The sequence below is a fragment of the Spodoptera frugiperda genome, chromosome 2, assembly GCF_023101765.2.
Source record: "Spodoptera frugiperda isolate SF20-4 chromosome 2, AGI-APGP_CSIRO_Sfru_2.0, whole genome shotgun sequence".
Lineage (NCBI taxonomy): Eukaryota > Metazoa > Arthropoda > Insecta > Lepidoptera > Noctuidae > Spodoptera > Spodoptera frugiperda.
Genome location: NC_064213.1, coordinates 7,298,310 through 8,451,742, shown reverse-complemented (window position 1 = coordinate 8,451,742; position 1,153,433 = coordinate 7,298,310). Strand labels below are relative to the sequence as shown.

Here is a 1,153,433-nt window from a genome sequence, read left to right as displayed (position 1 = left end):
GAAATTATCAAAGTTCATACAAAAAATGTGTTGATTTTAAATACCCTTCCGTTTTCCAACAGTTAAAAAAATGGACCAGAATGATGTTTACATTCCTGTTATGGCAATCTCTTTATAATATTACAAACAACAATTTCTATGATTATGAATCACACCACAACATTACCTTACCTACATTGTGTAAATGTAACTGTGAGTTAAGAACTTTAGTGTTAGTACTATTAATACATATGTTTTATATTCAAGTGACACTTTATGCAAAAGAAATATCCTTGACTTGTTGAATTAAATTCTAATTTAATTCATTCTGAACTGGTTGTGTAAGTCCAATTACAATTACTATGAAATAGTAGTGAGTAGGTATCATTTATTTGTTTTTCATTTTGTTAACAAAACTGAATGTTTATTGTAGTTTAAGGTACTTTACTTTTTAATGAAATATTTATCTTTTTTTTAAATAGTTTCATGATGACAAGACTGGGCACTATGTATGCAACTCTAAGAAGAATAGACTGGACCTCTGCAGAAAATTATATTTGTAAATATTGTACTTCTTAAATTCATGATCTATTCAAATTTAATGAAACAGGATCTTTATAATGTATCAAGATATGTATTGAAATTTAATTTATTCCTCTAATGTTAAGTTTTATTGGTAAGTATGTAATGTTTCATGTGCATTTATCCTGATTTTGAGGTGTCTTGTTGTATATTTTTGTGTTTGGTTTATCAAGAAACAAAGAAAAAACATTTTTTCTTTGGCCACCTGCCATTATTTTTCAGACATCATTGATATTTTACATTAAGAATCATCATAGTAGTTATGTCATTTAAAAATGCTGTGTTTCCTAATTATTCAATTCAATAATTTCAAATTGAGCTTAATAGGTATGAAGTATTTAATTACAGAAGTTAGTTATTAAATGTTGAAAATTAATGCTTGAAATAATTTTGTTAGCAAATAAAACTAAAAACTGTTTATCAGGTATAAAGCATCCTGAAACACAGCAGATACACACTGTTTCAGTTTTAGAGACAGACAAAACAACTTAGCTAGAATCAATCAAAAATGACTTGAACATTGTTCATCCATTTACAAAGTATGTAAAGATAATAATGTTTACAATTTTTATAGGTTACATATTATCAGCTGATTATTTTCGTGAAGATACTATAGACAAAATAAATAATTTCTTATCATTTTCAATTAATACTGACAAAGCACTATAAAAACAAAAATAATAATAATCATATGTGAGAGTGACGAAATGTATGTCTATTATTTCCAAAACGTAAATACGACAATGCCACCACCCACGGCTAAAATAGATCAATAATGTTACGTCGAACAAGCAAAACGTTTTTAGACAGTAGAGCGTCAAACATTAGAGATCAGATCAAAATAATAATGATACGAAGGCGAGTTAGAACAAAAGCGCGTCATGGCTTGGTACTTGAAATCGTTCATACCTTTCTCTTCCTTCCTTTGTACACCATAGCAAAGGCTCCATGTCCAATAATATCTTGCTTGGTGAATTCATAGTCACCCACTTGGACAACTTCCATTTTAACAAGCTTCCCTTTTACCACTGACATGTTTCTTAGAGTTTATATTTATTTACAGTCTCATACAATAAAAGATCAATAATTTATTTACGGATAATGGATTTCGGAACTTGACTTAGTGCTACATTATGATTAAAGCTAGCTACTAATCACTTCCAGGTTTCCATAAAAGTAATAATTTCACTTTATATTACACTAACATATTATTATCGTTTTTGTTAAACCAAAACACAACACACAACGAATGCAAAATGAGTAAAGTGATTTTATTTTGTATTGTTTTGCGAAGTAGCAGACGATGTTGCCTACTACATAAATAAAAACCTACCATAGCTTGTTCCACGAAATGATTTACATTTTTTTATAAAGATCGTATCGTAAGTAAAATTTAAAATAAAAGCATTTATATATTTTTTTAAGAATTTAATAAAGCTGTAAAATGTTGACTTTCATCGTTATTTATTATAAAAAGTTATCATTTTAAAAAACAAAATTTTCTCACTCATTCATTACAGGTGTGGTGTATATAGTTACAAATACAAAATATGTTTAAAATATAAAGCACCTCAGTACTTTAGTATTTATTGAAAATTCTTGTTGATATCAATTTAGAATAACACACATGCTCAAAAGTTAGCCAGTTTTCCGAAAATCGTCAAGCAAAATGTCAATCGTCGGGCAAGCTTTCAAATACTCAGTATTTATCAGTATGTACTCCTGTATTTGCCCAAAAAGGTGGATAAACATTAAATGGTATTTATTTAAATCATTTTAGTATACATATCTGTGACTAAACCTATAAATAAATAAAGATAGAAAGAGTATATCTGTGAGTAATGATGGACACTTTTTATACTACTGGGTATTTATCGACTTTTTTGGATAGACATTCGAACAAAAACGAGCATAACCGAAATATAATGATATTTCTCTGAAAAATCGTCTATCTGTGACATATCTGAATCTATCATCTTTGGTTAATAATGTTACTACGTAATAAATCTATATTTTATGGTAGTTCTCAATATTTCAATAACTACCATAACATGAATTTATAATATTTATTTTCTAAAACTATTTATAGATTTATAATCACTGCTTATCAATTTGTGTTACTGTTTAAAGTACAGCTGACTTAGAATGCAAATAATAAAAAACAAATTAAGTAATACAAATACCATCTGTCCACATCTTTATTCAAATTATGAAGGTCATAAAATAAATAAGAAAAAAAGTGATAATGTTCCAATTAATAAATATTAGGATCATTTGAGTGGTCTTCTCTTCCTTTTACAAGTTATTTACTGTTCCAATGGATTGCTTAGATGTTCACATTGTAAATGCAGGATAGGAACCAAGCCTGCATTACTTTGACCATTATTAATTAAAGCATTATCAAATAATTTTAATTTGTTAAAGTTGTGACTATCTTTTTTGATCTCCCAAGTCTTCAATACTATCTTCATCAATCTGAAAAAGAAAGTGTGAATAATTAAATAATTTTAAGAGTATGCTAGATTTATACTATGAAGAAATTGTTAGTCTATAATAATTATGAGCATTACCTCAGGCCATTTCTCAGGAATTATATCAAAAAGATCATCTTTCACATCTCCCTGAATTACAATCTCATCATCGCCAGTAACCGAAGAGCCACAGGCAAACTTTGTGCCAAAGAATTTTGCTGCTACTTTTAAGTCAATATCTGAAAAAGAAAAGGTTGTTACTTATTTAACTTTATCATAGTGTGAAAGACTTTAATTTCATTAAGTATAAAATTCAAAAAAATAGTTGAAAAATTGTATTGTATGCACATGGACAATACCAAATTTAGCCCATAGTGTCTGCCAGCAGTGGCACATAAGACTGTATGTTTGCTAAGGTCAAACACAGTCTTATGCATGCCTAATATATTTTTAAAGTATGATATTAGGTGATCTTTAGTTGTTGAATAATTTTTGTCAGGCAATGTAATTGTAACAATTGTTATTAAAACAACAAACAATTTCATAAATATAGACTTTAACATTATGCTAAGACATACCGAACGTGCTCAGTCCAGATACTACAGTAACAGATTTCTTCTTGCCACGAGGAGCTCTAGACACCTGCACTAGCTTGGGAACATCTTCCTTTTTCTTTGATTTCAGCATGCCTTTACCGCCCCTCTTCTGACGCTTCTTTTCTTCTTCCCCACCAGCATTCTCTTCTTCATCTGAAAAAGTTATGTAGGTGGCATTAGCTTCATTTAGCTACAACTTTGCCTGTTGACTTGGTTACATCTGATTGGGAATCATACAAAATATATTCGCAAAATAGCAATTTATTAAGCTTCACGATCTATCCATAACCTAGCGTAAGAAGATTGACAGACTTACCGATTTTTACTTTTTCAAATTCTGTGGGCAGGTTTTTTTCTAACCACTGCTTGCATTTATCGTATTCAGGATAATATTCACAGTATTCTATCGGCATAGAACAATTCCCACAGTACTGAACCTTTATGGGATAGGTTACACCTTCTCGAGGACCCATAGAAAGGTCTCTGTCACCCATTTTGAAATATTATTCGCTTATTAGAAAATATTTTAGCATACTCTATTCTAATGGACTCAACTTTAATCTTATGAAAATAATTAAGTAAATTCTTAACGTTGAAAATTCCAGTGATGAATTGAATCGCTTCTATAATTTGACAATTTCTTTCATGAATTTTGACAACTTGGTAAAATATGACAGATAAAATAAGACAATAGACAAGGACAAAACCATAGACATACACAAAATAATTATTAAAATTAAATATTGTGAATCGCACCTTTTATTCCCCGAAACAATATTTATATTTCCACCCTGATTACTAGAGAGCCATATAAGGATAATAGGGCTACTCAAATATTGATTATAAGGTAAGAGACTGCTCGTCTGACCAATTTGGCATCAACGCCGGAGCCCTCAGGGGTCAGTACTTTCAGCAACGCTCTTTTTGCTGCACATCAACGACCTGCTTAAGCCCGGTATCTTTGGGTATGCAGATGACAGCACAGTTGTTGAAAGGTATGTGTCCGATGCGCGGACTAGCGGAACACAGATCCGATCTCTAAGAGAATCAATGGTCGAACGGTTGAACTCGTCCTTGAAGGCGGTCTCCGATTGGGGTGACGCCAACTTGGTCAAGTTCAACGCTACCAAAACCCAGGCGTGTCTATTCTCTGCCAAACGGAGTCAATTTCCGCTGGCTCCGACTTTCCGAAATGTGTCCGTTCCAGTAGCGGATCATCTTGAGCTTCTGGGCGTAACTCTATCGCCAACGCTTAACTTCGGCTCTTATATAGAGTCGAAGGCGCATCTGGCTGGTAGGAAGTTGGGTATCCTCTCGTAGGTGAGACGGTACTTCACACCGAAACAACTGCTGAGCCTGTACCAAGCGCAGGTTCGGTCATGTATGGAGTACTGTTCTCACCTTTGGGACGGCTCGGCCAAATACCAGCTGGATGCGCTCGAACACATTGAAAGGCGTGCCAAGAAGCTCATCAATGATGATGCGCTTGTGGAGGCCCGGCTTCAAAGTCGGATACATTTCGGAGAGTGTGCGGGAGAATTGCACAACTTGATTCCCCTAGTCCTTTTCATCATCGAACCACAAGACAATCTGCGAGGCGTCACCGCTTCATGGTAGATATCCCAACCACTCGCACGAAGCGCTTCGCTTCAAGCTTCCTTGTGCGAACTGCTAGGGAGTGGAACTCCTTGCCGGAGTCTTTGTTTCCTGATGGGTATAACCTGATGGGTGTCTTCTAGGCCCGAGTGAATAGGTTGCTTATGGGCAGACGTACTCCACCGTAGGCCGCATCATCACTTACCATCAGGTGAGATAGCGGCCAAACGTCGACCCATTAAAATGTAAAAAAAAGACACACTTGTATGTCGTGTCATGTGGGTTACCCAATAATCAGGCTTGCAGAGGTGCAGCCCTTAGGTTGCCATGCGACGCCACGACATTTATCCTCGACACGGTATTATCTTACACCTAACTCACTTTTAGCCAGTTGACGAACGCCCTAGCAATTTTCACCATAATGTAAAGCAGGCTTCTTTTCTTCATAACTTACTGAGAGTAGGTAAAGGGTACGATTTAGTTGAACTAAGTTTCCCGTAGATCTTTTTTACAATCCTAACTTCTTCGAGTAGGTAAATCTATTGCTACAAGATCATTATCCTGAATATAATTTTAGGTCTTAGTCTTCGTATGGGTAGGTCCTAATCCTAACCATTGGTACATTGTGTAGTCTCGATCAATTTTTTTTATTCATGAACAGATAAATAATAAAGGTTTGCTTTTTAAAGTTACGCTGTCACGAAGTACCTAGGGTAAAGGGTAGGTACAGCAGGCGAGCGGCCTAGGTTTAGTACTACTAATATAGGTGTAATATAATGTAGGTACTTATTGGTAAATAAAAGTCATGTTATTTTGGTAAAGTATCAATTTACTCGTTTTATTTCAATAATTAAATATAATGAACAAAATTAAATAAATGCTTTGGTATGCCTAGAAGTGATTGTGTTATTAAAATTATTTGAAGTACCCGAGGCACAAACTATACCTAATTGCCTTGTAAATAAAGTATCGTGAATTTATTTTGGATGCAGATGTTTGTTGCTTTGGTTAACCCACTAACCTTGTGTAGGGTAAAGCTATCCGTGAATGGCAGACTATCTACGTCTTAAACAAACAAGAGTTAAAGTGTAGGTATTTTCAGCAAAAATAGTAAATTGTTTTTATGAAAACTATCTCTTTTCAAAACGAGCTTCTTCGAAATATTTTGTGTAGACAATAAAATACTTAGGTCACAATTTATATAGCATACAAATAATGTAAACGGTAGGTATAACAAGTTCATAGAAAACATAAAAAGGTGTTAATTACGAGATAGTTATGAGATAGGTAGGTACAATTACTTAGTCTATCTTTAATATTATTGCAAAGATGAAATATACCTAACTAACAAACTAACTACTTTGACGAAAGGATACATGAGAAGTTATAATTTTGTCTAAATTATACCTAATTATTAACAAATTGATAGATAGGTGGTTTGTTCGATCGATCGTGTGGAAAAAGGTAGAATTTATGGCACGGAAAATAGCTCCATCGTTTGCGGAAGTTGCGTTGTGTCGTCGTTGTTGTCGCGTTTGTCGCGCGTTCCAATTTAGTGCACATCAATATTAGACATGGCGCGGCACATCCAATTATACTGTTGCCCCACGACGCGTACCCGACTTGCATCACTTTTGGATTGAGGAACTCCATAAAAGATTATCTTTGCATAAATTATGTTTTTATACTGCAGACGAAATTGGTAGTCATAACCGAGCCATACATTCCTTGTGGACTATTTCTACGAAGACTGTATTCTTCTGTTACTATTTAAATTACCGGTTGTTATATGATTTCAGTAACATACCTATTTACCTGGTACCTATTATAAAAAATCTAAATTCATTTGAATTTTCTAAAGAGGTTTTCATAATTTATTACATCTATGTGAGTAGTTAGTTTTAATGCTACTCTAAATATATTGCAGTCTATTTTCTATACATCTATAATACTGTCGTGTTTTTTATCGGAAGCTTTGAGTTTTTCTTGCATCTGCGTTAACATATCTTGCATACGTCGGATCTGAAAAAGGAATCCAAAATTAGTACCAACTCAATTAAGTCTGATAGATTAGGTACTCTAGTGTAACTAACTAATTAACTCATTGATTTTGCTGATTTCTGATTGATTAATTTGGTACTTAACGCTACAGTACCTACTTAACTAAAAAGCTAATTGTTAGTTATCTGGATTGTAGTAACTAAATACAAAGGTGATTTACAACTTACATCGAGAAAAGAATAAATAACTAAATATTACCTCTTCGTCCTTCTGCAGCAATAAACGGTCCGTATCTGTGATTACTACTTCGTTGTTGTTTCCCATCGAATCTCTCTTCAGCTTTCTGAAAGACATATAGGTTAATCACATTACAATAAATAGGAAAGTAAAATAAAGTATCTAACATATATTATATAACAATAATAAGTAGGTTCCTTAGCCCATGCTGTTAACTAACGAAAATTATGTCCAATGAATAAGCAAGACTAAAATAAATGTTCTAAAATTTTGGTCACATTGTTGCTGAGATAAAAATAGAAAAGCGTAATAGCACGTAGTGGCTAACCTAGTGTCGTAAGTATAACCTATATATTATACTAGCAAACCCGGCGAACTCTGTTTCGCCACCAATGATTTTCCCTGTTTTCCTGAATTTTCTTTGCTATAAACCTCACGGAGCCCGAGACCTTTCCAACAAATGCAAAACCGTGGAAATCGGTTCGTGCGTTCTGGAGTTATAGCGTCAGGAAGGAAAACCCGACTTTTTTATATTATAGACTAGCAAACTCGGCGAACTCCGTTTCGCTACCAATGATTTTCCCTGTTTTCCTGCTTTTCTCTTGAATTTTTCCAATTTTTTTTTTGCTACAAACCTCACGGAGCCGGATACCTTTCCAACGAATTCAAAACCGTGGAAATCGGTTTGTGCGTTCTCGAGTTATAGCGTCAGGAAGGAAAACCCGACTTATTTTTATATAATAGATATAGTTTTGTAAATAAATTAGGCTATTCTCTAACTCTAGTAGATTAATAGGATCTTTAGTTCAAAAGGCGACTCATGGTCTATTGAGGTGAACCCTCCTTTATTTAGTACGGGCAATTTAGCCTAGTTAGTGAGGTCATCGTGACTAGTAATGTACATATTGTAGGCGATTATAATACCGTAGGCGGTTGGTTGGATACTCTTTCCTATATGATGTAATAAGTCGAGACCCATTAAACCCACGGTTTAATAAGAAGAAATGGAAAACCGGTGCTTTAAGACAGTTCCGGTTTTTTTCCATTCGAATACTAAAGTATAGGCACGTAATCATTAATTTCAATTTCTTAAAATTTTGAAAGTTTTCACATATGTATCTCTGGGAAGACACATAACATAATAGTGACTGTGTTCTACATAATAAAACGTGTAGAATATTATATACCACGCACCCTCTTTCCCGCATAGCATGTTGCGATATCTGCGAGATACATTGCGCTCGGAAGTTCTCGTAGTGCACATCCTGCGTCACATCTTTTAGGTCTTGCATATGTGTTGAGATCAGCATCGTCCGTAGCTTCGTGAAGTCAGAGTGCCGTGGGTTCTCCACTGTTGGTACAACCATGTATTATTAATATGTATATTTATTATTTTGTAGTCCAATATGATCTATTTGGTTAGAGGGTAAGTGCTTAGGTACTCAAGTACTCGTAGGATGGAAGCTGTAACTGGTAACAAATAAGTCAGAGTCACTATTGCTGAAACCAACAACATCCAAAATTCATTATAACCACCTATTAATATTACTGTATTCTGTATTCTATTGTAGATCTTGGCTTACAGGAGTTTCAGCGGTAGGTATAGGACGTTGTAGCGGGCTTATATGATAACAAAATCTACCTAAACGGGAGGAAATCGTAGCCTCTAGCGGGAGTAAGTCGAAACTCCCACTCTACTTCACAATAAACTTACCGCTTAGACTAATAAAGTTAACAGTAGTTATTCATAAGGTAGGTAACCCTGTGAGTACTCTGAGACCACACTATAATAAGAGTTTTGAAGGCAGCCTCAAAAGTTCCAGACTGGTCGTAAACTACAGCCACTAATAAAACTTACCGTCTACGATTCCCCATGGGTATTGTCGTCCGCGTACTCGTTTGCCTCCCACTTCTAGTACAACGTCTGAAGCTACCACAGCGAATGGAGCTGCTGCCTTCAACTCTCGGTCTTGTTGCTTAAACTCTTCATCTTCGTCACTGTCGCATTCAGGAAATTGATAAACCTGCCAAAAAAGGAATTATTATGTAGCTGTTCTAATAAAAAAAAAGTAATTTAAAAAACTAAAAAACCCGACTGCGTTTCTTTACAATATTAAAATGAAAAAACCCTAAAACAAGAAAGTCTTTGTTAAATTTAAGCAGTCGGGACCCATTTTAAATATAAAGACTTAGTGAGGGCACATCATCATCATCATCATCATCAGCCGAGAGACGTCCACTGCTGAACAAAGGCCTCCCCTTGGTCCTCCACGTAGAACGACAAGCCGCCAGTGGATGCAGGAGGGCACATACGGCTGGCTTTCTAGAATGGGTCCCGACTGCTTAAATTTAACGATGACTTTCTTGTTTTAGGGTTTTTTCATTTTAATATTATAAAGAAACGCAGTCGGGTTTTTTAGTTTTTTAAATTACTTTTTTTTATTTTTTTTTTTTTTTAGTTTTATTATTTTTTTTTTATTTTGATATATCTAGTGTCACTCTCACAGTAAATACGAATCAAACGACCCCTATCAAGCTGAAATCCATCGAGTCGTTCAGGCTAGAGAGTGAACAATATTCGAATTTGGCGCCAAAAACCGCCATTTTGTTTTTTATTATTTTGATATATCCAGTGTCACTCTCACAGTAAATACGAATCCAACGACACCCCTCAAGCCAAAATCCATCAAGCCGTTTAGGCTAGAGAGTGAGAAATATTCGAATTTGGCGCCTAAAATCCGCCATTTTGTTTTTTTAATATTTTGATATATCCAGTGTCACTCTCACAGTAAATACGAATCTAACGACACCTCTCAAGTCAAAATCCATCAAGCCGTTTAGGCTGCAGAGCGTGCCAAACAATTATACATACATACATACATACATACATACATATATACATACATACATACACTCGAAAAACATAACCCTCCTTCTGGCGCAGTCGGGTAAAAAGTAAAGAAATTCATGAATTTCTTTAAGAAACCAGAAATGAGTTAGTTCGTGATTACTTGTATTTGATGTTCTTCCAAATCGTTAAGTATTCGCGTCTTCAGCCGTTTTACTTCGGCTGCAGTTAGGGAGTCTGCTTTCGCTATCACCACTACAATATTCACTTTGCGGTGAAGTCGTCTCATCATTTCCAAATCCACATGACGTAAGCTGAAAGATAATATTGAGTCAATATCGGTAGCTACGTGTTTATATTGAAATATGAACCTTAACTACAGGCAGTACTGCTAAATGTTGAATGTTCTATAAACATTGTCCACCGTAGTATGAAATATTAAGTAGGTAATTTAGAAACAATAAATTTTGTTAAAGCAATAAAGTAGAAGAAATGCTTTACTATTGCGTTTCTTCAGAAGTATGTGTGATTTGAGTTTGCGAGGAATGACGCGTGAGAACACGTTGCGATATAAAATATTGTTCACTGAATGAGCAACACATGTCATGCTAAGTTTTCACAGGTAAAAGATATTTAAATACTTTAATTAAGTATTATTGATATTAACGTAAAAAATATTTTTCACTCATATTTATTAACAAGGTGAAGTTTCGCATGGGCATACTCAGAATGCTCGTCATAAGGATTTTAATAGCCGTGCTTCATCGAGTTGTTATTGATCTGTTTATTGCTAACTATCAAACAAAGCGATGTTAGTGCCTTTTATGATGTGTTAAATAAATCAAACCATTGATTGGTAGACAATTGGCATTTATAAATGTTTAGGTGCCTATATTTAAACAGATTTTATGATGTGTTGACAATTGGAACAAGACTTATTGTCTGAAGCAAGTTTGAAATGTAATGTTGCTTCAGTAATGGCACGTGTGCTCCCGCATCGGCTCTCCTATCACTTTGGCCCTGACCATAATTGACCTAATAAAATAATACACTCCTCCGGACACGTACGGTCGTGCACTATTATGAGAGATAGTTCTATTTATGATGTCGGCTCTATTTAAGAGCTAACTAGGTCGATGGTCGATGTGTTTCCTACATGACAGAAAGACAAGGGTTATATTAAAAGACGCATAGTATAGTCAACAGCTCAATTTTAAATGTTCTGCCTCATTAAACCTGATGTTCCTCCTCTATTATTTTCTACGTACCTATCACTCGTTTACACAGCACTTGTTTGACAACACAATGGCTTGTAAAACGAAAGCTCAAAAGAACAAAAGAGAAAGTTACTTAAGAGCGGAATAAGATAGTCGGCATGCTCGTGAGTAGGTACCAAATGTTACCTATGGGCCCAGGGCGGAACGAAGTAGAGACAGCAATGCACTCTATTATCTTGCATGTGACGTCGATTTAATCCACTTTCATCAGTGAAGTACTGTCTAAACTGTTCGTCGATGTATGCAGAACAAACCCTCCAAGAGTCTTCGCAGTTAATAGCATCTCCAAACCCGGGTGTGTCCACTATTGTCAACCTCAATTTTACACCTCGTTCTTCGATTTCCATTGTTTTCTTTTCCACCGATGTTGTTTTTTCTATTCTATCTGCAATGGACAAATAATAATGGTATAAGGGATTCGTTTCTTTATAATAAAGCATTCTGATTTGTGAGAATTACTTTTCCCAAAGTTCTTACCCTGTGCATCCGGAATCTTTCTATTTTTGTAAAGGTCTCCTAAAAATAAGCTATTGATAAGAGTTGATTTGCCCAAGCCTGACTCCCCCACAACCATTAGTGTGAAATCGAACCCGCGTTTAACTGATTTTCGGTGCACTTGCTCGGGCAGGGTCGCGAATCCGATGTAGTCGCGCTCACCGCGATCACGTTCTGTCAACAAAATAACTCAAATGTTTATCATATAGGTACGCCTTTGTAAACAGCAACTCAATTGTATTAATACAAAATATAGCAATATACTCGTGACATACTGTAGAGTATAGATGGTACAAGAGTTTAGAGTATTTTATAACATACTCTAAACTCTACCACGTTAAGGTATTGATGGCTTCGCATTTTTATTGCTCAATGTCACTAACAATCATTTCTAAAAATCTAAACAAGAGTCAGGTACTATTTATAATATTTTAATAGGTATTCGCGGATACTACTTATATTATATCCATTACACAGGTAGTGTTTATTTATCTGCATCGCAAAGGGTTACCATTGTTTAACATTCATCGATTAGTTATGCAGTAATTGATCCGATACCGACGATTACGAAATTTCGTTAAAAGTAAACAATGTTTGGTGCATACAAGTAGGTGCAATCGGATTAAATAAATCAGCTTGACCATTATTTATCATTCAATTGCAGTGTGTTGTAGGGTTATAGTGATTGTATAGTTTATTGTGTAAGGCCTGCACGGAAGGCCAATCTTCAAATGCAATTTTGAATAATAATACAACGTCCCGTCTTTTAACTCTTCAATGAACGCGGTAGATAGCGCCGAATATGCATAATAATAGAGTAGGTACAAGATATACTGTTTACTACTTTATTAGTCCTAGGTAGGGAATGTATAGAGAAATTAATTTATTGCCAAAGATCGTTGGATATGCTTAAAGGCTCTTGATGCCAAATTTAAAATGGCCAACATGGCCTTAATATTTTAACCCGACATTGACAAGGATCCTGGCACAGGATTCACAGCATTGCAACAGAATTAGTTGTGAATCCATGATTAATTACGAGGAGTAAAATTGATATCAAACGCAGTCATAGTTTATCCAAAATTAGAATCAATGATGACAAGCTTGTCGAAGGCACTGTTACGGAGGATTACAATTAACATTAATTAGTTTTAAACATTAAGCCGTTTAATATTCTCCTTGTGTGCCTGACGATTAAGCTAAGCCTGTAAAGCTAATAGGAAGGAGGGCATTGCAAGTAGTTACAACGGACGGCAGCGGAGTGGAACATGACTGGTTCCCTTAGAGGTTTGGTGCGGCTCGTGCCGTCCAGGGACAATGCGCGTGCGCACCTGATATTGAAGACAATTGAGGACGACTAGCGGAAGCGACAAACGTGCCACTTTGCTACTACGCTCACAGAAATTCATGTTCTTATCTACAGAGACCACGGCACCGCATAATATAATAATAAGCAATTGCAACGAGGGATACAATAAAAACATTTGACATGTCTTGCGATCTAGATTCCTCCCACAATCGCGCAGTAAAATATGTAGGTACCTAGATAATACGTCGACTTCTCACTGTGATTAGATTTCTTGCTTACATGTTTAATTGTGCTGTGGGAACATAAAAATCAATACAGTCATTGTAGTTAATTTTACTGGTGGGTAAAAGAATGGTGAGTAGTCGCTTACAGTATTTATTTCGAGAGGTTCCAAGGCACAAAAATATTTCCTAGCAACACTTTTTTAAGCTAATTTTTATTTATTTTTGTAACACTTCCGGAGTTTTTAACAAATAATTTGGGAGATTATTTATGCAATCATTATTATTTTACTTTTACTAAATGTTATTTGCATACTTATTTATCTCCCTTTATTTAAAATTGACTGATTAATAACAATGAATAACTGTTACACTTACGAATTTTAATAACTGTTGTGAAGGGCAAATTTTTCTTAGGATCATCGTGATTATTTCCTATTCCTGTTTCTGCATTTTCATTATCCTTATCTCCAATGTTGATATCCAAGATAGCGAATGAGTCAGTTTTTTCCATAGTTTTAACAGATATAAATTGATTGTTCAGTAACTTTCAAAGGTATAGTGAACTGGGAGAAAAACGCGGGAATTTTCGACATGCACGATGGCGTTCGTATAAAGTTACGCTTGTGGTGTCAATCGGTTCACGGCGTAAAGCGAGGTTACGAGGTATTCGAGAGCTACACTGGACGTTAGCGGGCGCAAGAAGGCGCAGCGCGCGACTCTCGCGCACTATGCCGCCAACCGCGGGGCGCACGTTCACACTGCGCGCGCCGCTTAACAAACTGACTTCACTCAGATTCAGTTAAACAGGTTAGATGTAACGTAGTTGCGTCACTCATTAACAAACAAAATTAACATAGTAAATTGGTCGACCTATTAAAATTAGTTAAAGTTTAATCTCTCTTTATTTTAACTCGTTCAATTTTACCTACGAAATTAAAAATTAAGCTCTAGAACAGCAAAAATAAATAAAAATAAAAGTAGGTTTGTTAAGTTATTGAAACAAGCAGTCAGTTACTAGGCTTACCTATTTGTTATTATCAAAGGTGCATAATGAAACATCCACTTCTTATGTACTCGGTTAATTAATTAACTGCAATTAGTTACACAATCTCATTAAAGTAAATATTATTTATTTTATTTTCAGGAAATCATTTTATAGTGCTTTCCTTTCCACACACATAAGTGTTCATGGTCACTATTTGTTCATTCACCTATTTGTCATCTAAATTGTAGAGTAGTCAAAAACCACCCTTCCTAATTTTTTCATATCTGTCAAATCTGTAAGTTGTTTAAATAACCTTAATATTATTTGGATAATGTTGACAACATCTACACAATGTAAGACATAGTAATTCGTCTGAATTGTAGATTTGTTAGACGTAGCGATTCAGCCTCTACGTTACTCTCGCCTGGTGACGCAACAACGCATCTTGTATTGTTTTGTGCACTTGCATAGCATAGCTTAAGTACATACCTATATACAGAAGGTTCTAGCATCTAGGGTATTTAGTCAATGTGTCTACATATACTAAATTACCCACCATGATGTCACTGAACAACTAAGCACCGACAGATAGCCGAAAGATTTGTAGATTGTAACACAAACAAACATTACAATTATCTACCTGTCGGATTAATAAAATTATGTATTAGTAAAGTACGTTAAAATTTATCATAAAGCAATTACGTTTAATTATACCCATGTTTAAATAAATACGTACATACTACAAAATACTTCAAAATGCTTATCAAAAATGACATTTTATTTGGTTCTACCTAGATTAAATTGGCACAAAGGCCAAATAAAAACGATAAATATTTAGCAAGCAACTATCTAGGTACGTAAACTAGATATACAAAATTGTAGGACTTAGTTTCATTAGTATGAGTACACAGTATACAACCAAAAAATATTTATAAAAATATATAATCAAAAACTCACCCATCGTCATCTTGTAAAAATATCACTCAGCACGACATACGACTATTGATTAAGATCTTCTTATTCTCAATGAAATGAATTACCGAGTATTGTCACATTTAGTACAATACTATTCATTTGTTTTGATTTCGTATCCCTATTAATAACAAAGACCTATGACTAATAATTTACGATTAACTATAACTAAAACGATCGATCGAATTTTTGTTTTAAATTTTTATCACTCCGGAGCAATCGCCACCACAATGCTATCAACAATATTCACTTCTTCCGCTTCTTGAACTTCTTCTTCCTTATTATTATTATTTTCTTCTTTTTGTTTAATTTTGTAAAGATGGTAATACGATTCTATTTGTTCAATCAATCCCAAAATAACGAAACATAAAACCAACTGAATTATATCCCCGACAGTTAACATAATATCACTATACTTATGCCTAAAAATTGTATAAGTAATCAAAAACCGTAGAAAAATGTAAGATAAAATAAAATCACATAGTTTGTGCGCCGTCCTGTGCGTTTAGTGTTACGTAATGTGAGGGTCCCGGGCCGAGCTCGCGCCCTCGGAGGACGCCCCTCTCTTCGCCCCTTTGTTTTGACCTGCGCGGAACTATGCGCAGTATCAATGCGCGGGAAAACGTAAAACCCTTGTTTGCTGGTCACAGTGATCTCTGTATCCGTGTATTGCGCGCGCATTGGCGGTAACTTGTAGGACCCGATCAATATTCCGCCAACACCACCGCGCTTGCGTTGCTACCCCTCACCCACAATGCTATCTGTATCTATCTAAGCTCTTTACTAACCCGAATGCATAAGTATTAGCAGTGTATGTACCTATTGTGTTCCTCTATTCATATTCAAGGTCAATGTTTTGAGAACTTAGCTAGATAATACCTTTTTGCAAGATCAAATTAAGATAAAGATTTCACTTAAATAAATAAACGAAAGGAAAGTTGTAATTATTTAGATGGCAATGCATTCGCCACAGTTAAAGCTAAAAATATTTTTTTTTAATAGTTTTCTTTAAAGAGAGAGCAAACTAATATTTTTTCCTGTAAGAACCTCCTTTAGAACCTCTTTCACTTATTTATTGTGAAACCGCATTCCGAGACCAACGATGAAGAGAGATTGGGTGTAATACAACGGCATATGTGCTCATAGAACGTATCAATGAAAACTTTTCAGACACAGGGTGGGCTTACCTACTATAGGTGATATAAAGCTATTTTATGTACTTAGAATTGAATATAAACTTCTTGCCCTATGTGGAGATCGAGCCCATGGAAGGTACTGCCATCTAAGCATGCATCATTTTCCGTTAGTTGAACGGTCACAAGATGATTTTAATTCTAGAAATAGAAGGAAGCTAAGGAGGAATGTTTGAGTCTGGAGTCAGGCGTAGTTGGTATACTGATGTGCAATATGTGTTTTATTATTTACTAGTTTTTGTCCGCGACTTCGTCCGCGTGGAATAATGATTTCTGGCAGAATTTGGGTTTTTGAATTAGTCTTTTCCAAGTTATAAAATTCTACGGCCTTGTAAACGTTATCAGAATCGATTCGGTATCTAAGTTATGTTTATTGTTAATTTAATTTATTTCTATGGTTTAGTTACGTGAGCATAAACAATAAACAATTCCACAGGGGTTATACGCGTAGTAGTCGTAGTACTGTGCCCGTTCCCATTAGATAAAAACTATGTCATTTCTTGGGTCTCAATCATCGTTGAACCGCTTTTCAATCTAATAAGTACAGTCGTTTAGAATATAGAGAGCCGAGGTTTTAACGCATAGTTTCCATTCCCGTAAGAGTAATGTCATTTCCCAGATCTCAAACTATCGATGTAACTTGTACCGAATTTCACTAAAATAGATTCAGTGATTTAAAAGATAGTGGGTCCCGGAATTTCATCGCTTAGTTTCCGTTTTCGGGTGATTTTCGGGTGAAAATTATTATATCTTTTTATAGTCTTTCCGGTCAAAAGAAGGTTAAGCCACATTTTTTTGCGATTTGGAGTCATATCCATTTCCGGTATCATCAAATTTTTCTCCATCGAATGATGTGTGTATAACTCAATATCGCTTACTCTCTTTGACCGGATGGCATCGATATCTATACCGAATTTCAACTAAACCGGTTCAGGGGTTTAATAAAAAGAGGTTTAGTAAAAAAATCGGTTTACTCCCTCAGGGGTGGTTCTCCCCTTAGGGATGGAATATCTGGGCTCGCTGTCATTGCAGCGGTAAGTCCCCTCTTTGAGGAGTGGCTAGAGAGGCGCCACGGCGTCCTCACCTACCGCCTGACGCAGGTGCTTACCGGACATGGGAGTTTCGGTAGGTTCCTGTTCCTTATTGGGCGGGAGGAAACGCCCGGGTGTCATCACTGTGAGGACCGCCCGGAGGACACGGTAGAACATACGGTGGCGGTGTGCCCTGCGTGGGCTGAGCACCGCCAAGTCCTCAGGGATGTGGTCGGCGACGGCGACCTCTCGCGCCCGGCACTGGTTCAGGCCATGGTGCGGAGCGAGAGGGACTGGGATGCCGTCTCCTCCTTCTGCGAAGCAGTCATGCTAGCTAAGGAGGAGGCGGGGCGCGTGAGAGAACAAACCTCCTCACGCCCCAGCCGTCGCGAGGGACAGTCCGGGCGTCGGGGATCGCGAGACGATCTCCGGCCACCGTAAGTGCGGGCCTGCGGACGGCGAGCAAGGGTAGCTCACCGCCCGAACAGAACCAGACCCGTGCGTGCGGCGCGTCGCGTTCCGCGCGCGCCTCAAAGAGCCATCAGACCACCACAGATGGGGCCCAGCAGGGCTGATGCCTGATCCGGAGCTGCGGACTACCTAGCGGGTTTACCGGGGCTCCGGCTCGAAAAGCAGGAGAAGGAACGGGGTGGTTTTTAGTCAGTAAGAGTCTGACACTCCCTCTCGCCTCGCCCAAGGCGAGAAAAGTCATTGGATGATTTTCCCCCTCAAAAAAAAAAAAAAAAAAAAAAAGGGGTGGAATTTATCAAAATCCTTAGGGCATGCTTACGTCATAAAAGCTTTACGCATGCAACAGTCAACAAAGTCTCAGCCTGATCAATCGGTCTAATATTGGCAAGGTTTCATACAAACTTTTACCCCTTGGAGTAGAATTAATGAATACTCTTTCGTAGCGGATGCCTACGTCACGACATCTGCCTGCATGCCAAATTTCAGCCGGCATCGTCTAGTGGTTTGGGCTGTGCGTTGATAGATCACTATGTCAGTCAGTCAGTCAGTCTTTGAGTTATATTATATAATGAACGCGTCTAGACAACATGCTGCTCTTGGCGACACCTGAGCACTGGTCAAACTCCTAAACAGAGTCGAGTTTTGAAATTGTGGGATACAACAAGGCCATTTAAGTTCGAAAAGCACTTTTTGAACTCGGTATTCGAACGCGTGCCGATAAGTGAGATGTTAACGTATTGTGCTGATTGTGAATTACAAACAGTCAAAATTACAGTATTATTATAATGTAAATCATGCCAAGAATACATTTTCCCTGTGTGAATCACGACTTTATTTACCGTGTAGGTATGCTTATTTAATTTACGTAATATTAATTTCTTCGTTATGGGTCCCGTGTAATAAGAAGTAAGATCATAATAATTCATACACCTGGCACAATTCCAGAAACGTCAGTATGTGTTTTTATTGAAGAAAATCTAATTTTCTTTCTCTTCTTTAGGGTCGTTCATATCGAGAGATAGAAAGTTCACCCATGCAGCATCTGTGATCGCAAATCATTCAATATCAATGGAAATTAGGTCAACTAGAGACTAAGGCTACAAACATGAAGGAATCCAGGCCAGGGTTCCGCACCTATTCAATTAGATACAAAAGCGAGTCTTCTATGCATTCAGTAGGCTTTACGTCGTTGGGAACTTAAAAGAATAATCTAAAGTTGGGTAAAAAGTAAACAGTGGTCAGAAAAGATAGGACAAAGCTAAATCGAGTGTTGTCCATGCCCAGATGTCATAAATCTGCAATGAGTTTATTCGACGAGTATACGAGGTGTACCTATTAGTAGATAGATATATAATTATGTACTGTGGCAGATACCCCATGTAAGTACTCACCTGGCATTTGACCGGTGTGCACTGTTGCCAACAGTGTGTGGTTAAACGCAGTGTCGTCATGTTAAAGATAACGTTGTGTGGCTTTAAAAGCGTAAACACGGATTCTCGCCTTTTCCTATAGGTATTGTTTACGCACAAATTCGGAGTTAACAAAAGGGATTCTCAAGTGCGGGGATTTCAAGTTCAACCTGTGATACGTTGTGCAGCAGCAGGTTGCTCATGCAGCCACTGCATTGGTCCAACTCACCTGACAGATGAACACACAAAAATAAAACACTTTTTCTGTCTGTACGTCCAATACTGAACAGGGGCCTCTCTTGTAAGGAATTTGCCATGTTCCACGCTTGGCAGGCCGTTTGGAGGTTGCAGTTAAACCAATGAGAATTTAGTCTGGCGATTTAGTCTGAGGTATAGGTAATATGTAAAACCCTAGCGCTACGCTTGATGACATACTATAAAACAAGTGTTTATTAATTACTCTTTATCAATCAATCTATACAAAAACTGCATTAAAAAAATTCATGTTGTCAAACAGTCATCAGATCTCACGTAGGCTCAACTCTGTAATCCCATATAGCCCTATTTCTCAAAGCCCAAAATTTTATAGTTAAGTTACGGTGAAATACTGTACGTCATAGCGTATTTTGTAGCAGCATAATCCAGTATTAAATCTCGTAGAAATGCAAACCTTGGCTTTAACTGGCGTGTGGCCGTATTGAAACAGTTTATGATGTGTACACACGCTTAGCCAAAATACATAGCAACTATGCGCAACTAAAAACTTCCGTACGAAATATATACGAGCTACGATCCTGGGGCGCTACGGCTACGCGCTACGAGCTACGCACTACGAGCTGTTTACTACGAGGTACGCATTGAAACTACGCGCTACGAGCTACGCACTACAGGCTACGCATCGCAATCTTCGCGCTACGACCTGCTTACTACAAGCTACGTATTGCAAACTATGCACTACGAGCTACGCGCTACGAGCTACGCATCACAAAATATGCGCTACGAGCTACGCACTACGAGCTACGCATTGCAAACTACGAGCTACGCATTGCAAACTACGCGCTACGAGCTGTTTACTACGAGCTACGCATTGCAAACTATGCGCTACGAGCTACGCACTACGAGCTGTTTACTACGAGCTACGCATTGCAAACTACGCGCTACGAGCTACGCACTACGAGCTACGCATTGCAAACTATGCGCTACGAGCTACGCGCTACGAGCTACGCACTACGAGCTATTTACTACGAGCTACGCATTGCAAACTATGCGCTACGACCTGCTTACTACAAGCTACGTATTGCAAATTACGCGCTACGAGCTACGCATTGCAAACTTCACGCTACGACCTGCTTACTACAAGCTACGTATTGCAAATTACGCGCTACGAGCTACGCATTGCGAACTTCGCGCTACGACCTGCTTATTACGAGCTACGCATTGCAAACTATGCGCTACGAGCTACGCGCTACGAGCTACGCATTGCAAACTATGCGCTACGAGCTACGCACTACGAGCTGTTTACTACGAGCTACGCATTGCAAACTACGCGCTACGAGCTACGCACTACGAGCTATTTACTACGAGCTACGCATTGCAAACTACGCGCTACGAGCTGTTTACTACGAGCTACGCATTGCAAACTATGCGCTACGAGCTACGCATTGCAAACTATGCGCTACGACCTGCTTACTTAGAGCTATGCGTTACAAATTACACTCTTTGAGCTACGCGCTACGAGTTATAAATTATTACAAGCTTGGAAATAGACAGTACAATACAGGAACTACGCGGTACGAACTAGGTAGGACTTGTGTTGTGTTTTACCACCTGCCAACAGCTGGGTGCTACGAACAAAGCATCGTTTGTTAACTATGGGCTACGGACTGAGCACTACTTATTACACTGAAGCTGCTAGAAACTGGGGTTTGCATTCGACAGTTCAAATAAGGTCTCGCCATTTTATGTATAATATGTTTTTTATGTATCATCATTATTGAAATGTTATTATTTGAAACGCATCACTAAATGTGTACTTTTCAAATATTCATAGCAATTATTTACAAGGTAGCAACTGAAGTTGTTTAAAACTATTTAAACATTTCACTTAACAATACAACTTCATTACCAATTAAGGAGGCCACAACATAAATTTATCACGGGCCTTCCTTAAAAATAGTGGTCATAAGTGAAGATGCTTTAACTACACAAAGCAAAATTACACATGTTCCGTTCCGCCTAAAAATCTCAATCTTTGTGAAAAATCCTGGAAAATATCTATAGCATGCAAATAATGCGAAAATATATCTATCTGATCCAACAACCCTGTATCAACTTACCAACATTAAAAATGAAAAACATCATTTGAAATGGGAATCAATTTATCAACCGAAAGGTCAGAGCCGTGAGATTGGATCTCGAGTAACCCGTATAATTTCCCATAAGGGTGATATTTGAGAAAAATCTTATATGTAGCTTCGTGATGACGTCAAGCCTAAGCTATTCTCGTTGGAGCTATTAATAGCTCTCCCGGTGGCCAAACTTAGAACTAATGAAGAACTAGATCAACTATGTATATTGTATAATGCACTTTTTTTATTTGACCATCTGGGGTTATTTGAAATCTTGTGACTAGAATTTTCGTTATCAACAACATAAAATCACAATTTTACCACATGACTGATGGGATAGGCACACATACCCGCTTTTCGTCAGTTACACCCAACTTTGCTTACCTTTTAACCGACTTAATAAAGGAGGACCTCCCTACTTTATTACAAAGAAAAAAATAAACAAGTGGAGGCAACGAAGTTTAATTAGGTACTTCTAATAAGTAATTCCTTAAGTCTAATTTAATATGATCTTCTTGGTTATTAACCTCACCGTTGTATGCATTCATGCAGTCATTAATTACCTCAGAATGTTATGCCTTATTGAGTTACATTTTCATTTTCCCTAAGTATTTATTCGCTAACTAATTGGTAAGGCATATTAGATATCGTTATATCGGGTAGTCTTAAGTAGTATAGAAATTCAATCCACGGGAAAAGTGCCAGTTGAGACGAGAGATGGGAATACTTAGACTACGTCACGGAGAGACCAAAGCAACTTTTATAAAACTCGCTTCTATACTGTGACCACTAGAGTGGAAAGTACAACTTCTACTCATGTTGAACACAACGGTGGCTGCTATGAACATGAATTAGACCTTATTGCGGGGAATTAAAAGCAGTTTTACAAATATTGTTTTGAGAGAAAGCACTTTCCGGTTGTGTGCCGTGTTGGATGACGCAGATGACGGCGTGACATAGCGAACCCACCAACGGCTGGCAGTACTTGCCAGTCGAGCGGAGTCCGCTCGCCTGCTAGCACTGGAACGTGACTTCTCTCAATAACTTACTTTCAGTTTTCCGCGAGTACATATTAAGTTTCGTTTACTTATTTATTCTAAACAAAATAAATGATAGCCAGATAGTTTACTCAGTGGATAACAAAGTGTGATATAAGGTAAGTGTTCTAAATTGTTGCTTTTTTTATAGGATACCTAATTTGTGTCAATAGTGTTGATAAAGTTATTGAAATATTTTAACTTTGATTTTCGTACATAACTATAAAAAATATATATTGGTATTTATTACTTATAAAACTTAAATCACAATTACTGTTACAAATAAACTTTTGTGTGACACTAATATGCGAAAGTTAAAGTTAAAACTTTGATGTTATTATTAAGAAGACCATCATAACGAATCTCTGACTACAAATAAGTAAGTAGTCAGTACCTATTTTTTAATACTAGTAGGTATGTTTATTTATAAAATGAGTTAAGTATATTATATATCATGTGTGTTACACTTTATTATATTTGAAGCAATTAATATGTATTAATGCAGTGTTCAAATTGTTTACTAACAAATTCTGAGCAAATATTTGTGCTCAATTAGTTAGATTGATAAGCATTTACTTAAAACATTGATGTAAAGGATTATCAAAAGCTATAAAGGCGTTATAAATTGATAGTAAAAAGTTTAGTAAGATAACAAAGAGGAGAGATGTTCTAGATGTTAATGGAAGATAAGCTTTTTTAATAACTTTTTTCTAAGAAAAGTAATAATTTTGTAGCTATAATGTTATTGGAATTTTACAGTATTATTATTCTTGCCAAGATGTCTCATATGGCATGCCGATTCAAACGAACTAGATTCAAACTTTCACATACTTAACAAAAAAGTGTGCTGCATTGTTTGTTGATTAACAATGCAAGGTGCATTTATAAGTAAGTGGTTTCACAAACTGTTGCATTGATAAGAATTAAGTTTCTAATTAATAGTTAACTTACTAGTTTAATGAGATATTTTTATCCAAAAAGATCAATCCGGTTGTAAAGTAGCACGAAGTACCGTATTGCTAAAGAATTTAAGCTAAATTCAGAATTAATTCTGAAGTCTAAACTGTGTGAAGGTTATTTGAGGAATCTTGTAAAATTTACTATTCTCATACCTAGACGTAATTACCCTTGCGTTCAGTTACGGTCTTTTGAAAACGAAAGTTTTTCTTTTCAATTAGCGGGACCATGATAACAGGTTTGATGTGCCTTTGCGAATAGCGGAAAGAAAGCAGACAAGGCATTTGATATGACTTGACCAAATATTGATAGAGGAAAATCAAAATAAATGATTACGAAAACTCGACCTTTACACTTATATTTCTTGTGGTATATATTTTATCTTTAACAGGCTCGATAATCCATATTATTTTTGTACATAAATTTAATGGAAATAATTACTTTTATTGGACAATATTACTACATCACAGTGCAAGATATTCATAAGAATATAATACGGAACAAATAAGCAGGATTTAAAAATAAATTTAAGTTAAATCTTATTTTAAAACAAGTTATAATACAGTTAAGCACATGATCATGCAAACTAAACGTGTATTACATTTCAGCTAGACCTGCTTTAACTGCAAACTAGTGGTACCTAGGGTAGCTCTTATGAATTATGAGAATGTTTGTAACAACCACATATTTCTAGACTAAATATAATTGATATTATTCAATCCTACTATCTTACCGGACTCCTCGGTTACCTCTAATGTAACGTAACGAGACACATTCTAAAGTGTTTTAATTTTTTGCTAGTGTGATACTAGCAACAAATTAAAATCATAAACGTTATATACTAGACCTTTTGTTGATACGACTCTACATCTAAGATTTAATTCACGGCTCAGACTAGTTTCAATGAGAAACCTAATATGTTAACAAGATTAGGTCTTTGATGCTTTAAATCTATCAAAAATACATACGTAGATTAGGAACAGGCTATCAAGTAAATAGAAGATACCCAATGTCAAGTAAAACCAGTCTTCAAATGATATTCAATACCTAGCGTTTATTTAATAGACATTATTGAGACCATCTATATAAAAAAGGTGACAAAGTCACATTGTAATAAACGTTTTACGTAACCGTTATTAAGTAAAAAAAATTGTTTTCTTGTAATTTAACAAGATTTTCAACCGTAGCTTCATTGACAGTTTTTTAGTTCTCAAATTATCACGAATTCCACAAGATCATGCTACGTCTTGTCATCATGTCAGTGTCTGCTAGTAAAAACCTTATTAAGTTTGTAAGTTGGCCGCGAAAAAATAGAGAGACAGACACGGTGCATTCGAATGATATACTTACATTTGTTAAAAACCAACAAGATCATAGAAATTATGCTCCTGATTTTACCTGATAAATAACAAGGGTTTAGGAAGAAATGGTACCTACTAGGTACCTAATAATATGTTTCTGTTAGTATAACTGACACATTTCCTATGACAACAGAAACTTAATCGGATACGTACAATGTAACAAACCCTATAGGAAGGTAGTTATTATTTAGCTAGTCACAGAAGTCTCTCAATCCATGTCTACTCTAATAGCTCGTTCTTTGATCTTGATTTTGGACTGACCTAATTATTAAGAAACTAGCGGCCGGCCAGCACTGCGCCCGGACCCTGCACAACTGCTATTCTCCCACTTTCCAGATTAATTTCCATTTTATATTCTGTCATAATACTTTGAATATCCTTTTTATTTGTATAGTTCTTTACCTGATAACGCATAGCCTGATTACCTTGTTTGTTATATGGTCGCAAATGCCCATGCCAAGGGGTGCGATCCCCAGATCGGGCAAAGCATTGTGTAGTTTAGTTCCTATGTATGCCACAGTCCACATACCAAAACATATGATTCACATTGAACATCAAAGCTCCTGCGAAAAAAATAGAATCAGTTCCTATCTCGTACGTGATGTTATTGCGATATGAATGTTAACCTATACTGCACGACAAGAACAATGCTTCGGACATGACAGGACCGTGGCATCGGCGGCAACACAGAACACTCAGTAATCACACAAGTCACGCCTCAAGAAAATAAATAAAAGAAAGTTTTCAAACACGCTGATGTTTACTAGCGTTTACTTAGTACACGTACACGTTTGTAACCTCGTTGCAAATGATGATGAAGAGAATAACATTTGCCAGGAGAACGTAATCTCAATTATGCTACATCATCCATTTTGTATGTAAGTAGCTAAGTAGGGTAGGCTCGAACTATACATCTGTTACGGATACATCATCTAATTAATCACTAGCTAAAAGGTGCATAGGTTTCACTGATATATCACAGACTGTGAACAACCACCCATGAATACCAGGTATCTATGAATAGAACTTTGCATAATAAATGCAATGAAATTAGAATTAGTTTAGTTATATTATGTCGCAAAAAAGACAGACAAAGAAATGGTGTGTAAGGTAATACCAAGCTACCACAGCGGCCTGCTGGTTATGAGGTCGGGCCACTAACCCAGTGACCTTGAACCAGCGACCGGTTACGCCGCATAAAACTGGTGCGCTGGCCCAAACATTATACATACTATAACATTCAAAAGAAAGCCCCAGGAATGGTGTCCGTAGCATGAACACGGACTGTGTGAACGATGGTACTACACTGGGCACACATATGAAACCTGTAGGTGCTATAGATGATAGACTTCTAGACTAGACAAGATGTGATTTAGTACTAATATTCTATTAAATATCAAAATATTATGAAGTAACTTCAAGTTTCATAAGTTGTTTAATTAATTATGTCACGATAATAGAGCCATCACCCACATCATTTTCTAGCCTGTAGTCACTCATGTAGAAAAAGTGAACGAATATTAATTTCTAAATAACGCAGAGGGGTACGGCACAATTAGAAAGATCTAAAGGCATACGAACACAGTTTTGTGTAGCTTTATATTGAAATACTTCAAGTATAATCTCATACTACTTACAGACGTCTTACAAATTAACTTAATCTTGATGTAGGTTATACTCAGATGTAGGTTATTCTGATAAGCGGGATCGCGAGAGGATCGATCCTGCTCGTAGAAAGCGTCGAAGAGACTACCACCGGCGGCGCAACTGCAGGCGGACCTTCGGGGCCGCGGAGGCATAGAGTGGAGACTCTAGGTAGCCATCTAGCGGCCTCAGGAAAGACGGTAGCAGAGTAGTCACGTTCTGCCGTGTGACTTGCACAGCGAGGCATATGGGAGACACACGTTTATTTAGAGATGTGCCATAACAGGTGTTGCGCCATAGAAGCTCCGGAGAAGTTCTAATTAGAGGACTCGGTGGCCCTTATCGGTGCTGAAGGTGGCCACCGGTCTTTCTCCCCAAAAAGTTAGACGCCTTATCAAGGTTTCCCTCGTTATAAAAAAAGTGATACTCAGACGTTTTATCTTGTTGTTTTACAGATGGTTGGCGGTACGAAAGCGAGTATAGCTCGCATTTGCCTTTTGCTGACTTTTCTGGGAACTGGACGTTCGCAGTCTATCTCCGACCCTACTTATAATCCAGGTACGATGCAAATTAATCTGTATCTATTAACTTTTTCTCGATCTTCGAAGTAAATCCCGTGAGTGAAGCAACTGCGAAAATTATAACCATTAATTATGTTATGTAAAAATTTGGTACCCTTAGCTCAAAGTGAGAAACTGGATCTGACTTTTATATTTGTCGAGTGGAATGGTACTATGGCAAAAACTATCACAGTTATTAGTTGAGTTTGTTACATCAATCATTCTCACTTTATCAAAAATTATACATACTATAGTAGCTATAACAAAATTTAATAAAGACTTGAATAAGTTTTGATAAATTGTAGATGTGCGTAATAAGCATATGTGTATAAACAACAACAAACAAAAGCCAGGTAAAAGAGAATAAGAATTGCAAAAACTGGTCTTGGATATTTCTTGAAGATGTTTTGACAATATATGTTGGGATTTTCCCACTTAGTCACAACGAATCTTTTTCCTTTTCGTTACGTAGTCGACTACTACATCATCTTATTTCTGAGAATGTATTGAATGTTTCTTTAACAGATGAAGTGTCAACGAATTTGGGTGAAGTCGAGTCCAGGGAGAATGGCCCAGATCTGGAATTCCGGTACCACGACCATGATCAAATGACCAGATACTTGCGATCCGTGTCTGCGAGATACCCGGCCCTGACAGCGCTTTATTCCATTGGGAAATCCGTACAAGGTTGGTACTAGCGTCATCGACTAGCCGGTAAATTGTTAAAATAGTTACAGTAGGTACCTATCTGTTACTAATACATACAATAGGTATTAGGTATATCACATACATTCCATCTGAAGTCGACGTAAGACTGATAAAAGGGGTCTCTGATGTCTCTCATTTTTGATGATCCGAACCTTGTAGCTATATTGTTTCTAATAAAGTTTATTTTACTTTAGGCCGAGATCTATGGGTGATGGTGGTGTCCGCGTCTCCATACGAGCACATGATTGGAAAACCTGATGTTAAGTACGTCGGCAACATTCACGGAAACGAAGCCGTCGGTCGCGAGCTACTACTACATCTTATTCAAGTAAGTTGCTGTAACCAATACTTACAGCTGACCACTTCTTTATCTTAATCAGCATTCAGTATCGGATCAAATACGGAGCAACTAAAGTTATATTTATAACAAATAGCTAGCTAGTAAATATGTAGAGTCCTTACCTAGAAAGTCTTAAAAGAACAAGTAATAATCTAGCTTACCTAAGTATATCTACCTGGATTATAAGCTAGACTTAGCATGTCTTGGATAGTTTACTAGATATTCTAGTCTTTGACTGCGAGCAATTACGAAAGACTTGATTTAATCGCTTGCATATTTTAAACGTTGATGTTTCAAGTTGTACGAATCGGCGATTTCGAAATATTGTTAGAGCCGAGAGTTATTATCTTCATTCTTAGGTACTAAGTAGATATTTAGGCCTTCACGGTAAAACATTATACATATTTAAGGGGACCACGTGGTACCTAAGGATATTAAGTAACAGCATGTTTCGTCACTTCCTACAAAGTACCTAAGCGGATATTTAGATTCAAGGTGTATTTGAACAATTAAGTGGTTTTCATATAATAAAGGGGCGAGTATATTTTTACCTCCAAGGCGTAATTTAAGCCTTCGAGTTAATACAGAGAATTGAAGTTAGGCTTACCCCTTTTGAACGGCCGTCTATGATGCAGATCAGTAAATTAATATAGAAGAAGCATTTTAAATACATACTTAACATACTACCATATTATTTTTTTAGTACCTCGTGACATCTTATGACACCGACCCGTACATAAAATGGTTGCTGGACAATACTAGAATCCATTTGATGCCGTCCATGAACCCAGACGGTTTCGCTATTTCGAAAGAAGGACAATGTGATAACACCTATGGAAGGTAATTTTAATACATCATTGCTGAACTATAATACTTTATACTACATAATACAAATGTACATAACCTATAGGAAATAGTGCCAACTAAATAGCATTGCATTGTGTGCGATTAACCTACATATTCGTTGGTATGAAACTTCATTGAATCTCCGCTTTAAACGATTTAACTAAACTAGCTTTAATGTCACTATGAAATTTTCACGTTATGTAATTTTGTTACAAAGTTGATGATTGTGAAATTAACTATCAATTGTATTAATTTCAGGCATAACGCTCGTCGCTATGACTTGAACAGAAACTTCCCAGACTTCTTCAAGGCTAACACTAAGCAGCCTCAGCCGGAGACTGAAGCCATCAAGGAGTGGATTAGCAAGATCCAGTTTGTGCTCTCCGGGTCACTGCACGGTGGCGCTCTCGTCGCATCATATCCCTTCGACAACACGCCCAGTGCCAGTAACTGTCAACTCCATTTTTATTATTGTTTCCCATCGCGTTCTATAATCGACAGCGTCGCGTGTTTCCGGTCATATCATTACAAGCAATAGGTATAAAACTGCCCTAATGGGATTATTACCTCTCAACTCTTTTTCTCGTAAACCACTCGTAATTTAGTGCGTTAATGCTGTTAACTAGGTACTGAACTAGAGTTTTCCTGTTGTCATCTCTAAATTACCTACTAGTACCTGGGAGAAAGTCCCAATTCGTTAAGAGAGTGGAGCGGAGGTTGCAATATGACGTACGAAGTACAATACTTACCTACTTACAATTTAAAACTAATAGGCGTTTATTAAAATCAAACAAGTAGCTTTACGTACAATATTCATCACAAATAAGGAACTTTCCTAAATATACATTTTTAATTTTCACGCATATCAGGAATTTGCAGATCATCAGTTCTATGTTCGGGTGACGTATTCAACTGTAGAAATATTTTCCTATTTATTTTCCATCAGAATGAATGTCATTAATAATATTTGTTTTTTCTTTCAACATGTGGCTTGAATGCAGTTTTCCAAAGTTATGCGCACACGCCTTCGATCGCTCCGGACGACGATGTGTTCCGTCACCTGTCGCTAGTGTACTCCAACAACCACGCCAAGATGTCCCGCGGAGTATCTTGCAAACAAGGCTCGCCAAAGTTCGACAAAGGCATCACTAACGGAGCGGCTTGGTACCCTCTTACAGGTATGGCCATAATTTTGAGGAAACCCGGTTGGTTACCTAAATATCTAGTAACAGAACCTCTGCTACGTTAACTACAATGTTTATGTCATATTTTAATACCTACTTTGTTTCCTAGCCTGTGGTATTGTATTGATTATTATTTTAGTATTATTTTCTATACCCATAATAAGTAGGTGATGATAAAAATAAAAAGTACCTATTGTTTTGGTTCCAGGCGGCATGCAGGACTACAACTACTTGTGGCATGGATGTATGGAGATTACGTTAGAAATCTCGTGCTGCAAATATCCCCCGGCACACGAGCTACCCAAGTACTGGCAAGACAACAAACAGGTAACATAGCCTTCATTAAATAATTAAGTATGTAATGTATGCAGGTAATGGGTAACTGTGTCTGTAGTACATACTTATATGTACTTATTTGTCTTTATTTCGGATTGTCACATTTGGCTCGACTATCATATCAGCAGCTAATACGTATTACGTCGATTAAAATGTGCTAATCAGTGATAACTACAGCTACTCAACATTCCCAAAATAATTTCATTATCTAGACTACCATTTTGTGGTATTAAAAATGTACCTTTTCTAAAAACAATATTCTTCTTGTGCCATTTCTTTTATACTAGATATTGTACTTTGGTAATACATACATAGGTAGTATTAGGTCTTAGGTAGGTAGTTAGGTGTTTGATGAATGTTTTGTATTGAATAAATTATTACAGTTACTTTACAATACCATTTTATTAAAATATAAAAACTAAAGTATGTTTACAGATTACAGTCTATTAAAATTAAATACTTATTACAACAATTTCCATTTTAAAGTAAATAAAGTTAAAGATGTGATAAATAGTAGCATCGACGGAGACATAGAGCTAGCAGCATTCCAAGGGTCATAAGGTGATTTGATTCCAATAGCACCACATGCTATCCGTGGCCCCGAGTTACCTGTAGTCAAAGACGTCGCGTTTCCTCCCAAACCTAGGTCATCCGTTTGTTCATGCAAGACCAAAGAGCGCCCCAATATACTATTACGTCCTTGAAGTGCCAATAGACTATCTACAAAGTCTACTGTAGCATAAGCGGCTCGCTCGCTAACGAACACTACATTTCCGAGGTCACCGACATGGCGTACGGTGGAGTTCCTGCCACCGTGGTTGGATCCCTCAGGGTTGAAGTGCCGGCCCGCCTGGTCGCAACCAGGTGCAACATCTCCTAATTCGTGAACGTGAAACCCGTAGGCACCGGGTGGTAAACCAAATATAACTCCTTCGACATGAAGCCCTTTTGCCGTCTCCGTAAATTGAATTTGACCAGTCACTGACTTTAGCGATTGTAAATGCGCTATTGCAACCCTTCCTTCTCCATTTGCGTAGGGTATGACACAAATTATTGCGATGATATTTAGCCAAAGGACCAACATTGTGCACACAAAACTGTCTATTCGCGTATGTGGAAGGGTGATGTGTGTTTGACTTCGAACAGAAGATGAACTTAAAAGTGTGCACTTATCTGTCTAAAATACCGATAAAGATAAGATAGTTTAACACTTAATGTCTTAGCCTGTTATCTACATATAAAATGTTTTCTTTACAATTTGTTATTATTTTTAATAAGCGTCATATCCATGGTCATGTCATGGTCAGGATAGCTTCATCAATAATTTTTAAACGACGAAAGTGATCTAATTTATTTAAATCAGCTACCAGCTCGCCGATAAATCTGATTTTAAATTTAAAAAACAACAAAATCTTAAATATTATTTTAATCCTTAAACAAAACATACCACCCCCGTCAGATAAGATAATAAACAAAATATTTAATTGATTTGTTTTGTAGCTATTCTTATCTCCAAAAAATTGATACTTATTTAGTACTTACATACATTGAGTATACAATAGCGAATATAAGTACGAGTATATAAATATAACGTGTAGATGCAATACTGTCACTTAGGTATATAATATTATGTATTACTAAGTCAGGACAACAGGTCAAATGTATAGCATCGAAATTTTATAAGTAACAAGCAAACCCGGCGAACGTCGTTTCGCCACCAATGATTTTCCCTGTTTTCCTGCTTTTCTCTTGAATTTTTCCTGAATTTTGCTAGAAACCTCACGGTGCCCGAGACCTTTCCAACGAATGCAAACTCGTGGAAATCGGTTCGTGCGTTCTGGAGTTATAGCGTCAGGAAGGAAAACCCGACTTATTTTTATATATATAATAGACTATTTACTAAACACTTTGTCGGTTATTTACTTGCAGTCCCTGATAAAGTACTTGGCCGAAGCGCATCGTGGAGCGCACGGTTTCGTGATGGACGAGAATGGCAACCCTGTAGAACGCGCCGCCATCAAAGTGAAAGGTCGTGACGTCACGTACCACACCACCAAGTATGGAGAGTTCTGGCGTATACTTCTGCCCGGAACCTACAGGATTGATGTAAGATAAAACTTAGTTTATTAATATCCACCTATCATAAATAACTAGACATACCTATATATGTAACTCTGTATTCAGTTCTAAACACTAGAGTGGGTACTTAGGTACTTAGCAGACGATTAGAAACCAACTGAGATATTATTGAATTGTGCAATCTGTCACGTAACTCTTCAAACTCTAAGGGTCATTTACAATTGCAAATTGTCACACGCCCTTAGCATTTTTAGAAGATATTATATACTAATTACTACTCAATTTGCTTCACTTATCGCCTAATAAAACTTATAACTACATTTTAGCTTATGATATAATAAAAATCGAGATAGGTAGGATAAATCATATTTTTGCGCTTACAGGTTTCTGGCGAAGGATATCTTCCACAAGAAGTAGAGTTCATCGTCATAGACAGCCACCCCACTTTATTGAATATCACTCTACATTCAGCTAAGGTATGTAGGCACATAATAAGTATATGCACGTATGTAAATACATTGTAAATATCCTGTACATACATAATTAGGTACATAAAACAATCGTAAGTCAACAACCTCTCAACCAAATCGATCAGAATCGATCCTAAAAAGAACCTATAAAAAAAATGAGTAAGTATATAATGAACGGCTAGGAATTTCAGAATTCAGTATGCCTGCTGTACCTCGGTATATATTGTAAATATTATATATCTGTTATATAGTTGCATTAATGGTGGCGTGATAACAATTACTTAGTTTTTCTAACTCCTTAGGGTTACATATCGAAGGCGGTAGGCGTTCCATCAGGTACGTCAGTGAAGACTACATCCCTACCTACCGCAACTACCTCTCCTGTCCAAGATGGTGCTATTGTTTTCCCTGAAGACTGATTTTGAATGACTCTTTACTATGTACAATCAACGATGCAACCACGCATCTTCTCGTAGGTTCTCTAGTACCTAGAACATTATCTATATGGATTGATTCGAGTAGTCGGACTAGAATTATTCTAATGGCATGAGAATTGCCTATTGCATTTAATCAATAGACGGCGATCGCAGTAAGTGCTTGTTTTGTGTAATCGCTGTACAAGAGTTTATGAATTGTAACGTCGAAGTACCTGTAATCAAACATCACCCTAATTTTTAGAGTGAAGTGTTATATTTATGTATAATATGTACCATAGACTTGCTTGCTTAGTAGTGATACATATGTCAATAGGGTAGTTGACTCACATAAGTTATATGTTCAGGTATCTGTTCAAATAGTTATTTTTAGTTTAGTTTATAGATACAATATGGTACTAGTACAAGAGACGTATATTAGATAAAATACAGCGGTAGAAATTGTTAAAAAATATATTTTTATGTTGTTAGAGATAACTTTATTTAAAGTTGTGGTTAATGTTTACAATGGTTAGAACAACCCAGGAATCGGAATAAATTCAGAAAATTGTCAACTAACCTATTACTAGAGTACAAACGCAAAATGTAATTTTGTGAGTCATATAAGTAGAAAATAGACCAATAAAGAAAAAACATAATATATTGTTAATTTTTTTATAATAAGTTTACCTTACCCCTAAATTCGGTACCTACTGTTCTATTAGGGTATCCAATATTTATGTGCTAACAATTGGGACAGTTTTTTATTATAAGGTGGGTACTTCTTAAATGGTTATGGTAGTTTATGAACGTGTAATAGCACAGAATAAATAGTAATAGTACGAAAGCGCTCCTTAATGTTTGGATACATAGCATGGGACAAAGGAGTAAGTTTATGCATTATGTAATTTACGGGTTTTGGTGGTATAAAACCAAATGCATGTTTGTTGGTTTGGTCAGACTGCAGTGTGGTGTGACTGTAAATATATTTTAATAAATTGTAAATACACATAACTGGGTAAGTACTTTTTACGGCGTACATATTACTTATATTTTTAACCTTTTGAACGCCAATGGCATGTATAGATGTCATGCGCAAGCGTGCCCTGTGCGCCACCGACATCTATAGATGCCAAGAAACAGATCACAGAGAAAAACAAAATAAACACATTAAATCATTACTTTCACGTGTTTTATTGATGTATCTTAAGAACTGAATACCCAGTTATTACATAATTGTACACAGTGAACAAAATTGCAATATAGTTATTCTAATATTTGATTGATAAAAACAACTTAAATATCGGCTAAAAAAGCATGTTCTCTCGCGCCAATGGCATGTATACATGCCTACTAGTGATGTAGTGTAATTCAAGTAATATTAAAACTTCAGCTAAATGACTCGCTTATTTTTTGTAATAACTATTAAAAAGTATATATATAACCTTAGTCTCTGAGAAAAAAGGTAAACTCGTGACGTCGTAAGCGCGTGCCGTGTTTTTAAATGCGGGGAAGTTGCAAAAAATATTTTATCTAGTACCTACATTATAATTGCAAAAATGGCGAGTGAAGAGGTTTATAGTACAGAAGAACTATTGCGCATTCTAGATAATTATAAAATATTTTTGTAGGTTACTATCAACATCAGAAATTTTTGTTATTGATAATAATTATAGATAATATACAATTTAGTTTTAAATTTTACAATTCCAAGACTGTTAGTGAGCATAATGTTTTATAGGTACAATTGTTGATTTTTATATATTTTTAAGTTTCACGTAACCTTTTTCAATTACAAGGCTGTTAATGAGCATAATAAATAAATACGATTGTTGATTTTTTATATTTTTAAGTTTCATGTGACATTTTACAAATACAAGGCAACTATTTTAAGAATATGAAAGTGTATAAATAATATCACTAAAATCTACAGATTTTTTATATACCTATATAGATATTATAGATACCTATTTAGCAGTTTTCAAATTTGATTACCTAATACATAAATGAACTCGATAAGTTACATTATTCAGCTAACTACATCCCTAATCATAAACGAGAGATTAAAAAAAATGGATAGTTGCCCGCGCCATTGGCATGTATACATGCCAATGGCGCGTAACTGATAGATAATAGTGCTGTAACTTGCTGCAATTTTATATGTATTTTTGTGTCTCAAAAGGTTGATATTTCATTGACAGTTGCTATTAATGTGGTCTTAAGTTTATTACAGTGGGAGATTAGGTTAAATAAATATTCTTTTTATGTTATAAGCAGTTTATTCAAAAAAATTCAGACGAAAATTATTACTCACTTTGGTTTATCGATAACATTTTGGAATCCCTAATATTTTCAAGGTTATTTCGTTGAATTTGTGTCTCGGCGTGGAGGGCACGGCAAAGCGTTTATGCTCTGGCGGTCAAAAGGTTAATAAAAAGGTATATTAGTTGTGTTAATTGATTTGAAAATGTTATACATACATATCTAATAAGAATTTATTTTTCGCTTATAATGATTTAATGGCACAGTTATGTAAATTAACAATTAACATAATGATAGAAAAAATAATTAACTTTATGGTATTACAGCGCATAGATGGCGGGCCTTACTACCGGCCGGTGGCGCTTCCTCCGCGTGTTCCCGTGGCGCCCCCTGCTTCGCCCGGCATCTTCGCATCCCTCAGCAACTCTTTTAACAGCATAGTTTCTAATATATTCGGATAAACACTAAGTTATACACCTAATACTGGCGTATAAGTTAAATCGCGTTTATTTATTTCAAATGTTAGTATTGTTCAACTTCAAGCAACTGATTTACATGGAGTAGAGTAGAAATTGTTTGTACGGCCAAGATGGCGAACTGAATAAATTAATTAACACAAAATGTCTAATGTCTAAAGTATAGATATATAAAGTATAGTAGTAAGAAATATCAGGTATCCTGATTGTCAACACGTCAACATTAGACAAACAAATATTTGTAGTTATAGATCAGAATAAGAACATGATGAATTCGTGAACGAAAGTTTACACGTTTAGGTATTTCTACAGAGGTAGTGCATTTAATAGGTACTTATTTAACATAGTTTAGGAATTCGAAAATTCGTTCCGTAAGACTTATTATTATTGCATATAACTAGATCCAATTGGATTAAATAGAATTTGAAATTTCGTTCCATAAAACTTATTGTTTTTGGATATAACTAGATCCGATTGGATTATAAATAATTTGAATATTCGTTCCATAAGACTTATTGTTATCAAGTATAACTAAATGCAATTGGATTAAAAACTGTTTAAGACAGTGTAGCTGTGTGCTGTGTAGCTGTTGAAGTAACTTTATTAGGTTCCCTTCTTATTTACGTAATTATTTATTATTATGCTAAGTGATTGAGCAAAATAGATGAAAGTACGATCATAATTTCGCATTTAAGTATCTAACTACTTATTTGTAACAAAATCTCAGAAATATTAGTATTATTAATAAGGAAACTGTAAATACAAAATAGTAGATAAGATTATAAAATAAAAAACTATAAATTTAAAAGCTTCTTGTTTTATTATCTATTCCCATAATGTCTCTATTACCTAAGATAGATAGTAAAACATGACTTTAACAATAGGAGTATCATTAAATAACAATAATATGATGACATGATTTTGAGTTTAATTATGATGTTTCGGTATCGCCAATTTGTACTTGATCTCTAGCGATTTGGAAAGCCGCAATGAGTGCAGCGAGCTCGATTCGTTCGCTACAACCTGAGGCAAGCCGCGCCTCTGCATCCGACATCTTGATAAGCAGAGACACCAACACTTCAGCTGGTAATTTCACTGTAAAATAATATTAGGTAACTTAACTTAGAGGTGAAATGTAAAGAACACATTCTTTACGCAGGCGCAAGTTCGTAAACGGCCGGTATGGAATTAATGAAACAAAGTGCAATAACACTACATATAATTGGTTGTTTCTTACTATTTAGCAACTGCATATTAATTTATATTACTCACCTCTTTGGATAATCGTGTGTACTTCAGTCAAAATATCGCCGAGAGCCAATCCCTTTGCTAGTTTGAGATCTTGAATATCTGCATAAATTCATTCAGGAAATTACTTTTTATTCCTTTAAGTATGATACATACTTTGAACGTGGTTGTACGAAGGTATCATAGCACCACTGCATAACATAGAAGCACTGTTAATACAATGTGATAGGGTTGGGACTTCTAACCCGTTAAAGCTGAGTACTACATCTAATTTTATCGCCAAAAATTATATGGGGGTTGAACCCCTAATTGAAAATATTGAAAAATAGTGATTTTTTCGGTAAAAATAATTCACAAATGATTTTTTTCTCATCAAAACATTATCAAACATATAAAAAAAGTAATGAAATAGTTAGCCAAGGTTATTAGCTACCGTTTGTCGTTCAGCCGTTTAGAACTCAGCCTTAACGGGTTAGAAGTCTCACCCCGTATCACATTGTATAAATTCCTAATCCAAATCGTGAGTGTATTAACATTCACACATTAGCTATCTAAGCCCCTGGGAAGTTTTGTAGCAGAGTTGGTCAGCTCCAGGGTTTTAATATAATAATGCCTTATAATTATTGATTATACTTCGGTCGTTTATTTTACTCTATACATTTAGACGCTTTTCTTAAAAGTTAAAAAGGATACTTTGGAAGCAAACTGCGAAATCATTTTCAGTGAGCAGCCAGTTGAATATTTTTGTAATGTCAGAGCGGAGCGGGTGTCCCACGCAAGTATAGACGTTGTCCTCAGTGACGTCACGGTAAGCGAGCCACGTACTCTGCAAGGTGTTCAGGACTTTCCTCATGTCTCCACCCGAGAGAGCCAGCAAAGCTTTTACACCGTCTTCAGATAACTTCACACTGAAAAATAATATTACAGTTTGATTTAATATGGTCGTTAGGCACAACTATGACTGTTAAGCAAGAATTTTTTTTTTCAAATTGAGAAAAACAGTCTTAAATGTTTTAGTATTTTAGTAGAAAATCAAAATATAAAAATAAATAAAGTTTGAATGTAGACACCTACTTTTCAGCTGCAGCAACTTCTTTCAATCGTGGTACAATCTGACTCTGCTGTAATGGCGCGAAGCGGAACCGAGTACATCTCGATTGCAGCGCTGGTATTATTTTGCCCAAATAATTGCAGATTATGCAGAAACGCACGTTCTCTGTGTACTTCTCGATAACTGAAACAGTTTGAATGCATCAAATATATTGTAGATTTAGAAACAACACAATATAGGTGTAATAACATGATTTACCAGTTAGGCAAAATTATGAACATCATAACATAGGTAAACACAAAACAAATATGAAATGAAAAGCCATATAAGTATTAAATAAATAGTTTTATTGTATGCTGCATATTGTCGACGATGCTTTCCGTTGCATTCTTCTCAAAGCTTTCCTGTTCATTATAAGTGGTTGCATGGGGTCTGAGTAAGCTGAGGACGCGGGTCCATTTGCAATAGGTTCCTTCGGTAGTGCTGACCTGCCCTCAACAATGACTGGCGGTAAACGATGTACCTTCACACCCATTACGCGAGCAACGAGCGTAGTGAACGTGTTATTAACCTAAAATGCAATAGAAAATAAAATTAATTTATAAGTCACCTAAAGTTATGTATAATAGATAGCTACTTCCATGCGGTTTCACCCGCTCTACTCGGTTCCTATTAATCGTAGCGTGATGTTTTATAGCCTATAACCTTCCTCGATAAATCCGCTATCCAAAACAAAAAGAATTATTAAAATCGGACCAGTAGTTCCTGAGATTAGCGCGTTCAAACAAACAAACAAACAAACAATCAAACAAACAAACTCTTCAGCTTTATAATATTAGTGTAGATGATCTAGTACATACCATGAAATATTGGTTTAGGTATAGTACTTTACGGTGGAGAGACATCCAGTAAACATTATATTTAAGTTAAACAAACAATCTGTATGGCTATAACCATAAACCATCTCTCACACTGTAATTATTGAAATGGTTCTTACCATCTCCCCAGTTCTTGCAGATCCTTTGAATGTCTCCAACAAATGTTCGGATGCAAATTTTTGTACACAAGATAGTCTCACAGCCCTCTGGTGTTCTAAATCAGACTTATTGCCAAACAGAGCCATCAGTGGCTTAGTCGTTTCAATTTCAAATATCTCCTTCACTCTCTGAATCCATATGGCTAACTTATCGAAACTTTCAAGGTTTGTAAGATCGTAAACAAATAAAATAATCTGTAACAAAAAAATATTGGTCAAATTTGATATCTAACTTCTGCGCAATTAAGTCCATTCAATTGTTTTAAGATCAATTCACAACATTTGAAGTTTTCTACTCTGTTATGTAGTTCTAGAAAATATAGGTGTTATACTGTCCGTCTATCGATTATGTATATCAAGTATATGTATTTTGACAAGGTCTTACATCAGAATCGTACAGGTAGTTGGCCAGCATGTTCGTCTGGAGTGCGTTGCCAGCGACGTCACACAGTTGTAGGGGCACCGGGGGGCGCAGTCCTATGCACTGGCCTGCCATCACCTCAGCACCCTGCGTGCCTCCCACTGGAGCGATGCTATTGCCGCCCAAGTAACGATGGCACAGGCAACTCTACAAAACCAGTAGATTTCTATCATAACTAGAACATCATTCATCACATGAAAAATATTTCCTCTCTTAGACTCTGAATTGAAAAGTAACTGAGTAAGCGTATTTCTAAGTGGCCTAATGTAATGTTAAACGGAATATAGTTAAAGCGCACCGCATATTTGCAAATTATATCCGGCGAACCTCGATTTTTAAAGATTAGTAAGAGGAAGCGCAGGATGCATTGGCATTGGTAGACAATTTATACAACAACACGTTTTAACTCAATCTACTACGTGAACCATTGGAAAAGTTTATATTCAAGTACGGACTTACCTTTCCAGTTTTAGGTTCGCCGAGAACAGCAATCTGGATTGTTTTAGAGTCAGCCACATCCTCTTCATTATAATGCATTGTAACCGACTCATTAGACAACACACTGTTTTAAATCAAAACTCATCACAAACATTCTTACATCGTAAAATACAACAAACTCTTCGAAAGTAAGTTCAACGTTGTGTAGATATGTAGGTATGTAGGTATCTATGGCACACTTTAGTTACTTTGTTTTCATTAAAATTACCATGGCAACCTTTTACTTGTAGCTTGATATAGGAGAGTGTATTACCGCATTATAAGCAATCACATTAAGGCAAGAGTGCTAATGAAACGAATGTTTCTCACGCACGACGTAAGATTGCTGGATTACGGTAGCAACTTTTGTATAGCTTTATATTTTAATTTAATTACATAGGTGTTATGTATAAAATCAACAAGTAGTAAATTAAATGGATTATTATGACAATTATACATGTAAGGTTCAATTTACACTGTAATCACATTAGATGATATGAAAGTGTACTAAATTAAACTTTATTTTGTATCAATTTAAAAACTGTCGTCAAAATTGAACCAAAAAAGAGGTGGATCTATCAGACACTCTACATACGCCAATGTATCTCACAAATTCCTTAATATGCTCATCTTAGTATACTGGTGTTACATAATGTGATGTTTTCATACTACTCTCAATTCATAGTAAATATTCGCTTCTACCTATTCAAATTCAATGATCGAAAGAGTGGCGTGGAGTGGTCCAGTTGTGCAATTTAATTAGAGCCCCTCAGTAACTAATGATTCAAAATACTTTTCTCCTCGTTTTCATGAAGAATAGCCTGCTTTCCTGGCTGGCCACAGTACAGGTCTACCTCTTCCAAACTACTTATTAGGATAATAAGTGTCTAGTAACTATCTAACACTACTGAAGAGTACTCGGCGACCCACCTTGTAGAAACCTCATTTGTGATATATTGTCGAGCAAATCATACAGTTGATCATTTGTTTAAGCGTCTTTATTTTTAAGTTTATATCTGAGAATCCCGTCGCCGATAGCTAGAGTGGTCTATCGCTAGGAGCTATTGCTCTGCGAATAATGCTTCAATGGTAAAAGAATAATAGTTCATGTCCTTTCTAAATCTATTTTATCATACATTTGCAAAAAATTGTCACAAATTTTTTCAAAATATCTTACTTAATAATCCTTTGTCTACCATGACTCTGTTAGCCAGTAGTCTGCGGATGTAGTGCTTAAAATTATAAAGCAACTAGTCCGCCTAGATTTTTGTGTTTGGGATCCCTAGTCAAATTGGTCAAAAAAGATGGAAACTATAATTTCTTTAAGGATTTAGGTCGACTTAACATGTAACCCAGTATACGTGTGAAAAATAAATATTCACAAGACAACAGGTGTTTATTCAGCCTCAATTAAACCTTTTAATAATAGGCTGACTACCACGATCAGGGACATTGTAATGAATAATTAACCTAATCCTCAGTAACAATTTTGTATCAAAAACAATTGCTAAGGATTGGGTTAATTAACCATTAAATGACTCTGAGTATGTTGGTTAACAACAAAGGTATACAAATACCCATTAGAGTGAGACTGGCCTAACCACCGCATGATTGGCCGTCTGAAAAACGACTATTTTATTCACCAACATCAGAGCATAAGACACTTGATGGGTTAAAAACAGGATCAACACAACTTACTTCTTCTGAGAGCATTTTGTGCATCGTTAGTCATGGCATCTGCTTCATCCAATATTATCAGTTTCGGTCCTGCTTTGAATATTGTTCTCGTTGATGCAAAGCTTAGAATTTGTCCCCTCACTATGCCTATACCACGATCATCTGATGCATTTAATTCTAAAACCTATGGATTTAAAGCAAAACATTAGTAAAAGAAGTACGTAAAGAAATATTTCGTTTAAAGAACTTAAATCTATGAAATTCCTTACCATTGAGTTGAATTGTTGTGGTGTGTACATTTGTCTGGCACAAGCTAATATTGTCGATGTTTTTCCTGTTCCAGGAGGGCCATAAAATAATAGATGAGGTAGTTGGTTCTCCTTCATAAACTGGTTTACTGTAAAACAAGTCAATTATAACGAAATGTAATTACATGCTTGCTACAGTTATATTTGTGTCATTAATCAAACTTACTTGTTTTTATAATATCGTCGTGAGATATCAATTCTTCTAGTTTTGAAGGACGATATTTTTCGACCCTGAAACATGATATCAATTAGGTACTTAGGCTGAAATAAAACTGATTTGTAGCTACAACCGGTATAGCACCATGTTTTGCTATGTATATTATTGTATTACGAACACTGGACTAATACTGACCATGGTAAGTTCTTGCTTACTTCTCCTACAGTCATATTTTCAACAATGTATGTTATCCTAAACTTTAAAAACCTTCAATAAAGATTAAAGAAGTTAAACCCTTAAAAAATCATCAACACCAACAAAACGTTATGTCAAATGTCAAAATTGTCAAACCACCCGCCAAATTTCGTATATTTAATCATAGACAAAGCAGAGAATCCTGTCTACGTTTTTAACTGTCAAACTTAGTCTTAAAATCTAGTATTTTTAGTATTGACTAGTTGTCGCCCGCGACTTACGGCGCATTCAATAAACTACGGATCGTTACCACATTTTGTATGGAGCTTATGTCAAAATTCTACGGCTCGTAAGCAAATTTAACGATCCGTAATTGGAATGCGCCGTTATCCAGAATAATGACTACTGATCGTATTTGAGTTTTTATTTCAATCAGATGTGTACTCCATGTTAATGAGGTGTATGTATCGTATGTATATTCGTGTGCATGAAGTAAAAAGCGGTTATTTCAATATTACAAACAGACACTCCTTTTACTTATTATTTTAGATTAGATAGATTTGAATAAAACAAACAAATCTTAACCTTTCCCAACCCAGGAATTGAACCATAGGTCCTTTATAGAAGCATGTCTCGTTTTCACTTGATCGGTTTTGTTACTTGAAAAAAAAAAGATTTATAGAAATAATTTTGGTAGAATTATCGGTAATTCTGTTTTTGACACTCATTATATAAATAATATTGCATGAAACTCATTTTATAATGGGAAAACAAAATAAAAAAGGGTTAAATTTAAATAACCAACTTTAATCATACTCATAAGTACATAATAAGTATATAGGCAGGTTTAGCATTTGATTTGTCATATTTAGACAAAAAATAGAAATAAAAGGCCAAAAATTTATTTAAAACATTTCATTTCAAAACAAGTCCCAAAAATATTTTAGATTCTTACTATTTTATTTGTTTTATGTATTCTTTCTTACTAATAATCAAATTGAATTGAATGGACAAAAACCGTCAGTTACATATCTATAAGGTTCGCTTATGTAAGTACGAAGTAACTTTTGAAATAGGTACTATTACTTTTTTGTGTTCTTAGAAAAGTTTTTTACTGATAAGAGAAAAGAATGACTTGATAAGGAAAATATAAAGTAGAAGATTTAGTGACTAAACGAAGGGTAAAAAAATAGGATTACAAAACCTCTATAGGCAAGTAGCACACCACACTGGATCACATAAATTGACCTCATCAATGAAGTTCTCATATAAGGTAAGACAGAATAGTATAAACCAGCGAGTATTTATGGCTAAATACAAATATGTGATGGTATCTCAAGAATAATACAAGAAATAGTTTTATAGTTTTTGCCAATGCCTATGAAGGAAAGGTGTGCCTGGATATTATTACATCTTCGATAAACAAATTACTTAAACATTAAAATCATTTAATACAACAGAAATTTACAAAGATTATTTTATTCCGAATCATAAAAGTAAAGTATCACTAAGTGTGGGAGAGCCATGCTTCGGCATGAATGGACCGGTTCGACCGGAGTGATACCACGACCTCACATCCGACGTGAAACAACGCTTGCGTTGTGTGAGTGAGGATGGCCCATTACCCCCTCCCCAATTCCCCATTTACCCTTAAATTCCTAACCACCAAAAGGTCGACAATGCACTTATAACGCCTCTGGTGTTTCGGGTGTCCATGGGCGGCGGCGATTGCTTACCATCAAGTGATCAGTCTGCTCGTTTACCGACTTATAAAAAAGAAAAGTATCACTGAATCACTGTTTTTAACTTGATTAGAGACCAATGTCTGCGTGTGAAAAACGGGAATCGTTAATATTATTACCGTTATTTTAAAATAATTGATAAAGAATTCATGTTCATTTAAAGCTTAATAATTAAATAACAAAGTATTCCGATACCCTATATTAACACCTTTCTGCACTGTGAATCGGGCTTCAAAGTTGTGTTATTTATAATTTATTTATTCAACACACTTGCAATATATTCCTCCATGTCCGCTCGTGTGACACTGTCTTTAGTTTGGCTATCAAATATAGCACTGGCTGATGGCTCCCAAGGCCACATAACACGTCGTGTGTGCGCACTCAACATATCCATCTTGGCGCCTGGTGGTATTTCGTACTCACTATTTCGCTTACCATCCCTACCCATGCTGAAATAGTATTTACGACCACTGCTCTTCGATATCACCGCAATCCAAGGTTCTGCAATAAAACAAACGTGTAAGTTACTTCTGAAGTACCTATTATATTCGTTGTTGTAGCTATTATTTTTGAACATCAATGCCTCAGTCGAGAAATCGCTAATAAAGGTCACAAGGGGGTTTGAGGTTTGATGCCCCATGACCGGCAAAGTATTATTGTATATTTTCAAAAATTCCTAGTAGGAGCATGGAGTTACGTATTGTGTTCGGAATGTGGCAAGAGATAACACAAATCACATGAAAAAAAAATGTCGTAGGGATGTGTGATGGTATGCTGTTATGTAACCATAATATCCAGAGTAAATAAATTTATATTACCTTTTACTTCTTTTAGGAATAAAACAGATCCGACTACATAAAACATTTCATTCCTGTTTATTCTATCAGGCGTGTTTATAGTTATTGCTCTTTTCACTCGTTTCATTGCGCGATACTCCAAATTATTAACGGCTGTTTCAAATTGATCCATACTGTATAGCCTCTTTGTTCTTATTTGAAGAGCTTGAGTATCAAATGGTTTATTTAAAGCTGAACAAAATAGGTTACATTGATTTATCCTGAAAATAAAAACAGTCATTTTGAATAATTTAATTTAAACCAAAAGGTGATATTTTTATTGAGGTATAGGAAAAGCCGTTGAATGTATAGTAAAAGTTTACCAACCTTTCAGTTAAAGAGTCTCCTGAAATATCAATTCCACCTAACATTAAAGCATCAATAATGTGCAAGGACTTGCTATAAATTTGATTGTTTCCCTGTCCCCGATATTCTTTAACAACCTAAAGAAAAAAACATAAGTTATTAATCAACACTGTAAAAAGAATACGGGAACTTCATACAAATATGTGAAATGAATGAACTTACTTCACCATATATGAGTGTTTTGGCCGGTAACGTCAAATGTAAATCTACGACTGTCCTCCACGAATTTGATTCCAATTGAAAAACTTGTTTACCGCCGCATCCTACAATTTACATAAATATAAAACCGTGTTAATAAGGAAAGGAACCATAGTATACGTAATTATAACAAATACTAGCTTCTGTCAGCGGCTTCGCCCGCGTTCCCGTGGGATAAAAGTAGCCTATAATATGTTATTCCAGACCATAATCTACCCCTGTTCCAAATTTCATCTCGATCCCTTCAGCCGTTTTGACGTAATTGAGTAACAAACAAACACACAGTATATTACGAACTAATAAAGTTAAATAAATAAAGCAAATTCTTACCTATAAATATTCTTAAATCAGGACTATTTTTCCCGCTGCTCAAAAATACAAAATGCCAGTCTAATACATTTTTAAAATACGTCTTTAGTTCCGATGGTTTCTCTAAATAGCTGGGCGCTTTGTTTAATATGTTTGCTTTAAAAAAGTACAAGCTTTCGGAATCAGATCCTGGTCTTTTTATCATAGATCTGATAGCTGTTAATGTGTCGTCATGTCCTCTACGTTCTGGCTGCATTCTTACTGCATCCGGCAACTGAAATTAAGACAAATATTGTTATTCGTATTCCTGGTCGACCAAGGTCGTCGTTACGACGAGTAGGCCACCCTGAAGCGGTGGTGGTCAGTAGCCACTGGAGCAATACCACAACAAAGTGCAGTGCATCATCGACCAATATTTCTGGTCTATCCTCAGAGGAACAACAAGTATTACAATGTTTGTAATCAATGATGAATACAGTACTTACTTTCCACAACGCCAAACACTGCTCTTTCATTTCGGCTTGAGTGGTTTCTTTTAAATTTTTATCTTTACTATACTTAGCTATCTTAAGTAAATTTTGAATTTGTCTTTCACCAAGTCTGAAATCAATATTACAAATAAACAAATGTACATAGTATATTATATAAACAATATTAGAATGAGAAGCTATGAATGAATTTAATGAAAATTATTTTGTATACTTACAGGCAATTGCTTTTATAAATGTATTCAAAGAAGTTTTTATCTTCTTCTAGTACACTTAAAGGTACAAGTTGCGTGACGTCGCCGCCCCTTTCGACGTCGCTCCATAATATTGAGTTAACAGACGCAAGGTGCTGTTCTGCTGGTTCTGTGCCCAACCTCTTCCACAAACATACAAGGTACCGCTCGGAATTAGCAGGTCTTGACGTCACAGGCTTGTGAATGCAAACTGCAAACCCACAAATAGAAGTATTAAACAGAAGTTTCTAGATAGATTTCAGCATTTTAATATAGCATTCTCATTTAATTCATTAAGTTACCTTTATCAAAGCATCTGTACAATATATAAATCAAGCCAACGCTAAACAGTGTGAACACATCAAAGAGTTTCACCACAAAATGGCCACCAGTCCTCACAAGCATCAATGCTGCTAGACACTGGCATAGGTAGAGCTGCTTTGACAATATTTCTTGTATATTTTCTTGGCCTTGCACTGAAAAGCCCTGAAATTTAAATGGACAAACTTAAATAGTAGTACTGGGAGGATATTATTTAATACAGAAGATAATTCAGTTTCTTACACCATCAGCCATAAGAAAATGTACTCCTTTGTCATCAGTTTGCTTTAATACATGCTCCTTCAATGATATTAAATTTGCGGGATCAAATATATTGCCATCATTTTTTACCCCATAATAAGGGTTGAAGGTTTCAGGTGATCCAGCATAAAAATCTGATAACTTAAAGTCATTTGGCCCTTTTAATGTGAAACCAAAACCTGCAACAAATAGGCAAAGAATATTGTAATAAAAATTATAAAAGTCATACATAAATAAACTATGTAGGTAGGTAGATACAACAGAGCTTAGTCTTCTTATCTTTCTTTAGCTTAGGTTATATTAAATGGATCTGATAGCAACTGTTGACGTTATTAATCATTTATTGTTGCAGTGCAGTATATGTATAACGATAATGCGTCATCACTCGACTCAATCACTGAGTAGTGCAGTACTTAGTACCTACTTTTAAGATAGGAATAATATATTACGTATTTGTAATGTAAAATGAACTATACTTTAAGGAAATAACAATGATTTTTGCTTGTTTCTATTTGCCGTAGTACAATTAATAACATCGTATTTTTTTCCATTGTTGGTATGAAACATAGCATCCGCAAATGCTTTATCATATTCAGAAACGCAATAAACCCCGGACGGAAGATGAATGATGTAGTCAAACATAACATAGTACAAAATAACCACTAATTCAAATCTTCTAATCTATACTATGCGCGAAACTCAGAAACCACTGGTTTGATTTATAAATTATTTTTGTGTTGGATATCTATTAAGATGGATGCCCTAGACAGACATACATATGTATATAATCACTAGATTAGCGAAATATTTAAGAAGGGCCAAAATTAAAAGTACAGTACAAAGAAACAGATGTGAGGTTAAATATATATGTAGTTGTAGTCTTATCGAGGAAGACTATAGGCAAATAATCAATAGGAGCCAAGTATCGGGTGACATGGCATGGGTATAGTCAGTTCGTAAGTCTTCGTCTTACTGACTGAAGTTACACATTCTATAACAAATTGAAAAAGACAAAAAAAGTATAAGTACCTTTTGCTCTCCAACCTTTCCGGTACAAGACATATTCTGAGAATCCTCCTGGACCAGCACATACATCAGCAAAATATAGGATTTCTTTGTTATCAACAGCGTCTTCTCCATTTTGTTTTTTAGGGTTAGTGAAATTAAAATCAAATACAGCATCAATGTTGGCCATCTTCACTGCAGCTCTGTTCAAAAAGATTACAGAGCCAATGGTCTCATATGGGTTACTTCGATACCTTGCATGACGTAAATCTTCATCATCTAAACTGTCAAAAATGGACTGTAACATAATAAATTATTTATAATTTTATGTGTAATCTGTAGTCATTTATCATCCACAAATCAGAGAATGGAGAAGAGATGAACTATACCTTAGAATCCAATACACCTTTTAAAATAGCTGGGTCAACAAAATGTGTTTCATCATCAATAGTAGTCTTTTTGGTACCTCTTCGTAACCATTGTTCCAACAGATCACCAGATAATGGTTCGTCTGGGGCTGGATCAAGCCATAACTGAAAATCAAATCCAACATCTTTAAAATACTATTTATGCATACAAAATTATCGCATAAAATCATTTTTGTAAGACTTACCACTTGTTCCCTTGCTTCTGGCTTGGAGTCCTCTGTTACTACTTTGATATCTTCCGGTAAAGCTCCTACAGCTGATGGTTTAGCTCCCAAACCTCTACGACCTTTTTGAGCAGATGCCTCTACAGGTTGTGTTCTACCATGTTCAAATTTACCTAAACCTTTTCCTGGTTTAAAACCCATATTCATCATCATTCGTTTGGATTTTTCTGAATACTTTACACTGTATGCGTCCTCAAAATTTTTGTTAGGTTCATTATTTTTATTGTAGAAAGCATCTCCAGAATCCATGAAGCTAGGACGCCCAGATTCTTCGCCCCCTTCTGCTTCATCAAATACTGGCCGATAGTCATCATATTGATTATCATTTGGTGATGAACAATTTTCACTTAAACTACTTCTGCTTAACCTTATATTCTCTTCAGGACTTTGATCACCATAACTTTGCCTTGTTTTCCCTGGTTGTTGAAAATCACCTCCATAACTGTCAAAAACTGGTGTGTCTGGACTATCCTTGTCTGATTCTTGAAGAGCTAAAAACAATGTAATATTATTTATATAGTTAGAATATTTTTTAAGAAAAAACTATACAATATAATTTAATACAGATTCAAGACAAACAATGGTACTCTTGTTGAAATAAAATAATTGTTCTTCTATCAGCGTATTGATAATATTGTTATTTATAAGTGCCTTGATTTACTTGTTTCTTATATAATGAATAAACTTTATGGAAGGAAAACTGCTTCAAAATCCATTGGTTTTATTTCCTATGGTTACTCACCAGAGCCATGGGATGTGGTAGATGATGCTCCATATGTGTCAGCTCGAGATCGCTTCGCTGGTATTTTGGTGCTCTCATCACTGCTGCTGTCTTCATCAGAAGGGTCTGAAGAAATTTAAAAAGAAATTTAATATGAATAAATCTTTATAGACTGAAAGATAATTTTAAATATTGGATCAGTATAAACATACAATACAGTAAATACAATGAAAATGAAAGATTTAACAATAATAATGACGTTATTTTGTTTTGAGGTTAAACGCCGACAATAACAAAAACATTTTATAATCAGAAACATTTTGTAACAAAACTTACCTGAAAGATTCATCGTACGGCCTTGAATTACACTAAATCTGTATGCAATGCACTAAAATAATACGTCGAATGGTATTTATAAACCGTCACTGTGCCACAACAAGAGTGATCAAATGTTTGTAACAATGAACTGATGGAACACTAATGATCTATATCAACTTTAAAAATTATCTACTCCTTGATGTTTCACTTCAAAAGGATATTCAGGAAAGACCCAGGTATAAACTAAAACCATTTATTTTATTTTCTCATATTTACGTAGCTCTGGGTATATATGACCACAGAGCATTTAATAACAATGACTTATGACAGAAGAGACTACATTAATGTTGCCTGCATTAAAATAATGTATCAAAAACGTCAGTGCAATAAATAACGGAATACAGGTGACCACGGATACAGAAGTTTTTTTTATTCCGTGCAAGTGACTATGAATTCGATTCGACGTATTCCCCTCGGGAGGTGATAATACAAGTAATTTCCTACAAAATTAGCATGAGGTCCCTTCATAGACTATACAATATATACTGAGATAGATGCGCATCTCTGCTCGCAGTATAATTTACGACTAAAACGTCCTGAAGATGGCGCTGTTCACAAATGTTTAGTACCCCCTGTATGCACTAGATGGCGTACCCTGTAGTACCGTTTTCATACTTAATTATTAATCATTTTCATTAAAAACAAAACAAATTGACCTTGCTCAAAATTTGTTTGCATTAGGAGCACAGTTAGATCAATTTGTTTTGTTTACTATTGTTATAGGGTTACTACTTCAAAATAAAACAACTTATATTAAATATCATTTTTTATTCTTTTTATGTTTTTCAAAATAATTGAAAGCTTTTAATTTTATATGGTCATCTTTATCAAAATTTGTAATTTTACCATTTAAAATTCTATTTACATTAGTGCACCAACTATGGATAATTAATTTAATCGAAAGATCATTAATGAACTCAATCAACTGCGATTTGTGTAAATCACAAGTAATCATATTATAGTCACGTGCACAATTTAACAAGAATTTCATTTTGTCTTTTAAACGAAGTGATTCGGGTGATATACGTAAGCATGCAACGATCAAATAATATATTTCATTCATTAGTTCATTGAATTTTTTATTCGGATAAAATAAAGATTTCTTTGTATAATCAATTTCATAATTAAATGATTGTTTATTAATCGTAGAGCTACAAAAATCACGCATGCATATTTCACAATTTCTAAAAACTTTGATTTTACATTTTTTTATGATATATCCAGTTACATATTTTTTTGATTCATCATGCACTACATTGTTAACATTACTTTTTATGTTACCCATCACCGTTATCAAAGAATCAACTTCACATGCAAAATCATCATTCGAGGAAGTACATGCAGGTGTATTTATTAAATGATTTAGTGATTGAAATAAATAATTATTATCTTTTTCACAATTAGCATTAAGAGAATGTGGTGAATTAAAATTGTTAATAATCAACGTCTTATAGGCATTTATGAATTGATTACATGATGGATTGGTATTTCTAATTCCATTACTTCTAATACTACTGAAAAAATTTTCTAATGGATCCTGATTAAAATTTCTTGTTAATAAACTATTTACATTGTGATTAGTATTCAAATCAACCCACATTTCTTTAAAAGTTTTAATATTATTAATCCAATTCTTGATTGAGGGAATCGATTCAAATTTAACTACATTACCTTGATTATTATGAGTAATTGATTGAAATTTGATTGATTCTAATACAGGCAGTAAATTATTCCATAGTTGGATGTGCGGTGAATTAGTTTTAAAACACGATTTATATTTTTTTGTCGAAATTTGATAAGAATGACCATTAAATGAATCAAATAATTGATCAAAAATCAATAAAAAATCAGCTGTTTGTTGGCATTCCGAAGGAAGTATCTCATGTTCTGAAACAAAAGAATTTACAATGAATAAATTGCACAATTGGCAATCCAGCAACAGCTGAATTAATTGTTATAATTGAGGAACTAGTTGATGTTTACTTACTAGCTAAAAATCGGAGTGCTGCAGACACTCTCTGGCTAAAAACTTGTGCAGCATGTTTTACTTTCATCTTCGGAATTTTACTTTCAATTACATGGCTTTCTGTAATTTTGTTTACCAATCTTATCTCATCATCCCCTGTATCTACATTTAAAAGCATACGCAAATGTTCCCATTTTGCCCACTTGACCTCACCATTTTGTAAGAATTTGGCATCTTTTTTTAATAAATTATTCCTTATGCCTTTTAATAGGTGAGGCGTGTCAAATAAAGGATAAACCTTTATGTTCTCTACTTCAAAAGCGCCAGAATTGTACTCCTCCCCGGCTCTTAAATATTTTTCGCGGGTCTCTGCTTGCAGCATCTTTATAACTCTTGTGTTGGTAGTAGCTTGGTCACATATTGTTGCTACTACCGTTAAGCCAATTTCTGTGAGCTGCAATATACATTGTTTTATTAATTTTTTTAAGTCTGGCGCTTTTGTTGAGCCTGTACAAAATGTGTAGCAAATGGGTTGTTTGTATTTGCTTTTTATGCTTTTAATCATGAGTACAAGGGCATGGTCAGCCAGAGATTGCCTGCATGTGGGCCCCAGGTCTTCGAAACCAATAATTTTACCTAATTTAATGTTGTATTCCAGACCTGGAGCCAAAGAAACCTCATCAAAGAGCAAATTAACTAATTTGCTCTCATTATTTAAATTTTTGACAGCATTTTTTAAATTAGAAATTATAATATTATTTATGCCTGGCACAATTGTCACTGCACTAAGCATTTTTTGTATTGCTCTTTTTGAGGGCAAAACAAACATGTTTTGTAAAAGCCTATAAGCTTTTGGGCTTTGCTTGTATATAGTTAAGCCCATTATTTTTCTTTTTCAGAGAATCTTCTGCCTTTTGGTTTTTTTAAACCTTTTATTTGCAGCAATGTAAATAAACGCGAGGTTTCAGGCAACTTTTCAGCAAATTTCAAAAACGACTCCTTCATTGCGATTTGTTTTGCACATTGCATAAGTGTTTTTTGATGTTTATATTTTTTTCTCAGTTTTTCAATACCATTTTTAAGTCGTATTATTGTCCTTTTTGTTGTTATGTCCATTATTTTATTTTTGGTATCTGAAAATAAAAAATATGTATAATAAATAACAGTAATAAAAAAAACACAAACATAATTGTTAGTAAGGATTGGGGAGCTATAAATTGTAAGTATCCGACAAAATCTCCAAAAAGACATAACACAGACATAAAAGTTAAGTTAATAAGAATAAATAACTACCTAATATATATGTGTAATTTAAACTTATTTATACATTTATAGGAAGGATTTGTGGTTTATATAAATTACAAGTTTTGTAGTTAAACTGGATGAAAATGAGTAACTTAAAAATATAATTAAGGTAATTTAGTATAAAAAGAACTTAGAGTTTGTTTATACATAGAATGCCTCGTTGGTCGAGTGGTCGAAAGTGGGACTGCCGGACAAAGGGTCTCGGGTACGAATCTGGGGTCGGACAAAGTATTACTGGGTTTTAGTCGGTTTTTCGAAAATTTCTTAGTAATAGCACGATGTCTGGAATTGTGCCTAGTATATAGCAATAGGTTCACCCCCTATTACATGGGACTTATAACAAAAATGGTGAAAAGTGGGTGAACAATGGCATTACATGCCATAATGTGCACTTCTGCCTAACCCTTCGAGGATAAAAGGCGTGACGTTATAAAAAAAGATTATTTATCATATCTTAATGCTTATGATGCATGTAACTCTACGATTTTCTCGCACTACACTTGAATTTATGTGTATTTATTTACAAATACAAGTATTAAGGAGGATGCCAGAGCTTCTTTGATATCTGGTCCCACTTCCAATAGCTATGTGTGTTATATCATTGGATAGGTAATTTTGAGCTGAATAAAAGTTCAGAGTTATTCTTTATTAAACATTGTAATTTTATCAGTAGCCAAGTAATGCTATTTTTGCGTCATAATTGCATTTGTTATTTATACTATTTATACACGTACTGTCTCTGAAAGGACTAAGATTTGGAACTTGGTGCCATAGTAACTTTTATTCAGCTTAAAATTACCTATCCAATGATGTAACACACATTAGAAGGTGGGACTAGGATTTGCATCTTCCTTTACAACATACAAACTCAGGTACACACCATCACAGAGATCAAGAACAATAATTTTGGGATCACACAAAGAGTTGTTCAGAGCGGGAATTGAACCCACGAAACAATACTCAGCAATCGGTTGTTCAACAACTGCGTCAACTGTTAAGTCAATTTTAACGAACTCATAACTAAAAAAGCTTTAGTACTTACTCATATATGACATTGATCTCCTTTTTTCTGGTGTACAGTAGATTGGTGCTGGTTCTGCAATGAATAAAACAAAATATTAAATCAACGTAAAAAATATACAAAGGACTACCACACACTCAGCTATCTTTTGTTAATTTAATGACACACTATACAATGTGAATAGTAGTTTTGTCGCATTTTGATTTTGAGAGACAGTGTCACAAATGCTGTAATCTATTTTACGCTCTTTTTTTTTCAAGAAAATATAAATTTAATTTCTCGTAATGTAAAAAAAATATAAAGAATATTTCAATTAAAATTTCAAAATATAAGTTCGCGCTACATTTTACCGTACAAAGAACTATCATTAAAATTGTAAAATATTGACAGAGGTTGATGCATAATTTGGAGTTGAACCTTGATTAGAGGCTGACATAAAAAAATCATAAAAATGGGTTTATAATTGACGACATATTTTCAATCAGTCGCAAAATTTTAGATATATTAAACTACGACTTTATAGGTAAATATATTAGACATTCATTGTTAAAATAAAAAAATAAAAAAAATAAAGCAATTATGTTTAAACATGTTTTATTTTATTTTAATTATAATGTATATAATAGAATATCAATGTATGTATATAATAGAATATCTATACTAATTTACTTCTTGTATGTAGATTTTATCGGTTACATAATTCAAACGATATTTTTGCACGATTGAAATCATCACTATATCTCTAGTGAAACTACAATTCAAACGCCAAACGTCTTCACGACGCACCGAAACGACTATAGTAATAAAACAAATATAATAAACACTAATTTAATAATACTTACCAACATAATCAGATACAACATCTGTCAAATTCGATGGGCCAGGTGTGGGGTCCGAATATATGTCAACTTCTGCGTTCATGGAATGGCCTGAAATTAGAAAAAAATATCCTGAAACCTTATGACTATTATTGACATATGAGAATGACTGATGCGACATGAGCTCAAGTATCAATTATGTTTAAACATGTTTTATTTTATTTTAATTATAATGTATATAATAGAATATCTATGTATGTATATAATAGAATATCTATGTATGTATATAATAGAATATCTATACTAATTTACTTCTTGTATGTAGATTTTATCGGTTACATAATTCAAACGATATTTTTGCACGATTGAAATCATCACTATATCTCTAGTGAAACTACAATTCAAACGCCAGACGTCTTCACGACGCACCGAAACGACTATAGTAATAAAACAAATATAATAAACACTAATTTAATAATACTTACCAACATAATCAGATACAACATCTGTCAAATTCGATGGGCCAGGTGTGGGGTCCGAATATATGTCAACTTCTGCGTTCATGGAATGGCCTGAAATTAGAAAAAAAATATCCTGAAATCTTATGACTATTATTGACATATGAGAATGACTGATGCGACATGAGCTCAAGTATCAAAACGAGCAATGTATAATTAGGTATTTTGATTTTTTAAATTCTCAATAGTAGCATGGGATGTGCTGACGAGATGAAAGTCACAGCAAAGTAGGCGAAAGCTGCTTGTTCAAAGATAGGTTACGTGTGCATCACAGTATGACGAATAGAAACTTAAAAAGCGAGAAGCAGAGTTTTAAATGTTTAGAAATTAAAACGTTTTACCATTACCTAAAAATAATGTTGGCACTGCATTTTGAGTCAAATAATGAGAAGGCAATCGGTAGCTTTTGTTAAAATGTCTACCACAAATTCTGAATTTTTTACAAATGTAATCATCCCCTTTTTCTTGATCAGCTGGTTTAAGCACCGATTTCCATTGTTTGAATCGATCAATCTGTTCCAATTTCAATGAATTTGGATTTGGGAATTTGTGTAAAGGATCTGAAATATAATAACATTAAAAATTATCAAATGTGGTTATCACTCAAAAAAAGTGTAAATTTTCCTTAATTTTACATTGCATATCAATAGGTACATTGCAAAAGAGTTTCGTAAGGTATTAATAATGTTATAATAAAATTAAATAATCATAACTGTATATATGTGTATTTTAGTATCATTGTAAATTAGTTTTTAAATGTGTAGATATAATAAATAATATAGCTTTCATATCGAGACCAATCAAAACTTTCATATCAAATTATTAAGGAAATACAAGTATAGCCTACATAGTCTGAGTCCTACAATCTACAGATATATACTCATGTTAACAAAATGAAATAAAGTTATGTAAACAAATATAAAATTTGGAATCGGAAAACATGTCTTACCGTTATCATTACAGGAACAACCAAAATAGCACTTGTTAAAAGTTTTTTGCGACATTTTGTTTTGAAACCCAAATCGAGAAAGAAAAATCAGAAGTCCGTTGTCGTAGCCAGGTCAAACGTAAATGCAGCAAACAAAGTCCAAATACACAGAATCAAGTCACAAAATTATTACGGATCTCAGAAAGTCCAGATTTACAAAGCCAAGACGTAGAAAATTAATACGGGAACACGGTAGTAACAGGAACTCAAACAGCGCAAAACAATAATGGCGGCAGAAACTCAGAAAAGTTTCAAAAGGTAATTCCTAGTATTGCCATGTAAATCGAGTAAGGTTTTTATATTTCAAGTTTATAAATATGATTATTTACATTTACATAAAATACTTATATTTTTTGTTTCAATTAAATATTTTAAAACCCGTAAAAAAATAATATTTTTCTGATTTAATACATAGACATAAATTTACACTGCCATCTTGTGACATCTTAACATAACTTGCCTAAAAGTTTTTCATTGCCGTCCAGAAGATGGCGCAGCTTTCTTCGTAATTTTTTGAAATGATTTTTGTAGGGGAGATGCATGGCCCTGGGTCCCTTGTCCGAAAGTGGCAAGTTTCTGAGATATTCAACATAACTTATTGGTTTTGGTCAAAAAATCCCGAATTGATTAAAAATTAAAAATCAATAAATAAAAAAAAAACTTGTTTGAGTTGTTTTAGTTTTCATCTGTTGCCAATAAACATTTATTAATACTAACTAGCTTTTGCCCGCGACTTCGTTCGCGTGGAATAGTGACTTCCGGCAAATTTTCGTTTTAACCACAGAGTTCCCGATGTCGGGGGATCTCTTCAAAAATGAGATGTGGAAGATATTCTAGGGAACTCCTCAAAAATCAACATAATGAGCTCTGCGTTTGAATTTAATAGATGTATACTCACTTAGGGCATTGAAAAAATAGTTTAAAAACAAATTAATAACTTGACGATAATTAGAGTGTAATGAAAAAAGGGCACTTTCAAAGGGCGTGAGGTTAGTTTACGCGCCCACCTCCTCCCTAGCTAGCATGACTGTTTCGCAGGAGGAGACGGCATCCCAGTCCCCCTCGCCGCGCACCATGGCTTGAACTAATGCCGGACGCGAGAGCTTCCCATCGCCGACCACATCTCTGAGAACACGGCGATGCTCAGCCCATGCAGGGTACACAGGGTCCTCCGGACGGTTCTCGTAGTGACGACAGCTGGTCGTTCCTTCCTGCCCTATCAGAAATAGTTATCTCCCGAAACTTCTATGTCCAGTAAGCACTTGTGTCGGGCCGTAGGTAAGGACGCCGTAGTCTCTCAAGCCGCTCCTAAATACGGGGAATTAGATACGCTGCAAGTTATGGCACCAGACTCTGTGTGATCCACAAATTGTTGTTTCGGGTCTGGGTGTCATATATTATGTATCATATGTGAACTTGTATGTTTGTGAACGCACCCACCACACAGGAGAAAATCCTAATGTGGGGCAACGTTTTTTTAAAAACAAACAAAAACACATTTTTTTTTCAACCCATTATTGAACGAGAACCAATGATTGAAAACATTGGATAATACCTACCAATAGTCGCAGAGCCTAGTCCGATATGGTACTTACTATCCTAAACCTCGGCATTCACCTGCATTATCAGCCACCGCCACACGTGCATTTTTCATGCTGTTCTCGCGTGCGAATTCCGAAAAACGCGCGTAAAATCAAAGAAGTAATGTGTGCGTTACGCTGTGGAGTTAAGGTTGAATTTGTTATGTTCTTGGTAAGACGCTTCGACTCTGCGCTAGTATAAATCTACCCTTATTTACAGCACTGAATTTTTTCAAAGAATATTATTTTCCTACTCAGAGTTCGAAACACTACGTCTTGCGTGCTTATAATAATTATGTTCGTACAAGTCCCCCCCCCCCCCCGTGTGCAGTTAGCAAGTTGTGCAATCGTCAGATGTTGCTGCTTCGTTATAATTTGGTAAAACTGAATATTTTTAGTGTTGCTCCATTGCAGCAAGCATGTGAACAGCTAGGCTAAGCTGAACGTGAGCTTATGCTTGCCATCTCAACATAGGTTTAAGTCTTCAAACAAGCATTCTTTTCTTATTAATATTCTCATTGAATTTTAAAATATTATTGCAGTAGTTTTAAGTTTTATTTATATACATGGACATAGATGTGTGACAAAGATAAAAGAATTACACCTGTTGCTGGCGTGAAGATACCCAATAATACTTTAACTTCTGCTTGGTATACATTTAATTTTAGTACTACTTGAACAGCTTTCATACTTTTTTTTTTGTGTAAATGCTAAATTCGTATAGCTGTTACCATTACAATACAACGAAATAGTCACCAATTTAATTTAGCCTATAGGAATAACATTAATCAAAGACTTATCATACGACACAAAAAAATGACAAGGAGATAGCAACTTCCTAGAGATAGTGACTAAGAAATATGTAATTACATTCAACAAAGGTGGACTTAATTAACAATGTATTTATATGTACCAAATTCTTATGTTTATTCAATCATTTAACATTGAGTCAAAACACAATTTCAATTTAATTGTTATCAATTTGTTGATATTTTTCATTAACCATTAACTACGGTTAAATCTGGTGTCAATACTTGAAGTTCTTCATGTTTATTCTAAACTTATAAACTTACAAAATAGTCTTTTACACTACACAAACTTATCATTCACTTAATTTCTTTGACATAAGCATCAAGTTCAGCATCTAACTGTTCTGCTGTGGGTATGGGACGTTTCCCACGGCCTGCTCCAGCACCTCCACGGCCAGGACGGCGAGCATTACCACGGGATCCACCTCCACCTTGATTTCGGTTTGGTCCACCTGCTCAAAGAAATAATATTGTTATAGTCAATTTAAAAGCTCCACAAGAGAACCTTAATATTAGTGATATCATTAGTGGTATTATAAGTACCTCTATTCATATTTCTCCTGACTGGTCCATTGCCGCCAGCGTTGCCACCGCCACCGCCAATTCGATTTCTTTCTTCATTTCTAAAGTTGCTTATCTCAGAAGTAGCTAATTGAATATTCATTGCTCTTCCATCTAATGGTACTCCATTGTATTGCTTCATAGCCTTTAATGCATCAGCTTTCCTCTCGAACACCACATCAGCAGTACCTTTAAACAATAGATACATTACTTATTAATCTCTCCTAAAATTATAATAGTAGGCAAGGTAAATGCACAAATAACATGGTTGAACTTACCTAAAGATCTTCCAGATCTATCATAATGTACAGCTGCACTTTTCAGAATTCCAAATTCTGAGAACAGCTCTTGTATGTCAGAATCGGAGACTCCAAAGTCTAAGTTGGATACTAATAACTTTGTGGGGCCAGTTGTGATAGATGGCATGGTGTTTCTTTGAATCTTCCGTTCACCAAAGTCATTGAACATGTCATGTTTCCATGCGCTGTTAACATCGCCCTGAAATAGTTGGTCCTTCAGAGCTAGCCGATTGGCAGCTCAATGCCTCATTGAACATGATTACACCGAGTGTAAAATTGTGGCATACACATTAGTACATACTCTGCTACATTTGTGTAACAATATACAAAATTACAATGTTATTACAAAACAATTACAATTATATTGATCTAGAAAGGAATTTCGTTTTTAACTTGCATTACATAATTGGATTTATTCGTCCCACAATATTAATGCAGTCCTTATTTTTCACACTGGATGGCACACACTCGCGTTGATTTTTGAACTGCATCTTGCAAATCAGGAATAACACCACAGCACTGTTCTTTGTAGACCCCTACCCGCAGCTCGGAGCCTTACAAGGCCCCATGTTGCAGGCAATGCAAGAGACACGATCCCACAAACTTTATCTAGCACTTCCACTACATCAGCGACAAGGTCGAATCGCAGATCCCGGAAAGTTGACATCTGTAGTGTTGTTAGCAGTGTTTGTTGCATTTTGATAGCCTTTGATGCCAAACTGCCGCGGACAGTATTTCAGTCGGAAACATTTCAGTATAATTTGTCACAAAAAATGACACGCGTTTACATTGGAGTGCTCTCTCGAAGCCAAATTTAGATCTTATGATCCAAGTCAGCAAGAGCAAAATTACATAAAGCAGTGAAGAACTGCCGCTACATATATGATGGCCAAATAGATAACTCGAGTCGTCATTGCAACTATCGTCCTTAGATTTGAGGGGGATTTTACAAGATGCGTCATTTCACCACGTTTGTCCGCCATTTGCAATTTGAGTTACCGTTTAAGTAATTATTTACCCTTGAGTAATTTGTTGATTTAGATATACCGCCACGGTTTCTACCGCGCAAAACGCCCCCCGTGCGGCCATTTCTAAATCCACCACCAGCTGCTCCACCACGGCCGCCACCAGGTTTTCTTGCTGTATTGAATTTACGTCCAGCGCCGCCGCCCCTGCTTGGTGCTTTTTTATTAGCTTTTATGATGTCATCTAAAGCCATTTCAATTTGATCAACCATTTTGATAGTTGTAGATAGATATTTTCTATTTAATTACAATTATTTTCACAAACGCGCGTCAACTGCTTCGCGAAATCGAAGACAAAGAGAGAGAAAAATAATTGCACACACAGTACACAGCTACTACGCAATAAAAAGTAATATGATGAACGATTGATCGAAGAAGTTTGAATGAAAAGAATTACAGATAAAACAGAGAGCATAGACTCGTTGATGTTATAGACACATTATCGTGACATGGCGTGTCGTAGCACACCAGATTTATGCGATATTATCGACCGATAATAACGCAACTGTGTGTGGGAGCCTTTACATAAGTTTTTGTGTAAATGTTGCTTATTCAATCAAGTATTTTCGAATATTGACCACGGCACTACGACACACCTTGCTACGATAATATATTTCTGCCTTTATAGTAAAAGTTTATGGTGGCTAGCAGGTGGTTAATAATCTTTTTTTATTCTATGCATTCATCTGTCAAAGCCGTCAATGTCACTTCACTCATTTTAGCTTGTGTGCTGTGTTTATAGTTTTTGCTATTGCCGAATCCTTCTCTTTCTATGCTATTATAGCAGATTTATTTTAGGTTATAATCTTATTGGGTATTTTATGATATGCATAGATCGAAATAATTTTATAAACAAATAAAAATACGTTAAATCTGTGGAAACAAATCATAAAATGGCATTGAATAAGTATATGCACCCTCGTAACATTTACAAAACTCCTCCTGATTTTGGGAAGTTATCAATACTTTACCCAGAATTTGCAGCTATATCAAAATCGGTAAGTTTTACAAAAAAATATATATATACATAATAAATAAGATCTAAAGGTATAGGTTACATTTAAATTTATCACCTGTATAGTTTGTTGTATCCTTTACCATTTGACTCTGATGTAAACAATGGTTTGCCTACCAATTTTACCAGAATTACCAACTAATTTAAGAGAAGTAGCTAACATTGTTGTGATTTAATATTGTTAAATTTTATACCTATACTTATAATAATATAATAATCTCTCTCTCTGAGTATTTCATAGGTTTTTCCAAATGATTTTTTCAGACATTATAAAATTGATATTCCATTCTGTTCATTCTGTTTCAGGATGTAACTGGTAAAATAGGAATAGACTTCAAAGATCCACATGCATTGAGAGTCCTTACTAAATGCCTTCTCAAATCAGATTTTAATCTTGAAGTGGATATTCCTGCTGACAGATTAGTTCCAACATTACCTTTAAGACTAAATTATATTTTATGGATTGAAGATTTAATGGAAGCTATACAAAGAAAGGAGAATATCAGAGGGTTGGATATTGGTAAGTATGGTTATCTCAGTTTGGCTGTCAACACTTACTTCTGAATATATCATCATCAAATGGTTTTATACATGAGATATTTTCAATTAAATGTAATTATTGTTTATATTTATTTAAAATTCTCTACATTTACATTTTTAAATACTATACATACAAAATAAATAAAATAATATTTAAAAATATAAAAATAGGAGCCAACCAGTAGCGGAAGCGTGGTCCAAGCCACCGGTGGTTAAGGCTCCAAGGTGGTTAGGTTAATTATTGTTATTATTACAGGAACTGGAGCATGTGCCATTTACCCTCTGTTAGCTGCTGTCAAAAATAAATGGAACTTTGTTGGAACGGAAAGTGACACAGAAAGTTTTACCAAAGCTGAAGAAAATGTTCAAAAAAATAGTTTACAAGAATTTATAAAATGTGTGTATTGTCTTAATTTATAAATTATGCTTTGCTCTATAATATTTGAGACAGTTATCTACTGCTGATGTAAGAAAGAGGAGAGAAAGACCAAATGAAGCTTTATATAGTGATAATATTTAAAAGGCAAAAAAGTGTATTTTAACCATGTCTGATTAGAAAGAATGGAAGACAAATGCTATACTTAGTTCATTATAAGTTTATAGCCCTTGCAAATATATAATTATAATATAATTTATAACACAAAATGTTTTCTTTTTTTACAGTAACAAAAAACTCTACTAAATCTATTATTTCTCATCTATTTACAAATGATGATAAGGAACAGTTTGATTTCTGCATGTGCAATCCACCATTCTACAGTAATTTGCAAGAATTGTGTGAATCACGAAGCCCAGCAAGGTAAAAAAACTTATAATTTTAAATTTCTGCTTGATAAAGTTAATAAAAACTGTTTTTTTTTTCTTAAATATACTACTGCATTTTATTTTCCTGCAATACAGATACAGACATATCAACATGTAAAAAAATATTGCTGATTATTACAGACTGCCTCCAAAGAACGGGTTTACAGGATCTCCCCAAGAGTTAATCACAGAAGGAGGAGAGCTAGAATTTTGTAGACAGATCATTAGAGAGAGTAAACAATACAGGGATAAAATACTGTGAGTTTTTAGTGCTTTTTCTTTATATACTACTAATATGTTGTTTTTACAGTTTTTCATTATTAATTTACATTTCAGAATATTTACTACAATGGTGGGTCACAAATACAATTTAAGTGTATTATTAGAAGACTTAAAGTCTGAAGGAATTACACATACTCATACTGAGTTCTGTCAAGGTCGGGTGACTAGATGGGGACTAGCTTGGACATATCAACAGTATGATTTATATGAATTAGGTATGATAAATAATTTACACTCATATAGACTTGTCTATCAGAAAATGCTGTATTAACCGTTATTTTGATTTGTTTCAGTACCTCCAAGAGGAAAAGCAAGGAAGAAACATAAACCAACAATTTTCTTATTGCCTGAATTAACCAGTTGTGAAGGTAGTGTTGAAACAGCCCTAAATAAAATGAAAGGGATGCTTGACATTTTATGTATTCAACATAAAATACTTGATAAGAGAGGAAGCAATATCACATTAGATATTGTAGCCAAAAGTAACACTTGGTCCAACCAAAGACGAAAAAGAAGACTCCAAAATAGAACGGAAAGTGATGCTAAAGTGCCTAAATTACATACACAGCAAGATATGGTGTTACCAAATCCAATTAACAATCAAATAGATGGTGAATCAGAACTTGAAGCTTCAGACACATCATTCAATATTGATGATAATATCACCAATCAAAGTGAAATAAATGAAAGCAAACAAGATACAAGTTCAGTCAATTCCACAAATAAAGATGAGCCCCTAGTACATGCCTTTTTAAAATTAGTGAAGAAAGACAATATCCTCCTGGAGTTAGAGTTTCTTGATGGCTGTGCTGGAAAGGAAGGCTTACATCAAATAGCACAATATATTAAAAACAATTGGAAATAAAATGTGTTTTATTTCATAATATATTCCTCCTAGTTTCCTACTAGAAAATAGTTGGCGCAGCGCAAATATAGACAGTGTACATCATCTTACTACACTATTTATAAAAAATAAATAAATGTGTTGTTAAGTTTCTAAATCTCGAGAACAGCTGAACTTATCTTTGTTGGATTTGTTATTGTTAGGAGAAGAATATTTGGACATTATAGAAAAAAAATTTACAAATATTCGTAATTTTTCCCCAAGATGAAACAAAGTTTGCGGGGTCCACTAGTATTAGAAATAGCGTAGCGGCTGGGCACCTTATGGGCTTTTTTTAATGGGCGATACCTTATGGGCCGCCTTTATACTGTAACTTGTCTTGAGATACCGATCCCAATGCAAATATTTTTAAATAAATCGTCTATTCAAAATATTTTCAGTCTGTAATTTATTTGGTGTTTTTATGACATTTTATAAATAAGGTGCATAATCCCTCATAATCATAGCGCACGGTGTATAGAGAGTCGCCCGAGGTCCTCGGAGGACTGTCTACCCGAGGGCCGTGGAGTCGATGATATCGTCGAGAGCGGCGTTGGTGGCGATGCCATGGACCGTGGTTTGTCTAACAATAATCATTCTATTTATTATTTTTAAACACAAAGCTCATAAGTTTATTTTTTTATGACTAGTATAGAACTTTCCATAGACTACAAAAAAGATTAATGTCAATGTCATCAAACTTGACGTGTTTAGTTAGTTGTCAAAAATTGTTAGAGTCAAAAGCAGAAAAGCTTGCTTGAGTTATAGTTTTATTTATACTTAATGAAAACAGTACAACTATATAATATTAAACAAGACGGATTTTAAAATCTATGTGTAAACCTTTTGTGGTTTAATTGAGGAAAAGCGATAATTGTGTATTTTGGCATAAAACATGGAATCTGAGCCACCACCGACTGAAACTCCCGCAGAATCATCTTCTGTACAAAATGATGATGAACCAAACAAGGATTCAAATACGAATGCTATCAATACTGCAGCGTCATCAGGTCCGGCTGTTGCAAATACTGGAGATGTAGTGGCTACCTCTATGCCACCGTCAGCAAAGGAAACTCCGAAAAACAATTCAAAAAAACCTAAAAAACGAAAACCCAAAGCTCCTCGCGATGTTACAGCGCCTCGGCAACCGCTAACTGGTACATAATTTGACTTGAGTGAAAGGCAGTTCCACAGTGATTATTAGATTAATATAATGATCTTGAATTTATTTTGGTTTGCAGGATATGTCAGATACTTGAATGAACGAAGAGATCAATTACGAGCTGAACAGCCAGATCTAGGGTTTGCGGAGTTAACTCGCCAGTTAGCTAGTGAATGGAGCAAATTACCAGCTGAAGAAAAAAAACAATATTTGGATGCTGCAGACCAAGACAAAGAAAGGTATGTAGGGGCAACTACCCAATTGCTAGCACTGCACCAAATTATCAGCACTCTGAATAAATCGACCAATTCTAAGGTTTTCACTTACTAATTTGGGTTTCCACACTTATAAATAAATAAATGTATGTTTTTGGAATCCTGCTATTGGGAAAATCATACTTTGAGACCTCAAATTGATGGAAATTATGTAAACAAACATTTGTGTCTTGCAGTTTCTTCTGTTTTTGCCAGTTTCTTGTGATCGCCGTTAAGGTCACGTGTTTACATTTTATGATATATCGTATCTTTTACAAATTTAATATTGAAACTAATGATTTCTCTGATATTTGAGATAATTTTTGATGATAATCTGAAGAGTAGAATTTGAGGTTTTGGTGATTAATTGGTAAAATACGTAGTGCTGATAAATGGATCGAATATTTTGTAAATTCTAAATTATCAGCACTGGTGATGATAAATGGAAAAAAGTACATAAATACTAATTTCATATTTTTTAATGTAAATTATGTTTATTTTATGCAAAGAATTGATTTTGCTTTGTAAAACTAGTTTATACCATCAAAATCCAAATGTTAGCATGGTGCTGATAATTGGATCAGAAGCATGCTGATAAATTGGTTTCCCTAGAATATCATCATCTCTTCTTATTTCTTTCTATTTATTTTTTCTCTTCTTATTTTTTGTTTTATTACCAGTATTATTAGCAGAGATTTTGTAGATGGTATGCAAGCTACGACAACTTTAGAGATTATTTTAGTAGTGCGCAATTGGTATGTCTTAATAGTCAACAATATTTACTAACACCAGTCAGATTACAGGACATTTTGATTACTGAAAAACCATCTGAACGGAAAGGTGTTAAAAAAAGAGATTTACTTGGCCATCGTACGTAGGTAATCGTGCAATAGACCATCGTAATTCGTTGCCATGAAATACACTAAACAATTTAATACGAGAAATGTCAACAAAAGTAGGTATATTTAGGTAGTATTGTGTATTTTATTTAAAACGTAAAATTAATGTAATATTGATATGATAACAATTTACATTATAACTTTAGACAGAAGGTCTCTTAAGTAGGGACTAAATAAAATAACCGACTTGGTATTACTTACATGGATCTCACATTTTTTTACGGTACATAATAAACTGATGAGGTGCGCGACTTGGATTTTTTTACAGAATGTTTTTGATGGTATCTCACTTCTTTTTGAAGATTCAATTATTTCATTAAACAATAAAATGTAACTGCATCAATAACTTTGTAATCTCATACATTTATATGGGTTAACAAAGTTATTGGTGTGATGAAATTGTAACTGTATCAATAACTTTGTAACCCCATACATTTTTATAGGATTACAAAGTTATTGATGCAGTTGATGTATCTAAAAAACTGGACTGAATTTACAAAATATTTGATTTTTCCCCTGATTTAGGTACTAAATACTAATTTTATGCAAAAATTTTAAGCTTCTATGTCTGTTAAAAGTGCTTTATACTTTTGATGATCTATCAGTCAGTGACAAAATTACGAAACTTTTACTTGATATAATTCTTAAACTAATGGAATGGTCCACATTTAATGAAAATTGAAATATACCATATTTGTACAATGCCTGCTTAGTATCTGAAAATTCAGGCTTCTTGTTTTATCCACAATGAAGTTATAGGCGGTCGAAATTGGCCTGAATGGCTTCGAGAAAAGGATGGTACGGCCGAGACGCTTTTTTTTTGCTCGACTTATACAGATAAAAGTATTATTAGTTTATAAGTAATTATTTTGTTACCTACTTACTAACTATGTAAAAAATAAATTAAAACAGGTTTTAATAATGTAACTAATTTTTTTTAATGCAATTCCTAACAGTGATAGTGAGGTGCTGATAATTGGGTTGCTCTATGCTAGTAATTGGTGGAGATGGTGCCAGTAAATGGTGACAGACCCATTTTTTATTCTTACTTGTCTAAATAATCTTGGATAGAGGTCAATCATGTTTTTCTTTTATTATTGTCTTCCTTATTAAATATTATAACTATAAAATTTACCTTAACGGGTTAAAGCCTTTTTTTCACAATAATAAATTGACTTAAATTAGGACTAACTCTTAAAGTGCTGATAATTGGGTAGTTTACCCTATATGATGTTTTGTGTTCATGTGCTATTTTCATACTCTTTTTTATTTACCTAGGTAGCTCAATAATACTCTGGGGAGTATCAGAGAGAGAGAGAGAGAGAGCATATATCTAGTTATATGATGAGCATTGTGTATAATTAAGGTTTACAAAACACATAATATTATTATAACAGCACTTTTGCCATAGTACAGAGGAAACTAAATAAAACCCATTTTATAAGATCTATTTACAATACAATATTTAAAGTGTTAACTTTTTCAATAGATACCTCAGGGAATGGGCTGAATATAAAAAGACAGATGCATATAAAGAGTTCAGGAGGCAGCAGCTGGAACAAAAGGATCCCAACTTCTCAAAAAAAGTAAAACATAATCCACCAGATATAGCTGTTCCTGCAGGTATTATGTCATTTAATTGTATTATATATTTCTAGATTTCATTTTCTATGTGAATTATAATAAATTAAATTGAAATGTGCAGTATTTTATGAAAAGTTTATTTTGTAGCAGGAATTACACCAGCTCCCGCAGATCAAAATGCCACAGCTAATACAAACAGTGGTACTGCTCCAGCAGCTATAAATGTGCCTCGGCAGCCAACACCACCTCGTCCCAGACCTTGTATTACACCAGCTTCGGTGAGTACATTCAGTCATGATTTTGTGTTTAATTCTTCAATAGTAAAAGATTAACCCATTGTGTGCTGGAATGCAGAACCACACAAGACACAATGTATTTTCTATTATTGTCTTATATATGAAAGGCTAAGCTATATTACTTTTATAGGCTTTTAAAAATAAGGTGACTAATGATATTTTTTTCCTTACAGGGTGAAGAATTAACTGCTGGAGATACAGATATACCAATATTTACAGATCAATTTCTCCAACATAATAAGCTAAGGGAATCTGAATTGAGGCAGTTGAGAAAAGCTAATTCAGATTATGAGCAACAGGTAAATGACTATTTATTTGCACATCCTTCATTCTTTCCCATTTTGTTCTTATACCAGTAAAATAAAGAAATAAAGAAATACATAATATAAATAAAACATGTTTCAAATTGAACATTTCAGAATGCAATTTTACAAAGACATGCTGAAGAGGTTAGTGGAGCTACTGCTAAACTTCGAGTTGAAACTGCAGCTGCTGCAGAGCGTACAGCTGCTCTGTTAGCGCATCGTCGCACACTCGTTGCTGCACTAGTCCAAGCTTTGCAACTGGTGGCAATACCAGGAGGACCAACAGGCGCAACAGAACAAAACATCGAGGAATATTTGGAGAAATTGCAAAGTCTAGCAACTGAAGGCAAAAATAGTGCTGTAGTGAAACAAGTTCGTGATATTCTCAATAATATAGAATTACCTATCAATTAATAACATTGTACACTACTCTCTTGTGAGAGGTGTTTGTGAAATAAGGTAAAATAAAAATAAACAAAGTGTGGAGTCATATTAATGTTTTTTATTTAATCAAATTATAGTTTTTATCATTATTAATAATATAAACTTCTTAGTATGAATATTGAACATCACTCCAACTGCTCATGTGGACGTGTATGTGCAAGAATATAAGTAATTAACTCATAGTAAGCTGGAGTGCAAATCGGCGCGAGACAATTGTTTTCTATCGTGTCTCTTACACTCGCAGACTAGAGGTAAAAAGTGCTTTACTACTACATATTATTGTCTATTATTTTTGGTAATCTATTTAGTGTAAAGACCTATCATACTTCAAAGTAAAGATAGAAAGACAGTTTTCAGGATAGGATATACAAAATGTTAAACTATAATATTGGTGTGTAAATCTCTTACTAATTGAACAATGTCACATATAATATAAACAATCATATTAATCATTTAAAAAAAGTATAAATGTAGTTATACCAATTTAAAGTTGTTGTATTATGTCAAAACTTATGCATTACTATACACTTACATAAAAACACTGAGATGACAAGCTCATACAGAGCTTGTCATCTCATTGTTATATTCATCCATGATAATAACCATAAATTATGCAAACACAACCAGAAAACATCCGATCTCGGAAGTAATGTGTATTAACAAAACACACTTGCCTACATTTTGTAAAAGTTACCAAAATTAATCACTTTTATGTATAAAAAATGTTTGTATGTGTATACTTACTAAATAATTGCACTAAATAGGATAATAACTTTAGTTATGTTCATAAATATCTGCATTAGACTTGCATAAATATAGACGAATTTACAAGGCTATCTATACCAATGTAAGCAGGCACCCATGCAAAACCAGAGTGAGTTACTAATACTCAATATCCTACAATTACATATTAACAAAGTCATTAAGACTTATATTGTTACAGTTACTACACCACTAATGTGTAGGTTCAACTCCCTTAACTTAATAAGAGTCAATAAATTTTAGTATGGAATTTGAATACATTGAAGCAATAATTTGAAATGTTACATACAAATTCACCTAATATAAATTGACCCTTGCATTAATTGGTAATTATTACTTAAAATTAAACAGTCTATCAATCTTGTTTGTCACTATCATCTTCATTGTCCAAACAATCATCTTCTCCATCAACATCATATTCATGTAATTTTTTCCTCCATAACCTGATAAGAGTATCCCAAGATCTTCTGCTGTATTTGGCAAATTTGTCAGGTGTCTTCGGATGGTCTTTTGTTCTTTCTTCACTGTAAATTAATTAAGAATGGTTAAAGATAAACATAAAACTTTGAAATTTATGACAAGAATGTCAAATGAAACTTACTATTTAACATGGGTAGTATAGTTGTAATAGCCAACTGTATTTTTCCCATAATCTATTTGTTTTTGTCGTCTTCGTAATACTAGAGGGTCCGTTTCCAATTCCAAAGGTTTTCTTGGTGTACTGTAAAAGTAAAACTGAGTGTTAAATAAAAGATACCTTATACAAGTATAAATATTTGTTATATATTTTCTAAGAGACTATACACAAGCTGAACGATATTAAGAGATTATCTTATGTTCTGTTTATTGCAATAAGAACTTATTGCTTAAAATTAAATTAACTATGAAAATTAGGAAATTAACCTTTCTTTTTTTTCACTTTCACTCTTGCTATTTGGTCTTGCCTTTTTTCTGCTGTTTGAATTTTCTCTACTTCCACCTGATTTATCCCTACTGGATTTAGAATCTGAAATTAAAAGCCAACATAGTACTTAATACATGAGTTTGATTTCTGAGTAAAATGCTTAAAAGTCTAATGGGTATTAGTAGTTATGTTATCACATATTACCTATGGATATAACTAATTATACCCATACTTGAATAGAAATATAAACAATGTGTGCTTACTCTCTTTTGTTTCCTCCATTTGCACTTCCGCCGCCCAACTTCTTTTAGAGGTTACTGAATTCATATTATGAAGGACTCTGAAATACAAAAGAATAATGTACCTACTGATGAAGACATCCTTCAATACCTAGGCATTCACATTGAAAAACAATTAAACCGAGATCTCTGAAGATAATAATACAATAAACATGCGACAATGAAATGCAAGAATATTTTTTTTATAAGTACAATGCTAGGCTAACGTTAGCAAGCACTGCAATTGACACTCAGTGGGTGCTAAAGTATTTAAATAGTTACTTACAATTTCGTACTTCAAATAAAACAAAAAGAAATTGAAAATTGATGCACACACATAATAAAAACAACACTATACCATCGAATATTTTATTTTAAACGATACAGAAAACTAACAAAATGTATCAAAACGAAGCCGCGTGATTGACATTTATTATCAAAAACGCGCGAAAACATAAATACTAATAGTGATGTACCAACGCGGTGGCAACGGTTGGTGCAGTAGCAGTCGAGTTTTTTTGACACCAATTAATTTTATAAATAGCGATTGTACCTGAGGCATACACATTGTTATTCTATCGTTCTTTAATCGTTAATCTCATTAAATAGGGCCATTTTATTTGTTGTACGGATCCGATGTGTGACAGGATCACAACACATGTTGGAGATCCTAGAGGAATATCGTTTTACACAGTGGAATGCTGCTTGGAATTAGATGGACCTCGAATCCATCTGTAATTGAATTTATCTACCTCGGAGACCCCACTGAATCACGGCGTTCTACTAAAATTCACGTCTCGGATAAATGAAAAAGTTATAAAAATGTCAATGAAGAAATGAATGAATGATGGAATTGTTGGTTGACATTGACATATCATAGATAGTAAAAGTCAATGCTGGTTGACATATTGGTTACCGATAAATGTCAAAATGTCATATGTATAATATTTTATGTCCTAGATTACTCTTGGATTATGATAAATTGTTATAAATTTTTAACATTGATATATATTAAATAGTTATTAGCAGTTTTTAAGCGATAATGAAGTATACTTTTGTTGTTTAACAAGTATATTTTTAATATATTATGTAAAATATAAACAGTGTGATGGTGAGTGCATGAAGTAGGAATAAATAATCTAGCTTAAAACTTACTGGTTTACTTATTATGTTTGTAAAATTATTTACAGGCTGGTAACGAGATAGACGAGGCTTTAGCCTCGCTAGAAATACTTATGTCTGAGTTCTTTGCACCAGCCACAAGTAATTTCAGGAAGAGGGAGATTGAGAGCATGCTTGAAAACTTTTCTAACCGAAGTGACTCCTGGAAACACTGCTTGATGTTCCTACAAAAATCACATAACCATTATGTTTTGATGTTCACTTTGACTACTTTAGAGGTAAAGCAAGTTAATAATCTAAAATTTATTAAAACTGTTCATTTGCTTAGTACTATCTTCATGAATTATTATTAATAGTGCTATTTGGATATGTCAATTTGCATTTGATAGATTAGTTACAAAGGTTATAATCTAAATTCAAACACTACCACACAGTATTACAACACTTAGATTTATAAATAATGTGGCTACTGTAATAGCCTCTAGCTGGTTTGTGTGCTTAAAACCTATCTATAGTTAGAATTGTTAATGGATGATTAATGTTATTTTATTTTATTTTATTTTATTGGGACAAAAAACAGTTACATGTCAAGCTTAACTAAGATTCTTAAATTAGCACACACAAAACATTTATGCATAACTAATTCTATGTTTATGTTACTACACATGTAACCCACACCATTGCCCACGAATACACAAAAAAAAGTTAAAAGAAAACAGACATAGAGAGTGCATCTTAGAAAACTATTACAAAAAAAAAAAAATTATATTCTTAAGAATTTAGTAATTCAATTACTCTTGCCCTGAAACGATTTTTAGAATGGGTAAATATGTCAAGCTCCATAAAGTGGGAGTTATACGCTTCAACTAGGCGACGGAGAGGCACGCGCACTCCAGCGTTACTCTTGCATGAATTTGCGTGGAATAGTCGAGGTACACGCACCCCACGATGCATGACAGATCTAGGCACTATATAATGTAGACTATTTGATAAAGGAATACAGTCAAATCTATTATTACAAATACCATGCAGCATCATCACACCCAGAAGTAATCGTCTAGATTCCAAACTAAGAACATGATATCGTTTCAGTAAATGTTCATAGGAGACTTTAGGACGATAACATTTATAATTCACAGTTCGTAAATACTTCTTCTGCACAATTTCTAACCTATCTTTGTACTTATCATATAGAGGATCCCAAATTTGGACGGCGTATTCTAATTGCGATCGAATAAGTGTTTTATATAATATTAAGAATGTAGAGGGTCGCACAAAGCTACTTGAAAATCTCATCACGAGTCCATACATCTGGAAGGCCTTTTTTACTATATTGTCAATATGAATATCAAAATGTAGACGAGAGTTATGCATTTCACAATATGTATATAAGTTATGAAATAAATGTTTATGTTGGCCATAATAATTATGTAAAACTATTATCCTGTAGAATATCATCAACCGGCAGTGGATCCGTCTATCAGACAATGAGAAAACAGAGATTCGTCTGACTCTATGGAATGAATTGTTGGCTAAACATGAAGTAATGATATATTTCATTAGAAACAAAGTAGCTGCACTGATGGTAGCTATAGCCCGCTATGACTGGCCACATTTATATGATGATTTCTTCAGTAATATTGTTGAGGTAATAAATAACTGGTAAACAATTTCATTATTGTATTGTTAATATATTTTAACCTCTTGTCTGTTGCATTCTATCTAGCATAGAACTGTGTTCCAACATATAACATGTGGCTCTGACTATTGGCTGTATAAGAATAAGTAACAATGTTTATCTGATTTAACAGTTAATCAGGAGTGATGGCTCTCGTTGCCTTTTGGGACTGGTCTTGGCCCAAGCAGCAAGTGAGGAACTTGGTGCAGCCCGTGACACAGGAGTCTTACTGCCTTCAGAACGTAGAAATCAACTTGAGCGCCTTATGCTTAAAGGGATGCCACAATTATTAAATGCTCTCAGTGGTAAGTTACTTACAGCATCATAACTTATAAGGCTTATTAAGAAACTAAAACAAGTGAGTCATGTTCATACATTTTTCTTTTTAGATATCTTAGAACGGAATGCCCAGAAGGAAGGGCAGTCTAACCCTCCACCATCACCAACAAGTGGTGTTCCACAAACATCCACACTGCCAGATCTATTGACAAATACACATGATGTTACTGCCAATGATAAGTAAGTCTTTAATATTGTATATGTAATGTGTAAAATGTATCCAGCTACAATATAAATAATAGTGTGTATGACCCACTCTATGATGAACCATTGAAAATAAAATTTGCACAGATCTTACTAAATATTCACTGTCACTTGTTCCAGGGTGCTCAATATGGAAATAGTGGTGAAGTGTCTCACTACTCTCCAACATTTGTTCTCATGGTTACCATTGTCCTCACATGTGCCACCATCACTGGTGACCACTGTGTTCTACTGGGGCAGTATAGCAACACAATCACAGGTAACTTGTGTGGACTGTTTTATTGGGACATTTTATTAATTAACTTGGTTATTACTTAGATAGGGAATAAAAAATTGAGTATTGTTGGGTAAAAGTAGGAACTGGATAATTAATGAATTGATATCATATAGCAGTACGAGAAATATGTTCTACAAAGAAGTTTATACAACAGATAGATACATAGATATTGTGTGCGTAGAGCGTGGAGGCGGCGCTGTGCGGGCTGGGCGGGGTGTGCGAGCTGCTGTACCGGCGGTACGCGCCGCCGTCGTCGGCCGCCACGGCGCTGCGCCTGCAGCACTGCGCGCTGCGACTGCTGCGGCATCTCACGCACACGCAGAACGCCATCATGCATGCGCATCACGAGTTAGTATCCTACATCAACTCAAATTGTTCCAATTCAACCAAATACACACACATTTTAATGTTTGCCAGTCCCTTATAAAATTGCTTTGTAATAGTTTGTATATTAATGCAGGTACTAAGTATTGTCTGCTTGCCTGTATGTATTGCCAATGAATCCAATACATTGCTACCTTTGTTACTTATCAGAAATGAATAAGACATTTTAATGAATATATTCATTGACAAGACATGGTGAAATACTTTTGTTGTATGTGAAAGATGACCTTGTTGTGTTAATATTGAAGTACCCATTTTACTGTTGTTGTATTGTAAATAACGATTGATGATCATTGTACATTGTATCCATTTCAGTTACCTTAACAAGTTAGCAGAATTCCTTAAACTGTTTGTATCATTGCATTTCAAGAGATTGGAGGCTGAACCAGAGTTTGATGCTATTGAATTTTTGTCATATCTATTCCAATACACATTCCAGGTATGTTTTAATTCTTCTAACATTATCTTAAATAAAGTACAAGTAAATCTAACACAGAAATTATTTCCAGGTGCCAACATGTGCTATATTTATAAACTGTTTAGATATATGGATACAATTCATCGATATTCTGAAGCCAGAAGATACGCCAAAGTATGTATTAGTCTATCTTACTACTGTATATTGTGTATTTGAACGCAAATAAATCAACATTTTATTATTTCAGGTACTGGGAAGCTTTGCAAGCGCTTGTCAATGGAGTGCTGAACAAAATACAATTCCAACATAACAAGGCGCAGTTACAACACTTAGATAACGATGTTCGAGACGATGATGTAAATGCTGGTTCTACTTCACCTTCTGTCTACCTTACTAAATGTTTACAAATGGATTTTAACTTTATGTTATGTTACAGGGTCACACTGAGTGGCACACATTCCTGAAGCATTGCATAGAGTGCATAGCGCGAGTCGCTGAACTCGCACCACTTAACGTTTTCACCATTGTGGTAAGTTAACATTTTCTATTTTCGCCTCTCGAATTATTTTAAGCTCGTTTGTCGTTCGTCGAAACGACGTTTAAATGCACTTGTGATACGACGTCGTGTACATGGACTATCAAAGTGAACTTGATTAAAATTAAACGAATTGCTTTGACATTCAAAAGTGCCTTCCTGGTCTAATTGAAATAAATAATTTTGACTTTGACTTTGAAAAACTGTATAGATAAAAGTCATTGGGAAAAATTTAGTCTAGTTATGACAAGAAAGACCAATGACAAGTTATTAATTCTTGTTTATTATAGTTGGAGCGTTGGCAGTGCTTGGCGGGCGTACACGCTCGCGCGGCCTCCCGCGGCGGCGAGGGCGAGCGACTACTGGCCGCCTTGTTAGACCTCGCCACCCTCACTCGTGTACTCGGGCGTCTCGCACCTTCACTGCTTGCAGGTACGTGAATATTATCTGACGGCATGACGGCACGACTGTTCAAGTGTTCATTTATGTCAAAAATGAGTGATGAATGAGTGAGTGATGAGTAGTGTAGTCCCGGTAAGGCTCGAAATAAGTCGAGCATCCTCCAACAGTTTAAATAAGTAAATGTGACGAAGGCTTTTTTAGGCATTAGTGGCAGAAGCCAAAACATTTGGACTTATATAATTTTGACTTTGTTCATGTGCAAGCGTCTTAATTAACGCTCAAACTTTACGTGCACACTGCTGGGTAAATGCTTTTACCCAGCAGTGGGCAGTATGATATATGAGTATAGAATAGAATAGAATAGAATGATGTTTATTTCCCTAGTTCATATGTTACATATATGTCCACAGGCCCGTGGTGTGTTCGGCCTGTGGGTGTGTCAGCTACTTACAGTCTATGTTTGTCTCTTGAGAGATCTGTATAAGTGTCGTGTAGTGTGTGCTGTGTGCTTGTTAGTGTGTACAGTTATAAATTTATAATTATAATGTTTTTCTATATTGCCCTATCCTACTTATAGCTAATTACAATGTATGGGGACGTGGAGCGGTTGTTCGCTTGCTGAGCAGCCGACTCCTGCCTTTCCTGATGTATGAGGAAGTAATGTTTATCCCCCCAGAATCAGAGAGCAGCCGTCGGTCTGCGGGCTGGGCGCTGGGCGCGGGGCTGGTGGAGCGCGCGGCGGCGGCGCTGGCGGGCGCCGCGCTCACCCGCCCGCACCGCGCCGCGCCCGCGCCGCATCTGGCGCACGCGCACGTGCAGGTGTACGTACACGCCCATCATTCTAAACATTCTTTTTTCTACCTGGATTTTTCAGCCTCATGATAGACGCTAGTAGTCATGAACGCCGTAACTGAAGCATTATTATTAATATTAATTATTGATTTAGCATACCGCAACCCTAGATGAAGACTCCGGTAATTCAAAAAGTGCCGGTTTTGAGTTAATGGCCTTTAAAAATCCTCGTATCGAGTACCTACACGGACATATAATTCACGTAATAATATCGTCCACCATTTTGAAAAAAATATAGCGCTTAATAGTTAGATTTTTGATAACTTTTCTTAATGTAGAAATATCAGTTTTTCTTTATTTCTGAAAACAAAAACTGTTTCTTTCAGTTACCGGAATCTTCATCTGGAGGTGCGACAATAAATAAATTATTAAATGTATTTGTACATTCCCAGGCACGCAGAAATGTTCGCTTGTATGGGCGCGTGGTGTTGCTACGCGAACGAGTGCGGTGTACCGGTGCAGACCATGGAGAGTTTGTTCTCGTCCGCCGTACCCTTCGTACTGCCACATGAAATACCGGTCAGTTCAACAATTTTTTTTGGAATACAATACAAATAAATAAGGATTAGATCTCTGTCTAGTAAATATAATCTAACCACCATTATCGTTCTATAATTATTCATCCGAACACTTATATTGACTATTGCCAAATAAGAGTAAGCTCTGTATTGGTTTTGACTATAGTATTTTTGTGTAGGAACCTCCACTTCTAACTCACGCTGCGGCACATTTACTACTGAGCCTGGCGAAAAACGTGAAGTTTAACTCGGACCCAATAGCTCTCTCAGGTGACTTGTACGAAAATGCTCAACGCTCTCTACAATACTTGGATACTAAGGTAAGGTTTATTTCAACTTTAATCGCTATTTATAATAAACTCAAGACTTGGCAAGAGCTGATAGACCATGAAACTTATATAGGATACTCCATTTGTTTCATGCTACACTGGGGGTCATAATCGTAATCATGATCTGTGTGCTTGGCAAAATGGTTCCCATAATAGTTATTATGCAAAAAGAAATTTAGTTTTATAGCCTGAACCTGCACGGTCTTGAATTAAATATCACCTCATTTAATATTGATACTTGGATGTTATGGTGTTGACAGACAGCGGTAGTGGTACGTGAAGCCCTAGTGTCGTTGTCCCTGCGTGGAGGCGGGGCCGCAGGGGGCGTGGCCGGGGGCGCGGCTCGAGCGCTGATTGGTGCGTGGGGCGCAGCGCTGACCACACAGGGCCCGGCGCAAGCCCTGCCCCCTCTCACAGCATTACTCCATGCGTTCTCTGATGCGCCTACACAAGCTAAGAAGGTACTTATTATGACCTGTGATTGCCTGTTGGTGTCGAGACCTACTACTCTGATTTTATTGGCCTTATCGTTTAAATATTCATTCACATACCTTTTCGGAGTTACCCGACGACTTTCAAGGCATACCGGGGCTCATAATTACAATCGACGTGCTCGACGAAGGACATTGGACAGGCAATTCTGGCTATGTACGTGATAAATTATTATAGTATTATACAAAGATGTCTTAATTGACTAACAGATGATAGCGGAAGGCATCCAGAGCTCGGCGGAGACGGCGCTGCGCATGCTGTGCGAGCCGACGTTCGCGGCGGCGGAGGCGGAGATCACGGACTTCTTCCTCGCGCTGTTCACTGCACTACTGCCGCAGCTCGGCAACTTCGCGTACACTGCCATCGACGTGTTCCTCGAGGTCGCTCAGAGGTACGTGCTCATTCAATATAAGATATGAAATGTCCTTTGAGAAGAGATCATCTTTTACTAAAATCATTTTAGACAAAATGTTTATCATACTAAAGGCCTATTATGTATCTGTAACGCCTCAGGTTAGCGCGCCGATTATTTAACATCAAGTTCATGAGCTCTTGTTCCTGATATCATCATCATCAGCCGAGAGACGTTCACTGCTGAACAAAGGCCTCCCCCTTAGTCCTCCACGTAGAACGACAAGCCGCCACCTGCATCCACTGGCTCCCCTGGATCCTGATATAGTAGTTTAGGGAACAGAGATTAAAGTTCCCTAAGAAAAGGAGGATCCTCCGACCAGGCGAGGTGATCAGCCTGGCGTGTGCTTACTGCCCAACTGTTGTTCGTTGGGATTTTCTATCCGTCTTACATTACTGCATGTAAACTTCATATGTGCGATGCAGGATATTTGTCGACGTCATCCGTTGATTTGCTCGCGCTGCCTACCGACTGCTGGCTAGGTAAACTATGCTCTAATGTTATTGAGATAAGGGTTATAATTCTGTAAACTTATAAAATAATCCAGTAAATATTGATGACTTAGATCAGTGGCTCTATCGCCCGAACACTCAAACGCTACTCAATTTTAAGTTGTACTTAAATATCGTGCTAATTCTGTCATTTTATAAAGAATTGATAGTGACAGTACAACATTTGAGAGCGTCTTAAAATTGAGTAGCGTTTGAGTATTCGGGCATATGAGAGGCACTTCATAAACAGCTCGTGACAAGTCTATCAGATCACTATGGGTGTCTTTTACTTAAGAGGGGTTTGTCATTATCTGACGCCAGGCTTATTGCAGATCACAGCTTAAAAGATTTATCAGAGACTGCCTTCGCCACACAGACGATAGTCTATCTTATCTATGTAAAAAAAATATGATTGTATAGAAAAATTGTTTACCAAATAATGTTGTATGTTTTATTGTCCTCTAGGTTATTTTCTTTTTCTGTCGCTTGGACTGTATATTAATTTTACATTGTTCTTACATAGTTGAAGTAATCGAAACAATGTAACCAAGAATTGTATTGTAAATCTGATTGAAAAAGAGTAACCTATGGAGTTTCTTGCTCGTTCTTTTCCATAGGAATCTACACTTTGGAACGAGCAAATAGCTTCACTAGAGGACTGACCGACAGACAGACGTTATTAATATTATTATATTTGCTTTGACATTCAAAAGTGCCTTCCTGGTCTATTTGCAATAAATGATTTTGACTTTGACTTTATTCCCCCAGCGTCCTGATCCACCGCTGGCGCTACTTCTTCCCGGCGAAGTGCACGGAGGCGGAGAGCGCGGCGCGGACGGACGAGCTGCGCGCCGCGCTGGCCGCGCTGGGCCGCGCGCTGCTGCAGCCCGACATCGAGCTGCTCAGGCTCAACATCGACACGCTCGACGCGCTCAACTCCAAGTGCAAGCTCTACCATAAGGTGCTGCTCACTACTCACTACTTCAGGGAGAAGTGCACATTACGGCACGTAATGCCGCTATACAATGTACACTCACTTTTCACCATTTGTGTTATAAGTCCCACGTAATAGGGGGTGAGCCTATTACCATATCCTGGAGACAATTCCAGACTCCGTGCTACTACCGAGATTTTTTTCGAAATTACGAAAAAAGCCCAGACATAAGGTGCTGCTCTTCCTTAATTATTTGTTAACAGCTTACTCACCTAACTGTTTCATGAGAAACTCGACTAGTAGTTACTCATATTCATGAGGAATATCGCGCGACTTTACTTTTATTTACATAATTATTTACCTTTGAGAATGTATTTGACGGTTTCTCGACTTGTTCTTAAATAAATTCGAGCACCTAAGTGAAGTTATCTATCAGTAGATCCAGTAATTATTATAGGATCAGTAGATCGATAACTTTATTAGGACGGTTCAACTTTAATTAGTATAAATGACACTATAAAATAATATTACCTAACTATCTAGTTCATTACCAGGTCTTAGATGAAGCAGAGATTACTGAAAGAAAGCTAATTTACTTTTAAGGACTGTTCCATTAATACTTAATCCTTTATGGATGATTTCGGTGACCTAGAAGTAATGACCGACTGCACGGTTAGTGCGGTGGCTGGGCAACTGGCTGCCGCGCAACGGGTAGCGGGTTCGATTCCCGCACGGAGCAACTCTTTGTGTGATCCATAAATTGTTGTTTCGGGTCTGGGCGTGATGTGTATGTGAACTTGTATGTTTGTAAACGCACCCACGATACAGGAGAAAATCCTAAGGTGGAGCAACGTTTTAAAAAAAAAAAAAAAAATTGTGTGCAGGTGATGTTCCGCACGGAGTTCCTGGGCGAGTTCCTGTCGGTGCTGCTGCTGGGGCTGGCGGAGGGCGGGTGGCGCGCGCTGGCGCGGGACGAGGTCACGGCCGCGCTGCACAGCATGGCGCTCGTCGACTTCCCCGCCTTCCGCGCCGCCTTCCTGCCGCACTTCCTCGCCTCGCTGCCCGGCCTCGCGCCCGACCACCAGCGGCATCTCGCGCACTTCCCGCCCGACACGGTACACGATCTTATACTTCATCATCAATTAATCGTCTTTGGCTAAGTTTCTCCTGTAGTACGCTACTAAAATGGTATGTACAAATATTTAACAGTCTATTATTTTCGTTACAGGACTTGCCAACGTTCACGCAAAACATCCAGCGTCTGATGAACGACGTGAACTGTTACCGCGCGTACAGTTCGCTCGCGCCGACCAGTATGTCTTCCTAGCATTGCCTGTTATTTCACGCCTCCCTGTGATATAGGTGTTAGGACCACTTGTGATAACTTCTGTACTTCCACATACGTAAACGAAGAATGTTTAGTATGTTTGTGCCGTAAATTGTGTTTATAAAGGATTTTAATGAGAAAACTAAAATAAGACATTACAATATTTGAGTGATTACAACGCCTTTGGAACTTATACGCGGTAGTGAATCGACATATTGTGAAAACTATTTTACGTTTTTGTGAATTTAACACGGAAAAGAATATAAAAAGTTAGTTTAGATTACGAAAATATAAAATTTACAATTACATTGTATGTTTAATGTTTATGAAACATAAGGTTACTTAAAATATTTTAAGAGGGAATTATGATCTTGTGAAACGTAATTTTACGTGATGTCTGGTAATTTTAGAACAGGATTTTCATTCTTAGAAGGTCAATCAGGTCCTTTTCATATGCTCAAGTGAATGCATTAATCACAAACTGATAGTGTAGAGATCTTAGTACTTTTACTTACTTTTCATAAAATCCATATGTAAGAATGGGCTTATGAGAAGGATCGCTTTATTATTATAATAATAACAAATTTTGTACTGATGATAATACCTAGGTAGTTATATTTGTAATCCATTTATCCAGTGTAGACAATTGTGTTAGTTCATAAATAGTAATTCGGGAAAAATGCTTGTATGATGTTTACAGTAATTTTTTCTAACCAAAGTGTCGGTTACATTTCCCTTCGTAAAAATAGAGGAAGCTGGAACTTTTGCATGAAATATCCAAGGCTCCTTCATCCATATGTTGCTAAAAAGTAAGTTAGGGTACGACCTTAGACCCCGACTAGCTTTTTGGCAGCAGTTTGCTTCCATTTCTTCAGTACATACATAGAAGATAAGGGTAGTAAAATTATTGGAGACAATGGACCATTGGTGACAATGGTTATATTGGACTGATTTAACTGGTTTACGAATCAGGAATTAGTCAATCAAATTATTACGTACTCTCAGAATTATACATTGTATTTCAGAATTATAGACATACCTATGTATACGTAATATAAATGTATAATTCTGAAATACAATGGCATTTTATTGGATCATTCATACTGTCTTTGATATAATAGTCGAAAAGAGTATATTGAGTAATTACGTTCGACTAATAATTGCGCTCCTAGTGACTTCAAACTCTATTCTAGTGTAGATATTTTTTGTTATCAATAGCACATCTTACCACATACAGTTATTGCCGTACTTTATAACTTCATCTTCTTCTAACGTAAAACTCATGATAACAAGATACAGAAACTATAGAACTAACACTTATATTTTTGTCTTACAGAAACCTAATTTTATTTTCGAATTGGCCATACATTTCGGCGAGAACTGTATGTTATAGAAGATGACTTATCCTTATATTACCTATAGTTTCTATTCTATATTCCGTTCTTATCACTAGCTGTAGTTTATTATTTAAATTAACTAAGACAAAACCAAGTTCTTAACTGAATTTGTCATAGAAGACTGTACATTATTCATTCGAGTTTAATTCTATGTGAATGTCATCATTTTATAATCCCTCGCAAAAATAGAAGGGTGTTATAAGTTTTATTTGAATCGTAATGATCCAGTTAACTTGGGGGAACCATTATTGTAAATTGGTTCTAGACAAATCATTTATATGCATTTATAAAATTAGTTAAGATTTCAGCACAATTATAGGAGTAGTGTTTACTAGTCATTGATAATTATGTTAAACCGGCGTTTGTGTTTCTAATTGGACAACATACAAAGTGTATTTTATCTTAAACTAGTATTGTCTCACTGTTATGTTGCAATTCATGGCTGGGTAAGGTGATCAATGCTTCTTTCTATGCAGTATAGAATTACTGTTGTAAATAAATTAGTTCTATTTTATTTAAAAGTGAATGCTGAACTTTTACGCATATTTATGACATGCATTTAAGTTGCTTAAGGGTGCAATAGTTCATGTTACTATGTTCACAAAATGTTGTGACGGACAAGTAAAGGTCGGACCCCACCAAAGAGGTGAGAAGTTCGAATAATTAATAGAACTCTGATATTTATACATTTCGTCTTTAACTTTAGCGAATCGCGTAATTAAAAAACCTGCTGGTATTTCTTTTTATAACACAGCTAAAATCCTTTTTTGATCTTCATCACCCCTTGGTGGAGTCCAGGCCTAACACAGAACATTTTTTATGTATGCTTTTTAAAAGAGAAATAAAGAAAATCTAGTTGTTTCAATAAATTGTGGTATTATTTCTCACCTGTTAAATTACACAAACCTAAAATTATATTCATACCCTTCATCAATAGTCTGCAATAGATACTCTACTGCTGGACTATTGGGTTCCCTGGGCACTACTCTACTCTCTACATAAAATAGGGTACAGTATATAAGGTTCATATATCATTTATTCATTTGCTTTAAGTTCATGTTTAAGTGTTTTTTATGAGCAATTTTAAGATTCAGTTGATATTTCTTAGATTTTGAATTAGGGCTACAACCTTTCTTAAGTAAAAATAACTGACATTAATAAAGTAGGGTTGGGCAGTGTTGTAGTTTTTTTTCCAAAATCTTTGTAATAGCGCGTAGCCTGGTGTGTAGCAATTATTTTATGAATTTAATAATTCATAAATAACTGGCACATGGCAAGTGAGTGTTACATAGAAAGGCGCATCACCCCATCAACTATTAATGAAACCACACAAGTTGTAATGTAAAAAATAATTTATTGTATGAATTAAGATCTTACATAATAAAAAACAAATTAATTCTCTCCCTGAGAAAAGTTTGCCAAGCATTTTTGATAGACTAGCATTACTACATCTTTGTGACTTGCATATAACTTCATGTCAGGGGTAATATCTACCCACTGCACCCCTACAGCATCATCGCCTGCATGTAGCTTTAGTGCACCAACTGTAGATCCAGTATTGTCGTGGAAATTGTAAGCTATACTTTCCATCCAGGCATTGTCAGTATTCCGATGGTCATCAATATATCCCTGATATATTTCATCACCTTCACTGAAGAATTTTTTAAACTTTTCCATCAAAGGCAATTTTTGTTCTGAAATATTTATGTAACAGTTATATAAATTTAGAATTCAAGACAGTTTTTTTAACCTACAAAAGCTGTTAGGTGTTGAATTTATTCTACAAATAAAACATTATCAATTTGTTAATTTCGTAGGAAATTAGTTGTATTATCACCTCCCCAGAAGAATACATCTAGTTGTGAGTCATCCTGTATACTGACTTACCATCACTCATCACTAAAGAGTTCATAGCTTCTTCCTGGAACTCTCTTGCAGCGGTAGCACTCAGTTTCTCACCAGGGTCTACCATACCACCTGGAAGAGCCCACTCTCCAGTGTCACGTCTTTTTATCACAACACATTGTAGAATGGGTCTGAAATAAAAAAAAAATGCATTTTACAATCTAAAAACCATATTAAAACCAATTTAAATATAGATTGATTTTACTTGTTATTTAGTTTATCTTTTTCAATTTCGCCATTTTCAAGTCTCTTCCATCGGGTGACAACAGGATCAGCTGCATGATTGGGGCCCCATCTTCCAAGAACTCCTCGGCCCGTAATGCCTGTCCTTCCAATAGGATTCAGAGGGTATCCATCCTTTATACTGTATTGTCCCATATAGCTGGCTCTATTCACTTTACCGTCCATTGCGTTCCATTGTGGATTAAAACCGGGTTCTCCTATAAATCCAGAGTTGAAAATGTAAAAGTTGTGTTTTAATCACAGTATAGAATTATGGATCATTATGTGCTATATTACCAATATTTGGATCTGCCCATGGCTTTCCACGTATAGAAGATGAAGTGTGATTATTTGGTAGATATCCCTTGTATTCTGAAGACCAGCTGACCTTATCATCAGGAACAGGAAACCTTTCAACATTAGAGCGGGGATAAAGGCCTCCACGACATTTAAAATGAACGGTAATCATTGTAACGCTAGAACGAATCATTAAAACACATATAGTTGTAATAATAAATGTCCTTATCTGAATGCCGGTTAAAGCTACTTTCATAATTTCATTCATACAATTTCACAACAAATCACTATCTTTTCTTGAAAGTTGTACGAGTGACACTTGGGATTGTTCATTGTTGACACTCATACTGTCAGAACGACAGTTTGCAGTTGACAGTACATTTCTTAGTTCAATAACGCGAAAATTCTGTTTTTTTTTCTAGGTAAGAACCAATAAAATATACCATTTCACATAGTATCCACAATCCTTCACAATAGATCCTGCATAGATAAAGTAAAAAAAATACGAGTACATAATATATAGGTCTATAGTCCACGGTTTGACAGCTCTGTTATTATTCTGTTTTGTTTACAAAACATTTTTCAGCCGTGATTGACAAAGTTTTAACAACTCAGCAATGTATTGCAACTGGCGAATCGCCGAACTAAAGGATGAACTAAAAAAACGGGGTGCTTCTTTTATTGGGAAAAAAGATGAACTCATTGAAGGTAAATTAATTTTCGTTAGAAATTCAGTCATATTATAATAACATGTACTTGTTTGTCTCAACAATGTAATGGGGGTGAACCTATTGCTATATATCGGGCCTATTTCCAGACAACGTTTTCGAAAAACCCGCCATAACATTGCTGACGCGGGAATCAAACTCGAGACTCCTTGCCCGGCAGTCGCACTTGCGACGACTCGGCCAACGAGGCAATCATAGCCAAAGATAAAAAACTAATGTAATTACAGTATGCTGAAATCATCAATAGCCCAAATTGGAGCAACAACACTAAAATTACTTACAGTATAGTAATTATTGGTCTTGTTAAACAATAATTTGATTTTAATAATGGCATGTGAAGTAATGTATTGCAACTTACAATGAAATGTAACATTATTACAGGTTGGAGCTAAATGACCAAAATAATATTTATGTTAGTCCTGAATGCCGTACTGATGAAGACCCAAAGATGAAATTACCAAAAACCTATCAGGCTTTAAACAGCGATACAATTTTGCCTCCATTGGACAAAACAATGATAAGGCATTATTTAGGCTAGTGAGACTTCTCGACAGTGAGACTTATGGCTATAACTTAATAGTAATCAATTTCACACAAGCAAAGTTCAGCTTCCAGTGAGTGACTGACTGACAGACAACATACAGCTAAAACTGCTGGACCTAGGAAGCTGAAACTTAGCATGTATGTTCCTTAGGAAGCATAGGTGAGCACTAATTGCAGTTTTTTTTTCTAGATTCACCTACTTGCACATACAAAGCCACTGGCACTAGCAGACACTAGTTGGTTGTATGATAGATATTACATAGTTTACTTTTTTTTATAGCCTTTTTATTCGGACATAACATAATTTATATTAAGCATCATTGCAATCTTCCTACACTTCCTACACACTTCATTGTACATAACTTTAAATACTTTTTTTATTCCAGCACAGAGAAAAAGATGAATAATATCATGCAGTTATATGAAAGTCGAATTTTACTGACAGTGAAATCATCTATTGTTTGTGATAATACATACATTAAAGGGACCATGAAAACATTACCAAATGAAGTTGATGTAGTTTTAAATAAAAGTGGAAATCCAGAAGCATCACATTGTAAATGTCCTGCTGGGAGTGGAACGAATGCCCTATGTAAACATGTTGCTGTCCTTTTATTTGGAGTAGAGAACATGGTGCGTGATAAATTTATTCTTCTCCATGAAGATTGTACACAAAACCTGCCAAAGATTAATTTATCAAATAAAAGTGTCAAACCAAAGAAACCAATTTAATTTTTGAACCATATCCACTCAAAAATATGAACAAAGAAGATTACAACACCAGGTTCCGAAACTTGATCCTTGGTTTTCCAAACTCTAATATGCTTCTGAAGCAACTCTATGAAGCGGCAAGTCCTGATGATACAGTCTGGAATGATCACCAATATTGCAGTGAAACTCCTACATAAAAGTTTTTAGAAGATTAAAACCTTAAATGAAGTGCCAATAATAATTATATTCAAATACATGATCGATTCTAAAGATGTTCTTTTAATTATTTCTTCACTACTACAACTACCCTTAAATTCATAACCCCTGGTGGGGTAGTCCTCTTTAAAGCCGGCAACGCACTTGTAATGCCTCTGGTGTTTCAAGTGTCCATGGACTCTCGCGCCCCCACGATCCGCGATTGCTTACCATCATGTTAGGTTTGGGTTTGACGTGATATTATCACACAAGGAAACTGCGGAGCGGGAAAGAAGATCTCGACTCCCTGCCCCGCCCAAAACTAGGCGCACCGGGCGCAGGAAGAAGGACTAGGGGGTGTGGGTCTATAGTCGATCAGTTGATATACTTTTCCCTGAGTCAATTTCTAATCGCTATATATCAGGCGTTATTCCAAATCTCCCTTACTGAGTAGTTGCGTCTCTACTATTATTGCAACTAATCGCACATCGATACTATACTATCAATACATTATTCAGGATTAAATTAAAATGATACAACTTATTTACGTTAGTTAAACTACATAATATATTAAGAAAAATTACAAATAAAAATGAACATTATAATCTTCTTCGTCGTGTTGTTTTCTTGACGGTTGGTTTTTTGAACACTTCCTCGTCGGTTTTCTTCTGGAAGTCTTCATCTGAAAAAGTGCAACATTTATTAAATTAATAGGCTTCTATATCTGATTGAACTGTTAGGAATTACGAACTGTTGAACTATTTGATATTTGTAAACGTATAATAAAATCTTACCAGAATCATCGGAATCATTTGCGACTGCTTTATTCGTTCTTGTCGCCGCTTTTCTGCTGGACTTTCTTACACTTTGCGGTGTCTTTTCGTTACTTGGAGGTTCGTTCTGGAACAACGATTTGTAAACATGATTTATTATTATACTACAATTCATGATTACTATTATCAATATCTTCTATTAATACAGAATAGTGCCATTGCCATAGATATTCTATTGTATAAAAACTACACTTGAAAGCAAAGAAACTGAGTCACAAGCCACTTTTTTGTCATATATGCTCTGTGTGTTTTTGTATTCTGTCTAGCCCTCCAATTGCCTACACGCAATAAAGATCATTTTACCTCATCTGGGCTAGAAGACGATTTACGTCGGTTTCTCCTGGCTGCGGGCTTACGGCGCGGCGTGGCTTTCACTGGCTCGGTCTTCCGAGTCGGCGGCGATCCACTGTTAGCACCTCCTTCACTATTTTCTTCCGTGTTACCGTTCTCTTCACCGCGGACGGCAAAGCATTCTTCTATCTTTTCTCCTAATTCCGTGACAAGAGCCTGTGTAAAATATTTGACAATGAGTGAACAAATATGTGGCAGTCATATTTCATTGTAAGGTTAAGTTAATATCGTGTATGCTGTCTTGTTTCCAAAGTTAATTTGGGACTAACGATATTTAAACGATGTGTTGAACTTACCTTAATTTCGTTGCGCGCCATTTTCGACGTGTTATTCATCAAAGTATTAAAGGAGTCCATAACTCCGGCACAATGCAGTTTATCTTTATAACAATCGAGGTTTTCAATGAGTTTGCGCAGAGATCTTTCGTTGTACGTGAACAGGGAGAGACAGTACGCCAAATCGCGCCACTGTCGCTCTTCAGTTGAAAGTTTGAATCTTTGGCATAGTTTTTCGATTAGGGCTTCCATTTGGCGGTCTTTTTGTATAAGAGATGTGATATATCTATGGAAGAAAAAAACCGTTATCTTTAGGGTAACAAGGGTAACTTTTTTCAGACAAAACCTTAATTTAACTCATAGACACGTAGAACGAAGTTTGCTGGTGAGGTTACTTACTTCATAATAGATCGGTAATGGTCCTCAGGTACGTTCAGTTCAGGGTCACTAAGCCTCGATATGATATCTGGCATGACGTTGTACAAGGCGTTGCCTTTTTGTGACAATTGTTTGAAGAATATTTTTGTCATGGAAGCAACTCGCGGGTCCTTGTCCGCACAGCAAAGCGCCATGTCTGCAATCTGTCCCTTTACTCGCACCATTTCATGTAGAACCAAGAAGGAGAGCATTTTGACTGCACATTGACGCACTTCCAACTCTTCATCACTCAAGCTAAAATACAATAATAGTATTAAGAAACAGTTTAACACATTAAACGAGAACTTTATTTGTTTTACTTTGTACTTACATATGATAAATATGATGTGTCCAAGGTTGAGTGAGATTGGGGAACCGCAACGTAAGATCAGCGAAAGCTATAGTTAGATTGGTTCTCATAGACACATTCTTTGACTTCTTCAATACCGTCATCATCAGCTGCAGACCATCGTCACATACCGCGCTCGATACCAACATGAACCTGCAAATTTTGATTATATAATAAAAAGCGAAAGCATTCTGTAAACATTTTTTTAAATGACGATAAGCTTCTCTCTATGCAGTTTGCAGAAAAAGTAGGTGGTCTTTATGTGTCTTCAAAATTAATATCATAATGGGGTAGGGCTATGCTCAGTAGTGAACGTCTTGTGTCCGATATGAAGATCAATGAGCAATGAAATAAAAAGCAGTACCTGGTGTACGCGAGCGCGGCGGCGGCCTGCAGTGACGGCGCGGCGGGCGCGGTGAGCAGCGCGCGCAGTAGCGGCACGTACCGCGCCAGCGCCGCGGCCGGGCCCACGATGTCGCGCTCGCACACGCCGCGCACGTACTCCGCGTCCGCGTCGTCCGCAACGGCGCCCTCTAGCCCCTCCTCCTCCGTCATTGTCGTGTTTACCTACACCGACAAATTACACAATGATCCACGGAAGCCGTTTGTTTGATCGTGAGGACACGAGTTTCACCAGTAGCTAGCTAGAGAAATTCTTTCAATAACTTATAAAGGAAGTGACCGTCGAACTAATATGTAGGCCAAAAAGCTACGAGTATTACAAAATTATCTACGAATTCTATTTCATTCAGCAATAGTTACCGATGGTCCTTTGGTGGAGGTGACGCTGGCAGATCGCTGTTGTCTGGACGACGCGCTTGCATTGCTGACATTCATGAGAGTTTGGCGACGTAAATCATCTACACGGCCACGTCTCCCCGGCGTTGCAAATGCGCCGGCTTTCTTTTTACGTTTCTCTTCAGCCTTTCTTTCTTCACGAACCTGATAATCAAAAAGGAAATTAGTTAGAAACAATTATTATAAAAAGCTAAAATCTAGTTTATATGGATAAGTAATTACCTGGTTCCTTCTCCTGAGTTCACTATACACATTTATATCAAGGTATATGAGTTGCTGTAACGCCACTTGTCCCAGCAGAAACACAAAGCGAGTCAGCAGTTCCACAGGCACGGTAATTTCTTCCTCATTCTCACCATCTCTCACTATCGTGTCCTCAATTCTCTTGTACATCTCCGCCAGAATTTTCGCGCTCAATATCTCCGGAGTGTCACAGATAGCGTATATTAGGTCGATGGAGTTGGCTGCAAATGCTGTAAATCTATCAAACTTCGAGAATACTTCCATTAAACTATCGTAGATTGACGTGAACAGCGCGTGGTCTTCAGGATATCTTTGGTTCTTCTTCGCCAAAGATAACAACAGCTGTACACTTAAGTTCCTCGAATTGTAATCAGATGTTAGTCCGTGTGTTTGTATAACGTCAAGATTAGCGACTGCAACAGAAGGTTTCGCCTTCGCGACCATCACAAGTAAGGTGAGTGCCGCGTAACTATCCATGTCCGTAGTGCCGTCAATTTTCTTTAGGAACATTTCCCAGAACACCTGTATAACAAAGATAAAACAATTATAAGAGATTTTCAAAGAGAGATTTGAATGGTAGGTATGATTGCTGTGAATGTACCAGACAGGAAGGCTGGGAGAGGAAGATAACTTAAATTATCGCGCTAAAATTCATGATAGCGGATTTTTTCAATATATTTTGTGGCTATACCTGTATGATACCAGGACTGATGTCTCCTTTCTCGACCCACTTGGCGACGAGATGTTCCAGCGCCAGTGCACTGCCGCGGTCGATGTGAGACATGAGCGAGACAAGTTTCTTGGCGATGGCGAAGCACCGCGCGCGCTCCGCCTTGTTGTCGCACTCCAAGTACATGTCGCGGTACGCACGCTCTACTGCTTCACGTTTATCCTAGGATTATAAAGAACAAATTTATTAAAAATAATGTCTAAAAACAATTTTAGGTTATATTATTAGTTCTATCTATGTTTTGGGGTGACAAAAAGTACAAAGTATTTAAGCTGAAAAATTTTACATATCATTGATTTCACAAAATAAAGGCATTTGCCACGTCTGTCTGTTCGTGACAATATTGAAACCTGAAAAACTACTTGCTCAGTAGTTTGTGGATTTTACCAGTAGGTTCTTGATTGGATTATGAACTTCGCATTTGCGAGTAGTCATAGAAATTCAATGCATTATATTTTATCAACACTAATAATGTGATTTGCTTACCTGATCAGGAGACCAAACAAGTAGCAACATGTTGGCGACACCCATCTTCGCAGACTCGATATTGAAATGGTGTGCAGTCGTGAAGAAGTCTATCGCCTCACTGACATCACCAGCTTGCTTGGACATCAGCAAGGAGTTTATAACAGGCACTGCTTCAGACACCATTCGACTAAAATGTACTGACTCTTGGAGAAAGGCAACTATGCTCTCTTTTTCCTCTAGTTTTTTATAAAGCGCCAGTTCTTGCTCGCATTGCTGTGTCAGAGATGTCGTCCTATCCGGTATTATGAATATGTTTCGGAGTAACGCTACGAAATACGCAATCTGCAACAGAAATTGCATCAAATGTATTTATTTGTATGTATTTTTTATGAAGTCCAATTTCTAAGAAGTTCGAGACATTGGGTCAAGAAACCGAATTGACCATAAAAATTTTTTTTTGTTTTATAAATAAAATACCGCTGTTACCTGATCACTCTTCTCCATATCGCATCTCATTAACTTAGCATCAGGATACTGTCTCTCAGTGTGTTTAACAATAAGATACGCCTTGTAATAGTTCTTGTCATGAAGATGTTTGCGGATAGCTTCGTACAAATTGTCCAGTGAAGCCTGGGATAGTTCTGGTTCATCTTGTGTAAGGATCTCCATTCCTTTCTTAATAGCACTTACAACTTCTCGTTCTAAACCCTCCCATTGTTTAACTAACTCCGGATCAGGTCCGTTATTCAACTTCTTTTGTAAATCATCCAATATATCCTGCTCAGTTTTTAATTGTTCCTCAAGTATTTCCAATTTCAATTGTGCTGAGAATGGATTGCATTCTAAGAATATCTGCAAAGAATAGACGGATTGTTTAAGTCAGTTGATGCCCAAATATGTATATTGGATTTAATTTCCAATGAGGAGATTATGTAAGTCAACCAAGGCTCGAACTCGAGACGTCGATACCTCGTTCTGTTAATGAAAGTGGGAGTTAATTACTAATTTCGTTTATCTAATTATAGGTGCATATATACATACTAAGTTACAAATTATAGGTGCTCCTGGCCGAATAGCCAACAACCCAAAATGTGGTAGGTGACTTTAATAATAAATCAACCAACTTAATTAACTAAAAATCGCGGTTTACTCATGTAAATTGATAGAGATAAGCTCTACTAGTTTCGAGTCACAGAGGGACTCTTCATCATGAGCAGCGTGCGCAGACGCGGCGACGTCGCGCAGCATACTACATTAGGCGTAGGTAGTAAACCGCGATTTTTTGTTAATTAAGTATGTCTCCCGATAGTTATTATAAAAATAAATCAATCAAAAAGTAGATACCTTGAGTAACTGTACAGCAGCTTTCCTGACGAGTGCTGCCTTGTCCTTCAGTCGCCCGATGCAGCGTTCAAGCACAGTTTTTTGGCGACTTACTGGTACACAGTTCTCTCTTTGCAGACGACACCAGAATTGCAGCACCTGTGCAAAGCATACGACATAAAGTTAACATAGAATTACGGCTACAAATCCCGTACTTTAGAAGTGGGATTAAGGTAAACTGTAGTTTGTTATTGAAAAGAACATTCCACAACAAATCAAGAGATTTTCATTGTTTAAAGATCTCTGTGCCATGGATGTTCACCATGATTACAACAAATTTTTATTTTTAGTCTCATATGTAAAGCTGCCGTATGGCTATGTTAAAACTAAAACATACCAAAATCCAGCATAAAACTAAACTAGAAGTACTAGGAGATACATTAATCAGTTGTAATTGTAAAGTAATCCTTAAAACTTAAGCAATAAAGTTCATTTTGGAATATCAAAGAATTTATAAACAAGAAGTGTACCTTATGCCGCACGTATGCGGAGAGGTCGTGCATATGTTCGTAGAGGTCGTCGAGGAAGTCGTCCCTCTGCGCGCGCATGTCGTCTGGAAGCCCTTCTCCACGGAGCTCCGAACTTAGAGCCTCGCACATCATACCCAGCACGCTGATACGGAGCGTGTATGACTGGACATAAGCAAAAACGTTAGCAAAAAGGAAATAAGTCTACATAAGTACATACTTATACATATAAATTGTCAAATTTACCCATAGGAAGAAATTGTACAGTACCTAGATTGTACTACATACTAGATTCTGTCATTTGCTTTGGCTTTCACAACATTCAAACTGCTTATCATTCAAACGAGAAAATTTAATATTTTCCTTTAAAAAAAAATATTTTACCAGTATCATACCATAATCCTAAGGACCATATAGTCCTGTTCAAGATGGTTGCATGGTCAAGAATAGGACCATCAGATAAATTAACAAAAAATACTATTTATATTGATCTAGCAATTTAAGCAAATAGTACTCTAATGGATTACCTCATCACTCTCCAAGTAAGGTTGTATGGTGGCGATGGCAGTGGTCATCTCTTTAGGCATTTCCTTAGTCAGCTCCAATAGGAAGGCGCCACAGTTCCTGGCAGCACTCTGCTCTGTACCAGCTCCCACATTCTCATCTTCTGTAGATGCTAGTGCCTCTGCTATTTCTCTCACCTGTATAATGAGAATATCATCCTTAATACATATAACTAAGGTTCTTTTTCAAAAGGTTTTTACTGCTCAGATTGTTGAATAAGTAAAAAAAATAGTTATAAATTTAAAATAAATTGCCATACCATTTGGGGCCCAAAAGTTCCAAGGCCAAATTCTTTTGTTAGTTGCACTACTCCTGCACAAATTGGTGATACAGCATGTTCTACCATTTGAAGTACCTAAAAAGAGAAAGCAGTATTAGTTGGTCTGCACTTTTTACCATTATTTACTCTTCAATTTGTCTAAAAAAATAAGAAAACAATGTATATTGTGAATACCTGCACCAATTTGATGAGGCAGGATGTGCCATGATTGAACTTCTTGATGAGCACCCCAAGCACTTGAAACACAGTTTCTCTGACAGATTTATTTTTAATTATCTGTTCCTCCAATGCTTTGTAGCAAGGATCTGCCACCATTCTGTAAATAAAAATAAAAGTTAGTTTTAAACTTTCTTATTTCTATGTAATATAATACCAGCTAGTTCAATGGTCTTGCAAGATTCTTATTAGGATTTAATACTGGATCAAGACTATCAATAGGCCTTTCCATAGATATACTCTATGTGAAAAACACAGGTTTATTATCCTGTAGTACCTTATTTTAACATATATGTATTTGAATGTTTACTTACGAGACAAAGTTGTCTTCAGCTAAGGGTGGGTCCCACAGCCTAAACAAGGGTTGCTGCAGAACTAGATTGAGTGTAACCAGGGCTGCCAGCTTGTCAGACTCCGTCCAGCCACAGAACTCATCTTCATCTGTTGTTACCTTCTTACCTTTTTTGCCCAGTGTCAGTTTGGTAGAATTCTGTGTTTGGTAAGTAAAAGAAAGCTTAATGTGTGGTGGTTAAGTTTCAAATTTCTTTGATATTGTCAATAATTTCTGTACTTATAACTTAAACATTATATTAGAATACTCACATCAGTAGCAAGTTTAGTGTCTTTAGTCTTCATAATCTGTGTGTACAAATACATTATCATTTTCAAAATATTCAAGTTTTTAACTCTGACGTCCGAATCAATTTCTTTCTCTTGCAATATGAGCTCTAAGTGGTTACAGAGGCTTTTACTTGCGCGTACGATGTGTTCAAAACCTGAAAAGGATTGCAAATACTTATTACTTTTGTTCACAAGAGTTTCTGTAAATATGATTTTAATGTTAAAAGTAGGTGTTATATTCAAATATGCAGCAGTTAATTTTATTTTAGTGAGGACATAAGTTACCTTTATTTATAACATTCCATTCTAGTTTGTTGCCGTGAACTATGATGGAGAAATACGTATCAAAGTGTTCCAATATGTATTCCACCCCTTCTGCATTAAAAGCTCTCGCAGCATCTAAAAATGTCATATAATTAATTGATTGTAAAACGCATTCATTGTATTCTTTATCAAATTATAGATAAACACTGATTACCTTGTAGTTTTGATAAAAGTACGCGCGGTTGCACGATATCCTCGACATGGTACTGTCCTGCGTGAGATTCAAGTAATTCATCCTTCTGAAGCGGTATAGCGAATTCAAAATTACTCATTTTCAGTAGGTTCAAAAGATTCTATCCATTCAAATAACTAGTTCGCTAAAATAACAATCCCGTTCACACAAACAACATCAACAAACGATGGCGGCATCAAACGTTTATTTTTGAAATTTGAAATTGACAGCGGCTGTCAAACTTAGTCGCTATTCTGCAATAATTTGACGAGTTTAGGTAGAGTCGATCGATTCGATTGTGATTGCATCAAGTTAGCCCAACACTAATTGTTTTCTTAGACCATAATTTTTATTAGATTACATTACTAATGAAATAAATAATAAAAGTATTTTTCCTTTAATCGTTGTTATTTTTAGTTGATATGATTTATTTATGATGATTTATTTAATAATTAGTATAGTTTGTGGTATCAATAAACTTGTGATTTTTTGGTACACCTAAAATGACATCACATTGTAATTTTTAATGATAGCAATATTTTTGACACGTTGCTTACATGTCATTTGACGTTTGACTTTCGCTCGCCAGCGCACCAGCCAGCTGAAGTGAAGGTGGCAAATAGCGCTATCATTTTGTAATTTTACTACACGTAGTGTACGTTAAGTGTTAGTGAATTTAAGTTCAATATTAAATAAACAATCATGTCGGGTAAGGCTAACAAGGCTTTCACAAAAGAGGAAGAATTGCTGCTTCAAGATTTCAGCCGGAATGTATCCACGAAATCTTCTGCCCTCTTTTACGGAAACGCTTTCATCGTATCAGCTATTCCGATATGTAAGTATTGTCTTAATGCTGTGTTGAAACTATTCATTAGTTAAAAGATATAGTTTCATACATAAAATCAGGTCAATCGAGTATAATCATGAGGTCTAGTGAAAGTATGTGTAACATTCGTGTATCACTGTTACAGGGTTGTTCTGGAGGGTGCATGCCCTGGAAGTGAGCTCGTCCCTGGCGTGGTTCGCGATGGTGACGACGGCGAGCACCTGGCTGCTGGCCCTGGCGTACAGGAACACCAAGTTCCAGCTGAAGCACCGCGTAGCAGTGCGCAGAGAAGACGCCGTAGCGCGCGAGATGGCCCGCAAGCTGGCTGACGACAAGAAGATGAGCAGGAAGGAGAAGGATGAAAGGTACTGTCAATAACATCAGATTTTGTATCAGAAATTCTATGTTGTTCAGTCAAAAGTAACAACTGGTGGTCTATTTATTTGTACTGTAAATAGTCAAATCGTGAACTTTCTAAACATTCATTACTATTTTCAAATTGGAATCACATTAATATTACCAGACACATTTATACTATCAATCATACTTTTATTAGACATTCTGGTAGACTTTCATTTATATATTTATTCAACCCCATTTACCATAGCTCTGGTAGAGGTATTATAATAATAAGAATGAGCAATAAGCGGTATCCAGCTGTTAGCTAAAGACAGTCCTTGACTCATTTTTGTTGGTCAACAGCTGTTGGTAGCAAATTCCTATAGGAATATTTAATATTATGTTAACACTATAATTATGTTGCTTAAAGACAATACACTACTTGAGTATAACAATTGTTTGTTCATATTTTCAGGATCCTGTGGAAGAAGAATGAGGTGGCTGATTACGAGGCTACCACCTACTCCATCTTCTACAACAATGCTCTGTTCCTGACCATTGTCATCCTCAGCAGCTTCTACATCCTGCGCTCATTCACACCCACTGTGTATCCTTTTACAAACTACTTAGTAACACAAACTTGATCATACAATAATACCAATCATATTGGAGTCCAATAAGAAAGGTGAAAGTGACTTCACCTTACTGATTGGAAATAAAGTCCATAGTTGATGGGATGTATGATAAAAATCTGTCAGTAGACTCACTATTGGAGTTAGAATTTTGATAAATTTATGTACTGATAGGCTATTTGGGTTCACTCTGAGAAGTTTTAGAGTTATAACCCATTGTATGTGGGAATGCAGATATCGACACGTCCTAAGTATAAGGTTAAATTTTACAGGAGAGCGAATTTAAGATTGCAAAAATTATAAATTGTCATATCTTTGTCATTTTAAGGATTTATGGTTTGAAATTTGGTAACTGAGTTTAAAATTAAGTACAGTTTATGTTTACAAGGAAATAAAGGTTTATGGTTTTGTTTTATAACACATAGATAATTTTACTCCGGTCTTAGAATGTATCAAAATACTCTAACTGCCACATCCACACTTTTTCAATTTTTATCGAATATTTATCGAATATTTTACGCGATATCCATGGAATAAGTAGTTAAGTGCCTATTTTTACAATTAAAATTGCATGTAATAAATTTTGCACACAATAAAACAACTATTTTTATTGGTTGTGTGTTTTAACATTTTGCTTTAACGATACTAAGAATTTATAGCGTTCACTATATTAATAAAATATAACGCACCGCTCGCGCGTGCCGCTCGCTGTTACCGCGAAGAACTAAGCGAGCGGCAGATGCCCGCACCCCGCGTCTCGATCCCCCCGCGTACTACTATTTAACTGGAACTTACATATTTGTACGTTGTATTTATTTCCTAGCTAATTCAGTAAATACTTATGCGTTTGTTCTATTGTGTCTCATATACTGACAGACAATTTTGAAATATAATGATTTTTCTCAGTAAACAAAAAAGCTAATATAAATCCTTAACTCTTAGCTAACAGTAACTACATTGTGTCCCTGACGGCTGCCTCAGGACTGCTGGCCCTGCTCTCGACCGGAACCAAGTAAAGAACGCGTGTGTAGTGCCAACAGAACAAGATGAACACCTACTTTTGTCTATAGTACTGAAAGTGGCAACAATGTGAGTGAGTGAGATTGTTACAAGAGTTCAGAAGAAATCCCTCTATTTTGATGAGGCATGTGTACTAAACTTTGCAGTTATTTATGTGTTAACATTGAATAAATATAGAGTAATTTTATAATTTAATTATAATAAAAAAATTTAAAACAGTCTTTAGTTTTATTTACAATTTTCATAAGAGAAACTTACAATTATATGGTTTTCTCTACACTTAGTAGTATATATCTAATTTTATTCTAACAGCTGTTCTTCATATTGTTCAGGGTGGGTAATAGAGTTTAAAATCACAAACAGCTTTTGTTTCACACAATCCTTAAATGTCACATTTAAACAGTATGTGGTTACTACTGCTGCATGAAATATTTACATTTTTATTTCATAGCTCATTACAAATGTACTTCCGATTGACTAGAAAATAATTCCTTCTCATAGATTTGAATCTAGTTTTTTATGTACTGATGGTGTTAGTATGACTTTTGAGTATTTTAATTGCTTATTTATTATATAATAACATAATTTTGTCAAGCTAATAGAAATGCCTGTAGAAATACTTAATGCAACAGCAGCAACAATCTTCACACAAATCGTGTCACAGATTGCCGGGTGGCAAGTGACAATGGCGTCGCGCTGCAAATCCCAGTGTTCGCTTCGGAACTTGTGGTTTGTCAGTGGCTCAGTACATCATGCCGACGTGCAACGGCTCCGTGCGCTGGAAGTACACGTTGGGGTTGCTGCTGAAGGTGGGCTCCACGCTCGTGTACACGTTGCCCTCCTCCGGACGCACCATCACGCCTGCACACAACATCACACTGTCAGTATACCCGGCTTACCTGCTGATACTGTGCCATACTGGAGTTGCACTAAAACCGCATATTCATATACCAATTTGATATCCATAATCATTATTTATTCGTTTTTAATTGAGATAGAAAACGTGAAGTGAGAGTGCATTCGAATTCCAAGCGAGTGTCGTAAGAATAGTTACCTGGCGGCAGCAAGTAAGGATAGGGCGGGTAATTGTAGTGATAGTTTAGCATTAGAGGGTGCATGGTGTAGTGCGGCGGAGAGTACAGGACGCGTGAGTGCGGGTGCGACGAGTTCGCGAACAGGCCTCCGTACGGATCTGCGAAAAGAACGTCGCGATCTGCGGTCAATCTGTGTGCGTGGAAGCGCTAGTCCTTACTAGTAGCGCACTTTAGATACTTAACTAACCGGCTGGCTGAGCGGGCGGCTCTTTACGGTCCAACACAGGGGGCGGCCCGGGCGCCGGCGCCGCCGCCGACACCATGCCGTACTTCACCGGCTTGAAGTGGAAGAAGGAGGGTGAGTAGCCAGAACCACCAGCTCCCAGGGAGCTGAGGCCCTCGTCGCGGTCTGCGTCCCATCTGCCTTCGCGGCCCAACGCTGCTAAACGCCGACCTTTCGGCGCAAACATAAGGGCAAACACAACTGCACATGTCGCCAGCAGTCCTGCAGCCACGCAAGCGTCGCGGTGTCGCTCGGGTGCTCCCAGTGCCGCTGCCACCCAGCACACCCAGACTGCAGCGGTGGCACCCCCCGCACCCGCGATGTGCGTCGCCTCCCGGTAATTATCGCGAATACCGCGCGAGCGCAGCGCCACCCCACACACTACTGCGATCAAGAACGCCGCGTAACACAGCGAGAGCAGCATGTCTGACATGTGCACGTCACATCGGCCGCCACCACTTATCACTCGCGGAGGAGAGCCACCGAGCCACTGGGCTCCGATGGCTACTTGGATCATTACAGCGAAAAATAATAGAAGTCCTTGATACGCCGCTGGTAAATACACTCCACCGTTCAAACTAAGCAAAAACACACATTTTACTAACAGTGAAGCGAATACTATTACATAGGCTACACCTGTTCCAAATCGAACAGCACCGCACGTGAACGCAGTCGGCGTAGTTGCAAAGAGTGCCGCCGTAGCAGCGCACGAGAACAGCCCGAACAGCAAAGTCTGTCCTAGTAACAGGTGGCGATGGCTTGGCGCCTTGCGACTCGCTCCCCATATCACAAAGGCCTCAAACCCGCCGAGAGTCACCATGCTGACGCAGGCGAGGGCTAATATTGGCACAGCCCAAGACTCTGGTCTAAGAGCACTTAAGATATGAGGCGTCGGCGACAGTACGACGGACACGTTCGGCTGTGGTTCAGGAGCAGAAGTTGTTGATGTTGAAGGTGGCGTTGGCGATGAAAGACGTTCTGGTATAACAAAGTACTCAGTGCTCATTTCCAGGCGGTGAGCTTCAGTACGCGCGGGGCGGCGCAGCGGAGTATCCGATTCCGGCTCCGGCGGCTCCTCTTCCTCGACGGAAAGGTTCTGTTCCTCGTAGTCTTGCTCGTAGACATCGTCGTATTCATTCTCGACATAGTGTTGTGCGGAGGGCGCGTTGCGCGGTGAGTACGCAGCAGGCACGCGCGGCGCGAGACGGTCTCCGAAGCGCGCGGCGTGCGCTCCCGCGAGCGCCGCCAGCGCCGCGGTGACAAGCAGCGTGCGCAGCGCTCTTCTCGCCATCAGGCCGCCCAGGCCCTCAGCTGCCCGAGTCTCGCTGCAGACTCATCCGCGGTTGTCCTCTTTCCTCTGAAACAGACAAAAGGGGAGTCAGTCAAGCACCCATATATCCGTCTCGACCCAAGTCGCGACGTTTCGACTCTGCGATAACCAAACAAAGAATCTCCCGGCCAAACCGGTTCGACAGTCGCCTTGCACCTCCTAGGAGCCCTAACTTAACCGATTTGGTATTCTTTGTCGTTTTATTTTAGGTCGTTAAGATTGAAAAGGCTGAGGTAACGCTTACATTCTGAATGCATACAGGGAACGTGATCACGAATGTCTAAAGCCTTATTATGATATTGTTCTGTTTAGTTGAAAGACATCTTTAAGTGCGATTTTATTATTTTTCAAAAGAAATTTTGCTATTGTTGTAGTATGGTTTAACAATTTAATCTATAGATTTTTTTATTACACTAGTATTTTATAGGTATCTATTGTAGTAGGTAGGTACCTTCTGATTTTGATAGTCTAATCAGTTTAGTGTTGTAAGTAAGCACAAAGCACAAAATTCAAGCCCTGGTGATGTAAACTCTGGGCGGGAGAAAGGAGATCCGGGTATGTTAATTTTGTAAAATGGACTTGTAAAGTCTGAAAGATTAGATTAGACATTAAAAATTCTCACAAAAAGTGGGCAAATGCTATGGTATTAACTTTAATTGCTAACTGAATGAACCGCGAGGAAAATAAATTGATGTGGTTTGCAACGTCACGCCTTTTATCCCCGAAAGGGTAGGCAGAGGTGCAAATTACCGCAGGTAATGCCACTGTACAATGTACGCTAACTTATCACCATTTGTGTTATAAGTCCCACGTAATTGGGGGTGAGCCTATTACCATATACTGGGCACAATTCCAGACTCCGTGCTACTACTGAGAAATTTTCGAAAAGCGAAAAAAGCCTAGTAATTATTTGCCCGAACCGGGATTCGAACCCGAGACCCCTTTTCCGGCAGTGGCACTTGCGACCACTCGACCTACGAGGCAGATTGATGTGCTAATGCTAATATCCAGACAATCGCCTCTTTTATACGATAGATAAGACTTCATTATAGCTTGTACAACGATTTTTATCTTAGGCATAAGTTCAAATGCTAAAGTTACGTATGAATTAAAGACTAACAGCAAAGTAAACAATAGCTCTATGATCCGGAACCACAATAACAGTATTATCTCCTAACGCGCCCTTAGAGAATAAATGTACGGTGACCGCAATTCGTCTCAGCGATAGCTTCAATATAAAATATGCATCTCTCCTTACAAGGAAGCCTCTAATTCAGCCGAGAGATTACGTAGACAGCTTCACGGACCGGATCGTGACTTTAAACTTATTATCCGAATCAAAGTACACTGAGCAACGTATTGTAGGCAGATTTGGTGCGAAAGTAACGGTGTGTGGACTCGCCTCGGAGTCTCGGCCCATCCGACAATCGTAGGAGCAAACGATCTCTGCAGCCGGCAACGGGACTCGGTAGTGTTATCTTAAATCACCTCCAAATCTCCGCACAAACCGTATCCAATGATTGCTTCATACTTTGTTTTATTCAGCCAGTGTGAACGAGCCGCGAGCGCTTTCGTAATCGATCTATCTCTTCTATAAATATAGATAGTTATCTTAATGGGCGGGTATTAGCGCATTAAACAAAATAATAATGCAATATACACTTGCTGCATTATTTGAAATAAGGTTGGAGGTGCTTATTTAGCTAAAGCCCTTTTAGTTAGATTAGTATTTTCAGCTTAATAAAATCATCTGTTTTATTTCATGTCATTAAAGACAGTTCCATTTGCTACTTTAACTATTTACGTTCGCCTGTGGCTAAGCATGTAAATTGTCTCAAATATATCACCAGCGTCGACGGTGACACAGTGGAAAGTCAAAGTTTTCCTCTGACAGTGCGATTGAGCATAGTAGAAACAATGAGACTTAGGGAAACAGAGCGTTGTTCGTGTGCGGCAGCGCGTTGTAAAAGTAACAGCACGAATACTCGGAGTGAAACTCGGCTGAACTGATTGTGTGGAGACACCAACACGTCCAACACTGCTGAGCGTGCGGAGCTACCGAGCCGCGCGCCGCCTTACCTCCACGTCACATTCCTCCGTTACAGACAATTATTTAACTGATATTTCACTTGCATCGCTCATTCATTGTGATGATACAACGCATATTAGCTTAACGCCTACTTGAGATGTTAACTTGTTGAAAGAGGTAATTAGTAATTAGGCATTATGATTTTTTGTACCAAATTACTTACGGAAGAACCAGTGAGTGTCTGTTTTTATTATGAAGTAAGAGAAGTGTCTGTTTTGTAATGATACTTAGGTACGAGTACTTAGTATTTCAAGTCAGTTTAGAGCTTAGACTAAACCTCACTGTTCACTAGAGGTCAAACTACCTGCAAAGGGCAACGCTTATCTGTAGCTCCAATTTAGAGCTGCATGCCCTACATGGCTGTCCGATAATAGTATTTTCAGTTAATCTTCGATGTAAAAGAACATTTTGGCTTAAAAACATTTGAAAAACTTTCAATTTATCGCAATTTCATCACCATCCCTCTCTCCTGCGTATTTAAATTAGAAGCCTCTTTTAGCAGTTATGATAACAAATGAAGCTTTAACACGAATAAGCAAATACTTAATCACAAAACGCGTCTACCTAACAATTTAAAATGACGCTAATTTAATACACGAACATCGCGATCATTCGATAAGTCATTGAAACTTATTATGTTCGTAAATTACAAGAAACCGATACGAAATTACAAGCGTGATTAAAGCACTTTGTGTAATTAAAAAACACATTTCTGCACACATACGACGTATTTCTATCTAATTGATTGAGTACACTTTATTGTAGTTTTTATGAATCCTAAGCCACGTATGACAATTAACTTTTTTTTTCGTGTCGTACCTTCTCGTGACGATCTACTTTCAGTCGACCATTATCCATAATCCCTCAATTACATTCGAATTGTACCTACTTAGTAATTTCATAGTTTAATGTTGACTTCTAATTATAGGAATATAGTTGTGCATCATTTATGAGCTGTGTGCATCAGATGTGGGTGCGTTGTATTGTGCAGGCCTCTGTTATGGGTGAAATTGTAGTTAAGAAACCGTTGCAGTTGCAGTGCGTGCGTACGATTATTGAATACTTACCTGCCTAGCGCAGTATACAGCTAAGAAGGTAGGTATTGTGGTTAAGTTACCGTACATACCTTATATAAAGGTAAATTTTACTAACATAAAAATTAAGCAATACGTCTGCATCATAAGATAAAGGCCTGGGTTCATAGGTGCTCTTTTCTATTGAATGTCTCTCAAATCTAGTAGAGCCGAGTTGGCCAGGACGACTGCCGAGTGCTTAGTCTTAGGTTCCCCTTAGGTGCTTCATTAAAACATGTAGATATGTGAAGTAAGAATGTTTAGTACAGTTTGCGGTAGGGTCTTACTGACACTCAGAGACATTTAATGATTACTTAAACTATTCCTTATTAACGATTTTGTATCGAAAACAATAGCTAAGCACTGGGTTAAGTAACCATTAAATGACTCTGAGTATGGCCATTACTCTTACTAAACTTTAAAACATGCTATTTAGGTAAGTATTATATTAGATATCTGGCATTGACCATGTCCCTGCTATGCAGATTTTAAATCGTGTTCTTGAACTGCTATTCGATTTATCTCTTGTGCAAATTGCTTTTGAGTTCAAAATTCGTTGTTACATTTAATTGGTCAATCTGAAACGAGGTTTAGCATAAATAACCTTGTTCGACATTACCTGTCTGGGGCTGGCGATCAAGGTGAACCAGGGCATCACGTTTTTGTGTTTTAGTATTTATTTATCAAGAAGGTTGAGAAAAATTAACTTGATACTTGAAACTCGTTCTTCCCCATAAGAATTTATGTGATGGGACGAGCAACTAGCTTCATTATAGGACCTGACTGAACAGCGATTATATTTATGGCGCATGGGTAAACCATCGTATACCTATACATAGTATTTTTAATGTTTATGAATTATGAAAAAAAGTACCAGGAAATGACAAAAACTCTCAATGGACCTGTCATAGTTTAAAAAATGTTCTTTGACTAGGATTAGCCATTACCTATGAGTGAATTTTTAGAACTGCCATTACCATATTATCACCAGTAGTTTCGTTCATGTACCATCAAAATCTTTTCACGTCACTGCTTCCTTTACACACACTAGTAAATATGGTTTTCACTTTAAAAAGTATCGTGACACATAGCTATTACCTAAACCAGTGCATGCGCACCGAATTACATACTGACACCATAAATATTATTTGCGGATAAATGTACGAAGCTAACACATACTCGTACGTTCGCGTTTGCCTCAGAGCTTGTACAGACTGACTGAGCTCACATATCAATTTAATGTCTGCCACGGCAATAAAAAATAAATGAAAGTGCGACTTTAGAACCTTTTCTCTGAATTCCATGTACATTGTTCTGGATTCCTTACTGCCATGGTGTATAAGATCTATGACGATTCATTTAAAATTTAAATAAAATTAAACATTACTAGCGGCCACCATGAAAACGCTTACGCTTACGCTAATGATAAGTACTTATAATATCATATCAAATACCTATGGTAAGCTCAGACACACATTTCAGATTGGTAGTTACGAGTGGTATCTATCTATATCCCAATCCCCAAACAACTTAGCTCTATGTAAGTAGAGGTAGTTTGTTGAAGATTTCAAGATGTCTCTACTTCTTTAAAATTTTGCTTGGTTTTGAAATTGCAATTAATTCATATTCAAAATTCTCTTTCCTCATCTACGTTTCCAGAAACTTGAAGAACCGAATTCGAAAAGAAATAAATCGATAAATAATTATAGGGCACACTGAACCGCCTAATAGGTACTTCGATACTAATTTCTGGATTTCCCATAATTCAGGAGAGGCTGAATGTCTTAAAAATGATCGCACGGACTGCATAATGACTAGTTCAATAGTAATTGTCTGTCTGTCTTTTGTTTGAGTTATGGGTAATGTAAGTATGTTCTAAATTACAATGATTTATTGCTGCATGAGGGCATTATTTTTCCTATTATGCAGAGAGCACATTTCGCGTGTCTCGGTGCAGGCCCATCGGCCATCCCGCAGGATTATAAGGCTAAGTGTCGCGTCGTCGTAAACACTTTGATTTATGGTCGCCGAGCTGTTTTGTGGCCGGACATTTATTTTGATTTTCATTGCCCAGAGCCTTTGCGAGCGCTATTACGAGATCGTTTTGCGGACAAGGAAGTCTCGGAAGATATGCTTTTGTAGCTCTGAGGTTATGACCCTGCAATATATAATTTCTTACGTAATTTATGTAACTACCTCATGAAGATAATTTCCATGCTGTCGTAGGGCTTTACTATTGAGTTGCGAATAAGAATTAATGAGCACTTTAAGTCACTTCGCTGCGATGGGTTTAACAACCATCGAGATTAATGCTTTGCGTTCGAATGGCTAGCAATATATCTGGTTTTTATATCGTTTTGATTTCCTCTCTGTGGGTACGTAAATAAAAAGAGCGTGACGAGGAATAATTACATGGACGTTAAGCAGTGACATGGACCGTAGGTATCGGATGTTAACGTGACGTCGTCGCCGTCGCCACTCAGGAGATTCCCCCGATAACAAAATGATGATGTAGCTCTAATGAAAAGCATTCAACCGATATGAAAATTCTAAGTTGGATTTTTTACTCACTTGGCAGAAGATGGTCTACCTAGATATTGTGGGAAAAATTAAATAGAGCATCTAGGTAAGTATCTATGACATAAGATATGATGTGAAGACCTAGGTATATTGTGAGTTTGTGACATAAGCCAACAGATAATAGAAACTAAAAAAATCTCGTGTAAATGTGTCTACGTGCAAGATTGCTGTAACTAGTTAGTTGTACTACTATAAAAGAAACGAAATATACATAATTATGTACTTATCTAAGTTTTAAGAGATTGCAGCAAGCAGATAAAATGTTTTGCAATTTGTGTATGATCTAGTTATTCGTGTTACCTACATTATGAAATTAACAAATACTTATCTCATTATGGTTTATGTAAAGTTATCTAAGTGAGCTATAAGTGCGGATCCAGGGCTCAGCAAAAATTCTTCTCTTTTACAGTTCTAATTTCAGAATAAAAGTGATCAGAAAATAAGAGAGCAGCTTCAGAATTCATTTTTGAAACGATTTATTACCAATGTGATGGCTATTTTATTGTTTAATTTAAATCGAAACTTATAACTTGTTTTTTACTTTAAACGAAAAAAAAAACTCTATAGCCGAAGATTTACTGTGTAGGAGTTCATTGACAATTTTTGCACGCGCCATAAAAGACAGCTCTCTGCCAGATAACATAATACACTTAATCTTTCGTATTATGTAAATGAAAGTAAAGTTGTTCAGCTAGCTTGATGCGTTTATGGACAACGGATGCTCCACCAGTCGAGCCGGGATTCTGTCGATTGCATACATAATGTAAAAATATGTAATGATCCTTCTTTCCACGCTGAGTTTTTATACAAGTTTTGCCTTGAATCAATTGGCGACGTTTAATTCAGGCCGTAATTGTGGCTATAAAGCATAATGATGAGCTTGTTCAGACGAAAGCATTCTCGTAATTGTCTATCAAAATAGTAAAGTACGACACGAAAATAGTCTCTTGCATGTTAACGATAAATTACATCCAGTGAAACTCGTTTTGATCAGTACCTATTAAATATTTTATGGACAGTCTGGATACTTATTTAATTCACTGTTTGTTTATTATTAAGTTGTCGTTTGACTAGTTTAATTTTTGAGTGAAAGAAGCATAATGTATTTGCATAAAAGCTTGCCTTTTATTTTATGTACCTACCTAAATTTCAATATATTTTATTGATTAAATATTTAATTAGAATTAATAATAATTTACATAGCTGACAAATGTATGACATATTTTTTAAAGTATGGTAATTTTATATGGTGGGATAGGATAATAATTGCAGACTGACGAACCGATCGTTAGTTATTAGTTATTAAAATAAAATATGTGCTTATCCAAGTCTCTGCAAAATTGTAGAATAGCACGACAAAAATATATAAAGTCAAAAGTAAGCACTGTTAACGGGCAAAAATTTAAAGTGCACATCATGCCAGCAAGAGAAGTTCGTCGATCCTTAACAAGGTGAACAACAGGTTCAGTATAGATCGACTGAACTCTTTTAGCCCGGACGAGGAGCCGATACGCCGACGACACGGTCAAAGCCCTAACCGGCACTTAAAGAAGATACTCACGAAAATATTTCTTCAGTGTTGCTATTTCTCAGTCGATCTGCTACCAAGAACACAACGGCCAGGCCCACGTCATAAATATCAGGTTGCTTTTTCATAGTCACTTGCGCGGGAAAAGCATCGGACCTCCATGCGTGCGAGTGGCATGGAGTCTCAGGACAAACTAAGCGAATTTCTGGGTGTCCGTGATGCGTGACGGGTGCACGTGCTCGATGCGCAGACGCATCTTTACTGGAGGCTATACACTGTCTTTCTACCGAAGACGCGCGGAGCAACGGACGGCTTGTATTGCATACTGTTGTTTTCATATAAAAATAAGTAATTGACAAATAAAAACGAACATGTATTTACTGAATTAGTTCGAAAAAAGTTTTCTACTACCGTAAAACATGGCAACTTTACCATATTTTGGAACAAAAATCGAAATATATTTTTAACCATAAGATGCATAGAAACCAAAACTATATATTTCGAATTGTAGTCTATCTGGCTCACTTTACTGTAATCGTCATTATATACAAACGCTTACTTTAGCCGTAGTAAAGAAAAAACAACATGGGTATTTTAAAAGATTTATTTATAGTTTCGACTAAAGTGTCTCGCTAGCATGCGCACGAGACGGTCGTGCGTGCGTTTTCCGCTACGTGCGGGTTGTGTTTTTTTATGACATGTATATTTAAAAAAAAAATTATAAACCTTAAACCTAAAGTAAAAAAAAGCATAAATATCTGACAAAAATATTGTTCCCTTTAAAACTAAATTAAGTTCTAAAATTTTAAGTATTTATGTTTAAAATTGTAAAAAAAGGCTACAAAATAATGTTTAATCTTTTGACTTTTTAATTTTTTGACTTCTATGTCCATAGCTAATTTTAACATTACTTTCGTATACTTTTTATATTGTCTAGCTCCGAGTTTTCTGCGGTTTTGTTTCATGTGAGCCATTTTGGCTCTAAAACAAAAGGTATTATTAAATGATTATAATTTATCATCCAGGATATTCACTATTATGCTGGGAAATTTAGGTATTCGAAAATGGTTACATACACACAAACAAGAAAAAAACATTTATTGCCAACCCTAACTGTAGGTAAAGTTGCCACAAAGCAGGCCGTGGCAACTTTACTAACCTGTGTCAACATTACCGAAGCGATTATTTATCAATAAATTAAAGAAAAAGCAATTGCTGACATTACAACAGTAATCGTATATTATACATACAAGGTCAAAATTTCACTCACCTGTGACAAATAATTTAGGCAGTACAATTTAGGAACTACTAACTTTTAGCACATTTTCACGCACTACACTGTAACGGCCATTACTGGCATAATAGCAGTCTTACATCTACGCAAAATATAGTAAATATTTCCTTTTAAAGTCTAAAAAATTACTATTACAAAACAGAATTCTAGTGGGTTTAAATATTCCGAGTTTCGCTCAGTATTTTCCGGATGAGAAACTCTTGTAATATTTTTTAATTATACGCTGTGTATGTATGAGAATGATTTAACAAAGTACTAGAGATTCATTCACTTGGACCGACCATTACAATGGAAATTGTAATGTGTCATAGTGGCGTACTGTGACTTCTGATAGCGTAGCAGAGTAGAACATAGTGCACCATAACGCCAACGAACAGCAGGCTATGTTTTATTCATGGCAACTGTACACTGATTTCGCTGATGTGACTTTCTTTAGCATGTTATAAAGATCTTTTAAAAAGTAATTATACTTAATACTATTTAATATTTATTTCTTAAAATTTACTCACTGCCAGACGTTCACTCGGCATTGCTTCAAATCTTAAAGGTAGTTGAACATTCAACAAGAATTCTCCGAATGCTTAAAACATATTTAAGAGCTTGGGCATTCATTTGTTAAGTTAATGAGACTCATGAATACAATAATGTTACTTTAACAACGGTAAGTAACTTGAAATCATTGTGCTTAGTTCTTTGTCACCATTTTGTAAGTAGGTACCTAAGTTCCTTGTGAAAATATATTCGAATCTACTAATATAAGTCAAAATATTTGTTTATTTCGCTTTCATGCTTAAACTGCTAAACTGATTTTGATACATCTCCATCTATCTCCAGAGATATGTTCTGGAAAAGGTTATTTTATTTGTTAGTAAAAACAGGATTATCTTTATATATATAATTCTTCTGTAAGTGTGTATGTCACTGAACTTCTCTTAAACGACTGGACCTATTTTGATGATTTTTTTTGTGTGTGTTCAAGGGGATCTGAGAATGGTTTAGATTCACAATTTTGTCCGCTGGACAACGTTTTTTTAATTAATTTTTAATTTATTAGTAGTTGTTGATTTTGGAATGTTTGACATTGGATCCGACAAATTTTCAAATTAAAGACGTGTAGACAGGACAACGTCTGTCGGGTCCGCTAGTATCTATAGATTATTCGCTGCCTTATTCTATTTCTGTGAGCACCAAAGCCAAGCTTTGAATGAGTTACAATAAAATTATAACCATGGCATTCTAGAATTACCCGAAAGGTGCGGATTATCTAGCGGGTTTACCTGGGTTCCAGCTCGAAGAACAGGAGTAGTAACGGGGTGTTTTTTAGTCACTAAGAGTTTGACACTCCCTCTTGCCCCACCCAAGATGAGAGAAGTAATTGGATGATTTCACCTGTTAAAAAAAGCATACCAGAATCAGACCTGTGGATCACTTCGCCTTCAGGAAATTAAAGGCATGATGTTATGTTAGGTAAGCAAAACTTATCTTTATATACTTACAGTTTAGTATCGATGAAGGAAGCAATAATTTGTCTTTAATACAATAAAGTGCTAAGTGAAATTTAATATTAAGTAGTTATTAGTCGTTTATTGGACGTTTCTGTCCGGCGTCGCATGCACGTCGTTCAATCGTCTCAATGCTTACGACTTTCCCGTTCTGCTTCGTCGAGCTATATGATGATATGTCTTTTGATATGCGTAGATCAATCGTGTGTAAACTTAGCTATGCCTCCTTTACTCTAATGCCATGGTCGCATAGAAATTGTGAGCTAATAATGCGCTTAGTTAGCATACGTGCAACACTGTAACCTGATTTCCTATGAAAGGAGCGGTGGAATTATTTGCTTCATGTAGCCGATGTAAAAGGCAATTATTACTTGATATGGATCGGCTTACGCTGGTAGCATATTCGAGTTACGTAATAGGTTAAAATAAATAAATGAATAGATACAGCATGGATAGCTGCAGTTACCTACATGAAGACTATTAGAGTTATCTACTAAAGTATGCTAATAACATTAGGTAGGTGGTGTTGGAGTTGGGTGACCATGGGCGGCGCTGATCGCTTACCATCAGGTGACTCGTCTGCTCGTTTGCCACCTATTCCATAAAAAAGGTACTAGGTACTGCCTCAGAACTTAGATGGACAAGGGATTATTGCTCTGTTACTTGAAAATTAAAAAACAGTAAAGAAATCAGCAATAGTTTTATAAATAATATCTTTTATTTCAGTAGTTAGCATAAGAAATTAATTTACAGCGTTCACGTCAGAAGAGTACTTAGGTATAAAGCATTGTATGGGTAAACGGGCAACACTTTCCCAGCTCTTGTTAGTACAAGAAACTAAAGTTGTACATAGGTAATGTAGAGTTATTTAGTACTCTACACAAAGTGCATTTTGTAGTTTGTATTTATTACAATGTCCGTCGCAATTTCTCCGAACAGAGCTGGTATTCAGACAATTCATACATACCTATATAGGTAAAAAACACATACAAAAAATACCTAGGTTCAGAAAACATTAGACCATTTTACAAAGCTTAATTAACATAAAAATGTGCATTAAACGAAAATAAAAATACTTTTCAGACCGGTTTTTCAGTAGGCACGTAATTATTTTAACTGCAGTTCTTTTTAGACGCCTAGGTAGCCTGTAGCGCATTATTGCATGAATTCTTTTTAAATGAGGTTCGTACATAATAAGTAAGTTAATTACTAACGAAATACATACAACAATTTCTTTCTTTTCTTAAAAATATTAGACAGAATTACTTTATTTTGTGAAGATATTTAGTCCAGTCATTTGGTAGTTTTACCTGGAAAGTATTCCGGGAGTTTTGAAAATTGATGAATTTATAGATTTGGGTATGCTCTTTTCGAATTTCAACTTTGCCACCTCGTACAACCGCCGCTCGCGCCGCCATATTGAAAAAATGGCGCCTAAAAACGGTTTTTTACAAAACTTACGTAACTTACGTACAAACAATGTTTAAACTTACGTACAAACAATGTTTGTACAACACACATTGTTTGTAAACGGTTTTTTATTAATATCTCCGTTCCGACGCATTTGACGAAAAAATATTTATCTACAAAATTAAACTAGAAAAAATTTCCTACAATTTATGTATTGATAACTTTTTCATAAAATCAATAGTTTTTGGCGTACGAGCGCCGCAAAGTATTATTCATCTGCACCACCACGTGTACAAACAATGTGTGTAGGTTCGGTAGGTTCCTGTTTCTGATGTTATATGTGTTATGTTATATGTTCCACCGTGTCCTCCGGGCGATCTTCGCAGTGATGACACCCGGGCGTTTCCTCCCGCCCAATCAAAAACAGGAACCTACCGAAACTCCCGTGTCCGGTGAGCACCTGCGTCAGGCGGTAGGTAAGGACGCCATGGCGCCTCTCTCTCTAACCACTCCTCAAAGAGGGGACTTACCTCTGCAATGACAGCGAGCCCAGCCCTCGGTTGCGACAGTCGTTGCTGCACAACACATATTGTTTGTACACGTAGTGATGCAGATGAATAATACTTTGCGGCCCTCGTACGCCAAAAACTATTGATTTTATGAAAAAGTTATTAATACATAAATTGTAGGAAATTATTTTTAGTTTAATTTTGTAAATAAATATTTTTTCGTAAAATGCGTCGGAACGGAGATATTAATAAAAAACCGTTTTTATGCGCCATTTTTTCAATATGGCGGCGCGAGCGGCGGGTGTACGAGGTGGCAAAGTTGAAATTCGAAAAGAGCATACCCAAATCTATAGTTCACCAATTTTCAAAACTCCCGGAAAACCTTCCAGGTTTTCCGGAAACCCTTTTTATCTACCAAATGACTGGACTAATTAACTACTTTTAATTTAGCTGTGAAGAATATAATTTAACAGATTATAAAATGAAGTGATTCATACAAGAAAATCAGTACATAACACGACGACAAACGCCATAGAACAAACTTAATTTAATATTGCTTTATTCGATTCCATATTCCACATGATACGTTAAACCCGAGTAATGCAAAGCTCGCTTCGACGGAATAAATGGCGGTATTTATTATATTTAAGGCTTCAGTAAAGCCCCATTGTCATGGTCAATCGTGCAGACAAAAGTACAGCGAGTGCATTATCTAACTACCCATCATCTCACAGATTTCGATCAACGACGATGACTTCAACAAAATTAGTATCTAACTCTAACGGCACTAAAATTCGTATCGAACAAAGCAGACTATTTATCTATTAGAACAGTTATTTACATTACCTAGCTATGAAGTGGTTACTTTATATTTACTTAAACATTTGTTTCTTTTATCAGCCTTTCTTTGCAAACGTATCCATGTCCAGTATAAAATATCAAGTCCTTCCATTCGCACTGATGTGACAGTTTGTGCATAATTAAGTTATCGAAGAGTCGACCACTCGATTACCATTTCTATGTAAATTGACTGCAGTTTTCTAGGTGTGACTACGTGTATATGAAGGCCATGTCTATATCATCAACCATTCATACTGCCTTTTATGAAACCATGGAAGATGCACGTGAAAATATTTTACTTACTTCTTAGAATAGGAGAAATGCCAGAATACAATTTCTATAAACCTGTCAGACAAAGGCCAGGGCCGTCTTTAACCTATAGCCGAGTACGGAATTTCGTGTCTCATGCCCATACGGGCGCCCTCCGTGCATTCTGCTATAGAATACCTACTTACTTTATATAATTTATCTAACAAAAGCTACATCTGAGGAAATGGAATCTAAAGTCCTCAACTATTTAGCATACGAACATACGATAGTGAGACGGCCCTTCTTCCTAAGCGAACCCCACGTGCCTATTTACAAGTATGATGGATGCGAGCAAGCCTTGAACTACTTATTTAAACATTTTTACAGTTATTGCAATTTAACAACATCATCTTACTTTACACGACATTCACCATAAGTGTACAACATAGATACAGGCCGGACTCTTCAAAAAGCGACATTTCTTTCTGTCACTCAAAGATGCTTACAGGTAAATCAGGATATTAATGGTTAGCCAAAAGACCTTTAACAAGTGCCGGCTTTTCGTTTAGCTCTTATACATAAAAATATCAATCGTATTCCTTTCTTATGCTACACAAAACAGACCCAGTCTTATCCGTAACCTTGTAACTTCCTATAAGGCTCTCTCTTCGTTTAAACCTGTACGTGCAGAGTATACCATTATATTTTGACGTGGTGTTGTGGGCGATCGTCATCGTCACTGTGTTCCTCTTGGAGCAGCAGACTGTCTGGCGGGCCGCGAGGTGGCGCTCGAGCACTGCCCGACCGCCGTGACCCGCCTCGACTGAACATCTTCGAGAGCTGGGCGAACTTCTTGCGGGATGCTGCGAAGAAAAATATAGAACAATAATATTTCACACTATTGGAACGATTTTTATACGAGTAGTTGTAGTGTTTGATATTAAATAATGGGTCAAAATATTGCTCTCTTAACCCCTTTTAACGTTTAACTTACTCTTTTAACCCCTTTACTATTTATAATAAACGTTTTAGGCGCACGGTTTGTTTAAAATGGAGTCACTCAGTATAGCAAAGAAGGTACCTACAGCACTAACCATAGTACGAGCAGGTACTGATTCAAGATGACTCACTCTGAGAATATCTCTACCACTTTATCAAGGAGACAGAAAACTCATAAGATATTCTGCACCTAATACAATTTTCCACAGGTAGGTACTCACATTTGCCCATGTTCTTTAGCCTCTCCTTAAACGCAGCCTCATCGTCATGACACTTCGTTTTCTGTCCCTGTTCACTGTCTAACGCAGCCATGAACTCCTGGTTCCATCGCAGTTCCGCCATGAACTCCTCATTCTGCAGGAAGGTAGCGATTCTGTCATCATCCATCTCTAAACTCAGGTCTATTCTCGCGTCTGTGCCAGGTGGTATTCGCAGAAACATGGGAGGTAGAGGGCCCAGCATTCTAGGCACCCATTTTCTTCTTACAGCTAAGGGTATTGAATCGTCATCAACGTCCCTGTAATTTAAAGTACTTAATTAATTACGTAGTTTTATAATGAAGTGATGTATCTACAAAAAACCTAAACCTTGCGTCTATAACGAAGAACCCACTTATGAAACATGTATTGTTTTAAAATAAAAAGGTTACCTTTGGAAAATTCATAAGTGATGAGTTAGAATTACAGCGGCGCGTGACACAAATATAAGTAGAAAAATATTGTTCCTTGTTCATGTTAGAATTAAAACGTGCCAGGGAAGAAATAATTAAATAATACCTATAACTTATTTTACACTAACACTTCTTCACTAACGTTTACTAGGAAAGTTCTCGTGAATTTTCTGACGATATCAATTCGATTTATCCATTCTTATTTTCGGTCAAGTTAACTTAATGTGATACTCATTACCTATTAACCGTTTCCGTGCGGATGATGCCGCACAGGCACCATGTAAATCTAATGCGTATGGCGTATGGTGCCCGAGAGGATACAAAACTAAATCATACAAAACTCGGCTTAAACGACATTCGTCAAAAGAGCCCCCTAAATAAAAGTGTCTTTATTTGTCACCCTTATCATGCCCACAGTGTTCGTTTTAAGTAATTTCGCAAATTAGCTGACATCAGGGGTTGTAAACCAAGTTGCCGACACATTTTATTATTGATTATAATTCTAACAGCCCACTTTCTGGAATGTTTCTCAAAAATCAAATGCTTTTGTCATAAGGTTCATTGTTGCCTAAAAACGTACAAAGAGTGCGCTGTTCGCCGGCCCTTCGCCTACGAAGTACCGTATTTCCTTGAGTATACGGTTGATTATTGTTTAAAACTACGCCGTTCATAATTGTTTGCGCCGGCGCACAGTATAATATTTTGATAAACTAGACGGACAAAAGTCAATTTAGGACATGTCTTAAATGATCCTTCTAACGCCAAAGAATCAAGACAAGCTGCTTTGCTCTGGTATTGGTACAAAATAAATTTGTCCCGCTAGTTTTTCATACTAACTGTGCTTTTTTACTGTGCTGTGTTTTTCATACTCAAGTGGTACGTGTATAAATTCTTTACAACACTTGAATAAATAAATCCATGAAATAATGCAAAAAGGTTTACGACCCCTAATATAAATTAGTCACTTACCTTCCATTTCCATAAAAACACACAGATCGTCACTTTTAAACGCACTGAACGAATTTACTGACTGCCTACGTTAGATACACAATGTCAAATGATTATTTTAGCAATTAGAAACACGAAAACAAGCTAAAAGTGACAATTCATGGCGGATGATTCCCCAGGGGAATCATCAAACTTTCTGGCGCTTGGTGCCTCAGAGGCATCACAGAATTTTTGTTTGACGCCAGGCACTAAAGATTGCTAAAAAGACTTCCGCACGGAATCGGTTAACAGAAAATTGATCCGTCTATTCTGTAAATAAACTCGCTGCCAGAATATTTCTGCTAGTCATGCTAACCTGTTGCGAAGTGTGGATGACAATATGACTACGAACGGAAGACGTAATCGTTTCGACCGACACAATAACCTGAAGCCATTGACGCGGTTTGTTTATATCTCAGCCGTCGCCAGAACTATTGTTCGCGACGCTGTTAGCTCATGTCTCAAAAAATATTTAAGTTAACATTTAGACAAAGTAATAAGTTTATACTTACACGAGGGCTGTGGTATCGTTATCCTCGCCATTGTCAGTAGCTCTGCAGCCCGAGCGACGGTCTTTACGACGTGACGGCGTGCTGCTCTCCACTCGTTCCATTTCGAGCCGCAAACGTTCGTTTTGGTTATCCGTACTCATAGCTAGAAGTTGGTCAATAGTCGCATCCACAGCGCCTTGGTTAGCGCGTAGTACGGCTTCAATAACATCGTCGTCCATATCTGGGAACATCGTTTTGAAATCGGTCATCGCCTGCGTGAACTCTAGCTGCATGGTGGACGCCATCGTGCCGGCGGCCTGCGGCACGCGACACACTAGAAACGTCACAAGTGCGAGCCCCTCGCCGGCGAAACAGCTGATATGTGACGCAGAAGTGCCGCAGTGCTGATGAGGTCTGTGGCCGTGCGCCTCACGGCCATCCTCGTGGCGCACTGCACGCCGGCCCGCTCCGTGTCCTCAACGCGCTAATTAGCGGTGTGTTTGCTGCAATAGTCCTGTATTAGCGGTGCGGTGCACCGATCATGATGTGCAATTTTCACTTTCGTCGTTTTCAGATGTTTTGCGCAGGCGCGAAGAGAGGCGGGGGACCGTCGATATAAATAGAGAATGCAGGCGACGGCGCGCGTCCCGACGGCCGGCGTCGTCCGAGCGCGACCCTCTCTATCACTGAACCTGCCGCCGTATGGCGCGTCGCTGAGCTGCGCGCGCAGATGCAGCCCATTGTTTGTAAATCATGTTTGTCCCTAAACATGACCTTTAAAGCTGCCGAAGAAGTTTAGGGATCTATGCCTGTTCTTACGTAACTTGTTGTATAACACTAGGCACACTCAGCTCATCAATAGAGAGGGAGTTCATAGTGCGGAGTAAATATTCTTGTAGAATTTTCTTTTATAGAAAAATCTTTAAAGGATTTTCTTTAATATTATTGTAGGATTTTCTTATATAGAAAAATACATTGCATTTTAAACTTCTTAATACCGGTGTATCGAGATCTTGTTTGGCAGATGAATATAATTTAGATTTTTTCTCTCTTCTTTATTTAACATCTCTTTATATTTTTTATTCAGACTTTACATTTTCAGTAGGATTATCCAGTATTTGGGCTTCAAGACCAATTAATAATATGTTTTATATTTTTGTAGGATCCAATTTGGGTAGTTTGGTATTTGAAATGTAAGTATTTAAAAATGAATTAATGATGAAAAAGTCATTTGAATTTAGACAGTACTGCGAGGAAGCAGGAATTTTGCCCGGCATTGGACAATTGGCTTCTTTTTACTGTATGTAAAAAGACAAACGGCTTGCATCATACTTGGTTAAAAATTGATGATAACGAACATTCTGCCAGTTTTTGCGTCGGGGAATAAAAGTCTGATGTTATGTCACTGACATCTAATTAAAGAATTTAAAATAGTTTTTATTTATGATTTATTTCAAGAATATTTTACATTAAGTATAATTTAATAAGTAATTAGTTATACACGTCAATTTATCATTAGTGCATTTACAATGTAGGTACTAAAATAGACGAAATAACTAAGAATTTCATAAACAACATAAGATAGTGTTAGTTGTTAAAACTGAGCAAATAATTTCGATCAATGAGATAATCTAATGTCCGCCCAATTCCCACTAACCACTAATACACATGAAATTGGAAATGACACGAATCTGACAACTAACATTAACGAGATTTGGCTTTTAACGTTATTAGTAAACTATTATGATTGGGCGAGGCCTATCATTACAATTAGGTACATACATAAAAGCGTAGTAGAAGTGAACGCTGACGCATTTCCATACTTTAGGCCAATACGAAACTACTTACGGTGTCTTACCAAATTACCACATAAAGCGTTGAGAACAGCAAGGTCTACGTCACACCCTATCTAAGGTAAGGTACTACAGTTACATATAATTACACAGTACGTACCTATGTTTAGAATGATGTTTCACAAGATTAGGTACTACAAATAATCGTTAGCGATATGATAAGGCACCTATGAGTGGCACGCGTCTCTGCCCAAGTTCCATGGTAGCACAAACAAATCCGGTCAGTGTCGGTGAAACAAACGTGAATAACTATTACATATGAATGTACTTTCCTATTATATTTATAAGATATAATTATAGATCTCACGAGGAACGCTACTGCAAGCTCAGATTACTATCAACCCTGAGTAGTCATACACCATGTAATCAAATAATTCTCAAGTTTATATTACACAGATTTATTCAAATCATTATTTCAAACAGCTATGATAATTTTAAGAGTGTAAACTCATAAGCCCATCGAAATAATCACGTTAATAAAACTGTATTAAAAGAGTGAGTTTATATTCATAGAGACTTGATTTTATTTTTCTACCTACAAATACAAATGAGTTTTAACTGTGACATTACATCAAGTGGTTAACTACAGTTCAATACAACAGCTATACTGATGCACACTACTGCAACGTCAGGACTCGAGGCCACTACCAGTCAAATAATAATGGACGGCGTAATGTCACAAATTGACGCCACACTAAGTTTGACAATGCAAAATTCAGGAATGTATAAATCAATTTATATTTGTATACATTTCAAACAAAATACTGTCGAAGACATCTTTATAACAAAATTATCATAAAATATATCCAACATAGTAAATTAAACTAAGTACAGAAATTCTAACGAACGAGATACCTTGTCGAGTGCCTCGGGTGTACTTAACGGTGTATCCAATGATTCGGAAGGAATATAATCCTAATGATTTCATGAAGTACAAAAATAAAATTTATTACAATCAACGCAATGGCACAATACTCCTGGTATGACAAAACGAGATATTTTACCTGTGGCCCTATCCCACAGAGTCAAGCACAAGAATTACAACAGTATTAATATTACAAAATAAAAATAAATAATACGAAAACGATCTCAGTGACTTCTCTAAAAATAAATATACAACTAGATGAAAGTGAAAGACAAAGATTTTAAAAAATAACTTTAGATATTAAGTTTTTTAAATGAAAGCAACGAGGATTATAACCAAAATTTATTAATAATAACAATCATAAGGGCCTGGCTTGTAAATATCAACAGATCTTTAGATGATTCTACTTGCTGTGCAGTAATTTTAGTGCAAATCGTGCAGTTGCAAGATTTGAGCGCTACTGTAGAGCACCAAATAATTACTATGTCAGATATCGGTATAATAGAATTGGATTCTTTTCCAGTATAAGTAGACATCGCTTTTTTGTGGAATAAGCCGGTAAACGGGCAGACGGTTCACCTGATTGTCAGCATCACCGCCCATGGACACCCGAAACACCAAAGGTGTTGGCGGCCTTTTGGGGGTTAGGAATTACAGTTGTTGGAGGAATCGGGGATTGGGAAGATTGAGAAGGGGGATAATTGGGTCTCCGGTTATCTCACTCACACAACGCAAGCGTTATTTCACGTCGTTTTCTATGATGCCGTGATATCGCTTTACAAAATAATTCCATACATCCAGCTTGTATTGGGAAAGATTTGAACATAGCATTTATATAGCAGTAGCGCTACGAAGAAGTTTATGTCGTCATTAAATAGCCCTTATGTGTGAGAATCCTCGGTGCTGTCAGATATAGAATGAGATTCAGACGCGCGCCTGCGTGCCGTTCTGTGGCAGCACCACCATGGTGTGAGTCGCCTGCGGCACTGCTTGCTCACTCTGTGCCCTCTCCTGCTGGGGGAAGGAAAGGAAATGTTATTCTATAAAATACTTTGTGAAGTTTGTAGAAATATTTGTTTTATATGGGATAAAGCGGCAAAAAAGCAGACGAATCACCCGATTGCAAGTAATCGGCGTTGTTTATTGACATGGAGGATTGGGCCTTTTGGGTTTATCGTATTTCGAAACTTTCAAATCAAAATGATTATAATTTGCTAGTGTGGTTAATTTCTTTTAGACCATATAACATGTTACATACACATGTGACTTAATATCAGTGAGTACTTACAACGGTTGTAAGCGAGGGGTCAGCGGCGGCCATGAGCGTGGCGGCGCGGTACGAGGGCGGCGGAGTCTGTTTGACGGCCTCCTCGTAGTCCGGCAGCAGGCTGGAGTAGTCGGGCACGGGCGCGGCCGCGTACGCCGGCATCTGGCCCGTGCTCACTACGTCATCGCTCGAGATCACGAACGGAGTCTGTAGTGCGTGCGCGCGCATCGTCAGGTACTTGTAGCAGCGCCATACTACGCTGATACAGTAGCCCTGTGGAAACAGATGAAGATACATTAGTATTATTCGAAATTGGATTCAAAATACTGGCCAGTTAGGCTGAATTACAATAAGAAAATTGACAAGAGGTTACATTTGATTCTTAATTCAAGACATCCATAGAACTAAATATACGTAAAAAGGTAGATTACCTTGAGCAGCACGGCAAGTAGGAATGCAGAGAGTACGACGAGTGCGAGACAGGGCGCCGGCAGCTGCAGCAACTGAGCACGCCAAGGCACGCGCCGGGTCTCTGCCACCAGTCGGTGGATGGAGCGCAAGTAGCATAGGTAGCCCGTAGCGGTCAGGCTGCAGGACAAAAAATAATAATATTTATTATTCAGATATACAAATGAGAATAAATACAAAATAAGTAAACAGTATATCTGACATAGTTTAGTGCCTGTACCAGGAACTCCTAACACATTAGTATCAATCCAGTGGTTCCCAAAGTAGTGTAGACGACCTCAGGAAAATTTTACCGTAACCAATATAAAAAAGATACGGTACGGTCGATTGGTGCGTAGTTCTACTGATAAGGTCTAGTTAAATTCGCTCACAAGTAAGTTGTGCTCACCATCAACTAAAAAGTAGGTACCTAAATACCTAGCCTTTTCTAGTTTTTATTTTTAACTGAATATAATACGCATCTGGGGGCACGGCAGTGCCCCCGCCAAGTCGAGCAAAAAAAATGCGGCACGGCCGTACCATCCTTTTCCGAAGTGGGGCCTTTTTCGACCCCCTATAATTCGGTTGTGGATAAAGCAAGAAACCTGAATCTTCAGAACTAATCCGGCATTGTATAAACACGGAATATTTAAAATTTCAGTCAATTTGAACCAGTAGTTTAAGAATGACAACTTGTTAAACTTTCTAAATTTTGTCACTCACTGATCACCGATCAAAAAGTCCAAGGCACTTCTAGCAGACTTAGAAGCTTCATATTTGGAATACATATAGAGTTTAGTGTCTTAATCATGGGAAAACTTAAATATTTTGTAATTTCGGTCCAGTTTTCCAAATACACCAACTGCATCAATAACTTTGTAATCCCATATAAATATATGGGATTACAAAGTTATTTATGCAGTTGGTGGTTGGTGGTGGTTATAAATTTAATAGGTGTAGATAGGTACCTACCATATGAGGCAAGGGAGGGGGTATAGGGTGGGTAAGGGTGTGTTTAGCCCATGAAACTGAACAACATTATTACTTGTAAAATGGTCGACGTAATGAAAAACACATGATTGGACATGTCTTGAAGTACGAATATCTAATAAAACAATATATTATAATTTAAATCTGTTATTCGTTAGAAGTAGATGGTATCAAAAAGAAAGGCTCTACAAAAAGAAGTGAGATCCCATCAAAAACATCCTGTAAAAAACCCAAGTCTCGCAGCTCAGTCTTTCTACCGTCAAAAGTTGTGAGATCCATGTAATACCAAGTCGGTTAATCTATTTAGTGTCTACTTGAAGGACCTTCTGTCTTAAGTTATTACATAAGTTATTATCATGCCAATATTAAAAATATTTAACGTTTTAAACAAATAGATCGACTTGGACATCGCATGAAAACAAAATGAATATTACAATATTATATTAGATTCTTTAGTCTCTCGCGCCTCACGCGATTGAAACTCTCGTTCCTGTTGGTCGCTGGCCCGTCGTGCTGTGTAGTGTGATACATACTAATAATCAAATCAAGCGATGTCCAAGTCGATCTATTTGTTTAAAACGTTAAATATTTTTAATATTGGCATGATAATAACTTATGTAATAACTTAAGACAGAAGGTCCTTCAAGTAGACACTAAATAGATTAACCGACTTGGTATTACATGGATCTCACAACTTTTGACGGTAGAAAGACTGAGCTGCGAGACTTGGGTTTTTTACAGGATGTTTTTGATGGGATTTGAATTTACGTCACAACAGCTGGCTCTAAGACTTTGAAAGAGTATCAAGTTTGGATTGACGTAATACAACTATTATTAGTATGAAATTATTAGATATTCTATACAGATTTTAAAGTTTATATATAAGTATCTATGAGAGGTTGGACAAAACTTGATTAATAATTATGGTTGTGACTCATAATGTATTTTCAATGCATTTATTTTATCAGTGGCCTTGCTTTTTAATCTGGTTTCAACAGATCTATCATCTATCACATTACGCTACGCTGGAATAAACTCAGTAAATGAACTAATACTTCTGACTAGTATCACACTAGTATCATTATTCACCAGTTATGGTTATTAATCCTATGCTATATGGGGCGATTCTTATGCCGTTTATAACGCCAATAATCTTCAGGCTTGGCAGGCGGGTTGCATATAAAATAAATATCATGGTAAAATAACTTACACAGTGATAGCAAAGTCGAAGATCTGAAGACAGAAGAAAGGAAGTAGATGGGCCGGCTTGCCGAGCGCGGCTCCGTAGATCAGCATGAATGTGATGGCCAGGGTACACACTGTAACCAGTGCACCCACATCCACATCATCTAGTACACACAGAGTTACCAAATATTAGATTATTTTATTACAATGACACCAATAGTTACGGATAATACAGAAATAATCGTGAAATGCATACATTTTCCCTAGATGTGTGATGATGAAGCTAGTTAAACAGAAATTGGACTAAATATGTTGTTTTATCTAATTTATGTTGCCAATGCAATTATGTGGCATTTTTCATGTGGATTTTTTTTTATTTTGCTTTAACTAAATAACTATATGATTCCCTGTCCAAATAAATTAAGTACCTCGCTTCTAAGAATACTTCAATTCGTGTGTAATCTATTTATCGAATTATTAAGATCAATGCATTCAAAATATTACCACGATTTTTAACTATGACAACAAACAAAAAAATACCATGCGCCGCGCTCGTCGGCTGGCTGTGACCGACCCGAGCAAGAATAGTCGGTATAATGATTATTAATGATAAATTATGCAAATCAGTAAATCCCGAAGTCTAAGATAACATTTTTTAAGAATTATCAAACAATAAAGAAAGAAAACTAGAATTTATTTGTGTGTCACAAGTTTCAGAATCACACAGCCAGATAAAAGATTCATAATATTTACATATACATTACCAGTTAATGCTGTCAATAATGCAGCCAACATAGATGCAAATGCCTTGGTCATTATTATCTAAGTCTAATCACTGAAGGAAAATTTAATTGCGAAAATTCACTGTTTTTAACTTTCAACAAACACAAATTGTCAACACAATCGAACAACAATAAAAAAATAAACAAACTCTAAAGATAAAAAATACACCACTGGATACTTTTACTCAAATATTTACGCAACTTTATGTTTAAAACTTATTCCTAACAATTTAAAAAGGAACGTAAATAAACTGCACTGGCGATCACGTGATAAAAACAATGTGGCTGAAAATACCACCGCGAGCTGTGATTGGTCACAACAAACAAGTAGACAGAGAAACGATGTAGTAGTAGATGTAGTAGTGAAGTGAGAGAAGTGTCCAAAAGTGACTCCTTTCCGCTCGTTAGTAAATAGTAGTAATCGCTAGGGTCGCGTAACTTAGACCGATGTACACGTAGGGTTGCCAACATTATTTTTTTGTCCAATATAGCTTTTTTTTTATAAATGTGATCTATTAAAATATATAAACGCTTCAAAAAAGTATAGTATTTTAGTAGGGAAGAATAAAAATAGTTTTGCATTTTTTAATGCTTTTTTTATACGAGTTATACCTATTTTTGAAACTAGTAGTAGTCTGATTTGTATTGTAGTTTTATCAGTTACATTAATCTTCAAAATATTTTGATGAAGCTAAGCTAATATTTCTTTAAAAGTATATGTATAGTGTAGAGCCCCGAAATATAGTAGAATACAATACTACATAATAAAGTACCTACGGTTGGCAACCCTATGTACACCCGGAGCTGCGGACTATTTAGCGGGTTTACCGGGGCTCCGGCTCGAAAAGCAGGAGGAGGAACGGAGTTGGTTTTAGTTAGTAAAAGTCTGACACTCTCTCTCGCCTCGTCCAAGATGGGAGAAGCCATTGGATGATTTTCCCCCCTAAAAAAAAACACAATATGCAGGCGCGCGGTCTGTCTATATGTGGATGTAAACTATTTAATTTGGCATTTTTTTTAAACTTTTTTTGTATTATTATCATAATAGTTATGTACATTTTATGTATATGTTATTCACGATATTTGTAAGGTAGGCAAAGTCTCATTGCCTATAAGGTCTGCACGTCCCTGATTTAGACTCGTGCAGCTTTGTGTTTAAGGTCACAGCTGTTGCCTAACGAGTCCCGAGTCCGAGCGATTATTCATAAATACATGAAATGTCAAATCTTAGCAAAATTTAAATCCTATCCATAATCCATCCATGTCCAAGTTCTGATGCTTACATCAGAACTTGGACATGGATGTAGGATTTGAGATATAGGACAATGAAAGAAAGTCGTTGGCAAACACGCCAAATCAATACTTCAACGAGATAACCAAAAATAGGAAATGGCCTTATTGCAAAACTGCAAATGCCTTTCCAGCCAGTTAGGTACAAATTCATCGATTTTATGACCAGCTATGGGACAATATCATATCTAAATATAACAAAACTTATACTGTCAATAGCATTGTTGATGAGTACATGATCATAGATAAAGTCTGTAAATTACTCATAGTATTAAAAAAATAAAACAAAATCAAAATAATAATGTGATATGAGAAAAAAATTATGACAGACCGATGGCGCAGTGACTGGGCTACAGGGTGCTGCGTAAAGTGTCGCGGGTTCGATTCTGGCACAGAACAATTCTGCGTGATGCAGGAATTATAGTTCTGGGTCTAGATGTGGTCTGCGTGCAAAGTCTTATTTTCATGCAACTTTAACGTGACTTCAAGATAGGCAAGCTACTTCACCTTTTAAGGCCTTTCTAACACTTTTTAGCGGCTTTTAAGTCGACACTTACGATATATAAGGCTGTGATCTCTGGGTGGTTCAACATGTTGCGGGAACGAGCTTGGTGGAGGCTCCACGTTGGAAAGAGGCGTGGGAATGGCTTCATTGCCTCGCGCTACATCGCTCCAGTTCGGGACAGGTGCAGAGTCTCGCTCCAGTTCGTCAAGCAGTCGGGGATCGCGTACTATAGCAGCTAGGACTCCTAACGCTATGAGGTGCAGCATCTACAAAGAAATTATTTATATAAATGCTTCAGAGTTACAGTCTTTCTCCAGCCACATTTCCAGATTAGGTGCTTTTGCTGATATTGATTTTGACAGATCTCAAATAATACTTTGACAGAACAAGGAATCTAAACAAACTTAGTATATTTCATGTTAAAAACTCTGTAATAAAAGACTATTAATATTGTTTTAAACTTACGAGGTGCCATGTCCCCAAGAGAATGGTGCCTGTGCGCACATGTAGACAGAAGCAACAGCGCCATTCGCTGTTACGCTCACTCCCTAATTTGGGACGAAATCTTAACATTTTGACCTGTGAAAAAATATAACAGTAAATATAATTACTGATTGAAACCAGAGGTGTGAAGTGCTTAAAATATGCCTTAGACTGTGACAATGGTTTATAATTAATGTTGTTTGTAATAATGCAATCACAACTGGTTTGAGTCATCCAAATGTTGAATTCATTGCAAGTAATTAAAATCATTTTTTAATGTCTTTTAAACAGTTCCACTGTCTTCTCTGCTAATATTGCCATTATTTTAATGTATTTTAAATAACTATTTAATTATTACACCAGTTTGCAAATGAAGTTATTTTAAAATTACTTTGTAAAGTATCTACTTGAGTGGTAGAAATGGGGTCTACAGTTGTGTACATATTTGTATTATTCAACACATTTTAATTTTTACAGTATTGTTTTTCTTTATAATGAGATATGAAATGATAAGTAAGTAGGTATTATGTAAAGTAATAAAAATGATAATGTGATAACATTACTCATTCCTACTTCTGTTTATGTTTCAGTTTAAAAGTATTTTCCTTTTTCAATAGGTACATTAATGTTATTAAAATGCTACATAACGTTAATGTTTTTTTTTATTGCTATTTTTAGTCATTGTTTGACCTTGGAATGAGTTATGATTTAAACAAGTTACATGTATTTTTTACAATATTATGAAAATACATAGATACAACAAAATGTATTAAAACTAATTTGATATAAATTGATACACATATTCACAACACTAATTCTCTTTCAAATGGACCATACAAACAAGACTAAATCTGGTACAAACAATAAATTAAGAATGAACGTTTTTATTACTTCATTTTTGTAATATTTACTGTGCCACCAAATAGATTTCACACAATAACATTATGACATGAGCTGACTTGACTTGTTTCTATGTACATTTCTGGGGTTATTTTATCACATTCTGGAAATAACAATTTCTTTTTCTTCATTGTAGTGTGATGTGACAAAACATTGTGCACCCCAAGGTGCTTCAATAGAGTGGAGTTAAAGTTATTGTCGCAACAAAATGAATAAATCGTGCCTGAACAACAACACTGAAGTGTTGATAAGGTTCTTTCAAACATCGACATTGTATTAATGAAAAACACTGTGTTGTTATCGAGGCAGTCGGGGCTACGAAATATCGTGGCAATGAAATAAATTCATACTTCCAAATATTATTTTGCAGCGCATATGTTTATGTACGTAACAAATCAGTATATGCTAATTAGATTATCCAATAACAAATCTATGTCTTTAATAACTAGTCTACTTGCCTGTTTTTATTGTGATTCTATAATTTCGTAAAATTTACCACAAATACTTGAATAAAATTGCTTACACAAAATTATTAAAGGTATTTTCTCTTCTCTTTCCAACTGTAGTCAATTCTTATTCATTCATTTTTACATCAATAGTTCAATTCAATAGACAATCTATGAACGACATTCAAAGATGTGAATGAAATTGTTCAAACCACATGTTTTGTTTTTTAAATGAAATTAATTATTTTATTGTAGAAATGACAAATACTACATTTTATTAATTAAAAATTATCAAATTATTACAAAACAGTACTTAATTATTTATTATCACTTGTTTTACGTTTAGCGCCTCTTGGTGTCTCTTTTGTCTTTGGCTAAATTATAAAATAATAGCAACTCCACACAAAATGTCTGATTGAATGTCAATGTCAATAACAAAATGACAGCCAAAACGGTAGTCTGTCATCGAGACATATGAGGTAAATTCAGAAATAAAACATTTTCAAGTCATCTTTTGTTATATTTTGTTGTGTTATAAAATTGTATTGATATTGCAGTTATAATGGAAAAGATTCCTGATCAGATTGGTTACTTGGTTTTAACAGAGGACGGGGCTGTCCTTGAATCTGGCGGTGAATTGGAAAACGACGAACGCGTTGCTACAATTATTACTGATCTCATTTCCTTATCGAATAAGTAAGTAAATTTTTAAACACGTACGTGCGATTAAACCATAATGAATCAGCATCAACATGTTGTCATGATTACGTGTTTTAATTGTCTACTGCTTTAAATAAATTTACTTGTAAATGTTTTAGGGTCGATCCAGTAGCATTTGGACCAAATGAGCAGTTTAAGAAGATATCTATAACTTATGATGACCATTGGTTTGTGATTTGTTTGTCGAATAAGAAGATTTACGTTGTGAAACGCAGTATACAACCAAGTTTAAGTGAAGGAAATGCAATTAATGTCTGAGAAGAACAAATAAATCACCATGGGACGAAACTTGTTAATGAGTAGCCTTGAGAATGCATCATTTAATATTATATTTCAAATTCTATTTAGATGTGTAACATTTGTGATAAATGCATGGGTCATTAGGAATGTTGGACATGAAGTTCTTGGTATTATGAATGTAAGGCTACTGCTCTTGGAGAGTACTATACTATTTCTCAGTCGGGAACCATTCAATAGAGCATGCCTTGGACAAAAAGACGAGTTTAGCTGGAGGCAACTTATTAATCAGATTTGGCTTTCTGTACCTGTAAGTTGTGTTCTGTCCATTGTCTTTGTATATATTTGGCTGAACTGGTTACCACTGGGCCACCCTGAACATGCCTTCCAATATACATTTGGTTGTTGGAGTGTGGCCTTATCATGTGTGTTAGAGTTGTGTTCTGCTAATGTTGCCTTAGTGGCACAACTTTTCTGTTTCATCAAATTAAAAGTTGCTCTTGATACTTTGCATATCTTTGTAAGAACCTTATTATTCTTGTCCATTGTTATATATGACAGGTCCCTTGCTCTCATTGCATTTTCTGTGGCACAAGTAGGCAGCATTGGAGCTATAGTAGTTAGTTACTACATATTCTTCTATTGGTACATCAAAAATAAACCACTGTATGGAAAAGGAGCTTTAAAAAGTAAATTAGTACCTGAAGCAGTTTTGCACAGGCTCTATGATAATATGGACGATTTTCAATTTACATCAATCTTAGACTTCTTACCAAAATACAGTGGATCAGTAAATGCAATGTTTAGTAAGAAGTTAAGTACACTGACACTTAGTTTTGCTAAGCAGGGTGTTGTTAAACAACTGTTAACAGAAGGAGAGAAATATGTGATGTCAGTGAGTCCTGTGATGACCTTCAGTGAGCAGGCCACTTATGATGTAGTTAACAACTTGGGCAGTCTGGCAGCAAGGTTTGTTTTCAGACCTATTGAAGACAGCAGCTACTTCTATTTCACCCAAATGGTGAGCAGAGAGTTGCCTCTTCAAAAGCAAGATCAAAATAAAATTCAAGAATCATGCACAGTATTGTCACAAGTATGTAAAACTGTCAGTTCTATTGGTTTAATTGTCTTAGTATTTGGACAAAGTTATGCTAGAACACTACTGTTGTTGTACGGAGGAGAGTCATTTGTTGCAAGTGGCTTGCCAGTTCAGTTACTTAGAAGCCATTGTTTGGCTATAGTTTTGTTAGCAATAAATGGAGTTACTGAATGTTACGCATTTGCTACAATGACAAGCACACAGTTAAACAGCTATAATTATTTGATGGTACTATTTTCGATAAGTTTTCTTTTATTGTCATATGTTTTAACTTATGTCTTCGGACCAGTAGGTTTTATTATATCAAATTGTATTAATATGTTTGCTAGGATAGTTCATAGTATTCATTTTATCAGTAACAAATACAAAGGTACAGATTATAAGCCATTAGAAGGTCTCTATGTTGGTAAATTCTTTTTGTTGACTTTATTCATAGCAGGATGTGTTTGTAAATTGTCAGAAAATAAAATATCTCGCGATTCTATAATACTCCATATATCTATTGGAGCTGTATCATTACTTTTTGTTCTGCTAGCTTGGGCATATGAAAATAGAGACCTTATTATTAGAGTGTACAAGAAGTTTTGGAAAAAAGAAGACAAAGTTTCTCTTGATTAGCATTCAATTACTGTTAAGTTATAATAATGAGTATTCATTACCAAGTGTTAAATGTAACATAAATAATATTTACGAAATAATTATAGACATGTTATAATAACACCATGTTTGTTTTATTTTAACAGTACAACAATAAATGATATAATGAAATATTAATTTGAACTCTATTGATTTACAAATTAAAATAGGAAATTTTATCATCATGGAATATTATCCATTTGTTTTATATAAACTCATGTCCTGTGCTGTTGCCAGACAATACAGATAAGGAATGATTCATTCAGTATTGGTTTACAATTATGATATTTACATTGGATAAAAAAATATGCCTTTCATTTGGGTTTCACATATCCGCCTTACTTCATCTGTGAACAAAAATATAACTGGTTAAACAATGCAATTTGGGAAAAGACAGCCTATGTGTTGATATAATATAAACATTCCTTGATGATTTATGAAATTTTCAATTAATTAGGACAAGACGTTAATTGGAAAACACTTATTTTAACCCTATTTTAGTATTATTTTAGCCAGAATAAGTAATTATCCTGGTAATTCAGTAAGAATTTACTTTACACTTAATTCGTTTTCAAAGCAATCATATTGTTAGATTATAATATTAAACGACATACCTGCTATTTCTTTGAGATTAGCATTTTTTTCTTGGATAATTACATAAAATTCTCTGTCATTAGAAGACTTTCCTGTAATCCAATATTCATCTGGGGTTTTGATGATAATTTCTCCATAGTTTCCAAGGCTAACAGATAAAGAAAAATATGAATTAAGCATTAATTAAAAAAGCTTTCGATTGGCGATAGTGATGTACTAAGTCCTATATATTTGTGTTAATTCACACACAAATGCAACTTTGTAGAAAAAAACCTCATTGAAAAATAAACATACTGTACATACCTTTTCTTATCAGTGTGTATATCTGCTATAATACTTAGGACTTCAGGCTTTACAGCAGTAGAAGGGTGCAGTTTGGTCACAGACGGCTGTAAAAGAAATAATGTTTATTGCTATTTACTTGTACAAAATCACAAGGATTTTGTGATTATAATCAATAATAAAATTACTTAATTCAATAAGGTGACATTACTTACGGAAGTTTTAAATGCGAGATTCAGCCTATTGAAGTACACAAACTTGTGTTCTGATAAAAGCTGTGCTGTTTGGAGTGCATGTATTGTGCACTGTTCACCAATAGTCGAGGCTATCGTTGACAACTGGGGTCCAATAAATGCGTCTAACGATCTCAACATCTCTGGCTGTACTTCCACATTTACTGTAAACAAGAAAGAGGGCCTCAATTTGTGGAGTTTTCAATGTCATATCTACATTTTGAATAATTTAATAAGATTTTGTATCACAGAAATTGTTATTTTATAAAATACCAACCATCAACAGTCAAACAGATAGTGGCGCTCATAGTTCTGTAAACAACTAAATAATACTGCTTTGCCTCCGAATCCTCTTCTCGCTTCAAATAAACTTTCATTAGTTTCTCTTCCTGGTTCCCTTCAGGAGGATAGATGAATCGACCATGTCTCTGGGCAGCAGCCACAGCACCTCCATGGATTTCCTTTTCCACTTCTTTTGGTAGTAATGACTGTACCAAATATTGGTATAAGGTTAACATGTCATCTGTATCTAACCCGTTCCTGCAAATAAATGGAGAATAATATTTAAGCTGACCTTATACAATTAAGTTGGTTGATATAAAATGCATATTTGGAACTTACCAAATAAGTTGTTCATTGTAGATAAATGAAATACATTTGAATTGTGGATAATTGAGTTCTAATAAGTCAATGAAGCATAAAACTTTGAAGAATGAGTTCTTGTCCAGAGGCAGATAGTTGATGCCCTGGATGACGTCTGCCACATCATTGGATATATTTCTAGATAATATATACTGGAAAAGACATCATTTTGATATAAATACCTATAAATAAACATGTAATAATATCATAAATTCAATTATTATAACAAATAGGTAAATTACCGGTGTAAAGAACTGGTCACAAACTGAATATATTTCTTCTATAGAAAAGTTTTTGAACAATCCTCTGAACATTCTGAACATTTTATATGATGACTTTAGTAGATCAAACATCACAGATGGGATTACCTGTAACATGTAAGAGAATACATCAATACTAGTTATTTACAGTTTTATATTAGGAGAGGTGATTCTAGACTTTAGACTACTACTACGGGGTCTTTACCCAGACTGAGGATCAAATCTAAAATCAAATGTTTGTTAGGCACAATGAACAAACAAATTCAATGTACAAACAAGACAATATAAGGTTTATTGGTGAACAGTGGGAGTGGGGAATAGGTGTACTATCTTGGTATGTTACTTACAAAGTCAGTTCCCTTACTCTCTCCAATAGCTGACATCGCTTTTGTTGTGTATGGAATTCTGACAACCTGAAAATGGACATTAATTATTGTATAACATCATTACATTCTTTACAAAGTAAAAAGAGGGGTTTGTTTTATAAAAATAAGGTTGTTTATGTTATTTGTAAATAAATCTAATTTATATGATTACCAGAACCATCCAATATCCTTTTTCTGGTTGATAGAAAATGTATTTTTTTGTCTGTGTCCGTAAAGCTTCACATGGCTTCTGTGAGAATGTCCTGCAAAATGAATTTTGCTTGATTAGAAGATTACATTGTAAGAATACTGTACAGGCTTTCATTTACTTCGGGAGGTGGTCACCTTATTTTATCTTGAGGATGGTACAATTAAGGTGATGGAACCGAAGACTGAAAATAGTGGACTGACACAAGGTGTATATTGTTTGTTATCTGCTGTATTATATACCCATACTTTACAAATTGAGTTCCTTATAATTTTAATCCAATTATTTAGGAAGTTATCAAAGAAAGTAGTACTTACGACATGAATTTAATAACCGCTTCACATAATCCGACTTGCATTTTCTGTGAATCAGCACTGGTCTGACTAGGGTAAAAGTATAATATCCTTTGTAGCTCCTGGAAATGAAATTAAACCCATAAATGTTTTATTTTTTAAATATCTATCTATTGAGTCATTTGGTAAGGTTGATGTGATCATATGCATTTCGGGTGGATAAAAACCACCCAAAATTTATTTTGAACAAATAGTAAGCTACATAATAAATGCAAAATAAAAGAAACAGTTTCTTTAAAATTTAATACATACTTCGCCTTCCCGTGGTCCAAAACTGGAGTTAAAAATAAAAAACGAACTAATTTTAGCTTTAACATCAATCATTGTGACGAGTTTGTAATTTCTTTATTAAATAAAAAGCAAATTGTATTTTTAATCCAAAATAAATATTGACTTGGTTAACAGAAATGACAATCTTCTTTCAGTCATTATTTTTGACATTTCATTGACTGTCAAGTGTACAGATAATAATTTTTCACGTTTTATTTATCCGTTTGCAAAGATTTGGTACCATTTACCAAGTTTTATTAAATATTTTAATTATGCATAAATAATTATAATAACCCAGCACTGAATATTGTGGTTAATTTAATAAGAACATGTCATAAACAGGATAGTGTTGGTGTACTCGTGGGTGTTTTGGGTACATTTCTACATGAACACACACTCACCAGTACATCAGGCGTTGCTATAGTATCGTTACTTGTTTAATGATTTGAAAAATATTTTGATTTTGAAGCATATGTACCTAGTTTTTGTAAATACGTTAAAATCATTTTCAATTAAGCTTTGAGATCTACTTTAAACTAGAATCATGTCGATTCGTAATCCAAGGTTACCGCTTTTGCCGGGTTATGGCACAAATCCTATGGTAAGTGAATTATACTTTTCTTATTATACCATTACATTACAAGGAATAATGATAATTCTTCACATAAATGTCTATAATTTTCTGTTACAGATAGGGAAAAAGAGTTTCGGGGTTCGTCCAATTTTTACAACTATCGGTAATGTGAACATGTTGATTGATAAACAAGAAGGGGTGAACAGGGTTCCATCATTATACTGCCGGAAACAAGCTCCAGACCTTCCAACATGGATCATGTATGATAAGCATGTAAGTCTTGATACTAAATGTTGTAGTTACAATGAAGTCCGCAAATAAATAAATTAGTTAGGTATCGAATAATTTGCCTTTTTACTTAGATCCTGCGATTCCAAGCTTTCTTCCAACAAACATTGCAAGAATACCGTACAGGCTCTAATATACTTCGGAAGGTGGTCATCTTATTTTATCTTGAGGATGGTACGATTAAGGTGATGGAGCCGAAGACTGAAAATAGTGGACTGACACAAGGTGGGAATTTGAGTCCTTCACAAATTCATAAATAAAATTCTTGAATTTGCAAATTGATAAATAGTCTTACCCTTTACTTTCCTAGTCTTCTACCTACCTTGCCGCTAATGAACATCGTGCCCTCTAGCACTATACTATAGCTACCTCTGTTCATTGAATAAAGGTCACACTCCTTTTACGTTAAAATGAATAAATCTCTTAATAGAGATAAAGCATATTTTTTTATTTACTAGTACCTAGGTACAGTTCAGTCAGATTCAAGCTGTTAGACATTAAGTTAATTTTGTCAAGCCGGGAATTGAACCCGAGACACTTCATTCGACACTTGCATTTTCGAAATAATTAAGTTGATTTAAAACAATTTGATCCAACTGCCAATTTGTCTGTATAGGAACAATGATTAGTCGCCAAAGAATACGTCTTCCGTTCAGTTACGATTTATATTACGACGTATTGGATCTGAACATCGGATTGGAAGTTACATTCTTTGGAAAAGTGTTTAAGGTATGTACTACCTTTATCTTGTGGAACTTTGTGTGTTTCAACCATCTTGTACCTATTAATCAACAATGAATTCTCCCGTAGATCGTAAACTGTGACAACTTTACGCGGGTGTTCTTGAATCGCCTTGGCATCAACGTACCAGATCCTATACCGTATCCGGATGCTGTAGAAGTAAGTATATAGTATGTATAGAAGTAATATGTATGTAATATGTTCGGTTATAAATTAAATTAATGTTTTAGAGAACGGTTGACAACAGGAAGCCTGCAAAACACTGGCCATTCAAACAGTTTCTTGATTTTGATCGACAAGTTTTGAGGTAAAGTATTTTATGTCCAAATGTCTAAGTTTCTTTAAAGTTTAGAAGAATGTAGGCTTGTTATAGTTAAAAAATAGTAGTGCTATTGATGAAATGTTTGTTCGTCCGTAATGTGTTGCCTTGCTTTGCCTTGTTACCTTAACTTCATAGTATTATTTTTCAGATTCTACGGTTACTGGGATGACCGTGATTCCGAATTCGGAACATTGCACCATTTGGAGATACATTATTTTCTAGCCGACGATACCATTGAGATCAAAGAAACAGTAGCACCAAATTCCGGCACGGAGCCCGGTCCCATGTTTTTGAAAAGAATGCGTTTGCCTCGCGTAAGTTAAATGTTATCTTCGTTATTTATTCAGTTTATATAAGTTTTACTTACTATTTGTTGTAATTACCTAGATATACTTACTAAGAAATTTTGTAGTGGTTGGTGAATACATAGGCAAACTATGTATGCTTTTATTATATTCTAGAAAATACCGTCTAAAATAGAAATGACGGGCGGTCCCCTAGTAGCATCGTATTCTCCAGCCGATTTGAGTATTGGTGCTGTTCTGAATGTCTTTGGTCGCAAAGTTGTGCTTACTGACTGTGATCCATATACGAAGGAATATTATCGCGTCACATATGGATTCGGTAAGTTAATATGAACATAATGTTTTTTGATCTCATATAAAAATGTTGTTTAACTTTGAAACAAATAAATAATTCAGTGGTAAAAGAGTAAGGCAATAAACTATAATCCCTACACTAAAACTTATTTTCAGATACATTCACCAAACTACCAATTCCTAAAGACGATAGTAAGGAATGTATCAGTTCCAATATGGCGGATCGTCAACTACCTCCTTGGAATGGCTACGGCAGCTACGATGATTCCGCAGAAAACTGTCGCACTGTGGAACCTAAAGCGATACATAGGGACTTTATAAAATTTCTTAATAAAGATAGGTAATATACTGTTTAAAAATACATCTATATAATTATGTACGTACCTTCTAATCGTAATTAATAACGCTGATTATTTTTTGCTACTGCAGAGCTGGTTTCGATTCGCACACCCTACGTTTCTCTGCTCGTCTGATTACTGACAACCCTGACGATACTCGACGCTATTTCATCGTTACATATTTTCTCTGTGATGATACTATTGGCGTTTTTGAATTAGGCGAGCGCAATTCAGGTTTCTTGGTAAGATAAGATTTTGTTATTATAATCAATATTTTTAGCGTAAATAGATACTGGACAGTGTCTAGAAATCTAGAGAAAAATAATGAGACTCATATTATTACGATTGTAACGTCAGCAAAGGATCTACGCCACTGCTACGAGAGTTCTACGCCACTGCTATCCGAGTTCTACGCCACAGCTACGCGTGTTCTACGTCACGGTTACGCGCTAATTCTAAATTTGCTACGCGAGTTTTATGGCAGGACTAATTGATTGCTAACATTTTTTCGACAGGGTGGTAAATTTTTCCGGCGCAACAAAATGTATCTGCCAGACGTGAATTTCTTTGTGCCTAAAGAGCCCCCAGCGTACACGGATAAAGACATGTGGGTTGGCAACGAGTTGGTTGTCAACAAGCACCGATTCCGACTCATTGCTGCTGATGAATATGCTCTGCGATATATGGAGTTGAATGCTGAACAGGTGAGACGAAGAAGTTTGGTTCTTATTTCGGACTTTTTGTCTTTGCACAGTTTTTTATAGGCATCCTGAATATGTGTTAGATTCGACTTTAGACTCTATCTTTTTTTAAATATCTATAAGTATCAATTTGTTCGTATTGAACAACTTTATTAATTTATAATGTGGTTTATAGTACCCGATGGCAAATATAGCGCTGATAATGGACAAAATCCGCCGCACGCTGGCTTCTCAAGAAAATGGATACAAGAACTTTGTAGCAAAATATATGGAAGCTGTAGAACCGGATAAAAAGGATCTCATGTCTGTTAGATGTTTCAAGTAAGTCGATCCAAATGACAAATGGTTGTTAAGATAAAATGTAAATTGTTCGGCCTGTATTTTAATAAAAAATGCCTGTGTTTTGTAGACAAGCATTGAAAGAAATAATGTGCGAGAAGATGACAGAGCATGAGTTTTTGACTCTGATTAGATTCTTCCGCGGAGATCCCGGCAAGGACAAACTTCCTCGTAGAGAAATGGTCAGGTATGTTGCTGATTAGTATTAGCCGCGTGCGTAACAAATAAATTTTAATAACTTTAAAGGAGAACTTGATATTGGGGACTGGATTGTGGTTTTGATGTTTTATGTATCCAATGCCAATACCTATAGATACCTATCCTTGTTTGATTCATGATTGCAATTGCCAAGTCTTTGTTTTAGTTTGAACTCCCGTTTTGGGTTATTATTCAGTTACATGTGATCAGTTACACAAGATCTTTGTTCTTTACTTCTTCGGGGAATTGTAAAGCGTTGTTGATATCCAGGTCACTAGTTTTCTCGGACCTGACACGCGGCTTATGGGATGACCGGGATCGTCTCCGTGAAGGTCTGATGCACGCTGACGAGACTGGTTCTGGTGTTCTATCCCAAGATCGCTTGCGACAACTTCTACGTGCTCACCGACTACCAATGAGTAACGATCTCATGGAATGTATGTTGTCAGTGTAAGTAAAAATATTATAAATGTATGTATTACCTATATTATCATCATCATCAGCCTGTTCTCATCCACTGCCTATATGACAAAGTAGACATTACTTGTATGTCTGGAGTTTATTCTGGTGTTTTCTTTTCCATGTAATATATAGTAAGGTCAATGTCAAAGTCAAAGCTTAAGTTAAAATGACGGTTAAAGATACGGTAGTGAATTTGTATGGCACATTAATTTTGTTTGAAACTTGATAACTTTAATAGAACAATGCTTTACAGTTTGTTAAAAGATGAGAAGTGCAATATCCATTACGAAGACATGATGGACTTCCTGGACTTCAAGACTCGGCCAGTGTTCAATCTCACGGAAGCCGATTACGAGAAGGTTGTACGTCATGCTCCACCCGTGAAGGACACTGAGGTAACGGGAAACTTTACTTTTGTATCTATATCAAAGTTTAACAATTTGTATGAACGTGGTAATCTTTAGAATTACCTACAATATATATAAAAACAGAGCAGATATTGCTGAAGATAAAATTGACATATATTCAGTGGTGAAGAAAATTTTAATAAATTGTATGTAAAAATAGAACTACAAATATGTCGTGTTAGGTGCGTCATATTTTCTTCACATAATTACCGTAATAATATTATGTTTTAATTTTTCAGTGTAAACTGTGGGGTGAATCGGAGATGGAGATTAAAAGCGGTTATGTCAACTGGAGTGCCTTCCTTTGTCAGTTGAACCTCGAGCATCTCGTCAAAGAACAATCTTAGAAAAGAAAACATAGTACGAAAAGTAAATAAAATTAAAAGTAACCACAAATTAAAATTATTAAGGTAAGCGTCCATAGGCCCGCATCGTACGCATTCCGTAAGACATCATCGGTATTCGGTACGCATTAGGCTTTGCCGACGAGCGGTCCTTACGATTTGGATCAGTGGACGCAGTTGCATGAGTTTCTATACAAGATAAACTAAAATACGTTAGACAATAAACTAAAATACGTGAGTTTCTATACAAGATAAACTAAAATACGTTGCGTGGGATGAGTTCGATGCGGGCCTGTGGACGCTCACCTTTACCTACCATATACTCTCTTATTCTTTCTCTTAGAACTACTAGAAAAAAAGTTCCACAATCTCTAAAATCATCGTCCACAGGATAAATCAAAAATACCGAATCAATTATGGTTATCTTTCGGTTATATTTATCAGGAGTTAACACACAAGATTTGTGGAATTGTATTTATTTAATTGATAGTAATTTTTTGCTTTGAATACATCTATTTAAGGTTTTAAGACTCGAATATTAGTTTATTAATTGTATTTTTAATGTAATCAATATTTGTTGTTTATCAATTTTGTAATGTGTCTGATGTGATTATGGTATTATTTTAGAGTGATTAAATTTGTCTTTTATTAGTTATACTTTGTCGATTTATTTTTCAACAGTTCCGTTAGTTGGTATGAAAAAGCATCATAAGGGGGCTTTTCCACCACGTTGCTGTGGATGCGTTTGACTTCCACCAATCTTATTAATTGGTACACATAGCATAGCACTAGTGGAAACTAACGGCTGCCCTATTATTTATCGATAAGTGGAAACGGTCACATAGTTTCACAGCTTAGCTATAACTTCTTTGTAGCAAACCTACATAGCGCATCTTTGGTGGAATAGCACCCTAACTGGGAAAAAGTGGGTGCCACTGGGTGATGGGTGGGTAATATTTTTAATAAACATAACACAGGTAAAGTTTCGAATTCGTTTATTTTTTCGATCACAATAAATATTATTTAAATCATTCATTCTATTCTCACTATAGTTACAATTAAAATACGAAGGTACAATACACATTCACTGTTGCAAACATATCTTCACAACATTGAAAATGATCCGTGATGTAAGTAGTTAGGACTAATGTGACGTAGACAGTTATAATTGTGATTGTTACTCCCAATGGCTACTCACAACATTCACACAACAACCACAACTGGAAATAAGAAATAAATAACTTACAATTACACGTATAACTAAATGACTTCGGTCTAGTTATAGATTATCGAATTATCTTCTATCGATTCGATGTCATTTTAATTTTATTGATATGTCGTTAACATCAACATTCACACTTTTGTCAGATTAAAAAAAAACAATGTCAAATGCTATCTACGTTGTTCCAATACTTTTTAATACATTTAATTTTCGCCCTTATTAAAATTTACTTATTTAATACTTCTTGTCTCTTGTTTTATTACATGGCACAAAGCATTTACTTGTGTCGATGCAGTCATAATATTTTATTCATATCTTACAAGAGGTACAGCATTATTTCCTAGGCATTTCATTTATGACACTGGACGGATTTAATACATAATTTAGACCTAACTATAATTTACATATTTACAATTTTCTTTTAACATCAGTATTGTCATCTTAGGAAATTTTTGATAAGGTGAAAACACTTGAATATTTTCACATAAGCGGCCATCTTAATATATGGTACTTAAATTATTTGATTTTATTTGTGTAGTTTCTACGGATTCTTATATCTACATCACTATATGTTTTAACTCGTGGGCTTGTCTATTCACCATGTATGAAGGTCCTCAGAGATCAGTAACTTTAGATGACGTACCGCCAACACCTATTATTATTTGAGTGTAATTAAATTATGCTATTATTACACTAATCACCACATGTCCTTCACTCGCTCTGCCGCTGGTATTTGAGGTCGGTACCTGGAAAACAACAAATATTATTTAATTTGCTGTACAATCACTATGTCTATTATTTACAGACGTGATCAATCAATCAATATTTTCCAATCTGTCGAATTTCAACTTTATTATAAAACAGTAATGTTGATATCCATTCATCATCATCATCATATCAGTCACTAGACGTCCACTGCTGAACATAGGCCCCCAATAAGAATCCATTTAAAACAGCGAATAGATTCGCTATAAAGTTTTATAAGCTACTATTGAATCAACAAGCGTAACTCCGTTTCAAGGATGTCAATAATTATTAGGTTAAAACTAGTTATGATTGTCGTCATCATAATATTGACTTCCAATCGATTTCAACCTCAGCGGCCGTATAACTACCTAGAATATTTCACTACGCAGAAGCATAAGTGTGTGCAAACACGGATTCACTTTCTATCCTCTCACTCATCATCGTCATAACATAATACTCACTTCACAGTATTCAGGCAAGCAGCGTTTATTTAACATAGCGACAAGACTGAGAAGTACTCGTTATGTACCTATGCGGAGGGATCGACGGTGGCGCCACGGGTGCTCCCGTGGCCAGTGGCGACATCTTTATACCGGAACTGTTACCGTTTATGCTTGACCCCAGACTCGACGCGGAGTCCGCTCTGAAACGTTTACATAAAACCATTCATTAAAGGACCATTTTGCCATATTCATTATAATTGTTGTTTATAATAATGAATTAGCAACTGCTTCGTCCGGAAAGGGGTCTTGGGTTCCATTCTCGGGTCAGGCAAAGCATTACTGGGCTTTTTTCGGTTTTTCGAAAATTTCTGAGTCTGGAATTGTGGCCAGTTTATGGCAATAGGCTCACCCCGTATTACATGGGACTTATAACACAAATGGTAAAAAGTGGGTGTACATTCTATAGCGGCAATGTGCACTTCTGCCTTCGGGGATAAAAGGCGTGACGTTGCATATATATAATGAATTAGTGTACCTGTCTATCTGTCTCCTGAAGAGCGGGTACCTCCACGGTGAGTTTGGTTTCCTGTGATGTTCATGTTGGTAGGCGGGGTTGTCCCGACCTCTTTCGTTTTCACTAACTACTGACATTGAGACCTGCCCTTCGGTGTCACGAGTCTTTGATGACAGTCTTCTGCAATTTTAGAGAAATTAAGATGTTTAAAGGTGGTGTGGTGGTTAAGAGTTAATATGACGTGTACGTAGAAACAGTTGTGGGTGTCATAAGATTAGCAAAAGATTACCCTTATGTGCTCGTACATGCTCGTGCGCAACTCGTAACGCGGCCGGCGCGGGCGGGGTCACGTTATTTAATAACACATTTTTTTCTTTATTATTTTAAGGGGTTTTTGTCCAAATGGATACGTCAACCCCATCGTACCTTATTATCTAATTTACACTCAGCTATGAAACACATAAGAGTGGTACAATTTGGGATCGAGTTGTGGATTGTCACAGGCTCTTGATGTAATATTATGGTTTATAAATAAAGTCTTATTACGTCAAAATTACGTGCAAGTAACCAACCTAAGTATCCTAGTAGGTAACGAGGCTTGTGTCTGCGGCCTGGCTCGCTGTCGACTGTCGACAATCAGCACGTGTCTGTCGTACGGCGTGTCGTAGTCCACCTCCAGCACCGTCGAGAACCGATGCGGCCAGATCAGGTCCAGGATCGCGATTATTAAACCCACAGCCACACAGATACAGCCTGGAATAAAAAATCATTTATTTAAGAAAGGATAGAAGTTAGGTAACACGTTTAACGCCTTGGTGTAAGACTTATGGGCCACGCTGACTACCTAGAGGGTTTACCAGGGCTCCGGTTACAATGATAGGCAGTAGTAGGAACGAGCATGGTTTTTAATCAGTAAGGTAAGACATTGGATGATTTTCCTCCCTCAAAAAAAAGGTACAGCGACATAGGATTTATCATTGATAGTTACTTCATTTAAAGGCATTTGCCCTGTACAATAATGAATGCAATACACACGATCAATTTCAATTTTATACTGGGGTAAACTATTGTTTATTACGGATAATTTTAACTCACCTGCTATTAACACAAGCCAAAAGCACCATCCCAGTGAGAAGAACAGCATGGCTCCGTCGAGGCGTACGACTAGCGGTGCATGTGGCAGCGAGGCCCAGTAGCCGCCGGCCGCGGCACATAGCGTCACGCCAAGCGTGGCCATTGCATACGCGCCGTATCGAGGCACAACTACCAGGAGCAGGTTCATCAGTAGCCACAGAGCTATCGCCGTCCTGGAATATTATGAATAAGGATTTTTTAGAACTTTTGAAAAAATGTTTAGACTTTCATCAGTTAGTCTGCTAGCACCACATCTCTGAGCTGCGGACTACCTAGCGGGTTTACCGGGGCTCCGGCTCGAAAAGCTAGGAGAAGAAACGGGGTGGTTTTTAGTCAGTAAGAGTCTGACACTCCCTCTCGCCAGAAGTCATTGAATGATTTATCACTTTATTTAAAAAGCACCACATCTCTCGCAATAGAACTAGGAATGAGGCTCATGATAGTCTATTCGGAATCCCAAAACAATAAATAAAATAAGGCAATATTTCGCTTCTGTTTCTAATAATAAATATCAGTTTCCTATTCACTTACCATAACAACGTAGATGTGGTGTACCCTGCAGCACGGTACTTGGCTCCCCAATCGAAGCCCTCATGCTGTACTGCGAAGTGTTCTGCTACTGACAACAGTGGGAACGGCAGGCCCCGCGCCAGGCCATCCCGGTAGAACTCCTGGATGGCTCCGGCCTCCTCCCAGCGGAACTGCTCGTTGTAGTCCACACCTGGATCCCCCACACTCGTGTTTCCCCAGGACAGGGCTGGAATAATTATTGACCAGTATCAGTACGTAAGTAAGGTAAAGACATACCTAATCCTAAACCTCAAGTAATCTGAGTGTGAAATACCCACCCACGATACCCAGAACTCCTTAACAGAAAAAAATTATAACAGAACGTTATAAAGCTGCACATGTGATCTTCTTGATGTTCAAAGTAAGTAACTTTTCGAGAATTTCGTCGTAGAAACCCATATGATATTGTTAGAGCGTACCCAGAGGGATTTCTAAGTCGTTAAAAATACCTTGTTGACGAATCTCACCGGTAAGCGTAACGTTGACATGTCCCAGCCCCACATGCACGGCGAGCCAGCAGTCCAGCCGCTCGGCGGAGAACGCGCGGTACGCCGCACGAGCCACGCGGGCGCCGGCCACGTGCCACGACGACCCGTGCTTACATACTGCAACCAACGTAACCAAAACAATGGCGTACATTTTCATACATATCTGAAATTACTGCTGAAGAATAACAAAGTTGAATAACATCTTTGTTTCAGATGTTTTAGAAGGTGTCGATTCCTTATTGAATTCTGGTCGTCGCCAGAATGATCTCTGTTAAGTAATAAAAACAGTGTATTATGTTATCTGTCGCGTCACTGATTGTCAAGTCCATTGTTATGTAATATAAACAATTCCATATTGGAGGTCTATACTGTAAAATTTTTGATAAACCAATTTAATGTTCTGTTCTGTTTTGTTTGTGAATAGAGCCCCGAGGCAGTAAAGTTGCTTGCAATTTCTAACGACTCTTATCGTATGTATCTCACATCTATCGTCCTACGCGCCACAGTTACACTGTTATTACAATGGTATCCTAGACAGCAGAAGTAGTTAAGATTGCTATCAATTCACTACATTTACTGATAGCCTTTCCCGGCTGAGATTATTTGGACCAATTCAGTTCGAATAATGCCATTTGTAAGCTCAGCACACAACACTGTTTTGCCTTGTACCGTTATTAAAATTATCGCAACCGGAATATCTCAGTACTTGTATTGAATTTATAATGAATCAATGCCAGCATGAGCTTGATTCAGAACAGTGGAACTGACATTTCACGAGTTTGTTTGATGTCATCGGTGTTTAACATACATTTCTTTCTTGTAGACGAAGGAGAGGATGGATGACTGATAAGCACTGTATACATATATGACCCAGTTAGAAAATCATCCTTTCATAAAATTATTCAACTGATGATGTGTAATGATTGTTATATAAATGCAAATAGAACAAAAACAAATATGTATATTGCCTACGTTATTAGATAGAATTGACTCACGGATACGAGCTTTTATATCTTACATCACATGGTAGATAGAGATGAACTATAGCCACGAAGTGCGGAACCAAATCAGCATTTGACACACGAAAATCGCGGTCAATGGCAGAAGGCAAGTTTCACCACTCGCCCGACCACCCGCAAAACAATGGCGTATTCGTTACGAAAAAAATTACAAAATCTTTTACTAATCAGACACATCTCTATAGTTTTAATTTGGTTATGGTACTAAAGCTCTGTAATAACACGTTCCTTCTAAGTTATTAATAACTAACTAGTTATTGGGGTAAAATATTTTTCGTTTTTAAACTATTTTCTGCCTAAAGGTCATCTCCTTTCCTGAGGAATCACGTCATTCAATCTCGTCCTTATGATAATAAGTTAAAAGTTGATTAGAGGTATTTACTTCAAAGGAGTAGTAGTCCATATTAATATGCATCTCCAATTAACCACTAATTGACGAATAAATTATATTATCGATTCAATAATAAGTATTTTACATTTATGTTAATTTCTAAGTAAACTTGAAGCTGCTGGTAGTAATAATCTAAATTAAAGTTTAAAGGGGTCCGTGGAATAATTTTGAAATTTAAATTTAGATACGTGCAGTATCTCTTCTTCTAGAAGCGTCCTCAAATAACTTTACCTTGGTATTTTTTTTCCTCATCATCATTCATTTAACCTTTTCCTAAACAGAGTCGGTATTGTCGGATTCCATTCTATATACTTGATTTTCCTCTTTAAGTACTGCCTTTGCTTCTAGTAAGTAGTGTTTGTAAGGTTTTCGCGTTGTTCCGTTAGTTAATATACTAAAGAAACGTATTATCTAGTGGTATGCTTAAATTTACATTTAGTGTTTGTTTCATGTCAATCGGTTCATAAATAAAAAAGTTATGTCAAATTAAAGAATCACGTCGAACACTATTCTATGCTTATACCATTAATCTCCGCAACTATTTGACGGATTTGGTTGAAATTTGGTACAGATATAGTTTAGAACCTTAGAAAGGACAAATGCCTGAACGGAGTATAAATAAATAATCCAAGTTGTCTTTATCCTCGATAGATGGCGTTGGGATCGAAATAGATCGCGCTATGGTTTCGTTACATTCATTTGGTTGGGTATCGGCCGAGCGCTTCGGTACTATCGTAGTAGAAGTGTATTATTATCAGTCGTATGATTGTCTGTAGTGGTCCTGCTGTTTCGTATATTCTAAATAAATTGGTTTCGTTGTATTTGTCAATTAATAAGTTTATTTGTTGGGTTTTCCTGGTTTTCTGGTTAAATTATTTAACGTAGGTTTAGTTTGATTGATATCGATTATTAGTAGTTACTGTAGTTAGTTTTTTTAATAAAATTGTAAGTCTAATTTATTAATTAATTAGATTAGATAGATTAGATTTAAGTCGTTTCTTTTAAATTATTTAGTTTAAGCTTGGTTATTATAGCATAGAGGATAGGTTGTAATATAATTTCTTTTTTAATTGTTATAAATTCGTAATTCGTAGCTTTCTTTAGTTTTAAGTTAGTTTTCATCTTAAGTTCGGAAAGATTATAATATTTCTTTAGTTTAAGAGTATACATCTATTAAATTCAAACGCAGAGCTCATTATGTTGATTTTTGAAGAGTTCCCTGGAATATCTTCTACATCTCATTTTTGAAGAGATTCCGCGAGATCGGGAACTATGTGGTTAAAACCAAAAATTTGCCGGAAGTCACTATTCCACGCGAACGAAGTCGCGGGCAAAAGCTAGTTGTAGAATAATTATGTAAGTGCCAAGGATCTTCGATCATCAATAGCAGACCATAATATGCTGAATTGCATAGAACATACCTGACACAAAACTTGATTTAGAAATATACCTAATCATCCCAATCATCTTGTCAATTATAGTCGAGTATCTGTCAACAATTATTTTCGTCATCTATAGAACCCAAGTCTCCATAGATCGCACAGATAATTTATATTTCCCCACCATTTCGTAGACATTTACGAAACATTAGCTTTATCTTAATACCTATAAAACTCAATACCAAATTCAATGAATAATCTCGTTTCTTGTTTATTTTAAGCAATGTACTTGCATTTTAATTAAATGTCCATTAGAATTTTCATGGCAAATGAGTGTAATTAAGTCGTTAAAATCGTTGCCAAGGCTGTTACGTCTGCTGCAATGATTTACGCTTTTAAAGTGGTGTTAAAATTGTAGAGTTATTCTGCAAAAAATCCAAACGGTTACGTCTCACTAATTATGAACAAAGAAAGTGGAAAGTTGGATATTCCATAATGCTTACCTAGAATGACGGTGCCGACGAAAAGGCTGAGTGTGACTATCGTGAACGTTGAGAATCTCTGTAACAAACAATGGATAGGTCTTAATGTAGCTGTTATGAGTTATACCTAGTCATTATCGTGATCCCAGCAGACGTTTCGTAAATAATGCACTGTGTACTACAATCAGCTGGAGATAATACTGCGTTACGAGTAATTTCAAACAAAACAATGGCCATTACATTGTCTACAAATGTTTATAGATATAGTCAAATAATAATTTTACCTTATTTACAACTTGTGTGCTTGGTAGCTGACAACACAAGATGCTGTTAATATGTTTAAGTTACGATGCATCTTTTCAATAGCTTTTCAAAACTTAAATTAAAATGTCATACCTATTATACTTTCTGATACTCAATTTTATTATACTTCGTTTTTTACCTTGTTGTGTTTATACTATATTTATAGTGTATATTTAATAATTTGTGACAATGAAAAATAGAATAAATAATTTGATCGGAACAGGAAGTAAAAGTAGTAGTCTATTATAATAGAAATATAGATTAGCTGATGCAGGTATTCATTAGAAACCAATTGTCGTCAATGTCAGAGATCAGGAAAGAGATAGCCTGGCATTTCTGTTGTTGATTCAATATCGTTTAGTCATAAGTTTGGAGTGCAATATGCAACCTTGTAGGACAACACTTAGTCACCTTTTACTGGGAGGCAGAACGTGTTTAAGTGGGAAGCCGCTTAGTCAGCGTAAGGAAGGTTTTCAAACTGAAACCTTACTAACTGACTAACATCAAGTTAAGCTATCTTAAACTGTGAGGGTGATCATTGAATTTTAAACTTTATTCCAAAAGTATAAAGTTGATAATTACATACAGAAGTAATTTAAAGTGCTGGCGAACGACAAGCTATTTAAAAAAAAAAGTATTTATGACATATTAAGAGTACAACCTCTTTCCTGATGCCGGGGAAGACAGCGAGGAAGGCGATGTAGAGTGTGAGCGCGGCGATGAGCAGCGCAAGCGCAGGCACATCAGCCGCGACGGCCGTGCGGTTGTGGTACGCATACAGGGTCGGCCCGCCTTCCTCGCGGAACGCGTCGAACCACCCCTTCATCGCTCACCCAGCCTGGAACAAGGGAACATGGAACACTTTAGTACTGTGGCTTTATATGAGGAATGTGGTAATGGTATTTCTGTTGTAGTCTGAACGATTTGTGGGTGGAATGCGACTACCGAAGTCGTCGAGCTTTTCAGTTTGCATCTATTTCGGTACTGTGTCATGTATAAGTAAGTATTAGGATAACGTTAATGTTAAGTTTATTTTTATGTTCATACAGATATTTAGTTTTGGTTTATTTTATTTTTTTTATAAGTACTGCATTTATTGTATTAGGTGTGCCTGTAAAGATACAGTCACAATCTACATTATGGGGATGATCATCAGTATCTTAATAATTTAAATAATTTTATAAACAGATTGTTGAGCAATAAAAACTTAATTTTAATTAGGTCCCCTAAATTAATAAATTGTCTTCATTATAATGTAAGAGAGTGAGTTGAAGCAATTAATTATACAAGTATGAGCACACAGAGTTGTGCTAACATATTACCTGGTTAAAATGCGTTAAATGAGAAGGAAGGCAATTAGCTTTACTTAAATTGCACACATCATTTTTTATGATCCTTGATTTCATAAATCGTTTGCAAAAATTTGTAACTATGTTACAAGTACACGTCGTAAATATTAAAGTTACTAAAATTGTTCCGGCTGAGTATTTTTATTAACTAGGTAATTTGATGAAATCTCACGTAGAGTTTCAGAAATTCAGCTGTTTCACTCGAAATTAGTTCAAAGTCGAATTTGCAATGAGAGATGCCCTCTCAATTTCAATGTGAAACGTTAGTAATTATTGCAGTAAGTTAATTTTTAGAATAAAGAGTATTTTTTTTTTAATATCCAAACTGGCATTTAAATGTGAAATAAATGTACAAATATTGCAATTGTGTGTATTTTATTCTTATGAATATTCAAACAGAAGGGTTTAGAATCCTAAATTATTTAAACTAAACAAAATATAAATTATAATTAAATTGGACACGCAATAAATAATCTCAGACTATCCTAAAATAAGTCCATTTGACTGTGCAAATTAACATAATTAATTATAACCAACCATTATTTACAAAGCGGTTAATCGAATACCACTATGAAGAGACGATTCGTACGCATTAGTATTCTATTAAATGGACACTACATACCTATGTTAATGTGAATTTATGCTAGTATTAAATATTTGTAAGGAAGAATGTGTGTGTGTTACTCCATTACTCTAAAATAGTCGAATGCATTATGAAAAATAGTACAAAGATAGTAGATTATGCCTTGGTATACCATGAAAATAAAGTACTAGCTAGCATTTTTTTTTACTGCAAAAACTCTTAGGTATCATTGGGCATTTTAATGTCTGTTGTCTTGCATTTCATGATACCTGCGATTTTTTTCTACACGTATCATTTGACTATTAGCAGTAGCAATTGGCGTTCCATTGTATCTTCTTTCCCTCATGGGAGACATGCATGAGGTTATGTCTGGTATAATTTGAGTAATACATAATTTCCATTATATTAAATGCAGACAAAGACATAGGCACAGCTAGTTATACTATGTAAATGACGAGAACAGCAGACTGTGCGACGAGTAAGGGTAGGTGTAAATTACGCGTCGGTGCTAGAAGCCACGAGCTACTGTTCTAAAATGTTAATGAGACAAGTTTCGTACTTGACACGAATATTCTGCTAGTAGACCTATGTGATGCTATTTGGATAATGTTAAAGTCTTAGGTGTATAGTACGGTACACTTGAATGCACAAACTCTCCCGAATAATTGGAGCTGTATTGCTGGTAAAAATGTCAGATAGTACGCGCTAATATGCGGCCAAATAACATCTTATTACTATTTAACTTTGATTTTCGGATTGGAAAGAGTGATGGGTTCTTTAATTTGGAATTTATGTATAATAACACAAAGTACTTGTCATAGGCATTATAATCCACCTAATTGGTGAAAAGGGGCTTTAAAATGTACTTTTTCTATTGAATTTTGACGTTTATTTAACCGGCTTCCTCTCCTCGTAAGCATAACCTGGGGCAAGGTTTTAAATAATATATTTTATGCACAAACCTGTTTTGTCGAATAGGTCGGTAATAAAATTATCGCTGGCCGTAGACACACCGTTGCGTGTTACGTTAAATTGGGTAGACCACAAACACCACTTCCCATTTTAGTTACGAAGGAGATTTGCGAAATGTTGGCTTCCATTTATGTAGACTAGGTACTGTGGCTAACTTGTTTTTAGGTTTACTGTCTAGGATGGTACTGACGGATGATGAGCACATTTATTAGGTGCGAGGCAAATACAATTGGGATTTTGAAGCCAAACCATTACTATGGTAAAAATTGGTTTATCTGGATAATTTATATAATTTTATTTAGGCATAACTTTAACTAACTGAAATTGTATACTTGTGGATTGTATATCAAGATGCAAGCTACAAAAAACCTTTTTGTAATTCAGACAAGGTGCTAGTGTCGCAAAGAGTGTGTATCGTATCTCGTCGCCGCCGTGTCGCGGCCGGAATGCGCGGGCGCCGCCGCAGGGCGTTGCGAAACGCCTCCGCGATCCGCGACTCTTCGCCTTCGGAAAACGGATGTAGTTGCGGCTTCATGTGGCTTATGGTGCATTCAGTTCAGTCGCTAATTAAATAATAAATGCTCGTGATACCAGAGATTGTAAGCTTTGCGTAACAAAACCCACTGAGTGTGAAATACGGAGCAAATGCGCGTTTAGTAAAAGCTGCAAGGACTACGATTGTGTGATTCGTATGCAGATAACCATTGCAGCAATGTATCTGCATTTTGTTAAGTAGTTGCATCAATAGTTTGTATTTTTCCCTCTCATATAAACTTGCCTAAATTGTGTAACGACAAATATCCAGCATTGTGCCCACTCCCACTTGGCTCCGGTTGGAAATTCCAAGCAAGCTGGGTTGAATGACATCTAGATAATGTCATGTCCTACCCAACCTAAAGAAGACGACATGGTGAAACAAGTCCATATTCATTAATTATTTACGAAACGAGTAACTCTGTAAGCATACGCGTATATATGTATGTATGTGTGTATAAACAATATACAACTTATTAATCAGCCAGACGCCAGTCATTGTGCCACAAAGGTCTTCGGGACCTTGAACTTAACGTAGTTGTTGGAAAATTCTCGAAAAAATAATTGGCGTTTGATGAAAATTGAATACAATCGTTGTAAAGATCAATAACAAAGTGTTGACCTTTAACGAGATAAAGTTCTTGACATAAATTAAGGTGGGGTGGTGGAACTCGGAAGTGAGCTGAAGATAACAGCTGCTATAGTAACCGGTAGCGAGTGGGTGAACTACCGGAAGAAATGTCCGAAGTATTCCAATGAGGTTGGTACACTTTTTATAGATAGAGAACTAATTTAACCTTCGTGGAGGAGAACTGGTTACGACTGAGGTTCTATGTGCCAGCCTCTTTGTCGCATGTTTGTTTAGGTACGGTACCGAAATGGTGAACACGTGAAATTATTTGATTTTGTAAAATTATGTTATAAACTAAACAATATTCTTTTAAGTCGTAGAAATCAAATACTAGATCTAAAACACGCAGTATTCTACAAAATATATAACTTGTATTAGTTTTGTTTAGAAACTAATTTCTGTTGATCCACTTTTGAACTACCAAAATAGGGATCATTCAATATTTACTCTGACCTACAGCGAGTGCATCTATTATAATCTTCGTGTACAACCTGTACTATTACTTGCATGTCTTGGAATTAAATATAGTGTCATAAAGACAGACTCAAGTAGTCCTACCATAATTGTTTTAGATTTCACTATTTTATTGAATTAATTTACTATCATGACCTCACAAGCGATAGTGCTTCCAGATTTATTAGGGATAACATCTACTTAGGCTATCCTAGTAGTTAGGAACCTTTCGTCCAAATCAAGTCGATTTCCATAAAAACTTAAATAAAATGCCCGTCTGTTTCTCTTTAAAAATATTCCTAAATTTTCTTTGCTATAAACCTCACGGAGCCCGAGACCTTTCCAACGAATAAAAAACCGTGGAAATCGGTTCGTGCGTTCCGGAGTTATACCGTCAGGAAGGAAAATCCTTATTGTTATATTACTAAACATTAAAAAATAAAATTATGTCGATGGCCAGTCGGAAGCCGAACTTCTTTATGAACTAATAATGCACGGTTAGCGGAACCATATTATTCCACTGTATTACTTATCTGTGGCACTTTGTTTCACTAAACGAGGACGAATGTTAATAATCTGTAATTTAGCACAAGTCTACTACATTTTTATGTTAATCATATCGTTGAAGCGTGGCTTGTCATTTGAAAATCTAAATTATTGTTGTTATGTTATTTCGTTTAACTGTGAATTACTTTTTATGTTTATATTAATTTGGATCTGTTCCCTTAATTAACATTCCTCTTTTTTAAATGTCGTGGGTTGTCCGTACTTCTCATGTATAAGGGCACGGGTACGAAACCTACCAACGGTAATGTGATTAATGTGACTTTTTCAGAGTTAAATGTACTTTCTAAGATTATTTTGTCACCACCGACAGATGGTGAAGGAAAACATCTCTTTGGTCAGCTGTGGTTACTTATAGGCTGTTGATATGACGTTTTCAGAAAACCACTGTTAATGTGATACCGTTTTCATCTACCAGAAAGCTCACTTAAAAACGTATCACATAGTTAATAAACAACCACTTTTTAATTTTAACTGGCAACAAAAAAATCATTGACACAAAAACAAAAGACGAATGCATAAGAAGACCTTGCCATATAAAAACAATATCCGTCAGGTATTGTCACATAAAATCCCATTACTTACACATGCACGGTTTAAAACCAAATCGTTTGGTTTTTCCAAGCTGCTTACGGATCGCAAAAATGCGAAGACCGAACAATAATATATTGCGAATATCTGTCTGTACAGGTACTGGCGCTATTATAATGAAGTGGTTCCCAAAGTTCAAGGGTGAACACCTGAACACTAAATTACCCGCATTACTTAGCTTCATACATTTAATGCTAATTGTCTTCTTAAGTCTCCTTAATAAATGGATGGCCTATAACGTGGAAGTTAATGTTGTTGTATTGTAGATGAAACAAGCTTTGCCGACTCAGTTTCTTTGTACGTACGAGTATTTCAATGCTTGTGGTGTGTTTCAAGTTTTTTAAAGAGGTAAAGATCTGCAATGCTCTCGTAGTACCGGTATTGTAGGTGTACTTAAGCTACGTTGAACTTTGAAGAGTAACCATCAGGTAGCCTGTAAGCTTTCTTGAGGCATAAAAATGAAGAAAAACACTACATAGTATAAAACAAAGTCGCTCTCTCTGTTCCTATGTCCCTTTGTATGATAATCTTTAAAACTACGCAACGGATTTTGATGCGTTTTTTTTAAAATAGATAGAGTGATTCAAGAGGATGGTTTATATGTATAAAACATACAAAATAAATTCCAGTAGTTGTGTGATACTTATATATATATTTTTTTTTTTCCGAATCTGAAATTTTCCCTAGGTGTAACGTGCTCTCTGACAATATGATTGTATGTATTGTATGGTTACAGTTATTATGTAATATAGTTTTCTATTCCAAGACACTAATGACATGATTGGGCGGTTGAGTGTAAAGTGGCCAGTGGGTGCGATATTGGCTTTGTTCCCTGGGGGAATAAAACTAGTAATCTTACTATTATGTAAGTGGTAGGTAGTTTCTATTAAATGTAGTACTCGTTCGTTTATGAGGATTCATGGATATTGGCGCTATGTTGGTAACTGTTGCGTATATCGTTGCTTTCTCTTTGTATTACTGAGTGACTGAGTGATGTACGATTTCTAGTAGAAGCCTCTTCAGCCTTGTGTATATTTCAGTGTTGTGTTTATAGATTTCACAATAATATTATTTAGACTGTTTCGAAATTTTCTATGTTATAGTGTTTGGAGTTGAAGCGTTTGGCATGCGTAGCGTAGCATGTAAGTAGTATGTTAGTAGTAAAATACATTTGTACCTTTCGCGGGTGTTGTGAGAGCTGATTAAGATATTTTTTTTTAGCAAAAACCCGTATTGTATATACATGTATTGAAACCTATTTATAGAAATTGAACAACAATGTAGAGTTCAATTTCAGGGTCAAGCTTAAAATGAAAGCTATTTTTGTACTGCCTTGATCAAATATTATGTAGAATACAAGATTATAAAGACATTGTTATTGACAATGAATACTATCGCCATCGACAGGGAATTCACGCAGTAGTCAGTACAGTTCGATTCCAGGTATTTCCCCCTCCTTGCCGTGGGTTTTCCTAGGAGGCTACAATAATATGGGCTTCGTCAAGAAGGAAGTAAATAGGATTTTTAAGGGTCGGCAAAGCCTCGGTAACCCCTTACTATCGGTGCCGTGCTTTTCTGTGCTTTTTTGCTACCGTCGAGGTTTAAAAAAATCTTAATGGAAAATACTTTGTATCACCCCTTTACTCTCCGAAGGGGTGAGTAATCACGAAGTAATAAAGTACGTGTTAGGTATCACAGGTTCAGATTTAGTTATTTAATTTAAATTATTTTGGAGGTATTTTAACTCAAGTCCCTGAGATGCAGGATCCTACCTTGGGGACTAATGACAAAACTAATGTAATAATTTACTTCAAACAATTGGTGATCTAGCAAAAGCACGATTGTTTATGAAGTTAGCAACAAATATTATTATTCTATTATTGTCTAATTAAGAAACCTTGCCCTGTGACTCCAGGAAGTAGTGCGTGGGTCATTGTGCTCCGAGGAAGGTCGGTGTATTGACCTTGTTTGTCCATCGGTGATAGCAAGGGCGATCACAACCGCCAGGTTACATGAAGGTAGATATTATATCAAATTAGTTGCTGTAGCATAATGCATTAATAATGCTAACATTATTATATGTATTGTACTAGGTAGGTAGGTACTGACTGTTTGATATAATTCAAATGCTTGTGGAACCTAAGTCTAGTAAGAGCATTTTGATTTCAAAACATAAATTAAATACGTATTTTACGATTTTTATAATTGAATAACTAAGTTGTTGCAATTTTTTTATGGAATAAATGGCAAACAAGCCTACGAGTCACCTGATGGTAAGTAATCAGAGCCGCTCATGGACACCCGCAACACCAGAGGAGTCACAGGTGTGTTGCCTGTATTAAAAAGGAGTATGCTCTTTTCTTGAAGGTTTGAAGGTCGTATTGGTTCGGAAATACCACCGACGACAGCTCATTCCACAGTTTTGCTGTGCGAGATAGAAAGTTTCGCGAGAAGCGCTCAAGCGCAATAACAAACAAACAATGTTTTCTTGCACACATATATTACTAGGTACGGAACCACGCAATAATTAATCCGTTTGTTGGATTTTATAATTAATGGATATGATTGCGGAGTTCGCAACCACAGAAATGATTAATGTTGCAACGTTAACTACTGTAATACTACATCGTTTGTACTATAATATACATTATGCACCGAAGGCTTAATCAATCTTAAAGTAGCTAAACATTAGGTTGTGGAATCCATATACATATTAGAAAAAGTCTACCTTATTGTGTTTTTCTAAGTATTAAATCAAGTCTACTTTTTAGAAGAATAAAAATGGTTAAAGTATTTTATACTTTGTCTTATATATAGACTGTTATTTATTACACACTACAAACTCGTAAATTTGAAGTAGGTACCTAATTTAAATAAAATTTTCATTTTCCTTACTGACTATAGTTCCACGAACAAATCACATCAAGGAACGTGTACATAGTAAAGTCTCAGAGCATCCGAGTGATCAGGAAAATTCTTCCTCGACCATATCAGATGAGCTCCAAGTGTGGTCATGGACCTGTCACGGCCGTTCGAAGTCGAGGGCACAGGGTACGATGGAGCACCTTACCTCAATCAGTGACTCAGCCTTGTTCCTTACCGAGTTTATGATCCATAGCACATGCGTGTCACGTATACATATTATATTATAACAAAAGGTAGGTATGTGCGCAGTTTTTATACAAGCTAGTTCCAGGGCATCGCCTTTAAGTACTTTTTGTTCCTCTGCTGTCGTTGACCCTCGTCATTACTGTGTTTGAGCCTTAATGTTACACATTAAACATTTTAATGTGTTCTGTCATACAATTTGTGCATGTTTACGAAATGTACGATCTCTGTTATTATTGTAGCAATAAAGGGCGGACGTATCTTTCGACATGTAATCTGCGATTTTGACATTTACGCATTAAAGAATGCGTTCACGCCTTGCAGTGATTTACATATGTATATGTATACATAATCGACTGGTTTTTAAAGTTCATTACTGATATGTTCTTAGTTTTATGTTTAAGCTTTTAAGAAACCGTCAACGACCCTTGAAACTTCGATTCGTTAATTGATTTCGTACAAACACCTCTCAATACATAGTACAACGTGCACGTAAAGTTGTTGAATATCTAAGTATCAAATAGACATTACGAGTGTAGTTGAGACAACCTTGCAATGACACTTGATAACTTGATTGCACTGTGCTAATTGTTCTTTACAAATATTCTTTGTAAAAGTATAATGGTTAGACAAACAGCTAATACAAGAAACCTGCTACACAGAAATGTCTTTACACCATTTATTTCAAATAATTTAAAGTTATTTTGTTAAGTCCTTAACTTAATGGCCGTAGGGCGTAAAATGGAAACACAATGGAAAGTTTTCTATTTAATCTACGATTAAGATCGTACAAGCAATGCAATTAAAGCATTACTTGTTTGCTTGGTTAAGCAACCATTAATGTCTGCTTGTTGAATGTATTTATTTCCTTCGTTCTGCTTCTAATTAGTTTCAATTCAACTTAGCATAACAACATATTTGTTCGTAGAGAACATGCGATCGCCTCCTTGTAGCGTCTAAATGGGCATTGTTTGAAAGGTCGCTGATCATTATCAGTAGCCAGTTAACATTTCCTATTAGGCAAAAGAAGCTGTGCTTATAGTGCATGTAGAACAAAGGTATACTAAGGTAGGACTGCTATTTTATGTGTATTTTTAGTTCACTTGTAAAATAGTTGTGGTTAAAAATACCCAGACAGTTAAAAATAGTTTAAGGTAGATATTAGTGAAAAAGAAAATGCAAAATGGAAATAGACATTGGTATAAATTAAAATCTAATGTATAGATAAAAGCAGGATCACATATTAATAGGTAAATTAGACAAGAAGTTCGAAAAAAAAAACAATATAACAGGAAAAAATAAATACAAGTCGTGGTAACTTTACTATGGTAACTATCCTAGTGCACGATTATTTGAAAGAGATTCAACAAGTTACTGGAATCTTAAAGATGATCGTATCTGCAGTGAAGTGGGCGGCCTTATGCATGCTTGTAGCCGTAGGTAATAACTAAGTACAATAATTTGCACTTGCATCGTAATTATAGTGTTATCGCCGTGTTCTCGGCGACTATAAAGACTACAATGTGCCTATAATGTCGGACGTTCGTCCTTGAGAGTAAAATATGATACCGGTAGAATGAACTGCAGTTTATTATACTGCTCACCTCTGATCTCCCGTTTGAAAGGCATAAACGTTTTATTATAGAGTTGATATTTAATGGATAAGGTACGCTTTATTGATTTTCTGATTTCCGTTTAATGATTGAATGCTTTTATTATGTGTATTCTTCGCTAGTTTTGTTGTGGCAAGTACCTACGACTACTATTTACTACACTAACTATTTATAGATTTGTTCTAAAGAACTTTGAGTATTTTTGGGATTCCTAATTATCAGCAAATACCAAATTTTTATAATAACTATCGCAGACGCGGCGACGTCGTGCAGCCAAGAAGTCGGTGCGTTTGCGCATGCTGCTCATGATGAAGAGTCCCTCTGAGACTCGAAACTAGTAGAGCTTTTCTCCATTAATAATACGTGTCTGAACCCTGATTCTTAGTTAACATACCTAATTGGCAATTTTAATTTCGTGGAAACATGGATAAACTATGTTTGTGAATTAATTATACAATGTGATAGGGGTGAGACTTCTAACCCGTTAAGACTGAGTACTACAACTAATTTTATCGACAAAAAAAATAATATGGGGTGTTTAACCCTAATTGAAAATATTGAAAAATTGTGATTTTTTCGGTAAAAATAATTCACAAATGATGTTTTTTCTCACCAAAACATTATCAAACATATGAAAAAAGTAATGAATTAGTTAGCCAAGGTTATTAGCTACCGTTTGTTGTTTTTTTTTGTTTCTACGACGCATACAACCTTTGATATCAAAAAAAGTAAAAAAATATTAAAATAGCCATAATTTTTAGGGGGAGGGAATTCGACCCCTTCGACCCCCGACTTTTGTCGATAAAATTAGATGTAGTACTCAGCCTTAACGGATTAGAAGTGTCACCCCTATCACATTGTATAGAAAATAACCAGATCATTATTAATTTTGGACAAATATTGTACAAATGTGGCGAAACATATTATAATGGCGATCCTTATAATAATCTATTCATGGCTTAATGCCAAATTGCCGTAGGTGTTCTATGTACGTGAATTAGTCTGTCAGCGTACGTGACCGCAGGGCCAGCACGCATGCGTGACTTCTAGCACGGTCGGAACATCGGCGCACACGCATCACACTCTTAGATCGCTACACTATGACGGCACATCCTCAAAAGTTTCGTAATGCACAGGAATTAATATTGTGCCATTCAATAACTTAGTCATAGATGAGTAAGTAAAAGAAATATTGCTTAAAGTGGCGTAAAATTTTCTAAAGTTAAGACGATACTTTTACTTTACTTTATCTCAATTTACCAAGAAGATTTATTTAGTCAGTAAATGGCCATGACTCATGACAATGAAACACATTCTTTATTATTATTACTAAACGGTTTTATTTAGCTTGCCTCGTTTGTTTGTTTGGGTCAAAATTAGTAATTGGACTTTTACCCCCTTTCTGATGACAGATTGATCTGATATTTGGTAGGTACACACTCTTATTTTTGATGACCATACACATTAAAAACGTGTAAACATAAAAAATATGTTTAATGTATTACTTGTTAATGGTATTTTTGACTTTCGAAAATGTCCTCCACTGGTCTAATTTAATAAAAATAAACGCTTTGACTTTGACCGTGCCAACACTAAACTGTTTTTAATTCGAGCTAATTTGTATCAGTTTTAATTGTTAATATAATCTATGTATCTGAAATAAATTCGTAGCCTTTAAATTGTATTTAATTGACGTTTCAAGTGTGATCATTTATAATGCTTAAAAGTCAAAGTCAAGTGTTCTTACTATATTTGTTTCATGTATCTTTTTTAAGTATCTATTCTGAACAAGTATTACGCTTATTTTTGCAGAATTGCCCACTTGTTGTGTATAATTGCGTTCCTACATAAAGTTCATGTACGAATACATAATGTGAGTCAATATTTTTTGAACTTCAATTAATAATTCGGACATTGATGGTCATATCCGTATCTTGAAGAGCATCTCAAGCTCGGTCGGATGAATGGCAATCATTATAGCTGAGTGTTATTAAACTATAATAAGCACAGGAAATTAGTATGAATAAAAAAAAATACGTATATCATCGTGTAATTAGATATTTGCGACTAGTACAGATGATCATAGTCATGTGTTAAACCTAGTCTGTTTTCGCAATGTTCACTTTTCGTATAACAGAAGTAAAATGGTACTAAAAGTGACAGTCAAAGTCCACCGACAGTTAAATCGACCAGAACACCTATAATGTTCCTATACAAAACAAATCCACACAACAACAATCAATCGCCAGTATATCTAGACCTTTCCCAAGGGCATTAATTACGAACATTGTCGTAAAGCATTGAAAAAATCGGTTCACAAAACGAGTTCTTCATTTCACTGCCTTTCAACTTATATTGGACACGTTCGGTGGAAGTTTTTATACTTATTGTCGGTTTAAAGTAGATCAATCAACGGTTGTTCTGACTTGTTCTTGTTACAACGTGGGCACGGTCAGTCGCCGTTACATAACCCGACGTGTGCTCGACCAGAGCCAAGTGCTCCAAACTTGACCTTGACTTGTTCACAAAGAGTTTGGTGCCCATCGCCAGTACACATAAGTAAGGTATCGTAGTTTTTACATAACGATGTATTTCAAGGTTTAGAGATGTTCCTCTTTGTTGGTTTTGTACAGGTAAAGGTTTCGATGTTCTAGTTAAAAATATTGCTCAAAGTAGACCCACATAGTGTCTTATAGATTTGGCTTAACGACACGAAGCTGGCCGATAACATCAGTTTTTAACGACAATTCTATTTTTAAACAAGAAGTAGGTACGGAATATTAGTGATCTAATTTGTTTAAAAATTATGGCTCAGTGAATTGGAATTTAAAAACTAAATAACCTATTAGCTCTGTGGATTGCACAATCGATCGGCAAACACGCAAAATCATCGTGTCGTGTCGTATGTCGTGATGTTTTGTAGTTACTTAGACCCACTAATGTGTAAAAGCTGTTAATTTGAATATCAAATAAGTGTAAGAGGTTAAACTCTATAGTTTTTCGGAGGTAAGTAAGTTAAGGCCTCATTCTCTTGGAGTGCTGGCCTATGATTGACAACCTTGACGACGCGATGCTGTTTATAGTGGCGGAATGTGTTTCGTATTCGTTTGCCAATAGTCCACATTCAAAATGTAGCAGAGTAAGCGAGTTATGCTCGCGGTAACACTAGTTACTTCTCAAATAGTTTGTTTTGTTCTTTAGCAAATATAGTAAACGTGACGTACTTACGACTTAATAGTTGACTGCGATGTCTGGCGACCTCCACATACTCCACAATCTGAAGCTATGCATTATATTTCGCACTTAAAAATAAATGCAAGAACCATTTATTTAAGAGCCGAAATATAATTCGTTACCTTTTGTTGGCATCTAGATCGAAGATAATGTGCAACATTATAAATTATCAGCTAATTGTGAGTGCGATCAAATAATAAATTCAAGGTGCTTGGGCGTTTAAATCCTGGTGATAAATTATCTGGCCAAGTATCTGAATAACTGAATTAATTATTAAATTTGATTTATTAAGTGCATAGACATAAATAGTTCATCTACTGGCCGAGAGTAATTTTTCAAGTGACGGGTGTGAGCATGAGCCGCGTGCATCGAACAACACTGGCAACATGTTTGCATTGAGTGCTGCTCCGGTACAACCTTCTCAAATGACAGCGGAGCCGGTGTATAAAAACAACGGACAGTTGGTATTCGAGCCAAGGTCCTGTAATGAGATATGTTCGTAGATAGCTGCCGTAAGAGAATTAAGACAATTCCTCCGGCGACCAGATAAACCTATGGAAGGTTTAATTAATACTGTGCTGCGCGGGGTGTGATTAGCGCGGTGCGTGAGCGCACACGCCGCGTGAACAGCATTGTGCCCGTTGTGAAGGAACTTCAGATACTCATTACAATGAATGGCTAAGGCCGCAGACTAATGACGGGATTAATATCAGTATTTTATTATTGCTTTTAGGTACCTGCTCACGTCTTTTGTTTTTGTTTCATAATAGTATAAGAGAATTAATGTTTAATTAACATTTGGTAGTTAGCTATCCGAATGATTGATATCGCTATGAATTCAATATTAATACAGTAATGTGAATTCGTTGGATAATTCGAGGTTAATGTGAGTCGTAGACACGTTTGCCGGGTCTTGCTTGTTGATCCGTAACAATAAACGTGATTGCGACACGTAGGCGGCCGCGGTGCACTCAATTAACGTGGGAATTTATCAGGTTTATCTCATCCGTACATCGGAGGCAAGGAGGCAGCGTGTCCAATGAAATTAAGAAACAATGTAAAGTGACTAATTCCTTTGTTGTTATTTAATTTTATGGAGGAATTGTACACTTGTTTTACAACTGTGGTCAAATTGTGTTACTGTGTCATTTGTGGAGATTAAACAACAAATAAAAAAGACAGTTTTTCATTCACAAGTAGAAGGTTGGATTTCGGGCAAACGTGAAACAAAAACAGATCAAGAAGCGACATTTTACTACAGTCTGTATAAATAATAGTTCTACATGAACTATGCATTTCCTGGTAGCATAGTAGAAACTAGAAAGTAACGTATGAAGAATGTATGATATGTAGGTACGCTAGATAATTTTCCTCTTCCTACTTGATCTATGAAGCTGCGTCATGACCGCCGAGGCCGCGTTGAGGTCGTCCGCTGTTTTACTAAACTACAAAGATTTGCATACAGCCCATTTAACTGACCATTGTGTTGAACGCTTCAAAAAAGGAGTTTATCGTGTATTTCTTTATGACATAACACTCCATTCCATAACTATTATTTCATATTCATACAACAACAGCATAACGAATGTTTTTCATATTTCGAACAAAGTATTTTTTTTAATGCATCCGTTTGTAATGAAGGTTGGTTCTGGTTTGGTTTTAATATTTTGTTCTGGCAACACACGGGATGTCCCGTCGTTAAATTAATACGCTCATGCAATGTTTTGCACGTTCTAGTTAGTTGTTCTACATCTGTTGTAGATATTATGGTGAATTTTGGGTTGTGAAGATATTATAGTATTGTATTTATTTAATGGAAAATTACTGCAACATCGTAAACATGTAACATTTAAATACACAAAATAATGACCTGATACACGGGACGATAATGGCGTACATAACATTGGCAATTCATCGGCTTAAGAAAAACTATTCAAGTTGTGGAAAAAGAAAAATGCTATTATTAAAAACGTTTTAACGATGGCTCGTTGGAAACCTTATACATATGTACCATGTGTTTGATTTTGTACCAGAGTTAACCTAATACTTGATAGTTGCAGTTCAAATACTCGTAAACAAAGTAATAAACTTTTATATTTTCGTTGTTATTTATGTATGGTTCTGTATTCCATTTCGTGGTTATATTGGTAAAGTCAAAGTATAAATCATATCTAGTCATAGTCATATCTATATTCGCTGCACTCCTATAGTAACATACTACACATATTCAGACGCCTACATAATGAATGAATATAATTTTCTTAAACGACGTGCCACATAATTAACTGACCCATCCATCACACTGATAATTGAATACAGAATTATAATATGGAGCTCTCAAAACGTCTTCTAATTAAACATAATAAATAAGGCCGGGTTCAACGCATCTAACGACCAATTACAGCCATTAAGTTCATTTTGCGTTGATTTAGCAATTAATAAAGTTTTTTGGTCGTGAGCTGATGGATTACGTCAGTTCGCCATAGTAATTACTATTGCAAGGGCAAAAAATGTACCTAGCCGTGTCTTCTTCGAAATTATTTGGAGTGAGCTAATTGCGGTTTCGTTTCTTATGAAAATTCACAAAAAATCTCTGTTGCTGAGAGAAGAAAATGATGATTCATTGTGCAAATATTTTAGGATATGTATTTGTATCGGGAAGTTAGTCATCTTGTAGTTTTGTGGTTTTTTACGGAAATGTGTCTGAGTGTGAATTGAATTCGATTTTCCATAAGTTTTTGTTGGTAATACTTAACAAGTCAAGTGATCAGACGTTAGTAGCGATCATTATGACGTACATACCTACCTAGATCGTTAAGTTCCGGGATCCTTGTATTTTTTGCTTTACATCGATCGATGAGCTCCAATAAATATTAATAATAGTAAGACCAGATAGTCCAAACTTTTTTGTGCATCGAGAGCAATCGTGATACCTAGTGATCATTGGTAATTTTCTATTCGATTCAACAGTTTTTGTAAATTGACTGTGCAGTCGAAATTAATTAATAAAAAATACACGGAAAAAATCAAATATCGTGTTTCTATTCTCATATTTTTATTTAATGTTTCATCTTGTGAATATTCATGATTAACTCTTATTTAAATATTAGTTTGTTATATCAAGTAGAATGAATTTTCTGTGATTTAATTTGCTGCAGCTACTGTTTCGAAGTTTGCTTATTTAACCAATCAACAGTTTCACAAAACGTTAGTTTTGTAGTGTCGAAATTCTTAAAAAGGGAAGTCGATTTCATAACGAATCAGTCTTAAAGTATATTTACATAAACGGTAATGTGAGAAAAGTAGCATTAATTGAGTTTTGATCACACGAAAACTCCTTGGAATTACCATAAAATTTTGAAGTATGTATGAAGGCGAGTAATTACATTTTACACAATCGTAGAGTACTTGTTAATAGTTGTGTGAATTAGTTATTAGTGCAATCCAAGGGACTCTCGAATTAGTAGGAAGAGTTGACGCAACAATAACAATGGTTGGGAATGGGCGGGCGAGAACCATGAAGATTGCTTTTAGTTACTTACTGATAATAAAAATAATATAATCATCGATCTTAATTGTGAATACACAGCAATTATTCATCATTTTTAAAGAAACTACTTTAATACAAAACTTAGCAGCACGTTTTTTAATCACTGTAAAAGTCCATTTCTTGAAACTCATATTTTCTAATAAGCCACTCAAATATGTGTAGGTATTTTTATTAATATAATACAATATGCTTTAATTTAATTCAAAGAAGATGAGCTTATTAATTTTATAGCATATTATATCAGAAAGGTATCATGGTATATGGATTATGTAAAGATTAAGTCTTTATAGCATTCACGTAAAGTTGATATTACCAACTTGTGTAATACTTATTGAAATATCAATTTGTTTGCGTCCGTTCAAGTTAATCATTATGTCTTACAAGACATGTTTAAATCTTATCGAATACTTTTAATATTCGTTTGGATAAATAAAGACGGAAGTGGAAGTGTGTATTTCTCTGTACAATACCGGAACTCATGTTGCCAAATAATAATTATTATTTATCTTATCATTTGTAGTTTATGTTGCATAAAAAGAGATCGTAGAAAAAGTTTTACTGTAAAACAAATGACATTAATTTTATGCAAAAAGAAAAGAATTGACGTTGTATTCTAAAAAAGTGATCCCACAAAAACATTTCATGTTAAATGTTGCCAAGACGAGACCATATAGCTCGCACTGTCAAAAAGTAATCAGATCCCGTGTAGAGCCAAGTTTATAACCCTATACTTTTGAACTGGCGAGTCGGCCGCACGGACTTTTTGCTATTCGTCATATGGGCTTGAGCTTAAAAATCTATTCAATCTTCTAAACTCTTTCCGTGCGGCCAACTCGCCAGTTCAAAAGTATAGGGTTAGAAACTTGGCTCTACACGGGATCTGATTACTTTTTGACAGTGCGAGCTATATGGTCTCGTCTTGGCAACATTTAACATGAAATGTTTTTGTGGGATCTCATTTCTTTTTGTAGGTTGCTTATGATAGAACGATAAAATAAGCGACAAATTCACCTACTAAACTACTAAATTTATAAGAAAATTGGAAACGTAATCCTAATACTTTTTATCAATGAAAATTAAAACACTAGTATCTAAACCTTTACCTACTAAACTACTAACAATTAAATATTAGGCAAATGGTTTTTTTCTCCGCGATAGCAAACTTTTAAATCACCGAAATATTCCGAAAACTTTTCATTCAACGAGACAACCGTCAACGACGTCTGCCCTCGCGCGTCTGCCCGCGTTCGGGTGCCGCGCTCGCTGACGGGCCGATTATTTTTAGCTACTGCGCGGGGACGAGGGGGCAGGCGGCGGGCGTTGGCGCATACTATACTTACGATGCTTATGTTCAAAAGTATAGGTTGATTAATAAACACTTACCGAAGTTTAGTGTAGTAATATTATTCATATCTAAGTACTTATGGGTAGGATAATGTTTTGATTTGATGAAAAGTTTGTGTTCTATGTACTTGTGTATGATTTTCAGATTCAAGCAGGAAATAGGGAATTAAGTTTCCCTATTTCAGATTTTTACCCTCCGCGGCCGCATTCAGACCTCTAGCGTCAAAAGTTGCGGAAGTCTCGAACAAACTTTCACCCCCTAGTTTAAGGGGTTGGGGGTAAAAGTTCCAAGTTTTAGGATTTTTTTGTTGTTTGGGTACTAATACTAGCTTACATACCAAATTTCAGTTTTCTAGGACTTCAGGAAGTACCTTAAGAATTTTGTTGATCATCAGTGAGTGAGTGAGTGACGAAATCGGGGTATTTTAGATATCAATAAAATCTAAAGTATAAGAGCTATGCAATTGAAACTTTAGAGGTTTATTAAGTCTACCACTGACATTATATCCTGAAAATTTTGTTTATCTGGTATAACCCAAACTCAAGTTATGAAGGTTCAAAAATACGACGAAGCGCTTCGAGAAAAGGTAGGTAGTGCCCTTGCGCTTCGCTTGGCTCGTCTTGGCGGGGCACTACCGTGCCCCCAGATTTTAAATTGTTTTAATTTGCTTTCTCTGAATTAAGAGCCAAAATGCTTGGATGATGTCACTATTGTGTGGGTTGTCATAAATTGTTGGTTCTATGGATTGCGATATTTAGATAATTGTTCAGACTGGTAATTTGAGCAAATCGCTGATCAGTGGGAGCGGTCAAAATGCCTACCCAGTCTAACTCCAGTGCCTAGCAAGCTTGTAATAATAGATCGATTTGGAAACAATCCGGAATTACGGAGCACTTTCATGTTTTACCAACAGACCAGTTTTATTACAGCGGTAAATTGTGCAGACCATGCAACTAACGCTTTTCATACTATCGATTATTATGGATATAAAGCAGAAATTAACTGATATAGCTCGAGAACTTTACAGGCATTAAGAAGAAGTTAACAATCCTGACGCAATGCTATGGTATGTATAGCAACCCATAAGGCAGACTTACACAGTTTTAAACGTTAGAATACGTATTATACAGCATAGATAGAAACAATCCGGCTATTCGTTCGAACAATGTGAATCACAAGCGAATTAGGAAGTGTTTTTTTGGAAGCGAGCAGTGCAATCAAGGGTAATTAAAACTGTAGAATGCAGAAGATACAGAAAAAATTATAATCGTTTAGCTAATCTCACTTCATTATGCCAACTTAATTGTTAACCTTAATACTGGCACGTTGCGGAATGAATGCCTACTTCATATCATTTTGTAAACTACATTTTGAATGGACGTTTGAATTCTAAGATACACACACAAGGCTCAACAATTAAGACTATTAAGAGTTGACTAATCATTTTGAAATAAAGTCGTTTAAAAAGAAAAGAGCTTAATACGTCACTGGTACACAGACTATAATTACATGCGTGTTACCTCATGGGACATGAACATGATAAATCACACGTAGAAATAGTCTTAAGGTTCTTTACGAAATTCAAATACTTGATTAGAAAATTACGTAATTTTACGAGTATGAAAATATATAAACTGTGATTGATTGTCATGTGTGACTATAGAATTCTGAGTGGGTTGTGAAAACTATGTGTTATTGTAATCAATATTGTCATCTCATCAGCCGGTTTTGAAAGAGACAATAGTTGACAAGTAGCAAGCCTTTAGTCTTTTCTTCCGGCAGATTCCCAGGTTAGATAAAAGTGGAACATTGTCTTCAGATTCTGTGTCATTGACCTGGAACAGTGCCACATGGGGCCATTATTCCACCTTCTGTCATATGAACATATATAACGTGTCGCTGTAACTGCCAAATTATGGGCGTGAGATATTTTGATTTACAATCACATGTTATGTCATTTTTTCGGTGAACAAAATACATTTTCATTGAAGTTTAATACATAGTATGATTCTCTTGTATTTTTTTGTGAAACAAATTGTATTTGTTGCATTGAAAGATAAAATAATAACTTGTAGGATAGATGTTTGCTAACTTTCTCAACAGAAAATGTATGCATGTGTATATTTTATTCTCTTTATACTAAAGAAATGTGATGCGTTCTGTGTTGCAAATGTGCGGGTTGTTGAATGATTCAACGAGCTTTGTTTGCCCTACGATATATCAACTATAAACTATGTGATACTACTTAATACAATGTGCTCGATTATACTACTGTATACTATATACGTACTTATCTCATTGTTGATACTAAGGAATCATGTTGATATATAGAAATAAGCATAGTTACCTACTTATACTAAAACTTATTAATTAATGTAGTTTTGTTGTGTAGGTAAACACTGTTCTTCTTTCAAACCAACTGAAATTTACCTGTTTTGGTAACTTTATGTTTTAACTTAAATACTACGTAACACATTACTGTCTCAAATATTGTCACTTAAACTTAACATGAGATCATAGCAAATAGTCACAGGTTATCAATTAAAATGACAGCGCATCTTGATTTATAGTGACAGATACCCACTCACCTATTCCAACTGCACTTGCGAACACAATAAACACCTCCTAATATGGCACAAGCAGCATTGGCACAAAACATCACAATATACACTATTCGTATACTAGTTGTGTCACTGTAGCACAGGGGATGTAAACTTATGTCACTAGGGGGCGGTGAGATCGCGTGTTTGAAGTCGTGTGAGTTGTCACAAATATCGGTCGTATGGTGTAGTATCGTTAAAGGCTCGGGCCGGACTGAGCACTTTATTATTATATCGCGGCAAGGAGCGCTGTATTCAAGGTTCCGGCCGCGGCCGGCGCACGCGCACGCAGCACGTAGCGACTTATCTGCCGTCGCCTTTGTCGCTCACGACTCGCGCTCGTTCGCCTCGTCTCGTTACGTTCACGTATCGCGAGGAAATCTTGGAAATTATTTCGTGACAGTTGATCCTGTCTTTGATCCTTTCCCTTACCTACGAAATAAAGAGGATAATTTAATAAATTCCATAAAGTTAAACAGAAAGAAACAAATATGAATGAAATCACATAAAATACTTATAAATAATGTAAATACGCTTTTAATCTGTCCAGATCCACTTACATACATAAAATCGTAAGTGATTTCGTACCTACCGGGAATTCCCAGAATCATTTTGGAAATATCTTTCTCAATGCGGCCCTCTCTTGTTATGTAAGAAAACTTTTGCATGTTACTTTGGCGAAATCAAGGGCGTGACCCATGCTGTGTGTTTTGTTGCATGAATGTATGAGAGAATTTTCATATGAATTTGATTATTGCATGCATGACAGATTCATTGAATAAAATAAATAGTACGTAACTAATAATTGTGTGATGAACTTTTTCTAAGAACCAGTTGTTACAGAAAAAGAAATATTTCAAACCAGTTCTTTCCATTAACATTTAAAAATTATGCAATACACACTGATTCGATTTAGTTCTTTTTTTAATTTTATGAATTATAAACCATAAATAATAATGTTACATCATATTAGAAAACAAAAAAAAAAATCCTTTTCGTAGCACGCCGTAGCCCGTAGCGACTCGGGAACATGTGCTACGAAAACACGAGGGTTGCTACGCGGAAATAATGCTACGTTTGCAAAATTCCATAACATCGTAAATATTGACATTTACTCGTATTAATGCTATTTCCTCATGTTCTTAGTATTCTGACCAAATACGTAGGTTATTATTAGATGGATACACAAACGTACATACCAATAATATGTATATGTACATAGTTTTAAATAGGAAAATGTTTGCTGCTCACCAATAATTTATTAAGTGTAATCAAATATGATAATATCATTATTGATTTTGATGCAGAGATAATAAGCAGGTAGTAATAATAAAGCGAGTATCGGAAATATATTATAACTGGCCAGTTGACCTTTCTATTTGGCATATTCAATAGCAACTTGTATACGTAGAAGTAAATAGGAATCAGAAATCACTTCCTACTTGCACAAGGTTACTGGGTATATTTCCTCTATGTATTAGTTCGTATTTATTAATAGACGAACAAAATATGTTTATGGTTTTTCTGATAATGATTGAAGCCATTAGTTTATATTATAAGAATAATTTTATGATTCCATCAGTCATTGGTCTGAAAGATATTGCATATAAGTTATTTGCTACAATGAATCAAAAATATTTTTGAAATGAGTATTCGATGATTTGTTCTTTAGAATCGTTAGACCGTTAAAGCCATCCTGCCTCTTATTTTAAGCAATTGCTAACAAAATTGTTTGTGTTTCACATTTAATTTACAAATTAATTTCAACATCCTTTTCATGTTAATGATTCAATCATTAATGTGTATCATAATGAAGAAATAGTGTTAGTGCACCTCTTTTCCTTAAAAAATATTTAATGTTCCATTTAAGAAAACAATATTGAATGGCAAGGTCTCAAAATAGTACATTGTCTTACCAAATATTGTGTTACTCCCGGCACAATGAAGGATAAGTGAGTGTTTTGTAACACTGATACTCATACATGTGTCATTTACTGACTTGTAATGAAATTAGACGCGGCATTGTGATGGTAACTCGAGAGTTATTCTTTTGAAATTTATATTAACAAACATGAATCGCGACGTCCTTTGTTAGTCTCTTTGCATAATACACTACGGAGTACAGTAGACAAAATTAATCCGTATACCTGTACAGGCTAATGCATAAATTCTCTATTGTCGGATAAAAGACATTTAAAAGTCATATAACCAGTTTTTGTTTAATTATTCAAATTATTGTTGTTAATGAGAAGAATTTATTAATAGTACTTCTGTGTCTTGGAGACGTGTTGACTCGTTTTAATTAAGTGTTATAAAACTTTAAAAAACCCCCGATGTGGATTGTCGCGTTTGGGGACGCAAAAAGTTTTAAACACATGCTTGGCAGCGGTGTGCAGTCCGTATTCATGCGGTCCCCCAACGCGACGTATTTTTTTGAATTATTAGAATTCTTAGGTAAAGATTAGGTTTCTTTATTATTTTTTACTTTTTAAAGGGAAATTTTGTTTTTGTGTCGGGGGTTTTTTAATATAGTTAATTTAATTTTTTATTTCATACTTTTTATAGGTAGGTTAGGTTAAGTTAGGCCTAGTATATTACATAATATACTTACTATAATTCTCACATTTTGCTAAGGTACAGTTACATTCAAGGTTAAGTTGTTCGCTTTGATTTTTCATTTTACTTATCTTTACTTATTAATTACCGTACTAGTTTTTGTTTCTATAAGTAGGCTTACATGGTGCAGGTTTTATATTTTTGTATTTTATGCACCATATTTACATTAGTTTTAATGTTTTAATTTTTTTTACACCATGTCTTTTTAATTTTTAATTTAATGTTTTGGTTTCGGTGTACGAAAACATGATATTTTCACTTTCAGTGCGGTTTCATTTGAACCCCATCCCAGTGATATTATACAGTTATCTCCCGCTTACGTTACACCGCCCATATTTAAAACGGCTCAACCGATTTATAAACATGTCTAAGAACACTCGCACATAAATCCCCTTTAATGTAAATAGAAATCACTGCATCCGTTCGGGAGTTATGATGCCACAGACAGACAGACAGACAGACAGACAGACAGACACGTCAAACTTATAACACCCCTGGCGTCGGGGGTTAAAAACTGATGTGGATTGGCCGCAATAAGTTTTAAACAGAGAGGAGTGGAAGGAAGGTAGGGAGGCCGTTGCCCTGCACTAGGACGATCATGGCTGAAATCTAAATCTAAAACTGATGTTAGGTAAAGAATGTTTCTCTATAAAATTACTTTAGATTTGAAATACTGTTGTAACAATATAGCCAGTTAAAATTATATGTCACACTCATCCGGACCGAAGAAAACATATGAAAATTTTAATTCCTTACATTTTTACAGTACAGTTGGTACACCAGATTAAGTTGCGCACCATACCTTCATATGTACCCACTGTACCCACTATTTATATAATGCACTATACTGACAGTAGTATGTGACATACACCATGTCTAATTTAATTTAGTGTCCTGGTTTCGGTGTGAATAGTTTCACTAGCCTACTTGAACTCAGCTAATGATGTTATGTTATTATTACATTATATTCTTCACGGTATAGTAACAGTGAATAATGACAAGCACAGTGGTGTAATGTTTACAAATTGTTTGTAGTCGGTACCGCCCGGCACATGTGACACTATTTTGAACAGCTGACTGATAAAACAAATGAATGGCAACTAGTACTTATTAAATTGTGAGTAAAATTCCTCGCCATCCTCCCCATTACTTCGTCTTGGAAGCCTATTTTTCTACTCAGCACTCCGTGTGCTTTAGCATGATTTGTTTCCTAATAGTACATGAACAGGTGTAAAAATATTTAGTTATTTTAAATTACATTTCTAATTTCTTCCATATACCTACCTATTTTAACTCCTATCAAGAATATGAGATAACAATTCCTGCGTAGGAGTTGAAATTAACCTTCGCAAGTTTAAAAAGATTACAATCAACGGCTAGACAAGGCTGTCTTTTCGGATATAAATCAAAACATCAACGCTTGACATACGGAAATTCAGTTGTATATATTTAAATTATAACGTAATATAATAAATCATTGCTACCGCATATTCTAGACTGATCGTTGTGTATATTTTAATCAAAAGTTTAATGATTACGAAAGTTATCGCAGCCGTGATACCGTTAGATGTTGCATTTTATGTGGTTTTTGGATCCAGTCTGCTTGGAGCCGGTTTATACTCACGTATGTCACTGCACCGCTTCAACGAACTATGAGGAATGTCAAAGTGTTGAAAATGCTGTTTGGGTTTTATTAAGTAAAACAGTGTTAGTTTAGCTAGTTACTTACTAATTATCTTAATAGTTTGTTTAATGATCTTAGTATACAGACTTGTGACGTTTCAAAAGTACCTACCTAAGTATATAGTTTAATTGGAATAAATTATTTGACTTTGACAGATGAAAGATTTTCATAATCATTGATTTGTTGAATTTCTTTCACACGTGAACAGCAGAATAACTGTTACTTAACTGTTATTTTTGAGGCGCTTCTATTCTTAGTAGAATACGACGACTAAGGTGACTTAAAATTGAATGAAATAAATAATAGAATGAAAATAGTTTCACATTATCGACTTTATTGTCCACCGTATAATGTTCCTATTCAGATGTAGATGTTAGAAGGTCCGAAATAAAAAGCAAAGCCTATGGCCCTCACATCTATTAAAAACCGTGACATTGTGGAAGGTCAGTTTCATTTTTTAACCACCACAATATAGTATATATCCATAACTATCTAGAAAAAAAAAAACAAAAAGTTGTTGATTATTCGCTTTTTGTACCGTCTCACGATATTCTCGACATAATGTGCCTATTCAAATGTGATTGATTCGATGTTACGTGTCAGTGCACAGTGGGCTTTAGTCATAAACGTCTCATCATCAGGTACATAAAAACATGGAGGCCAACAATAACATTAGGGAGATTCAATGATATTCATCATTCAATGCTCTCCGGCTCAATAATGGCCTTACAGTCGCTTTGAACAAATTGCATTACAATTTACAATTACTGAATTCGTATTTATATAATCTAGCTTTTGCCCGCGACTTCGTTTATATTTTTTTCAGTTGCCGTAACTCAGGTATAATGGAAAATCTTGATTTCTTAAAGTAATTTTAGCTTTCTTTGACATGTTTTAGTTTGTATTTTCTTTTGATTGGGCGATGTCTCAGTTGGTTCGTCAGTCAGCGAACTTTCTTTCTCTTTGTCTATAACCTGGTAATCAAAGTCTTTAACAAATTGATTGATCCGTTTTACGTCAGTATTTTATATGGAACTACTGCCACCTTTCCTATATCCTATATACCCCTCCACACACCACTGTGGGCGCTACTATATCCTTGGCTGAACCATTCAGTTTCACCAGAATTAAAAAGATAATTTTAGAAATAATTTCTGAAATGTTTTGCGTGATATGCAGTCGTCTGTACTCAGTCCATCATTTGAGTATTCAGTCACTTCGTTTTAGTTGTTTCGTGTCGCATAAGTACTTGCAAGTAATAGACCAATTATGTTGAAGGATTTCTCAGTACTTTACGCGAGTGACTACATTGAGTGTTATTATTATGCACTTATACATAAATCGTTACATGCATACCTGTAACTGGAATTGAATAAGAATAAATAATAGCTTAGAAATATGTTTATGAATTATCATAGACTTCAAATATCGAATTTTATACCTGGATCGGCAGGTTTCGGAATTAGTGGGCTTACCTATACTAAAAAATTGAAAATAAAAAATTGAAAAAAGAAGCCTTAAAGGCTTCTTTTTGAATGCAACAACGCATGTAATTTAAAATTTAAACATGCTATCTGTAATAAATCTGTAAATTTAATAACACACTCAATGAGATTGAGCGACAATTACAGAGCTCAACCAAAACGTATTATACAAAACGAAATGAATTTCCAACTTTTGTCCATTAATCTCATTCGATTGCCCTTAACACGAAAACCTTAATGATAACTGGTACAATGTTCCCGCATAATCGGAAGGTGTTAAACAACTGAGTGTCAAAAGTGCATGTCGTTGTGTTGACTCACGTAGTCGTTGCATCGAGGTTGCTCTTGTGAAATATCCTCGCACAAACTCAACCTCCGGCTAAAAATAAAGAAATGTAAGTAATGTAATTCAATTATATCGAGAACTAAATAAGTGGGTTAGTTGTGACTGTGACTCGTTTTATTTTGAGTTCAATTCTATATCCGAATTACTTTTTATCGATTTTTTATTTATCTTGAAATTCTTACACGTCGCATTTTTTATTCCCACCGCGGGGTAGAGAGTGGTATTGTAAACTGTCAACAAAGCCATGAAATCTAGAATTGGATGTGGTAGTTATTTCAAAGTAATCTCAAATACTATTTCAAAGAATTAAGAACATAGGTGTAGAGTGTAGACTGCTCACTTTCTGGAAGAATGAAGACGATTGCATACAATTCCAGACTTTATTCCAATATCTTAGAGTCTAAGATATCGGAATTAATTATATATAAAATCTAAGATTTGGACACTCAATAATGGATAATCGAGATTCTTTGTCAGATCATGCATAAGTAAATATCCATGTTAAATAAACCTCTAGACGACAAGATTGATAGATTAAACAATTAATTTTAATTTTTTACAACGTTAATGACATTTATCATTTAAATAGGTATTTCATTAGTTAGAATATAGTACAATCGATGTAGCACACTGTATGTTAATGATGTTTCGCAACTATATTTTCAATAGGTACAAGATTGTGATTAAATACATAACATTTATTATATTAATGAGGCTTAATGAGGATATTGGAGTCGTGTGGATATAACATGATTATTTTTTAGATGCCGTTTGTTGTATGGAGACGGCGGAATAATATACATTTGTAAGTAACTACATATAAGTACTGTTTACGCGGGTGTCCTTTGAGTCAGGACAAACGGGGAATTTTACAGGCAGCACTGGGCTGCAGTGTTCTCTGATAAATTTGATCATTTTAAACTGCGATTTTCAACCCGCTTGCTAGGCATGCAGATTATAGAAAACTCACTTATTCAGAAGTGACCCGTAGTTCAGCAGAATTGTTATTGGTGTTACAACACAAATTTTGAAGCCTTTTAAACTGCACAAATCAATCATATTGTTATTCAATCGGTCAATCATACCCAATTGTGCAGTAAATAGAAGAAGTAATTGCAGTAATAATAAGTTTATTACAACGATATCGTCACATTTCAGTACAATAGATGAATTATCAGTGTAATAGCCTCCGTCAATGATCCAAGACAGATTGCCAATTTTTGACAACTTACTGTATAGACACCAGTAGGTAAATCTGCTCCACACAGTCAACTTTTTCATTAGACTTTCAACTTTACATCAAAATGATAAAGATTAAAATTGAATAAAGGAATTTAACAGTAAGGAGTAGGTTACCCTGCTATCTATAGTCTGTATATTCTTGGTTGGTATTTCTCAATATCCATCATCATAATGATGACAAGTCTTTGCATTTAATAAATTTCGTAAGTCGTGCGAAATTCTTTATGTATTCATAGTAAATGCTAAGCCTATTACAGGCTATCAGTTGGTATTTACTGTGTTAAATGTTAATTTTTATCAAAGACTGATCAGTGCTTTGTATAAATTCTTGTTATAATATTGCTGTATGAGAAATAAAGTACTGTTATAGTTGTATAGATTGACTGACCGCCAGTTTAATTATTTTGTCTTCGAATTTTAATTGGAATAAGACTTGTTTATTTTTTATTTATTTTTAGACCTACAATAAGGTTTGTAGGTTAAGGTTAGATCACAATACATATGTACAATGTACGTACTTGTTGTCACCCTTGATTGTCAGCCATAAAAACTGTAATTAATTAATTCTTTGTCACAATTGCAAACAAAGCATATAAGTATCGCTATTTGCCATAGTTAGTTACACACATCGATGCATAATTCAACACAATAAAAAAAACACAGGACGTAATAATATCAATCGCATATAATAAGCTTAGTTAAGATTTTTCTATAATTGTAACACTCTGTAGTTAATTGCTTGTGGCAAGTTGTAATGCCGTGTCCGGCTGACATTTACAGTTTATGCATAAACATAAACATGTTATAGAAAACATAAAGGCCAGTATTGACACATGTCCTGAGTTGGCATTCTTGTAAGAAGCAACTTAGTTACAGTTGCATAGAACTGACGTAATACAACACTAAATTGTAATGGTCATATGCCATAAATGGAAGTGACATTTGTCTTTGTCAAAGTGTAACATATTGGACATTGTCAGCGGGTAATGACATCCTAGATCGTTTGCCTTGAGTGCGCCGGCGCAGGGCGGCGAGGCCTCCGCGCGACCGCCGTGACCTTACACACCATAATGTACAGGAAAATGTCTGCTTCCGTACAACTGAAATATTTTGTGTAACCACCGACACTAATGTGTTTAGTCATTAACTGATATTGTGTGATGAGAATCTGATGTTTTGCTTGGCACACCTGCTGTGGTTCAAATCAACAAACAATCCACTCTTCTTGTGACATTATAATAAGTATAACCAAACCAGAAATAAATTAGTCTTAGCGGTGACTAGTCTAAGTTAACTAAAACTGACCCTAAGCTATAAGAAAATTAAATAACAAAACTATTTTTTAAACCAATGAGGTAAGTATCTATCTATAGCTTACAGAAATAAAAAAAGTGGAAGATTTTCCTCTAATAAAACTTTTACTAACTATAAAAAAAATTAAATAATATTTGGTGCGATATAACACCTGTGTCGGATCTTTTTATCTTTATATATCTATCTAAGATACAACATAAAATATGGACTCACCAAGAGGTCTATTAATTAAAATAAATTTATGCCAATTTTGTTGTTCTACAACGTTAAAAATATATAAATAGCTGTAAAAGTTCCGTTTATTTCCGTTCATTAAGGATAAAATAATAAGCAGAAGTTTTTTATTGATTACATGTAATAAAATGAGGATGTAATATACTGGTTATTAATAAACTTAAAAAATAAAACGATGAAGTATGGTTGTGTGGGCTTTAATTAAAATTTTTGCTATTTATTTCCAAAGACGATTAATAGGTAGATGTATATTATGTACAATTATATACCTATTTTATTAATATACGGTAAATTGATGTTGTAAAACCATCACTCCTGATGATGGTCGACCTCTCTTCCAAGAGATTCTTTTACGTCGAAGAAGAAGTACCAAATTATTTAGTAGCTAACGACTAATGTATTGAACTATGTATTATGTTTTGGTCACACTACGCTAGCATTTTAGTCGAGTAGCGAGGATTTAGTAGCTCTCTCTCGCTTCGATTTTGGGAGAAAAGTGAAAGAGAGCTACTATGTCGTAGTACAAACAAGGTATTACAGCTCATCATTAGTTTTTAGGCGAACTACTTGAATATATAAGAGAGAACATCAAAAACAATTATATTGATAATCAATACTTATTGGACAAGGACGTAATACCTACAATACCAGCTGTCCAGTACCTAATTATAGATTCCATGCAATGATATTGTCGCACTTCCATCACTGTCCAGTCACGCGCGATGACATCAGATGGGCCCTAGCAGTACATCTGACACTCAACCGTTCATATCTTCAGTCATATTTTCTGATTTAAATGCCGTGCGTGACCACAATCACGATAAATTGTATATTAGAAGATACCATTGACATACAAGGTAAGTTTTACATCACCGGTGTAACCTGATCTCTAGTGATTTAAGTTTTCTGCACAGTGGGAGATCAAGTTATGCTGGGTGTGCGATATGATTGATTCTTAGCGAACGTGCGCCAGAGTTCGCGATGTCGCTGATATCTCGGGGAAAATGCTAAAGGGCAAGTGATGAATAAAAGTTATGTTACTCGAAGTTTCCCTAGAGAAGATGCGATTTGCTCTCCCAACTGAATGGAACTCATAGCCTTGGAGCAAAGACATCGGTCATGTGGTGGACCCGTGTTACATAAATTTACTATGTGCATTTACGTCTCTAGTCTACGTCATAGTTTGAAGGATCAAGAGCGTGTCGTAGTACACTTTATATCCTTATCGTAACCATATGATTTACTTTCTGTGGATTAGAAGAATAATCTCGAATAATCCGTCTCTTAGTGTCAATACAATTTCGTTGATTCAAAATTCTTATAAATATTAAAATGAACGTAAAATTATGTAATTTATACCAATTTATCACCAAATTCTGATGTCTTGCTGTTAAAGGGCGCGTTGGGAAATAATATTTACATACATAGGTACATACATACATACAATGTGACTCGTAGGATGGTCACCCAGGCTTTTGTTTACGAAACTTTCATGTTGCAACACTGTCACAAGATGGTATTGTTGCGAAGTTTTAAATATTGTATTTTATTGTTCTATCGCCCAATCAATCAATTAGGTTTACCGTATAAATTGTGTTGGAATATGTTTAGCATAATATCAGTGTATTACCACGCCCATATTGTTGGGAAGGAACACGTAGAGGTTATAGTTTTCTTCTTGTCACAGATGAGCTTTTAAAACATTAATCAGTTTTTATCAAATTTTTAGAAATAAATGGTCCAATGATTCGCATCTTGAGCGATTAATTTTCAGATTCCATAATACAACAATGAAGAGAGCAAATTGCATTTTAAATATGACGCATATTTAAATTGATTTAAACAAATTCATCAAATCACTCGTACACAGTGATCATTAATAGTATTTTCCCGCCTGGAAAACTTACCCCTGATTTACCTTTGGAACTGCCTAGTTCTTCGAAGAATAAGGCTTAATGTTACATCATAAGGTACTCATATATTATATTAAGACAATACATAAACATGACCATATTTTAAGCACTGCGTGAGACAGAGGCACTCGTCTTAGAAGACGGTTTACATAGATATGCAAAACTTTTGATCTTTAACCCAACCTTCTAACTAACCTAACTTCGTGAACTTTCCTATATTTATGGTCATAATGACTTCACTATTACGTAAAGAAAGTCACCTTAATGTAACTGAAACCTTTTACAAGTAGTATGATTCAGATTTATTTAAACTGCGTTTTATATAATTCAGACTTTAAAGGCATTTAAAAACCGAAATCTGTTCTCATTTTTACTTTCTTAATGACAAAGAAATTATGTCATTAATTTCGTTTCAACTGGGGCTGACTACTGTCAAACATCAGATTTCTTACAAAAACGAGATTTTTTTACTGTACTATTGATAAGAAGTTTGAAAAATACTACAAACGTATTTACACGTACCTACATATATTATTCTTTACTCCAACAAAAGTCAAGCTGTAAGCGTTCAATACGCACAATGCTGTGCTGAATACTGACTTTTGTGCTCGTTTAATTTTCCTTTGGAAAGTGATGTACTCGAAGGTAATCTTTGACCTGTGTGACCTACGGTAGGAATGACTTTAGGTTTAATAGACGTGGCCTTTTATTTAATTCCCAGTGCCTGCATAAAGAAAGTGCATAACATAATCAAATGAGGCAGCGCTTGCGCAAGAACGCGAGTTTCTCCAACCAGATCACAGACTACCAACTAACAACGGGGTTATACTTGCAAATTACTGTTTGTTCACCAAATTACTGTATTCTGATCATTTTCTTTTTTGTACGACAAACATTTTTCTAAGATAAACGAATGTTGTTTTTATTGCTAGGAGAAGAAGGTGCATTTTACTTAACATGTAATGTTACTGTTTGAATAACATTGAAAGAGGTCTTAAAGAGCGATATAGTTATGTCATATCGTTTATGTTAAAAAATATCAGTTTCAGATAGATCATTTCCCGGATCAAGAAAAGTATTATATAATGCCGTTTGTGTGGAATAATAAGACTTCTCTCACTGCAGATGTTAATAGTCGTAATGATGTTATGGTAGCAATGAATAGCTATGTATTCAGGTTTGTAAATACACATAATAATTTCCAAACAAAACTAACACAATATTTGACCGATTTCAAAGTAATTGCGACCATTGCTGAGTCATAGTGTAAATAGAAAAACTTGACGGAAAGTTCTTACAGTCGACTGTGCTTGTGCAACCCGACGTTAATTCGTGTTCATTCATGTTACAATATCAACACGAAATATCGGAAATTCATATAAAAATCCTTGACTTTTAATATAAATTATGAACAAAGTTTTCTTATACACGCAAAGGTATTCAATAAATTAATTCTCGGAATTTCGTCCTTATGCAAAGGAGTTTTAAATCGACACATGGAAATGATGTTTCCTTATAGTTCTTATAAATGGATTTACCGATCTGAGTTTCAAGTAGATTTAAAAGGAAAATTTTAAAGTGTTATCTTTTTTAGTCACTATACTACACGAAACTCGTGACTTTGTAGTCTCATACATTTTAATGAAAAAGTGAATCACCCAGGAAAAGGTCTTGTCTGCAATCTGTTTAGTTTATCCTGTAGGAGAAGAGAAAAATCATATTTTACCATCAGGTGATCCTTTCTCATTTACCAGCTTATTCCATAAAAAAATTATGTATATTTACCATCAGGTGATCCTTTCTCATTTACCAGCTTATTCCATAAAAAATATTGTATACATAACATAACATTCAATCATTTAGTAAATAGAATAAAACTTTGCCTTCGTATGACCAACGAGTCAATCACACATTCATAAATTCAAACATGAGGCATCAATTTATACACAGTAAAATAAAATATTAAATAACCAAATGTTTTAGTTAACGTAAAAAAATATATCATGTGACATAATTAATATCACATGATACCTGCTTCAGCCGTCACATTAGTCATGCATATCGCTACGGTAGTTGGTACTCCAGCTGACCTTTGACAAACAGGTCTCTATATTAACTGATTGTGCCGTATATATTTACAATCATATATTTAATAAATATATTAGTAAATGTTCAGCGTGGGTGTAGCTTTGTGTTGAAGCTATGCAGTCTGCAACGGTGGATCGACCGCATTGCTGAGGGATTTTAGTTACGGATCTAAAGGTTTAATGCTAGGAAAGTTAGGCTTTTTTGAGGGTGAAAATCAACCAATGATTTCTCTCGCCTTAGTCGAGGCGAGAAGGAGTGTCAGACTTTTACTGACTAAAAACCATCCCGTTCCTACTCCTGCTTTTCGAGCCGGAGTCCCGGTGACCCGCTGGGCTAGCAGAGGGTAAAAGTGTGAGCAAGCAAATCAAGGTTTTTACTAAGTCAATATAAGAATAATAAGTTTTTGATAGTTAGATAGTATGTTTATAATATTAAGCATGCAAATAATAAAAATGTTTTAAAAATCTTCCATTCGAATTTTGCAACGATTTGTAATTACAACGCTGTTCACTGCACATCAAATAATGTAAGTTTCAATGAATTACCACAGTTACGGTTTTAACAAGAAATAATGTTCAGACCATATCTCCGCTGCCTTTATCTTGATCTACTTTTAAAAGTCAATCGGAGGAAATGCATAACTTAAGTGATCGACGGCATTGAGCAAGTTGTCTGTAGTCTGTCATTACTGTCTATTGCAAAAAAATAACCTGAATTCAACGCAGAATCGAGAATGCATGCGAATAGTTTTACGTTACTTTGTACGGCAAATATGTACATGTTTGTGTCGTTATTTTATAAACTGTAACACTCGCCGCTAGCTATGAATAATGCTCATGACAAAAGTTAATCTACATTTGGTACATTATTAAAAAAATATTGCTATTTGTTGTGATGAATGTCATCAGGCGGAGTCGATCAATGGGCTTGGAGACATGTCTCCGACCCCGGGATAGTATTGGGAGATTAAGGGTGTATTGTATCCAAAGATTGAATCAGCTTCAACTTAAAAGCAAATGTCCACATCATGTATTAAGTTCCAGAATACGCTAAGCGATAAGTGTGCCTATCTTCTGCACGTAATCGTATCTTGCATCGTTTATAGTTTTGCTTTCATACAAATCCTTCGTTATTATATTGCACATTCTAAAATGTAGTCACGACACCGACGTTTCAAAATTTTCAGATTATCTGTAATACTACGTGGGTGAACAACTCGTTAGTGATATTTGTAACGTTAAATGTTTTGTGAAAAGATTAAAATATTGTATATGTTTTTTTTTTTTAATCTTTATTAAATACATAAGTTGGAGGGTTTAATCACACAATGATTATGTCACCCTCATAGGAACTTTAACAAAATATATAACTTAATTTCTATTAATCAAAATATTTTTAACTAGTAAATATACTTTTTTAGCTATGTCTGATAAAGGTACAGACAAAACACTATTAAATTTGCCAACATTATAATTTAATTTAGGAAAAATTTGCTTTCTTTCGACTTCGCCCCGAACACATTCCGACAGAATATGGTGCACATCTTCAACTATATTACACACTGCACAGTCAGGCGACTCGACTTTGCCCATTAGATATGCAAAACCATTGGTCGGAATATGTCCTGAGCGAAGCCTTAAAGCTGTGACTATTTCATATCTGCTCATATTGGCTTGATCTATCCACGGAAAGCGGTGGATGTTTGGTTGGATCGTTTTGTACCAGATCCCTTTACTTAACGATCTTTGGTCGAAGTATTCGGTCCACAATTTTACACACTGGTTTTTAATAATATATAACAGATCGGAGAAATATGGTAAACAATCCACATCAATACCATCTGCTATAGCTTCCTTCGCTAACTGGTCAACTCTCTCATTTTCAATCAAGCCAATATGAGCTGGTATCCACTGGAGAACAATATTTTTATTCCTATCCACAAGTTCACACAAAGATTGAAGAATCGTGTAGGCTATCGGTGCACCTCGAAAGTTCGAGGTACATCGAGCTAGATGTTGGAGTGCGCTCTTCGAATCCGTGAACACGACGTAATTACCGCTTTCAAGGGAGTTAATATATGACAAAGCTTCTGCTATTGCAATAAGTTCAGCGTACATAATATTAATGTTACATTTTATTTTTAACTTAATGTGGGTATTCGAATGCGGATCAAAGAACGCTGCTCCTACTCCACTTCCATCTTTTGAACCATCAGTAAAGATCATACCATAATTAATATAATTTTGATTAATATACTGCGTACACATTCGATGAAGATTATAGGAATTATAACATCTTTTTGATTTGTCTACAGATTCAATCTTTAGTCTAATAATATTAGATAAATCCACATTGCTCTATAGTATATGTTGATGAGATATGGTTGGTCTATAGATAATAGTTTCAGACAGGGTACTTTTTCTCGAGAAGCTCATAATAATATGTTTTCGTGGTATCTCGTGTGATTCCATACGGAGCTGTTCATATCAAATATCGGGTTTATAATATGACTTTATGAGGTCATCCTCACAAAGTCATAATTGCCACATGGTAAAATTAAAGGTTGTTTATGCATACTTTTCTCAACCTGATCATTGAATCAAATCAATAGAATTGACCTCTACAATAATGAGCCGATCATTAAAGGAGTGCCATAGAATAAGGGAGAATCGTGACCATCACACACAAGAACTGACGTATTTCTAAAGAAAACGTTCGTTTATCTCGGACTGTATACATAAGGTAAATCAATTACGAAGATATCGGAACCAATCGGTATTGAAACACGATATCGATTGCTCACGCGCAGGAATGTGCGTTTTTGATTATATGCGCTCTTCGCAGGTTAATCGATGTTTCAACTTGAACATTACCGCTGGTGTCATGGGTTATATAAGTGTGCTTTATACTTTCTATACAGCCTGTAGTTTTTTGTTCAACCTGTACGTGTATCTACTTGTATTTTGTTTTAAGTCCTAGAAACTTTAGGATTAACTGGTTAAGGGTTCTGGAGTAAAATAGAGTTTTCCGAATATTCATATCGTAGAATCGACATACGATAGGCTAAAATTTATATTAATTTTATCATACTAAGAGCTCCTAGATAGAAATTGATAATTTTTGCTGTTTATGGGAATCAAACTGTAGACCAACGGACAAAAAAGTACATCCCATTTACACAGACATAGTAAATATATTATAAAATAGAAATAGAATAGCTTGTCAGTATGGATCATTAATTCATATAGACCAGTCAACTTGGCAGTCACATTGCAAACATTTCTCAGATAATAAAGCCGTCACGATGTATCGAGTTGGTATGCCATCGGCGGGCCGTACAAGGCGCAGTTGACAACGCTTTCTTCATAAATACCTCGTTACTCGTTACATAAAGGTGAGGATGCCACATTCTCACTTGCACGTATGGCCAATACTGAGTGGGCGTCGCGTACAGTCATTGTATTTTACCAAATTGGCTAGATTTGCATGTAATTTGTACGGAGAAAAAGGATGTAGGAAACGAAGGAAGAATATTCAAACTACATTTCTGGCTTTTTCCCAACTGAGTTCGAGTTGGTTGAGTCTTTAACCAGATTAGATTAGACTGAATATCAGTTTTATATGAAGCGATTGTCAATTACATTCCCAGCCGTTTTTGCACTGATCCGGAGCTGCGGACTACCTAGCGAGTTTACCGAGGCTCCGGCTCGAAAAGCAGGAGTAGGAACGGGGTGGTTTTTAGTCAGTAAGAGTCTGACACTCCCTCTCGCCTCGTCCAAAGCGGGAGAAGGCATTGGATGGTTTCCCCCCCTTAAAAAAAATATAGCAAAAAATGCCATTGTCACTGGTGAGCTATTGATGCGGTTAACCTCCGTTACGGGAAAACCAGGCGTGTTATTTGACAAATCATTTTAACAAAGACAAAGACTTGAATGACTAATTATTTTTTTTTGTCAACCGAACAAAACACTAATTCACTCCCTTAAATAACAAACAAAAACATGTTTTGCGGATGTCTCCTCTACCTGTTCATCAAACGTTGGATGACATTTTGTTGTTTGACATTTAAACACGAAAGGTCACCTGGACCTTTGTTTAGAGGCCGAGGGGAACACCTTATGTGAGTGGGTTCAAGTGACAAAAACTTTAGTCCATTAACTAATGAGTCCATTCAATGTATGAAAACATTTATGTAATGACATCAATCTCTTGTGGCATCACAGTCAGAGGGATTTCCGTTGGCAATGTAGTACATACAAGTTTAAACATATAATAAAAAGTCGACATTCAATTCATTCTTCGGCAGGCAAGTAGGTAACCTACAATTGAAATGATACATCAACATTGAGATAAAGATGCAACCTCTAGACATAATAGGTGTGAGTGATTATAGAGTGGACGCAGGATGTTCAATTGTTTAGCTCGTACGTTCGTGCTCGTTGATGAATGTTAATGTCAGTAAGCAGCTCGATGATTATCTGTGATTGTTTCCTGCGCGGGCGCGGGCGAGGCGAGGCGCGGCGTGCGCGGCGTGGCGGCTCACTGCGCATCGAGGCGAACCTCCCAGGAGGCCGGCGCACACGCAGCGCCCACGGCCGCATCGCTGCGTGTGAAGCACGCCTAATGATAATGACCATTCTTCCGGATCCGGCAGGTAAAGCCCCAGTAATATCAATAATGAGACTCATTTTGACTTAAGATGTATCAAAGTAAGTACTCGTATAATTGTTCCGTGTTTTTCTGCATGTTTTGTGCTGTGTTCCGTGAATTCAGCGGCGACTAGGATATAAAAGTAATTGAGGTAATGGGGGTTCTTGTACGGAGTTAAGGTGTCACATACATACATAACCTCACGCCTGTCTCCCTTGGGGGTAGGCAGAGACAGTGGAATGCCTATAGCTATGAATCTTATATACCTTTTTTGCTTCATCTACAGTCATCAGTCTTTTCATGCATGCTCGTCAGTTAAGGGTATTTTTAATTTGGCCCTTCTTTAAGGCGTAAATATAATTATTTTCCTATAGATTGAAACGAATGACATTGGACAGGGTACAGTGCGTTCCGTTCAGTGATTAAAACGGTCACGACTGATGCGGGTCCGGTGCAAATCACTGCCAAAGTTCACTTTCGAATAATTATATTTCTATCTACTTTCAGAATTCAGTTTGATATTATATAATAGTCGTTTGCTAAAACGGTATGCAAATTGATATACCTAGTAACATTAAACAGCAGCATCTTCAATTTGCTTCGTAGTAAATAAACTATTCGTGTTTATAAATTCATAGTTGAGGCTGAAGTATAATTTAGTTATGGTCATGACCACTGGGGCTGCGGCTGCGCGCAATTCATGGCAAAAATAAAACAAAGGTGCGTCAACAATGACGACCTTGTCGCGCTCGCAGCCGCGCGCGCACCACCGCCGTCGTCGTGACGTTGTGCAACACTGCTTCACTAGAAAGCACACTTTCTTCCATGTACATAGTGAGAAGGACTTGTGTTGGCGTGTCAAAATTGCCATTTGTATTTTCGACGTTGCCTCAAAAGGTCAAGACTGAGTCACTTTATAATTCCGTGGCATTAAACTTCCGCGTCAATTTGGCAAATGCTCGTAGAACTCTCGCGAACTCTGCCACAGTTGATCGCATGCTGACCGTGTCGGGTGCAGCGCATGTGCAACGTGCAGGGCGCAGCTATACGTATAGGAGTTGAGATGTCGGCGTTCGGTGTCAGGGTTCCGAGGTGGCGGTCCGCGGCTATTTACACTTTCACCTCACTCCGGGCTTTACCAGAATTTACGTCATCGCTGCGCCGGCGCAATTATATCATCACGAAATCAGCTGCTGAATAAGTGGCACAGTGGCACACTGGGCTTTGAACAAAGTCTCACTTTTTGTTTAGTTATTGTATTTTGGAGAGTTGCGATGTTCGTTATCGGTCATTAGGTTTCATAATGAATAGGAAAGCGATTTACATTTTCCATTACAGTCATCATTCTCACGTACGTATGCAATGTTTTCGAGGTGTTTGCTTAGTAATGGAGTAAGGTTTGAAGTCACATTAGTAGATACGTAATTATGTCTTGGTCATTTTATTGGTCAACATAATTGTCGTATTGGTCATTTCTGCATGTATGTTGTTTGTAGCTATGACTTTATACTCAGTATATATATGTAGATATTGCTATGACAGCTGACATGGGGTAATAGTTTATGTAGATAGCTAATTGATTTATGCCTACGTACGAGATCCAGCAGTAATGTCGTTTCTTCAATTCAATAAAAGAAACATCCACTTTTTTCTATTCATAATATTAATATGGTCAGTAACTACAAAAAGCCACTTAAACAAATAGTTTTTTTCTTGAATGAAAACTTGTTTAAATCCAGAATTGTTATGCAAGTTACTTTATTTGTCTACATTCATGAATGTGACTCATTAGGTTTTTGCCGTATATTTTCATTGAGTTTACTTCATTGATGAAATAGTAAGACAACAGTCAAGATATAATTGAAGAAAGTATAAATAATATTGTCTGCATTTTAACACCAATTTGTCTGGTGACATTCACGCCAACGTGCGCACTTCGATAACCTTACTATTTGCGCTTGCTAACTATTTGCAGGTCAACTTCAGTAATTATAGAATCCCCTAATGAGTGTTTAAACTAAAAATATGAGCGAGTATAATAATTATCAATATTTTATCGTAAATGAATGTTAAATATCCTATTCTTGTGACGACCATGAGCATGTGAGCTGTTCTGGTCACGGTCAGACTAAAGGGCTTTTAGCGTTTGAAAATATTTAGACAATATGAACAGAACAATAGTAAAGTTTGCTGAACATATTTCAATACCGTAATGTTGATTACACACACAGAGGTCTGTGTTGCATGCCGCCATTGTTTTTTCGCGGTTTCTCTTTACCTAGTCGTGCGTTACTTGTCGTGGACCATATTGTGAGGTTAGTCTTAGTTTACTAGTTACGTCACAAATCCATTACGCTATAGGTTTGTAAACAATGTAGTTTTGCAATAATTACGCCTCAAACGTGTAACATAATAAATTTTGATTCACTGAACATTACACGCATTAAATAATACTGCTGCTGGATTTTCTTTATTGTCTGCGGCGTGACCCAGAATATGACAATTAAATGTAACGTCGACGTAAGTTGTATGAATTCCTTGTAACTGAGAGAAGTTTAGGTGTCTGTCGTAACTTTGTTTAATAGTTTTTAGTGTGAACTTACCCGTGTTCCGGAATGATGTTCTTGTACTTTTCTCTTTTCATTTCCACGTGTTTGTTGCGAGTAGTGGGCACGTTTCACTGTTCATGTCACAACACTGTCACGGCACACACTGTACAGTTCATTACATAAACACTGCTTGTTATCACCTAGTTAGATTCACTATGTCTCCCAGTCCCATGACGACACCACCCTGTAACAAATTTTATGGCTATTAGTATTTTTGTAAGAATGTTTCGGCTCATCATCGTCATTGCAGTCTCTCTAACAAGTTTGGGGACTGAAATTCTACCATCGCTTGATTGGTTCACTATTATGTACAGTGAAACTCGTGATTCACTAAATAAGGAGTGGGTTTATCAACTCTAGATTTTGTCTACAGATATTATGGAGGAGTAACAATGTCGTTTATGTTGTGTAATATTCTACATCATATTTTACAGAGTATTGTTCTAACACACAAAATGATTTAATAAACTGCTCTATTCTTCCTATATCTATTCCTGTATATAAAGTATTGTGTCATGTATTTATGTTTCCGTGTTCGGTGCATACTTGTCATCGATAAGATGTGTGTTTGTTTGGTTGTGCAGACTGTATGAGTATGGTAATATTGTGGTCAGCAATGATAGCATTTATTTGAAGTAAGCTGTATTGGAAATGAAAACTGCATGGTATCATAAATGATTTCCTCGTTAAAGTTAGTAGAGGTAATTATACTATTGAAGAATGAAGAATAATGGTGCAATTTTAAATTTTTGAGGACCCACAATGTAATGGAAATATAGACAGAGTGTTAAAACGAAAGGCATTTTAAAATCGAAGTTCCTTAAAATCTTGGCGTTGAACTTTCATCGAGAACTCCCGTCGTCGTTGTTATTTGTGCTACTCGTACCATTATCCTGTCAAGAAGGCATCATATATCTATAATTGTGCTTAGAAGCAAACACTAACCTAGACTGTAACATGCCTACTAATAGTTACATTGTGACTTAATTTTGACATTTTAGCAATCTAATTTAGAAATGATATGCTTATTCTGCCAAGAACTATTATTATGTCTGATGACATATCTCAAATCTGCTTCTAACTATCTCAACGATTGATCGATTGCACTCGGATAGCAAATTAATCGATTATCTTATTATTATATTGTATTTTGTATTACATTTAGGAATTCGAGAGGTCGTTAACGTGGAACATTGTCGTGAATTTTGCAATGTCTTAGTTTTTCGCAACCGCTGGTACTATTTTGAAGGATTTCAGATTTAAGATTGCTCCGTGTATTTGACTTGGCGTTGTTAAGTAAACATCATTATTGCTATTCATTAAATTTAATTAGTTTAGCTCTTCAGTCTAGTTTTATTAGTAAGGTAATTAATCTAAATCTAATGCGATAGATGGCGCGACTGCCTTGATTGCGTGACTTTTATACTTCGAAAATGAATGAAAGTTTTACAATATTTTAGCACTTTGATGCCATTTGGTAAGGCGAGATAAATGAGGTAAACGTCGAATTTCCAACCCGTCTGCCGAGTTTGGAGGTTGTTTGAGGAGGTAACCCTCTTATATAAAATAGAGGACGAATAGTTCAGTAGTAGACTGTTACGGGTTGTTGATTAATTTTGCTATAAGTTTATTGTGTAGTTGTAGTTTCATGCGTCAATGTATATATTGGCGTATGAAATAACTAGATACTTCCGCGCGGTTTTACCCGCTCTTATTGGTCAAAGCGTGATGTTTTATAGCCTATAGTCTTTCTTAATACAGCACTATGCAACACAAAAATAATTATTCAAATCAGACCACTAGTTCAGGAGATTAGCGTGTTCAAACAAACAAACTCTTGAGCTTAATATATTAGTTTAGATTTCCGTATCCTTAGTACATTGTATTGCTGGTTACATTGTAAGTAAGTATTGGAAGTTTTTGTCGAATATTCTAGATCATGACGAGCAAAACATGTTATTGTTGACGCTCGAGACTAGATCGTGAGAAATGTGAGCATGTCACACTGTTACACACACATTCTTTGTATCTACGGTGAACGAATATCTCCTATCTAACATTTAATGCGAAAATGAACTTTGTATTGCATACACATAAAATTGGGTTTTGCATGTGCAATATACCACAATTTAATATGAAAATAGATTTACCTATTTATAGTCAAAGTTTATTGTTTTCAAATAATCCACCAACAGATATTTTTGTGGCTTCAAAATATCCTTCAATCCTGTATGACAGGCAAGCTTACTATCTGGATAGAATGATCAAGCCTAGAAGTTATATATTTAGCTTACAGTTCTGAATTACTCTTATTCCTTAACTGCAATATTTTTTTTTGTTTAAATTAAGCTTGAGTGGACGTGAATTTCTTATATGTCTAAGGACCTAGAAAACGTAGGTACATAAGTTAAATACTAAATACTGACCCCAAACCTGAATACCTATTAGGAATGAGGTCCAGAGATGAATCACCATAATATAAACAAAGTCCCAATAGCAAAGCAATAATCCACGTGTCCAATAAATTAAACATAAATTACTCCTTAAATGAAGTCTTCGTATAAATGTTTGTGGCACATCTATTAATTAAATAATAAACCGAGCGGACGGTCACACCGTCACCATGTACTTTACGTTCTAATCCTTGACGCGCACCTAGATATATCCTTTATCCTAATTGCTATTATTTATAGCTCAAATGTTATCTGTGGTGTTGTAAGCCGGCCTTCGGATCGGGTCTTGTTGTGGACAATCACTCGAGGTCTGTAATTACTCATTACGCTAATGGATCTTCGATCGACGTATTATATGCCTTGTCACGACTCGATCACACGAGTCATCACCGTTGTTTCTACGTGTGATTTACTGAACGAACCTACGCACCACGGGATCTTGATTCATGACTGCGCAATGTGGCACGAATTGATCGTGATTGGTCTTTGCTTCTGAAACAGTACCATTTAAAACTGAATAGGTCTATGTTTTTGCTTAAATGATTTTGAAACTTAAGACTCTTGCTCAAGACTCAATTTTAAAAAAAGTTTCCAAGTAAGAAAAGCGTTTATATTATAATTGCTTCCTTGAAATAGGTTTCATTACAGACATAACATGCTAGTCTAGGAACTGACTATTTAAACGATGTAATTTCTAAAACTCTTAGCGCCGGACTAATGTGGCTTGGTAAATGACATTTCTAAATTATGTTAAGAGAGAATGTAATTGCTGTAATAACTTCAGAATAAATTACAACCGACCGCTTGTGTGATTTAATATTGCTTTACAAATGGAAAACGTGTAATGTACAGCTTTGTAAAATTGTAAAAACTGATACTAAATTGATGGGATTAATGATCAAAAGAACAGGTATTTTGAACACGTATGAAAAGGACTTAATGATAAATCAATGATTTCCTAACAAAAAATCCGGATCCTCGAAAGCCTTGAGCCACAGTTCGTAATCAAATTCTAAGCTTTACTTGAGATAAACATTTATGGAGCTGACGACTTCAGAATAAATTACAAATCTTTCGAAACAGAACAACTACGGTGCATACATACAATTTTAATGTAGGATTACTTGCTTTAAACACGCTTTGTGAAGAAGGACGTTGAGATTAACATGTATTTAATGTAAATACGAGGAAAACGAAAATGCGAACATGGTGACAGTGACACTTGTGCTGCGTCTGCGCGTGGTGCGCGAGATATTTGCGCAAGACAGGTCGCAAACATCCATTACGTGACCTTGCCCGAAATTCTTCTTTGATCATTGGTGTCACCCTTTCCATTAGGCAGTGTAGGCTCTATTGAAGTAAAACCACATTCCTTACTATATGAGTTTGACAGTGACGTCGTTTGGGGCTTTACATAACATTAAGTGACGCAGCCCAGCCCTATGATAAATAGTTATAAGGTTGGGCTAATACGTAAAGTATTAACCACTGTTTATTAGTTTTGTCATGTGCTAGGTAACTTTTTAATAATTTGGCTTTGTGCTATTATTTTTTAAAAACCACTGTAGGTCTTTTTCTTCATCAGCAAGATAAAAAAAAGAACGATGATTAAGAAAAATTACCCAACATTTTCTTTATTGAGGAAGGCAGCGTAGTGAATTTGGAAATTTCGATGACGTCAGGCGTCCTGACGTAGCACTGCCTGACGTAGACAGACGTTGAATAGTAAAATACGAATTCATCTGAATACACCTAGTGACTGCAAAAAGTCGACCTCGACCGACGACATTGTCGGTTGCATCCTACAGTGATTTGTTGTTACAATGCAATATCGTGATAAAGAATATTTGACTTTGTGGTTTAGCTTATAAAGTCCTAATCAATTATTTCCAGGATACTGAGTTAAGAATTACAGCAATGTGCAATGCGGCTAGAAATAGATACACAAAAAGTTTTTACCTACAAGTATCTACCAACGTTTTTTAAAGGGGGGAAAATCATAGTTTTTTTTTTTTTTTTTTTTGAGGGGGGAAAATCATCCAATGACTTCTCCCGCCTTGGGCGAGGCTAAAAACCACCCCGTTCCTTCTCCTGCTTTGAGCCGGAGCCCCGGTAACCTTTTACGATGTCCGCAGCTCCGGATCAGGCATCAGCCCTACTGGGCCCCATCTGTGGTGGTCTGGCTCTTTGAGGCGCGCGCGGAACGCGACGCGCCGTACGCACGGGTCTGGTTCTGGTCGGGCGGCGAGCTACCCTTGCTCGCCGTCCGCAGACCCGCACTTACGGTGGCCGGAGATCGTCACGCGATCCCCGACGCCCGGAGTGTCTTCTGCGGCGGCTGGGGCGTGAGGAGGATCGTTCCCTCACGCGCTCCGCCTCCTCCTTAGCTAGCATGACTGCTTCGCAGAAGGAGGAGACGGCGGCGTCCCATTCCCTCTGGCTCCGCATCATGGCCTGAACCAAAGCCGGACGCGAGAGGTCACCGTCGCCGATCACATCCCTAAGGACACGGCGGTGCTCAGCCCATGCAGGGCACACCGCTACTGTATGCTCCACCGTGTCCTCCGGGTGATCCACGCAATGCCGACACCCGGGCGTTTCCTCCCGCCGAATCCGAAACAGGAACCTACCGAAACTTCCGTGTCCGGTAAGCACCTGCGTCAGGCGGTAGGTGAGGACGCCGTGACGCCTCTCTAGCCACTCCTCAAAGAGGGGACTTACCGCTGCTATAACAGCGAGCCCAAGAAAATCATAGTTAAATTATCAAATAGTTTCTCTCGCCTTGGATGAGGGTGTCAGACTCTAACTAATTAAAAACCACCCCACTCCTCCTCTTTCGTTATTCGCATCTCCAGTTCTTACTTAAAAACCTCGGCACCTATTTAAAAACATAATCAGTTCGAAGGACAGAGGGATTTTATTGACAAGGTCTAAAGACACATTACCGCTGTTTTTGTACGAAACCCTAAAAATAAGAATCTCTTTGTATGTTACATTGACGAAATCTCAGATTGCGTGTGTGTCAAGTTACCATAGACGAATATTTTGCCAAACCGTGGAACTGTGAATTGCTTTGGCACACAATCTTTTATTTCAACCGTTGCCGTTGTGACAAAGCCGACGTAATATTGCAAAGGGCTAATGCAAGAGTTAATAAAGATACGATGGACTGACGATTATGGTAATGAAGACCGGAGGATGTATAAGATTAATGAATTTACTTAAGACAACGAAAAATAGCGGCTTATTTGCTACGCCATAAGGTTGATTTTTGCATGTTTTTTGGCGTGTGAATGATTAAGCTCGGCGTCAGATAGATTGGTTGCTAGCTTAGCTCGTACTTACGTGTGAAACTGTACCACATTGTGTTATAGAAGTAAGGGTGTCTATGTGAGTGTCTATGTGTGTGTACGCGGAGGTTCTGTGTGAACAGTCAGTCTGCGCATGTGCACAATAGCTAGTTCGAGTCACGCGCTGCTCTCCACACTATTGTTAAGGAGATTTGATCATAAAAACAATTTACAATCAGCTGTCGAGGACGTCTAAGTATGAAGTGACTGTAAACGCGACTGTGTTTGTTTTAATAAAACACATATTTTTGTGATAAAATATATTTTTATTCACTGTAATACGTCACGGCGGCGTACGGCTGGTCATGAACAGAGAGTGAGCCGTTTGTTTCAAACTCCATACAATTCATTGAGAACGTAACAAATGTAAGAATTTCCTCCAGCACCTGTTAGTCAGCAGTCGCTAATGATGACCAAAAGATCGGGTTGACGAAGTTCACAGTCAATTGACCTGCCATATGCCCTCCACGCCCACAACGTTATCAACACAATTTCACAACATATAAAAATCACATCAATTTGTTTTAACTATGAAACATCTTTAAGATACAAGAGACTAACAAAAAGCGTCCATAGGCTGGTTTCTTAATGGACTCAATTATTAAAACAAAAAGACATTTTAAACGGTTTTAAAAGATTCGGGCTGTGGGCGGACAACTAGTCATTACGAGGTTTTAAAATGCTTATCTATTAACTAGCTTCCGCCCGCGGCTTCGCCCGCGTGAAATTAGTTTTTGTCAATCCTGGTCCTTTATGTCTAAGAGACTCTTACAGGGGCCAGCCTCACGTTGTGTACAAAAATATTTTTAAATGACCTAATTTAAAACATTTTTGTACACAACGTTTGCTGTTTTGTTATCATTTGTTAAAATGTGGAGATTGTTTGGACTCGACACTCGCGAGCAGGCCACGTACAGTTGGCCATGCGAAAAACAGTTTTTCTCTAAATGGACACCTGCTACTTTAAGTGTTTGCCCTTGCGCTTTGTTAATGGTCATTGCGAAGGCTGATTTGAGACAACATCGCCTTGCACATGTGATCATTGGTCGGTGCTAATATTGCCCTTTCACACAGCCATTCTCTATTCCTCATGTTATATTCTAAACCGGGATAGACATTGTTTTTAAGATCTTCCAAGTTTTGGACAGCATTACAAAATTCTTGATTTAATGTAATCATGCCGTTAGCGTCCGTAGTCATTCGACCTTCACCGATTTTCAATAGAGCAGCTGCATATTGCCCCGATTGCGTATCATTATGTAGTTGTACTCGCATGTTTTTAGTGAGACAAAATTTTTTTACATGCACCCATAATGTAGACGCTTTCAAACATGCATTTATCTCATCTGCTGGAGTGCCTCTAGTAATGACAGGTAGTGTCTGTCGAAAATCACCAGCAAGCAGCACTACCATCCCACCCATTAAACTCGGGTTACTTCTGATATCTTTCAGAGTCCGATTGAGCGCCTCGATCGCTTTTTTATGCGACATTGTGCACTCATCCCACACCAACAGCTTGCATTGCTGTAGCATTCGGCCACGATCGCTGTTTTTTGTGATGTTACACACTGGAATTTCCTCATGGTGTAAATTTAATGGGAGTTTAAGTACTGAATGTGCCGTGCGGCCACCATCGAGCAGCGTCGCTGCAATTCCAGAGGAAGCTACAGCAACAGCTATTCCTTTGTCTTTGCGAATTTGGGCAAAAGTAAATTTAATAAAAAAGTTTTTCCAGTGCCTCCTGGCGCATCTAAGAAAAACAATCCACCCTCACCATTATAGATTCTTTGCACAACAATATCAAAGACTAATTTTTGTTCCGTGTTTAATCGAGGAACTGACTCTGATATTTGTTGCTGTAAAGAAGAGACATTGTAGTCCAGTTCTCTTATTAAATCACCACTGACTTCTCCGATTCTTTGTGGCCGGTTCATTCCAAAATCTGATAATGTCTTCCCAGATATAGCCATCACTTGGTCTTCAATCTTAGTTAGCGCCTCGTTATATACTAAATCATTATATGTGATATTGGGATTATTTTGTTGTAGTCTGTGCAATATATCGTCAGACATATCATTTTGGTACTTTTCCCATAATATCTGAGGATTTGAAAGACCACACGTCGCTATGAGAATGGCAAAAAGATCTCTCACTTTAGCTGCTGATCTACATTGTGCAGCCTCTTCTAATGTCGAGTCCCAATGATTGTCATTCTCTAACAATCCTCTAGTTTCACAGGCTTCTCGGAAGGTAACAAACGTTTGACCGTTGTAGTTCTTGAGATCATTGAACGAAGTTGGCCCACGCACGTGGTGTAGCAGTAGTCTCAAACAAAAGCATTCAATGTTGCTAACGTGGACAGTATAGACCCGTCCTAATGCATCCCCAGATTTAACGCCAGGCCAATCCAGAACAGCAGATCCTTGAATTCGGCGTTTCCAACATTTTCTACCTGCATCCCACGTGTAATACCGAGGTACTTGAACGTACAAAAGTGTTTTTGCAAAAAAATCTGCACATCCTTTGAGACCTACGTACCAAGATTCATGGTCTTATCTTCAATTCAACCCCTATTTCACCCCCAAACTGGTAAAAATTTCAAAATGCTAGAACAAACGATTTTTTGTTTCTTATGACGTGATATTTGACGAACTTGCATACTAACTTTCAACCCTTATTTCACCCCTTAGTTGGTGGAAATTTCAAAAATGCTAGAACAAATGTTTAATGATTTCTTATCAAGTGCTTAAATATAAAGTTTTATGGTTTTATCTTTTAAAATTAAGAAATCCCATACAAACTTTCAACCTCTATTTCAACCCCTTCATCCCTTTTTTTCGAAATAAAAAGTAGCCTATGTTCTGTCTCAGGGTCTAAAGATTGTTTGTACCAAATTTCATCAAAATCGGTTGCGAGGTTTAAGCGGGAAAGCGTAACAGACAGACAGACAGACAGAGTTACTTTCGCATTTATAATATTAGTTGGGAAGTTGGGATTAGGTGTTGGCGTTTTATTGTTGGTCTTTAGGTGGTGCATTATGAAATATTTAATGGAGTTATTTGTTGCATTGCTGATAATATCTATTTAGATCCAGTCTATCAAAGTGGTCAGTTTCGGCTAGACTATCCAATTGTATGAATACATTATAATGCACAAGCATCTCTAGACGCTCTCTGTTTTTTTCACACTCATGATTGAATGGGAAGGTAATTTCATCTCTTTGGTGATTATTTTAATACGTGATATTTTAGCAATAGGGTGTGTAATACCATTGATTGATATTCTAGACTTTTAATCTCCGGGGCTCCGGCTTGAAAAGCAGGAGTCTGACACTCCCTCTCGCCTCGCCTAAGGCGAGAGAAGTCATTGGATGATTTTCCCCTAAAAAAAAGACTTTCGATCTACAAATACTAGATTTGACAGAAAATTTTCTTCATTTTATTATTGTTTGACTTATAAGTACGATTCACAGTAATATAAGTGTGCATACCATTAGACGAATCAGCTGTTGAAGTTACAAAGTCAAGATCATATTAAGGTCAGACTATATTCCAAATAATGAAAGGATTTTGCCTTAGCGAAAGTGTAAAGGTGAATAGTTTTATTGCCAAGGCTGCTTGTCGTATGACAAGTTATGTGTATAACTACTTATTGTTATGGTTATATGCCTTATATGACTGTGGAATACTAAATAGTGTCTATACGGAAATGTCGACCGAAATATGTTAAACGAATGTAGGACTAGGTACGTAATTATATTAGGTTCCAACCAGTTATACGGTATGTCCTGTCCATTAAATAAATGCCGTTTATTTTGTATAATGTTTATGCATATGTGCAATGCATCTTAAGGTTGTCAAAGTAAATGATATAACGTCTAGTGGAGCAAACGATATTGACTGAATTCAATGTTTATTTTATGTAATATAATCAACTGCTTAAGGATGATGTTGTGTCATTATCACGAAAAGAAAACGATTAAAATTAAAAAACTAAAATAGTGCGTTTTCGGGAACGTTCCGTTTACACCTTCTATATAAATACAGTGTTTATCAAGCCCGAAGGCACCTTAGGCAACTATCCCACCAATACATCAATACTTGTTACAGACCATTATAATATGAATCTTCCCATGTCAACTCCATCCATCCATGATTGATTTATAGAAAGTCATCAAGCTACTAATAGTCTCGTTGATTTTCAATTTACTTGTCTAGAAAGGTAGACATAGTTAATGATAGTTATGACTGGATTATGATTGACTTTCACACATGAAATTACTCATGCGAATATGTTTATGTACGTCATGATACAGATGACTGATAATCATAGTGTACACAGTGATTTATGTGTGACCGAAGTTATAAGAAAGAACGGTTTTGACAAGGTTTGTAATTGTGACGTCGATATGTTTTAAAATTCGTCATCATTTCCTACTCTACTGAGGGTTTTTTTTAAGAGGACAATCATCCAATGACTTCTCCTGTTTTGTGCGAGGTGAGAAGGAGTTTCAGACTTTTACTGCATAAAAATCAATCCGTTCCTACTCTTGGTTTTCGAGCCGGAGCCCCAGTAACAGCCCCGCTAGACAGTCCGCAGCACTCCAACTTAGTACGAGTTTGTTTAACGTTTAAAGAGATCGAAACGAACCTGGGTTCGGCCGGTCAGATCAATGAATCATCCTATCAAAGCACCGAACGCGGTCTCGTTTCGATCTTATTCAACGTAAAATTAATTCGTAGTAAGCCCTCTGATATTAGTATGGTACAAATTTCCGCAAAGTGTCATCTGATTCTATTCCGTGTATTTTTACGAGGTTATTATCAATATAATGTTTATCATTTAGATAATTTATGCGTCATATGATTTAAGTTAGTTGCCAAGTCTTAATTCGGAAGGTTACGAAAGTTAGATAGCTCAAACATTATGAGAGAACTTTGTATCACACGATTGAATATTTCTTTTGTATACCTAAATCCAAGTATCCCACGCTACTTGCATGTCTAAAAGGTGTTACAATTTAGTAAACAGTGCATCGTTAGTTGTCTGTTTACGTTTGAGCTCCATGGTATAATCCGTCTCAAGTATCAGTTGCGTGAGGAAACGGCACGTAAACGGCTTACTTGCTTCAATAACGGCTTTTTGTGTGATTACTGTTACGTGTTCTTATATAATTTTAATATAAATATCATGTTTGAACACGCCATGTGAGAGTTGTACCTACATAATTATCTGTAATTATGATTAACTAGATTTTGAAATGAGACCGTTTGTTACTTGATGTCTTTTTCCCAGTCAACACATGTCATGTTTAATAGATTTTAACTGACCTTAACAGAATAAAGCTGGAAGTTTAGTTGTTTAAATACTAATATCTAGTTTTTAAATATTACTAGAAAAAAGACACGTATTGTTTTTCGCCTTTGGTATATTTGCTAATTAGTCGAAGTCAGCCGTTTAACATGTACTTAGTAAACACCCGCATGTCGCTACGAACAAATATTATGTTCAACATACCAAAACTTACCTATATTTTTCATGGATAAACACAGTTTAAGCTAAGTTGTATAGTTTTAGTTTGACTAGTCAGAAGTGTACAACAGTCGTATTTAGTTTTTATTTTATGGCATTAGCCGGTAAATGAGCAGATGGATCACCTGATGGTAAGCAATCGCCACCACCCATGGACATCCGAAATACCAGAGAGGTTACCAGTGTGTTGCCAGCGTTTTGGGTGTTAGGAATTTAACGGTTGTTAGGGAATTGGGGATTGGAAAGATTGAGGAATTGGGCCTCCGGTAACTTCATTCACACAACGAAACACAGTTTAAGTGTTATTCGGTTTTCGCATTCGTGCCCAAGCATAGCTGTCTAACATTTAAAAACAATGTATAATTTAGTTTAAAACAATTTACAAATACACATACTATGACTTCGATCCCACGTACGTCCATCTAAGTTAAGTTTTTTCAACTCGTGTCTTCCGAAATACGTTTTTACGACAGGTGAAATAAACATTACAAACCTCATTAGTATTTCTAGGAATATTAAAACATAGTACAAATATGTGCGTATAACATTTCGCCATTATATTATAATAGCTGGCGCATTACACGTGTTACCTGTGGTAATAGTGATCAGTGCTGAATATCTTCAAGAGCACTGATGACAGGCTTTATGGTAACGATTGTCGAAGCTCGTGATTGTGTGTTTTCGTAATCATTCAGTTTCGTAAAGGACTTAATGATGGCCATTACTTATGATAGGCAGATGTTTTTTAATAAATTATATTTTTGTCCTTTCTATTTCTTGATGTTGGTTGAGGTTGATCGCAAGTGCGACCGTCGAGTAAGGAGACTTAGATTCCATTACCCAGTAATGAAAAAAAAACGTTTTTTAGATTTTCGAAAAATGTCCCAGTAATAGCAAGGTTTCATTCTAAATCTAATAAAATGACTGGTTTAAAGTGGGTGTAACATTGATGATGTTTTGATTTCTGTATTTCATTTTATTACCCAGGGTATTTCATATTTCCTTTTGTTTTCTATCATATTGTCACGCGATCTAATTTTATATAATGTAAAGACATACATAAACGAAAACACGGATTATGTAGAAGAATGACGCTTCTTTTTTTCAAATGGCAATGAACTGTAGTTGTTGTGGGTTATGGGTATAAAGGTACATAAGTATCACGTACCTTTGTACCTTTAAATCCATGACTGACATTCGTTACGAGTGTAATTTGTGTGGTGCATTCAATTAGTTGATCCAAGGTGCGTTGGGCAATCTAATGGGGGTTATGAACTTTGGTTCATTCAAACATTCCTTATCTTTTATCATTACATCAACACGCACATCCATCACAACTGTTTTGTTTACGAATGTAAAGATTTAATCGTAACTTTTTTATGAGATTTGTTGAATACTTTACTTTACTAAAGATGGTATTTTAAATAATGTTTTGTTGGTTATACCTATTGTAGGTTATAGTTATGTATACTATGTATAACAATTTGTAGCTATAGTTATTGTGACTGTTGTAGTTTAATCTTAGGGTAAGGTATAATTATTATTTCTCTAAAGAACGGGTTTTGTTTCGAGTGTTCTTCTGACGGTCTTTACATACATTATGAAGTGTGAAATTTTTTTTAGGAAATACTATTTTAAATATATATGAACCTCGTTCAATAAAATACTTTGTATTATAATTTAGTGAATTAGGTAAGTGTCATTAAGAGTGAACAGTAGCTTGCGGTAGGTATGAATTCTGACTTTCAATACATAAGGTGGTATTTAAAGTGGATAGTCAACTTGTGTATAAATATTGTAGACATGTCTAAATACCGGTATACCGGTTGTCCTTCCTCGCTGTTTCTGGCCAAAATATAAAGTAATATTATTATGTGTATGAATTTTCCGTATTTTGTTTTCCTCATACTTGTATTAAATAACATAAAAACTAGAATAGAATAAAATAATGTAACATCATGTTTCATATTTAAATAGTAAGGACATGAAGGTCGAAGCAATAAAGTTTTATCATCTAATCTGTAGTCCAGTGGTTGAAACCACTACTACGAAGGAAGTCCTGAGAAAAGCTGTGCCAGGTTTATAAAATAATGTTGTTCAATTTTTAATAATCTCAGTCAGAATTTTGTGTTGCGTTACTGGGATTTTATCAGTTTTACGAAAATTTCTCAGTAGCTGCACGGAGTCTGGAATTGTGCCCAGTATATGGCAATTGTCGCCTTCTATTACATTGTACACAAATGGTGAAATGTGAGTGTACATTGTACAGTGTCATTATGTGCCGTAATGTGCACCTCTGCCTACTCCTTCGGGGATAAAAAGGCATTATATATAATTTTATGTCTGAAACTGTACGAGGTATTTCATGAAAGGATCATGCTCCATACAAGGAATCATCGTAACTGGCGAAAAAGTGATTATACAATTTATTAAGGCGGTGTGAAATACGTGATGTTATGTACATACGTAGGCATGTATGTATAGGTGTTGTGATAACTAAATATTGCAGCAGCTTGCAAAATGCACAGCGCTGTCAGACACTACCGGTGTTAGCTGTGAGTTAGTTAGTTTGTCTGTACATTACTCCTTAACAAAAATGGTTGCGTACTAGCCCCGTAGGCCCAGTTACGACAGTGTCGAACTGATAGCATTCTTACAAAACAAACCACTGAGTAGATCTAATCTTGAGACCGTCGCATAAGTTACAACATTAGGTACACTTCGATTAAATCATATTAGTTTCGGTTGTGGTCACTACACTACAACCTGCCACGGTACTGATGCGAACTTAATTGAATGTCATTCTGTTTTGCATGTTTGTCAACACCGTACTGTGCAACAAGTATCGGAAGTTTCTAATCTCCAGTAGTAAGGTAATTTGATCACATGTTTACAAATCTATCAAGTATCTACGTACCTAAGTAAAATATTCCACGACTGTCAGAATGGCTTTCGAAAAAACCGCTCCACAACCCTAGCCGTATATAAATATATCCAAGAAGCACTTAACATAATAAACAATAAAAAATACGCAGTAGGCTTGCTGCTAGACATGACCAAAGCGTACGACAAAGTACAATTTGGAACATTGTTAAACAAACTATACGGAATAGGCATACGCGGAAAGGCTTATGATTGGTTAAAATCTTATCTAAAGAATAGGGAACAATTAGTAGAAATTGAATATTTTAATTATAAAAATAACGAAATAGAAAAGATCCGATCACATAGTAAAATAATCAACGCCTCAATTCCTCAAGGAAGCGTCATAGGTTGTCTCTTGTTTCTGATTTACATCAACGACTTACCCAAAATCATAGAAGGTCCATGTGTCTTATTCGCGGATGATATTTCAATATTAGCTTCTTGCCAAAAAAATGAAAATATAGAAGAAACCCTTAAATCAGTGCTAACTAAAACTAAAAATTGGATGAACGACCATAACCTCGAAATAAACTATACCAAAACAAAATTAATGACGTTCCATCCTTATCAAAGGTCATCATTAAACTTAGATTTTGAATTTGAAGGTTCAACGCTAGAAACTGTCAGTGAATTCACCTTACTCGGATTAGTTATAGACACGCATTTAAACTGGAAAGCACACATACAGAAAACTCACTCAAAGATTGCAAAATTCTCTTACGCGCTCCGTGAGATAAAAAAGACCACAAACCTACAAACAGCTCTCACCACCTACTATGCTTATGCCTACGCGTGGCTTAGCTATGGGGTTACCCTTTGGGGATACAGTACGGATGCACAAAGTCTCTTCATACAACAAAAGAAATTAATTAGAATCTTAGGAAACATTGAACAAACAGACAGTTGCAAACCATTCTTCAAAAAACAAAATATTCTGACACTTCCCAGTATATACATATTAGAAACATGCAAATTTGTACGGAAACATCAGGAATTTTACACAAAACGCGAAGATATCCAAACCCGCTTTCAACTTAGACACCGTTCCAGGCTAAACTTACCGAATTCACGTTTAAAAATGCACTCTACAGGTCCCTACGTAATGTCCATTAAATTGTACAATAAACTACCCACAGTCATTAAAAGTGAAGAGAAATTTAGTATATTTATGGGAAAGTTAAAGAAATTCTTGATTGACAAAATATACTACTCGGTGGACGAATACCTTGATGATAAATTCATAGGCCAATAGTTTTAGTAGAAACTATCGGTGGGTAATTTGTTATTTTAATTATAATATCCTAGTCGGTTTAATTTGGACTTTAGTGTAAGTTTTGTGCTTACATTTGTTTTTATAATTTGACTGTTCTTTGTATTTATTTTGACTGATTCTAATTTTATTCTAATTTTATTTTTGTTTACGATTATAATTTATGTTGACTGTTATTAAGATTGTGACCTTGTATTTAATTTTAATTTTGATTATTTTTAATTTCAACAATGATTATAACACCTAATTACTTTGATTAATTTGATAATTTGATTAATTTAATAACTGTAATTATTCATTTGATGTACTTAATTTTTTAGTGTCATATAAAAGTGTGTTCCTCCTAAACTTGTATTGTTGTGCCCGACAGGGTCCACATTGTGTCATAGTTAAGTTTACCACCTAAGTCTTACATGTGGAAAGCAATAAAGTATTGAGTTTGAGTTTGAGTTAAGATGCCAGCACACTAACTTCTATAGTACTAGGTGAAGTAAGTATTCTTAAATATTATATTTTAATATCTAAACATTCTGTAATAATCAACAGAAGAAATAAAAATCTTTTTCCTTTTAAACAATTGCTTTAATCCAAATCGCTTCGTAGATGGTAACAAACAATTATTTCAACTATGTGGGAGCCATACAGTCACCACAATTATCTCCTTTTATAGATTTTAGCGGAGTGCAATGAAACAGAAATATGTTTAAACAGCTTCAAGTACAAGTAATCGTAAATTACGTGCTTATTGCCACAATAATATGAATCGGGACAACAATTGTAAAATTCAAACAAGAACTGCCGTAAATTGTTTTAATTGAGGACAAGGATGTCGAGCTGGGGCCGTGGCGTGCGACTGCGGTCGCAGGCTCTATCCAGTTTTAATTGATCGTATTCACCTGTTGAGATCGGCGAACCGATGCCCTTGCGGAGTCTCCCGATGACGTCACTGCGGCACACGATATGTGGACTTCCGACCGGATAAGTTTAGCACATCACTAGCACTAGGAAATGTGTCGAGTTGCGAAACTTCGGAGGTCGCCGGCAGAGAGCGCCGTCGCCGCGCGATCACTGAAAACTAAACCCGCGCACACTATCGCGCACCATGCCGCGCCGCGTCGCCGTCGCCGGCGCAGCGACGAAAGCGCGTTAGAAAGGGACGAATAGTCATTTCTTTCGTTTTGGCCGGGCATCGATAAGTAAATAGCAGCTTTCATATTGATGTGATAGCCAATGAGCCTTTTTTTTTTTTTTTTTTTTTGAGGGGGGAAAATCATCCAATGACTTTTCTCGCCTTGGGCGAGGCGAGAGGGAGTGTCAGACTCTTACTGACTAAAAACCACCCCGTTCCTTCTCCTGCTTTTCGAGCCGGAGCCCCGGTAAACCCGCTAGGTAGTCCGCAGCTCCGGATCAGGCATCAGCCCTGCTGGGCCCCATCTGTGGTGGTCTGATGGCTCTTTGAGGCGCGCGCGGAACGCGACGCGCCGCACGCACGGGTCTGGTTCTGTTCGGGCGGTGAGCTACCCTTGCTCGCCGTCCGCAGGCCCGCACTTACGGTGGCCGGAGATCGTCTCGCGATCCCCGACGCCCGGACTGTCCCTCGCGACGGCTGGGGCGTGAGGAGGTTTGTTCTCTCACGCGCCCCGCCTCCTCCTTAGCTAGCATGACTGCTTCGCAGAAGGAGGAGACGGCATCCCAGTCCCTCTCGCTCCGCACCATGGCCTGAACCAGTGCCGGGCGCGAGAGGTCGCCGTCGCCGACCACATCCCTGAGGACTTGGCGGTGCTCAGCCCACGCAGGGCACACCGCCACCGTATGTTCTACCGTGTCCTCCGGGCGGTCCTCACAGTGATGACACCCGGGCGTTTCCTCCCGCCCAATAAGGAACAGGAACCTACCGAAACTAGCCAATGAGCCTTGCCGGTAAATTCAAGCTGGTTTTACATGTTTTTTAAAACTAACTCTTTTGTATGTAAAATGTCTTGATTAGAAGCATCTCTGTGATTTACAATTAGAAAGGCATCAGATATCCAAAGTATTTTGAAAACGTTGCGCATAACGACTGCATAACATAATTATTCGTTGGAAATGTAATTAAACCTGAAGTGATCTGTGATCGCTAATTTTTAAATAACTTCCTTGCGAGGAGTGTATAATCAGGAAATATAGGCGAGGTTTATCAGTTTGCGTACGCGCACCCGTGCGGAACGCGCCGTTGATTTTCCGCCAACTTTTCACCACACGTAACGGGTCGCGGATGTCAGACTTGGATGCAGGCTGCCAGCAGCGTGCCGGTTATGTAAATAAACGATTAAATATAGATTACGTCATTTTAATGCGTTTGTTTGACTTTTTTGATGTCATTTTAATAAAACAATATATTATGGTTTTTTAATGAACATGGGTTGCATTCAGAGAGGCATAATAAAATAAAAAAATCCAATATAAAATCTAAGCCATATCTTAAGTAAAATTGTATACATTTTGCAAAGCTATTTTTTATAATTCGTTAGTACAAAAACAAAAATCTGTCTTCAATATATGAATCGATTAACAACACCGAGTTCCGATATCCTAACCTAAATCGTACAAAGGTCACCATGGGAAACACTAATGAACTGACCTGCATTAATGATAAATTTACATGATTTTAATACAAATCAGGCTAAATTATATAAGTGTCAGTGAAGTAAACAGACCGTGCAGCTTATGAGAAGACACGGGCCGTTGACTCTGTTTGAACATTCCATTATCAGAATAAATTGTACCTCTAGAGTGATTCCGAGGATAAAAGTGAAGCGATTAAACGATGAATTTATTACTTTTGTTCTGAGTATTGTGCAATTATGGTAAATAGTGGTTTTTGTTCATTCTTTTACTCGTAACAATTAATGTAAGTATCTTTTTTTTCGAAATATACATATAATGAAATTCGTAAAAATAGAAGAATAATAATTATTATTGCAAAGATTTTTGTAATAATGCCTACTATTGCGGAAAGAACATATACTCATCTTCTTTTGCATACTATCCCGCTTGTATTTTAAAGGAGATGGCATCTTACTTTACGTCGAGCACCCTTCTTTTCTTTTATTTCCAGATATTTTCCAGTACATCCAACAAAATACATGCCATTTTTGCTTTTCTTGGAATTGATTTCGAACGTTTTAAATAGATGTTCATCTACAGACTATGTTTTCTAAAGACTCCAATGTAAACAGTCCTTTAGGATGTTAATATCTCTCTTCTGCCGGCAAAGAGATAAAACGTTAATTAAATATATTATCGTTGGACTGATCGTATCGACAGATTAATGTGTTCCAATCAATTTAATGTACTGCAATATAAATTATCCAACGTAAGTACTCGATATAAGCATACAAAGGAAGTCGTGAAAGGAATTGAATTTTGTTTTTGGGAACTAAAGTACAGCTATTACACTGTATCTTTTGTTTGTTTAGTCTTGTGCATTCATTGTGCAATCCCCACATTTACGTGTTCGCTATACTTATTATCATGATTGATGTGAAACTAGCTTACTCAAACTAAATAATAGTGAGTATGTTAGGAAACTCATACTTTGGCATTGATATATTAAACTCGAACGTCAGTCTCGGTCTTTTGTTGTAAATACAAGAATACACTGCATTTACTGTATTCTTGACAGTATTTATTTGCAAATGTTGCCGTGTGCGACATTGATTTATCTTCATTCTGTGTTATTTATTAAATATTAATAAAAAAATGTTAATTCTTTTTATAGATTTAATGAAGAATATTGTTGATGTGATTTAATGACAATTTCGTTAATAAATTGCTTGTTTATTTTTAATAATCTCTCGATCTATTCCCAGCTTGGGTCAGGGTTTCGTGTTTCAGAATACTTAGCAATAATGATAGGTGTATGAAATAACTATACTTGATCCTTCGGAGAAGGTTAGGCGCGATGTTCTATTAATTTAATAACATGAAGCTTCGTAGATGTAACTGTCTCAGCTGCCCGTTACATCTGGATGTTCGTGTCGATACTGACTGACAGATCCAATTATTCGCAACATGTTCTGTTTCTATACAAAACGAGAGCTTTAATAGGTTAGGGGTCAAGCTGTTTATTGTTAAGATCAAAAACCTTGTGTTTGATTAGTTTTATTACAACCTTTTGTGCCAGAAGCCCGCAGGCTGTGAAAGTAAGCTAATTCAGGCAACGATCATAATTGCACTTTTGATACATTAAGTTAGTGAACCCCTCCAGGTGTATTGTCAGTTTTATGGCACGCTGTGTCAGCGAGGGGTTAGGTAACTGTTGGAGCACTCTACGTGACTCTGCCCGTAATTATCAACAATTATGTAGATATCGTCTGCATAACGCACCGCTGACAACCTCCATACCATAAATAATGAAGCAACAAGAATGTAGTTGTGCATGTCACGTTAATTTACAAAGTTATTATTCTGTGTTGGTACCTACTTGAGAATTTGCGAAGAGAAATCTCGGAGACCGAAGACCTTTGCGCGTTGAACTCTAATGTACGGAAGTAGTGACGCTAAGAGACGTACGACAAATGAAGTTAATATTTTACTTATTTTCTTTTATGTTTTAACCCAGTTTTGGATCGTTTATCATTTCAAAAGAGACGTTACATACTTTGTCTTTTGTAGCGGTTAATGATAAATAGAAAAAAATGAATATATCTTCGTTTTTTATTCATCGCGACGTTGGCAAATTTGTATACTCCTTTCTACTTACTAGTCAGGAGTGAATTGAAATCGATATTATTTTTCCTGGTCATAATTAGAGAAAATGGTAAATTCTTTCTTTAACAATCGTCCATGCACATAGCCTTATCTTTGTATGACTTATATTTATTTAGTAATACACTTAAACAAAGCCAATAGATTAATTTGCTAACAAAATAACTCCACAAACTGTAAAACCGCAACAAAATAAATGCAGCAAAACTATAACTTACTAATAGAACCTGCAATTGAGATCCACAATAGAAACATTATAAATTATAGTTCAAATAGGTGATGATGATTGCCACTTTATTCTGAAGGTAGCAATTTACGTTTAGAACTTTATTGCATCTACATAGATCTCATTTCAAAAACTACTTTATTTTGCTTTTAAGTGAAGGAAGGATTGAAGGCTATACGTTTGTACCTATAGTGGTTAAGCAACATCGCGGACTGTACTGTACAATGCGCGTCAAAAAATAGTGCACTATTTAAACGGCTCTTTTTTTCATTGGAGGTTGAATATGAAATAGATTTTTGATGTTGGTTGTACGGAGTTTCTGTGAAAAATTAAAATCGATACAAATTGATTTTGGATTAAGATCGGTCATTAATTTCGGCCATTCGGACGGCCGAAATTTCAGTTTCACTCTCTGGAGTAATAGTGTCAAAAGTGTGGGAGAGCCTTGCACGAATGGGCTGGCTCGACCAGAGAGATTGATTGATCGATCCGTTTGCTGGTTTACTGAATTATACCATAAAAAATGGATTAATGAAAGAGCTATATTGTTAAATTTGTAATGTAAATGTCCTGGGTTGTAGATAAGGCACTTAGAGTCTGACATTTCCTCTAACCTCATCTAGAGTATCAAGAGTCATTAGATGATATTTCCCTCCCTCAAAACAAAAGATTGACAGAGTATTTTGACACGCACTGTACTATATAGCGAGCGCTTACTTTGGGTGCAGTATGATGTGGTACTGATTGTTGTGGCCTTAATTGATGGACTTTAGTTATTTGTTCGCACGCGCCGTGCTGTGATGATATACTTACACACATATGTAGATACAACATACAGAAATGTTTATTGACCAACTCTATGTAAATATGACACTAGTCATAAAATAAAATATTGGTGTACGTCATGTAATTTAGGTAACAGAGACCCTTTTTTTTGAGGGGGGGGGGGGAGAATCATCCACTGGCTTCCCCGCCTTAGGCGAGACGAGAGGGAGTGTCAGCTCTTACTGACTAAAAACCATCCCATTCCTACTCCTGCTTTTCGAGCTGGAGCTTCGAGAAACTCGCTAGGTAGTCCACAGCTCCTGATATAGAGACCCTAGACGATATTGTAGATTTGTCTATAAATACGACCATCTTTTTATTTATTTAATTTTAATAAACACGGTTATAAATAAATGGCGATATTAATAATATTTTTTCAATTTTTGACGTCAATAAATAAAAATATTAAAACTACAAACAATGGGATTGGTACTCCAATGCATGCCTACAACTATACATTTAGCTGTTTCAATTAAGTAGGTACTTCCTGTATGTAGTCACGAACCTCGAAAAACAATCAGAAACACATAAAACGGTAATAAAAGATGTCAGTGTAAATTTGAGACCGTGTTTCGGTTGAATCAAAACTAGTGCACGATCAATGTTCGGTGCGATCGTGTGTCACGAGCCTGCAAGGCTATTGTTGCACCTTTTACTTTGAATTAAGAGCGAGGAGCCTCGAATTACAATCCATAAATAATCCAAGAACGAATTTAAGGTCTGGGAGTAATCATACACTTCATATAATGCTACCGTTATTAAATACAACGTACTGCACTACCATTCAATCAAGATTTTGTAGTTCTATGTGATTTTAGAGCACTTTGGTTAGATTTAATTTTACGTTTGTTACAAACTGTGTAATTGATTGCGGTCTTTGAGTAAGTTTCGTGTTATTGAGTAGAAGTGTTTTTAACTAAGTAATTGAATGGCGTGAAATGTTTCAATGATTTGTGTCGTGATCAAAACTAAGTTACTGAAATAAGTTGCTTGTTTTTCAAATTTGTTATTGTTCTTTAAACTTGGATTTACGTATAAATAAAAGCATTTGATTGTTAAATACAATTGACTTCTTATTCAGTAAAAACTGAAATAAATATTTTAATAATTGCATTGCATACAAGTTCATGAACGAGTTACATAACAATATGTGATTTGAGTACGTTAATATAATATGTTTTATAGATGATATTTTCAGAAAAAAATGCACAACAAATCTGTATATAAATATTTATTTACAATAAATTCAACATAAGAATACAATTACACTAAAGCCAATACAATTTATACATTATTTACAATACAGCTCTTTAGAGCACCGTTGTATAAATAACACAATTTAGATCGCAATGAGTATTATATTTACTACCTTTATAACTATTTAATGATTTTTTGTACATTGAAATGCGCGATTGATGTTTTTTGTACTACATCATTGTTCTGATTCACAAAAGCATAAAATACTAAAAAATAAATAAATTAGATTTAATCTACGTTTTACAGGAATGTCTACATAATCCGTCTTTAGCATTTTTGTTTGTCAACAAATATCGACCGATGTGATATTTGAATGACACAAAAATGTTTTACGAAAACGGATTAAAATTTCAAAAGCAATTTTGTATTTAAGTAACACAATGTAGGACGAAACAGCGAATCAAAAGATTAAATAACTTCTCACTCAAAAACATTAAAAAATTGTTACATAAATGAGGTGCTTTCTATTTCTAACATTTGCGGTTTTTAAAACTGCTGAGGCTGTGATTATGATTACCTATATTTCAAAATGTATTCGTATAATTGGTAACTGAGAGGTAACTGAGGCTTGTGTATCACCAATTTAACATTCAGAATAAATAATGTTTATTTACAATTGTTATCGATACATTAGTGTGTTTCGCCCTACATATTATCATTAGCCGAGACGGCAACGCTTTATTAAATATATCTACATAATAGAAGTGTGTGTATACTATGTTATCCGAAGTTCTCGAAGTGATGTATGAAGTAAGGCAGGCGCCGCGTCCTGTTCACTTGCTCGCACGCAGACATCACAGACTTGGTGAGAGGACGGGGACCGCACGAGAACACACCGATTTTTGATACCTGATAGAAACATTTTATTATTACTCACATTTTTTACATACATAAGTTATTACTTTTTTAAATAAGTTGATTATTAAAGACGTCTTTAATCACCAACTTAGTAGAAGACTTAAGTCAGAAGAATTAATTCATCACTAGCGTAACTCTAAGTAGTCAAAGACGTACAGAACCAGTCCTTTTTTGCATGCTATAGAAATATTAGCTAAACATCCTGCATTGTAAAACCTAATTAATACTATGTTAAGGCAAATAAATATTACTATGTTAAGGCAAATAAATATATTATTATTAATTATATGATACATTTCATAATGAGGGTCGAAAAGTAGTTTTCTTTTTCATAGAGCAGTGTTTAAGCTGTCATAAATACTCACATAACTATGTTTCTTCTGAACAAACTTGAGGAAGGAGGACATGTCCGGCCTTCCGAAGTGGTTCACCGCCTTCAATCCGGTGAACATTGACGTCCTTGACAGTCGCTGGAAGTGGTTCTCGCAAATGTACTGTGTGATAAAAAAAATCGAGTTAAAGAACATTTTTGTGTATTTTTCGTGGGACGGTTGTTTAGATAATTGAGAGCATCGCTGCATCGGTAGTGTACTTTCAGATAATTGACGCTGACGTTTAAAATTGCTTCAGATATTTGCAAAGTTTTGAAGGTTGCGCTGGATCTGTCGACCGCAACGTGCAATATTGCAAAAGGACAATGAAAAGGAGAGTGAGAATGTAATAAAAAAAAGAAACTATTTTACTGTCTAATGTAGTCAACCGTTTCCTTGGTGTAGTGAAGTGGTAATCTAGACTTAATTCAGTTTAAATAAGAGTGGTTTTTGTTAAATTGAAGTGACTCACCAGCATAGTAGTTCTGAGATCGAACTTGTGGAAGAACTGTGTGATGAAGATGTGTATCTCCAGTACATTGGTGACGTCCTTGCGCTCCACGTCGCGTAGTACGTCGATGAACCACTCGAAGTGTTTGTGTGAGGGACATATCCATAAGAAGTATACCTGTGTATAAATAATTAGAAATTACAAACTCCTGTATAACGTACTGACAACGTTTCTACGAAATAGTTTAAAAGGTGTTGAAAATCTTAATGTTTTTACTTTTCTTACTACAGACATTAGCACAAAAAACGGATATGTCTCACTTAACAATGTAACACGAAAATGCACTTTTAAATGCAATCGACAAATGGCTTTTATTATTGAGGTTATTGTACTGTGTTTAGATTTGCAAACGTAAACGTAAAAAGTTCGTATTGTTCAAGATAAGCATGACTGTTCCAAACTTTTGTAAGGTTGTTCTTTATTTAAATAATCAAAAGGTTTAATAGTGACTGAATAGTAGCTAGATGAATTTAATTTACATTTCAATGATTGATTAATTTCACTTGCGTTTCTATGATGTATTGCCCCATTTTAATTAATTCACTGAATTTAGAACATTTATTTAAATAAAAAACTTAAGTTCTGCCAGTAGTATTGAGCAACATTTATTTATCTTGACCTAAGTGCTAGGCAGATGTTTCGTCACCGTGTAACAAGTATTACACAAAAGGCTTAAATCCCTAGTTAGAGTCTATGTCATCACTTTGCATAAGGACTGAACAAAACATTGTAGGTCTGTAGGTCAATGTTGTAAACGGTAAGCCACGGTAAGTCGTGAGCAAATATAAATAAATAACTTCCAAATTCCATTGAATAATTACGTAATCTCGAATTTGTTATTAACTAAATTCATGCCTACAGACAGCTGTGAATAGACTTATTTCACGGTTTTATTTGCAAGAAATGAAACAAAAGGTTTCGATTGTGTTGAAATTAGGAAGTACCTTCAAAATCACGGAGAAACTTTGTTTTTTATTTTGCAACTATTCATTTAAGATAACAAACACACTAAACTAAACTAAACACTGAAAACACTGATTGATTGCAAACTTTAACGTATAGAAAATATACAAAGTATCTAAATAAGGATTTGGGACTATAATTTGAATACTCATTTCACCTTCATATTACGTATGTACGTAAATTTTTGTTTTATTAGCGTAAGCGTTTAATATATTTTATGCATAAACCTTACCTTTTTACAGGCGACCCCTGAGTATCGGTTGGTGGAGGTTCCAAAGACGAGGTCGTTAAGTATCGAGGCGTAGGGCGTGACTCCGATACCGCCGCCCACCATCACTGCCACCTCGAACTTGTACCAGTCTTGGTTGCCACCACCGAATGGACCTTGGATCCTAAGGAAAATGGTGATTATGAGTTTTCTTTTATGAAAAATAAGTATCGAAATTAATTTGGAAATCTAATAGCGATTTTAAATTATGTTGTAAGAAAATATACTTTACTCGCACTCAGAGACATTTAATGCTACTTAATCTAGCTAGTCTCTACGCTAGTGATTACCAATTGCTTTCAGAACAAAATGGTAACTAAGGAATAGTTTAAGTAATCATTAAATGACTCTAAAGTACGACTGTAACTTATTTAGTGGACAAGAATTAAATCTGGAATATGTTGCTCATATACCGGTTGGTAGCTTATGACAGACGCGTGTGAAAATAATAATTTCCTTTTAAATCATACCTGATTTTAGGATGATCTTCAGTATTAAAGTTGCAGGGATCGAAGTAATTCCTGAGTTTCCACGTCCAGGGACCTTGTGCTTTGATGTGACACGACAAGAAGTTCTCGTGTGGAGCTGAGGTTAATGTGAACGAGTGGAACTCTTCCTTCTTGAACGCCGTACAAGATAACCGCACCCATTGACCTGGTAGAAGAGAAGAAAGTTTAGTAAAGACCTATTAGGATTTTTGATAAAGGATATAATAGATTTAGCCAATTAATAGTGGTTTACCTGATAAATATTTTAGATTTGGTGGTCTGTAGAACTTTATTTTGATCACATCTGATGGTAACATTTCTGTTTCCAATACATCCAGTGCTAGATACTTAGTTCGTAGGGAAACCACCTGAAAAGAAATTCATATTAAAATCACCTTCATTGTTGAAGAAGAATATCTATATATATAAAACTCTTCCGTTACTGAGTGACTGACTGACAGACAACGCACAGTCGAAACTACTGGTCGTAGACAGCTGAAATTTGGAATGTAGGTTCCTTGGGATATGTAGGGGAGCACTAAGAAAGGATTTTTGGAAATTCAACCCCCAAGGGGGGAAAAGGGGTAAAAACGTTTCTATGAAAAATCTTATTCCTTGGGTTTATAAACTTGAAACTTGGCATGAACACGTACATAGGCAAGTAAATATGTTTGACATTATAAGTTTTTTCAAACTACCCTCCAATCGTGATTTAGGGGGTGCGATTGGGTGACTGATTTATTAACGCACAGCCGAAACCGCTCGGTATAGGAGTCTGAGATTTTGAACAGAGGTTCCTTTAGTAACATAAGTGAGCACTAAGAAGGGATTTTTGAAATGTCAACCCCCAAGGGGGGGAAACGGGATAAACTGAGCCGGGGCTGCGGGAAAGTTCTAACGAGATACCGTGGCCCCGGAACGCAAAGGGCAACTGAAGGAACGAGGTGGGTTTTAGTCAGTAAAAGTCTGACACTCCCTTCCGTTCCACCCAGAGCGGGAGAGGTCATTTGATGATTTCGCATCCTTAAAAAAAAAGACTTTGTATGACAACTTTCAGTCGTCTCTTTAACATACATAGTAACATACATAATTATGTACATACATGCATAACATTAATAACATCACAAATCCCTATTTTGTGTTAACACTACCCATACAAACAGCTAAAAGGAAACAAGTGAAGAGACGAAATTTGTCCGCATCCATTTTCACCTAAATTCTTAACGTTAATGAGATTTACTTTTTATTATCAGGTCAACCTAATAGCCTCACATGTACGTATAACTTCGTAAGAATTTTCTTTCAACTCCTAACCGTTGAGGAGTTGTACCTTCCATCATCAGCTCATTCACATGGGATGATGACTATCAGACGCAAATACTTAAACAGATCTATGAAATTGTCAAAAACGTAATTGCCTGTAAATTTGAGGTTTGCCCTTGATTTCCCTGGAATACCATCATCAGATCCTGACTAGGTAACAACGGGACCAACTTGAAAGTATACTCTACCGAACAAAAAAAGAATCACGTAAATCGGTCCATAAATCTCGACGTAATCGGTATGCATAAATAAAACACCCGAATTTTATTTTCTATTAACTATCACGAGAGCAAAAATCGAGCATTTTGTTGTCACATAACCGAATTACACGTGGGCGAAGCCGCGGGTGGAAAGCTAGTAGATAATAAAGTACTGAAAAATAGACACTGTGTCCTTTGTAAAAGATTTTCTTTGCAATGTAATCTTTTAAAAATCTTACCTTATCAAGTGTATAAATAATAGCAGGTCCCAAGAAGAATATCCAGAACCGAGGTGCTCCAGTGAGCCTGGCGAGGCCGTGTACGAGACAGAGCGCATAAAGTAGCACGTGTAGGGAGTGCGCGCGCCAGAACCATGGATATGCGCGCTTGCGGATCACCGGGTGCGCAAATACGAAGATGATGCACATTATCACGAATAACAGTACTCCACTCACACCTAAGAACAGAAGATAAATTTTGAGATTTCGAGCAGTTTTCAATAAAAAAGTTCTTAAAGATCCTCATCGTTTAAATATATTCAGTTAGTGTATATAAAACTGTTGTGTTATGTTGAAAAAGTGACTAGTAATGACAGTTTACTGTTCTTAATTCTAGATTTTATTGAAGAAGGTAATAAAATTCTACGAATTTCTTCGAAAATCAATATTTTAACAATGATTCTTACCAGTAACAGTTTGGAATACCCAGTACGTAATGCCAGGTCTGAAATCAGACGTGAAGTGTACTTCTTTGGTGAGACATCGTAAGTTCTCTACGGGCTGCGTTGATACGTGGTAGAAGTTCACCATATGGCCCGCCGTGTGTAGTAGAGAGAAGAATAGAGCAGTACACGCCACTATTTTGTGGAACTGTATGCTTGAGTCTAGTGGAATATATTGTTGTATGCTGAATTCCTGTAAAATTTTATGTATTGTCAAAGTTGTGCTTGTATATTTGTAGACTGCTAAGGCCTTATTTTCCTTCTTAGCTGAGAAAGTGTCTTCAAAATATTATGAAGAGTTGGTATAGTAGTAATCCCAAGGTAGAACTCACCTTTAATTTGGTCAACAGATTCCTCGACATGGTCAGTAGTAGCAGACTGTAGCAGAAAGATAAAGAGGCAGCAGAGCCTCTAGTGATGGCGATACCAACGCCCATGATATGTCTCAAGTCCAGATGTTCCGACATGAACGAATAATGTGCAAATCTTTCCACAAACAGTCCGATAGTTACCACGTAGAAGACGAATAGGTAGAAAATGTTTTGTCTGTTCTCTTCTAGGAATGTTGTTAGGTAGTCCCATTTTAGGAGAAGACAATGCCTGCAAAGAATATTAGCTGTAATGGCAATGGCGATCAAAAGAACTTATGAACGCCACCTATTAAAACGGGTTTTCTTATTATTATTACAATAGAGAAGTTCATGGGTAAGTTAAAATTAAGAAGATAAAGATGGTCCCATGTCTGGAATGCTTCATAGTTTGCTAATGCCATGGTTTTTAGAAAGTAAAAACTAAAGTTTTTGTAAAGTCCTTTCATACGGTACCTGGACTGTTCCATAGGTGGTTCGATATGGAAGCTGGTCATCCTCGCGACATTCGTGGATGTATCGAGGAAGTTTTGCTTGGCTCCCTTGCAGTCCAAGCCGATGGCGACAAACTCTCCCTTGTATTCTTTCATCATTACCTTGAAGTCTGAGTACGTTAGATGATCTTTGTGTTGGAGACCGGCATCCTGGAAAGTGACGTAGAATATGAAATTGTGTCTGTATCTTAAATTGACATAAATAAGATCCTAATAGTATATAAAGATAGCCCAAAAATTGCGTCAAATTAATGATTACTGCCGTACTTAGAGACATTTATTGTTTACTTAGAAGTATTCCGTAGTAACTATTTTGTTCCCAAAACAATTGCTAAGAACTGGGTTAAGAAACCATTGCATGACTATGAGTACGGCAGATAGAGATTCATACTCGTAGAATAATTTTCAAAAAAGTAGAAGTTCTTTTTGAAGGTCAGTTGTTAAATGTGGCAATAATTAAATGTAGCTTGTAGCTAGTGTTACACCAATAAGAAGAATTTTGTGACCTTGCAGTAACCATTAAAAATATCCATTTTAAAAAGATACGTTTTAGTAAATTATCCTAGAAACTAGTACTTACAGAAAACATGCCATCAATAAGTTCAGTAACGTGTTCGTCTCTCAGGGACGTGGTCCGGGCGATCTCAACGAGAGAGCGTAACATCTCACTGAGCTCTCCCTTGTCGATCACACCGTTACGATCATCGTCACACATGTCGAAGATAATGCGAAGTTTGTCTTCTGTTGCTCCTCGAGAAAATAGAACTACCGTGTCCAGAAATTCCTGTAAGTAAAGAATCAAAAAATATTATCACAAGATTTACTTGAAATGTGGATATTTATATTTAAATTATAATATTTAAGTTCTGAATGCAGGTTGCTTCCAACCAGGCTATCTGAAAGTTGTTGGGAGAGGCCTATATTCAGTGGTGGACGTTTTGTGGCTAAGGTGATGATGATTAACTAAGTATTTACCTGGAAAGAGATCCTGCCATCTCCGTCTTTGTCGACAATGTTGAACATTTTCTTCACGAACACAGCATCTGCTTTCATTCCAAGTGCACTTGCAAATTCACTCTTTGATAGTGATGTCCTCATTACAATAGACTGAAACAATAATTTAGGTTCATGTTATATTTCATTTTTTCTAAACAATTTAATGGTGTCATTTTTCGACCTTTGTGTTGTATTAATTCCAATTGTTAGTGTCGTGGGACGTATGAGTCCCGATGTGACTTGAAAGTAATAGAGCTTTTTTCTATAAGTTTATGTAAGGATACACCATCTATGTTTTAATTAGCACAATTTTTATGTATGCATTCGTGAACCTGCTTAGTATAAAGTATGTCATTACTCACTTCAGGATCAGCCTCTTCATTCCTACGATGCCTCTTCTCACCGGGAGCCAAGCCAAATGTAATGGCGTAAGCTTCTCTAAAGAAATGTTCCAGCTTACGTTGCCTCCGTTCTCTTGTTTCAGCTGTTGCTAGAATTTGTTCACGGTGACCCTGGAATATTCATTTACCATTATTAAAAGATTATTGTTAAAGAAAATGTACTGTAACTGTCAAAAGTCAATGTAATTTAAAATTCTTATGTAGGTGATATTCTTAACTTTATGAAAGTCTAATGTTTCTTAAAGAGTATATTATTTCCCTTACCTGGGTCAAGTTAAGTGCCTTCTTATGGTTTGCTAAAAATGTGTCCAGTTTGACTAGAAACTTGCGCCGTGAGGCTGCCGAGTCCATTTCTAACACGAGATCATGTTCCCGTGGTGCACGGATCAAGACTAGAGGACGCTTGTTGGTTCTGCTTTCCTGAAAAAGATATTGACGGAACATTAAATAATGAATAGTTCTTTTTAAAAAAGATACTTCAAATTAACTGCCCCTTACATAATACACTGCTGGACCATAGGCCTCCTTTACACAAGAAATATTCTAATCACCATGCTTTGACAAGCGAATCGTAAATAATAGTTTAAAAGGTTCAGATTATCAGAAAATGGTGCTGGTCTGTCTCTCTAAAGTATTATATGCTTATGTAATCGCCTTTTATGACACTTTCGAGAAAAGTGATATAGTAGTCAGGATGTATTATATTTTGCCGTCATCCCACGACAAACAGAGTTTCAAATTTAAACACTCGTGCATTAGATAATATTTACCTGACTTTCAAGAACTGTGAGTTGATCAGTATGATCCAGTGGTAAGGTTCGTAGTTTGTCTCCTTTACGGTCAGTGACGTGTAGTGCGGGTTCTGGTCCCAAACGCAACTTCACCAGCCTTTTGTGTGACGCATGCACCCATTCACGACACACCATTTTGTCCACTGAACCTGGAAAGCACCAAAATTATGATGAAACCTGGTTTATGTAAGGGTAACGCCTAATCATTTGACAATAGCAACTGGCAATAAGTAGGCTTATTAAAAACCTTTGTCAGTTGCCAAACAAATCGATAGCTATTGTACTAACCTTTGTACTGTGCATTTTTCAAATGCTCTTGTTGGATTTTGAGTTTTCTTCTGCGACTGTTTTGTAGTTTGACCACTCCGTATCCTGCGCCAGCACAGAGTATGGGGACGAAAGCGAGTATCAGGCAGGTGTAGATGTAGGCAAACTCGTTGCCCTGGAACAAATCACAAGTGGTGGTTTATCTTCTAGTTCAAGGTCAAAAGATTTAAGACGTTATTGATGATAGCATAACTGTTTAAAAACGTAATTCAATCAGTTTTAAGCCGCGCTCATAATCATGACCGGTTTGAAACTAGTCAAGTTACTTCAAACTCTCAACTTACTTCAAAGTAATCATAACCCCTAAGGTACTTGCAGGGTGGCAATTTAGAGGCATTGAGCTGGTACGGTTGAGGGCACGGGTCTCCAGCGCGCCAGTGGAACACATCGCGTTGTAAGTCACGCGGACCAAGAGACGTACTGTTCACTATTATATCCCACATTGTGATCTGACGCAGTTCCTCAATCTCTTCTTTAGTGAAGATACTGAAAATGTAAAAGAATAATTAGAATGCTTGTTTTATAACATTCTTGTATTTTTTTGAACTTGAGGAATGATTTAGACTTACCCATTCTGTTCGTTTTCAAACCAAAATCTGTCAGCGTCTCTGATCCTGGTAAACTGGTCTATTATGATGGCTCTGAACAGTTCGCCAGGATGCCCAGTAGATTCCAACATACCGCCTGGAAAGCCAAACAATGAATAATTAAATCAGTGTTGTCAATTTGTATCTAAGTAAATATTTTTGGATTAATTTCAACTTACCAATATAAACATCAATGTTATCAAGTCTCCCGTTGTAAGCTTGAATTAGTTTTTGCAATAGATCCGGGTTGTTCTCAAAAAGTTGAGGGTTGATCTCGTTAAAAGTTTTTATCTTCTTCAATCCAAAATATTCTCTGAAATAATTAGTACACGGTTAGTTAATATATATTCTATATCACTTGCAGATTTCACATTTTGTGTGTTTGGTTGATATTTGTATCTTACCTTGCAGTATTATAGTCTGGGAGTCCGTTATCTCGTCCACGCATAATGTTAAGAGCTCCGAGGTCTCTTCTAGAAAATTCCATCGGTCCGAACAGATTGTCACGAACATCGGAACAGAGTAGTGCGTCCTCTCTTTCTGATACTTGAGACGCCATTCCTAAGAGTACTTCTTCAATTGGCACTTGTGACATTACATCCTGAAAAAGACATGTTTATATTTTAATAGTGGGAATCGTTAAAATCTGCTTATGACAGAAATAATAATATGGATGATATTATTTTTTATTTTGTTGTATTCTTCATTGCTATCTTTTTAGAGGAAAGTATTAAAAAACCATTTTTGGGTGCTATTTAACTTCACTTAAGGATTGATTTACTGACATTTTTATTCCAAAATTGGACATTCTTGTCCAGTTTATTGTTAACTTTGATTGCGATTGCGACTAATGCAAATGGCATTATAATATCAACATCTTACTAACATTTCCATCCCACCAAGTCTGGCACAGTCTAATGGCGTCGTGTCCACCGGGAGCTCGTCCATATTTACAGTTTCTGTCCCTCAGTAGTATGGCGGGTGGTACCAGAGTATGGCCGAAGCGGAAGGCGGCCACTGCGAACGAGTGTGTCACTCCTGGCGCCACGTCCGCGCGGTAACCTTTGTAAGGCGGTAGAGGGACACCCAAAAATGCTGGCACGTATTCGTTCAGGATTATGTTCTAGAAAAATTAAATAGATTATCATGTTTAAGAGTTATTATTAACATAGTGCTGTTAGGGATCCCGCTATTCCCAAGGTCAATCAGACTATAGTCGATCTTACAGTCATTAAAACTGTTCAGTCATAACTTCAAGGCTAGAATCATGCCGGGAAATAGCAATAGGCTTGTCCCTGTAGCACTATAACACATCTGGCGAAAAGTGGACGTCACGTCCAACACTTGGTGCTACTACTATTTTGGAGAATATTACAACTACAAATCATACCTGTAAACTGGCAATAACAATTCTTCTTGCACGCTGGAACAGTTGTTCGTCACTCCACTCAGGATGCTGTCGGTGTACACGGGCTGCCACTACGTTGTGCCAGCGAAGCAGTAAGATACCAAACGTCACCATCGCTGGGTTCTGATTGGTACGTGGATCGCCCAATACTGGAGGAAAAAGAGTTATTAGAGTAGTAGAAGTAAGAATGCATGACCAAGCCTATAGTTACGACATCGCGGCTCTGGGGTATACTTACGAAATAGTCTTTCAGGGCTGAGCATCCTCATATAATGCGGTACGGGATTGTTGAACAGAGGCACTCGCTTCGTGTTGCGTAGGGGCATCCCTCCTTCACTCGCAAGGCTCCCGTTCTGTACATACAACGAAAATACGTTACTTCTTGCAGTTCTCTAGAAATAATATAGAGTTTGATCCTAAGTTTTTAGAAGGCTTTTTACTGCATCAGCACTTTTTCACTGCTGTGTTTTTATTAGCTTTATCATATTCTAATAAATTGTACATATACATTCTGTTACTGTATATAATATATTTAAGTGAACAAGAATTGTTCCGTATTTACAAGAAAGTTTATGGTTAGAGAAAATTGAGACTATCCATTCGTTTCAATTTTTTTTCTATTTTAACCTATTTCTCACACTTTCAATCGAGGTTTAAAATGAATAAACTATGAACGTCAATTAATCAATGAAGCTTGTAATATGTTCAATGTATGTACGTATGAGTTACATGACCTTTGGCACATAGACCTGCTCCGTGGCCCGTCGTCTGGTGAATGAAGAAACATGACTGATCGCGTACAAATACTTGTTTCAATTACATTTCACAATAAGATAAATTATTCAACGTTTAATGTTAATAGAAGGTACATTGCATTTAAATTATACACATATTCCAAATGGCATCTAAACGTATAACTTAGATCACATTAAAATTACTAAACTGAGAAAAGAAGTCAAAATTTTAGATGTATGATTTATTTTTAACAGAAATTATTCCAACACCTCGATTAAAAACCTTTACGTTTATGACCGTGATTAATACACAAGTTAATTTGGTTTTGTAATGTTAAAATTAGCTTCAAGACCGTTTACAATTACAATTTAATTTCGATCAATGAGAAGTTTCATGTACGCAGAAAGTACGGGCTGACATGTGAAAGTTAGAAAGGTTGTTTAGATGATATGAGGGTATGTAGTATAGGTATGTAGTTATAGGAAAGTACGTAAAGAGGCAGGCGTGGCTGCTGGGTGGCACCTGAAATGACCTCATTGCATTCACCCACGCCTCACTCGTACTGTACACGAAGCTGCCGTCGATCCACGAAGTCATTTGGTTTATCTGCAACAACATAAAATGTCATACATACGCCATATTCAGGGTCGAACACAACATGTTCGCATTTTTCGAAGTGTTTTGAGTCGTGTCTTTACTACTAATGCGTATCTGTATCATGTAATCAGGTCAAATATTTGTACTTTGTTAAAGAAACTCGGCTCAGTGCGACACAGATTAGTCGAAGCTATTTAAATTGATTGTTTTGGAGATGTATATTGACGTGCCCATAGAGTTAGGCATTCCTTGGTGCACTAAATACTTTGATGGCTTACACTTAAAATTCTTGAGCTGCATTCATTTAAAGTGTAGTGTAGAGAATTGACAGCTGAATAATGCAACAGGTATGGGGTTACTGCTAATTTATTCATCGGTGTGTTCTATGGTCGTACTTAAATAGCTCACGATTCGGAACAGGCTTACTTTGTAAGTAAATACCTATATCCTTATTGTGCAATTTCTACCGAATTAGATGTTTGCGATTACTTGTGCATGGCTGATCAAAGTAACTGCAATTAAATGCCAATTAACATTCCTATTGCGGCTTGTAGTTTTAAGGTAAGGTTCGCTCGTAGGGACATATTTGTAGGCTGGCACTGCATTCGTATGATGGGTGTATCTGGGTTATACTACCATTAAGTTTTATTGCCTGGAATTCGGCCTTCGATGAGCACGGTCCGGCGGAGGTTAGGCAGCGTTTACATTACACTTAAAAATGTGTGTTTTCGTAATTAGAACTGTGGTATGAAATTGCTTGAATAAAATGTTTGATTAAAATAAATGACGAGCATTCTGCTTTAGAGGCAAATAAATCAAATGGTGTTTTATAAACAATTTATCTATTAGACTTAGTTCACTTGTAATACTTGCAAACATTAATTAAGTGCACACTCGCCATTTATTTAAAGTCATATCTTTTAAATATATGTTACATGATTTCTACAGAGATTAATGCTTTCAGTCACTAATATTTTAATGTGCAACACCTTTAGGTTCTGGCAAATAAAACTAGTGAAGTGTAGGTGGACGTACTATAACGTAACGATGATGTAGTGATGAATAGCTACCGATTATCGCTACTGAATACTAATGGCATAACTGAACATACTGACGTCACCATTTCGGTACACCTTAGACGGGTTTTATGTGGCCATCGATACAGTATACTACTGTGTTACACTTAGTTCAAATTTCAATGAAATAGTGTGACCTCAGTGTTTAATGTATTTTATTTGTTAAATATAGGATCTTTATTAGTTTAGGTATTTTGTTCTTGATAGTAGAATTAATTCAAGTCATGATTAGGTTGGTTTTTTTTAACTTCAAGTTTTGGACTACAGGTAAAGGAAACACACTGTTACCTTAAGGAAAAGTATTCAAGATAATAAGTAAGTAAAGAATTTACTCATAATATTTGCTTACATACACCACCTGTAAGTAGTTACAACTGTTGACGTTTAAGCTTTGCCTAAAAAAAATGATCAAGCTATCTTCGTAAACACATTCATTAAATGCTGTCATGACACAAATTACTTAATCAGAGAATCCTAAAAAGGAAGATACCGTACCTCATTAACTTTAAATTTTATATTTTAAAATGCATGGATAAGCTTATATGGGAGGTAGGCTGGAACTATGGAATGCCATTAATTTTTTTGGCTTCAATACAAGTACTATACAAATTCAACGGTAGACAGTACTCTTTACAAGAAATTCTTATCTTATGTCGCTTGATAAAAGTTGGTTACCTGTTCTCTAGGACTGTTAGGACTCTGCCCCGTGTTCCGATCATATGCTGCTCTAAGAAACGGCATGTACTTGGCTCCATTACATTCTGGGTCATACATGTGGTCACATTTGTCCACCGGTATGCGATGGTGCTCGATAGGACAGCCCGACTCGGATGCCATTACAATCTCGCCGGTTACGACCTGGCCTGCAAAAAATCAATCAGATAAAGAAACGTCGATATATGCATTGGTTTTTTTGCTTTAAGTATTTGAATTCCTTTAGTCTAGAATTGGCATTAATGGTTTTGAAACAGTCTTTAAGATAGTCCTAGACACCTAGCGATATGCAAGGGTTGCACAATGGGGAATACCGAATTTAGTCTATTAATAAGAGCCGATGCCCCCCGCCCCTTCTACTAGTACGTACTGATGGTAACCATCGAGATTTGACCATCATACCATTTAGAGATTTTTTTGTATCAATAAAATAGGATGGTCTTACCAAAGAACGCCAATAATGCTGTCCTGTTGGCTAATGAAGGCAATCCATCTTGCCCTCTCATGAAGAGCTTGGATAATGTTCTGGCGCCGGGTCTATCGACGCCTGCCATCATGTAGACCCCATCAGCGTATGATGCTGGAGTCTTACGTGTGAGACGACTGCCTATGAACAAAGGGATGTGTTATTATTGCTGTAAAGGCACATCTACGTGGAACGACGACGACGACATCATCATCAACTCATCTATTTGTCTGCCTACCAATAAAATCATTACCTTGTCATTGAAAGGAATGAATTGATGTATGTATATTTTAAATCATTGTGCATTGAAGTAGTGAAGTAATTAAATTGATTTGATTTTATTCGTATAAAAAGGAGTAAATAACAATGGCATTGCACGCTATTTAATTTTATGAAGATCATCAAACAAGTAGGAAATTATATCGGCATATGAATAAAAGTAATAAATATTCTAATGCAATACTGGGTCATAAATTTAGTTTTTACTACCGTAGTTACTCTTAATAACGACGATTAACAATATTTTTAATGTGAGTAATAAAATAATAACTATTAACGTAGATTAATGCTATCAAAGTTGCTCTTTAAAATAGTTCTACATTGATTGTTGTATTTATTATCGCTGGTGTATTATGATTTTTGCTGTGACGCCGTTTGTAACGTTTTGTTTTAATAGAGAATCTCTAGATGTAATTCATAATTTTATTTAAATGATAAATGATATTTATTATTGCAAATAGGTTACAATGTAACTCTTTTACACGTCAAATTTCATTTGTGAATAATGAATAATATCCCATATTTACATTGTGCTATGTCAAATTTATCAAAATGAAAGTTGTTTACTGTAATTATCATAATTTAAACACTAAAGAGACATTAATGAATTTAAGACCTTTGATATAGAAGAAACGTAAGTGCATGTTTTTGACGAAAAAGGTACTATCGTTGAAGTTTGCGCCAGTTCGAGTTGTCTTTGAGTTATTTATTGCTTGTTTCATTGTAACTGTTTTATATAAATATGGAGCTACATAGCATACATACGTATTTGACACCAAGCCTTATTAATAATTGATACATATCCATTTGAAGCTCAGTGTTACCTACAGAGAAGAGCGTGATTAGTCGATATTTTACGACATAGTAATTTAATTCAGTACCTATTTATATAGTTGCGTACCTACATGAAATCCTGTATCCTACACGTGTACATAGAGTGGGTATATGGTAGTCTAGTCTCTAGTTGCACGTTAATTACTACATGAATTATTATTATAAACACGTAGTAGGGTAACAACAACTGTTATTGTTAACGGGTAAGTAAATTATTATACATTTTACAGAAAAAAATGACAACTATTAAGAATTTCAAGCAACAAGAGGCGTTTGGTATTATATCAATACTTAAATTTAATCTTAATCTTCTTTTCAGCACAATCATAGAATAGAAACAGCAAATACCTATTTAAAGAGTCTCCATCGTCGTTGTTCATACCAAAAAAATAATATAAAACCAAATTAAAGTCCAATAATACTTTAAAAGGTTAATTACCATAATATTTACAACAATAACAATAATGCTTACGTTAAATAACCAGTGATTACTTGGAAAGTAATACCGATTCAGTTTCAGACAATCGTGCATATTGGACCGAGTCATATCTATCAGAAGTGAATGTTCCGCTCACTCTCGTAAAATTGAAGCTCTCGGAGACTGTTCTGTGTTGGGTAATATCCTTTCTGTTATTCCTGAGTACAATCACTGGTGTTATATATGTTACTGTTTGACTACAATAGCTGGTTAATACAAACACATTTACCAGTTATTAACGTATAACAAATGAATTAACCAGTTCTAATAACAAGCTGTTACGAAAATATCATTTACTAGTTGTCGGTAATATTAGGTCCCATATAACATTGGCCGTACCCATTACTACAAATTTTATAGAATTACATATTTGAAAATCAGAACAAATTATTATTTTATTATTCTGTAGTTATGTTTTGACTCAAGCTTGCATTACAAATGACTGAATTTTTTTTGGGGATTTTTAAATGAAAAATAATTTTGTACATAAGGAAGACTAGAATTTTCCTCTACTACTTTGTTTTTGTCACCCTTCTGGTCTAACAAGGTCAAGTAAACTTGTTCCTTGTAATTGGATCACACAATGAAAAGTACCGAGAGATAATCTACCCATAGCTACAAATATGGTGATAATATGTTACACATGGTTACTTCAAATTTCCATACATGTTTATAAATGCGTTTACCATAATTGCTTAAAGACAAATTGTGTATTGTAAAAAAACAAAAGGTATTGATTTCTGGTTGATTGCGTTCAGAATAGTCAAAGATTCTACATGACACATTATTCTTTCATAACATAAATATTTGTGAAATTTACAGATAAATACATTTATTTAATGTTTATATTCATTTAAAAATATTGCACTTTTCATAGAATTTTACTTATACCAATATAATCCTCTAAAACCAAACATACATACAAAATTAGGATTGCGTCGGATATCTTACTCAGCTCAATATTTTACTTCGTTTTCGAATCATTTAGTCGTTGCATTAATCATTCTTAATTCAATATTTATTGGCTTTCCATAGTGGTTTTTACGTATTAAGGTTGAGTTCATACTTTATTTTTCCAAATATGGAAAAACGGCAAAACATTTACGAGAATGTCAATCTCGAATATGTTTTAAAAAGTAAGTCTTAAAATAAGAAAGAAAATCCTGTTTATGGGTACATCAACAGTATAAAAAGTATGGTCTTTCTGCATTTAATTATGCCTATTAAACATTTGCCTTTATTCAGTCGCGTGATTTTTAAACGAATGTAATTTTCCAAGAAATATGACTCAAATTCAAGCATGTCTTGTTTGACAGGTCATTGAAAACGACGATTTAATTTTTGCTCCAATTTATCGAAGCCTGTTTTATTTTGATTTACGATAAACACTCCGTTCTGTAGGTAGTAATTAATATTGTAGTTTTAAAACATTATATTTTTTATGATTTACGATTCCTATTGTCACGATCTGTACCATAATTATGAAGTCTGGCATAGTTTTTGTTTAGTTAAATATTTAAATAAAAACCATTGAATGAAGGGCGATGATCCCAATAATATTTTTAGTTCGATGTCTTGAAACAGACTTAAATAGACAGCATTTTCGAAAGCGTTGAATTTTACAAAAATACCAATATTTTATATGCAACAAAATTTGATTTTATTGATTGCTAAATGATTATGATTATGTCGAAAATATTAATTGGTATCAGTCTGATTGACGAACGAGTCATTAATAAATAAACAAACGTTTCTAACTTTCACATTACATTGAAGACAAAGCTAGTTGTTGTACATCGATAGAAATTTATAACATGTCAAAGCTACATTAGATATTAGCGACCATGACAGGACTAACGATGAAATGAGGCGTAAAATTAATTAGATTAAATTATTATGCGCATGTTAATCTTAATTAATTAAATTTATATTAGCTAGCTATAAGATTATTTACGTAGAAGTTAGACGGGTATGTAATTTGATTGATTGGGACAACTCTATTATATCTGGTTTTATATTACTTGCGTGTGTGTATAATAAGAGTTATTTGTCATACGTATGATGTAGAAGAGAAATTATAACTTGCTCTAATAAATAAAGTTAATGCATATCATAATACATTACCAATTAAATATTTATTCTTAGTTTCTATATATTTGTGATTAATTGTAATCGATTAAAAGTAGGTACCTATTACAAGGTTTTGGTAATGCATAATTGTACTTTTTTTAAACAGTTTTTTTCATATTCTCTGGTGTTTTTATGTTTGCCCATGTTCCACACAAAAGAAAAGAGAGTTTAATTAAAAATACTTTTTAAATATTTATTGGCATTTATTCCTTTAACTGTACATTAATCTTAAGTGCATTTATCGGTTGCAAAGATTTCTTTTCTTCTCATTTAATAGCCAAAGTATCAAAAAGCCTGAGGTTTGATTGTAGCATAAAATATAATCGTAAAATTAAAATCGCGTAAAGTTTATGTCATGATTGAAATTAATTTATGTAAACTTGCACATACTTTGTAATCGAAAGCATTTTAACTTGTTTTATATGGCGTCCATCGCCATTAATTTTATATGATTTGAATAGTAATGTGAGCCATTAAAACTTTCAACTTTGTCATAATATAGTTACCGAAGTGAAAAATATTATATGTAGTTGCGAATTGAATTATGGACTAGCAGTAACTCTTTGACTAACAGATTGACTAACATTTAATATTGATTAATAACACAAAATATACCTAGTACCCATACAATATTTTATACAACGATTGAGTTTTTATTTTATTTGAGACTTTAGTCTTTATAAGATAGATAAATAAAGGGGACTATTATAATACACTAGTTTGTCAATACGTCGAGTCACACTCACAAAAGGGATTTAAATACGCGCGTGACGCTAGATGGCGCAACTTTGTGACTACGAGTATTTGCATGAACCACGAATTAGGGACGAGAAGATTTTAACTCGTACTCAAATTACACACCAAGCCTTCATAAACTTTACTCATCATAGTCATTATCGATCGATTATTATATATCGATAGTCGATAATACAAATTGCTCACGATAAGATAATAACGTGGCTCGAGAGCGTTATTTGATTATGACTTTAAAAATCCTATAATCATCTTCGTGAATCATTTTCTTCATTTCTTTAACTTTTAATTTGAAATGTAAGTATTGGTATTTGTGTAATTTCTTTCGTACCTGCCCCTATAATTACTTGAAATAATGGTTCTTTACATTTGTGTGTCTTACGTAACAAATTACATACCGATATATGTTGCGATTACAAAAGAAAGCGTGAGAATTTCCTTTAAAAATGCAGTTTTGGAAGTTCTCAGATTCAGATTATTATAAAACAAGAATACTTCCAGGAAGCTTGTGTTTAAAACTTTAAAGTATCTGTGGTAGTATTAACAATTCAACTGAGAGAAAGTTATTCATACACTAGATATGTATCACTGTATGTATTACACAGGTATATAGACAGTGTAATATTCAAATTAATGAATAGATATACCTGTGGGGTCTAATAAAATAATAGCTTTTTTGAACAGGTCTAGCTTGTACGTAACATATACCTAAAACATTGATAGATTAACGATCTAATTTGATGTATTATCTTGCAATAGATAATTAATTTTAATTGAGAATGAAAGGCTATGTCTGGCTATCAATCTAAGATGTAGATTATGAGTACCTATGTTTCAGTGTGTCCTGTCGATAAACATCAGAGTTGTGAAATTTCGAATGATATATCAATTGAAATGTAACTATATCACATGAGGTGCGTTGCAGAGGGTCAAATAAGCGACAGATTAAAAATTAGATAGGTTTCAAACTTTCAATACACCGTTTCTTGGCTCTGCACTTACAGAGTTCAAATACCACATCATATAATTTAATAAATGGTAAGTTGTAGGAAGGAAAGTATAGTAGGAAACAATTTTCAGCGTCAATAAAAAAGATAAAATCAAGGCCTGATAATCGGAATACTTTTTATTTAAACTGAATTGAAATGGCTTCTAGGTTCATGTATGAAAATTGAAGTGTATCATTAAGTATATACTGTAAAATTACTATGATTTATTTACGTGTTAAAGTACAAGCCGCCAGTCTTAATAAATATTTTCCCTAATATATATACAGCGGTGTGTCCTGTCGTTATGCATTAGTTTCGCAAGATTGGATGACAAATTAATAATCTAAGGCCTCTACTGGGCCGTGATGTCTGTGTGTTAGTAGATTCACGAGTTGACCGCGTTACGCAAGAGGTCACAGCTATAGCTACTGAGTATCGTGACTATGCGGCCTCTTTTACAGTTTCAGTAGGTCAACCACAAATTCAAAATGTATTTGAAAGTTTGTAATTTTACTTTTAAACTACACTATCATGTTGGGCGATTAGCAGTAGAGCACCTTAGTTTAATTTGCAATTGTAGGTAAGTCTTGATTCTAATCCTTAGATCGGTCAGAATATTTAATAAGTTTCGATCAATCAAGAGTACGAAATAGTCCACAGAGATATATTTACCTATCTAGTCATGTATATAGGTATTCGTATCATAGATTATTACTTATAGATATTTATACATAGCCATGATATCTCTACACACGGATTTATTTTGGATACGAAGTACGAGTATTTGATTAATTCATCATCATTGAAATAATTGAAATCTTTAGACGGGTTGGTATTATTACAGCGTCAATAGTAGCGCTCATGGCACAAGTCACGACTTTAAGATGAGTCGATTAAATAGATCAATAAATATCGAGCTTGATGAGGTAATCTCACGTCTCCCTTCAGAGCAAGGTAGGTTAACATACCTAGAAGCCATAGTTATGTATAATGTAAGTCAGACTTATATTGATTTAGTTCAAAGATTGAACATTATTTCTTACAGCAATTAGATAAATGTCAATTTTAGTTATCTATATAATTAAACTTCATGCTTCATAGCCTACCAAAATAAAAAGCGTTAGCCTAAAAATCTGTCAATATTAGTAGGTAGATGTGTAGATAAATATACAAAATCATCTTTAAAACAAAAGTTATATTAAAAACAAATACCCATGACTCTTAACTTTAATACTACGCGCGTTGATATCTTTTGTTAGCGAGCTTTCAATACTACGCTCATTGTAAAAACATTACAATTTGTAATTCAAACGTTTTCATCATTTGTATTGAATTTAGAGGCAATTGTTATATTGAATGTAGGTAATGTATTAATACAATTCCAAACCGTATAATCAATAAATCCGTAGCAATAATAAATCTTACAAAATCCCCATTCAATGCTAAGTAAATTGAAAAGATAAAATCGCTGAGTTCAGAGTATTGATTCTTTACGTTGAATTGATTATGTATGGACGTGAATATGAAACAGTGGCTGGTAATTATAATTATACGTTAGACTGGCTATTTGATGGATGACTATAATCAAATTCAGTGGGCCACTGAGTTACTTATAAAGAAGAACAGATAATACCTATAAATCATTATTATTATATTTTTCTGAGCTAATTAAAGCGCAAATTGTGAGTCAATTTAAAGCTTACATTACAATATATTATAAAATCGATTTACATTTAAAAACCACACAAATACTGTTTTAATGTTTCATTTACAATTATGGTAATATTTCTTTTTGTGATTAATTAAGATGGTATTCGCTGCGCGTTTTCTTAGGAGTCATGTCTGCCTCTATATGGGAACTTTAATGAATCGAAATGTACCTCAGAAATTCGAATATTACAATATTTACTTATCTTTGGCATAAACATCCTTTTAATGGTATTTATTGCTTCCAAGACTTGTCATAACTTAATCTATAGCGCAACGGTCAATGTTATTCACCTGAGTGACTTTTAACTAATTTATCATCAACAGAATTTAGATACTACTTATAAAATATCTAAATAGTTTAGCTATAAATAATGTGTTTTGAAATTAATAACTGTAGATTATTTAATATCCGTTAAGTATAAGTTATTAATAATTCAATTCGCATTGGAAATATTATACCGTTATAGGATAGATTTGCCAAAATATAATTCTTGCCATATGCAGCTTGTTTCAAAAGGCAGTTGATAAATATTGAAGTCATACGCAAGAATAATGGCGCTCACCATTTACGTAATTCTGCTCCATTATTGACACACAAAAAATATAAAGTAGTTCCCACTCACATTGAAGTCAAGTTTCCATAAATTGTTTTATAAATATGATCATATCGAAAGTGGCTCAGGGACCACGAAACTGCTTCTGTCATCTGATAAACTGACATCCATGTTGGATAACAACAACGTGAAAAAAATTCAAACAAAACAATTTATCAAGAACTAGCTACTTCCGCGCGGTTTCACCCGCTCTGCTTGGCTCCTATTGGTCATAGCGTGATGTTTTATAGCCTATAGCCTTCTTCGATAAATGCACTATTCAATACTAAATGAATTATTCAATTCAGACCAGTATTTCTGGAGATTAGCGTACAAATAAACAAACTCTTCAGCTTTATAATATTAGTATAGATTTAAATGCTTTTAAATAAAGTAAAAATTAAAAAGTTTACGTTACGGTTTGGTTAGACTGGTAGGAAAGATTTCAGGCGTTTGTTTCTCTAGTTGCGTGTTCAATGTCCGTGTAATTGATAAATCATTTCAATGTTGTTCATAACGTTGCGTTTGTAATTGACATCGACCACAGAGGTTTGTTTAACATTTCGATTTATAAACTACTTACAATGCACGTACAAACATATGAGTCTACCTGAATACATGTCTAATGTATGTGTTCTGCCAAACTAACTTGACATATGTGAGTAGTTACATATGCAAATTTTAAATTGTTTGTCGATTGATTTGATTCGTATCAAAGCTATTGAGTGTTGAAATATAAATTGCGCGTTTAAAAAAGTATACTACTCAAAGGCTTATGATTACTCAGGACTTGGAAAAGATAAAAGCCTTATTTACTTGTAATAAACCAAGAACGTGCAACGACATCATAATATGCAATAACAACTATATTTATGGATGTTAATGTGTATAATGGACATAAATTGAGACATATACAGATATCTGTATTACTTAAATATTGGGTTAAAGGTTTAAACGTGGACTTATAAAAATGTTGAATGGAATACCGAGACAGAAGCGTATTGATTCATTAGCGGTTATTAAGAAAAGAAATACAGATGCGACAATACAAAACGGGTCGAGAAAGAGAGAATTATGGTGATTAATTCCAGTTATCAAGTTCCTTCATTTTTGTACACTGATTCATAAAATATTTCACACCATTAAAGACTTATAAATCGATTTTTGATTGATCTGAAAACATGACTAATTTACAAAAATACCCATAAGTGTATGCTAATGCAAATAATCGAATACAAATAAGAATTCAGAACACTAAAAGGAATTAAAGGTTGGCCCTACTTAATTATGACGGCAAATTAGCTATGTGGCTGAGAATTGAGATTAGAGCAAGGTTAATCCGATAAATCAAATATTAGCTATTTGATTTATCAAATCGAACTTGATTAACGTCAGTTCAAACAATGACAGCTGACAAAGAGGTTGAATATGACCGTGTGGATTACTTGATAGCGTGTTACGAAACCATTCGAGTTTCTTAAACGTTTTGATAAATAATGGTTTTGTATTACTCTTATGGGTAACAGTAGTTCGATCGTTTTACCTAAATTGTTGTAAGAGTTTTTTAAACACGTAAACCTGTACGGTGGAAATATGATCCAATGATTTCTCCCGATCTGGGTGAGCCGTGAGAGAGTATCAGACTCATACTGACTACAAACCACTCCAGTCCTACACCTGCTTAGAGCCGGAGCCCACTAACCCTTTTGGTTGTCCACAGTATCGGAACATACAACATCTAACATTTAGTTCTACGAAAGCGTAGGTTAAGGAAGAATAGTACTCCAGTCTCTTTGCTCTGACATAAAAGTTAAAAATAGTATACATTAATAATGAACAGCAGGACACTGGTGAATTAGTGACTGACATTTATCGATAAAAACGTTTACATTCGCAAAACTCTTAATTGGCTATAAACAAGATGCAAGAAAACGCAACAAAAAAACTGTGCCGTCTATCAACACTTCAAACGGATGATGTATATATTAGTCATGGTCTGATAATTTGATGCTTAGGGATATTCAACGTTCTTAGAATTATGTGGAATGAATGCTTCCTAACAATCCTTTTTCATATAATAAACGGACCATTTTAATTTCCTAGGTTAATAAAAAAACGTGCAACTTTTAGTTATGTTCCAACCTCTATGTTAGTCATCTGGAATATCATAAATAAAAGGTATTTTTTTACTACTTAAATAAGTATAATATTTTAAATAAGTATATATATTTCATAATTAGTATAAAATACTCACCAACGGATCCCCAGTCTGGGTAAGCTCTGTTGTTGAACCAGCCATCATACCGCTGCTTCTCGTAGTACACTTCTGGAAATGAAACAGAAATTAAGTTGCTGGTGATATTTTTGATGACACTAGTTACATATCGGTATAGAAAATTGTATTCAAAAGAATGGCTATCTAAAGTGTATTTCCAATTACGTATAAGTAACGAAGTAATGAAAATAAAACTTGATATACGTATATCAGTGCTATATAAAGGCCGTCTGTGTGAAACATGTGCTCGAGTAATTTCTTAATTAATTATAATCTGCCAAACATCGATGTAGGTGCTCACCAAACTCGTGCAATGAATAGAAGGAATTTTTATTAGTGGGCATAGTTAATTAACGCGTTAAGGCAGGTTCTAGTGCAGGTGACGGCAAATTATATTACTTTTCCATTATAAATTGACCTCTCATTGTACGAAAGGTTTATATAAAGCAAGGTTAACGTGTGCTGGGAAATTATGGGCTGTTTTGCGGTTGTGTGTAGGTATAGAGTTTTTGTAGATTTGTATGAGCGTGCCAGTTGCGTGCTCGAGCGTTCCTATCGAGGCCTTGCTCTGTCCGCTGTAACCGAGATGCATCGCAATGAGCTCCTCGTTACGCATTTATTAAGTTCAAAAGTTCTTAAGTACACTTTAATTTATGTACTGGCAGAACACTATTTAATTTAAATAGTTTGGAGCGCCCTACGTTAAACAGTGTCTCGTAGCTGTCATCATGATAATAGTAATAAAGATTTTGGTTGGAGTTACTTAATTTTTAATCACTGAATTTTAAGTTTGTTGCAAACTAATGAAGATATCAAATGAAATATTAAGTTTATTTTTATCACTTGTTTCTATCAATTAATATTTTATAAACATGTATAACAGTGAGTGAGGCAACTCCTGGACCATGTACTTAGAAAATATTTTAACAAGAATGATAGAATCATCTAATAAATTAGCTAATAGACTTGATTGCTGGCAATTTAGTAATTAACAATGTAATTGCCCTTATTTACGATCAATATATCACTATTTAAGAGATGTGGCCCTTGAAGTTATATATAAATCGTGCTAATAACTCTTTGATGTTTCAATGTACCTTCCATTACCAGCTGGCTTATAAATTACCTATTTGAAGCTGTTGATTGCTAAAGATCTGATATAATTTGGTTTGAAATACAATTCAGTATGCTGCTTCTAACTTTGTCTATTTAAAACTAAAATATCTACCTATTTATTTTTACATTGCTTTGTAGTAGCTGTTAAGATTCATTTTAACTTAAAATTAAAAAGTGAGTTGTTGATGTTTTGTTAAGGTTAGGACTCTGAATTAAATCAGCCTAATATTAATTTAATTTAAAGTCAATAGTACTTTTATATATTCATAAACTGTTCAATAATATTGAAAGGCTTTTATAAATGATTGCAAGTAGGCACAATAAATTACTGCAAGTTGTCACATGGGGACACATTATCGCATTAAATCTAGAGCTTGGCCGCGAGGACATGCCAACATCACACCTACGAGACATTTGGAAAATTTATGGGTAATCCGCTCACATGACGCAACCAGCTATTGAATAGGACTAAGTATTTATATCTTGCAAGATCCGTTATGGCAGTTTGAATGAGGAAGGCAAAATTTGTTTATAGTAATATTCTAGAATTTGCAAAAATTGAGTGATTTTGTAAGAATTATGCAAAAAAAATGTTTTGCTGTTGATAAGGGTTTGAAACTCTAATTAGTAGGTACTTATATACAATTATACACATATGCAATTATGCAATACACATTAACTTGTAAATAGGTATCAGTTATTCTATGGGTATCATCGTATCATGTACCTCATAGGGAGTGAGCCTATTAACTAGCATTTAATGCCTTCATGTCTTTAAACACTCAGATATTATTACAGATAACTATTTATTTCTCATTTATCCGCCAGATAAATCCAACTTAAAGTTAAATTAAACTGATAAAGTTGTCAAAGTAACGATCGAGATTGTTTACGATACAAGTCTGAAGTAAATCAAGGCTTTTAACAATAGTTACCTTAACATAAAATATTAATCATACAACAGTGTATGTATTTAATAATTGCATTTAGAAACGGATATAGGTACACAACGCTTGTTGCTGGGACACCTGTGCGTACGCATTTTTTACTACATGCATGTTTCATGAGTAATTATGGTCGCAATAATCGATTGAAAAATTGCTATAAAATGTCAAGTGAATAACTATGATATTACATTAGTATTACGACATGACATAGTTTACTATGTGCTAATAATTCATCTTAGTTTGTATTATATGATATAGTGATTATAGAGTTGGGGCCACATTAGAAAAAATAATAATATGTCTGCCTCTATCACTATGCCACCTGCGGTGTATGTTTCTATGTTGCAAGCTATACATTAGACTTAGCCTGATATATTAGGCCTCTCATTATCATAATTTGTACTAGTATTAACACAAATTGGAAATCTTTGGCGCTGACATTTGTATTAATGACTCGAGTACAATTTGAGTCAGTTGTTAGATTATACGGTTACTCACTATATGTCGTAATAAAAGAAACAAGTTGGTTCAAATTGGGTTTGTCAAGTGACTTTAAAGTTTTACCTTGTGTGTGTAATGTAAATAAATAAATGGACGCTGACGAAACTGACGATCTATGACAAAGAAACATCAATATTTGAACACAGCAGTAGACATACATACTCGAGTCACCCAATAATCACAAACTTTGAACCCAGCCGAGTGTCAAGTAGCCATATTTACGAATGGAGAACAGAAACACGAGGTTTTGAGTATCCTGGGTTGGGCATAGTGTTATGTTATCGATTTCTAAATTCTGCGGTATGACTGTCACGGAATGTACATAAAATTAGGCTCCATTTAAGAATGAGATTGTAAACTATATCGTACCGAGGCTATGTAACAGTTTTAGTTGAGAACTCAACTTTTGAGACGAAACCTTAGGTTTTCTTCTCGTCCGGATATCGATACATCTCGGAACTCTTGCCCAATAATTGTGGTTGCGGTTAAAATCACTAGACCAATGAGGCCGTATACTTTGTGGTTTAGAGCCGGCTTAGTTAATGCACGCATAAATAATTAATGAAGTGTATCAAGTCTCAATAAACAGTTAATAAACTACTTTAATACAGGTGTGTGACTTGTTTCAAGCCACTAGAGGCTCATATTCATGAGGAGCTAGGAGAAACTCGAGTCGTCAGTAGCATCGTGACAATCGCCGCGTCGTGTGTCGCGAAATGCTCCTCATGAATATGAGCCTCTAGCATGGCTTGAAACTAGTCTTTTCAAAACAGCACGTATTTATTTTTTATGATATCGAATGCAGTGCTTATTAGTTTACACATTGTAACATACGTTATTTGTATTGAGCAATAATCAGAACAGCTATCTTTTAAAAAGAAAAGATTTAAGAAGTATGATAGATTTATTCAGGAACAGACTTGCTACACCAGTTTTACTTTACACACTTCATTTTTACTTGTGTGGTCTACAATAAAATTAGCATTACATTATTTGACTTTCGACTATAATAGAAGCAAGTCTGTCAGCACAATAATTAGATAGGCAGTGGGCGTGACACGAGAGAGATCTCTATTTGTACTCGCAGTTGTTCTAGTTTCGTAATATGTATCGGGAATGCGGCGTCACAATCACATACAACATGTCGTCAATGTCATGTTGAAAGATTGGGAGAGAGTACAAGTGCGGACAGGGGCTGGTAAGTACGTAGTTTGTTTTAAACCGGTTATGTACACACGGCTTTAAATTCGGTTACACAAATCCAATTTGTCTTGGTCTCGCTTTGTATGGTCTTTCCGCACATTTCACGGTCAGTTTATACTAGTTTTGTATAGCTTGATCTGTAGCCGTATGTGCTATTGATCAGATCAAATATCGAGTGACGGTATTACCTTTATTGGCATCGTCAAACAAAATTGATTTTATCGCGGTTTGACGTTTTTGATGTGATTGATTACCTGTTGACGGATTTAGATTGTTCTAGTTTTATGAATGGCTTTTGTTATGCAAGAATTTTTATTCAGTCTTTTAAGCAGCTGATAAAGTATTTTTTTGTGTCACCAGAACTTGCTAAACTTAATCTTAATTGTCATTAATGTAGGAATCTAACAAGAACACGAACTTTTGATTTTAAAGTCGTGGTTGTTTTATCAGTTACCAAAATATTTATGTATTTATAGCAAATCCCATGTGTGTCTCAATAAATATGTTGTTCTTAAACGAAACACATGAAATAAGGTCTCTATTTTATTTACATAATGTTAGATATATTTGAAGTTAATATTCGTAGCTACCAACTAGTCTAGTTAGTCTTGACTGTCAGAGATAAGTGGGTTAGTTAGAGTATATGCATATAAACATTTATATTTATTAGTTCAAATTGCATAAACGAGGCAATTACAAATTGTACTAATTGGATAAAATTAATTTAGTGTTCTGATTTAGTATTTTAAGTGTATCATTTTAAATTTACTGCTTTGTTTGTTTGTAGTAGCACGATTATAGAATTGAAATACACAGGAGTCTTATGAAAGAAGAGCAACTAAATTTGATACTCTTTGAGGAAAAAGGTTTAAAATGTTATTTGTAGGATGGTGTAAATTTTGCACTAATATTAAGTCTTTTTGCAAAGGAACTCTTTCTAATTTTTAGAAGAATGAAATATATGCTATGTATGTATATACTCTGAGCTTAGTTTAAACATCAGTTTTATTACAATACTGTCCGTGATGTATTTAGTCTCGTGTTAAGATAATCGTGTACAAAAAACCGTGACTGAATTGTCTTCAAGAATCTTATTTGGATATATGCACGAGAGAATGTGCTCACACAGAATAGATACTTTGATTCGGTATGTAACCATTATTTTTTCTTTATTCGAGGAGTGGTAGACCCATGAAACAAAACGGTTAATCTTATTATGTGAACATATTATTATATGTATATTACAATACTATATTATAATTGTATCTACTTTGAATACAGAGACGGTCTGATGATGACGATGATGATAGCTTTCAACTTTCGCTTTCTCAAGTAAAATTCTGTATTGTTTCGGTACAGTTTGCTCACGATCTAAGTAAATATTTATTGAAATAAATAATCTGAGGTGTTATTTAATGTCATTTTGAAGTACAAAAGCAAACAATCAAAGATACAACATTTACGACACAGCTCAATACATTTTCAAACAAAACACAGTAAGCGGTGTTTGTTTGTACTGTCCGTAGCGTATAATCGGTAATTAGCATAATTATAATTTAATTACCCGATGTACACAGCTTTTTTGTACCAAGTAATATACCCGCTTATATACTTGTATCAGGCCATTAACGCTTAATGGTTCTGCTAAGTGATATTGGGATAAAAACGAACAATTTGCAATTCGTGATGACCGTAGACACAGGTTCCGCTTGTACATAAAAAGTAAATCCGGTACCTGACTACATTATTAATGTAATGGTTACATATATGCCCTGTTTTTGCATTAATAAAACTTTTTACAATAAAATGAGATCATAGAACATCTGATCATCACAATAAGCTTTTTGCAACAGACTGTAGATAATTGGTATAACACGTTAACAGCTTTGTTTGATAAATCTGTAATTGTGTCGGTACCTATAGTAAAGTTTGGTACAAAAAAATATACTGAAGTGTTACTATGTAAAAGATTGTAATAACGATATAGGTACCTCTTATTTTAAGAAGGTGAGCAGAGTTAGTTGCTTCTGTTTAAAAGAGTAACGAATAGGGTTTCTTGCTCGTTCTTCTCCATTCGAAATTACATTTTGGAACGAGCACCTAGCTTCACTGGCAGACAAACAAACTTTAATTAAAATAACTGATTTTGACTTTGACTGTCAAAATATACAATTTAATTCTAAAAAGACAACGTAAAATAATTCTTAATAATCTACGATAAGAGAATTTTAAGCTTAAGATGTTAAAGCTCAATGTTAAACAGCGATTATGTTTTTGTTTACATACCGGTCAAGTGATGCGCGCAATGCTTATAACTATTAACACTACTGTAACCAGGAAGTAAGTAATCCATCTATTAAATAATATTATAATCAGCAGCAAGTATGAGCAAATACTGAATAATGGCACTAATAACTTGTACAATTAACATTTCATATATTTATTGACATTTACGACGGAATGCTGGTTTACTGTGCTCATTACAAGCATGTGATGAGTCCATTTACATAGTCCCGCAACCATTCCGCAATTATACAGAGTCATTATGTTTTATGTCACTTGTTACAAAACAAGTGCTGTTTATTTATTGTTTATTTATTACATATTATGCTCTTCAACGATGTTCCGCCTATACAAGAACAAGAACACGCCTACATTATATCATTGTATCTATTTTTGCACATATTGTAAATTTGACAAGACAGAATAATTTATCTAGATTTGCTTCGAACCTAATGAACTGATCTTTTTTCCTCATACCGTAATAGGAATTCTAAGCTTCTTGTTACAAGTTTTGAATAGAAAAATATGCATAAAAACAAACGTGTTAATACCTAATGAACATAATGATATTCGTCGAAGTCAAATGATTTAAGGTAGTTGAGTTTGTCGTAATGTAATGTGGCTACAGACGGATGATCACAGATTGCATTCAACTTCTTGCGTACATAAGTATGGAAAATACACGTCGATTGTGTATGTGCGTGGTTTCCATGGTCAAATACATGATTAACGCCATGGCCATAAATCAAAAAAGGATACACAGTATTACGACGGCTGTTGTTTTCGCTCAGAAGAGACAGATGTGTTGTATTCCTACTTATCTTGTTATTATTGCAAGTAATTGGTAAATCCGTACTGAATTCATAGAAGTTCAGACTTTTTGCTCCTATAGAGGATTACGGAATCGAAAAAACCAATGATAGAAATTGAATTAATTCAGTAGAATTTAATTGATGACATATACAATTCCTTACTAGGAATTCAACTTATCGTACTTGTCATCACTTGAAAAACAAATAGAATAGTCGAGGAAAAGGATTGGGTTATCACGAGTTTGAATTTGGCTCAGCCGCTGAGCGTGAAATCCATATTGAGTCTACAATACAAATGTTAAGTTTTTGTCGGGAAATCCTCACACTCAATACTCAAGTACCTATTGTACATAGAAAATTGGTGAATGAGTTGGATTCATTCATGACTATTTGGATGGTACAGTCATAGGCTTTTTTATGCCTCAAAATCATGGTTAAACCCTTTACGTGATTTACTTGCGTGGAAATCATCTTCATTAGTGAATAATGAGTTAATAGTAAACGGGAAACTGTTGGAGCGTGCTTTGTAGTGATTATCTGAATAGCGGTTGTTGACGGAGGAGTTACGTTAGTAAGTGGCCTTCAGCTTTCACTATCGCGACATGTAGACGACGAAGCGACGCGCGCTGCATTCGCACGGCCCGCCATGTGTGCACGCCCGGCACGGTTTACGTGATCTTGCTTTAATTTATACTGCTTCATCTTCCACTGATATACATCGTTATTCTATGAGAATTACGTCTAAGTACATATAACGGAGACGGATAATTTTTGAATCTTTAATCAAAAATGAAATGGGCGAAGAAATAATGATTTTATACCAACACATTTATCTAAAGCTCGTAGAAATCAATACGTTTGCCCTCCACAACTTAAATCATTTGTCACAATCAATCGCGATCAACATTGACAATTAATAAAAAAGTAGTCCAATAAATAAACAAGTAAATATAAATCCTTTGTGTAGGAAGTTAGTAATTAATTATTATTACTTGTAACACTAGTGTGTGCAATGACATTTAAATGTCAAAAATTGTCCCGGAATTAAACTGTGATGTCTGCATTAGTAATTGAGTCCGGTATGATTTATCGTTTACTGATATCCATGTTGTAAAGTTGTAATGTAAATGTTTTATGTCCTTTCTCTTTTAAGTATAATCCATTTTGTTATAATGCTTTTGTTTAACGTTATTAAGACAAATAAAATATTACCTAATTATCAATATTATAATTATGAAAAGGTGTAATAAGAAATTATTCCTGTTAAGTCCAGCTTATTTATATTAAAGTTCAAGCATCAAATATTGTTTGATGGAGCATTAGATTTTTATTTTAATATTTATGGCGTAGGATTAATGTCTGTCCTTCTAATGTGACCATATCAATTATACGCATACATACATGTAAATCAGTATGTTTAAAATCGTATTATTTATTACACAACAATTTGTAACTTTAAGTCCAAACTCGAAGAGAATTATGAAGTTAACAATTTCCTTGCAATAAACTACTATAGGTATTTATGTATGTACTAACATATATTTAAGAGTAATTTCATTCTTTAATATTACCGGATACATACTCGCAATGTTGAAGGAAGCCGTAATACACTTAAAACATTATATTATCTATTTTATAGCAAATTACTTGAAATTATTAGACTTTAGTTTTTGTTTTATGTTTCTAACATTTCAGATTCGTGAGCATAATTCAAAATATTTGATATTTAAAAGGAAGGATGAGTTTTTTTCGTGTTAAAATTAAAAGCATTAGTGTTAAGATTATAATAGTATGTGTGTGGAGTTTTTTACGCAAGTTCAGTGTGAGTCAAGGGCCGTAGCTGCAATTATCAAATTATATCTTACGTCACACCGCTAGCCTTAACCTTACCACGTGAAGGATTCGAAAGCGTTTTTTAATTGTTTTCATAATAATATTTTTGATTAAATACTGTTATTTAGGAAATATATTTTTATGTTGTTTTTTGTTAATGATTGAACTATTTCTTTTAGCTATAGATAACTGAAAGGGATGTCTTCAGTTTTAGTTCCTTTTTAAAAATTGCCGAACGAATTTATATGAATTACATTTTAAATAAACGTATTGTAACTCAAAATAATGTATGTTTATTTGTTATATAACGTTTATAACTTAGACGAGTCAGTCGAACTTTCACGTTTTAATTTACCTGATTTCCAAAATTCTAAAGTATCTAACATTAACATGTCGATATTTTCAAGTATTACAACTTTACGATTCTCAATTTCGATACTCTGACTCATTCGGCGAAAGTAAAATGAAATAATTTGAAACTTTGTTACGTTATGATGACAATTCATATATTCTGACGACAATTTGAAATTATTTGATATTTTTGTTATGTTATATTATCGAAAGCAATCTTCTGTATGTATTAAACCAAGTTGGGTAGTTTAATAAAGAATATTTAATGGAAGTTGAGTTCTTAGTTTCAAGCCAGAAACATCTTCAAAGACAATTCAATTTTCCACATTAGACCGAAACAGGTTTGATAATTGATAATTCTATTTAACCTTGACCCATAGGAAGCGGAAGTGCAGTCAAGGTCACGGGGAAATGTTTGGCGGGTATCGTGACTTAGCGGCGCACGCGTCGAAAATGTCAAGATCTCAACGTCACTACAATCAGTTCAAGCTCTAATGATCGTGATATGATACGCTTTAAGCTTTTAAGGAAGGTATTGTGTAGGTGGCGCAGGTTGTACGATATACATCCGTGTGAATGACTGGCTCGTTGATCTAAGAGTTGTAAAGACGACTGCGGATTTCAAAGTCTCGGAGGTGGTTTTAAGAAAAGAGTTATTTGTGTAATTTTGTAAAAATGTACTTTTAGAAGACTGAAGTTGAAATTCAGAGCTGTTTGTAAAATGTAGGTGCAGTATTAAATTAAAGTAGTCTTCAATTGTATTAGTAATTTTAAATTATAAATTTAAGATGTCATCATCACAAACACCAAAGACAAACTATTTTTTATTGTGACTAAAAACCAAAATTTGACAGACAAATAAAGGAATTTACTAACAAGTGAGCATGTCAAATCTTTCTATTGTCAACCAATTGACGTTACTTGAAGCCTTTTCCAAGAACATCGTTTGCATTTCCTGTTTTGGTTAGAGAATACAATACAATCAGGAAACTGACCAAATAAGACATGCTTGCTATAGGTATGCGAAATGCAAATAAATATCTTAAATGACACTTTTTTCTTTGTCTGATTTCCTTCAATTTGATTGATGATGATTTGTCAATTACACCTAATGTTGTCAAGTAACTTCATACAAGTTTATTATTTGGTTTGCACGAAGCTTACTAAATATAAGTTTTTAAACTGACATGGTAACTAATAATCATTAGAACTGAGAAACTCATAGACATAAAAAACATGGTAAATATCCCGTCTCAAGTTCTAATAATAGCTTACTAAATAGTCGTACTCTTCTAAATAAAGAAGATTTCATATTTCTCGCTTCACTAAATGGAACCCTTTGACCTCAAGTTCAGCAGTCGTGATTTCGACCGCTATTCCAATGAGGTAGTTGATTGTTTATTGTATCTAAGCAGCATAAGTCATAATCCGTGATTCATAAGTACGCCACAGGGCATCGCGCACGATTGTTGTGAAATGCATTTCAAGGATATTTTACTAAGAGATCATTGCATCGGCTTATCGATCGTTTTCCTTGATCAATAGGATGTAATTTATACTATGGTTATGAGTAGAAAGGGAGTTAATGTATCATGCGTTGTATATAAGTAATGGAATAACAGGTATAGGTACTATTGCTGAGTTTTGTATTATATTTTATAGAGAAAAAATTGTAAATTCTAGGAAACCATTTAACATAAATCACTCTTCTATTTTTATAAACATACTGAATGTCTTTTCGCAAACGAAAAATATTATTTGTTATTTATTGTATTTTTCCCAATCATTGCTTCGTTCAGTCACAACGTGAACAGTTCTATGTAAATCCTGCCCACATAATCTGAACGTTCTCAATAAAGTACACCAGCTCGTAATCACAATTCGTGACCGACTCACACGCGGGATGTACTTGGTGACAATAAACACATAGTAACCAGTACACATCCTTGTTGTAAAGATAACCTGAGTAATATACCACCGGATTTAAAAGTGTATAGCAATATATATCCTGGGTATTTACCTGAAGGACTAAAATACTTTGTTCATGCATAAATCAAGTTGCCAAGTCCGTGTATGCTGGCGTATTTTACACATCCGCCTGTTGTGTCGTTTTGCAATAATATTATCATTTACTTTGCGAACTGGAATCAATTAATGTTTACGTAAATCTACGTAATCAGATTACGGAACTAATAAAGTTATTAGATTATGTAGATATGGAGATAATGCAAAACTATAAATAGTCTATTTAAGTGTTTTTGAGGTTGATAAAATGCTGTGTGATACTGATAGTTTAAGGTATGTGACGTGTATAACTTATACATATTATGTATATTCGTAGTGCAAATTAGACGTAGCTCGATCGGCTGCCAATTTTCTAAGCGCTTAGAATATTGTAATAGGCACAACGTAAATGCCATAGAAATTTAAAATATGTTTGCCATCATTGAACTAAAACCATAGGACAAATGGAAAATATATTATTGCACATACTTAAGATATTAAGAAGGCCGAAATATGATAAACACAGCCATAAATTAGCATACGTGTGATATACATAATAAAATAAATTCCAATTATTTTTCAAGGTTCTAAACCAAATACTAGAATTGCATTGAATACATTAATTTGATGCTATTTGTGTACTGCTTAGAATGCATTATTTGCTTGAGGTGTTAAGTAGTTAGTACAAAATTACTTGCAAATAAAATGTACTTGTAAGTTGCATTAAAATAACAAATAGTGACATTGAAGATATACTTACTGGTTAAAATAAGTTAAAAGTTTTAACATTTTAATTGCCTCCTTGCTAAAATGGTCAAAGAAAAATTGCTGAATTGGATTATTATAATCACCGTAATAGCAAATAGTACTTTACTAAGTACAATTAATAGATGCAGTTTTTTATTCAAACATGGAAAAATTCTTAACGAGTTCCTAAGCCCGGAAAAAACTAAGGCAAATCATCCGAGTCTTACTGACTAAAAGCAATTATGGAGTCCTATATCCCATGTGTTCACGACGCTACGGTTAGCAGAATATTGATTTATCCTAATTAGATACACATATTATGTTTTTTGGCAGAGATAACTACCAAGACGTTTTACTGCCAATTTGAGACAATAAGACTAATTTGACGAATATATGATTGCAATAGTAATCATCTAAATACTTTACAATCATAAGAAACACGTCATAGAGAGAAAACGCCTACACAAGACTCATTATATTATTAAAACTAAATACTTGTTTAACTTTGGACTTTTAACTTGGCAATAGAAATATTTTACATGCGAATTTCGTTAACTATCGACCATTATTATTATGTATATGGTAATTAATTCTTAGAAATAAAATTTTAAGATGACAACATAATTAATTGTGGTAGGTAGACAACGGTATGTAGGTACATAATATAATTATTATAACTATTGATGTTTGTTATTTTTTTATGGAATAAGCCGTCAAACGAGATCACGGATCATCTGATGGTAAGTAATCACCGCCGCCCATAGACACTTGAAACACCAGAGGCGTTATAAATGCGTTGCCGGCCTTTTGGGGGATAGTACAATTACTATGTAAGTTATATACATGTCTAATGGATCATATTTTCGGCTCTCTGGTTTACAAAACATGTGCACGTATGTCCTTAACTGAACTAATAACTTAGTATCTGCCAAGTATAAAGGTAAAGAAGATGTTTATTATGTTGTTTATGAATCAATAAAATTATTCGGATTTCAATATTTCCATATATTAAGGCCTGTTTATAAAATACGACTGTGGATATATCGGGTTACGATTTGTTGGAGCGGAATAAAATATTTATTTCTTATTCAAAATTAACTGATTTGACATTTATTTATTATTCAAAATTAATGTCTTGAATGCGCTCGGCCGAATGTCATTATTTTATTTGTATAATACATGTATTACCTACTTTAACTGCCGAATGTCATTCTTATATTTGTATAAGTACTACATGTATTACTATAATATATAATAAAGATCAGTAAACTCACCTGGATCACAGAACACCGGTATCACAACTTGTAACGTTGAGACCAACATTACCAGGAGCCATATTCGACTCCCTACCGTGTCCGGCGCCGCCATTTTATTTGTTTAGAACCTGAAAAAAAAACAACATCCATTTATAAATAAAAGATACTGAACAAAATAAATTCTTATTAATACGGCCAACCTTCAGGAATGAAATGGCACCATAAGAAGAAGAAGAACAAAATAAATCACGGTTTAATGAAAACCATTAATTGCAATGGTGCTTATGATGTACTTTTACAAAGGACTTATTCAATGGCTAAGCGGTAACTACGCGATGTCTACGAGATGTCTACGCTGCAATTAACTAGAAAGTACGCAATGGTTAATGGTTATACATATAGTGGGTAGACGATAACTGTTTAGTAAATAATATGTTGCGGCTATATTCTCATAATTTCATAACCATGCTCTCTGATACTGTCCAACAGTAAAATTGTATAAAGATGACATAAATCTACACAACACGTACTTTTAAGTAAATATGTGGGTGGTACCTTCGTAACAGGATATGTATCATGCTGAGTATCTAGGATCTCTTTGTACTTCTCCGACAAATCTTTGTCCTCAGAGAAACTTTCTGTCTTTCTTCAAACATTCTTGTAATTGATTGACTTCTGCCAGCGGGTTCACTGGCGTTTCCGAAGGATAAAAGTAGCAAACGCTAGGATTAACACATGGGTGTAAACAAACTACCCTTACCATATATACAAACCTTTTTGACGTGATTGAGTAACAAGCCCACACAAAAACGCAAACTTTAGAATTCATTTTATTATAATATTAGTAAAATTTTCTATTTTAGCAGTTATGAGTATAAATAATCAAAGTACGCGGTCTAGTGTGTCTTAGTGTGTAACTTAATAAGAGAGTCATGAATACTTTATTGGATATCACAAAATAACTAATAATTAAATTAAATGAGTACAAAATTATGATGAACAATTTTCTTAAATGACATACCTATTTCACTTCCTCCTCAAACATGTCAAATTTCAATTTTATTGTTTAACTTTTGATAATAACTTTTCACATAAATATTTATTTGCAAATAAAATAAAAATCTTGTAAAATAAGTTTAATCGATGACGACTAAAAAAGCGGGAACGTTGTGTTCTAATTTTAAATTAATATTTTGTACATTTTTTTTTATTATGTGCATTAATGCTGTAGTAAAAAATAAATATTATAATCAGCCAGTGCTATAATTTTTTAATCTTGAAAAAGTTTCGTATCAAATAAAATGTTGTGTTCCTAATAGTGAAAAAGGAGCTTTAACAATATAAATATAACCTTCACCCCGAACCCATTTTGAGCCGAAAGGTCGATGAACTTTAACTTCTTGAAGTGTTTTACGCGGAAGTTTACATACAAGGCGAGGTGGTGTCAACTATAATTTCTGACTTAATCTTTAAACTGACATTTCACATACTTATCAACAATTTCAAAAATGATTAATACCCTTAAAGGTGCGGGCAGATGCATTATTGTAAAGTTATGAGGCTTAACACTTTAATTAAGAACGAATTTACATTGTTTCGTAGAAGATATGTAAATTGATTTACTCTTTGTTCATTTTGTGAAGTCATTTTGTAAGCTTTTATAACAGGATCACTATATTGTTATATTGTTTTCTATATAATACAAAACTAAATCGCAGTAAATGGTGATCTTTAAAATGTAAATATATAAATTGATTACTGAGTAATCTCATTAAACTGCCTATATTTAAAACAAAATCACCATCTTAAACACATACGCAATGACTTCTCAGTGTAGGTTTAGACATAAAATATCCTTTTTAAGGTTGTAACTAGAGCAAATCGTGTAGTTTACATACATGACATAAACCTTGTATCAAAGATGAAGTTCGAAGGTACAAACAAATGCAATTCAAACTATTGACAACCAGTATAAACTGACCGTCGAATGTGGAGGAAGATCCTGCAAAGCAAGATTATGATGAACTGGTTTTGTATAGTCCAATGTGTAGCCAGTACAGACGTTGTGATATTAGCAATAAACAGTTAACCTAATTACATTACACGATGTTATATCCCATAAAATGTGGCCTCCATACAAAATTAAATTAATATAATATCAACTGACTGTTTTGAATAGTGCAGGGATACGATGTTTGCAAATTGTTATTTGCAGTTGAAATTTTTGATTCTTGGAAGCCTCAATAGAGTAGATGACATTTTTATTTTAATGTCCGTTTTGAAGATTGTTTTAAAATCTTAGACACGTATTCTTATATTTTCATGCCACTTTATCATCCCTATTAATTATTAGAGCTTTCGATTAATGGAATGATTCTCTATTCACCGAAATATTTAATTAATTAATATATATACCTATTATTAGAAATTATGATTATTATATTTTTGTATCAGTGACGTACTTCATTGTTATTCCTAATTTAAAAGTTGTTTGGAGAATAGCGCCAAAATTATTAACATTCTAATTTTAAATAATTAAGATGTTCATGTTACCAACCAGTATTTTTTTTATTTTTACATTTCAAATGAGTTCGTATATTTAAATATTCTATTTAGAGGTTCATTTGTTTAAAATATTTCTTTGTATAGTAATAAATAAATAAGTAATGTGCACATGTATAAAACTATGTTCTTATTATTAGATAGTTTTGATAACCTTATCGCCGCGGTTACTGTGGGTTTTGATAAGTATCTAAGCCTACATAACCGCAACTTAAGTGCTAAACTGAAGGATATTTCTCAGAAAAGGTACGGCAAGTGGATATCTCACGTCTATATTTGTATCTGAGTCAAGTCGGAAATGTTTTCTGGTATTGTGGAACATAAATAGTTTATTACAAATCAACATTTATTGAAAACTGTTAAACCATTTTACGTATAGTAAGTAAACAAATAAATACTGTGAGGACAGAAGTCTGAACGTTTAATATTTTTAATACCCTTTAGAGTCTATCCTGTGAACGTTACCTATTTTGTTTTTAATATATATTTAACATATCATGAGTAATATTTCTAACCTTTCATCCTTGATAAAAAACATATTGTTTAAAATATATACAGATACAAAATGCTAATTGCCGTTATTTTTAAAACATACCTACACAACGAAAGTTACACGACACCTGTCAAACGTGATTTCGCTTACAATTAATACTAAAACTTATTATTATTGTAGTCTTAAAACAATCTAGTCACGTAACATTAATCATTTGAATATACATTGCTTGTTTTCTATAAACAAACAATGAATTTGATGACAGTCAACGCGCAATGTATAAAGTGCAACGTGCAAATCTCGTTGAGACTATGTTTACAGATATAGGTGAGGTTGTAACTAAGCAGGGACGTTCACTTGCCCGAGACATGAATATTAATAAAACTTGAAGCTGATTCACACTTCGCAAACATTACAATAATGTTAAAATCGTAAAGCAACATTAACTATATTGGATTTTAGAGACATAAAACATAATTTATTTAACATACAATTCTCTGAGTTTGTTTCGGCATTTCTTTTCAGAGTAGTCCGTTATTAAATGCCGACCTCATCTACATTCATTTTTTATATAATATTTTTTGTCGTATAAATGTGCTCTTTTGTAGCCTTTGTACAAAAATAAATTCATTTCATTTCAATCACGTTTTTGTTCCTTGAAAGGATAGGTAAAAAAGAGAAAATCATATCATATAAAAATTGAACCATCATCTACTCTTCATTAGTTACATGAATTGCAATAGTTGAACAAAGTTCTATGATAAGTAGAAAACTAAAATATAAAAGCTCTATAATACTTTGCCTGACCTAGGAATGAAACCCATAAGAGGGTAGGCTTCTTACTCGGCAGTAGTTCTTGTTACTAGTTACTCAACCAACCAAGCAACAGGATGGACGATTAAAATAAGGTTTATAATCACAAAGCAACAAACGGTAATGTGTTTTTACACAATAAAATGACGATAAGGTAAAGAAGCAATCGTCATAATGCGTACGGAATACTAACAATGCATGGGGTGAAATCGTCGGTTAAACAGAAATAATGACATTCTGACGTGATATAGACATATTCACAAGTAATGTTCTGCCATATGTAAATCGACCTATATGTTGTGTATCTTACTCATATTATAAATGTGAAAATTTGTATATTTGTTGGTTTGTGTGTTACTCCTTCACGTCAAAACGGCTGAAGGGATCGAGATGAAATAGTAGATTATGGTCTGGAATAACACGTAGGCCACTTTTTATCCCACGGGTACGCGGGCGAAACCGCTGGCAGAAACTTGTAGTTCATAAATAAAGCTACTATTACGTGGTAAGTATATAGAGTTAGGTAAAAATAAACTAAATGGTTACCAGAGCATAATTCGAAATAATATAAAAATTATTACTTCTCATCTTCGCTTTAAAGAATGAGGAAAATGTCAAATCTCTTTGTTCGGAAATGCCAAGTGAAGAATAAATTGTACCTAAATACGATTATTTTTAAGAATTTTCCTGTATTATTGCTTCGCATAGTTCTCTTAATCATAAGTTAAAACATCACGTAGGTCAAGTGGTTGCAAGTGCGACGGTCTCGGCTTCGATTCCCGGTTCGGCAAAGTATTACAGGGAATTTTAATTTTTTTGAAAATTTCTTAGTCTGAAATTGTGCTCAGGATATAGCAATAGGCTTAACCCTTATTACATGGGACAAATGGTGAAAAGTGGATGTACATTGTGTAACGGCATTGCGTGCCGTAATATGCACCTCAGCCTATACCTACGGGGATAAAAGGTACGACTTTATTTTTGCTGTATTTCTGAGTATTAGAACATCCTTACTTATCATGTATTCATGTATTCTTCTGTACCAGATCATTGTCTTTGAAACTTAAAATTCAATTTCTTACCACACTGGTCAATTTAAAAGTATTCCAGAAAATCTGTCATAATAAATTACATTATCCTTGAATTATACGTTAAATACAGGTGCTTGTTGTTGTTAATAAGTCTCATTTATCAAAATGGCTGACATGTAAAAAGTGACAGTTATTATTTGTCATCCAAATTTGACCTTTATGCCAATCGCCATTGGTTTCGGATAATACTTTCTTTGCTACAGTTTATATTACTACGTTCACTGTTTGACCTTATGACCGTAAGGCAGTTGTCCCACCGGCAACGATGAACGAGTAACGAGTAGAGCTAGAACTAGAAACGAGTTAAGCGAGACGTGGCGAGCGAGTGTGTAGTTCTGATATTTGTGTAGCTCGGCTATAAGCGAGTGTGCGAGTGAGGCGGGCGATTACTCGCACTACGATACGCACTGTAGAGAAATGACCACTGGTTGCTCGCTCGGCGTTTGTTTTAATCGCTTGGCGAGTGTCGCCGAGCGAGTGTTATCTTTCATAGCTCTTGTCAACTTGACAAACTAGTGAAGCGAGCACTCGCCGGCAGTGTGAACAGTCAGCGATCAACTATTTGTATATGCATCTCTTTTGTTTACACGGAAAGTATATCTATTGTACGTTTCTTGAGCGAGAAAATAGCCGATAGTTAGTCGTTCACTCGCCGTTGGTGGGACAACTGCCTAAAGTAACTGTGTACTGTACCATTAGTATGAGTTTGCTTTACGTTTTAAATCATCGAAACGAGAGCGCGTTCGGCGCTCCAATTGGTTGGTTAAATCTAGTCGGCCAATCAGAACATCGAACGCAATCTCGTTTCGAATACTTCAGAAGTAAATCAAAACTCATACTAAGGGCACTGTTTGTACCTGTTTCAATACAGGTACTTAAATATAAAGTCTCGGGTTGGATTCGAACAAAAAGTGCAGACTTGTATGGTAAGATCTAGTTGGAAGGTTTTATTTTAGTCTCTGGTTTTTTGGTGTCTGATTATAAGTTACTGGGTTATTAGAATTTATTGGAAACCTGTATTCAAACTTTAAATAAGTTAAACTTTTATTTTGTTTTATTTAAGTAATTAATAATTTTAACCTTCATTGATTGAAGGCTTTAACCGATATTTTTCCCTGATCTTTTTACGTGATTATTTCATCGAAATTTCTGTCGCGTTTTGGATTTTGCCATCGCGAATTGAGCCGGTTAGCTTTACCGTTTATTAGAGCAAAGCTAAGCCACTAAGCTTAATCTCCCTACATGGTATGAGAAAATGTCAAGGATCAAATACAAGGAACCATTTGCATTCGGACTGGTTTCACATTATATTACAAATGGAATCTTTTGAATTTTCCGCATATAAATATATAAATACTATGAATAAATACTATGAACAAATATTTTTTGTCATATCATCTGCAACTTGAGCATGAAATTTGATAACAATAGATAGATGAACACTTAATTTATGGTAATTAAATAAATGTCTAAGAATTTATATTCTCAATATGGTTTTTATACCGAATATTTATTTCCTTCACAATGAATAATAGAAACTCCTCTATACTCTATACATATAAGCCAAGTTAAGTCGTAAAGTTAAAATCAAGTCAGTATATCAAGCTCACGTTGAGCGTGTGGCCATATACTTGTTTTAGAAGGGATCAAATGCCTACAGCTGCCAAGTGTTCGATTGAGCCAAAAGGCTTTATGGGTTGACAGCCATGTACCGGGCTCATTAGGTTTTATAATGACAACATATCACAAGGACGTCGCCTCACTCGGAAAGATGTACGCCGAGATGTCTGGCCTACATTATTATAGTGTTGTGCAATACCAGATTCACTCGCATAGTCACCCAGTAACGTAGGCACACGAACGTATTACGTGAAACTTACATTGTTCCAAGATAAAACACGTCGCGAATATGAAATCGTGAGTGATGATATTTAAGACTATTACAGAAAAGGTCGGGTTGTGAGAGAATACTAAGTGGAAGGGACAACTACTTTACATTCTGAACAAATAATAGACGTGGATATTCCCCAACTTGAAGTTCAAGTACTGGCTATTGAGTATTGAATTAAGTTCCAAGCCAACAATGGTGTGCCTATATTAAAACATTACTGAGGTCGGACGAAACAATAACATTCTTCAAATACCACGTTTTAAATTAAGTGTTTTGGGCAAGTACAAGTAATTACAACAATAAAACCCATTACATATGGACGTTAATTTTTTCTCATGATGATCCGATAAGTATTTGAATTATTAAATAAAATAATGGTTGGTCATGTATAATTGCGCTTGGGCAAGCGGCGCGTGAATTTGACCCATTTGCCGACAAGGCCGACTTGCCAAACCACCAGTAAGCATAGTGCTTATAGTGCAACAATATCTTCTGCCGCATCAGATACGTACTTATTACTAAGAATAGTTTTGTTATGAGTTTTGTTCAGAATTCCCTAATGTGACATTTTTACGTTCGATCTAGAATATTATGTATATGGTAATAAAACTTTATACATATAAAAATACACAGGACATAATCTAAAAATATTAGGCAACGAGTAAAACCAGTCTGAAAAGAATCAACATATTGGATAAATAAGAATGAATAATTGTGGGCATCATCACACACGTGTGATAGTGTAACCATAACACCGTAATTTAGTTAATAGGCAACATTTCTCCTACATCTTGCAGTTCTACACAATACTGACAAATAATAATTTAAGATCAATGGTCAATTTCAAGTTCATGAATTTCTTAGAATGTGTGCTTAGTAGGTCAGAAGGCGTAATATAATGTCACCTTCGTCTCTTCGATCCTCCGCCATAATTCACATGTGTCACTTATCACACAACAAATACGTGATATTTACCTCAAGGGGCCTTTGATATTAGAATCTTTATTTATAAACTCGTCAAAGTAATTAAAAAGTTGTCCAACAGTTTTATAATCTCACTAAGAATTCGAAAGAGATTAATTATGGGTGAGACGATAGTAACTTTGCTGATTTTATGCAAATACGAATTTAATTGTGACATAAAATGAAAATTCCTAATTTTGTATCTAACAAAGTCGTTAATTTAGATAAGATTGACAATCGTAACGGTTATGGATACATTTTATTACAAAATCACATAGGTATTGGTTCGAAAATATATTTCGTTTAGCTGTACCACTAAAGAAATATGTATTGCAATAAAAAAATAATCAAGGAGTACCAATAGCAAACCTTAAAGTTAAGTACCTCAACACATCATCAATCCAAAACTAAATAAAACAACGAGTCGGAAATAACTTCAGAATAACAATAAAAACAAAATACAACCGCATAAAACAACCGTTTCATGATTAATAAGTGCATCAAAGTGACATAATAAGTAACTGTCGAGGTGTTGCATTTATTGCTTATGCACGTTACTCCGACGACCTCCGGCACATGCCGCCATCGCATTGTAATAGGTCATTGGCAGGATGTCAAAGAGGATGTCAGTACTCCTCAGTGGTGAATCACCCGGAGTTGGATTCGGTGAACCTCGAAGGTTCCTCAATCAACTCATGCAACACACGGATGCTATGGAGTCGGTGGTAATCTAACGTAACAATAATTAGCTGTGATTAATAGTTCCGTCTGCCGTACGTTAGTAGGTCCATTCTTTGTTAATCACTTTATCATGATGAGGTTTGTCTTTAAGTCATTAAAGCTTCAGTTAAAGGTATTCATAATTTAAATACTTCAGTAAACCACAATTCTACAAAATTCAAAGTGAAATAATTTTATCCTTATCTTTACCTCACTTCAAGTAAACATCGGAATGCCCAAGAAAATGTTTGAGGAAAAGGACCTTCCATTCATTTCGCACGAAGAGTCAAGTAAAGTTGCCCAACTGTCACCTTGTGAATCACTTACTCGCGGTTGGTCACGTACCTTGGTTACAACTCGTCTGACTGCGGAAATACTTTTGGATAATCCGAAATAGAACATACCACCCACACAAACTTCACAATTGAAATAATTACTCATCAGTTCTAAACACAAAGCAGTTCTAAACATCAAATCCTTGAGCATTAAATGCCGTTAAATATAAGTTTCAATGCAGTGTGCGGTTTGGTCGGCCTTTACACATTTTGCGGGATACCTTGAATCGATTATCAGCTTTATCTCGCTTTGTCAGCCCAGCTGATCTCAAAATGCCGGTCATACTCAGACCGGTCGTGCTTAACTGTTCATCTAATGTAACTGTTCAGACAAATACTGTAGGTGTGCGGTAGGTTAACTTAAAGAGGACAGCATGGTATTGTTACAAACTTTTCAATTAATATGTTAATTGTACCTACAGTTTCTTTCTCTTGTTATGAAAAACGCAGGTATGTTTCTAATTCTAGTAGAATTAGGACATTAGCCGGTAGACAGGGAGGCTGACGTCCAGTCAGTCTGGTCGCGTCCTTGCGTTCACTACTAACGTTTGCGCCCACTTCTTATCATCTAATGTCATCGTCTAATGTAGAATGGACCATGACTAGTAGAAAGGTAGCAGACTCACCTCTTAATTCCACAAAAGCATCACTTTGGTGTACAAACTAAATGGATTGTTTCAGTCACGACACCCCATGCACTGTCTCCGGTCGGATGTTATCGATGTAGTAACACAAATAGTTCACACGAAAACTGTTTACGGAGCGAAAGCGGTTAATGTTTGTACGCGGAAGTGTGGGTAGTGGTCGATGTTGTCGCGCCAGCGTCGAAGGCGGTCGACTCGCGCGCGGCTGCGTGTGCGACTCGCGGCGACGCTCGTTTCACCGGCAGAGGTGTCGCGAGGAGAAAGTCTCGGCCGTGGTGCGCCCGCGTCGGTTGGCCGACAGCGCCGCGACGTGGTGGGGCCGTGACGTCGCTCGCTAAACCAACAGCCACCTGAGCATCACCAGCGATTGCTTCACCACTCCACGCAAGTCATTGTTGCATGCACTGAGATGAACAGCTAATGACTTGTATGATATCTGTTATGTGTGTATTAGGAAACCGACAGTTTGAAATATTTTGGCAACATAAATAATATTATCAGCAAATCAATCAAATCAGTATTGACTAAACGGCTGTCTGTTTTTAGTAAATGTAAAATGTTGAAACACTTGTTACATACATCAAATCATTTTTAATAAATATTTAAATGCATGCAGCAACCGCATGGACTCGTAGCCACAACGTAAGCTCGCGAATACATACAGTCTTCATAAAATGAATTTGTAGTCTTTGGTGTCGTCTATTGTTTTTTCATGTGAACTCTGTAACTGTTGTAAATGAATACGAATGAACGCAGCGGTCGACATATCGTATAATTTAACCAATTAGCCGATGTTCCCACGGAACTCCTCGCATCCCCTCGAGACGTGAACATACGCGAAACATGTTGAATGAATTGAACGTATACGAGTGTACCAATGGAAGAAACGTGTCTCAACACTCAATTAGTTATAGGGAAACATTAGTAGTTAATCATGATTTATTTATTATGATACTGTTGAAAAGGAATTAGGGCGTAGTTCCTTCGGCAAGGTAATCTAATCATTAATACGAATCATGAGTGATTACTAACCCGAGGCAGCGAGATAACTTCATAGCGGTCAGGTCATAACTAGACCAGTCAGATGACGAAATCAAAAGCATGTGGTTACCACAAACAAAAGGAACTTGTCTAACATATCAAGTAACAAATTAAAGGGGAGATTTAGTTTGAGGAATCATCGGCGTCATTAAAAATATTTATTGCGGTAGTTTGCTTAAAGCAACAGACAAAGCTCGGGGAGACGCGTTTTACATTCTTGATGACAAGTTACCCATTCGCCAGAGCAGGGGCGGATTTAAAGTTTAAACAAATAAATCAATTTCGATTATGGAAGCTGTTTTCGTATAATTCACAGCTATGTACTTAATTTTGCATCATTTTCACAATGACAATGTAACTTTCATTACGAGTAATAGTAAATTCACTCATCATGTTTTTTTTTTATTTTGTTGTGTTTGTGCGGTGGTAAATAAATTAATATTCTTCTTCTTCTTCTTCTTCTTCACTTACATTTATTTAGAACAATATGTCACATTAGAAGTAAAACTTAGTATTTCGTTACTGAAACTGACTACCTAGGTAAAGAAATGTATTTTAAATAATTTCTATTCCTTAATAAGTTCTATAAGAAAATATATTTTACAAAGCAAATCAAAATAAAAACAGCAACTTTCTCAAGTCCCGAGTGCGTGCCTGTGACATCGGCAGCCATCTGTTTATACAATTATCGGTTAAGAGCGAGTCAGTGGCGCGCGCTGTTCTTCCTAAATGACTCCTTCATGAGCGATATCCATCGGGATACTTATTAGTGGGCCCACATACGTCCCCCGATTAGTACGCATCCTGCATCCGAACTGTAACAACTTTCATAAGAACTCGCAAATTAACTTATTACAAATCGTAAAGTAAATTTTGTATGAAATAGTTTTAGTCTATATAGTTTTTTCACAATGCAGAATTTCCTAAATTATCAGTGTACGGAAGAAACATGGGAACAGCGCATGTTCTCCGTGAGTTCGTACCAACATGCGGATTCTCAGCCAGCCGCGAAGCAAAGGTGTCAGGCAAATGCGCGCGAGAGGGACCGGACGCAGAAGTTAGTATTGATACTTATTATTCATTTATATGTATAGTTAATTTATATATTTCTTTCCGATATTATTAATTTGTTATGCATGTATTACTAAAACTTTCTATAGTTACCAACTTACTTTTAAATGTAAATCCGCCCTTAAGATGACCCACTGACCGAATTTTTATTCGAATAATTCCCGTAGATACGGTTATACAAGTTATATAGAGTGAATTTTTACATAATGTTAAGCGACCATGTGTGATTGATTAGATATTTTTAAATCTAATTTATTTATTTATGTCCTACGATCTATTAGTATGTAGTTGATGATATTTTGTGTTTATTAGAATAATTGATTTAAATAATTGTACTAACACAAACTTTAGATATCCCACGATTCCTTAAGGACGATTACTTTCAAATGTAGAAATATAAAATAATTGATGTAATTTAATTGACAAGGCTATAATGATTACTTAAGTAAGATATCGTTTGTTGAGATAAGATCGGGAGCCTCACATTTGGCGGCGACTGGCTACTGTATTTTAAAGTTTCAAACAGACAAGTATCAGATTGCAAATGGCATTTAGTAATATGATTTGCCAGCGTTTTTTGTGCCTATTATTTTTATATTAGTTTCACGTTTCAGGTTACTATCCTACTAGTATATCTTCCGCTTCTTAAATATTTACGATTTTGTACGTGACTGATTTTCTTCAATTTATACGTGTATTAGATATTGGTATAATGTGACAATGTTTTTTGTCTTTATACATTAGGTACAATTATGAGTTGATAGTATATTTTGAAAACCAAATTATTACATTAATACTACTACTAAATTTGTGTATGCAACGGGTTGTTTGTTCCATGTAGTGAAATTGTTGAACCTGCAAAACACAGACGTAAATTGATTTTGATTAAGCACAGTCATTGTCCTAATTATCATGAAATTCCTAATTGTTATAGAATTGTTATCAAAAGATTTGTATTTCTAAGCAGCGTCAACATAGCATTCAACACACTGCGGCTGCTCATCCCTACGGAACCACCGGATAGGAAGCTCAGCAAAATCGAGATCCTTCGCCTCGCTGGCAGCTACATCACACACCTCGACAATCAACTCTATACCGGTAACATTAACGTTCATTATCTCCTAATTACTATTAGATCCGGCTTTTAAACTATATTTTTAAGTAGATAAGCAATAGGTGGGCCGAGGCTAATTGTAATCTGATGCAATCAGAGCGGTTTTAGTTTTGTGGTCTTTGAATTGATGTGGCCTTTGTTAGGCTGTTGGTGTAATGTATGTTGAGTACACTCCATTATTTGTACTCTATATTTGTAGATTTCCTGATGTCCGAATTGATATGGATCATGTTTGCTCTTAACACTCATTATCTAATTTAGTCCAATATAAGGTTGGTGTGTTTTAAGGTGATTTTCACATGTGAACGCTTTTAAATTTTAACTGATTATTTCATAGATATGTCTACTTGACTCATTGAGCTGATTGTTTACTTTCTCTTGATTGTAAGTCAGAACCGAAGATTCGATGCTTCGAACGAAATATGATAGGGGTTTAATATTTCTAAACTCTTGGTAGCAAGAAACTGTTTGAATTATTAGTTAAGAGATACATTGGACGAGCCGTACTCACCGTTCCTGTACCTTACTAAAATTCTAAGCCTAATCTGAAAGCACGTAAATAAATATACTAAAAATTAATTCTGTTTTCCAGGAGACTTGGAGCAGCCCTGTTTACAGAAGAATGACGTAAGCGAGCAAGATAAATCACTGTGCACTTTTTGTTGGTCGGCCGTTAAAAAAGACGTAAGTGTTAAAACAGATTTCGAATAAAAAACTTCATTACTTTTTATATCTGACTTTAAATAATTAACGTAAAAAGTCTGATCGTAATATTATATGGCTTGTAATAAATAACTAAATCACGATTTTCCGACGTAATTATTAACTCGACATAGGCATTAAATGTGGAATGTAATCATGTGATTATATAAGGAATAACCTCATTTTGTGCGGGTTAATTGTCGTGTTTAACGCTTAAGCACAGAAAAGGCAAAAACAAAGTTTAGATTTATTCATATAAAACCGCAAAATATCCTGCCAGTACCAGAACGCAAAGTTGCATTAATATCATCAACATTTTAGGTAGTAATAAAGTCCGGACCAACGGACTGCCTAGCGGGTTACCGGGGCTCGAAAAGTAGGAACAGGATGGTTTTTAGGGTTCCAGAGCCATGGCAAAAAACGGAACCCTTATAGATTCGTCATGTTTGTCTGTCTGTCCATAATTTTGCTCATACCTACTCACCTATTTCTTTCTCCTTTGTTTCAGAAGTCACCGCAGCCAGCTTCACATATGAATTACTATAAGTCTCCACGTTAAAGTCCTGCATTCGAGTCACATCCTAGTCCAATATCTACTCATAAGTTTCATATAAATTGCATTTATAACTTATTTTGTACTTATTTACAAGCGACTATAAGCTAACATAATTTAGGTATATTTTTATAAGGTATTAAAATATAATTGTAAATAATATTATGTACGAATGGCAATATTGATGTTTCATTAGTCTTTTACTTCTTTTTTTTTTTGTTTTATCATACATATGAACTATGTATTTATATGTTTTGTCTAATAGTGCAATCAATAAAGTCCTACTAATTCAGTATTACTTGACTTGTCAGACGCCTTGTTTCTTAGTAGTCATTTTTTAATACGTTGGGATTTTCTCCTGTATCGTGGATGTGTTTACAAACATACAAGTTGCACATGCATGACACCCAGACCCAAAACAAAAATTTTGGGAATCGAACGAGCTACGTTGCACCGGCAGCCAGTTAACCAGCCACCGTGCCTACCGTGTAGTCTCGAAGTATTCAATTACTTTTAAATAGTTAAAGAGTATAATATAATTATAATGTATTAAATGAAACAAAATATCAAAATGGCACAATTTTATTCAATCTAAAATGTACTATTAAGTAGGTATGTAGTTCATAACAGAAATAATCACAACCAGTGTTATTTAGGTAGACAAAATTTATTAAAAAGTAGGTTCGTAAAGTACTAGGTGATGGGATAATTGGCAGTGTTACTGGGCGATTTTATAAGAAGAATGTGTAAAATATATGCCTCTACTTGCAATAGAAAATTTTGTAAAAAATCTAGTGACATGGAAACAATAATATTTACAATATAATACTTACAATTATACCTAGTTGATATAACAAATTCATTTTAGCACTTCATTCAATAATTCATGCTCGATAAAATTATGAAATGTGAACTTTCTATTAAAATATAAATTGTAAAAGTCATTAAATATTTAAGTACCTGTCAGGACTTTTTAAAAGCTCTTTTGAACATTATTCATTAGTTTTAGTGTCCAAAATCAATTGTGACCGATTTGACTTAAGTATATTAAGGACAATACACCACTATACCCTACACGTAAACTATAACATTATTACATTTTGTGACTAGTGAAAAATCTAGTCAAATTAAGTAGACATTTAAACTATTCATAAATAATAAAGGCAAGTACGTATTTACAGAAAAAATATAAAGGTAAATAATACATAATTAATCCATCAGAATATATAAACAAACAATCTGAAACATGTTCACGTTACGCTACAGAAATGCAATTAAAAATAAAACAATAGAGCTATAGCATCGTGCATCAACATCAACAAAACAGAACATAACTTCATCACATACACACAAATTCCTCTAAGAAGACATCACAGTCAGAGATATTACATACTAAATACTTGTGCACAATAGTCGTTTGTATTTACACTTGGACAGCGTTGTCGCTGGGTAGCGTTCTGTGTATCACGTGGAACATCGAAGGCTATCGAACACTGTTCCTATCACGGCCGATGAAGGGACTGGCCTCGTGGTTGTTCTTCTCCAAGTTCCCGGATAACGTCGGGTCCGGCCGACTGCGCTTGAAGAAGCCCAGCTTCCACAACGCAATGATGAGCAACACCAACACTATTAGTCCCACTATAACTGATATTATGATCACCCACAGCGGGACCTCCGTTGGTTCGCTTATCTTCAAGTCTGGATATGCGACTGTCTCCACCTGAATCAAGAGTTTTGTTGATCATAAATATAGAAAAAATAATAATAAGTGTCGTCTTTTACAGATAAAATTAATCTTGCATATAATTTAATGGTTACACTGCTAATTTGAGGAGAAAGAAGACCAAATGCAACCATAAAAAATATTGCTATAGAACATTTTGTATTTTTTTAGTAACTTGGCAAGATTGAAATAATTAGTGTTGCAGAGTTCTACATGGCTATTATTGCTTACCGTTGTCCTATCATCACTCTGCTTATTTTGGTGTATATTGAAATGAGCAGGAATGCTGATGTACGCGGTGGAGGCGATGTTCACTCTCGCTGCCCTCGCGAACTCCTCCACCAGAGTGACGTTCCACAGTCTCGCGCGCACACTGATCGTACTCGTCTTCATACGACCCAGCTTGTAGATCACGCATTGGAACTGAATGCATTTTGCTGTTTTTTGTTGGCAGTTCTGAAATAAAGAAAAAGTTAAACATAAATGGTAATAATAATCCGCGAAAGCTGTTTTCTTTTTAATTTTGTACTGTTGATGTGTCAAACTGCCTCTTTAATTGATTCCTAAGCTGTCAGGTTTTCCTTAGTTTAAAGCTAGCCTCTAGTGAATCTACATACCTAATATGTATACAGTAGCAATTGATTTGCACCACTACTAAAAGTGTACTGAACAACAAAACCGTAACTCAACGAAAGTGGTATTTTGTCACTTACCAAATTAATTACATGTTTCCTATCCGTATAGGCCTCAGCCTTAACAGCATCTTCATCTCGTTTCCGTCGTACTTTATTACTGCTAGTATAAGAACTAGAACTGGAATACTCCACGTATTTTCTTCTAGTTTCGTTGTGAGTCTTCTCGTTTGAACTGACGCTCAGCTTGCCAGTCGTTAGGAATGGATTGATTTCTAAGTTCTCCAGAGGCTCTGGGGCTCCCGGTCGAGTGGTCAGGTTTAGAGGATTGATTTCTCGGGCGAAACATTCTCCGTTTTGGTCTGAAATTGATTTATCCGTCAGTTTAAATTGATTGAACCAATAAACATGCATTGTGTTTTACCATGTAAGTGAGGTTACCGGAGACCCAATTTTCCCATCTATCCCTAATCTCCAAATTGCCAATTTTTATTATACGGTAGAATATTTTAGAAACTATTTCTTAGCTAGTCCCATATGCATTGTTATAAAATAATCGTACTAACCGGCTTCTCCATCAACAGTAGGCACATCTTCAGGGTACAGCAGCCACTTTCCTTGCGCCGTGTCAGACGCAAGCTGGTGAGGCCACTGTATCACCACCTGCACTGACGATACGTGCCATGGACCTTCGTTGAACACCTGGATAAAGATTTTTGACAATTAGACGTTAGTCTTTAAGATAATGTTCCAAGACAAGTTTCACCAGGAGTAGGTACTAAGTTATATAAGTCTAAGTTATTAATTAATTAATACTTGGGATTACGTTTAACAAACATGAATAAAAATAATGAAGTATGAAAATGAAGTGAAATGAAGTAGTTAGGTTGCTAGCAGTAATGATGTCCCTTTAGTTTGTAAAAAAAATCTGAAGCAAAATAAAAAGAATTCTGTACCTGATAAGTATGGACGACCCTGGTTCCTATGTCATCAAAGTACGTCATAGCAGACTCTCCCTTTATTCCACCGCCATAGAACACTTGTTCGGGACGCGCCACACTGGAAACATGATAAAAAGCAATTAGAAAGGTGAAATTAGACAGATCTTTTTACCCAATTTTGATTCAGATCAACTTGACATCAAACATCAAAGATCTATTCAAAAAGCTCTTACCCCTTAATTAGCAACTCAGCATTCTTAATGACCAGAGCTTCGACTTCCACAGGCCTCTTCCCAGGATGCAGTTCCTTAGACGTGGAGTTAGCCCACACGGTGAATATCACTGATTGGTCATTATCTTCCAGCGCCCGCGCATCGAAACGCATCGTGATTGGAGGAGAACCATCTGCTTGCTTTTTGAAAGGATTTTCCAACATACACGTTACAGTCGTCTTGTTAAAACTTGTGCAGATAACGTGTTTGTCCTGAAAAATGGAAAAACCAATTATAAAGTATAATTCTCAATTTCGTTATTCTAGTTTATACAATGTGAAACATGAAACAGCTGTTCGTAGTACAGCAGCTAAAGAGTTAGCGTCTATTCCGATAGATGGCGGTAGCTGCACCAAAGCATTGATGTACGTAATACTTTTCCAAACATTGGTGCAGCCTTTTGTTTATTTTTATTTATGACAAACAAGCGGTCTGCCTCAATCAGATTTTTTTTTAACATACTTTTTAATTAATGTAAACTCACACTTATATTGACTGCGATATAATGTAGACTGGGAGGGTGGGTGACAAACAGCTGTGTCTCGTAAGCAGACTCTCCGTAGTTGTCCACCGAAATCGAAAGTTTGATCTCTTCCTCTTGGCCCAACGTTAGAGCGTAACTCTTGTTGTCTTTAGCTGTAAAAACAAATAATAAAAATGAGCAACTATGTATATAGAAATACAAAGTCAACAATATTCATGAATTACCTAGAGCAAAAATATTTGACAACCAGTATCACGTTTGAATAGTTATTAATATTTTATTTATTTATTTACACTTCTGTATATTATAAACGATGGCAGACTTAGTGCCGGGTGGCAATTTTCTGAATGAATTACTGTTTAATGCTCTTCAATAATTCTAAAACCTAAGCTAATATCAAAACAAAAATCTTACTCAATGGCAATAACAGTTTAGGGTCCACAACGAGGTCACTGATGCAGATGGCGTCCGTTCCGCAGTCGTTGAGGAAGTTGGCAGTGAACATGGAACTGGCGGTGGCATTCAATACTGGGTACTGGTCCACGTCGGGTAAGGTGCCAGAAGGAGAGTACCGTGGCTCAGCATGCACTAGCATGTAGGTCAATTGGAACTGTAAACAGAAATAACGTTTATTAGATGATTTACGAGCAAGAACTGAAAAAATATGGTCGAAATTCATATGACATGAAGACAAAGTTAAGCCCCATCGTTGCAGTCTATTCAAAATAAGGCCTTTTTTTGAGTGGGGAAAACCATCCAGCTTCTCCCGCCTTAGGTGAGGCCATCTAAAAAACCGACCCGTTCCTTCTTCTGTTTTAAGCCGGAGCCACGGTAACCTTTTACGCTGTCCGCCGCTCCGGATAAAATAGGCCTTAGTCAAATAGTGCACAATAGAAAATTACCTTAATCGGAGTCTGAATATCACGAGTATTATTCTTCAAATACACGATATGTTCTCTACAGTCTTCAACATCTCTCCCAAGCATAATAGTTCTGTTAACAATATTACTCTTATCAGAATCAAAGAAGACTCTGGAGTATTTCCTTCCACCAGGGAAGGTTTCGGCTTCAATGACGTAGTTGAGACGGTGGGTAGTAGATTGTGAGCTTTTGACTAGGGACTCGATGATGCAGCAGGCTTGGAAGTGGAAGCAAGTGTAGTTGGAACTGGGGTCACGGTCGCAGCCGTGGATCGTGGGGTCGATGTTGATGATAGTGTTCGATGGTCGGATCGAAGTCTTGATGTCGATGATCGGTCGTGTTCTGATTAAGGCTACGCTGCTCTGTAAACGAAAGAAATATTGGTTAGACCAAAACGACCGAATTTGAGATCAATGCTGTCTTTTTTAAATCAATCAATAAAAATTCACTTACATTTTCATAAGCGCCAACTAACAAATCAGGGTATCCATTAGCATCTAAATCAACTCCCCCGGACAATGCATATCCAAAGGTTCTCATAAGAACTGGTAAAGATTCTGCAGCAATTACTTGATCAGGTTTAGTATTCAATCCTTTTTCTCTATCTCCCATATAAATGTATACAACACCGTTGCCTTCGTAGGGACTGCCTATGGCAATGTCCTGACATCCATCTTTGTTCAAGTCTCCAGCATTTGCGATGGCTATACCGAATTGGGATTCCTGTTTGCCAGTTAATTTAACGTTGTATTCCTGGTGAAGACTTGAGTTCACGTTCAGGTATAAGTAGACAGCTCCGCCCACATCTCGAGAGAAGTAGAATGGTGCTCCGACTAGTAAGTCAGGCAATCTGAAATCAATGAACATGATTATTTAAAAAGACATGCAATTTTTACCTTTATTTTAACAAAAAATCTAGAAAACTGTAAGAGACAAATACTTTTTTAAATTACTCGTTTAAATCTAATAAAACCTTTGATAACAACATTAAGAAAAGCATAAACATACCCATCTCCATTAACATCAGCACTAGCCACTTCATAACCGAAGTTAGACCCGAACTGTTCTCCTTTCAGCAGCAGAGTTAAGTTCAGAATATTAAGGTCAGTTCTGCCCCAGTCCTCTGTAGCCAGCTTACTGAAGATCACCACTTGACCAGTACCATGCGCTCGAGGTGCCCCTGCCACGTAGGAGGCTTTGTCACCTCCGAAGAAATTACCACTGGATACTGACATGCCTGGAATTCAGTACATTATTTGTTTTAACATTCAATTAATTACGTTAGAACCTGTCGGTTTTCTACTGTATAAAGTTTTGCAAAGTTTTGTATATTTGTAACATTATGAGTCAATATAACTTAATGCAAAATAATATCTAAGCGTTCCAGACAATGTAGAGAATATTGTCTGAAACAAAACCTGTCCTTTTTAGCTACATCTACATAGTATTAAGTTACTTACCCAAATAGCTGTACTTCTCAACAGGACTGGCACCATCCTGAACAGGTGCCATGTAGACCACATTATCTCTTTCCAGTACATCATCTCTGGTATCCTGGGCGAAGATAGTTCCTCTCCAGGTATAGGGCCCTGGACTACCCATGAGTAAAGTGTCGTCATCCAATAGAGAGCTGCTGGTTCCAACCTGACAGAAACCGTATTCCTCGTGTTCTCTGGAAAATTGCATTTTTGACATTTAATTAATAATTTTATTTTACGATATTTTATAGCACATCCACTTTCTCTAAATCTTATCGGGGCTCGAGTCTTATATTGTACAAACCCGTTCGTATTTTATGTGACTTGGAAATCGCAACTAACATTTCCTGTTTGACAGTAAATCATGTTTACTTCCCATTAATTTGATGTGGAAAATGAGAAGACATTAAAAAAATCTGTCAGATTTCTTGAAACGACTGAAATTTAGCAACGACAATTTGAAGACAAATTACTGGCTGTCTAAAAAAGATGAAGAGCACAGTAATTAATAACTGTTCTAATTAATTTTGCACAAAAATAAAAATTATAGTGTATTCGATGACTGGTGTCATCAACTATTTTGTAGATTCTTCCCTATGAGATGTAAAACTCAAGTAGTTAAGCTAAATAAATTTACCTGACAACGGATCGTCCTCTACAAGGTTCCATGACATCCACCAGTTCCAATTCATTGCTCAGAGTATAACACAGACCTTGGCCGAATTGCAGTTCTCCCTGTTTACGAATATATCTGAAATTATATGAACATTTTATTAAAAAAATATTGCGAACTGACTAAACATCTAGATCAATAAGTCACACGAAAATCTGGAATCTAGGTCACTAGATGTATTTTAAACAGCACTCTCGTGTTTATTACTTCTTCACTATTTAAAAGTCTGACATACTTTTATTGATGTAGTCAGTCACGTAGCAATCTCTATTTGATTATGTTTGATCGCTATCTTTCCAGCATGGTAATATTATGCTTCTATTCAGCTCGTCAGATATTGAAAACTTTTTATAATGAGTTAACCAAAGAGATGGATTCACAATTTGCATCTGTATAGAACGAGTGATAAAATCTCAATCAAAATACTAGCATGCAGTTGAAGCTCAGTACCGACTACAACCTAGATGTAAAGATCTATATCAGTGAGAAAGAAGAAAAAAGAAAAGATTTCACTTAGTACAACAATTTTCTTCGATACAAACCTGTGAGCGCACACGGCGGCCTTTTTCCCAGGACCCTGACTCCTCACAGACACTCCCAGCCATTGTCCTTCCTTGATCTCATCCGAGTAAGGAGCAGTCAGGTGATCAGAATCCAAATCTATAGATTAACAAACTATCAGTACGTGCAACTCTACACAATGCAATCATCTGTTAAAAAGCGCCGGGTTTAAAATCATAGCAAAAATAAATTAATCTCATAAATAAATGTTTAAGAACAAAATTAATCACATATGTTATTTCATATGGATTATGTTTTACTAAGGTGTTTAGCACAATCTTTTATTTAAAAGCTCAATTAGACACAAAACAAAATTATTTAATGTTCTTAGTTTTAACGCAATTCTAGAACACCATGTTATATAAACTCAACCCAAAAGTAAATCAAAACTGCAAAAGAGTATATTAATTAGATATGCGTTAAACAAAGGCAACTGGTTGGAAAGGTATGGCGGGCTGCCTCTGCCTATGCTTTCAGAAGTTTCAAACTCAATCCCAATAAGAAATTGAATCAGTGATATATTTCGGCAAATGCAAAGCATTGCAACCAGGCGTGTGTAATGCAAGAACAGGGATCTCAAATACTAACAGCAAAGAATCTTGCAAATGCATCAGAAAGTGATACTCTCTGTATCACATTGCACAAACATCGTGCATTTTATAGAACATAGCATTTTGTAAACATGCATCCCCTACTTCATAACAAAACCTCATTTGTAATTTTAACAAACTAAAGTGACAATACTTTTTGTTTTGATACTTTTTATATCGGTACAAACATAACCACTTTAAACCGTGCTTTAATTAGAGCGATAATGGTAGGACATCCATTACGGTCCTGTAGACAGGCAGTGACTTATTGTGTAATTAACCAAATTGGTATTACTTATACATTGTTTAGTGGTTTTAAAATGTTCTATCGATATTAAAAGTGTCGGTTTAAGTGATCAGGGTGTTTGCTAAGGTGACGATATACTCCTGCAACCTGTAATGAATCAATGTGATAAAAACGTGAAGATACGGCTCAAACTTGTGGTCTCGGGTTAATGGACGTTATCGAAGACTACGTATGTTAATTAATTAATTAATATGTAAGTTATTTGGCCCAGCGTTACTTTGTAGTCTCTTGTTAAACTTATTACTCAAAACCAGACATAGATTGGTCTTGACCATATTAGAATAAGAATTTTGTAAGTGCTATTTTCCGCACATTTATACCGAATGTGTTTCGTTAATAACTAATGTTTAGATATTATAGCCAGTCACCTTTAGTTTTATGTTACGAGTTAAGACGTAAATTTTTCACCTGTGAATTAGAATGTTCGTGATTAACCGGTTGATTAAAATTGAAGGCCTACCATATTACGAAGCTGTAACTTCTAACAAGCTCTAAGCCTAAGTTGGTCGTAATCAGCGGAGTCTACACTAAATACGTTTTCGTTCGAGTTTCTTCATAGTTCAGTGCTGAACAGAATATACTCTAGATAACGATCGGTACTTGATATATTGTATGAGTAAATATATAGGTTGCTACTATCTAAAGTGCTGTGTAGCTCAAGCATTGTGACTTTGGTGCTATTGCAAGCAGTTAGTGCTTTATATTATCGTACGAAGGATACATTTTCTGTTGATGGAAACGTTATTATTTTAAGAACTGTAGAGTTATTAAATTTTCATGTTTCGTTAATTTAACACAAGTATATTTTTAACTATTCCATCACAGAAGATGCATCCTCTATAATAAGAACGTGAATTTGATGTTGCAAAATAAAAATCAAACCACTAAGTTAGTGATGTCATGCGTTGCAGTATCATAATGACGGTCCAGCTGGAACTTGAGCAGACAAGAGTTGACGATTAGTAAATCAAAAAAAGTACATTACAGCGATTAGTCGATTAGTCGAAGAGCAAAATGATTAAGAATAAAAGGAGGTTGAGACCACAGCTCACTTACTCGTGTCTATCTTGCCGTACTTCGCTGTTTGGGGCACCACCGACAAAAGACAACATTTTAGTTAAAACTTATATCGATATTTTAGTCGATTACATTGTTGAGAATCGATCGGGTTCCAGCGTTTCCTTCGTATTTGTGAGAACACGCTAGGTACTACTCAGCATGTGTGTTGCGAGCCCTAGATACTAAATTCATGTGTAGATAATTGTCAAGTTTCTAAAGTGATTAACAACAAAACACAGTGTATCTAACGCTATTGTTTTTACTACGTTTAATGTGTGAGTAAACCTTTTTCCTATGAACGTAGTATTTACAGCATTTCTTTTTTAATTTCTGGAAAAAAGGACATAGAATGAACGAGAACAGATGCAAGATATGCAATGAATCAGTGTCCAATAGTTTTGAAGGTTGACAAAAGTCAATGCATGGAATCCATGTTCTAATTCTGTGTGCACTGTCCTTACAAACACTGGTGTCTCAGTAGTGCACTGTCTACTCACTCCTTTTGCCATCAGTGATGATCTGTATGCAGTCAGTCGGGGTTGAAGATACGCTGCATTTCCACAGCGCTCCTGACCTGGTGGTGTTCGGTTGTAGATTTTGACCCAGAGGAGCTCCGACCAGCAACCTGTGAAAAACAGAAAAGAAATATGAATATCAAATAATCTTCATCTTGTCACATTGTCAATCATTATGGAACAGTTAGGTAATTACCTGACTTCTAAAGTTAGGTTAAAAGTTATGTAGTTACGTAACTTTTTGCAATATTGTATTAAAACATATAACCTATTTAATTAGGTGATTATAAACTTACAAAGTCTAGTTTATAGCTGTTTTAATAATATCTCCTAATTACACACATTATCGTAAATAAACCGCTGACTTCTAGAGCGCTTGTAAATTAGATTACTATCACTATTATATTTTAATTGATGTTGTTGTAAACGTAAAAGGAAACGGACGACTCCATCATAACCTTTAATCCACAAATGAGATAACACGTTCAACAACATTGCGTTTTATTCATAAATTCTACAACTTGCAGTTGAATCTAGATAATGGCCACAAACATGTAATTAGGACTAATAAAGAGGTCATTAGTGATAATACAACTGTTGCCTTTTGCCTTCATTATTTATTTCCCGATTGGGGCGTAAAAAGACCGATAAAATAAAACGAGAAACCGATTAAGTGCAGCCTTGGTTACATCTCTATTCGGGAGGACGTAATAAAAACGATAACTCCGATGGAGGATGAACACTGTCATTAAATTATCCTTCCATTCACGTATCTAAAGAAATGAAGTTGAATAAACCGTCACTGTCCATTGAGTTATAACGAGATATGATTGCGGTGCGTTAGTGAGCTTTCATTACATCATTACGCCGATAATGATGGCGGGGGTCGGCGGGACGTGAACAAACGGTGTTCCTACGTAATTATGCGGAGATCAAAGATTACCATGTTTACAAGATCTTCAGAGATAAGGGAGTCACGGGCTACCTCACTGTGACGTTCGTAATATCTAACGGCTTTTTGATTGATGTAGTGGCATTACATTGTGTTTCATACACCTCAGAGGGATAAAAAGAGGTAGGTACTTAAAGTTTTCCAAATATGCCAAAACTATCGCGAAATCTAACTAAACTTAATTTAATTCAAGGATGACTCCTTCGTGCTTAGCATTTGCAGTTTTGCATATAAAATTCAGAGTCAAAGTTCTTTATTGCTGCATCTGCATCGTGTATACAAAAGGTCTTATCAATATTTAAATAGAGGTACATAGTCTTTCTTAAGGCACAGCAAAACAGACTATTATTCCCAAACTTCCACCTAGCACTCCACATCGAGCTGAGACGAGACGAGATTAATTGAGCGTGAACACTCACATAGTCACATACCATATTCGGCGGCAAAACAATCGGGTTTAGAATACAAATCAATATTTATCGTACTAATGAACGCACTCAAGTATTTACTAGAAACCCAAGTAAGTGCCTACTATTTACTACGAATACGAAATATCACGTGGAACTCGTATTATCCTAATGAATATCAAAGAAGTTCTTAGAGATGGTCGACTAATTTGAATACTTAAAAGCCTATTACGTCTTAACAACAATATGCATAGTAATTAATATAAAATTAAAATGCATACAACCAGCAACCGGCTTCACGTCGCATAAAATAAAGCTGTAAATAAAGATGAGATGCGCGAGACCAAATTAGCGTAAATAATTACAGGTTCGATCGTTCCCTTCTGAGCCAGTCATGGCTTAATTAGAGCCGGTGTATTTGCATCGTAATGCTTGTGGAACACTCATTGTTTTCCCGATAAGGCTGGTTAACATTGCAACGGATCCTATACACTAATGCATCTAGTCACGCGTACATTTTCGATTTCATCACACTAAACCAACCATAAATTTAGTCGTAGCATTGCTATTCAAATTAATATGTTTCTTGTGTATTTCTGTACAATTCATCTTCAGATGTCAACGAGTTGTTAACACGAATAATTACGAAATTATAAATAAATAATGCAAGTTTAAAGGCAGCCGATCCATCGATCATCTATCATCGAATCGATTCGAGCGCGCGCCGTGCTCGATCACTCGATAGCAAATAACCGATTCGTATTCAATTTAACATTGGTCACGGGCAGCGGCCTCTGTGATTATACATACGTAGCTTCGTCTACCACATGCCCATATGCATTTAAATGAACATAAATCATTACTAACCCCGTCGCGTGTCGTCTCTTACTTGACCGTATTAACAAACCACTTTCGTGCCTATTATGGGAATGTAACTTTAATGACTGATTTGATTCATCAAAAAACGATAACTTTTAATTTATTATCCACCCATTTTAGTTTCATTTAGGTTTTAAGCTGCTTTGTGCAACGGTATCAAAATCGTAAGTCTAAGGTTTCTAAACAGCACAACAGTGACTGCATTACTCCACCCACACGGTGTAAGGGTCGACGTACTCAAAGTTAGGAATAAGGAAAGCTTTTACAATTAACAGCTCATTGTTTTGCCTGATGTTGCGACATTCCCTTATCTAAATATTTCGTTAGGAGCGAGAAAGCCCCGTGTTCTAAATTTGAGTTGAACAAATAACGCAGTGTAACGTCCCGTGCGACCGGAGCGCGGCGCGTTGATACCAAAGCTCTGTCTGTAGTACTGAATACTTCCGCGTGGGTATCGTATCGAAGATGATTAGTTTTTGTTATTGCAAAAGGCGATCGGTCAGACCCTCATGATCAATTTACAGCACAAAGGGATCATTTATGGTGAAACGGTGCTCTGCGCCCACATCGTGGCGATCGATCGTGCCCTCATTGGGGTTACCCGCAGAGTGCGCCTACGCCGCGTGTTTATTACACCGTACCTACAATAGATAAATTAAATAAATTGTAAGACAATATGTTTGCGAACTTAACCCGTGGCTTCCATTAACCGGTAAAATGCTAACAAAGTCAACGTCTGTCGAAGACCGCTCCTAGTTCGAGTCTCGTGTTTCGTATCCTTGGGCCGCGCCCAGCACTGTGAAGGGCGATAAATACCCATCAACAGTCAGCCTATCTATCCTTGACATCGGCCGATAGTGCCACCATATTGCACAACCATTTAGATAGCCATTACAATAAGAATGCATTCCGTGGGTGGCCATCAATCTTTCTTTGAGAGCTTTACGGTTTCTTGACATGTAAAGAATGTTTAAATGTCAAGTTGATGATATTTGGGGGACCAGATACTAAAATTAACGTCGACGACGTATTTGTAGGTGCGACCGCATCACAAAACTGTTGATTTACGAGTGCAATGCGGTATTTAAGGAAATAAAAAACACGCTATTACTATTGTTGGCTGGAAGATGAACAATCAAAATTAGATTGATATACAAACAAACTACTCGTTTATAAATTAAATTATCGGTGACATTGGTCAATTGACCACTTGTCAAATTTTAATATAGGCAACAACTTAATGTTGAGCTCGATAAAACTATTTGATCTATTGTGGGTAATATTCGATTAAGTCAATTGTGGAGATCAAAGAGCGGCGGCCGGGAATCAGATAAATGATAATGTGATAGTGGCGTAGCGTTGAATGGAATGCCTACACGCACACTACGTGCCTATGCGGCCCTACGTGAGCACACGTTGACAGAAAGTATGCACTTTGTGATCTCAATAGATTTCGGTTAACAAAAGTAACATTAACTTATTAAAATATAAGTTCCTTTGTAACAAATCATTCAGTATTGAAAAATACACATGAATAACTTACAACTAGATTATTTAAAACCGTAGCGGTGGATTGTCAAGTTACATAATAACATAAACAAAAATGTATTATTTATTTTTAAATTTTTTGTTTTGTTTTACCATCAATGCGAACAATATAAAATTTTCCTTAAATAATGCTTTTAAAGGTCCAATTTACTACCCTATTATTATCATAAAAATAGATATTGTCGCGGTTTAAACGAATCATTATAAGTGTCTTCGTTATGTGGTTTATGCGGTATGAAACAGGATATATCTTAACATTAAAATATGAGGCTTAACCAGACCAACAAGAACGTACAAAAAATAATATGGAACCAGAATAAATTGTCTTTTTTTATTCCAGCTACCTACTGAACAAGTATTATCTTTTCAATGAATGACAAAAATTCAGATTGTTTATTTAAAATCGTTAAGGCATTCTTTCTCCTTTCAAGTTTAAATCAACATAGCTCAGTAATGGCTCTGAGATGCTGATGAATTATATGAAAAATGTTAACATTGTTAAATTTAAATACGAAGCTACGAGTAAAAACGATGGAAGAAATACCAAAATGTAGATTGCTTTAAAGCTACTTTTTATGCAGAATTATTTGTAAATCCAGTTTTTCGAACTGCATTTCTCGCATGTAAATTCCTGAATGTTTTTCGTTTTGTATTTTTTAAAGAGGTTCGTGGTGATAGTTTGGCGAGGCAAGGTACAGGAGCAGATCAACCTAAAAGAATCTGTCAAATTTCTTCAACAGACTTTCAACTTTACCTTCTTGTGTTAAAGTCGAAAATCTAGTGTAAGAGTTTGACAGTTTCGAATATGTTGATGTGCGTTTGTACACTCGCCGGCCGTCGCCGGTGGTCCACCGCAAACAGTGCCCGCGTCCATTGTCCAAACTTTATTGTCATAAGTGTCTACATGAGGTCGCTGCTCCATCTCCTTGTAACATCGACCCTTCACGACAAACGGTTATTTAATGGCTACTAATAGCTTAGAAAAAAAAGAAAAGTGCAATTTTTTCTTTACTATATTTTTTATTTTATTTAGATAGGTTTATTTATCTTTATCATCTAACCGAAATGTATAAGTAGCTTAAAAAAGTAGCTCGAAACGTTTTAAATGTTTTCTAAACCTTTTTGCTCTTAACCGCTGCACAGTTCAAGAAAACATTGGTCCGGAATCATTCGCAAAAGGAACGCGCACGCGCCTCATCGTGTGTGGCGCAAATTGTATGGAAATAAGCGGACAAGTGCAATGAGATTTGTTCAATGACCAGTAGACTAGCAAATTGCTACAAAGCTATTATCATCCTTTGTGTTTACTTTGAAGTTGGACTGTCACTCCCTAGGGCATCCACAAATAAGTATTCCACTAACAATTAGTTGAAAGACTGAAGGGATCTCTTGGTGATCATTAAAATTCTTTATAAATAAACAAAAGAACAACGATTTTGTTGCCATTGACCGTGACTGACGCAAAGGGTCAAGAGCCAGTCAATATACAATTTAGTTGACACTTCATCATAACATTTTTATTCCTTTAACAGCCAGTGACAACAGGACAAAGAAATCTCATAATATGAATTTATAAACAATTGTTTTTATTGTCGACTTTCTCGATTGTTCAGTTACGATGTAGTGGGAAACCTCTTAATTAAGTGCAGAAGTAATTACTTGACTATGTAAGAGCTTTTGCTAGATGTTTATGGGCCATGAATGGAGATGCTAAGTTTATGGTGGCTTCTTGCACTTGGTATAAAAGTTGCCATCAATTTATTTGAAAGTCATGCTCAGTGAAGATGGCTTTAGTTTTTGTTCTTATCTTGACAAGAAGTTTAATTGTAATTATGTCAAAAATAATTGACTAAATTGTTCTCTTCAAAGACTGACTGGAAATTTGTAGGTTTACAATAAGCCAAAGTCATTCAACTGAATTTAGTAACTAAACAAAAGTCAACCTTTTAGATTAATCTTTAAGGGCTGAAATTGTTTGATCGTGCTGCAAGTGACACCTCGAGGCACTGAGTCCATTATGCATCATCTTCGGTGACATTTAGAATTTATTACCGCTGTCGGCGTGGGGCGAGCGACTGACGAAACACAAGAAAGTATGAAAGTGCTTAGATTGCAATGTCACGACACCGCCGTAACTTACTGTACGGTACCTACGCAAGTACGCACTGTGCTTACTTGTTTGCCTTTGTAACTAATTTTGTTCCTTCTTGTAACTTTAAGTAGTTAAGTTTGTGTCTTTCACACGGTCTTTTTTAATTAAGTGCTTACTTAGCCTTGTTTCATAGTCTTCTACATGTTTTAACAGTACTTACCTTTACATACAAAAAGTAAAACTTCTACTTAGGTACAAAAGAATGTTAATGCAAAAAACAAGCTCCATTTTCGTCTTAAACGAACCGAAAGCTTTGAGACTTGCCTGAAATCGTCCTAAAATATTTCAAGCTAAAGCAAAAACTGATCTATTGAATAAAGTCAATTAAACAGAGGATGTGAGAAGATATAAAAATAACATATTAGTTGCGAAGAAGTCGAGCTGTCGCCTGTCGCTATCGGGTGGCGAGATCGCTCATTAGCGCTGTTCCACGATACCAGCGGTTCGTGACTGAGCCATGTTCTTCGTTACTGGCTTAGAGTCTGTCCACATCTCCACGTCACGACGTCAACGTGGAACGGTACGGCAACGTGCAACATTGACATGATGTGACAATCTACGTTGACTTCACGTTAGAATGCACGTTATGACGTAGAAACGTTGCATATCACAGTGCTTTGTATAATTTTGATTCTTCTTGAGTAACCTACGTCAGGAATTCATTAATTGAATTAATAGAGGGTGAAAATACTGCAATGAAATATATGTACATGATAAACGATAGTATTCTTGCTATTTGCGACGTGGATTTTACCTCAACGTGAATTTATGCTACCAAACGTGCACGTCACGTCAACGTAACGTAACCGCATCGTTCCACGTTGACGATGTTACGACCTGAAGACATGGACAGGCCCTTACTGGCCGCTCCAAGTGTCACAGCAATGTTTTATAATCATCCATATATCATGCACGCCTCAATAGTACACCTCTGACACGCTTTCTCGTGCCAACTGCGATGACAAGTTATTAATTTTCTAAACAAAGTACCTTGAGTACCTACTTTGGAGGCTGTTTTTGTTTATGAACTTGTAACTTTCTTCGATGATTATATTATTTTCTTCTTAAACTTTTAATGGTTATGTCGTCTCTTCATAATTAGGTAATAAATAAATTAACACGTTATTAATGAAGACGTCAAAAGCAAGCTCACGTTTTTAAGTATGTCAGCGTATCTGAGCATCTATGTATGTATACTAGCTGATGTTTACCACTACTAAAGAATATCTAAGTATACATTTAATATTATAATGATGGCGCAGTGTCCCTCCGGCTACTGCACAGCCTACAGGATTGATTCCCATACGGAATAAATATTAATGGCCCACAGAACCACAGGTAGCTTTTCCGGTGGGTGTGATGTGTTTCCGAAATTTATATTTAAAGATATTACCATCGTAGGTGAGTCCTTTAAACAGGGTAATCTTAATCCTGGTTTTTTTATAGAAGAAATCTACGTGTGGATTAAACTTTTTTAACACATCTTGTAGCAATAGTGTCAACTAACGATTTATTTTCCCATCTCTACAATTTTACTCCAAACTTGTGTGTTCCCAGCGGGTTTATTATTTCCTTGTTCTTTTGTTTTTCTCAGTGTCTTGTAACTCCGCCCTTTATGTTTATTGATTCTTGTTTTCAGGAAATAGAATGAAACATATTCTATCCCAGTAATGTGATGTAAACATTTCGCAATGAGGAATAGTTAGATGTCTAAAAATCATCTAATATTACCAGTTTAACAGACGTTTTATAAGAGCTAGTTCATAACTTTACCTTACATCAAAAAAATAACAAAGCAGTCAAAATATTTGTAAACAAATCTCAAAGATAGAAAATCCTCATTTCATGTCAAGAACGAATAAAAATAATTACAAGAAAACACAACAAACTACATCTTTGTAACTTATTCAGACGTTTAACATAACACACAGCACTTAATGTTCCTTACTAATGGTGAACATAACCATTTGCCTTTCACTAAGCACAGATAAATAATAACAAAGTTGTTTCAAAGGGAATTGAATCAGTTCCCAGTATTCAATGGAGAAACAAAACTAAATAAACTTTACTTAGGGCGGGAACACACGACGACGTAGGTAAGCGCAGTTTGCAAAGTTTGTGGAAGTTGTAAAATATTTTCATTTTATTTTTACTTCTGAAAATCAGTAGCATGTGGTTACTTTGACACTAATTAGCTTTGTTAGCTTACAGCTTCTGGCAACTCATTGTTTCTCAATTTGCAAAGCTATACAAGTCCTCTAAAAATCTGCATAAATCTATTGTTTTCATCTTAATCCTGATTTTTGAACAACTGGGATCTAATCCTGTTTAAATTCCGTCTTGGATAATTAGTACCATTTTTTCCCTAACTAATCAATTCTGGAATGTAATATAATTAACTTAAAGGTGCAAGAAACGCACCCTCCTGCAGACAAAATCTGTCAGGAACGCAAATTACTTTCTGTGTTCTAATTTTAAAACTCATCAACTTTTAGTGAAGAGAATATGTTCTATATTCTCCTCATTTTTATTTAAAGTTGCATTTGGAAAAACTATTTACGTGTATAAAGTAACAAATACACTCTTTTCATAGTAAATTGTTGTAATGCTTAGAGTTAGCGAATAATTTCTAACTTGTTTTAAACTAAAGTTTAGAAAATAAACTTAAGTGAAATTACAACCATGTCGTGACGTTATACATATTATTGTTTCCGACAGTTATATTTAACTATTAATTTTCTAAGTCATTCTACACTACTTTGCTACTAAACCAACTGTATCAAATGATTATAATGTCGTTTGTGCAGGCCACCGTCTACCGTCCACTGTCCAGTTGCTAACCGTCTCTTCTACACATATTTGTTTGAACATTCACACGCAACCGTTCGCTATTTATTTACTCGTTTTGTTGTTTATATAACGTTTACCATTCATAAATTTATGTTTAAACTTAAAGTAAATGAACTTCTGGGGTATTTTAACTAATAATAAACGAATTTTTTTAAAGTTACATAAGATTGATAGATTCATAAAAAGATCTAAAATGTAGGCTAAAGTTCAGTTTTATTGTCTCTAATTCTTCAATTACAAAAAGAAATGAGCATTTATATAATAAAATGGGTTTTAATAAAAAATCTTCAAACAAATTTCACGGAGTATGATAATAAAATACACAAGAGTGCGCACTCTATAAACAGCGGTACTTCACGAGGTGGCTGCTACATTAATATTCAGCTCCTTTGACACCTAGGCCTGGTCGTTCTAGCGAACAAACAATACTGGATTATCCACAGAACTGCTTCGCGACAGAATTATGTAAAACTATAAATCATGATAGAGTACAACTACACGCAGAGGCAGCATCGCGCTGATTATCGCGAACCTGTTTACCATGGAGTAAATATTAAATGAAGTACTTATTTTCAAACTTGAAGTAAATCAGATTGCTTATGATAAACTAAGGAAAGTTGGGGTTGATCCGGAGCTGCGGACTACCTAGCGGGTTTATCGGGGTTCCGGTTCGAAAAGCAGGAGTAGGAACTGGGTGGTTTTTAGTCAGTAAGAGTCTGACACTTTCGCCTCGCCCAAGGCGAGAGAAGTCATTGCATGATTTCCTCCTCAAAAAAAAAGGAAAGTTGGGGTGTATAATAATTCGACATAAAATTGTAAAGCCTTCATATCTCTCATGCCATGTGATTACTCAAAATTGATCATCTGCATATTTAGAAGATAATCAAACCCTTTTAATTACAAACTTTTTCGTAAAGACCAAAAAAAATCACTTAAGTCACACATAACACTCCATTCACTACATACTCCGTGTATGTACAGACAGAGGGTAAATAATGGTGGATGGTGTGCATTCGTTGCAGCCTGCAGGAGTGTGGGCGGGCAGCGTTCTAGCGCAGTAAATATGCTGGACCGCTGCACTAATCGAGCTGGAATTACGGGGCTTTGTATGTTTAGGTGACTACTTGCTTATTTTGAGACGACATAGTAATAGCGTGTTTATTGAGTAACTTAAATATGTATAACAATGTGTGTGTATATTTCGTTATAACATCGCCTTGGAATATTCTGTTATGATGTTGTAATTGTGTTTTAATAAATAAATAAATAATATAATATAATATTTTAAGTCTCTCATATTATTTAAAAGTAGATTATAAGATGTTTGCCTACTTCTCAATTATTCCATTCATCAGTGTCATTGTGATTATTATGTAACTAAACAAACAAATAAATATAAATAATCATATACAATCGGATTAAGATTATTAGAAAATCACTACTAAATAGATGCGAGAAGAGAGTTGTACATAAAACAGGTCACCATTGTACCTAACTACACCTACACATAAATAAAAAGAACAGAAGACCCGGAACACACAAACACATACACACTAATTCAATCCTACTAACACTGGCCATTATATTTGTTTCAAAGTAAGAACATTAAAACAAATTAATGTGCAGTAAAATAACATTAAGAAAACTTAGTGGGTAGAAACTCGGTGTACAACTGTGTGGGATACTTGACAATCGTTATATAGACCAACCGTTCATATTAAACGGCATGTTAAACTGTTAGGAGCTATTTAATATCAACGCCGCACTCGTATTTGTTGTTAACGCGGCAATTTCTCTTTATGATTCGAAATTATTGTGCGTTATGGAAATGTGGGGACTGGCGGTCTATTTATTTTCTAAGTTACGAGTGTGTTGTTTATTAAACGGTCTACTTTAACAAACGAGGAAGGTTTAGTGACCTTGTGGTACTTAAAGTTTAGAAAAAAGTTCAGATTTGGGATAGCTGTGCAAAGTTTCGGTCAATAGGTTTTCTTTATTTTTTGCTTAAATAGGCACGAAACAATGATAGTAGATCTTTCTATCCAGGCTTTCCTTAGCCTCACGTCGGTCTCATTCTTGACTGATAAATTAATATATCGAAAAGTGCAGATACAGCCTAAGGAATTGTTTCACAATGTCTGGATAGCCGCTATGTATCAGACAATTTTCAAATTAAGAACATAATTTGTATGCATTATCTGTCACATAGTTTTTCGAGCACATATATGAAGATGATTTAAATGCAGAGCTATTTAACAGAAAATTTTTAATCACATAACATTACTACACTAAATACTAACACCATAAACGTTCTAAGATTTACAACGGAACAACAGTGATAGAGTTCATTTACGTACACCGTTTGTAACATAAAGCAGGTCTAAACATAGAAATAGCCGTTTACCACAATAGATGCAATCAGAGCTACTTACGCGTTGTTCTCCACAAAACGGTTCGGACGCGAGCATTGACCAGATCTTAAAGTTTGCTAAACGCTATCGATTAGCACTAAGTCCACTAACACAAGCTACGTAATGTACCGGTGAATGTCTGTGGGAGTTGGCCGGTATGGCCGGGACAATATTTACCCAGGCCGAAGCTTTCTCACGCAGCGGTGCGCGGCGCGGGACACTACGATCAGTAAAAGTCAATAGTCGAAAATATTGTTTATGTAACAATTTCGAGCTAGTGATAATGAGTAGTGGACGTCATATATCAGTAACTTGACTTCACTTTATTTACTTTTCGAAATGCAGACCAAAAAGTAATTCTCACAAGTTACAATTGCGTGACGTAAGAATGCGGTTGCTATATTTAATATCGTCGTCATACCAATTAATTAAAATGCCTATCTCATATGCAGTAACAATAAAACAAATTACTTGTCTCTCACTACATGCGTTTCGCAACACAACTAATTTTACTGCGAGTACAACTCGAAGTGCAGTGACAGAAATACCTCCCTGTTCTAACGTCATCCCTCACGGAGTATTTATAGAGCAGAGTGCGAGACCACTCGCGATTTAGGCCGACGACGCAAACGCATACGACTTGCACACACGTGCAACATGCAAGAAACCAAACAAACCATCTGCTTACTTAACAGATTTATATTTATGTTTATTTATAGTGGTGGTAGTAAAACATCATAATTTTGGGCAATGTTTTGATCTACATATTTCAATCAAAGAATTTACTTTCCAAATGAAGATAAAATCGTGTCTGTACCAGCTGTGGTAACCATTAAAATGCAATCGCAGAAATTGTGGAATATTTAGCTACCTCCACCATCATTAAAACAAATTCACGCCCTTCAAGATTCAAAAGAAGATCCGGAATAGTATTTCTATCTTCAATTCCAAAACCTCAGTATAAATCGGTCAAGTGCACAGGCCAGTCTAGTCGGCTAGTGATATAAAAAGCATAGGAATAGTTGGCCTTGTGCTGGCAACATTGTCACAAACAGGAAGAGGCAATTGAGCGAATGAGTCGGCGAGCGCGATTCTGAAACGTTGAATGGCCTGATCACGTGTGAACTAGGCCAGTGGGTAAGTCAATGACCTCACTAGATCACGAAGAATGTCATAAGGATATCGATTGTGATCATGGTATTGTGCGCCGCTAAACCATTGTAGAAATTGAAGTCAGAATTCTGGGAACCACCAACCATTCTTTCATTGTCATTTACATGATCTAATATTGTTCTAATGCAAATTATAATTTTACCAATGTTTCAATTTGCTCTTATTCTTCAAATTTAAGGAAAAGAACAATTGGTAAAGACCATAGATATCATTGCACTTAAGTCAGGAACATTAGACCACCTACCGATTACTCTTAAAGAAGCTACCGTTACAACGTAGCAAATTCCATTAATCATTTTACATATTCATCACAAAACCATTTTCGTATAACATATCAGTTCATAAAATCATCGAGGAACATTCATCATCTCCAATATGATGACATTTCAGCCAATTAGCGGATGTTTTGTGCGCGGTATCGAGATAATACACGAAGGTCCCATATACGGCGCATCCTTATTGGGTGAAATTTAAACTGATTGGTGGACAACGTGACTGGACAATACACTAAGCACTACAGAACATAAGTAAGGACTAAAGGCAGAATTAACCCTTATGCGTTAGTCACTAATTGGGCCCTAACTTGGATATCTCTTAGGCATTTCGATGAAAGTTCTTAATTAAATTCTGTTCGACTGTTTTGCCTAGTGTAGTGTGTATGGGAGATGTTCCTTTAAATAAATTTTGCATATAAAGTATTTACATTTAATTAAGTATGTACAAGAAGCACTGCGCTTTTCCTCATAAACTTGTGAAAAGTGCGATTTCTAGAATCTCCAATCAGGTATCATGTTGCGTGGATCATACAGATATATCTACATACTAACGTATGTTTAGTGCAGTATCTTTAACTTTTTATTTCTATTAATAATTTTATGAAATAAACAAAAATATTCGACAAATAACGTAAAGAATCCCATCCATCATCCCGCTGTATGAAAACGCAGCGGACGTCAGTTACCAAATCTCAGCCAGGGCTTGTTTGTCACGACGCCGCTTACCATAACAATAGCAGGTACATTTTACAAGAAGGCAACATCGCCGACCCTCCTCTTTAATTTATGGGAATGACCGCAAACAAAAACACGCGACAAAGGTGTCTACTCAAAATTAAATAGATGGGTTGTGTATCGTGTTCTTCATTGTTTATCCATTGTTCCCTCGCTACATTATCGTAAATATCATCCCTTGACCCTCTGTTGTTGAACCGATACGTTTTACGGCTAAAGCTATTAAAAGTTACGACGTCAAATTGTGACCGGATTACATACATAGCGTGTTGGATTTTGTATTACATAGCGTTCCAAATATGGTAAAAATTAAATAAGAAAGTGATTATCGCGTGTATCGTAAAATTTATAATTTTACGGTGAAAGTGTTGAATAATCGGAAAATTAATAATGATCATATGGATGTATTTTTATCATGATGGTTTTGCTTTGGCGAGGTATGTGTGGAGTGGCGCGCGCTAAGTGCCTGGCTTCGCTTTGTCGCGATAACGCGGCGCGGCCCGCTAATTGGACACGATTTATTAGCTTGCGCGTACGCCACAACTAAATCGGAACTCACCTTTAATTTTAATCGGGTAACAACTTTGCTAACTAAACACAGAATTCTGTTAATTAACTAGGTATTGTTAGACTTTTGATCTGAACAATGCTTTCAATGTTCTGTTCAAGATCGTTCCCTATTTCCCAACCAGATGTCTTTATCTGCCGTCCCGCCATTGGTTACGAAACATGTTCGCCCACGTCCGAATTTCGAATCGACTTCGCTATCGAAAAATAGAAAGTCATAAATTACCGAAGGGCCGCTTTCCCACTTATATCTGGGTTAATGCTGTAAGGGCACTACGGAACTGAACCTTACTGGAAGGAACTACTGATGACTTGATAGGTACTATTTTCGTTTTCGCCCACAGAAACATAAAACTTCAGTTCCGGTTAGAGTTCAGAGGAAATATTTTAGTAAAGGAATTTATGCTTTCGGAAGTGCATAAATTCCTTTATCCATTTCAAAAATATAAATAACCAACCTATATCTTTAATATCAGTCAGTAATAGCCCGCATACTTTTACAGCTATTTCAATAGATCCCCTTCAAAGAGTTTATATAAGCTTGATGCGTAAACCTTTACCTTTACATTTGCGCAATTCCAACCATGAACGCTACTACGTTTGAATCTTGGCTATGGCACAATCGTTTCCAGTGTATCAAACGCAGATAGTATCAAATAAATATCGGATAGATTGAGTGGCCGTTGAGCATGTAAACAAAGCAGATGTGGCGTGACCTACATGGGCACACGATCATCTTCCCTGACGTAACCACGTAACGCCATGTTGCAATGCCAGCCCGGTCAGTTTGCTTGATTACTTAGGTACCTATAATCTTACTAAACATGTGATACTTCGCAATCAACGGAAAATTAGAAGAGGAATTTATTTACATCACATACGATTAAGTATCATGTTCCTACATAGCTTTGGACATCAGACACTAAGTCTGATTCGTAATGTAATGGTTATTTTTTTTTCTTTTCTTGATGGCAACTGAGTCTCTAATAGGTACAAAATTGCTAACTATTCTGCCAGTGTCGAGTGTAATAGTTGTTAAATAAGCTGCTAAATTAATTAACAAAATGTCAGTGTGTGACACAAGTCATGTAATACATATTTTAAATTCACAATACACTATCGATCTACCAAGTGTCACATGTTGTGTAATTTCCCATCAGATTTAGCATATCCCGGGGAATTTCTTACAAAATCCATGTCACCTATCAAAGCAAACGATGTTTATAATAAATAATAAACTATCGCTGTACCTAAGAAAGTACATGATCCAATTTTCCGGATCTTCCGTTCTAGATACTGATACATCATACAGGTTTTACAGGCTCGGGCAAGTTGACAAGTTATCGGACACCAAAGAACATGTCGCAACAGAATACATAAAATGGGAGTAAGATTTCTTATACGAACATTCCTACATCTTGTTATATCCCTGTCTTAATTAATAACAATTAAATCCGACATAATGGTTACTAATGAACCCTGAGCTGGGTCGATTTCTTAATTATCAACCTTAAGTCGTATATTTTAGCTACCGATTACTGTTTAGACTTAATGATACTGGGTTCATAAGTATTAATGTCTGGGAAAACTTCGGTGTAAATCAAGCCCCTATTTATTACTGTACCCGTTTACCTAGAATAACTCATTAAGAAGATTTTAGGTATTTGTGTTGAACTAGAGACTAAAGTTCCTTTAAAATCAATTTAACACCAAAAACTATATGACTCATTCAACATTAGGCCTTCCAGTTTCCACTTTAGTATGTACAATGGTCACTTATACAGGAAAGTAACGCTTCCGCTAATTGTTTTAGTGTTCAAAATTCAATATTCAAATGAGATGACAAAATAATACTGAGCGTTTAATAGATGAGACCATTTATTAAAACATATCAATGATATATATGAAGGAGGATTTGCATACAATCGCGACACTAAAGAAGTTGTGATCGGAATTAAACATGGTTTGCAGATAATAGCGTCTATCGAAATTATTCAGACAATTATCATAAATTGGTGTGGCAAAGTTCAATTTATTCATATTAAAGGACTGCATATGTACATTCTATCAGTTCGATAAAATATCATAATAATTTAATCATGTAGTGACACTTTAATTTCATTCTTCGAATGTTACTATGAAACAGTAAATATTCCAGGAAGATCTGCAGTTAACATAAGTAATTTTCTTTTAATAAAACAGAATCATCACGCCTTATATCCCCGAAGAGGTAGGAAGAGGTGCACATTACGGCACGTAACGCCACTGTACAATGTACACCCACTTTTCACAATTTGTGTTATAAGTCACATGTAATAGGGGATTCTATTATTATATACTGGTCACATTTCCAGACTCCGTGCTACTGCTGAGAAATTTTCGAAAAGCCGAAAAATGCCCAGGAATTGAACCCAAACTCCTTGCACTTGCGACCACTCGACCCAAAGGCAAGCAACCTTAAAACCTTACGTAGCTTACGTATATAAGTTAAATATGTAGATAACTACATACATACAACAAATACCCATACCTAATCAATATCATCATTGCATAACGGAATCAATTAATATCCATTAACACCCAGCTCATAGCTCTAATGTCAATAAGTCCAAAATTCGTGGAACCTTGTAAACAATGTCTGTGGAGTTCAACTCCACTAAAGTACTTCTTTTGATGCCGACCTTTTGATACAAATGCCACACTGCTATTTGGGGGACGCACAACGCATATAGAATGCCACCTTTGTAGGAAAAACTATTATAATGTTACTCCTGTACACAAATAAGGAAATTTATTTATTTATTTAGCTCTTCATGTTGGACATATTCCCGTTTCTAAACCATTTCCAAAAACAAAACTAATTAATTTCAAAATGTCTGTATTGGGTAACAATAACAACCGGGGTTATTTGTTTGTGGTTAAAATTGTACTAAAATAGAATCGATACCTAATGTTCGAATTTACTGAAAATCCAAAACATGTTAGAGTTCATGATTCATTTATTCCAAGTTTATGAGATGTTTACGAATGTTGTAAAAACTAGAGAATGATTCAGAATGACGCATTCTTTAACATAAATCATTACTGATTCTGGGTAATGTATCTGCTATCTGGTTATTCACTAACTAAATAATAAATACCTAATAATATCTCAAATATAGATTGCACTATCGGTTTAAATAAATAAGACATTCCCGCTATCACTATGTAAAGCAAAGTATTCAATTTGCTACATGCGGATAATGTCATATGCACTTTTCATATTTCTATAAATTTTGCCTACATGCAACTATACCTGCTCAGATTTTATCTCCAGATTCAACATAACCCGCCATTTCCATTTGCAATGCAATCTCAATTATCACGCCGAGAGCTTCCTCCATAGAGCAATGATCTCATACAGATTAAGTGGCAATTCGGCTTCTTATTGTAACGGAACTAAATTAACCATATACCGTCAAAGAATTTATAAGTGGTTGAGTGTATCAGCACTCAAAAGAGTAATAAATAAAAACTACGACAGCTTAAATAATAAAACTATTATTCACCACAAAAAATAAAATAAATGATAAAGAAAAACAAATCTTATCCTCTTATCCAAATTATAAAAGCAAACGACATAATCACATCGACACATCGGACCGGGCCCCCAATGAAATGGATTCGACATTTGAATTGTAAAACTGTTAGATTGTCGGTAGTAGGACGTGGCGACCTCCGACCTGCGCCCGCGTTGCCCAGCGCCAACCATTCCGGATTACGATGTACATGCATCTGTTCTACAGATGTTAATCGCGGCCTGCTACTCTTTATGGTCGTATTAATACTACCGCCAGTTACTCTTTGTTTTGATGTCATACAAATAGCTTATTATGGCTACCATTAGCCCCAGTCATAACACACGTTGTGAGGAAAAACCGTGTCAGTTCCGTATTAAACTTTACTCGACCGTTCATCGTTGTCCGTTCCAATTTCCCGGACGCACTGTGTACATAATGTTGTAAGTTTTTACGCCTTATTTAGGTCGGAATCTGAATGTATATTGAGGTCGGGATGTTTAAAAAATCTTTCAATTGTAGGGCAATTAATCAGTTATGCAGCGGGTGTTGAGGATCTGTTGACTCACAGTTAAATTAAAAGGAGCATAACAAATAAAGTTAAGTGCTGTCGGGTCTCGTTTCTTCAATAATGAATCACGATGTGAGAAAAGAGGCAATTACTCTCATTATTGCCGCACATGAGTCACGGCTGGGGGAAGCTGTATATCACACGAGCCGCCGAGGGTGGCGCATGCGCATGGCGACCGCTACCAGGGCCATACTTTATGACTGGGAATTTCAGAGAAGTCAAACACACCGCGATATAACGCACAAATGTCTTCTAATTATAACTGTACTTAGAAAGCACAAACTTTAGATATTTTGGTCCGTAGCCTCGTAGTTCGTAGCATTACTAAAAGCCTCTTAAAGTGATTGATCGGTGTGCACTTGTTAGATAAAAATCCAGATGAATATTAGTAGCAGATAGGCATCGTATTACCGAACGAATACTTGTTTACCAATTTATCTGATGACCAAATAAGCGTACACCCGCACTATGAGATTGATTACTAATTAATTACGCAACAAACGTTGCTTATCTTCATTAACTATGGCTTAATAAGCAACGAAGCGTTACATCTTTGTAATTATAATTTGTTTTATTATTGTTTATTACATTGACGAACCAAACGGTTTGTTACTTTGTATTAATAAAGTTTATTTGACTTTGTTTGTTAAACAACGCAGCAGCTTTAAGCACTGGATATTGTAATGTTGAAAATAAACTGTACAAAAACCAGTGTTCGCACATGTAATCAATGGTTTGTATTTACACTTTCTCTGCGGATTAAGTTATGATACTATTATAATTTTCGTGAGACATACTAAATTAATTATTACTACTAGCAGTACTTTCGTTCGTATGTCGCAGTATGCAGCATGAATTAGCGCTATTACTTAAACTAGTAGTTCCTCGTCAAGCATTTCGTAAGTGTCGTGCATAATCGTGCTTTAAAAAACTAAACCTTACAAACCAGTAATTTAATTACACATACATACCCCTAAAAGAAAACCTTTCCACTTATTCTAAAGCAAAGATGGACACATAATTACCATAGAAAATATTCATTCAACCCAATCCAGATTAGAGAGTTGGAATCCACATACGCGAGGAGCGGATATGAATAACATACGACGGACAAACAGACGGTACTAATCACAACAGTACACAATGCCATTGTTTATTTCATTCAGAGAGCATGGAAACTGTATCTCGATACCCAAGTGGGTGGTCGATTACTGGCGTGATAGAATGCATGGCTCCAGCTTTAAATATGTCAATGGACACCTATACGGTAATGCGTTATTATTGTAACAAGTTTTTTAAAGTGTGACTATGAGAGAAAAATGTAAAGATCCTTTAACAGTTGCTTGCCGATGCCGACTGTTGCTTTCTTAATGTGTTCAGATGACTGTCAAACAGTCTTATTAGGTACGTCTCTACAATTTCCTTTGGCTATGTAAAACATCTCGAAATCTTTAACTTAACAATCGCATTATCGTAATTGCAGTAATTGGAGAGCATTTTTCAACCTTAAATTTTACTTAAAAGCTACTACGTACAATAGTACCGTATATTGAGAAAAATATTTAAAGTTGTACAATACACGTAACATAGAACAAGTAATACCACAGTTAGCCGGAAGCACTTGAGGTCTGGTAGGCCACTACTTGAGATTACTCCGACACCTCAAATAGATTCCATCAGACCAAGTTATTTGATCTCACCACTTGAAACGAATAAAGGATCTTAAGATGTCTGACGAACCAAGGATGCAGGATGGCCAGATGACCCTCTTACAACGCTTATCTCTTAAATATTTATAATTATAGAACTATTATGTGTCTTGTTACTTGATTTATGTGTAGATAATATTAGGTAATTAATTGATAATATTGGAGATTTGAACATTTCATTCATATTACTTATACATTGCACATGCATATGTAGTTTTTTTTAAGTTCATAAGAAATAATTTGATTTGTGATTCCGCACGGATGATCTAGCAGTTTACCGCGGCTGCAATTAAAAGCAGGAGTAGGATTGGAGTGGTTTTTAGTCCGAAAGAGACTGACATTCTCTCTCGCTCACTCTTGAAAAAATTATCCAATGACTCCATTGGCTAATTTCCCCCTCAAAAAAAAAGTCCCTGTAATTTCGTCCGAGAGAAATCTGCTAAAGGATCAACGAAAGGTAAGGAGCTAGAGCCCTTACATACAAGGGCCTGAAAGTAAATAATGATAAAATTGAAAACACTAGACCATAAAATCCCTTGTCTGACTTAAAGATTCTGTCGTCCAATCCCAAGGCAATGTATGACGCGTATAGAAACATGTACACAGCATGTTCCCTGCACTCGGTGGCGGTTACTCGTGTAAAATAACAAGAAGTCGTAAACTGAGCCGACGTTTATAGTCCTGTTCTCACAGTGATCCGATATCGAGACAGTTTTGCACAGAATTTCAATAAGAAACCAAACTATATGCACAAATTCGATTTTAAATGATGGTGACCTCTGAATATGAGGTCACCATGCAGTCTGGGGTGCATTTATTGCCATAACTTTTGAATGTTATTTGAATTTCTTAAAGTTTAAGTAGTATGTATTATCTTTTCTTCATTTTGTATTAAAAATAATCTGATTTTTCACGGGGTGTAACCCCTCTCTCGTCTCTAGTCTCTACAAAAGATTCTCTTATGCTTACAACATTTTAACATTCAAAATTTTCTCCAAAATCATCTTGAAGATGTTAAAACAACAAACCAACTCAAGTGCAATAAATAAATTAAAAATACAAGTCAAGGCATTAAAATTCTTGACTAAATATAGCTGATATATGAAGCATACAAGCTCGTTCTAAAAATAACTGGATTTCATACCGGTCCTAGGTAACATAAATATGTAGAGTATCTAGTCAGCAGAGCTAATAGCAGATAGCAATAACATGATTCAAGGTTCCACGGACATCTACATACATAAATTATGTTATGCATGTATCTAATATCTCATTACAAAGCGATAGACTCCTTAGAAATGTGGCGCCAACTAATGATGCACGGAGTGGATGCTCGCTTCACATTACCGCAGCCAGTGACGAATCGAGAATGCAATTTGAAATGAAACGCGGATGTAAGGCTTCTAAATATGCGGCAAATTGCATTCGAAATAGCGGTTAATCAAATATTCTTATAATGGATCGTATCTCATTTGCAATGGTGAGTTATGTACAGAGAGAGACTTACAAATCAATGATTAATTATTCTGACAGCTTCACCATTTCAATTACCGAAGTAAATGCTGCATTACAATTTGATTGGAGATGACCGCTCCATCGCCTCGACGTCGGAACTATTTTCGTCAATTTACTATTTTGGGTACGCCTTCACAATCGCCGGTTCCCAACAATAAGTTATTGTGTGCGTTCCGGAGAATGAATTAAGTCTTGCATGACTCGAGGTTTTATAAAATGATGAAGATTGCTTTCAAATTCTTTGATTCACAATGTTTGTGTTGCGTTGCTCTTGATCTTGATTCGATGCTTGAGTTGTGCAAGATCTCCGTACGCAACTGTGTTCAGTGTGCGCCTACGCACATTCTCGAGATCGAACGCTAGAATTTATTTACCTTTGACACTTTACACCTTTGATGATTGATTCTGCCGATTGTGACTTCGTACTTACCTGGAAAAAATAAAACAAAACATTAATATTACGAGTATAAAACTTCCTAGTTAACCTAGATCCTTTCTAAAAACCTCCCAAATTACAAGTTGCGATCTATCTAATGAGCAGTTACGTAGTACTAATTAATTCGACCTTACGAAGCAAGTACTGCCAATATAGTTAACACAATTGTAGAAATTCTTCGATAAATGTATAATAGGTTCGCGCTAATTAGTAACTAGAGTACTTAAAGTCGCCGTGTACTCTACAACAATGCTATTGACCTCTTTGCAATTAGGTTTACTGCTGTTTAATGAAATGTCCTCTCTCGCAATTGTGTCAGAAGGGCTTAGGTTATCGAGATAGTTTGCTATCACTCCAACGTTACTGTGTACCTACAGCAACTATTGTCTGACTCACTGTATTTGTCTTGCCTGATATACTGTCGCAGACTTCTACGAAAGTTTCACGAGTGAATTAAAGGGAATTGGATTTCATATCTACGTTTTATCGTGCTAGACTGAAATAAGTAAAGAGAATTCTTTCTACAAAATTGCTTTGTTTACCTCGAGTAGAAACTTTTCGTTATGCTGTAGTAGATATGATTGAATTTATTACCACATACTCTCCTCTAAATGACACAATATAATGAAAACAAACAACAAAAAAATCTATTTCATGTTTGCGTAGGAGAAGAAAAATGTTTCATGTCGTAAGTAAAGCGTTTGATTGACTAAAACTACGAAGAGTAATATCTGTACGTATAATAAGCCCTTCTATTTTAATCTAAAGTGTTTTACCGCTTATCATAGACCCATTAATTACGGCTGAATGGAGTCGGACGCCCACTATACTTACATACTTGCACCAACACAAATATAATCATAGTAATTGATTTAAATATCATAATAGTAGGGTTGTCACAAGATCCAATCTACAGATTTCGATAGTGTGTAAACAGCGTAATTGAAGAGCTTTCTACAAAAGTGTGTTATAAGCCTTTTTGTCCAATCTTCAAGCCGCGCCGACCATGGATGATAGGCGGCGTGAGGCCGATCCTATCCTGCTTATTATTTTTTCCGTTACTTGTAAACAATGGTTAATATTGAATCGATAAAGAACACATGCTTGGCATGGAGGTGATAATTTATAAAGATAAGTACATCATCAAATAGATAACAATATCTACGAGTACATATTATTATTTATTTTTTAAAGTTATAAAGTAAAGTATTATTATAGCACGTAACTAGAATTTAATCTATCGTTATGGCAGGTTTTTATCTACGATATAAACTATATTAAACTTGGGATCGATAAATAATAGCTTACTGATTTTAGAGTCGTAACAGTTTCTGGGTTTTATGTGTTTTATATCCCAACGTGGAAGCTCCCGCGTTCGATATACAAATACCGAAGAACCACGGCATTGTCCTGGCCATAAATACATTAATTTATGGAACATAAAAACCTTCCATGTTTAGGGGGGATGAACAAAGTATCATGTTACGGTAGCTCCACGTTATTATCTCGTCCTTCAATACGGAGGTTGATGCATGCATCCGTTTCGATCCTTTTTTCTTGAACCACCCATCACATCAGTAAAAGAAAGACTACATTCAGGATTACCCGGTGTAGTGTTACGAGAATCACTGATAGAAATGAGAGGTAACAAGAAGCTGTTTATAGGGAAGTTAATTTAAATATTTACACGTTCGTTTTCGAGTAAATAGCAAATGCTTTAGATGAATCTCGCGTGGGAACGGTTTGTTCAAATATGTGAAGTGGGAATTAGCTTGGACAGTCGTTATTAGACACACGAGATGTTGGTTCAGCTTACATATGCAACGGTCGCGATAAATGAACGGAAAGAGAACAAAGAGACTTTATTCTGCAGCTCTATAGCTAGAAATATAGAATGTTTTAGTCTAGTGGACACAGATATTACTGAATTCAAGGTTCAGACTGAATTATTTCAGCGTTTATGTTTTGCTTCATAAGTCTGCTACTAAAAATCTAGACTCTAGACTAATAAATAAAATTGAAGTGTCTGTTTGTAAATATAGGTATGAACATGCACAAAAATATCATATTTTTATAATTTTTGTCTGTCTGTCTGTTTGATCCAGTTAATCGCTGAAATAGCTGGACAGACTTTGATGGGACTTCTGTATGTAAGGAGTATCTTAGGCTACCGTACTTTTCTTATAGAAAAATGTTTTAGTTTAGAAGAAAATAAATTACCCAAATTCTGTCAAAAGTCATTATTCCACGCGGACGATGTCGCGGACAACAGCTAGTTGTAAATGTAAATAAAACTAAGTATACTAATAAAACTTCCATATTGCTTTAACAACTTGTATACAAAGAGGTTTACTACAAAGATTTAGTGTTATTTGAACAAAATACAAACGTAGTACGGTTTTCATAAATATATCGCGCTAGTTTCTTCAGCTTCACCTGAAATCAAATGGAGCTGAGTAAGAAGATGACGTCATCGGACATCGACCTCCCCGCCTGTAAAACTTCAGTAAAATTCGCAGTCAAAACAAATCTTCGACTGCGTAAAAGGGACTATGTAAAATGAACCCCATTCCTTTGTATTAGAGTTCCATTTCGAATCGAATTCCAGACATTATTATTTAGTGTAGTTTCGATTCGAATGCAAACACCCGTTTTCCTGTTAGAACAAACTTCGGACCCGCTTTAGGATATTTATTATACATTGTTTAGCCAAAATTATGAATATTTTCTTCATTTTATTATCGCTTTGTATACGAATGGCCTACTTGTCTGCTGTTTAGTTTACATCACTGTTTTGTATATAAAATGTCATCTTGTCGTCAAAATTAAACTGACTACAAAAGTAAAATATGAACTATCTTAAAGGTCTCTCTCTCTTTCCCTCTTTGGAAAAAATACACGTGATGTTATACAACGTCAGTTTGTAAACACAAACATCAATCTCTGAAGTAATATCTCATATCGCCCACTCTCTTGTTTAGTTGTCCCTCATTTAGCAACTGTCAAAGTTTCGAGTGACTGAGTACACCTCTGTCGTGCCCACATGCAGTAGGAATTAAGTCCACCAAACATATTATATCCATTTACTTAGTAATCCGTTTTAATGTCTGACAATTTATTCCAATTAATTAATTCAACGAATGTTTTTCCTTCCATTTATTAAGTCACGATTTCATTAGAACTAAAATGAGTCATGGAGGATAATTTTCTTTTGCAACGTGAAACGATTAAATTACGGAGATACGCCATTTTAATTTCGAATCCCCGGACAATACTGAGTATGAGCTTTGTCGCAAGTTAATGATTCGTTGTGATTCGCAGAAAGGCCAAGCCTAGTCTGGGGTTTTAATTACTACGCCTTTCAACATATCTGCGTGTAATGTATGTACTAAACATATGACATTGTGTGATGCATAACATAGTAAAGAGCGATTCTCAGTAATATTGTAGAATATCTTATCGCTGTCGTAAAATAGTGGAAGGTCGGTCGATGATTAAATTGATCCTTGGTTTATGCATAGAAGCCACTGATTAAAGTTTTAGGGAAAAATAAAACTATTTCTAGGTTATCCTAGACAAAAGACTATAATGTGGTCTATATTGGTCTTATGTCAAGCAAAAGGAAATTCTCTAACTCTAAGCAATCTTCTCTGTACTCAATACCATTTTACGAGGATCCTGCGATAAACAACGAAATAGTTTTACAACCAAAACCCACGTTCGGTAGACGTTAAAGGGTCAATATGATGAAACTGTTTGCAGTTTAAGACAGAGAGTGTTCATAAATCCAAGGTACAGCTATAGATATTAGATTTACGTAGGTTGTAAACAGGCTGCGTCCATTCATTGGTGTCTGTCCGTCTGACTTCGCACTAATCTGATTACATACACCCAGACAGAATGCTCAAACACATCTATTGTTATTCTACGATGATCGTAAGATACGTGAGATCAATATCTTACTTTATAGCCGTCATATTGTGACGTTTAAGCTTTATGCGTCTATCATCCTTTGAATTCATGCATAAACTAACTAATCCGTCTGGAAAGGGTGATTTCTTCTTTTGTTTCGTAAGCTTTGAACAATTAATTTCTTTCCATCGTAAGTATTGTGTAATTGCTCCAAGTCCACATGTCCATATAGTTTTCACGTATGTGAAATATGAGTACCTCAGCCTCGAGCCCTAATTAACGTCAAAATCTTATCCGAATAAATAACACAGAGCGGGCAAGTTAATTCCATAACAATTATCACTATCGCAGTACAATAAAACGTTTAGTGGAAGAGAAATTATTGAAATCAAATTACAGGGTACAGCCACGTAGGTACTTATTATTAAAAGGCACTTGTACGGATGTACGTTTACTCTGGTAATTGCAATTGGCCACACAGGTAGATGTAATTTCTTTGGGCGTGCTTGCCGCCTCGAGGTCTCTTACTAGCCGCGCCCATTCGAAATATATGCTTATATTTATTAATAATATAATAATAAAAGGGCCCCGTTGATTTATTTAAAACTCCGTAATAAATATGTCAGCAACTTAACGTTGATATGCATGTGACCAAACCACTTGTGGAGTCAATAAATCTTTAATCGAACAGTCTTAATTTACTCAAGTATAAGACCTCAAGTATTAATGTTGACATTTCATATTCAAGTAAACTAAATTGCAGTGTAATTTCATTCGAGCTCGTTGCTTGTGATTATTTATTTGTTTATTGAGATGTGAATTCTTTAATTCACATCTGTGTTACCAATATATCATTGTTCAAAGGAACATTCTTCGTTTAAAGATACGACGCCTAGCTATTGAGCTAGAAAATCATTTTTCTTTGGCCGAAAAAACTACAATTCACCGCAGACGACCACCGAACTAACGAAACTTCTGAATGAGACTCAAAAAGGTTGTGTTATATTCCACATATTTTTCATATGTATTTCAAACAAAACCCGTATCCGACCATGCATGTCGACCATTTAAATAGTGTTGACGGGTGCGCGTGCCTACTAGTGCAGTGTAGCGCACGAACCATTTCGCGGCTCGCTGCCCCCCATAATTACAGAATTATGGACTTCACAGTTTCATACACCTATTGAGGCTTAGCTCCATTCATATAAATAACCTGTTGATTGTATCGATACAATTTGGGCACCGATGATTTATATTTTAATCGATGCTATTGAACCTTTTAACCTTGAAAGCATAAATTGATGGCGCGCGGCCAACCGGTACTGATGTGGCCGACTGCTGGGCTTTGGAAATCAATTTGTTATACATGACTGTGTATAATGTAGACTGGTCTATTACCGAATAAATTCCAATAAAGTGATGTTAATATAATATTCATTGGAAATCGGAGAACTTTGATAGAATTCAAATGTCGGAGTGTTGAAAAATGTAATTAAGCCTATCTGTAAACAGAATCTGTTGTACCCAATGCGTTATTTACATTTTGTGATGTTTATTGAATTACTTATTGTGTTGTAATTGATGAGCTGTTTGGTCTAGAGGCCATAGGCGTGACTGTTGAGCACGAGGTCTTGAACTCCATGAATCGAGCGATTTATTTCAAAATTCTGGAATGTTTTAACTATTTGGTGAAAATGGGTATATCTTAGGCAATTCCTTTGTATCTTTATATACTTTCATGGTAACTTCTACATACCCCTATGTTATTTATTAATGACTAAGATTACAGTGTTCCGTTTTATCTAAGGGAGTTAATGACGCGTCATTGTTCGTGTAACAATGGTGTGTAAAGTAAAATAAATGTCTCCACGCATACGTGTCCTCGCACCTGTTGTTTGATTACCAGTGCCTAGCACAAAACTATGGAAAACATACTAAAGTCATAGAAGCTAAAGTTGCTCGATAATATTCTTAGCACAAGAACTCCAGTCATGACAAAAGTGCAAAGATTTTAATTTATGCTAGAATAAAAACTAAGCAGTACCTCCACCCATGTTTATTTTTTCTTTTGTGGGAAGGAAGGAACTATGATCCAGAAGTTTTTGTCAGAAAGCCAACCCCTACTTCATTACCATAATCCAAAGTCATTCCTTTCAATTTGAAAAGTTTGGTCGTAACCAAATCATAACTCGGAGCGTGAAATCCTGGCAACAACATGCATCTCATTTAAACCAATGCACATTATACAGATGTTAACAAACTCGTTTGTGTATAATATCATCACTAATACCTACTATTAAACAGGAGGTCAATGCCCCCTTCATCCGACACAGATGCCGCGTGACGTTATAATCTGTCCTTTTATTTGTCATATCTGTTACACAACACATACACACAAATATAGCAATAAATTATATCGAATACAAAATTCATGAAGGAAACACAATTCATTCATAATCTCGATCCATTCTTCAGTTTAATGCGATACACGGGCGCGTATCAAGATTTCTTACAAAGCAGTGCGATTTAAAAGTTTAATGTCGGTATCTGGTCGGTGTAGCCACAAAGTATTGTGATGTTTATTTATTACTTACAAACAATCCTTCTGAGACAGTTGTTGACGAGCACATCCTGCCCACTGTCACATCGTTTAAATAATATCAGAAGCTCCCACAAGATATATCTCATATTAACATCTTCAAGTTATTAAGTTTGTTTGCTTTGATAATAAAAACTGAAGCAAACATCCTGTGAGCGAACTCACCGATCAAATGTGAGACGTATAAACTCGTAATCTTAATACTATACAGTTTTAACGATCCGTATGAGAAGATAAAAAGACTAAAAGGGTTTTTAGACTCTAAACCTTTTAGCAAAAAGTTATGGTTACAACATTGCAGTGAAGTGGCTACAATCTAGTACAAGCGTCAGTATTAAAGGTTTATCACACAGCTAACTTAAACTAACTGTACCCGGTTTGTAAAACATAAGTAAATCTAATTTTCAATTTAATTTTACATACAAAATACACAAATCTAAGCAACAAGACAAGATGAATTGATATAAATACCACCCGGAGCCAGACCGCCATAACTTGCGGTTAAAAGTGCACGCAGTTACGCAAATTATACACATTACTGGATATTTATAAAACCGATAGGCTAGCTAGCAACTATGACATGAAACACGGAACGTTATTAGTAATTTCATAAAATTTACTTACAGCCAAGAAGGTAAATTGACATTAAATTCACATATTCTAATGTATATTTTCTTGTACGACTACTCAAATGCGTTTAACAACCACTTCTTATGTTACATTGCACATAGAAGCATTAAAATACAACATAGAAAGACAATAAACGAATCAAACATGTCAAGTTTATTTTTAATTGGAATTGAAATATCTAGTATCCCATAAAACGTTCCCTTGAGACTGTAAATAATTTACAAAAGCAGATAGTATAATATGGGTATAAAATTGAATCCTTTCCGCCGTATAAAACAAAAACTCGACTGGGTTTAGTGACACAGTGGGTTGTTAATTTGGACTATAAATCAAAAGCACCATTATGGTCGTAGTAAAACGTCGCGTGAGCCAAGCCTCGGTGAGACGCGCCCTGCTGCAGCTTACAGAGACAATGTTATACAAGCCAGACAAAGGGTGTGCGAAACAGCCACTGGTCCTTGAAACACGCGATATAATTTGCTGAGTAAAAATAGTAATTACTAACACGATGTGGTAACAAAGAATTTTAAAGAGAAACGCACGTGGTAGCGGTGGCATTGGTGGCTTTCATTGCGTCTTTCATTTCGTGTTTCAGTATTGTTGTGGAGCTGAAAAAAACTTCGTCTTATCGTATCGATACGCCTTTTATCTCCGAAAGGGTAGACAGGGATGCACATTACGGCACGTAATGCTACTGTATAATGTACACCTAATTTTCACAGTTCAAGTTATAAGTCACTTGTTAGAAGTGAGCTTATTGCTACCAGACCGCTTGCCCGACTGTCGCACTTGCAACTACTCGACCAACAAGGCAGTCTATCGATTGACAACTTTATACAAACATACCTTTTATAGATATGTAAAGCTAACCAATATTTTTGGTTATAATAAGCAAAAAGTCACGTAGCGTAAAATATCTGACTAGTTAAAGTATAATTTTGATGTAGATTTTTTACTGCCGACCCTAACTTTATAGGGAAAAGTCTAGGACGAGCAAACTTTAATACTATCTTATACCCCATAAACATATAGAACGTGACAACTTCCCGCAGATTTTATTGATAATTTAACTACTATACATTCCATTAAGAATCCGCTAAGCATACGCAGTAACACATCAGATTCTGTGTACATTGAATATTAACTAGAGAAAACGCATTACCTGTCCCCATTTTTACAGCTTCGCGTAATTAGAAAAGCATTTACATTGCCGATACATAAGTTTGATAGCGGTAAAATCACTATAAATAAAACATTAGGTATGTATACTTGTCTTATTAAACTAATTCAGTTTGATAGCCACTTGTAAAGGTCGTAAAATTTGTTAAAATGTAATAATGTCTACATAGATAAGTGATACTTAGGTTGCTACTTTAAGAACATGGACTTAACTTGTAAGCTGATCTTAGTTTAGTTCATTTTATATTAGTCGCATTAAACTGAACTCATAAATGTACAATCTAAGTATTAGATGTCCCGGAGCTGCGGACTACCCCGGAGCTGCGGACTACCTAGCGGGTTTACCGGGGCTCCGGTTCGAAAAGCAGGAGTAGGAACGGGGTGGTTTTTAGTCAGTAAGAGTCTGACTCCCTCTCGCCTCGCCCAAGGCGAGAAAAGTAATTGGATGATTTTCCCCCCTCAAAAAAAAAAAGTATTAGATGTTGAGATTAAGTGACCAATCTATGTACTTATTAGGTAGACGTGACCACAACGAAGGTTCATGTATAAACAGTAAAACTGTAATATTCTTCCGATTTTTCATTGAAGTAAAACAAGAATATTTTAAATAGTTAAGTAATTTGTAAAAACTAAGACAATAAATTCGATTGTAATAAAATTACGGTATGATAGGTACCAATCTGAATTATATATTCTAAAGATACAGTGATTAAATTGATTTGATTGAATTGAGGTTAGTAAAACTAACGTTTTAATTGAAAAGTAGTGTTTCGAGTTTCGAGTAATCTGTCATAACTCTTTCATTTGTTCGACGGTTAACCAGACACTGTTTCCATGGTAATAATTAAATGAACTATCAATTACAACAGGCTGGCCAGTTACTACATAAAATATCTGCCCACAAAACCGTTGTGCGTCATCAAATTTTAGCTAATAAAGTGTACACTATGACACTCGATACCTATTACGCACTTAATAGATTCAATGTCACAAACACTTTAGCTATCATTAACGCACCATATTGCGGTACACAGCTATATCCGTTGGTACCTACCTATTGTTGGCGCCTATTATCATAACTATTTACATTGCCCCCAAAAAACAATATACGATCATCATTCCAAATTTGAATTGGAGCCCGTGGCTTCGATAAATAATATTCCAGTCAGTATTTTTGTTGACCAAGGAGGTTGAATCAACTGTTTAAAGATATTGCAACTCAATCTAAAAAAAAAATTTTTGTATTTATGGTAGGTATAAATAATCTATGAGCAATAATTTCTTTGTCACAATAATTTCCTCATACGTTTATACATATAAATAAAACAGGATAATAAGAGCATAGTTGAAAATATAAAGTCCTACAACAGAAAACCAAACCCTGTTACGAACTGGTTACACAGATCAATATGCTAAACGTGGGATGTTTTACACCAATTCACAGTCCGAGAACTATGCATAGGTTACCTCATGAACCTGTTGACTGGCAGCTTAAATTAGCCGGGTGTTAGCCAGTGACATTAGCACCGGCCGTAATTACCGGCCGACCTACATAGGGCTTAGTTTAATTAATAATTGCAGTTACAACTGGCGCTGACAACCATGCCCTCCTTATATGGTAGGACCAACGCATATCTATTGGTTCAGGTTGATACTAAGTTTGTGAGATATTTCAAGCGAGCTTGGAAAATGTACCTCATTCCGTTAATCTAAGGTTGGTTTTTGAAAATACATATCTGACTGGTAAGTAAGGTAAGTCTATTTCTCACCATACTTTCAATTATTTCTTTGGCCTTGACAATCAAATGAATTTATCAAACACTAAAAATACTGCAATCTGGCGCTTGTAAGCAGTATCATGGTAGCTCCTGATAAGATTTTTATAAACTCTGTGATAGTATGAATCTTATCACATTATCTTTAAGCTGTAAAAACTATACTAGGTACTTTTCATAAAACTCGGTACAAGGTTACACAAAAACTAGGCAATTACTTAGTTTGTAAAGATTTTTTGCGATATCATTTTTTTGGCTCTATATCAGTCAAAAGGCTGAAAGCGCAACTAACTTGCATAGAAGGACAGATTTTCGGATGTCTAACAAATATGGATCAAAGTAGATGTTTACTTAATTCTATTATGGAACGTTTAACCTTTGCCTACCCTATAACTTCCAACGTCACTTTAGTCTCCTAGAAAGCGACCATAAGTTGGCCAGACATAGACCTCAATTAAACATAGTAAACACAATCATCTATTAAATTCTTTTCCAATCGATAAGGATCGTGACTCCCATTCATAATGCGAAAAGAGTTTCTGTCTACTAATCCTTGCTGATATTATAAATTACCTATCGTTTCTTAGGCGATTTTTACTTTCTATGTGACTTAATTATAGTAAAATCTAAGATTGTAGTAGTGAAGAGGTCAGCCCGGGTCCAGCTATATAAATTATTCAGAAACAATTGCCAAGCAACATTTTAATGCCACGATTGTGGCATGAAACATTTGATGACACGCGAGATTAGCATCACACAAAGTTTGACCATCACTTACTATTCCTTAGTAACGATTTTGTATCGATGATTTTCCATACAAAATCGTTTCTAAAGAATAGTTTAAGTAAGCATTAAATGACTCTGAGTGTGGCAGTAACTTAGTGAACAAATAAATAAAATAAAAACCTATACAGAAATCTAATAAAATCCTAGTCCTATTTTAGCATAGCCTTCTAGTGTTTCATTCAAAAGATTAGCCCGCACGCGCTATCCGGTCACGTTCCTAAAAAATACTGGCCACATAACCCGCGAATGACAATCAGACGCCGTCGTACCACGAGCATGCAAATCGAACTACACAAAAAAGTTTGGATAGGACCAACTTTAAGGTTGGATTATCCGAAAATAGTTTCCCATTGTTTCCAATTCGGTTTATCGTTAAAATATTTTGTCGTACAAACGATTACAAGCTATTATTCTCGAAGATGTTACTAGGTTTTTAGAAAATAAGCATATTAAAATTCCTATCAGTGTTCTGCAATTTTATTGTTCTGTCTTTTTCTATCAGTAGACGACTAAAAAAAGAGAACTTGGTTAATCTTGTTTGCGCCAATTGTATGTTTTTTTTGTGAGAAAAAGACATTGTTTAGTAAAATTATGGTGTTTTGGATTGGCAACTTGCAGCGTATCTGTAACATTACCTCAAAGAAGGTGAAACTGTATAATACGTGCCATAAAGTGTGATATACGACCAGCATTAAGCAATAAACCCATGAAAGCGGTGTAACAGTAGGCGTCAAGTGCTACGATGCATTGTTGGCCGTTTACTGCCGCTCCTAAATATCGACCGGGAAGTAGCTGAGTGGTCTACTTGATGGAACTACTCGACGCTCGTAAACTTGCAATTTCCGTAATATAATCCCTAAATGTATTGCTAAATTGTTTCCCTAAGAAGTGACCGTTAAATAAATATTCCTATTCATTTTTCCACTTTAACTGCAACTGTTAGGTACATAAACTCGGATGAATTGCATTGTTTATATTTCCATTCATACAGATTTTCCTCGTTCATAATTCAAAAGTTCCACTTCTGATGCAAACAATCGTTTGATATTTATGTATTCATTGAAATGGTCGAGTCAAAGCAATCATAGTCCAATGTTGTGCTCCATAGACAAAAGCGTGTAAAACAATAAAGGAACACGCAATCAAAATTCAAAATTGAGGCGCGCACAATTAGAGTGCATTCACGCCCCAACGCTTGTATTCAAATTTCGAACATTATGATGAGTGTTGTTTTTTTTTCTTTTCGGCCTTTTGTTTCCATGATTTTATTTTGTCGTCACCCTACTCCGGAAACTATGGTTTCATAGAGCATGTCATAATTATTTTACAACCCCCACTTAATTGCGAGCACTAAAACCAATCTATTACATGGCAAGAACCGATTTCAAAACAAGACACAAAATTAATAAAAACGCCAAGAAATAAATTAATAAAAACGTTTCTTCTTTACAATAAATAAATCAATCCTTTGACAGTGATCAGAAATTAAATACACCATACCCAAAACACAAAACCAGTTAAGGAAATACCATAAATAAAAAAAAGAAACTCGGTGGTAGGTCCAATAAACAAATGAATAAATAAATCCAGCTTATGAATGACTGAATGACACATAATTTATTTTCTGCGCAGGAACGCTTGTCAATCGGCGCACGCGGCGAGGTGAGGCTATGTCATGTTCAAATACATCGCACATGTCACCGATAGCCCGGTACGGCGGGACATCTGCTTTTACTGACTCATAACTACATTGAATCTCTTGGATTAACACGTGGAACTGCCAGTTGACAAGTTAAACAAGCATTCAGTATGCGAGGAGAAATCTTCGAGTACATACAAGTGTAGTCTCTACCGACAATGTGTGTTTGACTATCATTTAATTACCATTATTTTATACTTAATCATGGTGAATCACATAACAAGGTATTTTCCTCTTGTAAATTATTTATTCGCGTATTATGAATATCTAATAATCAGATGACTACTGTAGCTACTAATCTTACTACTTTCACGCTAGAAATAGAAGCTGTTAAATCAACATTTGGAAAACTCCGAAAATACTTTGTCCAATAATGTATGTGTTACCAGTATAAAAGCAAGAATTCGCTACCGCTATAGTATTGGCAATTACACAGTTCAGTCCACAATAAAATTATTTGATACAAAAACATGTAACAAAGATAAAACTTAGTATTTCCCAAAGAAAATCTCTAATGTATGTTAACAGAACTTTTCCCAGTTCCTCGTTAATATAAAGTCGAGTAGTACCTCGCCTTAACTAATGACAAATTGCTGCAATTAGGAACATACGAGTTGATGCATTACCATCAACTTTCAATTACCTACTATGCCGTAATTGAATTGGCTTTTTACCTGAATTAACCTGAAAAATGAACGTGTCATATGCACATAATTAATTTTGTTTACATTTAGAAATTAATTAGATGTTACAATGTAGTGAATTAAATAGTGTGTTTTGACATAATTTCTTGTATGTATCAGTACATATACGTCTAAATTCTCAGACTAAGCAACGTGTTTTATGAATTTCCATTTACAGAGAGCTGTAAAAGTAAATCACTGTTTCAATTTAATTGAAACTACAAGAAACTCTCTCTCTATTTCTGCGTTTAAGCTCTATAAAATCATGAGTAACAGATATACAAGAAACACTTGATTAGGAAAATATTAAAGGTCCATAATTTATTTCAACTAAAACCTAAACGGTTGTTAACAAATGCGACAACAAAGCAGACAATATTACTGGTACACGAGCTTCAAGAATCGTGCTGCTCATTTTCAGGATGTTAAGCGAGACGGACAAGAAAATTATGAATGGGCACCGCGTCGGAACAGATTGAAAATACAAGTTTGTCGTGTTAGGGAGCCGTACATAATGGGCAGGGCCCGCTTTCCTCGACATCTAGGCCACGATAACAAGAGAACCGATCACTAAGTGAAATTAAACACGGCTTCGACGAACGTCGCGGAAATGCACGCACATCGGTAACTTGATATGACATCGCACGTTTTATTCTGTGTACATTAATTAAATGTTACCCCATTTTAGACAATTTCTATATTATGTTATAAATCTCATGAAATGAGTCATACACCGATCATCAACTGGAGCAAAGTCTTCTGAAAAAGTTGTGCGAGGAGTCTGAATCTTCTGAGTTCTTTATTAAGGTCGTGTTTCAAAAAGTCAAAATGTATTATCTGATAACTTAAGGTCTTACATACTTTTCCAAACCGGGAAATGAATTAGACACCCCTTACTCAAATATCGTGCATTCATTCCTCTACCAAAAAGGCAGTTCATTGGTAACGTGATGCGATAAAACGATGGTGCCGCCCCCATCATTGTTTGGTTACGTTTGTAAGTCATTCGTGTTAACGTGACTTCGGTGTTCTTCGGCCTACTTCGATACACTTCGGCTCCACTCATCTCGTGTTTTACATTTCTTAACCTAACGGCAAAACTTTTGTTTTGCTTTCTTTATAAGTTGTAGTTAAGTGCGTTACTTTAACGCATTCACACGTGATTTTAAGTAGACTTGGAAGTTTCATTTGTACTATTTTATAGAGGTTGTTGAACTTCTCATACTAAAGCTACCAATATTGAGGAGATCAGTTACAATTTCCCTGGAATCCGTTATAATTTCCTGTTCAACTGTCGCGTAAACGACCACTAAGCCGAAGTAAGTACTCGCTACATAATGTTCCCACAAATAAGTCTAACTTATAACAGTAACTTGTTAGTAAATTAGAAGTAAGTATGTGCAGTCACGTTTCTCAGCGAGTGGGCTCAGTAGAGATCGCGAAATATATCGATACCGCTACACCAATAACTTTTACTCTTAAAAGTTCTATTCATTGCAAACTATAAACATTTACAGACCTGTAACTTACTAATAAATGGTCCTGTTATTCTATTACTTGTATTTAAATTCAGGAACGCTAACGTAGATAAACTAATTGGGATTTAAAATGTCCAATTTTACTGCTATGCGTAAAAACAACAGCTACCTTACGCAGTATAGTAAACATTTGTTAAATCCATATTTGTTTACAGTGTTCGCAACGCGTAAAATTGTTTAAAACAATTTAGGTACACATCGATACTCGTTCAAAAACAGCGGTCAACGGCCATTGCTAAATTAAACAGAGTGTTTCAATGTGAAAATGATCATACACAATTTAGAATCGCAAAAACGTAAACATAGTACATCGTACTACCTGAAAGATTCTGAATAATGTTTACAATCCGCCAACATCCCACGTAGCATGTAGCGACTCCATTCATTCTTGTTTTTAAATGAAGAAACAGTGAAGTGTCGACAAGTGAATTAACTACAAACTATAGAGTGGGTTAAGAAATCTATTGAGTGGCTCATGGCTTGTGAAATGTTCTATACATAAAATATGAATTATGACTTCAAGTACACGCGGCTATTACTCTATGAATAGTGTGCTACAAATATCAGACATACGTGGTATGTCGCGAGTTTGAACATCGCCGTGAGTGAATGTGCTCTTCACACGCATCTGATGTTATGGGCATTACGCCGAAACTTCAAACGATGATGGTTACCTCACATTATAACTTTAACCTGGTTTCATAACAATGATTTTGTGTCCTGCTCAATTTTGATTCACTTATCATCATTCAATCCCATATTAATGTTAAAATGATTCAAGGACAATACATGCTACTTAAAAACTCTGCCCCATAGATACATCCTGCATTAAGAAGACTATTTACTATTCAATCACAAATCAAATCTATGCAATAATACATTAATTCGATTGCTACAGTTCCCACATCTAATCCCCTAACACGGTCACGCCTAGTATCTACACAGAATTCCAATTAATACTAACAAATGTCCTGTGAAACTTTAGCCGTGAAATAACCATTCGGTGATAGCCAATCAAAGAGACATATTAATATATCTCTCAAGCACCATTAGACACGCGTCCCTTCTCGAGTATGGCACGTGGTCTCACAGATGTAGTGATGTGGAAAGTAGGACGGATCACGAATGGGTCCTTTCGACTCCAGTCAAGTCAAGAGTTACATGGGACTGCACTGATGCGGAACGATCTTCACACCTACATTATATTATGCTTGACGAAGTAATGCCTCTTCTTTTCAACGCCAGTAGGGCCGGAGAAAGTTTCAAATTGTACGAAAGTTTTGATGGCTGTTTTGTTTTTTTAGTTTTTGCATCAAGTGATGTTATTTTATTTTTATGTGATGTGATTTGAGATCGTAAGTGAGAAGCTGAGTTTTAATGTTAAGTACCTATATAGGTATTTTGTGTATTGAAAGTGTGAAAGGAATTGGAAATTCAAAGGTGAATTAGGTACTATTTTGTTAGTAGCTACTGTTGTACCGCGCTCATTCAGTACCAGGCTTAATGTCTATTCAAAATTTAAGTCTTTTGAGACCCCTCTAAACTAAGCATTCTATTAAACCTAATTCAGAATTGCATGCAGTTAAATTCTATTGGCTATTAGCCGTATTATTATTTCTATTCCGGCCATTTGAAGCATCTTTTCGGACAACAGCGCATTGTATCCGGACTATTGAAATCACAATGGTCCAAATGACAATATTGAAGGACTTCTATAGAACTGAACTTATTCAGAGATGTTCGCACAGCCTTTTGTGTTAACCCCCGCACTTCGGATCGAACAGCTAAAACGTATAATCCAGTACAATAAGTAAGTAACTTGATATTCCAACTTCAATACGATATTTTCACACTTAAAGATAAACTTTAGTTCACTTTTATTTTGAACTTTCTCATATGTTAACGTGAACTTATCATCAACATAAATAAGCTGAACAGATAAAGTCTGTCGACGTGTTTACTCAACTAATTCGTCTTCCTCTTGACGCAATATATGGCTCCTATTTATACATTTTAATATAACGAGCGTTTCCCCTAGCTTTGACTGCATTATCGGAAATCAAATATAGGTAACCAGACCATAATGTATCTGTTAGTGTAATAACTAACTGCCGCACTCGGAGACATTTAATGATTACTTAAACTATTCCTTAGTAACGATTTTTTTCCGAAAACAATTGCTAAGGAGGACTGGATTAAGTAACTATTATATGACTCATGGTGATCAATCAATAAAAAAAATTTGGTTGAAAATCAAATATTTCCTATCCAGTCATAAAACTCAATGGTTTAACCATTGTAACAAGAACAACGAAGTTTTATTGAGACATCTTTAATTTTTAACTTTCTTTCCAAGTAAATACCATAAGTACGAATTCGTGCCAAATGAACGGTATAGATTGCCTATTATTTAAATCCAATAATATCTACGACTGGTGAAAACTAAGTGCATTATAAACGTCAACATACACATACATCGAACAAACAGGGACGTGACGTTATATTTAACTTTAACATAAATTTTACAGCTATACTCCGAAACCGGGTTAATTGTTCACGTTTAAGAACAACTAGCTTAACTTTAGTTTCTCTTCATAAGTTCTTCATTGTTTGAAGGGAAATGGGTTTGGTGTTATCGTTATGGTCGTGCCCTTTTCATTTGTAAGATTGTTTTATCAACATTACTAACTATAAGTTGCTTTAATCAAAATTAGTTTAATGCGTTTAAGTGAAAGATAAGGCTTTTTCTATTTTGATCACAATTAATTATGAACTTTAAATACTGTTATTTTAAGTAACTATCTATACAAATTTTGAAGCATATTTGGAAGTCTATACAATGGTCAGAATTCGTTAAAGAATTACGTGTACGTGTCGTGAACATAAGTCTCAAATAACATCAGTAAAGTGACCCCCAAACGGCCAGGTGGCAGGCTAAATTTCTCACAAATAGGAACAAAGCACGCTGTGTTCCGTCGTCTAAACAAAACAGTACAACACTGGACTTGTTCCAGCCTTAGTACCGCGGCCTACGGGATAAACATACGTACCTCAGACATTATCTTGATCAGACGTATAAATTATAACCATGAATATTAATCCCGGCCACGTGGGTTGCCAACTCAAGGATGAATAACTGTTGCAGACAACTTACCTAAAACAAAGGAAATGGATTTAAAATAACAATAAACCTTATTTTATATACAAAACGTGGTTTCAACATAAACAGAAAGGTTAAATTGTTTCCGTGATCGAATATAGTATGAGGGTAAAATGTAGTTAAATACTCTTTCGTTTTCTGTCATTGTGACGTTAATTTATTTGATGTGACCACCCCGAAGAGCTATTGTGTTGCTCTTCACGCCAGTCACTTGGACGTGACTGGGGGAATCCAATCCGGGATACATTGTCCGTGCTGATTTAATGGAGCTTTTGTTATTTATATGCGAGTCAATATCAATAGCGAGATGCGATGACGTCGTAATTCGGAAATGTGGAAAATTCTGACCATAAACGAAATTGATCGAATAAAATACAACTAGGGCATCTTAATTCTCTACTTCTCTCTACGCTGAGCCATTCAAAAGAAAGCAACATCACTTAACCACTCGAGAAACAATCTAAAGTTATCCAATAAACATTCATATGCTACTCGAAACTTGAATTAAGTACCGCACCATCAATAAATCTTCTTATCTAAATGAAACTCATAAAGGGCTGCCGTTTCATAGCTTTTAAATCGCTTTATTAGGAAGCTTTTACACTAATTAATGATCAGGCGCCGGTATATCTCTCTCTTGTCGGATCATTGTGAGACGGGGAATAAGTTGGTCCTTGCTCGTGGCTGTAGTAAATTACTGACGCATTCTTAAATGAACGAACAATGACTTCGTGGTTAAAAACATATCCAAATACGTTTGGACACACAAAAACAATCACCTTCTTTGTAAAGGGAATGTAATTCCGTTTAACTGGACTCTGGACATTCTTTGGAATAAACATTTTCTTGTTGTAGTCAGAAATAGTTTCGTTACTTTTTACGACAGACGTGCTGCAAGTTATCCGGTCTTAATCCCGGTATACTTGAGACTAGAATGACTGTTTTTAGCATTCTTAGAATAGGAACGTTATATCAAAATGTATATTAGAATGTAGAAGTAGAATTAAAAGAACTTCAAGACAGACGTATTGTTATATCAGATTAGAAAGAGTCGTAAAGCTGACAATAAAATTCTGATGAATCGCACACACGCTAGCGTCTTGCGACATCAAAGTAGTTATAAAAATTACGTATAACAAAAACTATCATAAATTACAATTCTGCAATAAAAATGCTGTAAAATTGTATTAATAACGATGGCTAGCGCAATTATATCGACCAAAGATCGTGAGGAAACATCAGGAATAAAGATCTCGCTATATAATTTAGTTTTGAATGCCGAAGGGATTAAAAATGTCGGGGATAATAAGCTAGCATTAAAGTCGTGTAAACAATCCGGTCCACAGAAACCAAATTAACAAATAATGACGTGATTACATTGGTCGATAACAAATACGGAGAATAAACATAAGTAAATGTGGCTGCTATTTTAGTACACGTTCAATTATTTCCAGAGGATAAATTGTGGCGGGGCGCACATTAACTTAGTTAATTTACTTTTATATTTAACTCGCCGCCACGGTGTCTTGAATTACTACCGACTTGTTTGTAATGGAAAAACAATAACTATTAAACTGTACCCACTGGTCTGTTGTTTTAGCCGTAAATTGCTTTTGTGTATACCACAGGTAGTGGTATTTAACATAAACTATATATTTTGGAAAAAGTAAAGCATGAGCATTCAGTTTAATCATCGTGTCTGAAGCACATAAAACCAAAACCTATTTTTTTTAAGATAAGAATAAAACAAAATTGCGAATTCGAAAAAAGGAAATTCATTAAAGCCTTCATTAATAAAGGAGTTATTCTTTCAACAATGGATAATTAAAAAAAAACAATATCGCTCAAAATATTGAATAATACTCGTAACCCAACACAACCTATATCATTTTTCAATCCGACACATTGCGTTAATCATTAAAGAAATCGGAATTGCGATTACGTTTACTTGAACACTGACATGTAAGACATAAAAGAAGATGTTCAATTATAAATGCGATTCAGCCGTGAATATTAAACAACGCGAATGCGATTTTTACGGCTTTTGATTATACAGCCGAAAGCACGGAAAGCTATCCCAATCTCGTCAAAATCTTTCATCAATTTTCAACTTTATACTTTTGTCTTAGAGTACAAAATCCAATAAAGATATTTTCCAACATTGGCTACTTTAAAATGCTGTTGTCCACATAAATGTTTTTGGTGTACAAAGAAGTGATATTTCACATGTTCTTTTCAGTAATAAATCGCTGTCCACAGCTTATTACGGATGGTAATTTTGTACTGAAAGCCTTATAAGTGCGTGATTAATTATCCGATATGGTTGTGTGTGCGTTCGGCAATCGATTATTACACTGCACTCCAGGGTGGAGGTACGAAGGTACCGTCTTAATGTGGATTCCGAAGGTCTCGTTGTCACTTTTTGCGGCGAACTTAATCATTAAGTCCGTAATGTAATGTTGGAGATAACACTTTTGGCGTGGCCATGCATTAAGGTAGTTACAGTGTTTTGTGTTTCATGTTTTCGTTCGTTTATTACAGCCTTAATTCTTTCTCTTGTGAAATCAATGAACGTCTGCTGCTGTTGTTGTTACTTATTAATCTGTCTTGTAAGGCTGTTGTAAAATTTTAACTTTCGTTTCATCTTCTTGTTCTGTTTTGTACCCTTAGAACGAGTTTGTTTTATGTTGAACGAAAACGAAGAGAGAGATCTTTCGGCGCTCTGATTGGCAGGCGCGAATGAACCAACCAATCAGAGCGCCGAACGCGCTTTCGTTTCGATCTCATTATAGGTAAAACCAACCCGTACTAAGCCCTCTGAGCAGACTTATCATAACTCATAAACTATATAAACTGCTACCATAGATAGCTAGTACTGTTGGCTAAATACATACTCTGTAATACATATATTTGATAACACCTATGTACCAAATAAACATCGCCATATTCGACCTTTATTTTCCCTATAAATATCGACACCTCATAATTTATTGGAACAACTTCGATAATAAAATGAAAATTAAATAGAAATCGGTATTGGAAGAGATATGTAGCTTACGTGGGAGGTGGTAAGGCGTGTAATAATCAGAAATGTATTGATAGTGATTCCCGCAATCGTTGATATAGCCGATTTACAACACGTAATTACTTGCAAACGGTCAAATCAGAGCCAACTGTCTGTTACTCACTCTGTAGGCAGACATTACTGCACCTAATAACGCGTGGGATTAATACCACTCATTTCGTACCTTGTTCTATTTGAACTTTACTTAAGGTACGGTAATATTAGGTTGCAATGCAACTAATAACACCTTTGATTTATATCTACATTTTCTAATTTGACATTGAGTAGACGGTACATTAAAATTAGCTATGCATCTCAACAATTCACTTCAAATTAACTCTTTCATCTAAAATTCAATTTAAATAAAATGGATGTAATATAATTGGAATAGTGTCCCACTCAAAACCACCGCACGTGTTCGAAACGAAATTAAATTAAAACATTTATTACTGTCTATGGTTTCAATTTGCATCTGGCCGGTTACAATAAAAGGGCTAGAGTTATTCAATCAAAAAGAGAAAATTTGAAAATGGAATGAGGCGTCAGAAAAACATGGCGACAGAGAACGGGTATGTCTTCCTACGCAAATTCCTGACAGGGCACAGTTTGCAGGGCCGTGGTGCCAAGATGCTGCAGAAATAATGCACCTGCTCGAAAAACAACTATTTAGGAGCTATCCACACTCGTTTTATCGACACCAATGGCATTTTTACAACGCCTATAAAACCTTTTTTAGGCCTGGTCACGGTGAAACACTCCTACTTATCATTTCATTTGGTAGTTTTACTTTCAATTTGTGAAATAAATGTATTAAATTTTGTGTAGTTGTATTTTATGGAGCACTATGACCAGAATCCCTTATTTAAATGTTCGCTAAAGATAACATGAGGTTTAAAGTCGGGACCAGGGATTAAAACACAAATGGACGATTTAATTTGTGATAACGCTGGAATAAAGTAATTGCTTCGTTAAGCCCAATGCAATAACAACGATTACAATTAAAGATTGTTATAAAAATCTTAGAAAATTTTGTTTTGATTACAGTGAGATTTTCATTATAAAAATTCGGCCTCAAAATATATGCGTTTATTATAACAGCGACCATTTAACAATCAAAACGTAATAGGAGAAAGTTGGTCGAGAATTTTCTTGAAAAACTTTCAAGAGTGGGCGAAACAACCAACCAGGCTGTCAAGCTATTGTAAAGATACACCTATCATTTATTTATTTATTTATATAAATGTATAAAATAAACATCATTTCATTTTATACAGAAGAAGAGACAGTCGTGAGGTCGATATTCAAATCGCTCGCGCCAACTTGACGTGCAACATAATTGAAATGTATTATGCAAATACATTTGTGCACATAAATAAAGCTGACACTCATGTACTGCGGGGTCGATGAACCTTATCCCGCTGATTCATCCACGAATTCGGGATTAGGAACATCAACCCATAAATTGAACAGGTTCACTTACTCTTAACATATACAAACGTAAAATGTACGTTTGTGTTTTAAACTTTTCATTGCTTTGTAAAATATAGGTTAATATTAACTGATATCTCCATACTCTGACTCTGAAACACTTATGATTCATCAGGTTCTCTGACACACCATGTAAAACATGCCTTATCTATAAAAATAAACTGGCAAATAGTTCGGCTTAGTAACCTCATTTGTAATTATTTGCTCTGACTATTCAATCAGCAACCTTGTTAGTAGCTATTCTATTAGTTCTGCTTAAAACTAAATAATAGGATAACATTGACAATGGTTATTAATTCACACAATAACAATATGTCTCTAATAATTAATTATTTCAGTTAAATGAACCTACACCGCAAGGTACTAAATTAATTGCTCGATAAACATTTGAATATACAATACAATAATTACGCAATTATTTTATAATTCTTCCTTAACCAATATAAATGAATCACTAATTAAATTAAATGAATAATTCCGTTAAACAAATGATTCATTTTGAATTAAGAACGCGTGAATCGTGATCTCACTTCTATTTTCGTACGATAATCCTCTTTTCCAAGAATAAATCCCGTAATAAAATTCAAGTGTAACTCTAGAACCTACGGATAATCCATTTATTGGGTTCCATAACCAACAAATACATTATGTATGAGTCAATTTATTATGATTCGGAGATATTAACTCCCCTATTGAAATAAATATCACAATCTCAACATTGTAGGAGAAAAAAATCTTATGTTTTTATACTGGCACGTACATTTATGAATAATATTTATTTTCTTAGTACAGATAGTCTGCGTCTATGTCTCGTTAGACCTAGTTGCCTTCAGCTGTCTATAAAAGCACTAAGGTCACGATTCACCTTCCTGGTTAGCGATATTATTTTAGATAGCTTCAAACCATACTTGCAGTATTTGGCGAACACTTTATTCCGTATAAGCTAGGTCCATAATATAATTTCAAGATACTACGCTTCACTCAAATGAGGTATAAACCTAGTACTCTTAAGACGTAGAACATGACGTCACATTTTCCATATAAAGCAATAAAAACTGCAATAACACAAGTTATGGTTAATCATAACGTGAAAAGAGCTGTGTTAAGGTGTAAACTTTTACAGTTCTTCTCGTAAAAGATACCAAATAGTGTTGGAACATTGTAAAAGTTATTATCATAATCCTAAAAGTTATGCAACCGTATCACATGATACAATGTTATATCCCTCTATGTTATGATGGGATTATAAAATGTTTGTGCTGGTAAGAGCAGTGTCTTTTATTGTAATTTTTATCTTAGAAAGTTATACCAGGTTTGTTGACACTATGTGTCGAACTTTGGGTTATTTATGAACTATTTTGCGGAAGCTTTTGTTCAGATACTCGTAAAACAATATTATTCGAATGAATTTTGTTATTAAAAAGACAAGATTGGAAATTGGACAGAAATTATAATTCTTATCTAAGTTCAGTACTATCTTAAAGACGTAAAACATAATAGAAATCGTCTCATAAAAACCTTAAATCTAGTATTTTCAACTCCATTGTTGAAAACATATCAAAATATTTGATCGAAAGTTTTGTTTCATACATGTAAAGGGATAAACAAGGATAAACGCATCGACAGAGCCGGACCGTCTTCGTTAAAACTGCGCAAAGCTCTTTGATTATTGCCAAAAATAAAATGGCCGCTCCAGGGTGACGTAATGGGAAAACCAGTATTTTTAATTGCAGCATTCCTTTATGAAGGCATGTCCTGGCAATAAATATAAAAGCTGATAACTTAAGTAAAGTGTTTTCGTATGCTTATGAGATATTTTATAGTGAAGTTAAAAAAATCATATTAAAACCACTAAAACGTTTTAGAAAACTTATGAATTAGGCTTCTAACGGATACCGCTAGTGGAATAACAGAGTTAAGTAACCTATACCTCTGCGGACTGCCCAACAAATTACCGGGGCTCCGGCTCGAAAAGCAGGAGTAAGAACAGGGAGAATTTTAATCAGTGAGAGTCTAACACTCATTGATGATTTTACCTCCTCAAAAAAAGCAACCTATACCTATGTTAAGAAACCATTCTTAACTGTTTACTTATTTTACCAGCCCACACAGCGCAACGTAATTCAAATAAATAATTTCAATAAATTAGCATGTATCGGCGATTCTGACACAAGTTCCGATATGTGTGTTTAATTAATGGAGCCTCATCGAGTCTGCCTCCATAAAGTGATATCATACGGGCATCATTATGAGTAACGAGATACAGTAATGCATACTAATCCGGACGAAGTATACGAACCACTGATGGTAGTGGGTAATGTTGCAACCAGACTGTAACCTTGGACTCACCATGATTTATATGCCACCGCTATAAAACCGACTTAACTCAATTATAATGAACCTTCGCTAATGATGAAACGTCTCTATAGTAAGTTAACTAGTACTTTAAACAGCGGAAGGCATAAAATTGTTGTTATTATTTATGTTCATTGTAAATTAATTGAGAGACTGGATTTTTTGCGGACGGAAAGTCATCCATTGCGTTCTCCCGCCTTAGGCGAGCCGAAAGGGTGTCAGACTCTTACTGACTAAATACTACCCCGTTCCTACTCCTGCTTTTCAAGCCAGATCCCCTATAACCTGCTTGGTAGTCAGTAGGTCCGGGTCGGACTGACAAGGTTAGGATTTTAACTGACTTTATTTAAGTACTATTTATTAATGTACTCGAAGAAAACTTCGTAAAATGTATACATTAATTCTATAATGATAGTCCATTTTGAACATGATAACCGAAACATTAATTTAATTCAGTTAATATTAATAATAACCTGTCAAGTTGTCATTAAATTATGACGAATCAAACGCCATGACTCCAACAAAAAATGTTTCAAACATTACGGTACAGCCGCGCGCCGTACAGGCGTGAGCAATCTTCACATTACCCGAGCAACATGTGATCAATTATAGATGCGCCCTCGATACCGGCCAGGAAAAACTTACTGCCATTAGAAGCACAGTTATATAAAACGAATAACATTGTACAAATGTGGCAAAAACATTAAAAACTTGCCGCTAAGTAACGGATCTGCGGAACCGTCAATGGGTCGGAAAAACTGGTCGTGTGACGTCGGGTAACATCGGGTGCAATCGGATGACGTCGGGTTGACGTTGATAGGCGAATCTAATGCGATGCGTTGGGCGGATTACTTTCTAAGTTTTTCTTACGTAAATGTTTTTGTAATGTCAAGGTGATCGGACCAAGTTGCCTTGTGTGCCCTTACAGTTATATACGGTCATCGTACTTATTACAATACGTTATGATAAATACATGTCCTAAAATATGTTTGACATTGAATAATGTACCTATTGTTGTAAGTAGGGATGGCGTATAATATATCAGATTACCATTTAACATGTACGGTTTAGTTACCAAGGTTGTAGTTAAAAATACGCATGTAAAACGCAAATTTCGCCTAATTTTATTATGAGACTCATGTAGAGCTAGAGATAACTTACTCAAAAGCCTCAATAGTAACCGAAGAAGCAGTTCATCAGTATACCATCCATTTTATATCTTAACTAAAAGAAATCAAGACGACTTGGAGATCGAGCAATTAGCAGATACCTCATACCCGTTGTTCATAACCTGCGATGATGTTCCTAGACTCCTAGCCGGAGCCCCGTTAGCGCCATCCAACATAACAGTACATGTCACAGACAGGTTGCTTCGACACCGACCCGACTTGTAACGAAATGACAAGTTAATTGATTCGCCATATTTTTGCACAACACAACCTACATGCTAGCTAATAGCATCGTGGAGGATTGGACATTTTGTTTGCACTTTGCAGGTGTTGTAAGTTAAGTTTATGGTTTGTCGAAGAAATAACAAGGTCTACATAAAATATAATTAGGATTTCGCTGTCGCTAGGTTAGTCTAAATTCAATTTTAAGACTTTGACTGTCAACAAAAATCTGTTGAAGGCAAATCGTCTGCTAGCGCCGCGCCGGTCACTTTTGCCCCCCATGGCGTTTAATGTGTTAAACTTCATTATAAAAACTCGATTATTTATTTAGTGAAACCAATAAATATAACTTTGTTCTAAATCCCCCAATGTCAACGGCCTACTATATTATATAGGCAAGTCTTAAATTCCCATCCCATCGTCATTCTGGGTCGTATTTCGATTATAACCAAACAAACATATATCGCTAATTTCTTCGACCAACAAACAAAATTTAAGGTTCACTGAGAAAGTGATAACCTCATCTCCTGTTATACAAACAGCGATGTATAATAAACAAAGAACTAATTAATTAGCGCGTCCATGACATAATGTGTGGCCTTCGTACCGCCAACACTTCCCATGAGTGCTGTAAGAGGTGATAAGGAACTATGTCAAGAGATACGCAATATGTAATACTAACGTGTTTTCAGTAAATCAATTTTGTATCCATTGAATTGTTTTTGGCGATAAAAGTGTTGCAATCTCTTCCGTGGTCTTTCTTCTGATGGTGATCTTCTGACGTAATGTCAGATTAAAAATACTTTAGAAACACTATATTATGATGACATTTATTTTTATCTTTCAGAATTTTCAAGATATATTAGAAAGATGCCAAAATGATCCGTTGACCATCTGAGTTCATTATAACATCACTCGTTAGTAATGTCGAAGTTCTTAAAACGTCACTTTATTTCTTAGGAGCAATAAGGTGATAAAATTGCAATTTCCAATTATCGCTAAGACAGAGCCGTAATCATAACCAAATCCTGCGTCTAAAACGACTTCAATCTACTTTAAACCGATTAAATAGTCGCAACGTCGCAACTAATGCGTTGCATTTGCGTGCGACATAAACCCATCAGATTAAAAGACGCATCCTTGCATTAACTTACGTCGCTAGCTGTCTTTTACATATTATCCGTTCGCTGTTCAATTAAAAGCGAATGCCGACATTAAGGTAAAGTGAGGTGGGTAACCAGTTCTGGTTATATAACCAATGTTATTTACCCTTAGTACAAGCTATTTTGCGGATAGACAGCACAAGAGCTCCGACCTGACGTGAGCTTGCAACAGTTGCAGCGCTATTACACGCATTTCAGCGCAACGGTAGCACTTTAATGCAATAACTGATTCTAGTTTATATCATTTGCAATCTTAGAATCGAAATAATGGCTAAACAAAAGGACTACAATTTAAATATCTGTTTCTCCAACTGACAAATTAGACAGGTATTCCATTTTTAACACTCAAGCAAAAAGGATGAAAAAATATAAAACCTGTTTTTTGTTTTCTTTTTTATTTTTACACCTTCGGAATGCTGGTTTGAATAAATAATATAGGTACCTACGTAATTAACGGTCGAATCGAAACCATTGACTTCAAATTATTAAATAATAATTTGAAATAAGAACTGGAAATATGATATTAGATTTTAGGTCAATGATATACGTAGAATGTTGAACTTTGCGTTTTTGTGAATCATCCAACTTTATTATTTTTATATTAAAGTTTATTTTTTATTTACAGATTATCTATTATTTACTTTATGTCCGTTTTTAGTTCTGTCCTTTTAAAATACACTGACATATTTTTTAATAATTTAGACCTGTAAAAGTTATCTTTTGTACCTTATTTACAAAAGTAAATTCATTGTAGTTTCATTGTTGTTGTTATAATTGCATACCTTAACCCACATACAAATGAATTATACCAAACAAGGAACAACATGAAGTACTTAACCACATTAGCAATTAAATAATTTCAACAAAACCCTACTCCTAACAAACACGAATAAAACCCACGCAATAAATCGCCATCAGAGTAAAACAACAATTTATTTAACATAGAATTATTTTACATTACACTAACACAATCTTAGTGAGCTTAAGGTCAATTGTATAATGGATGACTGTGACTCCACTAGACGTGATTCAAGCCTTAAAAGGATACAACTACTTCGCTCAATTACTAAGGTGACGTAGTAAAATCTATTTTTAAATATATTTTTATGAAATAAGGATTTAATGACCAGAAGAATCTCATTAATTATTATGTTATCGGCTTACTCACGTAACTGTTTGATGAAGTACTCGACTAGTTTCAAGCCATGCTAGATGCCCATACTCATGAGGCACAAGACACGACGCGGTGATTGTCACACTGCTACCAGTGAGGCACAAGTCAAGTTCCTCATCAAACAGTATAGTATATCTCACGAAAGTTGTAATAAAATTGAAGAATCACCTGATGTTAATTAATTAGCATGACCCATGGGCACCAGGGCGCTTACTTTGGAAACACAATAATTATTATTCAATGTCAAAACTATACAACCCCAATCGTAGCTGTTAAAATAGAATTACGAATACGAGTACGTAGTTGAGATCAAATTAAGTGAAATATACAAAAGATGTGTACCCCTATTAACTACACTGTATCCCTATTAAAATGCTCAGTCAGATCACAGTCAATCAAAAAGCATGTTACGAAAGTAGTCTAGTTGTCGATAGAACAAGATTCCTAACTTATCTGTGACAACCGCGACTTACAGCTAATGAATTAACATCCGCTCTTAATCATGTAAGACGAATAATTGCCGCCATGATTGACAACTCTCACCGTATTTATAGCTAGAAACTCCACAAACAATTTAAAGGGCTATCAACCTAAAATGATACGCATTAAAGCTCAAAATAATTGGTGAAACTGAAAAGCCATTGACACTAATAAACCCATAATAAGTGAGTAGATGTTAAAACATTTATGAGCAAACTTGATTCAAACTTGAGTTGAGTTGTAACCTGTAATCAAATAATGATCAAGAATAATAATGAGGCAGAATGCGATAATTCAATTCACATTAATGTGAATCAAACCGGGGAGGGGAATGTTTAAATTTATCTGTATCGTCTATCGTCTAAACATAGAAGTTGCAACATTGTCTTGTAAACAAACTTATCAATGAGTCAACGGAGAGCGGAATTATTAACGAAAACTTATAGCAGATGAATAAATAAATGCATCCTCACTTCCTGTGCACGCGCATACAAGGCACGCACACACGCACAAACGCTGGCGTCATCCACAAGCGTGGGCAAACACTCATCTGGCTCAGCGTAAAGTTATCTGATCCTTATCTGATAAGTAAAAACACTGAATCAACATTTTACCGTGTTATTTTATTTTACCTTGTACCTATAAACTGCCCTTGTGATATAAACGCATGTCCCATACGTTTACAATGTAAATTTATTACATAAAGTGTTCCGATAAGCCCACAATAGCGGAATAATTTAGCAATAAGCCATTCAACAAATTGATTTGTGTCGGTTTTGACTCGGAGACAAAACATTGTCTCGCTCTTGTACCATTCATTTATTTTGAAGTCTTGGTATTTATTGTTACTTCACTGTATTACTTTGGTATGCTATTAATAGGAGTAATAAACAGAATGTTGATAAAGGCAAAGTTATGAATATTAACGATGATATATTTCTGAATCAAGTTTTGTATACCCAAAGAGAATTATGAGACTTTGGATAAATAATTTAAGAAATATAAAACATCGAAGAATGTTGATAAAGGCAAAGTTATGAATATTAACGATGATATATTTCTGAATCAAGTTTTGTATACCCAAAGAGACTTTGGGTAAATAATTTAAGAAATATTAAACATCGAACCTTTATTTTTGCAGTCAGCATATTCCATCAATTCCTAAACACTTCCATTAGTATACTCAGCAAAATCAAATAGTAACTCAAGGCTGTACAAGCTTTGGAATCTCAACCCTGTATACAATGTGGTTTACGTGGTCCACGGTACACCCGCCTCGTTAGGAATCTACCTGACCCCATTGTGTTCCTCAAGGTGTTACCCGAAAACAGTGGACCTTTCTAAGAAATGCCGTAAACATCTAGTTTCGGTACTTAACAGATATAGAAAGATGCAGTCGGAGCTTTGATCAAAGATTTGTTACATTATTATTACATACCAGGGGTTCTGGCTTGAAGAGCAGGAGCGGGAATGGGGTGTTTTTATTCAGTAGGAGTCTGACGCTCCCACTCGCCTCACCCAAGGCGGGTGATACCATAGCATATTAAATTCCCCTCAAAAAAAAACTTGCCCAGAAAATATTACGACAAACTGCAGATGGAGGCCAAAGTTTAGGCGCAGAGTTATCAAAGTTTAAAAAAAATGGTGATAGATCAATATCTATTCAAACAACATAATACCTACATATGTTCAGCAAATAGTTAGGGATTTACTGGACAAGCTATATAAATAGTATATTCGTCATATTTATCGCATCAGAATAAAAACACATGTAATAATTAACATCTGCCTACTAAATCCTGCAATGATGGAGTCTACTTAAATAGAACTAAGACCAACTGAGTCATCCTTATTACAGCTTCAAGCTATCAATAACAAGCATGAACTAAGCAAATAGACTTAACAAAGCTCCTAAAACATTCTCGAGCCAACGAGGCCTAACAATCACCACAATAATAATCCCATTGAAATCACTAACAAGTCTTAGTGGCCACAATCATGTGAGGTGCAGGGAGGCTCGAGGAAGCCCGAGGCCACCTATTTACCATAACAAGGGGGACTACACAATGGTCGCCGTTGGAAGGAGAAGCGGGCCTAACTAGGTGTAAAATGAGCTGATGGGATATGTAGGCCCCTTTGTATCGCGGACTAGAAATCTTATTACGGAGCTGTTGCTCAAGCTCTGGATTTTATTATTCCCGACTTTAAGTTCGTAAATATCAGATGGCCATTTACTCACAGCTTTCCAATTACCGTGATATACACACGTAGTGTTTAGTTACACGTATTATTAAAGTCAAGAAACATCTCAAGTGTTTGAAATGTCAATGACTCGTTCGCCAACCTTGAACTAATACTGGTTCGAATCGAGAGCGAAACAAAAACTCTTGACAATAAAGCCGCGGGTTACTGGCTCCTTCAGCTCGTTACAATAACATACTATTGTTTCTAACTTCATTTTAATCACGAACAACATGAAAAATAATAAAAATTAACAGCCGAAACCTTAGAACGCAGTCAACGAATTTATTGATATTAGTATTGCTACGAACATTTCGAAGAAATTCTACCGAAACTTTGTTGTTGTAGAAATAAATGAGTAAAATAACTAACTTACTTAAATTGTATTATTTTTAGGGCCATTTAAATCGTTTATTTGAGTTATAGTCCTCAGATACAAAGAAACAACATCTAATTCGATAGCTTCGTAAATTCAGACTTCGGAATAAGTTATGACACCCTAACGTTTTCTATCAACTTTTATAGCATTCCGTTGATGGTTCAGAATAAAAACCACACTGGGATAATCATTCCATATGAGTAAATTAGTTGTGAGATTTTAATATTAATACAAATTCGTGGAAACGTCGCCGCTTATATGAATGTATAAAATAATAACGACATGACATAAAACAGCTGTATAAATATTGTATAAAATATCTGTATACTTAATAATAATAAATTAAAATAAATACTGTTTTATGGGTCAATAAAAAATCCAGTTTATTTCACAAAAGAACTTGAAGTATGAGAGTTAGCGAAAGTGGTCAGTGTGGTACAGAGGTCTGATACCATACTGGGCGAACCTGCGCAGACGTCCAATTAGAGGGAATGTGCGCCCCTCGGGAGGCACACACAGGGAGTTGCGATTTATGCCTCACTCCCACACTTTATTGCCTCTACAGGCACTAACTCTATGTCGAGATTATAAGGCTCTGTAGACAGTTATGCTCAAATCACGAATAAGGCATCATCACATGCGATTTACATGAAGGAATACTACACTACCCTCGTACCAGAAACATTATAGGACGAACAAAGACAAACTTTCTTAAAAATAATTTAATCCCTTAACATCAGTTGTACGCTCTAGTTCATTAAATTATGCACAATTATAAAGAATACTTATCATAATATTACCCAATTTCAGAGAAAATAATTACAGTGTTGTCCAAAATGGAATTTTTACATACGAGTACATAAAATAACTGAGATATGAAGTTATCAACGATAAAAGTTGTCCGAAAAACTGGTGAGATTAAACTTAAGAATCTGGTTTGAGATCCGCCTGTAGAGTGCAGGGTCTCCTTAAAAGGCGGCTTGTCGACAATAGCCTGGGAACTCAGCTCATTTGAGGAGAAAATATCATGTCGTGTCGCTCGCCTCGCTAAATCGCTTTTTAAATGGGACGTCTCATTGGCGACGCGTCATGAACAAATATGAAGTCTAGATGATACCTCACTAATTAGTTCACAGTTGATTTGGTTTGCAATTCCAATGAGTTTTTTTCCTTTAATGGCTCCTTGGTGCTTTGATGGCTTTACTAATAAGTCGTTAATAATATAGCGACTGTCATAATATTACATGACGGGTGTTTGTTGATCGAGTATATTTCCGAATACTTACTATACGTAAACGTACGGTATTACTATCAGTCCCTATAGGCTCGTGGTCGCGTCACACATTTTACCTTGAGTTGTACAAACAGAGGGCGACCGTGGCTGCGCGATATCGGTTGGATTATCGCTATTAATCTCACTACGATAACAGATAAATTAACGAAAACCACATTTCTATATCGTTATCTAGCCATTACTGCCGCTCCGGTTATTAAGATTGAATAAAATATATAATTCTACGTATAATTAAGCAATAACACATCTTAAACTATCGCCAACGTCTTCTTTCCTCGTAAACCCATATGGGTTTACAAGCTTTTTACTTTATGGCCTTGTAAATTATTTAATTACTTTATGACCGGTTTGTGTAACGATCAAAGCGAATCAAGTAAATTAAAGTTATCGGTTCTTGGAGGAAATAAATGTTCCTCTGCCTAAGCTCTAAAATTGTGCAAGTTCTGTGGAAGTATAAAAAGGCGGTGGTAAAACCGATGAGAGAGCAAATGGCGGTGACCTTGCGAGCTAACGAAGGCTGCAGGCCGTACATGGCTGGAGCACAACAAAAAGGAACAAGCTGACCGCGTAAAGACCTGCCACAAAAAATAAACTAATAAAAGAAACCGGCGATGTTCGGAACGTGAGCGTGCCGACTGCCGCTCGAAATATTTCAACTCCAACTTTTCGCTTTGGAACAAAGAACTGAACTGGGAGTTTGACAAAAACCTTCACTCGTCTTACTGACAGCTCGGACAGTTAAGACGAATTAAAGTTAATTGTTCGAGTCGGTTGGGATTTACTATCATCTATACCGCTACATAACGATTATGTATGTGTGGAACGATCTTCAACCACACAGCTATTGTTTACATCGGGCGTAGGAAAATGTTGTTAGAGAGAAAAGATATCTCTCTTTCCAAAACTTACTATATATAGCATCAAAATAATCATAAACTCATATAGATATCAGTTTAAAATATTTGGCGTTATATTAAGCCAATCCTTTAAGAAATAAAAGCTCTTATTCCTGAGGGATACGTCATATATTTGCTATAAAACCGCTAACAGACATCCAAAAATACACAAGTATCACGCTACATAGACATACGTTTCACAAACAGCACACTGGTTTAGCAACAACATTTGATAGTACCATATCACACACTATCTATCAGAATAGGGACAGATGTGCTCGAATTAGGTTACTTCGATAACAGTATCGAATATTACGAATCACACGTAAAGTAAATCTGAATCAAAACTCAACCAATTGCGGAACTCGATTTTTTGTCGTATGATCTGATACAGCCTGTTTATGGTAACTTGTACTGCTTTTTGCTAATTTTTTGGCGGTATACGTGATAAAATGCAGTGTATTTCTTGTGGTGGGCTGTTCCAATTAATTTGTCTCTTGCGTAAGAACGTTACTAAATAAAATCGGTAATTGCAATTTAAAGTTATTGCACTTCATGTTTGTTCTGAAGTTATTTTTTATTATTTTTAATCAGAACATTTGAAGATTACATTTCAACGAATTATAAAATATGTTGCATTTTAAAACCATATTTGTATTCTTACAGAGCCCATAAACCATTTCTAGCGGGTTACCGGGGCTCCCGAAGAGCAGGAGTAGGAACGGGGTGGTTTTTAGTTGGTAAGAATCAGACACTCTCTCTCGCGTCGCCCAAAGCACGAGAAGCCATTGGATGACTTTCTGCCCTCAAAAAAATAAAATTCCTGACTGTCGAATCTGAAAAATCTGCAGAGCTTTGTGCTTAAAGTAAACAAGCATTTACTTACCTAACTATATTTATGATAGATACAACTAGATAATAGCAACATTAACTAAACAGAATCACCTCCAAGAACTATCAAATAAATTAATAATGTTTACAAATAATAAAACAACTTAATAAACATAAACAGAGTTGAATCATTACAGTAAGCTCATCTTATCTGAACTTGTAATAACTTGACGGTAGCACTTGTTCGAATACAACTCGTTAATGTTATGGACGAAAGGTTATTAGTTCATGTAAATATAATAATAGCTGTTGACAACAAATCTCTGGTCTATAATAGTACAGTATTGATCGGAAAAGGAAAAGTTTATATATGGCTAAGAAAGTCATACACAATTTTCTGGGAGTATTGAAACTAACAATTTTAAGTAAGCAAACTACAAACTACTACAAATACTAGACTATTTCTTTTCCGGAAAAATAAGTGAGCAAAATGGGAAAATGTTTTTTTTAATCAACAACCATGTTTAGAAATATTTCGGCACAAGATTTTATACGAGACATTCCTAAACCTAACAAATATTGCCCATTTGCGTAGCCACTATTAGTCGCAACTGAAACTTGTAGAAAATAAAAAAAAATGTTGTAAATGAAAGTGTAAATATTAAAAACATCTTTTACCTAAATAAGTAAATATAAAGAAGGGACATTACTTGTGGCCGAAACTTGACCTCTCTGACCTTTTATGGTTTATCTAAGAGTTTTTTCTATTGTCATGGTGATGTACTGACATCAATACCGTTATTCTATCGGCTAAAGTTTTCTTGTATCATTAGTAGGCTTACGACATACGAGTATTCTTTGTTAACAAGATTATTAAATAGATTCGAAGTGAAGATGTTAAAAGATTTGCACATTGAAGCTATCGGTAACTTATAACCAACGGAATATAAACAGGCATACACAACACAGACGTGAACACATCAAAGCTGTCCTAAAAACGCAAAATTTCTTAAATCGATTTTCAACTCTATTGCACCCGTAATAAAATTGAAAATCTATTCTGTTACTGATATCTATTTGATTGAAAATGACACATACCCAGTAAAAATGTAAATAGCACGATATCGCAATTCTGGAGAGCCCTAAGGTATATACAAAAGTGCACTTACAAGACACCCACTTTACGTCAATGACAATGGGGCCTATTGTAACAGGGGACGACCCCATTGCCAGACACCAGAGACCATTCCAGAAGTCGCGATAATTTGTTTAGCAAAGGTTATGGTGAAGGAAAACCGTTACACATTGAAGCTTGGATTCCCTAAAAGCCTTAACGAAGTGAGATATCAAAATGATATTATAAGTAGATACTTAAACAAATACAAAGCTCGCTCTCAGCACAAAGTAGCTTTATTCATACAGTGTAATAATCAAAGTGATTGATTAATTCAATAGAGGCAGCTGCCGTGTGATTGAGTCGCATTCTGCATATCAATTGCTTCCAATGAAGCTCGGACTTTGACGGCAACAGCCGCCTGCGTCTATGCAATAAAAGACCCTTACCATTGTACATAATCTCGTATATAAAACGCATGAATCATGTCAAATATATTGCACAAAAACTATATTTGCATTCATACTACGTTACAGCGTCTACACCACCACCATCGCATTATAATCACCCATTACTAACTTAATATTTATCATTTATTTATCTACCAAAGAAAGCAAATACAGTTACGTCAAAAATAATTAAATTAAACGTTTCGTTAACCGGTATATCAAACTGAGCGGCATTAACTTACTTTACTCAAATAAAAATATGTTTAAACCATCAATTAAGGGGCAGACTACGCCAGTAGTAATTATTGAAGCCGTAATAACCGTATATGGTGATAATTAAATGGTGATTGCGACATTTTGAGAATGGTGATCATGCTCTGGTTGAGCTTGTAAATTTAAATTAAGTTGGTGTGAGGCTACTTGGGTCTTTAAGACTGGTTGAAGTGGTCGATCTCGGCGCCTACGCAAGGTAGGCGGACATGAGCCGTGCACTTACCTGATCTTGAATTGTTTACTACCTCTGTCGCGTATTCGTCTCTACGTTTTATAGCCAGTCGTAATGAAAGTTAGACATTCCGTCACTTTGTCGCAAGCAATAAATTAATTGGAATTTAAAGGTGAGTTGACGCGCTTGTTTGAAACAATTTACGTGAAGAGCCTGATTATTGTAGAAGTGTAATCACAGAGAAAAAAGACAAGGCGAAAGACGCTAAATATACCATATTTTATATCAGGCATATACAACATGTGGTGTGGTACTAAGTAATAATACAAAAGCCTACTTAGCTACAAGCTACATTTATTTGTAACACATAAACGTACGAGTTTGATAACGGCACAATACTATAGGAATACAATCTCAAATGAAATCTAAATGTTATCTCCCATATCTGCTATAAACAATACGAGTCGATTCGCGACTCGATGTGGGCGCTCTATACAATGCATTCAGATACGCAGCCTAATAACAATGTATCGGGAAACCGATTTACTTTATATCTAAACAAGAACCTATTTAGATATTTTGTATGCTGTATGTATCTAGTTGGTTATTGGATAAATATATTTTAGACGCTAAGTGGAGTGGTAGCAAAAATTATAAGTGCAACAATTTAACTATTATAGCATTGAAGATCGAGCTCACTGGCGTGCCATTGGAGAAGCCTATGTCCAGCAGTGGACGAGAGCAGGGTGATGATGATACATTGACAATACATTTCTTTTTCATCATAAAACATTGAATGTCTTGCTAGTCGGTACTTATTTGTCAAATAGTTACAATGTGTGTAATTGAAATTATTTTTAACTTCTACTAATTTGTAACTTTTACAAAATGTAAAGGTACGAAACGAGAGCGTATTCGGTGCTGTGATTGGCCGCCACGAATGAACCAACCAATCAGAGTGCCGAACGTGCTCTCATTTCGATCTCGTGCAACGTAAAGCAAACTCGTACTAAGGGTACAGTTCTTGAACACACATAGGTAGTTGAAAAACTGCATAGTATATGCCTCACACATTTAATGATGATCTCTACAAAGAAGAAGAGGGTCTACATTTCCTTTTGTGTCAGAACCGTGGGGTTGGACTGAAGTGTCATTATGATGAAGCAGGAAAAGGCTAGGCTTAACCTCAGACGATTTTGTACCTTCATTGCAGTCACCCTAAATTTTGAACACGCAAACACTTACACGGCATAAAACCTCCTTTGTCAGCTTGAGCTGAGACTCTTTTAGCGATGGTAAATGAAATTCGAACACAAGATTCGAATTTGGAAAAAATAAAGAAAAAAATTTAATGTATTTAAAAGCTCTCGACCTTCCAACGAACCAATCAAAGCACAATTATGCACACCTACACTTATTTAAAATTTCAAGCTAAATACCCACTAATCGACCTAAATATTGGTCTACTGATTAGTATCTGCAACAAATCTGAGCAAAGCCCATAATAATTATGAGTTAGATCTGTCACATTGATAATAACAACTGTTCTAGCAGCTATTTTAAAGTTATACTAGTTTTAATTGCATTAGATGCAATAATTGTTACCATTGGCCAAGAATGGAGGTGCTACCAACAATTATCTAACGGTAAGTTATGAAACAATTTAAATATGAATAGGAGTGCACGCTGCAGAATGCGGCTATTTGTCTTATAGTTTTGCATACCTTGAAACTGAATTATTTGCTCCTATTTATAATAACTCAATGACATAATGCATAGGATAAAGTTCGCAAGTAAGAACTACTTAGATATTTTAAAAATTACTAAGTGTTTCGAAATTTCTTTTACTCTAGTATGAGATTAGATTATACTCGTAGTATTCCATAAAAGGCTTCTTTTGTATACTCTCACGCGTACCGTATTTCTCACGCGGGAACATCAAAACGTCTTGTTCCACGAAACATGTCGCTAGACGCTAACCATCAATGCTTACTACGCTTAGTAAAGTTGTGAGAATCGACAGACAAACGGATAGCAGTCGTGGTCGACGGCGACAGACCAACAGTTGTCACTTCACGTAACGTTACGACCTGAAAGACATCTTATTACTGCGAGAACCACTGAGGCTCAGTCGCAGCACAAACCGCATTTCCTCACTTCGTATTCTGTTTATCCCGTTACGTGAAACCGTGACGACGCATACATACATACATTACGTAAATACATATTTACATAAGAACAGGATGAACTATCATCTGCTTCACATAAAGATCCTGGAGACATTTCAAATAACCAATAAATTCCACACCTGACTACAGTTTGTTTGGACAATTTATTTTTGACAGACGCTAGTCGTGCCGGACATTTCACTAGTATGTAGCTTATAAATAACGTCGGTAAATAAACATCGACTGGCTGCTCCCGTTGCTCGCGATAATTGGAACACAATTTCTGAACATACGACCATTTACAGCCACCATTATGAGGATGTTAGAGCGATTACGGATAACACCATGGACAAATAGTTTACCTTCAACGTCTCGTAAATCATGGATAAACGCCATAATTGGAGCTTCACGTTCGGTCTACCTCCGCGGATAATCAGGAATGTGGAAGCTGCTCAACTTTTTGTGAAGTCGCCTTTATATCCCGTAACAGGCAATAACCATACACGCGCACTTTCCAACCATTACGTCAACTTTGAAGTGAAATAAGTCACTTTATTCAAGGAACTGTTTTTATTGAATTAATAACAATAAACTTTGCTTTACAATGAATGTGAATCAAACTTTAAATGCACAACGAAATCGCACACAAATAGATTTAAATGGTAACAAATCGTTTCTAAAATATTTATGTTATTGAATTTCCCGCATTGGGCCGAAGACACTCATCAGAGCAGTGTCGTTAGTTGCTCCCCGCTGCGCTCGACGTGTGAACAATTTAATTGGACAAACCGGGGGACCAGCCCTACTCACAGAAATGGGATTATTGAAACGAGACGCACGTCATTAACTACTATTTACATACACAAAATAAAACTTATTTTATTTACACGAATAAAAAGTAAATTGAGTGTCAAACAGACTTGAGACTTTTATTACCTTCGAACATTTAAACTAGGGAGTTCAGTGGAACTTTTTTTCATGTAAACACAATAAAAACGTGAATATATTCGAGAATCGAGAAGCTACAAAAACACGTATTTTCATAAACAAACATGGTACAATATCGAGTCGAACGGTGAGAAAATGTCTCTATTTGTGTGTAAACTACTAAAAGTTACGTATTACTCCCACGTACAAGGTATTAGTTCAAGAGCTTTGGAAGTTGAGCGTGCATTCGAAGCCGGTACATTTACATTCACAACTATATAACGCGGTGAATAGAACGGAGATGTATTCCAACCTTTATTTATGGTGTTAGCATACATAAAGATTGATGAATGTGCAAGAATCTCATAGCTTGTGAGAGTATGAGATAGGTTGGGCACACTTCATAAAGCCCATAAAAGTATGTGTCGTTAAAGAAAATAAAGTCGTAATAATGGCTATGTATGTAAGCTATTGAGATGAGCATTCTTAGTAAAGAAAAGAATTCTTTCTTTCGGCTTTTTCCCAATAAGTCTTGAGTCATTAAGCCTGATAAGGTATTCTTCTTATTTAGATATGTTTATTAAAACTTACTGGCAATCAAATCAGTAATTCGTATTCACAACCTAGCATTATTTCGCAAATAATAGTACCAAATAATTTTGTGATAGGCACCTTGATAACGGCTTGTAATACACGATGTCGGTAAAATTGCATAAAAGCGGGGCTTTTTAACTACTACTTGGGGTCCGTAGATAATTCTAATAATACGTACCTATGCGACTACATAATCTTTGGCTATTTAGTTGAACGTGGTTCAGACATAATGTTTGCTTTCCGATCTGACTACGGTGATAATATGTGGTCTGATAACATAATTTACTTGGAAACCTTCGCTTCGATCGATTAAAGACGTACTTATATATGCACATTATATATAGGCTCAATAATGCCGTCAATAAATATCGATGTGTAAGATAAGACAGAATAAATATTTTGTCTTGCGCCGTCCTTATCTTCAGACGTAACCGTTAACAACAACGCAGATTTAAAGAAAGATTTGTTGCAGAAAATTAAATGTAACGAGAAAAATTTCAGATGCACTTAATAAATTTATAGTAACGTTTTATTACAAACACGAAAGACGTTTAAAAACTTCCACGCCTTGTTAAATTAATAAAAACAGAACCATAAGTACGTAAAAAAGGAAGACGCATTACTTCCATAATGAACACACCATGTGTTTCTCAATTAAAACGTAATGTTCTCATAGAACATATTCCTAGAAACATTGACAATAGTTAAAAAAATGCCGCCATGTGTATAAAAGACTTGAGATCTTATAACAATCAAAAAGATAACGCCAATTGGTAAAACCGAGACTTAATTAATGTTATGACTATAAAAATACATAAAAGTTACGCGATTATAGACCTTATGTCTAAAGCAAAAGAAGATTTAGTATAAAATATTTGACGGTTCTAAGCGCAGTGACATCTCGGTCAGGATATAAATAAAGAGTGGGTCGAGGATATATCGCTAGTGCCACCCGCGAGTAGACGTTGGATCTCTTCCAGATTCAGACACGCTCGAACAAATCTAGTGAAAAGCAACCAGACTAGCTGACTCATCCTGAATTTCCTTTTCGATAAGAACTGCTAAAATAACAGGTCCTTGAACTGTCCATACTAAAATGACCTCTAATTACTAACACAATTCATGGCCAAAACATAATTATTCTTTGGACTAAGTAACTATTATTTCTCTATACTGCAATTTCAGTTGAGTTAGGTGTAACAAAAAGTTGTTCAAACCACCGTTAGCTGACTAAGATTGATTTAATACCTACAGTTTCTACATATCAAATTGCTAGTTGCTTAGTCAGAGAATAGACTATACATTTCTAAGTATATGCACTTGTGTAACCTACAATTTCAGAGAATCAATCACTGTGTGACTGGGTCATTATAAGTAAACATTTGTACAATGTGATCTTTGAGCGAATCTCATCTCCTTCCGCCCCTCCCTTAGTAGGTCACCCATCAACCGATGGAAGATTCCCTCCTCAAACAAACATGTTTTTCATCAAAGCAATAGGCGCAAGTTTTCCTGGACGATTCATCTGTATCAAGTGTCTATAAATGATGTGTCATGCTGTTTGCATGTCTATGAGCTATTTTCGGATTCTAAGAACATTCTGTTATTAATATTGCATTTACTTACTTCCTTTCTCGGAATTTTTTGACTAAACAGTAGTGAATGAATAACTATTTGATAAGAGCTGCAATAAAAGGAAATATTATTTTTAGTTTGTAAATCTTATTAAGTTCGTCATTATAGATAAAGCTGTATTTTTTCTAGAAGTAAATAAGGTCTTCGTTTTGCATTAATGTGACTGCTAGATGAGCAGGTTTCATGTGCCAAATGCATTTCCGTCCTATCCTGGCAACTAAACAAGGCTTTTTGCGCCAACCCTCATGAATTGGCGTTAATTTGCAATTCTGCCATTTTTGGACAAAGCAAAAGAAGTCAACATTGGCAGTGATGTAGAATTCGTCTAGACAAATAACTAATAAAGAATAGAAGAAATCTATCAATCTCTTCATGAAATTGCAGAAGTCACACAATGAATCAAAATATTACGCAATTAACTCTCACTAAATAATATGTACGACTTTCCTGTGGAAGCTCAGAATTTCTTCAGACTAGTGTTAATTAATTTCGCAATCTATTCTCGAGACAGCGTCTGACAACTCTCATAACTCCCAAAATAATTCCGCTCTTTCGCTGCATAGTGATGTGACACATGACATATCGTCATATCGATCAATATCGGTGACATATCCGAAGTGCACGTGATAGTGCAGAATTAGCCCCGCCAGCTGAGTGCAATGCTCGGGCTGGCGCCGCTCCCGCACTAGGTCACAGCCCTAGTCTCGTATCTAGATGTATTCCACTCATTCATATATTCCGCAGCTAATATACGTGTCCATTCATCAGTCAGCTAGAGAACACGGAAGAACTTACTTTATAGGAGCACTTCATTTTAAAATATTTGTTTACAACTCTAACTCTTATTTACTGGCTATGAGCTCTTTTTATTTGACCCAAAACTCTCAGGTAAGTACTTTTTCTAAACCCTTTAAAGTCCCGGTACGACAGGTAAGGACAGAGCACCAGGAGACAACTTTTTGTTAATCAGTTCCGTTCAAGTTGAAGTCCTTACTGGACCATTGTATTGTTAAGAGGCTATTGTCTCCAACATCGATAAAAGCTCTTCGACTGAAGTACTTGAAAGAAAATCTCCACGTGACATATTTCTCGGTCTAGACTGTTTTATAAACAGAGCACCAAGTAACTACAAGTTGCATATAATGTAACGCATTAAACAAGTTTACTTAGAGTTTACACAAGTCGAGCTCAGCATATAGGCACTGCAATTTACAATGACTTCATAAATTCTTGATAAGAAATTCTGATAATTTTCATATCACGCTCGAACGTTGCTATAAGTTTTCGTATATTCAAAGAAACAAAATCAACAAACCGATAGGACATATGTATGTAAGGCGGCGACCTTCACATATGACATCATAACGTCTCATTACTGCTAGATAAGTTACGCTTAAGAAGAGACCAACACTCACCAACTTATGTTTGATCCATCACCGTTGATGGTGAGGTGTTCCGCAACAGAAAATCCAAAATAAGAGCCTGGCTCTCCGAACTTTATCACAGGAATCCTCGGTTCCAGGTTAAAACTTGTGACACTATATAAAATGCACATAAATAAAACACTAGCGCACCTAACTTCAGCCATAGTGCTCACCGTTCGTAATAAATTCGTGTTATAAATCGTGTTATCGCACCAATTCACTGTCTCCCAGTTATTATTTGGCACATCGCGACTTTCGTATAGTTGTGTCGAACGACGTCGAGACCCCCAGCGCGGTTGCCGTCCGCCGGCCGAGTCAGGCAGAGAGTTCCCGCTAAACTCACTTCGTATCTGTCTCTACGTAGTCATAACTTGTTTTACACGGCTCGACGCTCGCAAGGCGCGCTCGTGGTAGAGGCGACTGAACTCATAAACTTCGACAACTTTATGTTGTAACAACGCCATCTAGCGGCATTTGGATGAAATGCGTAAACAGACTTATAGTTTTGGGCAGCACCGCACTACACAATGTTAGACACATTGTGTAGTTCTTCATGCAGCGCCCTCTATTCTAGATCATTATTTTCGCAACTTTTTAGTGCCATCTATGAATTGTAATGGTAAACAGATATCTTCTCTTATAGTTCAGGGGAATGCATCAAGATGCCAACTCAGTTGCATTGAATGTTTCAAACTTTGGTACTATAATAATGCTACTGTGAAAGCAAACGACTTTATAACATTTATGTGCGTATTATGTGTTTTATTTTATTTCTTTATTTTATTGTCTTACTTATAATTATATTTTACTGGTCTTGATAGTGATAGAATTGAGGATTGGGATCTTCTGAGTTGATGAGTCGAGTCCTTTGGTCACTATACTATATACGTTAGGAATAGTAAAATGAAAACAATAATTGAATAAAATAATTTGATTTATTTATTTATGTATACATATAACATTTGAGGAAATAGTAAATAACAAATTAAATAATGTCCCGAAACGGCACTTATTTATTACAGCGATAACACTAGTCTTTTTACTACTCTCTCCGGTACAATATTTCAAAATTCTAATTTGATTTCATTTAAAAAAAATAACAAATTATAAGAACCATTAAATTAAAATACTGATAAATCCTTTGCTTTTGGAAAGTACTTATAGTAACTTTAAAATCGACACAATATGCCTTAGATGTTAAAGGCTCCACCATGTCAACTTCACTGACATGATGTTCATGATGCCATTACTAGCTGATTGTGTCGTTACTATAGCAATCTTCATAGCGATGATGGTAAAACTGGAGCTTGATGATGAGAGCCCAGGTATACTGTTCAGCTAGCAGCTAGCAGCTGAACGAGCGTACAACCGAATTGCAAACAGCATCGGCCTATCTATTAGACCATTTCGGTTGCAGACTCGAAACCAATCGGTTGGCATTTGACGAAACCTATGTCGCGCCAGGTAAGCTTTTGGCATTACAATACCTCAATGTGAGACGACTGCCGTCACAGATATTGCAACACCATTCGGACCTCGTGATACGTTTAGGGCAAGGGGTGGAAGGTCAGCTCGGTCTGTGAGTGCGCGAACAACAGGTTCAGCTGAGAGTCCAAACCGACGTTGAACACCTTCACCAGTTTTGCGACAGGTTCACCCGGCTCCTTGCGGACCAGCGCTACTCCTGACACCTTCATCAGATGCACCTCAGAGTCCACTGAACCGCCTCCTGTGGTGGCCAGCTTCACGTGGCATGTCACATCCACATGAACGTATTTCTCGACTGCCTTTCCTCGCTTTCCCGGGACGTCCACATATTCTGTCTTTTCCTCAGCTTGGGGCAAATCAGCACGGAATACGCTCGCTTCTCCCAACAGACCCTGTAAAACCAAACAAATAACATGAATAAAAATAGAAACAAATTCTAAAACAACTGCCAAGGTTATATTTATGGCTTGAAGCCAAAAGTAAAATGCATTAGAAATTGTCCTTCTGCCAAAGTATCTTGAACTCTGACACCATTATAAATAAGTAAATGTAAACAAATGAGTCGACAAGCTTTTATGTTATATCTCAAACCACTTTCTATATCATGGCTACCCGCCAAGAGGCGTTTTCTGAATTTTATACTATTCATCATCTTGATATGTTTAATAGAATGTGCCAATAACTTAAATATATTTTTTATGAAAACAGGAACTGATCCAGTTTTATGTGTAAATGATTTACTAACCCCATTTCCAGTGATCGAGAACTTCATGCCAGGGTGGATGGCACGGGTTTCCATCCCAATACCTTCGGGATGCGAATCGGACCAGAAATAGTTCTCAGGCTCGTTAAGGGAGTCGGGTTTGAAAGTAATGCGTTTTCCGTATCCCATGCCGATAGACTGCAGTAGCAAGCTACGGCCCTGGAAGAGATGTCTTCGGCTGCCAGCTGGCCGCACGCGGTAGTAGAAACCGGGAACGATGCGAGGATCTACATAGGTTCCTAAAAGGAGAAAAAGAAAATTAAAAATATTGACTCATAGTATGTAAAATTATTTCACCGTAAGACAAATGAGGAAATAATAATTACCAATAGCAGGGAGTTCGTATTTTTCTAAACCGACAATGCAATACTGGCAAGGAATGTCTTTAATATCACCACCGTTGACGGTAACCCTCCTGGAGGAAGATTCAATGCCGGGCTTGAGTTCGTAACCCTTCTTCAGCTGTTTGATGCCGATAGCTACGTTAACCACCCTGGAAACTGTGGCGTTTCCTCTGCCCTTCTTCAAGATCGCGACACCGGTGACAGGCACCAATTTCGTAGCACCATCGTTTTCATACCACTCAACTTTGCAGAGAGTGTTTATCTTGACTTTCTTGTCAATGGATCCATTCTCGTGAATCTTCTGCTCAATTTCAATTTGATTTTTCTGCAAAAAATTGTATAAGCATTTGTTAAAACTTTATGTTCTTACAAGGATGATAGTGGGTACTTGTATGTAGTAAAGTAAAACTCGTTTCTTACCTGTTGCTGAACCACTTCCAGGATACCCTGCGGTTCATGGTTAGCATCGTAGATAGTAAACTTGTCTCCAACGGATACAGCCTCAATCTCAAACAAAAATCCTTCAGGCCTGGAGTCGGTCCAGAAGAAATTGTCATTCTCATTCAGTTTGGATCCAACAGGCTCAAATGTTAGGCGGCGAGCGTAACCACGGCCAATTGATTGCAGGGTGAGAGCCTTGCCTCCGAACAAGTATCTCGGCTTCACAGATAGGGGAGGGGCATCCAGAGCCTGGAAAATTAAATGCAACATTACTTACTCTGTTACAAAACTTTCTAGCAAAGACTCATTCTAAACTTTATTACCTAATTTTAATTTCAACTATTATTTAAAATACTTTATTAGTTAATAATATAGGAGAAAATTAATTACACTTGGTACTCTAATCACTTACATTAATTTAATTTACAAAATATTGTTTCTCAAAATCAAGTTCGTGATCAGCTATGACTATTTTTTCCAATCATAGTAAAGTTGATACGATTACAATTAGACACGTCTAGCAATACAAGTGCTGATGTTACGTGAGGACATTGTGATTTACAATAATGAGCATTCCATTCATTCGATATCCCATGTTTACATTCACGATGAAATGAAAAAATAATCATATCAAGACCACCAAAAAGTAAGTTTTTGAAATAGAACATTGATATGATTAACAATGGCGTAATGCCCTTATGAATGATACTTATGGTTTACCTATTGTGGACATAACATGCGGCCAGCCAGTATGTCACTTTCAACCTGTCGGGTCTCTGCAGGTTTCTTGAAGTTTGTATGTCAACGCCGCTCTGGGCGAGGGTCTGAAAAACTGGACGATCCACATACCATCGCCTACAACGGCAAGTGCACACAACCAGTGGCATATACACGCAAGTCAACAGTGCTGGTCGTTGATGATATTTTCACTCTGGAAATGTCAGCAACGGACACCGCTACTCACTGAACTAACACCCCACTAATCTAATACTGTTCCGAATTCCCCTGGACTGCCGAAATCGACTAGCGAATGTTCCATAATTGTTCCAACATTGGATCAACATAAGATCTTACTCACTAACAGCCTGTCAAGACATCCATAAGGTTGCCATTACAATGATAAACTGCTTTAGAAAATGAAAGACATGAATACAAGCACATTTCTTATATAGGTGCAATTGAACTCACTTTAAATATAGATTTTTTTAGTCTATAATTAATTAAGAAGTTTCAAGTAAGCTATTCTTCTGTAGAGCATCAAATAAAGCGTTTTTATGACAACCTTATGTATCGCGCTTTTGAGGTTTATAAGTCTATCATAGATTACTTATTACTTAATTATAAAAGTATGATGTTTATCGATTGTGGTTACGTACAATGGAACTTTACGAAGATTCTTATTTTGATGTGTTTTTGAATTGAACTTTAAATGGATGATAGTGCTCCAAGATATGGCCAATTAGTATCAAGAATTTTCGTTTGTTCCATGAACATTTCTGTAAGACATGTAGAAACTCACCGTCCGCTTGACTCTGAAAAGGATTATTCTTGCAAAAACGTTCTTATCTAACCACAACCGATTTACTTCGAATCTTTTTTTTCTAATTAGTTAAGGCTTTGTTATTTAAATTGCAAATTACAAAGAATAGTCGCCTGACGTCTATTTTCAACAAAGATCTACTCGTAATTATGTTGAACGGAATGTTTAGCACGATATTATGTCTTGACAGCGGTTATGACTACTAATTTAACTTAAGTAGGTACATTCTTTCATCGACATAGTCGTTTCTTTTACAGTCCAGTTTGTAATAATTTTGCCCCATTCTATGGATCTTCGTCGTTTTTCTGTTTGAGTCCCAAGGGAAGCTCGACATTGATGAAACAAAAGCGATCCCAGATTGTTTTTTACATAACAAATTTTTCGATGGTTTAAGCAACATTCAATGAGATCATGTGAGAAGTGGTCATCATAGTTGATTCACTTTAATATCTTAAAAGTTTCGAAATGTGGAAGATTGCGTGCGTTTCGGTTAGTCAACGCAATCATCAACACTTCTTGGCTATAATGAGACAATTTCCCACAGACCAGCGAGTCGAGTATTTATATTTGCGACAATGTTTAGACATAAATTAAATTACTGGTCTCACCTGCATGGGTCTAACTTTGTAACGGAAGCCGGTTCTGACGCGGGGGTCGATGTACACGCCAATGACTGGCATCTGATGGGGCGCGGGCTGAGGCACGCGGTACACGGCAGGCACATCGCCCAGCGAGCTTGCGTCCAACAGAACCTCCTTAGTGTAAGCACTCTCAGGCCAGAAACCCTTGCTAGGCACGTCGGTCGCCTCCTACAAAATTAGACACACATTTGTACACTGTTCTGCAATACCATTTATAGACTGCACCACACACATCACTTTGTTCATAACATATCCGTACATCTGGCCAGTCTGGATCTTCAAATACTTCCTCAAAACTCTCGAAGTCATCGTGAGACACTTTGACTGCTAACATTGTAACGGTTTTCTTTTTGTTTTTATGAACTGACCGGTGCACCGACCTGTCTACGGTCGTCGGTCTCTTCAAAGAATAAAGGAATCAAGTCTAATAATGAGCAGTACCTAGTTGGCAGTACTTAGGCGCCCATGTGATGTTTCATAAACTGCTGCCAATTTTATTATGAACAAAAATTACGTCGTAGTTGTATTTCTTATTTACAACCGCTCGTGTCAATCATCTGATGTTGTTCTGTTACATAATATGCAAAATAATAATCTATCTTATTATATTTATCCTAAAAATCTCGAGTACCTAAATAGCTCATACAAATATTGTACAGCAAAAGTCATAGAACACTAAGGGAAAGGAATGTCGGCAGCTATTACTATTTATAACAACAAAGACATCATTGTATTCCAATTGGAGCCGTAATTGAAACTCATTGAACGCCATTACTGCCATGGGGTGAAGTTCTGTACAAGTCATGGTTCATGCGTCGGCAATCAAGGCAAATTGATTTGTTTATTTATCTTAAATAGGATCAAAGTCCATTCGTCCGCGGATATTGTAGAAGCTATTTTTAGTTGCATTTCCTCGCGAGCTATTTCGGCGCGTTGATGTGATCTGTTCAAATTCCGTTGCTCCTACACGATTTTTTGCTATATGAAACTAGTTTTACATTGTTATTTTTTTAGCTGTTCTAATTCATTCATGAAGGCTATGACCTCCGGAAATTGATAACGTCGGAAGCCTAGCAAGTTTATGTTATCGACCTTAATAGAGAACCGCATGAATAAGGAGCCGGCGAAGCATGATAAATGCGAAATCAATTTGAAGACATTCAAATGCAAGGAACGCGTGTCTGCCATCTGCGACTAATTGTATTACGTGTCTCATTTCAAGAGGTGTTATCAGACGTCTTATACCTTCGTTGTCTAGACGCGAGGGAGTCGTCGTGACGTGTTGCCACACTGATAACCGATAAACGTGAGGCCCGTATGACATACTTTACGAAATTAGTAAACATTCGACCAGCAAATCTGTCGTACATGACGAAATACAAAACATAGTGAGCATATCACTATCCGCTACTATATTTACCAAACATGAGAAAGCGTACGGAATTCAATGACTTGAATTTCACGAGAAACAAAACGTCTATTTATACATTACATCGCCGTCATTCGCATGCTGTAATATTTATGTACCACCTACGACGTAATCTTTCTCATTTCATCCGTAAAACCACGCCCCGTATTCCTTGCCAAGATTTTTTTCTGCCCAAACATTATGTTTCGTCAAAATTGAATTTTATAAAAATAGAACAGGTATATACTTACGGGTATTTCTAACTCTGGGAAAGCTTCTTCACCATCGCTTTCATAGTCGCTGGGAGCTGGTAGCAAGGCTTTGGGGGTGCCTTCGAACTCCTGAGACAAGACAAGACAGTTTATAACATCGTAAAATATGACTCATTGACTATAATGACTAGCTAAATAAAGTAGGAAATTATCTTGAATGAGTTATGAAGGAGAATGTGCGCATCACTGATAAGAAAAGAGGACAGATCAGTAGCCCTTGACTTACTGCGAGATTATTTATGACATGTGAACATAACATTAATTAAAAATGATATGTCATGGAGTCTAACATATTAAGCTTTAATAAAACTGTAAAATTATTTCAAAGCATTTTCAATTTTAAAGTTTCGTTTCAAAGTCGAAAATTGATTGAAGAAATTTTAGTACTGGATATTTTAAACTACAGCAGCCATACTTGTGGCTATGACTAATTCAAAAGGAATCTCTTATCATGGAAATTCCAGATCAGTAAAAAGACTCATTTCTTTGGATTTCCTTTTCTAAGAACTAAACTTTAATCACTATTTAATTAGTTAATTACTATTTAATTTGTAACGCCATTAACGAAGTTTATTTAACTTTAATTATGAATGTTAGTACACTAATCACATAATTTAGAGATATTTTAGAAGCACTAACTTTCTGAAATATTACTAGACAGAATTATTTCAATTTTAGAATAATTCCTTGTGACGGGACATAGAAAAAAATCCTAAGGGTGGATGGAATGGCTTTTTCTAAAGTAATCGAATTCCTATTAATTTGTCAAAACTCATATTTCGAAACCCATTTTCTCCTTACCTGAGCTGGTGGTAAAGATTCTCCAAGAGCAGGTTCCACATCAAGAGTGGATGTACCAGCAAGACGAGCTCTAGTCAGGTTCCACAGGCGTTGGAGAGCCAAGGGAGTCTCCTCGACTTGCATTTCCATAGCAGGGCTGGCGAGCATCTTACTTCTCTTCAAAATTTCTCAAATCTATAGAAGAAAAGGGTAAATTGTATTAATCTGAATATAAAACATTAAAGGGTCCCTTATTTTTGGAACGGTTAGATGTTATTTAAAGTGACCTTTCTCCAGTTATGTGAAGGCTTTCTAACCGATTCAGGGTAACCCTATTACGAGACAATGAACACAATGAGAGCACAGACCATTGAAAAATCCAAAAAAAGCTAAATTCTATGAATTGGCCACCAAACGTGACAAACCTGAATTCATTTACTCAGTAGACACTTCTCTTCTATCGATAAACGAAGCACTCAAGCCTAAACCTGAATATCTAGACGCAAAATTTCCAACTTTCTTCATAATTTATGCAGCTATTTTAGAAATCAATACCAGTTTAGCCCTTGACCCAAGTCAGACTGTTATTAGATGTAATCATAAATAGTAGGTAAATACAGTGATTATTTAATTGTATTATTGTTTGTTTCTAGCAATTTTAATTAGTATCAGATTAACATTCAAAAGGACACAGTAATTAAACAATCTTGAGACTTAAGGCTTGAGATTCAAAGTACAATTTAGAGTGAATATTTCAAATTAAATCAAATAAGTATTTTTCTATTGTAAAGGTAACGATTGCAACTGTCGAGTAAGATTTGATACCCAAGTTGGGCTATGTATTATTCGAATTCATTAGATTTTGAAAATCTTGGCAGATAATAAGTACATTTTTGCCAACCACTCCGTGGACTAAAGACGAGACGATAATTATATGTTCTTGTTGTTCTGTCGTTACCTTCAGATAATTTTGTAATGTTTAAGTTTGTCTCCTAAACTACTGAATCAATATTGATGAGTTTTGAAATAGATAGAACAGTTCAAACATATTCAAATACAAATTAAACAAATTCTAAAACTGGCAAAGCAAATGTTCTCGGAAGTAACTGTCAAAAAATTAAAAGGAGCCGATATTTAACCACAAACTGTAAGTTATTCTATTTGTATGGACCTTCAAATATTTAAATTATACAACGTGTAACAAAATACCCATATACATCAAGAAGGGCTGATGAATACAGGTTGAATAGAGTCTCTACACGAAGTTTCAGCTTAAAATACGATTAAAAAAAAAATTGAACCAAATACTTGGTATCGCATGGTTCTTGGTTTTAAATCATACAAACATGTCATAACACTACAGGGGTCACTCGCTAATATTACGAAACATTTCTTCTGTCAATCTGATCGCCTAGTACCTGTCTACCTAATTTTGAATCACGCGGCGGCGCGATTTGAAAAATTCATAACTTGGTACCATGAAAACATGAGTTTAAAAAACCCTTACCGTATCGATTGTTATGTTATCTAGAAGCCTTGCAAATATGTTAAACGTTGTATAGTGACAAAACACCAATATTTTAGTACGTACTGATAAAATAATATTAGTTTTAGTTTCCTTATTCCCAGCAACCGCGTTATCCGAGTTTAGTTATACTGTTTCGTAACGAACGCGTTGAGTAATATTTTTGAAGAACCGCAAGAAGGTCCATATTGTTAATATTTTTCACAACAAAGACATAAAATGTGTATTTTATTTAGTGCAGTGATTTGGTAATTATGTATAGAAACACTATTAACAAATCCCTTATTGATTATTGGTATTCTTCCAGAAAATTCGCGATTACTCTGAAACATTTTTGCTCAACCGATCCGCCGCCGCTGACCTAGATACGGGCAGCTTGATTTATTGCCATAAAATTCTTCTATTGACAAACTGATTTTCGAAAATAAATCTCTGATTATTTATTCATAAGGTTTATTTTTAAATACATCTGGGTTTTGTCATCGCGTTTCCTACATCAACGGGCCTTAAGGTCTTATGACGTTCGTGTTTGAACAGCTGAATTCGTGAACACGTCAGAAGGACATCTAGTAATTACATACGATTTTGAGGTAATTTTCCATCTTTGGACCCAATGAAAGGAAGGTGATTCCCCATAACAATAATAAATAAACAATATCTGTATATAGGGAATTCCTGAATTCATAAAAAACTCCAGTCAATGCACTTGTCCCTTTTTCTCTTACTTGAATTTCAAAAGATTTTTTTTTTACTTTGTGTTACCCGAAATACAGGTAGTTCCCCGTTTTGTATTAGGTACTTCGGGGAGGACAATGCTGTTACCCTCGTGACAAAAAATGAGCAGGTAAAAGTCAACGAAACTATCGGACGACACAATACGAAGGATCAAGCCAACAATTACGTTGCCAGTGAAGCGTAACATTTTTTACAATCTCCAGTAACTATGCGGTTGAGTTTTATAATTAAAACACATAAATTGTGATATTAAAATTCACAATTCAAATACACTTCTCTTGCAATCAATTTCTTCATTAATTCGATTGGAAAGGAAAATAAAATAAATGTAGCCTTATTGCAGCGAGTAATAAATAAATAATAGGCGCCACCAAAGTTATTACAGTGCAATGGAAAGTGATTTAGTTTAACCAGCCTGTCATAGCTAAGCCACTCCACTCGTCGAGAGAGAAAGCGCCCGCCGATGAACAAGTCGGCCATTTGCTGTCTATTACCGTTAGTTAAAACCAGAACGTTCGCTGCATCGTAAACCCTTCATCCTTGTCCGATAATCCTGTACTTTTTCATTTTATTTATTTGGTAAAATGCATGCTTTCCAATTATTTTGAAACTTACCTAGTCACAATAAATATTTCGCAACAGCTGTAGCTGGCGGGGACTCAAGGTTTCAATGTAGTTAGCAGCCTCCACAAGTCTACAATACAATAAAAGTATTCACAACAATTTCAGCGAATGTCACACAGTGCAATACTTTCGTCTGTACAGAAGCGCAGCTTGATCACCACTGAGCGCTAACCCTCGCTACGGTGGTATTTTAAACTTACCGGTGCTCCCCAGTCGTAGCGCACGCTCAAGAAGAGGATGCAGATATGTGGTCTGAGCGAGACAGAAAGAGGAGCACGCACTGCCCGCGTGCTCCACCAGACAGTTTACCCACACATCGACAAACAGTTACGCATGCGTCGTAGCTATCGATACGTCTGAATACGTCGAGGTCGACGTCACTGGCCCCTTTTCAGAATGAAGTACGGGAGAGGGCGAGGATCCACACCCACACCAACAAACTTTGGCACAGTTGGCAACAGGTAATAACTTTATTCCAAACTTTTAGGGACGAGGAACAAAGTTGGGAGCGTGAGAACATAGAAAAAATTGGCGTGGTTTCATAGACTCAAAATAACAATTGAATATTGACAAAAACTAAAGTACAGCTTCTATGAAATTAATTATTTTATCGCAAATACTTGAATAATATAATAAACAAGTGACGTAAATAAGAAAATAATAATACGGTCATGGCCTATGACAAACAAATAAAAGAAGGATAAATTAATGTCCTAGAAATATTTATAAAAACAATCTTTATTTAGCTCGATGACTACCAACAAACTGATGCAAGTAACTGATGCACCAAGCTAAATTCGTTACAAGATGCACGGAGCAAAAAGGCTTGGTAAGCTCTCAGGAAGACGACAATCTTATTATAGCCCAGATTATTTTAAACTTTGATTCATCATCCTTATTCCTTATACCGGGATGTAATATCCTTTAACTACTATTCTCTCTATTAAGTTACCATACACACATCATGCCTCCTCATTATAAAATATTTCATGTCGTCATATTTCGAAATAACTGTGAATTCATTTGGTAATCCCAATATCATAATATGTCATTTTAAAACAGTCCCAATAAATATGACTTAATCTGGCTACTCCATTATATCTCCTGGAGTCCCCTTTCGATACCTAAATATTTACAGCATCATTTGACACGTTTCGCTTTACTGTTAAGAAATTATGAGCACAGGAAATTGCATAATACAAAACGGCCACCTGAAATAGGTTACATGTGTACAACGTACATAAAGTATAACAAATCAAAAAGAAATCGATAAAACTGCCAACGTCCCACGTGAGTTCAAGGTAAACTATGCATTATACGACTTTGTATTCAAACTAACTGCACTAGCTATAGTTCAAACAAATTAGCTTTAGGTACATATGTACTTTAAACTAAATGTACTACGTTCCAAGAAGAGATTATATTTACATTACACGCTAAACTCCACGATCGAAAGTAGTGCCATATTTTATCTTTCATTAAATCCTTTACAAATTAGATCAAGTTAAACATGCGGAAACAGAGATAAGATAATAAATTAAAGTCTACAAATCTTATCATTAAAATCCAGACACATCTGTAGATACAAACCAAAATAAACAAAGGAGATAAATTGTTACGGCATGCCATTAAATTACCACGTGCGCGAAACCAACGAACCTTTGGACTCGACCAACGTACTTAGTAGGCATTACTGCGTTAGACGAAGCATTCTCGCCAGACGACACTAAAGTAATTAGGAAAACTGTAAACTTAATCTGCCAGACGGCATTCCAACAACATTGTAGCTAATAAAGCGGTTAGACTTTTTACCAACTTTTTACATTTCAACTGGCAGCCATTTTCGGACAGATTTGCGAAATGCAATATTGCAAACCAATTTCTTAATTATTTCCGCAATGTAATATTTATGCAGCAAAATGCTAAAATGCTCTCAACTAGTATGTGTATCGATAGATCTACTTGGATAAATAAAAAGTGAGAATAAAATCTTCAATAAAATGTTAATTTGAAGATTATTTTATACACAATCGTGACTCAAACGTGATCAGATCACCGTTTTCCTTATTACAGTTGCAATATTTTCAAGAAAGCACCGAAGTGCTATGTTGCAATCTTTGAGAATAAATCACCAGTGAGATGTATAAGAGATTTATAATACTTAAGTAATAGATATTTATGTATTTCAATGAACAGTTTATAAAAACTCGTAAGGTTCATCCGTGATCATGGCGCTTGCAACAGTGCCGAAATATCGGAAACTCATAGACATAAATAAACATGGTAAATATCCCATCTCAAGTTTTAATGATAGTGTTAGTAACCATGTCAGATTAATAACTTAAAACTCGTAAGGTACCATTTGAGTGTAGGTCAAACGTTAAGAGCTGCTGAAAATAATAGTCGAACCAAGACAAAAGTTCGGCTAAACTTACTTAGACGTCTGAAGCAAACGAGCGAAAAATACTAAAACAGAAATGTGGGTTAAGAATCTCATTAAATATAGGAAGTTTTAGTTATTGTTATTGTAAGTGTATCTACTATCAGCAAAGACAGAGTCTTGTTACTTCGAAACACGTTCATACGACGCCGGCATACTCCGACATTTTCGATTATAAACCGACACCCACTTACTTGCGTTCTTAGAAGACCATGTTTAACAAACATGAGACCTAATAATACTCTGCGGTGAATGTTATGATGGCTGCTGACAGTTGACAATTGATCCGGACTCTAGGTGCTACATATCCAATTGTATGAATATAGTTTTGACGTGCTTACAATAGCAGGAGTGTTGTTTCATTTTGTTCCTCTCCATGGGAATCTACGCTTTGATGCGAGTAAACAGATTCACTAAAGAACGGACAGACAGGCTGATATGATTGTCAACATCATCATTCCGTTTTCCATTAGTTCTCTAGTTTGATGACAGATTGGCAGAATTTTAATTACCGTGTATTTTTCTATCTAGTTTAAATCAAGGCTTTTCCTTCAATCCACCTTCCTTCCTTGTCTATCAAACAACTCATCATTTCGAAATATCATTAAATGACTATCGTCTCATAAAACAATAAGATAACTAAAGAAAGTCACGTTTTTTAAGAAAAAACACGTGTTAGCACTTGTATTTTATGTATGTAGGTAAAGGACAATACTTAACTATACTTACTATGTGTACATGTAGGAACGTATGTAAACAGATGTCAATCAATGTTAATATGTATTCAAATTGCAAAGGTAAGAACCGGTTTAAACTGGATTCGATAATTAGTAGGTATGCACTTATCTACTACAATGGAGTGAGTTGACTCAAATCAAATTACACTTATTGTGACTGAGTAGTATATATGTATATAATATCTTACTTTGATCACATACTACTGTTTGGTCGTGACTTTGTTCTTATGGATTTTTTTCCTGGAAAAATATAAGGAAAATAAGGAACAGGAGGGAAAGAGATGGACATTTCCAACGTGACTCTCACTTCTATAAAAAATATTTTTTATTTTTCATTTTATGTTTATTTCCACGTCAGAACGGCTGAAAGGATCGGGATGACATTTAAAACAGGGGTAGATTATGGTCTGAAATAACACAAGGGCTATTTATTATCCCACAGGAACACGGGCATATAATTGTAAACTCCGTAAAATTACTGAAAATTTAAAACTGCCGAATAAAAGCCAATACTATTTTTCCAACTATAGGACTAAACCAAAAACCTCAAAAAACATCTCACTAGACTAGACTAAAAAAACTCAAAGTAGGTATGTCATTAAATGACATGAGCAATCGTCGTAAGTTACAGGAGTCTTGATTGATTAATTGATACCTACATTGTTCAGCCAATCGACAAACAAACTTTAGACTTTGGACTCTTGGACTCAATTTAATAAAAGCTAACAGAAATATTTGCCAGATTTCTCTGAAGACTAATGCCCAGGAAACTTGCCAAATACGTGATAGATATTTGAGTGTTTTATGCGCAAAACATGTGTACTGAATTTCTTTGTACCTACGCTTTTCCTAAAGACCTTCTTATTATGTACCTATTTATAACATTTATGGTAGTGCATACGAAAATAATGTACATATTTTGATCTGTGTAGACCTGCTAGACGGGGCTCCTCTAAATAAAAGAGTGGGCCATGATCTCCACTGTCTGCAAACGGGTTGGAAATCCCAGTGATAAGTATGTAGTGTGTGTTACACCTCGTGCCTATAAGAAGCGTAAGTTAGAATTTGACTGCCAATAGAAAACTGTTGAAGGCAAATCCTCCGCTAACGTCGGTCACCGGTGACCCGCGTGGCGATTAAAGTGTTAAAGGTATTTTTAGCAACAACACGTCTCCTCGTTTGCTCCCGAAGTCTCCATATTAGATGGCGACCCTGCCAGGATCTCCATATTGAAAGTACACGTGTAACAGAAAGCGCTTTCAGGTCAATCATTGCCAAATTCCCGTTTCAAAAGACTATGAGAGTAGAGAGTTTCTATCATTATTTTAATGAGATCATTAATTAGGTACAGAAATATAATAATAATCATTCCAACGATTATTGGCAAATTAATTTGCTCAAACATTTTCTACACTCTCATTAATACTCATTAGTACCAACTAGTACCAAGTACGTAATTTACAAATTCCCAAAGCTGGTAAATGGTAATTAAGTACCATTTTTACTGGAAAATTCCATCATTAAGTGGGTACTAGAACTCTCAAGACTACCCATAGAACCCATAGTCTTTCAATGGATATTAAGATGTTTAAAGAGAATGCGTAATTAAATTTAAGTACAGCAAAGATAAGATAAGATAAGAAAAGATATCATTATGTACTTCAGTTTTGTATCATAATATTAGGGGATCGTTTTCAGGCGTAGTATGTACTGAGTATTTTAAGATTTGACGATAATTCTTAGTCTGTTTTTTGTATGTGCCCAGTGTTTGTACATTTACACCCCTTATTCAAGGGACGCATAATTAAGTTACTTTATCATTTCTAAGACAGTGAATAGTGTAAATACAAACACTGAATGTGGGCCTTTATTAAGGGAAAAAATCATCCAATGACTTCTCCCGCCCTGAGCGAGGTGAGAGTGAGTGTCAGACTCTTACTAACTAAAAACCACCCCGTTTATACTTCTGCCGTAAACCCGCTAGGTAGTCTGCAGCTCCTGATCATGCATCAGCCCTACAGGGATCTGAATGTGGGCATGGCTTTTCCTTCACATAGTTTTCTATTAGAAGGGTATATAGTGTGTCACGTCCAATCTCTCAATGAAATAGGTGACGCAAATTATTGCTATCCTTTTGTTGTTGTATTTTCCACTTCTCAATACTTCTAACATAATGACTAGGTAGCTAGGTACCTTATATTTTCCCTAACTATTAAAATCCAATAAATTTCATTAAAAAACAGTTTTCCTTAATCATAAATTTTATTTACTAGATAGGAAACGTCCTACTTACACGTGATTACGCAAGAAAATGGAAATTTTGAGATTACTAATTAGACATTATAAACACTAATAGGAAACTATGAATGACTAGTTACTTCTATGACGTCAGATAGGTACTTAAGTAATGATAACTGTTTATCCTAGTCTATGAGGAGCAATATCCCTCTGAATGAAGCAAAGCATCCATTATTTTAAAGACAATGCAAGTAATTCTACGAAACTTTTTCTTTAGAAGAATGTAATATGTAGTATTGGGCCCACTTCTATATTTTTTTCTAAAATTTTCCTCACCGCATTCGCTTCTCCTCGAATCATGAAACATTCCGTTTAGCTTTTCTTTATGAATGCTATCTTCATTACTGAAAATCGATCGTTGAGTTTACTATTGGTTAAGTTTAGTGGCAAAAAGTTCCTAAAATAACATAAATGGTCAAATAAATTTCCAGTTTTCCAATATAATTGAACTTGAGAACATTTTTTGATTAGATGTGAAGGTCTAATAAATAAAGTAATGCTAACAGAATGCTGATAATTAGCATGTCATAGAGGGAGGGTCGTGTTCAGTATATTAGTTTGTGGCACAAAATCTTGTTAACTCGACATAACTAGAGCGTACTAGTAACTCTCTAATGAAGTCCTTCCAATGCAAGATGGTGGTTGATGTCCAACTGGTTGAGGCGTGATCTGCGCATGTCCTACACGTGATGTAGAAACATGAGACATTTGCCCATAAGGCGTGAGACACGACTTCCACAAGGAAAGTTTTGGTGACTAATTACTTCGTCTACGTAAACATTATTACGTAAGTGACATCAAATAGAGGTCTTTAATTAATTGTAGTATCCCCGAAGGGGTAGGCAGAGGTGCACATTACGGAACATATGTAATGCTATTGTACAAATGTCCACCCACTTTTCAGCATTTGTGTTATAAGTCCCATGTAATAGGGAGTGGTTAGGACTAGTTCCCAGTATATTGACATATACTGGGAACCCAACCCATATACTGAAAACCCAGTATATTGCCATATACTGGGAACTAGTCCAGACTTCGTGCTACTCTACCGAGAAATTTTCGAAAAACCGAAAAATTCTTTGCCCCACCCGGGAAAAGAAACCGGGTCCCCTTGTCCGGCAGTCGAACTTGCGATCACTCGACCAACGAAGCAGTCATTTGTATTGAACAAGACTATCAATAATATGTATAAGGAAAGTTTTTAACTTGAACAGCACGTGTTCAGTGAATGATAGATAAACCGCCATAATAAACAATCAAATACAATTTTTATAAGAACCTAAATTATCTCGTGCGCACTGCTCTAAAGACGTAATAAATAAACTACGTCAGCGCATCATTATTTTTCTGTTTATTGGTTTAAGACATGATATACTACCCCGGCAAGGACTAGGCGGTATTTCCCCAGCTGCCCAAAGAATTTTCTTTTACCAGAAACTAGTGGCCCGTCCCATTTTCGCACGTTTTCATTTCTAAGACCCTTCTCTTGATAGTATATGTATGTATATAGATAGTACAAAGAAGGAATCAGCAATTTCAATCAAGCCATTCCAATTTCCACTCGTGCGTGATGCCATGACGAAAATGCGATTCATTCGTATAAATAGGTAATCAAAGAAAACCCGAACCAAATTACCCTAAAAGAATAGTATGCTGATAATTCTGCCACTTACTTTAAGATGTCTGTGTTCTTTCTAAATATTGACATAATTACGGTAATGCCGAGGTATTTAGCTGTATCAGTTTGCACAGTTAACTTGACCTAAAGAGACATAAGGCGGATCGTCCTCTCAAACAATCGAGCATCCTCGGTGACTTTTGAGTATTACTCGGACACTTTTGAGTGTTACTCGAAATCTAATTTTAGTAGTAAGTAATTTTTTATGCCTTTTCCTAACCGCTTAAAACAGCACGAGTGAAGCCGTGGAAAAGCAAAAAAAACAATCACTTATATAATTTTACTCAAAATATAAACATATGACCAAAACAGATAAAAACAAACTTGTTATAAAAAAAAATATTTTAATCTGAATGTATATTAATAAGTAAATATTTATAGAAACATTTCATACGCAAACAAGACTGCAACAAACACATATTGTTACACTTTTGACGTAAAAAAATAAATTGTAAGTTTCCATTCCATTGTATGATTATTTCAATAAACGGGACATTGTATTATCTATCTTAAATTAAAAATACGACATTATTGTATACAGATAACCTTCTGTATAATTCTTAACTCAAGTTGCTACCGACTTTTTTTGGAATTCCCTTTAATAGGGAAGTCCGAGGTACATTCTCTTGCTCTTAAAAGATTATTAAGATCACGAGTTACCTACTTACCTACGTCGTCATTCGTACGTATATTATATGATTGATTGTTATTCCCCGAAAACAGAGTAAACATATGCATAGAAGAAATTTCTCATTATACGGAAAAGATGAGATATGAGAGGAATTTCTTCTGTACCACGATCTCATTAAAAACTTTGACTTTGATCATATTTGTAATGCACTTTACTACGAATCAAAACTGCACTTTGGTCTACAGAATTAGAGATAAGGGCTAATAGATCAAGAAATACACATTAACAAAACTATTGATTTGCTTAATAAAATAATAATAAACTATACATACCTAAATAAATGCGTATCTAATATTATTGAATATTTTAAAAACTTAATCTGGAATTAATGACGATTTGAATTTCCATTCATTAGTACATAGGTATTACCTTAAAAATAATAAAGACCAAAGTATTAAATATTAATATTCACTTAGTCTAGGCCTCCAAGAATTCGATATAAAATATGCCTCAACCATTTCAGCGAAATGCAATGGATACCTAATAAATAATAACCACTCAATATCGTTCAATAATGCAAAACGAGGTTATGGAACAGTGAATCGATTGCATGTCCTGAACATTATCTATTGGAATCGATATATTACGTAATCACATTCAACCTCTATTTCAACTTGAATGTTTTGTTTTATTCCCCCTGAATATCTTTGCCTAAATGTCAAATATCAGTGACGCCTTTCTCTGATATTAGCGGTATCAACTTAACACTGTAAAAGCTTGCAAAGAGTATCTCCGAATACAACAGATACATAAGTATTAAGTATAAAACACCTATCGCATTAATTTAAAAAGGCATTTGATACAGTTGATCACGATGTCCTCCTTCGGAAACTTGCTGGAATAGGTTTTACGCTACACACTCTTAAATTCTTTTCCACGTACTTTAGAGACAGACGCCAATACGTAGACTGTGGTGGGCACTGCTCCGAACCGTATTACACGAGGTCCGGTGTCAGCCAAGGCAGTAACTTGGGTCCTTTACTGTTTAATTTAATGATAAATGACTTACCAAGCGTAATAAATGGATCGATATGCTATAAAATTTTTAAATTTCGCTTAATTGCGTCAATCTCTCATCAACAGTTCCTGATATATGATTTCTATTAGAAATGTCTATTTACTTTCAAACAACGATTCGTTATTAAAATATATCCATCTAACTTCTAAGGATAATTCAGAGATGATTTAGGAGTTTTCGAGTAATTCAGTGAACAAACATTTTCCGATAAACTTATTTTTACATTCTCGTTTGTTAAAACTTGAAAATAACGTCACACACGCCTGTTATACTCCGAATACAAACAGATACATAAGTATTAAGTATAAAACACCTATCGCATTAATTTATCGATTAATACAGCCTACCGTAGCAGCGTACCTAACAAGCAGTTAGGTATAGGTAGTATTTAGATGAAATGAAGATAAATATGCTAATATCAGTATTAGAAAAATATAAATAAGCAAGAAACTACAGATGGATATAAAATGTGTCTGAAATAATTGAATATCTTATTATGCGAATAATATTAAAGTAGGTACCACTATTTTGCCTACACTAAGCAGTTTTGAGACTACGTGACTTTCCTTATTTACTAGTCTTTTGTAGGAAAATAATGTAATGGTAAACTACATAATATATTGTATACCTACCGAAATGAGTTATAATAATATACAAATAAATAATAAGTATACTATGTACCTACACGTCAAACTGAATGAGTTAACCGTAAGTTCTTTCATACGTTAATTACAACTCATTCTCTAAATTACAGGTTTTCAGTGCCTATTCAACATTTTTCTTCTAAAAAAACGTTGGCCCACACTAGGATTTTCTCCTGTGTCGTGGGTGCCTTTACAAACATACAATAAGTTCACATGTATACACATGACACGTAAACCCGAAACAACAAATTGTAGATCACACAAATTGTTGCTCCGTGCGGGATACGAACCCACTACACTTTCCACAGCAGCCAGTTGTCCAGCCACCGCGTCACGTGCAAACTGTTAGTTCATTAGAGTAAAGATAACTTCAAATCTAATTGTTACCTATCTACTATTAATTAGCAATCTAATAATAGCTCGTGGACAATCCATAACATAACCCCTATTTATCTTAAGGTGTGAGCAGATACTATTTACGTCAATGGCCTCTGAAACAGTTTAATTAGGTAAAGCCGGATGTTATCAAGTTCATACAATTATATATTATTGATAATTTGTAATTAGTTTACATTTCACATCCATACTAATGTTATAGAGTGGGCTTGTATGTTTGTCTGTCCGCCTTGCACGGTTAAATGAAGTGACTGATTGACGTTTTTTTTAAGTGGAGATATTTGAAGGGATGAAGAGTGACATAGGCTAATTTTTGTCTCTTAACAACCTCCCACTTCCCTATAATGGGGGGTGGAAGTTTGTATAGAGCATTTCGTAAGCAGAAAGCTAACAAAAATATGGTGAATATATTTTTTTGTAAATCTGTCCCATCTCCTTAAAGTAACGCGAGCAAGAAAAATATAGCTAGTTTTATTCTAGTTTGGACCAAACCTTAAGCGTGGGCGTTTAGTAAGATGTTCATTTACTCTGTGTAAGTACGGCTTCCTAGTTCGAACCTCGAGGAATCGTGGCGCCAACCATGTTCTGTTTTATCTAGAAAGTTATTTGATAGTCTGGAAGTAAATTGAGGTCAATGCTTGAGTGTATTGGCTAAAAATAACTAGGCTAGAAAATTTAATGTAGTATAGATTTACTGTTTTATTAATTTGTACTTGAAGATTTTAGTGTGTGCATTTTTAACTGAATGTTGTCTCAGGCATGCAGTGGTTAAAAGTCAAAGAATTTATTAAATAAAAACAACATTGCTTTACTAACTTTATTTTACCAAACAATATTCATAAAAAATCCATACTAAAACTTATAAAAACTGATACCAATAATTTTAATTAAAATCCGCTAATCGCTATTACATTAAACATTTCCATTCTATTCTAATATCTTGAGTGTTAAGAAAGCCGTTAATTAATGTTTATTATAAATCTGTACGTAGACATACATTCACTCTAGTTCTAGTACATTCAACGTATGTTCCTACTTAGCGACCTTATGTAACTGAAAATGACTACGACCATCTTTAATTACTTTTTCAACTTCAGTATTTACTTTCCTAGCCTAGACTTCATCGTTCGTAAATACACGTATAATTACGCTCAGAACAATTCATTAGTGTTCTGTTTGAAACAAAAATTATAATATAAGTAGTTACCCTATTTTATTTAATGTTGTGAGTTAGACGTGAACTAAGGAACCTAATAAAATAACTATTATAGGTATTATAGGTTACCTATATACTGTTGTATACGGAACACTCCCGAATAATGCTACATTTTTTTTTATGTTTTTATAATTATATATATCGTTTTTGTTTTCATTCTATTCATGCAACTTCAGCCTTAACCAGTTGATTACATAAAACAAGCATTTAATTCTTAATGAGACGCGTGTTGTACCATCGGTTTCGGTTTCTTTTAAATCCTGTATTATCCTGCAAAGAAGGAAAACAAAACATTAGGTAATAAATTCCGCAACAACAGACTCAGTCCAATTTGAAAGTCGATATTGTTTTGACCAGATACCCCACAGACCATCCAATGCCTATTATAATTTTTGATTTAAATTCACCTTAGTACCTAATGCTGGTGTTTGGCACAACGTGATCAAGACAACTGTAAAGGACACGTGCCATTTGCAATGTGATTATACGTAAAAGTAGGGCTTATCTTAAAGTTTTAATGCTCTTAATTCATCAACAGACCACGTTTTTCGTCACCTGTGTTGACAGGCGTTGAAAAAAACGTGTTTTCGGTAAATATGTCGTTATAATTATTGAAAAACTATAAATGCAGTAGTTAAATCATTATGCATTATGGTTTTTGTCGCCTGTCAATACAGGCGTCGAAAAAACGTGTTCTCCCATGTAGGGTTATAATCGTTCCAATGAATTATATAATATTTACCACATATCATGACCCAGTAGTGTTCATTTCTTAGTACTTATGGTAGATTCTATATTTTGGTACCTTACCATCGTATTCGGAGTCATTGAATGGTTACTTAATCCTTAGCAATTGTTTTCGATATAAATTCTTTACTAAGGAATTGTTTAAGTTATCATTAAATGTCTGAGACTAAGGGACTATGCTGACAATGCTTATTAAATAAATGAATAATAGAAATCATTTGTATATATTATCAGGCAACGATAATATTTCTCCATGTTCCTTTTCTGTCTCCTATTTCAAAGTTCAGTCGCGTTTATGATTACGATTACGACTTGCAATCCAATCAAATCGACAGTTCACTTAAAAAAACTTCCATATCTTTGCGGTTCCGAGTAGGTACCTACTATAAAACATAGGTGGGCAATAGTACAATCGTTTCACAAAGCCTTCATTCATAACGTTTTACTATCAGTCACGTAATCTGTCGATAGCTGATCGATTTGCTGATAACCTAACCTTAAGCACTCGACTCGAGTTTTTTTCCTATACTTGACCACCATCAACAATTCCATAGTGAATTTACTTAATTTTATGCACAATATGTGCATTTTAAGTATGATCCATAAATCAACTGCCTTTTGCCAACTGCCAACTGTCGTTATAAGCACGAATAGTGCCGAGTAGGGGTTTCCAATTGTGTGGAGATTTCTGCTTTTGTACCCCTAATCACCCATCTAACAACTAACCTAAGCGTAATTTTAAAAATCTTTGAATCAATATATAGAATAACAATTAGAACATATTTTCACATTAGGTACACTTCTATGAGTAGGTAGGTACCTATTGTGCAGGAAATAAAAGCGAAGATGGCAGGTACGTACAAACAATAACTTGGATAACTAACTTACACTATGCACTTTCGTTGTAAGCATGTCTATGTCCTAAGTACATACCTATATGTATTGAAGGAAAATTTCGCCAAGCTATTTTTTCATTGAACTTGAGTCAGTAGTAGGTACCTAGTGTTATTGTAGGTATTCCTAAAGTGGTATGGCGGCGACGGAAAGTACGGACTACGGGCAGAATGTAAACAAATTCGAGACTTGTTTACTCACTTTCCTGTAAACAACATTGTGTTTGAACTTTGAGTTAGGTACGAAGTTGAGTGGGGACAACTCAGATACTTAGGTAACCTATAGTGCCTACAGGTTATAAAAACCAGACAATAATAATATAGTAGACAGAGTATAAAAAAATATGTATTTAGTCCGTCAATTAAATATTAGACAGGTATTTTTTTATTTTCTTATATAAGGTATTGTAACCTTGTACAATACTTAGTAAAACGGAGTTAAGTTTAGGTGGGCGAAGTCGTTACATCACACGTTACCCTATAAAATGTAGTACTTAAATCTTGAGATGTCACGATATTTCAAATCAACTTATCGTCGAAACTATCTAATTTTGTAAGAAAATAAAAAATACGTGTATATTGTTTACGTTGTAGTGTAGTGAGTATATTGTTGCATAAAACAATTAGGATAATACCCTAATATGTATTAAAATTACAACTCATCTATAAGTACATATAATAAATCTGTAGAAGGGTCAATTCTGTACATTGAAAATATTGAAAGAATAAATAGCAGGGGGTGTTACTGGATCGATACCAAACCCAAATATGTGATTAAATATTTTTTTGTCTGTCTGTCTGTCTGTATGTTCAGGCATCACGTGAAAACTAACGGTTCGATTTCGATGAAACTTGGTATAATTATACCTTATTATCCTGGGCATAAAATAGGATACTTTTTATCCTGGAAAAATACGTAGAAAAAAATATTTATTTTTCAGTTTTATTCTACAGAACGCGAGCTCAACAGCAGTAGCTCAATAGAGGGATCTCCTTAATTATTATGGGCCTCGCCGTATTTGGGTCCAATCAATAGATATTTATAAGATGTCATTGTCAGAGTTACTCAAAATGGAGAAATAAAACTTCCACGCGAGACCGACATCCGCGCGGAACTAGCTTCCGCCCGCGACTCCGTGTCGCGGGCGGAAGCTAGTTCATAATAAATTAGAACTTTCCCATAGATGATCCTCATATTTTTCAGCCATGTTACTTAACCATTTTATCTGTTAGCTGCAAAAAGATCATTTACTTAGTCACGGTGTATTATAACATCATTTTGTTGAAAAATTCATGCAATAATTTCTTAACGATTCTTACTGGAAAAAGTACACAAAAAAACAAAATATGTTAAAAAAAGTTTATTTTATTGGCAAGTATAAAAAAATGCGTAATATAATTATTAGTTTACATGTACACAGTTATTTTGTAATGTTTCACATTATAATGCCTGTGTTCACCAATCTCACCTAAATTTAAAGGATAATCCCCCTAATCTAAGATAGGTGACATTTAACATTATTTTGGTTTTTACCGACCTGTAAGTGACATCTAACACTACAAGTAAGGTGTTAGTTTAGGTGCTACGTCACGCTTAGTGAAGTTAAGTGGCAGTTTAAGGGTGATTAGCAAAAACGGCCATTAGTTTTAGAGAAAATATCCTCTTGATTGAATAAATGCAAAATAATGATTACGTACAAAAAGCATTATATTTAACCTCTCGTATGCCGTATATAAGACAACAATAGAAAACACATTATGTCTCGCGTGGATCCACGTTCTAAACATACGAAGGGTTAAATAATTCGGTACAGGTAACAAATAAACAGAATTAATGTGAACTCTAATTGGCAAAATTAACCACAAAATAAATATGATTAGCGAATAATGTTTATTTTTAAAATAAAACTCAAATTCATGTTATCATATTATTTATAACATATAATACAAAACTTTATTATATCTAGAATTGTGACATACTTAAATATAGATTGCTGTGCAAGTCTTTTAATAAAACTTAAGCATTTTTTTAAATTACTGGCAACACTTGTTAAGATTGAAAGTGTTGCCAGTTATAAAAATGCGTGAGATCTAAAATCAATATCAATGTTTATCACTTACTATATCATATTTTTAAATACTTTAATCTTAAATAAAATTGAATAAAGTAACTGCTGTTACGAATATGTACGTATTATTTAATAGGCACAATGAAAGGAAGATTATTAATATCGTATGAAACTTACGAAATTCCTTACCATTGCTTGTCCTTAGATCACTTTTTATATACAACACTTCATACAAACACATTAGCCTCTCATAAGAACTAGAAAAATGGCTCTTAATATCTACAAAATAAAGACGTAATTTCAATCACATGTCCCATATAAAAATGTCCTGTAACATGCTTAAGGCTTGCATCTGCGTATCATTAGAAGCAGTTAGATCAACAGTGACGTACTTTGCAGCTTGAAGTATTTTCAAACAGGACGCGTTCTCTGGAGGTAGCTTATGACATGCTTGTGTGAACGTGGCTTTAGCGCTGTCATAGTGGAAGACTAGAGGATCCAGTATATCTGCCAAGTCAGCCTGCGTTAGTAGGCAGCATAGGTGTGCTAGAGTTACACATAGCTGTAACAAATTTAAATAAGTTATTTATAAAATTTATATCTTTTACAATAACTATCGTGAGATTATACTAAATGGTAGACTAAAAATATTTAAGGTCTAAACAGTAGCCTGCGCAACGTACGCTGCAAATACGCAAAGCTGCTCATGATTAAGAGTCACTCTGTGACTCGAAACTAGTAGAACATATTAGGTAAATAAATAATATTAAATTAATATACACATAAACCTGTTTTAGTCTATATCCCCCAAATATACAACGCATCTGAAGAAATTATGCTACTAGCAATAAGCTAATTTTCACTTGTCGAATCAGATATCTAAAATCTTTGTGAAGCATTACTGCGATTAACAATAATCTATGGCAACTTTAGGCAAATTCCTTGAGAATTGTACCACACGTGGTCATCGTAGTCTTTGCCAAATTTAAAAGTTTTTCTGAAATCGGCTTCTCATAAGCATTTTTCATTGGAAAGAATTAAAATCTATAAAGCAAGTGTAAACGTTTGAACAAAACAGTCAACAGAAATTATACAATCGAAGGTGTGTCCAAACACGGCGCGGCAAGTGCGCGGCAGCTACGCGCGGCATTCGCGGGACACACATTTTAATCAACGACTAGATTAAACCTTCTGCGCGGCAAATGTTACGCGGCATGTCCGAATTTACGCCGTTATCTTTATTTCGTATTCAAACTACAATGAAAGCAGCCGCGTTAATATCGCTTTTTGACATACTGAAATATAGGGAAAATCATTTAATGACTTCTCCCATTTTGGGTATTACTGACTCGGGAGGGAGTTTCAGACTTTACTAAAAACCACCCCGTTCCGTATCCTCTTCGAGCCGGAATATTTATCACCGGTAACCTTTTACGTTGTCCGCAACTCCGGATAAAATTTAATCAAGCCCTACTGGGTTACAATCTGCGGTAATCTTTTTGAGGCGCGCGCTGAACGCGACTATTATTACGCGAAACTGGTTCTGGTCGGGCCCGAGCTACCCTTGCTCGCACTCCGCAGACTCGCAGCGTGTAATAGCGCTATCTTAGAATTCGAAAATTACGTCTTAATAAGGAATAAAATAAAGGCAGTGTTGGATGCGATCCATGTCTTTAACAAAGGACAAAGAATCTTAAGGGATATCTAAGAATCAACTACCACACGCAAATCACAAATCGTACGAGTTTGCTATTTGTGGCCCGTTCACTGGCGGTAAACTTTGACACTTGTGTGAAGCCGCCACACGCTGTCACTGTGCGCGGTACGCGCGATTCCGCGCCCCTCTCCCTGCCTCAGTAAACCTGTTGGAGCCAACGATAACGCACGCACGCAGTCTGTGGTTCACATAGGTAGATAAATATGGATATATAGAAATTTATATCACAGATACAATCCCGACCGTATTATAGTGTAGACCATCATCTACAATAGTGGATAACGTAAAGCTTCAGCTACTTTTGTGGCCGTTTCTTGCTTCTTAGTTGCTTGCGTTTGTGGCTGTCGTCGTTAGTCATAGTGCGGCGACACTAACACCGTTCGCGGCGAACTCGTGCGCGGCAGGTAAGCATCGCGGCTGCCGCGCACGGTATTCCAAATCATAAAGCAAGTGCTAAACGCGCGCGGCAGCAACAGACTCCGCGCTATGTTTACACACCTAAGAACTCACCTGTTCAATCAAATTGTCTTTGTGTTTATATTCATTGAAGTCGTCTACGTCAGCAGCGTTCTCCATGGCAGCTAGTACGCCCCTCCAAACGAGTGCGTAGTGGTCGGCGTAGTGCGCACGCGCACTAGGCGCGCGTAGTGCCGCCGCAGCGTTTATACGCACTTTTAGGTTCTTACACGTTTTCGTTAAAGAACATAGGTTGGAGAATACTTGGTTCTGTGGGAAGAAATTAATAATTGGTTTGTAATTGATATTTTATGGAGATTCCAAAGGACAACTTATTTTGAAAACATGATTAAAAAGGTATAATTAAAGATCTCACTAATTAGTAAAGCCCCGCTTTATCGAAAGCGCGTATTTCTATAATCACGTATTATGCCCGGTCTATGAACGGAATCATTTAGACACACGGCAAATTTCTAGATTGCCGAGCAGGCAGTAAAATATTAAAAAAATACTATTAATTACAACATTACCTAACTTTTAGAACGATTTTCTTACCTGCCAACCATTAAAACAAGTGAACAGCTGTTCGTTCTTCATAGCATTCCCGATAGCGTAGCACGCGTTCCACCGCACTTTCATATTGTTCACTTTACACGCGCAATCCATTAGCTTCCCTATTGCTGTCTCGCATAAGGTCTTCAATCGTGTGTTCCTGACTAGATTTTCATTCTTTATCAAACGCAGTAGATTTCCAAGTCCACGTGTCGCACTCATTTTTATCTGTGGACAAAAATCATTATAAAATTATAGTTAATTGTTAAGGAAATATTTGTAATGTTGCAAAAATTCAAGGTAACCTATTTATCCAGTCTGTTAGGGTCACTGAACTTTTACTTTTTAACACCTCCAATGGAAAATCATGGAAATAACATTAGCACGTGACCGAGTCATAAGCAAATAGGTACAAATACTTTAACTCTTATATTTACCGGTCAACATTTATACCTTATGATTTTTGCATCTAAATCTAAAATTATTACTTTGGCAGGTTTTTAGTAGTTTTGGTCCGCTAAGGTTATTGACCTTTTTAACCACTAGTTTATTACTGTTGTGTTAAGTACATAGCTATACAGCTGTTGCCTTCCTTTCGCGAGGAATTTCACATAAATTTCTATGGTATAAACAAATCATCAAGAACAGACATTAATCGTACGAAAAGATGTTACAAAATCGTTATTTTAAATTCAAATGTAAATTGCACAGTCTAAACTGTACAAAAGCACATCCTGTATGGATAACGGACTACAAACTTTCCATAAGTCATACATGCGAGTATAAGATAACGAACATTTTACTATTATCAGTGCAAGTCACAATTATGACATTGTCCACGTGCGGTACAGACCTTATGTCGGTTTACTGACCCGAGTCTAGAGATTAGCTATTTCCATATTAGATCGAGTTTCGGTAATTATTAATAATAGTAGATAATTATTAATAATTTTCAATTATTCACTCTTACCGTAACATATACATACATAACCTCACGCCTGTCTCCCATAGGGGTAGGCAAAGACAATAGGACGTCAGTTGCTACTATCTTACATATCTCTTTCGCTTCATCAACAGTCATCAGTCTTTTAATGCATGCTCGTCGGTTAAAGGTACTTTTAATTTGCACAAAATTAATGAGCGAACTTATTTAACGTACATATTTAGCTAATTATTTTAGGGTTTTTTAGCGCTAAGTATAGCTACTGTACTAAGTTGGTGATCGATTTTGCGCAAGTGATAATTAAGAATTAAATACATATATTATTGTATTTAAAAACGATTTCGCTAAAAATTAAGTTTTCAAGTTTCTCAATCATGTTCGTTACGGTTAAAAAGGGCCGCAGCGATACAGCATGTGCTAAGTGCGATTTAATGACTTTTAGTACTACAACACTTGATCTCATTATCATTATCACATATTTACATAGAGGTGATTTACGATTTATTGCCGATATCAGTCAACTAACATTGTATCGTCGTAATAAGTTTTTATATGTTTGTTTTATTTTCTAAACACGGACTTCATAATTAACCTATTGACCACCGCACTATATAAATAAAACTTGAGACGTGTAGCTTCGAATTCGTGTGAAATTTAAGATGTCTATTATTTTTTTTAGATTCCGTTGTTCTGTGTTAAGTTATGTGTTTGGCACATTATGGTTTGGTTACTTAACTGTGATGTTCACGCCTGTATACTGAAACCCTACTCAAATTTAAGTTGTACTTAAATATCGTTTTATCTCTGTCTTTTATAAAGAATGCGTAGTCACAGATGTATTCTTGAGAGCGTCTACGAAAATTCAGTGACATTTGAGTATTTGAACATCAGACTATTCAACTTTAGTATTAAGATTTTAAAATTAACATATACAATGGAAATGTTAATTGGGTCAGCCTACATGCCCAACCAATCCTTATTGCATTATCTACTGCCAAAATTAAACCAAGAAAGGTCTTAACCTTAGCACGCAACTAGAAGCCCAGTACAAGTGGGAAAGGTCAAGCGTAAGACAGACATACTAAAATGTTTTATAAATAAATGTGACCCTATAACCGTTTAGGTTTATGACGATGTTACAGCCTAAACAATCATGAATCATGCACGTGATTGTATTATTTTTATAAAGCAATATCATTCAAAACATGAATGATTATGCAGAGACGCAAGTTACTCGTGACATCTAATTATTTTTCCTTTTTAATAAAACATTGCCCCACATTAGGATTTTCTCCTGTGTCGTGGGTGCGTTTACAAACATACAAGTTCACACACACATGACACCCAGACCTGAAACAACAATTTGTGGATCACACAAAGAGTTGCTCTGAGCGGGAATCGAACCCGCTACACGTTGCGCGGCAGGCGATCGCCCAGCCACCGCACCGACCGTGCAGTCCAATGTTGTTCAATCCAGCAAAATGTTGCTAGATATAAAAATACCCGGTAGTGTTACCTTATCGTTGTCTGTTGCGCATTGTATGCTGGCTTGGAGTAGGCGAATCAGGAGATTGTCGTCTATGTCATCACATTCCGGATCTTCCCTAGTAACATAAATATAACATATTTTAGAATATAAACAAAAATGTTTAATTAGGAAAAAAATGTTAAAATACATTTAGCTACTAGCTTTTGCCAACGGCTTTACCCGTATTCCCATGAAATAAAAAGCCACCCAAGTCAGCTCATACCTTGTCTGTATGCCAAATTTAATCAAAATCCGTTCAGTAATTTCAGCATGATTGCCGGACGAACATTCAAACAAACAAACAAACAAACAAGGTTGCCTACATCGTTTATTGACATAGAGAATGTCTTTCCAATCTACAAATCATATTTTTAAATAACATAACCACTGTTTTCACCATCACCATCAACCACTTTTAGCCTTGTACAAAAAGAGTGAATTTGAATGTGTGGCGACACTCTGACAAGTAACAAGTGACAGATGACAGAAGTTGCACATAGACTATCGACGAGCAAATCAACGGATGACGTCATAAATATCCTGCATCGCACATACGAAGTTTACATGCGAATTAAGACGGATAGAAAATCCCAACGAACAACAGTTGGGCAGAAAGCCCGCCAGGCATGATCACCTCGCCTGGTCGGAGGATCCTCCTTTTCTTAGGGAACTTTACTCGCTGTTCCCTAAAGTGGTGACCCCGACGTGATTGAAAGCAACCTTCACGGAGCAGATCAGCACCGTCATCCTCATCGCCACCTCCCTCACCCATCACTTCTCCGCTGAGCGGTAATCAAGTCGCAGCCAACCAGCATCCTCGGCCTCATCAGGGACCACCACACGCTACATCGAAGATATGCAGCCTGGTTCTTCCCTACGGCCTCATCAGCGTCTAGGCACAGCACTCTGCACACGGTCTGAGGACGTCTTCCTCCCGTCAACGCAGACGCCAGCCACTACGCACCTACCCTCGCAGCATCAATTCCCCGACTCACTGTGGGACACTGCGAGCTTCACTACTCCGACTCACTGGAGTATCACCCTGCACCGCTCACCCGACTCACTGGGCATTCAGCGGCACAGTTCCGACTCACTGGAACTAGGGAATTTCTACACTGGCTCTGGCACCGCTCATCTCAAGCATCGACAGCCGTCTCAACAGGATCGACCTCCGGTCTTGGGGGGGAGTGATGTGGCGACACTCTGACAAGTAACAAGTGACAGATGACAGAAGTTGCACATAGACTATCGACGAGCAAATCAACGGATGACGTCATAAATATCCTGCATCGCACATACGAAGTTTACATGCGAATTAAGACGGATAGAAAATCCCAACGAACAACAGTTGGGCAGAAAGCCCGCCAGGCATGATCACCTCGCCTGGTCGGAGGATCCTCCTTTTCTTAGGGAACTTTACTCGCTGTTCCCTAAAGTGGTGACCCCGACGTGATTGAAAGCAACCTTCACGGAGCAGATCAGCACCGTCATCCTCATCGCCACCTCCCTCACCCATCACTTCTCCGCTGAGCGGTAATCAAGTCGCAGCCAACCAGCATCCTCGGCCTCATCAGGGACCACCACACGCTACATCGAAGATATGCAGCCTGGTTCTTCCCTACGGCCTCATCAGCGTCTAGGCACAGCACTCTGCACACGGTCTGAGGACGTCTTCCTCCCGTCAACGCAGACGCCAGCCACTACGCACCTACCCTCGCAGCATCAATTCCCCGACTCACTGTGGGAGTCGGGGAATTGATGCTCGCTGTTCCCTAAAAATGCTTTTAAATCCCATGTAGCTTGTATTAGGTAGACACGTGTGTTTCGAAATGATACCACGAGTATGCTACTGGATAGGTATTTCCATAAAAATTGAGTATGTGAGCTATAACCACACAAAATACCGGTAAAATTTCACAAAAGACGAGTTAACATATTTTTAGTTGCCATGTATAGTAACGTGTGACCACAAGCAGAGCAAATACAATGACGTATTTGATCTTTGACATTAAATTGGGAGATTCCATTATCTTTTACAAATAAAGCGTAGGTATTTCTTAGAAGAATGTTTATTTATTCTAGATTAATTAGAATTTGTTTTAAACGATTGCAATTAACAAATATTTGACATTAGAAGATATATGACGTAAAAAGATAATATTCATAAATATTTATGTTATTTTCTTTGCTCCATTTATTGAAATAATGTTAACTATTTTCATATTATAAAAAATAATGTAGATTAACTGTACATTCTTGATTAATACTTGAAATCCTGTAAGCCAACTTAGTTCTGTGCTTTTCCTTTTGTGATTTGCAAATTGATAAGTTTATTATACGAAAAAATATTGCAAAAGCCCTACTTATTTAAAATTAACAACAGACATCCAATTTGAATTTCAACCAAATTCCCTTCTAAATAGAGTCTTCGTTTAAACTACAAACTATAGAGAAAAACTTACAAGTTTAATACGAGAGCATCGCAAAGATTACCCAGCGCCCAAGCCGCCTTGATCCTTACAACCATGGCTGGCTCCGCTAATGCACGGAGCACGTTCTCACCGCAGTCGCTTACGAAACCAATGTCCTGTAACAACATAATAAGAATAAAATAAAGGCCAAGAAAAATATCACAATTTCTTTAAAACCTATTCTATAAAATCTGGGTAAATATTAATGATTTGATTATGACTCGTTGGTCGAATAGAGCATATGCGACTATTAGGAGGATCGAGATGTTTTTACTAATTTCTTTTTTAATCTAATTTTTTTATGAAATTCTCAAATATGCAATAACCAGAAATCATTAGCCACCATTAATAACCTCTGATAACCATGTTGTAAAAACTTAGCTGCTGTAACATTATAATTAATTTCTCGTATTAACAGGCGCTTTGTAACCTTAATACGAGTTTACCCTTAGTACGAGTTTACCCTTAGAACGAGTTTACCCTTAGTACGAGTTTACCCTTAGTACTAGTTTACCCTTAGTACGAGTTTACCCTTAGAACGAGTTTACAGTACGAGTTTACCCTTAGTACTAGTTTACCCTTAGTAAGTTTACCCTTAGAACGAGTTTACCCTTAGAACGAGGGCGCGTTCGGTGCTCTGATTGGGCGTCGATACGTATAAACCAACCAATCAAAGCACTGAACGCGCTCTCTTTTCGTTTTCTTTCAACGTAAAGCAAACTTGTGCTTAGAGTACTGATTTGGAAGCACACTGACCACCCATTATAAACAACTATATCATTCTTAATTATTTCTATCAATCAACAACTTAATTCGCTTAAAATATTGATTTAAACCAGTATTAAGACGAACAAACATCACAGCGGGGTTCAATTGACCAATTGACCCAATTCCGTGACAAAATGTTTGTCTGCGCGTTACCACTTATTGTAATACGTCATAGGACGAGGTGCGTATAACATAATAGACTATAATATAAATAAATCACGTTTGACTGTTGACATAATGCGATGATTTCCTTGTGACGTTCTAGTAAAAAAGTGTTATGCGCGCCATTAATATAATTTCCTAGATTTTAAAAATGTAACTGTTAACACTATTAAAGCAATATTTTATGTTTAGAAACAAGTAACGAAGACTTCTTGAATCGAGACATCATAATTACGACGTCACAGTCGTACTGACTTTGGGTACTATTTTTATTTTTTTATTTATTTACCTTACCTGTTAATTACATTTTAAAATATTTAATTAGATAAAAAAAGCATTTAAAAATATAAAAAGCAGTAGCCCACCAGTAACGGGATAAATACTACCGGCGGTCAGGGCTCAAGAGAGAGGAATTTCCGGACAATTCGTGCCGTGTCCAGAAGTACTGTTAGGTACTATTATTATTAAGCAAAGATTGTATGTATCGTAACTTTGAATTGACGAATTAAGAGTGTGTTAAATAGGCACTTTTGCTCACAACAGTCACGACTCTGGAAATCAAGAGAAATTATGATATGTTTTCTAAAAAATGGTGCACCCTAATCTAAGATTTTGATGATTACTATAGTATTTCTATCCGCTAGCAATATAAAAAGATTATATTCACTTACTTCTCGAAGAGTTCGATACATGACGAGCATAGCCAACGCTCGCACGGCGGCCGCGCGGACCGTCGACTCCTCGTCGCTGCACGAACCAATCAGAAGCGTGCAGCATAGCACTTGGAGGCGACGCTAAGGACATGAGAAATACTTACTTTATATTTTATTAAAATTAAAATGAGAACTGTATTAAGCCTGTATTGAGGCCGTGTGGCGATAACATAGTTGAATACATTTGCCACCACCCCTAGTTTACCCGTGTGTACAAGGGTTGATTCAGGGACTACTGGTTTAAGAGACACCTATTGAACTGAACTTTTTAAACTACGATCCCACGTATTGAGCGTGGAGATTACAACAAACCCTCTTATTTGTAACTACTGTAGATCCTGGTTTACAGGAGTTGCAGCTGTAAGGGAGATTGTGGCGGGCTTGTCCCAATAATAAAAACCCCTTTTATTTAGATGAAACCAATGGACTAGTAACGGACTGTCATAGGAATAATATTTGGCCAATATGAAGAATATTTGTACTTTCCATTTTCTCAAACGATATTTTTTTTAAAGGGGGAAATGCTCCAATGACTTCTCCCGCCCTGGGCGAGGCGAGAGGGTCTTAAAGGAATTTAGTTCGCAGGTTCTAAACTATTTATGCCATCCTGATAACTGGTTACTTACAGGTAACTCTTTGAAGGTCCTCTCCCCAATGTTGGCGATACAGTCGCATACTACTGCTTTGGCCGGGCTCATGTCGTGGCACTGAAGCACTGTGGATAGTGGTGTCACTAGCTTCTCCCACATGTAGATACAATGGCTAAGGGGAGGCGGTTTGTTCGCTAGTTCTGTAAACAATACAAGTTCAATGTTTAATTAAAAGTTGATGCATCTAGCTGGAAGTGCCAAAAGGGCCTCTCTGTGAGTGTAGTCACAAGAATAAAAAAGAGTAAAATATACACGTTATAAACTCGTACATATATTGTAATGAAAGGATTTCTAGATTCACAAGATTTTTTTACGATATCATTTCGCATGAATAGCCATTTCGTTAGTTTACTAAGTAATTTTTTACTATTAGTTTACTAAGTTATTTTTTATTATTAGTTTACTAATGAAATAGCTAGAGAATGGTTGGTATTTTCCCCACAGGTTTCAAACTCTCAATTTCATATACTATGCATCTAATGTATTTTACCAATATTCAAGGGACCAAAGCCATTACAATTCTCACCTAGTTTCTGTATTCCATCCCCGATGACACTGACAGCGCTGGCAGTCTGCACCACCACGTCCTGGTGCTCATGTCGCAGCAGTTCGCTGAGGATGTCGCCAAGCAGCGTGAGGTGCCTGTCCAGTAGCTCTTCTAGGTAATGGAACGCTGCCGCCGACAACACTTGTAACGACTCCAGTATCACGGGGATGAGGGACGGTTTGATTCTCTGTAACAAGTTATTTCGCGTTTTTGACTATTCAGTACGAAATTAGAGAACAACCAAGCATCAATGGTTACCTACATAAGATGCTGAGATACAATACCACGTTGTGCAGTTCTCCAATTACCTCCCATCCCAATCCTTGATTCCCCAACAACCCATAAATTTCTAACCCCGAAAAGGCCGGTAACACACTTGTAAATTACCCCCTTCCATTAGATATCGGAGATAACCCCGATTCCCCAACAACCCTTAAATACCTAATCCCTAAAAGGCCGACAACGTACTTGTAACGCCACTGGTGTTTCAAGTGTCCATGGGCGGCGGCGATTGCTTACCATCAGGTGATCCGTCTGCGCGTTTACCGTCTTATTCCATAAAAAAATCCAATATAAAAGCTATATCTTATTCAACTGACCCGTATTAAATATTGCATAGCATTGTATGACTCTATTTCAATCATCTAAACATTCTCAACCTAATCAATGCAACGTAAAAAATTGGCGTGGCATAGTTATCAATGCAAGTTTACTGCGTATATTACGTCGGTGACGGCCAAATCAATATTGTTTGTGTACAATGTCCAAGGACAACTCTTCATTAAGCGTTCTACGCAGAAATTGCGTTCTGGAGCCGTCGACGACCTTATAATAGCTGTTAATAAATCAATCGATTGCTTCAAGTAGTTTAAGTGGACCATTTTATTTATAGAACATCACCATCATCAGCCTATAAGTGCCCACTGCTGACCAAAGGTCTCTTCTCACAAGGAGAAGGTTTGAGCATTCATCACGAAGCTTACTCAATGCGGGTTGGCGATTTCAAACTTATAGTTAGTACACAAAAATTGCCTCACAATGTTTTCCTTCACCGTTTGTCAGTGGTGCCTAAATAATCTTAAAAGGTACATAATTATACTGTGAAACTTTACCCTATACCTAGAGCAGGCAGATGCACAATTTTCAATGTAACATCTATTATTGATCAGTTATTATGCGCCCCCTTTTACTATTGCAAGTTAAAAATAAATATGCACATTAAACTTTAGAATCCATGCTCAAATGCCTATCAACACTACGGCAATAACCCCTATTGTTATGCTTTGGAAAATTCATAACAACTAAAATGACATCCCATTGCATAACATTAAAATTTGTACCCAATGTAATGACGATTTGTTTACCAAGTCACGTTTTAACGAAAATACATTTAATGAAGTATTTTTCCTCTTAATTTGATGCCATGTTAACCTTTTTAATTGCTTTGGGCAAACAAAAAACATATTTACAATGACAATACATTTTAAACCGATACAAATCCAGTAATATTCGGATTTGTGATAAAAAAAACTAGAGTAAAGTAAAAAATCCGGAATATTTAATTATTAAATCTGGTTTTAACGAGTTCTTTGATAACAGAGTTCAATTCTCAATAAGAGTTTACAAGCGAAATGGCCGCGATTAAGAGTTATCAACGTTGCTAAAAAACTTTACTAAAGTCAGACATAATATTTATAACCTAATTGTCCAATATTTATCGATGAATAATCTAAATGAAATATTAGGGCTATTTTATGACAATATTAATAAAATTTTTGATGAATGTGTTCCTAGGAAAAAACTAATACCAAAGTCACGTTATAGTTATCCAGTATGGTACACGAATGATATAATTAGAGACTTAAAAACCAAATCAAGACTTCACAAAATATATAAGAGAACTAAAAGTGATAGGGATTACAAAAAATATTCTGAATATAGGTCACTTATTAAAAAATCTATTGAAACAGCTTACAAGCAGCATCAGAATAAGATTCAGTCTCAGTTTGCTAAAGATCCTAAGTCCTTCTGGCAGTACATCCGATCACAGAAAAGTTCCGCTAAAAAAGATTCTATTATATTTAATGGTAAACATTTATCAGACTATGAGTGTGTAGAACAGTTTGCGAGGTTTTTTGAATCGGTGTATAGCAAGCAGCCACCACGATTAGATGCTCGCGCGGCAGCGGGAGCGGGAGCGGGAAGCGGGGCGAGAGTGCACGTTGATGTACTTAGTCGGGATGACGTCATTACGGCACTGGAACATTTAAAGCCGAAACGGTCCTCAGGACCGGACGGAATACCGGCTTTTTTGTTCAAGGATTGCGCTAGGGTCCTGGCGGAACCCTTGCTTTATATTTTTAATGTTATTCTCAGCTCGGCGACGTTCCCAGCACAATGGAAAATAACACGAGTCATCCCTGTACCTAAGGGGAAGGCGGGATCAGAAATTAGTGGTTATAGACCTGTGGCAGTACTGTCGACGCCGGCCAAAGTGTTTGAATCCGCTCTTCAGCGCTGCATACAGAGGCAGGTAAGTGGGCAGCTTTCCGACGCACAGCACGGATTCCGCCCGGCGCGCAGTACGGCCACTAATCTATTAAACTTTATGGCGCGGGTGGTCCCGGCGGTAGATGCTGGTGTGCAGGTTGACGTTGCCTATTTTGATTTTAAGAAAGCTTTTGATACCGTAGACAATGACATCTTGCTGGAGAAGCTTGCAAGGGTTGGCTGCACACCACATCTATTGCAATTCTTCTCGAGCTATTTGCGAGATAGACAGCAGTACGTGGACTATAAGGGGTGTACATCCGATCCATATTACACCAGATCAGGAGTGAGTCAAGGCAGTAATTTGGGTCCCCTTGAATTTATAATAATGGTAAATGACTTGCCCGACGTCATTAGACATGGCTGCTGTTTACTGTTCGCGGATGACTTGAAGTTGCTGATGGAAGTACAAGGTAAATCCGACTGTGAGCGATTGCAGGAGGACATAGACCGAGTACTGGAATGGAGTAAGGAGAACAGGCTGTACTTCAACGTAGCAAAGTGCTCGGTGATGAGTATAACCCGTGCTCGAGTGCCCCTCATGCATGAATACGTGCTGGACGCGGTGCCTATGCAACGTGTCACGGAGGTGAGGGATTTGGGGGTTATTGTGTCTCGGGAGATGTCGTTTCGCGACCATATTACGAAGATCTGCAAAAGGGCATTTAGGAACCTAGGTTTTGTTTTGAGGCAGACGAGGAACTTCACCAACATTGCAACAGTTAGGGTCCTGTATGACGCATTAGTCAGGAGTCATCTGGAACATAGTGCTGTTATATGGGATCCGCACGAGACAAAGTACACGTTAATGTTGGAACGCGTACAGAATAAGTTCACCAGACATTTGTACTGGAAGCTGTATGGGGTATATCCGTATTACCCGCTGATGTATCCCACTTTGTTTGTGCTCGGCATGGTGGGGTACAATCAGCTCGGTGTACGGCGGAAATTTGCCTTAGTTGCCTACTTGGTGAGGTTGCTCCGAGGTCTGGAACATAACCCGGGAGTTCTGCGTCACCTGAGTCTTTCTGTACCAGACCGCTACGTGTGGAGACGGCGGCGCCCGCCAATATTGGCAGTGCCAACGGCGAGGACCAATCTTCTCGCTAAAGCACCACTGACTCGCGCAATCCGTACCATCAATAAGCTCCACAATCAGATTGACATATTTACAGCTCCTTCGAGTGAATTCACAAAAGTATTATTGTTTATTTTAAGTTACGATGGTGAATAGTTCCTTATGTACTTATTTTATATTTATTTTTTGTTATTTTAGGTTAGTTGTTTTGTTACTGTTATTGTATAATTATGTTATTATGTAAGGTTATTTAGTAGTTTTGTAATACATAGGTTAGGTAAGGGTTTCTTCATTATGATTGAGTTTTGTTTCTTTTTTTTTTCTCCTTATTTTTTGTATAATTTATTTTTAGTTTCTTAAGTTTATTATGTACACTAGGTTAAGCCTCACTGTCGAATTGGGAAAATCCTGTAATGAGAGTGTAGGAAGATTTTTATAATAAATAAATAAATAAATAAATAAATAAATAAATAAATAAAAATCATTTAAGTGCATAAGATCACAACTTTATTAGTTCATGACGATAAAAAATCCTTGAAATGTAGCAAAATCAAAAATATATTCACTCTCTGTAACTTTTCATAAAAAAAGAAGAAATTTCGGCGCAATATGCACATAGATGGTATCCAAACCACGCCAGGCATACAGTAGGTACCCGCAGTACCAGGATACAATAACTTCAATTGGTTGGTTTATTCGAGCCGGCCAATCAGAGCCACGAACGCGCTCTCGTTTCAATTACTTTAAACGTAAAGCAAACTCATACTAAAAGTGCAGATTTTAAACTGTTCTGCGACTATTAAACAAATGAAGTAAAAATTTTATAACAAAAATAATAACAAAATTCAACTCACCACAGTATCCTTCCCTCTGACCACCCAGCCCATATTCTTGCAGCAAATATCGAGTATCCAACTTCTAAAGTGATGCCCTTCTTCACTATCATCCCCACTGTCAACAACTGGCTCAGCAGAGAACATTTCATCATCAGAATAACCTTCTTCGAAGTCATCACACTCCTCCGCATCAACTTTATGCTCAGTAAACGCAATTTTAGAAGAACTCATCGAAGTAGATATTTTAGAAGGCACTGTGTCTTTCCCTATTGCTTTTAAAACTTCGTCGACCTTTGGATCGATGGATAGAACACATCCCATTGTTATTAAGGCACCTACTTGTAGAGTTGTATCTGGAAGTAAAGTGATCGTTTTAAAAAAGTGCTAGAATTGTGAAAGGAAAACAGTAAAGAACTTATTATTGCTTCCGGTTGGCGCGGAGGCTGGGTAACTGGCTGCCGTGCAACGTGTAGTAGGTTCGATTCCCGCACGGAAATATCTCTTTTTTGTGTCTTGAGCATGTCAAATTGTATGTTTGTAAACGCATTCACGATACACGATAAAATTCTAGTGTTTTTTTTTAAACACTTGGATTGTTTTTTTATTATTTATTAATTTTATTAATATATATCAACAATCCGTTGTATTATTGTATCTTAATATCTCTACTATTCGTTGTAGGACGTTAAAAAATCTACGAATTTCTAATACATATTCAAATTCACTCACCTTTATGCACTAAAAACTTTCTCGTGGACATAACAAGTTGAGTAATAAGGCCTTCCTTCATCTTATGATAGGGTGTCGCCTGTACAAGGGCCGCACAGCACTTTAGAGCGACAATGGTCGCGGCGCGATTTCGTTCATTATCTAAGATAGTAGTTAGAACCTTGTGCAAGCAAACTATCATATAGCCCAGAGATTCCGAGAAAGGAATGAAGGATGAACTCTCTTTTTTACTGAAATAAAATAATAAACAGTTATAACTGAGTTGAATAAATAGATTCAATAATATGTAGTAAAATATTAAAAAAAAAATATTACGCTTTTTCCTCCAAACGGAAAAAAAATAGAGTGGCAAATGGGGGCACAACAATATTGCTTTACTATTTCTGGGAATTGGACTCTTAACAATAAATAAAATGCATCAGAAGCCTATACGAAACATCTTATAGACTTACCTAGTTTCAGCTTGAAACAAATACATCCTGGATCGAGAGAGGAGTGCCAATATAACACTCAGTATACTCGCCCGACTGTTGGCAATAGGATCAGTGACGGCGCAGTAGGCTAACGTCTTCTTAGCGGCTTCCCCGGCAGACCAGTTAGCAGCGTCCGGCGAGTCAGGTAGAAGGGCCCACCAGTAACCGAATATATCTCGTTTTTCTGTTACCTGGAACAGCACAGAAAAGGGTATTAGTTGTTAGGTTTCTGGATAGGATGAACAAAGTTTTGTATTCTGGATGAAATTGGGATGCAGCTTGTATTTCTAGTCCATTGTTGAAAACTTATAGTTAAATCTGATGAAAACCTGGATAATTAAGTTAGCTAGCTATAAATGCTTTGTGATGAATGAGATAATCAACTAAACATTTTCTTTTTCTTTCCTTTTTGCCGTGTGGGTGCATTCTCAAACATACAATTTCACGAACGTATCAGTATCACATATTCCTGCGACATGTTGCCGCCGATTGCCCTGCCGCTGTACTAACCATGGTTAGCTTTAAAATTATATACTTTTGGGAAATCATTAAAGTTTTACGTAAATATGTAGGTCCGTAAATTATTAGGTAAGACTTAAGTTAATATAGGGATACTTACTTTAACCAACACCAGGAGGAGATTGGAAGCACTCTGCCTCACTCTAGACTTCAAAGCAATCAATTTAACTTCTTTACTATTCTCTACATCTGACATTTCAGAATCACTAGTCAGTGCCCAGTAAGTCTTGGCTTTCTGTGGCTCCAAGTACAGCAGGGTGGCAGGCTTGTATGCAGAATTATTTTCAAAGTTGTCAACATCCTTCATTAGACTGCGGTCCGACACTGGAATCTCTTTCTTCAAACTTTCTATTGCATTGTTTCTTTGCTTCCTAATTTTTTGTTTCTGAAATAGTAAGTTAAAGGGTTAAGAAATATATTGATTGGAATGGGTGTTTATGTTTAGTTAGTTTTAAATGCTTACATGAAGCAGATACCTCTTCTAACTTCAAATACAAGAACAAATTCTAACAGAAGCTATCCCAAACTGTAAATTTTGTTCAATAGATTTTCGACCTTATTTCAAAAACTAAAAAGTTGAAAGTCTATTGTACTATAGTCTATACAATACTGAGCACAATTTACCTTAAACTTTCTAATTCTTTCAATCGATTTTAAACTTTATTTCAAAACATTAAAGTCTATGTTTATAAACATCCTCAATATCTTACCTTTCCACCTTTGGTGTTAGGTTTAGGCACAACAGGTGCCATGGCGATGGTCTGCTGAGCCGGCATGATCTTCTCAGGCCGGTTGTTCTGAACCACCAGCCCATAGATTATGCAGTACCTACAGATTCCCATCACCTCTGGCAACGGTATACTTATGTTCGGATCATTGAAGTATATTTGGGATAATACTCTTAAGGCTGCTATTAGTATCTGTAAGAATATGAAGTAAAAATCAGGCATAGAAACTATAAAAGTGTTTATAAAGTGACAAATACATAGTACTTAAAGAATATATGCCTCTCATTCAATTTAACAATGATTTTAACAGATAGCAGAAAAGAAAAATCAGATCCTTATACTAAAATTAAATGTTAATGCAACATCACGCTTTTTATCCTCAAAGGGGTAGGCAGAGGTGCACATTACAACATACATCCACATTTCACCAATTAAATGTTGATTATTATTGAAAACTATTTGTGTTTTCTTTTTTGCTAAACAGAAACAATAACTTACCTTACAATATAAGTATTCATCTTGTGACTTAGAATATCCAGTCATTAAAAACTTAACAACCAGAGAAGAGATTTGTTCCTTTATTTTCAAAGATATACTTTTTTCTGTCTCAGTTTTGTATATATCATCTATAGTCGCCATGACACATGTGATACATTTCAGAGCCATTAAATGTATTTGCAAACTATTTTGAGATTTTGGAACATATCTGGATAAGTCTACAAATCTAATCAAGACTCCTTGGATGCCAATCAGATCTTCGGTGAACTAGAAAAAAGAAATTGGGTATATTATTAATTAAATTACACTACTGTAGTAAAAGTATGTCTATTGTTTAATTAACATTTTAAACACCACGGTGGTCACCAGTGACCGACGTGCGACGTTAGCAGAGGATTTGCCTTCAACAATTTTCTATTAGCAGTCAAAGGCTTTAAATTCACAATTCTTACCACCAAACAATGGTACCAAACAAGTTAAATTTAATGGCTGAATGGTTTACGCATCACTTCACGAGTAGTGACATACATAAATTCTGGATCAATAAAAAAATGAGGGTACCAACCTTATGTGTTGCTTGTGGATTGAGTTCTATGATACATTGCAAACTGTGAAGGATATCTGGTAACACAATATCAGTGCAATGTTTCAAGCACTCTATATGCCACGATATCACTTTCCAGAGATAATCAGCTTCAAATTCTAGATTTTGTTTTGTTATTAAACTATTAATTAAATGGGAGGTTTTAGCAGCTAAAAACTCATCAGCAGGTTTCACGTTTAAACATAGCGCTGTTACAACAGCCGCAGCATCCTGTAATGTATAAACATATTCGTAATTAAGAAAGAAATGTACAACAGATTCAAGGGTACTTGAACAAAAATATAACCTTAAAACTTACATGTTTTCTCACAAAAATCTCCGCTTTATAAGGCTTGGAGTTCAGATCGTCTATCAGTTTATTCACATCTTCTTTATTATATTCTTTTAAATAAAGTAAATTACATAGTTCTCCACTTATCAATGAAAAACTTAGGGAATGATGTGTATCATTCATTTTTATATGTTCTATTTGGACCTAACGACTATTATTTAACAACCCTACACAATTGACCACATATAATATCTTCAGATAGTACAAAACGATTAAGGGTGTAACGGTTTTATAGAAAATTAATAAAAACAAAACAGATTTTAGGTGTTGAATATTATGACACACACAGTTATTGCTATCTGTTACTGTCACGAAATAGAATAACATTTGATGACAGTGACAGTGACAACCAAAGTTTCGTTTAAAAGTCACTTTTTATAATATAAGTCTATCAGATTTTTATTTTATTTTGTGTAAATAAACAATTTTAATTTATAATAATTAATTAGTAGTACATTATGTAATCCTTAAATACATGATGACCTTTTAAATAAAACTAATATGTTTTCAAATCGTTGTGTCTGGCCATTAATTTTAAAAAGAATAGTGTGATACGCAGAGAAAAAGCTTATAATCAATAAAGTCAACCGTTTCTAAAGATATATAAAAATATAGTGGAAACCATTTTCAATAAGATGTCTGAACAAAACCTTGATCTTTCTGTAAAGGAAGAAAATGATCCTGCTCATCCATGGGAAAAATATATTAAAGACACTTATTTACCAACTTATAAATATGGCCATAATTCTGCGAGAAATCCTATTATTTACCCACCACCCAAGGAAGACAAAGCTTATCCAAACCGGGTTAAATTCACTGTGATTGGTAACCGAGTCACAAAAGAATTTATTTATTGCATGAAATTAGTAAAAGGCCTGTACAAATATCGATGGAAAAGTTTCGACGTTCCAGACATACGAGGTAAATAATCCAGAGTCAGTAGGTAGAGATCTTTTATAATATAAAAATGAATCGCTAAATGAAAATGTAAGAAAAAAATTACAAAATGTTGCGCGCAGAATAATTGCGATGGCAAAAACAAATTCGCGGGGTCCACTAACCTACATCTCAAAATGGTCCACTCAGCTAAGCAATTTCAGCGCTCGGAGGTTCCTAGTAAATTCTTATTACAGTTTGCTCAGTGTTTAGTATTAGTACCTACCTACTTAGTAATTTATACCAATTTCTTCAATTCAATTTTATATTGTAAAAGTAGTGCTAGGTACGTTCAGTGATGCAATGTTATTTGACGGTACCTTACTGTTATACGTTTTTAGCCGTTACGAGCGTGGAATGGCCAAAAGTATGGAATGATTTGAAAATCCAGTTCGGCGGTAACGCATATTGCTTGCAATCTCAAGTCGCTATCTTAATGAATGGCCAATTTCTTGGCGGAGAAAAGGATTTAAAAGAATTAATCGAGTCAAAATACGTTTACCATTTAAAACTCAATTATTATGATGAAGCTGTTCAATTATTTTCTAATTTTGTTAAATTATCAGGAGTAAGTACTCTACACATTAAAATAATTTTAGTAGAAATAAAAATAGCCGTAGAATAGGTATACCTTGGAAAAGATAAATACAAGAACCTAAATTCTGCCGCAAGTCGTTAGGTATTCCACGCAGATGAAGTCACGGGCAGAAACTAGTTTACAATATTTCAGTGTCTGAATCATTCGCGCGATTCTCGTATCTAGTTGTTTCCACGACCTACATATCCACGTCGTACCTACCTAATACAGAGATTTCTAATACAATCCTCTAGAATCTAGAATGTTATAATATTATACCACTTTTCGAAAATTCAGCTCAATACCAAATAAGAATGAGATGTTTTTCAGAGACCATGTGCGTATTTCCAAGTTTCCATCGATGACGAAGAAATTGGAACAATGATATTTATGGTAAGTAGACAGATACACCTACATTTTCCCCATAAAATAATAAGTCTATCTTTGCTGCTACCTATAGATAATTAAAAATAATAAAAATACTTATCTAGTTATACAGTGATATAGCCCCGAGAACTTGTGAGAACTTCCTTCGATTATGTAAAGAAAAGAAGTGCGGGTACTCGGGGACTCCTGTACATCGTATAGTAAAAGACAGTTGGATCCAATGCGGTGGATTTGGACTCAAAGATTCAGAACTGGACTGTGAGAACTTTATTGTACCTCATGATCGACGAGGAGTACTGGGCATGGCCAATGCTGGCAGGTAATAATACTTGTCCTCATACTGAAGTAATCCACGTTCAACGCCAATAAGCTTAATGGGTACTAATTTAGGTCTCGCATTAATTTTCTTTACTTTAAGTAAAGCGAGACCGAGGCGGGACCTTAAAACGCTTCGCCAGGTGCTTACTTGCATAACAAATCTGTGACCACTGCACCAGTCATTATCGTTCGTTTCTATACCTTTTTAACAGTTGATTTTGAAAAACAATTTTTAACTAAGTACGTAATTTGCAGACATGTCGATTGTTCCACACAATTCTTCGTTTCATTGCAACCGCAACCGTGGATGGCCTACAAATATGTCGCATTTGGCCAACTCATCAGCGGCGAAGAAACTCTTAAAAAGATAGAAGAAGTTCCTACTTGGTATGAATCTCCGTCAAAGAGCATTATATTCCACAACGCCGGTATTCTAAATATGGAGTGCCAAGACATAAAAATAAATAAGCATACCAACAGGTATCTGGAGGGCCACATTGAATATCTTCACGCCTTAGGAGAGACGTTTTATGAGGTAGGTACGCCATGTAACACCTAATACTTTTGGGTAGGAACTTACTCATCGTTACCTGCGTTAAGCACACAAAATAGTATTGTAACGTAAGTAACTAAGTAGTCAAAACTAGTGTCTAAATAGTGGTATATCTGCAGGCAGTACTAGAGAAAGTATTTCTGCAAGTCGATCGCAAACGTGGACGCATTGAGGACGCGTCTAGTGCTGGAGAAGATTTACGTGCAACACAAAGGTTGGTTCATAATGATTGGCCTGAGAATAGTCTTTTGTCTTAACGTAAATAAAATTGTTTGTTCTGTTCAGATTTATGCGCAATAAAGAGGAAATAGATCAACATATAGAAGAAAGTCCTGATGAACAGAGCCGAGATGACCAGAGCCGAGATGACCAGAGCCGACATGACCAGAGTCGACATGACCAGAGTCGACATGAGCACAACCCCTCACCCGATATTGAAAAAAGCGAAAATGACTTTGATGCTGACAACTTTGATTACGATCCTGAAGAGTATACGTATAAACAAACGTCTAGAGTGATAACTGGAAGTGAAAAGGCAAAACGAGAACAGCCCTACTACCTACCCTTTACAGATGTACCGTACGTTGGAGAGGTGGACTCCGATTTTAATCTCAGGAGGTTTGTACCATTTGTGAGGATTTTACAAAGATCTGGAGATCTAATAATAAGACAGTGAAACAGGTATCATAATAATACATACAGTAATTTACGCGTACCTAATATAAGTAAATTGGACTTAAACCTATAAATTTTATTGTATCCTTCGTAGTAGAGTACTCTAGTTAGGCAGATAGGCCACATCGAAATCGACGGGGTCTTTTATAATATAGTTATTATTTTCTCTAGATTACTTCAAGGCGACTATTGTCTGGAGTCTGACTTAGACAAGGAAATGATCAAAAAGCCTGTAAAACCGGAACATAGATTTTCTTTCCCGTCGCATATATTAGAAGCGCTCGAGACGCCACCTACGGAATCTGAATCTGGTGAGACTTCTTTACTTATAGACTACTGACTATTCTTACTAATATAAGTTAATGTTATATTTTTTACTGAAACAAATCTTATTTACTTGCAGAAGACAGTACAGACAGTGAAGAAATTAAAGAAATACAGCAATATCTTAAGTATCTACTTTGTTTATATGTATTTGTTTCATTCTTTCCTACTTATTATTAGAATGATTAAAAAATAAGTACCTATGCGCATTTTCCAACCTCTTGCTCTCTGTAATCACGTTTGTAAGTAGGTACACAACGATCGAGGCACTGATTTCAAATACCCAGCCAGAGGCAGTAACGAATTCCTGAATATTATTCTGTTTTATTAATTTTCTAGAACCAATGCAGACCGCGTGAGTTTTGCAGGCGGCACCGTAAAAGCTGTGGCTAAGCAAGGAAAGTTCAATTTATATGAACGACAGAAACAGTAAGACTTTATACTAACTTATTCTCTGCCATCGAACTTATTTGTTTAAAAAAATATATATATTTATTGAATTTAAATTAAACTTGCTATTGATCTTTCAGGTTGAACACAATTACAGACGAGATCCTGCGGAAATATAAGTAATTTTACGTTTTTAATTATCATATAAGACTAATTGTATGTTTATATCCTGAAACACAGTAGCGCGATAATCTTGCTACCGCAAACTGTCTTATAAGGGGTTGACACAAAACTTGTGCTTGGCTTGGCAGTTTTTGTTATTATGTCCCTTGTATGTTGTTAAATTCTTGTCACGGGATTTTTTTGTCAAGAGTTATAATTCGGATTGGTGCTTCCACAGTTATTAATAGAAATTTTGATACATAAACTTTTAAGAGTTCCAGTCTTTCCAACATAAAAGTAAAAGCAACTCCTCTGCGAGTTAAATTACCTAACAGCATAAAGCAGTAAAGTTAAGTAAAGTTATAGGCCCCGATCGCACTGGAGCGGTTAAATTGTATTGAAAAGCAAAACTGCAAGTGCGGCTGCTTGTACTTATTCGGTTTCTTAAACCGCCGCGGTTTCGCGCTGCTGGTGCACCTGTAGCCTTACTCAGATGTTAAATACATACCAACCTATATTTTATATTTTAGAATGGCGGAAGATGAATTACGCGCTAATAAAGAAAAGTAAGTTACAGTAGCATTGTTTTTAGTATTACCTATTTATGTATGTAATGTACACTGTACACCTGAATGATATTTTTTCTTTTAGCTGTACCTAGTATTAGTATAGGTATAATAGTGATAAAAAAATCATTCACCACTTCGCCGCCGTTTGCCGGCGAATGGCGGCAACGGCTAACGGCTTGCCAACATTCAAAATTATTAAGTTTTTTTTATTAAAATAAAGAACGACTGTGTTTATTTATTTCCATCATACCTAATTTATTTGGTTATAATTAATTTGCTTTAAGTATTTAATTTTTTCATTAATTTTTTTTTTTTTTTTTTGTAGAAGAGTGTCCATCAGCTTACCTCACAGTCCTTTTGATCAGCATAAAGAAATACATAGACGCCAAACCGGTTTCGTACGTCCGGAAGATATGGCTGAACTAATCAAATTCCAGAAAGATGACCCTGATGAAGAAGCTGAGGAAGATGACCTCGAAGTATATCTTCCATATACTAGGTGACTGCGTAAACACTAATGTCTCCTAATTACTGTTGTCCACATCAATAAATCATTGCTGACATTGTATTCAACGCGTTTACCAAACTGCTTAGCCTAGAAACTGAAAAAAAAAACAGGTTTATAATGTCATACCTACCTATCTAACCTATCCTAACTTCATAGATACCTATCTTTCAAAACTTCATTATAATATTGTGCACGACAGCAATGTAAGGTGGCGAGCCGCCCGCGACATGTACCAAACCTGATCGTTCCTGTTAAAAAGCATGTTTAAACACGTATATCAAAGGTGAGCGGCGGCGATCCTTTGTTCCGCGCCGCCGCAGTCTGGTTTAAACATGCTCCTGGGCTTGCACGAACTTGTTCGTAACGCGGCGACGCCCGCGACGTGCACCCAGGACAGGAACGATCTTGTTTGCGCGGCCCGCCTATATAAGGACGACTCCTTTCGAGACGTCCTCAGTGTGTCAATGAACGTCATTATGTTAGTGTCGTAATTATCCTGTTACGTAATGTTAATGTATCGTCAGAGTGTGTCATGTTGATTTAGTAGTCGCGTAAGTCAATCCACTACGGTGTTAACATCATTTATTTGTAACCTATGGAATAAAGTATTGAGTAAAATCAGTACTAGAGTTATTTCTCTCCACAACATCATACAGTCCACTGGCTCCCTGACCACATCACGGGTACGTTGAGGAAACGATCCACTGCCTGATCCCTCCGACCCGCACATTCTGGTCCTTCAGAGCCAAATCAAGTTCCAGCAACATGGTGCTAACACGCAGCCGTAGTGGAGAGTCCAGAGGAGAGCAGACCCAGCAAGAGCTTTCCGTGACCGCCGGACCGGGTGCCACCACCCCGGCACCAGAATCGAGCTCGGTCCGAGTGACGGACACAGGAAGCGGGTCTACAGCGACTACCAACATCGACGCCACACTCAAGCCTAGCGATACGAGGTCACGCCGTTCTACGTGTTCGAAAAAGAAGCGCCTCGCAGAGCTAGAGGCCATAGAACAGCTAGAGATGGCTGATATGGATGTCCAGCTCCAGCAAGCTCAGGCAAGGCGACGGCTGAAAGAAATACAGCTGCAGCGCCTCAGAATCGAAGCTGAGTCGAGCGACGACGAAGAGCTGGAGGACGACCTCGCCTCGAGGATTGGAACGTGGCTAGCGCGACCCGCGCCGCCACCCGGAGGTGAGACTCGACCGCCGCCACACGACGTCAGCGGCGGGAGGATCAGCAGAAACGCAGCCCACGCAGCGACAACGACGTACACCGGCGCACCGGCGGGCGCGCACCCGCTGCGAGACGACGACGGCTGCAGAAAAATGTGTGAATGTGTGTGTGCGAATACAAAGGGCAATATCGCGAGTGAAGTGTCACACGGTAACGTTAGTGATAGACTGATAGACGTAAGAACCCTCGCCGCGGCTCTAGCGCAGGTCATGCGCAATTCGAGAGAGCCACCGAAGTTCATGCAGCGGCTACCAGTCTTCGATGGAAAACCCGGTGAGTGGATAGCTTATAAGGCCGCGTATTGTGACTCACACACGTATTTTTCTAGCGTAGAAAATGTTGCTAGGATTAGGTTAAGCCTCAGAGGCGCCGCAAAGGAAGCTGTAGAGTGTTTACTGTTTAGTCAATCTGACCCTCAGGTCATTCTAGATGCACTAGAAAGACGTTTTGGTAGACCTGAGGCCTTGATAATGACCGAATTAGAGAAAGTAAAATTATTACCTAGATTAAAGGATGACCCTAGGGATATTTGTATATTTGCTAGCCGTATTGCAAACACAGTAGGTACAATAGAAGCACTAAAAAGAATTCACTATTTACACAGCCCCGAAATGTCGCGATCTATAATAGATAAGTTAACGCCAATATTAAAAAATAAATGGTACGATTACGCGGCAAATAAAAAGCTTGAAGATACCCCCGTATTAAAGCTCTTATCTATGTTTATGAATGAAGAGGCCGACAAGTGTAGCGCGTACGCACTGCCAGAGCGGGATAGGGATAACGCCATTGATGAGCGACGACGGCGCAGAGTTGAGCGCACGTTTATGGTGAATACTCGTCAGAAAACATCAAGTGAGCAATGCCCGGCATGCAAGCAGCACGGCCACAAGTTACCAGACTGCAGTAAATACAAACAGTTAGACATAGATAAGCGATGGAATATAGCAAAATCGAATAACATGTGTTTTAGATGTTTAAAAAGTAAACATAGAAGAAATATGTGCAGAGCGCCTACTTGTGACGTAAAGGAGTGCAACATGAAGCATCACAAACTGTTGCACAAAGAGCGTAATGTAAACACAGCGCCGCCCGCGCCGCCAGCGATGACGACACACGAATCCGTGACGTCAGCGCGGGAAACAACTTCGCCTCACAACCGCCGCGCATATTTGAAGATTGTACCTGTGACGTTGAGCGGACCACATGCTAGGATACATACATACGCCTTGTTAGACGATGGGAGTACAGTCACCTTGATACCCGCGTCGGTAGCAGACATCCTAGGTGCAGATGGGCCAGAAAGTTCTATGTGCATACAAGGCTTAGGCACAGAGTTCAAGCACGAGCGAAGCCGAACCGTAAGCCTCCACATACAAGGCAAGTACCATAGCGCCCCACAGAAGATAGAGGCGGCGCGCACCGTAACTAGGCTGGATGTCACGGCGCAGACTGTACATGCCGAAGATCTAAACAATTGCAAACATTTAGACGACATACGTAGCACTCTTGTTTATGAACACGCGCGACCTATGATTCTGATAGGTCAGGATAACTGGCACTTATTGGTAGCCACTAAGACACGTACAGGTGCACGCGACCAACCAGTAGCATCGTACACAAAACTCGGTTGGGTTTTACATGGATGTCAGTACACAGCAAATAAAGACACGAGTACATTCTGCGGCCTCATTAGAATTAAAGAAAATGTAGAACTAGTTGAAGAAACCGTGATGAACTTCAATTCAGAACCACCAAGTTTAGAACCTAGGATACCTAGAGAAGACCTAGAACAGAAAACCTTAGGTACCCTAGAACAGAAAAGTCGAAGATTACCCGACGGCAGGTTCAAGAAAAGGAAACAAAAAGGACCTACAGTACCCAAGACCTATCTAGGTACCCTAGAACGCCTAGATAAGAATAAGCAACGCGCCGAAGTACCAAAAGTGATCGCCGCCACACAGGATAACAAAGCGACGCCGTGCAGTTCGTTATCAGTGCTAAGTACATGCAGCGCTAGCGCACGGACTTCACATTCGCGCGGGAAAATCAAAGCGGTGAACGAACAAAAAGCTGTTGTACCCGAACGTAGGAATAAGCCTAAGAAGTTACATAGTAGTTTAAGTAATAACGGGAATACTACGTGCCCGTACCCCCGTTTAGGTTATTATGGTCCTATATGTGTAGCTGTAGATAGGCACAAAGACATATAGGTATTAGGAATTAGGTTAATTTATAGATATAGATATGGGTCTAGGTCATAGATATAGGTATAGGTATAGGAATAGGTATTAGGTAAAAGTATAGATTAGCTTATAAGTACATATAGGTATAGGTTAGTCTTAAATGTATGTAGTGACAACGCTACCTAAGCGGCTGATAGGGACTTAGGTAAAAGCACCTTAAGCGCTTTAGATTAGGTTAGGTTTAGGTAGTGAGTCACATACGTGGTCTATAAGCTGGAAGCTCGTACCACCGGTGTCGCCGATTTGGCGAAGACGGGAACGTGAGTGCCTGCCGCGCCTATGAAACCGGCGGGAGCCCTCGGCAGCAGCACCCCACCCAAGGTTGGAGACGTCGTCGTAACCTCCGACCCTGACCTTCCACGTAACACCTGGCCCAAAGGCAGAGTAACGCAGGTGCTACCAGACGCAGAAGGAGAGGTACGAGTAGCATGACCACAGGACTCGTACTCCGAAGACCAGCGGAGCGCATTGTCGTGCCCACCAAGGAGTCGCCAGATGGCGACGGCGGGAGAAGTGTGCACGACAGCAATGTAAGGTGGCGAGCCGCCCGCGACATGTACCAAACCTGATCGTTCCTGTTAAAAAGCATGTTTAAACACGTATATCAAAGGTGAGCGGCGGCGATCCTTTGTTCCGCGCCGCCGCAGTCTGGTTTAAACATGCTCCTGGGCTTGCACGAACTTGTTCGTAACGCGGCGACGCCCGCGACGTGCACCCAGGACAGGAACGATCTTGTTTGCGCGGCCCGCCTATATAAGGACGACTCCTTTCGAGACGTCCTCAGTGTGTCAATGAACGTCATTATGTTAGTGTCGTAATTATCCTGTTACGTAATATCAATGTATCGTCAGAGTGTGTCATGTTGATTTAGTAGTCGCGTAAGTCAATCCACTACGGTGTTAACATCATTTATTTGTAACCTATGGAATAAAGTATTGAGTAAAATCAGTACTAGAGTTATTTCTCCACCATCATCATACAGTCCACTGGCTCCCTGACCACATCACGGGTACGTTGAGGAAACGATCCACGGCCTGATCCCTCCGACCCGCACAAATATTAAAGTAGCTATATTTTGGCAGTAATAAATAATCTCTTTTGTTTGGATGACATAATTTTTTTTTTGTTGTAATTTGTTTATTTTTTTATATTTTTTTTATTTTTTTCTGCCACTTTTAGACAAATTCGTATCAGCCAGGCGGCTGAGCCGGCCACAGAAGCAGACAAGAAGAAAACAGAACGACGTCAAACTGGTTTCGTCCGCAAGGATGACTTGGAAAAATTGGAAATTTTTCACAAAAAGGAAGATACTTTTGTTGATGATAATAAAGGTGATGACGAAGCTGATGATGACGTTCAGGATCACGATCCTAAAAGGTGATGATCCTATTTGTGAAAACTAAAGTTTTCAGTAGGTCCTAATTTCCAAGAGGTAAAAAGTTAATATTATGTAGGTAGGTATGGAGGATGCACATAATGATATCCCAGATTCAATGATTCCAAATGATAACTGCAATATCCTTAGTATGAGTTTGCTTTACGTAGAAAGTAATCAAAACGAAAGCGCTTTCGGCACTCTGATTGGTTGGTTTATTCTGTTCGAGCTGGGCAATACATAAGCCATACGGTACAGACCTCAGTCTGTTCTCGACTAGATCAGATTTTATGATAATTATGTAATTAAGTACATACTTCATTATTGATCCACCATTACATTCGCTATTATTGATCGAAAACCAATACTACTCCTGTACCTATAATGCAAAACGTTTTTGGAACTATACATTCCTAAAGCGATTATTTACAGGTACATTTTTTGGCGGTTTTATTGTTGAGTTAAATATGAAGTGTATTTTTCGGTTTTAAAATGTCGTTTATACTTTTTCAACAGCAGTCGTTGCTTTTTAATCTAGGGGTAAGTAGGTAGATACTGTCGTCACCTATCGTTTCCCAATCGGGGTCCACTAGTGAATAAAGTAATCACAAGGTAGTACCTACATTTTATTTTTTAACCACCTTCGCCTACCTAAATATGTGTGTCATTACATTATTTTTAATTAACATACATACATCTTTTTTACTTATTTATTTAATTACCTATTAACCTATTACCCACGTCATTATTTGAATATGCCTATCATGTATAAAACTCAAGTTTCTAGACGGGGCAGTTGTTTGGCAAATGCGTTGGACAAGATCAGCCATGGGTGTGATTTGTGATTTCAAAATTATCTGTAACTTTCTAGGCATATCAGAATATCGGAAGTCGTAGAAACTGAAGAAATACCATGCACGGATTACAATCCAGGTAGTAGTAAGATGGGATAAAACGGAGTATTCGAGATTTAAGAGTAACATAGGCAATTTTTAATACAAAAAATTTGAGTAATAAACGCACAGACGCGTCGTGGGCACCCGGCGAGATTCGACCGAACGCGTGTGCGTCACGGGCACTCGAGATGGGTAAACATTGAACGCAATAACGTGTCATGGGCACTCTCGGAACTGTGGAAATTCGCTGGGCAGTGAACACGATTAATAAAATTTTTCGTAGTTAATTCAAATAAGAAAGTATTTTCAATATCATTTACATGACATGTATCTGTTTAGTTTTTCTTAACTTAATTTAGTAGATATTATTTACAAGATTTTCCAATGTACAAGTTTATTGGCAAAGAGACAATTTTTGAAAATGTACAAAAAATTTTTGAAAATTTATAGGTAACTAGCGACCCGCCCCAGCTTCGCATGGGTGCAATGGTGATATATTATACCTGTATTATACATAAAAACCTTCCTCATGAGTTACTCTATCTATTAAAAAAACCGCATCAAAATCCGTTGCGTAGTTTTAAAGATTTAAGCGTTCATAGGGACATACAACATGACAGAAAAAGCGACTTTGTTTTATACTATGTAGTGATGGTTAAATTTACTAAACATTTATCTGGTTACTTATAATTGTACTATATAGTTACAATAAACTTTATAAAATTTATTTTAAGTATATTTAAAAATGTTATTGATTTATGTGCCCCTCTTTTAAATTGAGACCACCAGAACCAGAGTGACCCAAACACAAACTACAATTATGTGGATATGTGTCAAAATTAAGGTGAAATTTTAAGAGAATATAATTAAAAAAAAATCATGTTTATAAGTATATAGTATGATGGAATATTATTGCTTTTTGTATACTTAGTTGTCTTGGGCACTTAAATTCCGTATCAGTACCTACCTAACGTCCTGACGGAGTATTTCACTTTAGCATTTAATTTACTTTGTTTGTTAATAAATTGAACATGTTGTTATAAGTTTTTAAATTGACATGGTCACTAACACTATTATTAGAACTTATGACGGGATATTTACCATGTTTATTCACTTTGGTGAGTTTCCGATATCATGTTAATCCGTGATCATGGCGCTTGCAACAGTGCCGAAATATCGGAAACTCACCAAAGTGAATAAACATGGTAAATATCCCGTCATAAAATTAACATGATGTGTTTAATTTTCACAGTCGTCTAAAGGTAACTAATGCTTTCATACATTAGTGCTGTTATGGTAAGTCATAAATATAAACAAATTAAAAAAAATATGCAATGACATAAATTGCGGACATAAGACAGAAACTAGAATCGTTTTTTTTTTCTTATGTTTAATGACGTGTGGTATAATTTTTATTATTTTTTGCGTTGTTACAAATACCAAGCAATGAAGTGCACTAGTAAAATAATAAACTGAGTAATACTTATGTAGGTACTAATTAAAAAAAATGTAATGGCAAATAGCAAAAACGGATCGATTTATTTTTAATTTCCGATGTAACAAGATGTTTTTAGTATATATTTTGTTTGATGTTTTTTATTTTTTTTATTTTAGAAAAACAGTTAGGATGACCCATGAAGCAAAAAGAAGCTCGCGTGATAGGGAGGATCCACGATCAAGGTGAAATACTTTTATTAATAATAATATTTACCTACGTTTAAACAAATTAGTGCTTATTATTTTTAAAACAATATTATTAGTTATTAGTTAATGGCTTCAAATTGGTTATTTGTATTGTAGATGGTATTCAGTGTTTTGGGCTTACTGATCCAAAACATTACTTTTTTGCTCCTGTTAGATGTTTATTTGGCTACCTATAGTACTTTTTAAGGTTTCTATTTCATTGATTCTCATTTCTCAACAGTCGGATAAGGGCCCGATTCTCATTCGATGAAGAAGAATACGAGAACAGGGAGGAACGACCTTCTTTAATTGGGCGTCTCCTCGACGCTACCTCGACCTATAATGATCTAGACCCACTGCCAACGTTGAAGGAATATAAGTAAGTTAAATTAATGAAAATCAGTAATTTTGTTGAACAGTTTCAATTATATTTTAAAAAAAAAGGTACATCCATAAAACGTCTTCATTTCTAGAACCTTCTCGGAAATGCAGCAGCAGAAAAATAACCTGTTCCTCACACACGACTCGCCGAGCAGACTATTATTGGCGAGGGATGAATCACGTGAAAATTATTTGAAGCGTCACTCCATAACGATGGATATTCCTCAGAAATCCATTGACCAAGTGCTTTTACTACAACACGGGAAGAAAGTTTATCGCAAAATATCTTCGGACTACGTTAAAACTATCGACCACATAGAACAGAAACAAGAGAATTCTTTGAGGAGTCTAGAGTATGCCAAGAAGCGGCCAGCAATATCAGTGAAAGATTATCAAAAGATGAACCAAGAATATCAAGCTAAAGCAACGGAAATAGATGAAAGCAAAATTAAGGATGCGCTTGAAAGTAGTAAGTATAAGAAATATTTATATTTTGTATAAGTATACAAAATCCAAAGCTGCACTCTCTTTACAAAATAAATAATAATTGAAAACATATCTACGATAGCAGAGACATCATGAATCTTTCTGTGGTGTGTTCACCTCATAGTAAGAGGATTTAGTATTAGGAATATTTTCTTTTCATAGATCCAACAATCAAAACGTCGCAATTTAAAAGCGGTCTGAGACTTCCAGGCGACACTCCTCTTTACAATTCTTTGACAGAGGTAACATGTTTAATTGGACAAGCCAGATACCAACGGCAGGCAATAATGTAGTATTAATGTACCTAGGGAGTCTTGCTATAACTACAGCTATAATATCTAATTAACTTACCAATAAACTTTATCATCCATACCACTGTTAATGTAAAGTTGTCGAGTTGATTATTGTATAGGACAGGCACAGTGGCAGGCAGGTCAAGCTTCTCTTATCTGTCAATTTTTCCATTGGATTCTTCTATAAAAAGAATTAAGTCTAAAATATAATAAATAATAAATCCTTTTTGGCCCCTTTTTGGGATTTTTCCTTAGGATTTTAGTTTTACAGACAGGAGTAGGTTGACCTGCTGGTAGCTGTAAATGCTTTATACAATTTACTTGCCCTGGGGGCTTACTATCAATTCGTTTTACGTTTACCGGGTCCGAATTTGACGCTCTGATTCTCCGACTCCAATGAACCGCATCGAATTATTCAGGCTGTGTAAAATACCTTCTGTTCCTGTAGGTAACATTTCTGATTTTATAATACACGTGTTATTGCCTGCCATGTCAAGTAACCCACGAATATATGTATACATGTGACAACTTTTTTCAGGTCCCTCACCCTTAGCATCTACAGCGACATTTTAGAAAACTCTTTTTGTAATGGTTTAGCTTTAGCACATTGACTCGTGTTTTTTAGTTATATTTAGCTTATCTACAAATAGTTTATTAATTTATTACACTGAATAATAAAAAGACGATTTTTAAATAAAAAAACGTTTTAATAACACTGAAACAGCACATAAAATTTCCCATCACAATATTAATACTACTAGGTACAATATAGTTACATCATCACAATGTCAACTTATGTACATTCTGTTTGTTCGGAGAGCTAATAATGCTTGTGCATAATGTACAGAGATAAAGTTCACGATACCGCTACTACATTATTTGGTTACAAATGCTCATCGCGAGCGATCTGTCATGTCGCTTATGTCTAACGCTCTCAAACCAAACAATTGACACTAGGAATCGATAAATATTCGAATTCACTGATCCACGAACCGACTAGCACCCTGCTTCGTTACGTATCACTGTACACACTTATAAAACTCCGTGGCCGTGGCCGTGTCCGAAGGCGCCACTCAGCTGCGCCGGCGGCGGCCGCGGCTCGTTATTGTTATTGTTCCCTTCTCCAATGTTCTCCGTATTGTTGCGGTTCTCCAACTGCTGTTGCCACATTGACGCATAGAATCCACCTTGCGCAAGCAGCGTTTCATGGCTGGAAAAGAAGTTGATCAACAATTAGTTCTGTTACTTAAGCCAACAAGCATTAACTGTTAAATTACTAGCGGTGCGCTTCAGTTTTGCCTGGGCGGTATTTCCTAAACAATATCGAGCAAAATTAAAAATATGAATCGTCCAATTTGGTCTAATACTTCAGAAGGTACACACTTACATTTCAGTCAGATTAATTTTTATTCATATATGTATATTTCAAAATCTACTTACTTCCCTCTCTCGATGATTTCTCCATCTTTCAATACGAGGATTTCATCGGCGTGTATGATAGTGGAGAGCCTGTGAGCTATTATGATAGTGGTCCTGTTCGCACATACACGCGCTAAGGCAGCCTGAACAAGAAATTATAAGAATATTACATTGATATTCAAATATTACAAATAATTCGCTATAGTTTAGGAGTATGGATTGTTGTATTACCTGTATATTTCTTTCCGTGTTGGTATCCAGAGCCGACGTAGCTTCATCCAGTAGAACTATAGCCGGATCTTTCAGGATAGTTCGTGCGATAGCTATTCTTTGTTTCTCACCTCCACTCAGTCGAAGACCTCTTTCTCCGACCTAGTATTAAAAAAAAAAAGATTTTAAGCACAAATCAAATTTTGTATTGGTTTTAGAAATTATTATGTTATGTCCGTTCCATTGTCTTTGCCTACCAACATGGGAGACAGGCGTGAGGTTACGTATGTATGCAGTTACAAACTGAGCGATCACCCCATCCATACACCCCATGAGTTGTTGTTAAACTGTCATGGTGAGAAAATAATCACAAATCTTACAGCAGTACTCTTTTTTATTTATACTCATCAGGTCAAGCTATCACTGGGTCACTGTCTCGCCAAAGCGGTAATGTTGCCAAAGATAAAGCAAGTTCATAAGCAACCTACTTGAAGACACCCAGAAACCTATTAAGATGGTAGAGTCTAGCCGTTTTATACAAGTTAAATAAATTGGATCGATCATGGACTCAGTTGCTTAGTATGCCAATGCTACTGCGTTTCGTCAGGTTAGTGGTTAAAAGACATCTTTCTCATCTTTCCAGTTAACTTCTTAATTTAATTAATATTTCAGATGTGTAATAAGATAGTTCTCACCTGCGTATCATAGGCATCAGGGAATGTGAGGATCCTGTCGTGAATGTCAGCATTTTTAGCTGCCGATATTATGTCCGATGCCGGCGCGTTTAGTTTTCCATACTGGATATTGTACCTGAAATAATATACCATAAGTTATTATTTAACATTATTATTTAACATTAAGGTATAATATTCGACAACATGGTTGGCTAGGTGGCTGGGCAACCGGCTGCGCAACGCAACGTGTTGCGGGTCTGGGTGTCATGTGTATGTGAACTTGTATGTTGGTAAACGCACCCACGACACAGGGGAAAACACTAGTGTCAATTACTAATTTCTTTTCTCATTATCGTTAATATTAATCGTGTTTTACCTGAATTTTCAGCCCTAATTTCTTTAATCTATCATACATAATTTCTTTCTCACAGAATAATTACCTGACAGAATTATTAAAGAGCACGGTGTCTTGCGGTACGACGCCGATGTTGGCACGCAGCGAGGCCTGTGTCACGGTGCGCACGTCCTGCCCGTCTACTAGCACGGCGCCTTCGTTCACGTCGTAGAAACGGAACAACAGCCGCATTATCGTCGACTTACCCGCGCCACTTGGACCCACCTGTGTATTTTGTTAAATTGTTTAGTTGTTGATGAATGTAGATGAGGCGAGAAATGGCAAAATCAGGTCATTAGCTTTTCTATTGTCATTGCCCACCTGAGCAGAAGACAGGCGTGTCTATCTATGTATGTAGAAATATACAAAATAACGGGTAGTGAAAACGGGTGGTATACTGTTTTCAAGTTTTATTTTTTTGTCATAATAATGTTGATTGATTATATTATTGTTTATGCTACTTATTATTTATTATTAGTTTTTTTTTTTGTATGATATTTATTGAAAGTTGTTAGTTCCTTTGTATTATCTTTTTGTATTTAGACAAAATTGTTAAAGGTTTATAGTTTTTTTTTAAAGTTAAAGAGTATATTAATTAACAAAAAATCTTTGTCTTTTATTTTATAGCTGCTAAGGGCAGAAAACGTTGGTTTGCAACTTTAAAATATTAATTAGGTACTTTACGATGTAACTCGATTAGTTTCAAAGCGCACGAGGGGCTCATATTCATTAGGTGACAAACGAAGCGGTGAGTGTCGCATCTAACAACCTCCTCAAAAAAATTATGTGAATGGTAATAAAAAATATACTGCAAAAAGGGTTTTAAAAACAACTTACCAAGGCAACAGTGCTGCCAGGCGGTACTTTGAAGCTGATATTGCTCAATACAAGTCTCTCGGGTCCGTAGCCAAATGATACGTGTTTGAATTCTACGGCGCCCCGCCTCACTAGAAGGTCGGGGGCTCCGATAGCGTCCCGCACGTCAGAGTCCACTCGCATCAAGTCGAACATGTTCTCCATGTCCACGAAATTCTTTTGTATTGCTCTGTGAATAGAGATGTAAGGTTTTGAGTAAGAAATAAGTGATTTTAAAATGTTGGTTGCTTGCTTAAACACAGATAGTAAACAGTAGGATACAATGTATTTTTTACTGTTTCATATAGCGAAAAGAGGTTAAAAACATAGTATTTTGCTTATTTATATGTGTTTAACCAAATAAAGAAAACATTTTAATTCCGTCAGCCAAAAATAGTGAGTTGTGCCTCTCTGTATTGCACCCCTACCTCCCCACGTGAATCAAAATGCGCCATACTATGTTTAATCAAGTATACAGTTGTAAAATGTTCCAAATTAACATAGAAATTAGATTATATTTATCTTTATTACGTTATCCGCGTTCCGCACTTGATGCACTCGTTATCTGGCACATATCTCTCACGTAGCAAGAGAAATCTAAGCTCTATCGATATCTATTGATAAATAATAAATACAATAGTACTATACAAGTGTGTTACCAAGCGATTTACAATAAAATAATAAATATACCACACTAATATTATAAATGTGAAAGTTTGTTTGTTTCTTTGGATGTTTGTCCGTCAATCACGCTGAAACTTCTGAACGAATTTTGATGAAATTTGGTATACAGACAAAGTGAGCTGATTTGGGTGATAGGATACTTTTTATCCAACGGGAATGCGAGCGAAGCCGCTGGCTGAAGCTAGTGTAATATAAATAACGGAACACTACTTATTGCCTTAAGGCAGAAGCAGGAAAATGAACTTATAGTTGTTTATTTGAATATGGTAAATGGCAATAGCCTTACTTTTATAACATTGGTAATAAATACCATTTGTAATTGTAGATTTTCAAATAAAAATAGACTTTATTGTCAATGCATAAGAAACGTTATAGCTGTGAAATAAGATTGTGTGTGCGACATACCTGTAATAAGTTCCGAACCAGTTGAGCGGCACGTACAACTGCACGATGTAGGAAGCGAACAGTACGTAGTCACCCACGGTCAGCTCGTTGGTTTCCACCACCATGTGCACACAGAGCAATGATCCGGCCAGCAGACCTGGAAATTACAATCATTTTATTAGAATTTGTGTCTAAAATTAGTACTTGATAGGTTTACTCTCCTGGCTATTGTTGATGACCTATTTCATAAAGCCATTCGTTTCCACAATCCCAAAATGGTGATTGAGAATTTATTCATAGCTCATTGACAGGCTCCCTTGGTCTGCGCTTTGTAAGAGATATACCTATACCTATACGGTATGGAGATCACTTATATGATTTAAATAATACTCATACTGTATACATATATAGATATATTATCAAATACTTCTTAACTTTGCCAGTAATCAGTCCACAGTGGGGACGACAGCGATCTATGCTCACATTAAAAAAAACATACATGGTAAACTCCTTATTCATATCGAGTACTATGTAATCGACCAATAACAATGTCCACTTTTAAAACTTAGATTATGCTAATGGGAGATTTTCAGTGATATAGCTGGAATAATCAACTACAAATATTGACGTAGCAATTGCCATATCAGTAGTTATTGGCTAGTTAATCAGCAATTTAGCCATTTTCAGCAGACGAGACTGAGATAAAACCGCTTCAAAGTTATTTAACGTTATCATAATTGCATGACGATACAAAAATTATACTCTTATGTACATATTTACTTTACTACTACTCGCACATGACTCTTTTAATAAATCTCCTAATGAGTGTGATACATAAGACGAGAGTAATTTATTCTTTTTTATTTTGGTTTTTCGGAAATCCAGAGATTGCAATGTTTTTTATATGTTTCGATAATACTGTATTAATTCGAATAATAAGGAAACTTTACTTACCAGAGCAAATAATGATGTTTTGTAAAGTATTCAGCATATTCAGTGTTATTAGAGATTTGAACTCCTCAGCCTGAAATATTGCAAAAGATCTTTTTATTGAAGAGAATAAATGAATAAAATTCACGGTTCGGGTTAACACAATTTTTCGTGAATTAAACTCTAAAACTCCATCACCCTGGAGTAATCCAGGATTTGTACTGTCAATGTATGCAATCAAAGCCTTACTAATATTTTATTATGAAATCACGAAAATAAATTCATTTCACAAAAATAAAACCTAGGTACTGAATCAATTCTAATGAGATTTGTTACACAGCTTTACAATATACTTTGGAAAAGGCTAATTAAACAACCCAAAATCTGCCAGTAATCACTATTATACGGGAAACTGCTAATACTTTATTATAAAACAACAAATTACCTGATAATTAACGATAGCTCCCCTGTAGGACACAACTTCGTATGCCTCAGCGCCATAGTACTTAACCGTCTCGTAGTTAAGTAAAGAGTCGACGGAGCGAGCCTTCTGTTCGTTGTCCGCTAAGTTCATACGTCTCTGGAACTTCGTACGCCATTCCGTTACAGCTATCGTTGCAACTGTAATTAGATGAGATACATTGTTAGAAAGTAATCTATAATATAACAATAAGTTTAAGTCTATATATAAATTTCTTTAAAGATATGTAAGCCCTAAACCTTTCCAATAAAACCGCGAAAATCAAGTGTAACCGATTTCCAAGAAATTTTTCGTTAAAGAAAAGTCACACAGAAAAAATCTTAAGAGAAAAGCAGGAAAACAGAGAAAATCATTGATGGCGAAACGGAGTTCGCCGGGTTTGCTAGTTAATACTATTTTTTTACTTCAATACGTCGCTTGGTGACGGCAGCAATAGTATTGTCTACTCTCTACTTCTCTCATCTCTTCCCACGTGTCATTCAAGAACCATACATAGGACACATTTGATGACCCTTTGATAAATCATAAGCTTTTAAATAGCAATCTAGAACCCAATTGAGAAACGAGAATTGGCGATAATACAAATCCATAGTTGTCTCGTATTAGTGCAAAGAAAAGTTAACAAAACTTATCAGATTAGATGCCATATAACATAGTCTAGTCGTGCAGCAAACAATGAAATTAAAAATAAACAATATACCTACGAACAAAATCAATACAGTAAAACAAAGGATCGGACGGAAACGGTGAAATATCGGCACATTTTTACAGGCTTACAGCCAATTAAATGCACGCGAACCGATAAATCGACATTGAAACTTCTGTATTTACCAAAAATACAAATAATATGTGCAGATATACGATTAAATATTGTGATATTTACAATTTGTTGCTACTTATTGTTATCTGACAAGCACATTGGCGTAAGTAATGTCGATTTCTACTTCCAGGCGATAAGCGATACAAAAACTGAAATGTACTATTATCAAAAGGTAAATGTACGCATATTTGAGTGCAAGTTAAGTACGGAAATAATTATTGTAACGGAATTAAAATTATAAATATTTAAAATTAAAAATGTGGAATGAATTTGCAGACATTTGCAAATTAAACGCGATAGATAAACTTTAGAACTAATAGTGGTATTCTAATAACACTTTTAGCATAGTTCAATTTTGAAGTACAAAGTCAGAATTTAAACGCGATGACGTTTTGATAATTTCTACAAATCAAATCATTTTCACTCTAACGACCGAATACTGAAATGCTACTCAATTTCAAGTTATACTTAAATATCGTGCTATCTCTGTCATTTTATAAAGAATAGATAGGGACAGAACTAGTTTTGAGAGCGTCTTAAAATTGAGTAGCGTTTGAGTATTCGGACATAGGACAAACATACTCACTTATATAAAGCACCATAGTAGAAAACACGATCAGTCCGAACCACACGTTGAACTGAGAGACGAAGTACACAACAGCCACAATGATGTCCACCAAGGTCGGAGTGATTGAGAACAATATGTACGAAAGCAGATTGTCTATAGAATCTGTTCCCCTGTCCATCACTCTTAGGACTTCTCCTGTCTTCCGTGACAAATGCCATCGGAGAGGCAGGTCGTGTAGATGCTTGAATAATTCTAACTGTAAAAGATAGTTTTGTTTTTTTATTTTAAGGATTCTTGACTGATTGCAGACAACTTGGGTAGATAAATGTGTAGTATTTTAATAAAAATATGTATGTAATTAGAATTTTACATAAATAAACTTAGCAGAGTATTCTTTTTGTTCACTTTATGGACAAACAGACAACTACTAAATCAAGTTCTCGGAACTAAATTGCCATAAACAAAAAAAAACGTTAGTAAATTACATTTACGCAACCTAAAAAAACAGCAGATCAAATTTCATTACTATTAGATTAGTGAGAAAATGAATGATTCGTTCAACAACAGCCATCGGTAATCAAATACAACGATATAGTATTTCGTGATAGTGCAGCATGAATCGCGACTTTTATCGTTAAATGAATCATTTGTTCTACAAAACTATCATATAATTATGTCAAGGTCCTATGTAAATTGACAACAGTAGTATTTAAATGTAAAAGATTTCTGGATATCTTTTAGAATGAGCTTCTTCGTGACCTCGATATGAGTAGACAGTACCTCGAAAGTCTGATAACGATAAACCAAGGTTGCCAAATGAATCGAAGTCATTCTTTTAGTGCAGATTTATATCTTTAAAATACGATACTTTATTTAATATATTTAATTAAAGACCTCTCAAATGCAACAAATAAAAATAATGAAGATAAAAATTAAATGTATACCTGTAACTCCCTAGTCGTATACTGCTGCACTTTGATCCACAAGAACGATCGCAGATTGTTGAGGAATCCCATCCCACCAGTGCCACCGCCTTGCAGGAACTTGAAGAACACGTAGATCGCCACCAAGTCCCATCGGAAATAAAATGGTGGGATCGAAATACTGTCCACTGTAGAAAAAAAAAAACATTTTGTAGGACTTTCGTAAAGTTTGTGAAGTAAGTAGCTTTGCATAATAACTTTGCTTTAAAAATATGGATAATTATGTGCTCATTAAGATATATTAAATGGTTATTAATATAGAAATCCCCTTATTTATATTTACGTCAATTAGGTTAATAGAAAGTTAATAAGACATTTTAAGATAGACCCTAAATAAAACAATACGAGAACACACGCAATAATAACAACGCTGGTACATTTTAAAGTATGTACAATATTTAACCAAAATGAAATGTAAGAACTTACCAATCTTTTTGCTATAAATAGGGACGAAGAGGTTCACGACTCTTCCAGCGAGGAGAGCGAGTACGCATATGAGTACGTAGATCTGAAGGCATGCGCTCTTCCTAGGCCACAAGAAGGGCAGTAGCGTTCGCAGTTTGCCAAACACATTGCGGAATGTTGATCTGTTTTCATCTTGCTACGGAGAAGAACGTAAACGGTTAATAATAAATTATTCCATTAGTAAAATCGTTAATGATTTCAACGATTTCATTCATTTGGTTGGGCTAAATATTTGCGCAAAATTTTGCGCATTTGCTTACACTGCATTTTTTGCGCAAGTATGCAATATCAGTGACGTGGTAAAACTTGTATTCCTGACTAGACAAAATTATTACTTTAAAGTAATATATTTTTTTATGAACTGTAATATCTCATTGCAGATGCTTAAGTACAGTTTATCATAGAAAATAAATAAATAAAATAATTTATGTAAGTAATCTCACAGGCATGTAGACGTGAAAGTATTGCGCCATTCCCTGCATTTTTGCTGAGTAAACCAATTAAACAGTCTGAAAATAAACACCTTTTGAAAATAAAATAATATTGAAGAAGAATCGGAGTAAAACAAATCTAACATTAGACTTTAGAAGGCAAAGTAGTAAAGGGCAAAGAGATAACGTATGTATTGATTTTTATTTGGAAGGCAGGCGGACAGTAAATTGTTACAGGTATTAGTTACACTACACAGTTACATAAACAGGAAGATATGTAGTACAAAACTTTAAGTGGAAATTGTAATTTTGCCATTAATACTTGCCTAATTTGTAAACGTGATTTCGCGCATTTGCTTCAAGTAAAATCAAGGTAATTTACTTATACCGTTTACTCCGACTTTTACAATTTTTGATTAATTTTCAGACTGTTTACTTGCACTCACTCACCAGATTTCATAATATATGGCATCACGTTATGGCTGTCCTAGAATGTGCAAGCATCGTACAAGAGGTCAACACATTTGATGATTTAATCACCTTTTTTAATTTAAATACATCTTTTTCGGCTGTTTGAACAACAAAGTGATTTTGATATGGGCATGACATTTTAACCTAAAAAACTTATTACGAAAAAATTAAACATATTGACACGTAGTGCCAAAAGAAATATAGAGAGTAGAGAAAATAAATAGTTTGCTTAACGAAAAAAGTTTGAGACCAAGAAGTTTTTAAACGATTGCTGTAGTTTATGTCTCAAATTGTAAAAGATGTTAAAAATTATGACTGCAATATCATTTACCCACCTAATATTTATTTCTACTTGCGTATTACAAACTACAAAGTGATGTTACAAAATAAAGGTTACAACAAAATCCTATTATAAGTATTAGGAAAATCCTTCACACATACTTTAGGGTTTCTTTAGAAATGGTTATAACTACTGGTAAACTCGAGTAAACTTTATTACTATTATTTTATGCCGGAACTAGAATATGATTAGATTAGGTACTGTAATGAATGAAAAAACATTAGCATCTTCGATCTCAGTCAAGTTACATAGGATTCAAATTTATTTATACCAATAAGTTTTTTGATAGGGGAAAATCATCCCATGCCTTCTCCCGGAGTGTCAGACTAACGGCGCATTCCAATAAACTACCGATCGGTAAATTTACTTACGAGCCGTAGAATTTTGACATAAGCTCCATACAAAATGTGTCAAAATTCTACGGCTCGTAGGCACATCTACCGATCCGTAGTTTATTGGAATGCGCCGTTACTGACTAAAAACCACCCCGTTCCTACTCCTGCTTTTCGAGCCGGAGCTCCGGTAAACCCGCTAGGTAGTCCGCAGCGCCGAACCGTGTTTGTACACGGTATATTAACTTGCTCAATAATACAACGTGATATTAATTTACTCACCCTTGGTGGTATATTCCTGCGGTTTTCGTCATCAGCGCCGAGGTAATGATACTGAACGATGCCGGGCGCCTTAAGCCCGAGCACGAACATTATCATGCAGGATACATAACGTCCCACAAACAGTGACATCTCCAGGCGATCTTGGAGACTAGAGACAATAAAATAATTTTCGTGTTCTTGATTAAAATAATGATTAATGTCAGAGTCGCGGGGAGCCAGTAGATACAGGTGGCGGCTTGTCGTTCTACGTGGAGGACTAAGGGGGAGGCCTTTGTTCAGCAGTGGACGTCTCTCGGCTGATGATGATGAATAAAAGAACTGAAGTACTCAAGTACTCACACAACTGTGTTTTTGTAATTAAGGTAAAGGTTAACCTTATTATTACTTAGACATAGGGTGCAATTTTGTTACAAAACTCTGCTATGCTAATAATTAAATTATTTTATAAAAATCTCCAGAGTATGTTCAGTTCAGTGTTTTATTAAAAGTGATTATCGTAAAATTTATAACTATATACTCACGTCTTCAAGTTCCACCACCATCCTTCTTTGTTAAGGTTTAAGAATGAGAGGTTTTCAGACACGAATATCATAGCCCAGAACACGAGGAGTATAAATCCATGTCCGCTCGGAGGGACGGACGGCAGCAGGAACCGTCGCTCCAAGATAGCTAAGTAGGCCGAGAATGGAAACACCACTAGAGTTATCACTAAAGCTAGGATCTGTAACAAAATAGTACAATTAAGTATTATGTCAGTTCATATCTCCGTTGGTTTTTGTAGTTATTTTATTAGAATTTTCGAATCCATTACAGTTCATTAAGTGTATTTCAAATGGTGATGGTGATGTCACTTTTGGAATTTCCAAACTCAAGGTCTCTATTTGACCCGAAAATTAATCCTGAGAGCCCTTGTTCGGGCAGCCTTAATCGCAATCAACAACAGTCAAATTGAATTAGACTTTGTCATTATTAAAAAAATACATTTATGAGCAATCAAAGGACAAGTCCACATCATATTCAAAATTAATACTAAAGCAAAATTAAAAAGTATTTAATGATAATTATACTGAATGTAACTTACCATATATCCATATATTTGTCCTCCTTTAAATACAAAAGCCTGTAGCAAGAACCTTATCACAGCTAACACTGGTACAAACAATGTGAAGAACAACTGCACACCAAAGAGCTTTGAGCTTCTTATGTCCTCCACTTCTATGGCATATCTGCAATAGTAGTAAACCTTATAGTAATGTACTTACATCAGTGTTACTACACATATACATACTCATAAAATAATGTGGTATGAAGATCACAGGTGACTTTTAGTGGGTAAAAATCCACATTACTAGTTAACCCATTACACCATAAAGTTTATTATATTATGAATTAATAATTACTTAATTAATTATTCACAATGTATAGAAATTTCTAGCATCCGTTTTAACTAATGTTATGCTGTAATAGATTAAGTATTTTATAAAGATTATCCTGTTAAAAAATAAACCAACATCTATCAAAATAGTAAACCATGAGTACATAATCCTATACATATTTCTATGTTAATTTTTATTTATAATATAAAATCACATTTATAATTTGTCTACAATCAGTATTTTATCGCATCAATATAATTTATAAAACATTTTATTAAATTACTCGCACATTAAACTAAATTTTGTATGTGATTTTGCAATTAATTACTTTTATCATTAAAATTTCAATGGATTATAAAAATCTAATGAATTGGTATACTGTTTAATTATTACAATTATATAACATCAACAAACAGAAACAGTTATCGGAAATTTCGAATTGACAATAATTGATTATAGATAAAATAAGCGAGCTTTGTTTAAACTGACTGATAACATGTTGATTATGCTACGTCACAATATGATTATTAGTTGAGAGTAAGAAAATAGTACTTAGCATATGTAATATGCATATAGATATGTGAAAAACACCTATGTATCTACTTCTTGTAAGGAAGATTATGAGATTGGATTTAAAATATTTTTCACAGATGATTGGTCATAGGAGGGTAGGAGAAATATTTTTTTATAATAATAAAAGAAGAAAGAATTGTAATAGAACTTCTATCACTAGACAACAAGTCATTCTTCAATAAACAAAAGAAACTAAAATGTAAAAACTAGAAAGTTACAAAAGAACAAAATAATCAGATAGACATTATAAAATTGCTATGTACTTTACAACATTATGTAGAAAATAGTACCTAGTTTTTTTTAAAAAGAAATCATGAGTCATGATAAACAAGATTTAACCTACTTGGACCTGTAGACATTATTAGCATGATTTCCTTATAAATTCAGAAACATTCTGTCCATTTGTCTGTTCCAACAAGAAATTACTATATTGACCCTTATTGGATTAATTTATTTACAAACACACATAACAAACATAAATAAATTAACCCAATAAGGGTTTAGTGAATAAATAGTTCAAATTACTACAAAGGATCTAGATTTTAATGAGATTTTTTATGGTTTAGTATAACCTTGAAATTTTTAATAAATGTTGAAAGAGATGTTTGATCAATAACAATAAATATAAATATAGTAGGTACGACTTACCTTTTATACATAACGATCTGTATAAGTCCTAATGTTAAGAGAAAGCCACCAATGAGGATGGCTGAAGCAGTCTCCATAAAACATTGAGAGATCCCATGGTCCACCCATATCTCCCCTAGGGTTACGTTAGGAGGGCAATATTCCATCATATTGGCTGAAAATAAATCACTTTTTTAGTACATGACGATCAGATAAAGAACAATTTGATATTCTACAAAATAATTCCACTATCATTTAATTTTATAAAATTTATTACGGGTATGTGTGACGATATACCCGTATGGTACGACGTTATTGAAGTAGAATTGAATGTAATTAACCATAAATCAATTATTTTAACTAATTATCGAGCAAATATGCGCAATTTTATTACAAAGTTATCAACAAATTACAACGCAAAAATAATAATGTCAAATAAGAAAAATACATAATAATAATACTCACTTTACGGTTAACTCTACAATGTGGTTAAACTTATTATTTCTTCAAAACACACTACCGGCTAACTCATATTGTCTTATCAAAATGCCCTAATCATTAAAATTGAGAAGGAAATAAAAAAATAATTTATTTTGACAGCTACACAGACGTCGCTACGTCCATAGACATTTTCCCAATTTTTTTATTAACACCAGCAGGCAGCGCCTTAGACTGAGAATCCTACTCTGTCTACGAGCAACACAAGATATTTAAGTAAGGGAGTACGGTAGAAGGTGACCGATTTTATAATATTTTTTTTAGTGAGAAATGTATGCCGCCGTCATTTTTACTTTGCACTCTGTTTCTTGTTATCACAGTAACAAAATTTCATTATAATATTAACAGGTACCACGCATGCGCGCTAGATGGCACTGTCAAAGAAGTATAGAGTATGTAAATCAGCGCCAAATTTAAAAAAAATAAGAAAAAGTGAATTTAACTTTGTTTTAAAATAAAAATTACATTATGTGAAAAAAAAATCTAAAACAATGGACGAATTTTTCAGCCTTGTCCTAATACTGAGGAAGAGGTGATATAGTACAGCGGTAGTATTACTTTGTGATTGAACTCGTTAGAAGCCCAAACACATCGATTAATAGACGAGGCACACACGTGAAACTAAAATGCGTTGAAAATGCCCTTGGTCCTTGAGTCATAAATATAAACAAAGACCCAGCTGTATATGCATAAGTAAAAAAACGTGGTCAAAAAATAAATGTTGTCTAAATCAATTTAGAGGTAGTTAGTAACTTTTGCTTTAGCTACCCCTTCGAAGATGAAAGCTGTTATGTAATGCTATGTTCATTATGTAGAATGCTTCACTGCTTGCTGGATCATTGATTAAACAATGATTAGATTCATATTTATTCTACTAATGATAGTTTTTTATGCGGTTAGGGTTCAGAGTGTTAATTTGCTTTTAAAGTGGCCCACCAATGGCTTACGTTCACGCATTAAACGCAATACTTGCCAGGGGTCCGAAATAGGTAAACTTAGACTATTATTAGAACTTATGGCGGGATATGTACCATGTTTATTCACTTCGATGAGTTTCCGATATTTCGGCAATGTTTCAAGCGCCATGATCATGGTGCTTGCAACTGTTCATGAGTTCATAAGTTCTAATAATAGTGTTAGTGACCATGTTAGCTTAAAAACTTAGACTAACATCAACAGCCTATAAGCTCAAAAACATCTTCTCGAGAAGATTTGAGCATTAATCACCACGGTTGCTCAATGAGGGTTGGCGATTTTAAATTTTTTTTTATTCGACTAAAACTAATGCTTGACTACAATCCCACCTGATGGTAAGTAGTGATGTGATTTATTATTAGAAATTAGCATTGGGAGTTGCTGTTGGTGGGTTTCGAACCGGCACACTCATACATGAGAAGCGGGCGTCTTAAACCTCCGAACCACCACGACAGGGGCATAGACTAACGCAAATTGCAAACTAAAAAAATAAATTAATCAATACAGTTTATTAGTTATTCCATATTTTTTAAATTAATTAGTTTTGTAAAAAAAATATATATTACAGAGTTCCTGACTACAGAGTAGTTGTAATACAACTACACACAGGTTTATCCATTTTGGTAGAAAGTTTGGTAGGAAATCTACTTTATTGTGGCAACAAAATGACGTTCCTGAACGAAAGAATTTTGAATGTGTGCGGAAAATTGTGTAGTTTGTACGTGTTTACAATGACCGGTAGTAGTGTGCGTAATCAGTATATCGCACTGATGTGTGTGTGAAGTCGCGCGGAGTGACGGGTGTTGGATTAGATTACGTTTCTTGCGATTGTAAATCATTATTTGTTATAGCTTCTTTCTGTGTAAAATCTACTGCGCTTAATTACAAACTTAACGTTTATCTGTAATGATAATTTGCCAATAAGTTACGTGGTCCTATGTTAATAAAAAAATATTCTGCGAATGTGAGTGATCAGCATGTGTCACCACTCATCAACAAATTCTGTGAAACGGTGAACAGTCGCGATGTGAGGAAAGCTATGACTATCAGCTGAAAATCAACTTGATTTAGTTAGTGTTTGTGTTGCGAACCAGTGTTATTTATTATTTGTCTGGTGAAGGTGATAAATTGAGACTCAAAATGGCGGACCTCGAGGCTGTGCTGGCAGACGTCAGCTACTTGATGGCTATGGAGAAGTCGAAATGCACTCCTGCAGCTCGGGCCAGTAAAAAGATTGTTCTCCCAGACCCAAGGTAATGTCATGAGGGTTTGAACTGCGCCATGACAATCCGGTATATGGTGTAAACACGATTTTATGAAAGACTTGATGAACTTGTTTACAAAATTGATTTTATCACGATTTATTATGAATTCCGTTCAAATTATGAGAGAATCGAGAGGATAATCAGGACGGAAATTATTTCTGTCAATTCATTATGTTAGTCATTGGTTTGTTCCTTATTCTGTTAGACGATACGATTTGCAAACGTATAACATGAGTAAGTGGAAGAGTCGCGAGTTGACTTGTTTATCCTACACTTTAAAATAGGAACTTCAAGATAAAGTTGTTGTTTATTTGACAGAATTAAAAAAGGAAATAAAATTTAGGTCATTACCATTTGTTGAGGTCATTGCACTCAGAACAAGAAATTATAATTTTCATACAAATTCATTCACACATTTAAATTTGTTAATTAATGTCTTGTTTATGTTAAAATTTACAAGGCATAAAAAAATAACTGGTATATTATTGTTTTTAGATGAAGCATTAGCAAATATAGCAAAATATCTGTTGGACAAATAATAATATTTTTTACCTGTTGTGTTTATGGCCTTGATAGGTAGGTACTCTATACAGAGTGAAGAGGTAAACCTATCCACCTTATAAATTAATAATTTTAATTTAATTTTTTTTTATAAATCAATTCTGTGACATATCCTTATTGGATTTATGTGAAAATTCTTATCAGATAAAAAGTTCGAAAGTTGTGTGTTACAATTTTAGTTTATTTTGCCATTAAACCTTATAATAGGTAGATATTTAAAAAAATCTTAAATAAGTATTACAAAATAGTTGCCTAATTAGTTATAAGTATAATGGATTTTGGTCTAATAATCTGTTTGTATTTGATGATCGATTACAAAAAAAGAAATTATTTAATGCATTCAAGCAAAAAACCTTTTCTTATTATCTTTAAAAAAATTAAGTGCCTAACTATATTAAAATCTTAGTATCTATCTATTTAATGAACATTTATTTAATATTCATCACTTACTGACATTTAAAAATCATAATATTTTAAATATCAAACATTCTTTATGTTATCTAAATATCAATTTGTAAACAAAATTCACCAATTAATTTCCTATAAGAATTACTTAATACATAAAACATGTTATTTCCCAAAGAAGGCAGAGGTGCCCCAGCTGTGTTATAAGTCCTGTATAGTACCTATTTAATCTGGTAATCCATGTGTTTAGATTGCCTTGGATCTATGCTAAATTCTAAACTTTATTCTATTACTCACAAGATCTTTTGAAAACTGAAAGAAAAAATGAAATAACCCAATATTACACTGTTCAACTAAGAATCAAATCTAAACCCCTTGTTGAACAGTTCGGCTTGCAACCACTTATCCAACATGGAAATACCTACTATGACAATTGTAATGTTGGTCACAATTAGTTTTCCCCTCGGCTTACAGACCACCACATGACCTCTGAATCATTTAGTGACTCATCCACAAATTGAGGTTGCTAACACATGTTTTGGCCCACCATTATTTGGACAATAGATTTTGGTTAGACTATAACAAAGTATTAGTTTTAAATATGTATTTTGAATGAATTTTTTGTTGTAGTTGTTAGTGAGAACTGTACATTTTTTACTGTCAATGATGAGGAGGGATAAAAGTAAGACCAAAGGAAAAGATAATGTGTGATAGAATAGTAGATATTGACCCAACCCCCAAGATATTGGGGTAAAGCCAATAATAAGATTAATTCACTAGTTAATAGATTGTTGCTGTTTTAAACATTGACACAAAATAAGTTCATTATTATTATATTACTAATGGAAGTAACAGGAATAAAATGTAGTCTAAAAAAAATATAGGCAATGTAAGGGTACATACAAAGGAAAAAAAAATAAGACTGAATTGCAGTAATGCTCTAGAATATTTATTTTCAAGTTAATGTCAATACCTATAATGTTTTTCAAATTATCATTGTTAGTAGTACTTACAAAATTGTAACATGCATTATAACTAAATCACTATCTGTTATCAGGCTATCATCAAAAATGTGCCAGCATGTGCCAAACACTGATAAATACCATGTTATTTACTAAATATGAAATGCAACAAGTCCTTCTGATTTAGATAATGTCAACATATCTGATGATACTTGTCATAATAAAACAACATTGTTTGTAGAATTTGTACTTTATGTGCATGTAATTAAAGTATATTTCTTTCTGAATAGGGAAACCTCGTGATTTAAAAAATATCTCCAATAGCTCCAAAATTTTAAGAAATACTTTTGTGATCTTATATGGGACTTAAGATAAGATTACCTATATGTATATGACAGAAAAGAATTTAATTTCCTTAGTAACTACTTACTTAATCCATTTTTACCTACAATTGGTTAGATACTTAAGTAGGTAAGAAATAATACTAAAATAGAACTTTTTTATTATACCTATTTAATTATTAAGCATTTTTAGCAAGGGGAGTGCCCGTAAATGTCCTGTGTCACTTAATATAATTTATGAACAACATAATAGACCTTAAGTTACAGGTCTCAAATATAGTCGTCGTCGTCAGTCGCTATTAGTTGTGGCCAAAACAAAAAAGCAAAGTTCTGGTTTGCAGCATATTAGGTACACAATTTTGTATAGCAAAGGGTGTCATTCATTATTATTTGTATTACATCTAACTAATGGTCAACTACTCTATAATTGAGCTCTCGAAATAATTAGATCGTAACTAGTACTTACCACAGTGCATAATTTTTGCTTAACCACATCCTAATAACTGTAGCACAACTGCTTTTTGCATGTGCTAGAAATAGCTGGCAAATAAAAAAATCCTTTTGGTCTTGCAAAACGTCTTCATAAAACGCCAATTTCAGGGTTATCCTGGAAATAAGATTTTTGCGACAGAGTACGTGATTTTTAGTCTAATTCCAAAATTTCATTTAAAAACTATAGACGTGTAACTCTTAAAATGAAACGTGTTTTTGGTCGAATAAGAAATGTAAACTGAAAGAAAGCTATTAATAAATAACCGTTTGTACTTTAAGTACAGTGCAGTACATAACTGCTACTTTACTGCCTGTAACGCTCTATTTACGTAGCGTGCCGATAACTCGTTTACGTATAATCGGAATAGATATTGTATTTCAACTATCGATATTTTTAGGGATATGGATTATTCATAATACATAAATACTTGCTATAAACAGTTTGTGAAACTGTAATTCTCAGTAGAAATAGTTACAAAAGCATAAGACAAAGTTTAAGATAGAGTCTGCTCGATAAAGTATTCAGTGAGTAGCTCGCTTCGTAGTCTGCATAATAAATCAAAATATGACACGTAGTATTGGTCGTATCAAAGCAAATCTATTTAAATCATACTCAATTCGTGGATAGATCAAGAGAATTATTTCCATAACACGATAGTTTATTCATCTACTTGGTAAATGCAGGGCGCCCGAGGTTGTCGTGTTTATCAAGCTTTGTTGTGTGGTCGTAGATATTAAAAAGTATAATTACGAGACGTACACGCACGCGAATTGTTCTAAATCAAATCAAACGCAACCGTAACTTATTTAACATGTTATAATAACTATTAGTGAACATTACGAACTCACTGAGGTTAAGCCTCAGCTAATAAGTAGAGCATTGTATCAGCAAATGTCGTCATATTATTGTCATCGTCGGCTCTGCTCTCATTTAATTACTTCTCTAGTATGCAGCTCAGTATAAAAAACAAAGCGCGGCATACGACGACCCTCAACAAAGATCTGAATATTCACGAACGTCATACCATCCTGTGAAAGGGTAGCGTCAAATTCTGATTACCAGGGAAATGGAGACAAAATACGTTTGCATAATTTAGCAGCTTTTTCGCTTGCTAGAAACTCTCTGACTAGTTACTCAAATTGAAAATGTCGCTGCAAGGCAAGATAGAAACTAAGCAATGCTAAGTTCACCATATAACAGACGCAGTCGTAAAAAGTTCAAAGACACGTCTTCTGTTTACAAAAAATATGGTGGTCGCTATACGGTAAACAAAACGATAAACTAACATTTTATTTAAGTCGCGGCTCCCGTATCTTAGTAATACATTTTATTGATGAATTTTTGTCTTTGTTAGTTTTTATTACCCACATATTAGAGATATTTAAACCTACAATATCCCTTTATAAGTTTACTAAAATTCGTGTAGGAATGGCAGTAAACAAGACTTTTGATTTGACACAGGATGCACAATTTAAAACGTATCTTCTTTTTGTTACAGTGTTCGGAGTGTAATGCACAAATACATGGAAAAGAAGAATGAAGTAAATTTCGACAAAATATTCAATCAAGTCTTAGGTGAGTGGGTCTTTATCAAAATAATATATAGGTACTATTTGTTATAACAAATTTTAAAGAAATCATAGCAGAATATAACTCATTTCACTAAGTATTCGCTGACTGCTCTATGCATTCGTATGAAATATATCAGTCCACGAAAGACGAAAGATAAATGTCGAGAATGTGCCAATTTCGTCACTTCCTAACTTTATAAAATTAATGGGTACTTAAATCGCTAACGTACAGTAAAAATTTATAGTGTAGTTCGAGGTAAATAATTTGTAGATGAAACAGTAAAAAGTTTTCCAATGGGGCAAAAGAAATAAATCGGGCAATTACAGCAGAAATTACGACCATTCGTAAAAATAATGCACGGTCTTTGTGACTGTATAAACCGGAGAACATAACTGCACGATTATATGATCGGGTCCATTATGTTTTGATCAACCGTATCCGCCTTCAAAGATCATAAAAGGGGTATTTCTAATTACCCTTCGTGCTATTTTGGGTCCTATTTTGATTAGTAACTCTGTTCATGCCTTGTCGTACGAATTGCGATTATTGATAAGGGAACTTCCTAATATTTGACTATCTTGTAAAATTAATTGAAAGTGTTTTTCTAACTACTTACTTGTTTTATAAATTAACTAAAAATAACGGTTTACTCCCGTAAATATACTAAGAAAAGCTCTACTAATTTCGAGTCACAGAGGGACTCTTCCTCCCGTCCCGTTAAGTGGGTAAATAGTTATTTTTGGGTAATTGTCTAACAATGATTTTATAGCATTAAAAACATAGATTGCAATTACTTTAGAGCTTCACATTATGATAAACCAATATCATTAGGATTTAATCGAAAGAAATAAATAGTGTTCTTGTGTGTTGTTTAATCTCTCCCGTATCCAAGTTCCTCGCCATCTCGGCTTAGATTAGAGACATCATTATTGGTTGGTCGACGCTAAAAGAAACAGTGTTGTGTAAACACGAGGGCCCTTTGAGCCGTTTCTTTTCGGGCGATTTACGTCTGCGCTTTTACAATTGCTTCGTAGATTGAACGAGCACTCATGTCGTCTGATCACACGTCCATGTTTGCTATTATTCTTCTTTGATGTTTGTTTTGTGTTATTCTGACTAAAAATAACAAAATGGTTTTCTCTCAGAACATTTCTTAGTTTAAATACAGGTTTATATTAAGACTGGAAACTGTTTTTAACATTTTAGAACAGAAATGCATTATTATTTATAGAATTTACCCATGCTTTGTGCTCTCAGAATAATAATGTATGTTCTCTGTAAACAAAGGTTTCTCACACTTCACCGTGTCTGCAATGAAGATAAAAATAGTGCAACGTGCATTGCATGGCTTTTCTTAATGGCATCAGTTTTAACTGGTATACATCGCAAACACACGTTGTACGCCATTGATTTAAGTATTCCAAACAAGTTTAATTCAAATTCACTTTCGTAACAACTTTCTTGCGGCTTGCGGGATTTATATCGTAAACAAGATTAAACGTAAGCGAGCCGAGTAGGCCGCGTCGTTGGTTCCGCACACAGCTACGCACGCCGGATTATTGCCGCTCTGCGTACAATTGCTTTCCCTGTAATGAAGTTGTCTCGCTCATGTCGCTAAGGATAATTTTCTTAGTCCTGTCCTAGAACTAGACTTGTTTTATCCGACGGCTTTCTTTGTCTTATACTCTGATCTTGTTGTGAAGAACGAAAGTAAAAAGCTTTGGTGGTTCTGGTTATATTTTGTCATTTGTAGGTAAGATCAGAATTAGATAAGAAATACCTCATATTTCTAGTGTTCTGTATCTGAAGCTAAATGAAAGCAGGGTCTGGTGTTGACACAAGTGTCAATCTATTAGATACAGATTGCACTGCAGCTGTACTTGGCCCGCTGGGGCGGAGACTGTCTACCTACGTCGATATTGAAGATTTCTCTTGAGAGAACATGTAGGTTTATGGCACACGTACAAGTCTGGGCATTTGCTAGTAAGTAGGTCTTGGATTTGAGTAACTGTTAGGCCTACCTTACATATAATTATAGAAGTAATTTCCCTAATGTGTTTGTATATTAAACTATTCATTATGGTAACACATACTGCTGTTTACTAGTAATTAAGTGAGCACAAAGCGCTATTTTTCTCCTGATAATGAATGAGAAAAGCTTTACTTAACTTCCCTTTTATTTTTATTTTAAGTTCCAATGTTTGCAACATTAACATAACGTTTGCGTGAATCAGCGCTTGAGTATTTTATTAAAACGCTACGCTAGTTGGTACCGATTTAATTGTATGTATGTATATTAATCGCATGTTTATGCATACTATTTCTGAGAATACTGCAGACCACAAGTTTTCAGTCCCAATATTGCCGCTACAAATTATTTTACCAAAGAGTAGATTGCTTTGTAAGCTGATTAAAACAGGTCCACGTGGATCCAAACTATATCTTCCGTAAACGCTCGCTATTGACACATAAACGCATAACGTATAATAATACCTTTAGCTGTATGAATCTGCCATTTATGCTCCACTTAGTATGAATTCAGTGGATAAAGGTGTTCGATCAGTTAAATCTTTTTATGTTTAGTTGGCGTATTGACAGTGTATTGTATAGCGTGACACCCGTGTCAACATCTTGTATGTAGGACAAACAGATTCGTCTTTTTAAGAGTTTCGAAAGCTTGGGTGATTAGGGGTTACGTTTACGGAGATAGAGCACGGGATAAAGTAAAGGATCCTTATCTGGCCTATATATCAGTGACCCACGGCGGATCAAAAGACAATACCATTGAGAGACATTTCTGAAAGCCTTGGAAGTAGATAGCTAGCCGCCATGAGCCGTTCTGTTGTGAATTTACTTGTAGGAAATAAGGTACACATTCTTTTTTGAGTCCTAATCACAAAGATCAATATCTTATTAATGTTAAACAATATTGAAAAACCTTTTTGGTAACATTTTGAAATATCCGAACTAAAAACTCGGAACCAGAAAACTGAATAAAGTCTATAAAATAAAACGAAATAAAGTTGTACAAATGTAAGATAAATACCACTTTTCAGTTGAGTACTGTTGCAGACATCAGTGTGTTTGTTGAACTAGAACTTATCTGTATTGAGTATTTTACATCCGAGTGCTACGCATTCGAATGTAGCGAGTAGGGACCCCTCATTGTGTTTCTATTTAGGTAACTCCTCCTAATGCTCGTATACTATGTTTATTGACCAGATCCGTTTTTTAGGGCGTCAATGAAACCCGCCCCCGTAAATAGGATGCGATTTATCGAGTCTCATGTCCGGAATTAATATTATGACGCTCATATCAACGCGAACAGTTGTCGTTACGCGTTTTAGTTAAATAAATATATGCTAATTTATTGTAGCAAATTGTTTATAAATTACGTTGAGTGATTTAGGTACTTATGATAAAAACTCAAAATCACAGTTGAAATATGTAGATGTAGAATTTCAAAATCCTCTGCTGCCTTAGTAGCAGTAAGTAGTCTCTCCTCGTGTTTAAAATGGACCCACGAGGCAATCCGTTTAAACCAAGCGGAAATAATCACACCAATTTATTTTTCATTAAGCCCACTTGTCCGAGGGCGAACTTTTCTAGAAATTGCAGTAATTTCAATGATCGTCTTGATAGTCGGTCGAGAGGGCGATATTGCAGCGAGGCTCCCGGGAACAAGTTACAAACGCAATTTACGGTGGCCCCCACTTCCACTTGCAGTAAATAACTTTATCGGCTTCTCTGGACTGGACATTATAGGGCAATGTCGTTGACGTTCTTGGCTTGTTTTGCCAACTTAAGTGCTGTGATATAACTTTCTTGTCTGCTGAAACTGTAAAACCTATTTAGAACTGCAAATTTTCTACAGCTTCAAAGGGCAAAAAATAGAATCTAGTACGGCTCACGAATAAATAAAATAACACCCAGGCCTCAAGTTAGCAGCAGTACCTACAAAAATTACATAATATGAAGATCTGTGCTAGTAAAGCGTTACGCAATCCAGTCATGTTCTAAGGTTACTACCTCGTGTCCGAACCGAATCATGTTTTATTTTCCAGTGATCATTATCAATTTGTGTCATACCATTTTGACGCAAAACGTAGAGTGCTGTCGTACAATACGATTATTACATGTTACGCACACCACTTATGACTGAATTAGCAGATGCCACACAATCAATTGACATCATACCTATTAATTTACATACACGTGTTAAAAATACTCGTGAACAACCTTCGTGGTTTTACGTAAATAAAAACACAATTTGTAACTTAACATTTTTGTTCCAGGTTATTTATTATTTAAGGAATTTTGTGAACAGACTACTGATGACCAAGTGCCACAATTAAGATTTTATGAAGAGGTAAATATGACCCTTTTAGTGTATGAAAATATTATCTGTTAATTAGGTAGTAATGTTTGTAGAAAATTTGGATTATAATGCTTATTTTCTTTACAGATTAAATTATATGAAAAACAAGAATGTGTCGAAGAGAGGCGGCGGATCGCCAGAGATATATATGACAATTTTATTATGAAAGAACTTCTAGCACATTCACATGTAAGTAAATGAAAATTATGCTCATGTTTAATCCATATAAAGACGTAATATTCCTACAGTTTAGACTACGTGACATCTTTGTTTTATTAGATAGACAATTTACTAAGGATCTCCATGGCACTAGCTAGCCAATACAAACAGAATTTCTTCCACAAAGCACGTCATCGTGAGATAAGCTACTGCGGCTTAGTGTCCTTTTTGTTATGCGTAGCACGTCAGCGTCCTTACTGCCTTGTTATGAAATAAGGCATAAACGAACATCCACATTTTATGCACTCATATTTCACTTTGTATGAGCCGTCACATTAAATTGCATTTCATGAAATTCATAAACTTCAAAAGTTTTACAAGTATGGAAAGTTTGTTCGTAGAAATATCGTAGCGGAATACTTCTGCGCTTCGCCCACGGCCTTCGCTCGCTGTCTGTTCGATTTTAATTCTTGGGATTATCTCCGTTGCTCTAGGAGATTTGCACTCAGCTTCACTTGCAAAACTATCGTTACGTGGACTTATTCCAAAGCTAGAACAAATAGTCACAGTTGCACTAAGTATTAAATCCATTTAAATCTGTGTACCGGAAAAATGCTCACTTTGTGCGAAAAATTGAATTTTCTCTCTTAATGACGTTTATCTACTTTTTCTATTATAGAACGATATGACCTATAAAAGTCTTAAAACTATCCAGAATGATTTGATTTATTTAAACGTGAGCACTATGATAGTTGAACGTATTTCAATTATGTAAAAGCTTTTAACCCAATGAAATGAGTGAGTACAAAGTGATACGATCTACGTGGTCCACATAGCGCTGTGCTTGCGGTTTTCGTTTTCAAATAGTTTCTAATCTAACATCTCTATGTATTATGTGGGGTTCGCCTGTATAGATCGCGCCGACAGCGCCTTTGTTATTAGACCGCCCTGTTGCCAAACATCGTGGCATATGGCGGTGATGTTTCCCGGCATCATCACTTTGTTTTCACTTTTTGTGGTTAAACTTATGAGGTCGGTGCAAATGAAATAAAACAACGTTCGATGTGGAGTTTTGATAAATGATTTTTCCCGCCTTGAAAAATACTGTTTGAATTCAAAGGCGTATCATTTTCTGAGTGAAACAGTCTGTTGCAGTTGAATCTTGATGAAGTTTGTATAGAAATTGCGAAATAAGAGGTTGTTAGCATTGTATCCGGTTAGAACGACTGTTGTTTGTATAATGAGCCTCGTTAGTGACTGTTGGCGTACTGCCCAAGCGCGTAAACCTCTGATAAATAGCTTAACGTTGGACAAACATTATTTGAAATGTAACCTTTCAATCCTACTACTCAAAATCGTCTGTGTAATGACCCTCTCAGTCTAAATCCGGGGCTTATCGGTGGATGAACCGCGGTTAGTCGGTAAATTCTGTCTGATCAATGATAATTATATCGTTCATATCTCGAACCAGTAAATACTAAGTACATATATATATGCTCGTGTCTATGAAAGGAAAGCTAAACTAGTGGCTATGTGGCTAGATTAGAGATCGCATTCTCAGCGGGTGATGATAAAAACAAATAACGTTTTATGAGCAGTGTCGTCTCTATTGATTTCTAATCAGACTACTTGAGAAATTGCCTGAATTGCTTCCAATGCGGTGGTTTTTATCGCTTCGTTATTGTAGCATTATTAATAAGTGCAGGAAAATCTGCTGGCGACAGCAATATCAGATTTAATTGATTATCGAAGTTTGAAATAATCTCCTTTAGGTATACCAACTCAAGTGAATTTCTCATATCGAAATTTTATTCGTAAAGGACATGCATTGTTTTATTACCGTGTAGACCCTGAAAGTTTCAGTGATCGATTCCGCTCCACTGGGTTAGACTTGGAAATACGTAGATCCGATTATCTGATATTTTTAGAGTAAAAGTTTACTCGTGGCAGCGTAATTACGAATCGATGTTTTGTGTGATAGCTCTAGTAAAAATGTGTCATGATAACAAATTATTATAGGATTCGATATACAATATACGCTGTAGCCTAGTACATGTTTGTTTTAATATCATAACGATAGCTATAATAAAAAGCAGAAAACGGTTATTAAGCATAATAATAGAAAACCCTTTCCAGTATTATTAATAACGTTAATTTATACACTTAGTAAGAACGCGTGAACATTATTCTATAGCGTGCGTGATGTGTACACATTCCCAGTAACATATTTTTTATTTTTATCTAACCTCGATAGCCGTATTTGTTTATTTCACTTGTAAATCATATGCGTATTATTTCAGGATTATTCTAAAGAGTGTGTAGCGCATGTACAAAAATATTTAATGAAGCACGAAGTACCACCGAACCTATTTGAGGTATGTTGTATTTAACTTGGAATAACATAATTTTGATTGAACTTTTATATGAAATTAATTGTATTCTGTATTTTAGCCCTACATTGAGGAAATATTCCAACATCTACGAGGGGAGCCATTTAAAAATTTCTTAGAAAGGTAACAATTGTTTTATATACACTTGTTGCAAATTGACCACTCACGTACAGAATCAATAATGAATTTGTTCGTTGCAGTGACAAATACACGAGGTTTTGTCAATGGAAAAACTTAGAATTAAACATTCAGCTCACAATGAACGACTTCAGCGTGCATCGCATCATCGGCCGGGGCGGATTCGGAGAGGTAAGTGCTATAGCAAAACTTATTCCTAAATATATGCTCTTAGGGTACAAAGTTAGTTACGCAAGTCTCAATGCGAGTCCCAAACCTAATATCATTAGCATTCTGGGCTTGCACCGTGAACGTGTTTACTATATTCATATTCATCTCGACGAACGTAAAGCCGCTACGTACGTAGGTGTAATAAAACCGTCCTGTTCCCCCACTGGAATAGTGATGGATTTTAACGCATGTATTTTAATATTACACTTAGTACAAAGTGATCACTCAAATGTTACGTTTTTATAGGTCCTCAATAAATGGTAGGTTAGACTTTGCCTAGGTGGTCTTTGAATAACCGATAGAAAATAATGTGAAATATTTTTGCTCAGCACAAGAAATATCTTGAAAACTTCTCTGAATGTTAAACCCTGAAGAAAATAAATAAATACATTCCGAAACATGTATTCGTTGAAGCGTAATCATCTAAACACTCGGATATGTCATGATATTGTTATGTAAAACGTTGATAAAATAAACTATTCCCAACGCGGATACTAGCATAAATAAAAACTGTGTAAATATATTGAAAACCGACATTTATCTGATCTATGTTAGGTCATTTTTACGCTTCAACGGTTTTCTTATATTTATATTTCAAAGAAAGAAATACTTAACGATTCTTATATTCAATCCTTTCTTACAGTGTATTCACGCACGAACGTACGCGTCGAATGTATTTTTTAAATAAAGTGGACACGTCTTCGTGTGTTGTACGAATCAATCCCAGCACTTGTGTCAGGAAGTGACGTGGAGTGCGTCTCATAAATCAGTTCACACGCGACTTCCTATACAATTTTTGCATTGAACATGTTCGTAATTTTGAGTTATTCCCGTCATTATAGTCACGATTGTAGTCCTTGACTAAGTTGTAGCAATATGTCGTAGCTTGATCGATATTAAGGCAGTTTAATAGATCTTTGTTGATAGTTTTAATTGTATGTGTTCGATACTCAGTAGCTACGTTATGTAGAGCAGACCACGTTGCTATAAATAATGTAGGTTTTCCCAATACTAAATGCTGACGAGAAGCTTCTGTTCCGAAAATTATCCAAAAGCCTGGGCGGCCGTCATTGTTTTTAACTCAATTAGGTTTCCCAGCGCTTAAACAGAGTTAACTTCGCTCGATGATATCAGAATCCTATGATGTAACGGCCAGACATCCCGAATACAACCTTTTAAGAGTATGTACACGTAGGTACAATTTGGCAACGGCACGTTATGTTCGCGGCGCGTACAGATAAATACCTTATTTACATGTATCTTGTGTACAGGTGTACGGGTGTCGGAAGGCGGATACGGGCAAAATGTACGCGATGAAATGCCTCGACAAGAAGCGTATAAAAATGAAGCAAGGGGAGACTCTCGCCCTCAACGAGAGGATTATGCTCTCTCTAGTCAGTACTGGGGTAAGTACTTTATTACATTTGTATTTGTTTATGACTTTGTCGCCATTTCGACGTTATTGTGTGACGGATTACGTTCTACAAGTTTAGTTGTGTGGCGAATGTGTTTGGTAAGTCGTTACGACCGCATCGTGTTGTGGGTGGACGCGGACTGTTTCAAATATCTAGGTGGAACACTTTTCTGCAATTTGGAATTGCCTTCTAATTAACAAATTACAGTGTATTCAGAGAAATTGGTGTCTGTATAGTAATCATGAATAGGGGAAAACAGAAAATAGTTATTTACGTACGTAACATTACGGACTTCTTCGAAGCGTAGAGATTTTAGTGTTATTGTTTCTATTTACTAGACATTTACTCAAACCCATGCTTTTCAGTAGTGAGTAAAACAGCTCAGAACTATTTAATTCCTCTTAATCTTATTCAACGAGACAATCAATTAAGTGCTTTTGCTTTATAGTCACAAAGTTTAAAACTCCAGCCTGTGAAACCTACAAAACGTAGCTAACAGATACTTGTGCACGTAAGCACACAAGGAACGGTAAACAATCATTTTCTACATTGTCAACTATATGTCTACGTGTTCCAATAAAGATAACGGTGGTTAAGAATGTCACTGTCGATCCGCTAACTTTATGAAGCATTATTTTATGGGAAAATGGAAATGACGTAGGTCAAAAGCATTAGGAGATAATGTTAGTTGCTGCTTTGCCTTCACATCTATTTTGGTTGGATTCTTTTAAAAGCGTCTTACAATAAGCGTATCATGAGCAACTCGTTATTGCCAGCGGTTGCAGCAGCGCATTAAAAAACCCGTGTTATTTTAGAATATAACTTACCTCCATACAAATTTTCCTACAAACATTCTTCTGACGTGTTTGCCAAACTTTCGCATTTATAATTTTACTGTAGATTTTAGGTACTTCTCTAATACTCAAACTTCGTTGCATTTTAATATGCACTTCAAACTGTTGTGCTCTGCTTTTGTTAGCTTTCATCATAAAGTGATACATGAGAAGACATCAAAACTTAGACAAAGATGGCTAACAAACATCACATCCAGAATTTGATGAAAAAACATCAGCCTTATATACAAACGTGTTGTTTATGCCCCACGGTCATTCAAAGCCAATATATCCCAATCCCCTAAATGACTTTCATCTGTATATTGACTTCAACTCAACTCCTAAACTACTCGATTGATTTTGATCTGTCCTTCAACCTAAATATAAGTGCAGCGCTTTCAATTTTACGAAATCTTGTTCTATTTCTAAGTTCGTTACTTAGGGTTGGTTGCTGAAACTGCGGACTATCTAGCGGGTTACCGGGGCTCCGGCTCGACAAGCAGGAGTAGGAACGAGGTGGCTTTTAGTCAGTAAATCTGATACTCCCTCTCGGAAGAAGTCATTGGATGATGTTCCCCCCTTAAAAATATGGGTTGATTGCCACCGAGTCTTATGATCAGATTCAGCTAAATGTCAGTATTTTACAGGGAACGACTAAATGATATCAAAGTACATTATGGTTTTGTTGAGTCTCGATAAATAAAAAAAATTACATGATTGATATAGTATTTAATGAAATCCAACATGGAAATACCTACTATGACAATTGTAATGTTGGTCACAATTAGTTTTCCCCTCGGCTTACAGACCACCACATGACCTCTGAATCATTTAGTGACTCATCCACAAATTGAGGTTGCTAACACATGTTTTGGCCCACCATTATTTGGACAATAGATTTTGGTTAGACTATAACAAAGTACATATTAGTTTTACATATGTATTTTGAATGAATTTTAAGGTGTAGTTGTAAGTGAGAACTGTAGTTTTTTTACTGTCAATGATGAGGAGAGATAAAACTAAGACCAAAGGAACAGAGAATGTGTGATAGAATAATTGATATTGACCCAACCCCCAAGATATTGGGGTAAAGGCAATAATGAGATTAATTCAGTAATGGATAGTTGCTGTTTTAAAAATTGACACAAAATAGGTCCATTATTATTATATTACAAATAAAAGTAACAGGAATAAAATGTAGTCTAAAAAAAATATAGGCAATGTAAGGCTACATACAAAGTAAAAAAAAGACAGAATTGCTGTAGAATATATGTCAATACCTATAATGTTTTTCAAATTATCATTGTAAGTAGTACTCACAAAATTGTAACATGCATTATAACTAAATCACTATCTGTTATCAGGCTATCATCAAAAATGTGCCAGCATGTGCCAAACACTGATAAATATCATGTTATTTACTAAATATGAAATGCAACAAGTCCTTCTGATTTAGATAATGTCAACATATCTGATGATACTTGTCATAATAAAACAACATTGTTTATAGAATTGGTACCTTATGTGCATGTAATTAAAGTGCATTTCTTTCTGAAGAGGAAAACCTCGTGATTTAAAAAATATCTCCAATAGCTCCAAAATTTTAAGAAATTCTTTAAAGATCTTATATGGGACTTTAGATAAGATTACCTATATGTATATGACAGAAAAGAATTTAATTTCCTTAGTAACTACTTACTTAATCCATTTTTACCTACAATTGGTTAGATACTTAAGTATGTATGAAATAATACTAAAATAGGCCTTTTTTTATTATACCTATTTAATTATTAAACATTTTTAGCATGAGGAGTACCTGAAAATGAGTCAGATAAAATAATTTTGGACAACATAATAAATAGACCAAAAGTTACAGGTCGCAAATATAGTCGTCGTCGTCAGTCGCTATTAGTTAGTTGTGGTCAAAACATAACTGAAAAGGCCAGCAGCCTGCAACATATTAGGTACACAATTATGTATAGCAAGGGGTGTCATTCATTATTATGTGTATTAAATCTAACTAATGGTCAACTACTCTATAATTGAGCTCTCGAAATAATTAGATCGTAACTAGTACTTACCACAGTGCATAATTTTTGCTTAACCACATCCTAATAACTGTAGCACAACTGCTTTTTGCATGTGCTAGAAATAGCTGGCAAATAAAAAAAATCCTTTTGGTCTTGCAAAACGTCTTCATAAAACGCCAATTTCAGGGTTATCCTGGAAATAAGATTTTTGCGACAGAGTACGTGATTTTTAGTCTAATTCCAAAATTTCATTTAAAAACTATAGACGTGTAACTCTTAAAATGGAACGTGTTTTCGATCAAATAAGAAATGTAAACTGAAAGAAAGCTATTAATAAATAACCGTTTGTACTTTAAGTACAGTGCAGTACGTAACTGCTACTTTACTGCCTGTAACGCTCTATTTACGTAGCGTGCCGATAACTCGTTTACGTATAATCGGAATAGATATTGTATTTCAACTATCGATATTTTTAGGGATATGGATTATTCATAATACATAAATACTCGCTATAAACAGTTTGTAAAACTGTAATTCTCAGTAGAAATAGTTACAAAAGCATAAGACAAAGTTTAAGATAGAGTCTGCTCGATAAAGTATTCAGTGAGTAGCTCGCTTCGTAGTCTGCATAATAAATCAAAATATGACACGTAGTATTGGTCGTCTCAAAGCAAATCTATTTAAATCATACTCAATTCGTGGATAGATCAAGAGAATTATTTCCATAACACGATAGTTTATTCATCTACTTGGTAAATGCAGGGCGCCCGAGGTTGTCGTGTTTGTCAAGCTTTGTTGTGTGGTTGTAGATATTAAAAAGTATAATTACGAGACGTACACGCACGCGAATTGTTCTAAATCAAACCAAACGCAACCGTAACTTATTTAACATTTTATAATTGTAGTGAAAATTACGAGCTCACTGAGGTTAAGCCTTAGCTAATAAGTAGAGCATTGTATCAGCAAATGTCGTCATATTATTGTCATCGTCGGCTCTGCTCTCATTTAATTACTTCTCTAGTATGCAGCTCAGTATAAAAAACAAAGCGCGGCATACGACGACCCTCAACAAAGATCTGAATATTCACGAACGTCATACCATCCTGTGAAAGGGTAGCGTCAAATTCTGATTACCAGGGAAATGGAGACAAAATACGTTTGCATAATTTAGCAGCTTTTTCGCTTGCTAGAAACTCTCTGACTAGTTACTCAAATTGAAAATGTCGCTGCAAGGCAAGATAGAAACTAAGCAATGCTAAGTTCACCATATAACAGACGCAGTCGTAAAAAATTCAAAGACACGTCTTCTGTTTACAAAAAATATGGTGGTCGCTATACGGTAAACAAAACGATAAACTAACATTTTATTTAAGTCGCGGCTCCCGTATCTTAGTAATACATTTTATTGATGAATTTTTGTCTTTGTTAGTTTTTATTACCCACATATTAGAGATATTTAAACCTACAATATCCCTTTATAAGTTTACTAAAATTCGTGTAGGAATGGCAGTAAACAAGACTTTTGATTTGACACAGGATGCACAATTTAAAACGTATCTTCTTTTTGTTTCAGTGTTCGGAGTGTAATGCACAAATACATGGAAAAGAAGAATGAAGTAAATTTCGACAAAATATTCAATCAAGTCTTAGGTGAGTGGGTCTTTATCAAAATAATATATCTGTAGGTACTATTTGCTATAACAAATTTTATAGAAATCATAGCAGAATATAACTCATTTCACTAAGTATTCGCTGACTGCTCTATGCATTCGTATGAAATATATCAGTCCACGAAAGACGAAAGATAAATGTCGAGAATGTGCCAATTTCGTCACTTCCTAACTTTATAAAATTAATGGGTACTTAAATCGCTAACGTACAGTAAAAATTTATAGTGTAGTTCGAGGTAAATAATTTGTAGATGAAACAGTAAAAAGTTTTCCAATGGGGCAAAAGAAATAAATCGGGCAATTACAGCAGAAATTACGACCATTCGTAAAAATAATGCACGGTCTTTGTGACTGTATAAACCGGAGAACATAACTGCACGATTATATGATCGGGTCCATTATGTTTTGATCAACCGTATCCGCCTTCAAAGATCATAAAAGGGGTATTTCTAATTACCCTTCGTGCTATTTTGGGTCCTATTTTGATTAGTAACTCTGTTCATGCCTTGTCGTACGAATTGCGATTATTGATAAGGGAACTTCCTAATATTTGACTATCTTGTAAAATTAATTGAAAGTGTTTTTCTAACTACTTACTTGTTTTATAAATTAACTAAAAATAACGGTTTACTCCCGTAAATATACTAAGAAAAGCTCTACTAATTTCGAGTCACAGAGGGACTCTTCCTCCCGTCCCGTTAAGTGGGTAAATAGTTATTTTTGGGTAATTGTCTAACAATGATTTTATAGCATTAAAAACATAGATTGCAATTACTTTAGAGCTTCACATTATGATAAACCAATATCATTAGGATTTAATCGAAAGAAATAAATAGTGTTCTTGTGTGTTGTTTAATCTCTCCCGTATCCAAGTTCCTCGCCATCTCGGCTTAGATTAGAGACATCATTATTGGTTGGTCGACGCTAAAAGAAACAGTGTTGTGTAAACACGAGGGCCCTTTGAGCCGTTTCTTTTCGGGCGATTTACGTCTGCGCTTTTACAATTGCTTCGTAGATTGAACGAGCACTCATGTCGTCTGATCACACGTCCATGTTTGCTATTATTCTTCTTTGATGTTTGTTTTGTGTTATTCTGACTAAAAATAACAAAATGGTTTTCTCTCAGAACATTTCTTAGTTTAAATACAGGTTTATATTAAGACTGGAAACTGTTTTTAACATTTTAGAACAGAAATGCATTATTATTTATAGAATTTACCCATGCTTTGTGCTCTCAGAATAATAATGTATGTTCTCTGTAAACAAAGGTTTCTCACACTTCACCGTGTCTGCAATGAAGATAAAAATAGTGCAACGTGCATTGCATGGCTTTTCTTAATGGCATCAGTTTTAACTGGTATACATCGCAAACACACGTTGTACGCCATTGATTTAAGTATTCCAAACAAGTTTAATTCAAATTCACTTTCGTAACAACTTTCTTGCGGCTTGCGGGATTTATATCGTAAACAAGATTAAACGTAAGCGAGCCGAGTAGGCCGCGTCGTTGGTTCCGCACACAGCTACGCACGCCGGATTATTGCCGCTCTGCGTACAATTGCTTTCCCTGTAATGAAGTTGTCTCGCTCATGTCGCTAAGGATAATTTTCTTAGTCCTGTCCTAGAACTAGACTTGTTTTATCCGACGGCTTTCTTTGTCTTATACTCTGATCTTGTTGTGAAGAACGAAAGTAAAAAGCTTTGGTGGTTCTGGTTATATTTTGTCATTTGTAGGTAAGATCAGAATTAGATAAGAAATACCTCATATTTCTAGTGTTCTGTATCTGAAGCTAAATGAAAGCAGGGTCTGGTGTTGACACAAGTGTCAATCTATTAGATACAGATTGCACTGCAGCTGTACTTGGCCCGCTGGGGCGGGAGACTGTCTACCTACGTCGATATTGAAGATTTCTCTTGAGAGAACATGTAGGTTTATGGCACACGTACAAGTCTGGGCATTTGCTAGTAAGTAGGTCTTGGATTTGAGTAACTGTTAGGTCTACCTTACATGTAATTATAGAAGCAATTTCCCTAATGTGTTTGTATATTAAACTATTCATTATGGTAACACATACTGCTGTTTACTAGTAATTAAGTGAGCACAAAGCGCTATTTTTCTCCTGATAATGAATGAGAAAAGCTTTACTTAACTTCCCTTTTATTTTTATTTTAAGTTCCAATGTTTGCAACATTAACATAACGTTTGCGTGAATCAGCGCTTGAGTATTTTATTAAAACGCTACGCTAGTTGGTACCGATTTAATTGTATGTATGTATATTAATCGCATGTTTATGCATACTATTTCTGAGAATACTGCAGACCACAAGTTTTCAGTCCCAATATTGCCGCTACAAATTATTTTACCAAAGAGTAGATTGCTTTGTAAGCTGATTAAAACAGGTCCACGTGGATCCAAACTATATCTTCCGTAAACGCTCGCTATTGACACATAAACGCATAACGTATAATAATACCTTTAGCTGTATGAATCTGCCATTTATGCTCCACTTAGTATGAATTCAGTGGATAAAGGTGTTCGATCAGTTAAATCTTTTTATGTTTAGTTGGCGTATTGACAGTGTATTGTATAGCGTGACACCCGTGTCAACATCTTGTATGTAGGACAAACAGATTCGTCTTTTTAAGAGTTTCGAAAGCTTGGGTGATTAGGGGTTACGTTTACGGAGATAGAGCACGGGATAAAGTAAAGGATCCTTATCTGGCCTATATATCAGTGACCCACGGCGGATCAAAAGACAATACCATTGAGAGACATTTCTGAAAGCCTTGGAAGTAGATAGCTAGCCGCCATGAGCCGTTCTGTTGTGAATTTACTTGTAGGAAATAAGGTACACATTCTTTTTTGAGTCCTAATCACAAAGATCAATATCTTATTAATGTTAAACAATATTGAAAAACCTTTTTGGTAACATTTTGAAATATCCGAACTAAAAACTCGGAACCAGAAAACTGAGTAAAGTCTATAAAATAAAACGAAATAAAGTTGTCCAAATGTAAGATAAATACCACTTTTCAGTTGAGTACTGTTGCAGACATCCAGTGTGTTTGTTGAACTAGAACTTATCTGTATTGAGTATTTTACATCCGAGTGCTACGCATTCGAATGTAGCGAGTAGGGACCCCTCATTGTGTTTCTATTTAGGTAACTCCTCCTAATGCTCGTATACTATGTTTATTGACCAGATCCGTTTTTTAGGGCGTCAATGAAACCCGCCCCCGTAAATAGGATGCGATTTATCGAGTCTCATGTCCGGAATTAATATTATGACGCTCATATCAACACGAACAGTTGTTGTTACGCGTTTTAGTTAAATAAATATATGCTAATTTATTGTAGCAAATTGTTTATAGATTATGTTGAGTGAGTTAGGTACTTATGATAAAAACTCAAAATCACAAGTGAAATATGTAGATGTAGAATTTCAAAATCAATTTCAATCTCTGCTGCCTTAGTAGCAGTAAGTAGTCTCTCCTCGTGTTTAAAATGGACCCACGAGGCAATCCGTTTAAACCAAGCGGAAATAATCACACCAATTTATTTTTCATTAAGCCCACTTGTCCGAGGGCGAACTTTTCTAGAAATTGCAGTAATTTCAATGATCGTCTTGATAGTCGGTCGAGAGGGCGATATTGCAGCGAAGCTCCCGGGAACAAGTTACAAACGCAATTTACGGTGGCCCCCACTTCCACTTGCAGTAAATAACTTTATCGGCTTCTCTGGACTGGACATTGTAGGGCAATGTCGTTGACGTTCTTGGCTTGTTTTGCCAACTTAAGTGCTGTGATATAACTTTCTTGTCGGCTGAAACTGTAAAACCTATTTAGAACTGCAAATTTTCTACAGCTTCAAAGAGCAAAAAATAGAATCTAGTACGGCTCACGAATAAATAAAATAACACCCAGGCCTCAAGTTAGCAGCAGTACCTACAAAAATTACATAATATGAAGATCTGTGCTAGTAAAGCGTTACGCAATCCAGTCATGTTCTAAGGTTACTACCTCGTGTCCGAACCGAATCATGTTTTATTTTCCAGTGATCATTATCAATTTGTGTCATACCATTTTGACGCAAAACGTAGAGTGCTGTCGTACAATACGATTATTACATGTTACGCACACCACTTATGACTGAATTAGCAGATGCCACACAATCAATTGACATCATACCTATTAATTTACATACACGTGTTAAAAATACTCGTGAACAACCTTCGTGGTTTTACGTAAATAAAAACACAATTTGTAACTTAACATTTTTGTTCCAGGTTATTTATTATTTAAGGAATTTTGTGAACAGACTACTGATGACCAAGTGCCACAATTAAGATTTTATGAAGAGGTAAATATGACCCTTTTAGTGTATGAAAATATTATCTGTTAATTAGGTAGTAATGTTTGTAGAAAATTTGGATTATAATGCTTATTTTCTTTACAGATTAAATTATATGAAAAACAAGAATGTGTCGAAGAGAGGCGGCGGATCGCCAGAGATATATATGACAATTTTATTATGAAAGAACTTCTAGCACATTCACATGTAAGTAAATGAAAATTATGCTCATGTTTAATCCATATAAAGACGTAATATTCCTACAGTTTAGACTACGTGACATCTTTGTTTTATTATATAGACAATTTACTAAGGATCTCCATAGCGCTAGCTAGCCAATACAAACAGAATTTCTTTCACAAAGCACGTCATTGTGAGATAAGCTACTGCAGCTTAGTGTCCTTTTTGTTATGCGTAGCACGTCAGCGTCCTTACTGCCTTGTTATGAAATAAGGCATAAACGAACATCCAAATTTTATGCACACATATTTCACTTCGTATGAGCCGTCACATTAAATTGCACTTCATGAAATTCATAAACTTCAAAAGTTTTACAAGTATGGAAAGTTTGTTCGTAGAAATATCGTAGCGGAATACTTCTGCGCTTCGCCCACGGCCTTCGCTCGCTGTCTGTTCGATTTTAATTCTTAGGATTATCTCCGTTGCTCTAGGAGATTTGCACTCAGCTTCACTTGCAAAACTATCGTTACGTGGACTTATTCCAAAGCTAGAACAAATAGTCACAGTTGCATTAAGTATTAAATCCATTTAAATCTGTGTACCGGAAAAATGCTCACTTTGTGCGAAAAATTGAATTTTCTCTCTTAATGACGTTTATCTACTTTTTCTATTATAGAACGATATGACCTATAAAAGTCTTAAAACTATCCAGAATGATTTGATTTATTTAAACGTGAGCACTATGATAGTTGAACGTATTTCAATTATGTAAAAGCTTTTAACCCAATGAAATGAGTGAGTACAAAGTGATACGATCTACGTGGTCCACATAGCGCTGTGCTTGCGGTTTTCGTTTTCAAATAGTTTCTAATCTAACATCTCTATGTATTATGTGGGGTTCGCCTGTATAGATCGCGCCGACAGCGCCTTTGTTATTAGACCGCCCTGTTGCCAAACATCGTGGCATATGGCGGTGATGTTTCCCGGCATCATCACTTTGTTTTCACTTTTTGTGGTTAAACTTTAGATGAAACTATACATGAGGTCGGTGCAAATGAAATAAAACAACGTTCGATGTGGAGTTTTGATAAATGATTTTTCCCGCCTTGAAAAATACTGTTTGAATTCAAAGGCGTATCATTTTCTGAGTGAAACAGTCTGTTGCAGTTGAATCTTGATGAAGTTTGTATAGAAATTGCGAAATAAGAGGTTGTTAGCATTGTATCCGGTTAGAACGACTGTTGTTTGTATAATGAGCCTCGTTAGTGACTGTTGGCGTACTGCCCAAGCGCGTAAACCTCTGATAAATAGCTTAACGTTGGACAAACATTATTTGAAATGTAACCTTTCAATCCTACTACTCAAAATCGTCTGTGTAATGACCCTCTCAGTCTAAATCCGGGGCTTATCGGTGGATGAACCGCGGTTAGTCGGTAAATTCTGTCTGATCAATGATAATTATATCGTTCATATCTCGAACCAGTAAATACTAAGTACATAGTACATATATGCTCGTGTCTATGAAAGGAAAGCTAAACTAGTGGCTATGTGGCTAGATTAGAGATCGCATTCTCAGCGGGTGATGATAAAAACAAATAACGTTTTATGAGCAGTGTCGTCTCTATTGATTTCTAATCAGACTACTTGAGAAATTGCCTGAATTGCTTCCAATGCGGTGGTTTTTATCGCTTCGTTATTGTAGCATTATTAATAAGTGCAGGAAAATCTGCTGGCGACAGCAATTTCAGATTTAATTGATTATCGAAGTTTGAAATAATCTCCTTTAGGTATACCAACTCAAGTGAATTTCTCATATCAAAATTTTATTCGTAAAGGACATGCATTGTTTTATTACCGTGTAGACCCTGAAAGTTTCAGTGATCGATTCCGCTCCACTGGGTTAGACTTGGAAATACGTAGATCCGATTATCTGATATTTTTAGAGTAAAAGTTTACTCGTGGCAGCGTAATTACGAATCGATGTTTTGTGTGATAGCTCTAGTAAAAATGTGTCATGATAACAAATTATTATAGGATTCGATATACAATATACGCTGTAGCCTAGTACATGTTTGTTTTAATATCATAACGATAGCTATAATAAAAAGCAGAAAACGGTTATTAAGCATAATAATAGAAAACCCTTTCCAGTATTATTAATAACGTTAATTTATACACTTAGTAAGAACGCGTGAACATTATTCTATAGCGTGCGTGATGTGTACACATTCCCAGTAACATATTTTTTATTTTTATCTAACCTCGATAGCCGTATTTGTTTATTTCACTTGTAAATCATATGCGTATTATTTCAGGATTATTCTAAAGAGTGTGTAGCGCATGTACAAAAATATTTAATGAAGCACGAAGTACCACCGAACCTATTTGAGGTATGTTTCTTGTAACTTGGAATAACATAATTTTGATTGAACTTTTATATGAAATTAATTGTATTCTGTATTTTAGCCCTACATTGAGGAAATATTCCAACATCTACGAGGGGAGCCATTTAAAAATTTCTTAGAAAGGTAACAATTGTTTTATATACACTTGTTGCAAATTGACCACCACGTACAGAATCAATAATGAATTTGTTCGTTGCAGTGACAAATACACGAGGTTTTGTCAATGGAAAAACTTAGAATTAAACATTCAGCTCACAATGAACGACTTCAGCGTGCATCGCATCATCGGCCGGGGCGGATTCGGAGAGGTAAGTGCTATAGTGAAACTTATTCCTAAATATATGCTCTTAGGGTACAAAGTTAGTTACGCAAGTCTCAATGCGAGTCCCAAACCTAATATCATTAGCATTCTGGGCTTGCACCGTGAACGTGTTTACTATATTCATATTCATCTCGACGAACGTAAAGCCGCTACGTACGTAGGTGTAATAAAACCGTCCTGTTCCCCCACTGGAATAGTGATGGATTTTAACGCATGTATTTTAATATTACACTTAGTACAAAGTGATCACTCAAATGTTACGTTTTTATAGGTCCTTAATAAATGGTAGGTTAGACTTTGCCTAGGTGGTCTTTGAATTGTCGATAGAAAATAATGTGAAATATTTTTGCTCAGCACAAGAAATATCTTGAAAACTTCTCTGAATGTTAAACCCTGAAGAAAATAAATAAATACATTCCGAAACATGTATTCGTTGAAGCGTAATCATCTAAACACTCGGATATGTCATGATATTGTTATGTAAAACGTTGATAAAATAAACTATTCTCAACGCGGATACTAGCATAAATAAAAACTGTAAATATATTGAAAACCGACATTTATCTGATCGATGTTAGGTCATTTTTACGCTTCAACGGTTTTCTTATATTTATATTTCAAAGAAAGAAATACTTAACGATTCTTATATTCAATCCTTTCTTACAGTGTATTCACGCACGAACGTACGCGTCGAATGTATTTTTTAAATAAAGTGGACACGTCTTCGTGTGTTGTACGAATCAATCCCAGCACTTGTGTCAGGAAGTGACGTGGAGTGCGTCTCATAAATCAGTTCACACGCGACTTCCTATACAATTTTTGCATTGAACATGTTCGTAATTTTGAGTTATTCCCGTCATTATAGTCACGATTGTAGTCCTTGACTAAGTTGTAGCAATATGTCGTAGCTTGATCGATATTAAGGCAGTTTAATAGATCTTTGTTGATAGTTTTAATTGTATATGTTCGATACTCAGTAGCTACGTTATGTAGAGCAGACTACGTTGCTATAAATAATGTAGGTTTTCCCAATACTAAATGCTGACGAGAAGCTTCTGTTCCGAAAATTATCCAAAAGCCTGGGCGGCCGTCATTGTTTTTAACTCAATTAGGTTTCCCAGCGCTTAAACAGAGTTAACTTCGCTCGATGATATCAGAATCCTATGATGTAACGGCCAGACATCCCGAATACAACCTTTTAAGAGTATGTACACGTAGGTACAATTTGGCAACGGCACGTTATGTTCGCGGCGCGTACAGATAAATACCTTATTTACATGTATCTTGTGTACAGGTGTACGGGTGTCGGAAGGCGGATACGGGCAAAATGTACGCGATGAAATGCCTCGACAAGAAGCGTATAAAAATGAAGCAAGGGGAGACTCTCGCCCTCAACGAGAGGATTATGCTCTCTCTAGTCAGTACTGGGGTAAGTACTTTATTACATTTGTATTTGTTTATGACTTTGTCGCCATTTCGACGTTATTGTGTGACGGATTACGTTCTACAAGTTTAGTTGTGTGGCGAATGTGTTTGGTAAGTCGTTACGACCGCATCGTGCTGTGGGTGGACGCGGACTGTTTCAAATATCTAGGTGGAACACTTTTCTGCAATTTGGAATTGCCTTCTAATTAACAAATTACAGTTTATTCAGAGAAATTGGTGTCTGTATAGTAACCATGAATAGGGGAAAACAGAAAATAGTTATTTACGTACGTAACATTGCGGACTTCTTCGAAGCGTAGAGATTTTAGTATTATTGTTTCTATTTACCGGACATTTACTCAAACCCAGGCTTCTCAGTAGAGTAAAACAGCTCAGAATTATTTAATTTCTCTTATACTTAATCAACGAGGCAATCGATATAGTGCTTTTGCTTTATAGTCACAAAGTTTAAAACTCCAGCCTTTGAAACCTATTTACAAAACGTAGCCATCAGATACTTGTGCACATAAGCACACAAGGAACGGTAAACAATCATTTTCTACATTGTCAACTGTATGTCTACGTGTTCCAATAAAGATAACGGTGGTTAAGAATGTCACTGTCGATGCGCTAACTTTATGAAGCATTATTTTATGGGAAAATGGAAATGAGGAACGTAGGTCAATAATAACATTAGGAGATAATGTTAGTTGCTAGGTAACTGCTTTTCCTTCATATCTATTTTGGTTGGATTCTTTAAAAAGCGTCTTACGATAAGCTTGCGTATTATGAGCAACTCGTTATTGCCAGCGGTTGCAGCAGCGCATTAAAAAACCCGTGTTATTTTAAACTATAACTTACCTCTATACAAATTTTCCTACAAACATTCTTCTGACGTTTTTGCCAAACTTTCGCATTTATAATTTTACTGTAGATTTTAGGTACTTCTCTAATACTCAAACTTCGTTGCATTTTAATATGCACTTCAAACTGTTGTGCTCTGCTTTTGTTAGCTTTCATCATAAAGTGATACATGAGAAGACATCAAAACTTAGACAAAGATGGCTAACAAACATCACATCCAGAATTTGATGAAAAAACATCAGCCTTATATACAAACGTGTTGTTTATGCCCCACGGTCATTCAAAGCCAATATGGGGTATATTGGCTTTGAATCCCCTAAATGACTTTCATCTGTATATTGACTTCAACTCAACTCCTAAACTACTCGATTGATTTTGATCTGTCCTTCAACCTAAATATAAGTGCAGCGCTTTCAATTTTACGAAATCTTGTTCTATTTCTAAGTTCGTTACTTAGGGTTGATTGCCGGAGCTGCGGACTGCCTAGCGGGTTTACCGGGGCTCAGGCTCAAAAAGCAGAAGTAGGAACGGGGTGGTTTATAGTCAGTAAGTCTGACACTCCCTCTCGGAAGAAGTCATTGGATGATGTTCCCCCTTAAAAATATGGGTTGATTGCCACCGAATCTTATGATCAGATTCAGCTAAATGTCAGTATTTTACAGGGAACGACTACATGATATCAAAGTACATTAGACTTGTTTGTTGAGTCTCCGATAAATAAAAAAAAAATTACATGATTGATATAGTATTTAATGAAGCTGTATTGCATTAGTTAATTTGATATTGTGCAGAAACGCCCACTATTACAACGTCCGATGTTTTTAGATACTGAAATGGAACAAACTGCATGTTCTATGTGCGATAAGCATTAGACGGTACATACATTGAATTACATTGTACAGGATGTCTGGTGCACTAGTAGATAGTTCAATTGCGTAGATCATAATAAGAATATTTTTTTTCAAATACGTCTGTTGGGCTCTAAACCCTAAAATCATTATCAGCCTAATCGAGGAAGGCATTCGCAGGGTAGAATGACATTCCTCAAATAGTCGTATAAACTGAATTCCTAAAAGTAAAAATTATAAACAAAGCTGAAGAATTACAACTTTATTATTCAGTGATATGTAATGTATGTGTATGTCTATCACGGAGTCATTGTAACTGAAACGATGCCTCCTGAAAATAGAACGGACGAAAATAGGGAAGCTAAAAAGAGGTTTAATGCGTAAATAGGAAGAATAACGGCAGATCATGCTTTTTATAAACTGTTGATCGAATGAGTTGAAGGAAATCTTAGTACCTACCTATGTAATGGGTTTTTAGATTACGTATGTACACACGTACTAGGATTTCCTTTATACCTAGAGATTTTATCAAAACTAATTGAAAATCGATCAATATTGTTGTGTGGATGTAATTTTGTGGTCAATGTTTTCCGAAATTTGTTCTTTATACACCGAATCTTATCACTACACTAAAGGATCCCTAATGCCTATGGCTATTAACCATAGGTACTGCTATTAATGGTGATGACATTTTTCATAATAGTGCCTATCTTATCTCGATAAACCCGATATCTTTATATCGAGCCAGCCTGCTTCACTAGGTTCTTATTAACATTTTACATGCTCAGTCTTCACAAAGCTTTGTTAGCGGTGAATGTGATTTAACGGGTTCCCGAACTAAACTGAATTTAATATCCGCTTGTTACCGTCACCACCCACGCTACATGCAGAGATACTTCCGTCGATTGCGATAGCCCTGAAAATACTCCAAAGTCTCGTATCAATTTTAATTAGTTTCAACCCCCGGCCGGGTAATTCGGCAAATTTCTTTATTATTACCCAACTTACCCACAACTCGCGAGCAAAAAATTTGAGGAATTTATTCATTGTAATGAAATAAAATGGGATGGGACATGAGGTCAGTCCTTTGTTGTAACAGCTTCCAACAGATAATAACGAGTGTTTGCATAAATATTTTCTTAAAATCCCAAGTTGTACGGCATTATGGAATGATTAATTTATGATACCATTGCGCATCAAAGGCAATAGACACGTGTACTGTAATAATCAATAGATAGGAAACATTTCAATGATTCGGAATTTTCTATTGATCTACCATCGTTGTTATTATATGAATAGCATAACGATGTTGTTTGTTTCGCCGAGATGGTACAGCGCGATGGGAGCATCGTTCGTTTTAATAAAATCACTGGCTCGCGACAAATGTACGTACATAATACATGATAATTCTTTATACGTATATCGTACACAACATATACGTCGGTTTAATATCACACCATCGTGTTATTGCACAAACAACACGTTTAAATACTTCGACATTGCCCGTTATGTATTTATTAGATTAATGGCGTCATAAATAGTTGATTTATACGCAGATTTATTATTGGATTTACGTTATCGGTGGCTAACGCGTTACAAATTATCAATAAATGTGAGCGACGTCACTCGACAGATGGACTATGTTTCAAGCTTCACAGTCTTACGATGTAATTAAATAACTCAATTACCGTTTAATATCGTGGCTATATATACCGCTCTAGGTCGCACTTTATTACTTTTAACAGTTGTGTCCAGGCAGTTTTGAAGTTGTCAGTAATGAACATCAAAAAAGATGAATAATTATAATTTCTATCCATCTTAATGAATTACGCTGCTCTAGGCTTCAAGGAAAACACCATACAGCAATTACACAAATCTTAATAGTTCCGATAACTTTCTTACGGAAATTAAAGTAGCTCACATCTTTGATACGGAAAACAGGCGAATACATTTAATGATGATGATATCATCCGCAAAAAACAGTGGTTACGCGTTTAAAAATACATAGACCAGGTAATACCCGGCCATCTTGTTTAGCTTAACATATCTGAAACATCTGCTACTGTTTCAAGTTTCAACAAACATTGTACCATCTAATAATTGCAATTGTCGTTCTTTGCACTCGTTCAGATTTGTAAATTATCGCTACACATACACACAGCAGCATATGTTTATTCATTAAATAATGATAGTGTTAGAATCTGTTTCGATTCCCGCGGCCGAATAAAGAATATTAACAAAAAACACATTTTCCCGCACCGTACCGTGTGATTCAGCCAAATGTGATCTTATACAAATTGTTGGAGGAACTTGTGCCTTCTATGAATCGCAACGTTTTATGAAAATTATTTCGGGCGATAAATTCAAGGTTTTAGACATGACCGCAATTTAATTTTATGCACTTCTTTTCTCGTGGGCTGCAAACATAATATTATGTCTACTTGGAAATCGTCTTCTAAGAAAGTAAACAATGCGTGGATACGCTTTTGATGTTAATTTGAGTGCTTTAAACATTTTTTCCGCATTTTATTTCATAAAGAAATGCTTTCCACGTTACATTCTATGAAAACATTCTTGCACAACTCACATTTCAATGCTGGAAAGTAGTCTGTGCCGCTATTGTGTGCGTTGGATAGACATCGCGGTGATTTCTATAGCAAGTAATCTCAGGCCGATCTGCTAAGAAAAATGGATAGTATTTCAGAAAAAAAACTAAGTATACTTCAAATTTAGCTGGAGTTCGGTAATGGTAAACAGATTCACAAACAAAAAAAATTAAAGTAGACGTTTTGACTGGGTTTTCCAAATGAAAAATTTTTATACACGTCACTATCACTTAGCAATTAACTGTCCTAAATCTCTCATCATGATCTCTCACTGCGGGTTGAACAAATTTGTTTTATTCATGCTATATTTCGGCTATCTATATTCATGCGGTCTAGTATTCTAGCGTACTAGCATGATCAACTTCCTCACATGCTCACATGTAGTTATGCAAATAATGTTTGTAATTCATGCCGGCACGGAATATCATTACAAACAAGGGCAACATACGGTAACATGGCAAAGTACACATTCTTATTTGAAGAGACCGTTGGTTTTATCAGCCGACGAGTTTACGCTCTTCTACAAATTGAACTTGACTCGTGTACGTCTACTTTGTATGTAGAAAATAACTTTTCCGACTAGACACACTCGTAAAGCGGACATCCGAACTCTCTAATAAATATATATTATCTATACAGTTGATATGAGTATTTCGTTCTCGAGAAACAGTTTTCAACGTCTCGTACAAAATAAATTAAGTACGGAGTGGCTTTGCGCAAACTCAGTGGAAAACTGCCTCGGTGTAACCATCGTGTTGTACGTAGCTATCCTTGCCATCATTGGCTTTCAGCATGTACATACTTACATACACTTATCCAGTTAGGTGGCACGTGTGACCTCTTATTCAGACAAAAATTTGAAGATGTTTTCCAAGACAAAAGTTTAAACCTCTGCACTATATTGCCGCACGTTAGCCGAAGATGTTTTAAAGATATTTTCCAGAGCGCGAGTCTCCTTGAAAAGAGTAGGAATAAAATGGGAGAAAATATTATTGAATCTATTGATTTGGAAATAAAAGAAAGTGCAGTAAATTGTCGCAAATGGGTTATTGCTTGAAGTGACATTACATTATACGATTAGTGCCGTTACATTGCTTTTGGCGGTACTGGCGGTCTTCGTTAGAGAGCATAAGTATCAGATAATCCAATATGCGCATAATTTATGTTAAGCACAGCGATATCAATGACTATAATATCCGATTGTTTATCGATTGCAAACTGCTTTGATTCGGTGCAATACAGCAGTGATATAGCTGTGCTATATGTGTGATATGGTATCGGGAACATAAACGATATCCAGCCAATTGGACTGAAACGAATTGGATCGCCCTCAATTTGTCGTCGTAGTACAATCCGCTTCCGCTGCATTTTGTTTCGTCGTTTCATCCCGACGATTAGTATTTTCCATTTGATATTCAGGTTGGGTTATATGTATGTAACACACCTTATGTAACATGTGTACAATTTTATTCTTCGTGACCTAAAAGGCTTCCCCAAAGTTTAACAAGGCCGTCGGTTTCCGAAGCAAAGTTTATATAAAACGAGAAACTGTCAGTCGTTCTGTTACAACATTTATATGTAGTCAACTTTCGACATGAATTTTCTTTTACTGTGACCTTGTTTTAAAACTTTATGCTGTGCGGTAATAAAACGTTTTTATTTTATGTTTACGAGTAAGCAAACTCTGGTTTATAGGACGGGACGGTCCGATCTGGATGACAAATTTTATCGATGTTCGATCATATATGTCCAATGTTCATCTCGATACCTTCTTAGCTGTGAATGAAAAAGATTTCGGATTGATACAATGGTTGGTTTTACTTCGTGTACATCGTTCAGATTTAGATCTCTTTTACTTGCGCTTACTGTTCGTAGAATTCTTTAAGTTTCGTATGTACGACAATATGATAAAAGATACAGGTAGAACATTTGATGTTTCTCAAATGTATTCGTTTATTTTACTCTGTATACAAAGTATGTTTTGAAGAGCCAATGAATGTAAGCGAACGAAATGGCGTTCACGTGGAAAAGGCGGCGCACTGTGAACGCTTTGTTATTCACTCACTCAGATATAATTACATATTGAGAATCGAACACGCCCCTTTCCGTTTTCAATGTCATCATCAAGAGCGAACGTCATAATCACAAGTTTATAGAGATTAGTCCGGGAGACGGATGTTTGGCAGCGTTAGTGTTCGCAGTAATACAAGTACATGGATGCTGCTCGCCATTCATCTTCCAGATATAATCCCTACTCTTACGTCAGTCGCGGTAAGTGACGGGTGGTCTGTTCGGCGAGACCACACGGTAATGTTACTTTATACGGGTTACTTTATCATTTATGAGCGTTCGTCTGGTGTCGGGGCGGCGCCGCCTCGTCTGTCCGTGTTATACGAACGGTTTCGGAGTTCTTCGGAACACGGTTATCGTCGGAAACGCCTAGTCTCGTCCTGTTTCGCTGTAACTCTTACAAACGTGACCGTTATCTGTTGTTGAACTTCTGCAAATGGACCAGAAATTTCTTCAACTTTTTTGGGTCCCTTCCAGCATTATGATATTAAAGGAAAGTCAGATAGTATATACGTGTTATGTTATCTACAGCATTTGGAACAAAAATATATCGTACAGAAATTAGTTATAAATATTTGTACTTACTGGTGACCGAGTTAGTTGTTTTGATAGTAAATCATTTTGTGGAGAACGATAATATTTTGTAGCCTCATTTTTCGCTGCCGCTGTGAATCAATACGATTCTGAACGTTGAGACCGCAGAACCACGGGCGCACCGGCCCGAATAAACAAAGGATTGCATTCATCATAATATGTATACATAAATAATTCCATCTGCCATAATAACGCCACATTTCCACTGTGGTTTTATAGCTTTAAATGCTATTTTACATTCCGTGTGACTAACACCACAGTTATATTTGTCGCCAGCCTCCAAATGATTATGCCAATTTCCTATTACAACAGTTTACGTTTTATGCGGATGCATGTATTGTATGACATATGTGACTAGATTGGGTGCCTAATAAAATAATCTACATTATTTGTCCGTACATAACAACAGGGTAAATATTTAATTTTTATTTTAATGTCCGTCGATTATTTTAAAACATTAAACACGATTTTTTTATTTCCTTACGGAAACAAATAGTTTCCACGATATAACGATTTGAAATATCGCGTGACGTCACTTCTAGTTAAGTTTTATACGTAGAAATGACGTATTTGCTCCATCTCCTAAAGTTTGTTTCTTTTCATCTACTTAAGTATTGCTATCCTTTATGACCAAATAAAAAAAAAAAAAATGTCTCAATACCCAACTGACGGAAAATCTATTAAAGTTTTTTAATTTTCATACCCAGCAATCATCCCTATTCTTGTATGTAAAACATCGAATTCTAAAATTGTAAACAAACAAAGTTTTGTGTGACCATTTTGTACCTAAATAAAACATTACTTTCAAAATGCATATTTTACCTAACCTACCTAATCTGTTTGGCACAATCACTACCAGTTAGTAAAGTTAGCGATCTTAAACTGCAAATTTAAGTCTAATAAGGATCAGAATCCTTGAATCCGATATTAATGAATGCTAAGTACAAAGTATGTTCTTATATTTACACCTACGGATTCTCAGTAATGAGCAAGGACTGGTATTTGAATGGTATCAGTACCATGCATGCATTTTGGCATTCCAATGTCTCTGATATAACATGAGAAAGACGATCAAATATATTAATGTGGGTATGTGATACCTATATTTTTAATTAGAGATATTTCTCAGTAGTCCACACGCTACTTGCAACATGACCCTAACTTCGTATCATGGGTGGTTTATGGCAGTTAATACCTTATAGAGTTAAGTCTTTAGAGATGTTGCTATGATATGAGTCGTCTTTGGCCGTCAAATATGGACGGATTTGCAAATGGACGCCAGAAAAAATATTTGGTGATAATTTCTGTATCACTTTTATATTTTTCTCAGCAGTTTACCTAGTTGTGTTTCATTTAACCTAAGTGAAGGATTAAGTACCATAAGATCGGGGTTTTTTGACCCAAAGTTTAAGACCAAAAACTAATGTACGCTTTGTTCTGGACTCCCATTGGTTATAGAATTTGGAATAGAATTTCAAAGTTACTCCTGTAGGCTATAAGAACTCAAAGTTACCGGTATAAATGCAAATTAATTAATATAATATGTTATCCTTCTGTTCAGGTGGACTGCCCATTCATCGTGTGCATGACGTATGCGTTCCACACGCCGGACAAGCTCTGTTTTATCCTGGACCTGATGAACGGTGGCGACCTGCACTATCATTTGTCACAACATGGCGTCTTCAACGAGGCCGAGATGAAGTTCTATGCTGCTGAAGTTATATTAGGTAAAGTTTAAGTAATATGTTCTTTACCATCCCTCACATAGGGTGCAGTTTTGCATTCCATATTAAGTTATCAGTTTTACATGACGTCTTTCTTACTTTTCGGTTAAAAGTGGATTTCAAAGACGGTGTCGTAAGGTCGTATAAAAATAGAATATGAGATATTTATCGTGGGCGGTAGTCTTTAGACTCTGAGTACGGCGGTTAGTGATAGAAAGCTCCCATTGGTCGTCACTTGGCGTCCCTAGTTTGACCACCCGCTAATTGTAACATGGTAGAATGTTATAACTAACGAGGCAGAAAAACAATCATACAAAATATTCATTGTTTAGTTCCTCAATGAGAATAACATCACTGTTACAATAGTTCCATTCAATTCAGATATATCCGCGACTCTTTCCGATGCGATAATCCGATCAACGTATGACCTAATTCTCTAACACCATTGCACTGGACTGTTATAAAATATGTTTTCTACTTCATGTGCTCTGACTAAAGTGAATTATCTCGTTATATTCATATTTTTAATATCCTGTTGTTGTCCTATAAAAGAGGTAGAGTGAAGTACTCTATTCATTTAGTATTCGTTGGTTTTATTACTTTTTATAAAAGGAGAGAATGTAATTACAAATAATGCATGATTTTTCTGTTAACTATATCCCAGTTCAATAAAAATATGAACTTTAAATTATGAGCAATTGAGTTATTTTTTCATTACAGAGAGACTTTAATACATCAGTAGTAATTCGAGACTACGTTTAAACACAAAAATGCCAATAAACTCAATTAACACTTTGCGTCAATCACGGATCGAATCACACGCTCATTCTCTTCAATCGCGCTCCCACTTGATCCGCGGCAGTCAAATATTCAGATTCAATTGCGAACATTACAGTGTCCGACCGAAGGCCACACAAGCGAAACCGGCCAAAGACACTTGTAAATATTGTTATTGCCTCCATACATCACCGTGAGTCACAACACAAGGATATATATAAAATAATCTGTGCAATATCAAATGAATAAAAATATATTAGTCGCATTACGTAAAAATGTACTCTGCGAGTTTTAATAAATTAATATCTGTCACCATTTTTTAAATCAGTCGTCAAACGTATTAGCGATTTACACCAGAAAATTTAATAAAATAAATTCACTTTTGCAGTATTAATTCTTAGTAGTAATACATGACGCCCAATGTTTACAACGTACATTGGAACAATATTTATTATTGGACGTCCTTTCTCGAAAACTTGACCTGTTGACCGGACTGAATGAGATATAGGTACACACTCTACGTCACCGTCTACAAAAACAACACTAAACATAGAGTGAATTAATTGTAATGTCATATTTAAATTACTAAAATAAACTCGGTTATAAACAACATCCTGCAACTTGTATTAATGTTAATTAAGTATATATTCACTATAATTAGCTGTTTAATTTATATAATTTTTTATTCTGACGTCGGTCCTGTGGTTAGGAACGCCCTTGCAGAGCTGGTAGATTTATTTATCCTAGGCATATATCCTTAAATTGACATTAAACTTCCTTATACCTACCTATATAGGACCTATGTGAAGTAGTACTGTTTCTGCCTTCAAGAAATAAAAAAATCCTGAATGCCTACATTACACCATGTTATGTAGATTCTAACAATTAGAGGAACTATATCTAATAAAATATACACACAGAATAATATTATGTACCTATACTCGTGATTTTTCTACTACCTGTCATTTATAGCTATACTAATAATGTAATATTTTTTCCCGAAGGTTTGGAACACATGCACAAGCGTCACATAGTGTATAGAGATCTGAAGCCAGCGAACATTCTGCTCGATGAACACGGACACGTCAGAATATCTGATCTTGGACTAGCCTGCGACTTCTCCAAGAAGAAACCACATGCTAGTGTGTAAGTACACCCATTTTTTTCATCTAGGAAACTTAATATGGCGGAGATAACGTTAATTTTAGATTATTTTGGAATACTTTGCAGTTCATGTTTGTTTATTTAAAGGCTTGAAAATATTCACAAAATCTTTTGACTTGAAGGCTCTAAGATTTATAAACAGATAAATGCTTTACAATACTCCATGTATACAAATTACATATAGGAAGATTAAAAATTTAGACACAGCTTGTACAATGGGCGGCCTTATTGCTTAAATTAAAGCGATCTCTTCCGACAACCTTAGGATGCTTATCATAAATATGAAAAGAAGAAAAATACAAGGGCTACCTATTCAAACATCCATAAAATTCTAGCACACTCATTAAGACATAATGGTCTACAGTCTAATCAATTTATTAATTAAAATAGGTACATAACATGTGATCGTACATTGATACGTAGTAATTGAGGATAATAGTACATATTTACTGTCAATACAACCGCCTTTAATGCTCTTGTTTAGGAATCAATTGACGTAATGCACGCTAATTGTTTTAATTGGGGCGTTTGCATATACTCTGTGCTCTCTTATGTAATCCAATGATAGTGTAATTATTGGATTCGCCTTGAATTATAATTGTTATGCCGATGTTTAGGTTTATGATGGCTTAGAATGTTTTATTGTGAAGGTGTAATACATGATGTAGTACTCTTCCTCTATGGGTCTTAGTTTTTATCAGTTTCTTATGTTGTTTACGACGATTTTCAACTAAAGTTAGCTTAGGTGCATTTGTGGAAGTTATTATAAATATTATAAGAATATTATGGTAAAATTCTTTATTTTACACCAAAAATTTACATGGAGTAACTTTAAATTTCAATATTTTTAAAGATAAATGTTAATGATTAAATAAAAGTATATAACAGAGAAAAGATTAAGATTATAATCGTGGCCTGAAACCACTACTAAACAATTAAAACCACGTATAATTAAATTATCCGTCATTGATATATGTATTAATATAAACTCGGGGACTCCCATAAACCTGTTCACGCAAATCAACACGAAATTCTATTGAATACTAAAATTAACAGTTGGGTGTGAATAGCATAAAAACATTATTAACAATATTGCGGGAATGTCGTCACAAGATTGTTCAAAGATCACTTTTAAGTATTTCACATTTAGGATATAATTTATCGTATCCTACAATATTTTTAGTGATGGGACTGTACTGGGACGGAAAGTTCGGTTGCAAATCGTCGTCCGTAAAAAAAATATTTAAGTACTGCTATTTGAGACCATGTTAAGAGACTTATTATGCATTTATACATTTCCTATATTATATTATACCGATGGCCCATTGCTGAAAATCAGCGCTGCGACTCGAGCCACCGCGCCCGAGTCACGGCATTTTAGCTGAGTACTGGCTTTTTGCGCCGTGCACAACTTTTTTTTATTTCTATTAATTATTTTTGTTATGGTTCAAAAAAACTGTTTTTCTTTCTTATATTATCCTATCTATATGTACTTTACAAGGACAATGAATACTAATCAAATACATGTTTCATTTATCTCCAGTGGTACCCACGGCTACATGGCGCCCGAAGTTCTCTCCAAAGGCACCGGCTACGATTCTTCCGCTGACTGGTTCAGCTTCGGCTGCATGCTGTACAAGCTACTCAAAGGACACTCGCCATTCCGCCAACACAAGACCAAGGACAAACATGAAATCGACAGGATGACCCTTACAATGGTACCATTCCATATATTTTACTGTCACACATTTCATTCACACTCACACTCACTCACTCACATGTATATCAAATGTTAAGACAAATGAGACGTTGCTTAGTTCGTACTCACTTTAATTACGTTTGATTTTTTGAGGTGGCGCCACTGTCTAATATGGACTCTGCCTTTTATTAGTCTAAGTCTAAACTGGTAGATAATATTACGATTGATAATAATAATAAGGTCTAAATTTAGCTGTAGTGAGCTATTGGGCAGTGGCGACACGATGAACCTAACTTCAGGTCTAATTCTTTACCTTTGGCTAGTCTTTGTGACTAGTCGTGGTGAACCTCACCTTGCCTACCTCATACCAGCCTTAGTTATCCGATATGTGTTTGATTTGAGTAAAGATTTGTAAAATTTGTAGTAGCTAGAGACTTGGGGGAACGATGTAATTCAATAAGGTGCTGGTTACAGGTTTTAACTGTGGTTCCGCTATTGTTCAATAGCCGTGGGATGCCCCCTTCATCTTTTAGCAGCTCTAAATATGTTGTACACAATGCAAATAACCTATGCAAGCTGTTTTCGAATACCCATTAGTTGAATTTAGTCATCTGATGCTTTATCCTTGTGTATCCACATTAGGCAGACATATAAATCACATTAATATCTAGTAATCTACAGACAATTGTATTCTAATAGTTTTCCTATTATTATTTCGGTATTCCACGCCCATAACCTTATTATTTGCTACCACATTACACAATAGTCTTACATCAATCTGGGATTGTCATTGGGTGCACTTCCATAGTGCATACAGGGATAATTGCTGGCTGATGTCACATTTCTTTTTGAGCAAATTGTTCTACGGGCATCTGCGAGTTGGCTTTGGGCCCTCGTACGCCTTCCAAACGTCCGAGACCCTGTGGTCCCGTGAATGGAAACAAACAAACATTCGAACTAAGCAACGTCTTTTTATCTTAACAGTCCTACTATCTATTTCTATATAAAATTTGCTTAATAATATATTTTAACTTATAATATTTGTGCTAATCAATTAATAATCGTTATCGTTGAAGAGTCTAAACACTTCATAACGAAATTTTATGCTATGTACTAAGTACAGATGCTAGGACATACATCAAGCAAGTTTTTGTACGATTTCTTTAATAGATTTTCAATTTGACTGCACGATTGGCGCAGTAACTAGGTAACTGGCTGCTACGCCACGTGGGTCGGGTTCGATACCCACACAGTTACTCTTTGTGTGATCTACAGTTGTTGTTCCGAATCTGAGTATGAATGTGTTTGTGAAACCGTATGTTTGTGTGCGTTTATAAAGGAAAATAAAAAAATCTTTATAATAAAATCTATTAAAGATTATGACTGTTTAGGCCTATAAGTACAATAGTTTCAATTCAATATAAGAGTTTCTAGGCTCTTCATTCAAATAATAATTATATTTATATATAATATTCTATCTACTAATATGTATATGTGAACTGATTCCATGTACAAATCATGATACATTGCATCGGATGTTTGCACTTTGTAATAACCGTCCCCCCAACAAAACATTAACAAATTACTTACAAGTAATTTACTCTTCATTTCTGTGTATAAAGTAAGAGATGGAATCATTTCTGCAATAGAATTACGATATATTGCAGAACGTGGAGCTTCCAGACTCGTTCAGCCCTAGCTTGAAGAGTTTACTAGAGGGGCTACTGCAGAGAGACATTAACAAGCGGCTTGGATGCAAAGGACGGGGGTGAGTGTAGAATATTTACTGAGTTTTACTTGTAAGCAGAGCCATATTATTCCTAAAGACTATCTAACTGGTGACCGGGGCTCTGACTCGAAGAGCAGGAGTATGAACAGGTGGTTTTTAGTCAGTAAGACTTTGACTCTCTCTCTCGCCTCGCCCAACACGAGAGAAGTCACTGGATGATTTTCCCCCCTCAAGTCTGAGGCAAATTAGGCAATTGCATAGGGCGCCAGGATACTAATGGGAGGCGGTAGACTCACATGCTCAACTGCCCATAGAGTAACGGCGGCAATATTGTAAATACTAAATGATGTCCAAACATATCAAATATGCTGCAAGGATTAGAAAGATATCAAAATTAAGGACTCAAAAGTTTGTAAAACATTTTACCAAAATAATAATTTCATTGAAAACTTATTTACTAATTCCATTAATGTAATTCCAGTGCTGATGAAGTGAAAGAGCATGTATTCTTCGCGGGCATTGATTGGCAGCAGGTCTACCATCAGAAGTACACGCCGCCACTGATCCCGCCGCGGGGAGAGGTCAACGCTGCCGACGCCTTCGATATCGGCAGCTTTGACGAGGAGGACACTAAGGGCATCAAAGTATGGAAAATATTTCATCTTGTGTTATAGGCTAGATGTAATTGTATTGGGCTTTAAATAAGACTTAAATTGGAGTTACATTTGTCTTGGTTTTGATATCAAAGTCTTTAATTATTTTACACATACAATCTAGAAATAGAAATTGTTATTGTTTACTTGAAATATTCATCATCATCAGCCTGTTTCCCTCCACTAGACATAGACCTCTTTAATGTCACTATAAGCTAAAACTTCAGCCTTTATCCAAACACTGCGCTACCAGAATTGATCTGAAACATCATTAGTTCTCATTACCAAACGTAAATTATGTATTAATCTATCGTTATGAATATATTATTATAGATTAATTAAAACAAACCCACGAGTTAGGCATTTTCAAAATATTTACACTAAGTGCACCCATATGGATTCATGAGAATGGCATAAAGTTGCCGATTCATCAATACATAACAAATAATCGTAACACATTTTAAAAACTGTTCTGAATATTCCTCAGCTAACGGAAGCGGATCAGATGCAATACAAGGACTTCCCGCTGGTGATATCGGAGCGCTGGCAGTCCGAGGTGGCCGAGACGGTGTTCGAGACCATCAACCAGGAGGCCGACAAGATGGAGCAGAAGAAGAAGGCCAAGCAGAAACAGAAGTTCGATGCTGATGAGAAAGGTATGTGCTACAACTCTTGACTAAAAACAAGCTACAAGTCTTTAAAGGCCGGCAACGCACCTGTGTCTCCTCTGGTGTTGCGGGCGTCTAAGGATCGCTTACGAACAGATGACCCGTCTGCTTGTTTGCCATCTATTCCATAAAAAAAACTGACCGAAATAATACTTCACCGATAAACCGACGTGAAACAACGCCGTTTTAGTGACGTTTCTGCCAAGCTATTACAAATCAATCACCAAATGGCTGGCAAAGCACTTGTAACTCCTCTGGTGTGGCGAGTGTCCATGGGCGATGCCTATTGCTTGTCACCAAATGATGTGCTTGTTTGTCAACTTACGGCTGAAATAAATAACTTATGACATCTATGGATATAGATTGATTTTTGACATTAGTTGTATGGAGTTTCGACCACTATTCTATTTAAAAAATTATCACATCAAATAAACTAATCTACGTAATTAAAGGTAAAGGAAACGTATTGTTATTATGGGCTGATTTGTTGAATCGCTGAGTAAATTCCAAAACGTAAATTACGATCGATGATATCATAGAGATATCAAGTTTGCGTATCTAACGGAATAAGGAAATCTTACACTGACGGAACTTGATTTAATCAAGGAATCGGAAAATACACGTAGGTACATAATTATGATAAAAACTCAGTAAATGAATGCCACTTACTTTGTGTTACGAATGCCACTTACATGTTGTGCATGTAAAATCACTTTGTCCACGTTCAACCGGTCTTTACCGATAATGTTTATATAACGTGTTTGACATGATACAGAATCGGATTGCATACTGCACGGATACATCAAGAAGCTGGGCGGTCCTTTCGCAAGCGCATGGCAGACACGCTACGCGAAGCTTTACCCGAACAGGTTGGAGCTCCACCTGGAGAACAGTGCCAAGCCTGAGATGATTCTGCTGGACTCTGTGGAGGAGGTCTCGTCAGACCTCGTGTCCATCAAGGGCGAGCAGTGCATTGTTCTGAGGACTAGAAACGATACCAAAATCGTGCTCACTAATACTGTAAGTATATCGAAATACAGCAACATACAGTAACCTGAGTTCCATGATTTATCGAGCCCCCATTTTTTGTTTGCAGGATGAAATCGGGCTGAAGGAGTGGGCGCTGTCGCTGCGGTCGGCGCACAAGTGCTCGCAGGAGCTGCTGGCGTCCATGGCGCGCAAGGCGGGCAAGATCTACGGCACCGACGGCAACAAGGACGCCATGTCGCTGGTGCGCGCGCCCGCGCCGCAGCCCTCGCCGGCCCTGGCGCGCGCGCCCAACGGGACCAACTAGCATGAGCTTCCCGCGCCCAACAAGGGCGCGAAGATGTTCCGCCGCTCCAAGAGTGCGGCGCAACTCATCAAGTGAGCGCCCGCACACTGCCGCGCTGTACGCGCCGTGCACGCGCAGTGTACGCGCACTGCCCGCACGGTACACGCGCAGTGCCCGCACGGTACACGCGCCATCCACGCGCAGTGTCAGCGCAATATACGCGCAGTGCCCGCTCCCACGTTTGCTCCCGCGCCGGCTGGCGCCGCCGCCGAAGCACGATGAACTCTTAGTGACTCTTTAGGACTGCCAATTATTAATAAATGAATGCTGATCGCATTTTATTGTTGTACGAATTAATGTGATAGGACCGATCAAATTAAAAGTACGATATATAAATATATATTTCGTTTACCTCCAGTGATTTTCGATTGTGGATAAATAGTAACTTTTGTAATCGTTTGCACCGATTGAATTTTGTAATTATTAACGTAACGTTCTGGATGTTGTATTTAACTCTGTGGTAGGTATTGTAAAAATTTAATAACTTATAATTCGAGTAGATAAGCATAGCGACTACCTATATGTGTTTGTGCAATAGATCAAAAATATATTAAATAAAGTAAAAAGTAATAAAAACGTAACGAGTAATCGGTCGAGTCGGTTAAATTTAAAATTAGTGAGTCTTGACAATTTTAATGCAATTGGATTGTTCGTTGTGCGTATAATATAGAAGCTTGAAATTAATCGATTTATATCGTAATTAGAAATTCTAGCACTTTGGTTACGACTCTGATAATATAATTGCACACAGGTGGGGAGATTGTTCGAGCTAAGTTTGTGTTGTCTCCGGTGGCTCTCTCGCGCAAACTAACTTGCAACTAGTTCCTGGAATGTAACGTAACGCGGAACAATGTGTTTATTTATTGTAACGGTACTTAATATAACACTGGTCTGTTGTGTTCGGAACCAACTGTTCATTAAGTTTCAACATTATTTATATAAATAGAAGGAAATGTAAGTAGATCTAATAAAAATCTCTTTTTCATATATTATATTTAGAGGCAATACTTTTCTAACAACATTTAGGTGTGATTAATAACAATAGTTGTAAAGGCAATATTTAGATGTTTAGTGCGCGGTGTTAGGAATAATAACAGATGCACTACACACATATTATGAAAGAAATAAATTTATTAAAGCATGTTCAATGTTCATGAATTTAAGTGGGAACCATTTTAGTTAGTATTTATTCCATAGACGATTTATTATGGCCTGGCCACGATGACATTTGTATGTTGTGTATGTTTTTATAATAATTGTATAGCAATGCAAATTTTTAGTTATAAATTGTTTTGGGTCTGATGCAGATTTAGTTTAATTTGTAATCATGATGGTGTTATATTCGTTGCCATGATTTTGATAGGCTTATATTAATATTGTACGTTATGATTTCCCGTATTCATGATAAGTGATAATTTAAGAAGCTGAGCAATACTTAGATCGTGGTTATCAGGGTGAAATGTGAATTTCAACTCATGTCGTTAATTTTAATGCTCTTCCGATACCGAATTTATGAGGTTTGTTTTAAACACATGTAGTTGTATAGTCGGTGAATATTATAGAAGTATCCATTAGCATTGCTTCGCTTCTTATTCTTACAAAATTACGTACGCATTAGTTTAGCATGCGGGTGACGCATATTGAATAAAATTACACTGATATATTACATCGTTTTGTTATAGAATTTAGATGCTAGTCAAATAATTACTACATTTATTGATTTTAATGAAAATAAGTAATTTATATGTATAATGTAATAGCTATTATAGCTAAGCAGTATTATAGGTTAGTTGTTTTCTTGATAAAATCTTTCTATTGTGATATGTTTCAAACGTTTGCATAGAATAGATGTATCTGTGACAGTAGTACCTTCCTCCTGGTATATTTTCTTCTTGTACACGAATATATCTAGAACGAGCTTCAGCGCTATATTTCGCGTAATATACCGCTTCATACTATTGAATCGCTTTAAAGAACAAGCATGGAGTATTGGCTATGAGACGTAGTATTAGTTAGCACGTTAAATTATTAAAACTTGAGTTGCATTTGCAAAATCCTTTATGAATTTGAAGGCCAAAGTATTCGGGGATAATCAACATTCCGGTATGCCAAATTAGATATAATGGTGGGTAAATATGCATTTAAAAGTTTTTATTTATTTACTGCGCGCAATATTGTTCGCCCGATATATTGAGAGATGCTAATAGAATGCTTATTCGCGCTGACACAGAGTTTAAATTGTATTGTCTAGGCACCGGCTATGTCTGCATCAGACAAACTGTTACATACCTCTGTTAGAAAATATTTTTATTGTGAACCTACATTATGTGTAGTAAATTGTTTATTTAATCAATTTGTGCTTTTAATTTCTACCTACACCTCAATTACAACCAGGTACGACAATATTTTATCTAAAAATCAACATAACATAATTAGCCAATAAATCTACACAGACTCTAATGCAAGTAAAATTTTCACACAAACAAGATTATTAATTGGTCCCTTTACTACAGTTTCGCTAAAACTTAACCTAATACTTAGTAAATTGAGCTAAACATTAATAATTCTAGACTTGATTAAGGAAAATACAAGAATGGAAATGATACCTATCCTCCTGTTATATGGGGTCATAACTTAAATAGCGAAAAGAGGGTGTGACCTCTGCTTGAACCTTCAAGAATAAAAAGGCGTGATGTTGTAAGCTAATGGCAAAGATTTTAATAAGTAAATAGTCTGAGCTAATGGCAAAGAGTTTATAAGTAGATAATGTATGAAGTCACCACAAACACATGCAGAAACCATTAAATTAAAAAAAAAACTACTATCAAATTGTCACAACCTGTCAAAGTCAGACAGACCTTAGCGATCATAAAATTAAAAATCCAAACAAAAAACATCGAAAATGTTATCTTATAAGCCAAGAATAAAATGTATGCACTTTCTGACATAATATATTTCTCATCTCTGTTAGTTTGTATAACCCTCGGTGGCTACTATAAGAGAATTGAGAATCCTAACACGAAGCGCAACTATGGGACCGGGTTGGGCATACTCATTACTTGTATGCTGTGCGGACCATCCATGGCACACTCCGTCCTTATGGTGTGGGGAAACATCGTGATTATAAAATGTTGCAACAAATTGTAAGTTGATTTTAATATTATGTCGTTTTTTTTTGAGGGGGGAACATCATCCAGTCTGCTCCCACCCTGGACGAGGCAAGAGGGAGTGTCAGACTCTTACTGACTAAAAACCACCCCGTTCCTACTCCTACTTTTCGAGCTGGAGCCCCGGTAAATCCGCTAGGTAGTCCGCAGCTCCGGATTATTATGTTTGGCTTTAGTAGCCAAACAAAGCCGAGGCATTATAATATTTTTGTAATAGTCAGATACCTATTCGGAAGTTAAAGAACTACCAAAATTGGAATGAGCTGTCGTCGGCGGTATTTCCGAACCGATACGACCTTCAAACCTTCAAGAAAAGAGCAAACTACTTTTTAAAAGGCCGACAACGCACCTGTGATTTCTCTGATGTTACGGGTGTCCATGGGCGGCGCTGATCGCTTACAATCAGGTGACTCGTCTGCTCGTTTGCCACATATTCCATAAAAAAACTATTTTTTTCAGATACATCCATCACTTAAGCATAGCCTACACATGGCTCTATTTGATCTACATAACCTTTAACATCGATATCTCGCACTATGTGTTGTGGGTGCACCAAGCCATTGCCCTGCGCCTGGTAGGCCTAGCGTTTGAAATCACCCTCGCAGAGAAAGCCAAACGACAGCCGATCGCAGGATCGCAGGCTTCAAAAGTCAATAAATATTCAAAAGAATCAGATTTATATTCAGACGGGACATCTAAGAGTTCGACCCACAGACTTAATGTTGGCGAATTGGCCTACGTGCCTACGGAGCCTAGTGCTGTGGACATCATTTCTTATGCGTATTACTTTATTGGCTTGCATAAAGGTATATAATATTATGTATACTAAAACTGAAATCATAAAATGTCCTAATTAAATTCTTCCTACAACCTTATCAAATTATTTTTACCATTATTTACCTATTCTACAATGTACGCAAAATGGATTCAAAAACTGCATTTTTACTAGTAACATGATGAAGCTACTTAGTGTTTAATGTTTCTAACACCGTGTTTTACAGGCCCTTATTATCGGTGGAAGACATTTAACGAACACTTTAAAACCCCTTTCGGAATCCTTGGCGACTGTAGAATAATAACTGAACAGAAATTGAAGAAAGCTCTTGTGTGTAGCATTTTGTATTTGTTCTTGAGTTTCAAATTTCCTACTCAGGTAAGAAAATGTACATAAGTTGACTGCTAGAGATAGCAATATGGCATAACTCCCTAGATAGCTAGGCTTTAGTGTAGGCCTTAATGTAGCACCTAGGCTTTAATGTAGCACCTAGGTGCCTTATATTGTATCTAGTATCTGTCGACGAAGAAGTAACCTATTAGAAACTTGGCACAATGTAAAACTAAAGATAGAGCCGTCTTCCTATTTAGGAACTTAACTAAAATTTTGCAATTTTCCTTACCCAACCAACGAGGCAGTCGAAAGATTTAATTGTACCTACTCATTGCAGGTGTATTACGACGATGATTTCTATTCGAAACACGGCACAGACTACCGCTATCTGTACAACATCCCCCAACTGGTGTCCTACGTGCTTCAGTATCAAGTCGTGATGATGTTGTGTACTAGTGTGTGTACGGAGGCCGGCTTTGGGGTGTACCCTACTAAAACACAGCCACTTCCTGGCCATGGGCCCTCGGCTAGGTTGAGCTTGCTGCACCTCGCGTAAGTTCTTACATCTAAATATTAAATAGTACCTAGTTAGGGGTAGCATTAATCATAGTTTCCTTCTACTAATATGTTGTTACCAATAATCAGTGATATCGACTTATGTATCTATGATCAGACTAGGAAATCTCTATTAACATCATTACGTTTTTTTACCGCAGATAGTGCAAATCATGAGACTATAATTCTAAAAATATGCATTAGGTAAAAATATCATAGTTACCTAATTACCTATCTAGGTATCTAATCATCACGTCTAGGTTGATATGATATCTATCTGTAACTAAAGATACCATGTTGTCATGCACACGATACCTAGCTTAGTAGCGCACGGTACGCAAATTCAAAACAGCTATTTTCAAGGAATGTCAACAAGGTGTGCAAATTGAATATTATCATCATGGAAGGTATTAGGTAGTTTACATATTGCATGTCATCTATAGATATCTATGCTGATGTAATAAGTATGAAGTAGGAACTAATTTGTTTATAGGTAGGTATAAATGTTTAGATAATATTGGACCAAGGTATGGCAAACCTAAAACAGGTGGCTAAAGACGCATATACCTATATTCAGAACCGTAAAATTCTCTTGTTTATAGCCAACAATCCAATCTATTAAACTAAACAGCCATTTAAAAAATAGTGATATGCAGTGGCGTAGCGTAGTGGGGGCGGCAGGGGCGGCCCGCCCCGGGCGGCACTTTTTAGGGGGCGGCAAATTTTAAACAATAATAATAAAAATATTTTGTAAATATTTCAACCATTTTATATTTTTTTCGCAACTAGAGATCGGAGAAAGTAGTGATAGTGGGGATGGAACCTTTAACGAGTGGTCCTGCCCCGAGAGGGGCACCTGAGGCAAGAATCCGACGATTCGTCGGAACCAGTAATTGGTAGGGTAAAAAAGGTGAAGGCGAAATCAAGTTCCCACGATGTGGGACTTGATGAAGCTCAACGCCAACTGAGGGCGTCTCTGGCGCAAGCCAAGCGGGTGGAGGCGCAAAAGGACCTGGAGGAGAAGGTCGCCGCCAAGGAGCGCGCAACCGGTGCCGCAAAGTCCAGGGCCGGCTACGGGGCTTCCAACGTCCTCTACGCAGACCACTCAGTGGCTGAGCTAGCGCAAATGGCGCTGGAGGACAAGTAGGAAATTTTGGAGGTGGCTTCCAAGTCCTCCAACCTGAAGAGATCGGCTGTTGCCGACAAACGAAATAGGAGGCGATCTGTCGTTGCCGGCCGTTGTACGCAAGATGGTCGACAGCGCGGAGTCGTGGGACGCGGTAGTGTCCTTCTGCGAGGACGTGAAGTCGCAGACACGCGAATATCACGTGCGGGACAGTCTCCTCCACGGCGGAGTCGCAGAGACACGATGGATTTCCCCGAAGCTTCAAACGGTACAAGTATTCGGAGAATCCACCGTGCCCGGTGAACAGCTGGGTTGTGATGCTGCTGGTTTCAATCTTCCTTACAGTGCTATACGCCGCAGCTGCACTGGGGAAGAATATCTTGGTGATTGAGGCGGTGTCACCGGATTTATACCTCGCGTCCCACTCGCTGATCGTGTCCATACGGATTCTCCCTTTGACGAATGAGACGGGGCATCGGTCATAGTCCGGCCTCCTCTTCGATCGCAGCGCTGCTTCTTTCGCCAGGTAATCGGCCCTTTCATTTCCCTCCAAACCTGCGTGGGCTTTTATCCAGAACAAGGAAACTCTCTTATTCTGGGAGGCGCAGTGGCGGAGAGCATTTCTTGTTTCCACTGCCAGAGGATGGGGGGAGGTTGGGTTGGCGACAGTTTGCAGCGCCGCCATCGAGTCACTGAATATGCCGAACGTGGTTTTTTCGCTGTTGAGCGCCTCCCCAGCTGCTCTCTGTAGTGCCAACAGTTCCGCCTGGTACACGGTGCAGTAGGACGGCAGTACAAGTTTTTTCGACTTAATTTCGGTGGCACTATCCCACAAAGATAGCGCCGCGCCGACTTTGCCCTCGATTTTGCTGCCGTCCGTGAAGATTCTCACGTCGTAATTAAAGGCTGTTAAATATATGTAACAAAATAATATGTACTACCAATAGCGTCATCTGGTGTATTAGTTCTAAACTAATTATGTATGTAGACCTATCAATTGTTAAACTCCTTATGTGATAAGTAAACTCTTTGTATATTGTTTATTATAAAACGTCAGTTGATTGCAAACCATTTATAGCGTTTTATTAGGTTATGGGCCCAGATACGAAATAAAATTATATTTTCAGTTAGAAGTTCGTGAGGCATCCGTGGTTCAGGACGCTATAAAGACAAAAGTGTTGGATATGAGTTCTGCAGTTAAGTCGGAAGGTGCATTCATCGCTGAAAAAAGCATCATATATATGGCGGCGGTTACAGAATTCAACAATCACAGTACGGCGGTAGCAGCGGAAACGGAAACCGAAAATTCGTTGACGAGCACTGTCAGTGGTGGTGTTGGTAGCGCTGGTAGTAGCCATAGTGATACAACAACAATTCCGGCGCAAGTACTCATATGGTTTCCAACAAGAATTTTTTGTCAGAATGTTTGTTATCAACTCAAGATTAAGGAGATTGTTGAATGCTCAGGAGACTCTTACAGATTAAACAATGTTTTGTAACATGTGTCTAACCTCACCAGGAATTTACTATCAGTGAGTAGAATATGAATTTATTCAACATGGTTGTTTGATTTATAACTCACAGAATGATTGTATTGGCGAGCTAAAACTGGAGAATGGTGATACAGATTAAGACTGTGAAGAGTGAGCAAGTGTTGACAGCTGCAGTAAAAGTATTGAATAATACTTGGCATAGACGTTTCGGTGTGAGTTTTGATGAGAAGTGCGGCTCTAACAAAGCCAGTTGCACAGTTTGTTGCGAAAGGAAACAAACTAGGTTACCATTCCCTCAAAGTGTAAGCAAAAGTCATGAAGTCCTAGAACTGATTCACATCGTCATGTGAACCAATGGAGAATATGTCACTAGGTAAAGCCAGATATTACCTATTGTTTATAGATGACTTTAGCAGGATGTACACAGCTTATTTTCTGAGATGGAAAATTATTTGAGGAAATGTGGTATAGTTCATCAGAAAGAAACAGTTATACACCAGAGCAATATGGAGTAAGTGAAAGGTACAACAGATTGAGTTGAGAAAACTCGTTGTTTCCTATTCGATGCTCAGTTTGAGAAATGTCTATGGGCAGAGTCTGTAAACACAGTCAACAGCAAGTATTAAAAGTAGTATTAAAGAGAAAACAACTCCTTTATGAATTATGGACGGGCAGAAAGCCAAAGTTGTAAATATTTGGCAGTCCAGTTATGGTCCAAGTAAAAAAGAAAAATATAAAATGAGATAAGAAAGCAAAGAAGAAGTTCCTAGTTAGATATTGTGAAAATATCAAGGGCTATCTTTTGTATGATCCGGTAGCACAAAATATCATTTTAGCCAGATATGTTGTTGTCATGGAAAACATAGATGACAGTTCAGCAACTATGAAGATAGACCACCTGAAGAAGAGAGAAGAGCAAGATACCAGTGTAAGCCAGAAGGTTGAGATTTTTATACCATCGTGAAATTCATCGAGCAACACTGATACCAGCTACTCAGATACCTTATCACCAGAGGAGATGGATCTTGTCTTCATGCTGCGTGATTCATCTACGCCAGAAAACGTGTGAGATGCAAAACAGACTACAAAGGTTATGCGAACATGTGTGCGGAAATGACAGGTGCACGAAAAGCTGTAAGTGATATATTAAATTGTGCGGAAAAAGAAAGTTAACAGTAAATGTGAAATGCATTATAGAGCCAGCTTGTGGCTAAGGGATTTACCCAGTTAACGAGATTTTCACCAGTTTTACCAGAGTTTTGTTAAATAATATTATGTTTTTTAAAACAGATTATAATATTGTTTTAAAGAGAATTTAGATTATTTTGTTAGGTCAGGGTGTTAAATATATGTAACAAAATAATATGTACTACCAATAGCGTCATCTGGTGTATTAGTTCTAAACTAATTATGTATGTAGACCTATCAATTGTTAAACTCCTTATGTGATAAGTAAACTCCTTGTATATTGTTTATTATAAAACGTCAGTTGATTGCTAATAAAATACGCAAGAAGTGCTTGACACAGACTGGTTTTTATTCATCTACCACAGATAACATATTACAAGGAAATACTGAGTGGCCTGTATCTATTAATTTCAATGCATACAATATTATAGTAATTATAACACCACCACTCATTGAAATAAACAAATAATCTAAGTATACAAACCTAAGTCTAGCAAAAATTTATAATGTTTAACACTAGGCAAACTTTTTGTAAGGATGTCAGCTGGCATACATGTAGTAGGCAAATATACAATTTTTACTAAATTATTTGCAACAGCTTCTCTTATGAAATGGAAACGAACATCAATATGTTTGCTCCTTTTATAAAACATACAATTTTCAGTTAGCTTTTTTGCACTCTGATTGTCGTTATACAAAACAATAGGGCCTACTTCTTTTCCAGTTAGAAATAACATTACATTTTTAAGAAATATTGCTTCTTTACTAGCTTCACAGACACCCATATACTCAGCCTCAGTGCTGGATAATGCTACTGTCTGTTGCTTTCTACATTCATGCGATATTACAGCTCCTGAAAGCTTGAAGCAAAAGCCAGTATAAGACCGTCTGTCTACTGCATTAGAAGCCCAATCAGCATCCACATAGCCAACAATATCCAAATCATCCTTAGTATAAGTTAAACAATAAGACTTTGTAGTTTTTAAATATTTTAACACTCTCTTGGCATGCTGCCAATGAACTTTATTAAAACAATTATTAAATTGGCTCAAGAAACTAATGCTGAATGAAATATCAGGTCTGGTAAGTATAGACAAGTACATGAGGCTACCAATTAATTGCTGGTATGGATATTTCTCATTACAGCTTTCACTTTTATCTAATTTCAAATTAATTTCCATAGGAGTAGTGACTGTTTCATTACAATTTTCTAGACCAATTTTAATTAACAAACTATTAATAAATTCTTCTTGATCTAACCTCAATTTGTTATTACAAAACTCCACTCTCATTCCTAAGCATTTTCTTACTTGACCTAAATCTTTCAGTTTAAATCTAGTAATAGCTCACATTTAAAATTACCCACTTCTATAGCACAAGTTGAAAAAACAAAAAAGTCATCTACAAACAATGCTATATAAGTTTTCTTAGTTTCACTTACAAACAGACAAGGTTCATGTTGTGATTTTTTATAATTCAATTTCTGTAAACATTCATCCACCTTCATGTACCAGGCTCGAGCAGATTGTTTTAGCCCATATATAGCCCTTTTCAGCTTTAAAACTTTACTTCCTGTCATTTCCGCACACATGTTCGCATAACCTTTGTAGTCTGTTTTGCATCTCACACGTTTTCTGGCGTAGATGAATCACGCTGCATGAAGACAAGATCCATCTCCTCTGGTGATAAGGTATCTGAGTAGCTGGTATCAGTGTCGCTCGATGAATTCCCTGGTATAAAAATCTCATCCTTCTGGCTTACACTGGTATCTTGCTCTTCTCTCTTCTTCAGGTGGCCTATCTTCATTGTTGCTGAACTGTCATCTATGTTTTCCATGACAACAACATACCTGGCTTATAATGATATTTCGTGCTACTGGATCATACAGAAGATAGTCCTTGATATTTTCACAATATCCAACTAGGAATTTCTTCTTTGTCTTTTTTCAGCTTTAAAACTTTACCCTTAAGAGACAGGTTTGGAGGCGGCTGCATGTATACAGTTTCTCCCAAATTACCATTTAGAAATGCAGTTGTAACATCATAATGGGTAACTTTCATATCTAATTTTACACTTAAGGCAAATAACAACTTTAAAACAGAATACCTTAGCACTGGAGAGAAGGTTTCTTTAAAGTCTATACCTTCTTTCTGTGTGAATCCCTTATGTCCCGGTCCCCTAATGCTGAATGGGGCAATCCCCTCTTTGCTTCGTACAGTGAAGCAGCTTCACGCACTCGAAGATCGAGGGAGTATCCCCGCCAGCAAGAGGGCCGAGTGCAGGGAGACCGTGCGATGGGCTCTGCAGAGCTTCTGAGCGAAGCCTCTTTGTACCACGTTCAGCTGTTTTCTTATCCCCAGTTTGTTCACGGCTGGCGCCCATGCACTCGCGGCGTACAGCACTATAGGTTCGACAACGGCGGTGTAGATCGAACGCACGACCTCTGGGTGCAGTCCCCAACTCACACGTGCAGATCTGGCAAGGTGCTTGTAAATAGCAATTGCTTTTTTACATGCGCCGGCAACGTGAGAGTTGAAGGTGAGGCCTGCGTCTATCGTCAGTCCCAGTATCTTCACTTCCTTCGACATTCCAATGTCGATCCCGCCCATGGCCAGGCGAGGAGTGTCATACTTTAGCCTGCGTGTAATCACCATGGCACTGGTTTTGTGTGGCGCAAATTTGAGCTTATTTTTGACACCCCACGCGCGCACATGCTCGAGAGCGGCATTGGCCTGTTGCTCTATCTCCAAGGCTGTGCCACCTTCGAATAGCATCACCACATCGTCCGCGAAGGCTTGGCAGTAATTGCCTCTAGCCTCCAGCTGCTTCAAGAGCGGGTCTAGCAGAAGGTTCCATAGGATGGGACCACCAATCGAGCCTTGGACGCACCCTTTCGAGGTTTTGCGTCTATTCTCCGCTCCCGCATACCTGACTATTACCTCCCTGTCACTCAGGTAGCTATCTATTACTCGCCTCAAGTTGATCGGACACTTTTCCTCTGCCAAACGGACTTTGATCGCCGGCCACCATGCGCTGTCGAAGGCTCCCTCTATATCCAACGACACAAGAACGATAATTTTCTTACTCTCCAGCTTGGCGCGGATATTCTTCACTAAGGTGAAGAGGGAGTCCTCAGTGCTTCTTTGGGGCATGAATCCGTATTGGCGAGTACTAATCCTCGGCAATAGGTGGAACTTGAGACGAGCAACCAGCATCTTTTCGAATACTTTTCCCAAGACAGGCAGGAGCCCAATCGGCCTGTAAGACTTGGGTACGGTATATTTGTCTTTGCCTGGCTTTCTCAGCACAACCACCGTTGCCTCCTTCCAGGTTTTCGGGAAGTGGTGGTAGGCCAAGCATCGATTTATGAGTGACAAGAAGTAGCCAGGGTTGCAATTTATGGCCCGAGAGCAAATGTCTGCGGTGAAGCCGTCGGCTCCCGGTGCTTTCTTCGGGTTGAACGACGATATCGACCTCTGGAGCTCGCTTAAGGTAAACGGTGGGTCATGCTGCTCACCATCACCACACGCGTTTACTAATTTTGCCAGTTGTCGAGTTCGGCAATGGTCTGAGTCGTCGTCGTCCTCACGATCCTCCGGGTAAAATGTTTCGGCCAGTAATTCCACCGAACCCCCCGCATCCAGAACTCGATCTTCTTTGTGCAGGAGCACATCTTCTTCTCTTTTTTCTGTCATCCTCATTACCCGGTAGATTCCCTCCCAGACCCCCTCCCTGCTCTGCTTCCCGCAAAACTCCTTCCAGCTCTCCGTCTGTGCATTTTTGACCGCCTTCAGTTAGGTTTGCGTTAGGTTAGGTTAGGTTTGGGTTAGGATTGGGTTAGGTTAGGTTTGGGTTAGGTTTGTGTTAGGTTTGGGTTAGGTTTGGGTTGGGTTAGGTTAGGTTTGGGTTAGGTTAGGTTTGGGTTAGGTTAGGTTTGGGTTAGATTTGGGTTAGGTTAGGTTTGGGTTAGGTTTGGGTTAGGTTTGGGTTAGGTTTGGGTTAGGTTTGGGTTAGGTTTGGGTTAGGTTTGGGTTAGGTTTGGGTTAGGTTAGGTTTGGGTTAGGTTAGGTTAGGTTTAGGTTTTTTTTTTTTTTTTTTTTAATTAAACTACTACTGCGGACAAATCGTCCGCGCTCTTTTTTACATGTTGTTTATTTGTTTACATTTCTTCAATATACTTAATCAATATCGTGCCCTCACTCGACACGTCTTAAACTATACTTAATATCTATGAGTCCCTTTGCTCAGTATACTCATTTAATATATATATATTTTTTTTTTTTTTTTTAATTTTTTTTTTTTTTTTTTTTTATTTTTTTTTTTTTTTATTATATTTGCCACAAATTACATTTACTCCTTAGGTATTACTTATTATTGTATGTTATTTGCTTAAATCTATCTAGATTTTATTTTTTTTTTTTTATTTTTTTTTTTATTTTTATTTATTTTTTTTTTTTTTTTTTTATTATAATTGCCACAAATTACATTTACTCCTTAGGTATAACTTATTATTCTATGTTATTTGCTTAAATCTATCTAGATCTTATCTACATCTATTTACATGTTTGTATATTGTATATAAGCTTTAAACAGAGCGGAGTGGAAGGAAGGTTGGGAGGCCTTTGCCCTGCAGTGGGACGATCATGGCTGAGATCTAAATCTAATATTATATGGGAGGTGCACTCCTGCTTGCGACCAGGGATTTCGATAATGTCAGCAAGGCGTCCACGATTTGCGCATCCCGATTTTGCATGGCCGTCTTAAGTTTGTAATCGACGACCAGTTTAGGCGGCGCGTTCATCGCCTTTTTGGCAAGGCGGCCTGTGGCGTCATCGGCGTCATCGGTGTAATAGACGCAACTGACTCTGTGTCTCGACACTGCCACAACCGCGTGGGAGACGCTTTCGCGGATCTGGTGCCTCCTCACCTTTGTGTTGATTATTATTACGCTGTCATAGGTCAACCCCTGCGCCTCGTGGATAGTGAGGATGCGCGAACCCTCGCCAGAACCATATCCCTGGCCAGCAAGAAGAGATTTCTCTTCCTGCGTATGAACCAGGAACAGCGTGTTCTTGGCGGATACTGGTATTTGCGCACCCGAGTAAGCCTCAACTCTCAGGGAGTGTATTCGTGACAGCGTCGTCTTGGAGGAGTATATCCCGGAGTAAATTTCGCTAAGTGTGTAAGCCACATCCAGTGGGTTGCGGTGCGTACAGAGTAGCTCCTGGGTGATGGTTGCCACCATATTCGGACGAGCGTAGTTAGGTTGGCCATGGGCCATTAGATAACCTAACCTAACCTAACCTAACCCAATCCTAACCCAAACCTAACCTAATCGAAATAATTATATCTACACTAAATAAGGAAGAGCGATCGGGTAAGAGTGAGCATTTTCTCTGTCGCAGTAATACGGTATGAGTGGCAGGGATATGAAAATATCTGTCGCATATTAGTGACACAGTTGGCTATAGGGTTAATGTTATGTGAAAGAGACTTCAAAAAAACTCTGTTTAATTCAGTCTCTAAAATGAGAAAGTTCGTTCGTTTCGCACAGCTCGTTCCAAATTGTAGATTCCTATGGAGAAGAAATTAAAGTATACCAGTGCAATCTACGAAAATAAACAATCATTTCTTAACGAAGATTTTATTGTTATATTTGCTGCCAACACATAGCTCTACCTATGTGTTACGAAGAGGGCTCTGGCCCAATGTATCGCCCACACCATCCTCCGACATACTTATAAAAACTGAATGAAATTCGTTGGTCGAGTGATCGCTAATGCGTCTGCCGGACAAGGGGTCTTGGGTTCGATTCTCGGGTCGGACAAAGTATTGCTGGGCTTTTTTCGGTTTTTCGAAAATTTCTCAGTAGTAGCACGGACTATATGAGATACTTACCTACTAAGAACCAACCAATATTAATGAAGATCTCTCGTCTCAAGAAATCAACTATTCATTAGATAAAACTCTAGGTAATGTCTACCTGATCCGGAGCTGCGGACTACCTAGCGGGTTTACCGGAGCTCCGGGTCGAAAAGCAGGAGAAGGAACGGGGTGGTTTTTAGTCAGTAAGAGTCTGACACTCCCTCTCGCCTTGCCCAAGGCGGGAGAAGTCATTGGATGATTTTCCCCCCTCAAAAAAAAAAAAAAAAGGTAATGTCTACAGCCACTAAATGCAGGATTCGTGACCATCTCTTTGATAACTACTAGGTCCAAATATAACTAAACCCTACAGAACCCTTCTTCAACAAAATTGTGTGCCCTTTCCCCACATTCCCACATTATTTCAGAGCCGTAACGGAAGAGGTGGCTTTAGAACAAGAATACAATTTCGCTATGCTAAGGTCTTTTGAAAACGAGAAGTTGCTGATCGGACCACGGATGAGGGATACGCTGAGAGGCTGGGACATGTCCGCGCGATACTGGTTCTGGGCACACACTTACAATAGCATGTCGAAAGCGAGGAAGGAAGTGAGGTCTGTTCCTTAAACTACGTATTAATAAAACAATCTCGCATAGACTGTACACAAGCTCATAACTTCCAAAGGCTCCTACTAAGTCTGGATCCCAATACGCACTCTTCGCCAGTTATGTTTTAATATTTTTTTTTTTTTAAGATTGACAATAAGTATCTATAATCAGTCAAATCCTATGTTAGGATATCGCAAATCATGTTGGTACTCGTAGCCACATTAATGCCATTGGCCACAATACTAATTTCTAGTAAAATATTTGCGTTGCGAATAACAATAACAGATAACGTCATTTAATAGAGTAGTCTTCTCAGAGTAGTCCGATAGGAAATGCCGGCCTCATCTAGTTATTTAGTGTTAACTTGTAACCTATTTTGCAAAAATAAGTATCATTTATCATTTTAATAAATAATCATATTTTTTGTATTCACTTCAAAACCTTCGTTGTTTCAGGAGCGCGCTGTCGTTCATGACATGGACGCTCTGGTGCGGGCCCACGATCCAACAGCTTATAATCTCCATCACGCTCTGGGTACACCTCCATCTAGAGAACGAATATGATGAACTGTATGAGACTGAGAAAATATTAACATATAATTTTATTGTAACTTTCGTGAGACATACTAAATTAATTATTATGTTATCGGCTTACTCAGTAGCATCGTGACAATCGCCGCGTCGTGTGTCGCGAAATGCTCCTCATGAATATGAGCCTCTTGCATGGCTTGAAACTAGTCGAGTTAATCGTCAAAACAGTACGTGAGTAAGCCGATAACATAATAATTAATATTAACATAAATATGTAATTAAATATTTAATTGTAAGTACCTAGTTATAAAATTAAGAAATCAATAAATCAAGGTCAAAGAAATCAAGGTCAAAGAAATCAAGGTCAAAGAAATCAAGGTCAAAGAAATCAAGGTCAGTGGATCATATGGGGTAGACAAAGTAAAGTAGCCTAATGTCTAAATCCCTATTAGGTATCATATTTTTTTACTTTTCTGTGTTCAAATTATGTGCCAAAAGTTTTGCACGGTTGGCGCTGTGATTGGGCAATCGGCTGCCGCCTTCGACCACAAGGTTTAGGGGATGAAATCCCGCACGGAGCTAATCTTTGTGTGATCCACAAATTGTTACTTCGGGTCTGGGTGTTTAACATAAACAAAGAGAATATAGTATTTAAAGATATATCTGTTTAATAATAAATAGGTACTTAAGATTCAAACTATCATGTATAATAACCTAATAGGTATTAAGATAACTAAAATAAATAAGTCATGACTATGTATAATCGTCCTTTGTTTGTACCTACTTGTAATACTAATAGATAGTATATTGTTTGTTATCTGTTTACACGACAACGTGGTTGTTGTTAACTTAGGTATCCGCGTGTTTAACAAAGCACAATGGGTAATGTTGGTCCCACCTCTCAATAATAGGAATAACATAAAGTAGAGGGATCCACGAATAGGTATTCTCGCAATAGGAATAACATACCCTCCTATGAAGAGGTATTCTCATGCTGAATAAAACTTTGTATTACGAGTAAGTTCAAAAGTCCGTGGTTTCGGTATTTTTATGTTATTTTAATCGCATACGCATACGCATTAGTATCCGATGCGCCTCCTGTTCCAGAAAGATCTAGAATGTGGCATCGGCCATCAGTTTTATGTTCTATGCGCCTCGCTTGGGCTTACTATCTAGGTATATTGTATTAGTTAGGTTAGGGCTTACTGGTTACTCGGGTAACTTTGAGACGACGAGACGCGGTGTGTGGCTCGTGATTATGAGCCCGGCGAAGCTTGAAATCAATCGAGTTGACTCGTTGAATAGTTACACGAGTAAGCCATACAACCAGATTAATTAATATCTCACGATAATTAATTATTATACAATAAATAGTATTATTATTTTCCACAGATGAAAATGCCCTGGGACATTGGATTCTCGATAATGCGACTGTTCTGCCTGGCGTACCTCACTCCCTGCCTTATACTGAGAGACTCGGCAGTGATACTGCGTTACTACAACTCTATATTTTGGGTGTATCATGTAATCCTAATCAGTTTAGTCGTAGGTGCCGTAGTTATGCAGAAAGATCAACTCGTGTCTAGAAGAACTATTGATATAAGCGTTTAAATTATACCTTGTTTTTATTTTACAATATACTTTTTTATATTCAATGTTGGTTGTTTTATTGTGTTAGTTAACAGTTTTTAATATTTTAAATGTATTTTTTATTGAGACAAGCCTGTCACATCCTTCGATACCGCTGCAACTCCTGTAAGCCAGGATCTACAGTAGATACCACCATGAAAACACCGGAACACTGAAGTCCGGCGCGTCTCAGGGACATGAATGACAGTCTTGGATCGCGAAACGAAATAAATTAGAAGATATTATTAGAGGAGAAGAAAAACTTTAAATGTATAATATGTCAAATTAATTTTTATAGTTACCAAGACGTAAATTCTTTGTAAAATAACTCGAGTTTGTATCAAATTTCGTTTAAAGATAACGTCTAAAATGTCATTAGAAGCAAAGGCAATTTTGGGGTCCTCATACGGTATCAAAAAGACAACACACATTAACAATATACATTATTAACACCTTAACTTCATATTTATTAACACATCTTATAAAACACCTACATGAAAATATAAAAACAAAACAATTCATTACACAGTAACATTTATTGCAAATGGCTTGAATAATCACTTTTAAAGTCTGTTTTTTAATCTCGTAGACTAAATTGACACATGCAAATGTCAAATTTACAAATAATATTGCCAGCTCTCTTATGCAGTGTTGTACCTACGATACCGGTTTGTTAAATCGTAACTTTTTATCTATAATAGACGAATTCAATTTTCATTCAAAGTTTTATATTTAAAATTCACGTACGTAAAAACGGCTGCACGACGTGCTACAAATTGGATAAATTACAAATCAATACAAGATGTTGTTATTAACCTGTAATTGTGTAATTAAAAATATACGTTATACATTATTAATTTTGTATTATTACGTTTAAATAAGTACCTACCACATTATTTCAAGATAAACACATTATTTCAGGATAAGTTATTGTAAAAAAACGATACTTGATTTTATTTACGCTAAGTATCGGTTGTGCCATATCACTATTTAAGAATTGCAATAAATTGACAACACTCGTAATGTCAGTTTAGTCTACGAGATTAAAAAACAGACTATAGTTGGACATAACACAAACAGTGCTTAGTCAACTAAGTACAAAGATAATTTATTATATGTATCACAGACACATAAAATGTAAGCATAACTTAATTTCTCTATGGAAGACATTACATATTGGTCAAATTCTATGATATTGCAGTTTTTATATTAATCTTACTTACACAAGGCAACTCGGCGAAGACTGTTTAAAGGACAAGAACGTACATAATATCAGATATTTAATTGGTACAGACTTCTAACTGTGGGGCCACATTAACGTGTCCATTATTTTATTGCATTTCCCGTTAATGTGGCCCGAACATAAAGGACAATTCCAAATTCTGTTCCAAAATCAAATCAAGCAGTATGTACTGTCTGACCCATGCATCGACTCCTTGGACAAGCGAGTATTCAATCATTGAGGCGGTCATAGATATTGCTATTTATTACACAGGCTATAGTGTTTACACAACATTGGTAAAACAAACAATACATTACTGTACTGTCTTATCCTCTAAACAATATTCGCCAAGTTGAACTTAACAGCAAAAGCATTTAATTTTACTATAAGTACATAACATATAGGCCCAGCACACACCGGCGGAGCCGCGTCTAAGATACTGAGAATAAATCAAATTAAAATAAACCTTAACTGCAACAGCGCACGGATGACAATGGCATGCCAAATATTGGAGGCGCGCGGTGCATCGTCAAGCATCTTTGACATGTCATTTTCATCCCTATTCCATAGTTGTTAAGGTTTATTTAAATATTTTATTCTCAGTATCTTTCTGCTCCGGTGTGTATAAGGCCATAGATATACATAATGCATAATATATTCACAACAATAATATTGTTCATTCTTAATTTTAGGCTTTGAACTCTCATTTGATATAAGTTTTTCTATTCTATATTATTGTCTTTTAAATAAGTACACGCATTTAGTAAATGGCTCTACGAAATGTGTCACAAACTTGTGGTCATATTTTTCGGGATGAGATATTACATTTGAACTTAGACGCGACTATAAATTTTACTAGAATGAAATTACTTATTTAATATTTAACAAATGCGTCACATTTAAGCACTTTCCTATAACACGGAGACATTGAAGATTAATGCTTATCTGAACCAAAAGATATATCTGAACCATAAGATTAATGCTTATATCGTCACCCTCCCGGCTAACTGTCCTAACTACCAATTGATGTTTTTCCAGGGCAACCGTTTTTCGGTCGGGCGTTACAGTTAAATTACTGTAGATGCGTTATTTGTGGCTTTATTAATGAATTAAAAAGTTTTTTTTTATATAGGTCTTGGCTTATTCTTTAATTTTGCTTATTTCTCCCGCCTTGGGCGAGGCGAGAGGAGTGTCAGACTTTAATTTTGTAGTCGCCCTAAAGCCCTAAGGTATCTATTAAATGTCAGTGCAGATACGTCGGTTTGTGAGATACGACAGTTAGCGGGGAGGGCGACGATATGACCAACATTGTTATCATCTTGTAGGTACAATAGTAACAGATATATATAGAAAATTCATCCCATTTTTGCTAGTAATAAACTAATATGGATTTAACTACTTAGCTGTTTTGCACTAATGGTAATCTTTGGGTTTTCAATGAAGTTCTTGTTCTGAATGATGCGTAACTCTCTCAGTTGTGGTGGAATCTTGCCAGTAGGCTGTTTATCTGGAACAAAACGACAAATTATGTATAATTTTTAATCGACTTGTGCTTTTAAAAGGGGAATAGCTTGTGTTGTTGGGATAAAAGAACATTATATGAATAGTTATTATTAGTTTTTTAATAAATTATAATGCCTTTAATTATAATGCATGCACAATCAATTGTTTATAGTGTGCAAATTAATCATTTTACATTTTCCGCATAACACTTGACTGCATATCTAACCATGCCTAGAAATAGGAAATACTATTGCATTATTGTTATTATGTTATTTATTTTTCTATTGAAGCTGTAGCTAGAAGGTAAATAGGAAAACGATGGGATGCATATAAAATGTTGATGATTGACTCATGATTCAGATGAGTGAGTATAGTTCAAAGTATTCAAATACTATGATGGGAATGGCACCCAGAAATGCCCTCTGGCACCAGAGGCCTTAGTACGAGTTTATTTTATGATTAACAAGAGCGTGTTTAATTGGTTGGTTCATTCGGGCCGGCCAATCACGGCGTCAAACGCGTTCTCGTTTCGTTTTCGGTCAACGTAAAGCAAACTCGTACTAAGGGTACTGATAAAGCGTACAACAAAATAAATCTTTAATGTTCACTTCGTACAGTTATGACGTCTTTTTTCCCAGCTCAAAAAATGCTACAATTAGACAATTAAAAGTACTTACCTCTAGCTTTCTGATATGTATCTTTGACAATGATTTGTAGCGTGGATATCGTGTTTTCCAGCGTGAGTTTCAAGTTGTTATTCGTCTTGTGCCACCACGCTAGGAACAGCGATGCAAACAAGTCACCAGTCCCCGTGAACGCGGCGTCCACCTTCGGAATACTAATCTCGTACTGAACTCCTATGAAATAAAACATAAATCATTATTTTATTCTCATAATCAAATGCGATACTAAGGGCTGTTGCTTATAAGTGAAACGACCAGTTGCACTACAACTGGTCGTTTCACTTATAGCTACTAGCTAGCTGGGGATTCTTTGTGAATATTTTTATAATAATTCGCAAGATCTACAAAGGTTGCGCTGCGTCGCCTCACCCGCGTACGCTGCTCTTGAGGAAGAGTCCCTCTGTGATTCGAAAGTAGTACATATTTACTTAGTATTTTCACGTGAGTATATAAACCGTTAAGTTCAGTTATTATGTGAATATGAATGAAACACAAGTACAAACAAAAAAACGTGTTGATAGAATTTGACAAATATATTTGAGTTTAAAAGTATCGATTTAAGTACTTAATACTTATGGATGGCGCTCACTGCCGACATCCTACGGCATGGCAAAGGATTTTATCACTAATCAAGTTATTTTGAAACTTATTTCAATGAGTAGTTAAGTTAAGTAGTAGTTAATAATAGATAAATAAATAACGTAAGAACATACCCGCAGTGCTAGCAAGCCCAATCATACATTTGTCATCACCAAGTTCTGTGCTCGACAGCACAACAGTTTTAGGTCCCTTCTTGTGCAGAGCATCAATTATCTTCATAGCATCTTCTAGGCTGTTCATTTTCATTCCTGTGATCAATTCTGCCTCGTACTGGTTCGGCGTGATGACGTCAGCTAATGGAACCACGACGTCGCGGTATACTGGCAGAATATCCTCTGGCACGTACATTTTTCCATTGTCACCCATTACAGGGTCACATACTGGAAATTAATGAGGTATTTAATTTTTGGGTCAAGTCATAGGTACATATTATGCACCTTAATCTTAAGTATAAAAATAGATGGATAGTGGTCTTTGTGGTTTTCGCATTTATTTTTTCTAAGTGGTAGCACAGTAAAACTGTAAAAGTGTGGGAGTGTCATGCTTCGGCACGAATGGGCCAGTTCGACTGGAGTAATACCACGGCCTCACAGAAAACGGACGTACCTAAAACAACTCTTGAGTTGTGTTTCTTTGGGTGAGTGAGGTTACCGAAGGCCCAATTACCCCTTCTTCCTTCGTAATCCTCTATTCCCCAACAACCTTTTAATTTCAAACCCCAAAAGGCACCGCACGGCAACGGCGATTGCTTGCCATCAGACGATCCGTCTGCTCGATTACCGGCTATATACCATTATGGGACAATAAGAGTGTGTTTATTTCATACGTCAAATAATGTAGTTACTTAACGCAAGTAATGTTAGTTTGTGTTCTTAGAAGCGCTTGCTTATGAAATACCTATTTCCATTGTTTTGAAACGAATCGCTATGTGAAATCTGATATCAGCGAGTTCGAATTTTGCAAACATCAACATTACCTAGATTGTCAGTGTATAAAATTCGTGAGAAATGTTAACCTAAACTGTTAGTTAGTAGTAGCCAGATGGACGTGGAAACATCTAGAACGGTTAATAGTATAGAGGTGGTGGGTGGGGCTGACATATCTTTGATAAAAACCTCTAAAAAGGTTAAGATAAGAAAGGTGGTTGCTGAAAATGGCCATTTTTTAAGAGGGGAAAGTCATCCAATGACTTCTGTCGCCTTGGGCAAGGCGAGAGATAATGCCAGACTCTTACTGACTAAAAACTACCCCGTTCCTACTTCTGCCCTTCCGGTAAACCCGCTAGGTAGTCCGCAGTTCCGGAGTGACAATGGCCATAAGACGTTTATTTATTTAAACCTCTCATAATTTATACTATTGTACTAAAAAATATTACTGTTTGTAGCAAAAGCATTGAATCTCGTAGATATATAGACTATTACAGACCTGCATACAATAGTATTGTCACGCTTGTTTCAGATTCTTTCATTATCAGCAAACAATCGTGGTCATTAATGACTATACGAGTGCGATTGTTATTTGTTACATAAGTTACAGTCAGATAAAATATTAGGTATTATAGTGTTTTAGTAGTTAACATAGTCTGAAAAAATTAGACATGGTTTTTTATGGTATAAACCAGTAAACGAGTAGACGGATCACTTGATGGTAAGCAATCGCCGCCGCCCATGGACAACCGAAACACCAGAGGCGTTACCGGCCTTTTGAGGGTTAAGAATTTGTTGGGGAATCGGGGCTTGGGAAGATTAGGATTGGTAAGTAGTTGTGCATTGTCTGGTAGCCGCACTAACAACGAAAACACGCAAGTGTTGTTCCACGTTGTTTCTGTAAGGTCGTGGTACCACTCTGGTCGAGCAAGTTCATTCGTGCCGAACCATGGCTCTCCCACATTTAAAATGATGTTTTATGTTACAATAATTAATGCTGTTATCTTTATGTTTGATAAAATTGATAACAAATACATTTCCGCTCCGATAACCTAACAAGAAGATCTTTTTACAAGGTACTTATCATCTTGAGACTTCGAATACATAATGTCTTAAAATAGATATGTCATAGTAAACATTAGGTTCAATTGAAATATAAATACTCTTATCATGAGAATGTACAATTAAACAAAGCAAATAACTAGTCATGTGACTAGTCTCTCTGTGACGCAAGATTTCGTAACAACATTCAGAGAATGGTGACAATGACCAATTAGGTTTATTAATTGTTTATTGGGGAAGTATCTATTTACTAGCCAAATATAACTACTATGAAATGGTGTTGCATGTGTTTGGAAGATCTTACAAAATTGACAGTGTCTGAGTAGTCCTTTGGTCAATATGTAAAATTTGCTCAATAGACCTATTTTACAGTCATTTGATGATATACATATAAAATTATATGACCTATTGCAGTAAGGAAGTAGGTAGACTCTTATTACAGTTTACAAATGCTCCAGTTAATAATAAATTAATTAGCACTAAATAAAGGCAATGGCCACTTGACTGCCAACATGACTTTTATATAGCATTGAATTGATTTTTCAACCATTAAGATTAGTCAATGTCTTTTACATTCCCTAATTATTATTTAATTGTAAGACTGATCTGTAAATAGAATATACATATTTAATTTTCTCTCTACTATCAACAATTAACTTCATTCAAGATGATTGTGGGGAGAGGTCAGGTTACATTATCAGTTGTAAATATTTAGTAATCATGTGTGGTAGCATTGTTTTCGAATTTCATAATGTTGTAATAATAAAGATATTTTGTGTACACACTACACAACATTGTATTAAATGTGACATGATGACATCTTTAGTAGGTATATTATTTGCTAGCAATGCACATATTATTTATAGAGTGTATAGTAAGTATTATAGTATTAGTTTTCAAGGTTTCTTCCTCACTTAGTCACATAATGTTGTTTATTACTTTGATGTTTACTCAGAACATACAATATTGCATACACAGATTTCTATTTCCTACATTACAATATTTTCCTTGAACTGCATAAAAAGCAAATGAAATTAAAACTTACCATAGTTTAGATTAGGGTTCTTTTCCCTTAACTTTTTGAGAATTTCTACGATTTTCTTCAATGAATCAGGTGATCTCGAGTAGCCAGTTAGGAAATGAGTGTAGTAGTCTACTTCGTTCAAAGTCAACCCTTCTATAAGCTCATCTAACTCTTCATTTTTTAAACTTTGTCCTTTTATATGTTTGTAGGCTGTATGTGTTGAGAATTGGACAGTATTGATATAATCTACTTCAAAACCTAACACCTGAAAAAGAAGTTCTATATTTAAAATATTGTTTTTTATTTCTTAATTTTATTATCTCTGCTAACCATTACCTAAGTGTGGCATGTTTAAAAATAATTACCACAATTAAAATGAAGGCAATTATCATTATCATTTGGAAACAAGTTCTTGTTTGTTGTTTCTTTTATATTGTCATTGTATCCAAGGTTAACTCGGAGAGAACAAATTTTGTCTCTAAACATGACATTGAAGGTTCATTCAATAAAAAAATAAAGATTAGAATATTTCAAATTATTGTGATAAGGACAGTCTTGAAGGCTAAAACTAATATTTTTGTACCTATTGAAACTCAAGAGAATTAAGTTTTATTTATTAACTGTCTACAATACATAGACATAAATTATAGAAATAAAAGAATACATAACTTTATAGACAGGTAATAAATAAAACTTAATTATATAATACATAGACAGTCAATAAATAAAACTTATTTCTCTTGGAAAATTATCAAAAACTTTAAAATTAAATACAAGGTTAAAATAATGATGATAGTTTGGACCATGCTCCCGCTACTGGTCGGCTCCTATTTTTATATTTTTAAATATTATTTTATTTTATATGTGTAGTATTTAAAAATGTAAATCTAGAGAATGTTAAGCAAATAAAAAACAAATAGTTTAAAATAATGACCTTATAGAAATATAATATTAAAAACAATAAGGTGCGTTGGGGTAAGATCGGCGCAGGGGAAAGAACGTACAAATCAAATATCTCACTTATTTGGCTATATTCTTTAATGCTGATCACATTGCGTGACACGTTATTAAATTCCGCTCCGTCCCGCGGTGTCCATCACTCGCTCCGGTCAACACGGAGTAAGATATTTGATTTGTACGTTCTTACCCCTGCGCCGATCTTACCCCAACGTACTATATATTGTAGTATTGTTTATTTCAATTTTAATCTATTGGTCATTGGATAATCTGGTGGTTAACCATATACATATTTATATTCGAATATTTAATAGAAATTGTGACAAAATAAAATAAAATAGTAAATATCTAAAATGCTAAATTATTAAATAAAAAAATATGGAAATAAAAGGTTACCTGCAGTGGAAATACAGCACTTTTATTGCCAACATATCCATGTACTACATGGCTTTGGATTGATAATACTCTTGGGCTATCAGAAGACATGATTCTTGAGAATATACACTAAAACACTCAATAAAATAGTAACTGCTTCCAAACAGGCGTGCGACACAGACCGCGACGTGCCAGAGGACTGAATCGAATTATGAAACAACTAATGTCTGCTCACGGCCGCTCGATCATAAACAACTAACTATAATTAGGTATTTCTCAAATAGAGAAATGATAAGATAAGAACTGCGCGCACTTCTTCATCGTTGACATAATTGACATTGGTTTGACAGTTCATTTGACAAAAGACAAACATTACAGGAGATATGTAAAATGTTGCAAATTAATAAAATGACAGTTTCGTTTTATCAGAAACTATTCTAGATAAATGAATTTAAAAAAATGTAAAGTATTTGTAGGTATGACATGGCTACAGAAATAAAATAATGATAAAAACAATATATCCTGGAGATGGTCTATTGAGAACAATAGGTATGCTATAAATGTTTACGTTAAAACTTATTAAAACTATGTAGGTTTCATCTAGGCGAAAACATTAAAATAATGTTTATGAATACATGGTACTAGTTTCTAAACAGTATTTTTAGAAGACCGAATAGATTTCAAAACAATTTTCAGTTAATTTACAGAAAAGCTGTTTATATTTGGTTGAAATACAAACACAAAACTTACTGCATCAAATAAAATATGTATTATCTTAACACAAGAAATAACTATAAATATTGATAAACAAAACAGGAATGATTTTTTTATTTATTAAAGAGGATTCATTGGTTACTACTAGTACTAGTACTGCTAGCGTTGGTTGGTTGTTCTTGTGTCATTTCGTAAGCTCTTTCTAATGTGTCAGTGATAATCTTCATATCATTCTCAATACTCCTTGCCCAGTTCTCCACATCTCCAATTTCTTTGAGGGCACTACTGAAGTTTTCGACAAGAGCTAGCCATTGTTGTGTTTGTTTAGCAAAGTTGATAGCACCCTGGTGCAGTAGTTTTGCTTCGGCATCTAATTTCTTTTGGTTTAGGTAAGCTTGGGCCACTCTGTAACAGACAACAAATAAAAAGATTAAATTAAAATATATGATGTATTTGTAAAAAAAAAGTATCACTGTAAATAAGTTTAGCATAGGTAATAGAATTGTTGGCCAGGATCGTGGTTAGTATAAGGCCTCGCATCAAATTACATGCCACTTTTCCTGTATAAATACAGATGTTACTTCTAGTTTCTTCATGCCTATCATTTCAGCAATAATGATGCATTTAGCTACGATTATCAAATTGTGCACATAGACACAAAACCAAATTAGAGACATTAAAACTACAAATGCATACATACCCCACATTTAGATGGTCAACAAGTGCTTGAGTCAAATCATTTGCAGCAGCTATACATTCTTTTCGTTTTTGTTCTGAAAACATAAACCAATAAATAATGAGCAGGTTTCGTCACCTATTATCGATCATGTGTTATATTAAACTACTTATAGCATGAACTACGATTTGCAACCCGCCTGTGAAGCGATGGCAAACCCTATTTTATAGAGGCCTATAGTTCAGCAGTGGACTGTCATACGTAAGTATATAAGTAGTTACCTTGTATAACTCTTTTTGAAGCTTGTTTTACTTGATGTTCTTTAATTAGTGAAGATAACATTATGGTAGTTCTAAAGAATGTTTCGTATTGCACCACCCGTTACGGTTGGGATATATGTCTTGTTTACTATCTTTAGACTTCTTATGAAGTGTTCAAGTAAGATACACAATATATTTATTACTGTTTACAACAAATTATTAAATATTAGCACAATATTTTCGCTATTTGTTGATGTTGCGTATTTTGACTTTTTGACATAAAACTGCGTCAGTGTCACTGTCACTTGTCTTTGATGTTTAATGTTGCTAGTGTTATAAAATCGTAGCTTTCGTTCAGAATATGTATGTTCGTAGGAAATAATCATACTAACCTGCTCAAACCGATAATAATTATCGTTAAATTTATTTGACTGAATCTAAAAAATGACAATAACAAAATATTGTATCTACACATAACATTTATTCATTACGTTATGGTTCTTTTTTGTTTTATTAATATACTTTAAAGTTAATTATGTATAAATGCAGTATGAAAACTGATTGTATATTTATTTATAGTGATTAAGTACTTGCACAAAACCTTTTAATCATAGATTAAATGCAAGATCCAGTTTTGACTTAATACGTCCAATTTCAGGGTCATCGGGTCGCGGTTGGTCGAGTACCTTTCCATAAACCATGGTTCATTCGGGCGCAGATAGACGATATTAAAAACTTAATAACGAATAAACTATGTTCAATTGTTACAATTAGGTATCCAGGCCATCGGGGAATAAAGGAATCGGTGTGCTTGAATGCAATAATGCTTTTAAGGTTCTATATCTAATTAAAAAAGAAGAAGTGGACCCTTATCGGCATCGCTTTGCTGTGAGGTAAGCAGGTATAGATACCTATTTATCAGATTGAAGGGCTTGATGTGAATAATATTTATTAGGTACCATAATCGATACCTAGTATATTTATTAAGTGTGAATATTTCTTAACCGTTTAGCCGTGTAGAGTTACATCAAACTATTTATTCTAATGTGTACCTATACCTACCAACCAAGGCTCGGATACCGGTTAAATTTCCAAACCGTTATTATGTACTTGTACGCAAAACCTTTACATTGGGTTTCGTTCGCGAAACCGGTTTTTTTAAACCGGTATTTGGAACAGTATTTTCATAAAGGTTTTTTCGGATTAAACGGTTTAGAGCAATAAAAACCGGTTAATACGACGCACATCAAAGAAACGCCGCGCGCTGTTCAGATTATATTCAATAATAATATTTCAACGCGTGTACCGACATGCCCCTCGTCGAATAAACCGGTTAATTTAGGTTAAATAAAGTTCTTTAAATGTTCACGTTCTTAAGAAAAGTTCGGAGGAAAACCGATATAAACCGGTATTTTTTAAACCGGTTCCGAGCCTTGCTACCAACTAAGTACGTAGTTTTAGGTATTGTACCTAATGCGTAATCTCAGTTATGTAGCACTAGATTCCTTACAAACAAAAATACATTTAACAGGTGAAACCACAGACTGAACTACTGGTACTAGAGAGAAATTAACGAGACCTCACGAGTCCCAGAACAGCTGTTCTTCGAGTTTATCGGTAAAGATGCGGTTACTTTATTATTTACAACTGTCGCTAGCGGACTCCACTAGTAAGCACACGATTGCATTGCATTAATTATACCTCGCTAATGGAAGAGGCCAATATCGATTTTCGCTTATCGCTTACGATGGTGCCAGCTGCGAACCATTGGAAAAAGATTTCAAGCTTGTTTCATTTTACTCATTTATGTATAGAGCTGATAGGGCGCAAATTCTATTGTAGCTTGCCGATAACATGAAGCGGATAAGGAAAGTTCGTTCGTTATTTCCCGAGAAAAATACGTTATTACAGGGAATAACACAAATGGAACATTAATTTTTTGTACATATTTTTATTATGCTTGCTTAGATTAAAAATGGTCAGATATCACCCTTATTGTCTACTACAGTCTTCATTAAAAATAAATGGGAAACGACAATTAATTAAGCTAGCTTCCTATTTTCTTCACTGTGGCTAACCGCACCATATTTTTCTTTGAGTTTCTCTGTGAATTCAGGGTCGTCCCAGCCCCAGAGGTGATGTGTACCGTCCCCAGTACGGTGTGCACGCTGCTTTATAATTTCAGGGGACACGTATTTCAAGTCGTATGCTTGTCCAATCTATGGAGAAATAAAATTATTAATTATTATTCTTTATTATCTACAAGTTACACTAAGCATAGTCCTACGAAGAAGAATATATAAGAGTATATTGTTTTGGGTACTGTGCAAATAAAGCAGGATTGACTAAAACAACTTTTATATGATTTTAGAAGTTTGGGATTATTTTTCCGCATAATTTTATTATATTATACCTCATATTAAATATGCAACGATAAGAATATGTTTTGATATTTCGGTGCCAAAACTAAAACTTCCACCCATAAAATCTTATAACAAGTTCCAGCTCCAAGTTAAAGTTTTGTGAGCAGCATAGTTCAAGGAAATAAGTGGCTATTACTAGCGTACAATCAGGTCGGTATTGGGGCTGCCAAAGTTTAATATTCAGCCAGTGATATTTTAAACTTTACCGCCTTATTTGCTTTTTAATTTTAAATAAAATATGGCAACCCTACTTAGGCTGACCGCGTAAGGGTTGTGCCTATTTATTTTTCCGTTGTACACTTTGTTAAAAGAGGGCCAATGAGTGTATACCTTTGCCATGAGGTCGATGAACACGATCGTCGGCGTCAGCATGTTGTACAGGGGAAGTTCAGTCGCTCTGTAGTCCCATGGGAAGGTGTGGTGATAGTTGTGGAAGCCTTCAACACAGATCATCCATACTCCGATGTTCTCGCGCGGGTTCAGTGACCTTAGAGAAAAACATATTTTTACATTTTTGTTTTGAAGACTTACATAGCGTCTGCGGTCTGAAATGCTTTTAACGAGTCACTCTATTTGATAAGTACCTACCTACCTACATACGTATACGATTTTACCTTACAGTGAGTAGTCTTATAGAGGTCGATAGCCCGATTACAGATACCTAAGTTAAGGTGTTTTTCCAACAGTAGATAAGTACTAAGTAAGTATAGGCAACTAACTAGAATCTAAGTATCTTAAGTCGGACGAAATATTGAAACTTTCATTTTAGACTAAATTAAGAAAATTCTAAAATAAATTGTATTTCTACAAGTACCTAATTAAAATCTATCAGGTTTTTTTTTGTTTTAAGAGCTGTTATTGTCATTTTTAAAACTTTTATTGAAAATATAAATAGATATACCAACAATACTTAACCTGTTAGTAGTATAGTTACCTACTTTTAATATAGATTAGGCACGAGTTCTATTTAGAAAATGGTAGACAAGTAGTGTTTGCATATGTAGAGAAGCTGTTCTTTGAAAGAATTCAAGAAAAACAGAAATGAGATTAAAGAAATAAACTGTGTAGATAGAACGTACCTACTTAAGTATTTAATATTTTATACTACACATGCCTAACCTAACCTTTAGTTTAAATTAAATTAATAATAATAGTCAGGTAAATCTTTAATCTGTACCATTAATTATTTATTGAATACTAACTTGACACCAGCGGCTTCATCCGCGCAGAATTTTAATTTTAAAATGGTTTAATTGGTGTAACTGCGTCCCCCCGAATTTTGCATATAACAAACATTCATTCTAAATTCCTAAGCGTTTATTTTTCTATGTACCAGCAGAAGAGGTATTTTAAGTAAACAAATTATTAAAAGGACATTTTACGTCAAATGAATAGTTTTCCTTTTTGTGAATAGTAAGTTAATTTAAATCGGTCCAAAAATTAAGAAGTCTATTTAAAACGAACAAACAAATCTTTCCTTTATAATATTAGTAGAGAAACGCCTGAAACGTTAATCGGATTACAGGGAATAATAACAATGTAATCTATGCCGGTGTTGTAGTTCTACTTAATCGTAATGTATAATTCATGAACCATTATTGTCTGTAATTGATTCAAATTGATGACATCCACTGATTAACTACTTAGAAACTGTCTATTTTTAACCTGACCCCGTTTCCGACCGGATTATTGTGTTTACGTAGGTAAGTACTTATTAGTTATGTAGATAGCTATTATAAAACTCATTCTTGTTCAGGATAGACTTACAGATCATCTAGTTATCTTTTTCTAATTTTCTTAGATAAATAGTTTTGAAATTAAACGTTATAATCAATTGTGCACTTAAAAATTAGTACGTAGAAACTAGAAACATAGGTATTATTAGAACTTGAAACGGGATATTTACCATGTTTATACATTTCTATCAGTTTTCGATATTTCGGTACTGTTGCAAGGGCCATGATCATGGATGAACTGGAGTAATATGAGTAAATATCCTGTTTCAAGTTCTAATAATATTATTAGTGACCATGTCAGTTTAATTTTTTTAGAAATAGGTACAGATTTAAAAAGTGGAAAGAGTGATTTTTCAGTTAGATTCAAAGTCAAACTTAAAATTATCTATATCTATACTTCTATACTTTTGTTTGTTTGAACGCGCTAATCTCCAGAACTACTGGTCTAATTTGAGTAATTCTTTTTGTGTTGCATAGTGCATTTATCGAGGAAGGCTATAGACTATAAAATAACACGCTATGCTCAGTAGGAGCCAAGCAGAGCGGGTGAAACAGCGCGGAAGAAGCTAGTATAGGATAAAAATGGAGATATTTTCAATATTATGAATGTAACTCTTACTTGTCATAAGGCCTGTATCCGAATGTGTGTGCGAAGCTGTTGACACTCCATACCACGTTGATACCGCAGGTGTACCTCAGGATGGTGGGGATGAAGAAGGCGTTGGTCCAGGTCTCCCCCCAGAAGTAGACTGGTATCACAGTGGGCAGCACGAAACATAGGAGCGGCATCATTTTCATGTAGTGCCTGTTGAAAAGGGGTTTGTTAGAGATGTTCATTTAATACGTAGGAAAAAAATATTTTTTCTTAGTAGGTAATAGGGATGATGACGGGGTATGAAAATGAAAAATGTAGTCACGTATTATTTATTTTGTCGTATAAGACAACGATACTTAGATAAAACGAATGAAAATTTAAGAGTGAGAGCTAATTACGTCATTTCTACGTTGTTTCCGTGAGAAAGTAAAAAAATCTTGTCTAATGTTTTAACATAATCTACCAGACGAACATTAATATAAAAATTAGTCATCTACCCATTTCGCTGGTCATCAGAGGATAATTAACTATTCAACTGAACAAGTATGAGTAGGTACATTTTGAGTAAACATTGCTATTATTAGAACCACATACATTAACGATTCTCAACAAACACCGATAGATCCAAAGCACCATCTGTCTGGGACATAGCCTCAATATTTTTAAAGGAACGTGTTCCGACATAAATGTGACGAGGCTCACATTTTTCAACACGCAACCTTCAACTCCGGCAGACTATCAACATTTCAACGTAAAAACAAGTTTAAATTTATGCTGACACCAACTTTGTTTCTCACTTCATAGTGCTCCCGGCATAACGCTTTTTGAAACAGGGACGTGCACTGATAAAATGAAAACCTCCGCTTTTCACTGGACATAAACTACACGAGAATAAATGTTATTTAACTTAAACTTTCCTCCTACAGCGTGGGTGGTACAGACTTCAGTTAGTCGTGTTTCTTTATTTAACCCCCTCTATATAAAAGACAAAGGTCTTAGAAAAATATGTTTTGCTTTTCTTTTAATACCGAGTACAGCAGTGGCTTTTGTAAGCGTACGTATAAATATATTGGAGACAGAACCGGCGACAACCGCTCTGGGAGACTTATGGTTTCAGTTATAGCAGAGAATTCTGGAGGATATTAGATAATCGCAGTAATATGACCCGTATTTGTAGGGGCAGTATTTTCGTATGAGGATTTTCTTTTCGTTGTACTTCTAATATATTTTCGTTCAAATAAACCTTCAGGTTTATCTAGCGAATGCCTATATGGACAGAAACGGACCATAATTTATCAAACGGTGACATATTGTGAACGTGCTGGTTCACATTGTTTGTTTAGTGCTTCAGATCCATTTACTCAACACGGTTTTTCAATATTGCGCCGAAAAATTATTTCTATATACTTTTTAACTTACTTTTTCTGGAACATAACAACGGGATCGGCATATAAATCCGTGAGATCAATTCGTTTTCCTCCTTCGATAACTTCGGGGCTCTTTTTGCAGCATAGCCAGCCCATGTGTGAGAAGAACAGGCCTCGCTCGGCATTGTGGGGGTCGGCGTCAGTGTCTGCATACTTGTGGTGAGTGCGGTGGTCGCGTGCCCACTCGAATATGCAGTCCTGGTACATGGAAATGATAAAATGTTTGGAATATTAACGAAATTCCTTTAACACCTGGAAAATTTGAGGAATTTTAATGTGTTGTGGATGTAAAGTGTGGTTTAAAAATGGTGTGTAGGTGATTTTCTTGCATAATTATGTTCCTTCGGGAAAAGGTATAAGGTCGGTTTTGGATTGTTTTACATTATTCATTTCATTCATAAAATACGCATCAAGTAAGTAATAACTTCAGTTAACGTGTAATATAACTGGTACGGGTACATTCTACCCGTTACATAAACTAAGTCAACAGCACTTAATGTAACAGTACCTATAGAAGTGTAATTAAACTTGATGAGCACTGCTAATGATTTGTGCAAACGCTCTTCTCTTGAGAGCCTGGTTTGACAATATTATTAGCATTTACAGTAGCATATTATGTTTATCTTTTGATGTCTAAGCATTCTCATTTAGGTACGATAGATAAACAAAGTCTGAACTTAAAAGAATAAAATTCTTTCCACTTTCTTTTTTCATTAGAAAATGAACCTAAGTAGGCACGGCCAAGTAAACACGACGCAAGCAAACTTTATAAAGGTTGAAAAAGTTTTCGTTGTCTAAAAGAGTCTACAATATCTATTAAATGTGTCTCTTGTAGGTATTTAGGTAGGTAACAAGTAAGTATTTATTGAGTAGGTACTGTACTCAATAAATATACTGTAATGCTTTGTTCGCACTACGCTAGCATTTTAGTCGAGTAGCGAGTATTTAGTAGCTTTCTCTTGCTTCGATTAAGAGACTAAAGCTAGAAAGAGAGCTACTAAGTATTCGCTACTGGACTGGAGCGTATTGTGAACAAGGCATTAGTGAAACATAATTTTATCTCGATCGAAATATTATATTCTATCATTTTAGTGTGCATGATTAATTTTATTAATCATGCACACTAAATTGATGAATGAATGAATGTCTACCTGAAATCCCATAGTTTGCCATAACATGAGTACTATGCGCAGCGGAGTGCGGGCCTTAAAGCTCCTGTGCGTCCAGAGACGATGAGATCCTGCGCCAATACCAATGGCGCACATTAAGTGGACGGCGAATGCTGGAAAGAAACAATAAATTAATATTTAAAAGGATTGAAAAGGATCCTGGTTATCTAGATGTAGATGTAGACTCTAGCACACTGGGTTGCTGTTGTAGAATAGAATTTACAAGAAAAATTGTCCAAGTTGTATTACTTATTTATCAATATATCATTAACTAGCTGTTTCGGCAAACTTTTGTACCGCCTCCAACATATTTTTCTCACATTTTAATCCTTCCCTATACTTCTAGGGTAATTCAAGACCAAAATTTGCCAAATCGGTCCGTAGTCGTAGCCGTTCTCGAGTTTTAGCGACACTAACGAACGAGCAATTAATTCTTATAATATAGTACTAAAAGTACCAACATAATTACCAACTATATCAATTATGATGGCAAGATCAATTTATGATAAAGTATTAAAAGAGTTCTCAATAGCTTTTAAAAAAGTTAGTACTTAACTAGACGACTAGACTTAGAAATTAGAACGTTGTGTAGTAGGTTGGTACTTACCAAAAACATTGGTTTGCCATTTAGCCGAAGTGAAGACCAGATATAATCCATAAAGTGACGCGATATGTAGATACAGGAACCAAAATATGTTGAACCACACATACTCGTGTTTCCTAGGACTTGCGTTTTTTAATACTGACACGTCTTTAGCTAGCCCTAAGTCTGAAGTTTGCGTGTCGGACTCGAAGACAACTCCGCTGGGAACGGGATCCACTTGAGGAGGCATGATCTATGTTAATAAAAAGAATATTATGTAAGTAACTTGGTAAATATTGATATCAGTCTGTATTTTGATGAAAAATATATTACATAGTTAAGTTCGTTTAAAGACGTAAAACGTGTATTTAATTCTAAGCCATTAAAAATGAGTAGATTGTATCGTTAGTCTATGTAGGAAGAACCTGTATTTTTTTTTAAATCACTTCTAATAATTAGGTACATGAAAACAAGACAAATTATTTTTTTAAACGAGGCCCCTATGAATTCCTTCTATGTCGTGTGTTTACAAATTTACAAGATAAGTGTATCTTGTTGTGACACATCACATCCAGACCCAGAACAACAATTTATGGAACACACAAAGGGTTGCACCGTGCGGGAATCAAACTCGCTATTGCTACGTTATCCAGCTACCGCAACAGCCAGTGTACAACCGAGTAGTCAAGTCAGAATTTGAAAGGAAACTCCTACACAGCCCTTCTTTACCGAATAACATTGCTAGACGTAATTTCTAAGAAAAAATCTCGACAAGAAAGATTTAAAGTCCTACTTAGCGATACAATGTAAATAGCTTTAGTCTTGTAAGACGAATAGCAACGAAGTTCAAACTTGTTCAGACTTATAATTGCACTTGTTAGACCGGCAGATGCATTTGATTACCTCATTAAGAGTCTCCAATAAAGTTTTTGTACATTGTTCTTGGGTAAAAGGAATTCATTGGAGATACAGCCAACATGTGTTAGTATTGATATAAAGATAATAAATTAGTTCGTAGTAAAAAGGTACGTACACCCAGGCAACCACTTTTCAGTTTTCTAGCTTCTTATAAGTACGGCAAAAAGGTAAAGATTATGTTATAAGATAAATATTTTCTAGGAAAAGTATTCTTGAATATGGGTTTTCTGAGTAAAAATGTTTTGGACACGAGTTTTTACCCAAGTTTCCTATATTTGGAGGTATAAAAACGTTAGAATATGATATTTTCCTTCCAATACCACATAAAACTCGTCCACTACTTTCGATAAAAGTTAGCCGTGTTTGTGAATTAATTTAAAACAGTTAATTATTATGTTATCGGCTTACTCACGTAACTCTTTGACGAAGAACTCGACTAGTTTCAAGCCATGCTAGAGACTCATATTCATATGTCTCACGAAAGTTATAATAAAATTTAAAACAAACTTAATATTCATATGTTTTTACACACTGCACAACATTATCATTATGATTGGGACAATAGGAAAAAAGTGAAGTAAATATGTATATAGAAAATATAAATAACTTATTACACCTACCTCCTCCTTATATTATACTAAAGGTATATCTTATTTGAACAAATGCTGAACACACACTGATTTCCTATTCCTGTTGTCCTGGTATTTATAGGGAACAAATAAATTGATTAGAATTTCAAATAATGCAAGTAATGGGTGATATGGGCGCTTGTAAAGTGGGTCGGCAGGTATGTTTCGTAAAAGTTCATTGTATTGTAAACACATGATTTCTATGTTAAGTTAATCAGTTTCATACATTTGTTAATTAGTTCAACGACCCATATTAAGGGATTTGGTTGTGAACTTTGGTTTGTTTAGTTTTTATTTCCTGACTTACTTGTTTTATTTTACAAAACGTATTGCGGTACGGGGCTTTCCTATACCTACCTGAAGTGATAGATTTCGATAGGAAAGTTTGGTAACTAATCATTCGGTCTGAATGCATTTAACACTTAAGATTTTCGAAATAACTTACCTATTTACATTAACACATCATATTAATAGCTTATAATAAGTGGCCACTGCGGACCAAAGGCCACTTCTCACACGCAGAAGGTTTGAGTATTAATTACCACGCTCAATGCGAGTAAGTAATATCAAACTTATAATTAAAAATTATTGGCCTATGAAATCTTAGAAAGTACTAGCAACTTGGAAAAAGACACATTCGTACTTTCCGTAGGTTAGATTTCGAGCCTGCACCCTCATGCATGAGAAGCAGGCGTCTTAAATCTCCGGGCCACTACGACATTACAACCTACTTATTGTTTTATCCATTTTACGATTGGACTCAAACCTAATCTAGTAGTTTACAAGCATGCTTACAACTACTCGGTAGTTCAGTACGGTACAAAGAAATAAACATCCGCATCATTTATTCACTAATTTCCTAGCAAGTAAACATGTCGGTCGCACGTTTAATAACATTTCCCGTGGGATATTTAGGATATATCGCGGTCCGTTACCGTCCATGTATCGTCGAGTCTTATTGCGTTTCAGACGTACGGTACGTAACCGGCCCGGCCGTCCGGCGGAATCCATCGCCGCTAGTAATTTCCGGCAAGACCGTCCGGCGAAATACGGTTGTAGTTTCGTGGCGAGGACTTATTACGTGGATAGATTATTCGATATTGTTATTTTGTCTAAATGACCTGCATTGCTTGCTGATATTGTACCTAAATAATGTTTGTAATTCTGAATGTTAGGATGGTTTACTGTCCATTTTTTAAAGGTCGCTCAAATGTAATTTAGCTTTCTTCCCAATCTTCCCAGTCACCGATTCTCCAACAACCCTTCTAAATCTTAAATTCCTAACCCCCAAAAGGCCGGCAACGCATTTGTAACGGTTCTGGTGTTTCGGGTGTCCATGGGCGGCGGCTATTGCTTACCATCAAGTGATCCGTCTGCTCGTTACAAAACAAAACACCAGAGACGTTACAAGTGCGTTGCCGGCCTTTTGGGGGTTAGGAATTTAAGATTTAAAATAACATTCAATAGGTACATATAGAACATTTATCAAACTGTAGGCTCTGACCTCACTCACTTGCCGGCTGGCTTACATGGCATCAGATTAGCTAATGTAGTATCCAGGAATGCAAATGCAACGTAGTGGAGCGAATTGTTAGCATATTCTGTATTAATCTGTGTAGTATCAAATAGGTAGTATACCTACAGCAGCCAGCAATCTTTATTGGGAGAAGAGATTTAATTTCTGTTTCTATATATTAAAAAAAACCGCATTTTTTATGTCGTTTTAACTAATAGGGATGATGACGGGATATGAAAATTAGAGTCTGTTAGCTAGGTAATGAAAAATTATTAGCCTTTTTTTTATTTTTCTAAATCGATATATCTTCAATACATATTTTTTAAATAATCTACAAAATGGACATTTAAATAAAAATTAGTCATCTTCTCTATTATTTATTATCTAACTAATAAATCTAAATCATTTTTCTTTGTACCTATATGGCAGGACAAATAACTATATTATCGGAAAACATACAGTTTCACATAAAGCATAGTTGAGAAAAGTTGGGGAATGTTCGCCCATTCCAATAGGTTTATTTTTATGTAAAGACAATGAGATCGTAAATGAATCGGATTCTGATTACCATTGTAGTTGCTCGATTAGGCTGGGGAGGGAGGTCGTAAACCGTTTGATAGTATACTACTCGTAAAAACAATATGTAACGCAAGGGTTTGTCGAATCTATTTCCAACTAGATCGTATGTCGAAAGTTAAATAATACATTTACTTTGTTATTTATTTCTTTGTATATCTATGCAAGTAAGTAACGGAAAGAGAGTGTCATTATGAGATATATAAAAAATAGCAGCATAGATTGGTATAAATCCATACAAAATACAAGTATTATTAAGCTACTAGGTAATTTATCTATATGCAATCGCATCAATATCTTGCACGCTAGACTCTCTCTCTCTCTCTCTCTCTCTCTCTCTGTAATAGAAAATATCGAACTAAAAAATAAACATTTAAAGATTAAAATGGCATGCAGATGAATGAAAAGCTCACTAAATCCTCTACAAACTATAAAACATAAAACCGGCCACAGAAACAGTAATAATCTGGCTAAAAGGCGAAGATTGCAGGCGTATCGCGCTCGAATACATCCGGATTCGTAGCGTAAACACATGTGAACGGAATGAATGGCGAATCTTCCGGTCGGGTAACTGGGGCGTGAATCGGAGATTTTATTTTGAGGAGGCCGCGGTACCGAGACCATGTCTGATTTTTCCACCTCGCCGGTAATTCGTGCGCCGTATCGAGTCGTTTCCAATGACAGCTTTCAGCCGATACAGATAAAAGATTCCCATATTTTTGCTGCTTATTTATTATTCGATTTGCGGTCGACTCGGTATGTGCTTTAAATGTTAAACGTCTGGGATTACGGTTATTGTAATTGCGTTTCCTTTGTTGTTGTGCGTTCCTTTTTTGATTTTGTTCTGTTTAGTAAATTAATCTCAATATTGATGTTTATTTTTACCTAATCTGGTGTTTAATAATGCCTATTGGTCATAGTAGTAGTATCAAGGACCACTTAGTTACATTCACGAGAGGTAACTGGACAATGAGTAACCAGCGTGACGTGACGTGGCCGTTAAAGGTACGATTACCTTACATTTTCATACATGTAACATTCTAAATTGATATGCTTACTTATTATAAATATTGTCAACAATACTTGACCTATACATTGAAGGGATTCTATTTATATTGTGTACTTAATTGCAGGGCCACATCGAGTCTCGAGATCCGAACCCTAAACGTCGTAAAATACATAAATAAAATAAATCAATTTTAAAAGTATAGCTCTCCAGTGAAGTGTGGGTCGTGAGAGTGGTTGTGAACGTAATTTTGACCGGAATGGTCACCACCCGATTACCGGTATTGTGGTTTAAATGGGTTCCGATCTTGAAAAACGATTCGGCTGTGCGGTACTCGAATTGAAAACCAGTATTCGGTCATTTCACGTGAAATTTTGATTGAATTTCGACCTATTGGTACCTATTGTTGACCTATGGTTGACTGTTAGAGAATGCCTTAAGGCATTAAGTCCGCCATTCACTGTATTTGTGATGAAGTTAAATAAATAAATAAATATTGTTAGATATTTCTTTTTTTTATCGAAATTGATAGCTTGTTTAATTGGTGCAGTGTAAATCTGATTGGTTGATTTATTTCCTCAAATGGTGTATGAATTGTTGCTTTACTTGTTTTAGTATAACGAGCGACTTTTTAGAATAATGTACTGAATGTTATTGTAGTTGAAATGTAATATAAGTTAATGTATGTAAATAGTATTTAAGTTGGAAGATATTTACATGTGATTATTGTGTAGGCATGTTTAAACGTTTTAATGTTGATCAAGTACCTAATTTGTCTAAAACTCAAACGTATACTTATGAGAAAACACAATTAACAATCGTATAAAAATGATAGATTCGAAATTCGAATATAATATTTTTTTTATTTTATAAAAATGACAGATTCGAAATTCAAATATAATATTTTTTTATTTTTAAGTGTAACAGTATTTATGACCAGACTAAGTATTTCTGAGTATGCAGCAATGTAGTTTTAACGTAATAGTTTCGATCATGGCAACCTCATATTCCTTATTCGAAACTAGCTGACCCGGCAAAATTCGTTCCAAAATTTCTGAATCGACCTAGGTTTTTTCACAGAAATTTTATATACTCGTAACTACGAACAATATCAAGAATTTGAATCACGATCGGTTATTAATTTTGGTTGTTTAGACAACACGTACCTAACTATGCAAGCCGTTCCTTTAGAAAATTAAATGACGTCTAGAATATTCATAGATTTCATAGTGAGCGTTGTGTAAGCACTGCTCCATTACCTATTGGTCGATAACAAAGGGCCACTTGGGGCACGGAATCAATTTAGAGCACAAGAGAGGACGGCCATTGCGCATACTTCCTTAACTATGTACAGACAACAGCACGTCATCCTACACCCATCTTTCGTTTTCATTGGATTTTCGACTTTAAATCAATAGTAATAAAGTTCAAAATCTAATAAAGAAATTGACAGATTTGTGTAGCTTGATCTGCTGGTGTCTGTACTGGCCTGAGGCGTACCACTTCTTTTGAGCACTTTTGATGAATTTACGTTAATTAATTCGGTAAGTTTCAAGTCGAACTCTAGGTACAGAGGTCGGGTGCATATGAATGTTCTTTTTAACTTTGCTACTACATATTTATGTATATAATTCTTATGTTTGTGTTCTATAATATAAACAAAGAGAATATCTAAGGTTTAATGTTTAAATATTTTCTTATTAAAATCTTCTGACTTCGAAAAAATGTTGACTGACGTTGTTAAAAAATGTTAATCTCGTATGGAGTTTCTTGTTTGGTCTTCTCCATTCGAAGATACACTTTGGAACGAGCACTTAGCTTCACTGATAGACAGAATGGCGGACAATTCAATTTAACGTTTCAAAAGTGCCTAATTGAAATAAATGCTTTGACTTTGACTAATCGAGTGGACAAATGCTTTGTAGTACTGTAATAGAACTTATTGTTATGATACAAAAACTAATTCTTTAGGTACATTACTAACATATCTACGTGTGTCTTGTGATAATTTTCTGTATGGTATATTATTATAGTAAAATACAAAATGTCTTCAACAAATAAACAACATTCTTCTTGTAGCTCCTACTTTACTTTACAATATTTAGTAAACTAGATCTCCCTCATATTTTGTCGAACGTGACCAACAATGGGTGGATCTGGCTCAAAACCCTTTCAATGCATCTCAAGGCTTCTGCATATTGCATGTGGAAAATATATGTACCTATACAGGGTGTAACAAAATACCCATAATCCATATACATCAAGAAGCACTGAAGAATACAGGTTGAATAGAATCTCTACACAAAGTTTCAGCTCAAAATACGTTTAAAAAAATTGGTACCAAATACTTGGTGTCGCATGGTTCTTGATTTTAAAACATACAAACGTATGTTTGGTCAGGGGTCACTCGCTAATATTACGAAAAATTTCTTCTGTAAATCTGATCGTCAAGTACCTGTATCTACCTAATTTTGATGTTCGGTTTCTGGAATTTTATGTATTGGAAAAAATCATAACTTCATTCCATGAAAACATGAGTTTAAAAGCCCTTCCCGTATCGTTTGTTATGTTATTTAGAAACCGTGCAATTGATATGTATACCCCCTTTTTGTTACACCGTGTATAGTGCTTTCATGTGTACTGTACCGTAGATACTTGGTACTCTGTTGATCTTGAAATAATCCCTCAAACGTTCTGTGTCCCTGGTACCTACAATGGAGAAATGGACTCTGGACTTGTGTGTATTTATGCTGTTTGTTTGTGTGTATTTGTTGTATTCGGTTTTCGGTTTTCATGTATGTTGGTACTTATACTGCCTTTTTCTCGTAACTTTGGGTAGCTTAGCATGCAGCCTTTTTATTTATAACTTATTTTTTTTACCGTATGGATATTCTAATGTGTGTAGAAGTTAGCAAACTTTTTTTGTGACGTTGCCACATTTTTACGTAATAGACGTTGCATCAATCTCCAGCTAGCACTACTCTGAGAGACTTACATATAATTTACTACTGACTTACTGACCAATCAAGAAAATGTTAAGAAATTTTATGCAAGTTGACAGTTAAGAAACCTGAAACTAGAGCTCTGATGGGTTGGTCTATTCAAGCCGGCCAATCAGAGCGCCGGACGTGCTCTCGTTTCGATAACTTGAAATGTGAAGTATAGGTACTCGTACTAAGGGTACAGGATGCCATGGTTCTCAGTCATAGTCATATACACGCATGCATACGTAGGTATACAGACAGAATAAACGTGAAGTTACTCAAGACCCAGCACAGCATACATACTCGTACATAGGTACACGCTACATGCAATCAAGTAGAAAGCTGTAAGGGTGAATAGTTACTTAATAAAACACAGACAGTACAGAGTTCCCCAATTAATGAGATCTGATAACATTGTAAGTAGGCCCACAATGATGGCACATCAGGTGTGGCTAGCCTACCTTTCTACCCCTTCATCTCCCTAGGGAAATAACCTTGTGATGTTGTACTAAATACATCAAAAATATTACACCGTACTCTTTAAAAATAAATAATGCTTCTAGTAATTTATTTCGGTAAACAAATGTCTAGAAAAGTTATGACTTAATTAACATAAAAATTGAATGGTACGCCCTAGAGTATTTTGGTCCGTTCATATTTATTTGTTCATCGAAATTCATGTAAATTGGTGAAATAAATTTTCTGTTGATCGTGTTACTGAATATCATGTTTATTAATTAGTTTTTTTTTTTTATAATGATAGGATTGTTGTACTACATTTTGATTCCATTATATTTTGCTACATTTTTTTCTTTTTATGTTACATTCTGGTCAATATTAGGGTATCGGTTTTTCCCTGTTACAAAATGCTAAACATGCATATGCATACAAAGCTATATGGTAATACCTACGTGTTTTGAGAATGTTTTTCTATGTCACGAGACCAAATCAGTTCACGAGCTCAAGACTTAGACTTACTTGCATAATAAATAAGTAGCTACTGGTCTTGTCGAAATGTATAAATTAATTATTATAGATTTTGTTCTCCATTCATAAAAATTGGCAGGTATACATATTTTTCATTCCGTTATTTATTGGCTTTTTTTGAGGTTGGAAAATCATCTAATGATTTCTTCCGCCTTGGGCGGGGCAAGAGGGAGTGTCAGACTATTACTGACTAAAAACCGCCCTGTTCCTACTCCTGTTTTCGAGTTGGACCCCCGGTAACCCGCTAGGTAGTCCGAAGCTCCGTGTTATTTATAGAAGAGGCAATATACAGCTGAATGTACATGTCTTTACGAATAAAGTGGTTAAGAAAAGCTTGTATAACAAATAATTACACAGAGAAACAATAGTGTACAATCAGGCGGCCTGTCTCCTTGGGGTCTCTCAGGCAGTGTAGTCGTGACCTTAAATCCGACACGTCGCTGCCACACATGGCACGGAGCCAAACGTGTGTACCGTCAGTTGGCATCAAGCTGCTTTTCATGAACATTTTTTCCTTAATTGTAAGTCTATTATTTTGCTGTTGTCGAAAAGAGATATAGGTATAGAGGTTTGTTGGTTGCAAGTGCGATTGCTGGATGAGTTTAAGTTGTTACATTGTCAGAAGTTGTATAGAGGAATCTGTAATAGCTAGGCTAAGTAGTGACCTAGATTATAAATATGCTGTTTTAACATAATAAGTGGGAACCTGTAATTGGCTTCTAGTTGCTATGCTTGTTGCTTATATATTTTTTTGTATTAGCTGTTGGTTGCCCTAAAAATAAATAAATAAACAAACAGTTATTGGTTCCTTGAATACGGTGTAAACCCAAATTAAGTAACTGTCTAATCCAATTGAATTCGAGATCTCCTAGAAGTTGCTTTTCCACAACTTAGATAGGTAAACAGGCACTTGCAGTAAATAAAATCTCTGGTTTTACATACTAATGATAAAGCTACAAACAGTTAATTAAACTAGGATTCAAACCATTACGTAAAGTGTGTTGACATGTTTATTTGTTAAAAGGACCAAACCCGTAATGGTTGGGGCACTTTAAAGTTTCCAACAGATTATCAGCTTTGTGTCGCTTCCCGCTAATGATTTGGTTCCATTCTACTCTTACATTAACGGCAAAAGGTTGAATAATCTACTTAGATTTTGTTTACAAAGCCTAATGGGGTTCCTGGCCTAGATCTACTTAATTCTAGACTTAATTAAACATGGTACTAATTGCGGTTGACTAAGCTGAAGCTGGATGTAAAATATTGTAATTAACTGACATTTTTTTCTGTCTTATTCTAAGATTGTCCGTTCCTTCGAGTCGAAACTATTGTTCGGTAGAATAATTTTAAGGTAATTGCGGAACTTTATTTAAATAGTACACGACTGAGCTATCTATAATTTATATATTTATACTTCATCACAAAAAAAAACAGTGAATGGCGGACTTAATGCCTTCAGGCATTCTCTAACAGTCAACCATAGGGTAGTGCAGAGAAATGAAGCGGATTCAGGAACAAGAGAGAGATTACAAGTGATACAGCTAATTTGACCAGAGACACAGCTATTGACGTCTACTACAAAATTAGTAAACAAATCACAACAGAAACAGTATAATGAAGGTTTATGCAAGAAAAAAGTATCACCTAAAATTCTGATTAATAAGATAAGTAGTGAAAGTAGGAGTATTGTATTTCCTTTTCCGAATACAATATCATGTTTAATACATATTTTATTTACATGAGACAAACTAAGATGTTGTATAAGACTAGGCAGAATTTGGTAATCGATCAACTACACGTGTAGGATATTCTATGTAGGTTGTACTAGTCTGTCTACATTGAGGTAATTATTTATAAGCAAGGGTTGACAGTTGATACGACACCTACGCATGATCAGCATACCCTTATAATCGATCCTAATATCTTCGCTGAACTATATCCGAGTTGCTGTTTCTATGCAAAATTTTAGCTTACTACTCGATACAAGGAAGGCATAATAAATACTACCTACGCCCCTTTTTCTTAGAAGGTTTACATACGTAAAGCTGGTTTCTGATGTATTGGAGTTTAGTCTCCCAGAAATTAATACCTTATAGTTATAATTCCTAGTGACTATTTTCGTGTACAGTAATCCTAAGTATAGATGAGAGAAAAGACTAATTAGTACAAGGAAGAAACAAAGAACAACGTTTAATCCATCTTGCCTCATTAAGCGATAGAAAAAAATATGGCAGGATTATAAGTAAAATATAAATATTTCTCTATAATTACTGCGGAGATGAAGATAAATGGGAGGCTGATTGCGGCCACCGACCGGAGACTGACGACCGAGCGATTTCGAAACAAAAAGCCTTTTTAAATCCCCTTAGTGGCGTACACCTAATCCCGATGAAGGATCCCACAGCCGCACAACTTTTTCAAAACAAATTTACATATTTCCTCGGATGCTATGATTGATTGTCAAACGTCCTTGGGTGATATGATTATGTTGTTATGTTGTTAAGTAGGGTTGTGGTGTTAGTTGTTGGGTGGCTCGTTATGTCAACTTTGTTTAGTTTAGGGGTATCAATTTTAATTATTGTTGAGTCTAAATTTAAGTTAATAATAATGTACCTACTATGTATGGAAGTATTTTTTTTCAAAAATGAATATTTTGACGATTTGACTGTCTGCTACATTCTTTACAAATATGCAACACAAAATCACCTGTATTGGTAGGTTAGTATTTTTTTTATCTTTTTATAACGTTGCCCCATACTAGGATTTTCTCCTGAGACGTAGGGCTCGTAGGTGCGTTTACAAACATACAATTTGACACACACATCTGACACCCAAATCCAACCTTTTAATCAGGTCTAACAGCCGTCAAGTACTAGGGAATTTTAACTCTTTGTTCTACATTTTAAATAAAAAAAATATCTACACGTATTAAATCTTGAATAGAACACACGAAGCTCGGAGAACAGATTGTCTTTTGTTACTTCAATCAGTAGAGCGCAGGCTCATTTGTTTCCTGATTCAAAAACTAATCAGGTCGGGTTCGTTCGAGGTACAATCACACACATCAATTCAGCTTACGTACTACACCAATTTGAAATGTAGATTTGTTTCGGAATTCCACGTTTCTCTCTCATCTGATCTTATACAGGGATCCTCCTTGAATTGATTAAATCGCTCGAATTTTGCCCGCCTGAATTGATCTTGTTTGATTTGATTAAATTGATATTTAATCTTCCGCTCCGTTGCCGCGTTTGTTTGTGATTTGTGATGCTGGTTTCCGATTCAAGTGTTTTGTGATCATCTTCTGGGAGTGCTGTACCTACCTTTGTTGGTCTGTCAATTATTTGATTGCTGTAGAGGTTCTACTTATTTAGGCTGTTCATTGACAAAGAAGTGAAATTTCGGAAGAATGTGAATTAATATATTGATTTTTGAATGATAATTGAATGAATATATTAGAGACATTTAATGATTACTTAAATTATTCCTTAGTAACGATTTTGATCCGAAAACATTGCTAAGGACTAGGTTAAGTAATCATTTAATGACACTGAGTACGTCAGGTTGAGTTGTATCGTAGATTATTTCTCAGTTCAAATTTATTCTAAGATGTAGTTTAAAGCTATTAGTTACGCTAGCTAGTGCTTAAAATTCATAATAAAACCTTTTTCTTCCAAAATGCAATTAAAAATCGATTGCGTAGCTGTAAAAAATTCTGTGCGGCCAGCTTTGGAAGTAATATTTGAAGAGCAACCGACAGATCCAGATACAAAGCGGTACTGCTGGGATTTTGAGCTTTCAGTACACACGAGTGTGGAAATAGGGGCAATCCGTATCGATATTACGTCCTGACCGGTCCACTGGGATTCACGGCTCAAACCTTACGTAGACTTTGGCGAAATAAATTGTTTAATATTACTATTAAGAACTATTTTTCTATGGCAATCTGCTTTGCTAGATCTAATTGCCTTGTTTTTAACACGATTATTATAGGTGTTGCTGTGTATCATAGCGTCACTTTAATATCCCCGAAGGAGTAGGCTGCGGTGTACATTACGGTATGTAATGCTATTGTACAATATGTACAGATGTACACCCAATTTTCAGCATTTGCGTTGTTAAGGGAGTGAGCCTATTGCCCCACTCCCTCAAGACACAATTTTAGACTCCGTGCTACTAATGAGAAATTTTCGAAAGACCGAAAAAAGTTTATATTCAGTAGGTACTTCTACCATGACTTTAACACAATAGTTTTAGCAGAAGCGTTGTAAAATTCGACATAGAAAACAATTACGTCGTCTCTATCGACTGTCGACAAATACCTAAGTATTATTGCTTCAAACTCATGGTAGAGGTTCAGTAGGTGCGTATCTAACCATCTACGCCGGGAAAATTAAAAGCGTGATGTTTCGTATATTTATGGACAAGTAATAAAATAGTAACGATTTTATTGCCGTCTCTAAATGTAATAAAATCGAATACTAAAATCAGACAAACAGAGAGATACAAAGCAACAATCAGATTCTACAATACAGTTAATAAGCGAGATAATTATTCAGACTCTGAATTAATAACAATTAGGCGTTATAGTCGACATGAAAGTTGCATTAGCACTTCAGAATAATTTAACATTTTGCTTTCAAATGTGTTCTAGATGTCTTTGCGTAATGAAGAAGATATTTCGTGAGTTTCATAGAATATGTGTTAACTAGCTTCTGCCAGCGGCTTCACCCACATTCCCGTGGGATAAAAAGTATTCTATCACCCAAGTCAGCTCATACCCTGTCTGTATACCAAATTTCATCGAAATCCGTTCAGTAGTTTGAGCGTGGTTGACGGACAAACATCCAAAATATAAGTGACTGGTAATAATTTTTTGTATACTCATTCATTAGTTTTATTTTTAACACAATAACAAAACAACAAAATTTCATTAGACGCGCGCGTAAAGAAAAGAAAAGAAAATAATATCTACAAGACGAACATTAAAATAAATATTAGTCATCTGCCCTATTGTGCTCACTTCAAGGAATTGAAAATGTAAAGAAAACTTATAGGTACTCGCATTCTTTATAATAATGTTTTTGTTAAATTGTCTAATGTTCAAGAAACAAAAGGTGATGTAAATCTGACGATTTGATCTAGAATTGCAGATAAATAGAGTTTACTATCAACCTTTCTCCTTTGATCAATAATAGCGCCTGTAATAATGCAAATCCAAAACGCAAGTCTGGTCAAACTAAAGCTAATACGACAATGCAATTATAATCAGAATATAGAATATGGACTATGGAGGAGTATTTAACTCGTATTATTCTGGCCTGGATGTTCCTAACAATGTATGTAACAAGTTTACGCTGTTTGCGCTCCAACTTCATACGATTCCGCTTATGGTAATACTCCTTATATATTTAGCTCGGATATTGTCTATCCGAAAACAGAATTTGCATATTCTAAGCATACATAACAGTTTACAATAAGCTTTTATTTGTTTTTGTTTTGGTATTAAAATGTTTCATTTCTAATGCTTTTTCTATTAGGATTTGGTGAAGCGTTTGGCGGAGAAATAGAATACAGTTATCCACACTTTTACACCACTTGTCTTCTCATGGGTGTATTAAAGGTAGAAGAAAGTTGAGCAATAACCAGACAGCAATGCTAGATAGTGGAGATTGGACATTGTAGTATCACCTGATAAACCTGATATTTTTAAACTGCAATCTCTAACTCGTCTGCTAAGCCATTACGGCAAACCCTATATGATGGTGTACTGGTAGATGGGGCTCAAGCTCCAGCGGTAGTCATAATCTGGATTATGATGGCTTATTAAAAGTGAAATTTCCTGGATAATTATAAAAACGACCGTATTTGCGAGAGGTCGACGGGTCTAGGTGTTAATGTGTATATTTTTGTGCTATTACTACTTTAGAAGTCTGGAATTTGGTGATTGACCTATGCGTATGACCTATGTATGTACAATAATTTTATTGTGTTTGGAAATGTACCCACAACTCCTAATCTTCATACTTAATGGAGTTCTTGTATATGATATGTATTTAAGAAAAAAACATTTAGAGTAAGCTCTCAAAGCTCAATGTAATGCGATTACCGACCACATAGTCTAGGTTTAGAAAGTCTTAGTCTCTTCAGTACTAACTAGTTTTATGATTCAATAATTATTTCATTATTCAACTGGAATCAATTCCAACATCATTATTCAGTCAGATTCGACACCGCAACCGAAACGCATAACTTACCGCGGTAATATTAGTTTTTTTATCCCAGAAATATTATTTTTGCCAACGAGTTTATTATAAATTCAGTAGGTATACATATTTATATTCAAATAGAGGTTGTCTGCCATCCCAGACGTTTCGTCTCGTCACGTTTCAGCCCGCCAGGTGGCTTAAACTATATATTTTATTATATTAGCTTTGCCCGCGACTTCATTTGCCTGGAAAAGTCTTAGTTATTATAATCCGAAGCTGGAAACTGCGGTAGCTTTTTTTAATTTTAATAGCAAGGATAGATTTAGCCTTTCTTTAGGTGAATATATGAAAAGAAAAGAAGGTTTGATTTAGATACTACATAGCATTTGAAATCCTAAAATAGAATAGGCAACAACAAGGCATTAGGTCTTGTGGTAATTAAGGAGTGGGAATCGAAAACTTTTCGCTCATCATCAGCATCATCATCATATCATTCACAAGACGTCCATTGCTTAACATAGACCTCCGCCAATGACTTCTCGCACAGCATCTGGTTTTTCATCTATACAACTAATGTGGAAATCTATGAAATATAAATAGACATAAAAAATATAACCACAACGTCCTAGCCTTATTTTAATTTAGCCTAACCTTGAAACAACATTATACCAGTACTAATCCAAAAAAGTTTCCCGAGTTATTCTCACAATAATGTGAAAATAAGAACAAATGGAAAAAGTCATTGTATAAATCTTGCGAAGTGCTGCTGCCGTTTCCTTAGACGGCGATATATCAACTTAGAATCGCAACAGTGAGCTAACGAGCATTTAAATTACGAAAAATAAGATAAACGTCTCTAAGAGTTGGTTACTTTTACACTTGGCTTGTAACAGGTCAAACAAAGTAACTGTTTTCCCTGTTTTTTTTATATCGTCACGCGTTTTATCCCCGAAGAGGTAGGCAGAGGTGCAGATTATGGCATGTAATGCCACTGTACAATGTACACCCACTTTTCAGTATTTATGCTGTAAGTCCCATGTAATAAGTGGTGAGCGGTGCCATATACCAGGCAAATGTCCAGACTCTGAGAAGAGAGTAATTTTCGAAATACCGAAAAAAGCCCGGCAATACTTTGCCCGATCCGGGAATCGAACTCGAGACCCCTTGCCCGGTAGTCGCACTTGCAACCACTCAGCAAACGAGGCAGTCCTCAGAAGTTAGAACCAATCAGAGCGCCGAACACGCTTTCGTTTCAATCTGGTTAAAAGTAAAGCAAACTCGTACTATTTATAATTTATAAATATCTATATATAAGGTTACTATTACTGTTATATACTTATTACTTATGATGATAAATACCACACGCCTAGTTGACTTAGATTAACAGATAATTGGAGTGAAGCCCACAGTTAAACTAACACTTAACCTCCTACGGGTGTCACTACAGGGTTTTAAAGGTCAACCAAAAATAGTCTATATTGTCTGTTTCGTGATTACTATCTCTATTTCTGTATTAACAGCTTCGTTAAACAACTTTGTGTTAGGTTTCTTACCAAAGTCTATAGGGCTGTTTGGTTCGTTTACTTTTTGTTCATTTATATTAATTTGTGGGCTTTGAAAGTTACGTAATGTTTATACGTCGATGTCTGGGATAAGAATAAAAAACTGCGTTAAAAAAACCGACTTCGAAAAACTAAAAAAAAGTTAAAACTAAAAAGCATTAAATGACTATTGTAAGTACTAACTGATAGGTTAGAAGTCGGTGCCTCCTCCTTTTTTGAAGTCGGTAAAAATGATTGTTTTCTATCGTTACTAATCTAGTTTTATGTGTTCGGGAAAAACAAGCTTGATACCCTGACATAAAAGGTATATTTGTCTTGTTTATAGGGATATTGAAGACGTCATTGACCCAGAAATGTAATGAAATTTTCGTCAGTTACAATCCAATAATACTTTTACTGACCGAGGAGGAGGTCAGAACCTTTGATATACATTTTGTGCTTAATAAAATTTTGTTCACAAACCATAGAAAAACATAGAATTTAATTCCCCCACACAATGAGCTATTTAATCCAATATTTTATAAGAATAATACGGTACAAACACAACGGTCGTCGTGAACTCGTAATTGAAGTCTCAAAAGTAAATTCCCACAAAGATTTTGTGTTTCGGCACGTCTTTGTTCTGGGGAAATGTAGAAAAGCCCCCAGTATATGAGGTAACAGGGAAAAATTAAATTAGCTGAGACGAGCGCCGCGTATCAGTGTTCACAATAGGGGGGAATATTCGCCATTTTTCTTTTAGTTACACATTCGTTTACTTGGGGTGGAAAAGTTTTCGATTCGAATTGCCAATTTTCGTTTATCAAGGGGACGGTCATTTCGAGAATCAGTGAAGAATGCGAACTAATCTGCTAATGAAAGATAAATCCACTATTGACGTATAGTGATTTTGGGGGATGGAAATGGTTGCTGTGTAAATGCAAGATAGAATTTCCTCCCTAAAATCGATAGTTATGTCAATAGAGTGAGTGCGATATACGTACTGTGGACGTGTGGTACATTTTGATCCGTGTACACAAAGTGTGTGTTTAGGAAGTTTTGAAATAGTCATAAGTAATTTTGGTTTAGGTGTTTCCATTCCATATTAATTAAGAAATTGAATCAAATTTTACCAGTGTATTAAAACTGGGCCAATAATTCTTAGAATCTCAAGTTAGCCACTTAAAATAATTGGACAAATAATCACAGTCGTTTAATGAATTTGTGTAGTTTTAGGATTTAAGATTTAATAAGTTAACAATAAGAATATCTATTATTGTAATATCTAAGATTGTATAATATTATAAAATTGCTACGCCCTAACAGGGTTATGTACTAGTCGTATAAATGTGTACATTGTGCAATATACAGCATGTTAACTAACAGAGAGCGTTCCTTTAAACTCGTTAATCTATATCATTAATAGGTTAAAATAAACATACCTATCAGCATTGAAAAATAAGCAATAAATTGTAACGTTTGTTTCCTTCAATTACGCGTGCACAGTGTTTCTTTTACGTATCGGTTTAAAATGTTTGGTAAATATTTTAATATTTAAAAAAATAAAATGGATTTTTTTAATGAATTTTTTTTAGCATGTATGGTTGCTATACTATTGCGTGGTAACAGGAACGCCCTCTGTTAGTTAACATACTGTATAAATAAATATGTATTGAGTCTCAACTTCAACTAAGGAATAAATTTATAGTTCAATCTTTTACCTAAATATAATGTAAACTAGCCATATAAGTCTGTAAAGCCTGGCTTAGTGCTCACCACGTAGGAAGTAAGTTACATTGGCTAACACGAAGTTTAATACCCCGCACCTAAGTATGAGAAGTTTTGTAGTGGAAGATTACGGTCCAGTTACTCTTCAACGTCCCAGTTACCTTACAGCTATTGATTTATTTTCTCACTTAAATTTTAAACCTGTTTTCCTTAAAGGGGTAGGCAGACTTCAGGCAAATTTATGTAAAAGTAACTTGACAATAGTTGTAATGTATAATGTATTGTTTCTTTGATCACGGAAAAGAATAATAGAGATGTTTTATTTTTGATTGGATTTTAGGTAATAGTTTGGATACAATTTATGTTTCAATTCTTATTTTGTGATTGTGAGGCCTGGGTAATTGGGCCTTCCCCAATCTCTCCAATCCCCAACAATCCTCAAATTCACAACCCCCAAAAGGTCAGCAACGCACTTGTTACGCCTCTGCTGTTTTGGGTGGCTATTGATTACCATCAGGTGATCCGTAACGTCTTGTTTACCGGCTTAACTTATAAAAAGAAAAAAACATAACTTGTGTGTATTTTAAATTAGTTACTGCATTTTCCTTACGAGACTCGCATAATGTTAATTTTCGCAACAATTTCATTAAACAAAGAACAAAATATTATATGTTCATTGTTCACATCATTGTTAGGCATCCCTTTACCTCTGTTAGAATTATTCCTCTTCAATTCACGTTTATATTTAAACACAGCACACCTACGCAAAAAGTTTCGTCGCAAAGAGATTGCTAAAATATGTTTTTATTTTATTTTAGACAAAGTTGAATTGAACATGAATTTTCAGGCGGAGATCTTTGCAAACAAGCTTTGTAGAAAACATTGTTTCTTCTTTGTTTTACCAAAATTATTCAATATTGATTACTTATTAATAACTTGCTAATGTGCTTTAACGTATGCTAATGTACATAAACTCAGAGCTCAAAGAGAAACAAGCAAATATGTTGGAGATTTCACATGCTTTACATGTAATATGTTGTCTTTGAAGTAATATCGATATCTTGTCTGCAGATTGGTTTTTCCTAGAATTTATTCTTTGACTGGGTATTTTTATTAATAGGTTTGTTTGTTTAAACTGCTAATGGAATACATGGTGATTTATTTATTGAGACTTGTAAATAGAATAAACACATTAGATTTTTATTATTATTTTTTTATTTTTAATAGACTTTAAAAAGAGGTTTGGTACACACAAAAATGTACTTTTTTATACAAATTACAGCATTATTTATATATGTATCTAACTCACTACTAAACAGGCCCCTTTCAAAACAAACTACTTCAAAAAAAAAGAAAAACAAAACACAGTGTTGGCGACCTGCACGCCGAAGAAATGTCGGAAGGCACCGAGCGACATTGAGATGGTATCGCGACGGAAAAGCTCCTGATTTATGTACCTCCTAATGATCGCTCCATGAAGAATTGATGAGCAATTGTCCAACAGAAAAATGGTGAGTGATTTTGGTATTGCATCGTCATCAGTAGGGTCGCAAATTGGAGTTATTAATGGAATGGACCTTATTTGAGAGGCAGAAAGTTTATGCATTGATGTAGTTCTGTCAAAGGGAGGAGAGGGCATGATGTGTCGTTATGCCAATTTCGTTCTCAAAGGAATAGTAGGTTATTACGTATAAGTGTAGTGTGTACGCAATTCCTTTCAGTTGGTTTCATGAAAATGTATAAATGAGGTTTTGCTTGTGTAGGTAACCGGTATGATAGTTGCAGGAGAATGAAATTCAGTGATTAATATTTTGTCAATTTCGAAACATGTACTGAATGCAGCCGACTGCATAATAGCAGGATAATAGCGTAACCTGTCACACAGAAATTCACTTCTGTGCAAATAGCATGTAAGTACCTATAAAGAAGAATTATAAACCACTGCCTACAGACTAAGTACACAAGTCTATTCATTATAGAACACTCTAAAATTCAAGTACAAGTCAACGACACTACTAAACACTCACACGACACTGACATAGATTTCCCGATAAACAGTCAAAACTTAATACAGCTCCACATCAGTTAGGTAACCGCACCGGGTATTAGAGCTATAAATCACGGCCGAAGCAAATTGTTATCGAATGAGACAGGCCGGCCGGCTCAACACTGGGGGGCACTGACAGCCCTCACCCCCGTAGAGTGACAAAAAACAAGGAGAAGGTTCATTATGAAGTGGGGTTGCTTAAGCCAGTAAGTGAATAGATAGTAGATAGGTTTAGTACTAGTTTCCCAAAGTTTTATCGTAAACTTTAAATTTAATTTTCGTGAGACATACTAAATTAATTATTATGTTATCGGCCTAATCAAGTAACTGTTTGACGAGGAACTCGAATAGTTTCAAGCCATGCCAGAGGCTCATATTCATGAGCAGCACTCCGCGACAAACGAAATAATAATTAAGTTTATATTAGTTAAAAAATAACAGTTTTTTTAAGAAAAAGTAAACAATGCCTGGCTCCTTCCCTGCCGTACTTCCAAATTCGTACTTAAAACCGTTAAAAATTAAATCTAAAGCATGTTTTTTGAAATGGTTTATAAGAGCAAGTCCACAAAAGAAATGACTCTCAGTATACCCAGAAGAATATTAGCCACTCAAAGTATGTTAGCAACTGAAAAGTCTGGTTAAGCCAGTTTACGTAACTAGTTTCGTTAGCAGATTTAAAGTTCGAACAGAGCAACCGCCATTTTGAGAATTCATTCCTACAGGGTGTTTGTACTGTTCTGAATGTGTTTCTTTAGAAGTATTTGTTAAAATTGATATTTTTTTCTACCTTCTCGTACATTAGACTGCACAGTTGGCGTGGTGGCTAGACAATTGGCTGCCGTGCAACGTGTAGCGGGTTCGGTTCCCGCACGGAGCAACTCTTTGTGTGATACACATATTGTTGTTAAATGTCTGGGTGTCATGTGTATGTAAACTTGTGTGTTTGTAAACGCACCTACGACACAGGATACTGTATATAACCTTCCTTTGTTTATAAATACATTTTTTGATTTGATTTGAAGCAGAAAATACTAGTGTAGGGTAACGTTTAAAAAAATAAATAATTATTTTACAATTTCTTTGTTAGAAGTAGTTCTTCTGCCTTTTTTGTCCATTCTAGCACCATGTACAATGAGTGTTTTATTTTAATACGAACTCAGATTCCGGACTTTGTTTCTAAATATTATGTCGATTGCTAGCTGAGAGAGAAGGGAACAATAATTTTTGCTCTGGGAAGGGAAATGACAAGAGTTATGAAACTAATTTAGTATGTACCGTTATTGATGTCGGCTATACAGAAGATTTCCTCTAGAGAAATTAATTTAAATGTTGGTGAGGTAATGTTGTTTTGTAATATGGTCTATTTTTGTTTTAGATGCTTTGTGTTGTGTGGTGTGCCGTGTCATAATACTTTCGAGGTTAATTTTTGTAAACTGGTGTTTAGACTTTGTCAAAAATAATCAAAAACTCGTGTATCTTTTGTCAACATTGATAAAGGTACATCTATAATATTATTATGAAATATCTTAAAAGATATTGCTGTGTGCAATTCATCTACTTCTTTTTTCCCTTGTTGAAGATTAAGTTCATTAGGGTGGTCTAAACACCTTTAATAATTATCATTTTATCATACTTCTTTTCTTTTAGTATGTCTTACGAAAGTTACAATATTATTTTCTAACAAAACTCAACCTTCTTTCCATTGATCTTTTCTCCTCTCCTTCTATGAACATTTAAATTCATCACTCGTTTAGCCATACGACTTTCATCCTTTATCATCACACGCTTAACAAAGAAAGGCGATAACCTCCCACTTATTACCATAAATAACAGAATAAAAGTGTAAAAGAAAAAAGATAAACAAAGTGATTTAAATGAGACCACGCACACAAAGTAAATCTTAGCCAAAAAATAAACGGATCATATCGTGAGAAAGTAATTTCACTTGTTGTGTTAGAGTGGCTTTTTGCTTAGACAAGCATGGTTACAAGATTTTTGAAAGAAAAGAACATAAATAAAATTCTTCTTTTATGTTCACTTTGTAACGGCCACGAAGATTCTGAGTAATTTAGGATTTACTTTCTGATACTCATTCATCTTCACCTACGTATATAGTCGACACGTAATCCAATATTTTATTTATGAAGCAAAAAGAATGTTCGTGCGGTTTTCGCTAAATCTAAAAAAAATATCTAAACAGAATTTCTTTTCTTTGTATCTCGTTTAATATACATAGTATGAGACATGTTGTACGTAGAATACGTCCCGTGCGTACACTATCCTTGCTTCATCCACTACACAAAGGGTTTGTTAAAAATTCACAGATCACTGAACGTCAAATGCAGAGATAACAAACTAAAAATAAAAAAACATGATGTTTAAAAAAAAACTGCTCTTCTTAAAAGCACCCTTTATATAACATCAAAGTCTGTATTTTACGACAAATAATTTCCGCGTCGTCGTCGTAAAAGTCACAGTTTTTTTTCATCTTCATTTATGTTCTATGAAATATCATTTGCCTTTAACATGTTTTCCGTAAAACGGAATGTTTTTGAATGCAGGTATATTTTTTATTTCATCATGACTTACCTTGTTGGTGTTTTTATATTATTTTATATAGAAATGCGTCATTTTTTATGTAGATTCGGTTTTGTTTTCTTTTAAAGATATCATTCTGTTATTTATGATTGTGTGAGTAAGGATGGTAATAATAGATGTGTATGTATTGATGATATCATTTCATCTATGTACTTAGTTACATAGCCGAATCCATAATCCATTAGATATTTGATTGGCTCACTGGAGTTACAGCTAGCAATCACATTTGACGTCGGCTTGAGATCTGACAAAGGGTCAAGCTGAATAGGCTTCGAGAAATCGGATAGAGTCTCGTCATCCTTTGATAGCGCGCTTAGCTATCGAGCCCGCTTTGAAACCCAACAAAGTTTGATTGAACCACCCACATCTATGTCAATAGATTAAAATTTAAAAATCCTGAATTAAATTCAGTACCTAACGTTTATTCTACCTACAGCATAATCATAATTACCAGTTTCCCCGTTCCAATTACAAAATTCTAACATTGAGGTCAGATAAAAGCAAATACAAGAAAATTTAACAAATATTTACCTATAAAAAACCTCTTTTTACCCAACAAACTTTTTACACTAATCGGCATTCGGTAATGGAGTTACTTAGGATAAGGAAAGAACGTAGATTGTGTTCATAAAAGGTCTTTAAAATATAATTTATAGATAAAATGGGAAAATGCGGGTTTTGCTGGTAAATAAAGAAGTTGAAATCATTAAGTTATGACCTTGTCTGATGGTTAATTGGGCTTGGGAGCTATTAATTTTGCGGTTGGTATATTTTTGGTCCATTTTGGCACAACAACGGCATTCCGATGTGTCAGTGGATAATTTGCGGGGCCGTTCGGAGGTCGCCGATAAATCTTCATTACGAGTCGTGGATAGCCGTCATGTTCGTGCCTCGGCGAGATTTCGAGCATATCGTCAGACCCTTGTGATTGATGTTTTCAATCTTGTTGATTGTTAATACGTATTCCTGCTTCGTGTATTGTAATTAATCTGGTCAAAATGTTCTGTTTACCTAATAGTTATATTATTGTATGAAACCGTAAAATGATTTTGAATTCAAGTAACATCACGCCTTTTATCCCCAAAAGGGTTGGCAGAGACGGACATTACAGTACGTAATCCCGCAACACAATGTACACCTACTTTCACAATTTTTGTTATAAGTCCCATGTATTTGGACCCAAGCGTTGGATTAAAATATAACAATAAACCTTAAAGTCAGTTATTAAAGCTGCAATCAGAGTGCACTAAACCAATTATTGTGTTAAGCTGCATAAAGACTACATATAGAGTAGTAACGGGAAATGGAGCATAGTTCTCAGGTGTTCAATTAACGGATACAGTTTCGAACACCACAGTGCACTCTACAATGCGATTTGCTGACCTGGCTCCGGGAGGTCACAACTGGAGCGAGGTCAGGCTCCATCACTCTGAGTCGAAGCGAATTTAAATGAGTATCCAATGAAATCCTGAGCAAACATGATAGTAGTAACTGGAAGGGATCTTTAAAGAAGGGTTTGGGGTACTAATATTGGGTATGCATATGTTCATTAGAAGTTGTCTTTATGGCAAATTGCAAAGATTTTTTTTGTTTGGATGTTTATTCGTCAGTCACACTGAAACTACTGAACGAATTTTGATGAAATTTAGTTTACAGACAGGGTATGCGCTGACGTAATATATGAGATAGTACAATAGATTTTATTAATTTTAGTGGATAAAATATACGGCAGAAAATGTAAGAAGAAGTGAAAATAAACGACTCATTGTTAGCCCACGAACAATTCCTGTCAATATATGTAAATTTCATCCAGCCTAAGTTTGGAAGAAATCCTTGATTGCGGTAAGATCGGCTATTGAAGGAATGTCGGTAAAATTGGAATTTTATTGCAATCAATCATGATTTACGTAGCCTAAAACATTACGTAGCCTAAAATCTACATTATTATTATTCAGATACTTAGGTACTTCTAAATGTATATCATAGACGCAAAAGATATTAAATTATATTCTCTTCTAAAATATTTTATGTTTAGTTTTATGAAACAGTCGAGTAAATGAGTAGACAGATCTTTATTACAGGTGATCCGTCCATACAAAGTACTTACCTGATGGTAAGCAATCGGCAAACACTCAAGAGGCGTTACGTGCGTTGCCAGCCTTTTGGTACCTTTATTGTTGGGCCTTTTCACAACGAAACGAACATTTCATTTATATTATAAGAAAATGCTATTTTAAATTACATTCTATAATCCAAGAGCATAAATAATGAGGTATTGTAATGTTCTATAATAAATGTCAATGTTTGAAGGATTTATTTCAGTCATGCGATAAGTACAATTACAGTGTACTGAATGAACTATTTTGAATCTTTCCATAATGGACATAAGATATTAAGGATCCTTTCTAGGCCTTGGGTCTTTATATAAAAACATAATAGCGTTGTATGAGTCAACGACTGTACGTCACTAACGTCAGCAGTTTTTAGTTCTTTCATTTTATTATATTTATCGCAACCAAATTTGTATTCAGTAGATAAACACAGCATCAGTACTCATCGATCATTCGTTAAGTTGATCATGTTGTCGACGTGCTAGTTTAGTGCATCAATAAATATCATCTCACCGGACTAACAAGCCACTTATTCCCATCTAAACTGCTAGTTGTGAGAGACTCATTCAGCATCTCATACAAACGTAATAAAGCTTTTCAGTAATTGTAGAGAGTAAAATGTGTGATTTTATGTATGTTTTCTGATTTAAAGTGATTTAAGTAATACATAGTCTCTACTTAGCCCATGGGAGACAGACGTGAGGTTATGTATGTATTAAGTACACATAGTAACTTTTACATCTCATCTTAAGCAATGATTACACGTGTGACAAAGTAAGGCCATTAAGAATTGCTAGATCTATTCACATAGTAGATCTATTATTATCCCTATGCACAAATCTACAAGAAAAGAAACAAACACTGTTTTGTTTGTTCATCAACTATCAATTATAACATAAACCTACCACTAAAATCATCGTATTTATTTATATGAGGGATTCCAATTTTATTGAATTCCATATAATCGGATTTTGGCTGACGTCATGCGTAAAATATGATCGATGCAAATAAAAGCGGACATTGAAATCAAACGGCTCATTTACACTGATGGATGAACTAGTAAGTGCTTATAATAATTTGTTACTATTATACAGAAAAATAACCTAACCTAAATGCTACAGGGCTTAGGTCATTCATTAAAAATGGAAGGTCTATGATTATGGATACATTTTAGGATCAAACGACGTTTTCTTAATGTCGTTTTTTAAATTCAAAAGAATTAAGATTTTGAACGAGGAACTGCTTGATGTGATAATTGAAAGTATGTGAACTTAGAAGACTTTTTCCTTTTCATGAAAATAGTACAGAACCTCTTACAGTCAGCTTTGATACAGAGCCATTATTTAATTCACTAAAATCTCGATTAGGACACGTGTTGAAAATCCTATTACCTAATGATCCCAATCTATGATATCGCTCCACTGACTTGATACCGCGACCAAAGCTATCAATTACTTAGGTAGGTATACGTTATACATATACTACTTTATTACCTACGTAACATTTCTTTAGTACATAAAAGATAATCAGATAACCTATTTAAGAAACTCCATTTAACATCATTAAAAGGAAATCAAAAGCGAAATAAATAACGCGAAAACTAGCACAGGTTGTTTATGACATGTACCTGGTATTCAAGGCAGTTAAATCGTGATGAGAACTCATTAAAAACTGTCAGTTCGCTGAAGCCTCAAAGACGTAGTACGTTAGTCAAAGCTTTGTACACTCCCTTATAAGATATTTGAATTTGAATTAGAATTTGTCTTTGCTTGGCTGTAGAGAGTAAGACGGTTCGTGAGTGAAGTGCCGTGGTAGGAATATTTACCTTACTTACATGTTATCAATATTGTGTAAGTAGATTAAGTACTTTTGGGGGCCATATAAAGGGCCCATAGTTGGGATATATTATTGTATTAAAATTGTAGACCGAACTGTAGACTATGGATGCATTACAGTTATTTGATTTGATCAGCTACTAAGAAATTAATTAGTTTTGAAATCACAAGTGACACAGCGTACTTGCGTTGATAAACGGACACGTTTTCATCAGTAGAATAGGGATGATGATGTGATATGAAAATTAAAAATCTAATTAGTCCGACAGTTAGGTAATGAAAATATATGAGACATGTATTTTTTTTTATTAGGACGAGAAGGATACTTCTCCTGTTTTTGGAGCTCACGAGTTACTGCTGAGATGTAATAACGGATCAACCAAATTATATTTTTTCTAGTAGGTAATATCCTACTGACTTTCGCTCCATGTGCTCTGTACCTTTTTGGGTAATGGGGAAAACTTTTAAAACGTGCCTAGCTCTTAGGAAGAATGACTACGGAAAGGTCTTACCTCTATAAAACCATCTCCGTGGTCACGTGTGTTTGTAACGTGTACCGTATATAAACTGTTTTTTATATACCTACATATTTTTTTCGGGTGGTCCTTACTCACAGTAAATGACACGTGCATCAAATAATTAAACGTTTAACTTTAACATAAAAACATCTGTATATCCACGTTTGTTTTAGTGAAAAACAGAGCTAACAGAAAAATAATTCAGTCGGGTTTCAATTTGCAAAACTAACTTCGGATAGCTAACTAGAAGTAAACCAACGAATATTGTGTGTAGAGAAAGTTACCAACAAATTGTTAACAACGTATTAGTAGAAGTGAACATGTTAGTTACTAGTACACATTAAACTATACAATACCAGTATAAACTGACCTATGAATGTGCGGAAAGATCATACAAAGCGGGACCAAGATAAACTGGTTGTGTAGCTTGCTGTGTGTACCTAAGCTGTGTTGAGAAAACTTTATTTTATTTTGCTAAATCTGCATTCTAGGGTCCCTAAAACATTTTGCTTTGTGCATTTTACTTTTAGATGAACAACAAACCGTGTTATATGTTAATATATGAGCTGTTGAATTAGAAAAGCTGACTGGAGTTAGCTAAAGATTTACGTTAAATATTGTTTGCAGTTTGTTCGTGTAAGTATTTAAAATGAAGTAGTGTTCGTTGCACTGTTTATGATTTAAAATAATAATTGTAGTTCTTCTAAATTATAATGTTACTTTTGTCATGCTTCCTAACACGATTCGCAAAAAGAAAAACAAAAGACGCAAGTGACGTCACGCACGCCCAAAACGACATGGATAGCAACATAAAGAGTTCTCTTTTTAAATTGAAATATTCACTGCCCTGGCAATTTAGTCTAAGCATAATTGGTATCACTTATAACTGAGCAATTATTTCCTAATATACAGAAAAATATTGCCTGTAGTTGTTACATTAGGACTTACATCTAAACACTTACATAATAATTAATTTAAATGCACAACATTTTAGCCCTTAAACAAATGATACGTAGGTACATAATCGAATTGTAAACAGTATTTGCATTAGCCACCTCCTTGGTAATCCATCAAGGAAATTATTGATGTTTGAATGCTGCAGCAACTGGTTGTAACCACATACAATACATGTACCTATGTCCTACGTATGTATATAGGTATGCATATGTAATCGGTATCTATTAGATTGGGATGGTCAGGCGCTAGCTACTAGCTGTCGAAACCAATCAGTCGCCTTTAATTAATTAGGAGACGTATTGTAATTTAATGGTGAGTAGATAGATACATTTACACCTACGTGTATCACTACATAGTATACAACAAAGTAGCTTTCTCTGTCCCTATGTCCCTTTGTACGCTTAAATCTTTAAAACTACGCAACGGATTTTGATGCGGTTTTTAAATAGATAAAGTGTTTCAAGAGGAAGATTTATATGTATAATACATGCGTAATGTATCACCATTGTACCCAGGCAAAGCTGGAGCGGGTCGCTAGTGTAGAATAATATAACAATATTTAGGTGCAAACGAAAATATACCTAATGCCAAAGTCAGTTATTCTAAAGATAACAATTTTTCAATTTAGCACAAAATTGTATGAAAATTGGGTTATTTTTCTGTCTGCCGTCAGTCTTGGTTAGCGCTTGATATCAATTTTCACATGGAACAAAAATAAAGAGCACACACGCCAGTACTCTAGTATGAGTTTTCCTTGGTTGGTAGGCGCTCTGATTGGCTGATTGATCCAAGTCATCCAATCAGAGGGCCGAACGTGCTCTCGTTTCGATTACTCTAAACGTAAAGTAAACTTATACTAGGGGTACTATATACTGTACTATTGTGTCACACACCACAACAGACACAACAAAGAATTTTGACCAATCAACGTCATTTTCCCCAATCACCGCTACCATAAAACCAAAATTGTCAATACTAATGACAATAAATAACAGTACAATGCATTTTCTATTCTAATCTCCATACAATATCTTTCATTGTCCATTTGACGAGTCTTAACACATTAATAAAGGTCGGTGACAACAGTTGATACAAAGCGGTGGTGACGAGCCCGGGGTCTGGGGTCTGGGGTCCGGGTTCGTATCACGCGATCACTAGCGTATTTTTGTTAATAGTCCCCAATCTTTTGCTTGGGGTCCCGGCCGTGAGAGGCAGCGGATAGGGAGTGATTAATGAATTGTGATGTTGGTAGTTTAATGTTGCTTTTTTATCGTCGCATAGTTGCGAATGAGTTTTAATGGGATGTTGAAGAAGTGAGTGCTTTTTCTAGTTGTTGTCTATTGTCTGTCCTATTATAAATAATGGGAAATTATAAGCTTGTTTAAATTTGGTATATAGATTTATGAAAAAAAAACGCAATCTGTTTGTTATTAATTGTGTAGATAACCCTATTTTTAATTGTCTGTTCTGTATATATAAACAAAATTCTGTTTATATAAATCCAATTAAAACAACGTAATCAAGTCAAATTAAAATATTCGTAGTACGAGTAAGATGTTTCTTCTTTATGATTTATTAAAATAAATCATAAAACAAACACCAGTAACAATAAAAAACAAAAAAAGCAAGACAGCACCAATAAAACAAAACAAAGCAAGCAAAAAAAAAAACAAAATCATTTTATGACGTAAGTGGTTCACTTGCACCGGGCCCCCTCGGAGGGTCAGTGTAACAGCAGGGGCCCACAACCCCAAATAGGAAGGGCTCTCAGAAAACTCCGGCCCCTTTTATATGACCATCATAGAATTCCGCTCAGATGAGCTTCAACACCATACATCGGTCCGCTCACACTCGGTCTGTCGTCAGATCCGCACATACTTTTTGTTTCAGCCATTTTTATTTTGTCTTATTTCTGTTGAAATACAGCCATTACACGGATGAAAGATCTTATTGAAGTTGTGTGGTTTGTAGAAGCAAGATTTGTGGTTCTGTACTTAGATGTTCTTTGTACTGTCGATATGTATTATATGGTGTTATGAGGATAGAGTATGACGCTGTGTGTCGATGTGTTTTTGATATGAAATTAGTAAAGTAGTGGAATTAAGTACCTAATGTAGTGAAGAGAAAATATTGTCGATTTAAGTTTTTTTCAATATTATTTAAATGAATTCGATAGAGTTTTGTGCGGAACAAAGAAAAAATAATGTAAATGATAAATAATATGTATTTTTTTTTGCAAATTGGTTACAAGATAACACTTTAATACGTCAGTCTCTAAAATAACTAGACGTGGCCGGCATTTTCTATCGGACTACTCTGAGAAGAAATACCAAAACAAACACAGAGGTCTCTTTTTAAGTCCAGACAAATCAAATAAAGATGTGAGAGAACCGTGCAAGTTGATTCTGTATTGGTATTTAGAACAAAGGACTAATTACGAACGAAGAAGAATTAATTGCCGACTAAATATTAATTGCCAAATAGGTTCCAAATTCAAAATCTTACATACACTTGTATACTTGATTTATCGTTATTGTCAGTTCCTATTTTGAATGATTAATGTCATCCAACTATTCTTCCGACGGTCACGTGATGTCATTCAAAGTAAAATGAACTGTAATGGATCAGTAACAATGTTTCAAATACAATAACATGGAGTGTTAAACTGTTAGACATCGTGTGACCACTAAACGTGTTGCTGACAGGATAAATGCAATTGCTCCTTAGCACCTGCCAGCACTTAAATACAGATTATATAATAGTACGCTACGCTGTGTTGCAAGGAGAGAAAAAGAGTTTAAATATTGAGAGCTAACGGTTCTACTCTGGTATATAAACTGCCCGTTTTATCTTCCATTTGTTAACGAGGAAATCCTTTCTTTGTTGTATGGAAATATTTTTGATCGGGCGATTTCAGGTTACCATTATAAGGTTGTATTACCTCAATCAAAATCATCTGTTAGTAATTTAACTTTAACTTCCTAGATTGTTTTATTAAAAAATGCTTATTTACTCTTCCTCTTAAACGTGACATTTACATTATAATTTGGTTTCTGGTCAAAAAATAAACCTCTTCAACTTAGCGAGTACTTTTAGGCGTAGGAACATAATCTCAAATTTTTCTCGCTTCAAGAACTTTTAATACGGAAAATGTCACAATATTTTACAAATTTTGGTATTTTATAATGTTTGAAGTATTCACAAGTTATTAACGAGACTGTATTGAACATCGATCAAGTGGAACATTACAAGTGAATGATTCGGCGAAGCAATTATAACTACAATCGAAACATAAATTGTAATTATATTATTTAATGAGACTCAATATCAATTCGTCGTTAATTGGAAGGCCTTGGAGTTTTGCAACACCGCTGTAATAAATTTATCAAGGGAAAAGTTTCAGCAGAAGCATCTGTTTGTGTACCGACGAAATAATTTACTCTGTCAGTATATTTTCCATTGCATTTTTTCTTCGGTAGCATTCTATCACGCTGGTCGTGTGTCGGGCAGTGATGTATGGAGCCGGTGGTTCACGCCGCGGTCCGGCTCGGTGTGGGCGGCGCGAGGAGTGCGGCGCGAGGGGAGCCACTGACGTCACGCGCGCCTGCGCACTGCCACACTCCTTGATGCACAGAGTAGTATGCCAATACAGATACCGCCGTACTTGTTAAATTATTCCCAGGTTTGAGAACGTGAAATATTTTACAGCTTCGCGGTTATGATTATGTTCTAAAAATAGAATATTACATTGGAATTGGTCTGTTTAAAGTTTTATCCGATATTGGAGATGAGAAATGCTATAAAAATAAAGTATCCTTTGTTTAAAAATATTCTTTTTCTTTTTTAATTAATTCTTTTTGTTCCATTTGAATACTTTAAAAACCAAACGTAAAGTAAAATAGTTTATAATTAATAAATTAAAATTAAAACATCATAAAATTCAAAATAGTATTGAGAATAATTATATTCCTTCAATTCAAAGCTAATCATAATTCAAAACTAATACCGAACTATCAAACTAACCTACTATACTGCCGTACGGCAAAAGAAAATGTATCTCTAGCCCGCAAGTACACTGTGTACGGCAATCCGTGTTCGCGACAGCAGGCGGGCGGCCAGTCGACTCGCTCGCGCGCGCTGCTACGTCCGTGTGCTACGCGGCGCTACGACGCGTAGCGACTCGCAACTACGCCGCTACGGCAAGCCGAAAATTATTTGGCAGTGAGTGTGCGAGGATATTGAATTAAAACGGAATTATTTAGTGCAATAGCCTGTGGTGTGCTTCCTCTGTTACTGAAATAGCGGAGCTGAATAATTCCGCGGCTCGACTATAAGGTGGGTGAATATTGAATAACGAGATATGAATAGGTATTGAGAGCTCGGATGCGAGTGGTTTGCTCTAATGTCAAGGACACGGATATTGATCAAGTACCAGATGCTAAGACTACTTTGTTTACTTTCTGTGTTTGTTTTACAGTCGTGTTTACCAACCGTCGTGTTTGTTACGCATTTGTTATCGAAGCGCTTACATATGTATACGTTTCCTCTCGTGTTTATTCTAAGCCGTATTTGTACTGAAGAACAAAAAGAGATTTTACTTTATACGAGACGAAAGTCTTTGAAAAGGCCGTTAAAAGTAATACGCAACAAAGGGATAGAAGGCGGAGTGGGGTCGAGAATAATTTATAAGGATAGGTGCCACCTCGCGTTACAAGTTTCATGAATTAGAAATGTTGAGGATGCTTATAAAAATGTTGGATACATGTTTTATTTTCTTTAGAAAAGAAAGTTATTGAATGGAAGTAATCAATAAGACATTACTTGCGACCTTTTAGGTAATTGATTATTTAGGTTCAGTGACCTTTTGTGAGGGACATGATGGATTTAGGTATAGTAGTTATTTGAACTCTCTCCCGTGTATAATAAGTTTCAATATACCTCGTTACATTCAAGTTCCTACGTTGATAAAGGCACAATTTAAACTCCATTTTGCGGTTCCACAAACTTTTGCAGGCGTTCATTATCATATATTTTACAATTTACAATGAAAAATACAGCATGACTCTCTTTGTTGTGTATTTTCATGTTGCATTGTTAATGGAAGCATTGAATTCGTTTCCTCTATACAGTTTCAAATGAAAAGGCAGTTACATAATAATAAATGCATATAACTTACGATTGCACGGTAATCTTATTGCCAAAAAATTAGATATACTTACAATTTCAAACTACGTACTAACTGTTTATTTCTTTCCTATAAAGTTTCTAGTTGTACTCGCCGATCGACCTCGTGTTCGGCAATCGCATAATATGATAAAACTTAATAAAATTGCTTGATATCATAATGGTCCATGAATTTATGGTTTATGGTGCCGTATAGGCAAATATTTTACTATCGTGACATCGTAAAATGTACTTATATACATACAATACACATCAGAGCTTTGTGTCATGGCGTAGGCATAAACTACAGAGCGTCACCTGCCTATGACCTTTGCGTACGTCTTTAGCTTTCATAACATTCAAGCCCTGTTCATACATCACAATATAACTATGTACTGTATTTATATGTTGACTAAACAGAAACTTAATTATGTAAGTAGTTATTTTACAAATCCTATAGCTACAGGAAAGTAAGGAGAAGAGAGAGACACTGAATGAAATAAAACGTATCGTGACTATTGAGATAGAAACGAATAAATGTATACGACTTAATAAATACTACTACTATATTTTCTTGCAAATAAAATGATTTGATTTGAAAATATCTGGAATCCAGTAAAGGATCCAGTGCATGCGAGTGCATTTTATACCCCATTCAATATGATGCAATCGGTTTAATATTCGCGTCAGCCGTATCTTTACCACGTGCGATCGATATAGAAGCACTGAATTATTTATTGTAGTTTGCACCTGTTTCTACTTGTTCAAGGAAAAACTGGAACGATTTTAGGAATAACTTTTCATTGTTCGTGGAAAAATGTTAAGTGTATTAACATGGATAGCTGCCAAAAAAACTACAGCCCAGTTGGCAATCGGAACTTATAATAAAGATAATGCTTTAAAAATATGACGTATTTACTTCGAATATGAAGATAGAAATGATTTTTTTTTGAGGGGGGACAATCATCCAATGTTTTCTCCCGCCTTAGGCGAGGCGAGAGGGAGTGTCAGACTCTTACTGCCGCACTCAGAGTCACTTAATGATTACTCATACTTGTTTTCGGACAAAATCTTTGCTAAAAGCAGTTTAAGTATTCCACCCTCACTAAAAATCACCCGTTCCTACTCCTGCTTTTCGAGCCGGAGTCCCGGTAACCCGCTAGGCAGTCCGCAGTTCCGGAAGATAAAAATGTAGCACCAAAATACATTACCTCAAAAACAGCGAAAATATGATAAGCAACATTAAAATGTTTTTACTAGACCATAAATTACGGGACACTTACATCAAGCATATTCGGAATTCTGATGGAAATGGCGGAATGTAGGAGTCGTGGGTGTTGAACAATATTTCATTCAGTGAATTTATTGTAACGGCTATACAGCCCGGCCTCGCTTCATTCCTTCATTTTCTAATGTTGCGAACCTCAAGAAAAATTACGGATATCAATTTTTGAATTGAGCTACGTTTAAGAAAGGTTTCTCGCTACAAAGTAAATGGATAGGTAAATTTGTTAGACTGCTTTTACGGTGATTTTTTGTGAGGCATCCTTTGTTTAGTTACATTGTGTGGAGGTTATTTGTTATCCTGCGATATAAAGAACATTTTCTTTTATACTGTTTAAGTCTTTGAATGTAAAGTGAAATTATAGTATCAGGAATGATTTCTACGAATACGAGTCATAGTTTGGGTAGAAATAGAGACTTATTTTTGTTCGCAAAATATATACTTAGAGCTATATTTAACTGTGTGCTTATAGTAAAGTTACACAATCGTACGGACTTTCCGAGAACCCTAGAATTTTCCGAGAAATGTTGATTACAGCCAGATTGACCTAATGCTTACAGTTCCGACCAAATGTATTTAGGTTAGGTCACATACAATTTGTACTGGATTCCGTTTGTTTGTGTCTTACAATATTTGATATACAACTTATTTGCCAATTTACTGTAATGTGTTTACAAGTCATATGACTTGTTTCGTATTACGTTGTGATAAGTTTCGATCAGTGGAAACTTTTTGTTTATGGAAATACTTTGTTATCGTCGAAAGCTGTTTTTCATGTATTTGTATGGTAGATAGTAGTCGGGGAGAATAAAGAAATAAGTAACTAAAACTATTCATCACAATGTGCAAAGTTGCGCCCAAAATCATGTCGAATAAAAAACTACGTATTGAAAAGTGAGTAAAAGTCGTAGAAACGATAGATAAGACGGTTACATAATGTCTTTGTGATAACACGTGTTCGCATTAACGCTATTTTATGATTTCTTTTTATTTCGAACCTGCTCGTACTCCAAAGGGTTCGCTCGAGAGCCTGAGGTAAAAAGATTAAAAACACAGCTTTTCCATTGAGGGAAGACGGCGGACCTTTTCTCTACGTCTACTGCATAAAGGTATGTCTAGTTATTTACCTTCACAAAGGTTTTTAGGATGGGACATTTTGATGATGATGGTGCCTGGATGGGTCGTGCCGCTAAGTAGAATAATAGGTTATGTGTTCGGCTTTCTAAATAAGGATGATAACGGGGTTGTAAAATAAAAATCTATCTATGAAAAAAATATTACACAGGTATTTTTTTTCTACGTGAAGAAGTGACGTCAATATCTTCGAAGGTATTTGTTATCCTAAGAAAATAAAAAATACGTGTCTTATTACAATAACTTTTTGTATATTTATCCACCTTATTGTGTATTTCGACTTTCGAAATTTTCAGTAAAGGCACGGCGGTGTTTGGAATTACTTACACTACATAACAGTACCTACGTATTCCTTTGTTATATTGGACTCATAAATAAGCCTATTTTATAGATACAATATGTAACGTATTTTGATTGATGTGAGGTTTTTGGGTATGAATTCTGAAGGTGAGAAAAATGTGACAATATTTTCTCATCGGATTAGACTTGACATTAACATCACGTGAAATTTGCCTTTCCTTTATGTTCTTTTTGTGTGTGTTTCAAAGAATTTCAGAATTTATTTGATTACGAATAACTGCTAACAGGTAAAGTATTTTGCTTAGATCTTTGACATCGATTTATTTACTCGCTCTGCATCGGTGTGAGACGATAGAACAAGTTTTTAATTAATATTGGCGAAAGAAATCGGATCCCTTTCGCTCACCTAATTTTAATTTAAAAATATTTGATAACTTCTTAATCCTGAGACTATTTTCTTAGATGTAAATATCGAGTATTTCAAAATTTCGCATTGTAAAAGTTAGTAGAAATTGAACACATTGTACATAACAAAATGATTTTATGTTTCAAATTAGATATTTTGAATCAATAATGTTCATATTTGGCACACACAGTTAGACGTCCAAACACCAAAATTACTAATTATGTATCATCTTAAAGTACACATGAATGCAATAAATGATTTGAGTTTGAGTTTGAGTTTACTTTGCTTAATTACGGCGAGACCTGACGAGCACTGGTAGGTGTCGTATGTCGTATACAGGGTGGCACGTGAATGCAAGTCGTTAGGCTGAGTGCACATTACGGTGCTGCCCCAGTACTCTGCACGCCCTACTGGCCCCGAGAGGCGAGGCTTCATTGTCTACGAGCAACAGGCTTGTAGTTTCTTTAACAATTTTATAACTCTATATTTAGCTTGGCTAAGTTGTTAGGTGAAACTCATTGTTGTGGTTAAATGGCTTGTTGCTACTGCGAGTCTGTGCTTAGGTTGTCAACTAGTCAGCATTGTATATGTTTCATTACTTCCAAATCTCTTTGAATTTGGTATTTTTTAGCTGTGAAGCTCTGAAGTCCTGGTAATCGGGTTGAGGAAAATATTGAACCAGTGATGATTCTTCGAAATTATGAATCTGGTTCAGAATCTTAAGTCTACATTCTTCTTCGTCCATCTCGGGAGGAGGAGTTCCATGTAGATTCTTCATCTTATGATAAAAAGAATTGTCTTGAGAAAAGTAATTAGGTTTTCTGGTTTAAAACTGTTATTGAGTTAGTAGATGTTTAGGGTGGTTGTTGTTTGGTCAGGTTAGGAGACGAAGGTCACTGATTTCACTTAATGAAACAAGTACTGTCTAATGTATTGACGCTTTCTTATATTGCGACGCAGCGCTTTTGAGTGCGTTACACATTTACAATTATTTTGTACGTGTATCCTCTACAGATGTACTCATGTCTGATCACAATTCTTCAGAATACAACACAAGATTGTGTCTTTATTCAGACTTCAAAGTCACATAATCAGCTACAAAGTTGTAGAGAAAAGAAATAAGCTTTGATAGGTATGCTCTTAAAACTGTTTAAAGTACGTTTTACAACAGCAGCAGTAGAATGCAGGTCGTTAGTTCAGTGCACATTATAGTGTCATCTGATGCGGTAGTTGCACTACTGGTCCCTATTACTGCCTACATTGTTTCGCCTTCGTCTAGGCTTCAAGTTTCTTTCGGTCCAAATAATGTTGGTACAAAAAACGAGAGCATTTTTCCACTTCGGTGATAGCGTATTTTAAATTGCAGGTCGAAATATTTGCGTTTTCTTTATACTTGGTAAGGTTTCGTCTACTGCTATGTAGGTGAATTTTGTTACTTGTTTTACATGTCTATGTTTGAGCTAGGCTATGGAGGTAATATTATGATAGGTTTGAGATGGTTGCATGACTGTTGTACACAAGGTTTTATTCATAAACTGAGTAAGAATATTTTTTTAAACATTACCCCACTCTAGGATTTTCTCCTGTGTCGTGGGTGTGTTTACAAACATACAAGGTACAAATAAACTTGACACTCAAACCCGAAACAACAATTCGTAAATCACACAATGGTTGCTCCGTGTGGGAATCGAACTAGCCATGTGTTAGGCAGCAGCCGCGCCAACCGTGCAGTCTTTGATATATTTCTTTAAACACCGATAAGTTAAAGATTGTACGATTTCTAACGTAAAATCACGATAATTGTTACGTACCTATATTTCTCATCAATTAAGTTATCATCAATAGCATACACATTATCACCTCTACCTAACTCAATAACAAAAGAGAATATATTACAATAGTAGATGAGATAAATTTTCATTGCGTAAATTAGCGTTGAAGTAAAGTAGTAAAGCCGTGCCTTAATGAATTAGAGTGCTCCAACGAGAAATATTTGTTACAAGAATAACGGGTTCTTTTACAAAAACCTCTTTTCTTAGAAAAAAGGTGTTAATGAGGCTAAAATTGAGGCTACATTTAGTAACAAGTTTTTGATAGCGAAAGTTTTCGGATAATTGCTTAATCACTTGACCTTTTTCACTAAGATAGATGATGTAGGAATATTATAGTGTACCTACCTATAGTGGATATCGATAGGGGGCGGAGTTCCTGATGACCGATAGTCTTATAATGCTATCCCTTGGGGTTTCTTCTTTGATTAACAACTTTTATTTTGTATTTTACGAGCATTTTGGAAAAAGTATAGCGAATACAATCAATGATTAAATTTTTTTGTCAAAGTCGATTTCTACCAATCTATGTGTGATGACTTGATGACTTGTATTTGGTAATACGATGCTTAACAATTAGTATTTACCTCTTTGTGTCAAATGAGTGTCTGTTTTATGTATTTGAACTGTACTATAAAAAGTTTTATTTTAGATTTCTATGTTTTCTCATTATACGTTATCGTGAATGTTATCAGAGTGAAATACTGTAGATACTCAAATGAGTTTAATTAAGAATCTTGCTTTTTATTTTCAATTGCAAGAACTCATATACGGACTTAATTAGCAAAATTACAAGAAATAGGTATACTTATAAAAGTGAATTTTAATTCAAAGGAAATTATGTTACGAGGAATTTTCTTTATGCTAACTTTTTAATAGGATGTATTTATGGTATGTTTTTTATTGAAACCTAGTGACGTATTTATTTTATCGATCGTATTAGTTACATGATTTTCGTTACGGAGTGTTAAAATATTAGTTTCTATATTGTGTCTAAGATACTAAGTAATATTAATAGTCTGTGGTGTAAATTCGCGCCTTTTCAATGTTTGTCTCTTCTTTTTTACTCTGTGGGCATCATTAAAAGACAGTTGTTGTATTATAAAACTTTTATTTCATTTCAAGTAAATTCCACATAAACCAATAACTCTAACACGGAGAAATTCAAGACATAGATAAACTTATCTTTTTTATTTATAGGAGTGATTATTGGACATAACTAGAATACTGAAGAATTTCTGATATTTTTATATATTATGGTAATGGATATTGGTTCATACTTTTTATAAGGGAAGAAAATCATCAAATTTCTTCTCCCGACTAAAACCACCTCGTTTCTTTTCCTGCCCTTCGAGCCGGAGCCCCGGTAGTTTATACTTAGATTCTGTACCTATATTTATAAAGAAAATTTTCCAATGTAACGGCGGCCCAAAAAGAAATATGTCGGTGAAACCGCGAGCACAGAATATTTGTTTTGTAAATAATAAATGTTATTGTCTTGTTGGCCTTGCCTTGTATTGGACTGTTTCACAGAGTTACTTGCCTCACGTGTGATAACTTTGCCCTAGGTCTTGGATTTTCAGTAACAATTCAGGGTCTTTTTTAAGGGAGAATTCTATCCTATGACTTCTCTCGCCTTGGGCGAGGCGAGAGGGAGTGTCAGACTCTTATTGACTAAAAACCACTCCATTCCTACTCCTGCTTTTCGAGCCGAAACCCCGGTAACCCGCTAGGTACTCTGCAGTTTTGTGTCGTCATCAGCCCTACTGAGCTACAGATGGTGTGGTGGTCTGATGAGGATTCAGGGTCTGAGATTGTGTCTTATTTATATGAAGTCTCCTACCACACCCGGGAATTGAAATACCTAACTTGCCTAAGATGTAGATATCATTATGTACCTACTAAAATCACTTAATTAATTATTACACGCTCTACATAATACCGTTAGAGAACGTCATCTAGCATTAAGCGCCTGTTTCACCACCTTCATATAAGTGCCCGATAAACTCATGTGACAGATAGCGCATACAAATTACGTTCTTAATTCAAAGTTATCTGATACATAGCGGCTATCCAGACATTGTGAAACAGTCCTAAGTCTACTTATGACTACACAAAGTGCAAAATAAATAATAGTAAACTAACCAAACCACATTTCATAGGTCCATAAATTCGGCGTGTTAATAACTAAGCCACGTATAATAAGTAGGTAGACGTTCAAGAATGTATCCGAGCATTATTACGTCGTTGTTATTGTATACGGAATATAATAAGGAGAGGAATCCATTAGCAAGAGAATGGGGTCGCCAGTAAAAATGTTGATAACGGTAATAAATATTGAGATTGGTGTCCTTTCAATACACTTTTGACAACACTAGCAGCTATTTCGGGATCACTTAACGTGTGTATCTACGAAGTACATCACTGCGTTCACCCACTTAGGTTCAATGTGACATTTTGGGTTGTATCGTATCGTTATCCTATTTATCCCAAGGCAGAGGTGCACATTACGGCACGTAATGCCACTGTACAATGTAATTACACTATATTGTAACACCCACTTTTCACCATTTATGGTATAAGTCCATTGTCATAGGGGGTGCGCCTATTGCCATGTACTGGGCACAATTCCAGACTCCGTGCTACTACTGTGAAATTTTCGATAAACCGAAAAAACCCTAGAAATACTTTGCCCGACCCGGGAATCGAAGCCGGGACCTCTTGTCACACTTGCGACCACTCGACCAACGCGTCAGTTAGGGTTGTACTTACAATAATACCAGGGTTACATGTTAATAAACGAGTATTTAAATCGTTCCTTAGGCTAGGTTATATTACTTTGATGATGTAAGCTAAAATTTTAGTCTGTCGTTTACGGGGGTGGTTATTTAGAGTTGGAAGGGTTGTTTAAGCGTTTAAATTAACAGAGGATTTGCCTTCAAAGATATTTTTTTTTTAAAGGTAACTAACTGCCTTCATATTTCATTACCGCCTCCTTTTTTAAGTCTGATAATATCCCTAAAACCTTCATCTATGTCTGTAAAATACTATACTGAAAACCGCATCAAAATCGGTTCAGCCAAACGCAGGTTATAATCGCGAACAAACATACATACATAGATAGGCAAAATCGGTTAAAAATAACTGTAATTTCTTTTCAGTTTTTTCCATATTCATAAATATTAGACATATTCGCCAGTTCTAAGAAAGTTCTTCGAAATTGACTTATAGAATTATATAAAAAGAAAAATACGTAACACATTTTAGTTGTCAAACCCCGTTATTATGTATCTATAGGTTTTTCATTAAAGTATAAACATTTATTTTTCTAAGAAACTCCCTCATACCTACACGTATCTGCCAACTTGAGGCGACATCATTTATGTCCCACTGACAGATTTCTGAGAATTTCTGCTCTTACAAAGTCATTGAAGGCATTAGGTAGAATTTATGATATTTTTTTCTCTCCTTTTCCCTTAAAGGACAAACATTAGGCTTGTTATTTTGCTATGGGATATACAGGAGTGTATAAAATATACATTTAGTACACATTCCGTTGCTGTACTGTCTTTAAATATAAAGCATATAAATATATTCCGTTTATAAAGATACGACGCATCAAATTCACGTTTCTGTTTTCATACAGTTAATTGAAAATAACTTTATTTTACTCCAGAATATTGATGCAATGGTGTTTTTCCAATATAGCAAACAAATATTTGATTGGAACGAATGAAAAGTACTTGTTTTTACCCGACTGCGCCAGAAGGAGGGTTATGTTTTTCGAGTGTATGTATGTATGTATGTATGTATGTATGTATAATTGTTTGGCACGCTCTGCAGCCTAAACGGCTTGATGGATTTTGACTTGAGAGGTGTCGTTAGATTCGTATTTACTGTGAGAGTGACACTGGATATATCAAAATAATAAAAAAACAAAATGGCGGATTTTTGGCGCCAAATTCGAATATTTCTCACTCTCTAGCCTAAACGGCTTGATGGATTTTGACTTGAGAGGTGTCGTTGGATTCGTATTTACTGTGAGAGTGACACTGGATATATCAAAATAATAAAAAAACAAAATGGCGGATTTTTGGCGACAAATTCGAATATTGCTCACTCTCTAGCCTGAACGACTCGATGGATTTCCGCTCGATAGGGGTCGTTTGATTCGTATTTACTGTGAGAGTGACCCTAGATAATATATCAAAATAAAAAAATAGTAAAACTAAAAAAAAATAAAATAAAAAAAGTAATTTAAAAAACTAAAAAACCCGACTGCGTTTCTTTATAATATTAAAATGAAAAAACCCTAAAACAAGAAAGTCATCGTAAAATTTAAGCAGTCGAATAGTAAAGTAAAATTTAATTGAAAATAAAATTAAAATTTAATTATAAAAGTAAAATTTAATTGAAAATAACTTTATTTTACTCCAGAATATTGATGCAATGGTGTTTTTCCAATATAGCAAACAAATATTTGATTGGAACGAATGAAAAGTACTTGTTTTTTATTTTGTAATTAAAACATTTTGCGTTTATTTGCTTTCCATTGAGTTCAGTTGCCGGCCGCTCACGTTTTAGGGAACAATTCGACAAATTTTATTTATTTTAATATCGAATTGTTCCTGTAAAATAGAGGTATTGTAATATTCAATATGATTTCATGGCATTCATACTCCAAATACTTATTATTGCCTGTATATTTATTAATGTACAACGGTAGTTAAAAGCGCTGAATCGTTTAGTAATATTTGTTATACCAAATATTACAGTTATTCATGAAATAGTACGGTACTACTTTTTTGATTAACATTATTCGTAGCGTCAGACTAAAAATCTTTTACTTTAAGACTATTAAGTGAAATAAAAGCTTCCTTTCTTTTTTCAAATATAGTGTTGTGATTACAGCAGATTTATAGATTTATTTTCATTTTAAAATAGCAACTCTGAACCATAAAACAAGGTCTTATTTTGAACACATTATTTTATTTGCCCTTTTTGTTATTGTCGTTGCCTCCGACATTAGTGTGTTTATAGCTTTATTAGTCAATAGTTTTATGGGAAACAGTCAGCAAATGTACGGATTTATGGTTCTAATAACAAATAATAAAGTTGAAGAATTTCTTTGTTTGAAAGTGATGACAAAGCTAGTAGTTAAGGAAAATACAGCTGATTCGCCTATCAGGAAGCTTATGAAAGTATGTTGCTATACTGGGATCGACTTAACTTTGGAACTTAAATAAAAAAAAAAATCGTCAAAGCTCAGACAGTACTGATTCTAAGTAATTAATACAAAAGTATGAGCTTTCCTCAAAGTTTTACGGTGAAATCATTTCTTACCTTGTTTAGGTACTTACTATGTTTTTCAGTTGCCTTATTTCTAGTTTCGAACGATTGTGTATCGTTTAAATGTCAAAGGAAAAACCAACAATTTAATTGCTCCCTTTAAAGTTTAAGCAAACATTTGGATGTCACTATGTACTTAATATTACATTCCTTACATAATCCGCTGTGTCTAAGATCGATATAATAAAGTTACGTCACACCGCAAACATTCTGATCTCAATATAGACCGACCTTATTAACCTAGACATGACCTCCAACTCGTTCTCAGTTTCAACTAAATCACAAGACTAATATTATTACTGAGACCTTACATTTCCCTATTAACCTTTGACATTCAACTTTATACTTTAGAACTTTGCTCGAAGGTTCGGATTTGAATAGTATGCATATGCAATAAGTTTGAGTAAAAAGCCGTAATGCATTACCATAACCGATGGGTTGAAAGTAAGGCGGTGTGCAGGAGATAGGGTGCGTTGTCACGGGGTGACACGCTCGGCAAATAGGGGGCCGTGCCACTGGCTCGGGGTATTAGCCTTTGTGCACATGGCAGGCGCGTCATGAGATAAAATTCGGGAACATTTCATGGCCCACAGCGGTGTATTGAATGGTTACAGAATCAATAGATCACGTCAAATAAACCAATTTCACTGTTTTATGTACAGTTATTTCTGATACAATCTTATTAGCAATTTAATAAGTCTCAAGGTAAAATATTTCGTATCTGGCGAGACGAGCATGAATAATATAATCGACCCTTATACAATTTTTCTTGTATTTGGCTACACACAGACATGTCTAAAAATCTAATTTTAGATACACATTTCTTTCGTAATAAACTTATATCTTGTCTTCCAAATATTCCCACACATATTTTCCAGGCTGATGATTATATAAACTTCCACCGTTTTTAACAGAGAGTCAATAAAACCTAGTATTTACATATAGGTACGGGTAGCTCTGGCTTTATATTTTCCTTAGGTATTCAGCGCTGAGCAGAGTTTTACGAGTCGAGTCGAGGAGGTTCGAATCAAGAGACACTTTACTGCTCAGGGCACTCATGAGAGTAGGTCTTATGGTACCGGAGGGGGTTACACTGAGAGCTTCGAGAATTCTCGATTTAGGGCATTAAGATATTGTGAACTCAATCCGCATTTTTCGTGAAGTAATTTCGATGTATTTTCTCGTTTGATTGATTTGAAGACTAATGTTTCGACATTGAAAGTCTGTATTTTTATCATTACTATCGTGAAACATACTAAATTAACTCAAAATTACGGTTTACTCACGCGTCTGCCCACGCTGCTCATGAAGAAGAGTCCCTCTATGACTCGAAACTAGTAGAACCTTTGTCTATTAATTGAAAGTCTAGTTACTTAAATCAGAAAATTTTCATGTTTCTGCTTTTATAACTTTTGTATTGAATAGCCCTAAGCTATGGACATAATAACAGAACGGTGTAGAAATATTTAAGAGCTATGTTTGAACAATATTCACTATGATTATTGGCAATAAAATCCTCTGTAACAAGCAATCTGACGATGTAATGGGCGTAGCAGAAAGACAGACGATGATAAGCAGAAAGGGTCACATTTTGTATCACGAGCAGCCCTCGGGCCGAACGAACCCCAGAAATTTCCATATTAGATCCACCCCTCAAATAGACGAGATTGCGGATTTTTTTAACAAGTTTCTTTTTTTTTTGTAAATTTAACAAAATATCCGAAACTATTATACTTAGCTTTCAACCGCAGCTTCATTGATTTTCCTAGCCTTTGTTTTTGGGAAACATGTCCCAGTTTTGTTTGATTTTGTTGCGCGTTGTCTGTCAGTCAGTCTTTTCACTTAGCCCTCAGAAATGGAAGAGTTTTACACATTGTAGGTATTGATAATAATTACAATAGAAAAAACTTTCTTATAAGTTATAATAAACTAATAATTAAAAAAATGTTTTATGATGTTTCGTAAACATGAAAGAAATGCAACACGGAAACAAGAGTAGGTAGACAGAAGAATGCTGACAATGTGTAAAATAAGCCACCGTTTAAATAGCAACTTGCAAGTTATTATACCGGGAACATCGTGGACAATATTTTCATGTGTAAGAATCGCCAAGTCAAGATTTGAATGGAAATTGAAAAACTTTTATCCCCTGGCGGACATAACAAGCTTTTTAAACGGATTCAAAGATTTATCTGTTCCGGAATGTGCATCCGTTTATTCGATAAGAAACTGAGAAACCGAGGCAAGGGGAAATGTCTGTGGGGTACCGACAAATCATCGTTCAATGACACCATTATCATATTATTTTCTGTTACGATATTGTTTCATAGACGCAATACTAAAATAATATGACAATTGAACGTTACATATTTTATGTATAAAGCTCCAGTAAATAATATCAATTTAAAAGACATTGTTATAATTACAATACCTAACATCTTATTTACACAATTCTATTGAAATAAATTGTTCGTGAGAATAAAGAAACCTCAGCCATTTGGCCTATTATTATAAGAACACAAAAGTATTATTACTTTCATCATTTTGTGAAATCGACAAATACAAAAACCGACAAAGCTCGTCCTTTTCCAATTAAATAATAATTTCCATTATTTGTGTACAGACGAGGCAGGGAGTGTTCTTCGGTTTAAGAGCACAACAGGTACAATCGATATTTCCGGGCGGTCGAGGGGAGGCCTAGCAAACAGACGGACGAATGCTTAGAGGCGACACTCTACCTTTTCAATTATGCGCCCCTAGACTGTGCCGTGTTACGCGAATGTTAACCTAAATAAGTCAATTCACATCACTGGCAAGTAAAACATCTCCGCTCTCGGTTTGTTCCGTATTTCTTATTTACATTTACTGAATAACGAACGTTCCTGTATCTCGTCGGATAGTTCTAGTGATTACCGCAAATGGGTCAGTTTGGCGCGCCCAGTATCGAACTGCAATCACTTTGGCGACAACAGCTTGTCTCTACCTGTTGATAGTTCCGTGCGACGCCTCAATCAGAAAGATAGATAATCCGCGATGATACAACGTGATTCAATCCTATTATCCTAATAGCCTCTTAAGCTTGCTAGCTCTGCCGTTCGACCGCTCGTTGTAATCCTACTGCAGAGATGAATTAGAATTGAAGAGCCTCAGGAAAAATACGCTTATGTACCCTTCTGTGGAGGGTTCATAACTCGTAGGGACAAGGGTAACGTTTACTTATCGACGTGGAAAAGGTTCCATAATACATTTCGTCGCGTACCGCGTTCGTCGGGAGGGCGAACTTTTTATTTGTTCCGCAGACGTGCCGCGGCAAGCGGTGCACTCGCCATTGTAAATTTCGTGGAAACAGTTTTTTGTCGGTCGGAATTTCGTAATTGGTATATTGAGCAATTGTATGTATACCTTCCGCTATATATTGCGTGATATGAATCGTGAGATGTAGGCCCTTTGCAGAAGGGAGTGTTTGATCTTTGAACGTTTTATTATTTATGTTTTCGTTTTATTCAGAGTGCCCAATAATGGATTCGAGAACATGAATATCAAATTAGATGGTGCTTGATTTTAATAGAGTTTCATTTCAATTGAAACCGATCAACAAAGTATGTTTGTGGTGGAGTTGTAACACTCAATAACCGTGTTAGTAATTATATCACATCCGACTGAGTGATCACAAACAAGTTCCACGAATGTTAACAAATTGATTTAACTCGTTAAAACCTTTAATTAGAGGAGCCACTGCGTCATGTTTAACAAATAATTACGGGCATCACTAGATTTACTTGAGAAATACTCGATAACATGAAATCAGGAAGGTTAATTAGTCTGTTAATTTGTTCGAAATGTTATCTTTTACATAAATAAGGGGATCGAAGCGGTAGTTAAATCGGGGGAATCTTTTGATTAATGAGCGAACGTAATTGGGAGATTTATTGTTTTAACATTTAAAACGGGTCTGTTTAATGTTGCTCTTGAGGTAGGAGCTGGGAAAGAAAACAAAGGTTCCTGGCGCGAAACGAAAAGTAATTACCGGTACATCTGTTTGAGAAGGATCTTGTTAGTGGTTGGTATGCTTATTTACCTATTATAGTTTTACATTAGTCCACGTTTGTTATTCATAGAGCGTATAAGATATATTTCTATGTCACTTTATAATGGAGTGTATGTTTGCAGTACATAAAAAGCAGAGGCTACAACATGTTAATATATATGTACCATGCAACGTTACGCCTTTTATCCCCGAAGGAGCAAGAAGAGGTGCACATTACGGCACGTAATTCCGCTATACGATGTACACCCACCATTCTATTTAAAAGGCAATTAATAATATTTAATTATGTTAGAAAATAAGATACAAGAGCGTCTTGCGGTTTTAAACATATTGTAAAACCACTGCATTCTTCTACGTAGACAACGTAACAACGCAAATATACTGCACCTAGCTATAGATTGCTCGTTGCCAATACATCACAGAATGAAACGACTTTATTCCGCACGCGATGGACGGTGCACCGCATTTTGTATCGCGCTGTAACCGCAGCCCGTGACGTCATGACAGATGTCTCCGAGCATGGCGGTCGACTAGCGATAGATGTGTTAACAGATAGATATACAGGACGCCTTTATTTTGATGGAGTTTTAGTTTGTTTTATCAAATAGTTGTTTCATCGGTTAAAGTACATTCAGTTGACTCCAATATTCCGTCAAGTATTAGTGATAATTAAGAATAGTTTTTTGGAATAAGCTGGTAAACGAGCAGATATGGAATAAGCCGGTAAACGAGCAGATGGATTAGATACCTGATGGTAAGCAATCGCTGTCCATGGGCACTTTTGGTGGTTAGGAATTTAAGAACGAAGAAGGAAGACGGGAGAAGTCATTGGATGATTGTCCCCCTCAAAAAAGGTACCACCTTGATTAACAAAATAATTACAAACACATTTACTATTTGCCACATAAAGATTAGTATAGAAATAACAAGTATTTCCACTGTAGTGATCCTACAAACACACAAATAGAAACCAATCAAATGGGCTTCCTCTGTGATTGGTTAATCCGAAGAGGTTCGTTTGATGAAAGAGGTTTAAGTCCCACGTCGACATTAGGAAATAAGTCAGGAGCTAGGTTAAGGATATATTCAATGATTTGTTTATGATGTTCTTAAAATGTTTTCTTAAAGATGCGACTAGTATTACTATTGTGTACTACTAGCGTGCTTTTCCACCAGAGATGTGTTATGCTACGTTGCTGTGGATGCGTTTGGCTTCCATCAATCATATTCATTGGCACACATAGCATAGCACTGATGGAAAAGGACTCAGCAACTTAGATATGTTTTTTATATGGAAATTAATGCCTACATCGAACAAAGCGTTACTTGTTTTTTGGCAGGTCTGGAGTTTCGCTCAATAGGAATAAGTAACTGGAATTGGTAGCGAGACTAGTAAAAGTAAAACTAATGTTAAATTTGCCTAGCAAGTTACCGAGGCTAGAGCTCAAAAAGCAGAAGTAGGAACGGGGTGGTTTTTAGTCAGTAACAGTCTGACACTCCCTCTCGCCTCGCTCAAGGTGAGAAAAATCATTGGATGATTTTTCCCCCTCAAAAAGGTGCAACTATTAGGTTGATTAAAGAAATTGATTAAGAAAACCAATGCGAAACGTGGTCTTGAAATAATGTTGTCTTCATTTCTATTTTCTGGATTTTGAAGTTACCACAAAATACTCTACTAAGTATCAATTAGAGATCCCAGCTCTCACATTACATATAACACAACGAATTAACCAAGTATTGTAACAAAGCTGTTCTGTGACAAACGTGACGTGGTACAGCAGTTTGCGGTGCAGTAAAATGCGGTCTGACTAGCAAGCGACGCATTTAACATGGACGGGATTTGTTGCACTTCATGTTCATACAGTTTCGCTTTGTGCGTCAGGTGCCATGTTCTAGTATTGTTCAAAGTCAAAGGAGATTTTGGAATGAAGATTGCTTCAAGGTACATGGGATTAATTGAGTAATTAAGTAAGGGAGAGCCATGCTTCGGCTTGACCGGAGTAATACCACTGTCTCACAGAAAACCACGTGAAACAACGCTTACCGCTTGTTTCGTTGTGTGAGTGAGGTTATAGGAGGTCAAATTAGGCCCGCCTTACATAGAGCACATCTTTGGTGTAAAAGAACCCTAAGAATATTGGTATTAGTTGCGATATAAAACTTTGCTCTTCTCTAAAAGGCGATCTGACCAATCAACATAAGATCACTATCGCTAATTTACTGGAAGTTTGAAATTAGTTGAAGTAGGTATCTCAAGTGTCACGGAACTTGGTACTTAAAATGTCAAACTCAATTGGTGAAATAGGCCTTTAATGTTTTCTAGACATCCAGTACTTACTATTTTACAGTACCTACCAATTTCTTTATTGTTTCGTGAAATATACAACAAGTGAGCAAGAGATCTGATAAAAATAACGTATGACAGTTCGCACACTTGTAATGCACTTCGCACTTTGTGCGATAGGTATAAAAACTGTTAAATTGAAACGTTTCAATAAGTTAATTTACTTTTTGCATAATATTTATGAATTGTAACGTTATTATGGTACGCCATTCTTGGGGTTGTAATCAATAAAATATTGGGGGAACGATGACGTAAACATAATTTGATTAATTTTAACTTAACGAAGTGAAGATGATGGGAGATCGATATTAATTTAATATAAAAAGTAATATAAAAAGAATTAACATTGACTGCACGGTTGGTGCGGTGGCTGGGCAACTGGCTGCCGCGCAACGGGTAGCGGGTTCGATTCCCGCACGGAGCAACTCTTTGTGTGATCCACAAATTGTTGTTTCGGATCTGGGTGTCATGTGTATGTGAACTTGTATGTATGTAAACGCACCCACGACACAGGAGAAAATCCTAATGTGGGGCAACGTTTAAAAAAAAAGATACCTTAGTCTCTATATATTTTACATTAAATAACAAAAATGTTTAGAGTGATGTACATATGCTCTAAGGAAAAAAAATGTTCTCATATTGTTGATTTTTAATTTTGGAACATACAATAGGACATTTCCCCCTATATCATGGGTGCTTTTACAAACATATAAGGTATTTTTAATCACCGCTGTCAATGTAACAAGTTGTGGTTTGTAAATTAACCGCAGAATAAAACCGCCAGTGCATATGATGGCATTGAATTCTTTAGGCCTTCGGTAACATTTCTAATTCTAAATGTTCTTGAGTGAGAGGGACTGGAATGTCGTCTCCTCCTTCTGCGAAGTGGTCAGGCTAGCTAAGGAGGAGGCAGGGCGCGTAAGGCAACGAACCACCACCTTTTCACAACCCAGCTGTTGTGAAGGACTCTCCCGGTGTTGGGGATCGCGAGATAATCTCCGGCCACCGTAAGCACGAGTCTGATACTCCCTCTCGCCTCGCCCAAGGCGGGACAAGTCATTAGATGTTTTTCCACCCTCAAAAGAAAAGCATGGTCTTGATCGTGTAGCGCTTATTTCATTTCATTTTAAAAGCTTACAAATAGTTGGTCCTATTTAACTTTATGAATTGAGAGTAAATAATTATGTACTCAGAATATACATACCTTACAAGGTACAAAAACAAAAGCCGAAGCGTAAATAACAAACCCAAAACGAATAACTTTCCTTAACAATAACAAAATCAACAATACTGTTTCCATGGTAACGGGTTAGTTAACGTATATTTCAAACATGGATTCCACTTGGAACTAATCCATAGTTCCAATATAGTTGTCGTTTGATTAATTAGAGGCTATCTGGCGCAAAGGGTTAATCAGAAAACGCTCGTTACACCAAAATGAACCTTATTGGTAACGAAATAACGGTGTCAGCGGCTCAATTTCGTTGGTTTACAGGCGGTTGACTGACGATCGCTGTACCTTTGATTGACACACCTGATTGCTTTGGTTTTGTCTGGTTGTTTGATATCTAGCTAGTACTAGCAGATACGTGTACTTATATTATCTGTATTGCAACATATATTGTAACAAACATACATGTTTACTTTTAAGACAATGACTTGGATTCTTCGGCAAATACCGTAGAAGGAAACTTTGGATGACTTTTAAACTCAACTATTGCTAAAAGTATTAGCAATAATGACGTTGCAAATGAATTAAAATGCACAAATACGCATTATGTGATCTGTCAAACTGTCGTTTAATCGAAATAAGTGCTTCAAATAAAATCAAATGAAGATTGACACGCCCCTTGTACAACAAAATTGCAAAATACTTTCTAAACAAACATTCATTCTTTACAAGTACACCCACTATAATTATTTTTCAATACATTTGTGAGTAAAAAGTAAACAATAAATATTTTTTTCCAAACCCTCTTGTACGCCAGATAAAACAATTTGAGCTGCGTGATACCAAAGTGCTCTTTGTACCCCTAGGCGCACATCAACCTACTCCAAACTGTAAGATAACGTCAACAGATTTTCGACCTTGTACCAAAAACATTAAAGTTGAAAATCTATCAAAACTTTAATGTATTGTACCAAGTTGACCTGCTGCAACATGCAATAATTATGGCTGCGTCATCGACGCGTGCGCTTGACGTGAAAGTGTTTTGTTTGTGCTCCAATGAATTCAAGGGCTTTGAATTTTTGGATAAAATTGATGCTGTAGCTGTTGCCCTATTTGCTGTCCATTTTATACTCTTGACTTTTATATTTTTACAGAAGTCTTGATGCTAGCAGCCATTTCAAAATATAATCTACAAACAAGACCAAAAACAAACCATTTTTGCAATTTTTTTAATGTCACGTAAAATTATTATAGTAACATATTGCAAAATTCCAATAATTTCAAAATGAATATAAGTATTGCGTAAAAACGTAGAAATGCACTTTACCAAATATTTTAAAGTCAAATATTTTAAAACAATGATCTCGGTCGACAAGTAAACGTTGCAAATGTAACGAAAGGGTGGGTTTCGGAGTGCAGAGAGTAATATTGTGTAGTGTCGAGGGCGCGGGTGGGGGTCGCCAATCGATACGCACCCCTCTGCCGGCCTAATGCACCCCTAACACGGCGGTACACAGCTCGCACCAAACGCAACGCTATGGAAACCATACACTCTATGTGTTCCCAGCTTAAAACCAGGTCATTTGCATAGTCAGCAGCCAACCCAGGCTCCAGGCTACTTTGTTTAAAAACACACGCAGAGAAACAGTTTGTGTGGTAAAAAATGTTTAAATATTAAGTAACCTCTTAAAAGCGCTTCCCAAAGCTTTGAATGTAAAATAAGCCACTATTGCATTGGAGACGTCCCCGTGCGGTGCCCGGCGCGCCAGCTCGCTACTCTGCCTCCAAAATGATTTATATTTTATAAAACGGTTTTATAAAATATCTAGCTGATACGCCGGTTTTGCTCGGACAAAATGTATTCCAATTTCGTCCAGTTAGAAAATTGCATTCATATTTTTTACAGTTCGTGCTTTATTTTTGTTTGAAAAAATGCTGGCGTAAATATTTTTTAACGCAGGCGTTTCGGTGATATTTTGAAGGCTGATAACCGGATTTTTGAATGTCCGATACTTTTAACATAGTCATGTTATGACATAGCTGGTTGAAGTAGGTACTGTTAGTATCAGTACATCATTATCGTACACAAAGAGCCGAGCTCGGCACAAATGGACTCAATTGAAATTCTCTTCAAAGACTTCGGTTGCCACTGACCTAAAAACAAATTCCGGAATAGTTAAGACTGCTTTGTAAACACAAAAGGGTTGCGATCGGGAAAATTCTGATGCATACAAAAAGATAAACGTTGTAACACGGAAAAGCAGTTATTAAAACATTCTTCATTTTTCTTTCATTACTTCCCCTTTGAAGCGCTTTCATCGTTTCCTTGAAAAAAATGTGCTTTGAAGAAAATTTCGTAAGGCCGATAGAAAAATGGTCTTATATTAGTGTTTCAAATGCGTTTGTCTGGAGGTAATACGTTTTTCTTCGGCGGTTTCGTTTTGCGAAGAAAGTTTTATTATTTTTCTTTAATATTATCGTGAGAGACGATTGGCCGTTACAAAGGCATTGTATTCTATTGAGGGTGATAGTGATCGCGTTCCCTACAATAAACGCGGGAGAGCGGCCGCCATTATAATCTATTAAAGTCTCGGATACGAGTCTTGCCTCACTAATGTGATTTATAAAACATTTTTTAACGTATTAGAGGTTATATTTTGATACCAAACTGGTCGAATGTAGGTATATAATTTTTTGTAGGAGGAGATTATTAAGACTTGAACTTCAGTTAATTGTTAAGAACAATTAATTACTCGATTAAATAAACCCATCTCCCTAGTCAATGTTACAAATATTACGTAAAATGTTCGAAGTCCATTTTAATTTGCATGGGACTTAGATAGAGCTGTATTTGCATCGATTCACAAGTCATTCTGTCAGTCCCATGTTGGGTGCCAATTCCGGCAATAGAGCTGAGGGCCCCATGTCGGGTGCCAACCGGTGGGCTTTAATTTAAAACGAATCATGAATCTGAAATAGAACTGACTATCTGATAGTTGTGAAATACTAATTCCGTTTACGAAGCTTGATTGTGACTTAGGGACGCTCAAATTAAACAAATTATTATATTTCTTTCATTACAATTACTGCTTTGTTGGCCTAGTGAATAGGGGTCTTGGGTTCGATTCCAGGGTTGGGCAAAGTATTGTTTCGCCTTTTTCGAAAATTCGTCATTAGCAGCATCGGGTAAAATTGTACCCAGTATATGGTAAAAGGCATATCTGGAATTATACTCATATATGGTATGCCATGAGACTTAAAACACAAATGGGTCTACACTGTACGTGTACAGTGGCATTACTTGCCGTAATACACACATCTGTCTACCCTTTCGAGGATAAAAGGCTTAACGATACTTGCTTTCTTTTCTTTAATTACAAGAAAACTTAAAAAAGATAGCCATAATTACACATTACCACCACAAAATTTTACCTATGTGAGAAGCATATTAAATTTTGACTGCAAAAAATGAAATAAAAAGTCGAGTCAATTGAAGCTAGCGACCGGCGTCAGCGTCGATTTCCACGGAAAACTGATTTCCTGCACGTCTAGACACGTTTTCCCCTTTAAAATTATGTTGCACGATTTATTTGATAATGCTATTTGTAGGTTATATTCTACAACATATTTTTTTTTTATATTTTGTACCATATACCGTCTCCTAATGTATTTCTTGAGAAGCTGCTACAGTATCCAGTCTTAAATACAAGTTGATGTTTATCAATGAAATGTTACAATTTAGCAAAGGAAAATAAAAACAATGAAGTAAAATAATCTTTATATTACAATCTTATTTTATTCTAATACAACAATTGATGCAGAGAAACAAATTCAAGCTCTGAATATTTACAATAAAATATTTCCACGAATAAACATAACACATAAACGAATGAAACACGTTTTCAATTTGATAGCGACATTAATTACAATTGAGATCAGACAGCTTTGTTAGTGCCGCCAAAATGTAGTTATTAGTTTAACTTTATCGTTAAACAATTGAAAATGGCTCTAGGCGACAGGCGCGAGAATTGATCAAACAAACAATAGTGCTTACCTGCCGAGTAGATGGGGGTGGAGGGGTGAAAGTTGGACATTCAATTAGATATCTACACCTATACCTACGCTAGTGTTTTTACCCACGCCTACGTTAAAACAAAGGGGTAACGTCCCCACTTTACAGCTGTTTTATTACAAAGCTAAAGAAATGATGGGTCTCGTCTCTCTTCTATGTAATTCTGCCAACAAAATGAGACTATTTTGTAAATTCACGAGACACGTTGAGAATGAGTGGTTAGAGAAATTTCGTTTCCATGAATTCTTTATTTTCTAAGCCAAATTGCATTCTGCTGACATATACCTAAGGTAAAAGTTTCTACGTTAATTTATAAAACATGCACTAGTCATTATTTGCTGTTAATTTATTAAATACGAAATCTCGCACATTATTACAGCTAGAGAGCAAAAAGATTGGTAGAACAAGAAATAAATTCTCGAAAAGGAAACAGACCGGAAAAATTACCGATGTTTCTGTGAATAAACTTCTAGGCAAAGCAAAATCTACTTTATTTTATTTGCGACACGTGTTTTTTCTATATTTGTTAGTTAATTTCGTTTGACAAACTTATTTATTGGCGTGAATATGTACCTTTTTTTTTTTTTTTTTTTTTTTGAGGGGGGAAAATCATCCAATGACTTTTCTCGCCTTGGGCGAGGCGAGAGGGAGTGTCAGACTCTTACTGACTAAAAACCACCCCGTTCCTTCTCCTGCTTTTCGAGCCGGAGCCCCGGTAAACCCGCTAGGTAGTCCGCAGCTCCGGATCAGGCATCAGCCCTGCTGGGCCCCATCTGTGGTGGTCTGATGGCTCTTTGAGGCGCGCGCGGAACGCTACGCGCCGCACGCACGGGTCTGGTTCTGTTCGGGCGGTGAGCTACCCTTGCTCGCCGTCCGCAGGCCCGCACTTACGGTGGCCGGAGATCGTCTCGCGATCCCCGACGCCCGGAGTGTCTCTCGCGACGGCTGGGGCGTAAGGAGGTTTGTTCTCTCACGCGCCCTGCCTCCTCCTTAGCTAGCATGACTGCTTCGCAGAAGGAGGAGACGGCATCCCAGTCCCTCTCGCTCCGCACCATGGCCTGAACCAGTGCCGGGCGCGAGAGGTCGCCGTCGCCGACCACATCCCTGAGGACTTGGCGGTGGTCAGCCCACGCAGGGCACACCGCCACCGTATGTTCTACCGTGTCCTCCGGGCGGTCCTCACAGTGATGACACCCGGGCGTTTCCTCCCGCCCAATAAGGAACAGGAACCTACCGAAACTCCCATGTCCGGTAAGCACCTGCGTCAGGCGGTAGGTGAGGACGCCGTGGCGCCTCTCTAGCCACTCCTCAAAGAGGGGACTTACCGCTGCGATGACAGCGAGCCCAGTGAATATGTACCTAGATGAAATGAAAGGCTATTTCATAACTTTTGATAAACCCACCAACATGAGAGCGAATCAGCTTCGAGTAGGAAATGACGACGTATGAATACTGAATGCAACTATTTTCGCAAGGCAGACAGAATGGTGGACGGTCCATTTCATGCGCATTTCACTGTGCGTATTCCAAGACCCAGTGGTCAGGAGCTCGACAATAGCGGACAATACGACATTGAATGCATAAAACCAGTTGTATGACGCACACACACATCGGCGACGCTGCAGGACGCCCATTGAGTGACATTACAAAAGGTATTGTGAGCGCCGGGACTAGTTTATCTCGCGGCCATTCGTTGAGACTGTTCCGCACTGATAACGCTCAAACGTCTATCATTTGTGGCCACCGCATCATGACACTGATAAAACGTGGTAAACACCAATCTCGTCAGATTATCGTCGAACGCATTTGTTGGTACCAATACGCCTGATTACTTGACTTTGACTTATTTGACTAGATCATGTGCGTCACAACGAAAATATCGAATCATGGGACAAGAGATCACAATAATTCTCATTGTGATTTTCCATTCTTTGTTACATCGAAACAGGTGTAAGAGTGTGTAACTAAGGAAGCAGAACAATGAGATGGTTTATCCGTTTAGTTCCCGTAATTTATCTTATAGATAATGGAATTTGTCAGTTTTACTATTGATAGGTAGTAGAGGTTTAAGATAACCTGCGATAAGTCAGTCGTGATCTGACCGTGAAATCTTACGACCGCGATACTTACAAATTCTATTTAAAGTGAAATCTGTGAATGATGCCTCCAAAAAAAATATCACAATGTCATCAAGCACTGGTTGAGTTGATTTATAAATTGGCCGGAGTCTGTAATATGCAACTAAGTGATTACGTCGTTGAAATAGGGTATGATGACGTTGACAGCTTTTTGACCGGTTTATTCAAAGTGCAACTGAAAGGGACTGTTAATGGGCAGAAGATTAAAAAGAAATTGCTGATAAAGTGGCACCAGGAGTCGAAAATGCGTGTATGCTTCAGAGATGCTTACAAAAGAGAATGCACTTTTTACAAACTCATCCTACCAAGTTTATTGGATATCCAAAACAAAATTGTCAACATGGAAGGGTTGAAAATGAGGTTCCCAAACTGCATTTATGCTAGTGACGAATATGATAAAGAAACTATCGTGGTACAAGATTTGAAACAAGATGGATTCGGACTTCGGGATAGACTTTTTAAGACGAATTTGGAGTACGTTTCTCTGGTTATGAAAACTTTAGCAAAATTGCATGCTCTGTCGTATGTGCTGCAGAAAACGGATCCTAAGAAATTTGAGGAGATAGCTTGTTTGTGTGAGGAAGACGTGCAGTACTGTAAGCCAGGACCTGCTCCGAAGAGTATGAAGTCATATTACGAAGCGTCAGTCCATGTGGTACAAGACGCAGATGCCAGAGATAAGTTGACCAGACTGACTCCAGATATTCTGACAGTGTTGTACAAGTGCACCCGGTCAGATAAGTACAGCACCATTTGTCACGGTGACTGCTGGAACAATAATATACTCTACCAACACAGGGTAAGAAACAAATTGTTTTCTCGTAAAAAATTCTAAAAAAATATGTATAGTAAAGGAAAACAGTGTAACTGTAACTTTGTTTGAAGAAAAATTACGAACTAGAAGTACAAAAAGCTATTTTGTACTTCTAGTTCGTAATGAATATTTAATGTGTTCAGCTAGTCAGTAGTTGGTCTTGCATGTTAAAATTGATTATAATAATATCAACCAGCATAAGATAGATAAGAATTAGAAACAATAAAATAACTGCGCCCTTTAATAAAACTTTATTACAACTATGATAATTGTTTACAGGGTTGTAAGCCAGTGGATGTAGTGCTCGTAGACTACCAGCTGATGCGGTTCACGTCTCCAGTCACCGATATTGCATACTTCTTATACATGTCCACTGACGGAGATTTCTTAGACAAACATTACGACCAAGTACTCGACATATACTATGGAACATTAACAGCAGTACTTCGACATTGTAATTTGGACGTTGACACAGTATACCCTAGAAACATATTCGAAAAACAACTCAAAGAATATTCGGTACTCGGTCTGATAGAGGCTTTAGTCTCAATGATGATAATAACGGCGCCGTACGAAGACGCCCTCAAAATGACTGAGATGAAATATGAACATTCTGAAGAGGCTCATGAAGATGAGTCCAGGGATAACTTATTGTTCGTAGAAAGAGTAAATGGAATTGTAAACGATTTTTTCAAACGAAATTATTCTTTGGACTCTCTGTTAACTGAGTAAATGATTACAGTAGAAAATGTTGTCTAATTACCTATTTTTTACCTAGAAAAAGCCTTAGTAATAAGTTTATTAAAACCAAAACAAAAGTACGTAGAGAAATGAGAAATTAAGTTTGCCGCCGTAGTAGCTGAGATAATCCTTATTTTCATACTGACGCGGCCATTCTTCGGCGTAAACTGTGTTGTTTGTGAATAGAAGTGCTGTAATATCGGCCATACCTTGTCCTCAGTGGAAGTTTAATCTAGTTTTATGTTTTTATGTCCTCACAAAAGGAATATTAAGGAAGGACGGCCGGCCCCGGCCTTGGGAGGGAATTAATTCCTCGTCGCTGCAGTTAATTGTCTGTTACAAAGGTTTTTTCTTTGAATCTCGGTCGGGACGAACGAACCTTTGTCGGAATGAAAATAATGGCTCCTAGAACAGATGGATATTTAACAAACCCAGCTGTGATGGTATTATAAGCATTTTTAACATAATTAAATTGCCCCCTTGAATAAATTTATTTAGTAAATCGTGTTTTTGTTGAATTTTTTTGTGGATGGAGGTTCTCTCAGTTCTATGGAAATATATGTATATGTCGTGGTGTTTACTTGTTTTTTAAACCAAAGAAATAAAGTACGGTAGCCAATATCACCTTCCAGATTCCTACCAACTCCAGCCAAAAATCGTATTAAAATTCTGTTGCGATATAAAAGGAAAACACACAAACACATTAACATTTTTTAAATATTAGTTAGTATTTACGCTCAATACTAAATATGCAGATACTAAACACAATTGCATTCACGCGAATCATTAAATTCCAATGTAAAATTATTTGGCCGCATCAAATTATTCAATGGTCAAACCAAATATTATGCATTGCTAATGGGCAAATAGGGGAATGTCATCTCTCGTTTATTCATCGTTAATATTCAATTTATTCTAAATTTCAATAGACATTAAGGGCCATTTTAGTTTGAAAGTTATAGTTGCGTCTTTGATGAATTTCTTAGTAATAACACTATTGTATACCTATCTACAATTTGTCAAGTAAAGTGTAGTGAAATGCTTCAGTAAGGCTTTTGAATTAATTTTCTACTTTGTAACGACATTTGTAATGTGTCATTGAATCATAATTTGACACAAATAAAAGTGAAGCAAGAAGATTTGAATACTGCAGGGGATATAATTTCTAATTATAAGTTTGAAATCGCCAACCCACATTGTACAAGTATGGTGACAAACCGTCTCCGTGTCAGATGAAGCCTTTGGTCAGCTGTAGCCATTTATATGTGATATTTCTATAATCCTACTTTCTACCAGTTATGTTATTACTTCCAAGTAGAGAGTCATTCCCATATAAAAGATATATGTATCAGGCACAATTCCTACGAGTTTTCGAAAGCAAAAACTCCAAACAACACAACTTATCACTTAAAATTTTTAAAAACAAAATTATTATTATTAGTCCCCGTCGTCTCGGTCGCACATTTGCCTAAATTAATAATACTGCGTCATTTTCGATATTTCGAAAACAATTTCGCTTTCAAACTAAGTGGAATTGTTTGCTTAGTTCCTGAGGCGATATTAAATCTTACTTTGTGGCGGTTTCTGAGGGGACTTTACTGTCGCGTAATGTGAATATATACACTGGATATTGTATTTACATGGTTTTATTTAAAATGAAATAAACGTTTGTTGATCTTAAGTATATGTTTGTGTAAATAGAGCTTATGGTTACGTGGCTGTAGTATTTACGTTTGTGAAAGTAACATAGAGCTGTTTTTTAACCGATTTCATAAAAGAAGAAGGTTCTCTGTTAAACCTGTAAATTTGATTTAAGCTGCTGAAAGCAAAATTATTTTACGTGATTAAAGTAATCAATATAATTTAAAGCAATGGACAAAGTATATACAAAGAATATTGTAAAGTGACGTCACCACTAGCGCTGTCAATTTTAAACGACTTTATTGTATTTGACGATGATTTTATTGTAGTCTGAATTGTTATTAGAGTTCAACTGGTAACTGAAATATTAGGTACAATTAAGACATTGCTTTGTTTATTACTTTGATGATAATTGCTAGGTGGAATTTGGGATCATCACTTTTATTAAAGTATCGTGAAATACAAATTAGATTAGTTACGTTTAGGAAAGTTAGATTAAGATAAGATATCTTTAGGTTATTATTATTACTTACCTACCATATTTTAAAAGAAAGTCCTAGTTCGTGCTTGACAAATCTGTATTTCTATACTACTATACCACTGTACCAATTTGGATAATTATTTTTGTGTATATCGATTATAGGCTATATAACATCACGCTACGACCAATAGGACCCGAGCAGAGTAGTAGCTAGTTTTGTTATAGATATAATCCATACACTTATATGACATACAAGTACCTAGTTTTTTGAAATGTTGTTAGTGATAAGGCAGTGAAAATAATTGCAACATTTTCTTTTACTCACATAAAAACCGATTTAAATAAAATTTCGGTTCAAAAACAAATGGGAACTTGAAGACGGTTAAAGGACAGGGGCTTTTTTGCACGAGTGAAGCCGCGGGCTAAAGAAAGCTATTATGTATTCTCTGCAACGAAATTAAAAGAAAACTCTCACTGTTTACATTAGCCGCGTCTCATTTCCCGGTAGAAGAAAACTCCATGCTATTGGACAAATTCTTCTTCAACCAACTCATTCTTAAGATTCTTGTTCAGTGATTTTAAACGTAACTAAATTTATAATTTAGTATAGTATGTATTTTTATCGCAGATGTATGCGATAGAACATTTGTGCGAAACTTTAATCGTTTGATATTTATTAATATTAAAAAAAGAAAGAAAAAGCAATTATTCGACAGAAAACACGCACGCAAATACAAAGATTATATAAAAACACACACACCCGCTCAAATACGTACATTATACAAAATAATAATAACTAGTGGTCGCCTAGTGGTCGAAATTCGACCATATACGATTTAATTTACAATACCACTTAACATACGTTCAAGGATAATTTTTATTTAACGAATTGCTATTAGTTTTGTAAAATTCAAATTAATATATTCCGGCGCATCATGAACAGGAAAACTCTATTCATATGAGACGTGAGAATATCATCGCAATGTCTGTCGATTTTGACGTTTTGTCAAATACGATCAGATACTATGCATGTTAGTGTGTGTAATATTTTATTTATTGATTTAATGTACTTTATAAGCATTATTTTTGAAAAATATTAGCGTTCTGCACTTCTCCTACACATAAATTATAAGTGTACCAAATTTTATGCTCCTACGTCCGCGCAATTTTCGTAAAAAGGGGTCCAAAGTTTTTGCATCACGTATTAATATATAGATAAACCTAAAAGAGTAAATACAAGAATAAAGAAACAACATGATAGAAGACAACAGAAAAAAGATGTGTTATTAGTCAATACTAGTGTCACTAAAATATAACCATTTCTGCTTGTATTTCACCGTAAGTATCAATATAACATTCAATCCCATATATCACGCCATTCAACACTAACAATTACTTATATTCCCAAAAGATGGATGTCAGGAAAAGTTCCAAAGAGGAATCATATCAGTGACCTACATCGAGGAGTTTGGCAGCGAAATAATTTCCCGATTTTATCGGACATGCAATAAAATGACTGTGCGTCAACTCTCTGAATATCCACATAAACAAATGAAGTTTAACGTCAGGACAAACTGTGTCTTTGTCACAGCTGTTGATGTCACGAAGCTAGAATCTGCTTGTACAAACAAGGGTAGGTATGAAACCAACTACTGAGGTAGTGTGAAATAACCTGCTTAACATTATTCTTTAAAGCATTAACTGCCGAAAGAAAACTGTCCTCCGCTAAGCGTCAGTGTCCGAAGTGGCGGTTAATGTGTTAATTGGAGAAAACGCTGTTTATTTTGGAAATAATCGACTAGAAAATCAAATCAGCCTAGTTAATCGCAGCGCAGGGCATTTAAATAATAAAATAAACATACGGCCTGAAAAAAGTCACGGTAAACCTTTGTATGCAAGCCACTTCTAATCGATTGATTTGGAAGTCGCCTGAATGATATGACCATGAAGCAAATACAAAGAGAGATAATGTGATTGTGAAATGTGACGCAATAAATGGCCCTGCCCAATGATATTACTCATATAAGTAAAAAGGTTATAAGGGCTCAGAAAGTGGCACATTAAAATGTGGACAATTGGCAACGTTTTGTAGAATGGGATTGCACGTAGTTAAATAGAGAGGGACGTAGTTTGTAATTCCGCGCTCTTAGTACAGTGTCACGCATTATTAAAGGGAAATCCAGCTAAGACATCTCTTTGTATTTGCTTCATGGATGTAACGGATAATTTGGAAGCACCAACATAGCAAGCTACTAAAAATCTTGTTACATCCAGTTTCTTCACCATCCATGGTCTACACGCCATATATTCCTAGTTGAGTAGTTGAAGCGAGGGTTGTCTGCACCACGTGCGACCCGCGTCAAAGTACACGTTGCACAAACAAAAGGCTGTACAAATTGAAATTGGGGACATTTTTATTGTTTCCACAAATGTGGAGGGGAGACAGTGCTTAGGGAAATATTTTTTGGCATATTTGCATTGTGGGGAGCCAAAGGGCTTAACTGTAGGTTGTTTTGTAAATAAAAGTTTATTGGATATGAATTATTTCAGTCTATTTCATAGCTTGATATCGTATGATTGTGAGCAATGACATACCATTTATAAATGTTTTGAAATTAACTATAACCACACATCTGTCGTGCAACGTGCAGCAGGTTCAGGCACCAACTCTTTCTGTGATCCACAAATTGTTGTTTCAGGCCTGGTTGCATGTGAAATTATATGTTTGTAAGCGCACCCACGACACAGGAGAAAATCCTAAAGTGGGTCAATGTTCATTTTAAGAAAAAAATCTAAGAATGTGAGTAACAATAACAAAAATCCTTTTCGAATTAAACTCAATGTAGTAGGCAGTTATTTCTTCTACAAATTACAATATTGTACACGCTCTCCAACAGTCTGACCAACAATCTGAAATAACAAAAGATTAAACGAGCCATTATTTACGATTCCAACTTAATTTTAATTTAATGTAAACCAGAGGAAATTCATGAAGGCTTTAACGTTAATTGAGTGACACCAGCGTTGTCACATATGTGAGAGGATAAATGAATTATTGATTTCAGGCTTAAAATTGCCTCACATAATTGGGAAGCAAGTGAGTGCGTACATTTGCATCACACATGAGGGAATACTGCAGTATTCACAACAATGTGCTTTAATGAGGTATAATTAAAATAAAATAAACATTTATATTATTCGAGTTCATTTTGAAACCCACTGAGATTGTAATTAAATGCTTGGATATATGTAGTTCTGGTCTTTAATTAAAGGAAATGAAATAATTATAATAATATTATTATGGGAGCAGGGCTACCTTATTAGACTACAGCGTAAAGGCGTATATAACCGACATTATCTATTTGCATCCAGAGTCTCTCGGTAAAAGTCAATGGATGATTTTCCGACCGCCTCAAAAAAGAGCCTCTAGCTACTGCCGACTACCTAGCGGGTTTACCGGGGCTCAGGTTCGAAGGGCAAGAGTAGGAACGGGGTGGTTTTTAGTCAGTAAGAGTCTGACACTCCCTTTCGCTTCACCCAAGGCAGGAGAAGACATTGGATGATTTTCCCCCCTTAAAAAAACTTAGTTTAGTCGTGTTTTCAATAGTTAAACTAAACATTCACAAGCAAAATATTAACATTACACATTTCTAAGTAATACCTGAAAAAAAAAACTAAAAATTTAACACAAAATAAATACACTACCTAACATTACCAGTTATTTACTTAAGTGCTTTCACGTGGATTATTTCATGCGAGAATATATTGCAAATGGATGTACATACAAGTACCGTTACGATTTCCAATAAGTTTCTCTTGGTTAATGTGTTCACGGAATAAATATTGATACGTACGAGTATTCAGTACTATGCTTATGTAGCTACATTTATTCGTGGCTCCATTTTATTTACTTTCCTGCCACACAACGTTTATTTCGTTTAAAAACATGCTGCATAAGTATTTGTTTTGCTGGGTTTTTTTAGAGCCCGCGGCTTTTTCTGCGCAGTGTGACTGTGACTATGTGTGATATAGTATGGAACCTAGTAACATGTGTGGTGAATTTAGTTCCCTTTATTAAGAGTATAAATTGTGATTCAATTGACAAAATATTCAGCATTATACGAGTACCAATTTCTTAACGTAAAATTATGGCTATTGATGAAGCGAAAGAAGTGTGTAAGAACCGTGGCAATTGGCGTTCCATTGTCTACCCCCATGGGAGACAGGCATGAGTGAATGATGACAAACACTGATTTTTCTGTAACAGAATTTATTGACATTAATGTGTTGAGAAATAAACACGAAAACTTACATTTTACATAAAAAAAACACCGAAATAACTACACAAAATCCAAAATATCTATAACATAGTTTCAGCTTTCAGTTGAAAACAATTTAAGACACGTAACCTCATTGGGTACGTGTACAGCCGCCGGCAATTTCAGTGAAAGCCTACATATAGTATTATACATACATACATACACGTTTGAAACGAAACTAGGAAAACCTTTTTTTGCTCTAGAAAAAAAAACAAATCTTTTATATATCGCGAGCTTTCATATATTATGTATAACTGCCTCGTTGATCTATTGGTTTCAAGAGCGGCTAGGGCTTGAAAAATTCAGGCTATATCCCTGAATTTAGAACTTAACTTGTGATATTTCTAGAAAAAAATAGCACAAATTAAATGCTAATGCATACTGCTTATTAATCGAAACGTGCTTAACATATTATATGAAATGTAGGTAACCCATTTTCGCTATGAGTTTCAAGCGAAAACGGGCGCGCCTTTAAGCATGTTTTGATGGGGATACGGGCCCCATCATTTTCCTTACAGGAAAAGCCAATAAACCGTTAACTCATAACTGCATAAGGGAACTCATAAAGCATTATGTATTCTTCCGTTATTTTTTCCATTAGGCGAGGCCAGCATGTTATAAATAGTCGTTCCGGGCGCACCCACGTCAATATCGACACATACATAGGCAGTAGTTTACAAGGCTTGTACTCGTAGCTCAGGTAAACATGGCTAGTAAACGGAACCCTATATATACCTATATATAACCCGGAACTATATTATACCCTGGAGAGCTCCGATAATTGAAATCAACCGACTAAGACTGTACTCGTTCTTAGGGTTAACATTAAGGTACATGAAATAGTGAACCGTTTTTATGAATGTGGGTATGCTCAAGAGTATAGAAAACGTTTTGTTTGATTAGGTTTGATTCTTGGCGCCATGGTAGCCATTTTAATTGTTACGACTAACAAAATAGTTAAAAACAACAACGGAAGAAGAAGGTTTAGTTCTTAAGATTAGCCTTAGATCTGAGCCGCGGACTACCTACCGGGTTTACCGTGGCTCCAGCTCGAAGAGTAGGAGTAAGAACGGCTTGGTTTTTAGTCAATAAGAGTCTGACATTCCTTCTCGCCTCGCCTCGCAGGAAAAGCCATTGAATGATTTTCCTTCTCAAAAACATCCTTAGATCTAAACTATTTTCTACTATCGTCTTTCTAATCAAACGTCCAACATCTAATGAAGCAATTATAAGTTCTGACTTGGTAGTGAACATTTTCACTTCCCCATATAATACATTACCACGAGGCAATAAAACCTTGAAGGCTTTTACTCAATAAGTAGCTACTATAACACATAGTTAGAAATAGTACATCAAGCATAGAGGCCCTTAACCAAAGACATTAGTTCCCCACTTTACTTTAAGTGATACATATATAGTTATACATAAGGTATATTGTATCAAAGCCACACATTTTGACATCTATGTTAGTTAAATGTCAACTGGTACTCTCGTCTTTAGACAAAATAATGATCTAATGTTGCGTAATTTAGAGAGCGTAAGTTGAAGTATTTAACTATAAAGTATTTTTTTTTGGGAAATCTAGATGGACTAACCCACTGGGAAAATATCACACACAAGTATATTCGTGGGTGCTTTATGTTTATGTAGTCCTACAGACTGATTGGATATAGGTTTGATGCTATCTTCTTCGAGGTGGAAAATCATCTATTGAATTCTCTTTACTAGGGTGAAGCGAGAGAGAGAGTATCAGACTCTTACTGTCTAAAAACCAACCCGTTCCTACTCCTGCCCTTCGAGCTGGAGCCCCGGTTGCCTGTTAGGTGGTCCGCAGCTCCAGGTTGAGCATCAGCCCTACTGGGTCCCGTCTGTGGAGGTCTGATGGGTCTTTTAAACGCGCGCGCAATGCGACGCGATAGATATAAATTTAGAGAAAGAATATGAACTTTTGCACTGATGCACAATAAATGCTTTTTCTTTCTTTCTTTTGTATATTAACATTTTGTTATACTATAAAAAAACTTCGTTTTACCTATTTTAATAATAGAATTAGTCACAAAACAAACATTCAAATCCATTCTAATAATCAGCTTTATCAAATATCAATGTTGCCAACCATTATCTAGTTTAAGTTTGAATGTAATTTAACCCTTCTATTCCCGTGTCTTGGGCATTGACCCGTAAAATTAAGCGAGCGACTAATCCTGGTCTAAGTCGGTTAAGGCGATAGGCTGTTTAACACAAAACAATGAACTTTGCGCGCACTACCTCGGTACATTCGTTAAGGATAAACGGGCTTACGATTGTTTGTAAACCTATAACTTTGCCTTTCATGTTAAGATCAATCGATTTTCAATTTTATGGGTAAGGGATACGGTGGGTTATTGAGATTGTGTGTCTTTGTTATTATAATTTATGAGAAATGTCGTTGTTTCTTTGCACTTACAAAAATTTTGTATCTAATGATGTCAGTTAAAAGTAATGATATCTATTTCCAGTATTTCACTGATTTAATTTGAAATTTTGTATCGTCTCGTCTGTACAGCTATTACAGAACATTATTCTAAAAATATAGTCAGTAATAGTCCAGTGGGACTGTGTATAGAAGCTATTACATTGAATGAAACACTTCAACTGATGTTTACAATAGGAAAACTTCAGCACACTACAATATTGGTTTTAGATTCTCTCTCAAGTGTTGCTTGCTTTTACGAACATTTAAGAAAAGAAAGGGATGGAAAGTCTTTAGAGATTTGCTGCCTTTGTCGTAATAGTTTAAACTCACTTTAGGTGTAAGTAGGGTTGGCGATTTTGTCGTGAACAGGGAGCTGAGAAAGATGCTTCGTTTAAGTTTTGTTATAGAAATTATTTTAGTGAAATAATGTAAGCTTATTTCTTTATTAAATGTTTCACACGCAAGGGTTTTTCTTGTACTTTAGATGTGTTTAAAAGCATAACTTTACATATATACACAATAAGACTATAATACAATAAGACTTGGACATTAGTTGTTACTTGTTAGTACTTTAAAGCCTGGCTTTAAAGGGTTTTTAAGCTATTACAAATAGGTTTATTTGTGTTAGAAAAATGTTACCACAAATCATAATGAAAAATGAAAATCAAAATGAAATCAAATTTTAACGATGTACATAACTGAATAGAGAATAAAGGCGACCGTCTTAAACTCTTTGTGTTCTCAAAATCAAGTCCGAAGCATTTATTTCAATCAAACCATAAATGGTACTTTTGAAACGTCAACAACTAAAGAAATAACTGCCTTGTACTGTACAAGTTTGTAAATTGTTTTATTAACACATTCACCTTTATGAAAGTGTTTGAACGAGGTTACATGTTGAGAATTTAAAGCGCAATGACTCGCATCACGTGATCAAATTGACCGGTCAAAGTAAAGTTCAAGGTTATTTATTAATAACTGAATAATAAAAGCAATTTCACAAACTTTATTATCCGCTGTACTCCCTTGTTACAGCTTATTAAAGGTTCACAGAGCAATTCTTATTCACACACTGCCTACTGTCTACATTGACTGCACGGTTGGCGCGGTGGCTGGGGAACTGGCTGCCGTGCAACGGGTAGTGGGTTCGATTCCCGCACGGAGCAACTCTTTGTGTGAGTCACAAATTGTTTTTTCAAGTCTGGGTGTCATGTGTATGTGAACTTGTATGTTTGTAAACGTACCTACGACACAGGAAAATTCCTAGTGTGGGGCAACGTTTAAAAAAAACACTAACTCCCGTACTCAGAGTCTTAACCAATCCCTTAGCAATTGTTTTCGGATTTTTTTATTGTACTAAGGAATTGTTTAAGTAATCATTAAATGACTCTGAGTGCGGCAGTTAACTCTTCACTTAATGTTCATAATACTCATATATGTAACAAACGGGAAATTAATTAAAACAAACGTTAAATTAATTCCACGCTAATTTCAATCTAATTATTATTGTCTTGAAACGTAAACCGACGTCTAATTTCCTTCTAAACCGACTTGAGAACAAAGAAATTGGGAACAAAGAATGGCGTCCTTGTTTATAACTTAATCCGTGGCCTCCCCATACGTTTGAAACACAGCTGTTAGGGTGCTTTTCCACCAAAGATGTGCTATGTAGCTATGCTGTGAAGATGTAATGGGTTATGTGAAACTATGAGACCGTTTCCAATGATAATAAGCTATGTAGCTGCACGAGGAAGATGCGCAGCTTGATCGTAGGTATAATCTTATCGATAGTAAGGAAATCATAGATAGTACGTATCTATAGCTCACATCCACAGCACGCATATTTCCATATAAAAAAGATATCTTAGTTGAACCTGTTTCCACCAGTGCTAAGCTATATGTACTAATTAATATGATTGGTGGAAGCCAAACGCATCTACAGCAACGTAGCATAGCACATCTGTGGTGGAAAAACCTTAATCTATACAGACGTGTACACAATTACGAACATTTCCATTTCCATACAAAAACACCGCATTCATACAAAAATAGTCGCACGCAATTTCCACGCGTTAATACACAAAAGGGAAAAATACACGATCGCTTTTATAAAGTAAATTGTCGTACGAAGAGCGGGGAAAATATTGTTCAGCATATGTTCACACGTACGAGCAGGGTTAAGAGCTGTGATGTTTAAACTTAACCCTTTTAGTTGGAGAACAAAGGGTGGGTCGTAAACACCCCGCTTTAGCCACCCGTCAACATTTTATTGCGTTAATGTTGATTTGGTCACCAAATTATTTTCTTTACATGTCCTTTCAATTGTAGTTCAATGAGGGATTGGCACGAGTTATTTTAAGTTATCAACATCATTTGAAGAGTATATATTTTCTCTGAGTAGGTATTTTTTAGCAGCGAGAAAAGAAAACCTATGCAAATGATTCAGCGTATCAGTAATGGAAAACGAATGCTCCAAAACGATTAATGAATTTCCTACCTGGCATAGGCTTAAAGATTCAGAAGCAAGTCAAAATCAATACAAACACAGATACAGGTTAACAAAAACAGTTGTTTGCTCAAACACCAGTGGTTATTTAACGAAACAAAGTGTAACAAGCAAACTTATCACAGTTCACTTCCCCTGTTTCAAATTAAGAAATATACAATCTTCATTCTTTGTGGTTGAGGAAAAATATAAAACGAATAAACTGTTGGGGAGGAGTAGCTAGCAGCTAAAATGGACATAGATGTAGGTAACCCTCTCGGCGGCGACGCTGGTGCACGGTCGGGGTTAAATCTAATTTTTCCCCCGCTAATGCCCGCCTGCCCCGCCTCACTCAAGGTTGAGTGAGCGCGAAAATTGTAACTTTGCCGCTCACAGGAATCCGGGCTACTTGTGAGTACACATGCATTTAATGGGTTAACTTTAGCTATTTGTTTCAAATATTTTTATCGGAAATTCTTTAGTGAATGCAAAAATATTTGTGTGCTATTTTAGATCCGAATTTGATATGCTAAAGTAAGATTTACAATAGCTTTGTTCCACCTGTTCAGTTAAACTAGAAATAAGTAATACATCATATTTCACAAATTAATTTAAATACTGCTTCAAACAGGTTGCAAATAAATTATAAAACCTTTGGCAAGAGCCAGATGTTTAATGAACACTTTGCTGTATCCGTCGATACATTTGGCACGAAATAAACAATTACTTTTAAATCTTGGCAGAAAACTGTAATATTTCGAATGTGGTTGTAAAAGATCCATTAGAATTTCGAATACTCTTACTAGATACGATGGATTTTTTAGACATTATGTAGATGTAAATAAGAGCTATATTTGCAAATTAATTTTCATCTAAAACAAAGAAATCTGGAGGTGTTTTCGTCTGACTGATTAAATATGTATGCTTTAGGCATTGCCTTGAACCTTTAACTCTTTATGTACTAGATCGCTCTTACATTTACTATTAATGCCTGAACATTTGTTTCTCTCAAAGATTTGTTTTGATGAAACATGATTGTCTTCTTGTTTTAGTGAAGTAAAGAGGCGACACGACGGTGACTTTTGAAATATTAAAGTCTGTCTGTCAGTTGCCATCTTATCAATCCTGTCATCTATTCAGGTGAAAAATGGAAATATTGTATATTGGCATTACGTGCCATTATGTGCACCTCTGCCTACCCCTTGTGATGATTATGAAATTAAATTCTCAATATTATTAGGACGTATTAAGTTAATCCTAGAATTCCAAAAACCCTTTAGAATTTAGATTAATTCATAATAAGTTTTGTAAAAGAGAGAAACTTGCCGATAGCAATGTTTATATTCGTAGTTCAATATTATTATACAATTTTATATAACACAGTCTTGTACGGCTTTGCAACACTAGAGACTTAGTGTTGCCAACTAAAAAGCTTTGGGTGAGGACGTTCAAACTTGTTCTTTGTTATACTTAATCCGATTAGCCCTGGTGTTGACTTTAAGCGGATCACATTAAAACATAGTACTTAACTTTGTGTTAAATTTCTTATTTCTCACATTTGTACCAATTTGAGGTTGATTTAGGGGGTTAAAAGGGTTGTAAAATAATGAGTTTTGAAATATGAGCATTTACTTTAATATATAACAATTTGCTGTGGAATATTTTGTAGTACTATTGACGTCTGCTAAACACGAAAGTGACCGTTAATATATTATTTGACTAGCTTTTGCCAGCTGCTTCGCTCGTATTAAGAAGTACTATTACCTACTTAGTATTAGAGTAAGTATGCCTACGTCATTATATCTACCTGCATGCCAAATTTTTGCCCGACCCGTCCAGTGGTTTGGGCTGTGCGTTCAGACATTTGTGTCATATATATTTGAATTTTATCGACATATTTTTTATGGGAGTATGACGTTTGTTATGTTCTCAGTGTATGGCAATAAAACCTATGTCTATAGACTTAAAGAAGAATAGAAGTGATGATAACTGTCTCGCAGAAGGTTCCTAGTACTTAGTTCTTAGCAGATTTTTTTGCAATGAGCATAAAACAAAGTTATCGTCTAGACATTATGGGACAGAAATGGGGCCCCGTAGGTACATTAATATTCCACTCAAATACAAAGTTTACGTGACATATAAAGTAGGGAAAGGAAAGCTTTCTCGTGTTGCAATCATATATTTCGTATAATATAGGTTTCGGGAGATGTCGGGGAGTGTAGAACTAATAATGTTGCTATAGATTGGCCCCCGAAACTACCCTTAATAAGTACGGTCTTAGCCCAAGCTGTAATATACGTAGAGGTATAGGTAGATATTATGATGTATAATAATTACCTATAGACCACCATCATTTTCTGATTGTTTAGAGATTTTGAGTTTTTTTTTTTTTTTTTATTGTTAAATGGGACGACGTTTGGCCGCTATCTCACCTGATGGTAAGTTTGGCTTAGGTAGGGGTTTTTTTATGGTTTTATTCAGTTTACCCCCTATGTTTGTGTTAAATTCTACTAATTAGAATTTAATTTCGAGAGTATACCAAATATTATAGCGATCCTATATTTGGTATACTCTCTTATTATGGACGAAGTTGGTTTCTTATTTCGAAAGATTTAGTACTGGTAAGAGTCTAGAATTGTAGCAAGGTAAGAGAAGTTTTATAACAGTGAAAGTATTTACAAATTATTATACATTTAAATACTTAACAGTACATTCAATAAATAAAATTCAGTAAAAAACAAATACACACAGTCGATTCAAAGAATTCAGTTATTTACTGGAATCAGTTGTTTGAATTAAAATAGTCGGGAAATATTGGTATTCGTAGAAACAATTAATTTCTCGATTTCGAAAAGGTATATTAACAGATTTTTATTTTTATGAATTTAATAAAGTAATTTACGTTTGTGAGTGAAAACTAAAGAATTTTCGGAATTATTAATAAAGTTTCGTATTTTTATTAAAATTGCTGCTGGGCTTTACAATTCCATTTATGTCGAGAAATGATTTATTTTGTTCTGTATTATTAAGCTGAGCTCGCATTATATTATTTATGGAAAAGGATAAACCATGGGTTCTATAATTTAGGATTATAACTGTCGAACGTATGAGCAGGGGCTCTCATATTGAGTGAAAAAGGTTATGGTCAACATGCACAATTTATCAATCCGTTTTCAATTTAAAACCTGTTTTATTATAATTTTATGTATTTAATTTTGCTTAAAGATAGATATTAAATGTTTATGGTGTTTAAAAGATTGCTAATGTTCATTATGGCACGTAACTTCCAGACCACCAATACAATTGTATTTAGTAAACCTATAAACTTGAATAAGTTGTTTCGATATTTACGCAGCAATTTTTAAGTCTCCCTATTGAACCGCCATTGACTAACACCAGCTGCTATATAATTTACAAAGCGATCAATGTGCAATTAGTGCGATGTGTAGACAAGGGAGGTGATCGCATATATGCGGCCGTAGCTCCATAGCTATGTACCTGGCCATTGAATACGATCATTATTTCGTATCACGTCCAGTGACCAGCCAGCCGCTATTGATTTTGGCCAACTAGTCAATTAGATGCCTTTGTCTCCCGCGTTTGAAGTATTTGCGGGATTTCGAATAATTATGTTAGCGTTCCGGCCAATCGGGAATAGTTGTAATTTATTGTAGCCAACATAAATATCCCGTGCCTATTCAACCGGCCATTACTTTGAAATCCAATTGCCAGTGGACCGTTTGCTTTCCGCGCTCCGGGAAACGAATTCCATCTTCGTGTTCGGTCAAACATTTATATGGATTATTGTTGCTTCTGCATATGTTTTATGCTTGTAGCGGTGAAATTGTAGAAGCAAATGTTTGTTTCGATGACAAATGTTTGTTCAAACGCTGGGTGTCGTAAACTGTGTGAGGACGGTAGTGATCCGTTTCTCTTATCGCAAACGATATAATATTCAGTCAGGCATCCAATCGATCTTGTGGGCCTAGTCAATTGGCTCCCGAGTCACATAGACTTGGCTCAATAAAGTATGCTTGGCGGAGTGAAGTCGGTTATATGAGCCATCCATCACGGTACAGTCATAACGTTGCGTGCCGTCAGTTTCTAAATATTGCCAATATATCGACATCGGCAGAAAGTCTTACGAAGGTACCGTCACCGCCGTCCTATCTCGACACATTCTGCTCCGAGAAATCACTTTATCATAATATTTTTCGGTAAATATTCGGAAATATTTGATTTTCCTTTGTGTGTAACAAAGACAAACAAAATGAGAAAATATCTAACGTTGTCTTGTGTTTTCTAAACAGATGTTCCATTTGTTTTTATTTAGTTTATGGAATTTATGTTAATCTGTGTGTGTGTGTACTTTTCTGTCAAAAGTTTACTTTCACGTAAATACTTCCTTTACTACACCATAATTTTCAGTTCACTAATTTTCAAACATGACTATGTTTGAAAATTAGTGAACTACCACCAAGTCTTATTTGTTTCAATCAATTTATGATTATTTTAAAACTTGTTCATCTATACCAACAGTCTTACCTACATAGTTATATCATCAACCCTTATTTCCATAAATTAAACTTGTAAAACTTTACACCTCAGTGCCCCCTCTAAGAAGAAAACTAAAGCATTCATAGTTGTATATTAAAAATGAGCACTCGTGTGTAAAATAATAACGAGACATTGAAGAGGTGTGCTTGAAACGGGAAGTAATTAACAAACTGATTAGGTACCGGCACTTGCAACCCTTGCTCACTGAACTATAAGTAAAATAATATAATAAAGGGTTCTGTTTGAGAGCAATTTCAGCTGTGGTATTTTTACAAATCAAAAAATGTATAAGTAGTAAATAATAATAAAAAAGTAAAGTATAATATTCCTGTATAAATTAGGAATAATCGTAGTTAGTGTAATCCTAATTTTATTTTAAGTATGATTAGTATATTATCATAATCAGATCTGAATTTATAGTTTTCATTTATAAAAACACCTTTTGTAAAAATATGAAAGAACACGAATCAATTTAACACAACATAGGTACTTGTAACCAACGGTCAAATCAGATTTTTTCTACCCGAACACAATATCATTAACCTTTCCCAATGATACGACAAGGTTGGGAAACTCATTAATTATAAATTTATTACAATACCATCAAGGTTCCCAATTTAACACACCCTGTATCAACCCTTGTACATTGCGCACCCTGTATAACTCGTACAGTCGTGTGCAAAAGTATTTAGGTTAATTACATTTTTCAATGACTTGTAAAACTCATCGTTTTTAATTGTACAACGAAATAGCCGTTCCTTAAATGCGTTGTTGACCTCATTTAAAACCGCAAGAAAAATGTAATTGCCTTGAAGACAGGGTTGTACTACAACTAGCATGACAGGAAAATAGGTTATTTTAATTTGAAACTCTAAACAATGTTCCAAAATTGAATCAAAGTCTTTCCAACCTCTCACTTTACTTAAAATTTAATATTTAAACAGTAAAGGATAGTTTCAACCTCAAAGCCTATAGCTTAACCGGCTTCCCCCGACCCTTACAATAAGACCAGCTAGGGTAGAGTCTTACGTGGACCCGTGGGATCCCACCGACCAGCCAATATTGACAATAGCCCACATTCCTGGCCAATTCCCTGGAGCGTTAGGCTATATTGTGTCGCCGGTCCCCTCTAACTCCTCTATTCAACTTCAAAACTCCACAAAACATACAAAATTGGAATGCAGTTCTTTAGGAATACGTCACATTATGTCCCAACACACAGCACGTCGCTATTCCACTTCCACGACAATCCAATTTGAACAAAGTTACCCCTATTATTCGGTAATAGTTCTACGTAACTTACTCTACTATTCAAGTCGTTTCCGAAGCTGAATATTTTATTTCCACAAGAACAAAGTAAAAAAACTGCTCAGAAAGTAATGAAAAGGGGAGAAATATGCAAGGAAACATCAACGAAATGCGTGGAATCACGCCGAGGGCCCCTCTAGAGGGTGACTCTAATTAAATTTCTGTAAATACGGCTGCATGGAAAATTTTCATTTACTTTTGGAATTTGTTGAGACTGCATTTTTGAGACGAGAAAAGTGCCCGGGTTTACAAGTGACACCCTCCCCTATGTTTGGCAACCGTGCCACATTATCAGTGGCGTGCCAAGATTTGTTTCACTTTAATTTCACACAAAAACTTCCGAACGTTTGATTGAAATGCATTAAAAAAAATGTAAGAAGAGACGTTGCTCAAGTTCCGAAAACACAAAGTAGACGTTGTGTTAAGTGCTTCCTGCTTACTTTTACTTAGACACTTTAAACGTTCTTCCTTAAGGTAAAATTTCCGTAACACCGTATAATCCCTTCTAAAGAGATGCAACGATCGGCGCCCATTAGATAGCCGTGGTAGAGACAAGCACAATACTTTGCGGCGTCATCGCTTGTTACTCGAGCTGACCTTACCCAGGCTCATAACATAATTAGTGCTGAGTGCTTCCTTAAATAAATAAAGTCTTTTGTTTCGCGAAACACTCGCAAAGCTTCGCGTGACCGAGATTTGTTTGCGCTGCGTAATGTCGGCCTGTGTTCACAATGTTTCCATTTTCTCCTAATGGATTTAGGCGTGTTTTAGGCCTAGTTAATTTGCATACAATTCAGGTAAACAGGGATCACTGTCTTCAAGAGAATCAAATTTCATTCCGGCGTGAAATATGTTTTTCTGCGGAATGGTTAAATTAAATTTCAATCCCTAGTTCAGTTTACCCTCTGGTTATAATTTAATGTGCGGACAAGAGAGAAATCCATAAAATCTAATGGGAAAATTCCACGACGCGATGAAGCTTTTAAGATTTATATTATAGTACCTCGGAGTGCGGTACTGGCTGTTTAAGCATTATTACATTTCGCGATATTGAATGTTATGAAACCTCAGCGTGCATATTTATTTAAGCGTCGCAAGTGGAGGCAAGAGATTAATATAAGCAGATTCTTTAACAGCAAAACACTTTGATATGTATTTGAAGTATCTAATTTAAAAATGTAGGTATTTGATATGCTTACAGAATAACTGTTACAGAGAAAACGAAGCAAAAATGTCAATATGATTTTTAAAATATTTATATTTTTACTTCGTTTTCATATTTAAATTCCGTGAAACTTAAATAAATACAATGAATATACAAAGCCGGTTTTTAAATTGCACACAAAAAAAACATACTTTCAATGAAATTGCTATTTACTCAGGCATACTTCGATCGCGATAAATAAAAAAAAAATCCGATATTTTTAATATCAAAATCAGTGTAGTATCTATGTAATATGTCCTGGTAGTTCCAGTTGACTGCACGGTGGCGTTTGATGGGCCCATAAAATGTAACGTGGTTCAAACCGCTCCCCTAGACTTGCCTGCACTAAATTGAACAAGACACGCCCGTTAAGGGTGCGCTCGGGGCTTTAAAATGCACTAACTTGTAAGGAAAAATATTTACTACACTTTAGTGTTATATTTGTAACTGTTAGAAGTATTTTTTTGTATAAACATTATACAGGATGACTGGTAATTAGTGAAGGATATTTAAACACATGATTGTACTCATAATTACAAACAACTTTCCCAAAGAAACTTATTTTGTATACTCATTAGTTTTATTTTTATCACAATAACAAAAAACATTAGCACGCGCGCGTTATGTTCCAAAATACCTACTAGTCTTCCGTTAACAAAGACGCGGGTGCTTCGCTGCTAACAGCTGATCATGCGAAATCACGCGCGCGTAAAATTTTGTTGTTTTGTTATTGTGATAAAAGAGTTTCCGATGATAGTCGAATGCATATACTGCCTCATTCTTAACTACAAAATACCAAAACAGTTCTAATCAGACCTCACAAAGAGATAGGTCAATATTGAACATCAAAACATTCTCCATTCAAATCTACAGTAGATAAATAATTCTCTTAGAACGTGTCTGTCAAATATTCAGATGAGATACGCCGTGATTGAGCATACTTTGAACAAAGTCTCTGATTTCAATACTGAAATGTCCTTCGCCTTGAAATTGTTAATGAAGATGCCTAAAACTTTACAAAATGGAGATTGATAGAAATATTAAAAGTTTAGAATGATAATGGAACACTTTCTTTATATAATGAACAAGTTTATTATAAATGACTGGTAATTTAGATATAGGTATATTGATAACAATGTCGTTAGGTATATTTTCTTTTTGAGATTGTAACTATTTATTAAGTTTGTGTCAAAGATAATGAATAAGTGGGTAGGTGATTTATTTCGAAGCGAATTTGAATACTTACAATAATATTATTAGTTCTATGTTAAAACGTATCAATTTATCTTCTAAATTAACTAAAAATCACGGTTTACTCACGAAAATTAATGGAGAAAAGCTCTACTAGTTTCGAGGCACAGAGGGACTCTTCATCATGAACAACGTGCGCAAACGCGGTGACGTTGCGCCGCCTACTCAATTTACTAAAATCTTATTTTTCTATTATTCGCATAGTTATTTATTACGCAGTAAATTAAACTTTTGTTCATGTTTCTCTTGACACTAGTTTAATAAAAAATCAATTAAATAAAACGAGCTAAAATTTAACATTCCATTAACAGCAGTCCCGACACAACAGTACGGTACATAAGTTGTGATAAATCTACGAAACTTTGAAGATGCTGCAGTAAATCTCATTAGATATGCAAACTTCCAGCTAATTAATGTTCAAATTCAGATTGGGTTAATTTATCTCGTATTTTAACTGTGTTAATGCAAGTCGGACTGCAGACTTCAAGGTTCTATGTACTATTTCTTAACTGAAAATACTTTTTTTAAGGGGGAAAATCATTCAATGACTTCTCCCGCCTTGGGCGAAGCGAGACGGAGTGTCAGACTCTTACTGACTAAAAATCACCTTGTTCCTATTCCTGCTTTTCGAGCCCGAGCCCCGGTAAACCCGCTAGGTAGTCCGCAGCTCCGGAACTAAAAATACCAAGTAATGAAATTCTCATAAATATATCACAGAAAAGGGATTGACTCATAACACAACTGACATAAAGTAATATTACCTACATGTATTTTTTGTTATCCTATTGGCGAATGGCGAATTTATGAAACACAATAACATTTTAACATTCATCCATTTATCAATTCGTTGTCGATTCTACTCAATCGATACTCGGTGACGCAGCGAGTGGCATTATATAAGAGAATAAATCGCACTCGATAACAAAGGCTCTCATATCGACATTAGTTCAGTATGAGACAGTTCACAGTCACAGGTATAAAATTGAACCGACTACGTGACCATCAGTGAGAGATATTTGAAAGCGAAGCACGATTTCTATCGCGAACGACATTTTGCATTTACACATTTCCAATTATCTTACTGGGTACTTGACATTTTCCTTTTTAAACCTCTTTAAATGTATGATAAAGTGTCGTGGTTCATTTTCTTGTTTGGTAAAGTTAGTATAAGGCTTTGAAAATGTTTATAGTTTCGGCCTTATCTAGTTATTTAAGAGATTGACGTGTAAAAGTTACATTGTACTTATCATTTATCAATTATGGCTTCGTTGATGTTGATGTTATGGAACATCCATTTTCCGCCTACTATGTTTTTGATAAGTTTAAGTTTTTTATGTTTGTCATGTTATTTCGTGTGTATTAGGAGAAACTTCGTGGACACAAAAATGTATAACTTGAAAATTGTAGACCTTCTTCAATTTAGAAGTCATAAACGTCATGAGACGAAATGTCTGAACTTGACCCAAGTCTATCTGTCTGTAGTTTAGTCGAATTTACTGTTATTTCGTTCACTGTTTACCTTAAAATTTGGAGTCGGCCCAGCTTTGTCTGAGACTTGAATAAATTCTCTAATTATGCGATCAAGCGACAAGGTCGCACGTCAAGCGCAGATACAAACACCAAAACAAATATATAATTATTATTAAGTAAGAACGAATTTCCTCGTAAACATTTTTTGGATAATCGATACTCTCCATCACGCCTCGGTACTTCTTCAGAAGGTACTTTCGAAACAATTAACTAAGTAGGGTAAAAGGATTCTTAAATGAGAATTTTGTATTAATCTAATTTGTTGGCTCGTTCGTTATAAAATATTCTACTTAAAAGTTTAATAGAACATCAGTTTTTGTCTTCGAGTTCACTCGACAGATTTTAAGAGCAAAATGTTAGGCGTTTCCTTCCTCCCGCTCTCTTGTTTTAAGTTTTACTTTTTTGTGTTCTTCTTTTTACTTAGAAATTCAGGCAAGCTTAATGAGCGAGCTGATTATTCTCTTTTGGTATTCATAACAGGCTAATTAAGCTGGGTTTTGATTAACTTTTTGTGAAACTGATTTTTTTAAAGGCTAGTAATTAATGTAGCCTTTTGCGTGTGTCAGTGGTTATTACCTAACGGAATGTAGGCATGATTCGATATAATTAGAAATACTAACCACTCTTTTCACTTTTTGAGCACAAATTGAATATAATTCACGAAATGATTATAATATACAAGCAAATAATTAATGACTGCATATCACGACGCGTCGTCTATACAAACGAATTCATAGTATGGCTGAAATGAGAGGATTGCGTGTGAAGCGAAACTAATGCTTGGTGTACGGTAGGCCCCGTCGCGCGTCGCCGGTCTAGACTATGAATACATGTATAGGGAATTTGTTGTCTTAGGTTAGGATTAAAAATTTGTTTTGTTACAAGTAAGTAAGTAATTAGTGTAGTATCAATTGGTTTTTAGGTAGATAGTATATGTCTATATTATGATGGATTCATTGTGAATAAAAAATTTGGTGGGTGATCCTACGGCAATACATTGAGCAGATCTTGATCGAACAATAGTCAAAAATGCTTTGCCGTACCCGAGAATTGAACTCTACACCTCATTCTGGACAGTCACACTAGCGACTAACTGACCAATAAGGCAGTTGAATATAGAGAATAACAATCGTTATAATGATGTTTATGGTTAAATTATTGAAACAACAAATCAGTTTAAACTCTCATATTCATAATTAATTAGCCAGCAATGCCAATTACACGGCGAGTTATTACCAATCATTTTAACGTAACATTCAGTGATCTAATTTGTCAATGTGATAACTCATACGTATTGAGTAGATAATGTAACGTATTACAAAATGGAATTAAGCTAACGTACATTTGTTGGTATTATTTTATTACAATTCGATTTTCGTTTAACTTTTGCTATTTAATTTTCATGTGTGTGAAGTATGAAAATGTCGAGAATACACATTCTTACATGCTTATTTATTTAGTCATTTAGATATTTATAATCTTCTCTTTACCATGCCTGAAAATATATCATACTACATTTTTTCTGTCACTATTGTCAGCTTTTATGATGAATTCCAAATATGAAGTTAGATGGAATGTTTCCTTGAATGGTTGAATGGAACCTTCACAGCAAAATACTCGTACTACAATAGGAATAAAATAATGACCACTCATTCAAATATCATCATCATCCACTGCTGAACATAGGCCTTCCCTTATTCAAATATGTTCATTGGAAAATTCACCATAAACAGAGTTCTGAGCACATTGCTTCACGTAGAAATATTATATAATATTATATATGTAACAGTTGAACTGACAATATTCTTGGAGCGTGTCCCAAGCCCCGCTCCACTGGTTTGTCTAGCCTATAGACCGATCGCATCACCTCACACACTTCCATGTGTGTCACGTGTTCATGTACTCGAGGTCAACGCTCTTTGTGTGTGTTTAGATCAAAGTGTAGGGCTGTCATTGCTATTTCGGTGGACAAGTCCAGGTGGTTTTAAAACCATAACCTATTGTGAAAATTAACTCTCACTAAAACCATTGAGAGTGAACTTTCAATCTTTAAGCTGTTTCTTTGATGATGTCAACTGAAACTATTGGATATCAACTGAAAACTAATAAACATTTCTTTTTTTTCAGGTCTGTATCACAAGCAATCGCTGAAGAAGAAAGTTATGGAGTGTTTGTAAGTTTATAACAATGTCTTTAGTCCAGTGAACTACCAAAAGTGGTCGAATTTTCACGAAAATCCCAAAAATATTAGCATAGAAGCTTAGCCTGACGTGACTGGAGGGAAAATTCATTTTTAACATTTTATTTCACAACAAAATTCAAACTCGTATGGGCCCTTGACAAGGGTTGCCACGTCCCGGCAATGGCGTGGAAAATACTGCTTTTATCAACCTTATTTCTGTTTTTTAGTTGGGTTCGGCACAAAAGATACGATTTTTCCGCATACAGACAATACGATGTTCCGGAAACGAACCGAAAAAATAATGAAAGCAAGTCGAGCTTACTTGTTTCGTTTAGTTTTTTAATCTAGAAATGTTTTGTAGAGGTACTTATTAAGGCTAACTATTTTGTTATCGATGAAATAATTTAATTTATAATTGTTCGGTGATTAATAAAATCAAACCTTTTTGTGAAAGAAGTTTGTCTGCAGTGGCCACTTATAGGCTGTTGATATTATAATGATGTGTGTGATGTGGTAGTGATTCAATAAACAAGGTAGTAATACTTTTACAATGATATATTATTCGGCACCGAATATTCACACATGACCTGATTCTTTATTTAAAAACCCTTACACAAAAATTACTTAGCTACACACACAAAAATAATACATGAAAAATATGATACATAAATTCACCAACCCTATCCTCACAAAATTTGAACAAGTCACTAAACTGTTTCCAGATATATGTCCCCAGTACAGCGATGCCTTTCAGTGAACGATGAAATTTTGTAGTTTGTGTGACTACCTGTACCTACCTGCCCTCACTCGTGCAGAAATTTCATGCAAACATCTCTATGTGAAATACTAATGTCTGTGTAGACGCAACTGTGTACTTTCACCAACAAACTGCATTAGAGATTGCTGAGTTAGTTTTATGCTTGCAGTAAACACACTCGTAGGGATGTTACGTGCAATGTTAATGCTTCATGTTCATATGTCTTCATTAAACTGTTACTCATAACTTAGTGATTCTGTTTTTGCTTGCTCGTTTGTGTAAATATTATTATAATTATATACGTTTTTGGGTTTTATGAATATGTTTTAAATTAGTTATACGATGTTGTAGTAATGTTTGTTGCATAACCGAAAATAATGAAAAAAAAAGAAGACTAGAATTTTAATATATTCACACGTTTTAGTTTATTTTTACTCTTGAGCACTTTTAATACCTGTGTCAAAACTGTAGGTACGTTTATTCATAGAAAACTATCTGAATAGTTTCTTCATACCATCTTACAAACTATGTAGATATGGATGCATTTTCACGAGGAGGTTATATCTATAAAATGAATCATCCTCTAACGCTAATTCAAAGCCTCGTTCAAACGTAAAATGTCGATAAGCAAGTCGTATGTAAACAGGGCATAGCGGGTATCTGGCGGAGTTGCGAGCCCCGGGGCGCGGGGCTCTGTATGTTGTTGGCACGTATACCGCCCACATATGAACTGAGCCTCATTGAATATTTTCGCCAAACTTTTAAAGTGCTTGTTGAATACTGAAAAGGGTGAGTTCGGCTATTTGGGACTACCGTTTTTTGTTCGAGTTGTTTTGAAATGGGTTGCTCCTTGGCCGATGAGATAAAAACATTCAGTGTAAACGGTTGAGAGCTAGTGATTTGTTTTAGTTAGTTGAGCTAGTGCTGGCTGTTGTGGAGAGGACTACTAAGTTCGTAATTAAATGCGTATCGCTAAAGCTATAGATTTTGTAAGATTTTATAGTCGTGAACTTTGATCTATTTGGTACTTATCAACTTTAACTTAACTTTCGTGATACATACTAAATTAATTATTATGTTATCGGTTTACTTATGTAACTGTTTGACGAACAATTCGACTACTTTTAAGCCATGCTAGGGCTCATATACATGAGCTTGAGCAGCATTCCGCGATAACATAACGCAATGATAACATATTCATTACATATGGAGGATACATAGAATAATACATCAAAAATAATAGCTTTATACATTATTCGATGTTTGTTCTTAAAAGAAATAGATACAGATCATTACGTGGTTCAGTATCAGTTATACTGCGTGACTACAAAATGACATTCCTTGACTTCTACTAATGAAATTGAAAAGACGTTGAACAACTAGTCATGACTTCGTTGTTCATTCTAGAATGGCCTGACTTTATTTACCTTTGAAACAGTCAGGTAACATATCGATCCTCGACTAAGAGCAAACAAAGAGTGGTATCAATTAAAAAACTTTTCTATTAACGTAAAACAAACAAGAAAACAAAACAGAACTTCGAAGGTCTTTGATTAAAAACGACATTGAATGTGCCAAGCGAACTTGATTCTTATTATCAAAGTTATAAAGAGGTTCTTTTGTCATGGGTTTTTGAATTAAATCTGTTAGGAAGATGAAGGTATTTGAAAGTTGAGTCCACAAACAAGGGCAGTTAACATAATGACGCGGATTAATGGTGAATATTTTTACTTGAATACGTTTGTTATTTAGTCTCTACTTAAACTTTGAACGAAGGGTCTTAATTGACTTGAAACTGAATTTAATCATATTATGTTGCTACATTAAAGGTTCATTTAGTAAGTGATACATATTACTCTCTATGATATATGTATCTAATAGAAATGCGCCAAGAATTATTAAAAAAAAGTAGACTTTTAACGTTAAAAGGATTTTTCAAATCGATGTCGTAGTTTTAGATCCAGTTCAATAAACAACTAAAATGTTTCTCTGTGTAATATTAGTATAGATAAAAGCGTAATACTGCATTAATAATTTTAATAGTATTCAATATTTCCCGACAGATTGACAATGGGACCATTCAGGAGTGTAATTTTGATAGTATAATATGGTTTTAATTGAAATTGTTAAATGCCATTTATGATCACAAAAGGTTTATAATAATAAAATTGAATATCGACTATAAAATTAATGACTCACAATGAGCTTTATGTGGGATATAAATTTCTATAAAATATTTACACTTTATTTTTAGTTTCGTGAGACTAATTATTAAATTATCGGTTTACTCACGTAATTGTTTGACGAGGAACTCGACTAGTTTCAAGTCATGCTAGAGGCTCATATTCATTAGCAGCATTCCGCGAGACACGACGCGGCGATTGTGGCGCTGCTACTGATATTAATATTTACTCTTTGTTACATATACGGTGACTGGTAATTAGTGAAGGATATTTAAACACGTGATTGTACTCATGATTACAAAGAACTTTCCCAAAGAAACTTTTTTGTATAGTCATTAGTTTTATTTTTATCACAATAACAAAACAACAAATAATCGCACGCGCGCGTGCTTTTGCGTGATCAGCTGTTAGCAGCTAGGCGCCCGCGCCTGTGTTATCGGAAGACTAGTATCTGGGTAGGTATTTTGGAACTTTACTTTACCTTGTTGATGTTATTTGAAATTATGAGTATAATCATGTGTTTAAATATCCTTCACTAATTTCCAGTCATCCTAATATACCCCTTATTTGCCACAGATAAATTTCACGATTATTGAATTGTTCATAATAAGATTCTGCTGTTTACTCTTTGATAGAAAAAGGCTCTACAGTAAGTAATTAGAATACTTTTCACTTTGAACTTCTTATTGAAAATTTTACAAAAAGTTACAGACGAAGTATCCGTAAATTAAAAAAAAAAAACGGGTAAATTATTATCGAAAAATTATTGTAAAGAGAAATGGCGAAGAGTTGAAAGTTTTTCCCTTTATACCTATTGTTATATGAATTATAAATTCAGTTTTGAATAGGTGTTCATAAAAGTTTTATGTACTCTCAATTCTGAAGGGTTTGGCCTACTTAAACATATTGCTTTCATCCATTATTCACGTGCCGTGTAACTTTCATTTAACTCGAAAACAGAGATTTGTGAGAGATAAGTACAAAATGCGTAGGGATTAAATATTTTCACCGTGAAATTGGTTGATAAGAGATTTTGTATATAAATGAAACTTTCTGTCTTATAATCATTCCATGATAATGAACTTGTAATTGAAACTAGTATAAAATAGATTGTATCCTTTTAAATAAATCTAAAATACTTATTAATGAGATTTTAAAGTCTGTTACATCGAAATATTAAACGGAACGATTTGGTTGTCGGTTTACTCACGTAACTGTGACGTCCACTAGTTTCGTTGTGTATCGCAGAATGCCGCTCATGAATATGAGCCTTGAAACTAGTTGAGTTCCTCGTCAAACAGTTACGTGAGTAAGCTGATAACATGGTAATTAATTTAGTATGTCTCACGAAACTTATAATAAAATGATTCAACCGAATGGTTAAGAAAACAACAAAAATTATATCACAAACAAGATATCTAACAAGAAACAAAACACTATAGGCTCACTTGCGTGGGATTACACCCTCAGAAATCTCATTTAGCCATGAGACGAGCGTCTTACACTGTCGACGGATTATTGATGTCGTGAAACCATATCCAGGCAGATTGCCGGCAGAGGGCGCGCGCCCGATTTAATTCCACTTTAATTATTATGAGAACGTCTGCTATTATTTAGGCGGTGCTTCGCTACAAGCAAACAGTTCAGTATTGGTTTAATACGGAACCCAGACAGGCAATATTGAACAGATTAGACCTTGTTTGGTCTGATTACTTTAGTCGCTCATTAGTTTCTGTCTCTAAGTAGTTTATGTTGTTTTCGTAAACTTAGTCAACTTAGAATCGTTTTTCAGTGAAGATTGATTACGTTTACGACAGCAAAATTGTAGCTATTTTTTGCTACAAGAAAAATTATAGTTGTTTGTTTAATCTAAAGAAACTGTTATTCGACCCTAATTGCCTTACGTAAATAATATAATTAAAGCCTAAATTGTGTACATTCTAGTTTAAATTAAAACGTTTAGTACGTCGTAAATAAATATGTTTTGGTCGCAATATAGGGTTCTCTTTGGAAATGACGTAGCGTGGGAGTGCTTTGAGAAATCAGGCGAGGAAAGGTCAGACCACTAGTCACATGGAGTGTTTGACGATGTTCGATGACCTTTTTGGATTTCGGAATTCGTTAGAAATGCGTAGCGCTAAACGCTAATATGGAGAAATGAGTTTCAGGTCTAGTGGGAGGTTTAATAGATCACAGAGAACCAAGAGGTAGACTATATATTGACATTACGGTTTAATGGGAGGCAATAAGCAGCAATGGCCGTGTTTCAGGTTATGTTAAATGATGATGGATATCAGATTATTTCTCGTGAAAATCATCACGGTTGCCATCATCGGCTCATCGCCTATTACTGTATAGAATGTGTTTATTGATTGACAAAAGACGTCTATGGATACAGAACAGATATTAGAAATATTGTTATAAAATATTCTAAACGAATAATCTACATAGTTAGAATATCTACGATCAAACAATAATTGAAGTTTATCTACGTATACTTTGTCTAGTTATGTACTTGTCATCGGGTTGGAATCACCGAGCAAGTTAGATTGAATAATTCGCGTAGGAGGTGAGCGTTTCGCATGGAATGCTCCCCAATTTAAGTTCGTTTACTTCTTGATTCAAAAATTCCTAACCCACGCACCTAATTTACTGGCATTATTATTATAACTTCAGAGCCAATTTTTCCTCATTTTGGTAGAAAATTTTCATAATTTTGGAAGGCTTTTTTTATGTTATTATGAGCCGTTGTCCGTAATCATTCCAATTTATCTTGTAGAGGATGAAACGTGCACTTTTGTTAATAAATTCGACGTGAGGATGGGATTTTATGTACTTGAGAGTCAGCGTTACTTTTTATATTATTTAGGAAGCTATGGGTTTATATTAAAGCTTTCTTTGGTTTATATCTAGCCTGGTAGGTAATATAGAAACTTGACTGTATCTTAATTCGAGCTGTAGGACCCAATTTAAATTCTCAAGTCGAAGAAAGTGATATTCATAATTCATAATTGAAAGCACTAATTTGAAATTACTGTTGAAAATAGTTTGCATTGTAAGTATACCATCTGTCTTCCCCTTCGTGAAATGATGGAAACTATATCTTAAGTCTAATAAAGTTAGAATTTACTTTTCTCTAATCTCTAATTCCTAGATACTCCTTCTGGCCTTCGTACCAATTAAATACGCTAGACTATTCTTCGTGGAAGCCTCCTCTACACTAATGTAAGCACAAGAAAGGCGCAGTCTTGATTGACACGACTTTCCAAAAAGCTTTATTGTTCTTTGAAACTTGATATAGGTGTAATATAACTTTTGGGTCGCAGAGTTGTTGTTGATTTCAGCGAGCAAAAGTTGTATCGCGCCGCTTAACTACGTCGAATTCAAATTTGTATTGACAAGTAGAAAAGGGGAAAGTTGGATGTAGGCTTACGAGTTGGTAAAATACGAGCACGTAGCTTCACCTACGGGTATCCGAGCGAATTCTTTATTTAATAAAGAAGGTCACACGTGACTTTTGATGGTGGAATACATTTCCATTCGAGTTGTTCCGGAGTTGTCAAGGTTTTTGTGTTAGCTATGTACCTATGTTGAATTTTACAGATTTCAGTTTTAGCTAAAATATTAACTCTTCTATAAAAGTATTTTTTAATGCTTTTTGTTAACCCCTTATAATACCTGACACGATGAGCAGAACAAGTATAGTAGAGTACAGCGAATCTGTGGTACATCAGCTACCTAACAATAAAATTCCCGTCAAAATCGGTCCACCGATTTCAACGGTCCAGAGATTAACCAGAACAAATAGGTAGACAGGAAAATTTCTAAAAACTATATTATTTTGATGTATGTATCGTATGTATATTCATATGCATGTAGTATAAAGCGGTTATTTCAATATTACAAACAGACGCTTCAATTTTATTGCTTAGTCTAGATAATTCAACTTTTCCCATACAGTACCATTCGTTGTTCAACCGATAGCTAAAACTGAAGTAAAAACCATGCTCGTATGTTGCCAGTAAGACGTTGGCAATGAAAGATTTATAATATAAGTTTTCTATAGAACTATATCCGTTTTTCTCGTTGGTAAATCCTCTCGGAAGTGTTTCAGAGACAGCGGCTACAAAAACTTGCTTCTTGTTGCTTTGACGTGGGGTTTATAGATTACTCTTACCGTTCCCTTTGTTATCAAACGGTTGAATATAGTTTTTATTATTGGTTTGTATCGATAGAAGAAAGTAAAGTGCATTTGTATTTGTTTACTTTGAGTTGAAAGGGGTTTTGAAGAACTTATAATGTGATGGGAAAGGGGATAGTTGCAAATAAAGGAGTTTAAAAGGACTTTTTGTAAATGTATAGAATGATGTTTACAATTATGCCTGTAAAAATTAACATTTTCATCTAAAATACATACATACATAACTTCACGCCTGTCTCCCATGGGACAGGCAGAGACAATGGACCGTAAATTGCTACGATTAAACAGTTATCAGTCTTTTTATGCATGCTTGTCGGTTAAAGGTGCTTTTACTTTGGTCCTTCTTTAATATATCATTTAAATTAATATTCAATAAAAATCTCTTTCTATTCAAACTATGTATTTACGAATATAAAAGTAAGTACAGTACAAAACATATACATACTTACATGTATATAGCTGGTTCCGTTTAAGTACGTATTTTCAAGTTGCTATCCGATTTTCTCGCAACTTAACTATTAGTTGGTTTTGGCAGTTCTCCCAATTCGCACCAGATGGCGTTGAAGTTGAACGGAACTTCTTAAGTATCTACTTTTTTCGCGTCCGAATTACATTAGACGTGTTACGGAGTACGAGCCTGCAATTTGTTAGACTTATGTACCTTAAATAGGTACTTTTATCATGGTTTTATTTGGTAGAGCTTAGCTAGCAATATGGACAGTGTAGGTATTGCAAAATGGTTGTTCTTTATACACACATAATCTCATACAAAGCATAGGCATCCATAACCGTAACTACAAAGCCTGTGTTCCATTTTTTTGAGTGGGAAAATCATCCAATGCCTTCTCCCACCGTGACCGGGTGAGACTGTTACTGACTAAAAACAACCCCGTTCCTACTACTGATTTTCGAGTTGGAACCCCGGTATACACGTTAGCTACCTAGTCCGACTAGTACTAGTCCGCAGCTCCGGATCAGGTCTTCCATCTCCCATGGAGGTAGTTAGAGACTTCGGAACCCCGATTGCTACAAATCTTTCATCTCTTTATAAGGTACATGTGTATATTACTATAGAATTCAGCATTAAAAATGACAAAAAAAAAGATTATAGATACTGGTTACAAAATAAATAAAAAATAATCATAATTTTGTCATTACTGACGTACTTTTGAGACCCTCTAATGGACCTGTTTTATTAAACTATTTAAATAAATGTAACTATTTTAGTTAAGTAATACTAAAATTGTTACGTTCACTAAACTTTAAAATAATATTGTTGATATTAGTTGATAGGTACTTCGTATTTTGTGTCTTGTCTTTTATAAAGACTTATAATATTTGTCTATTTAATATTTATTTGAATAGTTTCCATTTTGATTAATCAAAGGAAATATGTTTGTATTCAAATAAATTAAGAATATTAAATTATATTAACTATCTTGAGACATACTAATACTTAATTAACTAAAAATAATGGTGTACTCAATTAAATATATTGAGAAAATCAGCACAGAGTTGCTTACATAAAAAGTTGCTCCGTGCTGGAATCAAACCCGATACTCGTTGCAAGGCAATCGGTAGCCCAAGCACCGCATCAAACCTGCAGTCAAAGCACCTCTGAAAGAAAAAAAGAAAAAATAAACATTTTATTAACAGTTAAACAATATTTCTACGAAATTAATAATAACTTTTAAAAACAAATTGACCGCCGGTCAAACCACACAGTCTGTGCATATGAAATTAATTCAGCGATTGTTCCACAACATAAACACTTCAAGTTTGAAAAGGTTTCATTGATACAGCAAATATTTCGCTACAAATATTGGTTATGTTAATTAACCGTATAATTACCGACTGCCTTCGCAAATATGGGCAAAACTTCATTCTACTATATTTTATAATAATATTTGCTATTTCCAATATTAATATTATTGTTTTATATCAATTATTATGGATGGTGGAAGTGGTGGGAAGTTTATTCAATGCTCCATTACGTTTGAAGTTGCTTAATTATTTGTTTTGTGGTTTAGACTAATGCAGTCGATGAATCTACTGTTTATTTACTAATACATTTTATTTATTTTTAGCCGTGGTCGTCCCACTGCAGGGTAAAGGCCTCCCTATTCTCCTTTCACTCCTCTCTGTGCAGAGCTTTGTCTTGCTTAGTCTCTGTTCAAGCGAGGCAAGAAAGAAAAGTTGCTATACGCACCGAAAATGTCTGAAAGTGTGACTGAAATTGTTTTAGAATTATGTAGTACCTTTTAAAATGATCTTTAATGTATAATTTAACAATTCAGCTTCAATAATATAAATTCGACACTGTTACGTCGGGTTTAATTGACTGTACTGTAATTTTCGATAAGTAACGCAAAAGTAGGTTTCTTTTCAGGCTTTCAGTTAATCCAGTCTCAGGTACCTTTAGCTCAATACTAATAAATTAAATGTTCATTCATGTCAAATAAAATAAGTAATAACTGTCAGTACCAAGTAGTTTTATAATAAATGCTTAGCATTTAAAAGTTTTTTAAAAACATTTGCTACACAGACGTATAAAATGTAATTACATTTTTAAAAGAATTTCATAGAAGTAAATTAAATACAAAGACGACTACGTAATATTTTTAAAGGTATTTTAAATAAAGAGAAAGAATAATTTGATTTAAGGAGCTAATAAAAAAACTAAACGAAATATTGTAAGAGATCTGGGATTGTCTTTTAACCTTGTTAAAGGTGAAATAGACGCAGCCGCAGTCGATTAAGCCTAATTCTAGGTCTAACTTAGGTCACCTCTCTTGCTAGACCTTAATTCCTTTATTTTGATCTCGTCAAAAGAAAATACAATTGGCTTTTGTATTTTCATATTGTATTAGAACATAGGACCTACAAATGGGTATTGTTAACGAATAATGATTTGACTTAAATCTTAAACTAATGCTTATTCACTTCAGTGGGTTGTCCTCTTTGAGGAGTTTTTATTTAAGTTTATCAATAGTTTTCATAGATTTTTTTTTCATAATATAGATATCAAACATAGGGAAAGGATTAGGTAATGAAAAAGTTCTCTTCTGTAATTAGATATAAACATAAAAACTTAATTATAAGTTTCAAATCGTTAACCTGGATTAGACGAAGAAGCTTTGGTCAGCAGCGACCACTAATAGGCTGTTAATGTCATGTGATTAAAAATCTTGGTATTTAATGGCATAACGAAACATAATGTTATAAACGGTTAACAAAGCTATTTTATTAAATCCAACACCACAATTCGTACAATTGAATAAAATCTCTACATTGTACAATCTTTTCAGCAATTTTAGAACGCAACACCGCAATATTGCCAATAAAACATGCTTTAATCCAATTGCAAGAAAAATCTTTGAAAGTCGTTGTATTGGACATTTTGTTCGATATACCCAGTGTTGTTTTATCGACCGACAGGTTTATGCTACCCGGATTATTCTCATGAATCCCTGGTACAGTCAGCGTCTAAGTCTTAAGTTTATTTTTTAAAGTGACTCATTTCAGGATATCTCTTGTCCCTAAACCCAAAAATATTAATGTTGTAAACTATTTGTCGTTCAAAAGTTTGAAATGTCTTATGAGAGATTCAGTCATACTACGAATAGTATTCAAACCTTCTACCTATCCTTCTAAATAATAGTTTAAGGCTCCTCATGCTTGAGAACGCGGTTTTGGAACCTACTAACGCCAAGTACCAATTTGACTTTTTCCAAGCTATATGTACTTTCTAAGATTATTTAGATACCACTAACGCATGGTGAAGGAAAACGCCAACCCACAATGTCCTAGCGGTGATTAATGCTCAAAACCTTCTCCGTTTGAGAAGAGGCCATTGATGAGCAGTGGCAGCCTATAAGCGATAGGTTGGTGATGATGACCTTTCTAAATACAGCTAAACAGTTTAGCACCACATTTATAAGATATAGTGTTAACATTTTGAAGCTGACTGTACCTACATTGGAATCTCGACTTTACACCTGATATTTTACGGCAATTACGGTCTTTGCCGTAACAGTAATATTCTTAGCGCTGGAGAAATTATTGGACTGGAATCGTTATATTACTTTAGAGCGAAATTGGTGTGAGGCAAGTTTTATTGCCACTTGTGAGTATTTATTACATCACGTTACATTAGTATAAAGGGTTTTAAATGTTTAATATGTCAGAAACTATTAGATTATTTTAGCATGGCATTCCTAAAAGGTATTAAAGGATTTTTTAAAGTACCTAAATGTTAATTATTATGTTATAGGCTTACTCATGTAACTGTGTGACGAGTAACTCGATGTCGTGTGTCGCGGAATGCTGCTCATGAATATGAACCTCTAGCATGGCTTAAAACTAGTCGAGTTCCTCGTCACCCAATTATGTGAATAAGCCGATAACATAATAATTAATTTAGTGTGTCTCACGAAAGTTGCAATAAAATTATACCTAGATGTTTTGTTAAACTTACCATTTATTAGTTTAAATCTTTTTTTTTTAGGGCGAGGCTAGAGGTAGTGTCAGATTCTTACTGACTAAAAACCAACCCATAAACATCATGACATCTTACTTTTGCTTTTCAAGCCGGAGTGCCAGTAAACCTATGCAGTAAAACTATATACATAGCGGGATTCACTCTTTTTTTTATTTATAATCCTAACTCTGTTGCCAAATACTCTATCTATATTACGACTTTATTATTACAGTTGCTTAAAACTTACACTGTTACTTTAAGTTGCATATAACTGCTATCATAGATCTTTGCTTAACATCTGGAACTAACAGTTTTAGTTACGTGCTTTCTGAAGTACGCACGTACGGACGAACGTCCCCTTCCTCCAAACTAGGTAAAAATTACAAAACTTTTTATCCGATGTGAGAGTCGAATCTGATCCTTTTTAAAATCGAATCAATACATTTTCTGGTTTTTATTGAAACACGTTGGACTTGTAACACAAAAGGTGAAAAGTAAATGAGCATTGTACAATGGGACTTATAAAAAAAATGGTGAAAAGTAAGTGTAAATTTACGTGCCGTAACGTGCACCTCTGACTGCCCCTTCGAGGATAAAAGGCGTAACGGTACACATAGGTATGTACTAAGATATGATCAAACAATAGTCGCAAATCATAATAATATTTCCCTACTAACAAACTGTGGTAACTAAAACATAATAATTCTTTGTTTAAAACAAAATAATTTCTTACTTTAATGAATAATTCAGTAAGTATGAAGCAAGCAACACGAAGTTCTACTGTAAAAGGTTTTGTGAACAATTTGTGTAGACACATAAGTGCACTAATGGGCTAAACTTGAAAACAAATTAATATTTTATTTCATTTACATACATATTATTAAGTATGTAGCTTCTCTTGTGAATACTAAACTATGTATTACATTCATGTATATGCATTTAGTAAACTAGTTTGCTTTTAATGTTTCCAATCAGTTTGAATTGCCAGTATTTTTCATTTTGTTAATGGACTCACTAAGCGTTATTTTTATTTTTTAGTTTCAACGAAATGATATTGTTCGAAATGTTATTCCGTTTGAATATTTTTTCACCTTTCGATTGATGTTGAAATGTTAAATGTTTTCAAATGAAAATGTAAAAATTTGAACCGTTAAAAATAGATCTGGCGTCCAAATATATTGAATGTTTATAATATGGCAGTTTTACAAGAAAACTAGACCAACATTGATAATATAAAATAACTAGCGGACCCCGCGAACTTTGTTTCATTGCGAATTTTTTTATTAAATTAGAACCAGAATGTTCTTATTGTTAAAAAAGAATTAAATTACCGAATAGGTTCAGTTGTTCTCGAGATTTGCGCTTAGCTACACATTCTACGACGCATTTTTATATAAAAAAATTTACTTACCGTGTCACACAAATCAGTTATATTACTATGTTAAGAAATTAACGAGCGATGAACGCAATATTGTTATTTATTCATGAAAATTGAACACATTGTGTTTCACAAACACAAGTTTATTCTTTTTGGACAAAAATACTACGAAGACAATTAAGAAATTCCTAGAAAATTCATTTTCTTTTAACAAGTATAAGATGCTAGGTTGTAATTAATTAATTAAATGGGACGGTTCAAGCGCCACAGCTGTGGTGTGTACTCGCCTCAAGCACTTTATTGACAAATACTTATAACAACTTAATTTCAGTTTGTGGAAATACCACTCTGAAGAAAATTCTAGAAGGTATTGAGGGTATTTTTATGTTTGAAGACAATTATATTTTATTCACAAACTTCTGCCAGTGGCGTCACCATTGTTCCCGTGGGATAAAAATGTATCCTATCACCCAAGTCAGTTTCCACTCTGTCTGTATACAAACTTTCATCAAAATTCCTTCAGTAGTTTCACTGTGATTGACGGACAAACATCCAAACATCTTAACATCGAGCAAACAAACAAACTTTAACACTAGTATTATTAATGTGTATAAAAAAATGTTATGAACCTATGACGTCTGAAGCCTGCATTCTTAGAACTGACAACGGGCATATAATGCGGATTGTGAACGGCATGTGACAGTCGTTCCTGGTCGTGATTGTAATATTGGTACAAACGTAAATTTTAAATACGCTTCTGAATTTTTAGTACGAAATAGTTTAATATCGCTTACGTCTTGAGTAGAACATAAATCACATATGTTGCCTAGAACATAAAGTTCAACTTGCTCCGTACCGTATTTTATTTTATCGAAGCCAGTTCTTAAAAACAAATGACAGATGAAAATATTGCTGTTTTCTATACTTGCAGAAAATTTCACTGAAGATTAAATTCCATAAATAAATAATTAAAGAAGTATATTGTTACTGTAATTTTTGTATACACGTTAGTACCTAAGTATAAGAGATGTATTAAGACATGAATATTCTTTTTTTTATTAAAATTAACCCCTAGGATTTTCTCCTATGTCAGCGACTGGTTGCCCAGCCACCGCGCTAATCCTGCCAGTCAATATGGTTGGAACACTTGATATATTTTTGTCATTCTTGTAACCGAAAACAAACAGTCTTTTCCTTAATTCTCAAATAGCTAGAGAAATGTTACAGATAAAATGAAGTAGCTGACATAATTTAAACAATTAGTTACTGCTACAAGCGACTTCTGAAATAAGTGCAACTTTATTTTGCTATATGCACGAAATATAGAGCGGGTTCTTATTCAATCATAGTGCTATGCAAACTTGGCGCGCGGCCAGTCGTTGTCAGACGGCAGGCTTTGAAGGCCTGACGCGCAAAATTAAAACAACGTAGCAACAAACAAGCTTTACACAGTATGTACTGAAAGATAACACTACTTTGTTACTCGTTTTGGAGAACAAAAAGCAGAGAAGCATATTACAATAACTATTATCTTGCAAGAAAGTTGTTCAGCTTCATGGCGTTGATCAATTGATTCCGTTGGTTTGATGTATAACTGCACTGTATTAGGGTACGATGGGAATGACATACGCTGTGCGTTATAAAAGTCCCTAAAATTCATAAGAACAAAAAAAAGAAACTATTATCTGAAACGTAGATACTGGAGAAAAGAGTCGCCAGAAACGTTGTAATTTCTATGTTATTTCTAAATAACGAGTTTTTACATTGGGGCTCCAAATTGAGGCCGATATGGCAATACTAAACGCTGATTGTAGAGCTCATTGCTACGTATTTAAAGTTAAAATTTGTATAAACATGTGTAGGTAACATTATACGTAAAAATGCAAATGCAGATAGTAGTGAAAACTGTAAGTCTCAACATGTTAGATAATTATTTTAAAAACCACAAATCCGAATTGGGAATCAAAACTAGAGTCTCCTTGTAAAAGTCACAGTCGACACACGAGTTGGTATGGTACAACGCTTAAATTTAGGTAAGTTATTTATTTAAACGTAATAAGAAACTCGCCGCATCACCTCTAAGATGTAGACTGACGTAGATGAACATCTTCTATAAAAATGTAATTTTATACTTTTTCTGCAAAAAGCGCATGTTGGTATTATCTTGCGCTTACAGTGAGAAGAAAATAATTAAAAATACAAACTAAGATAAAAAAACTTACATTTCTTTCTTAAAAGCATTTGAATTTACTCTTAGCCCTCCAAAAGTAATGCAAAATTAAGTAAAAAAAACCCATTTAATATAGATTTACAACCGAAAATAAAATGAGCAAAATCATAAATATAAACGCTTCATTTTCCGCATTTTTCCATTACTTAACTTAGAGCACCCTCCTATTATTGCAATATAAACATAATTTGTCCGTCGGATCCGCCCGACTCGTTTTGAAGTTAATCGAAAAACGTTAATCTTATGAAATATTTCGATGGGTCCCATAATTTGGGCGAATTAAATTAGACCGTTTAACCGTCAAGCATTTATAGGTGACTTTCATAATTAATTACAGGTTATTTAATTTACGGATTAATTAATATTACATTAAATTGTCGATGTTCTGTATTCAGTTGCCAAAAGAACCACACTGTCGGGTATAATATTACCATTTGAATTCTAGAGTTGAAGTACCCGTGCACTTAATTAGAGTTGGGCTCATTGTTATTGCAGCGGTAAGTGGGGAAAGAGAGAAAGAGGAGTCTTTGAGGAGTGGCTTGAGAGGCGCTACGGCGTCCTCACCTACCACCTGACGCAGGTCATGGACATGGGAGCTTCGGTAGGTTCCTGTTCCTGATAGCTGCGCACCATGGCTTGACCCAATGCCAAGCTGGACGCGAGAGGTTACCGTCGACGACCACATCCCTGAGGACAGGGTGGGGCAGACGGTGGCGGTGCGCCCTGCATAGGTTGACTACCACCGTGTTTAACAGTGGTGTCGAATTAATCCTAGAAAGTATATATAACTGGAAAATAGTCATATTGGTACTTACAGTTGGTAAGTTTCGAACCCACACCTTCTTGTATGAGAAGCGGGCGTCTCAAGCCTTTGACGACTAATGTTGTGTAATAATTTCAAGTCATAATGTTAATAAGACGAATGTTTCATATACCCAAGACTCGCTTGGCAAGCGAACTAAGTGTTGTGGCGTAACTTTGAATAGGTACAAAATTAGTGTAGGGAAACTATGTGACCCTCACAGAACTAGTGATGGACTTCATGGATATATTGGTTGCTTCATATTCGAATTGTTTACTTATTACTTTTGGGACAAGGTTCATACTTCTTTGAGTGGATGAAGCATCTTTGACTGTTCAATGAATATCTGAACAGAGTGGTATAATACTTGTATAACCTAATACTCCTCAGCCAATCACTTAGAATTAATGATAAAAGAAAATAACCAACCGAGCTTCCATTATTTACTTCTAGTCCATATAAAATCAAGAAGCCAGAAAATGGCATCCTTATAAAAATCACAAATATATTACTACACTTCTGTATCGATAAACCTAACAAAGAAAAATTGCGTTATGTAACACGAAAATACCGTAAACAACTCCAATACAATGAACAACACGAGAACAATACAGAATTACTATACAGACCATATACGGTACCAATAGGGTTGCCAGATCCAGACTGATCATTTCCTAGACATTTCTAGGGCCACGAACGGAATCTGAGTTTTGGTGTCCCATCCGAGACTAAACTGTAAAAGTAGGAATTAAGTAGGTACCTAGAACCATCGGTTGATGAAAAAAAAACCTATTTTTGAAGAAATATTTTTAGTTACTTTCTTAAAATATTAAAATTGTAATTCAACTTTTGCAAGTAAACCATAGTATTGTATTTTTGTGAAAACGAACTAGAGTTTTTTCATTTTGGGACAGCAAAGTAAAATTACTGGACACGGGACAGCACACAAAATTCCGGGACAATCCGGGAAATCTCGGCCATCTGGCAACCCTAGGTACCAATATTCGTCGGCAACATCATCGTAAAACAAAGGCGTTCTTATTCAAAAGGTCAGAAGGTGAAGTGATAAATCTGTGCGGTAGGCGACGTGTGCGCCCGAGTGCCGCCTCCATCTTAATTTATATCGCACAGGCCTCGCACTGAATGGCTCAAGTATTTGTTGTAACACACGGGTTAACCGGGGCTAACCGCTTTAATGCTGCGCTTAACAGACCGGGTTTTTGCAAGGGTTTTTTTTTGCAACCGGTGCAATATTTTTTGTCAAGGGTTTTTCAGGTCGGGGTAGATTTTAATGGTATGTGTTGTGGATAAGTTGTTTTTGTTGTATTGAATGAATTTGTTATTTTGTACTCATTACCTGCACAGTTATTACATAGTACATACATACATACATACATAACCTCATACCTGTTTGCCATTGGAGTAGGCTGAGACCATGAATCATGAGTCGCGGAATTTCTATGTAGAAATATTCTGTAATATAAGCTTCATCAACAATTATCGAAATTTGTAAAAAAACATAATTTCGTAACAATCAGTAAAACGATAAGCCGTATAATAAAATCTGATACATCAAACATTAATAAGACCCAATCTTGATACAGCAACAGCAATCACGAAAATTTAAACAGTTTTACAATTTGGTGAAGTTGATCCTCTATTTATAAGAGAAAGAGCGAAATGACAATTAATCTCACTAACTCCAACAGTGACAAAGCTAAAGCGGGTTGGAACGAACTTATCGCAGTTGAAACAATTGAAATAGGGTGCATATATAAGTACTATTGCAGATTAAAGGATAGAACTGATATTACTAGCTGTTTCTAGGAGATTATAGCAATTTGACTGTGTTTAGTTCGAATGAAGTGGCAGCACTAGCGATTTTGGTCCGAGTTTATTATTTTTTTCTAAAGCATTTTCATCGAGTAGGATAGATTGTAGTTTCTATAATGGTAACCATGGTCTATAATGGTGGCCAATGGTGATTGTCTTACCTACAGTCGTCACTATTTTTATAGAAGTAGAAGTAATTAAAATTGGCAATTTCATCTTAAAGTAATTAAAATTGGCAATTTCATCTTAAGTGTTTTACGGTATATTTATTAAATTTCTCAATTCACCTGTACTTTTATCCAGGATTAATTAAACGAGATGGAAACCAGTATTTCAGTGCAAGCACCCTTACCGTCGAATATCTCCACTTCTCCAATATTCACTGTAACAATTTGTAACTCTCAATGCCTTACAGTTGACTTGTTCTTTAATCTCTCTCGGCTCCGCATTTATTAGCTGGCTGTCATTAAAACTTTGACAAAACCTTGTCAAATGCGCGCCCGCGCGTACATGCCTTTAATGGCATTTTGTTTAATTTATGTTCAACTTTCATTACCAAGCACTTCAGAGTTTTACTACTCACACTTTTTTATGAATATAATTTTCTTTCAACGGAAAATAAGGCCTCCCTGGAGCTTTTGTGGCTTGTTTATTCGACCTTTTTTGATATCATTAATTCTGCGAATGTTTCTTGTTTGTGAAAGCATTTCATGTATTTGTTTTAGTAAAACGGTTTTAATGGAAAACATTAAAATGAGAACAGCACAATGTTATTAATTGTTATATGAAACAATGTTCGTCAATTACTCGTTTGGTTGTACCTCCATTAAATGATCAAATTAAACTCGCACCAAACATATTAGTGTAACGTGAGGCTTTAATAATTTTAGTACTAATTATAATGTGATTCATATTTCAGTGTTGTTTATCTGTTTTCACAGCGTCAGCATAAAATACAGAACATCAGTAAACGAATAACAACATTGTTATGAATAAACGCGAACCTGTGTACATGTGATGCGAGTTGCTTATTACAAATAAGCATTTCATGTTAATTGATACAAACAGATTTGAAATTTGGTCGGGCACAATTATTACCAATGTAAAATGTTTAGGAGCGTTAATTAAATCCCGCGCAGTGAACGACCCACTGATTAAAAAGGAAATGTTTCCGTTGCCTTTGCGAGGTATTAAAGAAATTACGTCACGCCTCTGTTTTTGTGACCAATTAACGTCGGGCTAATTAAAGTATAGCTTTCTTTTTATTTCCCTTCCTTAGAAAGTGAGCATTTAAAATTCTATTTGTCAGTTTGTCATTTCGTTTTGAGTTTAGTGCCCATTGTTTTATAGGCAACGTTAAGATAACGTAAATTAACGAAATTGTTGAAATTCTCTGTACAGATGTACAATTTACATGTCAAATGAAAAGAGGGGACGGTGTTGTTTTTAACTAAAATAAAAATATCTCTCTCTCCTGTCTGTCTGGTCGATCCCTTATTTCTGAATCGTGGTCAGTATCTGGAGCGAATGATCTGCTTCCAGCGGTTCCTGTCCGGCGCGTTTCTTAAAACATGTAAAATTTCAAGATCAAGTCTTTTACCTAATAATAAAAGAGGGGCAAAAGTACCTAGATTATTTTAATACATACTTAAAATGTATCAAACACAAAAAGTGCTCCATGTAACAGTACCTACTGAATATCCTATATAACTCATGTATATTTTCCTTTGGAATGTATTTTTTTCTTGGCATCATGATAAACTGTCAGTCAAGCTCCCTATATACAAAATTAACACGAGGAACAAGCTTCCCCTAACATGATTTAACACATTCCTCGAATATTAGTAATTTGGTAAGAAACCGCAGCATTCCGAGGTGCGATTACATAAATTCTGGCACAAATAATTTTATTCGAACATAACTTTGTGTGATATTAGAGGTATTCACACGTTGTGCCTTTTCTCCTTTTATGAGCACAAAGAATGTTCGGAGTTTTACTGTGTGGCCGGTGGGTGCTAAAAGCGTTTTTGTGTGGAAACCTCCCATCACTGCGCCTCTATACAATCGGAAAATAAATTGAATTTACGATCCGTTATTCTGAAACATTAAAGAGTTTTGTTTGATTTTTATTTTTTTTACGAATACGAGTACGGTACGACCTCTTTTAACAGAGAACGTTTTAAAATGTTTTATTTCGTTTGTTTTTTTTTAAATATTGTGTATTTGACGAAACGTATTTTAATATTTTATTTATATTGTTAAAATTCGTTTTTCGGCGTTCATTTTGATTACCTTAATGTTAAAAATGGTATTTTATTTTTATTAACTCCGACCTGACGCATTCTTCAACAAAAAATTAAGTCCATTTTCATGATATTACTATAGTACAAGGACTGGTTTAAAGGACACATTTTAATAACATCTAATTGAAAAACACCATGTACCTTGTAATATAACACACCATACTTCAGATACAAAATATTCCCCTTAACACAACAGTACTATACGTAGGCAAGCGAATACTTGACGCGGGTACTAGCAACCACAGTCAACAGCAGATCAACCTTCCACAATCTACCAACATTTTTCATTAGAATTCCGACTTTACATCAAAACGAATAAAGTTGAAAATTGCATATAAATAATTGGACAGGTTGGTGTAGGTTAATGTGCTGTTAAGTATACATGGGGAGCGGTATTATGATGCCCTGTTACCGACCACTTGAGCGCTGAGCTTTTTAATTAAACTCTATGGTTAATACAGGGTGTATGATTGTTTGTCGTACAATTAATGCGTATCTTACGGGGATTATAGTATTAGTTGGTGATATGGTTGGTGGGTTATGACGTCATGTCGTGTTGACGTGTAGACGTGGTACTTATGTGTCAGTAATTGTGATGTTTGATTATATTGCTGAACCAAGAACAAAGTGACATATAGAAAAGTTAAGTGTGGGAGAGCCATGCTACGACACGAATGGGTCGGCGCGACCGGATTGATACCACGGCCTTACAGAACACCGACGTGAAACAACGTTTGCGTTGTGTTTCGTTATGAAAGTGAGGCCCAATTACCCATCCTGATTATTAATTCACGATTTCCAAATAAATTAAATTCGTAACCCCCAACAGGGCGGTAATGCACTTGTAACGCTTCTGGTTTGCGCGTGTCTATGGGTAGCGGTAATTGCTTACCATAAGGTGATCCGTCTGTTCGTTTAAAGGCTTAAATCATAAAAACAAAAAGAAAGGTTTTGGCAGTGAATATATTATAATAACATTCGTGAGTCGATTTGTTAAATGAGTTGAAGTTATATATTTTTACCGTGTTTTTTCAGTGCGTTCTCCAAAAGAGCTAACAGAAGAATATTCAGTGTACAACACCTAAAAAAAAAAGGTTTTACTTTTAAAATCAGTATTAAAAACAATTCTGAATCATACTTTTATATCAAACGTTTCAAAATTCAATATATTTTTTTCGATTACACTGTAATTTCGTATTGCAGCGCCAGTTTATTTAATACTAAACCAGTTTCCAACTGTAACACTTTTATTCTAGAGGTGTTCGCCTCTAAAGCTGACGTCTAGACGTTTATTTATTCGATTACCGGCTCGAGTAAGCACTTGAGACTTTGTTCAATAGGAATCGAGTGTACAACTTCCACAACGATTAAATATCGATTATCTTGGGATTGATTCAATTTAGTTGTTTTACAATGCAATTTGATGGCTGATTAGAAGTGAATACGATAATATTAGCACTGTTATTAATGTCGGAGATAAGTAAAAATATATTAAAATTCTACACAAAATATTATATTACTCAAAGTTACTAAATTGAAAATACCTTCGCAATTAATATTCTAAATTAAAAAAGCAAACTTTAAGTAAAAGAACTCCTACAACATTAGCTTCAATACTAAATCACAAATTACAGCTAACAAAATACTACGGCTACGCTTTTCGTAGCACCCCGCTACGACGGTTACGACGTAGGTTATTAACGGAGTAGGCTACGATTCGGCCTACGAAGCTAAATATTAAAAGAAAATTTTGTTACAGTTACAATCAGACTTTTCTTACGAGTCCCTAAAGACATTTTAGTATAAAGTTTATATAATATAGATGCTGTAGTAGCCTACGTGAAATTATAAGCCGTAAAATGGATTGAGTTGCTTGGTTGGCTTAATATCTTTTTAAGTTTATTTTTTTCATAATCTTTCTAAACTTACTACGTGACATGTATCTGTATGGTTTGGGTTTAAATATTGTTTGGTCTTTCACGTCGGATAATAGTAGGGTAGGCTTTGCAATTTTTATGTATATGTCACATAAAGAAAAGACGTTTTTTAACAAAGGTATAAAGTAAAATGTTTTATGGACAGCCTTTCTATGTCATGTCGTCCAAAGCGGACCTTTTTAGAAAACATACTTACGCATAATCTTCGGATGAACCAAAGCGTATCTCACACTTGACCGAGTTCTCTTTCATCTCGAACGATTCTCCACAAGTTTTCCATAAATCTTTACGATTGACCTCGCGGCCTGACAAAATGGTAACATTTACCTTTATGTGTCAATTTTTTTATTTTATATTCTTGTTCTTTTATAAGACCTTTTATCTATATTGTTCTGTGAAACTTCGGACTTGATTTTTTAGTGTACTTGTGGTTACATAATGACATAAGTATTGTTGACAGGTCAAGGTAATAAACGTGTTTTAAGTACATTATAATGTGAATAAAAATTAATGAATCGGTATGTTTATACGAAAAATTTAGGTGGTTTCTTTATGATGTGTTCAATATTGTTAGTACTTTTAAGGGCAGAAAATCATCCAATGACTTCTCCCGCCTTGGGCGAGACGAGAGGGAGTGTCAGACTATTATTGACTAAAAACCATTCCATTCATTCTTTTTCTTTTCGAGCTAGAGTCCCAAAAAAACCCACCAGGTATTATTGTTCGGCTCTGGATATTATTGTTAGTCTGATGCGTCAAAATAATACATATAGAATCGAGAGAGTCTCGAAAAGTATTAAACAACTGATACCCATTTTCACATTATTGTGTTTCTTCAAAACGCCGTATAAAGTTACCTCCAACAAACTGGAGTGTGCGTAGGCGCTGTGTGGGCGACACGTAGGCTGAAGGTAGGTGGTTAATAAGAATTACACTTAGGAGTCAGTTTTCACAATAATATTCAGTCAATAAGCAATTTTCTTTTCTGATTTACAATAAATGTGGCTCTTTGTATTGTTAGAACCGTTATTCACATTTTAGAGAAATTAATAAGTCAAGCACTGTAGTTGATATTTTAGTATTGTAATAGGCTTAATGTTTTCAACTCGTTTTGTCTCGCTGCCTTTATTTATGTAAATATATAATTTTGTAGGTCAAGTTCCTCTGCATCAGTAAACAATAATAACTTATTATTGTCAATACATTTAAATCAAGCTTTAATAATTACGGAAATAAAACTTGTCTTGGTATTTTGTAATAATAAAATATTCTTCCTAGTATAGGCATTCAAACTTAGCGAAGTCTCTTATTTTAACACTTTGAACGCTGTGGTGGTCACCGGTGACCGACGTTAGCGGAGGGTTTGCCTTCAACAGTTTTCTATTGGCAGTCAAAGATTTAAATTAAGATGTTTATCTGTATTATGACTATTTTATTACAATGAATGAATGTGTTTCTAAATGTTTCGTTTTTTTCTTTTCAGGTACTAGCAGTAGAGAATTACACATAACATTCGTGGGTTCGTTACACTCTACGATAACATCGTGGGTATGATACACTCTAAGGGGTGAGTAAAAAACGAGTATGGAAAGAGTAACTTTTTGACTAAACCATGTTACCAAAAATAAACATTACCAAATAAATAATATATGGCAAAATCTTTATGTGCAGAGTATTTCTGTGAATATAATAAAGTTGATAGCTCCACCTTTTATGTAAAGTTTTATGTGCCATCAATAGGTTTCATATGGCAATAGGGAAAGATATAGTAAAGAATAAAATATGTTACAACATAATGTAATGACGATTCATACTACATAGTTATTTGTTTTTGTACAAAATCAGAGGGCTTAGTACGAGTTTGTTTTACGTTTAACGAGATCGAAACGAGAGCGCGTTCTGCCTTCTAATTGGTTGGTTCATTCGTGTCGGCCAATCAGAGCGCCGAACGGGGCTTTTTTAGTTTTTGTTCAACGGCAAGCAAACCCGTATTAGGTTTACAGAAACATGGTATTAGTAAAATAAACGTTCTCGTTCGAACTGTCCACTATTTAGGGAAAAAACTTGTAACAAAACAAGCATTAATCAAGTTAATGAAAAAAAGGAGCTACCATAACTAGCTTAGAAATAAAACAGACGCTATACAAAAACGTATCAACTTTTTACGTGCAAAGAACAATGTCTCCGTTCCAATTGTTTTCCGATGGTGCTTGTTAGAGATGATTTTCCCCCACTTACCCCACTGGTGGGTTCACAATCACGAGCAGTGTGTTTATTCCGGCTCCCTACACTTTAACGAGCTCGCTGCACGATACGAGAGATACCAGAGTCAGTATACGGGCGATATTTGGTGTTTATCGGTAGTTCCGCTAAGTTTATACTCCGACAAGGAAAATCGTGAGGCGATCGTGGAGGGGGATAGTCCACCCCACACTGCGGGGGAGTTCTTTCTGATTGTTTAATTGGTATATTGTTTAAAGGTGTTTTGTTAATTGTATATTGATTAAGGGTAATTATAGTTTTTTGTACGAGTAGAATTGAGGTTACCACAAAAAGTGAAATACTGGAGATTACGGTTGTAATAGGCTTGTTGTTAATGAAATTTAATTGTTGTTCTGGCAATTATTGTTCGGTTGGACGAAACTCCATTGAAATTTTATTCAACTGTATTGTTTAACCGCCATAATTATAATGATCAAAACGCGTAATACTATACTTACATCAAAGGGGAACGCGCCTTAATGTGCCTAATAAGTCCCCTCTTTGATGTTCACCCATATCCGTATAACCAGATATTTGTGCCATAACCGAATTATAGGTAACACGCAGAATTTCCGCATTTTCGAACTAAATTCCAAAAGCGCGGGTAAATACGTCAGTTACGCTACGAACAGGGTTGATACGCAGAATAACGGTTGATACGCCAAACATACGCATGATACGCCGCACGCTCTTAATCCTGTATTGATGTGGGTTTGAACCGTTTGTGTTGGTTCCCGTAAATTACTGCCACCTGGGTGTCGTCCCAAAGGAAATTAATGTTTTGCATTACAATTACAATAAAACTTTATTGTGAGCGCGACAACGTATTAAAAATATTTGCCTTTTTTCATGTCACCTTTGTTACTCGTTTGTGATTTGTAGGGACGTATCACATGTGCGCATTTCGTTAATATTTCATGCTTTACGTGTTACGTCGCTTTTGACGAGGTTTAAATGTGTATGACACATACTGAACTGTCGATTGATGCTTAATTATTTGTTGTTATGTCTGTATACAAAAACACCAATTTTATTTATCTTGTCTGAAGAAAGCGTCGACGACAGCGATTTCTTTCGCTACCTATAGCAAACATTATGAAAAACATTTATTTGGTTTTTGACATTTGAAAAATTCAAAGAATACATTAAATACAGATGTATTTTAATCAAAGATTCCTAATAAGAAATGTCATTAGCACTTTTCCCGACCTGGAAATTGAATCCAGCAATTATCATTTGGCACCCGCGTTGCGCCGACGGATACTCGTGGTAGGCAGTAAACGTTTATTGTCTTAGTAATTGTAATAACTATAAACTTCGACAGTAAAACAATAATTACGGATGAGTTGTTATGTCGGTAATTGAGGACTTACGCCGTGTATGTAATTAAACTTTCCATTAAATACGACTTTGTAAGGGATATCGGGATTTAGTGTTGAAAAAGAGATTATGGATGGTATTATTTATAAGGTACTGATATTTTGTATATTAATAGTGGAATACTGTTAATACTTTATTTAATAGAGTACGCGGTTAACGCGGGTGGTTGGGCAACTGGCTGCTGTGCAACGGGTAGAGGTTTCGATTTCCTCACGGAGCTTCGGGCCTGGGTGTTATGCGTATATGAAATTGTAAGCTTGCAAACGCACCCACCGGCCCAGAAGCCTTTTTTCAAACAAAAGAACCTAACCCAAAGCAAAATTGCTGAAACATTATCTTTTCTTCACCTTGTTCTTCCACGGTATCATAGGTATCTAAGTAATATAATTAATGGAGATATACATAAGGAAGTAGGTACGTATTACTTCATTCTTCATGTTCCATAGAAACAACTGACACTATGTTGTTTTAAGTAACAGCTCCAGATTGTAGCGAATGTAAGAGCGGACGACAAAGTCTCGCTAACAACATTCTAGAAGAAGTAAACAAGTCCATTACAGAGAGATTATTTACTTTGTACAATGAGAACACTGTTTATTTCTACAATTTGTCTTCGCAAGCTCCAATCTAAGAGTTTTTAGGATTCATGTATTAGTTCATAGTATACGGGTTACGTATGAATTTTTTTTAGTTACAGACAATAAAAGGAGTACCTATGTAACTTACAAAAATATCATGATTTCCAATTACTGTAATAAACTTCAGAAAATCTGACCAATTTCCAGTTCTTTGGAATCAGAAGTATTGATGTCTTCCATTCCAGTTTTTAAACATATTTTTGTTAACCACAGCTACCAATACCAGTATAGTTAATAGTGGTCTTATGTTATTATGTTACAGTTAAAGACTTTTCAAAAAACTACGTTTAAAAAGTTTCATCTTCATCCATTTAAAAATACTATTAGAGAGAAGATAGCAATCACTCTCCTTAAAATACTTACTGACATTTAAGATAACATTCGGTGCTGACCTCTTTGGGTCCTCGCCAGAAAAGAGGCAGCATGGAGCTGACAGTTGAAAAATATAAAATCAGGTTAAAGAACTAGGTAGAGGTACACCTCTACTTAATTGTAGTATTCATAAATCGTGATAAGTATTAGTTTCTGCATTACTTAGTATGTGTACTGGTACTAACCAGAAATAGTAATAGTAAACTAATTCAACCTTCAATAAACGTGAGAATTTGGAAATATCAATCTTTGTTTTACTTCTAATCGATTTGAGATTCAACCTTTGGTTAAAAACAAAGACAGATAATATTCCTTAAGCAATTATTCTTGTATTTTCATCTAAAGGTATGAAATTATTTATTTACATTGTATGTAGGTGTATTGCGGTCTATTAAAATGTTACTGACGTCGACGTTCCGAAAGGGTGTCGCAGCCGTTAAAATAAACTTTATCGCCGGACACAACAATTCTGTCATCTACCTGTTGTTTCTAGCCATTTGTTACACAACTTTATTAAAAAGATAAATTATGCTTTTTATTATCAACACGCCTAATACCTATAAAGTCAGTTCTTTATTGAAATTCGTTCATAAACTCTGTGTTTAATGTGTGAAAAACTTGTCTAATTTAAACTTCGTGAAACGCCATTAAGGTGTTGTAAATAATAGGTAAATGGTGCGTGAAATGTATTGTGTTGTGACATGTAAACTTTGGGATATCAGTGACGCACCTGGTATTTTCTGAATGGATAGAAAGTACAGGGGTATAATACTTTGACTCGTTTTCTATATGATAATAGAGGTCTTTTTTGTAAACATTGAATATAATACAAAAATCTAACAATGCATTATCAAATAATATAGATCTCTTGAAAAAAAATTGCGTAATAAAGAATATTTTTTACGATGGTTGGTCCAAATATGGCTGATCCATTTCATTATGTATGAATGGGCGATACAAAAAGAGCTTAACTGGTAACAAAAACATACGTATAACAAACTTGTTAAACTTCGTAACTGACCATGTTATTTCTTGCACGCTATCTATGTAACATCTCTCAATATTGTACGACGTAGGTCGACTACCCGGGGTCACGAACCCAGCGGACTGGGACCGCTTTACATATGCAATTAACATTTTGACATCATCATTCCAGGGTTACCGCCCCGCTAAGCAAACACTCCAGATTTCTTTAAATTTTAACACGTTACACGCCACGTCTTAAATGTGGACGAAATTCTGTATTTTTTTTTTCAACAGGCTTTAAAGGGTTGTGGACTAAAGGGTTAAATTATATTCGGTGGTAGTTCTGTTTTTAAATGGTTTTTAAATGGTTTTGAAATGTTGCTGATAGTAAGCTATGCTATGCTAGCAAAATAGCATCATATAAGTATGATGCTATTTTGGGATTATATTTTCTGTTTAATACGAGTATATTGAAGAAAACGGAATGTCATTCTTTACATTAATCTTTAGAATCTACCATTGTTTTTGGAAAAATAAGAGCAGATCTAGAAACCTATAGTTGATTTTGTAATGCAATACAATAACTAGAATGTAAATTATTATATACTATTCTTATTCATAACATACTACAATGGCTTTTCACCAAAAGCAACATCAAAGAACCTTTGAATGGTCAGATTGACCGTAGTTTTTTCACCTATTTACTACAAAAGTATTATAATAATATAAAAAAGTTTCGTCTTTGTCAAAGCATGAATCAATAAACTCGAGTAGGTTAACGACCCACTTATATTTACTCGACAGCGATAAAATAAAACTGTGATATCACAATTACCATGTCACCTTTCCTTCGCACAGAGTCATTACTTCAATCACAACCATTTGGTATAAAAACTCTATAGGGAAAATCGTTTCCAATTTAGATATTTTTGGATAGCATCAAATATTTATTTTGTTTCATATATTTCTGGACAGTATGACGTCATAATTGTGAAGTGGTTTCACATCAATAACAGTGGACAATTCTGACCTAAGGCATCTCCTCGCATGAAGAAGGTTTGAGCGTTAATTACCATACGTAATACCAACAGCCGCAAAAAGCTTTAAACAGAGAGGAGTGGAAGGAGGATAGGGAGGCCTTTGCCCTGCAGTGGGACGATCATAGCTGAAATCTAATCTAAATCTAATACCAACAGTTTAAAAGTTATAATTGAAAATTATAAGCCTAGGTTTCCTCAAAATATTTTCCTCCACCGTTTGTAAATTAAATTAAATTATCTTAAGAAGTAGTTTTGCATAATATTATACTACTACTACTACGACTTAATAAATTTTTCGCAATTGTAGTTAAAAGTTAATAAGTGTGTGTTTATCGAATGACACCCACGGAAAGAGTATGAGTAGGGACATATATAATAATGTAATAATGTGGTTTTTGAGGAGGGAATGTCGTCCAATGACTTCTCCCGGCTTGGACGAGCCGAGAGGAAGTTTCAGACTCTTACTGACTAAAAACCACCCCGTTCCTTCTCCTGCTTTTCGAGCCGGAGTCCTGGTAAACCCGCTAAGTAGTCCGCAGCTTCGGGTCATAACGTAGCTAGCTCAAGCTAATAACAGGGTATTATGTTCAATGTTACCGACCACGTCCTTAGGGCTACCCACGTAAAAAAGAGATTTGGGATTATCCAAAAGCATTTGCGATAATGTTAAAGGTTACAAAATAAGTTAAACAGCAATGTTTTATTTAGAGGCGAACCTTAATTTTGTTTAAGGATTAAATATTTAGACGAACGCAATTTATTTTATAAACTCCGGTGTAAGAGAAAAGGATTTTTCATGAAATCTAAAAAGCCTTTGAGCTTCATCTTTATTTATTTTATTTTCAACAATATTTGTTTTGTAGAACAAACGTAATCATTCGTTAGTGAGTGAATTTGGGTAATGTATGACGTACAGACCTTTAGTTTTCATAATGTTACTATTTCTGTATAAATATATTACATTATGTCCTTTGGATGGTTCCAAAATGTAGCGGTTATATCGGAGAAACTTTAGAATTATAAATATATCAGTGAATTATAAAAAAAAGATTAATTGAAAATATTCAAATCATTATTTACTATGACTTTCCATTAACAAAATGCTTTTCAACAAAGGAATAAATAATTGAATTTTAAACGCCTTAATGATGACGTCAAAATAGAATCATTAACTAGGTTAGTAATAAAATAACTCAAACTTGCTTAATATTCCCTTAATAATGCTTTTGGGTTAAAATAAATACGAAAATGAAGTTATTAATTGGACCCTCGTAATTTCAAGATTGATTAAGACTGTAATTTACCTTGAGTAAATAAAACAGATTGAGTTTTTCATACCAATTATGAAGCAATTTAATAATTAAATATGAAACGTATGTAAGTTGCAGATGATTTATAGCAAACAGTGTTAATCATTATAATGCTTAAGGTGACAAAAAGACAATACTTTTGAGTGCAAATTCAAACGATACACACCAAAAATTTTACATGCATAGATACGTACATAATGCACTCCCATGAGGTTAGGCAAAGACTATGGAACGCAAATTGCTTAAAATCTAACATACCTCTTTCGCGTAATTAACAGTCACCAGTCTTTTCTTGCATGAATTATTGTTGTTGCTACATAGTGCATTTCAGGTCGTTTCTTTGTTTACTAAATCATAGCACAAATTAACGTCTTTAAACTCAAACCTACATAAACGTGTTGCTAATGAATATGATAGTGTTAAAACGTTAAAGGACAACCTTGTACATAGTAACAAAAATACTTTATAACAACTAAATTCTTAAAGTAAGCTCTCCGTAATGAAAAACAACATCGTTTTGATAGACAATAAACGTTGGTACGAGTATAATTGTGTTGCCACGACGGACGGCCACTGCAATATCTGCGTCAAGCACCTGAGCTCAAAGCGCTTTCAGCGACGTTTGCATAGGAAATTAACATCTTCATCTACTCCAGTATACTCGCTTTGTGCAGCTAAATTAAGCGCTGTTTTATATAAACTTGTACTTAAACAACTTATGGCGGATTTAATATTAGTTTTAAGATGATTCTTCAAAAATAAGGACTAAGATATATTTAAGGTGGGTGCTGTCTCAAGCATTCACGTTCGCGGATATTAAAATTCTTATACGACGTGTAGGAAGTTATAAAAGTAAGTAATTTTTAAGTTATTCTCGCGATGAAATAAACAGACAGTTTAAATGAAAGTGCTCCTTTATTAAGGAACTTAACTGAGAAAATAAATGTTGAAGTTTCTCGACTCGAATACTAAGGATACGATAAAATAGTTGATGCTTTAGTAGCTGTTCCATTTTATTATCCAAACTTAATTAGCTTTGAATATACAAAAAAAAATCCTCTACAAAAATGAAATATCAACACACGTGGATTAAACTAAAATTGTCGTATAAATTAAAATAGGCCGGGGGTACACAAGGCCACGGCTGATATGATCACGCGCGAGTTTATTGGGTTATTACGAGATCCACCTGACATTTCAATTACACGAGGATGAACCAACAGGTAGGTATGTAGAACCGATTATATTACAGTTATTCGCTCATAAGAGGGCTCATTTGCATGCTTGTGTGCCCCGAGCCTTATTAAAGGGTGCCTTGAATAATGATGCCGTGCTGTCGAATGTGAAATGTTTGTTAATGTGCTTCATAGTTTGTGTAATTGCGTATTTATTGTATAAATTAACTGTAATGAAGGTTTCCTTTTTATAAATACTATTTTAGTATTGGGTAATACCATGCAAGTTTTATTCTAGAATACTTTCTTTGAGAGTTCATTCTTATATCATAACACATAAGGCATAAGTAAAGAGGAACATATGTGCCTATTTTTGGCAAAAACGGGGTGTGTTTAGTACATTACTTTTTAAGGGTTATGTTATTAGTACTTAAGTTAAGTGGTGGGGGATGAGTTTATTTAATATTTAACACAAAATTGTTATCACACTCACACTTCACTAAGCAACATAAACGGTCAAAAACCAAAGAAGCAAACAAATCCTAAGTTAGAGGTCAAAAGTTAATAAAATTAATTTTATTAAAACTTTCGTGAGACATACTAAATTAATTATTATGTTATCGGTTTACTCACGTAACAGTTTGACGAGGAACTCGACTAGTTTCCAGCCATGCTATAGAAGTGATATTCATGAGCAGCATTCCGCGATATACGACGCTAAACTAGTGGAGTTCCTCGTCAAATAGTTAAGCCGATAACATAATAATTAATTTTGTGAATAAAATATTTTGTCGTCAAAGACTAAAGAATAAACAGTGAAATCACTCGGCAAACATAATGAGTACTCGTTTTTTACTTACCTCGATAACAACATCTCATAAAGATCATTGAATAAGCCATCATTATTCCCATACTCGCAAAACAGCTTGGTGTTTCAAGCGTCTAAGTATAAAGGGATGGTATTATACCCATTACCGCCATACTCCTCTCATTTCAACTCTACAGTAATGTTGCAAAACACATGCTTCTCATAATAAAAGGTCCGGAGATTGGGTATTAATTTATGTATGTACATGCCCAACACGTGTCGACATGCTATCTTTTCGTTCATACGTATTACCACCCTCTGTTGTGTTCTGTAATATAAATATTATCTTTCTGTATGACGTCAAACACCGTGAAATGTTATGTGCCTAGTATTTTGAGTAAAACTGAATACTTGTCTGTTTTATGAGGCTGTCACTGTTAATGAAATTATTACAAACTAGCGATCGTGGGCGTGCAATGGTGATATATTATGCATGCATTATACATACATATAGAAACTAGCGACCCGCCACAGCTTCGCTGGGTCAATGGTGGTGTATTATGCACTTAAATCACTCTATCTATTAAAAAACATAAAATCCGTTGCGTAGTTTTAAAGATTTAAGATTACAAAGGGAAATAGGGACAGAAAAAGCGACTTTGTTTTATACTATGTAGAGTGATAGTGATGTTAAGTGTTTCAAATGATTTGTTTATTTATTTCAACTCTTACAACTAATATTAAAGGTAAATTATATAACATAATGCGTTAGTGAGGCTCTTTATGTAAGGATGGGTACAAAGTGCTTCTGTCTGTCTAAGGGTAATTTTTGTACCTGTCTTCTTGTCAGTCTGGAGTCGGGCCTAGAGTTTCTAAAGGGCAAACACTCTAATTCTGTTTACCCTTTTCCTAAAATAAGACTTTACTTACGTACTTTTCAACAACTTGAATTTGATTGTAAAACATACCTACCTATTGTTTTATTGGAGAGGGACGAGAATTCAAATAGTTATTTCAGCTTTGATCTAGTTTTCAGTCTAGATTTCAATATTGGTCTGTTATCTGAGAGATTTGTATCGAAAATGCTTCAATATTATCGAAATGCAAGTCTAAATACCTAGTATCGAATTTCTGCGCTCTCATTCAATCGATGAGATAGATATAATTTGAATAGTAGGTACAATATTTAATGCTAGTTCTTAGATCCAATATTTACCTAAACAATAACTGCCACGTTATTACGTAATACAGGTATTTGGAGTTCCAACAATTAAATACCTCAAACCCGCCACTTACCGAGACATCTATCAATAAACTACGCTCGCGACGCATAGTTTGCTGTAACAATATCCTCAGATACTCGGAGATCTGCTTGAGCTAACTCGAATTCCGATAGTTGACATAGACAGTTTGTTCAGCAAATCAAGTGGGAGCCACGAATTCCGTGATATTTATTTATAATTAACTAGGAAGGAGTTGGAGACAAGCCCCTATCTAGTTAGTGAGTTTGTGTGGAACGGAACTTCATACTGCGACTGCTGTCGACGTCGGCTCCTAAGGGAACTTGCACCAACTTTTCCCGCTGACGGCACCGAACCGCGCATTATTACGGCGCGCAACCACGCCGGCACACTTTGTAAATTCTTGCGTCAAACTGTCAACTAAGTTATTTTTCGTGTACCTGCAGCCATTTATAATTCAACCTTCAAGTTTCTTAATAAATTGAAAGTTTTCATTATGGGGAATGAAAGTCCGTAGCAGTTTTTATTTTTAGAAACTAAAATATGATCACTTTTGTCCTACGTGGTGTAAAAATAAAATAGGTTTATTTGATTTTAACACGTAGTATTGTAACGTAGATCTACGCTAGAAACAATGTGTTTTCTATTGTCTCATATACCAACAGACAAGAGATTAATTAGTAATTTCAAAAATCAACCAAATACCTACAAAAAATAGGATTTACATGAAATACGCAATATCAATCAAATATTTTTTATTATAGACTTTACGTTTGGTTAGATACGAGTGCGACAAAACATAAGCTCGTATCGCTTACTGGAAAAAAACTAGATGCGCTTCGAGCGTGCTAGTCGATTAAAACGAGAACATTTTTACCCAGGCTTGTATAACCACAGGACGTTTTCAGATGAAGTTTGTATTCCAATTTAGAATTCCATGGATTATTTTTATTTTCAATCTTTTTTTGTATTTAATCCTAAGCTCTGTGAAATAGTTATGACAGCAATTATCGTATGGAAACTGGAACTATTTTTTTTTTTATATGATAACCGAACGACTATTTTAATTACTCTTTATCTTTTACACTCAAAATAATTACGAAATACATATGTATACACCATTAAATAACATTGATTGTATATTAAAATATATTTATTTAAATAACGGAAAATACGTATAATGAACTTCATTACAGAATAAATAATGAGTTCGGATTGATTTTAATTTCTGTCATTAATCTGCTCGTAATCGGATAAAATTGTACATACATTTTAAATTCCACTCGTGTAAAACGAGGTATATTGGACGTTACAATTTTATTTTATAATATTTCAACAGTCTATTAATCAGACTATGGATCATTTCTTCATAAAATGGTTTGAAATAATCTTTATACTTGTCAAGCGGATTGGAGATCGTAGTTTAAGGTTTATCGGAGAGAGTGTTGCTGCCCGGATCTCTGTGCAGACTGTCATACCCACGTGAAGAGCAGGGGTAGTAACAAATAATGTATTCTACTCAGCCGCCATCACACAGCATGTAAGTTTATAACGAGGACACGATCATGGCGACCGTTTCATGCAAGCTAGTTCACGTTAGTTAGATTTATATTAATAGTAGGTAACCAACTCATGTACCCCAGTATAGATACTAGATAGGTACTAGAATCGTAGTTTACAACTCGCGCGGGAGCTACAGACACCTAAGCCGAGTTTTGTTGCTCCCACGAGGAGTTATAGTTTATTCAATGTTCAAAACATATGGGATTTTGCTCAGTGATATTATTTTGTTTAGGCATATTTTGTTAGTGGTTTTATATATTGAATTCTTTGATATGAAGCGGTTAAAGAGAAACTTGTAACGACTTACAGGATTCTTTTGTTTTTAGATTTAGAAATTGAGAAAGAATGACAAATTAATTCCTTGTCAGTGTCAAATGAGGCCTTTAATTGCTGAATGGTCCCGTATAATATATACTTATTAATCTTAATACATTCGTGATCTTTCTTATAGTTTCATTTCTTGAATCAAATATATTTACGCTAACGATACGTGTGTAGAAAACAAATACTCCATGTTCTTCATTAGTCACGTTACGTACTTAATTAGTACAATAAAGAGAACAGAATATTACTCTACTTTGCTTCACAAATTATCGCCACGGTACTAGGACATCATAAATTGGAACAGCACACTCAAATTACACCAGCTTGTCCATTAAACTACTTGTACAATTTGAACATCAGTTTAATGGAACAAGCAACCAAATGTAGGTACCAGGCTGTTAGGAGTCTTAGGAGGTATAAGTAAATGTATTCGAAGTACGTCTGTCGCGGTCAGGTCTGCACATAGGAGATGGGTCTCGCCAACCAATTCTACACGAGATACGCCTGGTTAGCGACCGGCCGAACGGATTAAGTTGGTGACTTTGGATTTCTCTAGCTTAGCACTACGTTCCCGGAGTGTCTCGCAAATGTAGCTACGAAAGTTTTAAGTGATTAGCTGGGAGCTTCTGTTGATATGTTGAAATGTGGTCGATAAGATATTGAATGATTAGTTAACAAAGTAGTGTGCTTTGACAAAATAAGAGTTACAGAACACGTTAAAATAGTGAATCTGTAGAACAAATCAAAGAGATTTTTTATTTTTATTATGTAAAAGAAAATAAAACTGCCGTGAGAGGTATTTAAAGCAACGCATATTGTTCGTCTTCAGTGAATCCTTTTTAAAAGCACGTTAAAAAAAATGTTTTTCCTTTCTGTTATTCCATAAATAAATTCTTTAAATAATTTTATAGCCTTCATACTTTTTTCTGCATAAAAGTAATTAAAGTCTTTTGAAGAACATAATTTCTATGAAGACAATTTTCTCTATTAAATAAAGAGGGAGAGGAATGAGTAAATAAAGACGCTGCTTCATTTCTTCATTTCTCCGGACAGAAGGACGCGCATACTACAGCGCAAATTATAATTATTTTCTTTTATTGTTTATGTGACCAGCTTGTCTTATGTCTGCCAAGGCATTAGTATTCTGACATTGCACGCTATTCACATATCTTCATTACAGAAAACAATAGAGGCGGTTGGCTCATAGCGTGCCATTTCCACAATATGAATATAGAACAGCCTATAAACTTACTAAACAGTTTATTTAATATATAACTATATTATATTATTAATGGGTTGTTTAATGCTATTCGCTTTGTTGGACGAAGCCTTGGGGCGGTTCGCGCGTAATTGGGACGAGCCTTTAAAGGTTTATGCGGCCGAAATTTTGGATTGAATGGCCTGCCTGTACATAATGTTGTTCTATTCGCGGTGAGCACCTTTAGATTAACCGGTAATGTTCTTATTATTAAGTGAATTATGTTACAAAGCTTTTATTTTGAAGGGGGAATAAATTTTGTTAATTGATACTGTAATTATGTATGTAATCAACTATGTAGTAATCCTGAAATAAGTACATGGGTCCATATCACGGATACTTGTCTCATAAAATTGTTCTTTGATAAGGGGTTTAATAATGAAATATTTATTAATATTATTTTTGGTACGTGTGTACACATTTAACAACCATACTTACAAAAAAAAAATATTTAAAAAAATAAAGATTTATGGTTTTATATTTTTTTCAGAAATTTCTATATCGAACACCCTGTAATTTGAGGTGCGGGTAATTAATTCACGAAATGTAATTGACACCAGTGGGATGTTGAAACAAAATATTATTAGACAGGAATAATGTTAAATTAAAATATTTTCTTGAATAAATTAATGTTAATAATTATTTATACAACTTAATCTGGCAGGTTGAAATCGGAAAGAAAAATATGAATGACATTAAATTTACTGAAAAAGAAACAAATTGTTTTTTTTTTATTACAAATGGTTTCTTCCTTTTTTTTCACGATAAATGACAGTATCTTTGTCCTTCTGTCAGTCAACTATTAATATTACTACATAATTTCTTGACGATAATTTTTAATTATTGAAATTAACCTTAATTAAGATAACAACTTTTTAAGAAAATATAAATTAAAAAATCTAAAAAGATTTTTTTTATACTTTATAAACCTGGCAGGCATGCAACGAAAAAATATTATGAATGACATTAAATAATTAAAAATAAATACATTTTTTTTTATTACAAATGGCTTCCTTGTTTTTTTTTGGCACAAACGGCCAGCAACTTTTTTCAAGTGACCAAAAAGGTTTAGCTATAAGTTGAAGTAAAATATGAAAATAATAATTCAACAATATTAGATACGATGATGCTACAAAGCGGGATTAGTGTTCAGATTTAAACTTTAACTATTTATGGGTCTATTATAATGGAACAGTTGGAGGCTCTTCGTATAAGTTTCGCCGTAAATATAGTCTCAGTGCGATCCCCGCCATTTTGGATGATTCCCGTCACCTGTGCTCGAGTCGCCTGCTTTTATGATAAAAGTAGACAATTTTCATAAATTCAATTTATTTGCTCACTTTGCCCCTACAGGATTATTAAATTTCTAATCATTGTGATTAATGATATTCTACCATAATACTATTACAAAAACTGATTAAATAGAACCTCTTTACTAAAAGCTGTATCGAGTAGAAATAAAAAAAAATTGTCTATGGTTTCTTTTTTTTTGTACTATGGCGGAAAAATCACGCAATTATTCATTTACATGTAAGTAAACAATAAGTATTTTTAATACTATGTAGGTAACCACGTAAACAATATATTTTCCAATACCATGTAGGTAACTTCTACCACTTAACCAAAAAAACAACATAAGCCACATAATAAAATAACCTAAAATTAAATGCTGTCGAAACAATATACCGAAAAAACAACGTTCCAAAGTAATCACGTATCAGTAATCTCAAAAAAAAAAAAAAAAGTTGTTTGCATATGAGTATAGAAACAAAACCTCTCTGACTCCGTTTTAATTAAAATATGAAGTATTCAAAGGTTGTAATAACGAGGCTCAGTGCTCCACTCTGTTGAATTATAGCTTGGCTGTGGAGTTTAGGTTGAATAACGGTTAGAGGCAGAATACGCGCCCGAGCCCAGCGGTTCAGAATACGTCTATTTCGTGGCTTGAGCTCCGAGCTTGGAAAACAATTTTGTATTACTCTTTGCAATCTAGCTACTGCTATATTCTACCACATGATGTAGCAATTTGAACGGGGGAATGAATTAATATTGTAGTCGTATTTTTCGTGTAAGTAATTTGGTTTTGTGGTTTCAACTATATTTAACAACATACAAATTATGTATTCGTTGAATACAAGAAAGTATTATACCTAAAACTAAAATAGTTTTTTTTTTCAAAAGTAAAGTGATACGTTTTTGTATTACATATATTAAGAAACTATTACATAAAATTCGCGTTACACACTCACAGACAGACACTCAGAGATATTTAATGATTACTTATCCTTAGTAACGATTTTATATCGAGAAAAATTGCTAAGGACTAGGTTAAGTAACCATTAAATGACTCTATACGGCTCATAGTCAAACTTATTGCAAAACTACCAATAGCAGTAACGAATAAAACCTTTGCACTACATACCTACTTATGAACAATACCATATAACTTTCAATTCAAACAAAGATCCCCTTTATAAAATAATTTTAATTAAGATATTCAGAAAACATTAACAAATGAACAGCGAACCGCAGAACAAAGTTTTGTACATTGGATTACTTGTTTTCGTAGGAGCACGTACAACATACATACATACATAAGTACATATGTATCATGTTATAGAGAACTTTTGTATCTCCCAGTTCTTTGTGCCAAAGCCCGCATCCTCTCGTGAATTGTTTTCGTCGAGTGTGTTGTTTATCAAATTAAACATAACATCTGTTTTGGTTTAGAGAACTGACTTATATAGGCAGTTGTGTGTATGTGGCTATTGTCCCTTGGTGTAAATGTGAACTAATTGGAATGTTCTGTGCGTTTACTATGAAAACTTTTACTGGTATTATTCCATGTTACCGTGGCATAAAAAAATAGTGAATCCAAATCATAAAGAGACGATAGTTAGTTAACATTTACTGAATGAAGCACTCTTTCCATTATTACAATTTAAAACCTTACTCAAAAGTAATTAAAACGTTTCCAATAAACATTCCAATTTAGTTTGTAAAGTTGTTACCTCCCAAACACAATTGCCACTAACTACAGACATGTAATTTATTCGTAAAAGGTCAATAGAAATTCTCCTTTCAACTCACCGTTTACGAACAGTTCTCTTCAAACGTGACATTTTTTAGAAGTGACATTTAAAAATTGGTTTAATGTTAAGTCGGGGGAGGCTTCTAGAGCGGCCTGGAGACCTTTTTATGCAAATCTTGAAAGATGTGCCGGGACTTTTAATGAAACAGCGCAATTACTTTGATGAATACTGCACTCGTGACGTGACGACCCTTCTGAGAATGGGGGATGCTAAATCTAAATTAAATGCCAGGTATATATTGATTTAAATTAGAGAAACATCCGATCGTTTAAACAATGGCCTGTGGGTTAATTTACGATGTGTGGTTTCAAATTTATTGTATCTATTTTATCTATTTTCAATACTGCCTCAGTAAATTGATAAACTAAATGGGTAATCTTTCTTTTAAATATACCAGGTCTGGGTAAATTTTTTCTAAGAAACACAAATAAAATATTATATCCAAATTAGTTAATCTATTTAATAGAAAATGTAATTTGTCTCTTTTAACATAAACAATATGTATTTAATTTAAAACAAAATGTACCTAGCATTTAATTAAGACAATGTTTTACCTGCCTCAAAGTAAATAATAAACGAAAAGCTGTACACAGTTACAGCTCCCAGTAAATCTAAAATGTTCATTAAAGAAAGCACTCAGGTACGCTTTTATTCGTACTAAATTAAAACATAAAAAAATACATGCGGCGGGCGGTACTTTACGATGTTTATTTCCATCACAGAGCGGTTCAATCTCACCCCATGAATCGTCGACTTAGAGCAGCACGATCTGATTACTCGGCGAAATCAAATGGTCAAACACGAATAGAAAGTTACTAAAACAGTCTTCAGTGAGCGCAATCTAATAAAAAAGTAGATGAGACTCCCTTACGCAGCTGGAATTTTAATCAATTTTGCGGCCAATAACTGAAGCGGGCGGGCTCAACGAGCCGCACTTCGCAAATTACCGCCTTAAAGCGTTTGCTCGGACTATATTCATCAGCTTAAAACTGCTAAATGAAAAAATAAAACACAGTTCCTCAAATTTGCATAGCAGGCTCCATTACTTACATGAAAAAAATGTTTCATGTTTGCATTGGTGTATCGTGTTTGTGTAATTGCGTCAGTTGCCTGTAACAACGCGAACAGCTGTTTCAGTGCTCAATAAACAAAAGCTTTTTATTGTGGCACCGACAATTTTCGCTCTGTCGACTATATTTCAGTGAACAGCAATCCTTTCCTTTTTGTGCCTGCAGCGTGGGTGGTGTGAGGAGCCATTGACAAAAAGAATCAGAAGCTGACGTCAAAGACGAGGGCCGTTAGTACCACAGGAGACGCCGGCGTCGACCTGAATAATGAGTTTCACAAGTATTTTGACGGAACTTTAGTAGGGTTCGTACTTAGCAGGCAATTAAGAGCCCTTTTAGTATTTTTCTTGGTGGACGTTGTAATTAGTTCGCATGATGATTCAAAAGATTTCCGCAGAGAAAATGTTTTTTCCTTTTATACAAACTTCAGCTCAGACTGTAGAAAAATACTGATAGAATTATTAAAAGGAAGTAAATTGTTTCAATTACACAGAATTTTAATATAATTGATAATACTATTTTATAAGTAGGTAACTGCTTAGTTGGATGACAGTTTGGAACACACTATAAACCTAACAACAATACATTTATGAACACGAGCAAGTTAATTCAAAGTGTAACAAGTGCGGCTGCTGTATCATGAAGTTAACAATGAAATATGTTTGTTTCAGATAATTCCTGGGACGCGACGTCCTCATTCCGGACTGTCAGTGGAGTGCTGAGACAAAGGGGGCGCTCTGGAAAGTGGAATAGTTTCAATTTGTATTGAAAGTTTAGTGGTGAATAGGAAGTGTAACGAGCGTGTGGCAGGTGTCACGCGGAGACAATGAGGCAGCGCGGAGGGGGAGGGTAGCATGACAGCGCCTGCCACGGCGGCCTGATGGCGCTAGTGCGCCGCATACTAGGCGACGCCCAGGTGAGGACGAGCGCATGCACGATTAGCGCACGCCACACTTCGACAACCCATTGTTAGACCGTTTAACGGGAAACTCTTGACAACATCCTGCTACATGACATGTGGCTAGCGTGCACAATAACCCGCCGCGCGACGTGTCTACACACGCGACCTATTTGTGTAGTAAATTGAATGAAACTAAGTAGCTAAACATATCGCATGCTGGATAATAAAAGTTTATGGTTACAAATAGCTATTTGTGATTGGGCTTTTACGAATAGGAATGACGTTACCCAACCTAATAGTTCTCAGTTTAACTGTTGGTAGTTTCATTTTACTATGTTAGTATACTTTATTGTCATAACTCTATTTCTCACTTTACTCTATTGTCATAAAATATACGTATTATCACTAATGGACGCGTGACGTTGGTATGATCGCACCCCCACGGGCGCACGGTACGACGAGCAGACTTAAACGACCATTACATCAAACGGTAGCAGGTGAATTAACTAAGCAAGAGGGGTCTGCTCAGATTAATAGCTACAGATATAGCGTCGTCGGATGGCCAAAATATATCGCTGTTGTTCTCAAACTGTGTTGATAAATAAACTGGATTACTGGGAATTTATAACCCATTCATTATTGAGGTTGAAAGCCAGCACACCTGCATAATGACATACCAACACATCGTTTGTGGTGAGAATATAAATGGTGGATGATTGAGGCACACATCAATTAATTAATTTAACAAATTAGCCACACGATTGATAGGCACGTAGATTGTTCTGTAGTGCTCAACCTGGAGCAATCGAGTATGGCCTACATGTTCACAAATATACGTATACTACATGGGTAGCGGGGAAGTTCATAACTAGGTAGTGTTTTGTGTGTATAGAATAGTATCTTTTGTATTATCATTATCATTGTTACTGTATTTATTAGAATACCATAAGATTAAATACAATATATAAATACTTTCTGAATGAAACACTTCTCATGCTTATAAAAGCAGAGTAGTTACCGTATGGTGCATAAACAGGCGAAACTCCGCAAAATGGTCGACGAGCAAGTATCGGTGGGCGCCCGGGTGGACGCGGACGCCGAGCCGGAGCCGGCTGACCCGCTGATCACGCCAGCCAGCTCAGCGCTCGAGCGGCCCGAGCTAGACCGGCCAGTACCGCCCGAGCGACGCTTGCTCATCGGCACCCTGGATAAACGCAACGGTGGGCTCAGCGTCGACAAGGAAGGCACCATCAATAGGAACACCAGACTGTCTATTAGAAACGGGAAGGACAATCCCTTCATAGGTAAGATGTGGTGCCATTATTTTATCGTAAGACTATACCCAGCTTCGCACTTAATCAACATGTGCTCACCCAACTCACAACCCTACGATCCCTGTCAACTGTACGAAGGGTTAGCGCTCAACGTGAAAAGAACGCAGACTAATGAAAACTAGATGGTTTCATAAGTACTGGCAACAATCAATCTTTTCCTATAGAATGTTTATATATATAACGAAAATTGTATGGGAAAAATCTACTGGATTTTCCTATTTTGATTTTGTTCATGTCAAACATCTACCAAGGTAACAAAGGCCAGGAAGAGTTTAATTTTGAGATGTTACATTTGTGCTATAGTGATGTTGAATCTCTTATTACGCTTATAAAAGAATTCTCCAAATTGCAATTTGCTTCAATCACATTCAATCAGCAAAAAAGATATCTAAATTACCCGGATGTCGTGTCAAACACGAAAGGCTCACATCTGCGAAGTATATTGAGTAAATCCCTTCCCTTATATTAATCTTTATTTGCTACATATTGGAATTATATAAAAATCAAAACTGTGTATTTTCAATCATGAGATAGCTATCTTCATGTTCTTTTTATAGACGATGACAATAAAGAAAACCAGGCGAATGGCAAGCTAGAGTCCCCGGTGAAATGGTCCACACAAAATGGCAGCGACAGTGGAACTTACGCGGAAATAGGCAATGGAGGCAACAGTCATACCAGCGAGAGGAATATTCTGGATCCCGCCGACAGTTCAGAGGAAGAGGTCCCTCTGCCTGATGCTACGTCACCAGGCAGGAGTAGCGACGGTCCCGAACCACGAGCTGACATTACTGCGACACTTGAAGGAGGTAAGACGCCATATTAATTACAATTTCAACGTAATTATCTTGTTTATATTTATTTGAACATCTTTTTTGGAATCTAGGTCACGTAGTTTATCGTTAAACATTTCCGAAGTTATGTTTGTCATATTGTCACTCGCTATCCAAACATTGTAAGCCCGGTTAGTTCGGTCTACCAAATATAAACAAAGCGACAACGAATTTACTTTTATCTATCTACATTCGTCCCAATTATTTATGAAATAAAACAAGGCGGACTGAGGATAAGGTAAACTTGGCGGCTAGAGTTTGTCTTAAGAGTCTGTAATCCAAGAGATAATAGTTCGTAACTAGTCGAGACGGCATGTTTGTTTTGTTGATGAAGTTAGAGTAAGTTTGAAATTCTTCATAGGTGCGGCTACAAGCTGAGAATATTACGAGCGTCGTTGAACTCTGTCTGAAGCAACACACGCTGAATACAATTATAGGCTCTTTACTTTATAATACTGCATAGTATGCAGACTCCGCCATCGCAGTTTAGGAAAATGTTTCGTATTCGTTGAGTAAACAAGTGACACTTGAATTTAGTTATGGACCTTTGCGGCTGTATTTGAAACACCGAGTTAAGCTGGAAATTTAAAACTCCCACACAAAATTTATTGGACGCCGCGCTCTTTGCTTTAATAAATATAAAACACTACAACTACGTTACGTTTGTACTTCAAGTCTCTAAAAGCTTTTCCATGAATTTTCGTTTGAGTCAATTTGTTAAGAGTTAGTAAGCACAAGTGCAACTAAATTAATATTTTCATCATCGCAACTAAGGAGGTGACACGAACTATGTGTTGGTAAAACATCCATATATTGTGCGGGCCGTTCTCTGCAGAATATCCTCGCTGCTAATGAGCGCGCAGCCTTGGGGAATAAGCTCATTTGCCGACTAACTGCACACTGCACAGCTAGCCAACTCCGCCAGAAAGAAACTTTCCGCCTGATGTTGCAATTTGTCATTTAATTCCTTTCTCAGTGCTTTAATTAGTAAGCTGTTTTTTAAGTAACTATTTCAGTCTTTCTGCTTGAATTTCCTTTAGTAATGCTGTTACAGTTACAATAGCCACTTACTTCTACTACTCAGACGGCATCTAGAACATCTTGTGAATTCATCCGTAACAATTGTTCCCTGAGACAATTGTGCAATGCTTCACCCTATTGACTTATCAGAGCTAGCAGGATAATAGGATCATAGGACAATGTGCATCCAAGCATAATTTATTTGCAATCTGTCTGTATTTGTTCACGATAGAGCCGGCGCTCGGCGACCAATTTGCCACAGCTCCATTTGCTACTAATCTTACAGTTTATTATTTCTTTTCCCTCTCGCATCCGAGTGCGGGACTCGTACGCTTATTAATGTGAGACAGTAGATCTCGAGCGCGTACTCACTCCATTTGTTCCCTGGAATTAGAGGTTGACTGGTAGAGAATAATTACTCGGTGTGGGGAAAGCGTTATTTTCCCGAAGTCAATACGTCACTTTGAGAGCGATGGCACAATAAAGCAGGCGTCGCGCACACCTGCCGGCGTGCCGTGACGCGTGTTACATGCGAGCAATCGATTTGTCTGGACCGGCCAGAGTCGCGGCTTTCGTGACTCGAGGAACTTTCGCGTTATTACAACGTTTACGTCGCCATAACCAATTCCATTTATATGAGTGCGGTGGCACCGTACTTTACAAAACTTTTCATATTATAGTACGACAGCTAATAATGAGGGTTACAACGTGAGCCCTTGAACGCTAAACAAGGATTCAACTTTATGAAAGTACACCTATAAACATGAACTAAACGAGGATCGAATTAATAAGACGAGTTGACGCAAAATAAAAAAGTGACTGCTTAACTTACCTTTGTTTGCTTAGATATGATTGCCTAAAGTTGTAGTATAGAAAGATTTGTTGTATATCCATAGAGGTAGTACAAAAGTTTCGTAGTAATTAATAAGTCAGTATACACACAATCAGGCGTTAATTAACTCGCGTTCAGCCGTAAATCCGCGTGAAGCAATATATTTCTCATAAAAGGCACGAAATCATTTTGAATAGGGATGTCATTTTGGTAATTACTTTTGACGTTGTGTGACGGTAAAAACCAAATGTTTGGTCGTAAATTCTGTCAACTAGAGGACAAAAACTATAGTCATTAATCGTATGATGAAATGTTCTTGTTGATGAATGAATTAGGTAATTCTGGTGAGCGCAAATGTATCGTTTAGTCAAATGGTGTTATTGATGGTACAGATGCGGCTTCCCCGGGCGGTCGTTCGGATCGGTCGCGGCAGGAGGAGGTCCCAGCGTCCCCTGGGATGCTCACCGCCGCACAGGTAGCCAGGAGACTCCGGATGGAAAATGAAAGATTACAGGTACAGTAATAATAGGCTTATAAGAACCATTTTGGGGTATCGGCTTAGTATTTGCCGATCAATTTGGTTTATCCCTAGAATTTATTTTATGCTCATGATTACTTTCGGTTTAATCTTTATTGGTTCCTGTTTTTATGAAGTCTTTATATTTTTTTTATTTCTTGGGAAGATTTTCCTTTTCTCCCTGTTATGTGGTTTAAGTAGGACCAATTACCACTTTTACACATAACCACTTCATTAGGCGTGGTTTAGAAACCTGAAAAACCTCTGAAATACAAAAATGTAGGCTCAATTTTGTCTCCAACTCCAACATTAGGTAAGAAAAAGTAAAAATAAAGTTCCGCTACTTCAGCGTTCTTTTTTATTTACACTATAATAGTTCCCAGGCCCTAAATGGGCGATGTTCCCATAAAACTAAATTACAAAAATAGTGGAATAGATGGTCATAAAGGTGTAATTCTCCGATAAACTGTCATTAGTGATTCCCGCAGCGTTCAAGGATCAATTTTTTACTTAACCTTTTTCCACTCGGCCGGACTTAGGTTGATGTTATGTAAGATACGGGGTTTATTACTGTCTCGAAAGCCCTTTGGGAACTCCATTAGGTTCATACGTAACTATTTCATGATATTGATTCAGGACCCACTTCGAGTACCTATCTTTAAGTTTTACTGTGTTGAGTGTTGAATTTGAAAACTATAATAAAACTTAGTCTTAATCCTATAATAAGGTTTAGATGTGATTGTGGTACAAATGTAGGTATTGTATTCAAGTACTTTTTTATGGTATAAGCCGCTAAACGAGCAGGCGGATCACCTGATGGTATGCAATCGACGCCCATGGATACCCCACACACCAGAGAAGTTACAAGTCCGTTGCCGGCCTTTTGAGGGTTAGGAGTTTAAGGGTTGTTGGGAAATTGGGGATCGGGAAGATTGAGAAGGGGGATAATTAGGCCTTCGGTAACCTCATTCACACAACGAAAGACAACTTCAGTTTAACACGTGTTTACTAGTTTAATCTGAACTTTTTCATCTGTCATTCTAGTAGCTATATATAAAGATACAATATTTACGTTTGTTAAGGCCGAGCTGACTCGAGTCCGCCGCTTGCTGGTGGCTGCGGCCGAGCGAGGAGAGGCCGGCAGCGCACTGCTGGAGCGAGCCAAGTCCGACACACAGGACGCACCGCAACTAGACCCGCAACAACTGGAGAAAGAACTGCTGCTCGCTAGAGAAGCTGTTAACTGTAAGTTATCACTGTTTTAAAATTGAATTAAATTAAGAGACGATAAAGTAGAATATATTTGTCATCTTCTATATTCATCATCAATATCAACAGCCTATAAGTGCCCACTGCTGACCGAAGGTCTCTTGTCATACGGAGAAGTATATGAGTATTAATCATAACGCTTGCTCAATGCGGGTTGACGATTTCAAATTTATAGTCGGATATTATAAGCCCAGGTTTCCTCACAACGTTTTCATTTTGTAAAAAGTATTAAACGATAGAATATTATTTGACGTAATCGACTGACATTAATATTTTTTTAATCCACTAATAATTATGTCTATCAATACGTAACATTATGAATGCCTATTTAATAATAATACTTGTAAGTTACCTATTAATCTCGAACCTAATATAGGTACATTTGCCTGGAATATTTATAATGCGCATTATGCCACGTATTTCCCCACGGGGGCAGAAGCTAACGCCTGTTAGTGCCAGGATCCTGGCACACTTATCTAACTTCCTGAACACGCTTCTAGATGAAAACATGAATACTTAAAACATGTTCATATAATGTATCAATGTGTGCGCCAATTGTACTCAAAATAGGATTTCTTATTTATAATGTTGTCAATTAGGTTATTTTTCGACGATAGCTGTTATTAAATACATGAATCCATTATAAAATCCTTTCGTAAGTCGTTTATCAATCATATACTCTTCGTTACTTTTGTCACAAGTTAGGCCAAATCCGCAATTAGACTATTTTCCAATCCGAAGCTGCAGACTACATAGCGGGTTTACCGCGCCAACGGCACGAAAAGCAGGAATAAGAAGCGATAGTTTTTAGTCACTAATATTCTGACATTACCTCTCGCCAGGCCCAAGGTGGGAAAAGCCATTTGATGATTTTCCCCACCAAAAAGTCAGTCCCATAGAAACTGAACATAATCATGTTAGGTAATCCTAGTTTTCGCAAAAACTTGTATTATCTTTACAAATAGGCAATGTACACACAAGTTACGGCGACACATGTGTTTTGTCCAGCTATGTCCCATTATCCTACAGAGAACATTTCTAAACATAATATATATCAAAGTAGATCTTACCCAAAAACGTAATGGTCGGCTTTATGTCGAGTATTACTTTGCCAAAGAAATTAATGGTGACATTACACTAGCCATTATATTTTTATGGCATTAGTTTGTAAAACACATTAATACCAGTACTAAAGCGAAGTTAGATATCGAATTTATTGTTATGTCGACATTCGAATACATTAAAAAGTCATTACGAATATTAAAAGTGTGAAGTTATAACGAAGATAAATTGTGTTAAATTTTTATTGTTGATTTTCGGGGAAAATGTTTGGTTGTTAAAACTTTGATGCGCTTAGTATGATCAAGTGTCTGTTTTCTTTTATTATGATGTCGATGTGACAACATTCTAAATAATACTTACACGTGATGTTTAAACTGCTTTAAATAGACCATTTTCTATCCGAATATACAGAGAACTTCCACCTACACTGACTTTATCTCAATAATCCGATTCGATCCCGCAAAAGTGGGCAATTTGTTGAGTGCGGCCCGATACGGGAGAAGCGTGAGGAAGCCGACATTTTGATAAACTATGCTCATAATATCTCGCAAGGTACACTGCCTTACAGACCCAAATCAGTAAGCGGGTCACGTCCCTGTAAGGGTGTGCTTCTCTAACTTCGACTGACATTTCCACTAATGTCATTACACTGACGAAAGTTGTCAGAAACGCGCCCCCGGCATGTTTTGGCAGATTGTATACATTAAACATGCTAACATAAATAGTTGAATAATTGTGTTTGTTCAACGAGCTTGAAGTCACATTCTCCTCGAAGTTTGGGCATAAAATTTTGTACCAATTTATTTATTTTTGTTTTATGTGAACATTTGTTTTATGCTCAACTTATATAACTACTCGACAGATGTAAAAAACTGTACCACTTCATTCCGATATTCAAGACACGACGTGAGACTTTCTGATCATCTCTGACTACCCTACGAGAACTACGACTATCCTAGTGACCAGATCAGACACAGATCAGCAAATTTAAACCTCGTAAGAAAGAGTCATAATCAGCTTCTGCTATCATTTATCACTTAGTTGAATAAAACTATCTAATTTCGTGCCATGACGGTGTTAAAAGTCAGTCTTTATTAAAATTTGCAGACAAACTATTCCAATTTAAAGCATTAAATGAGTCATTTGAAAGTTTTAAACGTTATAATCAACCACTTTTCCAATTTATCTAAGTTGCGAAGCAGTTATGGATATTATTCATTTTATTACATACGCCACAGTGTTCAATATCCATTGGCCTAATTTTACGTACGCCATAAAACAGATAACTAGGTCGCCAGTCCAATCATCTTTAGCCCTTGGAAGCTACGGTTCTATAATGGGTATAAAAGTTTTTAAATTCTGATATTTTTAAGTTAAAATTTATGCAGTAGTTGCATGACTGCAGGTGGTACAATCACTTTGTTTCATACTATTATGATATTCTGTCATCTATAATCTCCTTTACTTAAGAATCCATAGTTTTTGTGGGTATTTCATTTCACTTTGGAGAAAATAATCGTGATGTCAAGTCATTAGATCACATTTTTAAAACTACATCGAATCAGTGTAGCCAATTAGGTTATTGTAATTTCGTGACTAAGATTGAACTAAATTGTTCAATTATAATGGCAAATGTTTGGCCAAGTTAGACTACCGTTTACCTCGGTGGAACCTATTTCGTCTTTATTCGAGGTCGGTCGAAGACAAGAACGAAATAATGAAGTCACGTTCAGTGACTGAATCAAGCAAATAAGCCGTATACCTACTTCGGATGTGGTGGGGTCTCGTCACAAAACTTGTTTCATTATCACACATGTGCTGAAGTTTATTTTTATATGTGTCAAGTAACTTTCTATAACAGCCAGTATTTTAAGCATATTTCGTGTTATGTTCGTCATTTATTTGTCACTCACAGCAGCCACGGTTCACTTCGCTAGAGCGCTTAACGAAATATTTGGAAAAAAATTGAATAACCATGCCCAAAGTAATATTTTGTACATAAAATAATTATATAAACACAAACACAAGAACAGGGAGAACAAGGCTCCTGTTTGACTTGTGGTAAGTACTTACAAAGGCACATCTAATATGTTTGCCTTATGTACCCAACTGTTCCACGTGATCGATGAAACCACAATCAGGGCCTGTTGCCTTCCTACGCACAAACCACATCAATCCATAAACTAAGTAGTAGTATACAACTCTATTACTATCCCTACTGTAAAGTAAAAGTCTTCTGATACAGAGTACCTGTCGATAGTATGCTATGATTCTACCTAAATAATTTTAACACTATTGTTTAAACTTTAAGTACTGTCGGTTACTAAATGTCATAAAAGTAATTGTAGTAGCAGATCTTACTAATCGGTTATTTAACAAAAATCTTTTATTCGGTACCTGATTATTAAATGTAGGTGCATTTTTGTGTTATCTACGTATGTGGCAAACAATGACTTCAAGTATTTAATTATTGTAACGTTAGTTATCAAAAACAGCAAAGCAAATTTCAAAAGTTTATGAGTGACAAAGATCTGGCCAAATCTGTACCCGTAACCAAATTCCACTTTTTAAACTTTCAAAGTTTTATAAAACGATTCGACAGATCTCTGCACGCTTTGCAGAAACGGTAAAATGTAGATCAATCTGGGATGCGTTTTATTTTCCTATCAAACGTTGGAAGCGTACAAATGTCCGAGTTGAGGGGATCTGCATAGAGAGCGAGCGACAAAGGACGTAGGCCCCCAAAGCGAGCTGCTTGCTCAAAGAGTTCTGAACCACTCGGGATTGAGACATGCATTGCTTGTACAACTTCTCTACATACAAGCTTGTCGCTTACAAGCCCGCAAACATGAGATCCCTACCCGAGTATTTCAAAATGAAATTGTTTATCTCACTTACCTAAATATCTAATTTATGATCTTATACCGTATGTTTCGTAAATCTAAATTTACTTCATAATGGACTTTGTATAAAGTTTATACATTTTGTTTCAGCTTTGAAAGCAGACAAAAAGAGGTTGAAAGCTGAGAAATTTGATTTACTAAACCAAATGAAACAACTCTACGCCACTCTCGAAGACAAAGAGAAAGAGCTCCGAGACTTCATAAGAAACTATGAACAGGTGAAAAGCAATTTGTGTATCATGAAACGCGAATATTCGTATAATAAGTAATACACAATGTTGTTAGATGAAGCGAGGGAAATGCGTTGTCACGTAAAAGAATTTGTTACTTACGCAGGGTCCCAAAATGAAAAAAGTTAATGGGGTCGGCCTTTTGTTACAAAATATTTCAGTATCATTAACGTAGTCATTACTGTGTGTAGCCAACATTGTGGTCACTTAATTTATTATGCCATATCTTTTGATCTAGCCACGTTTGCAAGGCTCGTTACGCTCGGATACGATCTAGGTCATACAGAACTTCCCTACTTGTTTCCGAGCTCATACAATTTTACACATACAGAAACTTCTCGGTGAATGCTCGCATATCTCAAGTTATTATCCTACATTGTTCTCAGCTACGATGAGTCTGCTAGCCTTGCTCTTTTTATTAAGTACTAACTTTGAATAATTATTCATGAACTTCTTGACTTTAATACAGTCTTCAGGAACGCATCAGGTCTAACTATGTTCTTAATGTACTTTCCCAACATTTCTTAACTAAGAATTACTTATTATTTTATGTAATTTATTTATGGCTTCACTTGCAACTTCTTGTAAACTTTTGTGTATTATATTTGAAAGATAAAATATGGGTGTATAGATGCGTTCGCGGGGTGGAGCTTCATCAGCTCTAGGAGCGGAGCGGGCTGAGCGTGAGCGGGAGCGAGCCGCGTTACTGCGCCATGCTCGGGATGAGGCCGAGCGCTCCCTACAACTAGCGGCCGCACTCAGTGCTCGGGACACACAACTGAGACACGCTCGAGAACAACTCTTTGAGGTAAACCATTAACAATATTTTACAAAATAGGCTATTATAGGATATGGACTTAGCTGAATTAACCGAAATATCAATTATTATAATTTATATACCGAATATATTATTTCATTCATTGACAATAATCACTACACTTAATTGCCTATTTAATTCCATTCCCTTTAATCTACTGTGAAATTATCAATACAAATTCACGAGATCCACTAAATGAAACCTTTCCATTCGAAACCGAATTCACAATATTAAACAAAATTGTTTTTGACGAACAATTTCAGTGATGAAGTGTTTCGACCAATAATAAATAAACTTTTATCGACAGCTCACTGCTATGATGAATAGGTGGCGTGATGTGCGCTCGGAGCGAGACCATCCATCACTCGTGTTAATTACCATTTCAAATTGCTCCCTCTGATTTAAATTGCAGGGAAAATTAAACGCAACTGTTTCCCCGACTTAGTGCTATAAGTCAGTTGTTATTATACAATTTTCCGTTACGCATAATCCGGATATTAACCTGTGACCGCGGAACATTCGATACCATTACGTTGATGCGGGCTCGCAACGGGATGTCCCATTCAAGCGGACAAATCCTGTCCAAATTAAAGCCCCAATCGAAATTAATTGAAGCATTAAAAGGGTGTTGCGATGGAGGTATAACTATAATCGTGTTTGGGATGCTATGTTTGCTTCGAGCGTACATATGTGTCCGATGTAAGTTTCCGTGTTAACTGTGAAATATGATGCCCGGATTATTTTTACGAGGATCGTCATGTGAAGTGGTTATTTTCTGTTTTTCCATGCGAAAAAGTTTCACGCATTGATGAAAACGGTTGTGTATTTTACACGTATGCGTACCGAGACTTCACCGCTCTTGCTTATAGTTCGACTTATAATAATTATCCCTCGTATCGTTTAATGAGATTTAGTAATAGTATTTCAAAAATGTTTTTGAAAATATTGTATCTTGTATCTCTAATGTTTTTCCTTTCAACACTACACACAATATTTAATCTTCCTAAACAATTTAACAGCAATGTACCCATTTGTATATATAGGCCAGGAGACAGTTGCAAGCCGCAGGATGTCTGTCTGAGGGCGAGAGTGTTGCGTCACTCGGTATGGGGCCCCCGATGATGTTGGGAGGACCGTCGGGATTGATCGGAGATAGAGGCAGCTGCAGTGCTGATTCCGGTGTTAGAGGTAAGATACAGAAAAAAAATGGTGGTTAGTAGGCACATTTACATCATGATAAAGATTAGCAATATTCAAAAGTGTTTCAGAACATTCTGACTTTGACCAATATCAAAAATAGATTTAGGAAATATCTTGAATGTCCTTTGATTTGGAGGAACAAACTTTTTCACTTAACAGACGTAAACGTCTGATCATTATGTTAAGGATTGAAACATGTAATAGTTTTTACTGAAAATGGTCTATCTGTGGTACTAGGCAGCAGCGATGGTGGTGCCACCTCAGTGTGTGGTGGGAATCTATCAGACTCTACGGCTGAAGGAGCTCCGCCCACATTAGATGCTTACGACACTGACGCAGCATCGCTCGTGTCCTCCGCACACCATATCTATCAACGTAAGTACAACATAGTAACCGAAATATCATCTGAATGTTCTAATAGGTACATAATAATAAATCGATTTCCACAGAATATATGCCAAAAATAATATAACCTACATGGAAATACTTATTTTAATCCGATTAGCGAATGTATCGCAGCATATAATATTCCCCTTTTGTACCAACAATTTCGACCCGAGCCGCGGTACGATAATAAAACAAAAAGTCTTTTATTAAGTACAAAATCCGCTTTATTTTGTGTATAGATAGAAATATCTGTATGTCGAATTTTCGTTGTTAATTTTTGATGAGTTTAAGTTAAACGAATCCCTTTTAGCGTCGCGACGTACGGAATTGTTGTTATGAAGTGAAATATGATTTACATGATTCGACTGGAAAATAAAGCGGATTGCAACTCGCTCATGTTGAAAACAAGCATAATGACATCACTCGCTATATGGAGAACGTTATACTTTTACAGTATAAACAATATGGGTTTATTTTCGAAAAGTTTATATATTTAGATGAATACGGATGTAAAGTTTTCAGTTGAATTACAACCGAAGTCTTGAAACTTATAAACATTTATTTGAATTGGTGCTAAGACTGAAACTCTACTATCTTTTTCATTAAAAATTGTCTAACAATAAAATACGTTTAACCACTGGCTTTTGTTAAAACTATTGTTAAACCGATCGTATCGTAGTACAAATTAAGTCAACAAAAATGGCTGACAATTGAAACATAGTTGAATGCAAATGATGGAACTCCACAATATGCTAAATAACAATTTGCAACGCATTCTGCATTCTAAATTGTGTAAAGTTAAACAAGTAAAATTGATGGAGGCAGCAGTCAATATTATACTATTTTAGTTAGCCACGTTCATCGAATATCAAACAATAAAACTTTAGAAAAGTGCGCTATTGCAAATCGAACGTTCGGAAATTGAGAACTTCATTCAATTTGAATTTACCGTGTATTTTATATAATCGCTACAAATTCATTTCATTGGGTTTTACGTCGCAAATATCGGAATTCGCTTTTGTTACTCAATATGCTTTTGTAGCAATTGAAGTGATTTTCTTTTGTATAAATCTGCTAATGGAATAAGCGATCGGGATTTTTTGTCGGTTGTATTTTAGGGTTTTTTAGGTGCGATATAAAATCTCATGATGTTTTTCGGTTAGGTATCAATATACCTCACCAATGTGATAATGACGCACCTATTAGGCACTTATTATCGCCTTAGTAGATCACTACATAGTATAAAACAAAGTCGCTTTCTCTATTCCTATGTCCCTTTGTATGCTTAAATCTTTGAAACTACGCAACGGATTTTGATGCGGTTTTTTTAATGTATAATATATTACCATGCGAAGCTGTGGCGGGTCGCCAATTAATAATAATAAATGAATCACATAATACCTTTTACTTTATATTCTCTCACTACTACATTATGCACGTACCTAAGTTATTCTCAAAATAGCCAAGTAAAATGTGGACTTCCACAGATACAAACATGTCCGATACCTTTGTGCTATTCCTGCGTGAACTGTCAAAGACCGCATTGAAAATGTATGTCGGTCGTAACAAATATCCCGTTCCGGACCATGTTGTTTTACAAACTTATGTCCGTTTATGTCATGACTTTACTTCGACATGTTCACCTTTTCAGTAGTTTAAAACAAAGGTTTTTCTTTGATATTACTATTATCTTGTCCTTAAAATTTCTTAACAGAACTACAAAGTTTTTTACACAGTAACGCTTGTCTACCAAGGGAATAGAAAACACAAATGTACGGTATGCGGATGACACTGACTAGTGTCAAAATTCACGTCTGTCCCATATAATTTAGTTTTCTACTCTCTTTGGCAACGATGGCATTTGGCTAGAAGGTCTGAATCACGAAAAAGTAGTAGCTTATGTCTCCTCCGTCTACATACTTTTATCATTGGAAATAAAAGAGCATTTTAATCTATACATATAATAAAATCGTAGAAAAGTGCTGTCTGTACATCTATACATATAATAAAATCGTAGAAAAGTGCTGTCTGTACATTGAAAATAAAAATAAAAAAAATAGCAGGGGTTATTGTTATGTCGATGTCGAACCCAAAAATGTAATTAACTTTTTTTTTGTCTGTTTGTCTGTTTGTCTGTTTGTCTGTTTGTCTGTTTGTCTGTTTGTCTGTTTGTCTGTTTGTCTGTTTGTCTGTTCGTCTGTGCGCGCTAATCTCAGAAACGGCTGATCCGAGTTGGATGCGGTTTTCACGAATATATTGTGGGATGCTTAAATTTACATTTTGTGTTTCATGTCAATCGGTTCATAAATAAAAAAGTTATGTCAAATTAAAGAATCACGTCGAACATTCTATGCTTATACCATTAATCTCCGCAACTATTTGACGGATTTGGTTGAAATTTGGTACAGATATAGTTTAGAACCTTAGAAAGGACATAGATATATTTTTATTTCAAAAATCAAAAAATAAAAATAAGAAATAAATTATTTATAAATAATTCTATGTCGATCGTTACACGACTTCGGTTCATGTTATTGTTTTAATTTATCGAAAAAAAGTAAATAAATAGTAAAAAGGTATGAAAAAATTAATATCAATATAATAAAACATTTAGTACAAAGAAAATGCTCTAACGGAGTATAGATAATTCTATGTCGATCGTTACACGACTTCGGTTCATGTTATTGTTTTAATTCATCGAAAAAAAGTAAATAAATAGTAAAAAGGTATGAAAAAAATAATATCAATATAATTAAACTTTTAGTACAAAGAAAATGCCCGAACGGAGTATAAATAAATAATCCAAGTTGTCTTTATCCTCGATAGATCGAAATAGATCGCGCTATGGTTTCGTTACATTCATTTGGTTGGGTATCGGGCGAGCGCTTCGGTACTATCGTAGAAAAAGTCGTATGATTATAATCATACCATATTATTTGTCTGTAGTGGTCCTGCTGTTTCGTATATTCTAAATTGGTTTCGTTGTATTTGTCAATTAATAAGTTTATTTGTTGGGTTTTCCTGGTTTTTTGGTTAAACTATTTAACGTAGGTTTAGTTTGATATCGATTATTAGTAGTTACTGTAGTTAGTTTTTTTAATAAAATTGTAAGTCTAATTTATAAATTAATTAGATTAGATTTAAGTCGTTTCTTTTAAATTATTTAGTTTAAGCTTGGTTATTATAGCATAGAGGATAGGTTGTAATATAGTTTCTTTTTTAATTGTTATAAATTCGTAATTCGTAGCTTTCTTTAGTTTTAAGTTAGTTTAAGTCCGTTTTTAAACTATTTTTTCAATGCCCTAAGTGAGTATACATCTATTAAATTCAAACGCAGAGCTCATTATGTTGATTTTTGAAGAGTTCCCTGGAATATCTTCCACATCTCATTTTTGAAGAGATCCCGCGAGATCGGGAACTATGTGGTTAAAACCAAAAATTTGCCGGAAGTCACTATTCCACGCGAACGAAGTCGCGGGCAAAAGCTAGTGTCTAAATAAAACCTTGCATATTTTAGTCGACAATAATGGAAGAGATAGTGGAATTCCATTCAGATCGTAGCCTTCAAATCATAGAATTGTGAAAATGGTAGTTCTATTTGATAAAAAAAAGTCTGAATTCACGTCTCGGTACTTACGGTGAACACATTTTTCTTACACGAGCCTCCGATAGATGCATCGGCCCGTTTTATCCCGTCGGGGGATAAAAGCCTGAGTAATATAAAGTAGTTTGTAAGCTTCGCGTACTTTACATATACTTTGTATATTGTACATATCGCATTAGAATGGCGACAATAAGCGCGGTTCAATACGTAGACATTCCCTTTGATACGATTCAAGTAATGGATGTATTTTATTCAATTCGGTTCTATACGTTGATGGTTTTTATTTATGCCTCTTTATGAGTAGAACGTTCGATATTAGATATTAGCACTCGTGTTTCTCGAAATTAGTATTTTTCACAATTAGCCTTTCTTTGGTGGTGTTTCTTTGTTGAAAACGTTACTTTTCGAGTTATATTGTTTTCTATAAGTAAACTTGTTGTCGTAGTGAGCACGCCACGTGACTGCAGCCCGACATTGTCGCCACACAACAGTGCGTCGCCCTTCACACGCTCCATTGACGCAGGATCTCTATCAAGGTTTGTCTTATCACTTCCATCGTTTCCTTCGCAGACAATATCATTGATTGATTTATTGCTGTCCCTATTAAAACCAATAAAGAATTGATTCTAAAAATAAAATAAACTTTTGAGGTAATTGATAGTTATCTACATTACTTACCCAGATCGGCAGAACATCGAATTATACCTTCTTCGTTCGTTACACCTGAAACCTGTCACAAACGGAGAACAATTTTCTAAATAATATACTTTAATATTTACTTCTTTTGAGAAAATTTTGCGTGACATAACCTAGGTCACCATAACTTGATAAACGTGACAACCGTTATCTAGGACAAGACCTAGAACTAACGTTTGGCATTTTCTTACATTTACACAGGGCACTTTATCATTTTTACCGATGTTATCGAATTTTTGACAGTAAAATTTATCGAGTATTACGCGATTCCGGCAACGATTCAGCAATAGTTGCTCGAAATTACATTTTCTTCCGGCTTAATTCTTTTTCATTTTCCACGACTGTTCACAGGCTACCTTTTATATCTTTCATCTCGCAATATTTTTAGAGCCGGAAAGCCGGGGCGCTCTGTAAAATGGCCACCGTTATATTGAGTGTCAAATCTTAATTCTACCTTTGTGATATACTATAATAACCTTTATTTCCTTGTTTTATACTTTCACAACTTTCAATGCCTTCTATGTATAGTTTTCATATAAAGTGTAAATCAACGTTTAGGTAATTTTGGCGTCTTCTATCAGCAACTTAAACAATTGTATCAGGTCTGTGGAGCAGCTCTCAAGCCCTGGTGAGTGTGAGGCAGCCTTACTGGGCGGTGTCCGTGGACGATCAGGCGCTGGTAGTAAGGGGGCTCGTGGTCGTGGCTCGGCGTGGGGCTCCATATCGCGCGTGTTCGCTCGCTCCCGACACCGCACCAAGTCAGGCAGTGCCGCCATTAGCGGACACGAGAGTGGTGAGTTTAGGAAACACACTAAACACATACATCAAAATTTTAACCACAACTCTTTTTGTACATTAAGATTTTACAAGTATTAACGTAAATATTTTGGCGTAATTTATAAGATAACTGGTAAAAAAATCAAATTGGATCTGGATTACACATACACACTGTTTATCCATAACCTCCTCGTGTTTCTAGGTACCAACATAGGGAACCTGCGGGTGACCTAATCGGGTCACAAATCAATGTTTTCAATGTTTTTAATATAGCTTGTTGTTCAGAGCCGATCTACTCCGGTACTGGTAGCACTCGCGCTTGGTCGCCGTTGGGCAGTGAGGCCGCGTTGAGGGAAGCTGCGTCGCTACCACTTTCAAGATGGCGCGCGCCCGCCATTATCGCGTGGCTGGAACTAGCGCTCGGAATGCCACAGTATGCTGCTGCAGTCGCTGATAATGTCAAGAGCGGAAAGGTTGGTACTAAATAAAATGGACTTTGTTTGTTCCCACTGCATTCACTGCATGGCTTTAATGCCGTAACTTAATACAATGTTTTCAGAACAAAATAAGGTATTATTAGAGCAAAGGTGACTTTTTAAAGTTTTGAACTAGGAATAGTAATGGATTTTTCCGAAACTTAGTACAAAATTATAAGACCATGACTAGATAAAGCACATTATACGAGCAAGTAATAATTCACAGCGAGTGTTTACGCTTCAAAACCAACACGAGCTCTTGACGTCACATTCCAGCACCCTTATTGTTATTAAGCACTTGTACTTGAACTATGTCGGCAACATTAAAATCGCCAGTGACAGCGCTAATGTATTATTCATCACACGCAGTACGTGTCACCGAAGTTCCCCCACTATATTGTTTTCAAATATCACAGTTCAGCCTGACTTCCGTACCAGCTCAGTATGTTCATCAATTCGTTATGTTTTCCATTCACGGTGCTTTTGCTTTCATCGATAAAATTTAATCATTGTTTTTCTTATTTTCTTCATTAATATTTTTAATGTTGTAGGCAGATTTAGTTTAGTTTTGTAAATCAGGGAAAATACGTAGTAGAATTTAATGAAATCTTCTTCTTCCATTTTCATAGAATGTTTTAGTAATACTTCGAGGGAAAATGTATTTAAGTAGGTACGTAGAACGTTGTTAGTAAAACCTAGATAAAAATAATAAACCTAGTGCTTGTAGAATGATGTTAGTGAAACGAGGTTACTTATGCTCTGTTGCGTTTAACCGTATGAGGCTTCGAACAGTATTAACACAAATCGTATTAACTATAAGTACTCCATTCATTTAACAAGTTAAAAAACCACTCTCATTTATAAATCTAATACATTTCAAAAAACAAAATTATGTATTCACCTACATAATTATTACTTTTGACTCGAAAGCTAAAATCAATGTTTACATTTCGGCCGGTCATAACTCTCGAATGTAACAACGGATTATATTTTCACATGTAATGAAAGGAATAAAAAAGCATTTTCATTACGTACCTACGGGCCCATTCATTACTCTCAATGCGCTCATTTTATTAGATCTGTATGGAAATAAGGCCCGATACACCACTCTGAGATAAATTCATAGCAGAATTTGCTTATTTATATGTTGATATCAGACTTTCCAGTAGGCATTTCAATAAAAGACACGAAACGAATATCACGAACAAACATCAAAAGTTATTTATGCCGTGATTCGTTCACAAATTCATAAGCGCATCATAACTTGATAGGAATGTATGTAGTAGAGCGAGAGACGCGCATTAAGCGTCAAATATTGTGTTCTGGTTGGTTCTAGATCCGTGCTTTGAATGGGCAGGTTCTGCTCGAGCTGTCTGACGCGGACCTGGAGGTGGGGCTGGGCATCTCGCAGCCGATGCACCGCAAGAAGCTGAGGCTCGCCATCGAGGAGCGGAGGAGACCAGACCTCGTCCGGAACCCCAGCATAGGACAGCTGACGCACGCCTGGGTCGCCGCCGAGTGGCTGCCGGATTTGGGATTGTCACAGGTATTCGAATATTAAAGCGCAGTTTTATATAAGTATGCTCTTTTAAGAAGACCAATAAGACACTAAAAATAAAATTCTACCCAACAGTACGCCGAGTCATTCCTAGCAAATCTAGTGGACGCTCGCATGCTGGACACCATCAGCAAGAAGGAGCTGGAGAAGTATCTCGGAGTGACCAGAAAGTTCCACCAGGCCTCTATTGTACACGGCATCCATCTGCTTAGAATAATGAAGTACGATCGACAGGTAAGTTCTAAGGCTCTTTTCAATTTATACAGGAAAATAATCAACTCCGTTAAATTGCATTCAGTTTGAAATGTAAAAAGTGTTATCGCTGATAATATAAATAAAAGGAATGAAGATAGATTAAAGATGACAATGAAATAAATTACATTCTTCATCTCATTTACAAATTGCGTGGCTCGAAATGAGAAAACCTTTCCACGTCCCTTCCGATAAGTGGGGTGAGATAACGGAAAGCAAATGAGCGATTATCCAATGAGTTGGAACAGAATGTTCCGTCTCGCATTGCCGTGCCCCCGTAATGTACACCCATTAATCATCGTGCACTCCGCTCCTGCTTGGTCGACAGTTAGCTAAAAACCTGTTACATCACGTTTATTATTTCTCTTCTTATTTCCAGCGCTATAAATTACCAGCGCTGATCAATCATCGTTAAGTTTTTACAAAATGTTTGTTTGTTGTAGGCGCTCGCTGTCAGGCGGCACCAATGCGAGAACGTCGACGCCGACCCCTTAGTTTGGACCAATCAGAGGTTTATGCGATGGGCTCATAATATTGATTTAGGTGAATTTGCGGATAATCTCAAAGGTAAGTTGCTCGTAGTGTATTTGCTTATGTTATCCGTGGCAGGACAGTTGGTCACGTAGCTGATAATCTTTTGACAACAGACAGTGGAGTGCACGGTGGGCTCGTGGTACTTGAGCCCTCGTTCACCGGAGAGACAATGGCGACCGCGCTCGGAATTCCTCCGTCAAAGAGCATTATTAGAAGACATTTGGTAGCCGAATTTGACGCTCTCGTCATACCAGCGAGGTGAGTCAACCACTCACTCATTTATATGTCAGAACAAGAAAATATAATATTTACTTCAGACACCAATTTGGTAAATATTTATATAGTTCTATCACATCGATCAACTTCTCAGTCAATATGTTTCTCATCAATTGTACTTATACGTGTCTCGGTGAATGTTATATTTTCTTATTGTATTACATGATATGAATGAAATATTATTCTTGATTGATATATTTAGCAGTTTGTTGGTGACAATGAGCACAGTACCATAACAAAGTTCTTAGATTGTTTGTCCCATATCGCATTGTGATACTCTGAAGTATGTGAGTGGAGACTGAGTGCAATGTTATGGTGAGACGCACTCTGCATGCAACCACTTGTACAAGTAACTGAGTACCGACTGAGTAGTGAGCTAGTGACCAGTGGGACAGTGGCACTGGCCAGCGATCCCCCGTGCCCGTACGTGAGCATCTGTAGTTGATTATAATGTGAGGTGCAATCCTGCAGGTATACGATATTTTGCCAGGTGGAAGAACTGCAAGTGGAGGCTGCCCGAGCATCCATGTTGTCCACAAAACAAAGATAAACCAACGAAAATCAAAAAACTCTCATTTAAAAAATAAATTATTGCTTCGGTGCCCAAATCTGTATCTATGTAAAATTTCCTGTATCAAAATGTTTGTAAATTCGCTATTTTTACACAAAATATTTTCTTTGCGAAAGAAAATTTTGTATCTACCTACCGTCAAACTTGCTCGTTTTTTGAAACTTTTTTGATGGAAAACTTTACGAGCGGTGAAGACTGATAAGTTATCGTAGGGATCGTGGTTTGTAAGTAAAGGTTATCAAAAAGTTGGAGCGATCGGACACGTTCACAGTGATTTTGTTTTGTACCTTCGCCTTCGTCAGTGTTAGATTCAATGTTGGACATTGTGACCCCCTAGAGTCCCGATCTTGCCGTAGATTAGATTCGTCACGTTAATGTTAATTATTGATATTGATCAATTTCGTAAACTAGTAAATGTATACAACTTAGTTGGTATTATAAAGATATAAGCATGAAATGCTTCGTATTATCCATAGGGGGTAACTCATATCCCATTACCTGCATTCACTCAACTTACTAATGAGGATTTCTTTCAATTTAATAACAGTTTTGAAGTAATTGTAATAATGTCGTGGATTTTAAAACCTTTACAATCAAATATTCATAGGTGTAAAAACGGAACCATCACCATAGCTTTAGGATTATAACAATAATAGCATTTACTAATACTGTAAGATAACTATGTTTTTGACTTGTATACATTCATACTGTAAAGTTGACAACATTGTATATTAGGTTCACCTGTAACGATATCGATTGAAATATAAATGTGAATAAATCCTGATGAAAAAGATAAACCTAAGGGACATCGAGTCAGTTTCTTTTTATTATCCATCACCCTAACTCGGCGATCCTTGCATCGAGACAGAACGGTAACGATCATTTTATCGATACATCATGAATGCCTCTCTGTCATCATCATTAGTCCGCACTACATAATAATCAGACTCTGTCCACATTTTCTCCTTCCTCGTAACGTTACGTTTTGTTTTATATTCAATACTTTCCATTTGAACACGTTGACATTTCGTGCTTGATGGATTTAGTTACGACATTTTGATTATATTGTTGTTGTTCTTTTGATTCAAGCGTACAAGGAAGAGTACTGTATACTTTCAATGTGTTTCTCTAACATATGTTCTTCTAAATTCCAATATAAATGATGGGGCTCAGTACTATTCGTTGTCATACAATCCATTAATACTACTCGTGTTTATATTTTATTTATATCCTTATTCGTACACAATCAGCATGATTCGTATCATTACAGCAAAGTGCATCATGCTTTTGATGTCTATGCAAAATATAATTAAATTAATATTCACTTTTTATTAACTGTCTCTTGTAGCTTCAAGTGAAATAAGTCTGTGGATATAAAAATGTTTGCGTTTATTTGTCTGCTAGGAATAAAAGCAGTAAGGTCCAACATCGCAACTGTAAAATAAAATTAAAGAGAATTTGCATGTGAGCTTTTTGTGTTAGCGAATATTAAACACAAATAAGTGCAAATTTGAGAGATTAAAGCGACCATAACTAACGCAAACTACGCTCTGCCTGGCTTCTATGTGATCTCAAATTTGTACTACTTCCGTGGTTTAGTGAAATCAAATTGTAATTGGTTTTCAGAAACTTGTTTGGTCACCAAATCAGGATGTTGGGTAGACCGTTCTCGAGGTCGGTTGCCACTGGATTACCAGGCATAGACCTGAGTGGAGATTCTAGGAGACATAGTTTGAGGGTAAGTTGTGAAATATTAACGATATAAAAATACAGCAATATCATGGACAGCAACGATAATAAAATTATATTTCCAGGGTTCCATAACTCGAGCTCTAGGGGTGTTGAAACCTAAGCACGAGCGGACTTCTCCGTCGAGTTCTAGCGAAAGTTCGAGTGTATTGAGCTTGACGCAGCCCTACCAGATCTCGTACTCGCCGCCGATAGCCGTGCGGACGCTGTCGCAGCTCAGCATGACGTACGCGCCACCTCCAACGCTGCAGGAGTACGAACCGATATACACACCGCTCAGCCTCTACTCACAGTCCAGTGTGTCGACCAGAGATAGCCTCACCAGACTGAACGACATCAAGGAAAATTCTAGTATTACTCATAGGTAAGTTGATCTTCGAAAATAACTCTGTATTACGATGTAACTATTACTTTTCTCTGAAATAGTCCTTCCCACACATTTATATTATGTAATAGAAGTAATACATCGCTCAAATGGCCTCAAACTCGGATGATAATGTAGGTCAATAGTGATATTGAAAGTCTCTTTTACGATTACTGCTCCACAAACACGTTTTAACTTCTTGATATTATCAGAGACGTAAAATTTCAACACCTCGGCAAATAATAAAATTAATTCTTTGTTTAATTTGGTCCGCATTGCCGGTAAGATCAACAATGGCTAGCGAATGGCCATTCTTATTTAAATTCTATTTTTATTAATTTTTGCAATCCCGACAGAGTTCAGCTTTCATGTTATTAAAGTTTCTTTTTGTATTTGTAAAGGACTTTTTCACAGAATTAAATTGTATAGCAGTCCAACCCATATAAAACTTTATAATTACGAAATCACGGGAAATGAAAGGCCAGTTTCCCGCTTTTATTTTTTAACACAGCCGACACAGCTTATGTTTTTAAAACCGAGATGAATTGGACGACCTAATTACGTTCATAAGAGGGGCAGACAAAGCACATAATATTCATAACATTCAGTTGTGTCATAATTTCCTCTTGGTATTTGTTAGGTCAACATAAAAGTCTAGAGGTTTGCAAATGTACTCTTTAGTACGTAATTTAAAACTATACGTCATATTTGACTCAATCTCATATTATTTCACTATCTTCCGATTAATTTTTCTCCTCTCTTACACCCACAACGATTATTTTACTATTTATAAAAATAATGAATACGTTAGGAATAATGTTTCTATATACTGAATTAATAAAATAATTTTCACGCCTACACTTACCTCCGGCATAAGTTCAAACTATTGTTTTTCGTCGAAGCCACTGAAAGGTGGGAGTTAATACACCCACTTTTCAATAGTTATGTTATTAGGTAGAAAACAAAGAAAGCTAATATACATATAGGTAAGTAGAAATAGGTTATTAAAAAGTAGTCTTTAAAGGCAATATTTTGTTTGTAAAGGTACGGACATAAAGCGGACCATGCCCATCGCGTGAGCTCGCCTCTCCCAGCCAAGTCGGCAGATGACGCGCTGGTCAAGCAGAAGCGACACCGACGGGTCAAGAGCATCGGAGACATCAACGCCTGCACCAAGGCACCAGTGTAAACACAACCTTACGTCAATTATATTAAGAGCTTTATCGATTCAACGATCTTTGGAAGCTGAGCGACTCATCAAACATCAATAGTACCTAGGACGGAAAATCGAACGTAATGGCTACTTAGAACTCTACGAGTATTACTCCTACGTTCTATTTCAAGGAATTATGCAATGTTATCCGATTTTCGTAGAGAAGATCCCATCTCGAACGTAGCTTAAGCTAAATGTATGTACGGCCGACATTAGGTACGTACATAAACCGTCGTCAGTCCTCTCGCAGTCCTCAGACTCCGCTTGTATGACAAGGCTCTAAATGTATCCTAAATGTTATTTTGGTTAGAGCATGTTCCTTTTGTAAGATGTAAATCCCACTGTCCTCATCTTCAATCCTCCTTTTGTGTACCCAATTGTATTACTTGAATAGAAAATTGGTTAAAATGTCGCGACCTTTTCGCTAGTTGAAGAAAACAATAAAAGAAAATGTTTTAGAAATTCATAAAGGAGTATCATGTATATCTAGATCCAATATGGAAACTGTGTTATTGATTCTAGTAAAACCAATTTTATATAGTCACTCTAGAATTTCAATATGATCTGATATTAGTAATGTGATATTCGAAAAATGCTGGATTATTCGCATGGATAGATAATGATTGAGAAAGCTTTAGAATAGTTAAATTCTCTAGAATTTAGATGAAAATTGGGTTCAAATGAAACCAATTTAGATAATCGTGAATTGGCGAGGACCAAACTGATAGTTTCATTAATCTATCAATTATTGGAATTTGCAAGTGAGCCAACAATAGGAATGCGCGTACCGTGTGTTACTAGCTTTAACCACAACAACGTTTACGAGACGTATGTACACGTACACGCCTACATTGAAATGAACCCAGAGTTTGTGCGGACACAAATATCATTTTGTACAAAGTCGCATATCAAAAAACTTTTAAATGAATTTGTGAAAGCAAATAGACTGAGTTTTAATAATAATAACTAATGAAATATTTGATCGTCTTATGATATTCAGTATTACAATGTACGGGATAGTAGTATATGTGTAACTTTTTAATGTTTTCCAATAAGTTTTCACGCTGACCGTTTTACTTACAAAAGTAGTTGAACTAGTCAATGCGAGTTATGTTTAGGCATAAATAAATCTATAGTCAATAAATACCAAATATCGTGTAGTAAGAGATGACTTTTGTAAGTAAAATGTGCATTAACTTTAGCAGTTCACGTACCACGCTGTATTTACTCGCCGAACACTGTGATAACGCTAGACCCTCACGCCATACATACAACCAGAGCTTCTAACTCCAGTATTTTATACCAAACTACATAATTATTAAACGATACTATACAAGTACATAATACATTCCCATCGAGCTTGAATCCTATACTTTTGATATTGATGTGTATTCAATTTTGTTATTATTTATATTGTTTTTTGAAATGTTTATTTTTTAATTTATTGTGATTTTCATTTTGTGATACTTTGAGTTACCAAATACTTTGTAAAACTTTTAAAATAAACATTATGTGAAATGTATATTACGTGTTTTATTGTCACCTGATGTGGTTTGGCCGGATAAATTGGCTAGGGAATATGTTTATAGGTAGAATACAAAGGATGTGACGAGGGTCTCAGTCAAAATATCTGAACAAATATATTCGGAGGGAGCTCGATTTATTTTTCAATTGCGAACATTGTTGGCGATAGAGGGAAGGTCGTGTTCTTTTATTCGGTGCGGTAAGGGCCACTAGCTATTTATTTAATAGCTCATTCCGAAGGATCTACAAAGGAGGCTGATAAAGGAAACTGCTCAAGTTTTCGAGAATACCAATGGTGAAAACACGCAAGTTTTTCCTTTTGAAGTTTTTTGGGATGTTAATGTTTAGCTGCTTGATATTTTCCTTGTTCTGTTTATAGTCCACATGGGGAATTTTATAAAGAGTGATTTATTTTATGTTAAACCGTGCATCAGTGACATAAAATATCCTATTGTAGGTATATGTATTGAATAATCGAAGCATATTGTTACTGACTTTATTTAGACTGTAAACATGGTTTTGTGAATTCTAAAACCGACCCGAAAAGAGATTTTAGCTAATGGATTTAATCAGTATCACCATGCAAACCAACAATCCTTACACATACAGATATCTAACCGCTGTACTTAGAGATATTTAATGTTTACTTAACCCAATCCTTAGCAATTGATTTTCAAGACAAAATTCTCTGTATACGGTAGGATAGGTCACAAACTGGATACTACACTTACTTTTTTATAATTTATTCAACTATTCTATCAATATAAATGACTAACAAAACTTATAGGAAGCCGACAAATATTCAGGAACACTTAAACGATTCCTCTTCGGTAACATAGTGCCGAGACTATCATCTGAAGTCGCCAGCGAAGTTAGCTGTTCAATTATTTATAGAAGTTGTCGGCTTTCGGGCGGCAAAAGTTCGTTATAGCGTTTCCCTGGCGTGATACGAAACGCTCGGGTCTATATGAGCCTCGTAAATGTTTGTATGTAGGTCCTGTTACAGCCAATGAGTCTGATAAGCTGTTTCTAGCAAAAGAAGTGTGAGTAACTCGGTAAGTGTGGAAAGAACTTTCTAAGTGCAATTTACATAAAGTTTACGACTATACTGTGTTTCTGTAGCAGATTGAAGAACTGTTTATGATATTTCTTTGCACAGAAGGTTATATTTGCTATACATTTCAAAGAAAAATAAGGAGATCTCGTGTTTGGGAACGTAGATACATTGCGAGGCACAATTTATTTTCTATCGGGGCTTTTAGTTAGACTCAGTCAATTATTTTATAAATTCAGTAAGTATTTATTAAACAAGTCTCAGAATATATTTTATATCTAATAAGCTGTAGAGTTTGTTTGTTTGAATGCGCTAATTTCCAGAACTACTAGACCGATTTGACAAAATATATTTGTGTTGGATAGTCTTTTTATTAATTGAGGTTATAGGCTATAAAACATCACGTTGCGATCAAAAGAAGCCGAGCAGAACGGGTGAAACCGGGCAAAAGTAGCTAGTAGTAGATATACAGCAAAGTTAGGTAAGTAGCAAGCTAGTTATCAATATGTATGCTATAGAGATGTGACAGAAAACAGTAGATGATGCTGTTAGCAGGGTTGTGGTGAGGTCGGCAGTGTTGGCAGTCGCATCACGTGCACAGCCCGGGGACATTCTATCATTACACCGCGGTATTGCGGTCTTGTGTACACTTGCAATATATATGCCAGTGGCCCCTCTATTACGATGCCAGTAATCCCATTATTTCGATTGCGATCCGCTAAGGTTAGAGCGAGTGATGCAATCTACGTTTCAATGTTGTTTAACTAGGAATGCACGTGTGTATGCCATATTTGGTAAGTTAAATCTTAAATAGGAATATCTGTGTAAATGTAATTCATTAAATGTTATCGAAAAATCGACTTAAATTTACGGACATATACATCACATCAGCCCATAGTCATTTTCGTATTACTACATATTTACCTTAAACATGTAGGTAACTAACTTACTTATAGACAATAGTTTCAAACACACTGATTGCGGACGTCCCCAAATCATATACCTAATCACCTACTTCATTCTCATACAATAGCTGGAAAAGTAATAAAACTGAGCAAACGAAATAAAGTATTAAAATTGAAAGTTTATGAGAGAGTAATGGTTTCTAAATAGTGTAATAGATTAGAAAATGGAAACAATTTATTTTTAATTGACAAAATAAGAAGCAATCCAATCCAATACATTGTGTATTATACTTAACATTTAAACTTAAATAAGTATACAGGTACACATAGTGAATAGTCGGACATCTAGTACTATTTTAAGGAAATTCTTAGGATTACCTTTAAAGGCATTATACATTACAATGTTTAGAAACAAACAGTGAAAGCAAAACCACAGGAAAACATGGATATTTATTGATATTTCCTCTAGCAATTTCGTACTTTATACTAATTATTTCGATGATTACATTTAGATACATATATCTGTATGTAGACAAATTGCTATCATCACAATCATGAAATTCTTTAAACATACTCGTACATAATATGTTTACTTTACATAATAATTACTTGCATACCTTTTTCGCTTCCTCAACAGTCATCAGTGTTTTCATGTATGCTCGTCGGTATGTAAGAGTCGTAGCAATTGGCGGTCCATTGTCTCTGCCTACCCCAATGGGAGACAGACGTCAAATTATGTTATGTTTAAGTTTAATAATTATTTCAGTAACAATAGAGACGATAGATAAAAATGAACTAAAACATTTTTAATTTAAGAGTTCATATTGAAGATGAACTTTGAAACTGAGATGCTGCCGTTAGCTCAGACTCTTCTGTGAAAAATCTAATAAAACGAAATCATTTCTGAATGGCGGGTTCTTTACCGATTGGTGCAAAGTTTCCGTTTATGAAGTGAGCAAAGTTGTGCGGTGGTTTGCGAACGAGGTGGCTAGCAACAAGCTGTCGTTAAGGCCAGCGCAGGCGCCGCACGGACCCGAGTAGCCGGCTCAACTCCGCCACATTCTCCAACCCGCCAGTTTAGTTGGCTAAAGTTTTCTTTTCAATTTCACAAAACGACCGTACAGACCGCCGTGTTTTGCAGATTCTAATTAAATTCAGATAACTTTTCTTTAAAACGTGTGTCTGTGGTTATTAAGGGTTTAATGTTAGAATACTTTTACATTTAAATATAAACAATTTCGTATACCTACGTGCAGATTCCAAACTTATTTCCTAAATCTTTTTACTTCGAATAGCGATATTCTAAATCGTACTTTACTCCATTTGACTAACAAAAGCCTCCTAAAATGTAACCGCGCGTACTTATTGATAACAAGCTATTTCCAATTTCGACGTCTACACAACGATAATCTTTATCGCATTTAGGCTGAATGTAGACGTAATAATATTTTTTCAGTCACGTAACTATTGAGAACGGATCATTAAGTTCCAATATCGCTGAACTAGCGCCGCTGCGGCACTCGAGTAGGCGAGACATGGAATCCACGCATTTTATACAGTCAGCGAAAATTCAATCTAGCAACTGGAGTAAATCGACAGTTCGTGTGATATCAGGAAATATGCAAAAATATTCCTCTGAGCTCGAAAATGAAGTGATGTATTACTGTACAATATTCACGCAATAAATAAAACGAATAAAAGTCTACTTGTAGAATTTGCAATGAAAATTGTGGCACCACGCCTGTAACCCACATTAAGTTAGTATAACGCAGTGATTCAATAGTCCACTGGTGAAAACAAAAGCCCACCAACTGCATATAATTTAACAATTACATTGTATACAAATGGAAGTTGAGCGTGTAATAAAAGCGACAATATTCTGTGTAATAACAACACGCGTAGACAGTTGCATGGCATTACAAATATATTAAAGCCTCGTCCTCACTAGGAACATTTGTCGAGCGACATGTGATTGACACATTGTTGAAACTGTTCCTTGTAGCACAGTCAACAATGACGCGGCGATGTCGCCCGACATCGCCCGATGTCTCCGGGGACTCATGTCGCCCGACAAATGTTCCTAGTGGGGACGAGGTTACATACTTTCAACCTAAATATTTCTGCTATTTTAACATTACATCCTTATTTGACTAGCTTTTGCCCGCGACTTCGTTCGCGTGGAATAGTGACTTGCAAATTTTTGGTTTTAACCACATAGTTCCCGATTATACGGGATCTCTTAAAAATTAGATAAGTATTCCAGGGAACTCTTCAAAAATCAACATATGAGCTCTGCGTTTGAATTTAATAGATGTATACCACTTAGGCATTGAAAAAATAGTTTAAAAACAACTTAAACTAACTTAAAACTAAAGAAAGCTACGAATTACGAATTTATAACAATTAAAAAAGAAACTATATTACAACCTATCCTCTATGCTATAATAACAAGCTTAAACTAAATAATTTAAAAGAAACGACTTACTTACATCTAATCTAATTAATTTATAAATTAGACTTACAATTTTATTAAAAAAACTAACTACAGTAACTACTAATAATCGATATCAAACTAAACCTACGTTAAATAGTTTAACCAAAAAACCAGGAAAACCCAACAAATAAAGTTATTAATTGACAAATACAACGAAACCAATTTAGAATATACGAAACAGCAGGACCACTACAGACAAATAATCATACGACTGATAATACAAAGTTTTTCTACGATAGTACCGAAGCGCTCGGCCGACCCAACCAAATGAATTAACGCCATAGCGGATCTTTTCGATCCCAACGCCATCTATCGAGGATAAAGACAACTTGGATTTTTATTTATACTGTTCGGGCATTTTCTTTGTACTAAAACTTTAATTATAATATTATTTTTTTCATACTATTTATTTACTTTTTTTCGATGAATTAAAACAATCATGAACCGAAGTCGTGTAACGATCGACATAGATTATCTATACTCCGTTTCGAGCATTTTCTTTGTACTAAATGTTTTATTATATTGATATTATTTTTTTCATACCTAACTATTTAGAACTTTTTTCGATGAATTAAAACAATAACATGAACCGAAGTCGTGTAACGATCGACATAGAATTATTTATAAATAATTTATTTCTTATTTTTATTTTTTGATTTTTGAAATAAAAATATATCTATGTCCTTTCTAAGGTTCTAAACTATATCTGTACCAAATTTCAACCAAATCCGTCAAATAGTTGCGGAGATTAATGGTATAAGCATAAATGTTCGACGTGATTCTTTAATTTGACATAACTTTTTTATTTATGAACGGATTGACATGTAACAAACACTAAATGTAAATTTAAGTCCCACAATATATTCGTGAAAACCGCATCCAACTCGGATCAGCCGTTTCTGAGATTAGCGCGCACAGACGAACAGACAAACAGACAAACAGACAAAAAAAAACTGTTAATTACATTTTTGGGTTCGACATCGACATAACAATCCCCTGCTATTTTTTTTATTTTTATTTTCAATGTACAGACAGCACTTTTCTACGATTTTATTATATGTATAGTTTAAACTATGAGTCAAGCAACCAGGCAGTCATAATGAGGAAAACTATTATTGTATAAATTGAATCAGTTTCATATTGACAATCTGATTCATTGGTTTAACTAGATCTAATGTTATTTTATTTAAGTCGCGTGAGTTTATTAACACGTTTAACGCCATGGTGGTCACCGGTGATCGACGTTAGCGGAGGATTTGCCTTCAACAGTTTTCTATTGGCAGTCAAAGACTTAATATAAGTTAATCAGTTGGTTTGACATATCATAAAATTGTATATATAAAGTGAAAAGTGATTTTACAATAAATAGAATTGTGTTGGATGTGCCGAAACTAGTAAGTACAAATATTTGCTTAATATGTATCTAAGCTATAATAAGTATTACTCTTTTAATAAAATATAAAGTATGTTGTATTCTAAGGTACATCATTATGAACATAGTGTTACGTTTTTATTCCCACCTATCCAGGAGGCTCATAGGTCTTAAAGAGTCTCTAGATCTAGGAAAGTCAGATTCCCTCAGCTTATAAACCAAATGCCAAGGTATCAAAGCAATTTATACACGAAAATGTATTTATATTGTTTACATTTAATAAAAAGCTTAAAAACATAATTGTTATTGTGTTATATTGTATAGTAAGTATTAAAAGGAAGACATTCATTCAATCACGTTTGTAACTTGTATTTAGACAAAACAGAGTAAGTTAGTTGTAGGTATAAGTCTCGAGCAACAATTTCGTACTATTTTCTAAAATATTCTGATATACCTTTACAGGACTCGGTAAATGAAACCGAACCCTCGCTCGTGACCACTTGAACAACGTAATAATAATTTTAATTTTTCTTTAATTTCAGCATTTTCATAGCCAACAATGCAACTAATATTATCAATCATGTTACTAGTCACAATAGCTGCAGCTAGACCAGAAGTCTACAAAAGTACTCCCAGTCTCACTATGAAAACTCCCGTCATCAGATTGAGAGAAATAGAATTAAATAAACCCATACCAAGCAAGAAAGTTTCTGAACAAAGTTCGGACGAGAAGCAAATTTTTGATCAACGCCAAAATGTTAATGCACCTTATAAAGATAGTATAGAAAGTCCAAGTCTTCTCTCTGATAGACGAAGTCGCAATATGAAAACTACACGTCATAGAAAAAGGCTGATGATAGACAAGAGTTCCTCAAGGCATCGAGCTAAACCTAGATCCATATTTACAACATCGAACAAATTTCCATGCCCCAAAGACATGAAACGTTTACACGGAGTATGTGTAAAACTTATAAAAGAACCTGTCCCTGAGAATATTTTTTATCCAGATATTTACGACTACTAATTTACCTATAATTGTTAATATTTGTTAAGTGTACTATGTCACGGGTGTTCGTAAAAGACGTTTTTGTCTTGAATGAAGAACTGAATCCGAAGAACTAAGAATCGATGAACATAATTGATTGTCAAGGTGCTTGCAACAATCGATGAACTTCATCCATTATCAAGGTGCTTGCAACAAAGCGTTGTTAACATCACATCACAAGATCACATTAATATTAAAAATGTGAAAGTTTGTTTGTTTGGATGTTTGGATCTTTGTCCGTCACGCACGCCGAAACTGATGAACGGATTTTAATGACATTTAGTGTACAGACAGGGTATGAGCTGATTTGGGTGATAGGATACTTTTTATTTTATGGGAATACGGACGAAGCCGCTGGCAGAAGCTAGTAAGTAATAAATATATCAACATTATTTACTTAAAACATTTCTGAGCATTGCCTATAACCCTACATATAACGTAAGGCTTGATGATCTCATTAAAATTTTTAGAATGCAGCTCCACATCTCTTGGCTACAAGTATAGTCTAGTTTAGCGTAAATTAATCGAACAATCTGGTCGTATCTATTATTTAAATACATATTTGGATTGTCTGATAAACGATGAATATCTAAAGGACAACTTATATCTTACATCAGTTGTATTTTTAGTGCCTGTTTCACCACCTTCATATAAACAACTTAATAAACTTATGTGGCAGATAGTTCATACAAATGACGTTCTGAATTCCCGTATATAGCTATTCAGAGGTTCATATTTTGTATTTAATATTATATATTGATATAATAATACCATTTTTTATTTTTTTTTAGGAGGGAAGTACTTCATATGACTTCTCCGGCCTCAGGCAAGACGAGCAGGAGTGTCAGACTGTTACTGACTAAAACTACGCCGTTCCTTCTCCTGCTTTGAGTCGGAGCCCCAGTAAAGCTGCGGAGAACGTGACGTGATCCGCAGCTCCCTATGATGTCTTTTTGTGTCGACTGTATTCGATATAAAATGTACCGATTCTTAAATTTTGTATTTCTTATTTTATAGGTTAATATAAATGTTAATCAATAAAATTGTAATCTGATATTAAATTGTTGATGATTGTTTATAACTCAACTGTGATTCCAAATATTTTTGTATTCACTTGTTTTCCTTATGATATTTTTAACAATGAGTACAGTGACGTATGCTCATAGTTATTCTAATAAATATACCTAAATAATGTATTGATACTTTAATAAAGACCTAGCTATTAATGTAATGTTATATGCCTTTTATTTATCATCGAGGAAGGTAGAGATATTGCACATATCTGTTAAGAAGAGAACATTTTCCCATTGTTTGCCAATTGTGTTATAACTAGGTCCCATGATATAGAAAGTAGGTAAGTCTGACGCTACTACCGGTACCAAATAATTTCAAACACCGCACTATTACTGCAAATTTAAATATTAAATATCGTAACGCCTTTTATACTTGATATAAAGAACGGTAATTGACATCGGTACACATTATGGCATGTAATGCTACTGTACAAAGTACACCGACTTTTCACTATTTATGTTATGAGTCCGATGTAATAGTGGGTGAGCCTATCGCTATACGGAGCCCATATCCAGACTCCGTGCTACTGCTGAAAGACTTTCGAAAAACTGAAAATAACCCTGTAGTACTTTGCCCGACGCGGGAATCAAATCCAGCCACCTCGACCATTCGGCCAACGATGCATTCCGACCGAAAATATAATTTCAACAATATACGGCTCGGGAATTAAAGCAATGACACAGAGGACTTATACCTTCTTATTCCCTTTTACCACATAAAGCTTGAAGTATTTAATAACTGTTGTGGAACGCTTAGATATTCTAGGATCACATACATGTTGAATAGCTGCTGTGTTAGTAGGAATGTTGTGTAGTGTACCTGAGGGCGGCGCATCCGGCGTATCGCCTCGGTGGCGGCTTCCGCGATGCCGTAGTGGGACCCAACTTTAACAGCCACCCCCCTTTATGCACCTCTATATAATTCACAAGAGTAGTGTCAGGTTTCACTAGCAAATATAGAAATATTGTTATCGTAAAATATTACTGTTTTCCATAGGTGCACAAATGCTTCGGTAAGGGCAAATTGAGTTACAAATAACTGAACTTTCCGAAACCTTCAAACCTTCAAGAAAAGAGCGTAAACAATCCTTTTTTAAGGCCGGCAACGCACCAGTGAATCGTCTGGTGTTGCGGGTGTCGCTTGCCATCAGGTGACCTGTCTGTTCGTTTGCCCCCTATTCCATTAAAAAGAACTATGCTTAAATATAATTTGGAACGACCATGGAGAAAATAAGGTACCTAAAATACTAATAGTTTAAGCATTGTATCAAAGATAAGTCATAGAATCAGTTTATTATTTGCGTGCAAACAGTTTGTGACAAGTCCGTACTCCAGCAATACTCGTACTACAATATTCCGTACAAGTTCAGTTTTAACATTGTTAAACGCATGGAGTAGTTTATTTGTTGAAATCCCTTTGTTGGCGAGCTCGTCGGTTCGTTCCTAGTTATCACAAACAATACGCCGCATTTAGATTGTTCCCTCATTATGAACCGACTACCAATGGCCCCGCAGTTTTACAAAAGTCCCATGATTGGATCATTGTGTCGGTCTATCGTATTAGAATAATTGGATGGCGATGATTGTTACCGAACTCGCTTTAATTTAGATACGAAAATACGTCTAAATGTTTGCTCAATTGGTAGGCAAACAAATCGAATGGTTTGTAGTAATGGGCCGCAACTAATATTGATATTTGAATATATAAATGAATTTGGTTTATCTATGGTTTATTATTGTTTATCATATACCACAAAACACTTATTTTTGTTTAATGAAATACTTCATTAGATAATTATGTGCGTAGATCTAAGCATTTACGTAACGTACTTACGTATTAAAGTATGTATAATGAAATTATATTCTAATCAATACCAGTGTTAAATCTTAAATTATTATTTAAAAGGAATGTTGCCCCTCACTAGGATATTCTCCTGTGTCGTGCGAAAGTTTACAAATAAATAAGTTCACATGCGCATCACATCCAGACCCAACAATTAGAGGATCACACAAAGAATTGCTCCGTGAGGGTATCAAACCTGATGTACATCGAGCATTGCATGGCAGTCAGTTGCCCAGCCACCGCTGCTCCAACCGTGCAATCTCTAGAACTTTACAGTATTTAGAAGTAAGTTGTATCTTAAACCGTTATCATAATCCACTAAAGCGCCGTAACTGTAACTACAACTATACAACTACGAAATGTTTCAAACATAACTATCAGAATTCTAAACTGCATTAATCTACTAGACACAATTTCTACTACTGGTGCTCCTTATAACCAAACTAGTCTAGATTACATTCCTGGCTCAGTATCAAGTGAAAGAACCATTCCATGATCACCTCTTTGAGAGAATCCTACTTCCTTACCGAGCTATAAACATATCAATGTGTGGGGGCTCCAACATTTGCATGGCAATTAGAAGTGGAGCGCAGCCACATTACCATTTCAATTGTGGAGAACGAACGAACTGGGGAACGCTGCATTCAAGTAACACCTCGGAGTGAATGGAGTCGGTTGGTTGATTTTTAAGCTTTCTGGCTCAAAGAGCTGGTTTGTAAGCCGACGCGAATTAGCTCCTTCACTCGCTACTTTGTTTGTTCTTATTGTGAACGAACAATGAACATTACGCCGCCGCTGTCCGAAGTTTGTTAGCAGCACCTGTGCAGCACGATACGATGGATTATCATATTTTACCGAGTTACGGAAACTTCAGATTTCGGTTGTTACGATTTGGGTCAAAGTATTGTTTTGTTTTCGCTTTGTAATATAGATACTTGTAGTTATAAAATTAAACGTGTTTCAGCTACATTGGAAGAAGTGGAATAATTTCGTAAAAAGTCAACTTTGCGACATAGAACTTTTAAGAGCATTGACACCATACATTAAAGACGACATATTAGTTATTTTTATATGTACGATTGAAAAAAAAACAAAACCTACTAAGTATATCAACGAGTACCTAATAAAAGTCAACAATAACCAAATAAGGGATAAAATTGATCACCGTACGTAACTGTGTCAAAGTTAGTCGCCAAAAAGTTTTGTAGGTACAAGGGTTCGAAGGCACGACCACCCGGTGTGTCCCTGGGGCGTCGTAAGAGATTGTACCGAGGGGGGTAGGCAGGGATCCACCTGGCAGAACTGTGAGCTAATAACATCCTGCCGCGAATGTAACTCCCCTGCCGCGCCAGCTCATTACCTAAATATCCCTCATTTGAAAGGATCGCCTCCATCCAAGAGTTGATGAGATATGGTTGACATAATAATGATGTGATTGTGTCGATGTCAGCTGATTCGGTAAATGGATTTCAGGTAAATTGAGATCTTCATGTTTCTGTTTGAAAGCCTATTTATTTAATGTAATTGTTGAGAATGTTTGCTGATTTTGACCGGGAAAAGTGACAATTGGTGAAGTGATTTTTACTACCGAAAATGACCGAAAGAATTCTAGTAAGTAGATACGTAATAACAAAAAGATCTAGACTTCTGAAGACCTCTCCATAAGTCGTAATAGGTTATTTAGGCTAGCACTTTCCTTTCAATACAAAAAAACAATAGCGGTTCAGGTTCGTCAAGATATCGAACCTAATTCAATTCCTTTGTTGAGGAAACGATGAATCGATTTCCATTGAGCTCCTTTGTTTGACGTAGCGACCTAATTTGACTTTGATTAAGATCGGTAAGAGTAGGTACCTGTACCTACCTTTAAAGGAAAAAACATTTCCAATTGTTAAATTACCACGAATAAATCCAAAGTGATTTACCGTCATTATCACGTTTTGCATTGTGATTAGAATGAAACGTAGTTTCATTATGTATAAAGAACTATATAGGTATATGTCACACCTTTTATGAAGGGGTAGGCAGAGGTGCACATTATGACACGTAATACCACTGTTCAATGTACACTTACTTTTCATATATACCGGGTACATTTCTAGACTCCGAGCTACTACTGAGATTTTTTTTTCGTAAAACCGAAAAAATATCATCTGTATTTCGCCCGACCCGGGAATCGAACCCACTCGGCCAAAGAGACAGTCAATGCAGGCATGCTTGTATAAAGAACATGATAAAGATATATTAGATACAGTTTTTGGTTGGTACACTAACCTGATTTACTTTGGTATACCAAACAAAACACTAAAACTTCATTCAAAAGCATACTCGACTCTACAAAATGTAACCACAAAATGTCAGCAGGTACTAGGTATATAGCTTCCACTCTTTGTCGAATGGGGATCCAGTACGAATCGAAACGTAACGATTTTACGTGGCCCGCCAATGTTCCCGCCGAGAACTGCAAACATCGGACGCGGTATAATCCGATTATCTACCTGTTTCACATATCTCTATGGCTACTATGTATGCCTCTATGGTTCTATGGCTACTACTGCATTCATTTCCATCATTGTGATGTATATCAGCTGCACTACTGCGGACTATAGTCAAATAGGAGAGCTTTGTATTCTATAGTCTTTATTTGTATCTACGCTTGCATACTGATTTTGATGTTCAAAAGGTGCCTTATACTGACTTTCCTAAATGCCTACTAAGTACGTAGGTAGGTACATAATAATATGTTATGTACTTCTAGACCCATACATGAACGTGTCTGTTTAAAATATGTACATTTTCATAGCTTCCTTTACAGAGGCAAGCGTTAAGAAAAAAGAAGAATAAATCAAATTCGGTGGCTGAGGTAAATTTATCATTCTATATGAACCCCTATCTATATGTAAAACACACGTGGTCACATAATTCAGGCCGGGCCATATTTTAAATAATATATTCATAAGATTCTGGTAAAAGCACAGTTTCCTCGCGGACATCGTGACGAACAAACACCCTTGTGAACCTTCCATTACAATATTCATGACCTGACGGAGAAACGTGGAATTAAATCGAGATTATTTCGAATCAACGGATCGATTACTATGCAAATTTATTGTTAATTACTTTTTTCAACACTTACTATCTCCATATGAATACAATGGCATCTATAACCTAACTTTTGTCAATGGATTTGAAAATATATACCTACCGGATAGAATGAAAATATTCGGAAAAAGTGTTTCGGGTATGCGATTGCTTACCATTAGGTCATCCGTCTGCTCGTTTATCAGTTTATACCATAAAAAATTAAGCAAACCAATTTCTAATAACATATTAATCGTCATCTACTTCAATAGAATACTTAAAAAAACATTTGCCAAGCAATACAAAAACTAATTAATAATGATACAAGTCACAACAGAGTTGCGCCTGGCATCCAACACCGTACACGCGTCGTACGATCAACCGTTCTCGTTAAACTGTCTACAGTCATTATACCCGAGGTTGTGGCTTACATTGTTTTCCATATGAATAGCCATCAAGCCATCATGCAGCTAGCCACAATTCTGATAGCCACGATATAATGTGCCAACCGATTTAATCGTTCCTTCACTATGGACTGGTAATGTACGGCTGGGACAATAGCCAAGCATTCACGAATCAATATTAGAACAATTGTTTGCTTGGTTGTGTGTCAATGCAACAATGTTTGGCTAATTTGTGGGTTTGTGGTAAGGTTAGAAATTTAAAATTTAATCTACAGTAAACATGCAATACACTGTCTATTGCTTATAAAATAAAAAAACTTGATAGTCAGAATAATCTAGTACTTACGTCACATTACGAACAATGACATATTGATATCGTTCTGCGGTACTCGGGTACATTTAATTAATTAGACTTCATACTTTAACTGTTCCTTAGTAACGATTTTGTTTCGAAAACTTTATAATGGTTAAGTAACCTTTAAAGGATTCTGAGTACGGAACTTAAACTATACTCTTTTAGCATTTTACTCAAGACTATTATATAGAAAAAGTAAACCTTTTGAAACACTGCAGACTTTTTGTATTTCCAGTAAAGAACGCTCAAAGACAATATCGTTTGCAAGCCACTTACGTTCAAGAAATTTATCAGGTTCAGTTTACCTTCAGAAAAATGTTACAAACTAGAAAAACTCGAGTAACGGGAAGCTAGAAGAGGATCGAGAAAGCCATAAGGATGCAAGTCGCCTCTTCAAATAGCTCCCAAAAGATTTTATTTCTTCAGAGGTTCATAAAGGTTCTTAGTATACAAAGGTTAGTAAAAACACGGATCTTCGCTTCGCTACACACTTTTAGTATAAATACTTGAAAGCATCCCCTTTACTGACTTAACTCTTTAAAAGACCTTTTTTAAAAGGCGCTGAAAAAGACATACTTGATGGAGCAAGTATTTTTTATAGTCGTATTAAAAAACAAGGTCAAATTAAAAGGAAAATGTTTTCATAAAAATGTCGCTGATATTTTATAGTAATTTGTATTTTTGGTGTTGAATTTTCTATAGCAAATTATTGAATGCGGCAAATGTATTATTATTTCAATGGTTGCTTATGACTTTATGAGATTTATTGCCTGCATGATACAAATTCTAGCTGGCTTTGCATTTTTTCGCCACCTTTCTTATTTTTCACCTGTGACCAACCACACCACAACACCAAAAACAACAATATTATTGGTATCTACTTAGTTTTCAACCGCTAAATAATCCTTACTTCAGCACACCCTACCCATGATCTCGAAACTCATATTCGTAATATAATACATCTCATCACAATGCAAAACATCTGCCAACGGAGATTTATTAACATCTGAAATCCCTCGTTTGAATAATCAGGACCATTTCGGCTAAGTTGACACGTCAAAAGTCGGCGGCCATCATGGTTGTCCGCTGTCATAGTCCGGATTTATATCATCGCAATCAGCTTAAATGTTGCGCACCCGATTAAGGTACCTATTTCTTGACGTGTAGAAGGGTCATTTTCGAATGAGTTTTGACATGTCAACCGTGCGTGGTTGGATTAATAGGTTGGATCTGGGGATTTTAAATTAAGGGATTGATTACTAAATATGCGTTGTTGTTGAAAACATTACTCTCTTAACTAGATTTTGGCTTTCTATTCATCATCTCATCACACAATATGGCAGCAATTTACATATGAAAAAATGCACATAACATTCTGTGTTATGTGCATTTTTGCTTCTATAATGTAATTCAGCGATCATCGGCTTTCTACAATGGTACGGTACAATAAAACAAAGAAATGTTGTTTAGAAATGTTGGTTTCTGTCAATCGCGTGTCTGAAATAAACACAAATTATATACCATGAAACCTGCAATAGACATGTAAATATACCAACATCTTGCCATTTTACGAACAAACACGATCAAATCCTGAATTTCATAAACTGTATTTTTTCTAATAATTAAGTAAATTAATACTACTTATAATACGACTTTTAAAAAATTGTAACCCAATTATTTAAAGAACAGATAGAAAACCTAAAATTTGATCCCAAATTAGTCACACAACCCAAAATTACTTCCCCAAACATTGAATTATAGACCAGTAAAAGACGGTTGATCACATTAGCAAACAAACCTGCTTTCAACGGTTAAATTGAAATGCATAAGCCTTTGAAAATGCGCCGCCCCGGGATAAATATGAGCATCGGATCTTTCCCCGGCACACCATGCTTAATTAACTCCGTACGGTATTGCGCCAGAAATAACTGTCAAACGCATATTGTCTACCAATTAAGAGTTTAATATAGAACTGTTAGCGGCTTGTTGTTTCTTTAATTGTCTACTTAATTACTTTTTGAAATATTGATTTAGGACTTAGGTATTCTTTGACGTGGATGTATGGTTCAATTTATCTGGGGACGGTCAATTATTTTAAAGTAATTGTGTGACGAAAATTAATGCTATGCCTAACCCTTTATCCGGAGCTGCGGACTACCTGCAGGTTTAGGGCTCCGGCTAGAAAAGCAGGAGTAGGAACGGGGTGGTTTTTAGTCAGTAAGAGTCTCTCACATCGCCCAAGGCGGGAGAGGCCATTGGATGATTGTTACCCTCAAAAAAAATGTCTAACCCTTTTAAAAAATAGTATGCATAATAATTATTGTTCTCTGATGATTACTGACTTCAATGTCCTCTATTACGTATTTGATACCTAGATTTGTAAATATACATAAATAGTAAAACACTTAGCAACACGACTATAAATTCTAATCAGCAATAGCCAGGCACACGACTATATAATTGAACTACTTATTTTCTAGTAATATTATGTCTGCTATTTGACGTCATGACGTCATAATAGAGTATTTCATACAAAGTTCATAGAAAATATCGTTTTTGACGTTTCGAAAAAAGTATTGAATTTGACTAGTAGGAAACATGCCTATTGAACGTAGGCCACGCGGCGGCCTGCTGTCGCGTCTAGCCACTATTACATCTTTTTATTCCCCCAGCTTCAAACTAATCTCCAGTTTAATAGTCCGCGAAGCCCACGGCTTGTTTAAAGGGGCGTTTAGACAACTTCGGTCGCGGCAACCTGACGAACAACCTATAAAACTTGGGAAGAATTACCGTTTCCACTTCAATTTAAGACGAATTTTAAGTTGTCGAAATGTCTAAGGTGTAATTATGGAGTTAACAGCGCTCCTTTGAAGAAAGTAGGAAGTTTTCCAACTTCACCCGCACCGTATAATTTAGATGTTCAGTTTGGTGTATTCGCGCACTTCTCTGTGGTATGGTTTCCTTTATTTATAGTTAATTCGTACAGTCGAACAGCGTGGTAAAGTCGCTGATACGGAAAAGGTTGGTTAATAAAGTTCTGAATGGAGGTATCACAGAAACCAAAATTATATCTCATCATTTCCAACTAAGAGACTCTACCGTTGTAAGTATCATTTGTACACTATAGAGTTTAATGTAGGTATTCTCATAAATTCAATTAAGAACCTATTTTATCGGATACGTTTCTTGTTTGTACAAGTGATTTATATTTCAATACCAAAAACTTTTTAATGATCAGATTTTCCTTTTTTTAATCCATTTGACACTGATTAGAAAATCTAATTCAGAACAACAACATATTAATGACGTATATGTATACCGTGAACACACACATAGATGGTTGGAATTACAAAATTCCATCATGGCGCCACGCGGGAGTTGCGGTTCGAGTACGATAAGCTTCAAAATCAATTTCGGCGTGTTTACAGAGGAGACGCCCGTCAAATAGACCGGCTAGGTATTTGTGGAGCACACCAGATACGCTCCAAGCCCCGAATATTTAGTGCTAGCCTTTGATTGGCCAACTGATCACTTGGAAATTCTATGACCTAGTGAGATTAACATTCATTGAGGAACGAACATGCTACGGTATTTAGGGGGAGGTAAACCCTGAAAACAAATGAAACGTAGACAAAGACGTAGAGATATACTTATACTTATGGGCAAGACTTTGTGTCACCGGCTGATCTACAATAAATGCAATACCTATTGTGATAACGTGAACTAAAAGAAGAAAGAAAGAAAGAAAAAACATATAACGAATACGCAAAAAAAACCAATGACAAGTAGATAAAGTGTATGTAGAGATTTGACGCTGTATGGATTTTGTCTGCGGTAAAAGTAATCAGGTATGACTATACCTAATTGAATACTGAACAAAGCTTATCACAAACGCTTATAACTAAAAAAATACATAATTGCCCAACCAGTATGGCATTACAATATTTAGTAAGTAAGATATTATGTTACATTAAAACAATAAATCAGCATTAAACAACATTTACCTCTCGTGTACGAGTGACAACTTCATCCGCTAAACTTAAGAGTACTTGGGTCCTTTTTTACAATAAACTAAATCTTATTCTTGGCTTCTCTCCAACTAGGTTTAAGTCTATACTGAGTCTTAATCAGATTTGGCTGAAGTACTTTAAGCGGCACGATCATCTGTCCTTCACAATCTATTTAGTTGAAACGGTGTTCTTGGCTAGATTTTGATTTTCTTTAAGACTATTACCTGATAGAAAAACGTTTTCGCAATCAGAATCAACTTTTCTACGTTATACATATAAAAAAGCAAAACATGGATTTTCTATGCTTTGTTTTATAGGTGGGAACAAAAATAATTACTAAATAGGTTGGTTATTTATTGTGTTCAATAAAGTTATACTAGAGCAATCAATTTACATATTATATAATACACAACTAAGTACGTATGTTGCCTGCACGGTTGGAGCGGTAGCTGGGCAAAGCTTTGTGTGATCCACAAGTAGTTGTGTGTTCCGGGTCTGGGTGTCATGTGTATCTCAACATGTATGTTTGTAAACGCACCCACGACACAGAAATAAATCATAGTGTGGAGCAACGTGTTTTTTAAAAAAGAATGTACCAAAGACCAATAACCGAAGTCCTTTAAAAGAAAAAGTAGGCCAATATAAAATTCCCTTGAAAAAATACAAAACTTAAGCGGAACTCAACACGTATAAATGTTTACGCGGAAGTGAGAGTCGCTGGGGGAAGTATATAAGTAAATATATGTGGCTATAACGGCATCCAGCCACCACTAAAGACATACAAGCAATAAACCCGGGTCGTTTTGCCGTCGCATCAAGTACCTCTATACTATGCTGTTCAGGGGACGCCTCCATTCTAGACGAAACACGGCGCTATATACTAGTACTATGGCTTAAGCTTTATTATGTACTGCTTGGTTGGTGCGGTTAATGGACAACCGGCTGTTGGGTAGCGCGTAGCAGGTTCGACTCGTACGGAGCAATCTTTAGAGTGATCCACAAATTGGTGTACGTATTGTGTAATGTGAATGTGAAATTATGTTTGTTAACCCACCCACGACACAGAAGAAAATTCTAAAGTAGGACAATGTTTAAAAACAAGATAGGTATCACGAGAGATAGATAGTTTTGTCTAGTTTTCAGTTGAGGACCTAAGTGAGGAAGCGATATGCAAGTCGTAAAAAATATGTGTATTGAATTGTCCTAATTGTATTGTACAGAGTAGTGGAAAGATTTATAAATTTTTTGAGAAAAATACGAAAGTAGTTATTACCATTTTCATAATAATTAACAGAGACAGTAAATAAATCCACATTTTTGCATAAAATATGCTTTCACTTTAATCCCTACATATATTTTTATGTGAAGATAAATAAAAAACGTTTTCATTGGAATATACTGAATCGTACGGTTTCCGCATTTAAATATACAACAAATAAAAGAGACTTAAAAGTTAGTAAATAGGTAACTGAAAATATTATTATATTAATAGGTACCAAAACTTCAAATCGTAATAAGGACAGCAATATAACGTGTTCTTTTTCTAATTAAATGAAAATGTTCATGATTTCAAAGAGCCGGCGATCCTATTCGCAATACAAATTGAAAACAAATGACGTATCACAGACGTCACGCCAAAAATGACAAGGACAGTTACATAGCGTGTTCTCTTTCTACACAACAGAAAATGGTGCGAATGAAAAAAAAACAAATGACATGTCAGTGACGTCATGCACGAAATGACAAGGACAACAACATGGCGTTCTCTTTTAGTTCAAATGTCGTAAATACTGGGAATAAAAAAAGTCTTTAAACGAAATTTAAAAACACGACAACGAACAAAAATGACGTCCTAGTAAAACTGTATGTAAGTATGAATGTAATGTTTATATGTGTAAGTAATAATACAAATAAAAGTAGAAAATATTGATAGGTACTACTAAAAAAATTAAAACGAATCCCTATTTTCCGTAGTCACGCCATAAATCTGGTTTGACCGTAAAATATACTTTTTTTGCTGTAGCTGTAGCCGTTATTCATTCAATAAAGTCATTGTTTATGAAAACAACGGAAAATTCACCTGAAATATATTCATTCAAGCAACGACGCACTGTTAGAACAAGATACAAATACGTTGTATACTCATTTAACTTTGTCTATCAAATAATAGAAGTTTTATAATAATAAACTACCGAACGTCACCTTTTGATAATGATCATTAACACATTGAACGCCGTGGTGGTCACTGGTGACCGACGTTAGCGGAGGATTTGCCTTCAACAGTTTTCTATTGGTAGTCAAAGACTTAAAATCGAATACTCGAATTCTAGGAACCTCCACCAGGCCTCCTCTTTGGTCTAACTACCTACAACTCTATGCGCCTGTTTCACCACCTTCATATAAGTACCCGATAAACTTATGTGACAGATAGTTCATACAATTTACGTTCTTAATCAATTTCTTAAAATAATAAACTACCAAACATCACCTTTCGATAATGATCATTAAAATAAATAATACTTGAGTTCTAGAAATCTCTACGAAGGTTCGTCTTTAGTCTAGCTACCTATATCTCTAGATCTACGACCTATTTGCTGCCTGCACTGTTGGCTGTTGGTTGACTGCACGGTTGGCGCGGTGGCTGGGCATCCGGCTGCCGTGCAACGTGTAGCGGGTTCGATTCCCGCATGGAGCAACTCTTTGCCCCATACTTGAAAAACACAAAATACACTTACTTAAAATAAATAAATAAACGAGTACATACTAAGCCCATCCAGAACATAAGTGGACACAAAAATCTTATCATAATAATTTTTACCTTCCACGAAAAAGTTTATTTGAAGCGAGAACTGGGAGGAGGTGGCGAAACTTTAGTCATTATTATAGTCTACATTCGACAGGTAATCTTCTGACAGATCCATGATCGAGGTCCGACTTGAGTACGGATGACGTGGATTTTATAGACTGTTAACTTCTGAAAAGCTTTTCGTTTCATAACTTCGCCATTTGAACCTATATTTATTTTTAAAGGGGAAAAATCATTCACAGACTTTTTTTGAAAGGGAAAAATCACTTAATTACTTCTCCCGCCTCGTGTGAGGTGAGAGGAAGTGTCAGACTCTTACTGACTAAAAACCACCCCTTTCCTACTCTTGCTTTTTGAACCGGATAACCGCTAGGTAGTCCGCAGCTCCGGGTAAATACATGTAAGTAACATAACTTCACGTTTTTTGTTCAATGAAGGAGTTTAGTTTCATAGATGCACATACATTCACCAATTCTGCTGTGAATATAATAGGAGAATAATGTGAATAATACGAAAGGTAAAACTGGTCACTTTATTGGTGACAATTTATGTGGTTACCTACTGTATAACTTTCACATTAAAAGACAGAGAAACAAACATATTCATATCAAGGAGTTTCCTTAAGATTGTACCCTTAATAGCAGTTTCGCGCTACAGAATTCTAGTTGGAAACTAGTACGAAGTTTGAAATTAGCTTCCCATTACAGGCAGTATATCGTTTAATATTCATAAGGTCTTCTAGCAATAATAGGGAAAGTTGTTCAGTGTTATAAACATTGATTAAGTATGAACAGCGGTTGTGTGGTAGACCAGAAGACGTGCTTGTCGTTACCTCTTGAACCTCTGTCCGGTTTTCAGGTAAACAATGATGAAATAGTTCGGTACAATAATATCTGAAGAGCGTCAGTTACGCAGACTTATAGGTGGACTAGGGTTTGCTCTCTTACCTATTATATTCAATCAAAAATACTGGTGAACAATCTACCTCGTGCATTGTTAAAAGCTTAGTGTAGATGCATTGTGGTTATCACACAGAAAAGAATATTAATTAAAAATCACAAATAATTTACTCACGTAAATTAATGGAGAAACTCTACTAATTTCGAGTCACTACTGCACTAGATGAATTATTATCATGTCTATATGTATGTATGTCTCACGCAAGTAGTTTTAATCAAATAGTTCAATAAAAATATCTACTGTTAAGTAGGTATTATCGAACTAAAAGTCTAAATCATATCGATTTAATGGAAATAAAACAATTATAAACTAAAACGGGCGCTCGTTTATTACTCATCTGTAGGTACGTCAAATTGTTATAAGATTCATGAAATGCGTTCAAAGGTTATTATTCAGTGAACGTACCGACGAAAGTGTCCCTCTGTGAACTGTACGGAAATACGTCATACCTATATTTATGTTTCATAATCTTACGTCACGTTAAAAACGTTACAGATAAAGCATATGGTTATACTTACTACTTTACCTAGCATATTATAAACCCAATTTATGATGTCCAAAGTGCGGTTTTTTTGAGTGGAGAAAATCAACTAATCGCCTTGGGCGAGGCGAGAAGGAGCGTCAGACTCTTACTGACTACTGTTTCGTAAAGAGATAGACTGATATTTACAGTTACAGGTTACATGAAATACCTCGTAGATATTTTTCTTTATTTTACTTTAAGTAAAATTCTATCTAAACTATGAAATTAACATACAGTTTAATAAATAATAAACATCTTTAATAAACGATGAGACGAATAAATGTCGTAAACAATAAATATATTCGTCTAATCCAATCGATAATTACTTGACAACTTACAATCCCTCCTTAAAAACGTATTTGAATCTTAATCCGTCGTGGTTCGCAGCCTCAATCAAAGTATTGATGAGATGATCCGGCCCGGAGCTCTCCAATAAGATTCCAATCATACTTAAGTGCTGAAGGCTTTACAGAATCATTTGAGAAATTACTAAATAAGTTCGATGAAATTCCCTCAACACAAACTTGAAAATATTCGCATTTCAAAATATTATAAAGGAACAAAAATTTTAGAGTTTTTTTCGTGTCTGCAAAAGTATTATTATGCCGTAAAACTTACATAAGGATTATTAAGAAAGATAGAAGTGAAACTTAGCCTACACAAAACGAAGTTTCGACTAATTTTGTAAGCAAAACTTGAAGACTAAACAAAAAGAATGCGCAACTTTACTTGAAAGAAAAGCTAATTACGATACAAAGAGAGGTATACGCGTAAAATATGATCAACAAGTTTTTCTTTTTTTATAAAATACACGGCCGTTGTCGTCGCCTTTGATTGGATCTGTGGTGATTTGTTTGTCGAAATGGAATTCATTTTGGCGCGGAAAAAAATCGTCGACGTGACTGACATGAAAATCCGATGGTGGAAATTTTGTTTTCTTTGTGTAAGCCGCGTTTGAAAGGGCGCCTCTCACTTTGACGGTCCCTATTCAATTCTGTATGGCGTGATGTCTTTGTTAGATCTACTTGAAGCACCAACGAGGTTATTAGGTGTGTTTTAATTTTGTGAAGTGTCTGTTTTCTGCTCTAGATGGCCATGGGAGTAAAATGCACAGTTTTATTTATGCTTTTTCCAAAAATATTTCTGTTCTGTACTAGTACGAAGATACAGGTAATTTTACTGTACATAGAAAGTAGATTTATAGATTTAAATTAAGAAAAATTATTAAGAATTACGTTGTGAGAACTAGCCAATGGAATATACTTCAACGCAGAAATTGTTATACATAAAATAACGTTAACAATATTAACTGCACATGCGGAGGACGTTGCTACAGCAACTTGTTGCCAGGCTCCACGTTCGCGGGACACGTTATGTTACGCAGTAAAGACGTCGCTCTGACGATATCAAACGTAATAAATCGACACCAGCAATTTATACTACGCTAACTCAAAAAAGCGTACTTTACAGTAGAGGCGTTTAAAGGGAAAAACGTGATAACTTTTACATTAATTAAGATACTTTTTTGAAATTTGGTATGCTTAATATTTAATTTATTCATTGTAATATCTCATATTTATATTTCCTTAATTATTTCTATTTTTTGATTTAGCGCAAGTTAGCCGTATATAAACGTAATTCATCAAAAAAATGTTACATCTTATACACGTCTAATTTATGTTAGCGTAGTGTAGTACGATGGTCGTAGTGCATGATCAATTATCTGATGCATATTTTAATATTTTTATAAAGAATATGTACTTACTTACAAAAAGAATAGTCAACGTACCATTAATAAACTAATTAATGCATTAACACATAAGTATTTACTATGTAAAAGTCGCTAAGTCGTTCATTTTACAAACGAACAAGTATACACACGAACGCACTAAACTACGCTAACTATGAGTTAGCGCAGTGTTGCACAGATTTTGACCAAAGTGATCCCCGCGCACACTCCGCTAATAATAGTTGGCGTAATATAAATCGAGTGATTTCAAAAAGTACCTTTACTTAGCGTTTTATAAGATTTGTAACTTTCTTATTTTTGCATATTTCTTCTCAATTTTTTTATGACGTATGTAAACACACATTTTAAGCAACTGGCATAAAAAAACATTTTTTCCAAATTTCGAGTTAGCGTAGTATAAATTGCTGGTGTCGAAATGTCGCAGTTTACGACTCGCTGCCGAGGAAGCGCGTCATTCCGACGGAAAAATATTTTACGCGCCCTCCGCGTTACGGGCGCCCAGACGTCCTAGTAATAAAGTTAGCTCAAAACCAGGTGTTAGACATTTTATTTCATCCTACCTACCAGTCTGTCTGATTACTGTATAATTCTATTTCTGTCCACCTTGTTAATATTGGTCTATTTACTCTCAAAGGGATTGAATGTTGTGATTCAATTTTGACAATCAATTAATGATCCGTCCTGAGGGAACGTGATTAATTTTGTTAGTGACTAAGTAGAATTTGATACAAATACTGATTGTTTGTTTATTTTCTTCATTTTATATCTTATTACGGTCAGGATTTTTTTCTCTCTATCTCAGTTTCAATTCGTTATATTTAAATAGACTACGTAATGTCATACGGATATATGAGTAGGATCAAAATTCAGTGTATATCGAATTTTTAGAAGAGTATCAAAAATTCAATTTGAGAATAATATAATAAGTTCTTAAAAAATATCGTTAAGATGCAGCTATATATTTCTCGTAATCTAGTCTAGCAGAATGATTCCATACAGCTTCTAGCTAACTACTAAAGTCAAACGACTGAAACTTAAAGACTCCATAAAAAGAAAACGAGTTTGAGATGTGTACGTACAAGTAGTCATTACATTTCACGTTGAAATTGCAAAGCTTTTGAAAGAAGAAAAAAAAACAAAAACAATTGCTACCGTAGAATATACTCATTCAGCCGCTACCGATATTTTATACAAAGAAAATGCTTCGCCCCTAATTAGATGGAGTATTCCAAAATCTGTGCTACTTATTGTTATATATATTCGAAGATATTTTTCTCAGCTCCGGAAACAATCTGAGTGGAGAAGTAGGCAACATTCGGTCGGCCTCATTAAGTTTAACTATTCGCTAAGGGTTCGCCAGCTTCCTCAGAACAATTCCACCGACGCTAACCAAGATGGCGGCGAAATGGAGGGAAACAATTCTTATTTAAAATTCTAGTTAATTTTCTGAGTTACCTGCTAACTAGATTTTTGTTTAGTACAAGCTCATATACGAGTGAATTTGAACAGAATAATGTGAATTAGTCTAAAACATAGTTGAACTTTAACTAAAGGTACTGAACACTGAATTAGTTAAAAAGGAGGACATTAAGAAATCAGTTTTAAGTTTTTCGTAAACAGTACATAGACTCGAAATATCTAAATAAAACTATATCAATGAAAATGCTCTAGCATCGCTATTTTGTCAAACCATAACGAGCCAATATTCAGCTTCCAAAACATACTAAATTGCCTGTCACCACTCCCAAAAGTATCAAAACACGTTACCGTTTGTATCCCCATCACTAATTACATGTCCAACAATTATTCAGGGTAATTAATTCAGGACCATCTCTATTATGCAATCAATAATCTTTTACTGAACATGACAACTTTATAATTACCGCCTCCGGCTCGGTGTTTTAATTAGCTGCATATTATTTGCGGTCAGGAGTCAGCGAGCGTTTGATACAGTTATAAACTTGATCAAAGTATCTATCTCTTCGAACTGGAACTGAATTTAAAGTAATCGTAATCGGATTGAGAGTAAACTTGGGGTATTTTTCCTTAATTTACCTCTCCCTCAGATTAAAATGTAACAGGAAAAATGTAGAAAATTGATACAAGAAGCACATTAATCACTCGGACCGTGCACCGAGCCCTTCCAGGTGAATGTATCCGCGTCGCCTCAAGTTTACGGTCAATTAAACGAAAGAACTTATCCCAACTTTGATGTACCGCCGACCTGGAACTAATTAGAATTAGGCGAAAACGGCCCTCGCGCCCACAACTCCAGTCCGGGTCACCACTTATTGAGAAACTTATGCTCGAACAAGCTGAGAAAATTTTAAAAGAAATTCGGACCAAAAAGGATTACTTATAAAAAAAATAATTAATCATTTCCCAAAGTTCTAGAGCTTCGTTTATGCATAGCCGGCGTACAATGACTTTGATATATGGACATCTTTTACAACGCCTGATTAAAACTCTGTAGCGTAGAATACTATAATTTATATTAATTAAATACTTTAAAAAGATACGCAAAAGCGATAGCAGTAATTAATGTTGAAATAGACGTCTAAGTTTTCGTCCGAATTTATTTTATAGACTGCAAAGTTAATTCAGATTCAAATTCTACATTTTCTTTAGCAAAATACAGAATTTAAAAACTTTAGTTTAAAAGTTTTTCCGTCACAAATTTTTACGTAACACAAAAGTCACGTGGAGAATAGATCACCGTCCTTGATAGCAATTCGAAGCGGAAGAATTGTAGAAACAAACTGGATAAAATGTATCACAATATTTATAGTCTAGGAGCGTAGACAATGACGACGAATGCCTTGCAATCTGGAGCATCGAACGTGCGGTGGTGGCGACCTCGATCCACCCGCGTGTCTGTCATCCCTGACATTGTGTTCCACTCCATCCCCATGTACTCCGAGCTACATTCTTGAAAGTGCTAGGATTAATCACTCTGTGATACAATATCCAACTGAAATGGAATTGTACACAAAGCCAGGAAATGTAAGCTTTTAAGTGCTCTGAAATCGAAACGCAACTCATTAAGCGAATGTTTTATTGATATAATGAGTATTATTGTAGCGATTCCCAGTGTAATGTACCGGAGTATGTCGTGGGAGTTTAATTATTGTTCGGTAATGTTATACTGTGAGTGATGTGGATAACAATTGTCATGTTTTCCAAGAAAGGCGTAAATAGATCGCTTTGTTGAAGATCATATTACAATCTCCATATAATGTATATTGGTGGTTCTAAATGCTAAGGAACATATTATAGTGTATTGCCATTTATTGTACTGATGCCTGGAAAAATTGTTAGCAATCTGACACCAAAGAAGCCAATTACAAACTTTGTATCGAAGCTGTATAGAGTTAGTTTAAATTAAGGGTATCAAAGCGAAGTAAGTACCTACTTACATTAGAATCAAATTAACGAAAGTACGGTGACATCTGCTCCTCATTGCTACAAAGACTGCAACTCTTATTACCTAGGTATATCTAGATTCCGTGTGTTTTTAACACGTTAACGATTCACAATGTTGCATTTTCTGCAGCATGAAATTAATTGCAACATTTTTGTTTCTTTTTTAAAAATAATTTTTTTTTACACCCATCTAACATTAAAGTGAGTGTGTCGTGCATTTTTTACAAACTTTAAATTACAAAAGTTTTTACTCAAATCTAGGATATCAGTCAACACTTACTAGGATTTTTGACGAAAACATTTTTATATTGAAGTTTCATTTGCTTTTTCCAACATTTTGTACATTCATCCCATACACGTGTCCAACATTATCGGATAAACGTCATGAGTTTTTTTTTAAATATACCCTATAAATATAGTTACCTACCAAAAACAAGTGTTAAGGTCTTATTTATTGGCCATATGTCATATCCAGAATTTTTTAGATGAGGGTACTTGAGTAAGTTTCCTTTTACGATGTCGCGTTCGATTTCTCATTTACAATTCAGTGCTCAGTCGAGACAGACGTCTTTACTTAAATATTATTTTCAGTCTACATCTTGTGTTTATACTTAACTGTTAATGCTACTTGAAAGAGGATATTTGTCAAGCATGGTTAAGTTAATGTTACCTAAAAGAGGAAATTGTGGAAATAAGTTTAGGATTTTTGTACGTTAGAGTTTTTATCGCAGATATTTATTTATTTCCAAAAACATCAATATCAAATCTCATAAAACAAACTATGAATTAATATCAACACATAAACCAACCGCCGTAATCAAAGCCATTTAATGGTTATTATTTTAACCTAGCAATTGTTTTCAGAACAAAATCGTTACTAAGGAATAGTTTAAGTAACTATTAAATAATGTCTCTGAGTACGACAGCAAATTAAATATAATTAACCTTTCTTTAATCAAAATCAAGTGTCCTTTCAACTTTATTTTTAATTTGACTTTCGTTATATTACTTTTGCTCGCTTTGAACTTATGAGTTCTGCAATCACATCTGTTTCTTATTAAGTAAAGACGAAACTAATCTATTGACTGCACTGCTTTGAAGACAAAACTAATTTTCTTTCTAAGTTTTAACAAACAACTAATGAACTAACAGTTTGCTTGCAGTTATTGGACAGTTTATTTCTACTTTAATTATGTACCAAATAATATAAAAAAAAAACTTCTTATTATTATTCTATCTACTTTGGTTCATACACCTCCTGCAATATTATGCGACCCTAGTACTTTTTGTTTAATTTCTACTCTCAGTGTCCATGACGCGTATTTGCGTCTCAGGTGGCTCTAGTCGTTCTTTTTCCCACAAAAATTTGGATCCACCACTGTTAGTCATTGTACATCCAAAATTAAACATGATATCGTTTCGTGTCACCATTAACGTTGTCGGTACGGTTTTAGAATTGTAAAATACCTAATAAACAACTAAAAAGCCAAACAGTGCCTCTAGCTGTTTCTTGGAATTTTTACCGCAACTTTGGGTGTAAATAAATGACAAAACAACAAAAAAATCTTCAAAACAAAATCCGTACCGACAAAGTTCAATTACTAATAATTAACTTTATTTGTAGTTATTTGAAACAATAGCTTTTTCTTCGAAAGGGCAAATCGAATTTTTGCACAACCATTTTACTATGAACTTATCGTATTTCCTGGTCTCGCTTTCTCCCACGTAGTAAAATATATTCATACTGCTATTTAATGAGTATGTCTCACTTGCACATTTGTTTGGAGAAACACATCGAAAAGCAAGTTCGACCATCGACTAGATAAATCTTATACCTGTGCTTATACACCCATTCCCACAGTACAAGGCTCAAAAACAAATAGCATCCGTAGTAATCGCGTTTCAGTCCGTCTCCCCGTAAATTGGTATGTCGCAGGTCCACTGGTCAAAACCCGTGACATTCAATAGCCAACAAACGCACAATCAAGCGGTGGACATGGTCGGGATTCGGGATTCCAATCCCGCTGCTGAATAGCATTACAACGTCGTAACTGAACGTGTAGTGTGACGTCATCAGTACCTATTATTGTTGGTATTCGCTGGATTGTTCGTTGAATTGTGGTTTTGGTGATAATCTGCGGTGGTGAAGTTTTGTAGCATCGGAATGTTTTTGTTTAGAAAATATGAATGAAAAATTGGAATATTTTTATTTAGCTTATTAGGTAAATTATATTCTTGTGATTGCCTGGAGGTATACACAGTATTGGGAAAAAATTATCAACTAATTGACCCGGCAAACTTCGTACCGCCTCAAACATTATTTTCTCACCTTTCAAACCTTCCTTGACTTTCACAAACTAACATCAACATCACATCACACTTCCAATTCAAGACCAAAATTAGCCAAACAGGTCCAGCCGATCTCGAATTTTAGCGAGGCTAATGAATAACAGATTTTTATATTATGTAGAACTATATAGATTTATTTACTTAAGCAAAACACACTTTATACAACCTCAGCACATTGTCCGACTAGTTTCTAAATATTTAGTAGTTTCCACGAATTTCATAATTTCTTAGTTTGTGTTAAAATAAATATCATTTGTAACCGAATGGCTCCATAATATGCCACGCCACCGAGCTCAATTTTTCTCATGCCCCACGGCATTATGGATTATGTCCCTGATACTATAAAAGCCATTTTATTTTAGCCATTTCATTTATTGGATGGACAATTTTAAGCTTTTCCTTTGAGTATTATACGTTCTACCATTTTATTTTTTATGATTGGAATGTTTAAACAAACATAATTATGTTTGTAGATCCATATTTGACGTGATTTTTACGTTTGTAATAACTTCTTATTCTTTAGAAATAAAAAACGTTGCCGTACACTAGGATTTTCTCATGTATCGTGGGTGTATTTACAAACATACAAGTTCACATGACACCCACACCTGAAGAAACAATTATGGATTACACAAACAGTTGCTCGGTGCGGGATTCGAACCCGCTGCACATTACACGGTAGCCAGTTACCCAGCCATCAGGCCAACCATGCAATCAACTTAATTGCACAATTAAGATTGAAACTGCTAGAAATGTTTTATTATGTGCAAGTAAAAGCTATATAGATTCCAAATTTTATTATAACACCGTAAATCTTAAGAACGTAATGATGAATAGGCTGGCTGATGTAGGTAAATGCGTATTATATTACTTCCTACTACATTAAGTATATATGTAACAGAGAGCGCCAGCCTGAACGCGCGACACAATTTATGCTGATTTTATCACCCGCCCATGTGCGAATATACTCCCGTGGAGGATATATACGCACTTGTCGAGTCGTAAAACGTCTACCTCACTTTTACCTATCTTAATCTTTGTAACAGCTACCCAATGAACTTCTTTTGCTACAAAAAACTTTTTATAAGACTTTCATTTACTTATAACAGTTGTTGTTAAAAAGAAAATGGTGTAAAGACTGACCTTGCAACATTTGTTTTCTTACTTTTTGCTTTTAAGACAGTATTTAGTTATAATTCTGTCACGGAATGCCTAAAAACGTAATAAATAACTTAATTTTCCAGAACAAGGTCTGTAAATAGAAACTAAGATTTCGTTAGAAGTGAGTTAGTGCTTCATTGGGGTTTATGAGTTTTCTAGCATACGCCACACGCTACATAGAAGCAAACTACCGACAGTATACAGTTTACGCTCCTTGTAATAGCTGCACTACATAAACTTAATTAAGGTTCAGGGCGCACCAGCGAAATCTTTCTGACGTTTAGCACCACAGCGCTTGTCTTTATTTTAAGCCTGTACTGGAACAAGATATATCTCGAGTGGACTTTAAAGAAACTCTGTGGAGCGACAAATCCTTTGATATAAATTATCAGATGGAGGGTCATGTCCAGCGGAGCGGACTGAATGAAATCATGGACTATCTTCATTTCTTCCACTTAAAGTTTCTATCAGAAGGTTGTAGTGGCATCTGTGACATAACCCGAAGCCTTATGAATTATTTAGAGGGAATCGTCCTCCGGCAGCCATTTGAATTATTTTGGAGTCCTTGCTTGTGCATAATGAAGTGTCGTGAATGTTCGCGAAAGTGTTTCACGCGCGGGCCGCGGCTCGGCCGGGTGTTGGCTAATTTATTTGTGAACTTGTTTGTTGAACTAGGCCGCCGCCACCCTCCGCCCGCCGCCGCCTCGCTAGTTCAAACTTGTTACGATGTGAAACAGGAGCTGACCGTTCCTAATAAACATAATATTATTACAAACATAGCAGGGAATTGTTTTAATTAAGTTGCCCTTAAAGCCCGTACGTTTGATATAGAACTTTATGTAAAGTTAGGGCGGAAAGTTAATAAACTCGGTTCTTTCTCAACTCGTACCTGCGAGCTGCGAATGACATAAATGGAGCAATAACTTGCATTGTTAATTTTTACCGCACACTACACTTAGGTACAGAGAATTATAATTTTAAACGCACATATTTAGGTTTTATAGAATTCGTACGTCTTTGATTTGTTGGTTTGCTCCTATTGAATGAAAATATTGCGTTTTAATGATGACAATTTAGGTGAGATGTTCTACAATCACAATCATTCACGCCATTATAATTTTTAACAAGAAAATATTATAAAAACGTTTCACTTATTATATAATTGTATTTCTACTTTACTTATATAGTACCCTAACCAAATAAGGCCTATGCCCCAATAAAGCCTATTTTGAAAATTTCCCTCTTCCCGATGTCAAATGGTCGCCAAAGTTTGTAGAAGTGTGCATGCACATTACTTAACTAATTTGAGCACAGCAAGCAACCCGTGCCGCGATTATGTTGGAACCTACAGACGAAAACAATCACGACGTGGAGCGCACTTTAGTTTTTATAAAATTCGAGTAGCGTAAACTGTTAGTATTTTTATATTTGTCAGTATACGACGTGCCGTGTTTTGTCTGTATGACAATTATACATTTAGCCATCTCCTCACATTAGTGAAATAGCTATAATATCGGTGTATTTCATATAATCGTTGTTTTGTTTACCTATGTGCCATGCCCTAATAAAGCCTACAAAAAAAACGTGTAGGCCTTATTACGGCATAGTTGTTTTTCAGTAATTTCAAAGAAAACGGATCACCAGCTTCTGTCAAAAAGAAAGCCAATGGATTTTGCAAAAGATGGAAAACGCTGTTAAAATGGTAGAAAGGGGTAAACGGGGTGAATAGATACAGAAAAGGGGTGAATGGATATCGGGAAATTCTTCATAGTATCTATTCACCTTTCGAATTTTATACACCCTGTTTTACCCGGTAGGCTGCTGCAGCCAGATATAACATCCAAAGAAGTACGCATCATCTAAAGAGTGGTTTCCACTACACGAAAGCTAGGTCGGTCGCTAAATTGTCTACAGAACAAGAAGTTATTCTCATTCGTTTGACTGATGCTGGGGTGCCGAATTAACCTTAGCATAATTGTACTGGGTTTTATCATAATTCACCTTGGAGTATGGATGGAGAAATACGATATGAACATAAGACGATTATAGACTATTATCCCCGGCAGCGTGTGAGGAAGTCCTAGCTAAAGTAAATGGGTAATTTATGTCGTAAAATACGTGTTCAATTACAGCTTTAAATGGTGCTGTTAAGTGTCCTTAATCTTTTGTGTGAAACTTTATAGTGCTGTGGAAGATTTTATGCGTTTAATACCTATTGTAGATGTTTGTGTAATTTAGTTATTTTGGTTATTAAAAATATAAAACAGGTGAGCGCTAAAAATGTTGGAACTATTTTTTACTAAATGGAAAACAATATTACAAAAACCGTTTGTACGAAGCAGGGTACCTACCTAATCTTTGTAATTAGGCTTCCAGTAGGGCTGGTATGTTCTTAGAATAAAAGCCCCTTAAATAAAAGATAAAAAAAGGCTTCCGGTAACCTCACTTAGACAGCGTAACACAACGCAATCGTTATTTCACGACCGTTTTCTGTGAGGCCGTGGTATCACTCCGGTCGATTTGTGCCGAAGCATGGCTCTCCCACACTTAAAAAAATTATATGACACTAAGTCATAAAAAATATTGGTAAACAAAGATAAAAATCAATATTTACGGTTTTAATGCTCAAAGGGATACTACGAATTCAAAATTCCAATATTCAAAATGCCAGCTTTAGCACAAATACCTATATAGGCAGTTGCTGTAAACATGTTATTCCATTTATTTGAAACACAGTGTGTTAAAGATTTATTTGCACATAACGGACATAAATAAACCTGGCTGGTTACATCAAATACGAGTGACCAGTGTGCCAACATGAAAAAAAAAATCTAATCTATCGTTTTTAGAGCGGCGCCTAGCAGCGCATCGGTCGACTCGAATGATGAACGACGAAATTAAACGAGCGCTGGAAACGATGCAAATCGATTTGTTTTCACTATTCTGTATAAGCGGAGGCGGGAGCGGGAATGTTCGTAGATCGAGACTAAACCAAACACAGCCATGCCTCAGGCTATCTCTGTTAGGCAGAACACACAACAACCACGGTATTTAATTGAAATGAATTTTACTATGGACTGTTCGTACCGACTTTTTTATAAACCTCTCAGTTTTGTTTTTATTTCCTCTCGGGAACTTTTAACAGCAGTTTCTGCAATTTTTCATAATATTATCGCGAGTTCCGCTTGGAATTACATACATATGTAGATGTACTACTATTTTAATGTCGTGTTTGTTTTAATTTATAGCTTGAGTTAAAAGTTTTGAATAAAATGTTTTTATGCAAAATGCAATACCTTAATCAATATACGATTAAATACTCAAACGCCACTGTATTTTAAGTAGCATTTCAGTATTCGGGCGATAGACTATTAATTTTGTCATTTTCATACTTAGACGAATACAATATTCACCGTGTCATAAATGTTAGACGAGAAAATTAGGATAAATTTTTTTTTTCTAAGAAACCTAAGCTTGGCACCTAGTTTCTTAGATGTAGGTAGTATTGCTCACGCTGCTTTCCTGGAGAATGGATGGGTCGTTTAGTCAGTACGTAGAATGCAGCGTGCGTCAGACTAACAGTCAGGGGTGACATATGTACGGCTGGAAACTTTGAAAATTCCAGACGTTTTATGTGTCTAATGGGATTTTGTTCAGAACGTATTTGAAAGCGTAAGTGAAAGTGTATGTTAAAATTACCAATTTAAGCATAATGTGTCTAAAGTTTAAGGTGGATTTCTATTCAAATACAACAATAACTACTTACTTTATTGTAGGTACTGAATATGTGTTAAGTTTACGTTGTATTTCTAATGCAAAAATAAACCGATGAGTGCTCTTAGTACGAATTTGCTACGTTTAAATTAAATGAAACAAAATCTTACTTTACTTTAAAGATTACTTGAAAAGGTAAGCGAACTTATACTATAAACTTAAACTAACTTATACTATTGATTATGTAAAATAAATAACTACAAAAGATACTGTTTATATCTTCTGCTTAAACTTGTTAGTCAATTATTATCTACAGGTGATATAATGCTGCCATGCTCAAATACTGTCTGAAAGTATGCATTCCTGTACTTTATTAAATTCCACAGTTAAACTAGAATCTCTGACGACAATAAACTTAAAACAACCATTTCTATAAACAAAACCAAACGCTCATCTATTTAAATATAAACAAAATAATTCTAGTATCCCAAGTTTCTCAGAATTCTAGATCCCGTACAAATGATGACCTATTTAGTGAACTAGTGACTGTGCCTTACTGCACAAACTGCGAAGCAATGAGTTTTGGGAGACGTTTCTAATATATCTTGTTCGAACTGCAATTGCGATTGATTTGTATATTCTAAGACTCTAAATAAAGGAAAGGAAAGCATACAATTTTCTTCTTGTTTTCTTTTTGTTATTAAGTAGTTTTAATTTTCGATATTCTTCCAGTATGTAGTTAATATAAAGAATAACTTTGTTTTAAATTATTTCTTGTGCTTGATATTTTAGACATAATGATTAATACAGTGCAGATAACGCATAATTCTACCTAATGCACCATTTTATAACACATATTATTTCTCGTGAAGAAAATCGGTTTAGTATATTTAGAGATTATGTTTATAAATATTAATATAAATTGACATTATTATATCACTAACTTCTACGTTTGTACATACAGTATAGCGAAATGTAGAAAAGGAAAAGGCATTCGATATATGTTTCTGTCCTTGTCCATCATTTCGTCATTTATTTCTTCTTGTGAATATGGAAGGCCACAGCAAATTTGAATTTAGAATAACCCAATATTTTTATGTTCCTATCCTTGTCATTTCGTGCATGACGTCATTGACGTGTCAATTGTTTTTGTGCTGGCAACGTAGCAGAAAAGAAAATAGTTACATTTAGAAAAAGAATGTCATATGTCTTTCCTTATCATTTTGGGTTTAACGTCAATTGTTTAAGAATTGGCAACGTCGCAATTTTTTGGTCTGTGTACCTAACAAGTTTACCCCCTTTTGTGAGATATACTAAATTAATTATCTTGTTTTTCGGCTTACTGGGATCTCAACTAGTTTCAAGCCATGGTTAAGGCTCATAATGCCAAAAAACATAATAATTAAGTTATTTAGCATAGACAATTTTTGACGAATGGTGTGTAATATAACACAATGGTGAAAAGTGGGTGTACATTATATAGTGGCATTACGTGCCATGGTGTGCACCTCTGCCTACCCCTTTGGGGGTAAAAGGCGTGACGTTGCTCACCAAACCCTTAGGCACCCAGGTTCTTTATGGAGCCCTATGAATAAATAAAGTAGAAAATTCTTCCGAGAACTGCTTGGGGGATGCAAAAAGTAGTTATTTCATTTTAAATAGATCACCGGAGCGTTGCTGGAAGTAGAGGCGAGTGCCGCTGTTTTAATTAAGGCCTTATTATGAAATGCACACCGGCGGAATTCAGCTTGTATCATTTGTTTTAGCGGCTTTGTAATTACTCCTGTTATGTTATGCGGTAGAAAATACTACTTTTGCTATTTTGTCTAGTTTTCCGTGTTATTTTAAATGACATAAAACATAATTATTATTCTACACGTTATTTTGTCTTCGTGTAAAGAGAACTCATTTGAAGGAAAATAAAAACTAGAATCTCTTTAAAAACAGTACTTTTATTTATTTATAATCCATGTAGGACTTTCTGCCAATAAAAAACAAATAAAAATAACAATGAGCGCATGTATCTTTCCGCCAATTACAAGTCCCCACACTTATAATTTGGAAAAAATAATAATGTGTGAGTACTAAAAAAAGAACATCTTTTTAAATTAGTTTAGTACTCAAAGATATAAAAAACACACAGACTATGCAGACAATATGACTCCAAGCAAAGAGAATGATAGAAAAGAAGATTATCGTAATATACCTGAACCTATCTAATAGACTCTCCTAGTAATAATATAATTCAAGATATTTAATAAATAGACTTCCAAACAGATGTTTACGTCATGAAAAATTTTAAAGGACCTAAAACGTAGTTTAGAATTTATAAATCCCTAAAACCCAAACTGGTACGCTTCTCTGTACCAAAGGAGGTTTTATCCTGTCCATGTTTTAATGAACTCCATCAAATTTTATTGGCGGTTTGTACGTCACTCAATCGGGAAATCTGAAGCCAAAAATACGAAATAAAAGAGCGAAAATCGAGCTTTCGGAAAATAAACCTAAAACCCGGTAACGGCTACTTGTCTATCAAGGATGGAACCAGTAAAATAAAGGCATCATGGTTTTAAAATCGAGGCAGTTTTGTGGAGAGGATAATGGTAATAATTTTTAAAGGTTCATCCGCTTTTTTTACATTTGATGGGTCGACGTTTGGCCGCTATCTCGTCTGATGGTAAGTGATGATGCGCGTCTGCCCATAAGCAACCTATTCACTCGGGCTTTAAAGACACTCAGGTTATATCCGCTTATAAAAAAATAAAAGTTTATTTTCAAAGATTATTTATATCAGTTATGATTTATTTATTTTACTCGATAACTATGACAAAGGATTAACCGCATAAAGCTCTACACAGAGAGGAGTGGAAGGAGGGTAGGGAGGTTGCCCTGCAGTGGGACGATCATGGCTGAAAACTAATTTATATCGGTCCATAATTTTATTAACCTATCAAATATTATTACGATGGTATAAGCAACCATAATTCCAACTGCCCGGGAAACGGCAATGTAAGGCATTCTAAGTCAACATTAATTGAATTTTTACGGATCTGAGAATCGAGTTTCCAAAACAAAAGTTATTTTTTAAATATGAGGGAAAATAGAAACAAAAGTTGATGTTTAATTATGTATGGTTATCTTTTTTAATATTGTCTAATATAATCTAATTGACACTTTATGAACAACGGCTCCATAAAGAAAAAAAGTACCTACAGACTGTTAATGGTATATGTAATATATTTTATTTGCGACATAAAGCACCACAAACGCCCTCTTCATATAATATTTTGAAACATTGTGCAGGGAAAACCTTCTATAGTAGCCCGATACATCACTCGGGCAATGTCCCGGACGACACAGGTTTCGAAACGGCGAACCTCGGAGTCACATTAGTTCTACAACTTTCTAACAGATGTCGCTCTTATTTATTATATCCACTGAATTATAGTATTTCATTTAATTATTCTTTTGTTAAGTATTTTTTACATATTTGTGAGGTTATCAACGTTTACATTATTATACACATAACGTTTTTTTACAAGCATAAATTGACCTACTTAGGTACATTTGAGCTGACCTTTAAGCACCTTAATTAAACAAAACTACACGGCGCTCTGATTGGCCGGCTCGAATAAACCAACCAATCAGGGCGCCGAACGCGCTCTCGTTTCGATTACTTTAAACGTACAGCAAACTCATACTAAGGATACAGAAAAAAGGATGCCCACACAAAAGTAATGACCTATCACCATTCAACAAATGTTGAGATACAAATAGTTAATAAGGATCCCTCCGGGCCCTCTATTTGCGAAGATACCTCAGTAATTATAATAAATAACTGAAGTCCGGCCACCTGTACGCAACTTGTTACGAAATACTTGAACACAAACTTGATAAATAATGTAATTAGTTAATGTTTTTGTTAATATACCTAAGTACCTACATATATAAAATTCCATTATTTTTAATTTTCTTTTGTTTTTAAACTGTAATTTATTTTATAGATTGTTTATTTCCTAAGGTTATACAGCATGTAGAGGTGGTGTATCTACCCGGAGCTGCGGACTACCTAGCGGGTCACCGGGGCTCTGGCTCGAAAAGCAGGAGTAGGTAGGGGGTGGTTTTACAGGAAGAACGGGGTGGTCTTCAGTTAGTAAGACAATCTCCGCTCGCCCAAGGCGGGAAAAGACATTGGATGATTTTCCACCATCAATAAAAAAAGATGTGGTGTATCGATGAGTATAAAAGTTAATCTGGAAGGTAGAGGCTTTATGTAAAATTATGCGTAATTATTATGTATTCTTGAACGTAAATGTTTTGAGAGGCTTAACATTGTGTCACAATTTTATAACTAGATAATATTTGCAATCCTTCCCTTTCATAAGATGTTATGTCATATTCACCACCATAAAAGAGAAAAATAAATAAATAATAGACAGATAAGCGTAGGCGCGAAGATTCACGCTCATAACAAGGGCAGACCTTCAACGAGCGCGAATAACTTGACGCATATACCATGCATGCGTACCAAACTGTACCGTACTGAGAACATTTTATACGACCTTATTATATTAGCAGTAAGGGTGAATTTCCTAGTGTATATGGTAGGAGACATTAATTTTATCTGACAGCTCAATTACCTTCGTACTTCATCCCATAATGCATAAGTTTGATTTGTGCATTACGTATCGCATTACAATAAATCTGAAGCTGTCATCTTTGCGTCAGGACGTCACACGGTTATCACAAGAGAGCGTGGCAGCCATTTTGCCTGTACATTGTGTTTGTAATTGCATTTCTTTGTAGGCATTTGATATGTGTTGGTTTTATTCCCGGAGGTTAAGGTTTAACTATGTCTGTGATCAGTTCATTTTCATTTGTAAGTAATGTTTCATTATGAATACTTAGTTCTGAACTATAAACTACATTAAAATATTCGAATTCGATAAGGGTTTAGGTATTTGAAAATGTGTGGTTTATTAAGGATTTTCTTTTTATTAGATAGGCCGGTAAACATGATAAATGATAAATGATTAATGTTATTTATTTCTGTAAATAGGTCATAAAATAACACTTTTACACGTCAATATTTCAAATAGCTAGATGAGGCCGGCATTTCCTATCTGACTACTCTGAGAAGAAATGCCGAAACAAACTCAGAGGTCACAGTCTCTTTTAAAGTCCAGACAATGAAATAGAGGATAATGTGAGAGAGGCATGCAAAAGGAACGCTTGGTGGTAAGCAATCGGCGCCGCCCGTAAACACCTGAAACACCAGAGGAGTTACAAGTGCGTTGCTGGCCTTTGGGCGGGTTAGAAATTTGAAGATTCTTGGGGATTAAGGAGATTGGGAATATGGATAATAATATTTGGGCCTTTGCTCACCTCACTCAGATGACGAAACACAACGCTTGCGTTGTTTCACGTCTGTTTTTTGTGAAGCCGTGGTAAAACTCCGATCGAGCCGACCTATTCGTGCCGAAGCACGGTTCTCCCACTCGTTTATTTGATCAATAAGTTAAAAACAGTATCAACCTCCTTACTAAAAATAATGTACACAAATATTCCAAAGAATTGACAAATATTAATATTAAACCTTCTCTGTATGAAAATTCACAATCCAATACGGCCAAGGTTGAACCCAGACAATCAGTTACCACAGATTATATCTAATAGGACAGGAGATGTATGGCCCTCACAATCAGAGGGCAGTTAGGCTAAGAGACGAATGGGTACTTACGAGTCTCTAGACAATAATGCTATCATTATGATCTTCGCAAATCTCTCTCGTTCCGTAATGATACGATTATATTGTTGTTGTACTCTGATTTAAGTGTACTCAGTACGTTTAGGAATGTATAATGTAATACATATTGACTAATTTATATATATACAATGTACCTATACTACATACTATAGGCTTATAGGTACCTATGTATGAATGAAAGAATGAGCATGGAAAGACTGTTGATTGTTGATGTAACTAAACAGGTATGTAAGATTCTTAGCAATTGGCGGTCTATTGTCTCTGCCTACTCTTATGGAAGACAGGCGTGAAGTTTTGTATCTACATATATTTTGCTACCATGTGAAGTTGCCATTCATCTAAAAGCACTGTACCGTAAAACGCGATGAATACAATTCGAGGCATGAATAGATACAGAAGAGGGGTGAATAAATATTGGGAAAATATTCTAACATCTATTCAGCCTATTCTTTTGATTATTCACCTCGTTTTACCGTTATTTTAAATATTACTTTACTGATAATTAATTTTAGAAAAACCGGAAGAAGAAGAAGAAGTTTATTGACTAACAATAAACCTAAATTGAAATAAAATAAATATCAGCCTAATATTATTAACTATGCTTCGAAAATCAATAAACAAATTAAATCACTACGCACATTCCATAAGTTCAAAGTTCCTTTACGCCATTTAAACTTACCACATCCCTGGAGATTTATACCCTGACCTATTCCAAGACCTTAGTTAGGAGATATATTATTCCTATCGTGCAAGACCAATCGATAAATATCGCAGTGAATAAGGACCTCACATCTATTCTGAGAACACTCTGTCATGCTGACTTAGGGATCGAGTTGACCCTACATAAAGTATGTACGAAGCATACTGTCCTGTCATCCTGTGCAATTTGTATCAACAAATTGAATAGAACAAGCGAAATTGCCTTCGGAATATAAATAAGTGAGATATAATGGTAATAAGTTGAAAGTATCAAGCTTGTTTCTCTTTGGTCTTTGCAACTTTATGAATTGAGTAATCTATTTTTTTATGATAAAATTCGGTAAATAAACTCACAGAACACCTGATGTTCACCTGATCACTCACACAACGAAATACAATCCAAGCGTTGTTTCACGTTGTCGTAGAGGCCGTGGTATCACTCCGGTCGAGCCGGTCCATTCGTGCCGAAGAATGGCACATGACACTTGAAATTGGTATAGTGCATATATTGTTATAATAATAGTTTTATTCCTAGTAAGTAAATGATTAAACTGAAATTGATTAATACATACATATTAGTAATATGTAAAATAGTTTTTGTAATAGTAATATGATATTACTATTATAAAAACTATCAAATAAAATTACGTAGTTCAACAAAAATATTGTACACATTTTACTATCACCTATCAACTTGCATCCCACACAAAAATGCCATAACAAAAATGTACTACATCAATTTTATTATGACATTACACTTGTTTGCTTACATCTGAGGTTAAAGAGTCTCTATATTTTACAACAAGTTCTTGCAAGAAACTTTCCCACAGAAAAAAAAAACATAATAAAGGTCACAGGCCAACTTTACAACCATAGAACATAAAGAAAAGATTCAAGATATATTTATTTAATATCAAAATATACTCAAAACATGCTAGAAGCAACAAAGCACAGTAGAATTAAAACAATAATTCAGATTCTTACTTCATTAATCATAAGTAGCGTGCAGCCTCCGCCATAATAAAGCGCTTGACTATCGTATATCATGGAGGGCCTATAAATCTAAAATATCCCTTCGGTTCATTGGCAATAAGTGCCGGATCCAGAATGACAATGAACATCGCATCTGATTTATTCACAGTTCAGGAATCAAGAGATTAAATGTACATTGCCTTTCGCCCCTACATCAGGCATTGGTGTCAAGAAATATATTTATTACTAGCGACCCGCCCCAGCTTCGCTTTGGTGCAACGGTGATATATTATGCATGTATTATACATATAAACCTTCCTCTTGAATCACTCTTTCTATTAAAAAAACCAAATCAAAATCCGTTGCGTAGTAAAAATTTAAGCATACGAAGGGACATAGGGAAAGAGAAAGCGACTTTGTTTTCGCGCGTATCTTATACTACTAGTGGTCGCCTAGTGGTCGAAATTCGACCATATACGATTTAATTTACAATACCACTTAACATACGTTCAAGGATAATAATTTTTATTTAACTCAAACTCAAACAAACTCTTTTATAAAACTCTATTCATATGAGACATCAGAATATCATCGCAATGTCTATTGATTTTGACGTTTTGTCAAATACGATCAGATACTATGCATGTGTGTGTAATGTTTTATTTATTGATTTAATGTACTTTATAAGCATTATTTTTGAAAAATATTAGCGTTCTCCACTTCTCCTACACATAAACTATAAATGTACCAAATTTTATGCTCCTACGTCCGCGCAATTTTCGTAAAAAGCGGTCCAAAGTTTTTGCATCACGTATTAATATATAGATGTGGTGAAGAGTGAGTTTCGTTCAGTAACTTTTTAACTATGTTTGTGATCGTAATTCTTCTTCAAGTGTATATAACATCGCACTTGACCTTTGCAGTTGATGTAAATCTTGGTTTTAAGTTCAATGTAAGCTAAATCCTACTAAAGAAGTCTCGCTAAGTTTGTTCATTTTTCGCACGCTATCTCGCAAGCTACGTCAGATAAGTAGACTTACTTTATAGTGCTTATCGGAGATTTTCTGTGATTAAGCCAAAGCTACGTCTTTACGATGCTCTACCAAATCCTTTTTCACTAAATAGTGTATGTTGTGGAAGTTTATTAGTGTGTATCTACATATTTTGTTACTTAAAAGCTAGTGTTGGTTTGTCGTGAGAATTTAATACAATGATGTGCAAGCAAACGCATAATTAACTTCTTTCGGGTTTTTTTTAATAATGTGAAGTTACATTTCATGTATCAGTAAGATCGGGTTTCTTTGGCCCTAGACCACTTTGATACAATTTCTATAACTAATAGGAATCTAGAACAAAGCGTAGATTAGTTTTTCATTGGTCTAAAAGTTTGGGTCAAACTTAACCCCTAGGGTCAAAGAAACCCTATCATACGATACCTATTCGCTTCAAGATATACAGATTTTCTGATTCACATAATTTAGTTTTAAAACGATTTTAACCACTTCACTATATAAATTCAATTTGTAAATCACAAACAAACTAAGACCAGCTATAATCTATGCCATACAATTCCAAAGCCAACTTTTTCTCTATTCCTTTTTCAATAATCAGTTTCTAGCTGCGCTGCAAAGGAAGCTGTCATAAAAACATGTTCGTTCCATAATTAAATTCTAAACTAAGAACGTTACTAGTGGCCAGTACTGGCCAGTGTGCAATATGGATGCCATAGACGACGAGTATTAAATACTATCTCTAGATCAAAATGTCTATGTTTATTTATTATCTGTGAGCTTCACATAAAAACATTAGCTGAATGGAATTTCAACTAATTGAGTTTGATTTTCTCACGGTTTTAATTTTAAGATCATTTGATAGATAATAACACTATACCTACACATCTTAACCTGAAAATCATAGAACGCATCAGAAGTATGTGTTCCATTTTTTTTTTCTAATCTGAAAAAAATAAAATTATGGAAAAAATCGTTATTCGTTTTATACGGTACATTACGGTCCTATTATTTGAAATCTGAATCAACGCCTCAATAAGCATTCGTAACCGTGTTTAGAACCACTAATGCATTTATAATCATAAACCTGACCTTCACAAAACATACTTGAAAGCACGTTTCACCCTACAATACACACACGACTAAAATAAAAACAGTAAAGTTTTCTCTTCGCTAAAAAACCTTCGCAGCACCTAATTGGTTTAGTGTGTTACAAGTTACAAGTAATCCTTGGTACGTGCGTGACACCACGACGCGGTACAGTGCACAAAAACACAGCTCGTGAAAGCAGACGCAATTACTGCCAGTCCCACCGTTTTTGTGGCCACCGTAATTTATAGGTCTTCGAAAACTGTACCACTATACCACTGGGTCTGTACTGAACACCATCATTAGAATACCGTGAATGACCATTAGCTGCACACTGTGGTCTAATTACAGCCACTCGTTATACTTATTTTACGGCAAAATGCATCAAATTAACCCATTATTCCTCTCGCTTCGCACACTACGCGCCCTGTGTTGTTTTATCTTTTTTTTTGTGTACTGTACTTGGGTAAAAAGTCGTTCGTTTTATAGTAAAACTAAATGGTGTGTGGAAAAAATTGTTTTTGCACATTATTTTGTAACGAGAACATAAGAGTGTTCACACGTGTATTGTTAAGTAATTGCGTAACCTGGAATACAGAGAAGGATTATAAAATGAGAAATGTTTGTTTTTCCTTATATTACTACTAAGAAAACGTCAATAATTAAAAGAAGACCATAAAAGAAAGAGGCACTATTGGTTCAAAAATAAAGTAGTCTCTAATAGCCCAGTCTAAAAATGTGTAATCACCGTCCATCGCCTACCATTTCAAATTATTTCATACACGTAATAAACTCCATTCACACCCTTAATGGTCTTACAATTACACCATTTCTTACATTACTACTAATTACTTTAGCCATAACATCGCTTCGAGTAAAGAAAGTGGCTTTATAGCTTCAGAACTAATACTTACTTCTCGAACTAAATAAATAAACGCGTTAAGTCTGCTTGAGTGCAAATTTTCACTGTAATCCTTCAGTATACTGTACCCAGTCATTACACGTAATAGAATTAATAGCATTTAAATGCTTAAATTGCACCCATTTCAAAACGAGTAAATGTACTAAGAAAATACACGAGAGTACTAATAAAAGACTTCTTGAAACGAAGTCTCAATATTCTCACGATCTCAGTACCTAATAGGATTTTAGATTTAAAACTTTACTGCACACTGCACATGTTGAGCAAATTGATTCACATTACAGAGCTATTACAAATAATAAAAAATATCATAAAGAGATTCTTCATGAACTAAATGGGTTCCATTTTAAATAATGCCTTCGTATTATTTGCTCTAACTAAACAAATTGAAATGACTAATAGTATTTTCTTAGCTCTGGATCAAATATACAATGTGATAGGCGTGGGACTTCTAACCCGTTAAGGCTGAGTACTACATCTAATTTTATCGACAAAAAAAATAATATGGGGGTTGAACCCCTAATTGAAAATATAGGAAAATAGTGATTTTTTCGGTAAGAATAATTCACAAATTATTTTTTTTCTCACCAAAACATTATCAAACATATGAAAAAAGTAATGAATTAGTTAGCCAAGGTTATTAGCTACCGTTTGTCGTCTTTTTTTTGTTTCTACGACGCATACAACCTTTGATATCAAAAAAAGTAAAAAAAATTATAAAATGGCCATAATTTTTAGGGGAGGGGATTCGACCCCTTCGACCCAGGACTTTTGTCGTTAAAATTAGATGTAGTATTCAGCCTTAACGGGTTAGAAGTCTCGCCCCTATCACATTGTATAGTACCGTCCGATTCGTTTTCGCTAGTTTATCCCTTTGACATACTAATAAAACTGTAACATGTTCACATTGAATAAATAAAGTCATCTCAGAAAGAAAAACATAAATAGGTACTTGTACAACATTCAAGTTATGATGAATTGACTTCTAATTAAGTAACTATCATTATCATACACCATCTGCTTCCCAGCAATCTAATCAGAAAACTAGTTTGTTTCTATACAGCTGGTATATAAGGTGCGTATATACGCCATAAGTCGGTTCATTAGCCACTCCGTCCATATTTACATTTATCATGTCGTGTCAACAATGAGGATTTATGACGTGCAATTATTGCCACAGCAGGGCAAAAACTGGCTGATTGACGTCCCGATCCTTCCCGACCTTTGCCGAGAAGGGCCGACGCTGAACCAACAAATGTTTAAGAAATCTGGTACATTATTAATGAAGTGGCCGGCGACATCAGATATGTAAAGTTCCATTAACTTTATGCATAAAACGAAATAATAAGGATGGACAAAGGACGTGCCGATACCTGTTCTATTTGTGGAGTGAGTATGAAGGATGGAGCTTGTCTAGTCGTTACAGAAGCGAAATATTAAATCCACTCATGTATAGTTACTTTAATCTAGTGATAGTAGACTTATCTTCGTAACTCGAGTCCTACCAGCTGTGTATTTTAGATCCCTGGGATATTACGTCAATATGTTAGAGCTCTTTGTTAAAAATGTTCCAAACTTTAATCAAACTAAAAGTACTTAACCCAACAACAATATTCTACTCGCAATAAAAATTAGATAAATCCAGTCTGTAGACAATGTCGAATTTTCACCAATAGGGATGATGACGGGGTACGAAAATTAAAAATCTAATTAGTCCGTCAGTTAGGTAATGAAAAAATATTAGACACGTATTTTTTTATTTTGTCATATAAGATAACAATACTTAGATAAAACGAATCAAAGTTCCGGAGTGGGAGCTAACTAAGTCACTATAGAGTATAAACGTACTCTGAAGTGACGTCACGCGATATTTCAAATCGATATATCTTCGAAAGTATTTGTTTTCGTAAGAAAATAAAAAATACGTGTCTTATATTTTAAAATAATCTACAAGACGGACATTAAAATAAAAATTAGTCATCTACCCTATTCCCATATCCTACAGTCTACAGAAATATGTATCACCTTAACCAACCAAACACAACACAACTTGAATCTTGAACTAACGGTTCACTTCATATCCCTAGAACAATAAAATGACCTGGACAAAGGTCAACCAGTGTAAGGTCTATTTGCATTCTATTCAGTATCATTGTTCTCCAAACAAAACGCAGTAATGTGCGTCCTGTGTGAACTCACGTACGTAACGTGCTGGGTTCAAAGATTACGACAATTGTAGCCGCAGTTAAACTGAATAAGTATGCTGTTATTGTAGTGCAGTGTAATAGTTTCTTGGTTTTAGAGTCGTCTGTGCTAATATAAGTAGGTACCTATAGCTGGAACTTGTATCCACTTTTGAAAATCATTGGTATAATTTGTTTATTGTAACTTTCGTAAGACACACTAAATTAATTATTACGTTATCGGCTTATTCAACGTCGTGTGTCGCGGATTGCTGCTCATGAATATGAGCCTCTAGCATGGCTTGAAACTAGTCGAGTTCCTCGTGAGTAAGCCGATAACATAATAATTATTCATTGGTATGTTAGGAAATGGTTTTGCATTTTGAAATTCTGAAATTATGCAGGGTCTACAATCATCAATAAATTTATTTTCGTAACATTCTTAGCAAGAAATTGATATTTCTCAACGCTTGTCTTGATTCGAATAATACAAGAAATAATAAGCATCATGATAAGTAGGTACCTATTATATTTATAAAATTAAATCGTTACTACTCTCATCACAAAAACCATTATCGTGTAAGGTTCATTAGCTTAAAGAAACAGAGCAAGACTGAAAAAGAAATGTAAGACTGGGATTAAATATTTGTGAGGCCTAATTACTCTGCAAACAATTAAAGTGAACATATTTACACAACACACAGACGTACAACCTAATGTAGGGCCTTTAAACAAAAGAAAAATCAAGTACTTTCCTTAATGGTGAATGAACCAGTTTTCTGTCTAATAAATAAGCCTTTAGAACACTTATTTGAAAATCGAACGTGAGTCTTTCATCGGTTGTAACTAGGAAGATATAAACTAAATTTATTATTTCAATAATTAATTACCTCTATAATTAATCAACTACACGCAAAATCGATAAAAATAATCCAACCGAATGGAACTAAACGTTGCAAAACAAATACAAAGTGAATCACAAAGCCGCCTAGAGCGAGCCAATCAGGAGCAATCAATAGCAATGATTATTTCGTGCATGGCCCAATAAAAACAAATGATCGTACCGCGGCTCTGCGGCAAACTTTGACTTTGTATCGATAAAAATTCTGCCCTTCAAGGATCAATCATGAATGTAGTCTTTGGGCCGCCGTCCTGGGTGGTACGCTAAGTAAAATATTTATTCAGCCAGCGCCTCACAATGGCAACGTATTTCAATGACGGACGTCGGCGCCCGCGCTGCCTCCTAGCCTAAAGCGATGCGCACGCCCTCACCTCCTCCTTACGAAAATATGTTAAATGTACGCGTTGAAATAATTATGCTTTCTGGGGTTTTAGTCGGTTTTATTTCACCGTGATTTATGTGTCAATTTAATAATAAAGTTGTTTTCAATAGTTTTATTTGTTCGCACTAAATTGCTCGTCTATAAAACGAAATAAACTTTTACGGTCAAGCGAACGAGAGTAAAACATTTCAATAAAATTACATATTTATGCTAGCGCTTACTCTTTATTTTTTGTTAATAAAAATCTTTTTCAACTTTACACGTTCAGAATGAATAAACTAACCTATAAACTCACACGTAGCAAAGAAAATATAAAATTCCTGACACACATGAAATATAATATTCTTTTCTAATTTATACAAAACTACGTTACGTGTTAAGGATATAAACTACCATATTATGCACTCTCTGGGTTGTCAATCATACATGCTAAGCTTTCATAATGCCTACTGACAATTTTATACTAAAAACTAGATAGATTTATAAAGAACAACCCTATATTTAGACGCTGAATGTCGTCAAAGGTCAAAATCGCTTGCACGAGTTGTGAACACGAGTATGTGACTAGAAACCTGTCGGTATGTATTAGAACAAAAAGTTGAATCGTTTCAACAGCAAGTTACGCAAGACTGGCTCTTAATAAAAACTAGTCACCCTTTCAAAAGTGGTTAGATGGATCAATAGTCGTTCTATAAAGAAGGAAGCACGCATCATAATGCATCAGGTGCTCTTTGAAGAATACCTTAACAGGATTCATAATTTCAAATTAATTCAGAATATACGCAATAGGAATAAGGTCCATTTTGCATAAATTAGGTGTTAAAGAATCGTGAGAAATAGTATTTAGAGATGTTACTTTGTTTCGACGAAACTTTTGAAATCATTCAAGTCCAAAAAAAAACTAATAAGTAATTGTAATTAAATAATACTAACCAATACCAACATTATTGAAGACCATATAAGAGCAATTAGTAAAGTTCTATTTAAAGACCCTTAAACTGTCCGCGGCAATAAACCAGCCGAAGATCTTAACGTATCAGTATCTCACATTTATCAAGCTGCGTTAACTGCTGGCAAATCTCCTGACATCGTTTCGTGACCAATTAACGATTAATTACCTTTAAGTACAACAAATGTTAACACAAAAGAGCCTCAATAAAACAATCGAGTCAAGATATCCTCACAGAAATAATTTATCCCGCGCCCTACGCCGAGATTCCTGGAATGGACACGTATCTTAGCATTATACCAATAGAAAGAATCGATGTCCTATAAACGGGTTCAATAAAGACAAAGTTAGAATCTGAACTTTAATTTCTTTTTCCCGGCCTTTTATATGCAAATCGAGAGCAATTTATCAGTGCGAGACATTTGAATAGGCGACTCTCCATACCACTTGCTAAATAAATGGTAGCTGTCGGAGCGCGTCGTCGATGCGCGTGCGCGACGATCACTCCAATTGATGCGCACTGATGCATGTGATTGTAAAGTGACAAGATACACAAAAGATTTCCAAGTGGATTCCGATACGAATTGTCCTCATTATCATTCCTGTATAACCTTTTACAGTAAAAGGTTGTCTCTGTCGCAGCGCGGCGCGGTGCGCGGTGCGGCCCACTCTCATAACTTCCAATGAAAAACAAACAAAAATCCTTAAGCCATGTGAGCCAGGGAGATAAGTTTAAAAAAAGACTGCGCGGCACGTGCCGGTGGCCGACTTCCAACTTTCTATACGAGACTGGTTTGACTCCCTAATGAGTTCGGAGTTTATATCGAACACTTGAGAACTTTGACATAAACATTACGTATGTTTTTCCCTAAGGGGTATAAAGGGGTAAGTATAATAAATAATATTTACCTATTGAACTTCTGCTTTTTGATAATTATGTATATCTCTTAATCGGAAAACTTACTTTGAAATGCCAGAAATCGATTTTCAAGAGCTCGTGACCACAATATTACACACACGTAAAGTTACAGAAGTAAAAAGCTGCCCAACTCAATTAAACCATTTATTGAAAAAACAAATCGGTGTTGCAGCCAAATGAAGATTTATAAGGCAGGTAACACACCCACGTTTTATCTTTTATCTCTAGTTAATTACTCGGATGTATCGCATATCAAAGTACCACTCAGAACACAACACTTTATGATGCGAAAAGTTAATTTGAATTTTAAAAAACGATACATTTCATTAAAGCAATCTTTATGCTCGCCGCAAAAAATATGGATGACTGGAAACAATTAAGATTTTAATACGTGGTGTGATAGAATAAAGTGAATAAGTAATTTCTCTGTCAAGTAAATCTTGGGGGCTCTCGAGTCTCGTAATTTATTGCTGAAGGCGATGGTGGTAAGCAAGATAGGTGACTATGGGTATAGGTACTGGCTGGAACTGGCCACCCGCAGACAATCACGACTCTTTCAATTTCCAGTATGATCTTACATCAAGAAATACTCAAATGGCATGAATGAACGAGCAATGCAACTTGGAAGTCGCTATTATTTTACAATATACGACATTCGTACAAAATAAACAGTAGAAGAAAGTTATACTGCGCTTCGTATGTTTGTGACAATATTGCTGTATTATTTCATTTATTTTTACGTCGCTATTTTATACCCTGTGGTGGAGGAATAAATCACTTGCCTAATAAATCTGTTTTACAGTTTTTTGTGTGCCTTGGTGTTTTTTATAGAATAGGACGGTAAACGAACAGACGGGTAACTTGATGGTAAGTAATCAGCCGTTCGCACCCGAATCACCAGAGGCGTTCGTTACAAGTGCGTTGCCGGCATTTGGGGAATTTCAGAATTATTGAGTATACGAGAATTGAGGAAATTGAAGAGGCGGGTAACTAATTGGGCCGTCGGTAACCTCACTGACACGACAAAACACAACACAAATGTTGTTTCACGTCAATTTTCGGTTAGACAACATGCGTGCCTGGTTCTTCCACACTTTATTGGTCTAGTTGAATCAAGCAAAATTTTATTGGGTTTACCCCCTCTCACACGGGTCTCATAACACAACTGGTGTAAAGTGGGTGTTATAGATACCTCGCCCTTAGGGATTAAGAGGCGTGACATCATACTATACTATGTTACGTATGAGATAAAAACAATAACATAAACATTACAACATACAAAAATGTGATAACATAAAGACATTTACGTCGTTTACCGAGGAATAAAATTCCAATACAAACACGCAGCTTCTCGCAAAATATACACTGAACTTATCAGTAGGTATATCTACCTACCAAAGATATTTTGCAAAAAGCCAGCACGTGGGCGATACAAAGCCCATTGCAAATGTCAGGAGATAAAGTAAAATTAAAATCGACATTCGAAACTCGAAAATAAAATGTTGTACTCCAAAATGAATGAAATATTACAGACAAGCTAGTGAAGTACAGTCAGCCATACAATACAATCAGCAAAGTTATTTGGTATACATGTAAGAAAATAAAGATTAAGTCAGTACAGATGCAGTATCTATTGTTACACTAAATTATATTATTTTAATGAAACCATATCTTTTGTAACCAATGGTCGGCTTATGGCCAATTTCAATAACATATGTATCTGTAGATTTCCTTTGTAAAATTCCAGTAAAGATCGTTCCTTAGTAAATAAATAAATAAATTAGTAGAGATGCAAATTTGACATAAGCTCCTTAAAAAATGTGTTAAAATCTTATCTCTAGTAAGCATATCTACTGATAGATAGGTTATTGAAATTGACCGTCAGTAGCCAAACAATGATTACCGTCTCTGTACCAAATCAATCTTTAATTCCTTACCCGCGTACCAAATAACTTTGCTGATTGTACATCGAATGTGGCGTGGGAAGAGATCCCAGTTCGATAATGCGTGTACGCATAATTTACCCTCTTTAACATATTCACAAAATGCACCACTAAAGTGCAATTTTATTCTCGAGTTTACTCAGTACGCTGTACTCCCATAATTTTATGATGATTTCCATGACACATGCAGGAGATATTTTATGGTCTTTCTAGCATGAAATTTAATAATCGGTATTATTTCGTTCTGGGAAACATGTACGCCCACGTAAGAATAAAGAATTTAAATTGGATTCAATATATATTATCCATCTTCATAACTTAAACGAAAATGTTTTGATTTGAAGCTAAACTATATTTCTCTGAAGTCTTAGGCTCTGTTTCAGTACTTCTGGTTAAAGTTTCATTAGTCTAACTGGTGGTTAAAATGTGTAATCCTGATCCCCAATTCGATCTTTCGGAGGATCCCTTCAAAGAAAAGTATTTCTAAATATAAATAACCCAAGTCATCTCACAATTAAACTTACGCGCTTCCTAACACAAAACACACATAGCAGGCTTCAACAAAAAGGTGAACAAAAAAATGAACAATAAAAAAAACTATAATATCCCTAATCTAAAACCACTCTGGGTTATTACTGGACAGCGCAAATTGCGATCGTAAGCTCTGATTAGACCGAGCAATTTGTTTTGACATGTACTTAGCACTGCATACCAACAGCACATCAAGGTAACCATAACTCCTTCAACATAATATGAACCTCAACGCTCTATCAATAAAGTTACAAATTGACTGAAGAATATTAATATTTTAGTGAAGCTTGTTCTGCCTACACATAGGTACGTATTATTTATTAATCATGTGTGAATGAGATATTGATTTAATACACAAACGATTGATCACACCGACTTTATCTATAGCACTATTTTATATTTTGACATTTTAATTATTCTTCGGTACAAGGTGGCTTAATTACAAGTAGGACTGTGTATTAGCAACTTTATTAAAATGTTGGTAAGAGTAGTTTTTATTTGTTTTAAAATTAGTAAAAGTAAATATTTTTTCTTTATGGAATAGGGGGCAAACGAGTAGACGGATCACCTGATGGTAAGCGATCAGCGCCGACCACGGACACCCGCAACACTAAAGGAGTCACAGGTGCGTTTATTACATAAAGACGCCTTTGCCATATATTAACGTGTTCTCTGAGCTACTTCGAGGAGACCTAATATGTTCAGGAGCAATATCATCAGATGTTATTATCTCTTAATCCCTACTAATTAAGTTAGTAACAATAATAATTGGACTGAAATCGAACAGATACTCTGATAATTACAAATCCCAATCCATAAACGCAATTTTAACATCAATATTGGCAATCACATACCCTATTTGCACTAGCTATAATTTAGTTCAATAATTTCTAATAGGCAATTACGAGGCAACAAGCCAATGCCAGATCAATAACCTCAAATTATTAACCAATAGAAATATTTTTTGCAATGTTGGCAATACATTATGTCTATTTTGTACGCTAGCAACACAGCGTCCATCAAGATCATATCTAATTACGTTAACGCATTTCAAATTACCTTTGCTTCGTTTTTTATAAAAAAAAAATTAAGTTAATATTAATGCTAAGTAGAGTTTGTTGGTTTTGCTAATTCTAAGAGTAATTATGTAATTATGGGTGTATAATTAAACACTGACTTGATTGTTTAATACATGTATTGTATAAACGAAAGAGATCTTATTTAATAGATAACAAAGTTTAAATAATGCTGTCTCATTATGAGTGAGAATCCTTACTATTATTTGGTTTACTCACGTAAATTAATGGAGAAAAGTCCTACTATTTTCGAGTCACAGAGGGACTCTTCATTATCAGCAACGTCTAAGTAGTAAAGCTTTTTTTCATTAATGTATGTGATTAAACCGTGATTTTTTTTTAGTTAATTTAGTATGTCTCACGATACTTATTATAAGAATATCAATGCGAACGTTCATTTGTTTCTAAGCTAAAGGCACAGTCAAAATTATTTATTTCAAATAGGCTGAGCACTTTTGTACGTAAAAGCAAATATTAAACAATAAAGAAAACAAAATATCTGTCTGTCGGTCAGTCCTCTAGTGAAGCTTTTTGCTCGTTCCAAAGTCTAGATTCCTATGGAGAAGAATTGAAATACAAATCTTTATCTATTGTTGTATTTGCAGTGTATAATACTACCTACTACAAGCATTGCGCCTATATAAATAATTCTAGTACAAAAACTTCGAGCAAACATAGCAATTCTACACCAGAAATCCCTCTAACAATTTGCTCGACTCGCGAATGGCTCTTGTGACCTGTAACTACAAAATTAATCAAGACACACGGCAGTGTGTCCGCCAAGTTCGAGCAAAAAACCGACACACCGGCCGTGGGTTATATTACACGAACTATTTCGGGCCAAGTTCGACCCACCTATAACTCAAAATCTATTTTATCTACGCATATGAAATTTCTAGTATCTGTCGAGATCTACTTACTTATCTAAAATACAAAATTTCATTAATGTACCTATTGTAGGTCTTGAGATATTGACGTCAGAAAATCGCTATTTTTACTATACACTCACTGACTGACTGACTCACTCACTCACTCATCAAAAACCTAGACCACTTCCAATGGTCGTAGACTTGAAATTTGGCATGGAGGTAGGTCTTTAGGTCAAGGTAAAGGAAAAAATCTGAAAATGGCCAAGTGTGAGTCGGTTTTAAAAATAATGAAGGTGTAAATTCATACCCCTAAGGAACTAAAACAAAAAAATTATCTATATCTTCCAATGGTCGTACCAACCTAAAATTCGTTAAGAAGGTTTGTATTTAGTCAAAGTAAAGTAAAATAAGAAAAAAAGAAAATAAACCTTACAAAAATAAATGAAATCCCACCCAAAACATAAATGTGAAAGGCTGCCAAGTTCGATAATATTGGAATGCTTCGCCTATAAAAGAAGTGAGATCTAAATAAGTACCAAGCTCCATACACAGACCTCAGTTAAAAATGATATAACTTGACAAGTTTTAATAGAAAATTATATACTTGACTCATTGCGTTTAGTATGTTTATAATAAAGTGTGTGAAAACTTGCCAACTTGTTATATCATTTTAACTGAGGTCTGTGTATGGAACTTGGTACTTATTTAGATCTCACTTCTTTTATAGGCGAAGCATTCCAATATTATCGAACTTGGCAGCCTTTCACATTTATGTTTTGGGTGGGATTGTAATTACACGATCGTTATCCGTCTATGTCGTTGTGTATGTATGTAGGCACCCTGCTATTTTCTGTAGTATATTTCTATTGGTTTTATTTATATTACATAGAAGAGTCACAATTAGTCACTAGTATCTCCAATATTAATACGTAACATGAGTAATACTTAGGCGAATGTTCACCTAGTTCCACATAATCTTAGAACGCGTATTATGACGGACACTTTTCGAAGAACTAAAACAACATAATATAGTTTATCCAACCGGAATATTCATTATAAGTTAAAGTTAAAATTATTTATTTCAAATAGACCAGGAAGGCATTTTTTAATATACATATAATAATATTAAAAATAACTGTCTGTCAATGTAGATTCCTATAGAGAAGAACGAGCAAGAAACTCGGTAGGTAACTCATTTTCAATCAGCATAAACATGTTTATAATACTGAAAGCTTCTAATCATTTAGCAACAATCAAGAAAATAAGACTACAGCCATAATCATAAATAACGTCATCCAATCACAATCTCAAACAGAGTATCATTAAAATGCTAAGCACATGTAACATAAAGTTACATTGTATATAAAACAGTTAAATGTTCACACGTAGTTTAGCAAAGTGGCGTGCGCCGTGAAACAGTAACTGTGCGAGTAACCCACAATGCAACAATGGTGACAGTTATGATCCCACGACTGCTTACATATGTCCACAAGTTTCTAGTATTTACCTTAAACCAGACACAACATGGCCTGCTACTCCTCCCGCGGGAAAGTCAACTGTCCTGTGACTTTTGTAACGGGCTTTCCTAAGCAGCAATGTGTCTGATAAACCCGATAATTTTACTACCGTAAATTAATTACGGTTGCTAGTAATTTTGGATTAAGATCGGCAGGCCACCACTGTCCATTTCTCACGAAACATTCTGCCTCAAAACTGTGGAATAAACTGTCGTCAGCTATATTTCCGACCCGATACGACCTTCAAACCTTTAAGAAAAAAGCATATTCCATTTTAAAACGAACCTTTGACACGTCTGGTGTTGCCGTGTCCATGGGCGTTGCTGATCACTTACCATCAGGTAATCCGTCGGTTATTTGCCCCCTATTCTATAAAACCCAGAATCTCCGGATCGTTCCAAGTTTTTAACAGAAAGTATCTAATGTAAAAAATCGATCTCCACAGATTTCAGATAAAGATTGGTTATAAATGTCTGATGTTAAACTACTCGAATTGCTTGACAAGTCTTGAAATTACAGCAAACCTTTATTTTGTAGAGAAAAGAGAAAGACTATAGGCCTACTGTGGACTGTCCTGGCTGTCATTGATGATGAAACCATGGTAAACACAATACACATTTACCCTACAGATACATACCTATACTTACGTAAGTACATTCTTCTTTTACCAGTTACGCGTAAAATTACTTCCTTGCTCTGCCCAAGCTATTCATTAAGTAATTTTCTATTGCTCATACTTTAATACATGGCTTTTTCAAACGTTTATCGTATTTTTATCTGTTGTTGATTTCGACACCAGCAATTTATACTACGCTAACTCGAAATTTGGAAAAAATGTTTTTTTATGCCAAGTTGCTTAAAATGTGTGTTTACATACGTCATAAAAAAATTGAGAAGAAATATGCAAAAATAAGAAAGTTACAAATCTTATAAAACGCTAAGTAAAGGTACTTTTTGAAATCACTCGATTTATATTACGCCAACTATTATTAGCGGAGTGTGCGCGGGGATCACTTTGGTCAAAATCTGTGCAACACTGCGCTAACTCATAGTTAGCGTAGTTTAGTGCGTTCGTGTGTATACTTGTTCGTTTGTAAAATGAACGACTTAGCGACTTTTACATAGTAAATACTTATGTGTTAATGCATTAATTAGTTTATTAATGGTACGTTGACTATTCTTTTTGTAAGTAAGTACATATTCTTTATAAAAATATTAAAATATGCATCAGATAATTGATCATGCACTACGACCATCGTACTACACTACGCTAACATAAATTAGACGTGTATAAGATGTAACATTTTTTTGATGAATTACGTTTATATACGGCTAACTTGCGCTAAATCAAAAAATAGAAATAATTAAGGAAATATAAATATGAGATATTACAATGAATAAATTAAATATTAAGCATACCAAATTTCAAAAAAGTATCTTAATTAATGTAAAAGTTATCACGTTTTTCCCTTTAAACGCCTCTACTGTAAAGTACGCTTTTTTGAGTTAGCGTAGTATAAATTGCTGGTGTCGATTTAAGCGGCATTTAATTTTAAAAAGTATAATTTACTTTCTTGTCTATTACAGTAGAACGTATCACGTATCTTTTCCACTCTAGTTTTAAAAAGGTTTTAAAGTGTTGCAAATCTTGACGTTAGAATCAATAGATGAAATCGTTTCAAAATACAGATCGAGAAATTTAATTGAAACATATATCAATGGAGGCATTCCGACACCAATTTTTATGGCTGAAGACCTAAAAATAAATAACCTGAAAACCTAATGTTTTTAGCTTTCCGATTCAAAATGCTTATATAGTCTTCGTCTCTGTCTAATATTAAAACAGCTTGACAATACCCAATCTTTAAAAAGAAAAATATTTGATGTTTTTATCCGAACATACCATTAAAGCCATTACATTAAGTTTTATAACCATGAGTAATTCACGATATTGATCGTTTAAAAACCACTATTTCAAAGAATAGCAGCCTTTGTAGCTGTATACAATTTTGTACACAAAAGTTGGCTCGCGTATTTATTTTTATCGAATAAAAAGTATCGAATGTGTAACCATTTAGAGACACCATAACGTATAAAGTAAGAACTTTGTGGATATCGTCACGAGTGCACGAAGCGTAATAACCATTTACTTCGCTATATATTTTTACTATTGTCCTTAAATTCAATCGCATTCATATAAAAGTTATCGCGAACGTGGGTGTATTACTTAAATGGAACGTTTTAAGGTTTCCATCGAGGATAACACACTGTTTAGAGTGTATAAATATGTAAATAATGTAACGCCATCCCGCTAAATAATCTACATAATAATTATAGAAGACTGCACGGTTGATGCAGTGACAGGGCAACTGGCCACCAAAGCACTCTTTGTGCAATCCATAAATTGTTATTTCGGATCTGGGTGTCATGTGTTCGTTCAAGACAAGTAATTCATATCTTGCGAAGAATATGTTATTAAGTTACTACTTTTTTGCACGCGATGTAAGTTCAATTCCTATTTAAAATATATTTTTGTGGTTAATATTACGCCAACTAAACTTTCAACCACAGAATAAGGCATTAATAAAAAACCGAAATAGATTTCAAACAATCGTATTATTCAAATGGACTACAATAGACAGGGCAGGGCAGTCTCCAAAAGGAGTAGTAGAGCTTTCAAATGAAGTAAATAACAAGTTAAGTCCTTAGATGGTCGGAACATGGTCCTGTAGAGGCTCGGACAGCCGAAACAAAAGGCTATAAGTAACGTCACAGTGCCGGGACCTGTCGCAAATTGGTTTATTGAGATTGCAACTGCGATGCGCGCAAAAAGCTACGTCCCACACTGTACCTCGCTTCACATCCCTTTCTCCACACCGAATTTATATACGGAGTAATCAAGTCGTAATCGTTAAATAGAAAAACGCCTCAGAAACATTCGTTTCATGGGTATTTTATGGGAAGTAGTTTAAGCAACATAGTTCTAGAGCGCGCCTGTTCCTACGACCGATGTAAGCCAATCACTGTGATGAGCAAAAAGTTTGCCTTTGATCTCGGTACGCCTAACAACTATTTTGATCTCAAAGTCAATCGTTTTTGCAATTTTGTGAGACTTTGTTATAGTTGTAAATAACAATCTGTGTACAAAGTATACACGTGACATTCATGTCTAATTTTCATTTTCTAATAATTATAAGTTTAATCTGTGTTATTAGTAGGTAGATAAGTAACTGATTAATATTTCACATTTCACATTTGACTTTGAGCACAATGCCATAAAGTTATGCCATGAATATTCAGTACTATTGTTAAGTTCGATAGCAATAAAATTTTATCTTCACAATATTTACAAAGTACAACCGAGAGTATGACATAACTTTGAGAAAATGGCGCTTTAATTTCGGGTTGTATTTTGCAAGTCCTGTGCGGAGCATTGTTAAAAATGCTTCCAAGTGAATGTGCCCCTACATATCACCGTAACGACCACTCAATACCGCATTGTAGATTCAATTTATATTGACCACAGGGCATTTTCTCTCTTAACGCCGGCAACTTGGACATAATGTAACCCACTACACTATTTACGAAGCTATTTATTTCTGAATTGCGTGCAAATAACTATGCTGTGTTTTGGTTCGTGCGACTTTTATTTTTCTATAGCAAATTGAAAGTCGACACTCGCACTAATGATTATGTTCTTAACAAATAGTACAAGTTTTAGTGTCTGTCTGTACATAGCGGTGGTAATTAAATAATGGAGTAAATTGCAGTTGATTGTTTCATCTCTTGTATGAATGTCATCGGTAAACTGTTGGTGTTCGGTAATACTAGGTTTGTCCCCCGGTGTTACAAGTGTAGATAATTAAATAAATTGCGTTAAATGTCTTAAGAATTGAGATACAGTCTTCTCTTCCGTTCGTTAAACTAAATAATTATTTACAACCCACATTAAAAATAAGAAAAAAACATTTATTCGACACATAGCAGTGTTTCTCTTGTGAAGTCTTTTCATATTTTTCAATTTAAATATGTATAAGATCTTCACGCTTCAACTACAACTACTATCTTTAATTTCCCGTATTTTAAAATAACTAAGATTGTTCTAATACCTAACTACTTTCCATCGTATATGTAAAAAGCAATTTTCCATCTCAATTTAAATTTTATTTGCTAGAAATTGCTGCTATAAACTCTACAAATGATTAAATCTCATAACACTGAGATATCTTGCAAAGATAAAATCAGTTCCTAGAATATAGAAATTCAAATGCAATTCATTTTTACTAAGTAATAAAATCACTAGAAATAATGTCTAACTTTTTTATTTTAACTTTACATATTAGTTCGATAACATTTTCTGATCATTTCATTCAATAAAAAAGTGTTGTTTTGTTGCTCCTTCTTTATCTTTACCAACGGAAAGAATTTTTATTTGAAACTAGCTGACCCAGCGAACTTCGTACCGCTTTCGCGTAGCAATGATGCTCTGCTTTATTTTGTATAGCTGAGTTATGTATGAGTCCCTATTCAATTTGAATTGGAATCTATAAATATCCTCCATATAAAAATGAATCCATAATTTCCTGATCTCACTATACCTGAAAAGGACTTTACTAATTAAAAAAAAAACTAAATATATTTTCATAATAGTGTTTATTTCATAGGATTCAATCATTTCGCTGTTCTGCAGGCGCCTTATCGGCTCTGATGACAATTTTGTGATTATCTGATGGCATGCGGTCTAATGCATTTGTGAATGTCTAATGCATCGGTCTAATGCAACTAATTCATTGTGTTGAAGGAAAAATGTTTGAAGTTGTTCATCACAATGGATCTCTTTACTGAGTTGTTGTGTGCGCAACGCTGATCGACTTCTCTTGCTGAATTGTCCATAAAATATATTTGCAAAAATGTATAGTCTTCAACAGGCACTGGCAATAAGGAACCTGTTTGATGATATATTTGAATCCCTGAATCTGCAAGAATATAAATATGTATACAGGCAATTGTATAGCAAATTGTACCACCATGTGGCTCGCAAAATACTGCCACAATACATTACATCATTTCAAATTAAAACTACTTTTAACCTCGACATTAAACAGCCTTCCACGGCAGCTTTAGGTAGTAGGCTTTACCAAGAACATCTTGCTCATGCCACTATAAAATACAACATGTTATAAATGTTGCTGATTAAGTCTTCGGATTATAGACTATTATTAGTAATTTGATTTATTGTTTACAAAATAAACACATCACTGACTCGACATATTTTGCACCAGCTACATGGTTTTAAAACTAAAAAAAAATTGTCTCGTATAACTTTTGTTGCCCCAAATGATGTCGAGTTCTGCGGCCTCTAAGCTTGTACGTCTGGTTGGTAGCATTGTTAAAAACGAAATTCCAACTGAAAATAAAAAGCTCTCATACATTTTCTGCATAACCGTGTATACCAAATTGTAGTATTGTGTAGTCACCAAAAGTTACTAAAAATCAATAATGAAGATGTGAACTTACCTTGATTAACAAACACTTATTAGCAAATAAAAATCTTCTTAGTCTTTAAAACTCGAAGAAATATTAAGATAATCTCTCAGAAATATTGAAAAATATACATTTAATTTTGCATATTTTAAAAAACGCGCAATACGAATGTCAATGTCATTCACACCAATAGACTATATTGAAAGAGCATCGTTTGTTCGAAAACGTGAATAGAAACTTTAATTTACACAAAATAAATTTCTGAACACACGCGTAACTGTTGATAATTTGTCATTATTTCTGAACGCACGCATAATTAATATTTGAGGAATTTCTATTAATGCTTAATGCACTTTTCAACATTTTCAATAGATTAAAAAAAAATACAGACAATTGTTTATTCACCCTTTTCATAAATGTCAATCATTATTTACAGAATTTGAATTTAGAAACAACAAATATTTGACATGTACAAATGAAAATTTATCGAATCTAGCTTTTGCCCGCGACTTCGTCCGCGTAGTGGTGTTAGTGGTCAAAATGCTGCCGTATGTCATCTAAAATGTGAATTACTTGAGAATATGTTACTGTTAGCATTTTTAAAGATATGTATTCCAAAGAAACCACGACCGCCGATTCATCATTTTATAATCATGATGAAAAGTAGCCAAGGTTATCTATATTATTATCCTTTAATTTCCTATATATTGCCTATCAATAAAAAAATACATTGTTTCGTTGTTATATTCCAAAAAAAAAACATTCGTGCAAGCGTAACCTCAACACAAATAGGATTACTTTCGCATTCATAACATTAGTATGGTAGTAGGGATATTGGCGATTTAAATAAGTATATGTGTATTTAAATAAGAATCGAACGCGAGTGAAGTCACAGGCAACGTATTAACGAAAATGGCGAATTTTCAAGCAAACAATAATCTCCTCTGTCAAGCATTCTACGCCTTCTACCCTTTTTATTAAAAAATAGCCTATGTTCTTTCGCTCCTCTATAAGTGGCTAAATACAAAATTTCACTGTTACAGCTTTAAAAATGACGAATTTCTATATGACCATTCATCCCCTATTTTTACCCATTCTCCCCTATTTTTTTGCAATAAAAAGTAGACCATGTTCTTTCGTTCCTCATTAAGTATCTAAATACAAAGTTTTACTGTTACAGCTTTTAAAATGACGAATTTCCATATGACCATTTATCCCTTATTTTTACCCATTCTCCGCTATTTTTTTGCAATAAAAAGTATCAAGGTCTATTCTATCTCAGTACTAAATTCCATCAAAATCGGTTCACTGGTTTAGGCTTGAAAGCGTAATTACAGACAGACAGAGTTACTTTCGCATTTATAATATTAGTAGGAATTCTGTGCTCCAAGTCTCCAACGCACACTTATTCAATAGCATTTGTTTTTTAGTATCCAATAGCATTTATCCAACAATGAACTTTATCCAATAGCAATAAAGCTCAAATTGACTCTACGTATTAGTTAGAAAACGTTTGTATGGGATAAAGGAAAGGGCAGTTTTTAGGGTTTTTCCGTCAATTATTTGATATTTTCTCACCTTTTAAACCTTCCCTGGACTTCTACAAATAATTCAAGACCAAAATTTGCCAAATCGGTCCAGCCGTTCTCGAGTTTTAGCGAGACAAAGGAATAGCAATTGATTTTTATATATATATATAGAATATAGATACGCTTCAGTAATATCAAAGTCTTGCAAATAAACTTTTTTCAAACAATACAATCATCATTTTAACTTTCAATTTGCAATTAATTGTTCAATTAAATAAAATGCAAAACATTTTCTTTACTGCAAACTTTATGCAAAAACATACGCAGTTTTTCGTAATGGCAACTCTATGAACATACTTTTTTTTACAGCAGCCATGTTAGGCAAACGTCATTAGTTATGCATGCGCTATTGTAATCTAAAACAGCATGTAATGAGTGCAGCAATTGCATAATTAAACAAGCACTAAGTATGCACCTTCCTTGCTCCATACCCACTTATTATTTGTTCAATATAAGTGTACGTTTTCAAGCCTAATCTTTTCTACACTAATATTATAAAGAGGAAAACTTTGTTTGTTTGTTTGTTTGGTTGTAATGAATAGGCTCAAAAACTACTGGACCGATTTTAAAAATTCTTTCACCATTCGAAAGCTACATTATCCACGAGTAACATAGGCTATATTTCATTTTGGAAAAAAATAGGGTTCCATAAGATATTTGGATTTTTCGGACACAAACTGAAAAAAATCAACCAAAGAAGTTACTTATTTTGCATACGCTGCCTAAACTACAAAAGATAGAACCATACAATGTTATAATTAATTGTAGATATTATAAATATCTACAAAAAAGTCCGCGGCACACTATACCTATCTATGTCGAGTGAGGCACAACAACCACATTTTTATTTAAAAATCTTGAATTTTTTTTAGACTACATTTAAACGCGTTTATTTTACTCATGCTATTAATCCTTATCAAAATAAATTATTTCATCAATAAGTACAGTTTATGTTGATAATATTTGGTCTTTGAATGATTAAAATTGGACGTTTTGTTTTGAAGTTGTGGTGAAATTAAAATATTACGATTTCTGCTGCACGGCCCGTTGCGAAGTGGACGTCGCCAAGGCCAGGGGTGCGCGTGCGGGACGGTTTAGATCTATGAGTAAGGTACCCGCGCGGCTCATATAAACCAGTAAACCGAACATTTTGATGAAATTTGGACATAGAATAAGCCCTGAAGAACAACATAGACTACTTTTTATTGCAAAAAAAATAGGGGTGAATGGGTAAAATTAAGGTATGAATGGTCATTTGGAAATTCGTCATTTTTAAAGCTGTAACAGTGAAACTTTGTATTTAGACACTTAATGGGCAACGACGGAACATAGGCTTTTTTTATGCGTTTTAATTTTGACCACCAACCACTAACACAACCACGCGGACGAAGTCGCGGGCAAAAGCTATATTGTATACTAGCTTTTGCCCGCGACTTCGTTCGCGTGGAATAGTGACTTCCGGCAAATTTTTGGTTTTAACCACATAGTTCCCGATCTCGCGGGATCTCTTCAAAAATGAGATGTGGAAGATATTCCAGGGAACTCTTCAAAAATCAACATAATGAGCTCTGCGTTTGAATTAAATAGATGTACCTATACTCACTTAGGGCATTGAAAAAATAGTTTAAAAACGGACTTAAACTAAAGAAATATTATAATCTTTCCGAACTTAAGATGAAAACTAACTTAAAACTAAAGAAAGATACGAATTACGAATTTATAACAATTAAAAAAGAAATTATATTACAACCTATCCTCTATGCTATAATAACCAAGCTTAAACTAAATAATTTAAAAGAAACGACTTAAATCTAATCTAATTAATTTATAAATTAGACTTACAATTTTATAACTACTATACTAATAATCGATATCAAACTAAACCTACGTTAAATAGTTTAACCAGAAAACCAGGAAAACCCAACAAATAAACTTACTAAAATACAACGAAACCAATTTAGAATATACGAAACAGCAGGACCACTACAGACAAATAATCATACGACTGATAATAAAATTTTTCTACGATAGTACCGAAGCGCTCGGCCGATACCCAACCAAATGAATGTAACGAAACCATAGCGCGATCTATTTCGATCTATCGAGGATAAAGACAACTTTTTTTTTTTTTTTAGGGGGAAAATCATCCAATGACTTCTCCCGCCCTGGGCGAGGCGAGAGGGAGTGTCAGACTCTTACTGACTAAAAACCACCCCGTTCCTTCTCCTGCTTTTCGAGCCGGAGCCCCGGTAAACCCGCTAGGTAGTCCGCAGCTCCGGATCAGGCATCAGCCCTACTGGGCCCCATCTGTGGTGGTCTGATGGCTCTTTGAGGCGCGCGCGGAACGCGACGCGCCGCACGCACGGGCCTGGTTCTGTTCGGGCGGTGAGCTACCCTTGTTCGCCGTCCGCAGGCCCGCACTTACGGTGGCCGGAGATCTTCACGCGTTCCCCGACGCCCAGAGTGTCTCTCGCGACGGCTGGGGCGTGAGGAGGTTTGTTCCCTCACGCGCCCCGCCTCCTCCTTAGCTAGCATGACTGCTTCGCAAAAGGAGGAGACGGCATCCCAATCCCTCTCGCTCCGCACCATGGCCTGAACCAGTGCCGGGCGCGAGAGGTCGCCGTCGCCGACCACATCCCTGAGGACTTGGCGGTGCTCGGCCCACGCAGGGCACACCGCCACTGTATGTTCTACTGTGTCCTCCGGGCGGTCCTCGCAGTGATGACACCCGGGCGTTTCCTCCCGCAGGATAAAGACAACTTGGATTATTTATTTATACTCCGTTCGGGCATTTTCTTTGTACTAAAAGTTTAATTATATTGATATTATTATTTTCATACCTTTTTACTATTTATTTATTTTTTTCGATGAATTAAAACAATAACATGGACCGAAGTCGTGTAACGATCGACATAGAATTATTTATAAATAATTTATTTCTTATTTTTATTTTTTGATTTTTGAAATAAAAATATATCTATGTCCTTTCTAAGGTTCTAAACTATATCTGTACCAAATTTCAACCAAATCCGTCAAATAGTTGCGGAGATTAATGGTATAAGCATAGAATGTTCGATGTGATTCTTTAATATGACATAACTTTTTTATTTATGAACCGATTGACATGAAACAAACACTAAATGTAAATTTAAGCATCCCACAATATATTCGTGAAAACCGCATCCAACTCGGATCAGCCGTTTCTGAGATTAGCGCGCACAGGCGAACAGACAAACAGACAAACAGACAAACAGACAAACAGATAAACAGACAAACAGACAAACAGACAAAAAAAAAGTTAATTACATTTTTGGGTTCGACATCGACATAACAATAACCCCTGCTATTTTTTTTATTTTTATTTTCAATGTACAGACAGCACTTTTCTACGATTTTATTATATGTATAGAAGACTAGCTACTTCCGCGCGGTTTCACCCGCTCTGCTCAGCTCCTATTGGTCATAGCGTGATGTTTTATAGCCTATAACCTTCCTCGATAAATGCACTATCCAACACAAAAAGAATTTTTCAAATCGGACCAGTAGTTCCGGAGATTAGCGCGTTCAAACAAACAAACAAACAAACAAACTCTTCAGCTTTATAATATTAGTATAGATAGAGAAGCATTAAATTAAATAGGTACCGAACTTGAACGTACGTTCGTTCGTTCGTTGGTACGTATTTGACGTAATTGAAGCAGATTATAATTGATTGATATGTGACATAAATTATTTAATGACATCATCATACCATTTCAAACTGAAGGTGCCGTAAAAGGCGACTAAGGGACTAACCTTGAGTAGACAAGAGAATTTCGGTAATCTTCGAAATTACTGATCCGATTCCAAAAATTCTTTTACTAATAGGAAGCTGCAATAGCGCCGAGTGTAATCTTATGTTAAAACAATATTTTTTCCGCGGACGAAGTCGCGGGCAGAAGCTAGTATTTAATAATGTTAATAATATACAATTCATTTTAGAACACCTGCAGTATCTAATTGTGTATTTATTGATCGTGATTCTTGATAACAAATTAATGTTAATATATTATATTAAACTATATTAACTAAAATATTTACAGCTTATAAATATCTTAAAAGAAATTAAAAATAAATAAAAACTAACTCAAAGCGTCGAAAAAATAAATTTGGTTCATTATCACAGACAGTACAATATAATTGAAAACAATAATGAAATGCAGTTTTAATTCACATTGCAGTTTACAGTTAATTTTTACAATAATAAAATTACGTGTTAAAGTTTTCAGAAAGTCAAATATATCTTTAAATACCTTAAATTATGCGTGAAATTTCACACCCAAAACTATTATAACAAAAATTAGACCATCGTGTGAATCTCGCTGCGGACTGCATAGCGGGTTACCAGGGCTCTGGCTCGAAAAGCAGGAGTAGGAACGGGGTGATTTTTAGTCAATAAGAGTCTCTCGCGTCGAAAAAAGAATCGTGTGAATATCCATAAAAACTCAGCAAAAATGAAGCACGTTGATATCTTTGAAGCCCAAGGGGTCCAATTAAGGTGTCAGAATGATACCAGGGCTGGTCGCAGTGTTAGAACGTGAGTGTAGCAACATTCTCACCACGCGCGAACAATTTGCAACACACGACGCCAATTAAATACATTTTTAACAATGAAACGAAGAGCCACGACTTTAACCCGCACCTCTAATATCTCCATTGTGAACTAGCCCTTAGCTCCGATCTAAAAAGCGTTGCCTCGTAAAACTCCTTAGACAAATAATGGTTTAGACTTACCTACTTTGTAATTTTATCCTGCCTTTTATTTTTTATTGGGTAGTTAACATCTAATAGAGGTAATACGTGTTGAAGCCCAGTCTTGTAAAGCCAGTACCTAACAATCAATCAATTAGTTTTCATTGGCTTCTTTCAAAATATTTTTTTATTACCAGAATTTAGCATTAAATAGTATTTAGTATTACCGAACATCAAAATACTCATTTTATTCTTCAAAAATCGTTCTTATGTTCTTCACACATCAAACAGAAATAAGAATAAAATTCAACGTTTAGCGCTACCACGATAAATATTTAGCATGGCATACCTGAATGCCTCTAGGTTTTCACACGAGGTGCTAAAGACTGTTACACTAATGAGAGAGAAGCCTTCATTATAAGTCGCATGTTAAAGTTCGTCGAGCATTTGCAAGTGAAATAAAAGCGGGAACACTACAGCTCGGCTGGTTATTGCCTCTCTAACGCCGATAGTGGGTTCAATAGACGACGCTGCGCATGCGACTAACGAACGAGATGCGCGCACGCCGATAAAGCCTGCATTTCAATAGCGCATGCGTTGCAACTGCGACACTAGCACTCAGCATCGTGCTCCAAGCTCATATTTATTGCGATTGTGTAAGATATCGCCGTGTGTTAGAAAATGAGGGTTTTACTATTGTTTATTTTGTCATTGTATTGTAAGTGTAGCTCCAATTGTCCTATAACTAAACAAAAGTCCTTATATTTCTTATATTATATTGAGGCAATATTAAGTTCAATTGAAACAAAAATAAAAATATCCCCAAAGTCTACATGCCATAAACGATGCACTTTTTTAAGGAGTATTTTTATATAGCTTATACATATTTTATATACTTTTGTATAGTAAAATCTTAAAAATTCTTCATTCATGCCGTTCATTAAAAGAGTTCAACTGAAGTCGAGAATGGCATCAATCACTTTCCGAAGCTTGAGAAATGACTTGTCTTTATAAAGACAAAAAGCAAACGACTGAACAGCATTAAGGTTCAACCTTTATTTACCTTTATTGAAGTACCCACTCACTTTACTAACACGTAATTATTTCTTCGAAGTTATATTGGCTTCTTTTACACCAGGATTGAAACCACAAAATGCTGAATTATCTTTTTAGGGTCCCGTAGTATTTTCCCCTTAAAAAAAGGTGCTGTAGTAAGAGTGATCTGTGACTTAAGCTTACTAGTTCATCTGGAGTTGCGGACCACCTAGTGGGTTACCGTAGCTCCGGCTCAAAAGACAGGAGTGGGAACGGGTTGGCTTTTGATCAGTAAGAGTCTGACACTCCCTCTCGCCTCGCCTAAGCCAGTAGAAAACAATGGATGATTTTCACCCATCCAAAAAAAACCTTACTAGTTTGTCGTCGGTCAAAATGTTGTATCTTTAGAAACAGTAATAATATACAACAAACAGTAATAATAGTATTATTCTGGTCTTATTCCTTTATTAAACGTCACAAACATCATATCATACAAAATTAAAATCTTCATTACTGTTTTGTAATGTTCTTTACATTAATCACTTTCACCTTTTCGTATTACTATTGGAAATTAAATTTTAGGACCAAACTATTTTAACGTCTTTTCATTCATTGTATAGTTGTTTGCAAACGTCCCACTCACTCTTGGCCGTTGTTTTTTGAAACTACAATAGACTGCTCGTTGTGGGAATATAAGTTGTTGTCTGCGATTGCGCAGGAAATCGTTTTATGTTTCGCTTGATTGCACTGGATGGGTAACCAGGGTACCAGAGAATCCTTCGGGCTTAGAATCATAAAATGTCTATAACATGGCATAATAAAACCTGCTAGCGATAGCGTGCCTTTACGCAGAAATCGAATAGCAAACGGATACATAAAATGCGTTAAAATGTCATCTTCATAACTTCACGAAGGTTATTCTCTGAAGAGGTTTGCAGAGGTGTAGCAATAGAACTACTAACTCCTGTCAGTAATGCTAGTTAACTCATACTCTGTATATAAAAGTTCAAAGTTGTTTGACCTACACGTGGATAAGATACATTTCGTCGCCAACACCGCAATATAATTATAAACCTCATACAATTTCTTATTTGAGGTTCGCCCCTTGCGGTGTTGGCGACAATTTATTAAAGCCTCGAAGGACTGATACAATTTCAATACAACACACGACCACTACATAATAAAAGCAATCATATATCTCTATTAGTTTACGTCGAAGATAAATAATATATTTACTATCAAACCCAACATCGGTGACAATAAATGATTTCATAATACATTTTAATTACAGGTTAACCGACGGGCCCTGGTACAAATACGATCAGCAATTACAAAGGGGTAGGCAGTAGCCGTGCCACTTGTCAAATTAATACTACAGATGTAATCAGGAGCTATTGAAAAAGCGTTTAAAACTTGATGTGTTTATTAAATTGTCGTAAGTTATTTACGACTTTTACGAGCGTGCAAGTACTGGAGCGTCTTGTATAATTATTGAGAACATGGCCATTCTTATTTCGTTTTAATTTTATTCTCGTTCTGATTCAGAAGTGAGTGAAAATGTTCAGCTGAACAAATGTGCCTATCATTTTGTTTATTATTATGTTTACCAAGAAAACTAATGCAGTCTAATTATGTCCTATTGTCGGTGAGAAATTAACTTGGCGTCTTCAATAGTAAAATGGTATACGAGTGCGCTGCAGGTTTACGACTTCGTGAAAATAAAGATTATGCTTGTGCTGGATATAAATAGAATGTTATTGTAATATTTACACAAGCTCTGCACTCGTTGTAGGTGTCCATTTAAATTACTCTAAGGAATAAAGTTCAGTGAACTAAGTACGGCACACGTTGCGACATCCGCGTAAATTACAATCCCACGAACATATAAGTCAATCTATAATTGCAGCCTGCCTTGTATAATCGATCTAACGTAATTAAACAGATGGCTCGTGGAACGAGTCCTGCCCCTTAGGTTGCCATAAAATTTCTTGTTCCGCGTGAGATTGCCACAATCTTATCTTTTTATAGAAAAACTAGTCGTGTTTAGAAGTGCGTTCACGTCGCGTAGTCGCAAAAGAAAAATCGCAAGTACAAACTGGTATAGAAAACTAGATTTCCACGTCCAGGCGTTTAGAACGATTAGCCGCAAGGGACGCATTGTTGATACGCTATCAGCTGATTGCGCGCAGTCCGCCATGGTAGCGCGGCCAGAGCGCATGCGCGCGCGCCTCCGCGACCCAGCCAACAGCACGCGACGACGCACGCGCACCACGTGAAGCTTCCGACAGTCAATGAATGGGACTATTTTATCAATTATCGTAATGGCATAATTACTACGATGCCGGTGAACGGGCGGAAGTTCGTGCGCGTAGTGAAGTATTTGCTGGCGGGAGTGACGGTGTTCTGCGTCAGCTGGATAGCATGTGTGAACGAGTGGCACGCGGGGGTGCGCTGGACCAGCAGCCGGGCGCAGCTGGGCCGCGCCATGTCCACCATGAGGACCATCGTCGCGTACTCCGAAGGCAAGCAGGCAGAGATGGACCGCCCCACACCGCTCACCTGTGACAGTCTACCAGTCTTTCCCAAGATAACTCATATCGTTAGTTTTCTTTTACTTTTTATCACACCTATTCTAATAGATTTTTAACTTTAGGTTTAATGCTAATCGTAATGCCTGTTATTATTTTTCTTAATCCTCAAAACTATATTTAGAACATAAAAGCTACTTGAAATGCAAGAAATATAATCTTCACAAATAAATATAATACCGAAACCAACTAAGGTGAATGTAAAGATATTTTACGTTTTATGAGGCAAATCCGGAGATAAACCACATTTTAATGATAATTTTTATGATTTTATACTTCGTGAAATATGCGCAGCCGAGAACATTATAATTTTATTGTGTTTTTTTTCTTATCGTTTGATGAAAACATAAATATAGTATCCGGTTCCAGATCTTATGCAAATGAAGCAACACCCAGCAAAACGAGCAAAAAAGAGCATAAAATGGTAATAAAATTCACGAATAAAATGATAAATAAACATTTATTACCCGACTGATATAGGAACGGTAACTAAGCAGTGTCAATGTCACAAATAATTTCTCTCGAAAACTGTTCGATTACAATAAAAAGCAACAAACTATATAACATAAGATGAATACATTTAGTTAACAATTTAAAATATCCCGCTAGCATGCTCGACGAGGAACACGATTCAATTAACAAGAAGCTGTTAAAGCTTACATAAAATGAACATAATTATCGCGTATGCAAATATACAGACAATAATGGATGAGAAAACGCATCTCGAACAAAATACGATCTATTGTCGTGTCGCGTATACTTTGTATGCAACGCTTCCTCTTCCCGCCAGCACACTTCAGCAGCTATTTTTAGAATTAACCGTAAACTGTGCAGCACATTTAATGAACCATCTGATATCCTCAAAAAGGTATTTTAAATTTTTAATACAGAGAAACACTCGGTCCGCTTCAAAAGTAAACATTTTTCTTCGCTAATAATGTAAAAAGTTGACATAACCAGCAGAGATCGTTCGAACAATCAACTGGGACGTCAAGTTAATAAACGAAGTGCTCTTCCATCTCCTACGTTAAACGCGAACTTTTATAAATACGGTGGAACTAAAGTGAGAGGTACAAAAGAGCCCGCGTCCACGTACAGACAGATAGACATAAAAACATATCGTTTCTTATTTCTCACGTCATCTAAACAAAATGATTGCTATAAACAAATTGTCGACGATAAGAATCGAGTAGAGAGGTATTGCACAAACGGCGATAGCCTCCGCGCAGCGCGTCCACTCGATGCTTTTATTTCAACTCGTTTTGTGTAGCGATAATCTATTCCGATGTTGGTCACGAATGGAAAATAAATCGAAATCAATATCGTCTACAGGCATTTCTAATAGTATGCCGCCACTGGCACGCTGCCTGCTGCTCCACATACTACAGCGGCTATAATATCAGATAGCTGGGCAGATAGGCTCATAGCTGCATAGTTCCGATACGGTAACCAGGCATATTTGCATACATAAATAGAAATACATAGATGCCCATTTCCGGTAAATTGCCCGAGGTCGGTGGCTCCTCAGTTGCTTTATGGGCAGGATCCCGTGCTCGTGCATGCATCATTTCATACTGCGATGGGAATATTTACAATGTATAAATATGCGTGACTAGAAAGGCATGGCGGCAAAAATAATGGATGGCGTAGAAAACTGACTAGTAAGTAAATACGTAAACAATGTGTACGGTAGTCAATAACTTATTATACGTATATCTGGTATTTGAATCACCATATAACTTACGCAGCTAAGACTAATAATGTATTTCGAAATAAAAAATACGTGAGTCTTCGTAGTTAGTGGATTAATGCTCAAATATTTCACTTGGCGCTTTACTTAGCGGGTATTAACATCTACCATTAATAAATACGAGTACCCCCGCCTCCAGAACCGAACGATCAGATTAATCTAATCTAATGATAAGTAAAATTATTGCAATTAAAACGTTGTTTCATTATTAACCGGGCTAGTGTCATTTACAAGCTGCTATGTGGTTGCTGGAATTTTGTTATAGGTTGGAAACAACTTCTTTCTGCGGTATTTTTTTTAAATCGTTAATCGGTATTATTATATATTAGATATGCCCTGATGGCAATCGGCTCACCCACTATTACATGGGACTTATAACAGAAATTACTTATAGTACATTGTACAGTTGTATTACGTGCCATAATGTGCACCTCTGCCTACCACTTCGGGGATAAAAGGCGTGACGATACATAATAATAAGATATGTCTAGACCATTGACGATATTTTCGATTATCTATAGTAGAAATTATATATTTGAGCAGACATAAGTCCTCCAACACTTGATACAAAATATTAACAATTCTGGTACTCTTATTTGAACACAAGCTGTTCACTAGAAACGTCACATTCTTCCGATCCTTGTGAATAGGATGAACAAACAAAATACGTTTGCTTTAAAAGTAGTTTTCGAATTTGGAACCGAAGTTCGATTTTTAAATACCTGTCAAAAGAAACATGACCGATTTTGTAGTTACGTCATAATAGAGTATGTTATGAGCATAACTTTAAAAAAAAACGGTGCAGTCTTTAAACTTAGGACCAAAACATCATCACGTCGCATCTCCTAGGAATTAGACCATAAAGTACCGTGTACAATATAACTTAGTGCCGCCTCAAACGATCACAAATAAAGATTACCATTGTCATTCTAAGTATAAAAATGTCTGTACAAAATAAAATTGATATTTAATACCACAAAAAAATTAATGGCCCTCACGACTTTTGTCTCGTTTTAAGAAAGATGTGATTTACTTTTTTACAAATGGCACCTTAAAACCTTTTTGCTTGGTAATAGTGAGGTGTGAGTGAAGATGTATATTGATTACATATTATTATAGTTAGTTACAATAAAATTGTACACTTGTACAGATGCGACCGATATTTGGACCTTACAATAAGGCCACGTAGTTCGCGTCGGTGTATTATTACATTTTATTGCTGTCATTAACTTTTTACAAGCTCGCTTTGTTTCATTTATTGTTGTAACACCAGCTATAGTTAATGTTCACACTACGTACGTGAGAAATGCTGTATCGAAAGTATGGATTAGTAACAACGAATTCCTTGGAAAAATTGATAAGTATCTCAAATACTACATCAGTACTTCATATACAACTTTTGGAGTTCTTAACCCTAATTCTCAGTACAATGAATTACACTGCTCTTGCACTTAAACAAATAAAAAAAATATTTAGTAAAAATAAATACAACACCCACGTAGCTTACAAATACAAGTAACCTATTTTCGTACGTACGTGACCGAAAACTGTGTTATCAAAATACGGAAAGCCGTTAGTTACAATAAAAGGAACTTTTTATTGACACTTTCTCCTTCGTTCGAGATCGTATTGAAAAAGCTGAGAATTTGACCTATATGTCTGTCTGTGTGAATACAACTTTATTTGTTCAATAATCGGATTACTCATTTGAACTGAGTCCCTGCGTAATTATTCAAAAAACCCAAATGTTCAAAGATCCATTTTCAATTTAGAAGTATGATTCTCAGTGTCATTAATTTTTTTGCCATCCTATTGAACAGAAACAATCAAACCACAATTTTCTAAATAGTAATTCTTGTATCTCATAAATGTACGCAATAATTGAAAACCGCATTTTTATTTAGGTAACTCGGTCGTTATTGTGATTCCTACATTTCAAAGCTATAATTTTGTTGAGCATTTTTTGTGCGAAGCATTAAATCTTTTTATAGTACTACGAACTTAAAAGGAGATTTAAAATTGCCATAAAAAATGTTTTTGTACTTTTGTTACGTGGACTGAACTAGGCGTCTAAAGTGGGGTCCATAGTTCTACACCTCACATCGTTAGCGGGAATATCTGCTGATATTTCTCTTTTTTGAGCGTCGAAAGCACGAGAGAGTTCGAACCTGGCCAGTGTTGCATTCTACTTATAAATCAGTTGGGAGTTGTAAACCCGCGTCGGTCGTGGGCTGAAGCCAGCTTAGACTTATGCAAATTATACCGACTGATACCTAGAGAACTTAAATCAGTTTTATGGCTTAAGCTGACTGTCCACGATGCGTTATTTGACGAAAGCATGCAACCTACAAATGGCGCTAGGCGGCCCACAATTGCCGCTTCGAAAACTGTGTAAGTTTTCATTGTTGCTAAGCAAGTTGTGAGCATTCGTCATTTGTAGGTTACATGTATTCGTCAAATGACGCGCCGTGAACAGTAGGCCTTAGTATTATTCAGCTGACTTCTTAACAGTGGTTTGTTCGCTTGGGAACCAAGAGTGGTATTCATACACCATTGTGGCTGCACGTGTGCATGAATAGTTTGGTCGCGTTTAGTGTCGGCTGCACTTTGCTTAGCGAACTAAACCTGATGTGCTGTGTGGTGGTAGACATTTGTTTAGGTACAGTTATTTGCATCGTAAATTATAATGACTTTACCGTATTTCCAGGTTTCTGTATGAATTTGAAGTCGTTGCTGTTCGATGTATTTTCTTGGTTCATATTGTTATGATCGGCTAGGCTATTCTGTAACTAGTGGGCTTACCGGGGATCTGGCAGAATTAGGAACGGGGTGGGTTTTAGTCGGTAAGAGTCTGACACTTCTTCTCGCCTTGCCCAAGACGGGAGAATTCATTGGATAATTTTCAACCCTTAAAAAAGGCTATTCTGTCATTGCCAATTCAAATTGATTGATTCGAAGTGAGCTTCACCGCATTCCCTCTCCTCATTGGTCGAGATTATTCTCACATCCAATGACACGTGTGTAGTATTGGCATTCTGTGGTATTGGTACCTAAGTATTCACTATACAGACATCTGCTTGCTTCAAGCTAACGAACCGCGAAGTGTGTAGTAATGAGCGTGTAATTGCCAATAATCGTGTCCGTCAGTTTTCGACAAACATATCAACGATGAAATGCGATGGTGGGAAACAGATTAAAAATACAATAAATAAAGTAACAGTCGTATTCATTTTATTTATGTTTGTAAATCAATTATCGTGCATATCTCTGTACGGTAAGTTGATTCGATGCGTTTTTAAAAGTAACAGCAGTTAACTTTATGATCACAAATCAACATAAAATCATTTTATTACGTCATAACATTAATTTATTTAAATTAACAGGATATTGAAAAGGATTATAAATATTTTAATTTATAACATTTTTATTAAATATAAATTAATTTATTGCTATAAGTTTTCCATTCGTTGCCATTCCTGCTCCTGCGTTTCTATTGATTTTAATCATTATTTTTATTTAGAATCAATTTCAATTTTATTTATAATCCAACAAAGTTTACTTTGGCATTTATCATAGCATTTTATACGTATAAAAACTAAATATTTTTACAACAAATTAATTAAGTATTCTAAGAACTAGAACTATAAAGTTTAATGTGTTTCAAATGCTTTTATATAAAGTCAACGAGCCAGTGCAAGCGCATTGGTTCCGATTTTATAGCCTTGTTCACGCCAATATCGTTATTATTGTAAAATAATTGTTAGTGCTCTGGGAATAGAATTCAAAATATGTTTGTTTATACGTTTTCCTTTTTCTTCTAGCAATAATGATGCACAATGTTTGTTATTACAGTTGCAAAAACATTTAGAAGTTATATAACTATTTATACATATATTGTATCATAATAATATTTTTTTTATATTTCCTTTCTATGGATGTTTTTTTCGTAATCTGGTTGCTTGCTTGCTTCTGCGTTTATTATCCAAAGAAGTAGGCAGTAAAGTCACATCTACTTTTGGTTATACACATATGAGTAATGAGTCACCTATAACTTCGATAAAGGCAAAGAACTTAATGATACTTTCTTAAGCAATGTGAGTGGGTACTAAGCAAGAAAAGTATCAACTCTGATACCAAGAAAAATCTAGTTACAGCCATGACCTGTAAAACCAGCAGTAAATTTAAAAAAATATTGAATTAAATTCTTAATTAAATTGAAATTGCCATTCTAATTTGTCTAGATCGAAATTGTACAGCTAATCTGAAATATTAATACATGATTATTACTTAAAATTACCAGTAATTACTGAAATATATTTTATAGTCAGTAAAGTTAGACACGGTAATTATCCTTAAGTCGTAAGTAAGCATTGAACTCGCTACGATCTGCACCTCGTAGCCACCTGCATTAGACATCAACGCACTCTAAAGTGACCAATTATTTTTTTGCAAAAATAAAATAGTCCAATCAGAGCCCAGCTGTAAAATAAGACAGCCAATGAAACGCGAATAACTAATTATGATTAGTAACGCTGCCTCGACGAGCACCGTGAAGAATCCTTAATATCCGGTCACCTACCTTACTAATGAGACACTTGATCGACAGTAACGAACTTAACTAATTACCTAATTTATGCATCATCCATCATAGCTACGTAATCATTAAAAAAAAAACTGACGTTCCAATTTGAATCTTATTATTTTCAAATATCGAACTACGTACGTACGTCAGGATCATAAAGGCCAATGTTGCCGTTATGAAAAATGATTCGAAAATTAATTTAAAATGAGGACGATCTGCGATGATAACATAAATATCCTGTGCTTACAATAATTATAATACTAGTAACACTGCATGTTCATACGTCATTACAATTTTATGGGGCTGCCATTATTTATATTAGATTCATTAATGCAAACTAGGTTATAAGGAATTCATGAAGATAACACTGGCATCTTACACATTACCGTACAACGACCTGTATGTAGAACATACACATAATACATATACATAGTACCTACATTATATGTACTCACATCATTACCATTTTAAGCAGACTCCTCAATGCACCATAACATAGTACAAGACCAGCTCAAATTATGTTGGACCGTCCTAATATGCTGCCTTTTGTACGAATGTCATACATATTAACAATATGCACATTAGTCGTGACTAGGTCACAATGCCATGTTTCTGTTGCTTTAGAATACTAATGTACATGTAATTGAATAATTGTAAAGGAGATTGAATTACGATTTATTCATTCTTGTGGGTATGAACTTGATTATTACATTAGTATGTCGTTATTGGATCATAATATATTACTCATAATATATCAATCATCATAACATACTATTATAAAATAATCGTGCAAATGAGTATTTATGAACCGATTTAAAAAAATCTTTTTTTGTTTGTCACGTTTTTGTAGGCCGTGGGCAATTCATCTCCTTTCTATAGTTAGTATTTGGATTTAAACTTAGTGTTAGGACATTAGATTTCATTGTAATAACTGGTGAACTTACACTAAGCTATATCACAGGGAATGATGTACGTACTTTCATATTCTTTTCCTACGTGGCGTAATACAACTACAACTACACAGAAACTATGTTACCAATCACAACAACAATAAATGTAGTATCCATGTCAAACATTATAAAATTCATAAAACAATTTCGTATTTCAATCATCATCTTAATTTGTTCCAGAACCGCAGTTGGCCTGGTGAAGGGCGGAATGCGCAGGAGTGGCAGCACGTTGCCGGTACGCGCGTATCGTTGTACGCCGCGTACTACGACGAGCGTACTACGCAGCGCTACGTTAGAATTCTCGCTACTTTCCATGGTAATTATACAATAACATTTACCAAGTTTCAACATGTCCTACAAAAAAAAAATAGTCATTATTTCGACAAAATGTTTTACGAAATCTCATACATATAAATACCTATAGGTATAAATACATTATGTATAAAATAAACACTCAGACTTGTTAAGCTTAATACGAGTGCTGCCATCTCAAATATGCTTAACAAACTTAAATACTAACTTACCAAGTTAAACACAGCTGCATACCACTTATGCAATATGCAGTAAATGTAAAACTATCACTTATCCTCCCTCTTTCTAGTGGCCATCTTCTTGCAACAAAGTATCTAATGTGCTTAGCTAATGCATAATTGACAAGACATCATCACATGCATAGGGTTAATGACACTTAATTAAGAGTCACGTAGGTACGCTATATATGAATTATTCAAGTTCCACGCGACGCCATTTTTTCGCAATTAGGCTCTATAATCGTAGAAAATAAACTGGTTTAGCACAACTTGTAATCAAGCTGGCTATGCTTAGCTGTTTATGATATTAGATACGTAAATGCATATGCAAATTAACTCGAACTAAATCTAAAAGCACGCACTAAAGCGCCGCTTAAGATATCAAATTCTAAGTAAAATTTTGTTGAGTTTACTCTTTCATCAGATTTCGCATTCCTTCTCGTATACAAGATGCAATCTTGTTGCTCCCCATACAGCCGCAAATATGGACTTCGTCCGTTTTAAAGTTTTAATTTTATACATAAACTTAATCAGCAATTAAGTTATATTTGTTTGTAGTGGATCGCACGCGCGTCGCCGCGAGCGCTCCTGTCCTCCCGCCCTCCTTCCTCTCGTCCTACCAATCTGCCAGTGCGCATACACGTGTAATTATTATATTCTTCCTACTGATACATACCTACCCTAACGATGCACAATGATTATATTAATTTACTCTAAACCCATATTGAGGTATGCAAACAACTCTAGATTCTGGCGAATCAATTTAAAAATATGATTATCTACATAAAATTTTATGACATAAACACACATTGGCGAACGTATCGGACAATACAAAATTTAAGACACGCCCCATAATTTCACACCCTGGGGGATTTTATTTGTTACATTCTTCTACAAATAGCATTTTACAAGTTTACAACTGTCCTCGTAATCCACATTTATGTGCATACCAACAAAATGCATCCCTTAAGGTCATTTCCAACTGACGACTCAATAAGGACTTTACTGCAGCACCAGCTCATTTATAAAAAGTAAACAAAAGCCAGGTAAACAAAATAATCTCGGTCAATAAAGACATCAGGGAAATCTCAAGTACTGATAAACCAACGCCATAATTACTGGAGCCTGTGATAGCCGATCGCCAGTCCTTATTTTCTCTGCGTAAAAAACAAGAAGCGGCAACGTTCGCAACTTAATCAAGGAGATTTTTTGTTTTAATATGTGTGCTACCAATAAGTCACGTAGGATGTCTCATTAAAATGGTGCTAGGATTAAGTATAGTTAGTAGAAGTATTTTTATAACACATTAAAGGATTTAAAGTAACAAAAGCTGGGATGGAAAGTGCGCGGCCGGCGACAGTGCGCGAAGCCCGATAAGCTCACACTCATTTGTCACAGGAGGCGAGCGTACGCGTCGTGTAAATTCCTTCCCGGCCGAGATAAACCCACCCAACTCCTATGTTGTGGTGAGGAATGAGAGACGGATTAAATACTCGCCCTTCCCGCTGCCTTTCGCTTTTACATTTTCTGTTTGGTTTGGAAAGATTGTTTACCAATTTTATTGCTCTTTTTACGATTAAATAAAAGCTCCTATTCAATTCAGTTGAAGTTTAACTTGCTTATTTGTTATTATTGTTGATAAAGTTAACATTAAAGCTCTAGATAGTTATTATTGTTTATTTCTTTTTTATTGGTATCTTATATTTCAAGACATAGCTACTGAAATTAGCCATAAATAAAGACATTACTTACAAATCCCATCGTTACTATAATGCTATATTAGAACTACGAATACCACAGAGAACAGTAAAACTCATCCAACCATAAAAACGTTAGTACAAAAAGGGAATTGCACTCCTCGCGGCATGTACTAGGAAGGCGTACCATCCTGATCAGGCAAGCCTGTAATTGAAGCACCGTTTTAATGACAGTTCCTCGCAAAGCACCGCAAGTGTACCCGAGGAAATCATTTCAACAAATTACTATTATATAAGTCCAAGTAATGGAGTTTCTCTATATAAATTATGAGTCGGGAAGATCGTTGGAACGGTGCCGGCGAGTTCTTTACGTTCGCTCACATCTCACTTAACTGTAGAAACCATTTTATTTTCTCGTAATAATAATCTTTGAGTTTATACGTCCATCTATGTTCTATTTCCTGTAAACAAATTTTCATTTCTTCGGCAGGACGTAATTATTCGACGGAAGATGCGCTGTTCTGTCAAACGCGTTCGAGAAACGGGAATTTGCTTGAAGATACGGTTGAAGTTGTTGCAGCGAAGCCACTGGAAATTTGGTGGCACAAGTGGGACGTTACACCTTCGGAAGTGGATACACCGCTACTACTGTCCTGCCCTCTCACTGAACCTCTGTCAGGACCATCAGTCGTGTCAGTAGTGACAGAACCCTGCGACAATCCTACAAATGCTTTTGAATTAACACCCATCAAAGAAACAGATAAAAAGACACGAATGTTCACAATTTGTGTCAAAGACATGAACTTCGATAAAGATATATCACAAAGCTTAGTTGAATGGATCGAAACAAATAAAATACTCGGTGTGGATTTGATAGATATGTATGTAGATGAAGTCACAGAGAAGACAAAGAGGGTTCTACTGCACTATCAAGATAAGGGTCTAGTTAGACTGTTCCATGTTCCTATTAAACATAAGTCAGGACGATCTCTCTGGCAGCGAAGGAGAGACCATATTTTAACTTATAATGATTGTTTATATAGAAATATAAAAGAATCTGAGTATATAGTTCCACTAGATATTGATGAAGTAGTTCTGCCAAAAATTGCTACTACTTGGCCAGAGTTACTCAACCGTTTTAATAGCCAAGGATGGAATTCGTCAGAGCGTTCCTCCATAATGATACAGAATGTATTTTTCTTCGATTTTATGCAAGATATTGATAAGTATACCTCAAACGGGAGAGGCGTGAAGAGCAAAATTTATATCAAAAGAGATGATGTGCGGATTAAAAACAATGATACTTTAGAAGTAGATGAAATAGAATTAATTGTAGATTCAAATAATTTAAGCAATGAAGTCATAGATGATAGTGAGGAAGACGAAGTGCTATATGATAAGTACAAAACTAGGTGCGGTACTGAACTACCGACACCTAAATTAGTAAAACACATAGTGAGCTCCGCAGTGATAAGTCCGATAGGATTCTATAGCAAAAGCTGGATGTTAACTAAGAAGGTTTTAACAGCATTCAACCATTACCCTTTGCAAAGCCTCGGGGCGTCAGGGTCCGTTGGCTGGTCAGCGCCCTTTAAAGAAGTGCAGCTCAATCATTATAAGGTGAGAAATATAATTACTCTTTTATTACTTCATGATAATGTCGTGGGCTGAAACAAATACTAATAAATCCTACGAACCGTGACTTCTTTTTTCTAGTCAAATATCCCCTTGGTAACCAAAAGTAAATTCTTACTCGTTTCAAATATTTAACTGCAGTCCTATAACTTCTGGTCCGTGTTCACAGATAACTGTAAAAGTAATAACAAGGGATATTTAGCTCACGTTTTCAAATATTTCTCTAATAAATAAGGGCATGGTTGTGAGCTTATAATCACGTTTGCAGGAGTCGTGCAACACGACGGTGGTGGGCGAGTGTGCTCGGTACGGGAGGCGCGCGCGCATCGACCGCGCTGCGCTGCGCCTGCGACGCCGACTCACGCGCGCCCTCGCTGACGCCATCTGCACCGGAATAAATGTTATCTGAGAATTGTTGTTTCATTTTTGTCATATTTCCTCTGTGATGTGATATGTTGAAGGTTTAGGTATGCTTCTTTTTTCAAATTCTTGACAAATCCATATTTAACAGTGATATAGCGTTATATGTATTATGTCTCAGTAACTATAATAGTCTATATGATAGATTCTAAACAAATAACAATCTTCTTAAAATTAAAATCTATTAAAACCTACTCGCAACAACGATCCTAACTTCTACCTACCTGATTATCCTCATATATGTAAATAAAATCCTATAATTTCAACTTTGCGATGGATGACACATGGAATCAGAGTACACTACGAGTATAACATATTTATTAAAGTTCATAAATAAAAAGCGCCACTAAACTGCACTCGAACATATGCATGTATTATGCAAAACATTGAGCCTTCCAATATGGGAGTCGAGATGAAAGATGTTTTGAATAAGTCGTATCGTGGCCACCGACCACGTGGTCGAACACACGTAGGGTACCTACTCCTACATAATGGTCGTTCAAAAAGGACAATAATAAATTCACTCAAATATTTATAAAAGAGACCACGTATGTTGTCCGTCATGGATTGTTGACAACTTTAGCGTATGAATAGAAGTAAACTTTTAGGCTGCTTTTCCTCCAGAGATGTGCTATGCTACGTTGCTGTGGATGCATTTGGCTTCCACCAATCTGGAACTGGTGGAAACGGACTCAGCTAAGTGTTTTTTATATGGAAATGCGTACTATGGATGTGTGCTATGGATGGTTTCCTACCATGGATACATCGCACACTCGACCTGTGTATCTTCCAACTGTGGGTACAGTACTGACATACGGGACGCATTTGCAAAAAATAGAAAATATCTTCTTTAACAAATCCTGCAACAATGTTAAATCTTGTGTAAGCGTTCCTAACTCTGTAACGCAGTAAAATCACAATAATTTTGCGTAAATGTTTATAATCGACCATATTGCGTAGCGTGTTCAGTGAAGCAAAAAAATAATGTCCATGAGTAGTCGTGTGTGACGAAATAAATCGGTAATGTGGTTATAATGATTCATCTCCCTCACACTACCGCATTGTCTACATGTACATACATGGATGTACGTACGTAGGTGGTAGGTAAGTAGGTGCCTATATAACTCCTTGGTCTTCACACTTGTCTAGAACCAAACGATGATTGCTATTGTTATTGCACTATACAACCTCTGACTACCGAGACAACTGGCGAAAAATGTGAAGAAGAAGTACCTAGTACATAAATAATATTATACGTTTCATGTTAAACGGTTTCAAAGGTAATATTATAATGGTCCTCAAGATGCATGACTACCTAGTGGGTTTACCGAGGCTCCGGCTCTAAAAGCTGGAATTGGAATAGGTGTGATTATTTAGTTAGTAAGAGTCAGACACTCTCTCTCACCTGGTTCAAGGCGGGAAAACTAATTGCATGATTTTCCCCTCTCAAAAAAAATGGTCTTAAAGATTAGTGTGTGTGCCAAATATCAAATAGATATTTTATCAAGAAGGGGATAAAATAAAACCGTTTAAAAATGAATTTGCTTTGTCAATGTTAAGAAGAAACTGGACCTGATGCTTCGCAATAAACTTGTCGTCTATCAGATGTGTCTGAGTAGAAAACTAACTAATGACACATAGACATTACATAGTACATCGCTACCTATCCCTTTAGGCAATAATTGCCATATTTACATATTATATTCTACACTTTTTATTCTGAAACTCCCTGTAGCTACACAGGTACCTTTGTAGCTTTCACATCTCAATCAAAGTCGGCTTTAGGCTACAAGTTATTAACGAATGTAAATCTTCTATGAACGTTTCATTGCAGACTTTATAAAAAAATGCATCACAACATTTTCTAGTTATATTTTTAACGAATTAATTTTTGTACTGACGGCTTTACATTCCACATTAATACTCCAGGGTAAATGCAAGAGAGATTTCATTTTTAAATCTTTTCATTACTTTATTCAGGTTTTGAGTATCTAAATGAGTTGGTTAAGTTGTTTACTAACTCTAGATTCAAATTAATGTCAGTAGCTCAATAATGACTTTTACTGCCTTCTAAAAGTTATATAATATCCTTGGCTAAAATTATTATCTATTTAAAATACATTAAATAATGTAGTAGGTAAATAAGCATACTTCCTAAGACGCAAACATTGATATAACAAGAAAAACCTATAGATCGACCTCAACAAACCTCTTAACATTTATGTTGTTAGTAATTTGCAAATATCCATAATCTCCAGATTTAAAAAGCAAACTAAAGTTGAATAAACGTATATTATTTAACAATTTTACATCTATTTCCATATCCAATCGTAGATAGCACATGTTTCTACTGAGTATAGCACTTTGACATTACCGGCACGCATAATACTCCTATATCTGTCCCTAGAATTACTCTTTACGCACCTCAGGATCATAAGATGAGCACAGTCAAACAAATATCCTACACAAGATACATATTATTACCATTGTAAGACCGAGTCTAGTGCGACTTCGTTTTACGTTACCACGAAAGACAATTTCAATTAACCAACCAATCAGAAGGCTAAACATGGAAACACTCCCGTACGTACGTTGCGTTCTGCGCGTCTCATAGAACCATCAGACCACCACAGATGGAGCCCTGATGCCTGATCCAGAGCTGCGGACTACCTAGCGGGTATAACAGGGCTCCGGCTCGAAAAGCAAGAGGTTTTTAGTCAGTAAGAATCTGACACTCCTTCTCGCCTCGCCTAAGACGGAAGAAGTAATTAGATGATTTTTCCCCTCAAAAAAAAACGTGGAAACACTTCAATCGCGTTGTCGTAAAAAATAAGTTACACTAGTCCCCCTGTAACGTAAATGATGTTAATATCTATAGCAATGAGCATAAAAGTCGTTTCAATTCAAGCGCGACTTAAATGTCGCTTAAGCTCCGGGAATTTATATCTGTTCACGTGCTCAACGATTTCTTTATCTTTATGTTCGATGGAGAGAAAAATGTAGTTCGGTAATTTGTTTTATTGAATCATGGCGTCAGAAGTATTTAGCGAATCGTGTTTAATGTCTCAGTGAGGCTTTATATGATACTGGCAGCGATCTTTATTGTTGGTTTATGTTTTACACGTAAGCTGAGCAAATTGATGGGTGTCAAATTTTCCATAGCCAAAAACCGAATGTCATCTACTGATGATATTGTACCTTTACCTCTGTCTAACCCTTCGAGCAAATACCACCATGTAAACATCTTGTTTAACATACTTTCTTTTCTTTTTTAAATGCCTAGTAACAATACATTATACAACAATAAACGAATTCATTACATTACATTACTTATAGGGAGGTGAATTAATCCCGGTCCCTTCATGCCAGACCAAAAAAAAGTAGAATTACTAAGTACACATTATTCAACTGGCCAGTGATTCGTAACGAGCGTTCATGCAATTGGATACGAAATACATTCAGGCAAAGGTCAGGAATAAACCCGTACAGAACAATGAGATTAACTGGCCATCCGTAGTATTTGCGCGAGGTACCCGTCACCCCGGCCCTCGTCTACAGTTTCGAGGTGAAGCCGAACTGATTCATTTACAACGACAGATAACATCACCTGGTTTATTGGACATTGTGCGTACGTTCCGATGCACCGATAAGCTGATACCGTGTTCGCCACAGTAATCAATTACTACCGCCTACCTACGCGCTCCCATTCAATAGCGAAACGTTTTTATTGCAGCTCCCGACGCCGCGAAAATTAAACACTCGTTACTTTTGCAGATGCACGATAAAAGTACTATTGAATTTAAAATATTATATTCAATTTACTTTGTTTATTTAGGACCGAAGTCCCGAGTTAATTTATACGCTTTTGTATTACTCTGACTTTAATGTGCTTTAAGTCTTGACGCCCTCGCCGCGCCGCCGTTTACTTGCGGATCGCACAAATAAGAGTACAAAACTACTTAAATAACAGTCGAAGGGCTAGCTTAGGTGTCGTGCGCTTGGAAGTCATCAATCATTGAGGTACAACAAGTGTAATCAGCATCACTGCCATCATCAAACTAAACCCGAACCTTATTTATGGAATTGAAACGTGTTTTGTTCGACACCCGTCAATCATGCGACTCAAATGGTTGGTTAGACTCCGAAGCATTACATAAATTAGATGTCAGAGACGAACGAAGTCGACAGACTATCATTTTGAAATACGTAAACAGCGCTCGAGTCCTTTAAATGAGGTAATCATTGAGGGACTATTAATTTTCTTTATACCTATTGAGTAAGTTAATGGTGAACAAGAATGAGAATAAGCCATGTAGAGAAACACACATAAATAAATGATACAATCGATATGTGAAACAATACTAGCAATATATCGAGAATGAAAGAGGCGGTAGTGATGTGCTTCATTGTCCAGTAGTCGATAGCATCAGTCCACTTACTGGGCGCGATGGCAGATAGCGCGGTGTCAGTGGAAGCCATTACAATTACGATGCTTTGCATTTTAGTGATGTCATTTCAGTGCATTAGCATGAATACGGGCTCTTGTGAGCCGACGTATGCGCTCAAAGGGTCAGAACGTAGCAGTGATTCACAATCAACCTGCAGATACAATCACCTCACTCACGTAATGGCAATAAAACTCTGATTCACAGTGCACGCACTTGTTTACTCGGATCTTTGGGATCGAAAAACAGGACAAACAACAAAATAAATATTAGAACGTAACTAGCTTTCAATATAACATTGAACAAGGATTAATGTTGACTACCAAGATGTATGGACCTCTTTCTGCCTTATTTGATGAAAATGGGCTATAAAGAGGCATCTCGGGGCTATTACAACTAAAATGGTATTAGACGATTGATAGTCCTACGTTCCTAGATTATTGACAAGCTAATCATTTGTGAAGTTTCATCGAGGTATCATTAAAACGGTTGTATCTGGCCTATGTACGTACATTAATGGTGTGTCAGTCACGTTTGATGAATGCCTGGCAGACTATGTATTAAGCTGCGAGATAGGTGGCCTTATCTATTGCCACGAGCTATTATTATTTATTTTCCTATTTATAGTATGTACCTAACTTGTTAAAGTAATGCAGGAAAATAAGGAGGAAAGTTCAGTAATGATGATTAATTACACGCTTTGTTCTGATAAATTAATTAATCCTAGCATCAACGTAATATAGATACTCATTAAGTAAGTGTTTCAAATGTTATTGCACTGCATATTAGATGAGGATAACTTAGTAAATATCTATCTGATAACACTGACCTATTTTATGACCGACACAATGACACTCCTACTGTAAATGCACATGAAACCCGTTAAAGACCTCATTACGTATTAATTACGAATTCAAAATTATAAACACGCTTTGTCTATTGGTCCTACATTAAAAACGCATCCTGTATTACAAGTACACAAGTAACAGTACAAAAGTGGGACTGATGCTATCGTTCATAACCAATCAATGATTGATGTACGACGTCCGCGTGACTCATAATTTCGCGCTGAATACCAAAACCTACCCAACGCAAATACTAAATTAACCAGCTTACTTACATTGACAGACACCTATTTATATTTTCTTTGAAAACCAGCTTACAGAGCAATTTGAAATCTTTTTAAATTAAATTAAGGTTGATTCTCGTCTGGTGTATTTAGCCTGACGAAGTTCGCTTTACATCTTTCAAGTAGCTGTGTAGTAAATTATATATAAATGACGTATGAGACAAGTTCTGGCTGCTTGGATGCAATCTCAGCCCCTATGGAGATTAAATCCATGATAAAAGGAATACTCTATACTGGACGATGCTGAAACCGGAGCCACTATAAGTCATATAATTCATGAGAAGAACGAATGGATTTGTAACTATAAAACGACTATAGAATAGGTAATGTAACAGCCTGAATATTTTTGAGTTTTGACTATCTATGCTCTGATAAATATGTGACCATTATTTTCAGAAAATACTGCCAATAAAATGTTTTGCCTGATATTGAAGATAATTTCAAAATAGCTTTGTTTCAAGCTTTAATAAGACGAGGCACATTTATTTGCATAATTCATATTTAATTTTGCTCTGAAGTAGCAGTGGTAGCAGCTACTGAACACGTCATGCAGTTAATTAAGGCAAAAACGCTAATGAGCGAAGTGGCACGTCCCGGCCGCTGCGCAGGCGACGATGAGACGTGCGCCCGCGCCGCGCCGCACGCCGGCCACCGCCAATTGTCTCCTCCAGAATATTACTCAGAAGTTCACCCTCACAACACAGTAATTTCACATAATAACATAATTACATTGTCGTAGCCAGTTCCTTGAACATTTAACAAGTTTTGTGTAAAATGCAAATTAAATTCGTCATAATTACTAAGGGCACTTCGAAAACATGGTAAATGTGTGTAGTTTTTGCAGCTTCATAAAAATATAAGTATACAGTAAAATCATAACAATAATATATTAAAATGCAATTTAAATGTTCTGTTTATTCATTCATGTCGTGTGTCATTTCAATTAATAAAAAGAATCTGACGCTTCTAATTAAAGTCAACTAAAATCAAAAACTGCAACACCAACATCCTTCAACGATGTGTGAGTAGATTTAATTTGGCCCTCCACAAGAGACTGTAAATCTTACAAGGAGAAAATGAAATAAATGACTATCTCCGTTATTAATAACAGGGAATTGTTGTCGAGTTATATTAGCCTTCGCATTTAGAGTCGTCATTAAACTTAATTTTATTATAGTAGACAAGGGCCGTAAATGTCGTTGTTAGACAACGCATTTAACTGCGCGCCACAAAAACCCAGCCCAGTTCACAATACTGCACTAGCAATCACTGTAATGATGCAGAAGGAATGTGAGCACATATGTGCCCGACACCCGGCAGAGCCCAGCCTCCTTGGCCATTAATATGACGAGAGCACCTTTACAACATCACACAAGAATATTGCTACTCATAAACCCTAGAAAGTTCATTTCAACTCGCACGTAAAACTATAATTCAACCCACACCTCTTAAACTAAACTAAAAGCTAATTAAACAGTTGCGTTAAACGTTTCCATTGTGAGTGCCTGTAGTTTATCTTTGCTCAGTATTATTTTGTAAGTCTGCGCAAACATTTGCCAGTCTATTTGTAGTACATTGGTAAGCCTTAGCAGTCATTTACAGCGACTGAATAAACACATCAAAGTTCCAATGACACGGCGCTAATGGTCAAGTCATGGTTGATTGCGTCCCACCGACTGCGAACTGCGATCTTACCTCGCACTGCGACAATTTACAACGTCATCTTCAGACCTCCCAGTAAAAGTAAAAGTTTATACCTATAGCAAATTGTTTCGTTCCCGAGAAAGTCTGCAATAAAATGTTTCTTAAGTGCCTCTGTATTTTACATGAACGCGAGGAGCGTTTCTTTGTTTGCTGCATTAATTCTAACCAATGTCAGCATAAACCGACACGTTTACAAGCGAGTTCTTCCAGTAAATATTCAGATTAGACGTTAATGAATATGATTTTACATTGCAGTTGCTGTCTATCCTGACTGGACCGGGTACATGCAGTCAATGCACTATTGAAATTTATCGTATCCTGCGAATCTACCGCCTCCGAGGCTGGGAAGGGTCGTCGACCTAGGAACGGCGTTAGGATACCTAGGTCGGTAGGTACAGTTTAGGTGCGCGGGCTGGATAGCACGACGAACCCGGATGCCTTGCATTTATTACACTACAACATTTACTATTGAATAGAGCGAGCCACATTAGCGCGCTGTTCGTAAACAAAGCAACTCGTCCGATAATATAGGTCGCTTGGACAACTCGGAGATAATAATTATATTATACTTATCGTATTTAGCTAAGATAAGACATTGTCATTAAAGTATGCCAATATTATATGTAGGTTAACATACTTCTCTGCTTCAAGAGTACTTCTAGCTTCTACACATTGTACAAAAGGTAAATTAATGTCTTTAAAACAAGTAAACAAACACACGGGTGACTCAGTCCAGTGTCAGTGAAACTGATTTCCCCTGAACCGATGAAAGGACAGTAAACGTGTATTCGCGAAATATACGGCACACGTACAAACCAGCTCATTTGCAAGCTCACGGCAGTAGTCTTTGAAACCACTTCCTTCCTTGGATGTGCCTGATTGAACACCTATCGATAACCTTTCTATGCTTGGAGCATCTTGGATTACGTGTAATGTTAGAAATACTAAGTAAGGTAGGAAACAACATGTACAGAAATACGCTCGACAATCTAAACCAAATGTTAACTACATTTCGCACTTTGACTAATATACAAGGAGAGATGTTTGTCGTAATTTATGTCATACATAACTAAGGCTTACGAATTTTATCTGATCTATACCTGAACCTACCTTTCTACGGAAAACAAACAAGCTATCTTGCTTTACTCTTGACCAGCTAAGCATACCTACTTATACCGCAAATTAAAAATCTCATAATAAATTACAATAATTTAAAACCACCATAAAACACAGCTTGATTTATTTCAGCTCAAAATATCCTAATTATTCTGCCATTGTCTTCCCACATAGGGCATTGACCTATCAATAGGAAGTAAATTAAGCTCTTAAAAGTCAATATGCCATAACAATATATCACGAAGCATGGGGCATTAATGTAATGATGGCAATTCCGCGTTAGACCATAAAATAGCCAGCTAACTTCAAAGAAATTCAATGTAACGATTTTTACATGTAAACCCGTGGGCACATGAAGCGGAGTTTATGAAACATTTTGACTTGTTAAGATTTTAATGTTGATTTTTAATAGGTACTTACAAGATAATTTACTGTATTTTTATTAGATATAAACTAACTTAAATACTAACATAATAATTCACAACGATGGTAAAACTTTACAAGAAAGTCCTGTTCTAAGAAACAGTATCTACAAATAAAACAATTCTGTCTATGAAACTAATTGAACAAATGTTTTAATATTGACAAAAGTTTATCTAATGGTTTGTATTAGAAACTTAACTACCCATCATTTACTAAGCACTATGTACATTATACTTTCCTAATCTACTAGACATTAAGATAATTTTTACAAAAGACAATTAACTACATCAAGTACTTGCCTACAAAAAGAAAAACAGAACCATTCATGAATCTTAACGAACTATTAATATAAAATCAAAACACGGTAAAGATTCTTCTAAATATAAGTACCTATCTACCTCTCTATCTACATACATACATGCCAGTATAATGGACAGAATCCAGCATGCATCAATGGCTAATGTTTCCCCAGACCATTTCCATAAACGGCACATTTAGGAACAAGCTCTCGTTCCATATAATAATGGTATCCATTTGGCTCTGTCTTGATAATAACTGAAAATTGTTTTATTATAGCACTCCGTGAACGAATATTTCATAGCAGACATTATAACACTTGCAAAAGTACATGAAAATGTAATGCTCGTGTTTAACATAATATTATGAAGTCTTAGTCAAAATAAATCAAGACTTGGACTTAACATAGTCATCGTAATGGACGATTCTAAAGTGTTTAAAAGTAAAAATTGACGTTGCAAGAAGGTGCATTTTATGAAATGTATCACTCATGTAAACATCAAGCACAATGCAAAGAATAGTATTTACTAAACACCAAGATTCTTCAGGGCATGAAATAATTGTCTAAAGAACCTTCCTACATAATAATGATTAAAGCAAAAATAAACTAACTGCTTGATATATCATCGCTTTCTGAGATCTAAAGGAGTGATGAATAGTACTACCTATTCTCTATGGGTACGCATTTAAATACTAAGGACAGGCTTACAATCAATTCAGCAGACAGACGCACAAAGCGTAAAAGCGTATGTTCAACGTCTTTTCTTTACCCTTGAGAAAAGTAATAAAATTACACATTAAAACTTCATCAGCATTGTATACGATTCATTGGTGAGCTCCAAGACTCCATCCCACCATTTTAGGGCAGTTCTTGTTCGCGCTAACTACTGCGTCTTTCTTACACCTTGATTGATGACTTGATCTGGGAATGGCATCGATTTGCCTTAAAACAAAGAGTGATCGAACTGCTTCTCATCAAAACTGGGTTTCCCAGTATTATCTCAGATCAACTTATACTTACATAAGTACGTATCATGGACGATTTATGTCATTTTTTCATTGGAAAATGAAGCAATGTGTGACTGCAATCATCCGTAGATTCCTATATTGTTACATAGAATAGAAACAGTCAGTACAGCATGGTATTAATAAATCCATCCTTTAAAACCTTTTATCCTTCGCTCACGCATCAACACAGAACATGGAAGTACTATATCAAGGTACATTTCGAGGCACACTGCATTGTATCTCCCAGGCGAGTGGGCGGACGTGGCTAAGTGAAATACTAGTTGACGCCTTCGTTCGTTCGCTGTTACTATTTTATTTCATTAGCCTCCAAGTTTATGCTCAGCCTTCCTACACATTCTTAGACTACAGCAGATAGACAGCCGGATAGCAACTGCATTATTTAGGAATGTTTAGGCTACTAAGCTATTTTTAAACGTATGTGAAGTATGCTCATATTTTTTGCACACTGCCTACGTTCAATGCTGGTATGGCTACAAACATTCTGGTATTTCCTATCTTGTCTAGTTTACATTATCGTTATCGTATTTTTGTAGGGCTTAAAATAATACTAGAGTAAGTATATTAAGTAAGTAGGTAATCGTAAATACTTTTATGTAACTAAGATAATTCCTTACGAAGTTATGACACACTCCGTATTAAAATAGAACTAACAACATAACTGTCTAAATGTAGAAGATGTACCGTAAGGACATTTCTTTACTCTTACAATTATGTTATATTAGAAAGGGCATCTACCTAACTACTTAACTCCTAAGCTCTAAGATGAACGCGTCAAGAATGCATCCAGTGGCTGCGAAGGATACAGTTACAATGAGTGTTTATGTTCCCGCCATGTGTGATGTGGCCGGAAACATTTAGCTGTCTACTGTCTATGGTAAATGTCTACTGTCAATGAGACGTGTTTATGGTACCTCGATAATGTCGCGTCTACTGCAAGCTGTAGTTGCTATTTACAGTGTTAGTTTAGAACAGTTTGCTCATTTATCTTAGGTAGATTAGGTTACAAGATTAAATTGCTAGATATCCATTCAATATAATAACACTAGCAAACCCGGCGAACTCCGTTTCGCCACCAATGATTTTCCCTGATGCCCAGCTATTCTTTTGATTTTTTTTCCTGATTTTTCTTTGCTATAAACCTTACGGAGGCCGAGACCTATCCAACGAATGCAAAACCGTTAAAATCGGTTTATGCGTTCTGGAGTTATAGCGTCAGGAAGGAAAACCCGACTTATTTTTATATAATAGATTGATTAGAGTACCTACTTAAATTCTCATACTAAACAGCAAAACCCCGATGTACCTACACAAATTACGGATTCAGGTCACCTTTTTTGCGAAAAGGAGGATTCTTACTGACTAAAAATCACCCCGTTCCTACTCCTGCATTTCGAGCCGGAGCCTCCATGGCCCACTACCTTGCACATCATAATTTATTTTATTAATCGAGTGATCACAGGGGCCACTGCAGGGCGTGGATTCAATTTCAAAGTCAAAATTGAATATTTCTCCAAAAAATTCTCAGTAATTATCAGCACAGAATCAGGATACATACATACTTTTAACATAACTGGTGAAATTAGCTAAATTAGTCTTCCATTAATATAATATAACCTCCTCCACTCCATCTCACACTTTGTGCAATATATTATGTAAAGTGAAAACAAAAATAGCATCTCTACAGATTAACACATCACAACGAAGGCATACACGTAATGACACAACATCAGCAACACACCACATCTCATGAATTCCGTTACTAAATATGAAAGCAAGAAGTTTACACATTATAACGGGCTGATAATGATGGCCATTCATGGACCAGGATTATGCAAAGCGCTGTACATTTGGCGGCCATGACAGTGATAGTAACCGCAAGGACGGAGACCAACCCGTTATGTTATGCAATTTAATAAATGACTAAATGGGTGAACGTTTGAATTTTGATATTATGTAGGACATGTCTTGTTAATCGAAAATTCGTATAGATAGAAGCCTAGCTTGCTGGTTTGTCCCCAAAAAAATTTAGGTAAATTGGAAGACCTACCCATTTTTTAAAATAGTACCTATAGATATTGCTGCACTGCAGAATCTTCTTGAGGAACGGTCGTATTTTTTACGTGAAGTGCATTTAATTAATATTTACTTCATAACTTTAATACTTTATAAACAACTAACTTCTGCCAGCGGCTTCACCCGCGTTCCCGAGGGATAAAAAGCAGCCTATGTGTTATTCTAGACCATTTTCTACCCCTGTTCCAAATTTGATCCCGATCCTTTCAGCCGTTTTGACGTGATTGAGTTACAAACATACACATAAACAAACAAACTTTCGAAATTATAATATTAATAGGATAAGCAGGAAATATCTACTAAATACGAGGCTCCTAGAAGCTTATTCATAGCAACAACTAGGTACGTCTTAACATATACTCAGGTACCTATTCGTTATTTACTAACGCTATTTGCAAATTGCCATATATGTACATACTTCCATAGATATCATAGATAGGTACATTATTATAATGTATGCGAATACCTATGTTCTAAAACTAAATAACTATGTAAAAATCAATAATGAAGGACACGAGACTGATCGCACCTTGCGCCTGTTTCTTTTTAATTTAAGTCTGTGGTCTAGCGGCCAATGAGCTAAAACGTTAAGACAGGTGCCATCTTCCGGGTATTCTCTCTAACTTCAGGTCGCCACTGTTTCATAATAAGATTAAGCCATGTTTCAGTGTTAGGTGGTTACTTATATTATTATAATAATAATAATAAATCTTTATTCGCCGAAATATGGTACAAAAAAGGTGGTAACAGGTAATTATGTAGCTAAACACATTTCGCCTTCAGTAGGCATGCGAAAACATAAAGAACTAAAATAACCCTATTATTACATATAAAATTATATTCTATACTTAAAAAAAATCTTCTAGGGTATAGAAGCACTTTTCAATAAGCCAGTCTTTTAATTTTCTTTTAAATTTCGTGGTAGGTAGCTCTCTTATTTCTCTAGGAATATTATTATATATATTAATTATCATCATTGAACTACACTCGGCGTCACAAAAATCGCACCTCTTTAAAAGTTCCCTTCATAGTCATTTTAACCCTATTAATCAATGGCAGACATATGACTGTAAGGTATCATTGGAAAGGCAATTCATTTAAGTTTAAGAATAAATCAATGGATTTGGTTTTTTGTTTACCAGGGAATAAAAAAAGCAAGCAAATGCAAATGGTTAAAAAGTTACATTTTATTTTATCAGTAATAAACAACTTAAAACCTAGTGTTACCCTCCCTAGCCCTGATGACTGCTTCCATGCTTTCTCTCATGGACGAATTAATGTGACAACAGTCTCTTGAGGAATGTTATCCCATTCTGAATATTTTGACAACATTTTTTTTAACGTTACGTGCTGATGAAATCTGTTGTGTTTAGGAATTCTAACTGTTGTTAATTTAAAGGTCGTTAAACGTACTTTTAATTGATACCAATATTAATAATGTGTAATGGATTCGTTACTGGCGGGACATGTTTTAAACTTACAATTTTCCAAGAGGTGCGATTTTTGTGACGCCGAGTGTATTTTTCTTATGTAAAGTACTTCTACATCTTTCCATTCTTAATTTTGTAGGATCCCTCTGTTTAAATTTACAATTCTAGTGAGAATTGTACCTTAGGATATAATTGAGGATAGTTTCGTACAAACATACCTATCTCAGCAATGTATAAGGATACCACATTCATAACACGTAATTTTTTGAAAACCCGCACCGCATATAGCCCGAATACATTTTTTTGTGCTATAAAAACTTTGTTTATATCTGTAGAATTACCCCAGAGAACAAGACCATACCTCAAAACAGATTGTACATAGCCATAATATTCTGTAAGGGCTGTGTGTGTGTCAGCACTTTGTCTAAGTTTCTTTAATGCATATACAAATCTATTTAGTTTTTTACATGTAGTGTCTATTTGCATCTTCCAATTACAATTTTCGTCCAATATTAAACCTAAAAATTTTACACTCTCTTGTTTTGATATTTCCTCACCATTGTATACGATGTTAATCTTTTGTGGCACTTGCTTATAATTACTGAATTGTATAAAATTAGTTTTTGACAGGTTTATTTGTAAATCGTTAACGTTTAGCCAATCAATTATTGTGTGTAAAGTACTGTGAACTGTTATAACTATTAGTTGACTACAACTTGCGAATTGTTATTCATAGGCTAGGCATAGCTAGGATTTGGATATACGAGTACCTAAGTAACGACTAACACAATGACGTAAAGACTAGGTACAGGTTAGTGTTACCGGGGCTCCGTCTCGATATGGCGGGGCAAAAAGCAGGAGTAAGAACGGGGTGGTTTTTAGTAATTAAGAGACTGACACTCTCTCGCCTCACCCAAGTTAGAACTCATAGGATGATTTTCCCCCTTCAAAAAATAGGTACAAGTTAATATACCCGCCTGTACATTAACCCGGTTTTATCATAAAAAACAATACAATGATCTTGTTTTACATAAATTCCAATTAAACCCATAACAAATAAAAGCCAATAAGGACGTGTCCACACTTAATACTCTTAAGTAAGTACCGCCTTACTAGTGCTGCTATGAGGAACACTTAATATGTAATCCTAAGTAACGGCTACTATTAATGAAGGAAAGGCGCCGACTGGTCACTAATACTTGGATGCAGTCTGGTATTTTTTATTCCAATACCAGACACTCGATCGTTAGTAACAGTTACAAAGTATCTGTGTACCTCTACCGTTACACATCTCACCCCACAGCACAGGTTTTTGTATGAACTATCTTTCGTCCTTACTAATTGACTTTCTGTAGGATCCATTTGCAGTTCGCTTCAAACGTGCAAGTCTAGAAGACATTGGGGAGTATAAGAGTTGTTCAGCAATGAACCTTCTGTGCTGATAATTGTTGGACGATGATTGGTCGAGTGGCTGCAACCACGACTGCTGAGTTATAAGTCTCTTTCAGGTTTCTAAGAATGGCATTAGTGAATATAATAGATACGTTGTACCTATAGGTATGTCTCTGCTTATTCCTTTTGGGATTAAAAGGCATGTGGACTTGGATGGCACGGCACTAAAGTATAGTACGACTTTGTTTTACTCGCACGTTTAAAGTAATCAAAACAAGAGCGGATTGGCCGGCTCGAATTAACCAACCAATCAAAGCACTAACGCACCTTCGTTTCGAACGTAAACTCATACTAAGAGTACTGAGTGTCTTCGGCGATGTTTGGCACATGTCTATGTAGTTATGATCTGCAAACAAAGCGTTTCAATACAGCATCTATTTTAAACCACAAACACGTGAGTATACGTATAATCCACGATTTCAAAAGTAACAGAGCAGAATTAAATCGTGCGGTTGTTATTCACGTTGCGGAATAGCCCTCAGGCTGTACAAAACTATTTATTTGCCGTCTGTGCTATGTTGCGTCGTGGTAAAGGAAAACATAGATCATAACGCTTGCTTTTGACTAAAATAAATCATAGCTACCTCGTTAGCGAGCATAAATACACATTGCCATGAGGACCAAATACTAACAGTTGAGGAAAACCTAATTTACATTTCGTGTTTACTCAAAATACTTATTTTATTAGGTAATAATGGCCTCCTCATATAACCCATAATTTAGATTAGTAAGTATTAGTAAATAGGTAGATAGTTGCACTTTAACTTTTTTAAATACCAGCACCAGCAAAATAGAAACCCTCACATTTATTGTGACATTTTTAATTCACTCAAACTTTATCCCAATATGAATCATAAAATTAGAATTAGTTGTAAATAAATACTTAAATAGATAAGTGGTACCTATATCTTCATAGATATATTCATTGCTAATGCGATACACGTAACACGATTACAAAATAGAAGCTAAAAATAAATGCAACGCTCAATGCTGTTTGCTGCTTCACCGATAATGTAATTTTAGAAACTTATAAATGTACCTGCAGAGTAGATACCCTTAGATATTATTGGCTTAAGATACTGGTTTTTAATTTCAAGCTCGTAGCCAGCGGTTCCATGGTGTAATGGTTAGCACTCTGGACTCTGAATCCAGCGATCCGAGTTCAAATCTCGGTGGAACCTGCATTTTTGTCAACGACATAAAAATTATCTCCGCTATCACATAATACCTATGTACGGTGATTTTTACTGTTTTTTTAATTATATTTTTATACATTTTTCTCGTAATATTTACGCATAAGGCGTTTATTTTTCAAAAAGGTACCTACTAGGAATTAATGTGAACTAGTATCTGAGACGTAATAAATAATTATAATTGTATTATTAATGTAAGTTAAATACAAAAAGGAAACCGATGTCGTAGGTAATTTTCCTACTAACTATAGTCAAGTGTGCTTTAGGTGAAAAAATATTTGTGGTATATTAACTTCTCGGTTTGCGTTGCCTTGGTAATGATTGAACACAACAATAAGAGACATTGTCAATGAATAGCAAGTACACGTGCTAAAATATTTGTTTTGTATTTGTAATCAGTTGCTAATTATCTTCTAGTACATGAAACAGAAACCTCATTTATTTAATAACGATGCAACCAAATAAGCTGAAGATTATAATGATTGGACCGTCAGAGGTAACAATTTCCTTCAAATAATATCTTAAGAATTAAAAGATATCTTAATAACACTTATGTACTCTCTTATCAACCTGATTTATCATATTTATATAAGTATCACACTAACATAAAGTGCACTGAATACCTAGTATTATAGTTAGGTACCTACTTTCCTGTATACGTACTTTAGTACTTCGCCCCAATGCCTACGTAATAGACTAATAATGAGTACTATGTATTATTTACTTTCTTTACCTAGTCCATTTAAGTACATAATAAAGAGCTCAAGTTGTATTTCAGAGTGGAAAATCAAAAATAGCCAACTTTATATCTGATTCAATCAACATTGAAGAAGTTGAAGTTCCTCGACCTACCCAAGGAGTACGGATAGTGGAATTTGAACTTCCTAATCTGAATGTAAACGGGAAACCTACGAGTACTGATATAGAACTATGGGATTGCAGCGGTGACCACAGGTAAATAGATTATTACCTATAACATACTATCATTTAGCTACCTAATAGTTGTCAATATCAAACTGTACCTAATAGTATCTATCTTCATCAAATTGCAAGTTACAAATAGCGCCATCCATCGAATCAAAGCTTCAACATTTACCTTGTAAACTATAGATCAACAGGTATTATACCTGTGTAGAAGCATACTTATGTATGCGTGTTGTTTATATTAGTATGTAATACTAATATGGCAGTTCGTTCCTTTCACTTATTCATAATTCGTTTTTAACTATTTACTGCCCATACCTACTTACCTACTTCTTAGTTTTTGTTTTTTATTTAGATTTGAATCATGCTGGCCAGCACTGAGACTTGGGGTTCAGGGAGTGATCCTGGTGTGTGCCCCTAATACTGCGCAAGTAGCAGCTAGAGAAATGGAACTTCTATATAACTACTTCGTCTCACAACCCAAGCTGTCAGCCAAACAGTGCGTTTTGTTTTACAACTGCACTGATGATCAAGAAGATATGGATTCTTTGAATCTTTGTAAGTTTATTATAATCAGAGATAAAAACCCAAGAGGCTAAACTTCAATTTTAATGTATTGAACATTTTTCTTTCAGCCCCTACATTTTCGAAGGTCTCTCAAGTGGCAATTAATTTAAAAACTGGTGGCAGCCGTTTAAAAATAGATTTCGCCAGCTTCATTACCTCAGTTCTACAAATGATAAATAAAGACAGTTCTTAGATTTATCTCATCGCAGACTTTGATTTCTCTCGTGCATACTTACGTCATCCCAACATCCGCTGATGATAAGAAAACTAGAATACATCAAATTCATTATTCATTTATTCTGGTTCTCTAAATGCATAAGGAAGAAGACACCAATCAGGCATACGGGGTTTCTGAAAATTTTACACTCATTTTGTATTACATACTTACTCCCGTTAAGCTTTTTCTGAAACATTAAACCAAAGCAGCTCCACAATATTTGATTTTATGTTATGAAATCTTTTAATTTCTTTAATGACCTACATATAATATGTATAAACAAAACAACTAAAAATAAGCAGTCTGAGCAGGTATGACCTCACTGTTTTTAACAAAACATGTGTTAGACGTATCAGTTAATACCTACTTGAGTTCGAAAGTCATTGTTATTTTTGTATAAAACTATAATAAGACTCAAGAATCGCAACCCATTACATATTACGATTAACATTTTTACAGTTGAGTATCGTAGACTTTAAGATAAGAAAACGTAGTATTATAGCAACTGTAAGTAAGAATTTATGATGAGTTTAAATATTTTGGGAACTATTTTATTATTCATGAAAAATATTTTTAGTAACAGAAAATAGATTTAGCTAGGTCTCTTATAAAACATAATTTTAAAGATTGAAGAAAGAGAAGATATTTCGTAGTAGATCAAGAAACAACGATGACTTTCAGTTTTACAACACAACTGCTAAAATAATATACGTATTCCAATGTCCTGTCTAGCTGATCGTTAGCCAGGTAGTAATCTAAAAGATGAAGATATTTTTATTAATACATAAATAAATAAAAATATTTTATATAAAAGGTATAAAAATTAAGACATTGATAAAATATTTATAAACATGAATTTATTTTAAAGTTGAGTAGGCCCGTCTCTTCTATGATTTGAATACAATATTTACCTACAAAATTAACATTATAACATTGTAGAGGTATTTTCTTTATATTGCTTTGCCACTACGTCTGAGAATAGTATTATATTTTACCACATTAGTAATACAAAACTTAGTTTTTGTTGATTGTTAGAATCGAAATTATAATGTATAATGCTCAATGAAAAAAAAACATATAAATCTCGACGCACGCACTCAGTCTTAAAACATTTGGCTCTTATATGAGTAATAATATTTATTATTAATTTTAATAAACTTAATTCAGTATTTAATAAAATTATTTTACATAATGATACTGAAATTGATCAATTACACTACATAAAACGTATTTACAATACATTAATGGGACCTTTCACATTAAGCTTTATATGTAACCTATACCTACAAACTACTAAAATACAACGTAACTATATAAGTCTGTCATTAATAATATTATCACCTCGATCACATTTTGCTGCATGTGGAAGGAGTTTTCTAAATTAAATTAAATAATTTATTACGTTAACTTTATGATAAAAACAATCGAAATATACATAACACCTAATTTCTATCATTCTTCCAATTACCACGATCATTGAAATTTTTTCGATCTCTGTGCCCTCTACCAGAACCTCCGCGATTCCATCGGTCGTTACCTCGTCCGCGGTGGCCGCCGCGGTTAGGGAACCGTGGGTAATTTTGATCACCATCCATAAAGTTGAAATCATTACCAGGTCCTGGGCCATTATATGGCATATTTCCAAAGTTATTAGGTGCACCAAACTTATTAAAATTATGTGGCATGTTCGGCGCTATCCCTAATAAGCCAGGCGTGGGACCTGCCCGAGGATCCTGCATGGATTGATTATAGCCATGCATATTACCTAAATTCATATTATTCATACCTGCCATTCCCATAGACGACATATTCATCATATTCATGTTACCGCCATCCATTGAACCCGGCGGTCCAGCCATGTTGCTGTTCATACCAAATGCCGTTTGATTAAAATTAATTGGAGTTTTTAGTAGAGCTTCTTTAGGTTTTGGCAAATAGGAATACTCGCCATTTTCATTTAAAGTGATACCCAAATTTGTAAATATACTACACAACATACTATTACCTTGTATGGGTGCTAGATCGAATTTTTTACCGGGTAACCTTTCCTGTTGGAACTGTTTAATCATTTGCGTTACTGGTGCTAGGTTTTGGTTTACAAATATTTTTTGTGTAGAGCTCAGTTCTTTATACCAATTGGAATTTTGGAGTATCGTTTGCAAATCTAAAGAATTAGACTTTTGATCTTGAAGAATGGTTTCAGCGGCATCTTTAGGTTTCCTTCGGGGGTCAACACGAGGTCCGGTAGGTGTCGCAGCAGTTGATGGTTTATTTGACTTTTCACTATCACTATTAGACTCGTCAAGAGATAATCTAAAAACTTTTCGAAGTCTAGGATCCACTAAAGCTTGAGATTTAGCTGTACTATTTCTGATATCGGTGTAGTCTGGTCGTGGTACATAGATTGGTACTACTTTATAAGGTATTGGTGGGTGGCTGTTAATTGACCCATTTATTTCTGAAGCAGGCGTGTAGTTAGGAAGAGGCTTAAAAGGTAAACCAAAACGAAAGTCGACATCTCCACTAGTTTGACGCAAATCGGTATCGCCGAACGCAGGAAGATTAAAGTCAGATTTCCGTAAATCAACATCAGTTCGACGTCGGCCGTCTGTCGGCTCGCCATCAATACATTCATAAATTGATATTCTAGGTTTTTTAGTAGTCGTCTTATTAGATTCAGTTATTTTTTCTGGCGATCGTCTAGCTCGTGGATCTCGTGGTCTACTTTGGCTTGGTGAAGCTGCTCCCTCTAAGCTATTTTCAACTTTATTTTCTTGCAGATTGTTTTTCATGGTATTTAATAATTTTGTAACTTCTTCGCTAATAGCAAACTTGGAAAGATCACCTAATTTACTTAATACAGTTGATGGCTCTATAATTTGCGGGGAGGATGCCTGTGGAGATGGAGATTTCAGTTTCGGGGAAGAAATTGGAGACTTCCTTTTGGTTCCCTTTTCCTCATCACTTGAATACCATTTCTCATCTATTAACAAATTGTTGTCTTCATCATCTGTAGTTGAGCGACGATGTCTTTTTTCAGGATTTTTAAACAGTGGTTCTGGCTGAAGAAATCTTATATCTGTATCACATTCTTTCGTAACATCGTCTATATTAGAATGCAATATTCTTGGGCCATCGTCGGAAAACGGAAGAACTCTGTGATCTACGTCTTTCGATTCGTTAGAAATCACTGGTTTTTCAGATTCATATGATTCATTTGAAATATCGATATTTTCTTTGTCTTTGGACGCGAACTTTAATGCATCTTTTGTGTATTGATCAATATCGATCATATCTTTACTGGTTTGTGATTCTTTTTGAGTAACGTTACTTGAAGATGTAGTGTCTTCAGGTGTTGGAAGCATCACAGACGGTTGGAATCGCATGTCAACGTCTTTTCCAGGTAAATCAGACGGCACTGTTGTAGTATTAGATACAGGTATGGGTACAGGTGGCACCCTTAAATCTAAATCCTTCGTACCAGTAGTTTGAGGTATAAATTGTGGAGCTGCGTCATTATTGGTATTAATAAGTCCTAACTTTTGAATATTCATTGTATTTAATTGGATTTCTGTTATTTGTTTCAATGATAAACCTATGCTATTTAGTTGCAACACGGTTAATTGGCCAAGTTGATCTAAATTTTCAATGCCCATTTTTGTGAGATCTAAAATTTGACGAGGTGTCAAAACTCCAGTCAAATTCTTGATACTTAGTACATTAGTTGAATTTGTATTACTATTTGGCGAATTCATATTAAAATTCTGATTATTAGACATATCATTTTGCCATCTTGACTGTCGTACTTTTGGTGAAATTTTATTTTGCCTCTCATTCATAAAGTGGTTACCTTGTAATGATTCTCCAGCGGCTTGTGGATTGGGTATGTTTAGTTCAAACAGAGATGGAATATTTTTGTCAGAGTTATCGGAAGCGTCAGAATATTGTTGCATTAACTTTGCCTGAGTATTTTGCAACATTTTTAAAGCTCCCTCTCTGTTAAGGCGCGGAAAGTCTCCTAATATTTCTTTAGGAGCAGATTCTATATGCTTTAAAAGTATATTTTTTAAACCTTCTGTTAAGGGTTTACCATGTGCGAATTTACATTCATCTTTGTATATACAAGGAAGCCCAGTATGATAATATTTACACGGAAAATCAGCATGCATGTACAGACATTTGTCTCTTTTTGCACAACAATCCATTAGGTAAAACTTGCACAGTTCCATTTTCCTCGGAGGCTGTGCATCATGTGAATAAATGCAGTCATCGCCTTTATGACATTTGCCTTGCATATAATATAAGCAGACACCGTCGGGGTCTTGCATTGGATGAGTGCCTCGTCTCCTATCATTCTTATTGTTTTTATTACGTTCTCGCTGTCTGTTATGTCTCTGTTGTCGTTGGTGCTGCTGTCCCCTAGACTCCTGACTACTATCAGATGCGCATGAATCTCTATCATCATCATATACATCTACAGGCGACTGTCTGTGCACTGGAGAAGCGCCCCTTACACACATCATTTCACTTTCATCCATTTCATCTGAAAAATCTTGCTTTTTACGCTTTTTACTCGGTCCATCTTTGCTATCATACTTCTTACGTTTTTTGTGTTTACGACGTTCGTCAACGTCATCCTCGTTATTGGCGTCCATGCTTTCCATTTTGTTCATGGCCTTCCTAATAGCTTTCTCAATATTACCAGCGAAATCATCTTCAGTGGGACTAGAATATTTACGACTTTTTTTACCTTTGTCCTTTGACTTTTGTTCCTTATTAGATTTGGATTTCTTTTTCTTACCTGATTTTGAATAGTAAAAATCTTGGGAATCAGATTTTTCCGATGATACTTTATCTTCAATAGTTGGTACAGTTTCTATACCTTTTTCTTCAGATGCAATTTCCGTTGTTTCTTCACCTTCGCTCTCAATCTCGCCATCTTCTAAGTCTTCCATCTCAGCATTCGCCACAGCTTCCGTCATCTTGAAAGTCTCACTGAAATGATATAGGGATATAATGTTAATAATTGTGATTTACAACATTTCTTATATGCAGAAAATATTATTTCGTAACTATGGGAAACTCAATTATATTATCATCTATATTTTATTATCACTTCGTAATAAGATCAGTACTTATTGATGTAATTAATAGATACTACGTAAGATAGAAGATTATATTGAATTATACTAAATGTGCAGCTTCGTTTAGTAGGGTAACTAAACAGTGGTAAAGACAACAACTTATAAGAACAGGGAAGTTAATATTTTTGGTTTTTCTAGACTTAAAATACGCCACTAGCATTTGTTACTTAAGATCAAAATAGATGGCGCTGTTTATACACAAATATTCACCGTGATTATTTCCTCAAAAAGGTGGATGAAGAGGTAAATATTGATTCCTCTACCGTTGCGTAAATAAATTTGATAAATTTACTCAATCCACCTAAAAACAAAACAACTTTCGACTTTACACATGGAAGTTAAAAACTTCCTTGTGATGTCAATTTGGGCTGTAATTTTACAATAAAAGTGGATAAAATTTTGATACTTTAAATATTAAGATAAGAAATACCTAAATAGACTCAAAAAGTTGCACAATATTATCACTGTCGCGGGGCTTGTAATTATTTGGCTAATAAAAGTAATGACCAGACAAAGGAATGTCGTAATTATCGTCCAAACAAGCACAACATTATCATAGATGCCAGTTTTTAGAGGCGTTGTGTTATGATTATGGTTTCAATTTTTCATTATCTACCTAATTTGCGCTATCTTAGTTATAAATGAATAAAACCATAATTAAATAAATGCGTCATAATCTAAACCAAATTGCTTGCGTTCCTGCCCGTAATCAATTTGTATTCTTAGCATGTCGCCGCGATCACTTACTGACTTCCTAAGAAGTGAGAAAGAGATAGCAACAATGCTAAAAATGCTATTGTAAAAATATGCGGATGAAACGGCAAATACGTCATGCAAAAGAAATCTACATCGTCATACTCGCCATTTTTACAGTACAACACGACCAAATTAAAAAGACATATAGCTATATATTCTGGGCAAAATTAACAATAGAATGTCACAGATTTTATAAAATATAGATCTATGCCCTCGGAAAAGGTTATCTAGTTCAACAGAACTGAAATGCAAAATACGTATCTAAAACTCACACAAAGACATCACATAGCACGTTTCAATGTATAAATAACAACGCCCTTTGTGACTGTGCAAAAAAATTAATAATGAAAATGTTCAGCAATTAATTTGCTGGAATAAAGTGTAATAATTTTCTAGTCATCGAGAATAAATCTCGTTTTCTTTCAAATACTATACCTAATATTCGTCGGAACAATAAGCATTGGGAATGTATCTCCAGGTATCACAAAATTACTTAGATGTTGCGCAGTTTGAAATTCAACATGTATGGCAGAAGTCAGTACAATAACTGTTCTTAAGCCACGACTTTCAATAAATTTAGGTAGATACAGCCAAGCAAAGCAAGCAGTGGGTGGCCGTTCACATTTCACAATATCTAGCTGCGCGCTGCGCTCTCGCTACGATTTGAATGACGTCAGCCTTCTAGAACGGCGAGATATCTGTCCTTCCTTTCATCGAGGTCACGAGGCGTATAACGCTCACACACACTAGCACAAAATATCAAAGTGGTCGATATCCATACGTGTAAAAATGGCGTGTAACCTACTTATCACTACCTAACGACGATCTTAATTTAGCAGTATTATAATAATGCAACAATTATTATAGTAGGCAGAACGCAAAAATTTGAAAGAACACGTGCTAAAAATAAAATAATAGAAAACAATAATTAGTTAATTACCGACACCAAAATTAGCCCCTTTTACGGTATAATTATGAGTTTACAATATAAGTACACAATTTACAATCTGATGTTTATAAAAATTAAGAATGGACAGTAATAATATCATGCACAAAATAAATAGTTCCGATTAAGATATTCGGAATTTGTTTGTACAGTGTACGAGCATGGCTGTCAAGCAAGACTTATCGCTTTGTTACAGCCGCCATTTTTAACCAGGCAGTAAATAATAGATCGAATGATACGATTACCGATTTGCAAATATTATGCAATTTATCCTTCGTAACGCGATTTAAACAGTTATTTGTGTAACGTAGATGAATATTGCACGTGTAAGGTAATTTCCTCAAGCTGACCAAGCACTTCATGTAAAAGGGGACACGCATTCATAAAAATGGCCTATTGAGTAAATAATATTAATTGTTACCAATCTTACATTAATGAACGAATCACTAAAAGCGACTACTATACGCCATGTAAAATGTAAATTTCTCGGTCATGTCCTGCATAAAGACGTAACAATTCGAGTACGTTATATTGATATCGAACGACGACTGTAGCAGAACATTGCGTTGATCAAAAATTTTTAGTTTAAATTTTTATCGCACCGGATAAGGAAGCGCTAGTGTTGTTGCTCCAGTGCGCCCTCTGGTTGACCAAATTAACAGATCTTATCCGGTCAATTACAGGGTTTTATAATTAATATTAAATCAAGTTGATTTATTAATTTTAAATGTTCGATGGAAAAATACACTAGATTTATATATTAGTAACAATGTTATCTTTTTGTGTTCAAAACCAAATTATTTCAATATATATATAAAAAGTTACGAAAATGACTACACCAGTGTTGCTAAGCCAAATAATGATAATTAATTTCTTGCCAAGTAAAAATTTAATATTTAAAAAAAACAAGATCTTCAAATAAATTAATTTTATTTAAATTATATTTCGCGGTATATATTTATGTGCTTTTAACTATCATAAAAATATTAAATACAAAATTATATTTGTTATGTTAAATTTATTTCAACATTAGAAACCGCATTTCAAAACCGAATGTAAATGTCATCATGATCATCGAAATCGTAATGTCATTTTTATTATCAATTTTGTGATAAGTCAGCGTTTTACGAAAATACAAATTTTTACTTTTGGTCTTCTCCAAAATTGTTTTGGGACGTACACTCAGTTCTTTACGAACAAAATGTTAGTAGACTATGTATGTGATTGTGTATTAATCAAATTTTAATAAATAATTTGTACTGTTGTTGCTCGTCAAGTTTCGAAGATTTTTTGAGGATGTCCGAGCCAAATAACCCATTTGCTGGGTTGTTAGGTGCTTCTGAAGTATCTTCAACTGCTGTTGAATCACCTCGTGTTGAAGATAACGCAGCGTTTCCGAGTAATTCCAAAGTAACACCAACTGACGAGGACACTGAAACAGTAAATAACATAGCTGAAAATGTTTTCCACTTTACAATTAATCCTAATGCTGGGCAGGGATATCCAGTCGGAGACAGACAATTAGTTTTCTTGGAGGAATTGGCACAAGCCACAAAGCCACAAGTGTATTTAGATTTGGAAGCCTTGGAGCAGGCATTGTTTGAACGCTTGCTTCTTCCGAATATTGAACAGTGTGTTATACCGGCAGGAAGTTTAGTTTTCAAGGAGCATGTTGTGCAGAAGCAAGTTTTCCAATATTTGTTCAGTTCAATTCAGAATCTTCAAAGTTATGAGCATGTAAATACTCCAGTTGTGAAGAATGCTGTGCAGCGGATGAAGGAGCTTATATTAAGGAATGCAGTGACTGCACTGAAGCAGCCAGCACTGTTTGAAGGCCAAGACTTTACTATACAACTTTTAGAACTTTTAAAGCATGTAGACCCACAGAGTCATACATTCTTCATAGAAGTAGTTAAAGCTTTTATGGCAGATGGTAAGTTAAAACAAATGTTTTATTCTTCACCCTTGTTTGTTATACTATGTATATGCTCTTAATATGAAATGCCCTTCCCAAAAGATTAGTTTATAAGGATCTGCAAAAAAAGATGATCCAAAGTTTACTAAATTGGCATTACACAAGCAACAAGTCAAGTGTTTCAAACATAGTTATTAATATGTCATGTGCCATTATTAATATATTTGCTTGATATTGCATTGCTTGATATTTAAATTATTAAATCTTATTATGAACTTTCAAATCATGTTCATGTTTCTTTCACAACTTGTTTATAAAGCTTTTAAAAAAAGTTAGTCCAGATAAAATGTTTCAATATGTATTTTTCTATTTCCAGGTGACCCAAGCTCCCAGGAACAGTTGAGAGATGTGATGATACTAGTATTAAAAAGGATCCATGTCGATGTGAATAAATCCAATCTAATAAATTTACCAATTTATGTATTGCCATCTATACAACTTTTTGCTAGTAAGTTGTTTGTTATTTTTATATTTATGTTTAAGTTGTGTTTTGTGCATTCTAATCATAACAATGTCTGTCTTTCATAAATTTTATTTTTGATTTGTGGTATTTACTTTTAATGTGTGTTTAGTTAAATGAGAATGACATTGCATTTTGTTAAATAAAAAATATTTTAAACATTAGGTGCATGGAAAAGCTTGCTAAACTATTAAAATTTTAATTCTAGGCAACCAATGGTTAGCCCCTATTCTACTGGAGGCGATTGAACCTAGAAATGAGACAAATGGTAGGTTCTACCAAGATTCCGTGGTTGGAGCACTGCTGTCACTTTCAGTACTACCCAGAACTGCATCAGCAAGGAGTGATTTCTTTGATAATCCTGTAGACCAGGTAAAGTAAAATGTTGATAACTATTATTAAGTTTGATTTGCATTGCGGGAATTTATACAATAAAACCAAAATAATACACATTTATTTAATATGTTTTTTATAAATTATGATCTCAATTATCTATGTAATTTAATCTATTAATAAAATAGGCATTAATATAAATTATTTCAAATTACAGGCTGCAGCGTCAATGATAGAGACATCAGTTTGGAATGCCTCGTCCCACCTCACAAACAACCTACATAGGATATTCCTAACTATCCTCAAAAGTGGACCACATCTAAGGAACCGTCTATTAACATGGATTGGTAAATGTTTGAAGTCAAATGTTGGTAGAGGGAAACTATGGAATGTCCAGGTAAATACATCCTTATTACTTATTATAAAAAAGTAGTTCACTTTCTGGTGTGGTTGTCGCTGTCCTGCCCTATCCCTGTTGGTCTGCGTGTGTCTAATAAACTCAAAAACTACTAGACAGATTTTTGTATGGTTCTAATTAATAGTGTGATTCCTGAGAAATGTTTTTATACAAACTAATATGGTTATCGTTTTGACCACACAGGAATCCTCGGGCAGAAATATGTTTTAAAATAAATCAGAATATAATCTTGCCTTTGCAGTATTCATGGCCATGTAGTTATTTTGATCAAACCTTTTTGTTAAGATTCCTTTTTTTGGCATCTGTTCAATATACATTGTTATTACTTGCACAAATTGACTTCTCTTTTGACAAAAGAAACTAACAAGGTCAAGTGGTGCAAGTGCAACTACAAAACAAGGACATTTCAGGTTCAGTTCCAAAGTCCGCCAAAGTATTGTATATTACATTTAAAGTTTTTAAAATTCTTATTAATAGCACAGCATATATTCTATATGGCTGTATATCTCGTCCGTTGTTATATATCCTTCTAAATTATTAACATTAAGGTTTTTACTACAAACCCATTGACAAATGAAATGTTTGATAGTATATTGTTAATTTGTATTCCGTTTTATTCACATTTCAGCATGGAGAAGCGAGCGCCACATCTCTAACCACAGTGTCAGATGGTTTTATGCTTAACTTAGGATCAGTGTTACTTCATTTGTGCCAGCCATTCTGCAACTCTGCTGATGACCCAAAGGCACTCAAGATTGATCCTACTTATGGAGCTGTTCTGGTAAGGTTTCTAGCTTATTGACAAAATATTAAAAACATGAATTATTTTAAATTTTAGAAAGAATTTGACAAAATACATAATTATGTCTGTACACATGCTACGAAATGTTACATGTGCTACAAAAGGAGTGTTTTTCTTTTTTGTTGATACTTGTAATCTGTTTTATTATCTTTACGTACTTACCTATAAAGTACTTGCTTATCTTAGTAACTCCTGGGAGTTTTAATTCCCAGTTCAGATAAACTATACTGGTATTGAATTTTCGTATTTATATGTATACATAATCTACAATAATATATATAATAAAACCTATGTACTTGAAGTATATTAACTATTGTCCTTTATGTCATAATATATGTGAGAGCACATAAAATGATAAATAAATAAATCTATATAATATTTTCTTTTTCTAGCCTGAAGAAAGTGTGGCCAAATCCGTGCATTTGGACTGTTTACACAACGAGACATGTTTACTGCCAGCGAGAGTGACTGAAGATGACCAGCCCATCAAACGACCCACTGCCAATAGTTACAACTTTGTGACTGAGTGCTTCTTTATGACGCAAAAGTGCATTGATTTAGGTAAGTAAAACATACTTTAGAGTTCATATTTTAGAGAAGTAATATAGTGTTTTAATAATGGGCACTAGTGTATGAAATTTCACAATATCAATGACAATTGATCGGAATCAGATTTGCAACTCAAGAGTATGAAATTTCACAATATCAATGTCCATAGATCGGAATTAGATTCAAGAGTAAGCTCCCTGATGTAAATAAAATAAATTATTTTAACATTTTAAATTTTTTAATTTCATACACTTTTTCCTCTTTTGAATTGGAGTAAGAAATCATTATAGGACACAAATAAAAGTACATACTTAGGCATTATTAGTTTCTATATAAAACTTATCTCTAATTCTCTTAACTGTAACATTTCCAGGAGTCCGAGTATGTGCGGAGAAGTTATGGCGTTGCGGGCAGGAGCTGGGCCAGGCGCAGCGCGCGCTGGCCGACGTGGCGGCCGGGGCACACCATCTCGTGGAGCCCATGAGGCAACGCACGGAACATCTCATGACCAAGTACGTATTCTCAGCTAAAATATCTCGATTATAAGTACTATAATAGGTTTTATTCTACGACGCGGCTTTTTTCTTACAGGAACTATCTTCTTGTGTGTTCGTAAATTCCATACATACCTGTTTTAGCGTTAGAAGAACTTCAAACTGAGTAATAATGGAGTAAAACTGTTAATGCTAAGTAAGGAGTCTTTGTTTAACTCGAAGGTTCGACGAGACAGTCCCTATTCTCAACTGCAACTCTACCACTGATTCTCAACTGCAACTTACTCTCTTTCCCGTATGAATATAAAAAAAAATCTCATTACTTGATCACTGTTTTTAACTACTTACTAAATATCCTCCTCTCCACAGATTCATGGGTCTCCGCTGTGCTTTACTTGAAAAGGACATGTTGACAAACCTGAACCGACTGCAAGCAACAACTTGTACGTGGCTGGTACAGGTCGCGATCCGACCGAACGACAACACGTCACAGCAGTGCTACGCTCCTATTACCACTATGGCTGTACAAATGCCTATTACGAGCCCAGCGCCTGATACTTTAAGGTAAGCACGTTACTAAAACTAGAACATAGGTAAGTTACATTACCTCAATACACAAGCGTACAAGCGCTATTCACGCAACTCGGCGAGCATTGCCGGCAACGCACGTGTTACTCCTCTAGCGTTACGGGTGTTCATGGGCACCGCTGATCGCTTACCATCAGGTGACCCGTCTGATCCTTTGCCCCTATTCCATATAAAAAACGACGAGCTACGCATTGCGAACTCAATGCTACTACGCGTACGGTTTGAAACTTGAAGTTAAATTACCGCATCCGAATATTTACGTTAGTAAACCGAACAATCTAATTAATTAAGCTCACGAGAGTTATACAAAAATACATTGTAAAGAAGTCGAAGAAGAAGAGCCATTTCATTTTATTTTTTTTGCCCTATCGAAAGGCGGCTTGAACCTGTAAGAAAATAGTTTAGTTACTGTTATTTTAACCTTTCGTTTATAAGACAACAAGCCGGTATATAAGACAACAATAGAAAATATAATGTGTTTTGCATGGATTTACGTTCCGGCACACAATAGATTAACCCTATCTATGTATAAACGCATATCACTGAAAACTCTCTGTTAACATTGTTTCCAGATGTGTCCCAGAGTTCGTGTTGGAGAACATAGTGGTGCTGATCACGATGGCGCGGCGCACGGTGGGCGCCATCACGGAGGAGGCCGACATCGCCGGCCTGCTGCGGCCCGCGCTCACGCTCGTACTCACCTTCATGGGGGACTCCGCCAGGACATATAACCCACATCTTAGGTAATATAGCGGACCCGACAGACGTTGTCCTGTCAACACGTCTTTAATTTGAAAAGTCGGATCCAATGTAAAACATTCCTATACTAATGAATACCATTATAAATACTTATAATGGTATTTATTATATATAAGCATCCTTAGTATACACTAAGGATGCTTTTTCATAAGCTCCATAAAAATTTGCTATGTTACTTTGCTTTGGATTCGTTTGGTTTCCACCAATCATATTCATTGTTACAAATAGCTCTTAGCATTGGTGGAAACGGGTTCAACTATGTGTTTTATATGGAAAGATGCGTGCTATGGATGGGTTCCCTACTATCGATACATCGCATACTCGATCTGCGCATCTTCCTCGCACAACTAAATCGCAAAGCTTAGTATACATAACTTAGTATCATTTGAAACGGTCACATAGTTTCTACGAGCACATCTCCTGTGGAAAATCGCCCGAATACCATTTATCTTACAATCTGGTGATCAGACGACTAGTTGTCAAACGCCGCTTCTAAGTGTCGTGCAACATTAATATTATATTATGTACTTACATTCCAGAGCGCGACTAGCAGAATGCTTGGAAGCAATGTTACCCAATCACCCCGAAGACCAGCAACCACTGAGCAGCTTAGCATCCTTCTACAGGGAACAGCTATTCAAGGAACACCCACATCGAATGCAGGTAATAAATTAATTAAAAGTGAACCGTGTTTTGATGACAGAATACATATATTTGTCAATTTCTGTTCCTGCGAGTGCTGCAAGAGCCGACTAAGAGCCTAAAAAGAAGGCAGCAATGCTCTGTGATAAACCTAAAGATTTTATACTACGGTCTCCAAATGGCCCGTTGGGCGTGTAGATTATGGCAATCCCCTTTGTTTAGAAAAGGCCTATAGCACATACACACCTTTGTTTAACACTAGGGAATAAACACCATAACATCATATATTTCGGAGCACCGTACTACCTAGCCGGTTACCGCTAAGAAAAGCGGGCTCCGGTTAGAAAAGCAAGAGTAGAAACGGGGTAGAATTTAATCAGTAGGAGTGATACTGACACTACTTCTGACCTCATCCAAGGCGGAAGAAGTAGTTGGATGATTATGCCCTTAAAAAAAGTAGTATATATTAAAATGAGAATTTTTCGAAATTGTAATTATTGTTATTATTGTTTTTTATAAATATAAATTGTATATTATTGATTTATTATATTTGTATTTCCAGCTAGTACCGTGTCTCCTGGACGTGTTCGTGGGTATCGAGATGACGGGTCAGAGCGTGCAGTTCGAACAGAAGTTCAACTACCGCCGCCCTATGTACCTCGTCATGGACTTCCTTTGGGAAATGGAAGAACACAGATTTGCATTTACGTGAGTATTTTATTTGTGCAACAAATACAGAAGCTTTTGGTCCCCACACATAGTTAAAATTAATACTAATTCTCGCAAATAACTGAGACAACACATTGTTATAATTAATACTACTGCTAACTCTCGTGAATATTCGAGAATAACTCGACTAGTTTCAGGTCATACACAACTCATATGAGTTACAAAAAATAAGTGTTTATTTACTTAAGTTACAATAAAATATTGTTTAAATTTCCAGGCAACTAGCGAAGGAAGCGGAAGCCAACATGGAGGCTGTCCACCCACCGATATTCCTGCGGTTCGTCAACTTGCTGATGAACGATGCCATCTTCTTGCTGGACGAAGCTCTCGGGAACATGGCGCAGATACGCACAATGCAGACTGCACAGTACGTACTCGTTATAATAATCTTATAATTTGAATTTGAGGAATAAAAGTGTAAAATCAATTAATTAACTGATATCAATTAATTTATATCCGAACCTGAAGCTAAGTGCAAGACTATTGATATATTATACTATATTGTCATGTTCTTTGGAATCATTTAATTATCCAATCTCCATGTCTTCTTTTAAGTCATTGTTGGGGCTGCTTCAATCTATAATCAGAACTTAATTTATATCGATAATGCTATGATTACAGTGTTGTTCATAATGTTGGTATTACTATAACTATATTACTAATTTTCTAGTCAATGTTAGAAACAAAACAGAGAAAACTTGTAAAAAATATTGACGGAGCCAAATTAAATGATACATTATTTGTTTTTTAATTATCCGCAGACAATCAGGTGCATGGGCGAACTTACCATCACAGGAGCGTGCCCAGAATCTATCAAACCTGTCTCACATCGGAATGCTGGCCCGTTTCGACAACATCCTCGGTCGCGACACTATACGCACACTAGTACGGCTCACTGCGCACGCGCCGTACGTCTTCTGCCATCCTACACTCGTAGAGCGCATCGCGTCCATGCTCAACTACTTCTTGTTACATCTTGTTGGACCTAATAAGAAGAATTTTAAGGTGATTTTGTCTTAATTACAGATTATAATAAACTATACAATTGATTAGTTATAAATCACTCAGTGTTTGAAAACTTGTAAAGACCAAAACATTTGGAAACAGAAAAAACAAAATTGGTGAAAGGGTACTTGCCTTTCGCTCCCTGATCATATCGAAAATTTTACATCTAAATGAGAAATTATTATCACAAACCATATTATAATAGCGAACAGAATATACCTAGGCAGTTGAAATGTCTACTCGGATCTTGATATGAGAAGGCATACCTGTGATTTAAAATAACCCCTCTTCTAATTCATCAGGTGAAAGACATGAAGGAGTACGAATTCGAGCCGGCCAGTACAGTGCTGGACATATGTCGCATGTACGTGGAACTCGGCAGCAACGAGCGGTTCTGTGCCGCCGTGTCCGACGACGGCCGGTCCTACTCGCCGCAACTGTTCACACTCGCTGAGGCTGTCTTAGGTTTGTTATTTATATTTAGTTACATAATAACATTATGTTATTTATTCTGTGAAGAAATGTAAGCAAAAGTATTATTAGTAATAATAGGTCTTTCGGGGGTTAGGGATTGGGGATTTAGCCAGAGGGCATTCGGAAACCTCGTTCTCACACATCGAAAAACAACGCAAGCGTTGTTTCACGCTGTGCCGGTCTATGAGGCCGTGATATCACTCCGACCTAGCCCGCCTATTCGTGCGTAGTTTTTCTATGCTTATCTTGTACCTATCGATTCCACAGCGCGCATTGGAGGTGGTGGCTTAATAGGCTCACTGAGGGAAGTGGCAGCTTGCGTGGAGAAGTTCGCAGTGCAACGACAGCGAGATGAAGAGATCCTCGCGAACGCTCCTGAAGAGTTCCTCGACCCCATCATGAGCACACTCATGATGGACCCTGTGATACTGCCCAGCTCGCGCACCACTGTTGATAGGACCACTATTGCACGGTATATTTTTAGTTTAATTTATTTACTTTGTTTTTTTGTTAGCTAATATTCAGGCTTGTACCCAATGTAGCTTTTCAGAACCAACAATAAAAGGTAATATTGAATTTTTTATTGGTAAATTCTCAGCTATTACACGAAGTTCGAAAACGATACGACTGTTGTTGAAAATTATCCTACGAAATAGGAACTGACATATTATTAAAAATTACAATTTGTTTATCAAATTTATTTGTTTTGCAGACATCTCCTGAGTGATCAATCGGATCCGTTCAACCGCTCGCCGCTGTCCATGGACCAAGTGAAATCCAACACGGAACTTAAAGAGAGGATCCAAGCGTGGATAGCTCAACAGAAGCAGAATATTGCTCAAACCACGACCAGTAGTGAATAGAAGACAAGTAGAATAAGATTTTTGTATATTTCACTAGGCAAGCTAGTATGTAATGTAGGTTTCTAGAAGTAGATTTCATATGGGAGTATACATACTACATTTACCTATAAGGCCGCTTGATACTTGGGATGTTTGTGTCAAGAAAACAGTGTTGTTTGTAAATTTCCTAGTTTACTATTCCGTTATTAAAAATTTTAGTTAGTTATCCAAGTTTCCGTACATATCAGTTCAGTGATTTATGCTATTGTTTATTCATAAAATATAATTATTTATGTTAAAATTTAATTTCAATTTAATTTATCGATGTTACTTTATGTAAGTTTATTCGGTGCATTTTATTTTAATGGATGAGTACTGATTTACAGTAGTAATTTGTACTGTCCTTTTATATTGTGATAAATTAATATTTACAGTTTGTAATTTTAGCATAATAATGATAATTAGACGATAATTAATATATTTCTCGAACTGTCTGTGTCTTTGTTTTTTTATATAATATCTTATAATAAAATGCGACGGTTGTATACCACGTGAACTCTTTCTTTTGGACTCCAGAGACACAAAAAAGCGAGGATAATTTAATTTTTTCAGTTGTCTCAGATTCTACATAACTCTGTGAAACCTGTGAATTATTTAACTTTAACTTGTATAACAGACTAGCTTCTTCCGCACGGTTTCACACGCTCTGCTTGACTGCTATTGATCATAGCATGATAATATAAAGCCTATAACCTTTCTCGATAAATGCCCTATTCAACACAAAACAATTATTCAAATCGGATCAGTAGTTCCGGAGATTAGCGCGTTCAAACAAACAAACAATCAAACAAACTCTTCAGCTTTATAATATTAGTATAGATTATTCTAGGAGTAAGATCCCTTGGCTTCAAAAATATCTTATGCAGATATCTATAATACAGTTTAAACCTTATCAAATCAAATAGAAGTTCTAGGTGCGTAGAAACAACTGTAGTTATCTAGAAAGTTTTCTATTAACCACTATTTACCAAAAATAAAGCACTACGGAACTTTCTATTGAGTTCCATTTTAGCCATTGTTGCCATAATTATATAGACCTAAGCATTCCAGGTTAAGGCTCAACGGATCGCACACATGACCCTCCAGGTTCGATTCCCAAACCGAGGAAAACATTATTGGGATTTTCAAATCCTTATTAGAATCCAGTTAGACAGTCTTTGCAAATAGGCTCATTTCTGACAAGAATCAATCAACTTCGTGTAAAGTGATTGATAATAGTGGATGTCTGGTTATAACTATTTTTGTAAAATGGGCTGATGATGATGCAAATATTGGCGAGCATTGTCCCTAAACACGATAGTAAACAATAAAACATAATTCCAATAAGAGGCTATGTTTCGTTCGTGTAACGGAGAGCAAACTCTAAACAATCTACAATGAGAATCATAGACAACAGAAAACTTAGTTGACATGGCGGAATAATCAGCTGTTAATTGCAATGCTAACGAATAAGTGGAATAATTCTCGTAGGTAATAATTAATTTCATATTTTATTGAGTTTTAACTCATTCTAGGCGTAAATAATGCAAGTCGTACATATTTTTAACGCGGTGATTTAAAATTTATTCTAACAAAAAAGGAATGGCGCGATGTCCCTTGTCATCTGTCAGCTTCATTCATTCATCCATTGTGCAGAAAAAATGTGACTTGTTCGCTTTGTAATTTTGTTTTTATGTAATAAGTGCTAGTTGATTATTAGATCCACCCGTTATTACATCCCATTACATTTACGAAAGTGTTAATTATCATATTGCATAATAAGAACAGCCACAGTAACAACAGGGCCTGTTACTGTGCTCCAAGTTTATTCCCTCTACAAAGAGCTTGGTGCGGCGTCGGCGAATGAAATGCTTATTTTTCTTGCGCAGTGAGTTGTTCAGTGTTTCGTTTGATGAAGAAATAGAGGTGTTAATAAAATAGTGCAGTGTGAAAGCAAGCCAGAATGTCGGGTCGGGTAAGGAAGCAGTCGGACTGCCCCGTGAGCAAGCAGGGGCCTATGCGAGCAACGCTGCCGGTATCATCAGTGATGAAGAGCGGCGGCCTCAAGAAAAATGCCAGCAATAGTCCGACGCTGTCGCCCACTAACGCGTGGCGTCGAATATCACCAGATCACGCCCTGTCTGGACAGCGAAGCCCTGGCGCTGTCAATTACAAAGGTAAAGGCAACATTGTGCTATTCGATTCCCATTCAAATATCTCTTTCTCATAAGAGTCTTATAAGAAGTCTCCCTAAGTAGAGAATAATTCAATTTGGAACAAAATGTAGGTATCAGCAACTTTGAAGTGATCAATTTACTAAAGATGAAGTCAAGGATTACACTAATGGCCCTCTAATAATGCTGAAACATAATAGAAATTATGTTAATTTCATTCTGTTCAATTTTCCACAATAGTTCTCAGCATAATTAATTACATTTCAAGGTAGGAACCTAAGAATTCAGTGTAATAATGGTATTGCCTCATTTTCCCTTTTTTGTTGCAGTCATTTTCAAATTAGAATCTAATTATTCATAAGGGCCAGATTCACATTCTCTGAAAATTGTTAAATAATGCTTAATTTAAACATTATGTTATCATTAAAAGCAATTTACAGAATCTGCTACTGTATTGTTGGGCCCCCTATACATAAAAGTTACTTATTTTAACATATTTCATATAAAAATACAAGTCAAATTAGACTAACTAGAAGCTTAGTCAGAAATTGTGGAAAACACTATAATTCCTACTTTAATGTAATGAATATATATTATATCCATTCATCTAGTAGCTTTTCTATTAATATTTATTTAGAATTTAAGTCATATAGGTATATCAAAATGTGTTTGGTGTTCATTGAAAGGAATATTTTATGTCTAGAGATAGTTTGGGGGCTAAAAAATGATATAGGTTACCTTATTACCCTGTCAGCAAAGCTATGGGTACTGTCTAACAGATAAACTTATATTTTTCTTTATTTGGCAATATGTTTTAATGGAATGTCATTTTGTTGGTGTACTTACTGTAAGGATATTTAACCAGTAATAAGCTGGAGTGCAGGTTTATGAGAGAGATCATGTGTTTTCTATTGTGTCACATTTACCCGTAGACCAAGGGGTTGTTAATAAAGTATTTGTTGTCTATTTTCCAGGCAAAAGTAGATTTGGTGCTAGTGTGATTAGACGTACAGCATCACTGGACACACTGTATCATAAAGGACAATGGTCCAGGGATTACTATCAACATGCTAGCCAGTTGCAAATTGATAAGTCTACACAAGTACGTATCTATTTTTATATTATCTGTAGTTTCACACACCTAACTTGTTTTTATTTTTACAAAGTTATTGTTTTCAATTATTACACATAGTGTTCAGGAAATGATAGTGCATTACATATAAATTTGTTTTAATTACTCTGTCTTTATCTAAGTTCATTCAATTTTATTTTTAAACTTGAGTTATTTTTATTATTGATTGAATGTTACTGTTTATTACCCAAACGTTGGAAGGGTATTGTTTTTTTTAACAAAAATCTTACTTTGGAAACAACTCAAATTACACACTTAACAAACTCTTTTTCTTCTTTTATCAGACTGACGATGGCGGTGGGGCATCAGGACGTTCCTCCCGCAGTTCTGACGATGACAAGCTGGATCGTTTCTTACGTAGTCGCCTTCAGCGACCACACAAACCTTCTGCGTCCGGAGACTACTCTAGCCATTCTATGAGCACTGCTCTATGTAAGTGTAAAGTCAAACTAATACTATAGATGCCATTAATCATCTTATTATTGTCTAAAATCCACAAGACTCCACAGCTAGATTATTAACCTTCTCTACAAAGAAACTGTTTGCCATCTGTCTAATCTGGTTAAAAATTGATGTCATTAATAGCAAGTTATTATTTAACTACATAAGTACATACTTTATTTATTAGGGTCCCGTTTTGGAGGCAGCAGCGTCCCATTGAGAGCAGCCCGATCATCTGTTGAAGGCCTCAATCAAGAGATTGAAAGACTTGTGCTGCAACCAGCCAGTGGCACTCAAACTCCACATTTAGATCGGCTAAGAGACAAGGTACATTGAATCATCAATTCAGACATAATACTCAGTTATTTTAAACAGTGTTCGAAGGATATTTCATGAATATATATAATATCAATTTTGCCAGATCTAGAAGAAAATATTATGTATTGGATTCATTTGTCTGATTTTAAGTAGTTATGCAAAAATAGACATAAATTAATAGGTACAATAAAATAACAACATGACATTTTCATATGTTTATGTAGATGGAAAAACAATAAGTAAAATACCAATATTAAGTTTACTAGGTTTTATTTTATTCCAGCAATTTCTTTTTTGTTACAGTTAATACAAAATGTAGTCTGCAAACTGGTGTGATTAAATGTATGCATTTGAAATATTCCAGTGTGTAACACAAGAATGTTTGAACAATAACATCCTCATCCCAACTAAAAATAGTCCACATAAATCTGCTAATTGGAAATATACATGAAGTTGTATGCTTCTGTTTAGTATTACTTGGTTCAGCAACAAGAGTATTTGTGGCTGCATATTTGTGTGTGCGGTGGTCTTTGTAAACCAGTTAACTTTGTAGTACTACTTCTACCTTCATCCACAGTTAATTAAAATGTTATGTTTGTACCTGTTTGAGCAATTGACAAGATTGTGACTTATGTAAACATTAAAATGTAGTGTATTTATGTATGTATTTTTATGTTTGTTTACACTTATTACAGGTGACTCCAGAAGGTCACCGCGCGCCTCTCGCAGAACTTCTGAGGCGTTCTGTAAACACACAGACTCCACACGACCTGTGTCATACTGCTCACTCCTCAGGTAATATTCTGTCAATAATACTATTCATTACGCTCAAATTCATCAATTTAAAATCTAAATTCTACTTTTATGTGATTCTTTAAAACTAAAACATCTATAGCTTTTATTATTGTACTTTTCTGTCTCTATCTCTATTTTTTAGTAGAATGACAATTGGATTAAAAAGATTATATTCTTGTTTATACACATGATGTTCATCAGTTAGGAATAATATTTATGTTGTGTGTACGTTGTGGGCATAGATCCACCGTCGCGGGGGTCTCTCTCCAGTGGTGGGTCGGCAGAGCTGTTGGCCACAGGTCTATTACTAACTATAGCTTTTAGACAACCCCTCGCAAATAATAGTTGATGCACAAAACATCAGAATGGTTTGATAGTCTCCAAGCATGGTTTTGTTATAATATTCTTTGCTTATTTGCTTTTACGGGTACCATTTCAGTTCTGTAGAAAATACATAAAATAGCAGTAGACAGAATAAAACTGAAAGTAGTTTTCATTTCCTTGAATTTGCTTAACAGAATGATGATTTCTGATTTTCACATTTTGGTACTAATCCGTTGTAATTTGTGTTTCATATAACTATTGTCAATTCCAGGAGGCAGTGTGTGTTCGTCTCCAGATCTCGATGGCTCTAAGTTAGGAACATCTCCGCAAATTAATCGCTTCTTAGCTCGCGAACCTCCAGATGGTTGTGAAAAGGTAATTTGACATTTATAATCGAAGGAATCTGAATTCATGTTATTAGAAATTAATTTATTTGTTAAAATTGATGTAAATGTTAATTGAATTGTACTTGTATTACAGGTGAACTTGAAAGCGGGTGAAGGGACATCGTCGGACTCGGTGTCCGTAATGAAGCCGACAGTACCAGGCTTCACACTGCGGCCATCTCTCGGGTCTGCGTTCCAGCCGCTGCAGCCGACATCGCCCCCGTCCCCGCCAGCCCCCCACTGACTTACACCGACGAGCGCGGACGCCGCCCCGGCTGCCGGCGCGCGGCGTCCCCCCACTGGCACCAGCGCTAGTGCCCACTCTACGGACTAGAGGGTCCCTATCTACCAAACATTAACTTGCGTTTCACTAACCCTCTCTTTAAACGTCCTATGTTTGTTGAAGTTGGAACTCACAGTTCCCGACTCCACGTTAGTTCGACGCAGCTACTTTGTGGCGTACAAATGAAACATTATTGTACACGACGGTACGTTGTTGCGAGCTAGTGGTTTATTTGTACAGTAACAAACTAGCGTAGTTTCCCATAGCACTGCATAAATGCTAAATGTTAATTACTTATTACAGAAGTTAAACGTGTTAGTGGCATCCAAAGTTTCATCACCTATTCATAATAACACGTTTTTAATTAATCTGTTGTGACAATAATAAACATTCTTTAAATGTATTGTGACGAAATTAAGATGTCCTTTGATACACATAGTATTGAATGTTTGTCAATTTCCATCAAATTTCGAGTGAGAGTAAGAAATAGAATGTCCCAATGTATTGATCCGTTTTAGACTTGCAATTACTTTGCACAAATTACTACTTTGACAAACAGAGCAACCAAAGCAATTTAATCGCAGCATTAGATTCACTAACGAAGCCAAACTAATGGCAAATATTTCATATAAACACAAGTACCTAGAAATTGTTTTATAAGTAAGATTGCCCTGATATTATTTTAATGATCGCATTAGGTAATGAGGGAGCTATTTTTCTAAAATGTTTTATTTAGATATTTTAGCACTCACTGCTCCAGCTTAATTTGTTTACATGACTGGATATATATTTGATCTCATTTTATGTATTATTTTAAAATTATGTACATAACACTACATGTTGCAAGCATAGAATTTTAAAGTGTTATAGTATGATAAGTCATTTTTTATTTTGAAAATACATGAAGTTTTTGTTAATGTAATGATTGAAGGTAAATTACTTCGGACCAAATTTCTAAAAGGGCCAGATCATCTTATTTGTGGTTATGGATATATCGGTTGCTAGAACGATTTTCTAATGCAAAAGAGCTTTAACTTGTGGGATTTGATAAAAGAAAATGTAAGTAAGAAAATAGACTGAATTTTTAAACTTTACTCATACTTTGATACAGGTAACTTGACTTTATTTGTTATGTAGTGTAGTGTACTATAAAGTGCCTATTATGGACATGCTTATTTGTTTCTTTACTCTTCAATGAATAAGTTCGTAACTCAGTAGTAGTTGATTTGTTTCACAAATTCGATGTTTGATATGTTTCGTCAGTATCTGTATCAGGTACATGAGGCATTCGTTCGCGTAACATTCGTTTAGGGAAGTTTGGACCGCACTTGTTGGATTTCTCATTTTGGCCAAAATGCATTTTTATCATCGAGACTGATAATGTAGTATGTTGACAACTTACACATAAACATAGTTAGATCTGCTTTTGGACATACGCAATTATTTTTTAAACCTTTTTTAATATTCGACGGCAAATATATATTTTGGATGGCTCACCTTTGGGAATATATAGTATTTTAATCTTATCATTGCTCAAACAAAATTTTTATTAAGAGCCACAACTTATGATATACGCCGAATTTGAAGATGTAACGTGGTGATTATAATATTTCAAGTTGCTGATGTAAATTAGTACCTATTGATTATATTGGTTATTCAATAAACAAATGTGATAATGTAAGAGACGGTCGAATCTGAATGTTGATCGTGGCTTGACAACTTTCGATACTGCTAAGTACTAGTGCTGTTGTAACCATGTCTGAACATGTTGCACAAAATGGACAGTATCCATAAGTTGTGAAGAATTATCGAAGGTGCTGCGTAGTGACTATAAGTGTGTACAGGCTGACCGACTTGTGACAAAGGAGCAGGGTGTTTGGGATGCGATTATATTGTGTAACTTGACGGCAGATAGCATTTTCGAATTGACTGCGAATGTGACAAACAAAACCAGTATCTGACGCTATGAAGAAAAACGTTTTGGAAATGTACAAAAAGTATTATCATCATTCATTTTAACCTACATGACGATTGTGTGTATGCATAAGAATATATATGTTGTATAAAATGCCACTACAGTCGTTAATGATTTGACATTTTAAATAGTGATTAAACAATAAACATATTGTGCAAAAACATTAAACATGGAAGAAGAGCCGAGCCAATATTTAAAATCCGGATTTCTGTGTAAAATGTTTCTGAAGTAAGTGCAATATAGCTGTAAATCGAGTAAATATACAAGCAAACAATTTACAATATAAATTTTGAGGAGTATATGTATGTACATTTAATTTGTTATAAATGTCTTGAAGCCTTCATTGATCCACAGTTTGAGTTGCTTGATCGTTGTTGTGAAAACACTTTCTCTAAAGTAAGCTTAATGATTATGTTCGCGTTGCTTCCTAACAGCTTCCATGTCGCTTCTAGACTCCCCACACTTGGAACCCAAAACAATATTATGCTTTACTAATAATAGACTTATGTCACAGGTCCAGGTTGTAATTTAGGATTTATATAAGCCTCTCCCAATGTCGTTACCTAATTTAAGGTTTAGTAAGTTTTAGTAAAGGACCCGAAAAATTATTAGCTGTTAATAAATGTGTGCTATAAAATGGTCCCCTTACTGTTTAATTTAATGTAACCACTGGGATGTGGACTGAGGTTCGTAAATAAAGATGTTTGCATTGCCACCATTATAAGTTAGACTGCTGGTACAAGCACAGTATTCCAAAGGACATCTTTATTTAAGGACTGGAAATGTTTTTTAAAGTACATAAAATATTTTTATATGTTCAGGGTAGGAGAAGGGTGAGTTGTACCATAAAAGTAACTTGGCTAGGACCTTAGATTTGATAGTTCTTTTATAGATGGTTAATATTATTTTAAAGTTTGCTTTTAGATGAATGATAAGTTTGTAATTTTTATTAATACAATATTAGAATTAAATACTAACATTTAAACTAAACCAAAAGTGCCCATTGAGATAAGTTTATAATTCAAGCAAGCCTTTTGTTCGGCATTTTGTTAAAAATAATGTTTAGGCAACAAAATTAGAAATTAAGAAAAATTATCGAAGGATTGTTGAGTTTTAAGTTATCTAAAATTGTTGAGGTTTATTGATAAAAATTTCTTTAGTTTTTTTACAAATAATGTTCAACAAAGGGCTTGTTTAGTTAGAGGCATTAATTAACATCAATATTAATAGTATCTACATTTAAGTAATAATAAGAATGGTTTTATTATAGTTTTGTTTCAGAGAAGAAATTCTAATTACTATTTTTGTTTCCAATATTTTATCACTTTTATCTGTTTTCACTGTAATGTATCTTGCTGTATTGCAGACATATCCAATATACAGACTGATTTAAAACCAAAGTTTTTTATTTTTATACAATTTGATGACTGTTTACAATCAGCAATATGGTGTTGTTTTCATAAAGGACAGTTAATTACCAAATAGTTGACTCTGATTCTGCATTAATGAACCCTAATCAATACTGATTTGCCACATGTAAGTGAAGTTTGGCCTTGGTGGGCCGGAGGTTTTAGATTCCCGCGTCTCATGCATGAGAATGCGGGTTCAAAACCTACCAACAGCAAATACGAATGTGAGTTTTTCCGAGTTAAACATAGTTACTAAGATTATATTTTGGACATCACTGACAAACAGTGAAGGAAAACATTGTGAAGAAACCTGGGCATATAGTTTCTAATTATATGTTTATATCACCAACCCGCATTGTGTAAGCATGGTGATTAATGCTCACACCTCTGTGCGAGAAGAGGCCTCTGGTCACCAAAGGTTGTTGATGTGAGTGGAGTTAAAATATAGCCTATCAATATACAACGGGAAAATCAAATATCAAAAAAGCTATTTTGGGAATAAATAAAAATCAAGATTACTGAATCCAAAATGTATTAAAATTCAGTCTTAGTACATTAAAACTTAAAATGGAAATAATAAAATTATTTTCTAGTATTGTAAACTTCTCTTAGTTTGTATATCGTCTAGCAGTATCCTTAGTTCTTCATCTTCAAATCTTCCTTCTAGTGATGGTATTAGAGCCTTGGCCTCCTCTGGTGTCTCCGGGCACAGATTAGCTAAGCTTGCTACTTCAAACTTATGCAGTTTCTTTGATTGAAGAAGGCTGGAACAGATAATATTTTATTAGAACAAACAAATATTTAGTTTATAGATTATATAGTTAGAGCTTGGTTCACTTGGTGGAGCTTCGTTCACGATTAATTTGACAAGACAAATTCTATGACTTGTTTAGATTTGCATTCCAGCAGACAACAGAATTAAGTTATACAATAGTAATATGGTAAAAGTCAACATTAAAGAAATTAACTTGAAAGAAAGGGACTACCAATAAAATACCACATTAACAGCACAATAAGTGTGTGAAGAATATAAATTCATAAAGGATTAGGCAAGGTAAGATCAACAATTTAAGTGAATGCTTACTTTCTGACTGCAGCTATAGTTTCTTTATTCTTAAACTTTTTAAACATGTTGGTATATGTGAGGGTCTTCATAAAAACTTCAGAGAATTCTTGTTCCTCCTCCGCAGACTCATTCTGGGCTTTCCTATGTTCCAACAACATGTCAACTTCTGATATTAACAAGGTTTCTGCATTTTCAAACTCTGTAATGAAACACACACGGTTATTCTTTCACATTTCATAAGAACTTCTGGATTTTACACTAGGTTAACTTATTGGTAGAGAGGCACTTGCGGCCGTCGGGAAATGTCTTTATACCTTTGGGAAACTGTAAGTCCGCTGCATCTTCCTCTACAACGTCTTGTATAGGTCCAGCCATGGTCTAATATTCACTCCTTTACAGAACCAATGTTTATTGTGCCGACGAAACTAAAAAGTTATAACACAGAATTATGTAGGTACAGTTTATACATAAACGACACATAAAATGTTGAAATTATAGTAGAGAAAGGTTAATAATTTTATATGTAAAGTACTTAAAATAACTTACAAAGCTATTTTAATTTCACTGAAAATAAATAACAAACTCGCAAAGCGTTTTGCCAGTAGAGTTTTTTGACACTGATGACAATTGACAATCTGGCTGGTCGGCTTGGTGACAATGACATTGTTTGTGTTAATTATTTGTCTATGCAATCTATGGTCATCAACAAAAATCTTGGATTATTTACTTTTATATGAAAAAGAAAATAAAATAAATGTGGGCAAAACTCGCCAAAATTAAATGCATAGTTTAATTTTAACAATTTTATATAATTTTTTGAAAGACCCAAAAGATCCATAGCCCAGTCAATAAAAAAAATACAAATCACATTTTTTTAGGTTATGTTTATGTTTTAGTTGGACCAAAACAAAATAAAATAACATCTGTTATCTTGATTAATAATGATAACAACATGTCGAAAACACCAACTAAAACAGACTCCAATTACAACTTCATACCTAGAGGTACAGATTTATTTAATTTGCTTGTGTAATCCTTGTAAATACCGCCTACATAAAAAATTATACAGTATTTTGTCTTTTTCAGAGATTACGACCCCTAATAAGGACCACCAGGGGGTGTCAAAGACGGTACATTCTCACGTCTCTAAACTGCATGGATTATTAAATGACTGGATGAAAATTCGGGACAAGGGAGTTAGGTTATGTAGAGCTATTTCTGCGCTGAAGTTGCACGAGTGCGACGATGATTATTATCCGAGCCAACTGAAACAGTTGATGGAAGGGCTCCTAGACGCCTTGGACGGCTTGAAGAATGTTGTTGATGGTAAATAGACCTTATGTTTTTATTCTATAACTTTGCTGAGAAAAAGCTGTGACAGAGTATTGAGGCACAATGGAACTGCGGGAGGCCTAGCAGGTTGCTGGGTCTCCGGTTTGAAGCAAAAGTAGATTTGTGGTGTCCAATCATCGTCCAGTAATCTTGGAGCCTAGTCAATGCAAATAAAATCAAATATGCCTCTTCATATTATTATTAATGAAATCCCCTGAAGGAGTGATAGATACCAACCATCTGATAGTGTTGGTGCTGCTAGTGAGTAATCTTTTGTCCAGACTTTAATGTATCCAGTCTTTGTTAGTGTGTAATTTTGTAAAATCTAACTTAGCAAAATTAAAAAGGTTTTATATTCTTTACAATATATTTTATTATATTATTGTTCTTACACTATGCACGTAAAAGTCTATACAAAAACAAAAAGAAATATATAATTATATGGTACACATTCATATTAATTTGTGATTAAAACCTAATTCTAGAACATAAAATAAGAAATATAAAAACAATACACACTAATTTGGTCTCAAATCACGAGTCTCCAATAGTGAAATTAGAGTTGTGATTTGAGAACTTAGTGTGTGATTTGAGGCTCGTAGGTCTGCCTCTATGCCCATGCGGGCTTCTTCGACCCGGACTCGATCTGCCTCCACTTGCACCCGTTGTGCTTCTATTTTTAATCGCTCCATGTCCAAATTGTGTTGACGAGTTGCCCTCTGCTCTTCCAAACGCAACCGGTTCTTCTCTACTGCCACAAACTCGCTAGTGGCTCGGTCGAACGGTGTTTGGCGGAGTCTTCGCTGTCTGAGACGGTGATGACGCGGATTAGAAGCTCCGGGCGATACAGGCGACCTTTCTGTGAACACAGATAAAAGTTATTTTTATTACTCTGTATTTTGTAGTGTATTGAATTAATAATAAAAAATCTACCATGCTTAAAACAATGGTGGAAGAAATTGAAAAAAGATATTGGGAGTGAATTTATTTAAATTTTATTTGTTAGTGTTGCTAAACTAGTATCAATAATCATTTGAATAATTCATTTCTAGGAATCCTAATACCTTTAGAATACTAGTTTTGTAATTATTACCTCTTTGTACAGTTCTACAATTTGAAGGGCCTGGCACAGGACTGTCAGGACGATCAGGTGGAGCAGTAATATCTGGCACGGGCACTGATGTGGGTGTACTTTCTGGACCTAATTCTATTATTGTGAACTCTGTCTCATCCACTAGTGATGGTACCGTGTCTGCTGTATCAGCTGCATGTCTTACTTGAGGTTGTTCCTAAGTACAAAAAGGAATAACACCTGTTATTGATCAAAACTATGCATGAAGTTTTATGAAATCTGAAAATAAGTTTTTACAAAAAAAAGCAATATATGAAGGGTTCACTTACTTGAAAGCCTGCTTCTTGTATAGCTTGATTACCAGTAATTGAGCTGTCCCCAATTATTTGTAACACCCTTTCCTCAAGTTGACTCAATGGTTTTCCCATACTGGGCCCACCACCAGTACCATGGATGTCCCGATTTATAACGGAGGCCTTCTTTATTGTTTTGGTCTTCCAGTCAGACCATACCTGTAGGAAAAAATGTAAAATAATACTTTGAAATAAATGCTCTGCATATGCAACAGCTATACATACTTCTTTTAATAATTAATAGCTTATTACCCATTTCCATTTGTCAGCTGTTTGGTTAATACCACCACCCACTGCGTTTAAAATTTCTGCTAATTCCTGCCACAAACCTTCGCTCTGCTCCTTTCTTTGAAGTCCCATTTGAGGCCTTGAAAGATCACCATGGCTAAAAATAGAATTCATAAGATTAAGGTCCTGTAAGAATTAGAGCCAGTAAACATAAAGTTTGCTACTACATTCTAATATCATACTTAATAAACAAGTGTTAAGGTTTAGAATCAAGTTGAACTTTATTGGAATAACAAATGTAAGACCCACAATCATATAAGTGCACCATTGTGAGGTTGTTTACATTACGCATTCCATAATCTCAAGTAGGTCCAATACTAGTTAAAATGGGAATAAAAATGTGGAATACTTAGATGAAAAAATATCGGAAAAAACTTGCCTTTCCATAAATTCTATTAGTAAACTCAATTGCTCGGGATTCGCAAGAAGTCTAGATTCCATCTAAAATAAAAAAAAAAAATGTTATTGAATACTCATCGCAATAAAACTATTATTTTTCTATTAATATTACATTTTTATATTCAATTTTTATAAAGTTAGTTAGTAACTTTACAGATTATAGTTCTTACATTTACTTGAATTGTTATTTAAACATGTTTACTTACTTTCTTTGTAATAATTTACTCTTCAATCACTTCCAACAGTTCAACACACAACACTTGAATACTTTTGTTATCCCGCGTATGTTGCGTTTGACATTGACAGCGACACTTAAACGCAAATAATGTCACTGTGACATTTACTATACGCTATTCCATAGCCTAATTATAGAGTGTTTCGGTTAACGCTGCGGTATGAGCGTTTCGGGTTCCATTTGTAACTTGTCTACCATTTTCGACAGGCTAACGCAAAGTCCTTAGCGTGAAATGGAAACGATTGTGCAGAAAACGCTTGGGTTTTTTCTAGGTCCCCTGTACTGCTTAAAAGTTCTAAGTTAAAAACTGCAATTTTATTACAGGTGTAAAAATTCTAAACAATCAACTACAAGCCTTAGCGAAGTTGCAACCAAGTGAGGAGCCAGTCATCAACAGCTGGCCAGTCACCAAAATATCACAAACAGTTATGAAGATATTTGAATCACTAGAGAAAGAGTTTAGGCTGAAACAGATTGTTACAGGTTTGTATGACTTTTAGTATGTTTGTCGAACTACCAAAAATATTTTTTATGGTATAAACTAGTAAATGACCCGACGGATCACATGATAGTAAGCAATCGCCGTTTCCCATGGACACCCGAAACACCAGTGGCGTTACAAGTGCGTTGCTGGCCTTTTGGGGTTACGAATTCAAAAATGGGGAGAAAATGGGGGTCCCTCCCTCGGAATACCTCCCGTATATGTAATTATAACAGGCGTGAGGTTATATATGTATGAAGTACTATCTCTTTTCCCTATACCCATACATTTTGTTTCCTGTTTTTCGTAATTTCGTATTCGGAGTTGCAACCGCAACCAACGAAATACTAATGCGGCCAGTACCTATAAATATTTCCGTAAATAACCAAAATTATTCACTCGCCACACGATTTGTCATTTAACCCTTACATCATTAACAAGTATTTAAATAATCCCGCGTCGCTCATATTTCAGCCGCGCCTAATTTCGTCCACATCAGGAACTACTCACCTAGTTGGGCATGTCAAAGCTTTTGATTAACGATGCCCGTTTAACAGTTGCACCCCAAACTGACTTTCTTTACTTCAGTAATTCAAACTTTATTGCAATGTGATAAGGTTTCATTTTGAAGAAGTTTGACATTAGGATAGCTTGATATGCTAGCCTAGTCTGTACAATGACAGGTGATGGGTAGCTGCTTTGCCCCGGCACGCCTATTGCGTTCACGCTATGCTGTGAAGTGAATGATAGTATAGTCGTGCGAGAATCACTTTCATGAGGTAATTTAAAGACCAAGAATGTTGGAAGAAACCGAAATGTGTGGTCATCATAATCACAATCCACTCTTGGTTAATCCGGAGCTGCGGACTACCTAGCGAGTTTACCGGGGTTCCGGCTCGACAAGCAGTAAGAACGGGGTGATTTTCAGTCAGTAAGAGTCTGACACTCCCTCTTGCCTCACCCTGGCGAAAGAAGTCATTGGATGATTTTCCCCCCTCAAAAAAAAAAAAAATCTTTTACAATAAACCTCCTTTGCATTAGAAGTGTGTTAAAATATTCCCGTTTGGCACCCGGAGCTGCGTACTGCCAAGCGGGTTTACCGGGGCTTTGACTCGAAAAGCAGGAGTAGGAACGGGGTTGTCACTCCCTCTCACCTCGCCTTTTGCGTGAGAAGAAAGAAGGATGATTTTCTCCCCTTAAAAAAGGCGGGAAATCAAAAAGGTCTTTTAACCCATTAACCGCCAAAATAAAACAAAAATAAATATTAATATGAATTGTTTATTTTATTACTGCGTAGACATAAAATAAACTATAAATTAACAAAAAAATCAAAAATTATAATTTGGGTCCGTTTTTAGGGGGTGTACCCAATTGGGTACAGTGGCGTATTATGTGTAAAAAAATTCAAAACCACTTTTTTCAACACACAATGTTTTTAGACATTTTTTAAATTGCTAATGCACTCTTGAATCATATACAACACATCGCAATGGTTTTTCAATCTTCTGGGGATAATGTCTTACACCATCTTGAAGTAATCCTGGTACCAAAGAAGAAGAAGGTCGAGCCTTATGTTGAGTTTTCTGGCGTAAATAAAACCTTGTAATGGAACGTCGAAACATAAGCTGATACATGCTATTACTGTGACTCATGCACATGTAGACCCCAGGCATTAGCAATAACCACGTCAAGCATATAGGTAAACAAAACCCACCACCACTTCTTTCCGTGAATCGCAAGGAACCCCGTAAAGTGATAGTGAATTGTTTAGCAGGATGATGACCAAAATATTTCACCATTGATTCATCAATTGAAATATTATCATGCATCACACCCCACTGTAGAAATTTAAAAAAAGCAACGTCACGCCTATTATCCCGAAGGGGTAGGCAGAGGTGCTCATTACGACACGTAATGCCGCTATACAATGTACACCCACTTTTCACCATTTGTGTTATGTCCCATGTAATAGGGGGTGAGCCTATTGTCATATACTGGACACAATTCCAGACTCTGTGCTACTACTGTAGAAATTTATTCATAAGAATATTAGCTAGTGGCTGTACTTTGAACATCTTGTCTTTCGTACTACTTGCTTCATCATTGTTGGCAATGAAGATTATTTTGTATGTCCCGGAATCTTTGTCTCGGCATGGCTCGTGATGCTAGTTCACAGATTGAAATACTTCAATACTGCCAGGCACTTCATGTGGTAAGACCGCAGAAACCATATCTTCTTCGCCACCTTCTTCCTCATCTATGACAACGTTGGGAGCTGGTGGTATGACAGCAAAGTCGTATTCGAAATCACTGTCAATATATTCTAACTTAGCGTTAACTGATTCCTCTAACCCGCTGTAATGATTAGAAACGTAAAATAGTGTCGAACTCATTATCACACAAATCTAAAACAAATTTTAGATTTGTGTGATAGATGAATAATAGTTATATAGATTCGGCCGCTGTACCCAATTAGGTACAGTACGGTTCCATGCTCAATTACTATGTAAATATATGAAACAAAATATTTATTTATTATTTTATTTGAAAATCATTCTATGCATTATAAAAACAATACATAAAATATAAGGTTTTCTTTACGCTAAACTTAAAAAAAAAAATATTTCGTTACTTACCTCTATGCACAATTATAGTACGATGTTAAAATCCTCACAGATACAGATTTTAAAAATGTATCGGCATAAACTGCCGTTTATTTGGAAGCCCTGTTCCAATGGACCACTATAACGATCAATAACAGCAGTAATAAGTTAAATTAATTACAACTTTTGTCAATTGTTTCACTGTACCCAATCAGGTACAGAGGCGCCATATGGGTTAACCAGATGGCGCTGCTGCCTATCAAATGTTGTAGCAGAGGCAGTGATAGTAATTAATTAATGTCTAACGTCACTACACAGCACTATGGCGCATACGTCCACAAAGGATTAATTTTAGACACGTACATTTTCCTTTATCAAATTAAGTAAAAATAATATAGGTAAAGACCATTAAAGTCACAATGGATGCTTAATAAATACGTCATAGCTATAGCTTTATGTATAAAATATCCTGATACGTTACGTCATATGATTCCGATTCCGACTTTGTTTCTCCATAATCTGTTGACGTAAAATTATTTTTATTTTATCTAACAGAAAAATAATGGAATGTAAAGGTAAGCGTCCCACAGGCCCGCATCGTACGCATTCCGTATGACGTCATCAGTACGCATCGCATGTAGGCATTGCCGATGATGCGGCCCGTAAGATGCGGATTAGTGACGCAGTTGTAGGAGTTTCTAAACTAGACAAACTAAAATCCGTTGCGTACGATGCGGGCCTGTGGACGCTTACCTTTACATTCCATTATTTATTTTACCTTAAGAGATACTTTTTGTTCGTTATCCTTACTGACGTACTTTTTATACGTAAGTAAATAGGTACCTACCTAAAATCTCAAATGTGTCTTAAATTATCTAAACTAAATGATATATAACTGAATTCGAGTAATCGAAACCGCGAACGCTTTAATATACAAAATCGATTTAAGCTATCGAAGTTGGAATATAATTTCAATCTGTGTCAATGACTACTCTCTTAATAGTCTATTTCTAGTTAGTGGTCGATAGAACCACTAATAGTTTCGTTCCCCGGGTCAAAATTCAATAACCTGAGATCATTTGCCTAGATAAATTAACTCCATATTGATTTTCTTAATGTATTATGTTATTGTTCAAAAGGGTAGGTAAGGAAATAGACTTGTAATACAGTCTGATTTTTTTTATCACCAGCCCTTGTTTTTGCGATTTAGGTATCATTCAAACATTCCATAATGAAATAACAAAAATTTTTACCAAAAATATAAGCGACTTCACTTAAAAATAAAATCGGATTATTTTTATTTAAAAATGGAATGTTCGAACGATGCCTAACTCTCAGAAAAATTTGGCTGATATTAAAAAAACAGGCAGTATAATAATATGTTACTACAAGATAATTATAAATGCCTGGGAAAAAGTCGGTGGAAAAATATGAACGGCTTTACCTGTATATTCGGGGATTAAAAGGATTTCATTGTGAAAATAAGAAACAAAACCATGCTGTTTCGTATGTACCTAGGTGTGATTCATAAAGTTCATTGTTTTTCATAAGACCTAAATATATGACGTCAATTTAAAGACGTACATAGTGTAATTAAATAGGTGGTTTTTATTTTATGAGTATCGTAGGTGCCGTAAACATGCGTGGCTTATCGCCCACAACGCCTAAACTCGTAAAGTGTACGTAGGTATTCAAGGAAAAGTGTATTGTGACATAAATATTTGTGACGTCTATGTATTACATACGCTTTTGTGTCGGATTCCACCCGCATTCTTTTTAATCTAGGTTTATAGGTAAATATATTTTGAAACTAGATTTTGAGTTACATAGATAGGTGTATACTGTATACAGTTCTAATTTAAAATTTGGAAATGTTCCGAAAATTATTATTAATGTTGTAGTTCCTAAGCTTTTACTCTTTCCGGAGCTGCGGACTACCTAGCGGGTTTATCGGGGCTCCAACTCGAAAAGCAGTTGCAGGAACGGGGTGTTTTTTAATCAGTAAGAGTCTGATACTCCCTCTCGCGTCGCCAAGGCGGGAAAAGTCATTGCATGATTTTCCCCACTCAAGAAAAGATGCAAGTTACAAGTATCTTTTTTTTAAATGTTAAATGAATCGCTAAATGGTCGCAATCGCTAATCTCGAGAACAGATTTTGCTTATAATTTTTTGTTAGGGGAAGGTTCTAGGAAAAAAATACATTTACGTGCAGAAAAAATGTTTAAAAAAATATGCCAAATAGTAGTGGAAAACCAAGAACTAGTAGAGCCCCCTTATTTCAATTACAGCTTTGTAAATCCTGCTCACTCAGTGCATTCTTCAAGAAACCTATATTTCAGCTATCTACGACCAGTTCTTTCGGCTGGTCTGTGATTTCATCAATCATCAACAGTTAAAATTTTGTTTCAGAAAACGTGGCACATAGTCGTGATGAAAAACTAATAGAGGTGTATGTCAGCGCGTGGGAATTCGAAGCTTACTTCAATATCGAGTCCTTTGCCTACCTTTTTGCTGAAGTCGGTCTAGCAGGCGTCACGTAACTCATTATCGAAATATATTTGTACTTATATAGACTTTTACTCAAGTATAAAAGTAATGTTTGTGTATAATAAATCGTTTTTGTTAATATACTTTGTGTTTCAATGTCACATTCACACCAAAACACGCTATTTTTTATTTAATCAGCAAGGTTATGCCTTACGCGGGAATCGATTCTGTAAAGTCATAGACAAATATAATATTAGTAGTTTATTACTTGGCAACAACTTATTTAAAAAATCTACTTATTAACAATGAAAGTTAGGAGTTATTATGAGATTTTAAATTTATCAACTCTTTAAAGTCAATTTGCTTTGGATGTTTATGCACTTAGCGACTTAACATGAACAAACTTCTTCATATCAGGTAATAATAGGTACTTTATCTATCAACATAATTATATAGCATATCCTCCATTACGGCCAGGACCTACATTCTAAACATGTCCATAAAATCACTATCGATTGACACCGTTACATGTTTAACAACCAAAATCAAAGATTTCGAATTAGTGGACGATTCAAGTATGCCACCCACGTTCGTCGCCCCACTATTCAATCACTGAGGGGTAAATAAAACAAGCATGTAATGACAAATTGAGGTTTCTCCAATTAGCTTCCTGGCCTAAAAACCCTTTTGGAAACGAATTATATTGGAAATAAGGTTCTAATAGCGGATGACCTCGGCATTACCATTAATTTACATGAGGCCATTAGTCCTGAGATGCGATAGGGCGATGTAGCCCGTTGCCATGGCAACCGCCGCCAAACAAACACTGCTCGAATAGTGGACAAGTTAAACACGTAATGATAGCCACTAAAGAGCCACTCATATATTTTTTTATAGAACTTTTTGAAGTAGTAAAAAATAGTACAGGTTTTAATTATTGTTATTAAAAACAAATTATGCACTTAAGTTGCTAGTAGGTGGAGGTACCTAAGCTGGTTCTGGTTTTTAAATTTAATAATAATTAATAAAAAAATTTGACCATGACTTTGACTGGTGAAAAAATGTAATTATAGTAGGTATTTAAATAATCACTTGTTCTGGTCACCCAAATAAAATGGGTAGATACCATTAATACCTACCTATACAACACTAGATTTTTTACAAGTTAACAACATAGCACCAGTATTCGTATCCATGTCAAGAAAAACACGTTTCAAGTCCCCTTCATAGCAAAACAGATATCAGTGACATTTCGGCTTCATATACTGGTGACTTGGTGATCCGACACCACTCCGAAGCCAGACAATTGCAGCCCAACCTAGACAAAACCTCTCTTCACTATTTTATTTTAAATCAAATTATTTACGAGAGAAAATTCGAGACTGATTCGTTGACCAAGTATTTAGCTGGTTCCCATGTCGATCAAAGTGTAGGAATATTTTTCGGTTTTCGAAAATTCTCTTCTATCTAATACATACATAAATATAAATAAAATTGGAGTGTCTGTAATATTAAAATAACTAACACGCATCATGACACACACCAATTTCCCTGTCTGTCTATTCTCGCTAGTCTCCGAAATGGCTGCACCGATTTTGACGAGACTTTTAACGGCAAGTAGCTAATGTATTAAGGAGTAACTTAAGATAATTTTATTAGTCACAAAATTTGTAATCTATTTGGGAATCAGGTAGTTTTGAATAAAAAATAAAGAAAATTCGAAAAGGTCTCCTATACTTGCCATGGTAAGGTTTAGTTATGTGTACCTACTTATCCGTTGGTTTATGGCACTATTAGCAGCAAGAAGCTCTAGAGGTATTTGTATATGACCCTTATAAAGAATCCTTGTACTAAGCCAGAATTTATTATTCCTATCTACCTAGGTATTAACCCGTATTATGGCTTCTCCAGGACTTTAATACAGACTTTTGACTTAAGATTGTACTTTTATCCAGAAATCTTATTTAAGAAACGGATTCTTGCATATTTGGAGCAGGGTTCCATTTCGTTTATTAGTGTATTGAGAATGATGAATACCTAATTTCCACACTTCATAATTTGTTGGAAATATTTTTCGAAATTCCTGTTGTGAAATACAACAGTTTGTAGACGTAATGTGTCTTAACTAATTGCTCACACTCTCTGAGGTTTTCATCACATAAGTACTCAAGAAAACATTCCGATTGCTTGACAACATATTTGTCAACAAGAATGGGAAAACCTAATAAGCATTTTATTTATTTGTAATAAAAATCCTGCGGAATATCCTCAATACACAAGTTTTTTATGACACGACAATTCACTTGAGGAAACCGTAGCTGTAGTAGGCAACAACGCTAAGCGTACGATTGTCATGAAGCTACCTACCTTAATGTCTATGCAATAAAATTTAATGTCATCCTGAAATATGCACGTCGTAACTTACGCAACAACCTGACAAGCCATATTGATGTGTATATTTATTATTATAACACCTATTTCGGTTTACGGCTAACAGATATAAATAGAACGCGGAAGGAAGGCCCCTGTGCACCGTGTCCCGGCTTCTGACGAAAATTGACCCAAATTTGTGAAGCAAGGCGTTGCCAGCTCCTGGCTGTCATTTCACGCTCAATTTATTTTCTGCTAAGCACATTTCCGAAACGATATATTCGAAAATTTACAGTTAACTGCTTATGCTTGTGTTGATTTTATATAGCAGGTCAGGTACGCCTTCAAAGCTTATAGCTTAGGCTCGTACCTTCTTTAGTGAGAGTTAATAATCAGTTCTATGAATTCAAGAGACTGAAGGTTCAGCTATTAAGGTTTTATACAATTCTTCTTGTAAGTGAAAAACGTGGTGACATAATAAAGTAAGCTGCAACAAATCGTCAGACTTCCCTTTCTTCTAAGTGTCTATTTACCTGTTAAGTCATTTACCCACTTACCTATATTGAACCAATGTTAGTAAACACCCAACTAAGTAAACACAGACGGCAAATTCTTAACGGAAAACAGAGGTAAATGGCATACGACCGTGGTTAGGTGCAAAATGAATAATTATAGGTAATTACACCGAACATAGAATTTACTAGAATGTCTCTAAAGTGTGAGGCATCACTCTTCAAACAATTGCGTAAGTTAAATGAAGCTCAATATTTGTATTGTCGTTTTCGTATGGTACATGATGTGTACAAGGTTATTTGGGCGAATTTATCACACGTTAACTTTATTGGTGTTGTTTTATTGTCTGCGCAGCACGTTTCAAGCGTGTATCTAAGTATCTTTGGATGGAAACATTTGGAGATAAAATTCTCCTTCAGATGTACTCTGAATCACAACGTTTTGATGGATTTCTTTAGGGCGTACATAACGAAACTAAATTAACTTTAATCACTGATTTTTTGCGAATTTATTTATTAGGTAAAAGGCATGATCATAATGTAAGGCATTTATGTATCTAGTACCTAATTAAATTTCTCAGTAGTAGCATGGAGTCTGGAAATGTGCCCAGTATATGGCAATAGGCACACCCCCTATTACATGAGACTTATAACACAAATGGTGAAAAGTGGGTGTACATTGTATAGCGTAATATGCACCTACTAAGTATCCTACCCCTTCAAGGATAAAAAGGCGTGACGTTGTTGTTGTACCTACTTGTCTTTTAAATTATTTTAAAATCTCTCCTACTGCCCTCACCCTACTACGAAGAGGAACTCTTTGGTGTAAGTATGTATAGTAAGTCACCTCTGTCGTTGTCCAGGAAAACGTTAAGGTAAATGAAAATCCGAGTTTCTTTCCACACATTTTCTTACACAACACAAGTTGATGTAATTGAATAAAAAGTTACATTATTTATTTACTTAGATTTAGTAGGTAGATACCTCGAATATAATAGATGGTGTAATTAAAGGTTTTATACAACATGTCACCCTTTGTTTAGAAGACGACCTTGGGGGAGTCCTAAGATAATAAATATATATTGCTAGTTGTAAAATCTAAGAGATACGTAGCGGGTGTGTGTGCATAAACCGTTAGTTTAAGTCATAAGCTGATAGAGTTCTCAGTTCTAACTGCGATAACTTTTATATAAATAACTAGCAAACACGGCGAACTCCGTTTCGCCACCAATGTTAATTTTTTCCTGAATTTTCTTTGCTATAAACCTCACGGAGCCCGAGACCTTTCCAACGAATGGAATCGACCTACAAAACCATGGAAATCGGTTCGTGCGTTCTGGATTCAGGAAGGAAAACCCGACTTATTTTTATATTATAGACTAGCTTCTGCCCGCGACTCCGTCCGCGCGGATGTCGGTCTTCGCGTGGAAGTTTTATTTCTCCATTTTGAGTAACTGTGAAAATGACATCTTATAAATATCTATTGGACCCAAATACGGCAAGGCCCATAATAATTAAGGAGATCCCTCTATTGAGCTACTGCTGTTGAGCAGAATAAAACTGAAAAATAAAGATTTTTTTCTACGTATTTTTCCAGGATAAAAAGTAACCTATTTTATGTCCAGGATAATAAGTTAATTATACCAAGTTTCATCGAAATCAAACCGTTTGTTTTCACGCGATGCCTGAACATATATAGACAGACAGCCAAAAAAATAATAATCGCATATTTGGGTTAGGTATCGATCCAGTAACACCCTGCTATTTATTTTTTCTATATTTTCAATGAACAGAATTGACCCTTCTACAGATTTATTATAGCCCGCGACTTCGTTCGTGTGGAATAGTGACTTCCGGCAAATTTTTGGTTTTAACCACATAGTTCCCGATTTCGCGGGATCTCTTCAAAAATGAGATGTGGAAGATATTCTAGAGAACTCCTCAAAAATCAACATAATGAGCTCTGCGTTTGAATTTAATAGATGTACCTATACTCACTTCGGGCATTGAAAAAATAGTTTAAAAACGGACTTAAACTAAAGAAATATTATAATCGTTCCGAACTTAAGATGAAAACTAACTTAAAACTAAAGAAATAAAGAAAGCTACGAATTACGAATTTATAACAATTAAAAAAGAAATTATATTACAACCTATCCTCAATGCTATAATACAAAGCCAAACCAAGCTTAAACTAAATAATTTAAAAGAAACGACTTAAATCTAATTAATTTATAAATTATAGACTTACAATTTTACTAAACAAACTAACTACAGTAACTACTAATAATCGATATCAAACTAAACCTACGTTAAATAATTTAACCAGGAAAACCCAACAAATAAACTTTTTAATAGACAAATACAACGAAACCAATTTAGAATATACGAAACAGCAGGACCACTGCAGACAAATAATCATACGACTTATAGTACACTATTTCCACAACAGTACCGAAGCGCTCGGCCGATACCCAACAAATACTAATAATAAAAACGATAGAAAACAAATAAAAACTACCCTATGTCCTTTCTAAGGTTCTAAACTATATCTGTACCAAATTTCAACCAAATCCGTCAAATAGTTGCGGAGATTAATGGTATAAGCATAGAATGTTCGACGTGATTCTTTAATTTGACATAACTTTTTTATTTATGAACCGATTGACATGAAACAAACACTAAATGTAAATTTAAGCATCCCACAATATATTCGTGAAAACCGCATCCAACTCGGATCAGCCGTTTCTGAGATTAGCGCGCACAGACGAACAGACAAACAGACAAACAGACAAACAGACAAACAGACAAAAAAAAGTTAATTACATTTTTGGGTTCGACATCGACATAACAATAACCCCTGATATTTTTTTTATTTTTATTTTCAATGTACAGACAGCACTTTTCTACGATTTTATTATATGTATAGATAATAATAGCCTTTATTCAGATAAAGAAGGAACAAAACAGTTTTTAACAGTTGAACTTAATTAGCTGAGTCGATGAGATTTATGACTTTATCTATTTGCCCAATTTTGGCAAAGGCCTCCTCCATTTCTTTCCACTCTGCTCGGTTTAAAGCTTTCTTTGTCCATGTTTTTCCCGGTTTCCTTCATCTGTTAGCCAAAATCAGATAGATTATTGAGAATGACTACTTAATTTTTGATTAAATTCTGTAATGCTGTCAAAAACGTTCTAATGCGTTTGCTAATTATGAATGTATTTGCATAAAGCAAACAAGGAAGTCTACGTGATGCTCTGATGGGAGGTAAATGACCGATCTCTTCTAGACTTCTAGACAGTCATTTTGAATGTCTGTCTCTTTCTATACCACTATTGGTAGGTTTACTAATTTATGGAGGAGCTGCGGACTACTTAGTGGGGCTCCGGCTCGAAAAGCAGAAGTAGGAACGGGGTAGTTTTTAGTCAGTAAGAGTCTGACATTACTTGTCGCCTCGCCCAATAAAAAAAAAATAGTAAACAATTTTAAGTTTCTTAGCATGAGTTCTTGTAAGTCTAAGGTATAGTCTTAGTCTTGGATTTGGCTATGCGTATGCAGGACCTGTAGTACCTAAATTGTATTGAGAGGCCCTCGATCTTAAGTTTAAGTTAAAAAAGATACTGTAAGATGGGGTTGGGTTCTGAAGCCCCTATTTTGCGGGAATGCCGTAGCAAGTATTTCTTTGCACGTGGTTAAACAGTTTTGACGTAAACATCAATCAGTCAATATAATAACTTCCCTCTTCATTTCAATTAGATTTCTTCACGAAATTACTTTCAGCAATCGTTTTCCGCTGCTGCTTGCACTGATAGCTCGGAGTAACAGTGTTTGCGTACGCGGCTCGGCTGCGCGCGCGCATGCCTGATAGCTTCATTGTTCCCTAGCTTGTGTCAACATTTGACGTAGAACGACAGCTACTGTGGAATCGGTTTCTGTTTATATTTATTTTTACGGTTATGATTTTTTCTGAAATGTATGGAGATCTTAAAATATTGTATGGGTTTATAATATTGCAAAAAACAATATTTAGGTTTTGCTAATTTTAATTATTCATATTTTTTTCGTATATATGGTCGACAGGTTCCGATCGTTTTTGTCTGAAAATAAAATCTATTTATAAAATATCAAGCCAAACAACCTTACTGTCATTGAACATGGATATAATTAATTAAATTAAGACGGAGGCAGTAAGCTTTAAATTAAGATTTTTTAATGACATACTTATCTTTATGGCATCTAGAAAAAATATTTATTTATTGACTAATTTAAGAAAGATGATGTAGCTACGTAGTTTAATGTAACAAAATATTGTGAAATAGATAAGTTTACAACACGTAGCTACTCCATTATCTCCGCTGTTCGTTTTCTTAGCTCAACCTATAATTTCGGTTAGCGCTCAGTTTACACCATTTGTAAAGTGGTGACGATACAAACTACATTCATTGGCTTTCTTTTACTACGAAAGCGAATTAATCTATAATATCTACAGAGATGTAGCCGTTTATCGTTTTCACCGACTCGCGCGGTAATCTATTCACTTAGATTAATTTTGTTATTGCTTAAACGTATCTTGTAATAATCGTGTTTTATTGTGTCTGTAGTATTAGATGTGAAAATTTGTTTATTACTGCTCTATTTTGAATTTGCACAAAGTCAGCATCGTAAACTAAGAATCAACAATGGGTCACCTGCTGAGGAGTGCGTACGTGCTCGGAATGGGGGGGAAAGACGATGAAGGTAAGGTTTTAAAGTTCTTTTTCCTTTTGTGCTATAAATACTCTGTTTCAAACTTTACTGTGTGTTCATAAGTTGTTATCGTAGTTGTGTTTATTAATAATCAAATCGTCTGGTCGTCATGTGACGTAGGTAGGTGGTACCGATCGATTCTGATGACAGATTGAAATATTTTTAGTTGGGTCATGTGAACCTTGTTTCATAACTTATTTAACACATGTGTTGGCATTTTCCTGTATATATATACCTAATCGTTTTGTACGTACATAGATGCATTAGATACCAGTATCTTTCTTTGGGGCGTTTTAACATTATTGATTAGACATTTTTTTAAGTGGGGAAAATCATTCAATGACTTCTCCCGCCTTGGGCTAGGCGAGAGGGAGTGTCAGACTCTTACTGACTAAAAACCACCCCGTTCCTACTCCTGCCCTTGAAACCATAGCCTCGGTAAACCCACTAGGTAGTCCGCAGCTCCGGATTAGGCATCAACCCTGCTGGGTCCTATCTTTGGTGGTCTGATGGCTCTTTTCTCTGATTGCACATACACAAAGGTCTAGTTCTGGTCGGGCGGCGAGCTACCAGTCCCGCACATTGATTAAACATGCGGTTAGGCTTTCGAGCTTATGATTGTCCGTAAAAATTTTCAAAGACGACAACAGTAGGACTCATGTAACTGCATTACAAAGTACTTACCGTTCACCTACAAGAAGGTGACCCATCCAAAAACTTGTAGTAAACACTTCAAGAGTCATTTTACGGATCACACTTAACATGACTCCTTTAAAAACCCTACAAATATTGTAAAATAATATTTATTGACATGACATGACGAATTTAGGTGTCATCATGGTCGGAATATGACACAAAACACGTTTTAAAGTTGTAACCGTGTGCAATATGTTCCTGGTTTGAACAATAATGTTATCCTGCAACAATTTTAGAAAGGCTTCGTTTTAGAATGTGTACGGTTTTAGCTCGAGCCTGTGTAATGTGACAGACAGCTGTTCCCTCCGGAAATAGCACATGGCGCCGACAATGTGCCACTCCATTCCTTTTTTTAGAAAGGAAACCTTTAAAAGGCATTTAATGTGGAAAAGGGGAGTGAGGTAGGTATATCTACCTCTTTGATATATTAACTCTGATCGCTGTCAGGGTCGTTACTATAGGGTATCTTCTAGTCTAGATTCTGAGAAATAAATAAAATTAAAGTATTTGTTTGAAATCTTGAAATAATCACTTTTTACCATACGATACATGTCTCTCTTTTTTTGGCTGATTTCAAATGATTTTGACGGGCTTTTTATTGACAGATAGCTGCTATACATTTTCGAAAAAAATCAAAAGCCTAAATTCTAAGTAATATACTTATACAAGTATGACACCACAGTGCTTTAATATTAGCTTAAAAATCTCAATACTTTAGAGAGTCATATTTTACCTCTATTTAAGGAATATTTATTCACGTGGACTGCCTCTCCCGCTTTTCCTTTAACACAGAAATCGTATCAATCTTTTGTTTTCGTTGTTATCTGTTTAGTATACTTGTAACCACTAGAATACCAATTAATGAGACAGGTAATTAGCTAGTCAATGCCTCTACGCCAAGTAGAAAACCACCTATTTAAGGGTATCTTACCTAGATACTTAAAAGTCATTTAATTAACGGTAAATGGATTGTAATTATAGCATTGCACACGGTGCATGTACCTGGCGAGAAACGACTGTTCACACTTCTCTTAACCTTGGCTTTTGTTCATGACATGTAATGGTCAGTAAACTTTAGATTCTGAGTTAAATCGTTTGAGAAAAAAAAATGGATCTTTTGATGCTTGAATTTTCCTAAATTCTGACTACCTCGTTGGTCGAGTGGTCGCAAGTGCGACTGCTGGATAAGGAGCCGAGCAAAGTATTACTGGGCGTTTTTTTCGGTTTTTCGAAAATTCCTCAATAGTAGCACGGAGTCTAAAATTGTGCCCAGTATGTGGCAATAGGCTCACCCCCTATTACATGGGACTTATAACACACATGGTAAAAAGTAGCTGAACATTGCCTAACCCTTCGGGTATAAAACGCTAGACGTTGCAACAAAAAATACCAAAAATTAAGTTTATTCTATTGACTAACAAAATTTGGCTAAACTTAACACTTCTAGCAACCCCTCTTTATAAAGAAAAACCTTGGCCTTGCACACGTCAAAATACTTAAACGTATAAATCACAGCTTGTTAGAGTTCAGGGCCGGCTGGATTTAATGGCCGCTAATTTAGCACTTTCATTCTCATGGCCAGTGTCGTTTATCTGATGATCTTGAAGACGTTTGAAGACCTGTTTACACGAGGGTTTTTACTGCCTAAACTCGCCTTTGTCTCATGGATGGATCAAGTCTTTAATGTTGTTTTCATTTTGTTTTGAATGCTAACAATGGGAAGAAGACATATTGCGAGTAGATAGGTTAACCGACACATTGAGAGCATAGCAGTTATTGTTTAAGTTTTTTAAGTTACCTACTGTATCCCTCATGACCTATAACACAAATGGTGAAAAGTGGGTGTACATTGTATAGCGGCATTACGTGCCGTAACATGCTCATTATTTAACTCTGCCTTTTCTTTTAATGGTCTGATTTAATTTAAAGGGCTGATGCCTGATCCACAGGCTCCGGCTCGAAAAGCAGGAGTAGAAATATTAGGGTCGTTTTTAGTCAGTAAGAATTTGACACTCCCTTTCGCCTCACCTTGGCGAGAAAAGATATAGGATGAATTTCCGCCCTTAAAAATCTACCTCTGCCTACCCCTTCGGGGATAAAAGGCGTGACGTTGACATTGCTACTGTGTATGTTGTATTGGGACTCCCCAAAGTTTCGTAGACATAACTGCCGTTAAATAAAAATGACTCACACTTATGTGATTTACCTTTAGCTCAACTACGTGACCTGATGCTGTTGTGCAGTATGAGGCATCCCTTACTACGTAGACATGATGATGACTACAGTGTCATTAGTCAATATAGTGCGACGCTGGTCTTAGTTGTACTTCAGTGTGAGCTTGCAGTTCAGTTCCCGAGGTCGTGTCATATGGTCCAAGGTGTTAGTAATCCCAATATTATTGTTTATATCTATTTGTTTTATTGTGACTAAAACTTTAGCTGTGCTGTGATGATGTCAATATATACCCATCGATGGACTCTAGGTATTTTGAATATGTCTTGTGTTTACGTTTTTCTGTTTTAAGTTGAAAGAGGAGAGGTAAGTATGTGGTTTTTATCGTTTTATAACATAAGAGCCTTGTTATAGGGATAAGGGTGCTTTTCCATTACAGATGTGCTATGTATAATATATGCTACGAAAATGTAATAGATAAACTGTGAAACTATGAGACCGTTTCCATCTATGTGAGGAAGATGTGTAACTCGAGTATGCGATGTATCGATAGTAGGGAACCCATTCATAGTATACATACATAGTAAAAAAACATAGCTTAGCTGAGCCCGTTTCCACTAGGGTTAAGATATGTATATCAATAAATATGATTGATTGAAGTTTTCTTTGAAGAATTCTTAGTAAATGCGTGGATTTTCAAGTTGTTAGTGAGCAGTAATTGGTGTTACATAGATTTGTTGAATTATAATTGGATTACGTAATTATATAACGACAAAAAGATGGATATAAACAGAATGTAGGTCAAAGTTAAAGCGTTTATTTCAATTAATCCTAAATTAGGCACTTTTGAAACGTCAAATTGAATTGTTCGTCAGTCTGTCTGTCAATAAAGCTAGGTGCTCGTTTCAAAGTGTAGCTTCGAATGGAGAAGAACGAGAAAGAAACTCCATCGTTACTCTTAAAAAAATGATCTTTTTACAATCTAGGTAGGTTCTTATTGATTCGGGAAAAAACAGCCGTGGTATTGTTTTCCTTTTTGTTGTCGTCACACTATAAAGTATTTTGTTATTATGTGACAAGAGCTTCTGTGTTAGCTACTTTTGATTTGGCTTTCCTGTTGCATTTTCCTACCTAGCTTTTAGGTAATACCTAGGCTAGCGCGATTTATTAAATTTTCTATGTTTTTTTTATTCAGCACGCGTTGACCACAAATCTTGCTCTTGACCATGCGCAGTTATGTACATATGTTTCTACTACTTATTTATGTTGACTATCAGGTTACTGATTTTATTCCAATCAAAATCATGTCTTACATGAATAAATATCTCTTTATTCGATTTTTCTTGTTAACCTCATAAGATTTCCTTTGAGGAATTAAGAGTATAGATAAAATCTGATCACGATTCACGATAAAGTTCACTAACCTACGGTTTCGTAAAACCTCAGTGTTGTGTTGATTTTTATCACTTTGTAACAAGTTGAGGTCATTAACCAGGGGGTCAAGTTAATCTTTTATAAAGTAAATATTATTATAATTAGATCGTTAGGGTCTTGTATTAAATTAGTTGATGTTTCAATGAAATTAGTCATATTATTTTTGAGATAAATAGTTCGTTAACTATTGACTACCTGACTGCTAAGAAAAGAGGTAATATGCGAATGTACCGTAAACTCAGGTATATTTGACCCAATTTCTATTTAAGGGGAATATCATCCAATGACTTCTCCCGCCTTTAGCGCGTCGATAGGGAATGACAGACTCTTATTGACTAAAAACCACTCTGTTCCTGCACTATTTCTGGGGGGAAACTTTGACCCAAACCTTTAGACCAATGAAAAACTAATATACGCTTTGTTCTAGATTCCTATTGGTTATAGGATTTGGATCAAAGTTACCCCAGTGGGTCAAAATAACCCGAACTTACCCGGTACATTTGTGCATAGGTATTCGATGTTAAAATAATTGTTTACCTATTATTTGACGGTTCTTGTAGATATATGTATGTACTAGGGGTGGGGTAAATGAAGCAATCTTGATCGTTTGAGAACCTTAACATGATTTTGTCCAGCCAAGCGTGGTCTGTAATATAATGAGGTTGCGACCTTACTTTTACGATTAATTTCACGTTTTCCTTTACCCAAGTTTAATTCCAATTCTGTTTAACCATTTAAATGGTATTAATGTAAGGTTTGACATAAAATTTCCCATCATTATAATCAACAGCCCGTGATAGTCTCCTGCTGAACTACTTTTGTATCTCCTCTTCAATATCTCTACGTAGGTTTTGCCATAATGTCTATTCTTAAACGACCGCGGGGTTGGATATAGCAGTTTAAAAAGTTAAAGTTACCTTACAATTTAACTGTGCAGTTTTAACTATAAAGTCGGACTGTCCATACAGCTTACACACTTTATGATTTAACTGTATAGTTCGACTGTACAGTTAAAACTGGACAGTTAAATTGTAAGGAAGTCTGCTCTTATGACATCTGCGGGAAGACTTTTGGGTAGTGGGTCGTATTCTGTCGCACTCGCTCTCTAGTAGCGCGACAGTTGCTGCCGCCGCCTCTAGCATAGCTTGAAACTAGTCAAGCTACCTCGTTAAACAGTTACGGGAGTAAGCAAATAACATAATAAATAATTTTATTATTTTTGTGTTAGTCGATATAGACTCTTCATCTCTATTAAATCCAATTTATAACTTAACTGACGAACTAGGTGTCGCATATTAAAATTGACGATATGTATGAGTAAGTCATGAGTGCCTTGTCTACGTCGTAAATGTACTCGTAAACAGAAGTGCTATTATATCATTGCATTAAGTAAACTACGCAAAATTTTCCATTAACTACGTATTATTTTTCATAACATTACATTTAACGATTTTTAATTTGGAAACTACGACTGTTTTAGGGAAGAGTGAGTAAAGTTCCCTTAGAAAAGGAGGATCCACTGACCAGGCGCGGTGGTGGTGATCATGCCTGGCGGGCTTTCTGCCCTACCGTTATTCGTTGGGATTTGCTATCCATGTTTATTTGTAAAATTTATATGTGCGATGTAGGATTTATGACGTCATCCGTTGATTTGTTCATCGATCGTCTATGTGCGATTTTTGTCATCTGTCACTTGTCATGTGTCGCCACATTGTAAACAGCGACTATAGAACATTTGGTTAGGGACCTAAGTTTTCGTGTCACTAAACGTAGTATTCTTTAGGTTTGGTGTTGTACAGCAATAGGCACACGTTAGGTGCCACGTAGCTGACGTAGCACGCACGTGGCAGACCACGCTAGAGTTAGGTTGAATTAGAGGGCTAACTATATAATAGAGCGTATAAAAACAAGTAATGTAATTACATAACGATAGTGATACCAATCTTTGCTAAGCTTTTTAATAAAAAAAGAATGTGGCATTTTCTACATACAACATAAAGGCCGTCACAGAACTACATATAATAAACAAGGTGACTTGACTATTCCTCTCGGGAGGTGATAAAACAACAAATTTTATACAAAACTAGCTTCTGCCAGCGACTCCGTCCGCGTGGATGTCTGTCTTCGCGTGGATGTTTTATTTCTCAATTTTGAGTAACTCTAACAATGACATCTTATAAATATCTATTGGACCCAAATACGGCTAGACCCATAATAATTAAGGAGATCCCTCTATTGAGCTACTGCTGTTGAGCTCGCGATCTGTAGCATAAAATTGAAAAATTAAGATTTTTTTTCTACGTATTTTCCAGGATAAAAAGTATCCTATTTTATGCCCAGGATAATAAGGTATAATTATACCAAGTTTCATTAAAATCGAACCGTTTGTTTTCACGTGATGCCTGAACATACAGACAGACAGACAAAAAAAAATCACATATTTGGGTTTGGTATCGATCGATCCAGTAACACACCCTTCTATTTATTCTTTCAAATTGACCCTTCTACAGACTTATTATAATAATATGAATGAATGAGAGTGTTATAAACGTAACAGTAGACAAATATAATATAATCAGAAAGCTCCGAACTACTAAGCTATCGGGAGTTATACGTGTTATTGTGAGTCAACCATAAGAGATAGACATTTGTTGTCGTGGAATATTTTTTAAACAATTTTAAGGAGAACATTTCCGTCATACATGATTTCTGTGTAGCTTTAACCATTAAGGCTGCACACGCGACGGAAGCTTGAAAAATGGAGTAAGTTCTCCTCTTTTCCCAACATTTCCCTTCACTGCTCCGCTCCTATTGATCGCAGCGTGATGAAAAGTATACTATAACCTGCCCAGGAGTATAAAGAACAATTGTACCAAGTTTCGTTAAAATCTGTCGAGTGGTTTTTGTTTCTATAAAGAACATACAGACAGACAGACAGACAGACAGACAGACAGACAGACAGACAGACAGACAGACAGACAAAAATTTTTCTAATTGCATTTTTGGCGTCAGTATCGATCACTAATCACCCGCTGATAGTTATTTTGGAAATATATTTCATGTACAGAATTGACCTCTCTACAGATTTATTATAAGTATAGATTAGCCCGGAGGTCCCTGGTATGAAAGTCAGTAGGATATGAGATATTCAACTTCTTCTTATCAGTCTTGGTCAGGCCTGATGGTAAGCGATCAGTTCCACCCATGGACACCCACAACACCAGAGGAGTCACAGGCTCGTTGCCGGCCTTATAAAGGAGTACGCTCTTTTCTTGAAGTTTTATAAGTAAACAGTACACAATTGAAGTATACAGTAGGTATGCACATATGTATAGTTACAATTAATAAAACAATTTCCCTCACAAACAATTAAAATAAAATTAGATAACTTATCTGCACAATTGTTACAATTATCACCTACATTGTTGAATTAAAGATCAAATGAGTACTTATACACTGAAATTCCTTTATATATATTTGCTTAAGTCTTAAGTATATAATGTGACGCAAAAAATAATTCCACCGCGGTTTGCTTACCCTGATAAAATATTGAGTAAATATGTAAAACAATTAACATGTCTTAGATTAAATGAGGATGCTGGAATCTAGTTTGTTTAGGTTTGATTTATATCTTTAGTTATACATAGTTATTGTACATAGACTTAAGTTATCCTACCTACGTGTCATCGTATGATCTAAAACATTTTAGATAATATTTTACGAATCATTTTGATTGTTTAACCAGTGCATTAGTACGCAATATAACTGCATCACGAAAATTCAGGTTCATGGTTACGAAGAGATTTTTAATCATATGAGAAAAAGAAAAGATTGGAGAATGTTTTTATGTTGAATGATAACAATTATCAGTGTAGAATTATTTAATTATTATGTTGGTCTAGCCAACTCGGGTGATTTTCCAAAAAAAAAAAATACAAAATGTTAATGGCGTCATTATCCTCAACCAAAAGTTAACAATTCTGCCGATTGAAACACAAAATTTGGTTTCAATAAATTAAGCTGTGAGATTGCTCTCAATCAATCCAATAGAAATAAGGATGATAATAAACTACCACGATGCTTAATAATGCGGGAGACTAATGATTTATTAAATAAAAGTTAATTTTTTTTTGAAAAATCACCCTCTCGCGGACGAGTCTTTCGTCAAACGCGGAGTTAATGGGAAACCTTATAGTGAGAGGACCTTATAGCAGCAGACTGTCATGTCTATGATGTTAATAATATTGAAGGGATGACCTTTTCACTTCATAAAGCAGTTTTTCAGCGGTACTTACAGGAGCTATCTAAAGCATCCATCACATGATACTGACAATGTCATTTGTAAAATATGGGTAGTATGTGAAAATGTCGTGGGCGGCAACTACTACCTAATTAGTAGTAAAAAATGTCATGAAATTAGTACGTCTACTGTAATGGAGTCTCATGGTCAGGCTCCAAATGGTGTTATGTATAATATGTACATAGTCCTGTTTGGATTCTTCAGTGTTTAAAACACTATTTCAGCCATTAATGAACGCGATATTCGATACGTAGAACCTATACGCAACTTCACGCCTTTTATACCCGAGAGGTAGGCTGAGGTGCACATTACGGCACGTAATGCCGCTATAAAATGTACATGTACTTTTCACGATTTGTGTTAAAAGTCCTAGGTAATAGGGGGTGAGCTTAACATTACCTATCTGCTATAAAATAATGCAATATACTTTATATTGCATATACTTTAAATCATGCACCTAATTTACAGCCATAAACCATGTATCCTGAACCAAATAGGTAATAAAAATAAAGTATCATCACTTTACGTAGAATTCGTAAATATTCAACATGTATAATACCTAATAAATTTACCTGAATATTTAATAAATAATAATGCCGCACGTCAATATGGTCAAATTTGGTTAACTGTACTTACCTAAATAATAGAGTTGCGGTTTATTACATCAATATTTTTTCATAATATGTCCCTATGTAAAATTACCGTTACTGAAGTTAAATACAGTTTATACGTTGTCTGAAGCGAAACTCTTAGTGATGATGCGATACTCTTAGTCATCACTAAGAGTTGCGCTTCAGAAAACGTATTAATAATATTATTTTCTTCTAGAAAATTTTAATTTGGCATAAAGGTTCCAATAGAAGTGTAGGGGCATAGACCGTCACAGATGACGAGGTTACGCCACGGTACGGTTACGCAATTACAATACTGTGTTTAGTCAGTAAGAGTCTGACACTCCTCTAACCCAAGACAGGAAGAGCCATCAGACCATCACAGATAGGGCATAGTAGGGCTGATACCTGATCCGGATCTACGGACTACCCAGCAGGTAAAACGGAGCTCCAGTTCGAAAAGCAAGAGTAGAAACGGGGTGGTTTTTAGTCAGTCAGAGTCTGACACTCTCTCTCGCCTCACCCAATGCGAGTAACCCAGGACAGGAGAAGTCTTTCCCTGATTTTAACCTCTCAAAAAAAGATCACAACATAGGGATTCCTAAAATCGCAGAAATATGCTGAAATTATTTTTCTGTATATGTGAGAAGTCGCGAACAAAAGCTATATAGTTGCATATAAATAACACACGGAACTCTATTCACACTAGCTGACGTTCGTCACGAGAAGTAAATAAGGGTGTTTTTGTTATATATTAGCAATGTATATTGAACCTTAATGGCTTATGTAAACTATCGTCACTTGTCCAAATTGCGATTTGCGTAGCCGGTTGCAATTATCTTGTTATTATGTTGTACTTATAGAATTAGATTGTTGCATCGACGTGGTAATAGAATTACTATTGAAATTAGTAGGATATAATAACTCCTCTTAAATGTACTAATCTCTACCAACATTCTAAATGTGACAGTTTGGTTGGAATTTTGTCACTCGGTTAAGTCAAGAGATCATGTTCCAGAATTTCGTACCAAGCTCAAATAGATTTATATTCTTCACGCCTTTTACCCCCTTGAAGTAGGCAGAGGTGCACATTACAGTACGTAATACCGCCACTTTTCACCATTTGTGTTCTAAGTCTCATGTAATATAAGAAGAGAAAATATAAGAATCTCCACTTATATTCTTCCTATACCATTTCTTAGACTTTTTAATCCTGCTTCAGTGCTGCCTGTCCTATTTTATCATATCTAAAGTTCTTGAGAACATTTGAAAATCTTAAACTGAATATTCCAAATCATACCAGTTCTTACCATTTTAGAAACTAGTAATAATTATAGTTACTTTACAAAAATGTTCACCTTGTGTAAAGTAAACCACGTTACACGTGTATTATTGTGTTTACTGTCAGTACTCGGAAAACCTTATTTACTATAATTTTTTTGCATCGTACTATTATTTACTGAAATCGTAGACGCGTAGTTTTTGCGTAAATAGGTACAAATGCGATGTTTACTTGTACTTTTGTACCGTCTATAGTCGTCTTCAGCAGTTTTCCGGCACCGTATTAGGTATCTACTGAGTTGTGTGAAGTTTAACTTGATATTATATTCGTGTATTACGATGAGCAACTGAAAATTTAAGTAGATAAGTATTTATGAAATGTCTGTTATAGATTTTCCAGTGTTAACAAAACCGAACCTAACGAACGTAGTTCTCTATTATTTCGTTATCAACTGGTACTTTATAGTCATTCTTCAAATTTACAAGGACATCGAACCCGAACCATCTTTACATGAAGTCATGTAAGTACATAACCACTATAAATCATTGAGACAGACAAGTGTGGAAAGAATACATAGTAACAATTTCTCAACGTTACGAAAACTGCAAAATAGCTGTATCTAATTTCAAAAGACACTCGTCGGTATCATGAAATACAGTTTATACTGCTTATCACAATGGAATTAGGCATTTAACGTGTCTTGTGTCCGCGGCAATTCGTCAGTTGTGCGAAACTATACGCGGTCGCGAGTCCGTCGCGGGAGAGTATACAAAGTCACATAGATGGAAGTTCAGACATAGTACGTGTAATACTGGCCGCTCAAACACTACGCGATGCCGTGGCGCGGTGGCGCGAAATATAATTTATAATCTGTGACAGTGCCGCGTAAATATAATGTACGGAGGTTGTAGAAATGTCATCGTGAGTACTTATGTTAATGCCGCTTCAAATAATGCATGATAGAACGCAGTAATCAGTGTAACTAATACGCGTTGTTCGCTAAACCTACACTCAGTAACACTTGTACAAAATTTTTAATCAGTCTGTTTTTAATTGCAGTCGTAAAATTGTTTTACGATGTTTAGATTTTCTTTTTTTTTTTGCCCGCGACATAATATCAAATATTTTTTAGTAAATGTCTTTGCTCATTTAAAATAAATTAAATAAACATTTGTATGACAAATGGAAATGTTTTTGAAACAATAATGACATTTATTATTAAAGATATTTTTTTACTTTTACATTAAACTTTTTTATAAATATCCGAATCAGACTAACGAATTAAATTGTAGTTAGTTGGGTATTTACGCTGTCGTTTCATTTTTACTTTTGAGCTCTATTAATTTTTTAGAATATTCATTAATTTATTTTATATTCCAAACATATTTGTATTATTTTAATCAATATTCCATTTATTCTACAAGGGATCCTTGGGATCTTAAATTAAGAAAAAACATTTGAGTTTTCAAATCACAAATGACACTAGTGGTATCCATACCCAAACAGCTGACTTAGCATATGGAAACTGAGCTACCATATCTATGATCAAATCTTAGATCCACTCTTGTAATTTGAGCCTGTGCAAATGCCACTGAAGGCCAGCCAAGAAGGCCAATGACTGTCTACCTGATAAATCTGATAGCCGAGTCAACATTCCATGTCGACAACCTCTAGAGCTCAACTGAGATTTTCGACTTTTTATCTTTCTACATTTTCATAATGTGATTAATTTGTTGTCATGGTGCGGGGCTGTTGTGCCTTGTATAATATTGAATTCTCTTGTACTTTGATGAGACCTAACCGTAACCTTCATGATAATCCAGACCCATTTGAAGTGGGATCTTCAACGTACCTGATATAAGTAGAGATTCATACCTCATATTTCACACTCATAGTAGGCGTACTTCAGCAGGGAAAATGGTTGTAGCTGTTGATGATGGTAGGATAGGTTAGTTTAGACTCTCTTTCTATGCTTTTAGGCTATGAGATTCGAGCCGTAGAAGACCTGACGGGTTGCCAGGGTTCCGGCTCAAAGAGCAGTAGTAGGAACAAGGTGGTTTTTAGTCAGTAAGAGTCTGACACTCCCTCTCATCTAACGCAAGGCGTGAGAAGACATCAGATGATATACCCGTTAAAAAAGTCTATGGGATATAAACAAAATTGACTGTAACCGGATGATTAAAATATATTGTAAGTCTTTTCTAGGAATAGTAGATCATACATTAGTTTTATCTATGTTGGTTAAAAATAGTCCAAAATTTTCGAATGTTAATTATTTTTGCAGAAATACCAAAAATGCGTTTAACCTGAATTAGGACACAGATAGAGGCCCCTATCGTATTAATATGTATACAAAAGGACCTTGGCTACTTAGTTTTAAAATATACAGTAAATTGTTTGACACCATTGCGCTATTCAGGTTTCTGGCACTGGGCGCCCTTAGCCGCTTATAATTTAATACGAATGGAGTTTAACCTTACTTTAACTATCTGTCAAGTTAGTATAAGTACATTATGTAACATAATATTTACGTTAAGTGTATGTGTACTTAAAATTGCGATACGATTCGTCTTTAGCAAAGAGTAGCTGATGCCTGCTGTTTCGCTCTTTGTGACTAACCTAACGAAATATGTATTAATAAAAATAAAAGTAGCGTATGTTACTTCTTAGTTCATCAGGTACCTGCTAACAAAGGCCCGTTAAAATCAGTTCAGTCATTTCAGACATTAGCCGGAACAAACAAACAAACAGACAGACAGAAAGACAGACATTGTAAAATTATTTGGATGTATTTATCGTACGTATACTCATATGCATGTAGTAAGGGTATAACAGTATCTCATTCTATCAGCTTTTCTATCACGCACGCATGTGGTTAAAAATTTTGATCTTCTGATCCTTAAAAGGCATGGATCATTTTTAAACATATGTGCGAGAATTCACTTTTTACCTACTAAATGTACTAGATCACCTCTTAACACGGAACCAGTCTTTATTGAAGTGTTATTACGGTCACCCGAGCAATTAAGATTAATTCAATTGTCAATAAACCACTTCATTCATATTATTAATGTCGTTAACTTATCAATTACATATACTTAATCGTCATAATAAAAAAGTTTCGTCAATATTATTTATGTACTTAAATACATACATATTTATTCATTCCATTCAGTTTTATTTATTTCAATGTAGTAAAACAAGACCTTAATTTTGGTTGTAGATATAAATAAAGCCTGTGTAGGTGACTGTACGGCAAAGAACAGTTTCAACAATGTGGCGGCGATGTCGTCCAACGTCGCCCGACATCGCCCGATTTCTCTGGGGACACATGTCGCTCGACAAATGCTCGTAGGCATTATAATCGCCCTAGGGATGTGCCGTAACAGGCGTTGCACCATAGGGACTCCGAAGCAGGTCTAATAAGAGATCTCGGTGCCCCTTATCGGTGCTGAAGGTGGCCATCGGGGTGGTTTTAGTGAGGTAAAAATCCCACACTCCCTAGTCTTTCTCCCCAAAAAGCTAGGCGCCTTTTGAAGGTTTCCCCGTCATCAAAAAAGGCATTATAATCACGACTAGACTCTATCATAGACAAACACAAACAAATGACAATCACAATAGGTTAGCAGCAGCCATGACAGAGCTATCCTTGTACAATTTATGACAAAAGCCTTTGAAACAAATAAATCAACGAAAAACGTCATCGTGAACAAATAATAACTTAAACGAGTTACGTAGTTCAGTGAGATTTTAAACAATAGCAGTTTTATGTACAGAGAGACACAATGATTATTGTAAACAGTTGAATTAGAGGGCTATATATAATAGAGGATAAAAAACAAGTAATATAATTACGTTACGATAGTGATACTAATCTTTAAGCTTTTTAATAAAAAGAGAATAATGTTTCCTACAATATAAGGGTCATCACAGACGTAGTTATAATAAACAGGATCAGGGGCGTAGCTAGCACTTTCTGCCGTATCAGTTATACGGGACCACCGGGCCCCCAACGGCAACGTGTGGACCCCCGTAGCCCGGTGAAAATAAACTTATTTTTTTCTTTGGTTGTATGACTAGTATCAGGTTAGAGTTAGGTTGAATTAGAGGGCTAACTATATAATAGAGGATATAAAAACAAGTAATATAATTACGTTACGATAGTGATACTAATCTTTAAGCTTTTTAATAAAAAGAGAATAATGTTTCCTACAATATAAGGGTCATCACAGACGTAGTTATAATAAACAAGGTGACTTGACTTTTCCTCTCGGAAATCGGTGATAAAACAACTAATTTCATACAAAATTGGCCCTGAGGTCCCTGGTCTGAAAGTCAGTAGTTTCTGGGATATTCAACTTCTTCTTGTCAGTCTTGGTCAGGCCTGATGGTAAGTGATCAGCGCCGCCCATGGACACCAGCAATACCAGAGGAGACACAGGTGCTTTGCCGACCTTTTAAAAAGGAATACGCTCTATTCTTGAAGGTTTATAACTATAAAGTGTACAGTTGAAGTATACAGTAGGTATGCACATATGTATAGTTACAATAAAACAATTTCCCTCACAAACAATTAAAATAAAATTAGATAACTTATCTGTACAATTGTTACAATTATCACCTACATTGTTGAATTAAAGATCAAATGAGTACTTATACACTGAAATTCCTTTATATATATTTGCTTAAGTCTTAAGTATATAATGTGACGCAAAAAATAATTCCACCGCGGTTTGCTTACCCTGATAAAATATTGAGTAAATATGTAAAACAATTAACATGTCTTAGATTAAATGAGGATGCTGGAATCTAGTTTGTTTAGGTTTGATTTATATCTTTAATTATACATAGTTATTGTACATAAACTTAAGTTATACCTACGTGTCATCGTATGATCTAAAACATTTCAGATAATATTTTACATATCATTTTGATTGTTTAGCCAGTGCATTAGTACGCAAAACAACTGCATTATGAAGTTTCAGGTTCATGGTTACGAAGAGATTTTTAATCATATATGAAAAAAGAAAACATTGATAGATGTTTTTATGTTGAATGATAACAATAATTATCAGTGTAGAATTAATTTATTATTATGTCTAGTCTTCTCGCGTGATTTTCCAAAAAAAAAAAACACAAAAAGTTAACGGCGCCATTATCCTCAACCAAAAGTTAACAATTCTGCCGATTGAAACACAAAATTTGGTTTCAATAAATTAAGCTGTGACACTCAACCAATCCAATAAAAATAAGGATGATAATAAGCTACCACGATGCTTAATAATGCGGGAGAATAATGATTTATTAAATAAAAGTTAAAGTTTTTAAAAAAATCACCCTCTCGTAAGCGAGTCTCTCGTCAAACGCGGAGTTGATGGGAAACCTTATAGTGAGAGGACCTCATAGCAGCAGACTGTCATGTCTATGATGTTAATAATATTAATGGATGACTTTCTTACTTCGTAAAGCAGTTTTCAGCGGCATTTACAGGAGCTATCTATACTTTATTCCATCACATGACACTGACAATGTCATTTGTAAAATATGGGTAGGTACGTGTGAAAAATTGTCGTGGGCGGCAACTCCCACCTAATTAGTAGTCAAAAATGTCATGAAATTAGTACGTCTACTGTAATGGAGTCTCATGGTCAGGTTTCAAATGGTGTTGTGTACATAGTCCTGTTTGGTTTCTTCAGTGTTTAAAACACTATTTCAGCCATTAATGTTTACGATATTTGATGCGTAGAATCTATACGTAACGTCACGCCTTTTATACCCGAGAGGTAGGCTGAGGTGCACATTACGCCACGTAATGCCGCTATACAATGTACACGCACTTTTCACCATTTGTGTTATGAGTCCCATGTAATAGGGGGTGAGTCTAACATTACCGATCTGCTTAAAATAATACAATGTACTTTACATTGCACATTCTTTGAATCATGTACCTAATTTACAGCATTAAATCATAAATCCTGAACCAAATAGGTAATAAAAATAAAGTATCATCACTTTACGTAGAATTCGTAAATATTCAACATTTGCCACAAACTTGTTATTCTTATTATGTATAATACCTAATAAATTTACCGGCATTATTAATAAATAATAATGCCGCACGTCAATATGGTTAAATTTGGTTAACTGTACTTACCTAAATAATAGATTTGCGGTTTATTACATCAATAATTTTTCATAATATGTCCCTATGTAAAATTGCCGTTACTGATGACTAAGAGTTTCGCTTCGGACAACGTATAACTAACATTATTTTCTTCTAGAAAATTTAAATTTGGCATAAATATTTCTTTAGAAGTGTAATAGACCGTCTGAGATGAGGCCCTGTCGGGGTTACGGGTCTAGCGCAATTCTTAAGAATCCGACACTCCCCTAACTCAGGACGGGAATAGCCATCAGACCACCACAGATGGGGCACAGTACAGCCTGATCCGGGGCTGCGGACTATCTAGCGGGTTTACCGGGGTTCCACCTAGAAAAGCAAAAGTAGGAAGGGGGTGGTTTTTAGTCAGTAAGAGTCTGACACTCTCTCTCGCCACACTCAAGGCGAGAAAAATCATTGGATAATTTCCCCCCTTGAAAAAACCCAGGACGAAAGAAGTCTTTCGCTGATTTTACCTCTCAAAAAGATCATAACATAGATATTTTTAAAATCGCAGAAATATTAACAAACTATATTCTGTATGTATGAAAAGTCGCGGACAAAAGCTATAGTTGCATATAAATAACACACGGAACTCTATTCACACTAGCTGACGTTCGTCACGAGAAGTAAATAAGGGTGTTTTTGTTATATATTAGCAAGGTATATTGAACCTTAATGGTTTATGTAAACTATCGTCACTTGTCCAAATTGCGATTTGCGTTGCCGCTTGCAATTAGCTTGTTATATGTTGTACTTAAAGAATTAGATTATTGCATTGACGTGGTAATAGAATTACTATTAAAATTAGTATAATTAACTTTAAATGAAGTTGTTAAATGTATTGATAACTCTTTTTAAATGTAGTTACTAATCTCTACTAATATTCTAAATCTGAAAGTTTGGTTTGTTTATCACTCAATCAAGTTAAGAGATCATGTTTCAGAAATTCGTAGCAAGCTCAATTAACCTCTTACCGCCTTACTCAGAGTCATTAAATAGTTATTTAACCCAGTCCTTAGCAATTGTTTTCGATGCAAAATCGTTACTAAGGAATAGTTTAAGTAACCATTAAATGACTCTCCTGAGTACAGCACTTATTCTTCTTCGCCAGAACACTTATATTTATCCTTCACCATTTCTTTACGCTTTTTAATCCTCCTGTCTATCCCATTTTATTTGAAAAAATGTTTTCAGTTCCTTAGCGACACACATCCAAATCATACCAGTTTCTACCACTACAGAAACTGGCGATTTCATTATTTTTACTTCACAAAAATTGTGTAAAGTAAACCGCGTTACACGTGTATTATTGTGTTTACTGTAAGTACTCGGAAAAACCTTATTTACTATTATTTTTTTGCATCGTACTATTATTTACTGAAATGGTAGACGCGTAGTTTTTGCGTAAATAGGTACAAGCGCCATGTTTACTTGTACTTTTGTACCGTCTATAATGGCGTCTTCAGCAGTTTTCCAGTACTTGATTAGGTACCTACCGAGTTGTGTGAAGTTTAACTTGATATTATGATTCGTATATTACGATGAGCGTCTGAAAATTGAAGTAGGTGTTTATGAACTGTCTTTTATACATTTTCAAATGATAACAAAAAATAACGAAGTATTTCTTTATTATTCGTTTAGTAACTGGTACTTTATGAGCAGAATACATAGTCATGCTCCAAAATTTACAAGGACATCGAACCCGAGCCATCTTTACATGAAGTCATGTAAGTACACAACCACTATAAATCATTGAGACAGACAAGTGTGGAAAGAATACATAGTAACAATTTCTCAACGTTACGAAAACTGCAAAATAGCTGTATCTAATTTCAAAAGACACTCGTCGGTATCATGAAATACAGTTTATACTGCTTATCACAATGGAATTAGGCATTTAACGTGTCTTGTGTCCGCGGCAATTCGTCAGTTGTGCGAAACTATACGCGGTCGCGAGTCCGTCGCGGGAGAGTATACAAAGTCACATAGATGGAAGTTCAGACATAGTACGTGTAATACTGGCCGCTCAAACACTACGCGATGCCGTGGCGCGGTGGCGCGAAATATAATTTATAATCTGTGACAGTGCCGCGTAAATATAATGTACGGAGGTTGTAGAAATGTCATCGTGAGTACTTATGTTAATGCCGCTTCAAATAATGCATGATAGAACGCAGTAATCAGTGTAACTAATACGCGTTGTTCGCTAAACCTACACTCAGTAACACTTGTACAAAATTTTTAATCAGTCTGTTTTTAATAGCAGTTGTAAAAATTTTTACGATGTTTAGTTTTTCATTTTTTTTTGCCCGCGACATGTTTAATATCAAATATTTTTTTTAAGTAAAAGAAATGTCTTTTCACATTTAAAATAAATTAAATAAAGATTTGTATCACAAATGAAAATGTTTTTGAAACAATAATGACATTAATTATTAAAGATTTTTTTTACTTTTACATTAAACTTTTTTATAAATATCCGAATCAGACTAACGAATTAAATTGTAGTTAGTTGGGTATTTACGCTATCGTTTCATTTTTACTTTTGAGCTGTATTAATTTTTTAGAATATTCATTAATTTATTTTATATTCCAAACATATTTGTATTATTTTAATCAATATTCCATTTATTCTACAAGGGATCCTTGGGATCTTAAATTAAGAAAAAACATTTGAGTTTTCAAATCAGAAATGACACTAGTGGGCTCCGAACCCAAACAGCGGACTCACCGTGTCTAGTCTATAGAAACTGAGCTACCATATCCATGATCAAATCTTTGATCCACTCTTGTAATTTGAGACTGTACAAATGCCACTGAAGGCCAGCCAAGAAGGCCAATGACTGTCTACCTGATAAATCTGATAGCCGAGTCAACATTCCATGTCGACAACCTCTAGAGCTCGACTGAGATTTTCGATTTTTATCTTTTTACATTTTCATAATGTGATTAATTTGTCGTCATGGTGCGGGGTTGTGTCATGTGTAATATTGAATTCTCTTGTACTTTGATGAGACCTAACCGTAACCTTCATGATAATCCAGAACCAAGTGTTAAAGTGGGATCTTACCTGCTAGAAGTAGAGATTATGAACCTGTTATTTCGACACTCATTGTAGGCGTACTCCAGCAGGGAACTGATTTGAGGTGTTGATAATAATAGGATAGGTTAGTTAGACTTGTTCTTAGGCCATGAGACTCGAGCCACAGAAGGCCTGACTAGTTGCCGGGGTTCCGGCTCGAAGAGCAGTAATAAGAACAAGGTAGTTTTTAGTCAGTAAGAGTCTGACATTCTCTCTCACCTTACGCAAGGCGGGAGAAGACATCAGATGATTTACCCGTTAAAAAAGGCTATGAGATACAAACAAAATTGGCTGTAACCGGATGATTAAAATATAATGTAGGTCTTTTCTAGGAATAGTAGATCATACATTAGTTATATCTATGTTGGTTAAAAATAGTCCTAAACTTCTGAATGTTAATTATTTCTGCAGAAATACTCAGCAAAAATGCGTTTAACCTGAATTAGGACACAGATAGAGGCCCCTATCGTATTAATATGTATACAAAAGGACCTTGGCTACTTAGTTTTAAAATATACAGTAAATTGTTTGACACCATTGCGCTATTCAGGTTTCTGGCACTGGGCGCCCTTAGCCGCTTATAATTTAATACGAATGGAGTTTAACCTTAACTTAACTATCTGTCAAGTTAGTATAAGTACATTATGTAACATAACGTTTTACGTTAAGTGTATGTGTACTTAAAACTGCGATACGATTCGTCTTTAGCAAAGAGTAGCTGATACCTGCTGCTTCGCTCTTTGTGACTAACTAACGACATATGTATTAAAAAAAAAAAGGTGCCTGAGTTACTCCTTAGTATATCAGCTACCTGCCAACCAAAGTCCAGTCAAATCAGATTAGAAATTAGCCGGAACAAACAGAAAGACAGACAAAAATTGCAATTCATATGCATGTAGTAAGGGTTTTTAAGTATCTCATTCTATCAGCTTTTCTATCTCGCATGTGGTTGAAAATTTGATCTTCTTATCCTTAAAAGGCATGGATCATTTTTCAACGTATGTGCGAGAATTCACTTTTTACCTACTAAATGTACTAGATCACCTCTTAACACGGAACCAGTCTTTATTGTAGTGTTATTACGGTCACCCGAGCAATTAAGATTAACTCAATTGTCAATAAACCACTTCATTCATATTATTAATGTCGTTAACTTATCAATTACATATACTTAATCGCATAATAATAAAAAAGTTTCGTCAATATTATTTATGTACTTAAATACATACATATTAAGGGCTGTTTCTCGGACTCCATTGAGTTTTATTTATTTTGTTGTAGTAAAACAAGACCTTAATTAAAAAATATTGCTCGTAGGTATAAAGTATGTGCAGGTGACTGTACGGCAAAGAACAGTTTCAACAATGTCGCGGCGATGTCGTCCGACGTCGCCCGACATCGCCCGATGTCTCCAAGGACACATGTCGCTCGACAAATGTTCCTAGGCATTATAATCGCCCTAGAGATGTGCCGTAACAGGCGGTGCACCATAGGGCGCGGTCTCCGGGGCAGGTCTAGTTAGAGGATTCGGTGCCCCTTATCGATGCTGAATGTGGCCATCGGGGTGGTTTAAGTGAGGTAAAAATCCCACACTCCCTAGTCTTTCTCCCCAAAAAGCTAGGCGCCTTTTGAAGGTTTCCCCTCGTCATAAAAAAAGGCATTATAATCACGACTAGACCCTCTCTATCATAGACAAACACAAACAAATGACAATCACAATAGTTATCACGTTGACGCAGCAGCCATGACAGAGCTATCCTTGTACAATTTATGACAAAAGCCTTTGAAACAAATAAATCAACGAAAAACGTCATCGCGAACAAATAATAACTTAAACTAGTTACGTAGTTCAGTGAGATTTTAAACAATAGCAGTTTTATGTACAGAGAGACACAATGATTATTGTAAACAGTTGTAAAAGTGCATTTAGATAAACTTTCTTGACGCATCTCCTCTTGTACATAGGTAATTTACTCTTTAATGAGTTCCTCTTTAGTTCCTGGGTTGAATGAACCGATCCAATAAACAAGGAAAGGTTGTGGAAGGTGATCAAAAGCATAAAGTTACCGGAAAAACATGTATTTTTCATGAAAATGTGCGATGGAGTTCAAATGAGTAGAATGACTCAAATTCCTAAATGTATTCATTCATTGACGTTCGCTATAAATTTTTGTATTTCAAAACTGGATCTATTGATTAGTAATTTGGTACGACTGGTTTGACTAATTTTCAGTATCTATGTTAGAATTTCGAAAATAACATTTTTCATCTAGATCAGTGAGTCAGTTACACATAAGTAGCGATATATTTGTAGTTGTGGAACTTTCTTTTTGATCATTAAATTGCAAGTTTGACTATAAAATAGTATAGTAGAGTACGATAACGAGTTCTAGAGTACGATAAGTATTCCATTTTCAATTTACATAGGTATATTTATTTATCTTTTTTATTCGTTCTACCTACCTACCGCACCGCTACTATAACTCCCTCTATACATTGTTATGAGCGCATTAGTACGACGATACGTACGATTTATAGTAAATAAATATAAAGTTTACCACACTCTATATAAGGTACATATTCGTATAATATGATTAGCGTATTCGAGTCAACAATACGAATGCGTCTTAAGTGTTAAATGGCGTGTATCGTCACAGCGCCTCGACAGACAAACAAATGGAAATAATAACGTTTCCATGCAGTAATCAATAATGTTCTTAGTTTGTTCTACTTTGTATTGAAAACGTTAGGTTTTTGAACTTTCCATTTCAAAACCTATTTATTTTTGCTAACAAATTAATGCTAATTGCATTCTGGTGTAATTATCATCTGCATTTTCTTTCACTATTATATCATAATGTATGTGTTTTGTTTTAGAAACCTGAAATTCAGTTAGCTATTATTTTTATTTTTAAGGCTGGAAAATCATTCAATTAATTTTTTTTTAATATTCCTGTGCTTATATAATTTACGATTTGCACTTAGCTTTTCTCTCCTTGAAATGTTTTCCACCCAAAAAGTTTTCTAGCGTTTTGCGCGGATTTATAAAATAAAATTTTCATGCATGCATTACACACATACCTAAAACATTGCAGCTTCTATTTCTTTAAGAGACATAATGTTGAATCTTAATACATATTGTTGTAGGTATCTACTATTGAGCAATTAGATACGTAGCCGTACAGTATATAAATAGTAGTCAAATAGAAATGTTTAAAAATGTCATAGATATTTTAATTAATGAAATGCTTATAGATAATGGCTATTCTATTATCAATTAGCATTTTATTTCATTTGGGTATACATAGCAACACAACGTTTAATCTTCCAACACCACGATTTCGCGCACTTTTGCCTCACTGCAAACAAGAAAAACGTGAATTGTTTTTCCCTTGTAAAAAAATAAGATATTTTTATTAATGATGACAGTTAGCACACAGATGTCTTGTTGGTTCTAGATAAGGCCATATGTACTGAAAAAAAAACAAACTGATAAATCTTAGGGGATCAAATTAATTGTTAATGAAGTTATTTTTATAAGTGTCTGTGCAAAACAACTTTCTTAATGGTTGGGTCGAGGAAGTATAATTGCTGAACACGTTACTTGAGTTAATTATTATTAATTAATGGGTTATTCGATTTTTAATATTTTTGAGTTAGAAATGGGGATGATGAGTATCCTTTCACTTTATTTTTTTTTTGTGGGGAGAAAATCATCCATTGTCTTCTCCGGCCTTGGGCGAAGCGAGAGGGAGTGCCAGACTCTTACTGACTAAAAACTACCCTGTTCCCATTCTTGCTTTTCGAGCCGGAGCCTTGGTAACCCGTTAGGTAGTCCGCAGCTCCGGCTCGAAAATTCTTTCATTAGACTTATTCAATCCAATGTAGGTTTAAAAAATATATGAACCACATATATCTAATCATAATCTACCAGACAAATATTAAATAAACTTAATCATCATCCCCATTGTGTTCGGTGATAGGTTTGATTCCAATCATGTGACATATCGAAGAGGTTTTCAATTTGTGACAACTCCATTTGTATAGTATATTGATTACCATGTCATGTGATCTGCTGCTTGCACGCAGTCACGTGAATTTGGCAATAAACAAAAAGTACAATGAAACAATAATTAGGTAGTCATTTAAGCACAAAACTTAAAATTTTCTGACCATCAATTTATAAAAAATAACAATGTAACGTATAGGTACATTCCTTATAACATACATAACGACATCATATTACTCGTATCTTTCCAAAATAGAACCTTAAGCCGGGTCCAGACGAGTGTAACGTAGGGATGTGATCGGCGACGGTGACCTCTCGCGTCCGGCTTTGGTTCAGGCCATGGTGCGGAGCGAGAGGGAATGGGACGCCGTCTCCTCCTTCTGCGAAGCAGTCATGCTAGCTAAGGAGGAGGCGGAGCGCGTGAGGGAACGATCCTCCTCACGCCCCAGCCGCCGCAGAAGACACTCCGGGCGTCGGGGATCGCGTGACGATCTCCGGCCACCGTAAGTGCGGATCTGCGGACGGCGAGCAAGGGTAGCTCGCCGCCCGACCAGAACCAGACCCGTGCGTACGGCGCGTCGCGTTCCGCGCGCGCCTCAAAGAGCCAGACCACCACAGATGGGGCCCAGTAGGGCTGATGCCTGATCCGGAGCTGCGGACAACGTAAAAGGTTACCGGGGCTCCGGCTCAAAGCAGGAGAAGGAACGGGGTGGTTTTTAGTCAGTAAGAGTCTGACACTCCCTCCCGCCTCACCCAGGGCGGGAGAAATCATTGGATGATTTTCCCCCAAAAAAAAAAAAAAAAAAAAAAAAAGACGAGTGTAACGTGTAATGTAATCCACCGTGTAATGTAACACGAATTCTTCAGCGCGAGTGTTACATGTAATGCTCGTACTGCCGTCCACACGTAGAATTCGTGTTACATTACACGGTGGATTACATTACACGTTACACTCGTCTGGACCCGGCTTTAAGGTCGAAATGCTAATAGTCATAAAGCCTTAAAGCCACATCTACCTACATACACAAAAATAAAATTTCCCTGTTATCATTTTCATTGAAACGTGACCGATTTTCGTGGCAGCAAAGGCCAACCTAAGCTATGCCAACAAAAGATACCCACTTACCCACTTAAAGTATTATATTGTCACTCTAGTTTCAGCACGGCACATGTCACAGCACATACGTACCTGTAATTAAAACGAACAATTAATAAATACTTCTAAGAATTCAATAAACCGCTCGATACGTATTCGCGTACAATAAGACGTAGTGAATGGTGAAAGACAGGCAATCTCGCGTCTCCTTCCCGTATATTTGTGCAAGTGGCTGCAGTGTGCTCGCCTCCGGTTGTTCACACGACAAGATCAAACACACAGCCACCGTGGACACAAGGTGACAGCGAAAAACAACGTCGGGCAAACGTTATCACACACAAGCCGGCGACAATCGAGCGACTTACCGTACTATTGTCAATAATAATGACCCTATGTGTTATTATTCAGCGTCAATCGTTTATCTCATTTATGTCTGGTTGCGAAGACTTAATAACAAATCAGTATCGCATACGCGTTAAAGGTGGCGTGGTGTTTGTGCCTACAGTGTCGTGCAATTAAAATTCTCTAAAAGAAAGTCGTGCTAAACTAGACAGAAAGTGTATAAAATGGAGTTTCAATATTACGGCAATTTCGACCGTCCTCCGACGCGCAGGATTCTCGACCAACCCTGGTGGGACGAGGAGGATACTTTGTCCGACAGACGCATTAACGGTAAGCGCCCGGCATCTAACTGTTTCAATACCTTATTCGTAAATACAGCTGCAGCGGCTCTGCTATTCCAACCGCTTTAAATTAAATTGAACAGAAAATATGTAGTTCAGTTATTATAAAGTTAATCTCATTTAATACTAGTGGCTTGGAACACGGTACGTGTTTTGTTTACAGTACGTTATCTCTGTCCAAAATTGGAGCACAATTAGGCTATATATCACACACTATCATACGAGAAAATAATTCACGAATACGTAAACACGGAACGCGTATCCTATATACAGTCTGTTGCGTTAATTGCACAAAATTGTATGGCGGGAAAAGTATAATATTAGGTAGAGAGTAGGTATGGACATGGCTGTCTAGACGGCACAGGGAAGTGAGGGTATATCGATTGGACGCCGGGATAAATTTAGAAAAGGTCCTGCTTGGGAGGTTGCTGGGAGCCGCAGCCATGTGCACGGATTCACTTTACACGGCTACACTCCTGTTCACACACTGGAACTAAACCTTTCACAAAGGACGCAGACATGTTATATACGATCCTCTTTTAATTGAAACCCGACACTTGTTCTAATTACTACATTTTTTGTCCGTTGTAAAACCGAAATATTTTCTGAATTGCACACTACCTATGTCTGAAATGTAGGTAAGTCACCTTGTGACGAATAACTTTACTTTTGCTATCGTAAACAAGTTATTACATAAATAGCTTCACTACTAATTAATGAAGTGGGAACTGTGATACGTTATCAGTTGACGGGGAACCACCAAATGCCGTTGGGGAATGAATGGAATTTCTTGCAAAATTGATGTGTTCTAATGACATAATTCTATGGGATTTTAATTGATAAATAACCTACTTATCGATTTACGGCTTAAATTAATATCTAGTCTTAATCCAAAGATTTTTTATTGATTATTGACATACTGGACAAAAATGACATCGATGCAGAGATATTAGTTTTTCATCGTTCATTCGCTCGATCGATCGTGGGAATAGTTGCATGAGAGACTAAGGAAGTAATTAGACTATCAGATTTCTATATAATCCAGGCAACACTTATTCTATAATGTGTGTATTAAGTACTTATGTAATAAACTATACAACAAATCATCAATAAGAAAATTACCTCGTAATTTTCTCTTCGGGTAAACATGCGGATTTTACGCGATATGTGTCATATGTTACGCATACCTTGTAAGTATGGGATAAAGCGGTCTCTAAGGCTATCATCTTTTTATTTCACTGCAATATTAATTGCGGTATCATCTTTTATTTCACTGCTATATTAATTGCAGTGAAATAAAAAGATGATACATAGATAATGAAACGTTGGTTTATCTCTTTCATAATTGACAACTTGACAACGACCACATCGTCATTAGGCGTTCGTGAAGTGACTTGGTAAAACGTCTTGGGTCTCCACTTCTTTCATTTCCGTTCGGCTATCGCTTCATCTGTTTGTTATAAAAAATGTTATTAGTTTCTCGATATGATCAGTGAAAATATAATAAAGTGTTAAATTTACCACTCGGCGGCCAACGCGGCCATTTTCGGTACGTATTTAAGTATTATAGCAGAAAATAAACGATTTTTAAAAAGGGAAAACGTCGAATGGTTTGAAGTTCATTTCACAACGTTTCTTTATTATCTTTGTTTATTTTTGGTAGAATAATGAGATGCTTAGTTGCGTGAATAGATATTCAATTATTACAGTTTTCAAGGTTTCTTTGAAACCTCTCTTAAAAGTTTATAGTACCATTTTAAAATAACAATAATGTTACAGTGATCAATATGTTGTTATTACTGTGTTAATAATGTGAAAGAAAATGTGATTTCTTTGTCCGATGTGTATCGTAAAAGAATAAGTACTGGCCGTATTGTGCCATATGACAGTCGAGTAAAAACTATTCAGGTCAGTACGTTACCCCCGACGCCGCTAAGGGCTGCCGCCAATCAATCCTTTTCTCTCTTAACGAGTTTCTTGTTCGGTTTTAGTGAAAATGAGCATTTATTTATTTTTTGTATAGGCTTCGTGTAGTATTACCTAAACTCATTTTTCATACAACCTGTTTAAAATAGAATTAAAACATCAAGTATTTGGTAAATAGTTAAGTTACATTTTGAAGATTTTCTTTAGTTGTCAGGTACCTAGAACCTACAATGAAAGTTTAATACATATACATATTTGATATAAATCGCAACAATCGATACATATACAATTGATTTGACGGCTTCACAGGTGGAACAATTCGCACATTTGTAGTCTAGTTAGTCTTATTTAATGTTTTATGCGTTGATTTCTAATCAATATCTAAAATTATCGTCAATGCAGAGAAAGGCAGTTATAGACACTATGTTAGAGAGGTTTTCTTTGCACTTTTACTGCAATGAAAACTTTGTAATATTCTCGAATATTTCATGAGTGAAACACACAACAATATAATCTAATATTGACTTGCAAAATTGAAGCTTAAAACGAACTAAATTAAAATCTATTTCTAATATCGATTGTGATATTAGTTTGTCAAAGGAGAGTTCCCTAGCGGTACGATTTAATTTATTCCTTTGTGAGACGTCCGATGTGAGCCATGCCGGGTCAAGCTGTATGTATGTATATGTCTATTGCAGTAGCACGGAGGTTTTAATTGAAAAATGTCTGTTCAAACAAAACGGATTGAATTTCTATCACACTATTGCTAGCTAAGTTCCCTTTTAAACGTTAAAGGATATTCAACAATAGATGTTGGTGCTTATTCTATATTCTAAGTTGTATTTGAAATTAAATTTGATTGGAGAAATCTGTGGCATAAGTTATATGGAAATTTGGCTTCTTTACGTTTCATGTTCTTTACGCGTTGAATTTCTGTCAGATATCCTGACATTTTGGATATAGATCGGTTATAAAAGTTCAGCATTAAAATGGGTCTTCAAATCTAGGGTGATCGATCCGGAGCTACGGGCTGCCTGGCGGGTTTACCTGGGCTCCGCCTAGAAAAGCAAGAGTAGGAACGGGGTTGTTTTTAGTCAGTAAGAGTATGACACTCCTTCTTGTCCCGCCTAAAGTCATTTAATAATTTTCCCTCCGCAAAAAAAAGACCCAGACCCAGAGTGATGGAACCTTTTAATTAAAATGTTTTGATGCAAAATGTTTGAAAAGTTATTTAAATATAATTTAAACTAGACCAACCACTATACTTATAAGGTCATTGTACCCTGTGTTCACGAAAATAAATGAATTTGAATTTATTTCATTTACCTACTTAATTAATTACGTTGTATTACAGTAATAGATATGGCTTTTCAGTTTAAGTGTCTCTGTTCGATGGTATTATCGCATTATACTTATATAATTGTCAGCTGTATAGGATTGATAAGGTAATCAAGTTTCCTTTTATAACAACAAATATGTTGTATATAATTTATATCATAACAAATTAATAGGTACATACTATCTGCGTAGGATCAAAATTATGTCTACAAGTTCAACAGTCGTGTTTCCGGCTATTGGATCAAAAAGATCCAGAGTTAAATTTAAATACAGTCTAAAATTGTACCTAATGTTGTGCATCAAATTTCCCTTTGAACCTGTATGTATGTTTGTACGTGATTATCTCGGGTTCAGCTGAACCGATTTTGACGCGGTTTTCAGCATAGTATTTTTCAGACTTATGAAGAGGTTTAAATTATTGTAAAGTGCCCCATATTCATATTACATAATAGTACATAAGATTATCTATTAAATGTAGAACGTAGGTAGGCATAACGTTATGTGCATTAACTACGATTTCTACAATGTGATAGGCGTGGGACTTCTAACCCGTTAAGGCTGAGTACTACATCTAATTTTATCGACAAAAAAAATAATATGGGGGCATTGAACCCCTAATTGAAAATATTGAAAAATCGTGATTTTTTCGGTAAAAATAATTCACAAATGATTTTTTTTTCTCACCAAAACATTATCAAACATAATTATGAAAAAAGTAATGAATTAGTTAGCCGAGGTTATTAGCTACCGTTTGTTTACCATTTTTTTTTTTGTTTCTACGACGCATACAACCTTTGATATAAAAAAAAGTAAAGAAAATATTAAAATAGCCATAACTTTTAGGGGGCAGGGGATTCGCCCCTTCGACCCCCGACTTTTGTCGATAAAATTAGATGTAGTATTCAGCCTTAACGGGTTAGAAGTCTCAACCCTATCACATTGTATAATAAAATAAGTAATCCTATCGACAATGTTTGATGTTTAACTAACTTTAATGCACTTACAAAAAGGTTATCATATTATCAGCACATATATTAGTTTTAGTGCATTTGATCAGCGAACATCCACGCATCTCGTATCATAGATAACGACGGCCATTAATGAACCATAGACGAGTCATGTTGCTGTTATCTTAATGACAGTTGATTGAGTTTTAATTTTATTTTTATGTTTTTAAAAGTATTTAGTTGTAACAACTAAATGGTTCACAAAAACCCGGAACATAATATTATATTGTAGACTCTGTATTATTTTAAGATATTACGATTAGTTAAATAATGTTTATCTGACCCTGTGATGGAATATAGACTTTGTACTCAATATTCCCACATGCGACTGGTTCTTGCGTACGTAATAGTAAACTATTGGTTTAATAAATTATTATTACAATTATATTATGTTATGTTTAAAAAATCCAAGAAAAATTTCCAGTCTATAAATCACTGAGTAAACTATTTTTTTTCGTGTGAAAGCAGCCGATAGCTCTTGTATTTATTATTCTATTTTCAAAACGATTTGAAATATCGTTCCAATGTGCCTATAACGGTTCTGTTAGTGCAACCTCCTTACTTTAGTGCTCATTAAATCAGTATAAAGTCTGAATAGTCTTGACCTACTGTAATAAAGACTTCCAATAGGTGCCTATTAAGATAAATCGGTACTATTTTTATTGATTTAATTATCAAATTCACTTCAAAGCTTTTAGACAGATGTATTTATTGAACTCGACACTAATATCAAGCAGACATGTTGCTCTATAAGTTTACGATGAACTATCTATTTGGAGAATGAGTCAAGGTTCCGTTTGCAGTCGACCAATGAAACGCATCGGTTCAACGCTGTTGTATAAATAAACAACATTCTTCTTACGTTTTCGATAGTAGAATAATTATTTAATATCTTTAATTAATATCTTTGTGGGTTTTAGTTTCGGATGAAAGTTTAACTTTTCTCAAATTGTGAAGGTAATTGATTGTTTTTAACTTATAGCAAAATATTTTTTTGTATTATCCAACTTTTCATTATTTTACTCGATGATATTGTAGTGTAGTTAAATAGGTTATATTTCAATACATTTCCTTATTAGTCACATACTTAGGACATAAAAAGTAATTATTTAATAGACTAATAATAATATACATGTGTGATATTTAACCTTAATCTAAGCCATACGGAAGTGTACAACACCTTTGCAAGTTTACAAGCAATCTACTCGTAATATTAAAACACAGGTGATTAAATATTAACTGATTTGTTCTTCAAGTGTCGTGTGAGAGATCTAGCAAAGTATTAGTTATGGATTTTCGAAAAAAAAAATTAGAAATAACACGGAGTTTAGGAATAGGAGTGCTCATCCACCAGAGACAATACATCGCATATTCGAGCTGCACATCTTACTGTTACAACTCGCTGTTACATCTTCGTAGCATAGCTGTGTAGCACATCTCTGGTGGAAAAACACCCTAAGCCCTCTATTAGAATAGTGAAAACACAACTCCACTCCTTCGGGGATTAAAATATGTGACGTTACATCGGGATTAAATTATTTGAATATAACATTTAATCAATCTTTGACATTTTAACGTTTCGAAGATATATGGAAATTCTAATTAAAAATATGTAGTAACAATATAGTTCTTACTGTCTGTTAGTAATTATTTTTAATTAAGTTTTGTTGTTTTAAATACTTTTGCGACATAATAGTTATTAATTATTATGCAACATCGTTGCAGTTAACTGAAACGTAATAAAATCTTGTAATGATCAACTGTTATGTCAAGGTCTTATTATGTACTTAATACTTTTTTGAAATATGTAGTAATAATAATATTTAAAAAAATCCTAAATATCGACAGAACATTTTTGACATTGTAAACCTATACCTAAGACTTTATGTAATCAAACTATGGAAAAACTAATTTCAATTAACAATATCCGAGATTACTACACCGTATGTAAACGTGTGACGTCACATTCCTAATCAAAAGACCTTTAACGACTGTGACGTCATGAATGACTATAGTAACATGTTACCTCACAATTAAAAAATGTATAGGTACGATTGTCTTGGATTACTTTAAATATTAGTTAATTTTATCTGACATATTAAAGTGTGTTACGTAGATATTAATTTGGCATAGTCAAAGTAGACTATTTGATGATTTTTTTAAATAATCTGACATCAAAAAAAATACAATTTTGTTTATTTAATTATTCTTTATATTAATGTATTGAGTACGGTAGTGCATTGGTTTGTACCGTTCTATTCATTAAATAAATAAATGAGAACGATAATTCGAATTTCGAATGTCAATATTCTTCTCGTAATTTCCTTATCGTTCATATCACAAGGATGACCAATTACAAACACATAAAACCAAAACATAAACGCCATATAATTGCACCGGTGCGTGTCCTATTACATATTACCAGTAATTGTTATCGACCGCGAGAATACTGTCCTAGCGTCACATAATACCTCCTGCGAGCTCATGTCAGCCTAGTACTTGCACAGATAATACGCAGATTGATTTACAATAGGAATCTTATATAATGATCATCATGTGTCTACGTTTATAAATAGACCCCGGTCCTTTCAGACTGGATGTCTCTTTCATGTAAAGTACATAGTTCTACTTTTCCATTAAATGGTGTTTTGTGGTCGATAAACCTTTGTTTCTAAGATTACTATGTAGGGATTAGTATTTGTCTGACCGTGTGTTTTAAGCATTTACTCATCAACGCAATCGTAGCTCATATGAGCATGTTTTTTTTTGCGTGGGGAGAGTCATCCAGTTTCTTCTCCCGCCTTGGGCGAGATGAGAGGGAGTGTCAGACTCTTACTGAGTCCAAATAAGCATAATAGACTCATATGAATAAACATGCGTCTAGACCTACAAATTAATAAAAATAAATCTAGGTATTTGTTTAAATTACAATAAAGAAAATAATGGTATATTCTGATTCGGGAGTTCACAGTTCATCTTTTATTTAAGTACCAGACGAGTATTTCATACTCTTTGCCCTACTCAGGGTTATGAAGCGATAGGTCAATGATAAGGCGACTTTATCGAGAGTGACAGAGATATAATACGAAACCATTCTGATTAAATTGATTGTTAAGGAAATTCCAGTCAGACTCACTGTGTCACTCGTAACAAATAAGACTGATTAAGTTTTCGAAATGTTACTTTGTAAATATGAATGTATAAAGTTATTCTTCCAATTTTACCTGATTACGCGTTCACCTAAATATAGAATCTAAAAAAATTGCAGAACAAAAATTTACCTAAACAGTTTTTTTCGCAATAATTAGAAATCTGGTTGCGTAGGCGACGCATTCGCGGAACAATAAGTTTTTTAGTAATAACGACAATAACATCATTGTTTTAGAATAAAATTGGCTTCCTGTAGAACATTATAATGGACATTTCTATAGGTAAGTAATTAATTTGTAGTGGTTCAATAATAATTAGTTTGCCAATACGTCTGGCAACTCCGGGGACACAGACAAACATTGACGTGTTATCATACAATTATATTTATTGTACCTAAGTTCATCGGAGAAGGGGACAAACCTACGCTCTTGGTTTAGAGACTGTCATTAATTTATCTGTTCGTTCTACTGAACTGTATAAATCTAAACAATAAGCACTCTAATTAATCTAAACAATACCAACCTTTTTTTATAAAATTAAAAACTTACCTCTACCGCTATGCCAGTTGCTATTTTACGTTGGCGGCAAAAGCGTGTGCAGAAAGATAGAAACGTCAACGTGTTCTGAATTCAAAATAAAAAAGTATAAACAGCCAGTTATTTGAATTGCGGAAAAGGAGTTTGTATTCACCGATGGGAAAAATTGAGGGGAGCTTGTGAGTATTTCACCCCAGCGTTCCAGACAGTCAAGGACCTCTCAGAGGTTTCCCCTTATAAAAAATAAGGATACGTTGACCCATTTATCGGTAACAACATCACAATCTCAATCGCGTGGGATCACTACCATCGAATTAATTATCATGTTTTCATCCTATTACTACCCTACTAATATAGTTACTTATGCCTTATAATGATTAAATTAACGTTTTTTTTTCTTGTTCCAGGTAAGTGACGCGAGTTGGCGACCCAGGTCAGAAAGTCAGGACAGTTCTCACAGTGGGCCAATGGCTACTACACCACAGTTCCACGTCTGCCAGCTAGGTATGTACGCTTTATATCACGATTAGGGCATTACTCAGATGAATTTCCCAATCCCAACCACTGGTATTTCTAGCGACCGTAGTTGTGTTTATTTTTTTACGGATGATTAAACGAGTAGATACGAATGTATAACTATGTATGTCTTGTAACAGAATAATACAGTGACACACAGCCGTATAGGTTGACGTATTCATTCGTGAGCGACGTAAGAAAACATTGAATTCAAACAAGAGTATTCGTGATTCTGAATTAATGAGGTTTAAATGTCAGGAAAATGTGGAATACAATCGAGACTGTAATAAAATCAATATTGAGGAAAACCGCCTAGACCGTAGATATAACTTAATTGATATACATTTACGTCAAGACGATACGATATCTCGTTTTATATTTTTTGCGGAAAAAGATTCTTCTACGTAACGGCATTCTGCCTGTTTTTTTTCTCAGAAGACACGCAAGCGTGACGTTATTAGCTTTTCACTGGTTGTCAGTCAAAAATAATAGTGTTGGGAACTCTTGTATACGTCAGCCTCACTCAATACTCACTATTGAAGAATATCAAGCCAAATCTAATGATATAGGTATCATTAATTTGCCAAAGCGAAAAATACTTTATGCACATATGTATAAGAAAACTTATTACCAAACTGCAGATAAATTCCAAAACAAAACGATCGAATTTACCATTTCTATTGATTGACGACATGACATTCATATGATACCGTAGACAAAATATTTACCTGACAACTGACGTATCAATTTTCAGTTCAAATATTGTTCAGCAACTTCATTAACTGACCATTATCTATGATGTCATGTTGTCATGGTTAGGTAACACCTGACTAAGTCCTATATTCTACCTACGCTGACTACATAGTAACATGATATGCGATGGAAATAAATATGATTACAATAGGCAAATGCAGACCTACGAAGGTCTAATGGTCTATAATACACTTTTTTAGTCTGCAAGAGAAATTCTGGTTAGAGAATTCAGGTGATCGGGTGATCCGTCTGCTCGTTTACCGGCCTATATAAAATGCAGGGTTTTTGACAGATTATTTTCTCATCCTTACTTTAATATATCATTAAATGCCGTTGACAGCAGTGTTTTACTATGGATCTCTTCATAAGAGATTTAGCCTTTATTTTCACCCTTGCTTTGCGGGGTGGGTCAGAAATTGCATGCAATAAGCACAAATTATCAGACTAGTTTTTCTAAAATTTTAGAAGTACGTGACTTAGGTTGTATTAATGTCTAATACACACACCACGGCTATCGGCTAATCTGTAAAGTTAATATTTCGATTCTCCACACTTAAAAAGTATTTTAGTGTGAACATATTTTTGTAGTTGCGCGATACAAAGAATTATTTCCTTCTCTTGATTTTCATATAAATATTTTGCAATACATGCAGACTGTCTCATGACTTTACAAACTATGTTTCTCCATGTACATATATAAGTACAACTGAAGTAATAATTACCGGTAACCTTTCCTTGTTACCTTACGAATGGGGTTTTAACAGACCAAAATACCAGTTTATCAAAAGGAATAAACACTATAAATTGATATGACGGTCTTCCAAACTCAATGACATTACTCTGAATAGGAATGCGCATATGGGAAATCCCAACGAATATCGCCAACTCCATGCGCTAACCAGATGAATTAATCAATTTAAATTCCATAACTCATCTTAAACGGAATCTACAAATCAAAAACAAAGCAACCAAATAAACGTTTCAACAGTTGCTTGAAATAACTAAATACCGTATTTATTTACTCTCAGTACATAAATATATATCCTGTTTACGTTACTGGTTTCAATGAAACATCAAAAACACGCTACTCTTACGAGTGTGTGAATTATAAAACTGCATTTTTATTACGTAGGAAGAAGTTGAATTTAAATAGGTAGTTTTTTGAATTAAATATTCGTTCTAGAACATGGATTACCTAAACATTGTGGATAAGATTTTGAAATCTTAGTTTAGTTTGAACTAGAGTCAGGAAAAGAAATTATCATGTTAATTCCCGGTGTATAGGCAATAAGCTCGACCCCTGACATTTGGGACTCATAAAATGACTGGCGAATTCTGAATGTTCCATTTAATATGTGCACCTCGTCCTATCCTAGGCATATTAGACACCTATGCTTTATTTACTTCCTTCCCTGTCACCTTCATTTATCTTGCTTTTCTGTGTAAACTGAAAAAACATGTCCTTTATAGCAATGACTAGACCAAAATACACTAAGGAAATAAATGACCTAGACAGAAATACGTGTATATTTCTGTCTTCCCACATTCCAAAGATATTGGCTTATCTCCGAAGCCGGGGTTGTCTCCGGCTTTCTAGATATCGGCACGGCTGTAGTACACAGAACAACATGTAACATGACGACAATGAACTCCTGTATCGAGAGGTTATCGGCAGAGACCGAGGTGGTCGGTGGGCTCTTGAAATTTCATACATATTGCAAGCCATACTCATAAATCATGCATTTAATTTGAAACTTAAGACATTTTTAAGGACTTCTCAAAATAATTCAACGTCCTAACACCAGATTATAAACATGTCAAAATAAAATATTAACTTTAAACACCCAAACTTACATACAATACCTGTTTATTTTCATACCTAGATACCGTTTTTTACCAAACCACGGCCATTAGGTGGCCTTGAAAGGGCGAACGATTTGATGTTGTTATGTTTATAGTTACCTACGCGAGCTCTGCCCTGACTGCGAGCAAATGCGTAGGACGGGACGGTGTCTTATTCCAATTATAGATGTAGTTTTATAATACCATCAAACCAGTTAGTGTGGTTTCATTCACGACGTTACAAACGACGTATGTTTTGAATTAAACATTTTGATTGGTTAACTGGACTGGTTTACGCTAATGTGTTTTATAGTTAATTTAAAAACGAATATTTAAGCGGTTGCCCTTTATTATTTTCACGTATGTTTTAGTCGGGTTAGGATAACAATTATTTACTTTAGGTATGTTTTAAAATCTTTGGAGCCGGAACAAATGTAATTATTTCTGCTATACAAAACCGAATCAGAGAATGGAAAGAAAAATATGTATATTTTTAGTTATAAAAGTAGCAATGAAACTTAAATCTGATTTAACTAGTTTAAAAACAATAAAGTCCTTAAAACTTCATTTTCAAATTCAAATTCAAAATTATTCATAAAACGTTTTAAATAATGCGTCGTGTTTAATAAATCGACTATCAAAACAAAATTATAAATTCTATTTTCAATACATATTTTTTTTAATAAAATTAATTAAAAAACACATTAGTTATTTAACTAATCAATTATTACAATAAATTTGTAATAACAATTTAATTTAACGGGTTTATGTCGCCGTTGCGGCAGCCATTTTGAATACGTCACAGAGAACAAACACTTCCCTATTTCTTTAAGAGCCTGTGGCCTTCAAGATCAGTACAATACACACACGTAGGTTTCGCTGCCTACATTTTGCATAATACATATCTTATTTATATCATTCAATACATTATTGTATAACAAGTTACTTTGTAATCGAATAATAAATTATTATTTAATATTCTCTTTATCAATGAAAATTTATTTAAGAGAGATGTCTTAGGATTTTCTTGTTGTAATTGGGTAGTTTCCTTAGACAAAAATAAATTATTTCGACTTTTCAATACAATAAAATATTTAAGAAAAATACACTTTTATTCATAGATTTGATGATCCACTTAATTTACAATTTTTTCTAGCTGATCCTAAAAATTAGGCTGCTATTTGACTTAAAAATCTAATGACGTCATAACGCGCTATTAAAAAATTCATAGAAAATATATTATTGACGATTCGAAAAACGAATCCCATCAAAAACATTTTAAAAAACCCAAGTCTCGCAGCTAGTCTTTCTACCGTCAAAAGTTGTGAGATCCATGTAATACCAAGTCGGTTATCTATTTAGTGTCTACTTGAAGGACCTTCTGTCTTAAGTTATTACATAAGTTTTATCATGCCAATATTAAAAATATTTAACGTTTTAAACAAATAGATCGACTTGGATATGCTTGATTTGATTATTAGTATGTATCACACTACACAGCACGACGGGCCAGCGACCAACAGGAACGAGAGTTTCAATCGCGTGAGGCGCGAGAGCTAAAGAATTAATATAATATTGAAAATTCATTTTGTTTTCATGACGATGTCCAAGTCGATCTAAATGTTTAAAACGTTAAATATTTTTAATATTGGCATGATAATAACTTATGTAATAACTTAAGACAATCCTTCAAGAGAAAAATAGTTAACCGACTTGGTATTACATATCTCACAACTTTTGACGGTAGAATGAGCTGCGAGACTTCGGGTTATCGGGCTCGAGGATGTTTTTGATAGGATCTCACTTCTTTTTAGTAGAGCCTTTCTTTTTAGATACCATCTATTAAATTTATAACCACCACCAACCACCAACTGAAAATAACGTAATCCCATATTTTATATGGGATTACAAAGTTATTGATGCAGTTGGTGTATTTGGAAAACTGGACCGAAATACAAAATATTTAAGTTTTCCCATGAAAGACACTAAACTCTATATGTATTCCAAATATGAAGCTTCTAAGTCTGCTAGAAGTGCCTTGGATTTTGATGATCGGTGAGTCAGTGATTTTAGAAACTTTAACAAGTTGTCATTCTTAAACTACTGGTTCAAATTGACTGAAATTTTAAATATTCCGTGTATTATACAATGCCGATTATTACTGAAGATTCAGGTTTCTTGCTTTATCCACAACCGAATTATAGGGGGTCGAAAAAGGCCCGAATTGCTTCGAGATCGGATGGTACGGCCGTGCCGCTTTTTTGTTAGCTCGACTTGGCGGGGGCACTGCCGTGCCCCCAGATTGAATTTAACTGGTAGGAAACTAGGCTATCATTTGCAAATGCCAGTTCAACTGAACTGGACGTAACTACATATTTTACTAAATATCAATACTGGAAAATGTCATTTCTTTAAAAACACTCTTGTATTAAAAGATCCAAACATAAATAAAGATATTCTACATGTTCTTTCTCATTCAGTTTAAAAGCGAAACGTAAATAACAAGACATTACCAAACAAACTGATCAAACAATATGTTTTGATTGTTATTTTAATTACTTATATAAAGTGTCTGAGTCAGAGTGGCGATAAAGAGTCTTTCGATAAGAAACGTGCATCGCTTAAGTTAATTTATAAGAAAATCGTTTAGCATAGCGAAGACATGTAATGCCACGAAGCCGTGTAAATGTTGCACGTGAATCTTTAATCATATGCTATACGCGTCCTACGAAAGAGTTTGTATTAATTTTGGTTAATAATCAGAAAAACGTGTTTAAAAGTCTGTCTACTAATAATAAATTATGACAATAGGTATCTCAAAAATAATTGTTATGCCATACTAATCAGACTGCGAACTACCATTCTGGTTATCGGGGCTCCGGCTCGAAGAGCAGTAGTAGGAACAGGGTGTTTTTAGTCACAACCTCTCGCCTCAACATAGGCTAGAGGAGACGTTAGATGACTTTCCCCCTCAAAAAGAAAAAAAAATGCGATACTATATGGCCCTATTAATTACTCATAGCATAACTGGCGAAAAATGGGTAGGTATATGATCCCTGATCGATCCCTTATCTATTCCTTCGGAGAATAAGAGGAATTAGGGATATGTATGTCAATTTTGAAGATCGCTCCACAACAGCCGGAAAAATGAGTAAATAAAAAGCTATATCTGGTAAAGCACCACTTACTTTTTAAAATCAGTAAAAAAGAAGTGGTGCTATATCTACTTGAGGTGCGAAAGGCATAATAACTGTAATAAAAACGGAGAATCCCGGTAGATTGTGAATTTTTGTATACTCAGTTTGCAGTGGGGGAGGCCCCACAATGCAGAAATAATAAAAAGTAGGAAAACTTGAGAGATAACATTTATTATGATCCGTTATGACATGACTGTTATCTTATAGTGACGTATAATCGTTTCTTCAATGGATCAAAAGATGATTTTTTCCCGAGATCGTGACGTTAACGTTTGTGATTTTCCAATATCTAGACTAGAAATATTTCTGCATCTACGTAACAAATGTTTCATTTCATCAAATGGAGCAAATCTTTGTGTGATCCACAAATTGTTATTTTGGGTCTGAGTGTCGTGTATGTTTGTAAACGTACCCATGTTTTATATAAAAAAAGAAACCAAATAGAAACGTGAAGAAATACGAGAAGTTCGTAGTAAGAAAATTCGTAGTCTTCTTTTTCTGAAGAGGTAGAAAAAAGTATAAAGGTTTACATATATTTACTTCGCTAGTATAATAGGTTCAACTCCTATATTACATGGGACTTATAACACAAATGTGAAAAGTGGATGTACATTGTATAGCGGCATTATGTGCCGTAATGTGCACCTCTGCCTACCCCTTCGGGGATAAAAGGCGTGACGTTATTTCGCTAGATGAATATGAAAAAAGAAACCTGTTAGGGATTGATTATATCTATTTTTACATAAAGATCTACATTAAAATTGTCCTTACTCGTTTCTTTGTTCGCCAAAATAAATTAATGTCAATTAAGTATTTTAAAGTCAGTCATTAACCACAAAAACTACGGAAGTCTTTAATTTAAGCTCTATTATATGGCTGTTAAATTCAAATTAGCTTGTATCTAACCTGTCGCTCTTCCGTGATACTTGATATATGTAATATGTGTCATATATTTCGTGTTAAAAAAAACCGCGCATATTTTTTTGTACCTGTGCCTCTTTGTGTGAATTATTTAAATATTTTTGTTAAAAGTAGGTGCTACTTAATCCTGCCTACTATTTAGGTTAGTAGTTGTGTCAAGCTTTATATTTTTAACCAAATCACATATTCAGAAGTCACTTTACAGTAGTGTGTCAATGTAATCTTACTAAAATTATAAATACAGCTGAAGGTATATGGATGAAATTGGAACAGGGAAAGATTATGATTTGGAATAACACATAGGCACATTTTTATCCCGAATGTGAGCAAAGTCACGGACAGAAGCTAGTTTAAAATATTGAATCTATTTGTAAAACTATATTTTTCAAACTTGATCATTCCTATCGCGAAGGTTATCAACTAAATCACAACGAACAGTAAAACTGTACAACCTGGCCACCATTCGCGTTGGTTATTCGATAATCGATCGGATAATCCGGTAATTCAATTGTCTAGATGTTTATTGGTTTACCCAAACCTACCCTTGACATTGAGAATACTAATCAATTAAATGGTTCGATCATACCTATTCCATTTCTATTTTTTATGGTATAAGCCGGTAAACGAGCGGATGGATCACCTGATGGAAAGTTCAAAGCCGTGGCCCCGAAACACCAAAGGCGTTACAACTGCTTTGCCGGCTTTATGGGTGTTAGTCAGTATTTAAGGGTTTTTGGGGAATCGTAGATTGAGAAGATTGGGAAGGCAATTGTGTCTCCGATTTCTGCGTAACATATCTATAACATTTGAGCAATATAGTTTAACGTTTAAATCATTTTACGAGCCGTCGCCTTTAAATACAATGTCCATGATTTAATTGTCAGAACAAGTAATTTATTATTAGACTTCTCAATTATAACATTTGTCAATTAAAGACTCGGAAGTTCTGTAAGGTTTTAAGCAATACGTTCGGAGTTCTTATTATGCAAGAACTAGTAACTACAGTGTGTACTATAATATAGTATCAAGAATTTAGGGAACAACAGACGTGGTACATTATGTGATGTTATTAAGCAGTTAACAACAGAATAATGGTCTGTGAAAAACATTTTCCAAGAATTATTAAATAGAAAAAGTCAGTACATGTATCATCATGCTCATCCTACGGTGACTGCAGCCGCTTGTTGGTTCATAGCGTTGGTAAACAATGTGAATATGACAATCCGCGGTCACCTGTAGACAATCACACCAATCATTATGCCTAACTAGGTATTGCACCAGCAGGTGGCTACATATTGGTTTCGGAATATGGAAGTTAATACTTTATTAGGTGTAAAAACGTCTATTAGTTTTTAAACTCATTAAACGTAGATCTATTTTCTATATAAATAGATATTTTATGTGTATAAGTCTTTTGTTTTTAAACTATAGATATTTTTAAATGGTAGATCTGATTTTCTATATAAGTTTTCATTAGTCCCCTTTGTTTGAGGAAATAACAATACGACTTAATTACACGATGAGTGCTACGCAGTTTCTACGTATCGGCTACGTGGCTACTACGACCCTACTACGCAATTACTACGCAGTCAGTAGATCTACTACGCAGCATCTACGGGGTCTCTACGCTTTGCGTAGACCTGTCTCTTCCGCGGGTTAACTACGCTACTACGCATTTAACAAAATATGAAATTTACGCAGTTCCTACTGAAAAATAAAGTATTTTTTTTAAGTATAACAGTAAATTGATGTGTTAGTATTTTGTAATATATTTTTCATCGATGATTCCCCTTAAATGTCTACTAGACACGTATTCCATTAACGTTAGTTGTTATGCTAAGATGTAACCAAACAACAATATTTGTAAACACTTACACATGCGTCTAAACAACGAACAACGTGGCTCGCGGTTTCCATAGCTACAGAAACATTTATATAAAACTTTGCAATTAATTAAGCATTAGTTTGAGAGTCAGAAGGTATATCTGTATAATAGAAAATAATGTGAGTATTGTAGATAATTCGCCGGAAACCGCACGTGTATTCATGAGATATAATCACAATGGACACATGTTATCAAACTATTAGAATAGTTTAATAATTATGATATAACTTGTGAAGATCACTCCAAGTTTTCATATAAAGTATGATTGTTATAGACTATTTATAAAAATAATAGTTTTCCGTCTGCGGCTTCCTTTGCTTTATCAAAGGAAATAAGTAGTCTTTATCACATGACTTTCCAGCTTCCTATCTACCGATACAAAATATATCATACACCGAAGATACTCTGTTGCGACGACATGAAATAAAATTCGTTCGAGCAAGAGTTGCTCTCTTGCGTGTACCACAAATTGTTGTTTCTAGTTTGGGTGGTTTGGGTGTCATGTGTATGTGAACTTGTATGTTTGTAAACGCACCCACGACACAGGAGAAAATCCTAGTGTAGAAGAAATATGTTAGTAAGGATAATGGATATATTATATCAATTACTTAATTAATATTAAGTTGATTTGTATGGGGTATTTAAAAGAATGTTCGCTATCGATTCGCAAGAAGAATAGCAGTGCATAGTGCAACAGTGATAAATCAAACATAGATGTTACCGTTTCAGTAACAAGGTTTACCGTAGGGACAATAATTTAATAGGTAGTATAGAATATTATAGGACACTTGTTAAATAGTCTTTGTGTTATTTATTACAATATTATTTACTGTTCCGTCGTTAACCTTTCCTGTACAGTTATCTTTTTTTCACATAATATTCAAAAGGTTGTATTTAATTAAGTATTGGAGGAAAATGACGAGACTCCAGCAATAAAAGGCTCAATATTGTGTAAAGTACCGGTGACTATATTAGGCAGTGTGGTCACGCTTCCGTCCTCACGTAGATACCACGACAGACATTCGTAGAGCGTTGAACTCTTTTGTACGACAACTTTTTGACAACATTTCACTGTCTCCTACTCGTAAATTAAGTTATTAATTGTACGCATTTATTAAAACAAATATACTACTCTCACCTAAAACACATTCCACAAAAATATTGTGTTCCAACTCTTGACTCCTCGCGATAAACAAACGATACCGCGGCAGAACGTGGGTAAACCGATAAATAAACAATTTGTCTTGCACATTAGTGACTATGAACATACGCACGACTGTTACTTGTGTAAATCATCTTTGTATTCTGTTCCGCGTTTTTCAGCGCCTTCGGTTTCGTCGAGTCGATTCCGTCAATCAGCGCCAATAATCACGTCGTTGCTCGCGAAATCTGTGCATTTCCTCGATTTTATTATATCCGAGTGAAGTGGCGGTTGTCGGCGAGGCTGGGGCTTCGGTCGGCAGTCGCACGAGGGCGCCCGCACCGGCAGCACGTCGCGCGCCGCCACGCTCGCTCCGAACGATGCCGACGGCCGCCGCGGCCCCGACCACGCGCGCTCGCTTTCTACGCTCCAACGGTACACAAGCGAGCATCTGAGCCGCTAGCTGACATGTTTACGCCGCCACTGTTTACTATAACATCAATAAAGTTTTTCTCAGCTGTCGACATTAACGCGATCGTGTGAATGCGCACCGGCTGAAGGATTGCGAAACTGTACAAGTGAAGTTTAAAAATACATTGGCACTAGTGCGAAGTGACGTACATCGAGATGTGTGCGTGCAGCAAGTTTTGCGACTTCTGGAAGAACTCATGCGGAGCAGGTGAGGTCCTCCGCCACTTTCTAATGCCTGCCGCGAGTGTGCACGCGCCCTATTCCTTTCTAAATCCGCACTCGGCTGGCAAAAACTTTACTAAACTTGTTTGCTAATATAAAGTGAAATCGAACCCACCAACGGACATCAGATGCTGTCGTTATTTCAAAATGAGCTGATGATACTGATCGGGATACTTAAGATTGTCTGATTTAACAATCACGTCAACGTCCTTAGTATCATAAAGTAATTGGGTCCATGCCCATACATAAATTGACTTTATTAGCCGTGGTTGTAAGGCAAGATTGACTTTAAGGAAATAACAAGCCTTGAATTATAATATGCTAATGATGTATCTAATAAAGGCTGTAATTAACTACTACATGGCGGAGTGTGACTTTATATTCCAAGTAAACTGTCGGTATTTACTGTAGGTACCCGCATGGTTACAGCAAACTAATCACAAACGTAGGTTCATTAGCAAAGTATGAAAATTAAATAATTTTTATCTCAAACATTTCCAATAGATGAAAAATGTAAACATGCGCTACCAAGGTAATATGCGATGAGGGCATCGGTAGTTTGCCTAGCGTCTAACTAAACAATAACAAAGAGGAACTGGCTATGAATAATAAATGCGATCATAGTTCTCGTTCGAAGGCTTCAATGATATTTAGTATTCTGTAGCACGGCCAGTATGCTTGTAATTATCGAAATATTAAACAGAATCCGTCAATGAACTTATAAAGTAAAGACGTTATATTAAAACTGAAATATTTGGAGACACTTTTACCGTAAACTTTTACCTTTTTAGTGTCTACAATTTTAGTAGTTGCATGAGCCTAATAGACATACAATTATTTGATAAAAAGATAACAGCTTGCACGTTCTAATGTCAAATCGTGCACCTAAAACTACATTCACATACATTTCACAACACGAACTGGCGTCACGTCACGATTGATCACTATCGGCATAATTGTAATACCTATACATACGTCCGGGTATACCCGACTTCGGAAGGATTTGGTTAAGTGAATGTACTCTCAAGGTTGGTGACGTCAGCGACTATGGTGAACTTCTACGTTGACAACTGTCGCCTGCGACTGGTTTAACATTTTACGACAAGTTTTCCACCAGACCTTAACCAATGCATCATATTACACCTTGACACTGTTGCCACCAGTAATCCAATATGAATGCTATATTCTATTTCCCACATTACAAACGAACAATAAGACTGCAAGGTATTGTCCTAGACAGATAACTCTCATTAGATCGCACATTGCACCTTGAAATTTTAAAATCAACCGACATTAACGAACGTCTGTTGTTTGAAATGCGATTCGTCTGAGACGCGTTCATTCATACTAAACAGGTTTATGTTTGCTTATACGTATTTTAGGAGAACACATATATTCTTATTTGCCTTTGATTTTCAAATATATTTATGTTTTTGCCAAAGCCATGGCCATGACGAGTATGACGGTAGCAGCTAAGCTGCTATAACGTCACCTTAAAACACACAAGTGTGAAATTGAGATAATCAATTAAGTGTGGGAGAGCCATGCTTCGGCACGAATGGGCCGGCTCGACCGAAGTGATACCACGGCTTCACAGAAAACCGACGTGAAACAACGCTTGCGTTGTGTTTCATTCCTTGAATTCCTAATCCCTAAAAGACCGGCAACGCACTTGTAACATCTTTGGTGTTTCGGGTGTCCATGGCGACGCTTGCTGACCATCAGGTTTACTTGCTTATATCTACAATAAAAAAGTCAATAAATTACATTCCACTGAGTTGAGTTGAATGAATTCACTTTCCACGTTCAGTTGCTCGATGTTCGATGATCTTAGTTTCACAGTCTCGCACTACTTTTGTCTTAACTAAGACCAATAACCTTGATTTCATGCCGTTATCTTAAAGCATTCTACATTCTAGCTCACATTTACATTAAATCAATAGACCGAAACTGTAAATCTACTTTTCTAATTTATTCAAGACATAATAATTAAAAGATACACTAAAATTATGTAACTTTAATATATAGGTATATGAAATAAATTATATTTAGTTTAATTTTTAATTATTATATTTAGAAATTAATTTTAACGTTTGTTAAAGTAATAAAAAAATATATATCAGTTAAAAAAAATTAAGAAAAATGCATTCGAACGTTCGAGAACGTCAAGAAGCAGAACAATTTATTCAAGACATTTTACGCGTGGGAATTATAAATGTATGCCGTCCAAACATCTAAAATTAACTCTTGTTTTGATATTCAATAAAATAAACACAATATTTGATTTCCTAATAAAGTCTAAGTGGTACATTACTGGTAATAGTGTTGGGTTCTTCGTTGCCATAGAAATATTTATATGTTAATTTTATTTCTTCCATGTCACGATTGTAAGGTCAAAATTATTTTAACGCTTTGGCGTAGACTAGATTTGGCCGCAGTTTCGCTTGGCCAGCCAACGGAAACGAGAGCATTTGGTGATTACAGTTAAGGAATGATGCATGGCCTTACAAAGTTGGAGGGAGACACAATTTGCCATTAACAAAAAGTGTGTATAAGTGTCAAAGCCGCTGTGTATCAAGGTAAAGGGTGCAAGAATCGTTAGTATTCACCGCAGCCCTCCTGACCTTCGTCTTTATTTAATACGAATAGGATAATGACACACATGAATTATTGAACTTTTAAACAAGACATGGCGTTGTATCTTACCCGTTTTCTATACCTACGTATGAAAAATAAATATAATAGTGACGGTTATTTCCCGAAGTGATAAGCAATAGGTAGACAAGTATCGAATATTATTAATACTTACTATTTACTACAGACAAACAGCAATGCTAATAAAATCTACAAGATCAGAAAGCCAAATGAGCTAACCTAACCTTGTCGATGCCGGAAATCGAACCCAAGACATGATACCCGGTTGGTATTGCTATAGACGATGTAAACCAACAAAGCGGTTTGCTCCCAATTTGTTATGTACCACTTTTGCACTGACGTTAATGCGTTGTTCATAATATACAGTATGTTAACAGATTTATACCTCTATAGCCGAGAACCTCGCATGCTACTTACCCATTTTGTTATAATAACACGTTATAATACACTGACCTTCAAAATGTAACATTGCAATCACGGTCAGATCCTATAAACAGATTTTTTTCAAACAATACGTCAAAAGTACAGTAATAAGTAAAACTCTTATTACTGTACTCTTCTGTTGTACTTTAATTAATAGTTCGCGTAATTAAAAGTCTCATCACTCAGTCGTGACCTTAATAATGAAGACAGGCATTGTCAGTTACCTATTTCGCAATAAAGGAAAAATATGTTTGTTTTCATAGAAATATGGCTGCTACGATATTTATAAAAGGATAATAAACTGTTGAAAAAAATCTTTTCCGACATTTTGTCCTCGAATCTTGTGTACGGATTAATTGAATAAAAATAAATAACATCACTATCGTTGTTTCCTGAAACGGTAGACAGGTTCGGAAAAGACATTTTAACCTTTTAACCGCCATACTTAACAAATAAGTATCAATTGAAAAAAATATATCTACACTAAATAAGGAGGAGCAATCATAGAACGAAACAATTATGGGCATTCTCTGTCGCAGCAATACGACATGAGCGGCAGGGACACGCGGTTAAAGGGTTAAACATGTTCTCTATTTTAATTATGAGTACATGAAAAAAGACGAAAATTTATATTATATCAGATTAAACATGAAACACAGAAAGAAGCAATGTTACCAGTGAGTAAGATAAATAATATGTGGAAGCGTTAACTGTTGAGTAATCAGACTGAATATTAATTATTTATACACTGATGGTTTGCACAAAAGCGGACAAAAGTTTACATGAAACTCAGTTGACTGTTCACAAGACGAGGGTCTTAGTCAAAAGAGGTCAAATTACGAGGATATCGACCGTCTGCCCTCCTCCTAAAACCTTTAGATACCGTTAGTCAATGGTGTTCGAAAAAAATAAATATAAAAACATTGACACACATAACTTTACGGCCCTCCTTTGTCAAGTACAAAATTGTTCGTACTTAACCTTTGGGTCGTCTTGTCAAATCCTTTTTTTATAATAAGAAGATAATTTAAGAATATTTACAGTACTCGTACTTTTAGGTAATATTTTTAAAACTTTCAAAGTTAATTAAACACAGCGGTGCCTTCGCCATTTTGTTAAAATATGACTTTGGAACTCAGAACCTCAACAATTGTTCTTATTTATACTAAATTTAGAATAAAATACTTTCTATTGTCTGCTTAGTTTATAATTAATCTGTCTGTTGTTGCCATTCAAGAAAAAATGAACTCACCTACAGATACTATTGTCACTCCTTGACATTGTGGCATTAAAATATTAATGCAGAGATTGACGATGTGTCATGTAAATATTACATTTTTATGTATTTTTGTCACATTTGTTTATGGTATCTTTGTACGTAAAACAGTTCTATAGATTTCTACACCATTTGGGTATAGATTTTCTGTTTCAGTTCTGTAGAAAAATCGTATTAACTTAGAAATCTTAATAAAGTTTGATAGACAATTTCAGTTCGAAATCTAAACAAATTTAGATATTTCAATTTATTACAAAGACATGCGTGCTTGTTATCTTCTAACAAATTAAACATTAACGAGAAAAAATATTCTCTATGTAGTTATAAATTATGCTACTAATAACTAAAAGTCCTGACGATGTGCATCACAATTTATGAACAGCATGTAAGTAAGGCTAGCCGACTTTTCCCTGTCAGAAAGTGGGTCGTTGACGTAACGTAGGCAATTATTTCCCGTAGCTAATCTCCATGTAGGCTCGCCTAGAGTGTGCGGTAACATTGGGGCATGTTTGGCATATAGCAAGCACAATGCCAACCGGCGCAGGACGTGTTAAGAATCAATTAACTCCGTTGGTATGTCACAGGGTTGTCAAGATCTGTGTTCTTATAGAGCGCGTGCGTACGAAATCATGGTTGTTTAATTCTTTGAGTTGTTTCGTTTGATTGGTTTTGTAGAATTGTGTTGATTCGATGTTTTTGGACTTCCAATTCGAAGTTCCAGACGCTATGACATGTATTATTTTTTTATATTTTCTTTAATCGCAATCTATTGCAATGCTTGAGTTTTTTGCTCGTACTTCTCCATTCGAAGCTACACTTTGAAACGAGCACCTATAGTTTCACTGTCAGACAAACAGTTGGACATTCAATTTGACATTTCAAAAGTACTTAATTAAGATTCAATGAAATAAGTATGTGCTTTGACTTTTTTAATGCCACTAACTAGTGACTAAATTAAGTTGACTTGTTACCAATTTTCTAACCATTTCATGGAACATAAGCCTCATGGCGTTATGTTCTGTAAACGTTTTTCAATATCTTAATACCATTAGACCTTCTACAGTGACCGCTACCAAATGTAAAGTGCACATGGATTCCTCCAATCTTTTGATGACGACCTACCAAAAATAAAACTAAAACCGGTTTGTTTAATGATACCGCATATCACAAGTGACATTATGGAGCTACATAGCAACCTGTTCTTAGACTAAATGTCATGTCATTGCAAACATACAGAATGTGTAAGTATTCATGTGTAGTGAAATAACTTCAATACATTGCGGTTTTGACAAAAAAAAAGCTAGAAGGTTATTGAAATCAACAGCCAGTCAAGGCGACGATAACCTAGTAATAAATTAATTACTTCACAGCGACCTTTTTGTTTTTACCAACGGAATAACTAGCGGAAAACAGCACGTACCAATTCACTGTTTCGGCAACAAGGCAGAGGTACGAGGTACGCTCCGTTCCCTTCGATTTCTCTTATTTTGATATCGTGCCAACAATTTCCAAATATTTGTGACTTTGTATTGTAAATAATTCCGTCTTTATTTATCGCGTATGTAATTTCAGCTTTCATAATTTACCTCCATTTTATGGCATTCGTAAAGACATTTCCCGCCAAAATATAAATAGAGAACAATTTATCATTTAAATTGAGAATTTATTTATTTTTTGTTTAACCTCCTTGGTGCAAAAACTCTGTTTCAACTGCGCTTCGTTACTTTAATGACTAATTGACATACCGAAGCATTGTTTTTTTTTTTCATCTTGATTGTGTATCGTGGCAATCTCAACTACAGTTAATTGTTGAATAAATATTAATCCTATTGTTGTTCAACCTATTTTGCGCATTATGCACAAACAGAAGATAATTTGTAGTGTTGCCATTTCGTCACTGGTTGATCTTTATTATTTGTTGTTCTTTAATCAAACAGTGATAACAATAATGTTTATTGTTTGATACTACATTTATGTAAGAAGTTAGTGATGTTATTATAATTAAAATTCGTGTTATATCAAAAAAGTTATAAATAAACGTTTTCTATATAAAAGTTATTCATAATCTTGGCGTAAACAAGAAGAAATAACGACAGTCGTCATTGTTACCTATCGTAAACAACTTAGTCATTTTATGTTTCCAGATATTGTAATTCATCTACCTTTAACTATTAACTATGTAAGATTGTAATGCACTTGATAATCGCGTAAACACATAAGTTATAGGAATATTAAAACATAACAACAACAACCAATCCATTCATGACACATGTGCGTAGTGTTTTTTTTTTTGTAGAATACATCAATATCTAGTTTTTACACTTTTCGTGTATTCGTACCAGGTGTTAAACGATATAATTTACTTCTATAATATAAAATGAATTTCATTCTATACTAAAATGTACATTACTAATCTTTTATGAAAAAATACCTTCACTCCTTTTATCATTTATTTCAAAACCTACATAGAAAACATAGTATTGTGCCACAGTTGTTGCATAGACGTATGTTCATGCAAGTATGTTAATCAAGCCTGCAAGGAAGCCGCACAAATAGGTTCCTGCGGGAACAATATCCGTGGCATGTGTAGTCAAGCCTTTATGTTTTTATATAACATAAGTCAGATAAAATATCATGACTCATAACGTTGAAAAATCCTTAACAACTGTTGTAATACGGATTAGAAAAGCCTGTGTATTATAAATTATATCACTACACAAGAAAACCTTGGGTTTTCACTTACTTATGCATTTATTTATTCATAATAACATATTTACGCGATTTTCATTTATATTGTCTTATATCATAAAGTCGTTTATTGTTTTATTACTTGTAGTACTTTTCATATTATCTTTACCACACATACATTATGGTATTAAAGATAAAAGATATCCATTGAAGATTCTCGAATTAACGCGTTTTTAAGTCGATCATGTGTCAAAAATATTAAGCCTGCGTAAGTATTAAAATTATCTATTGTTTTATGAAATCCCGGGGTACGTCATAAATTAATGCCATCATAAATTATGATTAACTTTTTTAATGTCAGACCCTACCGAACATGGGTTGGGTAACCAACAATTTGAGTACCCTCACATGTCGAGGGCGATTAGGGAGGTTTATGAGAATACAATTCCAGCATTTCCAGCTGCTAATTACATCGCTTTCTGTATTTTAAGATGTCGTCATTGTAGTATTGTACTTATTATTTCTGATCAGGTGCAATCGGTCACAGACGAATGCTTCGTTCGAAATCCACGTCAGATTCATTCGCCACACTGCTCGCTGCGTTCACTTCGTCTGACTGGCAAACTTAGCTATGCATTTTATAATTTTAAATACACCAGCACAGCATGCCTAAATCAATACAAATTTTTAATATTAACATATTTTTTTTAGATACTACTGTTGAACAATGACGTAACTATCGCGACAATGTGTGTTTACAATACAAATTAACGATTTTAAGATGACCATAAAATGAATAAGCTCTCGTCCACGTCTCAGGAAGCGAATTTCAAGGTTTAAGATCGATATGTTAAATGCTAATCATGATTTATGTAGGTAGCGTTCGCCATTTATCTATCGCATTCAGATTTACCAATCAATTACCTGAATCTTTTAAAAGAATTAATGATTTTAAATACGTATGTATATTAACTAGATTAAAGATTGAATAAATTTGTATGTTTATAGAATAATATGTACTTAAAAATATGACATTATTTAGGATTTTTATAATAAATTCTTTACGAAAAGCATAGCATATCTCTTAATAATGTTAATACGAAAGTACAGTTAAATATGCAACAAGAAAATATGATACATCGTCCACTAATCATTAATATGAAGCGACATGAAGCAACGATCATTCAAATGGTTTATATTGATGATAAAACGATGGCTCATTCATTCATTGGACAAAACAATACCTTGTTTGTACTACTGCTCGGTCGGAGAATGTCTGCGGCTATTTGCAGCTCTAAGTTATCATAGTTAATGGACTATTTTGATTGTTATATAACAAACTGATTTATGCCAATGTCTCGCTCGACAGTTAATTGGGAGCTCGGTACATTTGGTACATAAAATTGGTGCAAGTACTTCACACTGCGACCATTGACGACGGTGCCCGACTGTTCCCGAAGAAATTAATTTATTATATTGACACAATGGCCAGTGTTCCAACTTCCAATGTTGGCCGACCATTGGCCAATTTTGATGGACCGTATGAAATCGTGTTTGTAAATGACATGAGATCGTGAAGGTGAACGTCTTCGGCGACGGGTCTAGTTCCGTGACTTGTGCAGACAAAGAGATATACAGACTATAATATATGTTTAATATCGTAAACAGATGTTAATACAAAATACTTTTATGTAATTCATTCAGAAAGTTCACAAATGTAACATATGAAGCTGTGGTAAATGATGAGTTCCTATAACTTGTAAAAGTTATTTAAGTAGATATTAGGATAATATAAATATAAATGTTAAGGTTATTTATATTCATTACAGATATTTGTTTTGGGTTTTGTTAAACTGCATTTATCATATTAGGTGTGGTGTAATTTGAAATAAATATTACGTTTAAAATAATAGTAAATTCTTAAAAGAAGAAATGAAATGGTCACATATCACATTGTTTTATTGCTAAATGTATCTTGTCTCCCGTGTGGTCCCATTTATGATGTTAGTTAACATTGCATCTGGCTGGCCTATGACCCATCCTACTAAACTGCAGTAAATTAGTTTAATAGACCCGATGTGTCCTGCCTGTCATCCTACTTGAACAATAAAGTCAAGGAGAACAGCTTTCATTTGTTTTGATTACAGCCATTAAGCTAAAAGAGAACAGTTGTTATTTTTTTCAAAGCCAATCAAATTGAAACGTTGATTTAATTGTTGTACGGAGTTTGTCTGTCGTTAAAATAGATTTGAATGATTTAAAAAGTCCTATTGAGTTTATTTAAGCGATTATAAATAAGTAATTAAGTAGATCTACATGAAAGCTCGAAAGCAGGAGTAAGAACGGGGTTGTTTTTGATCAGTAAGAGTCTGACACTAATCTGAGTCACCTCGCCCTGGTGAGAGAAGTGATTGGATGATTTCCCCCCCTAAAAAAACCCTAATAAGTATAAATAAATATGTACAACTTACTATAATTTAAAACTAAAACAAAGAAAAAATTCGCTGCGTTTAAAACGACAAAGTACTCGTCCGCATCAAACATCCTTATGGTGTTATTTTTTTTTGTGGGTGGCCACACTATCGTAATTTTTAAGAAAACAAGAAGGTGAAACTACAAATATTTAACGTCTTACTATGAAGTACTGAACTATATTCCTGTAAACCAAATGATTAACCCACTCCCGCGCATATGGGTCATGGGCAAGTTGTGATTGATTGAGGCTGATTAAAAATATTCTATTAAATCATGAATATGAGTTCGGTATTCATCGTACATATAATAGATCATTTGATTATTTTAATAACAGTTTAGAAACTAATATTTATGTATTTTTATAATAGGTATTGTATAACGCACCTTTGTACTAAAATAGATGAATGAATGACGTAAGGTCACAATTCCAAATTTCATCTCGATCCCTTCAGCTGTTTTAAAGTACAGTAGTAACAAACAAACATACAAACTTTCGCATTTAGTGAGATAACCTATACCTACAATTCTTAAATTAAAAAATATGACATATATAGTGCACTGTATATATATCTACCTGTTTATGTGCCTTTAATAAAAGTTATTAATAATATTTCAATGTCAATATAACTGATATAACAGGTTTATAATATAATATGACAATATTATAGGAAATTATGACGAACAGCAATTTGCATATCATTTTGATCTTTAATTTGAATTTGATCATAACACCTATACATAGGTTAAACAGAATTACCGGTTTTTTAAATAGATTAAAAGGTGTGTTCTTAGTTTTTTCTAGAAGATTTTTAGTAGTAGTTTTAAAATCAGAGTGCTCTTTTGTTTTTATTTATTTTGGTTAAGATAATAGTAGTATTAACAAGAAAAATGTGTTTTAGTTACAGTTTTGTTTTATGTAATACCTGTTTAAATATCCAGCATAAATATAACAGAATAGGATTATTTACTTGTCTTATATATTTAGAATTTTCTTGTGAATTTTGTCTTTCGATCGATTTCCTTGTTTATGAAGGATATCACAGTGAATTTTAATCAAAACCATAGGAAGTTACCACTACCATTTATTAATAAACATCTCTAAATTAATAGATTAGTAAGGATTACTTAATTGAAATATATTGACTGATTTAATTCATTTGAGTAACAAATAACAATCTGCACTTATAAATTATATTTCAAAATGAACCTTAACGATCTTTCTAGCAGCCTTTTGCGACATTATATTTTATCTGTATTGATAAAGGGACTTCACCTTAACTAAGTAGGCACAATAAGTAAATTGATAGCGACAAAACACTTATTGAAATAGGTACTTATACTCAACAACAAACAATATTCGATTATATATCGATTTAATATCATTATCGATTTAATGACACCATACCATGAAAATAACACTTAAAACAAAACACAAATCAATTATTTACTTGTAGGTTATTATTAAAGTACATATTGTTAAATGGATCTGTCTGTGCCAATGTAGTCCACAACCGTAATGACATAGAGGCGACCCGCGATATCGTGATTAACGAGCTTAGTCGATCGATATCTCTAATGTATCAACACACGTCGATACTCGATACAGCCACAATTCAAACTGGCCACTTAAACCTATTTAGAATACTTCAAAAAAATATCACCGTTCTATTTTTAAAATTGATTTAAAACTAATTTACTCATTCAATTAACGTAATCCGTTTAGAATCTAAAATTACACCCAAAGAGTTTGTCATTCGTTAAGTTCTCATTAGTTTAAGCTAAAAATATAAATTCACAAGATACTGCTAATTGCTTGTTATATTTGGAGTACTTAATTTGTTTGGACTGCATTCTTAGTTTGTAACTTTCCAACAACTTTGCTCTGTTAGTGATAATTTTTAGAACTTATGTACATGGCAACCCGTGTTCTATATTTAGGTAACTGGCAACCCAAGAACTGCCACGGTGTTGCTAATTATATTTTTATTATTGCAATATTTACTATAAATAACTGCAACCGTCATTTTAATCTAAAGCGCTGTTTCAACAACCTGGATAAGTTTCTGTTGGTCCAACTGGCATATAAAGTAATAAAATGATTCGTTGATTTCAGAGAAAACCGATTACGGTGTTATAGTGACTTCAGCTAAATAGATTTATTAATGCTTTGCCATTAATACAAATAAACACCATTTAAAGTTTTTGAAATTTCGCGTTTACTTAATTTGGCCCTTAGCAACCGTACGGGAACCTCTACAGTAAAATAGTATAGAGGCTTAATGCTTAATACCTTTATCGAGTTGTTATATTTCTGATACTATTCTTATCAATACCAAGGAGAACGAGCGGAAAATTTCCATTTAGTAACGTAGCGGTTTGGTAATTAAACGAACACCCGTGAACTTGTCCACTTTGTCACAAATACAAGTTTCACTTTCATAGTTTCACTTTTTACCAAAAATACCTGAACAAGGAAAAAAATCGATTGTCACAATAACGCGTTCTCAATTTGCATATTAGATATCTGAGAATATTTCAAAAAAAAGATTAAAAGAGATACAAAAATTGTGTTCGTACAATTTTTTTTACCTTACCTAGGTAAAATGGTCATTCTATTCAGAATCTAGACTACCCCGTAGTCGAGTATGGCGACACATGACAAGTGACAAATGACAGATGACAGAAGTCGCACATAGACGATCGATGAACAAATCAACGGATGACGTCATAAATCATACATCGCAGATATGAAGTTTACATGCGAATAAACACGGATAAAAAATCCCAACAAACTATAATTGGGCAGAAAGCCCGACAGGCATGATCACCTCGCTTGGTCGGAAGATCCTCCTTTTCTTAGGGAACTTTACTCACTGCACTACCATTTTATAACCTTAGAAGGTATCTTATAGACACTGTGATTAGATTATACTATCAATAATACTTAAACATAAAAGTCAAAGTCAAAGCATTTATTTCAATTAATCCTAAATAAGGCACTTTTGAAACGTCAAATTGAATTGTCCGTCAGTCTGTCAGTGAAGCTAGGCGCTCGTTCCAAAGTATAGCTTCGAATGGAGAAGAACGAGCAAGAAACTCCATAAATATATATAATAATGTTCAGCAATAACAATGAATATGAAGCCAATCACACAGTGCGTGGTTATCCAAGCGCGAGCAGAAGCCATGTTTTTATCCCAGAATTAAATTAAGCATTGCTGGCCTTATCCGTCCAGTGTGTGATACGGAGGCATTACATTACATAAGCCCCATGATTTTATAATCACAAAATACACAAACTAATACGCCTTTTTACACAATTAGAAGTCTTTTGTGTCTGCGTTTTTATGTAATGGTGTCCCGAAAATTTAAGACGACTGCTTCTCATGCATAAGAGTGCGGTTTCGAAACCCATCCTATATATTTATGCTTTTATAATATTTTATTTTTCGGATACCTATTTTAATGCGGATTTCGAAAAAAACGGCATTAAAACAACTGATCTGCTATTTATTTGATCCCAATTTATTTAAGTACATGAATTATTACTAAAAGTGATATATTTCAGATTAACACAATTTAAATTTTCTTCGTCATTTACATTTTTACTTGGTAAATTGTGATGCAGCATTCCACGCGCACGTCGTTTCGAACAACGTTAGACGTGTTCCCAGTTTTTCTGAAAATATAAATAATAATTCTCATGAAATGAATAACTAATTAATCAATTGATGACTCTAACGTATGAATTTGCTGTTAGGTACAATAGTGATCCAACCTTCCCAATCTTCTTATTCCCGATTCCCCAACAAACCTTAAATTCCTAACGCCCAAAATTCAAACGAAATACAAAAGACTAACCATCGATATACCCCTTGAAGTCGTCACAAGTGTCCTTGAGCATCTCGCAAACGGTCAACTTATATGTGTCGTAGCTCCATCTCTTGAAACATACTACGTCTGGTCTGAAACGAAACAACACTTTGAACTAATTTTAAGACAATATAATTAGAAAGAGATACCTGAAAAGAAAGAAAGCAAATTTATTTAACACTAGCGGACCCGACAGACGTTGTCCTGTCTACACGTCTTTAATTTGAAAATTTTTTTTTTTTTTTAATAAGCTAAAACATTCTGGACCTTTTTGATGAAAATTGTTATTCAAATGTTATGACAATATCTAACGTCATTCATATTTGACACTGCGATGGTAGCGCCGTCTGTCGGATTCAATGTAAAACATTCCAAAATCAACAACTACTGATAAATTAAAAAATAATCAAAAAATCATTGTCCAGCGGACAAAATTGTGAATCTAAACCATTCTCAGATCCCCTTGAACACACACAAAAAAAATCATCAAAATCGGTCCAGTCGTTTAAGAGAAGTTCAGTGACATACACACTTACAGAAGAATTATATATATATAAAGATTTAACACATATTTGCAGATAAATGTGGTCCCTATAAATAAGTAAATAGAGCTACGATTTAATTGTACAGTTCGAGAGCACAGTTAAATCGTAAGGTGTGTAGCGTTAGAGTAAAGTAGCTGTAGAGGCTCCGACTCAAAGCAGGAGAAGGAACGGGATGCCCAAGCGCAGAGAACCGCTATAGTTTCACGGCGCGTGCGCCGACCGACGAACAATCCCTTGCGACCCCACACAAATTGCCCTCCCGCCATTGTACTAAACAAGATGGCGTAACTACAGTTTGATACCTCTTTTGTTACAAAACTTCATGTGTAACCTGGCGAAATATTAATGAGTTTATTCTTTTGTTTCAGGTAAGATTTCGCGACACTGTGCGATGAAGCGACGTGGACCGGTTATTGACTTTTGGAATTCCTCAGTTCCCTAAGTATTTCCATTTTAAATATTGACATTCCAAATTCCAAAAATTTAAATTTCGAACAGATTCAGGTTACGCAAATAATTATCATCTTAACTGTTCAATTGTAATCGTTCCGTCTTATAAGGGCAGAGTAGAACACATTCAATTTGAAATTAGAATGCGGTCTCCAACCCTCCAGCAACCTTTCATATTCTGCATAAAAGTGTAGATTATGACAAACTTCTCTTATATCCAGCAGTGGACTGTCATTGGTTATTGTTATGTTTGATAATAAATTAAAAGTACACTACTTTATGACTTCCCAGCAATTGAGTAGGTCTTGCAAACAAGTAGTGACGTTGTATCCACCGCGATTTATCTTCTCAAATGTAACTTTCTTGAAAAATTTATCCGGCACAGCCAAGCTCTGGCCTTCGGTCACATGGTAATCTGAAATGAAATAAATAAAACTTGATTACTTGCTGAAAAAAAATTTAATGGTCATGTGAACTATAGAAAGTTGTATAAGTTTGCTAAAGGCCTGATTAAGTTCAATTTTCGAACCAAAACAAGAACACATTGTAATTAAAACATTGTAATAATTTAATTACCTTCTGTTATATATAACAGCATAGCTTAACTGATAAAAACATGTCATATCATGTTATAAATAAGTAAACACATAAAACAAAAACGTTACTTACAATTGGGCAATATTATTAGGACGCAGGAGGCAAAACTTATTACTAAAAATTTCATTGTTAAGTGTGTGTGCAACGTGTGCCTACGATCTGAACGACGAAGAATGTGATCATGGAATCATTTTTCTTTGATGACCAACACACGCTTGTTAACTTAGTACAATGGACAATTAACTATCATCTATCTATTACGTGATAAGCTATTCTATTAACCCTAGTAATCCTAGTATCATTCTCATTGAACGAAAAAAGTTTTCATTTGTTCCAAAGAACACTAAAGAAACTAACAGACAAGTTTTTGTTTACGTTTTTCTAACGTTCGACGTTCAAAAATAAATCACCGAATTGTTTATTTTTGGAAGGAAACTTCATGTTTAAACGTAATGTTTTGTTATTAAGGCATAATCTGGGGTTGATACATAATCTGGAACTGGTTTTTTTTATTAATTCTTCTATTGCAAGGGGTTTTTTGCGGGAGGAAAAGCATCCAAATACTTCTCCCGCCTTGGGCGCAGCGTGAGGGAGAGTCAGACTCTTACTGACTAACAACCACCCCGCTCGAAGAAACGGGGTTCCAGCTACGTAGTCCGTAGATCCGGATCAGGCGTCAGCCCTACTGAGCCCAACTGTATAAGGATATGCTATCATAAAACAGAAGTTATAAATCATTTCTCTGTTATTGCAAATTATGCCATTATTTTACTATGAACTATATTTATAGCTTTGCAGAATGTCGCTTCATAAAATTCATTACAAAAAATCATAAAAAGAGGCATTTAAAAACTAGATCACGACTATCTAAGATCTACTAAACCGAATAACAAAAAGAACAGACGTCACAAGAATCATAAATTAATAAAAAAAAACAATTAATTCATTCATATGTGTTACTTCTATCTTCTTATGTACATAATAAAGCCGTATGACCAGGTTTTTAGGTGGGACGTGCTAGTAAATACGTTTTATGTTGTGTGTGTGGACTTTATAAGCGCAATTCGGGTCGCTCCTACGACCCGGCTCTGTCCCCGTTGGTAGGTAACTGTCTCGGTCACAAATGCTGTGAATCCAGTGCACTCACATGCCTGCCCAATTAGGTCTCATGTCTGCTACATGGATAACCTATCGATTATTATGAGTTATGGCTTTATTAGGAACCAATTATTGAAGTCAGAGGTTCTCAACCGTTTCCTAGTCAAGAACTCACTACACTTTTATATCATTTTTATTATCAGAAATGGCACTAGCCGTTTTACTGGTTTTCTCTTGATTTTTTTGCTATAAACCTCACGGAGCCCGAGACCTTTCCAACGAATGCAAAACCGTGGAAATCGGTTCTTGCGTTCTGGAGTTATAGCGTCAGGAAGGAAAACCCGACTTATTTTTATATAATAGATTAGCAAACCCCGGCGAACTCCATTTGGCTACTTTGCTTGTTATGCCTTTGCTTATTATTATTTTTATTTTTTTTGCTATAAACCTCACGAAGCCCGAGACCTTTCCAACGAATGCAAAACTGCAAAACCGTGGAAATCGGTTCTTGCGTTCTGGAGTTATAGCTTCAGAAAGGAAACCCCGACTTATTTTAATATTATAGGTTATTAGAATAAAATAAATCTATAGAAGAACTAAAGAACAACTGAGGCTGGCACCATCAAAAAAAAATCTAATGACTTTAAACTTAAAATTGGAAATCGTTTTAAACAGTTTCAAAGAACAAAGACATTTAATAATACTGTAATTTAGTAAAATACCAACGATATGACCTTTACACGCAGCCTTCAATTACGATCCGCTTTTTGAACGCCTGCTATTGCCACAATTTTAATACACATACATACTTCCTTCTTACTTAATAAACAATACGTTATGCATGTCTTTTCTATTTCAAACATGTTTACACAACATCTTTTGTGTACATACATAAAAGAAAAGTTACTAGTCTTAATAATACTCTATATTTTAAGTGTGGGAGAGCCATGCTTCGGTATGAATGGGCCGGCTCGACCGGAGTGATACCACGACCTCACAGAAAATCGACGTGAAACGATTGCGTTGTGTTTGGTTGTGTGAGTGAGGTTACATGAGGCCCAATTAGTTACCCGCCTCTATAATTCTGAAATTCCTAACCCCCAAAAATTCCTAACCCCCAATCTCACTTGTAACGCCTCTGGTGTTTCGGGTGTCCATAGGCAGCGGCGATTGCTTACCATCAAGTGATCCGTCAGCTCGTTTATAGGCTTATACCATAAAAAATATACTAATATATTTCAAGCCAGTTTGCGTGTATCGCGTGGAACAAAAAACACCTCAATTATAATAGTATGTAGAATTATAGGAATGTGTTTAATAGCTGTTGAATTGTTTATTATCTTAAATTACACGCACCTGAAGTAACAGAAATATTCTGATAGGTATATAAATAATTTTATGTTTATTTCAATTTTAATCTACGTGTTTATCACTAACTGCCATACTCAGAGCCATTTAATTGTTAGATACTTAACCTAATTCTTAGCAATCGTTTTCGGAACAAAATCGTTACTAAGGAATAGCGTAAGTAATCATTAAATATCTCTGCGCCAGTAAGTCATTAACCCTTCCATTCTTTTATTCGCGTTCAATAGTAGAACCGTAACTTTGCTAGAACTTTTCAATAAGTAGGTACTACACAAATGTCGTACAGAGTGGAACAGGTGATCGATGGATTACTCCACTCTACGGCATACATATTTAATAAACCTTCGTATCGATTGACCTGCCCCCCCCACATTAAACCATTGCCACAAACGTGGGAGGAATTAATAAAATAATACTCTATTATAGTAGACGGAAAATTGACGTTACACTTTCCCATTGACAGCTCTATTATTTAGTTGTACAATCTAGATGTTGAACTCAATGAAAAGGTTATTAGGGTCGAAGGGTTTAAGTGTCTAATTCGGTCCGGTTTCCTAGTTCGTTCAACTGTTTTTGTGGTATTTTCAGTAACTAAACTTCTAGTTTGAGTAGCGAGTGAATATGAGAACTTAGTATCAGCATTCGTACTTTCAAATTCTTAACAAATAGTAAAACAATGTTTATCTTTAACTAGACAATCCAAATAGCCCGGAGCGACGGACAACGTAACAGATTACGGGGGCTCCTGCTCAAAGCAGGAGAAAGAACGGGGTGGTTTTTTGTCAGTAGTCAGTCAAGAGTCTGACACTTATTCTCGCCTCACTCAAGGCGGGAGAAGTCATGGGATGATTGCCTCCTCAAAAAAGACAATCCAATTGAAATAAGTGTGGTCTAAAATTAAAAAAGGGATATTATTTTAAATAAAAGCGAATAATCTAGTCTTTTCTAAAAGCAAATCTAGCGCGTCTGGTACAGATTTAATTTGTAGGTCAAAAACATTGTACCCATTAAAGATGATGCGGTCTGAACGGAGAGGTTTCTAATTCGTAATCAACAGCTGCAAGATCTGGATTTATCTGGAACCTATTGTGGGTACTCGACCAGTCCTGTCGAAGCTAGCTTGCATTTTTTATGAGATAAACGTAACCGAGCAGACGACAGATCACCTGATGGTAAGCAATCGGCGCCGCCCGTAGACGCCTGAAACACCTGAGGCGTTACAAGTGCGTTGACGGCCTTTTGGCCTGTTTGGGAATTTGAGGATTGTTGGGGATTACGGAGATTGGGGAGGGGGTAATTGGGCTCTGGTAACCTTACTGGGGCATTCATGCCGAACTGTGGCTCCCCACACTTACTGGCTAACTTGTATCTAACTACATTTTGTCAAGTGTCGTTTTAGTATGGTTATTTTATTAAAGGTGAAATCGTAGATAACAACTAAAAGATTCCACAAATTGGCAACAAAACATCTTCCTAAAAAGACGATGGCGCCACTATTTAGCAACTACACTGGATATGTTAGAATTACTAAAACAATTTAAACGTCTTCTATTAGATCCTTCCAAATACGTTGCTTTCAAACATTTAATTTGTAACTTACCTATATGTACCTACCTATATAAGAAGTTTAAATAAACATACATACAAGTTCACACCACACTCAATGACAGATGTGTTGTGTGTTAAAATATGCACGCCCTGTGCCATATGTCTGTTGTTTAGCGACATCACCCCTGTTAATCCCCGAAGACTGAAGTGTAACTTATATGTAGGTACTTATAGTACGTCTTTCCACTGTTCTAACTAAATACTAGAAAAGTAAAAGGTATGACCAGACCACCACTTATACGATGTCTCCAGAAAAAACCAAATAAGCATAATTAAAATTGATGATAAAATGTTTTGAGTCTGTCATATTTTATATTAACGTGAAAGAGAAATCACTCTTTCTGTCTCTTTCTCTCTAATTCTCTCTTGATCTTGAGGTCAATGGTGGAAATAATTAAATTTCAGTAAGTAAGCGCGTTACCCAATAAGCCAAAAACAGTTATTCACACACTTTCCCCTCTTACAATTAGCAACGTTATATGTGCCTAATCTTTTTTAATCTCATTAGTATAATAACTTACTTTTTCTATGTGTTATAAGTATATTTATTTATTATAAGTAATAGTGTCATTTCGTTACTAATTTTCTAAATACAGGTACTGTAAACCAGTTGATATTTTTGTCGCCCTCACGATTATAGGACATACGAATAAAATCCATTGATCTATTCCGAGTTCATAGAGAATTACATAAAGAATCTAGGACGTTTAGTGTTTATGCTCATCTCTTTTAATAAGACTTAATTAATATAATACGTATTTAATATCCTTGTTCTTTGATTTATAACATGACAAAGCTATGAAGTAACTGGGCAATCCGTTCTTTCCCGAAGCGATATTATAGTACTCACGCTCTTCCCGGCATCTCACACGGATCTAAACAGATGTGATTCATCTAATTCATATTCAGACGCCTCTCAGTACACGCGCACCGAGCTTTACTGGTCGCTATGGACGCGTTTTACTCCAAACAACTGGGAATTGTTCCGTCCATTCTCGATTTTTATCAATAAAAATACAAATAACTGCTTTTTCACCTAAAAAAATTTAAAGAGCTCAGTTTTCACAATAACAGCAAGTTTAATACACTAAGGAACTGGGTCACCGGAGCAGGTTATAGGTAAACTAACAATGTAGTGTATTCATTCACATGAACGTTCGTAAAATGCACGCCTGTATCTAAACCGACCTACATCCATTAGTCAAAATTAAACTTTGGATCCAACTGCATAGAATTCAAAGTCCATAAGCGAGAATAGCGAGGTGAAAACCCAATTCAGGTTTTGTTTACATTGACTTTGACATCGAAATTGTTGCTAATTCGTGTGGGGCTTTAACCTCTACGAGAGTAGTGCGAAAGAAATATAGAAAAACATCATAAAACCTATAATAGAATGACCTAAATGTCAACTGGCGAGTGTATCTGTATGAAGTCATTAACACGGCGGTCAGAAATAGCGTCGAGCCCGAGATGTGCAGCACGGTCCGCTCGTCCCGGCCGTGTTTCGCGTGACATCTGTCGCGGGAAATTAGGAGACCGGGGTTTATGTGTACCTGGTGGTACTCGTATCCCATAGCCATTAGTCGAGTATATTTTCTAAAGAAACGTCCAAAAAGTGACAACAGTAACACACTGACTGTATTTCGATGTCACTTAGGTAACAACCCTAAGGCTTGAGCTTAGAAATTATGCGTCAAATAAAGACCAAGGATTAGTTGCATAACTAGTAAATATAATATCATTATACAAAACTAAATCTGCATGTGAATACGCTGAATACCTGCGAATATTGTTTTCAGAATAATGCTATGCAAGATGCAAATATCAGCACGGAGTTATTCGCAAAATATTTGCAATCTTACAACAAATTATTTAAAACACTGTTCACGTACTAAATACCAGTTACAGTGAGTTATACATTGATGGTTCCACGGCCTCATATAACTGGCGTTCATCTATATACCATTTTATTCCTATTTTATCATGAATGTATCAAATCAAGGTTTTTTTAAATCTTTATTTATTAAAGAAGTTTTGTATCATATAGTGATAGTGTCACCCTCATAGGAAACCTTAAGATTAAAATTAGAAAGAAAAGAATAATATCTAGATACTTCTTCATTAGGAAAAAAATCCATGAACATTCTTATCTCGTCATCAGGATATTATTTAGTAATCAGATAAGGAAAGAGTTATTCTGATGTACTCGTAGTAACTTCTTTCCTTATAAAGGGGAACACCTTATAGCAGTAGTATTACTGTACTGTACTGTATTACCAACATATGAGTCAACGCAATATATCTTGTAAGAGCACGACATGTCAAATTGTACTTAATTCAATGAAAAATTTGTCATACACTTTGTATGTATGCTCATACAATGGGTTGTTTACTTTGAAACATTAGTTATAGCTCTATTTTAATTTCTGATGGGTAAGTTTCGCCGTGGACTAGGCAATGGCATCCATTATCAACACTGCTCAAGCCAATAATAACGAAACTATTTGCATAGGAATTCATTAATAGATTCATGGAAAATTTACCAATATTAACACCTTATTTTTAGACCCAAAAATTGTATTCGCAAACACCCAAAGCTATTTATAAATATTTCAACAATGCTTATAGTATATTATTACTTATTAATATATATATTTTCGTCCTATTTAGCGTACAGCAGGTAAAAAAGTACGGTTTTCGACCCCACATGCAAATTAACACGTTTGGTTCAAAGCTTAAAAATAAGATGTCACAAAATTTTCCATAATGGCTTCTAGAATATTCCTATTTAATTATATCGTATAAGGATTATACGGATGATATTGACAAATGTATATAAGGTAAGGCTTAGTTTGTCTTTGTGATGTCAAAACAAGTTGTTTTGAATCTTGATATCTCGTCCTTTCGATGCGATTGCATGAGGATTTTTCTGTTATATAAATGTTAATAGATCCAATAATATATGCATTATAACTTAGGAATTTATGAGTTTGTACAAATATATCTAGAATTTAAGACTTTGTATAGATATTTCTTACTCTTTTACACAAAACTGCTTGACAGAATTAGGTATAATTGGACCAAGATTTGAAAGACGTAATTGATGCTACACTTAAACGACATAAGGTGGTATAAAGATTAGACTCAACACGGTTATTCACAGCACAATAACACCTGATAAAAGGTATTTTAACACGTACAAACAACATAATGTTCTTAAACAAATACTTAGTTAAATCATACCACACTAGAACTCATAAATTGACGTCAGACTCATAAAATGACGTCAGATTCTTAGAAATTCTTTTCAATTCTTATGAAATTAGCTAGCAGAGGACATGAGGATAAGAAACACGAAGTACAAGAAACTCATATAAATAATTATACGGTTGATAATAAAATCCTATACGTAAGTTACTTATATGACGACATTTGCACCGGAAAATGGCGAAGAATCAAAAAAGAAATTAGACACAAATGATTAATAATTCTTTGTGACGTTAAAACCCAATACAATATGCTTAAGGAAATAACACATCTGTCGTAGGTTTTATTATAATATATCCTATATTATGTCTGTGAATTACGTAGGTATAAATAGATAGACTAACTCCAGAAGCGGTAAAAACCATTACTGTAATTGCTCCTAATTTCATTCATTGAATATTATAATTAACTTAAGGATATTATAATTATTTAAGTATTATGTTCCTCAATATATTTCTATGTGCACCTATTTGTTAATAGAGACTAATTAGTAATTAGCTAATATTGAAATTACAATTCATTAGGCACTAAGTACTAACACTACTTTGACGATTACTTTTTTGAGGAAAAATAGAAATGATGGCACTTACTATAATGCACGATATTAATAAATCAGTAAATTAAAATGAGATAAGGATCACGTCACTAAGTTCTAAGAAAAAATAACATAAGATGAACAACTCATACGTAATGAAAATCGGGGAATTCTTTAATGAATCTTCTTGAGACTGCTCTTAGAATATACCTATAATTATCAATTTAATACGTAGCTACGTATATACATATATGTACATAGGTACAGCAATACGTGACCAAGTGCATGAAGACAATAACCGCTTATAGAAAATTGCACTTAATCGTAATTACTCTAAATAAACAATGATATTGATTATGTCATGCTTTATGTAAGCACGGTGTAATTAATGCTAAAATACAATTACTCTTATCAAAGTATGTATTGTGTAGAAGGTTGTAAGTATAGATAATAATCTCTATATATAAAAATCTATTGCTGTTCGTTAGTCTCGATTTGGCAAATATTGATCTTGAATTATTTGAATAAGTGAAAAGAGGTATATAAGATGAGAAAAACATGTTTGAGGCGGTACGAAGTTTGCCGAGCCGGCTAGTAGTTAGTCCTTAAATTAGATATTTTTCTTAAAACTACTCCGTACTTTGATTTTCACGTTAAATATAAAAGAATCAAAGTAAAAATAATACAATATTAGAATATATGTATGTAGGTATTTGCGAATATTAGTAGCCACAACTAAAACTGGAACTAACATAATTATGAACAGTCTATGGCCTCTCGCAGATAAAAAAAAAAACATAATATTAAACAGCAATACATTGAAATAACAAAAATATTCGCCTACGAAAATAGTTACAAGTCATGCGTAAAAGGTCAGTTGACCCAAAAAATGTATAGAGACGTCCAAAACCATGTGTGGTGCGTAGTGACGTAACTTGGTGAAACTTGGGGGTGTCGTGTGGCTGCGTCACTCGCTACGTCACGATTAGTGCCGGCTGTCAGCGAGCCGAGCCTCATACAAATGTGGTGGAAGACCGCCACACGCCTCCATACGTACCCGACACCTCGTCACAAACAGTCGCTGTCACTCTACAGTCTACAGCTCCTTATCATCACAATTAAGTGATAACGGAAAAAACATAAGTGCTCTCCAACGTCACAATACTAATTATTAATTGTTTTATTAATTTTATAGTGAAGTGACTATTTTAAGTGTGGAAATTTATAAGTGGAATTTGTGATTGTGAAGAAGATTTTAAAAATTGTTCGCTATTTTGTATCAGCCTTCGGAAACTCAACAGGTAGATAGACTTCTTTATTAAGAACAGGTTTAAACTGATACATAACTCTTTTTGTATTTTTATTTTACAACAGGTATTAATATGCACATTTTGAGCGTTTAATAAACCGCGGTGATTTTCCTTATAAGGTATAACTATAATACTTCAATAATAGTTTTATTAAAGACTACTGACATTGTAGCAGACTGCTATTTATATATGTGCATCAGAAACATTAATTTCAAGTGTTAATACGCACCTGTTAACACTTGTACTTACTACGTAGATGATAAGCACACAACAAAGTTAATACTATAGTTATATAGTATACCCGTACCGGTAACTCTCATCTTATTTCTCGGAACCGGAGAGTGAATCACTCGCAATTTAGCCGAGACCACAAAAACTCTCAGCCAGTAATACTACCATTAAAGTAACGGACACACTGACGGACATTACCTGTAGATTAAGGTTACGGCAAACGTTTTATGTATTGTGCAATATGACGATTTATGCTTAGGTACAGCTTGTTTGAAACACTTCAGTTTCACTTCTTAGCATGCTAGGCCTTAATGGACTGTCTCGTTGGCCTAATGATGGTGGAAAACCCCTGGTAATGAGGTTCCAGAAAGAAACAGCTTGGATACCTATAAGTACTCTTCTAGTAATTTCTAGTGTTTAGATCTGAAAGTAATATCTAGTTGTATTTCACCTCATAAGCTCGCTTTACAGTTTTTATATCGCGTGTCAATACAGTTTTTGATAGTCATAAGCTCGAAAGTTAGGAATAGATTTTATCTTTTAGAATTTTCCTTTTACTTCTCGTCCACAGAATACTCTGTGATGTCACCTTTTTAAGCGAGAAAAGTTGAACTGAAAAGTGATCTGAGCGTTTTTGAAAGTAAAAATCAAAGTCAATTAGAACAGAAAGGCACTTTTGTATGTGAAACAAAAAATAAAGTGAAGCTATTTGCTCATTCTAAGATGTAGATTCCTATGGAGAAGAACGAGCAAGAAACTCCATAGGTTCATTTTGAACTACAAAGAACATTTTCACTAACTACAATGAATTTATATGAGTTCTCACTTATGTAAATAAGCCATATGTGTCTTACTTTGTGTAGCCTGTATTCAGTTTAAAATAAGTAGGTGATCATTGTTTCTTTTGAGGACTTGAGAAAATTCACAATTCACAACGACAATGACTAAGTAAGCCGACAAACACACTTTCTCTGAACATTGACTTTCCAATTATTGTGTTACTTATGATTTCCTTTATAAAGCAACAATATAAAAATAGTGATTTTAACAATAATACATATCGCTACGTAAAGAGGCCATAATTTGCCATAATCTCCACGTTTGGCATAGGTTTCATGTGGGTGAGAGATTGTTGGTTGTAGTTTTTAGTTGATTACTTAAAAGGTTCAGGTTTATTAGAGAATTTACTTAGTTCCTTAGACCTATATATATGCCGTCACCACATAGCTTGACATTGTATGATATATCTACACTAATATTATAAAGAGGAAAACTTTGTTTGTTTGTTTGTTTGTTTGGTTGTAATGAATAGGCTCAAAAACTACTGGACCGATTTTATGATATACAATACATATATAAATAATACGTCGATACGATACCAATATATACTATCGCAATTTTTTTAATTAACATGCACATGTCAAAGTCCTTTTTCGTCTGTCATGTGACGATAAATTTATTGTTTTTTGAATATAAGATCCGACTAAGACTGATTCAAAAATGCATTGGAAGGTCCCGTATGATCTCAGAAGATACTGATTCATTCTCGTATGGATGGAACTCTCACTTTTATATAAAATACTAATAAACTGACCTTTAATAGCAGTGACTTAGATAGAATATGTATTTTCGTTTATATTTACAAAGCAACTCTATCACTTTTTCTTTGGCACTGACATAGGACAACATAAATAAACGCAAAACAAAATCATTTATTACGCAATGCTTGCTTAGTCGCACGTATAGTCAAACGAACTTTAGGTACATCGCGCAAGGCCATTTCTTATAACCTTTGGATTTAACTGAAATAGGTGTCTTATATGGGTCGTCTAGTTAGTATACAATATTTAATACGTATATAACTATATAAAATACCACATAAACTACAGTATAACTACTAATAATATAATAGTTTGTTTGTGTGTGCGTGTTTCTGTGTTTATTAACTCCAATCTTAACAGAAAGGTAGATAGAAAGTCATCGTAAAACTGAAGCAGTCGGGACCCATTCTAGAAAGCCAGCAGTATGTGCCCTCACTAAGTTTTCAGATATAGAATTATACCATCCTTCGTAGCTTAGGTTAACTCTTTTAACAAAGCAACTCTAAAATCAGAAGGCTATGTTTCTTAACACAACCTTTATTGAAAACATCCCACGCAAAATTTACTTAGAATCAATTTGAAACGTTGCATCCGTTATCGGCAACATGGCTGTTCATTTCAACCGGCGCAAACGGCAAACAAAATCATTTATTACGCAATGCTTGCTTACGATTTATTGTCGCACGATTATGTAACAAACGAACTTAGATTAGGTACACATGCAACGCTAAATGCAAAATGCAGGAGTAGAAAATCCAAACAATTCACTTTGCAGTTTCTAATAGGTATTTACAAGTACAACATGTTATTAATTTAAAACAAAATCTTGTTCTAATAATAAAGTTAGGTTAACAAAATTGATTCCAAATTTAAACTAAACCATAGATAACGAAGCCGATGACCGATGAAAAAAAAAACTATTTATAACACATTTATAAACACGTTATTATCTAGAAAACGTTAATTAATTTCAAAACAGTTGCGCTTCGAGGAATACCTCAAGATTTTGTTTTAAATTATTAACATATTATTGTTCTTGGTGACTTTAAATACTGTCTCAAAACGTTGATTGTTGATATAATAATATTTATATTGACTCGACTAGGGATTTCTCGAAAAAGAAAACGTATTAGAAAATTGTAAACAACATACAACAAGCACTATACAATTTTGGCGCGAATCCAAACGTGAATAATTTAAAGAGTTTGAAATTGTTTTGCATTTTATCAGTTCCGTTCATTTAGTTTATAATTCAGGTATTTTAATGGCATTATATTAATGTTTTAATAGATTGGGGGTAGATAATGTCGACATATGGTTGGTTTGAAGTCTCCTTGGCCGCAGCCGGGTGTTTTGCGGGCGTGCGGTGCGCTTACGCTGCCTATTTCGGAGTTTCGACCTAATGCAATGTGACGGTCAAGTCAAATATAAACTGAACTTTTTATTAAGTACCTACGTAACAACCGTAGCTTAAATTCGCCCAATAAATACCTACCATGCGTCACCCGATCCAGTTTTTGTGACCGACAGGTGTAAAAACTGTTTCCTTTGAACTGCTGTGCAAAAAATTACCTATGTTAAGAATAGTAAAGTTTCGTAATATTTTGTAAATTATTGTAAGTTAGGTGTCATTAAGTAATTAGGATGCTAGGTAAGATTTTAACTTATGAAATTTTGGGAAAAATCTAATGCAATTTTCATTTTTTATTATAAATTTGAAGAAACGTTATAAATACCGAATTCTATGAAAGATGCCATTCCGTACACGACCTATCCAATGTCCGTTAAGATTTGACTGCAACAAAAACAAGCGACACCTGTACAACAAACAAAGCCAACAAACATTTTCCAAATAAATCCTCGAGTTCGTGTTTCGTTCGCGTAATCAAAGTTAATTTTTCACCGCCGCCACTTTCCGTCAAGCTAATTTTGTTTACCTTCAATCTAATCGGATCAACAGAAAAACTGCCACACACCACATTTAATCTATTTATACAACAAAATCAGTAATTTTTCCTATTATAAACACCGTCACAGTTCTTTTACGAACACAACGAAATAATTAAACGAAATAGGTATCCTATCAGCGAGTGTCGTATCTCCAAGAAATAAAAAATCGAATTCAACTTTTTATGAAACTTCAGAGTTCATTTACCAAGGTTAAATACGAATTTGTCAGTTTAACGCCGTCATAAAAGTGATTTCTACTTCAACATAATAAATAGTCATTTAGAACGAATAAACCAACAATTACTTTTTAAACATGTGTTCCGTAAATAGCCGACTAACCTGAATTCGACTTTACGCACTTTGTCTATGTATAACTTATTTTCAACTTTGTCGTGACAACGCATATCCTTAAAAGGGGGACATCATAATTTAAGTGAAAGTGGCAGACCCCATTTATGGTTGCCGAGACGCGTGCAGCAGACTAAATCCATTATGCTTATGATGCCATTGATATTCTCAGCGGACACTGAAAGCGAAGTGCCCCTGGCCATTATAAGATAAATGGTCGTGTTACCGCACTTGAGTGCAAAGTTTCCCGGCTCCTTGGATGATGTAGTACAAAGGTGGGACACCTTTACAAGTACAACCTGCGGATGGAAAGTAACACAACACATCTGCTCCTAAACTTCTCTTTCTCTTAAACTTGGCGACCCATTGACTCCAGTCTAAATAATATATCATTTAAGTACGTGGAAGAATGTTTACATATCTTACTCTTGTTGGTAGCACGTACTGTTTTGTGTTTTCGTTGAAATTATGTGCGTTAAGCAGAGCTGAGCGTGCGCGGGTTGCAGTAAAAGGTACACACGGTTTGTGACCACAGCGAAGGTTAAGGCAACATATCGTTTCCGGGTGGAAAGGTCAATGGCTCGACGCACGCCCACAAGCTGATTGAGTGGTTATTACACGCTATAAGTCAGAGATTAAGATTTGAACGTAATTAGTAAATACCAACTAAAAAAAATTAATGCACGGTTGGCACGGTAGCTGGGCAACTGGCTGCCGCGCAACGTGTAGCAGACTCTTTAAGTGATACACAAATTGTACTTTGGGTGTAAAACGCATCCATGACACGAGAAAATAGGAAAAGTTTTTGTAAGAAAAAAAATTGTGGTTTCTGCTAAAAATTCAATATTTTATGACCACAATATTATTTCTAGAAGTATTTTCGACTATTACGCGTATATTTAAAAGACAGTATCGTAGTTTTGTTTGTATAGTAAATTCAGCAACAAAACTGAACAAAGAGTATCGATATACCTATAGCCATCGCTGCGTTGCGACAGCACCGCAAAGGTCACAGCTGAATAAACGCCAAACCATTGGAGGTTTATAAGAAAACCTTTAATTTATTATCCTTTGTTAACACGTACTGTAGTTTGTACAATCGCGAATAACCGCTTCATCATGACCGACTATATTTATACATAAAAGTAATTGTCATTTTCTTTTATCAGTTGCTAAAGAAAATGTATCCTTAGAACGTGTTACGTAGGTACAAATTAGAACTTACAGCCTTTATTTACATCATCATGTAATCTAATCAAGAAAAACACTGTTAGAAAATAGTGATGAAAAGTCATTTTAGCCTTGCGTGGTTATAATCAGTCAATCAGTTTATAATTTATCGAATACATATGTATGTACATATATATGTACTTACAATCTATGTTACAATGTATGTATTGTTCTAGTTCAAAGATAAGATAGTCTATTGAAATCGGAAAGTACGGAGATTAATTTCAATGAGTAATCCTACATTTTTTACATCATTATGACAGATGTCTGATACCATTATCTAATAAAATCATTACTTAATACCTATGTACTATGGTTTGTTTTTCAATGCCACAGTACGCTATAAAGTGACCACTACTACCATTTTACAACTCTAACCTTTTCCTTAATAGCAAAAAATGTACTTGCTCTAATGATACCTGAAGCACCAATTACATTCAGCGAATCACTCAAGTTTAAGTGGAAAGCAATTATCCTTCAACGAAACAGTAACGACCCGCTATTTTTATTAACAATGCGTAATTCAATCAAACTGGTCAATCTTAATACGATCAAAAATGTTTTACAATCTTTAAAAGCACATCTAAAAAAGAAAATGCATAAACTATTATACCGATAGGCATCAGAAGCTTTTACAATTGTAATAATAGAGTCACGGAGGATGCCCAAGCGCAAAGCACCGCTATAGTTTCACGGCGCGTGCGCCGACCGACGAACAATCCCTTGCGACCCCACACAAATTGCCCTCCCGCCATTGTACTAAACAAGATGGCGTAACTACAGTTTGATACCTCTTTTGTTACAAAACTTCATGTAACCTGGCGAAATATTAATGAGTTTATTCTTTTGTTTCAGGTAAGATTTCGCGAAACTGTGCGATGAAGCGACGTGGACCGGTCATAGACATTTGGCTTTCCTCAGTTCCCTAAGTATTGTACATTTAAGACATTGCATTCCAAGAATCTTAATTCCGGAGCTGTGGACTACCTAGTGAGTTTACCGGGGTTCCGGCTCGAAAAGCAGGAGTAGGAACGGCCCGACACTCTCTCTCGTCTTGCCTAAGACGGGAGATCATTGAATGATTTTCCCCCTCAAAAAAAGAAACTCAATATATTATTAGGTGTAATCTAAAGTCATGATGCCCATCATAATTATTGATTTCAAGAACGCAATTATCTTAATGAATCCCCCTTTAACAACATCATTGTTACCTTCAATTTTTTATAGTCACCAAGCATTTAAGCATATTTTCCTGTTCCAATTCTAATGGAGTAGTCTTCTTTGGCGCCGTTTAGCCAATAAAATATAAATAGACTAGTATAAAAACCGACGTCAGTCAGTTTTTTAGATCATTAACCTTTAATAACAGGTTCAGACGGATTAGGAAAACTAAATGTGCAAATATCTTAAAATATTCTCGAATATTCAAGTCAAAACTATAAATGAATAACTCTTCATACATAATGTAACCGGATAAATCATTTATTGACATATCAATTACTGTTATTGCGCCAAATTTTATTACAAAAAGACTCCCGCGTCTATTTCTGAGTGCGCACGTACTTAGGTTGATCTCATACTTGCGTAAATTCAATTAAACGTATAATGCTTATTGATATTTAAAGATCACGACTAGACTCGTACTAAGATGTCTACAGACTTGTAAAATGAGATATTGTACTTTATTTTTAAACATGACAATATTAAATGCATTAATTTTATTTAAAAGCTATATCAGCTACGTAATAATCGTTCGAGGTGATAGGAGCTATTATAAATATTGATAAAATAATAAATTACTTCCACATTAATCCTCTTACATTGGGTCAATGCTACGAATCACTCCCAGCTATCTTTTCCGTAGTCCGTCTACGAGATTAGATAACGTTCGGGTTCCGTAGCGTAGCTTTTTCGTAGACCTTGCTACGCTGGCCTATTTCGTAGCACATCTATTAACTTGATTAAGTAGGAGTGTAGTATACTATGCATGTTAGTAATTATTTTCAAAATGCAAAAGTCATATTACCGCCTGACCTCGGGTACAAGTCGAATATGACTCCTTAAGTCTTAGTGAAACTCATTTGTTTTTTTTTTGTCTAAACATATTCAGTACCTGTAGCAAAAACTTTCATATTTTCTCTCAAACCATAATTAATCGGCAGCTTGTATGAAAAATGACAATCTCCAACAAAAAGGTTTAGAAAGTAAGAAAGTTACAAATTAGTATTTAATACCTTCTTGGGTAGAAAATGTTTAGACTATGTACGTTCATGATTATTATCTAACTTCTTGTCCATGAACCGGACTTCCGTATGGCCATGATAAATATGGCCTATCAATATTATTATAGAAATTCGAGAATTTGACTAACTATGAAATAGCCTACGCATATTTTGACAATAGGTATAGAATAAAAAAAAACGTTTTCAAAGACCAAAGTCTTTAGTTCTCTATTTAAAAAAAAAGTGAGCGTCTGTAAACGGTGTTTGGTGTCAACGTACTTCTTTTTTCAAAAAACGAAATTATCGTTCGAGTACCTATTGTCATCGTTCGGATATACTACCAGACGTCTACTGACACATTAAACTAAATAAACTGTACAATATATTCACCATATTTTACAAATAACCTACTTTTAATTAATATTCTACTTTGAAAGGCTACAATTACAGTTGGTTATTAATCGAAACTTTGTTCCAAATTGCGTTCCTTAGCGTTATTCATCGATAAATACTTACTAAAATTGTTATATTGCCAACGACCCGTACCTATAAAGTTGAAATGTTAAGAGGCGTTCATGAACCCCTAAAATCCATAGTACCGGTCAAAGACTGGGGCTGCGGAGGTTCTATATGTACAGTTATATCTGTAGTCTATGAAATGAAATATGAATAAAAGGTTACCGATAACAAAACAATGCAACGACGTCAAGTGGCAGGCTTTCTGTTATCAACTTGCTGATATTTAGACATTGGGGAGCGAGAATTGGGAAATATAATCAATAAAATTGCAGCATTTTTCCTAATACATATTTTTATAATTACTATCGTGAGACATACTAAATTAACTAGAAATCTCGGTTTACTCACCTTACTAGTAGTAGTAGGCTATGATGACGTCTCCCTCTGTGACGCTGTTCATGATGAAGAGCACCTCTGTAACTCGAAACTAGTAGAGTAAACCGTGTTTTTTGGTTAATTTCCAAATATAACTAATTCTGTATATATTTTTACGTCATTAACAAAGAATGATTAAACAATGTATTTTCCATAATGCATTGTAAACCTTTTGTTATTGTACACTAAGCAATATAAATCTTCACCTAAGAAGCACGTACTCACATCTGACGATAATAAACCGGTAGGTATAAACATATTATGTAACAAACGTAAATAACTATTACCACGTAACTTGTTGTAAAATGTTTACATTAAAAGTAATCCGTTTATCATAATTTAAACGACTCTTCATGAAGAAGGAAGGACATTCATACATTTTGTTTACAATGCTTCTGGAAAATCCTAGACCAATGTTGAGGAAATGTTTAGTAACTTATAGGTTATATAGGACTTGATTTACCCAGGAACATGATGCATAGTTACCATTTAGGTTATTAATGAAATGACTAACGGCTCAGTCATATAGGCATTATTTTTATGACCTAAAACTGCTTGCGACGTAAACAGATTTACCTCACAAGGTAATTCTATGAACTGCAGAATTATTCATTGACATACATAACACGGTATATACAATATGGTCTATAATATCCTTCTGGAACAATAAACTAGTGCTGGACTACGGGCCTCCGCCGCATAAGAGGATTTGTCAGATGGTCACTTGTAAAAAGATTTAGGTATAAAAAAAAGCGCTGCTATCTAGCTGCTTATGTCAAATATTAAAGTTTTATATCCGCCGAAAAAGTAGGGATAATAGGATTGATGACTAATTTTTATTTTAATGTCCGTCTTGTAGATTATTTTGAAATATTAGACACGTATTGTTTATTTTCTTACGGAAACAAATACTTTCGAAGATATATCGATTTGAAATATCGCGTGACGTCACGTCTAGTAGGTACGTTTTATACGTAGAAATGACGTATTTGCTCACACTCCTAAACTTTGATTCGTTTTATCCAAGTATTGTTATCTTATATGACAAAATAAAAAATACGTGTCTAATATTTTTACATTACCTAACTGATGGACTAAATAGATTTTTAATTTTCGTACCCTATCATCATCCCTATTTTACTTTAGCTTTACTACACGAATGATATTAAAAGTATCAGTTCCTGACTACTACATTACTCATTCCTGATAACATATATACCGTAGTTGACGTATCACCCCGTTCATTATACAGGTATAAATGTCCTGCGGTGGCATATAACCACAGATACAATATACGTAATGAGCTTGTAACCACATGTCGCCGGCTTGACTGTAATGCGATACTCTGTGGTGTACCAGGGGCCGTGGAAACCTTGTCTAGCATTCGTATTGTACCAGACTACTTATACTAATGAATGTAGGCCTGAACTTATAGTATGTATGACTGATTGTTCTATGGGGGAATGGAAAATACTTTTCGATATTAGATAAAGTATTGATAAATAGGTTATTTTTATAATGATATTATGTCATTACTATTTATAACCACGTCAATGAATATCTTAGACCTGAAAATAGCTATCCATAGACCATAACCTCGTACGATTTTCTTCTAAATATAAATAAATAAGATAATATTTTCGCGTATCAAGATAAACACGGAATGATGGAAATACGTATTGAAGTTACCGATGACGTTTCAGTATACGAGTATCCAGACTTTAATTAGTTTTTACTGGACGGCAAACGGCCAATAAAATCCTCAACCGGCTTCTTATTTAAGACGAAAAAGTTAATTATAATAACTAGGGCGTCAATACGTATTATAAACAACTTTGAAGTGGTTTTAAATGCAATTCCAGCGCCGAATGTAATCGAAACAAAATGAAAACGTAGATGTTTCGGCGAATTGTTTTTTGAACACTGCCAAAAGTTAAATAAATAACTGGGTAGGTAGGTACTGCTCTTGTTTTAAAATAGTCCACTTTTTACGTATTGGTTCACTGAACTTTTCGGTCACTGCCGATCTCCGACATGCTTTATCGAATCATTGTCACACAATGCATCAAAAACAATTTTTAATATTTTTTTTTCTTCACTCAATCGTGTTGTTGTGGTTCTTCTCGCCAGCCAATGTCATCGCGTGACCATATCCAATATTTTTTTCTAAAAAAATGGATTCAATGCCGACAGAAAAATTGAAACGGAACTATTCAGACCACGCGGCCGTTTCGGTAAACGAGAAATCTCTTAATAATAATAAAACATTTTTGGCATTGAGAAAGTAGTTCTTTAATCCTAATCCAGTTATGTGACCGTGGCAATGTCACAGAATGTAGACACTAGATACTATTACTAGTATTATATTTTTGTATTAGTCAGTTATTATAACGATAATAGTATATTTGTAGGCACATATATATTGCATAATATAAATCTATATTACGTAGGTATCAGCATATTGAAAATGACTAATACCTATATAAAATCGTTACCGTGTCCACTTTGCATTTTATTCTACATTTGATACATAGCTTGTTATCTACTGACTTGGCTTTTGTGCAAAATCCTGTTTCTTTTTTAACGTACATTCCGTTTGTGCTATTGTAGGTAGATTACTGGTAAAGGAAACGTGTTATCCCCAAACAAGGTCCTCTACTTGTCCGTCTCCACAGACATCGTCTGAAGGACATTAGCCAAAAAAGTTTATTTTTTTACATGCGTCAGAAAAAACTAGATTGTAAACTGATACTTAAATAATATAATACCTAATAATAGACTCTATAGTGATGCGTTTTCTTTGTCTGCATTAGGCGTTCTGCGTTGATATTTAAACAACCTTGTTTTTTTTTTCTATTATGAATAGGGATGATTAAAAATCTATTTAGTCAGTCAGTTAGGTAATGAAAAAATATTAGACACGTATTTTTTATTTATTTTGGCATATAATATAGTAATACTTCAATAAAACGAATGAATGTTTAGGTGTTGGAGCAAATACATCATTTCTACGTATAAAACGTATCTACCTAGAAATTACGTCACGCGATATTCCAATTCGTAAAAAAAGTATTTGTATCCGTAAGAAAATAAAAAATACGTGTCTAATATTTTAAAACAATCTACCAGACGAACATTAAAATAAAAATTAGCCATCTACCCTATTTACTAGGTACTTAATCTAGGCACACAAAAACGGACTAATCCATATTAGTTTTCAAGAAACCTTTCATATGTTTGCGTGTAGGTAATATCAAAGTACATTTCTAAATAGATGACAAGGCATTCGCGAAACCGTGCAATGATCGATAACTGTGTCACGTCATTGAGTAGTCGTGGGAATGAAAAAATCATAATCAGATAGTCAACCTTCCTTTGCATAATCAATACCTATACTTAAGTTCTTGCTTTAACTGCTAACTCGCAAACTAACGTCTTCCCTGAACAAATCTTGTCTTGTGATTATTTTTTGCGCGAATTAATTATCTTGATTGACAGGTATCCGTTATGCAATGGCGGAGATAATTTGTTCAATTAAAGAATGAACGATGATAGTGTCTTTTTTTTAGCACAGATGTCTGTTCTTGTAGAAAAAATGTTCGAATGGTAGACGTAGTACCTATTTTGTTGCCCCTTTTCTATCGAGGTCGGGGATTCGGTCAACAACCACTTCATCCATAAGTGCCTACCTAAGTATATAAAAATTGAATAGATTTTTTAAATTAAATTAAATATTTATTATGTAGATTAATATAACATTTATTTCAATGACAAACATTTCTCCAAAATCGTGATGGTCCAACAGTTGGCAAAGACTTTTGAGATTTACTATTTTAGAGATCTAGTTGCCTACATGATAATTTAACACAACAAATACTTATAAATTAATTTGGTTTATTGGTCACCTGCTAGTCATTAATCAAATTTTGATGACATTAGGAATCAATAAAACAAATAACAGAATTAAGGTCAAAATAACATTACTACGACATTGTTAACGAGAAGAGACACCTCAAAGTTTATTAGTTTATTCTTAGTCATTTCATAGTTTTTGTAGAATTACTAATTTACCTTATGCGTAAGTACCTACACTGAAAACTTAATCATCTTAGTAAATAAAGCCTTCGGAGAAAAAATATTACCAGATAACATCCCATCGAAAACATTTGAAGCATTCAAAGGAAATATACGAAAAAATGTAACGCATTATTATTGATGTGTGTTGTTTACCACCTAATGTCATCGCCAGTTAGTCTAACATTTCGTCCCTGCATTCAAGGAACATACCAACAAAATACTAGTGATAAGATAACCACGACAGACAATGATTTATGCCATACCATGCATCCAACAAACAAAAAATTCTAATACTCTCTCCGATAATGGATGGAACATTGTTTTTACAATAACAGATAACATGTTATTTACTTCGATAACCGTAAAAAATAACACTTATATCATTTCTTTAATAACACAATAACAGTTGAAAGAATACCGTTATTCAACTATTGTGTAGGTTTAATCCATTTAACGAATATTATCGCTTTAACGAAACCGAGGTGGCCGCGGCGTCGAAGCCTTACTTGAACGAGTGGGCGAAAAGACCGCTTACAAGTGTTCCCAGCCTGCAGCCAGCCCAAAAACTTTAAATCTGCCAAGAATTATCATAATCGGAAACCTATCAACGTTATTGGGACAGGGTTAATCTCGCCTCACTGTGATGTTGTTGGTTTATGTAGCGCATGACTGCATTAAATAAGACCGTCTGGCCCGCAATGATTGAAATTCAACCACAGGCGCGGATCACAGAAAACTGTTTTATTTATCCTGTGGCCGCAAGTAATCCATGTTTTTAGAAAGTTTTATATTACTGCATTTTTCCGTATTTATCTAAATTCTACAATCTTTCCAATAAGGATGCTTACTGTATAACCTCTGACTATCCCATCTAGAAATAACAGGCGTGAATATTGAATCAAAACACCTAATTCCTGTGATATCTTTGATAAGATGTGACCGAGTTGTTAATAGTAAAACACTAATATTCCGTTTACCCACATTCCTACAAAAGGGACATTGCAAAATATTTGCCGAGATCTTCTTAAATACTGACGTAGTTGTCAAGATGACCTACAATCAAATCGTCTGGGTACCTATCAAATAACCGATAAGATAGTGCGTTGCTCTTGTTCAATCCTTCCTTCAGTAGTGACTGATAATTGAGAGGAAGTGAACATTTGCATATTCTACATCAAATAATACCTGTAACTTTGAAAATAATTGTGACATCGCAGTTGACAGGCAGCCATATTGCTTTCTTTTAATGTCACTGGAGTTTTAATGTCGATGGTGACCAGTGAATTGAATTCGGAAAAATGGCATTAAATACAATATATCCGTATGGCCCCTTTGAAAATGATTTAAGAGCTAGAGGACCGGTTATGTGTAAGTAAATAACTTTAATACAATTTAACAATGTTTCTTTCTCCTTTGTTATACTACAGATATATAGGAAACAGAAATGAATATCAGATTCCACGATAGCAAGTATCTTAGAAACCGGAGTGACGATTACATTTTTGAGTGATAACAAATGTTTTGTTTCCAATTCAGTTGGTTAGATCGCAAAATTTTTAAATATTGTCTTACATTCCAGAAGAATAAAACATTGTTGCCTTGAACTTAACAAAACAAGACGATCTGTTCCGAAACTTGAAATCTTAATTTTAATAAAACTATTCACGCTTGCAACTATTGTTAAATTCAATCTTGAACCGTGTAAAAACATTAATTTTATTTAGATTTATTCATTCCTTTTTTAAAAGACATAAGAACATTTTGTATAAGTATACTATGTAGGTACGAAAATCATGTTGAACAATAAATTATAACAATGGAGATAGTAACTGGTGAAAAGCGGTATGTGTGTTGACATGAAGAAAATTTTCGCGCATTTTCCAGACTGATGAAAATGCCATACAAAATTTATTATCTGTCACTTATCTGCATCACGCACGTTTAGTGACATGATTCAATGAGTGCATTCCATCAGTTTTTCACCAACTTTTATTACCCAGATTTAAAACAATGTTTTAAGATTTAAAATATGTGTAGCTAGGTACGGTTTTGATAATTGAGAACGCAATAACAGAAATCCTTATCGTCTACTGTTTGCACGACTGCATGTTAAGTACTTGCATACGATCGCACACACGATTAATAACTTCTCAAATTGCTACATTATTATCATGTTCGCGAAAGCCATGACTGTCAAAAATTAAGGTCTTAAATACCACACTCAGCTTTCAGATTCTTTATAGAATGCGGTTTAGTGTCCGATAATATTATACGTAGGTAGTAATCAGTTTTCATATAACCAGAATTTTTATTCAATATTAGGTACATTAGGGGGCATTGATGTGACTAGATTAATTGCTGATTGATTAAAATTTTACCACGGCATCGATTACACTTTGAACCTAAGACATAATTTCCAACAGTTTTCCACCTCGGTATGGACTTCGTACTATAACGAGCTTGCTATACCGTAGTGTCGGCGTATGTCCGTGTAACATCTTGATTCTCGATGACTGTTTGGTCCGCAGTCCGCGTGACCGCTCGGCGCACTCCACCGCACGTCGCGAACTTGACCCACTTCTCCAGAGAGACCATTGTCTTCGCGCTAACCTCGATCATCGACACTCGACCACTTCGAAATTAACTCTCATGAAATATTCCTCATCGCTACCACGGGAAAACGATTGTTTTCATGACCTTTCCGTAATTACGGGTCTCTGACTGAGCAGCCCACATTTATTGAATAGAACAATCCCCGTTTCGTGTCATCTAATTGTGAACTTTCCCAACTTTCGTTTCGATCACCGGTTTGTGAATACAGAGTCCCGTTATTACGCCGTGTCATTGCCCCAGTAAACTACATGGTGTTTTGCTTTCCACCATTTGATGAGTTAACAGTTTCGAGCTTCCGGATCTACCTCCTTCCTGTGACCGATACCATTATGTCGTTAAGTGTTATAAAAGCGAAAGTTTAGCTTTACTCACGATACCTCACGAAGAAGTTCACAGACTAATGACATCAATTGTTTTGATTTCCAGGCATGTCCCTAGACGAAGGCAGACAATCACAGAGGCCATACAGATATGGCATGGTGTTGCTGTGCGCCGGCGCGCTGATCAATTGGCTCGGCCTGGCGGAGGACTACGCGGAGCCCGTGCGCTACGTGGGCGTGGCCTGCATCGTCGCAGGAGCCCTGCTCATATGTGCCGCCATGTGTTGCTGGCTGCAGTCGCCCGCGAGGCAGCCACAGACCGACCGCGCGTCACCTGACACACATCAGGTAGGCTTACTTCTTACATACCTATTACCTATAGTTTGTACAACAATTTTTCCACAATTTAATTTACTTACTATTGTTCCCTTATCAAGTTCGTAATCTAATCGTATTGTTTATCAATTTCAGATTGATGATCCCATCCACGTAATTTCCATGCCAGATGAAGAAACAATGCAGCAGAAGCCTCCAGACTACGACACGGTGGCGGGAGCCCCGCCGACATACGACGACGCTATCAAGCTGAACCCCGCGCGCCTCCTGCCCGCGACGAGCAGCGCTCGACACGAGCTGCCGCCGACGCCACATCTGACGGATGTGGCCATCATCCCCGGCCAGCCAGACGACTCGGTGCCGCCCACCAGCCCGATGACCGCCATCGCGCCCATCCACAGGGCGCAGGTGCCCAAGACGCCGCCGCCACCATACAACCCCACGCACGCCATCAGATGAAGGCCCGGCTGGACAACTTTGTTACTTTAAATCGACTGCTGTTTCATGTGATGAGACTCGTATATAGCAATTAGTCCACGTTGTTGACATCGCAACAATGTCACGGTATTATATTTATATTGTACGTACATATCCTAACATGAAACTATTGTTTTAATTTAATGTAGGTGGTCGAGAGCGTTGCGTACTTATGTGATAATAGGGAAGTTATTATTAGTTACTTATTTCCTGCTCTGTACATAATTATAAATTTTTGTAAAATAGTGTTTTGTTAAATATGTACCTATAGTTAGGCAGATAAGTTAAGAATTCTTCCAATAATTATTTTATAAATTGTGTTCCAAACAGAGCACCACTGTGGTTCCAAATAATGATAAAGTAGGATAAGTCAACGGCCGGCAGCCGTGGATCGGGTCGGCCGGTAGACAACAAACACCCGTACATATCTGTTTATATCAATTATATGTGTTTAATGCAGTAGTAGTGTCCTACGTGACTGTGCCATTAATTCCAAGTCCTCTGAATTTGTCACTGGTGTGCACATCAGTGTTTATGCCAGCAGTTTTCTTATTTAATAGTTTGCTCACGAGCCTGTAGGAGTAAGACACACTGCTATCACCTTGTAAACCGCAAAGGGAATGTACATCATCAGATGTGAACCTTACATTGAACATGCCTGAACAATGTTGTGTAAAATTAATTAGAAGATTTGATAATTGAAACTCATCGTTAGCTTGTCGTTGTGATAATGACCGTTAGTATCATCGTTTTGTGGACTGTCGAGTTTATTATCTTAGTAAAGGTATTATACTTAGTTTCCCGTTCCGATTTGTCTATTCTAGTCTTCAAATTAAAGCATATTTACTTAAATATTCTGTTAGATAATCCAGTCATGCATAATAATTTGTAATTTGTACATATTCTGATTGCACAACTTATATTTCGAACAAAGTGACGCTCATTTTAAGTGCTCTACAGATTGAAATAGTCAAATCTACACACTGGGTATATTATGCTAGTCAATACGCCCAATTTGCATGAATAACTTGTCAAAATTATAGTAAACGTACAACTAACGATTTGGCATGTTAATTGCAGTTGATTTGAAGTTAATAATGCATTCAAAATACAAAATGGAAACCAATATTATCGGATGTACTAACGAGTTGATAGTCGATTAGGGACGTAGATTTAATTAAATCGAGAATCTTCTTCACTATGGATCTCGTGGCCTAACAACTTTAGGAATACTTACTAAGAATTGCAAATTAAGAATTAAATCATTAATTAAAATCATCATTGACGTTCATAACTAGCCGTGTGCTTTCGAATGATAAAAAATGGGACCAATACTGTTTATAAATAAAACTTAAATCGTGTGCTTAATAATACTAATTGATTCAAACAGCGCGTGCCTGCAAGTCTTTATGAGGATTTTACAATGCTGAAGTTGTGCATTTATTATTTGTACATTGTACAAAGTTCGGAAGATAAGAGTGTATATAAACAAAAATAAATGTTGTTGAAAGTAATAATTGTTTTATTGTTCATATTTATTTACAACCTTATGTACCTGCTGCTCGTTTTTTATTGTTATCTTTATACAACTATGGATCACGAATTAACATCGCATATTTTGTTCAGTTGAAAAATATCAACTACAGTCCAAAAGAACATTAGTAGATAGATACTACCATCTATTATACCCTGCAGTCCCTGAGAAAAATGTTCTCTGACAAATCTTGAGAAACAAATTTAGTTTTGCTAATTGAGGGACAAGGTAGAAATGACCTTGGTCTGGTCTTGGTCCGTTAATAAAACCTCAAACATATTTAGATGAGTATTTATATTTTATAAACACATTTTGGATAACTTAGTAGCGCAGATTTTAACCTAGTCCACATTCAAATTTAACTGCACGGTCTGCGCTGTGGCTGGGCAACCGGCTTCTGCGTAACGTGTAGCGGGTTCAATTCCCGCACGAAGTAACTCTTTGTGTGATCCAAAAAATGTGTATGTGATATGAAATTATAAGTTAGTAAACGCACCCACGATTTTTCGCTGGAGAATATCATAGTGGGGGGCAACATTTAAAAAATAATAATATGATAACAATATCCTGAAATCTAGAGGTGCCGGCTAAAAACAACGAAATATTTATAACCCGTATTATTATACCTGTAAAGATATATTTGCTACTTGAGAGACACCGTGGATGATGATGGTGGTATTGTCTTACCGAGTCCACATACCAATCATCCAACTTCAAGAAGTCCTAGTTAAAAAATATATTAATATTTCGTAACCCCTCTTTCTCACACCTTATACACCCCTAAAAACTATAATTGCTGATTGAGCGACAGAGTGGTCTTGGCCTGAAATGGACCCATTATAAAATCTCAAGCTAATGTACAGTACAGTACAATTATGTTGAACTATTATTATTAAATTGCAATTAAATATAAATTATCTAGTAACGTTTAGTTGCTATGTAGTATGCTCGTTTAGTTGGTCCGTCTATTAGTTTGTCACAGACACAGACTATTTTAACGTTGGTACAATAAAATTGTACAGATTGCACAATAATGGTGACCATTGGTAACACTGACAGTGACATAACTGACATAACAATCACAATGACATTTAAGTGACAAAAACATTAGGATTGGGATTTCTCAATTTTTATAAATAAAAATCTATATAAATACGCTGATTTAAATACTAAATATCAGCTGTTTCATCTAAAATAGTAGTCATAATATTCGAAAAACATGCCGGTGGAAATAAACAGTTTAGTAGAGGGATGGCTCGAATTGGAAAGTGATCCGGGACTGTTTACTCTTTTGTTAGAGGATTTCGGTGTAAAGGGGGTTCAGGTAGAAGAGATTTATGACCTTCATAAACCCTTGGAAAGTCCAGTTTACGGGTTTATCTTTTTATTTCGATGGATTGAAGAGAGACGTTCACGAAGGAAATTCGTTGAACAAATTGAAAGTTTCGTGCGCGACGAGGAAACTATAAACAGTATATTTTTTGCACAACAAATGGTCCCAAACAGCTGTGCCACTCATGCGTTGCTGTCTATATTGTTGAATTATCCTAATCTCCACTTAGGAGAAACATTGAGCAGGTTAAAGGTATATTATCCTTTTCTTTTGTAATACAATACAAAAGATCTTTTGTTACTGCAATTTGACTTAATCTTTGTTTGTCAATAACTAGCACCATACCCTGGGAATGAATCCTGAGAACAAAGGCTGGGCTATAGGAAACACACCAGAGCTGGCTTGTGCTCACAACTCTCATGCCATCCCACAAGCTAGGAAGAAGGCTGATAAGAATGCTGGTGTCTCAACTGGACGCTTCACAGGTAGGCCAGCATGAGAGACTTATTAGAAAACTTTAATGTAGCTAAAAATACCATGCTTTATGGTATTTAATTTTAGTTAATACTTATTATATATTATTTAATATGTATGATAGAACAAATTCAAAACAACAAAGGAGATCAATTAAAAAAAATCCTGTGTATCACTTATATTCTCTCTTGTTTTTATATAAACACATGTTATATGGTTGTAGGTAGCTATGACTACTAAATTCTTAGCTTCTTGCCTTTATGTTGCTCTAAAAAACAAATTTACAAAGAATACATGACATTTTCAGGTGAAGCATACCATTTTGTTTGTTTTGTCCCCATAAATGGGCATTTGTTTGAACTGGATGGCTTGAAGCCATATCCCACTGACCATGGACCTTGGGCGACTGATGAAGACTGGACTGACAAGTTCAGGAGAGTGATGGCTGAGAGACTCGGCAGAGATGCTGGAGAACAAGTTCATGATATAAGGTATATTTACAAAAGCATACAAACTTCTACAAATATAGGACTGGTAATAAGATGACATTCTTTTAAATGACTTGGTTGTTCATTAATGTTATGGTTGATTCCTTCAATTTATTTTTCAAAAGTTCATCATCACCCAATAAGTGGCCACACACACACACACACACATTAATCACCATGCTTACTCAATGTGGGTCGGAGATTTCAAACTTATATTTAGAAATTATAAGCCCAGGTTTCCTCACAATATTTCCTTTGCCGTTTGTCAGTGGTGTCTAAATAATCTTAGAAAGTACATATAACTCAGAAAAGTCACATTGGTACTTGCTGTTGGTAGGTTTCGAACCCACACTATCATGCATGAGAAGCTTCTTTATGATTATTTTCCAATAAAAAAAAAAACAGATTCAGAATACTTACTTTCTTACTTTTCAAAAGTATCATCATTCAATTGTAATTGTCCTATTAACATTTCAGATTTAATTTAATGGCTGTAGTACCCGACAGACGGATAGCATTGACACAGAAACTGAATGCACTAGAAATGAATCAGAAAAGAGTTAAAGAAGCAATATCAAAGATTGGGAAACATTTGCGACATTTGTTATCAAAGCGCAGAGAGGTTACTGGTAAGTTAATTAAAGACTATTCTTCACAAATTCACAACTTGTACTTTGTTTATGTCCAGCATTATACTGCAAACAGGGTCAAAATATCTTGTGTGCACTTTAAGGACTGTACTGTTACTGGTCTGTGACCTCTGATTTGTTTCGATGTTTCTTCCTATTTGAGGGGTGAATAGATACAGAAGAGGGGTAAATATAAATGTTGGGAAAATGTTCTAACATCTATTCACCCCATTCTTGTGTCTATTCACCCTTTGAATTCTATTCACCCCTTTTACCGTAGTCCATTATCTAGCTTGTCGAAGAGTATAAATGCAATGTCCAGAAATAAACAATAATTTAATTTTTAACACTTTATTAACCTCCTAACAAAGTGAGATTATTCTCTTAAATGCAACATATAAATAAATATACATTTAACTTTTTACAGAGGAAGGAGAATCACTCTCAGAAGAAAGCAACGAGAACTCCCTAAATGAGAATATAGTGCAGATCAGTGAGGAGACAATACTGACTGCTTTAGAATCATCTCAGTTGCAGTTGTACGATGTAGACTACACTCGTCCCATCACCATTGAGATCGGGGCCAATGATCGGCCACAGCAAGACAGCAGCATTATTCTAGGTAAGTAGGAAACTAGGATGTTAAAATATTATCTTTATTCTTACAAATGTCTTGAGTTGTCTGAGATTTTTGATGTTATCTTATCTTGATATAACATGTTAACAAGTTCCGCATAACTTAGTACGCATTTGATAAATTGTAAACAAATTTTAAATGGTTTTGTATGTGAAATTGGTAGTTTCATGTAATTTGTTATTTTTTCAGTTGACCCAGTTGAGCAGGGTGCTGTTGTTAAGTTTATCTCGATCAATAGAGACAATCAAATAGTGGGAGATGTAAGTATAAGTTCTTAAATGTAGATGAGATTTCAATAATTTTAGTACCAACAGTATCAAGTTTTTATGTACATATTTCATTTATAAAATACTAGGATCAGGTTCAGGTTTCCGAGAAAAAAATATGCATGATTTTTTTGCTACTCACAAATAGACCACATACCATTTTTTAGCTATCTTTCTTCATCTTCCATCTCCATACAAACTTACAGCCCCCATTTAAGGAAAGTGGGGGCTTAGAAAGATATTAAAAGCAGACTAATCACTCTCCCGCAGGGGGCGGGTGATGAACTGACTTCATACAAAAAATCGTGTCATAAACTCACTCTGTTGCGACGTGATGAACGGACAAACAAACTAACACACACACTTTTCCATTTATAATATTAAGTAACTTATTCAGTCGCTATTTAGTGTGCTAATAACATAACTATCTCCTCTTTTCAGCTATACCCCACATCTATAACCGCGTTAGTAAAGAGCAATGATGCACCAGTGCTGGTCTGTTGTGAGACGGAGCCTGATCAACCAATCAAACTGAGGAAGCTGTTACTGACTCATTCAGAGCTGAACGCTTTGATGAGCAGCATCGTCAATGAAGTGCAGCAGTGCCAGCAGGCACTCAATGATGAGAATGATAAGAGAGACATGTATAAGGTAAATTGGAATATTTAACCTAATTAGATGTCATATAAAAATGAATTTCTTGAATGCGAAAAAGCAATGTGAAGCAAATAGGCACACTAAAACTGAGAACTAACCAACAGACTGACTCTTTTAATATTTTGGTTGAATTATTTCACTTTTGAGTGGCTGAAACTCTTGACCGTCGCAATCACAGCCCTATGCTTTCCATAACATAGCATAAAATCTTTTCTTTGCCTAAATTCGTTTATGTTTCCCAATTTAATTTGCCTAAAAGAAAATGTCATTAAATTCTAATCTAAGTAACTGTTTTTTTTTATCTTTTATTTTAAGGGTTTTATTCTTGAAACATAGTAACTGTTTACTAAATTGTGTAATTTCCTTTGTTTCAGGTGGACGACTGTCGTCGCACGCACAACTACGACGAGTTTATCTGCACATTCTTATCCATGTTGGCGGAGCGCGGCGCGCTTGGCGAGCTAGTAGCGGCGCAGTTGGAGCGGGGACGGTCCTCGCGAGCTCGCCGCCGGCGTCCTAGACCGAGGCCCCGAGCTAGGCCGAGACCTAGGCCACGAGCCAGGAAATAACACCAAAACTTGTATACAAACCTGTTCTATTGCAGCTGTAAGCATTAACTATCTACATAGAGGTCCTGCTTTACTAGATACCGTTGTTACAACGATCTCAGATTCTCATACAGACTGTTGCCTTGTTGAGAGCACTACTTTGCGTTATTCGCTTTGGCTATTGGCTAACTATACTCATTTGTGAAGTTAACAGTAGGTCTAGAGATTGTATTCCCAGAAAAAAATATAAAATAGCGTCGTATTATGTAACCTTCAAGAGATTCCTAGTATTATGAGTATATAAAACTACTCTATAAAAGTATAGGACTGCCTGTAACATGCAGAGTATTGAATAAAAAAAACAATTTCAGCAAATATGTTACGTAGATTTGATAAGTACTATTTATAAGTACAATACGGTATTTATTTACAGTTTATTAGAACTGTACTCTTGTCAAAGTAGCTAGACTACTTGCATCAAATGTGGCATATAATCTTACAACATTTCATATTGTATTATGCTTGTGTGTAAGGATAATAAATAAATAAAAAAAAAGTTTTTTTAAAAACGATTTTTTATTATCATACTACGAACAGCGCCGTATTTACATAGTCATCATATTGTTAAAGAAATGTAACAACAACGATTGATTATTGTTTGCTTAGGCACGTACTTCATCGAACAACATTCTTATATATTTAGCTAACGAGCACTGTAAGATGTGCGTATCGATGACAATCGCCTTATATTAGGACCGTCGCGTCGTAACAGTAATATGAATTTAGTTAATATTATACCATAATATAACAATCCACATTCTACAATATTATTATATTGTTACACACACACGTCAGTGATATGCACACAATGACGAAGATTCGACGATGGTCTGTCTAACGTGTAACGCGATCTTATCGATACGCATAACGTGCAATCTATTACTATAAAGTGGTAACAGTATACTTCTTACATACACAAGTATGGCCTGAAATATGTAAACTACATGAATTGACTCAAAAGCACAACTATGTGAACCCATAAGTTACATTATTAGAGTAGGTTATAACAACATGAAGACAAAGCTACAGATCCAGTGGTTGGCAACACTATCCGCATCTGTTGCTGTTGACTATATAAACATTTGTTCCGTACAAACAAAACTATACTACTATGAAAGCTTATGTTTCGATGCTCACAGTGAGTAGGATGATGTGCTAACACAACAAATCTAATTCGGATATGTAGCGACACAGTAACAACGGATGACGACATGACGTACAAACTGTTGATTTTGAAAGGCAAAGTACTCTTAAAATACATTATTTTTCCCAAAAAACATTCATTCATAAACATTTGTTCATTTGGCGTCACTGACAAGATATCAATACCCATTACAAGAATAGTTGATTTATATCATAGAAGTATAACATGAATACACCATAGCTAAGTGATCCGTTCACAAGGCTCGTATATTACATAATATTGACCACAAGTATATCATATTCATTATAATACATTTCATAATTTATGTTTGGTTGATTCAATGATCTTAGTTTACATACCAAACAGACATGGAAGCCGAAACTATTGCCAGGTACAATATCTTTATTGCATAACAAGGCAAGTCACTCGATGATAAACATGCTATATCACAGACTAACGAAAATATTACACAAACTTACATGCACTACATTCATATTATGGCACTAACAACTAAACCTGAAACTACAATGTAACGATAAAGGCAGTGTTCGTATCGAGCGAAACTCATTCCGTTGATATAAAATAAACTATCATCCATTTGCATGCGGGTAGCATTCTAATCCTGTTACATTTCAATCACAATATAACTGAATTTCTACTGCTACAGGTGTTTCAACAATATACTCCCGTACTAGTTAAAAAAAATAATACTCGACAATAACAATTCATAAAACCATTATAATATATATGAAGGACAAGTTGGCAGTAGCACCAGTTACCATAACATAGCGACATACACGGTCTCAGGATCACAACCAAAACTTATTGCTATTATCACTACTTGAATTGCACTACTCTGGGTGTTGATAAAATTGTGAATCCCGAACGGAAGCGTAAAATTAAAACTAGATCTGCGTGATTTGAGCGAAACGTACGCAACATGCATCAACTATCGCACTCCGCGAGAATTCATTCAAAATAATCAAAATAACACTTAATTATTTGATCAAAGTAATATCCTCAAAATTTTTCTAACAAAAAAAAATCTACATCAAACCTTAGCACACTATTCACTACCGCATACATTCATAGATAAGGAACAATATCATCAATCAATAATTATATTAAAGTAACAATGTATATGTGAAACGTCCCGTGCGACGGACCGTGTGCGAGCGAGCCAGCCCTGCCCGGCCGCCCTTCAACTGTCCGCCGCGTCTGTCTCCATCTTCTGTTCCTTCTCTTCGCTGCCCAGCTCGCCCAGGACGCCGGGGATCGGGAGCTCCTTCAGCTGTCTTTTCTCGATTTCCGCTTTGAATTGCTCAATGTCTTGAGGGCTGTAAAAAACATAGATACATGAGCAATAAAATTAATGATACCTATTTTTAAAGAGTATGTGCTGAGTGTATGAAAATTAAGAATAATCACCTAATCTGCACGAAGAGTATGCCGTTGATGAGATTGAGCATGTCGATGACGGAGGCCATGCCGGGCGGCTGGATGTGCAGCGGCGGGGGCGCGGGCGCGGCGTGCGGGGCGCGGGCGTAGGCCTCCGCCAGGCGCTTCTGGAGCACCACCGCCTGCTGCGTCAGGTGCCGCAGGCATTCCGACGACTCGCGGGTCTTCTCGTGCTTCTCTCCCAGCTGTGGAACAAACATTTACAGTCAACATAGCTCAATTATGTAAAAAATATTATTACTTTGACAAATTTATTTATTGTAATCTTGTCAATTTGATTATTATAATGTCAAAATTAATGTAACATAAGAATTTAGTCCACACTTGTAACCCGACATTAGTAATAAAAGTTGAATATGGCATTGGTCATTGTTTGCACCAAAGACTGACTTGAAAAATTCTATAATTTATTTCGGGATATTTCAGTAGCAGAAAGATTAGTAACCTGTTGTTTGTAGATGGAGTATGTCTCCTTCTCGTGCTGCAGCGCGGCGCGGAAGTCCCCGAGACAGGAGAGCGTGCGGGCCAGCAGATGTCGCGCCACGGCGGCCTTGAGCGAGCGCGCGCCGTGCGACGCGCACGTCACGGCCAGCGCGCGCTCCGCGAACCGCAGCGACAGCTCGTACTCGCCCACCGCGTGCAGGATCAGGGCGATGTTACTCTGTACGTAGATATAATGACATGTTGTAATGTTTACTTATTTCATAGTTTTACTAGGGAAAAGCGGAGTTCACTAAAATTGAGAAAAAACATCAACATTTTGCTATAGAGATTTATCAACGTATTTATTATTTCAGTTGGCTTATTGTTTCATTTACAGGAATAGAATCTTGAATCCTCCTACATAATACAAAACAAATATAAAATCATTAGTTGCGATAACGCTAAAAACTTGTTGAAAGCACAATAGACTCGTATCGTAACGTTTCCTAAATAAAACAACCATACCAATAAAAATGTGTTCTAAACTTACATCAAGTAACGCCATCTCCGGATGATTCTCTCCACAGACGAGTAGAGCGAGGTAGCGGGCGCGGTACAACAGCTTCAACGCTGTGCTGACTTGGCCATTTGCGAAGCAGTACAACGCCAAGTGAGACTGGAAATACAACAATAAGATTTATAACCGCAAATTAACAAATTTAAGCCAACTAAAATATTGAATTTGTAAAAGTAAGAAATCAATAGAATGTTCTGCTGTCACAATAGAATATTGTAAACGTAATATTGCTATATTACGTTTACAATATTGTTACTATCTGTTTGTTACCGATTTGGATAAAATTTTGGTACAATAAAAAAACATTTTTAACAAAAAAAAAACCGACTTCAAAAAATAAATATTCCAAAACAAATTAATATGCACTAAAAAGTAAAAGAAATAATTGCGTATTTTTCAACAACTTAATAAATCAACTAACTTTACTAACTCATCACACACATTATAATGTAAGTAGGTACAATTATTGTTATTTCTGGAGTCGGTGTCAGCCAACTAAGATAGGTTTGTTATTTACCTATTATCACAACAAAACATTACAGTTTTACACCAGTTGTAAGTAGGTACTTAACCACCACTCCGCCCGTACCGTGCTAGTTGTTGGCGTTTCCTAGGCTGACACCGACTCCAAAAATAACAATAATTGTACCTACTTACATTATAATGTGTGTGATGAGTTAGTAAAGTTAGTTGATTTATTAAGTTGTTGAAAAATACGCAATTATTTCTTTTACTTTTTAGTGCATATTAATTTGTTTTGGAATATTTATTTTTTGAAGTCGGTTTTTTTTTTGTTAAAAATGTTTTTTATTTCTTGATTTTTAGTGAATAACTTATTTGAGTATGGGTCGACCTATTAAACGCGCTGCTCATATGAGACAGCGCCGTTTAAATGAATAATATTAATATCTATCCATATTGACGCATAATTACATTATTTTCAAATGTATATTAACCTGATACCCTTACTTATGATCTGCTGAGCCGACAGCTGACAGTAACCTGTTCATAAGCTACATACATAGTCAGTTTTCAAACACACAAACAGATTAGATACCCACATAGGTATACAGTCATGTAACTCAGACAGCACATCAAGCTTTTTTTTGAGGGTGGAAAATCATCCAATGACTTCTCTCGTCTTGGGCGAGGCGAGAGGGAGTGTCAGACTCTTACTGACTAAAAACCACCCCGTTCCTACTCCTGCTTTTCGAACCAGAGCCCCGGTAAACCCGCTAGGTAGTCCGCAGCTCTGGATCAGGCATCAGCCCTACTGGGCCCCATCTGTGGTGGTCTGATGGCTCTTTGAGGCGCGCGCAGAACGCGACGCGCCGCACGCACGGGTCTGGATCTGGTCGGGCGGCGAGCAATCCCTACTCGCCGGATCCTTGCAACGACTCCTTGCGCATCAAGCTACCCATCATTCTATACCAGATATGCTACCATCTGTCCTGAATTTTATGGTTACTCAGAAAGATAAGCTAATATACATTACTTAAACTCAAACGCAGAGCACATTCTGTTTATTTTTGAGGAGTTCCCTGGATTATCTTCTACATTTATGGTCAGACTTTAAAATTAATTATCTCAAAAAGTGCTAAACCAATTTCGATAAAATTTTAATGGAACAACGTCTGATGTAAGACCTACGAAATACAACAATTATCATCCAAATCAGTTCATAAACGACACAGTTATTCGCGAACAGAAATAGTAAATGTTTGTATTGATATTTGTTTTTGTTAATTATCTCAAAAAGTGCTGAACCAATTTTGATAAAATTTTAATGGGACCACCTCTGGTATAAGACCTACCAAATACAAAAAGAATCATCAAAATCGGTTCATAAACGACAAAGTTATCCGCGAACAAACATAAAAAAAAAAAAAAAAAAAAAGCATATATACGGTCGAATTGAGAACCTCCTCCTTTTTTTGAAGTCGGTTAAAAAGAGCTAAGGAAATGCTAATTCGATTTGTTGTAAGTAAAAAGTATTATGTAAATCAAAATGTATAAAAACTTACATATTCAGTAATAGTATAAGGATGATCGATTCCGTTGACTCTCTCAGACATGAGCACAGCCTTCTGTTGGTAGGCCATGGCGTCTCTATGTTCCCCGGTAACGTAGCACAGTCGCGCAACCATGCGCAAACATTGCGCAATCTCGCCGTGCATGGCTCCGTACACGTTGTTCAACAGATTCAGTGCTTCGGCGATTAACTCGTGGCCCTCTGATACTGCGCCAGCCTGTATTTTGTTCTGGCCAGTCGTGTAGAAGTTGTATGCGTCTGATGCCTGTGGAAACAATAATATTATTGGTATAGTATAAAGAATTTAAATAAAAAATAACTACTATTTTAATAATGACATGATTTGGGTCTTAGCAGCAGAATAACAGTAATCATTATAAGGAAAAAATCACAAAAGGAAACATTTTTAAAATGGTATTTGAAGTCAAAGTCAAAGTTTCTACTTACGCGTGGGTTGATATGCTTGACGACGGGGAAAATATTCATGATATCGTTTGCGGTGAAAGGCGCCTTGTTCTTACTGTCGAAGTCGTACTCGCGTAGCATCAACTGTAGACCAACTTTGAGCGCGAAAGATCTGAAAATTTTCCATTCATAGATTAACATATTGTATAAAAATTCATATAATGATAAGGATAATCAATTAATATGAATAATTTACCTGAGAAGCGAAATTTTCTGTAAGCCATGTTTCTCTATGACTGAATCCATGCTGTCTGCGTTGAGTTCATATCCCCAATATGCCTGTAAAAATAATACAATTTAAATTTATATCAACACCAGTCTGTAGGTCACAAAAAAAAAAAAACAATGTGCGAGGATGAGAAAATATATGATAAATAAATGATGAGAAAAACGCAAAAAGATATAAAAGTTGGTCAAATTGGGAATATGTTTGTGTGATAAAACTTGATCAGGTAGATTAGGTTTACTAATTGGTTTATAAGGTGTTTTAACGAGTGAAGTAGTCTGTAATGTCGCTTCCTACCTTAAGTTCCTGTTTGATCTGCGAGAAGAGTGACTTGGGAGTGAGGTTTTGCCAGTCGGGGTGCGGGTCTGGCGGCGGCGCGGCGTGCGCGTGCCTCCTGGCGCGGCGGCCGCGCGGGCCGCGGGTGGGCCGCGCGGCGCCCGGGCCCTCCGCCGCAGACAGCGCCGGGCTGCCGCACGCGCCCAGCAGGCAGTTCAGGAAGTGGGCCACTGCGGCGCCGATACACATCGCCTCGCAACCCTGCAATGGACGAACTTGGTTTAGACAAGCCTGTTAAGGATGTAATATGAAAGTAGGTAATGGATAAATATACTTTTAAAAAAGATACTTTTTCATGTATCATCAGCCAAATACATCAACGGTTTAACAGGCGCTTCGTTTTAAAAAAAGATGTGCCATAGTTCCGACAATGGAAGGTGTCTTAGAAATCGTAGTTCTGGTAGAAGGTCACCATACTTGTCTGTACTTAACATTTACGACTAACAGATAATTAACATAAGTATGAAGTTAATGAAGTTTACCTGCAGATACGCAGTGTAGATATGCTTGGCAGCGCGCAGTAGTAGTTCAGCGACGGCGATGGCGTGTAGGTAGGAGAGCTGTGCGTGCGGGCGCAGTGCGTTGGCGACGCGGCCGAGGTAGCGCACGTTGATGCCGCGCCCGTGCAGCGCCTCCGTCAGCCCCGCGCCGTCCATCGGCGCAGACGTGTGCTCCAGGCACTCGCGGACCTGTACCATACATCATTCTTACACTCCATTGCTATATACAAGGGTCAAATTAAATGTATAATGTATATGACCATAAAAAAAATGCTTATAAAAATAACAGCTCGTTCACACATAAAGTGTTGTCCAGTGGCAAAACGAGCAGAGACTTATTTAAACAAACCCGCATACAAAACATTTACAATTAACATAATACAACATGTTTAATGAGAGAATCGAAATAATCTCTATACTTTTAAGTTTTCACAAATTAAAGCCATTATGCCTTAGTTAGAAACAATCAAACAACTTACGAAGGCCGGTATCTGCGTAGTAAGCAGGAAGGCAGCGGCTTCCTTGACGAGATGTCGTTGTTTGGCGAGTTGCTCCGGCTCGGCAGCGTGTTTGATGCCCGCGGAGTACACGTCGGGGTTGAAGCGGACATCGAACTCCGACTCCTTGAGGGACGCCACCGCGCGCGCCGCCGCCGCCACTACGGCACGGGAACGTTCACCAGCTATTAACAACAAGCCCTCATAAAGCATCCAAGCTTTACTCGATAAATAAACTAAAAACTCTATTTCAATTTTTTTATAAAAAACTATATCGTCCTAGTTTTTTCAACCTAGTTGGTTCATTGGAGTTGGCTATTATTACAAGTCGACCAAGAAGGCATATATATTTATACGCAATTTTGCACACGCAAGTAGTAAATTCTACAATGTAGTCAATATGTAGAACATAATTAATTGCGAATAATTACACATCTCGTTATCTATAAAACTACGGTTTCTACTAAACTAGTTACTAAAGTAATTTTTGCAACGCGTGCTAATGAAAACTGGATAGCATTTACTACTTTTCAAAAGCAAATTACGTACAAAAATGTACTTACAATCACTCTCTTGTTTGTCCCCACCGCTGCATATCGAATCAGTGATACTCTCAACAATCTTCTTGGCGACATCGGTGTCGATCTCAGAGTAATTCTCGTTCAACAACAAATCATCTTCTTTCTTCTCACTTTTAGCCGCAGGCTTTTCTTCTTCTGCAGTTTTCTCTTTCGCTGCTTCCTTTTTGGCACTTTCCTTCTCTTTTTTATCTTCTTTTTTGTGCTTTTTCTCTTTTACTTCTTTCTCCTGGCTCTTGGTCTCACGCTTTGTTTTTTCTTCTTTCTTCTCAGTCTCATTGGCAGCCTCCTTCATATCGATATCTTTGTTCTCAATAGATTTCTGTGCGGTGTCCCGTTGACGCTTCGCACTTAACTGTTGCAAGTGGAAAGCGGCGTAACGAATAAACATGAAGTAACGAGCCCTGAAATAAGTTTACTATTAGAACATATTCAATAAACTATATCTTTGTATATAAATTCACATGTTCAATATACTTACTCGACGAAACTATCAACTAATTCTTGTCTAAGGCAACACAGTTTGTGCTTGTGGATAATTGGGAAGCCCATTGATTTGATGTCCTCCCTCAGTTCATCATCTTCCACTGAAATAAGAGAAAACTCGTTAAAACAATGTAAACTTTACTTAGCTTCACTGTTTATCATCTTACACACTTTGAGCAATTAGCGCAAGTTTGCACAAATAAGCGCAACTTAGCGCAATAGATATTTTTTTGCGCAAAGTTCCTTCTATTATTTTAGAATGTTTATCTATGTTACTTACGCTGCAGGAAGTTGACATCAGGCGGGAAGGTGCGCAACAAGTCCAGTATGTAGTGACGGCCGTCGTTACCGATGATGCCCTTACACTCGACACTGGAGCATAACTCCACGGTCTCTCCGTTGGCACTGATCACCGAGTGTGGCATTATCTTCAATTGCTGACCCGCTTTGCTTAGCTAGAAGAACATAATACTAAGATTAAAGTGTTCTATAAAATTTAACAATAGGATCACTTTGGTAGACACATACACTAATTGTGTAACTTTAAGTCTAAATTCAGAGGTATGATTATAATTCTTCTTGAATTCTTTCATGTAGATTTGATTATCCTACTTCAGCGTAATAGCTTTAATGTTCATAAAATATTATTACAACAGCTCCAAACCTGGCTTAACTATCTTTAGTAATTTTTAATAACTCTAAAAAACTACACCCAGATACAAATAACTAAAAGGATCAAAACCCAACTTACCAGCTCCATATACTTAGGATGCGAGAGTACAGTAGTTCCGAAGTCAATGCTGCCATACACGACGCTTTGTTCCTGCTCCTTCTCGAGGATACCAGGGATGATGGACTGGGCAGTCACTCGGTAGCCTCTGTAGTCCACCACCACGGTGCCCAGGGTGTGAAGGCCGGCTGTATCTACCGCGCTGTAAACGCGAACGCCTTGAAGGTCGTTGCGCTGTACAAAAGAAGATTTATTAATAAAAGTAAAAGGAAAATGCTATTAAAACTTAGAAAATTATTGTTTTATTGATGACAATATCTGCTCAGCTGAAGGTTTTATTATTTAAGTAATTATTTTTAACTACCATAGAAAATGTTTTTATTATTATTCCATTCTTGAACCCTTTAGAATACGATCACCTAGTTACAAAGGCATTTAAGTCATAGAGACATGAACGTATTATTTAACATTGTGTGCAAGAAGATTGAGTAGATAGATAAAACACACGAACAAACATACTTGCGCATTTACAATATTTAGTTAGAATTTTCAAAGACGAAACCGGTAACTTAATGAATCTACTTAGTATTTCTGTCTTGTACGACTTAAACGTTTCCTAAGGTCACCTCTGTTTTGTCGATAAAGTTGATACATTGCATTAACTATAAAAAATGCACAATACCCAAATGATATTGGGAATGTCAATGTTCTTAAGGTCAAAATATAAATTAATGTAAGGTAAATAAACTTAGCTCGATCTTCATATAATTGTATGCTAATAGACGCAAATCAAAAGATTTGACTGCAATTTTAATACTTAGATTAATCATGGGAAATGATTTCTTAATATTTATGTGAAACTGTAATATTTATGCCGTAGACAACGATTTAGCTTATCTTATTCAGAATCGTCTACAAAGATCTTTTGTCGACGATGTTATCAAGTAAAGTACAGTTAGTGATGATGAGGTCAAAATAAGCACTCTTATTAGGTTTCGAAACCCGAATCACGCAATGAGTATCATTTGGTTTCGCAATTTTGAGTATATAAGTGTGGGAGAGTTATGCTTCGGCACGAATACTCTTGCTATGCTTCGGCTCGACCGGAATGATACCACGGCCTCATCGAAAACCGACGTGAAACAACACTTGCGTTGTGTGAGTGAGGTTACCGGAGGCCCAATTCCCCCCTTCCCAATCCCCTATTCCCCAACAACCTCTAAATTCCTAACCCCCAAAAGGCCGGCAACGCAATTGTAACGCCTCTGGTGTTTCAAGTATCCATGGGGGGCGGCGAATGCTTATACTTACGATGATACGTCAACACGTTTACGGCGTGTTCCATAAAAAAAATCTAACAATAGCTTTACACCTCCTTCGGGGATTAAATGATAGCTATAAAATATTAACTTACCGGCGCAACAAAGGCAGCAGCATCGCCTCCCAGATCCTTGTAATGGTCGCGCACGTCAAAGCCGAGCGAGAAGAATATGTTGTTCCATATGAACATCTGCATCTTCGGCTCCTCGCCAGGGTTGATGGCCATCACGTTGCCGTCCACCACCGCCATCGCACCACGCGTTGCAGCTGCCACGAAGTCGCTGTGCACCTGTATTTATGATATGTATATAGGGTTTAATTTTATTGACTGAAACCTTGTATGGGGAAGGTCTATGTTCTGTTGTTTGTAGTGCATTGTTTTGTACATTAAGATTAATAATAATTAATTTCTGCTTGATGTCACGTTTAAAAAGGAATATAATATTAGTGTCAGCGACAGTTCGCCCAGGACGTACTGATGGTACTCCATCTTCATGAATTGGTCATCAGTATTAACATAAGTGGATCATGATGATATCACCACCAGAATCATGATTTTATCACCAACAGTTTTCTTATATTTTCCACACAAAATAAAATGTTCATATCATTATGAATTTTTGTACACAAACATATGTCCTATTATTTAGGCTAATTATGTTTAGATGAATTTTGTAACATTAATTACATTTCGAGTAAAATCCCCATCAAGAGTAACTGTAAGGTGATTAACTTAATAAGTGTAAATATTTGCGTTAAGTTAAAACGGTACTCATTATTGTTTAATGACTAGTTCAAACTGTACAAGATACGGTTCTTTGGCAGATAAGTAATGCGAGCAAACAGATAAATACGCGTAAACCCCTTTTGGTTATTACAAGTACAATGACGTATGTATGACCGAAAAGCAAGTCAGAGTTTGAACTAAAAAAATAAGATTCTACAAAGAACCACCATGATAACTAAGAATAAATTTTATCCTAAGACTATATAGCTATGCTACGAAGATGTAATAGCTAAGCTGTGAAACTATGTCACCGTTTCCAATAATACTAAGCTATGCAGCTGAACGAGGAAGATGCGCAGCTCGAGTATATGATGTATCGATAGTAGGATAACCATCTATAGCACGCATCTTTCCATATAAGAAACATAGCTTAGTTAAGTCCGTTTCTACAATCTCTGGTGGAAAACCAGCCTATTATATTTTCTGCAAGATTCAGATATTTTGAAGCTGTTAAAATGCCATTTTAAATAAGAAATGTCCTGTTCTGTCTTCTTACTACATGGGCATTTTTACCATATACGTTTAAAAACTTTTACCTACAAAAGAATGATAGACATATGCGTGTTAGACTACAATAACAACAATAACGTCCAACACTAAAACAAACGGGTCATTAATAATTAAACTGTCAATGAAAGTTACTTAACAGGTTGCGTGCGTTGCTCGCTCGGCGCATGTATCGTGTTCTACTAACCTTGAAGATCGCTCGTTCGCGAAGCAAGCGCTCAGGCAACGTGGAACGAGGCAGTTCCCTTGTAGTCTGCAACTCCTCATTCCAATCCCTAGTTTGGCCAGGAATATGCTCTTCATAACCCAGTTTCGATGAGAATGCTGTAGAAACAATAAAGAATAAGTACTCCCCAATGTATGGTTATGTGTAGACAATAGTATACATGTCAAGGTTTTAATAAAAACGTGTGTACTGTGTAGCTAAATAACGCAGCCTATACAAATATCTATTTAGCATTTCGTGGCTACAATTCGTAGATGTTATGGAAATAAGTTTCAGTATCTTAATGTGTATAATAGAGGCTTCAACATTAGACCTCATTTATGAAGTACTAGCGAGCGGCCCCAGCTCGCATGGGTGCAATGGTGATATATTATGCATGTATTATACATATAAAACTTCCCCTTGAGTCACTCTATCTATTAGAAAAACCGCATCAAAATCCGTTGCGTAGTTTAAAGATTTATGCATACAACGGGACGGGACATACGGACAGAGAAAGCGAGAGTTTTGTTTTATACTATGTAGTGAAGACTCTTTTTGTCGTCGCCTTCCATTAGAAGGTCTCATGAAGTAGTTAACCTTCATAAAATGTTAGTCTTGTTACCACTAATGTTTTGTCTCAAAATAACTACGTTTTTATCAGGAGTCCCTTTTTACAACATTGTTACAACCCATTCAAATGTCCATAATCACACTAATTGGTGTTTTTGTTGATCATGACAAGGGGAGTGTAATTGGGACAATTCTTTTGAATGGAACGCAGCATGCAATTATAGTACACATAGAATAATGCATAGGAACTTCACAGAACAAAGTTCATATATTATGAATAGGCTACGCTATTCTATTGCCGTCCATTACAATGCCATTTTCATTACGGAAATTAGTTGCGTCCGTTTATGCACGACGCCATATTTGGTTCACAAATTATTTTTTTAATTTATGTTAAATTATACGGTTCTGAGTAAAAAAGTGTGGATATGTAAAAAGTATGGAGATAAGAAGCAGTAGTTACATTTGAACGGTAACATGTTACGTCATTTTATGCGAGTTATTCAGTAATTGTGGTTCATAATCAAGGATGTTATCGAGTACTCGACATTTTTACCGTAACGACAGTTATAACTCCGTTGGGGAATATCCTCATGGCAGAAATATTCCCTAAAGATATCATTACCGCAAAAACTATTTATTTGTCCTTATATGTAGGTATTATAGTAATATTTTGCTTTAAGGAAAGTTTGCAGTCATCAAAGTTATTTTCCTCAATCAAAAACAAATAGAGTGAGCTCTTCAATACGACAAATTACTAAGTTTTACTTAAAATGAGCAAACATTCCGTGTTAATCATTCAGGCATATCATCAATTAGACAGCATTTCTGTTATCATTTACAAATGATCTTATTTGTTTGTTCCACATTACGGAACATATTATGATTTCATAGTTCACAAACAATATGAATCATGTATTGAACGATGTTACATCACTGCTACGATAGAAATTAGGACAAGAAAAAAGATACAGATGAAACAATTCTAAACTTCTGATCATACCAGGAAGGAAATAGATATCATTAACAACCGTAGTTTAATAAAATTAAGCCTATTATGATAATTATTATTACAGAACAGCTTTTAATATAAGTTTTTTTCCTTAAACATTTTGGCACGCATTTTATATGGTATACGAACAGGCGGATTATGTGATGGTAAGCAATCGCCACCGCCCATGGACGCCCAAAACACCAGAGACGTTACAAGTGCGTTGCCGGCCGTTTTGGGGTTGGGAATTTATGGGTTGTTGGGGAATCGGGGATTAGGAAGGGGGCTAATTGGACTCCGGTAACCTTACTCACACAACGAAATCATTGTTTCATGTCGGTTTTCTGTGAGGCAGTGGTAATACTCCGGTCGAGTCGGCCTAGCATGTTAACAAAAAACATTTAGCATACTAATAAAAAATATTCAAAGTATTAATAAAACTTACTGTCTTCCGCTCTTATAGCATCGACGGTGTGGTCGAGCATTGGAGACGCCCACTGGTACACCTGGTACGGCGTGGCCACTCTTTCAAATGGATGCTTCTGCATACGCTTCTTCTGGACCAGGGCAAAGTTGCGCTTGAACGCTGGAGACACGATGCTGAGCAGCTCGATCAACGAGTGGCATAGTAGCGATGGAGTCGCCGGACGAGGGTTGAACACTTCTTCCGTAGACCTAGGTAGAATAAGGAGTTGCTTTATTGTACATCATCATCGGTAGACGTCTACTGCTTAACAATAGATAGGGATGGCCAGAATCATAAAAATATGTTCACATTGTTCATATGTAAAGGGCCCTACGTACAAAAGCCGCTGCTATCTGTAACGCGGACCTAACTGGTTTTATGTAATGGCAAAATGTCGGCGCATTACTGAAACTAATTGCATATTGCAAATGTAACTTCCAATGACCTAAGACGGCTGGCATTTCAACCGTTTTTATGGGACTTTCGATTTAATTCTTTCGTAAATTGAAAACGCCTTTAAAGAGTAGGTATCGGATATCAAAGACAGACGTAATCCTCTCCTCAATAATATCAAAGGTCAAGATCTCGTCTGTATAAAGATGACGCACGAATACATGGTGAATACAAATGCCTCGACGCAATATTTTGGCGCAACCATAAAATTAATCTAATCTATTTTAAATCAAGAGATTATTTCATATCAGCAAGGAATGACTTGAAAGAACATGCCCACTACTATCGTAGTACAAATTCCATGTGGGTATTATGATAGTACTAGTACATAATATTGAACATGCGACAGTAGGTAGTTTTATATGAATTAATTGTAGATAAGTTAAATAAAGATTATCTTTGATATTAAATTAGCAGTGTACCTTAATGAGTACTGAATAAAAAAAACAAGAAGTTTGTACTGCGATAAGGTCTGATAAAGGGGAATGGAAAAATAAGTCGTTAACGCGCCCCCCTCGTAACTTGACATAGACGGAAGAAGTACTACTTTGTGTCTCTGAACTATACTTTACTATACCGAGACCCAAAAAAAGAACGAATAATATACTGCCACGCCCTGGAAACAAAGCACAATACTCTTCCTTCGAGTTTCGAACATTCATCCTACGAGACAACCAAGACTAGAAGAAAAATAAAATGAATAAAACTTACTGGTTAAGGTAGAATCCTCTGGGGCAAGCTGTAATATGGAAGTGGCGGTCTTCCAGCGTCACCACATGCAAGTAGAGGAGGTCGCCGCACATCTTGCGCGGCCCGGGCGGCGGGTTCCAGCCCGACGTTGTTAATACCTGACCACAAAAACATATACAATCAGTCTAATCCGGAATCTCCAATCCCCAATCTCTAAACACACTTGCCTAATCCCCAATCTCTAAACACACTTGTCTAATCCCTAATCTCTAAACACACTTGTCTAATCCCTAATCTCTAAACACACTTGTAACTCCTCGGGTTATGACGATTGCTTACCACTAGGTAACCCATTTAATCGTTTGTTGCCCTATGACATTAAAAAGCACTTCTATTTACCTCAGAAGAGGTAGATATACATTACCGATCGTAATTATTATTAATTCATAACCACTGGACAGACACATAATAAAACTAATCAAAAGTATACATTAATAAAAAGATATGGGTTGTGATCGGTCATTAGTTTAGGCAGTAAATGTAACACTTTTCATCAAATGTAACACCCACTTTAGGTCAGTTGTGTTACGAGACCCAAAAAAATAATAATAGAGGGGCACACCTAGCTATTACTTTAATTAAACAAATCACAACTCTACACACTACACTATTCATTACCAGTAATAACCATTTCCTATTTTAGAACATTACCTTCAAGCATTGTGGCGCCTTGTTCTCTTTTGTAAGACCTGGATGCAAGGGCAGCAATGGTCGCTCAGTACTACCCGGCATTATGTAGTCTGGAGGCGTGCAGTCCACACTCTCCGGACGGGACTTTTTCTTTTCTATAAAACAATAAAGTTAACTTAATATCTTTGTAATAAAGTCGAATATCTATTAAAATAGAGTCTGGTACTCTGATGTATTTGTTTGCAGTAACAATAGACAAGACAATGCATTATATTTCATATGCAATTCCGTTTGTTTGTAACATCACGACAAAATTAGCTCATACAGTCGTAACCAAGATCTGATATTTATATTGTGAGTACTTATGTACATATTAGTAATTCTATAGTTATTCAGTTTACCTAGAATATCTCCTTGTGTGATGATGTTGAGGAAGGCTAAGGAACTGCATTCTTGGCCGGCGTAAGCGTCCGTGTAGTCAATGGATTTGAGGAGATCCCGAACATGACGCACATGGATGCGAGCCTCGCGCATTGTGTATGGTTCCTCTACCACCTGTAACATGGTTATTTTAGACAATATCACGCGTAGCCTATTGCCATACAACGGGCCCGAGCGATATCCGAGCTTTTTTTTTGAGGAGGGAAATCATCCAATGTCTTCTCCCGCCTTGGGTGAAGCGGGAGGGAGTGTCAGACTCTTACTCATTAAAGACCACCCCGTTCCTACTCCTGCTTTCGTATCAACGATCGAATCTGTGATCTAGCTAAAAGGGGGTTTTCTTAACCATCACTTACTTTTATAACAGATCCTTCTTTCAGTCCTTCAATGTTCTTTAGTTCAGCAAAGTTATCCAGCGTGACGCCATCCAATTGTAAAGAGAAACACGTTCTGTGGCATGAGTCCTCGCGATCCATCAGAACTTGGTGTATTTCTTGTACGAGTTCCATACTCGAAACCTATGGGATAAGTGAAAGGATTGTGAAATTTTCTTGTAAAATTGATGAAGGAAAAGTAAGAACACATTATGATGAAAGGATGTTCTGTAAAATGTATTTTTTAAAGGTTCTTACCTGAATGTCTAATGGCTCGGCTCCTGGACTGACAATCTTCACAGTAAAACCCATATCCTGAATAAACACAACTTCTGCGTCTCTCTTCTTCTCATCTCCATCTTCACTTGGAGAAGACTCTCTGTCTCCTTCTCCATTTAAAGTTTTACTGCACTCACCATTTACTTTATCACCGGCGTCACCTTTATGTACAGTACCATCATCCTTTTTCTCTTTCTTGCCATCAGCATTCTTATCTTTTGCGGAGTCCTTTTTCTTTTCCGTGTCATTCGTTTTGTCTGCCGTCTTTGTCTTTTTCTCTTTTTTGTTCTCTGATATCTGTTTACCTTCTGGCTTAATGGGACAAACCTGTTTTATTACTTCAACTTTTTCTTCAGACTTATTCGTTTTAGTATCATTGGAGTCACTGTTAATTCCATTAGAAACTACTTTAGTATTATCACTACTACTAATATCACAATCTAATTCTTTTTTTGGGTCACCATTAACTATGGTGTCATTTTTGTCTGTGCCGTTTACTATTGGTTCTTTGGTACTTATTTTATCAGATTTACTATCATTACTGTTGGGTATAAGTCCTTCTCCGTTTACTTTCATTGTACAAACACCGGATTTCGGCTGTGATAACTTCTCACCATTAGCCTTTACTTTCTGTGAATCTGAAAGAAATAAAATATTAGAAAGTGAAACATTCATCATGTTAAAAGAGCTGGAGGATAGTACACATATAAAGCAATGCCCTCAGGTTAAAAACGACACATCGAACGGGAATGATTTTTCAAGCGTAAATAGTAACCTGTACTAGGGGGGAAGGACGCGAGTGTGTTGTTGATTTGTGGCGAAGGTGGCTTGCGCGCCGCAGCCGCATACGACACACGTGGTGCCGGCACACTGCCGCCATCACCCTCGTCTTCCGCTCGCCCGTTAGGCGTACTCGCGTGCCCATTACTACAGACCACAGGCTTTACGCACACGTCCTTCTTATCATTCTTCATTTTTGCCGATTGTTTATCTTGTTTCTCAGCTACAACAAGGAAATATTGTTACCTTGGTAATCACTCAACATCTACTTCAAAGTAATCTAGTATCTATTGTAATAGTTTGTTGCTATGCTAATCTTAAGCAGTAATAGATATTGCCGATTGGCATAATATACTACTTCGTTGGGCATGTATGTCTGGTTTATCATATTTATACTTGCTCGTATGTAGAGCAGACGCGAGTTTCAGTATACATATAGGTAGGATACTTGATATTTCTATAACTGTGGCTGCCGTGGTTCATGTGTAAAAACAGGCATCGAAACAGGTTTTTAGGCTAACAGCGGTTGTAAGCGCTCACGGGAGAGAGACGTGCGCGCAGGGGGCGCGTTGGTTGGACTCAAACGCGCATGTCTCGTCCCGTGACGGGCACACACGTGGTCTGCGCTGGCGCATCGCCAACTATCTCCAGCGTCGAGTCAATAATAGATGGCAACGGGATGCCGCCAACAATAGACGCCATCGATGTTGTCCATACGCAACACTAACTTACGCGCAAACTCACTGTTTGGCCGCGTATTCTTTTTATCAAACTCAAAAGTGCAGCGTGCATGCATGTAATCTAACGCTTTGCTTATACATAGATACATAATATTATGTCTATGTTGTAATAATTAAGTACAAAGCTGAGCATAATACTGCATACAGGTGACCAATACGAGGTGGTTGGAAATAAGATTTATGTCTAATAAATTGTTGCTTTACGACGGCGACGACGTGGGTTTACGGCAGCGTACGCGACTTGCGCATTTGATTTAACAGCATATTTATGCGTACGTAGGAATACTAATACATTAAGTATAAAACTAGCTTGACCTATATTACAGACACAATGTGACACAGTTATGCACAGTGATAACGCCGTCCAATTAATGTAATTAAGTAAAGATAACAGATTTGAAATAAAAATGTTGAAGATTGAAAAACTCGTCAAGACTGTGTTATGTGCATTTAAAACTAGTTCGTAAAATGCACTGTAATCACTTTAATCTGTGTTTTAAAGTGAAACATTATTAGTTTAAGAACAGCAAACTGTTATTCATGCGAGAACGGGAAGATAAAACTTATCTATCACCAAAATGATGTTATCTTTCATTCCTTCACCAAACAAGATAACAACTAGCGCCTGGGACTCAAGATAAGTAGAAATCAAATTTTATGATAAATTGCCGTTGACACCATTTCTTTCGTCCGCTATCGTTCAACATGTGCGCACTATCAGCATGGGGTGATCAAGTGAATTCAAGTGTAACTTAATCATTTGAATTTTAATGCATAATATACGAGCAACGAGCATGCTTCTTTAATGCCAGTGAGAGAACAGCTGCATTTTATGTTACGAAGGAAGAATTTTCACATGACTATGAAATTGCCTCCTTTAGCATTTTTCATAGGTTATTCTGTACTTTTTGAGTATATTTCTACGTCCGAGTAACAGAAAGCACGTAAGATCATTCAACTCCCTACTGCGGATATTGATCGTGCGACTAATAGACATTGTAGCAGCGATTGGAATTTTCTGTAGAAATGCCACATCACATTATATCATCGATGTGAAGCACGAATGGGGTTAAGAAAATTTACTTAGGGCTAGGTATTTCTATCGTTCTACAAGAGAAGACAGTGACTTACTAGCGGACGTTATAAGATGAATGTGTTTGTATAGGAATACCTGCCCTCTTGTGAATACATATCTACAGTAAGCATAGCAGCGTAACTTCGTAGCAGAATTTTAGGGTCCTGGCTAAAACGGGCACTGAAACAAATGGTGCAAATATCTAACTGGCTAAAATGTGAGCACATTTGCAAGCTTGACGTCAAGGCGAATAGACGGAAATGTTGATCTCAAATTCAGATAAACACCGCGTTTGTTGCCTATGGTCTGAACAGCAACTGAAGTGAATCAACCAATGAATTATTAAACAGAAACAAGCTCGTCAGCGCCCGCGTCGATCACTGAATATTTAACCTTAGATCATTGATTATGTTGTGCTCTCATTCCTTGACCTTACCTTTGTATCCTTTATACTTAGAATGCGTATTTTATCAGACGATCACTAAGCTTAAGCGCACATCTACATAACAGACGAAGCAAATATAAGATTTTTGTAAGAATTTCTATAGTACTGAGCGTGAATGTGGTTTTTTCCAAACCAGCTAACTATAAACGATTTTGACATATTTGAGTGATAACAACATGACATTTTTGCTACATAGTTTTGAATAACGTCTTAAATTGTTTATTTTTTCCTACCAAACAGGTAACACGTTATCTTACACGAAGTACAAACACGACGAAGAACGGAACCCTTCAGACAACTTCAGAACGAAAGGTGGTTGAACTTAGTAACCACGTGAATAAACCTAATAATAGAATTATGTTTTCTGTTATAAAAATGGAACAAGCGTAGCTCCTTGTCCATCTCGTGTTTTATCACTCAAATAAATTATTCTCATCTTTAAATAAATTCTCATTAAATGTGTTCAACCTGAACAATACTGATAGAACGCCTCTGTTGAAGTTATGGCTAAGGATCAATAAATGTGTAAGGGTAGACAGGCACAATAGAGGTATGCTCATGAATATAAACATGTGTTGTGTCAATAAATTGCCTGACAGGATACCCCCCTAATAGAAGCCTCTGCTACGTAAAATGTGAACTCGAATTTACTGGATTTCTTTCGCTCAATTTTAGTGAGTAGGCCACTCAAGTATTTCCGTTCATACAAAATTAAATAGAACGGAACCATTTCATTTTAGTAAGCAAACAATTTAAACTTGGGCCCATTTTGTTGAGTGCCCATAAACATGGTTGTTGATGCTTTTAACTGTTTATTAATTACTTTTCAAGCGCTGCTGGATCTTTTTAAGTTTAGGTACATCAAGAATGACCGGAGATAATATAAGTTCGAGGTGATATTTAGTTAAACAAATACAAACGACATTCGGGTCAACAATGGTGCAACGAGGCTACGCCATTATTGAGCAACGCGTTGCTTCAAATTAGGAGCTCACGACAACGTTTACGGTGACTTACAAATTCCGTAACCGGATACGTATTATCACTAAACTAAACGGTTGCCAGAGCTATTTTATTTAAATCTCATCCCTATCTTCATGGAGTTATGGTTTAGTGTCGTTTATCAAGAAAAAACTGAACAAGAATAGTGAGTTAGGAGTGTATTTTCTGCATCAAGGGATAACCGATAAAGAACATTATTTTTAAGCATCGTCAGTGCATGAATAATGCGTTTTGTTATCTGGCCGTCTACTTATAATTTATGAATTAATTACATAAAAGACTTACAACTGCGTTGCGTAATAATAGCGGCTTTGCATCATACCTATCACACCCGCTACCCGACAGCCATTCTTATCTTTCGAACAGAAATCACATCACATAAAACGTTATCAGGACCGTTTTATGTACTTTCGATGTATCAATCATAGACATGCCATACTCACTTAACTTTACATCGTATTTGCGAAAAGTACATGGAATAGCAAACTACGATATCTAACGTTATACATAGATGATTTTTTAACGTAGTATTCTGTGACCATGGACGACACGCAAGAATAAATTGTTTGCGGGCGTGCTGTTCATAAATTCATTGATTGATACAGCTATCGGCAGATGCAAATGTTGTGTCATGTACACTTGTAAGGGAAGACAAATTAATTATTGCTAGAATAAACTGTCATGTAACAAACAACACATGATATACACACGTGTTTCATACTTTCGAAACAACTTGTGCTCCCAGTTTTTGTCTAATAGAAAAAATTAACATGACGACAGACGGCTCTAGGGGAGGTACAAATATTTGAATAAAAAAATACATTATTTATAAAGGCATCAATCGTCAACATTCCTTCGTATAGAAGAAGCTGGAATGCTCAACTGAGATACAAATGTATTTCACTTGAACTATTGTTTTAGGTCGTTGAAATTATTCATATTTTAATGGTAGTCGGTGTCTGGTTGGCGTCAAACTCATTTCACACTGCAAGCTTACATGTACAGCTTGCATAATTATGAATATAAGTATAGATAGAGGCTTTGAAAACACGATGGGTCCATGAATCCATTCTATACATTCGACTTTTTCAACGTTCTTTGAATTCATTACAAGGACCAGCTAAGTTCTAACCAAGGTTCTCTTACTCATATGTTTTTAATCATTTATACGTTACTATTCGATGCATTTTTTTACTACGATTGCTTTGATTCACAACCAAACGTCCGCATGGTAACGATTTGACATTGAAGGCACTCGTTTTGTAGCAGTAAGGCGGTAGTAGCTGTCCAAGTGTTATTCGGTACCTGTTAATAAAGGTACTCGCGCGCGGTCAACCGTACGCGCTACGAACGTGCTTGACTTATCTTAAACTAGTTTTTTTAACAGGTACTTTCGTCAGAGTGCAGTTACATTTTAGAATTTACTTAGGGCGCGTTTCATGGACCTGTCCGTAGGTAGGTCCACGCAGAAATGATTCTGCTTTAATTTTATCAAGTCCTTTAACGTCAGACTACCTATCACTATGCAAGCTGAGTAAAAGATTCCGCCTATTTATTTATGAGTAGTATGTACCTAAATATATCTCCGCAATGTTCTCAGTCAACATTTACGATAAACGTTATCTATGTAGATAACTTCTATATAAAAAAACACTGAATAGAAAAACAGGTCAATACTTACGTCGAAGGTTTAATATTCCATCATATTGGAGATATCGCATATCATTTTAATACGTACAAACCACACCCTAATGCATTTTATATAGCTCAGTGGGTAGGCACATACATACTACACACTACTCCTCACATCAATTACAGCAATGATCATTGTTATATAGGGCTTCCCCAATTGAATGCTGGTTGATGAATAACTTCTTTTTAGTAAGTATTAGTAGGTAAGTATCTTTAGTGATGTATGACGTAAAAGTTGAGAGGCTTATAGAAAACCATGACATTTATAAATGCTTGGTAACTATGTTACAGCTAAACACTACTTTAATGTTTTAAGATGTTTATGCATAATGAGAGTTCATACAGGTTTCATACTCAATTAATAACAGTAAGCTGAGAGGATTTGTTTACTTGGTAAAAAGAAATAAAATTGTGAAATAGCTTGGCGTAAGCATATCTATACTTTGGTGTATAAGTATGGAAAAAATGTGTGAGGTAAAATGTAAATATTAGAGAGTGGAAAGGCAACTAGCATTGTGAGCCCCTGGAATTATAAAATGTTCAAAGAACTCTAACTTAACACATGAAGTAAGAAATAACATTCATTTAATGATTTCAGATCTTTATATTAGCATTATTTGTTATCAACCGAACTACCTCTTATTGTGGATATTAAACTAATTATTTTACTTATCAAATAACTAGGTCAGCCTACAGTAAGATACAATAAAATACAGCTAAAGCAGTAACTACATACCATGCCATAGTATTCAGTTTTATAAATTCCCTATTACTTAACAAGAACTTGGCAAATATTTTTTTATATTTTTCTTACAGATACCTACACAAAATGCACAGAGTTTTCTTTATACCTCTATATAGTATAAGTATAGAGACACAGGCAACAATTTATTCAGCCAGAGAATAGATATAGAACCAATGCAATAAGTAACAAACTTGCCCTTATAGCAATGAACATACACAACATGATAACCCAGCGTCTTCACAGAACTAGGTGAGGTCAGTAACTGAAACTATAACTATAACAAATAATCATTTATTATCTATGTCACTGCTACAAAAATAAAATTATTATCTGTTCAATACTTTATGTTATAGTAAAGTTACTTCCATTGCCAGATAAATAAAAAAAATGCAAAATTTTAACTAAAAATAAATGATAAATAACTAAGAATAATTTAAAATGAAAGAGTATTTCTTATTAAGATAAATCCATTCAGATATTAACTATTAAAGAATTACCATATTTTATTTTAAATTCTTAGCCTTAAATGCCTTGGTTATTAATTAAATATGTAAAGTGATTTTTTCAAGCAGTTAATTTAGTTGTTTCTTTTAAAGTATTAAGCACAGAACATGATTTAGGTATTCCATAATACTAGATGCAACTTAATTATAAAAGCAAGAGTATTGAAAAGGAAAAGAATAAAAATAGTTATTGACTTTAAAATGAATAATGAAATAATTACTGGAGGTCATTATAGGTCACAAACTATGTAAGAATAAAATATGTAATTTGAAATTAATTATTTACTTTTGATAATGTTCAACCTAAGTATTGTTCATTTTACTTATTTAACATTTACCTATATTGCTTGGAAATTTAATTAAACTATGCTTTTCAATTTGAATTAACTAATAACATGTCACATTGTGAATGACAGTATTGAATGGTATGCTATATTGTAGTTTCAATACAAATCTTAAACATAAGTTTGTATGAACAGTACCTACCTATGTAACCTAATGAGAAGTTGTGTAATAATTTACATTTTAAATGATGTGCACCAAGGTCTCATGTACTCTAGTCTTTAGGGCCAAAACCAATCGCATACATTTATTTTATAAATATTGCACACGAATAGATGAAATAACATTAGTACGCATGTCATGAAATTGCATAGCGTTTTCGTAAAAATCAATGGATCACATGATTTAACCAATGAAGTCACATGACCAAAATGCACTTTAGGAGCAAGCAATTATTTTAACATGGAAAACGATAGTAGTTTTAAAAACCGTTCTCAATGTTACATAACTGAGGGCATGACCATTTAATACTTACCATTGTTAGCATTGCCACTGCTTGTCTTGTCATTCACGGAATTGTTCGCTGGACATTTTTTCACTTTTTGAGAAGCATTTTTCGTGGAGTTATCATGCACATCACTACCGAGAGCCATCACAACACGAGGAATCAATCCGGTTCAGATTGACCGCAACGAACACGGCTCCACTCAGCTGAAAGAACACATGCGGTAGACTTAAGGTTCAATTTGGACTAACAAGTTTTCCAAATTCAATATAACCCGTCAAAATTTAAAGTACGCTGTGTCTTATCACATCTTCAGAAATTTTATGCCTACACAATGTTATAGGTTTATATAATAGACAGAGCACAGGAAAAACGTCATTAAAAAACACAGCTAAAAACACTCATTACGTTTTCACTGCTTACTTACTTTTAGTAATTTATTTCACTAGTCGTTACAAACCCGCATCCTATCATGAACAAATCGGTATTGTCGATGTAATTTTTTAGTTCTACGAATAAAGTGACATCTAGCGACAAAGATTTCACATTAATAATCAATCAATGACGTCTCTTGCCGAAATGACATTTTCACAGCGTTCATAAATAGATATTAGATATTAATGCGTTCGTTTTAAACTTTATTACTTTAATTAAAACTAACTTCACAGTTTCAGCTTTCTGCTCGAATATGAAATTATAGTTACACCAAAGCTTAACAATTAAATGTATCACGTATTTATTTATCTAAAATTCTGATCAAGATGATAACTCGTGGGATCAAAAGACATCTATCCACTTATACAAAAATCATAGTAGCTTTGTTGTCAAACAAAAATGTCAAACATGAAGAAAATCCAAAACGATTTGTTATTGAAATAGCAAATAACCTTATATTTACAAGTTTTATTGATTGAGTATATAGCTAGCCAGGGTCATAGAAAACATACTAAACAAGATAAAATCTTGATACATCTATTTTGTAAGAGATACAATTTTTTTTTTCAGTAGTTTCTTATTACTTTTATACTGGCGTCAGAAAATTATTCCAAGGTAATTTTTATTGTACAAATAATAGACATTGAATTGATTTACAAATTTTATCGATAGAATTAGTAACTTCAAACCCTAAGAATACCTATCAATCTACTTTAGTGCTTGAAATTGTTAGGTTATATTATTATGTTTAAACGAAGTTTTAATGTTTACAGAAAATGCTAGACGGGTGGTACTGCCGCTCTATAGCAAACATGCAAGCCAATGAGGCTAGCGTGAGCAATAATGCGCCACCGGAGCCCCCACAGGCGCGTGACTCACACAAAGAATACTCTTCAGACAGCAGTAGTGATCCTGAACCCGAGCCTAACTACAGGGCACAGTACATGGCACTGAAGAAGAAGCTCAAGTATCTCATTTATGTAAGTAGTTAACAAGTATTTCCTATCTGCGTTGACCAACCTGTCATTTGTCAGAATGCAGATGTAGATCTAAGCAAGACAATTGTTATGCCATCAAGAGAGGTTAAGAAAACACAACAAGCCAACCATTATTTAAAAAAAAATGGTAGATAATGTAACCTTTTCACTTTATTAGTTTTAGTATTTGCAAGTGTGATGGATCTCCAGTTAATAGTTTCCACAGTCAGAGGAGGCTTAATCTTTTCAAAATTCTCAACAATGATGCATACAGTTTGAAATTGTACTTAGTAGTATAGCGAGTGGCCTGGTGGTCCAGAGGTTTAAAACACCCACTTCTCATGCATGAAGGTAATTGATCGGGATATTGAGTTAATATATATAATTCGCTGAGTTATATATATATTTAATTCAATATCGTACTTTCTAAGATTATTTAGACACCACTGACATGGTGAAGGAAAATATTGTAAGGAAACCTGGGCTTATAATTTCTGATTATAAATTTGAAATTGCCAACCCGCATTGAGCAAGTGTGGTGATTAATGCTCAAACCTTCTCCGTGTGAGAAGAGGACTTTGGTCAGCAGTGGCCACTTATAGGCTGTTGATGTGTGATAGAGACTGTGGCTCATATAGTGACATTCCTATCTACACAAACAAAAACTGTTAAACCTTCTCAGAATAGATGCACCATACAAATCAGTTACACACAGTTCAAATAGCCTAAAGACAAAACAAAAACAGGAAGAAAATGGCTATGACTGCAAAGATTATTAACAAGTGTCAATAGTCCTGTTAAACATAATAAAAAATAGTTGTAACTGGGTATTTTGAGACAGAGGTTTGTATTATTTATATTTTTTATTATGTTCCTTAGTATAATGCTCCAACTCCTTATTATATGTATGAGACAACTGACCTCATGTCTTATGTGAATTATATTATATTATATGATTAAGTTAATCATGATCATTTCACTTACAAAACAGGGGTCTACTCTAATTCAACGAAAAACGAAGGTTCGTTCAAAACTTCGGAAATTTAATCAATTCCATTTACTGCGAATCTTTGTGTACAAAAATAAACGAATGAAATGAAGATAAATAAATAGGTTTTGATTTGAAATTAAAAATAAAACGTAATAAGTAATTTCTTTAGTAAATCAATAAAACCTTTTTTTTAAAGGGGGAAAATCATCCAATAACTTTTCCCGCCTTGGGCGAGGCGAGTGGTAGTGTCAGACTCTTACTGACTAAAAACCACCCCGTTCCTTCTCCTGCTTTTCGAGCCGGAGCCCCGGTAAACCCGCTAGGTAGTCTGCAGCTCTGGAAATCAATAAAACCTACGTCCGAAAATTAAACGAAACTTCGGATTCGAGAACCGGAGTAGGCCCCCAGATGTCTTATGACTGACATGATGATTCCTGAACATAGTTGGTGGAAGAAAATTATTTAATTAAGCTGATATTATTATTAGGTACAGATTACTCCTGTTACTGTCATGTTATATTTTGTTATGGGCTTATGGCACCGAATTCTTATCTATCAGTGGGTGGACAAACTATCAGTAGTCAGTATATTATGACTAAGGGGACGTCAATTAATCACGTCAGACTCAATTAGGTGAGGGGGGAGTCCGACAATAATCACGAAAAATCACGAGGGGGGACAGGGGGCTTTATAAAATACCACGTATATTTATTTTTTCACCGAACGTGGGATTTTTAAACCTTAAAATGGGGTGTAGTGTGGGTTTTTCCACTTCCCCATAAAAGAGTATAATTATAATTATGCATTTCTAAACTTAAACCAATTTGGATGATATTTTTAGGTGCTTGTATTACGTACAAAATGTTAACCCACTCATATTTTGTGTATTAAAAAAGCAGTACACATGATGTTGGTTGGGATGGGGGAGTTAATCTAAAATCTCACCAAGGGGGACGAGAGGTAAAAAAATGTGACGTCACAAAATTTACATGATTAATGGACGGCCCCTAATAAAATCTTAAATTTTTGCTTTTTCGTTTTTACCTTTTGTTTTTGGTTTTTGAAGTCTGTTGTATATTGCTGTATAAGGCTATACAGACTCGTTATACTATTCATTACCCACAAGGGTACAGTTCTCATCGACACAAATTAAAAATCCAAACACGAGGTAGCTACTCTTAACCGTTGAGGAGTTCCCTTAACTATCATACTACTTCATCATCAGACCCATAATGATAATCACACCCCCATGTAAGTGTAAAGTTCTCATCAATATAAATAATTTAAGCCCAAACACGGGATTATTGCTGCAAGTCCTCCAGGAGTTCCCTCAACTGTCTTTCGGCTCCATCATCAGATCGACTCCAGACCTATATAGAATTGTACTGGTTTAAAAAAAAAAAACAAACACACTAGACTATAATTTTCCAAACTTCCGGTATCTTTTTTTCTATTTCTATCCCATTAACAGATCATCACCTGATGAATGAATGAATGGGAGTTAAGGTGTGTACCCCTTTTAAAGTCGGTAAAAAAATAGCACGCTTGACATTTAGACCCAAAACAATCAGGCATAGGAAAGTTCAGTTCAAAACCGAACCCCGATGCGCAGTCTGCTAAGTGCATTGATGGGCTCCACATTAAATTCGCATTAAGTGTAAATAACGACTACTAGTTTACCATAGTTAACTTATGTGGGTATTTAAATTAAATATTTATTAATTAAACTGAGTGCGGAGTTTCGGCGGTAGGAGAAAAAGGTTTTACAATCGGCAGTACGAAGGACGTGTAAATTACCATGATAAAGAAGTCTTTAACAGAATTTACCTTGATTGTTGTGAAGCGAGTGTTAAAACCGGGTGGTGTATACAAAATTAGAGTTAATCCAAATGATAAAAGATTTAAAGGAAAAATTTTAGTGAAGTTTGTAAGTATCTTATAATTATTTATTTGTTCTCGCGTCAACTTTAAACTATTGTTTTGATTTTGCAAATGAACTTTGCAAGCCCCTCAAACCCTGTGTTCGGGTGGCATACTTGTTAACACAGCTTAATTAAGGAGTTACTGTATAGATACATAAATTGATACACAGTCTTAATAACAAACATGTTACAATCAATACAAGAATGAAGATGTGTATCAATGTATGTATCTATGAACTAACTCCTCAATTAAGTCTGTGTCAGGGATGTATCGTAAGTGACCCGGTTGTGGCCACTTTAAGAATTTTGTCGACTTTGAGGCTTTCTTAACTTATGGTTTTTGTTATCACGAACATATTTCTTGTAAAAAGTCATTTAACATGTATTAATCTTGCTTAAGAAAACCCTTTTTTTAAAGAACGTCCAATAGAAAAATAACTGCATAAAAAAGAAAAAAAAAAGGGAGTTTGTGCCATTTTTGGCCAGATTCGTGCCATTTCTGGCCACAGTCGTGTGCCAGTTCTGGCCATCAAAAAATACAATAAAAGTAATCAAAATTTATTAATTAAATTTGACATTTTAGAAACAATGGTTTTCATTTAGTCTGGAAAATATGAAATATTATTACTTCACTTGAATTTAACTTACAAATAAAGAGATCAACATTTATATGACGTTGGTAAAAGCTGCAAAGTAAACTGACCTCCCTTTGTGTGAAGACAATTTATTGCATCTCTGAAAATGAAAAATATGTATTTATTGATATGTAAAGCCAAGGAAAAATAATAAATAAATTACGATAAATGACTAGAAGTGGGGCGTTTATGTACAAAAGTTTTGGCCAGTCGTGTGGCCAAAGATGGAGAAATTCATAATTTTGTCTCCATTAGTGGCCACCTTCTAATAATCCCACTTCAGAAACATATGGCGACAAAATAACTTTAGTTCCACTTAGACAATATATTCTTCATGTAGTATTAACATAAACATCTAAACAATAAGCAAAGGTTAAAAAAATAAAAACCTGTCGTCACCCGCTCGCCTTAGCCTTTTTGTTAAGATCTTAACAATTTCACCCTCAACTAAAAAGAATGACTTGTTGCATCGAAGTGAAGTTTGACACATCAAAGCTGCCAACGGTATCAGTGTCTCCAATATTAAATATTTTAAATACTGTACATCACAGAGTAATTTATTTGTCCATGCCTTAGTTATAAATATTTGAAGGCTCAAGTGGCCACAAAGGGGTCGATGGCCACAACCGGGTCACTTGCCCTAGAAGTACATCACTCTTATAATCAAACTTGTTAAGTCCTATGTTTACAAATCGTAAACGCTGAATTCGTGTTATTTTTTCTTATTGTTTTTATTACATAAGCTATGTCATATAAGTGCATTCAGTTTATGGTTCAGATATTTTGCATCAACATAAGCCTGTAATTAGGCTCCTAACACACAGAAAAATACCATTAATCACCACGCTTGCTCTAGACGGATTGCCGATTTCAAACTTATTATTTGAAATCACAAGTCCAGCTTTTCTCGCGATGTTTATCTTTCCTGTGATAATGGAGTCTAAATAAAACTAAGAAAGTGCATAATAATATTACTCGTACAACTCGGAATTTACATACTAGATTTTGAACCAGCACTCGACATGCAGAATAGTCCCAACAGTCTCTCGAGTCTTACTACCTATATACTATACCTACCTACGTGTAGTAGATAGGTACTCCTCATCTCTTCAGTGGTCTTATTTTATGTTTTTGTGCGACCTTTTTAACCGTTACTAGACACGTACGCTGAGGAGTTCGCTTACGCAATCCTTTTTTCCTATAAGACCATTAGCATATTATGCTCAATATTTCGTTAAAAAAAATCATACTTACCATTACATTTACCACTTTACAGGAGAACGAATGCTTTCAAGATGCTCTGAGATGCAGTCAAAAGAGATTGCTGAAAGTATCAAGAGATCGCACGTTCCTGCTCGACCGCTTGTTGCAACATGAGAAGCCAGACAGCACCACAAGTGAGAGTGAAGACACCGAATCATCTGATGACCCAGAATATTATCGCAATGATGTAAAAAGGTACAAAAAATAAACAAAATAACTTACTTATATAGACATAATTTGAATACTCGATTAACCTTTCATCTGCGGGTATATGAGACAACATTAGAATACACATTGTGTGTCGCACTGATCAGTGTTTCAGCATACGACGGGTTAATACCTATTTTCCTTTTTCAATGATTTCAGAAAGAAAATGGAAGCTAGTGCAGCCAATCAGAATGTGTCTACAAGCTCATCAGTCAAAGGCGCAAGTACAATAAAAAGAAAAAGAGCAACAGTTCCTAAGAAACCTGCTAATGCCAGTCATCTTGTAAGTAATTTTTTTGTATCCCTTATTTTACGCGAGGTATATAATTGATGACTTTTCATAGCAACTGATTAGTTTCTACCTCTTACATTGCCTTGACTTACGTAGATATATAATTTTCTTTCAGCACCAATCTACTAGTTCCATGCTGTCGAAAGCTTCGCCGGCGTTGGGTTTCGGTTTATCGGCTGGTGATGGCCACATGACTCCCGAAGAAGTGGAGCGGCACTTACAATCACGGCAGTCGTACATGGAGCTGTTACCGGAGCGGGCTCCACCTACTGTTCCAACTGAAATGTTCAGCAATGACCCTTCACTTGACAGGTAATTACTATTACATAACTTTGTTCTATTCTTGGCGCATTATCTACCTACATCTTGAAAATAACCGATAGAATAAATTAAATTAGTCAATAGATTTGCTAAATCTATTTTAGTAGCAGTCAATAACTTTAAAAAATATTGTTGAACTTTAAGCAAATTAAGGCTAGGTTTCATAATATTGTTTCTGTTCAGGTTTAACTTTTTATGTTTGTTTCAGTGAATCGAACGACGTATTGGAGAATTCGCCGAATGTTGAGGAATGGTTCGATTAGTACAAAAGTTACTATAATTTTAAGTATTAAATAGTTAAATAAGTCCAGACATAATTATATTTGACATTCAAGAACTTTGATGTTTTGTAATGAATAAATAAAAATGCACAAATACGTATTGGATAAATATTTTATTTAAGAGTTACAATAATGGGTTCGAAGCGCAAGAACAAACATCTATAATAACATCTGTTACAGAATCACACCCACTTTGTGATATATTACATTTGATAAACACACATATATACGAAGTGTACATGTATCAAATAAGCTTATACATTCTTTTAAATTTCATAATATACATACATGTTATGAGTACCACATTCTTAACAAGATTAATAAAAACGTTTATAATGATATATTAATTTATTATTAATGTTCTCTTAACAAACCTACCATGCAAAGAAATCTTAGCATGCTCACTACTAATAAATTTATAACAACATTTTATGTCCATAATACTAAAGTTCCTATCTCTAATCTCTATTTGTGGTACATAATATGAAAATAAAATCTTCTAGGTTTGTGAGATTCCTACTATCGACTTGAAAACATGTATACTCAAGAAACACACCAACACATTTAATTAAATCTCTAACAAACAAATACATGTAAGATGTCATGAGTATGAAGCTGATATACTAAAATGTTGCATATTGTAACATTTGTTTTCACATGACGATGTTGATAGTTGGTAAAATGACGAGATAAAATGACTGGGAAAATAAAAAATATATGAAGTCATGGAAACATAACGACTCGTAAAAATACTCGCAATTAAAAAATAATATAACGTATACCTATGTTATAGGAATGTTTGTGAAGTACATTTTAATATTTTCATTAAAATGTCCAAGAAGCACCGGTCAACGTGACGACATTCATTGCAAATTTTCACAATTCTAAAGATGTTAAAATATCAGCTAGTGGATAAATAAATAATTGTCTTACCATCCAAGGTATTCTATTGTACAAAAATGTAGACATGTAGTAACATACTGACATCAGGTAGATTTATTTATACTTTTTGTGAATATAAAAATACTAGACTCAAATATTACTTCGATATAGAGGAATACAAGAGATTTTTTAACCAAAGTTAATACTGTATATCAGCTTCCACTGGGTATGGTATTAATTATTGCCATTTATATATTTTACTACAAGTTAACAGGAACATCATAATAATAAATAAAGGGGGCCTGTTTTTCAACAGCGATGAATATACAGGTAAAATAACGACATAATAGTTTGATATGAGTTACATAATTTCACATAGAAATATTATACTCATCAGTACAGTATATTTTGTTTTTTTATTTATATTAATCTCAACAAGTGTGTTAATAATGTTAGCGAAGCTACTGTTGAGTATAATATAAAATGAACCAACCGAAATTTAGATACATGATTAACAACAGCCGAATAGTTACTTTGGTATGAATTTAGGTATAATTTTCTACAATATATCATAAATACTTTTGAATATATCTAGAAATATGCGAGACAACAGTATAATCTGTGACACTAAATAGCTACCTATTCATCGCCCAACCAAGACAAACTATCAACCATGAAGTCATTATGAATGAGAACCTCATTTATCCTCTATATATACAAATCAAGCAGTACTGATACAGATGTACCACACAATATCACATGAACATAATGAATAACTGGTTTTAAGCATGGTGCATACTACTGATCATGGTAAATGTTTACAGATGATAAACCATACATATTATTTTTATTATACTACTACTAATATCAAATTAGGTTTCATAGATGGAAGTGTATTGATTTACAAGACGCAAATCAGGTAAATTCTTAGCATACAATTATTATTGATTATATTATTGCAAATCTTGAAAGTAAGTAATCTGTCTTTTTGAACATCTTATCAAATCTTATAAATTGCAGGTTAAATTTTAACTAAAATAAATCTTGGTTTACAAAAAGACCTAACTCTATATTAGCAATAAAATAAATCCAAAATTGTACACAAGAGATTTCATTTCATTATAAGTTCAGTGCAAAGTTCACAAGTGTTTTGCTTCATTTACCTTCCAAATTGTACGCATTACTTTATATCAACTCTACATGTAAAGTGACTGTGAACTTCTAGGTGACTATAACACCAACTTCATTGTCTAACAATGTTGTTCATAATTTATGGTTCCTTTAAACTAAATTCAGAATTGATCTGCTAACAGATTGCAAATTTCATGTGAGACTGTTTCCTTGCTAGATCTTACAGTCAGTCTAAACATTTGAGCTTGTTTGTTTGGTTCCAATCGCATGAGACAACCTACCTGCTGTACTCTAGTATGAACAATTCCTGCACACACAAAATTGTCAGGGTTAGGATCAATACCATCCAGCAGCTGCATACCAAACCCAGCTAATTTGGTGCGGGTTGCAGGTATGTCAATAGAACCTTGAGCCTTAAAAATCTTTTGTGCCCTTTGCTGTTCTCCTCCCAAATTTTTCCATCTTGCAAAGAATGATTCTCCATTCATTTCAGTGGGTTCAAAGAACTTGTTCAATGTAAGTGGTAATTTCATAGTAATCTTTTGGGGTACATTATTGTACACAAATGAAACAGACATACTTGGAGCATCAACAAAATCTTCAATACACTCAGCTGTCAGCATTTGTTGGATCTGTGCACCTGCTTCTAGTACAGGTTCCATGGGCTTCATTTGCACATTCAATTTATGCAAATCAGTCCAGTGTAGTTCAGGACGAACAGTTTGGATGGGGAACTGAGTTTTGTTTCCATAGAATAAACCAATCCTTCCCAAATTCTGTCTGAATTCACTTTTTACTCCAATCTGAATTAGGTCATTTTCGAAGAGAACACCATTATTTTTGAACAAAAATTTCTTGATATTGTTTTGTTGAACTGTACTTGGACTTATTTTTGGAGCAGTATACAGATCTCCAAGTACATCAAGCAAACCATTACCAGCTGGTGCTGTAGTTCCAGGAGGAGTGGACAGTCCAAGCAGATCAGCACTAGAGCTATTTGTATTATTGGTAGAGTTAATCACAGCAGTGGGTGCTGCTGTGGGTTGAGGACTCTTGGACTCTCTCACATCATCAGGAATACGGCCAGGCTTCTTCTTCTTTAGAACAGCCAAGATTGAAGATTCTCTTTCTGGGAATGCAGGCATTTCTTCCAATACAGTAGCTAGAACATCAGAACTTGCTACAATGCTTAGTTGCAGGTATTCAGAGGCTCTTTGTTGTAATTCAACATCAGATGATCGTAAGTTGGAGTCAGCACGGAATACTTCTTGAACACGATTTTTTATTTCTGGGAAGAGGTTCACAAGTTTGATGTAGGTGGATAACAAAAGAGCTCTTGTGGCAGCTGAACACAGATGGTATTTAGAATGAAGAAGCTCAAACTGAACTTGAGGTGAGGATCGTGTATCTCCAGCTATCAAATTTCCAAATTCCCCAAGAATGTAGCCACCCACCTTCACCATATTTTCATGACAAGTAGGTGCTTGTAATGCCTCAAACACAGTTTTAGCAGCATAGCCTTGGACTTCTTCTCTGTTGATTACAATCTGTATGACTCTGTACCAAACTTCCTCTGATACATAATCTCCAGCAATTCTTATAAGATTAAGAATCACATCCACATACCATGTGAAATCTGTAGCGTATTTTTCAGCCAAAATAGCTACTTTCAGAACCATTTCTTCCCTTATAGAATAGTCAGCGGTTTCCAAGTAAGCTAACATTTCCTGAACAATTTCCTCAGCATTAGTTTTATCACACATGGCATACAACAAGTCTACGGCCTGCTGTCGGACTGATACATCTTTTTCCATCTTCATGGATAAAATAACAACTTCTTGATGTTTCTTGACAGCCTCATGGGAAAATTCTGATGTAGCTAGATGGCACATGGACTCCAGGGCAAGGTATCTTAAATTTGTCTCACGGTTGCTAAGGAATTGGCCAAGTTGGTTACATGCACGCACAAGTAAATTAGGTTCACTGTCATTATGTATTATAAGACTTATGGCCTCAAATAGGACTGCATTCTTAGCATTAGAATGCTGCACTTTTTTAGATTTTGGAGGTTCTTGAGCCTTATTGAAAATAGTTTCCAAACATTCCGATAGGCGGCCTCTTACACCAGGCTCTTCTGATGGTGGAGTGTAGTTTTGCAGCAAACGTAGCAGTTTTACAGAAAGCCAGGGGGCGGGCACAAAGTAATATGTGTAATCTTGCAGATCGGTGTAACTAGCAGTTACAATCCTACTCAGCCTGGCAACAGCCAGTGTTACGCAACCCTTATACTCCTCCGGATTCTTTTTTACAAGAGCATCAATAAGAGATGTTGCTGCTGTTACAACACCCATGTGTGGGTCATTCAATACATGTATGATTCGAGAAGTCCACTCACCTCCTGGAATTATTTCTGGTGACTTCCTGAACAGTCTCAACAGGCATAGAGCAGCAGATTGCTTCACCACATCCATAGTATCTCCTGAGACCAGAAGCTTGGGGATTTCTGTCCCAAATGCTTCAGCCATATCTTTGCTGCCAATGTTGGCAATGCATTGCAGAGCCAAGTTGACATGTATCGGATTACGTGATTGCAGATCATTTTTAATGCTCTGGATGATAAGCTTAATTAGATCACTGTTGGTATTAACCAACACAGATATGAACAAATACCCGATTTGTTTTTCAGAATACTTGTTGGATGAAAGTAAGTTGACTGCTTCCATATGACCGAAGTCGATATCATGACCCAGCAAAAAGATAAATAAGAGTTTACACACGTATTTCTTTTTTTGATATCCATCAAGAGTTTTGTCACCTTTGAACTTACTTCTTATGTTCGCCAACTCTTTATTGATCCTCTTTATTTCCGCTTCTTTGCTTTTACAATTTCGTATGTCTGATATGAAGACTGCGAGCCCTCGCATTCCATCTCCCCTTACGGCAGGCATATTGCCAAGTGACTTATCGAACACCAGTTTTATGCCTTTTCTTTACACTTTCAAACGAAATAATATCTCCAAAATACTACCACTAACGTATAAGATGGCAAAATTGTAAATCGGCGTTGAATTACAACTAATCAATTAGCGGCCGTCATTACATTAATCGGAAAAGATGAGTTTCTTCTGATGGTTCTACAACGCCTTCCTTTTCCATAGATCCGTTTTTGAAACGTCAGACTGAGCTTATTGTTTATGGATCAATATTGTACGCCAATCAAGGGCTTCATATACTTTTATGATCCTTATTCCCATGGCATAAAGTATAAATTCGAAAAGAGTTTATTTTGACAGCTGAAATAAAGCCAGTGGAGCATTCAATAATTTTCGTTCGAAAATAGTTACAATGCAGATACATCCTAATATTTATAAACTAATCTTATCATCAAAACTGATAGTATAGTAATAATAAAGTGCATGCGTATAATCCATTAAAAATGTTTTCTGATAAAGTTAATATTTGTATCATCCTATTTCTTTACTCCTTTGACAACCCTTGCACTTCACTAGTCTCAGTGTCTATTACACAAGTAGTCTATGGCCTAATGTCGAATTTGTCCAATGTTCGTCTTACCATCAGTCACGAGACAAATGTAATAAAAATCGAAAATACGTCTAAGGACTACATAAGTTCATTTTAAATTTGTATTGTAGCTAAATATGACTTGTATGTGTTACTGTTCTGCAAAAATGTCTTCGTTAGTTTCATCTGTACTCTTGTGAAAGGCTGGTGTCAAAGTACGATTCAACTAATGAATGATGCAGTCTATTTTCTGGACAGGGAGACTGCTATCACGTGCTTTAAGAAATGGACTTTCAAATTTCTCGAGTGCCGCTGAATTAAATGTTTCGACGACAAAACATCCATATTTAGTTTCAGTTGTGTGTGGTTTTCCAAAAGACATTGCTAATGGAAGAACTCGCAAAGGACAATTCGGTGACGACGCATGGTTCTCCACCAATTCCAGCAACGCGGATGTTATTGGTAAGAATATTGTTTATAAGTTTGACAACATGATGTTTATAGTCTGTTTTTGTCAATTTATTATCATCTCATATTATTGCCTGTTTTCGTTTTATCATGGCTAACGTGTTGTTAGCTTATTACGCTGTAATTTTTTTCGCAGCATTGCGAATTTTTAATTTTTATTTTGTTCTCTGCTTTCCATCCGCTTTTAATACAAATAGTAATTAATAGACATTAAAAATATTAGTGAAAAATGTTCTGAGTAAAACACTTTGTTTTAAGCTAACAAAGCACAATAAACTGGTTTTTGCTACCTATATCTAAATTGTGTGAAACTTATTATAAATCAAGTTAATGATCATCCACTTCAGAAATATGAAGCGCTTGAGAACATTTTGTTATTTATTGCTAATAAACATAAGATAATCATTAAACTATAATTATTTTAATGGCATGAGGTTAGCCGCACTTGATTATGAAGAATCATTTTATTTACACTCAGCTAAATGGCAATAACTCAGTAATAATCATATATCATTACAATTATAAAACTGTTTTAGGTAATCTAAATGATTTTTAGATAACAGATTTCAGATTGCAAAATGTATGAAGATAATATAAAGATATAAAGATTTGTTATTATATTTTAATTCATACTATCAATCTGTTTTTTGGACACATGATCCCATATCTGAGCCAATGAATATCATATAATGTGTATGAGCACACAATGTCTACTAAAAAAACGTGAATTTGCTATTGTTTCATACTGTTATAATATTAGAGTCCCATTCCTTTGCAACAGATTAGAACACAAGTACAACAATGTAGCTGCTAAACATTACAGCTCTCTGTTTATGATATGAGAGCTATCAAACAATAAGAGTTAGACAATAATCTAAACAACAATCAGATATAACAAAGTTTGTTGATTATAAAACATATTCAAAAATAAACAATCACTTCATGGCCTATTGTGTGAACATGATTATAAACAAATGATTGTATTATCTATTCAAACAGTCTCAAGTGAAACCAGTTGGCTGGCTATGACTACCTTGCATAATAAGATTTTTGTTTTTTCTTATTGGAACCTTACATATAAGTTGACACTTAAGACTGGTCATCGGTGACCAGAGTTTGCAAAGGATTTGCCTTCAACAGTTTTTTGATGGCAATCAGATGGCTTAATACTACTTTAAATGCTTTGCATGTGACAGGACTATTAACCTTCATGTTTTGACTTTTAGCTCAGTCAATGCACTTGATAAACATACTTGACAACATTAAACCTAAAAGGAAAATGTTTTATTTATTAAACCTGTTTACCAAACTTCTTTTTCTGGGATTATCCCCTGTACTAAACTTTGGATTACAATTACAGGAAAACTAATTACCAATGATGTAATTAGTTTTTGCACTGATTGCTATTTATAATTTTGTCAATCAATTTTCCTTACTGATAACTTACATTTAAGGTTTAGTTTTGCAAAACAATTGCAAAATCTCACACAGATTTCAATGGAATTTTAATCTATTACTTTTTAATGTGTCTCTTTTGTATCAATGGTTAATGTATGCATGAATTAAAGATTTGATTTCGGTTATAATATGGTTATAGCATATTTAATCATTAAACAATAGTCCATCCTAATCTTACTTTGCACATTTATCTTCAACTCAATTGAATCTCATCAAAAGTTGACAATGATATTAACAATTCTTACTTTTTATTTATTTATAATTTATTCATATGAAAAACCACTAAATCTGTTTACATTAAGTATTTTTTATACACTATCTTAAAAAATCTTTAGTAAGGAACTTAATAATAAATTAAATCCTCTTTCTTAGGTGTGGCAGATGGTGTAGGAGGATGGCGTGCTTACGGGATCGATCCCGGAGAGTTCTCCTCGTACCTGATGCGGACATGCGAGAGGCTCGTCCAAATGGGACACTTCAAGATGACAGAACCAGGAGACCTGCTGGCCAAGTCCTATTATGAATTATTGGAACATAAGAAACCAATATTAGGTGAGTGAGAGCTTCATTAAGTACATTTGCTATTATTGCACCCGGAAATAATTGTATATCCTATTAGATTTACAACCTTATTGTTATGTGATAAAGTTGAAAATCCAAAAGTTTATCTGTACATCTGAAAAATAAGGTTTTTATTTGAATAACAATATGTTACAAATAGTTTGTTTAAAAAATGTATCTCTTTTGAACATGCATGTAGCTGAGAAAATATTCACCTTGACCAACTTAGATACAGATAGACTGTGTTAAATTTAATGATTAAGATATATTCATGGCTGCATGTTTTGTGTATGTCACACTCAATTGAACAATACAAAGTCCTCTTTTATTTTCCTCTGCAACACATGTGATCTCTTGCACCAGTCAACTAAATAAATTATTGATAACTCTATGGTTGCTACTGTAGACAATATTATTTTTTCTTTGTAATGCGATATGACTTCCTGCGTCGTATTGTTTGCTTGTTCATTTAAAAACTTTAGGATGTAAATTATAATACATTTTCTCCTATTATTCTGTGATAAAAATAAATCCTATTGCTTATAATAGTTATTATAATAGTACAAAGTACTACAAAATGTTTTTTTGTTGAACACATCCAACTAATAAAAAAATATTATGACTTAATTAAATAATCATAGACTTTGCCAGGTAATAATATTGAAATTCTAACTAGGAAACAAATTACATACACACATATTGAATTAATTATCAAATAACTATTGGCGTCCTTGCGGGTTTTACTAACCGTAATAAAAGTATTCAATGTATAGTGAAAAAAAAAGAATGACGAACAATATGCCAGTTACAAATTCCATGGAATAGAAGGCGGAACTAGTGCCGTATACTGGACAGAATTTGCTATTCTTAAGGTTTTCGGTTTACCGAAAGTCTCAATAGTATTGATAGTACTGAGATAATCTGTTTTAATTCAGATATCGAATTCAAGATCGATTTGATATCGATAAACGGCCACTATCGAGGTGTTCTAATAGGTATTATTAATAAGAATTATTAATATTAACAAAATTCTCGTATTGTTTGTTACAGGAAGCAGCACAGCATGTGTAATGATCCTAGATCGGTCAGAGTCCGTGATGCGGGCAGCCAACATCGGCGACAGCGGGTACATGGTCGTCCGCGGAGGTCGCGTGGTGCATCGCTCGCATGAACAGCAACACTACTTCAACACGCCCTACCAGCTCAGCCTACCGCCGCCCGGTCACGACCGGAATGTGCTAAGTGACAGGTAAATAACTAAATACATACAACAAATACATTTCTACATAATACAAAGTTTACTTGTTTGTATTTTGAGAAATCATCCTCATAATAGATAAGTTGACACCATTAGATGATGATAAATCTGTCTTCGGTGTCTCTAAGATAGGTATAATGTCTGCAATGCTATGAGAGATAATGTCTAGGTTTATTTGCATTGGTTGGGTGATGACAACTAAGTACATATGAAAAAGGTATGATATATTATAAAGCTAACAACTATTATACTTAAATATATCTGCCATATTTATACAGGTAAAAAACCCAGTAGGTCATACAAAAATCAAGATTATTTTAAAATGACATTGACTACTGACAGTCGTGGGATTGTTATTTGTGTATTTATCTCGCGTCTACACTTCTACGATAAAAGAAGTATAGTGCGTCATAATTTCTTGATGATAAAATCTGAATTAATGCGAAAGGTTACTTCAATACTGATAATAGTATAAATACAACTGAAGACTCAATCTGTACTATGGGTATTACGATTATGATTCAAAACATCTATATTTTGACTTGACATTAAACTGATTTATTCGTATTTTAACCATTGGAATGTCTAGCATTCCACAATAGTATACTAAAACTACTACAGTCGCGCACTGCGTACTGTTGACAGTTTCAAAACTTTCAATTTGGTAATGTGCCAAAACAATTTTACAAAGTATAGCGCTATGCGTTATGTCGTTATGTTTTGAAAAGTCTGTAGCTTTGTACATAAAAGAATTCAGTTGTATTCTTCCACCCACTATAGCAATTTACATGGACCATTTTGACAGTCTGAATGGCCCAAATAACCGTACTGAAGCAGTGTAAACTAGAAAACAGCTACTAACTGACTTCATGCGGTTTGAATAATATGGCTGGCTACATGAGGCGGCCTAGTTAAGTATTTTCTGCTCCATAACTTTAATCCGTATTAAAACGGAACAAACGGTGTTTATCTCTTAAACAAATTAGTTCGACTATAATTAATTCCAGATGGCTTGCAAACAATGTTTTGTAATGCAAAATTTATGTAATTGAGAACGAGTGTACATAGGTACAACAATCAGCGGCCAATTAACAAACAATTTAAAGGACAATTCTATGATAGTCCTTTAAATTGTTACTATTTTTAGCATCTCAATGAAACTGCATCGTCGCGGTACAATTAACTAATTAAACTTTATTTACTAACATTGGCTATGCTAGATAAATTGTATTCATCCTCATTATAAGTGCAATGCATAAAATTATCAGACGAAGTTAAAAAGTGCACATTAATGAACTATTATGACCTTGTACAATCGCATTTGCGTGTCAAAGGTCTCCAATATGGCATTAGATCGCATTAAAATTCTTCTTAATTAGTTGACTAAAATGAGGATTTCCTTATCTCGTTTTGAGCAGTGAGGAAACGTGAAATACTAACACTCTATTTTATCCACTCGTATCTAGATTTGGTCACTACAGTCATAAGACTCATTATTCTCCAACCACGAGACTAGTAGTCATGTGCTCATTCCACATACAGCTGTTGTATTTCTGTATGCACTAATATTAGAATTTTTAGCTCATTGGATATCTGCCAGGTCTTTAAACTTGCGCGTTCTCTTGAAATTTATGGAATTGTGTTTACTTGTTTGTTATTGGCACGGCTTACGAAAAGAAGTTCATTTATTCTGTAAATTCTCTTTTCTGAGTAATAATCACGAATGAAGCAAGGTAATTTAATGGCTACTCAATGTATGGTCCATTCTTATACATTTGAGGTCGTTGACACTTATTTAATTACATCATTGGCATAAAATAAATAAGATGTTGTCGTCATAACATGTTCACCTTAAACGTATCGTTATAGCTGTGTATAATGTACTGAGACATCCTAGAATTGAGTTGTTACGTCTTGGCGCCCTAATTACGTCCCGCTATTATGTAGATAAGTGGACGAGAATAAAGTCCAATATTTTTTTACTCTCATGAAGTGGTCTGTCGCTCTTCACATGTATTGCGTCATTTCAGAAACGTTATGTTGTTATTTAAATGAGAATTGAGTGGTATACATTATCTGTGCTTATGTACAATCTTCATATGTAAAGTGGTCGTGAACATGATTATTAAGCCAGGATTACTATGTCTAGACGAGTATGCAGTCTATGTAAAATATATTATCACTAGAAAGTGGTATCTGCAATTATAACATAAAAAACTGAAAACCCTTTATATCCCTCTAAAATAAATGCTAGGAGATAAATTATCAAGATTTTAAATAACAACAATGCCGAAGTTTTGTAGGTAAGGGTCATAGGGCTATGTATTTCCATTCAAGGAAATAACAATATTCTCGTAAAGTAGGTAGGTAATGTAAAACGATAATGAGATGATGTGATGAACCTGTCACTTGCAATAATAAAGAGATTTTACCTACAGAGAGGCATAAAACAGTTTTCACATTCACAATCATTATCACAGCATTCGGAGCATGTTGTTTACATAGTGATCTCGATTAAAACTGGCGTGGATCTATCATACCACTTTTACTCTTATTTATGCCTAGTTATCGGTTAAGGGTGTCGATCATCTTCTAGTCACACAGACATGCCTGATCGTCATGCCATTCATGCCATGTCAGGAAACTTGCAATCAATCAAACTGCAAGGTGACACAGTATAATATAGATCCATTAATACAAAAAAAATACTACTATCAAATGATTAGGACTGAATGTGGATTATACAGAATGATCAATCATTCTATATTTATATCGTATCGTAACTTCAGTAAGAAGGCTTAACTTATTTAGGGCTTCACTTGAACTTCCGCTATTAATCCCTTGGTTTTACCAAAAAATGTAAACAAATTTCCAGATCTATATTCATGTGTATATCTTTAATTATCAGGCCAGAATCAGCGGAGACGTCAGAGTTCACAGTGGAATGTGGTGACGTGATCCTGGTGGCGACGGACGGCGTGTTCGACAATGTTCCCGAGCCAGTGTTGGTGGCTGAGATGCGCCGCGCGCAAGGCCTCGCCGGGGAGACGAAGAAGCTGCAGGCGGTCGCCAACTCCATCGCGTGGATGGCGCGCAACCTCTCATTCGATGGCTGCTACATGTCGCCTTTCGCTAAAAGCGCGCGACAGAACGGCATTGATGCTATTGGTAAGATTTTTTTTAAATTACTAATTAGAATTACTAAATTACACTGAACTTGATTGAGAAGTAAATGAAATCATGTAGGTAAAACAATCGTCGTGTGTAGCATCGCGTTGCATTAAAATAGTATCGTGTCGTGTCGTTTTCGTCATATGAGACACCGATTTTGGTTCCGTGACCAATCTCAACCAAGTGTAAAAGTATGTTCCGTTGCTACTGCGCTAATTGCGCAGAAGACCAAAAACAGCCAGTAAATGCTTATAAGACTTTGCCTTTTTGTAACCAGCTTCGACGGAATATTAGTAGTTTACCCACATAGAACAACTACATAAATTAATATTTTATAAATGTTAGGCTATTCGATTTTGGCTCTAAAATAAACACTTAATTGCTTCTCTTCTTTTATTCATACAATGGAATGATACGTTGTAACAATGGAGTTAATAATTTCAATGTCATCGCCGAAATGTGTGTTAATGTGACTAACTCTAGTGTTTGTTTACAGGGGGAAAACCGGACGACATAACGGTGCTACTTGCTATCGTAGCGCTATGAAAATGTCCACATGTGATTTATGTAGCTAGATTCTAGGTACATTTTTTTGTTGAAGATTACTACAAAATTTAGTTAAATACTAGTGATAAACAACGAAGCCAAAAATGAAGTTTGGACCCTTTTTTTTGTAACTGATCTGTAATTATTTTTGGATGTTTTTGGTTATAAGTGAAGGAGGTGCCCATTTCATTTAATTGATTCAATGCGATTCATCAAGAAACGGATATGTATGTTTCTAATCTGTTATATATGTATATTTGTCCTTTAATTGTTACATTGTGCATAGAAATGTGTAAATAATTTTGTACTATATTTTCGGTTTTGTAATAATAGATGTGTCTGTATGATCTCAAAAGTTGTTTGTATGTTTTATAGTAATGTACAGGACCAGTCCATGTAGTTGTCAATAGGTCACCTCCTAAACTTGATATGGTCTACCTATGTTAGATTTCAAATAGAATTGTTTATTCAGAGATATCACGCTGTGACGTCACGATCTGACTGTTGTGCTTCTAAATTATTGTGATTTAGATAGATGAAGCTGCTCGATGTCGTTGTAGTGCTGAAACTAAGTGCAGTTTACTTGCTGTAAAGATGTTTGTTTGCTGAATGAATTCTGTGTGTTATTGGGTCAGCGAAAGTTATCCGTGACCGACATTTACCAATCTTTGAAACAACAGACCCACTTTCTGCTATCTATTGTGTTATGATTACACACAAACTCAACTATTTGATAGAGTATCTACATACTATACCGACTTTTTGGTCGTTCTTGTTCTTATAAGCGACATTATGTGTGTGTGGTCGATAATAAAGAAGTCAATTAAAATGTAACTTAAAGCGAGCGAAAAATACTTAGCGTAAATATTTGTTCAGAACTCGCAAAAAATAAAGTTATATTACTGTTGTCGTAGTAATCGAGAATGTACACAGGTCTACAATGACTACGCCGATTATAAGAACACTGAAAAGTCAGAGTGTGCAGGTCAATGCATTGTATAATGATAACATTGTGATTTTATATTACCTTTAATTGAGTATGTGAGAACAAATCGTATTTAACATGAAAGAAATATCATGCCGCCTTTTATATATTGATTTTGTTGGCCCAATTGTAAAATAGTGTTGTAATTGTGTGATTTCAAAGTTGATGTGTATGTCCTTTTAAATAAATTGATTTTACATCAACTCTGTGTCTTGGAATTGAGTGTGTGTTTGAAGGAAGACTGAATACAACTAGATATACTGTTCTTGTTGTTACTAGTAGTTTTATTAATGTTACGAAACTATATTTGAATGAAGCGATCACAACTAACGGTTCTATGTCTAAGACACTTTATGTTCTTTTTATAAATTTTTATGTAAATTATTATGTGTTATGATTTGTATGTGCAATTATTTTTCAAACAGTCATTGGAACCATTGTCGCAGCTTATACTTTGATGTGAATACTAAATAAATACCGCTAAAGAAATCATAGTCGTTCTATACAGCGGCAATCGTTATCATATTAACATTAATATATAAATTGCATTTGACTATTATTAAAATAAAATATAGGTACTACGTGGCGGGTAAAACGAAACTAACCAATCTAAAAATAATCGGCTTTTGTCAACAAGTCGCAGATTGAGAACAAAGTTGGCATTTTATTGACGCGACCATAGTTCATTGTATTGATGTCATCGCCATTGTAAGTTTCGTTTTAGCCGCGACCTCCATGTTCAAGCATTGTCGAAACTAATCTAGTGAGAGTTCTTTGAGCTACTAAATTGTTGTGCCGGATTAGCCGTGGCACACAATTTGTAGATGTAAATCAGTAGTGAAACAGTATCTAAAATTTAGCGCATATTAAAAGTATGTCGAATGTATTTATTGGCTGTAAGTAAGTAGTCACTGATCAAACGCTTATCATTACTTATTTGCTCGGACTTATCAACTAATTGTGTTATTAAAATTCACCATGATATTGCGTGAACATAGAATAAACAATTCTGATTACGATCTATTTTTTTATTTATTTTTGTCCTACTAAAACTTGACCCACATACATATACTTGACTAGATACCTTGGTTTGTTGTGGAAATTAGTTATCTAGGTACTTGTAATATGGTAAAAAGTTACAGATGCAGGATTTGCAAGTAGGATTTTTATTTTATATAGTGAAATAGCATTTTAGCTCCTACCTAACTAAAACAATTTGATAAGGATAATAAGTCTCCTTGAGGGTTACCGGGGATCCGGTTTGAAAAGCAGGAGTAGGAACAGGGTTGTTTCTAGTGAGTAAGAGTCCGACACTCCCTCACGTCTCAACCAAGGCAGAAGTCATTTTTTCCCCCATAAAATAAAGAATAAGTCTCTTTTATTCATGTTTGGTATGGAACATTCAATAAGCAGAATTGAGGGGAATAAGTGGTTTAACTCAATGAAACAATTAATATTTTTATCAATAGTTTGTATTCACAAATAACAGACCCTTATCAATAAACTTTTTTACACAAAATACATTATCGATTCACCACTATGACGTAAATGTAATCACGTAAGCATTTACTTTGTACAAATCCAGATACAGTGTGTTTACTATCACCGTTACCCTCGACAAACAAGGGCGCCATCTATTGTACATACTCACACACAGACAATATTAACTTAATTTTACCTTTTCCATACTACTTGCTGTTACAATGAAAAATTTACTAAACTTCTTTTCCAATAAGACATTTTATTGTTTTTAGTTGACAGATTTCAGAATCTAATCATAAATATCTACTGTCTTATTGAATAAGTGTTGCCATCTTCTACCTTTCTTTCTGCTATTCAGTGTGACAGTAAAATTAAGTTAGTACAATAAAATTGGCACCTTAACCTCTGTATTATAAATTAAAATTATTGTGAATTACTTGAAAGAAAATAAGACTTTACATAGTACCTAGATAATTTGATATTGAATTAGTTTCTAGAAATATAAAAATATATCTTTTCAACCAAAGTCTTTTGCTTCTTCTATAGAATTAGGTTTTGAAGAAAATTTATAAGAACCATGATAAATAATAGAAAGAGAAGAAATCCAGAAACACATTCTTAAATAAACATTTTGGCTTTGTAATTTCATCATTATAGGAAGTTTTGACCAAAGCTAACTTATCTGGCTTCATCTTCGTCATTACGACGACGCCAGTCAAATCCACCTGGTCTTAGGTGATCGAGATCTGGGAGTGGGCCGTATTCTGGTTCAGGGGCGGGATCAAACAGCTTCTTCCTGAAATGCATTAACATACATCATCATTTACCCATTTTACTATCAAAATACTTTTATAAGTGTTGATTATTCTTTTCTATACTTACAAAAACTTTGGTGTTTTTAGTATTTTTTGACCCCCATTTTGTCTTGGTAGTACATCTTCCATAAAGAAGTATATGTGGCCAATAGCCATTCCAACTAAGTCTACTGATATTGCATTACCAAGTAAAACTGAGAAGCCCAGCAATACCCAGGGGAGGTAAGGAGCCTGAAACATTAAAGTAGGTACATTTAATAAGACAATAAAATAATGTATTTTGTAAATGTAGATATTTATATGTGTAATACAGTACCTGGAAGTTCATCAGGCCAAAGAAGTTCATTCTCACAAAGACATTTCTACGAGACCATACATACACAATCATAATAGTAAATGCTTGTCCTAAAAATAATAAATTCACGAAGAAAGCACCTATCTGTAATAAATTGTTAAGGAAAAACTTTGGCAAACAGTCATCCTTTATTTGTAATTGGCAATGTTGATGCAGTCCACAGCCAACTATTACATCACTGCTATCAACTTAATATCATTATCTCCATTGTTAGCTCACTTGCAATCCAACTTATGCAAGTGTTAATCAGATTCATATCTTCCTAATTGGAAATTCCACAATTAGAATCTTATTGGTACCTAAATGAAATCTGAAAGTATAATAAAAAGGATACAATCATGAGGACTCCTCCAAACACAAACATAACAACAAAGTCTGCAGTTCTCCCTCTGAATGAGCCCTCTTCAAGCATTCTACAGTATCTGTAGGTAAATATCATATTGAAGAAAAAGTTGAATCCTAAATTTCCAAAAAAGAGGAATGTACTTATTAGCCTCCATAGTTGGTATTTCCTTAATATTAGATTAGGATTAAAATATAATTGAAATGGTGACACTAGATCCAATTGCTGAAACAGAAAGTGTTTACAATGTTTATACACAATCATATGACATTTACAAGCAAAATATAGTAGTGACTCAGCAAGTGACACGTAAAATTATATAAACAATAAAACGAAACTTACAACAGCTAATGTAGTGACAACACAAGCTGTAGTGTATGCTCTAGTGACTGGGGGTATGAGCATATATTCTTGGAGTAGCGTTTGGTACGCCATTTTACAGTTCAGACTTAGTTTTACCACTACACTTTAACATACAAAAGAAAATAAGCTAAGATAACGAAGTCACAGTTCGACTCGACATGATTGGGCCACATCAGAATCAAATAATTGTCCACAATAGGATGTGTTGATTACAGTTAGGTGAACTGCGAAGTAACCTTCATTTAGTCTCCGAATGTATCCAATTTCAATGAGTTACATATATTATTATTATAAAATCATCCGCTATTAAATTAAACAAGAAATACTTGAATAATATCATAAAATCTACAAATATCGAGCAAAATTTGACAGAAACAAAGATCAGGTAGTGACAGTTGTGACAGATGACAAACTACTTTCACAGAAAATTATTTTATAGGGCAATAAAAATTATTAGTGTTGTTCCACTATCATTACCATTTTATCGGAAAAAAATTGTCTCAGTTCTCAGTCTGAAAATATATTAGCCATTTTAGAAACGGTCGGAACAATTTTACTAATCTAGACTAATAAATTAAATTGGAGTGTGATTTTGTAATACTGAAACAACCGCTTTTTACTAATTAAACATACGATACATACACCACAATATTTCTTTTTTACAATGTTTGTCTCTTCCGACTAATCTCTGAAATGGCTGGACCGATTTTGACGGGACTTTTATTGGTAGGTAGCTAATGTACTGTGGAGAAGAGAGGGAGATATTTTATTGCACGGACGAAGCTGCGGGCATCAGTTAGTCATGTATATTGACTGCGTCTTCAAAGTTTTATATGCATGGAGCAAAACTTCATATTGTGTCGATCGTAACTAGGATGGATTTGAGTTGGCAGATGGTTTCAATGATATGACATCATTTGTTCATTGGTTCGCAGTTGTTTGGGCGCCAACTGCTTATGCTTGCCTACAAAGCAAATAACAGCGTTACATTGTAAGGGGTAATGATTAATCACAAGAGCGACAATTGGGCGATCCCTAAGTCGGCCAAAGCATAGTATATCATCTTCTTTGTCGAATTAGTTACTGTAAGCCTGCTCCTCTATGGGAATGGGATTAATAACATACTTGCTTATAACAATGAAATAAATAACACAGGTAATTGTATCTTGAGTTTAAAATGAAACAAAGAAGTAAAATTCAGATTGAAATAAGTATGATTTATTAAATAATATAATATATAATATTAACAAACAAACACTGAAGCTATATCATCATAATCATATGTTCTCTTAAGGAATAAATCTAGCAAGGATACTCCAGATATATTGCACAGACCAGTATTAATTGGCAGAGCTGTGAGGCTGATGTATAAAGACTGGCCAGGTTCAAGGGGCCCCAGCTTCTTGTTCGAAATGCCACACCAAAGTAGGCTAGAATCTTGTAGGGATCTCAACTTCAAAATTAAATCTAATGTCCTTTCACTAGCATTCACTATTTTGCATTGGAAATCGAAAGGTTCCTCCACAGAAACTTTACTTGGTAACTTTTCAAATGTGAGTCTGATATCTCCATAATCAGGGGTCATTCTCTGTAACTGACTTGTTTGTAACCGCCCCTTTTCACCCAAATTGGATCTCCACACAATATCAAGCTTTCCAATGTTCTTAGCTGCTGCCAGTAGCTTTATTTCTTTTGAAATGTTCTCTCTTGGAGTCAAACAGTACAGGTACTGACAACTCTCTTGAGGCTGAAGTAAAGTTACATCACCAAATACAGACATTCCATCATTAATTTCATTCAAAGACTTCACATTAAATTGTTGAGAGCTCTCTAAAGAAACCTGCTCTAATATTATAGGACCAGAAGTTATGTTTTGCACTTGAGCTTCAAGGTAGACATCATCAGACTCAGCGTTGTAAAATTTAGTTTTTACATCTAATGGTTTCATCACTTCGAACTTGAAGAACTTTCTGAATGATGCCAATGTGTTGTAGTTAGACATGTATGTCACTTCACAGACAAGTATGTGTGTGCCAAGGTCCTTAACTTCATGGTGTATCACATCACTGAGTGTTTCGTCTACATCAAGCATGGTAGGGGACAGGTTCTGCTGTGTTGTTAATAGTATCCTCTGTGAGTTTGTCTGTAAATCAGCCTTGATGGAAACACTTTGAACTGGATTGTTAGTTTCATTATGAACGCAGACATAACATGAAAACGTTTCACCTAGATATATATTCCCAAAGCTTTGTGGAAGTAGTAGGAACTGACCAGCAGCAAGGGTTTCCATCTGAGTGACTGAAGTAGCATCATCTTTCAGGTAGTTGTTTAAAATATTTCCAGGCAAATCTTTAGAATCACAAGTTACTATTTTAGGGCTTATTAAAGCAGGTTTTGTCAACCGCATTACTTTCAATGCAACTAAATGTTCCACTACATCCTTTGGATCCATTTTATGTAGGTACTTTTGAACAATTTGTTAACACAAAAAAGTCATATATGGTAGATCTGCTTCTAAGCACACAGAATAATTAAACCTTTTATTATTTTTCACGAGAGATAATGAAATTATTCAACTTATTTTTTCTTTATTGATTAATATGACGTTTTCACCTGCACTCATATCTTTGTTGATCTCAAAATTGTCAAAGTCAACTTGAAACTTGTCATAGAAATGTCAGAATAACATAGACAACACGATTGCAAAAACTTAATACCTAATCTTCCCTACATTTTCTGAGATCCTAATTAATGAAATAAGATAACCGTATAATGAAATTAAGTACATAGTGATACATTTTTAATACCAAGATTTCTCTGGCGTTGGTATTCATCTTTCAATCAACTCAAATCCTCAGTTTAAAATGTTTAGTCTATGATCAAATCAAATGTCGCATCCGCATGTCAGTCAAGTCGGTCAAGTCAAGTCAAGTCAAATCTGAAGATTACTGAAGATTGTGATTTGTGCGGGCTTGTGTTGTAAAATTGTGTATTATCGTGAAGCTGTATTGTGTCCTATTTACTAAATCTAATTAAGAAAATGGTTTTAACAAAGGAATTCAGAATATGCATGCCGATGACCGTCGAAGAGGTACATAATAAGTGATTTGTTGTAACTGCTGCGCAATCTTTGTATATTGGAACAGATTTAATTTATTTTATATTAAAACTGTGTCTATATTGTATATAATTTTAAATTGTTCTAATGACAAACATAATCTTCTCTCTCTTCATGTCATAAAACAGATTTACCATAATTTTTACCAATCAGATTTGCATGCTATAGTATTACATTTCGTGGTTATACCTATATGTTGTATTTACGACAAAAGCGGCCTTGGAAATACCTATCAGGCCTTGATTTACAGACGTAGCTATACTAATGTTCATTGTATTGGTAAAGAATTGTGCCTGGTATCAAGATTTTCTTAGTTTCCAATATAAAATCTTTAATAAAGCAGACACAAGTTTATCGTTATAATTAATCACATGTTATCGTTAATTACTTAGTACAGAAGTGAGGTTTAAGTTCATAGTTATGTAAACATAGTCTAGACAGCAGGAAGTATTAGAAACATGTGTATCTTTATCTGTATCTTTCTTTCTTATAGTACCGCATTGGTCAGCTGTACATGATAGCTAGACATAGCTATGAACAGTCCAGCAATGGGGAGGGGGTGGAGGTAGTGGCCAATGAGCAGGTCACCGATGAAGTTAATGGAGTGGGACAGTATACAGAGAAGAGAATCCATCTATCTAGGTGTGTATAATCAAACAGTTGTCTTTTTATAAATGTTATGCTATCTTGTTCCACATCATAATGGGATTAATATTCCTATATGTGATACTAATGAATGATTACACTAATGAACTGGCAAGAACCTAAACAGTGTTGGCAGATATTGTAACTGAATGAAAGGTACCAACTGAGACTGTTGTCGAAGCAGGAGATGTATTAAATGGAATGCCTCCACAAATACCTATGTCTATTCTCCACAAACCATCTTAATATGGCTAGAACAGTTTATGGCAGTAATAGTAAAACCTTATATGACCTAGTATTCGGTTTCAACTGTTATTCCCCACCTAATCCTGTAAATTTTTATCTTATCTCTGAAATGCAATGAAAAATATCTAAATATGTCACAGTTCTTTGTAAATAAGAGATATGCTGAATGATAGTGGTTCAGGAAACATTTATAACTATTTAAAACTAGCACCTTGGAAACCCAACAAAAAATAATTGCAAAATCTATTCAGCTGTTCTAAAGTTTAGCTCTTAGCAACACATTATGTGATACATTTTTTTTTATTATAGACTAGTTTTTACCAGCAGTTTCACTCTTGGTCCTGTGGAGTAAAAAGAGTTCTGTGTATTATTCCAGATCATAATCTACTGTTGTTCCAAATTTCATCCCAATCCCTTCAGCACTTTTGATGTGATTGAGTAACAAACACACCAAAACTCACTAACATTTGCATTTATAATAGTAAAATAAGCCATTTTCTGTATTTTCTTTTTATTGTTAATATGCTATCATTTTCAATATCTTATTATTTCTTGTGATACCACTTACCTTTTTTATGATATTATTATTTTACTGGCTATAAATAGCCCTATAACTTTTATAATAATATCACCTTATTTCATTTTAAATTGTTAATGTTTTCCTTGTTTAACAGTCATTTGCCGTACTGGGTCCAGTCCTTGATACCAAAAATCTTTTATGTCACTGAAAAAGCATGGAATTATTACCCATACACTATTACAGGTAAATCATATTGATATCTAATTAATAGAATAGTACAATATCTAATTAATAAAATAACTAAATAATAGGGTGTGACTATTTTGAATGAATTGATTTCCTGTAGCTTAATTAGGGTTTCCGATTACCTTATATTTTATTTTGGTTTAGTTTTCCTTCTACTGTTTTCCTTTTTCGTCGTCTCTCGGCCGATGATGATGATGATGATGATGATGATGAGAGTTGTCCTTTTACATGTTATCTACAATATAATATAATATACAAACAAATGTAAAAAAATATGCAATCTGGATCTTTTGCTTTGAAAGTAATCAAAATACTTATGATGTCAGCTTATTTTGAAATTTATCCAGTTCTATTCATATAGGCTGTTGGCTTGATTCCTGCGAAACTGAAACTTTCTTTACTCAATAAAATGGTAATTAAGATTTTTTACTTTTCATGTTGCTGACCTTCCCAGAATACACAGTAAGTACATGTTCTACACGCTTTTGTGGTTTATAGTTAACATTATTTCCTGTATAATTAGTTATTAATAATAATATGGGTTTCCTCCTTTTCCAGTGTTCATTTATTCCAAAGTTTGCTATCTCAATCCAAACGCGATATGAGGATAATAATGGGACTACAGAGAATGTAAGTTTGTGGTGTACAATTTTATAAAATTAGAATATGTTCTGTACTTTCAAGTTGACCCGTTAAAATATTGTTTTTTTCTAGTGTTTGGGAATGACACCCGAAGAATTGGAACAAAGGGAAGTTGATTTCCTAGATATTGCTTATGATGAGATCAAGCCACATCATTATAAGGAGGCAGAAGACCCTAAGTTCTTCAAGTCACAGAAGACAGGTAGAGGTCCCCTCGTGGAAGGCTGGAGGGAGAATCATCAGCCCATCATGTGCTGCTACAAAGCCGTGAGCGTCAAATTCGAGGTGTGGGGCTTGCAGACTAAAGTGGAGGAGTATGTTCAAGGCGTAAGTTTATTCTGGATATTAATAGAGCAATCGCTTGCAGTGCGTTGTTTACGCTTCTAGTTTGAGGAAACAAACATGTGAAATCAGAAACATCTAGATAAATTATGTAGTGAGGAAGTTCTATTTTTATTTAATTTATTTTTGAAATGTTCAATGTTTGCATTACAGGCGATTCGAGAAATTCTGTTGCTTGGACATCGTCAGGCGTTTGCTTGGATGGATGACTGGTTCAACATGACCATAGAAGACGTGCGGGAATACGAACGCGAAATGCAAGCAAAAACTAATATCAAGGTATGTTCCGTTATCACTATCACACAAGCTCATTCAAATGTATCCTATCAATTTTGACTAGATAAGGTTTATTAGGAAATTGTGAGTACTTCAGCTATGTTATAACTGGGATTACATGATTAAATATATTTTTTCAGTTAAAATCAGCCATAGAGAGTGCCGAGGGATCTAACGAGGACAAGAATTCGGATTCTTCCAAACCACAAACACCAAAGAGTCCTAAGACGCCGAAGAGTACGAGCAGCACTCCTACAGCTGAAGGTCGGTCGTGGTTCAACTGGTCCTAAGTTGGTCACCACTGAGAAGGGCTTGAATCCTAGCTATTTATTTAGATCCCTGCGTGTTTAGTCTACAGCTGTCTCTGTTACGCATTATTTACGTCCGAAGTTTGGTTTGGTAGAACATAGTCTTTAGCTTAGTAATGGCTAAAACTATAGTACTCCTAGTATCAAGCCCTTCAGTATAAAGTTGAATTTGATCTCATCTTGCTGTCACGACAGGGTTTGATTTTGTCGAATTGATGTGTTCACCTATTGCCTTCGGAGTTATATCTTCCACCACAGTCTCTCCTTATGATTTCACAATTAATAATAATTATGCAATTTTGTTCCTAGTTTTTCTTATTTGTAAGTTATACTCATTGTTGAAATGGTGTTAGTTAGACAATATTATTTAATGAAACCTTACCTAGGGGACGCTCTATACTAAGGAGTTGTTATAGTTGAAACCCTGCTTGATGTGAGAATGGAATGCGGAATAGTATCGGCGAGCGTTGGTAAAACTTATAGAGATCAATCAGAAGAATAAATTAAGGTGCCTCTAAGAGTACACAGCGAAATCATAATGGGCTATAAGTATAACTCGAATAATGGACGACCTCTATTTATAATAATAATTGTAAGTTGAAATGTTTCTTATACAAATATAGGCACCTTAATGTCCTATTCAGTGAAGTATTTTTGAGATTGACATTGAAAATGGGATAATGTCCCTACAGTAGCCATATAATGTAAGTATGCTATTTGTTTGTACAGATACAAAATTGTGGAACTAAGACTTCAGCCTCATATGTATGTATATTAAAAATATTTCGATATTTCGACGACTTTTATGTCGCTTTATTGACTTCTAATCTGACTGTGTAAACCCCAAAGGGGAACTTATTCCTATATAACATTCTTTAAATATTTCCTAGTTATGTATGATGTTAGTATATGTTTTAGATAACTTTATGTTTGATGTTGTAGATTTTATTAGTATGTTGTCTTTATTGTGTGTTAGTAACCTTTGAACAAGGCCTTTAGAAATGGTTGTATTTAAGTAAAGTCGAATTATCTACAGAATATGTAAGGAAACGGGTATGTCGAATAAACTGGAGTAATATCATAGTTATGTCTAAGGATACGAAATGAATATAAACGGTATTGTAGTATATGAGTGTTATATGTGCAATATATACAGTTTAATGTTCTAGAACTATAAAATATTGACCAAAGTCCTCGAAATTATATTGTGGTTTCTATATAAATGGTTATAGGGTTGAATATTGAATCATTACTTGCTATTGTTCGTCAGTAATGTTTCTGTATTGAAACATACATGTCTCGATGTAAAGTGTAATAATAAATGTTTAAATAATAACAAGTTGAGCTTGAACAATGAACAAATACATTTATAGTAAATGCTTGCTTGAATAAAGGAGTACAATATTTTTCTCCTGAGATATTATAAGTACAAAACTACAGATTAAGTTATTGTCTGCCAGTCAACTGCAAATACTAGTTACTTCTAATGTATCTACTTAACAAGGCATTGGTACTGCCTAATTAGATTGAAAGTGGAATATCAGTCTTTAAAGTAAGTCTCGATGTGTTTATATGTATGTATTTATGTATGAAATCAATAGGCCTGGGCCGAGTCAGGTCGGGTGTAATCGTAAGAGTAATGTTTTGTTCACAATGCCGTTGGCTGGCCTATAAGTAGTATGGTTTTGAAGACTTTTTCCATAGCGCGCTACTTTATGCTTATTAGCTCGATCCTAGTGTAATTATTTTCTACTATGAATTCTTATGATTTTTTTAAACCTCGAAAACTATTGAAATTATGGCGTCCGCAAAAATATCATAAATATTTATCGTTGTACATAATTGGAATTGTTGTTAAGTCACAAATTGATAAACGGCTATAAATATTACTAAGTTTGCAAGTTATGTTTAAATGTAACTTATCGCTAAATGTTTCATGTACGACGTTGTCAATCAAATATAATGATTGTTTATCGATAATATTGGTTTTATTGAAGTAACTAGTCCCGATAGTAGTTTCCCAGCATACTTATATCTACCTAATCTTCTTCTATTTAGTTAGCGTGTATTAAACGCCATGAGTCTAGCTATTTGTTAGGTTAACCGATTCGTTGCGACGCCCATTTTGGTGCACTTTTATGCGTGGCGACGAACAAATATTTCGTGACACGACAGTCGTGTCAAGCGCCATATCAGTTGATGACACGCCTATTGTGCCATCAGCCATGTACAGAATAAAATGTTCTTTTTTCTTGTTTACCCTTGAATTGTATTTATTTTCGATTTGAGCGAGATAAAAGACATTTAAAAATGACACGAAACGCGTGTCATACGCCATATGTAAAAATTGGATGGCACGTCTGTCGTGCCATCCGCAACGAATCGGTTACCTGACAAGCATCAACACCGTCGCCAACAGCGCACATCATGCCGATATCGTATCGGGACGCGACATACGGGTCTAGTGCCGCGGTCTTGTCCAGCGAGGCTGTGTAGCGTGCCCACCAAAAATCGCTCTGACGTGAATCCTGCCTTCACATCTGTATAGCTGTACCCGTATATTGTGCATCCTTCTGCAATGCGGTCATTTATCATACTAGCAATTTGGGAGCGACTGCAAACACCGCAGCTGCGTCACAAATACGTCACGTTTTGGGGACGCTCGCAACCCGCTAATAAAAAGGCTTTAAATTTGTTTTAATTCTATACGACTTGACCGATAATTAATGTTAAAATAAATGGTTAGGTACTCATAATATAACATTGTTTAGTGTAGTCATAGACATAGATCATCCTGTACCACAGTCGACATCCACAGCTCCTATTATTCTCCGGAATCCCTCACAACGCGCCAACGGATAGAGATTTAAAATGACTTTAAGTACTCTCGTAAACTCCACAGTCGTGTTATTACAATGAACACTAAAATTTATTCAAATATTATTTTATTACGTTCGTGAAATACAGCATTGCGTTACTATACAAAGTAACGACTGACTAGCGAGAATATAATTCTTAATCTTATTCTGGGGGCTTAGTACCAGTTTGTTTTACGTTTAACAAAATCGAAACGAGAGCGCGTTCGGCGCTCTGATTGGTTGGTTCATTCGCACTGGCCAATCAGAGCGCCGGACGAGCTCTCGTTTCGTTTTCGTTCAATGTAAACTCGTACTAAGAGTAGGTACTGTATAATTAAAAATGGTAGCTGCTTACCAACAGTTGAACTAACAATATTCATTATAATTGATTTGTCATACTCAACCACAATATTGTTCATAATTAAATTAATTCATTTAGAAACGAATGATGCGGTGCGGTGTCACATTAGGTATATAATGTACTTGGGTGCGACACATTGCGGTCGACGCCAATCGACTGGCAACCACAAAATTCATTTTGGCAAACTATTAAAAATAATGTTAATTGAAATGCTATTTTCGTAATGCAAATTATCCTTTAGTTTAGCTACCTACTTATGCAGTCATCAAATTATTACTCAGACATGATTGCAGGATAGAGTGAGATGAGAGAGCTCTGTTCCAGAACTAGTTCTTGAAAAGGCAAACTAAAGCGGAAATTGTGGGAATGGGTAGGTAATGTTTTTTGCAGAAACGATAGTACCTGGATACCTAGGTGTTCTCGAGTGGAGACCACTTGTGGACAATACGTCATAGATCACCTTCTAGCTGTGATGATAATGTTCCAGCTTTTAGAAAATCCAGGTAGATGGAAACATGGTGATGAAAATGACGATAAATATCGCAAAGGTACGGAAGTTTGAAATACAAAAGACTCGCTTGTATCCGCATTTAATTCCAAGAATCAATCATCCCGTATGAGTTCTCGTATCCATTGGAGATGTGGTCCTATGCTGGTGTAGACTGCTGGCAGGCCCGGCACGCCGCAGCTGATGCCGTGGCTGCTCACTGCCTGGATTCTGCCCGAGCAGAACAGAGGACCTCCCGAATCACCCTACAATAATATCGAGGTAAGTACTTGATTGGCCAATATTTACTTACAGTAATAAATGGGAGGAGTAAATAAACAGTAAACAAAACGATCAATGCCATTGAAAACGACAAATCCAAATTCATCGCTATATACTTGAGATTCACTGCTACTGCTGGCTAATTCTACCGTCCCAAACCATTTCGCTTGCTCAATTGGCAAATAAATTCTCCTTGGAAAAGCTACAAAATAACAGAATAAGGGTTACGTCGACAGAAGGTACAATGTTCTTGGGTTTTCTAATTTTCAAACCTTCGCTCGCTCATCAATACGTTAATGTCCTTTCGTTGCCATTCGCGACGGCACGGCGAGGGCATTTTGCATAGTCTAGACAGAAATAATTAATCTACAAAGTAAAATGTTATTTATATCCTTGTCAACTACCTAAAGTTACTTTAAGCTACCAAATTACTTTGCAGATAATAGATAATATTATATACTATCTACATACCTATCAGTTGTAGGTTTTCGACAATATGACGTATCTATCTACCTACATAAATAAATTGTTTATCGTCCATTAGTCCCAGTATTAATACATAAGTAGGTGATTAAATTGAGATACTGCACTGCTGGTAAAGTATGGTTAATTTAGAAGCGTTAATGAGAATGAATTGAATCAATTTATCTGGTTGATGGTACCTGGCAGGCGTCGACGCCTTCGCCAACAGCGCACATCATGCCGCTGTCATGTCGGGGCGCGGCGAACGGGCCCAGCACCGCCGTGCACTCGTCCAGCGAGACTATGCGCAGCGTACCGGCTGATAGCCGATCCGACGTAGTCCCTGAGTTCACCTCTTTATAGCCATACCCGTAAATTGTGCATTCTCCTGCAATAGAGCCCACATTTTTATACTAAGAGGCTTTTATATGGGTATACAAACCATTCTGTTTTTTTTTATAAAACGTTGCCCCGCACTTGGATTTTCTCCTGTGTCGTGGGTGCGTTTACAAACATACAAGTTCACATATACATGATACCCAGACGCGAAACAACTATTTATGGATTACATAAAGAGTAGCTCCGTGCAGGAATCGAACCCGCAACTCATTTCACGGTAGCCAGTTCCTCAGTCACCGCACTGACCGTGCAGTCAAACCATTATCACGTATCTGACATTTACCTGATAGCCCGAAGGTAGATGTGGGCAGCAAGGAGCGGGACAGCCATGTGACGTCAGTGAGGTGTAGTGCGATCCGTAGTACAGCCACATCATGCGCTCTCGTGATCCTGAAACCATACAACGTGATTTAGAGCTCGAGCTGTGCTGTAACGATGACGCGGATTTATTCAATCATAATCCGCCCCGTCCGCTGCTTCGTTAGCTTTGCACTTCTATATTGGATTTAGTTTTAATGGGTTCAAGGCGATTACGATTCAAGGCGATATCATCGATATTTGTTCGAAGAAATTTTGCAATCAGAGTTCTTTGTAAATGAATTGTTTATTCTGACAATTGAATGCATCATGCAGGACGTGGAATGATGAAATCAGAAAATTATTTCTCATTAGGTTCCGTTCATGTAATCGGTAAAAACTTCATGGATTGATAAACATATTACAGAAGAATCCTTACGGATTATAAAGAGGATGTTTGATAATCTGCAAAACGTCGGCTTTGGGCGGCACATCACCATGTGAGCAGTAGTTGTTCAGCTGCAGCACGTACTGGCTTGCATCTCTGGTCACGCAGTGCGCTGCAGTCAGCGCGGAGGTCGGAGACAGGATGGTGGCTCCACACAAATGACACAGGCTGCTAGAGTTTCGTAGAGATGCTACGTACGGTTGTATGCCTGTGATAATAAGCGCAGATAGAAAGTAGTGTAAGTACAAAATTTTGGAAACATGTAATTACTAACTAACGAAAAAAATCTTTGCTTAAACAAAGATCTGAATAGAGCCAATTCGTAAGCTTTTGTTATTTACTTTCTTCTTCTTAGATTAGGTCAGGTTATTTCTTATTAGGTTGATGAAATACTCATAATCAGAAATGAATACGTAGAATAAGACCTAATTTCGACTCTGAATACCTACTACCTACATAGCCAACCAGCCAATTTCATGATATCCACCGTATACCAAGTTAATATCACATAATGTTTGTTTGGAATTGTTTACAATCAAACGAGCGCATTACTGAACCCTTTAGTCCTTGTGTCGTTTGTTTTTTATTTTCTGTTCATTGTCTGACCTCTGCAGTCCTAAGGGAAATCAACTTTCTTCAATATACGCTTATCAGTGCAAGGCATACATTCTTATTTAATAAAATAAGCCGTGCTAGTCCCTTTGTGTAAACAAAGTAAGTGACCATTTGGTAAATATGGCGACACATGCCTATATTAATTTAATGATGTAGGCAAGTTTGCTTGCTCGTTTGAACGCACTCAAATCTATGGTTAATAGGATTGAAAATGTGTTTTTGAAAAGGTTTATCATTTAAAAATGAATCGGTGGGATATTTACCACAAGAACATAATTAGTCGAGTGATAATAGTAAGTAAGTAATAAGTGCTTCTAGACTTCGTAACAATTTGGTGATAGGAGATAGTTACTTATAGTGTAATTTAGTTACTAGGTAATTTGAATAAAGTTTCAACTCCTAAAATTTATTAGCTAATTTCTGTAGCTTCCATCTTTTTCATCGCGACAAATTATTTAATTGATACTTTTCACTACTTTAGTTCCGGATCTATAACAAATGTAAATAGCAATGACCTCTAACTTAATTTTAGATACGCTACAACAAGATATCCAATATTAGAACAGTATTTATATTGGTGAGCATACGTTATTTTATTCCGAAATTATTTATAGGTATCCCGATAGTGTGACTATTGGAAACGCAGCTGTGGCGTTCCTGTAGTGGGTTACTTGTAGATTCCTGGGGCCTTAGTCTGCTATTACAATTGTGTCAGAATAGTCGATCATTGAGCAGTGCAAGAAGGAGCTATGTAGGTTGTATTGCTCCATCCCTCTTGCACTGCTCAATGATCGACCATTCTGAAACAATTGTAATAGCAGATTAAGGCCGTTATACTGTGACCATTCTTCGTGGTATGTACTAAAAATTGTCTTCAGTACTAATCTTTGTGTCTTAGAATTACATATTCAGGTGTGGGATAGCCATGCTTCGGCACGAAGGCCGGCTCGACTGGAGTGATACCACGGCCTCACAGAAAACCGACGTGAAACAACTTGAAGTCTGTTTGTAATATTGAAATGCATATGATCATACGTACGATACATACACCAAAATACATATTTTTAATGGTTGTCTGTCCGTCCGTCTGTCGTTTTGTTCCGTTAACCTCTGAAATGGCTGGACCGATTTTGACATGACTTTTATTGGCAGGTAACTGATTGGTACTAAGGTAGGTAACATAGAAGACGGGAGAAGTCATTGGATGATTTTCGCTCCTCAAAAAAGGCTACTTTTATTAGTCATTAAGTCCATAATCCACGCGAGCAAAGCTGCGGGCATCAGCTAGTCTACAATAAAACAGTAAGATACCAAATACCTGAATAGAAAAACGGAAAGTGCAATACCACAGTCGACATCCACGGCCCCAATCACTCTCTTCACTCTCCCACATTGTGCCAATAGAATAAGATTTAGAACGACTTTAAGTACTATCATAAACACTACAGTATTCTTGCTACAAAGCATTGCACTATAAATATTAAGTACTAGGATTTACACAAACACTAGATAGATAGATAACCAAATAGTAAAATATGCACGTTACAAATTCTTTTTCACAAATTTTCTGATTATAATATGTACACATGTGACTGCTTATACTCGTACAGGAATAGTGCAAATTACTGTGGAAAGTCGTGACAACATAAATTACTGAAAGTGTTTAATCAGGTGTTTATGTGAGCATTAAAACAGTACAGTTGAACATCAAATATTTTTCAATGAATTTGTGTTAAACATGACAATTATGACTATTGTTATATCGTATAAACGTATGTAATTTATCTCTAAATACTTATCTCTGTTGACGTAATAAGATCAATCCTGTTTTTCACTTTGATTATGTGGACTCTCTACTTAAATCGTGACGATTACACTTTATTAATTGAGTCATTTAATGGTTACTTAACCTAGTCCTTAGCAATTGTTTTCGGTACAAAATCGTTACTAAATGGCAGTAAATCACGGTTTACTCACGTAAAATAATAGAGAAAAGCTCTACTAGTTTCGAGTCACAGAGGGACTCTTCTATATGAGCAGCGTGCGCAGACGCGGCGACGTCGCGACCTCGAAACTAGTAGTGCTTTTCACCATTAATTTACGTGAGTAAACCCTGATTGTTAGTTAATTTAGTATGTCTCACAATAGTTATTACAAAAGAATAAACTTTAATGTCAAACGTTAATATTTTCAAAAGTAAAATGAATCATCCTCTATATTACTTATTTCAATTTTGTTTGTAACAAACAGGTCATCGTCATAAAATAAAGCAAGTGAACGAACTTAACTAATGACTTAGCATAATTTTCCAATAAAATATAAGTAACGAAAGCAGTGTTCATTGTGTTCAAAGCTGATTAAAATTAAGGGTAGCGGTCGAAGGCCACCCTTAATGTTATTGTTATGTTCTTTATCAGGGTTGCAAGCACGCTTGGGACTACACGATACCTATTTTTCGGTTAAACACAAGCAGCTTCGTATACGTACGTATACAGATGTATAAAGAATAGTTTTGTTTTGACTTTTGCTTCATAATATTGCTTAGCAATCAAATTGTGTTCTCTGGATTTTCTAAGGGAGGGTATTTCGTTATTATTGGTACCTACCATGTAACTAGACAACCATTTTAAATAATTGCTTTCACCAAATTGAATACTGGAACTACTTACTTTAACAAAAGTTAATTAAAACGGTATCAACCTTCTATAAAAGGCCATAATGCTTTCGGCATAAAAGAAAACGGTTTTAGGGCAAAGTCAAATGTACGGTCGAACTCAGGTCACCCTTGACAAGTCATTACTCATTATGGGCCCACGCAGGCAGGTACATGCCTATACGTAGCGTGAGTCTACCCAGTAGCCTTGGTTTGTTGTCTACGAAACACTTACGAAGTACAAGTGGAAGTGAATCAGATTGTTACGAGAAAATCAAAGAATAACATCTCTGATCCAGTCGGTTCTCGTGTCTGCTTAAAATCATATGCTGTGTTAAGATAAAGTGCTACAAATTAGTCTGAGTCGGTGTTGAGTGAGCTTAAAATAGTATTTCTATAATTATTTAGTGTTATTGTTGTGGTTTGCATGTGATGCCAAAACGTAGCGACAACAGACAGGTGGGAGCGGGCAGCGGGCAAGCCGCGAGGTTTATGTAACGCGAGGGCGCGTTAGTGCGCGGCGGCAGTCGGCAGTCGGGGCACAGCGCGCCATGGACCGGGCGAGCGGCAGCCCGCCGCCCAGCCCCCCCGCGCAGACCGGCTTCAGCGCCTTCTGCAGCGCGCTCTCTGACACGCTCTCGGTACGTACCCAGCACGCGCACCGCGCACCGCACCGCTACTCTACACCTACACACCCACTCGCCATTTATTCTTTATGACATCCCGCCATCGTCCAAAACGCATTTTGGCGCCGTTTCGTTTAATCCGTTCTCGATAAATTACGAGAATCGAAGATGAGTGTCGCGTTGCGGTCTATTTTGAGGCGCACGTGGTCTTCGAGGTCGGCGAGCGAGGCCTTGGCGTCCGGTGCTGGACATCACTGAAGAATCAGAATAAAAGTCATGGAGGGAATAAAAAATATAAACAAGTTTATTATTAGAGTGCTCGTTGAGGCCGGGTCGCACGGTCGCGATTTGTCCGATGCCTGTGATCTACAGAAATACCCGCGCATTAAACGCCCGCCTGGTGCGACGTACAAAGGCCGAGCGCGACACCGCGCTGTGCTCCTCAGCAACCTTGCGACCACCACCGGCACCAGTTGTGCCGCCTGCTTGCTCTGCCGAGCGCCTCCGCTCCGCGCCGCGCCCGCTCTCTCGCATCGCTCGCCTCTGCGACCACCCATAGGTACACCACTAATCTATCAGATACAGCTGCACTTCTAACTGATGCCATTTTCCAATCTGAACTTAACAGCACAAATAACAAATGGAATTGTTTATATTTAAAAGTGTTGGTGCTTTATTGAAATCCTGTGTTGTGATACAGTGATACTAAAATGCATCGGACAAACAGAAAGTTTTGAGGAATAGTTCGGAAGATATTGTGTTACGGTTGTTAGCCGGCTGCAGTACGTGTGGTTTGTTTATCTGTTCGGTGGCGTCGCGCCGGTGTCTGTGCCGGCTGACCGAACTTATTTGAACTTAGGTGATCGTTGTTTTCCTATTTGATTTTGATGTTTCTTTTTTATGACAAATTCCAATTACTGTTTGACTATTACGTTGGGTCTCCATCAACAAAACATAACGACGTACCGTCTAAATTAGATCTGAAAAAACACACAGACACTCTTCAATTGGTCCTAGGTTCAAGGTTAATCGGATTAACCTTATTACGGACGAGAGGAATGTTTTTCAGTATTCGTAAATAAGAAGTAGGTAGTCATTTTGATTCGATCCATTGAAAATACTGGTACCTGAAGCTTTCTATTCATTCGTATCAAAGAAGCCTTGATGAGGTATAATGGTCTCGTGTAACGATGTAAGACAATATCCAGATGTAGGTGGCCGCCTACTTGTCAGTATGAGTAGGTATGTTTACGTGTTTGAGCGTGGTGCAAGGTTGGTCCAACGATTTGACCGCATCGATCGGTGACGTGCCACCCTGCCCCTACACGCGCTTTCTTCAATCAGAAAGAACTTCCGATAAAACCTTAAACTTGGAGCCAAAAAGCATGGAAATAAAAACGTTATTTCAAATTACATTTTCATTAAAAGATATTACTTTTTGAGCTGTAGCACAAAAAGTCGTTAAGAGGATGACAAATGAAGCAATTTAGAAGTAAATTGTTAGTGTAACAAAATGTTCCCGCCATCGATCGCTGTTCGCTAAGTGTCATACAATTTGAAAATACATTTGTGTAATGAGAGCTAAGCTTAAATAAAAATTGTTCCTTTCAATTTTGAAACTGAGGTACTTCTGCCAAATAACTAGCTGCTACTTGGTAAATGTAAATAAATGTAGGTGATTCTTATGAATGCATTTTTGCTCTGCATTAGTAGTTCCTTTCATAAAAATACTTGAACGTTAAAACACTTTAGGTAACTAACCCCATTACAATTTTTCAGACAATAATCTTGAAACATAGTTATAAACAACAACAGTCTAAATGGGTATTTTGACTTACTCAATGGTAAAATAGGGATAGATGGTTGTTTCCAGGATATACCATGAAACACGAGTTTTATCTAAGAAATATACATTGCTCTATTAATTTCATGCTTTAGCTTAAGGTAGAAAACGGATAAATCAAAACTTAATGTTCTTAAATCGAGAGAAAACCTGGTAACTCACACGCGAATGCATTAACATGTTATTTATAATGTATCTAATCAGTTTACAATGCGTTTGATTCCCCCATCATCTTTCTTTCTTACTTATTCTGTTAAAAAAACCATTGCCCCACATTAGAATTGTCTTCTGTGTCGTGGGTGCGTTTCCAAACATACAAGTTCCCATGCACATGACACCCAGACCCGAAACAACAATTTGAGGATTACACAAAGAAATCCTCCGTGCGGGAGTCGAACCCGTAACACGTTGCCCAGCCGCCGCGCAAACCGTGCAGTCATTAAAAAAGCACAAGCTGGAAAGAATGTATGTACTTATATTTATATGTATAATCAAAAGATCATTATCATTATGCCCAGTTCCCTATAATTACGGGTCGTCGCATGTTTGCAAGCTCTTCCGTTCATTTTACTCCCTATCTTATTTCACCCTGCTCTTACCAGCCTTCAGGGAAAATACTTAGCTTTCATAACAGGCCCCTAATAGACAGTTTCCTCTCAGCTTACTTGTTATTAGCACCACTTTCAGGCTTCCTGTAAATCCATTAGGTAAAATGCATTATTTTCCATCCCCTCTGAAGTTGGTTATTACGTAACGTCACTCGTTTTTATTCCCGGAGGGGTAGGTAGGGACGAATGTTCAATGCTGCCACTTTTTACCAGCACTATGTTATAGGAGTGATCTAACTACAATTCACTGGGTGTAATCACAGACTCGGTGCTATTACAGAAAATAATGCGAAAACCGAAAAATATCCTTAGTTAATTACTCGACCAGGGTCTCACGAACTCAAAACCTGCTCGAATACTGGACCAGAAACTACTTATAAACAAATGTTACGTATAGTTAAATTTTCCAGTAACATAAACGTACGAATATATAGAAAACAACCTTTCTTGATCATGAGATCGAACCCAGGAAGTGTACAGCTCTTAATATGAGTTTGTATTATGTTAAACGAAAACGAAACGAGAGGGCGTTCGGCTCTCTGATTGGCCGGCTTGAATAAACCAACCAATCAGAGCGCCGAATACGGTCTCGTTTCGTTTTCGTTCAACGTAAAACAAACTCATACTAAGGGTACTGATGGCTTAATCTGCATATCCCATATACAATATATAGGTACATACATATGTACCTTACTAAGTTGTATTATAAATCTACTTGTATATCTGCACAACATAGTATGAGAAACATCAAAGTTCAAACTCGATTATATGGACCACATAACGAGGTTGTGAAACTATCAGGACTGATGTTGCAGAGCTGCGATGCAAACTTTATAACAGCTTCGCTTAATTCTTTTATACAACTTGTTAACTGCAAGTTTGTATCAAATTGTTGGCATAATATTTTGTTGTTCTTTTTTGTTGATGCGAAGGAGTTTATCGATTTTTTTAAAACTAACGTTCGAATACTCAAATGTAATATCATGCTATCTCTGTCACTTAACAAAGAATATGAAGGGTCCGAATTTTTTGAGAGCGTTTTAAAATTGAGTGGTGTTTGAGTATTTGGTCATAAGAAATGAATAATTAAACATTACTTAAGCATATTGTGATAAAAAAGCATACCTTAGATAATTAGTAAAAAAGTTGCATTCACAAGTTGCCTTGCCTAAGTTACTCCTTACTACATCAGTATTATCAATAAAAATCCAGTCAAAACTGGTTCGGCCATTTCAGAGACTAACCAGAACAAATAGACAGACAGACAGAAAAAATGTTATTTCGGTGTATGTATCGTGTGTATATTCATAAATTATGCATGTAGTAAAAAGCGGTCATTTCAATGTTACAAAAAACACTCAAATTTTTTTATTAGTCTAGATGTAGCAATAGTAAGGGAATCCTTAAACGCAAGATTAATGCATAAATATGCGATGTATTACAGCAATGAAATTTATAGCATTCAAGTATAAAACTTACGTAGCCCGTAGGCCCCGTAGCACGTTCGTAGCAAATCTCGTAGTACAGGGGACAATAAAATGCTACGAGAAAACTGATTAATTACTCATCAAATTCTTACCAATTATTCAACGTCACGTCAACGTACAAATTATCTTACAATCCCATTTTTCTTTTCCCTCATAGTAATAGGAACAAAATTGTAACAAGTGTAAGGCCGCGTTTCCATTGACGCGGAGCGGGGCGGAGAAGAGCGGTGAAGAGCGGTGAAAAGTTGTCAGTGTTTCCACTGACGCGGAGCTGGGCGGAGAGGGGCGGAGAAGAGCGGTGAAAAATGGTCAGCGGAGTGGAGTGAGGTGGAGCGGAGCAAACTTTTGGAATCTTATTGAGTGATTGACGATGTCAAAATACAATAGACCCTTTATCGATCAAATATCGCAATCGATATTTTCATTTAGAGTTTATTGTTTTTTTTATATGATATATTAAACTAAATAAGATTTACAAATATAGTTAATTTTATAAACGATATTTCGACATGAAAATAAAACTAAAAGAAAGTATTTTCTCAATTGAAAGTTATGATTTACTTGAATATCAATTATCATTAACGACTATTTGAGTAACGACTGTTTAAGAAAATTTAAAACATCAATATAACATTGATAATAAATATATTTTTGTTTGATAAGTAATTTGTTTCGTAGTAAACAACACCCTCACACACGGTACTTGGACATCCCGGTTACTTCGTGAATCTTCGTGCTTATTCGACAATACTCGGTACTCGATTATATGTCTCTGTCACACGTTAGCATTGGCGTCGTGTTAGTGTCACTATCCTTGTCTTAAGTACAGTACAGTACCGCACCGCACTGCTCCACACCGCCCCGCTGTCCTCCGCATAGCACCGCCCCGCTGCCCTCCGCACCGCATCGTCTCGCTATATATTTTTATGAATATCCGCTCAGCTCTGCTCTGCCCCGCTCATGCTGATTCCATTGAAGCGGAGCGGAGATTTCGAGCATAGTGATTGGTCAATTCGTGCACCGCTAAGCTCTTCTCCGCCCCGCTCCGCTTCAATGGAAACGCGGCCTTACGTGTATTGTAAAAAAAAACCTGAATTATTATCCCACATTCTTACTACGTTGTCTCAAAACATTTTAAAATCAAAGAGATTTATGTTGCAGTATCTCACGCGCTCAGTTTTAGAGTTTCACGCTTACAATGTAAAACCGAATCCGTTGCCACTTCGATAAATTACGTCCGACTGTGTAGTCAGTTTTAATGTGTGTAATTTACTATCATTTACGTTACAACGTGACTTTGTTATCACTATAAAGTACATATTATGTGATATACAAAGTAAAAAAATTTACGGTTACAAAACGCATTTACAAAAATTAGCATCCCCTACGACGTAGACCCTCTACGGCGTAGACAATCTGCTACGGCGTAGAGGGTCTACATTCTACAACGTTGAATCTACTACGGAATGATAGCGCGCACATTAGATTCGCGCTTGACTGTTTTTTTACTGCAACACTCGACAGTATGTGGCGTCTGTGTAGAATTTAAATTATGATTTCAGATATTGCGAAGAAGTTTTTCATTTGGCATAACTACATACGTCGTGGACAAACCTTTTTAAAAATGCGTAGGATTTGTTATGTTGAGCCGAATCCAAATTGGTCGCATGAGAAAGAAGCACGCGTGTCTGTAAAACTGAAGATAAATAACTTGTATTAGTAAGTCGTTACCGGTTGTGCAGTGGGAATAGCATTCGGACAGTGTTTTGTATCAGCCACCGCCAGTACTTGGAACATTATAAATAGAAAATAGAGAACACAATCGGGGAACTCGGCCACTGCTCCTGCTATTTTCGATCGGAACTTGTCCCGAAATCAAGAACACGGCCAGGTTACCGAGAACTGGTCGAGCATGAATGTGCGTTGTCATTGGGGGCGCGTCTTGTTCCGGAACATACGTGTCGGGTTACAACGGTTCGCCCACTTCGTAAGTCTTTACATCTCAATTCTTTTGGAACTACAGCTTACGTGTTATAGCTTTGTTATGCATGGAAATGGCTCTGTATTCATAAGAAAATTTCCTTATAAAACTACTTGAAATTCACGAAGTATACGCGATAAGTAATCTTGGTGCGAGTAAAAGTTCAAAAACCTTTAGAATATCAACGACGTTCATAAGTTCGTTCGATCAATTAGGCGGCCGCAACTTATCTGAATAACAATGTTCTGCTCCTTGTTTCATAACCTTGACCTAGTTGGGGAAGGTCATTGACATCTGACTTTGCAATAAGTACCTACATCTTCTAATATTAGCGCATAGATACATATTTCGTCGAGCAAAATATGTGTGACGTATTGCAGTTAACTAGAATAACTTCTAAACAATAAATTGTAAAATGGGAACTGATGCAATATCTAAGTGCGATCTATATACTCGTACTATGCAAGTGAGGATAAACATCATAAAAAACGATATAGACTAGCATTCGAGTCTTAGTTTGTAATAAATCAGAAATCTCACAAACACTGCGCTATCGTTGCTATAGGTGAAGAGGAGAATTTTATATAATCTATCCCAAGTTTATTCTGGAAAAAGGCCAATTTAAAAACTAAGGTATAGGTGCTATAGGTAGACGCCATGAGTTATTACACCGTAGAATATTATTTACATGAGCCGAGTAGCCATGAAAATATTTTCGTTAAATAAATACAGGAATAATTTCAAAGGTAAAATATTAGTCAGCTAATGAATTCTTACCTGCCATAACATTGCTTCTATTACACAAGGTTGTCTAAAGAAATTAGGCTTTTCATTATAAACACTAGATAGAGAATTCATCAAACAAATTGCAAACGATCAATCATTTTAATAAACCTGTATGTAAGATGTAAATGGTCTTTTAACATTGTAAAAGCAAGATGTACTCGTAATGTACACTCCGACGTTATAATAATGAACAATAACTGCCAGATGAGACGATAATTTTGTTAGTAACTATCACTAATTAGTTAAATACATGTTTGAAGTATTTGTATCACGATAATACTCATTAGTCGACCTATTAACGTAGTGGTTATTGTTAAATAAATCAAACACGCTTCTCTTCGCTATCTAAGGAGTTTCTATTGTCCGATATTTTTCCACGAGAAAATGTAATGACGTAACAAACAACAGCGTCTACTTGCAAGTTTCCAAATGAAAAATAAATACCACCGGCTAGCCAATTAGCAACACAATTGTTTACAAAATGTTTCCTAGACTGTATTTTTAATAATATCGAGAGAAAAACATGATTGTTTTTCGGAGATTGATAATCATCGAAGTCGTTTCGTTTCGTTTTTCCTCGTTGTTCTCGAGTGGAATTACATTCGATACTTGCGATGTTTCGTTGAAAATTTTCCTGGAAAACAAGCTCGTGTAGATTCTGAGAATAATTTTGTTTAATTGTTGCAACGTTTGGGATTAATTATTATGTTATCGGCTTACTCACGTAACTGTTTGACGATGAACTCAAACTAGTTTCAAGTCATGCTCATGTTCATGAGCAGCATTCCAGTAGCAGCGCGACAATCACCGCGTCGCGTGTCGCGGAATGCTGCCTCTAGCATGGCTTGAAACTAGTCGAGTTCCTAGTCAAACAGTTACGTGAATAAGCCGATAACATAATAATTAAATTAGTATGTCTCACGAAAGTTATAACAAAATCACGTTTGGGATTGTTATCAGCAAATATAAGTTGTCGAACAAATCACTTCTCTCGTTAATGAAGTGGCGAGACAAGAGTTCCTTATCACGTCCACGTTTTCTAATGGCTTGAGTAGGTTACTGACAAACCATTAAGAAAGTTACTCACCAACTCATTTTGTTTGATAAGGACAAGTGTAACAACAAGTGACAAGTGTGACAATTGTACTAATTGTTGTAACACGACACGTGACTGTTGTAGTGATTATGTGTGGAGATGGACGACTCACGGTTGTGTCGCCGCAAATCTAAAGCTTTTAATCTTTAATCTAAATATTAAATTAAAGTTTTACTTTTTGAATACAAGTGCACATTGTTAATGTTAGCGTTTCTATCTTTACAGGGAATGGCTACCACGTCGAGAAGCAGAAGAAAAGTAAGTGTTTTTAATATTTATTTTATAAGTAGGGATCTTTTCTTAAGAAGAAAAACGTCAGCCCCATTATAGGATACAATATTAGTACATACTATAATGAAGTAACTAAACTATTAACAGGTTCAGTTTGCCCTGAAACATAAAACAATTAAATGAAACAGTGATCTAGCCTCATATGATATTGGTGACGCTAAAATGCTATGATAAAAACCAATATTAAAGTATATATATACAAAATTATTAAAGAACTTGAGACTCAATACGTCGAAGATGTGATGCACGTCCTCTCTACAACACCACACACAGCACAGTTGGGTGATTCGACTTAGTGCATCATGAATCCGAAACTATTGAGAGGATATTCGAAAAGTTTCTCGCGGATCTGATAGCTTAGTATGGGTTTGTTTTACGTTTGACGAAAACGAAACGAGAGCGCGTTCGGCGCTTTGATTGGCCGTTGCGAATGAACCAACCAATCAGAGCACCGAACGCGCACTCGTTTCGATCTCGTTTAACGTAAGACAAACTCGTGCTAAGCCTTCTGTACCCATCAACGTAGTGTGACGTTAGATCACGTATAGTCTATAACCTTACTCAATAAAAAATATTGTATTTATAGCTTGATGAGTTCGAGAGATTAATGACTTAAATAAATAAACAAACAACCTCTTCATAATATTAGTGTAACTACTTCAATTAAAGCATTATATTGACCCAATTTATAACGAGCATGCTTCATCGCCTTACTGTATCTCTCAATATAATAGTACATGGTCACATTTGTATCAAGAATAGGTGCCGTCCTTTTACATAGATCTCTGTTTGCGTTCTAGGTAAAACTTTAGTGAAGGTCTTTCGCAGCTTCGTAAAATAAATCAGAATAAACATTGCATTGCAAAGTCGTATGTTACTGTTCGGTGCGCTTTTACTGTATCCTTAGAGCACATACCTATGACGTTTGTCTGTTCACATGAAATGTGGAGAATCTTTCAAAGCGCCTCTCGCTACCCGCCGTCAAGGGTCGGCAAGTATGCAGCGTATGTTTGCGAACATTTCACAACTATGTAATTTGAAACATTCCTCGTCGACTTTGGTCATTTATTTTGAACGTTTTGACCTGCTCAGCGTTCTGCTTAGACTTGCTTCAAAGACTAGAATATATTCTGTAAAATAGTGAAACAACAGACGTGGGTGAAGTACCTACCTGTTAGCATTTACCTCTACCTTCACATGTGTTAGTGATGGTCGTTGGCCGCCTCAGAGTCATGCTATTTAAAGGTCGTCAGTCTAGTGTTTTATAAATACATGTGAACTATTAACATTCTTTTATTTTTATTCAGAGCATCTGATAAACTAGGTACTCATGTAACTGTCAAGCTCGTTTAAATTAGTAAACGTATAATAATAGAGAGACGCCGCGCGCTGAATGCCAAACCAAATAAGAATTCTCATTATCAGAAAGCTCCAGCATCCAAGGCGTATTGTCTATTATTTGTTGTGAAGCTCAACAATTGGGTCAATGCGACTCAATAGCGCACACAGTTATAATTATTAATGAACAATTATTTTCGTGCGCAATATGGCATCTTTCTCGTAAAACTGTTTTAATTTTAGGATCGCGTTTGTACCGATATGACTGTTGTTTAATAATAATACGGTTGATTTAACGCGTTCTTTGAAGCGCGGCATGTTCGGCGTCTATTCATCTTAATGCCCGATACATCACGACTCGGTTTATTTACCTACAAAGAGTTGGGCATGTCACATTTTTTCACAAAGCGGGAGGTGTTTACTGGCCACGTCGCGAGTTGACGCCGTGCCAAGCACGACACGAGCTATTTCAATGCGAACTCCACTCGGTCGCACTCGCACCCCACCGCGCTTTATACCGCTAATCTCTCTATCAATCACTACGATTATTTTTATTTAGAATACTTTTCCTCGTGAAAAATCGCTTTTCACGCAACGCGTTCAACGTTCATGTAGGAAATATAAGATTCGGTTCAATATGGGTCAATGTTAGTTAGCTTTCGTATAAATCTTCGCTATTTGTATCTGTTATTATGATTTAAGATTAATATTATCTGGCCTTAAATAATTTTATTGCGGTAATAAACAAATAAAACAAGAATTTAGTGGAGAGCGTGGATCTATATTTGTAGTAGGTTAGGTAGGTAGTTTGTTTGTAAAAGCGTATTTCGTATTGGTTATTTTTTGTGCTTGTATTTAATTAGGTCGTCACAATTCACTTACTACTACGATTTGGCATGGTTATCAGCCAATATGAACAAATTGGCACCAGACACCGTGATCACGCGCAAGCTATGTCAAGGTTACATGGAATGCCTAAATCTAATTTATTGTGAATACTTCATTACTGTAAATATTACTCCAAATGTAGATTAAATGGAAAGCAGCTAGATCTTACTCTGTAATCTTAATCTGTAATTGTAATCTTACACGAACACGCACAAAGGAGAAGTCGTTTCTTTTATGAGTAATTTCTTTCTCGCTTCTTTCGCGGCTTTCCTTTATAATGTAAGAGGGTTTGCGCTCTAAATCAAATCATACAATATTTAAATGCACTGGGCAGTGACGGACGTTGCAACAGAAATGGAATAAGATTAAAATTCTATATTTTATCGAGTCTAACTATGTACACATAGAAAGGATTTTAGGTAGGTACTATTTGGTAACTTGATTTACTTTAAGGACCTAAGTATTTGATTTATAGCCGACAGTTTATCCCTAGTAATTAAATCTATGAGAAAACTAAACTTGTTTTGGCTTCCAAAAGTAAATTGCTAAAACTAACTGATTTCTCTTTCCATAACAGATTGGTGAAAACAAACTAATCTATTAATTATCTGCTAAAATATTTTGTTAATTACGAGCAATTTTCTGGTTTTGTCTCATTCGAAGCCAGTTGAAAAGTAAAGTCAAAAGGTTGAATTCAGATTTCATGTTATACGGTACTTTAATCTGAATTTTGATATCACAACCTAATAATATGATACCAAAGTATCACACTCGTGGGAATCGTAAAAGAGATAACGCGTTCTGCAGTAGCATTTGTGTATTTAACCAACGGAACAATCAATTAGATAGAATATAGTTAGACTGATTTTCCACCAGAGATGTGCTATGTTACGTTGCTGTGGATGCGTTTGGCTTCCACTAATCATATTGATTGGTACACATAGCTTAGCACTGGTGGAAACGGACTCAGTTATACTATGTTTTGATGAGAATGAAGATGCGTGCTATGGATGTGTGCTACATTACGATGGCATCCCGACTATCGATACATCGCATATTCGAGCTACGCATCTTCCTGGCACAGCTAAGTAGTTTAGTATCAATGGAAACGGTCACATTGTTTCACAGCTTAGCTATTACATCTTCATAGCATAGCTATATAGCACAAATCTGGTGAAAAAGTCTCCCGTATAGTAGCACGAATATTAAAATAAATAAAGTACAAAATAGATAATCCAAACAAAACAAGTAGCAAGGAGGTTACGTCTAAACTTTATACGCAGTTCTCGCGGTCGCGGGTATGAGACTATCCCAGCACTTTATGTATTACTCCAAGAAGGTTCTATTACGTAAGTTGGGTACTTTATGTCAGGGTTACATACTTCATGCATAGTTCGCAAAGTGGTTACACGAACACGAAAAATCTGGGTTCTGCACAAACTTGTATTAAGTGTGTACTTACCTTATATTGAGGAACTCTAGTTGTGAACATTCTTTGCATGTTGCTACTTTACGATAATGTGTAGACGTCTTAAGATTTTGCGGTAGGTTTTTAGAAATTGTGACGTTAAAGAACGGTTTTTGCAGTTGTATCAAAGATGTTGTTTATGTATTTACATATTAGTTTAATCACAAATAGTAAAATTCATCCGTAAGACAAAAACAAAACACAATTATTTAGTTGAGTGGCTGCTTAGTAGTTTATTGACGTCGGAATTTTGTCATCTGTTCGACATGACAACACTAAACAAACCTGTTATTTTATATTAGTTTCTTAATTAGATAACAATGTTTGGAAGCTATTCAATTTAATGACAAGAGAAATAAAGATATCTTTACAATGCTTTAGTAATTTTGACAGCGGCTAATTCTATAATGGCTTGGCACAAATCAGAGCTGTGTGTGGTCAGGATTTTAAACGTTTCAAACTATGCTAAGCATTTTTTTTTACATTTTTAATAGGAAGCATGGGCGGGAATATTACTCGTATGTGGGCAGGTAGACATAGCGGAGCTTGGAGCCAAATGCAGTAGTAACATGTTACATTTAAAGATCACAATGGTAATGACATGGTCCTATAAATAGGGGCGTCTGCGACCGCTAGAACACTTCATTTCTCTGCGTGTTTAGTCGCCGCAGAGAAATAACCCAGCCTGCCCGTCACCAGCCCGTGACCTGCCCGTCACCACCGTAACTATACCCTCGCCACCATGGCAGACGTAGGTACCACACAGCCCCTCCCCTTTTCACAAATTTTACATAACCATGTAGACAAACGTATTATTATTTTCACTAGATAAGCATGCTTTATTGATCAGACAATAGTCCGATAAAACGAATGACAAGATTGATAACAGCAGCAAATTGATAAAAAAAAATCAGTATCAGTATCGCTTTATTTTCTTACATTACTCGTTAATAAACACTGCGCGTTGGCAGTGCAGTCAGACGCGGTGGAGATTGTGAAATAGTGTGTATGTCTGATAACAGTGCGGTGTTTGTTCCACAGCAGGAAGATGAGAAAAAGAATAAGAAGAAACAGTCGCCGGTGGACGACCGGCCCGTAGTCCCCGCACCCAGTGAAGCTATGCTCAACAGTGAGTATCTACATACAGTGTCCACACTCTTCTTAATGTATCACCTACTTTTCAAGTTCCATTTACCACTTCGTAAATAACGAGCACCACTCAAAACTTTCGATATTATTCAAAACTAAATAACTCAGATAAAATATTTTTTTATTTCACAATTTATCTTTTGCTATGCGACGTTTCTGAAAGATTTACTTTAAGATATTTTTTATATTTGTTTCATATTTTTTATTTAGTTTTGTGCCATAAAATACTTATGCTTTATTTATTTCGTTAGTGGTTTTATTTGAAATTCGCCATAAACTAACTTGATATTTTAATTGATGTTTACATTTTGTCGCCTCACGGATTGACCTGAAAAATGTGGGTTTGGGCTAATTGTATGATCGATTGATCCACCCACACTCGCTGTTCGATGCCAATGTATTAAACTAGGCATTGTTTATCTTTGTACTGTTTGACATCAATCAGAACTATTGTTGTCACTTCCAGGAAAGTCCATTAAATTGGTTACTTTTATTTCTTTGTTTACTTTCTTTTACGAATGTTGTCCTTCATGGATTAACGAAATTAAAACGTTTGTGGATATGTGAACAACTTCAATGTAAGTCAGTTGTTGAAAAGAATTGTTGTTTTTCTTTTTCTTTGTCGATAAAAGAGATTAAGCATGGTGGTCACGAAATCTTATCTGAGTGTAAAGCCAAAAGGAAGTATGACGCGCAATAAAGATATGTCATTGTCGTATTTACGAAGTGAGAACAAACTATGTAGCTATCTAGTGTTTGTTACATTCAATGAATTATTACAGAGCGATCTCATTAACAATGAAATCTACTGATAAGCTAATCATGACGTTGTTTACTGCCAATTTATTTGTACGCGAGTACAACACCACGGGTTGTCAATGCAGATATTTTATTAAAAGTATCTAATCACAGATTAAGCACATTGATTAATGAATGTAGAGTGGGCGGGCAGATTTGAATACGAAAGAGATTAATTTCGACAAGATTTATTAAACAAATTAGCAAATAGCTGCCTACGTTGAGATGCGATTAAAATAAAGCTGCTAATAAAATTTAAGAATTTATTACTAAATCAATATTGTTTCGTCGTTACTTCAATTAATATTTATGATTGCTTTTGGCTTCGTGAGCTTAAGAGCCATTGAAACTGGTATAGCTTTCTTGAAACGGGGTTCGAATCGGTAATTGTAGAGAGCAGACACTGAAGACTGGTAGTTAGGCCCTCCTTTCCCCCTAGGACAACTTTTGTTTGGATTATTCTGAACAAAACTAACAATTTCTGGACTACGATTTACGTAGAGACAAAATTACAAAGATTTTAGTAAGGAGAAATATTTTTAAAACACGCAGTCCTTGTATAATACGGTATATATGTAGTTTATGAAACCAGTAGGTACGTACGAAAAAAGGGAAAACCGTAGTCAATTTGTCCTTGAACACTGCATGCATGCACGTGTCAGATTAAGCAGCGTGTCATACTGATACATATTTAATCACGATTTCGGTTTATATCAATAAAACCATATAGGTTATGTACTAGATATTTTATGATTATATCCGCCAAGTGATCTTGAACTTAAGTGTCTATTCTTTACAAGTGAATGTTGTATGAAAACAAAAGATTGATAACGGATGAAAAGCACGTGATTATTACAATTAAATGTGAAGAGAGTACTGTACACTTAATATGAGTTTGTTTTGCGTTTAAAGTAATCGAAGCGATAGAGGGTTAAGCGCTGTGATTGGCGGGCTAAAACGAACCAACCAATCAGAGCGCCGAGCGCGTTCTCGTTTCGATTAGTTTAAACGTAAAGCAGACTTGTACTAAGTTAAATATATGTATGTTATATAGTAGCCATCGTATCTTTGATAACATATACAAACACACACCGTAAGGTATATGAACAACTGATATGAATGGAAAAGGGGTATTCAGTGTATGCTGCATAGGGAAATCTTTTACAACGTGGACGTGAAAGATACACAGTATGCAAATTCTTGGATCGCTGTCGTTGACAAAAGCATATTGCTTGTCTTCCAAAGCTTTCGTTTGAATTTCATTTCAATTTGTTTTTAAAGGGAATTGCTTGTAACCTTGTTGAGTGTGAGTGAGTGAGAGTGAGAGAAATGGCTGGTTATTTCTTCGGTCAGAAGATAAGCATTGCCATTTAACGTGGCAATGCGGCCAGTCTTCTGAGAACGTTCCCTAATGACAGTGATGCGGACGAGTATTTTGACGCCTAATGGAGGGATTTTTTTTTCTTTGTTCTAACTTATAGTAGGTTGTACTTATTTATTTATAAATTTTTTATTTAATGTAAATTTATTTAATGTTACCATGCAAATAATAAACCTTTCGGAATGTTCTAAAAGTTCTAGTTAGATACATAGATATATCTACACACAAGAACAAGAATTCAGTAGAATTTAGCGAGTGCATTTTCCTGATATAATTTGTAAACAAAAATGTCTGCCACACGTATTCCTGGCACAAGAATGACAAGAATCAAATATCTTGAAGCTTAGATCACATGATGCGCTTGTTTACACAATAGCTGCATGTACAGTCAGCCAAACTATTTGGAATGCAGTTAAGAAAATAAAGATTGACTCAGAACAGAGATAGTCTATTGCTTGGCTACTAAGCCGATGAGCATTACAAAAGAAATGGCTTCGATAAAAAGTATAAAATTTTGTATAATAATATTTAGTCTTTGTACTGTATAAATCTTCATTTTTAACGGACTTCTAAAATAACCAAATAAGATTAAAAATCACGGCTTATTCAAATCACATCGAGTCACAAAGGGACCATTTATCATGAGCAACGTGCGCAGACGCAGCGACGTCGTGCAGCATGTGCTTCAATGGTAGGAAGAGTCCCTCTGTGACTCGAAACTAGTAGAGCTTGTCTTCATTAATGTACATGAGTAAACCGTGATTTTTAGTTAATTTGGTATGTCTCACGATAGTTATTATAAAAATATACCCAAATAGGAGTAGGTTCTAAATACGTGTGGTATTTTTTTATTCTTACCTGCATGAGTATCTATCAAATAGTTTATCTAACCGTACCTATACAACGTGTATTTTAAATTCCACTACATGTATATTGTATGTGTATTTTGTACACAAGACCAAATCCTCTTGCATGAGGACATTATCAATCAACTTGTTATCAGTGTGTGTAAACATTTGTATGTAATGTCACGGTCTGCTCCGCCTGTTGGCTATCCAAGTACCTACTCTGCTCTAGTGTGTGTGAACATTGAAATATGTAAACTACTTAAGACTACTCTACTATATTATAGTTATACGGGGATTGATGCGTTACATTTTTGTATTGTATTTATTGTTTTCTTTATGTTCACTGGTTGAAACGTTTGAAAGTTTTATAAAAATGCATTTTTAAAATCGCCACATAAGAAGAACATTATAATACGACTAATGTTCACGTTGGAAAAATCATTGTAGTGCAATAGAATAATGTATGTATAAATGGTAATATCTTTTATCCCTTAATAGCTGACTTGGCAAACTTCGTACCGCCTCAATATTTTTTTTTCACATTTAAACCTTCCCTGGACTACCACAAATTATTCAAGATTCAAAATTAGCCAAATTGGTCCAGCCATTTTCGTGTTTTAGCGAGACTAACAAACAGAAATTAATTTTTATATTTAAGAAGATTACACACACATATAAACTTTAATACGCGTAAAAACGCATTTGCCTCTGTAATGACTGTTCAGTACAAAATCGTAATCGCCTTATTGAGTAAAGCAACAAATTATGACGTAGATACAGCGAACAATGTTATTGTAACCGATCTCCATGCTCGTTCGCCGCTACCATCTGTACGAGGAACGTTTAAAATAATCATGTAAATCGAAGAAAATGAGTCGAGTCACGAAAAAATCGCGTTTCCTAGAACATTTTATAGGTGGGGGGATATTTGTGGAACGGTGGCGATGGCGATACGCCGGGAATACTCGTATCACTGTTTGGACGCACTGCTCATTATCACCGGCATTCCTATATAATCTGTGGTCTAATATAACTGGTTGCCAGGCGATTAACGTTTATTGATGGTTGCACACTCATTGTGTTGCGTTTTATTTTCTCTATTTTGAAAGTCTACCAGTTTATATTTAACTAGTTACTTTCGCGCGGTTTTACCCCCTGTGCTCGGTTCCTATTGATCGTAGCATGATGATTTAGCTTATAACCTTCCTCGATAAATGTGCTATCCAATAGAAAAAGTATTATTCAAATCGGACCAGAAGTTTCTGAGATTAGCGCGTTCAAACAAACAAACTCTTCAGCTTTATGATATTAGTATAGAAGTATAGATAATGCAAATGGTAATTCATTCATTTGTTCCTTGTAAATTATGCTCGAAATTTTTAAACTATCCATGACTATACGATAAATGTGCAATAGTTTGAATTACATATATTCGAAGTTAAATTTGAGCCATATTTTTATATTTGTTAGCTAATTAATGGTATAAACAGTTCGCTTTATGTTAATCCAGGTCATGGTTTAAGTAAATGTTCAGTAGTTTGTAGATCTTTCGTCATCTGAATGAAACCTTCACACCACACTTCATACAGTTCACATATTTCATAATGACGTCATATTATTATTAACTTTTATATGTGTTAAACATTTTGTTGTTGTTGTTGCATTTTTTTCAGTAAAATATCGTAGGTGATGTAAAGTCAAAGTCAAATCATTTATTCCAATTAAACTTTAAATAGGGGCTTTTGGTATGTAAACAAATAAAGAAATAAATTATAGTCTGTCCGTCAGTGAAGCTAGGTGCTTGTTCCAAAGTGTAGCTTTGAATGGAGAAGAACGAGAAGGAAACTCTATTCGTAACTCTTTAAAAAAACTGTACTGATTGATTAAGAATCATTGTCATTGATCAATAATTAAGACTTATCTATTTAATTGTTCTTTGTTACATTTAAGTACGCCTGAAAATAATACACAGAAAAATATCTTCAATACAATGAAAATATCCAACTGAATCCAACACGTCAAAAAATTAACACACACATGACACTTAACAACAACGCTTTTTTTCACGTTTTTTCAAATGACTCAATTTTAAAACACTTTTGTCTACACGGATAGATTTCGTAATCCACACATGACAGGTTCTCGTAACGTGCTAATAAAATTAAAAGAACATAGTCTCCTGATCTGATAAATGTCTGAGCTAAAAATATAGATGAACTAGATGAAGAATTCGGAAATGATGTCAGAACTGAGAATAAAGACGATCTTTTCATTTAGTCATCTAAATTGCATAGGATGCATGAGTTTGGAGTTACTACTTTAATACTGGATTGGTAAAGTCGAAATTGGCATATTATTGGTTTCAAAATTGTTGCAGTGGAATAGATCAATGTTCATTGCACTTCGCGTATTGAATTTTGCATATTTTTTGCGTGTAAGTGATGATTATATTTCTAAAGAAACGTCTTCTTTTTCAACACTTCTGTCTGTGCTTCTGTTACGTGTTGACAAGGTATGGGTATAATTTGTCTTACATTTCTCTCACTCTTTGACTTTAAGACATACTTAAGTACTTTTTTAGACATAATTTTACATAATGCTTAATGCATTTTTTGCGTGTAAGTGCTGATTATATTTCTAACGGAACATTTTTAACACTTCTGTTACGTGTTACGTGATGACAAGATATGGATATAATTTGTCTTACATTTTCTCTCACTCTTTTACTTTATCATGTTTAAGTGACATAATTTACATTCAAATTCACAATTTATATGCAGAATAAAATGTAGCAATGTATGTAGAACGTGCATAATATCAAACGTCACTGAGAATTTTAAAACTGTAAATGCAAAATCAGTGAATCGCCAGTATTTCGTCAAACATGTTTGCGAAAACAAGAACAATGAGACGGTCACGTCACGTTACACTGGCTGTCTATCTATAAAGAAATCCTTGGCTAACATCAATCTTCTCTTTAAAAAGTTAACGAGTAGTTTTACGTCCCATATTTTTCTATTTCGACATTTCCATGTATCATCCAACGTTGTTAACGGTCTATCTGTCGGTCTGTTGATGTTTTCTTTTCTATAGTCTTATCTAGATAGCAATGGCTCTAAATAATTTAGTGCTGAGATAAAACAAGTACGCGTAACAATGTTTAATCTTTTGTCAATATTGCCTGGTATGTATATGACGAGACGAGACAAGACTATTTTAGTGAAAACGTAGTGTAGATACGAAAGGTACGATCGTCTAGATAAAACTTGTGATAAACGCAAGATGTGCCCCAAACACGACTCATAAAATATAACGAGTCTGCGAATTATTCATCGATTTCAATAATATTACAACTGTGATGACCATGAATAGAGGGAACGATTTCTGTGAGTATACTATCAGTGTTTTGTTCCTTGATAAATAGTAGTTGTGTGACTTTTCCTCGTACGTTTGAAACGTTTACAGCACCTATTTACACGTGCAGTAAAAAGGTTCTTCTAACATTTTACCACCTTGTTTTATGTCGGTAAAATGTAGCGGTTTTATTTTAGCTGCCTTTCTGGAAATTCTGGTTTAATCTCAAATGTCTGCGAGAGGACTCGTAACTCAGAGAGCATAATTTCTGGGCGCATATTAAATAGTTTCGTTCTTTCCTTGTGATCTTACAAAGTTACAACTTACTTTTTGTACTGGGTTTTGTTCCAGCTTGCAATTTCACGGCAATCGTGACTGTGTAGAGTAGTCATACAATTTAGCATACACCCTTGAAACGCAGGTGTTGCCCATTTTATTATTTCGTAAGGTGAAATAAAAAAATGATGGCTACGCCGTAGCATATATTTGTGCCTCGATTGTAACTTGCTACGCCGTAGCATAGTTACTTAAACTTTAAATTGCTACGACGTAGCACATTTTTTACATAAGTTTTTTATAGTAGTTTTCTATCGAAAGTGCTTTCGTCGCTAGTGTTTTTCAGAAGTGTTTACACTCCGATAGAGTATGTAAGACTGGGTAGTGACATAATGGCTTGAAGCTACAATATTTTAACATGGATGCTCCATTTTACTGAAACTGTTACGGAACACTTACATCATAAGATGTTTTCTGTCCCACTTACTAACTTGTTTGTGCATTTTCAACTATAACTACATTGAAAAGTTGAGGGTTCTCTGAAATTAATTACGTTTGTTTATCATTATCACGTAATTTCACATTTACATTCTCCGATACCGCGTTGACTTCCTCGTTGGTCGATTATTTAAAGTGCAACTGCTAAACAGGAGAACTTGGGTTCAACCTAGTTGGTGTACTTGTGAAGTATTTTCTTCGAAAGGACAAATAGAAATATGTAATGTATTTTAAAATGCAATTCGGTAATAACTTCTCAATCAACGGATTTCTATTAACATATCCTCCTATATCTTCATCATAAATCTAAAAAAGATAATAGATGTAACATTTACTGTTTTTTTCTTTCAGATCTACGCACGGCTTTCGGCCTGCTGGACCGCGACAGCGACGGCCACGTGACTCCAGCCGAGCTGCAGTTCATGCTGCGCAACCTCGGCATCACCGTCAGCGACGACCTCATCGCTGAACTCATTAAGGACGCCAGTAAAACTGGTGAGCATATCGTTAAATTGGCTATTTTTATACATTTTATTAGGTTGATCATTTTATTATTAGGTATAATTATATGTGTGAGGTGATCTAAGCTTTGTTTAGTAGTGGATGTTTTTGGCTAATGATAATCATGATTGTTTAAGAATTTCGACGTAGACTTACTTTTTTACATGCAAATCGTATGAGGCAAATAGAAAACATTGCTCTTAGCCCTGCAGACTATTGACCTAATTAACTAAAGATGTCGTTTACTTTACTTTTAACTTATCTAGAACTTATCTGCCTATATTAGGTAAAAAATTTGCAACAAAAATACTTACTATGATTAAATTCGACAAAAGAACAGAATTTATACGACGCAAAACGCAGTAATATAATTTGATGGGAACTTATTAGTGAACAAAATTGGCCCTAAAACTGACTCCGTCAAGGTAGACGTTTGTTTCTATAATATTCAGTTGGCTAGCCAAAGCCAATTACGTCATAAATATCGCGTCCCACGCTTTGGTCGCATGCAAGAAGTCCATCATAGTCAGTAATGGGGCGATGGGCGTAAATCGTTGCGGTTTGTTCGCAAATGACGGCGCATCGACACGACGAACGGTAGCCTGTCGATCAGAGGCCGATTAACCTCTAGTCTGCTAGTATTAATACTATAGAAAACACTAATACTATAGATACAATAGAAAACATATAGTATATCGCGTGGATCTGCGTTCCATCATACATGTATACCACAGGTTAAACCTAGAGAACGCTCTAGGCAAAGTACCTCACATTTTTGGCGCCGTCGCTACTCTAGTGGCAATTGGGCAGCGGCGCTCCTTTGTAACCTGGCGCCCTTGGCACTTGCTTAGTTTGCATTCGGGATAAAACGGGTCTGCTCTCGATCATTGCAGGCCAGCTCACCATTAAATACCTCCTATCCTATTTATACAGATGAATATGTATCCAGTTTATTGTTCCGGACATCATAAATTACAATGCAAAGCGACTCGTAATTGCCTGTCATTTACTCATCGCAACATTTACACAAAACATGGCAATCGCGTGATCCCATCAGCAAGTTTGTTTTAATTAAAAAAATATTTTCGTATTTTCTTTCCTTGTGAAAATACTATAACTGTATAAATTAAAAGGTGAAGGTTTTTCTTTCTGTTAAGGTAACGTCAAAACGTTACCAACAAGTTGTTTTCTTTAACAAGTTGATTTGACTTTTTATGCTTAAATAAATATTTATGAACGATCGTCGTTTTTTATGGCTCAATAACATTTGGGAGGCACGCACGCGGTATATGTTGAGGTTACGGAGTAATACGAAGAAGGTACATATGAAAATTTGAAACGATAATGTCATTTATATAGACGCTACTTCCTTTGTTTAACCTTGTGGCGTTCGTGACAGAGTTCAAATTACAATAATCTTTCTAAATCTAGGTTAAGACAAAACAGAATAACTTTTAAATATTATTTATTAGTGGCAACGATTGGTACTATTATACACATTATATCAGAAAAGTCGTAAAATGTCCACTATACGACTGCACTATTTAGTTTTTACATTGAAATCTTCCCACATAGTAAGAGTTTTGTGACATTCAATAAATTATGCAAATTATTACTGCTGAGCTCTGTTTTATGTTAGCAAGTGTTCTGTGACTCCGACTGCCAGTTACAAAGAGCACGGAGCGGTAACAGTTAAAATTAAAATATGTTTATGTTACAGCCAAAGTAATAAATCTTGATATTATATATAATGTCTAGCAATTATATATAACGTCTACTCAATTTAGATAAAGTGATAAATGACACAAAATTAATCACATTAACTAGCAATTTTATATACTATCTTCGAAGACTTGGATAATGTAATAAAACGAGCAGCATGCAAACAAACATGCCATGCAGCAGGCAGGGTTTCTGTCATGGCTCCGGCGCTGCGGGCCTTCGGCGGCCCCACGCGTGCTAATCGTCGCAGACGGCTTTCGCTCACCACCGCAGCTTCGGCTTGTTGGCCGGCTTCGCCGGCCAGCCTCAGCCGCGGCGGCTCGCTAGCAGCCTCCTGCTCCTCAGCCCGCGGGCCGCCTCGCTCCTACGCGCCTACGCGATTTTAAATTACACTCTAGGGGTAGGACAAACAAGACTACGTGGAGTCGGTTTTGTAGCAATTCGGTTTTGTCACTAACTTTTGTTGCATAGCATATTAAATTTTTAACCAACATTATTATTTAATTGTTACAGAAACTATAGCAAATTAGTTTGATCGGAATTATGTATAGGGCACTACAAGTTCTCTACCACCATTTCCTACATAAGTTATTAGGCCTACTAACGTTATGCGAATCAAATTTATGGCAAAACAAATTAGTCTTTGATCTTAAAGATTAATTTTTATTCTTACAAGTTATTCTTACAAGTAAAAGTCTTGTGACAATATGAGTTACAAATGTATTATTACTTTGACTAACTTGGACTCCCTATTATGAATAATATCCAGACAAAGTGATTAATTTATTACATTGTCTAGTGAATTTGGCATTTTTATACGATTATTCATAATAACCAGTCATTATGAATAATTGCTATTTAATCACTCTGACTGTAACATTTACATTATCCTGATATATTGCGTCATATAGTAATTGCTGAAAGAATGTTGGCATAGAAAATGTTGTATGAACTTTCGTAAAAGTAGACGCTCCAGTAATTCTCCTCATTAAAATACAAAGCGTGAGCCAGTAAGTTTTATATTGCCTACAGCATGAATAAACAAAAACTGATTAAATCGATGACGCAGTTAATTCAGAGGGTTATTGTAAAATGGCGTGCGCGCCAAGTCGGGCGGCTTCCGGCGCGCGCGACCCTCAACCTGCCGATTGCCGGGAGGTACCTAAGTACCCCCGTTACCTGCGCTTTTCCAAGTCGTAGTGACGTAATTGATAAAGTTCCACTTGATCACTCATCACTGGACTGCCTAATTGGCTATATAACTTGGTTCATTACTTTGCGTGCCCCGAGATAGGTACTCTGTTAACTTTTAGTATTGCAGGCTTGCGCCATAAGCTAAGTGATTGACGGCTTTATGGTGCCTTACAAAACTTGTAAAAATAAAACAAGACTTGACTTTATTGGTAATAAAGACCGCAATATTCACTCACTATTTATTTGCTTTACGTACCGCAGCTAGTACTTCATACTTGCACGAACAAAACAATTTACATTGTAGATATGTTTGTTTCTGTGTATGCAGTATGACGCCCTATGCTCTTTGCCAAATGCATAGCTACCTACATACTGACACGCCTACAATATAATAACATATATGTTTTCCTCAAAAGTTCCCTAAAATTAACAGCTGATGTCAATGTCTCGATAAACCATTTTCGCGGTCTTTTGTTATTTCCTGAGATCACTAATGGACTTATCGGATAATACGTAAAGATAAGCACAGTAGTACACTTAAAACATATTAAATTAAATTGATACAGTTCAGGGCTTCAAAGCCGCTATCGCGAGAGCGGGGTACCCCCACGCCACGCCCGCTCTATCTACCATCGCACCCTGGTAATCTCTTGATCCAATCAGATTGTGTCCTAGCCGAGCACGAGGTTAACATTCCGAACACGATAGAAAAACTATCCATTAATGTGATACGAGTTTGTCACGTTCCCGCGCCGCGCCGCTGTGATTTATGTGTATCACGCCACCGCAGCTAAATGTATGAAGATCCATGCCATGCATAAATATGTACCTACTATGTACATTGTAGACAAATAACCCGCTGCTGTCGTGTAAGATACTACTTTAAATAATAGTCTGCTTCGGGAGCAATTCTAGAAAATAAAGGTGCAGCGGACAGCCACAGGTGGTGCAAAATTCCCTCAATGTTGTCTACGTACCGTCGCTACCTACCTCTAAAAGCTGCACATCTGGCACGCTCCGTATAAATTTGAATAAATTACCTCCAGCAAGAAATTCTAAACGTACCCTCGTATTAAATATAAGGATAATTATTTTTGTTTATTAGCAGGAATGAACAATAATCTTAGTAAGCAACATAAAAATATACTGCGATCGTAAGACTGCCTACAATAATAAAACTTTATGAATGACGAGGTCTCACTTTATGGCTAAACATTGATAATGACTGTTATAATTAACTGGAATTAATGCTGTAAGCAGAGGGCGGACTGCTGACGTCACGACTTTAACGACTTTCCCTGCCACCGCGTTAATTAAGATTTAACGACTTTAAGCCCTTTTGTTAATTGTCACATAACATTTTGTTACATATTATTTCGTGCGATTTTATATTATTTTAATAATAATCATGGTGGGTTGTGCGTTAATTTTGTCGTAAATCTTTATCTGTGACCTGAAAAGGGTTTTCGTAGGTCGGTGGTGTTGTGCGGGTTGGAATGTCGGAACACATTACGAAAGAAAGCCGTTAAAACGTGTAACTGTTCATGTTTGTACGGCTTTACGGCACGGGGGGAGCGCGGCACGCTCTTTGTTCCCGGATTATTCTGTAATATTTTTACATAATGTTTTATAAACATGTTTTGCAACACCTTACAAGATAACGTTGGTATTTTTTCATAATTTCCCGCTAACATAATAATATATCCCGTTTGGCTCTAATCGGGAAATAAAACTGCACTAGGGAAGTAGCTTAACCATCGTTTGATAGGTATCAATTTTCAGACTTCTTTAGGGATTTTCAAATCAAATAGCCTTTTACTGCAGGTGCTACAAAAAATTGATGAATTCGAACTTAAGGATAATTACCTGCTCAACCATTCTTTTGAAAGAATTTTAAGTAAATGTATGAAATGATGTTAATTACAGGTAACGGTCTAATAGACGAGAATGACTTCATGCAGTGGGTGACGAAGATACAGGCGCTACAAGGGCTGGACGTCACGACGAGCGGCGGCGACTCTGAAGAGGAGATCACACGAGATCTACTCGCAGCATTTAAGTGAGTAGAGACACACCATACATCCCTATTTAATGAAAATTATATATTCCGAATTAGAAATACAATTGACAATAATTGGAGGTGCTTTGCTCGAGTTATGCTGTGTATTGTTACCTGATAATAACAAAAATGGGAATTACCTATTCAATTCCTATAACTACCTGTACGATATACCTACCTACAAATGACTAAGCTATCTAATCTAAAGCTACTCAAATAAATTCTTAGGTAAAGTTATGTTATGCAAAGTTTACTCCAATCAGGAGTATTCTATACAACCTAACATAACGTCATAACATAACGTCATAACATAACGTCACGCCTTGTTACCTGATAATAACAAAAATGGGAATTACCTATTCAATTCCTATACATGTGCGATGTTCACCTACCTAGGTACGTACCTACAAATGACTAAGCTATCTAATCTAAAGCTACTCACATAAATTCTTAGGTAAAGTTATGTTATGCAAAGTTTGCTCCAATCAGGAGTATTCTATACTACCTATTCCTAATTAATTTTTCAACTGCAATAAAATAAGCAGTTCATCAGTTAAGTGCTTATTAAAGACTAATATCCAATTGAAAAAAAACCAGGGTGTTCGACCGCGATGACAACGGGTATATAACGCGGGACGAGCTTCGAGCAGCGTTGGAGATGATAGGCGAACCAGTTACAGACGCGCAGCTGAATCAAGTCCTGGCACTCGGAGACATCGACCATGATGGCAGGATTGATTATGAAGGTAATTTTTCAATCAACAGTACACAACTTGCCAAGTAATCTTTTCCAAGAACAGAAAGAATAGAAGTTGTCGTGTCCAAACTCGATTGTAGCGCCATCTATGCAACGAATCCAAATCAGTTGAGACATTAGAAAGAGTTTAGTTTGGTACTCGTATAAAATTACGTTACAATATCTACAGTTTGAGATATTACTAACATTTTTGTTTTATATTTTCAGAATTTGTGAAGATGCTGTTGTAACCTGTACCTCGCTGAACAAGACCTCACTAGTTATAATGTAGCGTAAAGATGGACGGTCGGCGTCGAGTGGTACTGATCTGATTGCGAGAGGCGGGCGCGGCAACGATACCCTCACGATTGCGGTAGTATAATTACTACCAAGTAGGTATGGCACCCACTCACAGCCATCATGGAAGTACTTAACAGTCGGCAAATGTTGAAATTGTTGTACATAGGAATAATTTTGTAATTAATAAAATAACAAATAATCTGTAGTTACTAATTTAGGATATTAATGTTACCGATGTATAATTAAATATATATTTTGCATACGTAATTTGTTTATCGAATATTATAATACTTATGTAATAAATGGCCTAAGTAAAACACGATCTATATTTTTTAATAAAAGACATCAAAACATGGCTAAAGCTATGTATTTATGTATACTTGTGAACAGTTAAATATAAAGAGAACTTCAGTACAAATATTTCTATTTATTTCTCTGCTGAATTTTAAACATTTGTAAAAAATACTATTTATCTACTCTTAGCTTAAGACCGTAGCAATTTAGTGTACCTATTATTTATCGAAATACCAACGTATACCTAAATTCATTACGATTATTTCTTTAAAAAAGAATACCAGACATCCATCTATAATATCCAAAAATACTTTTTGAATAGTTTTCATCGAAAGTTTGAATGCAATGTCTACTTACAAGAATATTAATAAAAATAATATTGTAATTTTATGGTTGTGAATGATAAGTTACAATTGATTGTTATACTTATGAATTAAAGTGGTATGAGTATTGATTATTTATTTTTTATAACGCAATTTGCACATCATCGCTAAGGTAGGTTTTTTTTAATCTGCGCGGGAAACGATTCGTGGCAGCCATTTTTTACCGCGAAAATAATAATTACAAAACATAACGAGGTGGTGTGAAAAGGTGCGTATCTACTCCAGTAAAAAATAGACGAATATCTTTAATTTTATTTACCTACCTATGTTAATTACTTTCTGAAAGTGTATCTTTTGTTTCAATATACAAAACGAAGTCTCCAAGTTTCTTGATCTTTCCAATTACAAAAAGTCCTTGCTACACTGATTTACCTACAAAAAAATCTGTTTGTGTGATGAAGAATGAAAGCGATTAAAGGATCTTCAATATTTTATTCAATATAATTTAATTTAATCTCATCAAATGAAGTTAATCCGTGCCTGCAATGAACTTGCCGATAAAATCGGTTCGTTTTGGTTCAATAGTTGGACACCAATGTCTGATGATATGGCCCTTCTGTTGCCACGAATTCGTTATTTCTTTGAGTTCTATGTAGCCCTGTAACCATAAACCGTTACTGTAAAAATAAACTACTTAGGTAAACACTGGAAATTGGAATTGTGTTCAAGAAATACCTACCTATTATAGTAGGTAAAATGTTTTTATTACGTTTTTTATTGGGGAAAGGAGACAAACGAGCAGATGAATCACGTAACGGTAAACAATCCGTACCACCCATGGACACTTCACTAAGTTAGAAGAGTTACAAATGAGTAGGTTTTGGGAAGGATAATTTAAATCTTCGGTAACCTCAGTGACACGGCGAAGCACAACACAATACAAGTAATATTATGAAAATAATAAGTAGAGTACCTAATACTAAGGTAAGAAGAAATAGCAATACCTTTATCACCAGTAAATCGATGACCCGTACATCAGTGACACACGCGTTCTTATAAAAATACTCTCTCAACTTCCATCGACAGTCTTGTTCATTCTTCGCAACATCGAAAAATTTTACTAAAAGTAGAATTTCAAATAATATTTATCGTGGGATGATTATAATTTGGGTTTTTTTTGTATAATAAGCCGGTAAACGAGCAGACGGATCACCTGATGGTAAGCAATTGCCGCCGTCCATGGACACTCGAAACACCAGAGGCGTTACAAGTACTTTGAAATTGACCTATATACCCAAGGTATAGCCAATTGGCCATAGGTTGAATAGGCTCTATTAAATGGGACTCATGAATAACTGTCGAAGAGCGAGTGTTACGTTTGATATGTAAGTACCTATGCTTCTTACATGCTTCCAAGAAATAAAGAAAATATGAGTAAAGGTTCTACTTTATCTCAACAACTTACTGATGTAAGGAATATATCTATAAAATGCCCTGTACAGTCCGATCGCACGTCTACGAGCTTCTTTGCAGTCTTGGGACATCAAAGGTCTGACGACCTTGAAGGCTGCTTCACGTGAACACATATTGCTGTTTTCAGAGAATTTTTATAATTGGATTGACGTTTTCTCTAAATTTTTGTCGTTTGTCAATCGAAAACTGTCAATTGTGACGTCATTTTGTCAATAATCAACAAGTTTTTATTCATTTAACTTTACGTAAAAAAGGTTTATGTTTTATTTAAATACTATAATATTGAAGCAATTATCATCAGTGGATTTTTTTAACTGACCTGATCTAGCCAATTATTTATTATATTGAGTGTACCTAAGTATATTTTTAAATACTACAACTGGCTCCAACTAGTCTTTATCCTTACATTAAAACCTGCCAAAAATCTTCAAATAATATATTAGAAACCTCTATTACATTATTCAAAAAACTATTTCCAAAGATTTATGATGTCGCTGTCACATGTAGATGTGACAGCGACATCATAAATGTATATCACCCGAGGATAAATAAGGACTAAACAAAAAAAATTAAATTGCAAAAACAACAAATATTATTTGAATGATCTATTGTTCAACATTTGCTTTATAACTTAGTTTATGATTTGACTATGTACATATTTCTATATTGAAATCATTTATTCATTGCCAGTGAAGAATTTGGAAAGGAAGTCTTTAGGTTTTGGATCCTCAGTGGGCTTGAAGTATGACATTACATGGCCTTTTTGTTTCCACATGTTTACTGTTTCCTTGAGCTCCATTTGACCCTGTAAAAGAAATAATGATTCCATGTATTACCTCTTTTTTACCCTTCAGACATCATGCATATGATAAAAAAGTAATATAATTAGATTGATAAATAAATAATTATGGTCATTAATAAAATTTACAACAAGATATTAAGCACATTGACTGATAATTTATTTTAAAAACATCTTGTTAGTTCACCCATAGACTGTGAATAATGAATAACGTAGCATATCCCCAAAAGACAAATAAAATAGAGAATAATTTAAAATTTTTGGGGTGCAATGCAAATAAAAGTTTATTTCCTCATCACAATACTACAGTATACACATATCCATGGTTAAAAGGCTAATTGATCTAAGTGAATTTTTTTCAATATTAATTTATATACATTCGGATTTACCAAATTTATCTCCATTGAATGATGTACATTACTCAATATCGCAATCAATATCTCCTAGATCAATTAGCCTCTCAACCATTGATCTGTACAATAATCTTGCAATAGGTATTATTTTGTGAGTGACTGGTGCCTAAGCTAAGCTCAAGGCCTTCTAAGATATCAGTTAACCCATTAAGTGCCACTATCGGCACATAGGACAACAATAAATGATATCATTCTTCTTTTATTTGGGGAAATATAATAAATATTTTATGAATTTGTTACCTTAATAACAAGCATGTCAATAACCCTGACGTCGGTGACGTCTTTGTTTTTGAGGAACAGTTCCTTCAGCTTAGCCCGGCATTGGTCTTCACTCTTTGGCATGTCATATTCCATAACTGAAATAACAAGTTAACATAATTTAAAAAAACTTGGAAATTGACAATAATAATAAGGAGGAGATTACTAAAGGAGAAGTTTATTTTCTGAGATCATTTCAAAAAAATGTTTGCGTTTGACTGCTATTAATGTGACCATATTATAGTTACCTAAGACTAAGTCAAGGCTTTATTGGTTCCAACAACTATACTAGTAGAAAATGCTGTGAACGCAGGGAAGATAGATCTACTAAGTTTTCAGAACATTATTTTAGTACTAACATAACCTATGTAACAAGGACTCTAGCAAGCATTTTTTGATGTTAGCGTGTAATTAGGTAATTTGAAGGAGACGGGGATGCCTTTTAAAGAAAGCGAATAGATAAAAGCGTTGTAAACATAATACGGTTTGAAGCAGAACTGATGACATAACAGGCTACTTACCCACGTAAGGGATTTGGCGATACCAAGCCTTGTACAAGCTCAATACTCTCATTTTAGCCTCCCCATGATTCAAGGAAAGGACTGGCCTTACATTTTTGGTTCCCACTTGGATAGCTTTCCTTGCAGACATTTTTCTGGCTAAAATTCAACACTCGCGTCGCAAATTCGAAATGTTTTGATTTTGACAATGACATTTGACATCTTGCTTGATAATTGATATTGACAGTGATGTTGAAATGTTGCTATTATCAAAGTTGAATACAATTGTAAATAAACTCTGCCTACTCCATACTCATTATAAATAGTACCATTGCATTGCCGGTGTCACATAGGACCTGTTTTATTTATTTATATTTTGCTTTACTATATCAAATTATTTTAAATAAACTTTTTGCATAATGTATGTGAAGTTGCCATATGATTAATTGCGATCGAATGATGTGAATTCGATCCTGAACTTGTTCCGAATGCGGTAACTAACTTCTCTGCTTACAGCCACCGTGGAGGTAGGTATTAATTAAGGCGTAACTTTATATTATTGGTCAATGGTATAGAAAAATACTGATTCTGGAAGGAATAAGTAGGAAGGAAGGAATCATTTTAGCATCCTGTTTATTTTGTAGTTCGTTTTCTTAGCCATGTAAAGTACCTACCAATATTGTATCACGGTAGCATTTCTTCCCGACAGGTTAATTTCTTATTGTATTACCTACCATCCTCATAAATTTCATTCACTTGGGACGATTCCCAACCTAGGTCTTTGAAAACTTGTAAAGGCGGTAGATATTAAAAGATACAAAGTTTGTATGTTAATATTCAGTTTTTTTATTTCTTAAAGTTTGATGAACATTAATAAACATGATACATACAATGATATTCGTAACAAAATATTAATTTAGGTGTTGATAAATAGGTACACGCTAATAACTTACGTACCGTCCGGTTTTAAATAAAAAATAAATAAAATGATAGTCTATCACAATAATCATTAAGGCAATTTGGTGACAACAATAGGTAACTACCAAGTACCAACCTAACTATGTAGATCTCAGTCTTATATCGATAAAGGACATGTTTTAGCTCCATATTTAGGTGTTAGCACTGTACTATACGGGTTGATCAAGTGGACATCTTTCGTTCTGCCAGGCATATAAGTGAAGAATATATCTCTGTAAAAAAGTTACAATAACATCAAACTAAGGCAAAATAATCTTGAACAATGCAATTATTCATTCAACCTATTGTTTTTACTTACAAAAATGCTTTGCTAGGATAATGATCGTATTTGCAAGTAGACCACCAAAGGCGCGTTTGTTCCAATTGTTTTATTCTATTTCTCGTAATAAAATCACTCATCTGGTAATCGTGCTGTAAAAACAATGTGTGATTTACTTAGAATGCCTGTCGGATAGGTAATAAGAGTATTAAAAAATACATAAATAAAGATCTAGGTACCAATTTCTGCACTAGTTTGCGATGTGACCATTTCATGCTTTTTAACTGTTTTAAAGTGAACGGGATCTGTTTAGCGCGTGCTCTAAAGTCTATGTGCTTTAGTTCGAGCCAACGTCGCTGAGACTGTAGTAACATGCGTTCTGGAACAAGTAATTTTTAAATACACTCTCTAACTTGTTTAACTAAAGAAATACCTACAAAAAAGAAATAAATGGAATAAAATCGTAAATTGAATCGAATCAGACTTACGATGTTTCTTAGGCGTCAATTTTCCCTTGACTCGTTTACGAGCCCATTGTTGAAGATTATTCAGCAAATTGGCCTCTGGCAAGTGAGGAATAAGCAATGGCGTAGTTTCCGCGACATCCGCCAAAAATGCCTGAAACATTTGGATTGTAAAAGACTTCTATATGAAGGTACCTACACTATTCAATTTTAGGAACATGAACATAAAAAATATATACCGAGAGTAGTTCACTTTCTTTTAAGCCAGCGGCATTTAAAGTCGGCATAGATTGCACAGGCTGCAAAGTAAAAAATAAATTAATAACGTAAGTATACTCGTAATCTCTGTGATGTGGTTTATGGTAATTGGTAGACAGATGATTCAATAAATAAGTCAACAAACCAAATATATAGGAACAGTTAGAAATATATTAATATAAATATTTATTAAGTATCTAACCGTAAGATCCCTTGATCTCATAGCTTCCTCAAATGTGTCTTTAATGAAATCTTCCATAGGATCTAATTGATAAATCTTGGCTTTGTCGAACCAGTAAGATCCGTGTCTCGTGGCTTGATGGAAATACTTCTCTTTAGGTCGCGCCCCAGTATTATAGAAGTCGTATAGATGTCCACATTTACAACGGGATTCGTGTAAATAATCAACTACTGCGGGCTCCCTGGAAATTAATTTATTACTCTGGTAAGCATGACTTTGGTATTTATTAGGAAACATTTTCGCTTATGTCTGAATATTAGAAATAAAACATAAGTCCTTAGACTATTCTACTATATATTTTCACCCAGCTCTATCTCATATCTATTCTGGCTTATTTAAAGACATTTAAAATGGTTATCTAGGTAATTCTACATAAATTATTTATTATAACGTAATTTTATGAAAATTAACATAGTGTAGCTAGTAATAATTAAATGTGGGTACCATTTGGCTAAACAGTCACATGTACTGGTACATTTGTCATATCCGTCTCTCGGGTACTTCCAGAATCCTTCTATGCAGGTGACAGCCTCGCCGTTACACATAGCAATACCATCGTTTATGGCAATGTAACCAGTCGGCAATATAGCAACATCTAAAAATAAAAGGAAAGTAAATAATTCCACAAAGGATCATTACTATAGGACGCAACGTCACGTCTTTTATCCCCGAAGGGGTAGGCAGAGGGGCACATTACGGCACGTAATGCCGCTATACAATGTACACCCACTTTTCCCCATTTGTGTTATAAGGGTCTCATGTAATAGGGGGTGAGTCTATTACCATATACTGGGCACCATTCCAAATTCCGTACTACTAGTGAGAAATTTTCGAAAAACAGAAAAAAGCCCCCTAGTACTTTGCCCGACCCGGGAATCGAACCCGAGACCCCATGTCCGGCAGTCGCACTTGCGACCACTCGACCAACGAGGCAGTCGTGCTACCGGTCATGAGTATTTAAAGTACTTGCATAGTTCGTAACTAGAAAGTATTTTAAATAAGATCTTCTATGTGCCATGGTATAAATAGATGGATATGGCACCTCCTATGGTCCTATGTACCTTGTAGGTTTAGGCATAGGAAGAAACTAGGTATAGGTATAGATTATTCTTTCTGTCTACTGTTTTATTATAAGGAAACCGATATTACTTACTACAGAGCAGGTAATGTGGCTTTCCACCCGTAAAGGTAACTCCTCCAACGTGATACTGGACGTTTGAGTAAGGAGTTTTAAACTTTTGTTTCGGTCTCAACTTCAACATGCGCAATTTAAGCACGTACGCCGCCATCTTTGGATCGGTGTTACCTGAAATAAAAATAAACATTTAAATATATTCTATAATGCTAGAAAGATATGATGGCAATTTTATCTGTCAAGCGGTTTCGGTTTAAAATAAAAGGGGTCTACCTTCACTTTCCGACTTACTTGATTTCAGTACTTATACCTTATTAGTTACATACTATGTTCCAAAATGGTGTCTTTCAGATGTATAACTAGACTACACTTAACAAAACGGGTTAAATAGCAAAAGTTTACCAAAGAAACAAAGAGACTTACGTAAAGTACTAGGTGGTTCCCAAAATTTGTAGTTGCAAGGTCTGTCTACTTCTTTTTCTTTTCTATTTCTCTCTTTACGTTTTTCCAACTGCAAATAGAATTAAATTTTGTTTAGCTCCTATGTATAGGGGATAGGAGTGGTGAACCCCTGGTTAAGTTACAGTTTCGGTTAGGTTAAGGTTAAGATGATTGGTTAACTAAAACGTACGGTAGCTGGTACCTAATGGTCGATACCTAAGTACCATATTATTTGTTTAATTCTATATTTATTTAAAATTCTCTAAATTTACATTTTTAAATAATATTTAAAACATACAATATAAAATAATATTTAAAAATATAAAAATAGGAGCCGACCAGTAGCGGGAACATGGTCCAAGCTACTGGTGGTTAGGGCTCCAGAGACAGAAACCTCCTCACAATACGTGCCGTTTCGAGGAGTACTGCCTTCTGCATCAGGCCCTTGATCCATCCGCCCAACCCCAGCCTCCTAAGGTGATTGTCGAGGCTGTTGGGTATTAATCCGTTGGCCGACACGACTATCGGCACAATGATAGCCGAATCCACACTCCACATGTCGACAACCTCGTGAGCCAAGTCAAGATATTTTATTTGTTTATCTTTTTCAGCTTTCACGAGGTTCTCGTCATGAGGAATGGTGATATCGACTATCATCGCGCGGCGCGCTTGCCGATCTATCACCACTATATCAGGTTTATTGGCTACAATAGTCCTGTCAGTGATGATAGATCGATCCCAGTACAACGTGATATGGCCGTTTTCGAGAACTGGATCGGGCACATACTTGTAGTATGGAACCTCAAACTCAACAAGTTGATAGTGCAAAGCAAGTTGCTGGTGGATAATCTTGGCCACCTGTTTAATTTATTTTTAGCCATGGTCGTCCCACTGTAGGTCAAAGGCCTCCCTACCCTCCTTCCACTCCTCTCTGTGCAGAGCTTTCACCTAAGTACCTACATGAAAAAAAAACAAAAATGTAGATACTCACAAAGCTTTTGTTCTTGCATAGTTTTTCAAGACTCTGTAAATAGGTCATAAAAAATCCAAATTAGGTACCAATAGGTCATATTAATAGACTTTCATAATTAATTAATCATGGGTGTGGTAGAAGAAGTATAAAAGCAGGATTTGTGGAGTAAAATTTAGTGAACGAGTGAAAAATTGTGTTATTAAAGAAATGTATGGATTGAAAGACGATGTAGTCATTATAATGATTGAAAAGGGAATCTTACGGTGATTTGGACATGTGGAAAGGATGGATGAAAACAGATTTACGAACGAAGTACACAGAGCGGATATGAATGGGACCGTCTCAGTAGAGGGCGCCCGAGACAGTTTTATATCGACCAGATTAATACATATTAAAGAAGTGCCAAATTAAAAGTACCCTTAACCGACGAGTATGCATGAAAATAATGACTGTTGATGAAGCTAAGGAAATATCTATGTTAGATCTCATTGCCTCTGTCTACCCCCATCGGAGACAGGAGTGATATTATATATCTATGCATGCTTTGACTGAAATTATTTCCATAGGGCGTTCCTACTTCTCTACAAAATTATAAAAGAGAAAATCCCGTAACACGAATAAGACCTAACAGCGATATGAAATATAGGTAGGTAAGCAAAGTGAGTTGGCATAGTTACCTACCTTGTTTTTGATTGGTTAACTTACCTCAGGGCTCCTTAGTTTAAACTTATAAGTCAGTGGCGTAGGCAATTTCTTTTCGTCCTTTTTCTTCTTAAGAGTGGTATAAAATGGGGCTTCGAACTTTTGCAAGTATTCTCCATATCTTCCATCAGGCTTTGGGGTTTTCTTTTTTGCTAAAAATTGATTTGATTAATTTCTGCTCGACAAGAAAAAAGATTTGTTTTCAAAATAAACGTTGCCCCGCACTAGGATTTTCTTCTGTCGTGGGGCGTTTACAAACATACAGGGTGTCCCTGAAGTCGACGTCCAACAGGCACCAGATGATCGGCAAGGTTCCAAATGTTATCAGAAAAATATAAAAAAAATTCTAAGTCCTACAGTTTTTAAATTACAGTGACTTATCTGTTATCCATGAAAAAGTACACCCTATGCCAGTCTTTTGACTTTTATTGCTACAAATCTTTATTTTTTCGTCTGCAGTCTTTCTTACATTATCTTGAATAGTGCTCCAGTAATATGGAATCATAAATTCTTAGCCAACTGCTTTAGATTGGAAAACATTGTTAGTTTTAGAGGAACCAAATATTCTGAATAAAATTTTCACCTTACTTTAAGTGACTGTACTGAATAAATTATGTATGGCGCTAGTAGTGGCAAATTTCACCAAAGATGGCGCATTTAATAAGGATTATAAAATGGTATAGCACTTTGCACATTATTTCTTAAATTCGACACAAAAAAAGATTTTTCAATGAAACTCCGTTTCGATGAATTTATTTGAACTTACTAATATTTCTTCTAGTGTACTCAAATCATACGTTACAACCTCGTATGCACTAGACAACACTTTGCACGCGATTTGTTATCATCATGTTGAAAATCAGCGAGGATCTCTTGTCAAACAACATTGTCTGTCTACTCATGATTTCGCTTGCAGCTTTCGTCGGCAATATTACTAGACTTACTAGAGGAACTGATGTTGTGTATCATGTTTCACAAAATAATATTGAATGATTGCAATATGATGTTCATAGTGCATCAAACACATTATGAAATGTGTAGTAAAATCAAAATGAATGGACGCGGCAGATTTATGTATACAGCATATCGACGCGGTAGTGGTATGGTGTACATGAGCCCTTACGCACAATTACTCGTCATATCACCATCAAAAAAAAAAAAAGAAATGGGTGAATCCTCCGCTTAAGTTACGTGTTCATACCTTGTGATCAAATGCGGGATGAAGCATCAAATATTCTTTAAGTTGTCGAGAAAGAGTTACTTGCACCGTTACAAGGAATTGCAGGTAAAGCAAAAAATAATTTAAAAAATAAATAATCAACATGGCCCAAAAAAGCCAGTGCTCAGCTAAAATGCCGAAGCCCGGGTACGATGGCTCGAGACGAACTGGTGTGCACCAGTTCGTCTAGCGATAATATTGCCGACGAATGCTGCAAGCGAAATCACGGGTAAACAGACAATGTTGATTGTTAAAAAATCCTCCCTGATTTTCAACATGATGATAACAAATAGCGTGCAAAGTGCTGTATAGTGCATACGAGGTTATAACGTATGATTTGAGTACACTAGAAGAATTTTTAGTAAGATCAAATAAATTCATCGAAACGGAGTTTCGTTGAAAAATCTTTTTTTGTGTCGAATTTAAGAAATAATGTGCAATGTGCTATACCATTTTATAATCCTTATTAAATGCGCCAACTTTGGTGAAATTTGCCACTACTAGCGCCATACATAATTTATTCAGTACAGTCACTTAAAGTAAGGTGAAAATTTTATTCAGAGTATTTGGTTCCTCTAAAACTAACAATGTTTTCCAATCTAAAGCAGTTGGCTAAGAATTTATGATTCCATATTACTGGAGCACTATTCAGGATAATATAAGGAAGACTGCAGACGAAAAAATAAAGATTTGTAGCAACAAGAGTCAAAAGACTGGCACAGGGTGTACTTTTTCGTGGATAACACATAAGTCACTGTAATTTAAAAACTGTAGGACTTAAGAATTTTTTTATATTTTTCTGTTAACATTTGGAACCTTGCCGATCATCTGGTGCCTGTTGGACGTCGATTTCAGGGACACCCTGTATAAGTTAACGTACAAAATAACACCCAGACAATTTATGCATCACACAAACAGTTGTTCCGTGCGATAATTGAGCTCGCTACATGTTACGCGGCAGCTATTTGCCCAGCCAGCAGCAGCCGTAAACCATGCGCTAACCGTGCAAAGGAGATGTCTTATGTATTGATAACTAATATGCATTTGGAATTAAAAATATACAAAGTCAATTCACTTACGTTTTTTACGCTCCTTTGGAACAGTTTTCTTTTGTTGCGTTACCTTGTCGAGTGTTTCTATGCACTCTTCCATGTCAATGAATACTAAGCACGATACCATAATCTTAGCGTTCATGTCGTATTCTAGAATAAAGTAACTTAGTTAGGTTTACCTTTTCCCGTCCGCCTGTCATCTCATTAATCATTGTCGCGAATAATCAGGCACGTTTAAGTACATAGGTACCCACAGACAAGAGATTGTGGCAGAGGTAACCAACTACTTAGATAAGCAGTACCTTATTATTTCAGTAGCTGATAGGTACCTCAAATAAGAATAAAGGATGATTTAAATTATGATTCGCTGGACACCATGTCGCGCGCGGGCCATGCCCCGGCCGATGCACGGTTACAATACATTTTGTATGGAATAATTCATGCGTGAATCATCCTTAAGGGATCTTTTAAAATAAACTGAACCTGTACATACTAGGTAGTAGATCACTTGGTGGCTTCTTGTAAATATCTTGATAAAGGCTCCAAAAGAACACACCAGGGTCCTCAACACTTTCTTCCATAGCCCTCATTAATGTATTCTTCGGTATTTTACACGTGATACCGAGATCAGACAGAGCTTTGCGCATGCGACGAGTCACATCTTCTAGCAAATCTTGATGGATCAAATTTTTCATTTCAGCAAGGACCTGCCTCTGCGGGCTTGAGAGTTCCACGTACCATCGAGGTCCAACTTCATTTTGCAACCTTCTTTCTTTTCTTATACCTTGAAATTAAATGTACGGTGTTATGATATGGGAAGTTTTAATATTATTTACCTCTCGAATTTTAAGCCGTAAGTACGGTTCCTACCTGCCTTCTTACCTAACTTAGTAGGATTTTCACATTAATCTTCCCGTTAAATATTAGCACTATGGGTACTAAAGACTAAATAATACCTGGTTTAAATATTAAATTAATCGTCAAATAGGGATAACTTGTTCTTGTATTATTTAGTACTTACAACAAAAGTAAAATGTTACCTTCTGAGCGGAAATAAGCTTTCAAGTCCTTGAGGAATCGGAGCCATTGTCCTACTTTCTCGTTGTATGGTTTGTTCGCGGAATTTTTTAGCATTTCCCTTTCTAGATAAACCCATACTGGCTCACTTGTTTCAACATTAGGCTAAAAAAGAAGGATCGATAGATTTGGTCATTATGGAAAAGACTCGATCTATGTATGGGTCATTTATTAAATGGTAGATAGAGACTAAAGGCAGAATAAGTGCCTATTTTTACTAAGCAGTTGAGTATGTTACCTACTACATTTTTTGCGTACCTACCTCTTGTTTGATAATGTTGTCAAATGTAGGCATAACAAACTTCCCCATTGTGAAAACTAGTAATTTAGTTCAGTCTAGAAAATATAAGGTTGGTAATTTACACTAAATCATAATAACTACGGAAATTTCGTCGAATTTAAAATTACGTTGAATAATTTTGACGATTTGATTACATTACAAAATTATAATAATTTTGAATTAAAATATTCCATAGTCGATGAATTGGTTTGTGCACTCGCACCAAAGAGTAAAAAAGTATAGGGCACTCATTGGTGAGTTAATTTTTTTTTTTATAATAATCATAAAAAAAAAAATAATTGAGTACCAGGTTTTAATACATTCTTGGTAGGTATGTGAGGTTTTAATACTAATTTTATGATGTTTGTGATTACTTGTGATGTGGGAGGTTTGACACCACATTAAATAAGTTCACATTTGATTTATATTGATAGGCTAGCTGATAGCATGGTGATGCTCACGTGTGAGGCATTCTACAGCAGTGGATGTATTACATTGAAAATGCTTTCTCTCTGCATCTCCCTTTGAAGATTAAAGATATAATGCTATGTACTTTTTTCAAAGGATTGTTAAATCAGTTAAGAAGATAAGGTGCAAGAACTTGATGTTAATTAATTTTAGAAGATAAAATAAAACACTAATATCAATTCTTAAAATATATTTACAGAACATTCATTGTCATTGAACATACATGGTATGTAACAGACACATTAGTTTATGTAGTTTTTAAATTCAAATTTTTAGTTTTATCTAGAATTTCTTTGTATGGTGGATTGATGGGACTTTGTACGGGCTCTTTGTACTCATATGATGTTTGACCTTCCAATAGCAGCGGGTATGATGTATCAGAATCATACGCACTTAGGTCCCCACAAGCATTGAATGGTACAATAAACCTATTAGGACCTGTAAACTGATTGAAGTCACAATATTTATGGTCGAGCAATGGGTTCACCATGTTTGGTACATATCCTTCAGGTGGCTGATAGTTTTGACACACTACAAAGGCCTCTATGCTAGAATTTCTTGAACTTCTTGGTTTAGATACCGTCACATATTCAAAGAACTGCTTCAATTGTGAATATAACAGGGAGATGTCTTCTCCTCTAAATATTTTAGCCACAAACACACCACCAATTTTTAATACATGAGTTGTAATATTGAGTGCGGCTAACAACAGCTGTGACTGCACATATTCATCAATGTCATGAAGTCCTGTTACGTCTGGAGCTCCGTCACAAACTACTAAGTCAGCTTTCATTCCTTCAAATTCTTGGATAATAGCGTTTGCTGTAGATAGTTTTGTGATATCGCCCTGTATTTGTATTACACCGGGAAGAGCTGCCATAGCCTGTAAATCAACAGCAACAATTTTTACGTCCTCGACATTAGCTGCATTTTGTCGCAGATTCTTTGTTAGCACTTGACTCCAGCTACCAGGCGCCGCACATAGGTCCACGGCGCGTGTTACTCCCTTGAATATATTGTGTTCTTCATTAATTTGCAACAACTTAAATGCACTTCTGGCTCGCCAGCCTTCTTCTTTAGCTAATCTGTAGTAAATGTCTCTTTTATCTTTAGACGTCTTGCCCATGTTTATTTCAAGAAATTGAACTTTTTGATGGTTAAAAGCAAAACAATAACCATGCACGGATTTGCAAGCAGTCGTGGATATCCTGTCAATGTCAGATGATCAGATTTACCAAATGTCAATTATGTCATTGTAATGGCGTTACATTACACTTGCGCTAATGGTTACCTGAAACTAGTTTACAATTATGTACGGTAGTATTTTATCAGATGCTCGCATGCTCACTCACTTTGCGCCATCGCCTAAAAACAATAAACGTTAAAATTTTACTCTAATCTCTATGGCATAAACGCTGACAGCTGACAGATACAAATAAAAGTGACTTTGACAGTTTGTGACAGATGTAATGTAATATTTTTATTTTGCATTGCATTGTGAGGAATAAAATTTTAATCAGTTGGTTGATTGGTCGCTTGTGGGCGCTACAGGTGTCGTGTATGGATCCGTAATTGTTATTAATTAAAAAACTCGACACTTCGGCGTTAGTTTGAATCAAGGAATTACCACTTTTGATCGTAAACATGGACATCCTCATGGATCAGCTTAAGAGTGGCTTAAAGACCTTGATTTTAATGATGATTGAGGATTGGAAAATGATTCTGTGCCTTACTATTTTATGTAGCTTGTATTTTTATTATACAAGCACTTTTGATTTCTTCGAAAAGCGTGGTATTCCGTACAGGAAACCTGTTATATTTGTGGGTAACTTAGGACCTAGATTGAGAGGCAAACAATCATTTCACGAATTCCAATTGGAGACGTATAAATATTTTAAAGGAAATCGCTTTGGCGGTAAGTCGAATTTTTTTTCTAAATTTATACATTATTTTGATACTACTCTAGTATTCATATAGGTAATATTATTCTTTATTAATTATAGGAAACAATAAAAGCTCTGCACAAAGTTAAATTTGTAACAAATCATTAATTATTTATTTTAAAATGCAACACTAACTAAGACTTAAAAGTTACATTCATTCATAACTTTCTAACTCTTCAAAACATAAAAAGCTTGCCATTAGAAAGTTTTATCACAAGAACCTTTCACTTTATTTGAGTATTTGTTAATTAAAATAGTAAAATTATTTTTGCATATGTGATTGTTCAGTTTATCCCAAACATGCGTAACACAGCCATAATTTTACTATGATAAAAACCCCAATTAGATTTTATTTATAATAATAAATATGAACAACACAACAACATATATTGACCAATTAAACTAATCCTTGCTATTTAATAATCATTTCTAAATATTTATATCTAATCTGAATACTAATATCATATTTTCTCTCCCAGGAATATTTGAGGGAAGAAGACCACTGTTGACAATTCTTGATCCTGATTTAATCAAAGCAATAACAATCAGGGACTTTGATCACTTCACTGACAGGATGGCTATGAATGCCAAGGAGCCAAAGTTTTGGAGCCGTTCTCTTTTGAATTTAAAGGTATTGTATTGAATTTACATACTTAAAGTACAGCAACAAACTGTTATAATAAAACCTGTAGCTTTTTATTGAATTTCAACAGACTTTGTTTTATCAAACTATTATGAACTTAAAAATTTTGTCATCGTATTGTCACACTTTTTATAGTAGGCAGAAGTGGACATTACAGGGTGTAATACCACTGTTAAAAATATGTACACCCACTTTTCACCATTTGCGTTATAAGTCCCATGTAATAGGGTAACATATTGCCATGTAGTGGACACAAATTAAGACTCCATGCTAATATTGAGGAATTTTTGAAAAACAAAAATTCCCCAGTTATTTTTGCCCAACCCGGGAATCGAACCAGATACCCTTTGCCCGGCAGTCACACTTGCGACTACACAACTAATGAGGCATTGACATAAGAATGTGTTTTCTGGTAGACAAAGGTCACAACAACTTACAAACTAAAAATCATAAAGTCTAAGGTACATAGGCTTAAAGCTGATTCATACTTATAATTATTTAAACACAAATAATCTAATAATACTACACTACTGTACTATACACATTACACTTATAAATAATCATTTCATAACATCTTTTGTCTTACAAATCAGAACTGTGTAAAAAAATCAATCCACTTATATAAATTATTCAGTTTCTGATGGATAAAGTTCAACTGGACATTATTGTTACAAACTGTCTAGTCAAGTCTAAAAGTTCAAGGTACAAGGACTTCAAGCTGATTCACTTAATAACTGGTTCAGTTTTCTGGTGGTGAATAAAGGTTGATTCCACTGAATTGACTGCCTCGTTGGCTGAGTGGTTGCAACTGCGACTGCCGGGCAAGGGGATTTCCGTTCGAATCCCGGGTCGGGCGAAGTACTGCTGGGCATTTTTCGGTTTTTCGAAAAATTTCTGAGTGGTAACACGGAGTCTGGAAATGTGCCCGGTATATGGCAATAGGCTCACCACCTATTACATGGGACTCACAATATAAATTGTGAAAAGTGGGTGTACACAGTGGCATTACGTGCCATAATGTGCACCTCTGCCTACCCCTTCGGGGATTAAAGGCGTGACGATATGTATGTATGTATGTCCACTGAATTATAAATTAAAAGTCCAAATTCCAAGTCCAAGGTCCGTGGACCTTGTGCTGGTACACAATTAATGAGAATATGCCAATTACGCTATTATATTGCATGACTTGTAAAGAACAAAGATTGCATGATGTACATACATTGTAATTTAGGAGATTTCAGTGAATGTTATTAAACAAGGGCAGACCTTTGTTCTGCAGCATTGTATTTTGTTTTTTAAAGCACGCATCCACCTCTCTGTCGAATATCCTAGACCCTTTACAAACATACAAGTGCACATACACATGATACCCAGACCTGAAACAAAAATTTTTGGATCACACAAAGTGTTGCTGTTGTTGTTGTCGTGCGGAAATCAAACCCAGTACCCATTGAATGGTAGACACTTTGACAGTTACCCAACCACCGCCTCAACCGTGCAGTCGCAGGATACATCTTCCGGTTGACGATGATATTGATAGTTCATTAATATGAAATACATTTTTCAGGGCTCAGAATGGAAAGCAGTCAGAAGTACATTGACACCTGTCTTCAGTTCATCACGTCTGAGACATATGCTGCCGCTCATTGAAATGTGTTCGAAACAAATGGTAGAGTTTCTGAATCAATATGGTAAGTTTGTATATTAAATCTATGTTTTACTATGATAATGAAAATTGGGTTATTAGGATAATAATAATAGTTACTGCGCAGTGAGCTATCATTGTGTGTTTATAATTATTTCTGACATAATTATGTGCGTGCATTTGTAGTCACAATAACGCGCCAATTATCTATTGGCATGAGCCAATAATAATGTATGTTTATAGTTTATATTATTATTTATTAACCTAAACATAAATCTCCTACTTATCTATATTATGTAACAAATAAAATTTTAGTGTCTTTGTAATACAGAAATAACCGCACACTTTTTACTACATGCATTATGTTTATACACAAAAAAATACGATTTTTATTTGTTTGTTCTGACTAATCTCTGTAATGGCTGAACCGTTTTTGACGTTACTGTTATTGGTAGGTAGCTGATGTACTAAGGAGTAACTTAGGCCACCTTTGTTTTAAAAAATATTTGATTTTAAGAAAAAATATAAACCTAATATCTGTTTGAAGCCATTATACTACGCGGACGTAGTAAAATATATCAAGAAATTGGTTTAGCTACAAACAGTAGATGCCTATATTAATTTTAGTTGGGTGAATATTTTACTAAATCATACTCAAGTGGTTCTGATTGTACTATCATGTTGTTTCAATATTACTCAATAGTTTACTGTTAACTAGTACTAAACCGTTATCTTATTGACATCTATTTGATAAATCGTGTATACTTAATATTTTGCTTTGAACCAGACAAATTTAACAATACTTAATAGTATGTAAGTAGGTAGGTAGTCAATTTTAAAACCTGTCTCATGACTCTCATAAGCTTATTCATTGTTCAACCGGTTTTTATAGAGACGTAAAATACACATTATTAAAACAACTTTATGACAAATATAATAGAATTTAGAATCCTTTGATATTTGTGTTAATTAGGATTTGTTAAAATCTTTTATGTAGGTATATAGGTAGGTACAAAGTTTATATCACACGTGCTGTTTGCGCGTTCTTTTTTTAGTTTCGCGCAAAAACTTACAATGACGTTACAGACGACTTTATTCGCAGTTTTTTTGTTAGAAGATTCTACAAAACTAATTTTATTTTTCTTTAGATTAAGACGAGAAGAAATTAGGTACCTAAATACCTACGTACTGATCTGGAGCTGCAGACTACCTAGCGGGTTTACCGGGGCTCCGGCTTGAGAAGCAGGAGTAGGAACGGGGTGGTTTTTAGTCAGTAAGAGTCTGACACTCTCTCTCGCCTCGCCTAAGGCGAGAGAAGTCATTGGATGACTTTCCCTCCTTAAAAAAATACTTACGTAGAATACTTGTGTATAGTATAAGAATACTCACATTCAAATATTTACTAAGAAGTTATTATGGAAACACGAGAGCATTTATTTACATTGCAATGTTTACTGTAATTTGCAGATAAGAAGGATGTAGAGATGAAGCAAACAATAGGCCACTTTACGTTAGAAGTAATTGGGGCATGTGCATTCGGTATTAAATGCGACGCCATGTCTGATGAGAATGCACACTTCTTCAAAGTAAGTAAATATGTTGATAATTAATTTGAATACGACAATAGAATAGAGACAGTAGGTGTGTATGGAACAACACTGAGGAGTAAAAGAAGATATAATATAGCTACAACTCTATTACTTATATAACTATGACTACCTGCAACATTATCTCCAACCTGATTGGCAGACGGAGAATCCTCCAATCATATAATGAATGATTTTTCAATGATAGAACGCTCCACACTGTCCCTTCTTTGCTTACCGACCGAAATGAAAAGTTTATGTAGGGGCTGTTCGAATCGGTTTATGCAAACCTATCCTTAAAATCAAAATGTTTTTGTGATTTAGGTATGTGGCAGAAGCTGATTATGTATATCATTACACTTACTAATAGTAGTATTTTTTATATTTTAGGTAGCAGAGAAGTTTGACTACATGCCAATGCACAAGAGAATAATGCTGTACTTTATCTTAATATTCGTGCCTCAGCTAATAAGATACCTCAACTTTTCGTTCCTGAATTTGGACTCTTCAAAGGAGTTGGTGAGAATATTGAACGTTGCTAAGGACGAGCGACAGAAATCTGGCGTCAAGTAAGTTCTAAGAAATGCGATAGTTTTATTTAACTCACTTAATCTATTATATAAAAATAAGTCGGGTTTTCCTTCCTGACGCTATAACTCCAGAACACACGAACCGATTTCCAAGGTTTTGCATTCGTTGGAAAGGTCTCGGGCTCCGTGCGGTTTGTAGCAAAGAAAATTCAGTCAAAAGCAGGGAAAATCAGTGGTGGCGAAACGGAGTTCGCCACCACTGATTTTCCCTATAGTATATTTTTTATGGAATAAGCCGGTGAACAAGCAGGCGGATCACCTTATGGTAAGCAATCGCCGCCGTCCATGGACACTCAACCCCTCTTGCAATCAACCCTCAGTCATACAACGCAAGCGTTGTTTCACGTCGGTTTTCTGTGAGGCCGTGGTATCACTCCGGTCGAGCCGGCCCGTTCGTACCGAAGCATGGTTCTCCCACACTTAAAATCCTACACGTATAGTAAATCAGTGAGTTGTTTATTTTAATTTCTTTACAGGAAAAACGATTTTCTTCAAATACTTGTCGATTTCTCCGAAAACGAAAAGTCTGAATCTGAGAAGACTAAATCTACTGTTCGTAAGTACCTTTATTTGATATTTGTTCTAAGAACTTTACATTTTAATTTGCATTTAAAGTTATCTAATGTAAATAAAGCTGTAGTATGTAGTTATTTAAACATAATAACACAAAAGTAGAAAGATAGTAATTATCTTAGTAGGCACTTTAAACTGCATGAAGCCTTATACCTAGGCTGGTACATAGGTACTACCTGCAGTGTAATCAAAGGCTTAGATATATATACGTAAACCTATACTCACACTGCATAAAATATTACACCTAGGTGGGTACTTGCTACCTTTTTTTATTGACGGGAGGAAACCTTCAAAAGGCACCTAGTTATTTGTGGAAAAAACTAAGGAGTGTGAGATTTTTACGTTACTAAAACCTCCCCGGTGGCTACCATCTGCACCTAAAGGAGGCACCGGGTACTTGCGACCTTCAGTGTAATCGCGGCTTTAAATTCCCTACACAATAGAACTAATGTAACAAAGATCTTTTCAAGTTCGTGTATTAACAATGTCATTCCTTTACAGATTTAGATGACGCCACTGTAGACGCTCAGCTACTTTTATTCCTTATAGCTGGGTATGAGACCTCCAGTACTTTACTTTCCTTCGCTATATACGTACTGGCTACTAAACCTGACATACAAGACAAGCTAAGGTCCCATATAATTGATATGACAGAGGGAAAAGAAGTGGACTACGACCTCCTTGCGAAATTGCAATATTTAGACGGATTTTTGTTGGGTAAGTCTCTTGATTTTTTATGTTGAGATTCACTTATATATTTCTCATGCAGTACTACTATAATAACAGTATTAGCAGTATTAGCTTGAATGATCTTAGTAGTTAACTTTACAACTACGCAAATATTATAATGTACCTATATACCCATTCTGTATACTTAATTACCTACATATTTAATTACTATAGTCCAATTTAATCCTTAATACAAGGACTATTGAATTTTACTTTTCTTTAGAAATATTATAGGTATTCTCTTTCAAATTCACTAATTTATAATTCATAATGAAACTAATATTATAAACAACAAGTAGGTTACTACTTAAAGAAAAAGTATAATTAAAATTAATTAAAAACTTATTAAATTATCATAAGAATATACATTAAATAAAAATCCTTAATGTATACCTATTTAATTATCTTTGTGCAGTAGTATAAATCCTTGAACATATGCTAACTTGGCCAGCCAATTGAAACAGGTTACAAGTCAAGGTATCTACAGTATGTTTGCCCCAGTTATACCGAATCTTTTTGAGTTTTAACTTATTTTAGTTAGCACTATATTAATACACGTGTAGAACTAACATTACGACAGAACGTGATTAGTTTATCACGTTTATTAAAGTTAATATTTAGTTCTAATACCAACAGTTATTAACAGTTGACTGCCTCGTTGGTCGAGTGGTCGCAAGTGCGACTGCCGAACAAGGGGTCTCAGGTCGGGCAAAGTATTACTGGGCTTTTTTTTTTGTTTTTCGAAAATTTCTCAGTAGTAGCACGGAGTCTAGAATTGTGCCCATGGGACTTATAACACAAATGGTGAAAAGTGGGTGTACATTGTATAGCGGTATTACGTGCCGTAATGTTCACCTCTGCCTAACCCTTCGGGGATAAAAGGCGTGATGTTGCAAAACAAAGAACCAACAGTTATTGTATTCATATATTGTGAATATAGGCACATAGTATTAGTATATATTAGATCATACAAATATGTTACTCAAGTATATTATATTAACAAATGCTGTCTTACTGTGTAGATAACAGTGTGTACATGATATTTAATTAGTCACGCTAAGTAATAAAGTGATAGGAATATTACACGGGCTTCAATCGTGTGAAATCTTGTATATGTCAAGGGGCAGGTTCTTTCTGCATAGCGATTACGAACGTCGTCAAATGGAATGTCAATGACCTACTGTTTTTATGTAAGATAACAACCTAGGTAAATTGTTATTTTAATGTATTGCGAGTTGAAGTGTAATATTCGACGTAATGGAAACAATATTATAGTTATAGAAGATGTAGTAGCCTTTTTTTATGACGGGGAGAAACCTTCAAAAGGCGCTTAGCTTTTTGGGGAGAAATACTAAGAAGTGTGGGATTGTTATCTCACTAAAACCTGCTCCGGAGCACCTATGGTGCAACGCTTGTATACAGCACATCCCTAGGAAGATGTAGTAGCCTAATAGGTACTTGGGTAGAATGATGTTAATAAACTACTTTATAAGTTCTATCCCTAACAGTAGTTGAGTAGAATAATATAATTAAAATCTTCTCTGTATAGTATTAACATCTTTCCTAATATGAATATTATTATTTTTTCAGAAACATTACGCATGTATCCTCCTGTATCTCGCGTGGACAGGGTGTGCACAAAACCGTACAATCTTCCTGGAACGAACATTGTCATTAAACCTGGCGAAGTGGTGGCTATACCTCTCTATGGTATTCAAATGGACCCTGAACACTACCCAGAACCGAAAGAATTCCAACCAGAAAGATTCTTGAATGAAAACAAGACTGAGAGAGGTTCACATTTGTATATGGCGTTTGGTGTCGGCCCTAGAAATTGTATAGGTAAGCAAAGTCATGTTTTATTTACAAGTCCACAAGATACAAGATTATTCTAGTTTGGGGACTTAAACAAATTGTGATATATGTAGTATTAAGACTATAATTGTTAAGCTCATTAATAAATTTATTCTTATTCTTATTTGTAAAAAGCATTCAATTTTAGCCAATGTTGATTCTAAATGTATGATCTAATGTTTCATCACTCTTATGTTATTGTTTACCAGAGTTTATCTAAGAGTTATTACATAAGTCTCTTATCATTTCGTTACAGGCCTGAGATTCGCGATGTTATCAGCGAAACTAGCGATGGTTGACCTCGTGAAGAAGTTTAGATTCTCAAAATGTGAAAAGACGGAGGACCCAATACAATTTGACAGGAGGTCACTTCTGTTGAAGGCGCGAGGCGGCTTATGGGTTCACGTAGAAGCCATATAAATAAGTTACTCCATGAGTATTTTGTTATACATAATAATTTTATATACATATTACTCATTGAAAAAGAAATTAATTTATATTTTATATTTATTGTACAATATTATAGTACAAAGTAATTATGTTGCATTTAGAAAAAAAAATGTTATTGACAAGCTTGGCAATACAAAATAATATCTATATAGAGTTAAAACATAAATAATTTATATACACTTATCAAGTAAAAAGGTACCTTATGAAAACTACAGTATTTATTAGTTTTTAATAAAATTTTATTGATTAAATGTAATGTACATTTCATCACAAAATAAGAGCCATATTTTATTTTACTTTAGGAGTAATAGATTTGCTTTCACCTAGTAATATTTTATTTTATGATTCCTTACATTTGGTTCATAACTTTCGTTATAAATTTATACTTTTTGCTTATGTAACTGTTTGACGAGAATCTCTACTAGTTTCGAAAAATTTTAGAGACTCATATTCATGAGCAGATCGACAGTTACGTGAGTAAGCCAAAAAACATAATAATGAATTCCTCACATTAATTCAAATAAGAGTGTTTTTTCCTATCTAAGAGGCAATATGCTCCTTTGCTTTAATTTCTAACTATTTCTTTTGGGTTATGATGATTTCGTAAATGCTGCTATAAAAAACCCAATAGAATCCTTGTAAATAGGATCTACCTTCCTAAGTTCACTGTCTTCTGGTCCAAATCTCTGTACCATTAATCTGAAAAAGTACACCATAGATGAGTATAACATTGTAGTGTGATAATTTAATTCCAATAAGTGAGAGATAATATAAAATGTTTTGTTCAATTTTACGAAAATATTATTTAAAAAATACAAAGATTCTTGCCAATATTGTAAGCGTTTATTTATTTATGTTTTAAAAATAAATGTTTTATTTAACCAACCTTTGTGTGTCATTTAATCCTTTATTGGCTAATCCTGTTCCACCCACGATTGGTTCAGCAGGTATCAATGTAAGACATGGAAACTTCTCAAGTGCCCATGCCACCATGCCTTCATTTTCTTCATCTGTTATAGTGCATGTGCTGTACACTAGTTTCCCACCAACTTTTAGCACTTTCACAGCCTTAAACCAATTTATGTTGTTATTACTATTTATGATTTACTGCCTCGTTGGCCGACTGGTTGCGAGTGCGACTGCCAAGCAAGTCTCGGGTCCGATTCGCGGGGCGGGCAAAGTATTGCTGGTTTTTTCGGTTTTTCGAAAGTATCTCAGTAATAGCACGGAGTTTGGAAAAGTGTCTGATATATTGCAATAGGCTCACTATCTATTATATGGTACTTACAACAGAAATTGTGAAAAATGGGTGTATATTGTTCAGTGCATTACATGCCAAAATGCACTTGTGCCTACCTATTCGAAGGTAAGAGGCGTGACGATATTTATTTTTTATTATATAAAGCCCATCATGGGTGTTTAATCAGTCAAATTCAAGTTAATATTATGTGTGATGAAAAATTATGTCATTAAAATATTTACTACTACAGTTGTAACACGTTTTAGTACACTCACCTCAGCAAACAATTTTCGTTGAACAAACTTGTATGAGCTTATCATTTTTGGAGTCATTTTATTTACCAACTGTGGCCTTTGTCCCAATCCACTGCAAGGGCCATCTAACAGCACTTTATCAAAACTATTTGGTGGGAAAGGAGGTCCACTATTTATCCCTATACTGTCTTCAGAACAACATTTGGTTGAGTCAAAAGCGTAAGCCGTAACACAAGTCACTCCTTGTATGTCGCAACTTTCCCTTATTTTTGCAGCCTTCTGTGGCGTTTTATCTAAAGCTATTATTGTTGCCTGTAATAGAAATTCTTAAATTAATTTAAATTATTATTTTGTACATATTCAGATAAATATCTTCACCCTTTTATGTGTAAACTCTTAGTTTCTAGTTGATTATGATTATGGTGAAATGGGGAAAGCAAATTCAATTGTATGGAATGGAATATAAAGAGTTATATAAGAGAAAGATTAAGGGTGCTTTTCCACTAGAGAGTAGCCATAGCTAAGCTGTGAAACTATGTGATATGTGGATGTTTTTCAAGAAAATGTAGCTGCTAAGCTGTGAAATCGAGTATGCAATGTATCAATACTAGTGAAACCATCCATAGCATGCATCTTTCCATATATAAAAAAAACTTGGCTTGGTGCTAAGCTATACCAATGAATATGATTGGTGGAAGCCAAACATATCCACTGCTGTGGATACATGGCTATGTAGCGTAGCACATTTCTGGAGGAAAATCACTTTTATGCATTTCATTGTTCTAATATACTAACTTGATCATTAGACATTTCAGCTAAATGTGTAGTTTTATTACCAGGCGCTGCACACATGTCTAGAATACATTCATTTGGTTTGGCGTCCACGACCCAGCCACAGACAATAGAAGGCAGGTTCTGCAGTAGTACTTCTCCCTTGGAATATATTGTTTCATTCACTACTGGTAGTTTGGATGCTGGTAAAATTGTATGCACTGCTATTCCACTGAAAATAATCAAATATGACGCATGAAAAAGACATTATGGATTGTGAGGAATAAGTATTGTTTTGCTTGCTCTTTTTAATTCTAGTATTAATACAAACTAATTTTGTTAGATACAGGTGTCAACTTTAGCTTAGTGTCAGTTTAATTACCTTGGCTGAATACCATTATCAAATAAGTCAGCTCGTAACATTTTCAAATAGCCAGTTCCAACATATAACTTTCTACCAGTATATTCCACTTTCAGGCCTCTTTTACAATGACCTTCTAGGTCTCCATAGATGTCAACTCTTTCACCTAACTGGCAGTCTGAAAAAAAAGATAATGGTCATCAGGATAAAGAAAAAAGTCATGGTAGGTGTTCCTTAATTCCTGAGCTGCAGACAACTCCGGAAGGAAAGGGGTGGTTGTTAGTCAGTAAGTCTGGCATTCCCTCTCGCCTCATCCAAGGCAGAAGAAGTCATTGGATGATTTTCCAACCTCAAAAAACAAAGGTGTTCCTTAATACATTAGTTCACACCTCATAGTTATTTTGTGCCTAATTTTCCTGTCATATTAACAACAACAGAGGAGTTGTAAAAAAAGAGAGTTCTTACACAAGTAGCAAGAAATTTAAATATTATGAAATCATTGTGACATCAAAAGCTCCAACTCATCAAGAATGACTTGGAACTTCTTGTTCATCTGCAATCAGACTATTACTCGCATCAGATATAGATATGTATGTATCCATTGGGTTAGGCAGAAACAATAGAAAACCAAATGGCATCATTCTGCACATTTTTTTTAAGAGGGGTAATTAGTCCATTGACTTCTCTAGAGAGGGTTTCAAACTAAAACAAGTCATTCCTACTCCTGTTTTTCGAGCCGGAGCCCCAGTAAACCCGCTATGTTGTCCACAGCTTCAGATCATTCTGGCATACCCCTTCATCTACATTCATTTTAAAGGAGAATTCATATACCCTAATATAACAATTACGATTATATGTTGTATAGAAATTACTCACTAACAGGTAGGCCCATAACTCCAGGAGCAAACACATGAGCTCCCCTAAGCACAGCGGCGGCACATAGAGCATCAACTATGACCTCTTTTCCTGCCTTCTCCAAATTAACTGCAGGCCACGGTCCAAGAACAAGACAGTCCGGTCTTAAGAAATAGAACTCTGGTAGCTCTGTAGTGTCCAGCTCTTTGCTTTGCTGTAATTATTAAATTATAATTTTAATTTCGTATTAATGCTGTACATTATAAGCTTAATATAACTAGTAAAAATTTACTTATTCTAAGAACACTAGTCTTGGAACAAAATTAATTTTATGTGAGTAACTATAAAAGTTGTTAACGATACACAATACAATATAAACTTACAGCTATAAGAAAGTTTTTGAGGACATCAACTTCGAACCTTTTTAATTTATTTACTCTAAAAGTTGTTAATTTTGGTGCCTGAGTTAACCATGCTTTCATATTGTTATCATTATCCTCTAGAACTTCCATGGCTATTTAACTTCTTTTAAAGTAATTTAAATTCAATCTTCTAATAATTATAATTATATTCAAATACTTTAACGCATATCGGCATTTATAAAATATAAAATTTGTGTTTTCATAAAGATTCAAATAAGAAAACACACCGATGACATCAAATCAAAATACTATTGACATTTGACAGACCCATCAATTCAATAAACTTCGTAGTTGACTATCATAGACATTTTTACTCTTCATGTTATTTTTTAAATCGCTAGAAGTCTTTTAAGTCTACCAGTTTGGGATATATTTTAGTTCAGTCAGTCAGAATAGAAACAAATTGACATAATACAATCAACAAAACCTTTAATAAAAAGCAACTGCACGTGTAAACTATACTTTAATCCAGAGCCGTATTATCCTTAAGCAAACTAGGCAAGTAGGCAATGGACGCCGTAAATCGCTTGCCCAAAATTGCCTACAGAATGGCGGTGATGCCACTAAAAAATAGAGAGGTATTTGCCTAGGCGTTCTCTAGGTTTAAATCGTATCTGCCTTGACCTACCCTCATCTTACAATTTTAACTCGTATGAGTACGCTGGCTAGCTCAGCCAGCGTACTATAAACTGAAATCAGTAAGTGAGTAGAGAAATCACCGAATGCTGGCACTTAACTTATTAAATATGCACATGACATATTTATTTGATTTCAGTGTTTATTATCATAGTATTTGGCCTTTTATTTTCTCTACTTATCCCTTTGGAAGACAGACGATACGATATGTATGTACCTATTAATTTAGGTGGGTATGTGGTTCTGTTAATTCAAATGCTTTATTAATGAAATATTTTGGACTAACCTAAACTAAAAACCTAATCCTTGAGTTTGAAATCAATCCTATTATACTATTAATACATAATACTACACTGGTGTATAACTTGACCATGCATGCCACGTTGCATTAAATGCGTAACAGAACTTTAGTCACAATAAATTATGCTGCAGAAAGTCAGGCTCCAAACCACGTCAGTGTTTATTGAACAGCTTTATCCTTCCGACTTACATATAAGCTTAACGGGAAAGGGATTCACTCGTCAATATTCAAGTTAACAGTCATCAGTTTGGAGTTTGAAGACATAGGAACAGTGGTTGTAAGTTTGTTTAGTAGTGTTTCTACCCTAAACAAAACGTAAACTTGAAATAATTTTAATATTATTCAATTTACCTTAAAGTATTAAATTCACGGGTTAAAATAGATAAGAAGGCGTTTGCATTGCTTGTTATCAAACAATTAAAATATAAATTAATGAAAATACGCCTCTTGATAGAGTGATTATTTTTATTGTCACTGGCCACTTTTTTCCAATACGTGGCATAGGCACGAACAACTTCCACGTTCGCCGCCATTTTGACATCGAGCGAATTGTATAGAATCTACTGATTTAAAGCTTTTTTTCTTGATTGTGTTGTAATTGGCATCTGAAAATGTGAGTATTTCATCTGTAGTTACTTATTTTACATATTTATTAAATTAATGTGTTAAATGAACTGTACATTACGTTTTGTATACTTTATAAACTGAGGGTGGTGACCGCCGTATAGACCAACAGCGGTGTCGATCGAATCTTTGTTGTAAATCACTCTTGTTGGATGTTGTAATGAAAGTTGGTGCTAATGATTGGATTCTATTTGTGTTCTGCATCTAAAAGTTTAATCTTGTGTTCTTGTTAACTTAGAATAGAAAACATACTACGTCAAATTTTTGTAAGGACCTGCCATGTCATTATCATTGATTGAAATAACGTGCAGACTTGACGGATGACTCAGTTCGGATAATGCTAAATTTCTAATATTATTTTATTATTGCAGACTAAACGCAAAGCTTCAAAATGGGGAATATGTTTGCGAATTTATTTAAAGGCCTATTTGGCAAAAAGGAAATGAGAATATTGATGGTTGGTTTGGATGCTGCTGGTAAAACCACAATCCTATACAAACTTAAATTAGGCGAAATTGTTACGACTATTCCAACGATTGGTGAGTATATTTCATATTTTTCTTTAAATAAAAGTTAATTCTAAATAGACCTAATTTGATATGTTTCATCATAGCATCATAGTCCAACTCATACATACATGAATCATTAATTACTCAGAAAAAATACACAATTTTTGGAATTAGGAAGTTTCTTTTCCATATGTTATAGATAATCATTGTAATCTCATATAGTGTTAAATGATAGTGAATCAACATTATAATTTTGACAGTACAATATGGCTAATGGAATTTGTATTGATTTTATCTAACATCTAATAATTTAACTTAATCATTACAATATATTGATAACTGTCCATCTAGTTGTGGCAATAGTGCATTTTGTGGTCAAATTGGAACAGGGTCAGATGCATCAATTGAACCAAATTAATATGTGTGCATCTAAATATTCCTTGATGTGTTCTATTTCAAATTTATAAATTATGGCATAATTTTCAAGTCCAATTGCAATTTCATTTGTCTCTACATTCATAATACAAACATCTTTTTTAAAAAAACAGGACTTTTAAATTAAAATTACTAAACACTATTATGTCCATAAAAACCTTATCAATTAGTTATGTTAAATGCTAAACGACTGGAACTGTTTATAATGTTTAAATGTGTGAGAAACACCTTACACAAAATTTATGTAATCAAAATGTTGTAAACCGTGTTTAGTTTCAATATAAAATTACATTACAACATTATTAAAAGTAAAAAAAAAATATTGAAATGATGTTACAATTGATTTTTGTTTTTACATCACAAAACAACTCTAGGTTTATGAACTTAGATTTTGTAACAGCTTACACACCCTAAAATGAACCCTATTTTGTGTTGGCCCTTTTACTCAATGTATGAATATTAAATAAATTTCTACAACTTCATAATGTTTAAATCTTATTTCCAGGATTCAATGTGGAGACTGTAGAATACAAAAACATCAGTTTCACTGTGTGGGACGTAGGCGGTCAAGACAAAATTAGGCCACTGTGGAGGCATTACTTTCAGAACACACAGGTCAGTAACATCACTTTACTATTTGCTACTTCTAATTGGAAGATTGTGTTTGTCTTCAGAAATATTTGTTTCAAAGAGATGCACATTGTTATGTTTCCTTAAAGGAACAATATTTTCCTTTTGCATTGAGTATGTATGTCAATTTTCAATTGATCCACTAATCAAAGAGTTAATTGAGTATGTGAGAAAAAAGGCTTTAAATCAACTAATTTTGAAATGTCACTTTCATAAGATCTCTGTGCATTCTTATTATTCAGACATTACAATATTTCATTGAATAGAAAACAAATCAGAATCTCATTCAAGTTTGTAGGATCTCATTAGAATAATTTAGTAGTGTTACCTAAATAGTATTTCATTTATGTATCTGAGATCATAGAGATTGCCATGAGTGCCTCTTGGTGTTCACAATCACATTTGTGAAAGTGGGTCATTGTTTCTAATTTTAAAACTTACAGATGATTTCACTTGGTTGTACAAACAAAGGCTTTACTATAACTTAAATCCTCAAATGGAATTATTTAAACTGTTTCCTCCAACTTGAATTCAAATTAAATTTTGAATTAATGCCATATAAATTTATGATTGTCCTTAAAACAATAAGTCAAGTATTTTATTAATTTATTAGAGAGTGTATAGTGAATGTATTGGCATGTATCAATAGTAAGTCATTTCTCCATTAATTAGCATTTACACATGTTAAGTTACATGGCTTCCTCTATTACTTGTTACCGAGTTGAATGTGGTCTGGCCTCATTTAAACTGTGTGTGTTGGTCATTTTATTCATTTTAGATTACATTTCTTTTATTAATGATTTAAAGCAATCATGTAGGCATGTCTAGATTTAATCAGAGAAGATTTGCCTCCTGATAAACAAATAAAAAACTGAGACAAGACATGCAAGATAAACATGCTTTAGAATATTTTATATCTGATTGATTTCAAATGTCACTGCACAAAAAAATGTTAATATATTACATGTCATTCGCATAATAGAGCAATTTAGATGTGATGTGAAGTGGATAGAATTTATTATTGAGATAACATCTTAGTTAGTATCTACATTTTAGTTAAAAGTATAATTAATTATCGTAAATTATTGCGTACATGTGTTCACGCGTAGTAAAATATAGTTGCGTATTACAATTTTAATTAACATAATAGAGTATTGATAGGACGAAAATAAAAGTTGCGTAGTATACGTTACTAAACGAGTTAGCCTTGCCATTTATTGTTTTGATAATAATTAGTCATAGGATTATTAAATGAAGGCGATATTTTAGTGATAAAGTTATGTCGGCTTAGTGCTCACGTTCAACGAAGTTACATCCTAGGAAAAGAATTTTCATGTGTTATGTATGACAATGACAATATTATTCAATAGCTTATCTTTTCCCTACGGAGGAAATTGAATGAGTAATAGGATGTTTAATTACATTTTTGTTTAATTATGGAGTATGTTACTATTGACAAAAGTGTACACAATAAGTGTAGGTCGATTTATTCGTGAGATAACGAAATATAAAATTATGCGTGAATTATTACTACAATTCTGGTGCATTGCATTCAGGTGACATTGTCACTCATTTAGGTTTTATTGTGTTCCAGGGTCTCATCTTTGTAGTAGACAGTAATGATCGAGAGCGTATTGGTGAAGCGCGTGAGGAGCTCATGCGAATGTTAAGTGAAGATGAACTACGGGATGCTGTACTTTTGATCTTTGCAAACAAACAGGTAACAAATCAAACAGTTTATGCTATAAAACAGTGTTTTTCCAACTTATTTCGAGACTTATCTATTCATACAGCATTTAAACTTACATTACTATGTTGTAACCTTGATTTTAAAACAGCTGCTACCTTGAAGAATGTCAAATACTCGTAACAAGTAAAATTAATACGAAATTATTTCACTAGGATCTGCCAAACGCAATGAATGCTGCTGAGATAACAGACAAGCTGGGCCTGCACTCATTGCGCAACCGCAACTGGTACATCCAGGCGACGTGCGCCACCTCCGGCGACGGTCTGTACGAGGGCCTGGACTGGCTCTCCAACCAACTGAAGAACGCCAACCGCTAACCGCATGTGCGCTACCAACTCACAGACAAATCTGATTACTGAAAGAGACTATGGTTTAAGATATGTTAACTTTATTTGCTATTGAATATTGAATACAATGTATTATGTGAGTTAACCTGCGAATGCATTACTGATATGCGTCACCCGGTGACCGATCGAGCATCGCATTCACTCCGAACCACTTGCGTTCATACAACGTTTAAAATTAATTTTGGTATATGGGTGGTAAGTGTACAAATAAACCATGCTACTTGGCGATGTGGTGTTAGGGTCCACGTAATTAGAATGCGCTGTTTGATCGATCCCTGACGACGTTGAACAAAAAATAGTGTGTAAAGATAACAAAATTATTGCAGATTTGTTTTCAATATAAATATTCGAAGAAGCAAAACGGTGGTACCTAGACTCGTTGAATGATCGTGCATTGTGATGTGGATAGGTTTGTAGCTGACTCGTGATAAAGTGAATCACATCATAACATGTTTTATATGTATACTATGTGGAATAAGTTGTCGCAATAAAGTATTTAAAGTTAATTCACAATTGATGACTTTAATTATTTAGTTTATGATACTAGTGACCTACACTTTACATTACGTAGGTAGGTGCAATTAGCAAGCAGTATTCGGAAGCGTAGTCTGTCGGTCACCGGGATGCGAGGCGCGGCGCGGCGCGTGCGCTAACATTACACATCGCTTTGTGAGTTTGGCCAGTTGGTGTCCAAGTTCTTTCTGTTCTATTGTCACCAGTTTTGTGCATTAATATCACCTGACCTATTATAACGACGGTAGTTTATTTTTATGGAAGTTATCTAGGTAGTTTAAGCTGTTATGTATTTTACATCCAAACCATTTCGTACAATTCTCGCTTATTCAAAAGGCTCGTTGTGATTGACATGCATTTACAGTCAACAGCTTCTCATGACGAACCGAGATTAATTTGTAATTTAGGTATAAATATGTATTAGATAAACGGTGTCATTTTGAGAAGTGTTTCCGCCTACAGGGAACAGTGCTCAGAATTCTCAGTGGTACATGCTCTACACAATTAATTGTAACTTAGCATTTTTATAATAATTTAGAAAAAAATGTTGAAACAGTATCCTTGTGGCAAGTGTGATGGAAGGAGGTTCTTTTTTATTTTTATGAAAAACAAGAAATAATGAAAATGCGTATTGTGACATTCCGGTTTATCTTATGCTGTATTATGGAATAAAAATTATCCTCACGAATGTTTCATTATTTAATTTTTATTATACTTTTTATCTGAACTTTAACATGCGCAAACTTCGGAAGCTATCTAACAAACCTTTTATTTGCTTGAAAAAAACACAATCAAAACAATATAATACATACTTAAAAATGGTAAATACCACAATCAACACATCTACTTGGGAACACATCTCTTGAAAAATTAAGGTTAAGTTATGCTATACTTAAGGTATAGCATATCAATATTACCAATCAAGTTTTTTTTATCAAACACCAATATCACCGTAAATGCAGTGTGCATTCGAACAGTCCCGAGGGGAGAGGTAGGGAAGACGAGTTTACTAAAAAACCGGTTATTTCCATGTTTGTCTATCGATAGTAAAGAGTACCGATGCGTCTTCGACTACGATTCCTTTATTTGTAGTCGTTTATTTGTTGATACTTTTGGTATTAAAATACTGATCTGTGGTATGCTAACACATTCATAGACATTTTTTAATGTTTTTTTGTTCATACTCGAATATAGGTTACTGGACTAGTGATCATTCATTGAAAAATCAGGCAGGGTTGTAACTTGCCGATTTTTTTAGTAACAGAGAGCCGATATCGATATCAACGAGATTTAAATCGAATTACCTTGAATACCTGGGTTTTTTATGATAGCCTGAAGCCTTCAGAACAGTAAGTTAATTGCACTCATGAGCGCCTGATCACCGTGAGAGCAGCTTCGACGTCTTCGACTGACTGGCGCTGTTGCGATATCGGAACTATAATAATGCAATATTTTGTTGCAACTTGTTTTGAGTAAAACTTCTGGTGGTAAAATCACAATTTATTACTTATTGTAATTCAAAATATTTGCCATACATTTATAGCTGTTGTTTCAGAGTTACATATCATTAAAAAATATTATATTTCATTTTACAAATTCAGAGGTCACCATTGTCTTTACCTCTGGTCTATTGGCACTTATCGTGTGCATATAAATGTAACAGCCTATCACATTATAATCCTAGAAAGTTGAATAAACAATTTGCTTTCTAAAGCCGGGTCCAGACGAGTGTAACGTGTAATGTAATCCACCGTGTAATGTAACACGAATTCTTCAGCGCGAGTGTTACATGTAATGCTCGTACTGCCGTCCACACGTAGAATTCGTGTTACATTACACGGTGGATTACATTACACGTTACACTCGTCTGGACCCGGCTTAACACTTTATACTTATTATTTATGGAAAATTAATAGCAAAATCTCAATATGACACGCTGAGTACTGCTATAACCTTTATCGTAGGCGCCGATATGATTATGAACATAGTTTTTTTATTTAGGTTTTAAATCTTGCGATGTAAACCTTTGTCTTGTGTCGTGGGTATATTTACAGATTTGGTATTTGGTACACACAGATCACATTCAGATCCTGAACAATATTTTGAGGAATACACGAGAGTTGCTCCGTGCGGGAATCGAAGCCGCGACATGATGTACAACAGCAGCGTTGCCCAGCCCAATATTCTCCATGCATCAAAATAAAAGATAATTAGAGAATTGCCTGAAAATTATGACATGATCACATGGCCCAGTCACAATGATGGCTGTTGAACTAGATAGAGAACGCTACATGTTTTAATTTAGTTATAAGCCTTTTCTTGTACTTTGAATAGCATTTAATACCTATTTAGGAAGTAAATAATTGCGAAAGTATGTGTTCTTTTGACTTTCTTGTACGCCGTCCCTTATTATTTTTAGGTCTGGAAATAGAACACTAAAGACTGAAGAGTAATATAAGCTACTTAGCTACTTACTTACTTGAGTCTGTATGGAAATCTAGTACCTACCTACCTATCTAATTTAGGAAGTCCGAATCACACGAAAAATCATACTTATTAATAAATTAAATCTGCATGTACAAGGCTTAAACCATATCATTGTTGTGGCGTCACACTAAATTACAACTAACGAAAGATAAGAGTAACGTAGATAGGTAAATACTACGTAGGTACTGTGTAAGTGTAGTAGGTAAGTAGGTAAATGTCTCATTCAATACAAAATTTCCATTTATACGTTGTACGCAACGCAGATGTATGGCACAAGTCGTACCTAAAGCCGGGTCCAGACGAGTGTAACGTGTAATGTAATCCACCGCGTAATGTAACACGAATTCTTCAGCGCGAGTGTTACATGTAATGCTCGTACTGCCGTCCACACGTAGAATTCGTGTTACATTACACGGTGGATTACATTACACGTTACACTCGTCTGGACCCGGCTTAATCTGTACTAATATAAAAAGCTGAACAGTTTGTTGGTTTGTTTGTTTGAACGCGCTAATGGCCAGAACTACTGATCCGATTGTATAATAATTATTTTTGTATTGGATAGTGCATTTATCGAGGAGGATATCATGTGGTAAAGTATTTATTAAAATGTGTCTATGAAGACACATTTTAATAAATACATCGTTACTGTAGTAATTGTGGCACTATTGTAGCAGGTGTGCTTTGCTCATGTTTCTTAACTAGGTACCTACTGTCTAACTAAAACCAAAACTTAAGTACTTACCGATTACCAAAACTATACTAACTTCACGATTAAAATTGGCAAAAATACTTATACGTAGACATTCTGTCTACGTGAGTGCAAATTGAATAAGCAGATTTTTTATATCTTAAGTTGATGACATTATTTTAAGATTTCTTCTATCTAGTATCTACCTATAACCATTGCCATTATGGCGCTTCCTATTTAACACATTTCAATAGACGTTTTATTATAAAGAGTCAGTACTTTTTATCTTTTAAATTAAACCCACAATCCATACTTCTGATGCTAGGTTCTGTAATAGCACGGTAACCACGCTGTAGCCGCGTAGCTAGCGTAGCTTATACGTAGTTACGCGTAGCCGAGCGTAGCGCGCCTTCTTCAAACAGCATGGTCACTCAACACATAAAATAAAATATATACTTATTTTTTAATTTACTTACGTCTACACATACCGTGTGAAAATCTTTTTATTTTTAAATAGGTAAATTAATTATAAAAATCGTTAAAACATATAATAAAATTAATTAGATAACAACTTGTGTGTGAATATAGCTAGGTTCCTATATTTATTTAGTTTATAAGTATTATTGTTAATTTCATACCTACTTACCTAATTAAAAACTTCAGAGTGCCTACTTAAGCAGTTAACTGAAGATTGATTTAAGTCGTATAAACTTAATTGTTTCTTTTTTTGTTTTTCTTTGCCGTGGTATAGACGAAACAAATTGCTCATTGTGTGCCAACTTCTAAACCGTTTGCCTTAATTCACGACCTTTCGATTTTGGTGTTTGAATCGAGCTGATAAATAAATATATGTTATAGCTATATGTTAATAGAATGATGTCACGTTGGATCGGTTGCATAAGATGAAGTCAGGAGTAGGTGACTACTGCGGACTGCCTAGCGGGTTACCGGGACTACGGCTCGAAAAGCAGGAGTAGGAACGGGACAAAGGCGGGAGAAGTCGTTGATTGATTTCCCGTTCTCAAAAAGGAATTGTTGACTATGTTGTTGTAGTTTCTGGTCAATAGAGACTACGTTTAAAAATAATATCATCAACTTCATTCGTATTCATTTTCTTTTTCAAACGATGTTATTTGTTTCATTAGGTACCGACTAATAGACGAGGGAAGTCGTTTATCTGTTTTTTAGATCTTTCAGAATTTATGCATTCTATATTTTAACAGTTAAATCATTCAGGTCATTTATAGGTAGAAAATAGTACCTAAATACTTAACTTAGCTTGTCCTAAATAGTTTTCTTTTTATATCTACATATTTATGACTGTTGTTATTACGCATTGAACATTCCGCAATCGCAAACTCATGATGTCTATTATATCCTAGGATTTACATAATATATCTTAGAGTTTACTGTAATATTTCATGCTGATCTGTTCTTCTATCTTGTCAGTACTTAATCAGACATCTTTATCCGTAGTTCCTTATCCTACAATGTATTCACCTATTCTATTTACCAATGTAGCTACTGAATAACTTTCTGATTCATAGCACTTAGCCTACTCAGAGTCATGTAATGGTTACTTAACCCTGTCCTTAGCAATTGTTTTTGGAACAAAATCGTTACTAAGGAATAGTTTAAAGGCCTGTTTCACAATGTCTGGATAGCCGCTACCTATGTCCCAGATAAACTTAAATTAAGAACGTAATTTTAATTAACTATCTGTCACATACGTTTATCGGGTATTTATATGAAGGTGGTGAAACAGGCGCTAAGTTACCATTAAATCTATCTATCTCAGTACCTATAGTGATTTTGTAAATCTGTATCGTAGTACTAAGTCATTTATGAATTTAATAAATATTCTATTTTCGTTAGAAATAAAATAAAGCGTACAAATAAAATATTAGTAAAGGTTGGTTTTAAAATCATCATCACCAGTTAGAGAATGGTCCGTGTAGTAAAGTGGTCACTAGTTACTAGCCAGAGAACGTTTATAGATGTAAAACGGTTGAAGATTGGCTTACAATAAGTACAAAAGTATGTAGAGCTACCGTACTATAAAAACATTAATTGTGTAACGTATGAGTCAATAGGAAGGTAAGTTACTTGTTTCGTAATTCATCTTAGCCATAACTATTGTGTAAAACTAGAATAACGAAAGGAAATAATACACCTTTGCGCAGGAGTGGCTTAAGATATTTTTTATTCGTAGTCATCTTCATCGTCATATTAAATTATTTTGAGGAGGGAATTCATCCAATGACTTCTCCCACCTTGGGCGAGGCGAGAGGGAGTGTCTGACTCTTACTGACTAAAAACCACCCCGTTCTTACTCCTGCTTTTCGAGCCGGAGCCCCGGTAAACCCGCTAGGTAGTATGCAGCTCCAGAATTTAATTTAATTTAATTTAAATTTTTATAACTTAGAAGTAAAATACTTTTTTTGCTTGGTAATAAAAGCCCGAGTTTGCTTTGCGTTTCAAGTAATTGAAACGAGAGCGCGTTCGGCGCTCTGATTGGCCAGCTCGAAGAAACCAACCAATCAAAGCACGCAAACTCGTATCAAGGGTACAGCGCGCTTTCCGAATCTAAGTCTTATTAGAATAATAAAAAAATAAAAAAAATCGATCTTAAATTAAAAGTCTATAGAATTGAGATCGATTTGGTTATCGATTATAGACCGTAAGATGTTTAACATCTAATGTAAGGTTAAATGTTATTTGTACTTATGTTTTGTAACGTCAAAATAATTAAGCTTATCATTCAATTAGAATCTATATAGGTTAGCCTTAATTAGGGGAAAGTGGGGGAAACACGAACACCTAAGGGAAAATATAAATAAAACAGTGGAATCAAATCACAGAGTTTCTTTAATGATTAAATAATAAACTTTACTTATCTAGCTAACGTATTACTAACCAACATCATTATTTTTTTTAATAAAATATAAAAAAATGACCGAAAAACAAAACCCTTAGTGTTCGGTTTTACCCAACTGACGTCGGGTAAAGCCGAACACCAAGTGGGGTAATCACGTACTAACATTACTAAGGTAAATTGTAGTGTTTGGAACACAAGTATTTGCTGCTCCGCCAATGCTGAGTTTCTTGGTTTGAACATCGACTATAGCCTTTTTGAGATCCTCTAAACTGTATTTAGTTTCAGTTTTTCTTTTATAATTACGGAGCATCTGAAAAAAATTATTTGATGTTTAGCATTATCAAAATCACCCGACAAAATAATTTAGTGCCACAAAGAAATCAACATAGACTGGAAAACACTATACCCTATTTGCCAGTGGCTAGTTGGAAAAAAAATATGAACAAGGAACTAACAAAAAAAGGAGAGAGGAGTAATGCCGAACGTTCGAGATTACCCGACATGCAGCGTTCGCCTTTACCCCACCGGGCCGAAAAAAATAAAATGGAAAAATATTTTAAGTTATAAAACTTTTACCAAATGCGTCACTGTCATTTGAATAGTTTAGTATGTAAGTTTCCCACTATGTAAAGGTTAAATGACTATTCTCAATAGAAATAAAGATACACCAAGTTCAATTTATCAAAAAATTACATCGAAAACATTGAAAATATTAAAATTGACATACCTTGAAAAGTACGTGCGTCCGCGTCTCCCGTGTCGTTGACTGGCACTGGTGGTGGCGTGATCTCTGAGTTACCGGGGAGTGATATACGACTATATCTTTCTAACATATTAAAACTATTGGGTTCGGGTTTACCCCGCGTTCGCGTTTACCCCACTTTCCCCTACAGGACAAAAAGTGACAATATCGCTGTTCAATCTGACATTTTAATTTAACAAAGTATTGTTCAAAAGCGAAAAATAAAAAATGATTGACTTCTTGTAGGAGTAAATATATATAATGTACGGTGAAGATATAAATCGTTTATACAGCGTTTATTACATGGACATTAAAATAATATAGCCATGTTTCCTCTACATACAATACCTACTTGAGTTTTCTATATCGTTCCGAGTCAGCACGAGGTCATAATCCACATAATAATTTATTTATAAACTTTCACATTGGCATGACGCGAACAGTTTTTGCAGCAATACAGCATTGTACTGGGTATTGATATTCCCGTTTATATTCGCTAAAGATATGAAATATTTATTATACGACTAGTTGGGCCTGCTGCCAGATACAGTTCTGCACCAAATATATGTAAGTTATTCTGTAAATTCTTATGAATGTGTTCAACATGTCTGATTTGGACGCACATCGCGGCGGCGAGACAAAGCAATAACAATCTGTGTTTTTTTTATGGCAGACATTTAATTCTGTGGACTCGTAAAATCAGGGATAACTCAATTCCACGATAAATTGTAACAGAAACAAAATATTTGTGGTTTTGGAAGGCCTAAACTTGCGATAAATCTTAGATTTTATGTACCTACCTACTTAATATTTGTAAACGGTGGCAGATAAGGGCTACTAGAATTAAAAACATATGCTGTATTTTAATGTAACGGCCGATTTTGCTGACACATATATTTGTTCTATTAAAATGAAATGCTTTAATAAAATAATCATTAAATGTATAAAAATACACATTCTCTCGTCTACTGACTGTAAAGATATCATAGACTAGCTAGACTTCCACAGTCGGCATTCAAACAAGCCAATCAACCGACGCAGCGCACGCGCAATAAGGAACAGTTCCCAAAATTGGAATAGTATTTATTTTTTATAGATATATTTTCAGTTGTAGCACTACAACTATAGGTATCGCTACCTAAATTAGCAGAAACAATGCGTGATGCGGTATCGCCAATAGGTACGAGTATAGGTAGGTAGGTTTTGTTTGTGTATTTCTTCTTCCCTAACACTGTACAGTTTTCTAATTGATACGACTTGAGCTACAATTTGTGAAACAAACTGTTGTGGCTTCCACTCATTCTTCAATGTAGACACATATTTCAAATGTCTCGCATGCACAGACACATTTTTAAGAAATTCATACGTTGTTTTTGCACGAAGTTAGCTATAAATTTTTATTTTTAAACTAATGGCTCTATAACTATTCAAAACAATTGCTAGCGTCAGAAACCAGTTTAACAGAGATGATAAGTGTGGAAGGAACAAGATGCGCATTGAATTTATACTTTAGTCGGTCAAATGTACAATGTTTTATGAGATAACTTTTAACTAGCCAGATTAAGTGTTAGCTTATAAAAGTGTAGAATCGGTGGTAGGGATGGAGTTGTCATAACGATGCACATAATAATGGTGCGTCGGAGTGTCGGGCGGCGCGACGGGCGGGGCGGGCGGATGACAGCGCTGCATTTTCCCCGCCCGCACCGCGCTATTGCCGCGTTTTCCACGAGGGGCGCGCCGGCCCCCTCGCCGCATCAGCCGGGAAATCGCGCGGCGCTCGTCTCAGTCCGGCTCAGCCGTCGCGCTACGACGACGCCTCCGAGTCGCGCGCTACGATCGCGAACCTGCGCTCGTTGCATCTACCGTACGAACAGAGCGTGCGCGGCCAAAATAGTGAGCTCGTGGCCGGGAGCGGTCGGAACCCGGTGAGAATACAGTGGTCGCGGCGGCATGCTGCGCGCGCTGCTGTTGCTGGCGCTGGCGGCGCTGGGGCCGGGAGCCGCGCGCCGCCACGCGCCCGACCTGCGCGAGGACGAGCCCGCGCGCCGCACCACCCGTCCCGCCGGTGAGTGCTCCACCGCTTGCATCGCATGCACCGCTCACAATGCTCACGCCGCACGCGCTGCCAAAGATGCCGTCCGACGTAATTAAATGCACATCGATCTTTTTCATCTGCCCAGCGTCACCGAGCCGCCCGTGTTGCCGCTCACCTGTGGAACGCATATTGCCTCGTAATCTTCACGTAGGGAAACAGTGGACGGCCCTAGACACGTGTGTTTATGTAAATAATTACATTCCAAAGTTTCCGCACCGGTCTCCGAGTACTAGATCAATTAAAACGTATGTAGTATTGGTGTTAAAGGTGACTAGCGATCCGCTTGTGCTTTAAATTGTTTATCACTGTTCGTATCGTTATCAGTGGAGCCGATACCAGCTTCAATACTTAGGATAATAAAAACAATACCACGTGAGAGCCGCTCACTTTCGTCTTAACAATATCAACAAACGGAGAGAATGTCGAGAGGTTCTATTTTCGGAGAATGATACAATAACTAATCTGTTATCGGACAAAGACTCGTCGAAGGTAATCTCATAAACATTTATTGCTTTATCAATTTCTGGCAACGGATCGTACTGAAAGGTTTTCGCGGGTTCACCGGCGGGGAAATAAACTTCGCTTGTTTATAGGTGATAAGTAACGTCATCATCGAATATAGTACCTGTTTATGTTGTTACAACGAATAACTTACAGTTAATTGGTCATAACTAAGGAAAATTAACAGTCTAACTATGCTTAACGGCTAATAACATAAATGTGTGTTAGTAGAAAGCCTCAAGCGATGAAAATGATGTAAGTTTGCCCTATTCTTGTTACCTCCACTGTAAATCTTACTAAATGATCTCTATAGGTTCTGATTCCTGGTGTCGTATAAAAAACCTCTAATATTTATTTTCAAAGCTGATTAACTTTTGTTAAAACTCACGTTAGTATGGCTCGGTTATCGATAAGCCGATTAATTTCTAGAACATACGACAAAAACAAAAAAGAAATTATATAACACCTAAGTCTGAAAAGCAGACAGATAAGTGGGTTATCTGCAACTAGCACAAAGTGGAAATGGCTACACGTTAAGTATATTCACAGTGACTAATGAGGTAATAAGTAAAACTTGATTATAATATGACTTAATCAACAATATCACTCTTGAACGAAAGCATCAATACATTTTAAAATGAGCATACAATGTGATATCAGTTATTATCAAACCTTTCTATACTTAAAAGGTTTCATTATAGTATCAGTATAGGCTATGGTCAATTTAAAATTATGATTGAGATCAATCGAATAAAATTAGACACTTTTAATTGATTAAAGCCGGTTTTAAATTGTTATCTATCTGTAAGAAACTTACCTACAAGATGCGTGTTTAAATAAAACTAAAGATATATAAAGCTATAAAGTAAAATTACATGAATGCATGTCACATACAAGTTATATATCATCATTAGAGATATGTATACGAACCACATGTACCTATGAGAATATCAATGTCGTATGATTTTATAATCTTATCGTACTTATTATGTTATGAGTTTATGACGATTGCTTAAAACACACCAAAGATTTTGTGTATGTAGTTATATGTTCGCTTAGGTCTTTAATACCTAGTTAAATGTCTGTTTAATGCATTATTTACCACGTACAGACATGATATTGCATCAAGCAAGATGTTTTAAAACGACTAAATTTATATTTTTCCTACAAGGTCGCCGTAATATTTTTATATCGCGCCACTGCAGTGTAAATATTAATTTAGTAGTGGACGTAAGATTAAAATGATCACGTCTAATTAAGTTTACAGCTCTTACCTTGTCTGGGTGATGTCATTACTATTATCATGGGTACAGACGCAGCCAGCAAGGACTTTCTAAGGCGCGCTCGATGGCCGCCGTGACTCATGGCCGACAGCTTTCATTCATTTTCCGGACGTGATAAAAGTTACAAATGTTTGCCAAGATTGTATTAACAAGTCTGCCAAAAATTGTATTACCGAGAAGAGAAAAAAGTTGTGCTCGTCTGTGTTGTCTAGACAGGCGGCCGAGACAAGACGTGACGTGACGCGAAATTTTCAAACCATTGTCGACATTTTGACGAAGTTCTTGGCTCGTTTTTGTGTAAACCGCTTTTTGCCCGGAAAGAGTCGTAAAAAGTACGTTAGAAGTATCGTGTAGTCATTAGTACTTATAAGTGCGTAAGTACATAGAGAGTGTTATTCGTCGCATGCGCATGACGTGCGATAGCAGTGGGTGTCGGCTGAAAGGGCGTGCTAATTTCAGGTTGGAGGTTTGCGTAACTGTAGTACAAACGAAAACAACGCGGAACGGCAGTAATGCCCGCAGCCCGCAGCCCGCGGCCCGCAGCCCGCAGCCCGCAGCCCGCTCGTCACCTCACGCCTTCGAATGTCACATTTCTGATTGATTGTGATGCTGTTATCAAGTGTTATTATCGATCGACACTACTTGTGTGAAGTACCATGCATATCTAGGTACTTGTACGTACTAGGTAAATATCTGCATACAAGAAAAATATTGAATGAAATTGTTGGAGATAAAATCGTAGTCTCCTTGCTCTAGTAGTCTTGGCAATGAATTCTCTGTTTGGGACAAATTTCTTATTCGCCGTTGAGGATCTAGTCTTTTGAGCCTTCTTTTTTAATCTTTATTATATTAACACAGAATTGATCAAACATGGTCATACCGTCTCTACCTATAGTAGGTAATCCTTTGACTCGTACGTCAGAAAGAATATAGAAGTAGTACTTACCAAATGTTGGAAAACTCATGTTTCTTGTATGGGAAATATGTCAGCCAGTAGATCAGTTACACTTGATGACATGCAGCCTTTTTTTGAGGGTGGAAAATCTTCAATGACTTTTTCCGCTTTGGGTGAGGTGAGAGTTAGTGTCAGACTCTTACTGACTAAAACCATCCCGTTCCTACTCCTGCTTTTCGAGCCGGAGCCCCGGTAAACCCGCTAGGTAGTCCGCAGCTCCGGATCATGACATACAACCTGGAAATATCTTGGATCTGATTCTACGGTTCAGGTACAGAAACTAAAAAAAAAATATCACGTTATTCATTCATTTAGCAGAAGGTAACCGCCTGGTAGAAAAAAAGAAGTAGTTACATGTCAGATTATGGTAAAAGAATCATTGATGTGTTACCAATAAGCCTCGCGTCTTCGTAGAATTGGGTTTTATTAACAATAGACCTAATTTATGAGGCATATGGGTTGAATTTTCTTAATCATTATTTATATCTTTTAAAGGTTCGGTAGTTAGGTATACTCGTATATCTACCTGTATTTTGTTTGAGCTGCGGTCTACGTAGCGGGCTCCGGCTCGAAAAGCAGGTGTAGGAACGAGGTAGTTTTTATTCAGTAAGAGTCTGACACTCCCTCTCGCCTCGCCCAAGACGGGAGAAGACATTGAATGATATTCCCCTCTCAAAAAAACCTGTATTTTGTTTATTTATTAAACAAGTCCCAGACAGTTTACTTAATAATATCACGTGTATTAGATATGTTAGTTATTTAGTATTTATGCAACTAAGATTGTAGTTGATAAGCACTCGTGCAGTGAGGATGCATACAATATTTACATTTTATTATTATTTACTTAAACAATTTCAATTTAATCTAACTTACATTAGTAATAATTTGCAATACTAGGTTCGACCAACATATTCTGGACATAATGTCGTTTAATTTTTTAATTTGTCATATAAGATACGGAAGAAAAAAAAATACGTGTTTAATATTAATTACCCTACTGTTGTCCATGTAAAATTGTGGATCAGCCGATTATGAGCAATTTACCAAAAATATAATTATACAACTACAATTATATCTATACCGAATCACACACAAAGAGGATAACCACCGTACTCAGAGTTTTAATAGTTACTTAACCCAGTCGTTAGAGCAATTTTTAGGAACCTAAGTAATCATTAAATGTCCTAAGAACTTTACTTAATTACATCATGGAGTACATGATGTAATTAAGTTCTTACTGAATGTATTTCAGTCTGTTTTAGAATGCTAAATTAATCATTGTCCTCCCAAAAAACCGCTCGTCTGTCCAGACCCCAATTTCACACAAAAACTTTCCGCGCAATTCACATATAGATCAATGGGCCACGCAATAAGAAGTTAAAATATCGTTGTATTGTAAACAAAATCAACAGGAAGTTATGACCGAAACATCACGGTTCGTTAACAAACATGAAAACAGCAGTACACTTGGCGCATTGTTATTTTTAATACTATGATCGAACCTTATCCGACTGATCTTTAACCTTACAGCGGCGTGCCATCAAAAATACTCGTTGGTCCGATAGTGGATAGGTATTCCAAATTTGTTGCGCCTTTGACTCTTAGTCTGCCGGTGATTGCTTTCTGATGTCATTTGTATTTTTATACTTGCAATTTTAAGATTGTGTACTATTTCCATTGTAAACATTACATTTTTAACATTTGTTTTATGTTAATTTATAATTATCTACAGTTAATACCTAAAGTTTTTGTTTTTGTTCGATGAGTATCTTGTTCGAGTTGAAAAAAGTCTTGCGTCTTTTAGTTCCATTCTTGTTATAGGTTTTATTTAAGCTATTTAATATCTTACTTCTGCATCAGGAATTAAGCCATCTGTTGCACCCAAAAGGGGGTCCCTTTCCAAACCCCGATTCCCCAACAACCCTTCAATTCCTAACCCCCAAAAGACCGGCAACGCACTTTTAACGCCTCTGGTGGCGATTACTTACCATCAGGTGATCCGTCTGTTCATTTATTAAAATATATACCATAAAAAAAATAAAGTACAAAAAACTATTTATATTAGGTATGTCTACGCACTAAAACAAGACTCTAATCTTCCTAAAATCAATAATATTCGTTGTATAATCAATTCTAAACGTGATATTGACGAATGATCATCACCTAATCAAATAATTATGTATGTAGTTGCTTAAAACAAGGATTTCATATGAAAATATTCTCCTTCACGAGTCATTAGCTTTACAAATGAAAATACACGTCGGTTCTACTCATTTATGTGTTTAAGTACAAAATTAATTTTGTTATTTACTTTATACTAGGTATGATCATATCTAAATACTAGTATATGCCAGCATTCCGTTCGTAATATTCTCATACAATTTTGAATGCAATGGGTTTGACAAAAGGAATTTAAACACTAGTAGAATCACGTAGATTAATGGAATTTCTTTTTTCAAACGTGACCCCACACTAGTATTTTCTCCTGTATCGTGGGTGCGTTTACAAACATACAAGTTCACATACACAATATGACACCCAGACCTGAAACAATAATTTATGGATCACACAAAGTGTTGTTCCGTGCGGGAATCGAACCCGCGACATGTTGCATGGTCAGTCACCGTCCCAACCGTGCGGTCAAGTGATACCATAAATGGCACACAATTTTGACATAATTTGTCGAATATCAGTTTGTTTAGTTTTAAATATCAATTGTCTAGAGGACAGATCTTAAAACTTTCATACTAACTATAGTAAATAACTTATTAATGACTAGGCACATACGTACATACGACGGTATATAACACCAGTTATAAAAAAGGCTGCGGTGTTATGAGTTGCTTACCTAAATTCTTCGCGTGATTGATATCTTGACAAGGGTTAGGATTTATTATTCTTATGGAACCATCGACGTTGATTCAATAGGTCAAATCATAATCTTCTTATTGGGTAAAGTACAATACAGCATTTAATATTGGTAGAGCCTCTGCCAAATGTTAAAAATTAAACTACAGAATATTCTTTGTTTACTTCTGATATCAATCATATTTTTTGTGTCGCAGCTAAAATAATGGCGTCGAGAACTCATACGACTCATAAAGTAATTAAGCTTTAAATTATGTCCCAATTCAATTTTATGTGTGAAAACTTGCCACCTGAACAATAAATCCTCACAATTGAACAATAAAGTAAGCAATTAGCCATGTTTTGGACGTTAGACGCCGTATGCCTGTGCGCAGCGCTAGATAACCATCGCAACTCTCAAATGTTGAATGTGAAGTTGTAAAGTACGCAAGTTATTAGCGGACACCCAACCCTTATTTGTGGAATGTTTTAAATGCGCATTTATACGCAAATATTATATAAGATTGTTTGCGTGCACGCAGTCGCATCGCGCGCGGAATGAAAATGTATTCGCGCTTGATTACGCCTCATTGTAACACCGCTGCGCCCGCGCACCGCCGAGCCGCGCTCCGATATCGTTCACTAATTGTCGCTTTACCTACTCGTATTATTTTACAATCGCCTTCTCCTGTATCGGAATTCTACCGGTAGGCCATTTGAATAAATTGTTCATACCTAGCTATAAACGAAGTACTTTATCAGATCTGTTCAGATACAATATAAAAAGCGGCATACCAAACGAGTCACTACGTAGATGTTGCTCTGCACCTTACTTAATGCGTCTTCCATACATTATTACCCGTATAGGTGCGCATCAAACTCGATTGATAGATTTATAGGCTATCATCAGCATTACGATTCGAGCGTGGCTTTACGGCGAGATCTACGGATTTGGTATAATATTGAATAAGTAAAGTTTAATTTAGCGAGTTACAATGATATTGCATGGCGTCACTCGTAATGTCGTAAATCGTGGTTGGGTTGCGTTATGTCGGTGGCGCGGGCGCAGCGTCGCAGGACACTTATGTCCAATTCAGTCGCTGGTTCATTGCCCCGCAGCGAAGCTGGGCGTAACAAACGACCCGCTGACTGACGTCACATCATTACCATTGCACTTAAATTGCATTACCCGGGGGCCACATAAGTGCATGCACATCACCACACATGCTCACTATTGCTCACATCATTCTACTACACAAGCACATTAAGTTTTACTACGTGCAAAGCAAAACCAGAATGAAACCATTAAGTTTTATCTGACGATAAAAGATATCAATCGCAAAATTCATAGAAGCTAAAGTAAAACAAGTGTGTGCGTCGTGAGCCTCTCACACAACTAGAGTTTGTTTGTGTGCCTACTTCAGTGAACTCTGGGATAATTTTATAAAATTTTGACAACTGTGGACTTTAAGATTTAGCAGAGGTTGCGGAGTATGGGCGACTTAGACATTTTCTCCGATCCCCATGAACATGGCGTTTGACCGCGAGCGTGTTCTCCGCACAAATATTAGCGCACTTAATTAACGCCCGACGAACTCACTTCCACGAAATTAATTGGGGTCAAAGAATTTGAGTGCATACATCTCAATTAAAGCCGACGCTGTACCAGGAGTCATCGCCACATCGGAACACCAAATAATTCAATATATTTTAATCGCAGCGAACTTACTCATGTGTCCGCTGGAGATAAATAACCGCGGCAGCGTGTCATTCCTAATCCCTGACGCCTCCCGCCAGCATCCGCAGACAATAGACATTAATTTTCAAAGGCGCGAGATAGGAATGTCGTCCGCGCAGGTAAAATTTTTGGCACCTTTATGATCAGATCCTGACGTGTCATAAGCCACCCACGGGTCCTCATTAAGCCGGTAGCCTACAAAGGCGCCGGGTCGACCATAATGCTGTCGGATTATAAGGAGCGGGCGACGGACGGGTCGTCGGCCGGCGGTGCCCTCGCGTGCTACAATTGCACACAATATGCCCCCGCGCGACCCGGCAAACCAAAAAGTTAGAAAAGTATCGCACGGTGGTGGGACGCCGCGCCGCGGCCGCGATATCATCTCGGCGCCACGCGGCCGCCGCGCCGCGCCGCGCCTGCGTGCCACCTACACCTTGTCTCGATCCTTAAATTCGATCATTTTGTAGCTGTCCGGGCCCCTAAGGAGCACGTCCGGTGTCAGAGATGCCACCGCCGGCATTTAATTAGAAGTTTGCTCTTAAGAACCCGTGAAATATTGCGCACCTTGGACAATTTAAAGCGTCCGAGATTGAATACGGAGAAACGATAAATGCAATTCGGAACTTTGAGCGATCCGATTTATTTTATGGACATTTTCGGTGTGGAACGCTCGGTTTCTGCAAACGATTCTGTTTATCTTTATCGATAATAAAAGTTTCGGATAATGCGGTGTGTCGCCGAGAGCGGGCCGCGGGTGTGTCGGCCGACTTACACAGCTCCTCCCACGTACGGGTCTCGTTATGAACTTGAATTAAATGAATGACGCAGTTGTATGAATGGCGCGGGAATGAATGTGAGTCGGAAGTGCAAGCCGCGCTTCAGCACGCTAGCCCATTGCGGCCGCGCACGTGCATCCGCCGCGCCTCGCGCCTCTAGCGCTGCCACCGGCTTCTATACGATACTATGCCATTATTGTGACACATACAATCCAATGTCGTGAAATTCCCATTATTGTCAATTTGCATGTAAACACAACTAATAATGTCCGCGGGTTTACGTCCCGGCGCTCGCGACAAGAGTATAAAATTTCATCAGCACGAAGATAAGAACAGTTGTAGTAATAATTAACATGATACAAATAACGTATAACACCCGTGTGCGAGTAAGTAATTTGCATGCGTTTGTCTCGTAAACATCAGAGTTCACTGCGCAATATTTTAATTATTCATACTGGGGAATGAATAACGAGGCCCTTAGTGTTTGAATTAGTACTTGTTGGGCAAAAATGTGCGTAGTGCATCACTAGATAATTAGGGCAGTGAGTAGCGTGTCGCTGAGGTTTATATGTAGTGTTAGTAGGACAATAGGCCGGTGCGGTTACTTGAGCAACGTTGAGGTTATAAGTCGATTGTGTGCACAGGTGTAACGGGCGGCCGTCATTTGTTTACTACATACACGCACATAAATTAGCAGGCGATTATTGGAATTGCAAAGTATCCTTATCATAGTGTGTAGGTATGTGTGACTAGACACTAGGTGTCCGGGGTGCTCGGTAGGTATAGCGGTTACATAATGTAGCGGAATGTTATTGCTAACATCAAGTGTAAGCTAATATCAGGTTATTTAATGTTTCTCTTCGTATGTATATTAAAATATCTAATAGATGTATAATGTATCTATATCCATTATCCAATTTTAATAATTTCATCATTATTTTCAACCAGACACGTCACAACTCTTAATCATTGCTATATTATTTTAAAATTGCGTCTTCCAAATTCGGAATCGTAGCGAGTAGGCTACGTAAGGTCTACGCGATGCCTACGCACTACTACGCAAAGGCTACGTAATCGCTACGTAGGGCCTATATTCTATAAACATTTGAGTTGATTAAAGTGTAGGGACTACGCGGTGACTATACACACTACACAGTTACTACGGGGTCTCTACGAAATGACTACGCGGTCGCTACGAAGTGACTACGCGTGGCTGAGCACAGCACTACGTACTGCGTCGTGTAGCTGATACGTAGCGTAAACATCGTAATTTTTAAGCACATTATTATACGAGTTAAATATGTAAATGTATTGATAGCAATATCTTGACACAAAAATGTACTCAGAAAAATGTATTGTGTATTTAAAATAATTATAACAAAAATGATTTGTTTCTCAGTCTATACGGTATATTGTTTATATGATGATAGGCTAACTGGCGGCTAGCAAATAGCATGACAGTCAGTGCAGATACAAAATGACAGGATGTGACTATTCCATTCGTGATAATTTGTTTAGAAGTAAATTTTCTCTTCAGTACTCAATTAGCATGAGAAACGCTTGTATCGGCTTGAGAAAACAAAAGATGAACAGTTTATTATTTCTATCGTGTTTATATTCATTTGTTTATTATATTTGTTGTACATTTTCATAATAATGTACTTAACATGTTGGCAACTTGGCATTCAGATGAAAGAAAAAATATATATTTATAGCTCAATGGCCTACAACAGTTGATTGATAAAATAATACAAATGAATGGATAGAAGATCTGAAACAGCCGACAAGTACCGCGTGACCATTCTTTGTGAACCATAACAATACCGCTTAATGAATGCAGGTACCCATAACTTCACTATTTACACAACTCTGTTTTGTCTCTAGGAGGTCTCGTCTTCAATTATTTTGTATGCTAATATTTATTTAATTCTTTGATGAACATTTCGAAATAAAATACAAACACTGCCATTTATGAATACAGACTCGATAAATATTGAACTGTGCTCAGTTCGCGCCAAATGGTGCACTCACAATCACTCACAGAGCTCCTTTTGGCGCCGAATGTCAATTTCCTAGAGATTGGCCATTGCCGGAGCCGTTCGAGCGTCGACAACAAACACGACTGTGTGGACACGCGCTCGTGAAACTCACTCTTATTTTAAAAGCACTAATGGCTATAATCGAGGGACGACAGTTTGTTTATTCACGCAGCACGTAATGGATCCGAGCACTCTTCTCAATCGGTCGCGAAACGTGTTTGGATAAATGCTAGTGTGAATTTCATATTCAAGCTCTTGAGCGCGAAGCCTGTAAGTGCCTATGTGTGTAAACTATGTCCTTATGCGTGAGTATTTTAAGTTATGTTGTCAAGCGACTTAGAGCTGTTACACAAAGTATGCAGTTACGTTATTATCTTCCCTGACAGCACTGACACTTGAGCAGATGTGCTCACTTTAGTACAAAGTAAAGAATTGTAGAGCTTGTGGCCAAAGTATACTCGCAGTCTTTAATTGATTGTTTATGACGTGTATGACGTACTTCAGTAATTGATCAGACTGATGACAGACGTTCTCTCATTTTAGAAGTTTGCGTAAGAGAATAGAATTGGACAATTTATTAGACATACAGTCAATGAGGTATTTTCATACCAATCGTTTGATTGCTTTTAATTTATTTTGTGCTTTCGATGTTTTGAGTCAGCACAGAATTAGAATTGGGAGCTAAATTTGTTAAACCTCTACCTCGTAGATAATTTTGATCATTTGACTACTGGATTGGACTGGATTTAACAAACTACGGTTATTATTGAGCGCTTTTGTTTTAGAGTAGTTATGTCGTTTAGGTACACATATGGAACGGGTAGCGTTGAATAATTAGGATCGCATCTAATGCAGTTGTCGTGCAGCTATTTATAATAATGTGCGAGTACATAATAGTGTGTGCACGTGTAGTGTGTAGTTAGAAACAGGAGCGATTGATTGCGGTGTAGAGTATCAACGGTCGTCTCGCTGTCTGCGGGCAACAGCTCGAGGGCATTCTTTGCTAATCCTACATTGTCGAGATAATTGAGCGTTGCGCAGCCGCGTCGCGCTCCCAGCTCCCAGGGTACTTAGCGAAAAAACTCGAACATCTGTAGTAGTGCGTTACATACATAAGTATTGTACATAACGTACGTAATGACAGTGCGTCGACCTCGCGACAGGGGCGCATTAAGTACAGCCTCGCGCTTGATGAATGTTTTCCTGCTATAAACCATTGTTTTACAGTATTCATGTTCGATGTTCCAGAAAGAATACAATGTAGACATGCTTTATGATCACTGAAAACAAATCATCGAGCGTGAAGTACTTATGTACCTATCGAGTTGCACTGAGATTCAATGTCACAAACTATGTATACTCTGCTCTATTCAATGTCTCGAAACACGCGACAAAAGACAAAATCTGAAATAATTATAGTTCCTGATTTCTGCTGATGGTGCTAGAGTAGTTTTAACCTTATCTACGTGCATTACAAAGGCGAGTATGTATTAATCTCAACGGCTTATGATAAAATGGTTTAAAGCTGTAAGCTACAACGTTCGGCTATAGGGTACTTCGTTTTAAACCCGGAGAGTTTCAAAGATTAGTGTGTCGTACAGCGGCTGTACCGTTTGTCGTGTCCGTCGAGTTATTCGCTTGTATACTTAATGGTTCATGTGCGTCATGTCATGCGCGCCGCCGCCGCCCGCCGCCTCCGACACATTAGTTAATAACTTGTACCAACACCGCTGATTAGCAAATGTTAATGCTATCATATAATCAAACACACACCACTCACTTGATTGTTATAGTAAATACTACGTTTTATGGCCACAGTTACTGTTCGAAAGTTACTATCTTACATTGTTGGAGATTGTTGTTAGTCTAGCTCCAACAGTGTGATCTATGGAGCTGTCGTGAACAAATTATAATTACTATCGCTTATTCTCGAATTTCGCTTGCTAAGACGAGAGACTGCGCTAAGATGTCAAGTCAAAATTACGGGCTGATCAGTCTAAATAGGGGGCAGTCGGTCCGGTTGTACAGTTGCGCTCCTTAGATGGGCACCGGCGGCGCCCGTTTCTCTCGGCGCGGGCGCAGCGCTCCTCGCGGCACCACTCGCCAGCCGCGGCCGCAGATAAAGGGCACGCCTACTCTGACGACACGCCGGCGCAGACATGTGGCGAAACGCACAAAAACTTTCATCTCTAACCTACGCTCACTCTACTGCGACCAAAATAACAATACTCGGCCACATTAATAGCCGCATCAAAATAGATCCTTAAGCAGAATCCGATGAATCACTATTACAAAACGCACAGGAAATAAAAATAATGATAAAACGTCTCGCGCTCTCCGCAGTGCCGGCTCTAAACTAAAGCTCCCAGACCGCACACTGTCAAAATATTGTCAAAGTGAATTCCACGCGTCCAATATATTAAGTATAATGATTTTCCACTTGGCAATAATCCTAGCGATTTATTTCGATCTCGGTAGATATTAACCGCATACCGCATATATCTAGACGAGGCGTCATTCGTGTTCGCAGCTAGGTTGTTGAACCTCTTCTTATTAAGGCTGACAAAGGCGGGCGTGGAGAGGAGTACTTTCAGTTTTAGGCAATTATCGCAGCGGTTGGCGGCGGAGTGTCTCATTGTCAGGCCGATATATTTAGTGGTGATGTCTGGGCGTCACGCGACGCTGCGGATGCGTCTGTCCGCACGCCGCCGCCGCCGGCTCTGCAGCGACCCCGACCAGCGCCTGCACTACACATTTGGCAAGGTCTCGAAGCTTAATGAGTGTGAGACGCGTTTCCGTTGGACCTCGTAATTGTTGCTATACATAACTATGATCTATTCGCCGTAAACTTTTCCCTTGTGAATGACAAACAATGACGCTTGGACGTAAACAGTTTCTTTGACTGCTACTGTAGCTAGTAGCTACTGATTGTAAACTTTCACTTAATTTGCATAACTAAAATTTGCATAAATTTTTATGAAATAGTTTTGATGTTTATGACTAATATTTAGTGCCGTATCCTACGTTACTAGTATAGTACTCTGCCCGGGTGCCTACAAACGTGAAGGTGGGTAGGCATAGATTTTTTTAAACATTTCTAAAGAATGATTCATGAAAATTCTTATTTTACACTACATATAATTTATGTGTATTATAAAAAATGTTTAAAAGATTTACATTTCATTTACGTTTTCAAAGAATTTTCTTCTGTACTATTAGAGTTCGAGAAAGAATTCTCGTCACGATAACGTTTGAAAGTAAACAGATAAGTATATTTCCACCATTTGACACCTGAATGTCGTGGTTACATAACGATGATAAATGAAATTGAGTCATTGTCCTCTGGTTATCATGTCAGTGAGCGGCCGCCCCCGCCCAGCGCGCCGGCTAACTATACCGCCCAACGCACGCTACACAATGTTCCTGAATAGACAGACATCCATCAATGCACTATTTTTATATCTCAGGATTACTAGGAACAATAGCTGTTGGACTTTGTGTTGTTATTGTGATGATCCACTGATTACTGAAAATCATCGGATGAGCGTGTCTATCACTTGTCGCGTTCAATCTTGTACTTGATAAGGTGTCTGTCAGGTCATAAGCAGCTGCAGTCGAGTTCAGTACTATCATGTCGCTGTCAGGTAGTTGTTTGTAAATAATGATAGTGATAAGTGTGATCTGTTACAATGATCGAGTCGTCATCGGCCAGTGTCGAGCAGTGGGAGTCACATGCGGTGCTGTGGGAGAGCAGCGCAGTGGTGGCGGCGGCGGTGGCCCAGCCATATTTTTATTTGTCGATATCTGTGATCGGCGCCTGCTCCATTAGTCATGTGACAGTATCGACACGAGATCGGCTCTCTCGGCCCTCTTTAATTCCAGTCGACGCCCGCGAGACTGCACTCGTGCTTGGATGCAAATTTACACGTTTGCGGCCAGCTGATGAATGCTGTACTGACACGATCCTGTCGGACTGTTGCTGCGAGGCCCGCGCGATAAACCTCGATAATGTATCATAGACGAGCGTTTGGGAAATATAACATGACTCACTGCATAACTAGCACGGTGGTGGACATAATAAATAGGCAAATATTTTTTTCGAAGGTCGACTCAACTAATTTTGTTTACGAGAGTACGTAGACCTTTGATGAGATCATTTGTAACAATTCAGAACAATGTTGTAGATCCGTAGATTCGAATCGGCACGGTGCTGTGATGCGCACTGCCCCTGTTGGCAACTGCGTCGAGGAACAAGGTGGTTCCAAACATTGTCGTGATTATGACTGACACTAATTGTAATTTTTGAAAGTTAGCTAATATGTCGAAATGAAGCAATGTAGTGCATGGCAGCACAGGAATAGTATGCGTCGGCGGGTGAGCGAGGGTCATTGAGCTCGGTCTGAGTCACCGCATGCGACGTACGTAGTCTCTATCACATTAATACTTTCTTATAAGGTTGTCGCGTTTAAATAATGCATGTTATGCAACTGGTTGCAATTTGTGCTCTCTTGCGGCCGTGCTAAATTGTTCCACGGTCTCACGCCTCCCGCACATACGACTTACTATAGATGCGTGCACTACGTACATATTAAGCAGTTTTATTTAGGTCGTTAGCATTTTATGTAAAAGAATTGTACGATACTCAAAAACGCTTGTTAAAATGCAGTTTTAAATGCAAAGTTTTTTAAAGTCTTGTGCTCAAGAATTTGCGTTATTTTTTGTGTCGTCCTCGGTCGGCACCCGTTGGTTCTCCTTGACTTTAGTATTTTCCTCACATCTGACTTCAACCGAATTCCATTCACTTACTGTATTTTTTCCTAGAAACTTTTGTTTACGGTTATTTTTCCTAGTGTGTGCAGCTGCTCACTTTGTGTCTCCCAGTGCTCAGTTGTTTTCCTTGTGATGAAATTTGCAAGATAAATTACGTTATGATCCTTACTTCATATTTGTGAAGGTACTTGAGGTTATACTTGCAAATACGTAGAAAAATCCATGTCTGAGGTTGCCGAAGTACGAAGGGCGTGAAGGCACGCGGCACCTTGTACCTTACTCATATCGACTCCATCTTAAACGAGCGGCTGTGTCGCATACCAACCGAGGGATCTTAGGATTTATGCGCCGACACCGCTAACAAATCTAATGACCCGCCCGACGTATGACGGTATTTCGAGTAAATTCATGTTTATTGGATCTCATACCATTTTTGTAAGTAAGTTACGGCACATGTGTGGAGCGATAATTATTTAGTGAGTCGACAAGACAAAATGTAATGTTCAGAGCCGACACAAGACCGGCATTAAACACATTATCGTGTTATCGATCAGCGTCCTTAAAGCGGTTTGCAATTAGTGTTACCTTAAGCGATGCAAGTGCGGACCTCCCGCGCGAGTGCGAGACGCCGTGCGCCGGCGCCGCACCCGCCTCCTTGTCTTTATGAAATTATCACTAAATTGAGAGATAAAACTCGCTCACTCTGACGAGATAATAGCAGGCCCCGGCAGCTGCGTTTTCCTATTTACGTCTCGCTTAACATGCATTCTGATCCACCTTTTGATTGAATCCTGACTATAAATGGGTATTATAATGCAGTTGTCATAAAATATGGCAGATAAATGTTTTCAGTTTTAATAAACGATTGGTTATTAGCATATAGGAGGCATATAAACTAAACAGATTTATGAGTAGATGAACTAGAAATATTCATATTTACTTTTATGGATAATATACCAAACATATTAAAGTAATATATTATAAGTAAAACTACAGAAAATGTATAAAGTTCATTTGCAATCGAATATATGTTGCTCATGCCAACAAATTGTAAAGTTACTAGCAATAAGGTTTTATTTGTTGCTTTACGCATTTTGCTCGAATTTTCCGTGAAATCACCAGCCATAGTTGTAAACCTAGAAAACCCAAGATAAGAAAAAGTCGTTGTCAGTTTATGCGTACTCTCATTTCTATTTTTAATATCTGGTCGGGAGAATGCGTTACGATAAGGAAACAGTTTTCTTTACAGTTTACCTGAGTTTAAAAATATTCGCGCTGTATTTTTTTTTTGAGATTTTAATAAACCAATTATAAAGTTCGTAGTATTCATTCAACGAATATGGTTCTGTGTTGTGTCGCCCACTAGCGGGTACATATTTATTTAATAACACGAACAGAGTTTAGTTACATTTAAAGAGTCGCTTGCAGCGTAAATGGTCAGCCGGTATCGCATAGGGCGTTGGGTTGCCTTAAAAGGCTCTGTCACTTACAAGAGGCCTTTCATAACACTTAATAAGATGCAGTGCGAGTGTAAAATTTCGTGATGGATCCGTGAGAGCAGTCACGAGGCGCCCGGGGCCGTGGGACATGGCGACTTTGTTTTATTTTCATTGGCTTATGTAGTGCCGGCTGCTAATTACACGGCGGGTTGCTTTTTAACGAGCACTCATTCAGCTTAACGGCACGCGCACGCGCGGCCGTCCGCCGCCCGACCGCCGCCCGCGCAGCCGCTGTTTCACGTCACGTTATAAATATGACCATGCTTTTTAATACCTACTCGCATTAGCAAAATTCGCTTTGCCAACCGCCGACCTAAAGTACGTCTCGCGTGAAATTGCGTGCACGCATGCATTTAATCGCTACGCATTTCCGAGTTGTGACCATTCATGTTTCATTGAGGGGGCGTGGTCTGCCTAGCGGCGAATTAGCTAGTACTGATCTCACGTAAAAAATCGCTAATTTCCACGACAACTAAACTGTTAATAATAAAATAATATTTCTTGTTCTATAGCAGTATTTAGTTTTGTTTCATATAATTTTTTAATTAAAATAATTTACGATTTTGTAAACATGGAGAATTAGAATAAAAATATGTTCGAGTTCAAACTGCAGACGTCCAAGCTGTATCAACAGCTACGTAGAAGTAAACAAGCGGAAAATTTGCTTACTGTCTTTTATTTCAACACCGAATAAATTGTCTTGAAATTTGTGTGATTTTTAACGACTTAATGTATGTTGGTCCATAAATTTATTAGCACATTTTACGTGAATGCTCAGACATTTTATGTGGCATTTGATAATAGAACAGAATACGTTAAAAACTGTTGGGACTGTAATTCGGTCACAGTAAAATAGTGGTACGTTGATATACAGGTATGAGCCCCTCATAAATTAGCATTACTCATAGCGAGCACACCGTGTGAGCAGACCAAGTGGTCCCCGCCCGCAGACTGCGCTGGGTGGCGCCACTGTCCTCGCAGCTCGTAGCTTCACACGTCGCCGCAATGTTGTCCTTTTCATTTCACAGCTACAAACCAGCATAGTAAATAAAATACAACCTTGATAATTCGCTCATTTACCATTTGACTCATTAAAAACGTGTGTTTAAATTGATAAGATAAGTGATAATAATATACAACAGAATACGATATCAATGGTTATAACCAGTTAATCGTAATAAATCTACGATAATCAATCAAAGAAATTAGTATCAGTATCTCGTTCGATTGTACGAAACCTATTGCACAACAATGTTTCCTTAGAAACAGACCTTTCATGGGTACCTATTGAGAGTTAGCGTTTATATTTGTACTGTATTTATAGCGGCTATTATCTGAAGTGTTAAGTCGTGCTGCACAGTGTTAACAAAGGTGCAAAAATAATATTCGTGATTGTATATTTACGACGTCCCGAGATCATCCACTCTCGTACACAAAGCTGGCCGCGTTACGTTTGTGTTACGAAGCCTGCACTACATCGGTCTTTGATACATTTAACAGTTAAATAATCTATACATATAGGTGTTTGTTTATACATATACGTTGTTATACATAGTTGTTAACTGGATTGAGCACTCACTTCGAATTTAGGTTACGTTTATCGATTGTTTTAAGAGCACATAAATATTTCTGAGCCGAATAGGAGTGATTTGAATGCGAGAGCGATATGTATGTGAGGCGAATGAACGTTTGGTGATGTGTTGGTGTAATGTAAAGTCACGATAAAGGAGGTTGCGCGAGAGTGACGGCTCGTTGACGGGTGGCGTCGCATCGCTGCGCCGCCGCCGCCGGCCGCTCGATATCGATCTCGACTCGAAACGCAGCCTTCCAAATAGGGAGCCTTCTGCTCCCAAATAGGCAGTGGTCGGGCCAACGCTGCTGCCGCCGCCGCAGCTATCGAGGACGCAACACCGGCCCCTCGCCTCCTTTCATTGTCTACGAGTTTTTTGCTCGCCTTATGACCAATATTGTCCCATGGCCGATGTCCACATAGAGCAGTACTGAGTTACCGAGCACATCTAGGTGCCGAGCGAGCATTACGTCAGTGCAGATAATTGTCCAAGCTAAAGGTCGATTGGTCATCAGTTCCTTTGTTGTTTGACGTCGACAGTCGAAATAAACACTGAAGTATGTTCCACTATGATGCAAATTACATACGCACGAGCAACATTGTATTGCGAGATTAACATGACATAATAAAGTATCTAGTGCTGCGCGAGATGAACCTCCAGAGAAATGAACGGTGCGTGCGCGCCAGAAAGACGACTGGGATATGTGTAGCTGGCGTCCGTAGCGACACCCACAGTCGCCACTCGAGCCGAGATAATATTTCAAACTATTCAACAGAGAGTTTATCTTCATTTCAGACATGTTTATGTGAGCATTTCTCTTAACGAGTAACCGTGGTCACCGAGACCTCATTGTCATATGCGGCTTGCAACAAATGGACGTGCGCGCGGTGCCAATGCGGCCTTGAATGTAATCCTGCTTCAATGAAGAACGATTAAGCAGGGAGTCAATAACTCCAAGCTGCACTCGTCCAACCGCCACTATTAATTGCAAATGGACTACAAATAGAGGTCAATTGATACAAAAAGCAATCGTGTGGGTGTATGTCGGCGTATTGTTCACAGATTCGTAGATGTAGCCATCAGTCTTGCGGAGAATGTGGCAGATTTTAAATAAACTGCAAAGGATTATGCATGCGTGCACGCGGGCGGCCCTGAGGTATCGCGGCATTGTATTCAAATCCAGACGCGTCACCAGCGCGGGCGCATGGGGCGATCGCGACGCAAGACGCGAAGCGCCCGCGTCGGCCATTACTCAAACTTGCCGACACGCCCTTCGCCCTCCATTTGTTATCACCTTTTCATTTTATTTTGAATTGTGCAACAAACTAATTATAGAAAGTGCCATTGTATCGATAGTTCTTCAGAGCGCTGGCCGGACTAGGAACTGGAATGCGAAACGGTCCATGCGATCTATTTTGACGTGAACTGAAAGCAACTTTATGTGCTGTCATTGCGTTTATGGAGTAAAGCAATGCGCGTTGTTCATGCGAACGGACGGGGATCCCGCGCACTCTACTGCACCTAACACCCGCTGACGTATCATTCTCTAGGACATCTATTGAAACATGAGCCCGACATGAGATACTCCACACAACACCATCGCTAGGGCTGCTGCCATGAGCTCCGCAAATATGTGCCAGCCTTGCAAACCGATGTACTCACTTTGTTTATCTATCCTACTGCGTTTTTACGAATAGTTGGGATAGTCAGTTATTCAATATTGCGCAGAAATAAATAAAATTTAATTTTCTTCCATTTCATTGCGCATACTATAAGTTACGTTAATAATTGTAGCTTAAATATTTTAATGGTTAACAATTATCATAATTCGTTTAGGGTTCCCGTCAAATATTTTATCAAATTAGGATCTGAGTTGTTTCAGTGACAGTATTTATAGGCTAAACGGAGGTAGGTACCTAAATTAATCCTAAAGTCGGGTTTAAATTTAAATTTTAATTAGGGCGGGCAGAGGCGCGGCGGCCGCAGAGGCGCCTTGTCACCAAACACGTATAAATAACGCTTTTAGCTCGCCGTCTGAGAGGCTCTTTCGCCACATTTCACAAATAACAACTTCTCATACATAACAATTAAAACAAATGGTCGCTACAAATATAAATCATTCGGTTTATAACAATTAGTAATCTTATAATTCAGTAGATATTATTTTGAGTGATAACGTTATTAGTCTTTCCTTCCTTCTAATCACAATGGCGCTTATCTAGATACTACATTGATAAGAGTTTCGCGAAAAGTAGAGAGCGTGATACCGGCACCGAGTATCACTCTCCACTCCGTTGATTATCTTGACTGATTAATGACTTTGCCGAAACTAGGGACCTGATATACTGCCTATAGTTTTCCAGATTATGCAAACAGATTACACTTTACAAGTGGTTCATTACATATCGTATTATATAGTATCCGGCACATGATAAGTGCCTAATTGGTTTTCAATATTCTTTTATTATACAATTTTATACGTAGAAAGTAACAGTTTAAATTATAAAGTTTTTTTTTTACATCGTCCCGTCTTTTATCGGCAGGCAGAGGTGCACATTATGGCAAGGATTGCCACTGCACAATGTACACCCACTTTTTCACAACAAATTGTGTTGGAAGTCCCATCTAATAGGTGATGAGCCTATTGCCATATACCGGGCACATTTCCAGACTCCGTGCTACTACTGGGAAATTTTCGAAAAACTGAAAAAAACGCAGTCGGACTTGCAACCACTCGGCCAACGCGGCTGTCTATAGAGACAGTTAATTATAAAGTTTTCCATCTCAACAGGCGTTAAATAGATCAGTATTTGTAATGAATGCACCAACAGTTTCTCCATTACAATTTAATTTAGATATCCCATTGGATATTATTGTTGACGCTCACGATGCAGATGTCGTGCAAATGCTACCAGCTAGTTCTCAAGGGAAAGTTACTTCACACCGCATTATACAATCCAAATGTAAATACGGTGTAAATTGTCGTTTCTACTTCTGTTTACGTATCCTTTGCTTAATTTTATTACCATTAACTGTTTGTGACTCAACAATACTCCCTCCTATCCTATATATAAGAGAGTTTTGTTATTGCCTTCACCTTTGGTTGGATAGGAGATCGTGGTAAACATTTGGATTGTGAGTAAACGGTGCTGCTAAGTTTTTTTTTATATGTGTATCTCCTGATTCAGCTCTTACATTACCTGCGGGAATGGGAAGGAGTGGTGAGTGGTGACAAATGTCCTTTTTTGAAGCGAAATATCATTAAATGACTTATCTTTGTCTGATTGGGGTAAGTTGAGAGGCAGTGTCAGATTCTTACTGACTAAAAATCACTGTATTTTAAGAGTTTAAACTCTTGCTTCAGTCTGGAGCCCTGGTAAATTTAGCAGTTCTTCGCAGCTCCAGTATAATTCCACAATTCCAGTCTACCGTCTTAATTTTGCGATATTCTATCAGAAATATGTAAACAAAATGGATAAGATAATCGAATTATAGTTTGTGCAGCTCTGAGAGACGGTTACTTGAGATGTAAATGACATGGTTTGCGTCTATGTACCCGATATGTGTATAAGCAGGCCACCCGCGTAGCCTACGTACAGTCGACGCCATCATTACTAGACCTGCATGCAATAATTTTACCTTGTTTTTATTTATTTAATACTTTAAAAAATACTGCTGCACTCAGAGACAGAGACATTTAATGATTACTTAAACTATTTGCTTAGTAACTATTTTGTGTCGAAAATATTTATTAAGGACTGGGTTAAGATACCATTGAATGATTTCGAGTATGGGGGTTATTAGTTGCTCGTATTTCTTTCTAGGAGTCGAACTCCTACGACACTGAGTTCGCATATCTTAGGAAGAAACTAAGAAGTAAGAAAATGAATGTACCATTGGCGTCAATTATCTCAATTATAAAATTATTCATTGTAGTAAAATAGTCAAAGTACACATAAACATCTTGATTAAAATCGATTGATGTCCGCAAATTTAGAATACCTGTACTAGGAACAATATTGTGTCTCACAGGCGAGAGGAGCACTAAAAGTATTACTAATAATTATAGAATTAAGTGAAAGTGAGTTAGTTTTGGTACGTTTTCAGACCTAAACTGCTGAACTATTTTTGAATAATTTTTCGCATACGCTACCTTTTTTTTCATAGAAAATCCTGGCAATAGACTAGCTTGTTATAAACTGACAAGGATAAATTCTAATTGGTATTTCCTTCAGATGTTTATCCAAAAACATTACGTTATATTTACGTGACATTTACTACTGCAAATTAAAGCTAACTAGTGTAGTTTAATGTACTCAATGTGTTTAGGTTGATGCGTTCTCAGAAACTCGGACTTCTAAGCAATAATATTAATCAAGTGTTTATTGCGTTGTGCAAAATGTGACTTTATTTAATTTATTTTTATATCATCACGCCTTTTATCCGGGGATAGGAAGGGGTGGACATTATGACACGTAATGCCACTGTGCAATGTACACCCAATTTTTACAATTTATGTTGTAAGTCCTATGTAATAGGTGGTGAGTCTATCCATATACCGGGCACATTTCCAGACTCCGTGCTACTAAAACCGAAAAAAGCTCAGCAATACTTTGTCCGACCCGGGAATCGAACCCAAGACCTCTTGTCCGTTAGTCGCACTTGCGACCACTCGACTAACGAAGCAATCTTTATTTAATTAATACGTATTTTTGATCCGATGGGTGCGTCGGCCCAACGAGTCGCGTGCCTCGTCTCATCGCTTCCCCATCTTACTGTTTATCTACTAACGTGAATGTTGGCGTCTCCGTCTGTCCATTAATCTCCATATAATTAAATGATCAAGTAAAATTATATTTAGACCAGGAAATGGGGTCAAGCCCACGCCACGCGGCGCTATGTCTCGCCCTGTGGGACTACACTGGAAACCTCGTGAAAGTTCAATGATATCTATGTTTCGTAATTTTGTAAACAGTATTTTTTTTTCTTGGGTCATTGGTCGAGTGATCGCAAGTGCGACTGCTGGACAAGGGGTCTCGGGTCGGGCAAAGTATTACTGGACTTTTTCGGGTTTTCGAAAATTTCTCAGTAGTAGCATGGAGTCTGGAACTGTGCCCAGTATATGGCAATAGGCTCACCTCCTATTACATGGGACTTATAACACAAATGGTGAAAAGTGAGTGTACATTGTATAGCGGTATTACATGCCGTAATGTGCACCTCTGCCTACCCCTTTGGGATAAAAGGCGTGACGTTGCTTGCGTATTTTTTTTATCTTGTGAACACGGAGTTTAGAGGAAAAGTGACATGTCTACGCTTTCAGTATAGATTATTGTAAGTAGGACCGTTGGCCGGTTACTATGTTTCTCACTTGTACAACCCACGCGGTTAATTGAGTTTAATCTCGAGATTCAATTCAAATTAGACGTTATAAGTTTATAACATGTCAACAATTTATTAACAAGATTCTATTAGATTTTATTTATGAAAATAATATTAATAAAATTAGGTATTTTCGTTCAGGGTTTTCTGTCAATGAATTTAGCGCAATGTGTGTGAAATGTTTGATTCTAGTATTTTTTGTTTTTAATGTGAGTTTACGCATTAGTTACAATGCTCTTGACCAAGTCTTGAATTAATTTCAGTATTTATTAAAATTATTTCAATTTTAAAAATGATTTCCTGGAGTTGTATTGCTTTTGAATATTTTTTGTAAATCTGCGCAGGAGTGGACTTGTGCATAATAACTCGCAGATTATTATGAGGCTTTCTACCAGGTCTGATAACGGTGCCACAAAACCATTAATGAGTGTACTCGGCTGGTGAAATCGCCGAGGAAAAATCTCAAGTCTTATTAACATAGCAGTAGAGCTAGTTTATTCATAATTGGCGGTTGTGTCCCTCCCTAGCGGTGCGGGCGGGTCCGCCCCGCGCATGCGCACAACGATCGTGCAAATAAATTGCGATCATAATATCGCGCGACGCTCACTGCGACCACAATTAAAATTTGCATTCCTGCCGTCTGATTGATAACTTTGTCGAGTAAGTGAGGCGGTCTTTGATTCGGGTAGGCGTAGCCCCAGGTAACGCAGCTATTTGCCATTCAATGTTTTTACGGTGTGCGTTTGCGCATGTTGATGATTCATGGGCTAGTAGGTTCATAGCGATCGTGTTATAATTGTGAAAGCATGTGTAGTGATTGGCTTATGGGGAAGTTATTAATAGATACAGTAGTTTTATAGATTGGGAATCATTTGAACTAGTCGGAGCTGGAAAGCTCTACTGATGTTTTCAGTATCTAGGAATCCTAATATTAACCTATATCCGGAGGATGTTTTTCAGTAGAATTTTCAAAGAGAAGTCATATAAATCCACGAGACAGCCGTGGCACGTAGTGGTTACATGCACGTCTGTAGGAATGCCAATCAAAATGTATTTCCATCGGCGCGTTACTATTTTGATTCGGATTACTCACAATTTCGTTTAGTGACCTTACCACACATAAAGGACGAGACGTTTTATTTCGACAGAAAGTAATGTGCCGTCATTTGTTTTCTCTGTGAAAACTATTCCGAAATGACAGATATATTATTTTCCGTGAGAAATATAATATGCATCGCCGGCTAAATCCGTGGTTTGATGGCGACACATGTTCGCGAAATATTTTTTAACTTTGTTTTTATGAGGTGCAACTGTAAGACACGCTCACTCCCCAAGCATCCGTAGAATGATACCCAATAAATTATATACGATATTTTTGTTTAGTAAGTTGGCTCACGTCCACTGCTCGCTCCTGGACATTTTGTTATCATATTCAATAATAAGCCATTAAGCATCGGAGCGGTGCCGCTGCCGATGTAACGGGCTGCGTACAATTTGTTCGCGCGCACGGAACTGCTGGCCTCCCGATATGGTGTCCAGCGTCGCATTAACAGCGCCTTGTGCTACTTAAACTGTCCACACCTCGTAAAACTGTCGCAATATAATGGTGTTCCGAAATTATAAGAAAATAAAGATCACGCCGCCGCACAACACAACCGCTCAATAAGGAAACAGAATGATTTGTATGATTTTTATGGTTCCTACTAATTGGTTCGACAATGTAAACGGCCTTTGCGTCGGCTTCTTGCATTTTTAATCAGGATACACTGGAAATAAACATATATAAGTTAAATTATGGACATATAGAACGAGAAGAACCAGTCACAATTGCGACAAGCAGGCGCCAGGCCCAGTCAATGAAGTCTACAATAATAAATAAAAGTTGAGGGAAACGAGACTCTATTAATACACTGACAATTTATACTCGCAGATACCGGCTGATGTACGCTACTAGCTACTAGCGTCGCCTCGTGTTTTGTTTCCACATCCATTATCTCTTTAATATCTGGTTAATTGATAACTTTATCTAAATGATCTGCTTTACACACATTCATTTAGTTCACACATTACAACTATATTATAATAAGGTTGAAAGATTTAATTTATTTTTGTTATTCGGAGTAGCCGAGTCGTCGAGAAAATATGCGGTGCTATCAATAACTAGCAGTCTCGATATGAGAGGAGCGTATTTATGTGCCCTTTAATTTAAATAGGATAAAGTCGGTTATGAATCGTTAAGGACCACCGGCGAGAAGTTAAGGAGGCCTGTCAGAAAGGGAATGGATATGTCTGTAGGAGCAGGAAGGCGCGCCGGCGCCAATGTCGTCAACCTTGCAATGCATATTCCGTGTACATAATGTAAGCGAGGACGATTACACTCGAGCACAACTATAAAACGGTCTATAGCCACGATAACATCTCTCGCAGATTTTGCGCGAGACAGTGACGCCTCGGTGTCGCCGCATCATCGGACCGATCGCGATGCAAATACAAACACACTTAAGTAAAACTGCCAATTAGTATTTTATTAATGAAATCGAGATTCCTCGAGATTTGTTTATTCAATATCGATATAGAGATCTCTCGAGTCTAGGTATGTAATACTATCTAAGCTTATTATTAAACAGCTTTGTAGTCTATCCTATCAATTATTATGCAGAACCTGTTTGTTTTTCTTGCATCTTGTTCAAATGTTTTTATGAAAATAATTTATTGTTGTACGCCGGGAGCAAGGCGATGACACATGAAGAGTATGTATGTACCTCGACTAACTATGATAAATCTATGTCATTTTTTTTATTATAGAATTTATTAAGCATTTATCATTTAACACTGACAGTATTCATATGCAGTAGCTTCGAGAACTCGTATAAACATAGATGAAAGTTGATAACTGCGTGTTATGACGGATTTTTATGAAGATTCCCATATTATTTACAAACGCGAATCTTTGTGAAGATAGATGGTTGTTTGTTTGCAACTGCTGAACGGATTTAGATGAAATTTGGCAAGGTGCGCGTTGATTATGGACTGACCCAATGATACTTTTACAATATTACGTTCTTGTATTTATAATGTGTAGCAAAACAAACGTTTATAACTATTTTTGTTTACGTAAACGCTGTTTCCAGCTAGTTTTTGCGTACAAAATAACATCGTTAGTCAGTTGTTTGTGTAACAGAGCAAGTTGTGAGAATTTTAATAAAGTTTTAATCGAGCTCAGCGTCGCGTCGCGTCGCGTCTCGCATCGTTTTGAACCTGTCAAAGACACGGCTCGTTAAATTAAAGTGCATGTAATAAATTTATTAAACACTAAACAGACGGATTGTTGTTTCTGTTTGTTATTTAAAAACTTTTTGACTGATCAAATACGTGTGTATTAATGGTTAAACTTACAATAAAAAAGAAATATCGTTTTTAAATATCTTTTCTATGTTATGTTCTGTAGTAAACGAAATGACGAATCATCTGATGGTAAGCAATAGCAGCCACCGATGGACTTCACCACCGATGGACAACCGAAACACCACAAGCTTTACAAATGCATTGCCTTTTGGAGGTTAGGGTTTATGAAATGTATGGGAATCGGGAAGATTGGAGAGGGGGTTAATTCGGCGTCCGGTATATCTTTGAGATAATAAGTTCCTGGATCTTTTAATGTAGTTCTGCAATAAATAAAAATAATCTTCTCTAATTTGAATAAGCTATTTAGGTTAGTTTAGGTACCTACTAATAAATACTTTAGATTTAGAATGATATTGCATCTGATTATAAACATTACCATCTTATTATAACTACTGAGTGTTAAATATAGTGTTAAACAGTTCACATTAACCAACAACGTTTACAGCCTATCTTGATCATCTTCACCAGCTCTGCAGGCGTTGACATTAACATTTTTTATTGCACCAATTATTTCCAGTCGACTTTTAAAACGACACTAATTAATTCAATTCACACGTTTCATAATTAAAAATGGTTATTTTAACGTTTTATTTGCAAAACTATCTCGTTGATCGAGTTGTCAATTCTCGGTGTTTTCTAGATATATGACATAATTGAGTTAGTGGAATCAAGTGACCAGAAAAATCGATGTATGGGTTATGATATTATAATTTGTCGAATGTAATTAAACTACGAAACAATGCGATTTTGGCACTAATTACTCATCGCTAATCAAAAATCATATTTATTCGGAGTTATAATTCTAATATTTTTGCGTATAATAAAACACAATGAACCGTTTAATGATTATGTGAGCCTTTTTTTTAAGGGGGGAAAATCATCCAAATACTTCTCCCGCCCTGGGCGAGGCGAGAGGGAGTGTCAGACTCTTACTGACTAAAAACCACGTCTTCCCTATTCCTACTTTTCGAGCCGGAGTCCCGGTAAACCCGCAGATTATGTGAGCCTATTTGCCCTCTGATAAAACATTTAGTTTCTAATGAATGGATGTTACTATCCAGTTTAAAAATATAAGAAAAAAAAGCGTGTGATTTGAATGAACTTATTTATTTTCTCACAAGGAAACCTGAATATTCTGATATGATATGTGTGATCAATTAATATTTATTAATGTATGTAATATGAGAACTTCAGTGCAGGTGTTGGTAAAATGTATACCTAGAAAATATTAATATAATAATTGCTCGCCGTGTAGTCTACCGAATATATGGTAATTAATGTGTGATCATGATGTCATTTTCACGTCAAAAATTCATGTGTCTTGTAATTCATAGTAACTTTATATCTGGTAGGTATATTTTTTATAAATATTCAATTCATTTAATTACTTACTTGACATTGCAAGCTCACGTGAAGACTTTATTTCTGTCGCTGACAAGCCTTTATTGCTTAAAATAATTAAGTTCTCACCGACCACCCAAGTAGACGCGTTATAATAATATATTTTTCTGATTGGTTGACTTTTCTCGTATTGCAAATAACAATTTTATTTTTATTTTTATTACTTAAGCTTAAGACTATTATTATAGGTTTTATGATGTAGGTAAATAGAATTTTTATTTAAGTTAAAACTCATAGACTGTACACTTAGTACGACTTTGCTTTACGTTGAATGAGATCAAATCGACAGCGCGTTCGACGCTCTGATTGGCCGGCGAGAATGGACTAACCTATCAGAGCGCCGAACGCGGTTTTGCTTCGATCTCGTTTAACGTAAAGCGGACTCGTACTAAGGGTACTGATATCAAAGTTAAATAAAAATACTTTTTACTGTAGACGGGCGGCGCACTTACATGATGTAAACAGAGCCTGGCGCCACAGCCTTTTTGCACATTTTACCAACCATTTTTGTATTATTTGTGCAGTTCACCTCGTTATACAAAAATAGTGTGAAGCCAAGTATGTAGTTATCTACATTCAATTAATTTAGTAAGGAGTTCGACCTGCAGTTCAATTAATTAATTTTACAGGTTGCCGACAAAAAAGTCGCACGCAGTTCTAAAAGTGGACCGTCTGAGAGTTCACAACGAATATAGCACAGTATATAGTTTTGTAAATACGTAGCGTTTTATGATAACAGCATTTGTTGCGTCTTAGGATGGGCCGTGCAACTGCCGAGAATGCACGCATTGATTCATAGTTGCATACACATTATTGATTGATTGTGTTTATTAAACGCGTAATAGCAGTGTTGCAGCTGATTCATTGGAGCGAGTGATCAGATCAATGTGCCACAGCAATTCTTATAAGCGACGATAGACACCTGTCGGAGACACTCGATACTCCGCGCTTTACATAATAGTACGCGCGACTCGCCGCAGCCGCTCTCCAACACCTGAGGACGAGCACACGGCCACACCTACCGAATCACACCACTCACACTATTTTTACAAACAGATCTGACTAACTTATTGGGATTGTCATGAGACGATGTCAGCCGACCCACAGAAATAATCACAAGCCATGCTGAGCTATAATAGGACGCTCTATTTTTGTACATTTCAATATGGATGTAAAATAAAACGTCTCATTGACTTCCGTAAAAGGAACACAGGTGATATGCTTCGAGGACTTCGCTCTTGTAATTTGACTAATACAGGCAACATTGAAATGAATCGTGGACTAAGTTAAGGTAACAAACAGTTTCACTTTATTGTTTGATACCAAATAAGTGTATGTCTCGGTTTGGCGCAAATAAAGAACGAGCCAGTATAGAGCTGCGGTGCACATATAGTTAGCAGTCGTGGGTTGGGTATGATCGCGTCACAACCGATGTATACGTAATATAGAGTGCACGCCAAGGGGCGGCACAATGAGCAATCATTCAGCGTGTGGGTGTGTGTATCTAATGATACACTGATACAGTGATCAAAGCAAATTGTCTGATCTGCGGCGAGTCGCCTACACCGCGCTGCATCGCGCTGCACTCTACAATGTACGCGGGCCGATACTGAAACGCGTTTTGTACGTACCACTATAAAAAGAAAGCCAACTCTTCAACTCGTTAACCGAAACACCGATGAAGTGTTGTTGAATTTATTAGTGATGATGAATGGTAATCTGCGCGGTGGTATCGCATCGTGAAGTATTTCCACAGTCGGCGCGCGAGTGTAAACTAGTCAGCGTGTCGGCCGGTGCGAATGTCAAAATATCCTGCTTAAGGCTAATTCAGAACGAACAATTTATGCGCTGCCCACGCGCGCTGAAATACGGCGCACGCCTCTTTCAACCCTTTTATGTAGAGGATTTATCGAAGCGACTTGCGCACACTTCAATGAGCCGACCATATACTTCTGGTTTGACATGCAGTTCATACTTATCGTGATCTATGCGCTGCTGTGACACAATGCGCTGACCCTGGAACCGGCTGAACGCGCCACGCTCTGGAGATTACAAATTGCTCCAAGACATTGTACAAACGAATATGTGTCGACCACGATACAATTGTTAACATTATTATACATCTCTTTTTTTTGAGGGGGGTAAATCATCCAATAGTTTCTCCTGGCTAAGATGAGGTGTGGTGTGAGCTAGTGTAACACTCTTAGACTAAAAACCATCTGTCTCTACTCCTCTTCGAGTCAGAGCCCCGGTAACCCGCTAGGTAGTCAGCAGCTTAGGATTCATTGCTTTTCTAGCGGTCACGGATAGTATCAAATTTTATTTATCCCAATGTGCATTGGGAAAAACCCGGCACGATGTTTTTGTTTATGTACGAATTGCATGATTTCTTAGTAATAGTTAGATGTGTAGCCAAAGATAAAAATTACTGGTGATATAATACGTACTTTCATAAACACGACTCAAATATTTTACATTTGCATGATGTGGTGATGTTTGGTCAAACCGCTGTTGGTTGTGAATTATTATGACTTATTGCTATTTACCAAACTACGTACGAAAATGTGAAAATTTCCAATATGTGAACGATAAATTCAAAATAAACAGCGGGTCGTATCGGGTACATTCCATAAACAGATCGTGAAAGAAGCATAAGACGGGCGTCGCCAATACTTCATTTCCCTGGCGAAGCGCTTCTGGCCCATCGCCAACGTTTCCGAGAAAACGAAAGGAAGGTTACGCGATGTCTCGCCTCACTTTATATGCCTAAATCATGTCAGAGATAATATTTTTATATACATACATTGAACGTCCAGAAACACGCGCGGCTTATAAAATAGGTGGTGTGTGTGGACGCGCGCCTGTGTCGGCGAGACGGTGCGCCCGCGACTCAAACGATCGAGTAGGTGTGACGGTAAATAATGCTTTTTTGGCACTCCGCGCTCATGAAAGGAAGAAAATAATAAACAAGACCTTTCTTCTTGAGCTGCATTCATAACTTTCAATTTTAATGAAATTGAAACTACACGCACAAATGCTGTTATAAAATATGGAGATAATGTCGGCCGTATCTCGTCGGCAGCGTCGTATTGATCGTTGCATCCTGAATATGGGTCGCCGCGCGCCGGCGCATCATTGGCGTCACCCTTCTTCCTCATTACGCGTGACGTCGCCCGCCGCGACTATGCTCATAGTTTATACCACTTCCATTATTGAGCTGTCCACTTCACTGTATATATTTTTACTGTGAAATGTGGCTCATGTCACTCTGTCCGAGAATGTCAGAGCTTGCAACATTTTAAAAGCTTTGTGTGAATTTTAAATTCCCTCTAGATTAACGACAATGTTACTTGTAAATGGGCACCAAGAGCAATATGTTCTCACGCAACATGTCTTATGCGTTATCAGTGCACTCGGGAGTGAGGTTAATTAAATAGTTACGAGAGGGAGATAACAGTGACGCTTATATATAGAGGCCGGCCACCTTATCGACCCGACGCATCTGATACTGAATCTATCCGCGACACCTAATCGCTTGCTGACGCTTTGCTACGGGATAAAGTTACGTAACTATTAAACTACATTCGTATTATTGACACTATATTATGAAACTATCACTCAAGTTTACAGCTCCTTATTTATAATTTAACTACACCGGATCACATTTTTGTTTTTTGCTCCTAAACGGCTCCACCAATTTTGATATGTTTTATTTACAATCCTAAGCTGCCGTCCTTAGCTATATTTGACATGACCTTGGATTAAATTCCGATTTCAACAAAAGTTGTTCTTTCTAGTTTCCACATAATTGTTGATGTAAGACCATACGATGATGATATGGATACGCAGCTTACATTAAAAAGGCGGGATCAAGGGAGGTGAAGCAGAGACGCGGGGCACAACTATATCAGAACAAGAAATTAACCAATTTATGGAATATCTAGTTTATATAAAAATATTGAGTAAAGCCCATTATCGATACCCACTAATATAGCCATGTAAGGAACGACTTTAATCAATACGGTTTGATTAAGTCCAGTAAGTTTTTCTAGGGTTTACTAAGAATAGAATATCAGGATTGGATACTGATGCAGTTAGATTTGTTTCATACAATACTGTTTACTGCCGTACTCAGAGACAGTTTTACAACGTCACAGTAAGTTTTACTAGGGTTTACGAAGGGGTAGGCAGGGATTGGACATTACTATATGTACAATGAACACCCACTTTTCACCATTTGTGTCAGAGATATTTAATGATTACTTAACTTTATAGTGATGATTTTGTTCCGAAAATAATTGCTACGGACTGGGTTAAGTCGATAGTAGGGAAGCCATCCATAGCACCCATCTTTCCATATTAAAAACATAACTTAGCTGAGTCCGTTTCCACCAGTGCTAAGCTATGAATATGATTGTTGAAAGCCAGAACTGTTGATGGTTTGGTGGTAACATTACATAGCACATCTCTAAAAAACTCTCAAACCGTGGATGAAAAGCTAGTAACTTGCATTATAGTATTGCACATCATATGCGGTGTTTCATAGGACCACCGAAGCGCTTAAACACATAATTTTAACTAATGCAAAATAGTACTAAAATCTCATGGCTGACCATTGCATAGATACAAGTGTCATTCTGCATGCACGCATATGAACTTACATTCATTTTAACACTACGATGCAACTTTTATTTTTAGAAGTTAGCTCACGAGTTTGGTATGTAAATGCAACTTGTTAACCTGTGCTTGGCACTGGAACTGATAACTTATAAATAAAAAGAATAATATAGAATTATAGAATATCTATTGACTTACTTGACTTAAGGTCCTGTGTCCCAGAAGTTGTCCACAGAAGTTCTCCATGTCTTGAGCTTCACGCTTAACCTTGCCGTTTCTTCTCTCGCGACCAATGTCCGCCATTTTTGCCAATATGGCCGACACCAGGTCTGGCCACGACCACGTTTTCTTTTCCCACGGGGATTCCATTCCCAGGCTTGCTTGGATAATCCGGAGCTGCGGACAACGTACCGGTCTGACACTCCCTCGCCTCACCCAAGACGGGAGAAGACATTGGATGATTTTCCCCCCTCAAAAAAAAAGGATTACTTGACCCAAGCAAGAATATCTATTGTGATATGTACATATTCATAGTTTTATTGCCACATATAAGTAATTGAAATCGTAAATTGTTATGATTATTAATGTGTTATTATGCATAAATACATACTTGTAAACACAAGAGATCAAAGGGTTAAGTGAAGCTCATAATTGAGTCGGTTTTTTAAAGAGCAAAGGGAGTGATGTAATGTAAACTAACCCTTAAATGGTCACTGGAAACAATTCTATTGTGATTGGGGCGAAAATGGCTTCATTAAATGCTTCCAGATCCCTTAATTCCTAAGATTCATAAATGTTCCGGAATTGCGGATTGCCTAGCGGGTTTACCGGGGCTCCAGCTCAAAAAGCAGGAGTAGGAACGGGGTGGTTTTTAGTCAGTAAGAGTCTGATACTCCATTTCGCCTCGCCCAAGGCGAAAGAAGTCATTGGATGATTTTCCCTCTTTAAAAAAGGTTCATAAATGTATATAAGCAATAAATATTCACTTAAAATATCTGTAACGTAGGTAAAATTACACCAGCTAAAAGTATTATGCGATAATGCAATTCATTTTAAATCTCTATTTACATATAAAACAGATAATGGTAGGTAATGCTGCGGACGTGTATTTGTTTAAAGTTTACAGAAAGCAAAATAATCATGTGTTTGTTGTTTACGTATGCGTCTATCGCTGTGCATTCTCACTTAGTGTTATGTTGCATCGCTTTCTAATCTTGTATTTGCAATATTTTAAGGAAGTATCTTTTCTTTTTTTAAGTGTGGATTTGTTTTTTTTCTATGTTATAAACCGGTAAGCAATCCGACGCACAGCGCCTCCCATCGACGTTCGAAACACCAGAGGCGTTATTAGTACGTTGCCTGCTTTTTGCAGGTTAGGAATTTAATTGTTGGCGAATTAGGGGTTGGGTTTCCGGTAACCTCACGAACACAACGAAACATAACGCAAGTGTTTGATATTCATAGTCTTTGTTATTTCTATAAAGCAGTCGGTTCTTTTTTGTTTGTCCTGAAATTAATTACCAGTACATTACATTACCATTACAACTATAACAATCACAAGTTCTTCCGAATTTCTCTAAAATATCACTCGTTGCATTACCAAGTTATATTTTTTATAATTAAAACGAATATTTCTTTGTTACAGAATGTTTGTTCGGCAAACAAGCTATGGAGTTGGGTTCCAAGTGGTTTGCGGACTTGGGCCCACCCTTCGGCGTGATGTACTGCATCAAATGTGAGTGTGTTGCGGTACGTATATCCAGACTACACCCAGTAACAACATGTTCTAGAATTGTAGAGAGAAGTGTTGTTCTATACTAGTAACGTGTTACAGGTTCAAAAGAAACGGCGAGTGGTAGCTAAGGTACACTGTCGGAACATCAAGAACGAGTGTCCAGAACCGTCCTGTGACACTCCCGTCCTACTGCCCGGCAGATGCTGCAAGACATGTCCCGGAGACCTCAACTGTAAGTCACTTTTATTCTTTGTCACCATTTTTATACAGCCGTGTTTGTGCCTCGCCGACAAAAGGTCAGCTCGCGACTCGCCACTCATAATTTATACCAAGCAAGTCCTTGAAGTCATTTGGTGTTTTTTCTAGATTAGGAATTGCTCATTATAGTGACGTTGCATATTTTTCAATCACACTCCTAATTCACGGAGTCATATGGCTGTATGATGCTCCTAAAGTCTTCTCGGTAGTTCAATTGGTTGTAGGCTTACATCATTTCTAAAAATATTTACCCAAAATTATAAAAATAACAAGAATGCGTTGTTAGCTCATTTGTCATTTAGTTTAATAATTCACTGTGTTCTCGAAAGGGCAATGATCGTAAAAGTAACCTTTTAAATACCTACGGATATTTCGATGATTTTATGATACCTCGGGTCTTAATCAAGTTTTAGTATTCCACACGTATTAAGTTGTAACGAGGTATTTAATTGTTGCTGTTCGCACTTTAAATCCTTTGCCCTTTAGTAATAAATGACAGCGAGACAACTTATTTAGATACAAATATATATTCACAGCCTTTGTAACAACCGTGAAAGAGCATCGTGATAGCAATAGGTCTGCGGCCAATCCAGACGGTGACTTGAGAAATATTAATGACCCGCCTCAGTTCGGTCGGCGACTGGTTAATTAGGCGGAGTCGTCACGGGAGCGCGCTCGTAGATATCCAGCCTGATAATTGTTATCTTGAACGTGATAATGAAATAAGAGATAAGTGAGGTGATCGCCTGACACCTCCGCGCTTGTACCGCCGCCCGCAGCCACAATGGACCCGTGCTCACTGCGCCCGCTCTCACGACACGATTTGCATCTCTAAAGAACTGCACTCGAGAGGTTACAACAATAATGAGCGCCTCTCATTACGCTCCACGTGACGTGAACATAGTGATTTGGACAATTTCATTTCCTCGTTAATGATGTCATTTTGACTAGCACGGTCATGGCAACACGGCGCTGATGTCATACTCACACACTACACATTTAATATCCTAAACTTTGACAAACAGGAGCGGTCGTTTAATGGCTAGTAAACTCTTTAATTTTGTCTTAATAGACGTGTTTCGTTTGTTTTTTCATCCATTATTGGTGTAAAATGATTTATAAATATTGTCATGTTGATTACATTGGAAACGTATGTGGCCGGCAACAGGTTAGTGAGTCACGGGCCATCTGTCGCGAAAACTATCCACACATGTGGAAATCGAGTGGACGACATACAACTTTATGGGCTTTTTGCAAGTGTGGTCTCTTTGATGGCCGCTATTAATATGCCATTTTTGTGTGACCTGCTTCGCGAGTGTAACTCGATACTAAGATTTTAGTTAATAAACTCAAGTAGGTATGATATTGAATTAATTATCGAATCAAGATTATAGGACTAATTTTGTAGACGTCCAAAGTCAATGGATATTTTTAAAGCAACTAGTTTTTATACATTAAAAGTACATTATGACATTTAAGTCGTCGTCTTGTTTGCGACGTAACTTGGCTTGCGGCTGTTGGTCGGGTGCAATTCTTGATTGTCGCCGCTCATCATCCCATTAAGTACATTTTTTTAATGCAATCGGCAAATTTGCCGACTTTAAAAGGTAATTGCAGAAAATAAGAAAGTATGCGTATGCGCAATGACAGGAACTGGCGATGACAAATGACAGTGTAGCGGCTCGCGGCTCCCACGAGCGGGCTCATCAATATACATTAGGTATAGCGGCTGCATGTGGCTCGCACCCCGCGCACTTCATCATCTTCTTCCACTTACTTGTAAACTCGTAATCAATTGAATAAAACATAAATAACACCGTCGAATTATTGGCATGTCGTTATCTGGGATCTGCTGTGTTCCGTAGCCAGTGGCGACAGATAGTGATTTACGAGGAGCGCAGTGCGAGAGTGCGGAGGCTGCGGGCCGCGGGCTGAGCCGCAGCGGCGACGTCGCCGACGCCGCGTCTGCCCGGCCGCGTCCTCTCATTACGACTATATCGAGAGCATTACAATGGCATTACTCAGATGCACCGGGCGGTGGTGCAGAAATGGCACGCGCTGGTCCCCCCTGCGCCCGCGCCGCTGCTGCAAATATAGCTGCTGCTGCTGGTTATTCCGGGCTCGGCCGTCGACCCGTCGCCGCGACGCCGTCTGCTCGCCTTTTTAGCGAACACAACTTACAACACACATTTTTTGCGAACAAATATCGTTGATGTCAACGTACGCGCTCCTTTACTATATTTACTAAGTCATATTCCAAGAAAAAATGTGATATATTCACTCCAATAAATGTCTCGCCAGTGTTTTCACTTTCAACGTTAAATAGCTTTCCGTGGTCGAGATTCGTTTATATATACGGTACGATATGTAAACAAAAGTGGCGGTTCTATTATGGACGACTAATGTTATGAAGAATTTATTGCAGCTATTTCTATCTAGACTCGTTGCACAATGTCTAGAGGACTCGAGCGACCAATACGGGCACAATGTATTAATTGTGATCCGATATGGTATATAGCAGTTAACTCTCGGCATGGCGGAACTGTAAGCCGGCCGTAAACTCTATCTGAGGCTCGTAACTATAAAACGCATCAAATCTGCCTTTGTGAGGACTCCAGTTGGCCGTCTGCCGGCTGCCGGCTGCCGTAATAATACACTTTATTATGCTTTTAATAAATCTCCAGTAACCTGCGAAGACAGTAAAATGGATAATTTTTAATTGAAATCCAGCCAGGTGTTGCCGCAATAAACTAAATTAATTTCATGCCTTCAGAAAGGGAATGGTCTGCAACGTTAGTGAAGTAAGAGTTATTCCTAGCCAATATATGTCTAAGTAGGTACGTTTCAAAGAAATTGTGTTGATTTATTTGTTTTCACAATTGTATAACCACGATTTGTCGTTGTCGTGTTGGCGGTGGGCAGATAATTTCATGTCGTTAACTACTTGGACATATTTGTGCACGAATAACTTATTTACTTACGATAATATATAACACGTTGGGCATGGAAGTTCTTATTGTACATAGTACAGATTAGAAGCCGATGTGTCATGCAAAATCTATAGAAACAAGTATAACGGTTTCCATAAGAAATCCATAAAAGTGAAATTGAAAACTTTGTAGAACTAGCGAATGAAATATAGAATTTATATAAGTAGGTACCTATGATACGCAAGTGTTCCGTAAATGACTGACAAACATTTAAGTTAGTTAATGTATTAATTACCGTTTTAGTTTGCAGTCGTTGACTTCATAATGTAAGTTTTTTAAATGATGGTCTCTATATGAATTGATATTGCAATAAAATGAGCTAATTAATCAGAGTTACATGCAAAGGTCAAGTGTCTCATTATCGTAAGTAATATCAATTCTATATTTAGACATGAGAAAAAACTGTACGTTGAGATAACCTCTGTAATGCTGAAAGTTTAGGTGTAGAGTCCGCGTGTGACGTCACGGTGTGACGGTGCGACGGTGCGACGGTGCGACGGCGGCGGCGCGGTGGCGTTCAGTTGGTGTTCACGGTTCATCGGGCAGCGCGCCCCTCACCACTCGAGCACGAGTGTATCTAATTCAGTGCACAGCAAGTGCCTCCGAGGAATTTGTTTTGTGCACGCCGATGCACGATGCCGGGCACAATCGACGTTTTATTTTTGTGAAATCGGTGTCTCTCGCTGCAACACATTCCTCGGCGCATAATTTTGTTTCAGCCTTTTTCGCCGTTTACTGCGTAAAACGCTTTGAAGTCTAAGTGCTCTTTTTACGAAGAGCACCGCTCGATGTTCAAGTGTCGAGTGTAGACAGGCCTGGACACGGATGATCGTTAATTCAAAATATATTTCTGCGCCGCGGGATCGTTGCATATGATTACTTTTGTAGTGTACTCCCGTCTCTCTGCTCTTATCTTAAATGGTCTCAATAGGGATGGTTGTCGGCCGCAAGCGCACCCGTTATTATTTTAATGTCGGCTAATGAGGCAGTGTTAGGTGAATGCGGTTTGTGGGTAGGCTTATCATGAGTAATAGCGAGCGGTTAGTGGTGCGAACTGTGCGTGACTCGGCGTGCCCACCGAGGAGCGCGGTGGCGCCAGACCCTTTCTGATTACCTTAAACATTAATCTTTTGATTAACTGGGTCACTTAGTTCTTTATGTAAACCTAAGCAACAGTTGAATATCTAGTTATCGCATTACAAGCAATGCTCTTTTGCAAGTTCCGCTGTGAGTTGTTTGGGCAATAACATTTCTCTCTCCCCGCTGTATACAACGGTGGTTAAGGTCGGAGCGCAGTCGTAAAAACAGAAACACGAGTCGTATCGGATATTCGTTGACGTCATGATTTTCGTAATTTGGTATGTGTTTGTTGAAATAATGCGAAAACGTACTCGCGTAAATAGAGAACATACGCGATGTGCAAACAAGGCGGGCGGCGGCGTCGCGACGGCCGGCGCCCGGCGCCTGCGCAGGCCGGCGCCGCCGCGCGCCGCGAGGACACGCGATCTACGACGCGAATACTTATTTCATTACACTAATTACAATATTTTGAGTGGCCTGACTGGCCTCCAACCTCTCACGACAAACATCATCTGTAATGCGCTCACATACTTGACTCGAAGGTACTCTACTGTTTCCTGACACATTTAATTTAGCGTACGTAGACGACGGGAAAAATTACGGTTTATAAGGCATCGGTAATTTGTGACGTGATTTAATTAGTATTCTATGAATAGCCACATAATCAGCGCAGGCTGTAGCTGCACAAACAGACAACACTGCGCACGCGTTCGTTCGTAAGTTATAGTTAATTGGCTATTACAAGATAATTTTAGAACATTAATAATTTTGTCAAGACGCAACATTAGTGATGCGTCGTGATGTCAACGCGTACGATAAATCCTTTTATCTAATCATTATTGTTATTGTTATTACTAAGTAGATAGATACAATGGAAACAGTGACAGATAGTGGCGCCAGCGATATACGGGTTAATGTGAGCACGACTCTTGATTTTATTTCGCACAATACAAGACGACCGACACGACGCAACTATTCGCAGTAAATCAACTTGATAGAATATTAGAATTCCGGCCGCGGCGTGCCACTGTTTTTTACACTAACTTACTGTCTTTGTGTTTGGACGTTCAGCTGGCAGGTTTAAGTGTTTAATTTGTTCAAGCCAGCGGCCCGTACATTGTATAGCTACTATTAATCACTATAAGAATCATTTAAACACTGAGTAATGGAGCTGTTGAGAAGACTTATTTGAAACGTCTTTATGTATTAATTTGTCAATTTGTTTGCTTTAGAAACTCTATTACCTACCGACTTTCGATTGTAAACTACCTATTTAACAAACAATGTGAACATTTGTTTTCGTGTTTCGTAATAAATTAACAAAGAGGCAACCATTTTTATTGTGGGGATTAATGCTTGGCAGGACATGACACGCAATGTAGTAACTTCGGAAAAAAAACTTTTTAACATTTTGCTACACGGCTTTCTGATGAACTCGTGAAGCTTCTAACTCTACTTCTCCCAGCTAGCTCTATATTCTCACGTTTAACTGCAACACCCAGTGGGTTAGGCAGATAAAGTTTGGCAGGCTAGGCAGACTAGGTAAGGTATGCTAGGCTAGGCCTCACAGAGCCATCAGACCACCACAGATGACCAGACAGGCACTAGCGGGTCTACTGGGGCTCTGGCTTGAAAAGCAGGAGTAGGAACGAGGTGGTTTTTAGTCAGAAAGTGTCTGACACTCCCTCTCGCCTCGCTTAAGGCGAGAGAATTAAGTCAAAGGGTGATTCCCCCCACCCTTAAAAAAAGTTAAGTTAGGCAGACACAACACACATAATTGTTATTACCTTGGCAAGGCTAGGTGGCTCATATCATACACAACTGACCACTATATTATACACTTTCTTCCAGTAGTAATCACTGAACATAATACTAGTTTACTGGCACAACTGCCTTTGAAATCTTACGACTGGTAGGTATTTATCAGTACTTTATGACACTGATACGTTCCCTGCGTAAGACTACAAAACACTTGAAGGTATTATTAATAAAGTTCTCGATACTCGTGCTCCATATTTTTTATTAGGTATCGATATGATATGAAGTATGAATGAGAATATTTTTGTTTACAAGATCTCCTTCCACATATTAAGGTCATTCGGAAAAGTTTTAATTAGGTTGATAGATGGATGTGTGGTAAATGAAAGCCGCATTCGTTTAAACGGTTTCTTCATAAAATTATTTCTTTACCTAATTTATTTATCCGTGGAATATTAAAATTTGCAAATAAAATTAATGGTAAGTTGTTGTTGACATGCCTGTCGTTAAAGTAATAGACAATGGTGATATTTTTTTCGAATTTTGTTTATGGAATGGAACTTCGAAATATTTTTCTGTGTTCGAAATTCAAATTGAAATAATATTCAAAAATATAAATGACAGATTAAGCGTAAGCCATAAAAACGGACCGTTTAATGTAATATTGATAAATTTAATTTTAATTTAATTCATTTTATTTAAATTTATGCGTTATTGATGTGGTATTTATATTGCTTTTAAGGTTTTGTCGACATTCACTGGATGGCGGTGTCGTCGAACCAATATCGTTATCTGTTTGAACTATGGTACATTGTTGTGCTAAATCATAATGTGTGGCTAAAGGTCCTTTGTAACGACCTCTGTTACGACATTACTAGTGTAGGTAGCTATTAAATAGCGAAGACAGAGCGAGCGATAAGTTTAATTTTAGTTACAGTTAAAAGCTTTACATTATCTACCGTGGATATCCATTTCTATAAATATGTATACTATAAACCAGAAGAGACCACAACTGATTAAAGGCCTCTGAAACCGTCAGTAGTATTTACCTACAGTTAATCGTCAAAAAACTTAAATTTCAGAAAACAATTTTACTGATAATAATTGGAACAAGAATTACTACATTAACATACTGAGAAAAGCTCTACTATTTTCGAGTCACAGAGGGACTCTTCCTCATGAGCAGCGTGCGCGAACGCGTCGACGTCGCGCAGCTTACCTCACGAGAGTTATTATAAAAAGAATTACTACATTAAATTAAGTGTACGTGGTTAAGCACTATTTATACCAAAGCTTTTTGCGCCTCTCAATATAGGTACTAAAACATCTAAACGTCTATTTTATCGTCACACAACTCAGACAGAGTACAATATCAGCTACTTCCTAGAATTGCCAATGGTCGTCTGAATAGCACTTCAATTGAATGTATTGGCTGATCATTGATTAGCCCACATACGAGCCGATGCACTTCGTACCAACTTATGACAGACGTTACGCGCCCACGTCTCTACAATCACGCCATTCAAACGTCATGTGCTGATGCTTTAACTCATAAACCTATCCTGAACTGTCAAAATAGATTTTGAGTTTCATTGGTGAAGCTTTTTTATTGGCGTTTCTTTAAAATTCTAAAGCGATTTTGTTGACGAATCGGGGAATTTCATCCTATGTGCTTACTATGTCGTATATTTTGAAACATTTGACTTAAGACTTGTAATAATTGCAACTAGGTAAAGTTTATAAGTTTGGATTTCAAATAAATGTTATTTAAATATGTCAGGGTAGTCAAACGAAACTGGAAAACGCAATGAAAGATGTCAGGACGTCTGGAATAATACGCAGATCACTATTATTTCCAACACCAAGTTTCTATGAAATAATTTCTAAGCACGAACAAAGTCGGTGGCAGTAGCTAGTCTTCTAAATGCGTACCATCAGTATGTTATTAGTTTTCGCTTTCCTGTATATTTTATCGCTTAAGCCGTGATTAGTTTATGAGCTAGGAGTGGACCAGAGACTCGTAAGGCGTGTATAACGTGCGTAAAAGGTCAGAAGCGAGACGCGAAGGCTATTCGGAAAGTAGACTGGCGCCGGCGCAGCTCTAAGCAAATTCGGTAGATTGCACGTGCGCGCGCGCCACCCAGCTCTACAAGGAAAGTGCGAATTGTCTAGTTTCGTATTTTTACAATAGATATTGAATAAGTTTCTCTGGTGGAATGTCGTAGGATGGAATTTTGGAAAAGGCCTTTATTGTACACTCCCATGTGTATCGGTTTTGCAAATTATTCGTATCGATGTATGTATTGTCTGTACAGCTTTCTAAGTGATAGAGCCTAAGGGAGCCCTAAAGTTATAGAAATAATACTCTCAAAAATGTAGAACTACTGACCCATATTTTGTATATTAGCTTTATAACATTATACTATTTAAATTAGTAAACACAGACGAAATAAAATTAAAACCTGTCTCATAATCCAGTCCTTAGATATTAATAACATTTTGTAAGCATTCATAATTAATATGAATATGGAAATCTAACTAGGTTTAAGTACAACAACTTGGTAATTACCTCTCAATAAACCTGGCCGTTAATATACTAATTGATTCGTGGTTTTAGGTTCCAATTCCATAATTCTCTTATGACAATAATCGTTAAAAAGCAGTAAACACAGTTGAAATAGTATAAAAGTGGATTAAACAAGATAAGGGACTGCCTCGTTGTCCGAGTGGTTGCAAGTGCGACTGCCGGGCAAGGGGTCTCGGGTTCGATTTCCGGGTCGGGTGAAGTCTTTTTTCGGTTTTTCGAAAATTTCTCAGTGGTAGCACGGAGTCTGGAACTCTGCACGGTATATGGTAATAGGCTCACTACCTATTACATGGGACTTACGACATAAAATTGTGAAATGTGGGTGTACATTGGCATTACGTGCCATAATGTGCACCTCTGCCTACCCCATCGAGGATTAAAGGCGTCATAAAAAAAATAAACAAGATAAGGATAATGTCAATAGTGATTCGGGTACGTGAGGTAAAGTTATTTGCACGACGACCGCGTCTGAAAGCTTGGTCGTTACCCAAGGACGTGACACAATCGGGCGAACTCATAAACGGAGTCTAAACGTTAATACATGCAGTTTTATGGCATGCGCGTGCGCCGCTTATGATGGAGGGTTTGGCGCCATTTCCATAGCATTTCATTGTTCATAGAAATGTGGCGCCGAGCGCCGCAGCCGCGGCCGTGCGGTCACTTGTTCATATGTAGTTTTATGATCCGTCGTTTGTGTTGGTCCCCGCATCTTAAAACCCTCACTTGAATGCGAATACGCCGCGACATCCTCCACCTAACTGTTCACTAATTTCACATTTACCGACTGTTTACGTGCTCCGAATTCTACGCGCCAATATTCTTAAATATGACAGGCTTTCGGCTCTTATTCTTTGTAGGAACCGAATCGACAGAATCAATAAACATCGCATTACTCAATCGTATTTACGGTAAGTGCACCATCCGATCAGGAAGAGCTGACTCATGAGCCATTTTTGAATGTGAATTAGGTCGCATCGAAATTTAAGTAGATGAGGTAACTTGTTTTTAAAATATTCCAGAGGAAATGTACGAATGTACGCGGCTACCTGTGCTATAAACACGTTAAGAGCGCCTGGGAGTATTGATAATGGCGTGTCAAATTAAACTTGAAACATTAGATGTAAAGTAAGACAGAGCGATGGCATGTATGTTTATTGAACTATGTTAGTGCGAAAGGCCGATGAGTGGAATTTATAAACATTTAAACATTGTGCCTTGAATACTACACGCACAGTGTATGGTGCGCCGGCGATGACAGATTTATCCTTAAAACTTACCGAACGGTATCTCGAGCAGCGATTGAATTGTACGTTCCGAGAATTGATGACTTTACAATGTTACATACAATGGCGATACGTTTTTTTAACGATGTTAGTAAAACTTGATGGCGGTACTAGAATACTCAATTACCATCAATCAAATGTAGCTGAATCACTCGCACGGAGTTACGTTGTGTGCATTAGAAAGTCTACAACGAATGCCAATACGATTAATAAGCTCAGAAGCCAATAAAAAGCTATCACCAAGCCGCAGCATATGTTTAATTTTAAAACTGAATCACATGCGTCCGAGCCTTTACTCAATACACGTCTTGACAGTGTTATTTAAATAAAAAGGATTAAACACAAGCGTGACTTATAAAGGCTAACAAATAGGTCACAATGTCTCACCAGATTTATAGCTGCGTCGGAAGGTTCTAGGCGGTCACACGATCAGATTCCAATAGATAACGACTATAATAGGATTACTTTCTGACATTTAATGTAACATAATATAAATTCACGACCGTAATCCCTTTGGAGATGATCGATTTAATATCCTGGGGAACTCCAATGTGATTTCTTGAGTGCAGTCACGCACTTTAGTGAGAATGGGTTGGAGACTTGGAACTAACTACATATATGTAGATGTGTGTACCAGTTACTTTAGTCAGTTATACATTGAATTCTTCTCAAATATCGAAAAGGAAAACTTGTAGTATTTATTTTGCTATTATTAGCGAACAAATTCCTCAGGCTATTTGCAGAGACACAAAGAAGCCCTAAATACTTGCACCTAATTAATTACCAGATAAATGGAAACTAGTTATTAATTTCAAAATCATAGTCAGATATTGGAATTCCTGATGCCGATATTTAGTAGCCACTGAAGATAAGTATCTTGGTATTTAATTCCACGTTTAGTAGTGGCTAATGGTAGCAATTTCGACGGCGTTTCGCATTAAGAAATGCATTGACGCTTAAATCGTGAACTATCTTACCAAAATATCAGTCGCTCTATCTAGTGTTCGGTCGATAAGCATATTTCTTGCTACATATTTAGATAAACATTAAGCTCGCAGTTGTGGCGGCCGGTCTAGCGTCAATTGTCTTAAAGTTACAACACAGTTGCTACATTTAATGCGTTGCTTAACTGAGTTGCAGTCAATTGACGGATCGTTTTCCAACATCATGATCATTACCATAATCATTTACACAAGTATAGCAACGTTTTTGTTTGTTCCCTTCACATTTAACCCAGCGATCAGATCAGTAAACAGGCAGAATATAATTGAAGCGATAAATTCATGTGCATCGTTGTAATAATCAATGCTGGACAATTAATTTTCATGCTAATCAATTGATTCGCGCAATTACAGAGTTGGCCTATGGCCTGGGAAACTAATACATGCATCTTTTGAAATAGGTGCGTTCAACACGAAAAGACAATTTATCTATACAACGAAATTAATTGATAAAATAATACTGAATAAGATATTAAGAGGTTGTTCACACCGAGTTTAATCATTTTTGTTGAGGGATTAGTTTAATTCTAATCGTTGTCGCAGTATCTATGGAATTAGACATGATAGAAAAAGAAGGGATTTAGTATGATTTAGATGATTTGAAAGTTTTTCGAAAAGTCAAATATTGTGATTTTCACGTAAAATCTGCTCAAAAGATTTTTTTTTATAGTATAAGCGGGTAAACGAGCAAACAGATCACTTGATGGTAAGCAATCGCCGTCGCCCATGGACACCAGAAACACCAGAGGCGTTACAAGTGCGTTGACGCTTTTTGGGGGTAAGCAATTTAAGTGTTGTTGAAAGATTGAAGAAGATTGGGAGGGGGTTATTTGGTTCTCCGGTAACCTCACTTACACAACGTAAGCGTTGTTTCACGTCGTTTTTCTGTGAGGCCGTGGTAGTACTCAGGTCAAGTCGGGTCTTTATTGCCGAAGCATGAGATATTTGTATAGAATGCAGCATTAAACTATGCATTTACTTATAAGATACTTCTATCCAGGTATAAAACATGATCAGAGCGTTAATGTGTTCATAAATCGAGTCCATATCACTCGAACTACGCAACTAGTGATATAATCGTATTAAGTACCAATAGAGATATATTCTATTATGTATTTATTATGTCTATTATCGTCCACGGGATCGGATTGGAACATTCTGACGTCAAGAATAAAATGCTTTAGTTGTACACAGTTACTATGTTGTGATACAACTTGGCAATGTTTGTTTTAATTGCCAATGTTATGCAAGATATTATTTCTTGAGAACCGATATTTTAAGTCTCTCAGATGAAACTAAAGAGGGGTTTAAGAACGTCTAAAACAAAAGCTTATTTATTTAAAGGTACAACTAGGTACATCTGATACATCTCCTCATTTTCTTTCAATGTAAACAACACCTTATTAGGAAGGCAGTAGGTATCACAATAGTGACGACGTTTATGTACAACGCACATAATTACCCACATGAGGTGATGAGCAAGTACCACATAATGTAAGACGTATATAAATAGTAAAATCATAGTCATATCAAATTATTTGCTGTCGCAATAAAATACAGAAGGATTTATTATAGTAGTGGTTAATTTATTAGATGTAGCTTCTTCATGGAGACAATATTTAGGAATGGAGGATATGAATGGCCGTGAATGGCCGTGGATGGCAATGGATTGCCACGGCTCATGGGTGCGGTGGCGCCGAGAGGCTGGGAGGCCGAGGATCGCAGCCACATGGCATACAACGGATGCCATTGAACAGCACCCAGTACCCACCCACCGGCGCTATTATTGTAATCTGTTTGAACTACGGTGTCAAGATCAAGGTTGATTCTGTTGGCGATCTCATTTAATACATGCACTACAATATTGAGGTGGTTGTGGGCTGTGATTCGATCTCGCTGTGTTCTTGTGTTTAGAACTATTGTTTGTTCTAGTAAAACAATAACGATAAATAATCTTGTGTTTAGTAACATGACTCTCCAATAAGGGCGTATCGTATCGTAATCTGGCGCTTTTCAGATTTAGAATTTTACTGTATCTCATTGAAAATAATGATATTCTAATACATATTATATTTTTGTTTTTTTTTTAATGAGATACATACTATTAAATATCTGTATCTGAAAAGCGCCAGAGTGATCATACGAACACGCCCATTTTGGAGATTTACCCTAATATGATCATATTTTCGTAAAAAAAACACTTTACAAACTTTAAAATGTAATTACAAAGTGCGCAATTAAACAAATCTTCGCCATAAAATATCGATTTAAACGAACCAATATTTGAAGGCTCAACGCTACGTACATACATTTATAATTGGGTTCTGAATGAACAATACATCTGCAAGAGAGTCATTCTGAGCCATAACAAAGTCCATTGTTTTGTTTGATATGACCCGGCGGTGTTTTTAATCTCGCCTGACCTTTGTCTAAGTTGTCTCGCATTTGCGTACCTACGCAATGATTCAATGATTTATTAAATCACTGGACTGTATGGGCGGTGTTAGGGTTACCACTTCTTGTTTGTGTTAAATAATTTGTTTGGTTTTTGTATATTTGGGGTTCATGATGACTTTTTTTTGAGAATAGTGATTGAGAGTCATTTTTGGTTTTTGATTTGGGATGGTTTTATTCATTTTAGTGTGATTTTAGTTCTAGTAATTTTATGTACCATATTTACTGATATATTATGCTTTTACTGGCATGTAATGAAATTTTATTTTTAACACACTCTTATAGGTTTACATACCTATAAGAGTGATTTCCATTAATTTGTCACACACACAACTCATAACATATGTAAAGAATACAGCCGGATTTCCCACCGCAAAAACTTACTCTTAACAAGGAACTAAAAAAAGTTCTAAGAAAACTCAATGGATAACAATAATCATAAAATGTAGATCAAAAAATTCCAGTACAATTCCCAGAATCTGGGAAACCCCTCGCGTATGGCAACATTGTCGACTGCGACTGGCAACATTAATTGTGTGTTCATCAATTCATTCATTTATTAACATGTGGAATATTTAGACGGTACATCATAGCATAGTCTGCGACCTTGGCAATGGAAGGTCATGGTCAGATGACTAACATATATCCTCCTTAACCGTTTTATTTCTCTCCATACAAAATGGAGGGCTCAGTATTGTATGAAAAGGCTCTCTTTGATAAATGATGCGTCGAAAGATTCGATTACAAATAAATGTGGAATGCGTATCCTTATATGACCTTTATTTATAATAGGACAAATATGCATTCATATAGATGAGTGGCTTTGGAAAAATTTAAAGATTGCCTGCAAATGTCATACTGCTGAGAAGCTTTATTTCATGTGAAAAACTAATAAACATTGATTGATCGGATTGCGAATCTCAGACTAATTCAAAGTTTTCTTACGATGTTCTTATTTTCCCGCATATCAAGGAAAACTTTAACAAGTTATTTTCAATAAAGAATGACAACGAAGAAAAATGTATTACTTGTATTAGGAAAACTTAGTCCATTTTTTTATCGATATGTGAGTATAGTTTAGTAATAAATTAACTACACACACTCTTCGATTTTGAGTCTTTTAAAAAACAAGGATGACGTATCGTTTTAAAAATCTCGAACAAAATAATACACTGAGAAAATCAGCCTCTCAACTTTGGTTTAGGCTGTGCAAATAAATAAAGCGACTTAGTCAGGCAGAACAAGTGTTGGTCCATTCTAAAATAAACACGTTAATGAAGACGAATGAGTTAGACCACGTGTGGTCATTAGCTTTAGGAGACTTACTCAACAAACACTGCACATAAGTAATTAATGTTTAATAATTATTAACATTTTAGCTTCCATATATGGACTTTCTGTAGTTAGTAATAACATCTATATTAGCGTTTACTTTAAGTGTTTACCATCGTTTGTATGTTATGCAAAGATTTTAACTGTTTGATTTTAATTAAACATCGTTTAAAGTGCTATTGTTTGTGTAACTTGAGGCGCGAGTGTATGGGTAAAGGGTGGATTAATAGAGATGTTGGTGAAATTCGTTATTTACCGATTTTCAAATGAGGATGGGTTTCTTTATTCGAATCTTTTTTATGTGCGATATTAGTCTGTAAACGAGCAGACGGATCATCTGATGGTAAGCAATCGCCGCCGCCTATGGACATCCGAAACACCAGAGGCGTTACAAGTGCGTTGCCGGCCTTTTGGGGGTTAGAAATTTAAGGGTTCGATTCCCCTACAGAATCGGAGAAGATTGGAAAGGGCCCATTCGTGCCGAAGCATGGCTCTCCCACACTTAATTTTTTTTTATTTAATTCTAATTTATTTAAAGGATATTGCAATGTGTAATTACTGTTACAGTGAAATCAAATGATATTTATTTCAGTAAATAGGCGACAAAATAACTCCTAGAATGCTCGCAATAAGAAATAGGTTCAGTTACTCGTATTTTGCACTAGTTGTGTTATTCATAAAAGATAATAATTGAACCGTGAATAATGGCTCCATTATAAATTGTTTGTTTTAACACAATCTAGTATTACAAAATAAACAATAAAATGTACGCTAAGCCAGTAGAGAGCCGGATATTGAAACTATCCGTCATAATATTTCAATATCGCAAACAATTAGCTGTTTATATTGCAACACTAATAATAGTCGTGTTTAATGAGTTGCCATAAAAATAAATTGATTTATTATTCTTAATGTGACGTTACGTTATAATGGATGTAGATTTTCTATTTTAATCTGTATTTGTTTGTGTGTGTGTATGTGTATAATTAATTGTTTTTATCTTAGATGAAGTGATGTTTTATTTCCTTAAGATTATTTGTCTCACGATTTTTACACTCGTACAAAAATTTGTGATAATCAGTCACAGTTAACATACATATGTAGGTTAAGTAATTTTCAAGACAAAGCGTTGGTGTCTTAGAGCTTTTCTATTTCAAAAGTCCACCCCTCCTTAAATGCCGGCAATACAGTTGAAATAAAATACATGGTAAATTATATGGTAAATATAAGGTAAATACATGGTATATTATACAGTAAATGTAAAATCGAATGTAGATAGTTCATGAATCTTGACATGATAATATTATTTTATTATTTAAATATTCTTATGTAAATTAAATTGTGAACATATAATATACCGAGCGACCTTTGTAATTTTATTAAAGTACATACAAAAATAAATTTTCATTACGGATAATAGCATGTATTAAACTTTCCTATGTTTTATCATCCTCCCTAGTTTTTATATCTAATAAAAATAAAGCGTTTTTGGAACAAATTCAAGGCATTTATGATTTCCATTTGTCAATGTCGTTGTGGCTATAAGTTTGTCTTATGGCTGTTGAAATACACTGACACTAAAATTAATAGTTTTTCGCAAACGTCTGGGGAAAGCGTACTACGTAGTACATTCGTGTTTTCAAGCGTAAATTTTTAGTGTTTTAACGCGAAAAAGTATATTAATTGGTGCCGTGAACACTAAACGATGTGATCGTATCTTTTATTCCTAGTTTTTGCGTGATTTTTTTCATTGGTGTTGGAATTATTTCAATAGTAAAATCCGTTTGGAAAATTTTGTTTTACTGGTTAATATGTTATGATTAATATCAAAAGTAAATAGTGTTACAGTATTTTTGCAGTGGAGACTTTTTATTATTTCTAAGAAGTATTCTGTAATGAAGATATCACAGAAAATAAGTTGTCGGAAAATATATTTGTGCATGAGGATACCAGGAGACTATTTTGATACAGGAGACATGAAAAGGTGGTTGACTGTTGATAAAGCGAAAGAGGTATATGTGAGAATCATAGTAACTAGCGTTCTATAGTCTCGGCTTACCGTGGTAAGCTTATGTATGTATGAAGTTTGAGAGTTTATTTCTAAAGAATTCTATACATCGCTTGATGCGTCTACATTGGTTACAAAGTTGGTTCATTTGCAGCAGAGAAACCATAGTCCCATTCAGTCTTACAGCTGTAAAAACTAAAAACCGCCAATAAAACAATCCGAATCCAAGAACATTATCATAATGCTATTATCCTGTTTTATTTTATCAATAGCAAATTAATCGAAGGCAATAGGTACAAAGTACTGTTAGAAAATCACGACAATATGTTGCGATGTGCATGTCCTCACGTATTAGCCTACTTATCAGTTCATTGTACCATACTTGTGTCTGCTGTGCCATTTAGAACTTAAATAACAATGATCTTATACACGATCGGCCTTCGGAGGTGAGGCCTTCAGAGTTTTTATGGACTAGGGCGGGGATTTTTTTTTCTGAGGGCGAAAATCATCCAATGACTTCTCCCGCCTTGGACGAGGCGAGACGGAGTGTCAGACTCTTACTGACTAAAAACCACTCCGTTCCTACTCTTGCTTTTCGAGCCGTGGTGAACCCGCTAGATAGCCCGCAGCTCCGGAAATTGATCGATAGTGCTGCCCATAAGCACCCGCAACACCAGAGGAGTTACAAGCGCGTTGCCGGCCTTTTGGAGCTTTATTAGTCATACATTTGAGGTTTGGAGATTGAACTCCACGGTTTAAAACAGTTTAAAAGAATAATGATTTACTATTGTTTACATAAACATCAGAAATAGAATGCGTATTACGGTAAACGCTGATATATCACTGTTTTTTCTATAGGACTTTGACCTACTCCCAATTTAACACCATTAGCGAACGAGATTATTGTTTTTTTAATGATGGATGAGCTGTTTCTGTTGTTTGGTATGTTTTGTTGTTGGGTGTGATAGAGTTAAGGTAATTTTTTTGTTTTTTTTTTCATAAAAAAAAACGTTGCCCCACACTAGGATTTCCTCCTGTGTCGTGGGTGCGTTTACAAACATACAAATTCACATGCACATGACACCCAGACCCGAAACAATAATTTGTGGATTACACAAAGAATTGCTCCGTGCGGGAATCGAACCCGCTACACGTTGCACGGCAGCCAGTTGCCCAGCCACAGCGCCAACCGTGCAATCAAAAGAGTTGATATTGTTTTTCCCTGACTTAGTAGAACTGGCTATTTATACCCGATCTATCTAATCAATCTTGCAATCATAGTAGATTTATGATTGCGAGAATGTGGTAACACCTTTTTTTGTGGGGAAAAATCATCCAATGACTTCTCGCGCCTTGGACGAGGCGATAGGGAGTATCAGGCTCTTACTTGCTAAAAACTACCCCGTTCCTACTCCTACTTTAAACCGGAGCCCAGGTGATCCGCTAGGCAGTCCGCAGCTCCGGGTCAGGCAGTGATAACAACCTTAGTAATGGGAAGATCTCAGTTATTCCATGTAAAATACTAGTAATACAACCTTAATTTAGTACAATCTATTGATTACTTATGAGGCTAATGACATACATAACTGGAAATGTTTGGTTCGGGGAATAACAGAAGCAATGTTACTTTATCGATAGAAGGAAAGATTTCTGACGTAAGAATTATATTTAATAAACATCATTCAAGTGAATAAGGATAAAAATAACATTTTTTATCATGTTTTTATTACAAGAAAATATTGTAATGTCGTCCTACCGTCTACTGTGTTCAATGTTTATAATAGATAGATAGATAGATAGATAAAACATTTATTCAGTACAAACAATAACAGACACAAAGAATACGATTACAATTTAAAATATGGAGTTGTTACGATATTGTGAAGACTACAAGTCTGTGTGAACAGGAAACTAGGAGCTTGTCTGTTGTTACTGTCCTACACTTACGATCGGTGGAATTACCCACGTATATATAATAAGCTTAATTTCCACTTAACAATCCATTCTGCAGTTTTTATCCCCGAATAGTAACAGCCGGGTAATTCACACAAGGAAAATCTCATGGGAATTCCTTTCATACCACAAAGTAGGACTGTTAATACTATGAATGGGGATCACGATTTTGACAGATGGTATCAATGACTCGTTAACATATGGTTCTCGTAATTAGTGATGCATGGTAGGCGTATTTTTTATAACTTGTATATTCAGAGCGGATCGTGCGGCTGCGGCCTTGCGCTGCCGATATTCTGATGATAGATACGCCGTCATTCGCCAATCAGCACTCGTCCGCCTCATTTCTAATTAATTCCATCAACGAGACCATCGCCCGCCATTGCACTGCACTTCATAATTTGAATGTATAGTACGGTGTGAAAGAAACTGCATGCCCCCTTAATCTGTTATCGTTGTATACGTACTAATACCGTTTTTATATTAAAAGTAATAATACCAGTGATATTTCATCTGCCCCATTACACGAAGTTATGAACTATTAAAATATTTAGACGTATATTAAATTCTAAAAGTAACTACAGACAGTCGCGTTGTCACTAGTGTTCGAGTGGCCCGTTTGAGTGTTTACACAGTTAAAAGAACAAACAATTTTATGGGTACTTAACTTAAAATGTGACGGAGAAAATGTAAAGAGGTGTCTGTTTCCGATATTTGTTTACATCTTATTATCTCTGAGTGCGAGTTAACGAGCGATTAACTGGTCGCGCAAGCTGCTAGGCAGGAAGCAATTGACATCGTGAAACAGTAGTCATTCTTAATGCCGCCATTATCATTGAGTATTAATTTCGCTGGAGATAACGCATGTATTGATTCGTTTATTCTAGGTATGTGTAAATGTAAGTGCAGATAGAGAGAAATGCAAAACATGAGACTGTCTGTGGCGGCGACAGCGCGAGCAAGGCTGTAGGCGTAAAATGCAAATCGCGAGCGTTTCACCGCAGGACAATGCGGCCGGAGTGTTGCGCGTCTTGTAAACAGCGCGGACGTGGTTTGTTGTTCTACTTTTTTGGGTAAACGGTTGTCCGTAAACGGAGGTGCATAGGCCGCCGCAGAAATACTGCGGTCAGTACAATGGCTCGTTCGCCGCCGCCGTACAAGGTAGTCGCGGGCGTGAACGCACCGATTCTCCTTGTACAATGTTCCCAAACGCGTACACGTCTGCCGTGTTAGTTATACTTGAAAACCGTATAGTTTTTAGATTTTGTAAATATAAATGATGATAGTTGCTACGCATAAACTTAGAACAAATATTTGTTATGCATTCGGATGTGGAGCAGTTCGAGACGCGAGCATTAATTTTCGCAATTCGAGTAACTGATGTAGGTAAGTACGGAGCATCCGCGTCGGCGCGCGGCGTCGAAACATTCACATCAAGATGCATCCAGAGCGCCGCCGAGGCGAAATTATATTTTATGGAAATGGATGTTGAATCGAAGCCAACGCTCGTTGCATTCTTACAGCGCGACAGTTATGCGGGCGTGTGTGCGGCTCCAACACCACACCGGCGTGCCTATCGAAAACAATAAGACCGCGCCTTGTGCCATAAACATTCTTTGCCACAATCATTACGAATATAACCTATAAATTAGCACAAAGCCGACTGCGAACAACTCGTTCGCCGTCGCGGGAATTTGCAATGAGGTTCGTGCGCCCAAGAGCACTGTCAGCCTCGGTGGAATATTGTTGCAGCCGTGCCGCGCGCCGCGCCGTAGCCCGTAGTGCGCGCTCTAATGTGCGACTGGTCCGTAGCGAACTTTTCCCGCACTACTCATTGTCATTTCCCCATTATACCATTATCAATTCGTCATTCAATTGCGTTGGATAGCATTTACTATAATGTCCGCAAATGCGTTTGTATTGTTGTATAATGTTATATAAGCCAATAATATTTGCTATCAATGTGAATAAAAACAACATTGAATGATTATCAAGAAATAATTAATAAACTGTGTTATTTTTATTCACGTAAGATATCACAGGTCTCGATAAGAAAATCGCGCAAGTTGTAACAATAGCACGGGTGACGATATATCAATGTTATCTACGAGTTTGTGTGACAAACATTTAGGTTAATGGTTAATTAGGTCGAGTACTTAGTGTAAGATTGAGAAGTACGAGTAGTATCGATTCTATGAGATTAATGTAAGTACGGGTTATGAAAACATGAATCAGTGCGCTGTTGTGGGACAAAAAATAATGAAGTCCAGAGTTTCTGGCATAGTTACAAGTAGTGACAGGTACGTGGTTTAGATGTCGAGGTGACATGAGCGACGGTGTTTTCAGTGGAGCGTCGTGCGGCGTGCGTGACGTCACTAGACGCGTCGTCACTTTGTTCAGAATAGTTCCGGCGGCGGCGCGGGCGCACGGCGCGACCCCACACGGTAAATGAAGTTTTTCAGCGTAGTCGAGGTCAAGGTATGATCGGCCGCGGCTGAATGTTCAATGCTACGCTCATGTAACTTGTAAATTATTTAACAAGCTCTCGATAAATCGTATTTGATGAATGATTTGCCCGTGTACCTGTCATATCGTAATGCATAATAAATCGACCGGCGGACACTTGATATGTGTTCTATAGGAACCGAATTACACTTGCATATGCAAAGTATTTGTATAATTTATCTAATCGGCTCTTAAACGTCACATAAATATGCACGGCGCTTGCTTAGGAAGTACGAAACATGGAGCTGTCTTAAGGCGTCTTATATAGGCACGATGGATTGTGCAATCCTTACTTGAACTGCTTGTGCACAAAACTATCGGCGCTGCCATGTTGTCAGCGCAATGACTGATCCGTCTGCTGGTGACGGAACACGCCAGTTACGCCACACTGCGGCGCCTGAACATTTAACATTATTTCTACATTATCATTGTGCAAAGCATTTATTTAAATTGCAATGTTAAAAATCTGGTGCTTTTCAAAGAATTTTCATCCTAGACAGTCGTCATAAGAATATAAACGGTGTAACGAGTGATGTATCTCACATCAAAAATATAAAAGATTTTAGTGATCGTCCATACCTACGCTTGTTCAAAAACATCTTAATTAATGACGGATAATGCTATAGAAGTCTGACTGCGGCCGGCTCGTCGCAGTGATAACTGGCAGCCGGCGCACAATTTCAATCGTTTGTGTGATATGACATCGGATGGGTTTTATATCTGGCCCCTTTGAACCGATTTAGTGGCGTCGTGCGCTCCTGTGCACGGCTGTCGGCAGTAGCGTCGTCTGCGCGGCTCAGCGGCGCCGGTTACATCACACTATTGGAAAACTCGTCGCGACGCAGAGGACTAAACGTTAGGCCGCGACCAGACTAGAAATGAACCGAGCTACTAGTCGCAGCACGTCGCGGCTTCGAGGTTGCTTTTAAAAGTTTAAATTTACGCTAAACGACATTAATGAGTGGTATCAGTTGAAACGCTACGTGTCGCTCTGTTCGCGTTGCGCTGCTAGTGTGCGCTATGCAAGCGCATAAATATTCATACCCGCACAGGCGCGACGAGTGAGCCAAGCTTGGCCGAGTCAAAGGTGTCCGACGACGATCGCACACTCTCTACTAGGGCTGGCCACCAGCCGCATTCTTTGCAACTGCATTATCATTACCCACTCAAGTTCATCAAGGACTAATATGGATACTAGAAAACCACACGCCGAACCCTAAAGTTGAGCATTTCACAGAAAAGAAAAATATTTGTGTAAGCTCTGTGAATTGAACATGACAGCAACTTATGATATGAGTTCTAAAGATTCTGTTACCATATCCTTTCAATCTCTAAATCTATCGATATTTTAGATCCGAATAAGAATTAACATTGATTATAATACTAATGAACAAATAAAGTATGATAGACAGAAACGTCGACGGTTGTCCTACTATGCCGCTAGCGCTGGTATTTGTCACTGTTAATGCATTTTAATGGGCGGCAGCATATTTTACTGCATTTATTCATACTCCATGCTCAGATATAACACGTTCGTAATATTCTAACTAATAATATAAATACCGAAGTGGAATGTTTGCTAATCGATTTCACAAACGGTAAAGCTGCTTTATTATGATTTGGTACATGTTTTGTTAAACAGAGTAAGTTTATGTGCTTTTGGGCAGTAATATTTCAGACGGGCGGGCGGTTGTTAGTCATTCCGGGATGATGAATTTCAGAGTTGGAAATAAATAACAATATGTTGCGGAGCGAGTCAGTAGTGTAGTGGTGTGGCGTGTGGCGTGTGACATTAATGAAGCAGCAGGTACCGCAGGAGCCGGCGATGTAGCAACTGGTGGCGCGCGATAAACATGTCGTCAGCCCTGTGTATCGGCGGCACATTCCCTCGGCCGCGCGCCATCTCTCCGTGCGCGCTACTCTTTGTTGTGCTTGCAAATATCCTAGAGCTACTCATCGCCGCCTTGGCGCCATTTGCAAATAAATTTAGGGCTGTCTCGGATATGTAATGAATTTACAGAGTGAATTATGAACGGCGCCGGAGCGTGCCAGATCACAATCTGGCTGCGTAAGCTCATAGTCGCGTAAACAGGTCCCCTCATCACAATGTTTACTGGACACTGTATACTTGTGTATCATGTCAGTCCCCTGTCAACTACCAATGATCAGATAACACGATTTATTAGTGTAACTCGGTGTTCGATAGTAACCGCGCAGCTACACGTAACGCGCCTAAACACAGCTCCAACAAGTTGTGATATAATTATGCCATTATAGATATTATGTTACAATGTGACATTTACATGTTTATTAAGACTAGGACCACTTATTCTATTAAAGTAATTACTTCTAAAGACAGGTAGTTATTGAAAATTGACATTTCAAATTTATGGAAAAATATTGAAAAATGTTAAGTGTTTATGTGGTTAGCTATGATACAGGTATTGTGCATTATGTTAATGTTACGAGTACTTAAGTATTGAATATTAATGCCTAGCTGTGGCAGATGTCTTAAATCCATTCAGCTATGTACGTGTTTGGTACATATAACTGGAAATGAGCTAGTTATAGCTGTAATGTGTGTTTGATTTAATCAACCTATGGATTTCAATTTCCGTTAAACATGTAGAAACTATGTTTTTCTTATTTATTATGTCTAACATTTCCTTAATAGGGTTAACTATTGTGAGCTATCAGTAGGTCGCTGAACCAGTCTATGCTTTTTCCACATTATATTAAAGAATCTAGGACAATTTAATCAAAGTAGATAATTAAATGATCAGTCAATTCTATTCATCAAAACAAATCTTCTGACTTAAAATATGTTACATTTTAAGCAATAATCATAAAAAAATTACTTAAACTCAAAATAAAATAACTTCATCTCAAAATAGTTCACTGAAGTCAATCAAAGTTTAAATGACCCATCCATTCAACTCTATATTATTACCCCCAGTTACTTGAAACGCACAATTCCCAAGAAGTTGGAACATAAAATCTGAACTTATATCGCATTAAAGTTAAGTAGACTGTAATAACGCGTAATGTATGCGGGCTTCTAGTAGCGGCAACATAATAAATGTAATAACACAATACGTGCTCGATGCATTTGGGTTTACGAGCGTTTAACGAGCGTACATCGGTAAATCGGATACCAATCAAAGTGTCGCACGAAATGTCAGTGCTCTCTCTATTTCTGTCCATTGCAGACCCAACAAGAAAGCTATGCAAAACGCAAATTCTACCGTCGCCGTCTAGACGCCCGCGCCGATCCTGTTACGATTGAATAACATTTGATCCAATCAACCCGAATCGAGGGGTCGGGGAGGTCTTGCGCACAGGCCTGGCGACGTCGACGCACTCGCAATCAATTGATCCCACTACGGCTTTATGACCAGCGTCGCGGAAAGAAAGTGCTCGATTATTCATATTTGCTGTATAAACTGTTCAGTTTACACCTAAATTATGTTTCCTTCCTTCTACATTTCATAATAGCTTTGTCGACTAGATACATCATTATTAATTGTAAACTTTGTTTTCAATACAAGTTTCTTAGAGCTACAGAATAGGTTGCTAACCACCTTTCACCGTTTAGTCGGAAAGTAATTTCATCGAATTCATTTCGACCATAATATTTTAGTGCCCTATTGCGTTTCATTGAAGTTTGTGGTGTGGTTCTAAGTATGCTAAAGGCCACCCCAGCTTTTAAACTAGTTTCGAACTAATGTAGAAGTTGTTCGAGAATTAAAGTATTGAAATCTCTAGTTACAATAGCATCCATTTTTGTTTCAGCTCCCGACATCGTCCAAGAAGATAGTCCAGTTGTCATAACGACTGAAGAAGATGAGAAGAACATGAAATGTGAGTTGTTCAGCAATTAATTTTGTAAAATACAATTAAAGATAATCCGTACTTTACTGATTTAGATAAAGACTAGCGGACCCGACAGACGTTGTCCTGTCTACACGTCTTTAATTTGAAAATTTTAAACTTTTTTAATAAGCTGAAACATTCTGGACCTTTTTGATGAAAATTGTTATTCAAATGTTATGACAATATCTAACGTCATTCATATTTGACACTGCGATGGTAGCGCCGTCTGTCGGATTCAATGTAAAACATTCCAAAATCAACAACTACTGATAAATTAAAAAATAATCAAAAAATCATTGTCCAGCGGACAAAATTGTGAATCTAAACCATTCTCAGATCCCCTTGAACACACACAAAAAGTTTCATCAAAATCCGTCTAGTCGTTTAAGAGGAGTTCAGTGACATACACACGTACAGAAAAATTATATATATAAAGATAAGAAACTGATAAAGGTTTTAACTTCTTATAATTTTCTTCTTCAAGATTTCGCATCATTTCTAACCGGCCGGTCTCCGCTGTGTGTACGACGTGATGACATGTCAGGAGTGCCCGTGGCGCATGGAGTGGCGACTGCTCGGTTCACGTTCCGGAGACGGCACCTCTACTGGTCCGTCCTCCTCAGCCCCTCCATACAGACTCAGCCTCGAGCACTCGCCTTCCTCGACAAAGAGGGTCGTGTGCTACTGGAACAGTCACTGAAGAAAATACCCGGTATCCACGCGACGTACGAAGAAAAAACAGATAAGGTAATTTCGATGAATTCGCTTACCTTGGCCATATCAATAGTTTCTACGAAATGGTGAAGTAGGCACTCATTGTACACTTGTTATTGTTTTTGATAGGGGACATGTGTTGTTTACAGCTTTGTGGCGTCTGGCGCCGAGTGCCGAGACAATACAAGACGTTACTGAGAGATGGAGACCTGCACGTGGCCCTGCTGTGGGGCGACGCAAGGAACAACTCCATCGATAGCGCTCTCAGCGGCAGAATCGACAGGTAGGTAAGGAATAGGAATTTTAAATGAACACCAACTTTGTACATGCCGCCAGTAATTGTGAACTAATCACCGATCACCTTCCGAATCGAAGCAATAAATATTATGGCAGTAATTATTCCCGGGAATCTATGAATGGCAGCACTGTTCGCCTTGGATTGTAAATTTAATTAACCGCATGATTTACAGCGGAAAACTCTAGGTTCACCATTACTTATAATTCTGGGAAAAAACCTAGACACACATGTTTTTATAACGGTCATAATGTTGTTAGTGGAAACTCAATTGATTCGTACTATTAATTGCTTTAGCACTATCGCGATATCTACGATACAGTGTGGCCACTAGTGCCGTGTGATATTGAGACATATATTGATCAAGATTAGATTGCTTTCTGGGAAAACTGATGTTAATTGTTTTGACCTTTTAAATTATCATGCTTACTTGTTTAGGAAATTTACCTTGTGCAAATGTTACACGTTTTCATTCAAGTTAATTTGGAAATGAGAGTAGTGCGTTTGTTGGTAATGTGGACGAATTATGGAAATAGTTAAAACCTTTTTTATAGGTATCCTGCACTTTCGTCGGAAATGTTCACGACATTGTTGGAACCAGAACACCCTCCTACTTCGATTGGCCAGGGTGCATGTCAGGACTACCCAGCGTTGGAATATGAAGACGGCTGGTGGGGAGGTACTGCAGTGATCACGGCAGTGGCTGGAGCCACTCCCAGTCTGTACCTCGCTCTAGTCTTCAATGGAGTTTTCCCAAAAACTGCAGTCACTCCACACCTCGTCCGAGTGATCCTCACACTCCCAGAAAAGAATCAGACCATTATTGATCAGGTATATTCATATTTATTACCTTTTGTTTACGATGTGACCAAATTATACAACAACACAATCAACTACCTACTGTTGATGAGGGGTTTAAGTGGCTAATTACTGCCAATAAACGTAAATTGAGACGAACGCATTAAGAGCTCAAGAAATACTGTGAATGTTCGCTTACAAGTACATAATTATACATCTTGTCTCAGGAATTTCGATTTTTTGTCAGTTTTAAAGCATTTTCGGAACCATTCATATTTAAACAGTTGAGGAACTATTAGCAAGTGCTCGAATCGATATGTCACCTTGTGATAAGTGGTTTCATTACGTGTAGGGAATCTTAACTGTTTGTCCTTCAAAACTTAATAAAGGACATTTCGATTTTTATTTTTGCCACATAATAAATACTTAATAATTTCTATGAAAACACCTTCCACCATCACAATTTTACAAACCACTGCTAAAATTCTTCTCTAACCCTAATTAGAAGCAGTAGAGCATTCAGGTCTTAGATAAATTAACGTGATTTTCCAGGTGCAGAGGGTAAGCAAACCCCATTATGACTTCAATGTCCTGGAGGTGTCAACTCCGGTGTCGGCTGCAGAACTGAGGTCTTTGGCCAGAGGTCGCTTACTTCTTACCGTGGAGGCAGTTGAAGCTCCTGAGAGAAGAATCGTGGGGAGTGTGAGACAGAAAGCAGCCTGTGAAGTGTACAATACACCTTTGGTTTCTGAGAGGTTATCAGCAACGCCAGCGCCTGAAGGACTTGCCTTGCTTTACATTGACAAAGAAGGGTCTCTCGTCTATGACATACAGGTAAAGAAACCTTTAAAAAAGGCACAATTACCCCCCTTCACAATCTTCCCAATCCCCGATTCCTCAACAACCCTTAAATTCCTAACACCCAATAATTTTTTATCTCTGATGTTGCTAACTCTTGGCTGGAGAGGAGTTTAGTTTGATTATATCGGTAGTAAATAGGTAATCTGTTGCCAGATAATTGAAGGACGTAAACACAGCGAAAGGACAAATGTAATCTAAAGATAATGGACATGATAAAGAAAATTGTGTAATTACACTTGTAGGTCTAAGGTCTGAAGAAATAAAAAATAATTTGCCAGTTAAGCCAGTAATTGAAACAGGCAATTTAATTAAAACTGTAAAGGACATCACAAAACCAGGTGTGTTTGTATGCCTATCCTTACAACATGGATTACTGAACCGTATCGTGTGACATTTAATGGTTGAACGCAAACATGTCTAGACTAGCAATAATCAGAGACTGTATATGTCAAAAGTCTATAATATCAACTCAAAGAAGTCGTCTATGTATGGACAATATCATTTAAATAAGTTCAGCAGTTTTTGAAACAAAACATTTTTGAGACTAGAACTGCAAAAGGTACAAGAACGTTTTTGGGTCACTCTGAATATTAACTAGTTATAATAACTTTCGTAAGACATTAAAAATTAGTTATCGGCTTACTCACGCAATTGTTTAACGTGGAACTCGACTAGTTTCAAACCATGCTAGAGGCTCATATTCATGAGTAGCATTCCGCGAGCATGCTTGTGATAAAATAATAATGAACTCTGAATATTTTCATAAATTAGGCCTAATATAAATTTTCAGTTAAAGCTAGTTAATCCTTTCATTCTTAAATCGGAGTTAAAGATCATGTTACTAACATCAATAGTTAAGCTGGTTTAAATTAAAGGAATTTAAATGATTCGACGTTATCTATCATTTAAAAGCAAATTGCTTGAATTGGCTCCTTAATAGGTTACGAGGGTAATTAAGGAGCATAATTTATTAGATTTCTATGAGACATACATAAGTGTTAATGTTTTTTTTATTTGTCGGGACAAAGTAGCCTTATTAGAAATCGATTACGTTTTAAAAAAGTAATTCAGGAAGTTGTAAATATTGTCATTTACTACTTGTTTTAACCTCGTTGGCCGAGTGGTTGTAAGTGCAACTGCCGGGCAAGGGGTTTTGGGTTCGATTCCCAGGTCGGGCGAAGTATTGCTTGGCGTTTTAATTAATTTTTAATTTAATTTAATCGCCCACATCCAGTGACATTTCTATCTATTGGGTCTTTCTCAAGGATTTGTTAGATCTTGGGGAGTAAGTCTGTTTAGCCTTTTAAATGTATTTCTGAGTTATTTTTCCATTAAACGTTGGATACAAAGTACTTTTTATCATGCCTCATGTAGCAATCAATAATCACGAACAATCTTTTCCAGGTTGACAATTTGGGTATAACAGACCCTAAGATAACGTTGGTGGAAGAGCAAGGCAAGCGTCACTCTCAGGTGGAGATTCTGGACACACGTATTGGAGTACTGGCGAGACCCAGTGCCAGGATATTCCAGCCTTTGTATGAAGAACAGCTGGCTGTCCATATTAGTGCTGATACCGGTAAGCTTTGTTTCATTCTTCTATTATTAGATGAAGTTGGATTGTCATCAAATTGGGATGAAACTTGAATTTGAAGTTCAATAGACTTGATTTCGTCTTCCACGGATTCACTGATGTGTTTGCAACTATCGCAATACTTAAATCTGTAAAATGAAATGACAATGAACTATTTCGATAATGTTATTATAACTTTCTGGAAACATACTAAATTAATGATTGTGCTTATCGGCTTACTCACGTAATTATTTGACGAGAAACTCGACTAATTTCAAGCTATGCTAGAGGCTCATATTAATGAGCAGCATTCCGCGACACACGATATTCCGATAATCTTAATTTATGATGGAAATCCATTAACTTTTTTTCCCACGTATTTAGTTTGTTTTCGCATAATCGTTTTATCCGCACTAAATGGATTCAACTAGTATAAGTAAAACGAATTCAAACAAGACAATTAAACGATTACTGCGTTGTAGCCGGCACTCCATTAAATCGTGCGCCTGATTTAATTTATTCCTATTAAGCCGAGCTACGGGTTCAATTTGAACGGCAAACAAATAAATCTACAGAGATTTCTATTTGAACATCTTATTAAGATGACGAATGCCTTGAGTTGTTATCAGACTGAAAAAGGTTATGGCTCTTTCAATAGAGAAGAAAAGTGTTTTTTTTTATGGAACACGACGTAAACGACCAGACGTATCACCTGATGATAAGCAATCGCCGCCGCCCATTGACACCCAAAACAACAGAGGTGTTACAAGTGCGTTGCCAGCCTTTTAGGGGTTAGGAATTTAAGGAATGTTGGGGAATCAGGGATTGGGAAGATCCGGTAACCGCACTCACACAACGAAATACAACGCAAGCGTTGTTTCACATCGGTTTTCAGTATGTTATGTTTATGTATGTATGATGTATTGTTTCTATTTCTTCAGGTCCACCGATTCTACGTGGTCGTCTCACATCCCGAATGCTGCCTGATGCGGCAGGGTCTGGTCCCGCTCTGCTGCGAAGAACGGGACAAGTTAGGCTACCAGCTGCAATGGCTGGGCTGGCCTGGCTGTCCGTGGACTCGCTATGTGGACTGTATTATGAGGTAAGTTATCATTTATAGGCGTCTTTTTCCTCTGAAAGCAAATGTAATTTTTCTATCGGATGGGACCTTGTCAGCATCCTTACTTAGTAGCCAGTTCGTTTATTTATTGATACTCATATTCAATACATAGATGTTCAATGCTAACAACTTAATGCCATTAAAATTATATTATCTTACCGACCCTTGGATGATTAGAGTAGCAGAACTGATGGTGGTATCAATCTTAACAAAAAAATCATTTTTTTTCAGACGGTGATTACCGGTGGTAATGCTCGTTCTTGGTCATCCTGGTGGCTGGGGACTCACCCTGGCACTGAAGTTGCGGCTAGAGAGTTAGGCGGTGAAGAAGGATGGGTCTTAGAGCCGACCTCCGCTGAGCTGGTGGCGCTGCATCTAGGAGCTTCTTCTCTAGAACTGCGAGCCCACGACAACGTTACTGTGATCCTGCGCGCGCGTGTACCACAGGTAAATCCTTTAAAAGTGCACTTACCTGATCCTCTTACCATCGTACTTAGAGCGGCCGTACACGGACTGCTCGAGCGGTCGGCGTCGACTGCTTGAAGCTGTTGACGGCTTGAAGTGTTCGCGACTGCTCGAGCAGTCGTGTGTGGCAGCGAATGAATGGCTATAGTTCATCGTGCCGTCGCGGCTTCAAGCAGTCGAGGCCGCCCTTAGAGTCATTTAATAATTACTAAGGAATAGTTTGCAGTTTGAGTAACTATTAAATGTCTTTGAGTAGGTACGGCTTTTTAAGTTTTCCATATATTTGGTTTCAATAATCGTCATTAATGGTAAAAAACCGTCAGTTTTTTCCCTAATAGCTTTGATCATAAGTAGACTATTTCTAAAAAACCTTAATATGTTTAATATTTAAGATAACATAAAAAAAACAATATTTAATTTGAAAATCAATTTGTTTATGCTGCGACAGATTGGAAAATTAATCGGTGAGTCAGTAAAAAACTAATGATGGATGAATTATTGGAGATTTTTTAAGAAGAATATCAATATGACGAAATATTTTTTTGATGTTTTCAGATAAGCGTGCCTCCATCATGTTTACCATCCGTGCCAGGGACGTCGGACAACGAGCTGATTCCCAAGTATACTCCAGGACCCTTAGAAGACCAGATGACGGACTACTCCTTGTTCCGCCTCAATTATTGTACGCAAAGAGATAAGTACTACAAGCTTGGAGAGACTTGGACAGATACTGAGGTGAGCACATAATTATGACTTTCTCAATTTTTCGCTAAACTGATTACTTTTAAGAGGAGATTCCCATTTTTATATGTGCTTTTAGAGTACCTATCCTTATAAAGATTTATTCTGTCTTACAATGTGTAGATTTTAAGAATTGTCTTCTTATTTTTGCAGACATGTTCAAAATGTTGGTGCGTATTGGGAATGGTGCGATGTGAACCGGTGCAGTGTCCACCTGTCAACTGTCTGGTGCCTACCATCAAGCCACCTGGACAGTGTTGCCCTATTTGCACCAGTGAGTGGATATTTCTAGTGGAACCTGATAACATAGAAACACGCCTATACAAGGCACATGCGGCCAAAGTTTCTGCGTACTCATTCACTCATTGGACAAAGTATTTAATATTAAATGTTTCTTTCCAGACTCCACGACTGCGGTTTGGTCAGAAAATGGAAGCTGCGTTCTTGCTGGACAGAGCTACGCCCCGGGCTCTTCATGGCATCCTTACCTAGTGCCCGGAGGTTACGACACGTGTGCCATCTGCACGTGCAACTTCGCGACCAGGCAGATACAGTGCCCTAGGGTCAAGTGCCCACCACTTCGCTGTAGTGAGAAAGAAGCATACAGACCGGATAAGAAAGCCTGCTGCCGTGTGTGCCCAGAGGTAAATACCGACTTTACTTAAGTCTTTAATTGCCATCAGAAAGCTGTTGAAGGCAAATCTTCCACTAATGTAGGTCACCGGTGACCTACGTGGCAGTTAACGTGTTAAGAAAACGATATAATAATTTTGAAGCCCATTTTCTCATGTTTTTTTATTTGTCTCAGGTAAAAGCAAAGAAACCGGATGAAGAAACTCCAAAAGACCAGGGTGCGCCACGTACTGCCGAGGAGATTCTGGCAGAAGGAGGGTGCAAGTTCCCCGACGGGCCACTGCCCAACGGCAAGGAAGTGCATCCCTCTATACATTCGCATGGAGAGCAGCGGTGTGTCACTTGTCGATGCAAGGTAATTTTCCTATTTACACAATATCAAAAACTACTATCGTGAGATTTTGAATTCGTTTAATAAACGGATTTGTAAAGATTTTTGTTTCAAACATTTGTTCGTTTGTGTTTCAGGACGGGGAGGTGACATGTGTGCGCAAACGATGCGGGCGAGCGGCGTGCGCGCGGCGACGGCGCGTGGACGCGTGCTGCGCGTGCACGCGGCACCGGCGGCAGCGCGCGCCGCGCACGGAGCGGCCCGCGCCGCCGCCGCCCAGCTGAGCGTGCAGCCCGCCCGCGCGCGACACTCCCCGGACACAGTATTACTGCGCCCGACCACCCCGTCTATACCCCAGACTGCTCGTAGGCTAAGTGAGTGAGCGCGTAGCTCTATAGACTGACATATTTTTATGTACTCGTGCGATTCGAATGTGTCTTTAGTTTTAGTTTGCGTCATCGGTGGCGTGCCGTCACCGAACCGAACGACCGGTGCGACTCACACGAAACGCTGACTGACAGTTTCAGTGCAGTACAAGACGTGACTCTTGTTTGCACGAGTATGACGAATACAGAAGTAAAATTTTGCTACATTATATCGGGCAAGATATATTTTATCATTGACTGTATGGATAAAAATATGAGGCTTGGCCAATTAGAGGTTATTGTTATCATCGGAGTGAGTGGCTGTGGCGGAGTGCGTCGGAGCGCGCGTTCGGTAGCGGCGACGGCGACGGCCGCGGCGTGACTAGGAGGCGGTAGGACGGTCGGCCGCGTGGAGGCTCGGAGTCGATCGACGACGGACGGTAGCTTTACTGTGTATTATTTTAACGGCGTTGAATATTTACTTACCCACCGGTATTTTAATTGGTATTATGGTAACCCGAAATTTAGGCGCATTACAATGATCCGATACTGATTCGTATTATTTTAGTGGTAGGGCTCGATCGCTCGGTCGTTAGACAAGGATTGCGAGCGCGGTCGATAACAGATGTGCCATATTTTCTTAAATGTAAATATAAATTATAATTACTACTTATGTGCATATTTATTTACGTCTCTATTGTATATGATACGGGATAACCGCACGTTTAGGTAATCATGTATGAACCATCACAAATGCTATCTTATTGGTCGCCTTGTTTGTGCATTTGCTTTTAGTTTTGTATATCGTATATTTAATACCACGAGTGTCATTACATGTAATGATCGGTAACTCTATTACCTGCGTTATTTTATCTAGTTGTAGTGGAACAAGGGAGGAGATATTTAAAGTTATATTGTAGACGATAACAACCGACATATTGGAATTGATGTTGCTTCGAGTTATAATTACATTTATACATACATAGTAATGGAATGTAATCCCAGTGGCTTATGCATTGGAACATGCTTTCGGAGACTGGAATAATGAAGTTTTCTTACACGTACATCAATAGACTTTATATGCGTTTGTTTTTAATAAATTTTGTAAATATGAATATCACTATAGTCTACATTTCAAGTGTACTGTATACATTGATACCTATAACGTATTGTACCGATATAAAACAATATATAATGTAAGGTGTAGTTTACGCAAACGTGACTAGTTTTGTTTAATTACTAGTTTAACGGTTTAGTTACGTAATTAAGGAAGCTAGTCCAAATGTTTCGATGTGATGGATATGAATGCCATGTAGCTAGCGATACGTCTGTTTTCAATACTGATTATAATAGGAATTTATTAATTGTAAGTTGTATCCGAAGCTTGGATTCGCTTGGTGTATAAACTGAAGCGTTGTAGGGTATGTGACGTGATGAGACGCCTTTCACAAATGTTATGCGCGGGCGCGGTAAGGCGGCTTTGTGTAAATTGCTATTGGATTAATTTAGGCGCTCTAGTTTATACACCACGTGACCAACAAGCCCGGGTTTGATATTGTGCCGTAACAGCACGTATTTTAGCAATTTGATTTTTGTTTAAAGAGAGTCCATTTGCCAAAAATAATTTGTAAATGATTTACGTATTTTTTTTTTATTAATTTTCACGTTTTGTTGTGGGTTCTAGTCCTGTCAAAATTTTTTGAGGAGTTTGTTGTATTATTTAAAAAAATGTTAGATTGGCTATTATTATTATATTATTTTAATTTTTATTTTGACATAACGAGAATATCACTCGGTTAAGCGCAAGATTTATCTTGGTTCTAATATATTTTTTGTATAATCTAACAATAGGAAGTTAGTCACCTATGGCTTGCGAATAACATAACTAATAGCCATAAAGAATACTATGAACTCGCTTGTATTGCATTGTTTTTCTATTTAATAAATCACTGCATCAATACCTGCATATGTACTGGTATTTAACGGGATGATATTCAATTTTATTTTATTCTAGAACTGTTTATTAATGGAATTGGAAAATGTTGAATTAACTTCGTAAAAGTAAATAATTTTTGGTATTTATCACGCTATTTGGGTTGTCTAGACACATCCAGTCAATAGTTTGTAAACCGTCATACATTGATATGAAATAAATGACCTGTGAACATAATAAATATGAATTTTCATTTTGTCCTACTTCACCAATAAATCAACCATAAGAATGAACATCAAGTAATTGCTACATATTGTCAATATTACACAATCACTTCCAAGTTCCAGATGGCTTCCAACCGGCACTTCTTAAGTACGGTAAGATAAATAACACCACACCATCCTTGATTGGAGAACCAAAATGTTTTTCCAACACATTTAAGTTTCAGCTAAAAGCATTTAAGTTTCTTTGCAAATGCATCAGAATAGCATAGATAGAGAGATATAGAGAGTGTGCGCAGACGCGATGACGTCATTAGGCTAGGTAATGCGCGAAACGCTGCGTCTGCGCACGCTAATGACGATGAGTCCCTCTGTAATTCGAAAATAGTACAGCTTTTCTCAGAATATTACTCAGAGTAGGCCTGTATTTTTAGTTACTGGATCTGATTTTGTAAGACATCGGTTCATGAATTCATTCCCTTAACATTGGTACAATCCAGTACACGGGTCATACACAGTTTTTCGCTGACTCAAACACGAGATTAGATTACCTATCGATAAAAATTAAAGGATTTTATTTAAAACATTTTAATTATAATGTTTATTCATAAAATTACAAATTTCTTTAAACATAAAGATATTAGTTACCTTGTCAAAAGGCAAATTGACTTAATTTTATTTATTAACTTAAAGGGAAGATTTCTTGAGAGCTCGAAGAGTATCAGCCATGGCGTCAGCTACTGCATCAGCGACCTTCGTGGTGGAGTTGACGCCCATGATGCCAATGCGAAGTGCCTTGTCTACTGTAGGTCCTAGTCCAGCGAAGATTAGGATATTGTGGCTGTGGAGATGTTATAAAAATTTTTATCGATCAGAAAGAAGACTGAAAACATAGGCAGACTATTTTGTTTTGTAATGGATTTTATAGCTTGAACTGTTCCTTGTCGCACAGTCAACAATGTTGCGGCGATGTCGTGCGACATCTTCCGACATCACCCGATGTTTCTGGGGACACATGTCGCACGACAAATGTTCCTAGTGAAGTGAGTAGATTTAAATGGTAGGTATTAAGAATTTCATTGAACTCAAGAGGGCTTGGAAGTCGAGTTTGACCACTCAAAATTACTATTTTAAACCTCCAAACAAGGTTTCTTGACAAAACCCTATATACCTTTATCAGACTTGGTGATGTAAATGCAATGGAACTTACTTCTCTCTCATGTATTTAACAAATTGTTTGTAGTCATATCCTTTAGGTAGCTTCACAGTTGTGACGGTTACCAGCCGGTCTACTGGCTTCGGGATGAGGAACTCGAAGGAGTATTCCCGAAGGCGTTTGTGGAAGTGGGCAGTACTGGCAGCGTGACGTGCCCAGGATACTGGCAGGGTTTCTTTCACCAGCTCTTGGAGACAGGCTCGAAGAGCCCACAGCAATGGCGAACTTAGTGTGTGGTGGTAACTGAATGATGGAAAAATGTGTTAATCTATTATATAAAAATAAGTCGGGTTTTCATTCCTGACGCTATACCAGAACGCCAGAACGCATCAACCGATTTCCACGGTTTTGCATTTGTTGGAAAGGTCTCGGGCTCCGTGAGGTTTATAGCAAAAAAAAAATCTGGAAATATTTTACATTGGTGGCGAAACGGAGTTCGCCGGGTTTGCTAGTGTGTTAATAAGATTATGCTTAATTCTGATAAAATAACCTTGGTGGCGAAACGGAGTTCGCCGTATTTGCTAGTGTGTTAATAAGATTCTCCTTAATTCTGATTGAGATTCTTCTGCACTTTTTGCAAAAAAGGATTAAGCGGTATTTTATAACTTGTAGACATGATAATATTCTTACGTTCTTGTGACTCCATCACAGCTCCACTGTTGAGCTAACTGCTTGGCGTCCAGGTAGAAAGGAGGATTGTGCTTCCTGCTGTTAATTTTTTGCCTGTAAACAAAAAAGTAAGAAATTTGGAGATCAGTTTATTGACATACATGAGTATTGTTACTGAGATTTGCGAATCAGAATGAATTACAGTCGACTCTCGTTAACTCGAAATTCATGGGACTCGTAAAATATTTAAAATCACCAAAATGCTCGAAATATCAAATGGTGCGAAATTTGAACTTGCCTCAGAATTTAGGTGCTTCCCTCTTGCAAATTCTGAGATCTTTCTTTCATTTTCTCTCTGCAACTTCAAATTATTAGTACAAGCGCACACGTATTGATTTAGTTAGAAACATTGATTTTCTAGGAACCTTGTAATAATTTCGAATTATCGAAGGTTTTAATTAACGAGTGTCGATTGTATTAGGCTTAATTAATAACTTTGCATCAAGAGGTTTCATTCCAATCATTTTCCCCTAAAAATGGTATAAAAACAGAATTAACTTACTCAGCACGAGCACTAAATGCAATAGGAGAGATGCCAGCTGGTCCGCTGAACACCTTCTGCGTGGAAGTGTACACGCCATCGACTCCCCACTCGTCCATGAAGAATGGCACCCCTCCCAGTGAGACCACGGTGTCAGCCAGGAGTAGAGCTCCATATCTGAAAGATTTCTAACGATGAGAAAGGTTCGGCAAGGGTTCTGATTTCCGGGTTGGGCAAAGTATTACTGGGCTTATTTCGGATTTTCGAAAATTTCGCAATAGTAGTACGGAGTAAATTCCATAATTATGCCCAGTATATGGCAATCCCTGTTACATGGTGACATTGTATAGCGGCATTACGTGTCGAATGTGCACCTCTGCCTATCCTTTCGGGGATAAAAGGCGTGATGTTGCAAATTAATTAAACACGACATTCGAGCAAAAACTGTAGGAAGTAGTAGCTAAGTCAAATAAAAATACTTGAGCATCTCAAAGGACAGTTTACAAGTAAGTGTAAGAGTAGAAAGCTAGTCAAGTTGAACTACAACGCTTAAAGAAAAAAGTAGCCAAGGAAAAATTTTCAAATAGTCGTCGGTCGGAATCACCGAAAAACTTTTTTATCTTAACTTTTACCGCGCTCGGTATTTTCCACTGCATGCTAATTGCAGACTCCTTCGCAGGATGCAATTAAAGAGTTTTCAACTAGAACGTATTCAGACCTAGATCTGAGTAAAAAGCCAAGTCAGGAGTGAAAGAGACAACGAGTGTAATTAAATTGTTCGGTCCCCGTGTCCCAAGTCTCACTATTCCTCGGGCAATCAAATAGTTTTTCTGCTAAAGTTCGCTGTTTTTTTTTTTAATTTGGAAGAGAAAGGGCGACAGGAGGAATGGTTTTAGTACAGATTGGATAAAGGCCCCGCTCGTGGTTTTTACAGCAGTTCGTTAAGTTGACAGACAGGAGCTAAAAGACCGGTGAATTTTGTTAACTTTTCTGCCTGTACAGTTTACTGAGCATTTAATTTGAACACCTTTTAATGAATTGTGTTATTTGGAGACACATGTTATCAATTTCTTATTAAAAGAGGTCAAGTTTTCTTTTACCTACTTTAAGTTCTATCAAGAAAAATGTAGGTACTGAATTCTGATGACGAATTCCATACTCACTGTAGTTCTTCATCCATTTTAATAACTATGGAATATTATTTTTTTGTAAAACATGAATTATATTTGGGAGACATGTTAGCAATTTACTATTAAAAGAAAAATGTAGGTTTAATTTTCGATGACCTGTGTGGATTTTGCTGCTCATTACAATAACTTTGGAATAAAAAATTTTTGTAAAAACTGCTTAGTTTTTGGTTATGTAAATGATAGTTCTCTTTAGGTCACCTAGACGGGTCGGTGAGTAAGCCTAGATTGAAGTCAATAAGTACTAGGCACTATTGGTTACCATTAACCTTTCTTTGAACTAGATTTATTACTACATATTGTAAGCTAATCATATTTATGGAAACATATAAAATGTTTATATAATTTTAGTTATTACTAATTTTGACAATGTTTAATAAATTAATACTTTTTTACAAAATAGGATTTAAATAGTTACAAATAATTGTCTATGGTTTATGTTTCTTTATACTTTTTTTTAAAATGATTATTGTGTTGGTAGCACTGTGGCGTGGCGCCAAATTCGAAGCGTTGCAAAAACTAATTATTTTATATAAATTTATTATAACGTTAATATAGTAAAGCGAGTTCAATCCAAAACCTGTGTTTAGTTTTCAATTCAGAAGTGGGATGAACATATTCACGTGCTGGACAGAATTCACCGCTCCGAAATTGTAAGTTGTTGAGACATTGTAATCGCCATTATTTAGAAGTTTTATTGTGCATGATTATAATGATATAAAACTGCCTGTGATGTGTGAATCGTACGTGAGATTCAAATAAGTAAAGCTATAATACAAGAACAGATAGTACAGTGAGTTCGCGAAGAACAAATATTTATTCTTCACGTAGTGGAGTATCGTGACTATCGGCGGCCCGATACGGAAGACAATTTTGCCGCCTTATTACAAAAATAATTACGTCAAACTGGAAAATACCAAAATAATAGTGATTATAACGTGTTATTTAATTATAATCTGGGTTGGTTTTTCACTAACCATCTACATATTACTGATTTCCTCGAGAAGTGTTATTAAAATAAAACTTATCTTGTGCAACGTTAATTACGACGAAGGAGAATCGTCGCTGTCGTCTGAAAAATATTTTTCGTGAAAGTAGTTATTGGATATATTACCTATTTAACCTTAGCATTTTGTTTTCTGTGTGTGGATACATTATAGTTTTGTTAATTTAATGTTATGATCCCGTACGCTCTGTCCGTACGTATAATTATTTATAAAAAAAAAAAAAAATGTTTACCAAGTTGTAACATTGTTCCGTATTAAGTATATCTAATTTGTTGTTTTGGTCGACTTTGCTAACTTTTTGTTATTATTTTGTTAAGTGACCTTACTAACGAATTTTACAAAAGCCAAGTCGATTCACTAAAAATGTAATAGTTTCGTTTTATGATAAACTCTATGTGTGACTCCTTTATAAGTTATTTAATGAGAATTATTTTTCTGTTATTAGATACCTAAGTAGTATATAGTTATTATTTTATTTGTTGTTGTTTGAAATTGCTAACCATGGGATCTAATAGGCGGAGTAGGTCTCGTAAAAGGCGTACGTCAAAACGTCAACATCGTCGCCGATATTCTAGTAGTGTTGCTAGTTCTTCTAATTCGTCAATGTCTAGCAATATAAGACATGACAAGCGGCGTAAAAGTTCCAAAACTCAATATAAAAAGGACAAAACTCATCAACGTCGTTCAAAGAATAAATTTGATTCCTCAAAAATAAATAATACATTCGGGACGACAACTCCCCCGGTAGTCGAACGAATTTATAATAATAATGATACGAGTACAACTCCGGTGGCGGGCGTAAATTTTCCAATAAATAATATGTTTTCAACACACATTAATGTTATACCTGAATTCGATCCAAGTGACGGGTCTCAAAATGTTGAATCATGGATTCATAAAGTCAATGAATGTGCGCAAATATATTCTTGGAACGATACCCAGATACGTCACTATGCTTTAGCTAAGCTCACAGGTTTAGCTAAAAGATGGTATCAGGGTCTACCTTCGTTATTGTTTACGTGGGAACAGTGGACCGAAAAATTGAAAATAGCCTTTCCGTCAACGGAAAATTACGGAGATATGCTGCAAAAAATGTTACAGTATCGTTGTCGAATAGGTCAGCCTTTGGACGTATACTATTATGAAAAAATGATATTAATTAACAGGTGCGAGATATTAGGTCGAAAGGCTGTAGGATGCTTAGTACATGGCATTGATGATAAATTTGTTAGGATGAGTGCAAACGCTTGCCGTTTTGAAGAACCCGAGCAACTGTTTTCATATTTAAAAACATTGGCTCAAAGCGATAATAATAATATGTCAAATAGGCGCAAAATAAATAATAAAGAGTTCGGATCTCAACAAGAATTACCAAATAGTGGTACGAATTCTTCACGACCAAGCGTTGTTTGTTTTAATTGTGGCGAAACAGGTCACATTAGGACAAAATGTAATAAACCCATGAAACGATGTAACACCTGTCGTAGGGTAGGTCATTTAAGTAAAGACTGCCGTGTTAAACCAAATATGACAGATAACAATGGAGATACAAATTTATTACAAATTACAGCTCCACCTAGTGATAAGAACGTTATGCGTATTCAGTCAAATAATTCAGAAAGTGATAAATTTCATAAAGAGATTAATATTAATGGAAACGTGTTACACGGGTTTATTGATTTAGGCAGTACTTGTACATTATTGAAAGAAAGTCTTGCGAATAAATTTTTTGGAGATTACGAGAAAGATAAAAATGTTCCTAACCTACGAGGATTCGGTAATTCAAGTGTGAAACCTCTGGGAACGGTTAAGGGGTTAATAACCGTCGATGACATATCGGCACAGGTTGATTTTATTGTGGTGTCAGATTTTTATATGCCATATGACGCCATTATTGGTCAAACATTTACTGAGTTGCCAAATGTAGTTTTGTATAAAACCTCAAATAACTTAAGGTTTTATGAGGCACCTAACTTGACTGTTTCAGATATTTTTTCTGTCAAGGTTAAACTTAATTCGAGCCAAGATATCACTATTGAGCCTAATACGACATCACCAGTCGAAGTAGTTACTTTTGCTAAATTCTCCGGGTCTCTATACGTCCCATCTGGTTTACGCTATAGTGATGACAAAAAGTTCTTGGTTTTGCCTGGATTGTATAATTACCTTGATGGTTCTGGCTATATAATGATAACAAATTTGGCTAATGGAAATCTTTGTGTCAGAAAAGGTCAAACTATAGCAAGAGGTTTTGAATATAATGAAATAACAGATAATTATATTGGATATACCACGACCACTAGTCAAAATCCAAAGCCTTTAAGCGATATAAATGTAGGAACACAATTATCACAGTCTGAGATGCAAAATTTAACAGACCTTCTGAATAAGTACCGGGACTGTTTTGCAGTTGATTTATCCGAACTTGGTAAAACAAATTTGACTAAGATGGTAATTAGATTAAAAGATGATATTCCTGTAGTATACAACCCGTATCGTATGTCACTAAAAGAGAAAGAGCAGCTTTCAGAAATTATTGAGGACCTACTTAATAACGGCATAATACGTGAGAGTTCATCGCCTTATGCAAGCCCTGTATTGCTAGTTAATAAAAAAATGGGCAGAAACGTTTATGCGTAGATTACCGGGCACTTAATAGAAAAACTTTAAAAGATAAGTACCCCTTACCTCGCATAGAGGACAAATTGGACTGTCTAGGAGGAAATAGTTTATTTACTAGTTTAGATCTTGCATCAGGCTATTATCAAATTCCTGTAGCCGAAGAGAGTAAGCATTTGACAGCGTTTGTCACTCCAGATGGTTTATATGAGTATAATCGTATGCCTTTTGGATTGGCAAACGCACCTAGTGTTTTTCAAAGAGCTATTAATTCCATGCTGAATGGGGTGGGTCAAAACTTAGTGTTAGCGTACATGGACGATTTGTTGGTTCCTTCTAAAACTGTTCAAGAGGGCATTGAGAAGCTGGAAAAAGTTTTTAATCTTTTGAGAAATTCAAAACTGACTCTTAATCCCAAAAAGTGTGTTTTCTTTCAAGAGAAGATAGAATATCTTGGTTATGAAATTTGCGGTGAGGGTATTAGACCTGGCAAATACAAAACTGACGCAGTCAAACTCTTTCCGGTACCCAAGAATGTTCACGAAGTACGTCAATTTATTGGATTGGCAAGTTACTTTAGAAAATTTGTTAAAGATTTCTCAATTATCGCTAGACCTTTGACTCGATTAACTAAAAAGAATGAACCTTGGCATTTTGGGTCAGAACAGATAGAAGCATATAATACAATAAAAGAAAAATTAGTGTGTAGGCCAGTACTTGCATTGTATGACCCACGTGGTATATTGGAAGTCCATACAGATGCATGTAAATTTGGAGTAGGTGCCATTCTTCTTCAGGATAGCGGCAAGGGTCTTCAGCCAATATCGTATTTTAGTAGGCAGACTTCCCCAGAAGAGCAAAAATTTCACTCGTATGAACTAGAGACCCTCGCTGTGGTCACTGCTTTAAATAGGTTTCGCGTGTATTTGTTGGGTGTAGAATTTAAACTTGTAACCGATTGTAATGCTGTTAAGAGCACGATGACAAAAAAAGATTTAATACCACGTGTCGCTAGATGGTGGATTGCTATGCAGGAGTTCGATTTTACTATTGAATATCGAAAGGGTCTGAAAATGGCGCATGTGGATGCTCTTAGCAGAAACCCAGTGGACAATAAGGATCCACCATCTCGTGACGACGATAGTTACATCTTTCACGTTAACATAGATGTTTGCAACATTGATGTTGATGATGAGAGATGGCTTCAAACAGTGCAGCAGGCAGATGCTGAATTACAAAGAATTGTAGAAATTTTAAAGGACCCAGCTAGTAATAATATAGTCGAAGTGAAAAATAACTTTACCATTAAAAACGGAAGATTATACCGGGTAGTTAAAAAAGAAAGTCATGTCCACCTGCTCTGGGTTGTTCCAAAATCGGTAAGATGGCAAATAGTGAAAAGCAATCATGATGACGTTGGACATTTCGGTTTCGATAAGACATACGATAGAGTGCGAAAGGTTTATTGGTTTAAAAACATGCGTCGTTTCATAAGGAAATATTGTAAGTCGTGTTTACACTGTGCGCACAACAAAGTGCCGGGTGGACCTAAAGAAGGTATGCTTCACCCTATACCGAAACCGAATAAACCCTTCGAAGTCTTGCATGCTGATCATTGTGGGCCATTTCCACAAAGTAAAAAGGGTAATAACTATATTCTAGCAGTCATTGATGCATTTACAAAATATATCTATATAAAACCGGTTAAAAATTGTAAAAGTAAAACTACCATAAATATATTTGAAGAATACTTTTCTTTATTTGGAGTTCCGCGGCAATTGATAACTGATAGGGGCACAAGTTTTACTAGCCGAGAATTTTCTGTTTTTATAAAGGAAAAAGGAATTAAACATACGCTTAATGCCGTTGCAACTCCTCGCGCCAATGGGCAAATTGAGCGTTATAACCGTTCCATTGTAGATGCACTTACTGCAATGAATAATGGTCGACCAGATAACGAATGGGATACAATGATTCCGAAAGTTCAATGGGGTTTGAATAACACTTTGAACAAGGCTACGGGTAAAACACCCGCTGAAGTGTTATTTGGAGTAGCACCTACGGGAGCTTCGGATGGTGCAATGAACTCAGTCGTGTCTGAAATTCATGAATGCGGAAATCGTGAAGATTTACGATTAAAAGTAAGCGAACGTATAGTCTCGGAGCAAAGCAAACAAAAAGTAAACTTTGATAAAAAACGTAAATTAGCACATAAATATAATGTCGGGGACCTTGTACGAGTAGAAAGGGATGTAAATAGTGCCATTCCGGGGCAATCAAAGAAATTGTTACCGAAATGTTATGGGCCGTATAGGGTAGTTAGGGTGCTTGAAAATGACCGATATGAAGTCGAAGATACTCCCATAACCAAGAAAAATGGTAAATCATCATACAAAGCAATTTTTGCGGTTGACAAAATACACCCATGGCTAGTATTTTCCAACGATCCCATGAATAGCGATTCTGATAGTGATAACTTTAATTAGTATAATAGTTAAAATAAAATTTAAGTGATTTATTAAAGGAGAAATTAATTTATGTTTGTTACGGTTAAGTTATAGTTAGCGTTAAGTGAATGGTCAGCCCTGTGTGGCGATACTAGCCTTTTGTGGCGATATCAGCCCCTTGTGGCGACACAGCCCTATGTGGCGATATCAGCCTCTTGTGGCGATACCAGCCCTTCGGGCGGCACCAGCCCTTTGTGGCGATACTAGCCCTTTGTGGCGATACTAGCCCTTTGTGGCGATACCAGCCCTTTGTGGCGATAAAAGCCCTTGGTGGCGATACCAGCCCCTTGTGGCGATACTAGCCCTTGTGGCGATACTAGCCCTTGTGGCGATACTAGCCCTTGTGGCGATACTAGCCCTTGTGGCGATACCAGCCCCTAGTGGCGATACTAGCCCTTGTGGCGATACCAGCCCCTAGTGGCGATACTAGCCCTTGTGGCGATACCAGCCCCTTGTGGCGATACTAGCCCTTGTGGCGATACTAGCCCTTGTGGCGATACTAGCCCATTGTGGCGATACCAGCCCCTTGTGGCGATACTAGACCTTGTGGCCATACTAGCCCATTGTGGCGAAACATACCCTGCTGGCGATATTGGCTCGTTGTGGTGATACCAGTGTTATATGGCGATACAAGATTTTAGTTAAATTTTTTGAGAAGTGTATATAATAGCATATTGGTGATTTATGTTATAAGTTAAAAGTTATAAAACATTGTTGTTTTTATATGCCTAAAAAGGATGAGTTGTGTTTTATGTTGTTGTTGTTATTTGTGATGGAGAATGTTAACAATTTAAGTTGTTATATTATGTTTACTAAGTTATGTGTACTTTTGTTATAAAACTAAAACTGTCTGGATTACTTTTATATTTCATATAAAATTAACATTGTGCTGTTGTCATGGCCATGTTGTAATTTGTTTTAGAAATAGTATGTACTACTAGCTAACAGTTATTGTTGCTTATGTGTTAAACCCTTTTATTTTTGAAGATGTGGACTTTCTGATATTATATCTTATTCACATTCTATATAATGTAAGTTGAAACAAAGTATTGATTATTATTTTTTTTGTTTTGGTTCTTTAATGTTTTCTTGTGGGTAATTTTAGTTGCTTTCACACGCGGGGACGCGTGCTGGGTCAGAATGGCCGATTGTAAGCTAATCATATTTATGGAAACATATAAAATGTTTATATAATTTTAGTTATTACTAATTTTGACAATGTTTAATAAATTAATACTTTTCTACAAAATAGGATTTAAATAATTACAAATAATTGTCGATGGTTTATGTTTCTTTATACTTTTTTTAAAATGATTATTGTGTTGGTAGCACTGTGGCGTGGCGCCAAATTCGAAGCGTTGCAAAAACTAATTATTTTGTATAATTTTATTATAACGTTAATATAGTAAAGCGAGTTCAATCCAAAACCTGTGTTTAGTTTTCAATATTCTCATTATATTATTATCATTTACTTTTGTGCAAATAACTATTTCTTTTTTCGAAAGTTTGATTTTCGTTGACCCAGTTTTATAAAAATGGAATTAAACAAAAGTATTTCTGTTTGTTAAAAATTCAAATCATATCAATAAATTGTTAATATAATTTCCACCGAAATAATGCAAAAATATTGTTTGTTTATGTACGGTAACAATTAATTCTAAGTATTCAAACCTCTTTCCTTAATTTTGTGTTAACTGGTCATTCGTGCTCAAAATAATTATGCGACGCCATTAATGTTTTCTTTTTTACTAATTTGTTCATAATGATTTAATATGGCTGTAACTTGCTTTACTTTAATTAAAACCGGCCAGTATTTTTAGAATGACATTGCTACGCACCTTTTTGCTTATAAATATTTTAATATAATTTAGTGACCAGTGTGACTATAGTATTTTTTAATTCCTTAATTAGAGAATAGAGGAATTCTATGGAATTTCGTTTTGTTACATCATTCATCAAAGGAATTCAGGCCTTATAGGTGCTACATAAGTACTTACTTGTGACAAAGATCGCCTAAACCCTCAAGATTCTGCAGTGTCCCAGTTGAGGAATCTCCATGAGTTATGAAGAGGGCAGCTGGACGTATCCTCTTCAGTTCAGGCTCCAGTTGTGCAAGACTGAAGGTAGTGTCCATTGGAGTACTCACCACTTCGACTTTTATGCCTGAAATCATTTCAAAGGGGTCAAGTCTTTGGAGTCTGAAGTCAGGAATGCAGGACTATTGACGTTTATGGAAATTGTTCGTTATTTATATAGGTATGTGAAGTTAGCAATTGAACTACATAATTATGTTTTACATAAAATAAATTCGTCCTAAAACATTACAAATTGTCTATATCTTAAGCATATTTTTCAACATCAAAGAAAAAAAATTAAGTATGACGATAGGCATAACATAAACTGATAATTATACACATTACAAAATTACCGTATCTAGTGGCTATCACCAGCGCTCGTTGATCCCATATGCCCCTGGAGGCGATAAGCAATGTTTCGCCAGGTCCTACTAGGTTGCTGATAATGGCCTCCATGCCGGAGTGGCCGGACCCACTTGTGGCCATCACCAACTTACTGCGAGTTTGGAACGCATACTGCAAGCTGATACGAATGTCTTCTAGGACCTGGGAATAAAAAGAAAAATAAAACTTGGTTTTTCAAAAGCACTTTGTTTGTTGGTGATAATAATACCTTTAATACATTTTGCATCTGTGTCCAGCCAGGTCTAGTGCAATGGTTTGCACTTCACTGCAAGGCTTACACATTTGAAAAGTGTCTTCCTTGAAGAGGACTTAAATTCCTAACCCCTAGAAGGCCAACAACACACTTGTAGTGCTTCTGGTGTTTCGGGTGTCCATCCGTCGGTTGGTTTACCGGCTTATACCATAAAAAAACAGTGAGTAAAGTATGATGTCTTGGGTATGGTATTCTACTTCTTATACTTGGGAATTATACGAATAGTACTCCTGTACTATCGATAATCATTATCCAGACTTAGCAGTGAAGAATATTCCATTTAATAAAGATAGGATGAGCACGCTCAATAACGACATTACTAGGTCCTATGCTTACTTTCCTCTAAAGAAGATAACCAATTACCGAACAAATATAAGAACCCAAAGAAGTATAACTAAGCCCTCTCATTGAGAATTACATTTCAAATAAGTACAGTGAAGAAAGGCGTCATTAAGTTCGAACGCGAAATATGAAAAGAAAACCTCAACTCATATTTGAGCTCACCTCTTGAGATATGACAAGGCGTGACCTTGGACGGCTGTATGTTTGCCAACCCTTATATAATGGGAACAAACTCAAAAAGGTTGTTTACTTACTCTGCAAACACTCTGGATTATTGCGGTGTGCAGCATTCTTGTAACTCATGAGAGAGACCTTACTTTATTATTCATGTAATTTCACCTGAGTACATAGGACTCCACGCTTTGTTTTTGCATACGAACAATAAACACGCGTGTTTTGTAAGCACAATGACATCACGAACTTTGCCCTGCTTGCCTTCAAATGTTGGGGACCCTGATAACCTCGGGGTAAATGGAAGTACAAAAGGGAAGAGTAAGGATCTCTGTACTGTGATTGTACAGCGAATGTTTGTTTAGTTATCACCAAGGTGATAACGTTGACCCGGTCTAAGTACAAGTGACGCAGCGCACGCAGATAGCGACAGTCATTAACAGCTGTATACTGTCCACGTGTTGATCTCATAAAAACATTACAACATAGTAGATACGTACTTTGAACAATTCCTCGCAGATCGGTGAGAGCACAGGCTTGCTGAGCGCCTTCTCCACGGAAGGCCAGTAGTCACAGGGTCCCGGACCACACAGTAGTGGCTTCACGACCTCTCGGTCTTCAATCCTTGGGGGAGCTACTATGAACTTGTGGGAAGACATGTCGACAATATTTTCTGGAAGAAGAAACGATAATTACGACTTGTACACGCAGAAATGGTCTTTTGCTCCTTTTTAAGGTCCATTTCTAGACATCTCTCATGTTTAAATTAGTGATAGTTGTAGCAAGTTAACGTTTAATTCTCATTTGCATGCAAATATTTATTTCCGCCTTGCACGCCAGAAACAAGAGCATCTCGGTGAAACTACTTGTACCTCGCACTCGGTGACCGATATTCGGCGCAAGTATTCGTGAAGTTTGGTTACCGGAATCGGGTTAATGTTTAGATTTAGTGCTAATAGGGTGGTTGTAAATTTCGTACAATGTTCTGGCGCTATCGGATGGCACATTTGGCAAGTGCGCCTCGCCTGGGGCGAGCGCTGCTTGCCAGCCTCATATTTGTTCCACATGCTATCGTTGGTAGCCTGCGGTTTAACAATTGTTTTTATATCCCAGTTTACCATTCATTCACAGTATGTTCGCTTAAAAAAGCAAAACACGAACGTATTTCAACGTTAACCGTGCCACAGATAAGGGAGGTCAAGAGTGCATTTGGCAGCGCGCTTATTGACATGATAGTTCGTCGTTCCCAAGCTAGATCTGAGGTTATATAAGACTGAGACGCGGGATGAAGATCGAACGAGCGCAATGTTGTCTCGACAAATTGATTCGATTCCCATCGCGACTGTCGAAGCGATCCCGGCTTCCCGGCGGGACACAGCGGAGCGAAAGACGAACGACCCGCCGCCGGGACCTTCACGCTTACAAACAGCTCCGCTCCGGTAGGAATATCACCTCCTTGGCGGAGCTGATGCCGCAAAATGCGACATGAATATTTGTTTGTTTACATTTGATCTTGATTCATGTGGGTCATGTTATCGGACTTGTGGATAACGGAACTTGTGTTATCTTAATTCGTTATTATCTTTATAAAAATCTTAAAAAGTTTTCACTCACATGGTAAATCACAGATTCCGAAAATATTCACTTTTCACTTCACTGTATTGGCCACAAAGGGTTATGTGTCCGCCGCGGCCGGCTAACGAGAACTGACGATATAATGGTGGTCGTTAGTTTATGTATTTATGTATGACGATAAAACTATACAATGATGTAATTGCCTGTAGAGGGGTTCGAAATTATCAAGATTAATTTTCACGATAATTATTTCGTGTGCAAAAATGCACACCACTCTCATTGAGGTTGTATAAAAGGCGACTTACTAAGGCTTTAAGGTTCTTTGGGTAAGTTGAACCCAAAGTTTTACGGAGAAACGGGTAAGTGTAAAATATTTTGACTTACGTTTGTTGATAGATCTACGTAGTTGATGGGTATTGTCACACACATTTAAGATTTGTTTATGGAAATTGTCTTAAAATGACGTCATGCGATTTTTGATTTTTTTTTAAATCTGTTGTGTACTTTAAAACAGATTAGCTAATGAACCTTGTGGTAGCCATAGTTAATGTGATAATGTGATCAAAACGTATTGTATTTGATCACTACATTCCCTTTATTGACTTTGGCTTTATTGGTAATCAAAGAAAGATATGAATGTAACTTATAAATATTTAGTTAGTAGCGATATTGAAATATTTTAATTCGTCATAATTCGCAAAAAAACCATGGGGGCAGTGCATCGATTTCATCTGATATTTTACACTTCATTGACCTATTCCAATAGTTATGATAAATTGAGATAACGATAGTAAAATTATCTTTAAAACTGGGTTTTTTATATCACAGATAATTAAGATTGTAGGAAGTTTTTATATCTTTTCGTATAGGTCATACGTTTCGTAGACTCATATATAAAGCCTTTTATGCTCTCACGAGGTAGGCAGATGTGTACCTGTTATACCTAATGGATTTTTCACTAATCGTATTTTAGTTTGTAATGAATGGAAAGCCTATTGAAAAGATCAAACTAAATTACCTATTCCAGTATCTATTCTAGTTTGAGTAAATTTACTCGTGTTCTTAGTTTGAGTAAAGATATGTCAAGTAAAGTCGTGCTTTTATCCCCGAAGGCGTAGGCAGAGGTGTGCACATTAATGTACCTAGACCCAGTTTTCGCCAATTGTGTTATAAGTCCTATCTATCAATCTATCCTATCTAAAAAGTTTTGTTTCGTGTAAAATGGAATTAATAGGTAGGTACGTAATTGTTTTTCCATTGCATAGTAACATTGGTTGTGAGAATAATAATAAAATATAGGAAATAGTAAATAAAAGCTAGATATTTCAGTATTAACATAGATTTTTTATTAGAAGATTAGAAATATAAACTCGATTTATTTATCACAAGATTAACTTCAACATATCACATTACAAAAACGTAAAAAAAAAAATATATTAAAAATAATTAATACAACGATAACATAGTTTTCAACGTGTCCGCCATTGCATCTGCCACTGTATCAGCCACCTCTATTCTTGCGTTCACTCCCATGATGCCCACCCTTAGGGCTTTGCCCTCCGTTGGCCCACGGCCCTCCAGAATCAGGATATTGTGTCTGTTAAAGGAAAAAACATTAATAAACAAACGGATATAATAATCTTTTTATAAATATTTCCTAGAATTTTTGTCGACTGAACTTGGTGTTGATTCTGTTTTGTTTTACTGGATCTATTTGCCTTAAGCTAAGTACATATTTACGGCGTGTAATTATTTCCTTGAGTACCCTTATCTTTTGAGGTTTTAGGTCTATTTTAGATAACAAGCAGGTGGAAATCAAATAACCTCAAATATCAGTTAGTACATTTTTCTTTTGTTTTCTATTTTTAGGGGGTTTTTATCCATATGGATACGTCAATCCCATCGTACCTTATTACCTAATTAATACCAAATATTATGTAATAGGATATATAAATATATAAATGAAAAGGAAGCATTGGCTAGGTCTAGATCGCTGGTTATGTCGCCCTCACCAGGTTATATAGTCCTCTCGCGATATCCGTTGGAGGATATGTTGAAATGTCTTGAACCAGTCCAATATCTTGTTCAACTTATATTTCCTAATTAATGATTCCCATTCATCATTGTTCCTAACACACTCCGTAGAATTTTCCTCTTGTACTAAATTAAATGTATTGTGTATGGCTTTCTCTGGCCTTTAATCAAAATTTGATTGTATTGTGGGCGATGATGTCATCGATTATTTATAAAGACACCGCAATGGTAGTTTACTAATTCCTATTCTCATTACTATTAAATCAATAATTAACACGTTTTTCTTTAAACCAACTTCACTTCAACTCACTGACGATGAACAAGAAGAAGAATAAATTCTTTGACTTGCAAAGAATTTAGAAGTCAAACTTCACAATTTACATCATAATCCATTTCACAAAGGGATACATAAGTCATTTATCATCTATACTTACTTTTCTCTCAAAACAGCAGTGAACTTCAAATAATCAACTCCTTTTGGGAGAGCCACGGTGGTGACAGTCGTCAGTCTTTCCTCAGGTTTCGGTACGAAGAACTCGAAGCCATGTTCTTGCAGGCGTTTGTGGAAGTGCGCGGTGCTTGCAGCATTACGGGCCCAGACCACTGGCAGTGTTGTGTTGGAGATCTCTTGGAGACAGGCTCTTAATGCCCATAGCATTGGTGGACTCATTGTGTGGTGGTAACTGAGGATGTGAGATAGGAGTGTGGATTAGATGACCATGCCATATTATGATACGATGGAACCGTGGTCTAAATAAACCTAGGCTTCTAAATGATACGAATTAGTAAAGACAGACTAATATAGAATATAACATGTTTGGTAATATGTAATAATGAATAACTAAATATACATACATACTTTAATTAATTTGCAGAAATGTTAATACATTAAAGTCTGCGTACACATTTATTAATAAATTGTAAATTATTATTAAAGTATAATTTAAGAAAAATCTCAGTTGATTGATGTAAAGAATTTATGTCGAAATTAATTTTATATTTAGAATGACATATAATCATATTTTGAGTTATCGTTATAATTTATCTCAATTGATTAAGTAAGATAATTCGTGTTAAACAATGGTTTTTCTGTTTTCATTTTATTTTGACAACTAATTTATCAATGTCATTAACTCATGGCAAAATTATCTTGTATAATTATCTGGGTATTGGGTTTTTTCGGTATTTCGTAATTTTATCAAGATACCACTATCGTACGTCTGGAATGTGCCCAGTCTAAGGCTCAAACGCAATGATATGAGACCTTCCATATTCCTTCTTGGATTAAACGGTGTGAAGCTATGTTATATTAATAGTTATAGCTATTATTTATTAATAAGTAAAAATAAATACTTACATTCTAGTATCACCATAACAGTTCCACTGTTTCGCTAATAATTTGACGTCGAAGTAGAAAGAAGGTTCATGTTTCCTGTTGTTTATCTTCTCCCTAAAACAAAAATAACAAAATTATCATTTGGTTACAAAAAAATATATTATATATGTTTCAGTAAATGGTGAAAGTATTTATAAGTATCCATGCATATCCATCCATCTGATCAGCATACTTAATAATCTTTAGAAACTCATGAAAACTCTGAAATACTATAAGTGTTAAGATTATTAACTTACTCTGCTCTTGTACTGAATGCTACAGGGGAAATTCCAGCAGGGCCGCTGAATGCCTTCTGTGTCGAAGAAAATACTCCATCTGCTTCATATTCGTCCATGAAGAAAGGGTGCCCACAGAGTGAGACCACAGTGTCTACTAGAAGTAGGGCTCCATACCTGAAATAGGAAAAAATACACATTATAAAATTAAAAAGAGGTTTTACCTATAAACGTCAGTTGCAAGGTACTGGTTGGTTGGAGGTAGAGCTGTCAAAATAAAAAAAAAAAACTTTAATGGCATCTTCTAATTTTTTCCTGAAAAGTGGCCAGATTGCATTGCTATTAAAATTCTCCTATCAAAAGAGGTTTCATACCTAGTAAAATTAAGTAAGTATTTTGAGTGTACCTATAACTTAATAATTATTAATGAACATATTGTCGTTGTTCACTGTGTAAAGGACTTTAGTTCCTTTTTCCACTTCTAAACACCATTATCATAAACTTAAATGACATAACAGGACTTACTTGTGACAAAGTTGGCCCAAGCCATCCATTTTCTGTACCGTTCCTGTTGAGGAGTCACCGTGGGTGATAAACAAGGCAGCGGGGCGCAATCTCTTTAATTCTGTTTCTATTTGTTCCAGGTTGAAGGTAGTGTTCATTGGAACTCGGGTTACTTCGACCTTAATTCCTAGAAGGAGAATAGAAGGAAAGGATTACTAAAAATTGTAAGTAATTTCAGTGTACAATGACTTGAGTTTAGTTGGTCATCTTAGGGACAGATTTCGAATTCATAATCTATGAATGGCCGGCTCAAATGAATAAATCAGTGAGAGCGCCTCACGCGCTCTTGTTTCGATCACGTTAAACGTAAAACAATCTTGTATTAAGCTCTCTGTCTAATATAGATACCTTAACTGCCGTACTCAGAGTAATTTAATGGTTACTTAAACTATTCCTTAGTAACGATTTTGTTCCGAAAACAATTACTAAGGACTGGGTTAATTAATCATTAAATGACTCTGAGTACGGTGGTAAGATTGATAATTTTAAAATGGAATTTATTTTAACCACATTACCTGTGGGCCTTAGGATCATATTCAGATAGAAGCCGGCTAAAGATAATGTGAGAATGATTCAGTACATAAACAAATATTATAGGCTACTTACCCAGTCGTTTAGCAATGATTTCAGCACGTTGATCCCATATACCCCTCGCTGCGATGAGCAGGGTCTCGCCGGGAGCCACCAGGTTATTGATCACGGCTTCCATACCAGCGTGACCAGCTCCAGACATTGCCAGAACTAGTTTACTCTGAGTTTGGAAGACGTATTGTAACCCTGCTCGAATGTCGTCTAAGACCTGTTGAAGGAATTATGGTTTTTGTTCATGGTTGGTAATGGACCAATGTTTAATTGATTTTAGACTCTCATATGTCTTTTAATGGATAGAGCCATTAGTTCCTTGGTTGGAAAATATTGATGGTATAAGTCGGTAAACGACTAGACGGATCACCTGATGATAAGCAATCGCTGCCGCTCATGATCACCAAGGGCGTTACAAGTGCTTTGTCAGCATTTTGTCGATATCGTCATTCTATCTCGGTGTAGGATGACTATATGTTTGTCTAGACGTGGTATCTTCATCAGAAAACGTCCACACCAATAATTACTGGTTCTCGAACAAAAGTTTTGTTTTAAAATCCCTTTCAAACTGGTTTAACTATAGAATGGAACGCAAAATTTCCCTGGATTTCGCACGATCATTCGAATCATTCATCGTATCGTTTACGTTAGCAACCAGGCTGTAGTAATCTGCTATAATTTTGCAGGTAAATATATTATTTATTTATTTTGACCTAAAATTAACCAAGATAAGATATCAGACTGCCACTTCTGATTGCAATAGACCGAGTGTAGTGCTTCCAACTGATAAAAATAAATCAAATCATTGTTAGGTCTGCAATTACAAACTTCACTACTTAATAATCAGCTGATTAAAACGCAATATGAACAAGTTGTCAACTTGTAATCATTATTTTTGAGTACAGTTTCATAAGTGTGGGAGAGCCATGCTTTGGCATTGGTGGGGCGGCTCGACCGGAGTGAAACAACGCTTGCTTTGTGTAAGTAAGGTTACCGGCTGCCCCATTACCCCCTTTTCCAATCTTCTTAATTCCCGATTCCCCAACAATCCTTAAATACCTAACCCCCAAAAGGCCGGCAACGCACTTGTAATCCCTCTGGTGTTTCGGGTGTCGTCTAGGGTTTCACCAGTTTTTAAGGCAATACATACATGATAGAATTCATCGCAGTTCGGTGTGATGATGGGGTTGGCAACAGCCTCGGCGACTGAAGGCCAGTAGTCACAGGGCCCTGGACCACACAGGAGAGGCTTCACAAACTGCCTGTTCTGTATCTTCGGCGCAGACACCCTGATCTTGTCTGAATGCATGGCCTGGGAAAGAGATTTTATTATGAGTATAAGTGTGGTAAAAATAATGGTACAGAGTATTTTTAACTATATATAGTATGTATGACTTTTGTATGTGAAGTGTTATTTTCTAAGTCTTTTAAATAAAAGACTATAAAAAATTTTAAAGACCCGGAAAAAGACTTAAAATTGAATAAAATTGATCTCAAGGGTGCTTTTCCACAAAAGATCTGCTATGCTACGTTGCTGTGGATGCGTTTAACTTCCGCCAATCATATTCATAGTCATACACATAGTATATCACTGGTGGAAACGGACTTAGTTAAGCTATGTTTTTTATATGGAAAGATGCGTCTTGTGTATGTGTGCTATGGATGGCTACCCTACTATCGATACATGCGCATCTTTATCGCACAACTACATAGCTTAGTATCAGTGGAAATGGTCACATAGTTTCATAGCTATTACATCTTCGTAGCATAGCTACATAGCACATCTCTGGTGGAAAAACACCCTCACACACTCGTTGCCAAGTCTGTACTTAAATCTTAGATATTAAGAACTTCTAATTAAGGACAACTTGAAGTACTCGTGCTTACATACTTCTTATATTTATTAAATACGCAATTTATTATAAAAAAATCTGTAGGCTATTTGTATCGCAACCTGAGAGGACTTATTTTACATTTTTACTAGCTTTCCGCCCGCGGCTTCGCCCACGTGTAATTCGGTTATATATAGCGTTTTTTAATGATCTCGACAGGGCTTTTTCTTCCACCTTCCGGTAGAGTATACTTTCAAGTTGGTCCCGTTGTTACCTAGTCAGGATCTGATGATGGTATTCCAGGGAAATCAAGGGCAAACCTGAAATTTACAGGCAATTACGTTTTTGACAATTTCATAGATCTGTTTAAGTATTTGCGTCTGATAGTCATCATCCCATGTGAATGAGCTGATGATGGAAGGTACAACTCCTCAACGGTTAGGAGTTGAAAGAAAATTCTTACGAAGTTATACGTACATGTGAGGCTATTAGGTTGACCTGATAATAAAAAGTAAATCTCATTAACGTTAAGAATTTAGGTGAAAATGGATGCGGACAAATTTCGTCTCTTCACTTGTTTCCTTTTAGCTGTTTGTATGGGTAGTGTTAACACAAAATAGGGATTTAAAGGCGTGATGTTATTAATGTTATGCATGTATGTACATAATTATGTATGTTAAAGAGACGACTGAAAGTTGTCATACAAAGTCTTTTTTTAAGGATGGGAAATCATCAAATGACCTCTCCCGCTCTGGGTGGAACGGAAGGGAGTGTCAGACTTTTACTGACTAAAACCCACCTCGTTCCTTCAGTTGCCCTTTGCGTTCAGGGGCCACGGTATCTCGTTAGAACTTTCCCGCAGCCCCGGCTCAGTTTATCCCGTTTCCCCCCTTGGGGGTTGACATTTCAAAAATCCCTTCTTAGTGCTCACTTATGTTACTAAAGGAACCTCTGTTCAAAATCTCAGACTCCTATACCGAGCGGTTTCGGCTGTGCGTTAATAAATCAGTCACCCAATCGCACCCCTAAATCACGATTGGAGGGTAGTTTGAAAAAACTTATAATGTCAAACATATTTACTTGCCTATGTACGTGTTCATGCCAAGTTTCAAGTTTATAAACCCAAGGAATAAGATTTTTCATAGAAACGTTTTTACCCCCTTTCCCCCCCTTGGGGGTTGGATTTCCAAAAATCCTTTCTTAGTGCCCCCCTACATATCCCAAGGAACCTACATTCCAAATTTCAGCTGTCTACGACCAGTAGTTTTGACTGTGCGTTGTCTGTCAGTCAGTCACTCAGTAACGGAAGAGTTTTATATATATAGATTTATTTTGACTTTATGAAAACATAAAGCTACGTATAAGACTTAACAGCTTACAATAGTACTTACTGAATGATTTATATATATATCACTGGCTTTAACACAGGTAAAGCAAACACAGATTACAAAAAAAAAAAACGAAAATAAATAAAGAATTTTATCGAAAACTCGTGCAACACAGACCACTGGTAACGAAAGACTATCTCGATTATAGAATACTACGGTAGTAATTATATTGTATTTATATACTCGCGTATCATATAATCGATCAGTTTACCAACATTATAAATAAACCTACGTGTAATAACGATGACAAAGTTATAAGATAGCGATTGATACAAATATAGATATATATTTAGTATACAGGTTGTCCCACTTACTGCCGCACTCAGAGACATTTAATGATTACTGAAACGATTCCTTAGTAACGATTTTATTCCGAAAACAATTACTAAGTACTGGGTTAAGTAACCGTTAAATGACTCTGAGTACGGTGGTTAGTGTTAAGTAAAATTTACGTGGTGCTTGGCGACTGGGCTTCTCCGAGTTGTGCAGTCTTTTTTATGCTTTTAGGCTTAAATAATTATGTCTTCTGCATTAAATTAACCAAGGGAAATGTAAACTATTATTTTATTTTTCTTCTCCACCATCTTCTCCATCATAAATAAATGAAATAAATCAGAAGATATTCTTCTGATTTATTTCGTTGCGGATCCAAGACAGCGACATGAACTTCAGTGTTTCCGTGTTTTTATGGTTACCTCTACTGTAGATCCTGGCTTACAGGAGCTAAAAGTATGGGAGGATGTAGCGGGCTTGTCCCATTAAAAAAAAACCGGCCAAGTGCGAGTCGGACTCGCCCATGAAGGGTTCCGTAGCAGCAAGTAGATGACATAATATAAAAGTTGTAAAATAACTTTGTTTTACATAGTGTTTGTATGAACGACAAAGTTATATTTGCGGTTTTTGAAAATGTTTTATTTCTTAAAAACTAATATCTCGTTCAAACCAATTTTCATTGTTAGTTTCTATTGAAATCTATAGCATATATTTTTTTCAGTTTTCTTACTCTCTTATTTTAAAAGTTAGAGGGGGGGGGGAACGCTCATTTTTCCACTTTGAAAGCGTCTAACTTTCAAACGATTGATTTGGACGAAAAGTGGTTTTAGGAACCTTAATGTCTTTTTTAAAGACCTTTTAAAGACCATAGACACCCATTACGGGTAGGTTAGATGAAAAAAAAATTTTTTGAGTCAGTTCCATGTATGGAGTGCCCCCATTAATTTTTAAATTTATTCATTTTTATTCAAAATTCGAATAGCGGTTATCGAAATACACCATCCTACAAAGTTTCAACTATGTAGGCCCAACAGTTTCGGAAATAAACGGCTGTGACATACGGACGGACGGACGGACGGACGGACGGACAGACGGACAGACAGACAGACATGACGAATCTATAAGGGTTCCGTTTTTTGCCATTTGGCTACGGAACCCTAAAAAGGGTATTCCTGAAGTCGACGACCAATTGGCACCAAGTGATCAGCAAGGTTCCAACTGTTATTAGAAAAGTATAAAAAAACAATTCTAATTCTAAAAAGAGTCCTAATACTTTTAAATTACAGAGTGACTTATGTGTTATGCACGAAAAAGTACACCCTGTGCCGATCACCTGGTATCACTTGGACGTCGACTTTAGGGACACCCTGTATGTATATGTTACATTAGATATATTAATAGTATAATCACGCGTTTTATATATGTTTGTATTTATTTATAGAAGAGTATGCTTTTTAATTTATGGGGCACTTAGGCGTTAAATGTCTCATTTATGATGGGCTTATTGTTGAAGAGTCAATCAGCATACACAACTATACTCATGCATTTATAGCCATTACCTAGTATGTATGTATGTATGTACCTACAGCCCTTATATACTTCTGCAGCCTTCATCATTCGGGCATTAAGATGAAAAAAGTCAAATAAATTACAAGTATCTAGACACACGGCAGTGTGTCCGCCAAGTTCGAGCAAAAAACCGACACACCGGCCGTGGGTTATATTACACGAACCATTTCGGGCCAAGTTCGACCCACCTATAACTCAAAATCTATTTTATCTACGCATATGAAATTTCTAGTATCTGTCGAGATCTACTTGCTTATCTAAAATACAAAATTTCATTCCGTGTACCTATTGTAGGTATTGAGATATGACGTCAGAAATTCGCTATTTTTACTATACACTCACTGACTGACTCACTCACTCATCAAAAACCTAGACCACTTCCAATGGTCGTATTGACTTGAAATTTGGCATGGAGGTAGGTCTTTAGGTCAAGGTAAAGGAAAAAATCTGAAAATGGCCAAGTGTGAGTCGGTTTTAAAAATAATGAAGGTGTAAATTCATACCCCTAAGGAACTAAAACAAAAAAATTATCTATATCTTCCAATGGTCGTACTCGACCTAAAATTCGTAACGAAGGTTTGTATTTAGTCAAAGTAAAGTAAAATAAGGTAAAAAAAAATTAACCTTACAAAAATAAATGAAATCCCACCCAAAACATAAATGTGAAAGGCTGCCAAGTTCGATAATATTGGAATGCTTCGCCTATAAAAGAAGTGAGATCTAAATAAGTACCAAGTTCCATACACAGACCTCAGTTAAAAATGATATAACTTGGCAAGTTTTAATAGAAAATTATATACCTACTCATTGCGTTTAGTAGGTTTATAACAAAGTGTGTGAAAACTTGCCAATTTGTTATATCATTTTTAACTGATGTCTGTGTATGGAACTTGGTACTTATTTAGATTTCACTTCTTTTATAGGCGAAGCATTCCAATATTATCGAACTTGGCAGCCTTTCACATTTATGTTTTGGGTGGGATCTAAATATAACTTAACTAATAAGATGTTCTAATTGTATCTGCCACGGCATCAATGGGAGGTGGTGTAGGAGGTAATAGGTAATGTTGTGTTTGAAGATTACTATAGTCTATACATATAAATGATTGATTATGATTATTTAAATAATATTGAAAGAGTCTTTTTCTATCACTGCTATGTATATCACACATTCAAGGCACGCATCTATAGCCCGCATCCATAGCACGCATCTTGCCATATAAAAAGCATAGCTTACCTGAGTCCGTTTCCACCAGTGCTATGTGTACCAATGAATATGACTGGTGGAAGCCAAACGCATCCACAGCAACGTAGCATAGCATATCTCTGGTGGAAAATCACTTTTACACGCGTACCATAATAATTATATGTTGACGTCAATACATCATGCGATATTTCTCCATGATTTCATTCTCTTATCATGGAACCCCATGACCTTATATCATGCTTGTCATTTAGTTTACATAAGCTAAACCATGACTTTTGAAGTGTAAGTAAACATTTACAATGTCAATATGATAAAGTGTAAGTGGTAATTGAGTGTGAATTAATTTAATTATGTGACAATAACTTGAGTAAAATTGAGTCATAGCGTAACTTTTTTAAGCAGTGGTTAACAACTTAATTTTCTGGTCAGAGATGTTTATATTCCAGGAGATAGGTAGTTTTGGAATATTATTCACTCGAATTCGAATTCATTAACAATTTCAGTTTTCACCAAATCTGGTGTGTGTTTGTATGTATAGTTATTTGTGGGGATGAGTCTATTGCCAATGTAATTACAAAAATCAACATTTTTTTATTGGGGAAAATCATCCAATGACCTCTCCCGCCTTGGGCGAGACTTACTGACTGAAAACCGCCCCGTTCCAACACCCGCTTAAGCAGTCCACAGCTCTGGGTACAAAAATCAAGCTATTCGGGAATGTTACTTACTAAAAAATATTTTAGCAACGTGATTTTTGTTTGAATCATGAGGACATCGTGTGAAAAATTTAAAAATAAATCATTCAAACAACGATTACGTTGCAAAAATATTTTTTAATCTTCGGTATAGATATCACAATTACATAGATATATATGCGCGATGTAGATACATCGTATGATATTTCTGCATGATTTCATTATGTTATTATCAAGCACCATGACCTTGGTGTTTGAATTCGGTTTGCTTAAACTATGTACATACATATACCATGGCTTCTGAAGATGTAAACATTTATGGAAATACATAAACGAGAAAACAACATTGGTCCGACTGGTGATTGGAATAAAGCCCCCGGTATAATTATGTATAAGTAGGTATTATAAACATTCAATTGATTGAAATGTAACCTCATTCATACAACGCAAGCGTTGTTTCACGTCGGTTTTATGTGAGGCCGTATCACTCCGGTCGAGCCGGCCCATTCATGTTGAAGCATAGTCCTCCCACAACTGTGCAGTTTTAACAATACAGTTTAATCTATTATTGATTTGAGTCAGTTAAAACTGTACAGTTCAACTGTTTCTCTACCCACACTGTAATCGCTATAACTCAAACACAAAACCTACATAACAAAATAGAAATATAAGTTTTTAATCTGGCATGGTCACATACTATCATTAGAACTTGAGACGGAATAATTACTATGTTTATTTATATAAGTTTCTGATATTTCGGCACTGTTGCACCTACACTGTAACCGCTATAACTCAAACACAAAACCTACACAACAAACTAGAAACGTTAAAAAACTAAATTACAAGAATTAGTATTCAAGTACTGGTATAAGATTGTGTCCATTAGACGACGTTACAATATTTACATCGTCCAAAAGCATTTAGTGAGTGTCGCCACCTGCCGGAGGGTTCCGTAAAGTGCCATGTTAATGGACAACAACAAAACATGTTGGCAACATGCATTGCTTTTTTGTAACACTATTTGTTATCTGTAGTTTGTATTTAATATGTTAAATTGAATGATATGCTTTGTTTTAGGTTTTTATCTTAAGTATAGTCATAATGTAGGTAATGCCTTTACTCATGTTTTAAGATAAAAATGGAGTTGCATTTTACGATAGATTACACTCTAAAATATGCAGGTACCTATGTAATACAGTTTCCCGTTATAAATTAAATTTGAGCACCATCAAAGGAAAACCAACGACAATCCTCGAACAACATCGACTACCCCATCAAGTACGTAGAGAATCCTAAAAAAACAAACAACTACTCAAAAAGGATTCCCATAAATAATTTAAGTTTGAGCGCAGCCTTTCATTCCGTAGCCTTTTAAGGTAGGAATATTTTAAACAGCCGTCACTGAGAGCATTTTACGTCGAGGCCCGGAAAGTACTAGCACTTATTCATCTTTCCGCAAACAAATATAAACCACGAAACAAATTTTAAATTAAATCCCTTTCTCTCCTCGAGTTAATGTCCCGGGAGACTTTTCTCTGGTTTTAATTTCCGGAGTGTTTTCTGTGAGGAAATAGTTGGGAGGCGAACACTGGCCACATCGCCGTGTAACGCGACAAAGGCCAGAATTAAGCGCATGTATACAAACTTGTACCTGGCTCTATGTAAAGTATGGAAGTTGCCAACTTTTTTGTTCTCGCTCAATCTCCGGGGAATGTGGAGTTTCTGCTTAAAGTATCTCGCACTAACCATCATGGCTTCCTTTTACCTCCTTTTACATTAATTTTGATAAATATATTGTTTCCTTAGTTCTAATATTCAAGACACAGAAGTTTAGTGTTATATGTATAGCCGTATTTGGGTCCAATAGATATTTATAAGATGTCATTGTCAGAGTTACTCAAAATGGAGAAACAAAAACGAATACCGACATCCGCGCGGACGGAGTCGCAGGGCAGAAGCTAGTATGTATATATTGATCACACCACAAATTCAGAAGTCACCAAAGTCCGAAAATGTACGACGAATTAATTTGCATTAGGACAAAACAACAACGAAGCACGTATCTACACAATTTTCCTTGCAAATTATGCTAAAAAATTGCCACAAGAGGGCGTGGCAACAGCAAAAGTTCATTAAGCCGGTTATACGTCGATGCGCTTAACGTTTGCTGGTGAAATATGGTGGAGAAGTCAGGGCAGAGCGCTGAGTGCATTAGTCGATTTAAGACGCGCATTACAGTGTACCCATTATTTTCACAGTTCGTTTGGCAGCCGTCGCCATGGCCTGCTGTTGCCGCAATTTTCAGTTTGTCGACAAACTCCTGGCCATGTCGCGAGCTGTTAATGTACTGGCTAATAGTTCACAGCAGGTTTTAATGGCTACTTCTTGTTTCTGCTAAACAACTCATAACTTTGACGACGTTGAAGTCAATTGTGTCTTGTTTTAGGTTTTATTTTGTTGCAGTTTGTGCTGTGTGGTTGGTACTAAAACCTTTACAAATGAGTGGTGTAGCGAATTGGGAATGTGTTCTTAATAGTCCAATCTGTTTACTATGACTCCGCTTATATTGCCAACTGCCTAATATGACGTAATTACTAGTTTTGGTTTTCATCTAAAACTCTTTCTAAAAAGCCGGATTTAATGTCTTCCCTTGTTCCGTTACAATGACATGTCGCTTATTTAATATGATATTTCTCTAGGTAGTCGATATAAAAAAGTATTTTTCATATCTTATGACGTATTTGTCAATTCCCTTCGATGTCATTATAAGCAGATTTCACTGTAGATAGAAAACTGTCGATATTTTTGAGTAAACTAAACTAAAAGTATAATATCTTGCTTAATATATTACATTCTAATTGTTCCAAATTAAACACAAAAGCAATCGAAGCGGAGCTTATAGATTAAATTAAGTCAACATAAATCAGATCCGAATATTCCGATACAACAATAATATTCGAAATTGTAGTAACACGAGTATTCGATGTTCCGACCATGATCGGTACTGCAATTCCATTTGCTTAGTCAGTTTGCTGGCGTTTCCCTAATTAATAACAATGTCAATATTCAAGATGGATGTAAACAGACTGTATTCGATCTACATATAAATATTAATGCAATTTAATAGATATTGGATTTGTATTTAATATTGCTGCTACAAGTTTGACGTCTATTGACTTCGATGGAATTGAAGTGTGGTGCGAAAATTAGACGGAATTCACAATGAAACTGTTTGTTTTTAAAATAGTTAACTGTACATACGTAGATTTCGAAGCGAAATGTTATTTTAATTTCATACGTTATAACGTCAACGACACGCCTTGTATCTCCGAAGGGATAGGCAGAGTTGCATATTACGGCACCCAATGGCGACATACAATGTACGCCGGGTTTTCACCGTTTGTGTTACCATATATGTATTTCTACTTCTCAAGTTATATACTAGGATTTCTTACATTTTCCTAACTGAAAACCTAACCCGATACTACAACACGGTCCTAACACTTTCCTGCCCATTATATCCTCTAAATAATTAGGTTATATCTCCCCCCACTTCCAGTCACCTATTAGTAATCCTCATTACACGTACGCGTTGTATCTTAACTCCTACCTGACACAATTAACCCCTTCCCACTAATTAGCATAATATACAAATTAAGCCAAAATTGTGATTGCAGTTAAAAATAATTTGCATTTAAAATGCAGGAGTACTCAGACGCGTGCGCTCGCATGCAAACTATACTGTGATATTCTTAGGCAGAGCCGGATTAACCCTAAGGGCCTGTAGGCAATACAATTTTCGGGCCTCTTTTCTTTACCTAATTTGACTGACTATTGTCCGAATACCCAAACGCTACTTATTTTAAGGACGCTCTTTATCAATTCTTTATTAAATGACAGAGATAGCACGATATTTAAGTACAACTTAAAATTGAGTAGCGTTTCAGTATTCATGTGATTCTCGTCAAGTTTTTCATAAAAAGAACTAATACTCAACAATCTAGTCTACTTCTACTCAGAGTTTAGAGACATTGGATACTAAATGGTTCTATATTATGTATAAAGTTTTAAATATGTTGGAAAAAAGTTGATTATCATTATCGTTCGATCCTTAAAACTTTTTTTGCGGACTGCAGTGCAGTGGGCCCCTGTCGATACTGGGCCCCTAGGCATTTGCGTACTCTGCCTTAAGGTTAATCCGGCTCTGTTCTTAGGGCTATTAATTAGAGAGATTAGCATTAATTAGAATAATGTCGATACTGAATGCTGTAAAAGTCTTTGTTGATGAAACTTGTGACTAGATTCGGGAGGTTTCGGGATGACAATAATTAATTTGGTAGATAATTAGATTGGTACGTGTTTCTTTAGGTCTAACGTTTTGTAATTTTTTCGAAGTTCAAGGGCAGATTGTTTGGTGACGTAAAATACAGACAAACCATTAATTTTTTAAAAGAGAAAGGCCTCCACATCTTACAGTGTGAACATCTATTTTTTAAGTCGGGTAATATATCTAAAACCTTCTTTTAGGTCTAAAAGATACTAAGCTGAAAACCGCATCCCAATGGGTTCAGTCAAGCGCGAGATAATCACGCGCAAACAAACATACATAGATTAAATAGACATAGTACATAGATAGACAGGTCAGACCGAAAACCTCCTTTTTTTAAATCGGTTACAACCGATTTTCAGCCGACTTCAAATTCTACAAAATCCAAAAGATAACTTCAAATTTTCAATTGCTCAGATTATAAAGTCACTTTCATTTACAAAATAAAACCTAACCAAACATGTCGGAACACTAGTGCTCATAATGCGAAGCCTGAAGCCTGTCTGTGACGTACGACAGCTTCACGACAACAATGTCAATGTCGAGAGCAGCGGTTTGTGTTATGGACACTCAATGTAGGGCATTGAAATGAACGTGTATCATATCATAATACGATGCATATTATGTATTACCTACATGGGGATATATAATATAATATGTGTGGGAGAGCCATGCTTCGGCACGAATGGGCCGGCTCGACCGGAGTGATACCACGGCCTCACAGAAAACCGACGCTTGCGTTGTGTTTCGTTGTGTGAGTGAGGTTACCGGAGGCCCAATTCCCCCCTTCCCAATCTTCCCCATCCCCGATTCCCGAACAATAACCCTTAAATTCCTAACTCCCAAAAAGCCGGCAACGCACTTGTAACGCCTCTGGTGTTTCAAGTGTCCATGGGCGGCGGCGATTGCTTACCATCAGGTAATACGTCTGCTCTATTACCGGCTTGTTTCATAAAAAATATATGTTTTTAATAATAACTATTTCTTAAATAAGTGTTTAATAGGCATGACTAGTTCTAAAGTAGTTCTTGTAAACATATGTTTTAAGGTGCAATTTGTTTGGAAATTGGTGTTTTACATACATAACCTCACACCTGTCTCCCATGGGCCCCCAGGCAGAGACAAAGGACCGCCAATTGGTACGACTCTTACATACTTCTTTCGCTTCATCAACAATCATCAGTCTTTTTATACATGAATTGGTGTTTTAATTCATATTTAAAGGAGTTACTACCAGATAGATTCGTACATATATTGATATTATATGGTCTATGTATTTTAAATTATCTACATTGTATACATATATAGGTAAATCGATAAGACCAAAAGTGAGTAACAAACAGAAAATCAGCTAGGCTATTCTGAAACTTTCAGTTCGAATTATACTCGATTGCAGTCCGCCATCGCTATGTTATTGGTTGTGTGAATAATCTCAACCTGACGAGTGAGAATACGATCGAGCTCACTTTGAAAGGTTCGAAAACATAGTTACAGAATAGCTTTACAGATTTTAATTTTCAATTTTGGCCCCTTCTATAGATTTTTGTATAATTTGGTGTAGATAAGAACATATGTATGTGATTATTTCAACATAATTAATTTCTTTTACATATCTAGTAGATAATGGTGTTGACTCGATGGTAAAAGTTTATCACTTTATTGATAAATCCAAGATCCGGGACGATGGTGTCATGACCACCATGACATTATGTTGTTTTTGCACGTATTTGCAATTGACCCTTATTATCAAGGGGTTAAAGTATATTATGAGTAATTATTTTGTAATATTTTATGAATAAAATGTATCGACTGTTCAAGACAAATTATAATAAACCACAGTTCTATTATTATAATGTCCTTCATGGGGGTTTGCGTATTAAAGGTTTTTTTTTATGAAAACTTTTGTGAGACATACAAAATTAATTATTATGTTATCGGCTTACTCATGTAACTGTTTGACAAGGAACTTGATTAGTTTCAAGCCTTCCACCTAATTGCCACTATCACCTAATTCTTTCTGAGCTTCTTAAAATAGGACACCTAAAGTCTTTTACATGACTTTTAAAGCTAAAAAATAAATGGAATATAACAGGAATCTTAAGTAATAACTGGAGACCGGTAAAACGTAACGATGCAATATGAAAACTAAAGTTAACTCACATTACAGTTATCAACTATTGTACTAGTTTAGAATTTCTATTATGAGACTTCGTAAAGGAATAATAAAGTGGAAAGATCCTACGAGTTTCACTGTTTGTTTCCGAGTTACTTCCATTGTACGTAGATAAAAGCTAGCTTGTCTAGTTGATCTAGATTTTTATCTCTATTTTCGTGTCGTATTTTCAAATACGTGGTGATTGTGATAGCGAATTTTCAATATTTTGTTCAAGTTAATACAGTGAAGCTTCAGTATCTTTAGTACGAGTTTGCTTTACGTTTAAAGTAATCGGGACTTCGGCGCTCTGATTGGTCAGCTCGAGTAAACCAACCAATACGAGCGCTAAACGGGCTCTCGTGTACTTTAAACGTAAAGTAAACGTCTTATACTGTTTGTTTCTGACGTATCAAGAACGTAGGTAACTTAAGCAGATGGTAGTTAAGTTTGAGAAAGTTAACGTTTCTATTTATTAGCGTTTTGCTTATAAACTCAAAAGCTATCAGTATTTACTATCCAAAATGAAGTAAGTTTATAATTGTATAATGTCGTCGGTATAATCGCGTGAAGTGTAGTTAAAACTTTTACACTTGTTAGTTCGTGTAAGTCGGAGCCAAGTTTCGCAGCTATTTCGGCCGCGCGTCTGCGACAAAGATTTCCAGTCTTAGTTTTATGAGTTACATGTAACAGTTTTAATGAAATAACTCCCGCGATTACTGATTAAACAATTTACTATTACGTTGTGGACTCTGACTCGGAACTCTAAGAATTTGTTTAGATAGATTGTGTTGATAAAACAAAGACGATTTCTTCGAATAAACAACAGTTGCCCGTATAACTTGAAATCTAATTTCTTACGAAGATATCTGGTGTTTCTAACGCTGTCACTTTTTTCCGTGAAATCGAGGAATGTTAGACAATAAACCGGCGATCGGCCCCCAGGGCGCTTGAGTACAAATCCAATTATTTCCCGTGGCGCCGCCTGCCGGTGTGTAATTGATTTATTTGCTCATTTCTTGCACATACGACCTATCTTCGGAATACAGCCATCGGATTATTTTTTGTTCCTCCAATATTGCAATGAAACTATAAATATAAGTCGATTGAAATTCATCGAGTCGGAAACTTTATCAAAGAGTTTTCGGAACAAACTACACACATAAATAAGTTATAAAGATTGTGTAAATAGAGAATATACAGCCAAAGCTCTACATAATATTTGCTCACGTAACCTTTTACGTGAAGGAAATGAAATATACGAACTAAGTTTCAAGTGATCCTTTGGCTCATAATATTTGACATAAAATGTTTTGTACTAAAGAGAAGTTTCTTTACGTTGAATAGAATATAATGTGAAAGAGATAAGAAGGCTGGACTTGAAAAGGCCTTAGCTTAAAATTGGTGGAAAAAGTAAATGGGGACATAATATATGTTTGGGTGATGCTGTAATGCGAACGTGAAAACAAGCGAGCCATAGGTTTATAGAGAAGGATGTTATCGATCGCGGTGGGCATCCGAGTGGACAGCGGTGGGCGTGGGCCTGGGCCGTGGGCCTGGACTGTGGGCCTGCGGGGCCGCGGCGTATTTAAGAACGCATTTAAGGGGCTTTACTTCGGACATTGACGGATTGCCGCCACTCTAGCTTAGGTCACAGCGACCCAACCGTACCGCACTGTCCAATTGACGTTATAAATTGATTCCTGCGATCCTTTGTAACATTTTTTGAAAGTTGTTCCGCCTTTTTTCACTTAATTTTGTTTAAGACGAGTTTTATTCGTGTTTATTGTTTTTTTTTTTTATTAAATGTCGGTTGTAGGTTTCAGCTAGCTGGAGATAATGGTTCTTTTTTATTAAAAATATATGAAAATAACATTGATAATCTTTCAGTTAGTTGCAGAACAGATAACCACATAATAATCAGCTATGAACTGTTAAAAACTGTTGAAAAGTAATTTACTAGAAAAAAATCATAAAAACGTACATGAGACAAATCGTCGGTAATGTAACTAGGGATTTTGTGCTTAACAGTCCTCTTCATAATAACTGAACTAATGCACACGGCATTAGTTTACAAGTACCTATGTATTAAAAGATAATGTTTGTCTTATGTATACAATGAAATGGGAATTATATCACCTAACGATAAGTGCAATGAGAATCACATAGAGTGTTTATTTGCTTCATCATTGGACATGACTTGCCATTGATTACTTAATGATATCAGTTCTATTAATGGCTCTGATAAGAACATCGAACCAGTTGTTTATTGTATTTAAATGTGATTAGCTACTTTTATCTTTACGATAATTATGAAAATAGCAACTAATGTTTTCATTGTTTTTTGACCACGTGGCTTAGTTGTGACTTTTTTTTGAGGAGGAAATCATCCAGTGACTTCTCTCGACTTGGTTGAGGTGAGAGGGAGTGTTAAACTCTTACTGACTGAAACCACCCTGTTCCTACTACTCCTGCTTTTTTCCCGCTAGGCAATTCGCAGCTCCAGCGTCAGCCCTACTGGGTCCCATCTGTGGTGCTCTGATGGCTCTTTAAGGCACATGTGCAACGCGTCGCACGCACGGTTCTGGTTCTGGTGGGGCGTCGAGCTATCCTTGCTCCCGTCCGGGTCTGCTTTTACCGGTGCCTATAAGATCGTCGCTCGATTCCTGATGCCCAGAGTGTCTCTCGCGACGGCTGGGGCATGAGGAGGTTCGTCCCCTGCGCCCTCGTATGTACCTTACGAGGTGGGCGCAGTTCATTGAGAGCACTAAGAAAGATTGTCCCGAAACTATAATGACTACAGAAAATTACTATATTGAAATGAAGTTGCTGGCAAATATATTACGTTTATAAAATCCTTCCATTTAAATAATTTTGTATGATTAAATCCTCGTAGATTAAAAAACGCTTTAAAAAGTTTTAATTTAGTGAAATGCGCTTTCATTACATTTAATATCGTTTGAGTGTTGCTACGTATGTGTGCTTGCAGGGCATTGTGAACGATCGCTTTGTCCACGTGATACCTATGTATGTAATAAAACAAAACTGGATATTTTGTCTGTTTGTCTGTACCTATGTTGAACTTATCAACTGTTGGTATGTCTAGTCTTGTTAGACTTAAGAGATTTTGGAGTTTCGGTAAAAAAATAAAAAATATGTGTTTAATATTTTAAAATAATCTACAAGACGGATATTAAAATAAAAAATAGTCATCTATCCTATTGTTGCAAGTAGGGCAAGTGACCCGGTTGTGGCCATCGACCCCTTTGTGGCCATTTGGGCCTTCAAATATTTATAACTAAGGCATGGACAAATAAATTACTCTGTGATGTACAGTATTTAAAATATTGAATATTGGAGACACTGATACCGTTGGCAGCTTTGATGTGTCAAACTTCACTTCGATGCAACAAGTCATTCTTTTTAGTTGAGGGTGAAATTGTTAAGATCTTAACAAAAAGGCTAAGGCGAGCGGGTGAGGATTTGGTTTTAATTTTTTAAATCTTTGCTTATTGTTTGGATGTTTATGTTAATACTACATGAAGAATATATTGTCTAAGTGGAACTAAAGTCATTTTGTCGCCATATGTTTCTGAAGTGGGATTATTAGAAGGTGGCCACTAATGGAGCCAAAATTATGAATTTCTCCATCTTTGGCCACACGGCTGGCCAAAACTTTTGTACATAGACGCCTCACTTCTATACATTTATCGTAATTTATTTATTATTTTTCCTTGGCTTTACATATCAACAAATACATATTTTTCATTTTCAGAGATGCAATAAATTGCCTTCACACAAAGGGGAGGTCAGTTTACTTTGCAGCTTTTACCAACGTCATATAAATGTTGATCTCTTTATTTGTTAGTTAAATTCAAGTGAAGTAATAATATTTCATATTTTCCAAACTAAATGAAAACCATTGTTTCTAAAATATGAAATTTAATTAATAAATTTTGATTACTTTTTGATGGCCAGAACTGGCACACGACCGTGGCCAGAAATGGCACGAATCTGGCCAAAAATGGCCCAAACTCCCTTTTTTTTTTTTTTTATACAGTTATTTTTCTATTGGAAGTTCTTTAAAAATAGGGTTTTCTTATGCAAGCTTAGTACATGTTAAATGACTTTTTACAAGAAATATGTTCGTGATAACAAAAACTATAAGTTAAGAAAGCCTCAAAGTCGACAAAATTCTTAAAGTGGCCACAACCGGGTCACTTACGATACAATAAGACATTACTTAAAAATCTTCAAGTGATGTAAATCGAAAAAGTAATTTAATAAGTTTTAATATAATACCAACAGCTGAACGAGTGAGATTTATAAATAATTCCTCTTTTTTCTATCTTTATTTCGATCAACGAAAAGAAAAATTACACCCGCATAAAACCGGGGCGTTTACTAGTGAACCTGCAGCAAAATTCATCACAATAATAATAATATAGCTACAGTAATATAGTACTACAGTAACGTACTCATACAATGCTTTGTCATATTTCATATGACGTCGCCCTTTCAATGTTGTCGCGTCAAAATAATTGTTTTCCATAACACACACGAATTTCTGTTGAAAATGTACCGTCTGCCGGTTTTAATTAATGACGCTGTCAATCACTATTGCTGCAATTAAAATGTATGATGATGGTATTATTTTAATTATTGTTTTATTGTAGGTATTGAGTAAAGTGAATTGGTTGTTAAGATTGAGATTTTTTGTTGTGATCAAAATAATGGTAAAGCAGCTTATATGTATAATAAGTAGTTGCAGAAACATCAATAGAAACCAAAAGTTTGATATTCAGTTAATTATAGTATATTTTGAGTATACTAAATTCCATTTTTTATTGTAAAAGCCGGTAAATTAGCTGACTGACACTTGGTGGTCAGCAATCGCCGCCACTCATGGACACCCAAAACACCAAGGGCGTTACAAGTGTGTTGCTGGTCTTTTGGGGGTAGGGTTATAATTATAAAATCTAACTTTACGAGGAGTCTGATTTTGATCAGAAAAGTCGAATACCATTTATAAATTAAATGGCCTACACCGAAAAAGGCACATCTATTTCAAATAAACCCCTAAATTTGATTCAACTGTCTGTCAATCATGTAGTAGAGATGTCGCCACTGTTGCAGCAGTGCACTCACTAATGTTCATTCGTAGTTGGTGGCTTCAGGCGTCAGGTTAACAAGCCACTGTATTGTCAATGTGCACCTCGCTCGAAGTACTGTGAAAGCAATTAGGTATTAAGGCAGAATACGTTACCTAGGTATTCTGTCTTAGTACCATTAGCTAGCTAGCATCTTTTGTGTGTTTAGTTTAGATGTACTTGTGTTATTCGATTAGTTCTTATTGTAGTGATAAGATTGTGACCTAACTGCCGTACTCAGAGTCATTTAGTGGTTACTTAACCCAGTCCTTAGCAATTGTTTTCGGAACAAAATCGTTACTAAGGAATAGTTTAAGTTATCTTTAAATGTCTCTGAGTACGGCAGTAAGATATTGTGCGATAAATTATTGTGTGTGGTTTATATTATATAACTCTAGCTTCTGTCAGAAATTTGTACGCACAAATTCTGTCTCTGTTACCGCGCACAATGAAACTTATAACTGATTCCTGGATTCAAAGCCAGAGTGTGACGTGTTTTCGCGTGAAGGAAGATTATTTTTGTCGGTATGCTTAAAGTTTTGCAAAAGAGATGGATGAATGAACTAATATTAATTGTCTTTTAGTATTATTTTAGTGCCACTGTACAATGTAGACTTTTCACCGTTTGTGTTATCCCATGTAATAGGGGGTGAGGCTATTGCAATATACCAGCCACAATTTCAGACTTCGTGCTACTACTGACAATTTGTTTTCTAGAAGCCCAGCAATACTTTGCCCAATCCGGGAATCGAACTCGAGACCCCATGCCCGGCAGTCGCACTTGCGACCATTCAACCAACAATGCAGTGAAAAAAGTAAAATATTTCTACCATATAACAAAAATTGCCCGTACTTTACCACAGTTACTAGATAGTTTAGAGGACAATTTTTCCTCCGCGTTCAGTTGGGAATTGCAAAGACTGGGAGGCGGATGCTCTCATGTCGTGTCGTAAGTCGATCGAGGGATCATGGTGTAGCCTATGAGGTTACAGCAAACGGTAGGGGATTTGTAAGCTCACGGTATATGCTTTATTCTTTATTCTTTTATAGGGATATTTAACCTTATTGATAGCGTTTTGAGCGTTGCTTAGAGAGGCGTGTAGTAGTTGTAGTGTTGTTACGCGTATGGGGATTTTTTATTTGGTGATAAAGTTGCTTATCCCATAGAGATGTTTTCGTATGTAATAGCTAAGCTGTGAAACTATGTGACCGTTTCCACTAAGCAATGTTGCTGTGCGCGAAGATGTGCAGCTATAGTATGGGATGTATCGATAGTAGGGAAGCCAACCATAGCACACATCCATAGCACGAATCTTTCCATATAAAAAACATAGCTTAGCTGAGTCCATTTTCACTAGTGCTAATCTATGTGTACCAATGAATATGATTGATAACCAGTGAATGTACATAATTTTGAACATTGTACACACTGTCATTTTATGCTGTCCTTTAAAGGTATTTTTTTACTATTAATAAATTTCTAGTTCTCTTGCTAAGAAACCAATTTCATTGTAAATTGCACCATGTATCAAGAAACTAGAAATTATAATCAAAACAATACGCATTTGCGCTCTATAAATTAAATGTGACACCGCGTCAGCAGTCCTATTCCACTCCCTAAACAAAAGTAATCAAAAACAAATCAAAGCAAACAACGATTTACTTTGTGCTAATATACTTTTCATTGGGGACTCAACTTCCGTCAGGTTGTCGGGACTATCAGTTAATATTTCATTAGGGCGAGCCAGTACCCTATGTGATGGCAAATTAATAAATTATCTCTACAAGGGACACGGATGCAATTTCCCGTACAAACCAAGTCACCAACATCCCCAAAGGTGATTTATTCCCTTGCATGTAAGTAATATTCGAAGGGACGTGTCTTTACAAAATGGCGGTTAAACGCGGCGGCAATCTTGTCAGTGATTTTTACGCCATTTTGTAAAATTTAGTGTTATTTAAAAGAAATATTCAATTCTCAACAGAAAATGAAATTAAGAACAGTGTAGGACATTAGGATTACATTCGTACTTGTACCAATAATCTGTGGATGTTGGACACAAATAATAGTTCCTTGCAGAAATCGAACCAGCTAAATCATTTAGTTGCCCGGCCACTGGATCAACTGGACAGTCAAATGAAACTACAGTCCTGTTTCAAAATGTCTGGATAGCCGCTATGTAGCAGATAACTTTGAATTAAGAACGTAGCTTGTATGCACTATCTTTCACATAGGTTTATCGAGCGCTTATATGAAGATGGTGAAACAGGTGCTAAATTTTTTTATGAATTATCTGTCACATAGGTTTATCGGGTACTAATATCAAGGTGGTGAAAAAAGCACAATGTCAAAGTTAAAATCAAAATTATTTATTTCAAATAGACCGGTAAAGCACTTCTGAACGTCAACACAAATATTACAATATAAAGAAAACAAAATGTCTGTCTGTCGGTCAGTCTTCTAGTGAAGCTATTTGGTCGTTCCAAAGTGTAGATTCCTATGGAGAAGAAAGAGCAAGAAACTCCATAGGTTACTCTTTCCAATCAGGTTCACAATACAATTCATGGTTATATTGTTTCGTTGGTTAAAAGTAGGTTTGTATATTCAAAGTGTCACATCAATCACTTCCACAACAGTCGGTTAAAAGAACTATAAATCAGCAACATGTTATATTATTATAGCTATACCTTATACCTAAATGCATCAAAAACAGTGTGGTTTCCAATAAACGCAATGTCGCGTGTCGGAACAAGAACACGTGGTGTTTAAACCCATGTTCCGTTTAACATTACTTTTAAACTTCTAACCTGTAGTTACGTAGAATTCATGTAGCTATTAGTTTGTAAATGGTTCCCAGAACTTTGTATGGGCTTCAGAATAAATTGCTTGGTCATGAGTTATTGATATCATGCATCACAGGACAGGTAGATATATATTTTCTTCGAAGGGATCATGATCATATTCCCAAGCAGGCCTTGGACTGATGGGTCCAGCCCGCCTTGGGCGAGGCGAGAGGGAATGTCAGACTCTTACTGACTAAAAACCACCCCGTTCTTACTTCTGCCCTTCGAGTCGGAGCCCCGGTAAACCCGCTAGGTAGTCCGCAGCTCCGGGTATATCCGACACTGCACTTGCTTTTTGGTAAATGTTAGTTCCTATTGAGATCTTCACAATTTTCTAGTTGCTTTTGACACTAACTTGTGGAAAGTACCTGCTGAACATTTTGAAGTTACTATTTTTATATCCAAACTTTTGCTTTGCTAACCAAATTGCCTACTATGTAAGCATATTTCTAATAACAATACAACCAGGTACTCACATAATGTAATATAGACTATAGGTAATATGAAACACCACTTTGATTACGGCGGGTAATATCCTGGCTGTAATTAGTCTCTCTTTGTGTAATTAGCTACCGTGGACGCCACTAGAAGACGCTTTGTGAGGTGCGACCTACCTTTATTAGTGAGCACCTGTTATATTGGAAATATATTTTGATTATCTATTAGAATAACGTGCTACGGTGAAGGAAAATGAGAGGAAACTTGAGCTTGTAATTTCTAATTATAAGAAATCGCTAATACGCATTGAGCAAGCGTGGTGATTAATGCTCAAACCTTCTCCGTGTGAGAAGAGGCCTTTGAACAACAGAAGCCACTGATAGGCTGTTGATGAAACGTGCTTTACCGTGGTCTATAAATTTGCGATCGTCAAGCAAGGAATCACAGTTTTCAGTCAGCAAGCCAGTATTTTGATAATTTGTTTGTTTGAAATTCGAAATGTTTTTCGTATTGTTCATGCAGAAGTCGTTGGTACAAGCACGCTGGTTAAGAGTGCTTCAGTTTTGATTGATTAGATAAACTTCATTTAGTTTATCTATTGCAAACAACATGTCAACAATATTTTCATTGCCACACTTCAACACGGAATTGTGCCATGTGCCGACAGTCAAGTAGAATCAAGTCAAGGCAATTATCAAGACAACTCTTTTCGCGAGTGTTTTGAAAAAGACTTGATTTCGGGACTACACATTTTGACCAAGGCTGGATAGCAACGCCTCTGGTTAAGCCTGAAATAGAGATGATGACGGGGTATTACAATTAAAAATCTATTTAGTCCGTCAGTTAAGGAATGAAAAAATATTATACACGTATTTTAGGAGTGAAATATAGTCATCTACCCTATTAGAGGAGGTTCATAATAGCCAGTGGACCATCTAGTGTTCCAGTGAGCTGTGGATTATGATAAGTTTAGTACACAATTCTAACGATACTCGTATTACTAGTGGTTAATCTATTCGCAGCTACATATAGATGATGCATTTAGCATGTACTCACCTTATGTACTATACCTACGGGTACATATATCAGTATACAGGGTGGTTAGTCTATTATTCACAGGAAATGATTTCAATACAGCATCTGCAATTGATGTGTCATGTTAGATATATGGAGATTTAGGCATTTGTTGTGTACGTGTTAATATGTCATAACCAAGTTCTAATTCTATAGTAATAGGTATAGGTACGTTTAGAACTTAATGGCTGTAATTTTCCACATTGATAAAGTAGAGGAGGTACGATTATCGATAAATGGTAAGTTCATATGTATTTCAGACTCCGGAGAGTTTCCAAATAGATTTTTTTTAAACATTGCTCCACTTTTGGATTTTTCTCCTGTGTCGTGGGTGCGTTTACAAACATACAGCTTCACATACATATGACACGTAGAGCCGGAACAACAATTTGTGGATCACACAAAGTGTTATTCTGTACGGGAATCGATCCCGCGACACGTTGCAAGGCAGCAAGTTGCCTAGCCACCATGCCAACGGTGCAGTCATTCTTATTCAGTTCTTAAATTAACAGTCAATAACAGCCTAATTCCTTAGTAACCAAACCCGTTACACAGAAACCCAAAGAGCATAAACCTACTAAAAATCAAGCCACCAATGAAAAACAAAAGCCGCACTTTGAAAACAAACAAGCGAAACAACTCGACTCCGGTAAAGTTAACTGGTTAACAAATAAAATAATACTTTTATGCTCGAGAGCCGGAGTGCCTAACCCGCGGTTTGTTATCAGACGTCTAGAGCTGCGCATAACGACGAACCAAAGACAATGTTCCCCTTTTGTATTCCACTCCACATGTACTCGAAATAACAAGGGCTCTATTTTCAATTCCTCCGTTCCATGGTTGGGGGTTGAACCCTTAAAATGCATAAAGACTTTTTGCATACGCGAACAATTTCTCGTTTTTTCTTCCATTTTTCCGTTTTCCAAATTGGATATCGAGATTTCATTTGAAATTTAAACACGTAGGAAATGGTTTGTAAATGTGCATCTGACGCAAATCCACCCGGTACGAGTATCAGTTCACGTATATATCATCGTGAATGTTTACCATGTTCAAAATTTAAATTCAAATAAATTACTTACAGATTGATTTTGCAAACTGTTCAATCGGATACGAATGCCAAGAGAAGTATTTAAGAGGGTAACGAAATATGAGTTTATTTTAATGTTATAAAAACTTTTATAAAGGTTTTAAAGGGAAAATATCTCAATAAGTTCTGCAAAACGTAATTAATATCTTAATATTCAGATTTTCATTACGTTTTTCAGAATTTTCTGATAATTATGGTACATATTATGGTTGGTTACGAGCGTTTTATGTAAAGGTAATGGATAAGCATTTAGTTGAATCTTTTGACAAATTGCAGCATCGTAGGTGGTGCTGTAAAACAAAGTACCGAATCGCGACGCTTACTACAATCGTCAGGGTAACGAGCGAGGTGTGTACGATCCGACGACGACACGACCGACACGACCGACAATGTCGACGACATCGGTCTCATCACGACAGGCGACAGATTCATTAGATATTCCGCTGCAGCTACTATTATAATACTCACTTTACACGATTACATAAGCTGTTAAAATGCTATCTATTTGGTATAAAAAGATTTTGTTGACACTCGACTAGAACTAGTAAATATTCAACATCTCAATATTTTTTCGTATAAAAGATCCTTCGTTATGAAATAAAATATAGTTGTAAACATAAAACTTCGCAAGCAAGTAGCAAATAAGCTTTCTTTCTTATTCCCAGACGAGTGTAAAATTCTTATTAAAAGAAGAAAACTACGAGAGTTCCCGTTAAATCAGCTGTAGTCTGTAGTTCTACTGGCGAATGTTCGCCAAGCTTAAACAACGTTTATAAATAATAGAGCAGACGTGCCCCAACTTGTAAGTACATTGTGTGGCTGCGCCGGCAGTGCGCGGCGGGTGTGGCAGACCAAAAGAAAAGCGCTCCAACCACCACGCACATGAACGTCATCCAACAACCATAATTTTCTTCCAGTGCATGCTAAATGGTAGTTGCGGTAACTATGCGTAAACAAAAGTAAACAAAGCTATAACCTTCTATAATAAGTTTGCACAACTTTATGAGCCATAAGAATTATTGTACGGGCCTTACACAAAGCCAGCAATACCAGAATATTGTACGCACACACGTGAACGCGTTATTACCGTTCTTATACAAATACCTTCCAGCAATAATGTTTCTGGCATTCATAAACTCTCATAATTATATCCGACATTCGGCGAAAGTAGATTAAGTGTCGAAAAACGATGAAAACTGTTGGAATTTGTCGAATCTTTACGATTTCTGTAATTGGGCCCATTGTGCGAGTGAATTTCTAGCGACCTTCTCGTTTTGAACGGGGAAGTTGAAAGTAATAAAGTTGTTCTTTGGATGAATTGCCTTATTCAGAAGTTAATCGCGAGAGAGTGAGCCGGCATCGGCAGCGGTCCTGCCGGCGGCCGGCGTATTATGTTGTTATACGTGAAGTCGTTACCCGGGCGACGGATGTACGGCGGACAGTAGCCGGCGATATTAATGCACGCTCAAATAGCCAATTACCGTCGGTAAACAAGACATTGTAAAACTCCCGACACATTCCCCAAGTAAACAATAACACTCATTAACTTTACTGTTATTTGTTTTGGACTTGCGACCATAATGGCTGACTCGATACATTATTGAATTTCCATATTCTGCCGACATTTGGTGGTGTAAAATATTATGCTAAAAGAGTAGTAATAGCTAGCCAACGATCAGTAATAGTAGTAAAGTTTGAATTAGTGCCAAAGTGTCAAGTAGCACTGCCAAACATGGTTTGGCGTTGTTTTAGCAGCCAATTTCACTAATAATCGTGAATTTACCCAGAGGTAGAATAACATCAGAAAATTTCCCAGTAGTAACTGGGAAATTTTCGTAAAGCCATAAAAAGACCAGCATTACTTTGCTTGACCCGGGAATCGAACCTGAGACCCCTTTCCCGGCATTCGCGCATCCGCACTTGCGACCACTCTTAAGCATAATTATGTTATGTTGGCTACGTGTAGGTAGGTTCACCCCCTGTTGTAATAATATAGACTTTATAACATAACTGGCAATAATTTGATTACACATTAATGCACCCTTTGCCGACCACTTAAGATTTAACAGTTATGATGTTATGTTAAGTTTAGTCATACTTAATTATTTTCGCCAAATGGTCCGATGTTGTCTTACTTTGTTTTGTTTATATCTATGTAAACAAAGGGAAAGTTTCATAGAGCAATGTTTGTAGAACAAATACGTATCCCCTACTGTTATTATAAATAACGAGAGTGGAAGATATAACAGTTTGTCTTATAAAAATACAACAGTCATTCTCTTATTTTGTGACAGGAAAATCAATAATTGTTGTGTTGTCTATTTCTGTTATATAGTGTCTATTATTAGTTTGTTGATAAGTAAATATATATAAATATATGATGAAGTTCAACACTCTTACTTCAACACTTTTTACAATGCGTTTATTTATATGCAGGAAAATGTATGCACTTCGGATCTACATATGTATCTTTGTGGGCATGGTTTACTTGTAAATTGTTCTCGTTTAATTATAACATACTTCTCCTAACATTTGAAATGTTTAAATGGCAATATTTGAAGACAAAAGTGAGTGCACTCTATGTAATATAGATATATAGGATATAAAAATTAAAAAACCAATTAGTCCGTTAGACACATATTTAAAACATATTAGATAGGTTTTTTGTCATGAGTTTACAATATACACAAGTTTACATAAGTATACAAATATCTATAATATAAAATAAGTCAGGTTTTCCTTCCTGACACTATAACTCCAGAACGCACGCACTGATTTCCACAGTTTTTGCATTTGTTGGAAAGGTCTCGGGCGCCGTGAGGCACGTTATAGCAGAGGAAACTCAGGAAAAAAATTAAGAGTAAAGCAGGAAAACAGGTTAAGTCTTTGGTGGCGAAACCAGGTTCGCCGGGTTTGCTAGTACCTACTTAGATAAAACAGAGTTAAGTTTAGGAGTGGAAGGTTGTCATGTCACTTTACCCTATAAAATATAGTAAATCGTGACGTCACACAATATTTCAAACCAATTGACTTTTGAAATAAAAGAAACATACGCATACATACATACATATCGTCACGCCTTTAATCCCCAAGGGGTCGTGACGGTCACGTAATGCCACTGTATACACCCACTTTCAAATTTATGTTGTAAGTCCCATGTAATAGGTGGTGAGCCTATTGCCATATACCGAACACATTCTTCTCATTCCAGACTCCGTGCTACTACTGAGAATTTTTTCGAAAATCCGAAAAATGCCCAGTAGTACTTTGAGGTCATACGCGTCTAATGTTTAAAATAATCTACGAGACGCACATCAAAAACAATTTAGAAAACTACCCTACTGTTTATGTATCGATGCATATTTTGAAGTATACATACAAACACATTAGGTATGTGTGTACTATGATAAGTTATATAAGCGACTAATTAACAGTGCTTGCTTCTCCAAAGAGAACAGTAATCTACTGTTTATTATAGCAGCATTATTACCAAATCTGGTTAACCTAACAAATAAATAGTTAATAATATGTTAGTAATAGGTAATTAAACTGTCACGCTACAGACAAATTGAGTTCTCGTTGTGGCATTGGAAACCACATTATTGCTATTTGCCAATTCGCTGCGGATACATTTTAATTTGATCACTAGTTTGAGTACTATGTATATTATTATTTGATTATAGTAATTTTATCTTATTTTTTTTAATGCTGACTGGTCGAGTGCGAGTGCGGAACAAGGGGTCTCGGGGTCGATTCCCGGGTCGGGCAACGGCCGAAAAAGCCCAGTTAGGCTTTTTTGGTTTTTCGAAAATTTCTCAGTAGTAGCACAGAGTCTGAAATTGTGCCTAGCATATAGTAATAGGTTCACCACCTATGGGATTTATAAATCAAATGGTGAAAAGTGGGTACCTATACATTGTATAACGGCATTACGTTCCGTAATGTGCACCTCTGCTTACCGCTTCCGGGATAAAAGGCGGGACGTTACGTTACGTTTTTTTTAATGAGGGAAAATTATCTAGTCACTTTTCTCGCCTTGGGCGAGGCGAAAGGGAGTGTCAGACTCTTACTGACTAAAAACCACCCCGTTCCTCCAGCTCTTAGAGCCGGTTAGGTAGTCCACAGCTCCGGGTAGGGCATCAGCCCTACTGGGCCCCACCTGTGGTGGTCTGATGGCTCTTTGAAGCGCGCGTGGAATTTATTCTTACTTGGAGATTCGATGGTATGATACAAGGGCCCAATAATAATATGTCTTTTGAACACTTGGGTTTTTGGTTTAGTTTTTTAATTTAAAGGGTAAAAGGTGGTATTCTGAATCAGACAAGATATTATACATAATATTTTATGTCGATTTCGAGAAGGTGTTAGGTGTTTTCTTTATAATCCCAAAAACTAACTACAATTTCTGGAAATATGTTTCTAGCTACAATTGCCCTTCTGAAAATAACAGCTTAACGAAAGTAGATAATGGACTTTACTCTAAGCCTGTATTTCAAACTTTTTATTAAAAGAAAAAATACAACAAACAGCAATTCCTGTTACTGAGAAAACAACTCTAACTAGCCATTTTATCTTATTTTTCAATAGAAAATTCCTTTCCGTGAAGTGATTAAAAAAATAAACTGATGTTCTTATCCGATACCCACTCCGACTAGACATGGATTAAAATATTAAGAAAAAAAAAACTTGAAGCTGATTGGGAGAAAATTGTTTCACGTAAATCTCTATTAGAAAGTATAATTTTCCGTATTATAATGAGCTTTAAACGTTCTCCTGATGAGAACATAATGAAGTACCGACATATATACTCGTATATATTGAAATCTATCTAGATTTGAAAGATCTCATTATTTAGGCTTAGACCTTTTCTTCAAAAGAGATCAAGATGAGACGGGTCATACCTATTTTTATACGGTATATATTTAAATTTGTACTGTGACATTTAGCATTTGATCTGTGATATTTATACCACAGAACTATTAATAGGCTTGTGGTCATTATATGTTCTGATTATATAATGTGATGTCTCTTTAAAATATATTTTATGTATTTTTTATGGTATAAGCCGGTAAACGAGCAAACGGATCACCTGATTGTAAGCAGTTGCCGCCAAGCATGGACATCCGAAACACCACATGTGCGTTGCTGGCCTTTTGTGGATTAGGAATTTAAAGGTTATTGGGGAACCGGAGACTGACACAACGAAAAGCGTTGTTTCACGTCGGTGTTCTGTGAGGCCGTGGTATCACTCCGGTCGAGCCGGCTGATTCGTGCCGAAGCATGGCTGTCCCACGCTTAAACATATTTTGATCTTAAAAACGAATCTTGTAAAACATAGAAGTTGATTGAGCTTATCTTAAAAAAATCGTGAACAAAACCCGATAAAGAAATAGTCCACCAATAACTATAGTCTAAATGTTAATTCAGCTACATACAAGTATTTCACATAGAAACAAGTGTAAATATTTCCGTCTGGCCTCTATCTTTGCTTGTTATCTTGATTTGTAGTCCACTAGGGGCGTTTGCTATAAAAATAACAGCTAGGATCCCGTATAATATGTTATCCTGGTCCTGGTACCTCGCTCAAATGGTCTGTAGTTCTTTATAAACGACACGTGGATGTAATGTGGGGTATAAGGGACGGTTTTTTAACGTTGACGATAACTGAGTCCCTGGTATTAGGTGGACAGTTTCTTCGCAGATAGCTGTTGTTGCTAGGCGATGAAATGGGAAATGGATGAGCGAAGAATAGAGAATATGCGTAGGCTTTGTACTTGGTGTTTTGATAGAAAATACTGACAGTCTTCATTAACTATTTTTTTGGTAAAATAACCATGTTTATAAAAATGATTAGGCAAATTGTGAGAAGAATCTGAATCTTTGTGTTTGTGTGTATTTACTATTGTTACAATCACGTCAAAATGTTTGGAGGGTTCGGGATGAAATTTGCAACGGGGTAGGTTATGGTCTGGAATAACACATAGGATAGCGGATTTTTATCGCACGGACTGCGGGCGAAGCCACTGACAGAGCTTGTTAACAAAAGTAAACGGGAAAGTTTTTAAAGAAAAGGAAATGGAGATGCAAGACGCGATACATTAAAAGATCTAAATAACCAAATCGCTGATAAAATCAAATAAACATCGACTGCAAAAGAACATAATTAAACTCCATTAATCAATAACAGAGTATAGACCAAAACTATCTCAACCAATATATTAAAAGTTGCAACAGCAACAAACAGTAGCTAGTGTGTGCTGCTAACTTCACAATTTATGGCTTGACTTGCATATATAATCAGTGTTATATAGGTTAGGTTATACGGTATACGGCCAGTCTCTGGAATATGCAAAGCTTAATCCTGTGAATGCGTGTCACAGTATATGCTTGTGCACGCTGACTAGAGGGCGCAGGCACGAACGCGGGTGCGGGCGCGGGTGCGAGCAGGGTTGTGGGAGCGGGTGCGATTGCGGGCACGGGTACGAGCGCGGGTACGAGCGCGGGTACAGGCGCGGTGAAACATATGATACGACATCAAAGTGTTCACGTACAAAACACAGGTGCAGTGTAAGTATAAGGATGTCGGGTCATGCGTTTGATATTTCGCGTCCGCGCCCGCGACAGCACCCGCGACCGCGCCCGCCCGTCATTGTGTACAAGCACTATAACGTACACGGTACACACTGACGGGAACACTGGATATATAGTACTTCCACAATTTACTGGTTGCTTTAAGCACTTAATTTGTTAAGTTTGTTACTTATTTCCCTTTGTACAGATGTAGTGTGTGAAGGTTTAAGTTCTATGCATGATGAGGTTTTAATTGACGTTGAAGTTCAAAACATAAGATGATTGTAATGATTTGTTTGGACAAGTAAATATATGTATCTCTTTATGGTGATAACATCACCTATGGAATGTCACCCAAGAGTTGCAGTACCTATGAGTTATAAAATTCGTCATAATTGGTGAATCTATGAAAATCGAATTACATAATTCTATATTCTGTAATTATTACGGATATACTTAGATATTATGTCAAATTTATATAAAATGAGCATGCTTTTATAATCTACTTGTATTTTAATTATATTGAGACTCCATCAATCAAACATTGCTCTGCCCAAACAATATAATCGAGACAAAACAAAGATCATGTCAAGATTAATATAAATTATAGTTCGGCATTGTTTGTTTTTGTCTAAGTGATTAGATGTCAAAATAGAATATGTAATTAATTTAATTATACAAAATATATTTACTTTACCTATCTACAATCAATTATTGTATTTGTTGTGTGGATTTATTGTTCTTCTGAAGTAATTATTGTCAAATATATAGGTATGAAATATATAATATAACTGGACTTATATATTTTTAACCGACTTCCCAAAAAGAAGGAGGTTCTCATTTAATTCATATTATTCACGTTCCTCATATATTTTGTTAGTGGAACGTCTCTATGAAAACATGCAGTTTTTATTTTCCACGTTGCAAAATTACTAAGAAAATAAAAATTGAATGAATATAGTCACAATAGAAAAACATACAATCACAATTAGATCACCCCACTCCCTCATACAGTCTTACTCCCAAAGTACAAGCAGGTACCTACATTTATTAGTCCATTGAACTCCAAATGAAAAATTTAACAAATACTTCAAGAATTATAGCAGCTACGAACAAAAGGGAGGTGACCATTACACGTCACAAAATGGCTGATAAAAGTTACCATTAAAGTTTTTGTGGGGGGTGGCTCGACGACATTGTCATGTTACAGTTTTTACACCGCCTCCTCGGTTTTTGCAGCGTTATATAAGATTTTATTAGAACTATAAGCACTGGAAGAAGTTACGTCATAACTTCCTATAAGTACTTCGTGATGCTTTCGTGTTTTCCAATCATTTTACGTGATTTTGTTATTTTTAACTGTGTTTGGATGGTTAGTTCATATTTATATGTTAATCTTGTTAGCATTTAAGACTTTAGCTTAGTTTGATATACTTATAGTTTTTAGTTAGTTTCAGTTTCTATGGTACTTTATACCAGACTCTGTGCTACTACTGAGATTTTTTTCAAAAACCGAGCTCCAGTAATGATTTGCTCGACCCATATTTGCCAAATACATACTAGTTATTTTAGTCTTCATTCCAGTCTAAAATTATTTTAGTTTCCGTTCCAGTATAAAATGTACAATAATAAACTTAATCATGTTAAACAGTAGCACAATCAATTACTTACAGATAAGAATTCGTTCTATTGATATATTACTTATGAAATTTGTCAAGTTGTAATTGATTCAATCGGTTAGTAATCTGATGATCAACAAATCAGTCCTGAATCCATCAGAAACCACATAAAATTACTTGATTCTTCATCTCAACTGAGTATTTTTTAACATAATAAAGTTGTTGAGCAGAACTCAACAGTTTTACTGGAACAACACAAGTTCACAACGGAGCGGCTGCACTTGTTATTCCTTGATACGTTTCAAGACAAAATAGATTTTACAAGAACACGAACGCTCTCCCGGTTCCCAAGAAAAACTATTCAGAATTTCTTTGAATAATGTAAATATACTGACTTTACATAAACTCCACCTGAGTTGGAAACTGTTATACGTAATACAAGTTTTTATTAAAATGCAAACTAACAAGAATATTATTTCAATTGTAAATACCTAAGTACTGTTTCAGGTTGTTTCCAAGTTTATCGCGAAATCACTTAAAAGAGTTCCGAAGCGCAGGTAAGAGAACCCGATTTAATTAAAAGTAGTTCTGTTCTGTCGGCATTCGAACTTAGGTTGCTTGATGCACTTACACTTTCTTTGGGATCTTGAATTTATTGTCTGTATTGAACTATTTACGTGGGCTACCAATACGAAAGAGCTTTGAATGATATTCGTGTCCATATTTTAAAAAAATATACATACACCATTGTCTCAAAGAAAATGTTCGCAGAAATGTTGAATCCAATCTCCCCAATCCCCAGAATCCATATCTTTAAATTCTTAAAAGGTCGACAACGCATTTGTAACTCCTCTGATGTTGCGGGTGTTATTAATTACGATCAGGTGGCGTGTCTGCTCGTTTGCCGGTTTCTTTAATAAAAAACTATTACCTAGTAGTTATTTAAAATCAGATTTAAATATCAGACATGGAAGAAATATTCCCAAAAAATATCCATATCTTTATTCATAGATATCTTTAACCAGCAATACCTGATCGCTGAAGGTGGTTAGGTGGCAATATTACTAATTGACAGCGTTGTGGACAGTTGCAGCGCACGGCTTACAAAGGTTGAGGAGGGTCCTGCCAATCTGATGCTCAGGGAATGAACGCGGGATTGGGAGTTGGAACATTTAGGTGTGCTACTGTTTTCTGGTTGTTTGAACGTTTAAGTGCAGTTTTCTGGTGCTTTACTTTATTTTATTATGGTGATTGTTTAGTGTCTTATTGCATAACAAGGAAATAATTTTTTTATGAACTGGGAATGAAGAAATTTCGGTATTAATCTCAATTATAAACCTTGACAAAATTAAACATAAATAAAGCAATAATAATTAAGTTTATCTACTTAATTCGTCTTAACCGAAGTTTGAAATCGCCAACCCTAAGCAATCGTGGTGATCAATACTCAAACCTTTTTCGTGTGAGATGAGGCTTTTGTTCAGCAGTGGCTATTTATAGACTGATGATAATTAAGTCACAATTGTTCACTGTTAATTAAAAACCCAATATTTTCAACCCAACTAATTCCATAGATTAAACTATAACCCAAGTAAAAATAGACATGCTTCAAGCTTGAAGCGTTCCTAGGATTTAGGAACATCTCCTTACTTCGGAAGATAGGAAACCACTTAGTGTAATGAAAATTTAACCCCCAAAATGATACTCATTAATATTAAAGTAAACCGACCGATCCTCTCACAAATGTATCAGTTTTGCTCGAGGATGGATAATTTAGGTTAATGACGTACCTACCTTATTTAATAGTTCCTTCTATTACTTATTCTGAAGAGGAAATTCATTCTGGTTAGTGCGTTAGTCCAATTTAATATATTTGCCATATGGAAATTAACTTCAAGTTGTGATGTCGAAAATTAAGTTTTTTTTTAAAACATTGCCCCACAATATGATTTCCTCCTGTGTCATGGATGCGTTTACAAACATACAAGTTCACAAAACAAATGATCACCTAGAGTTGTTCCGAAACAACAAAATGTGGATCACACAAACAGTTGTTCCGTGTTCGAATCGAACCCGCTACACTACAAATGTATCACATTTCATTCAGTTAACATTTTTTTTAGCCATATGAAAAGTAAATTGAGTCTGGACAAGTCACCCGACAAAAGTACTCACTTAAAGTCTTAAAGAACAAGTTAATACTTACGACTGTAAACAGAACAAGGTAGTAAATTCATTGATATTCAATTTAGTTGGCAGCTAGCGTGTAGACTTGGCTCCCACCATCCATCACCATGATTCAATAAAAGAACTATTTATTCTCTGTATGCTGGCAATATTTTATCAACACCTGAATGCCGAGGAAACGTATGCGCCAGGAAATCAATCACAAATCTTGTTTCTACCCCGCAAATTTGAACGAAACCGAATTTGTTAACCGTCTATGTTTTTCCAATGAATTTTTCCATTTCGGCGTAATTTGAATTGCCTGGTTGCTAAAGTGTTCAATTAGATACCAAATACTATTTTCGCACACGAGTCGAGAAAACGTTATTTATCTAGTTTGGTTTTCCTCACCAAACAATCGATGGTTTAAACTTAAACTAAAACAAATCCAATAAAATTTTATACACCACTTTATTAACCAGATTTAATCTGAACTTTATCGGAGATGAGTTTGACGAGTGATTATTCGAAAGGCAATAAATGCGAGTTGACAAGCGACTCATAAAACAGAGCCGAGGTTCGCAATGGCCCATAAAACGCCATTAAACGATTTGCGGTGTCCCTGCTCCGCTGTTAAAACAACAATGTTACTGCTACTTCGTGAGATACCGATCGAAAACACTACCCACATGACTCTAACTATCCATAAAACTATTTTTTACAATCACTACCGAGTAAATACAACCCCTAAGAGATAAAATAGCTAATCCTCTCTTGCAACTTTTCCGTGAAAAGTAGTGGATAATCCAAACTTATTGCTTTAGGAATCTACGCTCTATGAAATCCTGTGATTGTATGTAATAGAAAAGTATAAAACGTAACCGTTTCACGGCTAATGTAGCTTAATCCTATCCGTAGTAATGGGTAATTGAGGTTGTAATACACCATTTCGACAGGTATAAAACTTACAATGAAATCAAATGAGTTCGTACCTCTAGAATGGGAGTGGAAATTTGCATGCTGCCGCTGACTTGCCGTATTAGAGCAGAGTATAACGTGCTAAAAGCCCATGTAACAAGAGTATTATGTTCAGCCATTCCTTTACCGAGACAGCTATTGTTTTAGTAGACACGCCAATCTTATGTGAGATTACAACCGCGCGAAATATTTTCCCTCTATTCCGTTCCACGATAATAGTGTAGAAAAAATGTTAACTTAACAATTTAAGTAGACTTATACTTTCAGAATATCTTTATGTACAGAGGACGATAAAGTTCGTGCTTATCGTACGAGCAGCGTAACGGATGTAGGTCGAAATTGTCGGCCATTTGCCGGACAGTTTCCGAATAAATAGGCGGAAAAGATGGGCGATACAATTTTCCGTACAATTTACAAATTCATCATCATCGAGGCATCAATAAAACAGTCGGTAGTAAAGATCAAACGTCCCGCGAGGCATGTCGTGTGTCGTGAGCGAAGATATTTCTTTACTTCTCTTATGTTCACGACGTTAATGCCAGCGGTGGATTTCCGCTCTTGCTGGATCCGGAAACTGACGGAGCGGAGCGCTTCCGGAACGTCAGCTTGTTTTGCTACCTTCTTATCTGTGATGTAAGCCTCACGTGTTTATTTGGCTTTCTGATCGTACTTGTTTGTGTTGCACAGTTCTCGGGAACCACCTTCGCTAGGTTGGTAGGCGGTAGGCGTGCCGTACAAGCATAATAAACCCGGAGCACAAACAGTCGTAGATCACTCTCATAGTTTATGGATATCTTGCGTCTTCAAGTTATGCTCGATCTCATTGTTTTTACATGTAAGATTAACGCTAGCTCAATTTTCCTGTCTAGGATTGTATGTATGGTCGTCTTCAGTTTACCTCTCCGTAACGAATCACGAGGCTTACATTGTTATTAATTCCCCTTCATGTTGTTCTAACAAATACCAGACGCTCTCATAAACTTGTTACGTACTTATTTTCGTTGGTCGGTACGTAATACTTATACGAGTACCTACTCAATAATCATAGATCTTTCCCCTTGTTATAGGAAAACTTAAACCCACTACGACGAAGTTAATGAGGTGAATAAAAAAAAATCCCGCTTATTTGTTGGGAACTTCCCACTCGAAAGTTGGGAAGTGGATCGCGATTCGGGACAGTCAACACCGTAGGATAGGATCGTAACTCAACGACAGACATTCACAAAACTCGTCTCATAATCTCATTTCACGAAACAAACAAACTTAGTTCGAGTGTCCGATATGACTTGATAGATGATCGTAGTATTCAATAAATACCCTGTATTATTGGTATCGTAATAAGTAATGTAGGAGTATTTCATTGACACAGATTCGAGTGAGGCGCGGTGAGCCAACATCACGTATCCACGATAAATTGATTTGGTAGCAGATGTGCACGCCGCTTGTACACGACCAGACACCGTACTTTCTTGACATTATTATTTTTAAGGTTTATTTTGTACGCGTAAAAAAGAGACGTGAGCGAGTAACTGGGAAGGGGAGTATTTACCCAGCGGTGACATTTTTATAACCGTATTTTTGTTGTGTTCCTATAAATAGTCTTAGTAAGGTTCACTCGATTAAGTTTATACATTTTCTCTTTTCTTTGTTTGCCCACGACCTACGAAACCTACAAAAACCTACGTTGGTTATCCTAAACTAGACCCATTTCAAATTAGCGTTACACAGTTATTGTAAAGCATTGTGATTACTGAATACCATAATTAAATGTAAAGTAAATTTTTGTACAGCATCTCTACCCCATTTTTCATAATTAACAATTTGGTAATACATCACTAGGTAAAACAATGAAGCTAGAGGCCTGTAAGTTAAGTAAATGAAGCATCTGTTCACCAGCTTATCGACTACAAGAAAGGGACCAGTCATTGTCATGACTAGTGATTTTCGCGTCTCAGAACCAGTCATTAATAAAGCCCATCTTCTCATTGTTCCCAACTTGTATTGACGCCATCAAAACCTATTAAGTTCAATAACTTCGATCTGCACAAACTATTTTGCAAAGTTCTTTAAATTCTGACTCCCTTTATTAGCTGCTAGAGAACATTATTCCGAAACCCGGAGCTAAATTGAAAACTACCTTTTTATCAATTGCCCGTAAAACCGATCAGTGTTGCAAAAAGCGCTAACAGAACGCAGGCTGAGCCGTAATTTATTAGTGTTGAAGTTTTTTAGAACAACTTAATAGTTTGTGTGCGATGACTTAGCGGTTCGTGGTGCGGGGAGCGCTCGTACTCGTCGGTGATGGATGACGCGACATCCCTCCAGCCCGGCTTAGGACTCATTGAGGGGGGATTATATCGGGACGTTGACGAATCGCTTCTACTTCACACACAGATAGCACTATTCAATCGATTTAAAACTTCACTCGCTGACCAGCCAGGACATTTGTCCTAGGATTAAATGGTTCCTCACGTCATTGGCTAGACGTCCCTCCTAAATTATGTTGTGAATTCTATTTGTTTCTCCATTTAGCTGTATTTTGAAATAGAATTCGATATTTTGCTAATACTATAATGCCCGCACTAAGTCATAACTTATCGAATAAGATTACAATAAAACATGCTAAATCGACAACAAATTTATTTTCATAATTCGATGTCTGAGAGACCGCAATAAAACTAATGCTTCAACGTACCAACATTCGTTTGCCAGTAAAATATATTGGGAGATAAAATAAAGAATAAATAGTTCCTGCCATTATAGTTATTCAGGGTAAACGAGGCGGCGATAAGGCGGCAAGAATTAAATTTCATTTTGGGGCTTATGAATTTATGTGAATTGTTGGTAGTCTAGTAAATGTTGTAACTTTCGTTTCGGTTCGACCTAGAGGCGGGAAGTTTGTTACAAAACAAAATTAGAATGGAGGCAGTTTAGAGGCACGGTGCCGCTGGGAGTCGGGAGCGAGCGCCGAGCGCCGACCGTGCACCGATCAAAATATAAAGGGGAATTTGTGAAAGTTTAACAAAATCGAAACGATTATTGATAATTTATTGCGATGGCGACCTTTCGTGAAGGCGATATGGAAAACAATGTTAAGGTCATTCGGGAGCCGTAAAACGAGCCACGGATGGTGAAGGAACGTGACTTTCAGCTTGTATCGCCCGTTTATTCCGGCATTACTTAAGTAATTCTGTTGGACCTTTACTTAGCAATTTGATGAACGTTTCGTATTCTTGTTGGGCTATTCTCGAGTCTACCTACCTCGTTTATTTAGGTTTTAACTCTCGGCTACGACTTTCATTTACGATAATATCGGATTAAGTAAGTATTGTTTCGACATCTGATCATTTCAAATTGCCTAGTTAAGTCGTTTGCAAGTCATGTTGCTGCTATTTATGAAGTCTTAATTTTTATGCTTGGGTGAAGAAAATATTGATAGGGTTGTTATAAAGTGACACCACCCACTGTTACAGTCTAAAATTGTGCTCGGTGTTGGCTATACGCACCCCCCATTGTCAATGGGATTAATATCACATCTGGCGAACTGTGCTATTTTATTTTTACATCCAACAACTAATACATATACATATTTATAATGTTGATCGGGTTTAATGGGTTTATACTGTATGGTCATCAAGATTAAGAGTGTGTACTAAATATCAGATCGATCGAACTTAAAGATGGGGGTTAAATTCCAAAACCAAACAAACAATAAACAGTTTAAGCCAAATAAAACCGTTTAAAATACAATTAAGTATATCAAAATTGAAACCTCTTTAAAACACTTTGTAATAGTCACGTTTGTGTCCACTGGATCACATAGAATCATAAAGAAATGGTGAAAAACGAAAACACTGTATAGGTACTTACAATATAGGTAGGTACAAGAAGTACAAATTAAAAATTAAGGCTTCCCAGACCAACTTCCAACGCTTGTTTACTTTACATCCTTAGAAAAAAAAAACTTTTTCACAAAAAGAACTCTTTCTTTATTTCGTAAATAACGTTTCTGTGAACAACTTGTATAATAAGTTTGAATTGAAAATAATATTTTCGTAGCTACCAGTACTGTACCCTTAGTACAAGTTTGCTTTACGTTTATAGTAATAGAAACGAGAGCGCGTTCGACGTTTTGATTGGTTGGTTTATTCGCGCCGGCCAATCAGAGTGCCTAACGCGCTCTCATTTAAACGTAAAGCAAACTCATACTAAGGGTACAGAATACAAGTTTTTATGATTTTAGCAATAAAATTTGGATTTTTTTTTAAACGGAACACTTAATATTCATGTGTTAGAATAATAAAAGTAGTGGCTATGAAACACTTAGTGGAACTGGGGCTCGCAGCTCATAAAACGAGTGGTGAACATTCAAAGTATGACACGCGACGCCTACTTAATAGTGAACTCATAACTTGCAACATTGTAAACTTCATACGAACATAATGATTTATGACGTATGTCATTCAGTAGGACTATTCTACATGCTTTTTTGTTTTTTCTAGCTGGGTGGTTGTTGGTGCTAAATCTTAGCTGAAAACATCCTACTCGCTTGTGACTATAACCTCCAGATCTGATTATACAAATCATGATTAGAGTCCTAGAGACTGCCTCGTTGGCCGAGTGGTTGCAAGTGCGACTGCCGCGCCAGGGGTCTCGGGTTCGATTCCCGGGTCGGGCGAAGTATTACTGGGTTTTTTTCGGTTTTTCGAAAATTTCTCAGTGGTAGCACGGAGTCTGGAAATGTGCCCGGTATATGGCAATAGGCTCACCACCTATTACATGGGACTTACAACATAAATTGTGAAAAGTGGGTGTACACAGTGGCATTACGTGCCATAATGTGCACCTCTGCCTACCCCTTCGGGGATTAAAGGCGTGACGATATGTATGTATGATTGGAGTCCCTCTGTAACTGGAAACTAGTAGAGCTTTTCTCCATATATTTACATGAGTAAACCGTGATTTTTAGTTAATTTACAGATACAAATTCTGTACTAGAAAAATGCGGTGCACCTTTAAGTGATTGACCCACAATTTTTAGTTGAGGAGTCACACAATGCCTTAAATATCAAATCAGGAGATAAAATTAACTCCATACAGGTTACCAATAAATTAATTGCAATATTAATGTTTTTTCACACATTAAACTTAACTTATATGGTTAAGTTTAATTTTTATTGTTTGATGGCAAGTTGGTTAAATAAATATGACACCAAAATAATATATGTAGAATAACTAATTAAAATTGTTATTAAAATAAATAACTATTATTGTTCTAAATAAAATTAGCAAAAGGCTAACGTCACGCGGTATTCCCAGGCGGTCACCCATCCAAGTACTAACCGCGCCCGATGTTGCTTAACTTCGGTGATCGGACGAGAACCGGTGCTTTCAACATGGTATGGACGTTGGCGACAGCCAGCCTAAAATTACTCTTCACTATTTTTTATACTGAAATCAAAGGTCATATTTTTTACAACTCACTGTCTTAATAAGTGCCTATTAAATACTAGTAAGTATTCAACTTATTGATTATATACACACACAATGCCATATTGCTTATAATACAATGTAATGAGATCTTATTAATTAATTTTGGTCATTACCACATCAGGCTTGCGATATTCTGCATATGTAATACCCAAGAACATTTTGAAGTCATCGGTACCCCAGCATCAGGTCAATCGAATGAGAATAACTTCATTTCTGTAGCCAATTAAGCGACCGATTCTAGCTTTAATGAGTGTAAAAACTCTTTAAATGATGCGTACTTCTAACTGGAAGTTATATCTGGCTCAGCAGCCTACCGGGTAAACAGGGTGCATAAAATGCGAAGGGTGAATAGGTACGTATGAAGAATTTCCCGATATCCGATTCACCCCTTTTCTGTATCTATTCACCCCGTTTACTCCTTTCTACCATTTTAACAGCGTTTTCCATCTTTTGCAAAACCCATTGGCTTTCTTTTTGACAGAAGCTAGTGATCCGTTTTCTATGAAATTACTGAAAAACAACTATGCCGTAATAAGGCCTACACGTTTTTTTTGTAGGCTTTATTAGGGCATGGCACATAGGTAAACAAAACAACGATTATATGAAATACACCGATATTATAGCTATTTCACTAATGTGAGGAGATGGCTAAATGTATAATTGTCATACAGACAAAACACGGCACGTCGTATACTGATAAATATAAAAATACTAACAGTTTACGCTACTCGAATTTTATAAAAACTAAAGTGCGCTCCACGTCGTGATTGTTTTCGACTGTAGGTTCCAACATAATCGCGACACGGGTTGCTTGCTGTGCTCAAATTAGTTAAGTAATGTGCATGCACACTTCTACAAACTTTGGCGACCATTTGACATCGAGAAGAGGGAAATTTTCAAAATAGGCTTTATTGGGGCATAGGCCTTATTTGGTTAGGTTACTATATTTATATTTCGTAAATAAAAGTTTCGAAAAGTAATAATATAACCAAATTATGTTGTTAAAACTAAAGTATATTAAAACTGAGTAAATTAAATGTGAGCAGATATGTAGTACCTAATACCTATATCGGAGTGGCAAGCCGACGAGCTAGTTGCCCATTTGCGGACGGACAGTAACCGCCAACCGACCTACTAGTATTATTTAGCAAGGGTTTATAAAGTCTTTGCATATTAGTTTATATCTAGTTTATAGTTATATCTCGAGTTACTCTCTTTACTAAATCCCAGAAACTAGCATCTTTGTGTTTAGTACATATATGTATTTCCAGTCGCTTCATTTTTTTTAAACGTTGCCTTAAGCTTGCTGCCCAATAAACGTGAACGGGATAATATACGTAAACTTAAAACGTAAAGTAAACTCATACTAAGTGTACATTTTACATTCGGTACATGTAGAATGTTTAGGGGAAAGATAGGCAGATAATTAATGTTATTTATTTAATTGAATCAACCATGAATGTTTAGTATCAAAGATATAGATAGTTACTTACTATGTAAGAATAATGCATCCTTTTTTAATAAGTTCGGCATTCAGTATCAAGCTTGTTACCTTTTTTACACTAAGGAGGTAAGTAGTACCAACCAAAACATAGTTTCAATTCACCTTCTAATGGAAAGTAGTTATTGCAGTATATGGACATCTGCAACACCAGGAGTATTACTCAATCATAACCTAAAATAGTAAAACTAGGTAGTTTAACCAGACATAGGTATCAGTTTATCCTTTACAAGAAACTAGGACTTAGTACTAAGTAATCAATTAATCTCCATTAGGTCTTTCCCTAAATGTTTCGAACTTGTGATCCGTTTGTTTAAATGGCTGCCCAATTCTAAGACCCATTACGAACTTAGATGTCTCTATTCAGTTCTCTAAATAGGTAGGTAAGTTACAAATTCGAATCGGTGTGATCCAATTGAATTGATTCTTAATTACTTAGGGATAGGGTTTGATATTAGCTATTGTTAGATGTCTCGCGACATTGTCTTTAGAGGTGGCTCTATTCTCCTAGTCTTGATTTTGTCAGTTAGGAATAAATAATTGATTGGCATCACGGAATATTTTTGTGAAACCGTGAAGGTGAAGCGTTTACTAGCGTGTTACTTACTCAAGAATGAATTCACATCAGAATATTCAACCCTTACTTTAACATTCTTTAAATTAAAGTCACATTTGAAGATATTTCGCCAGCTTTACTCCTTACACAAAAAATCACACTGACATTTCACATTTGGAACCCCTAATTTGGAAGCGAGGCAGACAGCGAAGCTTGAATGCCAAACACGAACCTATGAGCTCTTGTTTAACCCTATCAATAGGTTCGTCCTTAGTACCTACTCCATGTCCCTCGTTAATGTACCGACTGATATTAACGAGGCGTATTGGGACACCAACTTGTACACCCTTCCTTTCAAGCTAGCACGTCAAACGGGGAACGTATCAGAGCGCGCACAAAACATCCGATAGTGTTCTTTGCGCGCACAGAAGAAGCTAATTTTGCTTAAGTGGGCTACTCTCTGCGCGGCACCGCGTCAGGGGCCCGCCTCCCCACCGTGCCCTGTGTTTGACTCCCGGAAAGGCTAAAATGCAGCTAACTGCAATTACACAGATCTTCTCATTTGGATGAGGTGTTTAATATGTTTGCTTGTGTTTTATTTAGTTTTTGTAGTTTGTTTGGAAATTTACTTTTAAGGAATGTTTGTTCTTTGTATTTTATGTTTCTTATTATGTCTAAGATAATATAGTGATAGCGATATTGTAAACAAAGAGAGTTAGAGAATGTTATATAAGGTGTTCTAAAATTATCTGCCTCGGCTTTAATGGGAGGTAGTGTTGTGTTTATATAAATTATTGATGAGTTTTTTTCAAACATAAAAATCTACATATTTTATTGTTATGAAAGAGCTAGGTATTTCTTTTACTGTCTCTGTCACTTCGTGCGTATTTTGAGAATTTTATGCAGACTAGAGTCAATGTTTATTTAATTTCTTTATGTTCTCAAATTGAATTAACTGGTCCGGAGTACGAAATTTCTTCACCACCACAATTTTCAAACACAACACTACCACCACCTTATAAGTATTATGAGAAAGTTATACAACGAAAGTTTCTAATCCAATAATATTTATTATGTAATACAATATCAATACCTTAATAGCTCTAAATCATTAAATTACATTGTATATAATTAGATAAGGTTAGAGCATAATTATGAGACAAAAAATTAAATTAAGCTTGGAGTATTGCTAACTTCCTAGCAAATAAAAATCTGTCTATATGTTCTTGATAGTGTGAAAGCGTAATTTTAGCGGCTTTAGCACTTGAGCTGCTAGCGATGACGAGCATTGTTTAGATGTAAGCACGCATGTGCTCTTTGTTCGGTGTGCAATACTTATGAATTTCCTAGGGGACGTTTTTATTGTGCTGCACTACGATAACAACATAACTATATAGTTTTAATATATGTATGGTATGTATATAGAAGGGTATGTACGCTTTGAGTGATGGGTAGACCCCTCTGTGCGTGACTGTTGTTTTATTTCTAGGGTTTTAGGTGGTTCGTCTTATGTATTTAAGTTTTGAGTTTTTATTTTTTTATTTTATTGTGTAACACTGGATTTTTATATATATTATTATACAGATACAGGTAAGCGATGTGTATTGCGTATCTTAATATTAATATAGTAATTAATTAAAAGCTCGAAATTTTTGTTAGCGGTATATAGAACAAACTAAAAGTAATTCGATCCCATTACGTTGTCCATTATGTAATATTTATTAAACCTAAAGTCATTGTCATCATTTAAAATGAACAAAAGTGAAGTCTTAAAACAGTGCTAGAAAACGTCCGTCCCACAGGGGCCCACAAACGCCGACGTTAACACGAACTAGTGCAGCACATAGCTATAACTTCTCACTTTGCTCAAGTAAAAGCGACCACAGCAAATACATTGCTCTGGTATCAAGACATACACGTAACTTACACTTATTATTGGGGCCCACGTACTTCAACCAGACTTTGGGGCCCCTAAAACACCATGTTTTGGGGCGCAACGTGAATATGCAGATTTTTGCTGCTGCGTCTTTCTAAAGCTACTTTTGTCCGGATTAGGGTTTTACGGCCAAGTTTATGGGCCCAATAAAATAATACTTACGGTTTCTGCTGATGTCATTTAATCTTGTGTCTGCAGATTTCCTCTGGAATGGACAAAGGAATTAAGTTTAAGGATTTATTATAAAACATTATTTAAGATTACATAATATAATCTAAAGCAAACTTTATTTAATGAGATTAGGTGAGTATAAATTCATTATCAACATCTAAAAAATGTTAAAAATTTTCTCTAGAAGGACTAACAAACATACAAACTTTTGGCGTATAAAAAGTAGCAGTATTGGGTGAATGACTTAAAATAAAAACATTAAGCGTAGCATACTTCAATTACAAATATGCATCGTCCATCGTATAGCCCATATTATCTGTCCAAAGCAAGACTAAAGTGTCCTAAACAAAGCAGATTTTCCCCTAATTTCCATAGCCATTTGTGAAATGCAATAACTTTGTTAGCGTAGCTTCTAGAACGAGTTATTCCCGTCCAGTGACAGGTATAGCTACCAAATATTTTCCGATTAACTAAAGAACGTTTACATTACCCGGGATAGTAGCACTATTTGGAATTTATTGCTGTGCTATAGTGGTGAGTGCATCCCGGCTGCCTTAGCGCACTACTCGCGTTAACGATCATTTAATTGTATTAGATTTTCTTGTGTTTAAAGTTATATTGGTTTTTGATGAGGTGTTATTGCTATATGTTTGAGCTATTTACATTAGAAAAAAATATGCTTTTATTATTATTATTTTTTATTAAATCTGTGCTGGTTCAAAATGTCACTAGAAAACGCTGAAAAGATTTTAATATTGGAACCCGTTTTATAATTTTATATTTGTTTTTATATATTTTTGATTTTTTTTTTGTAATAAACACATAAAATATATATCAAAAAGTATCACCTATACATACACTGAATTATGGTTTGACGTGAATTTACGTCAGTGTATATTTCACCTATTTAAATTAAGTTTACTACTAATTTTAAACTTGCTTAGCAAAAATATGCAAAAACAACAAACTCAATTCATAATCCATACCCATAACCTATAAGCACTAGAAAAATTGTGGGCACGAAATTCTGTGAAAGTAGAGGCGATCACGTAAACTTGTAACCATGTTACTTGATATATTTCGTGTGTACATATTTCTGGCGTCGAATACGGCGACATTAAGTGGAGTAGTCGACATACTGTCGAGCGGGGAGTTCAGCCTGACGCGAAATTGATTCAGTGCGAGACGTGAGCCGACTTCACAACACCGCGATTCAAATGTAAGTCAGCGGACTGGCTGGCAGACGAAACGAAACTTTATGTTGACACCTAACAAATTTAATTAGACACTCCGCTTTAATGCCCTCTCTGTACGTGTAAGAAAATGTTTCTTGCTCACGACTAGCTGTTCTGTTACAAACGTAAAAGGCGATTTAAATAGCACCCTTAATCTTTGTAAGTGTTAAATAATTAGCTATTACATTGATGTGTGAATTTAATGTTCGGTACACGATCCAAGCATTATAGCCGATTGTTACTCAATGTACACGGTCGCTAACAACAAGTGAGTGAGTCACCGCGATCAGAAACTTATATAAACATCATTATAGGAAAATATTGGACGGAAAACCATCGTCAGCTTTATATTGTTTTCTAAATCGGAATCTGTAGTGCCTGTCGCTTCCGGCGATTCAGCTTGTTTTGCGAGAAAATCCACTTTTTCTTTTCTCTCTGATTCTTTGATTTCTTTTTGTGCCAGCATTGTTCCGTTCTAAGGGTGAATAGTAGTCATTTAATTTATATTTTCGGTGGAAGTAATATGTAGCTAATGCGTATTTCATTTGTTATTAATGCTTACATAAACGATCTGTCTAAGATAATATTGGATTGTTATTTAATCCCCCGATCGTAAGCGGCCAACGATCTTACTAGGTACTCGATTGGAATTTGTAAGTAGACGGGCCTCGGGCATTTTTGTTACGAGAGCTGATTAGAAAATTTCTTTATCGTGGAAAATTCTAATTTTCCTTATTTCGTATCTACAGTAAATATGTTTTTTAGGATTCGTTAAAGTATCGAATTATTAGAAGATGTATAGTATAATCTAATAATGTAGTTCTATCTGACTGCAATTGCAAGTAAGTGGTAGTCGCGTATTGCAAATAAACGCAATAAGGTTATCGTTCGCGTCGCGCCAAACATATCGGCTGCAGTCTATATGATAGGTGTCGAAGTGTTTATAGGTTCTAATGTTATTTTTGAGGCAGACTTGGGGGAGCGATGGGGCACACACTCGTCGGCTGATTGCCGTCGCGACGGCTCGGGGGATATGGGAGGTGAGGCACTGCGAGTGGCCCACTTGAGGTAAATTACAGTCTACTGTGCGCACTATCGGGTGTTTTGTGTGAGTCGAGAACTGCATCAGAGCGTGGCGCATCACACGGACGTAATCTACCCGCGTTATAAAGCGCGGCGTATATCGTATTTCGATGGTTTTCAAAGGATTCATTGCGCGTCGCCTAGTTAATGTATGCGATGTTTATGCATGTGAAGCGTTCGTTGCCAAGTGTCGCTTACACCCAACTTTAGTGCTTTGTCGTTAGTTGTGTCGTGTGTATGTTATGTACTGTGCTAATTTGTTGGATTCGTGGAAGAATAATGAAGTGAGGTCTCTTTTAATGTGCTCATTATGTACGTGTATTCTATGTGTATTTACACGAATAGTCCTTCGCGTGTTGCGTTGTTTAATTAGTCGGCCTTAATGTAGTAAGAACCATCATTAGAATTAGGACAATTTTGCTAAAGATCGGACTACATTAGAGAAATCGGAAATACTTTGCCCAAATAATGAATTTCCAGACTCGAGGCCCTAGAATTTGGTAGCTTTATTAACAAGCAATCAGCTAACTAATTATGCTATACATTTTGAAGGCTTCATAGACAAATTTACGCTTACACACTTGATGGATAGATATGATGTGATGTCTATTTCGTCTAGACAAAATATTGTGCTCCGAATAATGTAAAGCATTCATATTATTATTATAATATGTATAGCTCCTAGGGGAACACTCTAGTTCTAATTTACACTCCTTCATAATATTCTAGTTCGCGAAATTAAGGCAAATATTAAATTCAATTTTCCTCTACTACATATGAGAATTTCTATTTCACGTTCTCTCTTGAAATTATTGTAAGCTGTTTTGAAGCATCAAAATGAAGATGTTTGTTGTTTATTCTGTTTAGTTTTGTATGTAGTAGGTATGTAAATATGACCTATATACTGGTTTAAACTTTGTTAATAACCTAAGAATATACTCGTACTTGTGTATGGTGTAACTTGTGAATGGGCCGCCTCGATCGGAGTGATACCACGGCCTCACAGAAAACCGACGTGATACAACGCTTGCCTTGTTTCGATGTATGAGTGAGGTTACCTCATGCCTAAGTTATCTCCCTTCTCAATCCGCGATTCGTCAACAACCCTTACATTCCTAACTCCCAAAAGCTGGCGGCGATTGCTTACAATCAGGTGATCTGTCTGCTCGTTTACCGGCTTATACCATAAAAAAATGAAAGTACTGTATGTTATTAGTGCCATAATATAATAGAATATCAGTCATATTATATTTAGCACATAGTATTCTAAAAGATCTGTCTTGTCTGAGATCTGAGTGATTTGTATTGTCTGTAATTACAATAAAATACATCTTAATCTTGGTAAAAACAAAGGACGTAAAGATAACATTTTTATTTTATTTTTAGCTGCTAAATTGATTTGAATTGGCAATAGCCAAATTATATTGGCATGTAAGTATATTTGGATATATATTTTTAAATTTCTTTAAATATATTAATAGCTAACAATTTCCAAATGTTTTATTCACAGTAGTAAGTGGCACAGCCACAGCAGAGAACAAGTTACCCGACACACTAAGTCTTCATCTATAATTCTTACTTTACGAACTTGTCCAGAGTTTGCTATCAAAGTTCCACCAAGTGCGACTGCTGACCCAGATATGAATAGTTATCCGTGAACATTTTCCCGGTCTATTATGTATGAGGACACGAGGAAATTGGCTACTTAGTCTTTAAAAGAAAAGTGTAATGGAGCAAATATGTAATCTAAGTTCATTTAAACTTTTTAGTGTGCTTAATTCGCTTTTGTCAACGAGTTACATAGTTAGTTAAGGAAATTGATTCATTAACAATGATATGGTATCGATATAGTGTTAACTAATATAAGCTATTCGTACCATCAATGATCTTCAAACTCAGATTGATTTGTTTACATGTTGTTTTGGTATATTCACAAAGGTATTACTATACCTATGTATTATGTTCTAAGGGAAACCTATTAGTTTAAACCTAGTTTTAACTTTGTACTTCATGTTTAATAATGTTATTTTTTATATTGTTAGTGTAATTATTGTAATGAGTTTACTTTAAGTTCTTAGTTGTCGCATTATGGTAATCCCTGTTATGATAGTTTAAGGTGATTTTAAATAAATAAGTTTTAAGCTTGCATAAATCTGTCTAGTACAGTGCAACTAACAAACATACCTACTCATACTTTTATAGCATTCAACACACTATTCTTTCACCTCACACACATAATTCCTTACAAAATAAATAAATCGATGAAGAAAATCGTATAGAATGATAAAATTTGCTGCAGCACGTCGCGGACAAGCGGCGAGAAAATCGCATGAGCCGGCCCGTTTTGCACCCATCGGCGATACAGAGATATTTTCCGTTTAACTAACGCCAGCCGTGTCAAACATGATTTGAAATTTATTTCCCGGGACCGAGTCACAACCCGATTGCACCCACACTAGAGATCCCGGGAATAAAATGCTATCTAATGTAATCGTTTTCACCACTTTCCCGGGAATAACGATGTGGGATAATGGTGTGTTCAGATTTAGTATTCAAGCTTTTATACAGTTTTTGATGTGAGACATAAAGTAAGAGATCTGTAGTGTAGTGTACATGTAGTATTTATTTATTTATTTATTTGAATAGAACGGTACAAGCCAATAACACTATTCAACACCTTACAAAAATTTAAAAATATAAAATAAGTAAATAAATAATCTATACATATAATAAAATCGTAGAAAAGTGCTGTCTGTACATTGAAAATAAAAATAAAAAAAATAGCAGGGGTTATTGTTATGTCGATGTCGAACCCAAAAATGTAATTAACTTTTTTTTAACTGTTTGTCTGTTTGTCTGTTTGTCTGTTTGTCTGTTCGTCTGTGCGCGCTAATCTCAGAAACGGCTGATCCGAGTTGGATGCGGTTTTCACGAATATATTGTGGGATGCTTAAATTTACATTTAGTGTTTGTTT

General features: G+C 35.8%; 70 protein-coding genes, 2 long non-coding RNA genes and 2 other non-coding genes across 151 annotated transcripts in view; 31 read left to right on the top strand and 43 right to left on the bottom strand.

The window, feature by feature from the left end:
* LOC118268755 (serine/threonine-protein kinase unc-51) overlaps positions 1 to 1,869 on the bottom strand; it is a 30,919-nt gene extending 29,050 nt beyond the window's left edge. For 3 of the 4 annotated variants that reach the window (XM_035583391.2, XM_035583392.2, XM_035583394.2), the window contains exon 1: positions 1,471 to 1,869. In XM_035583391.2, the coding sequence (XP_035439284.2) occupies positions 1,471 to 1,596 (126 nt within the window). In that variant the 5' untranslated portion in view covers positions 1,597 to 1,869. The remainder of the gene's footprint in view (positions 1 to 1,470) is intronic. The other variant, XM_035583395.2, reaches the window with a different exon arrangement.
* The window catches only part of LOC118268763 (carboxypeptidase M), a 70,943-nt gene extending 33,438 nt beyond the window's left edge, over positions 1 to 37,505 (top strand). The window contains exons 1-12 of one of the 4 annotated variants that reach the window (XM_050698571.1): positions 22,990 to 23,180; positions 27,479 to 27,581; positions 28,109 to 28,270; positions 28,486 to 28,619; positions 29,335 to 29,471; positions 29,736 to 29,923; positions 30,347 to 30,376; positions 30,479 to 30,655; positions 30,870 to 30,988; positions 32,927 to 33,103; positions 33,460 to 33,552; positions 33,849 to 34,618. In XM_050698571.1, the coding sequence (XP_050554528.1) occupies positions 27,479 to 27,581; positions 28,109 to 28,270; positions 28,486 to 28,619; positions 29,335 to 29,471; positions 29,736 to 29,923; positions 30,347 to 30,376; positions 30,479 to 30,655; positions 30,870 to 30,988; positions 32,927 to 33,103; positions 33,460 to 33,552; positions 33,849 to 33,965 (1,437 nt within the window). In that variant the 5' untranslated portion in view covers positions 22,990 to 23,180 and the 3' untranslated portion in view covers positions 33,966 to 34,618. Of the gene's footprint in view, positions 1 to 22,989; positions 23,181 to 27,478; positions 27,582 to 28,108; positions 28,271 to 28,485; positions 28,620 to 29,334; positions 29,472 to 29,735; positions 29,924 to 30,346; positions 30,377 to 30,478; positions 30,656 to 30,869; positions 30,989 to 32,926; positions 33,104 to 33,459; positions 33,553 to 33,848; positions 34,619 to 36,547 lie in introns of those variants that run through there. The other 3 variants (XM_050698568.1, XM_050698570.1, XM_050698577.1) reach the window with 3 other exon arrangements.
* Positions 2,728 to 4,285, bottom strand: LOC118268748 (density-regulated protein homolog). The gene is made up of 4 exons (XM_035583383.2): positions 3,945 to 4,285; positions 3,611 to 3,781; positions 3,132 to 3,271; positions 2,728 to 3,036 (listed from the first exon to the last, which is right to left on the bottom strand). Exons 1-4 carry the CDS (start codon positions 4,120 to 4,122, stop codon positions 2,992 to 2,994), a joined length of 534 nt encoding a protein of 177 aa, XP_035439276.1. The 5' UTR covers positions 4,123 to 4,285; the 3' UTR covers positions 2,728 to 2,991.
* Positions 6,033 to 16,124, bottom strand: LOC118268772 (septin-2). Of its 2 annotated transcripts, none has more exons than XM_035583428.2 (8): positions 15,558 to 16,124; positions 12,065 to 12,256; positions 11,714 to 11,972; positions 10,474 to 10,624; positions 9,321 to 9,486; positions 8,657 to 8,813; positions 7,484 to 7,568; positions 6,033 to 7,246 (listed from the first exon to the last, which is right to left on the bottom strand). In XM_035583428.2, the coding sequence occupies exons 1-8, from the start codon at positions 15,565 to 15,567 to the stop codon at positions 7,160 to 7,162; spliced, it is 1,107 nt and encodes a 368-aa protein (XP_035439321.1). In that variant the 5' UTR covers positions 15,568 to 16,124; the 3' UTR covers positions 6,033 to 7,159. The 2 variants fall into 2 exon arrangements, with proteins under 2 accessions (XP_035439321.1, XP_035439320.1); XM_035583427.2 differs by lacking the exon at positions 15,558 to 16,124 and adding an exon at positions 13,991 to 14,396.
* Positions 31,381 to 32,152, bottom strand: LOC118268791 (superoxide dismutase [Cu-Zn]). Its single transcript, XM_035583455.2, has one exon. It carries the CDS (start codon positions 32,079 to 32,081, stop codon positions 31,461 to 31,463), a length of 621 nt encoding a protein of 206 aa, XP_035439348.2. The 5' UTR covers positions 32,082 to 32,152; the 3' UTR covers positions 31,381 to 31,460.
* On the bottom strand, positions 37,499 to 43,435 carry LOC118268776 (replication factor C subunit 5). Its single transcript, XM_035583435.2, has 8 exons — positions 43,268 to 43,435; positions 43,082 to 43,146; positions 42,877 to 43,004; positions 42,629 to 42,791; positions 39,020 to 39,179; positions 38,639 to 38,853; positions 37,970 to 38,047; positions 37,499 to 37,792 (listed from the first exon to the last, which is right to left on the bottom strand). The coding sequence occupies exons 1-8, from the start codon at positions 43,300 to 43,302 to the stop codon at positions 37,629 to 37,631; spliced, it is 1,008 nt and encodes a 335-aa protein (XP_035439328.1). The 5' UTR covers positions 43,303 to 43,435; the 3' UTR covers positions 37,499 to 37,628.
* On the bottom strand, positions 39,323 to 41,939 carry LOC118268789 (ras-related protein Rab-28-like). The gene is made up of 4 exons (XM_035583453.2): positions 40,913 to 41,939; positions 40,418 to 40,600; positions 39,994 to 40,227; positions 39,323 to 39,567 (listed from the first exon to the last, which is right to left on the bottom strand). Exons 1-4 carry the CDS (start codon positions 40,988 to 40,990, stop codon positions 39,343 to 39,345), a joined length of 720 nt encoding a protein of 239 aa, XP_035439346.2. The 5' UTR covers positions 40,991 to 41,939; the 3' UTR covers positions 39,323 to 39,342.
* Positions 43,436 to 44,053: 618 nt separating the features above from the next.
* On the bottom strand, positions 44,054 to 51,035 carry LOC118268754 (cap-specific mRNA (nucleoside-2'-O-)-methyltransferase 1). Of its 2 annotated transcripts, XR_007706013.1 has the most exons (15): positions 50,736 to 51,032; positions 50,421 to 50,525; positions 49,640 to 50,169; positions 49,416 to 49,559; positions 49,051 to 49,324; positions 48,004 to 48,200; positions 47,742 to 47,925; positions 47,425 to 47,650; positions 47,204 to 47,318; positions 46,740 to 46,992; positions 46,374 to 46,474; positions 46,173 to 46,288; positions 45,828 to 46,066; positions 44,286 to 45,510; positions 44,054 to 44,248 (listed from the first exon to the last, which is right to left on the bottom strand). XR_007706013.1 is itself a non-coding variant. In XM_035583390.2 (14 exons), exons 1-14 carry the CDS (start codon positions 50,746 to 50,748, stop codon positions 45,263 to 45,265), a joined length of 2,745 nt encoding a protein of 914 aa, XP_035439283.2. In that variant the 5' UTR covers positions 50,749 to 51,035; the 3' UTR covers positions 44,054 to 45,262. The 2 variants fall into 2 exon arrangements, 1 of the variants encoding a protein (XP_035439283.2); XM_035583390.2 differs by having other exon boundaries at positions 44,054 to 45,510; positions 50,736 to 51,035.
* Positions 51,036 to 51,751: 716 nt separating this feature from the next.
* Positions 51,752 to 57,946, bottom strand: LOC126911613 (uncharacterized). 2 transcript variants are annotated; one of them, XM_050699627.1, is made up of 7 exons: positions 57,355 to 57,946; positions 56,753 to 56,965; positions 56,373 to 56,459; positions 55,912 to 55,998; positions 55,091 to 55,144; positions 52,765 to 53,876; positions 51,752 to 52,664 (listed from the first exon to the last, which is right to left on the bottom strand). In XM_050699627.1, the coding sequence occupies exons 1-6, from the start codon at positions 57,407 to 57,409 to the stop codon at positions 53,626 to 53,628; spliced, it is 747 nt and encodes a 248-aa protein (XP_050555584.1). In that variant the 5' UTR covers positions 57,410 to 57,946; the 3' UTR covers positions 51,752 to 52,664; positions 52,765 to 53,625. The 2 variants fall into 2 exon arrangements, with proteins under 2 accessions (XP_050555584.1, XP_050555594.1); XM_050699637.1 differs by lacking the exon at positions 55,912 to 55,998.
* A 1,668-nt stretch (positions 57,947 to 59,614) lies between these two features.
* Positions 59,615 to 62,047, bottom strand: LOC118268782 (THO complex subunit 4). The gene is made up of 4 exons (XM_035583446.2): positions 61,661 to 62,047; positions 60,622 to 60,841; positions 60,326 to 60,532; positions 59,615 to 60,234 (listed from the first exon to the last, which is right to left on the bottom strand). The coding sequence occupies exons 1-4, from the start codon at positions 61,877 to 61,879 to the stop codon at positions 60,080 to 60,082; spliced, it is 801 nt and encodes a 266-aa protein (XP_035439339.1). The 5' UTR covers positions 61,880 to 62,047; the 3' UTR covers positions 59,615 to 60,079.
* Positions 62,048 to 62,362: 315 nt separating this feature from the next.
* On the top strand, positions 62,363 to 65,175 carry LOC118268764 (U6 small nuclear RNA (adenine-(43)-N(6))-methyltransferase). The gene is made up of 7 exons (XM_035583417.2): positions 62,363 to 62,665; positions 62,989 to 63,202; positions 63,479 to 63,619; positions 63,886 to 64,021; positions 64,168 to 64,284; positions 64,363 to 64,523; positions 64,602 to 65,175. Exons 1-7 carry the CDS (start codon positions 62,561 to 62,563, stop codon positions 65,171 to 65,173), a joined length of 1,446 nt encoding a protein of 481 aa, XP_035439310.2. The 5' UTR covers positions 62,363 to 62,560; the 3' UTR covers positions 65,174 to 65,175.
* Positions 65,176 to 65,894: 719 nt separating this feature from the next.
* Positions 65,895 to 70,183, top strand: LOC118268773 (high mobility group protein 20A). 2 transcript variants are annotated; one of them, XM_035583430.2, is made up of 6 exons: positions 65,895 to 66,348; positions 66,433 to 66,592; positions 68,996 to 69,129; positions 69,241 to 69,368; positions 69,560 to 69,685; positions 69,806 to 70,183. In XM_035583430.2, the coding sequence occupies exons 1-6, from the start codon at positions 66,087 to 66,089 to the stop codon at positions 70,103 to 70,105; spliced, it is 1,110 nt and encodes a 369-aa protein (XP_035439323.2). In that variant the 5' UTR covers positions 65,895 to 66,086; the 3' UTR covers positions 70,106 to 70,183. The 2 variants fall into 2 exon arrangements, with proteins under 2 accessions (XP_035439323.2, XP_035439322.2); XM_035583429.2 differs by having other exon boundaries at positions 65,896 to 66,348; positions 69,238 to 69,368.
* On the bottom strand, positions 70,174 to 72,533 carry LOC118268799 (histone RNA hairpin-binding protein). The gene is made up of 5 exons (XM_035583466.2): positions 72,366 to 72,533; positions 72,065 to 72,141; positions 71,801 to 71,903; positions 71,499 to 71,618; positions 70,174 to 71,421 (listed from the first exon to the last, which is right to left on the bottom strand). The coding sequence occupies exons 2-5, from the start codon at positions 72,126 to 72,128 to the stop codon at positions 71,253 to 71,255; spliced, it is 456 nt and encodes a 151-aa protein (XP_035439359.1). The 5' UTR covers positions 72,129 to 72,141; positions 72,366 to 72,533; the 3' UTR covers positions 70,174 to 71,252.
* A 460-nt stretch (positions 72,534 to 72,993) lies between these two features.
* On the top strand, positions 72,994 to 85,059 carry LOC118268752 (exportin-6). The gene is made up of 21 exons (XM_050699531.1): positions 72,994 to 73,190; positions 73,270 to 73,479; positions 74,652 to 74,849; positions 75,013 to 75,184; positions 75,269 to 75,398; positions 75,543 to 75,681; positions 75,881 to 76,047; positions 76,399 to 76,522; positions 76,593 to 76,675; positions 76,749 to 76,857; positions 76,938 to 77,030; positions 77,327 to 77,468; positions 78,115 to 78,259; positions 78,683 to 78,809; positions 78,988 to 79,128; positions 79,398 to 79,598; positions 79,839 to 80,033; positions 80,492 to 80,523; positions 81,301 to 81,493; positions 82,351 to 82,581; positions 82,695 to 85,059. Exons 1-21 carry the CDS (start codon positions 73,188 to 73,190, stop codon positions 82,791 to 82,793), a joined length of 2,934 nt encoding a protein of 977 aa, XP_050555488.1. The 5' UTR covers positions 72,994 to 73,187; the 3' UTR covers positions 82,794 to 85,059.
* Positions 85,060 to 85,524: 465 nt separating this feature from the next.
* LOC118268777 (ADP-ribose pyrophosphatase, mitochondrial) lies at positions 85,525 to 86,961 on the bottom strand. Its single transcript, XM_035583436.2, has 4 exons — positions 86,615 to 86,961; positions 86,301 to 86,535; positions 86,078 to 86,226; positions 85,525 to 85,884 (listed from the first exon to the last, which is right to left on the bottom strand). The coding sequence occupies exons 1-4, from the start codon at positions 86,880 to 86,882 to the stop codon at positions 85,583 to 85,585; spliced, it is 954 nt and encodes a 317-aa protein (XP_035439329.2). The 5' UTR covers positions 86,883 to 86,961; the 3' UTR covers positions 85,525 to 85,582.
* A 126-nt stretch (positions 86,962 to 87,087) lies between these two features.
* On the top strand, positions 87,088 to 88,866 carry LOC118268785 (uncharacterized). Its single transcript, XM_050699267.1, has 3 exons — positions 87,088 to 87,321; positions 87,722 to 87,879; positions 88,272 to 88,866. Exons 1-3 carry the CDS (start codon positions 87,232 to 87,234, stop codon positions 88,615 to 88,617), a joined length of 594 nt encoding a protein of 197 aa, XP_050555224.1. The 5' UTR covers positions 87,088 to 87,231; the 3' UTR covers positions 88,618 to 88,866.
* Positions 88,867 to 89,331: 465 nt separating this feature from the next.
* Positions 89,332 to 97,500, bottom strand: LOC118268749 (condensin complex subunit 1). The gene is made up of 21 exons (XM_035583384.2): positions 97,265 to 97,500; positions 97,072 to 97,185; positions 96,769 to 96,941; positions 96,480 to 96,655; positions 96,124 to 96,265; positions 95,929 to 96,024; positions 95,633 to 95,806; positions 95,109 to 95,270; positions 94,600 to 94,737; positions 93,742 to 94,107; positions 93,274 to 93,597; positions 92,749 to 92,949; positions 92,037 to 92,579; positions 91,779 to 91,958; positions 91,381 to 91,583; positions 90,999 to 91,169; positions 90,650 to 90,922; positions 90,272 to 90,536; positions 89,928 to 90,131; positions 89,586 to 89,691; positions 89,332 to 89,473 (listed from the first exon to the last, which is right to left on the bottom strand). Exons 1-21 carry the CDS (start codon positions 97,380 to 97,382, stop codon positions 89,391 to 89,393), a joined length of 4,212 nt encoding a protein of 1,403 aa, XP_035439277.2. The 5' UTR covers positions 97,383 to 97,500; the 3' UTR covers positions 89,332 to 89,390.
* A 344-nt stretch (positions 97,501 to 97,844) lies between these two features.
* On the top strand, positions 97,845 to 100,317 carry LOC118268792 (translocon-associated protein subunit gamma). Its single transcript, XM_035583456.2, has 4 exons — positions 97,845 to 98,117; positions 98,254 to 98,473; positions 98,923 to 99,054; positions 100,029 to 100,317. Exons 1-4 carry the CDS (start codon positions 97,985 to 97,987, stop codon positions 100,093 to 100,095), a joined length of 552 nt encoding a protein of 183 aa, XP_035439349.1. The 5' UTR covers positions 97,845 to 97,984; the 3' UTR covers positions 100,096 to 100,317.
* On the bottom strand, positions 100,309 to 110,249 carry LOC118268762 (uncharacterized). Of its 3 annotated transcripts, none has more exons than XM_035583408.2 (4): positions 110,050 to 110,243; positions 101,381 to 102,773; positions 101,154 to 101,291; positions 100,309 to 100,960 (listed from the first exon to the last, which is right to left on the bottom strand). In XM_035583408.2, exons 2-4 carry the CDS (start codon positions 102,705 to 102,707, stop codon positions 100,842 to 100,844), a joined length of 1,584 nt encoding a protein of 527 aa, XP_035439301.2. In that variant the 5' UTR covers positions 102,708 to 102,773; positions 110,050 to 110,243; the 3' UTR covers positions 100,309 to 100,841. The 3 variants fall into 3 exon arrangements, with proteins under 3 accessions (XP_035439301.2, XP_035439302.2, XP_035439303.1); XM_035583409.2 differs by lacking the exon at positions 110,050 to 110,243 and adding an exon at positions 106,886 to 107,119; XM_035583410.2 differs by lacking the exon at positions 101,154 to 101,291 and having other exon boundaries at positions 110,050 to 110,249.
* Positions 110,250 to 115,138: 4,889 nt separating this feature from the next.
* Positions 115,139 to 119,545, bottom strand: LOC118268786 (CUE domain-containing protein 1). Its single transcript, XM_035583449.2, has 3 exons — positions 118,989 to 119,545; positions 117,041 to 117,336; positions 115,139 to 116,683 (listed from the first exon to the last, which is right to left on the bottom strand). Exons 1-3 carry the CDS (start codon positions 119,270 to 119,272, stop codon positions 116,520 to 116,522), a joined length of 744 nt encoding a protein of 247 aa, XP_035439342.1. The 5' UTR covers positions 119,273 to 119,545; the 3' UTR covers positions 115,139 to 116,519.
* Positions 119,319 to 121,876, top strand: LOC126912219 (uncharacterized). The gene is made up of 2 exons (XR_007706839.1): positions 119,319 to 119,461; positions 119,542 to 121,876. It is a non-coding gene; the product is annotated as an uncharacterized LOC126912219 (long non-coding RNA).
* On the bottom strand, positions 120,399 to 130,191 carry LOC118268779 (lysosomal-associated transmembrane protein 4A). Of its 4 annotated transcripts, none has more exons than XM_050703337.1 (7): positions 130,058 to 130,191; positions 128,617 to 128,730; positions 128,204 to 128,417; positions 125,600 to 125,738; positions 123,384 to 123,540; positions 122,974 to 123,225; positions 120,399 to 122,699 (listed from the first exon to the last, which is right to left on the bottom strand). In XM_050703337.1, exons 2-7 carry the CDS (start codon positions 128,722 to 128,724, stop codon positions 122,610 to 122,612), a joined length of 960 nt encoding a protein of 319 aa, XP_050559294.1. In that variant the 5' UTR covers positions 128,725 to 128,730; positions 130,058 to 130,191; the 3' UTR covers positions 120,399 to 122,609. The 4 variants fall into 4 exon arrangements, with proteins under 4 accessions (XP_050559294.1, XP_050559297.1, XP_050559296.1 ...); XM_050703340.1 differs by having other exon boundaries at positions 120,399 to 122,696; XM_050703339.1 differs by having other exon boundaries at positions 120,399 to 122,696; positions 129,993 to 130,151.
* Positions 130,192 to 130,341: 150 nt separating this feature from the next.
* LOC118268801 (ragulator complex protein LAMTOR4 homolog) lies at positions 130,342 to 132,756 on the top strand. Its single transcript, XM_035583472.2, has 3 exons — positions 130,342 to 130,459; positions 130,538 to 130,676; positions 130,799 to 132,756. The coding sequence occupies exons 2-3, from the start codon at positions 130,543 to 130,545 to the stop codon at positions 130,956 to 130,958; spliced, it is 294 nt and encodes a 97-aa protein (XP_035439365.1). The 5' UTR covers positions 130,342 to 130,459; positions 130,538 to 130,542; the 3' UTR covers positions 130,959 to 132,756.
* LOC118268760 (protein RFT1 homolog) lies at positions 130,978 to 132,756 on the top strand. The gene has a single exon (XM_035583403.2). The coding sequence runs from the start codon at positions 130,978 to 130,980 to the stop codon at positions 132,652 to 132,654; it is 1,677 nt and encodes a 558-aa protein (XP_035439296.1). The 3' UTR covers positions 132,655 to 132,756.
* LOC118268767 (vacuolar fusion protein CCZ1 homolog) lies at positions 132,746 to 136,048 on the bottom strand. Of its 2 annotated transcripts, none has more exons than XM_050703330.1 (11): positions 135,862 to 136,048; positions 135,574 to 135,671; positions 135,221 to 135,311; positions 135,031 to 135,096; positions 134,666 to 134,791; positions 134,403 to 134,575; positions 134,059 to 134,321; positions 133,764 to 133,945; positions 133,561 to 133,655; positions 133,287 to 133,414; positions 132,746 to 133,019 (listed from the first exon to the last, which is right to left on the bottom strand). In XM_050703330.1, exons 1-11 carry the CDS (start codon positions 135,931 to 135,933, stop codon positions 132,961 to 132,963), a joined length of 1,353 nt encoding a protein of 450 aa, XP_050559287.1. In that variant the 5' UTR covers positions 135,934 to 136,048; the 3' UTR covers positions 132,746 to 132,960. The 2 variants fall into 2 exon arrangements, with proteins under 2 accessions (XP_050559287.1, XP_035439313.2); XM_035583420.2 differs by having other exon boundaries at positions 133,570 to 133,655; positions 135,862 to 136,047.
* Positions 135,440 to 141,299, top strand: LOC118268756 (EF-hand domain-containing family member C2). Of its 2 annotated transcripts, XM_035583396.2 has the most exons (16): positions 136,293 to 136,480; positions 136,571 to 136,726; positions 136,816 to 136,966; positions 137,358 to 137,470; positions 137,552 to 137,641; positions 137,713 to 137,789; positions 137,953 to 138,118; positions 138,266 to 138,428; positions 138,560 to 138,743; positions 138,833 to 138,983; positions 139,257 to 139,445; positions 139,618 to 139,763; positions 139,852 to 139,968; positions 140,250 to 140,429; positions 140,695 to 140,836; positions 141,088 to 141,298. In XM_035583396.2, exons 1-16 carry the CDS (start codon positions 136,424 to 136,426, stop codon positions 141,193 to 141,195), a joined length of 2,190 nt encoding a protein of 729 aa, XP_035439289.1. In that variant the 5' UTR covers positions 136,293 to 136,423; the 3' UTR covers positions 141,196 to 141,298. The 2 variants fall into 2 exon arrangements, with proteins under 2 accessions (XP_050559277.1, XP_035439289.1); XM_050703320.1 differs by lacking the exons at positions 136,293 to 136,480; positions 136,571 to 136,726; positions 136,816 to 136,966 and adding an exon at positions 135,440 to 135,464 and having other exon boundaries at positions 141,088 to 141,299.
* An 871-nt stretch (positions 141,300 to 142,170) lies between these two features.
* LOC118269230 (dual oxidase maturation factor 1) lies at positions 142,171 to 191,369 on the bottom strand. Of its 3 annotated transcripts, none has more exons than XM_050698801.1 (10): positions 191,186 to 191,369; positions 150,546 to 150,722; positions 149,603 to 149,660; positions 146,290 to 146,427; positions 145,784 to 146,009; positions 145,214 to 145,425; positions 144,691 to 144,871; positions 144,140 to 144,298; positions 143,691 to 143,804; positions 142,171 to 143,160 (listed from the first exon to the last, which is right to left on the bottom strand). In XM_050698801.1, exons 2-10 carry the CDS (start codon positions 150,708 to 150,710, stop codon positions 143,112 to 143,114), a joined length of 1,302 nt encoding a protein of 433 aa, XP_050554758.1. In that variant the 5' UTR covers positions 150,711 to 150,722; positions 191,186 to 191,369; the 3' UTR covers positions 142,171 to 143,111. The 3 variants fall into 3 exon arrangements, with proteins under 3 accessions (XP_050554758.1, XP_050554768.1, XP_050554757.1); XM_050698811.1 differs by lacking the exon at positions 191,186 to 191,369 and adding an exon at positions 171,000 to 171,302 and having other exon boundaries at positions 143,623 to 143,804; XM_050698800.1 differs by lacking the exon at positions 191,186 to 191,369 and adding an exon at positions 171,000 to 171,302.
* A 22,368-nt stretch (positions 191,370 to 213,737) lies between these two features.
* Positions 213,738 to 261,271, bottom strand: LOC118269141 (dual oxidase). 3 transcript variants are annotated; one of them, XM_050703280.1, is made up of 29 exons: positions 261,030 to 261,271; positions 251,554 to 251,663; positions 238,462 to 238,533; positions 228,421 to 228,582; positions 227,937 to 228,124; positions 226,111 to 226,194; positions 225,092 to 225,206; positions 224,836 to 225,002; positions 224,332 to 224,568; positions 223,850 to 224,046; positions 223,625 to 223,758; positions 223,428 to 223,542; positions 223,143 to 223,344; positions 222,820 to 222,973; positions 222,511 to 222,680; positions 222,005 to 222,160; positions 221,702 to 221,851; positions 221,319 to 221,450; positions 220,924 to 221,127; positions 220,306 to 220,493; positions 219,814 to 220,081; positions 219,446 to 219,674; positions 219,000 to 219,217; positions 217,491 to 217,605; positions 217,220 to 217,403; positions 216,714 to 216,873; positions 215,480 to 215,635; positions 215,002 to 215,130; positions 213,738 to 214,627 (listed from the first exon to the last, which is right to left on the bottom strand). In XM_050703280.1, exons 2-29 carry the CDS (start codon positions 251,645 to 251,647, stop codon positions 214,499 to 214,501), a joined length of 4,509 nt encoding a protein of 1,502 aa, XP_050559237.1. In that variant the 5' UTR covers positions 251,648 to 251,663; positions 261,030 to 261,271; the 3' UTR covers positions 213,738 to 214,498. The 3 variants fall into 3 exon arrangements, with proteins under 3 accessions (XP_050559237.1, XP_035439969.2, XP_035439970.2); XM_035584076.2 differs by lacking the exons at positions 228,421 to 228,582; positions 238,462 to 238,533; positions 251,554 to 251,663; positions 261,030 to 261,271 and having other exon boundaries at positions 226,121 to 226,194; positions 227,937 to 228,011; XM_035584077.2 differs by lacking the exons at positions 227,937 to 228,124; positions 228,421 to 228,582; positions 238,462 to 238,533; positions 251,554 to 251,663; positions 261,030 to 261,271 and having other exon boundaries at positions 226,079 to 226,173.
* On the top strand, positions 260,905 to 265,707 carry LOC118269142 (transcription factor 15). Of its 5 annotated transcripts, none has more exons than XM_035584079.2 (5): positions 260,905 to 261,016; positions 263,024 to 263,145; positions 264,127 to 264,257; positions 264,866 to 264,957; positions 265,484 to 265,707. In XM_035584079.2, exons 1-5 carry the CDS (start codon positions 260,975 to 260,977, stop codon positions 265,532 to 265,534), a joined length of 438 nt encoding a protein of 145 aa, XP_035439972.2. In that variant the 5' UTR covers positions 260,905 to 260,974; the 3' UTR covers positions 265,535 to 265,707. The 5 variants fall into 5 exon arrangements, with proteins under 5 accessions (XP_035439972.2, XP_035439971.2, XP_035439974.2 ...); XM_035584078.2 differs by having other exon boundaries at positions 260,907 to 261,016; positions 264,124 to 264,257; XM_035584081.2 differs by lacking the exon at positions 260,905 to 261,016 and adding an exon at positions 261,326 to 261,474 and having other exon boundaries at positions 264,124 to 264,257.
* Positions 265,708 to 266,094: 387 nt separating this feature from the next.
* Positions 266,095 to 341,293, bottom strand: LOC118268865 (integrin alpha-PS1). 2 transcript variants are annotated; one of them, XM_035583631.2, is made up of 17 exons: positions 340,886 to 341,293; positions 275,667 to 275,794; positions 275,167 to 275,190; positions 273,195 to 273,312; positions 272,617 to 272,730; positions 271,962 to 272,173; positions 271,510 to 271,738; positions 270,955 to 271,351; positions 270,483 to 270,863; positions 269,995 to 270,190; positions 269,581 to 269,732; positions 269,058 to 269,308; positions 268,840 to 268,942; positions 268,450 to 268,585; positions 267,965 to 268,245; positions 267,483 to 267,707; positions 266,095 to 267,248 (listed from the first exon to the last, which is right to left on the bottom strand). In XM_035583631.2, exons 1-17 carry the CDS (start codon positions 341,056 to 341,058, stop codon positions 267,012 to 267,014), a joined length of 3,357 nt encoding a protein of 1,118 aa, XP_035439524.2. In that variant the 5' UTR covers positions 341,059 to 341,293; the 3' UTR covers positions 266,095 to 267,011. The 2 variants fall into 2 exon arrangements, with proteins under 2 accessions (XP_035439524.2, XP_050559249.1); XM_050703292.1 differs by lacking the exon at positions 275,167 to 275,190.
* A 517-nt stretch (positions 341,294 to 341,810) lies between these two features.
* Positions 341,811 to 351,631, bottom strand: LOC118268823 (uncharacterized). Of its 2 annotated transcripts, XM_035583508.2 has the most exons (8): positions 351,447 to 351,631; positions 348,593 to 348,766; positions 347,771 to 347,860; positions 346,079 to 346,279; positions 343,910 to 344,179; positions 343,472 to 343,814; positions 343,128 to 343,384; positions 341,811 to 342,774 (listed from the first exon to the last, which is right to left on the bottom strand). In XM_035583508.2, the coding sequence occupies exons 2-8, from the start codon at positions 348,737 to 348,739 to the stop codon at positions 342,442 to 342,444; spliced, it is 1,641 nt and encodes a 546-aa protein (XP_035439401.1). In that variant the 5' UTR covers positions 348,740 to 348,766; positions 351,447 to 351,631; the 3' UTR covers positions 341,811 to 342,441. The 2 variants fall into 2 exon arrangements, with proteins under 2 accessions (XP_035439401.1, XP_035439402.1); XM_035583509.2 differs by lacking the exons at positions 347,771 to 347,860; positions 348,593 to 348,766; positions 351,447 to 351,631 and adding an exon at positions 346,371 to 346,534.
* Positions 351,632 to 365,567: 13,936 nt separating this feature from the next.
* LOC118268853 (HEAT repeat-containing protein 6) lies at positions 365,568 to 385,445 on the bottom strand. Its single transcript, XM_035583607.2, has 16 exons — positions 385,103 to 385,445; positions 384,766 to 385,014; positions 384,201 to 384,467; positions 383,685 to 383,894; positions 383,075 to 383,359; positions 382,435 to 382,646; positions 381,983 to 382,212; positions 381,272 to 381,606; positions 376,769 to 376,976; positions 376,219 to 376,382; positions 375,551 to 375,673; positions 373,941 to 374,065; positions 371,467 to 371,554; positions 369,011 to 369,235; positions 368,510 to 368,725; positions 365,568 to 366,844 (listed from the first exon to the last, which is right to left on the bottom strand). Exons 1-16 carry the CDS (start codon positions 385,256 to 385,258, stop codon positions 366,587 to 366,589), a joined length of 3,351 nt encoding a protein of 1,116 aa, XP_035439500.2. The 5' UTR covers positions 385,259 to 385,445; the 3' UTR covers positions 365,568 to 366,586.
* A 283-nt stretch (positions 385,446 to 385,728) lies between these two features.
* LOC118268854 (peptidyl-prolyl cis-trans isomerase G) lies at positions 385,729 to 401,408 on the top strand. Of its 4 annotated transcripts, XM_035583609.2 has the most exons (19): positions 385,729 to 386,056; positions 386,413 to 386,639; positions 386,979 to 387,041; positions 387,140 to 387,354; positions 387,609 to 387,888; positions 388,026 to 388,120; positions 388,192 to 388,524; positions 388,753 to 388,892; positions 388,985 to 389,033; positions 389,245 to 389,334; positions 389,436 to 389,474; positions 389,988 to 390,023; positions 390,352 to 390,525; positions 395,194 to 395,391; positions 397,900 to 397,965; positions 398,210 to 398,347; positions 398,442 to 398,818; positions 398,998 to 399,077; positions 399,667 to 399,807. In XM_035583609.2, the coding sequence occupies exons 1-19, from the start codon at positions 385,771 to 385,773 to the stop codon at positions 399,679 to 399,681; spliced, it is 2,901 nt and encodes a 966-aa protein (XP_035439502.1). In that variant the 5' UTR covers positions 385,729 to 385,770; the 3' UTR covers positions 399,682 to 399,807. The 4 variants fall into 4 exon arrangements, with proteins under 4 accessions (XP_035439502.1, XP_035439503.1, XP_035439504.1 ...); XM_035583610.2 differs by lacking the exons at positions 398,998 to 399,077; positions 399,667 to 399,807 and adding an exon at positions 401,169 to 401,408; XM_035583611.2 differs by lacking the exon at positions 398,998 to 399,077 and having other exon boundaries at positions 399,667 to 399,801.
* On the bottom strand, positions 399,815 to 413,063 carry LOC118268855 (ATP-binding cassette sub-family B member 6). The gene is made up of 17 exons (XM_035583612.2): positions 412,893 to 413,063; positions 412,449 to 412,602; positions 410,933 to 411,077; positions 410,373 to 410,572; positions 409,852 to 409,999; positions 407,957 to 408,131; positions 407,492 to 407,658; positions 406,566 to 406,803; positions 405,124 to 405,299; positions 404,703 to 404,772; positions 403,770 to 403,905; positions 402,663 to 402,870; positions 401,872 to 402,050; positions 401,453 to 401,567; positions 400,779 to 400,919; positions 400,569 to 400,690; positions 399,815 to 400,338 (listed from the first exon to the last, which is right to left on the bottom strand). Exons 2-17 carry the CDS (start codon positions 412,595 to 412,597, stop codon positions 400,161 to 400,163), a joined length of 2,547 nt encoding a protein of 848 aa, XP_035439505.2. The 5' UTR covers positions 412,598 to 412,602; positions 412,893 to 413,063; the 3' UTR covers positions 399,815 to 400,160.
* A 1,585-nt stretch (positions 413,064 to 414,648) lies between these two features.
* On the top strand, positions 414,649 to 460,488 carry LOC118268873 (G protein-coupled receptor kinase 1). Of its 10 annotated transcripts, none has more exons than XM_035583653.2 (16): positions 414,649 to 415,153; positions 419,426 to 419,502; positions 423,795 to 423,868; positions 423,965 to 424,066; positions 426,337 to 426,411; positions 426,488 to 426,549; positions 426,627 to 426,735; positions 428,046 to 428,180; positions 449,950 to 450,115; positions 451,894 to 452,035; positions 453,597 to 453,771; positions 455,420 to 455,520; positions 455,963 to 456,125; positions 456,622 to 456,790; positions 457,578 to 457,822; positions 457,899 to 460,488. In XM_035583653.2, exons 1-16 carry the CDS (start codon positions 415,041 to 415,043, stop codon positions 458,094 to 458,096), a joined length of 2,106 nt encoding a protein of 701 aa, XP_035439546.1. In that variant the 5' UTR covers positions 414,649 to 415,040; the 3' UTR covers positions 458,097 to 460,488. The 10 variants fall into 10 exon arrangements, with proteins under 10 accessions (XP_035439546.1, XP_035439545.1, XP_050559163.1 ...); XM_035583652.2 differs by having other exon boundaries at positions 455,402 to 455,520; XM_050703206.1 differs by lacking the exons at positions 419,426 to 419,502; positions 423,795 to 423,868; positions 423,965 to 424,066; ... (2 more) ...; positions 426,627 to 426,735; positions 428,046 to 428,180 and adding exons at positions 432,626 to 432,702; positions 437,010 to 437,083; positions 437,180 to 437,281; ... (2 more) ...; positions 439,859 to 439,967; positions 441,276 to 441,410 and having other exon boundaries at positions 414,650 to 415,153; positions 455,402 to 455,520.
* Positions 460,489 to 460,950: 462 nt separating this feature from the next.
* LOC118269213 (lysophospholipid acyltransferase 7) lies at positions 460,951 to 475,428 on the top strand. Its single transcript, XM_050703223.1, has 7 exons — positions 460,951 to 461,278; positions 461,762 to 462,108; positions 462,304 to 462,455; positions 462,748 to 462,962; positions 473,063 to 473,248; positions 473,699 to 473,849; positions 475,166 to 475,428. Exons 1-7 carry the CDS (start codon positions 461,064 to 461,066, stop codon positions 475,382 to 475,384), a joined length of 1,485 nt encoding a protein of 494 aa, XP_050559180.1. The 5' UTR covers positions 460,951 to 461,063; the 3' UTR covers positions 475,385 to 475,428.
* A 2,034-nt stretch (positions 475,429 to 477,462) lies between these two features.
* Positions 477,463 to 484,086, bottom strand: LOC118269216 (pyridoxal kinase). 2 transcript variants are annotated; one of them, XR_007706818.1, is made up of 6 exons: positions 483,776 to 484,086; positions 482,444 to 482,687; positions 479,524 to 479,790; positions 478,805 to 478,984; positions 477,823 to 478,131; positions 477,463 to 477,769 (listed from the first exon to the last, which is right to left on the bottom strand). XR_007706818.1 is itself a non-coding variant. In XM_050703213.1 (5 exons), exons 1-5 carry the CDS (start codon positions 483,863 to 483,865, stop codon positions 478,016 to 478,018), a joined length of 897 nt encoding a protein of 298 aa, XP_050559170.1. In that variant the 5' UTR covers positions 483,866 to 484,083; the 3' UTR covers positions 477,822 to 478,015. The 2 variants fall into 2 exon arrangements, 1 of the variants encoding a protein (XP_050559170.1); XM_050703213.1 differs by lacking the exon at positions 477,463 to 477,769 and having other exon boundaries at positions 477,822 to 478,131; positions 483,776 to 484,083.
* A 414-nt stretch (positions 484,087 to 484,500) lies between these two features.
* Positions 484,501 to 485,708, bottom strand: LOC118269188 (biogenesis of lysosome-related organelles complex 1 subunit 1). Its single transcript, XM_035584160.2, has 3 exons — positions 485,426 to 485,708; positions 485,169 to 485,241; positions 484,501 to 484,873 (listed from the first exon to the last, which is right to left on the bottom strand). The coding sequence occupies exons 1-3, from the start codon at positions 485,484 to 485,486 to the stop codon at positions 484,600 to 484,602; spliced, it is 408 nt and encodes a 135-aa protein (XP_035440053.1). The 5' UTR covers positions 485,487 to 485,708; the 3' UTR covers positions 484,501 to 484,599.
* A 1,627-nt stretch (positions 485,709 to 487,335) lies between these two features.
* On the bottom strand, positions 487,336 to 691,443 carry LOC118269154 (acyl-CoA Delta-9 desaturase). Of its 2 annotated transcripts, none has more exons than XM_050698297.1 (7): positions 691,440 to 691,443; positions 493,362 to 493,590; positions 492,737 to 492,867; positions 491,578 to 491,783; positions 490,183 to 490,368; positions 488,158 to 488,314; positions 487,336 to 487,623 (listed from the first exon to the last, which is right to left on the bottom strand). In XM_050698297.1, the coding sequence occupies exons 2-7, from the start codon at positions 493,585 to 493,587 to the stop codon at positions 487,447 to 487,449; spliced, it is 1,083 nt and encodes a 360-aa protein (XP_050554254.1). In that variant the 5' UTR covers positions 493,588 to 493,590; positions 691,440 to 691,443; the 3' UTR covers positions 487,336 to 487,446. The 2 variants fall into 2 exon arrangements, with proteins under 2 accessions (XP_050554254.1, XP_050554245.1); XM_050698288.1 differs by lacking the exon at positions 691,440 to 691,443 and adding an exon at positions 494,876 to 494,998.
* On the top strand, positions 525,586 to 643,201 carry LOC118269136 (kazrin). 9 transcript variants are annotated; one of them, XM_050698262.1, is made up of 20 exons: positions 525,586 to 525,832; positions 616,976 to 617,220; positions 618,242 to 618,509; positions 619,097 to 619,348; positions 621,617 to 621,738; positions 622,824 to 622,986; positions 627,066 to 627,193; positions 627,837 to 628,013; positions 629,066 to 629,210; positions 629,460 to 629,597; positions 633,659 to 633,749; positions 634,512 to 634,702; positions 634,972 to 635,159; positions 636,520 to 636,708; positions 636,796 to 636,954; positions 637,416 to 637,539; positions 637,620 to 637,764; positions 639,980 to 640,091; positions 640,168 to 640,466; positions 641,511 to 643,201. In XM_050698262.1, the coding sequence occupies exons 2-20, from the start codon at positions 617,185 to 617,187 to the stop codon at positions 641,653 to 641,655; spliced, it is 3,072 nt and encodes a 1,023-aa protein (XP_050554219.1). In that variant the 5' UTR covers positions 525,586 to 525,832; positions 616,976 to 617,184; the 3' UTR covers positions 641,656 to 643,201. The 9 variants fall into 9 exon arrangements, with proteins under 9 accessions (XP_050554219.1, XP_035439959.1, XP_035439960.1 ...); XM_035584066.2 differs by having other exon boundaries at positions 636,499 to 636,708; XM_035584067.2 differs by having other exon boundaries at positions 634,960 to 635,159.
* Positions 550,564 to 552,299, top strand: LOC118269138 (uncharacterized). Its single transcript, XM_035584071.2, has 2 exons — positions 550,564 to 551,535; positions 551,830 to 552,299. The coding sequence occupies exons 1-2, from the start codon at positions 550,756 to 550,758 to the stop codon at positions 552,280 to 552,282; spliced, it is 1,233 nt and encodes a 410-aa protein (XP_035439964.2). The 5' UTR covers positions 550,564 to 550,755; the 3' UTR covers positions 552,283 to 552,299.
* A 12,447-nt stretch (positions 691,444 to 703,890) lies between the features above and the next one.
* On the bottom strand, positions 703,891 to 704,796 carry LOC126911642 (uncharacterized). The gene is made up of 2 exons (XR_007706162.1): positions 704,345 to 704,796; positions 703,891 to 704,230 (listed from the first exon to the last, which is right to left on the bottom strand). It is a non-coding gene; the product is annotated as an uncharacterized LOC126911642 (long non-coding RNA).
* Positions 704,797 to 714,238: 9,442 nt separating this feature from the next.
* Positions 714,239 to 726,237, top strand: LOC118268726 (uncharacterized). The gene is made up of 4 exons (XM_035583333.2): positions 714,239 to 714,692; positions 722,144 to 722,279; positions 724,681 to 725,810; positions 726,094 to 726,237. Exons 1-4 carry the CDS (start codon positions 714,432 to 714,434, stop codon positions 726,232 to 726,234), a joined length of 1,668 nt encoding a protein of 555 aa, XP_035439226.2. The 5' UTR covers positions 714,239 to 714,431; the 3' UTR covers positions 726,235 to 726,237.
* Positions 726,238 to 742,452: 16,215 nt separating this feature from the next.
* On the top strand, positions 742,453 to 742,524 carry Trnaq-cug (transfer RNA glutamine (anticodon CUG)). The gene has a single exon. It is a non-coding gene; the product is annotated as a tRNA-Gln (tRNA).
* A 371-nt stretch (positions 742,525 to 742,895) lies between these two features.
* Positions 742,896 to 744,230, top strand: LOC118268731 (intraflagellar transport protein 22 homolog). Its single transcript, XM_035583346.2, has 4 exons — positions 742,896 to 743,032; positions 743,315 to 743,490; positions 743,816 to 744,018; positions 744,096 to 744,230. The coding sequence occupies exons 1-4, from the start codon at positions 742,988 to 742,990 to the stop codon at positions 744,218 to 744,220; spliced, it is 549 nt and encodes a 182-aa protein (XP_035439239.2). The 5' UTR covers positions 742,896 to 742,987; the 3' UTR covers positions 744,221 to 744,230.
* An 851-nt stretch (positions 744,231 to 745,081) lies between these two features.
* Positions 745,082 to 751,685, bottom strand: LOC118268722 (protein suppressor of sable). Of its 4 annotated transcripts, none has more exons than XM_035583324.2 (2): positions 751,521 to 751,685; positions 745,082 to 749,239 (listed from the first exon to the last, which is right to left on the bottom strand). In XM_035583324.2, the coding sequence occupies exon 2, from the start codon at positions 749,224 to 749,226 to the stop codon at positions 745,687 to 745,689; it is 3,540 nt and encodes a 1,179-aa protein (XP_035439217.2). In that variant the 5' UTR covers positions 749,227 to 749,239; positions 751,521 to 751,685; the 3' UTR covers positions 745,082 to 745,686. The 4 variants fall into 4 exon arrangements, with proteins under 4 accessions (XP_035439217.2, XP_035439216.2, XP_035439219.2 ...); XM_035583323.2 differs by lacking the exon at positions 751,521 to 751,685 and adding an exon at positions 750,580 to 751,490; XM_035583326.2 differs by lacking the exon at positions 751,521 to 751,685 and adding an exon at positions 749,819 to 749,975.
* A 471-nt stretch (positions 751,686 to 752,156) lies between these two features.
* Positions 752,157 to 761,654, top strand: LOC118268724 (ubiquitin conjugation factor E4 A). Its single transcript, XM_035583331.2, has 16 exons — positions 752,157 to 753,023; positions 753,382 to 753,513; positions 753,734 to 753,897; positions 754,076 to 754,255; positions 754,905 to 755,057; positions 755,471 to 755,639; positions 756,001 to 756,139; positions 756,491 to 756,685; positions 757,282 to 757,452; positions 758,008 to 758,131; positions 758,673 to 758,818; positions 759,057 to 759,206; positions 759,601 to 759,844; positions 760,147 to 760,309; positions 760,586 to 760,790; positions 761,031 to 761,654. Exons 1-16 carry the CDS (start codon positions 752,387 to 752,389, stop codon positions 761,179 to 761,181), a joined length of 3,123 nt encoding a protein of 1,040 aa, XP_035439224.2. The 5' UTR covers positions 752,157 to 752,386; the 3' UTR covers positions 761,182 to 761,654.
* Positions 761,655 to 762,554: 900 nt separating this feature from the next.
* Positions 762,555 to 770,422, top strand: LOC118268727 (protein FAM117B). Of its 6 annotated transcripts, none has more exons than XM_050698484.1 (9): positions 762,555 to 762,690; positions 763,089 to 763,376; positions 764,348 to 764,475; positions 764,790 to 764,937; positions 765,134 to 765,273; positions 765,960 to 766,059; positions 766,302 to 766,358; positions 766,655 to 766,758; positions 766,864 to 770,422. In XM_050698484.1, exons 2-9 carry the CDS (start codon positions 763,163 to 763,165, stop codon positions 767,011 to 767,013), a joined length of 1,041 nt encoding a protein of 346 aa, XP_050554441.1. In that variant the 5' UTR covers positions 762,555 to 762,690; positions 763,089 to 763,162; the 3' UTR covers positions 767,014 to 770,422. The 6 variants fall into 6 exon arrangements, with proteins under 6 accessions (XP_050554441.1, XP_050554450.1, XP_050554455.1 ...); XM_050698493.1 differs by having other exon boundaries at positions 762,597 to 762,690; positions 763,141 to 763,376; XM_050698488.1 differs by having other exon boundaries at positions 762,621 to 762,686.
* A 529-nt stretch (positions 770,423 to 770,951) lies between these two features.
* LOC118268732 (DNA-directed RNA polymerase II subunit Rpb4) lies at positions 770,952 to 772,177 on the bottom strand. The gene is made up of 4 exons (XM_035583347.2): positions 772,049 to 772,177; positions 771,817 to 771,927; positions 771,521 to 771,701; positions 770,952 to 771,200 (listed from the first exon to the last, which is right to left on the bottom strand). Exons 2-4 carry the CDS (start codon positions 771,875 to 771,877, stop codon positions 771,026 to 771,028), a joined length of 417 nt encoding a protein of 138 aa, XP_035439240.1. The 5' UTR covers positions 771,878 to 771,927; positions 772,049 to 772,177; the 3' UTR covers positions 770,952 to 771,025.
* A 178-nt stretch (positions 772,178 to 772,355) lies between these two features.
* Positions 772,356 to 780,895, top strand: LOC118268730 (cyclin-dependent kinase 2-interacting protein). Its single transcript, XM_035583342.2, has 4 exons — positions 772,356 to 772,506; positions 772,589 to 772,828; positions 775,506 to 775,664; positions 780,675 to 780,895. Exons 1-4 carry the CDS (start codon positions 772,455 to 772,457, stop codon positions 780,803 to 780,805), a joined length of 582 nt encoding a protein of 193 aa, XP_035439235.2. The 5' UTR covers positions 772,356 to 772,454; the 3' UTR covers positions 780,806 to 780,895.
* Positions 772,835 to 775,432, bottom strand: LOC118268729 (myb/SANT-like DNA-binding domain-containing protein 4). The gene is made up of 6 exons (XM_035583341.2): positions 775,153 to 775,432; positions 774,927 to 774,988; positions 774,512 to 774,644; positions 774,236 to 774,418; positions 773,928 to 774,123; positions 772,835 to 773,693 (listed from the first exon to the last, which is right to left on the bottom strand). Exons 2-6 carry the CDS (start codon positions 774,986 to 774,988, stop codon positions 773,353 to 773,355), a joined length of 915 nt encoding a protein of 304 aa, XP_035439234.2. The 5' UTR covers positions 775,153 to 775,432; the 3' UTR covers positions 772,835 to 773,352.
* A 7,142-nt stretch (positions 780,896 to 788,037) lies between the features above and the next one.
* Positions 788,038 to 874,798, top strand: LOC118268820 (uncharacterized). Of its 8 annotated transcripts, none has more exons than XM_035583499.2 (4): positions 791,307 to 791,456; positions 822,274 to 822,370; positions 872,575 to 872,816; positions 872,940 to 874,798. In XM_035583499.2, exons 1-4 carry the CDS (start codon positions 791,307 to 791,309, stop codon positions 873,261 to 873,263), a joined length of 813 nt encoding a protein of 270 aa, XP_035439392.2. In that variant the 3' UTR covers positions 873,264 to 874,798. The 8 variants fall into 8 exon arrangements, with proteins under 8 accessions (XP_035439397.1, XP_035439392.2, XP_035439391.1 ...); XM_035583498.2 differs by lacking the exon at positions 791,307 to 791,456 and adding an exon at positions 799,661 to 799,797; XM_050704690.1 differs by lacking the exon at positions 791,307 to 791,456 and adding an exon at positions 807,037 to 807,167.
* On the bottom strand, positions 845,825 to 848,134 carry LOC118268734 (uncharacterized). Its single transcript, XM_035583350.2, has 4 exons — positions 847,869 to 848,134; positions 847,476 to 847,614; positions 846,193 to 846,296; positions 845,825 to 846,010 (listed from the first exon to the last, which is right to left on the bottom strand). Exons 1-4 carry the CDS (start codon positions 847,921 to 847,923, stop codon positions 845,937 to 845,939), a joined length of 372 nt encoding a protein of 123 aa, XP_035439243.2. The 5' UTR covers positions 847,924 to 848,134; the 3' UTR covers positions 845,825 to 845,936.
* Positions 874,799 to 875,891: 1,093 nt separating the features above from the next.
* On the top strand, positions 875,892 to 881,968 carry LOC118269192 (ubiquitin carboxyl-terminal hydrolase calypso). Its single transcript, XM_035584165.2, has 8 exons — positions 875,892 to 876,400; positions 876,486 to 876,633; positions 876,930 to 877,113; positions 877,588 to 877,739; positions 878,167 to 878,361; positions 878,566 to 878,636; positions 879,084 to 879,293; positions 879,674 to 881,968. Exons 1-8 carry the CDS (start codon positions 876,035 to 876,037, stop codon positions 879,866 to 879,868), a joined length of 1,521 nt encoding a protein of 506 aa, XP_035440058.1. The 5' UTR covers positions 875,892 to 876,034; the 3' UTR covers positions 879,869 to 881,968.
* LOC118269190 (clustered mitochondria protein homolog) lies at positions 880,405 to 905,483 on the bottom strand. 4 transcript variants are annotated; one of them, XM_035584162.2, is made up of 25 exons: positions 905,332 to 905,483; positions 904,935 to 905,110; positions 897,911 to 898,138; positions 897,115 to 897,773; positions 896,839 to 897,000; positions 896,443 to 896,596; positions 896,063 to 896,196; positions 895,373 to 895,509; positions 894,188 to 894,417; positions 892,161 to 892,297; positions 890,774 to 890,968; positions 889,381 to 889,593; positions 888,910 to 889,084; positions 888,625 to 888,730; positions 888,129 to 888,547; positions 887,548 to 887,750; positions 887,051 to 887,257; positions 886,530 to 886,769; positions 886,203 to 886,285; positions 885,989 to 886,118; positions 885,534 to 885,806; positions 883,483 to 883,608; positions 882,955 to 883,170; positions 882,480 to 882,694; positions 880,405 to 882,388 (listed from the first exon to the last, which is right to left on the bottom strand). In XM_035584162.2, the coding sequence occupies exons 2-25, from the start codon at positions 905,050 to 905,052 to the stop codon at positions 882,253 to 882,255; spliced, it is 4,896 nt and encodes a 1,631-aa protein (XP_035440055.2). In that variant the 5' UTR covers positions 905,053 to 905,110; positions 905,332 to 905,483; the 3' UTR covers positions 880,405 to 882,252. The 4 variants fall into 4 exon arrangements, with proteins under 4 accessions (XP_035440055.2, XP_050556971.1, XP_050556991.1 ...); XM_050701014.1 differs by lacking the exon at positions 905,332 to 905,483 and having other exon boundaries at positions 904,935 to 905,225; XM_050701034.1 differs by lacking the exon at positions 905,332 to 905,483 and having other exon boundaries at positions 887,548 to 887,726; positions 904,935 to 905,224.
* A 233-nt stretch (positions 905,484 to 905,716) lies between these two features.
* Positions 905,717 to 912,328, top strand: LOC118269193 (uncharacterized). Of its 2 annotated transcripts, XM_035584166.2 has the most exons (6): positions 905,717 to 905,954; positions 906,113 to 906,319; positions 911,141 to 911,322; positions 911,494 to 911,617; positions 911,742 to 911,938; positions 912,156 to 912,328. In XM_035584166.2, exons 2-6 carry the CDS (start codon positions 906,116 to 906,118, stop codon positions 912,208 to 912,210), a joined length of 762 nt encoding a protein of 253 aa, XP_035440059.1. In that variant the 5' UTR covers positions 905,717 to 905,954; positions 906,113 to 906,115; the 3' UTR covers positions 912,211 to 912,328. The 2 variants fall into 2 exon arrangements, with proteins under 2 accessions (XP_035440059.1, XP_035440060.1); XM_035584167.2 differs by lacking the exons at positions 905,717 to 905,954; positions 906,113 to 906,319 and adding an exon at positions 908,920 to 909,234.
* Positions 912,323 to 917,417, bottom strand: LOC118269191 (AP-2 complex subunit alpha). The gene has a single exon (XM_035584164.2). It carries the CDS (start codon positions 917,187 to 917,189, stop codon positions 914,403 to 914,405), a length of 2,787 nt encoding a protein of 928 aa, XP_035440057.1. The 5' UTR covers positions 917,190 to 917,417; the 3' UTR covers positions 912,323 to 914,402.
* A 328-nt stretch (positions 917,418 to 917,745) lies between these two features.
* On the top strand, positions 917,746 to 927,229 carry LOC118268840 (protein phosphatase PTC7 homolog). The gene is made up of 5 exons (XM_035583583.2): positions 917,746 to 918,225; positions 920,062 to 920,241; positions 921,301 to 921,499; positions 924,417 to 924,676; positions 925,176 to 927,229. The coding sequence occupies exons 1-5, from the start codon at positions 917,997 to 917,999 to the stop codon at positions 925,223 to 925,225; spliced, it is 918 nt and encodes a 305-aa protein (XP_035439476.1). The 5' UTR covers positions 917,746 to 917,996; the 3' UTR covers positions 925,226 to 927,229.
* Positions 927,230 to 927,666: 437 nt separating this feature from the next.
* LOC118268841 (derlin-2) lies at positions 927,667 to 929,969 on the bottom strand. The gene is made up of 5 exons (XM_035583584.2): positions 929,548 to 929,969; positions 929,197 to 929,430; positions 928,824 to 928,946; positions 928,575 to 928,738; positions 927,667 to 928,488 (listed from the first exon to the last, which is right to left on the bottom strand). The coding sequence occupies exons 1-5, from the start codon at positions 929,638 to 929,640 to the stop codon at positions 928,371 to 928,373; spliced, it is 732 nt and encodes a 243-aa protein (XP_035439477.1). The 5' UTR covers positions 929,641 to 929,969; the 3' UTR covers positions 927,667 to 928,370.
* A 790-nt stretch (positions 929,970 to 930,759) lies between these two features.
* Positions 930,760 to 932,219, bottom strand: LOC118268997 (trafficking protein particle complex subunit 13). The gene has a single exon (XM_035583863.2). The coding sequence runs from the start codon at positions 932,018 to 932,020 to the stop codon at positions 930,812 to 930,814; it is 1,209 nt and encodes a 402-aa protein (XP_035439756.1). The 5' UTR covers positions 932,021 to 932,219; the 3' UTR covers positions 930,760 to 930,811.
* Positions 932,220 to 932,464: 245 nt separating this feature from the next.
* LOC118268998 (cytoplasmic phosphatidylinositol transfer protein 1) lies at positions 932,465 to 937,891 on the top strand. The gene is made up of 8 exons (XM_035583864.2): positions 932,465 to 932,659; positions 933,180 to 933,328; positions 934,252 to 934,340; positions 934,798 to 934,805; positions 934,902 to 934,973; positions 935,058 to 935,312; positions 935,481 to 935,606; positions 935,744 to 937,891. The coding sequence occupies exons 1-8, from the start codon at positions 932,609 to 932,611 to the stop codon at positions 935,891 to 935,893; spliced, it is 900 nt and encodes a 299-aa protein (XP_035439757.1). The 5' UTR covers positions 932,465 to 932,608; the 3' UTR covers positions 935,894 to 937,891.
* Positions 937,892 to 939,704: 1,813 nt separating this feature from the next.
* Positions 939,705 to 943,907, bottom strand: LOC118268971 (trypsin II-P29-like). Of its 2 annotated transcripts, none has more exons than XM_050700984.1 (5): positions 943,467 to 943,907; positions 941,497 to 941,713; positions 941,044 to 941,150; positions 940,562 to 940,749; positions 939,705 to 939,883 (listed from the first exon to the last, which is right to left on the bottom strand). In XM_050700984.1, the coding sequence occupies exons 1-5, from the start codon at positions 943,585 to 943,587 to the stop codon at positions 939,734 to 939,736; spliced, it is 783 nt and encodes a 260-aa protein (XP_050556941.1). In that variant the 5' UTR covers positions 943,588 to 943,907; the 3' UTR covers positions 939,705 to 939,733. The 2 variants fall into 2 exon arrangements, with proteins under 2 accessions (XP_050556941.1, XP_050556949.1); XM_050700992.1 differs by having other exon boundaries at positions 943,439 to 943,624.
* A 1,168-nt stretch (positions 943,908 to 945,075) lies between these two features.
* Positions 945,076 to 972,749, top strand: LOC118268967 (calcium-binding protein E63-1). 5 transcript variants are annotated; one of them, XM_035583810.2, is made up of 7 exons: positions 945,076 to 945,414; positions 953,426 to 953,458; positions 958,227 to 958,314; positions 965,841 to 965,984; positions 970,833 to 970,965; positions 971,563 to 971,711; positions 971,930 to 972,749. In XM_035583810.2, exons 1-7 carry the CDS (start codon positions 945,325 to 945,327, stop codon positions 971,950 to 971,952), a joined length of 660 nt encoding a protein of 219 aa, XP_035439703.1. In that variant the 5' UTR covers positions 945,076 to 945,324; the 3' UTR covers positions 971,953 to 972,749. The 5 variants fall into 5 exon arrangements, with proteins under 5 accessions (XP_035439703.1, XP_035439705.1, XP_035439704.1 ...); XM_035583812.2 differs by lacking the exon at positions 945,076 to 945,414 and adding an exon at positions 945,772 to 945,958; XM_035583811.2 differs by lacking the exon at positions 945,076 to 945,414 and adding an exon at positions 951,064 to 951,324.
* A 346-nt stretch (positions 972,750 to 973,095) lies between these two features.
* On the bottom strand, positions 973,096 to 974,544 carry LOC118268970 (NADH dehydrogenase [ubiquinone] 1 alpha subcomplex subunit 6-like). The gene is made up of 3 exons (XM_035583816.2): positions 974,084 to 974,544; positions 973,623 to 973,738; positions 973,096 to 973,276 (listed from the first exon to the last, which is right to left on the bottom strand). Exons 1-3 carry the CDS (start codon positions 974,202 to 974,204, stop codon positions 973,148 to 973,150), a joined length of 366 nt encoding a protein of 121 aa, XP_035439709.1. The 5' UTR covers positions 974,205 to 974,544; the 3' UTR covers positions 973,096 to 973,147.
* Positions 974,545 to 974,681: 137 nt separating this feature from the next.
* On the bottom strand, positions 974,682 to 976,309 carry LOC118268969 (NADH dehydrogenase [ubiquinone] 1 alpha subcomplex subunit 6). Its single transcript, XM_035583815.2, has 3 exons — positions 976,083 to 976,309; positions 975,544 to 975,659; positions 974,682 to 974,896 (listed from the first exon to the last, which is right to left on the bottom strand). Exons 1-3 carry the CDS (start codon positions 976,210 to 976,212, stop codon positions 974,768 to 974,770), a joined length of 375 nt encoding a protein of 124 aa, XP_035439708.1. The 5' UTR covers positions 976,213 to 976,309; the 3' UTR covers positions 974,682 to 974,767.
* A 580-nt stretch (positions 976,310 to 976,889) lies between these two features.
* On the bottom strand, positions 976,890 to 985,378 carry LOC118268717 (uncharacterized). The gene is made up of 15 exons (XM_050703052.1): positions 985,123 to 985,378; positions 984,824 to 984,965; positions 984,277 to 984,567; positions 983,811 to 983,933; positions 981,516 to 981,664; positions 980,829 to 980,861; positions 979,820 to 979,907; positions 979,415 to 979,567; positions 978,706 to 978,856; positions 978,223 to 978,442; positions 978,002 to 978,061; positions 977,787 to 977,916; positions 977,538 to 977,677; positions 977,338 to 977,450; positions 976,890 to 977,251 (listed from the first exon to the last, which is right to left on the bottom strand). Exons 1-15 carry the CDS (start codon positions 985,168 to 985,170, stop codon positions 977,137 to 977,139), a joined length of 1,956 nt encoding a protein of 651 aa, XP_050559009.1. The 5' UTR covers positions 985,171 to 985,378; the 3' UTR covers positions 976,890 to 977,136.
* Positions 985,379 to 985,783: 405 nt separating this feature from the next.
* LOC118269186 (putative tRNA (cytidine(32)/guanosine(34)-2'-O)-methyltransferase) lies at positions 985,784 to 986,901 on the bottom strand. The gene has a single exon (XM_035584158.2). The coding sequence runs from the start codon at positions 986,732 to 986,734 to the stop codon at positions 985,856 to 985,858; it is 879 nt and encodes a 292-aa protein (XP_035440051.2). The 5' UTR covers positions 986,735 to 986,901; the 3' UTR covers positions 985,784 to 985,855.
* A 134-nt stretch (positions 986,902 to 987,035) lies between these two features.
* On the top strand, positions 987,036 to 996,506 carry LOC118268718 (cytochrome P450 9e2). The gene is made up of 9 exons (XM_050703056.1): positions 987,036 to 987,523; positions 988,031 to 988,182; positions 989,762 to 989,885; positions 991,307 to 991,425; positions 991,816 to 991,994; positions 992,492 to 992,571; positions 993,090 to 993,305; positions 994,908 to 995,159; positions 995,428 to 996,506. The coding sequence occupies exons 1-9, from the start codon at positions 987,253 to 987,255 to the stop codon at positions 995,589 to 995,591; spliced, it is 1,557 nt and encodes a 518-aa protein (XP_050559013.1). The 5' UTR covers positions 987,036 to 987,252; the 3' UTR covers positions 995,592 to 996,506.
* On the bottom strand, positions 996,173 to 999,786 carry LOC118269182 (tRNA (cytosine(72)-C(5))-methyltransferase NSUN6). The gene is made up of 7 exons (XM_035584153.2): positions 999,486 to 999,786; positions 999,124 to 999,316; positions 998,269 to 998,425; positions 997,911 to 998,118; positions 997,137 to 997,427; positions 996,508 to 996,689; positions 996,173 to 996,320 (listed from the first exon to the last, which is right to left on the bottom strand). The coding sequence occupies exons 1-7, from the start codon at positions 999,612 to 999,614 to the stop codon at positions 996,212 to 996,214; spliced, it is 1,269 nt and encodes a 422-aa protein (XP_035440046.2). The 5' UTR covers positions 999,615 to 999,786; the 3' UTR covers positions 996,173 to 996,211.
* Positions 999,787 to 1,000,574: 788 nt separating this feature from the next.
* Positions 1,000,575 to 1,005,957, top strand: LOC118269187 (ADP-ribosylation factor 1). Of its 3 annotated transcripts, none has more exons than XM_050703050.1 (5): positions 1,000,575 to 1,000,738; positions 1,001,457 to 1,001,624; positions 1,002,535 to 1,002,644; positions 1,004,254 to 1,004,379; positions 1,004,562 to 1,005,957. In XM_050703050.1, exons 2-5 carry the CDS (start codon positions 1,001,477 to 1,001,479, stop codon positions 1,004,724 to 1,004,726), a joined length of 549 nt encoding a protein of 182 aa, XP_050559007.1. In that variant the 5' UTR covers positions 1,000,575 to 1,000,738; positions 1,001,457 to 1,001,476; the 3' UTR covers positions 1,004,727 to 1,005,957. The 3 variants fall into 3 exon arrangements, with proteins under 3 accessions (XP_050559007.1, XP_035440052.1, XP_050559006.1); XM_035584159.2 differs by lacking the exon at positions 1,000,575 to 1,000,738 and adding an exon at positions 1,000,878 to 1,001,074; XM_050703049.1 differs by lacking the exon at positions 1,000,575 to 1,000,738 and adding an exon at positions 1,001,201 to 1,001,351.
* Positions 1,005,958 to 1,013,862: 7,905 nt separating this feature from the next.
* Positions 1,013,863 to 1,083,833, top strand: LOC118269180 (dorsal-ventral patterning protein Sog). Of its 2 annotated transcripts, none has more exons than XM_050703043.1 (16): positions 1,013,863 to 1,014,132; positions 1,048,592 to 1,048,695; positions 1,048,781 to 1,048,913; positions 1,073,683 to 1,073,751; positions 1,074,248 to 1,074,510; positions 1,074,627 to 1,074,760; positions 1,075,327 to 1,075,603; positions 1,076,129 to 1,076,404; positions 1,077,836 to 1,078,010; positions 1,078,946 to 1,079,106; positions 1,079,356 to 1,079,571; positions 1,080,145 to 1,080,324; positions 1,080,484 to 1,080,604; positions 1,080,733 to 1,080,974; positions 1,081,139 to 1,081,318; positions 1,081,432 to 1,083,833. In XM_050703043.1, exons 1-16 carry the CDS (start codon positions 1,014,018 to 1,014,020, stop codon positions 1,081,576 to 1,081,578), a joined length of 2,793 nt encoding a protein of 930 aa, XP_050559000.1. In that variant the 5' UTR covers positions 1,013,863 to 1,014,017; the 3' UTR covers positions 1,081,579 to 1,083,833. The 2 variants fall into 2 exon arrangements, with proteins under 2 accessions (XP_050559000.1, XP_050558999.1); XM_050703042.1 differs by having other exon boundaries at positions 1,013,865 to 1,014,132; positions 1,076,123 to 1,076,404.
* A 552-nt stretch (positions 1,083,834 to 1,084,385) lies between these two features.
* LOC118269183 (alanine--glyoxylate aminotransferase) lies at positions 1,084,386 to 1,098,634 on the bottom strand. The gene is made up of 8 exons (XM_035584154.2): positions 1,098,360 to 1,098,634; positions 1,097,246 to 1,097,418; positions 1,095,928 to 1,096,120; positions 1,095,497 to 1,095,662; positions 1,086,201 to 1,086,356; positions 1,085,660 to 1,085,752; positions 1,085,024 to 1,085,272; positions 1,084,386 to 1,084,654 (listed from the first exon to the last, which is right to left on the bottom strand). Exons 2-8 carry the CDS (start codon positions 1,097,402 to 1,097,404, stop codon positions 1,084,501 to 1,084,503), a joined length of 1,170 nt encoding a protein of 389 aa, XP_035440047.2. The 5' UTR covers positions 1,097,405 to 1,097,418; positions 1,098,360 to 1,098,634; the 3' UTR covers positions 1,084,386 to 1,084,500.
* A 1,009-nt stretch (positions 1,098,635 to 1,099,643) lies between these two features.
* On the bottom strand, positions 1,099,644 to 1,148,164 carry LOC118269185 (alanine--glyoxylate aminotransferase-like). 2 transcript variants are annotated; one of them, XM_050704806.1, is made up of 8 exons: positions 1,148,132 to 1,148,164; positions 1,104,262 to 1,104,423; positions 1,103,136 to 1,103,328; positions 1,102,491 to 1,102,656; positions 1,101,987 to 1,102,142; positions 1,101,712 to 1,101,804; positions 1,100,789 to 1,101,037; positions 1,099,644 to 1,099,917 (listed from the first exon to the last, which is right to left on the bottom strand). In XM_050704806.1, exons 1-8 carry the CDS (start codon positions 1,148,147 to 1,148,149, stop codon positions 1,099,767 to 1,099,769), a joined length of 1,188 nt encoding a protein of 395 aa, XP_050560763.1. In that variant the 5' UTR covers positions 1,148,150 to 1,148,164; the 3' UTR covers positions 1,099,644 to 1,099,766. The 2 variants fall into 2 exon arrangements, with proteins under 2 accessions (XP_050560763.1, XP_050560765.1); XM_050704808.1 differs by lacking the exon at positions 1,148,132 to 1,148,164 and adding an exon at positions 1,106,335 to 1,106,467.
* Positions 1,143,778 to 1,143,896, bottom strand: LOC118269501 (5S ribosomal RNA). The gene has a single exon (XR_004783128.1). It is a non-coding gene; the product is annotated as a 5S ribosomal RNA (ribosomal RNA).
* Positions 1,148,165 to 1,153,433: the final 5,269 nt, after the last annotated feature.

Bases quoted from the DNA above. Each gene is read 5' to 3' on its own strand.
- LOC118268727 (XM_050698484.1), top strand. From the start codon at position 763,163: ATGTCGGGTCGGGTAAGGAAGCAGTCGGACTGCCCCGTGAGCAAGCAG. The intron at 764,476-764,789 runs GTACGTATCTAT...TTCTTTTATCAG, and splicing joins AAATTGATAAGTCTACACAA to ACTGACGATGGCGGTGGGGC. The intron at 766,759-766,863 runs GTAATTTGACAT...CTTGTATTACAG, and splicing joins CTCCAGATGGTTGTGAAAAG to GTGAACTTGAAAGCGGGTGA.
- LOC118268840 (XM_035583583.2), top strand. From the start codon at position 917,997: ATGATGCAGTCTATTTTCTGGACAGGGAGACTGCTATCACGTGCTTTA. The intron at 918,226-920,061 runs GTAAGAATATTG...CCTCTTTCTTAG, and splicing joins CAGCAACGCGGATGTTATTG to GTGTGGCAGATGGTGTAGGA. The intron at 921,500-924,416 runs GTAAATAACTAA...TTTAATTATCAG, and splicing joins CGGAATGTGCTAAGTGACAG to GCCAGAATCAGCGGAGACGT.
- LOC118268823 (XM_035583508.2), bottom strand. From the start codon at position 348,739: ATGCTCGCCAGCCCTGCTATGGAAATGCAAGTCGAGGAGACTCCCTTG. The intron at 346,280-347,770 runs GTAAGTATATAC...CTAATTTTGTAG, and splicing joins TCCCAGAGTTAGAAATACCC to GAGGCGACCGACGTGCCTAG. The intron at 342,775-343,127 runs GTTAGTAAATCA...TTGGTTTTACAG, and splicing joins TCTCGATCACTGGAAATGGG to GGTCTGTTGGGAGAAGCGAG.
- LOC118268971 (XM_050700984.1), bottom strand. From the start codon at position 943,587: ATGCTTTGTAGCAAGAATACTGTAGTGTTTATGATAGTACTTAAAGTC. The intron at 941,714-943,466 runs GTATTGCACTTT...TTATTATCACAG, and splicing joins GGCCGTGGATGTCGACTGTG to GCATACAACCGTACGTAGCA. The intron at 941,151-941,496 runs GTAAGGATTCTT...GTATGGTTTCAG, and splicing joins AAACATCCTCTTTATAATCC to GATCACGAGAGCGCATGATG.
- LOC118269190 (XM_035584162.2), bottom strand. From the start codon at position 905,052: ATGGCTCTCGGTAGTGATGTGCATGATAACTCCACGAAAAATGCTTCT. The intron at 897,774-897,910 runs GTTACTATTTAC...TATTTCTTTCAG, and splicing joins GTCCTTCCCCCCTAGTACAG to ATTCACAGAAAGTAAAGGCT. The intron at 897,001-897,114 runs GTAAGAACCTTT...CTTATCCCATAG, and splicing joins CCGAGCCATTAGACATTCAG to GTTTCGAGTATGGAACTCGT.
- LOC118268789 (XM_035583453.2), bottom strand. From the start codon at position 40,990: ATGCATTATAATGAAGAGGATGTGGCTGACTCTAAAACAATCCAGATT. The intron at 40,601-40,912 runs GTAAGTCCGTAC...CTGGTTTTGTAG, and splicing joins GCGAACCTAAAACTGGAAAG to AGTTGCCTGTGCCATCGTTA. The intron at 40,228-40,417 runs GTAAGACCTTGT...TTTTTGTTACAG, and splicing joins ACTACCTGTACGATTCTGAT to ATTATTTTATTTGTTTACGA.
- LOC118269138 (XM_035584071.2), top strand. From the start codon at position 550,756: ATGATGCCTCCAAAAAAAATATCACAATGTCATCAAGCACTGGTTGAG. The intron at 551,536-551,829 runs GTAAGAAACAAA...AATTGTTTACAG, and splicing joins ATATACTCTACCAACACAGG to GGTTGTAAGCCAGTGGATGT.
- LOC118269183 (XM_035584154.2), bottom strand. From the start codon at position 1,097,404: ATGTCTTCCCACAAGTTCATAGTAGCTCCCCCAAGGATTGAAGACCGA. The intron at 1,095,663-1,095,927 runs GTAATTTTGTAA...AAATGATTTCAG, and splicing joins GGTGATAGCCACTAGATACG to GCATAAAAGTCGAAGTGGTG. The intron at 1,085,753-1,086,200 runs GTAAGTTAATTC...TTTTGTTTACAG, and splicing joins GCATTTAGTGCTCGTGCTGA to GCAAAAAATTAACAGCAGGA.
- LOC118268998 (XM_035583864.2), top strand. From the start codon at position 932,609: ATGGTTTTAACAAAGGAATTCAGAATATGCATGCCGATGACCGTCGAA. The intron at 933,329-934,251 runs GTGTGTATAATC...CTTGTTTAACAG, and splicing joins AAGAGAATCCATCTATCTAG to TCATTTGCCGTACTGGGTCC. The intron at 934,974-935,057 runs GTAAGTTTGTGG...GTTTTTTTCTAG, and splicing joins ATAATGGGACTACAGAGAAT to TGTTTGGGAATGACACCCGA.
- LOC118269191 (XM_035584164.2), bottom strand. From the start codon at position 917,189: ATGCCTGCCGTAAGGGGAGATGGAATGCGAGGGCTCGCAGTCTTCATA.
- LOC118268729 (XM_035583341.2), bottom strand. From the start codon at position 774,988: ATGGAATCTAGACTTCTTGCGAATCCCGAGCAATTGAGTTTACTAATA. The intron at 774,124-774,235 runs GTAAGTGAACCC...TTTTGTACTTAG, and splicing joins TACAAGAAGCAGGCTTTCAA to GAACAACCTCAAGTAAGACA. The intron at 773,694-773,927 runs GTAATAATTACA...CTGTGTTCACAG, and splicing joins TTGTAGAACTGTACAAAGAG to AAAGGTCGCCTGTATCGCCC.
- LOC118268748 (XM_035583383.2), bottom strand. From the start codon at position 4,122: ATGGGTGACAGAGACCTTTCTATGGGTCCTCGAGAAGGTGTAACCTAT. The intron at 3,272-3,610 runs GTATGTCTTAGC...TTTCTTTTTCAG, and splicing joins ATCTGGACTGAGCACGTTCG to ATATTGACTTAAAAGTAGCA. The intron at 3,037-3,131 runs GTAATGCTCATA...TTTCTTTTTCAG, and splicing joins TTCCTGAGAAATGGCCTGAG to ATTGATGAAGATAGTATTGA.
- LOC118268853 (XM_035583607.2), bottom strand. From the start codon at position 385,258: ATGAATGATACACATCATTCCCTAAGTTTTTCATTGATAAGTGGAGAA. The intron at 383,895-384,200 runs GTAAGTTATTGT...ATATTCTTACAG, and splicing joins ATGAATACTTATATTGTAAG to ATACTAATAGCAGCCTTAAG. The intron at 371,555-373,940 runs GTAAGTTTTTCT...TTATGTTACTAG, and splicing joins GATGCTCTCGTATTAAACTT to GGAAGATCCGGAATGTGATG.
- LOC118268717 (XM_050703052.1), bottom strand. From the start codon at position 985,170: ATGGGGAAGTTTGTTATGCCTACATTTGACAACATTATCAAACAAGAG. The intron at 978,443-978,705 runs GTACCCACATTT...ATTAATTTCCAG, and splicing joins TGTGACTGTTTAGCCAAATG to GGAGCCCGCAGTAGTTGATT. The intron at 977,451-977,537 runs GTACCTAGATCT...TTGTTTTTACAG, and splicing joins GCAAACTAGTGCAGAAATTG to CACGATTACCAGATGAGTGA.
- LOC118268762 (XM_035583408.2), bottom strand. From the start codon at position 102,707: ATGGCGAGAAGAGCGCTGCGCACGCTGCTTGTCACCGCGGCGCTGGCG. The intron at 101,292-101,380 runs GTTAGTTAAGTA...TTCTTTTCGCAG, and splicing joins GCCGCCCGCTCAGCCAGCCG to ATCCGTACGGAGGCCTGTTC. The intron at 100,961-101,153 runs GTAACTATTCTT...TGTTGTGTGCAG, and splicing joins TCCTTACTTGCTGCCGCCAG to GCGTGATGGTGCGTCCGGAG.
- LOC118268777 (XM_035583436.2), bottom strand. From the start codon at position 86,882: ATGAATGAAATTATGAAAGTAGCTTTAACCGGCATTCAGATAAGGACA. The intron at 86,227-86,300 runs GTAAAATCAATC...TTTTTATTTCAG, and splicing joins AAAGATAAACTAAATAACAA to ACCCATTCTACAATGTGTTG. The intron at 85,885-86,077 runs GTAAGTCAGTAT...TAAATATTTCAG, and splicing joins CTCTTTAGTGATGAGTGATG to AACAAAAATTGCCTTTGATG.
- LOC118269192 (XM_035584165.2), top strand. From the start codon at position 876,035: ATGCCGGTGGAAATAAACAGTTTAGTAGAGGGATGGCTCGAATTGGAA. The intron at 876,634-876,929 runs GTAGGCCAGCAT...TGACATTTTCAG, and splicing joins CTCAACTGGACGCTTCACAG to GTGAAGCATACCATTTTGTT. The intron at 877,114-877,587 runs GTATATTTACAA...TTAACATTTCAG, and splicing joins GAACAAGTTCATGATATAAG to ATTTAATTTAATGGCTGTAG.
- LOC118269187 (XM_050703050.1), top strand. From the start codon at position 1,001,477: ATGGGGAATATGTTTGCGAATTTATTTAAAGGCCTATTTGGCAAAAAG. The intron at 1,001,625-1,002,534 runs GTGAGTATATTT...TCTTATTTCCAG, and splicing joins TACGACTATTCCAACGATTG to GATTCAATGTGGAGACTGTA. The intron at 1,004,380-1,004,561 runs GTAACAAATCAA...TTATTTCACTAG, and splicing joins TGATCTTTGCAAACAAACAG to GATCTGCCAAACGCAATGAA.
- LOC118268967 (XM_035583810.2), top strand. From the start codon at position 945,325: ATGGACCGGGCGAGCGGCAGCCCGCCGCCCAGCCCCCCCGCGCAGACC. The intron at 945,415-953,425 runs GTACGTACCCAG...CTATCTTTACAG, and splicing joins CGCTCTCTGACACGCTCTCG to GGAATGGCTACCACGTCGAG. The intron at 970,966-971,562 runs GTGAGTAGAGAC...AAAAAAAACCAG, and splicing joins GATCTACTCGCAGCATTTAA to GGTGTTCGACCGCGATGACA.
- LOC118268820 (XM_035583499.2), top strand. From the start codon at position 791,307: ATGCTGTTGTGCAGTATGAGGCATCCCTTACTACGTAGACATGATGAT. The intron at 791,457-822,273 runs GTTAGTAATCCC...TTCTTGTTCCAG, and splicing joins CGTGTCATATGGTCCAAGGT to GTAAGTGACGCGAGTTGGCG. The intron at 872,817-872,939 runs GTAGGCTTACTT...TATCAATTTCAG, and splicing joins CGTCACCTGACACACATCAG to ATTGATGATCCCATCCACGT.
- LOC118268773 (XM_035583429.2), top strand. From the start codon at position 66,087: ATGGAATCTGAGCCACCACCGACTGAAACTCCCGCAGAATCATCTTCT. The intron at 66,593-68,995 runs GTATGTAGGGGC...CTTTTTCAATAG, and splicing joins GCAGACCAAGACAAAGAAAG to ATACCTCAGGGAATGGGCTG. The intron at 69,130-69,237 runs GTATTATGTCAT...TTTATTTTGTAG, and splicing joins AGATATAGCTGTTCCTGCAG to CAGGAATTACACCAGCTCCC.
- LOC118269182 (XM_035584153.2), bottom strand. From the start codon at position 999,614: ATGGAAGTTCTAGAGGATAATGATAACAATATGAAAGCATGGTTAACT. The intron at 996,690-997,136 runs GTGAGTGTACTA...AATTGGTTTAAG, and splicing joins AACGAAAATTGTTTGCTGAG to GCTGTGAAAGTGCTAAAAGT. The intron at 996,321-996,507 runs GTTGGTTAAATA...GTACTTTTTCAG, and splicing joins GGATTAAATGACACACAAAG to ATTAATGGTACAGAGATTTG.
- LOC118268754 (XM_035583390.2), bottom strand. The intron at 49,560-49,639 runs GTAAGTCTTACA...TTTGATTTTCAG, and splicing joins CAGAAGCAAGGGAACAAGTG to TTATGGCTTGATCCAGCCCC. The intron at 45,511-45,827 runs GTAATATAAATT...GTTTTATTGCAG, and splicing joins ATTCCTAAAAGAAGTAAAAG to AACCTTGGATTGCGGTGATA.
- LOC118268791 (XM_035583455.2), bottom strand. From the start codon at position 32,081: ATGTTGGTCCTTTGGCTAAATATCATCGCAATAATTTGTGTCATACCC.
- LOC118268749 (XM_035583384.2), bottom strand. From the start codon at position 97,382: ATGAGTAATTTTGAATTCGCTATACCGCTTCAGAAGGATGAATTACTT. The intron at 92,950-93,273 runs GTAAGCAAATCA...TTATAATCCTAG, and splicing joins TTGTTTGGTCTCCTGATCAG to GATAAACGTGAAGCAGTAGA. The intron at 90,132-90,271 runs GTAAGTTCAACA...TATTTTACACAG, and splicing joins TGGCGCGCAACGAAATTAAG to GCTCTTGTCACGGAATTAGG.
- LOC118268970 (XM_035583816.2), bottom strand. From the start codon at position 974,204: ATGTGTTCACGTGAAGCAGCCTTCAAGGTCGTCAGACCTTTGATGTCC. The intron at 973,739-974,083 runs GTAAGTTGTTGA...TTCTACTTTTAG, and splicing joins TAGATATATTCCTTACATCA to TAAAATTTTTCGATGTTGCG. The intron at 973,277-973,622 runs GTATTGCTATTT...TTATGGTTACAG, and splicing joins TCGATTTACTGGTGATAAAG to GGCTACATAGAACTCAAAGA.
- LOC118268855 (XM_035583612.2), bottom strand. From the start codon at position 412,597: ATGATGGAATATTGCCCTCCTAACGTAACCCTAGGGGAGATATGGGTG. The intron at 408,132-409,851 runs GTGAGTAAATTA...TCTTCTCCGTAG, and splicing joins GCAGGAATATACCACCAAGG to CAAGATGAAAACAGATCAAC. The intron at 405,300-406,565 runs GTGAGTATGTTT...ATCTAATTACAG, and splicing joins TACTATGGTGCTTTATATAA to TTGCAACGATAGCTGTAACG.
- LOC118269216 (XM_050703213.1), bottom strand. From the start codon at position 483,865: ATGTCTTCTGATAGCCCAAGAGTATTATCAATCCAAAGCCATGTAGTA. The intron at 482,688-483,775 runs GTAACCTTTTAT...CTTCTTTTTCAG, and splicing joins GTGCTGTATTTCCACTGCAG to GTGTTAGGTTTTGAAGTAGA. The intron at 478,985-479,523 runs GTATGTTCTTAC...TTTATTTCATAG, and splicing joins TGGGCTTGCTAGCACTGCGG to GAGTTCAGTACGAGATTAGT.
- LOC126911613 (XM_050699627.1), bottom strand. From the start codon at position 57,409: ATGTCGCAAAAAACTTTTAACAAGTGCTATTTTGGTTGTTCCTGTAAT. The intron at 56,460-56,752 runs GTAATGGTAAAA...TTCTAATTTCAG, and splicing joins AGTGCCAACATTATTTTTAG to GCCATTCCATGAACGCAGAA. The intron at 55,145-55,911 runs GTAAGTATTATT...TATTCATTGCAG, and splicing joins TGTTGTATCTGATTATGTTG to AACCAGCACCAATCTACTGT.
- LOC118269142 (XM_035584078.2), top strand. From the start codon at position 260,975: ATGTCATCGTCTAATGTAGAATGGACCATGACTAGTAGAAAG. The intron at 263,146-264,123 runs GTTAGTATTGAT...TGTATTTCTAAG, and splicing joins GAGAGGGACCGGACGCAGAA to CAGCGTCAACATAGCATTCA. The intron at 264,958-265,483 runs GTAAGTGTTAAA...CCTTTGTTTCAG, and splicing joins GGTCGGCCGTTAAAAAAGAC to AAGTCACCGCAGCCAGCTTC.
- LOC118268718 (XM_050703056.1), top strand. From the start codon at position 987,253: ATGGACATCCTCATGGATCAGCTTAAGAGTGGCTTAAAGACCTTGATT. The intron at 987,524-988,030 runs GTAAGTCGAATT...TTTCTCTCCCAG, and splicing joins TAAAGGAAATCGCTTTGGCG to GAATATTTGAGGGAAGAAGA. The intron at 989,886-991,306 runs GTAAGTTTGTAT...TGTAATTTGCAG, and splicing joins AGAGTTTCTGAATCAATATG to ATAAGAAGGATGTAGAGATG.
- LOC118269230 (XM_050698801.1), bottom strand. From the start codon at position 150,710: ATGAAGGGGTGGTTCGACGCGTTCCGCGAGGAAGGCGGGCCGACCCTG. The intron at 144,299-144,690 runs GTTGGTTACTTG...CTAAAATTGCAG, and splicing joins TTACCTACTAGGATACTTAG to AAGACTGTCATCAAAGACTC. The intron at 143,805-144,139 runs GTACACTAATTC...TAAACGTTTCAG, and splicing joins TTCAGGAGACAGATAGACAG to AGCGGACTCCGCGTCGAGTC.
- LOC118269193 (XM_035584166.2), top strand. From the start codon at position 906,116: ATGCTAGACGGGTGGTACTGCCGCTCTATAGCAAACATGCAAGCCAAT. The intron at 911,323-911,493 runs GTACAAAAAATA...CAATGATTTCAG, and splicing joins TATCGCAATGATGTAAAAAG to AAAGAAAATGGAAGCTAGTG. The intron at 911,618-911,741 runs GTAAGTAATTTT...ATTTTCTTTCAG, and splicing joins CTGCTAATGCCAGTCATCTT to CACCAATCTACTAGTTCCAT.
- LOC118268997 (XM_035583863.2), bottom strand. From the start codon at position 932,020: ATGGATCCAAAGGATGTAGTGGAACATTTAGTTGCATTGAAAGTAATG.
- LOC118268756 (XM_035583396.2), top strand. From the start codon at position 136,424: ATGTCGATTCGTAATCCAAGGTTACCGCTTTTGCCGGGTTATGGCACA. The intron at 136,727-136,815 runs GTAAGTCTTGAT...CTTTTTACTTAG, and splicing joins GGATCATGTATGATAAGCAT to ATCCTGCGATTCCAAGCTTT. The intron at 139,969-140,249 runs GTATGTTGCTGA...GTTGATATCCAG, and splicing joins CCTCGTAGAGAAATGGTCAG to GTCACTAGTTTTCTCGGACC.
- LOC118268764 (XM_035583417.2), top strand. From the start codon at position 62,561: ATGGCATTGAATAAGTATATGCACCCTCGTAACATTTACAAAACTCCT. The intron at 62,666-62,988 runs GTAAGTTTTACA...ATTCTGTTTCAG, and splicing joins TTGCAGCTATATCAAAATCG to GATGTAACTGGTAAAATAGG. The intron at 63,620-63,885 runs GTGTGTATTGTC...CTTTTTTTACAG, and splicing joins TTTACAAGAATTTATAAAAT to TAACAAAAAACTCTACTAAA.
- LOC118268854 (XM_050704416.1), top strand. From the start codon at position 385,771: ATGTCTGAACAAAACCTTGATCTTTCTGTAAAGGAAGAAAATGATCCT. The intron at 388,525-388,752 runs GTTTGTACCATT...TATTTTCTCTAG, and splicing joins TCCGATTTTAATCTCAGGAG to ATTACTTCAAGGCGACTATT. The intron at 389,034-389,244 runs GTATCTACTTTG...TTAATTTTCTAG, and splicing joins GAAATACAGCAATATCTTAA to AACCAATGCAGACCGCGTGA.
- LOC118268785 (XM_050699267.1), top strand. From the start codon at position 87,232: ATGTATTGCAACTGGCGAATCGCCGAACTAAAGGATGAACTAAAAAAA. The intron at 87,322-87,721 runs GGTAAATTAATT...TAACATTATTAC, and splicing joins AAAAAGATGAACTCATTGAA to AGGTTGGAGCTAAATGACCA. The intron at 87,880-88,271 runs GTGAGACTTCTC...TTTTTATTCCAG, and splicing joins ATAAGGCATTATTTAGGCTA to CACAGAGAAAAAGATGAATA.
- LOC118268792 (XM_035583456.2), top strand. From the start codon at position 97,985: ATGTCGGGTAAGGCTAACAAGGCTTTCACAAAAGAGGAAGAATTGCTG. The intron at 98,118-98,253 runs GTAAGTATTGTC...TCACTGTTACAG, and splicing joins CGTATCAGCTATTCCGATAT to GGTTGTTCTGGAGGGTGCAT. The intron at 98,474-98,922 runs GTACTGTCAATA...TCATATTTTCAG, and splicing joins AGGAAGGAGAAGGATGAAAG to GATCCTGTGGAAGAAGAATG.
- LOC118268732 (XM_035583347.2), bottom strand. From the start codon at position 771,877: ATGGCTGGACCTATACAAGACGTTGTAGAGGAAGATGCAGCGGACTTA. The intron at 771,702-771,816 runs GTATAAAGACAT...GTTTCATTACAG, and splicing joins GGACTTACAGTTTCCCAAAG to AGTTTGAAAATGCAGAAACC. The intron at 771,201-771,520 runs GTAAGCATTCAC...TATCTGTTCCAG, and splicing joins ACTATAGCTGCAGTCAGAAA to CCTTCTTCAATCAAAGAAAC.
- LOC118268726 (XM_035583333.2), top strand. From the start codon at position 714,432: ATGCCGGTGAACGGGCGGAAGTTCGTGCGCGTAGTGAAGTATTTGCTG. The intron at 714,693-722,143 runs GTTAGTTTTCTT...AATTTGTTCCAG, and splicing joins TTCCCAAGATAACTCATATC to AACCGCAGTTGGCCTGGTGA. The intron at 725,811-726,093 runs GTGAGAAATATA...TCACGTTTGCAG, and splicing joins TGCAGCTCAATCATTATAAG to GAGTCGTGCAACACGACGGT.
- LOC118268786 (XM_035583449.2), bottom strand. From the start codon at position 119,272: ATGGCGTCCACCATGCAGCTAGAGTTCACGCAGGCGATGACCGATTTC. The intron at 117,337-118,988 runs GTAAGTATAAAC...TTTAAATTACAG, and splicing joins AACGATACCACAGCCCTCGT to GGACGTTGATGACGATTCAA. The intron at 116,684-117,040 runs GTGAGTACCTAC...TTTTCTTCGCAG, and splicing joins GCTAAAGAACATGGGCAAAT to CATCCCGCAAGAAGTTCGCC.
- LOC118268752 (XM_050699531.1), top strand. The intron at 79,599-79,838 runs GTACTTATTATG...ATTGACTAACAG, and splicing joins CGCCTACACAAGCTAAGAAG to ATGATAGCGGAAGGCATCCA. The intron at 80,034-80,491 runs CAATATAAGATA...GTCATCCGTTGA, and splicing joins CTCAGAGGTACGTGCTCATT to TTTGCTCGCGCTGCCTACCG.
- LOC118268782 (XM_035583446.2), bottom strand. From the start codon at position 61,879: ATGGTTGATCAAATTGAAATGGCTTTAGATGACATCATAAAAGCTAAT. The intron at 60,842-61,660 runs GTAAATAATTAC...CAACTATTTCAG, and splicing joins AATCAACAAATTACTCAAGG to GGCGATGTTAACAGCGCATG. The intron at 60,533-60,621 runs GTAAGTTCAACC...TATTGTTTAAAG, and splicing joins TAGATCTGGAAGATCTTTAG to GTACTGCTGATGTGGTGTTC.
- LOC118269188 (XM_035584160.2), bottom strand. From the start codon at position 485,486: ATGTTATCTTCACTAATTAAAGAACATCAAGTAAAACAAGCTTCAAAA. The intron at 485,242-485,425 runs GTAACTACTTAT...TTATGTTTTCAG, and splicing joins TTCAAAAAGAGTTATACAAG to AACAAAAACGAAAAGAATGT. The intron at 484,874-485,168 runs GTATGTATGCAT...TGTCTGTTACAG, and splicing joins GTTGACCATCTAAATGTGGG to AGTGGCCCAAGCTTACCTAA.
- LOC118268772 (XM_035583427.2), bottom strand. From the start codon at position 14,126: ATGGAAAAAACTGACTCATTCGCTATCTTGGATATCAACATTGGAGAT. The intron at 10,625-11,713 runs GTAACATTTGGT...ATTATCTTTCAG, and splicing joins GTTCCGCCCTGGGCCCATAG to CTTACGTCATGTGGATTTGG. The intron at 8,814-9,320 runs GTAAGTTTTATT...TTGTACCAACAG, and splicing joins CCCATGGGGAATCGTAGACG to TGGAGAACCCACGGCACTCT.
- LOC118268969 (XM_035583815.2), bottom strand. From the start codon at position 976,212: ATGTCTGCAAGGAAAGCTATCCAAGTGGGAACCAAAAATGTAAGGCCA. The intron at 975,660-976,082 runs GTAAGTAGCCTG...TTGTTATTTCAG, and splicing joins TCGCCAAATCCCTTACGTGG to TTATGGAATATGACATGCCA. The intron at 974,897-975,543 runs GTAACAAATTCA...TTTCTTTTACAG, and splicing joins TTGACATGCTTGTTATTAAG to GGTCAAATGGAGCTCAAGGA.
- LOC118268760 (XM_035583403.2), top strand. From the start codon at position 130,978: ATGGGACGAAACTTGTTAATGAGTAGCCTTGAGAATGCATCATTTAAT.
- LOC118269186 (XM_035584158.2), bottom strand. From the start codon at position 986,734: ATGGGCAAGACGTCTAAAGATAAAAGAGACATTTACTACAGATTAGCT.
- LOC118268776 (XM_035583435.2), bottom strand. From the start codon at position 43,302: ATGACTGTAGGAGAAGTAAGCAAGAACTTACCATG. The intron at 38,854-39,019 runs GTAGGTGTCTAC...ATTATTTTTCAG, and splicing joins GAAGTTGCTGCAGCTGAAAA to TGTGAAGTTATCTGAAGACG. The intron at 37,793-37,969 runs GTGAGTAATATA...ATTATTTTACAG, and splicing joins ACACACGATTATCCAAAGAG to TGAAATTACCAGCTGAAGTG.
- LOC118268799 (XM_035583466.2), bottom strand. From the start codon at position 72,128: ATGAATTCAGTAACCTCTAAAAGAAGTTGGGCGGCGGAAGTGCAAATG. The intron at 71,904-72,064 runs GTAAGCACACAT...TTTTAATTTCAG, and splicing joins AATGGAGGAAACAAAAGAGA to ATTCTAAATCCAGTAGGGAT. The intron at 71,422-71,498 runs GTAAGTTTCATT...ATTAATTTACAG, and splicing joins TATACTACCCATGTTAAATA to TGAAGAAAGAACAAAAGACC.
- LOC118268767 (XM_050703330.1), bottom strand. From the start codon at position 135,933: ATGATTGATGTTAAAGCTAAAATTAGTTCGTTTTTTATTTTTAACTCC. The intron at 134,576-134,665 runs GTAATTTACCTA...TGTCTTTTCCAG, and splicing joins GTGACCAGTTCTTTACACCG to TATATATTATCTAGAAATAT. The intron at 133,946-134,058 runs GTTGGTATTTTA...TCTTGTTTACAG, and splicing joins TATCTGTTTGACTGTTGATG to TAAATGTGGAAGTACAGCCA.
- LOC118268724 (XM_035583331.2), top strand. From the start codon at position 752,387: ATGTCCGAGCCAAATAACCCATTTGCTGGGTTGTTAGGTGCTTCTGAA. The intron at 756,686-757,281 runs GTAAGCACGTTA...CATTGTTTCCAG, and splicing joins CCAGCGCCTGATACTTTAAG to ATGTGTCCCAGAGTTCGTGT. The intron at 760,791-761,030 runs GTATATTTTTAG...TTTGTTTTGCAG, and splicing joins GATAGGACCACTATTGCACG to ACATCTCCTGAGTGATCAAT.
- LOC118268841 (XM_035583584.2), bottom strand. From the start codon at position 929,640: ATGGCGTACCAAACGCTACTCCAAGAATATATGCTCATACCCCCAGTC. The intron at 929,431-929,547 runs GTAAGTTTCGTT...TTTCTGTTTCAG, and splicing joins TTGTCACTACATTAGCTGTT to CAATTGGATCTAGTGTCACC. The intron at 928,947-929,196 runs GTATCCTTTTTA...AATTTATTACAG, and splicing joins TTGGAGGAGTCCTCATGATT to ATAGGTGCTTTCTTCGTGAA.
- LOC118269180 (XM_050703042.1), top strand. From the start codon at position 1,014,018: ATGCTGCGCGCGCTGCTGTTGCTGGCGCTGGCGGCGCTGGGGCCGGGA. The intron at 1,014,133-1,048,591 runs GTGAGTGCTCCA...TCTTTGTTACAG, and splicing joins CCGCACCACCCGTCCCGCCG to AATGTTTGTTCGGCAAACAA. The intron at 1,076,405-1,077,835 runs GTAAAGAAACCT...AATCTTTTCCAG, and splicing joins CTCTCGTCTATGACATACAG to GTTGACAATTTGGGTATAAC.
- LOC118268734 (XM_035583350.2), bottom strand. From the start codon at position 847,923: ATGAAATTTTTAGTAATAAGTTTTGCCTCCTGCGTCCTAATAATATTG. The intron at 846,297-847,475 runs GTAGTGTACTTT...GTTTCGTTTCAG, and splicing joins AATTGCTGGGAAGTCATAAA to ACCAGACGTAGTATGTTTCA. The intron at 846,011-846,192 runs GTTAGTCTTTTG...TTATATTTTCAG, and splicing joins CTTCAAGGGGTATATCGATG to AAAAACTGGGAACACGTCTA.
- LOC118268865 (XM_035583631.2), bottom strand. From the start codon at position 341,058: ATGGCTGAAGTTAGGTGCGCTAGTGTTTTATTTATGTGCATTTTATAT. The intron at 270,864-270,954 runs GTAAGTGAATTT...TTTCGTTTACAG, and splicing joins TAGTTGGCGCTTATGAAAAT to AGCAGCGTAGCCTTAATCAG. The intron at 269,309-269,580 runs GTGAGTTTACAT...TCCATTTTTCAG, and splicing joins ATATCGCAGTCAATATAAGT to GACAAACACGTTATCTGCAC.
- LOC118269154 (XM_050698297.1), bottom strand. From the start codon at position 493,587: ATGCCTCCTCAAGTGGATCCCGTTCCCAGCGGAGTTGTCTTCGAGTCC. The intron at 492,868-493,361 runs GTAAGTACCAAC...GTTTCTTTCCAG, and splicing joins ATGGCAAACCAATGTTTTTG to CATTCGCCGTCCACTTAATG. The intron at 490,369-491,577 runs GTAAGTTAAAAA...CCTTTTCAACAG, and splicing joins GTTGTTATGTTCCAGAAAAA to GCACTACATGAAAATGATGC.
- LOC118268779 (XM_050703337.1), bottom strand. From the start codon at position 128,724: ATGTTAAGATTTCGTCCCAAATTAGGGAGTGAGCGTAACAGCGAATGG. The intron at 123,541-125,599 runs GTAAGTTATTTT...TTTGTCCTGCAG, and splicing joins TTCGACTTTGCTATCACTGT to CCTGACCGCTACGGGCTACC. The intron at 122,700-122,973 runs GTAAGTACTCAC...TCCTTCCCCCAG, and splicing joins ACCCCTCGCTTACAACCGTT to CAGGAGAGGGCACAGAGTGA.
- LOC118268873 (XM_035583652.2), top strand. From the start codon at position 415,041: ATGGCGGACCTCGAGGCTGTGCTGGCAGACGTCAGCTACTTGATGGCT. The intron at 423,869-423,964 runs GTAAATATGACC...TTTTCTTTACAG, and splicing joins AATTAAGATTTTATGAAGAG to ATTAAATTATATGAAAAACA. The intron at 426,412-426,487 runs GTATGTTGTATT...TCTGTATTTTAG, and splicing joins TACCACCGAACCTATTTGAG to CCCTACATTGAGGAAATATT.
- LOC118269185 (XM_050704806.1), bottom strand. The intron at 1,101,805-1,101,986 runs GTAAGTTAATAA...TTTTTGTTTTAG, and splicing joins GCATTCAGTACAAGAGCAGA to GGAGAAGATAAACAACAGGA. The intron at 1,101,038-1,101,711 runs GTAAGTATTTAT...TCACATCCTCAG, and splicing joins TGTTATGGTGATACTAGAAT to TTACCACCACACAATGAGTC.
- LOC118269213 (XM_050703223.1), top strand. From the start codon at position 461,064: ATGTATGCACTTTCTGACATAATATATTTCTCATCTCTGTTAGTTTGT. The intron at 462,109-462,303 runs GTATATAATATT...CGTGTTTTACAG, and splicing joins CTTTATTGGCTTGCATAAAG to GCCCTTATTATCGGTGGAAG. The intron at 462,456-462,747 runs GTAAGAAAATGT...TACTCATTGCAG, and splicing joins GTTTCAAATTTCCTACTCAG to GTGTATTACGACGATGATTT.
- LOC118268801 (XM_035583472.2), top strand. From the start codon at position 130,543: ATGGAAAAGATTCCTGATCAGATTGGTTACTTGGTTTTAACAGAGGAC. The intron at 130,677-130,798 runs GTAAGTAAATTT...TAAATGTTTTAG, and splicing joins CTCATTTCCTTATCGAATAA to GGTCGATCCAGTAGCATTTG.
- LOC118268731 (XM_035583346.2), top strand. From the start codon at position 742,988: ATGCAACCAAATAAGCTGAAGATTATAATGATTGGACCGTCAGAG. The intron at 743,033-743,314 runs GTAACAATTTCC...GTTGTATTTCAG, and splicing joins TAATGATTGGACCGTCAGAG to AGTGGAAAATCAAAAATAGC. The intron at 744,019-744,095 runs GTAAGTTTATTA...TTTTTCTTTCAG, and splicing joins TATGGATTCTTTGAATCTTT to CCCCTACATTTTCGAAGGTC.
- LOC118268730 (XM_035583342.2), top strand. From the start codon at position 772,455: ATGTCGAAAACACCAACTAAAACAGACTCCAATTACAACTTCATACCT. The intron at 772,507-772,588 runs GTACAGATTTAT...TGTCTTTTTCAG, and splicing joins TTACAACTTCATACCTAGAG to AGATTACGACCCCTAATAAG. The intron at 775,665-780,674 runs GTTTGTATGACT...ATTTTGTTTCAG, and splicing joins GCTGAAACAGATTGTTACAG to AAAACGTGGCACATAGTCGT.
- LOC118269136 (XM_035584064.2), top strand. From the start codon at position 617,185: ATGGCGCTAGTGCGCCGCATACTAGGCGACGCCCAG. The intron at 621,739-622,823 runs GTACAGTAATAA...ACGTTTGTTAAG, and splicing joins TGGAAAATGAAAGATTACAG to GCCGAGCTGACTCGAGTCCG. The intron at 640,467-641,510 runs GTAAGTTGATCT...TTGTTTGTAAAG, and splicing joins AATTCTAGTATTACTCATAG to GTACGGACATAAAGCGGACC.
- LOC118268722 (XM_035583323.2), bottom strand. From the start codon at position 750,605: ATGCTTATTGTTCCGACGAATATTAG. The intron at 749,240-750,579 runs GTATAGTATTTG...ATATCATTTCAG, and splicing joins ATTGTTCCGACGAATATTAG to TGAGACTTTCAAGATGACGG.
- LOC118269141 (XM_050703280.1), bottom strand. From the start codon at position 251,647: ATGGCGGCGCCGGACACGGTAGGGAGTCGAATATGGCTCCTGGTAATG. The intron at 228,583-238,461 runs GTGAGTATTTTA...CTTTGTTCATAG, and splicing joins CCCAGACTGGGGATCCGTTG to GCAGTCGTCTCACACGTAAG. The intron at 217,606-218,999 runs GTAAGATTTTTA...ATTTCTTTTCAG, and splicing joins TTATTTATACACTTGATAAG to GTGGTTTCCCTACGAACTAA.